Consider the following 1,120,635-nt stretch of genomic DNA (forward strand, 5'->3'; position numbering starts at 1 on the left):
AAGCATTCCAGTTTCCGTCTGTGGAAACCTTTCTGCCAGCTCAGTTTCCTGGAAGGAGAATCTGCTTTAACCAAGGTTTAGCTACTCCCATGACAGACAATGCAGAACCAGCTTAGGCCAGAACTTAGGATCTTCAAAGTGACTGCAAAACTCCTCAAGAAATATTCATATTCACTTGCTAAGTACAAGAAAGCCTTACCCATTGTCTTCCTCACTTTCTCCACTACTAATAGAGGAGAAGAAAAGAGGAGCAGCACAATCTGATCAGCTGGGGAGGATCACCTTATCAAGACCAACTACAGAGGCTTTGGGATAATATGACATAGATGGGTACAGATAATTTTTAATTTACATTGAAAGTAATGGAGCATCCAAGCTGAGCAAACCAATAATTGTGTTTTCTTAAGCAAAATTCAAATAGACAGTCGAACTGAGGTCACTGGTCACTGCTGACTGTCAGACTTATACTGAGCCTTGACCAGTGGTGGACAAAGCTGGTTTTCAGCAAAGTATCCACCAACACCAGGCCCCTCTGCCTCTTCTCCAAGTGGCTGAATATCAGAGTCCCATCATCTGGGTTTGAAGTAATTGCTACTGTCAGGAGCAACTACTTTTCTTCTAGCTGATTGCAAATCAAACATTCCATTCTGATAAAATAAAGGCTAAATCACCCTGGATTTTGCACATGTGTGCAACAGTTTTCGGATGCGTGAGAGTAGGCAGGAATTATTGAGGGCAGCAAGGAAAGCTTCAGGTTGTATAATATCTGTGTCTGTGAGTTAACATGAGACTGCTGCTCCCTCTTGCATTTCAAATTTTCCTGAGCAACTTTGTAAAGCGTTGGTGGGGTAGAGGAAGATTTTGCTTTTCTCATTTACAGGACAGCTCAGCCAACAAGGCAACTGAATCAGTGGCTTTGGTGGGACATTTGCTGCCCATAGCAGTGTCTCAGAAACAAAAAATATCTGTGGAGTCATTTTGGATGTGAGAATAGAGACCTGTGAATGTAATGCTTGTGGCTAAAGTAGATGATGCAGTGCTGATTTTACTGATTTTTTTTTTCTTTGTTCACCTCTCCCCTCCAAGATGGTTGCAAAGAAATTCCAAACCTTGCTGAAAATGCTAAGGCCCATGGGGAGCAGGGAGGTGATCAAGACAGCCAGCATGGCTTCTCCAAGGGGAACTCCTGCCTGACCAGCAGAGTGGCCTTCTGTGATGGAGGGACTGGACAAGGGAAGGGATACAGGTGTCATTTTTCTGGGTTTCTGTGAAGCCTTTGACATGGTCCCCCACGTCATTCTTCTCTTTACACTGGAGAGAGATGGATTTGATGAGTGGACTGTTAGATGGACAAGAAGATGATTGTATAGTCACATCAATGGCTCAGGGCCCAAATGGACTCAGTGGCAAGTAATGTCCCTGAGGGGTCTCTGTGGGGGAAAGGGTCATTTAAAATCTTCATTAATGACACAGGTGAAGGGATTGTGCTCTGGGATGCATCAAGAGAATCGTGGCCACGAGGGTGAGGCAGGTGATTCTTCCCCTCTGCACTCCACCTGCAGTGCTGCATCCAGCCCTGGGATACCCAGCACAGGAAAGAACTTGGATTTATAGGAACAAGTCCAAAGGAGGGCCACCAAGTTTATTAGAGGGATGGAACATCTCTCCTATGATGAAAGGCTGAGAAAATTTGGGTTGTTCAACCTGAAAAGGAGAAGGCTTCAGGCTGAATAATTTCAGCCTTCCAGGACTTGAAGGGAGCCTACAGGAAAGCTGGAAAGGAACTTTCTAGAAGAGAATGTAGAGACAGGACAAGGGGCAATGGCTTCAAACTTAAAGAGAATAGGCTTACATTAGATATTAGCAAAAAATTGTTTACTTGGGGATGGTGAGACACTGGAACAGGTTGTTGTGGAGAAGTTGTTGAAGGGGCTTCACTTCCAGCTCCATCTCTAGAAGTGTTTAAGGCCAGGTTGGATGGATTCTGAGCACCCTGCTCCAGTGGAAGGAGTCCCTGTCCACAGCAGGGGGGGTTTGGAACTCGATGATCTTTAAGGTCTCCTCCAACCAAAACCATGCTACGATTCTATTATTCCCTAGGTTATTAATGTCTAAATACCTGAAAAACATTTTCATTGATACCTGTTTACTAGGGAATGGAGAAGAAACATCTTGATGTTATTTCCAACTCAGACAAGATGAAGATGGGTAACCCCTTTTCAGGACAGTGTTTTAGCTGGGTCTTCAGATTTACCTTCTCTGCTAATTTGCTTGCTTTGTTTGACCTTCTAACAGGTACTTTTCCCACTCCTCCTAGAATTCTGGCATTTTTGTGAAAGATTTGACATACAAACTAAGGAGGATGTAAAGACTTGTCAGCTACCTGCTGTAACTAGACTGCGTGGCTTCATAAAAGTTTTTCTCTCCCATGGATTGCACAGAGAGGAGAAGTGTGTTATGTGGCTGGACAGCAAAACCTTCAAGAAAGTGAATGTCCCCACCAAATAGTCAAGCCAGATAATTTAAAAGACCTAAATAAATTGTTCCTTCAGCAAGACCTTCAGGTTGTTACTATACCAGCAAAGGGGTGTCCAGGTCATGATTGTCACTGCTAGCTTCCTTTTTTTAGGCAAAACTTACCACTAGCAGTGGAATTCATGAAGGTAGAAGAAGACTTCCACAAACAAATACATCTTTCCAGGGATGCAATAATAAATTTACTACCTACATATTCTAGACCAGACAGTTGAAAATAATTAAAAAAAAACCCTCAAGGAACTTTGCTGAAAATGAGCCATTTGCTGTGACGACATCAGTGTACTGGGCTGGATGGGTGAGCTGTGAATTTGGCTGCAGAAATTCAATAACCAAGAAGAAACAATATTTTGATTGGGAGATACTGAAGTCACATGACTGGTTGGAGTCACTATCCCTCCAGTTTTTCTGCTAGGTGCCATTAACCCTGTCACTCTTCACACCCTTATCCTTGTCCATTTGAACTGGAGGCCCAGTCTGCAAGCGGAATGGAACATAGCTGTGCAGCAGCATGAGGGATTGGCCAGGATGCAGTGTCCTCTGTTAGCTTGGCCATGTGGTCCTAGTTTACACATCTCAGGGTCTTTAAGTGACTCCACTGGCTTTAGCAACACAATATTCTGAAAAAGAAAATGTATTTAGCCCACCAGCATGACCTTTACAGTGCAGCTGCTTCCAATCTCCACTGCTTGCTGCTCACTAAAGGGCTCCAGAATGAAAAGAAACCAACACCTGTTTCTTGGCCCAGAGCTTTGGATGTTCGTAAGACAAAGTTTGTCACAAAATTGTGGTGGTGCCAATCAAGGGAGATCTAGGATCCAATTGTAACCCTGGCATGTGTTCCCACTGTAATATCCCTCACCACACCAGGGTGTGGTGCCTTTGCTTTCAGCCATTCACGTGCCAGGAAAAATTGAGGTAAGAAGAGTAAAAATAAGCATTAAACATAGGACAAATATTGTCATTGCATGTTAGCAACTTCACTTCCCTGCTGCTGTGGAGATGGCACATGGAGGAGACTTGGACTGTCCCACAGCCAGTTTTGGATCACTTTGTAGATGGATGTATTTCCTATAGATTGACACACATGTTTTTTCAAGGAGAGAGTTTCTGTTTGCCAAAATGCTTCTGCAGCCTGTGCAGACCATCCTGTCTGCCCCAGTGCTCACATATGTGCTCACATTGCTACTCAAAGCACCTTGCAGACACAGCACAGCTCCTGTAGCACCAGGGAGAGCTTGGTGTGACAAGCTCCCAAAACATGAAACCCAATCTGAGCAGCCTGCCTGACAGAAATTAGTCTTTGACACAAATGACTATGGGTTGTCCTATTCAGTCAGCCATCCTACCATTCTCTGGCTATCAGAGCACAATCAGTGTATCTGCATCCACTGAAAAAAAAAGAAGCTCTGAATTCTTTTTGGCAACTGCAAGGAGCTGGAGTGGCCAGCAAAAGATGAAATCTCCACTAGGTCAGCCGTATTTTTTGTTCTTTTTGCAAACCATGTGCTAAAAACGCTTTCCCGCCCAAGGAGACTTCATACGAGGGAAAAGTAAAGCTAAGTTACAACTTCTTAAAAATAGGACACGGCATTTTATATTTTCTTCACTCCCCCAATACTGTGCAGAGCCATCCCACCCACATGAAACTGTTGTCTGATTCACTCTCATGTCTCACTTGGAGAGAGGCTTTCCACCAACGGGGGCGCCTGGTCAAGAACATGACATTCAGGGTGGTGCTGCCTCCTTACACTTCAAATAGTTTCAAACAGCTTTATATCTGTGACTAGAGGGACCTTTGCATACACATAAGCATTACCAATGGGAGAGACATGCTGTCACAGCCTTGCAGCAAGGAGAGAGATCAGATCTTCTGGAAAATTAGTCTCCTTGGGCCAAGCTGACTCAGTGGCTCAAACAATCAGACTTCTCTTCTGTAGCGGTCCGTTTGCAGTGTGACGCTCCTCAGGCAGCGAGTTACCCTCTGCTATTCTGGGAACACACATTTGACCTCTGTTACAGGGGTTTATTGTCAACATATGTCCACTGGGAGCCTCAGCAACTTCTCCCATTGTCTATTGTCTTACAAACAGGCTTATAAAAGCACTGCAGCAAAGTCAATAATGCACCAAAGTGGAAATTGCTGGTAACTCAAAAGTTTAACTTTCAACTTCTGTGTCTTGCAGGGCTACGAGAGGCAAGCCAAGGGGGAGGAATGTGCAGCTTGCTTTTCTTGATGTCCCTTGGCCTTCACACTTGATTGTGTCAGGATGCAGAGTTGCCATGCAGGGTTGTTTGGTGCATGGCAAGGAGGAGTCCACTGATACCAAAAGCATTGTGTGAAGTGGGGTCCTTGGTCTTCAATGGCTTCAAGGGGAAAAACTGGAAAAAGAAAAAGAGGAAAGCTGGTGGCAAAGAAGCTTTTCTGGCTGACCCTAATGTGAAGTCAAATTTCTTTATTACTAAAACTCCCAGTGTGTGGCTGAGCTATTGTAGTAAGTATTGTAGAAAAATTTGTATTTTTGCAGTTAACAACAGTGAAGTCACTCAATTTAATGCATGAGCGAAACAAACCCTTGGGAGCATGGTCACCCAAGGAAAGGCAACATCCCATGAGACCAGTTTAGTCATTTGCAGTTTCATAAGACTCAAACCCCAAACTTTGATGTGCAAAGGCAAAATCCCCTCTGATTTTTGAGATGGCCCCACCACTTCTAATTTGCTGCTGTGGCCAGGCAAAGGACATGCACAGGCATTTTGGGAAACAGAACCAGGTTTTTCCCCACACCAAGCAGCATCTGAGCAAGACGCAGCTTCTCTCTTTTCCTGGGCCACGAGCTCTGACAGAGAGAGCAGGAAAGGACAAAATGGGAAAACCGAAGACTTGCATTAGTGTTGCTGCCAGAGGCATCCAACTATCCACTCTGGTGATAGTGAAGGGGACACTACATCCCTCAAAAGCCGTAAGTTCCATGGCCAGCCATACACCAGCTGGTGGGACACGCTGTGCTGTTAACCACTAATGCTCAACCATGGCCAAAGGGAAGCTATCAGTACAACCAGGGCTACACAAGCAAGAGAAGAGCAGAATAGTAATTTTTAAAAAATTTAAAAATCACTTAACACAGAGGAAAATAGAGCAGGAACATGAAAGAGACAGACAAGACATTGTGGATTCCATCGGACACCGCTATTGCACCTCTTCCCACATGTCACTAAAGGTGGTGATGTCAAGGAAGAGTTTTGAGTCTTTATATTTTTAATGCACTTTCACTCTGTCCTCTCCAGTGCCCCAGAGCTGTTTACTGCCCATGGTGATGCCTTTTTCACCAGGAAAGCAAAGGCTCCCATCCCAACCGAGAACATTTAAATGTTGCTCAAGTGTCTGCAAAGGTTATGTTGCCCCATTTTCTGAAGGCAAAGCAGTTTTATCTGGAAAAGGAAGAAAAATATTTAACAGCAGCAACAGCAGCAACAAAAACTGAACAACCATGGTGTTTGTTTACAAGAGCACATTCATTGGTGTCTGGGGGGTTGACTCAGTCCAGAATGAAAAGGGGTGGCACCACGCAAGCTCTGCTGATAAACAAGTCCACCTCCCACCATGAGGTGGTCCAAGAGCTGGCTTTCCTCACCTTGCCAGGCAGCCCCAGCCTTCTCTCTCAAGGGACCCTTCCCTTCCATGACACCCTGTGGAAGGATTGCTTTGGGGTACTGATGGGTGAGCAGCTGTCACCCTTCACGGTGTAGTCCCTGCAAGGCAGAGAAGGGTCTTGGCATGAAAATCTGGGGTCCATGTCGGCTTGGGCATCCCTGTGGAGGAAATGGGAAGGTCTCACACCCATATCTGCTTTGTCCTGCAGGGCTGTGTCCCTCCTTGGGTCTTTGCATTCCTGACTACATGAAGGACACCTTAGCTTGTCTTACTTGGCGCAGGGAGAAGAGCAGAAACTCCCACAAGAACGCCAGATATCATCCAACTCAATCTGCAGCCATCTCACCAACCACAACTGTGTAGGCAAGACAGGAAGGTTGCGTTTGAGCCTCTTCCTGGTGCACCACACGTCATCAGATCATGCAGCCTGATTCAGTGATCAAAAGGACACAGTAAAGCCATCAGGATATGTACTAAGATTGGTATAACATATGTATAAGGAAGGGTAAGTAAAAGTCTCAGAAATAGCATCTGTGATTCACTGGCCATTCCAACTCAAGTTGTAAAGTACAACTCACCCAGCAGATGCACATCCAAAACACCTCCAAAGGATTAACAGTCATGCACTTTCTGAAGTGTCATTTTTAGCTGTGATTAATATCTGAATGTTGGAATTATTAATACTATATTGGTTCTCAACAGCAGAGTCAACTTCCTTAAATTAAGCAAATACAGATTTGCTCTGAGCTCTGAAAAGAAATACTTTTAAAGGGGCAGAGCCTCATTGCTGAAAAAAAAAAATCAAATAAAAGATTCAACTCTCTAGAGTCATCAGCATCTTCATACCTCATTGTACATACAAAGAGGAAGGAGTCCATTTCCTCCCTAAACTCAGGCAGTGGGAGCATACTTTACTTATATGCTGTCCTTAAGAAAAATGTTTTCTCCACATCCAGCCCAACAGAACCTGTGTCCATGTTGTGGTGCAGGTGAGGAGGAGGGCTTTTGGAGGGGAGATATTGCCTGGTTTCAGGACTACCTCCCTCTTCATGACCACCATATCGCCTTCCAGTAAATGGGTATCCAGCTTGGGTTCTACAACTGCATTACTCAGCTGATCCTCTTTCAGTTCTGGTTTCACTTTTCCTTAAAAGTACTTTGCTATTAAGCATGGACGTAAAGCAGCTGTTTGGACCCTAAAGCTTAAAAACCTCAGGAGTCACAAATCTTCCATTTATGTCTTTCTTATGTGGTCCAGACACATTTTTCAGGCTTGTAGCATCGTCTGAACCCTATTTTCCTTCATTTTGCCTCTGAAATTGGCACTGAAGTCTGTTTGCACTATGTAATCAAAAGGTATATTTGTTGCCGCAGCACTATATCTCACATGGAAAATGGTCTCTCTCATTTCTTCCCCCTGTAATTCTCAGAGTGGCTTGGCACTGTCAGGGACAGGTGCTTAGGAAATGCTGATATATGGCAATTTTATGTTATTGCATGAAGCTGAAACTTGTTTGCAATACTGATATAACAGAGGACTACTACCCTGCTTCAACTATATTTTGAATTTATTAACAGCATGTAGGCTGGGAACGTGAATAGCTGGCAAACCTGCATCCTCTAGCATCTGGAGAAAGACGTTATGGATTGGAAACCCCTTATTTCATTAAGAAATGATTTCACAAATCCAGAGCACAAGTGGCAAGTGCTGATTGGCTATCGGCGATGTCAGACACATGTCAATAACATTACTTAATGGGTTTTCCTTGTCTTTATTCATAAGTTCCATTTCATGCAGCCATTGCCCCAAAGGGTAATTATGACACTTTTTGGGTGGCTTTGCTCTTTTGGCCTTTGGCCTCATGCCTCAGAAAACCACCCAGGGTATCCAATCTCATAGAAAGTCTTTGTGGCCAGTTATGCTTTCTGGAGTAAGTACTTTTTTCTTTTTTTCCCCCTAACTTAAATAAGCCATGTAAATGCTTCAAAATATCCTTAGTTTCCATCAGTCCTATGACATCATTGCCCACCCCAAAGGAAGAGCTACGCCCCACACCTCTGGCCAGCTGAGGAAAACACCACTGGTAGGATGCTCATTTTTCTTGGAGCAGAATAACACATACGAGAGCATGTTCTATGTGAAAGGACATTTTGGAGCAACTGTTTTACTTAACATTGTGTATTTACACAGTTCTCATGTAAATATGTCTTCAAACATATGACGCAGTTGGGAGCCTCAGAGCTGATATTTACCTGTTTTAATATATCTCGGGATATATTTGGGCTTGGATATTTTTTGAAGATGAGTGACAAGACTCTTTACCCATGCACTTTCAGTTTGCTTCAAATTTGAAGTTGATTTTTATACCATATTATAACCATATTTATTTAAGTTTCCCACATTCTGTCAAAATCTGTTTACACAAAGAACATTTGTTTTCACTACTGCTTGTGAGGAATGAATATAATAAGTGCCAAGGGATTTTAAGAAGTTGAGAGAATTAGTGTTTGGAAACAATACATTCAGCTATTTCTTAGGGGAAGATTCATGGAGCACAGACACATTCTCCACTAAATCTATCAGAATGAAGCAGTTCTCATGGAGACAAAGCATATCCAGTCTCTTCTCAAGTTTCAAACATATTATAAAATAGAGAGTTTCTGAAAAAAAAAATAATAGGATTTTTTCCAGAAAAGAAAAAAAAACCCCATAAAGTAGTTTAAGATCATTTTGCTTGTTGAAGTTGAAATCTGGAGTCTGGCACTGAAAGGTGGTGCCCACTGCTACCCAACAGCGTCCTTTCCACTTAAATTGCTTCACCATAATGTGTACTGAAATAAGAGTTATGACCAAATTATTTGTCAGAGGTTGTTTGTCGTAGCTTTAATGCACCACTGTAAATTTCAGCAGCTACTGGACTGGGTAATTCTGGTTTTAGGACTATCATAAAGAATATTTTAGCCCATCAAATGCAGCTTGCATGTAGGGATTTGCTTCAGCATTTCTGTATCTCAGAGGCTCATGTTGCAAAATATCAGGGATAATTCTGAAGCTTTGATTTGCAAATAAGGAGAGGTAAAAAAGAGGGATCCATCTATACCATATTTTGTAGTATTGTTTAGAAAATGAACAGAGCAGCTGCTTATAAAGCAATCCTGGTCTCATTTGCTACTGAGATGCAGATTGAGTAATGGCCCCCCAAAAATCAGCATTAGCATTATAAGTTGCAAATGCTGACACTTTATCAAAATTCATGTAATTTGATTTTAGACATTACACTACCCTTTATATTTCAAATATTCCTAGGAGATTTCCTCTGCTATCTGGAAAATAATGAAGTGTGTAATGAGTTATTCCCTTCTTGACTGTGTCCTAACAAGCTAGAAACATGGGGGTATTTTCATTGAAGCATTAAAAAAAAAAGGAAAAAAAAAGAAAAAATGATGAAAAAGAAAAGACAAGCCCCTTTTACTAAGCCCTTGATTACAGATTTACTTGGATGTAAATACACAGCTGAACTGATGTATTTAAGGTATGAATACCAGACAATACCCCATTTTCTGTACTCTCTGTGGAGGTCTTTAAACACAACTCTAATATAGTTTGATTCATTTCCATGCCTTCTGTAGGAGACATCTCAGTTATTTTGTCTTTTAAAGTCTCTAAGCACCAACCACCCATAAGCTGTTTCTGGAGGTTTGTTGTTAGAGGGTAAGCTGGAATATATTTATGATCCACTTAGTTTCCCTGTCGCCTTAAACCTGGCCGTCCATCATGAGCTGACAACGTTTTCCTGCAGAAAAAGCTCTGTGGCAATTCAAATTTTCTTTACTGCTCCATAACAAATGGTTTATTTACTTACCAAAACCCCTGCAGCCCTCTCCCGCTCTGCAGAACACTAATTCATACCACCCCACCAGCGCCAGGTTCTCCCACCAAAAAAGCTTTTACTGCACTGATCATGAAGCACAAGAACTTGCAGGAGACAGACAGTGCCTCCCAAAGAAAGCACCTGCAGAAAAGTAAATTTTTGTCTTTTATCCCTGGCCTTTCTTGGTTAGAGAAGAGATGTGTCTTTCCTCCACCTTTTCCCAGAACAGCCTCCAAACACCAATTCTTGCTGTCATTCTTAACCCCATGGAAAAATAGAAGTCATTCCCACTGGATAGCCTGAAGGAGCACAGATATTGCTAGGGAACTTCACAATGTAAGATAGCAACAAGAGTCCTCAGCTGTCCAGAGAAAGTGACCAGAGAGAGGGCCAAGTCCACAGGTCTTCCCATTTGAGATATCTTATGATGCTGGACATCATATTAAATACTCAGTGATCACACTGCTCTTAATGGAGGACTGTTTCTCTCTGTGCTCAACACTTGGCCTCTCTCCTAATCAACTTTCCTGAGGCAATAAATTGGCAACGGCGCATGTGTCTCATATTCTCTCATATTCTTCACAGAGAAGAACATGGAAATTTGAAGGGTTCCTCCTTTGAGTTGCAGGGTAAGATGCCAAGTAGATCCTGCTAATGCCTTCACCAGGATGCCTTAGGAAGCTTGGCAATGAGCTTGCTCCGTGCTGTCCTCATCCTGGCATTAGGTCTGCAGCTTATTTGCTTTTCCTTTCTGGAAACCATCTCCTAAGAGGCCTGGGCAGGTATCTTTGGTGCTTTTTCCACCACATAGTCAGCACAAGACCCATGAGGCAGGAAGCCTTTCGAGATTACAGATGGTGCACAGAAAAATAATGCAACTTGTGTGAAGTGTCAACTGAATTGGAACTTGCTGAGTCCCGAAAGCGACCACCAGCCCATGGAAAGCCAGTGGAGAGCCCCATCACTTAAGCCAAGTCACACAACATATTTGTCTCATGACTAGATTGACATGATCCAAATTCAGCGATGTTTTTTCCAGGCCGCAAGCTGGTGAAAAGCAAATATAATTGTTCTATGAACAGCCTCCTGCATTTGTTTAGGGTTTGTCATTTCCACAGGCCTCTCATTAATAAATGAGTACACAGGAATATTCACATAACATTAATGGCCAGGGGGCATTTCACGGAAGATTTGAAGTGACTGGTCACAGAAAAATCATGTGAAGTCTTTCCATGGGTTAAGCAATGAGCCTGCTGGCTCCATGAGGTGACTCTAGTTTGTTTTGCTACCTTGGGCTTGAAACGAACAGCTGTGCTTAACCACAACAGCCGCACTAATAAAGCTGGGCAGATGCTGCATCCCTGGCTCAGAGATCACGCTGCATGAGGTAGCATTAGGGAAGGCTCCCACCACCCTCTCCAAACTCCATGCACACATCCCTGCCCTCCCTGATAGCCACAGCCCCCTCTCAGCTGCTGTTTATTTTTCCTAGATTTTATAATGTAAAAGCTATAGAATAAATAGCTCATGTGGGGGGAAAGCAAAGCACCAAGCTAAAATAGGAAAAGTAGTCTCAACGAAGAGAGGAGAGAGGCAGATTCCTGCAGCTAATAATTCCTGCATGGCCTAGAATAAGCTAAATCAGGACTGTTGGGAGGCGTCCCCAGGGATCTGCGCTGCCTGGCTCTCCAGATGAAGAGCTTGTCTGGCTGGGCAGATCCCATCCCTCACTTCATTAAAGGATGAGACCCCACACTGCCAGGGATCCTGCATTCACAAAGGGAAAAGATTTGGGAAATCTTCTGGTGATTGTCGAACCCTTTGGCACCTGTTTCACTGAAGACTTCAGGATCTTTGGCAACCTGATCCAGGGCAGTTGCAGCAGAAATGTAAATTTGTACATTTCCCTGGACTCAGCATCCCACCCCTACCTGCCACTTTTCACCAGCTGCAACCCTGTCCCCCGAGCTGTCTGTTCCTGCAGGGCCAATCCTGGCTGTAATCCCTTGGGTTGCTCAGGTGGTAAGTGAAACACCAGTGCCGGCGGCAGCAAGGCGGATGCCAGGGGGAGAGCACGCTGTGATTGGGGCAGGTCATGACTCTGGTGTTCCTCGAAATTGGAGGCAGCCACACCTCTTCCCGCATGCGGCTGGACCCCGGGGCAGGCAGCGCGCTGCTTCCTGTTATTAGAAAACCTCAGGACGCTCTCGCAAGAGGAGAGCTCGTTAGCAAGTGAGGCAGGAGAAAAGGAAAGAGCACTGCCCCATGCAGCCCCTGCGCTGGAGCTGCCCAACTCACTTCATTATGGGCTCATGCCCAAGGAGCAGAAAGAAACAGTGAGCATGGGCACACAGCACTGGAACCACCACGGCTCAGTGTGGCTAGTATCTATCTTCATGCATCCATCTAAAATTCCCAAGAATAACAGGAAATACAGCCGTTAATTTTCTGTTTCACTTGCTTTGGGGCGAGCCCACATCCCACAAGGCCTGGAGCCAAGGAGCCCCACAGAGCCTTGGGGGGGGCGACATTCAGATGAGATAATCATCCACTCTTGAGTCGTGAGAGAAGAAAATAATAACGATAATTAAAAAAGCAAGCAGCCACCATGGCAAACAAAGGCAGGGAGGACAAGCACACTCTCGGCAGCCACAGGGAGGGACAACTGCAGGCCTGTCCCCGCTGGAAGGGACCGGGCAGACAGGAAGCACCTCGGCTGCTGCTGTGTTCGTCGCGCACTCGCTGTGCTCGCTTCTCCCCGCGGCCATGCATTATCATCATTTATTCATTCCATGACCTTGAAATCCCTCTCCCCTACCAGAAAAACAACGAATCCCTGTCAGAAAAGTGGGCTCTACAAAAAGGAGGGAAAAAGAAAAAAAAAAAATTCACGCAACCTCCCATGTTGCTTGTATTAGGTCAGATGGGAGAACTTATTTAATTAGTGACTTTTATAGGGCTTTATTTTTCGATGCCCAGTGGAATAGTTAAGATTGGTAATAAGAAAGAAGTCTGGTCCCGTGCCAGCCCTCCTAAGACAATGGTGCAGGGAGGAAAGAGCTGAGCAATATATTTGAATGTTTTCAATGCCTTGGGTATTTGGTGGTTTTTTTTAAACTTTATTTTTCAGTGCCATATTCTAAAACCATTTGAAGGGTGTACATGGAGGGGAGGGGAAGGAAATTGTTCAGGGCGGCCCGAGGGGAGGATAACAATGAATAATGGAACAAACCCAGGGAAACTGCTTCTTGCTCTGGTTTCTCCAGGGCAGGGGAATTTTCCCCTGAATGAGACCCGCTCCAGCACAGAAAGAGGATGACTGGCAGGTGGCCAAGCACCAGATTTTTGTTGTATATGGAGATGGATGGGTCAGGTGCAAAATCATGATGGATAACTAGGAGAAAGTAGTAGAAGATGAGTTTAGATTTGCTGCTCTGTTCATGCTACTGTCCCTTCTCACAACCTGTTTCTACTGCTCATCCCCATCCCAAGAAAATACTGCGGGCTTTTTCCTCCTGTGCTTGCCATTGAAGGAATAGGGAAGGAGGGTTCAGCTTTACAAATTTTCCATCAAAGGGCTATGCTTTTCTCAGCCTGTGGGATGAGCTGACAATGCCAGGGAATGGGGCATCTTCCCCAGCAGCCCTGGCTGATGTAGCACACATCCTGAGCAACTCAAGGCCACTCTCTGAGGCTGAAATGCAGCACACAGAGTATAAACCAAAGCAGATGTTGTTACAGATTTTATGGTAGTAGTCTTTTGCTGTCTTTGGGCCCAGAAGCTGTGCTGCCCACTCACCTCCCACTGATAGGGGAACTTCCAGAGGCTGACGGCAAAGCACTCCAATGCCAAGCATTTGAAGGACATTCACAGGCCACCATCTAAGACAGTAGCCTCACCAGTGGCCAAAAAGCCCCGTGCAGCCTAGTTGCTCAGTAGCTAAACTTTGGGAGGGCAGTCAGCCTGTTTCCTGACAGCAAGAAGAATAATGTTACAGCGTTCAATAAATTCCTAGCAAGTGCAACCAAAAAAAATGCCAAAAAAAAGGAAAAAAAATTAAAGCCCTTTTGAGCTTTGTCCTTTGCAAAATGAAAAATATGGTTCTTTTGCTCCATGGGAGGAACAGCAGAATCAGCTTTAAAATCTACAGCAGATTTGGCCGGATTCCACAGCCCTTTTGGCTTCAGCTTCCTTCCAATAGTCATCTCCCTGCCAATTTGGAGTGCTCAGGACACAGCCGCACACCTGATGATACGCTGAATAATGGCCTTGGCTTGCAGCTATCTGGTCCATGCAGCAGGGAAGTGGGAGGGTGGGTAATTATCAGAGGCCTTCATCTGAGCACCCATGAAGGCCTCTGTCTGTAGCTCCCTGGTGTGAGGGCCAGTGCTGCATCACACCAGAAGGGATGTAACTGATGGTACCTGAAGGGTGTGTGGTGCTCCTCAGGGTTCAGCGTGGGACTGGTGGCAAAGAAACAAGCTCCAATCATGGATGGCTCAAATGGTGGCAGAGAAACAAGCTCCAATCATGGATGGTTCTACCAGCACTGTGCAACTTCAAAGTAAAGCAAAATAGACATTCTGGCGCTTAAAAGTTAGGTGAATTCTCACTGTAGAGATGGTGTTTGGAGGGCACTCCTGCTGAGTGCCAGCTGAAATGTCCAGGCTCCCAGCACCCAGCCTGCCTTTTGCTGGTGTTCTGCAAACCCTCATCTTCTCCCACCTACCTCTCCCTCCATCCTAACCCACAGCAGCACCATGGTGAAGCAGCACCCTCCATGCCATCTCCTGGTCCATAGGGAAAGGATTTTCTCAGGAGAAACATGGGAAATGTCAGGAGCACTGCAGTGCAGCAGCAGCTGAGAGGCCAGAAGGGCCCTTGCGCAATGGCAGAAACTTTAGGAGCACGTCCTGGTATCTATATGGTTATTTGTATCAGTGCTGACAAGAAGGAGCTTTCAGCACCGCAGCTTGGGTGACAATATTTCTTTCCTCACTGTTCCTGCTTTGACATCAGTGAGAGAGTAGGGGCTCCACAAGGGCATTGTAAGATAGAAAAGACAATTTTAAAAAGTTAGAAATGGGAAAGGACATGTCATAAAAGTCATTATTAAGCCTTCCCTTCAGTCCCTCAACATTTTTCACAGGGATAAATGTTCCCTCTGCAAAAAGAAATTTGGAAAATTTCCACCTATTCTACTGGCTGCATCCATGAGAGTATTTCTGCCTCTGGCAATAGATTCTGCTCAAGTCTCACTATGCCGATGAGACATACGGCTCCGACGTATGGCTCCAGTATATTTCTTGAGCGAGGAGGGCTGGTGTGAGCAATACAGCAGGAGGTGCTACAAATAGGCAGAAAGTTTTGCAAAAACATGGAGTGGGAAGAGTGTGCTCTTGCAGCTAAAACCTGTGCTTTCTACATCTAATGGAAACAGTCCTCTGCTTCCAAAATTGCACAAAGCCGGCAGCTAAAATAACTGCTTTTTGACCTTTTTATCTTCTCCGATCTCTCTGAGCCTTGCCATTCTCCTCTTGCTGTCCCCATCCACCTGCCTTTGACATTAGCAATAATCAGCAGCAATAAATAGGAGACATTTCACTGCTGAGGAAGCAGCCTGAGATATTTTGGGCCAAGCCATCCAGGCTTGAGCTCACAGACCCCACTGGCCAGCAGGAAAAGACACAGCTAAAGCCACCTTGCTTCCTATTGTGGAGTTACAAGTTCTGCTGTGAGCAATGTGCCCACACACAGCAGCTGAGAGGGCTGGGTCCCAGCTGGAAGTTGTCTAGGCTGGAGAGGAATTACCACCCGTCAGGGGTTTCTGCAAAAGCAAAGGATAAAAGCAGAAAAAAACCCAGGGGCAGCACGGCTTGAAGCAAAACGCAAATACAATGCATCTCTGGTGGGACTAGTGAAGGAAAGAGAGGAGATCTCTGTTGTGGGATGGACAGAGAGGTCTGTGCAGGTCAATGCAGGACTTGCAGAAGAGGCAACCTCCTGTTGGGTGTGAGGGACTGAAATGATGTGACTGAGAGGGGATAGGACCCCAGACTGGGGAGGGTGGATCATCAGGGCAGGGGGATAGAGGTGCTCTTTCATGTGCCCAGCTGTAAAGATCTATCTGCAGAGGCAGATACCTTTAAGGCTCTGGGTCTCACGTGCTTCAGTCACATTTTAAAAATAGGACAGGAGGCTTCCACATCACTTAGGTATTTTGGAAAATTTTACTCAGCCTTTCTGCAGCTCCTGTCAATCCTTCTCAGTGTGGTGCCGAGATGCATTCATGGCACGTATACAAATAGCACACTTTCCTGGCCCCTCTCAGCCACGGCTGGAGACACCTTGAAGGAGCTGATAGCTGGATTTGATGATCTTTAAGGTCTTTTCCAATCTTAATAGTTCTTTGATTCTGTGACTTCCCCTCCTCTCCTCACCAAGAAATGTTGGGGGGAGGAGATGCCTCTGGCTCTCCTGGCAGCAGTGCCCCCCTGCCCTTGTGTTGACAAACAAGACACCAAAAAGCATAACACCACAGTAACCAGAACAAAGGCCATCTCAGCAAGGAGATGCTTTTACCTCCAGGGCAGAAGGGATGTCCAGGTTCAACTTCCTCCTCGTTTCCAGGGACTTTGCCACCATGGGAGAAGCTGTCCCAACACGGAGCCTCTGAGGTCTCTGACGCCAGCCAGTGGAAAGATGACAGCACGTGACATTTGCAGATCCCTTCACCTGCCCTGCAGCCACCGCTGGACAAAAATATCAATAGAGAAGCAGATCATGGTAGGGACACTGCCTGGTATGCTGCCCATTACAGGAGCTAGCAGTGGGGAAGGATGTTTCCTATTTGGGCTCTTTCAGATTGGAAAACTCTACAAAGTTCTTCTCAGACAGTCCGATCGAGATTGTAGGGACTGTTTGTTCCCGGTTTTGGCAGGGTCGTGAATGATGCATGAGTAACAGCATCCCCAAATTAGTGTAATATGCTGTACCAGGTTAGGAGGCATTCTCTAGCTGTTTTTCCTCTGCGCGTGTGTGTATTTCTCTTTAAAGGAGAAGGGAAAAAACTGAAAACATTGCAGTTGTGTTTTTGTTGGTTGGGGCACTGATGAACCCTGTTCCAATTGGGCTGTTTATGAATCACTGGAGAGCCTTATCCACACCAAACAGTGCTGCAGCCAACCTGATGTCTGCTTGGCAGTCGCACTGAGCAAAAGCTTCTTAATTATTGGGTTTTTCTGCTATCTGAATCCTAGTGGAATAAAGAGAAATGAACAAACTACTTTTGAATTTAGGAGACTGGGTGCACAGGAGGGTAAGCATGTGTGCACCTGCATATGTACACATGTACTAATGCACACAAAGGTTTGCTTTGACTCTTGGGATAAAGGAGAAACCTTCCTCCCTGATTTTATTTGCCTTTCCTCCCTTCCCTGGCTGATTTTGTCTGGGGCTTTTGCAACATGCCCACCTCCTCCCGGCCATCAGGAGTGGTGTTTTCCTTGCTGTGACCACAAAGGATATCACCCTTCCTCCTGTGGCACATCCTCCCAGGGCTGCTGTACCCAGGAGCTGCTCTGCCACTCCCCAGCCACCACCTCTGCCCATTCTTTGGGGAGGAAATCTTCAACCACATGGCACCAGCACCTGTCTTCTGCCCCAAGCATTTCTCCCACTCCCACAGAAGCACTGACACCCTCCCTGAAATCCTGGGTTTAGCCCCTTCTCCTCTGACTCATGCTTTTTCCAGAAAGGGATGCCTTGAAATCCCCCCTCCTTTTCCCCCCTTTCCTTCAGGGCTTGTGGGAGCCACCAGAAAGGTGCCACTGGAGGATGCTGAGCCCCAGCTCTGGCAGCACCACCACTGCCTTTTCCCTCGGGACCCTCTTGGCAAGGGGGAAGTCCCTGGTGTGGAAGGCCGCGGAGCAGAGCGACACCGGGATCTCAGACCGGTGTGGTAAGAGAGAGCTCTCTCCCACTGGGTAACCCGGCAGCAACTGCTATTTCAGTAAACATATCATTTTGTGCTCAGTAAACTCACATTCCAGAGGAATGCTCTCATTGTTTTTTTGCTCTGTAATGCATTAATGAAGAAATAAAGTTTAGGTTGTGTAATGGTGACAGCTTGAAGTCATTTTGCCTAGTGTTATTTCTCAGCAAAGGCTCAGCTCTCCCTGGAATGGGAGAAAGAAAAGACAACCAGATTTCACTTCAAACTCACCAACATGTGCTAAAAAACAATCAAAAAACAACAGCAATTAACTCACTTCCACATGCCCCAATAAAACTACCTCTCTCACTCAATTCGAGCTTTGTCATGTATGGGGTTGTTTATGGAGGAGACAATACAAAGTGGGTTTATACAAGGCTCTTGTTTTAATTTTTGTTTTATATCCACTGGAACTTTCAAGTAGTGAATTCATTTCCTGATATAGTAAACATTTCTGATGGCCAGGATTCCTTCTCTTTTCCCAAATGAACACAAACCCCTGGTCTAACTCACCAGCAGTGCAGTCTATACAAACAGACCCATCAGCTAAATTTTCAAAGAATGCATCTTAAGCACACAGCTAGGAAAATAAACAAACAGCAACGCCTTCATGAGAGCCCAGCAGACCTTGCTGCAAGTGGGAAGCTTTTCTTCCCCAAAATTGCTTGAGCCCTCAACTGCACATGGAAAAAGCATCAGCTTTTCCCCATTACTACAGAAAACAACCTCGTCCTCGTAGCTGCACACCGATGGGTGCCTGCTCAATGCTACATGATCTCCACAGCCCCTCTGATTTGTGACCCTATTTGCACTATGCAAATGTCTTCTGACAGCTCTCTTTTCCTGTCATTAAAACAAACAATGGCCCCTGAAACCAAAAAGGAAATCAGTAACAGGCAAAACTCTTTTTCTCTCTTTTTCTTTGCTTTTTTTTTAATTTTTAATATTTTTTTCTGGGTCTGGGACTAACTGCTAGTAATTATCCTGAAATATTCACAAACCTTTTCTTCTCCCAAACTGCTTTACTCATCCCAGTGGCCAGGCCAGCATGTCTAATATAATTACTCTTCCAAAAGACCTAAAATGAAAAAAACCAAAACAATGATCAACCAGGTAGAAAAAAACACCTCCTGTCTTTCTTTAGGTTTATGTATCTCTATATTTGTACACATATGGAAAAAAATAATTATGTTACTAATTTGAGAAACATTAAAAATAGATCCTAGTGTATGAAGTAATGAGAAATAAGAAGGTATTTAGGACTGGGGGAGGAGATTCTCAGGGAAGAAGACACACCTTTCTCTTTAGTCATCTCTCTATTTTCCAGAGTATACATCCTGTCCTACACTCTGCATCCAGCCCTAAAATATTTATTGATGGCCATGCCTTGCCAATAGCAGGTAGAGGACACCTGATTCCACTCCTCCCAATACCCAGATGCTCTGCTTTTGATTTCAGTGGGAAAAGCCTACATTCAGAGACTTCAGCATACTTACACACTCCTGGGATTTGTTTCTTTGTCTTTTAAATAATACGATATACATAATCCTAAACTGGGCCAGTTTCCCATCCCATCCCACAAGCTTTGTGCCTGTAGGGCTCAGCTGAAGTCAATGGTGTTAATGTTGACATAAAATCATAGTGACCAAGTGGGAAATTAGGCTCGTAATACTTGATTGTCTTTTGCAAAAATTTTCTAAATGGTCTTAATGGTTTTGTTTGTGGTATGCGTTGCTCACTCCTGATTGTACTTCTGCCAAGTTGTACTATTAACTATAAACACTGGCCTCTCAGAAAATTTGAAGTAAAGCAAACCAGAAAAGATGTTCAAAATAATGCTACAACCTAATTTAATTTATCCCTTGGTAATTGCATTTGTAGATAATGACCAACGCAAACAAAACAGAACCCAAGCCCTCCCAGCCTTGCAATTGCTTTCACATGTGGGCACACCAGTTACAGGCAGCATATGGTTAAGTCTCTGTCTGCATCAGGACAAGTGTTTGGAAGATGGGGGGCAGTTTGAGGTGACACCAGCCTTGGATCTCTGCTCGTAGGTGCCACCTATTGAACATCAGCCCATCCGCCCACCTTGGTGAGCCCACCCGGTCAGATCTTCATTTTTTCTGTAATCCCTATCCTTAATTCTTCCAGTATCAATCAATCTACTCCACATGTCAATCCCAGAGGAAATATAGCTGGGTGACTGCTTGCCAAATTCAATTAACCATGCAATTGTAGTCCTGTCTCCTGGCCCTGTTCCAGTAAGATATTTGCATGCTCTCCTGATTTTAATCTCATGATCTGCTCCAAGTAAATCCTGTTGAGTTTGGGCCGCTGTTTGCAAAGGCTACAGGAACTTTACAGATGTGTTTGACAAACTGTTATTACGTGAATGGTTTCTTTGGCCGTTTCTCAGTCTTTGGGCTGGTTGTAAACTATGCTGCCTGACTGCAGTTCAACTATTTGTTGTTGCCTTTTTTTTTTTTTGTTAATTTTCATTTGTACTCTTCTTGATGAGTTTCTGCGTGTGTCCCTGTTTACCTCCGTCATGTGGCAGAGCTTCTCCGCTTTGATTCGAGGAGTCTGGAACCCACAAGCAGCAATCAAAACCAGTTATGCAAACCCCTCACTGCACAGATTTGCACAACTGTTTGTCCCACAGTTCACATTTACACAAGTATCTGCAACATATCCCCATCCTCTGAATATTTCAGCAAGTGTTGTTGTACCTGCCTGAGCGCTTGCCAGAAGCAATCACTTGGAGAATCACTGCCGGTGCCAAAATAAACTCATGGTTTTTATTTGAGGGAGGACTTGTAAATAGTATTTTTCTAGCATTCACCCATTTCTAAGTGGAACTCCCTGCGTGATGAATGCTGTTTACAGCGCAGCTCTGTTGTGAAACAGGGGAAAAAAAAGCAGATTCTTGCACTTGCTGGCAGCACGCCAATGCAGTGGAGGAAGATACATCCCCTCCTGCTGTCACTCCATTTCTTGCCCCATTTCTTGCTCTGCTTTGCACTCAAAGCCCACATGGATAAACAGGATTTTCATGCTCTGGGAATGCCAAATTTTAAGAAAGATGAATGGAGAAGTCCTAATCTGGGTGGAGAAATTTTGACATTTTCTCTACAAGCCCAGCCCTGTTTTCACCACTCAAAGAGCCCTTAAAGGAAATATGTGGTACACCCTGCAAGGAATGATGAGCCAAGTCGAAGACAGGGAAATCTCCTCCCTAAAAGGGGAAATGCAGGTATCAGATGAATTTCTGAAAAGCATCTCTTCCTCAGTCAGCAATGGAGCTGCAGTGACAGGAGGGGCTCAGGAGAGGGTCAGGACCTGGTGCAGCACAGGAGGAAAGCAGGCCAGAGAGCCAGAAGCCCCATCTCCCCCACTTTGTCTCTCCAGGTAATTGTGGATTCTTCTACACACCCCAAGAAACCCACACTTTGCAGTGATGAAATCACACATTTCTCCCACAAGTAAAAATTTTCCTCTCTGCTTTTTCCCGTTTTTACTGTGTTTACAGTGAAAGGGAAGTCTCTTTGCAGATGGAGTGTAGGAATGGGAGAGTTGTGTGTCTCTGCAAGAGCCACATAGTCCTTTTGAAATCCTGCACTTTCAACCATTCAAGACCTGCTGTTTTTCTCTCCTTGCCATCCTCAGGGAGGAGGAAAGAAAAACATCTAGAAAGTACTGGTGGCTCCAGGGTGGTTTGGAAAGTTAAAAGATGTGAAGGATTATACAGAAATGCAAGCTCAAATTAAGGCCAACACTGAAATCGAGAGCAACTCTGGCAGTGTGAATGGCATTACTCCATCTTTCTAAGACTTGAAGCTGCTTTTGGTCCAAGGTCTGATCACTCCCCCCTGCTCCCTCCATCAGTACTCATGTTTTAAATGAGATCTAGGTGCAAGTGTCTTTTCCTCCATGGAGTCCACTGGTCCCCAGGCTGGAAAGTAGTTGCCAGCTTTAGAGACACTCTAACCCTCTTTTTCCATTTGAGGTATGTCCTCTCTTCACCCACACTTCTTTGCTTTGTTTTTGGTTTTCTTCATTCCCATTTTTAATGCTGATTACTTCCCTTGCTGCATTAGTGGTTCACCTGTTCCTCTGATTGAGGAATGGCTTAAAGACTCTTTTGACATGGTCCCTTGAAAATGGGTTGCACGGCTGCAGTCAATGAACATAGCGTGGGAAAAACGCATTAATACTTTCACCAGTAACACTGAGGACGGCTATAAATAAACCCTTCATTACAGTATTTATATATTATTACATCATATAGCCACTTAAACCAGAGAGCAATTGCAAGTGTTGAATAATGTAAGGACAATGGCCTGTGCATTAGTTCCACTGTCATTGGCATTATGTGTTTCCTGGTGACATCGCCGCGCTCTTTGCTTCACCCAGCGTTGCGTGACATTGGTGGTGACGTTAGAGCATCAATGGGCCCTCTGCAAGTGACAGACAGCACTTTGCACGACACATGTAGCCTGGTATTATATAATAAGGGTGCTTCACTGGAGAATTTTGGCAGCACATGTTCTTTTTCTGAGCGTTTCATTCAAACCAAGTGTCTGTTTCTCAAAGGTTTTCTTTAAAGCAATAGGTTCGTGCTGCAAGGCCCCAGAACCCTCCATGCATGAAGGAGGGAGATTTGCAGCACAGTGATCAACCATGCATCTTGGGAATCACCCCATGTTGTGCTGATGAGACCTGTTGGTTCCCAGGTGGATCCTGCCCGCTCTGCTGCCTTCTCCAGCTAGAGCCAGAGGCATAGCCAAGAGAGATGGTGAGGGCAGGAAACTGGAGATGCTCAGAGCCTGGCAAGAAGGAATTTCAGTGGTGATACTCACACTCATGTCATCTGAATCCAGTTAGGGGGTATACAGAAGATTTCCTTCCAGAATAAATCAGAGTACTTAGGTGTGTTTTAAAATCACACAGAAGTATAATAATTCTTCTGAGATTCGTTGTTGTTGCTCTTCTTCCTTTTTCTTCTTTTTGTTGCCGCTCTTCTTCCTTTTTCAAAACATTTTTCGGAGTGGGTGGATACATGGTTAGTGTGACTCTGCTTAGACCATGGCTGAGTAAACTTTCTTGCTGAGTATGGATTTCAGTTTCCCCAGTTTTGATATGCTTCCCCTTAAGGAAGCCCAGCAAAACAAAACCCCTTTCTCTTGGCTTGAATGTCTCGCTGCTGGTTTTCGTGGCAGGGATGCTCATCTCAATTACACTGTGGTCAGCAGCATTCAGTGCCTCACTGATCCTCACTTGTCAAACAAGCTCCTGTGTGGCACAGAAGACTGTGCAGAGTCTGAAGGATCTCCACCACAGTACTTGGAAGGGGCTGCTTCCAGAAGAAGTCATTTCAGATGTTGAGAAATCTCATCTCCAAACTTTGTCCTCACATGACATAGACCAATTTCTGCACAAAGATCTGCAGTTGACTTTTATTACAGCTCTGATTTAGCTGTTTCTTTGATTTATCACAACAATGCACATTCAATATCTTTCTTCTGATGTGGAGGCCAGAAGTATAACTCTACTCATATGTTTGTATTCTCAGGACTTCGGATTTCGCGGATTCAGAAACTCATTCATAGAATCACAGGATTTAAGGCCAAAGGAACCATGAGAACATCTGGTATGACTTCCTATATTTCAGAGCCATTCACTTGCAGTCAATTAGCCCAGTGCTGAGCCCAGTAGCTTTGCTGCATCTTCCAGAAAAACATTCAGCTCCGGACATACCAATATATGGGAATATGAACACATCAGAAGCTGGAGACTCATGAAATTACTTGATTTCGAAGCTCACATTAATTTAAAAATGTGTTTCATTTCTAATCCACTTTTGTTTGGCTTCACACATAGCCATCAGCTTTACACTTTTCTCTGCTTCATAACTGAGTGGCATTGCCTGGCACCCTACATCCCTCAAAGCCTGGAGTTGGGTTTTTTTAATCCTGGCACCTGGACAAAAAGTTGATCTATCAGAAGTATTTGTGAGTCAACTTTACTGCAGTTTTAGCTATTTAAAAAACTTTTTGCACTGTTGTTTGCATTATCATTTGTCCTCAACTAATACAGAAAAAATTCACTGGGGATATTAAGAAAATATTTTTCAAAATACTTTCATTTAGAGAAATGAAGAGAAATTGAACTTGCTCATGTAAAAACCAGACAGGCATTTCTTGCTGAAACAAGGGCTCTGACCAGCCTTTCCAAAGGACTTCTGAACACTTCACCCATCTCTCTGTACAGATGTGTTGTACATTACTATACTCTCCCCATCCCCTTTAGACATGGAGATGGAGATAGATCTGTGTTTCACACCATCAAGGCATATTTTCCATCTTTGAAACTATATGTGCAGCCTTACTCTACATCCTTTCTATTTTTCAGCAGCTATACCATTTGCTGGAACTCCTGATCCTGGAGAGCTTGATCATGGCAGTAGCTTGTCCTTCTGGCTATTTGTCAAGGACATACTTTTCTCACCATTGCAAATTTACACCAGAAGCTTTTAAGTTTTGCTTCCTTCCCCTTTCTGAGTGGGCAAAAATTTTAACGATATACAAATGGCCTTCTGATAGAGGCTCATTTCAATTTTCATTTTCTGAACTTTATGACTTTCTGCACTCCATTCGAGTGTCTTTGGTTTTCATTAATTTTAGGGTACTCAATAAATAGCAGTGGAAGAACTGGGAAGCATCCAATACTTGTCTCACATGGATTTCTCCATCTTTTGCAGTAGAAGAAATCCAAGAAAGCTGCTGTTTGGGCTGAGGAATGCAATAGCTGGACACTGGCAGGGAGAAATGCCAGTGGAATGTGGGTACCACCTATCCACTGTGTTACTAATATTGTAGGTTTTACCTCTGCGCCTGGAGAGCCATGTCATCTGTGTGGCTGCAAGTCGTGCTCTGAACTTGTTTTGGAGAGCTGGTGGGTGATTCTAGGGACTTACAGCTGAGGAATGTGGCTGTGCCTCACACAGCACTGCTAAAAACCATCCAGGCTGGGGTTGTTGGCCCCCCAGGAACCACAGAGCGCGGAAGGGGGAGAAAATCATTAATATTTATAGCACCAGCCTTGGAGGAGCACCCAGGGCTCCATCAGTGAGGACAATACCAGCATGCAAGGTGTGGAGCAAACCAGAACACTTTGCTCGAGGACAACCATGAGACAGATGTACCTGAACACACAGTCACTGCACCTTTTGAAGCCTTCTGGAAATGAGCTATCACTTCTGTGGGGTCATTTTGGCAATGAGGGTATCCAAAAGGCTAAGAAAAATGAGACTTTCTCTGAAACAACATTTTTACGGGTAGGAGGAGAGCATTTGGATGGAGGAACCCTGGTTGCTTGTAAAAACTAGAAGAATGTAAAGTCTGTCGCAAAGCCTGTCAATACTGGAAGATTCTGACTTCTTCTTTCTGGGTTTTCCCACTGTTCCATCATTTATGAAATAGTTGCACATCCCATGCTGCTGATATATGACCCCCCCATGGATTTTGCCAGTTTTACTGGGAAGGAGCTGAAGTCCAAAAGAAAATTAGAGGAGCTGAAGGACTCCAGAGCCACAGGGGAAGCCTCTGGAAAAGGCAGGAGCTATCCTGCTTTCCTTTAGCCACACTTCCTCTCCCTTTGAGTCTTGCAACAGCCATGGTAGACAACAGCAAGCTGGCCAAAGCAGTGACACACTCCTGTAGATCTCCAAATATCAAAAGCATTTTGGTGTGGGTGTGCAGGCTCAGCCTCTCCTTCACTAAAAAAAAGAGCAAAAAAGGAAAAAGGTATAACACTGCTGCGAGGGAGCCAAAGGTGATTCTTCCTTTTTTCTTGGCCCTCTTGCTACTTCTGTGGGAACCCAGCAGTATTGTTTCCAGAAGGCTTGGTCTCTGTCACCCAAGTGTTTGGCATGTTTGGGGACACCCTTACTACTTCCCTTTCCTCCCCTGCAGAAGAGTCCAACTCAGCTTTGACCACAAAGCCCAGGAGGCCTTGGAGTTTGTCTGAAACAAAAGAAAAAGATTGCGAAAGGCAGTGGTGTCAAATAATGCTTCCATTTAGTAGGAATTTTGCTCCCCTTGCATTCCCAGGCAGCACCTGCTGTGTGAGGCTCTTGGCCAGCTCCTCTGAGCCTCTGTGGTAAAACAAACAAAAACAGCAGGAAAAAAAATTCCTCTTTATAACGCCTGTTATCCTCAGGCTACCTTCCAACGCTGCCTTGCCTCCCCATGTTGATTGTACTCTCCAGGGAAACAGGCTACTACGGGGCCAGCAAGCCTTGTGCAAATGGGCAGTTGAGCAATGGAGGAAGAGACCCTGTCTTATTGAAAACAAGACTGTTTTCCTTCTTTTCCTTCATGTCTAAATGCAGAAGGGTCCTGATTGTTGTCCCTGCCAAGAGAAAAAAAAAAAAGAAAAAAAGAAAAAAGGAAAACACCCTGACATGTTATTACTTCCATAGCAAAAGCAATTGGGAATTATCCTGCATTAGTGAAAAATAGGGCTGGGAAGGGATGGGTATCCTGGCTGGAGGGGCAGGGGAACATATCTTTGTAGATGTTTATAGTCTTAGCATTCCAAGGCTCTTCAGAAGTTGTTTTCTGTTTCCAAGCATGGTGGAACTGGCTGTGCTGGAATTTATCCGTGTTTGTCTGGGGCCTGGCACAAATGGCCCACCTGCCTTTTACCTGCTCAGCCTTCAGCTCTGCTGCACCACCAGTGTTGCTGATGGGGGCTTGTGCAACCTTCAGGATCAGGTTAACCTCTTACAAGAGTTTGAGGACACCTTTCTCACCTCACACATCCCCTACAATCCCTGCTTGCTCTGCACATGCTCAACCAAGGAAGGAAAAAGACATTAACATTAGTTTTGCTCCCACCTTAAAGCAACATCTTGCAGATAAGTCTTAAGCTAAATAGCCCTGGGACAGAGATTCATAGGCTGCTGTGATCCCCTGGCCTGACCTTAGGAGTTGTAGCATCACTTCAATTTCTGTAGCAGAAAGCTTATGTCTTTCATTTACACTGGAATTTCCATGAGTGCCACTGCTGAAGAAAGTCCCAAGCCACCTGCCACAGTGCACTGCTCACGCTCACAGAGGCAAACATCCCATCCCCAGAGCATGTCCCCAGCACTGGGGTCTTCACTAAACAGCCACCCCCTGGGTGTGATTCCTCCTCCTGACCCCTTTCCTCCCTCTATACCCTAAAGCCAAGCACAGCACATCAGCTTTTCCCGGTGACTTTGGGATTTCAGACCAGAGTTAGCACTGAACCAGGCAGAATGGTGCAAGGAGCCTGGATAATTGCTGCTGGAATTGTGCTGCATAGGCCCCGTGTAACAAACTTGCCTCAAATAACCCAGCTTGAATGTCAGAGTCCGTGCCGTATTGTGTTTCACATTGTGGCTGTGGGAGCGCTTCCCCAGCAGGAATCAGGGTAACAAATCCCTTGCTCTCGCAGGAGGGCCCCATAAAATGAATGATTCTGGATCTCACGCTCCTGAGGAGGTCTCGGTTACTCCAGCAGTTGCCGCTCATAGCGGGAGCGACCACGGGGGGACAGAATGAGGGAAGGGTGGTTTGGCAGGCTTTGCTCTATCATCAGCCCAGAGTCAGAACAGGAAGGAGCACCAGGGCTCTGCTCTCCCCTCCAATCCATACTTGTGCATAGATGCAAAATTAAAAAGAAATTTTAAAAAATGGAGAGTGGGTAAAAACCCTGAGGCTTAGATTTAATCAGATGTATCTGCTTGAAATCCTGCATAGCTGCTGGTTCAGGAGGCTCCCAGTTTCTGTCAGCTCAGACTTACCTGCAAGCAGCACCAGTGTCAGTACGTTTATAGGGTGGCAAAAAATGAGACATGCTAGCTCCATGAGCACCATGCCAAACCCCCCTGCTCCCTCTTGGAGTAGGTTCTGGCATCCCCTCTGCCAAGTCCTGTGGCTCAACACCCAGCACAGTTGCCTCTCCATCCACATCAGAAACCTGAACTCCCCCACTTCTCCTTGGGAGAGGGAGTTCAGTTCCCTGAACTATCTCCAGTCTCTTCTTATCTTGCTTTCCTTGTCAGCCAGTGAACTGTGAAGTGACAGCAGAGAAAAAAATGAACTCTGACCTCATTTTTCCCCCCTACAATTAGCCAGAACTGTGCCTTTTATTTTTTTTTCCTCCCCACTTTTTAAATGATTAATAAGACAACTTGGTCCTTAGCTTCTGCAGTGAGGCGAGTGTGCTGACAAAGCACTGCGATGCCTCTTCCAGGTCACCCGGCAGCAGGCCATGCCTTTATGAAAACATAAAAACTGGAGGGACTATTTGAAGAATTTGGAGACTGAGACACAGGAATTTCACCCTTCAGACCCTGGCAACTGCATGTCTGTGGTGGTCTCTGAGTCCCAGCAATTGCGATGGAAAGGAGTAACTGCTTAACAGCAACCTGCAAGCTGTGAAAAGCAGCCTTTTTTCTTCTCTTATTATGTTTCCTTTAAATATGCAGCCACTGCCCTTTACCTGTTTCATGTGATGATGGCCTCAGGCTGTGCAGCAAGATGGATGCAGTGGCAGAACACAGATCTGTAAACACTATCCCTGGCAATGCACAGGGAGATCCTCACTCCTGCTTGCTCTGCACCTGAGCATCGCTCTTCCATGTGTGCTCATCTGTCTCTTGAGTTTCCAAAGCTCCTATTGCAGTGGGGAGTAGGGAATTAAGGCCAGGTGGAGTTTATTCTTTCAGATCATCTTTCCTATTTTTGTGCCTTCTTTATGCCACCTGTTACATTTGGAGACAGAAAAATCCTCTGTGCACTCCCAGGCACTGTGAGGGCAGCAAGAACTCATCCCAGAAGGATGCTTCAGAGGGGGCAGGCAGGCAGGGGAAAGACCTTCACCAGCACAGGCATAAATGGACAAAGCACTGGAAAGCAGCACGGGGGAGAACAATTCTGCATTGGCCTCTGGTTGATGGATTAACAACTGGATTGGCTTTCTCCCTTAACAGCAGGTAGTGCCTGCCCTCCAGTCCTGTCAACTGGAAAGCATCCCTTAAGGAGCTGCTTTCCACACCACTCCCAGCAGACCCCTCTGTATCGCTGGGGCTTGAGAAAACCCATGACAGGCCAATACATGCAGTACATTCAAGACATTTTAAAAGCAGATGAGTGTTCCAGTGGAGTCTGTCAAGCTGTAGGGCTACTGCCGAAGGGGTAGTGGGATAAGAGGTTTTTTGAAGGCATCCTTGGCATGTTAGAGAAACAATTTGCTCTTAGCTATATCTGTGGAGTGGCGCGTAGCACAAACGCTGTGATTCCTGTCCTATCATGATGTCCTTGTGTACCAGCTGTGGGTCACTCAGCGGGAAGAGAAGGCCATGCTCTTGGCTGAGGGACAGCAGGGGAACTGCCAGGACGACTCTGGGCAGAGTGGAAGGCAGTGGGTGAGCATGGAGTCTTCTCAAGAGCCACAAATGCAATGGCAAGCTCTTCCTTACACCTTTTGATACCATCCGGAGGGTAAAATGGATTTCAAAGCTGCAGCACGTGCCTGAAAGAGGTGTATTGTGCAATCAAGCCTCTTGTGGTTCCACCTAAAGATGATCTGCCCCATAGGCTTTTGGTGGCCTTGGTTTTGTCTGTTCCATCCCTGGCTTCTGGGTGACAGGGCCTGTGTTAGCCTCCACAGCTTCTCCCCACCTTTCTGCCCTTGGTGCTCACCAGCTCCAAAGTGGAGTGTTTCCCTGCCCTTCCCAGGAGGCCTCCCTGGCTCCTTCAACCTTTCTCACAAGAGCTGTTATCTGTCCAGATGTGTGCAGGGGGGGGACTCCAAGAGAAGCCTTCTTCATTACCTCCAACAAACATTCCCTTTCTTTGGCAGATGCTTCCCACTCCTCCCACTGTTTGCAGCTGGGATGGGGAAAAGATGTCAATATTTATGGGGCTGGTAGATATGGTCTCCAGTGTGGCCATGGAAAAGGAACAAAAACAGTTGCTGTCCCTGGACAAGCTCTCTGAACTGTCAGAGATTTTCTGGTAGTTCATGTATGCCCCTTAATAAGCAAAAACTCCCATACAATTGTTTAGCAAATGCTGGTTTCCAGTCATCATTGTGAGCTTTTTTACTGTAGTACCTCCCAGAAGCGAGTCCGATTGGGCTCCTGTCACGCTATGCAATCTTCAAGCTGCCAGGGAGGCTGAATTCCTTTCTCTAGGAGTTGACAGTCCAAATAAACAAGGCAGACAAAGGAGAGGAGGGGAAACAGAAGCTCAGGGGAGGTGAAGTGAGTTGTCCAAGGTCACGCAGCAGGTCAGTGCCAAAGCTGGGAGCAGAACCCACGCTGCCAGCTCTTGCTCTCAAGTCCTATCTCCCGGGGGAAGACTGGGCCAAAGTAATTTATGAGACAAAGAACTTCTATCACATCCCTCCTGGCACCACAAAGTTCTTCAGCTTGTGCAAATAAAGCACAGCCAGATAAAGAGGCAGCTGGGCACTAGTTATATTTTGGTTTGCTAGGCCTTTGTTTCTTCAAATGTTAAGAAAATTCTTTACCAGCTAAAATGATCATCTGGATGGAAATATCAAAGTCAAGGAGGAACATTGCTCTGGGGCACTGATCTGCAGATCTGGATGACGGAGGTCAAGGTTTGATGGTATCTGCTGGAAGAGAAGTTCTGACTCCCACCTCCTAATCCAGCATGGCTCACAGATGAGATGTCCTTCTGCTGCACACTGCCACTGACGGTGCAGTGGAGGTGCCAACAAACAACCTGGGCAGGAGGGAGAAGGGAGAAAGATAAATCAGTTGAGATAAAGAAACAGCTGGGCTCCATCATCATTTTCCTACGGAGTGAGATGAGGTTTCTATGAGGCAACTTATGTGAGGGCAACCAGGCAATGGACCTGGAACTTTCATCTGTTTTCAGAGCATGGTGGAGGTGATGTGGCTGCTGCTTGCAGGGAGATGATAATCTTGGGACTCACCTCTCCCTGTCTCCTCTGAGAAGTAGGAAATAAGCCAACAAGGAAGCAAAGCAGCCACCTTAAGGACTCACTTGCTCTTTGCCTGAGGCAGAGCTGGGGAACCTAGTGCTCTCTCAGTCCCACTGGAGGCATCACTACTTGCATGCCCCATAACTGATCTTTCATCTCCTTCTCAGGAAACAGAGAGTCCTGCTGTACACAGCATCCATTTGGAGGCATGTACTTCACCATCAAAATGGTATCAGCCAGCTCTCCCTTTAAGCAACAACTCTGGCTGGTTTGTCCTTATGCTGTTGTGGTAGGGAAGGAGGGCTGGAGGCTGGACTAGGACCTCTGAAATGTGTATTGGGGCCGGGAGGGGCTGTCAAGCTCAGACTCAAGCCCTGAAGTCCCTGTATCCCCTGTGCTATGAAGCAATAATCTGCTTGAAACTAAACTCCCTTTCATCCTGGCAGTGTCATCCTACAGAGAGCACAATTCTGAGAAGTGCTGGGGCACCATGGGTTTGGGAAGCTGAAGTTGTGACCATTCTTGCTTTTGCAGCTGGTTAAATGATCTTTCATTAACAGATGTTCAACATCAGAATGTTCACTGCCGCTTCCCTCTTGCTTCTCAATTACTTTTCTTGCAGTGCAAGATGGGCCTTATCTCACTGGCAAGTGGAAGCTGCTCAAGCCATCCAGACTGGCTGAAATGCCACTGGGTGATTTTTTTAACTGTCTGCAAAAGGTTCATTATCTCCTGCATAATGTTTTGTTGCTCAGATGCTTGAGTGCTGTAAGGACAATGTGCCAGCCTTGCACTGGGTGGTCCTGATGCCCTCTTACCTCCCTCAGCCCATCCAAGGCTCAGTAAATTCTCAGGACAAGACAAGGACCACAGCAGCATCTGCAGGAGCCTATGGTAGTAGATCAGCCCTGTAATAGGAAAGATAGCCCAAGAGAAAATATTGGATGTCTTTGCATGGAAGAGCACTCATATCAGCCCATCTTCCCAGTATACTGTTCTGTGAACCAGGCTGTCAGATAAAAGAGCAAGAAGAAGGGGAAAAAAAAGGAAAAAGAAAGCACAGAGCTATTTATGTAGCACGACAGTTTAGCAATGGACTCCTAGAAAGGCTCAGTGCTGTTCCTGAGGTCAGGTTATGGAGTGCCACATCTGACAGAGGGGTTGTCACAGCCGTCCAACATCACCTCACCTCCAGTAGAGCTCATCACAAAACCTCTGCGTGCTGCCAAATTCAGGCAGAGAAAGCTGGCAGGATCTGCTCATTCCGTCCTCCATCAGCTTTGCAGTGGTGACGTCAGTGCGGTCATGCAATGAAAAATGCTGTACCTTTGATGTCAGTGCCACCAAACCCAGCAGAGAGATTTCTGACTGATCGCTTGTGAATGAGAGCACTTGAAGCTGCTGGCCTGGATGTTTGTTTGAATCTTGCCCAAGTGGGTTTTTGGCCTGAAAATGAACAGAGTTAACCAAGATCAGAAAGACTGGTTAATCAGCAAGGTCAGAAATTAATCTAAAACAGCATTCCTCAGGGTATTTTGGTGCCTCTACCTCCAGTCAAATCCCAAAGAGGGCAGAGGAATGTGAAAGTTGAAAAAAAAATGTTGAAACAACTTTTCAAACTCAGCTGAAGAGTCAAGTTAAATTTGGTTCGAGTCTGAGGCAAAGGTTGGGTGTGGGTCTTCATCTACCAGAGGAGGTTCATCCCTGGTTAAAATAGAACGTTTTGGACACTGGGCAGGAGTTGGAAGTGAGGAAGTAAGAAATTAAGGTAGTAAATTTGGCTTAATCCTTATTGAACATCTGGTTGCAAGAGGAAAATACGTGGTTTAGCATATCTGCCACTCTCCACAGTTTCAGTTCAGTGAAGGACCAAGGCATCAGTGGTTGAGCAGGGGCATGAGTTACCTGCCACAGCCCCATGCATGGGCAGCCAAGGGACACCCAGACCCACAAGGGCCTGAGGCCAGCACAGCTTCAACCCCTCCCTGCAAGAAGGGCAGGGGCCCAAGGCCAAAGGGCTGCTGTGACATTTGAGGTGCTCCAGAAAAGCTTCATGGCCACCCACTTGTCATGCTGACAAATCATCAATCCTCTGCGCTGCCACCAGTTTCTTGTGTGACTTTGGACAAGTTAGTCAGATCTCATTCTTTTAAGAAGTCCTCAGGACACCATGGAGACAAATAAGCAGACAACTGAAGCTCTCTGATACTGTGGAGATAAGGGAAAGATAACACGTAAGTACGAAGGATGGCAGTTAGGCACAATACGCATTCACCAATCTCAAGGCAAGGTTAAGAGCTCTGCTCATTCATGCCTTTCTGAGTCCAATAAATGTCCCTTAACAGGAAAGCAAATGACACTTATAGGTAACTTAATGAGGTGTCATTTAATTGGGTGTCTTGTAAAATACAAGCAGGCCTTTGGTGTTGGTTTCCCTCCACGCTTCACTCTTCCTCCCACTTGAAAGAGTTTGAATTGGCCAGAAACAGCAAACAATGACACAGAGAGTGTTTAACCATTAATAAGGGTGGACAATGGTTAGGGAAGTAGCTAAATACACTAGTTATAGCTAACCAGCTGTCTTCTTGTCTCTGTCTTATTGAGCTTGGGTTGGGTTCTTTTTGCAAGCTGGCCCTGGTTAAAGTCTTTTCAGGAGTTAATGAGCCAGAGGAGAATCATCTTCCCTGTGGGCATGTTTCAAGCCAATGGTTCTTGCAGGTTTTCTTGGCTATTGTATGCAGGAGCACGGCTGTGGTCAGGGTGGCAATGCTGGCTCTCTGCTGAAGGGCTGCACAGCTGGGCACAGCCCTGTCTCCTCTCTCAGCCTGGCCTCAAGGCCTGCCTTAGATCTTGGCCAAACTCACTGGTGCTTGGGCAAAGGAAATGTCTGGCTCAGTGCATCATCAGCTTCAGCTGTCAGCAGAAAGAGACATTTCAGGCTACTGTAATGCACATCCAGCTGCACAGCTGAACTCAGCTGAGGGCTGCTGGGGACACAGGCACACTGCAGCATCTCCTGCCATCCTTGCCATCCTTCACCTCCACCCGGCTCAGGCCCTCCTGGGAGAAGGACCCCGAGTACTCACGGCTGATGCTTTGGCTGCCTGGCTGTGGCTGCAGGGGAAGGAGGACAGCCAGCAGAACTGCTCACAGCACAACCACCCCTGGGACTTCCCTCGTTTCTCAAAGAAACCAGCTCAGAAACATCCCAGGGTCCATACAGTAAAACTCAGCACTAAAGCCTGGAGCCTGGGTTTGCTCTTCAGCCATCTGTTTAGGAACGGCAGCCTATTAGTAAAAGGAAAATGCATAAGGTACTCTGAGTTGTTTCTGGATTGTATATGTGTTGATAGTTACATAACAACAAGAGAAGACAGACTGTTGAATAAATTGATTAAAAAAAAAAAGAAAAAGAGTTGCAATATCTCCATTTGTCAAAGAGCAGGGGTAGGGACAGTGAAGAGGAGCTGAGCAACCTTTTTTGGGTTGGCACTAGAAATTAGCATTTAGGGAGGGGTCAAAGTCTGTGGTCAGAGAAGTGACTTTAACCAGCTGGAGTCTACTGCCTCCCTGCCCTTGAGTAACAAGCAAGCAGCTTTGAAGACTGATGAAAACAAATTTTCACTAAAGTCAGCACTCCCAAGCTCGGGCAAAGCTAAAAGAAGGAAGTTCAGGACAGTTTTTGCTTCTCCCACTAGCCAGGCCACCAGCTGAATCCTGACCTCAGCATGTTTTTGGCAGGTGACAGTTTGAAACCAGAAAGGACAAGAACAGGAATATGAATGCACCAAATGCACCAAGAATCACCTAAATTCTCCTCTCCAATGTGAACTGAAACCCATAATCAAGCATTTCAGAAATTCCAGCAGAGCTCAGAGCTCTGACATGGTTAATATAGTTTAGAAACTTAAATAAACATTCTGAATTGCATAGAAGAATGGAAGTAATCTCGCTTCTTGCTCAGATACCCATTTGAGACTTGCAGTATTGCCAGGTAAGGGAAAAAAGCTACCTTGATTTAACCTATAAGCAGTGTTCAACCTGGGAAAAGCAGGAATCCTTCGTATCTGGGAGGCAAAGTAGTTTGGATGAGGTCCCCTTTATTGATTCTGACCTGCCATGAGGGATGCTTCAGGTACTGGTCCAAACCAGTCGCTATGAGAACTGTTTTCCAAACTTGTGAAAATTTTGTTCCCAGCTTTTCTGTGAGCACCTCAGATCTGCTCCTACTCTTGCCAGTGTTGCTGGACACGGTTGTTTCCTAATGAAGTGATGGAATTTGGGAAGCTGTGCATAAAATGCAAAAGGACTGACAGGAATAATCCCAAACTGGGCTGTTTGGGATTGAAAAAATGAGCAAGCCATGTTACACAGATGGACTGGTAGTTCTGTTTTGTCAGAGCTTCACATAAAACACTAAGATACCTTCAAAACCTAGAAAAGAACACTCAGATTATTTATTAATAGGGTCTCAGGGTCCTTTTACTCCATGTTCAGTTCCTTTTACTCCATGTTCTCTATATTCATAATACTGTTACTGAACCTAAAATATTTTTGGTGCAGGATTCCCCAAAGCTGAAATCTCTGACAAGGAACTATTTGCATTAACTGACACTGAAACTTTTTTTTCTCCCCTCCACTGCCAGTTTTATTTTGGAGAAAGTGGTATTTTCAAGTTAAAAACCTGAAACTCTTTCAAAGGAAAACTCCTGATCACATTGAAGAATGAGCACATGAAAGGGCCCCGTAGCCTGCACACTGAATTAACCTGACCCTCTGGCATCCACTGGCTTCCTGGCAAGCCTTGGCAGGTGGCTCCCTCTCCTACACCAGTGGAAACTTTCACTGCTCTCGCTGTACTTTGGGACAGAGAGCGGGAGCTGGGGAATGTGCTGGAATCCATCTTCCCCCAAACCACAATGTTTGCTGATGCCGTTTGGTTCTATCTGATAAAACACAAGCAGCGAGACGCGCTCCACTCTCTTCCTCCCTCTGACGGAGGAATGAGCTCAGCACGCCCCGGCATCCCGGCCAAATCCCGCGGGGGTCATGTAATCGCATTCCTGCTCCGTCTGCCTCAGTTACCCCACTTGGACATGTTATGTCTCCGTGTTTCCTGTTGTGGCATCCTCGGCATTCCCCAGCGCACTCCCGGGCGCATTGCTGCTCCGTGCGCGTCACGGGCCAGGACGCACTGCTGGCACACACGCAGCTGGCACAGGCAGCGGGTGCATTCCTGGGACACACAGGTAAAGCTCCTCCAGGCCTGTTCTGAACCCAGGGCTTTGCAGTCATGGCACATCTGGGGATGTTAACGTGCATGTTTCTTGCCTTGGCACCATACTGACAGAGGGAGACCATGGGGGAGTCTGGATTTAGTGCTGATTTTTGGGGATCAATGGGATCAACCAAGAGGGCATTCGTGCCCTCATGCAGTTTGCTATTGGAAGTTTAGTGAGTGTTTTAGAAAGAGCACAAAACTCATGAGTGCAGAAAGCTGTTGTAAAAACACCTCCTAATGAGCAAATTAACAGCAGATTCCCAGATCTCATCAACCAGGGTTCTGCATGAGACCCAAAATGATGGGAAAATCTATTTTAAAAATGTTTAGGGAACTTCTCAGGATGTGATAATTTAAATTTTTTTTTTAGTGTGCTGAATATAACATTTTGTGCACTGCTCCAAGTACAGCCTCTGTTCAGTACCTAGTGCCTGTGCAGACACACGAGGTGGTGAAATATGGTGGGTAGGGGTCTCTTTTTTGGGGAAGTGTGAGAGAGGAAACTCACTGTGGAAGCATCCACTTTCAGCCAATATCACTGTCTTGCTTCACAGGTAAAAATATATTAAATACAAACTCCTTGATTTTCAAGGTCCAACTGATCTGTATTCTTGTCCATGTAACTATGTGGCTGAACGAGTGAGCAATTCATGAGTGATTGGGATAAGAGAGGGGAAACAGTGCAAATAAGGACAGAGTACAAAGAATACCATCAATAATGTGATATCATTGCCTGTCTTGCAGAAAAAGTCACATAGATAAAATCAGTTTTTACTGACTTGCAAAGCATCAAATATTATTTTCCATTAGAACTTAAAAATGTCCTCAGGTCTGTCTGCAAAATATTCATGAATTGTTGGCTTTTTACTTGCCTGGTTGCTTCCTGTCCTGGGGCCACATCCTTCAGGCAGAGATGGCTGTGTTTGTGGATGGGTTGGTTGTTTCCTCATCCCATCCCCATGCAGGACTCTGGTCCTGTTTTTGTGCTTCTGGTCCTGTTTTTGTGCTGCCCAGATGATGGGAGGCGCAGTGACTTTAGCCTGGAAACAGGCAGGAGTGTGCTGTGTTGCAGCCGCAGTGATGCTCCCTCTGTTGTCTTCCAACATGGAAAATCTGACAAATGAATTTTAAAAGGGGAAAAACAGTCAAATGGAGTGGATAGAGGAGGTCTGGCTTAAACAAGGAAGGTGCAGCTCAATCCTACTTGCCATGGACATGCCTGAGGGTAGCCAGGGACAGACACATGAAAATCACAATAAATATTGGGCAGAAAGAAGGGAGACATCATTGTTTGGCTCCTTCCCTCCCATCCTGCTCCTGTTTGTACAGTCCCCATAATGACACATGTATCTTGGCCTGCTGGACCTTAGGCTTGGGTGTATGTGTGTTTTGGGCGCTGAGTTCAGAGTCCAAAATTAGAAAGAGGATGAAAAGAAAACACTTTCCCAACACCACTTAGCTGGAAGGAAAGCATTTCTGCTACCTCTGGCTGGCAAGAGCACCCACTGGGTCCCAGCCCCACTGCCCAGGCACACAGCCAGTCCCTCCTCACCCAGGAGAGCAATAAATTATTGCTTGTATGGCAGAGCAGGGAACCAGTCCCTCCATGCACACTGGAAGAAGCAGACCCCAGCCCTCCTACTGCCCGTGCAGAGCAGCTGGGAGACTTGGAAATATAAAAGCAAGCTAGAGGCAAGCAGAATTACCTGTTCCCAAAACCGCTGTAAGATGCTCAGCCTCAGGAATGTGCTTTAACAGTCTCAGAGCTGCAAAGTGCTGGAGGAGAAAGGCTCACCTGGGCTGTGGGCTTGCCAGCTCTGCAGTGCTGCCCCAGCAAAGCCCTGCCATACAGTGAGAGCTGGCAACAGGGAACCTCACAGTGGGTGAGGAGGGTCTTTGGGAGGCTGGGGGACCTGGGAGAAGCTTCTGACTAGCTGCCAGGCATAAAGAATAGCAGAAGTCATTGCTCAGAACTTAACTGGTACCTTAAAAGTGTTCTGGTGTCCAAGCTGATCATCAGCCAGCGAAAAGCTGCGCCAAAAGCTGAACCAGAAAGGGGGACTTTGGTAGGAAGGAAAAAACAAATCCATCCCTTCTGCCCATGTCTCCTGGAGGTGGAAGCCGCTGAAGGGCTCAAGTAGAAGTGCAGCTATTGCAGGGAAGCTCAACTGGACGCAGCAGTGTGATGAGGCAGGGACCATCCTCCTGCCCCATCTCCTCAACCTGCACGCTCCCAGCAGATGGCTGAGGACACATGCAGATGGAGAAGACTGTAAGAACTACATGGATTTTGCTGACTTGGGATCCAGCAGCTCTGGTTTTCCTCATCTGAAACCTTGAGAAAACACATTGCCCCATGGTTGTATTGCATGAGTAGCACTGGAAAAATCAGTGTGGAGTTTTGTGGAAAGGGAGGGAGACGTAGGCACAACGTAATCTGATATTTGTTTGATAGATTCCTTTGGTATAGCCAGTGATTACAAATCTTGCAAGATACTGTAATGGCCTAATTAGCCTTACCACAGGAATCTTTGAAAATAACACTGCAGGGGTGATGTCAGCTCACTTTAAACTTAAGTGTATACTGAATATCTGTGGCATGAACAGAAGCATCAGGACACCAAAAAGGCAATATCAAGCTCTCACAGGTTAGGGAGTTGGAGCTTTGAGATGTGTGTTGCATATGTCTCATGTCAAGTTGCCAAGTGCAAGGCATGAGGGATTGGATGTGTGAAGGTTGTCAGCCTTTGGGACTGGACCTGGGGCCAGCCAGAGCCATGCTGAATATGCATAAAGAGCTACAAAAAAGCTAATCAGGAAAACTGAAATATATATGGTTCTTGCTAGGTAACACAAGGAGTGGTTACACTTTGCTGATAATCTCTTGATGCCTTACTTCCCTCTGAAATTAGGAAGATGGTTTGCTCTTATCTCACAGGTAAGCCACAAAGATACATTCATTAAAGTCTGCGCAATATTTGTAAAGGATGCAGACATCGGGATGAGACGTCCACAGAAACACCCAGAAACTAAAGCCTAAGTTAAGACAATATTTTCTAAGCGGTAGACATCCATCTTGTGACAATGTTTAGTTACAGTGACTTTTATCTCTGCAATGCCAGTCAAGCACTAAATCATTGCATTTGATGGATGCTGGGGCAGCACGGCCGCAATTGCTCATTGTCAGGCTGATCCAAAGGTCACAGCTTTGCTAAGCTTCGGATTAAAATCCAAAACAGTTCCTGTCACGTCCCTCAGGTTTGAAAGAACAATAACTTTACTAATTTAGCTTTAGTGTTGGATAGGAGCCGGTGCCACCTTTATCTGTTTCTCCTGAGAAAATAAACCCAGCATCACCATCCCCAAAGGAGCACCGTGATGCTGCAACATGCTGTGAACCTTCACAGCACAAGACAAAGGCTCTGGGGGGGAGGTGAAGGAGGGCAGGATTTTTTGGGATGACTCAAAGGCTCTGCTACACCTCCCTTGATGAATGGCTTCGTGGAAGTGGCTGTGAGCCCCTGAGCTTTGTGAGGGTGATAGTGCTTGAGAATCAGACCCTGGATGCCCACTGGAGCATGCCACAGCTGTGGCTCAGTGGCAAGGATGCTGTTATTGAAAAGATATAACAAAAAGGGATCACTCTTTTGGGGTCACTCTTTTGGGATCACTATTGTGGCTCACCCTTAATCCTTTAAAAACTAGTATACAGTCTCCAGCATTATAATTAGACCAGATGGTTTCAAAAAAATGCAAGAAGTAGGCACGGATAAACCATCTCTGATTATAGCTTTTAATGCCGAAATACCTTTTTTAAAATTTACTTTCCTAACGTTGGCTAACAGGTGCTACTATGAGGTTGTTGACACCACTGTTGCCTAAACACACACACCCCCCCATTTCCTTTTAATCTGGATGCATTCTTGGAGGAGCCCAAGGGGATCACTGAACCACATAACACAGCCAGATTGGAGATGGACAGAGAGGGTGAGAATGAAGCCAGAGGAGGAGTGGACAGGATGGGGGTGATGAGAGACTGATGCCTTTGAGAAGGTTCAATTCTGGCAGAAATGGAGGAAGCACTGTGGACTTTATTCTCTGTCTGCAGGAACATCAACATTGAAATCTCTGCTTGGATCTGGATTTGTTGACACAAAATCCACTGCCCAAATGTGGGGGGTTGGAAACAGTTTACCTGTTACATTGCCAGTGCTATCTCAGGAACACAACTCCACGGGCTGGAGCAGTTGTAGTATATCTGCCTGTCTCTTATCTAGTGTGTAACCTCCTGGACTGAAGACATAATGTACTGTCTATCCTTTCTGTGATAAAAATAAAGCATATAAAACACACACATATACACACACACACAAAATCCCAGGCCAAAAATTCCCTTAGGGGAACATACTGTGACTAGATAAGAAGGTACTAGCTGGCACGTAGTTACCTCTTTGCTTCCTAACTGGGACACTCAGGGAAGGGTGGAGTTGGTTTTGGTGTGGGGCCATAGGAGAAGGGGGAAAGAGATGTCATGGGATGCAGAGCAAGATAAAGGAAGAGCCATGGAAAAAGCCAGCTCAAGGAAAAAGAAATCAAAAGCACACTGGACTTACTCCAGGTTTTCATAACCCCTCCAGCCAGCTGTAAAATCTGAGAATTTTTGGGCCATGGACAGCAAGCCCATGTCCTGAGGGACTGAACAGGAGGTCTTTGGGGCTCAGAGCATCAACTTTTACATGAGATAAAAACTGGCAAACCTCCTGGAGACTGGAAATGCATCTGGAAAACTCCTGGAGAGTTGGCATGTGTATCATGCATGACACTGCATGTGGCTGGTGCTCTACATGCTGCATCCTCTGAAGGTCAGCTTGGGAGCAATCTGGTCTCTTCTGGGGACTCATTTTTTCCATTTCTCCTCTGGTACTGGCTCCCTTCAGCTGTTCTAGTAAATTTGTAGGCAATATCTTCTTCTGAATGACAGGTGTGACTGGCATCACCTCCTGGGCTCATGGGGAGGCTCTGCTGCCAGCTCCTGAGAGCCGTGTCCAACCCATCAGAGGCTGGCGGGATTTGGGAAACACAGAAGGAAAGAGAGCTTTAAAGGAAAGGTGGAAGTGAAAGAGAAGGGAAACCAGAGGCTCAGCATGTTTATGAAACAAATCTTGCTGGAGATCCCAAGCCCAGCTCAGCATTCAAGGTCATCAAACTCAAACCCACTGCTCAGTTTTTCATTCACTCTTGGTTCTCTGTGAAGATCCAAAGCAATATAATGGATGAGGGAGAATTGCAGTCATAATCAATCCTTATCACCAGTGTTTACACAGTGCTTAAAAACTGTCAGAACCACACCAGTGTTTCCCTTCCTGTCAACAACTTCTGCTGGCTCCACAGCTTGGCAACCAGCAAGGCAGAGGCAGCTCCCACATCGTACTTTTCCCTTCCTCAACATCTCTTGACCTCAAGCACCTTCAGGGAAAGCAATTTTTAGAAATCCAGCATCCGGATGAGATTTTTGCTTTATCTTTCTTTTGGACAGGGTGATAGCCTAGGCTGTAACCTGCTTCTGCCTTGATGCTCCCTGCATGGGAAGGGTAGTTGTGCTGGTATCCTGCCAAGGATGCATTTTACAGGTGTCTGCTGGTTGGAGGATGCCAGCAGCCCTAAAGATCACCAGTCGTGGGCAGGGCTCTTTGGAAACATTTTCACAACTAACTGGCTTAGATAGTGGAGTAAAACATGCATTTCCCAAAAGAGGGCATCTCATTTTCACTTTGATGGATGGGCTCAAGTGTTGAGTCAGAATGAAAAGATAATATTTGTGGAAAGCCCACATACTTCAGAAGAACTTAAGCCTTCTTTTTCCTTTGGTCTCTTTGTAGTATTTTTAAGAAAAAGCTAACTCAAATTTTAAGAACTGTGCTAGGATGGAATAGGAAAACATTTGGTTCTGAAAATGTCAATATTACATATTTGGACATTTTCTGTGTTTGTTTTTTTTAAACAAACAAAACAAAACATTGAAATTTATACTGGCTTTGCTAAAAATGTCAGTTTCATCAAAACGACATTTTGCAATGAGAAACTGGTTTATGCTTCCCCCCCTTTTTTGCTGACTGCTTGCACTTTCTTCAGAAAAAGTGTCCGTCTGGGTTTTACTAGGAACAAACACTTTGTGTGCATCCAGGGGCGTTTGCACGTGCAAAAATGCCTTTGGTTGTTGGTGCCTGCATGGCAATGCACACACCGGGAAAAGGTTCTGCTCATGGAGCCTTCACTGGCAACTTGCTTGGACTGAGTGAAGAATTGAGCTGTGGCGGGCTCATGAAATAAATTCAAGCATCCTCTGCCTCAGCTGTGCGGACCAGCCTTCCTGGGAGGGAGACACAGCCCTTTATTCCTGTGCTTCCAGGTCCAGCACTGGTGCCAGCCAGCCGTGCTGCTGCCCTGTAGGAAAGCCACCTGGCCTGTGCAGCCCTGGGCACTGCAGCAGGAGGCTGTGAGAAAGGACAGCCCCGGAGCCATCACAAACACAGGTTGCACTGTGAGCTCCAGTCAGTCTGCAGAGCGTTTGAGTCAGTGAGGCGTACTTCCCATGGGAACTCTTAGTCCTGGCTAACTTCAGGCAGGACCAATTAGAGCAGGGAGTAAATACACTTAGCATGCTCAGGAAAATACATCTAAAGCTGTTTATACACATTCCTTTGGACCAGTCAGCAACAAAAATGTCCTTACAGCTGTTTCCTCCTTCCTTTCTTCCCTGTCTCTCTCTCTCTCTCTCTGCCGCTTCAAAAATAAAGCTCGCTGGCCTCACCTAACCCTTGCTGGGTTTACTCCTATTCACTCCCAGCTCTGTCAGGTCTTGTGTGCCACCAGCCCCTCAACTGGTGAGCTTCCAGCAGACTTCTAACTGTGCCATTTTTCTGGACACCCTCAAGGAGCCAAGAGGAAAATGCAATGCAACAGAAGCCAGGAGGAAAAAGGTTTGCATGTTTCCTTATAATCAAGGAGCTGATACCCAGCACCAAATCACCTTCATCACTTCGGGCCACCTTCGTCACCGGGCTGGGGCTTTGCGCACACGGTGCGCTCGATCGGTCCTAATGGCACCCTGAGAGCCACTGCCAAAGCCATAACTGCTATCTAACGAGGATGATCTCAGGTGATGGGCCATGGCCACAGGGACCACGTGCAGGGAACAGGGAACCCGGATCTCGTGTCTGAGACCAGTGCCCTACCCACAGGGTCGGTCTTTTTCCTCATTGCTATCATGCTTGACTCAATGTGCATGTTTTATGATCGGTCACATTAGCTACATGGGGATTTTCCTGTTTTCCAGGTGAGGGGCTGAGGCATTTGTGAGAGAACTTCAAATGAATGATTCAGTTGTGCAGCATAAATAATAAATAGGGTTTGATCCTAAAGAAAAATCTTCCCATTAAGTTTCACCATGAACCAGTATTTTGTTTCACAAAAGAAGTGGGGTACTGTAATTTGGACTCATTCAAGTTGAGAAGAACTTTCTCTTCAAAGCCAGGATAAAACAAGAATATGACTAAATTCTCTATGATAAAAAAAACCAAACCTTTTTTTTTTTAATCTAGACAAGACTAGTTGGACTTACTTTGTATTTCACATAACCTATTACACCACATTTTAAAAAGTTGTTTCAAGATTTTAAAAATAGCACTTTTCGTACTAAAAATATTTCAAGATATTTTGAGTTTTGACAGAACTGCATTCTCCAAAGGAAAACCCGCTCTTCCTGTGCTTGCCCTACCAGCTGTTTGGTGATTTTTTATGCCATACAACTGAGGTGTCGGGGTGTCAGCACCTCCAGAGCTGGGCAGGCAAGAGGGAGAGATCCATCTCCCCCGGCCAACAAGGATGGGCAAGGCTCTCTGGTTTCCAAAGCTTTCTCCTACCAATCCAGCTGTGGTTAAATGCCAGCCAGTATGTGCCAGACAAACTGGAGGCCAGCTCAGAGGGCACTGAAGTCACAAGTGCAAGTTTCTGGAAAGAGCTCTCTGCCAAGCTCAGGGAGGCTGAGCTTGAGAACATCTGGCTGAGACACACATGTGCATGCACACACACACAGACACACACAGACACACACACAGAGCAATTCTCAGAGCTCAGCTAATACAGCATTTGCTCAGAGTACTTTAAAGCTTGATTCCGGTGATCACAGTGGCTTTGTGAGCACATCTCATTAGAAGAGCAGTTCCAGGCTTTATCTGCTCAACCCTCTCCACCTTCCCTCATGCTTGTACAGCAGAGCAGAGCCTAATGAGCTGGATGTGATGCAGTGCCTCACTCTCTGGTCCATAAAGTAGGAAGCCCACTCTCTGGTCCATAAAGTAGGAAGCCCACGGCCTGGATAGAAACAAAGACACGATCCCACCTGTGTTTTTAGGTCTGGAAGGTTAACAGTGAGTAAATATCTGATGGGAGGGGAAGGCAGGACCAGATGTGTTCAGATGAGCAAGAGAGGATCATGTAGTCATCAAAATGCAAGATACCTGTGTGAACTGCTTGGTTTTGTCACAGATTTTGACACATCTAAAGAATAAGTGAAGTGAAACCCCCTGTCTTGGGTCTGAAGTGTCTAGGAGAGCTCCCCCTCTGTTCAGACATGGTCTCTCAGACACAAAGGAATGAAGAAGACTTTGATTATAGCTTATATGACTACACCTGGTCCACACAGGAAGAAATAAATGGTAACAAGACCAAGATCTTTTCCACACAAAGAAGAATTTAAGCCACACAATTACACCTGTCTTCCAAACAAAAACCACTCCTTCTGAAGCTATGCATGAAAACCATCTAGATAACAACCCCTAGATGATCAGACAGCAGACTCCATCAAGAAAAAAGACCATTTTTGCATGTGTCAAGTCCACCAGCAATGCAGGACAATAATGGGGGTGGTAAGAGGTTGCCAACACTGCCCAGAGAGCAGGTGGCAATGTGTGCCACAGCAAGCATTGAGGCACCATCCCTCAGGAGCACCTCTGTGATAGGAAAACCCTTCAATCACTAGTCAGCCTAAGCAAAGAGAAGTCTTGCTGGAAAGCTGAGACTCAGTGAAATCCATGTGTTAACAAGTGATTAGTGCCTTTCCTTGAAAATGTTCAATTATTTTTCTTTTATTGGAAATCTGAAAAGCCTCAAAGTGAAAGATCTTCAGCAGCTGAAAAAGTATCTTTAATTTTCCAACAGAACCTGTAAATTTCCATGGAATAAGTCAATGAAAACAAACATTTTGTCACTCGCATCAACATTTTCCAGGAAGGAGGGAGAGGATAAGGGGAAACATTATTTTTGACAAGGTCTGCTGATTGGCAGAGCTCTTTAATAAATAGATCAGGCCAGAGCATACGACTTCAGTCCACATGGCAGAACGGTTGGTCCTTGAAAGGCTGATAGAGATCTTGTTGGCTGAGTTTCCCCTGTGGTTGACAGAGCATTAGCTAAAGACAGGATACAGGCAACCAGTCCTGCTGAGAATGACTGGATGCCAAACCAGTGGCTGGCAAGATCTCTAAAGGCTTAATGATAGAACGCAAATGCTCACATAGAGACCTGACCAGCAGAGAATTTGCTAGCGGGGAAACTGCAGGCTACCACATACCGTAACAGGAGCTCGCTCTCAAGGAGTGAGGAAAAAAATAACAAAAAAGACAGAAGGTCGGCTCTTCAAGCATTTCCAAGGTGGTTATAACCTTTTTCCAAAGAGGCAAATCCAACATTAAACACCAGGAGAATAAATCAGCTGCAGGGACTGGCAAAAGGCTGAGAATCTAAATTACAGCAAGGTCAATAGGAAGCAGGGGGCTGCTCAGAGGGAGCCGGAGTGAGAAATTCAGCACATCTGGTAGGTACAAAGCAATGCCCTTCGGGCAAACTCAGCCCCCAGCCCACCCCTATGCAGGGCCTAGAGCTCAGCAGAGGGAACAACACATGCAGAGACAGCCACGGGGAGGTCCTGTCTGAGGGAAATCCGTCTGCTAGAGGGTGGAGGGGGAAAAAGAAAAAAAAGGCAGGTGAATAAATGAGAAGCAGCAGTGTTAAGGCTGTGCAGCTCGTGTGGCCGCCTGAACAGATGTGAGCTGCTGCCTCTGCTGGCTCAGGGGATGCTCTCCTGCTCTGGAGACAGAGGTGGCTGCAGTGTTTGCTTTGGTGTGGTTGCATGCATGCCAGCAGCAGGGCTGCACCACCCCTGGCACAGACAGCCCCACCACGGATGTCACAGGAGAGCTCCAGGGCAGCCCCTGCATCCCCACTGTAAGGTGCAGTGCTTTGCCAGCCCTCTGCTTCACACAGCTCATGGGACAGAAAAATCAATGCAGGGAAGACTTAAAGCTCCCCAAAATATCCATGGGGAGCTCAGGCTGTGCAGGTCTGAGCACTGGCACAGCACAAGAGGGAGTTCAAGCAGATCTCTGGAGAAGAACATAAAGGAGTAGCACGCAGCTGATTTTTTCTGTTGACTTGGAGAGACTTGTCAATCAAGCACCCTTTAAATGTGTAATGGGTGGGTTGCAGCCCAAACCCATATTTACAAGAAAACGTCAATAAAAGCTGTATAAGCCTTGAATGTACATGCAGAGGCATGGCATGGGAAGCAAGCTGAAAACCAGGGCAAAGAGCAGGAAAAATAAGAATAGAAAGGTTTTGTTGGAGACAAAAGTAGGTCAGAGTCTGATGGTGTTTTGGGGGATGTATCACAGAAACACAGAATATTCTGAGTGGGAAAGGGATCCACATGCATCGAGTCCAGCTCCTGTAAGGAGGCACAATTAGCTGGCATTGCAAGGCTGAGCTTATTTGGGCTGTGGGACCAGCAGAGATTTGGTGGCCAGGCTCCCCTGGAAGCATTAGCACTGCCTGCACATCAGTGGGGCAAGCTCTGCCCTGCTGGGTTCAGTCAGGTTCCCCCATGGGAATGCTTCCCAGTATGGCAGCATTTTGATTTGCTCTCAGTTCAGATGGTACCAGAGCAATCCTCTGGCCTCTGTCTGGGTTTGGATTTGAGTTTGCCACAGTATAAAATAGTTAAATTAAAACTTTGATCTCAAACACCACCAAGATTGTGAAGTGTTGTCAACACTTATGAGTATTCCATTAACATTTGAATACTTTACAGCATAATTCCCTTTTAACAGTTCATCATTTCTTGCTTGCATTATTTTTGCTGCTATTTATCACCATATCTAACAAGATTGCCCTTTGTAACTAATGCAAAAGAACATGAGGAGATAAACAGCCTGTGAAGGTGACATGGACAGCACAGAAAAGAAAGGACAATAATAGATATTCAAGCTGAATTAAATCTGGAGTTTTAGAGCTTCTACCTGATGATGGCAAGCAAAGTGCAGAAAACCTTGCAGATGGCAGCTCCTATGTGACCCACAGGAGTAATTGTTTTCCAGTGTCCCAAGGAAGGAAACAGAGATGTTGAGTGTCCCTCCCACTGCTCCCAAATGCAGGTGTTGGTACAGTGACAAGCTGCTGTCATCCACGGTGGTGTCACTCAGAAGGGAACGCTGGGAATGGGTCCTTTGTCCCCAGCTCTTCAGCCTGACTCTGAACTAGTTCAAGGTATTGGAAAACCAAGGAGAATATGAGAATAATATGAATATTTCAATATGTATAAACATATAGGGCTATCTATGTATTATTTAAATGTGAACAGACATGCCAATTTACATTACCTTTTTGTTCATCTGCCAACCTCTGCTTAGCCCAGCCCACAGGGACCTGCTGAAACAGTGGCTCAGGTGACTGCTTTGCTCAAAAGCTTGGAGGAAGGGAAGAGCTGTGGCCAAGACCCCAGAGAAGTTGCTGCATGGGGAAGGGAGAGCAAGGATGTGAGCTGAGGTGCTCAGTGTCGCCAGGACAAAGCCAGTCGGGGCAGAGTACAGCCTGAAAGGCTTATAAAGAAGCATTTATAAGTTCTCCAGAGTGGATTCAAAATTGGTGGTCGATGTAGTGACTAAAGCTGCAATCCTCAAAGGTATTTAGGTATTTGATTCTCTGGTCAAACCAAACCTTTGAGGATCTGGGCTCCAGTGCAAGGACTTTCCACCTTGGCGAGCATGAGTAATAGTTTGGGTAAAAGTTCCAGAAAAGGGCCACATGGCCCTCAGGTTCTAACAATGGCTTAGATCCTCAATTGGTGGGTCCCAGTTCCTCAGAACTGCGTGTGGTTTCACACACTGTCTTGATGTGTGGTTCTCTCTGCCTTTGCCAGCACTGCCATCCCCTTGAGCTCCTGTTGCTGTGGCAAGGCTGAGGTTCTGCAGCACTGGTGAGGGGGCAGGGAACCTTTCTGGGAAGATGGGAAGGTATGGGCAAATGAGGAGAGTAAGGAAAAAACCAGCGCAGTTAGGGGACTCAGTCAAAAAGCTGCTATAGGGTGGGATGGTAGGTGCACCTTGGAGGGGGGAAGAGTCACTAAATTACACAATGGAGACATTCTAATTAGAGGTGGCTATCACCTCATCTGGTCAGATATACTATTTGGCTGAAGTTGATGTATCCCTGTGGACCATTTCAGTTTTAAAAGGAAGCTTTTCTTGGTGAAAAGGAGACAAAGAGACTGATTGATGCTCTTTACCTAGTGTTTAGTACATTGGCCACACTTTAAACCCCTATTCTGCCTGATTCAGAATGATCTCAAAAACTTCTGCAAGTAGGAAAAAAAATGAGTCTGGGAGGTGATGGTTTAAAAACACAGTACTAGAATGTTTAAAATATGTCAAAACTTCTTTTTTTTTCTTTTCTTTTCTTTTTTTTTTTTTTTTTTGAATGGGAAATTCATCAAACCTGACACTTCCCATGAAGAGTTCTGGCTCCAATGAATCGGTATATTTGGACACTCCCTGATTCCCCCCCACCTCCTTCACCACCATTTCAGCCAAATATTCTTGGCTGGTTCTAATTATACAGCCATATATTTTTATACACACACACAGTCAGCGTGCACACGTGAACGCTCAGTAATCACAGATCAGACAGGGAGGAAAGTGTTGATAAGACCTTAGCTGCCCCACAACATAAAAAATTGTCTGAGAACCCTTTCCCCCCCACCTCTTCACCTCACCCTCCCAGGAAAAGCCCAGCACAAGAGAAAGTGGGCTCTGCAGATGGCAGCCACATGCACTGGCTGGCTGAGTCTTGGCATTTCTGCATTTCTCTAGTGCCCTCCTCAGGTTTTGCAGAAGTTCACCTTCCCCTGGATGCGAGGTTCACCTTCCTCTAGATGTGAGACTGCATCTGGCCCTGCTGTTCCGCTGCCAGGCATCCAGCACCCTTGAGGAAAGGTGAGAATTGGTGCTTTCCACACCCAGTGGGAGGCCAGGGAAATGGAGAAGTCCAGGGAACGCAATATCCTCAATTATGAAACTCAACATCAAGAGCTTCCACACTTCCACACAGCGCTTACAGCCCTGGAGAAAAGGGTCCCTGTCTTGAGTCCTGGCATTTCCAGTGAGAGCCAAGGGCACTAAGCATCCAACATACACGCAGCACCTCTCAGGATCAACCCATAACTCAGGGCTGCTCAAGGCAGCTGGCAGGAGGCATTACCTGAGCCCAAAGCTGCTGACAAGGTTTCAGTGGGGGTTCCTACACCACATGAGATTGACTCTCTTAAGGAAGGGGGGTAGGGGAAAGGGTTTTCTCTGAAAATGATGAAAGAGTTAAAGTTGAAAGCAAACAGGCCACCCAGCTCTCCCTTTAACCCTCCTACAGTAGAAGAGACCCGAGGGCCAGCCAAATCTACCAGTTCTAGGAAACTATTTAAAAAAAAGGACAAGCACACATTGGGGGGCGGGAAGACCAATCTATTTTCACAAGAATCTGTCCTTGATTAGAGCAGAAACATGGAAGTTGGGGGAAAGAACCGATTATTCAGCAGAGAGCTCAGAAGAACAAATAAAAAAGGGGGGGGGGGAAGGCATATTTGTTCAGGGTGTGATAGAGAGACTTGCAAAGCTCATGGAGACAATTGGAAATTAGGTCTATTGAAGCAGAGGCGCTGGCGCTGAGGGTGAGGAATCAAAGGGCAAGTCCCAGGGAGGCGGCGGGCCGGGGTGGCCGCCCCGGGGTGGGCAGTGACGGGCAGGCTCCAGCGTGTGACCTCTCACAAAACCCTTCCAGGGGGCTTGCACATATTGTGTGGGGCATAAGCTGATTTCCACACACAGAGATTCCTAATGAAGATGTTCTTCCTTCAGGAGGGGAGGGGAGGAGACGGAGTAATGAAACCAGCCTGTCTGCCAAGCCCCCACCGAAGGTGGCACGGCTGTGTAACAGAATATGTAAAGGGATGGGAAAAATGCTGTTGGCCTCAATGCCATGCAATAAAAAAAAAAATAACTCCATGTGAATTAAATCCAAACTACCTGAATGCTAGAGGCTTGAGGGAAGATCAAGAAACCCCTGGTTTCTTATTGCAGACCAGACCAGAGCGGCTTCAGAGAGTGCCTCTGGTTAAGAAGCAGTTATCATCTGCCTCAGACTGACCTGGCCAGAGTTTGAACTAGTCTGAACAGAGATTTATTAACCCTCACAGTCAGAGATCAATAAATAGCTTCCTCTCGAGCAGGCAAACTGCCCAGAATACAAAAACATGCAACGAGCCTGCCACCAATCTGCTCTCCCCACATCCAATAAAAAGATGCTCTAATTCCCCAAAAGACAGCAATTTCTTATTTCTATAGTGTTTTGAAGCCAACTGTAATATTCACATCTAATTGCAGGGCCCTGGATCCCTGCCATGTAGAGTATGGTTGTTAGCAACATAATTTGTGCACTTCTCTGGGGTCATTTGGAAACTATCTGTACTTAAACCCTCCTCATCTGCTCTGCTGAGTGTGTGCTGGTCACTCGGTCTTATCGTGCTGCAAAGGGCAAGGTGCACCAGTGAGATTTATGTGCAGGAGAAGAAAGAGTAGATGATGTTCTTCAGGGTCAAAGCCACCCCAGTGCTTCATCTCTCCAATTAACCACTCTGCCAGGGAGAGAGATAAGGCTAAACGTGGGGCGGAATAAAAGATTTAAATTGCAGTTTGACTTTGTGTTTTTTTAATTGAAACTTCATTGGAAGAAAGGGTTTTAATTGAAACTTCATTGGAAGAAAGGGCTTACTATACAAAAAAAAAAGTTTTTCAGGCAAAAGTAAAAGTCAAAAACACAGGACTGGCATGACTGTTATAGAAATCAAACCATGGATAAATGAAATGTCAGGAAAAGAAAGATGCTCTAACAAAGTGCCACAGGCTTCAGTGAGCAGTTCCGCTTGACTTTGATAAAGTCACAATTATTAGATTATATCTGTATTCACACTGTGTTTCAAGATACCTTAGCTGTACCTTTAGACAAAGGGATGAAGCTCCTTGCTCAAGGAGCCCCTGGGCTGCAAACCTCTACAAGCTGGAGTCTCTACTGGAGATAATCTTCTGCTTCAAAACTCTCCAATGCATTTTCTGTCAGAGATGGGTGATTGTTTGCTGTGTACCTTCACACTGAGTCATCCCTAACTTATTTCCCAATCCTTTCCTACATGTCATTATTCTTATTTATTGACTCCTGTCTCACATAATTCTGTTTACAAATCCTTCTGGCTGTCTCCAAGCATCTTAACACATCTCCATCTCCAAAACATGATATACTCTATTTTAGAAAAGTTTAGGAGCTCACACAGGTGGAAACTGTCAGGAATAGCTCCCTGTTACTCACTCTTCAGAGGCTACACAGGGGTGTGACAACATAAGAAAACCCTTCCTGGTAAAATCAGATCACAGCTTTTGACAGTCAGTGTTTTCAGACATATCCAAGCTGTAGCTAGAGCTTGGCAGGGAAGACTTTCCCCTACTTATAAAAGTTTTCGAAACTTTAGTTGATGTTCCTCTCCACATCAGAAAAAAAACTGGAAGGAAATCTCAGAACTGTTCACAAACCATGAGGAAATTAAAAACAAACAAACAAACAAACAAAAACAAAACCCAAAACAAACAACAAAACCAAAGCAAGGCAAAACAAAAATTGGTACCGATTAAAATAATTTTAAAATATTGGATTTGGACTTTTCCTTGCTATTTAATGTCTTTTTTCTACTAGAAATTAAATTTTAAAATGAAATGTTATTTCAATGTACAAAACGTTTAAATTTCTAATCATTAAAAAAAAAGAAAAAATTTGGTTTAGAAGATTTGTAACAGTTTTGTAAGTTGGAAAACTTGTTAAAACCATCCCATTTACCACAAACAATTACAGTTTGAATACATTTGTCTTTTGTGACAGAAAAAAAAATAAGTGAAATAAAATTTCCAACCCTTTCTAGCAGTGACTTCATGTTTTTGTAACACTTTTCAAGGTGAGAGATGCACCAAAATAAAATTCTGACTTTGCCCAGCCCCTGTAACTGCTTGGAGCCAACGACGTTGTCAAAGAAACTGGTGGATCCAAGATTGTTGATGGAGGAAAGAGAGAGGGTCTGAACTGAACAAAAACACTTGTGCCAGTGAGTGAGGTTTGCGTGGTTTGCCCCTTCTTTCCTGGCTGATCATGCTACAGAACACACCCATCGAGGGCTGAGGCACAGAGCCAGGAGCCAAAAGTGGCCAGGTGACCTTGAACAAGCATCAAATTCAGCAGGGGCTCAAAGGACTGCAAGGGAGCCAGGAGAGGTGCTACTTGACCTGATGCTGGCCATGGGGGATAAATAATGCTGCTTTCCAGCAACCCCCACCTGTTTTTCCAGGAGTTTTTCATCCCTGTTCAGTTCTCAGCTGTACATCTGACTCTTAATAAATTTTAAAAATTGATCCATTCAGGTCATAAGGGGTGAGGAAAAGAAAAGGGTCAGCAGATAGCAGGCAAGCCAGCTGCTGTGTTTATGTGGGGGTGAGGTTGCCAAATAGCTGCTGAGGGATGGGACAGTGGTGTGGCAGTCATTTTTCCTTCAGCAGAGCTGGCACACTGAGACAGAACATATCCAGACTTGCACTTGAGATCTTCCAGGATTCATTGGCCCTGACATCTTCTGCCAGAAATAGAGAGAGATTCTGGAAACCACATCCCTGTCAAAAGGCCATTAGTGTACCACCTTGGCTCTGCAATGTGGCTCTGCTCCTTTCTACTGCCCTCTCCCGTGCCAGACACCTATCCCATCTCCTGGCAGCTGCTCAGGAGGTATCCGTGTGCCTTCCCACCCACAACCAAAAGTGACTGGGATCAAAGCAACAATTAGAGTAAGACTTTTTCAGGCTGGTTTGAAGGTTCAGGTTCTGTGATGGTAGCAGCTCCTTGGGCCATTGAAGATAATCAGGATTCCAGAATCTGACATGCTTTCCTTGCAAAGCTCCTATTTACACTACTGGGAAAAGCAGTTCTTTGTTGAACACACAATATATACTTGGTAAAAACCTTCTGGAGGAGTGGTACAGAACTCAGTCAGCTGCCAGCCCTGCTGGAGGTAGGACTGCATGGAAAAGAAAATGTCTGAGAGACACTGACACCAAATTTTCTGGGGTCGTTTCGCATGCTACCTGCTCAGTAGAGATCACAATGAAAAACAGGGAAGTGCCCAATTCTCATAAGAACATGAATGCTACATTACATAAGCCCAAATGTCCAAGCAGTGCAGTATTTTTGATGTGACAGTAACTGGTAACAGGTTTTCAGGGACAAATGTAAAGAACAGGGCACAGACAGATATTTAGTCTCCAGGAAACAGCAGTATAGAGACCAAACAAAATGGGTGTCCGTGTTCCTTAGAGATACCAGGGCACATGAGGGAACCTCCTTCCACTCTGGGGAAAAAAAAATCACCAGGGAAATGTGCCCACTGGAAGTGAAGAAAACATTATAAATGACTTGGAGTCTGCCTCCCACTAACCACGGGGCAAGACATTTCATCTAGCCTGTGCCTTGGTTCCCACCATGACATAGAGATGTTGCATCACTGCAGGATGGAGAAAATGAAAGCATGTCATGACTGACAAATCCTGAGGTGTGAGGGATGAGGACCAGATGGGACCACTCCAGATGGGTAAGCTGTATGGGTGTCCCCTTTCAGCCACTTTCCCTTTGGCATCTGGATTTTAGTACCAGTGTTGTGGAAGCATTGCAAAGACATTGTTCATTACACAAATAACTCCTGACTGCAATTCATTTTACATTATTTCCTTTCCCTTACTCATTATTTCTTCTTTTTAAGAAAGATAAAAACAGCTGCCCTTGTGCAGGCAAGAGAATACCAGACTTTCAGCATCCAGTCAAAAGAGTGAATCATGTTTGGACTCAAGTTGCTATTAATCTGGGGCTGAAACTTGTCTGGAGGAATGATTCAACTGAGTGTTGCACAGGGGTAAATTCAGGAAGTTCCTCAAGGCACCTGAGCATGTAGAGGGAAAAGACATCTAATAAATGGCCCCCCGTAAACATTTCCCATAAACATTTCACTGGGCTGTAAGATCAGACGTGATTAAATGGCACAAGAACCTGAGCTCTCCCTACCCAGCTCTTCCTTACAGGGTAATAAGTCTGGTGTGCTGCAGATGAGAAAAGAGGATTTTTCTTCCTCCCAGCTCAGTAAAACCAGGGTTTATATATACAACATACTAGACTTGAGCATCTTACACTTAAATGTAACACCCAGAGAATATGGAGCGAGCCACAGGCTCTGCCCAAATTGCTTATAAGCTGAATAAGTAAGACAGGCAAAGGGAGAAGTGTTGCTAAGTGAAGAGCTGAAGCATGCATGGGGCTTCAGTGCTTTCAGCAAGGTCCAAGGTTGATTTGGGGGTCCCACACCCAGTCCCTCATTGCCACAATGGGAGTACTGGCCACCCTCCTCTGCAGCCAAATAGCAACAGCATCTCTGCAGTTGCTGCTGGATCTGCAGACCCCTGCTAGCCCTTTCCCTCTGTGAGAAAGCATCCTGACTAAATAAATGTATTTATTTGCTCTTGATGTTGGAAGCTGAGCTGTTAGCACCTTGCTGATGATAGGAGGGACCGTAAGGCCTGAAGAGCCAAACTGTTTTCTAAATTGTAACCTGTTTGCGTCACAGCTAGACCCCTTTTACCCCAAAAGGAAAAGGGGCACTAGATTAAATCCATCCAGGTATTAGAGGAATCCCAGCTCTGCTATAGATAATACCAAGCATCACTTTCCTGTTTTAGGTGGACTATTCTAAGCACTCCCAAAGCAGCGTGGCTCAACACCCCAAAATGCATCATCTTGGCTGAGTATGCCAAGGTTAGCCAGCCAACTTGTGGTGGCTGTGCAGGGGAGGGCCCGAGCCAAGGCCCCCAGACAATGTGTTCTCCGTCTGAAACTACTCCAGCACCCAAGACCTGCCTTTGTTGAAGATGTTGTGGACAATGTCAGTACATTTGGCTCAATACTGAGGAATTAAAAGGAATCTGAAAGTTGTTACAGATAAGGTCAGACATTCCAGGGAGGTCCTCCTGACTTTAAAGTCTATGAATTTAAAGGAAGTGGCTATGAAGAAATTTAAGAGAACCCTCTGGTGCCTGTTCCATCTCTCATGATGGGATTTGACAAAGACAATATTAATCTGTACTGGATGCTTTCATGTGCCTTGTTTCTTGAATTTTCCCTGAGATTTGGCCTGTACAAGCAAATATAGCACCAATTCTCAAAGAGGGAAGAGTTAAGATTATTTTGACAGTGTACCAATATTTTCTACTTTTCAGAAGTTTAAATTTGCATTAATTTTTCACATTGTGCTGAGGATTAGTCCTCTATGCATTCGGGAACAATATGAGACACCATTAGGCAATGTTAACTTTGTGCTGAAGGTTTTGGCATAAGGTGCTGTATGCTTTAATCTATTTGCAAATCAAAAGCCAACGCTTTGCACACTTCAGTGAAAAGCCAGAGGCAGCCTGCCCCACTGGAAAGGTCACCAGATTAGGACTCAAGGGAACTCTTCGAAGTTTTGCCACTGATTTACTGTTCAATCTTGGCCAAGTAATCTCTTTCCTTTGTTCTTCTAGTTTTCCTCCCATTCTTTGTGTTTTCTATTCAGGCTGCAGTTCTTTAGAGCAGGAGCAGCCTCCTCGTTTCGTGCTGGTCCTGTGTCTCAGAGCAGGCCCCCCTCTCCTAGCTGAAGAATTCCTACTAGATCCTACCACAACACAAAGAGTTCAGAGCCTAAACAGTTCAAAAGACTTTGGCTTTCATTGACAGGATCTTCAGTCTCTCTCACTAGCTTCCTTAATACAAAGCTTTTCAGAAGAGGTACTAGCCACCTACTGAGTGAGTAAATTCCCAGTCAAAGGGTTAAAATAACAAACTTCATTGAATAAAGAAGAGAAAGGTGTTTAAGAGGAACTCAGATCATACGGTAAACTAGGTATTAGTTAATCAATAGTACTCAGAGGTGAAGGCCATATGGAGGAGCCAGAAATCATTGCACAAGTTAAGCAAAGTTTAGCAAGCCCGATTAAGCAAAGCGTTAACTATTTTCTGTGAAAAGTTCCACCTTTCCTCTAACCTGGCTCTGGTAATGTATACCAGTCTTCTCTGGGACTGACTCATGCATTAAAGACTTCAGTGGAAGTTTTGAGACCAATCCATGGACAATACTTCTTTATTGTCCAGACAGTTCATATACTGCATGTTACATATAATTCTCCTATTCACTGGACTCTTGATCCAAACTCTTCTGGTAAAAGGGCTTGTGGGCAGTTTACTTTCTGTCCAATGACTTCATTGCAAAGGATTTTTCTTCTCTGTTGAGCTTGCCATGTGCAAGCTTTCCTTCCTCTTGTTTCCCTCCTCTTGTTTCCCAGTTTCTGGAAATAATTTGTGGTTTGGAAATGGAAATGCCCTTGTAGGCTTCAAACTGCTTAAAGCCTGCCATACCAGATGAGTTCATTGGATCCATCTAATCTGCTTTCCTCTTGCCATCCATGACCAATAACTGTTGCTTCAGAGGACAACATGACTGCGCAGTAGCTACAGGACACTTCAGCTTTACACAGAGTCCTTTCTCTGCTGACAAAGCATCCTTCCCACTTCCACCCTGATCTGCCCCGGGTTTTCTGAGAGGGTTTCTCAAGGCATCAGCTAAAGGACAGAGACCCCCCACAAGGATAAAGAGACTTAAGGGGGACAAAGTACATTGGGACATGTCAAAAAAGGGCTTCCCAAAACATAGCACAACAAACACAGATCAACCCCTTCCAGGACTGACTTGGCTCACTTCCCCTGTTCAAAGAAATTGGCAAGCAAACCTTTATTGTAAGAGACAGAACAGAAGCTGAAGGGGAGGTACTGAAATCCGGGGACAATTCACAAAATCCTGGCCTGTGGTGTAGAAGGAAGCTAGCATTATGTATCTATCATTTGTATTTCTTTTGTTACTCCTGCTAGATTTAAGCAGATATAAGCAACCTAACAATGATCACATCTCATTTTCAGCTAACGTGTTTCCTGGCTGCTTTTAAACTAACGGGAAGCAGGTATAAGCTAGGACAGACATTTTTTGGCTTGCTCATTCATGTCAAGGTCATCGTGTGCTTCACAGATATCCTACATAGTGCAGCAGGATTACTTTTTCGATAAGGTACAATTTAGTAAGACAAAGATACCAGATTTGGTCTCTTAAAAGTCTGCCATTTTGCCCAAAGAGCATGACCATAGTTCTCCAAGCCTGGTGACTCCATAGGCTCATGCCTTGTCTTTTCCCATGGCCAACAAGTACCGTCAAAGTCACAGAGCTGGACTTGGCTCTCTGTCCCTGAACACATGGCAGAGAACCATCAGGAACACCACCTGTGCTCAGCTCCATCTGAGCTGTTCTTGCCTCCGTGCCCGCAATGGGTGCGCAGAGCCAAGGGCACCACTCTTGGGTTGAGGGACGCGCCAACCAGGCCTCACGTGCCAGCAGAAATGGTGGGATGCGTGGTGTTACATTGCCACCTTGTGGAGAGCTCCCACTGGAGACCAGTGGAGAAAGATGGCTGACTAATGAGCTGTGGGCTGCCAGAACATCCCTCCATCGCTGCGTGCCCATGGCTGGCTGAGCACTGTGCCCTTGCCGTGACCTAATGGGCCACTACAGTTATTTCTTCTCCAAGGGGTGAAGCACAGGACCACCATGCAAGGCCTGGAGGTCCTATGCTTGGGCAACATCATCCTATTGCTCCAGTGCCTGGACCTGTAGGCGTGATATTAAAGTTTTTTATAGGTGTTGCCAACAGGAACCAAGAGTCTGGTCCTAGCTCAGCCTGCAAGAGTCTTATCACAGTAAGACAGGGTCTTGCCAGTAACTCTTGCAGTGCTGCTGCCCACAAAAGAAGAGTATAGCTGTGCCCTGTGAGTCCAAGCCCCCACAAGCTCAAGGAGAGAATGAAGGAAAATGTATTTCCTTTCATTAAGTGCAGAAGAAGCCTCTGGTGGCAATGCTTTTTATATTAGTGGTGTCCCCAGAGAGGTTCAAATACATAAACCCACAACATGCTCCTCCTGTCTGTGTGATGGAGTACTGTGTTGACAGACTGAAGAGAATTACTGACAAATGCTACCATGTGGACTCTCACAGTGATGCCATGTATTGATTTCCATCTGGTGATGATGTGCTCTTTTGCGATTGCATTGACACTATTCTCCCTCTTAAGAATCTGCAGACTGAGTTTTGAGTGAAAAGAATTAGCATTGTTTATTATTTACTCAGTACTAGAGGAGGTCTGCAACTTTATGGGCCCTTACAATTACAATGAGAAAAAAAATAATCACAGGTCCCTGTCCCAAAGCCCTTAGCAAGAAGGATTAAACATGACAGAGAGAGGCAGGCAAACCCTGGGAAGATGGGCTCCAAGAGCAACAAAATCTTACAAATGACACATAGATAACTCCTTATTGCCTGTACATCAATTTGAAGAAGGGTAATGGTTCTACATGAGGTAAAATACATCCAGCACTGATTAGTGGGAGCGAGCTGCCCTCCCAGGTTGTCCTCTGCCAACACATCCTGCACTGAGTGTCTGGAAGTAAATAAGAAAATCCCTCAGCTTTGGGAATTGTGGTAGATCACACAAGTGTCTGAAGCGTGGGCTGAACTTTTCAAGACCTTGAGAGACGAACAGTCTTTGATTTCAAGGAAATATGATACCTCCTCAAAGAAAGGGTCACATTTCTTTGAAATGCAAGATATGGACAACTGAGGAGATGTTGGCCAACAACAACAGGACATGAATGCCAACGTGTCCTGAGGGAATAAAGGCAGTAAATTTGAGTTCCAGAGGTTTACCATGGGACTTTTGCTAACCCCATTTGCCAGCAAATTCAATGTCTCTTAGAAACAGACCTACAGAGGTGTGAAAATGCGCTGGTACTCATGAGAAACACAGACTGTCACCTTTCTCTGAACAAAGGTTTATCTTGGTAAAGGCAATAGCAATAGCAGGGAATATTTGTTTTGCTCCAAGGCGTGTAATTTGATATCTCATGAGACCTTAGTTAAGACACAAATACTTTGCAGCTTATGGAAATAGTAAGGCATGTACTAGACCTACCAACATGTGTTTCAGTGACAGCTTTCAACATATTGTTATTAACTGGCAAGCATTATTGTAAATAAGACCATTATTAGCAAGATGCTTTCGAAAAGTGGATATTTGACCAATAAGGTTTAGTATTTTCAATAATAATCTAGATGACACAAAATCTCTGATAGTGGGATTTGCAGGTAGTATACAAATTACTGAGATAGTAAAGAAGAAAGAGAACAGGCTGGACTGGGGAGAGGGGTACAAGAAGTACCTGCTTAAATTATCACAATACAATATGTGCATTTTACTAGAGGCAAATGAAACTTATCACACCTGGCAATAAAAGCTGAGATTCAACTCCACCCATCTCCTGTCCCTAAAAGGATTTAAAGTAGCACCATAGGCTTCCTCTATGGTCAATGAAGAAAATATGGCACCTCCAGAAGGAAAATCTGACTGAAATTTGAAGGGTCACAAGGCCCTGTGTTTAGGGTGAAAAATCTGTCTTGCAAATCTGTGCATAAAGAACAGCAAAATTAACCACCTCAGCATGAGATCTCAGTACAGTGTTTGGTGACTAATATGATACTCAGGTGTAAAAAAAAGGCTTTACCAAGTAGAAACAGAAGTGGTTTCGTCTCTGAGCTGGCCACTTTAAACTCATTAGAAGAATTATATCTTTAGTCTTGGCATCCCCAGTTCAGGAAGGATATGGACATCTGAGCATTCAAGTAAAGTACAAAAATGACCTTGCAAGAGAAAACAAGTCTTGCAATGCTATGAGTATAAGCCTTTAATCTGCTGCAGTTAGTCAAAATATGGCTCGATATTCTTATATGTAGGTACTTTTGCATGGAAAGATGCCTTACAGACTTTTCAAGTCTTTCACCAATAGACAAAAAAAGACTGAGAGAGAATTCAGGCTAATATTAAACAAATGCATCTGTGAAGCAGGATATGATTTCCTCACTGTGCGGGTAGTTAATACTAGACATGTAATGAAATCACAAAACATTTGGAGTTTGTCAAACACAAACTGACATTTTAGCACTTTGGCACACATAATTACATGGGAGTGCTTAGGTTTAAAAGCATGTGCTTGGACAGTTACTGCAGAGCAGCTGATGCATGGTAACCCATCAGCTAAAGTTAACCTGTTCTTGGATCAATGTATTTCATAAAACATTCACTCTGCAGCAGCTCCTATTAAAACATTTTGCAACATAACTATACCCGAGAGGAAAAATACAGAGATTCACCACAGTCTGTTCTCACCTAGGGATCACAGAAAAATAAGCCTACACTAGAAGTAATGGGATATAAAGAAGAGGAGAAAAATCAAGCTGCACATCTTTATGTCAAAGCAGTAAAAGTCACATATGGAGGATGAGGGTGGACAGCTCCATTACTCTAAGTTCAGTCTTCTGCACCACAGAAGCTCTACATTCTTCTGAAAACCTCAAACTTAATTTTGTGATTTAGATATCCTCATAAACACTAAAATAATGTCAGCCTGAAAAAGCAGCTCTGATTGATGGGATCTCTCCTTTGCTTGAGCCAGTGGTCTAGCAAAACCTAAAGGCATTTATTTCAATTGCAGTTGGTGCATCCTTACAATTACCCCAGCAACAAACGCCAGTATTACATGCTTCCCTCTGTTCTTGGGCTGCTTCTTCAGCCCCCCCAAGCCCTACAAACCCTTCCTATTCTCTCCCTCCATGGCTGAGCCTCCAGTTTTATTTTGGATAATCTCAATAAAACAGTTTCACATTCAGTACACATAAATCTGTGCAAGTTGATCATGCAGGGACAACATAAAATAAATGGAATTGAATACCAAGATGACACAGAGGAGATTATACTTGAGTGTATTATTCATTTCCATATTTAATTCATTATGTTTCTTCTTTTCTTTTTTTTTCCCCTTTCCCCCCCCTTTCAATTTATACAGAGCTGCAACACATTTTCCAGCCTGCTGTGCTGGAATGCTGCAGTGTCAAGGGACTTTGCAGTTAAATGTAAGACCTTGTTGCTGTATTGTGCACTGGGCCTTCGTCCTCAGGAAACCGACAGCTCCAAGTTAGATAACAACTGGTAAATTATCCTCTTTGCTAAGTGTTTGCAAAGGCAGGTAGGAGGGCAGGAAGGAGCTTTCTTTAGAATAGGAAAAGAAAGAAACATCTCTCTTAAGGGATTAAGAACTTCTCTGACCATCCATCTCTTAAGTCGCCTCCTAAATCTTTGTTTTTCCTGATACCAGTATTTCTTGACCTTTATTCTTGAGTTGGGAGAAGACATTTGTCTGAGGGCTCTCAGCAGGGTGGGAAGGGCAGAGGACATGTGAATCAGAAAGAGGAAAGGATACCTTTCCAGGGGAGTGAGGGGGAAGAAATCCAGAAGTCAATTTTCTTTTGTACTTCAGTAATGATCATTCATTATTCTCTAAGGGTTAACCTTGCCTGGAAAGCCCATGGGAGGAAGTGTACACTGGTTGGTTGGAGGGACCGGATAGAATGACTTAATAGAACATGTTTTCTTTTCTAGCCCTGATTCCCATGATTTTGTAATAAGCCAACATTGAATCAGCTAGCGAAATTTCCCTTCCGTATTCTCTAACACTTCTCTAAACTCACCCCCGTGCTTCTGGAATGACCTGAAATTTCACATTCTCCCCCAACATGCAGAGAAAGCTGCTGACTTCACTCCCCTGCCTAGGAGCCAATGCTGTGCTTCTCACACCTCTGCTTCAGCCCTGAGCAGTTTCTATCTCAGCCCAGCTGATGTTCCATATAAGCACTGGTAACTCTTTCTTCTTACTTTTGTTCATCTGTGTATGAAGCAATATAGTCCCATGGTGGCATGTTGATGCATGTAGAAGAGAAAAACAAAATACTTAATCCTAGCCAGATGAAACGAAGGGAAAAAACAAAACAATAATCATGAGTTCCTCCACACTCCTGCTTGGTAAATTTTCCTTCTGAAGCCAGCTGTTTGACAGATGGCTTTAAAAGTGAAGTTGCGTTCACTTCTCTTAGATAGGCTAATGGTCTCATTCTGTTTGTTCTTTTTTTGGTTTGGAAAACTGCAGAGACAACTGGATGGAAGTCACTGTTCTTCAGGTTAACAACTTTATTGTACAGCAAAAAACCCACTGCAGTGACATAGGGTGTACTGAGGATAGAACTGGCTAGATCTGACAGCAAATTAGGATGGAGAGGAGAGGCAAGTCTGGACAGGGCTTTTTCAATTGCCTTTCCTGCTCTTGCAATGTCCACAAGCTTAACTTTTGTATGGTAGGAGCTCAGTGAGAACAAAGATTTCTGTCACCCTCAGAAATTATATTCTGTGAGATCAGTAGGTTGTGGGTTTTCTCCAGTATCTCTGATTTCTCTTCACACCCCCTCCAACCCCTACCCACTCCTTCCCCCTTCCCCCCTTCCTGCCATGTAGAAGAGAGTATTTCTAAATCTCCAAACACTTTTCAAGCCAGCAAATCTAGTTATATCAGTTACTATACTTTATTTCAATAATTCCGGGATGTTCTGCTTTGGTCTTGGAACTTAAACTCAGCAGGGTCCCAGACAGTGTGAGTCTCTGTTATCTGCCCCTTCCATCGCTTCCATACAGTTGGTCGGGCTCCTTACCCTCTTCATGGCCTCCTAACAGCTTTATTTCTTATGGAGACTCTGAATAACTATTTTTGTCCACACCTTGTCTTGACCCCCTCCTCCTCAACAGATGCCCACAATTCCAGTTGAAGGGACAGTTAACTCTGCCCATCCATACCACCAACAGCTGCCTGTTCTTTCCTGCTCTTGGAGGCTGCTCTGCTCCCCACACCACAGTCTGTGGTTCACCTGAGGAGATCACCAGCTACTCAAGGCAGGAATATCAGCTTCATGTGTCCACTCAACACACCATGAAGGTGCAAGAATCCTTTTGATTCACATTTCTGTTGACCACGGTAAGGTGAACCATCACTTGGATAACACTAAGAGAAGGTGAGCATTTCACTGGGTTGGGCTTTTCTCATCAACCTGACATTGCTGAACATGCACCTTTCTGAAGCTGATGCGTCTTCTCCAGCTGTCTAGTCTTTTCAGGGCAAGGACAATTATTTTGTGTTTGCATGTCATCTGTGCTACCCAAAAGGCAGGTCTGGGTCAGTTAACATCATTGTAGGACTAGCACTCATTATGGAGACAGAAGAGACAGAGAGCAGGAGAGGGGGAAAAAAATGGCAGACAAAGTGATTGTCTGTGAGATTAAGAATAGCCGAGGGTGGAGAATAATGGAAAAGACATGGTGGAAAACTCTGTCAACACAGCCTGAATGGGTCTGTTTGCACAATGTCATACAGGGACAGATAAGAACTGCTGTACGGCAAGCCAACAGCATTCACTGTCCTCCAAGGAAAGGCAACACCTGGTATGATGGAAGACTACAGATCTGACACCTCTCTGGCTTTCACTGCACACAGGAATTTTTAAGCTGCAATATACTTCTAATTTATTGGCCACTGGAATAAAGAAGACACTCAAGTGAGCCACTCCACACCCACATATTTTCATTACATTTCCATACTCTAGTTCCAAAAGCCTCTCAATATCATGGGGAAAGAAACTGCAAGGCTCTTCAAGAATATTATACGACAGTGAAAGAGTTATGACACATGTTTCTAGATGGCACTTATCACACTTTTAAACTCATACTCAGTACTAATAAACAACCTATTTTCTTGCTCATGTGCTCTGACAGAGCAAACACAGAGCAATCCTGATCAGTAAATCCTGGTTTTCCTTCAGCTGACCCACATACAGTTTAGTGGATGAAAGTCTATTGCAAAGTAATGCAAAAGTTACATGAGATCAGCTGTGCTTAAAAGCTTTGTGAAAAAAGTGTATTTTCCAGGAAATGCCTGAGATTAGCTGGGTTGGTGAGAGCATGGTGTTAGTAATGCCAAGGTTGTAGGTTCGATCCCCACATGGGCCATTCACTTAAGAGTTGGACTCAATGATCCTTGTGGGTCCCTTCCAACTCAGAGTGTTCTGTGATTCTGAAAGGTGAGACAAAGGTTCTTTAGCATGCAAAGGATTTGCTCCAAAGCCCACTGAAGCTGCTGGAAGGACTTATGTTGATTCCAACAGTCTTTGGATCAGAACCAAGGGGGGAAGTACTGGCGCCAGGCATAGAGGGTAACATAAAAGAAGGCACAGAAAGTAAAATTCAAATGTATATACAGCAGGAGAAGTCCTAGCCGTACTGCAAATTGCTAAAAGATACTGTTAAGGATCTGTTGCATACATGGCATACAGTGGTGAAATGTCCCAGATCCAAACCTTGTCCATCACACCATGATCCATACAGTGATACCACAAGTCACAGCACCAGTTCCTCAAGCAGGAGATAAGAAACTATGCCTCATAAGAAGGAAAATCATCTCCTGTGTCTATGAGATGGTGCCTCTGCTGAGATAGCCAGTGTACACCAGCTGTTATGCTTTTCATCTGTTGTACTACGCTGACATACTCATTTATTTCAGACCACTGCCATTGGATGCCAACAGCTGCAGCTCATCGGCCTACGGTTGTTTCTGATGAAGTGCCTTTCAGATCAGAACATGCCAATCCGTCAAACCCAAGACTTCTGGGTTTGGGGCAAGAGAGTTCAACCAACTCCCTCCAGTTTTCAATTCCACTTTTGTTTTTAAAATTAAACCACTGGTAATAAAAGAAAAAACACAAAGCAGAAGTCAATATTGAAATCAAATGTTTCAGCTGATGTTAGAGGAAAAGGATTCAGAACTTGGGTTTTCATTTTGCAAAAATTTTCCAAATTCTGGCTGTTGGCCCAATTTTTAAACCCAGGTTCAGTTAAAAAAAAAATCCTGAAAATGTTCACAGGATAGGAAAGCCATTTCCTGCCAACTCTATATTGGCTTACAGTTCTGACGCATGCAAGCTGGATTTGAATTAGCAGATTAGGCCCAGATCCAAAAAGGGACCTAGGTACTTAAAGTAGGACTGAGGTATGCGAGGCCCAGACAAAGGTCCTCCTCAGTCCCTGGAAAACACTGAGTTTTCAAAATTAGTAATTCTGCTTTGGAGAATGCCTGAAAGCACCTCAGCTTTGACATGCAGTTCCATGCCCATGTCCCTTCTTCACCTTCATCCATACCTCCCCAGGATCTCCTGGAGCATGGCCACCAAAGCCAGGGCCCTTCAAACATGCAACGGCAACTCCACTTTCTTCCAAAACACAAACAGAGGAAGAGGTGGTACCACCTTATCATACAATAGCTCAGTGCTTGGAGCACACACCCAGGCAGAGCTGGTTTCCCTCAGCTCGTGAGGACTCAGCCCTGCACTGCAGAGGGTGCCCTGGCCAGAGCTCTCCCTCTTCTTCCCCCTGCACTTCAGCTGCAGGCAAAAAAAAAAAAAAAAAAAAAAAAAAGATCTTGGCCCTGGTTTCCTCTGTCAAGTTTTGTATAAATACCTGATTTTGCTATTTTCAATGTGTGAATATATAAAACGCTGTCAGAGGAAAACATGCCTAAAAGCCATATGCTTTCTCTTCAAGAGAGTCTTGTGGATTTAAGGCATCCCCTTGTCCTCAGCATTGCCTTTGCCTATCTCAGACATCTCCACAATCAGCACTGGCCTGTTTCCTCTTTCCCCACATTTTGTGGGTCAGGATGAGGCTCTGTGGGTCTCACCCCTTGCACTCCCTGGCACACACAGGGTCAGTTCAGCTCTATCACTTGGTGGGAGGACACAGCCTGCTCTCAGGCCCCAGAGGAGTGCAGCCCCACTGTGCTGTTATTCCTGCCTGTGCATTGCAGAGCAGGGAATTAGGCTTTCTTGTTTACATTTTCTCTTTTCTCTTTCACCCCCTCCTTTTTTCCCCCCTTCTTAATAAAGAATGTTTTTAAAAACAAGTGCCTGCATTTGAGCTCCTGCGAACTCTAGTTTCCTTGGAGAAATGTTTGTGCTCTTTAACTTAAAGAATTTCTGAAACATATAGGAAAGGAATTTCATAAACTGCTCATTGAAAAACATTCCATACATTCCCCTCTCATCCAGAGACACCCGTGTGTGGTCTCCGACAAGGTCAGGTTTGGGGCTACGTAACGGGGACAAAGATTCCAGCGCTCAGAAAACAACAGATACCACAGACCATGGGACGGGGGGGAAAGGACCTCGTGACTCCCATTGCTGGAGGCCGGGAGACCACCGGAAAGCCAACAGACAGTAAACACTGTGCGTTATCCCAGCGAGGAAAATCCCAGCGCAAACCTCCCACATCTCTGTTGAGAGAGCGACATCAGGCTCTGCTAAGGAATGGAGAAGGGAAAGGGCGTGGGGGGGAAAGAAAAGAAAAGAGGACAAAAAGAGAAAAACAGTGTTTGTCACTTATTATTTAATCTAAGAAAGGTGAGGACAATGAAGGAGGTCTTTGAGAGGCAGACTGGATGGCTATTGCAAATGGTGGGCAGTCAGATTGGGAGATGATTACGGATGCATGGAGCGGTGGGAAGAGCACCCTTGGTTTAGATTGCCTCCCCTCTGTTTTGAAATCAGGGCGGCATGTTTGCCAGCCCTGCCATCCCTTGGGGCACTCTGAAGCTCTAGGAATGAGCTCTCTGCACATCTTCAGTTTACACTGTTTGCAGAAACCATAACATTATTTCCAAACCGAGTACTCTGAAACATGCCAAAGGCACCATTCCTAATCCACTACGATGGACATGACTCACGGCAGGTCTTAAAACAAAATTACCCAAAGTGAGGGAAAAGAAGGCATCAGGGAAATAGTCTCTTGGAGAAAGTTCTTCTCCAGTACCTGATGAAATGTCACAAGATGGGTTTTATTACAAAATTTTCCACTTAAGTCTACATGCTACAATTGATTTCTGAGTTTACATCAACTGGAAACATGTCAATTCACGGTAGATCTTTTGAAATCTTTGAGAAAGAACCCTACATAAATAAATCCAAACTGGAAACCTTCTTTTTGTGATAATTGGAAAGCAAGGTCACACCTGGACCATCATTCATGTTGCCCTGCTTATCTTGTATCACCATTAACACTACCATGGACTATACACCACCACTGGCACGATTAAGTGCAATGGTTTCAATTTTGTGAGGTATTGCTGGTTTTTAGAGCTCACTGTTAGTGACAACATCTACTCAATGCAATCAGGATCCAAAGGTTTTTATCTGCTCCTTGTGTTACTCCTGCATTTAAGCAAATCCATCCTCAGCAGTTACCAGTGCATTAGGAAGATTTGAACCTAGGCTGTTCTTGCTTAGACTTGGCTGCATTCATGAGCAGACGGAAAAAATAGGCTTCAACTGAAGATGTCAGACCTTTAGTCACCTTTACAAAAGTTTCAAATTGCATTAAACTGACCACAAACAACAGCCTGTCTAGATTTCTGTAGCAAACCACAAAGAATGAAAAATAGCTGACAACAAATACACGCTCTTGACATTACAGTTGCTTAACTCCTTAAATCTGGGATCCTGAGTCAGGAAAAAAAAAGTGCAAGGCATAATTACAAATATCCGACTTCATCTTGTGCATCATCCTGACTGGATGAAATGGCTGGCACAAATAAAGCTCTGCTAGCAAAGCACAACAGATTTTCTTCATTGCTGCTCCTCCTGAAGGTTGTCTCTGCTCTCCTGTTTGTTCTCTCCTAGCTCTTTATAAATTCAATCCAGATATTAACAATATCCATTAGCTTCTCCAGAAGATTATCTCAGCTTTAGTGACTGGAATGCAGGGATTAGGAAAAAAAAACCATTTGGTTTTGTTTTTAATAAAAGTATATGTTGATTTAAAGTGATGGCTTTTAACATCTGTTGTGCAAGTCTTTGCGGTAATAACCCTCAGAGATTGTTGGAGAGAGAGATCATTTAGTAGGTAATAAACATCAGTGATTTCATTAATGAAATATTCTAGCATAGACATTACAAATGGGAAGAAGAAAGGCTTCCACCTGCTTAAATGATTTCATTGCTGAGGCTAAAACTGGCTGCTGCTGGCAGGGCAGGAGATGCCCTGTTACCTCTTTCCCCAGCTGAAAGAGGGGCACGTGCCGTGGAAGAAGAGCTGCATCAGGGGCCTATCAGGAACCTTCTAACTATCACCATGTGAGGCACAGATTTCAAAATGCCTTACCAACAAGGGGTTGTTCTTAGTTCCTGACATTGCTGTAACCCAGCTGACAGCTCTTTCTTGGAGCACTGGGTGCCTGTTAGCTGGAAAATCGTGACACAGATTGCACTGGGTGCCTGTTAGCTGGAAAATGGGACTCAGATTGAGCCAGGAGTACGGGAAGTTGAACTGCAGTTCCTGGCAGAAGAGGTGAAAACCTTCTGTAGGAATCTTTTCATCTTCCTCCGCTGGGAGAAGTTTTGAATGCAATTTCCAGCCAAACTCAAATTTCTTCTGGAAGTCTTTATTGATCATGTGTGTGAATGCGGAGGGGAGATCCTTCAGAGACCAGTTTTACAAACAACAACAACAACAAAGCTGAAAGCTTCAAAGACAAAACGATCATGGGGTGGAAGAAAGAAGTTCTTTCCTGTCTTGCAGACTTTCAGAGAACCAATAACAAATTGAATGATGGGGAAATGCCCCTGCCCACATGAGGGTCCAGGGCCCCCACGCACCCAGAACATATTCTGGTGCCTGTTCACAGCAGTCATCCTTTCCCTGCACAGCAAAGGTCAGGACATGAGGGAGAAAAATATGCCTTTGGATATTGGCTCATCATGTGGCCCTAGGCACAAAGAGGAACAGCAAGTTTTCTCCCTCCTCTCCCCTTTATCAGCTAGTCAGCAGCTCCTGTGCTACCTGAGATACTTGCCATACAACAAGCCATCCAAGGAAGTGTTCAATCCCATTTCTGAGCCCTGCTCCCTCCTCAGTGAGGAGAAAGGTACCCCAAAGCCTCCTTCCTCCAGCCTTGATGCTACCACAGAGGCCATTCCTGGCAGGGTAGGCTCTCCACATGTGGAGAAGCTCAGTGCTCCTCTGGAAAAAGCACATGTAGGGAGTGGGATTTGCACCACAGTGTGCTGAATCAAAAGCATCTGAAGAGTTGTCCTACCCTGTGGCTCTGCGGTGAGCTTAGGAAATCCCTTCTGAGCTCTGCTGAGGGATCTCTTTGAGGCTTCTTGGCTTCCTGCAGCCTTTTCCTCCCTTGTCAGATAGCTAAGAGGAAACTGCTGATGCTGGCTCCCCACAAGACATCAACTGCTTTCTATTATTTGGGAGCACAGCTTTCCCCACTTCTTGGTGACCAGGGCCTAACCCAGGGCTCTCTACAAACCTCCTGTGGTGCAGAAAAAAAGCTGGTTGTGCTTGCAGGGAGAAGGATCACCTGTATGCCTGCTGGTGTCTGTGCCTGTGGTCTCCAGCCAGAAGGACAATAGACACTGATCCTTACTGGGAATAAAGAGCATCAGCTAAGATTAATGAAAACAAAATAGTGCAGTTGAGACCAAGTAAATGCCTTGGAAAGACAGGATGGTTTACACATTTTCAGATGAGCTATCAAGCCAGCCCAAAGCCAGCATTTTCTTGATCTGGAAAATGAAGCAAAAAATAAATTTCCTTCTGAGGAATTACAGCTTTAGTTCTGTTTTACCTGCTACTTAGCACCCCATATTCTGCCAGTGAAGACAAAGCCAGCTTTTGTTATCAAAGCTACAGTAAAGGAAGGGATGAGAAAGAAAAGAAGAGAAGGATTGTTAATTTTCTTTGCTTAATAAGATCTGACAAACTGACAGTTGTCCCAGCCATTAAGGAAAATGTTACCCAATGTGTTTCACGCAGTGGATATACTACCTTTTTGTCACACAGTAAGAACAGAAAGAACAGACTGTCCTGGACTCAGAGATGGGTGTTTTGGGGCCATATCTAAACTGCAGGGCAGACTCATGCCATACTCATGTCGCCTGAGGTCATTGCCACAAGAGACATCCAGGAGAGGGGATATGATTGAAGACTAACTCATGTGCACAAGTTTCCTTCCCATGACCACTAGGACACGTACAGGAGAAGATGGTTTGTGCCCTGAAGAAAAGTCAGGGAGATGAGGCAGAGTCAGATACCTGCTAGTTAAGAGAGATTCATCTGGATGCATCATTTACATGCAGGAGTTTCTTGAGGACCACTGATGACCTCACCCCCCTGTCCTAGTCAAGTTCTGGACATCCCAGATGGTCCCACAGAGAGACCATGGCCCTACTGTGATGTTTTCCACTTTTTATGAAAAGGCACTTTTAGCTCACATTAACAAACAGAAATACTCTTTATCCATCAAAGACAGATCCATTTGAGGATAGAGTCAGTGTTATCCATAAAGCTGTCAAGAAATTTTCACAGGTTTTATCAGGTTTTCTGAACTGAACAAATCAGTCCTGAATGTTTTTAGAAATCCTCATTTTTCTGCCTGACTATGGGGAGTTTTCACATTTCAAGATGTGGGGGAAAACTGCCACTACCTTCAACAGCAAAAAACAATGTTTGTTAAAAGATGCAATTTTGTTTTTTTGTAAAACTCTTTTGATTCTCTCTAGAAGACTTTACCATTATTTAGGCATCTAGATAATAAAAAAAAATATTGGTAAATATAAAATAGATTACTTGCAACTACTTCTGCCAGGAGCTAACAGCAAGGGCAGCTTTGCCATGGATGCTGTTGTCACTCAAGCCCTTGTTGATCCTGTTCTTGGTGCCATGGGAAAAAGCAGTGGTACACAATTTAAAGAGATCTCCAATTTAATAAACCATTGAGAGGGGATACTGGAATGCAATATTTCATCACCCAAATCCCCAAGCTGCAACCAAGCTACTGATTTTCTTTCTTGATATCCATCTCTTAGTAATTGTTGCTTTGTTCCTGTCCTCAGAGGAATGACCCTGACCAAGGGACAGCTGTAGACACACCATCCAAGCAAAGGATGCTGCAAGAGACAATGCCCATTGCCTCAGCTGCCCAAAGCTTTGGCCTTCATGATTTGCAGCAAGGAATGCACATCCATCACAAACTGCAGAGAGAAGGAGGGCACCAGGATGAGGAGGTGAAATAGTGAAAAAGCTGTTCGTCCCAAAGGGAGGCACAGAAAGAAAAATCTTTCACTCTTCCTTGGGGACTGTCTAAAGCACTTTGATACAATCATGGCTTTAATGAGAAGGATGCCTCAGCTGCCCCTAAGCACACACCACCACTGGTCCTGGTGGACTGAGATACCCAGGGACCCAGACCACAAAAGAGAGAAGTAACCTCAGCAAACAGAAATTGAGGAGGACATTGAGTTTTGCTGCTTCTTTTATCTCTTCTTAACAGCCTAATTGGAGTGTAATGAATTTAGAGTTGGTGCTCGCTGCCAGATTCACTTCTTTGATGTGTTTTTGGCCTCTGTGCTACAAAAATGCAATGGGAACCAAAACCAAGATGTTACACCTCCATAAAGTGTCTCTGGGTTTACCATGAGATTCCAATGCCTGTGCCAAGTGACCAAAGCCACTAACAGGCCGCTGCTCGCCAAGATGTTTGGGTAATGAATAAGAAGCAGAGAGAGATGCCACTGTGAATCAGAGTCAGGAATGCACGCTAATGGCAGCAGAGGTGGACTCAGGGCTGTAATGTGGAACAGAAGAGTGCTGTGGTCATGCTCCTCTGTGGCTGCAGCTTGCAGGAGCAGCTGGTGGTGCCTGAAGGCCTGTGGCAGGCGAGGAGGATTTTAGGAGGTAGGTAGAGAACTGCTGTACAGGGACACAATGACAGCACCACCAGCTGCTTATGCTCCAGCAACCAGGTCACTCTCAGGCCAAGGGTCTTTCCCCACCCCATTTCAACCATCCCTGCCTTAGCTCCTGCAGAGACATCTCTTTCCCACATGAGCCTACCATGCTTTGCTTGGCTCTCAGCAGGGCATCCCCAAGGGCAAAGAGCAGTCACTCCATAGCATGTGAGCGTTCAATACACAGCGCATGCTCAAGAGGCCATCACCCCCCGCTGCCCACCACACGCCCTGTCAGGGTCAGCATCCCAACATTGGGGACAGCAGAGTCAGCAGGCTGTGCATGCAAGCAGCAGGCAAAACTTGGAAAGGCCTCCTTGGGGGATATCCAACCCCAGAGAAGAGATAGGGATCCCCACCACCTCACTTAGATTCTCCAGGTGAATGATAAGCTGCCCTTGAGCACACATGAACAACCTGGTGATGCCCACCAATTAAAATGTCCAAGGGCCCCACATAAATTTTCCTCTCAGAGATAAATAGATAAATTATGGGAGTTTGGTTCTGAAGAGGCTTCATTAAGTATGGATGTTTTCTGTTTCTATACAAACACCAACTAAGCAAGCCCGTATTAGATGAACCAATGCATCTATTCCAAAAATCACAGCCCAAAGGAAAATCCAACTGTTTATCTGTTTCCCTGTCTGCAATGATCTTGCTCACGATAAAAAACTATGTGCCTCCTTGGAAAAATCGTGGCCAATGACAGTTCATGTACTTGCAGAGTATTCGAGGCTAAATTCCCATCCCATTTAAATCAATACAGCTATATCCATTTTAGGGAAGCTATCCCCAATTGACAGATCCTGGGAACCTGGCCCTGAATCTCTCTCTGACTCGAGCAGCCTTTACCCTGTGACTACATATTTGAGACATGGGCTGCTGATAAGATATGCTTCTAGTTAAATGCAGCCCTCCTTCAGCTATGATTCACATTCAAGAGCAGTTAAGTGGCCCAGCTGTTCTGGACACAAGCCTTCCCTCTGCAAGAAAAGCACTTTCTGGAAGAGGAATACTCACACAGCTTTGCTGGTAAGCAGGTTGTATACCCAAATCCCAGAACTGTGCTCCAAAGCCTGACACCAGAGGCAGGGACAAACCCTCTTCCTGCCTTGCAGTGGCCACTGTCACCTTAGCTCCATCAGATGTGAGTGGAGAGCTACTTTACACCTTGCTCATTACTCAGGAGAGAAATTATGGAGTCTGACTGAGCTTCTCTGTGTTCTAGAAGACTCAGGCATCCAACCAGCCACATGTAGGTAGCATTTAATGGGCCAGTAGTAAATTGGTGTCCCATGGGACCAGGAAGGCAGCCCCTGAGACCAAGAGGTGTGCAGCTCCTGTGATCAGAGAGCAGCCTGATCTTCCCAGTAGAATACGTCTGTCAAAGCAAAATGGAAAAGGAACACTACCTGAGGACATTAACCCTGTGGTTTCCCCAAGTTCCACAGGGAGCTCAGTGCTCCATTTGCTGCTCCTGGGGACCATTGCTTGGCCATTGCCATGAGCACATCCAACCCTACATGTGCAAGCAGACATTCTCAGCTGAAGGGCTGGAACAGCTCCTTCTATTGAACATCTGGACTTACACATATAAACTACTCAACACTCTCTTCCAGAATTACAGAGTCTTTCATATCTTATCTCTCAAAAACCACTTATCAGCCCATGGCTTTCAGACTTCAGTCTCTCCTGTCTGCCAGAGTGGAACCCAGCCATGTACAAACATGAATAACAGCAGCCCCTCTCTCCTCTCCCATGCTGATGGCTGCAGCTCCTCTGATGGGGGCTTGAACTTTGGGGGCAGCAGGAACAGCTCCATCCACCCTTCTGCTGGGGACGGGCAGAGGAAGTTCAGCAGAGTTTATCCACAGGACAATAGATCACTGGAGCATGAATGCATCCCAAGCTGAGGAAGGTAGCAAGGTAAATGTACATATTTGTTCTCTTAATTATGATGACAGACAATAAGAAAACATTTGTAAGCTTGCACTGCTGCTGCATGGGCTTTGGGCATGGCCTAGAACTTCCACATCAAACATGCACAATGAAAGACAGGTTTGTGCACATAAATGAAAACTAATAATTTGAAATAGTCTGAACTTGTCAAATAAAGGCTTCTTTCTAACTAAATAACCCTTTTTTAATGCCAACAAAATGCTCAGAGAAAGTTTCATTTACGATATTTCAAAAGTGCTGTTTAGAAGGGGAGAGAAACTCTTTTATTGTCCTCCTCTGTTTTTCCTCTCCCTTTTCCTTTTAAAGAAAAGAAAGGTGCAGAGGAGGAAGTGCAAGAAGGGCTTTTAAGCCTGTGAGCCATGAAAACTCTTCAAGTTTCAGATTCACTGGGCATCAAAATTTCCACACACCCCCCCCCTTCCAAACTTTTCAAATCCTTCCATAAAAATTCTGAAATGAAATGGAAATTTCTTCCTCTGAGCCATAAGAGATGACATCATTAGACTTCAGCATGGTGCTAAAAACATGAGTGTGTGCTGCAGCACCAGATACCAGTCTGGACATCTCAGCAACCAGAACAAGAGCAGACCAAGGGGCCTTCAGCAAGCTGCTGGGGCTGGTGCTGCATCAGGCAGCATGGAGATGGGGCTGGCAGGAGGAAGGCAGTGATGTTACAGCAGAGGAAAGCTTAACATAAAACAGGACCATCACTAGCTCTGGACTAGCTTAGCTAACATATTTCTCGGTTGTATGGACCGCACATGGGTCGTACATGTTTTTGTTCAGTCCAAGAAAGGTCTGTCGCAAGAACTACTGTCTCTGCTTTTGTTATGAAACTGAAGTTCAGGCACAAATCTCGCCTGATGGGTCTCATTCCAGCAGCCAATGATACAATCCAGAGAACTAACATGATCATCAGATACCAATTGGGAAATGGTGGGAACTGGTTCTGCAGTAGCAGTGGCAGGAAGAGAGGGTACAGGTGCCTTCCTTTCGCTTCCCCAAGTGTCCCCCCAACCCACATGCACTTTGGCCCCCATCAGCCAGTCCTCTCTGGCAAAAAAACATGCTTTCAGATGCTGCTGCCAGACCTCAGAAATGTATATTGCTGTTCTGGCTATGTTCAGGAGGAAGGGGAAGGGAAAGCAGTGTGCAATTTTCAACAGTTTCTCCTTGGAGAGGGGCCCCCTAATTTTCTGAAAGGGGCCATCGAGGAGGGGGGAGAAAAAGCAAGAGGCTCTGTCCCATTTTAATCCCTTTTCCCAAATTAGTTATACACAGGGAATTCATGATGGAGTTCCCTCTTTGGGCTCTGAGCCTCAAAACATTTCATAACATGCAGAGCCCTTCTAAAACCTTTTGATCACATCCCTTCTGAGACCGCTGTGTTTATGTGCAGAGCTGTGCGCATGGGCAGATGCTGAAGGGAAAGACAGGGAGCAAAAGTATCCTGCGCCTGTGGCACTGCAGGTAGGGCTTGCAGGACAGCCCCAGCAAGGGGAAAAACCCTGCAAGAAATGACAATACACAGAGCAAAACAATGGAGGGACAAAGACCACTGGTGAGAGCTCAGCAACATGAGCCACAAATCTCTTCCATGCCGCTGTCAGGACAACCTACCTGGAAACTTGAAGCTGGCTCTTTGCCCTGTTGCAACCTAGTACAGAGACTGCTGAGTGCTCTTTATTCAATGGGAAATTACCCAGTCTGCACAGAAACAACCCAAAATAAAGATATTCACCCAACCTTAGGCCTTGACCAAACAGGTTTGACATAAAGCAAGGACCACTGAGTGTCAAGCCTGGAGATGATTTCCACAAACCCATGAGAGGCTGGAAACCTTGGGATTGCAGCACATCTCCCTGGCCTATGTGTTTTGATTACAGTCTTTCATAGCCTCAAAACCTTAAAGACAGAATAAACTGCTACTGCACTTAAGTAATTTAGGATCCTGCAGTACAGTCACAGTTTTTCAGCTGACCAAGAAGGACAGAAACCTCTCCTCATTAACCAGCATGAGGTCTGCAAGCCAAGATCCTCAGAGGCATTAGATCCTCTTAGAAATTAGTGGTGCTTGGGCATTTTAGTAAATATATTCAAGGACCTGGATTGAAATACCAATGTCCACCCCTTCTAAAAATTATGTTATGTGTCTGAAAAAGTTTACAAAGGTGACTGTGAGACTGATGCATTTCTGGAAGTCTAAGAAGGGGTACTGGTATTTTGCTAAATTTTACTCAATACTTCTTATTAAAAAAGAGCTCAACTGGTTTAATTAAAAGTCATGGTAAATAGATTTCCTTTCGCCAGTGCCAGTGCTTTGTATGGACACATTCAAAGGCATTCACTTCCATTTGGTTAAACTTCATAACTGACTCTTCTAAATGTTTCCACATGGTGGCTTGAATAATTTTTTTTCTTTTTCCTTTTTCTTTTTAACTAAATCAATTTTAAACCAATTTTCATTACATTGGTGGTTTTGCATGTCCACAAGGCCTGTGGGCCTCTTGGATTTTAAAACTTGGCGTGAAATTCAGCCCAAAATGCCAAGTGCTGAAACCCAGTGAAAATGAAACCATTACAATCTATAGGGGAAGCTGCCTGCCACTCAGCCCTGCCCACACTGCTGGCTGGACTGAGAGCACCTTCTCTGGGGCACCAGTCCTACACCAAACTGAGTGCTAGGAATGGCTAAAACTTGCCTCTGGACACTGCCACTGCTCCATCCCGAGCGAGTTTGGGATTTGGCAGCAGCGAGCTCAAATCCTGGCTGGTGGAAATTGCTGGAAGCACAGCCTGTGAGAAGATCAAAATCCTGATCAGGAACTTCTTTAAAACTGTGGCTTCAAAGCTGACTGGAAACCTGGCCCTGGGCTTCCCTGCAATTCAGCTTGGGTTTGCAAACTTGGCTGGTGTTAGGTTTATTGCACCTAGTTTGGGGCTTTATTGTGAATATTTTGTGGAGATTCAGCTCTTGAAATTAAATGGGCTCTGTTGTTCAGAGCCTGGACCAGTGTCCCTAACATCCATAAACTCCATACCAATCTATTTATCTTCATGTAAAAGTAATTGAGGGTCTGGTGCTTTATTTTCAAGGTAGAGGTCATTGCTGTGTATTATCAAGTCAGTAAAATTGGGTGGGTGGATGGATGGGTGGATGGGTGGATGGGTGGATGGATGGATGGATGGATGGATGGATGGATGGATGGATGGATGGATGGATGGATGGATGGATGGAGACTACCAACTGCTGCATATTGGAGAACCTTGACTTAAAAAGCAAGATTTTAAACTGGTGAGGAGCCAGGTTTGTTATGGTCCCGTTTTCCACCACTAAGTCTAGTAAGCAAACCAAAAAGCAAAAAGATGTCTTGTAGAAGCATCCAGCAGCTGAGATGCTTCAAAGCAAAGACAGCAGCCTTAGAAGAAACACCAGCAGAGGTGAAGGTTTTCTGCCTCCCAGAAGGCTTGGGGCAATGAAGAAAGCCAATAATACTGCTGGTTTCCAACACCACTGATTTTAATACCTCTAGAAGTAGAAAAGAATGGGTTTACTTACTGTTCAACTCCCTTCCCCTCACAAAAACCCTCAAAAATGGTGACCATTCAAAGCAGAACAAAGATGGTTCTTGGCAAAGGCTCATGGCTCCTGTTACTGAGGAGAATGTGGTCATGTTGCTAAGATAGTAGCCTAGGAGTCAGGCCACTCTTTATGGCCATCCCACCACCCTACCGTGTAACCTTGGAAAGTCACGTTTCCCCTCCATGGTTCCACATTCCTTGCCATCCTGTGCCTCTTGGCTATTCATGCTGCCAGCTTTATGGTCCAAGCCTGTCTCCTACTGTTCTAGCTACCACTGTAATTATGAGAATTTGATACACGCTGCATTCCAGCACCCCTTCCCACAGACCTCTGTTAGACACCATGCCAGCTTCTACCACCCCTTCCTGGGACATGCACGCACTGTGAAGGACAATCTGCCCCTGTCACCCACCAGAAGCACCCCAACACTCAGCCCCAAAGGGACTACAACCCAAGGAGTCACTGTTTAGCTGTCACAATGCAAAGGTATTGCACAAGAAGCGCAAGAAATGTGAGGGGTTTGCCCTGAGGTGCACCTCTGCCCCAGCACACATTTGTCATGACTGCCTGAGTAAGGCAAGGGTTTGTCCCTGACCTCAGAGGGCTGTTGAACTTTCTGGAAATGCCTGGACTCTGCAGCCTGGCATGAAAGCACCATTTTGCAAACAGTACTGCACTGCATGCAGTCACAGGGTCCTTTATGACCAGCGTAGCCTAAAGCACCAAAAGAACATCTGGGTGTGACACTAGCACCCTTTTTCTTTACAGGGGCTGAACCTCTGCTGTGCCAGAGGCAGAACTTCTACAAACAAAGTATGAGAACCTTTTTCTTCCCTGTTTTGCTCTAAGGATCCTTAACTCCAGGAGCCACCACACCACTAAGAGCACAGGTCCTGCTTCTTCTCCAAATTCTCATTGAAGGCTGATCCTCAAATGCCTTCAGGCAGCAGCAGCTTGCTCAGTAGCTGCTAAATTATCTCTGGGTAAGGTTCCCATGCTGGGCACTGGGCATACACACAAGGAAGGACAGTCCCTGCATGAAGACTTCTCAGCCTAAACAGGAAAGTGACACAAAGGGGAGGAGATTAAACAGTGTTAGTGAGATCACCGCATAGAGAACTGGTGAAGGTGGGATGAGAACTCAGAGAGCACCAATTAGCTGCCCTGCACACCGGGGCACTTGGTGCCTTCACTCTTGCATGGCATTTCCACGTGTGTACATGGACATGTGTTTATATCTGTGTAAAGATGGATGCGGACACACAAGCTACATTGACAAAGGCGGAACGTGCACACCACAGCTGCAGGTGGCACACTGTAATTTGCCCTGTGCTGCCAGGAGCTCACAGCCCTCGTGGAGATCCCTCCTGACCTGACCCAGCAGGAACTGAGCCCCACTGTGACTTCTCCAGGCTGAGCCAGCACAAGAAGCTGGGATTTCCAAAGGTGCAGGCAGATGATTGCACTGAGATACTGTCTCAGCTCCTCCTCAGAGTTTGGTGCTGTGTGTTTTATCAACAAATAACATGTCTTTACTACTGCCAGCCCTGCTGAACCACTGAAGCTGCAGACAAGCAAGCTGTGTTTGCTTCTCTTTCATTTGTCATCAACACAATGGCCAGCCAAGTTCTCATTCCAGCATCTTACTTGTTGGTAACAACAAAAACAGACAAAAAGGGAAAAGCTGATTTTTTGGCAGGCTGTGGGCATTCAGAAACGTAGGCTTGGATAGGTAAAGTGAAAAAGGCCCGGTATGAAAATCACTGGGGAAATAGAAACATTAGGAAGCAAGAGTTTCAAACAACAAAAAAAAAAAATTGGCTGGTTGGGTTTTCAGATTCCCCTATTTCTGCTCTCTGGTATGGTGCTGTGTACTAATCCTCTCCCTTCACCAGCACAGGGGGGCCTCAAGTTAAGTGACAACTGAACTTGGTCAGAAGGAGACCAAGAAACTTTTTGCAAGTGATTCACTTCCTAAGGGCTGCACACAGGGATCATTCCAGGTCTGGATCACAGTCCTGCTGATTACAGGATGCAGAGCTCAGGGAAGGGAAAATGCAGGGAAGAACAGTGACAAACACCGCTGAGGGAACATCTCTGGAGTATGTTAGTACGTTGCTGAAAGGGAGGAACAGTTTTGAAACATGAGCACAGAGATAAAAATCTATTCCAAGGTGAGGATGAGCTAAATACATCAAAGGCCTTTCAGCACAATCTGGGCACATGTGAACCATCTAAATAGTAAACAACGCATTTACTACTAATAGCCGCCTAATTTATTTATGGAGCCCCATCACACCGCAAATCTCTGTCATCTCCTTCACACCAGTCACCTGGCACCGGAGGAGCTCTGCTCTGCCCTGCCTTTGCTACCTGTTTTTAGAGATAAGCACTAAATAACAGAGCCCTGCACAACATGATAAGGCCCACGCTTCAAGATGGTTGACTGAAAATACTCATTTTCCAACTTGGGGACGTTTCACAAGCTGTCTTAGTGCCTTGGAGCACCTCAAGCAGCGGAAGGAAGAGGAAATACAAGCACAGAAGCCAACACAATCAGCCCCAGGGTTGGGGAATCCCTCCTCGCATGTATATATGGGCATATGGATATATATCCACATTTGTCACTGCTATGGCAACTAAGACAACAAAGATATCCTTTTAAAGGCCCTGCAGTAAGGAGGAAAAATATTTTGCTATATATATCACTGCCTATTGACGTCAAAAACATAACTTAAAATAAACTAACCTGTAAGTTTGGATCACGCTGGTCCTTTTTCCTCCTCTGTGGATATTGGAATAACCTTCACGTCACAATGACCATCTGTTGCCTTTCATGGAAAAAGTAACCAAAGAGAGCTGAGCTAGAAAGTTTTCTATCAAGCCCTCTCACACACCATCACTGAAGCAACATAAAAAGCCCCCTCTCCTAAAACCTATGGAGCACTGTAATCCTGAGGGTCTCATTTAGTCCTTCCACAGGCAAAACCCATACTGACATCAGAGGGTAATTTTGGTAATTAGTAAAAACTAAGAACCTGTGGTAAGCTGTGATGATTAATTCAGCTGAGCAGCTAAAGAATTCACTGGGAAAAAAAGCAAGCTGGCAGAAGGAAGTCTGGCCTGAATTGTAAAAATGAAACATTAAGTTGAAAAGTGATTTTAGGAAGTTTGTTTCCACAGCCAAGATCTTGTAGATCAGGCCATCCTAACTCTTGTGCATGTATCTGTAGCAGCATGCACAGTAGGACTGACCTGACTTATGCCACTAATGCTACCAGTGAAATTATTTTGTTGACACCACTAAGTTGCTGCTACACATCCAATAAATACAAGCAAATGGATTTATGAGGCAGAGAGGAAGGTAGGGAATTTAGGACCATAGTTTGCACTAGGCTGTACCAATACAACCCTACTAAATTCAAAGTCCAAGGCAAACAAGCACCAGCAATGCAGTGGAAAGCCCCGCAGGGGAACAGGCTGGATGCTGGTGATGGTTCACTCATGCAAGGCATGGGGGCATCCTTGGCATGGGACTGCTCTACAGCTCCTTGCCCAGTGCCCAGAATCAACAAATGCAGCATCTCCCATCCCTTGGATAGCAGGAGGAGATGAGAAATACACCTCAACCAAATATCATCTATTTTGGTCACCTCAGGAAGATTGTGGGAAACCCTCTCAAGTCCCTTCTGGCTCAATGTGTGTTTTAATCTGGCTTGAAGGAGGCTGAACTGCCTGCATGTCCTACCAGAGCCCCACAGAGTGGGTTGAGGTGTTCTCAGAGGATGAGATATGCCATCATACTCTCGAAAGCACCAGGGATATTTCAAAGCAACAGAATTTATTAGAGATTTTTTGAAGGCAGATCTCTCTTACTCAGAATGGTGAGTTTGAACAGATATAGCAAATGCAATGAGTCACTGGAGCATTGTGGGCCGTTATATACTATTAAGTCATCTGCAAGCCCATGGTGAACCCATTTGCAATGTGGTATTACACGGCCACTTGATGTGTTGTGGATTTGGGTCTGTTCCTCTTCTCCTCAGGGTTTGTTTTTCTTCCTTTTTTTTTCTGTAAGTCAAGCTGCAGACTACAAATAACAAGAGCTAACACAACTCCAGCAGGTTTGAATCAGACTTATGAAGGAAAATCAGCAATCATATAGGTTTTTAGAGGTTCAGAAATTTGCCTTCTCTCAAATTCTCCTAGGTCACCTGGTTTTCAAAACTGCTGGAATTGCTGCAATTCTCATCCCTCCTGCCCATCTGTCCAAAGTTTCCCTCTAAATCAGAGGAAATCAGGGAAAATCAGAGGAAATCAGAGAGTTTGATTTGCCCCTGGGCTGCAGAGGAGCACTGACAGCTCCCATCCAGGGACATGGGTGCTTCAGTACCCTGTGTTACTTAACTTCCTATTGGTGTGCATTCAGATACATATCTGACTTTTCTCACATCTCTGTTATCTCCCAAATTAGTCTGCCATCTCTTGTGCCATCAGTCACTTCACCACTTTCTTACAACAATTTCCTGAAGTACTTTGCCTAGAGATTGGTTTCAGTGGCTCAGCCTGCAGAGCCTTCACCTTGTGGACTTGCACAAAAGACATAATGGAAGAGCCCCTTCTTATTTTTGATTCTTCATAACATCCAGCCTGCCTGTATATTTTCTCTTACCATAGAGGACAACAGACAGGCATCTTTTAGAAATCTCCTCCCTACCTTTCCTCACCTGCCCATAAGAATTTAGGAAGACAATACCCTAATATTTCTACTGACTGTAGTCTTCTTCAGCCCTGATTTCTGGAAGCTTTCATAGAAACACCTCTGATGCAGCACCACCCCTCATCCTTCTCCCAGCAAAGACTAACCTTTGATTTCTTCCTCTACCCCATTTCTATCCAACATCCTCCTTCATAGGAAATCACACAGGCCTCCAAAAGCCCTGCTGAGTGCCTCTTTCACCTTTTATTAATGCCGAGTGCCACCCCTTCTCACCACCCTAAACAGGTCCAGATGGGATGTACCAGGCTCTCAAAGGGCCCCTGCACCTCTCTTTTCAAAGAGGGAGTTGCCTTTGCAAGGTCTGTTGCTTTTTTTTGGAGGAGATATAGCTGAGACAAGTTTATCCAAAGACCACAAAAGTGTTAGGTGGTTGCTGAACACCAGAATAAGGAAACAAAAAAGCTATAGCTGGTGTCTGCACAAAGTATTGTATGTTTTACCAAGGCTGAAATACTAAAAATATGGAAAGTTTTATAGCACTCTGTGCTGCACCTACAAAGCTACAGGAAGACTGTGGGACAAGTCAGACTGGCTGATATAAGATTTATGTCTGACATAAGTTATGTCTGACAGCTGCTAGTCCTGAGGTGCTTGGCAGGGAGAAATCCAGCTCTGATACCACAGGCCATAAATCAGAAGAATGCCTTTTTCTCTACCCACAAAGAAGAAACACATAAGCACTATGCTCTAAAGCAGAGATTGCATATAAAAAAAACGGCTGGCCACAGAATAACTTACAACTGATCTCAAGCTGAATATGGAAACAGGTTGCTTTGAAGATGTCTGTCAATGACCCTGGTTAAAACCCCAACAGTGGCTAAGATCCAAGAGAAAGAGAAACAGAGAGGGGATAGGGGAAGCCTAGATTGAACAGTCATTTGTCAAGAGAACTGAAGTAGAAAAATAATGCGGAGTTCCAAGCCAGTGTCCAGCAAAAAACTAAAAAAAGGCATGTAGGGCTACAAGAATAGCTGAAACAAGCCAGACTTGGTGAGAAAAGGCTACAGCACAACCCCTGATGTGCCTGGCCACTGTGAACAGCAGCTCCCTCACCCTACTGAGCTTCTCCTCAGCCTCAGCAGAGACACCTTGATGGAGCAGGGAAGGACTGGGGGGACAGGCAGGCTTGGGTGGGATGGTGATGAGAAGGCAACTCTGCACACACATGCTTTGACACTCTCAGTTGTGGGGAAACCCAAAATGGGTGGGTTTGTTCTCTTCTTTGAGCACACCTCCCCAGATCCACCCATTTTGGATATTTACCCTCTTTGAGATGAACCTAGGCTTAGCTGTGGACATTTCTGAGGACCAGCGTGCTGTGGCTTTCTCAGCCCACCAGTGGTACTTCTTATCTTTTAATTCCCAACTTTACAGCAACTTTTCCAGCCTTGCTCTTCTAAAAACAAACACAGTTTGTGCTACCTGAAGCTGGCAACACTATTTGCTTAGACACTAGTGTCCAGAAAACAATGGGTCATGCTGGTAAGGGTATTTCTTTGAAAGCTGTTACAGACTACCATTGGGATGAGCCCTAAGGCATCACAAACAGCACACTTAGAAAAGCTCCCCTTGTCTGAAAGGCACAAAATGTGGGAACTAGATAGGTTCAGTCTGTGGACCAAAAGGGGATAGGAAGGACAAACTGGCTTCTCATAAAAGACAAAAAGATGGAGTCTTCTCTTTCTGCATGCTGAAGCACCAAATACATTAGAGGAGGGTTATCCAGAAACCAGCATATGCTGGTTCTTTTTTTATGCTGAATGTGTCAGCAAGGTCTTGGCAGACTGTGGGGAAAAAACAGAGTATCTATAAGATTTCAAGGTTGTCACAGATCAGTAACCTCAGACGAGGCCTGTTATAGTCATTCTGCAATGACCCCATCTCTTCTTTCATCTTAGGATTTCACAAGTTTCATCCACTTGCTTGCTTTTCTTCCTTTTATTTTTCTGTTCATCCTGCAAAACAAAGTACCCCTGCCATGTTCCTTTGCTGGAGTTTCACCAAGACTGCACCCTCCCAGCGGGGCTTTGCCAGATATGTCACAAAGCCACACAATGCCTTGCCATGGAGAAAATGTCACTTATATAAATACATAATTTCATGGAGGAAACGTCAGGTCAGCCGAGGACCTGACAGAAAGGCGAGTCACTTCAGGCAGGTTGGTTTAGAAGTTGAGGGTAAAGCTCTGCAAAAGCAAGGTCTCTTGGGTGGGTATCACCCAAGCTGGCCAGGTCCCCAGTGGATACAAATTGCCCTAGTTCCATGCAAATCATCTGGAAAAGGATACCCTGGCTGGCAAGCTGCTAAGGTAACAAGTATACCCCAGGGCAGTGCCAACTAATGCTGGCTGTGGAGCTGCCCATTAGCTGTACTGGTAGTATCGGCTTATGTGAACATATTTGTGGCTCTGGTAAACCTGGAAAAAATGACATTTCCATGGGTTTGATGAGAAGTGAAACATTTGATGCTTTGGTCTCAAATTTTCTGCTGTCTTCCACAAGAAACAAAGGGCAAGGTTTTACGAATGGCCTTCTCTTTTTTCCCCCTTTTGGGGCAAATGTAGGAAAAAGTGTTATCTATGTAATTTCAGAACTTGTTCTTTAACGCAAAACACCAAAACCACCAGAAATAACTTTCTCCTGGAAAATGTTAGATTTAACTTTGCCCTAAGCCAAAATTGCATACTGATTGCTATTCATCATTCTACTCCCCTCCTATGTACTCTATACGTCTCCAAAAGCTTACCACGGCAATCAAAGTTCAAGGAGTAGCTGGATGAAGGCACTCTTTCCAAAACAGGTATTCCCCACATCTCTGCTCAGAAATGTCTTTCTCCAGAACAGACTGGACATCTGTTCTTTGTTGATATCCAGTCTCCCAGGACCTTCAGCAAACACAATTAGGAACCTGGTTACAGTCTAGGATAATATTTCCTTGCAGACTCGTCAGGATGTGACAGGTTTTTTCCAAGTTACCAGAGCATGCACACAACCTGAACTCCAAAGGACAACTCCACAGTTGTCTGTGCTGTTTGTTGATCCTGCAGCCCACCTCACCTATCCAGCTGCAGGAGAACCCACCCAAGGATGATGTGAAAGCCTTTCCAGATCTTGGGGAAATCCAGAAGGTTATCAGCTGCTTCTCCTCATCCTGGCAGTAGGAAACTTCAAAAGATGGGTGTGGAGTATGGATTTCTCCACCAACTTCCACCAGCTGGGCTTTTTTTAGTCCATCTCTCCTTCTTCTTCAACATTCATAAAATGGGAGCAGGAATATCTGCCTCCCTTAAGAAGATCAGGTTCATTAGGGCTCTCTTCCCATGTCTTAGGTTTTACTCACCCCTCTGTGAAAGGATTCCTACAGCTGTCACTATAGTTTGGGCATCAAGGCACAGCTGTATAGGGGTGTGCTGTAGCATCGCTGTGTACCCTGGGGAGGTCTGGAAGTGATCCTTGCCCCAGGCCTGGCTGCAGTAAACTCCCTGGGTCTGTGTGCTTTGCATAGCAGGGCACCACAAAGGGCTGCCAATGTCCAGCAGGCTCAGAGCACCCTGCCTCAGCAGAGCCCTGCCACACCGTGCCTCTGTGCCCTGAGCCCCACCACACTCACGGGGCATTAGAGAAACCCTGCACTGCTCTGGGCTCCCTTGTCCTCTCAGTGTTCAGCACCAGCTGAGGACAGATCTATGCTTCGCTTTGCTTTGCTCTTCCTTTGTTTATTCCTAAGCCAACCAAAACACTCTTTGAGCCGCAGAGCAAGTCACCTATGACATGGGACCCTTATTTTTGAGCTAGGGGTGAACTGAAGACATGAGTCTACCACATCATCTGTGGAACATGCTGGTGGCAGATGGTATATAAACATTTGTTTTCTTATTACTCAAGAAGGGAAAACAGTTGAGAAAGCAAAAGTTTCTTCATTTTCTTTTTTTTTTTTCAAAAATTTAAGTTAATGAATGGAAAAAATCAACAAACTTCTGAAATTCTTTTTGATAAACAGGATTTTGTCTTAAAAAAAAAAAAAAAAGAGGGACTTGGCAGTGTTGAAGTCTGCTATTTTTCATTAGGACAAGATGATGGTATGGCAGGAATGCAGGACAGAGTGGTGCAGATGTGTGAAAGCATTTAGGAAAAGGCACCCAGGGATTAGAGAAGTGCCTGTTCCCAAAATGGGTTGATCTGAGGTAAAGGAAACCTTTGGGATAGGAAGATAGTAAACCCCTCCCCCGCCCCTTTTATAGTGGATATAAACAGTTTTACGGTATTTCCACCAAACAGAAGAAGGGAGTAAGGGAAAAAAAAAAAAAAAAAAAAAAAAAAAAAGAAAGAAAGAAAGAAAGATTTCTGCAACACACACATGTTCCCCATTAATTAGGACTGCTGTTAACAACACGTTGCGCCAGAGCTGCCAAGAACTGTCAGACGAAGGACAGGGAAGCCCAGAGCGGAGGCTGCGCTGCCCCCCGGGGTCCGCCCGCCCGGCCCGAGCCCGTCCCGGCTCCGCGCTGGGTCAGGGTACGGGGTACGGCCGGGGCACGGAGAAATGCCCAGCCGGGGCACGGAGAAATGCCCAGCTGCACAGGCAGCCCCTGTCTCAATGTGAATTCCTCCCCCCCACACACGCTCCACTCCAGCTACAGACATTTTCCACAGTAATTCTGGCTATGTTCGCTTTTGGTTGAGACTTCGGGACTATTTTTGGCTTTTTTAAAACATACTTAGGGGAGGCGCCTTCTACTTTTATTCACATAAAGGATCCTTATTTTTATGTATTAAGGGACATGGAAAGAGGAGGGGAGGCAGGGTGAGGGGAGAGCTGATTTATGCTTTCATTCAGCTGTACGACAACAACAAAAATTTACATGCAAGCTGCCTTTCCTCCTCAGTAGGCTCCAGACACTCTGCTGCAGCAGAGACCACCCCTAGCATCCCAGTTTTCTCAAGCCATCACTGGGACAGAGAGCTGACCGCTGGATCGTAAGCCTCTCTCACCTTCGCACCTCCTTGCAGGCACTCCAAGGGCTGGGAGCAGCTTTATCCTCCTCCTATCAGATCCTCTTTTCTCAGCTCCCTCCTGAACTACTCCCCTCTTTCCAGCTCTCTGAGTGCTGGTCTGGAGTCACCAGTCGATATGACCGAGGTTGCACACTGGACTGACTCATGTTAGGGTTAAAGCAGGGTCCTGAACTATCTTTTCCTCTTTGAACAAATGTAGGAAATAGTGTTGCAACAGTGCAGCAAAGTTCACTGCAGGATCTTGAAGGAGGGGGAAATGATTGCATTTTAAAGTAGAAATTATTTCCCCACACTTGCATACTCACCGTGTCCAAGCAGCCAGGCCATCGGCAGGCATCAAGATGTGTGTTCCAAGTGCCCAGTCCAGGATCCCTTGCGAGGACACGAAGCAGGAGAGACACCAGCTGTCCACCAGCAAGTCTCCTTGACTCCTTGGAGGTTGGTGATGATTTGCTTGTTTTGGATCTTCCTTTTTGTACTGTTTAGGAGCAGACAGGGATTAGCCTCTCCACCCTGTCCCACCTCAGTGAGTCATCCAAATGTACTCACTGTCCTTAGGCTCTCGATCAGAGCATCCTGGGAAGTTGCATTAGATATGTTGAGTGGCTAATTGAGGAGGTTTTTGCAGCTCTTCTGCTGCTGCCTCCACACCAGGCACCTGCCTCAGCCTCTCTCAGACCAAGGAACACCTCAGCTACAGGTCCCCACAGCAGGAGCAGCCAGAAAGGGGAGAGCTGAAGATTGCTGTCTTTTCCAACAGCTGCCTTGCAAATGCCCATGAGCTGGAGGCATTTCTGTACAAACTCCAGCCCTCTGACTGCTGGGATGCAGGACTCCATGGCTGTGTACCTATATCTCACAAGCTGGGCTGAGCAAAACATCTAAAGCACAAGACCTATCTGTGGTAAAAATTTTGGGATACTAGGACGCAATGCGATTCTCATTCTCCCTTTCAAATCCCTAAAATGCTCCTGTTGGAACTTCAGCCCTGCAGTTTTGTGACGCTTTATAGCTACAGTGATGCACATGGTCTTATGCCAAAAAAAAAAAAAAAGAACTACACATATTTAACTACATATATTCAACTGCATATATTCAACTACATATATTCAACATCATCTCTACAAATATCATCCAAGGAACTCCCCATTACTGCTGCCCAAAGCACTGGTGACTTGTTCTTCAAAGAAAAGTCCTTTCAGACAGGCAAGAAAACATCCTGGTCTAGATTTTCAAGAGGAGGTAGTGGTTTGAGTGGGTTCCCTATTACCTATGCAAAGGACATTATTTTCAGATTATGTTGGGTGCCTTCCTGCTAACAGCTTTCCTCCTAGGCACCTTGAACCAAGAGTAGAAAAAGCCACCAGAACCACAAGGATTTCTGAACTACTGGAGCAGACTGGACACGTTTCTAGGTTGTAATTTAACAGGAACCACTTGACAGTATGAATAAAGAATCACTGAATCTCAGTGCACTTTGGGAGAGCTCCTCAGATTGCCTGTTCAGATGCATGAGAGATAAGAGGAATGTTCAGACTGAATTTCAAAAGGGCACCACAGTGCTGTTTTGCAGAACATATGCTAAGGTTTTTGATTAAAATAGTTCAGTTTGGGATAGTTTATATTTATAAAAATAGAAATAATTTCTGTAGAAAGTTAACAATTTTTTCTCTTATATACAACTAATAAATTTATTTTAAAACTTTTTTTTTCTTTTTGAGAAAAGAGCAACCTCTGTGAAAATTTTCAAATATCACTTCAAATACCCCTTCTAATGACATTTGAAAATCTAGTTTCCCCTTTGGGGCACATTGCAAGAATCAACAATAGTAACAGTTTGATGTCTGCCTTGTTTCAATCCAGCAGAGTGGTGGGGAGGGAGGTTTGGCAGAAAGTATTATTGTCATGTGGGAGTCTCAGAAATGAGTTGTCTCCTGGCTAATATTCTTCCACTGCAATGGTAAGTCAAATAGGCTAGTAGCCACGGCAACAGCACAGAATTCTTAACTATTGCTATGGTTATTTCACATCACTTTGGGGCTACCCCAGTTCATGCCGTTATCACTCAAGACATTATTTCATAGTGATTTCATTAATTGAGTGCAATTTGATATATGAATAACACCCACATTCAGTTTAACAGAGGTCATGTTAACTGCACTTCTGCCTGAAAGTGAAGACAAGTCAAGCAAAAACAATGGTACAGTTTAAAAATAAATACAGAGACTGACTAGAGTTCATAGGTGCAGAGCAGCTGTGTGATATCTCTCCTTTATCTCACCTACAGTACATATCTTCCTAAGGACGATTTTGGGAAAAAGGTGGGGGCTACAGCATTCCCAACCCCACACCTCTCATGAACCCTGCAAGGAGGGCTGGACTGGGGGAAGGCATGACATGTGAGCAGTCAGTGAGAATAATACCTGACAAAATTAGGAGCAACAGCCCGACTACCACCTGTAAAAGTCCATCAGCTTCCTAAGTATCATAATTTGATGTGCATAACTTGAAGAAGTTAAAAACATTGCCAGCCCTGAACAAACAGTTTGGGAACACTTCCTGGTCAGATAATCCAAAGAAAGGACCATAGCTGATGGACTAACTGGAGCGTGGACAGAGGAAAAACCAGAAGCACAATGACAAAAAGAGCCCAAGTTTCCAGGACACCATATTGCAAAGCCTCAGCACTGATTTACTGGAGCATGACCTCCTGTGTAGTATCAGCAAGACAGCAAATCCATGGCACTTCTTGAAGATGTTTCCAATAAAAGTTTTCCTGTCCAATGGCACTGATGCCCAAGAAAGAGCCACAACACCCCTGAGCTGGTGTTCTGCTGCACAGGTGATCAAACAACAGGAGATCCCTGGTTTTATCTCCTATGTTCATTTGTATTGACATTCGTTACTCTTCAAAAATGCACACCAGGTTTCCCAAAGCAAACCTTTGGAGGGCCATGCGTCTCCCTCCAGTGTCAAGTTATGTAATTTGACTGCAATATCTGGAAAGCAAAAAAACCCAGCCAGCCAACCAAAAAAAAAAAAAAAAAATAAAACAATAACAAACAACAGCAAATTCAAAAGGGTTCAAAAGACCGATTTTTCAGAAAATTGAATAATTATGTATTCTGCAAAGACAAACCCTTTAAAGTGCTTCTGGTTTCAGAAATATTTTAAAAACCCGTGTTCCTATTGCTTTCCAGAGTTATCTGAATTCCTTCAAAAGCCCACTCAAGGTTAAAGAAGAAAAACAATGTTATTCTAATGGAACAAAGCTTTTTTTTTTCTTATTACAAGATTTGAAATACAGTTGCAAAAGAAGAGCTAGAAAACCAGAAAGAGTCAAGTTTAGACTTTATCTTGTGTTAATTTTTTGCTCTTTTGTCCCCTGGGTTTTTTTCTGAGGTGCTCCTCCTCCAGAGAGCTGCTTCAAAGAAGCTCTCAAAACCCCCTATTTTTTCTCCACTACTCTTTTATTCTGCAGCCTTGTTTTAGCAGTTTGAGAATATGCAGGGCAGGGATTTTTCTACCTAAGCCCATCATTTTGTTTAGGAAGCCACAGAAACTGCAGCTAGCAGCTCATCACTTTATAAACATCCTAACCGTATGCTCTAGAGGATCATTTCTGTGTACAAACAGTTTCAGTCCAGTTTCAGCTACTGCAATTTCTCTGATAACAACTTGCCATGTTTACATCCATCTGAAACATTAAAACCCCCTGGGGAACAGTGTGGGTCCTTGATTATTTATCTGTTTGATCGACCTGAACAACCTACCAGCAGTATTTTCGAAAGGCTGAGTTCTGGGCAGCTGCGACACCAGGGGGGCTGGTGTTACTTGTCCTTCTGTCCTCGCTGCCTAATCTCGCTGCCTGCTCCTTAGTGAAGATGTTAACTCAGAGCAGAGCTGGCAGCGGTCCCCCTGCTGCCCCAGGGGGTTCCTCCTAGCAGTATGCAGGCAGTCATTAGTCTCTGACTATCGTCTGTCAGGCAGCCCAAGCCACTGGGCCCCGTTCAAGCCAAGCAGGGATGTCACATCGTGCGAAGCCATGCCATGAAATAACAGTAGAAATAACTTAACGTTTTAAATCCCTGAGGGCAGCTACCCCATCAGGCTGGCAGAGTAGAACACAACAACACAACGCTAAAGCACAACAAATGGCGCTGGGGTCTCCTGCTTGCACGGGAGGGAAATGGCTTAACACCAAACAACAGAGGAACAAAGCAGGGCTTGAGCCAGGCTCAGCCTAAGCCATTTTTATGCACCTAACTGATCTGCCTAATTGAAAGCCTCTCCTAAGCAGGAGGCTCACACACCTTAGCTGTCAGGAGGTGGGACAGGTACAGCCAAAGGTCACCTGGATCCCAGAGGATCATCACTTTGGATTACCCCTTTATAACAGTGACTCTCTCTTTTAGGTGACTACAAGGATCTTGGGGATTTTGCAGCATGGAGGGTGCTAATCAGAGTACTCTAGGCATTCTAATATTTTAGAAAAATAGCTTACATATACCACAAGGACATGCCCATAACCTTCACCGTGCTAGTGCTGTGAGGAGGGTCACACAGAAAGACATACCCTTTGAGAAGGGAATACATGACAGCAAGAGGAAAACAGGAAAAAAAAATGTAACTTGGAACAAAAAAAAATTTCCAATAAAATACCATTTTCCCCTCAAAATGAATTTTTCCACAGTCTATAGGGTTTCAAAAGAAAACTGGACACTCTTGAAAAGGGATTTTCTGGTAGCAAACCGTTTCTGCAAAAATGTGGACATAGCTCTCCCAGGGATCAGGATGATTCAGTGCTGCTGGAAATATTTAGTAGTTATCTGTAGTGAGATGGCAATATTTTGGTTATTTAGACTTCTGACGAGCATGGATCATTACAAATAGCTTATTATGAAGCATATAAAATGAGGTGGTAACTGGATAACTTGACAACAAATTATTTTCACTATATATAAGTGCATGACAGTCTATATTGGAAAATGATAAATTACACCATTCATGTGCCCTGAATTCACTGTAATCTCTCAAGGGGGGGAAAAATCTAGGTTAAATAATGGGCAACTAAACAGAGACATATGTTCAATGTGCACCACAGATCAGAAAGGCAACGAGACGTTGGAAATCCTGCAACAATAGCTTTCCTCAAGCTGGAGCTGCCAGTTGAAACTGAGACATGCCTACACTTCTTTTTGCCTGATAAATCCTCTAAAATATCCATCACTCCTTCCACTCCAATGAGGCATGAAGTTGGTAGCACCACACAGCACCGCAGAAAGCATTGCTATGATTTGCATGCTGCCATGCATGGCACTCATCCCTGTGCCGCACATCCTCTGCTGTGGCTCCTGCCCTTCATCTGAGGCTGCTCTGCAAACTGCCAGGCCCTCATGGGTGGGAATGCAGGTGTGTGATCACCTCTGATGAAACCATCCACATCACCCGTGTGCACTACTCGTGTTTGGGAGGAAAGGGTGCAGAGCTGACCCCTGGAGCAGGAGGGGTTTTGTTGCCCTTGGAGGCAGCACTGTAGGATGATGCTAGAGGCAGATGCCATCCAGATTGTCGGGGAGGCATTGGGAGAGGTGGCTCATCCAAAAAATCCCAAGATGATGGAACACCTAATGGAACACCTCACGATTTTCTCTCTCCATGCCTCCCTGCCCAGGTGCACCTCTGGGCTGTCCATGCAGGAGGAGGTGAGCTCCAGATGGGAGAGGCACAGGCAGAGGAGCTGCCCGAGGGGCGGCTGGGCAGCGGCAGGACGGGGTGAGCCGGCCCTGGGATGCATGCGTGGCTCTGGCCCGGCATTTCGTCTGTGCAGGAGGGGGGCTGGCGGCGGCAGGCGAGCCAAGTCAGAGCATAGCCAAGCGAGAATGTTCTGGCAGCCCTTCCTGGCAGCCTGAGCAAAGTTATTTATCACTTTGTGCATTTTCCTTCTCATCTGTGTACAGCCGGCTCCAATGGCTCAGCTTGCATTTTGCCTTCCAGAGCCAAGTCAGTCCCTTGGCTCTGCTCGGTCTTGGCTGTCCATTCACACCTTCTGTCTCCTCCAGCTCTTCCTGGAGTAGCTCAGGATTGCAAATTAGGAGTAGGTGTCTATAGCCAGGGAAGAGATCGAAGCATCAGCAACCCACACCGATGGCAAAGAGCACATCTCTCCCAGGGAGGGAGAACACCAAGCTGCTGTTTACTGGGGCTGAGGAGCTGTGCACAGTTTGTGCTGCTCCCAGGCAGCCTCTGCTGGGGAGCTCCAGTGCCTGCCGGCAGCTATGAGACATTTTCTTTTATTTATTTTAAGGATTGTGCCTTTGCTCTGACTTTTTCCGAACTGGTGGATGTAACAACAGAGAATTCACAGCAAAATTTTCCAGTCCTATGGACTCTTTTCCATACTGCTCGTGAATTTTGCCAAAATGTCTAACAAGGGTACCTAAATTGGGATTGAAAATAATACCAGCTGCATTCAGATATTTATGAGGCTCACATTTGCTCTTGATAAGGGAACACCACACTCTTCTAAACACTGAGCATTGCAAAAGCAGATCAATACTAACTCTATTACACCTTGCATCATCAAAAGCCTGGACAATAGCTTCAGGACTTTGCCTAAAGGAAGAACCTCTGAATTTAGCTGTCATTTCTCTCCTCCTCCCTGAGCTGCCCCTGCAGTTTTGTCTGGGGCTGCTAAATTCAGTGCCAGAATAACAGCAGGACTGCATTTGACCTTGCCGAGTTTCAGGCAGTGAAAAGATTTATGTTTTTCTGCTGGATGTCACACTCTAGGAGATGCTAGATAATTCCCAGCCTCTGCAACGCCAGATCTTGACTACCTTCTCCCATCCTGGTCCCAGCAGGGCAAAACCTCCTACTGTTCTTATCAGACATGTTTTTGTTTTTAAACCATTCTGCTCAGATGGTGGAAGGATATAAGACAAGGCAAAGTGAGGATGAAGGGGGCACCTGGTCTGCAGCAGATTCCCAGAAGCACTCAGGACAACAAAGTGTATTGAACAGCAGCTTCCCATCATGAGCCCCTGATTTTCCTGAGAACTTTCCAAAATTGGGCTGCAATTTCTCAGATTTGGTCTCTGCCTGAAGGTAGAAGAGGAAGTTGAGCAAAATCCCTTCAGACCTTCTGAAATGAGGAGAGAATGAAAAATTGCATTTTCTTATTGTAATAAAAATTCTAACAATTTTTTTCTCTGTAAAAGGCCACATCAAGCTGCTTGGAATTTGAAACTTGGTGTGGGTATAGCTCTCATTACAAGCCAGATTCAAAGCAAGCTGAGGTCAATAACTGTCTCTGCCTTGATTTTGCCTGCCTCTGAAGAAGACCCTACAGCTAGGTAAACAAATCGTAGAGAAAATCGTTCAGAACAGTTGTGCCTATTTTCTACTTGGGAGTTGCCTGGGAACAAGCTCAGTTTATTTGCAATGTGTCTAGGGTTTAGATGTATTCACCAAAGCCCAGCTTTGCTCCATCCTCCTCAATTTTTATTTTAGAACCTTGCTCCATGAATAATCTCCTCAAAGAACATATCCACCAGCAGATGAAAGGACATCTTTAGGTAAAGAACTTGTAACTAAATCATTTCTACACCTTTTTTTTTTATAGATGGGTCACAAGCGGATGATTTGTCAGTATTATGCATCCCTCGTGCACAGCCCAGCGTATCTGAGGTCCTGGAAGCTGCTCACATTTTGGTGTGCTGCAAGGCAGAGAGAAGAGGAGCCCTTGGTGGATTGGGAACTGACCTCCACATCTCCCTGCTGCTCCAGCTTCGGGAGCATCCTTTCTCTTGGCAGCGGAGCCCAGAGGTCTTTCTTTGTTAAATTCTACTTCTATTGGTTTAATTCTGTCTTCTTGCTGGAAGAGGATTTAGTAAAACAAACAAAACATCTTACCAATGTGAATATTCACAATTAATGACAAAACTCTGAAACAGGAAGGTCATTTCTTGGGGAGGGAGACTGGTATTATTTTGAATGAAGGGAAGAGTGCAAAGATCTTGCAATATTTGCTGTAAATGGGTTGTTATGGTGAACATTCCTGTCAGCAAGTTCATTAGCCCAGAGATCCACGAGTGAACAGAGACCAAAAAATATGTTTAAAAATTCAAGAACTGATTAGTGGACAATATTTTGCAATCTTTGTCTAGCTCTGCTTCTCAGTGAGAATTAGTAACTTTACTCCAGGCCAGATTCAAATAATCTTACTCATGCAGAGCAGCACTGTGTTTTATGAGTAACCCCAGTGACATTTAGGGCTGTATTTTGGAATAAGATTGGAATCAGAGAAAGACAGTGGGAGGCATGGCTGAATCACCTTGATTAATAAGAGTAAAATTCTTAGTTTTTTATGTGCCTATATAAATAAACATAACAAGAATAAGGAGGGATGTCTGGATTGACAAGCATGTGAGGGAATTTATAAACATCTTTTTGCAATACACAGCAGACTCCTCTTTTAACAGAAAAGGACAACACCCAAAAGTTACTTAATATCAGGAAAAGAGGAATTCACACCTTCAGAAACAATAGAAGATCAAGCCATTTTGTGGGTTTTACTCTCAACAGTTCTGGCTGTTGCCTGTGATATTACATAAGGTCTACACTACTCTCCATAGAAGTGATGGATGAAGTTTTCAGAGCTGCCCAAATGTCTTGAAAGCATGTGGTCCATTTTCCAAAATAATAGGGTCCTTGGGATTCTAAATCCCATTGAATTTCAGCACTTCTGGGAATGGTCTCATTCACTTCTAAATCAGTGTGCATTTTCCAGTTTGTTGTGCTCCCCATTTCATTTTATCTCGGGACTCCAGCCATCACCATACATCAATAACAAGATCGTCAGAGGGCAGGATTAAAAAGGAAAGCACGGCTGTGCCCAATTGCTCTGTCAAAATGCCTCCAAGAGCCATCACAGGCTCCTGACATTACCAGTGAGCGAGGAAGGAGCCAACTCAAAGCTCGCTGATGTAAAGGAAAAGTCCACTCATTTCGATGGATTTCAGTGAGGCTTGGATCAGGCCCTGGAAGAATAAGGATGACATAAAAATAACATGACGTCTGCCAGATTCACCAATATGCTCTGATGTTTTGCCCGGCTCAGTGATGCAAAGCAGATGGGAAGCACTGACAATCCTGGCCCTCTTCAATCAGTTACTCCGTCTCTCAGATTAGTTTTCATCAGGCGTTTTATTCACGACATAAATACATTTATCTCATCAGTGCTTCTGCAAGAGTATGTCAGAAGAAAAATCACCACATTTTAACTTTATCAGAGAAAAGGTTTCCATATTTTATCACTTGGTGACTACCAATTTTCAACAAGATTTCTAAGAAGTTTATTATGGAGCCCGTGAATTTTGCTGAACTTATGCAGGGCTTGTAATTAGTTGAGTTTAGCTGGTTTTTTCTTCCACTTTGCCCAAGCAGCATGCACAACTGTGCCATTTGACTCTTGCACCATCGAACGGGGCATTGGAACAAATATTCTGCAAAATGAAAAGCTTACCTTTAAGTTCAAGCCCATGCTTAAATCCCATCAAAGCTATCATAAATAAATACATGTACAGTTCACTGAATCGGTGCCACAAAATGCATTTAAAAGAATGTAGCTTCCTTTGAAAATTACCCCACATCTACCCTCTCCTACCCTATTGCTACACAAAAAGGAGTTAAATCCGTTGGGAAATACTTATACATGAGGAGTTTGTGCACTCAGTGCCTCAAAGAAAAAAGAAAAGGCATTGCCCTGTCTAACATTATATGCCAGGAACAAGCAATAAAGATCTAATTCAGGCTGAGCTTTCAGTATGCATGATTATAATAAATATAGGCATTAATAGACATTAAAAGTTGCTGAATGACTGAGAAGCTGAGTAGATTGGATGACGTCCCTCAAAACGAAATAATCTATATTTGGCTGGTAATTCATTTCTTCCGAGATGCTTTCTGCTTGACTCTGCATATATTCCTCATTGCAGAAATAACTTGGGCAATTGCAGTCTGGCTCCAGCCTCAAGCCAGCCAGCTCGGGAGCGAGCATTAATGCTGAAAGACAAGATCTGAGTTCCATACTCCCACCAGACCCTTCTCCATGAAAATGTCCCAGACTATTCAGATAACAGCTGCTGTGCTGCTCAGAGCCTGCTGCCTGGCATAAGGACCTGACCACAGTCACACCACAGAAGGGTCAAATTGGCCCCAAGTGTGAGAGCCATCCTGCACTTCTGTACCCGTATTTCCCAGGCTTTCCCTCTGTTCCTCAGAGATGAGGGTGGCTTAGGGTGTCTGTGCCCTGGAGTGACAATCTGCTGCCAGCTGTAGCACATCCACCAGTTTTGCCTGCAGTGCCATAGAGCTTGAGCACACAAAGGGAGGAGAGACAGTATAGAAATAGAAATGCACAAGATCAGGCACAACCCAGGCTCAAGCCTGGGTTACCTTGTTCTAGGTAATTTTTCAATCATCACTCACATCTCAGAGGTGAAGACCAGACTGCAGAAGGATGGGTGAGGCACTGAGACAAACCTGCCACACACACTTGGGCCAAACAACTTACAGTGAAACTCTATTCCTGGCTGCAGCTAAGATCCTGCTGACTTACAAAGGAAAACAATTAACCCTGTGTGCCCAAATTCTTCCTCTGAAAAGGAAGGATTGCTTGTCATATATCACTTGTCATCCCTCTGGATTGTAAAAGATTCAAGGCAGGAACTGTCTCTGCATGAGCACAGTACTGTCAAGTCCCAGCCACAGGTGAAGTGTTACACCCTTCTTCCTTCAGACTGAACTGAAATTTTGCCATGGCTAATTTAGTCTTATTGCTCCTAACATTATAGTGCTTTGCCACAACTCCTCTCTCTTCCCTTCTGTTTATTTGTAGAAAGGAAGAAATGTCACAGAATAATGGGTTTCTGCTGCTACATAAAGGCTAAGCCAGAGTCAAGATATTACTGGAACAAATGCACAAATTATTAGTGAGGCAGAGATGAAATGTTTATTTTTCTGTTGGGCATAGTGATGATGAGATCATGTCCTATCGCAGTGCATTTCTACTCTGCTACACCAGTACCACACCTAGACCAAATCTACCAGTGGCAGTTCTGCTCCCTAGTCTTTTGGGCAGATTTGAAAGTCCTAGACTTGGATATTTCATACAAGACGCAAAGCAGATGAAAAAAAAAGTTTGAAATACAATGGAGGTGCCCTTAATGAGCCACCAGAGTGTCCCTTTACTGCACGAACAGCAGACAATTGGCAAGGGCCCAGGATGGAGCAGCTCTGTGTAAGTTAACAGCATTGTTACCAACTGTAGGAACTCACCAGTCCTGAGGGCATCCAGTGATTTCCCAGCTGATCTACAGAAATCTCCCTTGTGGGAAATCTTCCACCGTGACTGGTCCCACTCTTGGGCACTATGGAAAACAAGAAAAGCTTCAGAAAAACATCTCTATGTGACCACTGCGCTGTGATCTCTGCTCAATTTGAAAGCAAGTCCTCAACCCCAGAGGCCTCATTTACTCCTGCTTCATCCCCTAGCCCAGCCATACATATCTATCTTGTTTATTTTTGGAGGCAGAATATATTTTACATGTCTTGAGTGACCTTTGGTGAAACAGTCTTCCTCCAAGGCTTCCCCATCCAGACAGGACTATAAAACAACTGCCCTGTTTTCCACAATGACTCTGCCCAACAGCAAGTAAAGCACAATCGGGAGATTATTCAAAAAGTCTCAGAAACAGTCACTGGAGTAGATTTCACAGGCAGCAATGTCAAGACTGTAAAACATGTTTGATGGAGCATTTTACACTGCTTTAAATTTGAAATTCTTTGGAGAGTGTCTGAGGGTTTTTCAAGAAACAAACACAACCTTCGTCCACCATGCACACACACGTACACACAAAAAGCTCCTTCATGGAAGAAGCTGTCATCCTGGGGCTCTGACCTCAGCTCACTCCTCAACTTTATCAATCACATTATATAATCAGTGCAGACTGAACAGCATTTGGAAAATGAGTTGGACTGGGTTTTTCTTTTTCCCCTCTGCCCTCCATCTAGTGTACCCACGAAAGAGAGCCTGTAGCTCAGACATGGCCTGGGAAGGATCTAATGAGAGTTCTTACCTCGCTAAAATGAGGTGCTGTGGTGGTATTTTAATAGGAGGCTTGGAGAGTTCCTTCCCCCAAGGCAGATTCTCAGAATATTTTGAGGTTGTCTCTTTGGAGCTGAAAAAGAAAGGTAGTTTTGCTGCTTCACAGATTGTTTGCATCCTTTCCTCTCCGCAATCAAGTAAGAGGTAAAACCACGGAGCAGGAGAAAACCCCAAAGGGACAGTCCAAGGTACAATAGCACAACCTGGCAAAGGGTCAGTGCATCAGGGTAGTGCCTTGGAAAGCACTGTCCCCCCAGATCCTGCAGCTGGGCAAGCGAGTCCCAGCAGTTCCACTTTCACCTCAGGCTCTCTGGAGTTACCAAACCCAAGCCACCACACTTCCTCACTGGAGAATCCAGCAGCCAAATGTCCTTTCTCTATCTCCATGACATTTTCTCAGGAAAACCAAAACAAATTGGCTGCAGACAAGAGATGTTTGAGAGTAATTTTCACAGCTCACCCTCACTTCATCCTTCCGCTGCACATCCATCCACAGCCACTTTGAAGCCTTCCTAAACCTCATCACTCAACTTCCTTGGCTTTCCACACTCATGGCTTGGTACAACATTTCCCACACACTCTCCCCTCGCTCCAAAAACACACTTTGCTTGAAGTTCAGTGCTCAAGCCTTGTCAATGGTAAGGAGACTAATCACATCACAGCATTCAATGCTTCATTAGCAGCTTTCCCAAACCAGGGATCCCCTTCACTGGGAGCAAAAATGCTCACGGTTTTAATCTGGTGACAGCTGCCTCAAATTATGTACTGCTGTATTAAAACTGACTGCAGGTTGATTTCTCTGCTTAACTCAACTCACCACACATTAACAACACACAAGTTGACAACCAATACTTAGAATGTGCCCTGTCTGCAAAGCCACCACTGTTACTGTCAGTGTGGGCAGCTCGAGTGTTGCTTGCTGCAGAGCAACACAGACCTCTAGCAATCCTGCTTAGATCTTGTAGTTTATCATACAGTTAGAGATATGTGATCACCGCAGACAAAACAAAATCATAGCCAAAACTTCACTTAAAATCTCCAAAAATCCAGACCTTTATTATGCGTCAAAGAAGTTTGTCTAATTCCATTGATTTTAAACACATTCTTTGTTACTTCCTCTCAGCTGGAAGCAGATACGCAGAGGGAAAACCCCTTCTGATGTACTCACAGCCTGACCCAAGTTGTTCTTACAAGATTTCAAATTTCTGTTCTGCATCAAAGACATGAATTATCCATGAGCCATTGGCAGGGAGAGAACCCAAGACTTTGAGCAATAAAAACCACAGAGCTGGGGTTTTTTTGCTGTTGAAGTTAAAGGACTCCAAACTGGGGTAAATCCTTACAGCTTCCTCTAGATGCTAGAAGTGAAAGCCTGAACCACTAACGATACTTTTGATTAGAGGGGAGCCTGATGTATTTAATGAATACACCAATAAGTTCAGTCACTATATCACAGCAGTCATCACTTGCACTCAGGTCACCAGGAGCAGCCCAAGTCATGCACACGTATCAAACTGGAGCTTTAAACCACACACAGTCCCTGTGAGGTTGCACTAATGTCATCATTCTGTAAGAAAAGGTGCAATGGCATCTTGGCAACAACTGCAATGGCAGTTTTGGATATATTTCTCTGGACCAAGGTGAAATTTCCAGTCTTTCAAATGAGTTTATTGTCACAAATCCCCAACAAAGTAGCCTTTTTGCTTGGTGTTTTTGAATTCTTTCCATCTTTGCATACTCTGTGGCTTCCCAGAAGTACCCCCTTCGTTCCCAGCACAGCACCCATTTCTGGCAGCTGCTCTGTCTGCACCACCAGGCTACCAAGTCCCCTGCTGCCAGCAGAGAGCCAGTGAGCAGTCACCCAGCTGAGAACCTGCTCAGAGCCAGGGGGACCTAAGCCCAATTCCCAGGTCTGCCATTTCCCTCTCCCTCTCTTCCAACTGGACATCTGCTCTTCAGCTGTATGGACCAGACATTTCTCCTGATTTTTACAGTGCCCATGGAGGTGACAAACTCTTCTATTCCCCACTGTTGTACAGCAGAGGATGAAGTGGAATTTTAATGTCAGCTGGAGCCCCTTGGCGCTATTAATAAAAACAACGATAATAACAAGGGAGGTTTGCAAATTAGCAACCCTTGCTACAAACAGTGATACACCCAATTTAGCACAAATCATTGCAGGCTCTTGCCTGCTTAGTGGCTATTTTAATCACTGGTGACTAATGCCTGTGAGGGCTATTCCAGGGTTTGACGTGTCTTAAACACAAGAAAATAGGGAAATCTTGGAGAGAGAAAGAAAAGAGAGGAGAGGAAGAGGGCAAGAAAGGGAATTGGCCAAAGCCAAAGGTTCATCACCAAAAAGCGTTCAGCTCATACCACCCATTTTGCTGCCGTTGCTACTGCATTTGCTGGGGTCACTGACCAATTCCTCCTCTGAATAACAGCATCATTTCTCTTCTTTTGGTGCAAATCTAAGAAAAACAGTCATGCTCTGGAACACAAACAAAGGCTACCTGTCCCTTCCTTGATTATGGAAATGGGGGTCAGCCTTTTTATTTTCAAAGGGGGCAGAGCTGAAATGCTCCCTGGCACACCACCAAAAAGGAAATATCTGCTTAAATATTTGACAGGAAGAGAAAAAAAAAAAGAGAAGAGAGGAAACAATGCAAAGGGGGATGGGGAGACGGAATTCTTATTTTGTGCAGAGGAAAAGGGCTGCATGGCAAATGAAGCCACAGCTCACCTCTGCTAGGCTGTACTGAGCTTCAGCTTCATGAAGTGAGCACCTTTTCCTTACACCACTCCACTTATTTTTCTCCATCCTAGCTTTCTAAGGACTAAAGGGCTTTTCTGAGTTGAGGAAAACTGAACAAAAAGCTACCGAGCACCACGTCCCTCAGCTAGACATGTGTGTTTACCCAAGACACACTTATCTTTTTTCCTGTGGTGGGTCAAGGCTCACAAGCACTTGAACCCACCTGACAACATCCAGATCACATTAAGCAGCACTCCAGAGAAAAAATAAAACAAAACAAAACAGAAAAAAACAACTTTCTGAAAATGTTTTGGAAAAAAAATTTGAATTTTGAAAAAAATAAAATTGCAGGGAACAAAAAAGACATTCTTCAGAGCTAAAGGGTAAGACAATGTTTGATAACACAGGTGATCAAAATAGGATTTGGCCAACAGCATCCAACCATAATTATTTATGTGAAGGCCATCAAAATCATGGAACTGTTTGGATTAGCGAGTTTAAACATCATCTAGTTCCAAACCCTCTGCCACAAACAAGGATTCCACCTTCCACTAAACCAGGTTGCTGTAAATCCTGTCCAGCTTGGCCTTCAACACTTCCAGGGATGGAGCACCCTCAGCTTCTCTGGGCAACCTGTTCCTGTGCCTCACCACCCTCATTGTAAAGAAGTTCTTTCTAATATCTGATTTAAATCTACCCTCTTTCAGTTTAAAACCTTTACTCCTCATAATGTTCCTCATAAAGAGTTCCCCATCTTTCCTGTAGATCTCCTTTTGCTACTGGAAGGTTGCTATCAAATTTCCCCAGGGGCTTATCTTTCCTTGTCCAGGCTAAATAACCCCAATTCCCTCGACCTGTCATCAGAGGAGAGGAGCTACAGCACTCTGGTCATTTTCACTGTCTCCTCTGGACTCACTCCAGAAGGCCCATCCATGTCTTCCTCACAATGGGGACCCGAGAGCTGAACACAATACTTTGGGTGGTGACTCAGAGAGCAGAGAGGGCAATAACCTCCCCTGACAAGCTGGCCACAATTCTTTTCATGTAGCCCAGGATGCTTTCTTGGCTGGAAGTGCACATGGCCAGCTCATGGCCAGTTTTTCACCCACCAGCACCTCCAAGTCCTTCTCTGCAGGGCTGCTCTCAATCCACTCATTGCCCTGTCCAGGCATTGTCTGGGATTGCCTTGGTCCAGATGCAGAATCTCACACTTGCCCTTGCTGAACTTCATGAGGTTCACATAAGCCCATGTCTCTAATCTCTCGAGTGCCTCTGGAGAGCATCCCTTACCTCTAAAGTATCAGTAGGTGATAGCTTGGTGTCATCAAGAATGACAAGACTGGGAGTCCAAGCCTTCTGCTTTCCCTGGTGTACTCCATCTGACAGACCGGCACCATAAAATCCTTTTACTCAGGTCATGCCTGAGCAGAAAGCCACCCCTGAGTACCCAACACCATTTCCTTCAGTACCTGCTGATTTCAGGGCAGCCAAGGAACTCCATGACTTCTCCAGGGCTCAGGGGGCAGAGATACAGCAAAGTAAAAAGCCTGGAAGACAAGTATTGCAAACAGTGGGACAGAGTTAAAAAAATGCAGCATTTTGTTCCTGTTCTTTGAGAGCTAATGTGCACTTTAACTTTTAAACAGAAGATGTGGGGAGACTGGCTCAAATCCTCCAGTTTGGCTTCTCCTCTCTATTACACCACTGCAAACATGCATTTTTTTGTGGCCCCATAAAATCTTTACATTCACTCAGGTCACTGCAGGTTTAGTTTTACAGTGTTGGAGGCTCCAAACAGGACTGATCATAAACAGCTGCTTCTGTTTTTAACTAAGAGGGGAATCTTTTTGGTTTATTGCTCTGTGGCCACTGAGTACTAGCTCTGGAAAGCTAGTCATCCAAGTTGCCTTGGACCTATTTCTCAAAATATGTTGGGTTGGGTTTTTTTTTAGTACATGTTTGTTTACCAGTGTGGCTCCAGATTGTTGGCTAAGATCTGTAGACCCCTGGTGTAGCTACAGGAAATATTTCTGAAGTGTTCCTTTTCTGAGAAGTCTGCAGCTTAAATAACCAATCTCTTTCCATGAGGCTTCTGCACCAGCTAGTTGGCTTCTCTCTTCTTTCCCTTCTCCCCACCTCTCTGTCCTCTTAAGCCACAATTTGGTGATAAAGAAGGTATCACCTCTGTAGGTGTTGGTAGCAAGGAGAATGTCATGTGGTGCATAGTGCAAGCCAAACTTTCGCCCTTGCAGTTCTTGAGCTGCTTCCCTTGGATTTCTATTTGTTACTTCCTGTATATTTTTTCTTCAAGCAGTAGATGTGACAGGCTGTCTGCCTGTGCTTGTACTTCACAGATCAGACAGGAACCTCCTAATTGACAAGAGGAAGAACTGGAAATTCTGGGGGTGGCCACAGTTGGCAAAGTTCACACATTCACTGATAAGCTCTCCAGGAAAATGTACCCTACAGCTTGTTCTGGCCTGAAACTTGCCAGGTACTCCTGAGTACAGAGTCTTCTGCATCCCTTCATCCTTGACCAGATTTTCAGGAGAACTCAGTGCACTGAGATGCAACATTTGTGGTTTCATAAAAGGATCCTTTGGAAACCTGGCATGTATTTGGTTTCAAAGATGGACTCTCTTGAAAATCTGGTCTTAACAATCATGAAAAACTCTGGAAAAATTACTTCTGCTTCTTTTGACACAAACTATAGCTTTTGCAGGTCCTGCAAGCTCCACTGCAACTCTTTCACTGAGGCCTGTGCTCTACAAGGTGATGACAAAAAATCAAAATATCCTTTCTTTAGTCATATAGAGATGTAGGGGTTCCATGTACAGAAATGTATCAAAACCAAGAGGTTCCAATCCTAACTCAGCTGAACTTTCAAAGCTGATTGGAAACCTAATTCACATAAAACTTTATGGGAACTGGACATCCAAATTCCCTAGGTGGCTTTGCAAAACACAGCTGTAACTAATTGCTCTGCAGAAAGGTTTGGGGGGAAGATTTTGATCTAGAAAAGGAGAGAGAGATTACAATGCCAAAAAAGCTTTTGCAATAGATTCTCACATGGAATCCACACGGCCAATTCTGGGCTATCTCGTCAATGAAGTAAATGGAGCCATTTTGTAATACCTAATCCTCTCTCTGTAACTCTTCATGCACCTGCAGAGGTTATAAACTAAGAGGGAGAAAGAATTTCTTTTGCTGAGTTTCTAGTAATCCCTGCCGCTGCAAACTCTGGGGCTGAAAGGTTGAATAAATCAAAACGACTGATGAACAATTCATGCCCAACTCATTCCCATTGAAGAAATTGTCACATTCCATCAGTGAGGCTGGTAAAATCTGTGACCATCTCAACCCTTATCAAGCCTTAATTTCTTCTTCCTGTTTTGGCAATAATTTAACGTTAAAGGTCACAGAGTGAAATGCTCAGTCAGGAAGCTGAGGAGTTCTGATTTAATAACAACATTATTTAGCCCCACGAAGCCCCACTTGGTATTTTCACCTCCTTTGTTCCTTTTCAAGACCATGATCCATCTTCCACTGAAGACAATGGGAGCATTTCCACTGAATTTAATGAGACTTGGATCAGGCCTAAATGTCAGTATTACTCTATTAATATTTATGCTGTTGGAAGTATGTCAGAAAATATACAGGATGTGCAGAGTGGCTGAGTGAGCGATGAGAATCATAAATTTTCCTGACAGTCACTTCTTCACAAATCCTTAACATTTCTAATCTAACCACGGCAGTAATAAACTAGCAGGATTCTAACCTTCTCCTCTTACTGTACAAACCTTTCTCCCACTGTAATCTGTCTGAGTTGGCTCCAGAGTCGAAAAACCATCTGCGTTGCAACTCCCTATCTAGCTCATGTCTAGTCTCTCTTTCTCTCTCACACACATACATAAGAAATTGAAACTGTTATTTTAGAAGTTGCACATTAAGTGGTCAAAATTAAAAGGTTCTGAAAATGGACAAGCTGCATGGTTTACTGTGTTTAAGGACCCTCAGTCTAGCAATCCTCACAGCCTTCGAAGCAGAGGAGCTGAGCACCCAAACCTGTTGCTGCAAGGCTCCCACAAACATGACAAGTGGCAACTGCTCTGGGAAGGTTTCTCCAGGCTGTTTTCCTTTGGTGTTTCCTCTCAGCGTGAGGGAAGGGCCCAGTAGTGTGGCAACAAGCGGAGCCTGCTGGCTTGCCACGGGAATGCCTGTCACTGCAGGGTGTGTGGCAACCACAGTGGTCAGACCCTCTTCACACAGCTACTCCAACCTCCCTGTTGCTGGAGAAGTGATGGGCAAAACAGCCCCAGAGGCCTGAAATTTCTGCTTCCTTTGAATAAGTCTCCAGACGGTCGGATTCCTCGCTGCCTCACCGCCCCTTCCCAGCGAGCTGAGCTTGCCTGAGTGGGTGGAGGAATGCGGGCAAGCTCGCAGCATAATAGTCAACTGACCACCAGAGCTGTAGAGTAAGGTCACTGGGGAAAAACAGCCATTGAAGAATGTGGCTGAGCTATGCCCCAGCTATGCAGGAGGAGGCTTTGTCTCCTTTGGCATGCTGAGCCTGACCAGGGCCACAGACAGGATGGCACTGAGAAACAGGCAGGATCTGCTCCAAAGGCGTGACCTGGAAGGGGTGGCTGCCAGATATGTCTGCAGGACATCACTCCTAACTCTGCTTAGCTGCCTGGTCTAGAACTGAAGTGTAGCATGAGAAAACATGGAAATTACATACAAACAGAACATAAAAAGGTTAATAAAAGGTAGTTCTGTGGTACTCTTGGAGATACACTGCTTCCCGTTGGCAGATTAACTCATTGCAGATTAAGAAATACACCCCATGCTAAGGGACTAAATCAAGCATGGTTGAGGTGGAGAGGCACCTTTTGAGGGCATCAATCTGCCCTGCTCAAGGAGAGGCACCTAGAACAGGTTGCCCAGACCAATACATTGAACTTCAAGAGACAGCTGTTCAAAGTGAGAAGCTTCTTTTGTATCTGAGTGGTGATCTGTTCCTAGGGACAGTGTCCTCAGCTCCTGACAAGCCAGCAGTCCAACTTCTCAGCTTGAGCCTATCAATCCAAAACCTCAAATCTGAAGGATCCATTCCTTGAGGGACATTTTTGTCAGTGCAAAAATGATCATTCTGACCATTTCTCATGTTGCTAAACAGCAGTGTGTGCAAAATCAAAATCTAAGCATTGAGGCTGGAATTTTCATCAAATCATAAAAGGTTTCAGACACCAAAATTCCTGACACACTGGGCAGCTCACACCAGTATAGTCCCTTTGAACTTCCCACAGAACCAGCTTTTGCAACGTTACTTTTAATTTCTGAAAATAAACCAGAGCAATCAGTTCCACAGTGCCTTTGGACTGGTGTTTTATCACTCTGGTGATGGGTGAAAGGGCAGGAAGCAGAGGGACAGGATGGAATTTTGAGCACGACCCAAGTCCTGCCAGGACACAGGGGAGGAACGCTTTCCGAAAAAAGAGAAGCTTTGCCATGGGGGAAGTGGACTGCCTTGCCTCCATATCCTGTGGATCCAAACTTCCCCCTGAGCGTGACATCTCTTATGAAAATATGCATGCAGACTTCTCCAAACTGCTTCCTGCTCTACTCTGGCAGAAGGGCCAGTTCTTGACAGTCCGAGATTTTAACAAAAAATAGGTTTAGCCCTGCCACTCAAGCAGTGTTAGTGCAGTGGAAACGAGAGAAGTATCATGCCTAATATTACATTTTGCCTGGAGATTTCCTGTGGAAATCTTTGACACAAAGAAAATAAAGTGTTTGATGAGATGAGATGTGTCACAGAAAGTATCAGTTATCCTGATTGCTTGAAACTGAAGATTCAAACAATGGCAAAAAGCCCCACAATGGTTCATATCATCTGGGCATGAAGTTTTTCCTTCTTTCCTCTACAGAGCCAGCATATCCTTTAGGAAAAGGATCTCAGACTAGTCTTCCTCACTGCATATCTCTTAAAATATACTGGTGCTTCACAAAAGCAGGTTTTGGTCTTTTGCCTCTCTTTTTTTCCTTCAAAATTGCCGTTTTATGGATCTCACTTTGGAGCATCTTGCAAGGGCTTGACTCAGAAAGCATAAAAAGCACTTCAGCAGGCTTGGCTAAAACTAACCCAAATTTTGACATAGGCTTATGTGACTGGGGTTAGTATTTCAGGTACTAGAAAATTTTATCATTTAGGAAGCCACAAAGTCCTTGTCAGGCCTGAAATTGCAGCAAAACTTCAAATTTGAGGAATTTTGGCCCAGTTTTCAAACTTGCATTGAGACAAACTCAACATTTACAATCACTCTGGGCCACCGGTAGCTCTTTCAGACACATTTTTTTTTTTTGTTAGGAAACATAACATGCTAGGAATTTAAACAAAGGTGGTGTATCAGCAAATGACTCTCACACAGTGTGATCTCATCTCCAAGCCATGCAACATTTGGGAACAGGAGTGAAGTTTCTTGTGTTTTAGCAACAGACCAACATAGTAGACAATAGCTAAAATACCCATACAGTTTAAAACACAAATATATCTTCTCAAACCTGCCACCTCCCTTCCTTTCCCACCCCACAGAAGATAAAAGTGGACTATTTATCATCTAATAAAAGTTATGTGAAGCAGAAGGAGGTACTTGGGTAATCATTTTTGATTTAGACAAGCAGGCAAATACTCACCACATAATTTTTCAAACATTAACTTGATGAGAGTGTCACCAGGATCATCATAAGCTCAATTACAACCTGGACAAGATTTTGAGGGGTTCTTAGAAGGGCAGCTAGAACCACATGGCCCCAAGGACTCTTGATGAGGAAGAGCAAGCAAATTCAAGCCTGGATGCACATCAGGAGTGTGAGACAGTGATCCGGTTTCACTCCTCAGCCTGCATTTGATGTTTTAAACCTTTCAGACCAGGGATTATCTCTTACTGTGTATGAGATGCAAAGCACCCAAGAACAAGGGGAACCTGATCTCTGAGCATTTTAAAATCTATTGTAATACCAGTCCAGAAAAAAAAAAGTTTTCCAGTTTTCCCTGCTTTTTCTGAGACTCTGCTTCGATTTGAGACTTGACCTGGGATAAGTAGAGGTTCAGGGAAATAAAACCAATAAGAAAAAAAAGCAGAAGATCTAATGAAACATGGTATCCTTGGTATGTTTGCTGAGCCCAGGAGGCTTTTCCCATGAGTTTTTTCCTAACATCTTCTCTCTATGATTTTCGTGTCTGAGTAAATTCTGAGATTAGCGCCCATTAGAGGGAAATGTCTCCTCACCAGCTCTAAATTTCATTATATCTGCAGAAATTGGATTATCTTTGAAATCTCTACTCTCTTCACAAATTAGGATGGAATCAGCTAAAGAGTCCTTAGGGAGGAGATGGAAGAGCAAGTAGGCTCACAAGGTCATGCACAATACACATTCACATTAGACTTATTTCCTTAGAAAACTGGCAGCAAAAACATGCAAAATACTTTCTCGGGTCTTGGATGCTGGAATTAGATCTGCTCTGCTTGCCTGCATCCAACACCCAAAGTGACAGGATTATGAACATGCCCACTAATGCACATTGCTGTGAGTTGTGCCTGGTTATCTCCTTCAGAAAGGGGATCAGGCCCTTGATCAAAAAGCTGAGGTAGATATAGAAAATAAATAGTGGCCTTACTGAGCCAGACTGAAAGCTCATCTAACTGGGTATCTTGTTTCTAGAAGTGGCCACAAAAGGAGGAATAAAGTTCAGCAGACATATTTGGTAATTTTCTCCAGTGTTCACTTCCAACAATTTTTACTCAGCAACTTCTTAAGAATGACATCACTACACATACAGCAATCTCTACATATATCTCTTCAATGAGCTTATGTAAACTTGTAATTCAGAGAAGTTTGCTGCGATGTGAAGTTTTGCTGTGTTTCCTGAAGACGTGGGCCATGTCTCCTGCAATGTACCACAGGAGAAAAATCTCAGAGGCAGCACAGAGCAAAGCAGCTGTAACAACCCTCAAAAGCTGGACTGGGCTAGAAAGCATTAAGCCTACACAGTTTTTCAGACACTTGACAATTTATGAAGATTTGAATAGGTGCTGCCCTTTTGTATTTAAATTCTCTCTCTGGATTAGACAAAACTAAAGCAGCTAAAGGATTCTCATCCCAATGTAGCCTGCACCTACAAAGGGTTTTCCTGGCACAACCAAGCTGGTTGAAACTGTGACTCCCTGCTGTACTGCAACGCACGAAACCAAGCGCGTAAACCTCTGGAGTGGAGACCTGGCTGTGATTCAGCCACAAAGCAGGCACGAGCTCTGAGCACCTACATTTGCCTTTTGCTTGTTTTCCACAAGCTTCTCCCCAGACAGGGCTGTGACCCAGTTCTCACTGAAGCCCACAAAGGCAGCCGAGCGGCTCTAGGAGCTGGATGGCACCCAGCGCCTGCCGGAGTGAAATGCTATCCCCTGTCTCCCAGCTCCAGGCCTCCTGCCCCTGCAGCTCAAAGCCACCCTGACTCCTGCATTCCCCCCCAGCTTAGCGGGATGGCCAGCGCCAGCCCTGGCACAAACAAAGCTGCTCAAATCCAATGTCCCCGCTCACGCAGGGCAGGACTGCCGCCATCCCCTGGTACCCTGACCTCCCCCTCCCAGCCGGCCGCAAGAGCATGCCACATCTTGTGCCCACATTTTCTTTCCTAAGGAAGCCCTCAGGGGCTTCTTTGGCGCAGTCCACACTGGTAGTGAACAGCTCCCTTTGGCTTCCATGTTTACATCCTTGTGGTTGTTAATTTGAGAGAAGCCTTTTATTTTAGACACACACACACACACCCCAACTCCCTCTGCAGGGGGGGGAAAATGTGACCTTTAAGATTGTTTATACCAATCAACAAGAAGCCCTCATGCTGCCGGATTCCAAGAAACACGAGACCGTCTTGGAGCTTGGGAGAGGGAGGGGAGCATGGGCAGGAGAGGGAGCAATCAAGGTCAGGAGTTCACAGACAGGATAAAGCAGAAGGCAGGATGAGCAGGAGAAGTGGCAGGGCATGCACTCTCCATTCAGAGAGGCAAGGCAAGCGCTGGCGGCTCCATCCACCATGTGCGGCACACCGGCATCCCGGGGCAGGGAGCCGACATCCCAAGGCAGGAATGAGCTGGTTGGGGCGGCCTTGCAGAATGAGGCCATTTCTTCCTCAGAAAAGCCTCACGGGTCTTCTGCCAGCCTTGCAGCATTTCACTGAGGACCAAGAGAGATCCAGGACGAGGAGAAATTATTGCAGTCCAGTTTTGTACTCTGGTGCCCGCTGTGATGAATAAAGTGTTTTTGACAAGACAAGGAGAAAGATTAAAATATTTTCCCACTGCTGAACACAAAAGTAAATAAATAAGTAAACAGTCAAGCATTCAAATCCAGGAATTTCCTTTCATTGCCAGCATCAGCCTTTAAGGGAGTAGCACCACAAAATTTTTCCTACCATTATACTGAGACAAATGAGCAAAGGTTGTGGTTTCAGGGATCCAAACTTCAAGTGCCCTAACAGGCAGAGGAAGCACCAGACTGGCATGAAACCCACGGGTGGCTTGTGCTCAAAATGCCCGAACTGACAGAAAGGAGGACTTGCTTCAACTTCAAAGGCAGTAGCACCACCATCTTAGTAGGTTCAAGACTGAGTCATTGGAGGGAGAAAGAAAAAGGGCAAAGCATCAATAAAAACCATGGGAGCACAAATGCAGTGGGAGAGACTGAGATGCTGTGATACAGCACACCACTTCTGGGCAGCTGGCCCAGCTCAAGGCAGGGGTTTTTGGGACAGAGGTACATTTTTTCTTTTGAGTCCTCTCCCTAAACAACACATCACAGTGGTTGTCAAATTCAGCCCCAAGGTTTCTGGCATGAAGTCAGGATTTTGACAATTTCAATGACTTTTCTGTGGTCAGAGCTCTCTATGATTCTATATAATTATAATTACAGGGCTGTGTCTTGTTCTCATTTACACATATCTTCTCCATTGGGTTACACAATATAACCAGAGGTGGTATTTGGCCTATACATTTTATTTTGTATGTTTTATGCCCAGATTCATTATTTATGACCCATTAGATACATTTGTTTCTCAATTAATAAACCTCAGAAAATATTTTTAATGAAAGACTGTGGTTTTTTAACAATCATGTCGCTGCTCCTCTAGTAGCACTCGAGGATTAAATAAGACTGTGAGTAGTTGTTAACTAGCAATTGGTTACTGAAACACATGAGGTTTTTGTCTTCCCATTACTGAGGCTAAAGAAACGATGCTTCTACAACCACAGTGATATTGCCCATCTGAGTTCTCATTTCAAGGCACATGCTGAATTTGAAACCACCACATGGATTTCTCACCCATACCTTCAGCAACATTGAGCATGCTGTGAAGGAGAAAAAAGCAGACGGATGTCACAGCTGGCCATGCAGACATCAAAAGTAATTATCTTTTTTAAAGACAATTAGTCAGTTTTTCTTGTTTTTTTTCTTTTTCCCCCCCCTTCCCCTTCTGTTTTCTTAAGCAGTGCTACCACAGTTTTTCAGTTGGTTAACACAGGGCTTTGACAGCATCTGGGATTTGTGTGCTAGGACAATTACCCCGTGCAAGCCCTGCACAGCTGCCCTGCTGCTGGAGTGACAAATGTACTCACTTTCCTTGCTTGAACAAACTACCAGCAGTCTGTTTGTGAATACGAGCCTGGAGGTAACATTTGTAGGCTAAGGCCAGTCATGTAATCTCTGATACTTCTGTCCACTCCTCTGCCAACACGCTGTCTGCAATCTAAAAGATGCTCCTGTTCTATGCCGACATTGTCTCATCAATGAAGGAGATTTGCAGGAGGGAGAGAGCTGGCTCATGAAGCCAGCAGTTTCTTGCTCTTCCCTGGGTCCTGTTTTCAATAGAAGTGCTTGGTTTAGGTTATTGTTCCTCCTTTTCCCTCTTCATTCATTCTGGCATTCTGTCCTGCCATGCAATTGGAGCTATTCAACTCAAAGATACAAAGGATTCATGAAAATGCTTAAAGGGCAAGCCGGGCCGCTCATCGACACGGACTGTGTGTCTTGTTTTACACAACTTAGAGAATAGTAGCTCCTCTGAGAAATCATTCTCTGTTCAGATCCTCAGGAAATGTGTCCCGATGGGATACAAATGAAATGCAGATGATTCCTTTTTGGCTAGATCCAAGGAGATCCATGCCACATGGATATCTTTGGCCAGATACCATCTGGTTTCTTCCAGTTCAGTATTACTCCTACCTGCCCAGGTCTGTAAGCATCACCTGTGCTTCCTCTGACTGCTGCACTACCCAGACAGCAAGGGAAACCTGGCATCTCTTCCTGAGTTTTAATATCCAATTTTCAAAAACCTTTGAAAGTCACAGTAGTTCTAGGAGTCAGCTCATCCTCACAAATGAAAATGCAGATTCAGCCTGCCTAAATATTACCAAACTCCTTGTAAGCAGAGTTTCCCGTTTGCTGGCAACAGCTCTTCGGAAGTGCCTGTGAAGTAAGAAATACCAGGCACAGAGACTCAGCTGGAAACCAGTGGAAATCTCGTGAATTGTCACTTCTGCTTCCCTTGCTATTTTGACTTCTCTCATAGCGTTGGAAAATCAAAAGGAAACAACGTCAAGGAAAGAGCACTCAAATAAACACAGACGTTGACACAGCAAAAATCAGGTTCCTCCTTGTTCCCAAGGCACTGAGATACCAAACCCAGAAGCATAACCTTGCTATTCTGACAGAAACATTTAAAGGAAAATTTTTCTCCATTTCATGATACTTGTCCATCTTATCATGAGACAGCATGTACCCCTATCAGAGAAAGGCTGGGACAGAAAGGTCAAACACTATCTTCCCTTTTACTTGTTACCCCATCCTGATGGCCCCTTTAATTCAAGCATCAGGAGGAGACACCAGAAAAACTTTGTTATTGAATGAATATTTTGTTGCAAACACAAGGATGTTTTGCTCACATTCCCTCCTCTATCACAAAAATTACAATCCTAAAAACACCTCCTGAAAGAATCCTGTCTAAACAGAATATAAGTACAAAAAAAAAAAAAAAAAAAAAAAAAAAAAGCCAGCATACTAATACAATTTTCTCAAAAACAGGGTTTAAAATTCCCCAAAAGCAGAACCAGACCAGGGTCTTCATTGCAGAGTTCAGCCCACTGATGAGGCTGAAAGCTTTTCAGACAATGTAAAGATGGATAGTGAAGTCAAACTAATGCAAAGGCAGATACATCAGCAGTCTGGTCATGGCCAAAATCTGGTTTAAACCCTGTAAACTCAAACCCACAATGGACTAAAGCAAAAAATCTAATGATAAATCAAAGCTACCTGATACCTCCCAAGCCCCCTAGCTTGACAATCTTTACAGCCAGAGAAGGGGCTCAGAGCTGTACTTTCTTTGTGGCCATATTCTTAAACGGCCAGTCTAGGTAAAAGAGTTTATTATTCCCAGGCTATGATAAATATCCTAGCTGCAACCACAGCTGTAAAGACACAGTCAGGATTATTTTGGGCATCCATCACCCACCTGACTTGAGCCTTGTGCCTCATCACCCAAGCAGGGGGTGCAAATCTCATTATAACCACCAGAGTGAGTCATGTGCTACAACTTTTGTGCATGTCCATTACATTCAAGAATAACCTCCCAGCTCCTCCCGAGGGAATGGCAGAGATGGATGGACACCTCTCTTTGATCTGGGGAGTTCTTCCTCTACCTCCAGCTTGTCTCCAGTTGCATCCAAGGTCATACTGTCAGGCCAGGGATGGCAAACCCCTCCCACCCTTGCATATGAATCTCATCTCCTACCCTCAAAAACCACAGGCTACACATGTTTGCTGTTACTTCCAGATGTGTCCACAACTTGAAAGCAGCGATTTCAGAAGGGGGAAAACCTTTAGAGCTAGTGGAGCTAAGTCCCCCTTCTCCTCCTTTTCCTGCAGTATCAGTCCAGGTCGTCAGCTCAGGCAACCCCCAGCAGTTCCAGGGGACTCAATAGCTCCCCACGGAAGCATCTGCACGTGGATGGATTAGAGACACAATGCAACTCTTCCCCATTGCACTTAAAGCCTCAGTCTCAGCTTACCGTCTCAGAAATTACTCCTAGAGGTCCTTGGCTAAAGCCCTGCTAATGGATATCTAACAAGAAGTCATTTTGGTGTCCTTCCCCCTGCTGGAATGAAAGAGAACAATACAACAGTGGCACCGAGGAGCCCTTGATTGCCTGGTCAGAGGCAGCAGCACGTACACCCCCATGTGTCTCACTCCCAGTGTCCTCGCCACGCAGCCCTGGCACAGGGCTCTGTCCCGCACACATCCCCAGCCCCCGGCTCTGCTGCAGTAGCCAGACTGAGGGTGCCTTTTCGGGGGCCAGTCATGGGCACTGTGGTGGGGAAGCACACAATGCCACTTCTCTGTGGTGTTTAATTTCCCCTTGGAGAGGACAAAAGGAGGAGGGAGAAAGGAGACAGCCTGACTCACACCAACACCTGGAGCACTGACTCCAGAGCCAATACTAGAGCGCTGCTGACACAAGAAGGGTTTGTCCTGACTTTTGGGAGTCCTTTTCAGAGTGGCTCTCTTCCCCATCAGCTGGTGACAGCCCACCCCCTCCACACCCGGTGCTGTGGGAAGTTAATTTAGAAGCCAACTTTTCCATCTGTGGACTACCCCATGCTGGGAAAACCCTCAGCTGGGGAGATCCGTTGTCTTTGCGGAGTGGCACAAAGAAATTAGAGCGTGGGAGAGAACAGGAACCTAAGAATCCTTCTAAGTCCTTAGCATATTTCTCCATGTATCCCCCCAGACTCCACCTCTTCCACTCAAAGTACCTAAATGTGTCCTATAGTGATGTCTGCTGTTGACATCAGAGAAGGCTCAGAGCAGCACTCCTGCTGCTGCCCTCAGCTGAGTCACGACTCATGAACAAAGGGGATTTTGACCATTGTTATTTTATTATTTTCATTATTTCATTCATCATCCTAATTTCCTTCTCTCACTCCTGGCCAAAAGAGGAAGAAAGACATACACACACAAAAGAAAAGGAAAAAAAAAAAAAACAAACTCTAACATGGTCCACATCTGGAAACTGATTTCCCAACCTCAGAACAAAGAGTTCTGAAATTGTGGCTCCAAATCTCCTATTTGTGTTCTCCTATTATGTAAAAAGTCCTATAATAAAATCTAATGGAGAAAAAGCCCAAAAGCCAGCAAGAATTATTTGGAATTTATTAGCGAACAAGATCCCTTTGGAAGTCCTTGTAGAAGTATATACTGAACTTCCAAAGTTATTAAGCTCAAGAAAAAACTGTAGGAGCATTTTGGTTCCAGAAATGTTCTCCCTATAGATCAGGCTTGGCTTAAATCACTTCTTTAATCCCATCTGAACTACTGTGCCATTTCTTTTACTTTCCATATTCAGAAAAATCACCCTTTTCTCATCCCTGTATAGTTTAGTGCTATACAGAGATACTAAAGGGAGAAAAAAGAAAATAAACAATTCCAGAAATCATAATTTTTCGGCAAGGAAAATAGGGACAAACAATTCTTAAGAGAGTTTAGGATATTAGTCATTTTTGACAGCAGAAAGTTTCTTAGAATGGGTTAAAAATCCACTTTGACACTTTTAACAGAAAAGAATTTTGCAAGTCAAAGAAATGTTTGTGTGGGAAAAAATATTCAAACACATTCAGTTTTTAATTTGAAAACTGTAACATCAACCATAGCATTTCAATGGAAAGAAAATGCATGCATTGTTGAGAAATGGTGCAGTGCACCCCACAGGGACAGAAAGAAAAGGATTATTAATTGAGAATTGCTGAGGAGAGGATGATTATTTGAGGGCTTCAAAAGCAGATGCTTCTCTAACCTGGTTTCTCATATAGAGAGACACCCAAGAGCCACCCAAAGTAGTTTGGCTTCCATTTCCACCTCGGCTCTCCCGAATGGAAACCCAACACACTGGCACTACACCGAAAGCCAGGGCCATGTATGCCATGGATTTGTCCTTTAGCTCCAAGCCAAAGGGACCTAGGAAGAGGCACCACACCTGGATGCACATGAAGGGGTCTGCATTGTTCAGCAGCCTTCTGGTTATAAACTCTTTCCTCGCTCCTCTCTTTTCTTTGATGCTACTGTGCTTATGTTCAGCGTCGAACCATTGGACTACGCCTTTCATCAGGACCCTTGGGATGCGTTACAGGCATGGAAAGAGAAAGGCACCACTTAATAACACTTTCCAAGTACAAGGGAGAGGAAATTCCTGGAAAAATCAGGTTAACACTGTCCAAAAACTTCTTCGAAGAAACATGGCAAACTGTGTATAGCTATTTATGGTGGAGATGGAAGTTAGACTAGTCTTGAAGGCAAGCGGCTGCTGTCCAGACAGAGCTTTTAATCATCATTCCAGTTAGGCACTGAAAACTAAACACATCATAAGTAGCTGGGGAATAAGGGCTATTCCAAATAAATAGCCTCATTATTCTGCAGGAACTGCTCTAGCTCATATATATTTACCTACATTTGTATTTTAAAAGAACCAAGGATCCTACGCTCAAATTCTGAATTGTAGAATTTGAATTGTGAAACCAATCTTCTTTCTCCATGCATGGAATTACTGAAATAACAACTGAATTGTTCAAAACATTTTTTAAAAATAAACAGTGGTTTTTCTTCAAAAGAAAATAAATTTATAAGCATTTTCTCTTACCCTTCCTCAAATTTTTCTAATTTTTAAGTAAAAACCTCCACAAATGCAAGAAACTTCTCCAGCTTTGTTTTTCTTCATTCTTCCTCTGTTGCCTCACTTTCCATGGCAGAACAGAATAAAAGCTGATGAGAAGGTGTGGAGGAAAAATAAAGAATACTTTAACCAAATATTTTCACTTGTGTCTTTTAAAGATGGAAGCTACCAGAGCTGTTTTCAACTGCTTTTCTGAGGTGGTTTTCATTTTTTGCCTTGCCTGCATTTTACTGTCAAATGAGAAAACTGAAGCTTTTTTTTTTTTTTTGAGCTGGGCTCAAAAGCAGGAAACACTATTAGATGAGCTTAACGCAAACATACACACACACACAAACACAATCCATGCAAGAAATTCTTGCTACCTGCAGGTATGGTTAGGTCTCTATCCCAGCCCAGGCGTGGTCCAAGCCCTCAGCTCACTGAATGCCACATGCTATCTGTTTTCCTGTGAAACATTTTAAAGCTGAATCTCAGGGGAGCCTTCAGCCTCTACAGCACACGGCCACAGCCTCCTGTTACCAGCCCTACCTCTGTCGCAGTCACCCTGCTCAGAGCAATGCAACTTCAGCAGAGGTTATGCTCAGCCTCAGGTCTCCACAGTCTTCAGTCTCCTCTCTAAAGTCATAATTTCTCTATTTATCAGCAGCTGAAACACATACTCAGCCCCCTGGTTTCCATCCCAAAGAACCAAGTTAACCAGGTGAAGACAAGGTCTTGCACCTCCCCATCACTTCCCTGCACTACTGGTGTTCCACCCAGGATGTCAGCTCACCTCAGGATATGGCAGCCCTCCCTGCTTTACCCCAACTGTTCAAAGAGCCAATCCATTTCTCACACTCCAGGTCTTGAAATTGGGGGAAATGTACAATTTTTGTTAATAAAAACCATTTTCTAGCCTTCGTGCGTGCTAAGGGAAACTCAGAGATAAGATCTGCATGCAGTTATAGGCTCCCAAAGCAGGCAGCAGCTGTGAAGAAGCAGGTACATATTTCAAACTCGTGATTGTTTTCATTCAGCATCACTGTTTCTCAAGACTTGACTCATGCTGCCAAGGCTGGCATTACTCACCATGAGCTCTGAGAAGTTTTGAGATTTACTACACAAAAAGTGGGGATTTAAGCTTGTGATGCTGAGCTTTTCAGTGCTGTGAGCAGGTCAGGTCTGTTGTGTGTCTCAGCAGAGCCCTGTCCCGCGGACATGGCACGCACAGATTCCGTCCCACCCGCTCTTGTCCAAGCCAGCCCTCTCCCTGCAGGACTCATGTGGGGCACAGCAACCCTACACGGGTGCAAAAGCAAGGCTCAGTCCTGCTCCTCAAAGGAATCCACGAGAATTTTTGCCTTTGGCATATTCATGGAGACAGGGTCTTGCCCAAAACACATACCAAGGGAATAAATAGTCCAGAAATATGAATTCTCTTTGCCTCATACCAAAACATTCATAGTAAGCCCAGGCGGCACTCCGCAGCAAAACATTGGCAAGAGGAAATGCTAATGAAATACTAAGACACTAAAAAACACCAAGAAAAACTTCCCAGAAGAAACAAACATTAGAAGAATATGTTGCCCATTCAGTCAAAAAAATGCTAACAAACTAATGCTGTCTCATGATGAAATTGAAATATTTACAGGAAGAGAGCACAGAATTTTGGCTGACAAACACAAAAACTATCTTCTAGAACAAGTTTTTTTTCTTCAGAATAAAAGGGAAAGGAAACAGAGCAGGGAAAGTGGAAGAGTGAGGGCAGGGTGAAAAAAGGGGACAAAAAGCAGAACAATATGGATTAGGAAACTGATGTAAAAAGAAAACAACAAAAGCAAAGAAGCAACAGAGAAGAGAGAGAGCTCACACTAGGAAGACTTGCTGCTCCATAGTTACCTGCCAGCAGCCAGATTCATTGACATCTTCATCTCCCTTAGGCAAGGAACAGACTCCTCCACCTCCCCCACAAAAGAAGCAGAGACCTAACAGAGCCTGCCAGCAACACACACGAAACATTAGGCTGCCCAACTGGGGCCAAGTGAGTGGAAAGAACATGCCATTTATTAATTAATTTGTTCTATATTCATGTCTTTAGAGATAATTACACGAGTTGGTCCCACAGGCTGAGCCACTGAACCTCATGATTCATAGTGGACAGTTGCACAACACGGCTGTCAATGACTTCATCGTGTTGCACGGAAAATCCTCTCTAGATGCGCGTGTGTGCAGTGACTCACTTTGACACCTTGGGTTGACATTTGCAACCTGGGCCAAGTCCATCAATAAGACAAAGGCACTTCTTGTGAGGATTCCAAGCCACTAGGTTGGGTATCAAACAGTGGAGCACGCAGGAGAAGGCAAGAAAAGGTGGAACTCAAACGTTCAGCTCATGTGTGCAACAGCCGAGGGCACTGGCACAAGAAAATACTCGAGCAACAGCTCTTCTCTGGCAACAGCCAAAAACAGGACTGCAGGGAGCAAGGCCTCTGCACAGCACTTAAAGTCCACAAGTATGAACATCCCAGGAAGCTCTCAAGAACCAAGACAGGCCTTTCTATTTAGATAGAAGATATTTCATAACTGAGAGTCAGCAGGAACAGCTAAGTGCTGCACAACAGCCTGAATGAGAAGAGGAAACATTATGTAAAGTAGCACTCAGATGTCACTTGGGAAGAACAAGCAAGATCTACCATTAATCCAGGCACATGGGATACAGGAACCTCCACCCAGAACTAGACACCAGAGCAGCCCTCTCAATCCATCTCCACCCTGGAGACAACACAAGAAATGGGAACTGTAAACAGAAAATTAAATAGATGGTTTCTCCTCTCCACAGGGGAAACTGGAACTGAGAAGATTTCTCCCAACTCCTATAGCAGTCCTTTGTAAAACCGTTCAGAAAAATCAAAATCAAAAGAAGGATCTTGGAAGGAGTGGGTAGAATGAGCCCAGTATTGCATCCTGCACAAAGAAAGCATGATGAACACAGAGATGCTCAGAGGGAACACTAAGAGAAATATTTCAGAGAAATATTTTCACTGACCAAAGGTTTTAAACAGTAAATCAACACAACCACCTTAGCAATTTTGGTGACTCGGTTCATTCTGGAAGAAAATAAACATAAGTGAGTAAAAATCAAGCCATTCTGTTTTGTTTAAGAAAAGCTGATTTTTTCCATTTGAAATGAGATTTTATCTTGCTATACGCTTTTCTTTTAGTTTGTGTTAAGTCTAGAGCCTTGAATACTTCTGCATGGAAAAAAATAAAAAAGAAGTCCTCAAAGTTTTCAGTTCAGCAAGGAAGCCAGACAAAAGTTGCTTGATTCCTCCCATCTTCCCTGCCATCTCAGTAATCCACCCTACTCCCAATCATCTCAAAAGCAGATGCACCTGCATCCAGGCATCCTGGAACTGAGGATGCACAAGAGAACCCACAAGAGCCTCTCAACCACCAGACAAAAGAAACCTTCTGGGAAACATGTAAGAGGTTGCAGATAACAAAGAGAAACCCTGGGTTAATGCTGGGAAATGAGGCACAAGCAAAGCCTGTGGTAGCTGCCAGGATTTGCTGCTGCCCTGGTTGTACCATCACAGATTCTCCGCCAGCAGGGCAGGGCAGACAGCCCGATGGAGACAACCTGATGGAGGACACACATGTCCTCAGAGAGGGTGGCCAAGCACCCTGCTGCTGCTCCACAGGCCTGCTGTTGGTAGGGCTGCACTTGCTCTTGTTCTCACCCCACTGCACCATCATAGCCATGGGGAAATGCCTTTTTCCATCTGACTTCAAACCCCCCAACCTGGCCTTGACCCCATGGAGAGAGAAATCACAGCTGTTGATCACTGCACCTATTTGTCCAGCTTTTCCAAGCTAATAGCAAGCCAAGGGCAAAATGTGGTCAGTCAAGGAGAATTACATGGCACTTTAAGGCTTTCACACCTTTTTAAGGGCACACCAGAAGGCATGGCAGAGCCAGATCTCCCCATTGCTCCCCAGGGAATGCTGTACTCACCACGGCCACACCCATTTCTTTCTGCATGCCTCTGGCCCTGCTGCAATAAGTGACACCCATTCACGTGCCAGGCAAGCCATGCTGCTGCTCCCCTCACTAGAGCTACTTGTTACCCTAGATCAACACTAAAAAAGAAAAAAAATAAAATAGCTCTGCCTTGGGTATCATGCAGTGCATTCCTGTTCCTCCCTAGTCGGTGTTTGTGCAGTGGTTTAAATACGTGAAGAGTTACATAAATGCTAACTATTATTATAATGTTCCACTCCTTCCAGTCAACTCCCCCCACAGACTCACAGAAACATTCCCCACCTCCCATTTTAGCACGTTCATGGCATCAGAAATTACCCTGTTTTCATTTACCCTGCCCTTTGCCATCTGATCCTGGCCCTCAGAAGCTTTAAATAGTCTGCATTATTATGAAGGCTTGTTAGGACTTGTCCCTAATCACTCCATGAATAATCCTTGATGGCTTGTTTCAGACTGTGTGTATGAATGTTTGTACAACCACAGGGCTCTGGCTTGCTTAGGTCACTCCTAGAAGGGGAATTAAAGGTTTATGTTGGGGACAGGAGTGGCACATAGTGGGAACCTGTGTGGCAGTGAACCCATTGTTGTGCCTGCATACTCTGAAGCTCCCTTCAGAGAAGATCTGAAATAAAAATGTGCATTTCAGCAAAGAACAGGCTGACCAGATTACGTGTTGATAGATGCCAAGCAGCAGAAATCAACGTGCCCTTTAAATGCCGAGCAGCAGAAATCAACCTGCCCTTTAAATGCAAGGACACTAAAAATGGTGCAGTCAATGCTTCCCAGAATTGTGCTCATTACAGCTGGTCCCAGAGTTTGCACTGTTTGTCTGGTGCATAGGAATTCCAGCATTAGATACTGAAATGTAAGCTCTCTGCTGGGGTTACAACCCCTGTTGTCTACCTTATGATGGTGATATAAATTGAGAAAAGAGATAGCGAAATCTGGTGCTTAATAAATCTATTTTTCAGAGGCTGGCCATTGTAAATTCAATGTCATCTGCAGGAGAAAATACAAAGCAGAGATAAATGGGCTTTTCTGGGTTGGTTTCCAGCTGCAAACTTGAAGGAAAACAAATCACACAGTAGCATGACAACACCAAGACTCGTGCCACATAGACTGAACGTGTATCAGGCAGGGCAAACAGATTGCCAGACCTCTGTTTGCCAGGGGCCTCATTGGTCCACTGAGATAAAACTTCTGGTGTTTGGAGATTTTGCAGTCAGACTATGCATTGACAACATTATCACACCCACTACATTCTCATGACACCACAGGTACCAAAATGGTAAGTGAGAGGCAGCTGAGGAACACCTGCTCAAATAATGCCATTACAAAATGCCTTTGGACCATAGATCAGCATCCAGTCTCCCCAGCCATGTGGCCTTCATGTTTTTGGATAATCTTTGAGCATTTTGCAGCATCTCACCATATCTAGATCATTAGGAGAGGTATCTGAAGCAACTAAGATCAAAAGAGAAGGTTTTGGTACTTGTCTTTTCATCTTTCAAACTCTTCAAAAGTAACAAAGACTATACAAAGTCTTTTGGAATCAGGAGATACTGATCTGATCATCAGCAGGATGGTTTAGAGATTTTATATGCGATTAATGTCCTTAGATTAGTGCTTGGTCAAACAGTCCCCCTCCCAGAAAAAAAATCCCCCAAAGACAAGTTATTTGCAGCACTTCTATTTATTTTGCAGGCTACCAAGATGAAATCAGTGTTTAAGGAAAAGGGAACAAGAGAAGCTACCTAAATGCCTGGGTGGGAAAAGGGCAGCCAATGGAAGGAAGTGCTATAAGAAACCAGGCAGACTTGAACTGACACGGGAGTGAAGCCTTGAGACCCTGCGTGCAGGGGTGCCCATACTGTAGGACAACTGGGGGGATCACAGGCTGCCAAACAAAGACATTTGGAAAATAAGAAGGTGTCCATCCTCTTCACGGGGAGTTAGCTCACTCACAGGAATGTTCACCTTCTAATATGGACATAGCAGGCAAAACTATGAAATCATATTAAGAAAACTCTTTAAAGGGGAGATCCTTGTATTGCTGTAATCCACAGAGGATTTTGCAAAGGAAATGTCATTGTTTTGCACTGCAGCCACACAAAGACAGGCAGGGGTGAGTTTATCTTACCTAAGAGTACCCAGCACAACCAGAGACAGAGACAAGTATGGAGGAGCTTTGATATTCTGATCTTGGAACAAAATGTGGCCCTTTAGTCTCCTGGCATCCTAGGCCACAAATCTGGGGTCGTAGAAGTGGGAATACTCAGACTCTTTAGGAATGTGAATTTGTAACACAAAGGCTCAAACCAAGTCACTGCAGAAGATGGACTTGGCTTCCTCATGGGCAGAGCCTTCTGAGGGCCAGCACTGTCTGCCCTCCCTAAACAACGGTGTTGGCAAGCAGGGAGGGAACTCATTCACACCTGGCACTAGAGCAGGAGACATTCCTTCAAAAAGCAAAGTCAAACTTTGCACAAGGGTAAACCTGGAGCAGAGACCCATGGAGACACTGGCTCCTGACACTGCTGCAATGAGCAGGCAGTTACAGAAATTAAAGCAGTGACTCACTCAAGCAAAAAATGTTCTTCACCATATGCAAGGAGAACCAAGTCTGAGGAGGAGAGACAAAAGAGCTACCCCTTAAATAAACAAAGACACAAATACAAATAAACAGATCTGTGAAAGCAGGTCCTACTTCAAAGTTGGACCTTAAGGTGAAAAATACATTAACAAGCAGCCATTCCTAGAGAAGCTGCCCTCAGAGAAGAGCCTGAGGCCACTGGGAGTGCAGCCTTATTCTAATGGATGTTCAAGTAAACACGCAGGGGGGTCCTGACACTATTTCACCCTGTGGACCGCATTGAGATAGCCAAGTTAGAAACTGAGACTCCCTGCAAACTCCAGAGAGAGGGGCAGTCATTTTTTGAACATGATTCAGAGCCCAGAGGGTAGGAACCTAGCTCCTGTTCTACTTATGTGGTCCAAACCACCCCCAGAGGTGCCTTCCCCTCTTCTTAGTCCACACTCAATGTTTAGGCAGCTGGACATAGGTTCCCTGCACTAAATGGTGACTATTACACAATGACAGCAAATTCCTGAAATCTTCTCTATGTGGTAAGCATGGTATGAGCCCAGAGGGAAATAACAGAATCTGAGATGGGGAACCTGATGCTGGCTCATAGACTGGAATGGCAAAGCTGTAACGAACACTACTTTTCTTTATTTTTCAAAAAATTCATTTTAGAACTTGGATGAAGTCTAGCACATGTTAAAGATGGAAGAGGGAGAATCTGCTTCTAGATTCTACATCACTAAACATGCACATAAAACAGTCCTGTTTTCAAAAGGGGAGGGAGTAAAAGCTCAGCTAGTCCAGATGATAAAATCAGATCCTCTGTAGATGTGCTATAGAGAGATCATACAATAACTACAGACAAGAAACAGAGGATTTTACTGAGCTCAGAAGGACTAAAAGGTGTTGACTAAACCCATACAAACAGCTGTGGTCGACATGGTTGAATCTATATTTTAAAAAAGAGCAGTTTCAGTTCTGAATGCATTGAGCATCAGTTACTGCTACCACAGAGCACATTAATTATTTTGCTATAGTTAACCATTGTATTCTTTACAGGTTATCAGCCACAAATGCCACATTCTCTTCCAGCGTGAAAAAAAAAAAATATATATATATACAGGAAAAGAGAAGGTAACACTGCAGAACAGGATTTTGTCCATTGGACATTGTAACACCTTATCAGGCCCCAGACGAATGAGATCAGAAATGCCAGCTGGAACCCACAGGGCTTATCTGGGCACTCAGAGGCATAGGAAGAACAAGAGCCAGAGGGGTTTTATTCTATATGAATCCCTGAATGCTGCTGCTGTAGATAAGGAGCAAAGTCCCAGGTTCCACAAAGTCAATGACAAATCTCAGTTTGACTTCATTTGGGCTGGGATTTCCTGCCCAGCATCCAAGGGTAAAAACTACACTAAGCACAGGAAAAAGGCAGCTGAAACTACTGAACTTGTGCATGGCTCATGATTGCAATTGTTTTGCAGCCAGCATAAGCATACCTGCAGTAGATGGGAAAGGTGGCTGATGGGTGGTTTGGGTTTTTCCCTTTTTGGTGGCTTTTTCTTTTTTTTTCCCTCAGCTAATAGCCAACCTTGTTTTCTGAACTTTAGAGCCAGACTTTTGGGGGTTTAGGGATCATTTTTGGTACATGAGAGTATGAACCTATGCACAAAGCAAACAGTTTAACAACTCACCGGCTGTTGGAGGAGGTTCTCAAGGTCCTGGGGCAGGATCCCCATGTTGTGTGAGTGGGGGACAACAGCAAACCCCAGCAACACACCAAGAGGAAAGAGCTGTTGGACAGTGAACAAACCATGACATTTTAAAAGCAAGCAGCAACCTGCCAAAGCAATAATCTGGCATCTCACAAAAGGACTGGCTTGCTGGAAGGAGGAGCAGGGCTCACAGCAGAATTCTGCCAGGCTCAGCTCCTTCAGGTGGAGGCTCACAGGCCCCACTGGCTGGGGCTCGGCCCCCCAGCTCCCAACAGGGACAACCCTCTGTCCAGGAGGGAAAAGAGAAGGTGCTCACATACAAAAGAGAACAAACTCCCTATCCTTCCAAAGCATCCAAAATGCTTCAGGTCACACCTCCCAGAGTTAAGAGGAAGACCTCAAAGATAACAGCAGAAACAACACAGGCGCCATACTCCAAGTATTTGAGTAAAAACCCCACCTCTCATTCAATGCTAATATGCTCTGTGTTGGGGGCCCTACTTATTGCCACATGAGACAGCACACAACAAACTTTGACTTGCTGTTGGCATTGGGACTGCTTCCACAAACGGCCGAAACATCAAGGGAAAGAGAAGCAAGTGCTTTTTCACTTTCTTCTGCCTGTTTCTCACGGAACCTTGACTGTCCTATTAGGGCTGTGACAGCAGAAGGAGCAGCACCAGCACCCACAGGGGAACCTCTCCCACCTCCTTCCAGCCACCAGCGCACCGCACCCAACCCTTCGCAGGCAGGAGCTCTCCCTGAGCCACACCACAGCTGCACGGAGCGCGGGCAGCAGAGCCAGCGGGGGCTTGTTTCCACCTTTCGGCGGTGCCTGCTCTCCCCTGTGCGGGTGTGTGGGCTTTTCACGGTGCCAATTAAGTGCCCGCCGGGGCCGGGCGGAGGCGCGGCGCGCCGAGCCCCCGTCTCGCTGCCTCCGCGCTGTCACCTTCCATTAGGCAGCTGGCGGCCGGGAGAAGGGGAGGGAAAAGCCAGCGGCATGTTTGGTTTGCTGTTTTTGTGGGCACTTTACGACTTCAAAGGCTTCCCTCTGGTTCACAGGGGGCAAGGGGCAGAGGTCAGTAGGCACGGTTTGACCTCCCTTTCACCTCCTCCCCGAAAGGGAGAGACGCACACACACAGAGGAAGGAGAAAAGGAAGAGGGGATCCTGGCAAACACTTTTATCCTCTAATCTTTCTTCGCCTTAGTGCTGTAGAGGCTTTGTCCGGCAGACAAAGTGCCCCTCGAAGTCTGACACTTCCATGCTGGACTCTTCCTCCTCTTGTCCAAGGAGAAAATTAAAGTGAAACAGCAGCACAACAAAATGGGGGAGAAAATATTAAAAAAAGGAAAATGCTGCTCATAGGGGCTGGGTTTTCTCATTTTTTATTTTGGGGGGGAGGGGAAGTTGGGGGTTTTTTTTGGTTGCCTTTTTTCCCCTAGCTACATAGCTGTCCATCTATATATAAGCCCACTGATTCCAAATGAGGGAGGGAGAAAAGAAGCATGATTGTTCAAGATCCAGCCCAAGATGTAAAACATGCATTTTCTTGTCTTTAAATACAGCATTGTTGTATTTATTTATTTATTTTTAATGGCGAGGTTGCTCGCCCGGGGCACTGAGGAATAAGTTCGAGTTTCAGAAAGCTCTCCACAGCTGGTGATTATATCCCTTGCAGTGCGTACAAAGACATTGAGAAAGCAGCAGAGAAAGTAAACAGTATCACTTCTGGGGATGGAGGGGGAGAGGAGGAGGGGGGCACAGAGGAGGAGGAGGAGGAGGAGGAGAAGAGAGGCAGATGAAATTTAAACTGGCGGTCGGCCCAGGCACCAAGTTAAAACAATGCAGTGAGAGGAAGCCAAAAAGGAGAAAAGAGCCCAGAGGGGTGTGTGTGGAGACACACGGCGTGTCTGTGCGTGTGCACACGCGTGCGTGAGAGGGAGCGAAGCAAACCTGCAGCAAGGAAGGGAAGGGATGAGGTTGTAAACCCAGCATTTCAGGAGCCATCCCTCGGGTCCATCACAGAGCAGAACAGCTTGAAAGGAGAGGTTTTGGGGGCAAAGTCATTATCCCAGTGTAAATACATCCATGAGCATTTCTGATCAGCTGGCAAAGCGTAGCTGTTCACCTCTCTCAAGAGCGAGGGAAGGAAACCACAGGGTCTAGAAGCAGCACTTTAGCCTTGCCATGTCCTGCATCCTCAAAACCAAAAGGGACAAGAAAGCGGCAGGCAAGCCCTGACTAAAATCTAGTGACTGATGCTCTCCCAGCACAACAGACTTGGGCTAGGCTTATCTGTCAGCTGGCTTTAGGAATCATGCTCCTACTTGGCTTAAGGCAGTTCAGTGTTAAACTGAATGCTGGAGTGCCTTTCTCCAGCACTTTGATTTGACAATATGGGAGAAAACAGAGTCATGGCTGGCTGGTGCTTTGGAGGGCCAAGTGTCACAGCTCAGGGCACAAACTGGATGCAGTTTGGTCCAGGCCCATACAAGCCCTTCTCACACAGATGGGCCCTGGGTGCTGGCTGAGGCTTACCTACACCAGAATAGTCCTGGCTCTGTTACATCTTCTCTGGTCACACTGACCGTGATTTCACTGGAATAAGGTTAGTCATCTAAGTGTGGGGGAAGGGAGGGGCAAGCTTTTTGGAATATCCATCTGCCTGGGAAGAGCTAACAAGCCTTCCTTTACAGATGTCTACACATGTATCTCAGCAGAAATGCAGTTGGAAAGCTCTGGAGAGACAATGTACCTTACAGGGATCAGACCAGCCTGTTCTTTGGGCTGCCCATCAAGTTTTCCACTACCTTTCAGACCCAGAGAAGTTAGGCATCTTGTAGGTTGATGTGTTCTCTAAAGTGTTCCAGCAATTGCCCTCTCCTCCAAGAAACAACACAAATCTTGAGGCCACTGCTGCAAGCCCTGGCAAACCACGGCTCTCACCTCATATGGGAGTGCAGTGATGCAGCCACACTTCTGGCTGAGCTTCAGCACCCTTGGAGTGCTCGACAGGACAGGTTGGGCTAGAGGCAGGAACTCCAAGTGCCTACTACTTTATTTCCCTTGAAATAAAGGCCTCCCCAGACAAGCACTCCTGCTAACCTCACTGTCCTCTTGTGCTACAAGACCAGCTGGCACCATCCTTCTCAGTCCCTTTGCTGTCTGCCACCAGTTAGGGGAAAGAAAATGCATCATAACAGGGGCCCATTTGTGTTGCACTTTGCAACTTCTACATACGGCCTGGACCAGAACCAGAAAAAGCAGGCATCATGGAAAAATACAGCAAACAGCACTGCACTCTACAAAGGATCCCTCACTTCCCCCCACCCCAAGGCTTTGTGAAATTTGGTATGGATTCAAGTGATGCAGCAGCTTCTCCCAGGGCTTCTTGCCCTGTCTCCTTGACACATTTATAAGCTGCCACCACAAATATTTTCAACTGCTACGAATGATGCCTCAAGGTACAGGGTGATGATAAATTAGATCCTTAGCCTCCCATTAAAAAGGGCCAATAATTCAACATTACTTTAAAACTTAAGTGACTACAGTACTGAAATGAGATGTCATTTTATTTACATCAGACACTCTAAAATTTATGCACTGGTTATTCAAAGGTAGTTTTCTGCTTGAACAATGCAAGTTGCAATGGCAGAAAATCTAGCTAGGTTTTAGGAAAAAATATTCACATTTAAGGCCAGTGAAGCAGTCAAGCTTAAGAGAAGCTTAAAACTGGACTGGGCAAGAAGACACTAAGCAACCTGGACTAATTTTGCCCTGTTCTGCAAGGGCTTGAACTGATGACCTCTGGAGGTCCTTTCCAACCATTACTAGTCTGTGACCAAGAAGGCCACATCAGAACCTGCCCAAGATACATACAGCACCTCAGGTCTGAGTACAAACATCAGCATGAGGCACCCCTGTTGAGGTGTTTCCAATACAAACATTGCCATGGTTACCTTTTGATTAAAACAAACTCAGTCCTGCTTGTCTGCTTCCCAAGGGTAACTACGCAGGCAAGCCAAAATAAGAGATTCTGAACGCATTAAATCTCCAGGTGTTGTGTGTGAGCCTACAACCACTGTATGCACCCAGCTGCCAGCAGACCCTGCAAAGGGGCAGTCCAGATGGCTGAACCCAGCAGACCAGCACCAGCACACTTCAGATAACTCCAAATGGGCAGAACCTGATTTGCAGGTGAAGGATGGGAGCAGATCACCAGTCTCCTCTCCATTCAAACATTGACCAAAAGCAATTTCACTTTCCATTCTTACAGTAATAGCAAATTGTTTTGGTTTCAGCCAAATGGGTCCGTGTTCACTTTTCTTGTAGGAAATGCACTGAGGTCTCTTTGTGGTGAAAAAAAAAAAAAAAAAAAAAAAAAAAAAGAGATTTTCTATAAAAAGTAGTGTCTTCGCCTACCTAGGCACGTGGCTAACAAATATAAAGATCACCATCTAGTGGCTTACAGGGAAGATACCATCTGTCATAGATCTGCAAGCTTGATGACCAATACATTTGTTGTTACAACATATTACAAATTATTCTTGCATTCAGCTCTTAAGCAAGTTAGGCACCTACACAACCACAGCCAGGGACAAGTTTCTGACTCACAGAAAACTGAGGTTCATCCACCTTTTCTCCATCTCCAATCCTATCCAGGATTTGGGCACATGGTGAGAGATCTGTGATTTAAGGCCCAGAAATTTGGTGCCTATTGTAAACCACTCTAATTTCTATTGCAGTTAATATAAGGAGACAGATGCAACTAGAGGTTGATGCATCCCATCATTTGCATGGAGGAGGAAGACAGGTAGGATGAACCTATTTGTGAGATCTCACAGCCTGGAAAACCAATTACCCAGCTAGCATGAAAGCCTCTGGAAAGCTTGGCCAGTAAGCACCCCTTGGGATAGCCTATGTCAACCCTTTTCCATTTGCCTCACTGGAAATCATTCAGGTTGAAATATTCCTGAAATAATCCTTAATGGAAAGACAGGTCTGCAATTTCTGACACAAACTCTGTTTGCTGAAATATTTCTGTTCTTCAAGAAAAGATGGGGAGAGATATCAACATGGGTACCTCTGGAAAGTTCTCCTTGACCACAATCGAGCCCAAACACTTCTTCAAATCTTCATTCTGGGCCACACAGGCCATTCCTAAAATATCACATGCAACCACACACTCCAGAAACACGTAAATAGATGAAGCACTACCAGTGCATGGCACTGAATGCCACTCACCAGGCAAGGCCAGATTTGAAGCAAACAGAGGACACAGATTAACTCTAGACTGCATTCTCCAGCTACTTCAGAAGCAGATCTCCACATTTTAACCAAGCCATTATGATGGCTTAGTACCAGAACCAAATCATATATCTAAAGTGTCATTTTGGCACATCTTCATACCACGTTCCCAATTTTCCAGGCTGTCACTGCTTTGTTCTGGGGAGAAGAGAAATTCTCTACACAATCTCAAGCACAAAATACAGACTCATCCACACTTTTGTACACAAGCTCAGTTACATTGCATGTTTCTGATGGCCTTCTTTAAAGCTTACACATAGATATCAACTTCTTCCCCCATGCAACAAATGATAGGATGAGAGGAAACAAACTTGGGTTGCACCAGGAGGAGCTTTAGTTGAATTGTGGGAAAAATTTCTTCATCAAAAGGGTCATCAAGCACAGGATGGAGTTACTATCCCTAGAGATATTTAAAAGCCACGAAGGTGTGGCACCTTGGTTTAGTGGTGGACTTGGCATTATTAGGTTAATGGTTGGACTCAATGACCTTATGGGTCTTTTCTAACCCAAGTGATTCCACTCTTTGATTTCTTTGCATCACCCAAGGTGAAAATCCAGCAATCTGTTACACATCTGGAGATGTGTAATAGATGTGTTCCTTATCTGAAGATAAGGAAACTGGAGTTTAAAACCCCATGTTCCTCTGTTCTGAAGATACAAGATAAAGAGACCTGTGATCACTAAACCACAAGAGAAACCACTTACAGAAGCCACCAAATTTGTATGGCATTCATCACATCTATCTCTAGGTGACAACTGTATGTATTTATGGTAGTCTCCTGTTACAGGCTCTGGAGAAATGAAGTCCAACAGAAGGAAATTGCTTTAGATGCTTCCTGTAAATTGGGACAAACCAACCTCTGGGGATGCTCATCACCTTCTCCTCAGAGGGCAGAGAGCCCAGATAACCAACTTTAAAGGTTGAGGCTAGAACAGAACTCCATGCTTGGAACTTGGAAGGGATATGCTATCTCCTTTTGGTCTTGGGATCTGAACAGCAATCACGAACAAGAAATCCATTCAGCACTCCTAGTGGTTACATTGTCCTCCCGGGGACTTTGCATCCGGCTCAAGAGATGGACAATTTTCCATAATCTCAGCAATAGCTTTTGTGGGGCACACAGGCAGGACCCCTGCAGACCAGAAGTAAGATTCAAGTCAGTGGGCCTAGAAACCACTGCATGCCTTTAGCTAAATTTGGCTGCTGAAGGGCAGCTCTAGTGGGGTGAGGCAAAGAAGTGCTATTTTCCCTCAGGAAAGCTAGCTTTATTTTCTAAAGGTTAATGAGAAATAGAAGAAAATTAGGCTAGCCAAAAGAATGAAAATAAATGGTTTTTTTTCTTCTTCTTTCCCCCTCATTTTTCTGAAAAAATGCATGGCTTTGGTTTTTCTGCAGGCAGTTGCTTCATATCGGTGTACCATGTGGTGACTCAGACATGTTGTTATTATAATCCAAGCCAAAGGGGAGATATATTTTATGAGATCCATGACTCCCCCTTGTCTTTCCATACTCCATGCTTTCTTGGGAGAAGAAAAAAGCACAGTCAAGCTTTGAGGAGTGTTCACATTGTCTCTTGGCAGGTCGTAATCTGCCAAGCTTCCAGAGAGCAAAGCTGAGAGAAACTTAAGTTTGCGGTAAGCTCTCATGTAGCATCAAGGGCAGAATTTGGTTCTAAGTGCCATAAAGCAGCATGGGGGAGGGCAGATAGACCCATAAAGATTTAGAGCTTCTAACACAAACCTAAAGGGAGCTCTGAGGAAAGGGGCTTTGGTGAGAGCTGAGTTAGTGCATATAGCCTCACCCCTGGGGCTCAGTTACCTTTACTCAGCTGACAAGCAATAAAGCATTCAGGTGCAATAACTCCAATGCACTCAAAATTCATGTCTAGAAGAGCCAACATCACCTGTAAATCAGATTTCTTCTCCTGTATTTCCCCCTCCTAGCAAAACTTGAACTCTCTCAGTTGCACACCCAGATAAGAACATCAAAAACAGTTATATATCCTGAAAATGCTCCATGAAGGGCTGCAAAAAGCTCTCAGCAATTTGAGTGCAATGGCTAATAACTTGTCCCAGATCCAAACCTATTGTGTAAATTGACAGTGACTACTGTGCAAAACTCATCTCTAGGGCAGGGGAAAATCTGGCCTCCAGCTGACAAGTTTTTTTCCTAGACAGAGGTCTTCCTTTTGAACTCCAAAACCTTTGCCCATTGTGAAGCCACCAGGCATCAGGGTCACAAGAAATAAAAATAAATAAAAGACTCAAGGTGCAACTGGTTGAGCTGGGGGTTTCAGAGAGAGGTTACAGGGAAAGCATTTTGACTGTCCATAAGTGCTGCACAAAGACAAAAGGGTTAAACTCCCACCCTTCCCATACAGGTGGAATATGAGATCTTTTAAAGTTTAAAACAGTCATTGGATCAGAGGAGACATCAAATGCCTCCAAGTAACAAAGACATTCTTTTGAGTCAAATTAGTCAAATTATGGGACTCAAAAGAGTCCCTAAAGGAATGCCATACGAATTGTCTGATCGAGTAGATGTTTGTGACACTCACCACATATTTTATGTTCCTTCCCAGAGATGATGTTTATCTGGCACAGAACATTGTCATTCACAGACTGCTCTGACAGGCCAGATGCATGCAAATGAAAAGAAAATTCAATAAAAAGCTACCTCTCAGACTTGGATGCCTGAGTTCCTTCAGGGGAGAGAAAATGAATTCCCATTGCATTTCAGGAGGGTTGGGCATCCCAGCACACAACAGCACAGGCCAAAGATTTCGGATAAAGAGCAAAGGAAAAGTTTTGAATTATTCCAGAACTCCTTCCACTACCTCACTTCCAGACAGATATGAAGTGACAACACCCTGAAACAAAGCAATACAACCGAGGAGAACATTATCAGATTATTCAGAACAATTCCCATTGTTAGTGACCCAGAATTCGTCACTTAGAACAACCTAGAATTGGGATCTCAGCGAGTGTTCAAAGACACTTAACCCTTTCAGTGGTGTCCCCCACATCACCACCACCACAGAATGACTTCTTCAAGCAGGAACATAAAAGAAAAACATCTCTTATCACATCTGGAGACAAACTAAAAGGAGGGAGTACTTGACTTTTACTAGACATAGCACATTCTCCAAGCAACATCACTATAATCCAAGAGTGAGGAAAAGCCAGTGATTACAGGCCTGCCAAATTATTTGGAATTGAATAGGATACCATATCGTGACAATGAGTGATAGTATAAAGCTCAAAGACACAGAAAGAAATATCATGTAACTGGCAGGAACACATTCCACACTTCAGTGTTTTGGCAGGAGAATACAGGTTTGTTCTGAGACTATGCATTCAAACTCCTCATTGATTTAAAGATAAAAAGTATTGCTAATGCGGCCTTAACATGAGGAGGACAGTTAGCAAATCTATCAACAATGCTATTTTTTTGCCATCTTTTTGCATATGCACAGATGTGTTTTCTTCCAGTTAAACTTTCAGTGTAACTTTTAGCTAGAATTCAAAGGGGAAAAGAAACACTGAGGGACTTTATTTTAAAGGCCAAGCATTTATGTGACAGTCTGTGTAGCACTAAGGTGAAGGCCAGCAAAATTGCAAGCAATGTTATTCAAAGCTAAAGGAGAAGAGCACGGAAGAGAGCTGCAGCAAAAGCAGCCTGTAGTGACCCAGGAGAAGGCTTTAAATAATAGACTTCTGGCTACAGCCTTGTCTTTGCTCAAGACAGGGGTAAAAACTGTGCTTCTGTGCTGCTGACCTGTCGGGGAACAGCAGCCTTTGAATTCCAGTCAGGACACTCGGGCTCCAGCACCGTGGTACACGTTACACACTAGACTGGCTGACACAAATAGGTACATTACCTCACCTCTTCCAAGGCGAGCAGCACAAAAATCTCTGTTCCTGGGAGACCTCAACTCAGCAGATGTATTCATGACCTACTTCTAGGGCACACACAGTGACAGCTCTTAGCTGAACACGCTCAGAGAGTGGCTGCACCTATTCCACTATTTGGTACTGGGAAGCTTCCTTGGTACTTAAAGCCAGTTCCTACCAATGTGGAGCCCAAAGCACATGCCTGAACAGCCTCCTCACTCCAAGTTAGACCAGAAATCCACAAGAGCTTTCGGTACAGCAGGCAAGTTTCACATCTCCCATTCTCCCCATCAGTGATCGACTTGGATACAGGTGGATACTTGGCACATATTCCCTGTTCACCTTCTAAATGGTTTCTAGTAGAAAAGAAGCTGGACCAGGAAACACCAAGCAGTATCTCCCCTGATGAGTCATTGCAGCTATGTAATAATGCTACAAAACAATTGCAAGAGGTGCAGTACTATGAGTTGAGCCCAGGAAAACTCCAAAACTATAGATTCTCCCAAGAAATTACTCCCCATTCTCGTAATTCTTTACCAGATGTCAACGTGCAGTCTGACTCTCACTTCAGTATGCAGAAAACATCTACACAATGGACATGGGTGCACAAGTCAGAGGAACAAGCACTTGACCCAAGCCATGGCAGCCACCAGCAGCAGCTGCAAGGAGCAGAGCAGTTCCCTGTGACAGATGTATCTGTCACATCCCCTGCTGACAGTTCATGAGAAATGAAGATTTTCATGGAGAGCAGCCAGAGTCACTCTATGCAGGACTGACGCTGGGTCATGTATTTTATTTAAGCAGTTCCTTGAGGAACCAGAAAACAGAGCAGAGAAGAATAGAAACCTCTTAAGAAAGATTAGTGCAAGAAGTTAAAATGCAAACACAGCACAAATACACTGCAAACTTCTGCTCCTCTGTTGGCACAGGCAGCACTCACATGAGTTAGATCTTTCTTCACCCAAAATAAGTTGATGTGTGAATAAACAATGACAACAGGGACCACAAGACCAAACAGTGACTAGCTAACAGCTTCCTCTAGCATTCTGCCATTTCACATTGCACATCATTGTCACATTAAAGGCCTTCCTCAAAAAAATCCAGAAGATGCCACTTTGCAGACGTTCATGGGAGACAACTCATCACCTGTTCCTCACAGGAGGTCTGCATCGACTACTCTTCTAAACCTCCTCCCAAAGGGAAAGCCCCACTGTGGTGAGGAGAGTGGGAACAAGCTGCTCTCTGTAAAAGAAGTGCCTTCATCTTTGTATAGTCTGTTGAGAGACTGCCTGACTTCAAACAGCCACAGCGTGTCTGGGGCACCTGCAGCCATTTCAGATGTGGGGTGCTGAGTCACACAGCAAACACAGACGAAAAAGGGATCAAGAAAAGAAAATTCTCTGCAGATAGAGTAGAGCTGAGGGCCCCATCTATTAATAAAATGGCTGCTAGCCAGGGAGACTTCTGAGTCTTGAGCATTGCCTCGCTGCCTGCGGCTGGGGAATGATTGCAGCAGGCAATGCTCAGCCAGGACCCCCCAACAGATTTTATTTATGCGTGTCTGCTTTCATCTCCCCCTTGTACACAATAGCCTAAACATTGTCTCCATCCTGAACCATACAACTTGCATATTTGCAAACATCTCTTCATCTTAAGACCACAGACAGACAGATTGGTCTTGGGTCATTAAATTCTGTCTTTTGTATGAAGTCTATTGTATGAACCAACTACCATATAATCCTCCCTGATTTTTATTTTCTTCAAAGAACAAATGAAAAACTGGTTTTGGTGTCAACAAACAATCCCAGAATCTGATTTCTTGACTGTTTAGGAAACTCATGAATATCCTTTTGTCTTGGGCAAATAGTCTTCATAGCTAACCAGCACATGCTTTTTCCTTTTCTGTTAATTTAAGCACAGAAACCCTTGCTTGGCTGGCCCCCTGCCCTTTCCTGATGCACAGATTCCCAATAGCTGCAGCACCCTGTACTTAGAGAACTCCTGCACATCTGAGTGGCTGATCCCCTTAACCCAGCTGAGCATGTTAACCTCTCCGAGAAGTTCATCCTTTTGAAATCAGTGAACTGAGCTGCAAGGATAGTTTTATTTACTCTTCCATTTCTTTTAAAAATTAATCAACTCATGGTCCATTCTACAACTTCCTAGTTTCTGCACCAAAAGAAGCAGTACCAAAGCTGACTGAAGGCAGAATAATCTGAAGAAATAATACATCAGCCATTACTGCTAACAGTTTATTATAATTTTTCCATCTATACCTAAGAAATCAAAGCCACCACAACCTCAGTGCTAGAAACTCATAGCCAAAATTATTTTACCAACACATGTCCTGTTTTAACCTGTGCTATCCTTACCAGATTCTTCAGCAAAATATAGCAATATTTCTGCATACATGGACATGATTATTTATATTCCATCTTTGCCTTCCCTGAATAAGTAATCACATTCAACAGTGGTTATGTTTCACCCTCCTTTCTTTTACCCCAAGATGCTCACTTTTGCAACTGGTACGGTTAATTCAAGCTCCTACATTTTTTTTACAGACATTTTACATAGGTATATTTCAGCTGTCTCTAGCTGATCCAACTCCACATCCCAAACAGATCAGGCACTGTTTTACTACATATCACCCATGCAAATAAGCATCAGTCCTTTCTTTCTCTCCTCTACCTGATGACACATATCCATTTGTTTATTTACCTGATTTTCTTTCCTGAAACTACAGATATTCTGCTCTGTCTCCAGCACCCCAGTTTCTCTGTGTGTGTGTTCCTTCTTTAGCACCATTCTTCAGCACTCATTGTGGGTTACACCTCTCTTCTCATGGGGGCTGGTTCCTCCTCTCTACTGACATCTCTTTTGTTTCCATTTCTTTAATTTCTTCAGCAAAACCAGCTTTTATTTTTAGATCTCCTCCACTAGCAGTCCCTTTTCCCCATAATCACACGAGTACATGTCCTTCACCCAAGGTGCCCACCTACCCTTTGTAGTTTCCTGCTTGTTTGGAGAACTCCACCACACTGGCAGCCTCATTGCCTCTCTAACACGTCAGCTGAAGACAATTGAAGCTGAAAACAGCTCCAGCCTACAAATCATCTCTCTCATGCACTCCAGTTGTTCCAGGTCTACATGGCCTCTGCCAGAGACCCTCAGTAGGATAATATCCATCCACAGGACCTTCCTCCACTTACTCCCCTGTGCTTCACCAGCCTTTCAATTGTCCCAATAACCATTACCTTCCTCTCTTGAAAACAGAGGTACAGCCACATCATCCTCTTCCTCAACTACTACTCCCACAGCCACAAACCATCAATGACCCCTGGTGAGTCAGTGATGAAAGATGCTAGTGTGGGTCAGCTCCACCACTTAAATAAGCTCATTTCAGGAGCAAAAGCAGTCCCTCACTACTCAGGCTGTTGTCCCTCTCCAAAGTCTTGGCAGACAGACTGTGACAATTCTGTCTAACCCTCTAAACTAGGATGGTTGGTCAAATACTGGAATCATCTACCAAGGGAGGTGGTAGAGTCACCATCCCTCGAAGGGTTTAAAAAAAGACTGGATGTGGCACTTGGTGCCATGATCTAGTTGAGGTGTTAGAACATAGGTTGGACTCGATCTTAAAGGTCTCTTCCAACCTAGAATTTCTGTGATTCTGTCTCCTTGCTCCCAAGAGCAAATACCACACAGCCCCCTTCCCAAACATTATGCCACTTCCTGACCCGCTCGTTGGCTCCTATGGGCTGAAGACCTTCCTACCTCCAGCTGCCACAGAAAAGGCAGACAAAGCTGAAGTCTGCTGCTGGGGTGATGTTTGGGAACTTTCAGTCCTTTCTCACAAGGAAGTATCTCTGTTTCACGAGTGCTCCACGGGCCCTTTGGGCTTGGGGCAGGGAGTGAAGGGTTCAGAGAGGTGGCAGCACCCTCTGTGACGCAGACAACTCTTTGCTGAGCAAACAGGCACAAGTTTGTGCACACCATGTATCCACATGGCCTTCAGAGCTGGCCCTGTGAATGAATGAGGACAAGTGACACCAGCTCTCCTTCCACTACCAGCTGCTGTCTGCAGACCGCAGAACACCATCATCCACTGTGATCACCAGCTCAGACCCACTCCATCATCCAGAAGTTCAGAATTAGACTGCTTTTCTTCTTTACAGAGATGAAGGAAAAGGACAGTTTCCAGCTCCATGGTGTTCTTGACTCATATTCAGAATTCAATACTATCATCACAGTCAGTACTTATTATTTTAGCATCTCTAGACAGAAAAGGAGAAAGTGATACCCTGGCTCCAGGTTCCTGGAATGGCTCTCCACTGTCAACAGCCTCTTCTCAAGATTTGGTTGAGAGTGGATGGGCACTTAGCCCCAGTGAAGAAATAACACTGAGTTTATTGCTGAATGAAGACCCAGGAGGAAATCAGAGGGGAAAAATGATAGGATTAGAAAAATTCTGCAGTACAAAGATTTATGTGTTGGTCCATTCTATAGAAATATTTCACTTCAATTAATTCCAGAATCTTGCATTTCTAAATGCTGTAAAAGAATGAAAGAGGTACTTGAGAAGAGGGGGAAAAAATTAAGAAGAGACAACACAAGTGACATACTGAATGAATGGAACAAGTGAAAGAAAGAACCAGAAATTACTAAAACATCTCAAAAGAGACCAGCCGCTCAATGCATGATAAAAAATAGATTTTTTAATGATTTTTCTTTTTAAGGATAGCAGATCAGAATGAGTGTAAGAGCTAAAAAAAGCAGGCAGGTTTTAGGAGGAAGTTCACTACACTCTTACTATCAATTAGGTGCGCACAAAAAGTCAGCTTCTCCACTGATTTTTCTCAATTGACTCATATGAAACTACTAATTTGCACTGCACTGAGACTACACCTGACCCTATATCAACCTACTCTTCCTTATGGCAGAGGACTCAGAACAAAGCTCTGTTGAAGTCAGTGGGTATCTGCAGCTATGCATTTACACAGGTGTCCAGCCCAAGGCTTTCCCCCTGTATCTGGAAAGCTTTAGAAAATGTGCCACTGTTGATGGTGAAAGGGTAATGTCAGGAAATTTCCCCTTTTCTGAAATGGCTGGGCTTTGCCTCTTCTCTACATCTGGGTAATTGCATTTCAAGTGAAGGCTTTCTAGCCAGCAAAAAGAGGCCCCGCAAAATGAGTTAAAGGAAACCACAAGTTTGGCATCAGAGCCAGCATCGTTCTCTGAATCCTCGTGCCGAGTCTGGCTGTCTGAAAAGCTCTGCTTGAAAAGGAGCACAAGATTTTTTTGCACGTGTGTGACAACAGCTGTAAATATTTCCCTTTGGTATATCATGTGCACACAAATCCATCTCCACTGACCCCCAGATATGTGAAAATATAAGCCATGATAATAGATTCAACAAACACCTAGAGCACTGAACAAAGTGTGCAAGTCACAGTAGCTCCTTGTGAGGACATGCACCCATTTTACACACAAAGCTTTCACCTCGGACACAACTGGCCATCCAAACAGTGAGCACAGATGCAGTATCTGTGGACATCAGGCTGGATCCACAACCTGAACTCTGTGAACTCTGTTGCAGCATAACTCGTGCTGCCCAGGTGGAGCTTTCATCCTTCTGAATGTCAGAGGGGTTCACAAATGAGGCAGCTGCTACTGCCATAGGAAAAGGCTTCAGCTTCCAGCTCTAACAACAGAGTCTTGTCCTTTCAGATCCATAGGCTCCAGGTTCAGTTCCCACAGATGATCCACCCAGAGTGGTTGTCAGAGCAACCTTGGCCTTAGAGGTAAAGACTTACTGGAAATGACTTTGTAATAATTTGAGCTCACTCAGGAGAGCAGCCCAAAGTTGTGCATACCCAACCCTCTCCAGAGCGGAGTCAAACGATCTGAAATCCCACCTGGCCACCCATCTATACAAGCCTTTACACAGAGCAGACACACAACCAAATTGTGTGTGATGGAGCAGGAAATCTTTCCTTGGCACCTCCTGCATCCTTCCTCCCTGCTTTCTTTACTTCTGAGGGAACACCGTGGTGGTGGAGCCTGCCAGCCCAGCAACACTGACATTTTGCATTCATCCACACCCAGGGGAGCTGACTCGTGGGATCATCTTCTACCAACATCCAACCTGTCTGAGTGGGGACAATCTCTAGGAAAAACTGGCCACTTAACTACCACAAAAATAATGGAAGGAACTTCATGAGACAAACTGAGCCAACTCAGGAAACAAACATCAACGAAACCAAAGAGACTGGGGTTAAAAATCACTTCAAAACCTTGCTAGTGCTAAGCACACTGTGTATTTACAGTGTATTTTAATCACGTAACTGATCAGTGTTACATACACCACATGTTAAGAGAGATGCAGCAGATATAAACCCAATCTGATTTCATACAGTAAAAACGCATACATGCAAGCAGAAATATATCAAATGCATTTCATACAAAGCATTTATTCTTATTATTTTAAATACATATCTCAGTTATTTTGCCCAGTTTGGAGCCCACTGGAATATTCTAGGATTGTCCCAAATCCCATAACGGTCGAGAGCTCACTGACTTCAGTGGGTGTTGGGCCAAATCCTACGAGATCAAAATTCCTTTAAGGACCAGTGTTTCACTGTGCTGGGTTTGCATTCCATACAGAATACACCATCCTTACAGCACAGCTACAACATACTGTTACAGCAGAACTGCCACAAGCATGGGCTGAGAAATTTAGCAGCATGAATGATGAGCAAGTCCAAAATACTCTATATCCACTGTCCACCTCTGCCAAGGCTCCTGTGAAGCATCACCAGCAAATATTCAGTGAGTGTGTTTTGGCCCCTTCTTACCCACTTGAGTCATTAATCATTCATCTTAATATCTTGGTGTTATTTTGTGTTCCTCCCCCACCCACAGCGCCTGTGTGTTTCTGGTATCCATCTGTTGTTCCTAACCATGCACTTGGACTGCAGGATCTCTGAGGAAAGGGCCATTTACTCATGACATGTGCACAACACCTCACGCACTTTAGCCTCAGCCACCAGCTGAGACCTCACATTATGCCTGGCCACAAACCAGAGTAAGTCATGATCATTTTGAGATACACCAGGCATGCCCAGACACACACACACAGACACAAACCTGCACGTGTACAAGTCCACTGGAGGCAGGCACAAAGGTGCCACCCGAGATCAGGAGAAGAAGGAAAGAAAGGGGCAAGAAGAAAAGCTTTTGAAATTTTAGCTGGAACTATCTTCTGCCTGCTCACCCCCTCTAGCTGCAGCCCACAGCCTCGCAGCACCACACAGGGCAGGAGCCTCTCGCCACGCTTGCAACACAGGTGTCCATGAAAAAACCTCTCTTGAATTCAACCACATAGCATTGTGCACAATTAGAGGAACATCTGAGGTGCTCTGGGGTCTGGTGCCAAACACATTGACACTTGCATAGACTTCCACAGGAGCAGGCTTAAGGAAATGTACGCTTTTGCAAAGCTCACCACGTGCACTGGTGCATGGAAGGAAACAGCAATGTCAGTGAGACTGAATAAGTCTTCCCTGGTTTTAAGCTACTTCTCATTTCATAGCTTCCTTTTTTTTTTTTTTTGTGGATATTGTAAGAAATAGCTTGAAATGTTACTGAAGTGTTTTTTCATGGAATCTGTACCTGAAATAGATCATTTAGCTGAACCTGGTCTGGAATGCATGATTAGACAAAACTAAGTTGTCCTTTCCAGAACTAGTTGTCCTCCACTTATCCCATTTTCTTTTACATTTTGCTAGCCACGATGCACGTCTCCAGATTTCCCATATTCACTGATACATAAATATCAAAGCAGGCAAAGAAAAAGTGATCTTTTTCCTTTTTTGTACTGCAGATCAAACTAAAGCTCACCCATCTGTCCTCTGCCAGGTCCCAAGACTTAAGCCTGGTCTCGTATTCCAAGCAAAGACAAGCAGAGTTTAGGAGACACAGAGCACCAATAAGGTTTAAGCCCTTTTGCAAACCCATCTGCACCGAAGAGAAGACATCCCCAGAGCTAGGACTAGGTGTGCCAGCTCCCTCCAAAATCCTGTGTTTTAACACCAGCCTTATCTGCAGTGTGCTTGCTCAGAGCTGGTGGGAGAGGATGTGATTCTGCAATTCAGCTAGCTTCCAGCTCAGCCTGATGGGTCTTCTCCCAGGAAAGGACATTGAGACATTCTCCATCACTTGTGGCACCATCTCCCATGATGAAAAAGATGACTGGAGGGTCAGTTGGAAGGGACAAGGAATTGGTTGTTCCATGAATTGACTCCCTGCATGTTTTGGGAACAAACAGAAGACTTTACTTGGAAGAGCTGTCATTCTTCTGCCAACACTGAAGATGGACCCCGGGACTTAGCGGGGGGAAAAAAAGGCCAGGACAAGGCCTATACAATGGGTATGTCTGGTACACTGCTAATGACTATCATCTGGGTGAAACAACGGTAGGATGAGAAACTATTTCTTAGTGTACACAGAGCAAAGAAAATCCCTTAAGGAAACATACCAGTAGAACAATTAGGTGGTTAATCACAACGTTGGCCATGAGAGGTTTTCTCCATTTTTTCACTTCAAAGGAGCTGTGATTAATAAACAGTGTTAATCTTCTGGAGAGATGAGTCAGCCCCCTGCCCACGCTGGGGTTATCCTCACAGTGCTGCTGCTGTTCAGAGCATGAGAGTGCTCCCTGAGGAGAAGAAATGCTTCATTTAGCTCACAGGGCTCCACACCAGATCACACAGCACTGCACTCCATGGTCTTCCTTCCAGCATTCCTGGGAAGGCATCATGCATGTGGATGGGGAGGCATCTCTGACTCGTCCTACACACAGAGAGTATTCTCCAATTCCAGGTGAAGATAACAGAGGAAAAGGCCCTGGATGGATCAGAGGCACTATGGTAAAATGCAGAGATTTTGGAATCTCTGTTCAGCTTTGTTGCAGGGCAGGAGTAGGTTGAAAGGCATTAGCAGTCGCCATTGAGTCCATGGGATGAATCCACCACCTCCTGCTTCTTATCCAGGTCAGTTAAGGATGTATGTGTGTTGGGTGACCAGAGCAGGCCAGGAAATGGAGACAATCTCACCTTTGCTCATGACTAGCCCTGAAGAAATGTTCCCAGACCCAGGAGGAGGCAAGCTCGAGCAGCTGTGCACGAGGGGCACTTTGCACAAGTCCTGCCTAACTCCAGAGAGGGAAAGGTCTAATCACAGATGTGCTGTGATCACAAAAAGGTCCCACTCTTCTTTCCACCATGAGGAGCACATGCTGGTCCATGGTCAGTATCCATCTCTCAAGAAAAGGGGATGTATCTGTGGGGAGGATGGCACCAGAAGCTCAGGCAAGGGCAGCAGCAGACAGACACTGTGTTGCTGTTGCCTGCCTCAGGACACGCACCAAAGAGCTGAGGAGGAGAAGAGCAGCTGAGAAAAGGGAAGCCTGAGAAGACCAACAAGTCAGTGAGTGTTTCTCTGCCAATTTAACAACAGGCAGGCATCCTACAAGGCGAACTCTTTTTCCCCCCATACAGCCTTTGCTTCATGCTCTCACACAAGCAATAGTTACAACACTCCTGCTTGGGTTTGGTGAGCTACATCACTGGTGTGCACCTTTGTAAAGCTACTTCTGCATGCACCATCCACTGTGCCAAAGGCACTGCCACCAAGGTGACATACCCTTCTTAGTTCTGTCCCTGCACTGTCTGTCCTCAGGTGGTCCCACCTGCTCTGAGCTGTTCTACAGGGCACTGCCAACAAACCAGGTCATCCTGCAGGCTGTCCCACCATGGAACTGTCACCACCAGGGGAGAAGCACCAGCTGCAATACTCACCTGAGGTTCTAATGTACTCTGCCCCTCTTGCCACCCACAATAACTGTGAGACAGACATTAGGCCTGCCACAGGTTTCCTCCTGCCTCTGCTGCGAGGGCCCTCGGCTCCCAGGGGCATCACTGCCTGCGTGCACTTGCTGAGCAGTGTGCTCCAGAGGACACTGCACTGCTGTGGCACTTGTTCCCCTCAGCTGTTCTCATTCTCTTCCCAGGGCTTTTCTTTCTCTGCCGGATCTCCAGGAGGGAAGGAGCAGCCACAGAAGAGCTGGCTCTGCTCAGCAGGGCCTCTGCTCATTTCCTGAGCGCTTTTTGACGTGTTCCGTTTGTGACCAAGCTTGGGCTGGGATCCCAGCTGATATTTTAACTTCAGCCACTGTAAATAATTCCCTGACATGCACTCTGCCTGAATTTTGGCACTTCTGCTTGTGTACAGTATTTTAAGTTTTTTTTAAAGCTTCTTAGCATTCTCTGTGTCAGCTGTAAAGAAGAATATGGCATATTGGTGAAACTGCCTAATCCTTGGTGAAGTCTAGAGACACCAGATTGGTTTGACAATTCCATGCATGAAAACATTCTCTACTTAACAAGAGACAGTTAAAGTGTTGTGCCATGTTCTTAGAGATGTTTACAGGACAGAGAATACTGGAACAACTACATGGCTTCAAACCAGGGAGAGATCAACATGAGGAACCTTGTTTCAGCAGTCATCAAGACCAGAAACTAAGCAGTCTGTAAACAAAAAGAGATGTAAAAATCCTCCCTCTGTTGTGGGAGTCAATAAGAAATTTTACCCTCTCAGGCTGCTTATTTCTAAGTCTTCTCAGAGTTAACTTATGCCTTAATACATCAGAATTCCTCACTGAGCCTTGCAAAGCATTTAATAAGTGTTTATTTAGCTTATGCTTATTTTTACATATGCAGCCAGCTCCAATGGGAAAATTAGTGTGTTAAAAGTTTATCAATTCATTGCTAAGAAATCATCCAGTCTGGATTCTGCTTAACAAGTGAGAGAAATCTTGCACTTTTCTCTGTGTTTTTATGTTTCTGTCATGCCTGTGATAGATGAGAATGAATCCTCTCATACAAATGGACACAGACCACCTGGTCTCAGCCTTTAGGTTCCCCCACAGTGCAGGTGACAACACTGGGGAACACAGCACTGAAGAGGTTGACAGGCATTAGCCTTCCCCTCATAATCACCTTTCCTGGCCATCACAAGGAGGATTAGATTCTCTGGAAACAAGGATTTCACAGCAAAAAGCAATCAGAAGTGCTGCACATGCCTTTCATTGGGTATCATCCATCCCACTGCCTTAACCTTTCATCAGGGGTCCTTTCACAGCATATAAGAGTTGTGCAGACATCTGAGGCCTCCTTCCAGGCTCTCCCTTCTCCTGGGGCTTGATCTGAGGGCAAAGAGTGGAAATTCAAAACAAACAGTAAACAAAACCAAGCTCTCCTAAGTGTAAGCCACACATTTGTTTGGGAGATTCTTGGCTAATTTTACTCGCTGTTTCCTGCTCGCTCTGGAATCTCTCTTTCCTTTTTTTTTTTTTTTCCCCTTCCCTGACTTGGTTACAAGAAAAACAAAGGGGAGTGGGGAACTCAGAAAAACATTAAAGGAAAAAAAAATATATATATACTCCCTCAAGAATCTCTTGTCCTATATCAGGGGCCTACCCAGCTCTGTAGCTGTAGAGTTAATGGACACATCAGAGTAGTATTTTCTCCTCCTGCTTGACCATCAGGTGGCAAACCCCTTCAAACACTGCTGCTTCTTCCAGATTGAGTAGGTAGATCTGTTTATGGATGGCCCAAGCCTAAGCCCCAAACATCTGTAGGACTTGGCTCCAAGTCAAGGTCTGATCTGAGCTATCCTAGAAGCTCCAGTTTTGTCTGGCCCCAAAGTTGTTGGCCATCTGCAGAGTGGAAATATGAGTGGAAAACCTGTCATCACAACATGGAGGGAATTGGAGTGAATTCTAGGCAGGCTACTTTAAGTTCTTCAGGATGGTTCCCAACTGGCAGAAAATTAGCTTAGCTGCAAGAATCAGTAAAACCACATTGGGTTCACATCACCAAAAGATTCTAGCCTGCTTCAGAAAAATTCATAGCATTCCAGGGTCTAAAGGACAGTTGAGAGAAAGCTTCCTATTCATTAAAGTTCAGCAGTTTTATGCTTTCAGGTTAGAGTGGGAGGATATTCCTGGTAGAGTGGGAGGTATTCCTGGGAGAGCTCCAAGAAGGCCTCCAGCAAGCTCGAATTCCTGACACCTGCACCAGGCACATCATCTGGGCACTCAACCCCTGCTGTGCTCACTGTATCTCCAGCAGAGAGCAAATAGATTCTCTTCCCCAGAAACTGAAAAACCCAGTTTACAGGACATTTCTTTGTACATCATAAAGAAGCAAAGAAATACAGAACCCCCTCCCATTGTATCAACAGCGTGACTTGAGGAGCTGTCAAACAGTCCGTGCCCATGATATTGAACCATTTCCTTAAGGGGATTGTGGAGGAGAAAAGAAGGCTTTTGAGGCAGCTATTTTTAAGCCAAGTCAGTGCCAATCACATTGTGTTACTGCCAGTTTCAGTCAAAGGTCAAAGCATTTTGGTGTGACCTTTTTCATATCTCCTAAAGCTTGTACTGTCCCAGGTGGAGCTGTCACAACCTTCATGTCTCCTAACCCACCTTTTTCCATGGCGGGAAGGATTATTTGAATGAGGATTCTCTGACACTAAACAAAATCTCTAAGGTCTGACTTCCTTAGAATAAACAAACAACAAACAATAAAACAACTAACTATGCAAGGTGACTCTCCATTGATGCCATAGTTGTTTGCACAGTTAAGACATAATTGATATACAGAGTCAGGAAGAAAGGTGCCTGTCATTGAGCTGTCATTGAAGTGAAAGCACAGACAGAGGCAGCAGTGTTGAAAATTAAAGGGAATAGAGTGTGCAATGATTTTTTTCCAGGGGTGAAGGGCAAGCCAGCAACATATCAATGCCACTCTCACAGGCCTTCCTGGATGTCCTTTACTACATATTTCTGTGTCAATAGCTTCTTTCAAAGTTTGGTCACCAACAAAGAAGAGCAACTGTTAGGTCTGCCTTGGCATTCTCTTGCTTATGGGTTCTGGAGGAGAGTCCTGACTGAGATCTTTAAAGTACCTAGGCCTTGCAGAAGTTATCATAAGCTGTTTTCCATTATCCCTGATTCATCAGCAGGGAAACTGAGGCAGCAGGAGGTAGTACACAACACAGTGGTGGATGGGAAGAGAATGTCTTGCCCCAGACTTCCAGCCATTTGGCTTTGCCTACCAGACAATGTTGGATCCTGGGTAAATAATGGAGCTGTCACACCCAAATGTTATTTTTAAACTGCGGGTATTGGGTTTGGCACACACTCCAGCAAAGCACAGCATGACCAAGGGAGTCCTGAGGAACAAGTGCCCTGCGCAGATGGAGCTGCTTTGGGGAAACCTTGTTGTTGTGCTGCATTTATGCAATCAGGCCCCAACCTGTCAGCAGCAGCAGAGCACAGGGAGGGCCCAGAGGGGAAGGACATGGCAGGACAGAGCAGTTGGCTCCACCAGCCACCACCTCCTCCACCCTGGTGCCCTGGCCCAGGCCGCGCCAGTCAAATCCATAGGGGGGCAGCAAACCCTTTGCAGTCATGGGACTACATTCCCAAAATGATCCTCTTCCACGCTCGGTCCCTGTGCAGCTGGAGAGCCCCACACACACAGCACCCTTTGGAAGGCCAGCATGGACTCTGCAAGCTCGGGGGAAGGAAGATGGGCCTCCAAAGTCTCTTTGAACTGGACATGGGTGGCCAGCTCAGCTCAGCAACCCAGCTGGGGGGCATGACTTGTGCCTGAGCCCATCAGTAGGGCTGGCAGGGCTCTGGAAAAGCAGACAACACACAGCTGATTTCAGCTTTTGATAGGAAAACCTATGCTTCCATCTAAGACTGCCAGAACCCTTTTGTGGGTCAAGGGATGCAGACTCACTTTAGAGATTTGGGGCATGGAGGGTCCAAGGTGCTTGAGGCTTTTACAATGGCACTGGTATGTAACAGCACAGGGACAGCCACACTGGCTCATCACAGAGGTCCCTCTAGCTACACACCCGGCTTCCATGGTGGTCAACAACAGGAATGGAGGAAAGACCATAAGGAAAAAAGCACACACGGACTTACTCCACCCCCAGGATTCTCCCTGTGTCCAGAGGTACACAACTTCAGTCAAATTTATGGTACCCCATGTCCTCATGCTCCCCTCTTACAGCTGCAGCTTTAGCACAAAGCAAACCTGAATTTAAGAAAGGGGCCAGAACTTACATTTTGTCTGTTTGTGTAGACAGAGCTCAGATGCAGAAGTAGGTGAAATTGTACCCCAATGAGCACGAATTAGTTAATTATAACTAATTAGCCCTTTAGTGACCTTGAATCTCAGGGCACTAACTTTGCTTTGAAATCCACACTAGCTCTGTGCACTCTCTCTCTCTCTCTCAGGTTTCTGGTCAAGCATCTCTAAAAACTTACATTAAAGCGATACTCAGTCACCCCCAAAAAACTGAGACTGATTTGCTCTCAGGACAGGTCAGGGAGAACAGACTAGAAAGGCACACAGGTGACTTACCCAGTATCCCATAGGCAGCCAGGGGTGAAGCTGAGATTAGCTGAAGCATTTTCCACCTCTCCCCTCCCAAGCTCCAGCCCTTTCCTGCTTGATTTTGCATTCTCCACCCAGCTGCCTTTACTGAGCAGTGCCTTTTAGGCAGCTGTCAGGTTTGGATGAGTGTCTCCACTCCATCGAATGGGCTGTCCCCCTTTGTGCTGTTAACCCTGATTTCCCACTGGAATGAACAAAGTAAAACAAGACAGATACCTTCATGGCAGTTGGATAGGAGTTCACCTCTCCCTGTCCCTACTGGAGACAATTTTCTCCTTATTTTCCCTCTCCATTAACAGCTTTCCTAGAGATCCTTTTGTCTTCAACTCCCTCCATAGGAAAAAAAAAAAAAAGAGAAAGAGAGAAAAATTCCTTGTTTTCCCTCTATCCTTCTAAAGAAAAAAAGAGTTGAGACTTCCAGGTCCTAATCCCTCCAACAGCCCTAGAGAGCGGTGGACAGGTAAAAAAAAGTTCAGCCCTTGTTTTGACTTTCCTCCTTAAAGAGAAAAAATAAACTTTGAAAATCAGTTCTACCCATTCCTTTAAGCTGCTCCATCATAACACAGACATTTCCCCTTCCTCAGCCCTGAGCACCCTCTCTGCTTGCCTCCACTAATAATATCCCAGACTAAACAACTCCATCCCTCTCTCAGTGGCTCACCTGCCTGCCCTGGCTACTGCCTGCCTGAGCTCAGGGAAGAGACACCAGTTGCTAAGCTCTACACAGCTCCTAAAGAGGAGGGGGAAGAAACAGGAGTCCTGGGAAGTGAAAAGAAAGGAAAAGGGAGAGGATTTGGTAGCAGGTTAAGAAATGGACATGCAGGTGCAGGGAGATGCAACCCTAACAGAAGGGGGGCTTGTAAAAAGACCTCAGCCATGCTGGCTTTTAGCAGGGGGTGCCTGCCATCCCCAGATTTATCTCAACATCTCAGCAGCAGTTACTATCCAGCCACACCTTCTTCTCCCTTTTACCTTACAACAGCACAGCATCCTTCCCTCAGGATCCCAAACAGTGAGGTTTAAAAGCCTTCTGTTAAGCCCAGCTGTCAAATGCCCAGGACAAATGCAGAAACAGAGGGGAGACTGCCTGATCCCAGCACAAACCTCTGTGATCAGTGCTGCAGTGTGTCAGACTAAATGATCAGACTTGGTGATCACTTCTGGCCACAAGGATGATCACTGAGGGAGATGATGGGAATCCATGCAGGAAGTTTGCAAAGCATTTGCCTCAAGATACCTGACTTGCAATTCTGCAAAACTTCACAGGCAGAAAACTGCCCTGAGAAATACTAAACCAACAAACCCTGAGCTCTGAAGTTTAAATAGCAAAGGTAGGGCTAGATAAAATTTTCCTTGGTGTTACTCTCTGTGGTGGAGAATGAGGCTAGCTACCTGGTGGATGGAGGAGAAAACAGGCTCCAGAACTCAACTGTGACAAAACCTTGGGCTGCATCCAAGAGGAGGGCTGTGCAGAGTCCTCTGCAGGAAAGGAAGTTTTATCAAGGTCTTTTCTGTCTGCTCAGAAGCTGGTTTCGATTAAAGAAAGAATCACCACCAGCTCCCTTGACTTACCCCAGTAACACATAACATACCATCCCTGCTTCCTTCTCTGCCAGTTTGCTCTAATAAAAAGCAGAATTGTGCCTGAAAAGCATGCTGCTCAAAGATGGCCCCGCCAGGCAGTCCAAGAGATGCACTCACCAGCAGCCGGTCAGACACACGCACGCCCAAATCCCCCGCTCGCCTGTAAACAAGACAGATCGCCCCCTCAGCTGCTCTATAGGCATTTCAGGCTGCTGTAGGAGAAACCTCTCTCCTCCTGGGTCTTACTGCTGTGTGCAAGGTGATCAGGGAGGGCAGGCATAGCTGTCTTTGTAAATCTGAGGTCGTGATACCTCCTGGTCCGTGAGAGCTCTCCATGAAGGCCAGTGTTTTAATTTCAGATGCTAGCATTTGAATTATCTTCCCCTGAATGACCATGAAAGTCAACATCAAGCAGACACCACCTCAGTGGCATTTATGTGACACCTGGAAGTGTCACCCCAGAATTAGAACAACAGCACAAATGATGCAGCAAGACCTTGCCATCATATGAAGCAGGCTTAGTTAAGTGAAGCACTTAAAATGTCATGCTTCTCAGACACCAGCTATTTAACACATTTATTATACCAAGAATTACAAAGGGGCTGAAAGGAAAGTGAGGGATGGTTTCCTCCAGGGCTCTCCTGAGTAACTACCAGCAGAAAATCTTTGACAGACTCAGATAGAGTAAAAGCCTTGACAACAACCATTTCCACCATGCTACAAGTTTACAGCCCTGGGTTTAACATTTGAAAACCATTCAGCAGCATCTGCCAGGGAGAAAAGAAGAACGAATTGTGCTGAATCCAGACCTGATGACACTGTAATGCATGACAGCAAGTCAACGAGGCAGAGAACAGCCTCTAAATTATTTGTAGTGATATGGGACACAAACATGAAGCAAGACAACCAAGTGGCACAAGACCTCCCTGGTGAGGATCACCTGTACAGACAGTGGCAAGCAGCAGGAAAACTTGGCAGGACAATGAGGGCTCCCACCCCAGGCAGGCAGAAGGAGAGGAGAAGACTGTGGGCCATGCATGCTCCCAAGCACTGCTGCCAGCCAGAGCAGTCTGCTCTCTCCCGTCACCAGTGGGGATAGAGCCACTACAGCAATGCTGAAGAGATGCTCTAGGAGCACATGCCGGCTGCACAGCACACTGACAGAGTCACAGGACCTGCATCCTTTCACTCAGGGCACCCAGCAGCTCCTTGTCCCTCAAAGGCCACCAGCAGAGAGGTAGCTGCCCATCACCTAGAGGTGGGGACAATGGCTAGGAGGGGCAGAGGCTTGTGTGCATGATGGCAGTGCTAGACAATACCAAAACCAGCATAAAATAAAGAATCAGACAATTTGCTCTGATCTGTACTCCTGCCCTGGACCTCAGATCCATGGCAGGCACAGCCCAGCCATAGCTAGCTGAAGGCTAAGGGAGGAAAGGTCTGGGCAGCCCAACTGCAGAGGCTGTGGGGAGCCAGAGCAACCCTGAGAAATTGTCACATCTTTCCTTCCCCTCCAATCCTTTCCAGCTTCTCTCCCCCTCCTCATCAGGAAGCGTATTTCATATTTCAGTGCTCAGGAACAGATCAAAGCTCTCCATCCAGCAAGCCAGCTCTGCTCCTGTGGGACAAGCCCCAAGGACCACCGCAAAGGGCATTTCCCCCCTCCAGCCACCCTCTGCTGCAAGCAGGCAAAAACAGTGTCTCTTCCCACTCTTTCATCTCCCTGTTTGATTTTCTTTACACTGCTTCTCAGAACTTGAAGTCAGTGGATGGTTTGCTAAAAGAGAGGGAAAACAAGCCATCCCAATGCTTGAATGGCTTTACAGCGAGACTCCCCCATGGAAAGCATGACTGAACATATGAGAGGTTTTTTAGTCTAGCTTTGAAACACAGGTGAGGGTTACACCCTGGGTTTTGTTATATTGCCTACAGCAAAGCATATTCTAGGGAGCAATCTAGGTATTTTATAGGTGCCTGGTCAGCATTGCCAGTTCCACCCATCCAAATGTCACAAGACACATTCAAAACACTGAGACCAGCTTTAAATAATCACAAGCCCTTTATTATTTAAAACCCCAAAAGACAGACCTTCCTTTCTTTGCCATCTGTTTTTCTGAGGTTTTAAGATTTATGCCATCAAACTCTGCGTGTATAAAGGCACGGTTTGGTTGCTTTTTTTTCTGAACTCAAACGTACAGATCTCATATAAATCCTTTGACCCCAGGAACTTAGTCTTTGGAGAAGAAAAAACATCAAACACAGGAAGATTGCCCCAGAATTGACAACCCTTGTTGCCAGCTTCCTTCCCAATAAATTTTTTTGCATCTTTCTGACAGCAGGTCACAGGTTGCCCTAATCATACAGCCACAGCTATCTAGGAGGGGAAGGCATTTGGGACAAGGTTTTGAAGAGGAATACTTATGGACATACATCAGAACAATGAAGTTGACATGTTCACCCAAAGAGTATCTCTCCTTCTGCTATTCCAAGACACATCATGCATGATAAGATTATGCACACTGCGTACATCCTCTTAGTATTTGGGTGTGCCTTATTTCCTCTCAACAATGTAATGGCACCACAGATAACAGGAGAAATCAAGATGGACTCTGCTCTCACTGCTACTCCTGTCCTACCAGAGAGCTCCACAAGTTGTCCAGCCTTATACTGGTACAATGAGCATAAAATCCACTCTGCCCTGGATAACATTGCTAAACCTGGCCACAAACAGGACACCTATGTGCCTTAAACAGGATTAGGCCCTGCCTAAACATTGCAGTCCATTTTTAGAAAGAGAAAAGTGTTGTAACAAGACCTAGACAGCACAAAGCAGACACACAAAGCAGTCTTACTCCATAGGTCAAGGATCCTCCCAAAAAATAGAAACCAACAAGGCATAGAGTCACTGTGATACCTAAACTTAATTCAGCCACAGAAAAGAAAAGAAGCTGTGGCTGAACTGGTTTTTTATTTCTCTTTGATCTGTGCCTGACTCTCCAGGAGTCATCAGTAACCAGGAGTAATTTATAATAAGCTTTAGGCTGCTCTGATTTATTCTGAGAGCTGAAGCCAGGTGCAAGGAAGTTCAACAGCTAGCATTTCTTGGCTTTTGTTGGGGGGAGCAAAACACTAAACACTAAAAATCCCCAGTGTGGCATACTTTGGTCTTCAATACAAATGACAAAGACAGCATATTCAGAAAGCATGTAAAAAGGAATCAGACTTTTTGCAAGTAGGATGCACTAATTGCTTCTTGAAAGCCCTTTTTCTAGCTGCACATCCTGACCCTGGAACAGCACTCAAATCATGCTGTGGCATTAGCAACAGAAAAGTAAAAAACACAGACCAAGTTAAGGGTGGAAAACAATAACCTTGATGAGTTTCAAAAGGAAGTGAATGAGATGGATGTTCCCCATCTATTTTCAACTTCCTGACATGACATGCAAAAAAAAAAAAAAAAAAAAAAGGGCAACCCAAAGTTTGATTCAGAGAGCAGAACTGCAGAAGTTATTATCAGCAGGACTGATGGGAAATTCAGCCACTGGCTGGACTTTTTCTTACACTTACAGATTGTGAACAAACAGATCTGAATTCTGCCCAAGTAAATCTACGAATTTCAAAACTATATCCCTGCAGGTTAGGAAGTCCACAACTATAATGGGTCAGCATCACCTAACTCACTTTGACTTCTTTGAATAACCCAGCCTTCACCAGCCCATTAAACAAACCCAGCTGCTCTCTTGGAGCTACTCACATGCCTTTTTCACTTGGATTTTTACTTTTTGCTATTCAGGGCATGTGACTGCTCACCTGCACTACATTGTTTGATTCTACAGCGCAAATGGATGACCAAAGACTTTTAATATAAGAGAACAAACAAGGCTGAATGATGAAGAAGTCACAGTTCACATTGTTCTGGACAAAAAGCCACTTTTGTGCTGGAGTTTGCAAAGCCTTTTAGATTCATAAACATTTTCCCCACTGTGCAAAGGTCATCTGCATACTCATAAATAATCAATAATATAACTCTTTGGAGACCAGCAAAGCCAAGTCAAATTGAGATTTTGCCAACATGTCCACAATACTGTTTACTCCATTAGTGCGCTGGACCCCGCAATTGAGCACTTGACTCTGTCCCTTCCAAATTAAATGAAAGAAATGTAAAAAAAAGAAAAAAAAAAGCAGCAAAGAGAAACCAAAATCCATCTGAATGAGTCAGAGCACCATGTGATAGCCGTCCCCTTGCAGCCTGCTCTGCAGCATGTGCTTCCACCCGGCTGTATATGAGATGTCAAACCATTCAGTCTATAAACCCACTTTATTATAAATACCAGCATCCTCTCCCGGTGGATTTGAGGTTGATTTTCTTTTTAAGTTTTAATTCAAGCCTAGCTCCATCAAAACAGCAATGCTACAATATTTCAGAAGCAAGTGGGTTTGATTTCAAGCACGCCAAAAGGCAGAGGGAGGGAGATTGTTAAGGGGAACAGCTAAATCTTTTCGGTTTCTCTCCTCAGCGCTATTGCGAAATCTTTCTCCGAAACATAAGAATGAAGTCAAGTTTCCATGTTTTAAACAAACCATGGTGTGTTATTGTACTGCACTTCTGCAACAGGGAATATAGGTCAAGAACTTTTGGACCTTTCAGATTTCAAGGTATACAAACTCTGGCCGCATTGCTATCTGTACTTTTCCTTCCTCGCCCCAACCTTTTTTCTCTCCACCTCTCCTCTTTCCCCTCTACTCTGTTCCTTTTACCCTCATGCTCTTGCTTTCCCTTCCCTCTTTCCTCTCCCTATCTTATCCTAACACTGGAAAGCTGCTACAAGATGTAGCTTCAAATCAAAGGCCCTGAAAATCTCCCTTATGTTTATCAACACATTTTCCACTCTCGGGTTTTCATCCGGTGGGATTCAAGTATCCAAAAAATGCATATGTGTGTGCAGATGAGCAGGCATAAATGTCTGCATGCGCCCATAGTGTGTGAAAACACATGAAAAGCGTGTTTGCGTGCATGTCCTTATGCTTGCAGGTTATTTTTATTTTTCCTCCCCCCCGTTCTGCAGCCTTGGGGAAATTTTCAGGCTGGATGCCGCAGGCTGGCCCTGTGCGTTGCAGAGTGTGTCAGGATGAATAATGGGGGCAAGCGGCTCTGCCAGCGGGTCAGGGAACAGCAAGTGCGTAAGAAGGCGGGATTGTCCAGGAAGCACACGCAATATCGGCCGCTGCTCAAAACGCATGGCCAGGCAGACACCAAGGCCGAGCCACGGGCTCCCAGGCCAGGAGAAGCACGCTGCCCGTTTCTGCTGACCCCTTGCAAGGGTGTGAATTATAGATTGCCACCCAGGAATACCAGTAACTTTTTCCCAGCAACTCCAAGTAGAAAAGCACTTCAGCAGATGTTTAAAATCAAGCGCTACTTTGGACCTTGTAACAGGCTGCACTTGGTCTCATTGAGCTGGATGATCAGGGGCAGGTCTTCTGCCCTTAAAAACCCCTTGATTTTAACCATTTGCTTAATAATCATTGAGATGAAGATCCAGGCACAATGCTGACACCCAACACAAGGCTCTCAGCTGGAAAGGAATGACTGTGTCCTAGTGAAGAGGTGACAGGCTTTTCCTGAGACTTTCAAGGGTATTTTTCCTGGAAATAATTTTCATACATACCTTTACTCCAGTTAGTGAAAGATGAGCATGCTTCACTCAGTATTTCACACCATTTGAACAGCATATGTTTGAGAGTTCAGCATAAACCTTCTTGGGCCCAAAGTTTGCTCATGAAAGGCTAGAAAAAGCAGTAGAGAAAAACAACAAGGTAAGGTTAGCACAAGAAATAGGGCAGAGAGAAAAATCCAGATTAAAAGATATATTCAGTCTATACAGTATTATATCCACAAAGAGCATTATATCCCAAGAGCTAGAAGTCCCGTAAGTGCCAAAATCCAGGCAATTCACATAGCAGCAACTGGTTCCCCTGAACATGGCTGTGACACAGCCAGTGTTTTCTACAGGACACCCCCAATCTTTCTTCCCTGGTGCCCATTCAAGTCCGAATTTTTCTGCCTGTCTGCCACAGCCTTTGTCCTCCTTATTCTGTACAGCTGCCTCCACAACTTAATTTCTCATCCTCTAGGACTTGGTCTTTTTTGGATTTTGAACCTCTGCTTACCATCCTGAACTTCTTTGCCCCATCAACAGCCTCAGTTGCCTTCCCTTCTCACATGTGCAATTCTCATCTGTACAGTTCCTTTCCTGGTATCAGTCTCCTCTTCCCTTCTGCCTTTCAGTAGCATTTCAAGTCCCAGGCCTCCTGCTGGTCCTCACTTCCCCCCTTGTCCTCCCTTGCCACACTCATTGTGTCCAGCTGCTCCCTTTGCTGCCTTCTCCCCCACATTCAGCTCCCAGCAGTCCCTCTGCATTTGAAGTTTGATGCACACCTCCTCCCTGCCTCCTGGGCACCACCAGAAATGAAGCCACCAAGACTGCAGGAAAGACAGACAGCTTTTTCACCACCTCCCTAGAGTCATGGTGCCATGAGAGTCATTAGGAAGGTTCGGGGATGAAATGCACTCTCTTGCTTTTGGCATAAGTGCCACAGTGATGCGCTATTCAAGTGGACTCATCAAAGCATTTACCAGACTCTCACCACCGTGAGCAGACTGAGATATATTTTTGGTTTTCTCTTCTCCAAAACATATAACACAGCTGAAAACAATCAGCTTTTCATAGGAAAAACAGCAGGCTCTTCCTCAGTCTCAGAGGGTTGAACTCATCTGTCTAAAAATGAAGAGTCTGTTTTAATCAATTTTTCTAAACTACCCCTGTCATGAACCCCCAGGATGCAATTCATTTCACTACTATTAGGTGCCTATTTTCACATTGGCTGATTGAATACCCTCATCTTTCTCCACAGAGGATGGAAAAAGCTTAGTTCAGACAAATTAGGTGGAACGAATGCCTAATAAACAGTCAGCACTAAAAAAGAGGTGAGTTCTATCTCCTAGTGATTCCTCAATGACATCTCAGACTCATTCAGAAAAAAGAAATCAGCTGCCTCAGTGAAATAACAAAAAAATGCAAAAAACCAAAAATCTTTCATTTTGTCTTTCTTCAAACACGAAAGGAAAAATAATGGAATTTTCTCCTCATCTTGTTCCTGGAAATGAACGAGCTATTTCAGATTACACCATCCCAAGAAAAATCTATCCTGAGTCACACGTGTGGCACTGTAAATGATAGTGAGAACAGTTTGAGATTGGCAAAATCATGAGTAACTGAGTACAGGGTCTTATCATAAGTGTGGAACAACTTTCCAAGAGATTTTAGTGCCATTTGCACTTCAGGACACAAGGAGACAACTCTCCCTTGCTTTAACATACAATTCTTCTTCAATGTCACCTCCATTTCCCTTCAGAGAGGAGATGGTGTGAAGATGGTTGTATCTTCCTTTAAATGTCTCTTTTGAGAGGGGGATGAGGAAGAGAAAGGGGAGGCAGAGTTGCTAAAAAACTTGGAATTCAGTTACAGGAAAAAATGTGCCTGAAAGCGATTTTCCAAAGCCAAGAGCTTCACAGCATTCAACAGCTCTTCCAGAGCTATAGGATATACAGATACATATCACTCACAGTAACGTTCTGCAGGCTCCAGACTCCACCAAATTATCAGGCAGTCTTTCCAGCAATTAATGAGGGGGTTGTCAAATATTTAAAACAGAGCACAGTGATTCCTTCCAACATAGCCTGCAGAGGTGCACAGCACATCTGCATATTTCAGCATAGGGGAAAGAGTGAATTTTGTTTCTTATATGAAGCTAAAAGATTACTATCTTTTAGGACCAAGGAAACAACATTCCTCCTTACTCCCTTCTGAGCTAGGTCAGTACAGTAAGTAAGAAAATGCAACACTGCAGGGCCAGCCCTGCCTTCAGCTTCACCAGGAGAGAAGTTCTAGCCTTAACCTCAGGTTTTTTGTTGGCAATGGCTTTGCCAGATACTTGGCCTTCCTCTGCAGCCCTGTGGCCCACTAGCAACATGAGCATTCGCCAGGAGAAGCTATGGGAAACCTAAACTTAGAATCAATTCAAAAGAGACAAAGAGCAAGAAAGAGCCCTCTTTGCTGCCTTTCTGTGCATTGAGATGGCACCAGGCATAAACCCAGAAACACACCCAGCCATGGTGGTGAGTCCTATCCATGTCTTCACTGGGTAACTCATCCCTTGCTACCAGTAGGAAACGGAAAGTGCACAACATGCTGATTCTGGATGTCACCAGACAATATCAGACAGCTTTACACATGCCTTGCCAAGGCAGGACAGCCCTGGCCTTCAACAGCAGCTGCCTACGAGCTGCTCTGGCAGCCAAGCCTCAGCTACCAGCCTTCTTAGCTCTTCTTAGACCCCTGCAGTAGGAAGGTCTCCTCTATAAAAAGGGACACCCAGCAACATTACAGGGGAAGGCAGAGAGTCAGGAAATCCTTAGATGCTGGCTCATGGCACGTTTGAAACACTTCTGCTTCACAATAACAGAGCAACACAACAGGTGTGTGGGTAAAAGTCCAGAGAGCTGTGTTGGGAGAGAGCAGGAGATGCCAGGGAGAGGGGAACACCTGCCAACACGACAATCTTGCACTAGTTGAAAAAGCTTTGGATATAACCCTTGCCAAGAAATCCCTTTTGGAGGAATAGACCTGTTCTTTTAGCAGCCTTCCCCTATCAACCTTGGCTATGCACTCTGTAGCTGGTCCAAAGCATTTGTCTTGGAAAACATGGCCTTTGACAATCAAATTACCAGACACTTCAGGTTTTATTGCAAGCCCTCCTGTCTTGGAAAGAGCTAATGAAGATCCCACTGTGTTTCTGGGCCTGTGAGCTCCAATACCTCATGCTTGTGGCTTGGTGGAATGTAGGTCTGCTTATGGCAGCCACGCTTTGCAGCCTCACCCCACCCTCCCTGTAATCCCACAGCCTCGAGAGGAACCCTCCTTCTGACTCACAGCAGACACTTCTTTCACTCTTCTCTCTCTTTCTTTTCCCCTGCATAGTTTGCTGACTAACATTCAGAGAAGGGCTTTTACCTCCCAGAAGACAGACAGGGTATTTCCCAAGGGCTGCCAGCTGCAAGCATGGGATAACTTCCCTTCCTGTCTCCACAACCGGTGACAAGGTGTGGGTGTGTGGGGATAGGGTGGGAATCACTGGAATGCCACAGCTGTTCTTCAGACAGCGCAGCAAGCTTTCACAGGCTGTGCCTGGGAGGCACATGCAGGCACACAGGGTGGGACCTGGGACCTGACCAATACCCCCACCAAGAGGTTGTCCCCAGATCATAGCTTTCATGGTACCCCCAAGAGCAGCACTGTCCATCCTCTTCCCAGCTTTGCTGGCCAATTTTCTCCCTGGATTTGGGAGAAATGCAGAAAGACTAGATCAATACCTGCCTTGCTCAAAGGCACTGGTCCCTCATCTAAAGCTAAGCCCAGCTAACCCTTCACCATGCTCTTAGAGTCTTCTGGAAGCAAAACAGCCACATGCTATGCCTATGCCCTACTTTTTGACATCTTCAAGCCTTCCCCTCTCCCAGATCTGCTCTGGTTATTTTGTTCTTCTACACCTCCCTGAAAGGAATTGTCATTATGCAAGACAAGGGTGCTGTGGGAAAAGCCAACACACTCATTTTAAAAGGCAAGAGCAACATCTTTAAGGTGTTGGGTTTTCTGGTAATCACTCCAAACTCCCCTTTGTATGAACCCTGGGTCAGGGCCTCCCTACTTCACATTGCTGAAGTCAGGGACCCTCTTCATCCTCCAGAAACTGCAGCTTGCTCCCCACACCAGTTGGGAAACTTGCCCAGTTGAGTGGATAAAAACTCAGCAAGGGTAGAACTGTCACAAAGCAGGGGATCTCATGCAGTTTTGTAGCCAAGCTCCACCATGACTGTCACTGGGAGGGGAGGTCATTGTCCTGAAGGTCACCCCTTGATTCTGTTCTATCCAGGGCACACCATGCACTGGAGGCAGAAGGAGGTCTCTACCCATTCCTGCAGGGCTTAATCCCAATCCCTACACTGCCCTACTAGAGGGGCACAGGCTGCAAACGAGAGGCTGTCGGGAGAGGACTCCCCAGCCACGCAGTGTGGGCATCTGTACCACAGGGAGGCTGTTCCTCCTAAACAACAACCACCACCAAAAAAAAAAAAAATGGTCATTTTTCTTCTCCCCCCGCTCCTCCCTCCTTCCAGAAAGTCTTGGTTTCATTCCACCGTGGAACAAAAACAAATGCTCTAAACCACAACATTTTTCACAAACCAGAATTTCTTGCAGTCTGGCCAGCCTTGGTGGATCAATACCAGGCATTTCTTTCCTCCTCTGCTCTGGCCTTTCCCTTCCAGCCTCCCCCCCCCACCCCACTCACCGAAGGGAATTAGGGAGCCAGAGGTGTCAAACGGAGGAGTCGGGAACACTCCGGCTTGGTTTTAAAAGGGACAGAAAAAACACTGGCATCAGCCAGAGCACCAGGGCAGGCGCTGAGACCTTGTTTTGGATTTTGCAGAGACTATCCCTGGGGAGAGCTGTCTTTTTTTTTTTTTTTCTTTTTTTTTTTTATGCATGGTTTTGTTTGTAAGTTAAAAGTCTTGGGATTTGCAGTCTTTGAAGCATGGTCAGCCTGCCAGATGGAATTAGTCAGTGCCTTTCTGTCGGAAATCCCAGGCAGATGAAGCAGGATGGAAGGACAGCGTTTTTCTCATTTATCAGGAAACCCCCTGCGTTGACACCCACAAATTCAGCCAGAGAGCTCTGCAGGACCCAAAAAGCAGGCAGAGGAAGGCAAGGAGAGGCCCAGAGCTTTCATGTGCATAGATCAGTGTGCACCACTGAAGGCAGTGGCCCCAAGCAGATTTACACTGCTCAAGATCCAGCCCAGATGTTTTTGCTGGTCCTTGCCTGAAGCTATAAGATGTCAGCGGAGTTTCCTCTACTTAAAAGTGGTGCTGAATTTGGCTGTCCCTGCCTCTGACTCACACCATCTTTCCATTTCTTCCCACCATGGCCTGTTTCAAATCTTCCTATTTGTGCACTCCTCACAGTGAGCACTCTCACTCCCAGGTGAGCAGTCTCCTTCTGCCATATTCCACAGTGAGCTTTTGCCTTCCTTCACACACACCCTCAATCTCCATATTCCACAGTGAGCTTTTGCCTTCCTTCACACATACCCTCAATCTCACATCTAAGCCCAAGAACCCAAGTGTCATCTTTGGCATTTTATCAATCTCTTTTCTCCTCTCCTATTTGTCTCTTTCCTGAGCCCACCATTTGAGTGAGGCTCAATATTCAACCACTGAGTCTCTTTCCTGAGCTCCCTATGTCTCTGCTAAAAGCTTCAGGTCATTCCTCAGGCAGACTACTGGCAAAATTACACTTGGAGAACATGCACTTATTTCCATGTCACCTAAAACACCACCCAAGAGCAGAGTCAGTACCGCTTGTTCCAAACATGAAATGTATGGATGACAGCCCATCACAAGAACATCAATGGATGTGGGAAGGGTTCATGAGTGCTAGACTGGAACTGACAGTCTCCTTGCAAGAGAGACCAGAGCTCATCACTCACCAGCTGGGACCTCAGCTTCATTTCTCACAAGGTCTGGAAGGGGCAGAGAGCCTTGCTGTGGTGTTGGTGCACAGCAGAGCTGTCAAAGCAACCATGCAGACAAATGCATAGGGACTGCACATTTCACCTCTGAACTCTCCAAACCTCCCAGCAGCATGATGGTTGCACCATCAGGATGGTCCAAGAAGCACATCAGCTAAGTGAACACAGTGCTCCAATACTTGAGGAATGGATGGATCTCTGTGACTGAGGGATGGATTTCAGGGATGGGTCTCTGAGCAAGGCCTTTTTCAACAAGAAAGAAGCAGTATCTCAAGAGCAACAATCATGAGGCAACTAGCATATGCAATTTATTACTGGTTTTATAGTAAATAACTGAACAACCAAAATCAAGGCCAGTTTTTGAAACTGTTTTCAAAAGCCTTGCAACTCCTCTACCATCACACTAGCAGCAGCCAGTCTGTGGGATAAATGCTGGCTATCTGCAATGATGAACATCTTCCTTCCAGCTCCTACCATCCTCTGAAACCCACAGTACATCCACAGAGTAACACTGCCCTGTGGTGGTTGAACACAGCTCCAGTAACCTGAACATCCACATCCCAAAGTCACCTGCACAACAGGTTCAACCTCCCTGCTCAACCAGGGTCAGCCCAGAGCACATAGCACAGGATTGTGTCCAGATGGTTCTTGAGACTCCTCAACCTCTCTCAGCAATCTGTTCCAGTGCTCAGTCACCTGCACAGTAAAGAAGTTCTTCCTCATATTCAGGTGGAACTTCCAGTGTATCACTTTCTGCCCATTGCTTGGCATCACTGAGAAGAGCCTGGTTCCATTCTCTTAACACCCTCCCATTCAGATATTTACAGACACTGATGAAGTCCCCACTCAGTCATCTCTTCTCAAGACTGATCTGGCCCAGCTCCCTCATCCATTCCTCATAGGAGAGATGCTCCAGACCCTCAACCATCTTTGCACTCCTCCACTGGACTCACACCAGGAGCTCCATGTCTCTCTTGTACTGGGGAGCCCAGAGCTCAGCACATATCCTAGGGGAGCCTTCACCAGGCTGAGCAGAGGAACAGGATCACCTTCCTGACCTGCTGGCAATGCTTCTCCTAATGCCCCCCAGGATAGCATTGGCCTTCTTGGCCACAGGGGCACACTGATGGCTCATGGACAGCTTGCTGACCAAGCAGGACTCCTGGGTCCAGGTCCCTGCAGTGGAGAAAGCCACACCTAGGCAGGGTCTGCCCTTACCAGCCTGCAGAGGGGCCCACATGGGCTTTGTTTCATTGCTGCAAACAGAAGGGGACGCAGACAACAGGAGTGATTTCATTTACTGGAGGTCTGGCCCCACTGTGTACTACTTTGTGCATATTTAAGGGATGCTAGGAAGCTAACAACATGGCCCACAACTGGGCAGAACATGAGTAACCCTAGTTTAGAGGAAGAGGTAACAAAAGAAGCTAAGAGAGGTCTGAAACCAGGAAAACAGGCTTGTTTATGAAGCCAAAAAGAGAGTGCAGCATATTCCAAGACCAAGGCAATTTTTCTCGCAACATTACTTTGCCTTGGCTACCTGGCCACTCTCACATAAACAATGGAGACACACCAAGAAAGCAAGGAGACTTCACAGAGGTTATAAAAATATCACTTGTGTAATTAGACTGAATCAAAACTCATGACTTTCTGGTTGGAAGGAATGCGCGTGTTTCCCCTCTCGTTTCTTTTTCTCCTCTTTTCAGTTTTTTTTCCTCATAAAAATCTAGATAAACAAAAGCCCTAGGATATTGGATGGTTCCCTGCATATTGTTTTAAAAGCAGAAACAACAACAACAGCAGCAACCACGGTGGTGAGGAGGAGAGTCTGCGACTGACGCTGAGCAGCCCCTGTTTTGCTCCCTTTGCAGGAACTCCTCTCGCCCTTGCTCTGCCCCACACAATGCCCAGCCATGTGCCCTGTCCCAGGACAGCATGAGGCACCTTCCATTGCTGTGTGCCTTCCCACTCTTCCCCCAGCCACAGCAGCACTCTGTCAAGGGTCACATATATAACCAAGTGTGGAAAATTGGATTTACATTCCTCCCTCTCTGCTCGGCTTCACGGGCATCTCACTGACTGCCTCCTTACAGACAGATAACTGTAAACAGAAGAGGGGAAAAACACCCCTCTAGACACCTTTCCCACCACGACTGGTTCATGAGCTCTGCAAGGCAGGGACTTCCCACTGCCATGCACAAGGAGCCCACGGGGCTGCGAGACACTGCCTGGAAGGTCACCCCCACACATTCGCATTCACCATAGCCACCAACATTCACCCACTTTCTAAAATGCTTTGGATAAAAAAGCACGAGTGTTGCCAGCTTTCAGCTTCAAAAATGTTGTGTGTGGCCCTAGAACAGAACGATATAGGCTTCAAAATAATAAGACTTAACCAACCCAAAAGTATTTGGAGTATTTTTCAACTGTTTTCTTATTTGGACCCTTGAGGCTTCATATTTTCAAGTGAAGTTGTTTTCTTCCAGGATCAAGAGAGCTGGAAATGCTAGTCTGAAAAAATAAAAATAAATAGAAAGCTGAGAATCTCATTCAGCCTCTTGATTCCAAGAGCTCAAATAAAGACCACAAGTCTCAAATAAAATCCACAAACACCATAAGCCTCATGATGATATTCAGCAAGGGATGCCAATGTTTAGAAGCGTGAAATGATAATTCCCACCTCACTGGATCTGGTTCTATTTTCTTTTTCTCACCTCAAATTCAATGACTGTTTTTCTGGTCCTGTAGGGACTCTATTTCTAGACAAACAAATCAATTTCTTCCCATACATCAGAGGGTGTAATACTATTTATCTATCTGCTAACTGCTTTTGAAATTCTTTAGTCCGTGATGCTTCTTGAAAACAAACAATTCAACAGAAGAAAAAACCCAAGTAATGGTCTTAATGAGAAGCTGCATCAAGAGTTCCGTGTTTATCCTTTCTGTTAGTTTACTACTGTTCAATCAGCTCTTCTCTGCCCCTAGGCTGGTCTCTCCTGAGCCAATAGAAGATGGATATAGGGTCAGGGGACTGAAGGGCAAACTCCTGGGAAACAGAATGGGAGAAACCCCAAACTCTTGTGAGCCTCCCAAGCTTTGAGGGGTCAGAACAAGACAGAGGTTTTAGCAGGAAGCTTCATTGTTCCCAGCACTGCCCAAAAGATTTATTTTTTCTTTTCTATTTTTTTTTTGCCCAACTACCATAGATAAGGAGAAAAAACCCCCCACAAAACTATTTAGAACAACAAACTTCCTATTTTTTTCCCTGCCTGTCATCAGAGTAGCCAAAGTTCCCTCTTATAAAACGGTTTAGAAAAATGGTGATCCCTGCCTCCTTCATACATTTGCTGTAAACACACTCTGAAGTCATGCTGTGTTCCTCTGGGGCACATTTGGCAGTACACAGATAAAGGATCTCCACTGAGAGGGACATAGGGGCATACACTTCAGCTGGGTGGCTGTATGTAGACACATCATCACTGCCTTCTAGAGGTGAAACCAAGAAGAGATAGCAGTGTGACACACTGTCGCCAGCTATGCAAATTCAAGCAGCTTCAACTGCACTCAAAAGGTGTTGATCCAAAGAAAACATGAAATAGAAGTCAATGGATCTGAGTGGAAAATATTATAGCAGTCAAACAGGCTGCTCCAATAACACCACCTCTACCCACAGGTATGTTTGAAGGGGATGGGGAGAGAAGGGGAAAAGAGAGAAGGTTCTGTACTGAAGATCTGAGAAGTTTGGGCTTGTTTGGGGATGAGGTTTTTTTCCTGCAGAAATCTCTACCACTACTAGGGAGCTGTGCAAGTCCCAGAATGCCAGAGGCTGAGATGGAAATATACTTCATGAACTGCTGCAAGCAACCATGGGGCCTTCCATAAATCACTGCAAGCTCAAACTGGGCCCATTAATGTATAAGGAGGTCATGGCCCCATCATTACTGAATGCTCACAGCAGAGCTGTGATGAGTAAAGTCATGCAGCATCACACTGGTTATTTATGCCCACCAATCCCCAGCATCCTGCCAAGGGGCAGCCCTCTGGATAAAACCATCATGTGCAAAAACTTGTTCCACAAACAAATCACAACAAATTTTAGGGCTAAAAACTTAGTATACAGGCTCTCTCACTCCAGGGAGCAACAAAATCAGTTTTGCAACCAGTAGAAGTCATCCTCTTTCTAATGTCTTCACACACATGCACAGAGATATCCACACCAAGCCAGACACCCCCCAGCACACGCCATGTGTTTGCATTAAGATCTCCAGAGAACAACTTGCCACAATCTCTGGGATCCATGGGCCAGCAGAGATGGCTGAGACACTCTGCAAGAGGAAAAGTTCTGCTTGTGCAGCAAGGAAGCACAGCTGCTGTGGCAATGGCATCTCAGCAGGTCAGATCCGAGTCTGGAAAGCAACATTCCGTCTTGACTCATCCCTGCCTGGAGGGTTAGCAGTTCACAAGAGGCCTGGTAGCATGAGGCTGCAAAAGCTGTGCAGCACATCTGCTCTGTTATCTCAACACATGGACAGCTCCCACTAGTATGATCCACCCCTTATTTTTACATCCACCAAAATACATTGAATTCCTTCCTTCCCCCTCAGAAATCCAGTGCTGGCCTAGCTCACCACCTTCTTGTTGGACAGCTCAGTCACTCCAAGTTCATCCCGCTAATGCTGGTGAGAGATGAAACCAGATCCTGGGGCTCCAGAGCCAAAAGCTGGTCCCCCTCCAGGTCCCTGAGAAATCCTTTGCGGTCGCAGGGACGTCACTGCTGAGGTGGGATCTACCTCAGACTGAGGAGGCTGCCTCTGGTTGTTATTAGCTGTACTGAGGATTCGAAGGACACAGAGGCATCAAGCCAGCTTCTACTCCAAAATGCAGAGATCCTACATTTGCAGAACATGCATCTGGCCTTCATTAATGCTTAAATGGTCCAACATGGAATCAGAGTGGGGGGCAGGGAGGGAGCTAACACACTCCATGCTGAACAAGGGACATTCAGGCAACAGGATGTTTGGCTTTGAAGATGTTTCTGATCGGGGAGTGTCTTATCCAACAAGCTCTGCTGAAGCATCAGCAGGACCATGCATGGCCCTGGGTGTTTGTGCGAGACAGATAGCCTCCAGCAAGGACTTGGCCTCAAAGTTTAGCATGGTGGTCATCACACACCTTAGGATGGTAGCCAGGGGGCCAGGCCAAGAGGGGAGATTGGAAATTCAGCCATGAAAAGGTGATGAGATGGTTTTTTACCCTAACAAAAGGAGGAGCTGGACTCAAACATATTGCCAACTCTTGAAGAGCAGATCTCAGAGCATGGGCAGGCTAGAGAAATGAGGTGTCAACATTCATCCTTTCCCTCCACATGGCTGAAGGCACAACCATCTTTTCCCTAAGGACCTGAGCATAAACAGATAATTAAACAAACACACTATAAAGATCTATGTTTCCTCCAAGAGGGAAGAGCATCCCATGTCTGGAAGACACAGAGGTGGCAGATTGAAGGAATTTCAGTCTGGCTCACAAGAATCAGAGTCCATCTGTGAGCGTGGCTATGAGTGTACAAGAAGAGTGATTCAGCACTTATGAATATCTAGATAGGTGGGTCACCGAGCACGCAGCTGAGCATGCCTGTGTGGGCAGCACAGCACATGGCAGAATGTCAGGACACAGCAGCCTGTGGATAAACAAGTGTGTCAGAAGTGAAAGGACACAGCAGAGCAAGGGACATGTTTGGAGGAAGGAGTCAAGAACTGTGCCAACGTCTATCTTCCATTAAATCTGGAACATTCCCTCACTTTGCTGTGGCACAGCAGCCAATACCTCTGTATCTCGTTGGTGACATCAGATAGTAACACTTTCACTGATTTGGTGCTCAGAAATGGGGCAGACCTTGGGTTGACCTGACCTCTAAACGAGCAGAACAGGAACTGCGGGAAATGACGGTGTAAACAGGAAGGGATGAAATAAATAAGAGATGGGGAGGGAAGACATCCGTTTAAAGTGGCAGCTGCTTTTTAGCTTCATTTCACCTCTTCTGCTCAGCTAGAAATCAAGGCTCCCACTCTTTTCGGCTCACCTGTCGGAGCAGCACACACTTAGTACTTACAGCTCTTTCCTAGCTGATGCAAAGCTTGCTTCACACCCCTGCTAACACCACAGCTGAGGTTGTCCGGGAAAGTGGGGAGAACATGTCTGTATGCTCCAACAACTTGAAGGAGAAGAGTGGGTACAAGGTTTCCAGCTAGCTCCTGTCTTGGGAGAGCCAGAGCTGCTATATGCAACACAATGACCAGTGATATCCCCTCCTCCAGCTGAGGTTGTGGTAGATGCTGGACAATCATGTGATAGAAGATGAGGCCTCCTCCTAAGCATTTAGGGCAGTTAGAAGGAACAAAATACACCAGGGAGGACAGATCAACTCCAAGTGATGCAGTGTAATGGAACAGAGGAAAGAAGTGGGAATAAGTTCTCTTCTAGCTCCATCCAGGGTTAGGTGTCTCTATGAACTGAACCTTGCTCAGCATCAGCTCGAATTTTGCAAGCTGCAGTCTGTGCTTTCTAGGGACAGTTCTCTGCCCTGGTGGTCTTAGAAGAGAGATCAGACTTTAGTTTCTACAGCCTGATGCAGCTCCACTTTTAACATAGCAAATCTACATTTAGATATTAGACATTCAGAGTCCTGTGCTCCCACTCCCAGGTCACAAACATGCTTTTCCCATTCTGATGGCCTAACAACCAGCAGAAAAGGATGGGGAACCTTCTGGTCAGACTAAGCATTTTTGTTTTCTCTTCAGAACTGGATGTTCCTTGCCTAGAATGAGATTTTAGTCCTACAATTTCTGATCACTCCTGCTGGCAACCTCCTTTGCATTTGCTCAGCTCTGCCCTTATCCCTTCTATTAAGGAAGTGGCAGAAGGCTGTGCCCTACATTTCCAGGGCAAAATACAGAACTGTCACAGGACAGTGTAGAAGGGATCAGCCCCATTTATCTGGAAAGGAAAAAAAAAAAAGCCAAACCCAACCAACTGAGCCTTGTTACAGAAACCCAGTTAAGTACACAAGCTAAACAAAATACAATTAGGTTTCCTTTGGCCAGCCTGGAACATATGGTATTTGTCAGCCAGTCGTGTTCCTCTCTCAGTTCTGGCAGGAGATAGCTAACTTGTTCCAAGCACTGAGAAAGCTCCTGGAAAGTCAGCATGCTGAGCAAACTTTTGGAGGGGGGCTAGCTGGGGATATAATAGCTCACACAGACACAGATTTGACAGCGTTTCTTCCACATTGTTCAGTGCAGCTCTAGGTTACAGTGCCTCTGGCTTTAGCACATTCCTGGTTCACATTGTTCCCAGCGGTATTGCATCTCTACACCCTCATTTGCTCAGCACACACACACAGTTTTGGGGTTGAGGGCTCCTATCAAGTAGGAAGACAAGGGTGTGGAAGGAAGAGAGGTTCTTGTGGATTCCGGCTCATAAAGAAACCCTAAAAGGACAAATTGCTTCCATGAACAGCACAGCAAGACCTTTTTTACACTACCTTTCCAATGCAGGCTGAAAATGGCTGCTGCCATCCCAGAATGGATTGATGAGCAGTTTCTCAGCAAGAAAATGACAATAAATACTGTGGTGTCACAGAGACTGGCAACTGCAGAAAGGAATAGCCTCTGAATTTGGTCATCAACCAGAAAACTGCTTGAAGAGTCTGGCTCTGTGCTAGGCATAGTCTGCTCTGCTGCAGTTTACAAAGCAGTTAGCAAAGAGCTGATTCACAGAGAAATGAGCCCATGTTCTAATACAAGGAACTGGAAAGTGTGCTGCAGTACAGTAATGTCTGCAAAACAACTGCCACAGCAAAACCAGTTATGTCTATGGGAAAAAGAAGCTGATAAAGGACCATTGATTTATTCCAGTTTCAGACTGGAAGTTAGCAGAGTGCTTCCCACTGCACAGTCTAGGCCTGCATGAGAGTTTCAGCTGCCTTTTGTGTCCTCATAGCTTAGCCTCATCATTGCCAGGGCTGGTCTGATACCTCTTGCATAGGTTTGCTTGGTCTGCTGGAGGCCTTTTGTCAGCAAGGTAGCCAATCTATTCCCTCCAGTGCAGTTACAAGCCAGCACTGCCTCCAAGTTTCTGCACTACCTTTTATCTTCCCATACACACTTAGCCTTACCGCGTATCTGTTCCTCCCCTGTCCCTGATGATGGACAGCCTGGTTGGCTCGGGCCACTACAGATTCAGCCTAGCTTTCTGCAGGCAGTAAAAAAGTGGGAAATGTGGTTGTAAAGTAGAGCAAGAGGATTTCTTCTGATCATTTCTGTGCTCTTTGGCCCATCTGTTTGCTGCCAGAGTGTGGCTTCCTTCCTCATTTACCTGCTAGGCACAGCCATTCTTCCTTCATTGCAGAAGGCCAGGGGTACTTCAACTCCCTAATACACAGCTTTTCAGTGACATTCTTGCCACATCAGCAGCACTTCAGAGTTGCATGGGGTTTTTTTTACACGCTCCTTGTAACCCTATACTCTTTGTAGCAGGAGACATTCCCTTACTTCCATTTCCAGCTTTTGGCATCTAAGATCTGGCTTAGGCAATAAGCTTCTTTATGTCCTCACTGCATTCACCACTTGTCAAGTTTCTGGAAATAAATGCATTAGGAAAGGATATCCCACTCTTTTGGGTTGCTCTTACAAACCAGCCACACTTGCCATGCTCATCATTATATGCTGGGGCACATCAAGGACTGAAGTGCCTGCAGAAAACTTCTGCATCTATTTCTCTTAGAGAACTGCTTAGCCCCACCACACTCAGAAATTTTGCTGGTACTCACAGCTCCAGTGTGGCATTTTATTAGGGTTATGCATGTGCCCTTGGTCAGTTCATCTCTGGCCTGACAGACATGTTGTTCTTGCTCTACATTAATGACAGGAGTGCTTCTCCACTGAGGTTAATGGCACAGCACACTGCTTAAAATCACTTCTGGCACAAGCTTCACCAATACAGCCAAACAAGCCATCTGCCCTTTGCAGGAGGGGACCAGCTGAGTTTTGGTCTCAGGAGCTGAAGAATCTGCTGCAGCTTCATCCTTCAAGAACATCAACTATCACCCCTTTAGGAGCTCTGTGGAGTGAAGCGACAGTGCATCACCATCCCCTCCCCACAGCAAGAACAAGTGTAGCTGGCTTTTGGTCTTATCCACATCACAGACTTCAGTGGGGCCTGGTCACTGAGGGCCATTCATCTCTTGTGCTCTCAGGTCCTGCTCAGCAATACCCTACTGGGCTTTCCCCATCCATCATTACTGGCAATTTCATCCCTGTCCCTTGCTGGGCACTTCCTCCCCTTGCCTTTGAATCAGAGGGTTTTTTCCCCTTCCTCAAAGGAGCTTGTAACATTTACTGCGTGGTATTGGAATCTTTGGACTGAACCGAGTCACAGTTCAGCAAAATTAGGCTGGTTTCAGCTTCCTCACAGTAGGAAACTGGTCATACTGCAGCTGTCTCTGTTTTCCTGTTTAAACCATCCCATCTTCCTACGAGTCTGTCCTCAGTGGCAGAGGAGCTGCGTGGCTTCTGAAACAGGAGCTGGCAGTTGCCAAAGGTCATTTGCAGAGCCATTAAAAGCAAGAGGGTGCTTCACGATGTTTCCATCAGTGAGCAGAGTTACAGCATTTGGCTCCTTCCTGCAGTCGCCCAGTATCTGTCGTTAACACCGGTTCACTACTGCTCCTCTGGGAGCCCAGTGAAATTTCCCTGGCCTGCAGGATGGAGCTTTGTAACGCAAACCTGGTGCAATGTCCCTGCGTGCCCTGTTCCAGGCTGCGTGACTTCACCAGCGCCACGGCAGACCGCAGCACCCCCTCGCTGGGCTGCTTTCAGCACCAGGGGACTCCTGGTGTTATTTAGGTTATCTCACATGTTGGAAAGTATCACACAGTATTTTACAGGTCTTCAAAACCGTCCAACAGACAAACAATGAAACCACACATACACAGAGATCTCAAAGGGCACCGTTATGTTGCCTAAGCCTCTGCTGACAGCTTTCAACCTGCCATGCATCCAGAATTCCTCCTCTTCCCTGTGAGTTCATTGAAGCCACACAATTTTACATGAAAGAGCACGGTGCCAAATATTCAGGGCTGCCCAGCACAGGTTACTCATTGGCACGGTCCAGATAGGCACGGCAGACAAGCTGCTCTTTCATGCAGCAGTGAGGGGAGCTCTCAAAAATGGACATGTGCAAACATATGCCACGTTTGTTTTCTTGTACTGGCATTACTCAGTAGTACCTGCTATGGGGGAAGCACTTCTGTGCCGTGAAAACACCTAAGCATGAACATTACTTTTATGAACATTAACAGAAGAATTTGAGAGCCTGTGTTAGCCACTTGTAAATGAGTGTGCCCACCTCGCTTGAAAAGCTGGCGCAGCATGCAAGTAAATGTAAGCATAATAAAAAATAATAGGAAACAGACAGGCAATAGAATTAAGAGCAGCAGCCAGCTGGGATCTTCTAACCAGTGACATCAAGGGATTGCTGAGGTAATACACTGATGGGTTTTAAATTAACTGTAACCACTCAGGAAAAAGATCTAGGCGTCACTGCGGACAGCTCAATGAAAACATCTGCTCTGTGCACAGAGGCCATCAGGAAAAAAAGAACCAAAAAATGTTAGGTTGAATAGGATAAAGAACAATACAAAAAACGTTATAAATGCCACCACATAAATCAATGACACATTCACACTTTGAGAATGAGCTGAAGCCTGCTCAGCCATTTCAGAGCAGGGATAACAGGAACAGAGGCCAGAGAAAGATGCCAAAAAATCGTTAGAGACACAGAAAGGTTTCCAAGGTTGTTAGGAGGAAAGATCAATGTCCAAATGGTTCAATAGCTTGCACTAGAAGGGTATAAAATGATGAGTGAGACAGGGCAAATGGGAATAAATGCTGGCCACCTAAAAACACTCCAAAAACATTATTGCAACAGGAAAAAAAAGCCCATCAATATTTTGCAGAATGTCTGGTTAACAGGTGGAGCTTGATGCCACAAAATGTCAGAGTTCAGCTTTCACCACACCACCATCACAAAACAGCGAATGAAATGTATGGGATACACATATGCATCCTGGCTGGAGGGCCTGGGCAGGCACTGAACTCCTGGGCTAGGAAGAGACAGTGAAACCAATGGCAGTGAAGAAGGCCAGGGAGGAACTTGATACTAGCAGGAGTGCAAGGAGAAGGTTAACGAAAAAAAGGTGAATGGGAGATAAAGTCATGTAATAAACTGGAAAAAGGTTAAGGGAGGTGTTTTGTGGGATTTCATCTTTCCATCTACAAGTGATAGAGGGGAAATTTTTTTTAAGATACTGGTAGGCTGTGTCACAGCATATGCTCCAGTCCTCTGATGAAAGGAGAAATGGAAGATGCTGATCACAGGTGAATGTTTACAGCTGCAGCCAGCTGGGCTGCAGACAGAGCAGCCAAGCCACGAGAGCTGTCCCATTCAAGCCTATGCTCCTAACACCAACATCCTGGTCCATCCCCAAGTACTGCATTCCCCTTGCAACTCATTCACCATTCAAACTTCAAAAACAAACATCTGAATATTCTGCAGATGGGGAATTTGGGGCAGTATTGAGTGTGTTCAGTCTATGGTTTGATTTAGGCTGGCACAGAGAGACCAGCTGCAGTGGTGCACATTTTGAGCAGCAGAAGGAAAGAATATTTTTTCCTATGTTATCTACTGTGCCTCCAGCTCAACCATCCTGGAGCCTGAGAGTCTAAATGTATCTAGTATGTATAGAGCTGGGGGTTTTTCCACCACACAGGGACTTGTGACAGCACAAAGCCTCATTAGGTGCCTGCAATTCAGCAAATGCACATCACTGAGCACAATCTGAGCAGGTACTTAACTACAAGGGCTAACAAACCTCTTCAGACAGTATGTTTGTTATGAGGGTCATCCTGATCTGCACATGGCTCTGATTTCCCTTTCAAGGGCAAGCAGATGGACAAGGACAGCAGAAATGGACCCTTATGGCCACTGAAACAGAGCAATTTTTCCTTCACGTTCAGGGATTTCACTCAAGTTCTCCCCAGCTGCAGTTGGGCTGGTAACACAAACACATGGGAAACATTAAAGCACAGCCCCACATAGCACTTGGGCCCATCCAGACTATCGTGTGTTACAGGGCACGAGGTTGCCTGCTCCTCTGTCCATCAGTGTGCCCACAGGATGCCCACTGCAGGGCTTTCCTCTGCTTATGCAGGTCTGGCACTGGGGTTTTTGCCCCACTGTGTGGGTGCCTAGCCAGGCACAGGCCTAAACTGAAAATGTGACACCAGGCAAGCAATCACACAGATTTATGGTAGTGCATGTACCAGCACATGCACATCGAGCAGCAGTCCTAGTCCTGGAGTGAGACCATCCATCCCCAAAGGCACGGCTCTTGCCACTCTTTAGCATTGGAAACAGCAGATGGGTAAGAATTTGCCCTACAGTCCTGGGGCAGTGGGACATTTTCCCACCTTTCTCTCCCTCCACCTACCCTTCTCCCAGTAAGCACGAAGCATCACAACCAGAAATAAAATCAACAATGATGCAAAACACACAAATAGTGCCATGGCTACTTGCACAGCCTTTGACATCAGCTGCCAGCTCCTGGCTTCCCTTTCCAGCATGGGAAGCAGGAGCCCCAGCACAGCAACCCCAGCACACATCACCCATTGCTCCAGCTGCTTTTCTCCACACCTCCTACTCCCAATCCCACCCACCCGGTGGGGAACCCCACCACCAGCATACCGTGCACACAACATAATAAAGCAACAGAGTCCAGTGTTAAGCAAGGCTTTTATGTGCAGCCAACATTTCAAAAGGCACAGTACATGCTGTATGCTCAGTGCCGTCAGACTCCAAGACTGGATTCTCCAGTGTTTTAGGAAAAAGGTAAGGCAGGAGGAGAGTGTGAGGGCGGGGAACAGACCAAGCTTTGTGGAATTCTTTTTAAGAGTGTATGCATGACTGTATAAAAGGGCATTTTTTCCTGACCTCAAAGAGACAATATTATTTCACACAAACCTGTTTCCAAGAGCTGCCAAGCTATGTCTACATGAACCAGTGCCTGCTTGAGGCAGTGACTGTGAAGGGGAAACCCTCTCTCCAAGTACGACATGGAAATTCCTTGACCTCAGCTGCAAAGCCAATCAACACATGTGCAATGGGCCAATGAAAAAGAAATTAAAATACCAGAGTGGTCAACACAGATGAGGGCAGGTGTATAAGGGAGAAGGCACAGCCTGCTTTTTCCAGTCAAAAGGCCTGACAAAAAAAAAAACATGGACATGCCAGGCTGGGAAGAAGAGGAAAGCAGGGCAAAACCAAGAGCACTGAGACATTGGTTAGAAAAGCAAAGATGTAAAATGCCAGGCAAACAGGTTCTGAATCATATTCTAAAGCCCAAAGGCAGAAAGGCAGGGCAAGCAGGCATGGTAGGCAGAAATAAATATTTATTTTAGGCCATGATATCGTTTGCTGTGCTTCACGGAAAAGCTTGGGTGTTTCACGATGAGCCCAGACAGAGCCAAATAAGTTCATCATCAGTCTAGACCTGGTCACACCAAGTAGTGACTACACCACAGACCTGCACCCTACTCTAAAGCTGTGTTTGCTTCCTCCAGGCCATTGGAGAAAACACCTTCAGAGTGAAACTATTTTTCCTGACTAACATTAAGGACACACCAACATACTGTCTCCAGAACAAGTCCCACAAACAAGTCACGACTGGATAAAGAGCTGAACAGCAACAACTGACCATGTCAGCTTCCCAGTCAAGGGAAACAGAGCGCCCTTTAGTTTCTTGGAGAGCTGGATAGCTAGAATTAAAGCATCTGAACCCTAGAAAACACTTGTGATCAAGGCTGAACCCTTTGGGATAGGCAAAGCAGCATTCCCCCCATGGGAGGAAAGCAATGCGCCACCCCAAACACTCCGCGGCTCCGCAGTGGGATTAATAATGCTCCAGAGTCAGGTGTGAACGTGAGCTCACAGCATTCCTGTGCCATACCAGATGCACAGCCTGCTCTCTCCATGGGATAGATGTCAGGCAGAAGGGATCTCCCACTGCCAGAATAATTTGTCTTTTTCATGGCCCGCTCCCAGGTTAACAGCGGGAAAGATGACGGAGAGGTCTGGGCCACAGACCTTCCAAACAACCTGCACGAAGCAGAAGAGCAAACACAAGAAGCACCAGTGGCATCCATGGGTCAGTTTAAGTGCACACACAAGGATGGGGATGCACAGCTTTTTCAGGGTCGTGAGCCTCTTCTAAGATCAGCCATGGATATGAGCCACAGCTACAAGCCTTATTACAACAGTGTCTGTATTTAGGGAGGTAAGTAAGAGCAGTCCATATACTTTCATCCTTTTCAGAGTCCCAAGAAGCTCTACTTAACAAAAAATATTCACTCCTTACAGCAAGAGTGACATGCACTGATGGCAACAATTTTGCTGGTGCTTAAATACTCTGCATTAAAGATAAAAGCAATTAGACCCAAGTGAGACCTGTGCTCCAAAACCTAAAACTGGGTCATAAACCGCTCCAGCCTCAGTTAGTGCTCAGAGACCCCAAACTGCTGTAGTTTCAGTACCTGCTGGGTTCTCCCAGTCAAAGATAAGCCATTGAAAAACAAGAGTGAGGTCCAAGGAACTTGATTCTTACTGAATCCCCAACACGGGTTTCTTTGCACACAACACCAGTTTGGGATATGTGGCCTTTCCTATTAGACATCTAGAGGAATCATGAGTGCCAATCCAGTCTCTCCTCTCCTCCCCTGGTCACCTGCCCCTCTCCTGCTAACGTCAAACTTTCCAAGGTCCCCCAGTGCTCGTGGTCTAGGACAGAAATGTATTTATTAGGCCAAAACGAACAGAGGGTGCATGGATTAGAAAATGAGTCTTGTCTGTTCAACTAGGGTTGGGCAAGCTTGTTTTGCCTGATTTAGAGGCCATTCAAACATTGTGGGTTTGAACATTACTGCATTAGTATTTCACTTAGGAAAAACTGTGAGGAAAAAAAAAAAGAAACGTGAAGAGACGGGGAAAAAAATGCAGTGGAAACACAAATAGTGTATAACGTATATGGGGTCCCCACTTGTGCCAGCACAGATCTTCTAAGCCCTAATACATTGCACAGGCTTCCCATCAGCTAAAAGTTCCTTTTGTGTACACACACAAAAAAAAAAAAAAAAATAAAAAATCCTGAATCACCATAAAGAGATGGAACAGGTCAAAAGAAATGGATATACATGCCCACTACAGCTGGTCCTAACCTCTGACCTGTCTTCATTTAGACTTCAAAATCAAAACCATGTAGATCAGGAAAAGAGAACTAATTTGCAAAGCTCCAAGCCCCTCAGACCACCTTGGGTGAATCACAACAGCCTTCTGCATCAACAGGATGTGCTGCAAACTCCCCGCAGCTCCTGCAGTTGGTTCATTAGCTGTCTCCCTCCCTCAGCTGCACCTGGCTGCATGTAGGACTCCCAACAGCTCAGCTTTCTAGAGATAATTAGCAGTGGCCATTTCACATCCCTCTGGGGACAGGACCCCCTGACAGGTGACATTATATTAGGGCTCACCAACTAAAGAACTAGTCCTTCAGGTTCAAGAGCTAACCCTGACAGGACAGCTGATCTCTTCCCAAACTTCACCTCAACAGCAGCAGAGGGGAAAGGTGTGAGACATCCTTAGCACAGGGAGTAAAAGCAAGCAGAAGACACATGATGAAAGAGAAAATTGGACACCAGGGAAGAAACTTAAGGTACTGAATCAACAAGGCAGCAAAGCTCTCCTTGCCAATCTGACCACTTTAAACCACCTCCTCTATCACCTGTCTCCATTTCAAAAGCAAAAGGCCGACAAGGAATCAAGTGGAAACCAAACTGGGAAGAGCCTACCTCCAGAGGCATTGTCTCCAAATCCTGAAGGTTGATTTAGGTAAAAGCAGAGACAAGAAACAAAGAAGTGGGATGCTGGCAATGGACATTGCTTACCTGCATGCAAGCAGGATCCAACAGCAGAGAGCATGGCCTGACTGAACAGTACTCCCAGCACCCTGCAACCCTCATCCTGAGACCTGCCAGCCCAGAGAACTCACTCAGGTGATTAACTCCACCTAAAACACCATTCCGTCCTCCTCCCCCTTCTCCATCAAGCACTTTAAAGCCCCACACCTGTGTGGGTTCATCCTCTGCTCCCATTTACACCTGGGCTACACTCCTCCTCAACAGCAGGTCCCATAAGCTGTGCTAATGAACGAGAGGCTGTGTTTGTATCAAGAAACCACACACAAGGTACCACCATCATGTTGGGCCACCTTTTCACCCTGCCTCTGGGCCCCTCGTGCCCAGAGGATACTCTCAAGATGAGCACAGTTGCATGGATGTCAACAGGACTGCCCCAGCCCTGCCCTTGCCTGCAGTGCAGAGGAAGATGCTGTGAGCCCTGTATGGCAATGACCCCACACAGGAGGAATCCCTTTTCTTCTCCCTAACATCTCTGACTTCCCCCCCACCTAATCTATATTTTTTTTCCGGCCCATGTATACTTTCCAGCTCGTTTCCTCTTGCGGTTCTCATTTCCCGCTCCTAGGAGGTGAGCTCATGCGTTTCTCAATTACCAGCCAAAGAAAGAGAGAGGGAGAAAGCAATCTTATGGAAACAGATGAAGTCACGCCTGTATAAGGCCACATTACAGCTTGTGCTCACAGAGACATGATGCAGACACTGCTGCCCCCAACCCTGGCAGGGCAGCCCAGCTTCCCAGTCCACAGCAGTCCCTTGTGCCAAGGGAAGATGCTCCACCAACATGCAGGGAGCGCGGCGCGTTTCTCTCACTGGCTTTTCCCCCTCGTCCCCCCTGCAGCCCTGCTTTCGATCCTACCACCCTTTTGTCCACCCCCAGCGATCCCCATGGATCTTTGACTCACTCACAGCACGCCACTGAGTCAACAGCGAGCCCACAGACCATGTGCAAGGCTCCCAGCACTGCCTGCTCTGCCTACGGCTATGCGGACGCCAGAGAAGTTACACCAGGGAAATCTAAAGGCAATTAAAAGCATAATACAAGTGGTTGTTTAGAAAAGGTGGCGGGGAGGAGAGAATAAAATTAAAATAAATAAAGGAATGTTTTAATGAGTGCAGCAGTGAAAGCGGGATTAGAGGTGCCTGAATGGCATCTCTATATTTCCCGTATGGAAGGGAGGGCCGCCCAGCGCAACCAGAGCTGACAAAAAAAATTAGCTGGGCCTCAGGCTCAGAGAAACATTTGGCTAGAAAGGAAAGAAGGTAATTGCTGCAAATGTAGACTAATTCAGGAAGCAGCCAGCCCTACACGGGGCCGAGTTTTATGCTGTTAGAGTGCTACGGACACCTTGTGAGTGCTGGCTTCAGGGGTGGAAAAACGCACAGGGAAGTAGTAGGAAAAAACAAACCAAAACAAAACAGAAAACAACAAATTTCTCCTTTCCACAGGTCACGTGTGCTCAGTGTTTTTCTTCCCTCGTCTCTCGCTCTCCAAGGACACTTGGGACCTGCTGGGGGTCCTACCCAGCCTTGCCTTCACTGGCCCATCCGATGGCCATGGAGGGAGCGACCTCAGTGGCTCCCAAAGTGGGGACCATATCCCTCCCTTCCCCCTGCCCCAGGAGAGGGGCGGGCTGGAAGGTGAGGCGCAGGGCACGGAGGATGTGTTTACTCTCATAACACCCCTGTGAGGTGGGGAAGTCATAGCCTCATCTGACAGATGAGGAACAGAGGCAAAGTGAGATTAAAGGATTAGCCCAAGGTCACACAGGAAAAGTTTGTAGCAGAAGTGGAAATTAAACCCAGGTCTCTCGGTCCAAAATCAGTGCCTTAAGCGCAAGACCAGACTTTCCTAGAGTTGGTCAACCTTTTATATTTGATAGTTTAATTTCAAACAGAAAAACAGTTTATTTTCTAAATACATATTTTCACAGAAAAGAGAGATGGAGGAGCTCATTTCCTGGAGGCAGGAGCTGCTTAAGATCTTATTTATTTCTGTTTAACTTTATTTCTTTTAGGCTTTAGCATTTCTGATGGTAAAAAAAATGCTGCAGAAATTTCAAAGAACAGGAACACATTTCTTTTTGTTAATAATTCATCATGGGAAATATTTTCCACTTTCCAGCCAGTTCTGCCCTGCCTCTCTTCGCCTTACTGGGTTTTTAATACCTTTTTATTATTTTTTTTTTCATAGCCTCAGCTAGCTTAGAAAGCCCACATCTAAACAGAGGCTTTTGTTGGACAACACTATGGTCACTAGAACCCTGTGGCTCAGAGAGGTACTTTACAAATGAATACAGGCAACAAGTCCATGCCTGGACATATGTAAGCTGCAGGACAAATCTTGAGTTAGCCCCCAGCTGCTGCTGACTCTGCTCACCCAGTCCTTGCCCAGACCATGCCTCCCTCTGCTTCTGGCTCTGAAACTCCCTATTTTCTTCCTTTTTATTGTGCTGCCAAGCCCAGTCCTTCCAAATCACATCTTCCTCTTGGCTCTGAAAGCCCCTTGGCTGTGGAAGGCAGTCCCACACCTCCTCACACATGGGCCAGCTGAGGTCCATGGAGGAGCAGCTACTTGTCCACAATCAACTAGGAGACCATCAGCAGAGCTGGGGAAAGTAGTTGGGTTTCATTAATACAGAGCCTCTCTCTATTTAGACATGAGAAATCCAGCCCTCACAGAGGCCCCTAGGAATTTACCATCTGTATCCAAAAGGGGAGGATTTTCACCCTGAGACACTAAACAGCAAGAAAGCTACATGAAGCAAACATGACCTGAGGCTGGCATATTTAAAGGTGACTTAAGGACCCAGACATTCAATTCCCATGAAAACAAATGAGAATCAGTTGGCAGAAAAGGGCTGTCTTATATTCATGCCAACCAAACGGTTAAAATTAGTTACAATTGGTAAAGCATTCTGAAGAAAATGTGGAACACTTATATAAAAGCTGAGTGTTGCTCAGAAACAAAGATCTCTTTTCCTGTAATTGTGTTTAATGATCTCTGAAGAACAAGCAGACAATCCACAAGGATGACTACCACCATCACATATGTTCCTGTGACAATGAGGGAATTAGGCTGAAACAAAGACTAATATGCTATCCTTACAAGGCAGTTTTCACTTCTAGTCTGGCTCCCTCTGTACTTAAATACTTATTTACACAAGCAGGCAAACTCTGTGCCTCAATGAAGTATTCCACCAGCAGGAAAGAGAATGTATTATGACTGGTATCAGTCGAGTTTGCCCTGAAGATATCTAAACACTCACCTAGCACACAAAAAGATTTCAGTCTCCTCTCTCACTCCCAGCTGGGTTGTGTCTGGTCCACAGTATCCACCACTCTGGGCTGGGGAAGGCCAACCTAGGAGCAGAGCTTCAGCAGCATTGTGAGGGCAGCTCCTGGATCATTTAACTGACCTTTATACACAGAAAACTCAGCTCTGAGCTCCTTTTTGACTTGTTTCAGTCCCAAGGAAGGATTGTTTGTGCCCTCTGGGACAAGCTCTTTGAGGCTGGCTGACTGCCACAGTCCAGAGCACCCTGCACTGCCAAATTAAGAGCTCACTCACAAATTTTGACTCATCTCTGTCGGTACAGATAACCAGAGCAGCATAGACCAGTGTGTGCTATCCAAAAGATGTTCAAGACCACCTGGATATTTTTGCATCTGGGCTGTGACTGCACCCTCTCTTTTTTTTTTTTTTCACTGCTTCCCCCCATTATCACCTTAGTTAACAGTGGGTAAGAAACTAAATTTACCTGTAAGTCCGTGTGCTCACACACAGGTAGCACAAGGGCGGGGTTCTTCGTCAGCCCAGTTGATTTGCTGTGGTTTGTCCTGTGTGGCCAATGTTTGCCAGCTTCCTGAGGATATGCCCACAGGGAAGAGGTGTAGAGAGGCCTGAACACACCCACAGCGCTGCCTGGCAGCTTTGGGTGCAGCTGGTCCAGGCAGGTGCTAATGAGCTGGTCTTCATCCTATTTTACAGGTCAGCTCTGAATCCAGGACAGAAATACCCAGAGGAAAACTCCTCTAGACTGGAGCTAACATTATACAGGCAGAACGTGGTTTTCACTTCTTTGTCGCAAGTTCTGGGTAAGGTGAAACGAATTCCTGGAAACTGAAGGGTTTGGCCACTGGAGTTGAAGACTTGGAAAAATACTACTTCTGGCTATGATGATTTATTTATAGTTGCAATTAAAGACAAAAAGCCTCTTCAGAGAGGGAGGATGAAGTGGAAACAAGGCCAGGCCTAGAAACCTAAGACTACAGGGATTCCCAGAGCAAAATTAATCAGGGAACTGAGTTGTTTTCTATTTTTTTTTTTTTCCAAAAGGGTTATCTCTTTATTTTGCTTATCTGGCCCTCAGCTTTGCAACAACCACATTTCTGGACCTTCCCCATGAGTTTTGGAAACAGGCCAAACACTAGAATTGAGCCTGGGGATGGGTCTCAAACTCCCAAGAAAGAATTGTTAGCCTTCAGCCACAAAGGCCATCCTACACTCTATCCCTGGAGCTGTTCTCTGCCTGGCCACAGCAAAGGTAGTGACAGCTTTGGGATGTGGCAGTGGAGGCAAAGAGGAGAGCCCAAAATCACCAGCTGCATGGAAGAGCAAGGAAGAAGGCAAGAAAGAGGCCAAAAGTTCTTACATCTACAAAAAGAAATGTGTGTGGTAGGATTTTCTTTGTGCTGGCCTTTGATTTACAGCCTGACAGGGTATATATTATTCCAGCTCTTAAAAGAGTGGGTGTGGTGCAAACCCCCAGACAACCTTTTGAGAAGGAGCTCTGTAGATGTCTCTTGATTCCTTTTAGATCCAGTTTTTGGCCCTTTTATTCATCCCCTGATGAATAAAAGATCTGGCTCCAGACATCATGACTTGGATAACAAATGAGGTGGGGAGCTGCTGATCAATTCAAACAAGCAAGACAAGTCAAAGGAGGTGCTTCTTTGCTGTCCCAGTGCTCTCCCACTCCTTCTGACCAGGGGCTCCAATCAAGACTTCCAGGCCAGACAGAACCTCTGATCACTGCAGCAATCACAGAAGTGCCCAGGCAGACCAAAACTAGGGACAGTCTCTCACACAGAAAAGCCAGGGCTGCTGTGCTGTAAGAGACACTGAAGTCAGCTCTGTCTGTTCACCCCCAAGTCTGGACTCTCAGGCCTCAACTTCCCTCTCCAGACTGGAGCAAGGGCCCTAGACAGCCTCCCACGCCATTACCATGTGTAAGCACCTCCAACTAAAAGGCTGCTACAGGTTTTCCCTTCAGCCTGCATTGCCCCGTTTACTTACTGCATTCCAGCCTGGAAGAAGAGGCTGCTACTCCCTGTTTACATACATTTTGCTCCAAGAGAGGTTTTTCAGTCTCTTGTAGCTGTCTGACATCCACACTGTGACAAGGAACTGCACTGCACCCCACTTCATGCAACTTTTCATGCAACTTTCCCCCTCTCTGCATCTACTGAAACATGCACGGTCTACTAGCAGCAGTTTTCTTTAGATAGGTACAAGAAGCACAGCTAAAACCCATGGCAGAGAGGTTGTACCGTTCCCTAAAATGGGGAAGAAGCAAGAGTGGATGAACTTTAACTCACAGGATTTATAGGACTGGCTGAAACAATTAGCAATCACCTATTTGTTTCTTATCAACAATGTCTGAGGTGCATGACAGAGAGAGCAAAGCAAACTTTATGCCTAAAATTAAATAAGCTTGTGGATTGCAAAGGGAAGAGAAGTCAGGTTAGCTACAATTCCCAGGAGAAAAAGTCTGAAACATAAATAAATAATGAATAAATACCACAAAGTATTTATAAGCTCAGAAGATAACAAAGCAAAGTCTTTGGCTAATATGGATTTAATCAGAACTAATTTGGATCCAGCTACGCTAATTTCCCTCTATGACAGACTGCATGAATAGCAGAGAGGCCACTACATGTCTTGACTTATGAAGCTTCAGATGCATAACATCCTCCTAAGAGATGAAATAAATGGTCTCAAATAAACTTTCACAGAGCAGATGCAAAAGTGACTAGAAATATGATACTTGGATGCTAACTATGGATGGGTCACTGTCAAAATGGAGGGATTAACCCAGCAGAGCTGTACTGTGTTTGTTGTGAGTCCAGATTTCTTCAAAGTTTTCTCTAACAACTTGAGCCATTAGATAGTTTGCACGCTTGTAAAATACACAGCTGCTATGTAGCTGGGAAGATCTGCCTCAAGATAGGCTTGAATTCTGATCTTGACAGTGGAGAAAACGTCTGAAAAAAATTAGACCCCATTCAGTACAGATAAGGATAGGGAAAACCTGTCCACAATTCCTCAGAAAATTATGGAGAGCTTTGAGATGGACTGCAAGCTCAATAGGGGTCAGCCATGTCTCATGACTATAGACAAAAGACAAGTGTTGTCCTGGGTAGTACAAACAGCCTGACTCCAGCTTGTAAAACACGTGCCCTTCTGCTCTTGTCCACCTGGCAAGGCCCCAGCCAGACTGTTCATCTAGTCTCAGGACAATGAACTCCAAAAAGATGTACAGGAAATAATCTAGAGGAAAGCAACACAATCAAAGATTTAGGACAACCTCACCTGTGTGGAGAGCTTTGAACAAAGTGGGGTTGTCCATCACAAAAGAGAAACCCATAAAGAGATCATACACAACAAGAGTTTTCAGATTCCTGAAAGTCTCACCTGCCTTTCTAAGCCCAGGCACTGGACACCCTCCACTTCAGAAACACGGAGCAGGTAATCAATACACGCTTCAGGAAAACATGGCATGGGATGGAGGGTGGTCCAGTGAAGACCACAGTGTGAGCAAGAACTTTTGGCCCACAAAGAGCAGGAGCTACTGAATAGCCTTTGCCTCCAACAGCCCACCCAAAAGGCATCACAGTGGAAGGCAGTTTGTGCATCCTGCAAGAGCAGCTGGGCCAGAGTGCGTGTGAGACCTTGATTAAAAACAGGCTGCTGTTCACATTTCAGCTCTGCTTCTGGCAATCTGTGAGAACTTCCTCATTCCTAGAGGGTCTCCTCATCCCAGATGAGGGAGCTGGTGTCTGGGGAAGACCTTTAGTATTCATTACAAAAATGTTTCAACCCTCTTGTCGGTCTCTCCTCACTTCACCAAAGCATGCAGACAATCCTATTTTGCAGAAGCACCCACCAGCTCTCCCTTGACTGGCTCTGCTGCTCAAATGCCTGATTCACCCTACTGCTGTCAAAGGAAAATGCTTCCATCCATGTAAAGCACTCCACACGTTTCAGTGGAACCTGTACAGGACCCCAAAGCAGTGGTACTGAAACGTGAGAAACCCACAGCTTCCACAAGTGACTCATGAGACCAAAGAGGGGGGAAATCCCTGAGATGCAAGTGGAAGAGCATTACACTGGACCAGAATCATGCAGAGGGCACAGCAAGAGCAAGCCACAGAGCTCTGTAGGCTTGGGAGTGATGTCCCCTGCCCAGGCACACCAAAATGCAGAGGCAGCATGGCTGCTCTCCTGGGGAAAGGATGGAATGCCAGTCCCTGGTAGAGCTGCAGGTCCCCATCCCCAGTCACAGTGGGTGAAACATGCCATGCTCCCAGCTAGAGGGACAGGAGCATCCCCAAACACCAAGGGAGGGGCATCTCCAGTGCCTAAAAAGCCTAGAGGAAGGCCCAGACAACAAGAACAGCAAACACCAACCAAAGCTCTGTGGAATATGAAAGGAAGAAATAAGTAAAAGCAGATGAGTTGTGCCACAGAGGGCTTTTCCCTTGCATCTCTGGCATTCCACAAACAGTCACCTCCCCTGCCCAGATGGTCTCTGTCCTCACTGAACTGGGCAACTCTGCTCTCAGCTCTGTCTGGCGGCCCTTGTCCATAGGGAATGCTAAACCTCAGAGTCCCAACACACACATTGCAGACAAATTTTTAACTGCTTTCCTCGCTCCAAAGCAAAGCCAACTGCACTGGAGTCCCAGCACAATGAAAGCATTATATAGGTACAAAGCTGGACAAGCCAAAAACCTTTGAAATTTCATGTAGTATTTTATCCCCCTTGTTTTTCCAGGTAGGTTCAAAACATGGTCACATGTATTGTGATATAACCATTAATTCAAATACCACTTAATGCAGAAGTTCATGTGGGTTCAGTTACATCAGGGCAAAGACTGATCCGAGCAGGGTCTGCAGGGTCCATTTGACCTGAACCATTTCCTGATTCATCCACAGAGTGTTACTCAGGGGTCTAACTGAGTTCTTTAATAATAACTTCCACTTAACAAATGAAAGCTTCCATATAGGTCAATTCTAACCAGTGCCTGGTCTGGACTGGAAAGGTCTCTGCATGCTGCATACCCTGCTGTAGATGTGTTTCTGGTATAAAGATGGCATCCCAAGCACACACAGACCATGCATGTACTCTCAGTGAAATACTGGTGTTACTGCATCGTGAAAACAAGTTATATTGCTTTAAAGGCAGCAGCACAGAGCAGCATAAATTTTTGTACAAACTCTCAGATCTTTCCCTGAAAGCAGGGGACAGCAATTATTCCTGAACCAAAACAACCATGCAACAGTGGCAGTAAATTATTTTATTTGTTTTTTTGGAAAATGTTGTGTGCAAGCCACACCAATAAAAGTGACCCAGTATCCAAGGCATTTTTGCCACTTGTTAAAAATGCCGAATTGTCCTTCCAGCTAATTTACTAGCATAAAATCCAGTACATTTTAATTGCTGAATAATTTGCAGAGATCTTACTGGGCCTGTTTCTTAGGTCTGCTCTGAAGAAAGAAACTAACAAAAGTGTCTTGGAAAGACAAACATGGCCTGCAGCCATCAGGGAAACACCTCACCAGCATGAGAAGTTTGGCTGTATCTTGTTGGCAGCTGATGGAAGTCCATGAAGAAGTAAGTGCCTTCATAAATGTAACTCCACGCAAGTCATTGCCCAGTTGAAGGTGAGGAAACTGCTGTACATTGCAGAGCTGAGATCCTTCTTCAAAGAATAGACACAACCCATTCCCAGGCTGAGCATTTTATATGCACACGCAGCATTGCAAAGTCCACTATTATAATTTGGTTTCAGTAAAAACAATGGCTTCTGAGGGATATAGATGTAGGCTCAGCAAAAAACACTTAACACTCCCACTTGGCTATTAATCATTTTTAGTAGATTTTAGGTGACAGCAGCTATGACTTTTCTGATCATGACTTAACACACCCCTTTTATCAAAAGATGACTAGACAAATGTCTGGCTAGAACCAATTGCTGTCATTCCACTGCCTTTGTTGCTAACCAGTGTCAAACACGACAATGTTTTTTGCAGCTGCTCTCTATTTAAACAAAGTTTACAAAATGGGCATAGAGAGAAATTTCAGGCATGACTTGTGATTATGACAAGGGTGAAGGTAATTGACATTCCTGATGTTGCTCACTGCTATGCAGATGTGGAAGCGACAAGTCTGGGTGCATCGAGCCTAGCATATGTATGTGCCTGGAAGACAAAGCCAAGAAATGAACAGCTCAGGAGAATCACCTACCACCTTCTGGCCACCAGGGATTCACATGCTCAGCTCACAGGAGCAGCAATTCCTCACTGAGATTCCCTGAGCTGACTCCAGACAAGCTGGGACATCCATCTGGAATGGCAGAGGCCTGTGTGGAGAGACCAGACCACTCTGAAGAGCAAGGAGAGCCACATCCACATGGCCCAGAGCCAAGCCCAGCCACTTGCCTTAGCTGTGGTGCCACACTGACACAGCCACAGCCCTCCAAGGGCTGGAGCCACCCTGGCACCACACTGCAGCGGGCAGAGATGCTCAGAGGGATCACATCTAACAGAAAAAGGCTGGGAAAGGGAACAGGGACTTGGAGTCACTTACCTGGGGTGACAGAGCTGGTCAGGCACTTGGACAGGTGCTGCACCCAGCCCCAGCCTGCTGTCCCCTTGCCCATGCTGTCAGTGGAGAGTTCAAAGGACAGCTTCAGCTGCTCACACACATATGGTCACTGACATGTGGCTCAGGGGGAGGAAGATAATAACAGATCATCTGAGGATAACATACTGTATGTCAGATCATGCTGAAAGGGGCCCAAGCCAAGCAAGATTTTTTTCCCCACTCTTCAATGGAATTTCCTTGTGTATGCGTGTTTTATTCTGAAGATGACATTTGTTAGCCTAGAAGAGAAGATTATTCTGCAGACTATTTTCTTTAAAGAAAAAAAAAATTAAGAGTCTTCCAGGTCATTAGAAAACTTTATAAATTCTTTTTTTAAAGGAGAGACCAAATGCAAGAAAGGCACACAGTAAGCATGAAGTAAAATAAGAGAAATAATGGGAATAAATTATCCTTTAGGTTTGAAGATTAACCCTGCATTTTCTCAGCCATGCTTAATTCATGTATTTCTTAATATCTTGGTCCTCTTCTGCATCTGAGTCCACTTGGCACTGCCAGGGAAGTTCCTTCCACACTTCCTCTGAACAGAGAAACATGGGTGAACAGTTTTCATGGGTTTTATATTTTCAGCCAAAAGCACACCTTCTACTCTTTCATCTCTATTCCCTGTCCCCATAGTCAAATCACAAACTCATCAGGGACAGGCATGGGCATGGGGAAAAAAAAGGACATAAGAACAGTCTCCCCCACAGCACTTTGCCAAGGTCATTTGGGCTGCATCTTCACTTCATATCTCAGTCTGAAGAGTCCTAATCAATGTTTCAGTCCTTTTTCATTGCTAAAGATTCTTCCAGTAGCTACATCTTCTGCAAAAGGAAATTCACAGACAATATATTTACTTATTTTTATCAACCTTTCACCCCTAAACTGTAGGCTTTTCAAACACAAGTCAAAAACTGCTTATCTATTTTCTTTCCCTCACATCCTTCCAGCACTCATGCTTGTCAACCATGTCTGAATCTTGTACAACTTTGCAATTAAGGACTACTTGTGGTCTCAGCAGATTCATCCTCTGCACCCCAAAAAGTGGTACACCTTAGTATCAGAGACCATTCCAAGTCACAAATGACCTCTTGAAATTGTCCAGTCCTACATCCTGTTTGAAGCAGGGCCAGCTGAGAAGAGTTTGTGCTAGACCTTGGCCATTCAGGTTCAGAATATCCCCAAGGATATCAATCCCACATTGTCTGTGGGCTCCTACTCTTGTGTTCCACAATCCTTGAAGTGGCAGGCATGTTTTTCCTAATATCTAACAGAAATTGCTATTTTTGGAATTGTGTCTGCTGCCAACCGTATCACTGTCCATCTCTGAATCAAACAGCGTGGGTTTCCAGGCTCCTTTTGGGTACTTCTAATGAGTATAAAGCTCACACAGCAATTTCAGTCTCAAATTTGGACTTTAACTAGGAAATTAGAGCAGTTATTTCCACAGCAGCAAAGGAAAGCTGATGGCAGAAGGACAATGCAATCAAAGTTAGTGAAGTATCTGGGAGTCCTCCCATCACAGTCAATAAGCCTGGAGTTAAATCCAGGAGGTGGGCAGATAGCACAGTGAGAGAAGGTTTGGAGATACAGTTTCTTAATGGCTTAAGGCAAACTGGTTTTAAAATTTGTCCCTGCATGCACAGATTGCATATCAGATCCCTTTTTAATTCCTACTGCAAAAGCAAGAAATAAAAAAAAAAATCTTACAAAATTCTCATTTGGTACTCAAAGAATGCTTGGCATAAGTTGGAGAGGATATGGTATAATTTTTCATGAGTAATGAATGTTTAAGTCATGCTTGAAGCACAAAATTCAATTCAACTTTAATTAGAGAGGCGTCACTAAAGCTCTTATTATGATTTTATAGGCCACAGAGGAGATCAGATCAAATTCTCGAGTTACGCTGAACAGGGCAGGAAAGGCAGAGAAGAGATCATGTGCAGGACGACTCAGCTCATCCACTCTCTGCTATTTGTGTGTTACTATTAAAACCTACCTGACCCAGGGATGACTGGCTTTTAAGGATCCCTAGAACAGGCTGTAATGCTACTACACATTAAGGCCTCAAAAGTATTGTTCCCTGGCCTACAGCATGCCATGGACTGAATCTTTGGGAGGAGCTGGGACTTATTGAGCAAACTCTGCTGGGCTATTAACCAAGTATGATCAGATACCTCTCCAGCTGCAGCAGCACCAGCTTTGCCAAACTCTAAGGCTGTTGGTATGTGTCCCTATTTTTTCCCCACTCTCCTCAAAATAAAAAGGACAGACCTGCAGAGCAAAACCAAAAACAATCGAGGTGGTCCTCCAAAGTGTAGAGTCAGAACCCCAGCAAATGCTGTCAAGGGAAAGATATAGAAAATTTATCACAATTCACTATATGGCTTGTTTGCTGAGACTGGGACATAATATTTCCATTAAAAATTAAAAGCTGGGACCACAGGGACACAGCTGCAGGTATGACATCTCTCTTGACCTCCAGAACACAGGTGTTAGAGGGAGATATGGTTCCATCATTTTTTTCTTCTGACACTTAAGGCAATAATTAATCTGTTAACACTGGCTGAAGACACATGATTTTATGGGAAACTCAAATCAAAACACTAGAGTTTTAAAGGCAGACAGGATTTTTTTTTAATATTAAATATTTTTATTTTGAAAATATTTGCAGCAAAATAGCCATGTAGCCACATCAAGTCCTGCAATAACTTTTGCTCACTTTTTTGTATGTGTTGCAAGCATAGCTGGAGTATAGGAAGAAAAAAGAAAAAGAAAGCAGAGAAATGTACAGTAAACCATAGAAAACAGCAGAAAAATGATGGTACAGAAAATATACCAGTAGGCATAACTGTGATCCAGACAGGCCAGATATGGTAAGAAACCATCCCTTGGACAGGTCCCATTAAAAACGGACAGGTTCCTGTTGCACAGGCCTATTCTGCAATTCTTGAGAAGTCAAGCAACAAAGTGGGCTTGAAAGAGAAGACTGGAGGAAAAACAAAGAGAAAAACCACACACTCTTTGCTATTAGTGCCTTACAGGACACTACATAAAGAGGTGGAATTGTCCACAGGTAAAATCAGGGAATCACAGATCAAAATCCTTCCCTTCAGGATAAGGGTAGACTCCTAGGAGGAGCAGCAGTCCCACAGCCATGGAGTCTAGAGAGCAAGGTGTGGGAGGAGATACAAACAACTTATTTTGCATATAGGTCACACCTGCATGCTTATGTCCACTATCTTTACTTGAAGAAGCCATATACAAGGAGAAGACACTGAAGAGCATTACCATACCAGGAAGGATGTTTCCTTTCAGCCATTCCTCTTTCTCACCACACACCCTTGCAGTCAGTGTTTGCTCAGTGGCACAATCCCTACCAAGCAAGGACTGACAGCAGTGTAGATCAGGGAGGTTATTCCCACGAAGATTTACCTTGGAAGAAGCTAGCCCCCAGGCTGGAGCTGCCTTGTCCCATTCCACACATGTATGTGTGTTCAGCCCTTTTCCTTGGTGGACGAAGATCTGCAAATTTTGCTATCAAAACAGGTAATAGGGCACCAGAGGTTATCAAACACCAGAGCCAGGATGAAAACTCAGTGCTTTGATCCATCTCAGCCACCTAGATCCCACTGCAACTTACCACACTTCATGGTGCCTTCAAGGGTAACTTCATGGTGTGCCTTCCTTCTCCCTCCACATATCCCATTTTCCTCTTGGATAATGCTGTGCTCCTACATCCCCTCTCTGTTGCTTAGATGAGAAACAATTAACCAATTGAAGCAATTAGGCACCTTTCTCACCTAATCCAGGAGAACTTGCTAGTAAAAGAGAACTACTGAAATCTTTCAGACAGATATGTAAGAAAGATCAGTGTTTCTTACCCAATTTTTCTCCTGGGATCAGAGTATGGTTGTGAAATATATCAGAATTCTGTTTTCTTCTTTCCTTTCCTAAGTTTGTGTCTGAGGGCTTAATTTTTATTGGGATGGTGTTGCAAACAAGTCAGCCAGGGGCTTCAGAAAATGTCTCTATCCCTGATCCTTCACAAACATTCTTCAGATGGTCTTTGGAAATTATCTGAAGCAAAGGGGCTCTAACTCTGATGTGGACATGGTTAAAAGCTGTAAGAAGCTCCCTGGGCTGGAATGGCACCTACAGGCTTAACGTATTTACATTAATCAAGATCCAATCAAAGACTTATTGGCACTCTCAGTCTGTGTTCCTGCATTACAAATAGCAATACAGATTTCTGGGAAGGTTTAGTCAAGGCCTTAGCATAACTTGCAGCTACAGTACAAAAATACATAAACCATATAAGGTTACACAGTTCATTAAATGTTAGCAATATGCTTAAAACTAAAACTAAGGCATGCACTTTATATACAATTTTGATTGTCTATAATCCGTGTCAACACAGCTGTGCTACAGACCTCCTAAGTCACTGTTAGCAAGTCCATCTGCTTCACTGAACTATGTCTAGTTTTCAAATAATGGCAATTTCTTTAACATTTTATGATTCCTGACTGTGAAAACTGCCTCTTGCGTGAGCCTCTGTCAAAATCTGACTAATGTTGCAAACTGTGTGGTGCAATGAGATTTTGTTGGCAGTTGGAGAAACATAAAAATGTTAAGACACTTCGCAAAAGTTTCACAAAGGAGTCACTGAATAAATCTTTTAATCTCAAGTAGCACGTACTTCATTACATCAGCATTTTTCAAGGAATGCTCCTATTGTCAATGAAAATTAGCTCCAAGAATCTGAAAGCAGGAGGACTTAACAAGGGAACCAGAATCCCAGAATTATGGCTTGTGTGTCAAGCATTCTGTAAAAAAACAGACTTCTGAAAAGCTGGCTCTTCCGTTTTACAAACACAGGCCTTTACTACCCCAGTAAGACCAAAGCAGATAATCTTTACTGGAAGGTTTTGGATAGTTCTCAGTTAAAGAAATGTCATCATTCCCATCTGTTTTGCTGTGTACTATATCCACGGAAACTTCCCATCATTGGTGGCAGGACTAGCTCTGGGACCTTAACTCCCAGGCTAGATTCCCTACACGTTCTGTAAGAGTGACTGAGGGTTTATAATGGTGCACAGATTTTTGTATTCTCCTCAACAGTAGTCACTATACAAGTTAATGAGGAGATTTAACGATGCAAAAACTTTGAGGAGCTGGTGATAAGTTGTTTCTGAGTAGAATGAACACAAATATCAGATGCCTAAATCCAAATAATTTTTCATAACTTAGTGACTGAAGAGCTATTTTCTTCCCTCCTCTGACTTCATCCAAGTACTGTCATTTGCCTTCAGAATGGTCTGGCAAGACTAAAATAAAACCTGGTTTTCCCAAGGATAGAGTAAAGCTGTAACAGACCATTGCATAGGTACAACCAAGCAGGTTGTAACCTACCTTACAGAAAAGTCAGAATTTCCCCCTAACAACAAGGTCTTTAAATAATTCAGTCACATAAAACAAGAGGCCACGTAGCTGCCACCTCTTAAAAGAACCCTTTATGTGGCAAACAAAACAACAAATCCAACCTATTTGCAGACTCAGCAATGGCTGTGGACATTTGTTCTGCCTGAAGTACAGGCCCTAGTCAGTGCTTAGGCATGCTCTTAGACAGTCTGTTGCACATTTACCTTGTGCCTTTTGGACTTCATCTGCTCCTTACAGGAAGCCTAGACATTTATACCTTCAGCAGACATCTCAAATAAAATGAATAATATCTGGCCAGCTCACTGCTGAAACGAGAGAACCAAGAGAAGTGATGTGAGTGAGTCAGCAGCTACAGCTATTGCTCATATGCGGATATCGAGTCTACACCCAAGCCCAGGGTAATGCACGCATGGAGGGAGGTCTGTCTGTCTGTGCCATGTGCATGGTGGGCTGATCATCACTGAAAAGGGCTCTTTCCTTGCCAGGGACTGACTTGTAGGGTGACAAAAGTTCTCTTGGTGTGAAGGCCAAGACGATGCTGCAAGAGCTGCAAGAGCTTGGCAGGAGGCACCATCAAGCACAGAGCAACTCTGGGGGACAGGGTGTTTCAGTCACCCCTCCACCCTCTCCCCATTTCCTTGTTCTCAAGAGAAAGACTCCATTGCTTCACCCTCTCATGCAAAACAACTCCCACCACCTGGCCCTCCATTTTTCTCTTTGGGAAAAAAGCAGAAGAGCAGAGGACATCTTCTCTCGTGCACCCTCCTGACTCACAGCCAGGAGACATCCTATCCTTCCAGCTGTGCTGTGACCAGCCCTGTGCTCAGAGCAGGAGAGCAGAGGTAGCTGCTGTCCAACAGGCACAGCTGTCAGATGTGCCAACACAGCCCTTTACTACATCTGCTTCATTGCACCCTCATTTCTTCCCTGAGTGCACACAAAGACAAACTAGACCATTAAAAAGGGATCATTCAGGGAACAAATTATTTAAATGTCCACCTCTCGTGCTGCTCTACTTTCTCCACCCTTCTCCCATGGGAATAAATCTATCTATAACTTCCCTTACCCTGACACTTTAGACACTCAAGGCAAACATCTCCCGGGAGATCCCAGCATGACTGGGTGCTGGGAAAACATCAAGCACACAACTCTGTCACAAACCATAAAATCACCTCACCAAAAGGCTCTTGCAGTTCTCAGAAAGGGGACGTACTTGGAGTAACTGGAAAGACCTTGACCTGGATGCAATGGCCCAGTGGTACTGCTCAGGCTGGGATCAGAGAGAGGCAGAGGCAGCACTCCAAGAGGACAGTGCTGCGAGCCAAGATACACACTGAGACTTGGGACCTGTTTTAATTATTGTTTCATTTCTTTCACTGCTCAGGAATATGTAACAAGCTGAAATGTGCGTTGTGCCTGTAAACATTTACTTTCTTTTGGTCTTGTGCAATGCTGTGTCTCATTCTCTTGGATGGTGCCTGGAATGCAGGAATAGCCATAACAGATCAGCTAAAAGACTGTCAACTCAACCGTCCATCTCCGACAGTGACCAGCACAAGCTGCTTTGAAGGAAGTTGCTAGAAACCCCACATCAGGCAGCTGTGGATTAAGTTGCCTCCAAGGGAAGTTTCTCCTTTCTGCCATGCAATTTGTGTTTGATTCATGCTCTAAAAAAATCAGGGAAGCCTGCCTGCCCATCCAATAACATTTTTTTTTTCCCATGCCAATTCATGGGGGTGATGTGCATGGAGCTCCTGGCAGCTCCTGTTGGTGGAGCACGACACAGGGCTGTGCAGGTTGATCATACCCCGTAAGAACCACGGTCACACACGTGGGGCTGCAGTTGCAGTAAGCCTGATGGCTCCCAGACCCAGAGGTGTGAGTCAGTGCCAACACACTCTCTGCAGATGCACTCTGGCCCTTTGTACTCACAGCCCGGGAGCACGAGGCGTTTGGGGATCTTGCCCCTCTTGCTTGCAGGAACAGTTGTTTTTGAACGGCACAAGAGAAGGGGCATGCATGCCCTCAACTGCTTGTGATCCTCCCCAGGCCTTTAGCAGAGAAATTATCCTGCAATTTGGCAAAGCTCACCAGATGCTCAAGAGGCCGGCTGGGGCTACAGCAAAGAGTGGGCCAGTCCGGGAGCACCAGCCTCCCCCAGCCCTCCGGCTGCAGGGCTGTCTGCCGCGCTCTGAAAAGGAAAAGAACCTTTGCCCCTTCTTCTGGGTCCAAAGGAGCATCTGCAGGACTGAAACCAATCAAAGCCAGCTGTGAAAAATGAAGGGGAGAAGGCAGGGAAACACTGATTATTATGACTAGGAAAAACGCTATTAAAAAAAATAAAGAAAAGGGAAAAACTGATCCCATATGGGAGGCAAATGAAATACAAATTCAAAACAGGCCATTACACAGTGTCTCTCATAAGGCTGCCACACTGGGGGCTGCGTTCACGTGTGGAGTTGCAGTGCCCTGGGACCTCTGGAGACACCCCTCCGCTCTGCAGCAGGATTAGTGTTACCTCGGAGCATCCTGGGCTGAGACTGGCACAGGACTGTTGATTAGGCAGCCCCTGAAGACTGAGCAAGGAGAGATTCGAATCCCCTGCAGACACACATAAAGTAACCTCAGGTCTGATCATTGCACCAAGCCTTTTCTGCCTCAGCCTCATATTCCAGGCAATTCTGCTGCTGGTTCCTTGCTCCTTCTGAGATGAGTTCTTCCCCTCCTCCACTTTCACAGGGTCAACCACATGGCTGCCCTTTTGTCACTCCCCTTCTCATTCCACACTTCTCCTTCTTCAGCAGATCATCTCCATCACCCGCCCCATCTGCCCACCCAACACGTGCCCTCCAAGCTGTTTCTGAGCTACAGCCAAGCCCCTGAAGCTGGGCTCTCAAGGACAAAATGTCTTCACCAACAAGGAGGCTTTTGGGGTGCAGTCCAAGCTCAATCCCCTTTTACACTTCCAGGAGGGAGGGAAATGCCCACCCTGTACCAGCCATACTGTGAGGCTTATTCACAACGTTACTGGACCAAAGGGGACAAAAACCAGCTCTCTTTTTATTCTCAGGTGTTTCTTCCACTGCTCTTGTTGCTCAAGGAGATTCAGTACAATGGGAGCTCATTTCTTTTGGTAGTGCTGACAATCATTCAACAACAGAAAAACTGGAGGACAGCAACATGACTTCCCATGTCTGTGGGCTGTGCTCCTCAAAGATAACACTCTCCAGATCTTGAGGGACAGATGGTTAAAGGGTGCATTGCTTAGTCTGCCCTGTGATTCTGTCAAAGATACAAAATATTTGGTACTTACTTCTTTTTCTTTTTTTTCAAGAGGCCCCTGCTCATAAGTGAGTCTCAGTGTCTATTTAAAAGACAAAGTAATTTCTTGCATACTGTAATGGAGAGAAAACATACAAAAAAATGTGAACTTCAGAGTTCAAACCACAGAAAGAGAAATTAATCCCTTTAAGAAAATTCATAGGAAACCCTCCCATTATAAGTCAGTCTCACATTTTTGGAGTCCAGCTCAGATGGAGTAAAATCCCCATGTCTGCTAATATGAGAATAGGATGCACTTCAGCTATTCAGAGCTCTACAGACCTCCCCCAGCCTGGGCTTCTTTACCCACCCTGTGCCAGGGCCTGGGCAGCATGGACCTGCTTTTTGAGAGCCATCTCTCTGGTGTCTGGATCTTGGGGAGATGCAGGAAGAGAAGGGGCCCTGAAGGCACTCTATTTCTCAGTACTAGAGTGATCCACAACATACCCAGGGCCACAGCCAAATGCATTAGACCACAGCACTCCCAGATCCTACTCAAGAGTCTTCATAATTCCTCTTCTCAAGCCAAGAAAAACAGCAAGCAGAAAACAAATAACAGTGGGCAAGCAGGAGTATTTGTCCCTTACTACAATGGCCTTAAGCAATCAGAGAGGTAGGGCTGATGAACCTTTAATTACTTGTGCAATAATGACCTCTGTTTCCAGCATTCCTTGGCAGGCAGGAAGTGGCCGGAGCAGTCAGGGACCTGTTATGCTCTCTTCTCCACAGGCTTGAAATTGATATGAAGGCCTCTCACCCAGCTGGTCAAAAGTTTCAAGATATGCTCCACACAGAGGTTGTTTATAGCTATTAAAAGCAGTGAAAAGAAAATACAATAAAAATAAACCAGCTCTTTTACTGAGAAGTTAATGCTGAACAGCACAGCCCTACAGCTGAGGTGTTCAACTTTTTCCAGATAGCTAAAAGAGTGACTTTTTAAAAAAAGCAAGTTATGAAACCAGCTTTCGACCTCAGTACATCAATATTTTATGTAGTGTGTCATACTCCACCAAAGAAGAAAAGGAGGGGCCCTTTTCACTAAGGACACCTAGATCTTAGCCAGTAAGACAAGAGAGGTCCAGAGGAGAGTGATCACCACTATGACACAAAATGAAGGCAGAAAGATGTTATGGAATTGACCCAAGCTCAGCTGAACCCAGTTTGAGAGTTCACTCTCCCAATTCCCAGGCCACAGAAACAAGTTTCTTTTGGGGGCAGGGGCAAATCATGACGTTCACAACTGGCAGCTGAAGAATGCAGAAGGGGGCTCTACCTCCCTACAGGGTCTACCACATAACTGGATGTACTGTGGCTGAGACAGCTGCCAAGCCTGATGTCTTTCCCAAGCTCCATCTCGGCTGGGATTCTGCAACACAACAGAGGCTGATCCAAAGGTCAGAAAAAGAAACCCTGCAAGAGGCAGCTCACAGACTATTTCACTTCCGAAATAAGTAAGTCTCTTCCTATCCCCATCTTCATCTGCTGGAGTCAGCTTGTGCCTTGACGCATATGGCACCGACAATTTCCCAAAACTCTTGTTCTTTTAATATTACCATTAGCTCTCTGATATCTTGGTTATCCACAGAAACAGTCAGTGTGTCTGCATCCAGCATAGTTCTTGGCCCTGATGTTTTGTGGCAAAGAATTGCACAACACTAATCTAACCCACTGTTGAGTGAAAACATTTTATGTCAGTTTCTATCTTGTCTTCTTTTTTGCTTCTGACAGTCCCCATGCCCATATATCATAAAGGGACTTCTGCATAGTCCATCTATAATTATAATTTCTTCTCATTTCTCCCTCTTTTAGAATTTGTATTTTACAGGCTTTTCAATGTCTGTCTACATTGAGGGGGTCTTTCAGCTTCTTCACTCCCCCTCCTCTTGGAGACAAAGTGGCCAAAACAACATGATGTGTCCCAGTATTTAAGGGAATGTTTGCAACAGCTAAAGATGATCTCCTGGAATTGCTGAGCAGCTTTCCCATCAATTAAAACAGGGAACATGGAGATAAAAGGGGTCAACTCCTTCTGTTGATTGAAACCTCTGCTCTGGGACACATTAGAGCAAATAGAACTGACTTGGATCAGAAAACAGCTGCTCTGAACACAGGACTGAGGCTATAGGCAGACCCGTCAGTTCCTGTCCTCTTTCACCAGTCAAAAAGGATAAGAAAAATTCCAAATGGCAGAACACCATTTGGCTCTAAAGCCTGCTCCAGTGGAATTATCCATTGCTTTCATTAGCCATTCCCTTGCCCTGCCTCACACTGCAGAACTCTGCTGGCCACAAGCCACTGCTCTCAGTGCCCAGAACCTAGAAGAATGTACATGCAAAAAATATGTGATGTGCCCATCTGTTAATCTAAAGGCATTCACCCTGCTTGCTTGTGCAGCTTCCTTAGTTTCTTTCTAGTTGTTTCAGCACTGTAAGATATGAAGGATATCCAGCCAGACAAAGCAGCCTCATCCACTGAGATGTTAGCAAGCAAAAGCAACACAGATCTCCACTTTCCCTCCTCTGTTGGATCTCCAGTCAGGTCACAATCACTATTAAGCCCATCTGGAGAAACTGAAGCATTTAAAAATTCACTGAGTCATCAAAAGCAACAAAGAGCAGCAGCAGCAGGCTGCCACACAGCTCTGGAAAAGTCCCCTTCAAAACACTAAATCCCTGGAATGAAGGGCTGCCTTGCTTCATCCATGACATTATTTTAATGGCACGTTCATGAATTCATCCCAAACTTCATTCAGAAGAGTCAACAGGGAGGTGCTGGGAAAGAGGAGCATCATCTCCAGTTTGAAGATCTACCAGGACAGATCCCATGGGCAGAGTGGGAGCACCACAGTGTTAGAGCAACTCAGGGATTCAACATCAAGTCTTAGAGCATCTTAGGCCTGCTCAAACAGACCCTGTAGAGATTTGCCTGATCAGCCCTTAACAACAGGACCCATCTTTGAAGTCCAGGGCCCAGCTACATCTGCACAAGCAGTAGCAGCATCAGGCCCAACACACATTGGGCAAAGAAGCAAAAGAAACAGCCCACCTCTGTTTCAAAAGGCTTGAAAGTTCCTGCCCTTCTCTTCTTCTAGCCCCTTCCATAAAAACTTTGCATGCAGAGCAGTGTCTCTTGGGTCCCTCATTCTCTTCAGCAAAGTAAACAGACCTCCAGTGCAGTGACAAATGAACAACAAACAGAGGGAGAATGAGAAAAAAAAATCTTGCTGCCAACTCGAAGATTTTTTTCTTGGCATGTTTAATTTAAAAAAAAAAAAAATGTGCAAGCTATGCCCCAAGGGTGACCCGGCATAAAGCATTTTGGCAGCTCCAATGTCTGCCATTTCCCCTTCACATCACCACAGACACCCCATCTCTTCCTGTGCTCTTACCCCGATGCACACGCACACACACAGAGCCCTGAGAATCCTGGCACCCAGACGGCTTTTTCCTTTTCAAGCATGCCAAAACAAGCTCAGCTCCTAAATCCCTTTTAGAATTTGGGCTTGTGTGGAAATGTGTTTGCCTCCATCCTACGTTTATTTTCTTTTGTTTTCAGGTTTGTTAGCCCAAGGGCAAATGTTGTTCCTAGCACCAGTTTTGGGGTTGCGTTTTGTTTTGTGGCTGATTTTTTTTTTTTTTTGGTATTTATCTTTCAATCAAGTGTTCCTCCTTGCAAGGATAAACAGGATGTTTAGAGACTCTGGGTATGACGACCAGTCTTTGACAGCTGTTGTGAGACACCACACACTGGGTTCACCATGTGTGCAAGCACTGGCACAGCTCAATCTGCAGCAGGCTCTTTTCATGACCTAAGAAACCTTCAACAGCTCTGTGTTTTCAGTGCAGGCTCACAAGAAATGCACCACACAGACATGATCCAAAACAACTCCCTGGCTTCTCCCTCCATTTAGGAGGATAACACCTGCCCACATCACAGCCATTCCCTTTCAAGGCTGCTCATGTCACTTTTTTAGCTACACTAAACTATGCTCTGCCTCTGAGAAATTTTTCTTTTCCAGGTGCATACAGACAGGCAAGAGTCAAAATACTTCTAAATCACAAATCAACACAGGGAGTTTCCCTGGCCTTTTTTTTTTTTTTGGAATGGAAGTTTTCCAAGCCTTGAATCACTGACATTGGTCTGACTCCTAAAACAAGAACTGGAAAATGAAACACGGATAGCACTAAGGGCCAGACCCCAAGCAAGACCTACCTGTCTAAAACTGTGTGTGACCTCTCCAACATCCCAGTCACCACAGAAGAAAATGCACTGCCTAATTCTCCACAGCACAAATTCTCCAAAATCTTAATCACTTTTTATTTGCACCATATTCTAATAGTGGAAGGCAGGAAAGGTTAAGAGACTGATAATTAGTCCTGTTTTGTAATTAAAAACAATGAGTTTTGGACCAGGCCCTAATTACTATGTTCTCAAGCCACAGAATAAGTGACTGTGATATATTTCCCAAATTCAGAAAGCTGGGTGTGTCTGCAACAGCAGCACACACTTTGATAAGCCATGCTATACACAAAGAGCTAAATGCTGTCTAAACAGTCATAAATCACTTCAGAAGAAATGGCTCAACCACTATGTCATCTTATCTAGTCTAAAACCTTTTGCATTTAAAGAAAATAATATTTACAGAAATTACTTCCTTTCTCTACAAACACATGATTCCTGAGCAGCAATGCTCAGTTTTCCCTATTACCACCACTCTGCGTAATTCACAGGACAAATGACAACATGTTGGTGACTTTCATGCTGTTTGGGCCCAGCTTATTCAAGGAAAATTACTTGGTCCTGCAATGCTCATCAAGTTCAAACCTTGAAATCTATTCCAGGTAACATTCAACCACAAGCTTCTGGCCTATGCACAGAAAGTACAGCATGAAATTTTCTGGTGTGTGTCATTCAGGAGGTCGAAAGGGATTATCACAATGTTCCTTTTAAGCCGTGGTACCTATGAGCCTTGGCATATAAGCCACGCTGGAAAGCCATTCTCAGACAACTGCTTTAAATTGGACTCTGAGCAGTCCTTGAACTCTACTTCAGCAGAAAGCAGCTTTGTCAAGATAATGGTTTTACAAGCTTTCAGTCATCCCAGGAAAAATAGTGTTTGCTTTGTGTCCCCTGCCCTGTTGCACACACTGAGCAGACATCCTCTCTCCAGCCCTCACCGCTCTCTGCAAACCATTCCACAAACACAACAGAGCTGAAGAAGCAATAAAGCAATAGCCTGTCCTACAGCCTGAAAATTCAAACAAGTAAAACAGTTCTCCTGAAATAAAAACCTCAGCTTTGATGTCATTGGGATAACCTGGAAGGAGCAGGAATTCCCCAGCCATGAAGGTATTTTCCACAGCAAATCCACCTTGGATAAAGTAAGCCAAATTTTCCCACTTCTTCATTCACTCAGCACTGCTAATGGCAATGGGTCAAGAGTAGATCAAATCATTGAATACATTTTTTTGTCACCCAATGCATAATTTGGGGCTCGCAGTTGGGCTGCCAGCTAATTTGGGAGCTGAGTGATGCATTGACACACCTGAGGGATGGGATGCCATTCAGAGGGATCTGAACAAGATCAAGAAGTGGGAATCTTGTGAGATTCAGCAAGGCCAGGTGCAAGGTCCTACTCCTGAATTGGGGCATGAAGAGATTAGAGGGATGGAACATCTCTCCCGTGAGTAAAGGCTGAGTGAGTTGGGGTTGTTCAGCCTGGAGTGGACTCTGTGGAAACCTCACTGCAGTCTTTCAGTACTGAAAGGGGGCCCATAAGAAAGATGGGGATAGATTTTTTAGCAGGGTCTGTTGCAATAGGACCAGGAACAATGGTTTGAAACTAAAAGAGGGTCAGTGCAGATTAGATATAAGGAAGAAGATTTTTACCATGTGGATGGTGTAATACTGGAACAGGTTTCCCAGAGGAAACTAGTGGTAGATGCCCCATTCCTAGAAACATTTAAGGACATGTTGGACTGCACTCTGAACAACCTGATCTAGTTGAAGACATCCCTGCTCATTGCAAGATTGATGGACTAGATGGTTTTTAAAGGTCCCTTCCAATCCAAACCATTCTATGATTCTACAGTCTGGGTAACAGAGAAGATAAAGCCACCACAGCTTTCTGTCTAACCACTTACAGCTGTGCTGAACCTTTTGCGGTCACACAGCAAGGCACAGGTGGTAACAAATGGTTACAAGACTCAGTAACTTTGTTATCTGCAGGAACCTATCCCTAGTGCCGACCAGAACACCACCTACAATACAAAACTAATTACTAATTTCTAAGGTGTAATGTTATGGGAGTCACTTAGATAGTACTGTCTCTACAATTTGTTTCAGAAAAACCAGAAGCAATTGCATGCTCCCTCTGAAGTGTCCTGGTACTGCCGGGGTAGCTGGATGGTACTGCTGGGATAGCACCCACTCAGCATAGCCAGATGCCTTTCTCCACCAGACCAGCCAGCACAGCCAACTGCACATCCGTCGGCTGTTCCAGCCCTTTACTCTCTTTGGGGGGTTGCACACGTTCAGAGAGGAAAGAAACTGCGTTCAGCATCTCCCTTGCACGTCAGAGAGAGCAGCAGCTGCAGAGCTGTCCACGCCAAGGGCAGGACCTGGCTTCTCCTGCACCACAGTGAACATCAGTCTCTTCAACCAAGTCATTACTGTGGCCCTCAGAGAAGTTGTTCATGTGTATATGCACATCCTTGGCCCACAGGTATGGCCACTGACATAGCCAAGGGCAGCTCAACACCTCTGACAGCAGGGCTAGATGTGACTTCAGGAGCTGCTCACTCTTTACATCACACAAAACAAACATCAGGATGTGCTGGAAGGAGCACAACACATTGAACAAAACTCAGAAAAAACTCAAGAGACCCTATCCTAGTTTCAGCATTGGTTTGCTGTACTTCTCTCTGGTACACCTGATACAATCTGTATTTTTGTATTAAAGTATCCTCTCTGTTATCTTTTAGCCCACCTGTACAACTTGGGGGATGGGATTTGTGAAGCACTGAAGCACCAGATCATATCTACCACTACCACTTCCTCAGAAACACTGCTCAACTGGGAAAGACTCAAGAGCTTTTTAATCTCACTTCCATAGCAATAGGGAGCATTACAGCAAAATAATGTTGGCTCTTTTTTTTAATCTTACCTTAGTTTCATAGGAATACTGTTTTAGAAGTAGCTGGTAACATTGAGGAATGAGTCCCTGCCCAGTAACAGTGGCTTGGAACTTGGTGATCTTTTAGGCCCCTTCCAAGTCAAACCCTTCTATAGGATTACATCATTTCTGTCTTATGCAGCTTGAGTATCTGCCAGAATTTGGTTACAGCAGCTTCATACAGATATGGGTGTATTTGCATCTCTTCCCTTTCGTGCTACTCTAAACAGAAACCTGCCTTGAACATGAGCTAGAAATTAATTGCCCATGGAGAAATCACAGAGTAGCAAAGCATGGTAGACCTGCACAGGGGCTTTAGATACTTACAGAGCCTAGAGCACATTTGGGACTGCAAATAAATTTCACTCACCTTGGGTCCTCAACACCAGTACAGAAGCTGGCAACTCCAACACCTCCTGACCGTTAATAGGGAAGGCAGAGGATGATGGTTAAATCTATCTTTGCTGTTACACCCAGTGCAGCCTCATTGATCCAGAACTAATATACCTGACTGTCTGCTTGCTCAAAGCTGACCAACCACTTAGGAAGACATATGGCAGCACCAGATGAGCCCTTTCTATCTTCACTATGGTGAAAAAGATCAAGTTACTCACATTGGAAATAACCACAAAGGACAGTGAAGAACAAATAGCAAATTCCATAATATTATATTGAAGGAACATAGCCCAAGTTGCAATGTAGGTCATCACCGTACTGATCTGTGAGTTTGAGAAACAGCTCCTTTAAAAAATGTATTAAAGGAGGAGGGAGGAGGAGACTGTGTACAGCAGAGACATCCTTGCACCCAGACAAATTCAGTCACCCTACTTTAAATCTGCAGGCCAGCTCCTGATTTAACCTGGAGTTTCATCTGTCACTACAAAACTCTGGAAATGTTGCCTTTGCAGATAGGCCAAACACGTGAACTGTTTTCAGTGAAGTCAGTATTTTTCCATATCTGCTATTGTAACTCTGCTGGCAGGCTGGGAGTAGCAAATCCTCCCTTATCTCCCTTCTCTCTAAGAGCATCTCTCTGTTTAAGTACCAGCTAACTTAGATCATACATGATCCCCCTTGGAAAGTGGACAGAGAGGGGGGTGTAAGCAGCAAACCACAGAAGGAGGTGGACTGTCATGCACAAGGAAAGTAGCAGGGATAAAGAGGTGACTAATGAACAGAAGGGGGTGTGTAAAATCCTGCTTGGATTGACTCTCTGGAGAACAGCTGTTTCCTTGTAAACATCTTGCTAGCTGTCCAAACAAGAAGTTGAGACACAGAACAATAAAGGAGAGCACCCGGGTAGAAGCATTGAAGGCATGGGCTCACTCACTGCCCTGCCAATTGCTCCAAGTGGCAGAATTCAAAAGCCAGGGGAACATCAGCTATACATTTAACCCTGCACATGCTGTGTTGCAGCAAACAGCCTGCAGAGATACCCTTCTCCATCTGTGAATTCCTTCCTAGCCCTCCTTTTCCCCCACTATTTCTGACACAACAGCAGAGCACATTACTTGACAAAGAAAAAGAGGAAATATCCTCATCAGAGCGAGGAGAAACAGCCACAGAGCCAAGAAATGAAAACACTGAACGTGGCAGCCCAGAAGGCCGAGAAAAGTTCTACCACTATGCTGGCATCAGTAACTTGGAAGCAGAGGGAGTTACACCAGAGAAAGTAAAAGGAGTCTTTTTATTAGTCCTCAGCACAACACAGGCTACACTGGCAGAAGCATTTCCATGCCAATACAACTGTGTCCACACAGGACACTTGCCAGTACTGCAAGGTAGCTGTGGAGTGGGGAAGGAAACCAGCACAACTATGCCAGTAAACATTCCTAAGGCAGGCTGGTCACAGAGAACAGCTACCTGCACTGCACAACAGCAAGTAGAGACATGCACCACATTGGTCTGCTTCTTGATGTTTAAGGGGATCAAACACACATGTGCACAGTCACAAACCTGCCCTATAAACCCTGTCCCCAAAATGCCACACAAGTGTTACAAGAGTACATTAAGATCACATGCATTTCTCTAGGAAAGGAGGGGTCACTGCAAGGAAGGCAGTAAGATAGTGGGACCCACTAAGTGACAATTAAGGGAACCCTACACCCTGAGCCTATAGTCCAGTTTTCTACACTTCCATGTCCATTTCTGACTAACCTATGTTGACTTTTAGACATTCTAGTCAATAGAAACTGAGTGTATCCTAGGAAATTAAACAGCCTATTTCTACTCAAAACAACCTGCAGCAGCACGAAAAAGGTAAGCACAATGATACTCTCATAGTCAGAAATGACAACAAGGAATTCCACATTCTAGAAATAGTCCACAAGTTCACACAAAAGACCTGGTGCAGTCAGATTTATTTTACCTTTTTATTTCTTCAGGGACATTTTGTTGTAGTCATGTACAAACAGCCAGAAAAAAAGACACGCTAGCAAGGGCTGCTCAAGAATAAACATTCAGTCATTACAAGAAGGGAAGAGAAGAGTGCAAGTTGTGCTAATCAAAATCCCTCTGAGCCTAAAGGAAGGCAGCTGGCTTGTTACATCAAAGTCCAAACCAATCAGGGACTCCACCTCGTCTGGGGTCACCCTCCTCCTTCTGCTTCTCTTTCTCCATATATTTATCCCTGAAGTCATCGAAAGAGCGAGTTTCTGTGTCTTGTTCTTTCTCTGGAAATAGGTTGGGAAACTGAAAGGTTTGTCCTTGGCCCTAAAGAGAAAACAAATGGTCAGAGAAACATTCCAGCCTTCCTGCAGTAGCTATGATCTTAGGGTGAAACACCACCCTGAATTTTCAGCTAGTGCAGAATTGTACCTTGTGACCTCCCAAAATCTCTTTCCACCCACGTCCCCAAGGTATATGTACGTCCCTTCTCCTCAAAAGCTAACCTCTCCTCCTGTGTGCTACTTAAGATACTGACATCTTGGGTTTTTTTAACAGATGAATGATCAGGAGGTGGACATCTCTTCAAAGACTTTGAATCAACTCAGACATGTTGTGTGAGTCACACAACAGTAAAAGCAAGATGAGCAAAACAAGTGATTTTGTTAAAGTACCACCACCAGGGAAATACACAGTGGAGCAGGCATTCATTATGTTAACACTCAGGATATGAGTAGTGGTTGTAGCTGTTTAGATCTCAGCTAAGGATAACAGAGAGCACTCCTAGCAGCTGTTACTGGAGGGTGTAATGTGGGAATAAGGAATAACAGATATCAGAGGTCTCTTATCAACAGACATAAAGACTATGGTGTAAAACAATTACAGTGGGAACAATCTGTCTAATATATCACTAATGAGATTAAAGTGATTACATCTGCATCAGTCATTCTGCCTAACAGACAAGTCATCTTAGTGAAACATCATCATCAGATCTATGTCTCCCACTTGGAAAATAAACAGTTGCTTGGTCTCTGGTTTTTATCTAACAGCAGGAAACCATTTTTCTGTGGAAATGTACTATCCCATTAACATTACCTACTTATTTTTAGTGGTGTTTGCTCTAAGCACAACTTCATTAAACTCAACAATATCAGCCCTTCCATTCTGTATAGGACTTTGCATAATAAAACTTTTAACTGGCCACCCATAACCCTAAAAGTACTCTCCAAAACACTTAGAAACATTACAATACATTAACTTCTTTGGCAGCATTCTGCATACAGAAATCTCAAGAAAAGCATTTAACTGCTTCAGATGAAAACAGGTGGGTTTGGCTTTTTTTCAGATCAGCCAGTCTTTAAATTTATGCAGTAAATACATCCAAACAAGAGGCTCAGTTATGAAATGGTTCCACAAAGGACATGAAAGGAGCACTCCCCAGCATACCTACTCTTCATTCTGGGATCAGAAATATGACATAAATAAATCCAACAGAACGATCACCACGTCCCTGACCCAGCTGAATGTCTGCTATGTTTTATTTAATCATATACACTCGACTTAGCAAATAACAGGTGTGAAAAAATCTAAACCTCGTATGCTTTGGAGAGAAAAAAGCATGTGTTATCCCAGATGAGATTACCCAGACTGGAATCTACAAAATACCAACTATACCCAGCAATGCTCCGGTTGTTTTTGTAGTGCATACTTCTTGGGGGTTTCCTAAGAGCCTGACCATACTACAAAAACAACAAGGGAGCTGCTGCGTACATTGCTTTTTCCTTGATTTTAGCCTGGATAAGCTCAACTGGAACATATCAAGGTTTTCCTTTCCACTGCTGTACACTCTTGGGGTTTCAGTTCTTTTGTACCTTTAAATTACCAACAAGTATCCTCATAAAAGCTGTCCTTTGACAGCTAAAGCACAGTCCCATTTCATGGCACAGAAACTGGCCTTACCAGGGTCCTTGAGCAAGCCCAAAGCTGCAGCCTACTGAACTTCTTCCTGTACTAGGATCAGCAACAAGCACCCTTGCAGCCAAGCACTGCCCAGGATTTTAGCACACTGAAACATTTGGAAAGGAATTTGCTAATATTACAAAAAATTGCTGTGTTTTTACTGTGCTGTGGGCAGGTCACTCAGCCCTGCAGGACCTACAGAACAGACAGGGCCCATACTACAGACCTGTCTGCCCTGGAGGGGAAGCCATTTTAGTTAAACAAGTCAGAAAACAACTCAGGCTGACATGGTAGGCACACCACCTCCACTGAAAATCTGAGAACTATTTATACTGGTAACAGTGTAGAAAGGGACTGTTCTTGTTATGCAGCTCTTTCCTTCTGGTATGCTTCCAGGACCAATGCATTTCCCTTATTGGAGAATGAAGGAAAGCTGTCCCTAAAGCATACTAACAACATCACCGTAATTCGCTAAGCATTGCAAAACTGTTATTATTTTAAAAAGAGGAAAGAAAGCAAAAAAGATACACACAGAGGCTGTAGCAAAACCAGACAAACCTTTAAGCTGTTTATCAAAGTGCTCACAGTTCCCATTTCAAGGCCGGTGGAAGTCAAATATTGAGCTGAAAATGTCAATCTGTATCTGGAGTCTTTTAATAAATCAAAATCAGCACAGACTAGTTGGCTCTTTCCAGCTCTTGTTTTGTGAAGAAATTCTGATTTTGGCTGGCAGCCAAACACGATTTGAAACAGCCAAGACATTACACCCTGAGAACTGAAGGTTGATAAATCTTAAGTAACAATACTCTGCAGTAATACTGCACTGTAAGGCTCTGGAGTGATGAAAGCTGTATGAAAAATAGCTGTTGTGCATGCTCAGTAGCTAGTTTTCAGAAGAAGCCTGTATCTTGGGTATTTCAAAATTTAAAAAATACCAAAAGGCATCAACTTACATAAAGGATTGTGAGTCTGTCCAGGCATATTTACACTCAATGCATCTTCCACATAATGCCAGAGGCTACTGAGGTTCAAGCTCATATGCCACCTCCTTAAAAAAAAGCCTACCAAAGGGACAGAGGGATTGTCACTCCTTTATACAGTGTTGCTTTTCCTTAAACAACTTCTTTGCAAAAGCTTTTCCTTCTATACAGCAACCATCTGACAACCATATGATAAATGCACCCTCAATGAAATCCTCGCTGGAATAAAGCAAGCAATTGTTACCAACCAGTTCATCAGGGTTTATCTGGTTTACAAATTGCTAGAACATGGAGTGCTGGCATTTCCAACCGGAAAGGAAGATTCTGCCTTACTTGAAAATCTTGCATTTGTCCATGGTTTTACCTTTTGCAAGCTATTTATCCCTTTAATTGCTGAATTACTGAAATTATCATAAGCTGAAGTAACCTTTAAAAAGGCTAGAACTTGCTTCTGCTTTAGAACTTCAGCCAGCATAATTACCTTAGCTAGAAGCACAGAGAAAAGGGGAGAAGATAACACTACCTTTCTACTCAACACAGCTGTGCTAAAAGAAAATCCTGTGAAAAAACCAGACATTGGAAAAAAAGTAATTTTGCATGGAACTGAGTGGTGCACTGACAGCAAAAGATCTTTTTCACCAATGTGAAGTGATCCCCTGATACTCTGGAATTTGTCAGGGTAAGCTCTATTACCATGTGTTCACCTCACTCTCAAGTGAAGCCTTACAATACTATTAAAAAAAGGAACAAAAAGCCCCAAACAAAGCAAGTCAGAGGTGGCATTGAACACATAAAAAATTAAAGGCAACATGATGATTTTATACATTGTTGTTCTCAGTTTGGGGTTTTCCCAGAGACCTTCCCTTTTCTTACAGATTCTGAGGCCGTGCACAAGTGAAATGGATGGTCTCACAAGTGAGAGTGTTCAGATAACAGAAATGGGACCCATTAAACTGCTACTCCTCTAATCCTCAATTCAGCATTACCCAAAAATAAAAGTGAATTATATACAAAGCCTTATGAGGATTCATTTGCTAAATGCTAGTAACATACTTCATGAAAAAAGTGACCTAAGCATCAAACATGTATTTTCCCTTTAGATTTCAAGCCTTTATCCTAAGAAAGTGTGAAAACACACCTTGTTCTTGGAGTCTGTCTAAGGAGTTATCACAGCAGTGGTACATATTGCCTCCATTCATTTTAATGAGAGGTTAAGTGACCATAATTAAGCCTATGAAGTCAAGTGCTGGCCTTTCCACTGCCGAGCCTCACGTCAGAAAACTGCTGGAAGGATTACCCAGCACAAATTGACTTATACTTCTCTGACCTTTGAGTCCCCTGAAAAGTTTAGAAATGGAAGATCAGCACAGATATTACTGTGCAGCAATGATGCAGCAAACACTGATCATGTAAACAACTGTGAGATCTTCTGGTTATTTGGATAATTGAAGCACTTACTACTGTCCTTCAGAATTAACAGAAAAGTGATGTTTATTGTATCATTAACTACAAAAATGTTGGACTCCCAAAAGCATGGGACGCAGTCCAGCAGTAGCAGCAAATGCAGTTAAGTTTAATAATCCAGGGCATTTGAACAATTCTCCTACTACTGCAGTGGTAACATCTGATGCTAAAATGTATGGCAAAACAGCACAGAAAGCAACTTCCAAAATCCACTCAGGAGCAACACTGCATATGATCATCCAAGTTTCCTCTGAATTCAAAAGAAAACTGCTGTCACATCTGATGTGCAAATAGGCTAACTACTGCGAGTGTACAGGATACTCTAAACGGGGGTTGAGGAGAAAGTATTTGCAAAAACGTTCCCACCAGTGCCATCATTCAAGCAGCTAAATAGGTGTTAGTCCTAACGCTGACAAGGTCAGCCTCCTTTTTACAGCCATCTCCACTCCATTTCTCAAAACAGGTTTAATTAAAAATAGGTCTGGATTCCAGAGGCTTGTCTACAGTTGTGCTCCCACGGGTACTAACACCTGTTAAGCTAAACCAGTGAGAACACTAAAGGAGGAAAAGGAGGGGATGTTGTTGTTTTTTTTTAATTTCCCTGATGTTAAGGCAACTGCAAAGTTTCCCACTGGCTTTCTTTTCTTCTATTTTTTTTTTTCATTTTCATTATAATAATTATAGCTATATTGGAGTAAGTAGAAAGGCTGCCGTATTACACATATTTTATCTAGTTTGCAAAGATATAAAACTTGGGTTTAATTTAAAGAATAGAACAGTGTAGAAAAGTAGCATTTGATAACACAGGGCCATAAGTCTCTAACTTAAACCTTTCTCACCACATTCCAAAAGGGGAAAAAAGGCAAGCAGGCTCTGGAATGGCAAGATATTGTTGATCCACAGCCTTCTATGATTTGAGGTATTTTTTTAGTGTGAAAATATTATGTTTGGACAGATCACTTATTTGTCCAGTTACCGCCTGAGAATAAAGTAAACAGCTCTGAATCTCCAAGAAATAGTATTTGGAAAAGAAAGGACAACAATGCTTACATGTGGAACAGCTGGGGCACTAGTCTGACACCTAAGGGCATGTTGACTATGACTTCATACACCTTCCACCTTTGAGACACTTGCAGTAAGTCAAAGGATGTGTGTGTTGCACTGGGACACATAAGGTGATGGTTTATGAAGCAGAGAAACATAACTGCTCATCAGAATGAACTCAATTTCATTCAGGTAAACTGCACCACAGCTGCAAAGTCACACTGGAAAGAGCAACACTTCCACCTAGTGGGCAACAGAAAGATCAACCCAAGAGCTTCCAAAAACACTTTTGTATTTTTCCAGTCATAAGCAGTTTTAACTTGAAACTGGATTAATGAGAGAAAACACAGCTGGTAAAAATGGTGGGAAAGCCCAGCTACTCTGAGTCATGGCAGATGCAAACTAATTCTCATGAAAATAAGGATTTTACAGTGGTTACCAAAGACATTCCTAAATTAGGCAGATAGTAACAATGAACTGCATGGGGCCTGTAATGGCCTGATCACACCCTGAATGAGACGAAGGCAAACCCTTTAGATTCAGAAATGACACTGGGTTTCTGGCTTCACCCACTGTTTCAAGCTGGTGTGAACACAGAGCTGGGATCTCATTGTCTGAGACATCAGAGCTAGTGATGAAAAGCAACAAACAAAAGTAAAAAGAGAAAGGGGGAGGAAAAAAGAAACCTAAATGTTAATAAAATTAACAGACCACAACAACAATAGGAAATAAAACAGACCAAAGAGACCAGGAATGAGGTGAGGAAAAAACACAGACATCAAGCTTCACAGGCAAGAGTTTAGTGAACGGTCAGGATGCCCTCCCTTGACATGAAAAACACCACCAAAAAGTGTCCCCTGACCCTGTTCATGGAAGAGATGGAAAACATGGCATTCCTTAAGAATTTATTATGGTGACTACAGTGTAAGGCAATAAGGGACTCTTGCTGTCCCATGTACTATGAGAGCCCAGCCACAGTGCAACAGGGCTCTGTGCATTGCCCAGAAGACAAAATGGGAGGCTGGAGAACAACCAAATTACTCCTGTGCACCTGCCTCCAATACCAAGCTAGTTTAGGTAAATCTCCACACCTGGGCTGACCAATCCTTAAGGTTATGGCAATTATTCTACGTTGAGAGGCTGAATGTGAAATAAACACACAAAGGCACTGCCTTAAACCTCTTAGTCCAACAGAGCAGCAGCAGCATTCTGCTTCCCACTCCTTCCCCCTGAGTATCCATGGGTTGCACACTACCTCCTTCTCACCTCAGCAGACACAGGACACAAGACTGCATTACAGTGAAACAGAATTTGAACTACAGTTCACTAGAAAGCCCTGTCTGCCTCAGGGAAACAAGTTTCTAAAAGCAAGGAAGTCACTAGCAGGAGGCTGTGGCAATGGAAAGTGCCTGCAACTACCTTCTAAAACGAACAACACTCAGGGAAAGCAACTTGTGAGATACAACATCATCAATTCAAGCATTCACTTCCTTATCATGCAGTTCTGCTCTCAAAACAAAAACCTAGCACAATCCAGGAGGGAGAATCTGCTCACCAAAGCAAACTATTCCTTGAAAAAAGGAATGTGTGTTTTAGCCATAGTGATGTAAAATCCTCAGAGATGAGGATTCCTTTAACTTCAGCAAAGTAAAGCAAAGTAACTCCTCATCTAAATATAACTGTTACTTTTTAGTAACATTGCACTTTACACTATTCTCCTAAATTAGGTAAGGGCTGTCTAAAAGAACACTCATCCTCACTTTTCCTTCTATTCCCCTTCCCAGAAGGGGCTTAGAAAAAAACTTATAAGCATATTTAAACGTTGAAATATTAAAAACCAGATTTCCCATTGTTTGTGCCTCTTGAGTGTGACCCCAAGTCCATATGAAATCTTAGCCAGTCTTTAGGGTCGGAGAGTGCTCCTCCAACACTGAATCCTTGTTCCAAGACAGAGTTAATTTAACAGTGACATTATGTTGCCAAGTGCAATTTTAAGCTTCTGGTTTCACAACCATAAATACCATCCCTTTAATGTCATTTTGGTATGTGAAGAGGTTTTCTGTCACTGGTTGCACTGCTTTTTTGCATAAAGACAGGTAAGCCTGACAGAAGGTTAAACTATAAATTAGTCCTGTTATGAAAGAAATTTACAAGAACATGAAGCTCCTTTTCCACTGGGCAACCAATGTATGTTTCAGAGTCCGGTTCAGCCACAAAGCAAGCTTGTTTAGACATGACTAAAGGCTCTCCAAGGAATAAGCCTTAGTCTTCTCTGAAATTCAAAGACCTTTAATAAGAAGTTCCCTACCCTCACAATATATTCTTTCACTTACTGGACATTTCAGCAATCAACCACACAAGTTGTGAACCTTCCAGCACACAGAGTACAGGGTCAGCATGAAACTCTCTGGCAAAGCAGAACCCTATGACATCAGTCCACAACCTACAGACAGACCTCAAACCAACACGGGACTTATTTTGTTTGAATTTGATCTTTAGAGCAAGTCATTTAAATCTTTTTACATTCTGGAATGTGTTAAAAGAAACTTTCACTGTTAGAGGATTGGCAGAAATATTCAGCCAACCAGGACAACTCCCTGGCCATTACTTTCAGCTGGCTGGTTAACAGTGCCCTCCTCTTTCCTCACAAGTGTCCAAGTTAACTCAACTCACCAGCTGTACATAGGCGACCTTGTAATCTGGCTTCTTCACTCTCTGATTCCTGTGATTCCTCTTGTTGTTTGCACCTGCAGGAATGAAGAGAACCCCACCTTTTACTTCCCAGGACTTCTGAACTCTCCAAAGCAAGGCCAAGCTGAAGGAGGGACTTAGCTATCTCTGATTTATTGTTATGAGGAAAACTCTTCCTTCACTAGGAGCACAGTCTCACAATTATTAAAGGGTACTGGAACTGGTGGACACTGCTCTCCTCATTTACAGGCAGGGAAAGAAGGCAACACCAGCCTGCTGCCACTGTGCCTTCACACACAAAGTCTGCAAAGAAGCAAGGAGAAAAGTCTCCCAAGGAGGGGCCAGGGGTGATAAACTGCTCTCCCAACATCCACAGCTTCAGCAAGACAAGGAGAAAATTACCACTAAGTAGCTTTAAGCTTGACAATTTTTTGTATTCAGCTGATGAGCTGGATCTATTGTTTATACACCAGGATATTATATTCCACATCCAAACAAACTAAAGCACCTCAACCTCCTCCAACCATGCTGGACAACTCACCCCTTCATGTTAAGCAGACATGAAAGCTCTCAGATTATTAGGAGTTCTAACCCTTTTTAATCCCTGACTATATACCACCACCTAAAATTAGCAGAGGGGGGCAATATGGTTATAAGGACAAGCATGGCTATTTTTCAGTGCTGTTTGGAACTACATGTGTTTGGTATTTATGACTTAATTCAATTCTGGTTTTCACACAAGCATATTACAGATTATACTTCCAGGGTTTTTCCTTCCTTTGTAAATTAAGAGTTTTACAACCTTATTTTGAAGCTTTTTCTTTTATCCTCCATTTTTCACTACTAAAGGTCTTTTTTTCCTATTCCTTTTAAAATCATCCTTTATCTTACCATCATAAACAGACAATTCCTTTCATAGAGTCACTACATGAAAAATGAAAAACCCAGACCTCAAAGATGTCCTAACCAATAAGTCACTCTCCACCCAATAATTACACTGCCTGGTAATCAAAAATGTAAACAAACATAAAAAAAAAAAGAAAAATATTTTTGACTGCATCCAAAATGCAGTCAGAGAAGCTCTGGGGAAGGAAGCATTCATATGTAAAGGTGACATTATCTAAATTGATCTTATTTCAATTGGAGATGAGTCCCTCTGCCTCCAAGTCAGAATTCAGCATAGGAATGTTTTTTCTTTTTCTCTTGGGCTGTTTTTTTTTTTTTGGGGGGGGGGCTTTTGATGGACATTTGGGTGTTTTTTGTTGTTGTTGCTGTTTCTAGGTGTTGGACAGGAGAGAAATACCACAAGTGGCAACATTCCAGTCTGTAGCAGAAATTTGGTAACAACAGGTGATAAAAACATTTAAGATGTTTTTCTGACATTATCTACTGGTTTGAGAGAGCATTTTTCTTTGCTCTACAAACTTTGCCTTTTGTTAGACCATAGTACCTCCTGTGTGTGCATGCAAGCTAATCTCAGCTCATTTTTAAAATGAAGGCTACAGCTGAATTTAAGTTTAATTACTACTTGCATTAAAACACATGAAGCAGTTCCTTCTGAAGGGAGACACCCACTGGTCTTCAAGGAGAAACAGTAGTAACTACAAAAGCACAAGCTACATAACTGTCAGGATGATCAGCCTTTTTAAATTCAGATTTTTCTTTTTAGAGTGAAACTTACATCATCATTTAATCACAGCATTCAAATATGAAGTGATGCATGTTTATTTGAAGGGATGAATAAGCAAGTATGCTACAAGACATCACCAGCTAAGCACCTGGAACCACTGCAACCAAAGTCTGCTGAAATCTAACAGATCTTTTGAAAGGTAAAAGTCTACTCTGGCTGCATAGGGATGCTGTATTCATCCCTCTGCATTACTCAACTGCACTTACCATACTGTATCCTGGTCCTCACAGCAGCTACTGGCACATTGTATATTCTTTCAAGGTAATTCCTGATATCCAATTTTGTCATTCTAGGCAATGAAAAAACATTTTGGGGAAAGAAAGTAAAAAAAGTGTAAATATTGAAACAAAATAAACTAGAGACTGGTTGATACTGAGGAATAAATATTTCTTCTTGCTTTAACCAAGACAGATTTATGACATGAAAGTGTAAACTCAACCTAGACCACACACTGCTACAGCGATTTATGATCCATAAACTGTAACAACTGTCAAATATTTATCCTCTGTAGCCTCAACATTCAAACTGCCAGGTTTTCTGTGTTCGTATTCTGTGTTCAGCAGGCTTGCCCAACCTGAGACACCTTTCTTTATTCTGAGTAGGAGCTGCTGATCTTACCAGAACCTGCCACAGTCTTATGGGCTCTAATGCGTGCCAGCAAACTGGTCGGGCTGAGAGTCCTGACAAATAACTGCATACCACCTTGCTTACCCTGGATCGAATTCTAGGCACTTCCTTCTTCCCAAGCCCGTCCCTGGGAAGGCTGAGCCTCACTCACACTGGGGGAGAGGAGCCACGCAAAGCTCCTCATTAAATCAGTGCCCTCTGCAGGGTCTGCCCGCTGCAGGAGCCCCTTCCCTCCCTGCCGCGGCACTCGGCCCCCAGCGCTGAGCCCTCAGGCAGCAGCCGTGCCCGCACTCACTCCATGGAGACGCGGAACTGCACGGTGTCCTCGGGCTGCGGCACGCCGGGCCGCACCGCCAGCATGAAGAAGTTGGGACGGAAGATCCGCAGCTGCGGGCCGCCCCTCTGGAACAGCGGGTACCTGCGGGAACACGCCGCCGCTCACTAACCGGCCTGCCCCCCACACCGTGCCCCGAATGAGCCCCTCCCGGCCCTCATCCCGCCCCACCGCCGCCCGTCCCGTCCCGTCCCGTCCCGTCCCGTCCGCCCCGCTCGGCTCACACGGCCCTCCTGGCGCCCGCCGCCATGGCCGAGCCCCGCACTAGCAGCCGCGCCAGAGCGGCTCCGGCGGGGCGGCGGCGCCCCCTGGTGGCGCGGAGGAGCGCGGCAGGGCCTCGGCCGGGCCGGGGCCGCGGGGCCCTGTGGAGGGGCCGCTGTGCCCGGCCCGGCCCGGCCCTGCGCAGCCCGGAAGATGAGGAGGGGTCTGAGGCATCTCTCTTAAGAGGAGAGACTGCGGGAGCTGGGGCTGTTTAGTCTGGAGAAGAGAAGACTCGGAGAGGATCTCGTTATCGCGTACAAATATCTCAAAGGCGGGTGCCTGGAGCACGGTGCCAGACTTTTCAGGGCTGCCCAGCGATAGCTCAAGGAGCAATGGCCGTAACTGAAACACGAGAAGTGCCACCTCAACGCGAGGAGGAATATCTTCACACTGAGAGTGGCAGAGCCCTGGAGCAGCTGGCCAGGGGAGAATGTAGGATCTCACTGCCTGGAGATACTGAAGCCCACCTGGACACATCCCTGTGCCACCTGCTCTGGGTGACACTGCCATAGCAGGGGGGTTGGACTCAACAATCTCCAGAGGTCCCTTCCAACCCCAACAGTTCTGTGATAATGTGAAAATCTTGTCTCTCTGTGACTCTGCAGTGCTGTCTGCCTTTGCTGGGGTCCTGTCCTGGTTCTCCTCCTGTCCTCCACGCTGGTGAGACCCCAGCCCAACACACACAGGGCTGCTGGGTCAGGTCCAGAGGAGGCCACATGGATGCTGGAAGGGCTGGGACACCTCCCTTGTGAGGACAGGCAGACAGCTGAGGTTGTGCAGCCAGGAAAGGGAAAGGCTCCATGGAGAGCTGATTGTGACCTTTCGGTATGTAGGGGGGTTTTATAAGAAAGACAGGGACTTTTTACCAAGGTATCCCATGACAGGACAAGGGGCAACTTTTAAACTGAGAGAGAACAGGTTTAGATTACATGTTGGGATGAAATTCTTTACTGGGAAGGTGGTCAGGCACTGGAACAAGCTCTCCAGAGAAGCTGTGAATGCCCCATCCCTGGTAGTGTTCAGGTCCATGTTGGATGGGGTTATGAGGAGCCTGGTCTAATGAGAGTTCCTACCCATGACAGAGGAATTGGAACTATATGATCTTTCCTAAACCACTCATGAGTCCATGACACTTCAGCATTTTCCAACAGAAAGCCGGCATAGGCACACAGCCACCAGAAACAGGAATGTGGAAACACGGGAGACACTCTGATGGGCTTCCCTTCACCAGGGCAGTTCAAGGGTTGGCAAAGACAAGAGGCCCTACAGAACAGCTTGCATCTCAAATTTAGTAACAGCCACTTCTGTTTTGACATCTACATTGAATTAACCAAGTAATTCACACTTCAGTATTGGACTTTAATATTGTATGCAGGCTAACAGCCTCAATAAATATTTTAATGTAATATTTGAATGAATCATTCTTTATTGCACTTGTTACTGCATTTAATAAAAGCTATGTGCTAAAAGCTACCACTTCTGTAGATTTGTTCCTTTATTCCCTATTCTTTGATTCACTTCATCACTCAAACTTTGAAGTCAATTTCAGCTACATTTGGCAGCCAGATTTTGAACTCCCTGAGAACAGTCAGCTCTTGGTATCTGCCTGTACAATGGCTTAAAACAGGCCCCCAGTCCTGAGTCTTTGCTGATGACACTGAGCCTATTCCCCCTTGTAAAGACAGATCAAATGATATTAAGTAAGGGTTTGGACCAACTCCCAAATCCTTGGAGAATAGGAAGACGTTAAATGAAATACAAAACACCATTCCAGAGGTCTGTTATTGGAGTAGGTACTGGTTGTGCTTTATTTACAAAATCCAGAGATTTGTACATAGCAATCTACAGGACAGCATAGGGTTGGTGTCAGGAGGATAAGGGACATGCTCAGCAGGAATTGAAGATGCCAGCAAGGAGTCATCCCAGTTCCACAGGGAACCTGCTTCCCCTTGCCTGAGGAAGCCACCAGACCCCTCCAGGGAGAAAAGCAGCAGCAATAGCCAATCCAGGCTGATGTGATTTTTGTTATCATTAAGGCATGAGAACACAAGTGATCGGTGAAGGAGGAAAGAGGAGACCAGCAGGGGTTCAGCACACCATTAAAGGCCATCCTGCCTGGTTCTTTACTTCCAGCGCCCACCAACCTTGCCCTTGGCTCCTGCCTTCTTGCTGCTACAACGCGAAAAAGAAAGAAAAACATGTCAGCATGATGGAAGCAGTGGGGCTCTGTGGCCCCTCTGCATTTCTGACTCTTAGGTTTCATCTGCTTTCACTTCTCACGTGCTGGGCACACCTGCCATTGACCACATCCTGAGAAAAATATTGTTGATATTGTGGAAAAATATTCCTCCTGAGGTTCTTAGTGTGAAAGGTAGGATGTGCATGCCTGAAAGAGATGGACCCTTCCAGACTCCTGGATTACCAGGGTAGAAATCTAGGTGGTCTCCAAACTAAGCAACAGGTCTATGTGGGCAGAGACTTGATATTTTCTGAATACAAATCGGCTATGCTCTGGATTTTAGGATTCAGAGCTCTATCTAGAGAAATTTGCTCAATATGAAAGAGCTCTGATGGAATTCCCCAGATGCTCCATTCAGTAGTGGAGGCAAAAAGCTGAACACTAATTTAAATACAACTAAGAAGTGCTTTGCTCTAGCAAAGGCAGGGTGGCTATTTGTATTGTGAGAGACAGAGCATCCAAAAGAATCCAAACCATTTTTTAGTCCTGCTCTCATGTCAGTATCCCTGTCTTGTTCATGGTGTGTGGGAGCAGTCCAGCTACATCCCCACTCAAAGTACCTGAGGCAAACTGTCTCCAAGGGTTCTTGCACACAGAAGGGCAATCCTACATGCAAGCCACTTACCTTCTGCCTGAGAAGCCTGAACTCAGAAAGGGGCTAGGCAGGAAGTTAGTGGAGTTAGATTCTGCACTAGTTCCCATGAGCAGCACCTTGGTTTGTGGGGGTCAGCACAACCCCAAACCCTTCCAGCTCACACACACAACGATGAGGCTGCTTCTTGAACCAGAGCACATGCAGAGTGTGGGGTTGGGGACCAAGCACAAGGTGGTGGGGAGAACCACTGGTTCCTCCAGGGAGAAGAAAAACATGGGGACATCACACCTGGGGAGATTTTTCTTGTGTTGCCCCATGGATTGGTTCAAGAGCACCAGCCATATTTACAGAAGGATGTAGCACAGTGACAGACACACAGAGTGGATACTTTACCTTTGACCAAGATAGGCTTGGTATATTTGAAAAAATTGTTGGTTTACATAAAAGAGGGTATGCACTTTCTGCTTATCTGAAATTGAGTTTCATGTCCCTTTTGCCAGCCTTTCTGAAGGTTCAAAACCCAGTGTAGGAACTTCATAGCTCCTCAAACAAAGACAGAGTCCTTTAATGTCCACAAACACCTGTGATGTTTGATATTACACCTAACCTTTAGAGTGTGCTTAAGGAGATTTAATAAAGTCTGAAGCAAGAGACTCATTTGCATAACACACTGGCAGGCACTGCTTTGGAATGGTAGTGTCTAGTGTGGATAGAAATTAAAGCACACAGAAATCTCATTAGCTCTGGGCATCCCAGTGCAACCTTTTCAGATGATATCCGGGGAGAGTATCATGTCTTTGGGGGGAAAAAGCAGGCAGTGGCCTGTTGTGGGTGGTGTGGTGGCACCCCACAAGAACAGGAACACCCAGATAAATCCTGGCATTCTTCTGCAGCTGCACATTCTGCTGAGGTTTATCAGCCTACAGCTCTGTACAGAAAATACCACGGGAAGGTCAAGCCTTATGTTTGGCATTACAACCAAACCCACAGCGTTACATTCATTTGATAAGCCAGGGTGTCTTGGGGAAGTGCAAGGCAGTAACTGGTCACTCCTGTCATCCAAAGATACCACCAAAGATCACTGCTTCATTCCTGGCATGACTTGGGTAAAAAGATACAGATGCACAGAAAAGAGCAAACCCACCACTGGAGAGCTCTCCTCCCTTTCTGCCCTGCAGTTACTTCTCTGTGAGAGTTAGTTTTCTGCATGTTCTAACCCTCAAGCTGTGTCTGCCCCTGGTATCTCATCAATCCATTAAAAATTCTTAGAATAAAGATAATAGACTCAAAGAAGTAATGAAATAATCTTGTGAATGCAAGTGCAAGAGAGATGATGAGTGAAAAGAACTCACAACAATATTCCCATTACGTTAGTCTTGTTATACACCATTCCTCATAATCTTAGCAACCACTTGTTTATCATTCATAAACAAGGGTTGTATTCCCTCAAGTATTCAAAGCACCTCAGTCAGCCATTTGAAAAACCCAACAATAAGCAGAGGAAATTTTTGAAGGTATGGTGTGAAGAAACATGATTTTTTCTTGTTAGGTGTTACATTCACTTCAGTTGCCCCTTCATTTTCTTAATGTGAGGCAGGATGGGAGTGGCCCTTCCATCTCTAGCCCCATTACATTGCAAGAAGAAAATGTCAGTGTTGAGTCTGAAGTGACACATTTGAACACTGAGAAGATATCCCCAGCCAGGAGCTAGGAAGGGGATATAAATACTTACTGCTTCTGGGCCTGATCGATCCGGTTTCTGAGGGTGACAATCTGCAAACAACATACATGACCAGGGTTTTTAGAGACAAAGAAACCTTGTTCCCTCAAGGAGAGGAGCATTTTACCTGCTGAAGGGCTCAAAACAGGTGCCTGTAGGAGGAATTAGTACTCTCTTGGAAAGAAAAGCTCACCCATGGTTGAAGGACAGAAATGTTACTTCTTGGCAATAAATCTGCAAACCACCTTCACATGTCAAGGGACAGAAGAGCTAGAATTTTATAACCCTCACTAGAAGTGTTTCTACCTATTGAAATTAATCTCCTATGAACTCACATGTCAAACTGCAAGCAGGTGAACTGGAATTAATGTCACCTTGGCCAAGTGGAAAACTCTCAGATGGCTCCTGCATGTTTCAATGTCACCTTCTCACTCGTCCCTTATTCCTATACATCAAGTGTTTGCTTAAACCTAAAGATCTTCAGTGATCTTTGGATGGGGACATCAGGAATGGAAGATGGCTATCACATTCTGCTGGAATACCTTTTGCTGGCTGGCCGAGCAGGAGGTGAGGATCTTGCAGCACTCACCACTTTCCCAGACACTCATTTAATAAGAGAAGATGACCTGATGCATAGGAGAGGAAACACCTACCTTGCATGAGATAAACACATTATAGCCTGACTTAGTAACTCAGCTTGGTCTGTAGGTGTGGACTCATTACTGAAATCCTGGGACTCATGTACTGGAAAAGCCCAAAAAACACGAGGATGTGATAGAGACTTTTGTCCCTTCATCTTCTCATTTGTAACTGAGTCAGTGTTCAACTCAGTTTTCCTGGACTGAAGAAATGCCCCTGACATGAGGTATGCTTTGCTTTTGGTGCAATTCAAAATTCTGCACTGGCTCTGCCAGTCTAAGAATTGATGACCCAAATTTTGAATATTTAAAGTCGCACTTGACATTCCCAGTGTGCAAAAAAAAAAGAAAAACAAAAGTCATACATTCCGGTTGTCCCAAAAACTGGTATTACTGGCTCACGTCTTTCCACAGCAAACAGAAAAAAACATAAGAGACTGAAATATTACCAGGAACAGGACAACACAAGCAAGGAAAGGTAAACATATCACTTGCTTTTGTACTTACTTGTGGAAGTTTTATTATGTGTCACAGCAGTTTAAATTGCTATTTTCCAACCAAGTATCTTCCCCAAGTGTTGAGGAGAACCAGTTGTCTTTAGTTTGACCCAAGCACTTAATACTTACCTTCAGTCATAACCTTATGATCGTGACTATGACACTCACTCTCCAATGAAGCACCAAAGAGCAACAGACACTGGAGCTAAAGAATGGCTCTACTTCTCTGTGTCCCACTTCCTTCCTTTTTCTCTCCCTTGCATCCTTGCTCGTGTCTCCTTCATTCTCTTTCCTATTTTCACTTACCTTTCTCCTCATTTTTTCCTGCTGTTATCCCCCCTTTATTCTTCCATGTCTAGCTGTGCATTTTCCTTATGCTTTGCTCATTCTTTGTACTTTGTTCCCTTGCTTTTCATCAGTAGGTACCCACCTCTTTGTTTATGCAGAGGTCTCATTACCATAGCATGTACCCCTCCCCTGGCACTCCCTTATTTCCTGTTTTTCCACACCCACTTGGCTGGTAATCATTAAGCTAGCCCTCTGCAGTGTTCTGGATCTAGATAACCATGTGCCACAAGGTGGAGAAGCTTTCCAAACCACATAGAATTCTCTATACACTGTAGTCCAAGCTATTACATGTGTATTCCTGTTTCTGCTTGTACCCTAGGTGCATCAGGGTGATAGTCCCATGCATGCAATACCTGATTTTGGATAGGGAATTATTTTAATGTGTTCTCAATAGAGCGCATGCTCAGTTCTTTAACCAAATCCCTGTTGGACTCTTGACTCTTTTCCTAAATTATCACTTTATACCTTTTCAAAGAATGGAAAGGGAGAGAAAAAGGAAGTGAATGGCGAGACACAAGATCCGTTTTTCTCTTTTCTCTCTGCACGTGGAGCCAAGTGCCAGAGCTCCCGTCTGGCGCCTGGCTCTGACCATGCGGCAGGCTCATGCATTTGGTAGCCTTTGCTGCTGCTGTGACACAGGCAAGTTCATTGTACTTACAACTTGGAAAGCTCCTGCAGCCTGCAACGCATTGTTAAAATCTAAGAGAGATTGAGATAGTTACATTGGTGTTGCTCACTGCCTGCTGGCATGTGTCTGTGTGACTGGGAGTTAAATGAGAGCGAGACAGAGAGAGATCCTGTAGGATTTCTCAGCCACTGAAACCTAATGCGGGTGAGTGCCGCCCTATCCAGTGACTGTGTGAAGGAAACATGTCCACTTTCTGTTACCATATGACACTTCAGCCAGGTGCTTCTGTCTGGAGACAGTTTTCAGTGACTCCAGAGAGCTCAGGCCACAGGTAATCTGTCTGGGATGGAATAAAACTTACAACGTTCAAGTTTGAAATCAAAGATGGATCTGAAAATATTACTTTGCAATGGAGGTGTGTGAACTGAGAGTTACTGAATTTTCAAGCCACAGTTACCTATAGATAAACAAGAATGAACAACATTTCAGGAGAGGGCAGGGTGTCCATTTTCCATTGGGATTGCCTTTCCATGCGGCACTGAAAACCTTAGAAGTGTTGTATTCAATTTTAATCTAAAATGTGAAATTCCGTTCAAGTATGTATGTTAGGGGAATGCAGTTCCAAGCATTTTGCTGCATAAATATTGCAAAGGGTCATTGGAGACCCAAATGATATCACAACATGACTTTTGCCAGATGAATCAGAGAGATTTTTACATTTTGAACCCAGTGCCATTAGCAAAATAGCCTCTCAACTCACCTCATATTTTTTCCTCTTGATCTGCTCTGTAAAGTCATACTTTTCAGTCTCCAGCTGATATAGCCAGTCCCACAGCTCCTTAGCTTTGTCCCTGTGTGTTTATGTGGGAAGACGGAAGAAACACATGATATAAAATATTTTCCATGGTTTTCACATCATTAATAATGAATTTTATTTAATCCCATTCACACATCTTCCTGTAAACCCTCTTGGATTTCTTAAAGTTACTCATTTTCAAGGTCACATTTTTCTCACCTTCAAATCTTTTAGACTTGCAGTCTTGTGTGCGTCACACATTAAGATAATTCCTCTAAATATTTCCCCCTAACTCCTAATGAAAGATAAGACTGCAGTGGAATCAGACAAGAAGGAAGGAGGACTCTGAAGGTCACCCAGATAAGCAGAGCAGCTGCCATTGTGCAATCTCATCTGTGTCAGGGCTGAGGTGAGCCACCTACATCTTTCAGTCATGTGTAAACTCCAACATGTGCAGTCCAAACTATCATTGGATGATTGCTCTGCACCAGAGCACTTAGCTTCCAAACCTCCAGCCTTCATGGAGATCCTGTTCATACCTTACCAGCATCAACTCACCTCTGGGAATGCTACAGATACCAGTCTGTAGGCTTGTTCAGCTAATCCCAGAGCTAGTCCTGTAAGCAACTAACCCTAATTAGCAGGAGAGGCTAACAGAGCTAGAGGGCTGCCAAACCATTTCAACACTTCCCTATATTCCCATTTCTCCAGGTTAAGCAAGGGCATAACTTAAGTGTGTCCCATGATAAATTTCAAGGAGGGCCCCCTCCTCTACCTCATTTTATAACCAGAGAAGACTTCAGGACAGTAAAACCAAATATCTGTATCATTCCATAAATTAAGATAAACATGTTACCTCAGCTTGTCTTCATTAAGGTGGTCAATGTTCAGGGGCTTGCGCCTCTCAGCCAGGACCTTCTTCTTCGTCTCTCTAGCTGTTTGCTTCTTTCCTCTCTTCTGATCAGCCTATTTTCAGAACAACAATTAATGTCAGCATTTAGGAATTAAGCCTGAATGAAACAATTTCAACATTGGGCTGCTTTCTCAACTTCTAATGAAGACTGTTCCCAGTCAACTTAATGGTTTAATGTTTTCATGTTTCTTTCATCAATCCATGAATTTTACCTTAGCCAGATAACTGCTGTATGTTGCACCCATGGAGGACAGAGCCTTCTTCTTCTTCAGATCATCCTCAGCCTTTCTCTTGGCATCTTCCTCCTCTCTGCGTGCCTTTTCCTCCTGTGGAGTGCAACACACAAAACCAGTTAATCCAGGACAGACTCCCAGCTTTCCCAGCAGCCAGTGTCAGTGCAGGGAATGTGATCAGAGGAGCGCATTGATGAGAATTAGCAACTCCTGTTTTCTGCCCTTGCTTTAGAGAGTGGTCATTTCATCTCTGGACTGAGGCAGGCAGAGCGTGTGGTTTTTTGTCTCTGGAGATCTCTCCAGTTGGATGCAGGGAAGCAGAGGAGAGGGAAGCAGAGACACTCACCGCAAGCCTTGCCTGACGCTCCTTCTCCTTCTCAGCGCGGATTCTCTGCTGCTCTGCTCTCTCAGCTCTGCGCTTCTCCTGCAGGGAGCAGTGGCACAGGCAGTGCATCACCACCTTGGCTTGACCCACCTCGACTGCTACACCCCACTACCAAGAGCTTTGCTTCGCTGAGTGTGAGCCACCTTCTCTCTTTCTAGAGCATGCAGAAGGGTCTCTTGTACAATTCTCAGATATAAAACAAGGGGCTTAGAGAGGGGACAGAGGGGGGAGAAGCCATTTGATGATGACTTGAGCAGTCACTGTACATGCCAGCACAGCTTTTTGTCAAAGCAGTTTCAGCTTCTCATCTACAGATGATCTCTCAGTCTAGTACAGGGAAATGCAGTACAAGGACTCACAATTCTCTCCTTGAGGGCCACCAGCTCTTCCTCTTCCTTTCTTCTGGCTTCAAAGTGGCTGTCAATCAAGGCTTGCAGTTCAATCAGGTCTTTGTTCTGCCTTTTCTTTTGGATGTCCTAAAAGAGCAGGAAAACTCATTAAGTCCATATTGCTCTAGTATTACGTCCTGGACATACACCCTTCAATATACAGAGAAACAAAAGCAGAAAATGTCTGTAGATTTCCATGGAAATCTATGGATTAATTTATATGGCTATAGGTGCAATCAGACACTCATTCACGCAACAGTCAGGAGTCCAGAAGTGTAAAGAATCCAAACCTCCCATTTTCTTCCACCATCTTTTATCCTTGGCTTTGCTTACACACCTATCTTTGCATATACTCAGCTGCCTCCTTTTGGCTTTTTAATACAAATCTTATCTAGAAAATATTCCTGCATTTTGAGCAAAACAAATATTTCTGTGGAGGTTTTCAACATCAGAATTTCTTCATTTTTCTAGCAACTTTCTAGGAAGGTATTTGGCTTTCTACTTATTATTGTAATTTTTGCTAGTGTTTCTCAGTAACAGATAAGGGCCTGAAACTTTCAAGCCATTTGCAACAGTGGGACAGAGGACCTGAGATCCCTAAAACACTTGTTTTCTCCTCCTTATAATGGCTTCAAAGTTGTGAGGAGATAACAAAAAAAAAAAGAAATACATAAGAATTTGGCTTAGTCACATTATCAGTGAATGCATTCAGACAGTTTCAGAGAGCAGAAACTGAAATTTAAAATTTGCTGAAATCAAATGGCAAATCAACCATACTTTTGCCTTTGCCTTTACCCTCAGTAATATCCAGTGCAGGAATTATGTGGGTTTGCATTCATGTCTATTACCAGGTACAAAGGACATACACAGCCAGTCTCAGTAATACTTACATCAAAATCTACTTTCTCACCCTCTGGTATTTTAGGAGCAGTTAGTCTGCAGAGAGTCAAAAACAAAACAAAAGGAAAATAAAAATAAAGGATTTTCATCTTAAAGAATATGCAGCTTTTTAAATAGCCTATCCTACCCTGCCCTCAGGAACCATGCTGACAAGGAGGAATGTTGGTGAAGATAGGGAGGGGTGAAAGAGCACATCAGTGGAAAAGTACTCCAGAAGAGTGCTAAGGACCACTGTCCTTCCTGTAAGGTCGTACAGAGGAGGGAGTTATCCCTAGAACCTCTCTTTATTCCCAAAGCCCATGGTCATTCCCTACCCCTTGGGGAGATGTTGCTCTGTGAGTCTGCCTGTGCAGGGCTGTGCACTCCATCCTGGGCAGCTGGCAGAGTGGGAGGGGAAGGTGCTGGGCCCCAGATCCAGAAGGTCCATAGGGAACCTTAGTGAAGGAACCTCAACTCAGCCCAGCCCAACATCTGCCACCCTTCCCATTGACAGCAATCTTGGATGGAGAGGGCAGTTTCCCAGCCATGGCCTCTCACAGAGGATTTACTGTGGAGCTGCCTGTATTTTGGGGTATTGTGAGCCCTCTGCATCTCAGACAGCCCATGAATTCTCTGACTCCACCAGGAGCAGGTCATAAGGCCCAGGCCAGTAACTGCTGCTAAGGCCTCCTCTGAAGGAAGCAGACATCCTGGAAAGGCATGCAGGAACAAACAGATGGATGTTCTGTGAGCCAGAATTGGATAAAGGCTTCTGGTGGCCATTTGCCTAATAGAGAACCTAAGGGCTTCTGCTAGATCAGGAAAATCAGGGTTTTGAAACTGTACTTACTTTATTCTGGGCTTCTCCTCTGTATTTGGAAGGATGTAGCAAAACAGGAAGGGAAAAAGAGGAAGAAAGTTAAAACAACAGAGATCACGCCAGCTGCTCAAGTAAAAGGAGGGAAGGGAAATTTAATCTTAGGGGAAACATACAGAGAAACTGGTTAAATCTCAAGCACTTCCAAAACAAATACACACGCTCACACACCCCTTTTGCTAGGAGTGAATCTGTTTTTACCCTCGAAACAGAATTTGGCAGAAAATAATCAAGAGACTGTATAAAAGTCCCAAACGTAGCATCTGGAAAGCAGTGGTTTTATGTAAATGCAAAATTATTTTTCTCAAACCATCCTGACCAAAGCTCTAAGGAGGCCAGCTGGGCTGGAGGGTAGAAGAAAATGATGCCTTTTCAATCAGCACTTTTTTTGTTAAAGTTAACTTGAATTCACAATATCATATGTCAGTGATAACCAGGCTTCACCCATTTTGTTCAAATGCCTCACACGGAGGCCAGGAAGGGAAAACCTTTATGACACACATTTTCCCCAGGTTCATTGGCTTCCAAGACATCTTAGGGCACATGTCCCTGAGATACCTTGGTGCCGTGGGCATGATGCTTATTCTCCTGCACTGTGTGGCACTCCTCAAACCCAGCTCGGAAAGGCCATCCTCTCTTAGCAAGCATCCTCTCCTGCTGAGGTACATGCAAAATTCCCATGGGCATTAATGGGAATGCTCTTTCCATCTCCAGGAGAGGCATAATGCCCTGACAGGCAGGCCAAACCATCACAGAGACTGCCAGCCTGGGCCCTCTGGCAGTGAGAATCGTTGCCTTGCAACAAGTGACCTTTCCCTGGCTCTCAGACATGTGCTGGTCTTATGAGTTAATCCCTTAACATCTGTGCTTGTGGTCAACTCCCCTCCCTGCTATTCTTTTGAAACTTTCGTCGTTGACTCCAGTGCAATGCCAGCAAGTTCAGTGCTGTTACTCTCACAAACAGAAATAAATTAAACCTATGTGTTTATTCTGGCCCATTCTCTCCGAGACCCAGGTTGACTTTCATAACCACACTCTACATTTGAACTTTCAGGGATGCTGGTGAACTCTGTGGTACAAGACTCTCCCTGTGTTGGCTCAGTGACAGAACAGAGGTAAAAAAGCTCACAGCCTACTGAATCTGGTAAAAAAAAAAAAAAAATTGTAAAGTAAAAGTAAGAATAACCACTTCTGTAGCAGGTGCATGAGCCCTGTTATCAACATCATAATTCAGAAAGATATTAAATTTTTAAAAATGCTTATTTTTACCCAGTAGTTTGGGGACTGATAGTGGAAATTTGGAATAGCAAATAGAAAAAAAAAAAGAAAAATAAAATGAAATATTATAAGAGGGGAAATAGCAAAACACATACTGCAAAAAATTTATTGAGGCAATCAGATGTAAGGGTGTTGGATGAGAAAAAATTGAGAGTGTGGTTGGAAATTGGTTATTGAGATAATCAAGAAAAAAGATGTGAAAGATGTGTAAAAGAAATCAGAAACCAACATTTCCTTTTTTTCACTCTTTCCCATACAAATTTCATTAATACCATTTTAGGGGGTAGACTTTTCTCATTTACTGCAAGAACACTGCCTGCCAAAGCATATCTCAGTTGAGGCCTCCAGATGCCAGAGCAATGCTAAGAAAATAAACAGCATGTAATTACAAATGTGCTTTAGACTGCTCCACTCTAAAGGAAGTCCCAAATCACTCCTGAAGAAAAATACCATTAGCCAACAGCGTGCTTGTGTATTCCTCCACTTATTTTTTTATTTGTTTTGCTTTTCAAATAGCCAGTGAGCTTTTTAACATGTTAACTAAATTGCCTTTTACCTGGAGAGAGGAAATGTAATTATAATTAACCAGTCTATCGGGTATGTTATTTACACAGGATTCCCTTCCTTCATGACATACCCAGATGATTTTCAGAGACATTCCTGTTTGGCTGCCAGTTAGCAACACTTCAAAGAGAGGGGGGGGAAAAAGAGTAGACAGGAAATAACTGGTTTTGTTTGTTGATCTTGGTTGCCAGGATCGACAGCTGTCTGTCAATAACTGTGTGAATTTGGTTTCAGCTCCCACCAAATCAGCACTCCAACAAACAATTGTAAAAATGAAAAAATAAGGTTAGTTCTTGAAATAAGAAGTTGTAGTTAGAATTCTTAAAAGTACCTCCAGAAAACCAGAAAAAGGGATATTTTATTAAAAATTAAACAGTAAAAACATCTATCCTCTGCAATGCATGACCCAGCCTTTGTCCACACTGTATGAACAAAAAGCAGTCCAGGGATGGGATTTATTTTGAAATGCCCCTTCTTTCAAGACACCAAGTCAAGGAACTGGGCCAAAATTTGTTGACAAGCAGGAATTGTCATATCAAATTCCTGTTCCTGTGGTGGATTTTGACTGACATTCCGTTCATTCTGACTGCGAGCCACGGGGCCGAGACAAAATCCCCACATAGAACCCTGCCAAAAGAAGGCAAGAGACACTGCAAATCCAAATTCACTGCCCTGGTGATTAGAGAGCCTTTGAGTTTCTGGTTTCCAAAAGGCTTTGTGCAGGGAGAAGATGAACCCCTAAAACAGCACCACCCTGCTTGCTCCTGCACAGTCTTTAGATATTCACACGGTGCTCTCCTTCTCTGGGAATCCATCTGAACTGCCTTTATTTCACTCAGAAATCCCTGAACACCCTCCCTTAATCCCCCTTCTCAGAAGCAACTTCTCTAACTCACACTGTGTCCTTGGGAAAAAAAGGAAATCAATACGCCATTAAAAATGAAAGAAAAGAATGAGAAAAAGAAAGAGAGGGGCTCAGGAAGGTCCTCAGGGTACTTCCCTAAATTAAAAAAGAAGCCTGAAAAGTGAGCAAGAAAATTAAAACAAAAGAACAACAACAACAACAAAAAAATCTACAAAAGCAAAATCAAACAAAACAAGGAAACACAGAAAATGCAGGGTGTTTTCAAGTGACCTTGGGCTTTGTCTTTTGAAGCAGCTGCCTGGGTGTTCTAGGGGCTGGGGCAGTCAGGAGGAACCCAGTTACTTCAACAGCCTCTAGAACTCCATGAGAACTTTCTATATGCTTAAACTGGCCAGGGAGAGGCTAAGCTATCTTCCACAAGAGCAACACTGACCCTGCACACATTTAGGTTTGGTCCTTTCACATGAGACCTGCGTGCTCCAGCACCCAAGTATTACAGCCAGGCTATATTTAGCTCCCCCATCTGAATAGATGTTTAATGTTAATAGATGTTTAACACAATTGTAAGTGCATGGCTGAGCAGGAGTTTACATTTCTGAAGATTCAGGCCTGGAGGCCATGACCACCTAAGGCTGTGTGAGGCTATGTACAGGGCTCAGCTCCATTTTCAAATATGTCACTATGATGTAAGAGATTCTTTCCTGATTTTTTTGGAGATAGAGATGTTTTGCTGATGAGAGCTAGGACACAACAGATTCTGGCTAAAAGACAAGTCCAGAGCAAGCTTCTGGAGCTTGATTTTCATCATCTACTATCCTAATGAGGATATAGAGCCTTCTCAACACACTAATGACTCCCCAAGGGTGATTGGATATGCACAGTGAGCGATTCTTTGCAGCAGAGATGTTTTGGCCCAGTTCCTGAATTTAAAATAAAGTGAGGAACAAAACCAGACACATAAAAGAGAGTGAGATGTTAGAAAGATGACTTTGTTGTCCTAAGACAACACTGAGCTACCATCATTGTATTCGCTTTCTTCATTGGCTGTAGGTTGGAGGACAAAAGAAAAAGAGAAGAAGCACAGCAGTCAATCCACAACCAGCACTGTTCTAAGAGCACTGTCCCCACTCCCTCCCTGTTATCCTGGGAACCTTGGACTCTCCGGAGTTGGAACAAGAAGGAAAAACACCTTTTTGGTGATTTGACTGGGCTAACAAGTGTCCCTTTCTCCATGTTCATTGAAATCCATCTAGAGAGAACATTTCCCTCCCATACTCTCTTTTCTCTTGAACAATGTCAGTGTTTTTGGCACTGTTTCCCCAGCACTGAAAGAGAAAAAGGATGAGGGTCCGTAGGCACAACACATACCTTCCTCATGAGCTTCCTCTGCTGTTGTTGTGGTGCAAGCAGTGATGGAAAGACAGGAAATAGAAAAAAAGAAAACAGAACAGTTATTTAAAGGTCTTGGAATCCTGAAAAAGAGACCAGGGGAAAAAAAAAAATAAAGGAATTAGTGAACTAAGGCAGGCATAAAACTGGAGAGAATGTCAGGACTTGAAAATGCTGTAATGTTAAATCAGCAGTAAGCACGAAGGTTAAAGGAGGAGACAGCTGCAAATGATAACTGTGGTTAATATTTGTTTCTCTTGTTTTCTTCTCTTCTACCAGCCCAGGACTCCTGTCCTCTCCCTCTCTCTCACACACACACACACTTTGGTGTTGCACCTAGGTGGAGTAAACCAGAAGTCGTGTCACATACCTGGCTCATGAACTTCAGGTGTGAAGTGTCATGGAACAAGTTGCGATAGACAACAAGAGAATGAGAACAAGAAACCTGTTATTTCACACACCAAAAGAGCTCCTGAGCCAATGGGGAGAAGGGGCAGAGAGGAAAAGGGGAGCCAAGAACGAAGTTAAGAAGTAAACAGGTAAAATATTTACATTTGAAATAACACATAAAGAGAAGTCACAGAACAGGAAAGGTGAAAGAGGCAGATTTATGATAATAGTGCAGTGCTTAAAAAACACTTATCATCATATGGCATAAAGTACAACCTGACAGCACAGTGTACCAAGGTTTACCTTGATTGGAAATATGCACATGAACATAGCCAGCACTCTCAAAGCACTATTGGACCCAACCTTTACTACAGCAGTATTTCAGCCATTTGAAATAAACACAGTGTGGTTCAGAAACCTGCTGAAATACCTGCTATAACTCATCATCAACGTTCAGCTAACTTCCAAAGAAGCTCAGTTCCCTTCTAGATCTATGGCTCTGGCTATTTTCTTCCTTGAAGACAACATTGATATCTATATAAATGTACTGCTGCTCTTCAAATCCATTTGCAATGTAAAATTACAAATGGATTACTTCACAGGAAGAAAATGTTCATTAGAAGTCTGTGCAGGTCTACATGTCATTCTTCTGGGTTTTGGCAAAGCAGGAATAGATCAGCAATGTGAATTTGCAGAGCAGGTTTTGCTTTTCAGCCACACACACACACACCCCACCAAATAAATATTTTGCAAAACAGGCTTTAAAAACCCACAAATTCTAAGTGTTTATATTCCCCATGTACAGTCAATGGGTCAAATTCTGCCCTGAGATTTTAAATAAACCCTCCCCTATAGGAAGAAATATTCATTCTCATATCACAGGGCAGAATTTAATGCATTCCACAAGGAGACTTTTTGCTGAGCTACCCTTTCACAATAGCATATGTGTGTTCCCCCAGTTTTTAGTGAAATTTTCATGCAATGAGTAAATTTCCTTCTCCTTACTGCTGATTACACTTTACTGAGAAAAAATATTAAACTAAAATAGAACTACTCCAAAGGCATGCAAGTTATAATCCGTCCTTAACTGATCAGTTGTTATCCCCTGTCACCTTGTATTCAGTTCTCACACACACCATCCCGGCAGACAGACACCAGGGAGTTTAGAAGTTAAATCACATACCTGGAGGGGGGGCTTCATTTAGTAGGATGTGTCAGGGGAAAAACACAGGAAAGGAAGATAAAATAATTAGAAATAAGTTATGCAGGAAGGGACCACCTCAAACTTTGGTAAGACTGGGTTGGAGAAGTATAATTTGCAGACCAAGTTATAGGGATAGACTGTTAATAAGTGGGAAAGTAGTGTAATTACAGTGAGGTATCAAGTAGATAGGAAGGAGATGCCATAGAAATAAAAGATAAAGGGAATTTGAATGTTGATGATTTGCAACAGTTGAAACCATGCGAATTTATAAACCATGGGCAAGTGTAGTAACACTGGTGATCCTTAAATTTGGAAGAAAACATACCCAAGAAGAGAGATTCACAGGCATTCAGTGTTGCCTAGGTTTCAGCTGCCCTTTTAGCTATCAGAGCTGGCATGAGGATGTGAGTTACTGAAGGAGCTTCTGCTTTGGATGTACCCCTATGCCTGCATCTGAAGCTCCACCATCTAAGAATCTCTGCTAGCAGATTCCAGGCTTAGCTCTGCAGAACTGGCAATGTTTGTCTGCACAGAGCTTGTCTTTGCTGCAAAGGACTAGAACTGCTTGAGTTTGTGTGCCAGAATCCTGCTGCAATCCACTCTCAGCAAGTGTAAGCAGCTTTGGTTTCTGCAGCTCAGGTACCCCCATAGCTCAGGGGCTATGGGGTAATCACAGCCCTGAAAGTTTTCAGGGACACTAATAAAGCTTGTTCTAAGCTTCTTAGATGGTGATCCTTCAGTTACAAACAATATTTATACTTTCCTATAGGGAAAATAAGTTTTAGGGAATTTCAAGAATGGATTGATTCTTCATGATTCTGGTATTCTTCAACATCTTCAAATTCCTATGTACAGAAATGCTTCAGATTAATACATAGGAATTTAGATGTCACAAACATGAGCTTGGTTAGGTGGAAAGAGTCAAGAAGGAAAAATGAAAGAATTACAGCAAGTATTCCACAACAGCAACAACTGTGACTTGTGTAGGCCAAAGCTGTGACATAGAAGACGTGGTAGGCAAAGACAGCATTAATAACAGAGAAACTAATAATCATGCAGTTACATGAAAATCTGGGACAGTCTCCTTCTGGCATAAAAGGTTTTTGTTAAGCTTGTTATATTTACATTGTCTTTTGGTTTTATTGTGCTTTATGTTACAGAAGGAAAAGAAACCATGGGAAGGCTGTGGTTATGACTTTATTTCTTATGATATTATGTTAATACCTTGTGTTTTGCACAAATTTCAAGCTCATACACATTTGTCAATGCTGGAGAACCAGCTCTCAAGTACTGAGTAGCAGTTCAATAAATATCATGGAAGAGAGGTACAGAGTCAGGCCCAGCAGCTCTGATGAAGGCAATGACCTTTAGCTCGTGCAAATCAAAGTCAGAAAAACCTTAGGTGCAGATTAAGAGACAAAAATGAATATGATTAAAAAGAGAAGGATGTGAAACAAGAAGCAATGAGAACAGGAGAGACATGAGAAGCAGTGAAGAGATGAATGTTGAAGTATTAAGTCATGTAAAAATCAATCAGCTTTCACCTCACCCCAGCCTTGGCAAGAGCACCAATCTGCTCTGAACTAAGAGGCTGGTCTCCCTCTGTGGACAGCAGAGGGAAATAGCTGGGCTGGGAGGCTGCTGGGATGTGACTGCTTTAATAAAGCTACTCCAAAGGGCACAGAATAATTTCCACAGACAGTTTAGAGGACTCTGCAAGTTCAGTTTCTGTTTTCCCAGGTAATGACCATTATAGCATTCCCATACGCACTGTGAGGATGCTCCAAGTCCGGTAAGCGCCTGTTATTACAGCTCATACATTGAGAGGTTTGTCTGCAAAAATGTTACTACATTTTTCATGCAGCAGTTAGCTTTATCCTCATTATTATGCATCACAGCGTGATGAGGAAATTATGACTGGTCAAAGGTGTGAGGAAGCTGCAAGTTACAGTTTATCGTTAATATTTGATTTTTATGTTTACTTCCACCTTTGAATTCCTGAGTATAATACTAGAGTTACTGTTAAAATTTTCCAACATAAATCAGAGTTCCAATTAAATTTCAGTATTTCAGAACACACATAGCTGAGATTTTAGTTTAAAAAAAAATAGAAACATTTCACAGCCATAAAGGCTGCAGAGATATTAACATCTCTGAAGCAAAACTTTTCCACTTTTTGCCTTGTGGCAACTTCTTATTCCAGATTTGTTCTTGCATTACACTATATATACCCCACATTATCCATAAAGGCAATGCTTCAGAAGCATCTAAAATAGAATTTTCATTTTCAAAATCTGGAAATCTTCCATAAAGGAGAGAGGGGGAAAAAAAGTTGGAACAAAATGTTTTAACTAAATAAAAACCATAATTTTCAAAAGCTGTCAACAAAGTGTTCCTCTTTTGTTTTTTTTTTTTGGTTGGTTGAAAAGTTTCCATTTTGTCCCAATTCAGCACATGACCCAATTGTGAAACTGCCAAGTGGAATTGAATTTCCAGCAGACAATAACCCTTCAGATTGACGCAGAGGAATTCAGAAGTCACATACCTGGTTCAGGGACTTCTTTAAAAGGGAAGTAGCAAGGAAGGAGATGCAAAGAAAGATAAGAGAATTAGAGCAAGAAACAGCAGATAATTAAAAACCCTTACACTTTCCTTTGCTAAGGTGGTGGAGGCAGGGTTAAAGGGATAAAAACCATTAATAAGATTAAGTGAGAAATAGAGGGCACATGTGAATGTCAATTAGAATTGTGGAGAGGAAGGGTTGTTTGAATATAAAAATGCAAATGCTTAACATATATATTCATAATGTTATAAATCAAATGCCACTGTAGCCTTTGGCAGACAAAAACTTTACTTGTATTTAAATTAAGTCCATTACCCATAAGTTCGAATGTGCAAAAAAGGGTATAGACAACCTGCTCTTATTCATGTGCATAGAAATCCCAGCCACTGTGGAAATCAATGGGCTCTGAGGAGCTGGCATTGATTTTCTTGGTGCCCAGGATTTCACCACTGGTGCATAGGGCTGCACACCAGTGTGGGAGGGTGAGTACGAGCATGGTACTGCTCTCCAGCCTGCAGGATCAAACATCCCATGGAAGCCTGGCTGGGCAAGCACAGAGGGGCAGGCAGAAGGGCAATGGAAAGGTAAATGGGTTTGGGCTGCCAGGCTGATGCTTTAAGAAGCATGACTTTCTATTTTGCCAATCACAGAGATTGTCTTACCAGATCTGGACCTTAATTCCGGTTACAAAATCAAGTAAAAATACAACCTTGCCACCCTCCTTTTTGCATAATGCACATTAACCCAGAAACACCCCAATGGTTCTGGAAAAAGCACACACTACATCTTTTCTCAAATATGCTCCAACCAAAATGATGCCACTTAATCCAATCCTTACCCCAACAGTAAAATCTAGGTGTGACACCATGTCACTTATTGAAACGCTCATGACTTTGAGTGCAAGTGTCCCCACACCTCCATACACTGCTGCAAAGAGAGCTCTGTCTCTGTGCAGTGGCAGAGGAACTGGGGAAGAGGTGCACCCAGCTGAGGGACACAGTATTGCCCCAGGACATGGCTGTCCCACCTCTAACCCTGGGGTGTGGCACAGAGGAAATGGTTTGAGGAGCCCCATCCCTGTACCAACTGGTGTCCATTTGAGTAGCCTGGCTAGAGACATCAGGTGCTGCTGGGGAACACATGAGCAGTGCCCAGCCTGTGCCTCAGGCATTGTTTTCAAACAGCAGTTAGTACTCATTACTCATCACACCGTGTATCCTATGAGAGCAAAGCAACCGTGCAGAGGATATTTTTTTGCATCAGCTCATCTTCAACCACCTCCAGAATTCCTGCACGAGTTACTGCTCCAGACAGAAACAGAGGAATTCACAAGTCATGGCACATACCTTCCTCATGAGCTTTAGCGTGTGGGAAGAGTCACAGAGCAAAATGCAAAGGAGATGAGAGTGTTAGGAGCATCAGAACAACTTTTCGCTTGGGCAAAATGGAGGGGGAGGGAAAGACTAAGAATACATTGCAAGGAAATAAAATGAGTATGGATACTAAAAGCAGTACTGGAAGTGAGGGTGCAAATGGTCTGAGATATTAAAAACATAAAGCTGATTTAAGCAGTCATATCAGATTACATTTGTCTTACACAACCATTCCTGCAGTCCTGCCCAAAGCCAGGAGCAGCATGCTGTTTCATAATCCTGATGCTTGCCCAAGTGGATTTACATCCTGAGGCCAGCAGGTTTTGGGTAGCTGCAAGTACTGCCATGAAACAGTGGCCTAGAAACTCCATTATATGAACAAGAATACCATCTTTAATCATTTGCAAAGCTAAAGCATCAAATTTATCACCATTTGCCCTATACCACAGGGTTTAAGTTGCAAAAAAAGACATGTGGAAAGACTATTGTAAGAATATCAGCCAATCATGAGCATTTCTGTCTGCAGGGCAGATCCACCCCAAATGGACCAAAATAAGCCTGCCAAGGAGACCCAACCAGTCTCAGAGTACAGACTTTTCAACATTCATCCTTTTAAGAGGTTTACATTTCCCAGCACTTTTCAGGCTTTTATTTCATGCGACAGTTACCACATACATGGACAGCACATACAATGGCAAGACAGAATGTGACAACAGACTGCACAAAAAACAAAATGGTGGCAAGTGTTGTCTATATTAATATGCCTATTTGTAACTCCTGCTTCTTTTGCCATCTTATGGTTTGCTGGCTAAGCCAAAGCTTACTCTTAAAGGCAAGAATTCAGGAGTCACGTCACATACCTTCCTCCTGAGCTTCTTTAGGTGTGAACAGCCACGGAACAGGATGCAAAGGAACATTAGGAGAAATGCATTAATACATGAGCTGAAATAGGCTGAAAACCTGTCATAGGCTGAAAATTCTGCTCGGGGGAAAAGTTTTATCCCAGTAAAGAACATGCTAATGGCCAGGAGGAATAAGGAATTTGAGGCACCTGTGGCTGGGAGACAACTTCCCTTCATGTGAAGGGAAGAAGCAAAATTGTATCTGACAGGGAAAACCTCACAGTAAGGTTATGCTGGAATATCTCTGTGGTTCCAGTTTTAGAGGACAGCTCTTGTCCTTGCCCAGATGGGCTTTGTAGTGAGCCTTGCACAGGGCAGGTGTGGCAGAGAGGCAGGGTTAGAACTGAACCAACTCTGCTGGACCTTAAACTGAGATTATTCCTGTGTGTTCCAGCAGCAGAGCCCATCACAGAGAGCACGTGGAAAGCAAAGACAGCAGAGGCAAAAAGGCAAAGTAACTGGTACTGCTCCTCCTGCACCACCCTTGAGGCCCCACCACCACGGAGACAGCAGGGAGCAGTTTGGAAGGTGATGGCACGTACCTGCTGGAGGAGCTTCATCAGGTGGGATGTGGCAGGAAGCAAAAGCAATGAGATGGAAAATGAGAACAGTTAGACTAAAGAGTGTGTGAATGCAACAGAGGGTTTAAAAAAAAAAAAGCACAGGATGTATGAAATAAGGAAACAGAGGAGATGAAATGGAGACAGGTGACCAGAGCACACACAGATACAAGAAATGTAAAACCATCTGGACCTGGATGCTGTAAAAATTCTGCAAACTGCTCGGAGTGGGTCTGTTGTGGCACTACAGACAGGTTTACCCCTGTTTAAATAAGCCTATAGAACAAAGCTTTGCAAATATGGAACCAACACACCCTTTGGCTCTTTGCACCTGGAGCACCACATCGCAAACCTCTTGAGTGCAAAGGGTGAGTTTCTGTTCCAGCCCCTCTCCCACCCTGTCTGTCCCAACTTGCCTATTTGTGGAGCCAGCTGGGGTTATTTACCAGCACCTACATGGTTGTAATTCTTTTATGTATATTATGTACATCATATATCATATATTATAGCTTATAAACTTATAATATATATTACATATTTTATACATAATATGACAAGATAGCATATGTACTATATATAACATAGGGCCAAGCACATATTTTACCACAGATGGATTTTGACTTCAAAATCCATCTGATGATGATCTGCCAAGCTACATAGGAGAAACCAGTTGACACCTGATAGAAACCTTTCTAGCCAGACCCCAGTTATTCCATGGCACACAAATACCCAGGGCTAAAAATCAGCCTCAGAGCACATTGTGTCTTGGATAAAGGGATGGTATTCATATTTTCTGTGCTGCTTCCTCCCCAGAACTGGAGATACTCAGGGATGTGGGGTACCCTCAGTGAAATTTGTGCAAGGGACGAGAAAACCCCTCAGCCTTCAGAGAGTTTGCCCCAGCATCTTTCTCTTGTCTCTTGCTTTCTTCTACCACCTTGCAAAATCGAGGTGCACATCATCCTGCTGGTGCAGGAACCAGCAGGGCTGAGATGCTGCTTCACCTACCTTCCTCCTGAGCTTCTTCTGTGGGTGGGAAACATCAGACAGCAAAAGAAATGGGAGGAGAAAAATTAAAACAGGAAATAGGTTATTGGAACATTCCTGAGGTTTGCCAAGCTCCCAGGCCGTTATGGGTAGCTCCCAGGCCGTTATGGGTAAGAGTACACAATGATGGAATTACAGGGTGAGAGAGAATTAAAAATAACATTTTTATGGGCACATTATGGGGTTATAAATGTTACTGAAATATGGGAATATGACCACAAGTGAAAACCACATAAAAAGGCACCCAATATGTTATTCTTTATTAGAGCTGGCTAAAATACCCTTAACCCAACTTCTGGTGAATTTTTAACCAAAAATAAAACTGTTGCATTTCTTTTGCTTTACATTTTTTTCTCATATGGTTAAAATTTTTCACCAGCATTTATCAATTTTTGAAATTTCAAACAAATTAATTCCTGAATTTTACCAGATTAATATAAACATTGTGGGGTGTCTCCCTCCCTTTAAAATACTCATTTTGACACCATTGTGCCAAAAATAATCCAAATAGTTCAGTATAAAAGGTGTAATAAAACAAAAATATATATATGCTTGTTTCCATACACATATATGCATATGCACACATATATATTTATATTTATGTGTGTATATTATATACATTTTTATATGTATATATCAATGCATTTTATTTCTTTCATATATATAAATGCTTTAGTTTGATTTTTTAAAATAAATAAAAATAAAATGTTTAAATAAAACAGGCCAAATTTCCTACCAGCTCAATAAACAACATCAATGTCCACTATTGCATTGATGTCTGTGGCTCAAGACAGAGTCCTGACACTGGGTGAGAAATATTTGATCTGGATTTCTTTACACACGTTCTCCCTCCACACTGAGAGAGAGAGAAAGCAGAAGCCATGTCACATACCTTCTTCCTGAGCTTCAGGTGGCAAGTGTCATGGAACAAGAAGCAACAGCAAGCAGGAAAATGAAAACAGAAAACTGTTAGAAACTGGTGCTGGGGTGAGCGAAGGCCTGGAGAAAAAAGGTGGTTAGAAAGTGATGGAGAAAAGTTATATGGAAAAGAAATGGATGACTTCAGAAAGAGACACAAAGGTCAAGCAAAAGTATGGAGCAAAGAGAAATACACCTCAGAGGAGCCAGTCATGCAGATTAAAAAGAAATTCACCTGCCTATTAATGTCATATCAGTCATTAAATTCTTGAAAACAAAAAGTAGACGGTTAGGGAAGAAAGGAGAAAGGAAAAAAAATGCTTTTCCTTTAAGGAAGGCTTGTCTGTAGGAGCAACACTCTTCGCTTGCTCTTTTGGCATTTGACAAGACATAAAGGACAGAGCATGAAAAATGCCTTCAACCTTTCTGGCTCTGCCACTCCTTGCAGGGCCAGAGAGACAGATAATGACTGAAGGCAGCTCTACAACCTATTTAGTGTCTCTATTTTCTTTTTCTTGAGCCCTTGGTCCCTCCAGAAGCAATGACAGGGGAAATAGTTGCTTAAGGCTAATGTACCTTATAGCAGTAGCAGAAACTAGTCTCACCATGGCCACAGCTGCACCTCTGCTCCCACCACCACTGATGGGAATTTGCCTGTTGCAGCAACTTGGAGGAATCCATGACCCAAAAAAAAAAAAAAAAAAAAAAAAAAAAGAAACAACAGAAAGTAAAAAAAAAAAAGAAAAAGCTCTGCTGTGTGTAAATCCCCAGAATGGACATTTCTACACAGGGACAACTCTCTGTCTCTGAGCTGGTTTCATACCCTCCATGTGCAAATATTCCACCTCCAGTAAAGGGTTTTCCTTTTGACCCCTTAGAAGATGCCTTAGGAACTAAGGACAGATCCTGGGAGAAATTCCAAGAGTTTGGCCCTTAGCTCTGTTCCAGACACCTTGGGAAAATGAAGGATGACAACTGGCATCTACACTGGCCTGAACTGAAGCCAGTGTGTCAAAAGTGCCCAGCAAAGGCAGTGATACATCTCCAAATTATCTTCTCCCTGCTGCCTACAAAAGGTGAGAAGGGTTTTTCATGCTCCATCTTTCCAGATCAGCACTCTGTCTCTCACAGCTTGTCAAATCACATTTTGCCAGCTAAAGGCATGGTAAGAAACTTCATCTTTGCCAGTTGGTTCTCTGCCTTGCCTTTTCCATCCTCAGCAGTGCCCTGTTGGGTGCTCCTCAGGAGATGGGCAACCGGCTCTTCTTTTCAATTTCAAAATTTAAATGCAATCTGTGGACACTGCCAAAATGAGAATGGCAGGATTTCACCAATGATACGTTATGGGGGCTCTGCACCAGTCCCTGCTCTGAAAAGCTCCAAGTTTATGGACAGATGAGCCCCCAGCTTGTTCACCATCCTCTCATACAAATACTCCGTTTCACTGTAACATGAAGGCTCTGCATGTGTCAGCCTCAAAAATCTTGATTGATTTTTTTTTTTCCAACTGGTTTACTGATTAAGTGTTTCAGATTGCCTTTAGCAGCAAGCACCAAAGAGAAGGGTGAAATGTAGACAAGAGAAAAGCAGGGCCAAGAATCAAAGAAAGATAAATTACGTTCCGCTTTTTTTGTTACCTTCTTCTTCGTACTCCTCTGCATTGAAATGGGAGAGGGGGGAAAAAAAGCAGACAAATCAACCATCAGCCTTGACAACATCAGTAGGACCTTACCCATGGCAGAGCCCTCTGTGCTCACAGGGCTGCCGGGCAAGATGGTTTCTGAGAGGCCACTTGCAAACCAGCAAGTCAAATAACAAGATTAAATGACTTTGAAAATAAAAAAGAGTAGCTCTGAAAAGGGGAAGAAGATAATAAAGTATTGGATTTTTCCTTGGGCAATGGAAACTCAAGGCTAAACGTGCATTAGAAGGGAAAAGGTAGCAGAGAGGGCCTCTGAATATAAGAAAAGTGTCTATGTATGTTGCTCGTAAACATTGTGGGCATTTACGTTCTAAAACCAGAATATATTACACGTACAGAAGCTTCAAAACAAATTGCCAGCAGGTGGCAGTGCCCTTACAAAAACTAGCAGCGTCCCCTCCCACCAGGGCATCAATTTGGGGCTGAAACCCCACGGGCGGCCCGCAGCACGGACACGGCCAGGGTGCTACAGGTACTGTAGAAACCCCAGAAGCTGGTGACAGACAGACAGACAGGAGCACAAAAAGAAGCTTCAGATTTGTCCAACCGTTCCAGCTGACACAGCCAGCAAATGTTGCAGGCTTGCACAGAAGCAATTACAGGCAGGTTTAAGACTTACCCTCTCCTTGTTCCCTGTGAGAGAGGAAAAAAAGGACATTGAAATGAGGTAAGTATTTATCCCGTCTGTACTGATGTCAAGCTTTAAACCATACACTGAAGCAATGTTGCTGAAATTCTGTTGTCTGCAGGTCTGTCCATGATTCCTCTGATCCCATGACTGCCCTAAATCTCCCCTCTGTACTACTGATGCCAAAATGTCAAATGATCCCATTGGGTTGGGTCATTCTACTCTGGATTTGTTAAAGCAAGGCAGAGACCGCTGCAGTGTGGGTTTGACTCCCCCTCCTCCAGGTGCAGCCCCACAGCCACAGAGGGCAGGCTGAGCAGGGTGGAGGTGTTTGAGGGATGCCCTGTGCTGGACAGGGAGGGGTCTTGGATGCTCTGAGTCAACATGCTCCTTCCCCACAGCCTCAGGGGGCTTCAGGCTGAGCACAGAGCACAGGGATGCCCTGGCTCTGCTGCGTGGGGCCAAGCTGAGCAGATAAACACACAGACAACTTTCTCTCTACTTACACTTCCTCGGTATCAGACATGTTGGCAATTAGTTTCTAGAGGAAAGAGAAGAAAAGGAAAACAAACAAGAAAAAGAAGAAAAACAGTGTTATTAGTGAGTGCACCTCATAAAAAATACCGAGGCAGAAGCAGATGGATTGACATTTGAGGACAAAAAAAGCCAAGCACCTGCTTTCCCACACACCAACCAGCTCCCCACCAACACTGACATTTTGGGAGAAGTACAAACCTTTGCCACCCATGTCGGAGGACAAAGGGAGGGGGAGAGAAAAAGATCATCTGGAAAGATAAATCCCATCAATTCAGCTGCTTCCCACAGGCAGACCCAGGGGCTGCCTTGTCCCATATCTGAATTACAGAACCCCCAGAGCTCAGGGAGACAGGCAAGGCCAGGGCGTCCTCCTGCACCCATCTGACATTTCCATCACTCCAGCAAGATCAGAGGAATTTTCCCTTCTTTTGTGCGACCACAGGTGGGAAGGTGCCACCTCCAAAGCCTCAGTCAGTTACAAAAATAACTGAAACTACCAATAAACCTAGAGATAAGTACTTATTTGTCAGCACCCAAAAATGTGTCTGGTTTATACAACTGATGAGTGAGTGAACATAATTTGATGATTAGTTTAAGATGAAAACCAGCCACATGCCTAGTTAGGCAGCTCACATTGATATAACCATTCTATGCAATGCATCATTGACTTTCCTAACAGCATCAGCTGCCCTGAGGCCAGGGGAGAAGATGAGGAAAGGCCCCCAAAACTTTCTCCAAATCCACAGCAGATCTTAAATTAGAAAGCCAGGCTTCTCCTTGCTGGCCCAAACCCCAACTTTCATGACTTCATTATTCAGCTGATATATGAGAGATGTCTTGAAGGAGCAGGTGGGCTGACTTAGGTTCAAAAGGAACAACTGCAGCTCAGCAGCTTTCTATTTCAGAGGAAGGCAGTAATCCCACAGGCTCCAACCCTGCCCTATAAGGGATTCTCTCCATTCCCCAGCAATGACCTTGGGCACCATACGTTAACATCAACAGGATTTAAAACCCCCATGTTGCAAGGAGAGATAAACAGCCAAGATTTTTTCTTCTGGCTCCTCATTTATTCTTTTTCAGAAATTCAGCATTGCCCTGGAAGTAGTGCTAGCAGGGTCTGTGTTATGACCTGACCTGAGGTGCTGGATGGGAGGGGTAATCTACTGGCAGGGCACATGAGATTTGGGCTCAGTGGTCTCTTGGTCCCAGGCTGCTTTTAATTTCATAGCTGTGGTTGCCCTCTCCTTGGTTGCAACAGCCATCCCAAGGATGACTCTGAGGACTCTAGTTCCACCAGGCAGAGGGAACAGGGGGAATTTTGTGTTTGGGAGGAATTTCAGCTTTTAAAAGTCTTTTCTGCTCAATTTACACTACTGTTAATTATTTGAATGCTACAACACTGCTGGTCTCTCTCCCCTGGTCTTTTCAGTCTAGATTTCAGGATGAAGACTTGCACTTGCTACCTCCTCAGTGGCTAGCATGTTAGCAGTCTCATTTCAGCCTTCAAGAATTATTCAAGCTATTAGTAATAATGCTTGACAGCATGTTGGTTTAAGCAACAGGACAGCAGAGCTTCTCCAGGCAAAAGCCTGCAGAGGGAACCTGCCTAATGCCCAGCTGTTGGCTTCCTCCAAAAGACACGTTCTGTAAAGACTCAGGGCAATGGCCAATCCTCCCATGGATTAAGCCTTTATAAATGAAGCTTTCCTTCTTCCCAAGGTGGAGGATTAAAAAAAAAAATTAAGAGGACTTTTAAAAGGCTGTGGGCTGAAGTCCTCTCTCATTCTAGTAAGAAGAGTAATACCACTAAATGGTGAAGAAATCAGCTGGAGAACCCTCTGTGTGCAGACAGAGAGTGTCTGCTCAGCGCAGGGCATGTAGCGCAGTGCAGGCTGTTCTTTCCAAGGCAATTGAAGTCAATGGGAGCCTTTGCAATCAGGCTTTCCATTAGCAGTTATTGGAATGAGCTCATCTCGTCTCCAATTTAGCTCTAAGGACATCTTGCTGAGAGTTGTCACACTGGCTGTTCCCCTGCCCCCTTCCATATTTGTTAATCCAAGCGCTGCAAATGCGAATGGGATTTTGCATGGCATCTGTCCGTGTGCTATAAAAGCAGAGTGAGAATGCCAGCATCCCTAACACCATAAGACCCCAACCCTGAGGGGATTTCTTGGCCCCAGATAAAATGAATTAATAACAAGTGCATTGGCAGACTCTGTACAAAGATGAGCCAGATACAGGAACCCCATAGGCGAGGACAGGGGGGACAAAAAATCCAGGGGAGGATCACTGATTTCAGCCTTGCAAGGGCCAAACATCCAGCCAGGTTTGGTCCCTCTGTCAAGAGAAGCCAGCGTTTAAGGCAGCACCTGACTGCCACTGCCCTGGCTGGAAAGATAAAAAGGTTTAGCTTCAAGAAGAGAAAGGTGTCTGTCCACTTCATGGCATTCAAAAGCCATCTGGTCCCTTAAAGCCAGGGGCAAAATGCAGACTGGCATAGCTACAGCCACCAAAGACTAGAAAGGCTCTTTGGTGCCCAGCACTATCCACATAGTCATCAAAGCAGCCAGGGAAATTGGACTATATTTACATCCAAAAGGCAATAAAGAAAGCAATCTGTTAAGAGCGGCAGTTTTTGCAGTTAGGATTAAGTTTGCCCGAAGGCAATGGAAAGTCTCCAGCTGGCTCGGGATTAGCCTTTGGTGGAAATTACTTTACACACAGCAAATGCAGCCCAGGATTAAGGCTGTTAGCACCTTCAGGCAATAATTGGGCTTTGTTTGTATAGTGGCAGAAAAATGGATTCTGGTCTTGACGGAGGTTTAAGGATGTAATAAAATCAATTAGTTAATGCTGCCCACCCTTTGGAAGGAAATCAAAACACATGGGAAAGTTTCACCAGACAGAAAACTTCCTGCCTGCTCCCACCCCTAAAAGGTGAAAGCAAAGGTTATTCTGCATTTTGCCCAAGCCAGGCAGGTCACTGGAAGGACAAATACACCAACCCTTAGCCTCAGGTGGGCAGGAATACCATGTCCCTTTTGGCCCCGAATGCTCCTGGCCTCAGCTGAAAGAGCAGAGCCAGCACCACCCAAGAAGCCTCTTAGCAGCTGAGAATGCACCCGGGAGGGGGAATGGGCTGCCTTGCACCTCCAGGCCATCCCTGGAAATAACCCACCCATCAATCATCCCCTCCCAAGGCAGGCCATACAAGGTAGGCAAGGTGGCAAGAGCCGCATGGAAAGGGGGCAGCACAGAAGTGGCCATGCATGGGCAATGGGGCCTGGCAGGGACAGCTCTGGGGCAAGGATGGGCTATGATCCACCAAGCACCACACAGCCACTCTGCCCAGCAGGAGCCACTGCCAACCCACTGCAGGGATTTCTTAATATACATACATATATTATATACAATACCTATCTCTTTTGATATGATATCTAATAAGTACATAAACATATGCATATACTTCTCTCTAATGCTGAAACTGAGTAGCAGGACTCCAGCACTGCTGGAGGGTCATAGCAAAATCCCAACTCCCTGTCCCAAAATGTGCTCTTTATCCTAATCTGCAGGGTAGCATGAGCTGTCCGATCCCTGCAAGGGGTTTTCTAGGGATAACAAAGCCAAGACAGAGAACAAAAAGCCAATGACTGTGCTCAGCTCACATCCCCTGCCTTTCCTTGGTCTTAGAATCACCAAGGTAGGAAGAGACCAACAAGATCATCCAGTCCAACCACCCACCAGGCACTGCCACTGTAAGCCCTAAAGCACTCAGCCAGGTGCCTCTTGAGCATCTCTTGGGGACCCACCACCTCCCTGAGTCTTGTCCCCCTGAGGGGTGGCTGCCTGCCCTGGCAGTCACCTACAGCCCCACTGGAGCTCCCCCCATCAGTGACACAGCTCCCACCCAAATTGCTGCCCCCAGAGTCACCTGTGCTGGTGCCCCTCCTGCCCCATAGGATACCCACCACCTGACAGCAAGAAGCTGATCTAAGAAATATAAATATGCTTATGGAAAACTTTCCACTCTCACAGGAAATGAGAAAATTGCAAGAGAAATTCCCTGTGTGTGCAGAAGGGCAGGAGGACGGGGTTAAATTCAGAGTGGTGATGGCATATTCTCCATGTTCATGACTTCAAGCTCCTTCACTTTGCTAGCCTGACCATGCAAAACTCAATTTTCTCAATTCCTGTGGGAGGGGACAGTTTTTCCATGGCCACATTTTTTTCCCTAGATCTCCCTCTAGACCTACAGCCCTCTCCATCCACCAGAAGCTCCCTGGTGGTCTGCCCTTCATACCTCCTGCCTCAGCCATCCATTTCTCTGGGTGACAGAGCAGGGAAGGTCAGCACTTTCTTCCTGCTGCTTGAGGAAACTTCCCCTGAGTGCCCCAGAGATAACAATCTCCAGTCCCAAATCTTGGTTTGGAAGGATCTATTCTCCCACTACTAATCCCTGAGACGCCAAAGCACCCAAACCTCTGTGGGTGACATGAGACTTGTGAGATGCCCAACTAAAGCTACAAGTGCCTTTTCCTTAGGATCCTGAGGAACCCAACCTTCCCCTGGTGCTCCTCCATTCAAACCAAGGTTTATCCCTTCTGTGGTGTTGCCCTCCTTGCCAGGGACCCCACTTACCTGGGAGGAGCGGAGAGAAGCACCAAGCTCCTGTCGGAGGGGATGGGCAGGCTGGGATCTGCGAGCGTCCCAAGGTGATGCAGCTCGCAACTTATAGTGACATTTGATCGCCTGGGAGGGCTGATTGGCCCCAGGCTTCCTGTGCTGGCCAGGGAAGGGAGCAGGGATGGGCGGGGAAGGGGTGAGATGGAGGGGGAAGCAAGGGAAGGCGGGGGGAAAAGGTCATGCCATGTATAGGAGCAGCTGGAGGAATAGCACAGATGATGCTAAGATGGGAGGGACATGTTTGGAGAAAAAAACCTCCAGGGCTTATGTTTCTATATTTACAGCCAGGCAGGCAGGGCTCAAAGAGGGGTATCTGAGGCAAAGGCACCTCAGAAACAAACTGGGAGGCTCCCATAGCTCCCTGGTACATGATCACTCCTAAAATCCTGGCTGTGGCAGCGTGGATCTCACAGCCTCAACACACAGCAACAATCCCCACTCTCCCCCTGGGCAGGGGCGCTCCCCAGCTGCCCCTCCACAAGCAAAGGTTTTGCCTGTGCTGCAGGATGAGAGCTTTGGGAAGGCCTGTGCATCTTCCCCATCCAAGGCTCTTGGGAACCAGCAGTCACAGGCACACAAGAAGGCAGAGGCACTTGGCACTCGAGTTGCCTTAAGTGCATCTGTGTGAGAGTGCTGTGTAGCTCACACCCACCTCTCACTGAGGCTCTGGGGCTCTGCCACATACCAGGGCTGGAGGGGACCTAGAACAAAAAGCAATAGAGTAGGAATGCAGCAAAAGAGCTCATAAGCCTTTCTTAGCATGGCATGAAAGCATTATTTAAGTAAGGACTTGTTAGGGAGGGCAACCCCAGGTGGCTGGAGCTGGGGTGCCTGGAGTGGTTTTGCTGCCGGAGCACTCTCCACAGTTGCCCAACTATTCCAGCAGAGGATTGCAGTGCCTCACACAACCCTCTGGTTCAGGGTTTCCATTTCACTAAATATCCCAGGCTTCAGCTTCCCGTCCCCTCCCTCCTGGCCCTGTCCCTTGGCAGGGCTCCCCAGCAACAGAGCCTGTGCCCTGCTGTGTGCCCGGCAGTTCCAGCACCCCCTTCCTCCGCCTCTAGGAGCAGAGAAGAGCTTCAGGAGCTGTGGGGCAGCCGGTATTTTTGGCTCAGGTCACAGATTGATTCCTGCCCACTCTTTCCCTGCTGCTTGCAAGAAAGGGTCCCCATCTGAGAATGTAGAGACAAGCTTTCAAAGCCGTGGAGTGGGAGCACAGTGCTGCAACCTCCCAGTCACCAGGTAATGTGCGAGAACTAAAATCTCCTGTCCAGCATGCCTTTTCCAGCTGTCCTGCAGCTTATCCCCTCGCCTCCCTCCTGCAAGCCACCTCCAGCCAATGCCTTTGTTATTTGCCAGGTGGTGGGGGGACAGTGCATCCATCCTCAGCGCCCCAGCTCCATGTGGAGGTTTGCTGGGTGGGGTGGGGAGATGGGTGGGCACCCTGTGCTGCTGAGGAGAGCAGCAGCTGCATGGGAACACATGGCCAGACCTCGTATCATCACCTCCACACCCCCTGCAGCTCTGCCCAAAGCACTAGCATGGCAAAGCAGCTTTCACACTGCGCTTTTGGAACCACCAAGCAGTTTTGCTGTCTTCCACTGGCTCCTTTCCCCCAAGCTCCCCACCAGCTAGGCATGCCTCCAAGAAATACCATATTTGCCCAGACCAGCAGAAGAGTGGGGATGCATGGGAGGAGAGGCTCCCAGCTGTTTCTGTTTCTGTGCCTGTGGTGGGCCCAGTTTGGCAATGGCCTTCACCAGCCCCCTATGCCCACCACAGACTGTCCCTGCTGCCACTGGGGGCTGCAGCTCAGGTCTGCCACACCAAGGACTGGTCAATCAGCTCAAAATAAAGCATGTGTGTGTGTGTGTGTGTGTGCCCAAGTGCATGCAGAGCCTGGGCTGATGGCAGGGTGCTTCCCAGCAGATGTGCACTGAGCACTCCCCTGGGCCCATGTGCTGCCAGCCATTTGGCAGGAGCAGAGTGAGCATCCTGCAGGCTGCACAGCCTCCACCAGAGCACTGCTGCTGTGGGCAGGGCAGTGCTCACATCACTCAGGTTTCACTCTAAGCATCCTGACAAACCTGCAGCTGGTACAAGCAATGGGAAGGGCAGGCAATCAGACCTCTCTGCTGCAGCTCCATTTGCAAATAGATGAGAAGCAAACATTGCTGCCTGCAGGATCCACTCAGTTCCTGCACTCAGCTCCAGACAACATCCATCTTTAGATCACATGTCATGTCCATGCTCTGTCCTCCCCATCACCATCCACTGGGAGCATGGCCTTTCTGCTCAGGACTGTCCCAAAGGACAGCTGTGCATTCCATGGGCTGCCTCTGTCAGAACCATGTTGATGGCATGCATCTCATTTCCAGTGCCAGCATGATCTGGATCCCTCCTCCCATGGGACAGAGGGTACCTTCTCCATCCCTTGGTAAAGAGGGCTTGTCTGATGCACACCTCTTAAATTTGCTCTGCTGACACCTGGTTCACAACCAAGGCTCATTCCCCACAGCCCAGTTTGTGGTCATCCTTTCATCCCTTTGTGGGTCTCTGTTCAGTTTAGCATGTAACTACAGGCCTCTCCAACATTTGTTCCATAGCTTAGCCACAGACCCTGCTTTTCACACATTCTCTGTCATGTCCCAATTTCACCCCTTGATTCCATCACACAGCAATTTCATTCACAACCTGCCACATTTTCCTCATCACATTTGTCTCTAGTTACTTTAGATGCTCCTGCTCTAAGACATATAATTTTTGCTGTCTTGACATCATTTCTCTCCCTGCACCAGCAGCAAGGTGTCTGGGGCTCTCCCCTGAGCTCCACAGCACAGCCTGGAGAGAGAGCAAGCACCACCAAGTGCCTCACACTCCCTGCTGGTCACAGAGACCAGGTGAGGGGGAGATGATGCCAGCTGTGCCTGCCCAGCTGCCAAAAGCCACCCAATTTCATTAGGGGAGGGTGCAGCAAGCACCTGTCATGGGAGAAACCCCTCTGTGCCACCAGCACCAAGGCTAAAGAGCACACGTGAGGACACAGACATGAAAAAGGGTCTCAGACCACAGAATGTCCCTCTGCCAGCTGACCTTCAGCCAGAGCCTGGCATGCTTTTACTGTGACAGCATACAGCAAAGCAGTGTCCCTCCTTGAACAGGAACTTGAGGCTGGGGCAGAGATCTAGACAAGTTTCCATAGGTAGCCTGGCCCAATGTCACATTTCTTCTTGGTAAGTAGGAACACCCAGAATGGCTACTTGAGATGGGCCACAGGAATTTATTGTGTTGCAGGGAAGCTGTAATCAACTCTTCTCATCTTTTCTGGCTTTTGGTTGACCTATTGCAGCAGCCAGTGCACTCAGGGAGATGATTTTACATACAGTATGCACACACATTAGCCCAGATAATTTTATAAACTGCATAAAGATGTGCACCTTGGTCAAAGGCTGGTGTGTGTGTTTTGTTTTAAAGATCCTTTCCCTGTGCTCATTGCACACCAGTCAGCAGGCAGCATTTTCATGGATCATTGCCTCTATGGCTGGCTAATACTCAGCCAGCAAGCTGAAATAGCACTGGAAAAGTTCATCTGAAAACCTCTACAGCCCTGCAAGTCTGAAATCAAATCCTACATGTTCATTAAAGACTACAGAGTTTGTAAATAAAATCAGCTACATCCTTCCCATAAAACCACCCATGAGAGACCCAATTTCTGAGATAAAGCAATACCTATCTCTATTACTCTCCAACACAGAACAAACAGATCTACTTCCAAAGCACACTTTGCTTTGGCCCTGCAGTTGGGCAAGAGGAGATCCTGAAGTCCCTCCTCACCCAGACTTGCTCATGACTGCACTTACACCTTCATGGCAGAGCTACAGAGGAGCTTTCACTGACACCTTCTGTCATTCTAAAATGGTTAAGTTCTCCAAAGGGAATTTAGTTATGAGGAAAAGGTGTTTTACTTAAGTTCGCAGTCTGAATGATTCTTTATACTCCCTTCTCTCCAAAGTAATGTTTGAATGCTTTCAAAACAATATATTTTATTCTTTTGCATGGTATAGATATTTCGGGTTTGCCATGTTTGTCTGCTTCTACAAATAACAGCCTTGAAATAATTGAAGGTATCCAGAAAAATGTATTAAGCTCACTGGGAAAGTGTGGGAATGTGTTTTTCTGTTCTGTGACATTCAGTCATAAGCCTTTTACCATGATTCAGTGCAGAGGGGAAATGGGAATCACAAAAGCCATTTAAGAAGGCAAAGTAAATTTTATACAGTTCCCCTATGCCCTTTATCCTCTTCATCCCACCCCAGAGAAAGGGATTCTGCAGGGGGGTTTATTCAGCAGTTCAAGGTTAGAGTAGATGTCCTAAGTTCATTGAACACTCTTTCCAAGTTAATTGAAGTAGCTGTCAATAAAAAGGCAGATCAGATAGTGGCTAAGTAAGTACATTCAGAGAAAGGACAGAATATAAATATATATATGTATACGCATAATAATTTTCTGTTCCTGAGCAAAATCCAATGGCCTGTTTTATGCAGCCAGTCAAGAAGAGATCAGAATAGCCTTAAACTTTATAACCAGCTCTTCTGAGTTATCAGCAGACCACTATCATTTTACTGGTGATAATGGGATCCAAAGGGGCTGAGCAAAGACCATCTTTTCTCCCAGGCTCCTCTAACACCATCCTGTTGGCACTTGGGCTCAGGATCTCCATCCTTGGGTGCCTCTCCTTTCCCCAGAAGTGCCCTGGTGCAGGGTGTGCCATGCACAGGGATGCACCTCTTGCAGCAGTCATTCAGATAACAAGGACAGCAAACAGTTGCCAAGCTCTGGGTTCACCTACCTGAATCTTGGAGGGTGGCTGGGGAACATCAATGCACCAACACCTTCTCCTGGTTGTGGCTGCATGGAATCACAGAAGTTTAGAGGCATGAAAAGGAGAATAAAAGGCAACAAACTAGCATTCTCTTATTGATGACCACATTATCTACATACATCTATTTAGCTTCCTGACACTGCTGTTCTCCTCCTTGCATCTGGTGGGAGGGAGTCAACCAGCATTTCCATGGAGGTCTCTAGTGTGTCATCCCTTCTGTGAAACTTGGTTGGTAGAAATACCTGCCTGTCTTATCCCCTCCTAGCCTGTAAGAACAGAAAATCCACATCTTGGTTAAGAAATAGGAAGGGATCTGAATGCTCCATACTTCAGCACATGCAAGCACAAGCCAGCCCTTTGCATCATTCATACAGTCTGTGCTGCAAATATATGCATTGGGCTGGTGTGGCTTCAGTGGTGACAGTGACAGAGCAGGGTACAATGTGTCCTTGGGCATTTCTGAAGTCTGTTAAAATATTCTTATTCAGAATATGGGGTTTCTTCAATTTCCAGTTGGGTTGTTATTGCCAGGGGTTTTGTTCTTTTTCCCCAGCAACATCTTCAGTGTTGGGGACACACAAAGTCACTAGCATTCCTAAAAGACAAGGGCGTTTTTGAGACATTGAAGTTGCCAGTCAAAGAGGGATTAACTGCATTAGGGTATTTGTGTGAAGGACCAAGCACCTACCCCAAATCCTCCCAGAGGTCTGCACTGCAATAAGGAGCAGTGTGTCCTGCAGAGCCAGGCAGGAGCTCCCCAGTCAGCAGGGAGGCAAAGGGGAACAAGGCAAATGAGAGTTCACCTCTGCTATCCACTGCAAAGCACCAGCACATACCCTCCTTCCCACAAGAACCAGCCTCATCTGATGGGCCAGACCTCTGATGGATGAAGGAAGAGCTTTGCTGCCTTGATCCATGATGGAGTAGCTCAGATTAGAGAGGAGTCAGTGGGCAACAAGGCTTAGCAGTGAAAGCAGAAAGAATTTACCTTCAGAGCTGGCTTTGTGGTGTAGCTCACCAGCCTCTCAAATGCCATATGAAACAGCCCAAGCTTAACCTGGACATAAAGTGGTTTGTAGACCTGCATGAAACTGCTCTCACATGTTCCCATCTTCCTGGGAACACATTTAACCCCCCAGTTGCCATGGCATTCACACTTAAAGGCTCCTGAAAGGCTGGGAAAAAGCAGAACCTGAGAAGTCAGCTGGAAAATGGGATGAAATGCCTCAAAGCCAAGAGGCAGTGAGCACCTGCATGGTGTTGGGGCAGCTCTCAGGCTGCCCAGGACAAAGGCAGGCACTGATGCTATCCTCTCCAGCTCACTTCAGCAGTCTTAGCTGAGATCTGGGAGTCAAACCACTACTAAACCCCTCAACCAAAATTCAACTCCAAACCCTCTCTGCTCCCAGTGCAGCATTTTCTACACTTGCATCCTCTGCAAGTATGGTCTGCAAGTGTAGAAAATAGTATGTCCCTCACTAGGAACAAGTAAAGACAGAGCCAGAGTTTGCTCTCATCGTCTCTTGGGAAGGTAACAATCAAAGCACAGCTCCAAATTTGCATTTTGCAACCCTGACTTTTGCAAAACAGTAAATCTTACCAGCCAACTTGAAAAGCCTCCAACTGGTTTCATCGCCTGGAGCTACTCTGCTAGAATAGCTGTCCTGGCAACATCACCATCCTCTGCCCTTCACCTCTCCAGTTCTTCAGATGCTGAACTTTGCAGAGCCAAAGTTGGGAGCACGCAACAGTGTCACTCGATAGCCCCTCTTCACGCTAATTTTAGGTGGTGGAACTTTTCATGCTTTTAAAAAGTCCCTTTATTTATTTTTGAGAAACCTCTTATTAGTGGCCATAAACACTGTTCTGTGTGATGTTTTGAACTTACCTACAGGGCTCTGGAAGTCACAACCAGTACCCGGCATGATCTCAAAGGAACAATCACCTGTTAATTTTGTAAACTGGACTGAGTAGCATGATGCTCCCAACATGCAAATGATTTCAGATGGAAACAAATTACACATCAGTAAGTAATGCATTTCTTTTTGGTTTTTTTTTTCCCCAATTAATATTGATTTCTGATTTTTGTGGTAGACTGTTCCACCATCACTCATTTGTTTGCCCTGGGACATGTGTTTGCTGCATCTGCTTTAGACAACTAAGGCACAGTCCCTGTGGGATTCAGGAGATCCCGATTGGACACTCTAGATCCAGGCTGAGCATCTCTCCAAAGACAACAAATCAAGTTTGGCCATTCAAGATAGGGGCTGGGTCCCATCCTCACACTACTTACACCTCAATAATGAGACAGGTTGACAGTGAGGATGGTGACTGAGCAGCAGGATGGGAGTCAGCACCAGTGCCTGGAGCTGCTGTTTTGTGTCCCCAGAGGAGGTGAGCCAGTGCCTGGAGCTGCTGTTTTGTGTCCCCAGAGGAGGTGAGCAAGGCAGGAGACCAGTCAAGGAGCTCACGGCTGCTCCACAGCCTTAGGGAAGACCCACCTATCCAACCAGGCATTTCATTGGATAATTACAAATTACACTGGCACTTTGCTTCTTTCATGCCTTAAAGGGCTCACTTGTATAAATCCCAATGGGATATCCCCCTCACTTTTACTCAACCTTTCCCCATTCTTCCCATCATCCTCACAAGTCTCGAGTCCATCACACTTTTTTCTATTTATTTAATGCCTGTCTTTAGCATTGCTAAGCCACTATTTCTGAAAGTTATCAGGAAGAGATGAAGCACCTTTCTGAAAACTTGTGATTTAAATCAAATCACTCCACTGCAACTAATGCAAAATCCACCTGTCTCAAGGATCCTTGGAATGGTTCCATGTCTAAAGTAAATCCTAGCTCCAGCCACACTTTTGTCAATGTGAAATACATTTTTTCTCTTAACCTGCTTATATACAGACATATATATATATATATAAAATGCAGCATCAGGGAAAATGTCTTGAGCTGGCAAGGAGTCACCAACAGACCAGCCTCAGAGCCTTGTTCAGCAGCATATCAGCTGCCACCTCAGTATTTATAGCCACCCTGCTCTTTGAGCTTGTTTATTTTCCTTCCCAAAGGTGGTGGTGGCAGGAGGCAAAGCTCTGATATTCAGGCTCAGGTGTCCCTAGGGCTGACCTTTCCTTCAAAGAGCAGAAGCTGCAGACACATTTCAAGGAACAAAGTCATTTGGAAACTCTAGACTCTTGTGTCCGTTACCACCCAGTGCAGAGCTGCAAACAAGGGTTGAGCAGAGATCTGTTAATTAGCACACACAGATATACATTAGGATGGATGTAAAAATGAGCCTGTAATTATTTTATACCTGGAAAGAGAACCAGATGAAGTCCAGCCCCCAGTCTTGAGGCAGAACAAGTGCCACATAAAGATATGACACTCAGACTTGAGTTTTCCATTATTTAAGTTTCCCCCAAGTTTAAATAATGCTATTCTATAGCATTACAGTCATCATGGACCACCTTTTTCAATCCCATCTTGCATACATTCATGTAGAATTCATCTGTTAGACCCTGTTGGGGAAAAAAGCAGCCCTGAAGCCTGCCACAGAAAGACAAGTAGCACATTTCAGCACCACTGGAGCCTCCACACATTTATTTCAGAGCCAATGCTGCCAAAATGACATTCCCCTTCTGCATAATCTAGACAAGATGGGTAAAGAAGAAATTGTAGTGAAGCAACACCTCAAGGCATGCCACCAGTTCAGAGCACTGAGAGCCCACACAGGGGTTTCCCAGTCCCTCTTTTTGGCACTGCCAAGGGGATGGCAATTTGGGGAAGCAGGGCAGCACAGGAGATGCAGGGACCAGGAAAGCATCACTCTTCTCCACCAGGCTTTGAGGGTAATACTAATCCTGCAAGACTCGCTCAGTGTGACAGTTTGTCCTTGTCATGCTCAAAATGCAGTGGTCCCAGGAGAAGACAGAGCTAAAGTCTCACAGCACAAGCCTCTGAGATGCCAGTGCTGCAGGAACCACATTGCTGTGAAAAATGAACAGAGGAATGATAGGAAGCAGTCAGCTACTGACTGACCTGAGACCAGTGACGGCTGCAGAGTGGCACCAGCCTGCTCTCCTTCATTCAAAATCAGCCACAGCTCCCTGCAGGTTCCTGCTAAAGGAAGAGATGAGCCTCCATGCCCTCATCCCCTCTTAGCATTGCCCAAAATGCACATCCAGCATTTCTGGGCTGCAGCATCCCTTTTCTTCATTTTGGAGAGGTAGGGGAAGGTTTCACCATTCTGCTAGTCCCCACCATGTTCCTTTGGGAGGAGAAACAGCACATCATCAAGTTAATTTAGCAGTGGAAACATTCCCCTGGCAGATTTAAGCACCTCATAAAGAGCTGCACAGATTTACTCTGAGCCAGTTCCCTCTCTGGTCCCTGGCCACCACTAGAGAGCTCTGGTCTCCCATAACCTGCTCACTTCTCTGCTGCCACCACAACCTGAATTACAGCAGTTGTTTATTGAAACCACATCTAGGTCCCTGTGGGCTTTAAGTGGAGAAAATACACTCTGCAAATTAACCCTCCTTAGAGAAGGAATCTCACACAAACAGCCTTTGGGGCCTGCTCTGCCCTCTCCAAACTGGCAGGGCGCAGGAATAGTAACTGGAGAAGTTTTCAGCCATCATTTCCACCAGCCAGCTGCAGAATGTGTTGAAAAAAATCAGTGCAACCAGTTTGCACACATGCAAAGCACTGTTATTTTCACTCTAGCCAGTACACCTCTATGCACCACACTGCTACTGCTCCAGCCCCACCTGAAAATCCCAGCACAGCAGAGGAAGGGCTGAAGGGAGGAAAATGGGGCCATCCTGCTCAGTGCTTTGAGGACTCCTTGAATTCCCACCTCCCAGAACTGAAGCAGAGGATGGAGAGAACAAGGGTACCAATCAGCAGAAAGACAAGAGCAAGAAGTTATATTTGGAATTCTCCTTCTTCACCTACACTTTTCTAAAGTGTTAGGATCTCAGAAACTCTTTATTGTCTCTACACCATAAAAGTGTTATTACTTGGAAGGTCACCCTCATAAAAAGGTTTTTCCATAAAAAGGTGGATGGTTCCAAATAGAGCCATCAGCTCATCAGTGTGCTGGGTTCCAGTACAGACAGCTATACTGACCTTATCAAAGCTGGATGAGCAGGATACAGAGGAGTTTATTTATTTTTTTTTATAGCTGATATCACCAGTGATTTTGGTTGAAGCCTGTGTTGTTGCTCAGGTCTGTTCCCTGGGGAGTTCAGCTCTGTGCTTCTCCTGCTGCTCCCAGGAAGTCTCTGCAGGCTGCTCCACTGCTCACCCAAGCATTACTCTTTCCCCTTTTAGAGGGGAATTACAATTACTCACAAGGAAAAGTACAGCAGAATAACATGGATGTAAATGGGGCAGGCACACAGAAAACCCCTTTCCTGCCTATGTCAAGCTCCTTTTCTTCTTGTCACTCAGACTGATGCTTCTCCTCCACCTCACACTCAAGCAGAGAGTTTCAAGGAAAACAGTTTTGCTGCAGACTCCTACATGAACAAAATTCTCAGAGCTGCCATCATTACAACATCTTCTTCAAATTTTATTAAATGCTTACAAAAAAAAAAAATCCAGGAGGCAAAAAGTTTTAAGCAGAAAGCACAAAGATGCAGGAAGAAAAACAAGGTGCCCTCCCTCCTTCAGGAGGGTAGAAACAAGTTGCAAAATTATGCTGACATGGGAAGAAGGTAGGAATGAGACTAAAGAGGGGATGGGGACATGTTAACACCATGAAGTATGAAGACATAGAGTTCAGAAACAACCCTAGGAAGCTGATTTGCAGACCTCAGGCCCAGGGGCAGAAATGCCACTCTTGAGGGACTCAGTTTCCCCACGTTCACAGCCAGCCTGTCTCCCCAGACAATTCACTAGGATGCCATTTCACCAAGACAGCTTCCAGCAGCGGCCATTTCCCAGATATCCTGCTCAGCTTCAGGAACACAGCTCACAGGATATCAAGGTGCCTCCACATCTAACTTCTAGAAGTGTTTCAGTCACTGGCACTGCAGCCCACAGGTCAGAGAATAAGCAAATCACTGTCCCAGAGAAGGGAGATAACACCAGGGCCAGCACTCCTCACCTGGGAAAGGAGATCTCCAATCCATCTTAAACAGGCAGAGGAAGGCAGCAGGTATTTGAAAAAAAGCTGCTATTGGCCTGCTGAGACAGAAAAGTGGCAGGAACATTTTGGCATGGGTACATAACTGATTAAAGAATGATCTGGGAACTAAAAGAAACCAAGACTAAATTGAAAGCAATTTGATGGACACAGACCAGTGATGGAAGTCCCTCCAAGCAGATGACATAGGGGAATGGAGGATGCCTCATAAACAGGGCAAGACTTTACCCACAGCTGGCACCAACAGAGACAAGTGGTCCTTGCACTCTCATCTCACTCTCCCTGCAGTCTTTTTACACTCAGGACCTGCCCACTGCCCTCATTTCAGACATCAGTTCTTCACCAGACTTCTGTTGAGCTCCTTCTCTGCCACCACCCACCCACCAAGGGCCACAAAAAGAGAAATTCCTCATCACATAACAAAAGCCTTGCCTGCTCAGCAGGGCAGCAGATCCCTCTCTTCCAATACTTGAGGTGAGGGAACAGAGCCTCTCATCTCCATAGCAGAGACAGATTTTAAAAAACAGGAAAAAAAAAAAAAGAAAAAAGCCCAAGAGTCACATAGAAAGTTAAAACAGGGATGAGCTTTGTCAGCTGATCTAGTTCCTTTCATCTGGAGGCAGTGTGGGGTACTGCTCAAACCCCAAGAGGAGTCAGGCTGTACCCAAAGCAGACTGACAGCAGTCAGGAGAAGAGAAACATCCTTCAATTATCTTCTGTGGAGCAGAGGAAATAGTGGCACGGAGGGTTGCATTGAGTCAGGATCAAGCTCAGCTGCAAGACAAGAAAACACAATGTTATTGACAGCATTTGGCCTCTCATGAGCAACACCCTGGGCTACACAGAAACTGTATCTTCTCTAGCAATTACAGGTGGGTTTCTCCCACCCATTTTCACAAAGCCCCATGAATCAGCCCCCCCATAAGGCTTTGGCACAAGTGAACCATGCTGGGAATGCCCATGGCAGAGGACATGCTGAGGGCTGCACACCCCACAGAGTCATGGCTGCACTCCTGCCACGCTGCCTCCCACCCCAGAAAGGAGATTTGCAGGCTTCCTCCCAAGCCCCTAAAGCAGAGAGTGTCCCCAGAGCCCCAAGTGCCACAGCTCTGCCTGGGACCATCTGCAGCAGGGCTGGGTTCCTGCAGCTCTCCATCTGCTCCACACACGACAGCTGCTGCAGCCAAGGGGCTCCAGCACACAAATGACTTTTCCATCACTTGATAAATGACTCCTGCATGCTGACACCCTCCCCACTATTCCTGATTTGGGGCTGATGGCAAATGGAGCCAAGTCAGGAGAACAGTTGGGGCCCAAGAGTCGATGAGTGTCCATCCACCCATGGGACCTCAACCAGCAGCAGACAAATTTAACCCTTTGAGAGCCTCTTGACTTCTAGATTCACTTCCTGCTAGCTTATCACAAACCGACACAAGTTTCTGAGGCAGTGCTTCCCCTATTGTCCCCAGGCTTTCAGCTCCAGTCTTCCCACTAGCAATAAAGCAAGTTTGTCTGCCCCTGAATTTTTGCTTCATTAGGTGGCAAGGGGGAACACAAGTCTTCCCTGTTGAGAATTTCTCCTGAGCACACAAAGCCCTAAAGGAGACTCAAAACAAAGCCAGGCATGACAGGAAAGACAAATAAATTAACAGCTGATTTACTTTTGCTGTCTCTCAGCATCTCACTGCTCCATTAGTCAAGCACACAGATTCCAGTACAGTCACATGCCATGGAAGTCACCACCCATAAGGACTCCAAGACCCACAGCACAGCAGGTTTCAAGTCAGATGGGATGCTGAGATAGCAGCAAGAGCAATTTTGAAAGCACAGACTATTTGTAAGAGACGACAAATCTTGAGGTTGTGCAGCAATGAAGCAGCCTCTGACTTTGGGAGCAGGGGGATTTTCCTGGTGTGTGCACACTAAACTCTGAGAGCCCCCATGCCCTCCTCAGTAGCATCTGGCAGCTTGCAGCAAATCCCAGGCAAGATCCTTCTCTGACTCATGTGGGGAGCTGCATTTTTCTGGAGTGCAGCAGTCCATAGGACAAGGAAGACACCCAGAGAGCTGATCAGTAGCTGGGAAGTTCACTGCCCTGCCTCTTTAGTATTCCCCACACAAGCCTGAAGCAGGTCAACCTTATAAATCTGGTTTACCAGTGCTGCTGGACCATAGCTCATGTTGTAGTACAGGCTGTCCATGGGACCACATTAAACAGGAGCAGATGAAGTCATTCCACAATAAATCCTACCATGGAAGTGCTGGTATTGCTCACCCTTCAGCAGATCTTAAAAAAAGGCATAAAAACCCCACAAGCAATTACCAATTCCTACACAAACAGAGCCGAAGCCGGTACAAAAGTACCTGCATGTCCCTCCAACTGAGACATTTTGGCTTTCTGAAGCAGAAGAACCTAAAATACCCATGAGGCTGGGGAGGAAAGCAGGTATATGACAAAGGAATGGGCTCTCAGCCTTTTTTTGGAACGGTGCAGACTTGTCTCTAAGAGTAGCGCCTGGAACAAAGCAAATCCTAATGGCAGCCTTGTGCCTAAGGAATGAAGCTGATAAGACACTGGGAATGTCCAACAGTTGTCACCCCCAGCTGACACAAATCCCCTCCAAGCCCCCTCACAGAAAACAGCAGGTCTCTCATGCCTACAGCTAAAGTAAAACACAGAATGATAGAATAGCTTGAATGGGACCTTTAGTTGAAAGGGACCTTTAAAGGTCATCTAATCCAACACTCATGCAATGAACAGGGACGTCTGCAACTAAATCAGGCTGCCCAGACCCCCATCCAGCCTGACCTGGAATGTTTCCAGGGATAGGGCATGCACCACCTCTCTGAGAAACCTGTTCCAGTGTTTCACCACCCTCATCATAAAAAAAATCCAAACACAAACTTCTTCCTTACATCTAGTGTGAATCTACCCTCTTGGTTTAAAAGCTTTACCCTTTGTCCTATTGCAACATACCCTACTAAAATCCCTGTGCCCCATCTCTCTTAGGAGCCACCTTTACATATTTAAAGGCCACAGTAAAATCTCCCCAGAGCCTTCTCTTCTCCAGGATGAACAACTCTAACCCTCTCAAGCCTGTCCTCAGAGGAGTGTTCCATCCCTCTGATCATTTTGGTGGTCCTCCTCAGGAGCTGCTCCAACAGATCCAGTTCTCTCTGGTACTGAATGCACAAGGTAGACACTGTCTGTACCCTGCCCACCACAGCCCCTGCTCTGGAGGGCAGTTCATCCACCACACTGAGGGCTTGACCTTGAAGCTTTTGAGCTCAACGTGCCACCTCTTCAGTGCTTTTATTTGCTGCTACCTTTATTAACAATTTTTTAAAAATTTAACAAAAAAAATCATCCTTCTCCCCTCATGCCCAACCAGTTTTGGTTTTGGCAGACACACCACCTGCTTGCTGGGTATGGATCACCTTCCCAGCCCAGTGCTGACAGCAGCACTGCAAGTCCCAAGCCAGCACTGGGCACTTGAGCACAAATAGCTGTTCTGCACTTCCCAGAGTTCTATTCAGGACAGTTTTCCCGCACAGTAGGTATTACATTACACACCCACACTAACCAGAGCAGGCTGGGAGCCACCGGGAGCAGAACACTGCACACAAAATAAATAGCCCCCCAGGCAAGCCTGACATCACCCTGCCCTCCTCTTCCTTGTTTCGGGATGCTCAGTTACACCCAGCACCAGGGATTAAGGGGCTCAGTGATTTATGCCTCATTTCATAGCAAAACTCAGCAACTTTGTGCTGAGCAAGAGCCAGGATAGTGTCAGATTTCCTTCCTGGGGCTGCCAAAGAGTCACTGCAGGTCACAGGCTGTTTGGTGCTCCCCAGCTTGCTCGGGAAGAGGAAGGAGGGAACTGAGATGAGTTTTATCTTTGTATCCCCAGCACAAACCCTTCACTCCACTGTGCTCACTGAGCTCCACTGACCAGCACTCCCCAAAAAGGAGGCAGTGATGAGTTAGCAATAAAGAGCAGGAAAAGCAGCCATGCATCCCTGCAGGAGCAGCCCAGCATTGGCCAAAGGGCTGCAATTGCCATTGGAGATCAGACCTGACACAGAGCACAAGCCATTTCTGCTTTGTTCAAGAACGAGTGATAAAGGCAAAATGGGGCAAAGCCTCCCAAGGGAAAGGGAAAACTTGGTTTTATCTTGGAGGAAAACATTGTCCCTGTGCTTCATGCAGCAAAAGAAGACCAGCCAGAGTCAGTGGTGTGACAAAGCACTTCCTCACTGATAAACAGAGCTTCTGAGAAGCCCTGTATTTCACAAGGGTGTCTTCATGCCAGCTGAAATGAATCAAGGCCATTGCTGACTTTGATTCAAATGACACATGTAGTTTATGGCCGTTCCGTTGTATGTAACATTGTATCAGAGTATTAATAACCAAAATTTGGAAAGCCATGAAACATTCCTGCTTTTTGCCTCTGGAGATGTTTCAAAGCTTCAAAATTTCAAACCCACTTTGTTTCCCTTGACATTTCCTTCCAAATCCCATTAGGACTTGCCAAGACATGAACATCTGGGGTCCCCAGGAGCTCTCACTGTGCTAATGCCAGCAGCAGAAGGGCTGTAGGTTTGGCAATACAGCTGCCCCCAGGACATCCCCTGCCCTGCCACACCCACCCTCAAGCCTGGCTGAGGTTACCTCAGGAGAGCAAAGCAAGCTCTTCTCCCACAATACTGACTCCATACTCATAGCTTTTAGAGAGAGGAAGAGGAGGACTCATATTTATATATTTCAGAATCCAGCCCAGGGCTAAGCCCACACCAACTCTAAACTTGGTCTTTCCTTGCAGGAAATGACAATGCTGATAACAGTATCATCCTCCACCCAGCCTGTTCCCAATCACCACCCCCTTTCCCCCCCTCCCACCCTGCCCAAGCCTGGGAAGGACAACCTGCGGCTGCAGCGGCTGCTGAAGAAGGCAGCCAAGAAGAACGCCATCCTCACCTCGGAGCAGGGCAAGTCCTTCCGCTCCAGCCTGTCGCCCGTGAACGAAGCCAGCCCCGACCAGGAGTGTGCAGAGAGCGCTGCCCCAGCAGCGGAGACCCCCGAGGCCCCGGCAGCCCCCTGTGCCCCCCTGCCCACCCAGCTCTCCGTCAGGCCCGTGGGCCACCGCGCCCTCTCCCCGTTCCGGAAGGGGAAGGCCTTCACGCTGAAGGTCACGGAGCAGCGGCGCATTGCCGAGCACGTCAAGCTCACAGCCTCCTCAGCCATGCCCCTGCTACAGAGGCCAGAAGCTCCTGAGATTCCACAGCAGCCTGAAGGCACAGGCTCCCACCTTCCCCCTCCATCTGACCCTTCAGTACCTGTTTTCCCCAAGCCTCCTCCTCCCAGTGCACCCAGCAAAGAAAGGGCACCAGAGGTTACCTATGTCACCAAGGTGAACACGTATTTCCACAGTGTCAAGCCACCCAGGGCTAAGACTCCCACACCAAACCCAACCCAAGGAACTGTCAGCCAGGAATACAAAAGGCCTACTTCCCCAGCACCTCAAACAAGCAGCTCTGAACCACCTCCAGAGCAGACACCCACCTCACTTAAAGACAACAAGGCAGCTTCCTCCTTGCCAAAACCTCCCCTCGTTCCTGCTGCAGAGACAGACCCTCCCAATCAGGCTCCCAAGTCTATTCCTACTGAGAAGCCCAGCACCTCTGATGCCCACACCAATAAGCCTACAATCCATGGAAGTGACACTGAATGCAAGGCAGCTCCTGAATTACCAGAGCAAGACAGAGACATCCCAGAACCATCAACATCCAGCGCTCCTTGGAGGCAAGCACGCCCAGCAACAGCAACTCCAGCACAAGCTGATGGTAGCAGGTCCACCCCCACAGACACCAAGGCAGAACACATCACTGAACCCCAGATGACTCCCAGCTTACCCAACACCAGCTGTCCCCCCAAGGCTGAGCCAGCACCACCATCAGGAGAAGCACCAAGAGCTCCTGGAACCAGTAGCAGTGGCTGGCATCGCCTCAAGAAGCACTTGATAGTGCAGCCAGAAGCAGCCACCTTCCCAGAGTCCCAGCCAGAGAAGCTGGGACAGGAGGAAGGGAATAAAGCTGATACTGCTCAAGCAGTCATCAAGCAAGACTGCATGGTGGTTAAATCAAAAGCCATGAGAATGTGGGATGCCATCTTATACCAGGTGGCACTCGGCAAGGAGAAGAAGCAGCAAGCAGAAGAGAAGAAGGCTCAGAAGGAAGAAAGCTTCTTTCTGCCCCGCCGCCTGCCCATCCTCCTGCACAAGCCGCGTTTTGACGCCCGCAAGCTGAAGGAGCTGGCAGCCAAGCCCATGACAAAGATCAGCACCGTGTTTGAGGTGAGCCGCTTCCGGCCCAAGGGGGCTGAGGAGCACACCAAGAGCTTCAACAGAACGGCATCGGGATGGTCTGTGCACTGACACCAGGCTGCTCCACGCCTCTGCAGTGCGCCAACCTCTGACCAAGCCCAGTGGAGCCACGTGCAAGGAAAAAAGAAAATTAAATAAAACCCCACCAAGCCAGCAGCACCATGCTGCAGGTTTAAGGGTTACTCTCAAAAGCTCAAATGCATAACTACCACATCCACAGGTCACAGGAAAACTAACATGTTTGTTTTAAGAAGAGTCAACAACAATCACTGGAGGCACTAACAGAGTGAAGGCACACAGTGAAAAGGACAATCTGCCTATAGAAAAAACGGCCAGTTCAGAGTAGGATAATGGAATCTAAATCTTTTTGTTGCATTTATCTAAGAGATTGATCCTAGGAACAAGAGCAGTTGCATCTGAAATGAAGGAATCTGGGTTGCTCCATGTCTCTAGGGAGTGTCTTAGAAACCAAACTCAAAGAGGATACATATAGCCTCTATCTCGTCTACTTAAAGTGTGCCCCATTCTCATTTGTTGAGAACAAAATGGAGACTCATCCTTTCACCCAAAGCACAGACAAGAGACAAAGATATCCTGCTCTCACCAAACAGCTCATCTGCCTATCAAAATGGGCATCATCTGACAGCCTCCTAGGCCAGTCTACTTAATAATAATGCACAGAAGAACAATTTTGTTTCAATAATCAAGTTCTTTTATGTATTTTACCATGTTTTCTCCACAATAGCTGACAGTTAACGTTCCCACTATAACCAACAAGACCCTGCTTTAGCATGTGGGTATCCAACTCTGTATTTAACAAGGTGCTGGTTTCTGAGCGGCTCTGCTAACCACATGTAGTCTCATTTTCAGGATGAGCATCATGACAGTTGCACACCTGCTTGTCCCTGATGCCCTGAAAAAAGGGCATTTAAAGGAAAATCCCCAACTCTGCCCACCCACAGAGACAACTGGGCTTTCCAGTATTGCCCTTTGCAGCTCCACTGCCAGCAGGCTTGTGAGCATGAAAGCTGGGAGACTGGTTATTTCTGTTTCACAAGGGACTTGGTCATGTGCTGGGGTGTTCCTACACAGCTAATATAGGATTGCTATGTTTAGCCCAAGTAGAATATAAAGAGCTGTGTACAGAGTTTCCTTTTACATGTGCAGAGGGTATGGAACTGACCAACAGTTGCTCAGGCCAAGCTGCAAATAGACTTAGAAACAAAGAGTCCCTTTTGCCTTTTTTGAAGTCTTCCTATTTTGCAGTGATGCTGTAAGAACAGTTCATTTAGAAAACCTTAAGTTTTTACTTCATCAGTCTTATCTCTATTCTGTAACCCCTTCTCTACTCAAAAGGGCAAAAAGCAAGTAGGAAGAATAATCCAATTATCTAAGATGGGGATTTCTTCAAAATCCTAGTCTTCAAAGAAAAAGGTAACAAGAGGTTAGAAACGTGCAGTAATCACAAGTGAAACCTAGGTAAGCTTCTGCAGGATAATTTAATATTGCTGCAAGAGAAGGCTACAGAGAAGGCAGCTACAGAAAACATCCATGCAGCAGCACAGTCATAAAAAATTAAAGTGTGCAGCATAAAACACATAAAGCAGATAAAGGCAGCCTTACCAGAGAGTGATAAATGGCACCTCACTGCAGCACAGCCAGATGGATGCCTCTGCACAAAGGTCTGGATGAACAAGAGCCACAGCACTGGCATGAAGCAGAGCAGCCAACATCAATTACATTTGGGAGACTAAGTGAAGGTGGTTTAAGAAGCACTTGTGCTTTAAAACAGCTTTTGTCCTGCACCAAGGACAACCACCCAGAGAAAACCAACATCTCTCACCCAAGGCTTAGGTTTTGCATCTGCTGGGCTTCCAGTCAGGCTGCATTCACACCCCAGCCCCACTGCACATGGATGGAGGACAGGGAAATGCCACTGGGGAGAGCAATTCCCACAAGCAGAAGGAAGGAGACAGAGGAAGGCAGGTCTGGGTGCATGGTTTAGCTCTTTTATCCCATGAAGGGCAGAGGCACACAGCAACTATGGCAAGTCCTGCAGAGACAGACCCTGACACAAGGGTACCCAGAGATGGGAGAGCACATCCCTGGAGGCAACAGATTTCTACCAATGGCTGCTCACTGGAAGTCACTGTGGTGTGATCCAGCCTGAGCTGCTGTGCTGAGGAAGAGAAGGGGAATGCTACTGGGCACAGAATTCGCCCATTTTTCAAATGGCATCAGGCAGTTGCTAAATGCCTAAACTGACACCTACAGAAAAACCCCTGTTCCATAGCCTGCAGTGAGGTCCTGCAGCCCAGGAAGAGTGGGAAGGAGTAAATAAGCCACACCTGTGTTTAAGCAACTAGAAAGCTGCTAAGGTGGTGTAAAGCAAGTGACAAGGGGAACCAGAAGGGTTTGGGAGTAAGAAGGCCATGACAGTGATCCAGCAGTAGGGAAAAAGGATGAACAAGGGAAAAAGGATGAACACAATTCAAGGGGAGGAGCTGGGAAGCAGGTCCCCAGGGAGCTCAGAGCACACAAAACAGACAGCTAAGAACCTAAGTACAGAAACAAGCCAAGCTCCTTTAGCTCTCACAGCCATTTTGCTATTCACAGTAGGAAAAACCCCAATACTTCCATATGAGCACACCCAGAGAGCAACAGCGTTGTGCCATGGGTGTTTGGAGCACTGGGTGGATCCTAGGGGACATCCTGTGACAGTGCCTTGCCTTTCAAGAAAGGCTGCTAGACAAAGACCAGAGCCAAAGACACTTTCATTTGCTCAGAGAAACCCAGGCAGGGCAAACAAAACCTGCTGACAGCCCAGCAAAACCTGTTTGCTGCAGAGAACTGAAGCTCAGTAGGGTCCACCTGCTGCACTGAAACAGACTTCAGGAGAAAGAGGAGACTGATCAAAGGGGAGACCTTATAATAGGATTATCAAAGTCACAGGCAGAGAAGCAAGCTGAGGATGGAAGTTCTGTGGACTAAAAACAGAGCTTCAGGCAGTCTTGAGCTTGTACTGCTGCCCATCTCAAAGCAGCATTCAAAAGGGCATATCCTCTAAATGGGCACTACAAAAGAAAAACAAACAAGCCTAAACAAACAAAATGCAACACTCAGAAGCCAGCTCCTTAAAGATGGGAGGGAGGGGAAAGAAGGAACACAAGCCCCAGAAGAATTCAGAAACAAAAGGTGTTTTGTAGCAAGCAGAGCTATTTTAACCTTGGCAATCAAATAAAGCTTCTTTTTTATAGTAGGAAAAAAAAAAGGAGAATGAGCTTGTTTTCATCCTCAACTTCCTCTCCACTCATTGTGCCAGATGCTGCCCAGTTGGATCCAACCAGTTATCACCTCCCTCTACACCATTCCTCCTTATTGCCACAGCCCTCTGCTATCATCCACTCAAGATAACACCAGGATATCTGTGAGCCTGAGCACAATAGGAACATGAGAGCCAAAGGCCATTTCAAGAGAGCACAGAGACAGACCCAGCTCTGCCTTGCCCTTGCTGCACACCAGAGAGCAGTCCTTTCTGCTCTGTTGTTCTACCCAGTACAGCAGATGTGCACATCCTTCCTGCTACAACCTTATTATAGATTGGTTCCAAGAGGTTACTGAAGTCATTAAAAGTCTTCTCCCAGATTAATTCAGTAAATCTGGGAATTAAACCCCAGAAACACTTGAATTTCAGTAGTACATCAGCCAGAATGATCTCCTGCTATCTCTCTCTACTCCTTGCAACTTAAGAGAGCATAAGGAAAGACAGCAGATAGAGACCATTCCTTTGAACTAGGAAAGGCAGACACATCTTCACTCACACAGCAGTAGCTAAGGGACTTGCCCTGCAGATTAAACTAACAGAGGTATCCAGCAGCATCAGAAAGGCAGAGACCAAAACAAACCCCTGCTGGGTACCCACTCTGTTCCAGCCCAGTCAGGCTCCAGCTGTTCCCATAGAGCACCTTCCAACTCACCCCAAGTGCTGCTGGCAGAAACAACCCCAGCATGCTGCCAGAACAGCCCAGGAGGTTGTTACACAGAGCAGAGCCATATCCCACCTACCTGGTTAATGAGTTCTCCAGACACACTATTGCTCTGCAGCATCGTCTATCAACACCTTCTTGTACTGGCCATGGCCTGTTGCAACAAACTTGTACTTTTTGCCAGAAGGAATGGACTGAACAAGAGAGAAAGGAAGAGCCAAAGTCAGCCTTTTTCTCTGTTAAATAGGCAGTCAAAAATCAAGTAACTGAAGCCAGAGGTGCACACAATACAGTTTGCCTTTAATCCCAGAGGGCTCAGAGACAGCCCATTCTGTACTGCCTTCCTGCCCCCTTCACACAAACTCTCTGCACAGACCCATCACCACCTTCTGTAAGCATGAGGCAACACAACAAGAACAGGATATGCAATAGGAAAGCAAATGCAATGCAGGCATTGCGAGGGAGGGCTTGTCTAAGAGCCCAGGCCCCCAAGCCAGGATTGTTTTATCCATGACAAGAGAATGTGGGATTTGCCAGGTACTGGCAGTTTCAGCACAGGAACTGACAAGATACTTTGATATTCCTCTCCCAGCCTAGACAGTTTGAGCAGTAGCTGCTTGCTGCATTTTAGAAGACATTTCCACAAACATTCCTGCAAAGCCCCAGATCCATCTGCAAGTGATACTGTCTTAGGTTCAGTTCCACTTAGTTTTGCACGTTTTGTTTACTCTCAGTGCCAAAAAGAGCAAAATTACTCAAATTGGCAGCTCCATTTGAGCCTAGAATGCTGTGACTCCCAGCTCATGGGCTGAGAACAACATGTATTCAAGAGACCTTTCAGAATTACTGGATATAAAAGTATTTTTGCCCCCATTTTCACCAGAGCTGAACCAATAGCAATTCACTGCTAGGAAGAGCTCTTAAGCATGCAATTGCATGGACAGACACAGGTAGCCCTTGTCCCTACAGTACATCATCTTCTCAGTACTGCCAGCCCAGCCACCAGCTCTGCTCTTCTGCAGCAGAGCAAGTGCTGTCACACTCACAGTCATCAACTCACCTTGACACTGCTCTCAGGTTTGGGATTCCCCTTCTGTTCCCAAAGGCTTCTTTTACTCACGATGTCTCCAGCCACAATATCCTGAGAAAATGATGCTTTCATTACTCTCCACTGCTAATGCTGTGAACGTGTCTTTGTCCACATCCATTTCCATCCCACACATCTGACCTCCTTTTTTTTATTTATAATATCACATCTGACCTAAAACAGCTGCTGCTAAAACCCATGACTGTGAAAATGTCTTCCTGTTCCCAGCATACCCTATGTTTTCCTATCACTCTTCCACAAGAGTCTGAATTAGCTCCAAGATGTTTATTAAGTTTGTTAACTATTTAGAATATGTTAACACCAAGGCTTCTCTACCAAAAGGAATTCTGCTCTCATAAACAGACTTGCAACCAACATATTAGAGAATCAGCCTCACCCACAACAGCCAGAAAGTGAAATCACTGAGAGCACTACGCAATGCTCTCTGCATTTTCCAAGTTTACAAGATTTATCACCTTGGTACCAGATGCAAGGTCATGCTTGACAACTCAGCCCAAGCCCCTGTAGGCAACACATGCATTCTCCCCAGCAGCTGATTTTATTTCCATTTCAAATCAGAGCTTCAACCAGCAGCACAGAGGTTTTCCTGCATGGACCACCAAGGAACAACTGGAGACCGTGTCAGAAAAATTGCATCTCCAAGGTGCAAAGCCTTACAACACAATGGAAGATCTCCAATATCGATGCCTTTGGAGTCTGGAAGCCCCACAACAAGATGCACCAACAGGATACACAAGGACAATGCACACTGTGCCCAGGGACCAGTCCCTGCCCCTGGCACAAGCAAGGCAAGTTCCCCAAGGGCTGTACCTTACAGGCTGAGGGCTTCACAGCAGACTGGGCTGTGACCTCCCCAGTCTCCCAGAGGCTTTTTGTGCTGGCTACCATCATGCTTGTGGTGGGAAGGTCGAGACAGGGCTGCCGCACAGGTTTTGGAGCCTTTGAGGAGGTCTGGAAAATAAATGGAGGCAGTTTGCCATCAGAGTGTGCCTCTTGATTATTTTTATCCTTGGAGATAAGGGGGTGTAAAAGGAGACTTGTAGAGTCCTACTAGTTCCTGTCAGATACTCCCACTCTTTAAGCAGAGAGCACAAAAAAACAAGCACGGGACAGCTTGCCAAAGAAACCTACTTTATGCTGTGGAGGGACACACAGGGGCAAGGAGTGCTCCCACCCAAGGGAGGACAATTTAGCAATCATCTCACACATGGTAAGGCTGAGAGGCATGGTGGGGGAGCAGCACCAGCACAGAGGGCTCCTCGGAGGGTGGGGGCACAGACAGCACAGCAACCCACCTCAATAGCCTGTGTGTACTGCTCCAGCCTGTCATCGATCTTGGACACCGGGAGAGGAGGCTGACTCTTCTTTATGCTGTTGCTGCAGAACAGAGAAGAGGATTAAGGTGTTCCCCCAGTGCCTCAGGCAGAAGGGAGGACTTGGTGAGGCACAGGCAGCCCGTCACTGCTGCCATTCCCCAGAGCAGGGCCTGCTGACCATCTCCCTCGGCAGCAAGGGCCCTGCCTTGCCCTGAGGCCAGCCCAGAATTACCTTTTCTGTATCGAGCGGTTCAGCGACTCAGTTCTGTCCGTGAGCTAAAGGGGACAAAGAAGACAAAGATATGACTTCTGTCCAGGGACCTCAGATGGATGCAGGTCACCTTAGCTGACCATTTCTTGGCCCTCATCTCTCACCCATATTTTGGTTAGAAATGACTCACTCAGCCCCCATGCTCCCCTACAGATCAGAGACAGTGAGCATTTCTTCTTTCTTCCTTCTTTCCAAGCAGGGGAAGAAAATCCCAACCAATTTCAGGGGCAAACCAACCATGTGTAAAATGAATGACAGCTGGAACACCAACCAAAACCATTTCTTCTACTCCCTCTGGTGAAGGAGAAGGTCTCTCTCAGACCTTTGGTCTCCTAGCCAGACACAAAAAGGGAAATGGCAAGTACAGAAAGACAAGGGGGAAAACTAGAGACCACATGTGCAGAAGAGAAGCCAAGCGTGGGAGCAGCACAGGCATGGGTTAGGTCAACTTGTCCACACCAGAGAAGCACACAGACAGGGCAGATCAGCACATGGACCCTCCTTTGAGGCAGCTCTTTATGTCAAGCCATGAGGAAAAAGAGTTTTGCACCAGAGGCTCCTGTGCAATAGCTCCTTGGCCAAGACAGGAAGGCAAGCAAACACTTCACAACCACTGCAGGAAAGGAAAGCTGAAATGTTGCTAAACCTTGTGCCTCTTTCATGCCCCAGAAAACAAGCATACAGAGACAAAAATCACCTTGAAGCCAAAGGGGGGCTTTCTTAACATCAGCTCCCACAGAGTCAAGGAGCAGTAACCAAGTAAAAAGGAGCCTTCTCCCCCTGCCAAACTGCTGCCTGTGCCACAGGAAACATCACCTACCAAGTTAGCAGATAAAAAACAACACTAAATGATCCTTTAAGATGCATCTTAAGGTCCTAAATTTCAGCTAAACACAAGACAAGACAGTGTCACACAGAGGACACATTCACCAGCTGTGCCCTGGAACACGAGGCCATTAGAGAACAACCAAACAGCGCAGCCCTGGCTAATAGAGATGACCTGGGGAGAGCCACTCTGCAGGGTCCCCCACAGCAGCACAACAGAAGGCAGCTCTGTCTGCAGGGCAGGCTGTCTGTCTGCTGCCAGCTCTCTCCTCTGCGCTGCTGCAGGAGCTGCTGCTTGCCTCTGAGCCATGACTCAGAGATTCACCTTGCTCACTGATGGGCAGGCTGGTACCTGACAGGGCACAGCACCAGCCTGAAAGGGGAATCTGGTAGATCTTGGCCTCAGCTTCCCAAACACAAGTACATGTCAATGGGAAAAAGCCCTGCCCACCCTGCCAGGGAGATGGGGTGCAGGTGCAAACCATACAGAGGCACTTCTGAAAGGTTATGAACAAGCACCAGGTTAAGCACAGAGGGGCCTAGAAAGAGCTCTAAGTGGCAATGTATGACAGTCTAGGGAGGAACAAACTTTCACTGTGCTATTTGGAGACCACCTGCCCCCACCCCTGCCCTTTCCTGGCAGCAAGAATTGAGCATTTCCCTGGTTCCAAGCACTTTCTGAAGGCCAGAAGAAACCACAGCTGCTCATCCAACCAGCCTCAAAGCTCAGGGCTCACTAGCAGCCTGTGACAAAACAGGATTGGCACAAGACTTCCCCCTTGCCTCCATTCCCCCTATTTCAGCCCCCAGGCCCTCTGAAGCCCTGACACCCCACCACCAGCCTGCCCCAGGTGTGCCCCCAGCTCCAGCAGCCACATCTGGCAGGGGCACACAGCACTGACTGCAGGTGCTTTTGCCTTTCTGCTACAAGCAGGGTTTCTGCTGAGCTTCCTGTGCCAAAACACCTTCCTGGTGGCCAGTGTGCTTAGCACTCAGTGCTCACAGAGCCCTGCTAGCTGGGGTGTAAAGATCAGCCTTCCTTTGGAAAGATTCCAAGTGCAGATTTTTCCCAAACAGTTTTACATCCAGCTTAGTGTGGGGGTGAGCTCTGACATCACCACTACAAAACAGAGACTGCATTTCTAAACCTTTCCCTGGGATAATCCCAGCAGCTAAGTTGAGGTCAAGAAGCTATGTGTGTTTTGGGGCTGTAAAGACAGAAGGTTCAGCACATAAAAGCTGCTGAAAGCATTTTCCACGTTTTCCCACCAGCCCCACTTCAGGAATATGCTTTGGCTACCCCCACCTCTTTTCAAACCTGGCATTAGCACCCAGCCTGCATCCACACCTACTCTGTCTCCCCTCTTAATTTGACTATAAAATGGATTCTCCACTAAGAGCAAGAACCTGATGGCTGTAGAGGATGAAACCTTCATCTTGCCATCTATTTACTGATGCAAAAGAAAGTACTCACACAATCATTCCCACTCAGGAAATGTTGAGTAAATACCACAAAAGCTAAATTTAAAAAAAGCAAAGCTAGCTCCAATAGCAGATTAACAGGCTGCACAGACTCTTCACCATCTCCCTCACTGCTACAATCAAAAAGGTTGGGGCTTACAAAGGCAGAAAAACCCATTCAGTACAGAAACACTTATCTGTCTCTATTGTATTCAAAAGCACACATAGAACCAAGGATTTGTAGTAAATGCAACACAAGTCATAAGATGCAATTCAGGTGGTGTTAATAATGGGAGTGTCACAAAGAGCACCAATGCAAACAGATGTGATTGGGAAGGACACAATGCTTCAGAGATCAGAAATCCCCATTTGTTTAAACAACTTGAGTCATACATTTTGTTTTAATTAAGACAGAAAAGCCACTGTTTCAGTTATTGGGGCTTTTTCCCTTTGGAAGGCAAATTTCATTAAGATCAAGTTCTTGTGAGTTTTGTTAAAGACTACACAAGTTGAAAGCACAGCTATCTCAGTATCACAATATTCCCTGGAGCCCTCAATGAGCTTTACACTTTTAGAGTGATGCTACAGCCTCCAACAGCTCAAGCAGGCAAAGCAGGAGCAGAGGAAGCTGACAGCCATGAAAGATGAGGCAAATGGCTCAGGTGGTTTGTCTCAGCTGGTAGAAGGATGGATAACAGGATTCACACCCCACACTGCTGTAAACCCTGGCTAATCTTCCCTCATCATTGGTTGGGTCCTTGTTGTGACAGTTCCCACGCATCCAGAGGGGCCCAGGAGCACAAACCTTTGTGGAGCACACTACAGTGTGGTCAGAGCACAGCTCCTCCTCCTCCTCCAGGCTGGCAAGGCTTGGGGCCTTCTGGCGTTTCTCTGGCGCTTCCTCCTTCTCTCCATCATTTCGCCTTCTCTTCTTTTCCTGAGTGCAGAAAAAGAACAAGCCAGGAAGTGAGCTGGTCAAACTGCTTTTTATGCCACAACAGTGATTTTTCCCTGTCTCCCAGGCTTCCTGCTCTACACTAAATAAACACAAAAGCACAGAAACTTTGAGTTAGCATTATCTAATTTGGAAGCATTCAGGAAGAAGCTCATATGTCATTTGGAAGGGAGGGTAGAAATCAGGAATTTTGAAGGTCTGAGATTCCCAAATGGTATGAAAAGGGGTCCTGGCATCAGTTATAAAGATCTCTTACTGCAGCTGAGATGGGAAAACATTAATTCCTCATTTAGAGGCCAAAAGGAGGGAGAGAAGCTGCCTTTAGAATAAAGGGCTTTAAAGGGTAACAGTTCAAATGCAAACATCTTACTAACCTTGGCAGTCAAAGTCCATTTATGACAAATGATATTTGAAGTTCAGGCCCCTGACTTGCACACCACTTGAATTCCAGCCTTGTCTCTCCCTCTCCCTCCCCTTAACAAGGAATTGTCAGAACAAAAACATCTCAGCTGGGAGCAATGCAAGGCTAAGAGGTCTATGAAGACAAAGAATTCCAGAGGTGTGATAAAGGCTAGGGAGAGAAAAACAAGCAGTATAATTTAGATTTGAGTTCTCCTGTGAAGCTACTCACTGCCCACAAAGCCACAGGAGAAATAACACTTTCCTCCTCAGTATGACAGGGACATGGCAAAGCCACCACAAACTCTGAGAGCAAGCACACTCCCCTCACAAAAGGGCAGAGGCTGCCTGCAGTGACCACAAGAAGGCACAGCACACAGGTAAAAGTGGCACTAGCCCCAGGTTATGCCATGAAAGCACATCTAATGTCTGCTTGGGCTCAGATTCCAGCAGCAATGCTGAGCCAGGACATGGGAGAGCAGCCCCCAGCATCAGCTCTCCCGAAAGAAGGTCAGCTCCTCCTGACCCCACCTCTTGCTCCACTTGCTCCTCTTCCTCCTGCTCTTGAACCTCTTCTTCCTCCTGGCACAGCCTCTCTTCCTCTCTGATAACCATGTTCTCCTCTGGGCTTTCCTGATCCAGCTGGATCTGCTCCAGTTTGACTTGAGCTTCTCTCACACCACTCTCCTCTTCTTGGTAGGACTGCCTTGGAGATCTGCAGATGGGGAGAGATCAAGGAATGAAAGCACAGTTATGAGCCTACAGACACCATGAGGTACCTCACACCTCTAGAAATCCAATGTTATCACTTCCCCAAGCCTACAGCATGCTGGGTATTCCACACCAGGGCTCACAGCCAGTTCCAGGCACACAAATGCAACAGCAGTCACATCTCACTCTCTCCACTTTAAGTGTCCAAGAGTCAGCTCAGCTAAGAGCTGTGGCAGAGCTGAAGGGATCTGCATGTTACCAGCAACATGAAGGGCCACAGGAAAGCAGTGAAGAGCTCTCTGCTCAAACCCCTGCCAGAGAGGACACTGTTACCATGATGTGGTGCTGGCCCAATTCCCTGCCCGGCTACAGCTAAAATTCCAGGTGCACCAGCACATCCTGCAGCCAAACACAAATCTGATGCTGCCCCCATGGTTCCCAGCACTAATTCCAAGTGGGGTATGCACTGTCACCATCATATTTTCTGGAAAAATCTCCTTCCCCGGGATTTCTCTCCTGGGAAAATGAGAAGCCTCAGAGAAAAAGAAAACAATTACCTGATTTGCTTTGCCTGTGTTTTGCTGCTTTGGAATGTGTTTGGACACTGTTTACCAACAGGTGATTGTTTCATTAGTTTCATGTGAATTGTTTTTACTTAATGGCCAAGCTGTGTCGGGGCTCTGGAAAGAGTCATGACTTTTCATTATTTTCTCTTTAGCTTTCTGTAAGTATCCTTTCTCTATTCTTTAGTATAATTTAGTATAGCAGTCTTTAATATAATGTAGAATCATAAAATAATAAATTAGCCTTCTGAGAACATGGAGTCAGATGCATCATTCCTTTGCTCCTCTGGGGAACCCTGCAAATACAGGAGGGCACCAAACGCAGCCCTGAACTCATCTTTCACCTTAGCAGAGTCTCTTGCTGCAGGAGAGCCCAACCAACACCACAAGAGCATGCTTCTCAAGCTGGAGCTGAACTCCAGGGCAAGGCTGCAGAGCCACTCCCCTGGAATCACTCCATGGGCAAGGCACAGTGCTTCACCAGCAATGCTGTGCTGACACTCGGTCCCAGGCCTCAGTTTTGCCCACTGGAAAAAAATGACACCCCTACTCACATCACTCATCTCATCTCCCAGCAAAAGAAAGGAGTTCCAAAGCAGATGGGGTCACCCCCTGGCTTAGGGGCTTAAAAGCCACAATGGGTTTGGTACAAGAGAATTGCTGCAGGTCTCCAAGGCTGCAAGAGGAGACCCAGGAGCATGTTTATGCAATCAGCTTTACAAGAGCAGAGCAGGCCTTGCCTTTGGGCACTGGGACACTGGAGTACAGAGCCTCAGGACTCTCACTGGCTCACAGCCACACACCAAGCTGTTATTGCCATCTTCCTTTCCCCAGCCAAAAGAGCTTTCTCCTCCCACCCAGTTCTTAGAAAATTGCCTGGCTAGAGAGAGCAGGGCTAGAGAGCTGGCTAGCAGGCAGCTGCCAAAGGGCAAGGCTGACTCACTGCCCCTCCCTCAACAGGCAGCACCAAAACACAAACACAAGTTCCAACAAGACCTTTCCACCCACCCCTCTGCTGCTGGGAAGGCAGCTCACAGCTCAGCTACCATCCAGCTCTCCACACTGACTACATGGGGAAAAAGACAATGCATATGCTGGATCACTTGACTTGTTTCTCACCATCCTGTCACCAAGAGCAAACAGGCTCTGAGGGCCCAGGAAGCTTGCAGCTCTCCACCAGAATGGCAGCAATATCTCCAGCTCAAGTGCAAGCTCATGTTAAAAATTAAGACCAGCACAGTGCAGCCTATAGAATGCCTTTCACACCACAGCAATGCTGTAGGGGAGGTAGCTAAGCTGGCACAGCTTCACCCCCTTGCACACAGCTGATAGCATGGATCTCCTACCTCAAAGAGGAAAGCCAGAACCAAAAAGATGTGCCTTAGCATCAAGGCCCTCAGGGCTTGCAGGACCTGGTTTGGTGCCATCCAACAGAGAGCATCTATCTCCATCCACTCTTTCACAGCCACCACTTAAAACCCAGGATTTGCTTCATCTCCGTTCAACAGGAGAGAAAAGAGTTGGGAAGGCCTAAGCACAGCACTGCTTGTCCCAGCACAGGGAGAGACACAACCTACCTGTGGTCACAACACACTCCAGGCTGCCCCTTGGATGAAGGAGAAAGCTGCTGCAAGGACCTCACAGGGCACAGTCCCTGCTGAGAGGGCAAGCCCAGCCTTTGCAAAAAGCTCACAGAGCCTGAGCTCCTCCAGCTGCCTCTCCCAACCCACCTGGGCCTACAGCTCCTGCTTTTAAAGCACCACCTCTCCCTGATGGGCTTCACCTGCCATGAACACCACCTCCCCTGCTCAGCTACAGGACAAACACATCAAACCACAACAAGAAACACCTGGGGAGGATAATATTAATTCCAACTAATTCCCTTTTGAAGGCCAAGGAGGGAAAAGCAGTAGCCTTTCTTTCCAGAAAAGCTCTTTGCAAGGGGAGCTGGAAAAAGAGGCAGCAAACAAAAAAAGCAGATGATTTCTAATTGCTCCCACAGATGTTATAACTACATTGTGCTGGGCCTTGGAGGTGCTTGAGAAGTGCTTGTGGGGTCAGGGCTGCAAAGGTACAGTTTGCAATGTGGTTTAGCCACAGCATTTGGAGAAAAGTAACAAAACTCTGAGCTCGTTTTTATTTATTCGGCAGTAAATATTAATCTTAAGCATTTTTTCAGTCACAAAATAGTTTGGGTTGGAAAGGACCTTTAAAGGTCATCCAGTCCAATCCCTCTGAAATGAGCAGGAACCTTTTCAATCAGATCAGGTTTCTCAGAGCCCAATCCAACCTGACTTGAATGTTTCCAGGGAAGGGGCATCCGCCACCTCTCTGTGCAAAGAATTCCTCAGGGTAAAAAAGAGGCTGTGTCAAAAATTCCCAACAAAATCAAGCTGCCAAGAGAGCTGAGTCACAGAGTTCATGTGCAGGTAGGCAGGGTCCAAGGGAAGTGGTTAAGGCAGGAGTCTGGTCTAGTTCTGTAAGGGAGGAGTGATGGGAGGGCTCTTTGCTGCCTGTTTTTCCCTGCTCAAAGAGGAGTAAGGCACAAGGTGGGCTGGGGCCATAACACCCACTATGCTGACATGAGCCAGGAAGCAGCAATAACTTAGAACAGCTCTCTAGGCTGGCCTGGATTATGTTAGAGACCATTTCAGCCCCTGCAGCAGCTCAGGTGGCTTAAATCTGCTGTTGTCACTCCTCCAAACCCAGGAGTCCTGGCAGGCTGCCACTGCTTGGAGCACAAAGCTCAATCCAAACACCCCCAGATCCCAGGGCCGTCCCTGAGCCATTCCCCCCGGCAGCCCAAAGGCAGGCAGAGAGCATCTGTCCCAGTGCTGTGGGGCCTGCTCTGTCCTGCTGGTGCTCCACACTCTGGCCTCATTCTTACACGTGCTGGACCTGACCTGGGGCTGGTCACCCCTCCTCAGGGACAGTCCTATAGCTGGGGACACCCTCCCCTTGGTGCATCTGTGTGCCACCCACCTCTGCTTGCGCTGCTCCAGCTTCTGGGACCAGTCACTGAACCCCTCGTCTTCTTCCAGCTCCGAAGTCCCAGATGGCTTAAAGTCATAGCTGAAACACAGCAAGAAGGAAAATTGGCATGAGAGGCATGCAAAAAGGCCTAAACCAGGCCTGGAAGAGCCACAGCCCGACACAGTCCTTCTCCTTTCAGTTATTCCATTCATTCATCTCTGGGTGAGCTGCACGGTTGAAGATAGCCATGGCAAAACCATCCCAGCATCTGTGGCCCTGGCCACAAGTGTGTGCTCAGGCTGACAGAAAAGCTCCCAGGGAGCAAGGGAGACTGGCTGAATGCTGTCAGAAAACTGGCTGCTTCCCCATGTCCCTCTACAAACCCAGCCCCAGGAGAAGCACAAAGCCAGCACAGCCCCATCATCATCACTTCAGCTGATGTCCATCCCTCTGGCTCCCAAAACCATTCTTTTTCCTGCAAACCCTCTGTTCTCCTATCTCTGGCTTTCTTTAGTGGGAGTAAGGGAGAGCAGGAGGTTCACTCTGTCCCTTTGGAGCAAGGAAATGCAAGGGTGGGTTTGAGCTAAGGGGAGTGACATGGATAGGAGTTCCAGCGTGGGAAGAGTTACAGGAAGGAGGGGGCAGGATTTACACAAGAGAGAATGAACCTTTTCAGAAGATTAATAGCCAGGGCTGACCCTGGCTGCATGAGCAAACCCAGGTGGCTGTCAGCAGCTGTAAACAAAACCAGGGAATGGCCAGAGGAGGAGAAACATCCCTGTGGTTGAGCCTGGCCCAGCAAGCTTTGGCATCATGGAGCAGGGAGCAAAACCCTTCATTTGAAGAGTTCTTGTCATTGTCCTCTTAAGCACTCAATTGAATTTGGGTAATGGCAATGGTGCTGTGCCCATGCCAACAGGACTGGAGCCTGCAGGCTGGGTTACTGCACACTGCTCTGGGCCTGAGGCTGCTCACAGCACCAACCAGCAAACAGAGACCAGAGATCTCATCTGCTGCTTTAAAGACCTTTTCAAATTATTTCCTAGCCCCCACGTGAAGGGGGGGTTTGGAAAAGCTAATGACTATTATTACTTTCCAGACCTTCTCTTTGCTTTTAGAACAGAACTGCAGCAGCTTTGTCTGCAGAACTGTGTGTATTTCCACAAAAGATTGTGAAGGTGTTTTGCAATGCTTTTATGTTATAAAAAAAAAAAAAAGTCCTGAATAATTTTGGAAGTATCTTGGGAAGAAAAAGATCTTTTAATGGGAAAAAAAATAAGTTTTCATAAATAACTTTTGCTTTTTTCCCCAGTAAAATGAAGATGCTGCTTGTCAGTGACTGTAACTCCAAATCCTGCCACCACTTTTCCATTGTGTTCAATTTAGAAATAAGTTGAACACATAAGCAGTGGTAAGACTGAGGACTTGAGACAAGAATTTGGCAATTCAGAGTGCAGACTAGTTTTTGTGCTAGCCCCAGTGCTGCACAGCATCTGGACTGCTGAACCATGGACGTGGGGAGGCTGCAGCAGGATGTGCTGTGGGATGCTGGGGATGTCATCCTATCCCTTCTCCAGGTGTTTCCTCTTTGACAGCAGAGAGCTCAGCCTCTCCATAAAAGCCTCCTGAGCTATTTCCACCTAGGACTTGCCCCATTAAAGCACAAAGTTAATTTTAATCCTTGGAGCTGTGAACGGCACCAGCTCAGGTGCTGCTTCATGCTTCTCAGTGCCAGGGCAGCATCCTCTGAGGGAGGAATGGGAAGCTTAGCCAGGATAGGTGATTGCTTGCACTGTGATCTGCCTGGCATTGTGTATCACATCCTCAGCCACGTCTGTCTTTGCACGTATCAGGAAACTCCATTACTTTTAGTGTAGGATGACTCCCAAGTTGAAATTTAACCAAGCACTGAAATCACTGGCAGTGCGGACTCCCTGTGCCCCAAGCCCAGCCTGCCCCAAGCTGTCCCAGTGTAAACTCTCAGGGCAGTAAAACCCCCAGCCTCCAGCCAAGAAAACAATCAAAGCAGGACTTGTGAGGTTTTCTGCCCTAAAAAGAAAGCACACTATTTGCTAGTGTGCGCTAAATCCAGCCCAAACCTGTGAGAGCACTGCCCCATCTTCCCCAAACACCAGGGACACACACTTGGTGCTGCAGGAGGGGTTTGCTGCAGGGAAAAGGAGTGTTGCTGAGGGATTTATCCAGGGGTATTTCTTACTGGTTTTGCTGTGCCAGAGCAGCACTCTCCGAGCAGGGCCCGGTGCCGTTCAGGCCCTCCTCTGCCTGGGACCGCAGCTGCTTCTCCCGCTCCCGCCGCCGCCGCTCCCTCGCCGCCTCCTCCTCATCTTCCACGCTCCACTGTGCTGTCAGCCTGCCAGGCCAGAGGGAAAACCCATCGTTAATGCCATCAGGCAGTCCTGTGAAACCTGGTAACAACCCTCTGAGGTTCCTGGGGTCCCCCCAGCAAGCAGGAGCCTTCTGCAGAGGAGCACTCCCACCACGAGCAGTGATTCTTCAAGTGGCATCCTCACCTCCATCAGCACAGCTCCACAGTGGGACTGACTGATGGGCAAGAACAAGGTGGGACACAGGCACTGGGACAGACACAGGAGAGCCTGCAAGTCTCCAGAAGGAAGATGTGGTACATTTCCTCCTCCCACCTGCCTGTGGGATGAAGCCCACTGGAAAGCATCATTTCCCGCAAAAACAGCTTTGCACCCCACCTTTGGAAGGGTTTGTAAATGGTCCTGCAATGCTGCAAGGTGTCTGAAGGGTTTGTAAAGGGTCCTGTAGTGCTGCAAGATAGCCAACACCTTCATCTCAAGCTTTGGCCCACAGAAGGCAAGATCTGTACCCTGGGGATGAGTTTCCTTAGGCAGTTGAGCTGCTCCTGCCTGACCAGGAGCCACGGAAACAGCAGCGGATGGCAGCACCTATGTCCTGCCCTGCTCTGCCCTGCCTGGCTTCCTGCCAGCCCTGTGGAGAAGAAAAACCTGCCCTGGCATCTCCCAGACATCTCAACTGCTGCACAATAATGCCTCTGTCAACAGAGCAGCCTCCTGCATCCCCAAGGAAGTGATAAGGCGGATGCCACATTCCTTCTCTGGTGATAACGCCAGTCCAGGCGCTCCCCACGTGGGATTGGCTTCTGCTCCACTGGCAGCACCAACTGAGATTCAGGCAGAAAGGGACACGCCATGAGGTGGCACCAGTCACCCAAAGGGCCTGTGATGGCAGCTGGAGCTGGGCAGGTCTGACTGTGGCACACAGATGCTGGGGCAGATGCCTCCTCACCCCACTCAGGCCTGGCTCAGCCAGGTCCAAAGCAGACACAACAGCTGTTTCCCCCAGCATTTTCAAGCCTGTTTACAGAAATGTCTTTGAGGAAGGCACACACATGGGAGCTGGGAAGTCAATCTCCCACCAGCAGCAGGACCCAGACCAACCTGCACTTCCTTACCCCAGAAATATCCTGAGGACCACAGTCCTCTTAGGATGAACCTGCTCAATGGGAGATACAGTGCAACATTACTCACACTGGAACAAAGAGCCCGTGGAAGGGAAAATGAGGAAAAAATCCAAAGAGAAATGCCTTAGTTGAGACGTGTTTCAGCCCAGATTGGGCGAATGAGGGATAGGTTTCAGCTGGCCCCAGGAGTGCCACTCTGCAGCTTGCCCAGCTTTGCCCTCAGTCTGGACTCTGAAGCACGTGAGAGGGCCTCACTTCACCATGGGTCTCACCAAAAAGCTGTTTTCTTTTAAACTTCAGGGCAGATACCTCCCTATCCCAGCAATGGAGGGGGTGAAAAAAGCCCATTGGGATTAATTGATGAAAAACATAGCCTTTCTAATTACACTGTGAACCTTGTTAGCCTTTCCAGGGAAGATTCACTCAGAGCCTATTTTACTCTGCAGTGCGAGCAGGACTGTTGAGCTTAGCCCCAGTAGCATCCCTTTGCACAGTGGTCCCACCACCAGCCTGTCAGGAAGCTGGAGATGACTCCAAATCACTGCCCTCCCAAACTCCCACCTGCCCCAAGGCAGCAAAGCCAGGCTGTGAGCCCAGTGAAGAAAGGCTGCCCATGACTGCTGTGCCCACAGAGGAGCAGGGAACAAAGCAGACCCCAGGACTAGCCCAAGAGAATGCTCCACTGCAGTGTAGTTACGCCTGCCTTATTTTGGGTGGGGTCTTTCTGCAAGCACCAAATTCAGCTCTTTCCCTTTTTACCCCATCATTGCCCCTTGCCACCTTGGTCTCCATGAGGAACAAAGCAGACCCAGACCCGAGCCTGAGCTCCCCTCCTCCCTTCCCTACTCATCCCACACTCCTATTTATTATTTTTCCTCAGGTTCCCATAGAAACCCTTGTCTGTGGACCTGGCAGGAAGCCACCATGTTGTTGTTGGTTTTTTTTTTTTTTAATATATAAATGAAGTCATTCATTAAACTCTGCCATGATCCCCCTCCCTTGTGCGACAGCTCCAGATAGTCTCCAATTTGGAAAGGCTCTTAACCCCCTCTGGCCCGTACCGCCCCAGTTACGAGAAGCAAAGTCCACGTTCATGCCAGAAAAAGTGAGATTTTGATTAAAATCTTTCACTCCTTCCTCCAGTTCCTTGGGAAACTGCTTCAGAGGTGGTGCTCCACCAACACCCCCAGCTTGGCCAGGGTGCTCTGGAGGAGGGGGGATCCCTTCTGAACCACATGAGCTTTGCACAGTGTGAGAGCAACACTGGTTGGCAGCCCTCTCCCTTTCCCAGTTGGATGTGACTAACTCTCTCCCCATGACCTCACCGGCTCGCTATTCTGTCCCTGCATCCTTCCCTCCGAGCACGCTGAGGACAGAGCCGGGGGCGACCGTTCTGGGGAGAAGGATTTTTCTGCAAAAGCAGAGAAATAACTTTCCCAGCTCCCCTTGCCACAGAGCAATCCAGCTTTGCCACAGAGCAATCCCAGCTTCCAGGCTGCCCGCTGCTGTGCTGGGATGTGCCTCAGACACTCTGAGCATCCTGGGGGGGCTGTGATGCTGGGAACATCATCCCTCTGCTCAGCAAAAAGGGCTGCAGATAAAGCCCCCACGGATTCAAAGATACCAGCACACTCCAGCAAACACCTAAACTGAATTTATTTTCAGATTCTGAGCTCTCTGTCATGCTCAAACAGGCTGGTAGGGGAGGGAGGTTTAATAAGTGATGTGTTGGGGTTCAGTAATCATACTGACAAGCAGAGGAAAAAGGATGATTACTTTTGGACTGACCGAGCAGCACAAATATTTGTCTTTAGTGAAAAACAAACAAAACAAAATGAAGCAAAAAAACACAAGCGAATGAGAAACTAAGCCTTGCCAAAGTCCTTGTGTTTGGGTCAGCTACAGGGGTTTGTTGGACCCCAGACAAAATGTGCCATTTCAATTTGGACAAGCACAAGTGTGAGCCGGGGGTCAGCTGTTAAATTGCCTTTCGAAGCAAAAAGGTGGAAAGATTTAATTTCCAAATGGTTCCATTTACTAAAACGGGGCCATGGTCTCCCATTTGCTCTAATTGTTCACAACCACATTCAGTAACTCAGCGTGCTCAGCCCACAGTGGTATTTCACAACCGTCTTTCCCAATCCTAGAAATAATTACCCAATGCTTCAGGATCAGGCTGATCCCACGGATCTTCACCTCCAGTCAGCACTGCCCCAGGTTGGTCCCAGGCTGGGGAGGTTTGGGGAAGAAGCAGACTCATAGCTGCCAGTGGGACCAAGAGTTCTCAATTTCATTTCACCCATCACAGGATGGGGAAATGGAAAGCAAGACTTGAAGCTTGAGGAGCTGCAAGATGAGCTACAGCATGCTACAGTCCTGAATCCAGACATCTGCCTTTCTAAAATCCCTCCATAGAGGGATTTTCATGCAATGTGAAGGAAATTCATCCCCTTAAACAGACTTCAGTGTGACTGGAGAAGGGAGGAGAAAAGGCAGAGAGACCTCAGTGGCCCCAGCAGCCCAGAGCTGTGGCAAGATTTGCTCCAGCAAGAGCTCATCACAGGGCTGGGTCATTTCTCTTACACAATCCCTACATCTCTGCCAACAGCTTTTGGACATCTTGGTTGAGCCAAACACGCTTTGTGCAATGGGCTCCTCTCTTCCTGAGGACATCCTGCAGGTGTGAGGATGAGCTGAAAGCACCTTGGTTCAGCTGTGCCCACAGAGACACTGCCCTCCAAGCATTTGGGATGCTCAGATTTCTGCTCTGACCCTGCTGCCTGTTTCACATCCAGCTCCTGACCTCACCTCCCTCCGGACCCCCAGCCACGGGAGGGGCTTTATTTCTGTTTGCACCACAGAACACCCCTTCCTGCAGCACAGGCACCCACACTGTGGCTGCCCTGCTCCACAGGGCCACAAACGCCCGCTCCAGACAAGCCAGCATGGCTGGGAAGGTCACGTTTCCTTTGGGCAATTCCTCACCAGCACTTGAGGAGATTTTAATATTCAGGCAAGGGAAATTTCTGGCAGCAGATGAGCTGTGTTTAAGGGAAACTCTGCAGACTCGAGGAGTCTTTTGCATGGTTGACGGCTCAAAGGAAGCTTTGCTGGCCCAAACCCAACCTTCAGCACTAAAGCTAATTCCAGAAAGGAAAATCAAATGCCTCCCAGAGGCTTTGGGCTTTGCAGAGCTGCGCCAGAAAAATCAGGAACCCTCTACCAACCCACTGGACATTCCTGTCTCCTGAGCTCACCAGGGTACCAGGCCAGGAGTGTGTTAGCTTTGGTTGCCACCTCTGTTGGGTAGGTTCCCCCACAAAGCCAGGGCACAAGAGGAAAGAGGTTTGGGGAACAGGATGTAGGAGAAGCCAGGTACAACCCCAGAAGATACATTACCCCATCCCCTGTGAAAAACCCAGTGTCCAGCACAGCTGGAAATATCCCCTGGGAGCTGCATGAATTAGAGGAGAACTGGGAAGGGCGGCCATCCCATCTCCTCTCTGCTGAGCTTCGGGAAAGGGACATGCCAGAACCAATGCAAGGGACCTTCCCCTTCCATGCAGCCTGCACTGCCCTGTCACAGTGCCAGATAACACATCATTGCAGAACATGGCCTAGGAGCATCAGCAAGTTCATCTGCTGCTGGGCAGAGCTGCCAGGCTTTATTTCATATTGCATTTATCACACATTTAGAAAGGGCCCTGACTGCTGGCAGGAGACGTGCAGCTCACCCTGTCACGCGAAAGGGAAGAGGACACCCTCTGAAGGCTACAACTCTCTCACCCACTTGACCTTCTGCCAACAAATTAATCACTTATTAGTGGCATATAATGGCTCTGTGTGACTGAGTCAAGTATGCTGAAATACAGATAAAGCCTCCACTCATGTCACTCAGGACCACTGGTGTCAGGCCACCACAGAAGTCATGGGTTTCCATGCCTTAGGAGTAACGTGGCTGGACAGCAAAGATTACAGCTGGGTCATCATCCCTCTGAATAAGGAACAGCGTGAAGATAGCAGTACAATACAGGGAGACTGAGAAAAGAAATAAAATCAAGGATTATTATGTCACATCCTGAAATTTATTTCAGCCTCGCCTCGGGAGAGTTATTCTAGCTCTGAAACAGCAGCGTGTCAGTCAAAGGCAGCCAGAGATACTCCACAAGCCTCTCCCTCCCATACATTCATGTAATTCCTCAGCTGCATTGCTCCGTTCAGAGCCCAGGCTACAGAGTTTGAACAAGAAGGGGGGCAGGGGGAGAGGAAAAAATGCATCCATGTGCTTCACCCTCAGTCTTGTTCTCATACCAAGCTTCCCCACCCCACACGTAGCTGTGCAGTCTTGGCCACGTCTCCCCATTTCTCCTATAAATCACAGGTCACCTCCAGGATCTGAACAGCAGGATGGAGCTGCTTCACACCCAGGAGTGGCCAGAGAGCCCATCTCCACCTCCTGCTAGAACTCTGGGGCTGTGGAGAGGCAGCACGTATGGGGTGATAAGGACACACCAAGGCATCTGAACAGAACATGATACATCCCAAACTTTCATCAAGCAGAAATAGAAGGAAAACCACATTTAGCATCGGAAAACCACATTTAGCATCACAGAGTCCTATCTCCCTCTTAAAAATAAAAGCAACTCTTCTTTTTTCAAACAGATCTTGGATTTCCTCTGCCCAAGCACATCCCTTTTTTGCCCTGAGAAGGATGTGCAGATGGACAGCCACACATACATGTGCCACATATAAAACTCTGCCTAGTTTAGCCTTCATTAAATCCCCTGCAAAGATTGACGTGTCACTGTGGCATGACAGGCAGGGAAAGCCCCAGGATGGTAATTTACTGCTTCCACCAGCAAAACAAGACACACTTGAGAAAGCTGGTGGCAAATGGCAGGAGCAGACCCTGGAGGAGGGATGAAAGCAGGGCTGGTCCTTCATCATGAGTGTCCTCTGTCCCCTCCTGCCGCTCCCAGGACTGTGGCTCCAACAGGGTGCATGGAATGCTCCATGCTCCCAGACACCATAGGTGATGCACAACCCCTCACAGAGGCACCAGGCAACCAGGGGGAACAACTGTTTCTTTTTATTATTATTGATTTTAATCACGGCAGACAGAACCCAAACGAATCAGCTCCAAGGTGATGAACTGCACCCTCAGGACCGCGGGTCCTTAGCACACAGATAGGCTGGTGCAGTCGGGTATCAGCATCACCGGCCAGGAATTTGGCAGGGGGAGGAAAGGGCTGGAGCCTGAGCCCTCCCAGCCCTCCACTGCATTCAGTAGGTGTGAGAAATCAGTGCTGGGTACGACCTCGAACCACGGCCCTTTTTCACGGTCTCTCCATCTCAGCCCAAAGGTTCAAGGAATTTGAGGGTTTTTTCTACAGGGCAGGAAGTCTGGCCTCTGTTTTTGCAAGGGAGAAGCATGTCAGAGGAGAAAATAGACTTGCCAAAGAGATGCAGACTGCCTTACCCAGCTTTTGTATTTTATCTTTCTCCTCCTTAAGAGGGAAGCAAGACTCCACAGCCTCCCTGCCTCGGCCACAGTCAGCCAGCATCCTTCTTGACACACTCCTGCTGGAGAACAAGTCTGAGCCTAGAAAGGTGAGCAATTGCCTTATCCCTGCTGCTTCGAGCCGGGATTAAGAGCAGGATTTGATTCAGCGTGGTGTTTTACAGCACAGCTGGCTGAGCCCTCCCTTGGCAGCCCCGGGGTGCCTGTCCGTCCCCACTGTCCCCAGCAGCAGGAGGCAGTTTGCTGTCTGGGCAGGGACAGGAGGCCGTGAGAACGCTGCTGCTCCATCCCTGGGACAGCTGAGATCTCCTCCTCTATGGCCATCACTGAGAGCTGTGCTGCAGCAGGAACCAGAGCAGCAGCAAGCCCTCGCTCCCTGCTGTGCTAGGGCAGCATCTTCATGAGGAAAAGAGTCTTTGCCCCAAAATACTGATCCCAAAATCCTGTGTTTGAGGGCATGGCACCCCAGCTTCTTGCTGAGGCACTTGGCAGCCCCAGTTGCCCTTTGCCCACCACAGAGCTGAGGGATGGTGCTGATGCTATTTGATGCTCCATCGGAAGAGTTAGAAATGGAGGGAGAAGGAGAAATAAAAAAAATCTGGAAGCTGAAAATTAGTTTCTAGATACCATCCCAGCTGGTGTCTCAGGCCTCAGCTTCTCCAACCAGTGCCCCTTCTAGCTGAGCCATGCTCAGATACACATGGTGGTCCTTCTCCACACCATCAGAGGATGCCAATGACCTGTGGTTGCAGCCCTGATGGGCTCAAAGGCTCACTACAGCTTCCCAAAATTTCCATGGGCTCAAAGTTCAGGCCCTGAACATCCAATTACTTGAGAGCAGGTAAAAATCTGGGTCAGGCCACGCTAAAGCAAACAAAACCCATGCACTGGTTTCTGGGAAAGGTCAATGGTAGACGGAGTTCTGACAAAACAAACCCCAGGGCTGGAAAAAATCTGGGAATGGATCCACAGAGTGCTCAGAGGGGACAGATGAGCTGCTTCAACCAGAGAGAAAGGATGAGCTGTTATCCTTGGGGTGAAAGCTGAGGGTGGGCACTCCACAAGGCACCCAGGGAGGGACCAACCCACCACACACTGGCTTAGCCCTTACCCTGCCCCACAGCTCAGCTGGGCTGCAAACCCCCACGCTCCTCCTGGATGCAGAATATGGTGGCATCACCCTGGAAGCAGCTGGCACCACAGAAGGCACCCTGGGATGTGGAAATCCCCCAGGCATGCCATCAGTCAGGCCCAAAGGGCTCTCCTGGATGCTCCTCCCTGCCAGCAGCCTCTGCTCATGTCTCCCTTTCCATCTGCCCTCCATTTGTGGGGTCCACCAAGGTGCCCATCTGTTCTGCCCTGGCCATGCCAATGTGGCACAGAGGGATAAAAAAATGAATGCCACTAATAAAAACACCAAAATAGGGAATACTCAAGAAGGGAAGCACCACGGGTTCCTCATGACACACTGAGGCAGCATGGCAAAGCTTAAATCACACTGATGAAGGCCCTGTGTCCCCTGGTGTCCCCATGCAGGTATCCCTCCCTCCTCTTCCCACACAATTTCTCTAATGGCTCGTTCCTACATGTTTCAGTTTCCTCATCTTCCCCTAAAGAGCTGCCCCACTTCTCCACAGCAAGAATTCCTTGTTCCCTACACCTCTCGGGGAGCCAGGGAGCCAAAGCAAAGTGGTGCTGCAGTAGCCCCTGGAGGCAGGAGCTATCTCCCAGGCAACAAACTGTGCCCAGACCATGTCCTGGCATCGACCACACACTCCCCCACCCCTCAAAAAATGTTCTTCCCCTTCAAAGAGCCATCCAGCCCTCCCAAGTGCTTCCAGCTCCTTGTTCCCAGCTCAGCACTCAGGAGGTCAAGACAAAAATACTGGAGTAGCATCTTCCCTGCTGAGACACATCCTGGCAAGCTTTGGGAAACGTCAAATGCAGGCAGAGAGGAAAGCATCCTGCAGAGCTGGGCAGAGCCCCCATATCCTGATCAAACTAAATATCACACTCATGACACGCACCAAAATCCAAGTTCAGGGAATTTTAAAGCTACCATAGTGCTGAGGAACTCTATGCATCACCAAGAGCATTGCTTGGAAATGCAGTAATGTGTTGTAGGGAGAAAGAAGGGGCCCTGCAGCACCTCACGGGTGTCAGGACATGAGTGCTGGAGGAGGCACTCATCACATACAGCAGGCCAAAACACAGCACTGTGCAAGATTCATTTCAGATCTCACATTCTGGCTTCCCATATTAATGACTCCACAGAAGATAACAAAGCAAAAATCCCATCCTACAGAGTAAATAATTAGCTCTATCCCACGATCAAATTTTCTGACTTGTTTTCTTCCCCTGAGCTTTTTCATCCTCAAGATTCGCCTCCCTTTTCCCACAGAATTATTTGTACTTCAAGCTCCATGGCATTGCAAAGACATACAATTAGAGACACTGGTTTATTTGTTGCTCTGGAGCAGCCATGCTCTGGAGCCCCTGTGCTGGCCAGGTTGTGCTGGGAAGCAAAGGGGGGCTGTAGCATGTAAGAACACTGTCCCTTTTCCCCAAGAACAAATCACAGCTCGCTTCCTAATGGCACCCCAGATTCAGCCACAAGCTGCCACCTCCCTGCCCTGGCAATTATACTCTGAGAGAAAGGTTCAAAGATTAAAGAGACAAGAGCATCAGTGCTCCCAGCTCACATCCATGTGCCCACACACTGCATCCCAGGGCAGCACATCCCAGCCAGGCACCCAGAGCCCAGAGATGGGGACACCACTGGAGCAAGCCACCACAGCACCCATGGGAGCAGTGTCAACCACAAGGCCCAATAATCCAGTTCCAAGGAGCAGCACAGCTGCTTCACAGAGAGAATGATTTGTAGGTTAATTAAACAGCCATATTCTTTTGTGAAACACTTCAGGCTCGATAAATAGAGGGAGAGTAAAATTCCAGCAGGAGCAGATAATGAACTGAATGAATCGACATGACAGGTGCTGGATCCCTATCTTATTTATAGGAATTCATTAAAAGGATAAGGAGAAAGAGATCGTGATAACAAGATAAAGTGGCTCATGTTTGGAGAGGACTTTAAAAAAACACAAAGCCTTGTGGGCGTGTGAGGGATCATTGCTGTAAGCGTGCTACAAAGGGAGAAATATTTCCCCAGTGATGTCCTGATAGAGAAACTATGCTGGACAAGGGGAGTGCCTGGGCACAAGGGCCAAACAGGGAAGGTAGATAGCCCTGCAATTGCCCATTCTTCTCATACGTTTCCCAGGCAATTACTGAGCCACTCGTGCTCTGCAGTTGCAAGGCCTCACCCTGGGCCTTTTTCAGCCTCCAGCTTTTCAGATGTCAATGGAACGTCCCTGCCTGCACCTTCTGCAAAGCCACTGAGGAAGAAGGAGGGCTCATTTTTCCAGCCCACCTCCTGGCTGGAAGGTGAAAGATGTTTCCTTGAGCCCTGGCTCAGTGCTTCAGCCTCCAGGTGTCTCCAACGTGCCCTAGGGATCCCAAGCACACCAAACCACGCCAGAGCACCACGTGCATTAAGCCTGTCAGCAGTCAGTGGAAAAGCCATTTATTGCAAATCTGACTCCTGGGACTGATATGCAGGTGATGCTTCACCCATGGGCCCCTTTGTCTGAAATGCTGGGGTTTTGTATCAAGCACAAGGAAGGATGCTTAAAGCATTGGGACTCAGCACTTCAACTCCAAATCCACAAGACTTACACTGGTTTCAGCTCAGGAACCCTTAACCCAGCTGTTGGGCAGCTGGCCAGCAGCTCCTGTAGCTGAGCAATGCTCAGAGAAGGTAATTCCTTGGTTATCCCTGCTGTTGCCCTGCAGCAGGAGCAGCCAGGTAAATCCTGACACCACAGTGATCTCCCTAGGGCTCGTGGCTATGGCTCTGAGTTGCTGTTCTCACTGTGTGCTCCAGCTCTCCAAAGCACTCGGACAGCCCAGAGAAGCCCAGCACTACACAGTGTAACCACTCTGCTGCAGTCACCTTGGGACAGAAAAAAGCAGAGCACAGCAATCTTGACAGCAACATATCTTCAAGGCAGGAGCCTCCAGCCATTCACTAAAGGAGCTCCTTCCTTCCTGCATCCAAGCGGGCAGGACTTGCAGAGCCAGCCCCACAGCTGATCTCTGGAACTCCAAGAGAAACTGCTCCAGGAGAAAAATACAGCTGCAAAATGGGCTATGGTGTGTATGGAGCAGGCTCTGCCTGCTCCACTGCTGAATCCTGTGAGCATAAGTGAGGCTTTTTGTGTGCAAACCATGGAAATCCCTCACAACCCACTCCACGCCTCATCTGTAAGCAGGACTGGGAAACACAGCCACAGAGCTAAACCTCAATCAATTAAGTGTAATAACCCTACTCAGGAAACATGTCGCCTTGTAAAAAAGTCCCTGTGAGTCTCTGGGACACCAAAAGTCCCTTATCCAAAGCAGGAGGAACTTGGAAACGTCACTCAGGATGGAAAACACCCCTGGTTTAGGCTGTGCTGTGAACAGTCCTCTGGACACCCCTTTTCTCTGAATGAAACACATGTGCTTCCCCTTGCTCCCCCCCATCTGTCACCCTGCAAAATAAATTGCTACCCAGCTGTAAGCAGGCAATCCCCACCCCAGTTCATTTCCCTGGCCCTCCTCAGTACCAGCTGGCCCCAAATCTGAGCTCATCCCTGCCTTTGCACACCCCAGAGGTTTCCCTATCCCTCGCAAGCTGCTGACAAAGCCCTGCTCTGGAACAGGGATGTGTAACTCAGATCCCATCCCCCTGGGCTGAGACCAGGGAATGGGTCCAACAGGCCAAACAAAGGATGAACCGAGAGGAGTCAGCTTCTCCTGCCCATTTTCCACCCCAGGGGCCTGTGCAACCAGTGGGAGCTTCCCTGCCAACTTCCCTGGGTCCAGAAGGGCAGGAGTGGCCAGGACTGGATGGGCCATAGGTGCCCATTTACCTTCCAAGGCAAGAAACTTATTGAGAGATGAGGTTCAGAGGCTGCATTGCCAGTCGAGGAGATCCCAAACTGACTGGAACATGCCAGGTGAAATACACCCACCGTGACATCCTCCACCTCCCAGCTGGAGACCAGCGCTCACAGTGAGCACAAGGGAGCCAAGAGGCACCCGAGATGCAGAACGTGAGTCCAGCACTGCCTGATCCCACCTCTCACCCATCCATCTGCCCAGCTAAACATGAAAAGGTGGGAAGTGCCTCTCTTCAGCCCAGTCAGGGCCATCACTGTGGCACACCACCATCATCCAGAGGTGGATCCCAGAGACCCACGGAGGGAAGCAGCGATTCCAGCCCCCGGGGAAGAGCAGAGCGACCGCATGGCAGGGAATCTCAAAGCCAGCAGACAATGTAGCCGTCCTGCCGGGCTCAGCGCCGCTGACAAACGGGAAAAGCCCAAGTGAGCCATCCACCTCCCTGCCCTGGCAATTATACTCCGAGAGAAAGGTTCAAAGCACTATTGTGATCAATTAAATCGAAAAAAGAGCGGTGTCAGCTCGCAGCCCTGGGAGGATCCAGCCCTGTACTGATCTCTGAATTAAAAACGAGCATCACAGCGTGCACAGCGTACAGTTCCTGCGGGGAAAAAAGGAAAACCCTTTTTCTAGGCAGAAGCGTTCGGCACTCGGGAGACACAAAAAGCCACGTACTGAGACATGCCTCGCAGGGAGAGGGGAAGCGGCGGCTCAGGTGAGTGTCACAGTGCAGTTGTGCTCAGTTATTTCAGTCGCGAGCTCCTGGAAAAGCCATCAGTAAGTTCAAATCTGCTTTTCTCATACAGCTTTAGGGGAGGAGAGGGAGGGTTATCTATTATCCTTCCTTCCAATGCATGGGGTCTGCTGTAAAACCAGGGTAAGGAGGAAATCCCGCCGATCTAAAGGGACCCGAGGATGGTCGGTGTGGAGGACGCTCCCTTTCCCCACCGCGCCCCTGGGCACATCCCGCGGGAGCCGGGGCCGGAGCGGGTGCCCGGGCAGGTGTGCGCTCACCTGATGAGGTTCTGCAGGCCCTGCTTGCTGGAGTTGCGCCGGAGGATCGCGCTGGTCATGGTGGCGGCGGGCACGGCGGGCAGGGTCCCGCTGCCGCCCCCTCCCCTCCCCGCCCCGCGCAGCAGGAGCCGGCACTGCGCGCTCCGCGGCCCCTCGCCGCCTCCAGGAAGTTCTGCAGCTGGTTTCCTTTTGTTTCTGCTCGCCCCCCCTGCTCCACACCCCCGGCTTGCCTCCTCCACCTCTCTACCTCCTCCTCCCCCTCCGCCTCGTGGAAGCGCCACGGGAGAATCTCTGGGGGCGCAGCACAAAGCCCGGCGCTCCCCGCTCCCCTGCCAGGGGATTCTCTCCTGCCTTTAACTCTGCTCTCCCTCCTTCATCTTCTCCAGCCCCCTCCTCTCCCCCGCCCTTTCTTCTTTTTCTTTTTTTTCCCTTCTGTTTTTTCGCACCTTTACCACTGTTTTTCTGATTACACAAAGCACCTAGAGAGCAGACATCCAGGTTGGCAACTTGCTCTCGACGGGCTGTAAATCACTCCTGCTCCATTCACAGCAGAAGTCTTGCGTGAAGGTCTCGCCTCCACACAGTCCCTGCACGTCCGAAGGTGAGCCAAGAGTCACATTAACACGAAAGGGGCTTAGCACTGGGAAATGCCACACCAGAGGAAAATGTTCTCCTGGGATGGAGATAGCAGCAAGAATTTGGGGGAAGCCACAGAGCTGCAGCCTCAAGCAGGCAAGCAGCCTGCACCCTGCTTCTGCTCTCAAACATTGCCCCTCGCCAAGTCACCAAGTCACCCGTGCCTCAGTTTTCCCAGCCATCAAATTGGGAAAGAGGCAAAAAAAATTGGCTAAATCTGGCTTGCCTCCATGAAATACTGATATTTCAGGAGATAAAAGACGTGCAAGAGTGTTTGATGAAGGACTAAGATTGTCACCTGCTAAAACAAAATGCCCATCTGCCACATATTCAGATGGTTGTTCTTCATGCTGCCTCCTCATGGGAGGAAAGAACAGAACATCTTTCTGCCTAAACTGCATCTCCTGGTCCATGTGTGCTTTTTGGGTGAAAAGAGAACTTCTACTGTGCCAAACCAACAGGTGCCTGGACTTGCACCTAGCAAGTTCCAGCCCTGCCTTATACTTGCACGTTATGGTGCTCATGGCATGCCCTGCCCATGTTCCCCAAGGAAAGTGGGAATATTCCTCTGGCTGTCTGCAAAATGGGAGCAGTTATGATGGAACCACTCTGCTGAGACCCTCACCTGCCTTCTGCTTTCAGTCCCTCTCATGTCATTTACACCTTTCCTTTCGATCTCTCCTGCAGAAATGTTTCTTGACTCCTGGTAAACTGAAATGGGGAAATTGCCCATGAAAAATACCAAGAAATCTCAATAAAAAAGGAAGTACCTGCCCTCCCTTCCACTGTCTCTTCATTTCAAAACAGCTTGGTTTTTTTTTTTCCCCTGCAGGTATTTAGTAAGCATCACCTAAGTGATTATGAACAACAAAATCCACAAAGCGCAGACATTGATGCTGTCCTCACTCTGTGGGCTGCTCAGATGATATCACACTGCATATTTTTCTTTCTAAATTCAGTGAGAAGATGCAAGAGATCCACCACAAAAGTTTTCTTGCTAAAAAAAAACTTGTCCCAGCCCTGCAAGTGCTTGCAGGAGTAATTAGATTTAAGCATGTGAGCATTCCTATTGACTTCACCACAATTGGCCAGAGTTGAAATGAAGTGTGCACCTACAGGGTTTTCATTTTGGAGAGAATCAGCCCAAACCTGCCAGTGACTCCCATGGTCCGAGCCAGGCAAGGAGGAGCTTGAAGGAGCCCTGGCAGGCAGAGATGTAGCTCAGCAGCAACTGGGTCTTGAATGAAATCACTGCAAGCTTTCCTCATTCAGGCAGAGATGCCAGGCGATCCTCAGGGAGCCGAGGAGAGGCAAGGAGGGATGCAGCCACGGTCACCCAGACAAGGCAGGAGCCTCCTGGAGGTACCAGCACACTGCTACCTATGGGAGGTGAAGGTCTCTGTGGAAATGGGCAGAGGAAAAGCTGTTAATTCCCCCAGCAAGAGAGCCTTGGCTCCACACTGGGTTTGACTCCCAGAGGATGCCAGCATGAGCTCCTTGTCTTGAAAGCACTTGGCAGACTTCCACCCCAGTTCCAGGACTGGCTGCCTCTCAGAGATGGGGCTTTCAGTGAACAGGGCTGACAGAACCATGCTTGGATGATGAAATGCAGGACTGGGGAGAGGTCACGACATTAGCTCTTACTGGGCTAAGGTGCTAAGATAATTTGGAAACACCAGAAGTGAGGCAGGAAGGAGGGTCCTTAACTGCAACAGGCAGCAGGCTGAGCTCTGTGTTGCTACCAGGGAGAGAAATTCCTGGTACTGAACTCTGCCTGGAAAAATATTTCATGGTGGCTGGGCCACTCGACCTCTGGAGAAGGCTTCCTGCCCTTCTCCTGGCTTTCATCTTTGAGAAAGATATTAAATATGACAAGAAAACTTTCATCCTTCCTCCAGCATCAGCGGGGCCCTGCAGGACCACGGGAAGAGCAGGGCAGGACCCACAGCTTGCAAGAAGGGGAATGGACAGAGTCACTATCCCCATCTCTGTGGGGCAGGGAGCATTTGAACTCAAAAGCACAAAGGACATGCCCACAGAGGAAGAGCAGTGCAGGAGAGGTCCCATAACACTGCCTTGGAGTGCAGAGGCACCTTGGGCCCCCTCTCCTCTCCTGCCCCTCACTGCCACGTGCATCACTGTGAGTCACACCATGTGTCCAGCAGCAGCAAGGTCAGCATCAGTCCCACAGCTGCTTGGATCCTTTCACAGAAACAAAGCCCCTGCTCCCACCAGGAAATGGGTAGGAGTACAGTGGACACAGGAAGAAAAAAAAAATTAATTCATCTGTTATTTTTTGGCACAGTTTAAGCTGGGAGAACCACCATAAATCTCTGCAGCAAAACACCAGCCCAGCAGAGAAACTGGAGCAGCCAGGAGCACGTTGTGTGGCACTGGAGTTCCCCAAAGCTCTTCCCAGCAGCAGGGAAGGCAGAGAAGGTGAAATGCTGTGAGAGAGAGTGGGTCTGTCTCCATCCCTGTGGGAAGGAGGGCTGGAGTCCCAGAGAGATAGGGCTGCACCAGTTCCCGTTAATTACACAATCCTTCTGCTATGTAGCACTAGTTGCAAAATCACTTGAAGGCTCACACATGGTCAAGGGAAAGGAAAAAAAGAAACAAAAATACTCTAGTCCTGCTAAATACAGCTCAAGCATTTCTCTCCAATACTGCTGGGATGTCAGCCACTGTCAGCACCAAAGCACAGTCGCTGCAAGGGCCAGTCCTTTACAAGTGCCACCATCTGCCAGCATGGTTCCCAGAGGCCCATGCCTGCATGGCAGTGGTGGGATCCCACCCCAGAAGATGTTCTCGCAGGGACAGCCTCACATCTCCAGCAAGGACTAAGAGCCCTATCTCAGACCCTGTGCCTCCACCAGCAGCCCCCAGGCAATGAAATAGATGGGGGATGGTCTCTGGTTTTCCTTTTAAATGATGCATCTTTCCCTCTGCCACTATCCCACACCTTTCCCCCTGTCCTGACATCCCAGCAGCCTCTCCTCACCAGGCACATGCCTCCACCACTTGGAAACCAGCCTGGCAGGCATCAGCATTTGCCCAGCTGCCCCCCAGGAGCCCCAGTTGAGGGGAAAGGGCGCCCCACTGGTACCTCAGCTGCACAGATGGTGTGGTTTACATGTTGGCCTGTAGGGTAGGGTTTGCCCACCTCTCCTTCACCCTGAACTCCCACTTAACCCAGTCCACCTAACTCTGCCAGCACTCACTTTCAGGCAGCCAAATACAGAGACCAAGAGAGGCAAACAAGAGATAATGCTGAGGAGACAGCAGGCCCAGCAGCCAAAAGCAGCACATTGTCTCCTTCCCCCCAGAGCAGCTCTTTGCAAGCACCACAGTGTGCTGCCAGCAGGGCAGGGCGCCCCACCTTTGCAATCAGCTCAGGGCGCAGGGCAAGGAGTCCAGTGCCAGGGTGCTCCCCTGCAAACCTTCCTCTGTCCTGGCATGAGTCAGGGGAGGGTATCCCCAAGGCAATGCACGACCCCATGGGTTCAGGGAGGGGGTGCTGTAGGCAGGAGCCAGCTCTTTTGGCTCAGAGTTGTTGCCAGGCCGATGTGCTCAGAGGAGCACCATGAGAAACATGTACAACTGTGGGTCTAAACAGCCAACAAACACTGTGTCATACTAAGTGAAATATTTGGCATGGGATCAGTGATGACTTTCTTCCTCTGATATCCAAAGAGGCAGAAATGAGAGGGAATCAGAAGCTGGATCTAGAAGGAGCATTCTTCTTCCTCTACCCCACTGCCACCTCTGACCCTCACACAGAATGGAAAATGGGCACTCCGTGGGGAACCTAAGGGGTGCATCCATAAACCTAAAATCACTAGGTTCCATCATGGAGTTTGCTTCATTTATCAGTGAGAGGGGAAGATGCAAGTTCACAAGCCTTGTAAGAGAAGATGCTTTTGCCCCAGGGGTGACACACAAGGACAAAGGATGGATTTTTAAAGCAGGGGAAGGAGAGAAGCATTACCAGGGCAGCCCAGCCCAGTTAAAGGAGATCTGGGCTCCTGTTGCACCAAGGGCTGGGCAAACAGCAAGAGACCACCTGAGCCACTGCAGTGAGCCACCATCCAGGTTTCCCAGAGCAGGACCAAGGCCAAGAGGCTGAGCCAAGCCCTGGAGGAGTGCAGCTGGTCCAGCATGTCGAGCCAGCGCCATTAATGGTACTGTGCACTGCTATCTATATAATGTGTTAAATCAACAAAGCCATTGGGAAAGAGACAGGAAGACAAAACAATGGCTGCAGATAAGACACTCCCATCCCACACAGGAGGGTCATTACAGGACAGGAGGAGAACTGCTGGCCCCGAGGAGGCAGGCTCCATCTCTTAGGGATGCTTGTCTACCGCAAGGCCAAGAAGCAGGACAAAGGACTCCAGCCAGGATGGATAAGCTACAGGCAGCTGCTGCCAAGAGGTTGTCTTCCCCCAGCAGACACTGTAGGAAAAATCTTCAAAAGGCCTTTTTATAGCATCACATTGCTTTGTCACGAGTCTCTGCTCACCAAGGTTTGGAAAGCTGCTGAATGAATTTGAATTTTGAATGTCTATTTAAAACAAATGGAGTGGTCTTTGCTTTCATTACGTGGATTAGATGGCACTGGGCATCTGAAGACACCTTCAGACACCTGCCAGGCTGGGTATGAGAATGCACTGCCAGTAACAGAGGCACCACCTTCCTTCACCAGGTGGCACCTGTGTGACACATTTGAGCAGTGCCCAAAGCCGTGCAGCACGGGTTGTGGATGGGCCTGTAGGTGAGTTCCCCTGCACCACTGCAGCCCTGTGTCCAGCCCTGCTGCTCAGCTGACCACACAGCTTTCAAGGAGTAAAATACAGCTTCTGCCCAATATAAACTTATTAGCTCATCTGCAGCTGGCTCCAGGCTCTGATGCAGCACCGTGTTGTGCAACACAAGCAGTTTTAGCAAACATTAATCTCCGCTTTACGCTGCTGGGTTGTTACTCCAGCTGAGGTCAGGGGACACTAAATAGATAAGAAGGAACTCCCAAGCACCATCAGACTTCACCACTAACTTCAAGTTGCTCTTTGTCCCAGGGAGAGGCATCTAAGATCAGCTTGCCCATATCCATCCATGCTTCCCTTTCTAAGCTGGGCAAAAGACAGGAGCTGTTTGGAAAGGGCTCCCAAATGCATCATCATGTATTCAGAGAGCTTGAGGACACGTGGCTCCATCAAGGGGGAATAGTCATTAATGCTCCAAAGTGAGACCCAAAAAAAGGCTGAGAGGAGCCTTCCTGCACAAAGGGCAGCTAATGCTGTATGCAGGAAGGTGGCAGCTGGAGTGCAGAAGCAGCAGAGGAGACAAATGCCACCCCCAGGAAGAGGTGCCACCAGAGCAGGGGTGCACAGCCTGAGTATCACAGTAGTCTGCCCTTCAAGACAGCTCAGCTTGGGCACAATGCTGCCAGCTCCTGGTATGGGAAGCTATGTGGCAATTGCAAGGAGGCACTTATTTCAAAAGGAAATTATTATTGTCATCAATTTTATTGGGAGAGAACTCTGCCCCTCCTAAATAGCTGGCAGCCATGATTGTTTGGGGTCTGTCAATAATTCTGAGTTTGTCAATGCTAATGGCTCCAAAGCAAGCTTGCACTGGAAAGGAAACTGCTTCTGCAGCAGAAAAGCACAAGCATGCACAAGCACAGGAGAAGAGATCATATTTTCCAAGCTATCTGGCAAGGACTAGATAAAAGGCACTGCACAAACTCTCTAGTCAGCTGCAGCAAGCAACAGATACCTAGGGCTGAGAGAGAGGCTTCCTTGGTAATGCAGAATGAATCCCTAGCAAAAAAAATTCTGGTTTCAAAATAAGCATGTAAGCAAAAGAACCAAAGAGCTCCAGCTGATGCAAACTGGCAGAGCTTTCTCCATGGCAGGCACAGGGATGGGCTGACATACACTGGCAAAAGCATTTGGGCCTACATGTCACTGCAATAGCAGGAGAAATCCCAATGAACTGAGCTCCAGCTAATCTCAGTCTTGCACTTCTCAGATCAATTGCTCGCAGATTGCCCCAAGTTTTCAGACCACTGGATGGAAGTCACCAATTAAGCCAACAGAAGCACACTGACTGCCATTCCCATTCATTAATAAACCCAGCTGGGTTTGCTCATGCATCTTCCTCTTTATCCAGGTATTTCTTGGACAGTTACCAGAGGCACCAGGCTGCTGGGCACCACCACTGCCCATGTGAGACAGGCTGAACCCGAGTAGCTCCTGGGTTTGACACTCCCATGTGTGACTGAATGTGGAGCTCTGCTGCCAGCCCCAGCAGCCCATCCCAGGAGGGACTCACTTAAAGTAGCAAATAACAGAAGATGTTTTGTCCTGCCTTGCTGCCAGTGATCCTGCAGGGGATGGGGGCTGCAGGAGTGGAGCCCCCAGAAAGGCACTGGAGACCTGCCCGTGAGAAAGACAACTCTGAGTGCCAAAACCTGGGATTAAGACACTTCAAAGGCTGCCTCACACATCTGGTGTGTGTTAGGATGGATGCACTGGCAAGGAAAACATCCATGGGCTCCAAGTGGGGCTGGTTAACCCACTCGTGACTGAGCCTCTGTGGAACATGGGGACAGGCTGCGAGACACCTGGGCCAGCCTCAGCAGAGCTGGGCTCCATTCTCACTAGTGGCCTGTGCTTCCTGGCTGGTTCTGGGAAATCAGGGAGTGATTCAGGGGCCTGAACACAGCTCTCAAGTGTGGGGTGCCTTGGGTTACCTAAGACAGCTGCCAAGGCCTGGCAGATGGCACACAGGTCCGGTAGGAAACCACCTCCTCTGGGTACCAAACCCACAGTGGGCAAGTTCTACATCAGGCCATCCCTTCCCCTTCCTGAGTATCTCAACCTCAGCTATGTGGCCTTGCAGCAGAGATAACCTGTCCTCTATCCCTGAGGCAGTAGCCACAGCACACCCACCATGGTGAAACCCTGACCTTGGCTGGGCACTGTGGGTGCTCCGCCAGCACTGATCATGCCAAATCCATGTCTGCCGGCCAGCTGCTTTCCCAGAGTGTGCAGCACCTCCTAGAACATGTTTTTTGACCCATACCAGGTGGCCATGATCCAGAACACAACCTGGGTAAAGAGGCCTGAGCCCCTACCACACACCCCTGTGTCTTCCTTTCATTGATGTGCATCCCCAAGGCCTCTCCCCACGAAAGGCTTTGGAACAGAACCACACCATTAAGATCCATTCCCTGCGCATTTGGCTTCCAAGGATGCCAAAGCACCCCTCAGTAATCCCAAGAAGCCTGATCAGGAGTTTATTGGACTCATAAAGAGAAGAGGAAGTGCAGCTACAGGAGGTCAGGCTGCTGTGCAGGCTGGGGGAGCAGAGCCCGCTTTCAGCTGTTCCAGGTGAGCAGGCTCCATTCCCCCAAGGCAGGTGTGCCAAGATGGACTGTGCCAGGAGGGCAGCAGGGGGAGGATGCAGTGAGAGCCCCAAATCCTTGCGGTGTTCCCTCTGAGCCCCTGAGCACCACTGCAGGTTTGCAGTCACTCACAGCCAGATTTCACTCTCAGGAGCCTGGTGGTCATACCAATGCCTCCTGGAGCCTGAGCAACAGCTTTGTTTGGGTCAGGATTCCCACCCCCCTCAGAGGAAAAGCTGTTCCCAACAAAAACATGACACTGAGGAGGTTTGGAGCACCTCCTGGCCAGGTGGTGTGTCCAGATGTGAGTCAGTGTCCTGACAGAGGCACCAGCCAGGCTGGGTGAGTGGCTAGCTGGGAGCAAGCCCAGCTCTGAAGAGAGCACCAGGGCAGCAGGGAGTCAGCTCAGGCTCCAGGCAGACCCCCCAGTTGGGCATGTGGGTCACAGGGTGACAGATGCAAAGGGGGATGCAGGCAGAGCATCAGTCAGGGCTGGATTAGCAAGGTCAGTGAAGGTCAGAGCAGAGGGGCCCAGGATCCCCAGGGCATACCAAGGTTAAGCACTTCCCTGCTGCACAGCCAGCCCCTCCAGTTATCACAGGGCTTTCAGATTTGGGGGAAAGCCCTAAACCCTCTGAAGTAAATTCACCTTACAAAATCCAGGGGCAAGGGATTCCCACCAGATTCAGAGCCAGACTTCACACCAAGAGTTTTTTAAAAGCCAGCCTTTCAGCCAGCAGAGAGTGTTCTGTGGTTTAAAAAGAAGTGCAATTCAAATGAAGGCTGCTGGGCAATCCCCTGCTTTAACACACACTCCTCCAAACCCATAGCTTTACATAGCAAAATAACCCTGGAGGCAAGGCGAGGCAAGCCAGGCTTAATTTATTTTTTTTCCTCAAGGAGAAAAGGACAGTGAAGGCACCTGATACCTCCTATAATTAGAGACAGTTCTTTATCCCTAATGCCACTGCCAGACCACCTATATCCAATTTGGAAACCAGAAGTATAACCCAGCTTCATTAAATAATCCATCTGGTCCTCCCCTGTTAATTTCCCTACTATTTTTCCACTTTAATGAGCCCAGCTGGGTCAAACTGTGAGCAGTTACTCCTGAGCGGGGATCAGCCATCCCTCCATTCCACCCCCAAGGAATCTGGTGCACTGAGGGGTCCCAAAAACTCTCCAAGTATCAGTTTTCCCAAACAACCTCCTTCCAACCGTGGGTATACTTAGCAACAGCAGTCATTTCAGCAGAGACCCTTGAGACTCCTCCAAGGATCTGGAGAATTCAAGACAGCTGGGGATGGTGGTGGCAAGGAAAAGCCTGGGGCTTGCTGGCACAGCAGAGCCTCTCCCCAGGCAGTGACCATACATGGGCTGCCTGCCCTGCAGCTCACAGGGAGGGAAGCCCCAGGAGAGCAGAGACGGGGGAATTTGGGAAAAGCCAAATCCAATCTGCCTCCCAGGTGCAGATATCCTGCAGAGCACAGCCCAGGGGACATGCCCAGCCATGGGTGTAGGAACTGAGGGCAGGAGTAACCTGAAGCCTCTGTAGAGAGCTCTGAGTAACAGTGCATACTGGGCTCCCAAGCCCTCCCCATCAAGGCAGGACAACCCAAGCAGCCATCTCTCCAGAGCTCCCCCCAGCTTCTCACTTGTTTAGGAAGGCTCACACCATAGCAGTTTCCCATATAGCAATTCCAGTTCATGGAAGAGAGCATAACACCAGTCTGGTTTAAGCAGAGCTACACCAGCATCAGCAGGACTTTGCCAGTATGTCCCAGTTTGTATGAGGAAACAGAGTAAGCTGTGTTCAAATTAATATTTCTGGGACATTTTCTAATGCATGCTCCTATATACACTGGGCACAGTTAAATAGACAATGAACATTGTCTACAGAAACACAGCACCAATATTTTTCTCCTGACATCTCCCACTGTGCATTACACCCAGGAGCCTTGGGATTTGCTTTCCTGGCAGCTCCATCACAAGATTGGTTGCCCTGACATCCATCATGATTTAGGCTGTCCTTAGAGCTTTGTCCTGCCTCCATCCATCCATGGGTCAGCTTGAAAAGAGCTTTTTCATCAAGGAGAGGAGATCAGGGAGATAAGCTAGCCACAGGGTGAGAAAAGGTAGACCCAAACAGCAAATAAACACTTCCTTCCTCCATTTTGGGAGTAGAAATAACCAGAGTCTAGCAAGTGTTTAAACAGTACAAGGAAAAGCAGGAGAAGTTTAGAGGTGCACATGAAACTATAATACAAATTGCAAGGGAAAGTAATTCTTCACTTTTTTGAAACAAAGATGAACTCATTTCTGCTCACTATTTTTGCCATCAATTTTCATATTTCATTAAGATTCTAAAACACAGCTAGAGAGGACAGGATGTGCCACCCTGCTGTCAGCGTTCACACTCTTTTTAAACAAGGCTGTGAGGGTCTGCGTGCCACAGAACAGACTCCCCCAAACAGCCTTTCATTTAGCTGAAGCTCCAGCAGGAAACAGAAAAGGGAACAAGCTGGCCCAGCCCCACCAGCAGACCCCAGTGGTGGCCCTGCACACACCAGAGTAGCTGCACTCACTGCAGCAGGAGGGGAGCAGGAAGGTTTGCTTGCCTTGGGCCACGCACAGCACCTGCTCCTTGCTGCTGCAAGGTGAGCTGAGCCCGCAGCACAGGAACAGCCAGGCAGGAACAGGGCTGGGAATCACATCCATCCCGGTGCTGAGGAAACCCCAGTGCCCCCCCAGCAGCCAAGGCTTCCCCTTTGTTTCAGCAGCCACTCATGTACAGAGCCTTCCAGCACCTTTTGAAGCTTCCAGTCAAATCTTCAGCCCAGGCTAATTGCTGTCAGGTGTCAGCCGAAGCACTTACTGCAGCCACTGATGACAGCAGATGACACACCTTTCTCCTCTCATTGTCACTCAAGGGGATTTTTTCCCATCAACATTAGCTGTGCCAGCTCTCAGAAGCCTTGGGGAGAAATGCTAATGAGAGCTTTGAAGCTGGAGGTGAAAAATCAGGCAACCTCCTAAGCTCCCTGGATGCTCAGCCTGAATCCAGTCCAAATCTGAGCACTTCTGGGTGATGCACTTTGGCCAAGCTTATCTATCTGCAGATGTGGTCTTCTTTTAGCCCTCATGGAAAGCTCTCTGTATTCAAGTGAAGAGACCCCAAATTTTACAGTCTCTGCTGATAAAGCAATAAAGCAGAGCAGAGGCACAGGAGATATACAATTTTACAGCAGCCAGCCTGAAACATTGCCAGGTTAATTCGGCTGGTGACGTGGGGGATGCAGCAAGAAATCAGATGTGCCCAGCAAGGAGAGAAGGCAGCTGATCTCCACATTAGAGAGGTCTTAGAGATGGGGCTGATTTCAGCTGCAGAGCAGCTCCAGGTCATCAGACCTCTCTCTTGAGCTTTCCTGCTTCTGGAGCTGGGGTTCCCACTCCATCAAACCCTTCCCAAGGGCTTTGAAGTTCAAAGGGGATGAGACCCTTTAGGAAGTCTAAGTCTCATCCTAGCTGGAGAAGCTTGTCAAAAGCCTGATGGAACATCTGACCTATTCCAGCCTTATGGATCATCATTGTCCTGGCTGCACATCCTCCTTTCCCTCCATGCCCCCCCAGCTTCCCAGCATCCTGGGACTGGAAGGCAGCCGTGGTGTCCCCAAGCCTCACCTCGCGTTCTCCTCAGGGGATTCATCTCCCACTTGGCTCACTCCTTGTGCACCCTCCTGGCACCCCTCCGAGTCTGACATCTTCTCCCCTGGTTGGCACAGCACCCCACAGACAGCTCCAGCACCAGGGTGCTGCCACTGTTTCGCTTTCCTGTGCTCAGCAGAAGTGAGCTGTGCCGGAAACTTCATGGGCTGAGGCTTTGGGGGGATGGGAGAGGGCAGAAGGAAGGTGATTTTGGGGCTTTGTTCTGTTCTCTTTCAAAAACCACTGAGACTGATTTAAGATTTTACTTGTCGGCAGCTAAAAATTTGGAAGTCCTGGGCTAACCCAAAAGAAAAGTGGGCAGCATGGACATCCCCACCATGGCAGGGAAAGGAGTGACCCACTGTCCCCCCCAGCTCCCCATGCCACTCTGGTGACAGCCACCATCTCTAAACCACAGCACCCTACCCTGTACCAGCCCCAGGGTGCTGCTGCAGGTGCTGCCAAGGTTCTCCTGACTTTGCATCTCTCAAATCCCACCAGAGCCAAAGGGTCTGCTTCTGCCCAGCAGATGCCATCCCTCTCCCCCCTTCTCATCTCTTCCCCACAGCTTCCTGCTGATGCCATCATGGGCTGAAGTTCTGCAACACCTCCTGGGGTGTTTCTTTGTCTCTTCGCCACTGGGGAAGGGCATGAGCACCTGCAGCTTTGGACAGGGACCAACAGCAGAGAGGTCCCCCACATCCTCAGCACAGCCCCTGCCAAAGCCTCCCCATTCCACCAGGACTGCCACACTGAAGCAGTCCCTGCTGGTACCATGGCATGAATCAGGGTCTGGCCACCCAGGCAGGCAACACCCACGTCTCCCACCAAAGCTTTATTTACATCACTGCTGCTATGATGCAGCTCTTTGCAAAACTAGAGAGAAATGGGCACCCAGTCAGTGCCCCTGAGCCCAGCAGGGCAGTGGGGACAGCAGGGAAAGGAGGACAGCTGTGGAGACACAGGTGCTTAAGACTCGCCAGCCTCAAACATCTTCTTTCTGCCCTCCATGCCAGACTTCTCCTCAATGTTCTTCCTCCAGTCACCAACATCACGCAGATCCTTCTCCTGGGGGCGGGATGGTTGCATAGATGTGAAAGGTGCCATGGTAAAAACCCACCCAGCCCCAGCCCCACACCAGTCCACCCATGGAAACCCCCATGTCAGCTAGAGGAGCCCAGTTCCACCCATGCTACACATCTTTTTAAACTGCACCCTCCTGTTTCAACATCATGGGTGCCAGAGAAGGAAACACTGAGCAGGAAGAAGAGCATTATGGAGAAAGAGTCATTCTCAACCCTGTCTGTCTTACAGGGAGGTGTGAGCCCTGAAGGGTGGGGGCAACTCCTGTTAGGGGAAGAAAGGGAGAGGGAAGGCTACCTTCTCAGTGTCCTCCTTCTTCACTTGCTTCAGGTTGGCCCGGAGGTCCATGCAGACCTTGTGCTTGGAGCCCAGCAGGGCGCGCAGCATGGCGTCAGCCGACATGCGCACCCTGCGCAGCGGCGGCCGCTTGAACTTGCCACGCAGGTCAAAGAGCTTCTGGCTCAGGTCTTCCAGCTGGGGGGGATGAAATGAGGCGGGGTAGAGAGAGAGGGGTATGGGTTTAATGAGATGGACCCAAGCACTGCAGGGAGGCATGACAAATGGGTTACAGACTCCCCAGAAGGATGGCTCCAGAGGAAACTCACCTCCTTTGTAGTCTTCTGTAGCTTCACCTCTGTGTCATACCTCTCCTCATCCACTGACTCTATCTTGGCATGAAGCTTTTTGCACAGCTCCTGGGAGGAAAGCAAAGAGGGATGTTGACTGCTAGGACCCACACATGATTCCTGTCTCCTGACCACTCTGGCTCTGAAAGCCCTCAGTCCAGAAGGCTAGAGGGGATAGAGGTGAAGAGGGGCTTGTCAGCCAGCTCCTAATCTCCATGCTACTGGCTGCACACCAATGCTGTCTCAACAAATCATTTAAAACACATCTTTCCTGCCAGCCAGACCCCTTTTGTTTGCAGAGAGACACCACGTGCCTCTCAAGCCAGCTGCATGTTCATCTGGCTCCAGGGTAACAGGGGGTGAGGAGAGGATCAAGATGGGAAGGCCAGTCTAGATCCGTCAGGCTGACTGATGGAGTCAAATATTTTCTGCTCCAGCGCTGAAAGGGTTAAAGAAGCCTGTACCTGCAGTTCCTGCATGGATCCTGGGAGTGACAGAGGAGGGCAATGTTCTGCCAGGTAGTTTTGCTTCTCCACTTCTTTAGCAGCTGCTTCCTTTTCTATTTCAGTGACAGCAAGCTGGAGCATAGCACTCTGGAAGGCAGCAGAGAAGCGTCAGGGCAGGGTGGAAGCAAGGAAGGAGGGTAGGGGGTCATCAGGGGAGTGGGAGTCCTGATGGAGAGGGGAGTTCCCATAAATACCACCATTTCCAAGCAAGGGATAAGGTAGAGGCCCAGTGAGGAATGGGAGGCCTCTATGCTGTACATCATGGCCTCTTCTAGGAATGCCAGTGCTGAGAGCTGCTGGCTTGGGATGGGAGGTGGAAGGTTGGGACACACATCCCACAGCCACAGCAGTGCCACCCACGTACCTTCAGGTGCTGCCGACGGGCAGTGGCTGCCCTCCTCTTTTTCTGCAAGTGGAAGAAAAGACAGAGAAAAGAAGGTTATCAGGCGCCCATTCCCCTTTCCACTGCCCTTCCCCATGCAATGCCACACTCCACCAGGGACCTGCAGCCCTGCCAGGGAGATGGATCCATCTTGACACAGTTTGTCCCCAAACCAGCAGCACTCCGGGAAGAGGCTCCCTGCTGAACCCAGCTTTGCCAACCTCAGGTAGCTAAAACCCACAAAGTCCCAGAGAAAGACATAACAAGGGTGATGAACTTGGAAATATATGTATAAAATATGGCTTCCAACTTGGCTTCTTGGGACTTTTAGTCTTTTCTCTAATTTCCTCTTCACTCAGATGTGTTTTACTTTGTGCTCAAGCTAATGATCCCATGCACTCAGGAGCTGTGGGATGTCTTTCTGAGCACTCCAGGGCACATGTCCTTCTAACCCTCTGGTGACAAGGACAGCCAGGCAGGTGAAAACATGAAGGCTGTGTAATTTCCTGGAGCTGGAAAGACCAAGAGATGCTGAAGCAGAGGTTCATCACAGATGGAGGACAGACCCAACCACAGACTGCCCTTCTGTCCTTGCCATGCTGGACCAGCAGCCACAGGACTCCAATTTACTAAAAACCCCACAGCTTCTGCATTTCAGCTGTTTCCTGAGAATTTCACCCAGAAGATAGGCATGGCTGAGTTGGGCTGGCCCAGGGGAAACACATCTGACATGCTGAGGGGCGGGGAGGAGAAAGCAGCACTTGGGTGTGGGTCTGTGCTGCTTAGAGGAGGATGTGGATGAGGATGTGCAGAGTGAAATGTAACAAAACCTGACATGTCTCACATATGTAAATGGTGTCAAGGCCCTCCTGACAGGGCTGGAGGGCTCTGCAGATAAAAGGCACCCAGCTCAGAGATGCAGCACACTATTAACCATCAGATAATCAGATCCCTTGAGGACTGTTAGTCCAGGGCTTATTCTCCATCTGAAAACTGGTACCTTAGCAAAGATTGCCCTCCCAGCCTCTTCTGGGAAGTCTGAGTTTGATGGGGAGCAAAAGAACATGTTGGATATCAGCACCATTTTGTGGCATTTCTGTGTGTCCCTGACATCCTCTTTTCTCTCAGTGAGAACAAGCTGGAGCTTGCAGTGTGGTGTCGCAGACATATGGGGAGATGCCAAGCAGAAATGAAGGATGGAGCAATTTGCTAGGAGGAAATGTGGAGTGACAAAGCCACAAACAATCCTCCCACACCTTCCCCTGCATTTCTCCAGACACCCCCAGCCCCACCTGGCTTTGCCAGAAACCAGGGAAAATTTGCTAAAAATGAAACTTCCACCCTGCTCAAACTCCCCAGGATCCAGGTCTCCTTGAACTGCCTTTGGGAAGGGATTTGTCAGTGCTCAGTGGGTAGAAAAGGAAGGGCTGGATGTGGGGAAAGAGGAGAGGATGCCAGGCAAAGGGCGGGATGGTGGAGGGATGATGGAGGAGAGGCGGCTCTGGACCACTGCCTTCCCAGCACCATCTCGTGGCCGGCTGGGGAAGCAGGAATGGAGGGAAAAAAGCACCCAACTCCAAGCCAGGGGACAAAAAAAAGTCTTTCAAAAGGGATTTTTCTTCTCCTTCAGGTGTTTACCAGGAGGAGTCAGCAAGAAAATAACCATGAGCCTTTCTTCCCACACACACACTCTGCAGCTGATTTTCCTGGGGAGGAATGGTGAAGCCAGGACTGCTGCCATAAGCATTGCTAAAGGAAAACCCCAACAAAATACACTCACCTCTTCACTGTTCAGAAAAAGCAGATGGACAAGGAAAGGAAGGAAGAGAAAGGGGAAAGAGGAAAAAAAGACAGTTAGTTAGCATCCTAATTGGAAACAAGCAGAAGAATCTTAACAAGCATAAAAGTTGGTGATTGAACAAAAGTTTTTTAAATGCCAACAGTGTATTAGAGACAGAAAAATGGGAACTTACTCAGACATCTTGGTTTAGGTGGTTGTGAGCCTGAAATGAAAACCAAGAGAAAAAGTTTACAATTATTCATGCTTGCGGTCACTTTTTTTGTGAGTTTTAAACCCACTTTTTTTTTTTTTTTTTGTGGGTTTAAAAACAAAGCAAGACTCCTCTAGAAAATAAAAAGAGGAACAGGTCCGTTCTTATTTCCCAACTTCACAAATTTTTCATCATATAGGGAACTAGGCTGCAGTTTGTAGACGAGAGGCAAACATCGCCTCATAGCAACACAAACCACAGCATCAAGGGACTTCTGGAAAAGACCAAATGGGGTCAAGCCAGAAAAAGAGTGATTGGTGACAGTGATTCTTGCAGGTATGGTTCTTATCTAACCCCCACGAAACCATTTTATTCAATGAGGGAAGAAAAGGGAAAGAGTATTTTCAGTTTGCTGCTTTACTTTGCCATTCAACCTTACTTTCACTTCATAAACAAGAAGGGTTCCAAAGCCTGCAAAGGGTTGAAAATGACCCCAGGTGACAAGGGATGCTGCTGCCAGTGTGTGCACTCATCCTCTGGGACAGGAGAGCCTGTTGCAGCAACCTCAGCACAGCCGGAAGTTGTGGTTCAGTTGATACAAGCACAAAAAACTTCCCCAGGCAATCCCTTGCATTTGCTTTAAGTGGAAGTTTTACACATACAACACAGTGTATTAGGGAAAAGATGGAAGAGCTCCTTTGGTTTACTATAAATGATGTTGACATAAATAGAATATTACTTTTCTATCAGAGCAATATCTACGTGCATCTCCTAAGCCTGTCCTTTGCAGAGCAGACAAGGCCCCCAAACGCAGCCTGGGCGGCTCAGTCAGGAGGAGAAGTGTTAATGGGGGCTCATGCCCGAGGCAGGAGGCACAGCTTGCAGGGCCAAGGAAACTTTATCCTGGAAAATGTGCGGGCCCATCACATTACTTCAGAGAGGAAGGGGGGGGAAAGTGCTTCTAAAAATGGCCAGGGAGCCGCAGAAGGAGCTGCAGCTGTCTCCTGGGACGGCCGCCGTGCCGCGGTGCCAGCCCCGTGACACGGGAGGCGGCGGCGGCGCGGAGCGGGAGCCGCAGGTGGCGGGGCTGCAGCTGGGGCGGCCCGGGAGCGGGGCTGTGTTAGCTGGCATCCATCCCTGCCTGCCCCGCACACACAGGAACGGGGGCTGTGTTAGCTGGCATCCATCCCTGCCTGCCCGCACACACAGGAACGGGGGCTGTGTTAGCTGGCATCCATCCCTGCCTGCCCCGCACACACAGGAACGGGGGCTGTGTTAGCTGGCATCCATCCCTGCCTGCCCGCACACACAGGAACGCGGGCTGTGCTTGCTGACACCCATCCCTGCCTGCCCGCACACACAGGAACGGGGGCTGTGCTCGCTGACACCCATCCCTGCCTGCCCGCACACACAGGAACGCGGGCTGTGCTTGCTGACACCCATCCCTGCCTGCCCGCACACACAGGAACGCGGGCTGTGCTTGCTGACACCCATCCCTGCCTGCCCCGCACACGCTCCCGCTCCGGCCACAGCGACACCAGGGAGCCCAGGGGACAGCGCCAGGCTGCAGCTCGCTGCCCACGATGTGGGCTTAGAATCACCTGCTCTGCAGGGGGGACATCATAAATTTGGACGTGGGTGCTTGTCCGAGGGTGTTTTCGGGCAGGAAGGCACTGCAAGGGCCGGGTAGGGAGCTGGAGGAAGGGGTGTGAGTAGCGAGCACAGCCGAGTCACAGCAGGCAAGGATCCTGAATCCTATGGCCCCGTGGAGGTCAGCGCTAGGCTCCATGTGCCCTCGCCAATCAAACTGAGAGCAGAGCCAGCCAAGATAGGGGAAAGCATGAAATCAGAAAGAGAAAAGCTCACTGGAAGAGACAGAGCAAACCTTTCCAATGCACAGACCCTCTCCAATAAGCAAAGGATGGAGGAATTGTTATTCGCACCCGTTTCTCCCAGCAGGCCACCTCCACCTGGTATTTATCTCCTTAATACTCGGGTAAGTAAATCTGCTCCCCCATCACTCCCTAAGAGCAAGCTGGGGCATTAGGAGATACACAAAAAGGCTCACCCAAGTCTGAAGGAAATCAGTGTCGTGCAGGCTGGACGGGATGGACAGACGAGCCGCAGGCAGCTGCCTGAGTAAGGAGGTATAAAAGGGCTTCTCGGGTGGCTCAGCAGAAAATCCACCTTCTCTTTAAGGGCATGGAGACCTTCTCAGACCAATGATGTGCAAGAGTCCGCCGTGCACCTCCCTTGGCTGGGGCAGGCCAGGCCGGCGGGAGAACAGGAGAGGGCAGCCTCCAGGGAAGGAGGGGTGGGGAGGAGGAGGAGGAGAACGTCTTCTACCCATGGGATCTGGAGGAGCTGGGGAAGTGTTTTTGCTCAGAAGTGCCAAGTAGGGAGCCTTCCTCTCCCTTCTCCTGCCACCAACCAGTCAAAATAGATATGGCTTCAACTCTGTGGGATGCCCAGGCTCCCTGCACACAGCCATCCATCTGCAAGGCCTCTAATTAAAATTTCCCCTTGGATACACAGTGGCTTATCCATGGACAAGGGCATGGCTCAATTTGCCTTCAAGGGCTTGGGAGCAACTCTGCCCTTCAGGAAGGAAGACAGGAAAGAGCTTGCACCCCAAATATCCACTGCCGACAGCATAGGCAAGAGCAATCCTTTAATAAGCCATCCAGCACTAGCACGCTTTTTAAACCTCAATTATTTCCCTCACACAGTAAATACCTGTAGCTCTTCCCTGTGTGAAATATTTCAACACAATTCAGGTTTTTTTTAAAAAAACAAGCTGTGGATCTGCTGCAGGCAGCTTCAAGCCTCAAATCCAGCTGGGGGCTGGGCAGAGGCAGCAATGCATGGGGGAGCAGCCCCATGCTGACAGCAAGAAGGGTAATCCCCTCTGTGGGACGACCCAGACCCATATCTCCGTGGATCTGAAGGAGAAGCAGGTGGAAACATGGCTGGAAATATTCCTCAGCCCTTGTCACAGCATATGTAGAGCGTGTGTGTAGGGGATCCCATGGAGACAGGGACCCAAACAGCTCCTGCTCTCCTCCCCCAGGCCAGGCGCTCCCTCCTCTTCCAGCCGGGCTTTTTAGGCTGATTCAGACATGGCCCTGACAATATTTTGCAGGCGCCTCCCAGACATTATAGAGATAGTGGCAAATCCCTTGCTGAGGCTTCCTGTTTCACCATGCTCAGCACCACACAAGGGGTGCTGCAGGTGCTATTGGAGGATGAGCAAGTCCTTGGTATGGACCTGATGTCTCTCAGGGATTTGCCTGGAAAAGCCCCTATCATGGGCAAGGCTGGGCCTGCTTGGAACCACATATCCCACTTGGGGTATGTCCCTTGGAAATGCTGCAGCTACACATTCTGGCCTCTGCTGGCCCATCAGTCCTCCAGAGAGCAACTCAGCTCTTGGTGGAGGAATCAAAACTGGGGGAGTTCTCCACTAAAAATTCCCCACAGGCAGGGAGTTTCTTCAGCTCTGTGAGAGGAAGGCGTCCTGGACCTCCTGGAGTCCAGGCATGCAGCACAGCAAAAGAAATCTGCTCAGAATTTCAAGGGTGTGGTTATCACCTTGTGACAGGAAAGTGTTGGCCTGATATAGTGGAAGAATTAAATTCAAAGAAAGAATCCCATGACCAAACAGGCCAACAGGAGTGTTTGTAGGATACAGAAGGAATGGATGGTGAGGTGTGGTAATAGCATGAGCAGAAGGTCGAGTCTCCAAGTCTGCAGAAGGCTTTCCATGGAGCTGCCTTGCACAGGGGTTAAGCTGGAAGGCAGCTCTCCCAGAAAAAGAAAGAAGCAGCAGACTTAAATGGCATGAGGAAGAAACCCAGTGAGGAGAAGGAAGAACAGAAAAACAAAGTTAGAAGCCATGGTTAACATTAGGAAAGACAGAAGTTTCCAAAGGAATTATTTAAGTGTTTGAGTGATGAAAGAACAAGTTTCTTGCAGAAAAGCTCAATGAAGGCATAAGAAAGCTTCAGGCACATCTTCAAAGAGGTGTTTGGCTCTGAATATTATGTATTAGTGAGGTAATTAGGCAGGGGCCAGGAACGGATGCACTGTTCATACTTGGGTACTTTCCTATGGAGCATCTGACATTGCTCCTGTCGCTCATTTCCCCCACCTGAGCTAGAGGAATGCACCATGGGTGTGGGCCACCATTCCCAGGGTACTTCCACCATCCTTCAAGTTCAGACAGAGGGAACACCTGTCACACACAGGAGATTCTGCACAATGTTTTAGAGACTCAGGTGCAGCTCTTTTGGGCCAGGCTCCTCCACAGAATCACCACGAGTTGTAAGGATGAGGCAGGTGAATCCATGCAAGCTGCTCCTCATGACATTCTCCTACACTTTACACCTTGCCTCCTCTTCAGCATCCCACAAGGATCAAGTGGAAAGGCACTATGACACCCGGTGATGCTATGCCTTATTTCCAAGGATGACACTGTTAGCAAAACACAAGCATGCTACTCAGCACCAGTGGTGATCACAGTAAAAGTTCAGGCAAGATCACTGGGGAAACCTGTATTTGGCTACCCTTTGCTTTCCCAAAATCCCATTGCACCAAAGCAAAGCACACAGCTCCCATCCTGCCCAGGACATACCCACTCCCCTGCACTGTGTCCCTAAAAGAGCTACCCATTTCTCTGCTTCTGCTGACACAAACCCCCAGGAACTCTATCATCACTTTCACATCTTTGTGCCAGTGCTGTCCTGCATCCCACAGCTGCAGTCACCTCATCTGCCCATGCAATGGGATTAAGGTTTTTGGCTGTTCCTGTACAGGGCAGCTGCCAACCAACACAGCCACCCTGTCTGTTTGGCTCCCTGCTGTCTTCCTTGACAGGGAGTGCTTCAGGCACATGATGTTGATGCCCTTAGGCTCCAAACCCACCTGCAGGTCCTGATGACACTCCTCATGTTCAGCAGATACACCACAAACTCATAAGCTGACAGCTGCTTCATGCTGTGTTTGACCATCAGCTACACAATGATGCACACAGGACCCTGGGAGAAGCCATCCCAGCAGTGGATGAGGACACAATTCCCTTTTTCTAGTGAGACTTTGATGTCCCACAACCAGGGCTGCCCCATTCCATGACAGTGCCCCTGGAGCAGAGCCCAGATGCCAGCCCTGAGGTGTGAGCAGAACCCTCTCTGTGGCAGAGGCAGGGGATGACACTCGGGCTGCCATCGCTGGGCAGGCAAGCAGCTCATGTCAGGGAAGCTGTCACTGCTGAAGCTGTCACTGCTGTTCAGGCACAGCCCTGCCCACTGTTGATGTTCCCCAGGTGGATACAGGCAGTTACCTGAGTGATGATGGGTCCTGTGAAGGGGCAACACACAGGTTTCTGACCAGTGAGTTCCTTGGGATGCGGCTTTTTCTTGTTCCTCCTGAGGGATTTCTTGGAGCTGGCATGTGGTGCAGGGGGCTCACAACAGCAGCAAAAAGAGGGACAAGTAAAAGGAGAGTTTGGTCTTGAAGGGAAGTCTGCTGGAGAAGGCAGGGGAGGAGCAGGGGTGGGACTGATCTGTGGGCCTGCATCAGGGACCCCATCCTGTGGACTGCCCCTCTGCTCTCAGCCTCTTCCATCTGCCAAACAGTATTAAAAAAAGGACTGGTGAGACCACAAAGAATCTCTGCAGCTGCATGAGTGAGGAGACATGCAGACCAATCTTGCTGAAGCAGCCATTGCCTCCTGCTGAGGGTGCTAAGAAGAGTGACCAGAGTATCTTGCCACATTGCAGGACTATGAACACCACATCCCCACCCTTCTCTTCATTCACTTCACTTTTATACTCACCAGCTTTGGACAAGTGCCTGTAGGAACATAACAGCTCCTCATGGACACACATAAGTACTCACACATGGCTGCTTTCAATATAAACACTGGCCTTGAAGAGAAACAAGGCATTTTAATGATCCCTTCCACTCCAAAGGGATGCTCTTTGGTGTGGGCTTCCAGAAGAGTTTGCAGCTCACTGCAAGCTGGAGCCTGGAGGAAGGGTGGCATTTCAATCAAACACAAAAGGGTGAAGAGAGGCTTGAGGGAGAGGGCAAAACCCAGAAAACTCCTCTGGATGAAATCCCTTCTGGCCATGGCAGCACACAGGGACTTCAGTCTCTAGTGAGGGAGAGTCTGTGTTCATAGCCAGGGTTAAGATCACACAGTTCCCAGCATAGCCCTGGGCACAAACCTCACTCCTCTGAGGAGCTTTTCTCACTTCTGCCTTGGACTCTTCCACAGTGTGGCCCTTCCTCCATGACCCCAGGCTGAGTTGGCAGCCCCCTGGAAAGTGAACACCTCTTGAACAAGCACTGGTCCGTGCCCAGGCCTTCAGCATTTAATGTGTACAGGAGGTGATCCCTCTGGAATTTCCACCCAGCTTGCCCCTGGATAGTGTTACCCAAGTGACCCAACACCTGATCACAATCCTTCATATGTATGCACATCCTCAAAGCCTGGTTAAGACCAGGGTATGACCCAGAACGTGTCTGGAGAACAAGCTGAGACCTCTGTGTGCTCGAATTATGAAACATGTCTTTGCTCTCAAAGGTCTTCCAGGCTCTCTGTGCCAAGACAAAGCAGCAGCAAGAACATGGAGATAGTTAAAAACAAAAAGGGCACAGAGCTCAAGAAAAACTGTTCAATCACAAAGCTCTTCTCTCCCCAAGGTCTACAAGATCTACAAACCAGTAGCCATGGAAGGAATGATTCCCCAGAATTTATCCATTCCAAGCACACTGGCTTTTTGTAAATGCTGTGTGACCCCAGACACCTCATTTTACAAAAATAACAGCTGCCAGCTGCAAAGACCCTTGGCAGCCTCACCTACCTGCACACATTGAGAAAGCCTTGGAGAACACAGCTGCAAGGAGATGGGTCTCTGGAAGCTCTTTTGGAGGTGCTTCTCATTCAGGTTTGGCAATGGAGGGGATGAGCTCAGAGTAGGAGAGGGCTGCACCAGGAAAACTGAACACTCAACCCCACTGAGCATCTCTCAAGAACATTCCCAAAGCCAATTAATTCACAGAGTATCTGGGACATGAATGTTCTTTTACGAAGGCAGACCTGAGTTTAGCACATGTGCAAAAGGTGGGGGTGATGTGGGATGAGTGCATCCAAGGCAGAGAAACCTTCAGCAGAGACCTTTGCAGGTATGAACACATCCTTTGTCACATCCAGAGTGAACACCAAAGCCAAGTGTTTTAACTGGACTGTCTTCAGTGAAAACCATGATTCAGGCTTCCATGTCTAAACTGCTCTGACATGTATGTAAAAGTTAAGAGGAAAATGCTCTCTATCCAGGGCAAAAGCAGATGCCAGCTGGGCTGGTTTCCACATGAGACAGGCATCTCTTTCATGGGCACTGGGCTCTTCACTGGCTCTTCCAAGGGGCCAGTGTTTCTTTCACTAAATCAGCAATGACTGATTCACACCTCAGAGTGCCTGTTTCCCACAGAGAGCTTTTCAGGCCAGACAAGGACATCTGGAATGTCCGTGTTCACGGGCAGGGTGATGAAACACTTGTTTGCAAACCCACCATCTTCCCAGATGCTGCTCACAGAACGTAAAATACGACATGGGTTGGGTTGTTTGCAGGTCAAGGCCTCTTTTCAGCTGAAGTTAAACTTCTCTTCCTCACTGACTCTTTGTTTCTGAACTGACTGGCAATAAGTGCATGCCTGGAGGGGTTTCATCACCTCTCTGTGAAGTCAGCAAAGCTGGTTGAGAAATTCCCATCTTGTTGACATGCAACAAGCCATCACTGATGGGTACCCATTCACCCATTTGGAACACCAAACTTCTTCAGGGAATACTTTTTGCCCAGCAGCATGACAGCTATGAAATCTTCATGCTGCTTCTCCTTTGGTTCTATCCGGCCTAGACCTGAAATCTGGAGAAACGAGAAGTCTGTTTTTTCCTGGTCTGCCCACAAAGTTCAAATTGGAACTTTGGGAAGCACCTCTGTGCACCCATTATTGTTCTTGCTTCTCAGACTGGACTGTCTGGGGCTTCTACCCCTCCCTTCCTGCCCATGCAGGGCAAGGTGCATTGAGATGTAAAGTGGTCCAAACAATATTTCTGTATCCAGAAGCAAAACAAGCCCAACCTGGGGCAGGAACAGTCCCAGATACAAGAGCCCCAGCAGCAGTCAGAGCAGGGGAAAGGGGCTAGGAAAAGGGAGGAGAAAAAAGGGGGATAAAAAGGCAGGAGAAAGAGGATAGAGAAATGAAACTAGGGATAAGGAGCTGGGGCTTTTAAAAAATAAGGCCATGCATGACATTTTGCCCATAAAATTGCAAGGCATAAAGATGCTAGCTAAGGAATATTTATAAAGCAGGCATGCTTGCTCCTAGTGAGAAGAGCTTAGATGCTCTCCAGCTCTCAAAAACTCTCAGACTAGCCAAAAATCTGTGGCTGGAGGACAGCCAGCCCATACGCAGGCCGAACGATGACAGCCCGTAATCATTTTTGTCTCACTGCAGACGACTGGTGACAAGCACATACGAGGCTCAGCCTTCTCCTTGTGCAGCCCTCCCATTTGATTTCCTTGAGTGCAGGGACAAATAAAAAAATCACTGAATGAGGGAATAATTAACTTTGGGAGGGGCTTCTGGAGGTCAAAAGTCTTGGATCTGGATGTAAATAATTGAGATTATAAATCTTAATAACAAACACCTCAATTTTCAGTGCTTCTTGTGTCTTTTAAGACCTCTGCTTGGCCCAAGCCCTGATTTTTGCCCTGCCATGCTGCTAATTAAATGCAGAGAGACAAACTCCTCAGCCACCACCTGGGCACCTTGGATAGACTGGATACTTGCTTTTGCCCCCGTTAACCACCAGCAAAACCCTCTTTGCCCCTGTGGTGCAAAATCAGGCAAGGGCTGGCTCCTGCCTCCTGGCAAAAGCCACTCAGACACCTCCAGCATTGCCACATGGCTACCAAGGGGCTGTGCAGCCATGGGAAGGGGCTCGCACAGCATCGCTGCTTTCTCTCCCTCTTGAACACGGGCTCCATCCCCAGAAGAAGAAATCGTGGCTGGTGAGGCTCTAATGGGGCCACGGAGCCGATGACACAGATACCCAGCTCAGAGCACGTCCTGCCCTGCCCTCTAGATGCAGACACGGGAATGCAGCACAGACGGAAGCTGAGGAGGAGCTGGTTTCCCCCCTCCTTAACTTCTCTTCTTGCCTCATCTTCCACCCTCCGAGTGCAGGAGGAGCACTGGTGAGGCAGAAGATGCTCAGACATCTGGCTTTGATCGATGAGGGACAACCACCTCTGCCAAGGCCACAGGGAGGTGAAAAGGAGATGGCTTGCACACGAGACAGAGCTGTCTGCCTTCCTGCAAACAGGCTCCCGAGCAGGCTGTGTTCATTTGGGGTGAAATAAGGCATGAAATGAAGCCCAGATCCACCAGTCCTGCTTCAAACAGCTGCCAGCAGATACTAAGAGGATCCTGCCAGAGGAGGAGAGTGCTCAAAGCCGTGCTGTAAGCACTCAAGGCTTACTGAGAAGGAGAAATGATGACAAGAGGGGAAAAGCAGCCTTGGCGGTGCATTAAAAAATGGAGCTGGGTGGAGAACATCCCCACCTTCTCGCCTCTCCCTCCTGAACAAACAACTCGGTTTGCTGCGATTTACTGCACAAAGGCTCTCTCCAGGTTGCCCAGAGCCAGCCCAGCTGGGTGCTCACTCCCACATTCCCTGGCCTTTCCCCTAAAAGCACCATGGGCTCCCCTCTCCAGCTCTGCTCACCCAGCACTGCGCTGCCGATCCGGGCACTGAGCAAGGCCAGAGCTGGAGAGACAAGGGGCAGGCACTGGTGTGGGGAGTAAGTAATGGTTCTCAAGGAGGGGCTGTCTCTGCACCTCCTTCAACTGCATCTGTTTTGGGACTAATATGCACATACTTTTATGCCCAGCTCTGTAAATTATGCAGTGAACCTCAAGGCTATGACTTCAAAATAGGGGGACTGGAAAAAGCACACATACACACACACACAAAAATAAGAACTGCCTGTTCCAAAAGCCATTTCTGGATGCTGCATGGCCCTAAATCACCACAACAGCATCACCAAAAACCAACCTGGCAATAGATTTGGAACCTCAAACCCAATTCAGAGATGTTCCCTTCTGCACAGCCTGTTCTGGGCTGATTCTAATGTTGAGACTGAAGGCTGAGGCTTTAAAACATCCCTTTACAAGTCTTTCTCAGGTGACTGATTTCCTCCTCCATCTCATTAGCGGCTGCCAGAAGATGCTGTTTCCCCAGCAGAAGCCACACTTCACTTGTTACAGTCATCTCCAAACCACCCCGTCATTTCTCCCCTCCTCATGGCCACAGCGAAGCCTGGAGAATATTCATCAGGAGGCAGACACAGCAGCAGCTTTTTATGGTTAAGCTCAGGTCATTAATCTCTATCGAGACTTTTCATAATCTTCCTCAGCTTCATGTTTGTTTAACTGTTGGATAGTTGCTCTGTGGAGCTCTGGGTAATCACAGATTAAGTGCTTTTTAATATTAATTGCTTTTCATTAATGTTCCAGGCTCTCTCCCCTCCAGAGTCCAGGCAATAACTATTAGCACTGAGCCTGCAGCTCCCTGTCGTGAAAAGGACTTTTTTCTTTGGGGCCAAAATTCCACAGCATGAGCCCAGATCTTGTGTTCTGCGGCTGCTTTGCAGCAGAAGGATTTTAGAACAGGAGCATTCCCAGTGCAGGGAGCTTCCTCCTGCAGATGGCTCAGAGAAGCTGCTCTGGAGTCACCCCAAAGTGCAGCATGCTCAAGGGCATGTAGCAGCACCACTCCAATGCCCTCATCCTTCTAGGAGAGATCTTTGCTTACATAGCCCCAACACCAAGGCCCCACAAAGCAGGGTGGGGCAGGACATGTGGCCACAAAAAACCTCCCAGATTAAACATGAAACCTGCCCAGAAGTGACGTGAGGCTGCAAGCCAGCCTTTCCCAGGGTGGTGTGATCACAGTGTGAAAGCAAGAGCCTCAGCCCCTCCACCCTGGCAGGGCCTCCAGGTGCCAGAGGTGCAAACCTTGCTGTGCCACTCCTGTAGGACCGTGTGAGGTGAAAGGAGCTGACACTGTGCACCTTCATCCATGTGGTGCACAGGGCTGGCCACTGATGAGTGCCAGAGCCCAAGTCACATCTTAGTGTGCACAAACCATCATGGGCTGAGAATGGGCTAAGTGTGGAGCCACACTGCTTCTCATTGAGCCTCTAGCCAGGACACAGAGCACACACTGCAGAGGCACTAAAGAGCTAGTCCAATATCTCCAACAGCTTCCTCATCCACTTGTATTCCTTCTCTCAAGCCTCTTACATTCTTCAATGTGTTGGCCTTGTTTAAAAGCCTTCACAGGAACCATGAACACACTTCTTGCCATGTTATTCACCACTAAAGAAACTTCCCACCCATGCCACCAGCATGTTAACCCTCTGCTTTATAAATATCAATGGACTCTGTTTTGCATGAGCCTGAAGCTCTGTGTATTTCCCTCCCCAGCCCATGAGCAGTTGGGATGAGCTGGCTCAGGCACCCATGACATCCCCTCTAGCACCCTCTGCTCCACGTCCAGCCCTCCCCTGGGATGCCAAGCTGCCCTGTCCCAGGTGTAACACACAGCACAAGCTGCACCAGCAGCCAGATCATCTCCTGGCCAGAAGGAGTCCCAGTCCCCTCTTTGCTGACAATGAGCTGGGACCAACATGTCCAGGGCTTGCTGAGCAGAAGCCCCTCACTCCTCCACAAGCCCGCCATCCTGTTCCCTGGCTGCAGGAGGAGACCCCCACTATCTGGAGTGCAGGGGCAGCTTGAGGTGGGACTTCAGTCCCAGGGCTTTGTCCACCACCTCTGGGGGCTGCAGGATGTGCCACTGGGCCAGGGGCCGGCGGGGGTTGGACAGCATGTCGGACCAGTGCCGCAGCTGGTTGCCCGTGGCTCGGCAGCCCAGGAGGAGTTTGCCAATGGGCTCATTCTTGGTCACTTTGTCATGATCCCAGACGGAGATGACCATGTCCACATTCTGGGGGGGGACACAAGAAAGAGGGTCAGTGGGAAGAGGTTTGCTGCAGTGGGGACCTGCTCAGCCCTGGGCACTTCAGGGAAACCCACCTGGATCTGACTGAAAGGCACCTCAAAAACAAACACCTCATTGAAGTAAGGGCTTAAGGTGTTTTTCTTCACACTTGTCCTTTTTTTCTTCCATTTCTTCCTGTTCAGTATGAGATGCACCTTGACAAAAGGATCTGAAGAGAGAGAGGGCACACCTGGCACAAGTGGCAGTTTTTGGCTGAGGAACTCAGCCACTAAACAGCTTTCCTCAGCCATTCCCAAGGAGACCATGGCATCCTGCTTGTTACTCCTCATGGTGAGACAGCCACCTCAGAGCTCACTTCCTCCTGCCAAGCTTGCTGTACAATCTAGCCATGACATCTCCTCCTGGGACACACCTCCAGTAGTGCCCAAAGCTGGAGTAACTATGCTGGGAGTCAGCCAAGGGCTGAATATGGTGGTCGCAGCAGGAAGCAGGTCTTAACACCAAGAGTTTTCAAGGCTTTGCAGCTCTAGGTGCCACCACTGAGGCCTGGGCAGGAGTGGGAAGGTCTGAGCACAAGCAGCCCCCACTGACCTGAGAGTCCATCGGAGTCCATCCGCTTCAGCTGCCTGGCTTCCAGGATGAGCACCGTCAGCTTGCCAGTGCTGGGGACATAGCGCAGAGAGAAGCAGATCTCACCCAGATGCTCCTCCTGATGGAGAGATGCCAGTAATTAGCGCCAGGCAGAGGAGCCAGCTCACCTGAAGCTGGAGCACCAGGCTGGCCCCAGGTTTCCTGAGTCTCCCCCACTCTCGTGCTTGCCCCTAAGGGCTTGCTTCTTGGGGAGGTGACAAGCCAAGCAACAGCACATGCTTCCCAGCAGTTTCCCACCCACCAGGACCAACCTCCACTTTACTGGCCACCGCCAGGTCACTCCACTGCTCGATGACATGCTGCAGGTCAACACTGGCCAGGGGCAGCCGGACCTCACCAATGATGTCATGCTTGGAAAAGCGATTGAAGTCATAGATCTGCATCACCAGTGTGGATTCAGACACTTCAGCGTGGGGTACCTGCAGGGGAGGACCCAAAAGCCTGGACTCACTCCTCAGTGTCAACCCCGCCCCATGAGGGTATTTCTCTCTCACATTTCCCGGTCCTGACTGTGCAAGCATCTCCTAGAATTGAGAGGCTTTTGCCCAGGGAGCAGTGTCTATGCAACACTCTTGATGGGACCAGAAAAACATCACTGGCTTTGGTTTGTACCTGGAAAGTGAAGCTCTCGTTGAAGATGGGGTTCAGGGTTTTGCGGTAAACCTTGGTCTCATATCTTTTCTTCCTATCAGACGTTAGGTAGACAATCACATATGGGTCAGATGTGCCTCCGCTGTCCATGGCCTTCAGCTCAACTGCCTGCTTCACACCAACCTTCAGCTGGAGAGAAGTGAGGACAAGGTCAGCGGGTGGAGAAGGATGGGGTCAGGCAGCTCAGTGGGGGCTCAGTGGGAAGTGAGTGCACCAGTGAGGAATGCCTTGACACCATGCGGGCACGAGAGCTAGTGGGCTGCAGGCAGGTGGGAGAGGGCATGTCCACCTCAGTGGGCAGCAAAGAGTTGCCATGCAAGAGCATGGCTTTTTCCCTGCTGTGCCACGGCCATGGGCATCCCCACCTCCTGCATGCAGAAGTTGTACTCCAGGGAGTACTGCAGCTTTCCTCGCCGCTTCTGCTCTACTGCCTGCTCCAGGTCCTCCATCTCAGGCTGCACCTGTGGCAGAGAGCAACACTCAGCCATGTCCCTGCCATGCTGTGCTCCCACCATGTCTGGGGCTGGGCAGTGCAGCAGCAAACCCCTCAGGGGGAAGGGAGGGGAGATTGAGGGGAAGGCAGCACGCACAAGGTTGATCGTCGTGGGGTTGCTGACGGTGCACAAGCTAATTCTATCCTTCTTCTTGGGCTTCTTCTTGGTACAGCAGCACTTGATGATGCAGATGAGGAAGACAAGGAGGAGAATGGCCCCTGCCATAGCCACAGTGATGAGAGCCCATTTGGGTACTGGTGCGATGTTCAGGGAGCGGAGTTGGATAGAAGAGTTAAAACCAAGCAAAACATACAGAGTACATTTAAACCTCTTCCTGGTCCTTCAACATTAAGGAGTTGTACTTTCAAAATTGCCCCTAGAATCCTGGACAGGCCCCATGCAGGGAGACTGAGACTGAAAACCATTCCCCAAATGGGTAGCAAAGATACCCTCTGCTCCTGAGGCAGTGTGGTACTACTCTGCAGTAATACCTCCCTGATGGAGCCACTAGAAAATGGAATTTGAAGGGAGGGTGAAGTGAATACACAGCCTCAGAGTCCAGTAGCTCCAGCAGGTAATGCTGCCTGGGAGAGGAGGGCAAAAGACGCTGTACTCACATGGAATCCAGCTAAGCCAGCTGTCCAGGGAGCCTGGCCAAGCTGTGGTGGTGATGCTGGTGTGTGGGGAGGCTGTAGTCCTGCCCTTCCTGGCTGCCACTGCCATGGCTAATCTGGGGTGACCTGGGAACACAGGCAAAATTAGCAGGGTGGGGATTTCCTCTCTGGTAGCACGTGTGCTGCCTGTAGCCCAGGGCTCTAATGAGAACAAACACAATTAAAATATAGAGCTCAGGGTAAGCGATTAGAGCTTGGCCATGACAATGAGATGTGAAATGGAGCGGGAGGGAGCTGCTGGCAGGGAGGGGTCTGCGCCAGCCGGCCCCTCCCATGCAGCCTTCTCCTCCATATCCTTGCAATTCTGCCTGCTGAAAACGGAGACTGGGGGGGGGGGGGGGGGGGGTGTCCAGGGCGTTTTGAGAAGAGGAATCACTTGGCTGCAGGGGACAAAAGCCAAGAGCTGTTTTGTGCTGGCTCCTCCCCGGCCAGGCAGAGTGAGCTGAAGGGTTTGCTCAGCTCCAGGAGAGCCCCATCATCAGCTAACACCCCTTTTTGGCTATTTTTCCTAAGGTAGGGTTGGCTCCTGGGCTTGCAGGAGCCGGTGGCAGTGATGTCACCGGGCTGGGGCCACACCAGCTCGGAAACTTTCCGTGAGCTCGGCCTGTGCACATGGCAACGCTGACACAGCCTCAGGAAAGGCTTCAAATTTAAAGCAGGATGGTTTTACAGCATTGCTTTCCCCATGGCAGAGCTCTTATTCTAGCGTGAACACTTCCTCATAGCCAAATTCCTTTCACGTCAGCAGGACAGGTGTGCCCGGAGCGGTGCTGCGCGGTGAGCAGCGGGTCTGCGGCCACCACGGCACAGGTGGCACCCAGCCCTGGTGCCCGGGCTGGCAGCTCTGTGCCAGGGGCTGCCCAGCCTCCTGCCCGACCTGGGTCCCTGCTCAAGCAGCCAACTCCACCTCGCTCTGCCCATCCCAAGGTACTCCTTGCATGGGGATCTTCCCTGGGAGCAGGAAACCACATCTGCAGTTCCCTTCACTGAGCCTGCAAAGCTCTGCCCATCCCAAGGTGTCCCTTGCATGGGGATCTTCCCTGGGAGCAGGGAACCACATCTGCAGTTCCCTTTGCTGAGCCTGCAAAGCCAGCAAGCACCCTTTCTTTTTCCAGCAGTGTGCTTTGCTGCATGTGGGTATGGGGCTGGACAGATGAGGGAATTGCTGTCACCCCTGTGCCTGTCATTGCTGGGACAACGAGGAGCAGGTTAAATGACTTGTCCAGGGCCAGATGGGACTTCTGTGTCATTGGACACCCGCAGCATCGCTCAGGTATTTCAGAGGCGCCAGGCTGCAGCTTTGGAGTGAGGGGTGGACAGGACAGCACAGGCAAGCAGGCATCCACCCAGCACACAATTAGGAGTGCCAGTACATTCTGCCTGCCACAGGCTGTGTCACATTAGTCTAACACTGACCCTGGTTTAAAAAAACTTTTATCCCAACCCCAAAGAATGAACTGAGCCACCACTTTGGTAACAATGGGGACAGCCCTGCTGCGGTCTGGCACAGGAGGCATAGTCTCAGTGGGCAGTCTGCTGGGAGCATCGAGCATCCATGTTCCTGGAAAAGGGGCTGGGGGAACCCTGACTCTCGCTCCCACCCTGAGCTGACGGGGTTCCCAAATCCAGACTTACCCATCGTGTCCTTCCCAGCGTCAGCCGGCCCTCCCTGCTGCCCAGGCTCCAGTCAAGCCAGCACGTGTGGCAGGGGCATGCTGTGGGTGAGATGGGAGCCCAGCAGGCACACAGCTGAGGGTACAGAAGGGATGGTGGCTGCACTGCACAGCCCAAACAGGAAAGTCTGCTTTGCCAGCCAGGTGGCCCCAGCAGCTCCGCCGGCCCCACCTCGCCGCTGACCCAAGCAGTGTTCATGCAGGCGAAAAGCCAGCGGGGAACTCCCTGCTGGACCAGGAAGCAAAACCTGCCCTCCTGCCTGCCAGAAGCTGGAGGGCATTGCTGTTCCACTTCAGGCACTGGGAAATTCACTTCTCCAAGTTATCCCTGCAGCGATGCTGGGCTGGACTGTGTGGCTGCAGGCACAGCACAAGGGAATGGACTCTTTCAAGGGGATGGGTGCATGACTGCATCCATCCCTGGTGATCTCTGCCCTTGGGAAGCCCAGCTCCTTGGCCCTCAGAGCATACACTGTGTGAGGGCCTGCAAAACGTGTGTGTGGATGAACAGGAATGCTCTGCTGCAACATGGCAGGAAGGACAGACAGGACAAGGGGATACTGCTTGGGCGGTTTCATCCTCCAGAGCCAACAGAAGCACCAGGCACACAGCCAGGAGCAATTTCACAGGCTTCCATTGCATTAAATTTATGCTTGTAAACTTCTTCCCTTGCTGCCAATTCAGCAAAGTTTGCCCAAAACCTGCCCTTATCACCACGTAAATTTGGGGTGGTGTCAGAAGCAGGGAGCCATACTGCAAAACTGCCAGTGTCTAGTGGCTGAGGTAGTGATGGGAGATGCCCCAGAAACCAGACCTGTCCCAGCTCTGCCCCACCACCCTGACTCACCAGTCCTCCCAGATTTTCACATGGCCACCAAGGCATTGCCACAGTGGGTGCCTAGCCACAGGAGAGGGGCTAGGGCTGCCCTTCAGCCACCCAAAAAATAGCCACACTCACAAGGGCCTTGCACTCATGCTGCTCAGGAAAGCACCACCTCCAGGAGCAGGAGATGCAGGAATGATGCTGCAGGAATGATGCTGCAGGAATGATGCTGCAGCAAACCTCTGGGAGAACTTTTTGCTCTAAACTGGAAGTCCCAAGGGATGCACAAGAGAAATGCAATATGGGGATGGGGGAATAGGGAATATTAAATCTTCCAGGGAAAGGGGGTCTGCATATGCACACTAAAAGCTGAGCATGTAAGTAGCCTTTTCAACAGGTGGCTTGCTAGAAACAGCTAAAAGAGAAGAGATTCAGATCCTGGAGAGAAATTCTTTACTCAGAGGGTAATGAGGCACTGGAACACGTTGCCCAAAGAAGTTGTGGCTTCATCTCTGGAAGAGTTGAAGGCCAGGTTGGATGGGACTCTGAGCAAGCTGTTCTGGTGCATGGCATCCCTGCCCTGGTGGAAGAGGTTGAAATTAGATGATCCTTAGCACCCTTCCAACCAAAATCATTCTATGATTCTATGACCTCAGTGAGACCAAGCTACACAGCACCCTGGTGCCTTCCCACATTTTGGGAGGAGATTTGGTGATGCTGGTGATAGCCTAATGTCATGCAGGTGGACAACTGTTCAGCCTTAGTGCATGTGAGTTTGGTCTCCATTTGGTCTCCAAGGCTGGGCAGGCTGCAGCAGTGGACCTTGTTCCAGCAGTGGGGCAAGGGAAAAGCTGCAGGATGGTCCTGGGTCCCTGAGCCCCTCTCCCCTCACCCTCTCCCCCCCACATCCCTGACAGTCACAGTCTTGGACAGAAAAAAGGTGTTGAACTATCCTGGTACCATCAGCCCCACACGGCTGGGTGCTACACAGCCTACCCAGAAAAGTAAAATCCTAGCCCCAAAATCAACCCTGCTCAGGACAGCAAGTGACACATGGCTTTCAGAAAAAAGGAGAAAAGAGACCCAAAACCATTACAGTAAAATGGCAAACGTGCTGCATTCAGCCACGCTCTGCACCTGCCTTTGCTCCCTGCGTCCCTGCATCTGTCCTGAGTCACTCTGGACCAGGTACCCCTATTTTTTTCGGTCAAAAATACAACCATTCAGGGGCTGGGAAATGAGAGGACTGGAGGCACGCTATAAACACTCCAGCTGCAGAAATAAGACATCACGGCTTGCGGACAGCGATCAGCCACTGAGCACAAGCGCCTAGAGGGCTACAGAGGCAGGAAAAGCGCGGAGTGACCGCGGCCGTGTCCGAAGCCAGGCCCCGGTGACCGCGATCCTGTGCAATGCCAGCCGGGAAATGCAGTCTGCCCGGGCAGGACGCCAACCCGCTGGCTGCCTACAAATCCCAGCGCGCCGGGGAGCGGAGCTGCGCCCATCCCGGCTGCTGCCCGCTTCCTGCAGCGCGCCGGGGGAAATATAAACAGCGGGCACAGGCACGGCCGGGATGCTGCCGCGGGACGGGCCGGGCCGGCCGGGAGCAGAGGCAGCGCTCGGGGTGAGTGAGTGAGTGAGTGTGCGCTTTTCTCTCCGGCAGAACCCTGTCTGTGTGCAGGGGGTAACACCTGCTCCCTGCTAGGCAGCCGTGGGAGGGGACCAGCAGCACCCCCTGGAATCGGGTCTGGCAGCGAGACGTGTGCCTGTGCAGTCCGGGTGTCTGCGTGCGAACTGCGCTGCGGGTGTCGGGGCAGGGAGATGGAAAGGAGAAGCCGGGCTTGATTTGCAGTGCTTGGAAGAGCGAAGCAGAAATTAGAGGTGGATTCTCCCGCCAGGAAGGGCTGCTCAGCTCCGTTACCCCTTTGCATTTAGTTTTGACTTTTAGAGAATACTTGACTGGGATTATGTCAGAGGAAAGCTCCTGCCTGCGCTGGGCTGGTGTTTGCCACCCTCTCTGGGAGGAGACCCCTTCCCAGCATGGGGCAGGGGGTGGAGGAAGCAGAGGGATGCTCAGCATCTCCTGGCTTTCCAGGCAGCCCTGGCCGGGGGAGTAGCCCTGCTGCAGGGCTTTCTGCTCCTCGGGCGGTCGGGGAGTGCACATGCGAGATCTGAGCCCCCCATGGCAAGGCTGTGGCTCTCACGGCTGGCATCAGCCAAGTGTGGTGTTTACTGGCCCAGGCAAAGTTTTGCAGTCCCTGAACAATAAACATGAATTAAATAAAACTGGGGCACAAGACAGGTCTCTGTGGATACCCTGAGTTGTCCTTTACACTGCATGTTGGCTTTGCTCTTTGCTTGCCCAGCCCCCCAGTACAGCAATCAGGTAGGGCCTGACTGACTCACAGGGCTGTGGAGGGGCAGACGAACCCCATCACAGAGGTCTCAGCCTTTATCCAAGCCCTCACCACACACTTCTACTTACTCTGACCTTTTACAGCTGCAAATGAGCTGCTGATGCAGTGAACTCCTTCATTTGTAGATACAAATTCACCATTCAAGCAAAAGTGGCAAAAAAGACAAGGATGTGAACTAGAAACCTACTTGGGCTTTTAAAGACAGCCTTATTTTGCTTGGAAAAGAGCTCCACAACAACCTTCAGCAGTTCAACACAGAGAAAAATACTCTTTGAGAAAAACAGAAGTAAAAATAAAGCGGTGATCTGTGTTTGAAAAGCCATTTTTCCATCACATGTAGTTGGAACTATTAGAACAGTTCTTCTCGGAGCAAAGCTGCTGTCAGCAGAAACAGGTTCATTTGAGCTGCTGTACTTGGTGTGTAGGATGTTTCCTGTCTCCTTTCCACTCTTCCCCCTCTCAAGAATGACTATAGATTGGCTACATTATAATCTTCCAGTTTAATTTTGTATTTTCTCTTAAAGGCTGAGAGTTGAAGATGGCAGAGCTGGAAAGCACAGTCATAAACACCAATGTAAACCAGGTAAAAGGCTGTCCATTACAAAACACACATCCTGTATTTCCAAACCAAGTCTTGAAATGCCACCACAGAAGGGAACACACCACAACCCAGAACTGTGGTGGCCTGAATTGCTCATGCCTGGGTTTCAGCAGAAGTGGCTGTCCCAGGGCTGCTGGGCTCTTGGTCCCAGTGAAGTCCATGTGATTTGCAGTTGCTTGGACTGGGCAGGTACATTTGCTCACACGTAAATTTTGGAGCAGACAGGAAGAAAGCAGCAGCTTCTCTACATACACAGAGACTTTATTCAGCTGTCCAGAACAGACACAAACAAAGAGTAGCACCATCAGTATGTGCAGAGAAACCCAGCACAAACAGATGACTGTGGCAGTGCTGGCCCCACAAAGAACAAAATTATGGAGCAATCCCCTCTGTGTGAGCTGTCCTTGGAGCATGTGGCACTTATCAGACAGGTTAGGGTTTCACAACTGCCAGCCCCATCCTTGGCGGCCTGAAGATGAAGACTGGGTGTGGTACCTCTGGCATCAGGAACCGTGACACAGGGGTGATACCTCCAGCAGCCAACCCTACCACTCTGGTTGATGCCCCCTGCACACCCCACCTCCCTGAGCACCTTCTCTGCTGTCCCCTGACTCCTCTTTCCTCCCTGTCCTGCAGAAAGACCCCAGCACGGCACTGGTCATTGCTGTGACCACCAGAGCCATCTTCAACCTGGAGGAAGAGCACAAGCTCTACCTGGAGAAGGGCAAGGAGGAGTACACAAGGCACCAGCAGGCCAACCAGGACAAGCCCCTGCCACCAGGCACAGCCTTTGCCTTCATCCAGGTGAGCCCCACACCTGGCATGGGGCACATGCAGACACTTACAGGATGGGGTGAAAGCTCAGCTTTCCCAGCTTTAAGTCTCAGCTCCCATCATAGGGTGTGTCGTATCATCAGCCTGTGCTGATCTCTGGGCCTCATTGCAGGGCACTGAGACCTGTTCTCCTGACCAGTCCATCTCCCCCTGGCTTTTCCAGGATGGTTGCTCTGTCTGGCTCTCCATAACATGCCTTGTCGTAGCTGACAGATGCAGCACAAACCACTAACCGTAACTGCAAAAGAACCCCTGCAAAGGTACTGCAGTCATGCCTCTTTAAAAGAGTCCCATCTCCTCCCAGGCAGTGCAGTATGTTAACAAGAAGATCCTGGAGAGCAGCCCAGCAGAGAGGGACCTCTTTGACATCCTGGTGCTCTCCAACAACAGCCCAGAGAGCGGTGTGCGCATCATCAACAGCGCCAAGCACTACGGTAAGGGGGACCCATCCTGGCTGTGCCTGGTGCCCCTGGGAGGCTGCAGGGCAGATCAGGCACCACAGTGGATCATCAGGGGCAAACAGAGAGCCAGGGGATACAAGGGGAAGGGGTTCTCTTGGAGCCCAGCTCCCCTCAGCCATATCTTTCACACCAGGAAGTTGCAGCCTTTTGCACAGCCTGGGGATGTTCAGGCAGGTACTGAAAATAAAAAAAGTTGTTTAAAAAAGCCACCCTAAATCCCAGAGTGCTGTCAGGAGGAATGCTCATTTAAGGAGAGGATGGAGGGAATATTTACGTGCACTCTGCAGTTTTATAGGAGCAACAACAGGTCAAGAAGATGCAGCAAGAACACAGGGAGGTTCCCCATATATCACTGGGAAATTCATTGCCCTGAGCTCTTGCAGAAGAGCACACTGAGACCCAGGGAGACCAGGGAGGGGCTGTGAGGAGGATGTTGATCTATAAGTTTTCACTCACATCCCTTGTCCTGAAGGGCTGGAGATCTCCAAGTTCTGCTTTGTCAGTGATGAGGACTCCACACAGTACCTCAAGTCCCACGGTGTGAAGCTGTTCCTCTCAGCTGACAGGACAGATGTCTGCAATGCCCTCCGGAGAGGTACGTTCTCCCCTCCATCCCATGTCCCAAACCCACCACCCTTTTTACAAGCAGCGCAGTACCAAGAGACAGCACCAGAGCCTGTGATCTCACAGGGACCAGGGGTGAATGGCACATTGATTACCAGTACAGTCCTGAACAGTTCAGTCTCCTTTTCTGTCCTTACCAGTAGCCTGCAAGCACACCAGGCTTGCTCAGATGCCCTCACAAGTCACTGAGTGCATTATGCATCATTTTGAGCACAGCTCTGCCATGGGCTGTTCATTCCCTGCCTGACATTTAAGCCTTTCTAACCAAAACTGCAATTCCATTCATCAAAGAGAGTTTATCAGTGATTCCCAGGACTCTGTGAGGATGCCACAGAAATCTGCTGTCTTGGTACATGCAGAGTTTCTGTGTGCTCAGTAAGCATGTGTCTGACCTCAATCAGAGGAAGTGCAGTCTCCCCATCTCCTCTAATGGGGTTAATCACCTCCTTATTAATTCACTTGGGTATGAGTACATCAGCTGGCCACCGTCCTTCAAGGTCAGGAGCAAGCCATCTGCAGTCTGGACTTTCCTTCACCACACAGCACATTCCTGGAACCTCCTTGAGAGAATCATTGCCCTGACAAGTGTCTCCCATCTGGGAGCCTGGGTCCACATATGAGGGTGGGCAGGGAGCAGCTTGTAGGAAGAGACTGTAATTAAGCCAATTACCACAATCAATGGAGATGCCAGCCCATATTATTCACACCACAGTGTGCTAAATCTGGGCATTAAAGATTGAGGCTTGGCAGGGTGAGCAAGCACCAGGAGGAGGGCTGCTCATGCCTTGACAACCACCCACCATATCTTACCACACTTCAGTATCTGCCCAGGCCTCGGTTTCTGATCAGCAGCACTTTCTCAGGGGATAACATAGCCATGGAAAGGCTGGGCTGACTGCCCCAGAAAGCTCCCTGACTTGGAGGCCCTGGCATGGTGATGTGGGTCAGGGCTGCAGCAGATGTGTAGGGAGCAGCTGGCCGTGCATGAGGTGCCCCAGGGAGGGGTGTCCCTCCTGACCCCAGCTTGCTCTGCCTCACAGGGGTCTCGGCGGCGCTCGTCTTCCAGCAAGAGGTGCAGGCCCCCAGCACTCCACTCCGCGTGGTGTTTGACGGGGACGCCGTGCTCTTCTCGGATGAGACAGACCAGATCTTCCAGGAGCAGGGCCTGGAGGGGGCAGTGCAGTACGAGCGGGCCATGGAGGCTGTCCCCATAGGAGAGGTGAGTGTGCCCCCTCGCTTCCATGGGCACCCACAGGCTCTGCCGTCTCTCCTGCTAGGGCTTTGGCATGAACTGTCAGAAAAGCAGAAATCCTTACAGAGTCCCTATGCATCCACTATTCAGTCCCTGGTGTGGGCCTGATCTGGAGTCTCACTGGAAATGGATCTGTTATCTCCTGTAAATAAGCCCTAAATATCTAGGATTGTGGCTAATCCCAACATCACCTTTTGTAGGCTGTGAGCTCTTGCTGTCCAAGTCCCTGCAGGATTCAGACCCAGGGGCACTGCTTGCTGGGATATACCTTGCTGGTCACTTTGGGATTAGGACGAGCACCACAAGGCTCACCTTCCTCCCAGGGACCACAGTGCACAGCCCCAGTCCCAGCATTGTCCAGCCCTGGAGCCCACAGGCATTGTGTGCTCTGCAGAGCCTTGAGAAAGCCTGGGAGAGGAACAAGTGCCTTGTACAGGCAGAGTAGGTGTTTCCTTATTTCCCACACACTCCCAACTGTCCTGCTGTCCTTCCAGGGCCCCCTGAAGGCTTTTGCCATGCACCTCGGGAAGCTGCGTAAGAAGTTTGGCCAGGGAGAGTCCCCCATCCGCACCTACCTGGTGACAGCGCGCAGCGGCCGGGACATGGGCGTCCGAGCCATCAAAACACTCCGGGAATGGGGACTGCCCATCGACGAGGCTTTCTTCATGGATGGGGCTCCCAAAGGCCCCATCCTCGCCCAGATCCAGCCTCACATTTTCTTTGATGATGGGCTTCATAACATCCAAGGGGCCCAGAATGTGGGGGTTCCCTCTGCCTGGGTCCCTTCCTGCTGCTGATGGGCTGCAGGCCAGCAGTCCTCCCTTCCAGCAACACTATGGGGACTGGGTCAGTTGGAGGCAAAACTTCTGGTGGAGAAGGAAAGATCTCCTGACATGCAGCAAGCAAATCTCAGGGAAAGGGAACGAGAGCATGGACTCCCATGCAAAGCTTGATGCATATTTCTGCTCCTCATAAGAGGTTCTTTATGTCTTAGGATAAAGCCAAAAGACACAACTGCTCCAGATGGGAAGACACCTTTGCTGTGACACTGAGGACTACACCTACCTGCCATGTAGGACCTGGGGACTTTCTCAAAGAAATTAGTGAAGCTAATGCCATACACACAAGATGAAAGGAGCAAGAAAAAAAAAATGCTAGTTTTGGCTGTGCTCAGACTGTCCCCAAGATTGAGCAACACAGGAAGGACAGCAGCCTGTTGAGCCAAGTCCCAAAGAGGCAGACCAAGACGACTGAAGGGATTGAGCACCTCTCCTGTGAGGAGAGGCTGAGAGAATTGGGATTGTTCAGCCTGGAAAAGAGAAGGCTTCAGGGTAACCTAACTGCGGCCTTCCAGGACCTGAAGGGAATGTACAGGAAAGATGGGGAGGGATTATTTACAAAAGCATGTAGTGACAGGACAAGGGGGAATAGCTTCAAACTGAACAAAGGCAGGTTTAGATCAGATATTAGGAACAAATTATTTTCTGTCAGGGTGATGAGGCACTGAAATAGGTTGCCCAGGGAAGTTGTAGATGCCCCATCTTTGGGAATGTCAAAAGTCAGGTTGGATGGAGTTCTGAGTAACCTGGTCTAGTGAAAGGTGTCCCTGCTCACACCAGGGTGGCTGAAACAGGATGATCTTTAAGGTGTCTTCCAACCCAAACGATTCTATTATTCTATGGTTCTATGATTTATTCCCATCTGCCTAAAGAGAGCTCTCAAGACTGTGCCTCACTGGACACACTCATCTTGGTTTCCTGAGGAGACTGATGTGCTAGTGAGTGCTTCAGGCAGCTCCAGCCAAACTTAGAAGAGGGAGAAAGACTTCAAAACTGTAAAGGGCCTACAGACCTTTTAGAAATGGGTGAATGGGTTGAAGAAAGAAAGCCCAAGCTATTCCTCCTCATAAAAGAGATTATAGCAGAAGACAGCTTTCCTTAGACACGCATACTGCCCAGAGTGCTTTTAGGAGTCAGACCTGTGGGACACACAGCTCCTGGAGCTGCAAGACAGGGACAAGGCTACAGCCCAGCACTAAGGTCCCACCAGGAGAGGGCACTGGAGAAGCCATGGAGGGCCTGGGCTGCGGACCGGCACTGCGGGGGCTGGGGCAGGACCGGGAACTGTGGCCAACCTTAAATGGATCTCCAGAGCCAGGTGGGAGTCTCAGGAGCAACTGCTCCTTGCTTATGGGGTACCTGGTGTGCTCGGTTCCCTGCCTGGCAGCACAACACACCCCAAACAGGGATGCCTCTCCTCTGGCAGTTTGGACTCAATTCCTAATTTTCCTGGGGAACAAGGAGCCTGCGAGGTTCACCTGCAGGTTTCTTTCCCCAGGGCTGGATGTGAGTTGCCACGAGAGGCCACTGTGCTGCCTGGGGACATGGCACCTCAAATCCCTGCCAGCTGTCCAGAAACGCCTTGTTAAAAAACACAAACTGGCTGCTCAGGCAACAGCGGGATTATGGACGAGGAGATTAAGACGATGCTGGTTTAGTTTTTTTAACTTCAGTGTAATCAGAAAATAATTATTTTAAAGGCTTCACAAGTGTTGCTCTCACCAAAGCTTATTTCCCCCCCTCCCCCAATAAATAAATAAACAAGCATCCCAGTGTGAGTCCTTGTTCCTCATGCCCGTGTCTTGCAGTGTGGGAGGAAGGGTGGGATAACTCAGTGCTGCTTTACATACGTTCATTTACTTATCAGGTGTTTGGCATTTTCATCCAGATGGCTTAAATACACAAGAAACCTTCAGTGGGCTTTGGATTAGGTCCCTGAATGTCATCTTGTATCTGTCTCCAGGCTCCTTGAGCATAGGACTCTGCACCTCTTGCTTTAGCAAGGGCAGCTGCTGGCCCTGACATGCCACTGGCAGAGGTCCTGTCCCTGCCTTTGTGGCCACTGTTTGGGTCCAAACTCGGGGCTGCTAGGGCAGGGCAGGGATCCCCATGTGCACAGATTTGATAGGAAGCCACCTCCAAAGAAGCAAAGCCTGGCAGGGTCTTGGCACCAGCCGTTTGGCCCATGGCCCTCTTGCTCAGTGCAGATGCTGAAATTAGATGTTTCGAGGTAGCAACATCAACAACATCAGCCACTCATCATTCGCTAATAATGCTAAGCAGCCGTCAGCTGAACAAACATTAATTACAGGATGCTCCAAACATGCTCAGTAAGCAGGTGCAGATATTTGTCCCACTTTTGTGCAGGTCAGATACCACCAGGCTCAGTGCCGGGAACCAAGCCCCCACCTCCAGCCCTGCCTGCCACACACAGCCAGCTGCTTCCATGGCAGCTGCTGCTGGGGACACAGACCCAGTGCTGGAGGTGATCATGAGCATCTTCCACCACCCTGACCCATCACATTTGCTGATGCCTGGATGGGGCCAGCAGGAGCTTGGTTACTGCCTTGGGCGAGAGGAAATTAGCTGAGTCAAGGGTGGTGGGGACAGGCCCACGTGAGCCGCTGCAGTGTGTGGGATGCTAGGGCAGCAGGAAAGCACCACATGCCTTCTTCCAGCACTGTCAGCACAGTGGGGGATGATAGGGCAAAACGTGCGCAAAATAGGAAAAAAGGAAGGAAACTCGGGACTTGTGGGGTTGCATCATATAGGGCCAAGTACATCTGCTTCAGGCCATAGTTCAGCCTTGTAGCATCAAAACTGCCCAAATTGCCCTGCTCCAAGGACGTGCCATCAAAAACACCCTCTGTCAAGGACTGCTGCAGCTTCATGCCCTGCTGCAAGGACAAACTTGCTGTTTCTGTCTTAGAGGCTGCTGTAATAAGTTCATTTATGCTTGGGATGCTCCTCAGGTTTTGGCGTTCTGAGGAGTCTTAAGCTCCCTCCTTCAAGGGGTTGCTGATGCTCCATGGTCTTGTGCCGCTGCTGCAACCTGAAGAGGGTTTGTTTAGCTTCTGGGTCTGGTCATGGCATGCTCCTCTGATACCCATCTCAGGTTTTGCTGGCCAGGGCAAGGCAGGAGCAGACCACACTGCCATGTCACCACCACAGATAGGCTCTCTTTGAACCCTGCTGGGTTTCATACCCTTCCACTCTGGGAAGAGAAGTGCACAGGAGGCTCTGAGGACCTGCACTTGATTCTGACTACTGCTTTCCAACAACCCTGCACAACCCCAGCCAAAGCTGCCTGGTGTCTGGGTTCCCCTCTGAGACACCCTCGTGTCCAGAAAAGGAAGTGGGCCCCTACTCTTCTCAGCCACAGGCAGGGCAGCTGCCTCCTCTGCGGGGCCCAGTTCTGCCAGCAGTGCCAAACAAGTGGCCCTTGTTTCAGGGTGGGGCGCGTGACCCCAGCGATCAGAGGCTGCAGCTGGGTGGCCTTGAGGAGTTACGGGAGACCTTTGCCCAGGACCGTGCCCTTAATCCCTCCCTCACTGCACCAGTCAATTTAGGGTTGCAATGCTAAAAACAAAACAACTCAGTGCTAAGCAAGAGAAAGGGTTTTATGAAACGGTGGTACTGCAGGGAGGGAAGATTGGCGGGTATTTATCTGCTAATAGAGATCTGCAGTGGCAGTGTCCGAGCTGTTCAGCTTCACTGACTCCTGGCTGCAGAGGGAGAGGATGCTGGAGGCTGCAGGACCTGGGCGCAGCTGCACTGTCTGCCAAGGATGCTCCCACACCTCCCTAACCTACAAGCACCTTTGATCATGAGCACTGATCAAGGCATCTTTAGATTTTTGACCATAACCTTAACCCTAAGTCACCCTGGTGGCAGTGTACCTTGAGAAACACTCAGGAGTTCTCAGCCAAAGAGGCCGAGATGCCACGTCCCACGCTGCAAAAAATTATTAACAGGCTGTTGTGCATGTAGAAGGTCAGAGAGAGGGTGTGCAAAGCCACAGACTGTGTTTGCCAACGTGCTTAAAACTGGTTTCAAGATCTTAACCCCAGGCAGTCACACTTAAAATAGTGGCTGTGGTGGCAAGTAAAGATGGAGCTTAGCAGAAAGGTGACAATAAATTAGAATTCAGAGCCTTTGTGGAAATATTGACACAGCAGAAACTGCCCCAGGAGGTCCAGACTGATCAAATCACAAGTGAGAGCTGGTTGCTCCCATTCCAAGAGAACACACTGCAACTTTTAAGCTGATTCTTGGGTTGCAAGGGGGTGTTGACCTTCATCTTTCTGACCTCACACTCCTCTCAGGATCAGAAGTGTCAATTCCTTCAGTGTTTTGCTATGTGGAAGAGACATGATTGTATAAATGATGGTCATCTTAGGGCAGCTTCTGCTGGAAACCAAAGGAAATAATTAAATGATATCTAGTGCTAGCAAATGAAATTAAATGTGTGCTTGGAGGTGGCTGGAGGCACTTCTCTGCATCATGATGGAAATCCCACCAGCATGCCAATACCCCCCGTCCCAAGTCAGGCTTACATGGGGGACAGAAGCAAGAATTGCCCAAGGTGAGTTGGGTCCCTGTGCTCCCCATCACATCCTGGCGTGGGTGGGGATGAATCAATACTATCATTGTCACTTATCACCCCATCCTGTCAGCCATGGGTCACGCTGCCTTGCTGCCAGGGTCTGCCAGGATTGTTGTTGCCCATCCCTCGCAATTTCAGCCTGCTGCAAAATAACTCAGGTGAGGCAAACAACATGAGATCCCTGCCCTGAGGAGCAGACAGGGCCTGCAGCCAGGGAGAGGCAGGTCTCCTCCTCCCCAAGGTGGGTGCCAGGTGTGTCACTAGCCGTGGGGGAGGATGGGCCAGGGGATGACGAAGAACATCCAACGCCGAGCAGGGTCAGGAGCGGGCAGGTGGTGTGGGGGTGGCAAGGATTTGGGCAGGGCCATGAAATGCGTGGGACACAGGGACAGGCGATGTCAAGCTTGGCAGCAGCCCACTGAGACAAGGTAATGTGTAAGTAAACTCTAGTGAAGACACCAGAGCAGCTCAGAATCTTAAAGACAGTAAAAATATTTCACTTATGAAAACCCTTTCTAGGTTTTGTTTTTAAATAGCTAGGAAAAATATGGAAGAGCAAGATGTGATGAAAACACTCCACGTTTGAAGGCTGCTGCAAATGGCCCTGATGAGGATGGAGCCATGCTCCGGGCTCCTGCCTGTTATGACATCCAGTTGTGTCACAAGGCCACCAGTGAGCCACCCTCACCTGCCAGCAGGATCACGGCTTGCAGCGTGAGGGACACCAAAGGAAAAAATACCAGCCTTGGCCTTCTGCAACTGCACTTAGCATTTCCCCTAGGTCACTGCAGCCCATGATGGCAACCAGAACATGTTTCAGCAGGCTGCTGGCCTGCCCTGCCTCCAAACCAGCCCCAGCCAGCCAGCATGAATGGACTGGGGATTGCCACCACACATGATGCCAAGAACATCTTCCCCAGTGCCCACAGCACTGGGACACAATGGCCAGGGCTGCATGAGTCACCTTGTTGTGCTCAGTGCAACCCCTCCTCTGCTCCCAGGTTTCCCACCACCCAGAGCTGCTACTAAACTACCATTTAGTCTTGCTTTTGTGGGTGTTACCCTGAAAAAGGGTGTAGTTTGGGATGTGCCAGCGCCACTGCAAAACGCACCCTCACCTTGTGAATTGTACATCAGTTTAGGAAACGGTGCAGGGAGTGGGTGAAGTCCTGGCACCGTGCCGGGAAAAAGTTACTACTGCTTCCCTTGGGATCTCAGGGATGGTGAATCAGGCTCCACTAATGAGCTGCATCCAGCACCTTCACACCAGCACCAGCACCAGCAGAGGCAGACTGCTTGAAACCAGACTTGCCCAGGCTTGTGCACCCGTAGGCTCTGCTTGGCTCAGACAGGAGAATGGTTTTCTTTCCTTTTAGCAATGAGCTGCAAAATCAGAAATGCATTTTCTTGAATTTAAAAATGCCCTCTAAAAATCCCACCCACAGCTGAGCAAAAAAATAATCTTCATCTCTGAGCTGAAGCTTTCCTTGCCCTGTAGGTCATTGCAGTCCACAACATTGGTGCTGCTGTAATAAATAAATTTAGGAAAAAAACACCGAGGAAAGGGTGAAGGCAAACACACAGCCATGTGTAAGGACAAAGAGACCACTGCAGCAATCCTGGCAGAGGTCTGCCAAACTGCAAATCGGAGACCTGATAGAGCCCCCCAAAAATAAGGCATTTGAAACTGAACATGAGCCAGTGTGCTCCAGTGGCCAAGGAAACCAGTGGCATCGTGGCCTGTATCAAAAATAGTGTGGCCAGCAGGGTTAGGGCAGTGATTGTCCCCCTGTACTGGTGCTGGGGAGGCTGCACCTCAAGTCCTGTGCCCAGTTCTGGGCCCCTCACCACAAGCAAGTCATTGAGGAACTGAAGCATGTCCTGAGAAGGGCAGTGGAGCTGGTGAAGGGTCTGGAGCAGAAGTCCTATGAGGAGAGGCTGAGGGAGCTGGGGGTGTTTAATCTGGAGAAAAGGAGCCTCAGGACTCATCACTCTCTACAACTGCTTGAAAGGAGATTGCAGTGCGGTGGGAGCTTGTTTTCCCAGGCAACAGATGACAGGATGAGAGAAAATGGCCCCAAGTTGTGCCAGAGACGCTTTAGACTGGATATTGGAAAAATTTATTCCCTGAAATAATGATCAGGCATTGGAACAGACTGGTCAGGGAAATGGTGGAACCACCGTTGCTGAAGGCATTTAAAAGCCATGCAAATGTGGCAGTTAGGGACATGGTTTAGTGGGGGACTTGGCAGTGCTGGGTTACTGGTTGAACTTGAAGATGTTAAGGATCTCTTCCAACCTAAAGGATTCTATGTTTATAAACTAAGCTGCATGAGGTCCCTGCCTGTGAGGCAAAGGGCAGATGGGACAGCCAGGTGTCACTTGCAGAGGAGACCCCAATCTCCCAGAGCTGGGGTGCTCTTCCCAACTGGAGCTATTGGAGCTGAGTCATTTGACCCCACCTTGGGAATCCTCTCAAGCAGGCAGGCAGGGAGGTTGCAAAAGCATGGCCCGGCCCCAGGGGTGTGTCACCCCACACCCACAGCTAGGGCTGCAGGGGAAGATGTGCTGGTTCACCCCTGGAGCCGCAGGGGATGCAGGGGGCTAGGGAGACACAGCAGCAAGGAAAGGGGCTCATCCACTGTGACAAAAATAGGAGTGAGGAGGGATAGACCCCTCCATTCTGTCTCACGTGTTCTCTAGATATCTCAGCAATGGCACTCCCTGTTTGCTCCACAAACAAGGAAAAGTGTGTAAAAACCCCTAAGCCCAGGCTCATGCTACTCTATCGTTTTAAGATAATATGGTGCAACTTTCACGGTCCCAGCCTATAAACACCCAGACGTGCTCCCAGCTCCTGGTTAAACATACCCACTGTACTTCTCAAGGCTTTAACATCAGGGCAAACATTCCACAGAGGTGCTGAGGGAGCCTGAATGCAGAAATCCTGTCTCCTTGCTGGAGCCACTGGCCTCCCAGCATGCAGGCACTGCAGTGTCAGCTCCAAAACTACTGGGGCTAAGGGACAGAGACAGATTAAAAACTCGGGGGATAAGACCCCCAGTCCCTTCCCATCCTGCAAGCATCCAGGAGAGGATCACTACTGTAACATTCCTTGACACAGCTCCATTCTCCCTTTTTCCCAGTAAACCATTGGAAACATGGGACATGTAAGCTCAAAAAGCAGTGACCCTCTTGCACTTGTATGAGAGCAGTCCCACATGAAGACACAAGCCTTGCTACCAGGAAGCTCAAGCAAAGGCTCATTCATAACAGCAAAGCTTGCCTCTAATCTCTTGGAATCAAAGAAACAGACACAGCCTGGGTCCAGAGTTCTTTGCTGAAGCACTGTGCTGTGTGATGGTACATGACTTGTATGCTGTACTCACCGGCCCATCCCTGCACTCTGGAGCCCACTCCATAGCCATGGGATTCTAGCTGAGACTGGCCAGACTGGAAACACTCGAGGAGGAGCTACCATAGGTGCCCCAGCCTGGAGGCCAAGGTGCAGGTTTTCTGGCCAGCTACAGTTTCCCAGCCACTTCAAAGAGAAGGGAGGAGGACTAGTACTTCACTTGCTCTGCCACAGGCTCCAGGAAAACCTATAAGGGACATAAGGGAGGCCTGGGCCTGGTGTCAGGGCTGTCCTTTTTGTCTGCAAAGCACATTTGTAAAGGGGTTTAGAGCCCTTCGTGAGGGTGGGTTTGCTTGGATGGGGCCACAGTGGGGCTGGTTTATGTCTGACCCACTCCTGCCCACGAGCATCCAGGGGGATGAGATGAGGAGAACGTGAGCCGGAGTGCTCAGCAGCAGCAGCAGCAGCAGCAGCAGAGATGCCTCTGGGGTCAGGCTGCCGGTGCTGCAGACCCGCTATGCCTTGGCCCCTTGCCCGAATGAGCCACACGGGATTTTGCTGAGTCATGCAGTGCCTCGGGGCCGGGAGGGCAGTGCTTTGTGCTGACTCGTGGTCAGTGGCACTCAGCTTGACCACACACCCGCAGGGGCAGGAGGGAAGCAGGTGCTGGCCAAAATAACGGGACCCACCAGGTTCAACCAATGCCTCCAGCGATCGCTCCAGAAATCCTCATCCCAATGGCAGCTGTGCCCCACAGGCAGGCAGCAGGTTTCCTGAAGCTCATCAGCTTGACCAAGATGGGGCAATTTGGAGAGCTCGTGGGACAAGGTACAGCCCAGTGTAGAAATGCCCTCTAAAATGTTTGGGATGGATCACAGATGGGGGGGGTAGCATGCACCCAGGGCAGCAGGGTCCTGTGTGAGGCCATGGGAGGATGGAAGAGGCTTAGGGACAGAGCGTGGGAAGGAGTTGGTGCAAGTGAGGTGCCAGTGACATGACACAGCGATTTTACAGAAGTTTCATGAACACGAATATGACGGGAGAGGGACAGGAACCTCATCACAAAGCTAGGGGTCCCCCACTCCAGCAGTGCCCAGCTCGTCCCACAGGCTGCTGCTTTCCCATCCCCACAACTAGGCACAAGCAAGAACAGAAAACAAGTCACTCCAGCCCCCAGGACTTGGAAAGGAAAATGTCTGTAAATCCGATTTAATTTTTATTGTTTTTCTAGCAGGTCTCGTGGCTCTGTAGGAGCTCTGTCGCGGCAAACTGGGCAGAGATTAGCTGTGGCCTCCTGAGTTGGTGGCGTGGCACCTCTGAGCCCCGTTACGACACTCCGGTGGTGGTGAAGAGCCCATCCCAGTGCTCAGTCTGCATTTTGAGGAAGGGGCAGACCTCAGGGAGGGCTGGTGGCCGGTGTCCCCCCAGGCTCTGCCCTGCACCAGCATCATTCTCAGTGGCTGCAGGTTGCACAGTACCACCACAGTGCATTTTGAGGGGTGGCAGATATGGCTTGAGATCCCCTCCCGGGCCCCCACTGTGCTTCCCAAAAAAGCTGTGGCCTAGGATATGCCCATCTGCTCCAGAAACACCCAGCTCAGAGGGATTGGAAGGATGAGTGTCCCAAAGTGGAGGTGTCCTGAGGCCAGGGAGAAATATGGGGCTGGGGAGCTGCCAGGGCCCTCTGGGCAGGGGTGCACAGCGACACCCTGAACCCTGCACAGCGGTGACAGCGGGTGGCAGAGTGGCCGAGATCCCTGAGCAGCCGAGCCCCGCGAGGAACTGGGGGTCTGCTGCCTGGGGCTGTGCGCGTGTCCCGCGTCCCCCCTCTCCACTCCCCAGGGAGAAAAAACGCCAGATAACCTGGAAAGAACAAAAAAAAACCAGCCCAGCAGAAGGAAGCTAAAGGCAGTCCAGAACGGGGCACGCGCGGCCGGGCAGGCATCTCGTGACTGATTTCACGGTGTTTATTCCCCTTTCCCGGAGGCTGAGTCACGGCCCGAGGCGCCGGGGGGTCAGCCCGGGGGGAGCCGTGAGGCGGCGCCCCCGGCCCCGCGCCCGATCCCCGCTCCCCGCTCCCCGCCCCGGCCCGCCCTCACGTGACGCCGCTGGTTGCAATTTTAGACCGTCAGCTGACTCCAGAAATCCGCGGAGAGGGGCCGCTCTGCCTACAAAAACAGGGACGGACAGCGGGAGCGGCGTCGCGGCCTTTCAGCGTCGGGACCTCCAGCCTCTGACCCCTCACCACCGCCGCCAGCAGCGCCATCGCCGCCATGGGCCCCCGCGGCCTCCTCCTGCTGCTCGCCCTGGCCGGGTCCTGCGCCGCCCTCATCAGGTGAGCGGAGGGGGTTCCTCAGGGGCTGCTGAGCCCCCCGGGTTGGCGGGGGACATGGGAGAAGCACCCCCGGTGCTGCTGCAGCGGTGCCCTCCGAGATCCTCTAGCAGCCCTCCATAGCGGGTGGCTCCCCCTCCATCGGGGAGGGAGGGGAAGGTTCGGAACATCCCCCCCATCTTGCGCATGGAGGGACCTTGCCCCAGCTTCCCGTACATCTGGTGACCCTCTGGCAGCCCGCCGGCCTTTCCCGCTATCCCCTGGCTTTGGGAAAAACACTGGACGCAGCGCGGCGAGGGGCATCTGGCATAAGGCGCTGGCAGGAGCCCAAACCTCACCCACCTCGTACTGGCGCGTCCCCTGTTTTGAGTGGAGCCCTGCTGCCCCCTTTCCCTAGGTATCCCTGCCCTGCACAACCCCTTTAACAGGTGTGTGTTTGCCGTCCCCACACAGGATCCCCCTGACCAAGTTCCCTTCCATGCGGCGGATCCTGAAAGAGGCGGGCAGTGAGATCCCAGATATGAATGCCATCACCGAGTCCATCAAGTACAAGTTGGGCTTTGCCGAGGCGGGTAAACCCACTCCGGAGATTTTGAAGAACTACATGGATGTGAGTAACAACCCCCCTGCAGACCATCCCCTGCACTGCAGCGGACCCCAGCACAGTGTCACTTGTAGGGGTACCCATCCCAGGGAGGGTGAGACATGCCGGCCTGCCACCAGCCAGGAAGGCAAAGGAGGGAGAGATGTTGATCCTCTAGGACAGATTAACGCATCCCCGTGGCTTAGTGAGTGGGTACCAGAAGGTGCTTCCCATTATTACTAAACTAAAAATACTAATACTAGTAATTATAACAATAACAAACAACCCACTGCCACCCAAGCAGGAGCTTTTCAGTTTGTGACCTATTTCCTTTCCCCTTTGTCACTAATTAACAATCATAAATAGGGGCCTGCTCACTTACAATCCTTCCTATCATCTTCTGGCCATTTGGACTCTATTTTTGACAAGACAGGGGCATAAAAATCATGCTCCACTCCTTGAGGATGCTAGCTTACTATGGTCCTGGGGATGCAGGACCCTTCCTCTCACTATCCTTCGTCTTTTGCACTGCCCTGGGAAAAGCCTTTATCTCTACTTTCTTGTCAGCAACTTAAGGAGGAAAGCGAGCTGGGTGGTGGCGGAAAGAGAAGCCAGATAAAGGGTATGAAGTTTGCCCTTGCCCTGCTGCCAGACACGTGTGGGGTTTACTATTTCAGGGTTCCTTACCGGGCAGAGTAGGATATGAGCATTGGCTGGCAGAATAAACCTGGGCCCAGGTATTTAGGCATTAATTCAGCGTATGTTCCCCTGCTGCCCTTCCCCAGCGGTGCTTGTCACCCAGCCAGCGCCGTGCTGTCCTGGGAAGGGCCACCGGTGTTTCAGTTGGCAGTGTTGAAAGCCAGGGCGAGCGGTTGTGTCACGGTGCTGTCTCTTGCAGCCACCGGCTCAGACCGCCACTCAGGGCAGCACTGTTTTCCCTTGTCACACAGGCACCAATCCAACCTGTGGTGGCAGATAAAGGACTGCTGCGTCCCTCCCAGCCTGGCTGAGAATACTTTTGCTGCCAAATGAATTCTCGGGACAAACCCCACTAGCCTGCCTCATGTGCTTCCTGCCCTGGGACCCTTCATGGGTCTGTGTATGTGACAAACAGAGCCACTGTACCGGGGGTTAATTTTCAAGCCCCAGCAATAATTACAGAACCACTGGAAGCAAGTGCTGCCTCCCCATTATGGCTAATTGCGATGTTGCAATGGATTGTTAATTAGTGAGCAAGCCTTGCAAACTGAGCGCACAGGAGGTGAACAGCTTTGATAATCCTGTTTTCTTCCCTTCCCCCCTTTCCCCCCCTCTTTACTGAGTACACGTGGGGTTTGGAAAGGCTACTGGCTGACTTCCCTTGCTTCTCCAGCCTTCTCTCCAGAACCCTGAACCAGGTGCTCACCAGTCAGGATGCAGTTCCCTGCTTGTTTGGGAGGACTGGGGAAAAATGAGTCCATGTAGCACCTGCCTAGCATTCTCCATTCACCCTCACCTCTGTGGAGAGAGGGATACTTTGCCAAGAACTCAGCCATTCAGGTTTCTTCCAGTCTCAGCAAAAATGTAGTCTTAGAGCAAAGGTGTATCCATCAGATACCTGTGCTACAGGGACTTCTCCCAGTCTTTCACCCTGGAGGCCTAAATCCATCTCTGGTGGTGCTGCTCATGCTCTTTGCTCCCACCACTCCTCCAGTCTTCCACCTGTCGAGACTGAGCATTTGTTTATTCCCCCCCATTCCCAGAGCTCACCAGCATCACCAAAACCCCCAGCAGCTGTACCTCCACCTGCAGTGGGCAGTGCTGCTGCTTTCTGCAGCCCACAGTTTCTCTGCAAAGCCACGAGCAAAGCAGCTTCCCAGCCAGTTTCAGCTTTTCAATAACGCAGGTGTTTTGCTTGGCTTCCTTCCATCATTTTTTCTCATCCTTGTAGTGAACTGCTAGCCTGCAGACCTTCCCCCTTCTCTTCTTCTCTGTCTCCGTGCCCCAAATGTCCTCCCCCGCACACGCCCATCCCACTTGTCCTCAATTTATCCTTTTCACACCCGCTGTAATGAACGCTGAAGGGGAACCTCCCTTCCAGAGGAAAAAGGCTGGGAACCCATCGATGCCAAAACCAAGAGGAGGGCAATGTCTAGATAGGAAGCTGATCCTCTATGCAACCCTAAGAGATTTTTTGATCTCTAATCCCTGCTTTCAGCCAGCTGCCTCTGCTCATGGTTCCCTTCTGCTTTGCAGGCCCAGTATTTCGGTGTGATCGGTATCGGAACACCCCCCCAGAATTTCACCGTGATCTTTGACACTGGCTCCTCCAACCTCTGGGTGCCATCCGTGCACTGTTCCTTACTGGACATCGCCTGCAGTAAGTGTCACGGGTGCCAGAAGCTGCTTATCAGCTTCTCCTTGCTGCAAAATGCAGAGCCTTGCATTGCAAATGGAGAAACTGAGGCAGCAGTGTGAAAGGACTTGCCAGAGGCTGATGGGCTTTTTCGGGTGAGAGCTGGAAATACAATCCCAGCTTCCTGCATCCATCCTTCATTAGTCCTTTCCTGGTTTTTTTCTTTTCCAAGTAACCCCTGTACAGGGCCAAATTTTCTCCAACAGCTTCAGCCCTACAGCAGGGGAGCAGCATCATCGGCTGTGATGTTTCTCCCCAAATTATAGACCAATGCTGCTGTTATCCCATTGCGCAAGGCTGACTTTTTTAAGTCAGCCTCTTGCCAGATCTGATATAAACTGTCCTAGTTTCTGGTTTATTGCTGCACAGAGCATGTGTGTGCATGTTTATGGAGTTATAATTAACGAGAGCCAGGTAGGCACAATGAAATGAGAATGTCTTAGGGACTGCAAGCTTTTTTTTATTCTGTGGCATTCCTATGCAGTAAACTTCCACAGCTGAAGATGTAAAACCCAGCTATGGCAAAATGCCATTCAAAAACGGCTGGTTGTGCTGCTTTAGCAAAGTGGAGAAACCTGTGGAGTCAACAACTGCAACCATGAAAGGCATTCCACAGTGCTCATTGGGAGTAGAGTGGAAATTTGGACTTCTTGTACAGACACCTTCTCTTTGCATATGTGAAACAAGATTTAGGACGCTGACAGGGTGGTGAGGTTCAGACCTGGTATGCCTAGGGGGTTCCTCATTTGTAGCAGGGAGATGGTTTCTCAAGGCAGTGCTTTGGGAGGTGCTGGGACCAAAGGGCTCATTTTATGAATATACAGGGGGCTGAACCTCCTGCCAGACTGGAATTCAAACTGGGACCCAGACAGCCTAGCTGGGAAACTCCTTGTGTAGCTCTGTCACTTTGTGCAGGGTTCAGCTGGTTCATCCTCAGCTGCTGTCTGCACCCTCAGCAGCCAGCCATGGGACTGCGCTGGCCAGCTCGTGACTTGGGAGGAGTCTGGGGAGGCAGAATCTGCCCACCCATAAAACCAGGGATATCCTACAGCTCCCAACCCAGCCAACGGGAAAAGCAGCTTAGGCTAGGGAAAAGCCCTTCTCTGAAAATAAAGGGATATTTTGAGTTCTTCCTGTACTAAAAACAATTTTTGAAAAATTTCCAGCTACTCCTAGTAAAAGAAATGCGTAAGTCCATGAGGTGAAAATGTTCCTGCCCCGAGCAGACTATATTTAAAGCCACCCTGGTTCTCCATGGCATGTGGAGGGATACATTTTGCTCTGCTGACTAACACACCACACCAACCACATAACCTCTAGGCTTTTAATACCCAGTGGCCAAATCGGATTTAACAGCCTGAATTGGATCTGCCCACCTAATTCCCCAGACACTGGAAATGCTTTGTTAAGCAATCTGGGCTTGGCAAACCCTGGGTTCAGGCCCATCTTCTCATCATTGAGTGTCCATTTGTCTGGATAAACTGGATGGTGTGGGGCTAGGTTTTGGGGAACGTTAGGTATAAAGGAGCACTAATGCTGTGTGTCCCCTTGTGTCCCCTTTCCCAACTGCAGTGGTGCACCACAAGTATGACTCTTCTAAATCCAGCACCTATGTGAAGAACGGCACCAAGTTTGCCATCCACTATGGGACAGGGAGCCTTTCCGGGTACCTCAGCCAAGACGTGGTCACGGTGAGTCACGACTGCCCAGACTGCTTTCAGTAGAGAGCTCGGAGCCGTTCGATTTCAATGGATCTCCTTTCTTGAGTGTCCTGCTCTTATAAAACATCCTTCAGTGCTGTGTTTCCAAGTCCTTTGAAATGACATGGTAATGATGTCTGTTAAGGTAGCAATAACCATGGCAGGCTGAGAAGGGAGAAGGTATTAATCTGCAGGTCAGCAGGCTTGGAGTGGGGACTGCTCACATGGTGCCCCTTCAAACATCGTCTCTGGCCATCCCTCCAAAGCTTTTCCTGGTGACCCCAAAAATTTACCAGCCCAAGCATATTCCAACACCACTGCACGGACTGCTGGTGGTGCCCAGCTTGTTCTTGGCCAATATCCCCACATTAGTGGATGCCCACATGGGCAGCTGCCCAAACACAGACCAGGAAAGGTCTCTTTACTGCCCCATCCTGGTCTCACGTCATGAACTGGTGCTTATGCTTATAAAGGCTGGGTAACACCCTGGGGGTAGTCAGTGTGCAGCTTGAGTTACCTGTGTGGTGGTTGCTTTACAGTTTGCTTTTCAGCAAGCAAAGCCTGAGCTTTCTGTCCTGTGAAGGACAAGTGCCTTTCATGACTTCCTCTCAGGTACAGATGCTCGGGAGAGTTTGCCAGCTGCCAAACGTCAGGGGTGCATGTGCTCTCAGATTACTTGCTCTCCTGGCAGGGATAAGAGCATATGTTTGCTTTGCAGGGGGGGGGAAACAAAGCAAAAGTTTTGAATAAGCACATAAATCTGGGGATTTGGAGGTTTCTATTTAGGTTCAGCTAAAAAGTATTGGTTTACCAATTTCATCAGAATCAAAATGTATCCAGGAGAAGCTTAAAGTGTGTGACTCTTGCAGGATGCACTCTTTAGCCAATTCTTACAGCATGAAGATTTCAGGCTAACCTGGAAGCATCAGCTGTTGCCTCTATGCTGCATCCAGAGATGGATGCAGTAAGGCAAACAGCAAACTTCATTGTCCTTAGAAAGTGTGGGCTTAATGCAAGGGCTGAAATGAGTCAGAAAGAAGATTGCCATTTTTTCTCTTTTTTTTTTGGTTTGTAATTGTCACCCTAGTCCCTGTTTGCTGATTAGTTCTCCATTTCCCAGCAGCTGAGAGGAAGGATTTTGTGTCTCAGTTTGTTTGGGAAGTGGGGATGCCTCTTGTCAGACAGCACAGCTTGTACCGTTTGGTTTCTGTCTGCAAGAAGAGAAACCTCTTCCATGGAGCTGAGCAATGTCCCACTTGTAATAGGCAGGAGCAGGGGTGACTGAAGGTCAGGGACCTTCTGCTTAGACACATGGATGCATCCTCTGCATGTTGTAGGCAAGCTCCCAGTCAGGTATAGTCTTGAAAGAAAGACATTGAAATAACCTTCAGGGTGATCCTCCTGGCTCCAGCCATTCTGGCAGGTGGAAGCAGCCACAGCAACCTCTGGTAGCCCTGACATCTGACCAAAAGATGCTTGTTGGCAGGTAGTCCAGAGTCCCTCAGCCCTAATGGTTTTTTGAGAGGGTGATGAGCTCATGTCAAACATCCTCTCTCATTCTGTGGAGGAGCAATGCCCTGTAGCTCCGCACTCTGCAGGGCTGCTTGCTCTCCAAAGAGCAGCAGGTTCAGCCAGCCCTCTGCTGCTCAGACATCTCATCTCTTTATCACAGCCCAACCTTGGGATGTCCTTTAAGGACAGCAGAGGAAACTTAGCTGGCCATGGGGCACAGTGTCTCTCCCATGACTGCAGTGCAGATACACTGCACAGATTACTTTCCTTGCCTCTCCCTTGTGCCTCTACATCCCAAGCCCTGGTGCCAGGCTGTGCCTTAGAGGCCCTTATTTCTTGGTCTGCCTTTGCCATCCAGTGCTTAACTACTGGCTGAGCCACCAACAAGGAGGCCAGGCAAGCTGTGGAGTGCTGACACCCATCTGCAAAGTGCTGGAGGGTGGCCACCACGCAGCTATCCACTGGTCATGGTTTTTGGTTGCTCAGTTTCAGGGCAATAGCCAGCCAAGAGACAGAGACAAAGGATCTGTGACCTGGCAGGAGCACTCTGCTAAAGATGGTCTTGGGTTTCAGCCCTGCTGAAACCAAGTGCAGGCAGGGTCTGTTGAGAATATCCATGACTGGGCAGAAATCTGCCTCCCCCTTGGGATGTGCAAGCAGAGCAATATTCAGACACACCTGACACTCAGTGTTATCAGTCCATTGCATTTTACTGTAAGCAGAAGCTTCACTGAACTCTCCGAGCCGCTGAGGATCAGTGGTGCCAAGGGGTGGCTTTTGTGAACCCGGGCTGTACAAGTGGGGCAGGCGCTGGCGAGCGGATGCGTTGCTGTGCGCGCTTCCCCCACATCCTGCCCTGTGGCTTTCAGCTTTCGCAAGGCTCGATCGCCCTTTCCTAGTGCAGTCCTCCAATACCATTAAAGGCAGCACTGCTGTCCCAGCCTTGTGTTGTCTAACCCTGGGGGCATATTAGTAATTTACAGGGATCGTTATCTGCCATCAGGTAGGAGAGGCCAGCTTGTCAGTCCAGCCTGGCTCACTACAGGGCTGCTAGCTGCAGGCTGAGAGGCTGAAATTGTCCTAGTGTGGATGCTAAAATTGCCTCTGGTCAGCCAGAAGCTCACAAGCCTCCTGAACTGCTAGAGCCAGAAGCCAGCAGATGCATCCTGCTCCCCATCAGCAGAGCTATCCTCCTTTCTCTGATCATCTTCTTTCTGGGGATCTGCCCTTGGAAGGCGTTTCAGCTTTCCAGTGGGGAATGCCAGTCCTTCTCATGGCTGGCAAGGGAGATGACCTTTGAATTCTCAGTACTCTGCTTGCTATTTTCGTGCTTCATACTCAACCTCACTTTCTTGTCTGGGTCTTCTCCGCTTTCACAGGAGGTCTCTGCAGGCTGGTGGCTCTTCCAAGAGATTCAGCAATGTCCTGGGGTTGTTTCTTATGTAGGGGAGATCACAGGGATTGTGGGCAGAGATGGGAGGGATTTGTGCTCCCAACCGAGGATGTGTGGAGCACCCAAGGAGGTAGGATACACAGATGACTTAGAAGATGTACAGAGTGGGGAAGAAGATAAAAGGAACAGCACAAGAGCTTTTCAGACTGGGAGGAAATGATGAAGTATGTGATAGAGGAGGAAGTGGAGGAGGGACAAATGGATATGGGTCCTCTGTGGAAAGAGGAGGGGCTGCAGAACAGCAAGGCCAGTGCTGGGACACTGCAAAAGGCTAAAGGGATTCTTCTTTAAAGTATGCTGGGCTTTGCAGGGATTTGGGAGGTTCCACTGAGCCAGAGTTGCCAGTCTCTTCCCCTGACAAGAGTGGTTTCTGCAGCTGCCTGCAAATGCAGTGGTGGAAGCAGGCAGGAGTGTGGCAGCACACTGAGGGATGTGCTGCGGCCTGTGTTCAGTGAGGGTCTGTTACCACCCAGGTCCCCTGAGTCAGTTTTCTTTACAATCTGCTTTTCCCTTCCCTCCCCATCTCCCCACAGCTTGGTGACTTGAACATCCTGGATCAGACCTTTGGGGAGGCCACAAAGCAGCCAGGCATGACATTCATCGCTGCCAAGTTTGATGGCATCCTGGGCCTGGCATTCCCAAAGATCTCTGTGGAGGGCGCCGAGCCTTTCTTCGATAACGTCATGAGACAGAAGCTGGTCGAGAAAAATATGTTCTCTTTCTACCTGAACAGGTAGTGTTGGGTTTGGTGGCACACCCCTGGTTGCAAGGGCAAGCCCAGTGGGCTTTCCTCTGTTTTCCAGTAGCATCTCTTGTCATCTGCTGTTTTACACTCTGGACAGCACTTCCCAGTTGAGGAAGTCACAGCAAGTTCTGCTTGCAGGAACAGTCAGGCCAAAATCTCTTATGTTTGCTGCTCTGAAGTAAGGAGAAGGAAGTAGAAATGCAGTTCTTTTACTGATAAAAAGCTGGGTGGATCTCTGACCAGATTTCTTAACTGATGAATAGACAGAGGATGTTTCCAGAGGAAAGAGAAATAGAAATAAGCAGGGCTGTGTTTGTGAGATTAATATTAGTGCAGTCCCCTTTATAGAGGTGAACAGCCCTAGTCTGCTGCCAGAATCCGTAAGCCAGGTGGTCACCACCATGTCACCTCCTCAGCAAAGGTGCCCCCCATCAGTCATCACTAATGAGGGGCCAGTGCTCTCTCACCACCCTGGGAGATGCTCCTCTGCAGCTGCCAGCACCTTCCCACCCACTGCTGCTCCCCACAGGACACCCCATCACTTTTCTGGCACCATGGCAGCGACTCTGAACTACTTCAGCCCAAAAAGTAGCACGCCTAGGGCAGAGAGGGCTGCTGCTGGCCATTCAAGCACCAGCCCTCCCCCATCACAATATTTCTTCCCATCTGCTCAGCAGTGAGCTCTTATCTGATGGTAACCTTGAAAGGATTCACTTCAAGGCTGCTGGTTGGCAGAGTTGAGTGCAGATAACCTAACCCTGCATCAGCTGTGTCCCGCCCTGCACAGGCACTTTTTACAAGCTGATTCAGGAAGTCCCTGTGTCAGTGCCTGGTTCCCCTTTGCCATCCCCCTTCCCTGCCATGAGTTTCTTCAGGTTTCTGTGAGAAAGTACCAGGTGAAAAGCTGCAGGATGCTTTGGCTGGGCCAAAATATTCCCATTTCCCCATGCCAGCCTGTTTCACAGTACCTGTCCTTATATTGATAGAACATAGCATGACATAATTTATCTGTCTCCAGTACTGTTAATGCTGTGCTTCACCTCTAAACACCCCAGCACATGTTTTGGGAGGCATTGAAGCAGGTTGTTCTCACCCTGTCCTTGATGTTCACAGGTTTGGGTGTTGTTTTTCAGAGATCCCTCTGGTGAACCTGGCGGTGAGATGGTCCTGGGAGGGACTGACCCCAAGTACTACAAGGGCGAGTTCAGCTGGTTTAATGTGACACGCAAGGCCTACTGGCAGATCCACATGGACTCGTAAGTTCCCCATCAACCTGACTGCGTGCAGGGGGTCACATGTGCTGACAGCACATGCCTGAGGCTTCAGTGAGACCCTCCTCGAAAAGGAATCATCCCTGCAACACATCCACACCAAAAAAAGCAGATTAAATCCCACCCTAGGGCTGGATTGTTTGTCGCTGGAAGGAGACAAAAGGCAGAAGCCATAAGGAGATGTTCCGCAAAATCCTTTCCTCTTGTTTGTGCCCTGACCCGTGACCTTTGAAAGGATGCCTGCTGCATCCCTGCAAAGCAGAGCAGAATGCCAGTGTGTGCTCCTTGCAGGCAGGGCGAGCCCCATAGATGAAGCCCCAGTTGTGCTGAGCTCTCGGCAAGGCCTGAGCTGCATGGCTGTCCTGCACACGGCTCCGGAGGAGCAGGATGAGGCCTCAGGAAGGCAGCCCTTGACTGAAGGGCACGGCGCAGCAATCAGCGCGCATTGTTGGAGGCACAGGGGAGGAGAGCGGGCTGAGCTGACGGCCGCCAGCCCCACGGTCTATTCTGAGCTCTCCCACGTGATGGGAACTTAAAAGTGCCCTGTGATCAGAGTGTGTCCTTTTCCTGGGAATTGCATCCCTCCCCAGCGCGGCGTTTGAGTTCTCATTTTCCCCCAGAGCTGCAGCGTTGGCAGAGTATGGCAGACCCTTGGCGAGCAGGCTTTGTCTTTCTGCGCTGCTGTGAAATGCAATGCGGGCGAGGAGGCCAGGCAGCTCCTGGCTTGCCTTTTCTCTGCACAGGAACCCTTCCCTTGCCCATGGCTGTCACAGCACCCTTTAACCCTTTTTTTCCTGCAGTAGCACAGTACTGTAAAAGTCCATAATTCATTGTCCTTAGCTCTCTCCCATGTCCATTAGCTGTGACACTAGCTCTGGAGTGCTGGTAGCAGGCAGGGTACGAGGCAGCATCCAGGCTCTCTGCAGAAATGCAGTTACACTTCAAGGCACCTGCTCAGTCACGAGCAGACAACAGAGAGCCAGGGGGTCTGTGCATTGAGTTGGTGCTGCATCAGTGTTTCTGAACATCTGTCCTTCCTGGATGGGTGTCTCTTACAGCCCTCCCTTGCTTGCCTGCATACTGCTTCCTGCAGCCTTCTCTGGGAGGCCTTTAAGAGTTGTCTAATGTCTGGGCATCTCTCCCCAGGGTGGATGTTGCCAATGGGCTAAGCGTGTGTGAGGGGGGCTGTGAGGCCATTGTGGACACAGGAACTTCACTCATCACTGGCCCCACCAAAGAAGTGAAGAAGATACAGCAGGCCATTGGTGCAAAACCACTCATAAAGGGAGAGGTGAGGCCGGGCTGAAAATGTGGGTGTCTATGGCCATAACAGCACCTATGCTTGCACCCTACTTTGTACCCAAATGCTTGTTGGGACCCTAGTCTTCTGCTCCCTCTCGTCTTAGTTCCCAGGCTGTGCTCCTGGAAAAGCCACTGGCACAGCAGAGACCCCTTCATCTCTTCACCCTGGGCAGCATGCACTGCCCTACTCATGCTCAGGGTAGAAAGCCCAGGTCCCATGAACTTTGGAAATCTTTGAGTCACTTCTGCCACCCATCTCTGGATGGTGGAAGAGAAAGGATCTGAGATGCAGCTGAGACAAAGGATTCACATTAATATGAGTCCAGAGACACTTTAATTAAAGAATATTTCATGCAAATGGCAATACTTTGTGTGAAAGTTTTCAACCATCAAAGCTAATCTCACAAGACTTTTCCCTCCCTAAAATTTTGGAAGAATATGGATTATAAAGACCCTGTAGAAAAAAATTGCCTGTTCTGAAAGCTCTCCCAAATCAGAGCCATGAGCATTTGTGGGGCTTTTCTTTAGTGTCAGAGACCCAAAGCTGCAGCAACAGTTGGCTTAGACCTGCCATCATCCTCAAGGCTTGCCATTGTCTGTGAAACTGGTTCTGTCTGTGTACTGAGACACAGCTGCCTCTCCTCTGGTAAAAACCCCCAGCCATGCCACATCAGCTGTGGCATCCTAGGACTCAGCAGAGCCAAAAGCTGAATCCAACATCCCTTGGCTCCATGCCTATCCATAAAGCCCTCTTGCCCCTCAACTTGGAGCCCTAGGCAGGGAGCAGCTTGCTTATCCCAGCTCAAGCTTCTGCACTCTGAGCTGAGCTGGTTTTAGGGAAAACCACAGCAAAGATGTGACTCTGCTCAAGGAAGACTTTGGGAGAGTGTGGGAGGTCCTATCTAAAACCTTTACTGTTGCAATTTCAGTACATGGTCCCCTGTGAAAAAGTGCCAACGCTGCCTGTCATCTCAATGAAAATAGGAGGGAAGTCCTTCAACCTCTCAGGAGACCAGTATGTCCTCAAGGTACGTCCAGGCAGATTTTTCCAGCCTTATGCTTCTTCCCCAAGGCCTGGCTTTTGCTTCCACTGTGACAAAACACAAGAGCAGCCAGAACAGTGCTGGAGCTGGTGCTCAGGAAAAAATCTGAAAGGTTGGGGTGTCAGGGTGGTGGTACTGCAGATGGATCCACCTAACTTCATCAAAGTCTCACAGGAGTAAGACCCCCTGCATAGTGCTCGTGAGGAATAGCACGATGGTTAAGGTAGGGGAGGCAAGCTGTTGCATCACTTCCAACAAACATTTAGCTCTTTTCTGCTGTATTCTGGTGCCATGAGGCCAGTCTTATTATAGCAGAGGCCACCAGCCTGTCATTTAAGCTGTCTGAATGAACTCACAAGGACCATCTTGTGCAGCCCTTCACCAGTGGCTCTAATTCAGAGCTGTGTGGGCTGGGAGGTTTATGGCCACGTGCAGCTTTGCTTGATGCTTTTGTGCCTAAGGGAGGGAGAGCTGGGTTTGCAGTTGTAGAAGTGGTGGGTTGGGGTCACTTTGGCAATCTGTGGATCTCAGTCTGGGAGAGGCTGGAGCGAAGGCAGCCTTGCAGGTGTTCTTGACAAGCCTGCAAGGTTGAAGAAAGGGAATGGCCTGCTTAAATTGAAGCTCTCACTCTTCTTTTTAGATGACTGCACAAGGAGAGACTATCTGCATGAGTGGCTTTTCAGGCCTGGACATCCCACCCCCCGGGGGCCCACTCTGGATCCTAGGAGATGTCTTTATTGGACCCTACTACTCCGCCTTTGACCGTGACAACAACCGTGTTGGCTTTGCCACAAGTGCCTAAACAGCTGCCCCCCACTGCCTCTGCCACACACACACTTAAACACACACACATGGGAGCTGTAGAGAAAGGTTACCAGTATTAGAAGTCCAGTGAGTGGAAAGGAGAAAGAAAAAAAAAAAAAGGAAAAAGAAACAGAACTAGATTTAAAATTACATGGAAAATAGTCATTAGTGCCCTGCTAGCTACTTTTTCCACTCTGAGTAAGTGGTGCTGGGAGGTCTCTAGCTGACAACTCCAGCTGGAGTAGTCCCTTGCTTTACTGCTAGGTCTTCAAGTAGTTCTTTTTGAGAATGATTCTCAGAGCTAAACAAGGCCCTCTCACATCTCCCAGCACTGGGGTCCTTCCTGGGGGGAAGGGGAGCAGCTGGCTGAAGCCAGCCCCTGGCACATCTGTTCGTGCAGAGAGGCTGTGCTACATCTCTTGGGTTTGGTCTTCTGTGCTGGGGGAGAGGGACGAGGGAAGGCTGTCCTGCACATCAGTTCTTACTGCTTTTTCACTCGTGAAGTGGGGGAGTGGATGGCCTGGGAGAATCTGTCTTTATGACCCCTCCTTGGAGGTTGAAGCAGTAACCAGTAGGTCATTTCTCAAGGAGTTTGTGCTAGGTTTGGTCCTAGGAGAGCATGTCCTGGGCTACAGCGATGGGGAAGCATGGTAATGTGCCCAGAGGGCGAGTTTCAGAGCCTGAGGGCTGTGGTGGTGTGTTTTGTTTAGTGATGGCATTAGTGAGAGAGCTGGGAGGCATGGTGTCCACATCCCTGACATAATGGGACATGGGTTTGTAGGGGGGCTCTAGGCAGTGGGACTTTTCAGTCAGTATGAATATTAAGGGGGTCAAGATAGGTTATAATAGAGGTAACTTGAATGCAGGGCCATGAAGGTCCAGCCTTCTGCTGAGCAAAGTCATGTGGCACAAGTTCTCTTGAGTTTAGTGACCTTCTCCCAGGTTCCCCAAACAGTAGATCTTCCCAGCTTCAACCACAGCCAGTGAGTTGAGAATAATGTTTCCTGAAGCAACTAAGTGATCTACAAGCTGAAATCATTCTGGTAAAATCTGTGTTTGTCAGCCACATAAGAGCTTTTGGAAACATGATTCACAGCATTTGGCACTGCCCAAAACTCAAGAGACAGTTGGCAGAACCAGCAAACCTCCTGGGCAGGAGGATGCCATGGTAGCTGCTGGACTTACATTCGCTTTCCCTGCTGCCCTGTCCCAAAATCCAACTGCCTTTAACACCCTCTGTACCTGCTTTCCACTTCACTAATGCTGTTGAGGTCTGTTATGTCCAGCTGTGTTGCAGAGAGAATGAGGCACAATCCTGCTTTGGATTTGGCTGATTTAGCTGTGCACACAGATCCTCCCAGAGAGCTGGGGTCTGTGCATGCAGAGCCCCTTGCTGGGCTGGCACTGGTAGGCAGATACTGGTGGAGCTGGGAGCATGATAAAATTAGTTTTAAGCAGTACTGGAAAGCAGAAGAGAGCCTGCCAAGAATCCGAGGCCCTAAGCTGGGAGTAAAAGACTCTCTTCATTTGCCCAGTGTGCTGGATCAGGTCCTGAAGGGAGTGGCAGCAGATAAGGAACAAAGCTTGGAGTGGCAGAAAGATAAGATCCGTGGCGGCCATGACCTCAAACCAAGCTAAACAGATGGCAAAATCCTGCCTACCCAAAATTCACTCATAATCCTGCCAGCAGTAGCAGTGGGGCCAAGAAATTTCTTGAGAAAGGTCTTTGGGCAGTGAGTGAATAGACAGTTTTGCCCAGTGGAATAAGTTTGGCATTATAACCATGCTTCTCCTTGGGGGGTCTGGCATAGACAGTGGGGACAGGCATAGGCACACATGGGACACATGCTTTGTGCCCTACAACCCCAGATGTGACAAATGCTGCTCCCCAAAGCTTCCTTCTGCCTCCTCATAATCTTCACCTGGAGCTCTGCATCTGGACACCAAAGGACATCTGTTTAAGACTGGTCAGAGAACAGTAGCATGTTACCAAAAAAAAAAATCTTCATAGCTGCTCCAAAATTAGCAAATATTCAGCACCTCTCCAGAGATCTTCAGTTTCACACCAGTTAAGTGCTCCGAGCTCCTCCAAGTTCTGCTACATCCCTTCCCAGCCCCAGGATTTCTTCAGTATGGGAAGACAGAGTTGGCCTCTTGGGTCCCTGGTGAACACATCACACCTGATGTGAGGTGGAAGCTTGACATGGACCTGGCAGTGGCTTTTGAACATCTTCAGGATCAGATTGAAGTGGGATGTGCAGCACAGCCCCAGATGGAGCCCTTGGGCCGTGGCTGTGCTGGGCGTGGTCCCAGCACAGTGACTCCAGGGGGCCGGGTCTGTCAGCAGGCAGGAGGCAGCTGCCTGGGAAAGCATGGCCCAGAGTGATTCTCTGAGTGACACACTAGGATAGGCTGGAGGACCAGTTCACTGCAGTCTTCCCTGAATAGGTCTCTTCCCCCTGTTATGTTATTTGCATTTTTAAACCGATCTCTAATCGTGTGACTGGTTTTTTAAAATTATTTTGCTGTCAGAATTGTCTCTTCACAGAAAATTGAACAGAAAATACAGTATTTTCCCCATTAACTCTGAGAGTGGTCATTCTTTTGCGGTTTGAGATGACAAATTTTGTGGGTGTGCAGAGACTGTATCTCCCTGACCTATTGTCCCTGGACATCTGATTGCACTCTTGTGTGGACTCCTGTGTGTTTCAGAAGGGTGTCTCCCCTTCTCTCTGATAAGGAAACATGCTAGGACCTTGTTGGATTTGTCATTTTCAATGGATTAAAACATAACCTCTGCAAGGTGACATGACAATGCCACCTGCCTGACGCAGCCCCACTGGGGCAGCGAGCATTCCCAGTGTCCCTGCTAGCCTACAGCCTTCTCCTGGGGCCACACCTTCCCAGCTGAGTATTGCCAAGGGTAGTCCATTTACAGGGAATCAAGCTGTCCCCTGATCATCTGGACCCGTTAGAACAAGCTCCTGCTTAGGATTAGAATAAGTTCCTGTTTAGGATTTGGAGTAGTCCTGCAGCAGCCAAAGCAGAACTTCATTTCTAAGTTTGGCCGAAAATCAGCTAAGGTGTGAAGTCTGGGGAAGTCCTGTAGCCCAGTGATGAACATGGTGTAGGGTTTTTTCAACAATGTAGGAAAAATCCATCCCTCTTGCCTAGCTGTGTAATTTTTAGTCCCAGCTCTGCTGTATGGGAGCTGGAGACTGAAGCGGAATGAAGGCCCCATGTGCCAGGTGGAAGATAACAGCTAATCCCTACTTTGAAAAAAGCATCATCTACATAAGCAAGATGGATGCAGCCAAGTCCCATCCCATCTTCTGAGCACAGATCTAAGCACACAGCTTAGCTGATTTCCCTCCTGGCATGTCCTGAGCCTCTGTTCCCCCAGGATGCCTAAATTCCCCAGTCAGCTGTTCCCCTATGTTAAAGAGATGGATTTAACCCAAAAGGGCTGGCTGGATCCTGAAAACAAATCATGCAGCCTACTGTTCCTCAATAGCCCAAGGGGAGAACAAGTCATCTGCTGCCAAATATTTATTGACAGGAATATGAGGGCCCTATTTCTGCTGGGGGGATTCTGCCTAAGTCTTCAATCATGCCTTGTGTACAGAACATTACATTCCAGTGGGAGCAATCACAGCCTTGATCTTGGCCAAGAGCGGGAGAAGCCAAGAGCTGGAATTGCCCACCCATGCTTTTCCAGCAGGGAGCAAAGCACACACCCTGCCCCAGGAGCAGCCTGAATGCAGCCCCACACTATCTTGCCCAGAAAATCCTCAGGTTTACTTCAGACCCCCTGTTTACTGCACCATCTCTGCAGAACTCCATGCACATGACAATTTGGTATTTCACTCTTCATTGAATGTCTCCATCGGTGCAAAAAACCATCAAATGTTTCATTACATGTCCCCTTAAGTAGTAGGGGGCTTGGCACTGACCCCCAGGGCTGTCTTCATGGGCCAGATCCTTCTCCATTTCTGGGCTTTACCAAAAGCCCATTAAACCAGTGGCTTCCTTTTCCTGCCCAAGGAGAGGGAAGATGAGACCCCTCATTTATGGAGATGACTTGCTCATCTGGTTGGCTCAGCAATTTGTTCATTTGGGAAACTATTTTTACTCACCATGAATGACTAAGCACATCGTTTTGGGGGCTGATGGCTTTTCCTTTTTCCGCTCTTTCTTGGATTTGTTTATTTTTAGGTTTCTTTGGGAGGGAAGAGAAGCAGAGTGCAGAATGAAAGCTCAGAGAACGGGAGACAGATCAAGGGAGAGTGGGAAGATTGGATTTACCCCTCAGAGTCTCAGGCTGCCTGTTTATGGAACTTAGCAACCACTGAGCATTTTATAGGGGTAATAAGGAAAGGAGCATTCAGGAGGCTGTGGACTTTTTCCTTCAGAAATAAAAAAGCAAGGTTAGGTTCTGCTAATGGCTTCTGAAGAGCTTGAGTAGGATTTGAGACAGGAGATTTTCTCACAGGTCTTACAGCATTTGATGATGCTACAGCCCACATGTCTCTAATGTGATTATGTGAGAATTGCTTTGGGGCAGCAAGCATCCTTCTGTTCTGTTTGTCCCGTGCTTAGCACAAGGGGAAGCCAGCCTTGATGCCACAGTAATGCAGGCAATTATTCATACTCACCCCACCTTTTATTTGAAAGGAAAGTAGTCCTAGACCATATGGTTGAGGGCATGCATGCATGACCTTTGAAGATGCTCAGAAAATTGGAGGAGGGTCAAAATAATGTAGAATATTGAGGGGTTTTATTCCTTCCATTTTTTATGTCAGTTCCTTGAGGTCACATGAATGGTTGTTGAACCAGTGATGCTGCATATATGCCACTATGGTCCACGTGCTAAACCTCTCACCACTCACACTTAACATTGAGGAAGATGATGAATCAGTCACCCAAAGACCAAAAAGTGCTCTGCAAACTGTAGGGATGACCTGATACCTGGAGAAGAGGAGAAGCAGCCATTCAACCTCCCTGACCTTTCAGTCCTGTTCATACCAGGGTATGTGACTGTCTCTTGTTGATCTCACATCCCCCTACACCACCCTGCTGCCTCCTCTTGCCTGCTCCAAACCTTCTCTGACCTTTTTCTCTGCTCACCCTCCATGCCTTCCTGACATTAAGAAGAGGAGCAGCCTTACCCACAGAACTTTCCCCAGACAAACAAACAGCAGGCTCATCAGTAGCTCCAGTCTGCATCCATGGGATTTCATTGTTCCTCCTGAGCCTGCAGGGAGGAGGATGCTCTGCACAGCTGAGTTTGTCCAAGCCCTCTAGAAAAGCTGACGACAGCTGGCCATGGCTCTGCCTCTCCTGCAAACCTCTTAGTCCCACAGGAGCATCACGCTCACCCTAGCACTGCCTCTGTTTCTTTGCAGCTTCTTGGGGAGAGATCTGGATCTCATCACAGGCAGCCGTAGCAGTAATAAAACCTTCTTTACTTTGGCAGGACACACCACCACTCCAGCAGCGATAAATCCTGAACCAGAGGGCAATTTGTCCTTTTTTAACCAATGCAGGCTTCAGAAGGATTAAGTTGGTCTCATGGAAACTGGACCTCCTCCAGTCTCAGAGACCTTTGGATGTGCAAGAAGTTGCCCCACATCAGACCAACCCACAGGGATGAACACAGGGTGGGTGCCCTACACTGGAGCCAAACCTGCCTGTGACGAGCTGAGTGAATTACCATCCTTTTTTCTTAGCTCAGCACTTTGTGGGTAGGCTTAAGGCTTTTCCAGAGGATTTCCCTTCCCTTGCAGTTTCTGCTCACATGAACTTTTGTTCTACCCACTCCATTTCCAGTATTCTGAGGATTGATTTCTCTGCTCCCCTTCCCCAGCGCCACAGCTGAACTGCCTGCTGCAGCAGGGCCACCTGCGCCAGGCTATGTCACTGTGGGGTGACACAGCGTGTCCTTGTGTCCTCACCCTCCCTGTGCATCCTCCTGAATGACCTGCAAGCTGTCCCTGCACGCCACCAGCTGCTCTCCATCACCACGTCCCTGGGGGGACTCTACTGCAGCACCCTAGAGCTGGGATTCCGAGCAGCTTCCCGAGTGTTAGCAATGGGAAGTAGCAAGCACATCCCTGCTCCTGGGCACAGCCAAATCCTCCCGGGCTCGGCCAGCCTTGGTGACACCCCCACCCCCTCCCCTAAAGCAGCCCCATGCCGTGCATCCTGCTGCCGGAGTGCTCCCACCCCTGCCTGCGCTGGGATTTGCTCCATGCCAGCAGGATCTATTACCTCACACACGGGATTTATCCCCTTTCCATTCATCCCCTCACCACCAGAGCCCGTTTTTCCCCACGGCATTGCATCACCACCACCTCCCCTTGTTAATTCCGCTCGTCCCCACGCACTCCTGCCACACTTATTGTAGTTTTTCACCCAGGTCCATAGCGGTGAGCCCGCAAACAAGGCTGCAGCGAGTCCCCGCAGCAAATGTCTCTGTGGGTGACACCGGGGGGAGCAGGGCCGAGCATCCCCCTCTGCTGCCCGGGGAAGCCGCTCGGCCGGGGCCCAGGAGGTGCCCTTCTCCAGCGGGGCGCTACCAGGATGCTCCAAGCAGGAGGTGACGTCCCAGTGGGGGGGACACGAGGAGAAGGGCTGAGACACAGAGGAGCTCTCCTGCGCGAAGCATGTTCGGGGGGAGACAGGGGCTGCAGGTCGACCTTGCCATCCCCTAACTCCCTCCCTGCCCATCCCTGGTCCATGGGTGCCCCCCTCCCCGCCCTCCCCTCCTCCCTCAACTCCAGCGCCGAGGAAGCCGAGCCGGAGGCAGTGCTGAGCCGGATATGCAGCGACTCCCCGCATCCCTCCTTGTGAGTATCCCTCGCTCCTCCTGATGCCTTCGGAGGAGACCGATGGACGGACGGACGGGCAGCCAGAGGTGGACTAGTCTCTCCTATTTGCAAAGCTAGGGTGGAGGGGAACTTCTTCTAATATCCCCCTTCCCCATCCTCTGTCTTCATCCCCTCTTCCCCTCCTCCTCTCCTCCACCTCCTCAGCCACGATACCCTTAAAAAAAAAAAAAAAGGTGGAGGGAGCGGGGTATGGGAAACCTGCTGGCAGGTGGAAGGAACCGGGAAATGGAATCACCGTAAAGACTAGGACTCAGGGAAAAAAAATCCCCCCCCAAAATGCCCACCCCCCCTAAGGAGGGAGGGAGGGAGGCAGGGCGGAGGGGCGGGCTGCTCTGCCGCACCGGGAGACCCGCTCCGCCCGCTGCGAGCCACCGGCTCCCATCCCGGCATGGGACAGAAAGGAGAAGGCCCCGACAGACCGACAGACAGGCGGGCGGGGAGGGATGCGGGGGGCTGCAGCGCGGCCGGCTGGCAACTCCCTCGCAGCCCCCCGGCTCCTCCCGAGTGTTTCTCTCTGCTTTTATTTGTCTCCTTTTTAAAAAAGGATGGTTTCCCCGGTGGTGGCTGGAAGGCGGGTCACGCAGGCCAGCGGGCAGCGGCGGGGGGAGCCGTGGCACAGGGGAGGGATGGAGGGAGGGAGGGAGGGAGGGAGGGAGGGATGCTGCCCGCCCTGCCCGCGCCTCTGCCCCCGCCCGGGGCCGCGGCCGGCGGCAGCTCCGCGCCGAGGCGGCGGCGTCGTGGTCCCCGGGTGTAGCGGTGCTCCCTCCTCCCTCTCCTGCCTGCCCTACTCTCCTCCCTCTCTCCTCTGCCCACTCCCTCACTCCTCTCCCTGCTCTCTCCTCGCTCTCCCGGTCCCTCTCTGCCTTTCCCCCACGTCTCCCCTTCTCTGCTCCTTCCCCCCTTTCTCTTTTCCCCCTGCCCCCGGCCTTTCCATCCCCTCACCCCCATTTTTGACGGGGGGTTTTTGGCTTTGCCAGGGCAGAGCGCGGTGACGCCGCGGCAGCCACCACGGAGAGGACACAGGACCCCCCCCTGGGCCCGCCATGCCCCTTTGAGGGGGTGGCCTGGACCCCGAGACCCCCGCAGGGCCCCCCGCAGGGCTGCTTCGCCTGCATCGCCAAGCCCCCGGCTCTCCGGCAAGCTTCGCCCGTCCTGTCTCCTTCTTCTGCCGTTTATCTCATGGAGAGCAAGAGCTGCAAAGGGGACAGCCTGCGGCCAGCGGTCCCGTGCAAGCACTCGGTGGAGAAGAAGACGATGACCAACCCCACCACTGTCATCGAAATCTACCCCGACACCACCGAGGTGAACGACTACTATCTCTGGTCCATCTTCAACTTTGTATACCTCAACTTCTGCTGCCTCGGCTTCATCGCCTTGGCCTATTCATTGAAAGTGAGTGCCGAGCGCGGGGCTCGGGGTGCGGGGTGACCGGGCAGGGGGGAAGCGTTTGGGGGTTGTGCCTGATGTGAAACCACACTTTGCCACCCCGGTGAGAGGCTGCAGACAGTGGGGATGGGGATGGGAAGAGCTGAGGAGCCTGGGATGTTACTTCAGGTGGGGAAGAGGTGCTTTCACTTGCTCCAAGTACCCTCAGAGGCTCCTCTGTACCGCGGTGCAGGGTGACAGACAGGCAACACAGGGTTGCTTTGGCTCATGCTGCACCTGCAGGCACGCCGGCACTAGGTCCTTTATTTGGGATCCTGGCTGTTAGAGATCATCAGGATAGGACCCAGCAGCATTGGATGGTCAGGCAGGAACAGTAAAAGCAGCCGGCCAGGATCAGCCGTCAGCTGGCAAGTTGCAGGGGGTAAGAAGCTTACAAAGTGCACAGCAATCCTGCCTGTTTCTTTCTTGCCCTCTCTGTAATTAAAACACCAGAACTCGTGGTCAGCTTCCCCCACCCCAAGCCCTGTAAATCCCAAAACAAGGCCTGGAGACCTGCCAGCATCATGGGAATGGTGAGAAGGTGGAAGGGAGTGCAGGGGGCTTCCCACAATGTCGGGCTGGGGGCATAGAGAGCTGTGTTGTTGGAGAGGGCGATGGCATGGAGCACAGCCCATGATGGGAATGGGACCAGGTTATTATTCCTGATAGCTGCAGGGGAGAGCAGCCGGGCAGGAATGGTGCCTGGCAAACAGGCAGCACCTTGGCAGCTGCCAGGAGAGAGGGGCCTGGGCTGCCCTCCCCTCCCTGCCTGCCAGATGCAAAACTAACTGAATGGATGTGCAGAGAGCCCGGGGCGGCTGGGTGGCCCGGAGAGGAGCTGGCTGATTTGTTTTGGCAGGCAGCATTTAGAGGAAGGCCAGGGTGCAGACAGGCTTCGTCACAGAAGCAGATCAATTAACCCCATACAGCTCCTGTGAGCTGCACTGTGAGCACCCAGCACTGCAAGGAGGCTGCTCCCAGCACTGTCAGGGTCTCCATCAGAAAGGCTCCCTGCGGCCCCCTGTCTTGGGCTCACCGAGCACTGGCCTGGTGGTGCCTGCCTCAGTTTCTCATTCCCAAGATGGGAGGTGAGCTCTCATCCATCGCTTTGCAGGAGGCTCTGCTGCTGCCTGGGTGAGGCACATAATAACTTAAATCATCCTGGGGCAAAGCATCACCACAAGCAAAGGGCTAATCCAGCCAGCAGCAGGTTAGTATGAGTAGGGGGAGCAAGTCCCTTAACACCCCCCACACCTTGATCCAGCAAGGGAAGAAAACACTGGCTTCCTCCTTGTTTTTTTTAAGCCTTTCCTTGTCTGTATTTGCCTTTAGCAATTGACATCTTGCCCGTGGAAGAGGCTACCATGGGTGTCTGGGTACATGTGTTTCCTTGCTGCTGCAGCAGTGAGGGCAGGACAGCCTGAGAACAGGGCTCACCCATCCCCTGGTGACAAGGTAGAGTGGTGTCTGCCACCCACAGAGGTTTTAGAAGCTAGACCCTTCACTATCCTTGACATGGGACGGAAGGAAGGGCAAAGCCCAGAAGTAACCTGGGGCCTTGCGCTGGGACACAGGTGTGGGCATCTGTCTGCAAAGACCTAGAAGACACAAAGCATGAAAAAAAAGAGGCAGTGGAGAGGGAAGGCAAATGGGGAAATTTGCTCCAAATCAGAGAAAAGAGAATAGAAGATGGCTGTCAAAAACCAGCCTTGGTTTTTGGGCTGAGAAGGCAGTAGCTGATGGGATGTAACTGCGGTACCCAAACAGAGGCAACGCTGAGCGGGTAGAAATAACTCTGCTCTGGTTTTGGAGCTCCCCAGTGGCTGTGACTCTGTGACAGGGGGAAAATAGAAACAAAATGTCCCTCAGAGGCAGAGGACAAAGCTAGCAAGTGGCTGAAGGGATGCAGAGTGCTCTCATGAGCTGCTCTTGGGGTGGGTGGTGAGAGGCAATGCAGGTGCTGGGGCAGTAGCAGGTCTGTCCTGGGGGAGACTGGATGTTCAGAAAGGCAGCTGTGTTCCTTACCCACAGCTCCTGCAGGGATCTTCACAGCACCCTAGCCAGGCTGGGTGTTATGGTTATTTCTCCAGAAACATTTTTTCTTCTCTTTTACTGTCAATAATGTTTTTCCCAGAAGTTCGGAGAAAACAGGAGCAAGAAATGCCCGGGGACCAGATGTCCCTTTAAACAGGGAACTATCTTGTTCCTCTGCAATTAAATGTAAGGGCATTTGAGCAGTAGGCACTTAAGTCTGGCATTTCTAGGGACTGACTAAGGGGCAGTAGGAAGAAGAATGAAGCTGCACCTTCCTCTCCCTGAGCCTCTTCTGGGACCCCTGACACAGAGCCCTCAGCCAGTGGAACACAGGTTTCTTCAAGAGCCATCAGTGCACTGATACCATTAAGTGGTTCCTGGGGTTACACTTTGGGGTTACACCTAGCTTTTACACTTCCTTTAAATAACCGAAACATCTAGCAACTTCATGAATTATCGTTTTCATTATCAGAAATAGTATTTTCAATTCCCTGTCATAAAGGTCACTTGCTTCTGACAGATTCATGCTTTTTATAAAGCAGTATCTCCTTTGTGACCCAAGTCCATGAGATGTTTCAGTGTATATCTTAGCACACCCTAGCATTTCCTCTGGTTTCAGCAGCATAATGCCCACTCTGGAAGACAGATATATCCTTGGTACACTTGAATATTACTGTGAAGCTGTCTCCTTCCTCATGCCCTATTTTATTGGTTTCAGCCACATCTGGGAAAACGGGCATGTCTGCCTGGCCTTTTGCATGCTAGCTACAGCCTTCTAGATCTCTTTCTGCAGGGAAATGCTATTTCATGGTGACAACCACTTACTAAAAATGTCAAAAACCTCCACTCCAGCACCAAAGAATTTGTGAAGAAAGAAACACATGTTCTCAGGTGGGGGCAGAAACTGTGACATACCAGCCACATTCTGTGTGTGGCAGGCATCACAGCCAGGCACTCTGAACAGGAGTGTGGCAGCATGCCTCATCTTTATTTACCCCCATAGCAGGCCAGATCCTCAGCAAACACAGCTTGCTGGGCTACAGCGGGGTCACACACACTCATGGATCCCTCCAGGGGTCATTTCCAGCATGCCAGGCTTCTCAAGGTCAGCCTCCCAGAGTGCAAGCAAGGCACTTGCATCTAATCATGTGTGCTGCATGCTGGGGGAGGAGAGATCAACAAGGAAGTTAGAAAAGCCCTAAAGTAACCCTAACCCCAGCCCAGCACAGATAAAAGTATCACTCCAACACCAACGCTCTGGATTCAGTTGATTTTGATCAGAAGCAAATGTTGTGGTCTGATATTCAGCAGCTCCCTCCCTTCCCCTTTCCCAGCTCCAAGTGGTAATGAATGATGCATCAGTGCCTGGTGGCAGGAGATCTCACTTCAGTTGTTCAGAGCTTTGTCTCTGGAGACTGCTGGGGTGAGCCAAGTCTTCTGTACCCATTGTGCCACGAGGCAGTAGATCAGAGGAGCTGGGATCTGGATGAGCTGCAGTGTGGATGCCTCGCTGTGGCTCGATAGAGATGAAGATGCCAAGGAACCTTGCTGGCTTTTTAAGCCTCACCAGCAGCCCACAGCACTGCTTGCAGAGTTTTCTTGTCCCTTGAGGTCATGGAAATATGCCAAGCTCTCTTGCCCACTCTCTGCCCAGCCCTTAGCACACAGCTGTGGGCATGACTGTTTGCCCTCCTCTCTTGCCACTTGTTGATCTTCCTTGTTTCGAGTGGAAGCACAAATCCACAGCTATTTATTAACCCTGAGAGGCTGCCTCACCCAGCCTCTCAGGCAGGCTCTCATCCTGCTTTGTGGAAGGAGCAATGGTTTATGGACGTGGGTGAAAGGCAGGGGTGACAGTCCCGTGATGCCAGTGCCGCTGTGGTGGAGGCACGTGGGCTGGAGAGCTCTTGAGCAATTCACAGAGCAAATAAATCCAAGGATCGCCTCCAGAGCTCCTTCTGTGCAGGGACATGGAGCTCTGCACAGAAATGGGTTTACTGACAACCAGCTGTGGACTTCCAGGCTGCCTTAAAAACAGCCTCATTAGACTCGTTATCAATAAACCATTTGTCTCCTTCTGCAAGCTGAGGCAGCACTTTTCACTAGAGCAGCAAGTTTGCTGCTCCCAAAAATGAGAGGGGCTGAGAGAGGGGAGGTGACTGCTGGGGGAGGGAATGGGGCGCTAGGAGCCAAGGGGAGCCCTTGGAGAAGAAGCAGAACGTAAAATCCCAAGGAAACAAAGAGCAGAGGACGGTGAGGAGAGGGAGGAGAGAAAGAACCCTTGGGCACTGACATGCTGGAGGTGTGGGAGGACACAGTGAGATGGAGATATTGGAAGGTAAGGTGAGCAGCAGGGAGGTGACAGGCAAATTGGATGGATGGATGGATGGATGGATGGATGGATGGATGGATGGATGGATGGATGGATGGAAAGGCCACGCCACCTTTTGTTGGTGGGAAAGGAGAGGAGAAAGGTTTGCATGTTAGAGCACAAAAGCTGGCTGTGTTTCACATAAGGATAGGCATGGATGAAGAAATTGTGTAAGTTGCCTGCCTGGATCAGAGGTGAGCTCTGCCTTGTCCAAGGGGGATTTCCAAGGATGCCATCACACAGTGCTTAGAGATGCCCAGGGAAACCCCAGTCAGCAGATGTAATTATCCTCACACTCCAGTCATCTCAGTACAAAGCAGGGCCAAAAGTCACCATCTAGTTTTAGGCAAGAGAGAAGGGTCAAAGGGATGATGGGAAGAGCCTGTGGCTAAGAAAACACCACACCTTGGTCTGGGTGGGGGTTCAGCCTTGTGACCTTGAGGACCTGTCCCTCACTATACTTCATCTCTCTGGCTATGGAAAGAATCGGCTTCCAGGGCTCCCAGAAGCTTGTGCACCAGCTGCCAGCACATTATGATGATGGTGGCCACAGGAGCATGAAAATAGGAAAAGCTGAAGCTGGGCTATAAGACAGACACCGGCATCTCCTTAAGGACAAAGCAGGGAAGGAGCTGAAACATTTATCTGCTCTCCAGGAGAGCTCCTCCAGAGCCTGACTCAGTTGCCACAGCAGGACATTAAAGAGGAACATCTGGAAGCATCTGAGGGTGCAAAGCCATGCAGGAGGAGGCAAGGCTGCCCTGCAGAGATGTGGGAGGCTGGAGCTGTGAGTGGTGTTGCAAGGAGAAACTCCGTCTCATTGCACTTTTATGCCATGGGGGCCCTTGCACTTCTCTGGTGCTGAGAGGCTCCATTTCAGTGTAAATGATTATGGGCAATCAGGGATGATTTCCATGAGGGTGACCACTGAAGCCACAGGGGTTAACAGGAGTGTGTGGGTGGAACCAGCTGGAGGTGCAGGGAGAGGAGGCAGCTGGGTGCCCTTTGGCAGGAGTCAAAGGCAGCCATCGTTTGGACTCAAACAACAGGAAAGGGAAGAGATAGAAGGGATAAAAGAAAGGAACTGTGGGGAAATGGTGTCACTGGGGAGAGGCAGCCCCAGGCACCCCTCGCCACAGCAGCAGCAGCATGACAGGAGCAGGGCCACAGGGAGAGCCATGGGAAAGGCCAGGAGAGCTGCTGCTGAAGCGTGTCGTGGGAAAGGGCTGAAGCACCAGTCACGAGTGTGAGCCGGTGCCAGGTGGGGATGCTGCTGGGAGAGGCTGCTGGGAGCGCTGGAGAAGGCTGAGCCTGGAAATTAGGGTTGTAGGGCACCCCAGGGAGAGGAGGAACGGGAGGTGAGGAGCAGGAGACAGCTCCTGGGGCCAAGAGGAACCGGCCTCGCAAAGGTGGAGCGGCTCGGCTGCGGGAGGGCTGCAGAGCTCGGTGTGCCGGCCGTGCCGGTCTGCTGGAGCCAGCTCCGTCTGACAGCAAGCACTGACAGCAAAGGCCAGCGTGCCTGCGGCACAGAGCACCGGCACACAGTGCAGGAAGGGGCAAAAGGCATTTGCTCCATGTCGGTTTTGCCTGAGGCAGCCCCACCGCTGGGAGGAGGAAATCGTGTGAGAGCTTCAAAGAGTCTGCTGGGAGCGGCAAGTGGGATTTCTGGCCCGAATCCAGCACCTCTGGGGCTTCTCTCCAGTGCGTGAGGAGGTGCCAAATGTCTGCTGCTGCTAAGCCCAGGGGTTTTTGGGAGGATGTTAAACTTACTGAATAATTTCAAATGTGAGTCATCCCGGACATTCAGCTGACACAGAAAGGCATGTGGGCTCCCAGGCTGCCGGCTTGATGCTTTCCCAGAGATCATCTCCTCTGCTGAGAGCTCCAGCCAAGTGTGCCCCAAAGACACATGCAGTTTGTGACTGTCCCTCTTCCCAATCCCAGAAGGATGCTGAGCTGAGCACTCCACAGCAGGGCAATGGCCCCAGCTCCAGCTCTGGGCTCCAATGAGCAGGGCACATCACAGGCTGAGGACATGGCACCGTTTGATTTAATACAAGTATGAAAAGTAGGCTCCTTCTTTTTGCCTGTGTGCCTGCCAGCACCAGATCCTGTGGATCTCATGGAAACAGCAGCTTCCCTACCCACAGTTCAGAAGATCAGGGGTTGCTTGTGCAGAGAGGTCCTCAGTGGTGTGATGGAGAGGAGGAATGTTGCTTGAGGGTCTGAAATGCAGTTTTGGAGGACCCATGAACCAGCACATGTCAGTGAGAACAAGGGGTACAGCAGCCCTTCACCATGTCTAGCAGAAGGCTTTCAGGACAGCCCTGCAGGTAAGCACTGCAGGAGGAAGAGAGAAAAGTCTGTAAGATGTGGTCTGAATCTGTTGCAGTGTCTTTTTGGAAAGCTCCTAATCGATAAAAGCCTTTTAATATTCCTCGGTCTGACTCTGGTGCTGGTTTTTGCAGCTTGCCACCCACATCTGGTGCCCAGCTAGCAGTGCCCAGTGGGGTTCTCACTGCTGGCAGCAGGGCAGGCCAAGGCTCACAGCCCCAGTCCCCACAACCCCTACCCAAGAGAGGGCAGGGGGCAGGCCCTGCCACACCCTGGGCACCCTGCTTGGATACTGGAGATGGATGAGGGGTCAAGTGTCCTGGTCCTTTTGTCCAGGTCCTGTTGTTCATTCTTGTGGCTCCAGCTGCCAGAGTGTGCTGAGTGCTGGCTGAAGGGGCAGCCTGGGGACAGGGACATATCCCAGCTAGGAAACAGCGGAGTCGGAGCCCTCCTCTGCTGGGATCCAACTGCAGAGCTGCTGCTGGTGGACAGTGCCATCAGCTGCCTGGCTGTGCCATCGCTGCCTGCCTGGCTGTGCCGTCACTGCCTGGCTGTGCCATTGCTGCCTCGTAGTGCCACCCCTGCCTGCTCATAGCATCACTGCCTAGCTGTGCCATCCCCTGCCTCGTAGTGCCACCTCTGCCTGCTCATAGCATCATTGCCTGCTGTGCCATCTGCTGCTGTGCAATGCCATCATTTCCCTACAGTGCCATGTGCTGCCTGGCTATGTCTTCTGCCTCCTGGCAGTGCCACATGCTGCCTGCTAATGCCATTGCTGCCTGGCAGTGTCATCTGCTGCCTTGCAGTGCCATCTGCTGCCTGCTAATGCTGTCGCTGGTGCATCGGCAATGCCCGCTAGTGGCTTTGCTGCTGGCAGTGCCATGCACTGCCTGGCAGCCTGGCAGAGGTGGGGACAGGCCAGTGACATGGACATGCACAATCATCTCCCACTGCAGAGCTGTCCCAAGGAAAGCCCATAAAATCCCATAATAGCTGCGGGATAATGAAGGGAGCAGACTGTGCTGTCAGAATGGAAAGCTGCCTGTGGCAGAGATGCTACACAATCCGCATAAGACCTGCAAAAGGAAGGGAACTCATTAACCCAGGACTACTTAATATGCTGGAGGCTCGTGCACAGCCCTGGAGCTGCAGTAGGATGCTGTGCCAGCTTTCACCCGCTCGGCCCCTCAGTGCAGATGGAGGCACAGCGATGCACACCAGACCTGCACCCTGGTGGGCTGGGTGGGCCCAGCCTGGCACTGCAGGGCCAGGGAGCTGTGACTTGGTGGGAAGGAAGTGTGCTTTAGTGCCTGTGTGCCTGGGGGGTACAATGGCATCTCAGTTCCTTTCTGCACCTTCAGGCTCCAAATGACACTGCCCCGCTCCGGGGACTGTGGGGCCCTGGTTTGCCTGGTTGGTAACAGCAACGGATCACTCTTTCAGGTTCTCTCTGCTTCCAAGAATCTCCAGCCCACAAGTATTACAGTGCTTGGCTTCACAAGCTCAACCCATAGCAGAGATGGGGTGCAAACCTGACCTCAGGGTGTTTTATGGCACCCCAAGTGCTCAAACACGGAGGCCCAGCCCAGCCCTCACAGTGCACCTGTACAGGTAACCACGTACAGGTGCACTGGGTTTTGTGGCTGTTGCTTGAAACAAGTCACGCCTTTCATACATGTTGCAATTCCTTTATTTAATTATCTTTTTGTCTCAGGTCCGGGATAAGAAACTCCTCAATGACTTAAATGGAGCAGTTGAAGATGCCAAGACAGCCCGGCTTTTTAACATCACCAGCTCAGCCCTTGCCACCTTCTGCATCATCCTTATCTTCATCTTCCTGCGATACCCTCTCACTGACTACTGAGTGAGGCCAACAGCAGCTGCTGCCGCCAAAATGCCTCTATGCCAGAAGTGTCTGCAGTTTCTTGTAGCAAGGACACACAAAACAAGCCAACCACTACACCTTGATTGCCAAAAAAAGAAAAAAAAGTCAATTAAATACATAAATAAATGTTAAATTAGTTTATCAGCCCAGCTGAGCATACCTTTCTTGCCCTGAAATGGTATGTGAACAGCTGAAGGAAAGGGTCTCACTCTTACACATGTACAGGAAGAAAAATAGACCAAGAAATATTTGTTTTATGGCCAACAAGCTGTGTGAAAAGAGCGTGCAAAGCCCAGAGCTACGCACACTTAGTGGCAGACAGCTGAGCTCTGGGAAGCAGTGGGGTCCTGTGGAGCTGGAGACACATGCAGTGATGGATGGGGATCATGGCAGGGCTGGCTTACAACATATCAGGTGTGTTCAGACCGCCCCACTACCCCCAGCCTGTGGGGGTTTCTTTTCCTCTTTTTTTCTCTTGAATTTCATCCACTGGTTCAAACAACACCCAACCCCTGGAGAGCTGAAGGTGTTAGGAAGTTTATGCTGGGGAGCCCCAAAGCCTCCAGAGAAACCCCAAAGTGTTAAAGGGCAGGTTTCTCCTTGGGATCTCCCAGCAGTGCTGAGAAGGAAGGCACCCTCTGGAGAACTCGCCTACACCACCTAATTGGAGTGCTACTGTATTTCTGTAAACAGTCAATAAAAAGATACCTCTGATATGTGATGCTGCTGGGTTAATTCCTTCCTTAGCAGGGCTGGTCTCCTGGTCTCTGTGGGCTGGCAAGAGAAAATGCTAATGTCCCCAGCAGCTGCTGGAGAGATTTAAAGCAGGAGTGAGTGAGGGATGCTGCTGCAGGTCGGGGCCGCACGCAGCCGTGAAGGAGAGCGCAGCCCCAGATTGAAGAGCGGAGACCTGGGTCACTCCTGGCTGGAAGATCTATGGCAAGCAGGCAGAGGCAGCCAAGCAGGCAGGGCCCCCTCCCCTGCTAGGAACAACGCTGAAGAGGGAAATAAATCACTGCAGTCTGACCCTGCTGCTACTGCAGCACTTCCCAGGGTCATTATGAAGAGGCAGATTTCGGAGAGAACGTGTGTTTGCCACTGAAACAGGCAGGAGCTCAGAGCCCTGCCCAATACTGCCTGCAGCTGCCTGTCACGCTGCAAATCAGCACACCCTGACTTGAAAACACCCATAAATTAATGAAAAGACCAGGACTAAAATACAGCCTATCAGCCCCTCTGACCCTTCATCTCATCTCATATGCCACAGCTGCCTCATCTTTTTCCAGCTGTAAGATGACCTCATGCCAAGGGGCAGCAATCACTGCAGACCAGCCATGGAGCTGGGAGAAGGCATCAGGATCCACCTTTGCGCCCACCCTGAAAGCAGAGGTGAAGCAAGAGATGGGGAATGCAGACAGGCTGTCATGGGACGCTTCATCATCTGCTGAGTGCATGGTTTAATCAGCAGGCTGTCTCTGGGCTGTGCCATAGTGAGATGTGGGGACAGATCATGAAGATGCTTCCCTGAAAGCATCATGAGATGCCACCTTCTTCCTGTCTAGGTCTCCACACCTTCACCCTGTCCCCGGCTTCATTTATCAGGGGAGCTATGGGCAGAAAGAGCTGCAGTCCTCCCTGCCTCCCACTCACTGGAGAGCATTTCCACACCAGATCAATCAGGGATCTGTTTGGCAGTGAAGTTTCAGATGACAGTGCAGTGTATGATGCACTGAAAGTATCTCAGCCATGAACAGCTCTATGATCCCTCATTCAGAGGTCAGTACTCTTCCCAGCCTCTCTTGGTCACTTTTTGCTGCCTTCCCTGTAGCAATACCTGAGGGGTCATGGCTGTAGACGTTTCCATCCTAACATATGTATGGGCTGTAGCCAGTCCTCGTCCCAGGCTGAGGAAGGAGGTGACCTGGCAATGGCAATGCCCCCAAAGAGGGTACAGCCAAAATAACTCACATTGCACCACCCTGAACTGGCACATTAAATCCACTGGGACAGTGCTACCTCAGGCATGGCCCAGACCAGGCATCCCAGGATGCTCCAAGGTGAGGAGAGGCACAGAGATGAAGCTGTTTCCCCTTTCCCTCCCCCTGTACCTGCACCAAGCTCACATTGGCTGTGTCTGAGGCCTTGGTTTGATATCCTTCCCCATCACACCTCAAGCTCTGCAGCTCAAACACAAGTGCAGCTGGGGGGGCTCGGGGGATAACTCTGACAGGGTCACACTGTGCGCAGCGCCAGGGGTTCAGCTGCAGGTTCAGATCCCTGTGGGACCAGTGGCATTTCTTGCAATAATGAGTGCATTCCTTCCCATGAGCTGGGACTCATATCAGCCACACTGCAAGTGCTTTTGCACTCAGTGGCCACCCCCAGCTGTAGGAAATCTTGCAGGGACAATGCCACTGTCCCCATCTCCTGAGCTACACAGGAGAGAGCCGCCCTGCTTGGCGTGCAGGCATGGGGCTGTTCAGATAAAGGCAGAGCTGACACAAAACTGGAAGTGACCCAAAGCCAGCCTTTTCTACATTTAACAAGTGTGACAAATGAGTTATCATCATCCCTTCCCCTGACGGACTGTCTTATCTGCAGGAAAATGGATGCTGGTTTAATGAACCAGGGGGAATATTGAACTGACTCAGCAGCACTTTTTGCATCTGTAACCCATCGGGGATGGAGAGGGATGGTTACTATTAGCAGCCATCATGTTTATTGTTTGTTACCCTTGTTGTACGAGGTGAAATTGCTGCAGAGGTTGGAGGTGCACCCAGACACACCATGGACAAGAACAGGGTAGCAAGAAGGATGCTCAGCATCATGCTCAGCTCCACCACAGCCCTGGCCTCGGCTCCACCTGCAGTTCTGGGCCATGGGGCAGCAAAACTCCTCTGCTCTCCCTTCCTCTCTCTTAGTGTCTGCCCTTTAATGGAGTCCCTCCAAACCCACGGCAGAAGGAAAGCATCTCCAAAATGAGGCAAATAAGGGGGACCTGTACATTTCCAATCTTTCTGGGGAGAAAAAAAAATTATTCATGCATGGGTCTTCCAAATGAAGCAACATCAAGGTATTCAGCATTCATTTCTCATCTTGTCAGTGTCAGGGAACCCCAAATTGAGGCAGCAAAACTACATCCCCATATACTGTCAGGCAAGTACATCCCAGATTGCACCAACTATGCTGTTAAGCGAAAGAAAGGACTTTTTTGATTTTGAGGGAACAAGGGAAAGAAAAGCAGCAGCCAAAGCCGATAGGTCCTCTAATTGCCTTTTTTTTTTTTTTTTTTTTTTTTTTTTAATTTTGCAAGAAAATTCTGGAAGTTCGAGTTTTGCCAAGGCTGACACCCGCCGCGGCAGAAGGCAGGCTTTCAGGAGCTGCTTCTCTGCCTTTTCACTTCTGCCACTCACAACGCCGCTCCGCGCTCTCCAAATCGCACTTTTTTTGGCTGCGAAGCCGCAGCCTCTGTTGCGCTCCGCGGCGGGAAGGAAAACTGTGAGGAGGGGGTGGAAGGGAGGAACAGCCGAACGCAGCTTGAGAAGCATCTTTTGAGATGGGGAAGAACTGACGGCCACGTTGCCATTTAAAGATTTAATTGTGCTCCTTCGGGAGCCTGACAGCTTGATGAGGATTGCTTTTTGGTTTTTGCTGAGCTCGGGGGGAGCGATTGTTCCCTGTTAGGCGACATCGTGCAATTGTGCCTAAAACACCTGTGCTGGTTTTGTGTCCCTTGCTGCTGAAAGGCGTTCAAAGGGGTGAGACTGGGGAAAGGCCAGCGAGGCTGGTGAGGGTCACCTCGTCCGGAGAGGAGATGCTTGGGGCCGGGGCTCGTTCAGCCCCGCGATGGGTGGCTGCGGGGGGACCCTGGGGGCAGCGCCAGCAGCCGGGAGGAGGTGCCGGGGCAGGGAGCGGGGTGTCCGGGCCGGGCTGGGGCTGCCGGGCTGCGGCCCGCAGGCAGAGGGCTCTCTCGCACCGCGGCAGCACGCCGCCGGCAGCACCGCCCATCACCGGGAGCTGTGCCCTAGCAAGGAGCACGGGTCCATCCACGCTTCTCCGGGACCCCCCAGCCAACAGCCCCAGCCCCGGGCTAGCGCTAGACTGTGCAGGAAGCAGCTGTGAACTCAGGGTGGCTCCTAAAAGCAGCCAGAGCGGGTGCCCGTCCCTCCGCAGGGATGTGCCTTCCGTGCCAGCCGGGAGGTGTGCGTCAGGCACGGGCACGGGGCACACTCACCCTCCACGCTGGCAGGGAAGGGTGGCCGGGAGCCAGGCAGGGCAGGAGCAAACCCTGCCGTGCCTACGCGAGTCTGGGTGCCCGGCTGAGCCTCTGCCCCCGCTGCCACGCCGGGCTCGGGGATCCCTGCTTGGCACAAGGGCCACCAAGTCAGTGTGCAGACAGCAGCACGAGTCCTAGCTGGGGTGAACTGGTTGGGGTTTGGCTGGTAAACACGACCCACATTTCTCCTTTAGTAATAAACATAAGATGGAGCTCATTCAGGTAAGGACCTCCCGGCCCAGTGTTGACACCCACCGGTTCCTCTGCCTGGGATGAGCTGCCAGGCAGAGCATGGTGAGTCAGGCCTAGAGCAGCCATCGGCCTGGATACCCAAATTAACTGTCAGAGAGAGATGCAAATGGCAAGCTCTATTCTGCTCTGGGGTGTGTAATCCTCCCGCAAAGCTGACTATGCTGTAGCATCACAGCCCTGCTTCCCAGGCGCTCCATGGGCCAGGAGGCAGAGTAGCAACCCTCACCTCCCTTCCCAGCCATGTGCTGATGTCCTGGGTGACCTTACCAAAGCCCTTTCACCCCCTTTTCCCCCTCCAACACTGTCCCATAGGTTGATGGCTTCTCAAAGGTAGAACTGCAGCCTTGCTTAGAGCCACCATGTTCTTGGCACTGTGGGTGTCCTGTGATGGGTACACTGCAGGAGTGCCCAGCTATGGCTTGCAAACACAGCGGGAGAGCTGGCCACTGATGGAGCTGCCCCTTCCCTCCTGTCCATGCCCTCATCTGTGCGCAGGTTGGACACTGAAGAGCGCCTGGCTCTGCAGGCAGACCACGGCGGTGCACAGCCCTGCTGGGAGGAGGAGGGGGAGGCACAGATGGCAGCAGATGCTCTCATCAGTGAAAATGATTGAAGCAAAACAAAAAAAAACCCTAGCAACTGGTGAGCAGCCTAACAAAAACTAGCACAGAGGCACAGAGAAAGGGTCTGGAGCTGACAGACCCTTGCATGGAGCCTAGCCTCAGCCTAGCTCCATGCTGCCTTCTGGCCCAGGGTAATGTTTTTCCTGTCTCCAACTCACAAAGAAGAAAGACTATGCCTTGTCCCAGAGCACTGGGCAGTGATTATTGTTTAAGATTTGGATACATTAAAATGAAACCATTTGGTTTCTCTTCCATTCCCTTGTCTCTATCCTCTCTCTTGTCCTTTCCCCTCTGCCTTCAAAGACGTGAATATGACCCCAGACAGCTTCTAAGCACATCTAAGCCCCTCGCCCACCCTCACTACCCATGGCAAGTCTTAATGTGGGCCAACATGGCACTCCATTTCAGCACTGGGGGCAAAGGAGCAGGAATGCTTCCTGCACCTGAGAGTGCTACTGCAAAGCAGCTCCTCTGTTGTGACAGCCTCATGCCAGTGCAAAGGTCCTGCTCCTGCACCCCTCCCATGCCCTGACTTTGACCCATCGTGCCAGCACGCAGCAGCCATGCCCCGAGTTTGGCACATCTCCACACTACTGCCCAGCTTTCCTCCAGTGTGCCGGGCCAGAGGGAATCAGAGGGACTTTATTCACTGTATGATGATTTACTTTTCCTTTTCCCCTTTGTCAGGGTGCCTTGTGGCACAGTCAGAGCTACAGAATGAATGCTTCTGCAGCATGTGCTGAGCTGAATGGCACAGCATGCAGCCCTCCAGCCCGCTCCTTCTGCGATTAATTGCACGGGAGCTGCTCCTGCGCCGTGCACGCACTGCCCTGCACACTGCCAGGGCTGGGCCACGCTGCACACAGGCAGATTCTCCTGTTGGGAAAATGGAGACAGATCCAGGGCAGCCCCTGTGTGAGAAACACACCTGCCTGGTGATGCTGTAAGTGTCTTTTGCTGCTCAAGCGTGTCAGCTCTCTTCACTGAGTGACACCATTTGGGGCTTTGCAAGAAGAAGGTGGCGCGCACAGGGATCTGTGTGTCTATCCCAGACACGAGGTGGGAGAGCTGGGAGAGCATGGACAGGCACCAAAGAAAGGAGTGATGCCCTTCTCAAAGTTGGAGTTCACAGTCAACACATTTCTTTACAGAACAGAGCAAGGTGATACAAAGCCTGACAAGCCCCTTCCTCCAGCACCACACTGTGCCCCACTCAAGGACGTCACAGCAAGGGTGACATGCAACCACGTGCTGGAACCCACCAAGGCCGGAAGAAGCAGAGCCGTGCCAGCCCCAGGCTGACTCTGGCCTCAGCTATCAGCACAGTTTTGAGGTGCCAATACCCCCTGCAATGGGAACACAGTGCCACAGCCAGCCCTGCTGAGCGAGGGTGATGGGATGCTGGCTCAGCCAGTGGTGCAAGCAACTGCATCTAAATAACTAGGATAGGTTAAAAAAATATTATTTGGCCATTTAAAGAAATTGCAAGTTGACAAAAGTCTCTCTTTTTTTGATGGATAAGAAAGTTGGTTTGGCAGCAACTCCTTTTTACTAGTTTTAGTTTCCTTCATGATCAGGTTCCAATTTTAATCCCTGCAGGATGCATGCAGAAGGCTCTGCTGCACTCTTCTGCACTTGGCCTGCCATGGCAATTAGGGGGCCTGGAAAACGTTTTAGCAAGAACTATTGCGTGTACAAGCATAACTTGTATTTGAAACACGTAGCTGGGATGCAATCTATCTTTGGATGTGCCTGAAATCTGGGAGAGAGGAAAAACCCGAGTGGGGTGAATTATTTTTTAAGTGCTTTACCTGAAACGGAGTGCTTTCCTTTATCCATAAGCACCTTGCTGTGTAATTTTTGCTCAGCTGGTGATGGCTGTGACGGGAGGAGGGTGTGATGGCCCTGGGGCTGAGACAATAGATTCACATCTGGTGGATGGAGCTTAGAGACGAGCCTGCTTTGTTCTGCCTGCCTGACCATTACAGCATTGCCCTGGCTCTCCCAGCGTAATTTCCCCTGGGGAAAACAGGGGTGATAGGGATGACCCGAGCCATGCAGAGCTGACCAGGTGTGCTCGCAGCGCTGCCCTCGCTCGGGCTGGCTGCCCACTTCCATGCAGCCGTGGGTCCGCACCCAAACGCCAGAATATCAGGTTGAGCAGGACTGGGATCCAAACAGGGTTAGCTCCCAGCTTTGGGAGGCAGGTAGGTTTTGCAAGCCTCAGCTGACGCCTGCTCCCGGCCCCTGCGATCCCGGGAGCAGTTTAGCAGCAGTGAATCATTTGTTTTGGTTTCTCCCCACCAGGCGCTTGGCGGCAGCGCCTCTCGCAGAAGCAGTGGGCGTGGGAGAGATGCAGGCTCGTGGGCTGGAGCCACTCCCGTGGCCGTGAGAACCCGTGTCCCACTGGTCCCCAGCCCCGCTGGAGCTGCTCCTCCTGTTTGCTGCCAGTGGGGATTTTGTGTGGGGCAAATCTCCTGTGTCCGCATCAGCCAGGGATGCAGCAGAGGCGCCCATGGATTAGCTGGGGAGAGGTTGCCAGGGATGAAGGCTCAAGAGGGAGCTCAGCATGGTCCCTTGCTGGAATGTACAGTTCAAGGGTGTCCCTCAGGACACTCCATCCTCATCACCTCCCCATCCCTTGCCTGCTCCAAACTCGACATACTTCTTACATCTGCTTCCCACTCTCCCCCCCTGTGCCATGCCACTGGACAGACAGGGAACAATCTTCCTGACAGCTCATCTGTGATGTGCCAGGTCCAGTATTGGAAACACTGATTTTAACTGGAGTTTGGAAAAAAAACTTTTTAAATCCTCTTCCTTCAGCAGGTTTTGTGAGCTCATGGCTCTCTGCCTAGATAACAGCTTTTATGAGGAAGCTTTGGGATTTTCAGGCTCATTCCTTTCCCCCTCTTTTTTCCTGCTTTGCTCCAGAAAAGGAGTGTTGGGTAGGGGAGGAAACAGTCCAAAGCTGAGGCAAGAGAAGGTTTTCCTCTGGTTTTCTCTGGTTTTCTCCATCTGGGTGCTTTGCATGGCCACAAGGAGGGATCTGGGCAGGAAAACCATCAGGAAAGGCTCTGTTCCAGCCATGCCGGTCATGCTGCTGCTCCAGCTCCCACCAGGACCAAGTGTTCCCATGCCACTAAAGAAGCAAGTGCCCGTGCTACCCCAGCATCTTGCCACTGATTATGATAACTGGGCTGCAACCCATGAGTTTAGGTAGAATATCCCTCATTTTGTAAAAGTTTCCCTGCTGACAGCTTTGGGTGAGCTGATTTTCTGCGCTTAGGAGAAGGGCATGAACTCAGCATTGCTTATGCAATGGGGAGAGAGAGACTTTTTAGCATCCCCGGGTTTTATACCTCTGGTGCTTTATGAGAAATGACATTTCTGGGAAAGATTTTGCCGAGTTACAGTGGGAGCTCGACGTTCCTGAGCAAGCTGCCGGCCGCGTGTCTGGAGACATGAGAGTTAATTTTAAAACATCCGGCATCCGTATCGGCAGGGAGGAACGTTCCCTTCATTTCCTAAGCACCAGCAAACCCTAAGCTTCTAAACCCTAATCCCTCTCTAAGCTGGAGCTGCCACGCCAGGGCCAAGGGCAGAGAAAAGCCCCTGCTGTGTAACCAGGCCAGTTCTTTGGTGAACCCGCAGCAGGATGGGGAGCCCTGAGCTCCAGGATGGGGATGGAGCCCACTCCATCCATCCAGAAACTGACCCGTGGGTCAGACTCCTCCTGCTTTTTGGTCACACTTCACCATGCCGCTCTCCAAGACCGCACTGTCCCTACGCCTGTCCTTCTGCAGCTTGGGCACCCCATGGTGGACGAGTCCCGTGGGGCGCCCCGCAGGTCCCGGCTGCTCCAGCTCAGCAGGCAGAGGGGTGACAGGCGGCAGGGGTGGCCCAGCTGCGGGAGCCCTCTCGGCTCAGCCTCGCAGCGCCAGGCAGCCCGGGAACCATCCGTGACCCAGAACCGCACGGCAGCGCGCTCTCTGCCAGGTGCGGCGCGGCTCGGGAGTGTCCCAGGCTGGCGGGTGCCCCCGGTTAGGGCCCGGGCCGCTCTGCCCGGCCCCCGAGCCCTCAGCGGCGCCGTCCCCGGGGCGCAGCGCCCGCTCCCTGCGCGCCGCTCCGCGCCCGCGGGGCTGACGTCACCCTGCCCTGCGCCGCCCGCGCTGATTGGCTGCGAGTGACGTCAACGCTGTCTCTTTTTTTTTCCTTCTTTTTTTTTTTTTTTTTTTTTCCTTTCCCCCGTCCCCCCCCCGCTCGCTCCCGAGGCATGACCTCATCGCCGGCGCATTCCCGGCGGCGCGCGGAGCGGCGCGGAGCAGCGCGGAGCAGCGCGGAGCGGGCCCCCCCCGCCCGCCCCTCAGGGCATGCGGGCCCTGCGGCGCCGGCAGCGGCCGCGCCAGCGGACAGCCCGCGGAGCGGAGCGGGGCGGCCGCCGAGCCCGCCGCGCCGGGTCAGTGCGCGTCCCGCCGCGTCCGCGCCGTGGCCGTGCGGGACGGGGCCCCGCGCCCCGGGGCAGGCGGGGAGGGGGCGCGGGGGGCGGTGCGGGGCGGCCGCGCAGTGTGGGGAGCGGAGCCGGCATCGCGCCCTGAGGCGGCGGGCAGCGCGGCAGCATGTGCCGGTGTATGTGCGTGTGCGTGTGTGTGCACTGGAAGAGCGCTTCGCGTCCGTGAGCGCTGGAACGGCTCCGGTGCGAGCGAGAATGATGCGTGTGAAGTGCCGGGGCTGGGAAGGGAGCAGCCCCACGGCGGGGATTGGGGAAAGAAGCGGGGGCTGGGGGGGGGGGGGGTGGGCTGGCGCTCCGCGGCCGCGCATGTCGGGGATGCTGCGCTTGTTTTCGGGCGGGGGGGCGCTGGAAATCCCACCCTGCCTCGGCGGTGCGCGCTTGCCGGGCGGCCGTGGTGCAGGTGAGGAGGGGGCTCGGGAAGCTCCGGGGAATTGCCGCTGTCCTGCCGGGCCGGGGGTCGCGGGTGGAAGGGCTTTCTGGCGGGGCTGAGGGCTGGTGTTTGGGGAAGCGGTGTTAACAGCGCTGTGGTTTTTCTGATGATGAAAGAGGTTGGAGTGTCGCCCTGTGTCCTTGGCGTTTAAACGAAGCCGGCATGTGTTCAGCAGCGGGGGTTTTCATGCAAGACTTCGTTGCTGCGGCTCCAAAGGCGCTGCTCGCGATTAACGAGTTAAGCTGCTCGTTTATGAAAATCCTCTGCACCTCCCCTAATGTGCCTGGACCGATTGATCACCCCCCACACACCCTCAGTCATTATATAGTGGCAAATGTTGCTTTCTGTGCTGAGCGTTGTTTGTTTTTAAAGATTCCTGTTTATTTCCCTTATTGATAAATAAGTTCCTTCTCCTTCCTGCTCCCCCCTCCCTTTTCTCCTCCCCCAGAATTAAATTCCTGAGCAACAGCAAAAGCTGATGTCAGTGCTTCAGCTTGCATTGGGGGAGCTCTGTGCACAGGTCAGTAATTTGCGGTTTCGTTGGAAGGAGGAACGCGGTGCAGTGCTGTTCTGATAGGGATATTTGGATTTTTCTAGGCATGGATGCGTTTATCCCTCGGATTGCGGTAGCTATCCACAGCTCCCTGCTGGGAGCTGGGTGCTGCATAAGCATATGTAGGAGACACCATCCCTGTCCCAAGCAGCTGGCGATGACAAATGCGTTGGGAATGGTTGCCAGAGGTTCCATCTCCCTGTGATTTGGGGGAGTAAGGCAGAGCCCTCTCCCGCAGGAAAGGGCGAGGATATCCAAGCAGGTAGCGCTGAGGATTGCACCTGGTAGTGCAGGGGCCATGATAACCTTGAGAGCAGCTTGCCCGTGGAGCAGTGTTTGACATTGGCTTGCATTGTCTCATCCCCCTGCGCTGAGGCAAGGGCTGGGGGCACGGCTGCCTGCGCCCAAAGGCGGCTGTGCGGAGCTTTGTTTTCGGGAGGAATCGGTGCTTTTGGGTCTGGCCCTGCCTCTGTGTGCTCTGCTGGCGCTGTCGGAGGGCGGCTGTGCCGGGAGAACTCTCTCTGCAGAAGAGGTTTGTTGGGGTTTGGGTCTGCATGGCAGTTCCTGCACTCGCTTCTTTGATTTTCCTTGTAACAGCTCCCGAAACGAAATAAGCTGTGCCACCAAGAAAATTCTCCTGGCCATAGCGTATTTGGGATTTCAAAACACCCTCAAGGACTTTGCCGGTGTCTCATCCCAAATTTTGCATGGCACAGCCACAGTGGCAGAGCCTGGATGTGCAGGATTGTCTAAATGGCTGGGACAAGAGTAGACAGGCGAGAGTGTGAGCAGCACAGGGATGCCCACATGCCTCTTTGCAATGGCAGCACTCAGATATTCCTGTCCTTGGTCTATTGGCAGCACAATTGAGAGGCTCAGACCTGAGGCTGGAAGGTTTCCAAGCAGAGATGCCAGCAGCTCACACCAAAAGTCTTCTAACCCAACAGACTGTCCTCCCCTCGCTTTCAGTTGTCCTTGCTTAGACATAAGGCAAGGAGAACCTGGATCTAGCATTGTTCTTTAAAGTCTATCCTCAGCTAAGCTTGGGAGAGCTGAGCAAAGTGTCAGAGTCCTTAGGAGCATCCACTGGGGACTCTGCATAGAGATTATTCCTGCAAATACTGCACCATGTTTGTCTGCAGTGTGCTTTTGCTGGGTGCCAGGTACCTCACTGAGAAAGCCACTGAGCCTTTGGAGAGCTTATATTCACCTAATATTAAACGCAACGTCACTTTTACTACAAAAACACCCCTGAGGGCTGGGTAGGACTAAGCAGTACTGTCTGTCCTATGCTGCCAAATTGGATCTTAAGAAGTGGGAGAAAACTCTCTTCTCTCCTGTGCAACCCTGTCCTCCCCTAGGGAATCTCCACAGGCTGGAAACCCCCCAAAAGGCTGGAAACCCGTTGTGCCTCTGGATTTGTGAAGTGACTTCTCTTGGCATGAGTATTAGTGAGTCCCCATTCCATCCCTACCCCTTACCTCTGCATCAGCTGCTGTAATCTGCGTGGGGGATGAGGGTTTTTCCTCTTTGGATTTGCTTCCTTGCATTTAAACAAGGCTTTTCTTGGGGATCAGAGGTTCATTTCTGTGGTGCACAGCTCAGCTCCCAAAGCCCTGGGCACAGTCAGGTGCAGAGCATGTTCACACTATCCAGAATGGGAGGAGGAAAAGGAGGTGCTCCAGCATTTGGCAGCCCTGATTTATGGTGCGGGCTCATAGGACACTGCCATCATACTGAAACTGTGCCAGCAAACTGAATCTGGTGGAGAAGGAGGCGATGAAGAGAAGGAGCTTGTGGCTGCTGACCCCTCTCTCCCAGTAGGACAGCCAGGGAGAGTCTGTAGCCTGTTTTACCCTCTGCCATGTGTTTAATGGCAGTGTTAAGGGGGAGGTGGTTGCAGAAATTCCCTGGTGCTCACGGTCTCTGGGTCTCCCTGCACTCTTTTCCTTGCTGCTATGCAGAGAAACTCCTGCAGCCAGAGCGGCAATGCAGTCATACTGTGGGGAAAGCTTTGACACTCCTCTGCATCCCCATGCCCTCTGGGTTTTAAAACCTGTTTTTCAAGCCTTACATTTCTTCTCTGAAGATACACCTGTCCCGCCTGATGCCAGTGGGAAGGAGCACCTGACGTAATTGGAAGGGAGATGAGTGGCCTGGGAGCATTCATCAGATAAGAAGCTAAACAAGCTCTGTTCTCAAGATTTTCTCAAGCTTGCTCAGGAGACCTGGGTGTACTTCAGGATTATAAGGCAGCCAGGGGAGTGTGAGGGAGGGTGAAAACTGTCCATGCCAGGATGCTGTGCACTGCTGGTGTCAGGGCTGCTGTCAAAGCCAGGCAGAGCTTGTGGTGTGATCAGTGGTAGAGCAGGTTCCTGCAGGGGCAGTCAGCGGTGTAGTGCACCCCAGTGATGGCTTTGCCTGCTCATCTGATGGAGGGGGAGACCATGACATGTGTCCCATCCCCATGGCACAGTTGTTGTGCCAGAAGTGGGCCAGCAGCTGAGACCATGGTGGAACATACCAAGCTCTGGTCGTGGTCAGTGCCTTGGTCACCCTGTCTCCTCTTTAGCATGACTTCATAGAGAGGAAAACATCTCTTTCTCTTCCAAGAGATGTTTCTAGACTTTTTGCCCCAAACCCTTGGGTCCATGCTGTCCAAGACACTCCTTTGGTTCTCAACAATCTCCCTTCAAGAAAGGAGATTAAGAGTAAAGGTGGGATATGCTGGGGTACTGTGCACAGCACAGAGCCCTGCTCAGACTGTGCTGCCGACTGCCGTGACTCCTGTAGGATGGCCAGCTCCACTTCTCTGCTGTTTGGCTCTTCTTCTGAGGCTTTCTAGGCCCAGCTGGACAAGTTAATCTGGGCTGATGTGCAGGAGGCTTCTTTCCTTGCGTTGCCCAGGCCTTCTGTGGGGTTGGTTCTGGTGCTTTGGATCTCCAGTTTCCCAAAGCAATGAGTATTGTTTGCATGGTGTCATGGAAGGATCACCATTTCAGAAAAAAGGTGAAGTGGTAGCACAGGCTGGATTCAGAGGAGAACCTGGAGGTGTTCACTGGAAGCTGATCCAGTACATAGAGTCTCCTGTTGTAAACAGGGAGCAATAACAGGACAGAAATATAGGGGCTGTGTGCACTAAGCCTAAACTTAGGAGACTCTTAGGGACCTATCTGGGGCTGGAAATCCTTCTTAGATTTCCTCTTTTCTTCACACTCCTTTTATGCCTTTTTCCATGTTGTTTTTTGTGTGTGGAAAGTGCTCATGGTTCCCTAATATGTGCATATATGTCTTGTCTGCTTTTACTGTATTCTCTTTAAATAAAGCCTTTTCTTGGGTCAGAGACCATGTATTCTTCAGGAATTTCTCCTGAGTCCTTCAAGGTCCTCTAGCAGTTTGCAAAAGAGGCTCTCTGTGTGGGGTTTTTGCATTATGGGGGGCATTATTTCTGAGTCCACTGATGACTGGGAACAAGACATTTGGCAACAGAAGGGCAAGAACAACCCGTTCTGGTGTTGATGCTTGTTCTCCTTTAAGGGAGAGAGGGGTTGGACCAGCTGAACCGCTGAGGTCCCTTTAAGCCTAAATTATTGCATGACTAGTCCATAAATACCCACCACCCTGCTTCTCCCAGGCTTTTGTAGGATACCTGTTATTAGTCAATGCTGGTGAGGGGACATGAATGAGGTGGACCACTGCTTTGATCCTGCATGGAGGCTCCAGTGACAGCATGACCCTGGCATGCTGTCCCCCACCACATCCTCCAGCTCTGCTAATGATGCAGTGCGTCTTTCCGGTCCGTCTCTGTCACCCCGCATTACTCATCCGGCACCACGGAGGTGCGCAGTGTGCCTGCATCCCCGCTTTTCAGCTCAGCCTCTGTTCAGCTCTTTAATAGGGGATTTAGTTCTCTGAGGAGCTCTGCTGTCTACAGCTAACACATGGTAATTCAGCTGATGCAGCAGAAGCTCGGGGAGAAATTTCAGTCTATTAGGGCACTGCAGGTTTTTTGCATTGAGTAAGTCAAGCCCTTTCCACACATTAAACCTGTGCCTGCGTGAATCACGCGTCTTCCATTGAAATCCAGATCCTCCAGACAAAGAGTGTCCCTCCGTCTCTGCTGAAAAGAAGCAACCAAGAAGTGTCTACAACATCTGATTGTTCTTGCGTTGCCTCTAACAACCCTCATTTCCAAGCTTGCAATGGCAGCCTGGTCCTCCTCGAGCCGTGCTTGAGTGCAGTTATTCATGCCATCCTCGCTGCCTTGGCCAGCAGCCCTGCGTGGGGAGCGGACAGGCGCAGCCCGAGCCTCGCTCGGCACTTGAGGCTGCTGAGTGGAGGCTGGTGCAGAGAGGGTGCCCGCTCTGCTGCCTGGAGCCCGCCCCTGAGAAGCCAGGTTAACCACTCTGCTGCTGCCGGGCACCTCGCAGAGATGCCCCCACTGGCTCAGCAGGGCTGGCACCCAGAAGCCAGGGAAGCCTGAAGCTGTCCTGTACACCTTACCTGCTGCTCACATCAGGTCAGGTCTTCTGGTGGAAAGTCAGAAGGATGCAGCAGGGCAGGAAGGTGACCCAGGGCAGGAGGGTGACCCAGAGGGATGAGCCTCCAGCCAAAACCGAGCCAGGGCCCTCTGAATTACTCCGTGGGGTGGTGAAGAGACAAAATGCCTCCCACACATCGAGGGAAGTTGACTGCTGCAAAAAAACCCGAATGCAAATCTCTGACTGGGCAGAATCTCCCCAGACGCATCCTTTTGTAAAGCACTCTCATTGTACCATTAAAAATAGATCGACGCATTCTCCGCTTGCTTGCTGAATGCTGATGCCTGTTAATTCTGTGTCACCCTCACAATCCCTTCTGCTTTGAGCTTGGCTGCCTCTTTGTCTGGCACCTGAGCAAGGTTCATTCAGCAGTACCTGATGCAAAGACAAGGGTGAGCTCTGTTGGAGTCCAGCAGCACAGGTGGGAAGGTGAGGGTGTCTGAACTGGTCTTAGCTGGGGTCAGCCAGCCCAAGAGGAGCAGGGCTTGGTGTGATCACCCCAGCTGTCACTTGCAGGCTCAGAAGCAGGGCTGAGTGAGACCTGCTGGCATGGAGATGAGTTGGAGGATGTTTAATCTCTGGGTGGATGTCATGATACATCTCTGGGGTTTTTTTTAAACTGGGGTTAAAGTGCACATATATGTCATGCTTAACACCTGCCTGGAGTTGGTGAGGGGAATATTGCTGCCTGTTTCCTCCAGCACATGAGTCCATGTAGTTTGCCACCCACAGTAGCAGTGATAATATGGATGCAGAGAGAAGACCCATGTTACAAAGTGCTGCAATACCCTGCTCTCAATCAGGAGACCAGGCTGCAGGATTTATTTCATACATGAAGAGCTGTGGCATCTGACCAGCAAGCCATGGCTCAACACGGTGAGGATGGAGGAAGACCTGCAAATCACTTTGTTTCACCCCTGTATCACCTCAGATTAAGAACAAAACCAGCTGGTGATGAATCATGGCCCCCAAGGGAAAAGGAGAAGAGCAGTGCAGGAGCATTATCTTGGGCTTTGCCTGTCTTGTGTGGTTTTTATTAGAGAAAGGTAATCCTCCAAACTCAAGAGCTGGTGCCTCCTTGTTAGGGCTGTGGTAGAAAGTAGAACCTGAGCTGGCATGTGCTAATTCATCCCAAAGCTGTGAGCAATTTGGCTATTGTATGCATATAGAGAATTCAGCAAGCCATGAAGCTATGAAGGTCAGAAAACTCTTGTGAAATGTATTTTCTGGCCTGGGGAATGTCTCATCCCATGGAAAACCAACATAGCCCCTTGCAACTGCATTGAATTCTGGATCTTGTAGGGAGATTCACAGTTTTGTGGGAATAGGGAGGCATAACTGTGGGCATTGGCTTTTTCTGGCTGCAAACCTGTGCTGGGATCTGCACCTCAGTTTGCACTGGTATCACCAGAAACTGCACACAGCCCGACAGAAAGGAACATCATTGTTCTTCAGGGAGGCAGGGCTCCTATTTGTCATTTGAATATGGGGGCCCAGTGACACTGCAGAGGCATTAGCCACTGTCATTAGTCACTGCAGAGGCACTGACTGCCCCTGTGTGTGCTGGGTGCTTGCTTTGGCCTCACCTGTGACTGTCCCCAGCACTCTGCTGAGATGGACTAGTCCCTGTCACTGGGGATTGTGCTTAAGAAGTGAAATGCTATATTTATCTGCAGCTTTGGAGAGCCACAGCTTAATCCTGTGCTTTCTTTCACTCGGTGTGTGGATGTTGTGGGACAATAGGACCCAGGTCCTGGAGACCCTTTCTCCAGGAGAAAACTGCACATGAACCCAGCAGGTATTCATGGTGTTTATTGCCTTGGGACGAGAGAGGCAGACCAGCCCTGCAGAACTATCTCACTGCATACCTTTCTGGGCTGCCTCTGTCTGCTCTTCTTGTAAAAAGGCAGGGAAGCACCTTATCCCCAGGATAAACCTGCTGGGCTCAGGGGTCATGCAGCACATGATGGGATAGCAGGCAGTGGGCAGCAAGGCCCTTGAAGATCAGCAGGACTAGGTTTCTCTTCTCCACCGTGACATATCCTCTGTAAATGTGTGCCAAGCTGCTCAAAGCAGAAGGTGCTTTTAGGTCTGAGAGTGTGGCCAGCTCTCAGCTTGGCAGGGTGAGAATGGAAATGGTATAGCTTTGGTATTAGAAAGCAGCGTGCTTGGGAGCAGTATCCTCAGCATGGGCAAAGGTGGTGATGAAATGGCTGGCTGGTCATGGATAACCTTTGGTCTTGGCTTTTGTAGGCTTTCAAATGAAAGCTTGTGTTTATACTAAAGGGGAAAACCATATAAATCATGCTAAAAGCACAAGTCTAAGAGGAGAAGATACTGCCCTTGTCACCTACACTCCAGCCAAATTCCTTTCCCTGCTGTCCCTGTTGGCTTTTCCTGACCGGATCTCCAGATTGACTACCATGACTGCAGTCAGAAATTTTTCTGGGAGTGGCCAGTCTATAAATCCTTAACTTCACTTTTTTGGTGGAAACAGGCTGTGAGGCAATTACATTTGCAGTCATAACCCATCCAAAGCTGCTGGCACAACATCATGTGGTGAGAGAGGATGAAGGACCCCTTTGCTTGTCTTAACTGTAGCCAGGAGAGCCAATCTGCCTTGTGGGCTGAGGGTGCATGGGAACTACTCCCTGGCAGCTGGGAACAGCCTGTCCCCTTTCCTTTTGTCCCTGAGTTGTCCCATGCCACCAGCCACGTACCCAAGGCTGAGCACCCCCACACCGGCACTGCCACGTGGCTCCACGCCACGTCCCTCGTCCGGTGTGACCGCACCATCTGGCACTTTGCTGAAGGACATCCTGGCCCTTCAGCCACGTCCTCTGGTGGAAAACACCTTGTGGGCCGCAGGGTGCAGGCGGGGAGGGCAGTGGGAGATGCAGGGAGGTGAGTGGGTGCTGTTTGGCTGCATGCAGCTCCTTGCAGGGATCCCTGGCATGCTGCTTCCAGCCTACAGGAATTGAAAGGAGACTGCGGTGTAGAAAGGAGGAGAAAAAATTAAAGAAATCATGAGATAAGCGAGCTTGAAACGCTGGCAGAAGTGCAGTGGCTGCCTCCGGGTGATATGCTGTGGGAAAAAGAGAATGCTGCCCTTTCCCTTCTTCCTGAAGTGTTCTCTGCATGGAGAGGCATGCGCAGGAGCTCTTGTCCCAGGAGGAATGTGCCTGGGGTGAGCAGGGATCCAAGATGGGGCTGTAAGATCAGTGTGGATGAGGCTGTGGGGGAGTCCTCTGTCTGCCATGTGGGTGGCAGGGGTTAGGAAAGAGTAGAGGATCTCACCTTGGCTTAACTGGCGCCAGGAAAGTCATTGCCCATCTCCCCTGCATCTTCATACTGTGGGGCTTGGGAGATGTCGTTCCTCCCCATCCTTGAGATTCACTAGGGAAAGGTGGACAAGCAGATTCTGTGTCTGAGTTAGTGGATGTGGTTAGTGGTGTTTCCCAGCCTCCCTTTAAAGAGCAAAGGAAAAAAAAACCCACACCACTCCATTTTTCCATCGTCAAGCAGAGAAACCTTTTGTGCTGCCTCTTAAAGAGACCTTGAGTAACTGCTGAGAAATCGTCATCAGTTACATCACCTCCAAAACGACTGCTGCAGGCACCTGACAGCTTTGTCCCGCTGTTACTCTGGGGAATCATTATGCTCCAAATTCCTCGCCCTTGGAGAAAGCCTGCATGGCTCGCCGGGAGGGAGGAGCCGCTGCGCAGTTTGTGATGCTGTGAGTGGCAGAACAGGATCGGGAAGAAGGGCTGAGGTTCCCAGCAGATGGGGTGGAGCAGGGGACACATCCTGGAGCTTCCTAACCCCATCCCATTGGCGAGGCTGGGTTCATCAGCCCGTGCAGGACCCGAGCATCTTTCTGGGAATGAGCTGAGGGCGCTGCAGTGGCATCGCCTCGGGCCGGAGCTGCCGTTGCCTGGCAGCTGCGGGTTTCCAGGGAAACCAGAGGTGCTAACTTGTTAATGAGCCCCGCGTCCCTGATTGCTGCTGCAAAATAATAATAATAATTAGTAATGGTCCTGTGATTTAGGAATCCCTCAAACAGCATGAGCCAGCCGAGGGGAGCTTGCTAAATGCTGAAGCACTTAAAAGAAATGAAGGGATGAGGATGGAAAAAGGGTGTGGGGCTTGGAAAAACCGCTGTGGTTTGCATCTTAGGAAGTGTCTGGAGAGCTGGGATCCGGTGGGGTCCTGCCAACATCCCAGCAGTGAGCATGAGGCTGGTGCAGGGCTGACCTGGATGGATGGAGGAGCCCCGGACAGGCTCACAAGGCACAGATATTTCCCCCAACCCCCAGGCCTGCAAGGGGAAAAGCCAAATCACATAGGTCAGTGCCACTGAGTCCCTGGTGGAGGTGGCAGTTCTTCAGGAGTGGCTGCTCTCAGATTACTGGGGACAAATAAACAAATGTTTTCCTGTGGTGCTCTTATCCCTCGGTAAACTCAAGGTGGAGACACCACCAGAAGAGTGTGCTCCTGGGATGAGCATCACATGGAGCTTGCTGTGGCTCCAGTCCCACAGGCACGATGGGAATGTGTTCCTGCAGCAAGGCTGGCTTCCTGGGGCCGTGGGGGGAGCATCTCCTCGGTGGGGCTGCCTGTGGAGGGTGGAGCTCTCCAGGACTCAGCACTGGCTTGGTGCAAGGACTGGACATGCTGGTTAGTGAGGTTTGGGGTTGCTGTAGAGACCTGCTGCCTGCACTTCCAGCTGATGTCTCCAGTAAAAGAGGAACCAGATCTGCACCCTTCCCATACCACATCTCTCAGGTGGGGCCTTGTGCAAGATGAGCAGTTGAGGGAAGTGGCCTCCATCTGCGTTGGGCCAGCACAGGGATGAGTTCTGTGGTCTCTCATGCCACGTGGACAGACTCAGGCTGAGCTGTATCCTGGGTTTTCTTGCTCTCTTGCCTGGCCTGCCCAGAAGAAGGTCACAGCCAGGCTGAACACTGGCATGCTGTGTGCACCTCTGCCATGCTTGTGACTCGTGTGGCCAGCACCCTTCCCCTACACACGCATCTGTGGAGGTGACACCAGGGACAGAGTCCCATTGAGTTGGCCCAGCCCTCTGTTAATCTCTGCCCATCCTTCTGTCCCTCAGCTGAAGTGTGGCCTCTCCTGCTGCTGTCCCCATTCAGATAAGCCATGTGCCCATCTCCTCATTACAGGCACTCCAGGGAGAGGTGGGATTAAAGGATTATGATAATGTTCTTCAGGAACACTCAAGAAGATTAAGATGGCTTTAATAAACTGATAAGAGAGGAACACAGCTATGTTTCTGAAACCCTAATTTAGGTTCCAGGTTAACCTTTTCCCCTGGTCTCCTCTCACTGGGGTGAGAAGATCTCTTACTTTAGCAGTGCTCCATGGCTAAGCCTCTTCCCTCAGTTTTCCTTCTGACCCATCTGAGCAAAGCAGAAAGACATCCTCCCTCTTTCTCTGGTCTTCCCAGGTATGAGGACATTACAGCTGGTTCTTCTCAGAGACCATGTCATACACAGCCTGCAAGGTGCTCTGAAGGTGCTGTCAGGGAAGTTCCTTCTCTGCATTTGACCTGGCTGAACCTACACAGAGAAGTCCTCATGTCTTGGTTCTGATGCCAAGGTTACAGCTCCCCATGACCACAATGAGCTGGCCAACTCCATCCCCTGTAAAGGAAAAAGGGGCAGAATGGACCAACCTTGCCCTGCCTTCCCCCACATCTTTTGGGTGGAGCTGGGAGTGGGACCCGTTTGACGTGTCACATGTGCCTGCAGAGGTTTACCTGGTTGTTCTGCACGAGGGGGGTTATTAGCTGACTTAGGAAACCTCCTTTGTCTTCTCCAATCTCTTCCACCCAAGCTTCCGGTCATCTGCCAGACTTTGTGAAGGCCTCTTGTGCCTTGGTTTCTCTTAAGAGTCATAAGTTCATCACCTGTCAAACCTTCTGTGTTTGACACCCCAAAAGTTTAGCCCTTGCTCACTATCTGGAGGTTGGATACCATGTTATATCTGGAGGAGCTCTGCAGTGTTGGATCACTCCTTCCTCCCGCTTCACTCATCCCTCTGCCACTGTATTATTCCAGGGTTTTTTTGTCTGTCAGCTCTTTCTACTCCCTCTTTCTTTCTTCAATGTAATTGGAAGAGCCAAAAAACATTCACAGCCTGGTGTCCTGATGGGTAAGGGAGGCAGAAAGTGATTTGGGGAGTGGGGTGTGAAAGGAAGACTAAGGGGAAAAGCTGGCTAATTTGCATCCTTTCTGAGTGCCCTGGCTCTATAGCCAAGGGACAGCAGGGGGGCTTCTGGCAAGGCGGTAGCGACGTAATGAGGTGTGTCATATCACAGCAGGAGCCGGCCTCGCTCCCCCTCAGACCCCCTAATTAGAACTGTTTCAATTTTTAAGCCCCCTGAGGAGAGCAGGGGGAAGCGGGGTTCCTGCGGCGGGGGGACCGCCCGGTGCCCGCCGAGGGGGCTGCGCTAATTGGAATTGTGGCCAGGAGCTCCGTGGGGCCAGGCACAGTGTGCCAGAGTGCCACGGGGCTGCCAAAACGCTTTGTGCCAGGAGGGGCTGTCACTAGCTCAGCTTCTAGGGGATTTTTTTCCCTCCCGTAATTTGTATTAACACGTTGGCAGAGGCAGCAGGGGTGTGATACAAGGGCAGAAAAGTACTGCACATCCTAATGTGGCCTCCTGTTGGGAGCTTGGATCCTCAGGCTGAAGCCTGGGACATCTACCCCTGCTTTGGGAGGTAGGTCTGGTAGCCCAGGGAAGTTTGGGCTGTTAGTGCTGGAGTCACGAGCCAGAGCAATGCTGGAACCCCCATCCTCACTTTCTGTGGCTTTCCATTCTTTTCCTACAAGCTGGCAGTGTCCTCCAGGTTTGGTGGCTGGTAACTGAGGTCCCTGTCATGTCACCAGCAGCGTGTCTGACTCAAGCATCTTTTCTGCATCCTGAGCTGCCATTGCAGTAGGTGCCTGCAGGTGTAAGAGCCCATGGGACCTGCTGGCTTGCTCAGATCAGAGTGACTCATAAGCCTCCTCTGGTCCGTGGACCAAATCCTGATCGTGCAGAGGTCAATGAAAATCTTTACGCTGGCCTTTCCAGGCACGTTATTCATAGGCCTCCTAAGTCAGATGCGTTAAAGCTTCCATGGAGCAGCTTGTGGGTTCTCTCTAAAACACTGTCTGGCAAGAACAGGAGGAGCCGGGTAGTAGCCCAGGCTTATTTTCTGAATGACTGCAGTGGCTTTAAAACCTAATGCCATTAAAACATCCTTGCAGTGACGTGTTCCATTAAAACTTAAGAGGACGCCCTGAGCTGAATGCTCCCCAGCCTGCCTGCTGTCCTTGCAGACCTCGTGGGCTGGACATGGAGGAATCTTGTTCTTCACCTCAGAGAGCACCAGGCTGACCCCCCTCAGCTCCTGAGATGGAGACACAGGGTATTTGTATGCCAGGTACTCCTGTTTGTGAAGCCCCTTTCCAATTCTGTGCAAGTCAGGTGCTGAAAAGCAGAGAGCTCTCTGGGGCCATCTCAGTCCAAGTCCAGCTTCCCAGCACCTCTGCCTTGATGCCTGGACTGTTTCTTGAAGACAGGAGTAAAGGCCAACTTGATTTCTTGTCTTCTCTTGACTTGCCAGGAGGCAAGCTGGCAAAAATACCCGTGAGCAGGCTCTGATAAAACAGGCAGGTGAAATCCAGTGTGAAGTGATGAGCATGAGTGAGCAAACCTGATTTGGTGGTATCTGTGATGGGCCCCGAAGTAGCTTTTACCATGCAGCAGCAGAACCTTAGAGCTGAGCTAAGCTGCTTCTGTGAAACCATTAGCTTTGGGCTTGGCAAAGGTCAGAAAAAGCAAATTGAGTGTGAGGAGCTGTTGGACTGGAAACAGGGAAAGGAGGTGACATCTTGCCCTGTGCAGGTCCCTGATGTGCCTGGCTCTCAAACATGGCACATCAGGGCTGGCCAGCATGGCCAAAGGTGTCTGTCTGTGTAACTGGTGGCTCTGTAGATGCTTTGACCTGAAAAGCTCCTTAAATTAGGTCTAAATGTGGTAAGAGCTCTGGAGAAGATTAGGGAACAGGCATATGTGGTGTTTTCTGGTGAAGCAGTAAGGCTCACCCAGAGGAGCCATCATTTAGCAGATTTGGAGCAAACCAGGAGAAGGACTTCTTCAGTGTAACTGGCAGGCCATTCTACTCCCTGCCACTGGCCACTGTGCTGTTAAATTAAAAGCTGACATGACTTCAAAAAGCAATTAGACAAATTTATGGAAGAAAGTTCTTCTGAGGGCTATTAAATACAAGGAGAAAACCTCTGGTTTGGGCTGCTCTAGGGCTGCACATGCCAGCAGGCTGGGAGAACACACCTCAAAAGTGTGGCTTGTTGCACCCCTAGGTTCTTCTGAAGACACCCAGATATCATCCTGCCTAGCTGATGGGTTGTTGTCTCCTTTCTTCTCTCTCCAGGTTCAGCACAATGAGTTGGCACTCTGGGCATTAGCAGCGTGAGGAGAATAGGACGGGTGCTGCCCTGCCCACCCCTCAGCCCTCGCTCATTCCCCTTGGGGACACGGGTGCCCTGCCCTTCCAGCCCTTGCTCCCCACTTGCCATAGAGGGGACTGGCCCGTTATGGCTGGGGACAGGCTCCCACGCAAGGTGATGGACCCCAAGAAGCTGGCCAGCCTCCTGAGGAACGGAGCTGAGGGCACCCTGGTCATCGACAGCCGCTCCTTCGTGGAGTACAACTCCTGGCACGTCCTCAGCTCCGTCAACATCTGCTGCTCCAAGCTTGTCAAGAGAAGGCTGCAGCAGGACAAGGTCTCCATCACGGAGCTCATCCAGCCTGCCTCCAAGATGAAGGTAAGGGATCTGACCCTCATCTTTCCTGGTGAGTGCTCACACCCTATTGTGGGATGCACACTGGCCTAAGGGATCCTTCCCCTCCATCCCTTGACCTCGGTATCTGCAGCATCTCTTTGACACCCTTTGGAGAGCTAAAGTGTGAGCTCATTTGGCCTCAGGGGTGTCCTCGGGGACCTGTTCATTGCCCCCACCCCACTGAAGTGGCTCCCTGCTTCAGGAGCCCTCCCCGAGCAAGTCTAACAGGTATATCAGCTTTAGGACTTGTCTTATGACAGCAAACAACCCCCCAAAGCCTTCCTGGAGCTGTAAACTTAATCCCCTGCTAAAAACTCTTCCCCTCCCCTCTGTCATCTCTAACTCCATTCAGGGACATGTAATCCTCCTCCCCTGTGACGCCAGAAGCTCTTATCCGGTGTCATGGCATATTATCTCTCCCAGGCTTCTCTCTATCACTCCTGGTTAAATAATAGAGGTGGCTCCGAGCCATGGAGCTGGGCTGGAGCGCCGACCGGAGCAGTGACGAGTGTCCCTGCAGGGCCAAGGGCTGGGTCGTGCCCTCCTGAGCTGCTGCCCCAGGGCTGTGCCCATGGGTGCCGAGATGGTGCTCCAGGGCTGTGCCCGTGGGCGCCAAGATGCTCCCTGAGGGCAGTGCCCGTGGGTGCCGAGATGGTGCCCGGGGGCTGTGCCCGTGGATCCCGCAGAGGACACGGGACGAGCCCAAGGATGGCTCACCATCCGAAGGGTGGTTTGCCATCGCAGCCCTGCCAGTTCGCTCCCAACGTTCCCCCACTGCCGCCTTGTAATTTTATGGCAAAGCGAGGGTAATTCAGGCGATTAATCAAATGCTGGGCCCAGCTGGAGCCATCTGCGTCGTGTGTCCCCCCCCGGCCCGCCGCCCCGAGAAGGCACCGCTGTCCGCATTGGCTGGCGGTGACATCAGCCCGCGGGATCAAGGGGACCGGCGGCGCGGGGGGGCGGCCTCCCGCCAATCTGCTGCGGGGATGCTCGGGGCTGGGCGATTCGGAGGGGATTGCGGAGACTGATTCCTGAACGGCTTTAGCTGCTCTTAAATCCCCTGGAGAATAAAGCAGAATAATCAGTTTTTCGCAAGCTCCGAGGAGCGCGGGGCGGCCGCCCTCCTCCCGGCGAGGGTCACCTCTGCAGTGGCCGCTGTCACGTGGAGCGGCAGCCGCGGCAGAGCAAGCGATGCGCAGGGGGGAGGAAGAAGAGGAGGATGATAGGGAAGGGGGAAGCGTGGAAGAGTTAACATCAGCTGATGCCATCCGCCTGCAAACCTGCGGCTCGCCAGCTGCAGTGGAGCAGAGGGCTCCCAAAGGAGCCGGCTGGTCCTTCCTGGCATTCCCTGCTCTGTCCCCATAGAAGGAGTGTAGAAGGATCGTTTTCTCCCGGCTCCTGGATCATTGCATAATGGTCCACGTACTGGCTGGGGATGTGATTGTAACCAGGGATGCTAGGAGAAGAGGAGAGAGGCGTTGCCATCGCCTTTAATTCCTTTTCTGCTTTTCTTTTGGATGCGGCTGAAATCCCTCCTGGCACATCCATGGGCAGGAGGCTGCATTTCCCCACTGCTGCTGCTGCTGCTCTGCACAGCTCCTGCCGTGCCCACGGCTTGCTGGCTCTCCCAACACATGCAGCTCAGGAATTAATTAAGCTTCAGGACATCCTTGAGAGGTTAAGCCACTTGTCCTGGGAAGCCGGGGTGGGATACTGGGAGGGGATCATTGCCCTATTCTCATCTGGCATAAAGCAGGAGGGGTGGCTGTGCCTCGGGCTCTCCAAGCCTTTCTGTGCATGCACTTGTGTGTTTGCATTTTGGGGTGATGAGCTCTCTTCTCGCCCTCTTTCCTTCTCCCCACCTCCCATTTCAGTCAGACTGTATTTTGGGACCCCGAGAAATCAATGTGAGCTGCTACCTCGAGGTGCACAGATCCTCAGAATGGGATGCTGAAGCTGATTTACACCTCTGACACCCGGTGTCATTTCCCTGCCTCCTCTGCCTCGGCTGGCCAACATTCCCCAGCCCTGCTCTGCCCCTGGCTCCGCGGTGCTGGGGGCGGGGGGCACGGCTGGCCTGGGGAGCAGATGGCAGGAAGGGTGACATCAGTGGCGCGATTGTCCGGCCCCATTATTCCTCCTGACGGGCCTCCCGCCCTCCTCCTGTTTCCTGCTCCCGGGGCTGCCGAGACAAAGGCGGATGGCAGCGACGCGGGGCTGCCCGGGCAGCCACGGGGCAGCCCCGAGCCCGAGCTTCGTCCCACTCCTCCTCATCCCCAGCAAAGAGAGCTGAACCTGCTCATCCCATCCCAGCGATTGTGTTCGCCTCCTGGGGAAGGACACGGGCTGATGCAGGGCAGAGCATTTGGACAAACCCCACCTGGCCGCCAAAGCCGCTCCTCCTGCCTGCGTGCTGGCAGGGGGGAGTGGGAGAATTTGTCTGATTGGCTTTTCCCAGTGCTTACTCTCTCCTTTTCCATGTTGCAGTTAAGGAAGGGTACCATTAGCAATGCTTCTGTGGGCTGCAGTTTGGAGTGATGCTGTGGGATAACAGCAGCTCCTGGCTTTTTTTTTGGAGCTAGGAGAGGAAAGGACCATTTGGGAGGAAAGAAGAAGCAGAGACATTTAAAATCCCTTTCTTTTTTTTCAATGAATTATGCCTATGATCCCACGATTGTGGCAGCTGCCATAGCCACTGCTCCCCAAGCCCTCATGTGGACCATCTTCCCATGGTGCCCAATCTGGGAAAAGCTGCAGCAGCAATTCCTCTTGCAGTCATTTCCCTCCACACAGAAATGGTACCAACATAACTGCGTCTGGTTGGTTTTGAACCCTTCTCCCAGTGCTGACAGTAATAAACTCTCACAATAATAAATTCCTATAACAACTGGAATAATTCAGCTCCTCCGTGCAGTTTGGAGAGCAGAGGTTATGGGAAATTCCTGCTTGGGTTTTTCACTAGCATTTCTTTAGGGAAATGTTGAAAATTTTACTTCTTCAAGATCCCCCTGGAAAGTCCACCTCTCAACCACTTCTCACTTCCTGAAATGGAGCAATCTCCAGAGCAGCTACAGCCATGCTTTGAGGCAAGACAAGGGTCTCTTCAGGTGATGGGAATATTTATTTATTTGCATTAGGAGCTTGGCTCTGCAAGCAGCTGTTTTGCTTGAGGGAAAGCTGGGGCTTATTTTTGAGCCTTGTGCCTGGCTGCTCTTTATGTTGATGGAAGCCCTGTTGTTTCAGTGGGGTGATTCACTGTGTTTTGAAACAATACGTGACTGAGATGTCAGTAGTAATTGGGGTAATAATAATAGCTCACTCTTATCTTAGCCTGGATCACCTGTAGAGCATCGTTATCCCTGCTTGGCAGCTGGGGAGAGACAGAGCTGGGACCCAAGCTGTGTTAACCACGCAGTGCTGGGGACTGGTGTCCATGTGGGAGTTACCTCCAGCCAGAGTGGGGACAGTGATGGGCGGCACAGGGCTTGGCACAAAGGCAGTGAATGAATCGATGCTCTCAGCTGGGGTTTGGTTGGAGCTGCTGGTCCTGGCTCCTGGCTGGTCATATCCCTCCAGCCAGGATTTTAGCAGGGAGGAGGTTTGTTCTTGGGGAGCTGCTCTGGGGCACCTCCAGCACTGGAGTGGGCCAGCAGCTTTTCAAAGGTGTGCATGGGTTTGCAAGCCCCACTCAGTATCTATCTGGAGCCAAAAGACTTGCTTCATCTTGGCCCTCCTGTCCCTTGCTAGATGGATGTGGGGACCCTGTTTGGAAGGTGATGCCTGGTGTTCAGGCATTACCTGAACTGTACTTTCAGCAATTTTGGGATGACAGCAATCCCCGTGAAAGTGTTGCTTCTCAGAAGAATACCTCTGTTTTCAACTATGTCCCTGTCCTATGCCAGCATCTGGCAGAAGCAGGAATCTAGTATGGCACATCTCTTCAGCTTTACCTTCCTCTGCCCAGTTAGCTTTTAGCCTCCCTATGTTTAAAGCCATAGATGGGGCGTTTCAGGAGGGCATGAGATTAATGGGAGACCCATGTGCTTGATTAAATGTCTGTGTCTTATTTCCCTTTGTGGTGAGGAGCTGGGATGCCAGTGCATCCTTGTATGCTCCATGAGAACTCCTCAGGACTTTCCTGCAGGTATCCTCACCCCAGCAAGCCAGGTATTTATTTTCTGCAGCCAGGCCATGAGAGGCCAGCACTTGTTTGGCATTTGCATTGAGTGAAACCTTATAACTTTAATAAGATGTAAACCGTGTTGCACATCTCTGCTGTCGCGCAGCAACCCTGCAGTAATGGCCCAAACAAAGCCTGCCCATGTGGAGGAAACACTAAATCCTATTGTGGGATAATGCTGCTCAGCCAGAGCTGGTATCTCTCCTGCAGCCTCCTCAGCCTGTACTGTGCAGCTGGGATGAGCCCCTGCCCCACTGCAGAGGGGTTCCTGCCTCACTGTGCTTTTGGGGAAAGATGTTTTTGCTGGCATAGGGCTTCAGGGTGGGACCTGGGTCTTTGGGATGTGCTAGGGAGCCTTGAAGGGCTAGGCAGCTGCTGAAGACTGGTAGGTTCCCCGTTCTGAACCTGCTTGACAGCCAGCGTGTTTCCCTCCAGCTGTGCTTGGATGACCTCCCACAAAAGTCCTGCGTCAGGATTGGCTGAGGAAAAGATGCTGGAGTAGATCCTTATCTGGTTTATCTCAGGTGGCTCCAGTCATTTTTCAGTGTCTTATTTTAGAATTCCCATGTCCTTTTCCCTCTTTTGCTGCCCTTTCATGCCTCCTGTCATGCTGCTGAGCCGTGGGGCCGGTTTTGCCTTGCAGTGCCTGTGCCGGGCTGGGGACAGGTGTGTCCTGTGAGCCCCTCCTGGAGCACAGCTGTGCGTGGCGCCCCGACGGGGATTCCTGCTGCTGCGGGGCTGTCCTTCCGCTGCGGCGCAGAGATCTGATGAGCTCAGCTAAACCAGTGCTCCCTGCAGCTTCATTTGGATGGTGCTCACGTTGCTGAGCAGGGAAGCACCTGCAGCAGGGTGGGAAAGCAGCATTAATAATAACAGCAACCCCGAGCGAATCTGCTCTGGTGGTGAGATAGGGCTTGGCAGTAAGACGGCAAAACGAGGAGGGTGTCCATGAGTGGTACCTTGTTCAAGTGGTCTCCTAAAGACATTTTGGAGAGGGCTTGGCACAGGGTGGCCAATGGGCAGCTCCAGCACTAGCTGCTGAGAAGAGAGCAGCTTGCACACATTCCCTCCTTCCCTGCTTGCTGCTGCCTCTCCCTCCTCTCGCGATGGATGTGCCTTACCCTGCCGGCTGGAAGGGCCAGGTGCTCTCAGGGCAGGTGTGTGCCCTACACCCAGCTCTTCGGCAGATGAGCTGAGCTATGCCTCTGTGAGGATTTTTATCTCTTTTTGGTGCACGGACCTTCAGGTAGGTGTGGGAGTATCTGTCTGTGCCTTGAGTGCTCTCATTGCAATCCAGTCATCACCAGGCGTGCCTGCAGGTTAGCCCACCATCTCACCTGCCCCAGTTTATCCCTGCAGTGGCAGGCAGCTAGCTGCAGTTTGTGGTATGTAAAATCACATGAGAGCAGCCCAGGAGCTCCTTCTGCTCTTCCCAGTTTATCCCTGCAGTGTGCAGGCCCCAGCACACATTACAAAAGGAAGAAAGCACATCACCTGGAACATCCACGAAGTAATATATGAGATTTTCCCTTTCCTTCAGCCCTTAGGCATGATCTGCAGGTTTGGGGTGACATGTAGTGGCAAGGTGTCCCCAGGCTGAGCCCTGAGGAGCTGTTGATCCAGCCCCCTCGGACTCCAGCCACAGCACTAGGGCTGTGTTGGGAGCATCCCTGCCTGCAGAACCATTCCCAAATCCCTGTGTTCCTGTCCCTATGACACCAAGCTGAGGAGGAGTATCTGAGGGCAAAAGTTGGCTGGGGAGGAAGTGGTGGAAGAAGTTGTGGTGATTTCTGGGATGCAGTTAAGTAACAGCAAGCTAAGGGTGGGTGATGGGGAGGAGTGACCCTCTTTTGGGTAGGATGCTCAAAAGCACTTGTAGTTGGTGAGTGTGGCAATGGGCACCTCTACTGACACATTCACCTGCAGCCATGGAGCAGAGTCCCAGCCTGGCTGGACACTCCATTTGGTGGTCAAAACCAGCTTGTGGAAATGGTGTGGAGCTGGAATTTCCTGCTTGTGTGACCACTAAATTCAGCTTTGCTTCCCACAGTGCTGTGGAATCCCCAGTGCTCAGCCCATTTCTCTGATGCCCCGTTTTTTGCCGCTCTCCTGCAGGTGGAGGCGGAGGACCACCAGGACGTGGTGGTCTACGACCAGAGCACGCGGGACGTCACCGGCTTGGCTGCTGACAGCTTCCTCTCCATCCTCCTGGGCAAGCTGGACAGCTGCTTCCACAGCGTCTCCATCCTCACAGGTAGGAGCCCTGGGTACCACTGCATCTCTAGGGGCACTCATGCCCTTAGCCTGGAGTAACGGAGCTGTGTCCATGTGCACCCGCTGCCCTGGCCACCCGTGGCTGTGGTGGAGGAAGGCAGCCCTGCATGCAGGCTGAGGAGGCTCAGCCCACGCTGGCATCACTGGGTCTTCCCCATGCCCTCGTTCCTTGCACTGTCCATCTCACCACCAGCCAGGGTGAATGAAAGAGGAGGGTACAGAGGAGCTGTGGTGGCATGGATCCAGCCATCCAAAAGCTGCCCTTTGTTCTCCCATCCCTGTGTTGCTTCGTCCCTGGTCAGTGTGCCAAGGAACAGACCCGGTTCAGGCACTCTGCTCCCTCTTGCTGCTGTTAAAGGGAGGGCAGGAGAAGAAATCCACGGATGTACTGGAAAGGAGAAGGATGGCAGGGGCAGAGGGTCATCTCTGAGTGAGTCAGGGTCTGCTGGAGATGATGCTCTCTGGGCAAAAATGTGCAAGCAGGAGGAGGCACGTGCTGCCCTAATTACAGCCCTTCTGCAGTGAGGCAGGTGACTGATGAATGAAAAGCTCCAGCCCAACAGAGAGGAGAAGAGAGAGGCAGGGAACTGCCTGAGGGAGAGCTGAAGATGCCTTTGATTCCCCTTGGCTGGGACAGCCAGGCATCTGCCCTGATGGATGCCTGCCTTTGAGCTTTCTGCCCATGGATGGGTGGGCAGGCACTGCCCTGTGCAGCCCCGCAGTCCCACTGAGCTCAGAAGCACAGAGATGGGAATCACCTCTGTCCCTCAAGCCTGTCCTCATGTGTGGGCATTGGGGCTGAGGCAGATGGTCCCAACCTCTGTGCCCCAGGACACCACAGGGATGCAGGGAACTGCCACTCCCACAGAGTGACAGATGCTGGGGAAGGGTAATTGTGGGGGGAAGGTAGCACGGGCAAGTGGCATTCAGGGCGCCCTGCCCATGCAAGGCAGGGGTAAGTGCTGTTTATTTAGAGCAGCTGCATTGTGATGGGGGGAGAACAGAGCAGAGAAACAGCAGGATTAAACCCCCTGGCCCCGGGTTCTACCAACAAACCAAGCAGGGACTACACAAAATCATATTCAAGCTAATTATTGTGGCCTGGGTTGCAGGAGCTCTGCTGAGGCCAGTGCTGGAGGAGGCCTCCCTGAGCTGGCTGTGGCAGTCCCTGCCCTGCCTCAGTAGCTGTGCCTGCGATTCCAAGGTCGCCATGGTATAAACTAGGGCACAGCTTGGCATGTGGTGCAGGAGAAGGAAGTGGTAGATTCAGTTGCATCTGGGAAGGAACCTGCTTAGTCATGGGGATGGGTCAGGAAATAGCCTTGGTGGTGTCACCCTGGCACCCCTTTCCCAGGGCTGGATGAGGAGCAGAGCTGGGGGCTGGCTGCAAACCCCTGCTCCCCACACCGAGTGCTCCTGGAGCTGTCCAGGGCTGTGTGAGGTGTCCCTGAAAACCCTGGAGCCTTTTCCTGCCTTAAGGCCTGGGGTAGCCTCATAGTGCCAGTGACCCCCAGCTGCATGCACAGCACGCTCCAGCAGCGTGCCACCCCCTCAGCCATCAGCATGCCACCAGCAAACCTCTGCCAGCAAACCTGCTGCCCCCCACTTGGGCACACACCTCCTCCATCATCAGGACAGCCATCTCCATCCTCCTGGGCTGCAGGAGCCCCAAGCAGGAGTGTGGGTGTGCTAGGCACCAAGCAAAGCTCAAGCCTCCCAAATGAAAAGCGCAGCAGGGCCTCAGCCTCACGTGGAACACGGGCCACCAGCAGGGGGAAAAGCTGGAGCTGAAATGTGGAACACTGGGTCATGGTGGCGTGTTTCACATGGAAACCATGACTGGAATGGCTGTGCAGAGCATCCAGGAGAGGCTGGGCACGCTTGCTGACAGCCACAGCTTCCTCCTGCCTGTGCTGTGGGCAGCAGTGGGCTGGTGTAGAGACAGCTCTGGAGTGCTTGGGGGGCTGGGGCAGGATGTGTGAGTGGGCCTGATTCTGAACCCTTGCCCTTGTGGGGTTTAACCCCTTGGTCTGTCCCTTCTGGCCTCAAGCCCCTTGTCCTGCCCCAACCCATTTGGTGTTTCAGAAGAAGTGCCTGAGTTCTCCTTGGAGGTGCTTTGTGATCCCAGTGAGTTGGCAATCCCAAAATTGGGAACATTTCAGCCTGTCCCTCAGTGGGTGCCATTACCTCAGGGAAGCTGTCCTGAGGATCCCCAGTTCAGTGTGGCAGCCCTGCAGAGCCCCTCTGTGCTGCCCCTCTCAGCTCTCTCAGCCCCAACAGATGCAGGGATCTGTGCCTGCATGTCCCCATCTCATGCAAACAGCAGGCTTGGCTGTTCCTGCTCACCTCCAGGCCAGCAACCTTCTGACCCTTGAAGCAGCTGATGGAGGCTGATGGGTGAGGACAGGGGAGATGGGGCTGGCAGGACTGGTGCCAGGGACTCCTCAAGGGTTAACAGCCCAGAAGCAGCGATTCCAGTGGCTGGCAGGGAAGAATCTGAGTCAATTATTCCCAATCTTGGAAATCATCAGCTTCTCTTCTTTTTTCTTTTTTTTTTTTTTTTTAATTGTGTAAGTATAAATAGTGCTGCTTGCTGCCCTCCATCCGTGGGAGCAGAAAGACTGTTGATTTATATGGTTTTCCTGACATCACATGAAGTGGTGGAAAACTGAATGGAGCCAACATTTTTCCTGCATTACGTAATGCCCCCTCCCTCCCAGCCCAGCTCTGCTATTCCTGCAGGAGCCTGACTGTTCTTTAACCTTTGTTTACTTCAGCACAAACCCTTGCTTTTTTGCTTTTTTTTCTGTTCTTTTTTTCCTTTTTTTCCCTTTTTTTTTTTATTTTGCTATATTTTTCCTCCCTTATTCTTCCCCTTTGTAATTCCTCCCCTTATTCTTCCCATCTTGTAACCACCCGCTTGGTTTTTATTAAGAGGCATTATCTGCTTATGAAGCAGGAGCAGCAGCAGCAGTCTGGCTCCATTGCTCCCTGACAGCTCCCATGTGCCAGCTCTGCTATGGGAGCCTGTCCAGAGCCCTGTGTGCTGCTGGGTGCTGAGCTTCACCAGCTCCTCTCCATTTGTCCAGCTGCAGTGGGCAGTGTGGAGATTTTCTTCTGCTCCTATTCAGTGGCTAAAAGCGACAGCTGAGGGCTTGGGATGCTGGTCCAGGTGATGCTCAGCCACCCATCCTGTCCCTGCTCCTGGTCCTTAGCTGAGCACCGGGCTCCTCTCTCCCGCACTGGAAGCCGTGTGCCAGCTGGAGATAAAACCAGGATGGCAGAGTGGCCTGCAGTGGCAGCCCCACAGCCTGGGCTGCGGGGCTTGGGACACCCCCCTTGCTTGACAGAGGCTCTTTTTGCTCAGTTCCATGTGCTGGGGGAGCTTCTCCGCTGCGGTATCACACTCCGACCTGAAACAGGCCCCTCAACTGCGTTCTGAGCTCCAGTCATGAGCTTTTCATCTGGCTCGGGAGCGCCTGTGAGATCATCTTCAGCACCCCCCCTCCCCCCGCTTTTGTACCAATTCTTCAAGGAATGTTTAAATTTTCCAGTCCTGTTCTTTCTAAATTTGGAGCGTCTGTTTACTCCCAGGATTCGGAAAGAATGTAACAATATCATCAGCGACAAATCCCTCCCAGCCCTTCACTCGCCATCCTCCTCAGCGAGCAGGCTGGCCGTGACCCAGGCTCTCCAGCCCGGCCGTGCCATGGCCCTCCAGCACGGCTGCAGTCATCTGGGTGGGGGCTGAGATTTTGGGGATTTTGGGGAATCTACCAAAGACAGGTGACTTTGCCGCAGGCAAAAAGAAGTAGTGAGAAAGGAAAGGGGATTTCCATTGCAGGAGCTGACTTGGGCTGCCCAGGCATGAGTGGGTTTAGCACTGAAGCACTGGCTGGAATTATTTTAGAAACAAGGACTCAGAGATAGATTATTTTAATTAAAAAAAAAAAAGGGGGGGGGGGGGAATGAAAGAAGGAAAGAAAAAACACTTTTTTTTTTTCTGTATAGGGACAGCACTAAAAAGAGGTTAAACATCAGGGTGACTGAACATGGCTTTGCTCATCCTTGGCTGAAAATTCTGTAATGCTTTCTCGTGTCGTGTTGGTGAGAAGCCACATGCCAGCTACACATTCCCTTGCTGCCTGCTCCTCTTGAAACATATTGGGCTGGAGAATGAAAAGATGAATGAAAAAAGCCAAGCTAGGCAGGTGTGAAAGAAAGCAGGGCAGAGGCAGGGCAGAGCAGAGGGGGCTTGCCTTCAGTCCGGTCTCAGAGGCTGGAATGGCAGCCTGTGCATCCAAAGGTTGTCATGGCATATCCTGAAGGTAAAAGCTTAGCAAGATCCACAACCAGGACTGAGGTATCTTTATAAACTCAATGTGAGGAAAAAGAATAAACTAAAACCTAAGGAAGAAAATACCCCACATACCCACACAATGGTTACAGAATCACAGAATATTCTGAGTTGGAAGGGACCCACAAGTATCAAGTCCAACTCTAAGTGAATTACCCACACAGGAATCAAACCCTCAAACCCATGGGTGTCACTAGCACGATGCTCTAACCAGGTTAGCAAATCTCAGGGTTTATCAGTCACAAGATGTCTGATGGGAGTGGGGAGGCAGGACCTGGTGATTTGATGGTCACATTCCTCATCACCCACTCTGCACAGCATCACAATTTCACCTGTTGAGTTTGGGCTGTCAGTGTGTCTGCTGGAGACAAAGCATGTGCAGAATGCACTAGCTGGTGGGTTTTGTCCCCTGACTCCAGCAGAGCCTCTGCTCAGTACATGGGCCTGAAGGTGGTCAGACATTAGGGTTATTTCAGGTACCCTCAGGCTGTAATGTCTAAGAGCACTTGGGGACTTACTGGCATGAATCCATCAGATGTACCTACAAGGTTTTTCTTCAAGTCTCATTACTGTCTCTGAACCTCCTGCAAGCACCTCTGTCCACCTGTGGCCATCTCCATCCCACAGCATACTGTGATGAACCCAAAGAAGCAGATGCTCAGCTGGCAGGAGTGTGGGTATGAATAAGGAGGGTATGGAAGTGGGATGGGACAGGAAAAAGAGCTTCCCAAGGACTCTCAATTTCTTGCTTTTCCCAGACTTGGGAGTTTTGAAGAACCAGCTTTGTGAATAATGTGAATGGGGATTCTGGTTGTTCTTCATGTAAAATTGCCCACATGATGGTCAGGAATGGAAGAAGGGTAAGAAGGGCTGTGCAGGGGCTTCCATCCATCTTTTCTTCAGGCTGTAGGTGGTGAGGTGCATGGGGATTACCTCTGGTGATGTTTTTCTTATCACTGTTCAGAGGACTGGAGGTAGTACTCTGATAGGGAAAAGCATTTTTTTAAAAATCTAATGGGAATACCAGGGTTTGTGATTTTTACAATCCTGGAGGTTTAGGTAACTCTCTGAACCTCCCTTTCTCTCATGCAAAACATCCCTGGAGGAGTTGCTTCCTTTCCTACAGCAAAGCCATCTGGGACCACTTTAGCCAGGGCAGGACTGTGTGTTCTTGCCCTCTAGACCCTCTTCAGTGGGTGCTGGCATCCAGCTTCAGACACCCAGCCTGGTGGGTGCCCTGGGGAGTGCTCCCAGTCTCAGTTCAAGGCACAGAGGCAGAGTAAGGTGCCCCCTTCTCATGCTGAGCCCAAGCAGGAGATGCCTGGGAGGCTTTGGGCCCGGCGGGAGCAGTGCCTGCATCCCTGGGAGGGGTTAAGCCAGGTCACGTATGTGCAGGGCTGATTGTATTCCAGACCTATGCTCTAAACCTCCCTGTTTAGCAACGCTGTCGTCAGACAACTTGTTTTCCCGATTCTATAATTACCCTGAGGAGCTTCCCCTCCCCCTCTGGCTGTGTTTTTTAACCATTGGACCCAGAAAAGGCAAGCAAAAGGGTCAAAGGCAAAGTGGGACAGAGGAGAAGGGGCGTAGGGAAGAGCAGCCCTCTGATTGCTATGCCTTGGAAAACTTCTGTGTAATTTCATTTCTCATTTCTGGAAGGTCAAGGGGAGGAAGGCAACTTCCCCAGTAAGAGATCCTGATGGGCAGGGGCCACTGCCCAGTTACAGTTTCCTTCCTTTTGAGAAATCTGCCTCCCCTCATCCGCCTCTCCCTTGTCCCTGGGCCTGTGCTGCATGCTTGCAAAAGGTCGTCACTGGCAATTATTACCAGGTCCCAGTGCTGGGTTGAGAGAGGAACTGCTGGCCCTGCCCAGCTGGGCTTGTGCCAGGCTATAGGCACTGTCCTGACAGGGTGTGTAGGTGCTGGACAGGGACTCATCGTGCTTCCTGCTCTTGCAGGAGGATTACATGAGTCTCTGCAACCCATTGCAGCAGATGTTTTTCCAGTGCGTGCTGTGGCAATGAGAGTGAAGTGAGGCTGACTAGGCTGGGCATCTCTCCTTGGGTGATGCACCTCTTGTCTGATAAATAGGGGCTGGAGGCAGGATGGGTGACATCCTGGCCAGGAGGAGCACCTGGGAAAAAGGGACAAGGAGCAGCAGCTGATAAATGGAATGTATTTCTGCACTATGGATGTTGCCTTTTATCTCTCTGCTTGCCAGCTGCCCCCTGCCCCAGGTGCCAACCCTATACTGGTTTTGGCAGAAGAGTGCAGAAATGGAGAGAGAGCAGAGAGGAGGATGCTGCCTGGGGAATGGTGGCTGCAGGTGGCATCTCCATGTGGCTGGGCTTCACACTGGAGGAGGAAAGGGGCTGCTGGCTATCTGTGCTTGCTTGTCTTTTGCTGAGGATTGAGGGGTGTGGGACACTGGTAAGCCTCCTGCATTGAGCTCTACTTGGTGGTGTCATGCCCAGCTTCCCATCTGGTGCTCCCAGGAGCTCTGAACTGAAGTCTCAGTCCAAACATATCATGAAGGACACTGGCATTACCAAAATAACTTATGCCCAGGGCTCTTGGAGATGGAGGGAGATGGACAACCAGAGGGGCAGTGAGAAAAGGCAAATTTTGTTTGCGCATCTCTGGGTCAGGGGCAGGTTGAGTATTGCACCCCCTAATTCACTACATGCTTCCTGCAGCATCCCCCTTGCTCACTGCCACTGCCCGGTGACCCCAGGAGAGTGACTAGGTCCCCCCAGTAGACCCCCAGCCACAGCCACTGGAGCATGTCACAGCTGGATCACCCACCAACAGGGGTAGAGCTCTGCTGGGGCAGTGGCAGTGGGACACTGAGGGATCTCCATCCCTGGCAGGCGTTGGCACTGGCCACCAGCATCATGCGCCCTCCCTTGTAGTGACAGTGGTGGCAAATGTGGGGGACCACAGATCCCCCTGAGGACGTGCTGTGGTCGTCACTTCCCGAGCATGGCTTGTGGGGGAAGGCTGCTTCTCTCTTCCAGCCTAGTTGGAGCACGCTTTGAATTTTATCCAACCTCTGACCTACATCTGATAATAATCAAACCATATTTGTTACAACAACAAGGCTCGTTAGGAGGCTGGCTCCGCTCGGGGTGGGGGGGAGGAGACAGCACTTAGTTAATGCCAATGACCTCATCTCATGTGATGTCATTCAAAGGAAAAACACTGAAGTCACTCACATATGGCTCAGCCTGGGGTTTTTCAGCCCATAAAGCTTCAGATTTTCAAAGGCACAATACATGCCCCCCCTTCTCTCCCCCGCTTACTATAATCCTGAATGATTTTCTGGAGGCCTGGGCTCAGAGCAATAAACTCGTAAGGAGCTGTGTGGAGATGTATTAAGCAGTTCTGCGGGTGGGAAGCGGGGGACAAGTAATTTTCTCCCGCAGAACAAATGCAAAGAAGAAAATACATCACTCCCCACCTGCTTCAGAAGCCCCTAGAGATGGATAGACCCCCAGTGAGACCAGGAAGGGCTATTCCCACATGTCCCCTCTTGCTGGAGTTTTGCACGTGAGGAGGCTTTGGCAGAGGGTACATTTCCTCCAGAGCATGGTCCTGCTTTGCTGGGACCGGGCAGATAACCCCATCTGACATGGCCACGCACAGGTGTGAGCAGCCCAGTGCCAGCAGCCCCTTTTCCTGCCAGCTGTTGGGACCCATTCATCGTCAGCTGTTTGGGACCACTTCAGGATGGGCATCCTCCTGGGTGATGCTCTCAGTGGAGACATTAAGGGACAAGATGAGCTCGTCATTAGGGACCTGCTATCTCGTCCCCAGCTCTGCCCTGCACCAAAGAGCCCCGGAGAAGTTATTTAATCTTTTGTGACTCAGTTTCCCTCTTGGGAATTTGAGATCATGGCATTGCCCTTGCTGGTGCTGGGGTTCAGAGTTAAACCTCGCCCAGGGGGTGCACGCTGGTCCTGCCAGGAGCCGCTGTGGGGAGAGGGTGCAGCCGTGGGGTTCCTTTACGGTACGTGGAGCAGCAGGGAGCCGGGATGGAGTGCGGTGCTGCATCCCCCCTTCGTTGTGAGGGTTTGATCGCACACCGCCCCGGCAGGTGCTAAAATGAGGTGTGGGCATGAGCTTCCTCCCACCGCGTTGCCGTGCCCGTATTAGCTGCGCGGGGCCAGAGCCGGCGCGGTGCTGCGATCCTTCTCCCGCTGCGGGGGGCTTTGGGCAGGCGAGAAAATCGCGGTTGCGCCTTTAAGCGGGGAGCGAAGCATATGTCAGCCCGGCGTTGTGCTGCGTGTCTGTGTGCTGAGTAAGGAATGCGGCCGCATGCCTGACCCGTTAGCTATGAGCGCGGTACGGGCGCGCAGCGAGCGCGGCGGCGGATGGGGCGGCTGCTCCCGGGCTGAGCTCACTCGGGCTGCAGCGGGCGGCGAAGAGGGGGGCGGCCGGGGAAAGGGGGCTACGCCGAGCCCCCCTACCCCGCTCGGCTTTTTTTTAATGGTTTTTATTTTTTCAGCCTGAAGGCTGGAGCCGGGGGGAGGCTGGCATTGCTCTGCTGCAGGGGCGCTTTTTTGGTTTTTTTAGTATTTTGTTTGCCCGCCAGCTGTTGTTTGGCGACGGTGAGAGGTGCCCCCGCGAGCCGCAGCCCAGCTGCCTGGATGCCCGTGGATGTAATGATTGCTCCCTCCGAGGACCAGTTCTGGACAGACATGCGCGAGGGGCAGATGAAGCTGAAAATAAGGGTGCGGAGGATGAAGGAGAGCAGGGACAAGAGAGGTTTGTCAGCCGGCCCGGCGGCTTTCCTTCCGATGGGGACGGAGCGGGAAGAGGGGGCTGCGCCGCCGGAGCCCTGCTTTGCCCGGGGGCCGGAGATCGCCTTTGCCGGGCGGCCGGCGGGGAGCGGAGCGCGGTGCTGGCCGTACAAAGAGCGCAGGCAGCTGGCGAGCGGGGAGATGGAAGCGAGCGGGGAGCGTGCGGAGGGGAGCGGAGCGGAGCCATGGCCGGTCCCCAGCTAGGGGCGATGCGCGCAGCGCCGACGGAGGCGGCCGGGCTGGCTCGGGAGCTGCGCGGAGAGGGCAGCCCCTTCAGGCAGGTGAGCGGGTGCCTGCAGCGGGCAGAAGCATCTGCAGCGGCCCCGGCGCTAGGCAGCCCTCGCACCCGAGCGGGGGCCGGTGAGACCGCCTGGCCGCGGGCACCGCTCCGGGCTCCCCGGAACCCTTCGCCGTCCGGACGAGCTGGGCGAGGGCGCGGACGGAGCGGAGAAGGGAAGGGGGAAAGCTGCGGGAGCCAGGAGGATCTGCCGCCAGCATCTCTGCGCCCTCGGTTACGGGGGCGGGGGGGCACCGGGCAGAGGAGAGGGCTCGGGGCAAGGACGGGCGAGGACGGCGCGGAGAACAAGGGGCCATCGGCTCAGAGCGCTGCGCTGCTGCCCGCACACAGGCACTGCCCGCCGGAGCCATTTCACTTCCCCGGCGCTGCCCTGCCTACCCATCTTGGGTGGTTTCTTTCAGAAAGGGGTTTTGCAGTGCTTACACCCCCCAGTGACAGGGTGAAGGGCACGCGGAGGAAGGGGATATTAACTGGAGCAGCTTAAAAATATGCCGAGCCTGGGATGACCTAGATTACCGAAGGGTTGAATCAAGCAACTTCCCCTCCATCACCACTTAAAATGGGAGGCTGCTAAAAGTGCCTGACAGGTTTTTGTGGCATGAAGCACATAACCCAGTGATGGTGTCATTAGTAATAAGTCACTCCTGGAAATGACACATTTTTCTTTACTTAGAACGAGTAAGGCTGGTCCAAAGCAGGCACAGTCACCAGAGGAAAATCAAGCTCAACAGCTCGAGGAGTGTGTCCGTGGTTGTGTAGGCGGAGGGCTTCCTTTCTGCTGCTTTTCATTTTTTTAAAGATGTTTTCTGTTTCTTTGGGAGAATGGGAGCAGGCTCTGGAACCAGCCTGCAAGGCATGGGGGGCTGGCACAGGTTGGGAGGCAGCAGGGCACTGTAGCAGCAGATGGACAGAGGCTGTTCGGGGTGACCGTTGGGGAAACAGGGAATGCACATGAATCCATAATAGGGCTGATTCATCAGCTTTCTCATCCCCACTGCCTGGGAGAAAAAAAAAAACCAGAAACGAGCCAACAGTGGGGTGATGAAATTTTGTGCCAAATGAGGGGATGGTAAAATCTGGGCAGGGGACTGGGGGAGTGGAAAAAGAGACTGGTTGAAAACTGGACATCTCTCTCCAATGCACTGAGATGGGGGGACACGAAAGAGCATCGGCCAGGAGAGGGCAAGCTGGGCAGGCTGCGGAGCGCCAGGATTTCACCAGGCTTGTGGGAAGGATGCGCAAGCAAATGGGCTGTGTCCACATCAGGCATTGCTGGGAGGATGGGCTGAATCAAAGGGAACTACAGTACCCGGGGAAACAGTGAGGATGGAGGCAGGGGGAAAATTCAGACACATCCCAGGCAGCAGGAAATGCTGACAAAGCCCCGGAGCTCCCTGGAGCACAGTGAGTAAGGGTGGCAGTAAGCAGTGTTTCATCATCCCGCCCGGTTTAGCTGCCGGCTCCAACAGGCTCCCTCCCAGCACGAGAGCCAGGGAGATGGCGTTTGCAAAGAGGGATTTTCCCAGCGGCTCTGGGGGTTGATGTGCAGCCTGCCAGGCTCCTCCATTTTCTGTCCTTCAATTCAACCTGCGGCAGAGATGCTCGGCCGAGGACTAAGGCTCATTGTCATAAGCAAGCTGAGCATAAAGCAGGTGAGGGCTGGGGTTTTTCAGGTCCCCCCAGCTCTTGTCATCTCCTGCTGTACCTCAGTTCAGCAAGGTGCTTTAACAAACACTTGGGGATGGATGGTTCAGAGTGCTGGGAGCAGCATGTCCCCCGAGGGGCTGGGCTGATGGAGAGGGGGTATCCAGGCACCACCCTGGCCACCAAGACAACGCAGTGATGAGGGAGCCATGCCGGCGTGGCGGCTGCTCCAGCAGCAAGCCGAGGCGCGTGCTCGCTTGCATGCCCCGCTGCTCCTTGCCACGTGCCGCCCTGGCAGCAGCTCCCAGCCACCACAGGCATTTTAATGAGAGCTGGGCAGAGCCTGGCCTCCCTCAGCCCCCTCAGCTGCCGGGAGCTCTAGCGGGGCAGAGGGTCTCAGCACAGGCACGGGCGCGAAGCTCCTTGGTGAGGCTGCGGGCTGCCGCAAAACCTCTGGCAGCTGCTTGGGGAGCCGCTCTCTGAACAGCTCCGGCTGCTGCTCTCCAACTCAAATTATTGCAGCCATGAGGGTGGGCTGTAAAACACATCTTTAATAGCCCTGCAGGTCTCCTTCTAGCTTCCGGTGTGACAGCTGGAGGTGAGGAGTGGGGGGTGGCAGCTGCTGGCCCCAGGAGGATTTCCAGCTCTGGATCCCCTCCTCCTTGCTACCACAAACTGATGGCACAGCAGTTGTGACATGTCACCTCTTCCCTGTATCTTGGTGGGGATCTTTGAGCCTGCAATGCATAGAGGAGGCTGCTGAATAGGACATGCTGCTCGGTGTCTCTCTAGGGGAGCTTCTATGAGACTCATGGGGCTGGGGGTGTTCAAGAGGCGTGTGGCTCTCTTAAAGAGCAGTTTTGGGGTGAGGCAGGTGCCCTAGGTAGCTCTTTTGCAGCTTTTTGCTGTCAGCGGGGCACAGCACTAAAGCCAGAGCTGCTGGGTTTTTTCAGAGGCCTCTGAAGGAGGTGGTGAGTCCATGGGGCTGGAGATGAATGTGCAGAGTGCAGCCATCAGAGCAAGGTGTGAGAGGTTTCTCAAGCCCCAGCTCCACTTTACACCTCCAGCCTAAAAAGATGGCCTCAGTGCAGGGAAGGACACAGGAAACAACAGGGAGCTGGGATGTCCATGCTTCATGTGTCCCACACCTTCCTTTTATCCTCAGCAGTGTCTCTGTTAGCATCTCATGCATGGATTGTAAATGGATTGTAAATCCCTAAAGCTAAGGCTTACCACCAGAAGAAAATAATGCCACACCACATCCCTGTCCCTAGCCAGGACTTTGTCACCCTCTGTGTCACCTTCTCTGCACCACCACTGCTGTCCAGCCTTGGCAGAGAAGGGCACAGTGCAACTCACAGGTGTCAGTGACCCAGCTATGACTAGGAAGTCCCCAGAAACCAGCTGAAGGTGACAGCCAGGGCAGTGGAAACTTCCCCAGCTGTGTCAGGGTCCCAGCTCAGGAGTGCAACATCTCTGTCTTTACATCTTGTAATCTCCTTCCCTGTCTGTTTTTGTTCCCTTTGGTTGCAGCCGTAGGCAGGCACTGGTGCAGGGCCTGGCAGAGGGCAGAGCCTCCTCCCTGTGCCCTTTGCTGCTGGAGGGGAGGAGTCACACAGCTCCCAACAGCTGCAGCAGTGCAGGTACCACAGGAGCCTGCTCAAAGATGCTGCTGGCATCTTCCCCCAGCCTGATGGACAGGCTCGGGGAGATTGCCAGGCTCTTTGCCTTCCCTCTGCAGCATCTGTTCTCACAATAAATCCAGTTTCACTGGTGGTTATCATAGATGCTCAGCTGGAAAATGTGCAGAGGGGAGGGCCTGGCAGAGATGGGGATAGGGGAGAAGTTGTGGTGTTTTCTCCTCTCCTCTGTTTGACAGAAGGGCCATGCAGAGCAGGGCTGGGGGCTGGGCCAGAGGGGTCTCTGCAGGACACAGCAAGAGGTGGAAGGGAGGGAGATACAAGTTCCCAGTTGTTGCACTCTTCTGGCACTAAGTTGCTGCAACACCCTGTGCCTCAGTGTGATTGTCACTTGCAGGAGGGTGATTTTCACTTTCTAGACCTCCTAGAACTGGTCTGATGCTGGTTCTTGGCTCCTCTTTCCTCCATTTTCAGCAGCAGCAGTGAAAGCGTCCCCACTTTTGTTCTGGTTCCCTTCCCTTCCAGTTCCCACTTCTCTTCCTGGGCATCATTTCTGCCTCAGGTAATTGCAGTAGGAGGCAGGCAGTGTTTTTTCCAGAGAATGATTTTGAGAGCCCTCCATGCTGGAACCAGGAGCAGCTCACTGGGCTGTGCCATACAAGGACCAGCTTCTACCCAACAAGCCCTCACCAGGGTGGGGGAGCATCCGAAAGAAACCAGAGATCCCCAAACACCCACTCCATGACAGATACAAATCCTTCCTAGGCTTGATTCCACACGTGCCAAGATAAATGGTGCTCCTGGCCTGAGCATTGTGAATAAAAGAGGAAAGGTTAGAACTGGTGCTACCCTGGCTCCTCACCTCATTGTGCTCTGCTGCTCTCTGCCAGCAAAACCTGGGATCCATGGCCTGGGGCATAGAGGGGAGGAAAGCCCAAGTATCAGTTGGAGCCCAGCCAGGGACATTCACTGCCTTTGGGATTGTTTGAAGAGCTGCTTCACTTTCTAAAAATGAAAGGCACGCGGGAGCAGCCGCTGCAGGGTGGGGTGAGCGTCACTTCCATGTTGGGATGGTGTCAAGTACCTGGCCCCATCTCTAGGGTTTCCCCCAAGCCCAGACTGCCCTCAGCAGCTGCAAGTATGGGGGAGATGAGGACAGGGGGACTGGGAGCATGCCTGGACTCCCAGACACTGGGCTGAGGCTTTGCTTAGGACAAGTGAGCTCAGCTATGGGCATCATTTCAGGTGCCAGCATCCTCCAGTTGTGGCAACCTGCCCAGGTAGGCACTGCAGCTGAGGGTGCTGCTGCCACTCTCCAGACATCCCTGCCTGCTTCACAGCCCCCTTAGCTCCTGCCTGGATTTCCCCAGGCAGAGGATCTGCTGCCAGCTGAGTGTGGTGGGCACAGGCAATGGGCAGAGAGCAGCATGCCCTGACCTGCTTGAACTATGAGATCACCTTAAAGAGCCATACAGACCCATCCACTGCCCTGGGCAGCTCCTGATGGATGTGAGTGGGTGCAAGAGGCTGGGCACCTATGGACCAGAGCAGGCACTGATCCCTGGCACCCTACTCCCCAAAAACGTGTGGTGTTCCTTCAAGAAAAATTCCCACATTGTTTCACACAAGCCCAGGGTCAGATCTGTGCCCCACTCAAGCTCAAGTGCTGCAGGCTTCTCTAGGGGCAGCTGAAGGAAACACTTCCCAAGGGTTTCTGCCCCAGCATCCCCCAGGCATCAGCACGGGGCAAAGCAGGGAGGTCACGTGTGTCCATGCAGAGCTCTGGCTAGCGATGGACAGCCCTTGGCAATGGGGCCACAGTGCAGGGATGAGCAGTAACCAGAGCTATGCTACACCTGTGCTGGGCCTCCTGCTTTTGCTCTGATTTAATGTCCCAGTTGAGGGGTGATGTCATTTCGGAGGGAGCAAGAGAAAAAGAAGTGCTGGAAAAGATAAGGTGCTTTAACTCTACCCCTCCTGTCTTTACTGGGTTTTAAAGCTGGGAGGTGTGTTAGCTGCCAGACAAGAAAACAGAGGGGAGGAAAGAGGTTTGTTGAACGACGCCTTTTCCTTAGGCCAGTGGGAGCTGACACCAGGACATGCTGAGATGGAGTGTGATGGAGGACTTTGGATGTTACCAAGTGGTGTGAGCATGATTTTGTGCACTGCTTTGGCTTCTCCATCACCTTCATCTCACAAACATGTCAGATGAGTTGTCTGCAGCACCAGTCATGCCTCTCTAGAGTGTGGGTGCCACACCAGCAGCCAGAAGGGTGCTCCAGGAGGATCAGCAGAAATGTTGCCAAAGTGCTGGAGAAGGTGAACTGAGAATATGCCAAGGCTGCCCTGCTTCCAAAGGGGAGAGGGACTGGCTTGTTAAAAGGTCTTGTTAAGCTGTGGAGATGGGCCAGGGATTCTCAGGGTGCTCAGTCCGGAGACTTGGGCTTTCAGAAGGATCTTGTGGGAGCATACTGGTCCCTTTGACAGTCAAAGGCACTCAAGCCCCCAAGTACTCTCTGCCCTTTGGGTGATGTCAAGCTGCATCTGCTCATTCACATAACTGGGAAAACCTCAAGGGAGACTTGAGGCAGATATGACTCAAGCTCCTCTCCATTGCATGAAGCTGCCACCCAGATGTCCTCAGCTGGAGGGGAGTGGAATTAGGCCACTGCCAGCCAGACCTGGCTCTGTCCTGGAGTGTAGGATCAGCAAGTGAGAGCAAATCAGGATCAGTGGTCTTATGCAACTGTGCAGGACATGCAACAGCACTGGGAGTTTTCCAGCTCTCCTTGCTGCCTGCTGTGCAAGCAGGGCAAGGCTTGCAGCCCTGCTCCAGCTTTCAGGACTGGCTCTCAGGCTTTTGACCATGGCAGACACTGTGACAATACGTCTGGCTGTCACATGCCAGCTACTGCAACCTCAACTGGGGGTTTTCTTTCAACACTGGGTTTCAAGATGCTCAGGCTGAGTGTGACTGCCCAACAGCCCAGTTCAGTAAACTGGACACTGCTTGCTGCCACATTCAGCAAGATCAGAGCATGAGAAACAGCAGTGGCCTGCAAGTAGCATTATGGCACCATGGTGTGTCAGAAATCATGGGCTTGGCAGGGCTGGGCAGAGGGGGTGTCTCTCAGAAATCATGATGTGTGTGTAGCCAGTGCAGAAAGGTTTGGGCTGACCTCCCAGGCCCCAGGAGCTTTGTGTCTCAGTGGGTTGGCTTGTTGTCATCCTGCCCTGATGGATTTTGGTATCAGAAGGTGATCCTGTCCTCAGAATAGTAGAGAGCCAAGAAAAGGACTGTCTCTTCCTGTTATTTGTCTGAATGAAGTTGAGAAGAGCCAACTTCATTGGAGAGGGTGTGAGATGCCTCACATGTGCATTAATATCCAGCTGTGACAGGGAGAAGTCAGAGCTGGTTCTCCATTCCTTTCTGTGTGCATGTCATGGCCATCACAATGTATGTGCACTGGTTGGTGGTGGCTGGTGGCTGCTTGCCCCTGGAGGCTCTGTTCTCAGGGCTGCAGGGTTATCCCCACTTTGTCCCCAGGCCTTGGGATGCCAGCTACTGATGACCTCAGCTGTACTGCTCCAAGCTCAATGTCCTCATTTTCTCCACAGGAGGCTTTGCCACCTTCTCCTCCTGCTTCCCAGGGCTCTGTGAGGGGAAGCCAGCTGCCATCCTGCCGATGAGCATCTCCCAGCCGTGCTTGCCTGTGGCCAACGTTGGCCCCACGCGCATCCTGCCACATCTCTACCTGGGCTCCCAGAAGGATGTCCTGAACAAGGTACAGCCCTCTTGAGGGGACACTCTGCCCTGTCCCACTGGGGACCCCTGTCATGCAGAGGGGTGAAGGTGTTAAGGATTCCTCTCCTTCCCAGTGGGAAGACCGCACAGTGCCCTTTAAAAGGCGCCAGAAAGGCTGTGCTGTGATGTCACACCAGGGAAGGAATTTTGTTTAAAGGAAAAGTAATGATGAGAAGAAAGAAAGAGGAATTGTAGATAAAGTGCTGCCAAGCATCTGCCTACTGCAGCCATGAGGGAGCCAGCCAGGCGTCCTCATCCATGGCAGGCAAGGAGGGAGGGAGACCATGACACCAGACTGGAGTTGGAGACAGAAAGGAGGGAGAGAGAAATTATGTACAGGGAGTAGAAGGAAAGGAAAGAAAAAAATGACAAGAATGTGAGCCTGGGAGCTGGACTGGCTCCATCAAGCCTGCTGGAAGGGCAGGAATGGGCCACTGGAGACACAGGGCTGAAATCCTGGGGCCAAAATCTTGAGCAGCCAATGCCAGGCAGGGAAATCGATGGTTTCTTCCCTCCCTACCTCCTTGGAGGGTTTTGTCCATGTTTTGGAACTGTTTTCTGCCGTCCCCACAATGTGGCCACGTGCTGGAGAAGAGAAGCATTGCCCACACAAGGCCTCACAGTTGTCTATGGATAGAGCATCTTCTGGCCACACTGGTTAATGTAGGGTGCTACCAGTGACTCACTCCAGCCTGTTGGTGAGATGTCTCCTTTCTCCCTCAGCTGATACATTCACAGTGTTCAGACAGAGTTTTTGCTATTTTCTTTTTCTTGTATTTTCCTATTTCTCTCATACTGGGGTTGTTGGGTTTTTCCCTCTGGAACCCCTTTCCAGGTGTCTTTGGCCTTGCTCACTTTACTTAGACCAAAATAAAGATCTGCTGAGGTTGAAACCTGTGTCATCTAAATTGATACAATCTTTTCAGCTGATCTCTGCTGTATTATCATCAACTAGGCCAAGGCAGCACTAGGAGACCCACAGGAGAAAATGCTGGGATGGGAAAAGGCAGGGAGCGTGCATGGCAAGACAGACCTTCAGTACATGGTGAGGGCTGAACTCAGCTGATCATTTGATGGCTTCTTTCCCACCAGGACCTGATGACACAGAATGGGATAAGCTATGTCCTAAATGCCAGCAACTCCTGTCCCAAGCCAGACTTCATCTGTGATAGTCACTTCATGCGCATTCCTGTCAATGACAACTACTGTGAGAAGCTGCTTCCCTGGCTGGACAAGTCCATTGAATTCATTGGTGAGCTTTTCTTATGGTTGCAGACCCTCCAATTCTCAGCCTTCACAACCTGAACTCTTCTGTCCTCCCTGGTCTTGCTCGCAGCAACTGTTGTCCTGTCACACAAAGGGGCTGGGGCTTGGGGAGGGAGGCTGGAACCATTTTGCTCACCATCATTGTTCTCTCTGTTTCCTCTGCCATGCTCCAGACAAAGCTAAGGTGTCCAGCTGCCAGGTGATTGTGCACTGCTTGGCTGGGATCTCCCGGTCAGCCACCATTGCCATCGCCTACATCATGAAGACCATGGGTATGTCATCAGATGATGCTTACAGGTGAGTTTTCTCCTGAGGGTACTGGGGGGGTTATGCCAGTATGCTTCACTCCAGGGAAGGAAAGCAGGCTAAGCCCAGAAGGAGAGGGTCAGGGCTCCTTGAAGCTCTGTCTTGCCTTGGTTGGGTCCCAGTAAAACCAAACCAAACCTCCCATCATAAAATGCATGCAACAAGGAATGGTTGGGAGTGGTAAAAGGGAGTAGGGAGGCAGTCCCAGCTCTAATCCTCAGACATCTCAAGGCCCCGTGATTCCCCAAGATCCTTTTCTTTGGAGGGTCTGGTCAGAAGGTTCTTGATGATGCCTCTTCTCCCTAAAGAGGCTGAGAGAGGAGGGGTTGCCCGCTGAAGGACCAAGCACCAATGGGGCTGTCTGTGCCTCTCGGCAGGTTTGTTAAGGACCGTCGCCCATCCATCTCGCCTAACTTCAACTTCCTGGGCCAGCTCCTGGAGTACGAGAGGAGCCTGAAGCTCCTCAAGGCCCTGAAGTCCAAGGGCGACTGGAGCGAGGGGGACGCGCAGCAGGACCCGGCAGAGGTGGCTGAGAGCAGCCGGCATCCCCCAACACCTACCTCAGAGAAGGCCGAGGATGTGCCGAGGAGCACCGGCTCGGCGTCCCCCACCAGTGACCCCGAGCGGCAGGGCGGGACCCCAAAGGTCCTGTCACCCACCAGCTTGCAGCAGGGGCTCAATGGCCTGCACCTCTCCTCCGAGCGCATCCAGGACACCAACCGCCTGAAGCGCTCCTTCTCCCTGGACATCAAGTCCGCCTACTCCCCCGGCCTGCGACAGGACCCCCCTGGCCCCCCTGGACCTGGGGAAGCCCCCAAACTCTGCAAGCTGGACAGCCCCTCGGGCTCGGGCAGCCTGAGCCCCTTCTCCCCAGGGGCGGACAGCCCTGACCGGCCCACGGGGCCCGAGCTGCTGCTGGAGGCCAAGGTGAGGCAGCGGCGGAAGCACCGGCACGCAGCGGGCTCGCCGGCCCACGGGCTCAGCCTCAACGTCGGCGGGACCTGCGCCACGCGCAAGAGCCCCGGCGCCGAGGACGGGCTGCCCCCGCGGCTCGGCCAGCCGCCCGCCGCGCCCGGCGCCGCCACCAATGCCTGGAGCGGGGTGCACCTGGAGTCCCCCAGCGCTGCCTCGGGCGAGGCTGGCTGGTACTTCGGCAAGGACTCCGGCAGCGCTGGCGGCAGCACGGGCGGGGGCCTGTTTGCCAGCGCCGGCCCGTACCCGCCGCCGTTCGGCTGCGGCGCAGCGGCGGCCGGGTGCGAGATCAGACTGAGGGACAAGGCGCGGGCCGAGCCGCGGGACGGGCGGCACAGCTGGCATGAGGAGGCCGGCGCCGAGAAGCAATTCAAGCGAAGGAGCTGCCAGATGGAATTCGAGGAGACCATGTCGGAGGGCAGGGCTCGGGAAGAGCTGGGCAAAATCAGCAAACAGTCCAGCTTTTCGGGCAGCATGGAGATCATCGAGGTGTCCTGACACTCATCCGGGGTGCCTGGAGACCTGGGACGGGGCTGGGGAGGGGGGATATTTAAGCCGGGGGGAGCGGGAAGGGGGGCGGTGGGCTCGGGGGTGTATTTATACTTGCGCGTGCATTTTCGGGAGCGCAAGCGCTGAAACCGAAGCGAAGGTGGACGAGTCTTTCCAGAGTCGGGAAACATAGCGGCGGATGCTTAGTGTCCCTCCTGCACTCACCCTGGTCCTTCCCCGCCCATCCCCAGGGCGCCCCAGCCCTCAGAGACCCCACACTCAAAATTCGGGCCTAAAACTCAAGTGGGAAGAGCTGGGGAAGTGGCAGGGATTGCAGTTTTGGCTGTGGTGATGGGGCACAGCACCTGGAGGGGGGACCACAGCTGCCCCTTCCCTGCACCCTGGTGCACTAAGCATGCTCCGCTGTGTTTCTCTGGCTAAGTATCCTAAAAATGCTGCACTGGAGCAGCCCTATACATATATAAATATATATTATATATAATATAAAGAAAAAAAACCCGAAAACACACACACAAAAGAAAAGGTAAATGGTTTTACTGCAATTTTTATTGAGACGTAAATAATATTTCAATTTTTTTGTTTTGTTTTTAATTTATTGAAGCTGTTCATTCTGGCAATGATTTGCAGACAATGTGGGGTGGTACTTTCAGCTCTATTTTTACTGTATATGGTATTTAAATCTGAAATACGAGTTTCTAAGCAATATCTGAGGCCTGTGGCTCCTTCTATAGTTAATGTCCACAACATAGATTTCACCCCTTCTCTCTGGGCATACCAACAAGGGGACAGGAGACTCTTCTGGGCACTTTTTCTAGAAATGAACAAGTAAACAAGCAAACCATAAAACCTTCTTTTGACACAAACTGAGCCAGAAAATTCTTCTGGAAGCTGCTGCCTCTTCTTCCCACCTTGGTCTCTGTTTGTTTCTCCTCATCTCCATCCCAGCCATTACCACCGTCCCAGCCATCACCCCGTCCTAGGCATTGTCCCCATCCTGGCCGTCACGCAATCCCAGTCATACCCCCTCTCTTCCCCTCCCCTCCTTTTGGCTGCCCATCCTTGCTGGAGGGGGAGAGGTGGGAGTCACCTGAAGTGGATGGAAGGCTGCAGGATGTCACCTCCAGCTGCGTGGGGAAGGCGTCGGAAGCTGCCACAGCAGAGGGAGGGATGGGAGGCTGGTGGTAGTTGGGATTTCTTGTTGGGAGGTTCTTGCCTGCCTGCTCCAGCCCTTCAGCTCCCCCTCACCTCAGCTACCTTGCTTGGGAGGTATGGGCACCACTCTGCCTTTGGGGGCGGCAGTTCTTTTGGCTTCCCACATCCTTTGTTTCACACCTGAGAAACTCAGGGGCAGCACGTTTGCCGGTGCCAGGACTCTCCCGGTCCTGTTGCCCTCCAGGCCAGCTCCCCTCCATCCAGCGGATGATAAGCTGTCCAGACATGAAGCTCTGCAAGCACATGGAGGGCCACAAGTGACTTATTTTTGGAGATGGTTGGCTGCTTCCTCCCATCTGGTGGGAGGCCAAGCTCTTGCCCCCAAACCCCAATGTCAGGATTTCTGAGAAGCTGCTTTCTGAAGCTGGAGGCACTGAGCTGCCTCCACTGCAAAGCACATCTCTCCCTGCAGCTCTCTTCGCTTTCTCCTTTGTCTCGCACTAGTTTGCAAAGCTGATACCTCAGGGGTCTGTGTTCGTGCATGTCTGTGTCCTGTGTCATCCTTGGAGTGTTGTTTTCTTTTTCTTTTCTGGGTCCACATGGTTTCTCTCCCTTTCCCTTATTCCTCCTCTTGTCATTCGTTTCTATATTTAAATCAAACTACCCGTGACAAAACCAAATGATCTCAGGTTTAAAACTGAACATAAAGCAGAGGCGTGAGGAGCTGCAATCACACGAGGAGGGGCTGCTCGCTTCAGCTCGTCGCTTCCTCAGCCACCTCTGTGTTTGCAGTTGAGGCAAGTCTCCCTGGAGACTCCTTGCTCTCTTCTGGCTTTAGTTTTTCTGCTTTTCCATGGAGCTCTTTGGTGAGATGCTGGGGACCCCCAGATGCTCCTGGGTGGTTCCCCACAGTGTGGCAGGGAGGGATGGAGGTGGATGGAGAGCCAGGGACCACCTGCTCCTCTCCCCACATCACTTTGGATGAGAGTGAGAGATCTCAGAGTCAGTCCTGAAAAGCCTACCACCACCCATCACTGCCTCCAGCAACCACCTCAAACCTGCTCAGTGTTGCCAACCTGAACATTGCTCTCTTCTCATCATGAAGCAGTGATGACACTATTGCCTAAACTCCCTTTCTAGACTCCAGAAGGCATTTAGGTCCACCCCATGAGCCAGGCAGCTATTTCAGGAGCTCCACTTGCAGCAGGCTGTCCTAAGTAGGCATCAGTGTCAAGTCCAAGGAGGGAGAAGAAGAAGGCTTCATCCTTCCTCTGGTGCCTCCTCGCTGGGCATAGTGTTAGTGTCACCTGCCTCCTGTCCAAGGAGTCTGGTCCTCCTTCCCCTTCTCTGGCCTCAGTGGTGGCGTCTCTTCCCAAGCATGCCAGTGGTGATTGTCTGCTGATCTCTGCCCCGTAGCACTCAGTCCCTGCCCATCCCATGGCCCTCCAGGGTTGGTGCCAGCATGGACTTACTGAGCTCAGGTCAGGCAAGTTGCTGGCAGGAGCTGGTGTAGCTTTGAGCAATGGAGAGAGGTTAAATGGCTTCCCAAGGGATGTAATAGAAAGGACAACAGGTGGCCAAAACCAGGTGGGGAGATGAGACAAAGCACTAGCAAGCTCCCATCTAATTCCTCCTGTTAAGTGACACAGAGTGTTGCAAGCACAAAAAAGCAGATGGAGCTGCTGACCTGAAGTCAGGAAGGAGAGGGAGCATTTTGCAAATGAGACCCTGAATGTCTGCAAAGAGGCAGTGGTTTGCTTTTTGTCATCTACACTCTGCCATCGCCTGGATGCTTCTGAGACTTGTTTGAGGTTTTACACACTGTGGACTCCTCTCTTCTCTGAAACCAGAACAAAGATAAGTATATTTTAAGATTTGTAGATCATAGATATTCATGACCCACCTCTGCAGCCTTTGCATTCATCCCTCTCCTTTACACATTGGGCATGTGCATCAGAAACCCTCATATATACAATATTTTAAGTCTATATCCAGAAAATAAGCCTTGATGGAGCAGCCCTGCCCAAGTGTCTCCTGCCCATCCTGATCCAAAGCCATCAGGGTCACCAAGTGGCATGCAATTAACTTAATTTTTTTAAATCAAACTCTGTCTAATGAACCACTTTGTCCATGAGTCAGAGAGCTGTAAATTGTCATGAGGACAGATGTGCTGGGTGGTAATCCTCCACATCATCTGTTCAGCCAATTCTTTTTTGTGGGCTGTCACAGCCAGCTGACCCGTCCCAAAGCCTCACTGGAACCAAAAATCACATTTCCATGCCGATCTGATGAGGGTGCATTCATTTGTAGGGACCTACAGAGGTGGAAGTGTGAGCAGAGGAGAGGAAAGGTCTCTTCTTTCAAGGGAGGAACCAACAAAGCTGCTGAGTATCCGATGGCAATGCCTGCACTTACCACCACATGAAGGACTGAGCAAATCACAGCTCTCCTTCAGACTAAAAGGACATTTTGCTCCTTTCCCTCCAGCCTCTGCCTGTCCTCAGGGCTGAGCCTCCCGGCCACCTCTGTCCAGCTGAGCAAAGCTGGCAGGAGGGCAGTGACCAGGTTGGCAACACTGAGCCAGAGGCTTGGGTCAGAGCAGGCTCGTCCCTGGCCTCAGCAGCAGCACCCCCAGCCCCTGCTGCTTTTCCAGCCCTTCCCTTTGTCTGCTTGTTTCTTTGGATGTCCATCCCTGTTACATTTGCCCCTTAGGAGACAATGCCCCTCAGAAACCCCTCCTGCTGTCCCCTTTCCCCTCCCATTCTTAATACTAATGATAATAAGCTATCAGTGTTGTCATTGCAATCTATGAATGATAGATTTGAGTATTTATGATTATTATTATGATTATTATGGTTATGATTCTGTACTTTTTTGCTTCTTACTCTTTGTATGTTGCTCTTTGTTTCTCTGTTGTGAATAAAAGCAAGGCCCCATCTCACCTTCTCTCTGCTCCCCGCAGCCCGGCTGTGGCTGACTCCCGGCTGCCCCAAGCCTCAGGAGGCAAACCCTTGTCAGAGGAGCTGGAGGGAGGTGCTTCCTAAGCATATAAAGGCACCCAAACCCGGGGCAGATCCATTCCCTTAACTCTTCCCTTCCCACAGCTCCTCTCCCCCATACACGTTCCTGCCCATCTTTGCAAGGGGCAGGAACCCACTGGCACCAACAACAGAGGATTAAATGGTAAAAGCTTAAAGCTTTAAGGAGCATTGGCCAGGCATCCAGTTCATGGAGTCAGCTCCCTCCAGGTCATGGTCCTCTCACCTTCTCCAGCTGGCTGCAGCTGCAGGCTGCATCTTCACCACAGGGGCTTCTTGCTCTGGCATCACACCTGCTTTGCAAAGCTGTCCTGCTCAGCTGAGCCGGGGACATTGGCTGCTGCTTTAGCCACGTCCCCTGGCCTTCCTGGGCTTGAGTGTCCTCCTCATGCTGGTGGTTCCCCTGCCCAGGAGCAGCACAGCCTGGAGAAGACACATGGACAGAGCTAGAACAAGCCCAGTGGCAGAGCCACAGGGAGACATGTGAGAGGCCTCTGGTACCTGGAGGGATTTAGACAGGCTGGGAATAGCTCCCAGCATGGGCCTTGGTGTGGTCTTTATCAAACACTGATAAATCGTGGTGTCATGAGCAGACAGACACTGGTGCTGGTTTTTTGCACCCATTGCCTGTGCTCCTTGTACAACCTGGAGCTTTCCAGATGACTGTAAGGTGTAGGAGGAGACATTAGGGGAAGGGAAGAGGACCCCCATCTGTACTGTGGTACAAAATGCTCCCTGTACTGCGCCAGCCCCATGAAGAGTCATTTTCATTTGCGGAGTTTAACACTGCCCTTCTCCAAGTGGCCCAGGCACAGTTTCTTGTCTCTGTCATGACTTCACTTTGTCATGGGTCGGGGTCCTTCTCATCATGCTGTGCTGAACACATTTCCAAGGTTGCTCTGAGACCACACTGGAGAGGAGAGAGCTCAGGTCTCACCCCTCTCTTGGGGGACCCTGGTAGATCTCTGCTGGGGTCCTGGTCCAGCACCACCCTTCCTACCTCACCTGCCTTTGGAGCAGCCGTGGACAGGGAGGGAGCAGGCAGGCTCCGACCATGCCGGGACTGGCCCTCTTCTCCCTTCCTCATCCCTGTAGGATCAGAGACCCTTCCTCAGCAAGCACAACACAGAGGGGGGGTCTGTACCCACCCTGGTGTACCTGGGGACTCCCAAGCATGGAAGAGAGGGTCTGGCCTCCAGCCCCACCACACTCCCTTCCTCGCTGTCCATTTGGCCAGCGCTGGTGTCGGACCCGGGGAGAGACTCTGCCCCTGCCTCGTCTTTATTTATTTATTACCAGAGGCTGTAAACAGCAGTGCTTTTCTACCCTCTACTTTCTTTTCCTTTCTTTTGTATTTTGGAACAATGTGTTGTAATAAATACCCGAATAGGTGTTTTAACAGCTGGTGTCAGCCTTGGTTTTTGAGGGTCAGACCTCAGGATGGGGCTCTTTGGGAGTCTGGGGAGGGCTGTGGACCTTTGGTTGCAGTGCTGGGGCCTAGAGCTGGTGGAGAGCTGGACATAGAGGCAGACCTGGACACAGACAGACCTGGATGCACAGCCAGACCCATGTGTGTGTACAGGGCCCAGCAGCTGAAAGCTGCAGCTGGACCAATTCAAAGCAGAAGTAAGGCTCATGGCTGAGAGAGTAGTGGCATAAAACTTAATGGGGGCATTCATGGGCACTCATACTGCAAACTGCCACTCTAGGGGCTCTGAAGCTGTAGTCAGGTGTCTAAGCATCCCCTTTCTAATGGAAAGGACTGTCCCAGTCCTGCTCCATATGAGGACATACCTGTAGGTAATGGTGCAGATCGCCAGGCTAAAGAGCACAAAGATATGCACTGTTTGCATTGAAATATACTATTGTTGGTTTTATTATTATTATTACTACCATTATTATTATTTTGCTTCCCAGCTGTGCTCTGCTCCCACCTTGCTCCTGACATAATAGCGGCATGTAGCCACACACTTGCTGTGCACTACCCAAAACCCTATAAACATTCCCTGCTCACCCATGGCCAACTGAGCCACGCTGTGCTCAGGGGACAGCTGGCAGGAGCCAAGCAGCTGCCCCATTTTGACTGGACTGTGCCCAAGTGGAAGCTGGTGGAGGCATTTCCCTGCTCCCCCCTGCAGCAGGTTTTCTTTGGAGGGAGGAGAAGGCGTGAGCAGGCTCCCTGCAGCTCTGGCTCCAGAAAGCCTCAGCACTTATTGACATGTATGCAGAAGGGACATCCATCCTCACAGCTGCTTTGCACAGGCTGGGCTAAACCCCTGTGTCTTTTATAAATGCATTCCTCTTATCCAGCTGCAACTGCTGGGTGTTTTGTAAAGCTTCACAAAACTACTGCCATCACCTGCTGTTGGGGTAGAAGCTCAGTGTGCAGCTTCAGCCTCCTGTGCATCTGACACCCCTAGCAGCTCCAGAGAAGCTGTTTGTCCTCCTCTCTCAACCACTTGCTGCCATGTGTGACATGGGAAGGAACAATTATTTAATAGAGAAACATGAACACTGCTCCCATCTCCTTCCCAATTTACCTGCCCATGGCTTAGTTTTTCCAAACTCACTACCCAGGGGAAGAGTAATGCTGCAGTAGAGTCCCCAGAGTTGATGTCTTGTGTCACTATCTCCACAGGCACAATTAAATCCTCTCATGTTTCACAGAGAGACTCCCTCCGTGCCAGGGGACTGGCAGCAGCACCCAGGTGGGAGGAAACCCAGGTGAAGCTGCTCTTACCTGGGGCTATAGGTGTGTGGAGGCCCTGTCCCCTGGCAGAGGCACCCATGGGTGTGCAGCCAGCACAGCTTCCTCCCCTCTCCTCTTGTTCCTCACGGTTTGCACGGCACAAACCATTACTGCAACGAGAAACCCAGGAACGTCCTTTTTCCAGCTCTCTGGCTTTTATTGACTCAGAAAGGCTGCCAAGCCTATAAATAAATGTTCCTTGAGCTAAATATAGCAGCCACTGAAACAGGCTGCTGGCTATTTATTTAGCTTGTGGCCTCTTTGAAAGCCTGCCAGTCCATACTGCCTTTACCTTCAGTCCCACCCGGGGCTGTGGCCACCCACCTTGGGGGCATGGCTGAGTCAGCACGGGGAGAAGGGGTCACAAAGAGTCAGCCCCAGCTCTGCAGGGCAGGAGAGCCAGGGGGACAGGGTCTGGCAGCTGGAGGAGCTTCAGCACCCTGTATCCCTGCCCAGAGAGCTGGGGGTCCCCAGGAGGGACATTTGTTGGAGCAGTCAGGCAGGGCTGAACCAGTCACAAGGCAGTTTCCTCTCCTGTGAGGACTTGGTGTCTTTTTCCAGCACCAGAGCCTGGAAAAGAGAATCTATCTGTCATATCCCCCAGGCTTCCCAGCATTAGGTGGTGTGCATTGCTTTTCCACACTTAGCAGGACCATAAATACTCCTGGTGCACAGAGCTGCTGTGTGTTAGGACACTTAGGACAGCCAGGGGCATGAATTGACCCCCACCCTTGCGCCCCTACTTGAGCCAGGACGCTCAAACTCGTAAGCTGTGCTGTGGCTCTGACCTGGTCTCTGGCCTCAGCTGCTGGGTGGTCTCGAGGCAGTGCTGCACCCATGTCCCCTCCAGGGGCTATCCCACCTCGTGGTGTGTCTGGGAGCAGCCTGGGAGATGCCCTTTGCCACACTGGTGAGATGAGCCCTTATTAGGGCCCCACACTCAGAGAGGCTCCGTGGGATGCGTGTTCCTCCAGGGTACTCCTGGTTGTGCACTGATGCAAGAAGGGGTGGGCTTCACCTCTCAAAGGCTGATGGAAAACAAGGTGAGTACTGCTCTGTGCTGTAGACACTCTTCTACACCCTGAGCCTGACAGGAATGGGATGCTGCTTTCCTTGGGCTGTGAGGAATTCACTGCAGCTGCGTGCCAGCCAAGGGAAAAACCCCGTCACTCCCTGGAAAGCCACATTTGCTCCTGGAGCAATCCAAGAACATTAATAATGTTTAGCACTTACAGAGGGTTTTGCTAAACATGAGCTAATCCTTACAACACCCATGGGAAGGAGAAAAGTAATTATTGTTATTGGACTTAATTTTTCCTTTTCCATGTACCCCTGCAGACGGGGGTCCAGAGAGCTCTGGAAATGAGAGAAGAATCCCACTCATCCCAGCTTGTACAAATAGGAAACCTGGAGCCAGGATGGAGCAGGTTATTTGCCAAAGGCCACCCAGGAAGGCAGAGTTGGAGCCTCTGTGGAGTGAAGGAGGGGCTGGGGGGGAATTCTTGCTCCCAGTCTTTCTCCTACACACCAGAATATAATTCCACAACTGACAGGGTAATTATGGTCCCTTCAGGTCCTCACCTGCAGGATACCCATGGGATGCAGATGTTGTGTATTGCTGCTTACCTTCCTGTCCACAATGTCCCTTTTCAAGGTGGTTAGAGAGATACCCTACCCTCCATGGCAGAAGGTGCTGACAAGGCTGATGAGCAGATCGATTGGAGCACGACTGCAGCAAGTCACAAAATTCCCACACAGAGTGACCTCCCCTTCTGGAATAACAGCCCCAGACCTGATGCCATGTGTGATAGATCCCACCAGCCCCCAGTCACTGTGGAGTGGCCTCCACAGCTGTGGCCAGAGCACCCCAGAGTGGGAAAGGAGTTGATGGGATGGTTGTGCTAGCCATGTGGCATTGGGACAAGGCTGGCTTAGCAGGCTGAGATGCTACTGGGGTCCCTCCAGGGGCACAGAGGGTCTGCACTAGGATGCCCCAGGTTAAAGTGGAGACCAAAATGAGGGTCAGCTGCTTCCCTGGGTCTTTTGCAGAGAGGAAGGACAGCTTTAGGGGGTTCCATAAAGCCATCAATGTTCCCTGGGCACACTCCTCAGCTGAAACCCAGGCACTGGGTGTCTGAGTGGAAATATTGTCTGTTGGCAGTACCCAGATGATGTCATTTCATTTTCCAGGCTCCTGGGCTGAGCCAGCAGCTCGAGCCAGTATGACTGGAGATTCTTTATTTAGAAGGAGCCCAAGTGCAACTGAGTCCAGGTCTTTGCAGCACCCCTCTGCCACCTCCCTTCCCTGCTGATGCAATCCCACTGGCAGCAGGGACATCAGGATGCCTGAGAAGAGGTGGTTCAAAAGGGGACCTTGCCAGGCAGGTGGGAAAGGGAGATGCTGTTAGGGGCAGGTGAGGGTGATGCAGGTGATGTGTGCTACCAGATGTTCCCAGGCAGAGGAATCTCCAGCTCCCTCTGGTCAATGCACTTGTCCCTCCAGGTGTCCTTTTACTTCCCTTCAACTCCCTGAGAAATTTGTCCTGTGCTCCCTAGCATGGCAGTGGTCCCCCTCCTCATCCTCACTCTTGTCATCTCCAGTCTGGATTACTGCAACTGAGCCTCAGGCTGGCTTTTGTGGGCTTTCTAGCTGGAAATCAAATATTTTCCCCCTCTGACACCCCTTAACCTGCCTGCTCTCCCTCAGCAGCATCTCCTGACAAGCGAGTGCTAAGAATAGCCCTGCCTCTGGCTCCAGGCTGGTGCTGTTTGCTCAGTGACTCAGAGCTGGCCAGGCAGGCACTTACTCAAAGGGCCCCATTACTCATCTGTCTGCATTGCCCCAAGGATGGGGTTTGTGTCTCTCATTCACCTCTCCTTTAAAGATACTTTATTTATTTCTATTTAATAAAGCCACCATGCACAAGGAGATGTAGTTTTCCTGCTGTAGATTTACCTCTAAATACGTGTGCCCTGACCCAAAATGCTGCAACCCCTACAGATCATACTGGCAGCCTAGCATTGCTCCTTCTCACTGCCTTGCCAGGAAGGAGCTGTGCTGGCAGGAACAGGGCAAATGATAATGCCTCCCAAAATTGCATTTTGTGGCACCAGAGTGACAATGAAAACAAAAATTCTCTCCTGCAGGAACCATCTGTGTTGAATACCAGTGTGGATGTGACTGTGCCCAAATCCAGCTGGCCTCTCAGATGCCCATGGCATGGCCCAGCTGCTCCCGTCTTGCCCACAGCCCACACTAATTGCAATCGTCCTTCCTCTCCACAGAGTGTGTCACTGCCCACTGGGCAAAGCACCTCAGCAAATTAAAAAAGGCCTCAATTTAAAAAAAAAAGTGGCTTCATTTCCAAACAACAAAAAGGCAGCATCTTCCTCATCTGGTTTGCTCCCCTGAGGCATCCTGTGAGTCACAGCCAGCCGTGCTGGGAGCAGAGCTGCATCCTGAGCAGAGCACATCTGTGTCTGCAAGGCACTGCCTCACAGGGAGGACACAGGCATGGCTGCTTGGGATCAGGAAAGCGTGGCATTGGCAGAGGAATTGGAGGTTTGTAGGAATGGCATTTTGTTCTCTTTCTGCTGCTTCAGCCCCATAGTTTCCCTTTTTTGCCATTCTTCAGGTTTTTCTTACAGTTTTTCCAATCTTGCTGCTTCACGGCATCACTCTTCAACCCTGCTGTCATCAGGGATCCCAGCACTTTGCTCCAAGATGCTTCATGAGGCCTCAACAGCACCTAGAGGGCCTCCTGGGACCAGGCACAACCTCCATGAGAGACACACCTGAGTATCCCAAGCCAGGTGTGGTTTGTGTTCTGGAGAGAGGTGTGTTGGGTGTAAATGGATCCACCTTGCATGGCAGTGGGCAGCTGGTCTGGATTTGGGCTCTGGCTGTGGCACTTCTCACCACCATGCCCTGGGTCTCCACATAACACATGCTGAGGTTCTGATCCTGCACTGCTGGCCCCAAGGGAGCCTTCACATCCATCCATCCATCCATCCATCCATCCATCCATCCATCCATCCATCCATCCATCCATCCATCCATCCATCATGAGTGGGCTCCCAGTGCCTCTCCCCAAAGCCCAGCACAGGAGAGCTGGGGGCTTGTTCCTTACAGGACATGGTGTCTCCATCTCAGTCAAGGCTGGCAGCAGCCAGGGATGCAGGAAGAAGGAAGCGGGAGCCTGGACATCCACCTTGGGCTGGAAATGGGATCCTGCATGTCCCGGCAAACACATATTTGTGTGCTCCCTCCATCCCAGTGACCTCCCCTCGATAACAACCCCTGGGGCCATCTGGGGCAAGGGTGTTGTAGGAGAACAGGACCGACCTGCCCGGTTTGGTCCTTTCTTACAGACCCCATGGCAGCCCACAGCATCCATCACTGCCGAGGGCTGCTCCACCCCGGGAGCTGAGGCCACAGCAAAGCCAGGCCGTGTCAGAGGAGGCAACGGGGGCCAGCTCCAACAAGCTTTGTGGGACACCTTTCCCTGGCACCTGAACCGTGCTCAGGAGGGGAGGGCAGTCTCCGGGCTGTGCCGTCGCAGGCACCGCGCACTGGCCCTGCAGCGAGGCGAGCGAGCAGCCTCTGCTGGCCTCTGCTGGGAGCCCTGGCACCGCCGCAGCTCTGTCTGTACAGCACCGGCGAAAGAGATTTACCCTCGTTTCATGTCCCTCAGGAGAGCTCGGGGCGACACTCGGTGCCCTTTCGGCAAGGCTGAAGCGCTGCTGCAGGTGTTGGTACAAAGAGGAGGAGGAGGAGAGGAAAGAGGGACGAAGGCAAACAGCTGCTCACACATCCTGTTGGAGCGATGCAGGACAGAGGTCTGAAGAGGGAAGATGTCTGCAAGGCCACAGCCCACGATGGGCCAGGAGCCCCCAGCTGGCTGTGACTTGAGGAAGGGCTGGTGCCACTCTGCACTTCAGCTCTGGAATCTCTTGCACCCTACAGTTGCAAACTAAGAGCATTAGGAACAAGGCTGGGGAGGTTCAGTGCCCCTGCAAGCAACCTGTCCTTCATCAGCACGGCTGGGAAGAACGTGCCAACCCTAATGTTTGCAGTATCCAGCTCCCATCTCATCTCCAGGCTACATCAGGTACTGGAGAAGGGAAGGGCTCCATGTGCTCCTAAGAGCCACATGTGTCCTGCTCCATTCCCTTGAACCATGTGGTTCAAGTCTTTTACATCTCTGAACCCACTGAGGACCAGATTTGGTTGCAGCACTGATAAACTCAAGACACCAACTGTTGGGCTGTGGACAGATGGCTGTAAAAGATGCTGCAGTTCACTTCTAGGAGACCCTCCTCTGCATCCCAAAATCTCTTTTTTTATTGACATCCCAGCCTGTCTCCTTCATTAGAGAGGTCAGTGACAAGTGACCACTGCCTTACAGATTCCACGTGCCAGCTGTGACACACATGTGCAGTCCCCTCCAACCTCAGGAGGTAAGAAATGCCCAGCAACAATCCCCTCTGGCTCAGCACATCACTCTGGGATGAGCAGGAACGCTGCTGCCTTCAGCCTGTCTCAGGGCTTGGCTTTGGCTTTGCCCTGGCATCCCCTGAGCCCAGTCTGCATTTGGGAACCCCCACCCAGCCCCTGTCCAGCAGACTTGGTGGTGCCCGAGCAAGGGCCAGACTGCCTTGTCTCCAGCCAGGCAGCACTAACCTTCCCCCAGCAGAGACATTCCTCAGACCTTGCTTGTACTTGCAAAAGCACATCACAGAGTCAGAGCGCTGCCAGGGCTGCCTCTCCCTGCTCTGCCTTCCCTGTTAATTGCTGACCAGAGCATCCATCAGGGAGCAACAGCCAGGATGTGCAGAAGATGCTCCCCACAGGCACCTGGCATGCTTGCCTCTCACTTGCTACAAACCTCTGGGGCAGACTGGCACAGATGACCAGGATATTTTTGTTGTGCAGCCCCTGAGGAAACACCCAGGCACTCAGGGCTCTGTGGTGCTTACCCCTGCTGCAGGCAGCTGTGGGTTCAGCCCGGGGCGCCATGCTGAGGGCAGGGCACAGAGGGTTTGGAGAAGCTGGAGCTGGAAGAAGTGCAATTTCCATCAGGGTGAAGGCACTGGCTGGCTAAGTGGTGCCTGTGAGGGCTGTAGCTGAGGCTGTAATGTCACTGAGAGAGCACAGCAGGATGGCATTCTGATGGCTGAACTTTCTGCCCTCTCCTTTTCCCCCTTGGCCCCATAATTAGTCCTCTGGGTCACTCAGGGCTCCCATAGTGCTTTCATCCCTGAGGGGTTTGTTTAGCTGTGGAAACCTAAGGAAAGGGGAAAAAAAGGAAAATTCAGTATTCCTCTGAAAATCCTATCACCCACATTACCCTGGTTCTCCTTGCTGCAGCACTGGGTGCAGGGCTGGCACAGGGGAGGTAAACCCTGCCAGGCAAAGCAGGAGCAGGCAGTAAACAGGAATCATGAAGCTTTGGTGCCTTCTGCACCAGGCCCTGGGCTCCTGATGGGAATTGGTTTCACCCCAGTTCCACAAGTGTGCACCTTGAACTCCTTCAAAGCCAGGCAATCTGGGGCCTGGCAGAGCAGCAGTGGCAGTATGGAGATCCCTTAGGAAGGGGAATAACTTCCCTGTGCAGGGCAATCATCCTTCCTTGGGGTATTTTTATATCAGGGTGGATTAAAGGGAACACAAGCAAGCAGCAAGATAACTCAGATCACAGCAGGGAGTAATCTAGTTCAGATAACCTCTGTGGTTTTGCCAGTTCTACTCTTCTTTTGATAGCACCCAGTCAAAGACCAAGTCTTGATACCGCTCCTCACCAAAAACCAGGATCCACGTACAGAGAAGTAATGAAAAAGGATCCTCCTGCTTCCTCCTGCAGCAGGCAGTGCTGCTGACAGAGGCACAGACAGCACCAAGGCTTTCTCCAGAGCAGACAGGCTGCCCTTGGCTGTCTCGGCCACCAAAGCCATTAGCAATGAGCTCAGCCCGCTATTATTGCTGATCCAGGGAGCCTGGAGGCTCTCAGAAGTGCAGCTATTGATCCATGCCTCTTACATGCCCCCCTCAGCCCTTTGGTTTCAGGAAACCTCTTTGCCTGTCCTCTCCTTGTTTCTTCTCTGCAACCTCCAGGAATGCTTTTCTGAGGGACCTTGAAGCTGAGAGTGAAGGGAAAAGTAACAGCAGCTGCAGTGAGAGGGCCAGGGATTCAGCCTGGCCAGAACTGCCTGTTTGCTTTGGCTGGCTGTGTGTGGCTTTATTAATCACCTCCATCTTCCTCAGTGGAGGAAGGGGAGGACATTTCCCCTAGGTTAGGGCTGCAGATCAGGGAGGGGAAAGCTTGATGCCTTTCATGGGAATGCAACCTCCATGGTCTCTGCTCATCCATGGCATGGACTCCCTGAAGGGGCCGTTTCCATGGAAGTGCCCCCTCCACCCTCTCCATATTTCAGGGCTGCCAGCATGACTTGGACCAGCTGGTTAACAGGTGACTGCATCTCTGTGCAGGCTCTCACTGATGGCACAAGCAGATAGGTCTGAGTCTGCTGGGGAAATTACCTATGGTAATGAGCAGCTCAGTGGCATCCTGCTACTCCTGAAGGACAATCCTACACCCCTCGGGCTGCTTCTCCCATCCCTTCAGGCTCACCTTGCCCAAGCAATCAGGTGGTAGGGTGAGGAACCATGCTGGGCAGCTGGGGCATCAAAAAACCTGGTGGAGCTACAGCCAGAAACCACATCTCTGCTCTGGGCTGATTTCCTAGGTATGATGCAAACAACTTGCTGCCCAGCCCCTTACAAAATGTGTTGCCTCACTCTCCCCACATCCCCAGGAAGACTTTCAGGTGCCTTGGTGCACTCTAGAAATGACTAATGAGCCATCTAAAGCATTAGCACTGGTGCTGGCTGCCAGAAGCAGATTGAGATCAAGCCTTCCCTTGCATCCATCAGCTCCACCCAGGAAGCAGACTTCCCTTTGACAACAGGCAGACAACAACTGCCCCGTGCTGGACCAGGCAGGCCCAGGCAGGCAGTGTGTGGGAAGGAGTGACCCTCTGCAGATGGAGGAAAACTCACATCTTGCTACAGCCCCCACTGCAGACCTGGCAGGGATTTGGTAGTGGCTTTTCCCTGCAGATGGATTAGGACTAGCAGAGAGAAGTCATTCATTTTTGGGGAAGTTTGTGGACAACAGAGCCTGCGGATGCTGTGAGGAAACATCCACACTCAGCCAGATCCCCAGCGTGCCCAACACAGGAGTTTTCATGTCTTCCTTTAAAAGCTGCTCATGTGGCCTCAGTTTGCACATGAGACACACAGGCCTGATCCCACGAAAAGACCAATGGATGTACTTCCATACTCCCACAAAGATAAACTCCAGGGACTTGTTTCAGCTGGTTGCACACACACAAATCATGCTGAGGAAGCAAATGGTGCTATCTGTTTTAAGTGATGACTCATTCATGGCAGCATTGTACCCCAACAAATCTGAGGAAGTTGCCCTGGGCAAAGCTCCCTTACCTGTCACCCAATCCTCCTGGATTTCATGTAGTAGCAGATTACTGTGAGCAGGGGGCAAATTTAGCTGACTCCTTGCACTTACTGCCCTTGCAGTCATCAGAGTCAAAGAGGACAGGTCACCTTCCGCTGCTAACGCTGCAAAGCAGACATGGAATAAACCTGACCTTCCTTTGCAGCCTTTGCTGGAGAAATCAACACTTCCTATACATAGAAAAATCAATGGAGGGCACTTACCAAACAAATCCCCATTGGTCTGAACCACCTGCATCAACAGAGCCTTACATGGCCATCTATGCACCCCAAACCCTCTCCAGCAGCTCCAGCTCAGCTTTCCCCTGTCTGGGCTGCTGTGGCAGGGTTTTTTCTTAGTTTCTACTAGCACACCAGTCTAGCACAGTGCACTCTGCTCTGTGCTGGTTTGGGGGAGCCTCAGCAGCATCCTACATTTTTGTGATTGTGCCCTACAAGCTCACTGTCACCCGTTTTTCACAAACCTTCTCCAGAGGTGCTGCTGTTTCCCTTGTGTCAGCCCTGAAGGAGCCAAGTGAGGAAGAGGGTGGTGTTCCCCCCATGCAGGCCAAACTCTCCCACCTCTCAATGCCCCTGGATCGCTCCCAACGCCACCTGGAAAGACCACTAACCCACCTGCACCTGGCTGGAAACCTTGTTACTGACTGGGAATAACTTTGAATGGAGGAGTATTCATGAATATGAGTGTTTCCTCTCAACCATCAGATGGTGCCATTGAGTCTCCTTAGGATGTGGAGCCCGGAGGACAGCAGGCTGCCACCAGGGATGACACTGGCTTCTTGCTCCACCTCAAGGGCAGGGAACAGCACTTAATTCCTCAGTTACAGGTACTGATACAGAAATATTCCGGTGTTCTCAAATAAATTAACAAAGATATGTGTCACTGTTTTTTCTGTTTATTTTTGTCTGGTTGGTTGGTTGTTTTGCACAAGTTTTGCAAGACTGGCTATTTCTTGGAGCTGCACTCCAGTGATACCAGTGCAGGAACAACCAGACCAGTATAGGAGCACTTCAATTTCTGCTCCAAGAAAAGGACGTGTTCATGTCCGGAAAGATTTAGAGAGGACGAACTGCTTTCAGGCAGCAAGGCTAGAAATTAAAGAGGGAGCAGCATTAGCAAAAGCTCCTTTCCCCTCCACAACAGCGGTATATGGAACACAGGACTTGCCCTCCTTGGAAAGTTAGCCAGCAGGAGGCTGCCCGATGCCTGGGGGTGACTGTCTCATTGCTACCTCTCCCTGCCTCTTCCCTCTACCTTTTATTTTATTTTATTTTATTTTATTTTATTTTATTTTATTTTATTTTATTTTATTTTATTTTATTTTATTTTATTTTATTTTATTTTATTTTATTTTATTTTATTTTTAACACAGAGTGTGCTGTAAAAAGAAGAGGCATCAAGGCACGTTGCCCACAGTATGCTCATCACATCTGACATCTCCCCTCCGCATGTGGGGCCAGGACTTCCAGGGCTTTGGTGCTTATAATTCCCTGTGGATTTTGCAATGGCCAGAGCCTGGCACCGAGAGCCCTGCTGTCCAGCTGAGGCCTCTACCTGGCATTGCAAATATGCATGAATAACAACTGATTAGTGCTTTTCCTGGGCTGGTTTTCATATTTAATTGTGCAAGATGAAAGAGGAGAAAAATGCTAGTAACATGAGGAAGGAGGGAAAGGAGAAATCATTACAAGTGCATTTAGTCAGTGATAAGAATGGCTGCTGAGCTGGGCTGGGTGGTTTCCAAGCACAGTGGGAGCCAGCTTCAATTTCACAGCATAATATTTCCTGCACCCTTAAAATAACTTTTCCCTGCCCCCAGGGTGCCAGAGGAGCTGGAGAGCAATGTGTGCCCCCTCCCTGTGCAGCCCCAGGCCGCTGGGTGCTCAGTGATCACCCAGGGGCTGTTTTGAGAGCAGTCCCATCACCGACACCGAGACCCGGCCAAGAGGGCTGGAGCAGAATGGAGGGGATGCTCCGCAGACCCAGCACCGTGGTCTCCCAGGGAAGGCAGCAGGTGGGGGATTGCTGTTTGAGCCCTCTTCGGTGCCCGGTGAGGAGCAGCTTCCCCGCACAGCTCAGCAGAGATGGGACCTCTTTATTGTCGGGGCTAATTGCTCATGTGAGATGTATTTACAGAGGCGACTGTTTGTGCAGAGCGCAGCAGACAAACAGACTCCTGTTCTGCCAGGCACCCTTTGTAATCGGTGGGGGCTGGGAACCCTTTAATGCAGCCATCGTTTGGAGGCCTCATTTGTACTGCAGGCACCAAGGCTGCCCGCGGGATCCGAGCCCCGGCAGGGCGGGCAGAGGGCAGCGGGCTGTGCCCAAGCACTGCTCGTCCTCACCCACCTCCTTCTGAGCCGGGCACACAGGACCCACAGAGGAGCCTGGGTGTGATCCTGGCGCAGTCTGACCATCCTCCCGTGGTTTGCAAATGCACCTGCTCCCATTTGGGCATTTGGCTGCATCTCTGCCCTGCACGGGATGAGCCCTGTGTGTGTGCGCAGGTGAGCTGCCCGTCTCCTCGGTCTGCAGGAGATGTGACTGTGATGCAGGCTCTGAGCTGCTTCAAAGGTTATTTGGTGAACTGCTGTCCATGCAGTTGTACCAGAGGACAAGACGTGCCAGACAGTTGTTCCTTGCCTTTGTAAATAATGTCAAGGAGTGGTTAAAAGCAGCCAGGTCTCTAAAAAAAAAAACAGCCTTGCAGGCTTTTTGCAGCCTGCTGGGTTTTTTCAAGGAGGAGGCCTAGAGGGAGTTTTGCCATCTGTGAGAGGGATGCAGCATTAGGAAAATAATGCAAACAATTTCCGGCAGTCTCCATCTTCCTACAAAACCAGTGGGGATGGACAAGCCCTGGCTTCCAGTTACATGCAACACCATTTGCTTATGGGTAGCCTACATCCCAACCCCACAGTGAACATCCCTCTCCAAACTTGAAAATTATATGTCCCACTTCTCACTCTGCGCCCTTTTCTCCAGTAGATTAAGACATGTTCAGGGAAGAGCTTATCAGCAAGGAGGAGCAGCACCACAGAGCTGGGGTGTGTCTCCTGCTTCCCCTTTCCATGGGGCCGTTCAAATGGGCTGGTACTGGTCAGGCGTGCTGGGAGCTACAGCCTGTCCACAATGACACAGAATTGCCAGCACTGGGACAAAAGGAAACCCACGCTCATCCCCTTACAGAGCTCTCTGACACATGCAGACCAACCCAGGCATGCTGACCCCACGAGTGGCATTTCCCAAGCTTCCCAGCTGAAACTAGAACTCCCTCTTCTTTAAAATTCATTTTAGCATAATTCTTGTGTTCCACACTTGAAGGAACAGAGAAATCCACCTAATTTTTAGCACTCCTAAGCACTGGAGGTTTCTGAGCATTTACACATCATCTCTCACAAGACTTGATGCAGAGGGAAGTGGGATTTTTTTTCATTTTCCAGATATGGAAGCTGAGGCAAAAGGCAGACACTGCACAGTAATACCTAATTAATGGGGGGAAAATTAAGTGCCAGTCACCACCAGTCTCATGTTTTGACAACCACTAAGTTGTCTGAAAGAGGAAATACCTAATAATTCTGTTCTTCTGTGACTTTGAGAGAGCAACTGAACCCTAGTCAACATCCCTAGAAATGCAGACACCCAAGGGCAGATTTTGCAGCCTTCTTCCCTAAAGTTTCACCTCTCTTTTAGACATCAGAATAAAAGCTATATTTCCCAGACAGTTTAGGACCCAAAATGCCATTTATTGTTTCCAGTCTGATCCTCAGCCAGATTGATTGTCTTGTTGCAAGACTATATGTAAAAGGTCCTACTATTACTGGCAGCAATCAATATTTATAACCACTTACAGTGTTTATTTATGTATAAAAAAAATCAAACGTTCCAACCAAGAAGAGATGCTTTTATTAATATCTAGCATGATTAATAACCATATTCAGAGTTGCAGGTAGGCCCACGCTGTCAGACTCATGCACTTTTCTTTTTCTAATGGCTCTGCAGGAATTTGAACCGTAATATGTTTCACGCTCAGGGACAAAGAGGTTTTGTCTCAGGGAAGGAGTGTGTGGATGTTTTTGACTTAAAGAGCCAGCGCCACATTCAGGGCTTCACAAACAGAACCACTTTGAACCCAAGCCCATCAGCCTGCCCCATCTCCTGGAGATACACTGCACAGGGTGGATCTCCTCTGTTGCTGAAGACCCAGATCGGAGCTGCAGATTTGCAGCTCGCTGAAAAATGTCACACCCCCTCTGTGTCAGGGCAGCCATCACCTGCTCTGCTTCCCTGCCACCCACTGGAAATGCCTCAGCTCGGCAAATGGGTTCACATCTCTGCCTGTTGAGGCCTCTCAGCTGTGCAGGGTAAGATGAGCTCCATGGGAATGACACTGCTTCAGATCAAGGGAGGAAAACTCATAGAGCCCTGACCACTGCTCCATTCCTATAGAGCAGGAGAGAAGAGGGAACATGCGAGGCTGATGTCGAGGTGTCAGGTCTGAGGCTGCCCAGCCCCACACCAGCACGGGCTGGTGAAGGAGGGACAGGTGTTTCTGGTGCAATAAAGGAGCAAAGTTCACCCCCACTCCTTGGTGCTGGCTCTGCACGGTGGTGTTTGCCCACCTGCACACTGCACTATTCCCGCTGCAGGAGGTAGTGACAAATCAGAGGCAGTAAAGGGACAGTTGCAAAGAGACTGGTGCCTTGATTACTTCCTCATAGCCACTCACCCTCCACGGTAGCACTTCATTATCAGACAGGCAGAGCAAGCCGACTAAAAGGGAACATGAAAATCAGGTAGATAAGACAGCTGTTGTCTGGATGGCTATAAAACCTCCTGTTTCACACAGTCTAGTCATGAGAACTGTGGGACAAAATAAAGGAAGTAAATGTTCACACTTGCTATTTCAAGGCAGCTCTCAGCCAGCGCTGAGTCACTTTTGGGACTGCCGTGTCTTTCTTCTGGGTTATGGGACATAACAGAGCCTTCTCACAGACAGGGACAGCCCTCAGGTCCATGCTGTCTTGTACTTTGGCTTTTACACTGAGCCCGGCAGAGCTTTACACAACTGCCAAATCCTCATGTGAGATGTTTGTCGGCCCCAACTCCCATGCTCTGGACTGCATGGGATCCCCTCCAGCCTCCCCTCCATGAGATTCTGAAAAGCACTGGTGCTGCTGAGGAACATCTGGAAACAAAGCCACACTATGCCTGGAGGTCAGGAGGAGCAGGGAATGCACTTTTTTGGTTCCTGTTACGCCAGCCAGGCCAGGGGATACGAGTGGCAGAACAAGGAGGAGAGCAGCAGGTGAATGCAGTATTTCTTGCTCTGTGCCACAGGCCAAAAGCCCTACCGTGCAGGTCCCACAAGCCCACGGGGCACATGTTCTGCCCTGGCTGCCTGTCAATAATCTCACATTTTAAATCCTGTTAGACACGAGTAAGCTGTGGAGCAGTAATCCAGGGAAGAGTCGATGCAAACCCCTGCAACGTCAAGCACTGTAAACCCCCGGATCCTGCGCGCTCCCCACCACATCTGTATGCGGCAGCAGCGCTGGTTAAGCACCTTATCCTCATGTCCTGCAGGGCCTGCTCCCAACAAGCCCTGAGCAGGGAGCGCCCTTTCTTTGTCCATGTGCACAGGGCTGAGCACAAAGGAGCCCTGCAGCTTCCCAGGCTCGCTGCTGCCAAATAAATAATTGCTGTGATGCATTTTACGGAGGGCTTGGAAGGGGAGCTGCGGGACAGCCACCGGGCACTGCTCTGGGGCTGGCACATCCTCTGCCCTTCAGAGCTGCTCACAGAGGGGCCTGGCTGAACTGGGATGGATGGGAATTGCTCAGTCTGCTGGAGGGATTTCTGCAGTTTCCAGTGGCTGAAGGAAGAAGAAAAAAACAAAACAAAACAAAAAACAGACCAAAAAACCCCAAACAAAACAGTAATGTCAATGGAAGTGTAATGCCAAGAAGAAAAAAAAAACATTGTAAAATAATCACCTTAGGTGAGATGTAGATAAAGGCCTTGTGCCCTTGGAAGGTAGGATACAAAAGGTAAATGAAATAGATGTTCCTTTTCTGATTTTTTTTGCACCAGTTGTTCTCCTAGTGCCAGTTGCTGTATATTTTCCTTGATACAATCAGGAGGAAAACAGCTAATCTGACATGACAAACTCATTGTATCAGAAGTCATCTTAAAGCATGTGTCATATGACTAAGCACCCTACTCCTGGTACAATGCATCCCACAGTAAATTTGGATGGAGCTCATCCTCAAATGCCCTGCTAAAAATACCCATAACAAAGGGCAACAAGAAAACATAATTCAAATGAGGGACATCTGTTCTCAAATGTTTGCAGATAATGACTGGATCGAGTGTCTGCATAAAGGATAATTATTTTCTGCAGATGGTTTGATCTGGTATTTTAAACACTGTAAAAAATCCTTGCCCCAGCCACTCAGGAAAGTATGGGGAGTTTTGCCGCAAGACCTTTTTCCTATCCTCTGCTACATTTCCTAAATGCAAGAATAAGTAAAACTAAAACCAATTAGAAGACAAAATGTATTAAAGAGAAATACTTCATTGGAACACAGGCAACATACATTTTCAAGTTCTTATGTTACACTGCCATATACCCAGATAATTCTCAGGCTGAAGTTTCATTATAGGAGAATGGCAAAATAAAGCAGTTACGTGTTGTGCAAAGCAGATTTCAAAGGGAAGGTCCGTCCCCAAAACTACACCACAATAGGCTTTTTAATACAAATAACTCTGCCACAATATGGTTTTTAACACAAATAACTCTACCACAATATAGTTTTTAATACAAATAGCTCTACTCTCTTAAGACAGAGAGGTACAAAACAACTATGACAGAGAAACATTCTTGTTAAGTCACCCGCTGACACCCCCTTGCCATCTAGAATTAGCCCCAGGATAACGCTGCTTTGTTGGGGCTGTCTTTGGAGCCCGTGTGCTGGCTGGGCTGGGCGAAAAGTGGGGTTACAGGTGGGAGCCTGTGGGCGAGGGGCCCTGGGGACACCATGGGGCTGGGAGGGCCCTCGGAGCCCCTGGCACAGCACGGGGAGGAAGCAGGGCAGGGAAGGAGGGGATGGCTCCTGCAGCCTCTGAAGGCAGGTCCTTCCCTTGGAAAACTGGCGGCTGCAATGACCATCAGTCTCCCCTAAGGCAGGTTCTAACAAATACACGTGTCAAAGCTGGGCTCGTCCCCAGCAGCTCTGTCCTTGTGACCGTGCCCACCCGAGCAGGTGCCGATCGGGGAACTCGAGAGGACATCACGGAGCCTCTGGGAATGCTGTGCATCAGCGAATCGCATGGGAAGGATTTACTTTTAAAAGTTATGGTTGTGTAAATCTCAAATGGTGCAGTGTTGGGCTGTCTGGGGATAGGCATATCCCTTCAGCAGCTGTTTGGTCATTTCTGCACGATAGTCTTGGGGCAGTCCCTGGCGACCCCGTGGGAATTCCAGGTTCTCATGCCCGTCTCTAATTAACACATTAATTTGCCTTGCCAGCGCTGACTCAGAGGCCCCTTCACGGTGTGTCCCAGCGAGAACCGAGCCCTGCGGTGCGGGCACCGAGGCTCCCGCACAGGCCCCGACTGACGCGGGGGTCCCGGGCCCGGGGAGCCGCCGGGGGGGGGGTGCGCCCGGACTACACCTCCCGGCGTGCCCCGCGCGGCGGGGCGGCGGGCGGCGCGGGGCCGCTTCCGGGTTGGCCGGCGCGGTGTGTTTACTTCCGGCCGCGCCAGTGCGCGAGTGTCAGCCCGGGGGGGGCACCCGGCGGCCGCCCCGCCCGCGGCCGGGGAGGGACCGACCGACCGACCGACCGACCGGGGCACGGACCGACGGACACAGCGGCCGAGGGAGGAGCCCCGAGCGCGCAGCGGCCCCGGCCCCCATGAGCGGGCGGTGAGCGGCGAGTCGGCGGCCGCGGGAGCTTCCCGGCGCGGCGGGACCCAGCCATGGACTGGCTGATGGGGTGAGTGGGGCCCCCTGCGCGTCCGTCCCGCGGGGCGCTCCCGGCCGGCCGAGGCGGCCCCGGCGCCGGCAGCCCCAGCCCCGCGTGCGGCGCTAATGACTAATCAGTTCCTGCCCGCGGGAACGGCAGCGGGAGCGCGGCTGCGGCTCAGCCCCGGGCTCAGCCCCTGTGCGGCCGCCTGCGGGCACCGCGGGCTGCACGGGAGCCCTCGTCTTGTCCCGAGCCGCGGCTCTCTGGAAAAGTAACTTTTCCTTCCCTTTTTGCGGAATAGGAAGGCCAGGTGTGGCAGCTCTGTGTGCTTCCCACTCGTACAGTGTGCGGCTAATCCCCCTGCGACAGAACATCGCTCTAAACCCAAAGGCGTGCCAAGGTTTAAATGGCTTTCTGTAGGGAGGAAGAAGAGACTTCGGCAGAGATTAACGCCAAATCAGAGCCACGCCAGGGGGCTTGGATAGCCTGGATTAATAGTGCTAATTACACAGAGACAGAAGGTAGAGAGCTGTTTGCTGCGGTTTTTAGGTCTGGAAACCTCAGTGCAGGAGAGGGAGATGCAGTTGATGGGAGTGACCTGATATGCTACCAGTATCCCAAACGAGATATTCTCGGTTGCTTCTTGCATGAATTGCGCTGGCGACCTGCACTCAGGTGAACTGTGAATAATTATGCTTCAAAGTCGTATGAGCACTTGGTTTATGCTCCAGCAAAACTGGCGCTGCAGTGATAACCTGCTGCCCTTAGTTTGTTCTCACAGCCGCTCCTGAATGTGGTCTTTGCCATCTAGGTTGCCTCCTTTCCTTACACTGATGTGCCTAGAACAGAAGGTAAACTTTTGTGGCAGCTGGTGGATGTGGTGTGTGTTTAGAAGGGTCATTGGCGTGCGTGCTCCTTTTGTCTGCAGCTGATCTGTTCGGTGCTGAGAGTGCACTTGTTACTCGCCTTCACATGGGTCTCATCCAACTCTGGAACCAGCTGTCCATACAAAGTTTCACTGCGAGTCTGACCCCTCACTCGCTCAGATGCAGGGCATGCTGAATCTCTGTGGGATAGACACGGATGGCTGGCTTTTCCTCCAGCAGGCTGGGCAGGGAAGGGCAGTATTTGTGGCATGTGGAGGGGTCTGGGTGCCATGTACTGCAAGCCTTGTGTCTTGTAAGTCACAGGGCTGCGCTCTGTTGTTACACGGTGTCAATGAAAATAGAAATGACGAGCTTGTTTTGATGTGTTTTGTAACAACCGCAAAGCGCAGGTGGTCTGTTACATTGACTTTGTAAAAGTAAAAGCTGGAGTGTCAAAGATTGTTACTGTAATTACAAAAAAAGGTCAAACCCAGGACTTATGCAAGTTACTTGTATGACTCAAAATACTACATGCCCCACTACAGCAGCTGTACCTATTCTGTGCAAATTACATTGTAAAGCAGAAAAGAATCAAGGTTTGTTGTAGCCACACTCTGAGTATATTAGGATGATGATTTTCTTATGAGAAATATTTTGGGCTTCTTGAAGTCACTACAAAATATTGGCATTTGTTCTGCACTTTTTTACCCAGGGTGGGTGGATCCGCCATGTGTGGAAAAGACTTGCCTGTTTTCCCCATTGTAATGGGAATGGATCCTGAGTCATTTGTGTGTTACTCGCTTGTTCTCAGCTATTTCCTGATATGTTTCACTCCTGACCAAACCCAGTATTGTCCCACTGATGCTCTTCAAGTTTCCTCCCTTAAAACGCTGTTAGTTCTGTTTGTGCACACTTGGGGGGGATGGTTGTGTGCGATTATGGCAGGAAGGGGGAGCATTGATATTTTGAAATGCGAAAGGCTGGAAGTCCTGGGGGACCCATTCTTATTCCCGGCCAAGTTATGCCTGCTGTTAGCAACTGTGTTTGTAAATGGAAACATCCGTCCTGCTGCTTGACAAAGAAACTGAGGACATTTGTCTGCCCAGGCAGAGGTTTGGGTAATGCCACTTGCTCAGCCTTTCTTTCAGTGGGAGCTTCAGCTGTTTGGGTCTCTGATGTGAGGACAGGACTGAAGAAAAACCTGCAGAACAATAGCAAAACAGGTCTATCCCAGTAACACATTAGTTGGTGTTGATGTCTCTGGCAAGCAAAATGTATTGCTCTGCTTCTTGGTGGTATTTCTTTTTCTAAGTGTCCTCACTACTAAAGCCATTGTGATCTTTCTTATTCCGTACTGCATTGGGAATGTGGTGGTTTGCAGTTTCAGCTTTCCATGCACTTTCCCCACCCGTGTGGAAGGCCTTGTATGTCCCCTTGTTGGTTGTGCTTTCTTAACTTTTTGGTGTGTGAAACACCCTCTGTGTTTTGACTTTGTATTGCTGAGAAATGATCCTTGGAGTGCAAGTGTGTTAAATTAGGCAGCAGCAACAGTTGCTCCTGTTCTAGATCTCGACCCTTCGAGCTGGTGTCGCCTTTATCTGATAAACGTTTAGAGTGAGATCTGCTTTATTCCTTCTTTTGGAAAGGGGGGAAGGGTAAGTGCTAATCATTCCACCAAGGGCAGCAGCTCCGTGCCTCTGATCGCCTCAGAGTACTTAATATACAAAAAAACCCGGAAGCTGAGGCTTACAAACAATAGTGAATTTATTACGGATTAACAAACTGTACAGACTTAGGTGGTCATACAGCAAAACTTCTCTGGGTGCTGCCTGCTGTTCAGTCAAGTGCTTCCAAATCCAGTCAAGTCCTAAGGAAAAAAGCTGAAAAGAATGAGTGCTGGCATGATAGGATGCTTAGTTTAGCACCTAAGTAAAGGCAGAGTTGTTTCTGTGGTTGATTAGTATATTTGACCCTTCCACTGAATGCAACATTAATACTGATGTTGTGAACTCTATGGTTTCTTCCGTGCATTCTCTTCATTTAAAAAAAGACCATTTTGAGCTTATTTGTCTTACAGAGGATGTATTTTAAGTCCAATTTTAACTAGAGATCAGTGTTGCTTAATTGCTTTGCTCAACAACATTTACCAGAGATCCACATTACCCACTTTGGAAGAGATTCCAAAGTTTTGTGTTACAAACAGCATTGATCTGCTCTTGAAGTTCAAATTAGCAACAAAGGCAGGCATTGTTCCTTCACTTATGATATTTTAAAACAAGGTGAAAAGTAAGTTTCATAATTGGCTAGGAGTAAAACATATTAGTGGTGCTAATAAACCTGATGTGGTTTCCTCTTCAGCAGTGCTGTCTGATGCTGCAATGCATATTTTCATTAGAAAAGGAGTATTGGGTACTGTAGTGGTTTTGGTGAACTGTTACATAATAAGGGAAGAGAGAAACAAAGTGTTTTACAAACAATTACCAATGTTTGACGCAATCATAATTTGAGCTTCATCTGCACTATAAACTTTGTAGTTTAGTAGGTTAATAGACTAAACTGATTGAAGCTGAGAGAGATGCTTACACTGATTTGATAAAGATTCACAGCTCCTTCTCCCAGCATTGATTAGAATATAAGTGTAATAAAGAGAGAGAGGCTGTCTGCAAGAGGGATTTATTATCCATTTAAATTTTAGCTCTTGTTATCCATACAGTCATACTATCCCCTGCTCAGTTATTTGTTCTTTCATATGTTGACCTAGTGACTTGAACAGAAGGGCCTAAAAATGGTTGAAGACTATCCTTTCTCATATTGCACATCTTCAGCTTTGAGGACAGTTAGAGAGAAACAATGGCCTGGAAAGGTAAGGAAAACACAAATGGCAGAAGAAGCAAACTTCTGGTCAGGACATTTGTGCCTGAAGACAGCACAGACTATTTCTGTCTACTCAGGTGGTCTGTGGTCTGCAAGACCAAGTGAGTGGCTACAGCTGTAAACTGAAAAATGTCTAATAGAAACTAATAGCCCTCACACTTGCAGGTTTTACTTTGTAATGTCAGTTAATCCATTATAAACACCACATATACGTGCTGCCCTGCACAATCTTCATCTCATCGGGATGGGTCATTGGAAAGTATGTTGCAGTGAAATAACATAGTAATTATGCAAATTGTCTTTTGGAGTATATGATATTCTGATGATTTAAAAAAAATCAGTGGAAGAGAACTTCTCAAGGTCAGCACACTGCTGGATTTGTTTTGTAGAGGAGACTTGTAAGTCATGAATTTATTTAATTCAGCTGTAACTGTCAGGGACTTAAATTTAAGCTGTCAGTTTTTTCACTTGTTTCAGATACAGGATTTTGCCACATTACCCCTGTGGTAATTTTAAAGGCTAGAGAAAAGTAACACATACTACTGTTTTGCTGTCTTCCATTCTGCATTTGTGGTGGGGTCTTTAAGAAATGCCCTCACAAGGCCTTAAGACACTGTCCAGTTCAAGATGAGCTGTGGTGAAATAGGAATAATATTGTCATGCGGAGAAGTCCTAACCTTGAGCCAGAACAGCTGAGGACTACATGTGAAAAAAGCACACCACTGTTCTAGTTCTGAGTCAGTAAAACCCAATATGCTGTTTGTCACCTGTTAGACTAAATCTTTGTTGCTTTTGAATGGGGTGCACTGTTGCAGGATATCTCAAGCTGGAAGGGAGCCATAAGAATCATCAAGTCCATTAATTGTATGGAGTGTATTTTGTGGTGGGAGCAGTGAGAAATCCAGCAAGCTTAGCTGTCAGTTTGGCTGGTGCATCATACAGTTGAACCTGCCTTTCTCTAGCAGACCTTTATAGAAAAAGTAGGTAATGATTTTTATGCTGGGTACTGTTCGAAACTTCCTAATTATAGAAAATATTTCTATTAAAAGGAAGAAAGGAATAACACTGAACATTCTTCAGCTGCTGTAGCTGTAGGGAATGCTTTCCTCTTTCTTCCCTTTAGTCATTTCTAGTGAAGAAACTCTTCTGCCTTTATAAGGCAGTCTTCCCTCTAGAAACTGCTGCAACCTCTCACCTTTTACAGCTTGCATGGTGTGTGTCTCTTCTGTTTTTTAACTGACCTCACAACAGGTGTTTCCCTTGCATTCCATTCCCTGCAGATTTTTGGCTTCACATGCCATTTTCCCTGCTTTAAGGGAGCTGAAAATAACTCAGAACAGTAAACCAGACATGTATGGTCCCATTGGACAGGAAATAGTCACATGCTCCTTATTTGCTTCCATTGATAGGTGTAACATTACCTGTGGGGTCCTAGGTTGCTCTCCCCAGATAAATCTGGGTCTGTCTGTGAGCCACTGGCTCTCCATTCACTGCTTACTGATGGGACTTCAATATTACTTCAAAACCTTAGCAGACATGAGCAGTGCCTCTGCTAAACCAGAGCTTAACTTTGAAACAACTACATAATGCTGTCTGCAGGTAAAATTAGATCTCCATTAAATATTAACTTGTAATATTCATTAGTATGGTAGTGGAAATGTGCTGTTACTTTGAAATGTGAGTTTCAAGGGCTATTAGATTTGTAGAAAAGGAGTCATGACTGTAAGAGAGCAATTTAAATTTTCCAGGTGTGTTGTTCCCTTATGTCTCCCTGGTTCTGAAAGTGCTCAGTTAAATTACTGAGATGGTCACTGCCAAGGTTCTTCTTTTGTAGTGCAGAACAGGTTGCACATAACTGCAGAGTCTTGCTCCCTGAAGAGCCCTGGTATAGTTAATTATTGATTTCTTGGAGAAAATGCCATATAAATCCTGCATTTTAAAACCTTTGTTACTTTGGCAAACCACAGAATTTATCAGTAAGTTACGTTAGTGAGTACAGTGCACGTGAATACTTGTTTTATATTTTTAGAGTGTTCTTTTTCCAGAATGCTGAGTATGCTGAGGGGCAAGAAGAATAGATAATTTTCAAGGTATTTAAAGTAAAAGGAACTATTACTTTATTTAGAAAAAGAGTTGAATATTCTTTAAGTGTAGCTATACTCATTCCTTGCATGTCTCTGCATGTTACCCTCTTTCCTTTGCAGTAGCATCAGGATTCAGGAAGACTGGTAGCTTAAGATGCTCATCTGAATGAAAACAAATCTCTTTTTTTTCTGCCTTGTTTCCTCTCCTCAGGTTAGTTTTCAGCTAAATGAGTTCCTGCAGCCTGTTTGTGTGGCTACATGAATAATGTTGACAGCACGATAGTGTTTGTGAGAACAGAAAGCTTAGGTAACACTTACTTTGGTGGTAGCAAGGACTTAAATCAGCTGAATGGAATCATGTAGTAATGTGGTTATTAGTGGTAATTACTCTGAAAATAATTAATGATCTATCTTCTGGTGATGTATCCTTCTGCTTGAATGTTGGGAGGAGCTGCAGAATGTCTGAAAATAGGAGATGCCATGACTAGGCTGGTACCCTGGCACAGGCAATGGCATCAGAGCACTGTCACAGTGTTACATTGAGTTTATGGGTAAACTATAAATATACTCATTGTGAACTGGATATGGATGAATAATTCAGACTTCACAACTGGCTGTAAGTCATGTTTCATCTACCTGAGGGAAGTGCTGCCTGTGTTGTGGTGTGGATGTGGAGCTGGGTGGGATTCTGGGTGCCTGGCTGAATCCAGCAGTCTGATTCAAGAGCGTGTTCAGGAAGCTTCGTTCACGCATGATGGCCTGCCTCACTTTGCCTATTTCACTGGCAGTTTCCATCTGTTACATCTGCTGGATGTGGGCCCAGGGAAAGCATACTTGAAAGAGTAAAATTAATAAGAGACTGCAATTTTTAGATAGCTGTTTATACAAGTTTGAACTCAGTACTGTCAGATCTATGTTTTCTGCCATCACTGATGACCTATCAAACAACTTTAATATGTGGTTCTGCTAGTGGAATACTACTGAAGTGATCTTGCCCATTGTTTTTTATCCATTTACAGTTGGTGATATGGTTGTGAAACTTGCTTGCTAGATTCTTTTTTTTTAAGTCCTTCTTAGCAATTTATTCACTCATCTTACTCTGTCTGCAATTACAAAAAAAAAAATAGCTGTGTTCTTAACTGTATAAGAAATGAGTAAATCTGATTATTTAAATTTATTTTTGCAATTGTGTTGTTTAGAGTAATACTGAAAAGTGTTACATCAACTGAGACTACTTGAGGAAGAATTGTTGCTTCATGGCCTTGTTCTGACACCTCAAAGAGTTGTAGCCTAGGAGCTTCCCTGTTCCTGAGACTGTGTGCAGTAATTATAAATAATTTTGCAGCTACAATGATGAATGTAACTAAATACCTAAAGAGCCCTGCAATAATTTTAGCATTTGGAGGGGGAAATATGGCAGTTTTCTCAAAAGTTAGTTTCCTTTTATTCTGTCAGCCAAGAGAAACTGGTCAAGGTGCAAGTTTTTCACACAATCAGCAAACGTCTGTCCCTGCTTGTGGAACAAGAGCATTGAACACACACATATATGCACACAATAAATAAACCCCAAACCAGAATTTGGATACAATTTTCTGAAGAGTGGCACACATTAAACTGGAATTAAGACAGGGATGACTGTCATAGATCAAATTCCTTCTTACTCTGAACACTGAAAGAGTAAAACCATTAAGCTAGAATGTAAGCCTGCAGAAAACTGTATCTTTAAATTATCCAGGTCTGGTAACTTGAGCTCTTCAGAATATATCTGCATGCTTTTAAATTTCTTTTCCCCTTCCTTTCTGCACTGCTTAGGTTATAAAGGTGGTCCCTGAATATTTTTATCATCAATGTTCAGTGTCTGGATCACTGTTGTCCCTCTGCTACACTGAAATGTGCAAGTTCTTGGGTGTTCTACCTGAGAACTCCTGTGGTATTTACACATAATGAACAGAAGTTGTGTGAAACACAGGTTGCATAGAGGTGATCTTGACTCTTTTTTTCTCACTGTTTCAGTTCATAAATTTCAGTCTAGAATTTCCTCATTTATAGAACTTTTCTTTTACATGGTTCTTCATAACTCAGCATGAAGTTGCTGAGGAGAGGCTTTGTTCCTTCTTAACAAGTTATGCAAAACTGGATGGAGATGTTTTTTTATGAGGAGGTGTCTACTTTGCAGATGGGCTCAGGTTACAGGATTAACTCTGTGGTTTCAGGTTTGTGTCAGGTAAATGATAAATAACTTTTTTCTTTTTTTTTTCAGTCAGTCTTCTGTCTGATGATCTCCAGGTGTTGCTGGAACTGCAGTCTATGAAACCTTCATGGTTGTAATATTTACTATAGTATTAGTGTGTGGCTGGTTTCCATCAGATATAAAAGGAACCAAGTTTGTAGTGAGGGCTAATAACTTTTATCAGACCCACAAATATACTTGGGAAAGAAATAAAAAGCTTCTGGGCATGCTTGTATCCCTTGTTTATGTTAATAGACTGTTTTGAACAAAACCATGTTAATAGTACAGTTCCAGGTCAGCTGGAGAAATCTCACCTGCTGGTTTAGCTGTGGATTGGTTCCTTTTTTAAGGAGCTGACCAGCCTACATTCAAAAAGCCACATTTGGGCAATGGTCTTGCTATTTAAGGTTATCTGCATGTCTTCTAGGAAAGGAAAGAGGTTAGAAATGGAAGTATTTTGCAGGTTCTGTTCTAAGGTATACAAATCCTCAGATGGCCCTAATTTTTTCCAGTGTTGTCTTACTTAGTTCTGTGATCCAACCTTTCTTGGTTCCCTTGTAATTTCTGGTTGGGATGCCTAAGCCAACCTGCAGTTCTGATGTTTTTATGGTCTTGTCTGTATCTCCTTTTTGTTGTAGCCAGATAATGCCATTTTTTAAAAATTAGCTGAGTTTTGAGGTTTGGGAGTAATCTGACAGCTAAGAGTTGAACAAAAGAAATAATGAAAGGAGTACTTCAGCTGAATGACTGTAGCTTATTTTCTGTTCAATTCTAGCCTTAATCTTGCAGTGGGTGTGTTGGACACCCCTCTGCTGCTTGACTTGCTGGGCATTAAAAAGTATTGTTTCTTTTGCACAGTATTCCTGGATGGGCATCTTACAGGAGTTGTTCTTACTTTGTCCCTTCTTCACTTGATTATTGTGGTGCCATTGGTGATGAGCAATTTTTGAAGACTAACCTGAAATTTCAGGTGTTTTTTTTTAATGTATTTATGAATGTTTCATATTAGGCATATGATGGGCTTTACCATGTGGTCTGGTGTAGCACAGGTTTTAGCTTTGAGTTATGGGTGCTATTCAAAATGCTGAATTGGGTGATTTGCATTCTTAGAACCCCAAAGCGTCTGTACTGAGGTTTTCTCTCTTGCCCCACCCTGATGAATATGAAAGTACTGGCTTGAGTCACTTGAGCTTGTTGAGGCTTGAGCAAGTGGAGTAAAGTGCTACGAAAACTCATCTAAGAAAGGGGAGATTATGGGCTCATGCTTGTAATGTACAAGAATTTAGATATTTAACTGCAAGTTTGTAGGTAATGTCCTTGGTCTGCCTTTTAAAGGGGACCTTTCTGTTTTCACACAGTACTGTAATAAGCTGGGAGTTTTTGGTTTTTTGGTTGTTGTTTTTTAATTGTTTGTGTTTCCAGGCTTGTTTCAGACAGGATGTGCACAGTCATCCACTAAAATGTAGGCAGTTGTTGCTATATGTGGTATAACTTTTTAAGTGGTCAGGATATTATTTACATGTTAACAGACTTGTATTTTCTCATTGTTAATAGAATCAATGTTTCTGTTTAAATCAAGTTCCTCTTGGTTTTAGGTAGAGTGAGGACTTACCAGCTCTCACTGTTTGCCTCCTTGGGAATACTGGCAAGGAGGCATCTTGTTAATGAAGAACTATTTTCTGCAGTTCATGAAACACATGCAATATAACCCACTGTCTTGCAGGACAAAATCACTTGCTGGGGCTTTTTTGTTTGTTTGGTTTGTTTGTTTTTTTTAGTTGTAATCCATTCTATAATTAAAGGAGAAATAGTCTTACGTAGCAGATTTATGAATTCCCATGTTTAAACATTTTATTCTTTAACATGAGGGGGGCGTTATTATAAAATAAAAAAGTTGGCAAGTGTTTCATGAGAAGGAAGTAACTTTATAATAAAGACAGACAAATTTAAACACATTGGTTATACTCGTTTAGGTGTGTCATCTATCCACAGCACTTCTGAGCCAAGCTGAAAATGTAAAAAAAAAAGGGTGGTAAATATTTCAGTAGGCATAACGATTTAAGCTGACATGGAGGTTGCTTAATTTCTGAAGGACAACTCCCATGAAGGTCTTGATGAGTTTTAAAAGATGCAATTTAAATTCATTCCTTTGACTTCTTAAGTGCCAAAGCACTCTTTCAATGACAAATGGTAGAAAAAAAATTTAAGAATTTGAAAAACCATCCTGAGAGTGCATGAGAGATATCCCCAGGCTGATAGCCCCTAGTGCTAAAAACAGCCTTGCTGTCTGAGTATGCAGATTTTGAGCAAAGAGGAAGCAAATACAGGAATGAGGATGGTGTTTATACATGTAATAAAACTTTGTTAGCAGACATCATCATTTCCTGTCTGGGTTTAATAAAGGAATGATAATTATTTTCCATTATTACTAAGACCTTGATATTTTTTTAAAAATACTGCACACAGTAGTATCTTATGTACAGTCACTGTTGGTAATTGAACTGTAGCTGTCAAAACAAATGCCTGAAGAACTTGGATCTGGGGAATTCCAGTCCATGCTTGACCTAAGAGAGTGATTTATCGTTCATCCAGATAAATGTCTGTGGCCTGCCTTGTCACGTGCTCCCATTTAGCAAGCAGAGGCCTGCAGCAGGCTACCAGGTATCACAGGACACTGTGTTCCTGTCTCTGGGCACTTCTCACTTGCCTGTGCCTGCAAAAATTACAGCCTTGGCCAATAGTGCTTGTCTTATGGCTTGTATATAATATTTTCTTCTCCTTCTGGATCTGAGGTTTGTTTGGGTCTGTGACCTTGCAGACAAAGGGTCTAGTCCTAGTTATGCCAAAAATCAATGTATGCACTTTCATACATCACAAGTTAGGTCAGAAGATGCTGCTGACCAGTCTGAAGGGCTAAGGCAGACAAGCACTGGTGATGATGGAGGTTTGAACCTGAGGGCACCAGCTACCAGGTCAGTGCACCCTTTGTGGGCTGCCCAGAACCTGAGTGGGAAGGTTTTCCTGCTTTCTGGAGGGCCCAGTTTGATAGTGTGATGGAAAATGAAAGGTGGTTACACTGAAATGTGCAACTTAGTGCAAAATTTTGTCCTCTGCTGTTACCTTTGAAACTACAGTTCAGTAACTGTTCCATGTTTTCTGCTCTTACTGTGTCCATCAACTGCTGTAGAAGTCGATCTGGACATAGTCAAGCTATGGAACAATGGAGAAGGTCAGATGTTGTGATGAGCCAGCCTGCAAGTGCAAACCAAATGCACCCAGAGCTTTTTGTCCCTAGCCAAGTGAAATAGGAAGATGTACTTTTTGTTTCCTCCCTATTCATCTTAACTCTCCAATTCACTAACATTTATCTTAAGTTTTTTTTAGAATGACTCAAAGTTCTAGTAGTTCTACAGAGAGAAAGTTGATTAAAACTGTGGGGGTACTGCTGACCAAACAATGGAGTAGATTGGTCAGTATTCATAAAATAACAAGGATAATACTTCCTAGCTTTGGTATGTTTTTGGATGAAAAATAATGCATTGTTACCAAAGGGTGTTGCAAATCTGAAGTTTCCCAAAGAGCCTAAGTAAAATCAACTCTTCCATTATCCTTTTGCTGGTATATGCCAAAGCATATCGACTTGTTACACGTAGAAAAACATAAGGCAGGACTCCACAGCTGTGGGAATAACTAATGCAAATTGGATCCATGTTCCCAGTGAAAGTAATAAAGTTCCTGCTCACAGGAATTCTCCCCATGACTTGTTTCCCTAAGGTCCCTGGAGAACAGTGGTGTGGGTGGAGTGCACAGGACATGAAGTAAAAATCCTGTGTGATAAACCTGTCTAAAAAGGAGTCTAATCTCCAAGGGAGACAATGGTTATCGTATAGCCATGGACTACTCATTAACTTGTGGTTCCTAAACCAAATATTATTCCAGGGTGACAGCCAGCTACTAACATGAAACTATTACTTTTTAATCTCATTTTGGATTTGCTTTTTTTGTGTGCCAGTTTTTTGAGGTTTAGTAGTAAATTGACAATGTGAGTTTCACAGCGGGCGCTCAGACCTTCAAAGAAAGAATGAGTTCTCCAATATGCTCTTGTTACAAAATCAAACTAAGAGGAGCTTCAGGTTAGCTGGGTTTCAGTAAATACTTTTTCTGCTTTATCATATGGATAAAAGCATAGGGAAAAGCAACAGGAAGCTCAAAAATGATGGGGGGAGGATAAGGCAAAAGTGGGATTAAAGACAATTGACTTACCAGCATACTTTGACAACAAAGAACAATTTTGGTGTATTGCATGACATGAGAAGGTTGAAATAATAATAAATAGGAAGAATTTTTGTATACAGCCCATAGCTGAGCTGAGGATTTAACTTCTGTGATTCACTAAGGTAAATAATGCAATTCTGTAAAGATTAATGACATTAGCAAGAGTGCTAGCAGGGATAATGCTGGTTTTCAGTCCATGCATCTAAACTGAGCAGTCAGTTGGGAAGAAATTTCTCTTGGGATGTGGTGCTGGGCAATTAACTGCATTTCCAGAGGTTTATGGAGTCTTCTGACTCTTCAGTCTTCTGACTCCATAAATAGTGTTGGCTATTATCAGAATGGAGTTGTGGTCTTGGTAGACTGTTGTTTTGCATTATGGTAGTTCTGAGATGCAGAGGTAGATATTCAGAACATATTTACTTAACAGTACAGTACAGCCTAATCTTTTGTTTGCAATTACCTCCCCTTTTCATGTACAGGAAGTTGAAATACTTCACAAAAATCTGATTACTACAGAGGGACAAGAATGTAACTCCCTTCTAAAATACCTCTGGTAACACTCATTTCCAATATCTGTTTCTTACAAAAGTACTAAATGTACTGGTGTTTAAATTTGGAAAAAAAGCAAGTGTTTGTGTTTGGAAAACTTAAAGTACCCATGGAATGCCTTTCCTCATGATTTTTAAGTCATTTAAAGCATATTTTCACCTCCAAGATGTCTGACAGAAAGATTAAGAAATTGATGCCTCTTTTTCATTGTTTTAAGTTAACACCTTTTTGACTACGGTCAAATTTTTCAGATTTATTATTCATGAAGTCAGCTGTCTTGTTAGCATATTTCATTCTTGCGCTTGTTTAGGGGCCCTGAATTATGGTATGTGGTTCTGAAGGATGACATAAGTCACTCTTCTCCTGGTATTTGCTGTTCATTGTTGAAATGTCACCTTTGGGACTGTGACTATCATTTGACAAATGTTAATCTTTCCAGTAATTTTTAATGATCTTGATAATGCAATGATAATGAGAGAGGAAGATGGAAATGGTTATTAGGGGAGATGATTTGAAATTCTATGGACTTAAAAGTATTCCAGGATATTAATACTGAATCATGGTGGCGCTCTTGCTTTTATTTCTAGTTTTCTAGAGGTGAAAATGTGCCACTTTTTCCCTTTCATCCCCAGAAGGAAGTAAGAATTAAGGTAGAATCTGTTGTTTTAACATCATCAAGCATAGAATGCAAATTTGGCAGTGAGACCCCTTGGTTGCTATGTGAGTTGTATTATTGATCTCCTGTTGTTTCTGTAATCTGTACTTGCTTGTTTTTCTTATACTAGGTCTTTTTTCAAAGGCAAGTATCTACTAGTGTTTTCAGAGAAGCCAGATGGTACATTGGCCTTGGTGGTCCTGAATCTGCAGTGCTTCCTGAACAGTTTAAATACTTGAAACTTGCTTATTCCTCTTGGTTATTCTGAGCTTAAGCTTTATAAATTTATGTAAACTTCTGTCACAATCTGAAGAATTGTTTTCAGTCTGGTAATTTTTTTTGTGATTAAAACAAAATAATGCACTATAATATTACAGTTTAGGCCTGTTTGCTAATTATAATCCTTGAGTAGGAATTACTTTAGCATCTGGAAATAGGAAATAAAAAGATCATAGGTTGAAGGTGCTTTCCCTAAATGTAATTGCCATTTAAAATTATGTAAATGCCAAACTGAAATTTCTTCAGACAGAATGCTTAGGGTGAGGATCTGTGATAAAAAGAATAATGATTGGGGTTTTTTTCTCATTAGATGAGTGCTTTCCCTGTTGATGGGATTTTGTTGGTGTGTGTGCACAAGAGAGATCTCAGTATGTGTTCTAAATGCACTTTGTATTTTTCAGTTCTACGATTATTTCTATGGCACTAGCTTCATAAGCCTACCTTTATTTATGTGGTATAAATAGAGAATAAAATCTTGATCAGGAGACATGGAAACACTAAGTATGTGGAAGAAGACAGAATTCTGCTGGGTATTGCAAGGACTGCTATATAACCAAGCCAGTTCAAGCAGCTGATCAGTTAAATACTACCTGTGATTTTTTGGTGTCATGCTGAGAATAAATCAGGTTTGTGTAGTGACTGGAAATGACCTTTTTACATTCCTTGAAACTTTTTGCACTTTAGGCTTATGAAAACCTACTGCTCTTCCCTGGCTTCCTTCTTTAGTAGGTTTTAAATCAAATTGTTATGAAAATATTGTGTACAGGTTATTGTGCCTGTAGATTTCTCAAGGATTTGCATTGGTTTAGGTAACTGTGTTCAAAAGGTAACTAAAGTATGCATTGCTAAAGTTTTCAACATATGAACTAAAGTGTTCAACATTTGAGTCTTGTACCTCTGCACTTTCTGGTGAGATTCAATTTTCTTTAAAATACGGTAGAACTTGGCTCATTCAGGTATTACATTCTCCAGAATATCTTGGAGAAGATTAAGTCCTGAATCATCTAAAGAATGACCTTGTCCTATGCCAGGGGAGCAGACGAGGCTGTAGCAGCTCTTATAAGCCTTTAATATCAAAAGGTGTGCAGATTTTTTAAGTGCTGTCTCTGTCCTCTTTTCTTTAGATGATATAGCTTTTAGCAACACAAACCAGTAGAGCAGTTGCTGATAAATTCTTTGGATAATTATGAAAATATTTCACATCTGGGAGTGGAAGGAAAGCAAAAAAAAAGTTGAACATACAGTGTGTGCTTCCTCAGATGCACTGTGACAGCAACATCTGTAACCTTCCTGACAGATTTCAGTGGGTTACACCTTGCCCAAAGAAAAGCTGTTTGGATTTTTAGCATGGCTGTGCCAAAGCAGGAGGTTCCCTTTCTGCAGGGGAGAACTGTTGCTTTCTATTGCTCCAGCTTCTCCTTCCAGTAAGTTTACTGAGGACAGCATTTCTCTTACCTTGCAATAATAATAAACAGAGCTGACATAAGCATGAAGTAGGAATGTTTCTGAAGACTGCTTATCTTAAAAAAAAAACCCAAATAATGATGGTGCTATTTTATGTTGATCCATGTTAGACTACAGTTGTGACTGTTCTCAGTGTTTTGAGTGCTTTTAAAAATGAATTTGTGTTAAAAAAATTGGAATGGTTGTCCATATGCCCCAGTAGCCCCTGCTCGCTTTAATTTTCACTACTGTGACTATGAGGGAGATATTTTTACCCAGTATCTGACAAGTGAATACAAATTTCTTCCATATGTGTCATTGCCATAGTATTTTTTTTTTTTTAATAGCTTGATATTATGAGAACAAAAGAAAGCTGGGGACCCTAGTGAGAATGTTAGAGAGGGATTAATGGAGCCTTGTAGCTATGGAGTTAAGCTGGGCTTCTGTTTTCACTGCCAGTGACATCTTGATTTATGCATACTGGGGATGTTTTAAAACACAGAAGCAATAGGAAATAAGACAGTTTGCTTCTAGCTTGTGTTTTCTGCAGGGCTTCTTGGCTTTGCCTTCCAGTTAGACAAGAGTATTCAGAGCATAATCTTGTTGTTCCATCCTCTTGTTGCTGTTTTATTTGTTTGCTGGTTATGTAAAGCTCTCGGCTTGAATTTGTTCTCCCCTTGCCTAGATATTCCTTGAAGATGTAAGTAGGGAATGTGCATACCAAAAAAAAAAAAAAAAAAAAAAAAAAAAAAAAAAAAAATCTTCTGTGTACACTCTGTTTTCAAACAATGTTATTTCCTTCAGTGTGAATGAGATTATGGCTCCAAGGGTATCTTCTGTGTGTGACCAAGGTGGGGACTGCTAAGGAGAGAAGTGCACAACACAGGGTGTAAGAGATGAGCAACGTGGTTTTAACTGATGGGTGGACTTGCCGTTCTTTTAGTAGCATTTTGTGTACTACAGATATCTAAGTAGTCTAAATTCCAGTTGAGGATTTGAGTTTGTTGGGGGGAGGGTTGTTTGTTGGGGTCTTGTTTGTTGTTCTCAGGGTTCATAGTAAGAAAAAGGTGGTCATGTGGCAGCAGTTAGAATACTCACGCTGTCATTGTGGAGCAGCGTACCCGCAGATGAGCTCGCACAAACGCTGTAAGCAGCAGTCTGGAACAGGAATATAAACTTCTCCCATCACTTTTTCCAGAGGTGCAGATTGCTGAGGTAAGCAAGCCTGCAAAGTTGAGATGGATTAGCCGTAAAGTAAGCGTTAACTACTGTGAAAACAAGCATTCTTCCCTTGCCAAGCGCTTCGGAGTGGCCTGTTGCTGGTCACTTGCTAAAAGGTGACATAATTGCAATTCTAATAGTGTGACACCGTTTGCCTGCCATGCTGAAGTACTTCTCACGATTTCAACATATATGAATATATTTCTAGTGAGCATAATTTTGCTTAGGAGTTTAATCTAAAACCAGAATGATTGACGGAATTTTATTTTTATTACAAAGGCAGGAGCTTTTAGAATGTATCAAAGGAGTTTTCCTAGAAAGATGATGGATTTTAACCTCTAGGCCTGTCTCAATGGTCTTTAGTATTAAGTTGCTAATACGAGGTACTGATTAGGATCTTCCCATTCAATGCAATCGTATTGCTTCGTTTTTTGTAGGCTTCTGTGAAACAGCCTTTTAAGCTAATGCAGTTGCAGTGCTAATAAAAAGTAAAATATGCGTTCATCTTTGCAAAAAAGCGTAGCTTCTACATGAGTGTAGAAGCTTCCTTGGTCCTTTAAGTGCTCTAAAGCAATAAGACTGATTTTTGCTACAGAGAATTTAACCATAATACTGCAGTATTGGTTTTATCAGTAAGTCCTTGCATGGTGTTTGTCACCCATTTCTAATACCATACCTAGACTTTTACACAGTGCTATCTCTTGATTTTGAGCTATGACAAAATATAGGTGATTCCTTTTTATTTTAGCAATGTTTGAGGCTGAACATAATGAAAAGGCAAATTTATAGCACGTAGGTTTTAATTTTTTTTCCCTACTAGAATTCTCTTCCAATTCTTCTATTGTGAGAATATTTTGCATCATTATATAGAAGAAGTGGTTCTAATGTTTGTTTTGTCATATAACGAATCAATTTTGGAAAGTTCCTCTCCCTAATTCCTATCTTTAAAGTCTTTGTTATGATTCTAATTAGTAGGTATTAGCATATGTATCAAAATGCAAAATGTGCAAGTACTATTTGGAAAATTAAATGCTAGGTTTAGCTCATCATTTTGTATCATTGAGATTTATTTTGAACAAAACATTAGCACGCTGAAGTATGAAAAGTATAAAATTATAGCATAAAATCAACATCAATAAAAGTCTGTCTCGTGTGCATGGCTTTTCCCTCTCTTAGTATCCATGCAGCCGGGCACAAAAAGCACCAGATAACAAACGTGTTGCTACTCTTCATGCCTGAGACTGGAGGAGGTAAATGTGGAATTCACAACATGGAGTTGAAAATATACAAACATTAAATTGCTTTTATAATATTGAGAATTGGGAAATGGGGTGGATCATTTGGAGAGGAAGGAGAATTTTCCTCACCAGGCGTATATTTGTTTGGTCAGTTGCAATAATGGGCCATCCAGTGTAAATAAATGTTGTTACCACCATCCCTGCCATAGTCACAGCCATGGGCTTGGAAGAGCTCAGCCCAGGAGCTCTGGTGACACCAGGAGCTGTGTCCAATCATTTCTACTGTGATCCTTTTCCTGTTTTTAAAACCTTCTCTTCTGGAAAAGGTGAGAAGGGAGGTGAAAAGAGCTGTTGAACTTCCTAAGTTTTTCAGATTTGGCACAAATATCTCATTTGGTATCTTCTGCTCACTACATATTACATTATTTTCTAATACATATGCTTTACTTTCACTCCAGAAGAAAGAAAGCAACTGAAACAGCTGAAGCTGAAGTAACAAGTGAAGAATCAGTAAAGGCAACCTTGACGATTTTATGTGGAACTGAATTTTAGGTATAGTTTTACAAGGAGATGCAGGTCTTTGTAAAAAGCACCACAGTATCCTATAACAAGATTCTTGCTATCACACAAAGACACTGCAATTTATGCCATAGTTCCCTGAGCACTTTGAGACTGCTGAGAAGTGCCCTCCTCTCGCTGTTGGAGCTGTTTATTCCTCTCTTTGCCAGCTCAAGTGCTTGAGTGCTTGGGAATTGGATCCTGCTACCAGTGATGCAGCTTACAGCTAATGGAAAGAAAACAGCATTTTATTTCAGTTGGGATCAATTCCTGATCCAATTCACTGTACAGCTGCACAAGTACCTCTGCATGGGAGAGGCACAGAGGGAAGATTGGAGTGATAGAAGGGGGAGTGTGATCAATTGTCATGGTGGTAGTGACAGTTTGCTGGCTTGATGTATTAGTGTCATTAGGTACTGTGTCATTAGGTGCTATGGAAACTTGTTAAGTGCTAGACAAGATTAAACCTTTTTTCTGTAAAACAGGTTAAAGTAATCCATTTTCAGTTAAGTAATATATCCTCTGAGAAATAATTGTTCCAATGTCTGTGCAGTTGATCTTCACATTTGCTACAGCTGTGGAGCCAGAAATGTCACTGACAGAACATGCTTCTGTTTGGTGGGAGAAAAGTAACTTCAAGTGTGGTACCAAAGTGTAATCAGTCAGGATGGCAAAGCTGGGAAGCAGATGATTAGAGGGGCCAGGGCAGTTGCAGAAACAAGCTGCATGTCAGCTTGCTGGTTATGCTGTTTAATTGCTGCAGATTTCATGAGAGTTTGTGGTGGTGGTTTGTATGTATGTGTGTCATTTTATGGGGTGGTGGGGAATGCTAATGTGGTTCATATGCTTTAACAGATGCTCTAGCACACTTTCCATAGATACAGTTTCTGACTGAGACTTAGCCTTTTAAACTTGATTATCATTATTTGAAGAATAGTTTGTTCATCAGTGTATTTTCTGCTAAAATTAGACTGGCTCTCTTTTATACACAAGTTGCTTTGCCACAGCAAAGTGAAGGCAAATTGGAGTAATTCTGTATAATTTCTTTTGTGTTCTGTCACCCTCTATGGTAACAGCAAAATCTCAACTCCAAGTTATGCCTGTCTTCTGCCTTTTTTTTTTTCTGCTGACACAACACTTGGTACTCTGAGATGCTGTGTGTCCTGGGGACAGAGATGGATTCCCTTGGTGGACAGTCACATGTAATCTTTTGGTAAAGACTGACTTAGATATAACACATTGCCCATTGCTGGGGGCAGCTGTTAGGTCTGAAATCCTGTTGATTGAATAGGTGATTATAGAAGAATAATGATAAATGTGCTCCCTCTCTTAGTGCCACAGATGACAAACTCATGCTGGCCAGGGCACCAGAGGGAGGTTAGGAAGTAGGATGTGCATCACATAATGTCTATTGCCACATGCTCAGCCAGATGTTTTGGTATGTAAAAATCTAGCATGGAACTTATGAAATATATGCACTTACTATGAAATGACATCAAGTTCTTTACTAAAATCAATTATAACAGAATGTTCTTAATTTGCTTTCTTTGCAAATTGTACTGTTTTGTGTGACTCACTGAAGATGACTAATTCTGTTCACCCTGAATTTACCTAGCTGCCATTCAGAGTACATTTCTTGTGACTCAGTTCATGCTTAAAATTTCTGATTTTGTGCACATTTTCTCAATAATATTTGTGCTTCCAGCATGCAAGGGGAAGTGTCTTAATACACTTGTTACAGGACCAGCATGCTGTGCTCAGGCACAGTGCTTTAGAGGTCTCCAGTGTATTGTGAAATGCAGCCATGTATGTTTATCAGGAGCAGCTGGTTTTGTTCTGTGGCTGGATCCATTTGGGGGGAGGGGGAGAGTGCTGGTGGCTTTTAGAGATTAGCTGGTGGCAGTTTTGCTTGGGAAGTACATCAAGTTTTAACAGAGCTACTGTAAGAGAGAGAGGAGCTGGAAAGCGACAGTGCACCACCCCTTCTGATCTTTTTGTGTGAGAAGAAGCCTTTGGGATTTGGTTATCTGCCTGTGGGTCTAACTGCAGCCTTCATTAGAGGAATGTGTAACACTTGCTACTGAAATAAAGATCTGGCTGAGCTGGTACAGGCGACATTTGGACACGCAAGGCCTAGATGAGACAGCAGAGCAGCTGTGTCCTTGTGCAAGCGAGAGGGAGGCTGTCTGGTTTATTGGATCTTGTCAGATCATGGCAGTGCATGCTTCTTAAATCCCTCGGGCTAGGGAGGGAGTGTTGAAGTAAGGATGGCTTATTTTAGGTAAACAGATTTAGACAGCAGTCCATTTTCTTGTTGCTTTCCTGCTAAGAAATGTGGGGACATCTCACGAAAGGCTAACGTTCAGTCTTTGAAATGTTCATGTCTGGCGTGTTTTGTGGGCAGGAGCTGCATGCCAGGTATGAGCTGGGCACAGGGCATGCAGCAGCCTGGTTAGTTCTGGTGCCTTTTGTTTCACTTCAGGAAGTGGTGGATGTGTGTGTGCTTTTAATGCCATTCATATTCACCTGCTTCTCTCCTTTTTCCTAAGTGGGTATTGATTAAGCATTGACAGTAAGGATTTGCTGATCTTACCGCTTCCTTTAGTATTGAAGTGTAACTGGGAATTCTTTTCACACTGAAAGAACAATGGAAGACTTCTGGATTTAATTCTTGGCTGCTGGAACTTCGTATATTTGGAGAAACAGGGATTTTGTGGGATGTTCAGCACTCTTGTAGAATATAATAGTTACTGCCGTGCAGTTTTTAATATATGAAGCAAATGCTTTGCTCTTCAGCTATGCAGAAGGGACTTCTGGCTGATGCCTTTCAAACAAGTGCTGTACTTGGTTTATCTTTATCTTGGAAGGGACAGCCTTGCTCCTGCATGTCAGAGTGCAGTTCTGTGCTGTGTCTTGCTGTGCTTGGAGAACTAATTACTGCATGGGAATGGATTCCTCTTTGTTGGAGAGGAAGGTCCCCTGTCCTTTGCAACTTAGACCTGGCTGATAGAGTACTGGCTGATCTGAGAAGTGGGAGGAGGACAGATAAATTTTGTGACTGAAAATCAGACATAAGAGACAAGTCAGTAAATAAAATCTCTTCAAAGGCAAATGTAACATTTGAACTGCAGAGTAGACACAGAATAACTGAGTTGTACATGAAAAATAACTTATTCTGTGGATATACTCTGCATGGCTGTGGCAGTCAACTTGATGTCCAGAATGATAAACTGGAGGTCATAATCTTGTCTTTTAAGCTTTTAAGTAGTACTTTTCACTCCATCAGAGTAGAGTAATACGTAAAATAATGATTTAGGCTGTGGTGCCATTGAGAAAAGCGATGTGATTTTCCTGAATCTGTTATGCCACTATAGTAGAATACTGCTGCTTGATTCGTCTGTCATCTTTAGGAGACTCTGAGATGCTCCACCAACAATTTGTGTCTGTACTCAGTGACTGGGGGACAAGAATTTTGTGGGACGAGGGAGAAAGTTAATGGGGCCCAATAAGATATAGGCATGCCTTTTCATGTTGATAATAACAAAGTGAACGTCATTTTGGAAAACAGTAGTTATTATATCACCTATGGCTGAGTAGTCCCAGATCTAAGTATAAAACTTTGTATTTTTGGAAGTTGTTTGGAAGGGGGTTGTAGAAGACTAGTAAATGAAGAGGCTGATAGGACTTGCTTCTTTAATTTAACAAAAAACTTTACTGAAAATTTTGAAAGAAATATTTTGAATGAGTGATAATGTGTGTGTGGATTTGAGCACTTGTTAATCCAGCTTCCACCTGTTTCCTGAAATCAAGCCCTAAAAAGTTCTGTAGTTTAATTGTAAACTTTAAAGTTGTTTTTCCCCTCCTCACTGTAGTGCTTTACTCAGTGTAATTGGGAACACTTTACAATAGTAATGAACTTGGCAAGAGAAGAGCCCTTTGCCTGCTGCCAGAGTAAAGCAAATAAACAAATAAGGAAAACAAAAGAAGATCCCTCCCTGTCCCCTTGGCGGGTTGCAGGAGCGGCTGGCACCGCTGGACATGCTGGCGGAAGGGTGGAATGTCCTGCCTTGCATTCCACGCAGATGGCCTGGACCCCGGCCACCCCAGCAGAGCAGAAAATACTGTGCTCTCAGCCATGCCACTTGTGATTTAATTGGGACTGAAGCTAACTTTAAAAAGCACTGCATCATCAATTAGAACTGTTTTTATGTACTTCCAAAAGCTAAACAACCGTTTTGCTAAGGAGAAGTTGAATTCTTCCATAAGACAAACATTAGTGGGATCTTCATTTAAAGGATATTTTCTTTTTTGGGTATCTTGCCACTCAGAAAAGCTCAGTATCCCATCTGAACAGAGCACAGGCATCACCTGAAGAGAGTAATTTTTCTGTAGTCTCATCTTCTGGTTGTCAGCAAAATATTAGCTTTCTGCTTTCAAGGATGGTGGCATAATGCTTCTGGTATTGTGAATACCAGTGCTAATGCTCAGGGGTGTATTTGGGACTGCTGGTTTATGTATATGTAGAGCTGTGGTGGTCAGTATTGCCTCCTGATAAAATTAAAGTGAACAAGCTTTGTAGCGCTCTTGTGAACTTGCACTCCCAAATTCTGAACTAGGATCTGAGTATTTTATGTATTAAGACTGACTGCAGAAGGAATGTGCTGGTTCTTGCAAGACCAGGCACTCATCGGAGCTTGTCTTGCAGTTTGCTGTCTGCAGCACTGATTACAATAACAGCTCCTTAGCATTAATCAAATCTGCAGGTATCAGGAGAGACGAATGGTGCTCCTTTCCTGTAGTTTAACTACTGTTTGGTTAGTCACCATTCAGGAAACAAACCCCTGTAACCTTAACTAAAGGATGCAGAAATGATGCTTTGTAGTTATTTATCGGGCAAAATCTGATGCTGTTAGGGAAGTAGAACACCCTGTCCTTAATTGAAGGATGTGATAATGATGCTTTGTAGCTTTCTAGTAGGGAAAATCTGTGATTAGTGTCACATGTTGTTTTCAAATCTGGAGACAGAATAGTTCATGTTTGTGGGATGAAATAATTTTAGGTAAAACATGGAAAACTACTTCACCTAATTCTACAATGCAGTCTTTACACTGTGGAATGCAGGCTGGTAATTCAGTGCTTCCTGATGGTTGATAAGAAATTGTTCCTCACAAGTGATGGAAATATAAAAGCTGGAGTATGATTTCCACCAGGTGTTTAATGACTGGGAGGACAGTGCTGTTTAGAAAACTAAGTCCAAGTAGTCAATTTCCAGCAAAATATTTCAGGAATGCTATGCAAATCCATATATTAGAATAACAAAGCACAAACCAGATTGTCTCACTTGAGCCCAAGGATGTTTAAAGCCAATGCTATCTCAAGAGCCATCCAAAGCTTTGTGAAGCAGGGAAGCACCCAGTGTGCAGACACCTACCATCTGCATGCTCCTGGTGCTGGAGTGCAGAGGGAGAGGTGAAACTAATATTTGTGGCCTTGCAGGTTTGTGCTGTGACCTGCTGTACGGGTTTAAGGGGATTGTGCAGCTGTGAAAGAACACAACTGCAAACTGGAGGTATTTCCTTGTGATGAAAACAGCCAGCAGCTGTTGGATGAGTGTCTTTTGTTGCCCTACCACCAGAGTTTGAGCCAAGTTTCAGACTCACAACATGAACTTTTTTGAAAACCTTGTGCTGCACCAGAGCATTTTTCTGTGCAGGTGAGTGCATGGTAGTTACTTCTGCATTATTTTTACACTGAAAATGAAAAAACTCCTAAATCACAGGACATTTTAAGATTTGGTGCATTGGTTTTCCAATGTTTGTAATTCAAACCTGCATCTCTTAAATTCCTCCTGATAATGTTTTACAAAACTTTGCAGAACTGTTGGACAGTTTCTTCACTTGTCCATAAATATGGTTTAATGGTGCATGTCTCATTCTAATGGCTCTGATTATGCTTGGCCTTCCATTTACTCTGAAATGTTTTTCCCTCAGCTTAACATTTCAGATACAAACAAAAGGACAAATTACTTGTAGTACCAGATAAGTGTGTACACGGCTGTCTGAAAAACTCTTCATTTTTTTCATCAGTGTATATTTCATGATGTCTGTTCTAGAATGTCCAAAGGCAATTACCAAATGCAAATCAATGCTAGATGATAATTCTAAGAGAACTGTACTGCCTGGAGCTGCTTATTTAAATATCACCTTCTTGCTAACTAAAATTGGAGGGAAAGAATTACATTAGCCAGTTGAAAAGGATAACAATCCCTGTTTTAACAGGCCATGTAGCTTTTCCCACTGTTTTCAGCATCCCTTGGCTTGCTTGATCAAGCTGAAGAGAGAAACCTGAAATACATTCTGTATTGTGTTGAGAATTGTTGTTTCTTCATTAGCCAGTGTCCTTCAGCAGTATTTATAATGGTGGTGCTGTGATTTACTCATGAATTTTAGGTTCTGTTTAGCTTAGAGTTTCTTGTTGATGATCAATCAGTCTATTTCTTGCTTGAGTTGCTTGGAGGAACATCTGTGCACCTCTGCTTCCAAAGTCTGGATTTGGTTGTGATGAACATGTGCTATAAGCCTGTCACAGAGACAAGACTGAAAGTTATCTGCTCTCCACCCTCTCTGAGTCCTTGAAGAACCATTTCTGGTGAGGATGATAAATACCTCTAAGCTGGCTCTTTGCAGTTAAGTCTTCCTATATTTACAGAGGGGGCAAGGGAGAGAATTCTGTTGTGTCCATATTGTTATAAATATTTGCTAGGAGAATTTACTAAGAAATGCTGGTGAACATGGAATAAAATGATATGCTTAACAAGTGGAGCTGCTCTTGATGTGACTAACTGGATTTCAGGTTTTCTTGCTGTCTCTACAGAGAGCTTGTTTAGGACTCCAGTGGAGCTGGGTTTTTATTTAGAATTTGGCCATTAGCATGCCAGGTGACTTCAGACACATTTCTTTGGCTCCCTTTTGTCTTTCACTTCCCATTTCTAAAATGGTAACTTCCAGGCATATTTTGAGAACTGCTGATATTTTAAAGACTCACATATACTGATATCCTTGAGATACTTAGTCTGCATCTTGTTAAGCTGTTGATAGGATTAAAGCATTGGTAAATATGATAAACATGGAGATAGGCTAAGGCACAAATGAACTTTTTTTTTAGTTCTTTCCTCTGGATGACTTTTTTTATGCACTCAGACCCTGGTACCAGAAAATGCAGCACACCTTGAATATAGGGAATGGCTTGCCACTAGTAACTCCAGGTTGTGGTTGAATTTCAGAGTGTCTGCTCTCCCTAGACTGGGATACATAGGTTGCAGTTTGTTTTCTATTGGGCAGTATGGATAGTTATCTCTGTGAGCTTTGCTCTCACTTGTTGATTTTGGAGAAACTTTGTGGGTGTAGGTTCTGCAGCGATTGCTATCACAGCACCTCAGGGATGGCTGATAACCTACATCCACTGCTGCAGCAGCACTGCTGAACCAAGGGCAGGAGTCAGAAAAATGACTTAAAGTTTTCAGCTGCTAGAAGGAGTCTTGTAAATCACATTAAAATGTTTAAAAATGGATATTCTGTGTACATTTCGTACTCTTCAGGCTAATAGGGAAATTTTTGCTTGGGTAATGGCCTAGCCTACAGAATAAGTATTGTGCATAATAGTGAAGAATTTAAGCACTCTTTGTTCCAGCTAAAAGGGAAAATTAGCAGCAAACCATTTAAAGAAACAACCTTGAAATTTCTGTACCATTCTGATATTTTATGTGGGTTTTCTGTACCATTCTGATATTTTATGTGGGTTTCTGAAAAATTGTAAGTGGAATATTTTCCCTGAAATAAAAAAAAGTAATATTTTTACTAAGCCACACTGTCAAAAATGCTTATATTTTGACTGATTGGATTATAAGAAACAACACTTGTGGTAGCCCATGAAATAAGTGATATTGGTAGTGAGGACAATGTTTTGAAACACAATGATTTCAATTCAGATTGGCATGTTTATACATTTTTAAAAAGTAAGCAAGAGTTGGCAATAGAGCTACTGTTGTATTTTGTTTCTAAGTTATCTGTGAAACACTACCAGGAATTTAAGATACATCTGGCATTACAATAAGTTGAATGAGTTCTGGCAGCATTTACAATAGAGAGCTCTAAACAGTGTTTTGAGTACTTTACTTTTTAGGGTAGACAGACCTCCTCCTTACACCACATTTTGAAGGCAGCTCTGAAAACAGCAGTGATGCAGCAGGTCTCTCAGTGGGGCATGCTTGACCATCCTGGGTGGGTTTATTTTGCTTAGAATATCCAGCCCTGAGTCAGAGGGAAGGAAATGTGACACTCTTGGGTCCTGTGGCTTCAGCTTAGATTTCCATCTACGTCGTTGCTCAGGCTTTGAGTTTCTTACTGTTTCTTTACTGTGGTAACATGATAACTATGAACACATTTTTCACTAATAATTTTTATTTGGAGGTCTGGGATATGCTTGTCTGTGAAGAGGTCTATAACAGCAAACTTCATTTTTAAAACTAGTTTGTCACTTGTGTTTAGTCATCACCAGAAAACACAGTGCCCTGATTTTCATTAAAAAAAAACCCCTTCCAATTTCACTTATTGGCCTTTAAATCTGTAATGCATTTGCCTGTTAGGTAATACATGTTTTAAATATATTATTCATGACTGAGTGTTTTCAAGGATGATTTCCCTATGCTGTGGACTACTGCATCATTACAAACAGTTTCTGCAGTCCCTGAGAAGGAAATAACTTGAAAGATTCCATTATCTAAAGAAGTTTTCCAACTAAGGATTTTCTTTAAGACGAAGGCTGCCACTAATATTAAGGATCTGAAATACACATTCCACATTCATCTCTTCCTGAGCAATAGATGAATTGCCCTTCAGTTTTTTAATTTCAAGCCATGTTTCTGCTGTCAATTAAGAATGTCACCTGATGTACGAGGTGTTTCTCATTAGGCTGTGAGATTTCTGTGGGAACCAAGACCTTTAAGAAGGGGAAGCTCTGCCCTCACTGCTGCCCTGGGTTTAAGCAGCTGCCCTAAACTGACAGCTATGCAGAACTGTGCAGCTTCTTAAGCTTAGCAAGTTATAAATGGTGTTCGTCATAACGACCTTGGGAGGTGAATATTGTGTGTCCCAGGCACACATAGAGGAGATGGAGGGTGTTGTGCTTTGGGTCTCTAAGTAACACATTTCCAGAGGAACATTGTGCAGCCTCAAGCAAATTGAGAAGATATATGCTCATAGGAAGGATGCTGCTGCTTCTATTGCAAGTATAATTCTGGAAGTGTAATGATAATGAGAGGAAGTGGAGGACTTCCTGCATTAGATTTGTGGCTGTGTGAAGGGGCTGTCTGAACTGCAGCTGTGTTGCACAACAGATAAAAGTTATGTTATGCTGGGCTAAGTCTTCTGAGATGTGATCTAATACACCTCCTCTTCGTGCTGCATGCACAGTGGTTAAATTCTTATTAACCTGGGAGTCAGAACAGCAGCAGTAATCACTGAGTATGCTGCTTGTCTCTGGATTTTACCTCAAGTCAATTGCTTTCCCACAAAATGTGTTGGTGCTAGAGTATGTTCTTAAAATACAATTCACTCCTTTGGGAAAAATTTCCACAGTAAACTAATTACTTATCTAAGTAAAGGGTCTGTGCAAGCTGGGAGGGAAAATGTGTCATGGCAGACCTTTAATGTTGTGATATCCCTCTAACAGGTCTCTAAGCAAGAAAGGGACATATTCTAAATGTGAAAATGATTAATTTTATTTCAAAAAAGCTCGGGATATATGTCATGTGCGGGAGGGAAGATAGTTTCCTAAATTCCTTTCTGCAACATCCAAACTACTTTTACCTAATTTCTAGATTTGACTTCTGCACTATGGATTTATAAAACAAATTGATGAAATGTTACTGAATGTATTCTATTTATTGTCTTTTTGGTGATGACTATTAAAATGTTAATCATGCTTATCTGTTCAATATATTGTATTGTAACATTGTTACAGTGGCTCTAGTGAGTGGTTTTTCTATTTATTCCATGTACAATGTTAGTTTCTTTTTCATCTTGTAAGTTTGCTTGAATGGTTTCTTTTTTTAAGGCCTGGGACCTTGATGAACTTTACTGTAGGGTTGAAAGGTGATTTTGAGGCCAATATGTGAGACATTTATTTAAGGTGTAAGGAGAAGTGAGGCCTGTTTCTCTTCTGCCTTTGTGGGGGTATTGTTTTGTACCCATGTGTAGCAGGAGAAGTGCTTTGGAAAGTGCACATTTTGGAAGGTGCTTTTTTTGTGTCTGTGGATGGGAAGCATTACTGACCACTCAAGTTAAATAACTTACAAAATCAAATATACTGTAGTCACGGGGGGTGGAAGGAACCATAGGTGAAAATAGCTTGGTGCATCTGGGAATTTTTATATCAGAGAAAATAATACTTTGGGAAAATCAGCTTGATTTTCCTGTCATTGTGCTGTACTGCAGGTGTGTATATCCTGTATTAAACCAGGCAAACTAGAAAAGTCCTGTTTCCCAGCAACCCAAAGGGTGTGTGTTTGCCTTTGATAACTGTGGTATGTTTAAAGTCACATATTTGAAGATAATTGAGGAGTCTTCTACTTTCAATGCAGAATAAGATGGATTAGGTCATTTCTGTTAAGGACATAATGCTGACATTGCCAGTTAGCTAGACACAGAAGATTTTATGATGAGATACTGATCTTGTGGTGTAAGTTACTGTAGAAAAACCATAGAACTCTCTAAAGAGGACACTGAAGACAAGGGTGGCAGTCACACTATAAAAGCTGGTCCATTATGTAACATTAGGGTGAAAAGCAGAGAGAAGCTCAATTTCTCGAGTTCAGCTGTTTGCCTACATGCAGTGCTGTAGATAATGCAGGAAATAAATAAATACAAATGTACATTCAGAAGAATACCTAAATTTTCCAAGTGCATAAGAAGGCTGAATATTAAATTTTTCGGATCATTGCAGGCCACATGTTTACCTTTTTGTGTGTGTGTTGACGTCTTTCTGAACAGTTTGACTCAAGAGAACCAAAACATGGATTTCCTGCTCTTTAAGAGGAAACTGAGTGTGCTGTCAGATCTTCTTCAGCTGCCTTCAGTTATTTTACCTATGTAGATGTGAAAGGACAAACCATGACTGCCCTGCCCATTCAACTGCCTGTGTTATACATCTCCTCTAGCATTGGGCAAGGACAACATTCCAGAATATGTTGGTCTTCTCAGGCTTCCCAAAAAACATCTCAAAGATCAGCTAGAGGGAGCATGCTAATTAAGGAGAAAAATGTTTTCTTTCTGTACATTCATATATCAATAAATTCAGAAATACTTTGCATTACTTTTATTATAATTTCTGTGTATTGCACGGATATTAGTTTCTAATGAAATGAGTATTTTATCCAGATCCTGTTATTTAGGAAGTCTGCTCTGGTGGTGGTCACATTTTGTTACAGTATTACAAATAAGTATTCGTATTTTTTAATTACTTAATCACCTCCTTTGCTGGAATTTCCTCCTTTATTATAGCTGAGAGCTGTGGATGCCATACGCATAAGTGCACTTTGCATGAAATCTCCGTCAGGATCGTGGCAACAGAATTATTTGATGTCTTTGGCTATTAAATAGATGAAAATAATGCAACACATAGACTTGTCAATGATGCTCATGTAATCTGTCCTTGCAGTCCATGCTTCTAACTTCCCTTTTAAATGTGTGGAAGAGGCCTACATGGATTAAAGGTCACGGTATGTGTATTGCTGTCAGAGTGCATTATTATGGCAAATTGATGCATTTTGTTCCGTGTCCCCAGTCTCTGTGGGTTGTAATTTCTGTGAAAGGTGGAGATGAATAAACTTGTCTCATTTTATTATTGTAAGATGAAATCGGCATGAATTTCTCATGGTTCTGAGCTTTCTTACTCTGCCTGGAACAGTCTTCCTGTAATTATACCTTTTAGCTGGGCAGCCTGAGTCCAGCCTTACCTTTATGAAGTTTTGCTGTTTTAATTATTAATGGTGGAGAAGGTGTGTTTCTATGGGCAGGCAGGTCTCTCCTGTGGTTTATTGAAGGGAACTTCAGAATTTAATGAATTTTTATTCTGTAGGCTGATAAATCTGATTGAAGTTGTGGATAAAAGAAAAAAAAGTCAGTTCTTGCAGGCCCTTTGATGCTATGGATGCTCTTTGTGAGCCTGCAGACTGAGTGGCTCAGCAGGAGCAGGGACTCCCCACCACACAACTGAGCCTATGGCACTGAGTGAGTGAGTGATAATGTATGGTGAGGCTGCCAAGCACCAAGATAGAGAGTGCTGTAGTGACAAAGCATGTGGCAGCACTTGGGGCTTTCCAAGAGATAATCTAGCTGTAATGCTCTTGATTTCTAAGGAAGAAATTGCTAGAAACACGATACAGTTTTATCTCAACAAGACTGGCTTGAACTAGGCTAGATGTGTTATTCCTTCTGTTGTTACAGGAACAATTTGGTTGCATCTCTTTTTTAAGGTGTATATATCATCTTTCTTCAAAAAACCCAAACCTGACACCAATTTACAAAAGGCACTTCTTCTCTCAGTTTCACTGTGTTCCTTCAGTCAGCTGGTAATGAGGTTACATAAGTTAAACTGGGTCTGTCTCCTCTTGAATGCAGTGATTAGTGCTCTGAGTAAACGAATCCAGACTGTGCACACAAGTGTAGCTGAAGCAAGGTAGGGGGGCAAAAGGAGATTACTGGGTGAAAAATTGTGGTTCAACATGAGTTTCCTTTTTGAGAGGCTCATATGGGGTTCAGAGTGAGGACAGTGGCTTTGAAACTTGTATGTATCAAGTGTCATTTTTAGACATTTTTAGCTCTAATTTCATGAAGACAAATAATCAGAGCTAAATTTAAGCAAGGGGCTTTCACATGCCAGTGATGACAGGTACTATTGGTACATCTGTTGTGGAATATAATTTTTAAAAAGTCTTTTTCACTGGTAATACACAAATGGGCTTTTGGCCTCCCATCCATACATAGTGATTTTATTATCAGTGATTTTGGTCCTGTTCCATGAACTATACAAAATTTAAATACACTTCTCAATTTTGGAAGAAAAACTGTATAAGTGAGGGGTTTTTTTTTCTTTTTTTAAGTAAAAACTTGATAGTTTCATCCAAAAGGCTACAGTGGGCAAAGGTGAAATACATTATTTTTGGTTATGTGCTGGGGTATATTTAATCTATTCTGTTGGTTTTAAAATCTGTTAATAAACTTAAGGTTTTGTTCTGCTGTATCTGGGCTCTTTTTGGTAACAGCCATCAACAGTGAAAATTATAAGGACTTCATGGAGGCTGCAAACATTTTTCTTGCAGTAAAAGGCTGAGGGGTTTTGTTCTGTTTTCTGGGGTTTGGGTTTTTTTTAAGTAAAGGGGCCAACCAGGATGTTAACTGACCAACCAAGGATGTCCTCCACCAAAGCGCTGTGAGAAGTGAAAGGTCATTCGGAGCTGGAGTTTGTATAGCTCAGAGAACAGGAAGGATAAAATATGGATTGTAATTTAAAACAAGCACCTCTTCCAGCATACCGATTCAGCGCGTCAGACCCTCTCCTCCCTGCCTGCTGAGTAATCGCTGGTTATTTTTTTCCGATGCGATCTGGTGAGACCAGCAAGGAGCGCAGGCTGCGGGTTGCGGTGAGTGACGGCGCGGTGCCGCCTTTCCGGAGCGGGGAGCTGCGGGGAGCTGCGGGCAGCGGGCTCCCTCTGCAGCTCCCTGCCCTGCTGAGCTGCAGGGATGCTCTGCTTCCCTCTCTTTGGAGTGCCATGCTTGCATTTTCTCTGTGTGTTCAGCGACCCTGCAGTCGAGTTCAAACTTGGTGCTCCCTTGTGTTCCAAGCAAAGGTATCGTTCAGCCAGATGTTATTTTGCTGCACTTTCAGTTTTGGTACAGTATTTCAGTCCTTAAGGTATTCTGATTTTCAGATTGTTCTGAATGTTTAAATCTCAATGTGGAGCAACTGAGCCAGAATAGAAGCATTGTAAAGTTTGTATCAGAAAAAGGAATGTGATTACTGTTATTAGCTAGTTACTGGTTATGGTAATTTTACAAATTCCAAGTACTAAATGAATGTGGATATATGTTCTTTAATTATCTTGGGTTTATTACACAAAAGAACATCTCATAACATTATTGTATGACTGCTGTACTGCAGACAATAAAGGAAAAATTTAAATTTTTATAGGGCTGTTTTTGAATGCCTCACTTTTTGTTCTTTTTAATGTTTTTTATCTGTTTGTGCTTACATTGCTAAAGACATGAGCTGTGTCTGCAGTGCTTTAGTGCAGCAGCTCTGATCTCTGAGCCTATGTGTGCTGGTATCACAGTATGTAAACTTAGAAACCTCTTGGACATCTTTGTAGCCCTCCTGGGGAAGAAGCAGCAAGAAAAAACTCACAATAAAACTGAACCTGGATATTGTAAAGGCTTGCAGGAAGAAGGAAAAACGAGGTACATATATGACACAGGAAAAATCAGCTAAAAGTTGCTATAGTTTTGCCATGCAGGCTCTTTCAGCAGAGGGCAGTACCGGCTCTGTGTGCTTTAATATCCCAAGGCTGCACAGTCACAAGCAGCAAGATGTGCATGCACCAAACTGGTCTCAGCCCAAGCTTTCAACTGTGAATTTGTAATAGGTGGCTGGAAGGGGACTGTGAATAGATTTTGGAACACCTGTGTAAAGTTGCAGTAAATGCAGTATTGCAAGATAAGCTCTGTGAGCCACTTATCCATTCTGCTGGCAGGGTTGGTGTGCTTTGGTTATCAGCTCCTTAGCCAGGTGAACCTCTCTGTGATTCCCTGTTTTCCTACTTGCAGAGAGAGTAAGTCCAATGCACAGGAACCAGCAAACAAGGTGATAGCAAGATGTGTTCTGGACTGTTGCTGGTGCTATCAGCTGGTTCAGTGCAGGATGACTATTGCATTGCCACAAAATAAAACCAACTTTTCACAGAATCATTCCAGTTGGAAAAGAGTCCAAGATACTGAGTCCATCCTTAGACCAAACACCACCAAAGCAACTAAACCATAGCACTAAGTGCCATGGCCAGCCATTTTTTGAACAGCCCTAGGGATGTTGTGCTTCCATCACTTCCACCACTTGCCTGGGCAACCCATTTCAGTGCTCAACCACCCTTTCAGTGAAGAATTTCTTCCTGATGTGCTACCTGAACCTCTCCTGGCACAGCTTGAGGCTGTTTGCACTTGCCCTGTCACTTGTTTCCTGGGAAAAAGGGACCAACTCCCCACCTGGTTACAACCTCTGTTCAGGTCCTTGTAGAGAGCAGTAAGGTCCCCCCTGAGCCTCCTTTTCTGCAGGCTAAACCACCCCAGCTCCCTGCACTGCTTTTCATCCAACTTGTGCTCCAGGCCCTTCCCCAGCTCTGTTTTCTTCTTTGGACATGCTCCAGCACCTCAGTGTCTTTCTTGCAGTGAGAGCCCCAGAACTGGACACAGGACTCAAGTTACAGCCATTCATTTTTGTTTTACTTGTGGTCCCCCCCTACTTGTGTTTCTCTTGGTGGAGAACCCATTTAAGAGGTTGTCTTACTGTGGGATTGATGAAAAATGCCAATGTCAAGCACATCACATTAATTGTAAGCTTGGTTTGAAGTCCTTTTTTCCCTGAAGCCTACTGGAATATTCTAGGCATCTTCCACAAGGTGGAGCTTTAAGGCTCTGTGGCTGGGAAATTTTTCCCCTTGTCTAAGCAGAACGATAAATGGAGTTTATGAAATCTTACAAAATAGGTATAAACCAACTGCTTCAACAGTTTTCACAAAAGAGGTTTAAGTTTTAGGAAAAGCAACAAGCTCAAAAGATATTCTGGACTGTAATATGTCTGAGTCACTGGAATTAATGTTGTGAAAGAGAAAAGGAAGGATTGGAAAAAATAGTTCCCATTACTTATTTATTGTTTTGGTATTACTGTTTCTTTGCATCCAAATTGACTTGAAAGGTAGGCAGAACTAGATAGAGAAAAGCATTATTAAAATAGTTGCTAACTCTTCATTTGTTAGGAGGAGGGTTTTTAAAAAATTTTAAGCAGTCCTACCCTAAAAGAAGAGGAGGAAACTATAGATAACAGTTATTCTGATAGATTAAAGAAAGGCAGAAAGCCTATTTCTTTCTTTTGTACAGCTGTCTTTTCAAGAGTGAGCTTTGTATGCCTGTTCTCTAGAAGAGCACCTTTTTTTTGGTTTTCACTCTGCCTGCCAAAGTTGCATCTTGCTGAATTCTGGAAAAGTGCTCCTGGTATTTCAGGCTGTGTTTCAGTAATCAGTTATTTTGGGTTTCCCATGTTTCTCTGAGTATCTGAACTGTGTTTTACTTATTGCCATCTTGTCGGAAATCCCCTGCTGCTGATTTTGTTGCAATGGAATTCATCATCTGCTCGCTGCGCTGCTGCTGGTAAGGCAATTTTGTACATTAACTAGCACAGACATGTGTGGACATGAGCTGGTACTGTGCACACAGAAGCTGGGAAGGACTTTAGCTGAAGAAGGGAAAGGAGGACTGGATGGAGGGGGTAGCAGCAGAGAGACAGAAAATCAAAATCCCAAGTGTCTTTCGTTGTCGGGCTTTTCCACTTCAAGCTAGCCTTTCCTGATAATAACAGATGTTAGTGATCTATTTTTGCCTCATCTCTTTGCATGAAACAAAAGTTGAGGATAGGAGAAGTTTACTGAACTCTCATTACAAGTGCTGTTTCCCTCTTACCTTTCTTTAGTAAACTCCTATGTTTAGACCAAGAGACTTATCTAGTACTTTCTGCAGAATCTATCTTGTCGCTTTGTGCTTGAGTTGCAGCTGAAGTTGTGAAACATTTTTTAAAATTTAAATCCTATTGTTTATTTCATGCTTTGCAGGTTGCGTCTGCAAAGAAATGGAAAGAAATTGAGAAAATGAGAAATTGGCTATGGTTTTTTAATCTGTGTTTCAGGTTAGGAAGTAGGACTGGTAAGAACTTGATACAGAGACAGCATAGCAGGAATCCGCTTTCTCTCTCTCTCTCTCTCTCTCTAATGTTACTACAGTCCCATCCGATGATCCTCTCCCGTTTTAGGGACAGAAAATAGCATATGGGAAATGCAGTAAAAGGCAAGTGTGCTTTATGCCAAATGAGTTAAGAGCCTCTCTGGATAGACTGAGTGCACCTGATTTCTAGACTTCATGTAGACTGGTGGCAGAGCCAGCCTATAATGCTTCTGCATCTTGCTGGATCTGTGGCAGAGCCAAATTTTTAAGCTTCAGTTTTCCTCAGATGCTATCACACTCTTGACATACTGAAAACTGTCTAAAATTTTTCTCTGGGTTCCATTTTTTTTCTCCCCCCAGGTATCCTTTTCATTTATTTTATTCAAGTACTGGTTTGATGCCTGCTGAGTAGATATAGGTGCTGGTAGGGAAGATGTGGAAACTGTTTTGGCAGTTGGAAGAGCCCTTCTCTGCAATATAATCTTAGATTTCTGAACCTCAACCTCAGACATTTGGCTTGCAAAAAAATTAAGTAATATGAGTAGGGTGGTGGAGTGAGCTTGAAATCATAGAGATTTTTTTCCCCCAGATGTTACTTGACATGTTGTATGGGCAAGAATTCTTGCTGTTCACTCCTGCTGCTTCTGCCAGTGTAGTTTGTCTGGTTTCCAAGGATTTTGCATACTCCACCCATTCTCTTTTTCAGCAATAGCAGAAAATACCTTTCTTTTCTGAAGTCCATAGCAGAATGGACTTCACTTAATCACTTTAATCACTTAAAATACTGCAGATGCAAGCTTTTGCATAATCCATAGTTTTCTAACAATGAGTGATCCCATAGCAGTCAGTTCTAAATGCCAATGGCTGTATGGAGTTGGGTAAAGGATTCCTCATTTCCCATTCAAAGAAATGGTGATTTTGACAAGGAGTGCCAAGGCAAATCGAGTTAATGAAGCCAAGGATATTGAGGGTATATTTACTAGGGGTAAATACTTAATTTTTTCTATATTACACAGGCCAATGCTCTATTGACAAAAGCACCCCAAGCTGACAGTTCAGAGGCATTCCTGTGTTGGTAACAGGATACAGTTGGCTCAGAGCAAAGATTTTCTTAGCACTTATTAGCCAAAAGATCATAGTTGCTTTATTTCAAAAAACTTTGGTATGAAGCTATTGAAATAGCAATCTAAGACAGAGAATGCATGTGGAAAAGGGTCTAAGTGTAGCCTAACCCTTGGAGAATGGCATAGGCAGTTGGTGGCTATTTAGCTGGATTCCCTTATGGTCCATTTTCAGTGTAAGTCCTATTTTCAGTATAGAATGTGAAAGAAATGCTGTGTAGCCATTTGTTTAGCTTATAATCAGTGTGAGAAATCCTCTGCAGCTTACAAAGAGAGAAGGGTGATAGTGGAAAATTTCATTACTGGGAAGATAGATGCTATAATAAAATTGCCTGTGGCTTCAGCATCTCCTTTTTTCAAGTTTACTAGTCCATAGGGTTTGTGTCACATCTTCTGTATGATTATCTTGCATTATTTTCATGACACAGGTAGACCTATATGCTCATAAAACTTAGAGATCAGCAATATGAACTTTAGCCTTTTGTTCCTGTTCTTCTTGCAGTTTATTGGAGTTTTTTCTGCTGACTTCCATGATGCTGAGATGCAAGGAGAATGGTCATTGCAAGTGAAATGCTAGACTGATCTTAACTTGAAAAACAGAATTGAAAACAGGGATGTGGAAGTAATGCTTAACTTCCAAGGCAGCAACTTATTTCCTAATATCTTGTCAAAAATAGTGCAAAAAATTATTTGTCCATTTACTTGCCCCTAGGGCTGTTAGCTTAGCTGTAGCTGCTGAACCAGGCCTGTGAACTTCTCATCCTACTTTAAAAGCCACAACATGTAGAATTTAACAGCTAAAGCACTTGTCATCTCCATTAATCACAGCGTGTTCATTTGTATTTGTTCATTTGCTCTGTGGGTGTATCCTGGTGGATGACTGTTGTCCAGGTGTCCAGGCAGTCACTGACTTCTCTGCTTTCCTCAGTCACTTAGCTCCCTTGGCCTTCTCTGGGTATATAAATTATGTATGGTTTTTTTTTTTTTTCTAGGTTTTCTTTAAAGCATTACCCGTTGTATGAGTTTTAGAAGGATATTTTTTTTTCCATTCCACACTCTTCTATAAAGTTTTCTAGACAGATGCTGGCTAGAGAGTCAACTAGGGAAAGGCTGGTGTGAAAGCTCACACCAACAGTGTCTCCAGATGACATGGCTTCACATCAGAGGCCAAAAGTGACACTGCACTTGCTGGATTTTGATCCACCCTCACAAGTCCAGCTTTCATCCCAGTGTCTGGTTTATGAACTTAAATAAAGAGAATCCATCTTCCCAGTAGCAAGGGGATGGGAGCCACTTGGATGGCTCCATGATCATTGGATCAGGAAGGGAGTGGTTTGCTGTGTCCTCTTATGTTCCATTGACTCTACAGCTGTTGGACTTAGGTTTCTAAGATTTTATGGTCCATTCCACCTGTGTTTTATGTCACTCATATTGAGTAAGGTTTGTGGGTGGTTGGTAACTGATTTCAGTTTTAAATATCATAATTTCTAGGTCAGATTTTAAGTTGATGTAATTAGGTGGTAGCCAACCATTTGATTGTGGATGTATATATTGAATCAAATAATTTTAATGAACTTGCACCTTTTTTAATCTGTTGAGGAACTTAAGAAGGGAAGAGATAAAACAGGAACTTAAAACCAGTTTATCAGCTACACCTATTACACGGTAGATGACTGTAAATCACACAGTGGATATTTCATAACAGCAGATAAATCTCAATGAGACAATCCTAAATGTTTGTGGGAGGAGCTGTGGATATTATCATGCAGTTAGTATATTATCCTAACAAGCAAATAGATCACACCCCTTAAATGAAAGAAGTTATCTGAAAAGGATTTGAACTATTTTGAGATTACTTAAATTTTTTATGCATGTCTCTGAAAAAGATTTTCTAATAATGTACAAATGCTAAGAAGAATAAAAACATAGTATATGTGATAAAAATCTAGCCAGGGTAACTCATACAGCTTATTTATAGGATTTTGTTTTTAAAGTGTCCTATAAAGGAGTGGTAAATGCCCTTCAAGATAGTTTTTGTATGATTTTTTTTCTTCTGGTCAAAATGAGAGTAAAGAAACATCTCATAGGCAGTATTATGACATGCAAATGATGAAAGCAGTAGAAGGGCATAGTCAACTAGCTTCCAAAATCAGTGGTAAAGAACAAGACTTAGACTGAAAAATGCTATTGCCAGTGTGATAGGGGCACTGCAGTGCCTCCAGACTGTGTTGCTTTTTCCCCACAAGGAAGATATATTTTTGTATAGACCTTCAAAAGACAAAGACATGTTTTGCCACCACTTCACTGTTCTGTTCTTTTCCTTTTAGGTGCTGGATTTTTAAGGTCCTGTCTGAAACGGGGAAATTTTTTGTGCCATGGTGGTTTGTCTGTGACTTCTCCTTTGCTAGCCCTCTTGGGTAGCTGAAGTTCTACAATTGGTTCTTTCTCTTGCAGTTCATTTCCTAAAGTAATCTTTCTAGCTAAGAGCTACATTAGAGCCTTTCTGACAGCTCCAGTCTTTAAATGAGGAACTGGCTTTGCTTACTGCATTTGATTTTAGAATAGTTTATGCCTAAATGTATTCTGCTATGAAGCATCCAGCTTTATTTCAGATTTAAACCCTTTTGGCTCTTGGAAATAGTGTTTCATTATATATATATATAAAAAATAAATCAAGTAATGTCATAGCTTTTGATATGAATAGAGTCAAAGCAGTCATGAATAAATCTAAAAATTATGAAACTGTTGTTTAGTGAAGCTTCAGTTGGAAAGATAAAGTTAAAATTTTTAAAATTTATTTTGGTATAATTTTTAGTTTCTCAAGGGATGTCAGTCATTCTCTGAAGCTTGTAGATGAATGTATAATGTTGGTGAGAGAGAGAGAGACTCTGCTGGTCTTTGTGATTACAGAATAATGTGGTTCTGTTGTCTCAGAGATAAGGACTAGTGATCTGGGAGAGTCAGAGTTTGAAAATAGTTCATTGTAGGGTGATGATCCTTAATGAAAGTGAGTAATAAACTTGTGTTTCTGTCATATTTCAGAAAATCTCCTGCAGATGACAGGGATCAACAGGACCCAGAGCTGTCATCTACCTTTTGCTTCTGCATCTGCTTGTCTAAGTAGCATCTGCTTTGTAGTAAAAACTGAGCCTCTGGTTGTCTGTTCAGATCCCTTTCCTTTGCCCTTTTATTGGCTTTCTGCAGCTTTGTGGGGAGTAGATTGTGTAAAGTATGCCCCTGGAAAGCAGAGGCCGTTAAAAGGTTTAAGACAAATTTGTTTGAAGACAAAGAGGGCATTGAGGAAAACTGTGGAGAGGGATTGAAGGGCTTTTGCAGCGCAACAGAGCCTTGTCTGTGCAAGACTCAGCCTGCCTCCGAGTTCCAGCAGGCTGCCGAGGAGCAGGCCAAGAAAAGACTCTCCAAGACCCTGTTCCCTTCATCTGTAGTCTGCCATCTGGACAGAGGATGGCTAGAGGGTTCCTGGAACGTATAGAAAGGAATCTTGAGGGCTGAAAATAAATGCCACTGGAGACAGGAAGTGTCTGAGACTAGGAGGCTTGGAGGAGGGGAGCTGCTCTGGGGGTCATGGTGCTGGCAAGGGTGAGGGGCAGATAAGGAGAGCTGCTGTGCTGCATTAGGAGGTGCACAGCCTTTCCTTCAAGCCCTGAACATCCCTCCATTTACTGCTCTATGCACTTTGAGGGCATCTTACTTGTTTGTTGCAGGAGCTCATCTGAGTGATTTGGATCTCTTTTCCTTGTACAAAGGGTCACTTCGCTTAAATTTGTAACCCTTGGCATATTAGGGACTCTGAAATCAGACAGGTTTATAGAAAGATAAAGTGGTGCCAGCCACTCTGAAATCTGATCTTGATGTCATGAAGCTCTATGTTGCTTCAGCGTGGTTTTTGGTGGGGTCTGTTGCAGTCACGTTAGATGATGTTATGAGTGAACAATGTTCCCCTGAATTTTTTTTTTTCATGTAGGAATGTCAGTGGGCTACAATATTTTATTCCTTTGGTGTGCTTTAGTAAGTGTTATAATGCTGGATGATAATGTTACTCCTGAGTTAGGAGGGTGGCACAGCCTTTGTATTCTTCTCAGAATGGAAATATCAGCTAATCATATCACGCATCTTTTTTTCCTGTAAGAGCTGCTTAAACCTCCAGAGAAACCTTAGAGAGAGAATTCTTTGCATCACCTGCTTTGCAGTTTTTAAGGTAACCAGCCAGGTAACTGTGAATGTTTTTTGCTTTGTGTGCTGGCCTCTGAGTATTAAGTGGAAATGACGTAAGTTTTCATTTCTCAAGATGTTTCAAAGAATGTGGTCGTGGAAGCAGCTCCTTCCTATTACTGAGCTTTTCAATGCACACAATAAACACCTCTCCATGAGATTTCAGGGCCATTATCCTCTAGAGGATGCTCTTAGGAGGCCCAGGCAGTAATGCTAGAGAAAGTTACACTCTGTGCTTAACTGAGCAATTTTCCTTCTGAAAAATGAAGCTGAAAAATGAGCGTATGCTCAGATATTTACTGTGTATCCCATTTCTTATTACTGACTGTGCATCAAGGGTCAGCACTCACTGGTCTGCTAGAGCTGAGCTGTAGCTGAAAGTCTTTTCTGTGTAAGAGAGGAAGTTTCCAGAACAACTGTTTAGTCAGCTACATGTGCTGGCAGCCTTCTTGGTGAGATCACTGGAGGTAGTTTATGATTTGATTGAAAATTAATGGGGCAATTACAGCATGAGACCTAAGAGCAGAAGATGCAGGTTTGGAATGTGGATCTTGTCAATGCAGTAACAGTAATTTTCAGGTTCCTCACAGTACTTGTTCAGCAAATAAAAACCTGTTAGACAAACCTTATTTTATTATAGAAATTCTAATTTAAATGTTGATTAATACCTCTGCATTTGAAAACCAGAAGAATATTATAAAGTTATTGTAATGGAAAAAGTAGATCCTTCCACAGCAATATCATTACTGCTAGAAGATTTATCCTATTTTTGTTTCCCTCTAAATCACTTGATATATCATCCCTTAGAGTGTACCAGTAAGGACTGTAATTATTCCAGAGGCTCCACACACAGCCACCATTGGAATCTGTAATTAGGGGGAGTGCAAGCTTTCTGTGCTTAGGGTTATGTTGTTCTCCAGCTGCAGGATGCATTTCCAACTCCACAGCACAGAGTAGAGCTGCATAGTGTTGCAAAGTGAAATAACAATTTATAGGTTTAAATCCATCTTGTTCTTGATTAAAAAAAAAAAGAATAGTGGATAGTATGATCTCTGCGCCAGCTCATTTTCATATCATTGTCTGGAAGAGAAAAAAAATCCCGAATTCTCAAATGTCTTAGTATTGAACAGGGGTAAACTGGATTCTTTGCTGAGAGCTGTGTGGCATGTTCTTTTCATTTGCAAACTTTTTCCCAAATGTCATTAGTCCTTCCTTAGAGCAGCAGCTTGCCAGAAAAGGAATTTCAGTAGATTGGCTGTGTTTACATGAGTCATTACTGATTCCTTGCTGAAAGAAAGTGTGTTGTGTTATGCATATCTTGTCTTGTTGTAAATCCTGTTATTTTTTAGGTTGCTGCTGGACATTTATGTAGCAATTTTAGAAATGTTATAACCTTTCTTGGGTTATGGTATATGTGTAATTGTAGCATAGTGCAGTACAACAGACTGGATAGGGCAGGTCTTTCTTTGAGTATGAGGAAACAGCACATGAGTGATTGAGTGTAATTTTGAGTCATGCAAAAAAATCAACAAAAAAAATCCTGTCTTCTCAAGAAGTTGGAGTTCATGGCAGTCTTTTTAAACTTTTGTTTCACAGGAAAAAATAAAGACCTTTTAAATTGACACTGTCCATAGAGAAGGACAAAACACAGCATAAAGATTGATGCCTAATTGTTTCTAATATGCTTAGTTAAAACTTACTATAATCACTTTTCCTCTTCAAGCCCTTGCTGTTCTGCTTTTGTGGGATTTGTCAAATTTGTCATAGGAGTTTTTGGGGAGCACAGTGATGGAATTAAAAAAATCCTGCAGGTAAAAGGTGGAATTTTGTATAAAAATATTCATGCAAGCACACAATCCACATGCTTTCTCTATAACAAGTTATTACTTTCTGCCTAACCTGTAGTAGGAATTGTCTCTATGTTGTCATGGAGTCTGCAATAGCAAGTTGCTGGTCCCACAGAAGGGATCTAACTGGGGTTTCTGTGATTGCACCAAAATATGTGAACTGGGAGTGGAAAGGAATGACAAGATGGCCTTGACAGCAAGCCTGATTCTAATGTGTGTAAGTGGAAAAACTTTGCAGTATGTGGACTTGAAATTATTTTGGTCAGCAAGTTCATAAAAATTATAACCTGTGTTAGCAAATAATCAAGTGTTGCAGTGCTGTTTCCTAAGCCAGGTCATGAGTCCAAAATATCAACTGTTCTTTAGGAGATGGGGGAACTGGAAGGGGCAGAAAGAATAAAAGGGTGAGGCAAGGATTCTGGATTTAGTGTGTTGCAGGTACCTCCATAATAATTGATTTGGCACTTGTATCTTCAGAGGTAGAGATAAGACATCTCTCATGATGATCCTAATTATTTGATGTATATATTATTACAGAACTGCAGTGTACGAGGAAAACTGAATGCTGTTAATAAAAAAAAAAAAAAAAATTAAATAAAATGCTGACAACATGCAACAAAGCATTATAAAAACTGGTAATGCTTCATAGAAAACTGAAGAGCCTTGGGTTTTTTACCACTTATGAAGAATAAAACTTTTCTTCACTTAAATTTCAAATGGGTGCATTTTTAAAGGTTAACAGCAGAAGTATTATAATATCCCTTTCTAACTTTCCCTGCTCCAAGCTGAGCTTTATAATTTTATCAGTATAGTGAGGGCTTTTTGTTTCTAAAACAAGCAGATAATCCATTATTGTTCTAGCATGTGGAGAGTCTGGTGATGTATATCAATGGACTATAACTTTTCATTGAATTAGCTGTCAGAAGGAAAAAAATAGGAGTGTTTTTGTGAATTATGATCTATCCCACATTTTTAAACAAGAAAGGGGGGTTGTGTGCAAGTTGACTTGTAATGATGATGTGTGGAGTTAAAACACAATGACGATTTTTCTTAATATTTGGAGTACCTGGAGAAAACAGATGAGGGTTGGAGTGAAAGGCAGGTCAAAGCTGGAGAATCCATGCAATGTGAAGTTTGCTTTGCAGCATTTCTTTATAGGCCCTTTCAATTGTCACATGGGCACGTGAAAAACTGAAGGATCTTGTGCTGGTGTTTGATGTGAAAGAGTTTAATATAAAGGTTAAATACAATCATGGAGTGAGTATGGCTGCAAATTATAGGTAAGGAGAAAGCTGGATAGGTAGGGGAAGAAGTGCCAGCTCTGCTGGAGGCAGAAAGAATTCCAGTTATTAGAGGTTTCCTTCTCTCCTCGCCTGGAGCTGAACCCAGCAATCTTTGCCTGGCTGCTTGTCTGGGCTAGCAGAGCAAATGCCACTGTGAAAGATGCCTGTGTGTCCTGCACTGGAACTGTGTCTGTACACTCTGGGTGTGCAGCAGCCCTGCAGCCTTGGACTGCTGGCTTTGGAAACTTGGCTTGGTGGACATTGTATTCCCAAAATAACCTTAATGTACATCCTTTTGGGTATGGACCGTGCAGTACATATCTAAAACCCAGGGGACCAAAAATATCCTTATTTATTAGTCTAATCATATCCCTTAAAACGTTGCTCTGACTATTTACTTTCCAAAGTCCTGCTCATTGATCTAGAAGCAAGTTTAGGACAACCTGTACTGTGTCTTGGTAGGGATGGGTTTTTTTGGTTGGATTTTTTTTTTGTGGGTTTGTTTTTTTTTTTTTTTTTTTTTTTCTGTTTTGTTTTTGTTTGGTTTTTTTTTTTTATTTTGCTTTATTTTTGGGGGCGTAGTGTTTCGTTTTTTTTGTTTTTTTTTTTTTTTTTTAATTTTGCTTCTAAACATTATGGTTATAGGTGTTGGATTATTCTTTTATTTTACTTTTCTTAAATTATGTGACTGTGGACATAGAGCCAGGCATTTTTTGCTAATTGGTCCTTTGTTTTTTTTGTTTTGTTAAAGTAAAGAAACGAGATTTACTCGGTGTAAGCGGATGTTAACATTTCCTGGTAGATAGGCTTGCTCAGTCTCTTTAAGCATCTGACAGAAGATGATGTCAGCAGGAGGAGGGCATAGTGTGAAAATGGCCCATTATGAGCTACTCAAGCCACTGGAGTTTAAACTCTTACTCATCAACTCACTGTACTATTTGACCCAAAGCAATTTAATCCGTTTTTGTCCCATTCCGCTGTCTAAAGCTGGAGAATGCTCCACATTGCAGAGATGTAAATGGCCTGGCTAATGATGTGGTAATTAACCTTTGAAAATTGCATGCTAATTAGCGTAGTTTGCTTGTCCTGTTCACAGCACTGCAGGCAAGAGTGCTTTGATTACTGTAGCTTAGTGACTTTAAGCAAAATTACATGAACTTGCACTAAATATCCAAGAAAAATAAGGAAGTAAATAACAGCAACAATAAGACATTAGATAAATCGTAGATATTACAGAATAGCATGTAAGGAAGATCATCTTTCTCAATCTGCTGTACAGGCTCCCTTTGGCCCTTCTGATAGGAATAAAAAATTCGAGTGGGTTTAATGTTTGACTTCGACATTAATTCTCCTGGATCATGAATGCAAACTAGCAACTTCGTGATTGTGACTCCAAACAGCAAGCTCTAAACACTCAAGATTTATCTAAAATCCCCACTGTAAGTTGAAATTCTGTAATAAGAATTCTATTTTATGAGTATAGAAGGATTGGCTCAAGCAGGTACCCAACCCTCCTCCTGAAAATAAGGTCCCAGGCTCTGTGACTGTCATGTCTGTGTTTCACCCACTGCAGTTAATGAAGCTGTGTTCTGATGGAAATAGATGGGTAGATACAACTAGAAATGTTAAAGCAGATTATTCTACTCTAAGAATTCCTTTTAAATCTTGGAAGAAGTAAAAATGGAATCTGTAAAGAAGGGAAGTGTAACCAGTGCAGTCTTAATTAAGATATGTAGGTGGAAGAGATTTTTTGTGGGGAAAGAGTGGGCTATGAGATGTGTATCCTTAGTCATGCTTGAAAGAAAAAAAGGAATGTGATCATTATATTTGCATGTGGGCCTGAACTGATGATGGTTAAAATCTTCCAGGAATCTCCCATATGAAAGGATGTTAAAAACTGAAATGCTTTCAGGCAACTCTAATCTACCATATGAAGGTTTTTTTACTTCATTAATTTGGCATTTAGTTTTTAAAATTTAAACTGAGTCATTCCTTGGTTTTCAGCCAAAACTGGTTCTCATCTGACCTGGGTCTTCAAGATTACTTGCTCCCCTTAAGTCATCCTTCAGGTAAAATGGCACAGTAAAAGGGTGAGAATTCCACTGGCAGCTTAGAAATCCTGCTTTTAATGTTAAATTACTCCATCTTTTGCCAGGAGGAAGATGTTTCATTCCCAAGATAGGACTGTTTACTTTGTTCTCCCTGCTCATCTGTTGCTACTGAAGAAGTATTTTGCCATGTCTCTGAAGGCATTTAAGACCAGCTTTCTAGACTAAATGCTTTTATGATATAACACTGCATACTGGGAAGGGATACATTATGTGAGGAGTTGGGGATTGCCTTGTACTGTAGGTTTTCCCATTGTAAACTCAAGGGACTACGTGTCACTGGAAGTCTGTAAAAGCAGAAGCGTGGCCAGGCAGCAGTTGTCCAAAGTTTGGATGAAATTTAATAGTGGGTGTACAATTTTTGATTATATTTTTTTTTCCACTTGAGAATGGTAGCATATAAACTAAGAATCTTTGAGACTTTGTCTACCATGTTGCCTTGAGAGCTGAGTTCCATGTTTAGGAATAATGTTTTGAGAAGGTCTGTGTGTGCCCACAGATGAGAGAGTGAAGGGCAGTTGCTGAGAGCTCAAATGCGGCTTCTCTCATGGAAGAGGCATTTTGAAAGGCAGGAGGCCTAGGCACTGAGGTGTGAATAGAGAGCTGAAGATTTCTGAATTACATTACTCTTTCATTTGATGTTTGGCTTTGCATTAGTCACTTCATCCCACTAAATCCTAGACTCTATTTTGACTTCCCAAGTGTTTCCCAGAGTGTTGTTACTGCTGCTTTACACTTTGGGAACAGAGATACCAAAGTGGAAGATGCCAACTGGCAGATGTAGCAGATTTTTCATTCCTGGCCCTAAATTGTTTAAGTATCAGGGAGTATTTTATAGCCTGAAGCTCTCTCATCTTGACAGTCCAGTAGAGTTTACTTGACATTCACTGCTGTGCCTGAGCAAACCCAATGAAAAGGCAGCGTGTGGATGGTGCCCTGTGTTGTCTCATCCTCAGTAATGGGGAGGACAGAAACAGCTCTGACTTTCTGATTCTGTTTCCAAGTGATTTCCTTTCATCTGCTTCACTTTATAGCCATTTCCTCCTGGGTTTTTCCACTGTAATGACTCTAACAATCACTGACACAGGTTGCAGGGATTGAGGGCTTTTTTCCAGAGTGCTGTTAAAATTTCCAAAAGTGCTATGTAAATGTTAGTTAATGTTCTGATGCTGTCAAATATGAGGTCCAGACTCTGACTGGGGTGAAGTATTCTTGCCTTTCTTTGAAGGATGGATGGCTGGGCTTATGCCTGGGATTTGTCTACAAAGACTTTTTGTTGAACATTTAGGATCTAGCACAAATGTGAATAACAGCAGCCAAAGTCAAATTTGGTAAGGGCTTTGTTAGGATCACCTAAAAAAGCCAGTGTTCAAATGATTTATGTTGCTGCCTTTGCCTGACACACAAAGTATTTTTCACTTAGCACTTCAGAGAAGCTGTTCCATTATGTCCATTAATTTGAAGTACAGAATAATCTGCAAAAATAATATTGTATTTATTTCTTTTGAGACAGTCAATTTGCTTCTCTCTGAAGGTAAAGCATAAAGGATGTCTGATAAGTGACTCTATAAATGCAGAATGATATTTTTTATGATCAGAATTTATTCCTGATATACTCAAGTTTCCACTTTTGTCTTCTTTTCATACCAGTCAGCAACTGATAGATTAGCTTAAAACTTCTGATTATAGTTGGTTTCCTGTAATGTATGTATTGGTTTTACAGTTTTTGCTAAATGTGTGTGTCCCACCCCCAGTTCCCACACACAATTCCTTAGGTCAAAGCCAGCCATATTTCATGGGTGCAGAAGTGTTCCTTTGTTGAGATTTGTACTGCATACTGAAGTGCAGAGAGCTCATCAGTGTGTGCCTTACCAACAGACCCTTCTGAATTAGGAACTGCAAAAGAACCACTTACTGGCTGCCAGATTTGTCCTTATTGACAGCTGTAAATGTTGAATTCATTGAATAGATAATTTAGTTTATAATACTTGGCAGTAAGCATCTGTATCAGCAGTCTGAATTTGGGATTGAAGTAAATTTCCTTTACCCTCGAGTGAGAGGGGCATTCCAGAATCCCTACAGTGAGTCTGTGCAGAAGCAAGGGTAGTAATTGAAGAGATGAATGAATCTCTCAGGGTGCTGAGGAGGATGTGCAGGACCAAGCTCATGATCAAGTTTAAAAGGAGATTCAGTGTGAGGACCTGGTACTTTTAATTTGTTTCAATTTAAATCTATTACAGTGACCAAGCACATATTGTATACCTGTTTTACTCACCTATGTATGGCATGTGATCTGTTTTATCAAACTCACATATGTGTTATCCATTTTATTTCCTGATATCTCTTGTATTTAATGACTTGTTCTGTATTTGACCAAAATTACAACCTTTTTTTAGTATTTAAAGAATTTTCCTTACTTTACTTTCTTGAGGGTTCTCTATAGAGAAAAGTTTTGCTTGTTGGATATGATATGTTTTTATATTGAATCTAAGTACTGTTTCATTATTAACAAAACCAATCCAGCTTTAAACTTTTTTAGTTGAAATACTGCTTGTAGCTTTTAGCACCTTAGTGTAAGACCACTTGGCTAAATTAAAAGAAAAAGGAAAGGATAAAAGGAAAGAAGCCAGTTGTGCCATAGAAAATGTGACTAGTTTTCTTTCTGCTTGTTTTGTAGGCTTCAGGGATTTCTATGTGCCTGATCATGTTTAATTTTAGCTGAAGTCTCTTTCTCAGAAATGTCTCTCCTGTTCTCCCTCTGTGGTACTTCCACACTTCTCCTGGATTGTATCATTAGCTAAATTTTGCAGCAGAGACTTTTATACTGCCTGGGACTGGTTGGGTGGAGCATGTTGGTAACTCATACAGTTCTTTCCTCTTCTTGGGCTGAAGGGGCAGTGCCTGCTCTAAATTACCTGCTTGCTGCTCTTGCCAAGAACATCAATCTTCTCTTACTATTTTTTATGTAACTTTATGAGCCTTCCTTTGAGATGCTCAGAGTTTTGGAGGCTGAACTGAATGGGGGTCTTCATGCTCTGCAGCCCTTTGCCAGAGTTCTATAAATACCTGCTGTCCCCGTGCCCATCTCTGTGAATCAGGGCAGCCTTCACCTCCCACTAAAGCATTTCTTTTGCCACAGCAGTTTTGTTAACCCTGTGTAAGGACCTATCTCTAACACCAAAACTAATTGCTGAATTCTGCCCAGCTGCTTCTGTTTTTAAAACCTAAAAATCATTTAAAGTAAATTGAGGAGAATGCACTCGAGTACCGTGAAGTCCAGTAACAAACTTCACATTATGTTAACTCTTTTGGCTGGCCCTTCCAAAGAGCAATGTCTGTGTTCCTTTGCTCCAAGCTCATCTCCCAGAAACTGCCCCAAGTGGGGAATCAAAGCAGGCAGTGTGCCAGAGGTTTGTGTTTCAGACAGTTTGGCACACACTGAAAGCTTGGTCTTTCCTGTATTAAGCCATGGGCAGATGTCCACTAAGAATGATTAGGCAAAATTTATATAAAGGCCTTGTAAAATGGTGTGTGTGTTTTCCTTTCTTTTTTTCCCTTCGTCCCCTATCCTCTTACTTGAGACATTTTGTGTGGGTGTGTATTTTTTTCTAAATTTATAAGCCCTGGCTTTTGCCCTGGTCCGGTAGAAAGCACTCCCCCACCCTTTTCCGTTTCCAGGCGGATTGCTGCTCTGTTATTACAGCTCTGTAACTTTCTCCAGCACTGTCCTCCTTTGCTTATTATAAACAGCTTGCAATAACCCCTTCAGTGCTGCTGGCATTTTTGCTTTAAATCAGGACTGCCTATTGTATTCATTATAAAAAGCAAACTAAAACAAAAATCTTGTCCTCAAAAGCAGATTAAAGACTTCTCCCCTGTTATGGCTTTCTCTTTGGTTATAGGAAATTTATTACAGCTTTTATTTGTATATTGATCATTGTAGTGTCCTCATACAGGGCTTTTTGCTTGCTTTCTTTTCAATACTAAGCCAAAATCTCCAGTGTAATGGGATTTCTTTACAAGTTTGGCAAAGAAATCTCTTCAGCTCTGAAGCTGAGGCAGCACTATCTTCACGTGCCAAATGAATCAGAAGAATTTGGGGATAACATTTACATCTAGCTGTCTTAGAGTCAGATTTCCTGTTCTGCTTCTCCTCTTTTACTTTTTCATTCCCTATCAAGCAACAATTGATAGTGATGTGTAAGATCTCTGTTCCTCTAATATCAGTGTAAATTAAGGCTTAATTATGTAAGTATTTAGGTAGAAGTAAGTGAACGTGGCTGACCCACTGTTTGGTGTAGTGCTGGAAGTGTATAATCAGCCCAGAAAAGCAGCCTTAAATTTGTTCTTTGTAACAATTCAGTACTTCATTGGTTATCTTGGGAATTAACTTGGACAGTCCTTAAATACAAGTTATGATGGAAGACAGTAGAAAACAAGGTTAAGCATTAAGTTAGTGGGTATTTTCCAGGAGAAAGAGAGTAAATTGTTTCTTCAGTAGTCAAATAGACAAATTCAAGTAGAATTTTCAAAAGAGGACAAACAATACACCTATAAAATAATAATAAATATACTGTAGAAGTAACATTTTAACACTTGTGCAAACCTTGGCTCTGGCAAATAAGGTACATATGGGCACTCTGTCTCCTCTCTTTCCTGACCAGATGCAGAGAACTGAGGTTGCTAGTGAATATTTCTTTTTAAATGTAGAATGATGTTTCATTCATATGCAAAGTTCTCCCTGGATGAATAATTAAGCTCTGAGTGTACTGTAAGTCTGTCCAAGTAGTGGAGGACTGGCTTTTCTCTTCTGAACTCAGCCTTTTACTTAACATGTACATTTCCTTATTAAATGGGAATTTATTTAATAGGAATTGAAATAGATCTTTTAATGATGTTTTCAGAGCTCAAAGTAGCTGGGACATGGTTGAAAATGGTAAATCATCCATGCTAATTTATGTTATCTAATGAACTGGTCTTTGAGCTAATGTCCAGAATAACTAGGCCAAATGGTGCTGTTGAAATTCCCCTTGGAAGCAGAGCAGTAATTGGATGAATGTTTAGCCTGTGAACAAAAAAATCCATGCTAAAGTTTATGGATTCTGCTTGGGAAAGGGAATGAAAGTGAAGTGGGCTGTACAAACACTTTATTTGTCAGAAGGGATCTTAAGGAGACATAAAGATGTTTTCCCTTCTCCCAAGTGCCTTCACCACAGTGAGGATGATTCAGCTTGTGTATGGTCTCTGGAATGCCTACGTGTAGGGAGAGAGGAGAGGATTTCTTTAGGTGCAGCTAATTGAAATACTGTAGGAGATAATGTCTGTAGCACATTGCCTCACCATGGAGTTGCCTATTTAGCGAGTTTATCATCTTTATGTTGACTGAAAATAAGGGTTTTTTAATCTCTGTGAACAAAACACATTTCTGCAGATGAGCTCTCTCAAGCAGGAATTCATTGTTTCTGAAGTGGTTGTGTTGGCACATAGGCTTAGCTGTGTTCCTGTGGTAAGTTCTTTTGTCCATGATAGCATTTTGGGATCCCAGCATCGATGTGGCTGACTCCGGCACTGATTGGACAGTTTATATTTAGTTGCTGGTTTCCTATAATAGTTTTCAGATGGAGATGTTAAAGAACACATACCCTAGTGCTGCTGTAATCCTGAAAGAGAATGGGGGAGTGAAAAATAAAAAAAGGAATTTATGTCCTTCTGCAGAAGGACAAGCCCCACTGTTTTTTTACCAAAAAAAACCAGCATCTGCTTTCAGCAGCAGAATTCTGAAATTAATTTTTAAAAAATTAGGTAGCCAGTGAAAGCAAAATGCTCATAAAATTCATGGATTAATCACTTAAATTTTGTCTCCAGAAAGGCACTTTAAAAAAAATCTGTGGAATGGTCACTTTTTATTATTATTAAAAAAAAAAAATATGATTCTCCAGTTTATAATAGTCAATTGCTGTTAAGTAATAGTTATCAGACACTACCTCATGACAGCTCCCATGTTCCATATTGCTGGTGTACCTGCAATGCAAATCAGTAGATACCCAAAGAAAGCCCAGTGTCATATATGATTCAATTATACTGTCAGATGTATCTTTTATTTCCAGTAAAGCTGCAAACATACCAGAGCCTGCATTTTACTCTGAGCCTGGATTTAAGGTGACCTCTCTAAAATCCTATATTCCAAGAAGAAAATTGACTAAAAGTTTTCATCTGAGATGGGTTTGCAGAGCATTTAGAAATGATCTTTATGTAGCATATTTGATTTATTAACTTTACTTTTATTTTTTTAATTTTCTAAATAATTAGCAAAATAAGTCATCCTAGTTTACTTTGATAAGCTTCCAAGAATGTGTCTGTGCTTTACTCAGCACTGGTGGGTAGCTGGCTGCCTGCAGGGACCTGACTTCGAGCTGTTCTGTGGTGATAGGAAAATCTTGAGGGACAGTGGGGCCTGACCATAGCAACTGGAATAATCATAGTGCCAGCCAGTACAGAGGTAGGGACCTTGTAAAGCTGAGGAGAACATGAGGTATCATTCTCTCCCAGAATGTATAGGATAAAGACAGAGTGCTGCCACCACTGTGCTTGTAATGTGCTGGACCTGTTTGGAGTGCTGGCCCCTCTGACTTATTTTGAGGAGGAAATTCTAAAGCTTGCTCTAGTCTGGTTTGACTTGAGCTGGTTTGTGTCATGATTACACAGCACAATTAAATTTTTTTTCTAGCAGCTAGAACTGGGAGCAAATCATAGGACGGTAGGGATGAGAGTCACCTGCAGAAGTCACCCAGTCAGTCCCCAGCTCTGGAGCAAAGTCATCTCAAAGGCCTGCAATAATGCAGGCTCTGTGATCTGTTCCCATATTTAAAATCCAAATACACATACCAAGCAAAATAATCCTAACCCGCTCTGTTTCTTGCTTAATTCAAATGCCTTTGTGATGGACAGAGCAGGAAGAACATTTTGTTTTCTTTACATTCTTGGAAGGTGTTGTGTTGTTTTTCTCCCTCAGTTTTCTCATCTGTAAGACAGATAATGTTCTCTATGCTCTCTGAACTCCACCTAATTCTACACCTGCCTTCAACTAGTGCCATGGGTTGAGCACAGTGCTCCAGATTAGGCCAGATGCTGAGAATTTGTCCTGTAGATGCAGCATGTTTGTACAGCTCAGTCTCATTGCCTTTTATCAGCAGGACCACATTGATATCTTCAGCCTATAATTCAGTGTAACTTTTTCTCTCAACATTTGTGATCTATAGTCCCTTTACAGGTATTCTTGGTTACACCTAGCTGTATAATCTGAGGCACCTATAAAGAATTAAAGTAATTCTCCTTTTTTTAGGCTGGTTTTCTATAGCTATTAAACAACTTCAGATAAAAATGCAGCTTGACAAGCATACTGTCTTTAGACATTTGAGCCATTCAAATGGCTCAAGAATAAGAATAACATTTTACTTGGGCCAGAGTTCTATGGGATTGATTGCTTCTGCTTTTTAGGTAGTGAATATTTAATCTTTATATTTGTCTAGTGTGCAGTTTTCCCATATCCTAAAGCAGTTTCACCTGGGCCACAAGTGATGGTCACTTCAACATCCATTGATAAAAATATTTCTTGTGTGATTTATTACTTAAGTCGCTGTTGATCTGCTCACAGGCAGTAAATGATCAACAGCTACCTGGAGTGATTTTTGCATTGTGTAGACTCAGGCTGTGCAGCTGCTTGGTTCACAGCTATCAGGGTGAGCAGGAGGGGGAGGAAAGCAGCCTCATCAGAGGCACTGCAGTGCTGTGATTTATGCAGGGCAGCTTGCCCCACACTGGACTGCTAGAGGATATTTTTCCCTGCAGCATTCGAGCGTGAATTTAGATCTGCCTGTTTTTAACCTGCTACAAGGAAAATAAGCATTTTAACCACTCATCATATGTCCCTTTGCACAGGTGTAATTTCTAGCTTGATACTGGGAGGAGAAAAAAAAAAAAAACAACCCCAAACAAAAATGCTGAGTACTAGTTATCTAGCGCTTCTTGTTTAGTTGCCTTGTGCTCCAAGGGTAGTGCTTGAGTAATAGTTGCAGCAGGGCTGGTGAACAGGAGGGAACAGATCTGAAGCTGCTTTCAGGCTATTCAGAAGAAGAGCAGCTCACTGATAAACTACAGCTTTCTACAAAATTTATTCTTGCGTGTGCAAGGAGAGCTCTAGGTACTTGATAAAAAACTCCTCTGAGTTTTTGCTGCTTTTCCTTAGCAGGATCCAAGGTTTTGTGAGAGGTGCTTTGGGGAGATTTTACACCTCCAGACTCCTGTTTGGCTGCAGGCAGTTTCCTCTGGGCTTCCTGCTCAGTGGCTCTGGTGGTGGTTTTGCATTGTTCCCCACTGATGACTCAGGGAAAACAGGAAAGCAATCCCCTGGTGAACAAAAAGCGCAACCACCAAACAGGTGCCTGTATTCTGGTGTTGCAGAGGACAAACCACCTCATTCTGGACTTTTTCCTAAGATTCTTATCTGCAAGTATGAGACTCAGGAGGAATGGGTCATACACGCTGAACGGGTAAGGAACAGCCTGCATCCTCTTTTGAAACTTCATCATTAAACCACGTGAAAACAGAAGCCTTTATTTTCCTCTCCAGTGACGGGGTACATGAAATAATGGCCATGTCTTTTGTCTCACAAAGAACAGAGGATCACAGAGTAGGAAATGTGCAGCTTATTTAGCTTTGTTTTCTTCTGCATCTTGTTAGGTTTGCTTTTATAGTGCGTGCATTTGGTGGGGGCAGGTTGGAGTTGTCCATATGGTAAAATGAGATGGATCCGCTCAGTAAAGCCATGAAACATTAGGAACTCTGTGATTCCTGAAGAAGTGCCTGTAGTAATTATTTTAAGTATTTTCCAGCTTTTAGTACAAAAAAGAGCTAGACTTATTAAATGTGATGCTCCCTGATGTGGAATGCAAATTACTTTAAATTTCACCAGTCTGAAAAATTAGTTGAAGTTTTTGCTACTTGAAACTACTGCTCTGAGTTACTTTACTAGCTTTATGGTTTTAAAAGTACTGATTTTATTTCTCTCTGATTGCTGTTACATCTTCTCAGTAATACAGAATACACCATAACTGCAAAGATGATAATGAATTAAATATTCCTTGTTCAAAGAATTTTATGAAAATTGAAAAGAGAGAATTTTCAGGTGATTGGGTTTTTAAAAATAATTGTGTTTGATTTTTATTAAAGCAGATTCTTGTGTGTCTTCATAGGATGTAAGTTTTATTTCTGAGCACAGCTTAGCTGGTCTGAAGAGGCCTTGTACTTCCACTGTGCGGTGGTGACTGTTTGCTTGCAGCTGGCAGGTGACTTGACAAATGAAGAAAGTTGTTAATCTTGGAGTGTCACTTTCCTTAGCTGCCTTTAGCCCTCTGCAATGAGTGAGTGCTGAGGTAAGTGCTGCATGGTGCAGCTCCTGCAAAGCCCAGATGTGTTTTGGATGTGCTTCAGAGTACAGGTATGCAGACTAAGCCCACAGTGCCTTAGACTCGCTGTCCATGCTGCAGCCCAGTGGCAGCCTCTGCACAGGAGAGGCAGATCCCAGCCCAGATGGATGAGGAATACTTGGGCAGTGTTGGTCATCTGGACTGCTCTGGTTTTTGCCTGCACTGGTTTGCCCAATGCAGCTTAGAAGGATCTTTTGCTTTGCCACAGTATGTTTACATTTGATTTTTAAAAAATCCAAAATTTGATTTGAATTAGGTTTTTCTTAATGTCAAAGTAGATGGGTGTTAACATCTTTGTGACACACCCTTAACATTTTTTAATGACTGTAATAAAAATTACATTATCCATTATCCAACTGCATACAAGATCAAACATAATTGAAAGTTACTATCTTACAGTGCTTGGTTTTAAGCTGATAAACTTGTCCCTCAGTGGATTGGGTTTGCAGTAGAGAGAGGCTAAGAATATATTCTAGTTAACTTGGCTTTTTTGCAGATGTTTGTGACCTTTGAGAGATTATCTTAGAGAGACAATTAAGAAATGATGCTGAAAAGCAAAAGGCAATGAATATTGTTTATTTTAAATTATTTTTTTTCAGACTTTAGTTACAAGAAGTACAATCTTTCATTGATTTGAGTTTTATTAAAAATGCATGGTATAGGACTTCAGGGAAATGTATTGTGCAAGATCGCCCTGTGCATCTATTGTGCCTTGTTGTAACTTGCAAGGTGATGCATAATCTTCGTAAGGAATTTCACTTGTTGTGGCCCAGTGTGTACCTGGCATTACATTTTACAGTGAGCATTTAACTGGAAGTGTTGTATTACAGTGAGTAAAACCAGAGGCACCCAAATGCTTGCATGAAGAAGCAGCTTCAGCTGTGAGTTTGTGGGAGACTTCAATATTATCTGATTCTAACATGCTGATCTGCTTTACTTTATTAAACAACAGATGCTGAGGAGTTGATTTATCTAATTAAAGAAATTCCTTTTATGTTTATCTCTTGCCTAGATGGTTTAATAATGCAAGGTAATGGAAAAAGAGCTTCAAGTATGTTTTCCTGTTTAGCCTAAACTTTTGCCATGTCAGCAGAAAAGCTTGTTTTGATCTTGAAGGGTTTTTGTTTGGGACAGCATGTTCCACTTGTCAGGTGGGGAGGTACCCTGTTGTGCAGGTCACTTGAGGAGAGGGGAGCTCATTGGGGTGGAGTGTTGGAGGGCAGATAGTTACTGTGGGAGTGCTTTTTACACTGCCATGCATGAAACTTTATCATAAAAAACAAACCAAAAAAAGAATTAAAAACACACGCACAAAAAAATCCTAAAACAAAACAACAGCAAACCAAACAAAAAACCTGAAACAAACAAACAAAAAACTGAAAAGACCCCAAAACTGTCCCCAAAGCTAAACAAGAATACAGGGAGTAGTAAACAAGGATGTTGTAGCTAAAGTCATCATCATAATAATTTTTTTTCATTGGATATGATTTGCTCAGGCTCTGATTGCAGTTGTAAACTCATAAAGGGGGAGATTGCAAGGGGAGCTAAGATACTTGAGGATATTTTCCAACCTAATACAGCAAAAAGCCTCCCCTGCCTCGCTTTTCTGCTGTTTCATTGCACCTCATTTGACACTGTACAGGATACAGTAAAGGAAACATAAACAGGAAACACAACTAAAATCCAGAGTTTCACTTAGAAGCAGTGATTTATAGGTATTCTGTGAGCAGGTCTCACTGGACATGGGCATGTTTGCTCTTGCTTGTTGAAATGGGTGATTGTTAGGCTTGTGGAGAGAGAGGGATCTGGTGCTGAGATTCATCAGAGGACACTGAGTTAGAAGACCCACTTTATCTTGCTGAGACCGAGGTAGAAATCTTACCTGCCAGCATCTCTTTAGCCATGTTGTTAAGTCAGCTTTGCTGTTGTGTGCTATCCTGCCCTGTGCTGATTGTATTTCTTTGCATTGCAAAGTTTCTTTGTATAAATGATCTCTTTTGAAGGTCATCTTAGCTTGGGAGATATTCCTTTATTTGCTTGGTGCTGTGTTGTGACACAGTGACACTGAAAAATGCACTGGCACTGTAAGCATTGCAGCATCAATTTTTTTTCTCTTTGCAATCGCTATTTTTTCTTTTGTCTTCTCTTGACCCTTTATCATTTGGAATTAATGATGCTCTGTATAAGTCTTTGCAGGCTGTTAGGGTGTCAAATAACAAATATTGTTTACTACACATTTATTTCCCCCTTTTTCTCCTAATGACTTGAGTTTAAGGAAGGGTATAAATCCAAGTATGCATTTCACAAGATATGACCTCAACACAGCTTGAACTTTGGTCCCAAGTCAAATTTCCTGTGTACAGGCCTGTGCATTCGTATAAGCTTCACAGTGGTCACACAGAGCTGTGTCCTCCTGGTGTCCCTGCACAAAGGCCATGCCCTCTGCAGGAAGGCTTTGCTGCAGTGCTCAGTAGATTGTCCAGCTGTACAAGTGACAGCTGGCAGCTTGCTGCCTTCCCTTCCAATAGCATAGGGAATTCTGACCTACAGCCTACAGGGTGAAAATTGCACCCACACTGGCCTTTCTGATGACCCTGACCAGAGAGCCACGTGGTGATTCTCTTCTGCTTGTCATGGTCGTTTTGACAAGGCCAAGTGAACCACATTTGGTCTGAAAGTTCAGGTTCAGAAGCTTGTCAACAAATTATTGGCTATTAAATCTGAGCAATAATCTCTGCAACTCATGCACAGTGGCCATCCCAAACCTGTGGTGATGGAACTGAACTGCATGTGCAAGAGACTATTTGCTGAAACAAATGTGTACAACAATTTTAAACGTTTAAATGTTAATTAAATAATTTTTATCTTCTCATCATTGCCCTACCTGACTCTCCGCTGTTGAATAACTGCTGTGTGGCATGTTTTCCTGGGACATTAAGTGTCAAAAGAACATTACTAGATCATGCTTTCAGAGATCTGGTGGAGGTGAAAGCTTTGAAAATGCAGCATTTGCAGTTTAGCATCTCAGTGCCTGTGCTGCTGAGGAGCCCTTGCTCAATTTTCTCAAAAAGTCTGTGTTTACCTTGTGACGTTGTTGCATCAGTGTTTCACATGAGAGTTCAAATAGTTGGGCACCTCCCCTCTGCTCAGTACTGCCTTGGGCCCGTGGAAAAAATGTTCTGAGTTCCACTCTGCATGGAAGGGATTTTCTTTTCTGCATTCATCTCAGGTCTGTGTGTACATGAAGGTGATTATATCTTATCACAGTCAGAACTAACTATTGCTTTGAAACAAATTCAAGTTGGATGGGGACAAAATACTTTGGAATATCTTAATGATTAATGGATGCTCACTGACTAATAAAAAATATTGTTGGCCCCAAGATGTTTGCTCTTTTCCAAGCCACTGCTTTAAATTAATGACTTTTGATTTTGAGCCAAGTACTGAAATTGAAAAAGAATTTGTTTTTCTTGTGTGCTTCCGTCTTGTACTGACGTAAAGCAAGCCAAGGAGAGAAAGTAGTATCTTATGTTTGTTTTGCCCAAAAAAGTAGAAATGGGAAAGAACATAGTAAGTCTGCTTCAGAAGGCCTTTTTATTAAGCCTCATTGCAACTGCAGGAAAAATATCTTTGAAGGATGTGACAAACAGCTCATGAAAGCTCGCTGGAATAGCTTGTCTGGCAGATGGAGGTAGTATGAACACCCAAATATCTTATCTGAGGAGAAACAGCTGTTTGAACTTCTTTACAGTCCTCCCAAATTACCACATTTTCTGTCATGAAAAAAAGGGGAAATCTAAGGGTAGCAGTACAGACTGTTATCCTTGGAAAGCACAGCACAAATGTATCAGATTAGGGCCAAAAACGTAGATTATCCACTCCAAGGTTTTTTTTTGATTGGGAATCCATTTTTGGAGAGTAATCTTTAGAATGCTTTATGGCTGTATCAGAAAATTCAAGCCAAGGTACAAAATGCCAGCCCTCCTGGCTGAGCTCTGCCTGCTATCTTAGTACTTCCTTGGTCAGCTGTAGCCCTCTCATCATTTGTAACTTAGTTACAGCTTTACCCCTACACTTTCTGAAGCTGACAGTGATCTTCATTCCTGTGCCTCAGTTACAAAGTGAGATGGCTTCTTATATGTCACAGAATGCCTTATTTTGCTGCTTTTTGGAGCAGGAGGGTTGCTGCAGTGTATGCAGGGATGGTGTTTGGATGTAGACGTGTAAGGCAGCTCTGACTGCTGGGTGTGTAGAGGGAGAGCAGCCCCTGAGGACAAGCAAAATGTGGCAAATACTCTCATGCTATAAACAGCAGAAGTTTCCTTTATAGAACACACTGCTCAAGTCTCCCACTCACTCCCCTGCATCCCATGTCTGCCATTCCATAACTGCACAGTGACACTGCCAAAGGATGGGGACAGGATTCCAGCCTCACACCGTGTCCCACACACAGGAAAGGTTTCTGGCTCTTCCTGACCACTGCTGCCCTGCTGTGCTGGGAAGATTCATTCCTACAGGCTCTGGCTCCTGTGCTCTCCCCATTTGTTTTCCTGTTGGCTCCACTGCAGGAACAGTATGGAGAGGTTATGGAGCCATCAAAAGCTGGGGAAAGAGGGTGATGATGGATGCAAGGGCCTTGAAAGCAAACAGCAGGACTGACAGTAGTCTCCCTGTCACCCTGTGGTGACTATAGCTTACCATTTGCAGCAATTCCATGACATTTTGACATTATTTATGCATCCTGGGCACTCCTGCTACTGTCCACTTTACTCTATGTTTGCTAAGTTTGAAATACAGTGCAAAATACCAAACCACTTCTAGAATTGTAATTGTAGATCTTTGAGTAAATACTCACCTTCAGGAATGGTGGTTGTTTCATAGAAAGTTGGGAGGGTTTTTTTCCCCCTTTAAACTATTTAAACTATTCAGGTTGAGAAAATTGTAGAAAATAGTAGTTTGTAGAAAGCTGGAGGTTGTTCAGCCTGGAGAAGAGAAGGTTGTGTGGAGAATTCACAGCAGCTTTCCAGTATGTGAAGGGAGCCTACAGGGAAGCAGGAGAGGGATGCTGCTTTACCAGGAACTGTAGTAAGGGGTTCAAACTGGAAGAGAGGAAATTCTCTGCTGTGAGGTGGTGAGGCACTGGAACAGTTTATGGGGAGGTTGTGGATACCCCATCCTTGGCAGTGTTCAAGGCCAGATTGGATGGGGCTCTCAGGAACCTGGTCCAGTGGGAGGTTCCCTGCCCATTGCAGGGGGCTTGGAACTGGATGACCTTTAAGGTCCCTTCCAACCCAAACCATCCTGTGATTCCATTGCCCTTTATATTCAGCCTAGCTGTGCATGCAGGACTTCTCCTACAACACAAGATTTATGATCTCACATGTGTTTTCTTTGGAAATTTTTTTGCATGCGTGAGCATTCAAAAGTAGTTTAAGCATTTTTTTATTTGCTTACAATGTATGTGTAAAGGCTTAAACTGCAAGCCTTATATGGGGAAAGTATTATAAATGTAATGCTTCTAAATAAATGATTTCATTAGAACTTGCACTGTGAGTCATTTGTGTTATATTAATAGTGTTATTCCCAAATATGGATTTGGAACTGGGCCTTCTTCATGGTGAATACTGCAGATGACTTACAGAAAATAAGTATTTACATTAAATATCAAACTTTTTGGGAGGAGTAACCTTTTTGTCAGCCATTTATACAGATCACTGGGCATATAGTGTAAAATAATTTTATAATGTAGTTCTGAAACTGCAGAACTCTCTGACAGTTGATACTTTAGTGTCATATTAGAAAAGTTTTTGTTTTGTTTTTTTAATATGAAAAAGTGATTAAGACTCAGGCTGTGGCACAGAAGTATGCTCATTTTGATATATATTCTTAAAAGTAGCCTGATCAGTTTGTCTCCCAACTTTTGGAAATATTTAAATCAAAGAACAACCTATAGGAATATATGTTCATTCTCACAGCTTATCTACATGTAGCTAACAGCAACTTAATGGATATTTTATAAGTCTCTCTCAGAAGCAAAGATTTAATTCAGAACTCCAGAATGTGTTCTTGCAGGCCTTGTGTGTGTGTATTCTTCCCTCCCTTTATTTTTTCTTTTTTTTTTTTAATCCCCACATAGTGTATGTGTTTACTTAATGGGAATGTCTCACCTCTTGATATAAAACAGTGTTGTCACACAAATTCAAGAGAACTGTCAAGTCTTGCTCTTACACAGAATCTCAGTTGGTAGGAAGTGCTCACCTTAGGATTTGAGTATTGCAAAGATGTTCCATTAACAATCTGGGGCCAGAACAGGGAACAGCTAAACACTTCAGATGCCTAATTTTTAAAAAATTTTTGGCATCTTCTCTGCCACCTCCCTCTGTCCCTACAAGTAAACTGCTTTCTGGAGTATGTACTGTGGTTAGAGCTTGTAGTGAAAGTTGTATGCTGGGTAAGAAGTGCCCACTAAAACTGGCCATATAATTATCTGTTTTACACCAGAACCAAATAACAGCCAAATTTATAGCTCATTAGTAATAACTAGGAGCAATAAATTAACTGTCAGCTTTTATACAGTTACTGTGAATTGCAGATACAAGAGCTTGAAATGCACTGGACAGTTTACTTCTGCTTCTTCCCCCTAAGATGCTTTGAGGACTGGAGGCTTTTAATGGGTTGTTGCTGTGAAAGAATACTGAATAATTGTATTAAATGTAGCCATTTAAAAAGCATTTTTCAGTGAGTTCAGACTTTCCATTAAAAGAGAATGGGAGCATGCTTTCTTTCCATGCCCACTGTCAAACCATACCTAAAATAATGATGATGTAAATTAAAGTTTGTTTCCTTGTAGCTGTCTTGAGGGGACTTGAATATGGCCCCCCTTTAAACTAAGGAAGAAAAAGCAAAACCAAAACCTGCTAATGACTTTTTAAAAGTCTCCAATTCCCAGGGCTGTGTCCTGCCAACAATGCAGCATACACCATCACTGTGCTTAGTGCTGCCAGCTTAGCTAAAAGAAGATGGGAGTTCTTTCACTTCATCCAAGTGGGCGAGAACAACAGTGATGCCACGGGGTGCTAAGGATTGGGAATCTCAGGCATTGGCAAGAGGCTCCTGCTGAATGGGAGGGCGAAGCAGCACCACTGCTGCTGCCTCTGTGCCTCTTGGGTTTATTGGTTTGGGTGCTTTATTTCACAGCTGTCATGCAGTTACATTGCTCAAAGGTGTTGAACACATTATTTTTCAAGACAAGTGTTTGCCTTCTCAGTCAGTTTTAATTATGGATGTATTCAAGATACAATAACAAGGCATTTTCTCTGGGGCATTTAATCATTTTTTCATTATAATTTGATTTCATGGAGCTTGTGAGAGGATTTTTGTAATGAGTGATGGCTCACAGAGGTATTATGCAGACTACATATTTAAATAATTTTATGGGGTTAAGTGCGGTGTTTTGTAATATGCTCAAGACACTGTACTTAGGGTTACTTAAAAAAACAACAACAACTATTTTTTTGTAAGCTCTAAAAGGCAGTTGAGTCTGACCTTGACAAGCACAAGTTTAGGTACGTGTGTAGGAACTGAAAGTAATCAGATTTTTTTGCAGGTTCATTTAATGTTTTCACTAAATAAAATAATTTCTCAATGGCTGAATTATAACTTTTGAAAAAAGAGAGGTGGATTTCCATCCAGATTAGCACTGTAATACTCAGTAGTCTGGATGTTAGGTGCTTCCTGTGTAGGTGAGTAACATCTCAAACTTAGTATGTGATGCAATCAAGCTATTTTAGGCCTTTTTTTGGGGGTAGCTTGTAATAAATAGTGTCAAACCAACATCTTGGTGTTTTTTGCCAGTGGAGAACTTTCTTTTCTGTTCATACTAATTCTTTTACTGTTACTGAACGTGTTCCTGATGCATATTTGATCAACAAGATCTGTCCTTTCAAACACAGATTTATTAACGAGTGACCTTCCTAGAAAACCCACACATATTTCTGTCCTGATGATTTTTTTTCCCTGAGCTAAAGACAATATTACTACTGATTTATGGTTTCTGAAGTGGAGGTGTAGAATTTTCCTGTGCTCTAGAGAGCTGTATTCTCCGCTTCAAACAGCATACTTTGTAAAACATGGATAAAAATGTCTAGCCACTTTATAAGGCTCATAAGAACGAATGAACTTGTACAGTTATTGAAAAAGGCATTTATTTACATTTGTCACATTTATGTAAAGGAAAATAAAGTCTGTGCAAGGGTCTCACCACCTGAAAACTCAGGTAAAAATAACCAATTTTTACATTTATGGGTAAGTCTGCGTTAAATATAAATACATTTGAAAACAGCAGCACCAGGGTGAGTAAACATTAGTAAGCCCAGCCATCCTGTCGCTTACCTTACAGTAATTACTGGTCTGCATTTGAAGAACAAATCTTAATGTTGCCAAACTCCACCTTTTTCCTGCCCAGTCTGTATGTGGGAGAGTCTTTATAAGAATGTGTTTCCTGTTTCCCAGACAAGGGAGGAGAAAAATGTGTTTTCTCCCTGTTCTGGAACACAAAAGCCAGCAGGCAGTGACTGGGTGCCCACGGCAGCTGCTGAGCACGAGCCTTGGGCAGCTGCAGCCCCTTCTTCCACTGCCCATCCCATCAGCATCTGCTGGCACAGTTGTATCAGACAGAAACCAGCCCAGAGGTGACAAAGAGCTGGATGTGTGGTTTTTATTAGGCCACTTCGACCCAGGCTTTGAAACATAGAAAGATTGTAATTATTTTCCTCCTTTTCTTCCAGGCTCTTGTCCCAAATCCCATGTTTTCAGTTTTATGGGTTAGTTTTTGTCACAGGCTATTAAACTTGAGAGTAAGTTTTATAAAGAGCAGTGGCAGAGCAGGAACATGTGCTTAAGCCACATAGAAAAGTAACTGTTGCCCTCCCAGACTGCAATCCTTATAAATTTGTAAGGACAGTAAAAATGTACAGGAGAGCAACAGAATGGTTCTTCTGATTTGGAAGGATATCTAGGTGTGGCAATCACATTTCTCCAAAACCAAGTCAATTAGTTTAGATTTTAACATCTATGCCAATCGTGTCCCATATTCTGTGAACAAGAGTAGCTTCAGCCTTTCCCACCTTAAATTTTGAACATTACTCTGATTTCAGCATTTCAATTTAAAATAGTACAAATTGAGGCTGCTGTGTTTTAAAGTCAAATCCACTGCTATGGTGTTTACAAAAATAAATTTTACTTTTTTGGAGTCAATTTCAACCAAGTTAGGGTTCACATCTCTTCTTGATGCTCTCCTTTTAAGTAAAAAAAAAACATAATTTTTCTCTCTGGTGGTGAATTGTGCAGTTGATGCAGTATGTGATCAACAGATGGAGTCACAATGGTCAGCTATGGGGCAAATAAGAGTGTGTCACTGTGTATGAGAGAAGTCCTATGAATAAGCTCTCCTAAAAATGGTCCAAGAAAAGTAAGGGTTTGGGTTTTTCAGAATGTGGTTTTGGAATCATCAGTTCCCATTTTTCTGTTTTGCTCTGGAAAGGAGTTATGTCATGTGTAAGTTTGCTCAGGCCGCTAGCATTTACACTGACTATAGGAGTTCTGAAGAACTTTTGGTGGGAGGGAGAATGTCTCTTAGTGTTTTGGAGCAATTTAGTGGACTGAATAAATAAATTGAGCTTTTTATATTCTACATGTATTGGAAATCTGGATAGGATAATAAGTTTTCAACTTTGCTACCATGGCACTCTTAATAGGAAATAAAAAGCATGAATTTCCACTTCTGTATGCACAGAACAGTTTATCAGTAGTAAACATCATAGTAAATCTGATAAATATAAATACTAAATCTGTTCTGTAGCATGAGTAAGTATAATGATGAGGCAGTTTGTGTTACAAACTATGTTGCAATACAGGTTAAATATTTTTATTGTCACGTTCTTGAAAACTAATAGTAATTTGTCTGCTCCCCTGTAAGTGCATACTGGGATATGGCAATGCAATTTCAAAATAGACAGCTCTCTGAGGATTAAAAAAATACTTAGAAAGTGTTTCAGACCATGCTTCATCTCATACGTAATAGGAATGTAACTCCCTAGTTGTCCCAAATACATTCTTCAGATTTCTACACCTTTCAACTTAATGCTCAGGCCCGATTTTCTTTATTTTTACTGCTTAGTGTTCCTTCAGACGGTGGTCAGAAAACTGCAAGACTGTGAGGAGATTCTTGTTTTTTGGTAATCTTCAGCCATGGTGAGCCACAGCCAGGGTGTTTTCTCACAGTGCTCTGACACATGAGTGAGCACTGAACAGCTCTGCCAGCCTTCTATTTCTCCAAGTGTTTTCCTGTGATCTGGAGCACTTCTGACTTCCTCCAACAGCAGTACTTAACACCATGTCCTGGCACCTTGGGACAATGGTAGCTGGGTGTGCTTTTGCTCTGTATATGGTCTTATCGCTCTCATTTATGGGAACTGATGTAGTTGCCCACGCTGGGCACTACATCTTTGCCAATTCTTTGCAAGGATTTCACTCAATTTCACTCCTAGGCCTTAAAGCATGGAATATGAATCAGGTTTTGTTTCCCTCTGTCCATTCAGCCAATTTTTGAACAGCATTGTAGCTTCTGGATTATTTAATATTTGTATGTGTACAGAGCAGATGTTTGCTGCCTTCATGGAAATACAAGGCTGTTTGTGAAGGGTTACACAAGTAGAACAAATGCCAAGCTGCTGAGCTGTTTCTCCCTGCCAGTCTGTTTCTCTTAAGCAACAGTCTGCTAATAGAAGTTGTACAAAAGCACATGTCTACAGTACAGGAGGAAAATCTGGCTTCCTTTGTTGCATGGTGAGAGAGCACAGGCTTTCAAGTTTTGCTGGAAACTGATTGTCTGGAATTAGAAATGAGGTGGTAAATGAAGTCCTGGAGAGGGTGAACTGCAGCTTTCACTTTTTGTAGAGGTGTAACACGTTGAAGTTTGGAAATGTCTGCAAGTTCTGACTTGCATAAGCCTTGGGTTTCTCATCCATCAAGTAGCTCAGTGATATTGAGTATATGGAGTGTGTTTATGGGGAGGGTGAGGGTGGGTCATGTTTTTCAGCAAGTTCAGGTATGGTTGGTTATCTTTCCTGAGTTCTGCACATTAAAGTAGCATTTTTTAAAGTGAGACAATGAACAGTATTGAAGGAATCAGGGGGCATGACTTACTTTGGGCTCTCTCACTGCTGCACTCCAAATATGTTCCTTGTAAGGGATGGGAGAAGGCATTTTCCTTTCTGAGCATAAGAAAGGGAGAATAAGGAAGGCAGTGGAGACAGTGGGCAGTAAAGTGGAGCTGAATGGCTTTCCATGCTAATGGTCAGATTAGCAGATGAGAAGACACAACTCATTCAAGTTTTAAGGCTGTATCATGTTCTCCCTTGGGTCAGATAATTTGGCTCAAATCAATAACTGCTTTTTGCTCAAGGGTATTCAAAGATAACAGTAGAATCAGCACAGTGATAATTCTATATGGAAGGATGATATAACATTTTTGCTATGTGCTCTTCATTTGTTTCTTACAACCTAATTTTGAATGACCATCCTGTGGCTTCTATCCCTTTGGTTGTGGGTGAGAAAGGGAAGAAAAAAGGGGATTACAAGAAAAACAGTATTTTCTTTTCTCCATGAGGTTTTTAATCAAAGGTAGCATAACCCATGGTGATGATGAAATTATTCTAATTGCTACTAAGCTGATTAAATATTTATAAAACAAGAGTTATATTTATAGCTCTTCTTTCTGGATAATGTAAATAAGTTGATGATTTAATAGCTTTTTCTTTCCTTGATTAAATAATGAGAAGTAGCATTCTTTCTGTTGACTTGGGATGTGAATATTCTCTGAACTTCTAAATGTTAGAAACTTAAAACATTTACAGCTTGCAACAGGTTATTTAATTTTTTGGGGAATGGAGATCCAGATGCAATTTAGTGTGCTTGTTCATCTCTATTAAGATTTTAGGAGAGCTCCAGATCTCTTGAGCGGTTATGCTTTCACTGTTTTGAGTAGGCACTTCAATACCTTCTAAATTAGAAAGGTTGAAAAGACCTGCAGTATTTAAAGACTGGGGAAAAAGCTTTCTGAGAATGAGGCATAAGGAGATTTTTTAAAAAATGACTCAGAAGATCAAGAGGTGAATATAATATCTAACTAATGTAGTTTAAAGAAAGGGAGAAGAAAGCTGTAACAGAGAAAGGATGGCAATTATAATTGGAAATACGAATGTTAAAATAAGGAGGTTTCAGATATTCAAAAGATGTGTGGCCTTAACAATAGATGTGATCAGGCATTGAAACAAACTACTGCAAAAATCTCTGCTTTTTCTTCCTTGTCAGATACAAAAGTTGAAGCCAGATGCCTTTTTGGGAGGTGTGCTTTAGCTAATAGAGCTTTGGGTTCGCCCCAGGGGTAACTAGATGGAAGGCAGACAAGAACTGAAGGCTGGTTCTGACCCCAGAACCACTCTGGTTGCTGTGGTATGCTGGCATAAAGTGTAGCTGAGCATCCCCAGGTGTGGGAGCTCAGTCTGTGGCCTGGACCTGATTGCCCAAGGGCTCCTGGAAAGAGCCTCTGGACATGGGGCGGCCACCCTGCCTTGGCTGCCATCCTCTGTGGGCTCCTGAGCAGCAGGCAGGTGGCTGCAGCATCCCCTGCACGTGCAGGACTTTTGATTTGTGCAATCCCAGTCAATCAGGCTTTTCAGGGAAGCATTGGGCAGGTTCTGTGGTGGAGGAGCCTGCCATGCCACTGGAGGAAACGTGTGAATCACTGGGTGGAAAAGTTGGGTGTTACCCGTGTAAGTCTTGTCACCGCTCCAAATGTCTCCTGGCGTTGTTGGTTGGGGTATGAAGAAGGTTTTTGAGGGTACACCTGCACTGGAACAAAGTCAAGTGTACTTATTGGCAAAATGTGTTTATTTTACCAGTATAGCTTGTTTTACTTGGACAGCTCAGAGGCATGGGTGAGAGGTGACTCTAAAACGTGTGTGCAGAGCACAGGTTTCCTCAGAAGTGCTGTGTCTGCAGTAGCAGCTCTTTGCTACCTTGCTTTATTGATGTAGGCAAAATACCTTCTTCAGTCAAAAGTGTGTTTTCATTGTGAAATAATCACAATATGTAAGCTGTAAAAACCATAGTGGGGACACAACTTTTGATTTTATCTATGAGGTTAAAACAGATCAACTCAACCACAAGAAGGGGCATGCAATGCTGACTGTACCTGACAGATCTTGTCTCTATATGAATTTTAAGCTAAGTCTTGCACATTTTGTCTTGTCTTGAAAACTGCTGTCCCCCAACAAATCATTATTGGTGAAGACAAAGCAATAGCCACGTGAGGTGAAAGCTCAGAGGAGTTGTGCAGTACCTGCTTGTTGCTACCAGAGGAATCCATGCTACTGGCTGTTTAAAAGATAAAGTTTTGTCTGGGGACGTTTGTTTTCCAGAGGACTCTCTGAATCCTTGGACAGTGAAGCATAGTTACTCCTCCATTTTCTTTGGACTGGGAAGTGAACATCTTCCTTTAACCCTAGACATTCCCTCTTGCATCAGGCACACAAAAAGGATTCTGTGGTCTGTGGAGAGGCCTGGGGTTACAGGGCACTGGGTGTCTGTCCCTGCCTGGGCTGGCAGCAGGATGTGACTTCTCACTGGTATTACTTCTGTCTGTGCTGTGTTTTGATATGCACCCACACTGTGATGGGTATGAATACTGGCTTCAGCTAGGTGGGTCTTTTTTCATTTTCTTTATGAATTTATTCATAGGAAAAGACAAGAAACAACATCCCTCATACAAGAATCACTATACAAGCACTATAGCTCTGATTAAGTTCCAAATATGCATGAACACCTTGCATATGCAAACAAAGCAAAGCCTAATTTGTGGAATAAAATATTTTACTACTTTCAGAAACAGCAGTAGCGATGTTTTGAATATTGTGTCATTAAAAGCAACAAGTATATTGTTTCATGATAAAAGAATTATTTTTAAAAATTTCATTTAGTTGACCATTTGTTCTTTGTATAAAAATGGAGCATGTATTGGGGAGAAAATAAGGAATTTATTTTACCCTGTAGAGTTAGTTAGAATACCATGCCCTTTTTGTTCTAACACTAAGCCTGTAGGGGAACATTTGGGAGCAGAATATATTGTCTTTTAGCACCCTTCAGGCCAAGAAATGAAAAACTGAATTCCAACATATAATCAGTCAGATGCTTGAATGTGGACTCAGTATACCAATGTTAGCTTTTGAGCTGCTTAATTCTTAGCTGTTGTGTCTTTTCTTTTAATGTGACTTGCTCAGGTGTGGAATTGGCTGACTTTTTGTCAGAGATAGGTCTAGGATTAAAGTTATATAAGGCTGTATCTGTTCAGAGGAAATTTGCATGGTTCATACTTCTGGTCAACATTGGAAGAGCTTGTAAAGTTTTGATGATATTTGCAATAATCTGCTATATTTTAGTTTTGCTGCTTCTGGTTAGCAGCAAACCAGTTAGCAGCGATCCTATTAATACATCCTATTTATGCTTTTTGTCAGCTGTGCACACATTCATTTTATCAAAACATCAGGAGAATCCTTGACACACTTCTTCTGTTCAATACACATTTAGAAGTGAATTCTTTTACAGAAGTTTTAAGGTTTATTTTTTAAATCAGCATGCCAGTACAAAAAGTTTAGGCAACTGTGGTAAAGACAAGGAAAAATAACAGTGAAGAAAGCTGAAGGGGAAAATTTAATATCTGTTTCATAACATTAATAAAAATAAAGCTACTGTAATGAAAAATAGCTGTTCCTTTACTAAAGTAAAGACAATGGAAAGATTGATGGTGCTGCCCAAGTCCGGGTGTGTACGTGTTTATGTAATGTGGGAAAAATTTTCTGACAAACTAAGAACAGTGGTTACACGTTTGCCCTCTTGGTAGTATTCTAGTCATGATGCAATTCTCAGCAAAATGCACTATAATTATACAGGGAAGTTGCTATTTGCATAGTAGAACACTGTGTATTTTCCCCAGTTTCAAACAATTTTTAGAGCAGAACGTTGAAAGGGAAAGGTTCACCTACTGTGTGTTGGAGCACATCTCCTTGATGCACATAGTGTTCCTTCAAAGTGTAGAAGCAGCTCAAGATGCAGGGTGAATACATCTAGTGTTCACTTTCCCCTCCCCAGTGAGAAGCCTAGAAAAATGTGAAAATACTTTAAAGTACTGTTATCACTGAATTTAGGTATAATTTATATATATTTATGTATATATGTATCTCCTTTACCTGCCTGTACGTCCTGGCAGTAACACTGGAGCTTTTGTGCCTCTTCCTAGTCATGAAGCAATTTTCATCAGACATTTCCAAAAGATGTCTTTGCTATGTTCACAGTAATGGTATTTCTCAGTTAAATAGGAATTACAGTAGTTTGACATAATTACCCATTGATCCCTGTAGTCTCAGTACATATTGGTATTGACAAAGTCCTGAAAGCAAGTAGTTTAGGAAAAGTATGCAAAGCAAGAAATGCAAAATGTAGATTATAGTAATCTCTTTGGTTTTGGCTGTAGAACTGGGGAAGAGACTTATTTGGCAAAGTTCATACAGAATACATACAGAGTACATACAGAATGTCTTGGTAGACACAGTGGTATCCTGTCCTCAGTTTCTGTCCAGTACCTTAAGTGTGACTTTTCTTTTGTCTGAAGGCAGGCAAGGCTAATTTTCTTACTGCATTACTAAAACATGACAAATGGCAATCTTGTCTAACCAGAACAGCGAAGCTTTTCTGTCAGCCAGCGCTTTTGTTTCCTAGTAAATAAACATTCATTCAGGTGTTGTAATGGACTATGGGGGGAAAGGTGAAAATGTAGCCATGGAACAAATTCTAGGCAAAATGGAGATTCAAAGGAAGACAGCATCAGAAAAGCCTCCTATACACCAGTATTGCTCAATGACAGATGTGTGCTTAAGGTGTTAATTTAAACCCCTGTCTCTCCATGACTGGCTTAAACTGAGGGATATTCCATTGTATATTCTAACTTCTTCCTTGATCAGGTGAGAGTTGGGTTGATTTCCTTTATTTTATGTTGTTTCAGCAGTGCAAGCCTGTCACAGTAATAAATACTTGTGTCATGTAGAGTGATAATTTAACTGAAGTTTGGAAGGCAATTCTGTTATAAGTAGACCCTTTCATGACCTCTGTAAGCTTCCAGGACGTTCACTTTAAAAAACAGCTCTCAGATATTCTGAGCCTACAATGGAAACCTCTGATGGTTTGAGATAATTCAAGTACTTCTGTTTTGTATTGTCTTTGTATAAAGAAGTGATGTTTTTGACAATTTTTCCCCTTTTTGGTGGTCTACTGCCATGATTTCCCTCAGTGGCTTAGCTTGCTTTTGGAGAAATGTTAGTTAGAAACAATGAACAAGATACAACCCAACAGTCCTGTGCACACAAGCTTTTTTTATTCTACCAGCTCCTCATTAAACTAGGCCAGTGCACTTCCAGAATACATTAGTGCAGAGCCTGAAAAAACACTTATGGCAGCTTTAACCTTATATTGTATTATTCTGCCACTCTTTGTCCAAATCTGTCCAGAATTTATAGGAGAGGGTTGGTCTCAAGGCCATATATTATCATGTTGGGTTTTGTAAAATGCTGGAAGTTCTATATCATCAAAGTATTCAAATCAAATGGGTAAGTGAATAGCTTCAAAGCCATTTTCTTCTTCAGAAAATCAGAGCATTAAAACTTCAGGCTGTATTTGTGTAAGAAGTTTTAGGAAAACACCAAGCAAACTACTCATGCTATGCAGTTTTGTGTGACTATAGCTACATAGTATTTATTTCCCACATGCTCTCTTGCAGACACAGCCAAGACTCTGCTGTGAGGGTGTTACAGGTTCTCATGTACAAGGTTTTTAATATAACCAAGTGTCCGGAATTGTCCTAGAAAACATCAGGGTTTTTTCCCCCAGTAAATTTGCACATCTCTCATTTAGCATGCTGAATAAGAATTGTAAATGTTTTCAGATGGCTTGAAATACTTAGCAGTGTTTGAGGTTTGAGGATTCCTCAAAGGCAAGATCTTCACGCTTTTACTTCCACAACTGTTTTGAAACAGCAGCAGTGAAACTTGAGCTGTGCCAAAGCTGGGGTGTGTGTGCATGTGTGTGTGTGGATCCCAGTGATCCCAGTGTCCATGTCCAGCACTCACCTTGGCTGGCAGGCTGATCCCAGTGTCCATGTCCAGCACACACCTTGGCTGGCAGGCTGATCAGTCCATGTCCAGCACTCACCTTGGCTGGCAGGCTGATCAGTCCATGTCCAGCACACACCTTGGTTGCAGGCTGGCCAAACAGGTTTTACTGGGAGATGGCCCCTCCTCCGGGCTGAGCTGCCCAGCACAAACACTGCTGGTACTCAGCCTTTGCTGAGCGCCGGCTGGAACCTTCTTCCCCACAATCATAAATCTGAACTATTTCAGCTTGTAGCTCAGGAACTTTATGACATTGTTTATGTGGCTAAATCTGTGCTCTGGACCTGAGCAGTGTTACGAAATCAAATTAGCTTGGATGAAGCATCTCGGTGTTGAGTATGGAATGCAAATTTGCACTGGTCTGGGCGTGAAGCAAGTTAATTTTGTGACGTCTGGATTTTGTGGTCCTGCTCTTCAGAAGTTGTAGCTAAGGAGTTATTCTGTAAATGCCAGGAATTACAACAAATAGTTTCTCATTACATAATGTAAGTTGTGTGTGTTATATTTTGTAATGCATGCCTGGGGAAAAATCTCATAGAATAAATTTCATGCTTATTTCATGAATTGTTTTTTCCTTGTGCTGTCATCTAAATGTGGCATTACCAGATAAAATCATTTACTGTACTGAAATGAAGCCATTCTTAGCACCAAAAAGGAGGGAAACTTTTATTTCCTTTGTGTCTCTCCATCTGTCTGGGAAAACTGTGCAAGTTCACTCCCAGCATCTCCCTTTTTTCCTTCTGTGCCTTTCCCACCCAAGTATAGATAGTCCTGACCAATAACACTGCTGGCACAGATACCCTCCTTTCCTGTGCTGATTACACCTTTGACTCCTTAGCCCAGAGTTTTGTGCCAATTTGCAATTAGGAGTTAATTTTCCATGCCATATTTACCCAAGTCTGTAGAAACAGTAGTTGTCTTGTAAAACTTACAGGGAGAGTTCTGTATATATGTAGCAAGTAGTTCTGAATATGTTAAACAATCCCTGGGGAGAATGTTTTAGCCAAGTTTTAGAAGTTTTACCTCTTTATATGAAGCTTGAGGTTCAGTGTATTTGGGGGAGGAAAAGAAAGAACAGAAGTCTTTCATTTTAGCTTTTCTGTATCAAATGCATATTGCATTAATGCTTCCCTGGAGTGAAGCCTAGCTAAACTTTAAAATTAGGGCAAGAAAAAAAAAAAGGTAATGTGTGAGATGAAATTGTCACTTGTATTATCTCTGGGAAGGAACTAACAGCAGCTGCAATGGTAGAAATTCAGCATCTCAATCCTTACAGTGTGCTGTAAGAACCTGTGCAGCCCCTCAGCAGGTACTCTGCTTAATAAGGTTTCTTCCTTTGACTTGCTTGGTGAGATCCATGTGTTGAAAGACATTTTTGGGCACTCAAAAGGATAAATGCATTAGCTTCACTGTCACACCTTCAGTCATTTGTGTTTTCTTCTCACCCTTTTCCCCACCGAAAGAACAAAAGGGATTTCACCCTTGCTGACACAGATGTTGTGTGTCACTCCAGCCCCAGTGTCACCTGCAGCTATTACTAGGCTTTTGCTAAGCACATTTTGTCTCTGTGGAAGACAGTTTATGAGGGTGATGGATTTGAGCTCTTTATTTGCAAATATTTTCCAGTTTATTGTTCCTGTATATAGCAGCTCTGAGTACATTGTTTTGCAAATTGGGACGAGGGAACCGCTCTGCCTTCTGGGGCTGTGCCATGGTGGTGTTTATCTCCACTGGAATGAACTCTGTAGGAAAAGTACTGTACAGGGCCTGCTTTATCCTCACTGAAACTGGCTGCTGTAGGATGGTGTACAACAACTTAGTACATAAAGCAAAGAACCTTTGCAGTTGAAAGCAGGGGAAGCTTTAAGCAGAATGAAGTAACATTAGAACTTGCCTAGGATTCAGAATAACTTTTAATAACAGAAATTATTTTTATATATAGTGATAAGTTTTCAGGGTTTCTACAAACTGATGTCTGAATCTGATGTTTCACTCCAACTCCATGGCAATTCCTTGATTCAGAATCTACTTGCCACAAACTTGCCTGAACAGCTGCACAGGAAACAAGTGTCCTTTCAGTGTGTGTTTTCAGAGGGCTTCTGTCATTTTAGGTGGGCTGACTCAGAAGGACTGGCTGAAATGCAGGTGGTAAAAATGAACTCTTTGCTCTATTTCAGATTACCTCTTCATGTAGAGTCTAAGTGTGATCATCCCATCCTTTATTTATAGTGCTCAGGTATTAGTTCAGTGCTGGTAGAGTTGAGTATCTCTTGTAGAGCTGCTTTTATTGCTGCTTCCTTCAACACATTCACGTTCTTCATCTCTCATCCATACACGCTTGCTGAGCCTGGCTTAACTTGACATTTGGGATTTTAGAACAATAGATGCACCTACACACTTGTCAGAAAAACAATATCTTTGAGATCACGATTTCTCTGTTCAGTACATACAGCAGCACTCTTTCCTTTTCCTTTGCTCTTTTTTTTTAACTAAGTAAAGTGGTATTTGATGAACCCTTGCTGCTTCTCATTTTGTGCATCCCTTCCAAAAAGCCTTAGTATAATTTTTTTTTTTTTTTATTTTTTTTTTTTTTTGCATTCCCAATGGAGCTTTACTGATATTTTGAGCTGATTTGCTTTTCTTGCTGCAAATGGTTGTTTCTCATGTTATGGATGAGGTGAGAATATTGTGAACCCTTTTTTTCTCTCTGCCTGCTCTAGAAAAAACACCCCATAGTATTGATGAAGCCAAAGATGATTGCAGGATTGACACTGACTTGTCATTATTTTCAGAGTTTTCAGTAAAGCAGCAAATGTAGGCACCTTGTCACTTACAAATGTGCTGCTTTTAAGCTCAGTCTTTTATGCACAAACTTCCTGCACTGTGTGTGGCCAGGAGGACCTATTGCTCCTGCTATTATCTCAAGAGTGGAGCTGAACACATACCTTTAAAATCTATTTTCCCTTCACTCTGACCATTCCAAACTGCTTTCTGAGACTGAGACAACTTGTCTTCAGGCTGTCTTCTTTCCCAAATCCATGCCTGTAGTGCTGATACTGAGCAGAGCTGCTCGTGCCATCTGCTGCTGTGTGAGGATGACAAAATGGAGAGCAAATGTAATCTCGTATAAACACAGCTTAGAGGCAAGCTAAAGGATAAAATGTTCTCATTGCTGATTTTCAGTCATTCCAGACACCTGGGAGTACCCTGTGAGGTAACTGGAAAGGGTATTTGGCTAGGTGGTATCAGGGCACACTAAAGTCAAAATGAGCTTGCAAAATTGAAATGTTATATGTCAGACAGGGACACACAATAAAATTAAGCTTAATTTAAAACAGGACTTTGCAGTCTGATGCTACAAGGCTTCATTTCTATGCATATAAATGCTGAATTGTACCTTTCTTTTTTTTCCCCCTCGGCGTTGTTTGTTTGTCTGGGTTGAATACAACTCCCTTTCTTTGCCAACCTCCAAGTACCAGAATACATCCCTGTGGTGGCTGCTTTACATGTACTTTTTATGGAATGGTAAAAGGGGCAAATAAGTATATAATGGTTAACTGCTGCTTATAACAACATTATAAATACAAAGCATTATTCATAAAATTTAAAAATATTCCTTGCCTTGGTAGCTGGGATCAGTGTAGAAAGCTTTCCATCAGTGTGTTGCTAGCACATGTAGTCATGTGTAAGTGAGGAGAAATGGGGCTCCTCTCATCCCAATGCCCTGCTGTGCCCTTCCTCTGTGCCTCTGGTGATGTCCCTGTTTTGCTGATGTGTCTGTAGATCCAATACAAGCCGTGAAGCTGTTTGTAGGTCCATTCACAGGCATTCCTCTTAACGTTTAGTGATGATTTCAATACACAATGCTCCCTGTCTGGTGGGAAAGGCACTTGCTAGAAGCATTCTCCGGTGCTGAAGCACACTTGGGCTAAGGTGCAACAGTTGTTACATGCGGAGGATGTTGAGGAAGCAAGTGAAAGAGGCTTCTGATGAATGTAAATAGGCAGGATTTCTGATGGCTGCAGACACATCCTTAAGGAAGTGTAGATATGCATCCTTCCGAATATGCACAGGTGGAGATCAGACCAGCAGCTGTGTTCAAATAAACACTCCTTGTAGATGGAGTACTCTCCTTTCTGGACGAAGCAGCTCTCAAATAAACCCATTTGTGTGTTCTAAGTCTCGTGAAAAGTTGTAAGAATCTGTACTGCACATGTGGTTTAAATTATTTATGTTGGTGCCATTTAAATAAAGTGTGCATGCCTAAGTTGTGCTTCCTATAATAATGTGATTTTTATTATTTTGAAGCATTTAAAATTGATTTAGAGATGCTGGGTTTTCCCACAACTTGTATGAAATCTGTATTACAGGTAAACTGTAGCATGTAGTCAATCAAAACAGAGGATACTGCTTGAATAGAGGAAAACTGATAGGTGCCACAGAGACATGTGGTTGAGAAAAGGGAAAGAAAAGTGCTGAGCTGATGTGGAAGCTAGCAGAAGAGAGAAATAAGCCATTTATTTGCACCCAGGTAAAAAGTGATCAGGTTTGAAAGTTGTGTTTCAGTCAATATTTTGGTTTTACCAGAAGAGGATCAGTTCCTAACCTGCATGAGATCACTGAACCTCCATCTCTGAAGAGCCACTGTTTTGCAGTCAGAGTCACAGAGAGGCTAACTTTCCTAATACAACTGTAATGCCACAGAGCTGTATTTATTTTGGTTTTACTCCTGGATTTTTTCTTTAATTTACTTTGGATAGACAGACTTTTATTAAAACTTAAGCTGCTTTGTATCACAGGCTTGTTGTTTTTAAGGTGGTTCTTTAAAAAACTAAATTCTCTCTGCAGATTTCACTGGTGGACAAAGCAAGGGCAGGTGCCCATCCTCCATTTGCCAGGACTCTTGCTTCGTCATGTTACTGTCACAAGTTGCTCTTACTTGGGGAAAAGGTTGACAGAGCATCAGATTTTTTGCAGGTTGGATTATCTCCTGTATGAAGTGCCACGATTCGGTGTGGAAAACCGAGCTGTGTTCAGCTGCAGGCTTCCTATGTGCTATCAGTGAAGTCATTAATACTCCATCTTAAGTGGATTGCTTGTACAGCGGGAATCAAAATACTTCCTGCTTCACAAGGGTGAGGAGGCCTAACTTGGACATGGAACTAAAAGTGCATAGCTGACCAACACCCCTGCCTGGGTAGATGCTTTGGGACTGAGCAGCAGCACTTAGTTCCTTCAGGTTGCATCACGGGGCTGCGGTTTCTGGGGTTTGTGCAAACAGCAGCCACATTCCAGCCTGCTTTGACCAGGTGATGCCAGGCTGGTGGCAGCAGCAGTGTCACAGTTTGTGCTCAGCTGAATTCAACAAGCCTGTTTGCCCTCTGTTCACAGGGCAAGATGCCTGTTCAGTAGGCAAACTGGAACACTTGGCTGTACCCTGAATGGGGAATTGCCCCTTCCGATTACAGCCAGTCTTGGAGGTGCACATAAAATGGCAAACCCACTGTTTTCTCTGAGATGTCCTGGGCCAGGCTTCAGAGTGTCAGAATAAGTCATGTACTCAAGACTTTCTGTTCTAGGTCACGTTATGCCACACCTGTCACATTTTTTGTTGTGATCTGGCTCTAAATGCTACATATGCAACCAGTGGGCACAGCTGCCTGTCCAAAAGGGGCAAGGACTGGTGGTTACATGGCATGGCTAAGGAGCTGGACCTACAGTGCCTTTCTAAGATCTGTTAGGAAAACACATGGCCAAGTGGTTTATCTTTATCCAGGCAAAAGGGAAGGTGGGTCACAATGGACCTTGTGTTAGGGGACACTGCTTAATCAGTCATCCTCTGAGGACCATTACCCAAGTGCTTTGCTCTTAACTCTGGTCACAATGGCAAGTCATCTCGTGCTGTTTATCGCCTTCTTCTTCACTAACTCTGTTGGGCTGCCATGCACTATGTAAGACTGTCTGTAGCTCTAGTAGCCCAGGCCCTTGCATGCCACACAGAGTCCTGAGAGCAGTGCAGAACCTTGCTGACAAAAGGCGTCTTTATTCCCGTTTCCCACGGGGAGTCCAGCCTGGCCCCACTGCGGACGGGGCCCGTAGCGCAGACAGCAAAGCGGAACGTTTGCCCCGTGTCCTGCTCCGTCAGGCACCGTCCTGCTTTGCCTTGCTTATTCTCCGGCTGCCATGAAGGGGGGCGGAGGATTGCATTGTCGGTGCCGGTGCTGGGCAGCCGCGCTGTCCGTGCCGGCACTGCCCCGTGTTGTGTAACGCGGCCGGGCCGCGCTGCCCCTGCGGCCGCAGCGCCGCGGGGCGCGGGGGCGGCGCCGGGCCCTGCTCGGGCCGGTTCGGGGCCGGGCGGAGCAGCCGCGGCACCGCCCGCCCCCAGCGCCATTGGCGGGGCCGGCCCGGCGGGGGCGGGCGGCCGGGACCGCGGCGGGGAGCCCGGGCCGAGCGAGCCGCGATCGCCGCTCCGCACCGCCGTACCATGGTGGGGGATCACTGCAGCCTCCCCGGTGAACGGCCCGTGCTCGCCCAGAGTCCCAAGCCCGGATTAAGCTGCAAGATGGTCCTGCAGGCGGTGGGCAAAGTGCTGAGGTAAGCACGGGTCCGGCGGCGGCCGCGGCGCCGGGCAGGGCAGGGCGGCTGCCCACGGGGATCCCGGCACAGGAGGGAGCTGGAGCCGGAGTGGAAACTCCGGCCGGGCCACGGGCGCTGCTGAGCCCCGCTCCTCTCCGGAGGAAGGAGGGAGGCTGCTTTTGGCTCCCTCTGGATCTTGAGTGGCCATCGGGGAGGCTGGAAGTTGGAACAGCAGTAAGCGCTCGGAGGGGAACATTTGTTCACCCTTAATACGGCAGTCGGGTTTTGTTTGCGCTTTCATGAGAACTGAGTTTCTAGGACGTAATCAGACAGTGAAGGTCCTGGCTTGCCTGAAAAAGGAGTCTGACCAAGATGCTACATATGCTTTGGCAAGTCCTCTACAGAAATGTTGTAAGATGAGGGGGAAAAATTGCTCATGCAGCTCACAAGGGCTTGTGTGAACACTGAGACGTGGATGACTACTGAGACCAAAACCAGACTCTTTGGCAAAGGATATGCAGTAATTTGATTCGGAGGAGTTCTGACCCGTTCTGGCTGGTATGGAAAAACGTCACCACAAATATTAGGATTAGGAGCGTCGTTCTTCAACAACTGCAGCTTTTTTATTTTGGTTGTATTCAGATATTTTTCTGGAATCTGTGGAGAGTTGCAGTGCTGCTCCTAAAAGGAGCCTTGTTCCTCCAGCATAACTTTATTTGGCAAGCTTTCGGGTTCGTCCCCGTTTCCTACTGTCTGTTGCCAATTGTTAAATGTTTGTCAACAGAAACATTATCCCTCTCTTCCTCTGTTGACTCATGTCTCTCCCCAAGCGAGTTTAAGAGAGCCATTTATTAAAGCAGAATGTTCTGATCACAAAGCGGCTGAGCTCTGGCTGGGGCTTCAGCTAGAGGAGTTCGCTGAGCTTGAAGCAGCCTTGGTGGGAACAGCTGCTTAGATTTGCTCTTTAAAAAGTCCCATACTGCAGTGGGGTTTTTTTTCCCTGTTAAAAATACTTTTCCGTAGAAAATATTAATTTAAAAAATCGAGGTTTCTCTTTCAGCTTTTTAATAAGTTTAACGCCCCTTCTTTGCATTTTTGGGGTGCAGCGTGTCTATAATTCAATATGGTGTTACACAGCTGGTCATATCATAAAATCCTTTGGCCAGCGACTTGCTATTCATGATGTGAACCTTTTGAAGTTTTTGGTAGCTGTTCTATTGGCAACACTCCCAGGTGTAAATAGATGGGTGCCTCTGTAGGGAGGAATTGCCAAACCTTTTGTTGAGCATCTACGGCTGTTTATTTTAAACTATAGGTAAGTTCCTGTGACTTACAAGTGAAACATATATTTTTAATTTGTTCAGTGCATGATTTTTAAAAAATGGAACATTAACCTCAACCTTTCTCCTCCCCCTGGAGTACATGCAGAAATTGTGCATAGTTCTGCTTTTCTTCTGAGATTGATTTTCGATGTGTACTATAAAACTGTTGTGAAAGCAGGAAAATATTGTCACACATTATGATATGTTTTGGACTAATGAATTAATAGCATAACTTTAATTTGTTGAGCTGTTGAGCTAGATGGGAGTGATTACTGTTTTGCAAATGTTCTTTTAATGTGTCCTTTTGTTCTGGGTTATCTCCTTTTGCTCGTGGTTAGAGAGAAATGTGAAATCATAAAAACTTTATTTAGATGCCGTACTGGTTCTCTTCTTTCTTCTCTAGAATCTGCTTCAGATGCCTTATCTCACCCTAGGTGTTTTATGTCATCTTGCTTTGTTCTGTAAAATATAAACTCATCCGGTTCTGTAAAGAGCTCAGGCAGTGTGAAAGCACGGGCACTGGTGAGGAGCCAGGTAAATACTACATCCAGTCAAAGGTTCCTTATTGCAGAAATGGGATATTAGTGTGAGCCCTGTCAGTGATGGGGGAAGAAGGAGCCACGTGGGACCTCCTTTAGGCCAAAAATGTGTCTTGTTGGTGACAGCTGGGATGGGATTTCTCTGAACAGAGGCACCCACAGCTGAGCTTTGTCCACTTTATTGTTGGTAGAAAAGAATAGGGACCTTAAAAGTCCTGTGTCTGAATGCAGAGGTGCAGTGCCTGCAATGATAGAGTGACCACCTCGCATGGTTATACATAAGTTGTAGTGATAAGTTAAATGAGATGTATTCCAAATTACTGTGATATCTTGCTATCTCTTTCAGAGGAAATGTATCAAATACCACTTCTAAGCTTGGCCACCTGGAACTGCTGATGGAGTTTTTTGCAGTCTATACAATGCTAAACTCTGTATGGAGTAATTTTGGTTCTGTTGATCAGGCCATCGCCAGTGGCTTGGTGATGAGATCCAAGGATATCTTGCTTGTGCACAACCTGGTGTTATGAGAAGCCCCCACTGCATTTTAGGCCCTTTTCTCAGGCCTAACTGGGAACTGTCATGATCACAGTTTCCTCCCAGCCTTCCACAGCCTGCCAAGGAATTGCAGAAATTCACAGAGGACAAGGGATAGAATGCCTGCGTTCTCTCTAAACTGCCTCCACTCCCGTCCCTCTCCTGCTTGTGAATTTTAAAGCTCAGGTGTTCTTGTGCAGTAGTTGATCAGTTTGATTTCCTGCATAGCAGATTTGTTGTGTTATTTACTCTGAGTGTGAGTAGTTACAGCTAACACTCGAAGCTTTTAACACACAAGTTGCTCTCATTAGTAGGTCCAGCTCCTCCTGCCTGCTGGGTGCTGTGTGTGCCAGTAACAGCTGCCAGAGGAGGAATCAATACACTGCGGAAAAGAGGAGGGAGGTGTGAGGAAGCACAGAGACTTCATGAGAAGAGCAGTCCCGAGAACCTGAGAAGAGTTTAAAAGAGCGTGGGGGAAAGACAGCTGAACCAGAAAGGGGGAAAAAATGTAACAAAAGCAACAGATGTGTTCTCAGTCTTTCTAATTAATGTTTTATGAAAGCCACGGTTAGGTTTATTGCTCTTTTAAATTATTTGTGATTCAGCTATGAAGAACTCTAGGGATGCTTGTATCTTTCATCATATTGGTTAGTAAACTGTGTTTAACACTTCAGGGATGGGACCAAGGCTGTGCACTTGTAATGATTAAAAAAAATTGAGACACCAGTAGAAAAGTGTCATCTCCCCTTTAAATTAGTCACAGCATAGCTGAGAAGTCCCATAACATGGTGTTTAATTAGGGCTGTTTAATTTCATTTCACTTCATATGTTTTTGAAATATGTTAATGTAATTTTTCCCCTTTTCTGTAATGAATTGTGCTGTTATTTAGCCCATAATTAGAGAGGAAGAAAAACCTAAAATGGGTCCAGTTTTTCTGTTTTTTGTTATTTTGATTTCTTTGAGTTCGTGGTTCTTGAGAGACGTAGAAGGAGAAAGGGCGAAGGGTATCATGTCAAAACTTAGAATATTATTCTGTTTTTTAGCATTATTTCATTAATTGTCCGAGTTTCTTGTGGCACCATGGATTCCTGTCAGCTTCCTTGCAGAGGTCTGCGTTTTACTGGCCTCAAGGAGCACAAGAGGGAAAGAAGGCTCAGGTTCCTGGCCTCTCTCCCATTTTTGGTCCCAGTGGGTAACAGAGCCAGCCTTAAGCTTTTCAGAGCCACACGCTGCTGAGTTCAGGACAAAATGTTCACTGCCTGTGCCAGTGCCTGAGTCCTGGTGCAGATGCCCAGTGTGTTTGCAGTGCTGTGACACTTTGGGTCCTGTGCTGGCAGTTTTCAGAGGCTGTTCCCCATGCAGCATCCTAGTCTGTGTGTTTCCTTTTAGGTCTCCAGTGGAACTGAGTCCCTCTGGGGTAGTTGACTTTTAATCAGAGATACAGTGGTAGGAAAGAGGAATGATGCAGGCTACAGAGTTGTGATATCACTGTGTAACATCTTTTGATAAATTACAGTATGGTTTATATGTACACACTGTCCTGGAAGAGTGTGGAAATGGAGAACTTAAACCTCCCCTTTCTCATAAGAGCCTCCCTTTTTACAGCATTGTACAGGCATTGATTTGGATACCAACTAAAAATAGAACAACCAATCCCACTCTTTTTTGGGTAAGCGCTTTTCAAGAGTGTAGTTACTTGTCTTCAGTGATAGGGTGATAATGATTGTTTCATTTGGATAAATTAGCAAATTTGAGTTGGCATTCTGGATGCTGCTATGTATTTTTATAGCCAGCACTCAAAAGCTTTTGAAAAATTAAATTCCTTCTCTATTTCTCAATTCATAGCAAGATGAGGAAGAAACCAGCTTGATTTTGACATTGTATTTTGGCTTTTAGGTAATCTTGCAAGGCTGTCTTGTAGTGTTCATGAACTGGGACATGGATGGGTAGGAGCAGAGAAGCTTCTCCTCTGCTGCCTGGACACCCGTGGCTGAAGGCAGCTGTTGTCGGTGACGCTTGTGTGTATCAGCAGGACTAAAGCAAATATTTAAAAAATCAATCGTGTTTTATTCTAATTTGGGCAGAAACATTTTTCAATTATTTAGTCTCTGGTTCACAGTATTAGAAAGTAATTAGAAGAGCCTTGTTTAACACTAGCTAATCTGATTAATGCAAAAGCCTGGGACAGACAGAAGAGAAGGGAGGGAGGACAGTATGCAGGGAAAAGGGGCTTATAGGCAAAATGCTCTTCAGAGCCACATTGGCTATTTTTATCCTGTTCTTTTTCTTTCTCCCTCCCACAATTTTCCATTGTACCGAAATAGTTCAAAATGTTTGGTTCAGGGCAGCTGACATCACTAGTTGTCATGCTGTGTCCTGCTGAATATTTCTGTAACAGGAGCTGGTTCCCCATACAATGATGGCCTTTTGGGACTCTCAGCTGCTCAGAAAGGACTGGTGACACTATGGGGCAGTAACATCTTGTGCTTTGGCAAGGGGTGACCAGGCAGGAGGGGCTCTGGTGGCTCTTCTGTGTGAATGAGAGCACGGATGTGCTTGTGGAGATTGCTCTTTGATGCAAGTGTCCTGTTCTTGGGACAGAGCTGGTGACAGGAGACAGGCCTGGGTGGCACTGCCAGCCTGATGGGCTCATCTAGCTGGGATGTGCCTCCTGGAGAGGCAGCTCTCCCTGTGTGTGCTGGGTGTTCCCAGCATACACAGGTAGCAAAGTCTCTTCTGGCTGTAGACACAAAACTTGTAGTGCTCTGCTTGATGTTCAGTCACCCAGGAAGCTGGTGGATGCCTCTGGCAAAGCCATGCCGTGACTGGGGCTCTTGCTGGAGCTCAGGACTTGGAGCTGTGCTCTATGCTGTGTCTCACAGGTGGGTTCAGCATGCCAGGCACTCCTCTGGTTCTTTGGGATAATCCTCTGTGAAGCCTTGTGAACATTGCTGAACCATGTACAGTGTATTACCTTAATGAAGAACTTGGTGTCTTTCTTCAGAGGCATTTACAGCATGAAGTTGTATTTAGCTTATGTGTTCCACATCCTGTGAAGTGATAGCCAGAGGGAGAGCACTGCTAAAATTCTCTCTGTTGAAACAACCCTCTAAGGTGTCTCCAGAGCTCGTACAGAAAGGGCTCCTGGCCAAGGTTTAATAGCATTTTCCTCTTGTTTAGAGGTAAAAGTATGCTTGCTTCTTTTTTTACTGAAGTTGCCTCCTGGACACTTTACAAAGAATAGATTTGACTATATCCTCAGACTTGTGAAATTATTCACCCTTTTATCTTGTTTTCTTGGTATGCATATAGGATTTGTTCCAGATTTTAGCTGCTTGTTTCAGTCTGAAGAGTATTTCATTTATATATGAGCAAAGTATGAGTGTGCAACATTCATCCTTCTGGGAGCTGACTACAGTTCCTAGTTTCTCTTTTTTTCCTATGTTGCAATAGCCCATAGTTTCTGGTGCTGCTCTTTATGGGAAAGTTATCTATTCCACACAATTTCTGTCTGCTCTTCTCTGGGATCTCAAATGTCTGTTCACTCCAAGACTTTACCAAGTAGGTTTTTAGGAGAAAAAAAGTCCTCTGTAGAAGAGCTTTTCTCTTGCCATTCTTGATTTTTTTTGAAGAGGCGTGGTGTTAGGAATGTGATCTCCTATCAGTTGTCCTCTCTGTAAGATGGCTGAGGCAAAATCTATCTGTTCCTCTATTGTACTGTGACTACACCAAAACTGAGTTTGTTATTTTGTGTTATTTATATAAGTTTGTATATAAGTGTTGTTTTATTGAGGGGAATTTTTGAATTATTTTCTTAATTCCTGGTGCTGTGGGGTTCAACAGAATCTTAACTAAAACTTCAGCAAATTGCTGTCAGAGAAGAGATGTTGCATTTCTTTTAAGAGCTGCCAGCACCTAGTCTCTGGCAGGAGGATTGGATATATGAATTAACCCTTTCTTCCAGCTTTCTGAAGAACCAACCTGCTTCTTTGAGTGAATGGGAGCCCATTAGCACTGAAGCCAGGTTGCTTGAGTTGGTCAGAAAATTTTGCTCTGTTAATTTTTCAAGTTCTTTTCTGTCTGGTACAGAAATAAGTCTAGAAGTGGTTCTGCTCAGACAGCAGGAACACGTGGTAACAGATGCTCCCCAGGTGAAAGGAACGCTGTGGATGTCTGTGTGATTCCTTTTATTTTTAAAAAAAGAAAAATCAGCAGTGAGTGCAGCTGTCCTCAGAAGGGCAGGTAGTGGCACAATATTAAAATTCTTAGCTTAGTATCTGGAAAAAGTAGTCCTGGCACACCACCCAAAGTACATGGAGTTACTGAAGAAGGAAGGTTTGGGTCTCTTCATTGTTGGTTTATGTAACTCCACACAGGTGGGATGACATGAGGTGCACCTTGCGGGCTCCATCACACCCAGCCATCCAGATCTGCTCCTCAGGCCAGGCTGTCCACACATCCCAGGCTCAGAACAGCACAGCCTTACAGGGAAGGTGCTGGCTGTCAGCAGGATGCATTTAGCACAACAGGGAAAGGAAAATTCTGATAAAGAGGCTTTGCTGATTCCTTCTTTTACAGAGTCCCCAGTTTTGATGTGACTGATAAATTTCTTTAGAATCATGTAGGGAGAAGATAAAGCTTTGGTCTTGAGACCACATTCTGTGTGGGACAGAGGGGAAGCTCTGTTATCTCTCAACTGAAATAGTTGTTTTTCTGTTGCTTTACAGCACAGAAAGGTTTTTTCATGTCTAGGTATATCATTCAAATCAGTACATTTTTAAATCCACACATAATCATCCCTTGCTTTGAGGAGTGACTCTGAGTTGCAAAAGCTGGGGCAGAAGTGTGGCTTCATAATGGGTTTTGAGGAATGTCTCTGGTGTTGGTCTCACTTCTATGAAGTGATCAGTTGCAAATCCCACATGAATGGTTAAAGATCCTTTTTGTCATTTGCTCATGCAGCCAAGGGAACAAAACAACTTTAGTATGCAACTGTGCATCTAATTTTAGTATTTGTTTTTGAAAACTACTCGTTTTCCTTAACCAATTTCTTGGTTGTGCTTTCAGCATTTAACTAAAAGACTGAATTTGTATTTTAACAGGTTCTTGGAGGTAACACTACAAGTTTGGGTATATCTATGGTTTTTTTCCTGATTTCTGGTGGATCATGATATCTGTAAAGGTGTCTCCACTTGCTTTTCAGTCTCCTGTGCTGTATTTGGAAAAGTAATAAATTAGGGTTGGGAATCACTGCTGTCCCACTAGCTAATTAACAGTGATCTAACTGTACCAGTAATTAAACCATTACCCATCCTAGTATTTTTTTCAATCAGTCATTCAAATGTTCTTTACTTTGGCCTGTGAATCCATAGTTTGTGTTTTAAATAGATACTTTCCTTCCTCTGTTGTACAGAAAAGCTACAATGTGATGTTTTCTAAGAAATTCTGAAACAGCTGTGTGCTGTTGTTGACAAAACTGAGCAGAGCATTGCATCATTCTGTCAGAAATCTTTAAAAATTAACTGCATGGTTACACTAGTGAAAGTTTGTACGTATCATTTGTTAATGAAAGTTACCTAGTTAAGAAAATGCATTGATTCCTTTTCCCACTGACCTTCTGACCGTGTGAGGAGACACACAATTTATGCCTTCTATGGCCTTCAATTTTTAAGTTTAACAAGATAGTTCACACTAAAGCTGAAAGGCCCTGCTTCTGCTCTCAGGATCTAAAACTTGCCAGGAAAGATGGGACTTAACTGAACTGACTTGGGTTTAAATTAAAGCCAAAATATTAACAAAAGGGGGAAATTTTTTTATCTCCGCCATTGAAAAGTGACCTTGACCCATAATATTTTCTATTGAATAAATTTTCTTCCTTATTAAAATGCTGTGGTTAATTTGAAGCGTAAGAGATGAGTTTGTGGAGCTTGATACAGAGGATGAAAATTTTAGGTGGGGCTGCTTTTGCACATTGGTATTTCTTTGCCCAGCCTGCACAATAACTAATGAGTGATAGGTGATTGAATTCCCCCCAGCTGTGTATCTCAATGCAGCAAGATGCACGTGTGTGTGCTAGTACAGATGCTTTAACACTGAGGTGGCAGGTGCAGGCATGCAAAATTGCTTATGAATAGTGAAAACAAGTTAGGTTTTTTATTTTTGCCCCCATGGTGTGTATCCTAGTTTATACTGTGTACTGAAGCTCCTGCAAAGAAAGCTGAGGTGTTTGAAGTAGCTGTGTTGATACCTGTGATTCCGTGTGCACTCTCAGTTGTATGTGCTAGGTGTGCCCTAGCACATTTCTGTCTCATTAAACCACATTTTTTTAGATGGAAAGCAGACAGAGTTTATGTGAAGGTTTCAGCTGTTGAAGTCCTGCCCACTGTGTGATAAAGGTGTTGTTTTCCAAGGTGGAACTGTAGCAGGAAGGCAGGTGCTGAACTTATTTTCAGTCCCTTCCCTACAGAAATAACTAACTTGTCCTTCTGATGCAAGACACCTTTTGTGCCTAAATAGTTGTAATTTCACATTGCAAGTACAGGAGACACTGTATGCACCCATCTTCCAGAACACAGTATGTAGGTAAGCTACCTCCATATCTAACATGGTTTTGCAGTGGAAGGTTCTCTTTAGGCTACAGTGGTGCATGAAACTAGTCTGTATTGTCAGATAATTTTTGGTTGTTGTCATACAAAGAGAGCTTGCAAGGCAAGATGGCAATGAGGAAATGAAACCATTTTTTACAAAGGCAAACTTGTCTGCACCCTGGTACTCTCTGAACAGAACGAGCTGTCTGCATTTGTATATCTTGGGCTATATAGCAAGAAGTCTGATTGCTGAAGCCAGGTTGCCATGGTGAAATAATTCCCAGCAATTAAAGCACAGTTCCATCCTGAAAAGCAACTCTGTGCAAGGTATGTTGTGAAATCCCACATTTACAAGGCCATGAGGTTTCCAAATCAAATTTGCTTGGTTTAGAAATAAAAAGGTAGCTTTGCAGTGTTCCAGCTCTACAAACCTCATCAGGGTTGGGACATAACAGTGCCTTCAGTGATTTATGTGCTCTGGTGGTGAACTCCCTCCCCACAAAGGTGCACCACAGGGTACTGGATGTGCTCATCTAGAGATAACAGGGCTCTATCAGAGTAGCCAGGAGGAGCAGTTGCTGCCAAAACCTGAATTTAATAATGACGTAAAAGTCAAAATAACTCTGTGTTCCAATAGGAGATTAGAGGATAAAAAAATCACTGATTAAATTAATAGACATATCAGAAAAGACACAGGAAGTAGATTTGTTAATTGAGAATTTTTTTGTGATTTTATTACAGTACATTAAATTTTTCTTTAAATTTGGAGAGTTTAAAAACCTTAAAAGAGAGATAAAACTTTTTTTCCATTACATTGTTTTTTCTTGTTGTCTGCAGGTAGTATTTCTGGCCTCCACAGTTTCAAATTGTCAAATTGAAAAAATGCTGCTCTTAATATAATAACAAACCTGACAGATCTATATTTGTCTTCCTCAGAGTGAAAAAGATGTTAAAAGCCTCTCCAGAACTTGCTTTCAAATCTTGGCGCAGATCACTTGTTCTCAAGGCTCTGTGGGTGACCTTTCCACTGCAGCACATGTAACAACCAGGCTCTGCCATTGTCTGCTTTCAGTTGAGGGCATATTTTCTCCTTTCTCTGTGTGTTTTAATTAGAGAAACATAAGGTATGTTGTAGAGCTCTGCCTTGGACTGCAGTATTTTTTGTTTTAGAGAAGGAGCTATTTATCTCTGCTGGTTTCCAGCGGGCCTTGGAGAACTAGCTGAGATGTAAACATTCACATGTGCAGATATCTGTGCTGAAATGAATCCTGGCCCTGCTGTGTGGCTGCAGTATGGGAGGATATTTACCAGTGGAGGCTGCTGAGGAAGCATTTGTTTGCTTGAATACTAATGGCATTTTTCCTCTAAGGGAGGCAAGGATACAGGAGCATCCTTATCTTGGTATTGTGTATGGGCCTGATGGGTTTGGAGTGTTTGCCTGGGGACTGAAATGAGCTGTGTGTTAACAAGACAAAGCCCAGACCACAGCGCCAGCCTGCAATTTCAGCTGATGAATGGCTGGGCAGACATGTCCTAAAGAGTCAGCATGGGGTGGCTTCTCCTGTCCCCACACCAGGGTCTGCTCTGAGTGCCATTCCAGGAAGGAGGAATTGCAAGCACGGGAGAATGTATGAGACGCCTTCTCAAGCAGGGATTTGGGGTTTACCCTCTTTATGCTCAGTTTTGGCTTCCTTTCAGACAGTTTGCCAAGTGGAGACTTAAAAAACAACAAAAACAATAGCCACCACTCCATGTCATTCCCAGGCTTGGGACTTGGGCACCTCTGACTCAGTTCTCTGCTGTGTGGTTTGTTGTAAGCATTGAGTAAATTAATTGTTACAACACTTAGTCCATGATCTACTGAATCTCTGTTACCACAGACCTTATTTGGCTCCATGTAGAGATGTTGAAAGTAGGAAAAATTAGTCCTTTTTGTTTCCTATTCCACAAATTACCAGAAATCTGGATGGTAGTAAATTGCTGAGGAAATGAATCTTGCTGAGCCTTCGTGCTGGCACCTCCTGATTGGGATGCATTGTGGCTTTTTGCCACCAAGGTAAAAGAGAGCATTTCAAAATGAAGAACAACTGCATATTGCTTAGATAATTTTGTTCCTTCTAGTGAATTGTTTCATTTAAATGACATCACTGGCTCCTAGAAAAAAGGAATCTGTTTGTTTCCCATTGGACATGGCTTCCCTGGTGTCCCAGTTGTGTTATCTGGAGGGGAACCTGGAGAGGGCAAGGACTGTGCAGTCAGGAAGCTGGAAACCCCTGTTCAGTCTGGGGGAGGAGTTCTGGCAGGTAGGCCCAGGGAAGAAAGGGAGCTCCAGTGTTCCACCACAAGAATGCACTCTGTGCATTTTTGTAGCATTAGCTGAGCTGTGGCGTGCCTGGCCCTGCCTCTGCAGCCTTCTTCCCAGAGCTGCATTGGAGACAAGGTGGGGGACAAGGAGTTGATGTGCCTCTGAGACACCTCTGTGGGCAAACACCCAGTTTGTGCTGGGAGGTGATGTACCAGGGAGGTAAGAAGAATCATAGCTGTCTGGGATGGAAAAGACCCTTGAGGTCATTGAGTCTGCCATTAAACCATATCCACACATCATAAATACTTCCAGGGATGGTGACTCCACCAGTTCTCTGGGCAGTGTGCTCCAGTGCCTGATAACTCTTTGGTGAAGAAGGTTTTTGTGATACACAGCCTTGAGGCCATTTCCTTTTGTCCTGTCCATTGTCACCTGGGAAAAGAGACCTTTTCTTGCTGCAGCCTCCTTTCAGGCAGTTGTAGAGAGTGGTGAGGCAGCCTGAGGCTCCTTTTCTCTTGGCCACACAGCCCCAGCTCAGTCAGCTGTTCCCTGTAAGACTTGTGCTCCAGCCCTTCACCAGCAGGTGGGTGGGTGGGGTCCTACAGAAGGGTCTGATGTACCAGACGTGGCACGGTGCAGGTGCCCCATGTTCTCCTTGCTTTTCCAGCAGCACCAGCTGGAGCTCAGTCTGGCCCTACAGAATGTTTTGGGCTTTCTGTTGAGAAGCAGCATTATGAAATAATGTTATGGCACTTGTCATCCTTAACATGCCTGCCATGCCTTGGCACCGACTGTTTACAGCAGAGCATCCGGAGGCCAAGCAAAGATTCCCTTTTAAGGTAAAGAGCCACTATGAGAATCCCAAAGAAAAAGTTTCCCTGGCATGTGGGGTACATTCTTCTTTCCTCCTCCTCTTAAATAAACTATTAGTAACTTTTAAAAACAGAACAAAAATGAAGCAGCAGGGCCAGAAATGCTGCCAAAGATGCTTTATGCTGTGCAGCCCCCTTAGACCTGTGCAGCAACCAAGCCCTGGAGCTGACCCGGGGCAGGAGAGGGGAAGAATGAAGCTGAGGTCAGAGAAGTCTGTCAGAGACCTGTGGCAAGAGGAGATTGGAATGGAGACTGCCTTAAAAAGCTTGGTCTCCTTCCTTTCTGCAGCCCTGGAGAAAAGCACTGTGCACAGCAATCTGAGAACAATTGCACTGAATGCTGCACTGGGATTTGGACTTGCTTTCCAGTACCTTGCACAGCTTCCTTTCCCATGCTGATGTTCTTTTCTTTCCCAATCCTGAGCGTGGATGTGTACATCCAGGATTTGTGTGCTGTCACATGGCATTTCCAGCTGAAGACTAAGCAGTGATCTGGGTTAAAACAGGACATGGGGTTGCAGAAAAACCTCCAGAGGTGCTAATCTTGTGCTGTTTTAAAGAAAGAGGGGAAATACAAACATCATCTCTAGCGGTGTTCTCAAAGAAAGGGCAGCTTGACTGATGTTTGAAGGAAGCTGTTATTCCCCTTTTTGTGCATGCTGTACAAGTAAACAAAGACACTGAATTACCAAGAAGGGATTTAAGCTTTGTAGTCCTTCTAAGTTTCCAATTCTTGCTCTTAACTGAGGAGAAAATGCAGTGGGCTGCTGGGTAGGAAACTGGACAGCCTTCAAGAGTTTGTTCCTGACCCGTAAGAACTGGCGTAACCTGCTGCTTCATTGTTCTTGTCACTTGGACTCGTAAATTTCAGCTCATAAAACTGTTTCCTTCCTGCTATGAATGGGTTCAGGACTCCCATGCTTACGCAGAATGTTTGTAACCAGAAATTAACTGATAATTTCTTTCCAGTAAAGGGCCACATAAAAAGCCTATAAAGGTAAAAGGTATATCTGTAAGCAGCTGACCTGCTTTACCTTACAAACCTGTAGCTTTCTGTGCATGGAATCCCTGTGTTTTTCCTTTCTGCAAAGGGAGTACATTAGAGGGAGAGACCTCCAATATTGGAATTTTTTTGCCTTAATGTGTTTTACTCCCTCTTCTGTTCCTCTCACGTCCCCTTTGACTCCCAAGGAAGGGAGGAGGAGAGAAGCTAAAATGCAAACATCCAGTACACCTTTAATTCTGAATTCTAAGCCCTTATTCGCTGGAAGAATAAAAACAGTGTTCATAAAGTTTGGCCTGAAGGACTCTGGTACAATGTTGTCTTACTGCCTCTCCAATTTTGTCTTTTAAGAAGCTAACCCTCATCCTTAGAGTGCCAAAAAAGTAGTTTTTGGTAGGATTACTTCACTTTATAGCACTTCGTATAGTGGTGCGTGTTTTGAAACACACCACTTCAAAAAGATATTTTAAAATTACAGGATAAAAACTCAAAGGCCCAGATAGTTTGAGAGATCAGCTAGTTCAGTGTGTAGAGGTGTACTTGGAATTTGGTGTTGCTGTTACAGACAGTAATCTATGTAAAATGTTCTAGTTGGGAGTGCACCATTTAAACCCCAAACTTTTCCAGATTGTGAACTATACAAATTGTAAAATGCAAGCCAAGTTACTAGAAAATAACCCCAAACCCTTGAGTGTTGTTTTTAATATAATTTTGTAATATTTCTGTGGGCATCTTTGGTTTTGATGTTCCTTAAAACAGTTTTTTTTTCTTTTTCTGTCATTTTTTGTGTGCATTGCTGTGGACTGCAGAGCTGTACTCTCACCAACACTAATGGACCATGTCACAGCTGGATTGGCAACAGTGGAATTTGGCACAAATTCTCTTCTGAATTTGCGGGGATTGCTAGGATTATAGCAGCTAACCTTGTGTAAGGCATGGGGTCAGTTGCTAAAAAAAGCCCACAAAATCCCACCACATTAATCAGAAAATATGTGTCTTTGTCCTGTAAGGTTCTTGATCCATGGTGATTTTCATCCTCACAGACTTGAGAGGCTTGTGAGTTTCGAAGTTTGTGAACAGAGACAGATTTGCCATGTGAGGCCTGTCAGACCTGTTCTGTAAATTTTCCAATGGAAATTGGAGTGTTTGAGATTTGGTTGGAATCTGAAACTGGTGCATGATCCAGAGGGAGTGATGGCAGTTCTACCTGCAGCTCTGGTCATCACCACTATAGGCTTTTAAAATAACTTCTTTAACTTTCTAAAGTTACTCTTACTTCCATTTTAATGTGCCAGACTAAAATGAGAAAACCCACTGATGACATTTCCTTCCATAAGAAGAAGTAAACAGCCATTCATCCCAATGGTTAGTGTGGTGTGGAGGATGGAGAAGGGTGATCAAAGTATCATCAGTTGTCTTTGAAGAGATTTCAGTTTCAGATGCAATGTGAGAAGCTGCACAGCTTGCTGGGGACAGCAAGAAATTATTTTAGCTGTGCTGATTTGCTCTGGAAAAAAGGAATCCTGAACTTGTAGAGATTATCTAAAATAACATGGTCAGTGTAGGGAAGTTTGGCATTTAATAAATCATTAGTCTTCCCTCTGTATGATCAGCCTGGATGCCTGGTACAATTCTGAAGTGAACTACCTCAGGTTATGAAGCACATCCCCACTGGGATGTGGAGGCAGAGTCCTGGTCCTTCTTCAGCTAAATCAGATTGCTTCATGCGTGCTTCTTTCCAAACAAACCGTGTTGGTCTGCACTGAAGCACATCTTTAGTATTTGTACCGTGAATCAGCTTTGAGTCTTACAGACAGAGTCTGCTCTGAAATGGGAATAGCATTCCTCAAAATGGTATTAAAACTAAACTTTGGTGGTGATTTGAAGATTTCTTGGTTTTTAAACCAAGAAATTACTGAGCATCTGATCAAGAAGGAAATGACAGAGAAAGATTAGAGGAGGATCATTATTAACTGACATGGGATAAGAAAGCAAGTTGGGAAATTGGCAATTTTCTTTGATCTTAACAAAGCAGTTAGACTGGGGGGAAAAAAATAATCAGTGAGGGTGTCACTTGGTGGAGTGTCTTCTAGCTCTCTTTCTCCAGTGAAATCCAGGCAAACTTGCAGCTCATGTGTGTTGTAGCTGGACACAAGGCTGAGTATGGCAGCCCTGCGAGAAGCATGAGTATTGTACAGTCTTGGCCTGGTGCCAGTTTCTGAACCTTCTTCTAAGATTTCAGGCAAGCCATCTCTCTTCTGCCATTTCCCATCACTTTTCCCTCTCTGAAATTTATTTTTGGGTGTGACTTGACCTGTGGCATCACGTTCAATTGAGTGCCTAAAACCAGAGGCAGACCTAACCCGGGAATTGTCTGTGGAATTAGTTTGTACTCTGGTTTGCCTGTCACTAAAAACTGTGAAGTGCTGTCCCTTTGGGTTCCCTAAAGAGATTTCTTTCCTTAGTTAGCATTTAAGTACTGATAGACAGGACTTGTGGACAGCTGTAATCCACCAGACTGCTGCATAACAGCTACTTCTGCAGCTGCTTGGGTGATACAGTTGATGTGGCATGGACATGTTAAGACAAATTTAGCAGAATTCTCTAATTTTTGAAGAAAGACTCATGTAAACTTTAATCAGGATTTGGAGTGCCTATAGCTCTGTTTGGAAAATTCTGTTCTTTTTGCGGTCTTAGATGACACTTAGTTATGTTTTCCAATAAACAGTCATTTGCAGGTGATGAATTTTGATGTTTCCTAAAGAGAACAGTAAAACTACTGTTCTTGACATTTTTTTATTCGTGTACTTTAAACATAAAATGAAAAATTAAGGAAAGCATCTTGAATGAGAAGAGCTCGCAAAAAGGAGGTAATGGATGTGTCACTTTGTGCCTTTGGAGTTGAGTCCAGCTGGTGTTTTCTTAAGAGGTTTTTGAAACAGCAGTGAGCTTGGATGTAGGCCTGAGCAGAGGGAAGGAAGTTTATTCCTGAACTTTGCACTATTTGGTAATCCTGGTAGTTGTGAACAAGCTTTGGTTTGTGTGGAATATGGAAGTATCCTTGGTTGAGTCTTAATCATATGTAATTGTGTTTCTAAACCAAGGTTTTTTTCATACTGCTGTATTATGCTCCAGCTTTGTAAGTTTAAAAAGAAAATACTTTACACTATGGGCTGGTATTGATAGTTCCCAAACTAAACTTACAGTTTTACAGCCTAGATTAAGCATGACTGAATTAATTTGAGTAAGTCACTAGAACCTAAGTTCTGCCTAATTGGAGAGGGATACATGGCCCAGTTCAAAATGACATTTTTAAGGCTAGATTTTATGTTTGTGCTGCACAGGGCAATTTGACATTCAGGTTTCAGTGGTGTGAATAAATCCTTTGATAACAGTGATTCTGGGTATTTTGCAGGTTCTGTGGTGATAACCAAGAGGATTTTATGAAACGAGCCAAAGTTTTGGATAGGGGCAGAGCATGGGATTCTTCAGGAAGCTTTTGTCTGAAGTGCTTCAGTTCCAGCACCAGGCAGTTGTGGAAAGACTTACACAATCTATTTAAAAGACTCCAGGTGGCTGCGTGTACTGATCCAATAGAGAATTGACATTTGTGTGAAAATGAGAGGCTTTGGATTCTGCCAAAGGACAGTGTAGTGTTGTTTGCAGTAGCAAACTTGTGAAATATATTTAGTGTTGAATTTTTGTTTATTCTCTTGAAATGGGGAAGAGATGCTGCAGTGAGGATGAGGCACACCCCACCCATTCCCATGTGATGGAAGACTTACCTCAGTCTCTGTGTCTTGCTTCCTTCTGTGGTTTCCCTCCACAGCCTGACTCTGACAGACTGTCTTTGGCCTCTTTGTCTCTCTCTTCCCTCCTCCTCCTCACAGAAGACTGCTCTTAGCTGATGTGGCACAGCCCTAACCTGGGGCCCTTGGTTTAATTATCATGAACTACAGCAAAGACAGAAACTCTATCCAAACTGCTTCTCACTGATAACTTTTTTCCCCGAGTGTGGTTAATGCGGTTTGTCAAACCAGTCTCAGAAGCTGAAGGTATTTTCTGCATGACTGTTACTAGAACTATAATTTAACTAAAAAAAAAAAAAAAAATCAATTTATCCTTGAATGCCAGAATCCTCGCCCCCTCCCTCCCCAGCCAAACAAAACCCAGAAACCACTAAATGTAGCAAATGCAAGGGTTTGAAAACAGAAATAGTCTGACAACCAGGAACTGTTATCTAACCGAGCAACCCCTCTGTATTAAGAGCCTTGCACTGAGGAACAACTGGTTCTCACATCCTAAAACATCCCCTTGTAGAGCAGCTATGAGAATTAGTCCTTTAGTTTGGTTTCATTCTGTCTTTGTATTCTTTAGAAAGACGTTCTATGTTGTATTATTTAAAAAGATGTCACAGGCATCTCCTCTTAAACCATGAAGCCCACCTTTCTCATTAACACTGGAATGAATGAAGGTGTGACCATCTGTTCCCTGCCAGACACCTGCAGTGCTTTCTGCACATCTCTGTAAGTGCATCATGGGGCTGTAAGGGTGTATTGTGCTGCTGTCACCAAGCTTTCCTCATGGTGGCCTTTCTGACGTCCCTCTAGTCTTAATTTACAATTTAGAGAGACGTGTGACAAGACTCAACACAAGTTTAAGCCAGTGAGCAGTGGCAGTGCTGGTGACCAAAGTTAAAGTGCTGCTTTCCTGCGGAAAGCACAGCTTGGTCTCTGCCTGCTCCAGGAGGGATTATGTGGATGATGAATCTCTCTGAAGATGGGTTTAATAAACAGATCAGTAAAGAGCCCATGAAGAGAGAAAACTGAGTGATCATATTTCCTTTAAGAAGAGGACTGAAACTTCAAACACCATTCCAGGAAAGATGTGTATCACATCCTCACAGCAAAAATTAAGCCTGCATGTATCTCAGACAGGAACACAGCTGGAAGATTATTTAAGTGTGTTAAGAGCCAAAATGTGAAGTCTGTTTCCTTTGGATGAGATCTCAATGAGTTTTGACAGCAAACTTAATGCAGTCATCTGCAAAGGTGGGCTTGTCTTGACTTTACAGATCCTTAAAAATCACTTCAATGAAGACAGCCTGACATTAAAAAAGAACTGGCATCTCTTCCTTGTTTTTACATTTTAATGGACAGCAAGTATTGTCCTATGATTGTGCCTCACCATTAAATAGCTCTTCTGTCTCTGCTTAGGTAGATTTTTTACCTGTAGGAACACATGGATGTTTGACCACATAGCCTAAAAGACCAAAGTGCTTGACCCACTGTCCTTCCTACCGAATCTTTGGTCCAGGGTTTGGTTGAGAGTCTATTTAGAAAACAAGTGAGAGGAACACTAGTGATTACAGCAAACACTTTACAGATTGGAGATGAGAAGTCACAATATGCCATGGAGATAAATGTCTTGTTTGGCATGTGGTTTCTGTGCTTTTATAAATGGAAGGTTATTTCATAAATGCATTCGATTTCCAAGGGTTTTCAGAAAAACATGAACTCAACTCTTTCTGTCCCAGGTAACCCTAGAATTGAGAAAACAGGTATTTTTGTGCTTATCACTGCTTTTAGCTGGAGTCACAGACATTCACTTAAGAAGCCTTCTGATAGGGCTGGAGAGCAGGGAATGCTGTAGGCTTTGAAGGAGCAGCACCAGCTTTTCCAGCTGTCTTCTTGCAGCAGCCAGATTTGCTGTTTCTCAGACTCCTGTTCTGCAGGTGAGCAGGAACTGCCCATGTGAGCACCAGCACAGCAGGTTGTTGGTGCTCACATGGGCTCCTTCAGGCACAGAGCTTGTCACCACTGTTCACAGGCCTGAGGAGAGACCAGTGCTCTCCCAGGAGTTTGTAATCTCATCTGGCCAAAGGGCAGGGGAGATGGAGCAGCAAAATGAAGCTGCTGGGGAAGGAAATGCAGGAGGAGCAGTGTAAAGGCAAATACAGGAGTTTGGATGAACCAGCTGCCCTCAGGTTTCTGTAGCTGTTCAACAGTAGAACTAACCCCACTTCTCTCTTTTTTAATCTTTTGCAGGAAGTCCAAGGGAAAGCCAAATGGTAAGAAGCCAGCACCAGAAGAGAAGAAGCTTTACCTAGAGCCAGAATACACAAAATCCAGAATTACCGACTTCGAGTTTAAGGAACTAGTGATGTTACCACGGGAAATAGACCTCAATGAGTGGCTTGCCAGCAACAGTGAGTATTATGTTCATACAGCTCTGAGCTTGCTGTCCATCCTCAAGAGGCCATTCATTCACTCTTTTTGCTGTTTTCAGTGCTTAGAGAAACACTCAGTGACTATTTATGCTTACTGTGTAATGCGTGTCATTATACCTTCAGTGGTAATCAAGCTGTCTCATGCACAGCGCAGCTGTGCTCAGCAGCATGAAAGCCTTGATGCATTTCCTCCTTGCAGCCTCCTCCCTGTGGCACTGAGGGCACTGCAGTTTTGGATGCTCTTTGCAGAACCATCAAGATCTCCGTTGACTGCTTGCTAAACTGGCTGGTTCTGCATGTTTCTGACTCCAGCTACTGATCTTCGAGAAGCATTGTAAAAATGGAGTTTCTAAAGACTTATATGTAAAGCAACCTAGGCCTAAAGCCAGAAGTTGTGAAGTCTTTTGGTCAGATTTTTTCCTCCCCACTCCTTCCATATCTTGGTTGAATTATTGTGGATTTCAACAGTAGACAGGCTGAAATTCAGAGATGTGAACAGCTACTGTGACTGAATGCTGTCCCTGTGCACTTCAGCCCTGACTTGCTGTACTTTCCTGGGCTACTCCTGCCTGTCCTCACCTGCATCTGTGGCCCACTCATGTTTATGTTTTCACCACAGTGTGTGGTAGAAGCAAGAAACTACTTTAAACTGCACACTAGGAAAGTTTATAGACACTCATTAAGAAAAGGTGAGGTTCCCCGTGAGAAGTATTAAGAAGTTAAATTATCTCAGGAGATTTTTAAAAAGTAGAAGTGTACTAGGTTTCATGCTGCTTGTTTTTACAAGGAGACATATTTTGAAAACTAAAAGTGATGTTTTCTAGCCACTGTAGATTTTAAGTCTGACTTCAAAAGAATGTAGCAAATTGTTTGCCTTCAGCTTATAGCAGAGTATTCTACTGTAAAGGTGAGGCTGATGACGGAGACACTTTCCAGTCTTGCTGCTTTGTGAGTAATAAGAGCTAATGCATCATGGTGCTTTCATCTTAAATCAAAACAAGAGCTTTCATTCTGTGTACCTCTTTGTTTTGCAGTTCATCATTAGGCTCATTTAGCTAAATCATGTTTAAATTCGTATGCAAGCTCAAGACTGAGGTTGTTTCACTTGCTGTATTTAAATAATTGTCTGGAGGATAACCAGTGTTTGAAAGTATTTTACTTCTGAATTTCTTTCCTTTGTTTATTTTTCAGCAACAACTTTCTTTCATCACATCAACTTACAGTATAGTACAATCTCAGAATTCTGTACAGGAGAGTCATGTCAGACCATGGCAGTGTGCAATACGTAAGTCAGTATTTTCATTTGTTACATGTGCAAGGTTTCCATGTCGTCAGAGTCTCCTGGGGGAGGATATTGGTGTTGGATGGCACCGGGCAAGTGTTTACAGCAGGTCTCTACTTGTTGAGAATGTGTCAGCTGTGCATCCTCTCCCTTCAGCAGGGAAATGTGATGGAAATCTGTTTTTGTGGAGGACTGGAAGGATGAGAATCTCTGAGTGCTCTGAGCTGGCTTTATAAGGTCAGATCAGAGAGCAAATGACCACGTGTGTGCTTGGGGGAGAGGGAAAGGAGGGTGTTAAGGGAACTTCCTTGTCTGACCATCCAGGAGCCACTGTGGCAGTCAGTGCACAGCTGCACACCCCACACTCACTCAGGCCAGCTTTTCTCACTGGCTTGACCCAGGTTTTCCATAGCAAAGTTTTGGGTTTCCAGATCCTTAAAATTACCTTTGTACAGTAACTAAATAACCTCATAACAGCTCAATCCTGTGCCTCCAGGGAGGGGCCCCAAGCAAAGGGAATTCTGGGCTTTTATAGTCTCACAGTTGAAAAAGCCTGAGTGAGTCTTGGGGTTGTCAGCTCCTGCTGTGTCTCTGGGTGTCACCTGGCTGGGTCACACGTGCCCATGTCCTTTGCTGTGTCCCTGCCATGCAGAGCTCAGCCCTGAGCCTGCAGTGCAGCTGTACCTGCACAGAGTGCTCCTGAGCAAGGGCAGGGCAGGACTGTGTACTGGCCACAGTGCTGGGTTCCAAGGAAGGCAGGGCAGAGGAGGTGAGTTGTGAAAACCTCAGAGGGTGCTTCTGAGAGCTGGAATGCTGACACAGCTCCAGGCTGCTGGTGGATAACCTCTACACGGGCTCTCTGCCTGAGCCCCTGGGCACAGAGGACACAAGTGGCAGGTTTGCAAGAGTAAGGAAAACTTTTGGTTTGGCATTTTTCTGCCTCTATAACTTAGAAGACTTTTAACATGGACTAGCAGTTAGCTCTGGAAGAAAGCTTTGTAGTGTTACTGGACAGTGTGAATATCAGAAAAGTTACGATAAACTTCTGCTCCTGATGAGCACAGTCCAACATGGTGGAATATGAGATCTAGTCAAGTATGAATATGCCTGTTGTGTTTTGGGGTTTTTTCCCTCCAGCATGTGTTGATAGTCCTTTTCTTCCCTCCTCTTGCATTTCCAGGGGTTAATTTACTTGAGATGGATTTTAAAAGAGACAACTGGGTAGCAATGTCATAGTACATCAAACAACATCCCAGGGCATGTATGCAACAGAACCTCTATTTTGTATCTCTGACAATCATTACACAATTCTTAAAAGGAAAGCCTTGCTTAATGTACTGGTCTATCTTGTAGACTTGAAGTTAATATCAGGGGCTTTCTTTGAGAGCACTTAAAAGCATGTAAAGTGTATGGAGGGTATTTTTGCATGTAGAAGGAGGAATGATAGCTGTCAGAGAGTTAAAGGCCATGCTAGAGACTTTGAAACCAAGCTGGAAGAGAAGGTAATAAATCTCTGCTGGACCCCGATTTTATCAAAAGGAGACAGCTTGTCTCTAAATAAGAAATGGTGAGCAGTAAGATGAGTATTTTGTTGATTCTTGTTCCCAAGCATGCTCATGTTTAAATTCCTGATGTAGCACTGGCAGTCCCAAGCACAGAGTTCAGCTGTTTATCCACTTGGCTGGTGGGAAATAGTGGCTAAGAGGAGGTGGTGGTTGTGAACCTGCATTAGTGTTGCTCCATTCTGCTCTACTGAGCCTTTAACAAGAGTTTTCTGTAAGCACCTTGTGCTGCAGAATAAAGAGAGGAAGTGCCTGTAGGCAACTGCAGCTGTAGCCTGTATTTTTAGTGGTAGGGACTGATAGCAGAATGTTCCTATCCTTTGTTTTGGAAAACTGAAAAATTGTGCTATTTGGGAATAACAGGAAGCATGTCTACACTTGGGTGAAGCACTTAAAATGGCTTGTGTGTAGCTAAATCATAACAACCTCAGTACCTTCCTGTACTTGGGGGCAGGTGGCTGATTCACATCTGCACACTGGAGGCTGTTTGCTTCTAGCAAATGTGTGGGTCTGTGAAAAAGCCACCAAGGTGAGATCAGCTGCTTACACACCTCAGCACAGTTCAGCTCTGTGGGCCCCTTTCATAACCCTGTTCTCCAAATCCTGATCTTTTTGTTCTGCCTTTCCTAGCTCTGGTAAGCTGAGGATGTGCTTGTTGTGTTGGAGAAGCACCAGTTGCTGTGGCTCATTGTGCCTTGGACCTGTCTCCAGTGTTCAAGGAGAGACACCTGAACACTGGTGTCAGTTGCTGATTAACCTGGGGGACAGTGCAGGCTTAGCCTTCTGTGGCTGTGATCTGTTTGTTGCTCTCCTTTGGAGTAAAATAGCATCTGGCTATATAAGATTGCCATAGAATTACAGTACCTTGGAATTTAGGTGCAGTTTGCCATTGTTTCCCATGCTGATTTCTTGGGTAGTTCCATATGAAAGTCTGCATTCTGTTCCACTTTTATATTTTCCCTGCTGAGTACTTTATTATGCATTTTGGATCACACCATTCCGGTCATGCCTAAGAAAGGCTTTTTTTATTTATGGTTGAGATGTTCAAGTAACTACTGAGAACTGGTTGCTTGTCAAGTTACTTGACATTCAGATTGCACTGCAAGTACCCAGTCCTAAATTTAAAGTATTTGCTGGCACAATAAGCACTGGTTGAAGTTAAATATTTGAGTTAAGGTTTTAACATCTGAGAGAAGCTGCAGCCAAGTGACAAACTGCAGACAGATGCAGCTTTCAGCCCTCTGTCAGATACATGAGATAGCACAGCCATCTGCACACAGCAAGGAGGAGAATTTCTGCTTATGGTCACTAGGAGACATCTAACCAAAACTTAGTCTCAGTGTAGAACAGATGGAAGCATTTGCTGGCAAGGTGGGATAATGCCAAGAGAAATACCATAGTGGCCAGTTATCCTCAAATTTTAATGAGGGTGAATGAATACAACTTTGGGAATTACTTAATTTTGCTCATTAATATGTTTATTACTTGTTGTAAAGCAGGTACTATATTTTAACATGGTATTTGCTATTAAAATTTAGTATGCTTTATAGCTTATTATTACACAAACCAGCTTTAAAGCACCCTGAGCTATAAACTGGTTTTCTAGCTGACATTTAGGTACAACTCCTCTAAGTGCTGCAATGAGTGTAATAAATAAGAGCCTGTGTAAGTGCTGTACATAAAAGAATAAGTCTACAAAACTCCTGAGATAGAAATGAAAGATGGATGCAAACTTTCAGGAAGGCCACCTTTCAAAATGTTTTTGTCCAGTGAAATCCCTTAATTGGTAATGCTTATCACTCTTTTTTTCCTAATCTTAGTCTCTTTTCTCATGTTTATCTTGCCCTTAGTGTCTCTGCATAGGGAGGGTATTTCCTCCTTGAGTGCTTAATTCAAATCTGTAAGTTTTACATTTTCTTACATTTAAGTTCCCCCAGCTATATGATTTTACATGATGCCTCCTTTCTCTTCTCTGCCATCCAAACACTGCTTAGCCCCTGTGAAGCCATCAGAGCTGTTCCAGCTGCTCACAAGCACTATACTCCTGCCTCTGCCTCTCTATCCTGCTTTCTTCATGTTGCCTGTTTTTTGGTATTTCTGCCAGGACTGTCTCTCCTTCCTTTCCAGGCAAAATAATTTCCTGTATATGCTGTATATGCTTTTCCCTCCTTCCAAAAGCCTTTCTTGTATATTGGTGTAACTCCTGTTCTGCCTTGGATTCTGTGTCGTCAACACCAGCCCAGAATGTTTTAGAGGAAAAGGGATAAAGTACATAGATATATTAAGATGCAGTATTGTGATTTCACATATGTTAAGCTTCATTATTTGTATCACAGGCTTTTCTCTGGTAAACCCATAGTCATTTCTCCCTGGGATTTAGAACAGAGCTGCAGATTCCTCATACTCTTCATACTGGGGAGATTTAAATCTGCAGTTTTTGAAAAGTGCCCTTAAGTCTCATCCTCTTGTCCTTTCTGCTTCCCATCCATTCCCTAATATGGGGCTGTGCTGTCACAGTGCCAGTGGTGGAATGCAATTAGGCTTCTGTGCCCAAGTGAGCCCTTGCATGGCCCCAGAGTGCTCCTATCCTGTTGGTGGAGATAACCAGCGTGGGTGGAAGCCGTGTACCAGGTGCGAGATGTTCATGGCACGTCAGGGGCTCGCTCCTCTCTGCCTCTGAGAGCTGGGAATCTGTTCAACAGCACCTGGAACATGAGGAAAACACATGACTCTAATCAACAGGACAGTCCCTGTAGTTATCCCCTTGCTGTTAATGATTCTCCTGTTTAATTCCAGGTTTGCATAGTAATTTCCTAATTTTCAAGAAAAGGCAGAAAGGCTGGGCAGTGGGATGCTTGAGCAGATTTATTCACTTACATGAGAATATAAGTGAACTTGTACAGTTGCCAAATTGTTTCTTTTGACTAAAATCCAATTATCAACACTCAGTTTTGCACCTAAGGGCAGCTCTAAACTGTGCTTTCTGTCTTGCAGTTGAGGATTCCTGCAGCATGAGAGAGCTGCTGGGGTAGAACAGTGCAGCCTCTGCTCCTGGTGACAAGCACTGTCTTAAGGCCCAGAATAAGGCAGAATTGCCCGAGTCTGTCTCTCTCTGCAGGAGGAGGCAAACAAGGCTGTGTTGGTGCACTACATTGTGTAATTCCTTAGAGGTGGATTGTACAAAGGAAGTGAGCAGTGGTGAAGAGCACAGTCTGTGCCTAAGGGCCCAAGTGCTGGGTTTGATGCCTGACATAGCTCTGAAAAGAAATTTTGACTCCTGCTGTTTTCACTCACTCACCTTTTTACTCAATTTTGCAGTCAATTCTTTTCTCTCTAATAAAGGACAGAGTGACCAAATACTACATAGTGAAAAGGAGCTGAAAGAAAAATTCTAAAACCTTACTTTACCTTTCCTCTCCTGACTTGAACTATTCTACTTATTTTTGCAGCTTCCTCTTGTTTTCACATGGCTTGGGGCATGGACTGTGATAGTGTTATTGGGGAAGACCAGTACAATGGATTTCTTACCAGCCCTGTCATGATATAGGACTGTGTCTTGAGCTTAGACTGTCTGAAGAAAGTTCATAAACTGGAACTCAGAGCTCTTCTAATGTGACATAGGAATAAAAACTTCAAAAATGTTTTCCTGAATTTATTATCTATAAAACTGTCTGCCTAATCAAGTGGGTAGCTGCTCTCAGTAGCAGTTAGAGATGCTTTAATTAACCATGACTTTTTCTTAAAAAGGAACAAACATTTAGTTGTTTTGTAGCCTTCAGATTGTCTGTCAACTGAAGGATGGCTGCAGTTAATCAAAATTATTATGGCTAACTGATTGAATTATGGTTGCTTTTGGAGGGCTAGTATCTCCTGGTAAAATGCAACAGGAATATTCACTGATGGCAGAATCACATGTAAATTCAAGTGTTTGGGGGAGACTGTAACCCAAGGAGCAGAGTTCGCTGCTGGCATGGATGTGCAGAAGGGGCCTGAAAACTTCCCCCGGGGCTGTACTTTGGAACAGGATTTGGAACACCTGAAATCACAGCAAGTGCTGGAGAGCCCCCAGGCTGGGAAAGGTGGTGTTCTGGAGCCACCGTCTGACTGTTTCACAGTATTGCACTACAGAACTAATGCATGCTCTCTAATGTTAAGCATCAGAAGTTCATCAGTCCGTCACTGCAATGTTGTTGCCCCTTAAATATAGTTCAGTAATGCTTTCCTGTACATTTATCATTTATACAGACTGTATGTAAATCTGTCATGGATAGGGAATTATCACTCCCTCAGCAGAACTCCTCCCCTTGTAGTCTTGTCAGCAAGGCTTTCTGTGCTTGGTGCTGCCACCTGCACTCTGGCCTAGACTGACAGGGAGAGACAAAATCGGCCAACACAAGTTCAAGTTCTTCGATGCAGAAAGAAGTGAATCTCCTCTGTAGCAGCTGTTGTTTTGTATTACTTGGACAGAGCCCCTTGGAGGAGTAGCTGAGGAGCAGTGTGATGTGGTGACCCTGTCCCTTCTCTCCACAGACAGTACTACTGGTATGATGAGCGGGGAAAGAAGATCAAGTGCACTGCTCCTCAGTACGTTGACTTCGTCATGAGTTCGGTGCAGAAACTAGTGACAGATGAGGATGTCTTTCCAACAAAATACGGTACGGCTGCTGCCTGGGGCTCTTGGGGTGCCATCAGTCAAGTGAGAGTTGGTATTCATCTGTGAATAACAGCTTTCTCACTTTTGTCTGATGGGTTTTAGTTTGGTTTCTTTTGTAGTTTTGGTTGTTTGGGTTTTTTTTTTAAGGAAGATTATAACTTTGGTTGATGGTTGCAGTAAAAGAAGACTTACCCTCTTAGATGTGTGAACTAGGGTGGAAGTCTCACAAACCTGACCCCTTGGCCTATATCTCATCATCAGTACCCTTTTTCTTCAGGCATTTTGAGATGATCTAGCCTGGATTTATAGAGGATAAAATTCTGAAAACAGTCAGCATTTGTGTGTTCAATACAGTTTGTTGATAGCAAACTTCAACCTTTGTGTGCCTTTACTATTTCCATTAGAGCCTCAATGCATTAAGAAATGTGGGTAATAAATTGGATTGCAGCAATCTGGCTTGCTTTCTTTGCCCAAGGCTCTGCATTGTCTCTCATAGTGTTTGCCATACAAAGATTGCCTTTCCCATACAAAGATTAAATAAGAATGTGATTTTTAGAGCTGAAAAGCAATAGCAAAGTAATTTTATCTCAAATTTGTATCCTAACAAGATTGCTACATGCAATGCCTTTGGTTAAGGGGAAGAAAATAGAAACTTGAAGCTATTGCAGGTGGGCTTAATCAGAACTAAAAGCAGCTGGCTTCATGAGCCACTTCAAGAGGTAATTGGGAAACTAGGACATTACAAATATAGGACATTACAATATAGAAAACATTAGGCTAGTAGCCTTTGCTTACAACGGAGGTAGTTTCTTTCCCCTTTGATAGAATTTCAGTATGTTCAAGGGAACATGGTATATAAATTATGTACAAACTGCCACACACCACCAAGGCCCATGTACCTTGGCTTCCATTTTAGGATCTCTGAACTGATGTTTCAGGGGAAAATCCACTCCTGGACAAACTAGATAAGGACACAGAAGAACCTCTCATTTTTACAGCCTGTAGCTAAAAAGGTAGTGGCTTTAGAGAAGAACTACACTTGCTGCCTGATTTTTGAACCCTTAAGGTTTAAAATTTAACTTCAAATGAAAATGCATAATATTTGCCTTAGCCTTGTCCCCCAAATTCCTGTCAAAAGAGGGTGATACGACACAGGGCCCTCAGGTTGTTTGCTACGTAAGTTGAGCGGGTTGCTCTTACCCAGGTGCTGCTGTGGGGCTGACAGCAAGCAGCTGGTGCTATCATGGTGTTTCTCCGTCTTCCTTTCAGGCAAGGAATTCCCAAACTCATTTGAGTCCCTAGTGAAGAAGATCTGCAAGTACCTGTTCCATGTGCTGGCCCATATCTACTCCTCACACTTTAAGGAGACTTTGGCACTGGAGCTGCACGGACATTTAAACACACTCTACACACACTTTATCCTATTCATCAGGGAGTTCAACCTCGTGGACCCTAAAGAGACCACCATCATGGATGACCTCACGGAGGTCCTCTGCAGCAGCAGCGGGAGCAGCAGTAACGGGAGCGGCAACGGGAGCAGCAACAGCGCAGGAGCACAGAACCACGTGAAAGAGAGATGAGCCCTCCTCCTGGACCCAAACTAACATTCTGAACAGTATAATCCATTGTGTGTATGTGTATGTATATGTTCAGATATACATACCGGCATATACCGTGATGAAAGCTGACCGCAGAGATGCTGCCACGCAGGACGCGCAGTCGTTCGGGGCTGTACGGAGCTTTGGGTTCTTGCGCCAGCCGGCGAGAAGTTGCACCAATTTTATTTTATTTTCTGTCCACTCCTCCTTTTACCTATTCAGATGGATGATGAGTGCTGTTTTTAGAGAAGAGCCAAGCTTGAGAGTGGGGCCACTCTTGGTTTTTTTGTTTTGTTTTGTTTTTTTTTCCTCCTTTTGTTTGGTTGGTTGGTTTTCTATTTTTCTTTCTTTGGTCTTGAGTGCAAGCCCTTTGGTCTTTCTAGGATGGTGGTCCTGCCATTTAAAAAGTATCTATTATATTATAAGAAGTAACTTTTACTTTGAAGTGGCTTAAAATGCAGGTTTGTTTGGGGTTTTTTTTTGGGGAGGGGGGTGGTTTTTGATTTGGTTTTACATAGACTGCCCCTTACCCTGCCAAAAGCTCCCCTACTGAGTGCATCTTGCCCTTTGTTAGCTTGGAATGGGAAGAAACTCCTGGCTTGACTAGAGTAGCAACTAGGAGCTTGCTACACGTTGAAAGTGGGCAAGATTCTCCAGTTGTCCCCTCTACTCGGTCACAAGGTGTGAACGTGCAAGAGGATCCACAAACCTTTCTGCTTATTGCTCCTACAACATATATACTCTTTTCTCTGCTCCCCTGCCTCTTCTTTTCCCAGGCACACCTGCACAGGTAACAGGAGTGGGATCACTGCAGTCCAAAACCATGTGCAAGAGTCACCACCATTTGCTTTCCCTTGAACAGAGGCCCGGGGAAGGGGGGAGAAGGGTATACTGAGTCAGTCACCGCCTGTGCTAGAAAGATGGCTGTTGGCATAAAATTATATTGTTGGCTTATTTTAGTTCATCTGTTCTATAATAATAAAAACAAATCTATCAGCCACAAGCTTTGTTTTCATGTGTGCAGCGTCAGAAGTCACCAGACCCCCACCCCTAGAGCCTCCCTTCCACCACTGAATGCTGCTGGCCCTGCTGGCAGCCAGCTTTATAAATAATGGGTTGTTTTCCACCCTGTGATCTTACACTTATTATTATAATTCCTTGCTTTTTCCAGTAGCCCTAGGAACAGCCTCCCCAGGAATTACAAAGATATGCACCTCTTGGAGAGGGGCAGGTTTCCTCTTTATGCACACATCCAATATGAAAATGCAGTGAGTTCTTGGATAACTTGAAGCAAATACTGAACCACAGCATCTCTGGATACAGTATTACATCAGTACTGTATCTGGACAGTGATATTCCTTTCTTTCCTTCAAGTTTCCAATGAATTCTTGCAGTCATTTTTTCCAGCTGGGGAAATGCCAGATTTTACTTGTATTTGTTCTGTAAAAGCTGTCAAAGCTACTGTTTTTGGTCATTACCTGAGGCCTATGAATGATTAATAACTGACCTGGCATAAATCTGAGAAGGTTTTCCAGAATGAAGTCTGCACCTGTCTTAAAAAAGGTAGTAGAGAAGAGGAAGGTAGAACAAGTGCAAAGAAAAAAGTGAAGGAAAGGCACAACAAAGAAATTAAAAATAATAATTAAAAAAATTCCATAAACCAAAGAACAAAGCATGAGCAGGAAAGGACAGGAAAAAAAAGGAAAAGCACAAGCAAGAAAAAAGCTTGTGAAGAAGAGTGCATAGCAATAACAGATAATGACAAGTGTTCAAATGAGAAAAAGACTAAATCATGAAAGTGCCATAAAGAGCAGCAAAAAGGCATGAGCACAAGAGAAGGGAAAAGCAGGAGTGAGGGCTGGGTGGAGGGATTGAAAGCAACCTCAAAACTTGTGATGCCAGACTTGTCCTGTATTGTTTGTTTCTGGATTGTGGATGCCTCTCGCTGACCTGCTCAGGTGAGTTGCTGTTACTATAGTGGTCAGGAGCACTCCTTCCCCACCGTGTCCTCCTGCTGCAGCCTCCATGTCCAGACAAATATTCTCATTCAGTCCCCATGCTGATGTGAGCTTTTCCATGACAATTCCCTGCACTTCAGTCTGGAGGGAAAAGCAGGGGTCAGCAGAAGGAACAGTGCCATTGGTAAGGCCCCTCTGCTGCTTGCCCTGAGAATAAAGTTCAAGAAACAGAGAGCCAGAGACAACCAGTCAAACCCAAGTGACTTCTGGTAATTCACGATCTTCCTGTAAAAATGCACTTGCAGTTGTGTTTGCTAAAAAACCATTTACAGCTGAAGAATTTGAGAAAGATTGACTTGAACAAGAGGCAGTTCAACCCTGGAAAGACTGACCTGGCTCTTGAGTTTCCAATCACCACACGGTGATGTCCATGTTGAACAAAAGGGGGACTGTGCCTTAACTTCCCATTGGCGAACTGGCAGAACCTCGTAGCAAGTCTGGGAACACACGTGTTGGCTCCAGGCAGCAAACAATGCAGCTGCCAGGAGAGCAGTGCAGTCCCACACAACAATGCAGCTGCCAGGAGAGCAATGCAGTGCCACGCATCAATGCAGCTGCCAGGAGAGCAGTGCAGTCCCACACATCAATGCAACTGCCAGGAGAGCAGTGCAGTCCCACACATCAATGCAGCTGCCAGGAGAACAGTGCAGTCCCACACATCAATGCAGCTGCCAGGAGAGCAATGCAGTCCCACGCATCAATGCAGCTGCCAGGAGAGCAGTGCAGTCCCACGGTACCTCTGGAGGAGCCTGCTGCTGTTCATGGCAGCTGTCCCAGCTTCACTCTGCAGGCATTTGCTATTCCTGAAAGCACAGGCGCTTCCTCTGCTGGGGTAATCGCTTTATATTTTACAAGCAGTTAACAAGAACACAAATAATGAATCCTGTTGTGGTGTGGCCTATCTTGTTGGGTTTAGCAGTGGGAATAAGGAAAACACTGAAATGGCGCCAACACCAATGTTCTTCTAAATGTTACTGTAAAGCTCAGCCCCAAGGCATCCCACGGTATTTCAGAGCTTACTGAATTACACTGTAGGAACTTCAGATACAGAAATGCCACTAAGCCTTCAGAGCTTGTCACTGACTTCCTCCCATGCTTGGAACATGTCACCAATGCGCACACTGTGAGCACTGGGCCTGAATTCACCTGGGACTAACAGGCTTAGGCCTTCTAACATTGAAATGATGAATGAAATATTAAATTTTCATATGAAATTATCATATGAAATATGAAATTTTCATATTGTTACTTTAAATATGCTTTGTAAATTGTTAAAAGTACTATCAGAACAACAGAGACAACTTAATTACCCTACATCCTATGCCACCCTATCCTTAAAGATCATGACAGACCATACCATGGTTTGACCAACCATGGTTGCTAAATAAATAAAATACCACAGAAAAACAACCAAACACTACTAGAAAAACACATTCTTGAACCATCTAGGCACACACACCCTCATCCTGCCATAGATTGGCAGGCCTTACCTTGTCAAACTCAGTTTTACACCTGCCAGTTCAAAATCCTAAAACCACAGCAAAGCAAAAGCTGTCACAGGGCTGAAGTCTTTCACTTAAAGCCAGCAACTGTCCTGTGTGCATTTTGGGCATCCTGTTCTTGGCATTTGGTACTCTGCAAACACAAGTGATGTGCAGAAGAGCTGAGGTTGTGTAAGTTTACAGTATATATCAATTTATAGGGTGAATTTTTCAGGGTATCAAGTTGAAACTTTCCCCTATTTTGCTATTATCCCTGAGTTTTTGAGGTGGCAGCATCCATAGGAAATCCAAGCCTCAGTGCCTGTAAATAAAAACAGAAGGAGAAGAATTTCTCTATCCATGCCATCTGGAGTGAACACCAGCAGGTAAGCAAGGTCGGCAAGGACCAAAGTCAGCAGCTTATGTCTGTCACAAGTGTTTTGGGGTTTTTTTTTTGGTGTCTGCCCATTCAGAGATGGGACAAAGGAACAGTGCCAACACATCTTCTGCACAAAAAGCCACGTGCAGCTTTAACATCAAGGGAATGAAGCTATGTAGAGATCAGAGGGGCAGCTTCACCCCAGCACTAAGAAAGGTCCACTGGAAATTGAGTCAGGCACCTTCTACTTCAACCCAGCAAAATCAGAGCTATGCCCTTCTTCCTTGCCTGGGAATGGAACAAGTGTCAGATCCCAGAGAGCACACTCATTTTACATGTGAGTAACAACCTCTTAATCAAAAGCATTAAGAAACTCAATCAGAAAAGAACACTTTGTTGCTGAGGTGATCTGAGGAAGGAGAGAGATTGCTCTGAGGTACCACCAGTTCTGGCCAAACATACATGCCAGGATGCTCCTGGAAGTGATCAAGGGCTAAAGATTAATGCTGCCAGGTAAAAATGAGCTCCTGCACATCATCAGGAGACTGCAGGACTGCCACAGAAACAAGCCATCCCATGAAAGAACAAGCCAGCTTTATGAAGCCTGCTAAGCATGCTGATCTCATCAAAGCCACGCTTCACCCAACAAGCCTTTGCTCACATCCATCATGGAACTTGTCCCAGCCAATCCTTAGCTCACCATTTCAGCTGTTAACAGAAAGAACTCATATCCAGAAATACTCTTCCATTATCTAATTTGCAGACAGAGGAGGAGGTTGTTGTTTTGTTCTATTCAAACCTACTAAACAAATGAAAGCAATGTTTGTGCCTTAGCACAAATGGCAACAGCAGGCAGTTTAAATGTAGTTCTGTTGCCCAGTGGCTGTCAGTAGCCACAGCAAGGGTTCAGTGTGGCTGAGTTATCTATGCTGCTGTGCCAGTACCAGCGCCTGAATGTGAACCCAGTACCTGAAGGATTTCAACACAGAGCTGGTATCTTAACATGATAAGCTGCATGCAGTACAGTGAAATCTTTCCAAACAAACTGATGATATAACATGAGAAAAACACCAAACAGCTGGCAGAAAACCCTCAGTGTCCTAATGGGGTCTCTGTTCTTTTCATGGACAGAACTGTTCTGGTTGTGACAGCTGACATGAACAATAAGACTTTTCAAAGCTAGGTTAGCATGTGATTCAGAGAAAACAGAAATTGTTGTGGCCAAGCGCTCAGATGAGAGAACACTCAGAGAGCTTTGTCTAGCCAAAAAAAATAAAATAATCAGTACTAGCTAAACTTGTTTTTATGTTGTCATCTGCTAATTATTTTCATTTTTTCTAAAAAGGAGGCATTAAAATGCTCTGGCACTTTCCCACACACCACCAGTGCAGACAGTTCACATTCTCTCACAAGGTGGTGCAGGGTCCCTCACATAAACCACCTCCTTCTCCTTTTAATAGTCTCTGGGATAATTCAAAAGAAAGAGTAGAAAGAAGCTGGGCTAGACAGACTTTGTGCTCAGTGGAGAGCAGCCCTCTGCAACATCAGCTCAGATACAGAAAGGGCAAATGGCACCTCACAGAGGATTTCAGCTTCTGGGAAATCACTGCTTCAACCTGACATCAGTAAGGCTTAGAAGACACCTGCCCTGAAGCAAGTACTGCCCTCAAGGACTTGGAAGGGAAACCTAAACAGGGAAAACAAACTGGTCCTGGGCAGCAGCCACTAATTTAACTCCCACTCTGAACCAATGGAGTACTCCCAGGCTGCCAGTGCAGGAGCTGGAGGTGAATCCCCAGTCTGGGAAAGAGAAGAAAGGCAACACAGCTCCCCAGCACCATGGACTCATCCAAGCCTGCCAGGACACACAGTGCTTACAGAGTCCTGATCCTTTGTGTGTGTGCTGAATTCCTTTAGGAAAGGCCTTTATTTGACAGCCCTAATTCCAAGTAGATGAAATTTCCTAAATTACTTGTTTCTCCCCTTTTAATTGCACTTGACAAAGTATCAAACACAAAAACCTGATTTCCATAGGATTAATTCTCAAAATAATTTCAAAGAATATTATTTCTGTTCTCTAGCATCAAAACGTAAGTAGAAGAGCTACTACCTCTCTCATGTCAAATCTGGTAGACAATGAAATAGCTCTTAACACAGAATTAATCCCACTAAACAATTTACTTTTATTCATAAGGACAACCCTGTTCTTGGCTCTATTTAAAAAGATAATCCAGAACAGGAAAGTGACATTGGATAACCATTTACCTGAAATCTATGTGAAACATGTAAGAAAGAATTCTGTCCTTTTCAACCAGGTTTACTGACACTCAATAATTTAGAAAGGTTAATTTGAATCCTTGTGTCTATAAAACCTGTCTTAGCAGGAGCAAATACAAGAAGCAGAAGACAAATTGTGACTGATGACCGGCTGTACCCACTGCAGCAGAATTGTGAAAACTTCAGCTACTTCAAGAACATTTTTGAGAGAGCACAAATAATAATACATATATTTGAATAATCTTACCAGTTTAAAACTGATCAAAGCTGGTTTAAGCAAAATCTACAGAGCAGATGCTGTGATGTGATCAGAGCATCACAGACCCAGCATGTGAGGATGGGCAGTTCTGAGCAAATATTAAAACAAGAAGTGCATCAAGACCTCAATAACATCACTGGTGATTCATTATTATACCAGTGATAACGTCTGCAGAAGAGAAAAAAGATTTTTTCCCCCTCATTTCACTCCCAGAGGATGACATTAGGAAGTGGATAGCAGGAAGGTAGTCAGGCACCGCAAGCCAGCATTTGTCAGCATCCTGCTGCCAAGCAGAAATTTCAATCTGAAGCCAAGACACTTGGGAAGAATCTCTACACAATCTGTAGGGCAAATGAAAGCAGACACACAGTTCCCAGCTGGACAGGTAAAGCTCCTTCCACAGGAGATTTCCAACTACAAAGCCACTACTGGAGTCCAAGGCTTAAGGCAGATCAGTTCAAGCTCACACAAAGTCAGCACTGAGGCACCACAAGACTGCAAGGTGTCACCTGAATCCCAAAGCCTGGTCCCAAGCAATTCTGTGCAGCACAGACACCCAGGACACATTATATCCTGCCCTCCCACCTTTCTTCTGCCTGCATCAAACCAGTACACTGAATTTAGTAACAAGATACCAACGCTGTGAATGAAGTTAATCTTGTGGTGTAACCACTGCTGAAATGTGAAAGCACAACAAATACTCCAATCCATCAAGGAATTTTGATTGGATTAGAAGCCCTCTGTGTTCCATCATAATCTCCCTGATGAAGGCCAAAAGCAAAACTACATCTGGAGAAGAGAGATTAAAGCCCCCATTAGAACTGTTTAATTATCTGTTATTACTGGATTAACATTCATTTCTGACCAGGTGCTTCTCAGATAAAGAGCTCAGGTGCTTCATAGCAGCACTGCTTTATTTTACAGTGAAAGTCTTTTGGCCCAAGAACTGAAAACACGGTTACCTTTTAAAGCTGGGGTCAAGAAATAAGCTTAAGCAAGATTCCATATGCCTGTCCCTTTTTCTTGTCTACCCCAAATTTTTGAGCTGCAGCCTGGAAGACAGGTAGGATTTTTGATTCAATTATAAAGTTTTCACGAGTTTTGCAGGAACAAGCAACTATTGGAAGGGGAGAAAGAGCCTTTAAATGAACCCCTAAGTTCCCAAGTAAGGAAAGAACTGCAGCCTGTGCTCCCATGTTACTTGATGTCAAAGAACCCTCCTAAGAACAGACACCCATAAAAGTCCCCACAGGCAAAGGGACAGAGAGCTCAGAATGACCCACAAATCACAAACTGTGTGACTCTGGTTTCCAAAAGGTGGGCATTTGTTTTGCTGCTTGCAAAGCTGGGACAGCCTGCATGACCCAGAGTTCCTCTGCAGTCTGTCAGCTGGCAGGTACCACACTGGATCATGGTGTTATCCCACAAGAAAGACAAGAAATGCCCAAACAACTTTCCTTTCATTAACAAAGATAGAAATGTAGCCTTTGTATCTGAAAAGAGCTCAAGCGATGTGCTGAGAAATGAAAGATCCTGTCTTTGGGGACAGGCCCTGAGGAGGTTTGCAGACCTGGTCACTGCAATGTGCTGTTGCCAGGTTAAGATGTGGATTCAAATTTCAGCCCAAGCCACTGAGTTCCTTTGAGAGAATCACTGAATTGCTCTTCATGTCAGTTCCCAAAGCTGTATGACAGGGACAACAGGGACCCCTTTTCCTTCTCCTTGTCTGTCACACCTACATGGGGAAAGTTTGTCCCTTGCTGCAGGTACCAGAACAGACTCTTGGTTTTTGTGTGCTGTTGAAACACACCTCAGTAATGTGCCCCAGTATTGATCTGCCCAGGCTGCTGTGGCAGTGGGCTCTGCTTGACCTTTCCCTTTGAGCAGGACAGGGCTGTGTCTGGTCCTTCCCCTCCTGCAGACTGGGAGCTTTAGCTGTGACCCTGTCACACCCAGTGAATGCTGTCATGTCTCTGCAGAGCTACATGGAAGCTACACAGGCTGGAGAGAGGCATATCCACCCCTCTCTCTCCTCCCCTGCACAGCACCACTGACAGCTGGCACATGAAACAGCTTGTAAAAGTCTTGGGAAGCAAAGAGAAAAAGCCAGTGTCTGCTGCCCTGTCCTCTCTGAGGAAGGGCCTGTGTTCTAGACATTGTTCTCCATGCCAGATAATCAGCAGGGCATTGTACAAGGCCCAGCACCAAAGCTCTGTACCACAACTGCCTCGTCACCTCACACAGCATGTAGTGGGTGACACCATATTCTGTCTCTCTACAGGATTTTTGCATACTACAAAATGTTTCTCCACCTCTCTCTTGTGGAAAGCAGAGCAGCAGCAGCAGCAGAACAGGCAGACTGGGAAGTTTGTGGCTGTGCAAAATCCTTGCAAAACACAGTTTGTACTTCCAAGTGACACCACAGCACTTGGTTCTACCCATTGCCACTCACCTCGGGGGCTGTGGTAAAGCTTTTGGGCTGGACTGGCCAGTGCTGCTCTGTGTTCTGGCGGACTCTGTCCCTCTCCTCTCAGAGATGGAGCAGGGAAATGCAGGCAGGAACTGCACACAAACACAGCTTGGGGACAATGCACCAGAGACCAACTCAGCTACAGACCTGGCTCAGCAAGTGGTGAGGCATTACAGGGCAATACACGTTAAGGTGACAAAAGCTCTTTGTTCCCCTTTCCCGAATGAGATCCTTTGGCAGCAGTTCTCCTCATTCTGCCTAACATTCTCAGACTCTCCTCTTTCAACCCATTTGCTAAGGCAAATTTACAGTGCAACTCCACTGAAACTGAACATCAGGGTTGTATCTGCTTCCACACCTCTGTATGAACCCACAGGCCACACACTTCCAAACATATCTGGCAGAACAGCTTTTAAAACTATTTTTTTAAGTAAATGGCTGCAGCTGGCCCTTGTTTGGGTCACTAACCAAAAACAAGCCCCACAGGATAAAAGCTAGAGCTAGTGCATCAAACTTAATTAAAACTGCACATAGCCAGGACCAGAGTTTAGTCCCAAGGCCTTTTTTAAAGCTCTTCTGTAAACATAAAGCTCTACCTACTCCATACCCATTTCTGTTCTTATCGTGCAACTTGGTGCTAAAACTGAAGGCTCTTGGGCAGGGGTAAAAACTTCCTGCACTGCACTTGTGCACAGAAGGAGTTTAGATCAGAACCCAACGGGAACTGGAGCTCATGAGCATTCCCATAAAGTGAAGGGAGGTCTCAGCCAGGGTTACTGCTGTTACCTAGTCCTACAAATAGGACTTTTTGTTGTACTTTTTGTACAACTGTGGCTTTTCACATATCACCAAAGCATCCCTAATGAATGTAGCTCCAATCCGTTCCCTGATATATCCTTGCACCTAATTTTGAGCAGCACAGTTCAATAAACCAGACCAGGAGCACTGAAGTAATTTGCTTCAGACAGGAGAGAAATCACTACCCCAACTGTGCATCTCATAAATAACAAGGCTTGACCAAGGCAATTGTTACAAACAACATACCCCTGCAATCTAATTCCAGATAACTCCACTGTGAGTCAGGATTGCCGTGTTTCAGCTTAGTTTCATCCACTCTGAAATCTGATTTTCCTTTGAAAACAAGGAAACTTTGAGAACTTTCCATAGAGGAACTATCCCAACAGACACTGCAATTTGAAGTCACTGCCTCAATGTGAATACTTTACAAGAGCCTATGAGGCCTTACATTAAACATAGCTGCTTTTTCTGACAGGTCTTCTAGAACCTAGAAGTGCTTCCCATACCAAGACTTGCTGCTTCCCTAGACCAACCTGTTTTCCTTCTTTTCTGGACAACACAGAGAGAAATGTGTCCCATTCCCAGAGCTGGGCCAGTACTGCCTTCCAGACCCAGGAATGTCCGCAGAAGAGAGAACACTTTGCAGAAATGTTCAACAAAGAGCAGCTCAATGAAAAGCTGTGGAGCAGACACTTCTCTCCTCTCCCAGGCAGCTGTTTCTGGAACACGCTGCCCAGAGGTGCTGTGCAGTGCCCACCCTGGGGGCACCGAGAGCCCACAGGGGCACAGCAATGAGCAGCCTGTTCTCAACACGTCCCTTCCAGCCTTGCCTTGTGATCCACGGGCAGATCTCTCTGCCTGGGTCGCTGGCTACACCAGAAGCACCAACCCTTGCTGCAAGCAAACTCTTCCTTCTGCTAATGCCGCTGATGAAAGCTCGTGTCTTCCCTGACCTTGAGGCTGTGTTATCTCCTTTGGCTGCCAGAAGGCGATAATAGCTCCTGACAATGGCAAGAGTCAGCGCTGAGCCGGTGGAACAGGAAATCCCATTTCTCAAGCCCTTCAAAGCCTGCCTGGCACAGTTTCTCTCAGCAGCACTCAGTGAGATTACAGCACTAAAAATAACCCCCACAATAAATTGTGCATTTAGAAGAAGAAAGGACTTGCCCTCAATGTGGGTTTCCCTTCCACTCGTGGCCTCAAGTATCCCCAGACAGTTGAACTACTACGGTTTTGTTCTCCAAATTAAGCAGGAGCTGCAGCTGTTGAAGTGGTTTTAAATGAAACAAGAAGATTAAAGGGTACAACAAAGAACTAAGATACTTTCCAGTTTTTAGACAAGTGTCGGTCTTCCCTCCCTGTTGTTTTCTATGGTAAGGAACTCAGAGCTAAATCTCTTCCTCATGAAAACACTCTGCCCTTCCAAGAGAAGCTCACATACAACGGGTTGTATACAGCTGAAATGAAGCAAAGGTAGGGAGGAGGACCAGCGCTGCAGACTTCCCTACAGAACACAATCCCTGTGGGCATTCTGCTGTGCTATTTCAGAAAATGTCCGAGCCTGATGGGTTAAACGCACTGTCTGAATTACCAGGAAAGAAGGCATACCTTGTGACAGAGGACACATAATTAGCACTACCTGGAGGCCTCACAAAGTGCCATTGTCTTTACAAACTATGTTTTTGCCTAAGCTCAGTGAGAGCCATTAGAGCTCAGTCATTTGCATCCCATCACTTGCATTAAAGCCAGCCTGACTACTGAGGAAATTGTCGCGAATTGTTTGCAAAGCCCGGACAATTTGCATTAGCGCTCTCCAACACAACCAACCTCTTTCTCAGCCCCCAGACTGACATGTGGCAATGAGATTTACCCTCCTGACTATGGACTCAGCTGCTCATTTGATGTATATACACCATTATTGCTGCATATAGCACGTGTCAGATACCGGTTCAATTAAAAACTGTTCACCTTAAGCACAAACACATTTTCCAGGTACACATGTGTCTAAACTAACATCAACTTGCAAAACAGACAAACAGAGAATGCCAACTGGAGTATTACACACTTGCCTTGTCTTCAGTTTGCTCCTGGAAGGTCCTATGCCGCGTTGCTTCACCCAGAGGAAATCAGACAGATGAACTTTAAACGCAGGGAATTTTTTAGCTACTGAGTCCAAAGAGGTAAGCTCTCCAAGAGAACCAAAGAACTACAGAGCTCAGAACCTCAGCTAATGAAGCACAGGTGGCACAGCTCCCAGCACCTCATCAGCCATCACCTGGGATGGGGTTTGGATGAGGGCAGTAGCCCCCACCTGGCAGCAGAGACAATCCAGCTTCCTCAGTCACAGAGGCACACCAAAATCCCCAGCTACATTTACTACTTGATTTCAAATTTAAGCTTTAAAATATGAAGGGTGTTGTGTGGACAACAGTTTAAATTAGAAACTCAGTTAGGTCAGAAGCACAGCCCCTCCTGTGCACTACAATATGACACCATGTAGCAAATGACTGTGTTAGAACATGGCCAACCAGAAAGGCAGAATAAATGTGGGCAGGCCAAAGCATGAGGCCCTACGCTTTGCAAAATTGTTCTTTTCTTCTTATAGCTTTTGAAGACCATAATTAGCAGTACTGGGGATGCTAATTGCGCATAGTACTGGAGACATGAACAGATGATAGAAGTTCATGAATGCTGAAAAGAGAGAGTGAAACAGAAAAAGCAGCAGCATACACCTGCTGCCACAGTGCATTAAATCCCATTTCCCCTCGCACAGCAGCCCAGCACATCCTTGTACTTACAGAGATGCAAATGATGTACAGCTGCTTCCCAGTTCGGGGTTTGCAATGCTGCAGAGACCAAATCCTGCAGCACTTGTGATTCTCCACATCTTTTCATCTTTGTCTGCTCCTCCACTCCCCTCCAGTTTTAGCAGACCAGTGAATCCCCCAAAGGCCCTATAAACACTCTGGCTTTTTCCTAGATGAGACTTTATTTTGTATGGCTGCTGCTTGGGTGCTGCCTGGCAGGGCAGAGGCTCCCAGCCACCCTCACCTCACCAGAGCCTCCCTGAAGCCAAGGCAGCACTATGGAACCTTCCAGAAGGTCCAGAAGGTCTCCCCCTGCCTTCCCTCCATGGTGGGCAGTGCTTGCCCCTCACTGGCTCGTGGTGGGAAACCCTGGCTGGCCTGGCCGGGCAGCTCTGGAGAGGGGACAGGAGAGGGGACACGAGGGGACACGTTTGGATCTGGCCGGGCTGTGGTGAGCACCAGGCCAGGGCGTGCCCAGGGGCAGCGCCACGGCCCTGCTGTCAGCCCAGGCCTGCCACGCTGCCCCAGCCCTGTGGGAAGCACCAGGCAGGGCAGAGCCAGGAGGGGAATTGCTGGGTGCAGTGATAAATCCAGGGAAAAGGCACGGAGGGCAAGGTGTGACAAGCCAGCAGCCACACGGGGTGCCCAACCGACCAGTGACAAACCCCAGACCCACACGTGCCAGGGACATACCTGAGCAGATTTTTCAAATGTGTGTGACTGAGTGTTTCAGGCAGGGAGGTGCAGCAATCCTTCCTACAGCTAAATCTGGAAGCAGCTCAGGTTAGAGAGGAGAACAATCACCAGCAGCCAGGGTTTTTGGTACCATGGTTTACATCCAGACCAGACCTCGGTGGGGTTGCAATTGCTCTGAAATCTGGATTAAGCTTTTGGAACACATTACTGCAGAAAGCCAGGCCTAGAGGGTCGGGCTGTCCTTGCTCCTCCTCGGGCCCTGGCATTCGTTCCACACTAGGAGGACGCTGCCTTCCTTCAGCTGCCATCTTCAGCTCCTGCAGTGCAGAGGCCATGCCACGGCACTCACTGGCTCTGGCACCGGCCGGGAGTTGGTTTTCACGGACATAAACAGGACACTCAACAGCTGGTATCTTTACTGAATGAATTTATTGGTTTTTGAACTAAAGTTGCTCACAGTTATTTAACAAGGGATACATCAGATTTTTTTGTCCATTTCAAACCATTAAATAATGTCAGTTTGTGTCTGTATATGTGTGTGTGCGCGAGTGTGTGTCTTCGAAGTACAAAATAGGAAGGATAACAAGAGGTATTGCTTTCATTTATTCTTATATCTTGTGTGAGTAATCCCCTTCCTGCTTGTACCACATGGGTTTTGCTGATATAGGTATTTTTAAATTATTATTATTATCTTGTATTGAAATCCCAGCCTTTTGTAGAGGTACAATGTAACAGAAGCATCAAAATCTATACACAAGGGAAGAGAAAAGAGGGAAAAGAAGGACAGGGGTGATGGGAGGGGAGCTCGGAGGAGAAGTAGAGAGAGGGCAGAGGCAGGAAAGACAACGAAAGCAAAAGAGACTAATTTACAGCAATGTCATGCAATTAAAACTGCCCCCCTCTCCTGCACCCTTGCCTCCCCCCCTCCCCAGCCATCACCCCCTGGTGTCTGACATGCACACAGCAATACGAGAGAGAAAAGTTTAAGAGTAGGGAAAATAAATAAATAAATAAATAAAGCAAAAAAATTAAAATAAATCCCTCCCATTTGGGGGAATGGGGAAACAGGGCAGAAGTCAAAGGTCTTTGCCCCAGTTGTGTCTTTAAAAATTCTTTTTAATCTTCAAACCTATGTACAAGTAAAACTGGTCCAAGAAGGGGAAAAATGATTAAAAAAACCAACAACGACAACAACAACAAAAAAGAACTCATCCAACATTATCATTAAAAAAAAAATCTTGCGATACAACATACACCCATAGGAACCCAACGAGCAGCAATCGAAGGTCATAAAAGAGCTGAACACTAATGCTAAGCCTACATTCTTAAAATCTCAGTCAAGAAATACTTCTCACTGTGTTTTGTCTTCCACGTGTAAAACCACATTTTTTTGTTTGTTTAACCTTTGAGCTTGGGCCAGAATAAGTTACACTTGGTCACATAACTCTTGAGGAGGAGGAAAAAAGGTGGCAATTCTTCTTTCTCAAAGTCACAAAATGAACACTTACAAGGTTTCTGTGTCTTTTTTCCCCCTCCTCTGCAAAATAAATAAGAATCAATGTTGCCTCTACACAGTTATTAAACAGAAGATATATCTAACAGCTTATTTTTTTAAATATATATATATGTATATATAAATAACCAAGACCTAATAACTGAAACACAAAACAAAAGGTCCCCATCCACCCAATCCCACCCTCCTCCCTTTCAAAAGAAAAAACAAAACAAAACAAAACAAAAACTTTATAAAAATATCTTGCAGTAAATTTTAAAGTTTACAGTAGCTTCGTGATTAAGTCTCCCATTGCCCTGACTCCACCTTGTCTTGCTCTGATGAACCAAGTGCCAGTGATTTTGCACACACACACACATACACACAGAGGAAATAAAACCCAATATAAGTCTCTTTTCTTCCTCCTCTTCATCTTCTTTTTTTTTTCTTTTTTTTTTCTTTTTTCCTTTTTTTTAAGAAAAAAACCACCCAAGCCAACAAATGAAACTGATAACTTAAAGAAATAATAATACTGATATCAATGCAGCACTAGCAACACAACAACTGCCTCTAAATGCAGGGTGTGGTGGAGGATCCAGCTGGTTGAAGAAGGTCCCAGCGCGGTGGCACAGTGGCAGGGAGTTGACAGGTGGGGAGGAAGGTGTCGAAGGAGGAGCAGCAGTAGCAGCAGCGGCAACTGTGCCTGGTGATGGGAGAGACAGTCCTTGGCAGAGTCTTGTCCCTCTTCTTTGCTACCAGAAGTTGCCTTTTCCCTAAGTTTTAATGTTTTGTTTGTATGTGTTTATTCATTGAACCCCCTCTCCCTCCTATGTTTACTCCTTTCCCCTTCCAGCAGGTTAAAAAGCAAAATGATACACTATAAAAAAACCAATTAGTTGTGTGTGTGTATATATATATGTATGTATGTATATTTATACATAAATATACACACATATATACATGTATATATAAAAAAAGGGGGAAAAAGAAAAGGAAAAGGTGGTGGGGAGAAAAAAAAAAAAAAAAAGATAAGAAAATCCCTTGATGAAGCTCCCCAATATTGTCTTGGTTCAACGCTTAGTTTTGAGTTGCTCCTGGCTGGTTTCTGATGAGAACGCGCTCTGGATTCATGGAACACTGCGCTCCCGCTACACCCGTCTCCTTCCCCACACCCTCCCTCTCCGGGCTGCGATCACCTGCGCGGACAGAAGTTGCCAAGGGTAAATAATTCACTCCAACAATCTGCAACCTCCTTTGAGCCCAGACTCTGCAATCCCATAACTGAGCAGATCTCTCTTGTGGAGCACCAAAAAAGAAAAAGAGAGGGGAGAAAAAAAACCAGGCGTGCACTGGGGAGGTGACTGGGGAGAAGTGGGGAAGAAGCCCACTTCCTGAAGGGAGAGGGGAGGCTGGGAACCTCAAACAGGACTGGTCCTTGGACAGTCTACATCGGTTGCCTTCCGTCAACAAGTGTCCGCAGAGCACAGAAGGTGAAGCCGTGGCTGACATGTTAACTTTTCGGGATAATTCCTGGTAGCAGAGCGGAAACAAGTGGTGTCGTCAGAAACACAGAGAGAGCATGAACAGAACAAGAAACGAAACAAAAGAAAACAAAACAAACCCAAAAAAAAAATCAAAAAAGAAAAAACCAAAAAATCAGGAAGGAGAAAAAAAGCAAAACATTCAAAAAAAGGGAGGAAAAAAAACCAATTGAAAAAAACCACAACCCAAGATCTGGTGAACTGGGTTTGTCATCTGTGCTACCTTTTCTTTTCTTTCTTTTCTTTTCATTTTTTCATTCGTTTGTTTTTGTGTTTGTTTCTGAGATATATATTATATATCATATATAAATATATATATGTATATATATACAGTCATTCCTTCATACAAAATTTGTCTATAGACAGTTTTGTACTGTTGTGGCAAGGTATATACATCCTTCTAGTTTAGAGGCTAGCTTGCTAAGGAATATTCTTTCATTCTTTCTTGCTTTTTTTCTTTTTGTTTTGTTCTGTTTCCTTTTTTTTTTTTTTTCCTCTAAGTTATTTAATTTTTTATGTGTTTATTTAAGGTTGGTCTTGTAGGCCGACTGATGAGACCATCTTTGCCTTGTCTTTGCCAGCAGGGTACTTATTGTCTCCTCTAGACCCATAGTCATTAGAACCGGAATCGCTCCGCTTGCTGTTTGCGCTATGCTTGGTTGGCGTGCCGGGGGGATGGCTCACCTGCCCGTTCTTCTCGTCTGAAAAAAGTTGTTTAATTACGTCAAAGAAGTTACTCAATGGGCTGCCTGGGTACACAAAACAGAGGAGACAAAAAAAGAAAGAAAGAAAGAAGGAAAAAAAAAAACGAGAGGGAAAGAGAGAGAAAAAGAGAAGAGAAAGAGAGAGAACAAACAAACAAATGAACAATGGGGTTTTTAACGAGAAGAACATGATGAGGAAATCCAGAGCCACGTGCGTGGGGGTGTGTGGGGGATGAAGACAATGAGCAGGAAGAGGAAGAGTGTTTAGGATGGGACACCTACAGAAATAAAGAACCTGGGAGCATAAAGCACCTAGGGGGAAGCTCCTAGTTTTTTCCTGAGTGGGGAAGCATTGCTGTCTCACCTGGCAGGAGGACACAGTACCACGTGACTGAAATAGGTCAGTCCATTACTAGGATTCACTTGGCCACTCCACATGGAAATGTCACTGACTGTAATGCTGGACACAGGCAAATCCCATCCTACTCCTGCTGTTACAAACACGGGGTATTTCCATGTGGCTGCCCATTGATGCTTTATTTGCAGCCTTGCTAAGCTCTCTGTCAACAACAGGCATCAGGCTTTCCTTGCTTGCATTTTATTTCTTTCTGAGTTTCTCCTTGCTGCCCTGTCATGACCAAGCCTGAAGCCCTGAGTGGTCCCAGGGAAGCATCATTTGGAAAATGAGCTATGGCTGAGTGTTGCCATCTGCGTGTGCGGTCTGTGGTTTGCACTCGCGGGCTTCTGAGCACCTTCAGATCCTCCCTAAACAGGTACCTGGAAATGAAGATGCTGAATGTGGAAGCAGGCTGTTACACATCTGCGTGCTTCTGCCAGGGTCAAGACCTACCACCTCACTGTCCTGAATTTATGCTCTCTCCACAGCACAGCCTCCATGGCACCGGCATGCATTCCAGTGCAGTTAGGAGCCAGAGAGGGAGGCAGAGCTGTGTGCTGCTGGAACAGGCATCTCCTTCAGCCAGCCCCTAGATCAGGCTGCAGTGCTAACAAGGACTGGGCACATGAGTACAGCCTTCTGCACCTCGTGGGCCTCCAAGAAGCATGGTTATATGCTCTTAATCTGCTTCTGTCTTAGAGGGTGTACAGGAGGTCATACTTGAGGAAAGGCTCGGGAATTTCTAGTCCCCTTTCATTTTCTTGGATTGGGGGATTAATCTTTACCAAACATAGGAGGGGGTCACTCTTTGAATATGGATATTGAAGGTGTTTTTTATCCGCTGTACACAATGGAGGTGATGCCTGTTCATGATCATTAAAATCCCATGATGGTTTTCTCAATATTGGGACTGTTGGCTCTACCATTCTATCACATTCAAATAATTTCTATCTCCAGCTCCTGGAAGGAAATGGGCCCCTTGTATCTGCCTTCCAATGTGGTAGAATGCTGCGAAGAGTGGAACCTTTCATCCCCAGGATGGGAACATTCTGTCAGGAGCAAAGGGCTTCCTCATAGCAGAGACTGGTGGATACTGGTGGCTTGGTCATAATGTACTTGACTTTAATTCCAAACATAAGCAACCCAGTAACTACAGCAGGCAAGCACCTTCTGCACACAGCAATTTGACTGAAGAGCTTGTTGAGTACTTTCTTATTCTCTAACAGAAAATGCAAGACAGACATCATTGTCTTACACAGAGAAAGAGGAAATGCATAGTATTTGTGCTTTGCAAAACTCAATCTGTTACTCTTTTTTGCCTGCCCTATGCTAACCAGGTAGTGGCTGCTTTCAGAAAAATCAAATGGCTGGTAAATAGAGTGAAGAACCTTAATCTAATTCATTCCTTGACTTCCTGTGCCTGCTGCTTTGTGGCCAATGTTCTGCTTGCCCTGGTTCTGTCACTCAGTTACACTAAAGCTAAAAGCAACAGGCTGTGAGTTTCTGGAAGGGCATCTCTCACCCAACTGACTGAAGCCTTAGCGATGGGCACAAACAACCCCCAACCAGGCAAAGCACATATCTGAATTTCCAACTGAGAAGAGAAAGGCTTTCACTAAACTCAGTTACTTTGGGCTCAGACCTCCATGAGCTCCACCTGATCCCTTCCACATGCATGCAAATGCTTGGGAAAGGGGGTATCTGTTGCACATCTATGACTTCTACATCAGAGATTTCCCTGAGCCTCCCTAAAACTGTTTTAGGTTTGTGGGCACACACATTGCGCAGACTCATTTTTATCTACTCAGATTCATTTATACTTCTTTTAAGTGGATACCACTTTTCAATGAAAAGAGAAAAAAGAAAGCAAACACTCAGCCTTGAATGCAGGAATGTGGGCAGATCTGGTTCTCAGGTGGCTTTGGACCCCTCATCTTCATAAGCAAATGGAGTTAGCAGAGAGAATGAAAAAGAGCACTGAAAAAAATGCTGGAGAGGAAAAGACTGCTGGGTTGGGAGAAAAGAGTAGGGGAATATCTCTAGTTATTCAGCTGAGCAGTTTATTTAACAAGCTTAGAGGGAAAGATGAGGGCAGAGTAAGCAGGGCTCTGCAGGAACTGGGAAAGTTTTTTGTTTTCATATAGACAGGAACAGTGACAAAAGTACAACTTGCAAGAATGGAGCAATAAAACACTTTAGAAATCATACACCTTGTATTTGCTGAGTCCTGATACAGGACTTTTTAGTCATCCTACTAAAATATGCAGGCCATGTTTCATCCACCCTTTCTCCACCCCATGGCCTACCGGCTTTCAAGTGCCTGGAGATTTATTGCAGCAAAAGTATTTAACAGTCTACTTTTCTTTGCCTGTATCACTGCTGGATTCCTTACAATCATCAGTTTTTAGTTAAAATTTTAATGGGAGGTAAGAAAATCCTTAGGGATGTTTAGAGAGCTACTGAAAACTAAAATAGGCCATTTCACACTAACCCTTTCCTTCCTTTGCCTTTTGTACTTGAAATTAAATAGTAGGTAATAATGCCCTTCTGTCCTGGCAGTCAAGGAAAAACTGATGCTGGGCTGGTGTTCATACTGCTCTTTGGATAGACAAGGAGTCCTCACACTTTTACTCTGGAGATACCCAAGAATGGGTCAGCTGTGCTGGAAGCATGAAAATGGTGCAGGGTGTTGTTCCTGTTAGTTCTCAGTTCCCTTTGAGGTTATAAATCCAGTAAAACAAGACTTGAAAATGCAGGCGATGAGGATTAGAATAGGTTTTTCAGCAATCTTCCATGCCTAGAGTTCAGTGCAAGATGTGTCATAGGCTCTTACACCTGTAAGTCCATCAGGGGGCCTCAAAAAGGCTGCCTTTCTCATTTCACAAAGTGAGATGACATCCCATTTCCTCTGGACAGGGATGAAGGTTTGGCTCAGTGATTCTTCAGAACATCCCTGGTGTTTCATGCACAGACTAAGGTCTTCTTTCCCCTTGAGAGCAAATGTTCATCAGCACAGAGCAAAGAAAGTGTAAAGGGTAGAAAGGGTGAGAAACCGAGAGAAGGATCAGAGGCAGGAGGGGAGGCTCAGAGCATTAGGTTTATGTCTGTTAGGAGGAGATGGATATGTGCAGTTCTGAGTTAGACCAAGGAGCTGCTTGCTGCAAGACAGGGAAAGGGAATGGGTTTGAAAACAAGCACTGAAGCTTATGAAAGGGTCATGTATTGAAGGGGTGCTGAGAGAAATATATTTATGGAGAAGGAACTGGTTTGGGGCACCTGTGTGCGGCACTGTCACAGCTAAATATCATGAAAGAAGTCAAAACTGTGAATGGATTTGAATACAAGCACTAAAAGGAAGAAACAGGGCTAGAGATAGACACAACAACACAGAAGGAAGCTGGGTAGGCAGTTTGCACCAAGCCTCACAGTCCTCACAATTTCATCTGCTGTTCTTAGGAAGCCTGTCTGACACTGACCTAGGCCCAGTGGTGTCACCATTTTGAGAAGCCAAGTGAAAATGGAGCACCTAGGTAAGAGAGGAGGAGGAAAATAAGGGAAATCACTCCAGGCATCACAAGTGACACCAGGAAAGGATGCACCTTGCAAAAACCCTGCTCTCACTTTGTAAAGACCTCACAGCCCTCCACAGAACATAACAGGAGGTGGTGAACAAGCAGCTTCAGGACAAACCTGGAGGCTTCAGTTACTGATTAAGTCTGCTGTTTTGTAACATTTTTAAGACAGTCAGATAAGGACTTGCCCTTCTTTTCACTGCAGCAAATAGCAACATTCCCATTGACTTCACAGAAGCAAACCCTGAGGCACTTCCTTCTCCTGTGAAACTATCTCTCTGAAGTCTATGTACTGTTAATGCACTAATCCTTGTGGTGCTGAACACAAAAGTTGCATAAAACAAATATGCCATCTGTGGGATTATACTCTGTCTTTTCTTTCTGTATAGCCTGAGATGTTTTGGGTTTCTGCATGTATATTTTGGGCTTTGGGAGAAAGTGAACAGGAAAACATAGGTCACCAGTGGGAAGAGAGACCTTTTCTCAACCTAATTTATCTTACTTCTTTTCCTGTTGCTTTCACATCATTCCTGACTGTCTTTTGTCCGCCTCTGCTCCTGAGGTTTTCCTCCTATACTCATTCCTTACTCTTTGGCCCTTGTCTTTTTCATCCCTAGGTGCTCTGTTCTGATAGAAGCTGTGGTTTCAGTGAAACATGTACCAAAAATCCAACTTCTCTCACGTAAAGCATTAAAACACTCCTTAATGGGTGATAATCCATTTCCTTTCAAATCCATTTTGCTACTTTTATAGACTTCTAGCCCACTTTGTTAAGACAAGGCATTTTTTGGTCTGTTTGCCTTCAGAAACAAATGACTTAAAATACAGAACTCACTCCAAGAGTATGTGCAGTGAAAGGGATGATAGAATAATAAAGTGGCCCATTCCTCTTCATTTAGTTGCAGACCATGTAGGAGACTCCCCCCAGACTGAAAAGGCCCCAGCCTGTACAAATCTAAATCAGGCAGATACCTCACTCAGCTCACTAACCTACTGACAGAAAGTCCAGGGAACAACTCCAGTTTCTTGGCAGGAAACCTGAACTGCAGCTGGAAAAGGTGACTTACTTTCCAGAGTTCTTAGACTCTGCCAGAAAAAATGCCAACTGAAAATGGTGTCTGCAGGAACAAACTGCAGAACTACTGCAGAACTGAGGAGCTACTCAAGTTATCACACAGCACTGGCACAGGCATCCATGCCACCAGCAGGTGGGAACTTCCAACTGCTACTCCTCTGGGCAGACCTGAACAACCAACCTGACATTTAATTGTTCTATAACCCATTCTTGTTCTTACTCCCCTAAAACATCCCATTCTCCTCGGCAGGAGGGTGGCCCAATATTTGTGTCTAGCATCCAGATGGCCATTCTCTGTCTTGCACATTTTTTCTCTCACTCACATAAACGCACAGAGGAGCTGAGATCTAGTTCAGCCTCTCCTCAAAGTGTTACTGAGACAGGTAGCTCTGGAATAATGAATTAGGGAATGGTGGATACAGGCAGCAAAGCCCCAAAGGGATGAGGCCCATTTCCTTGCTGCTGCCTCCTGCAGAGCTAAGGCATGAGCAAGGAATCAGAAACAAAACTGTCTGTTACTGATGAAAAGCTCTGGCCAATCCAGCACCACCACGTAACATTCAAAAAAGGGGACATGATGATGGAGGGGAGGGTATCATACATTCATTTGGACAGCTGGTGGCACTGAAAGAGCAGGCAAGGATAGTGGTGAGATGAAGAGATGCCAGATTCTGTTATGGAGTCATGCTCTTCTGGCAAATTGTCTGGCAAAGGTCTAAGCCCACAAATTTTTTGTATCTACCAGTCCTTTTACACAGATCTACCTGCACAAGTGTGTGCTGAGAGGGGAAACTGATGATCCACACCCATAAAGCCACAGCAAATGACAGTACTGTTGCTACCCATTCTCTTAGAGATTTCTGCAGCTTTATTCCTATCTTTTCTGTTATAAAATGTCAGAAATGTATTGGCACATAATAATACAGTTTTGATCTTTCCTGCCAGATGGATGTTCACATATTATGTTAATATTCAAATTCTTCAACCTGTTCCTAAGGAGATAGATGACCTATGCATGCTGGTGAAATGTTGCTTCCTCATTTCCACTGAATAAATCACTTCAAAAGATGATTTAATCTTCTGGTAAGGCATCTCAAACTTAGCTTAGTCCGGCAAGCATTTCCATGTAGCTTCCTGGAACACTGGCTATCATAAATAAACACTGTGATCTTAACTAAGAGTGAGATATCTGTGTTTTCTGTATTAGATATTATTACAGAGAAAAAGATCTTGTACTGCATGGTAAAATCTAACCACAGCTGTCAAAATAGGATCTGACATGAATCAAATAGTTCAATACATCTGGATAAACTTTTAGTACTAAGTTGCCTTTTTTGTGGCTACCTTCTTCTACACTGCAAAAACATGAATTGGAAAATAAATGTCTCCCCAACACAGCACTAGACTGAAGACATTCAACTACAGTATGTAGGGAGCCAGCCATTCCTTTGGACAGCAAAGGATGGCAGAATGGGCAGGGATAACTGGCAAACCTGGCTTGAACTCTTTAGAAGCACTGACTTTTCTTACTTGTTGTGATCCACCCATTTTGAATGAGTATGTGATCTCTCAGGGGGTCTTCTTCCTTTTGTCTCTCAGCTGGGCCACAATTTGAGCTGGAGAGCAATCTGAGCCATGCTCAGCAAAACCAGCAGCCAGCAGATTTTCCAGGAATGTTAATAAAACCTCCTTGTTCTGACCACCTCATGGTGTGGCAGTGCTAACAGAGCCTTTCAGCTGGGAGGGCAGTGTGTGCTTTTTTCTGCAGGTTTTGACACCAATATTTCTGCCAACAGTTGCAACTTTTTGGCTGCAAATCATCAACCTCCTCTTCCATCAAACAGCTACTTTTATAAGTGGGATTACTCTAATTAATGCCAATATGGGTCAGGATCACTTCCAAGAACACCAAGTCCAGGTATTTGCTGCTGTTACTAACACAAAAACAGACTCTAAATGAGCACTCACAAAGATACAGGCTGCAATTGCAACCCAAAGGTGATGCAACCAGTTTGAAACTACAAAATGCTTCCTAACTTCTCAAGCAGATTGGAATACTACTGGCATGGGCTTGTGTCTGTATGAATCAAACTGTGATTGCTGGATGCTACAAAGAGAAGCCTTTACTGCAGTGTGGTTCTCTGAGGACACGTAGCCATGGCCAGCAAGATCAGACAGCTCTGAATAGGAAAAATGTCAAGTCCTAAACACTGGAAGCAAAAGGCATGAGAGAGATGCACTGATGAGATATTAAAAGCAAGTGGATGTGCTGTGCTTCTGGTTTGATCAGATCATTTTGGGGATAGCCACTGGTACCCACAGGGAACCAAAAAGCTTCTTGTTTAACTCTGATGCCAGGAATCCAGGTTTTCAGTTGTAAGCAGCAATACAAAATAAATGTTTAAAAGTAAATACAAGCCTTCTTTCCAGCCTGCACAGGGTTATGGTCCAAGATTTTGCAGGAGTGTATGATTGTGCAGTGCCTAACATGACAGCACCATCTGACTGGAGCTGCACCAGTTATCCAAACTGACCATCTCCTCCTCTTATCATCACCCTCTTTCCATGGAAGTGCCACTGATGTAACTGAAGACTTCACTGAGAATCATCGGGGATGAAGAAGAAGAAGCAAAGATTGCCTTACTTACAAGTAAAATTCATCCTCAGATAGTGGCAGTGTGAAGACTGGGAAGTTGACAGTCTTCCTGGGTTAATCTCAGAAGCCAAAGTGGAAAGGCAGGCTTTTCAGAGCTTCCAGCACCTTGGCAAAACATACTTACCAAGGACTCCAAAAAACTGGGAATGGGTGGGAAGGGGAGCTATCAAAGGCTATATACAGCCCTACCATGAAATCAATCACCCAAAGAAATTCTCAGCTCACTACATGAAAGACTTGAAGTCACTAAAATTTGTGAAGAGAGACTCTTTGCTGACCAAGGACTATTGAAATGGCATCATGGGCTTCCGTGTGGTGTGCATCAATGGCTCCAGATCCAATGAGTGCAGTGTACAATAAATGATACTTGCTTTCTAATTCCCAGCTTTGTGGTTGAAGCTGGAGGGCTTTTCAGTTTATGTATCATTTTGATTTTCATTTTTAATGTAAAGGCTCTGCAGAACCTATTAGAACCTTAATTATACAACCTATTCTTCAGTGAGATAGACATAAATACCAGATTAGATGGTAATAAACAGTTCTCTCAATCCTGCTTCAAAAGAAACAGAATCCAGCTTGTCCTTTTACAGCTGTGCTGATTTTATAAGGCTTAACAACAGCACATAAAGTGGTAAAGCTTATTTGTCACTAAACTGATTTGGCTGAGAATACACACAGCAATAGATCAGCTAAAGTATCACTCCTGTAGATGTTTTTCAGGTTACAGCTGCATTTTATATGTAAATATTTTAATTTTTACAAGGTAAATTTAATCTTATGAACAGGCTTCAAGGAAACCAATTTAGTCTTTCTGGCAACAGCAATGCCCATTCCCCTGCTGAGATGGGTGGAAACATAAAATGAAATATTTCACCCCAGCATGCATTTCAATTTTTTATGAGCCACATTCTTTTCTTCTATTGTGAAATACTACAGGTTGGCAGCACTTTTCTGGTTTGCACAGGTAGGGTTGGTAGAACAGCAGTTTGTCATTTGGATATTGGCAGCTCCTATGACAAACCTCACTGTTCAACATTAACTTGTTTCTCAATGCCAGTGACCTTATGCAAAATCACTCCTCAGACTGATGACCACTGCTAGCAGAAGATGAGATAACATTTAAAGGACTAAACAAATTTGCCTTGCCGTTGATTGCAGCATTCAGTGGTTTATAGTGGGTGAAAACAGGTTCCTCATTCCCACCAGAGCTTTCACATGGCTGAGCCAGGCTAAAGAACTTGATCAGCTTTCCCTACTACAGTGTTAACTCTTTTGGCAAGAATGACCTCCTGTGCTCAGTGTCAGAATAGGGAACAAGGGGGTCAAAACCCCCAGAGAATACAGTTTTTCTACACTATTTGTTATTACTAGATGAACACTGCATCAACATCATGGAGGGTTCTCATCTTCAGAACCACAGAGAAAGGTTTGCCAAAAATAGGCAAATAGCCTAAAAGCTCACATGGTTCCCTTTCACTCCCCTGTCTAAACCATGGGTGAGCTCCAGCAGAAGAAAGCTCCAGCTCCTCACTCCCACAGGAGGGTGGAATTCAGCACAGTGCAGTCACCACTGCTTACACTGTTTGTGAGCTCACCAACAGGAATGTGATTTAAAGGAAGAAGCTCCATTAAACTCCTACAGGCCATCCTATCTCCTCTCTCTCTGTCTGGGCTGTAGCTGCCACAAAACAGTTTCCCTGCTGGCCTTCACCTTGTCTTCTGTGTCCCTTGTTGGATTGCTGCTGACACAGTGACAGCTAGAGGGCCTGCATGAACTTTGAGTTCACGAGCAGTGATCTCTCTATCTAGAGAATGCAGCGTGCTGCCTGGTTATCTCCATAGCTCAATTAACTTGCAAGCAATCAGCAGAATCAGCATTTCGTATTTTGTATGATGTGAATGCCAGATTCCAGGCAAGAAATGAAGTCTTGAGGAAGAAGAGGAATTTGCGGTCTGATGACTTCAAGAAGCTAAAGGCTGGAAATGAGTGTTCATAAGATCAGAAAAGTCACCTAAGAAATCAAATGAACTCCTATCAGAGCAAATGAAAAACTCCCACCAGCAAAGCTGCAACTTAAGGGAAAGAGATTGCCTGAAACACAGGCCAAATTCTGCCTCAGTCACACATGCATAAACCCAATATTATCTCCACCATGACAACCTCCCTTTATGGTTACAGACTTCAGAACAAGTCCAGAACAACTTTCTTCAGTTAATGAAGAGATAGTGTGGCAGGTGCAGGTCCAGCTGGAAAGCAGCACCAGCTCAGTGAACACTTTCCTACCATCCTGTCACCCCTTTCACAGAGATATCTGAACTCAACCTAGATACCAGGATGGAAATCTAAAGAGAACAGAGTTCTCTCATACAGAATCCTTCTGTACAAGACACGAACAGTAAGACAAACACATCTCTCTTACTATTTGGGCATTTCCACTGTTGTATTTGGACCAGTGAGTAGAGGCACAAGTACTGAAAGAAAGATGACCAGTCCATGTGTGCAGGGAGGGAAGGCAAGGCTAGGGACAAGTTAACCAAAATTCATGTAAGCCCAGGCAAGCTGAGCTGAAAGTTTTGCAGAAATCTTTTTTTTCTTATTCCTAGCAAAATTCCAAGTCTTTGGTAAGTTCACTACCCCTTCAGTTAGAGACACAACATCCTTCCCCAAGTCCAGAGGGGAGCTATGACAGTTGACTTTAGCCAAGTGTCTGACATAATTTGCTGTGTGTCTTAGGGAGAATTTAGAACTGTCACACCCCAAGGACATCTGGGGAAGAAGGGCGTGGATGCAGAATGGAGTTAAATAACACAGCATTCCTGTCTCAACAAATAGCAGGAAACCAAGGGAGACAGCAGCTAGCAGGGCAGCATTCAGCTTCACTGCAGAAAAGGGACTGAAGAGTCATGAACCAACAGCAGCAAGTAAAGAAAAGAGGAAACAAAAATCAGGAAAGAAAATCACTGGCCTGGGTTACAGTGAGAGAGGGTATCTCAAGTGTAACACCACACACTTGTGCCATGAAGGGGAAAGCTGTGGTGGAGTCTGTGCATCTGTGCATGGATGGGGAGGAACAGAACAAGGGATATGTGCTTGTGCCCTCCAGGTGAGTGAAAGACATAGAGGGTTGTTACAGGGTGGGGAGTCTCGAAAAGAGCGTGGGGGAGCAGGGACAGGGACGGGCAGGAGGTGCAACAGGACAGCACGGCGCATTGTTATGTTGCTCAGCAGGGGCTGGGGAAGGTGGAAAGGCACAAGGGAAGGAAGTTCTTACCACATTTGGAAAGTCTGCCAGTCATCAACTCCATACAGTTAGTGGTGTCTGGATCATAGAGCGGAAAGAGGAGGGAGGGAGGGAAAAACATAAAGAAAGGTTTCCATACCTCTGTGCATAAAGTAGTAACTTAGCACATTATTACCTGAAGCAGGAAACATACACACATCTTGGTGTTTACACAACCCAGGCCAAATTCTGCCACCAACTCTATGCCAGTGCAAACCTGGCCCTGTGACTGAGAGTGGAGCTGCTTCAGTACTGCTGCCTCCACTCACCCCTTTATCGTGGCTGGAGGTATTTATGAGATGTGGGAAATACTCTGCCACCACATTAGCAAACTATAAGCCTTGAATACAGTGTTTCACCTGGCTAGCTTTGCAAATTAGCCTGCAACAGCCAGGAAATGCTCAGCCAGCTCATACATCTACATCAAAAATCTGGAGAGAGGGAAGAAATCTAGCCCTGTGCTATTGGACATGGAGTGAGGCTACTTGTACAGCTCAAAATCATCTTTTAAACCCCAAAGGATAATGTCAAAGTTTCAATCTAACTCTCCCACTTAAATGTAATCTCTTACTGCTCTTGCTTTCAAGGTCAGTATTCACAGGCAATAGCAGCACTTCTGGAAAGGGTGGCAGAATCTGGCCCTAAGACATTACTGTCCACTTTGTGTACAGTTCCCATTGCCACAGACTCTGGGTGCTCCTTACTCAGGTGGAACAAGCAGAAGGAGCTCCACATGTCAGCTTTAAAACAGAAAGGCCCAGCCCAGCTGGACTCTTCCATGTGCAACCTGCTGGCAAAGCCAGATCTGCTGCTGTCAGCCAGGATTCCCTTGCATTTGGGATCTAAATCAGTGTGTTCCTGTGCATTGTGGAGCACTCACTGCTGAGCAGGTGGCTACCAGTTAAAGCACTCAGATCTCCCCTTGCCTGGGCTCTTGAGGAACACTTGGGTTTTCAAGAAATAGGTTTGTTGGAAAAATGCACACATGTGCTGAAAATCCCTAATTGCCAGGAAGCTCTAACTACTCCCTATCTGCTGTCTGCAGGACAGAGGGGAAGATAATTTCTCAGCATTCCTCCCCTCATATATTGAGAAAAGTAGTTTCATTAGAGGAGGAATATGCTAGGGTGAGCTGAACTCATGCTAGAAGAGCATGGATATGCATCTCCTCTGATGCAACCAGGCTGGTGCTGCACAGGTCATCTGGGAAGCAGGGAGCAGAGAGGGCAGCTGCTTGGTCCAGTGACACTGGTCAGAGCATCTAAGCAGGGGTCACATGCTCTCCATGCACAAGGCTAATGGTGGGCTGGCAGAGGTCAGTGGGAGATGATACCCATGGAAGTTCTCTCAGAAAGGCACAAGATTGAGAGAAAGGGGAAGAAGGATGGAGGTGAAGGAGAAGAGAACATTCAAGATCTAGAACAACAGAGGTGTCAGACAGGCCAGGAGTTTACCTGCCTTTGAAATTCTTTCCCTGGTCTGGCAGGCAAAGAATTTAATATACAATACAATTTCTCCCTGAAGATTTCTCCCTGAAGATGCCTAGCAGGTTTGAGAAGTGCCTACAGCTGCTGATTGAGTCAATGACTAGGAGTCACACTCATGGTCTGTATATTTTTTTTTTCTTTACTAACTTGGAGAACTTTGTTGTCTTGTGCCTTGTAGGGGTTCCTGTCCAGACCCCTCAGAGTCACTACCCTTTGCTGTAATGCAGAGTGATGCAGCTCTCCAGTGGTAGACCCCAGAGCATTCACACAACCATTAGCAGAACTTAGAACTCAGAAAGAATACATAAAGAGAAAAGAAATTCTCAAATATGACCAGAAGACTGTTTCTGACTCCCCGCTCCAACACCTGGAATTTTCCCCTCAAGTGTATCCAGACTGACTGGCCACACAGTAACCAGAAATCTGGAAACAAAAATGTAGTATTTGGATAATGTCAGAGCAGGAAAACATTGTGTAAGATCCTCCTGAAATTGGTATTTCCATTTCATTCCTCATTTTAACAAATTAAAGAGTAATCATGTCTCCTTAAGTTAACACGGCCTTTTTTCCTAAGTCATTTGCAGTCAGCACAGCTTTCTTTGGTACTTAAAGCCAGTTGTGTCACAGGTCTACACACATTAGTTGTGTGATTAGAATACAAGCTGACAGGCCTACACACAAAAAAGGGATTGTAACAGAGGCTTTTTGACAGCTGAATATCTTGGGCTCTGGAGCCCATTTGGTTCCCAAAAAAAGTAATTTTGTATAATTCTGTAATTTTTTTGTCATAGAATTAGTTTTGACAGGTAAGAAAAATTTTCTGAAATATGAGACCATGGGAAAAAAAATCAAACTAACATTAATAAAACTTCTAATTTGTCTTTCTCAAAACTTTTATGCACAATTATGCTTTGAATTCTTCATATTGTCAGGGCTAGTCCCAGGAACTGCACAGGAATTAATTTCTATTTGTAGTGTTTTTCCAATACCTGATCAGATTGTTTTTCCCCAATTGCTAAGGCAGAGCCAGAGCTCATACTGCACCACTTGGAAGACAGTGTTAATGTGTCTTCAGCTTCTCTTTTAGAATATTTATCTTAATACTTCTTTCATTTCCATCCTATTGTAACATCTGCTTTAGAAAATACTCTATGTGATAAAGTATTCCATAATTTTAAAGCAGAATTTTGATTCTAATTGGAAGTCTTAAGATTCTTGCCAATCAGCTTCTCCTCATGGATAGTAATCCATAATCCAGTGACTGTGGGATGCAGGTGTTATGAGAAGTAAATAAAGCCAGGGCCCAAAGGCTTTTAACTGTCTGAGAAGCACTGATGGGTCATGTAACTGCATTTTTAATGTGTCCTGTTCATTTTACAAATTAAAACATAGTAGCAGTGTCAGCTCTCAATCCTTCTGATGATAAGGCAATTCATTATTTTATAGGAATTGCTGGAAGTCACTCACACTTTGGATTTGACCAAGACTTTCATAAGTGACACCCAGTTCAGCTCACTAGCAGATGGCAAATGCTTTGGTTGAAATAAGACCTCCCTTCAAAAGGCCAAACAAGCTCTGAATCCTTTAAAAACTACTAGTTCTCTACAAATTTTTCTTTCCCAATTTTCTTTATTCTTTAATTTCTATCCTACACAGATGTCACAAGGAAGCTGCCTGGTTTGTGATGCTTCTGATATCTCTGAGACCCATCCCAGCCCAGGAAATCTCACCCAAACAGTTGCTCCTCTGAGATCTCCAGATCCAGGGCTGGATCCCAGAAAGCACTGAGCAGCTCCTGCCAGATGCTCACAGCCCCCAGGAAACACCTCCACTAAGGGACATGATGTCAAGGGAGCCACCAGCTCCTCTGGTCCAAGGCAGTTATCATGCAGATTGAAATCCCCCGGTGTTTCTGTGCTTATCTGAAATTCTGTTTTCCTATCAAGACTCTGGAGAGCTTGGACTTTTTTCTACATGCTTTATTTCTGGACTACCAGTTAATTTTAATGAAGGCTGCTCAGTAATAATACTAAAGCTGTTTAGCAAAAACACAGTGTTCTGCCAATCCAACCAGGCATTACAGGGCACTTTTTGTAGGTGGAACTGTGACAGCAAAATGAAGTAATTACCCTAGACACTACAAGAATGTAAGACATAAAGGGTCACAGAAGACTGCAGGAAACTTCAGACCTGAATGAACCCCAGAAAAAGCTAACATGCAATCCAATTCCAAACTGGCATTTGCAGAGTCCTTTTTTTGAATCTGCAGCTGGGAGTTTACCCTGCAAAGCACTTCATTTGCTCCTTACTCCATTTTCCATTTTGGTAAAATCCTTCACACATTTGGAAACTGTAGGTTTCTTACTTTTGTTTTTTTTGGTGGCAATTTGCCAGCCTGCAGCTCTTGTGAGCCATAAAATACCTGGAACTCACAGATCAGTGCTCTAGGAAGAATTTGCACTGCCTTGTTTTGAAGCTAGATATGGTCTCTAAACACTTGTTTGTGCTGATGATAGGCACTTCTAGCAGTAACAGCGAGATGCTCTGAACTTGGAGATGTCAATAGTCAAAATCTGATACGAAGCCAATAAATATAATAAGGAAAAAGAAAACCTTTTACAAAGAAGATTTAAAGGTTATTTCAGTATTGCTGATTACCCAGTACATGGGAAAAAAATGGGAAAAAATTCGAATATGTAGCATCCCACACTTGAAAACCAAAGCTCAGAGAAGCAAGAAAATATTAGGGAAATAAAAATTGCTACCCTATGAATGATCACAGATGGCTTTTGCATGCCCCTATTCACCAGCTGCTACTATTACTCTTTCATGCAAAGGCATCAGAGAAAAACAGATTATGATTTAATGGAAACCGTGCTGGGCTGAAACAAAGGAACAAATCTCAGATATCGTCCTCCGTGGAGAGCGATCTTTTTATCCCAGCAAAGGGCAGTCTGCCCAGGGATTACCTAAGCAGAGATTCTGAGTATAAGGGCCCTGGATAGAGCCATTCATGGACAAGAGACAAGGCTGGCTGCTCTCACAGATAGTGAGACTCCATCCCAAAGGGGCCCTTTCATGGTCTCACTGAGCGTAATGGCTTTTGTGATACCAGTAACAAGCACACATGGACAACTATTCTGGGTCAGATCAAAGGCCAAAACCGTCTGAGAGTCACACTTGATGATCCTTGTGGGTCCCTTTCAGCTCAGAATATTCTGTGATCTGGTGCTTTGTGTCCCTCAGCAGCTCCACAGACACCCAGGAGTGCAAGAGCAGGCCAAGCATACAGAACACTTCTCCTACCACTGCCTCACTCACCATTGAGATTTCCTGAACCTGCTGTAGTTTCTCTGCTTAGCAGTCCCATGAAAATTTCTCTGCAGGGAGTACTTCTTACTCCCTGTGAGTAAGAAGTACTCAGGGGAAGATGAGCATCTGTAAGCCCCTCACATTCAGAACCTGCTTCAGCGAGGAGTTCCACCAGTTCTAGATTTCATGAAGACATGTTTTTCAATGACTTTCTTGGTACTTGGCTTCCACTACCTTATACTGGCCTCTAGTTTCTTTCATCAGGAAGAAAAAATGAACAATCAATCCCTATTTACTTGTTCTGTGCAAGTTATGAGTCACAGACCTGGTATTGTCTCAGCAGTTATGGCACAGAGCTCCTGAAACATTAGGATACAAAGCTGGTATGTTGCACTAAATTTGTCCATTGAGACAGTGGATTTTAGAAGCATTACATTAACTTATGGAATGGATTTAATTTATTTACACTTTGTTTCAGGTAAGGGAGGGAATCTATTTTCCTGCTTCAGAGTATGCCAGAAGAAATAGGCACAGCCAGTCTTAGAAAGGAAAAAATGGAAGTGAATGAGGGGGATATATGGAGGAACGGATATTATAAGGTGCTCAAGTGTGACACAGAAACACATCTGCCTAAATCAGGTACATAACAGGTTCACACACACACAGAGATGCATGGGCAACATGACATCTACAAACACTGTTGTCAACTGGAGGAATGAAAAAGAGGAAAATGCATTCTGAAACCCAGGCAGGCCGGCTCAGGGGGCTGGGATGCTGGAGAGCAGATCAGAGGGGCAGCAGAGAGAATGACTCTCACTGCCACATGTTCCTTAGGCCTTGCTGTTCTGCTTTACACTGAATCATTAAATCTTCCCCTTGTGCAGGTCTCCCTTTACATGCATGCACCTTTCACAGATTGTTTTCATCATTCCACCTGTAAGAGCACCAGAACTCTGTAAGGCAGGAGAGACAAGACACATAGGATGTGTCTGTGCACCAGGAGCCAGGAAAAGCTCCAGCGCTGAGCCAGTGCTGCTGGTCAGGGGACAGTCCCATGCTCAGAGCCATGGAGGAAGAGAGTCTAAATGAGGGTGAGCTCAATCTGTTGCAGCAGTAGACTGCCTAGAGAGGGTCCTCAAACCATGAACCTGAACAGGGGCCCAACCTCCACAATCCCTATGTGGTGTTCAGAGCTGGCACCATGGGAGGAGAAGAGAAACAGAGAAGACTGCTTTGTTTCTAGTGAGAAATGCTGATTAATTCAATGACAATTTCTAGGAAGATTTTGCACACATTTCCAACCAGACACCCAGCTAAGCAAGGTGCTGAATGTGAACTTTTCTGTCCTTTATCCTTTTACTTCCCCTTACTCCCTTACTTATTTGGCTGGGTATGCGAACTACTGGGCCACCCTACTTTGATGCAAAGGTTGTCTCTTTTTTTGTAACAAACCCTTTATTTCCCTTCCCTTGCTTTTCTCTCTTTCTTGTATGCTGCTAAAACCTAAAATTTTCAGGTTGACTTCTCTCATTTTCAAGAGACTTGCATATTCCTGATCAGGTTAGGTGGTGTGATACAGAACAGTTTGATACCCTGTGTCGTGAGCTGTCTTGCCTGGATAAGTCCCCAGCTAAGGGAATTATTATTTTTAAATTTCAAGAGACCATTAATTTTGGTTTTGCTCCATGTGAAGTTATCAGTTCCAGTCTGGCATTATAGGTCAGGCTGGGTTTTCCCTGCTAGAACAATATGCTCTCATGTAGCTTCAGGCAGTAAAAATAATACAATTTCTTCATTCCAGAACCAGAGCAAAACTGTAAGTCAGATACATTTTTCATAGCAGAGTATGCCCATAACATTTCCCTGAGTCTTGGTCAGATGAATGGTTTTTATTCCTGCTATAATATGGTTTTCTTAGGGAGATATCCTGCTTCACATGCAAGTGTGCAAGAGGGCTCAAGTTTTTCTATAGAGCCTCAGTAGCTAGCACTAATTAGGGTGAAGAAGTTAAGAGAGATCATCAAGTTATTTACTTTATAAATAATTTTTTCCTCACAGGAAAGTAAGGGTACACCTCATTCCTGAAGAAACAAGGAATATTGAATGTTGTCCATGCATCAGGAGTAATATGAAATATGTTTAACGGATGCTTTTCTATCTCAATCCCCTCACACCCACTCAGCCCTAGCATTTCCCAGGAGGAAGGGCTAGCAGAAAATTCTAGCTGCTTCCTTGAGTTTGATTTAATTTCAAAAGTCCAGACAGCAAAAACCTGAATCAACCATAGTTATAATGTCCTTGTTTTCCCTGCTTCTGAACAGAATAACCCATGTGCTGGGCACCATTGTATTCCAGCATGCAGAAGGACCAGGCAGTGCTGGAGGCCAAAAGCAAAGAGGACACTGAACTGAGCATATTTCTCTGTCAGGTACTAGGCATACACACTTCTATGTGCAGTTATTTTATCTTTGGATGCTAAAGCCACAGTTAGACCAGAAGGATGTAACCCATATGTGCAACGAGCCAAGGACATCTGGGACTTAATTGGAGGATGCAATGCCAACTTAACTCCCCCACTTTTGTCTTGGCTTGTTCACACAAGGGTCAATAACAGAATTTGGCTCTAAAGCATAGTATTTATTTACTTCCTTTTCATCTCCCGCTCCTTCTGCCTCACCATCTTCTGCTGCAGCCTCTGCTCTCCGCCTTGCACCTATTTATCTCCAGTATGTGCACATTCTTTCAGCTTTTCTCTACTTTTCCTTCCTTGATGCATTCCCAATAGTTTATCTGCCTTAAGTTTTCAATTTTCACCTTCTTCTTTGTTCTGTCCTTTTAGAGGACAGAAGAGTTACCACAGAGATTTTGTGTGTGTCTGTACAACCACTTCAGTGTTCAGAGTGAACACCTGCTACATAATGATGGGATGAGGCCAGTTTCAGTATTATCAATTCAGGCTGCCTGCACATCCAGATTGATGTCATTGCACAGGGTCACACATGTAAGGCTTTCTCTACCACCACAAGGAATTGAAATTTACTTTTCAAATAGATAAAATAGAGCTTCTGCAGAACCTTAGTATATAATTTGTGCTACCACAGTATTGAGAATTGGATCACACTCCTGGAAACTATTAGCCACCTCCTGACCACATGTTAATGGCTAAGTTAAAAGTAGCTCTCAAGTTTGTTCAGGGACCCACTGAAGTTAGAGGTTTCTAAAGTACGCCTGAAGGGTTTGAAAATCAAGTATCCTCTAGAGCATGTCCCTACTCTGGGAGATTCTGGAACTGGAGAAAATCTGGAAGATCAGTTGATGATGCAGCTTTTGATGGAGAAGTGGGCAAATGGCTCTTTGGGCGGGCAGAGGGCAGAAGCTGTTCAACTGGGGAATGTGCTGGGAGCACTGGAGAGGGAATGAGAAACGGAGGAGTGGGGTGGGAGCAGGGAGTTACTGCTCTGTCTGAATGGAGCTCGTTTTTTTGCTGTAATCAGAGGGATGGTCTCCCTCAGCCTCCTGCTACGAGAGGCATTTCACCTTCCTGTCCCTGCTGAAGGTGCCGGACGGTAGAAGCCACTTACCTGATAACTGCTGCACTGAAGGCTGGTCATGTGTGCTTAACAACTGTGCCTGAATGGTTTCTACTACCCTCTTAAAGCGACGGCTTGGACCTGCCAGGAGAGAAGAGGCACAAGCAGCTGTGAGAGCAATGGGAGCCAAGCCCACACACAAGGCTGCAGGGAGAGGATCACAAGCATCTTCCCTTCAGTCTTGTCCCCAGAGGTGCCCTGACTGTGTATCTGTCCTTCCGCCAAAGGGGCTATGGTGTGCAGGGCTCAACAGGAAGAGGAATGGCTTTGGGGCTCCTTTTGTAAAGACAGAAAAGGTGAAGGGGTCTGTTTCCTTGTTGCAACCCCTGTAGGGGACATGTGGCCACCCAGAAGAAAAGGGTGAGTGCATGTTTCACTCAGAAGGAAGAAACTATGGCCTCACAGTGCCCACATGAGACTCTGAGACTTCTGAACGAAACAGGGAGCCAGTACCATGAGTTACACCAAAACTGGTGTGCAAAACAGCCATTTTAGCACTAATCATGGCAGTGCCAACTTCACCTCTTTGGGAATCTCCTTCCCTCCCTGCATTTCCATCACTACAAACACCATTTTTGTTCCTAATGTCCTCCTTGCCCCTGACTGAATTTTCCTGAGGTTAAGCCACTTATATTTTTTCCTCTGGCAGAGCAATTTGCAGGCCTCTATTATCAGCAAGGAACAAGGCAGCTGGCACCCATTTTAGAGCTTTGCCATGGTTACCTGATAAGAGTGTGAAAGTGACAGAGTAGATCCCGTTCTCCTTTTGCGCCTCTCCGCCTTCTGTGTATGTTATGTCCACCTGGAACTTCACTGGCTTCTGGAAGACAGCAGGGCCTCCTGTGGACTTATATTCTGCACGGAAACTTGTCTGTGAGATGACACTGTGACTGAGACTTGGGATCTGAAAGAGGTTGGTAGAAGCAGAAAGTAGAACCAGTGCTAAATGGAAAAAAAACCAGCAAAATTCTGTTTATAACAACACACACTTCCAGAATGAGTAACATTTGCTAGATTTGCTTCTGGTCTTGCATTTTTAATGTACAGTGCTCTTGTGAAATCAGTAAGAGAACAGGTTGCTGGGCACCACAGAAGAATGCACAGCTGCTTACAGGACTGACCTAACTTTAAGGGTTGAATATTGGTGGAATACCCAACACACTTACGAATTTATACGTTGCTCAATTTCATACAGTCAGTCTTTCTTGTCCTACTCATCCACCATTTTTGAGAAATGCCTTTTGCTGACCAAAAGGTGATATTAAGGGAGTGGACAGAAAAGTCAGTGGGATATAAAACTGAATATAAAAAACACCTAAGTAGCCTGGTCTGATCTCACAGCTGATCCTGTTTTGAGCAGGAGACCTCCTGAAGGCCTTTCCAACTTCAGTTGCTTGGTGATTCTGTGATGTCAGATAGACATCAGGACACCTGAAGTGCTTGGGACATCCACAGGGAAAGGATGCCTGCAAATAACTCACCCAAACTTCTGTAAATATGTAAAAGAACTCTGAGAAGCTTTGTGACATCATGCAACATCTGTGTATTTAGAACCACTGTGGAATTTCATAACTTCCTAATTTTCAAGCAGTTACCTTTCACATTTTCCTCCAAAATTTAACAACATACTCATATTCCATTTATTGCTTCATAAAGGACCAGATTAAAACAAAAATAAATAAATTACTTGGAAATCTGTCTCTAATCTCTAGGAGGAGAAAAATGAAGATGAGCTCTTTGAGAAGCTGACTTTAAGGGATTAGTTAGCTGGCTATGACAATGCATTTAAGTTTGGATGTTGCTGTAAGAGACAATTCACTGGTTTTGTACACAAGTCCCTACATCACACCTAAGCCACACATGGGGTACACAGAGGATCACCAGTACAGACAGTATACAACAATACAACACACTATACAACAATACAAACCCAAAAGCACGGCTAAATGCATGAAATTGATAGAGTAACATGGCTGCTTACAACCAGCCTGGGATGGACACCAGTCTCTGATGCCCACTACTGGAATGCACTTACCCCTTGTGTGCTTGTACAGTAACAAGGGTTACAGCTATTTTTTTGAAGAAGTTAATTGCAGAATCACAAAGACTAAAATGGAGTTCAGTATTTTGTGGAAAAAAATCAATATAACAAACTCTATAAGAAATTAGGTTTCCTTCTCTTAATTCTATTGGAAAAAGTCTAATTATGTTGTTGACTACCTTGAATTGAAAAACCTCTTGAAATACCTTTGCTGTGCTGGCTTTTTCATCATGGTACCTCTAGATAATGAGAAAAAGGGCTTTCTATAGTAAAAAAAGACAATTTCTCCCTGCTTTCTTCACATCTGCAACAACTGAAACTCTGGACACCAGAAGAAATTACCCTTCTTTCTGCCTTACAGCACTGAAGTGGGGATTTAAAGTAACAAGTGCAGATGTAAGACAGGCCTTTTGTCTGGCTGAAGTGGTGGAGGGCATACCCATCAAAGGGAAACCCAATCTGCTGCTCAGCCAGGGACTGTAAGGCTGATTTGACAAAGCAGCAAATCACTGTCTTAGTACTGTGCCAGCAGTGTGCTCCACTGCTGTGGAATTCCAAACTCTGGCAACCTGGAGGCCTTGCCAAGAAGGCTGAAATCTTTTCTCACCTTAGAGAGCATTATCTACAGTTAGTAATTCATACACAGCCCATTGCAGGCCATGTAAATTAAATCCACAGAAGATGCTTTTGAAGGAGCAGAGCCCCTGTCCAGTAACATTTGGCACATGGAGTCCTGGACAGACCAGTGAGGGATGCCTCCAAGAGGCAGCTGGGGTGACTCACCGAGAGGAAAGCGTGGACTATATCAGCCTTAATGGAGCTTAATGGTTTGTCCTTAATGACCACAAAAATCTGTTCTTCTTTCTCCAAGTTGATGAAGTTACCGAACCAGGATTTTTTGGCAAGCCTGATGTGATGAAAAGAAAGAGATGTTTAGAATATGGAACACTATTTCTTATTTCATACATGCCCCTAGCTAGAAAAAAACATTAAAAAACACATGAAAAAGTTTTGATGACACTCCAAATGTGATGATATTACTACTAATAAGTGGGAAATAGTATCACAGAACATCCAGAATGACATTTCACTTGGTGAAAACAGCCTAGGTCTGGCAGCATGTGTCACCGACAGTGAAAAATCAGGAGCAATGGTAACTCTTCTGATTGAGCCAACATACCAGTGAATACTGCATACATAACATACATATAAATGAGGGGACACATTTCTGGTTTGTCTCCAGGGATGTCTCAATTTCTTGTGACAACATGCAGATCCTGGCGACATAAAGATTTAAGTTCCTTCCCACCCAATTTCAACTCCTTTGGTTCCTTCCCACCCAACTGCAAGTCCTTTGGAAAGATGCTTTTCTAAAGGTGTCCTGGTACAGTCACAAGCCCTTGCTTCTTGAAGCAAGCTGTAGATTTCACTGGAGCTCCAATCTACCAGTGAGTGAAATGCACAATTACACAAGGCCAGGACAAAGATTGTTCTGTTCATCAGCCCCGTTCGCGGTGTCTATATAACTCTGGCCAGCCTACAAAGGAATGAATTTTCAATATTAAGAAAGGAGATAACAACACCATGCAAGGCACAGTTCAGTCTTTCCACTGACAGCAGTCCAGATCCTCAGTTTGTTCCAGCATCAGGTGGTGGTTTCATCACAAAATGAAATTGCTCTGTTTTTTCACAGTGATCGTATCAGCAAACGTTTGACTTTGCTTATTGTTTAACCATTCCAATGCACTTCATTGACATTGGCTTTTAAGTTAAGCAGGCTAAAGGAAGGATGCAGGGACATGAATGTTAATGAGAGACACTATCTAGACCTCAAAGTAGCATCTCTGACAGGTGTGGCTTTGAGAGGAGAAAAGAGACTGCCAGCTGTGAGACACAGCCAAAGACTTACTGGACCAAACTAAACGCAGGGAAAACCACATTTAAATCAGCCATGTTCTAGGAAAAAATTCAGCATGCAAATGTCAGAAATTAAAAGACCTGCCACCGAGAGACTGCCTTTTTTACGCCCTCTACAGCATACTTTATAACACCAAATCCAGTTTGCAGTATGGCAAGCAACAGGATGGACATCCATCACTCAGTGGAAGAAGACAATCTCTCCAGATAAGGAGAGCCATCTGCAAAAGGGATTGCTACACACCAGTTTTCCAGCAGAGCAATAAACAGCTGGAGCAGGCTGCAAGTAGCCTCACTTTCTGAGGCAAAGTGAGGCAGAGGAAGGACAGAGGCTGAGAGAGAGAAGAACAAACTAAGAAAATAATTTGAAGCCTAGGCCTTCAGGATAAAGAACAAAGCTGGACCTCAGCAGTGTCCAGCAACTTGCATGCATTCCCCATCTCAGAATGCTCCATGAATCGTGCAGCTGTGGCCCCACTGCCCATTTAATGCACACAGCAGAAAGACCACACCTGGAAGAGGGCTCAGCTGGGCAAATAATGATTTGCTTCATTTACTGCAGGCAACCAAAAATAAGAGTAGAGAAAGATTCACTTGCAATTTGGTTAAAACAGTGCCCCCCACTCAATTAAAGTGGGCTGGAAAACTGTCACTCCCAAAAATATTCATAGGCAGCTGTAAATAAGCCAGTGAGCCAGAGATTAGCACAGGGAGCAGTAAAGAGAAAGGGCCTCTCATTTAAATGGTCGTTAAGGAGCCAGGGTTAGAGTGAGGAAGAAAATTACATACTAATTAGCTTATGTGTCTCTCACACACCACAACAACTCTGCAAGCCCCTGGAGAGCTGGGGCAATAGCTCCCTGCATGTAAGGGGTCTGTGCTCATTAGTAAATTAGCACCTGGTTATCCATCTAAAACGGCTGCTTGTCCTGGGCTTGGATGTATCATCATCTGAACCAGGGCTGCTGGATGGACTCCAGGGGCCAAGGGGAAGCACGGGCCTGGAAAAGTGTGCTTATTTAATTGCAGGTCTGCCATCTTAAAATATGGCTTTTCATTTTTGTATTTTCATTAATGGTTTTGCTGGCCCTTCATTTATAGGTCTCTTAACAAGCACAGGTAACAAGGGCCCAGAACATTGGGAGTATTTTTCCCTGCTCAACATGGTCTGGAGCCTCCAAAATCCATCTGGGCTCTTTTCCTTGGTGAGGTTATCACCAGTAATAGCAAGTCTGGAAGATTCACTGCTAGCCTGGGCTATGCTCCAGCTTGTAAATCATTTGAATTCACTAAAATAATTTTGCTGGTGTCACATAAGACAGAATAGATGCCAGTGGCCTCTCCTGTTTCTGTAATGAGCAGAATCAAGACACAGCACACATGCACTGGTTTTTCTTCCCAAAACTGGCAGAATTAGCTGTACTCTTACAGTTAGGGAATAGGTCCACTAAGAAGAGGGGACAGTTTTGGAGTAAATTTACACAATAAATTTACTCCACAATAAAGCCTTTTCTCCTCTTAGAAGGCATTAAGTGCTGCTAACTTGGGTTAAAATGCATATGAATCCTCAGCACCCCGAATGACATGTTCTAGCATCTCTCAAGATCAGGATGTAAGCAGAACAAAATGTACTTAAAATGAAGAATCTTCTCTTACCAAGGCAAACTTCTTAAAGGGGGAGTGGGATAGGAGATATGTGGGGGAGGCTGAGTATGTAGATTACACTAAGGAAGCCAATCAGGTGTCCATTTGATGAAAAAGCAAAGAAAGTAGCATGAAAATAGAGGCTGGTGCTTTATTACTTCACACCAAATTTAACACTCCTATAATGTTGTTCCTTTCCCTACTTTTGGAGTGTCTGACCACGTAGCCTTCTGCGTTCCCTCTCTGTCTCTGAGCACATGGATCAGTAACCTCCAGAGGTTTACCTGCCTGGCATAAATAGCAGCATTTCTACTCAAGCAAATGGAGCTTTGCAGGTTTAAAGCAGCTGGAGCTAAGTCTCTTTAAATGTCATGCCTAACACATTTTCTAGGGCTTTTTCACATGAGAAAGAACAGCATTAGCCAGACATGTCAAAGAATATTACCTCATCATCAAGTTTGTTAAATGAATGGCAGGCACTGCTGCACCAGACAGAGCTAGGACATGTATTTATCACTCAACCCATGAGGTCAATACAGCTCTTGATAAGGATATCTTATTTCTTGCAGAAAAGAAGAAAATATGGGAAAAAATAAGATATGTGGAAGTGGGCACTGAGCAACAGACATCTATCATTAAAGTATAATCTAGTTCATTATTTTTTATGACTTTTATTATGTTTACTGCAGGGTGCAGCCCAACTGAACTCATTAATTTGGCAATTATACAGAAAAAGAAAAGAGGGCCTTAGGCTTTGACTTGCATCCAAACTGCCTCAAATGATAGGCACTACTTCTCTCCACCAGCTTTTAAAGAGTGAGTGGGAAGCAGGGAAGGCAATAAATTAACAGCAAAACTTCCACCAGCATAGATGCAAGGAAGAGAAGAAATTTAATTCTAAAGGTTTTCTGTTTTAATGGCTTTAAAAACATGTGAGATGAGAGTATTGTACACTTCTGTGATAATGATATGCCAATTTTATGGAATTCTCTCATGCCTCTCTATTAGTAAATGCTTGAAAGTGTTGAAAACACAGTATATTCCACTTTTCTTCCTGAATAACTTTACTAATCTCTACTTCTCCCTCTCCTGAAGTGTTTATCCCTCTTTATCCCTCATTCTGCAGCTATACACATAGAATGTCCATCTCACACCAGACAAAAGCCAGGTCTGGGGCAAGTTGTGAAGACAATACCATTGCCACCATTTACAAAACTTTCAGCTCAAAATTCCCATCCAAAACTCATGAATATTTCATCCAAGTCTCTTAACAAGAGGCCAAATTGCCTTGGTTGGCAGGCTAAGTCTATGGGCATTGGGTGCACAAACACAAGCTGTGAAAATAAAAAGGAATAATTTGGCATCTGTTGCATATTAGGAAGTGTTTGGAGCAGCACTCTGGCAGGGACTTCCAAACCTGCCATGCAGTGATGCACATTTGTGCAGTGAAATGGTTGAAATGTACACTGACTTTTAGGAATGAGCCTGGTGAATATGAAACAGCTTCTCCATGTCCCAGTACTGCTGCCTAGAATTGACACTGCATTTACTCTGGCAGCCAAAGATCCCTCTGAATCATCTTAGCAGAGCCTCCTGCATGCTATCCTGAGGATGCAAACTCTCCTGTACTAAAAGGAAGACTTTTTGGTGCACAGTTAATGCCAGTATAAGCCACTGACTAGCCTCTCCAGTTTCAAAGAGTGATCGACTTGACAACCAAATGAATGAAGAGAGAAGAAACACGGTACAAACCCAGCAAACTCAGAAAGCTGTGAGAACATGACATGGTTACTGGGAGACTATTTCATCATCTGTTGACCCCCCCTGTCATTACTGAGGTATAGATTTGATGTAGGGTCCTCATCAAAAGAATAATTTCACACCTCTGTCACACCCACAGGACAACAGGTGACAAACAGATACTGATCCAGAACAGTAATATGTCAGCTTATGACATTTAGGCCAGGAAATGACACTGGTATTTGGTGGAAAAAAGGGCAAAATACTTACTCTGGGGATGATTCTGGGGTTAAATTAGACATCTCTTCTGGTGTAGGTACTGCTCTCGCACGGACAGCCAAAGAGAGGGAGGAGAAAAGAAATATGATTCAGTACACCTTCCATTTTCAGCTTGTACACCAATGAAACAATTCTGCACTTGCTTGCATTTGCCCATTGCCTCTGCGGGATAATTCTGACATTTAAATTCTGGTCATATGTCTCTAGATCTCTCTAGAACAAGCATTTCAAGGCTCACTCTGCCCTTAGGTCATTAGGTAATCTTGCACTGGCTTCAGTGGTTTCTGGTCCAGACCCAAACACACTGTGCCAATAACTCTGTTGCCACTGCCTCAGAGCCCAGCTGGGTGCAGCTCAGTCACTGCTGCCATTCTCTGCAGCTCTCTGACCACCTCAGTGGCAATGGCAATGACCATCACAGCTCAAAATCCATGGCTGTAATCCTCCTTTCCCATGGGATCACATCCCAGTACCCTGGAAAACCACAGGGTGTTGGGATAGCTGCTGCTGACATCCAAGGATAAGGCATGTGACTTTGTCTGCCCTTTGCTGGCATGCAAAAAAGCCACCTGGAGCCTGAGGAAGAAAATTTTGCACATCTCAATGCTCTAGAGACTTAGAAAACTGAACTAGGCCAGCAGATATGAAACCACTGATTGTATTAAGGAGATTTTTGCACCAATTACCAAAGGAGGCAAAAAAAAGCATTAACCAAGATCAAAAAAGTTGTGCTTCAGAAGGACAGCTTCAGCCTATTGCCTCTGGCTGTCTTTTTTTTTCAGCATAAGGCTCAGCCTGTGGCTGTGGAGAGGCAGTGGAGCACAGCCACAGGGGAAATGGCTGAGCCCTAGGTTCATGTGCAAAGCAAGTGAAGAAACTGAAGACAGATTTTTCTTGCGGTCTAAGAGCCACAACAGGGATAGTAAGAGCTGCATGGCTGGAGTGTGAAGAGGGCTCAGGAGATGCTGTTACAGCAGGGGCAGTGGCATGACAGAGCCTGCTCACACGTGGGTTAGGGCTTGGTTGATGCTATCACTCTCATTTCCCACATCAATATTCAGTCCTTGGTACAGAGAATTTGCAAAGCCACAAAGAGGTATGAAATTCCTGCTGAATGTCTGCCCAAATCAGAACCACCCTGGATGAGTACTCACCTTGTAATTTCCGACGATGGAAGCGAGGAGACCCCAGGAAACTATTCTTGATGGAGTTGAGCCGTGTCCTCCAAGGCATTCCTCCAATGCTGGGGCTGGATGGTGGTGTTGGGTTGGGTGTGCCTGCTGGGCTCTCCTTTGGCGTATGAACAGGTGTCCCCTTGGGGGTAGGGAGGGGACTTCCCCTTGGAGAGGGGTGAGGGGTGACCTGTATGATGGGGATAGATTTGGTGCTTGGGTCAGTACTAGAAGGGAGCAATCTAACAGGAGACATAGGGTTGGTCTGCACTTTAGGAACGGCCAGCTGTGGGTTAAAGCCGGCAGCAGGCGAGCGGCCCTGAGCGTTCTGCACAGGGTTGTTCTGGGAAGAGGGGGCGCTGGCATTGCTGGCAGGGAGTGGGTTGGATTTAGTAGACTGGAGTGGTTTTTCAGCCAATTTGCTCTTGGATGGCAAAGTCTGCGTCTTTGGGTTGGGCTGAAGTGCTGGCTTTGGTTGGAGTACATGTCCAGGCCTGGAGGCGTTCCTACAAGCATCAGGGTCCAAGGAGACTTGGGGTCGGGGAGAGAAAGGGAGGTCGGAGGTCTGAGGGGGGATGAAGAACTTTCTGATAGGCTACGAGACAGACGCAGAGTGTCCATGCACATCAAAAACAGTGAAATACGCAAAGAGCGGGCGAGCAGAGAAAGGAAAGTCAGAACAAAATCCATCCAAGTCACAAAGATGCACCATGTCACAAGGAGACACAGGAGATGGAGGTGAAGGGGCAGTGGGGGGGAGGGATTTTGCAAAGAAACGAAAACAAACAAACAAACAAAAAACAAAAAAAAGACATGCAGTTAGCTGGGAACACAGCATATTCAACAACAGCAGCAGCGGCAGCAGCAAGAACAACAGTGTCATAACAGGCTTCATCATATTAACCAACCACGTGTCAGCAAAGGAAAACAACAGAAAGAAAAGTACAACAAAGGAACAAGGAAAAAAAAAAAGAAAAAAAAAAGAAAAATAAAAAAGGAAAGTAACCAAGAAAAAAAGAAGAGAGAAATGCCATCTCTCTGGGATTGTTCTGATTGCCCTGCAGTGAGAGAAGCACGATGCTGTAGGGAGGTGAGGAAAAGGAAGAACCACTCAAGCCACAGACAAATTGAGATGTGCCAAGAAAGGGACCACCTCTTTCAGCTCCATGTGCCCATATGCAAACCCAGTAGAGAGATGAGACTCAGAACAGGTGTGTGATACATACAGAGTGGCAGGGGATACACACAGTTACTGCACACACCAGTCAGAACCTCTTTCCTTCCTCTTTACCCCTGGCTGGGTAATGCACCAGTTGCAGCCACCCATTGCAGAAAGAGGGGGAAAAGGGAGAGTGATGCCACCTGGGCACCCACTCTCCTCCCCTGATCTGGAATGTTAAATTGCTCAGCTTTCACTTGGAAGCTTCAGAGCACACAACACCATGAGAAATATATGAGCTCAGATTGGTGTTTGATTTTTAAACTGTTACAGCAAAAACTTCAGTAAGGTCTGGTAAATTTATTTATCTGGGAAGAGATGATACTTTCCATCAGACTTTATGCTTCTCCTCCAACATCTCTCATTACATTGAAGGATAGCTTGATAATTCGAATTTCTGTCATAAAGTCTCAGCAATATTTGCCATTAAGTCCCAAGTCTAAGAAGAGGGTGGGGGGAGCCATTGTTTTGTAAGACATAGTTTAAAAAGAAAAAAGACAAGCAAAGTTCATAATCCACTGCTGAGGTATCAAAATGGGATTATGATTTTTTTTCCCAAACAGGAATATTTACACATGTTAAGAGGTATTTTGGGAAACCATTCATACTTTGACAGCAAACAGCAATAGACAGACTTGGAAGGGTAGAAGCCTTTTAAGGGTTATTAGCAAGCTAAAAATCACATTTAAAACAACAACAACAAAAAAAGTCCTTACAAATCATTGCTATTACCACCTTAGATTACAAGTACTGGAATAATTGTAAAAATAGAAATCACTACTCAAGATATTCAGCTTTGGTCTACCCTTTGATTTCTACGAAATATTACCTATGAAAAATTACACCATCACCATTATTATTATCCATACTTGACATCTAAAAGCCTCAAAAAAGACATACCATGTACATGTAAGCTTCCCTCAAATCTCAGTCCCAGGTGAACATACTCACTAGGGACTTCCTTCTTGGGTGTGATGGATTAGCACAATGTTGCCATATTTAAAAACTGTAGAAATGTATTTAAGACTTATGTCTCTAAGCTGTTTGCATCAAAGTTTTGAAATTACTTCAAAGAACTTAGGGTTAGGCCACCAAAATTAAAGGAAAATCAGTACATCAAAATATTTGTATTACTATTAAGATTGTAAAGTTAAACTTAAGTCTGCCATGTTGCTAAATTCTCATTGTCAATGAGCAAGGAAGGGGAAAAGATGAGGAAAGTGTTTAATTTGTGGAAGTCACTATTGGCATCTGACTATTAACTATCTGCAAATGACACCAATGGATAAAACTCAAAGACTATTAATTGCAAATGTTTCCTTGCAATTTTTCTATTTTACATGTATGATGGCTTGAGAAGGAGATTTGAAAGAAATAAAGTATGATTCAACTCCCTCTTAAGCCATTAAGAATCTGAAGAGGCACCCTTAATTACCACATATTTAATAATGAAATGAAGAACAAGATCAGGTCTCGATTTCCGGTGCAATGTGGAACATCATTAGCAAGATCTTGTGAAATTCGATAACTTTTATTTGCTGCTGAATTCAATTTCTCATAGAACTAAACCTAAGCAGTACAAAAAGTGAAAGGTGTATTTGTTTCTTAAAGTATGTTCTCTTTCAATAATCTAAGGTGCTATTAGAAGCATAGGTAAGGACATTTAAAAAAATATGATTTTTATTCCAACATTTCCTTTTAAGCCTCAAATATGACCAGCATTAATATCATTATGATCTGCTGAAAATGCCACCTGATTGCTAAATCCCTTTGAAGAATAAGTCATCAACTGCCTATTAAGTAATAATGGTAAGATACAGCGACTATGCAATCTTGTCAAACTTATTCTTTGATGTTGTCCTACTGAGATGTCAGAAATTGATCCCAAGAGATCAATTAATGAAATCAAGATTTAAGTTTGCTTCACTGGATGCTTATTTTGTGCAAAACACTGTTTCCATGCTCTTTTCCAGTACATTTTGCAGCGGCATAAGAGTTCTCAGACCTCTGCTCCATTTCAGTGGCAACCAGAAGTCCTGGTGCAGAAAGAAGGAAATGGATTTTCACTGGTCCCTAGGACTTTAAAGACATAGAGGAGACCTCAAGAACACTTATGCTGGTTTCAAACAGGATAACAATTGGCAGGAGCCCAAAACAGGTTTCAGGAAGTAATTCAATCAAGCAAAGTGCTGGAAGCTTTACTAGACTATAAACTTAGAGCTGACAGTGTGCCTTTATTCGCAAGAATTACACAGAATCTTAGGGTGGAACTGTGATTTCAAATACTTGGAATATTTATGTTATCTTCATAGAACTGAGACTAGATCTGTGGATGTATCCATAGCTTAAGACATGGACTATATCAATTTCTAGTGGGGGATAGCATCTTCTCATGAAGTCATGGGAAGTATGTAGAAATCCTCCAGAGACTTTGGGCCAGACGTTTAGGTAACATGCACTGTCACAGCCCAACAGACTTTTTAATGGGGTCTAGACTCTTGTTAGGCACTGCAGTCTTAAAGTGACTTAGCTGACCTTTTCAAGCACTAGGAATACTCACTTTTATCCCTAAATAAGTTAACAAGAATTGGCAGACCTCTGTCATTGCATTTAGAAACAGTTACAACTTCACAATAAATGTACTATCAAGCGTGTGTTGCACTGGCTGAGTATCAGTATTAGTTCAGTATCAGTATTTAGTTGACTGCATGCTTAAAAAGGGCATGGGAAGGTACCTTGTTTATAGGGATTTGAATGTTCTTTACTCATCCTAGTCAGTCAGCTTCTTACTTTCCTTTTAAATTTCCTAGCCCTGAAATTTGTGTAAATCATTTTCTCTGACTTCGTAATATGAGCTATTCTGAGGCAAACAGAAGATAACCAGCATGCTTTGGTGCTTTACTGTGACCTAATTGAAGGCAGCTGTGAAATGGCTCCTGATCACTTGGTCTGAAAACAGGCTATATGCAGACCTCAGCTGGATATGGAGTGTTTAGTCATAGCAATGTTATTCTGTGTGCTTAAGAGACTGAAAAAAGGCAGGGGCACAGTGAGATCCCTGCTAGCAGTGTAGGGAACATGCAAGAGAAATTCTCCACCTGCATTTGTAAGTAACATTTCCCTCACCACCATGAAAATTTACAAGCTGCCAAGGAAAAGCAAAACATCCCAGCTAAGAGCCACAGCTCTGGTGCAACAGATGTCAAAAAGCATCAAGCATGTGTGAGTGGATTGGACCAACAGATCCTGGAGCAGCAGCACTTACCCTTGGACTGCTGAGAGGACTGGTGGAGAGCCCAGACGATGCTCCGCTGATTGACCGAGACCTGGATGGACACAACAAGGAAAACATCCCTCAGAAAACTGGGACAAGTAACAACCCTGAACACCAGCCACCACAGGCACAGGCATGAAGTGAGGAAGAGGAGGGAGGCTGTCACTGGAAAAGGACATAACTCTTTCCTTTTCTTTCCTTTCACAATTGTCACATTTTTCAGTTGTCCCCCCACCCCAAATCAAAGAAATGCTGTTGCTCAGGCAGAATACTGTAATCCCTTTCAATCAAGGCAGTTGCTACTTTCTTTTTGGTCATCAAGCACATGGAAGCTACTAGGTCTGCTCTGTGCAAATTGAACAGCTCAATTCCAAAGCATGGTGAAGACATTCAAACTTGTGCTAGAAATTCTGTTTTGCACAGTGCTGGCAGTTACAAAATGAGACTTTCTCTGTCACAAGCAACATGGAAAAGCACCATGTGTACAAGACACAAAGGTAGGGAGTTCTTCTAGATAATAAAACCCCAAGTCTCCTTGACTCAAGTACACAATAATTTTTTATGATGACTTCCCACTGAAATCAAAGATTGTGTTGGCTTAGCCCTTTCCAGCTTCTCACTGATGGATTTCACATCTTTGCTCTCCAGTGAGAATTCTTGCTCCTGCAAGCCAGGTCTTCTCTGTGGATAACGAGTTCTGCTTTTGTTGATGACTTTACTAATATCAAAATTACAGCTCAGGTGCCCTCAGAAAGAGGCCAGTCAAGGGAGAGTGAACTGTCCTCTCTGCTGACAAGGTCACCTACACTGTTAATGGTCTTATGCTCTGCAGCAAAGGCCACCTATGGAAAATGTCAGCTGCTGACAATAAAATGTGCAAATGTGCTATGCTAAACCTAGTGGAAGAGCAGACAGGCCAGACTGCACAAACACTTCAGCAGATGAAGTTCCTAGGAGGAGGGCTGCCCTGCAGAAAAAAACCCACACCTTATGTGTGACTGTACATGAGTGAGCCCCAGAGGCAGCTGCTTTCTATCCTTTTTAAATAGAAAGTTGTCTTGAAGACTGAAACATCTTACAGGAGAGAATTTGGCTGAGAACCTATTTATTCAACAACCACCATGCAGCAATGTGTCAATATAGCAAAACTATCAATGTTTCCTACCTATAATAACCTACCTATAACAAGAGCCATGAAAACAACTACTTGCCTTCAGGTAACAAACATGAAAAGGTGAAATTCCTGTAGAAAACGAAGTGTATGGGTGTATGTATTTTAATATGTGTCTGTCTGTGTTTACACACATATACATTAAAAATTTATATAGGTCAGATACTGGATGTCAACTTATGCATAAGAATATAAAACAAATTTAGACCATAAACAGTATCAGTTTACTCTGTACAGCTGTTGTAGAACAAAGCAGAAAAATGATCTCTAAAATGGTCTCCCAGACATTTATTATTAAATAAGTTTGAGTGGCAGAATTCTTTAAAAATAAGTGAACTGCAAAAGAGGAAGTATTTCCAAGGAAAAAAATAAGCTACAACTGAACAGAATGGCAGGTTCTGCTTTCTCTACTTGTATCCTCTATCCTGATGGTTTTGTTTGTATCCCATTGCAGTCTGTCCATCACACTAAGTAGGTGAAAATCAGAAGCTCACTCACAGAATGTTTTTTTGGCCAGATTAAATCTCAGCTGGCACTGTGAAGATCTGGGGCACTCATTCTATGAGAAAATTCCCACATAGGTTTTTTTCTTGTACCCTGATGTAGTCTGCCCATCATAGTGCAGCAGTAAAAAACTAGGCTCACTCCTGGCATTCTTTCACACTAGATTAAGCCTAAATTTGTACCATCAAGATCTGGGGCACTCATAAAGGTTTATGCAAAGTAATTTTAAGGGGAGAACTGTCTGCTCCACTTTTGAAAGACTACTGTATGTGCCTCTCCTATAAGTGAAGTAGCTGACTGCACCACAGATGTGTTATGCAGATGGGAAGTCCATTTAGTTAAAATGTTCCTTGCATGAATCATCAGGAAAAGCTTCTTCCACACTATGAATTAAAAGAGGAATCCATAGATTATTTTGGACAAATGTGGAAGGCATTCAGGTGCCCAGAGATGCAGTTATATACCAACTTAAAGGAATTATTTCCAACATCTCTTAATTGTGGTGGGAACGTCCTCTCTGACACTCACCTGAATTCCAGGATATTTGCTTAAAAGTTACACTCCGCTATTTCCTTTTTGCAATCAGGTGTTTCCAACAGTCCTGAATTCTCACTTCCCAACCCCATTGCCTCTTATTTTTTTGCAAAAAGGATCACACACATGTAGGGCAGAATATGGCAGCCCCCACCTCCCAAATCCCAATTCTTTATTGGAAGCAATATTTGAAAAATTATTGTTGTGTACTGTGCTTTCATCCAGCCTAGCAGCCTGAGGCAGGGGACATAAGAGACAGTTAGTATGAAATCCTCCTGGAAATGCATTCAGTATCCACATGATTGCTATTGAACAAGATTTATTTCTGCTGCTGATTTACATGCAAAATATGTAAGAAGTAAAGTAGGCCCTATAGCAAGCTTCAGTTTGTCCACACTGGAAATTGTATATAGGAGCAGTGGAAAGAATTTTAAAAAGCCTGTGTTCAATTTAGGTGTCAGGGTGAAAAGAAAGCTATATGTTTTCAGAAGTCCTCCTCCTTTACCAGAAAGTGGTAGTATAGGATATGACACCAAGACTGATGAGATTTTCCTTGCATCTTCTTTAATTTAACAAATCTTCCATAATTTACCTTTACGAATAGGATATGATTCCCAAGCTAGCTATAAAAACTCAGTACCATGTCCCACTATGTGGTTCTGTACTCCAGTACAAAAAGTGCTAACAAGCAAAAACGACAGATTTGTCCCTCTCATCAAGATCATTTCAGCTAAGCAATGCTGTAATTCAGTTTGTAAAAAACAATCACATGCACTGCTCCTGTATCTCAGAGTCAGGTGGACAGAACTGGGACAGGGCCAAAAGAAAGGAATGAAAATGTTGCATTATGCTGAAATTCTGTAATGAAAGAACAGGAATTTAAATTTTTAGCCCCCTCACCAGAAAATGAAAGTTTGAGGCCCTACAGGCAGCATTAATATGGCAGACTCTTACGTCTTTTGCGTGGAAAGAGGTACGACATCATCTCCATGGCTATGAAATACATTTATTTAGTGAGAAGTATTTATTAGTGAGTAACCTCCTAAGAGTCTTTACAGGCATTAAATGTTACTGGAAGTATTAAATCTATAATTATTCCAATAACTTAATACTAAATGCAACAATCCAGGAAACTGTGAACACTGTGTGTGACTCATTTTGCTCTGTGCTTTGCTTTCCTGTGTGCTTGTGCATTAACTCAATGGAAGTCATCAAAAGGTTGTTAAAAATAGAAGCTTTCTATTTGTGCAGTTGCTCAGATAAAGAGCATTCCCTCAAACACAACTGCCAGATTTAGAGACCCAAGAAGAGACTCTTTAGTGACACAGTTGTTTAGACAAGCCTGGAGGGAGGAATTCAAAAACCCCAAAACATAAGGGAGGCAGACCCAAGGTTTAGGAAGGGGAAGATGCAGAGGGCACTCTAAACATGAGGTGGACAGATCATTGCAGGCTATTCCTCCCATTCCACAGACTGACAATAACCTGGAGACAGCTGAGCTATGAAAGAGAGAGGCAAAGGACTGAAACGAAATGTGCGTGTGTGAGCTGGAGTTTGTAGCTGTGAGGATTTTATACCTTATTCAACCTATTTGATAATTCAAAGTATCAAAGTTGAAAGGTCCTTCATTTTAAAGTAATTTTGTACTCATTTTAGCCAGCTGCTGTCAAGCAGAAGCCATGCAAGGCCCAGTTCATGTCAGACCAGTTTTCTGAAACTGAGGGGCTTGAATCCAGTTTCCAGCTGGTTTCAGAGAATGCAGAATTTCCTGAGAGGTGCAGGGCTGAAGCCTGCCACTGCTGAGGTGCAGACAGAGAGAAACAGGAGACAGGAGAGTGCAGCTGGCCTGGTAACTGCACTGCACATGTAGCACATGTACAGAGCATCTCTCCATCACCCTTCTCTCAGATCTGTTCCCAAATGCTTTAAGCAGTGCCCCTGCTAGGACACACTAGCAGAACATAAAAGCTTCACAGCATGAATTTAACATCTAGGTCAGATTTGGCATTTGTTTCTTCTTTGAATAACCATCTCCTAGAGCTTTTTGTTATGAGTTTGGTACCTTGTTGCAGTCCCAGCAGAACTTGCTTTCATAGCACAGTTTTACCAGGGTGCTGAATACAGCTGGTCAAGCTGGAGCCATGCTTCCAAGAAGGGGAGCCTGCAGCATGCATGCAGCGTGCAGAGATGCATCAGACTTGTGTCCCTGGGTGAAATGCCTTAGAAATTTTGAATTGGTTTGATTCCACGTGTGGTTTTGCAAGTCATTCCAGAAAATACCCAGCCAACCTCTTATTTGCTTCAAGCATGAATTGGGTGGAAATTGATACTCCTCTTTCCTTGTTCACTCAAAGCCAAAAAGATCTAAACTGAAACTTCAGGGTAGGAGACCCCTGACAATGACCTGAATCAACATGCAAGAGGTGAGCAGTCAGGCTGTGTTGAATCTCATCACTCTTACTTTTGGGTGTCTGAAAGGTACAAACTGTGCTTCCTCACCCCCTGATTCAGGGAATGTGTATAGAATACCTTGGATGTTCCACAGTCTTACAGTCCCAGCCATGCAAATAACACTGTGACAGCTCTTACTGGGAATACTCATGCTTGAGTCAGAAGGTCTGCTCATGGTAACAACCACCTGTAGGATGAAGCCTTACAGAGAGTGCAGAGGAAGAAGTGCAGGTGCTGGTAACACACCTCTTCTTATTTTCAGCCCATAGAGATGGTGATGTTGAACAGCACCACCCTCCTTAATTGGCCAATTATACTAAAGTTCCATCTATAAATAGTTTAGAAAGGATTAACAGATATTGAAGCACGCTGCAAACATGAGAAGTAAATGTTACTGGTGCTAATTAGCTTTCTCAATGTGTACCATCTCAAGAAGTTTTTACTGTAGTCTGTAATGATCTCTCACAATGGTTTTATTAAATAATTTATTAATATAACATTCTCCTTCTCTTAAGTATTTATAAATGGAACTATAATTTGAAGCATGATTGCATTCTTAGCTGTACCTATACTGCCTTTATTGAAAATACAGAGCTTTGAAGATATATCTGTCTCTAGGGCCATCTGTTCACCTCTTAAGAAAACATATTCTAAGAAGAGAGGGAATACCCAGCATTTTTTTAATAACATGGATGGGATTCAGTTTCATAAAAAAAAAAAAAAAAAAAAAAAAAGAAAAAGAAGAAAACTGGATAAATTAGGATTCAAATTAACTGGAAAATACCAAACAGATACAAAAGTGCTAAACAGGGAATGGGTTTCTTTCTCAGAAGGCGTCTGGTATCTGCACAGTGTCTGAGGATAGTTTTCTGTGCCCACAGACATTGAAATAGAGGGACAAATAAGAGAACAAAAAAATAATCCAAAAGTAAATTATATGGAGTGTGACTCCAACATAAAAGCACACAAACACACACAAAAGCACCAAAAATGCTTCTTCCCACATCTCTCTCTCTCTCTCCCTGCTGTAAAGCCTCAGTCTCTGAATTGTATCAACCTGTGTTGTGTTTGGAAATTGCAAATGAAAAGTTCCTCTACAAAGTTACAACAGGTCCCGCAAGAGGAATAATCCAAAACTAGAGCTTACCCCAATGGATCAGCACTCGCCATCCTCGGAAAGGGAAAATAAAGAGAGAGGGAGAGAGAAAGAAAGAGAGAGGGGTGTGGAGGCAGGTGGAGAGAAGAGTAGGAAAAGCAGAGTGAAATACTGTTCGGAGAACTGAATGGTCACAATCATTGCCACCGGTGCCTAAGTCTTTCCAGAGACCAGGAACACTAGGGGGACAGTTTCATTCACCAGAAAACAACTTTTGTCCCACTCACATATTGCAGACACATCCAACTTTGGCACTGGGGAATATGGAGAGGCACACACTAAGGCTGCAAAAAAAAAAAATTCCCAGCCAAATCCCAATTAAAGCAGTCAGTAGAGCAATGGGGTTCATACTTCATGCTGCATTTCTTTTCTGCCTCTTACATAAGGCACAGTTATATCACACTGTTATCCAGGAAATTGTTCTTTTTGTCCCCAGTTTGTTCAGTGCAGTGTCCCTCTGTCCCCCAAGCTGGCCTGGTAAGAAGTACTTTTTCTTTGCCACGAATGAACTGTGAAATGTATTGGTTATTAAAGCATGCATTTCTGAGCCAGCTTGGGAGCCCAGGGTACAAGATTGTAGCTCAAGCTGTGAATCTGCTTTGATACTGCCTTATTAGTCATGATGGTCTTATAGTCAGGAATTCAGATCAGCTAGAACATACCAGCTCAGCAACCCAGCACTTATCTCTGTGGATGCCATCTTGTGCTCCAGGATCTCATTTTTCATTTAAAATAAATTCAGTCTCTGGGTCTTGTAGGTTGCAAAGGAAATCTTTCAAATGTGAATGGAGAATAAATCAATGCTGTGCTGAAAAGAGTCTGAAAAAGCAGTTCTAAAAGCAGACTGAATCTCTGGCATGTTGACTTTGAAGGCTAGTGACAATTGAAAACATCAGTATTCTTAATTTTTATCTACTAACCAAAGCATTCAAAATGGAAATAGAATTGTCAGGTTATTAAGTTTTCAGGGGTGCAGGTAAGCAAACTCAGGAAAATGTCACCACCTTTTCACATTAACAAAGATTAGATTAGAAATAAAAAAACAGTTTGGTGTTATTAAGCCAAATTATTTTCAAGTTAGGTGCAATGCTTTTTTTCCTCTCTGTCACTTTCTCTCTCTCATTCTCTCCATTTTCAACAAGAGGCTCCCAAGCTGCCAGAGCTACCTCTGGCTGGGTGAGGAAAATCCATTCGCCACAAGACAGAAATGCCAAATTTAATATATGCTCAGTAGATTTCACAGTTTACTGCTCAGTGCAACTAGTCATGCCTCCAGTTACATCAACATTGCAAGTGCTGGGCTGAGCCACCAAGGCAGTTTTGGGAACAGTTAAAATGAAAATGCAGTCAGAATAAGACAAAAAAGCTGTTGTGCTATGCATTGATAGAGAAGTGGAAAGAAGCATTACAGTAAGTTCTTTTTCATGTGTTTGAGCGACACTCCATTTATATTTCAGCCTGTGGAGTGCAAATTTGGGTAAAATCTAATTCACATATATATATATACAAATATATGTATATATTTAGGAACAAATGCTGTACCAATCTATCTACGGTGATGTAACTGACAAGAGCAAATTGACACCCATTGCATATACTGGAACCTGTGTGTATATTTATACAGAAAATACACCCATATTCACACATGCAGAATAGTCAAATGTAAATAGAATGGGTGCAAGAAGGTTCAATAATGTTTCTTTCAAGTCATTTTCCCAATAGGGAAGGCACTGAAGAGGTTAACAGAGAATGGAAGCAAATTGACAATAGGGTAAAGGAAAGGGGGAATGAGGTTTAAAAAAAAAATGAACAATCCCAGGACACAATAGACCCAGAAGCGCAGACATGTGCATTCCCTATAATACTGAAGCAAGTGAACTACGGAGCTGCAGCAACCCAGATACAGAAGAAGAGAAGCACTGAAAGAGAGGGTGAAAGAAATTCAGAAAGAAAAAGAAAAAGAAAGGGACAGTGGCCTCAGCTACTAAGACAACCATGTGCATCTAGAGGGAAGGGACCCTTAAAGATGCAGTATTCCTTTAAAAAAGGTATCATAAAATTGGACAATTAAACACTGAACAAAAATTTAATGGCCACCCTGATTTATGAGACCCCATTCTGCTGGGGTCCTCTTTGCTGGCTACCCCTTCCTTTCATGTGGTTGTGCACAGATCTAGAATCCAGGTTCTCTCCCATTCCCACCACTGAGGTCCTTCACTTGAACTCTTAGAAGTGGGAGGGAGGTAAGATCACAGTGAATGTGGTCCTCAAAAATTCAGCCTGGTCCTTGAATGAGCAGGACTGTGGGTGATCCTCATGCAGTGCTCTAACCTTCTCCTCCTGTTTTCTGAAAAATAACACTTTTGAGAAGGAACACAAAATGCCTATGTGGATTTAAGGAATTCCCACAGAAGATACAGAAGTGTCATTTCTTCTGCTCCTAACACAGCTGTAGCAGCTGCCAGAAAAGGACAAAGGTACAAGGAATGGTACTCAGAACATCTGCTGAAAGACTCCTCTCCTGTCACAGATAAGATTTCTGCATCTCTTTTACTGGACCCGATTCCTAATTACTATGAAAAATCTCACTTTTGGAGTAACCCTAGACTAACTTTTAATGCAAGAAGTGCCACATATTAAAGAGCAGAACTTACACACAGGGAGTATCAGAGAAAGGAACAGGAATTTCCATGTCTATGCTAACAGTTCAGGATAGCCCAGCCACTAAAGGCTGTATAACCACTACTTCTTTATGGCTGTGGAACTACAAGGTTGCTAACAATTTAGGTCCAATCCAATGCTTGTTGGTATTTTGGCACCTTAGAGAGGGTGCTTTACACACTACATGAGGCACAATCTCTCCTGCAAATGCACGATGTCCCTCACTGTGGCAGGTTCAGGACTTGAAACATTGATCACAGAAGACTGTCCCAGACTGCCAAAGGCCAAAACAGTCCCTCACACATCCTGCAATTCTCCTGAGGCATAAAGGCCACCTTTACCTCTGTATAGAAATATTTCTATGAAAAGGAGAAATGGAAATAAGAATGGTTTGCAAAGTCCATTGGTTCCTTTAAGGACGCCATTGCTCCTCCCTTTTTGAATCATATGCCACACCTGTAACCTTTGGGTAAGCTTAGTGTTTGTCCAAAATGTGTAAGGATTACATTTTGGTGAAGAGTTATCCTTTGGGATGCCAGTTTTCAACACAGAGAAAAATTCTCTTCCTCTGAGACCAAAAGTTTAGAAACAGCATGTACACTAAAAACCTACACAAAAGTATGAACTTTTTTTTGTGTTCATGGACCCACATAAGTCCATAAGTCTGTAAATGTGGTGGCCTACCTGTCTTCCATTGTGCCTCTGTTGAGAGTTGGGTGTTACCCTTTCTGCTGTTCTTTAGCATCTGTCACTTGAACTGCTGGATTAGAATCATCCTCCAAAAACTCTGTTTTCAACCATGTTTTCCTCCTGTGTCCTCTGGGTAGTCTTTAAGACCTCTCTTACCAAAGGTCCTTAATATTTTGTCTATCAGACTGAATTTCCAAATTTTCCTACCACTGTTGTCACTCACTCAGTTGTGCTGCTGTCTCTAATGCTCAGAGTGGAACATTCTGGGCTTTCCTAATGTTTTATATTCCAATCCTTCCCAAAGGAGTCTTAAGCAAATACATCTTCTACCCTGGGCAGAACTTCTACTCATGGCAGAACTGAACCAGAAAATAGCAGTAGGATGAAATTTGAGTGGGGAAATCATTGGTACAGTCCAAGGCTGCATTGGGGATAGCCTCAAATGAATGGTACTGTACAAAAACATATATAGTGTGGAGCTGTAAATATCCCACCCTCTTTGCTTCTCTCTAAAGAGGAAAGAGAGAACAGCTCTGTCCCCACACAGAGAAGGTAAGTACTGCATCTTTAAGGTCTCAGCAGTGAGGTAGAGGAGAGGAACATATTGTCAGTGTTTATACCTTTCTTCTTTGTTGAATTTGGGATTGGCTTCAGAGATATCCAGGCTTTTACTGAACATTGTTTTACTATGGCAGGAACAAAGCGAGAAAACACAGTTACTAGTGTGGACATTTTTATAAAAGAGAGTCACCTGTAGCAACGCTGGACACCCAGTCCCCCAACCCATCCTCCCCTTTTTAAGCAACGCTCTGAAAAACCTTTCCTTTACTTTAGAGTTATGGCTCAAGCCTACACAGTGCTCAAGTTCATTATCTTCCCCTGACTTCCAAGGTCTAAGATGACTTCCCCCATGCATACCTGTAAACCTTGCTCTCCTTTATTTAATTTAAAACCCAGGTACCATCTACTTTGTCACAGTGTCCAGGGAAAACAGAACACACCTGAAGCATTAATTGCAAAGCATTCATTACTCATGACTTTTCCAGAAGACCTCAACACTAAGCATGCTCTCAGAAAAGGTTAAAATCAGACCATAGAGCCTCTTAGAGGAACAGTAATCCATTTTGTATTCTAATTTATAGGGTCCATTGCCACTTAACTTGCAAGTCTCTTCCTTATACTCAGTGTATAGAGAAATGCCCTTCTTTCTCATGTTGGGTCTGAATCCCTGCAGCTTAGAAGTGAAATTCCCTGTGCTTTGCTAAAAGGGCAGCTCTCTGTAATATATTTCACTTCACTGTTTCACAGAACACGGCTTCATAATGTTAGCTGATCTCTCATGCAAGCTCTCCACTTCAAAAACTAGAAGAAAATGAATAGTTAATGAAGCCCATTTTAGAATGGTTTTTGGACTCTCACAGCAAAGCTGCTGAAAATTTCTGCCATATCCCTGCTGGATTCTTGCTCCCATGGAATTTTTCCTAGTCTGTGTGATTTTAGCACAAGGGAAAAATTAGCTGATGTTAAACTAAGCTCAGAACCTACTTCTTTTCTTTTGACATTTCAATGAAATATCAGACAGTCTGAGAGGTGGGGATACCAGAACAGCAGAAGTAATTAAGATATAATTATGAACCCAGTTTAGTTGACAACTAGCAGGGAAACCCAAGAACTAACAAAACTTAGTCACCACTTTTAGAGGGGTTAGAATTTGTGCATACCAACTTTGCCAATCACAAGGATCCATTGGAGAACACCTGGAAAGGTTGGCACAAGCATTTCAAGGAGCCTGTAAGCTCCACAAGCAGCTTTTGTGTGAGTTTTCCTTGTCCATTATTCAAAACCAAGTCACTGAAGGATTATGTTTTTCACTTATACTTTCTCAGTCTGGAGGCTGGAGGCTGCCAAGTTTTAAATTTCAGTGGAAAGATATGCCCTAAACAAGCCAAGATCAGACACTTGTAGGGCCCCCACACTGTTACCAAAAGCACAGATCATGATACAGACATGTAAACCCGAGGTTGTAACAGAAATCCTCCTTATGCAAGCAAATATCTGTTTACTACTGGGAAAGAGGAAAGTAGGACTAAATCATGAGACACTTGGGTGTGTTTTGCCCACTGGTCAGAAGTATATCTTTGCCAGCTCAAGGAAGAAGCAATGGCACTGTTTCTCCAGATGTTTACACAAGTCATCTGTGTTTAAATAGGAGACCTGATTCCATGGTCAGTCTGGTGGTATTGTAGGATAAAAGCACTGAATAGTTGTCTCTTGAGATCAAAAAAAAGGTAATTCTTAAAAAAGCATTCCCCTTGGGGATCTAAACCCTACTGCTGTAGAAACAACTGTCAGTGGGTCATTTCATATTTCATAATATGCACCTAGCCATTAAAAATCCCCATTCTTGGTGGAAGGCACTTGTCACTTTGTTACTGAGTGTTCTGACAGATGGTGCCCCATCAGCAATGCATTGTCCCCAGACCCTCCCCATGCAGTGGGGTTCGTTAGTGAAGCCAGTTCGTGTTATGAACGACTGTGCTGCCAGCAGCACAAAATGTGCCATTGTCATCTCTGCATGTGCATGGGATGAATTATGGAAGCTCACACGTGGAGTAAACTAACAACTTCCCTTTAACCCCTTCGAAAACAAGCACTACCATGCCCATCATCATCAATCATGGTGTTATTACACCCCTTTCTCTACCCTTAATCACACTTTTATGTCCATTCCTGACCTGTGGTACGCATTGCCCCATATCTCTTTTGTGCCTGCAGGTTTTGCTTCCTCCTTAAGCCAAACCCCTTCTTTACTGATATGTAGCCTGGATATATCTCTGCTCTGAACTTATCCCAGACCTTTTGACTTCAACTGTTTCCTCATGCGCAGAACTGAGTGAGACATTTAAAAGCAAAAGAAATACTTTGGATAGCAAGACACAGCTTTGCCTCTTCAGGCTTCTGAACCCAAATTCAAAGTTCAGATATGAAAGAAATCATTTCAGCTCTCAGAAAATGCTGTGGTCAATTTAACACCTCATGATTGTTCCATTCAGTTGGACACTCCCTGTGAAGGAGCTTCGGGGTGGGGAGAAGTGATCTGCCTCTGCCTGGCTCTGGAGGCCTCATGTTCCCCCCATCACCCAGCAGCAGAGCAAACACTGCAGGTGGAACAAGGAGTCAGTGCTGTGCTCATCCTTACTCCTTTGAGGCCTGTTAGGAACACCGAGCACACCCTGTCCTGAACAATTCCTTCACCCACACCTCACACCAAATCACATATTTGAGACAGGTTTCCCAACCTACAATATGTCAAGAAGTCTTTATGGCAGTCTCAAGGTCACATAGCCAGTCTGAAATAAGTCCTAGCAGATTGTGGAAATCACCATTCTTTCTTCACTGCAGATAGAACTGTAACAATTGCCAGGAAAAGTTTCCAGCAATTCTAGGGGCCTCTGGAATATCTGTGAAATTATTTCATGTTCTTCTCCCAGTTCTCAGTCAGCAAAGGGAGCTTCTGGGCACAGCAGGCTTTTTTTTAAACACATCTTAAGAGCTGAACAAATAAAAAATTATGTAAAAACTGAAACAGAAGTTACAGCATCATCATCATCATTCATACATGGGAAGTGTTCTTTATACTGATTGATTAATGCAAGTGTGAAACCAAATGCATGTGCTTCCCTTAGGCTAGTCATAGGGACTGAGGAAGCAACTTCCATGGTTCACATCAGTGAATTTCCACAGTTCACTTACTCTCCCAGAACTTGCCTTGAGGAGACACCATTTTCCTCTGCTGTTTCCCCACAAGACTGACACTTTCTTTGATAGAAAAGAGGACAATTATACATATTCCATCACTTTACAAGCATGTGGTGATTTATGCGCCATTTCAGATGCATTCTGGCTCTCACAGCACATTTTGGAGGCATCTACAAGATGCCTGGACAGGGCTTTTCAGATTCAAGTTGTTTTGATGACATGGAGCATGGTGTTCATTTAACTTCAGGTGCCCAAAAGCTAGGAACCTAATCCCAGATAGTCACCTAGATTCCTGTTGTAGGCTCTGGAGACAGAGAAGAACAAGCAGAAGGTAATTTATCCTGTTTGACAGGACACGTGTCTGAGACCTCCCAAAGCCCTCATGTGTTCCCATTGCCCAGCCAGCCTGTATTGCAAGCTTAGAATGCATGCCCATACCCTCAATAATTAAAAACGGGTGAGATGGGTCTTGCCCAGAGGACATGGTGGCTTCCTGAGGAATAACTGCAAGCAAACAGAACCCTTAAGTCCCTGGCAGGACTTCTGCACAAGCTCTGCTGGCTGCCAGATCACGTTGCAGATGTGACTGGAAGGTGTAATGAGTGCTGGAGCAAACAGGAAAGCCCCACAGCTCCTTTGTATGTGTAACACAAAGGGGGGGAGCAGACCCAGGCAGGCAGGGCTCCTGGGCAAAGCACAGACCCACCTCTGTCCATGCTGTGCCATTTCAATGGCTCTGCGAGCAGGAACTGGGGATCCACCATCTGTCACGCTGAGAACCTCCATGGATTTCCTCTCGGGCCGCCGCTTCCCGTGCCTGTTCAGCATTGGGGAGTCCACGCGCTTCCTGGGGGGATCTGCCCGGAAACAAAGCGCTGTCAGCTCAATTCTGCTGGGACTTACCTCACACACGTGGGTAAAATGCTCTCTCCACAGTTTCACTCTCACACCTCCCCCACAAAGACAGATCTCTTCATGATGGAGGTGGACATTTGTTCCAAATTTGCAAGCATTAAGATGTAACTTGCAATCCACCTGCAGAGAGAAGGAGCCCTGCCACTGCCCTGAAGGTATTGTGAGCACTGCAAAATAGAGGTTCAGCTATACCACAGCTTGCAGAAATTAGCTTACAGAGCTGGTAACAGTAATAACAGGATGATACAAGGTGGCAGCATGGGCTATAGCACAAGCTGCTAGGCAGAGCATGAGCCATCCAGGGATCCTGTGTATGTACCCAGGTTGGTAGAGCTTGCCTTCCACATCCCTGCCAGCCTGATTAAATGTGACACAGGAACAGGAGTACATTCAGAATTGCATTCTGCTCTGAAAGAATACCCTTTTTTTGCATCTTTAAGATTAGATTTCAGGTTCTTCCTGCTGATTTATATTTTTCCTCCTTCAGAAGCATTACAAATTAAACAGGCTTGTCTACCTGAGACAAATCTTTCAATGAGAGCCACACGATACAGCTTTTACTACTATAGCTATACACATTTTATTGTGTAACAATTGTATGAGGTATCAAAGAGCTACTTTAGCTTTGCAGAGTGAAAACTGAGCTATAAGAGATATTTAAAGATATATAAAAGATATATAAAGATATGTAAGAGATATTTAAAGGCAATTCATTCCTAAAGATGTTGACAAACATTTACTGAGGTTCTGAGGAGTACTTAAACTGTTCTGAGAAGAGTCTTTAGATGCCAAAATGCATTGCAGGTGACTTGCCAAATCATCCACCTCTTCATGGTGAAGCAGGGAACCAAATACAGACCTGCTGAGACATTTTATAGCTAACACCACACATGGCATCAAAACAGTATAAAGGAGAAAGGCAGAAAAAAATACAGAAGGATTTTCTTTCCTTTGCTTGGGCTATTTCAGTTCCCTGCCTCTATTTATAGACACGTTTTTAATTTTAGTGGGGACCACTTGTGAAAGAAGGCATCCTTCACCCCTGCTGTTACAAAGGAGCTCACAGTGCCCAGTCCTTAAGGCTTCCTCTTCTGCCAGAATTCCTGTGCAAAACCAGAAATACCACACTTGACAATTCTACCTGTACTGCCTGCTCTTTATTATCCTGCCCTCACACCCACTATGTACTCATTCCTTCTCTCTTTCTAACATCATGTTTTTCAGAACAAGATCTCTTTGAGGCAGAGTTTATCCTTGAAACAATGAGCATAAGTTAAGATGGTTCAATGCAAATGGATTAGTGATAACAACTGACCCCATTACAGTATAACCCAAGTATTCTTTGTGTTAGAAGTAGCACTATTCCACTTAAAAATTAATTAGATAAAAAAGTGTAGTTGCATCTCACTCCATTTCAAACTCTATCCAGCAATAAAAAGATAGTAGAAAACTGTATAGGCAATGACCTCCAGATAAGAAAAAAACAGAGTACATAAAGCTGACAGAAAAACAAAAGTAGATAAACCAAATAAAGCATTCATACTGTGTGACTTCAGCTGCATATGTGTAAGTGGTCAAAAGTAAGCTGGGACAAGGTTTAGATATTTCAAACTCCTACTTCTTCAAGCAAGTTCAAAATATGAGAAAGAATTCATGCTACAGAACAACTGGTGGTTCAGGAGTGTATCTACACCATAGTAACACACATAACAAGGATGTTCAGTGTATATATAACACAAAATGGATACAAGTTTTGTAGCATGATACCAGACATAAAAAAAGGAAAGAAAAATAGAGCAGTTTAAAAAAAAGGAAGAAGGAAGATGAAGAAAGCATCAAATGTCAAAAGAATGGTGATGAATAAGCTCAAACAAGAGAAGTTAAACAATAAAGAGAAAAAGCCAAGAAAAATACTTTATGAACAGATATTTTAAAAGTCAATTTGATCCACGAATGTTCAAAACAGGAATGGAAACTCAGCCAAATGACATTTACAAAAGTGACATGCCATTTTCTTGAAAGCTGGACTTTAAAACACAGCAAAGAAGAAATTTGAAGAGGAATTAGCTAAAAACTTGAATGACAGTCTTTTGTACAGCCATCAGAAAGAGAAAACCTGAGAGAAGGACATTAGCCGGAGGGGCCATGAGGGAATCAACAGAAAACTGAGGAAAAGGATATTGCTAACAAGCTAAATGATTCTTTTGTATCAGCCCTTTCTGCTTAAGATGCTGGAAGAAATTGATTTCTAATCTATATTTTAAGTTATCAAAGACAGACAATAAGCAAAAAGAGCGGGTGGTGAAATGCATCTATAAATTCAGGAACAACAATTCACAAAAGCTGGATGGAAAATACATCCAAAGCTTGCATTAATGCGGTTGAGCTTCTAATAAAGATATTTGATGCCTATTTAAAATTGGCTACAATCCTACAGTACACATGGCCAAGAGTAGCAAGTATTGTACATACTTTTTAGAAAGGTCTGATTAAGAAATGACAGAGCACCACCACTGTCAAGGCTAAAGATACTAAAGAATTATTTATATACACACCCATCCTGCCAAAATTACTTAAGTGGTGTCATACAAAAGCTGTAGAAGATTTTGCATAAGCCCAGGAACTAAAAATAGGAAAATTCCCAGTATGTGCCCTTCTCTTCTTTAACTCTCTGGACATGGTGAAAAAAAAATCAGGCCATAGCCCAGTGACAGTGACAATACTGTGGATGCCTTTTCCTTTTGCTTCATATCAGAAAAGCAAAGCCATTCCTAAGGATTTTTACATGTGAAGATAGAATCATATAGGTAATGATCCAATTATAAATCTGCCTTCTCACAGAAGGTGGAAAATAAAGGTTCACCTTCTGAATTTGGATGAGGCATCTCTATCTTCTGTATGTATTCTGGCCCAAACTTTTGTTCTCTGGTTTATTAAGAAACTTCACCCCATAAAATCCTTTTTCTCATGGAGACATTAGTTGACATTCATTCTTTTTACTGAGAAGTTTCTCATTCCCATGTTTTAACGTAAAGAAAATGGAGCTGCGTGTGAAAAATGTTGGAAGTGGCCCTTCCTTGGCTCTTGGAAGAAACTTAACTTCATACAGCTGAAACAGACAAAGGGACACCAGAAGAAAGGGCAATCTGTAGCTGGCCATATTTTTACCTGTATCTATTCTTTCTGAGACTTAATATGCCAACAAAGATGAAAAAGCAAAATACTCTCAGATGCTTTTTTTTTTTGCAAGAGCTCAGACAATACACAACTCTCATGAACATGGTTTCTTCAAGCTGCTGTTATTAAACTGTTACTTGTTCTCTGCTTTTCTTTGTGCAAGGCCGTTGCTAATGGCTAATGATGATATTCATCAGACACATGACTGCTCCTAATTAAACCTTGCCCCATGTTCTCAGAGATACTGCTGGGAACAGAGGACGTGGAAACCCCCTGTGGAAGAGGAAATACAAACACTCAAAGAATAATGCTCAAATGTGTGGGTGAGGCACATAGATGCAGTCAGTGTTTCCCTGTTAGGAAACATTTTCACTCCCTGCACAAAAAAATACAAGAGTGGATCATAATATTTCAGTTCAAACCATGAAAATACTCTGGCATGTAGAAGAGGTATGCATTGCATTTAGGGCATAGCTACATATTCACTTACATGCTGGGTTTGAAGATTCTAGAGTCACCTTGTTTCTTTTCTTATGACAAAAGCATTTCTAAAACAAGATGATGCTGTCCTTACATGGCAGGATAATCTGTTTGAGTCAAAAGCTGATTAGCAGAGTGCTAGATGACAAACTGCACTGAACAAGGGGCTTTAGACCACAGGACCTGCAGCTGGCACAGCTACCCATCTTCATCAGGATCCCTGCTAACATGCTCTCTGTAGCTCCATCCAGGTAGGAGTTTAAAATTGCTGTGCTAACTAAGAACTTTCATCTCTTCTCCTGTAGAAGAGATTTCCCTGCAAAATTATAGGGCTTGGAGCCTGGAACTTGGATAGGTTAATAATTTAATGAAGCATTAGCAAATGCTGTGCAATATAGCACTGCCCTGAAAGCTCATGAGATTCCAGGCCTTCCAGTGAAAATAAAGGGCACTTTGCTTCTAGTCTTCAAAGTGCTCAAGTACAATACCTGAAAATCTCCACACTTCTATGCAAAATTCTGTTTCAGATAATTGCTAGAAGTGACTAATCCTTTATTAAACTTGTCTGCACATCAAGACTCCCTTATATAGTTAGCTCCTTGGGAAGCAGTTTTCCTGTTGTCTGGATTAGTGGTGATGAGCAGCATCCTAAAAAACCAATGAATAAATAGGAATAAAGTGGTATCACAAGAGCTTTGTAAGGTATGTAATCTTATTGTGAATTAAGCTTTTAAAATCTTTCTAAGTCTAAAAACATGGGAGTTTGATTTATGTACTATAAAACAGCTAAGTTATATGATTCATACTTTCAGCAGTGCATGTATTCACTTACAGAGAAGAGAATGTGCACATATATAACTGCAGAGGGATGCAGCTATACAGCTTCTTACTAACTGAAGTCCGTGAGCAGCCTTCTGCAACACCACACTGAGACTTGTAATTAGAAAATTCTGCCACTAGATTATATTGCTAAACCTCATCTGCCTGCATAGAGTCAGCCTGTGCGTTCACAGCTCATTTTTTAAGATCCCATTCAAGACCTACTTGGATGTTTCTGCTCTGTGAGACAGGCATGTCTTGAAAGATGAAGCCTTCTAGTTTAACCACAGAACAGACCTGCCTGCCCCAGGCTGAGGATTCTCACCAGTGCTGAGTACACCATTTCAGTGGGAAGGTAACAGCGATGCTAGGGTTTGGGGTTAAATTAAAATAAAATCAGAATCTAAAAAAGAAAAAAGTGAAGAGGAACTAGTTCAGACAGGTTTATGGTGACTAAGTGCATATCTGCAGTACCTATTTCATTTCTAGGGGGAAGATCCTCATCTTCATGACTAGGATACCTCTCCTTCCGGTCAAGCAGAAGAAAATAAATCATTTTTTCTTGGTTTTCTCTGAAAAAAGGAAGAAAAAAACCCTTTTACATTTGAGAAGAAAAAAAAGGTCAACATGTACATAAAACTTTCTCATCAAATAAACAGTCACAGTGACTCTAAATGAGCTGGAAGTGGTCATAACATGTACATGACAGCTAGATACACAACCCAGAAAGCTTTTCAGACCCTTGCTGTCTCCAATAAGCAGCTAGTGAGGAAAGGAAAGGAAATAAGATTCTCATATTCCACAATCCAGAACAGAGGGACAGACAGTCAAGGTTATATGTCCCCAGGAAGTTCAAACCAAGAGTGGCAGCCACACAGGTCTCCTGAGCCTCTAAGTGCTCTTTCTACCACCTGTCCCTCTTAACACCTCAGGACTTAGGCATAGGTTTGAAATAAATAAAAATTTGGAAACAAAAGCATATCCAACACAAACATCAGCAATGATACTTCCCCATGTGGACTGTGCAGCCCATGTTCTCATGAAATGACCTGGCTTGGCAGCTAGGGAAGAAATAGCACAGTGGCTGCATTGCTGGTCAGGCTGTGAGCTTCTGACCCGTGGAGCAAGACAGGCTCAGTGCTCACTCCCATCATCTCACCAGCAAATGAACTGCCAGAGGGTGAGAAGTTCTTACCAGTCACTCAGAGAGAGAGAGAGACATCAGTTAAAGTGCTCTCTGCCTCTCCCCAGGTTCATAAGCATCCCAGCCCCTGGACAACCAACTGATATGAAGACTGAGCAAGTGCTTACTCTTCCGACAACAAGTCCTGTAAGAGTTTATTTCGGTCACGGAAGCAGCCTAACGAGTGCATGCTATCTAACACGTCTGGATCAATATCCTCCAAGGAAGGCAGAGAACGAATCTGCACCTTTCGAGGGATTGGTTGCTCTGGTTCTGGCTCATTCTTACCCCCTCTGCAGAGGAAAGAAGATGAGAGAGAGAAAGGGGGAGGGAAAGGAGAGAAAAGAAACATGAGTCACAAATGAACCCATACTCTGAAACACAGCCTGCAGCAACAGATGGAAACAGCTTGCTAAATTCCCACTGAGAGACCAGAGCTTCCAACCAGACAGATATTATTCTCATAAGAAACTGTCACGAAGGCTAAGACTGACCAGCAGGTTGTGGATTTGGGTCTTCATTGAGAAATGCCTGTGTTCAGCCAGCGAGGCAATAGGAACTTCACTTACCAGTGCCCTTGTAATAGAAGCAGCTGTTCAGCATCCTAATGCCAAACATTTATAAAACACTACATGTTTTCAGAGATTTTGTCTCATCAGCTGGCCAGACCTCAGACTATCAGGCTGAAAAGTACAAGCTGAATGATTCCCTTTCAAAGAAGGAGCTCTGAACAAACCATCAAAAGAATCTTTTTCACCAATTCTGATTATGACCGGCACTGCAGCAGTTTCTTTCGTTAACACTTCCAATGTGATTAAGAGACCTCATGCTCAGGCTCCCACTTGACACACTTTAAAGGGCTTTGGGGGAAAACCATGATGCTTAATTACACACCCAAACATGACAATCTCTGCTTCTATCTTAAGACATGCAAATTTGAAAATTTTGGCTCAAGTGCAATGCCCGAGGTCAGTGGCAGACCTAAGAACACACCATTAGCAGTAGAACATATTACTCTTTCAAATGTAGTTAACACAGGCTTTCTGCACAATTATCTCATCCCATTCACTAGGCTCAGGAAATATAGATTATTCATTGCAATTAAAGGCCATGACTGCAAGAAACAGGTCAAGGTGTCAGGGTATATCTAACTGACTAATGATATGTATTGCAGACATCCTGAATATCCTGAATATCCTTTGATTTTATTTTGGAAGGCAGTGAGCAATTAATGTAAACTCTATCCACTCAAAGAGGTGGGTTTGGTGGTGGTGTCTGTGTTTTGGTTGGAGAAATTGTCTACTCTGAACCTCTGCTATTTCTCAATAGCTGCTTCATGCAATGTTGAAGTTTCCCTGCTCCGTGAGTGGGGTCCTCCCCTTCCTTTATGTGGTTCAAATGTGTGATTGCTGTGTCCAAGCTCCCAGCATGGACAACAGCAATCAGGAATATTTCAACTGTCACCATTTGCTGTTTGTAGGGGCTGTGTTTGGACTAGAAGAGATCCTTCTTTTTGATGCTGGAAAAAATAAGGTGGCCACAACTTGTGAATTTGCTCACACAAGTTTAAAATGTTCCTGACTCAATGTAAGCTATCCAAGTATCTACACAGAAAAAGGAGTTCCAATCCAAGTGTCCTTAGTTTTTCTTGGTAAGTTCATATACATGAGCCCAAGGTCTCAGCCAGTGTACCAAGAAGAGAGACCATACACCTTAAAAAGAGCCAATGCAGATTATCTCCTCTGAGGTAAGAAAGCAATACTAAGTCAGTGTATCCAGAATAGGACAGTCACATGCTGGGACAACCACAGGAGATTGCTGAGTGCTACTTGCAATTCATTTTTAAGCAAGAAATGCAGTTGTGAGACATCTGCTCTGTTTGCGGGACATCACTTGCAAAAAGAGTCCTTAGAAATGTTCATTTTATCTTCTTCTGAAGCAGTGAGAATGTGCTCAGCCCTACCTGGATGTCATGGAGTCAGACTCTGGTGTTCATTACATGGGTCATGACATGGGTCGGGATCCCACCTCTCTTACAAGGAGCACTAACACATACCCTTTCAGTTTTACTCAATTTAGGGAACTGTAAGTAAACATGGAGGACATAAAATCTGCTGCTACTTGGGATTTGTTCTTGTGTGTTAAACCACTAAAACACAGCTTCTGATGTCTCCTTTAAGTCTTGCAGAAGTGAGACTCTGCAATGCCACCATGGTCCTGAATCTAAGGGCTAAACTCAAAAATCCTTGTTCAACTAAAGAAACATCTTATTCCTTCTAAGAGGTCACTACTCCTACCTCTTAGAATTAAGATCTAGCTCTCAGAAGGTAATAAGCAATGATTAGTTCATAACCTTGCACTATTAAATCCAGTGATGAGCTTGTCATTAAGATAAATTCTTGCAGGATAGACCTTTGAACAGCAGCTGAGTGTTTTTGCTTTTTAATGATCTACAGTTCACTTCTGAAAAGTATTGACTTAATTAATCATTTGTGTTACAAGCAGATGTCCTTAAGGTAATTAAAAGAGATTAAAAAGAATTATTGTCTTTGAAAATTTCCAGGAAACCTGGGTTTCCCATTAGCTGCCCTTGTCTGAAATAGAATCTACAATTTTCTTTAGTATCAAGTCAGCACAGGAGCTGTTTCTAGAGAGCACAGCTTGCCATCCTCCCTGCACTCCAGGGTGGCATTTCCTTATGCCCTGCACCTGGTCAGCCTCAGACACAGTCAGGAATTTTCACACCGCCTCATCAGGTACAAGTAGAATCTGCAAAGAGGTGTCTTGTCATTTGGCAGCGCAATTCAGAGCTTCAGGAAACGAAAATCACCGGGTCTGGGCTGTGATTGGCATGACTGCAATGCCTGTTCCATTCTCAGTCTAGCAGAGTGACAAATTTGTTGCATTGCAGCCCACACAGACATCAAACAATGTCACATAGTGACTACTGCAAATCACATATATTTTTTTGAAGGCCCACATGAATGTAATTGCTGCTTTAAAACCCACCCTCTTTTGTGAGGATTGGTGGATACAATGGCTGTGATTCCTGATCAGGGTGGACTTTTTCAGTCTCTCCATGAAATTCTCTCATGAATTTCACCAAGATGCCCATTTGCATCAGTGCAAAGCAAAGCAGAACCAGTACATTTATTCTTTTTCTTGATTTAGCAAGTTGGTACCTTCACAATTAAGGCAATATACTCAATGTTACAGGAGTGGGTATTTACCATAATAGGTAATTTTATTTGCCCTCTTACTTTATTAAAAAATGTGAAAATAACTGCTGTTTATTTTCTGGTTTATGATAACCTGCATTTGAGGTAAAAATAAATTATTTCAATTAAAAAGGCTTGAAAAACCTCACTGAATTAATTTGGGTGGGAGAGCAAGGACTGGAGGTTGCTGAGGAATGGTTTCACTTAGGTTTCTTTCTTCCTTTTTTAGCCTTGTGAGTCATGATTTCAACTTTCAAGACCTCTTTCTCTGCCTGCCTAAATCTGCAATTAAATCTTTTCTTCAGTTTTATAGTAGCCTCAATATTTATTTGAAGAATAAGTGAAACCGCTTCAATGTTCTGAGTACAACTTTCAGGTGAGTAACCTATAGATGACAAAGGATGAAGATTTTACATAGAATAGTAGATAAAATAAAGAAAAAAATTTAAGAGGTGAGCAAAACAGCCATAGGATAAAACACTACACCCCCTTCTCTGTCATCATGAGTATTTCCAGGCAAAATAAATGCAAAGAGGTTGTGAAACATTACCAGATGAAAGCAGTTGAGTTTTGGAGACGGCAAGGTTATTCACTGACTAAAATTAGCCACAGGATGTTAACCTCCTGAGGTCAATCCATGGCCAGTACAGAGAAAATGAGAAAGAGACTCATTAAAAAAGCTATTTTGAGCAGAAACTTCTTTTCAGGCAATCTGAAGGGACATCTGGAAGAGCCTTTCTGCACTGACTACCCCGGGAGTCCAGAGGAGACTTGCTTTTGCAAAATCCAGTTTCTACTTCTGAAAACAGCCTCAGATGCAGTTTACTGAGTCAATTATCAAAGAGTCTGACCTTCATTGAGAAGTACATGAAAGTGTTCAAATGTTTATGTCTCCAAAGGAAAAAAATTTTCAAATTCTAAATATAGACTAAAGTAATGCACACCTGCACAACTGCATATGTGAGCCTGGGACAACAGTCCTTCAACAAGTGAAAAGTTCCAGGCAAAAATCTTGAGGAGGATAAAAATAACAATATACATGATCAATGACTTTTCCTTTAATTTCCAGTTCTGATAAAAGCCTGGAGAGTGTCAGCTGATTTCACTCCATGAAGAAACAGAGGGAATTATCTGTGCAATCTGATGTAAACACCATTTACTTCTGCAACTGCTAGCAAGACCTTATAGGAGGGATTTTAGAGATTACAATTAGAGATTTCCCCACTCCATTTGTTCTATATTTACCCATGAGAGTTTAAAAAAAATAAAAATGTATGTGTAGGAAACCTCCAGTACTTCTTTGGTTTAAAAAGGTCTGGTAACTGAAGAGAACATGGAAAAGCCATGGGCAGAGTGCTGCCACTATTTCAGGTAAACTAAGGTTTTTGTAGTTCCAATTTTTTTCTTAACTATTCAACAAAACGCCCTCAGGTCCTACTGAAGTCATATAAATCCAGAGGTGAACATGGCCCATAAAACAGAATTAGAGAAAACAAAACAAATAAAGAAAAAGTGTTTTTTTTTTTCATGGTGACAGGCTTATATATCAGTTCACATCATCCTCGAGTACTTCTCAAGAGTAATGACAGGATTATGAAGGTAGGACTTTGCTTATCACCCACCTGGGAAATGTATCCAAGCATAATTTCCTTGTTTATTATGTGAAATATTCTCCTTAATTTGATTAGGATATCATAGTAGAAAAAGTTTATTTACTTAGGCTTCTTGAAATACTACTAAGGCTACACAAAGAGCAAGGTCACTTTTAAAAGCCATCAATCTTCCTTACACCCAAACCACCAGACAAGTATGTACTTTTCTCATGGACCTCCTGTTTCACTGTCAGGACTGCTGTTTTTAATCAAGTCACAGAAGTACTCTCACATCAACAGGTTACAAGGTCAGAAACAGCCTCATAGCTTGCTATGAAAAAGGAGTGGGATTATGAGACAGATAAGCTCTTGGTCACAGGTGCTTACTTATCAATATCATCATTTTTGTTTCTACTTCAGAGAAAAGCCAAGATGCCAAGAAGGAACAAATGAAAGCTTTCTTGTCAAGAAGGTATTACAAGGGATTGTCTGTAGCACTTGGATAGCAAACTAAATATGGTTGCTAGGTGGGTATTTTTTTGCTGATCACCTGCAGGTATCTCTTTAACACAGCAAGTTGCTGGACTGAATGTCGTATTTTAAACAGTTGTTAGCCATTGTACAAAAAATGTTCCTGGGTGGGTACATATAAATGCAATTATATGAGTAGCTAAGGGTAGAAAAATAAAAAATAAGATGTTTTTCTGTTCTCTGCCTCTTTTTCTCACATATGTGAAACCTGCTTTCAAACTCCAGTCTCACTCTTCTAGTGGTTTCTTCACAGAACACTAGAATACCAGAATCAACAATGAACATATGCAAAAAATTTTTTAAAAAGTTACTTACATATACCATATGTGTTTCTGAATATGTTCTAGCTGTAAAGGAAAAGAAAACAAGGAATTAGTGCTGTAAAATAGAAAAGGTAACTCTACAAGTCATCCTTATTCAAGGATTATTCAAGTAAATCCAAAATTTCAGAGATGGACATATGCATACAACAGAAACTTTATGCTGCATAAAGAGCTGCTCATCCTACTGGAATAAATACCCATCCCTGTACAGTGTAAATGGCACTGTAATTCCAGACATAATTCATCAGTCAGGAGCAAGTCCCAGGCAAATGCTAAGTGCAAAGCTTCACAGGTAACTGTTTTGGAAATTCAAGCTTTTCCCTTCCCAAGTCCTTCCGTCTGTAATCTAACTGCTCCTTTTTGTATGTGCATAATAGCTGATCCTTTTTTCTTAAATTGCATTTCTAGTTTTGTTTTGGGGGAAAAGAGAAAGGAAGAAAGAAGAAAATAGGTTCAAACAGATAATTAACAAAATAATTTGTGCATCTGTGGTGTGACCTTCCTGGATACAGGACACATTCTAGACTGACTTCACATTTATCTCTAAGGACCAAGCAGAAAAAGGTTCTATGCAATTTACTAATTCTGCACCTGAACACGATACCAAGAATTTTACTTCCCTCTTTCCTGTTCTACACATGAGAATTTCACTATGCAATGAAGGACTGATTAAAGCTGAAAGTAGCCACGACCACCTATGGAAGGCAGATTCCACCAACATTACAATGACATCTTTTCCCACAAGCACAGGAGAAGAAGGCAATATGATTTTTCCAAGAGAAACCCTTAACACCAGACAGAACAGAAGGTTCATATGATGTACATTCAGCAGAACCTTCCAAATATGTTTTGTTTTAATCATCACAGCAGAAAATAACTTTTCTTAGATGTCCAGGGATTATTTGTTATGTGGGAATTTTTTTATATTCATCATTATGCAGCACCTTCGTAGGTGCAGAACAAAATGCATACTCACTGCACATGGGCTCACATTTGTGCAACTTTCAGGGGAAAGACAGGAGAGAGCTGGAAGAAAACTCATATGAGAGGAAATCACAGACCAATTACAATGGTCAGGAAGAATGGTGACAGCTGTCCTGCTCTTATTACACTCCACTTCCACAATAATTAGAATCAGAGAGAAAAAAGAAACAAAAAGAAAAGGATAGGAACAGACAAACAACAAAATCTCAAAGATACAAAGTGTTTGCCTCAGAGACCAAGGAATCAGAGACCTTTGTGCTATGGAACAGCTCAGTGTCTGAGAAAACAGTAAGACATGAGTTTGGCTATATATGAGATCATTTTTTTAAGTAAATCGGGGCTTTTCCTGGAAACAAAGAAATAATGGAATGCAGCTTAGGAAAGCATGACAGGAGGCTAGAGGGAACAGTGTGGGAAACAAACAGCCTCCTCTAAACCCCAGACTGCATCAACACTGCAACCAGAGGTGTGGCTGGCACTCACATATCTGTCTAAGCAGCACCAATGCCCCCAGCACACACATCCAGCAGCCCAGACAGACTGGCACAGCTTCCAGCCGTGGCACCAGCCCACCACAGTAACTCCCCTTCATCACAGTCCCCTGCATTAGGCAGTCCTCTAACCCCTGCTCTCTTAAGAGCAAAGTGGAGTATTCCTGACACTCTGTCACCTCCTGTGGAGATGAAGACATGATTTGGGAGTTCCCCCAACAGCCTGGAGACACAGCCTTCTTCCTTCTGGTTCTGTGCAAGCTGAAGTTCAATCACAGAACATAAGGAGAGCCTGTTTTGTACAGCTTCCATGGGGCAGGATTTTAGAATTGTTCCTTAACAGATGTATAGTTCTGTGAGGATCTGCTAAGGGGTGAACTGCGCCTCCTGTGCTGGTAAAACCACATCTACTCATTATTTCCCATACACCACATGGAGGGTTAGAGAGATTAATGATTTCAGACAAGATGCAGATGATACAGCTATGCAATGTCCAAGTCTCTTTCATGCTTCCTTTTCCTGCTGCATTTTTTGTCTCCATGGGACACTGTGCTTCTGTGTGCCTGTGATATGCAGAAACACCATGGCAAAGCAGACAACAGCACTTCAGTTTCTGAGCTAGAGAGGGGAAAGAAAAGACGGTCACCAGTCCATGTCTTAGTCACAGAGCCTCTGGGCTCCTTCAGAGAAGATGTCAAATGACTCCGGCCTGCCCCTGCTGATCAACCTCCTTCAAACTAATGAACACACATCATTTTTCTGAAAGAGATGCCCCATTGCACCATGGTACACATCTGAAGGTGTATGACAGCTCTCATGGCTGCTGTTTACCCACACATCTGCCACTCAATCCACATCAAAACCATTGCTGTGAAATATGCTGAGATATCCCAGACATGAAAAGTATTCTACAAACCCATTTCCTATGCTGATTCAAATGTAATTGCATTGAAATGTTATTAGAAGTGTGCTTGCTGCTGCCAACATCTTCACTACCGTTTTAAAGGTGATTAATTAATGCTTTGTTGCTTTTTGTCTGCATTGAAGTGACAGGAAGGTTATGGGAGGGCGATTGGTTTTGACAAGGAGAAGTCTGCATGCTTTCTACTGTGCAGTGCAGGGGAGGGAGATACACAGTGGGAGCTAATCTCACTCCTGCCTTCATTTAAACACAATGTTTAAATGCGTTTAAGTGACAAAGGCATTTAACAACCCTTCCCAGAGGGTTTTTCTTACTGCTTGCACATGAGTTTGCCCAGTTTAATACCATTTTATGGAAACTGCAAAAATGCTGCTTCCTAATGCCTCCTAGTCACTGCAGGCAACTGTCTCATGACATCATCTCCAAAATAACAAAACATGCTCAGATCCACTGCACATGCACAGAGAGATTTCTGCAGGCTAAGATGCTGTTATGGAAGGAGAGGGAGAATTCCTTTATCATAGTTTTACATAAAAATACTTCCAAATACTAAACCTGTACACTGAAGAAGCACGGAGGAGCCTCTCTCACAGATGAGAGACCCACTGTGATACAGAGCTGCACAAGCTCATCAGTAAAAGAGGTCTCCTCCCACAAAGAGCTTACGTCTGAATTCTAAGGCAGGGAACAACAGATGGAGACAGACAGGCAGATGGAAAACAAGACAGCGCTGTCTACATCCTCGGCACTGATCTCAGCAGAGCAGTTGCCAAGCTAAGAAGTTCTGCCCTGAAGAAAAACTTTCTTAAAGTCTGTGGATATAGATGAGGGCTTCTGAACTTGAACTCATGTCAAATTTCAAACTTCCCTGTCCGGAAGGAGATCAGCCTCAAATCCATCTGTGCATCCACACCTCAAATGAATCTTCTTCATCCAGAAGATCCCCTAGTCGGAGCTTTAAACCTACTGTGTAATGTCAAGACACAAAAACCCTGTGGCTTTTCTTGGCCACAGGGTTCAGGCTGGCAGTGCAAACAGCACTGGTAAAACCATTACCCATTTCAGCAGTAGCAGCTGTAATAAAGCAGCCTCCAGGGACCCTGACATGGGCAAGTATCACTGTCCTATGTCCACGGGGCATGAACAGGCCCTTGGTAGCCTAAATACATCAACTGGTCAATCGCCTCCATTCTACAGGTTGTAAAGTGAGAAAATTTAAATTATGGAATAGGCACCTAACCATAAGGCCTTCTACAGAAATGAATCAGGTGAGCTTTCCCTTTTTAATTTCTTAATGTTCTTTAGATTCTGCATAGCATGATTAGCATCAGATCCAAGAAAAAACAAAATCAGAAAGCAGAGCGAAGATTCTGAAACTAGGTGCAATTAAAGGAATTTTTAGGTAATATTCAGGGATAGGTATTTTCACCTATGTGTACACCCAGCATAGAAAACAAGTCATTCTACTCCAGTATAAGATGTCAATGTAACAGCTTTATTGGAATAGCTTATTCTGCAATATCTGCTCTGATCCACCTTGCTCTAGAAACAAATTTTCAATAGTGCTAATCCATCTTTAAAAGAAAAGTGCCTCTGCCCTTTGTCTTCCTGGAGAAGAAAATACTGGCTGAGAGTACAACTGGTTTCTACTACAGGAGCTGTAATTCTCTGCTGTAGCAAGACTGAATCATTTGAACAGCACATAACCACAAGAAACCTCATCCTGCAGTACTTTAGGCACCCAGAGCACACCTCCCTTAAGCCTTCTCAAACTTTATTACTACTTCACTTTTCCCGCCTGACACTATTCCTACCACAACCCCATGGATATACCTAAAATTCTTCTTGCTTCTAGCCCACTTTCCTTTAAAGCCATTTGACATATCTTTGGTTTTATGCCAGTATCTTCCTTTAGCTTAAACAATCCTTCTCTCCCTAGTAATTACCTCTAATGAATATGCAGATGACCAGTACAACCTTTCTTAGACATTATCTGTGTACATTAACTGAAGCTCTTTTTATGCCATACTATTCAGACAGGCTCTTTCAAATGCTGATCATCTTAGTACTCATTCTTTGTTTGACTTCACCTTTCATAAATATGGGTGGTCAGACACACCATCACCAGGAGCTAGGATCAACTTTTAATGAAAAGTTTATGTTTAATCAAAGAAAAACACAAATTCTTTTATTTTACAGCATGTTTAGTAAAACAGGCAGAGTAAATGAGAGTGGTCAAGGATGTCCCATTAACCATATTTGAAGCTATTTAACACATGGTGAGTGTGAACAATATTCCACTAAGAAATAATAAAGTCTTGCTCCCACAAATGAATCATATACAAAGAAAGGTAATGCCTGCTTCTTAAGGCTGGAAAGGGCCAGCAACAATAATTGTGAGTACCCTCCCCTCCATTAATCTTCTCAAGCTCCAACACCGAAGCAAATGATGACAGTTAAATGTGAATGCTGGTTCTGTTTTTGTTGATCATTTTAACAGATGGACTGGGGAAGATGTGGGTGTGCTGTGAAATGGCAATTACTGCAGGGAGGGAAATGCAGTTGGATGAAAAGGAAAAGAGATACAAATCAAAAAAAGAGGAACAAAGCAGAGAGGGGAAGTGAAAAATGAAAGAAAAAAATTGTAGTCACCTTACATTTCACAATATTTTTCTGCTGAATTCACTAGTGAGGTATTGAGCAAATGATCAGTAACGGTAACAGCTACATCTGTGCTTATTGTACCCAAGCTGCAATTTTGCTCGCATCTTTGTATAAATATCAAATTGGTTCAAGTGAGATATTTTCTAGGAATAGAGGCTTCCAAATAAACCCATGTTTACACCCTTTTTCATAGGACACAGCTAAAATCAAATTCAGCTCTCTCCTCAGAATGAACTCTATATTCCCAGCTCCTGTGCAGTAAACAAAGAGCTCCCTTCTGCCTGGCAGTCAAAGCAGCTCACTAACAGCACAGGAGTGTGACAGCAAACCCACAGACCCTCAAATAATGAAAAAAAGACTGCAGCTAGTAACAAAGAGCCAACCTTTTTCCTCCCAGCTCTCAGCTCTTTAATATGTATTATTTCAAATTCTTATTCATAATTCAATGGTTAGTGTGTGGCAATAACTACCTGATCTGGGTTTTTTTCCCTCCCTAAGGAAGTAAGAGGTTAATTTTGATCAAGAAAGGGAGGGGGATGAGTGTCACTCTGAGACCTTGAATTACCTCAACTGCTTTCTCTCCTATGCATGTGCATTCCCAGCTGTATTGCACAACTCAAATTAGTTAGGGTTATTATTTATTATTTTCTGCCCTGTGGAAAAATTCAGAACAATCTGAAGAAGGATCTAGCACTTGATGACCTGCTCCCTAACATACTCAGACCATTGGCACTTTTTTGAGAAAAAAAACCCCAACAAAACAAGAGAGAAGCTGTATGTTTACATCATGGAAAGGAAGCTAAGCTTGAGAGGGACTTTGTGACTTTCTTGGCCATGAAGAACAGCTGTCTCATCTCTCAGGATATTGCTCTAACCTCTGCAGTGTTCTTTCTGTGAATATACTTGTGAAAATGTTATTCCTTTCTTTAAAAATCTGTTTTAAAAAGGTCTTTTAAGGCGCCTAATATCTTTTTTTTTAATCAGTGCTATTTATGTACTGCAAAATGTGATGGCTACTGAGTTTGCAAAATACTAGAAATAACATAAACTTTTCCCCTATGCCACCAAATAGAGCATGATCTGGACTGGTAATGAATGCAAGAAAAACCCAGATGTCAGGTACTATTTTAGGGAGTTGTGAAGGGAGTTTCAGTGAACTTCTTAGCAGAGAGGTGCCTGTATCCCAAAAGCATCGTCACAGCTGGCACAGATTGATGCTGTTGTTACCAATCTCAGCAGAGAGGCCAACCAGTGATCTGAGAGTTTATTTATAAATATTTTAGCAGACTGAAGAACCAGGAGGAGTTATAAATTTACATTTCTTTATACATACTCCCACTCAGAATCTGTGAGCTTAGTAAATCTGTATAAAAATCATCACCAAGGCCTGACAATAGGATTTACAGGGGCAATCTACCCATAAAGGCACACGCCTCCACTGACAAGCAGGCAATCTTACTTTCCAAAATTATTTGAAAAGACAAAATTTCTTATTTTAATTGCCAATGTTTTTTAATTCCCTAAAACATTAACACAGCGTCAGTAAAGGATACAATCACTTCACAGTCCTCATTCTTGCAGGGTCTCTGTTGTAGTGATGGGATGTATCCTAGATGCAGACTCAGAGCTGAATGCCAGGAGCTCAACACTGTGGGACTAAGTGCTCAGGACCACAGGGCACAGGATGAAAGAGCAGACTGGCAGACACTTGCTCTGAAGGCTGCTAAAGGATAATGCAGAGCAAATGCAGGATAGAAAACAATGCAGCTTATGTGGCCTGAAGTGAGAAGCCAACACTTCTGTCAGAAATGTAAGAAAATCACCCTCTGTTTAATGGCAAATCTTCAAATACCAGTACTAACACCTGTGACCTTCAAACATTTACATCATGCCCCCAGCAAACTGCTGTATCAGACAGAAGAATCAGACAGCTCAGGTGGACTCAGAAAGGTGTGAATGAGCCAGTAGTTCTGTGATAAGCTATGAGGGATTTCTCCTAAATGCTTGGTGTTACATATGAAAGGGAATCATGAGGCTACAGAAAAAATACAAAAGCCATCTGTCCTCAAGACTCAAAAGAGATGGTATTCTTCCCAAAGACCCCACCAACTCCACTCCTTGGCTCAGGAGGAAACACATTAGAATGCCACCAAATCACCAAGATACCTTCGCTGCTCAACCATTCCTGCAACAAAGCGAGAAATGAAGCCTTGCTCACGAAGCCTCCTTACCGTGAGACGTTTCGAGGCATCCACTTCAATCATCCCCCGCAAAAGGTTCTGACAGTCCGGGGGGATAAAATGGGGCATGTGGAACACTCCACGCTTCACCTTCTCCAGCAGTTGCCGCAAGTTGTCGTCATCGAAAGGCAGGGCACCCTGCAGGGATGGGACAGAGCAGTCAGTGGGAGAGAACTGGAGACGGCCAAAGGAGAAAAGCCAGGATAAGCAGGTGAGAGAATGGAAAAGAGGAAGTCAGCTCATAATACATTAGTATGAGTGAAAAAACTTTTTATCCATTGAAAAGACAAAATGTCTTAGTGCTGCTGTATTTCCTGTAACATAGGAGACAAAACTGAGGACATTGTTTTTTCTATTAGACCTTTAATTAGAAAATGAGTACCAGTATAAAGTAAAATATAAAATATGAAATTGCCTTTCCAGGCAAATTCACCAAAGATGCGTGGATCCACTTAAATTCAGTTCAAGCTTTTGATCTGCTGGTATTCCTCCTGGGCATACTTTCACAGCAGCAATGTTTATCGTCTCCTTATTTTTAATCTTCCTGAGACACATTTATTGCAGACATTGAAAAGGAGGTGAACAGCTTTTGAGAGACTTTCAGTAAAGAACATGCTCTTTCTGACAGAGCATTAAAATGACACAGCTGAAAGAAACCCCAACCAACATTAGCCTTTGGAAGCAGCAGACATTCCACCTGTTTAATATACTCCATCCAGTTCCCATGCTGTGGTCAGGTCATCAGTTCCTATTGCTTCCCTACTGTAGCTCACTTACATAAATGGCTTGAAGTTTTTTTAGCTGAAACTACATTTTGAATAGATCATCAGCTTGCCACAAAAAGCAGTAAAAGACCTATCCTTGCTGCAAGGACAAAAAGGAAAAAGAGAAGTCGAAATCTTTAGGATAACTCTACTGACTGCAGCTGATACCCTTTTATAACAAGTCTGCACCTTCCTAGATATTCTCACTTCCTTCTTTCACTGCCTAATTCTAGAAGGTGCCGAGCTTCCTTGATTTCCAGGATGGCTTGTGGGAAGCTGCAAGCTGTCAGCTGCTGTGCTAATGAAGTTTTAAGTTGTCAGCTCTGGCACTGCTCTTACTACAGTGAGTAGTGCATCTGTATAAGCAATCCTGTGTCTATGGTTTACGGAGAACAACCGCTCATTTACAGCAGCCTCAGGAAGCCACCTGATGGCAGCCACGACTGGGCACTGCTTACTGGTGTTTGTTCATTCCAGTGGCCTTGAAGGCAGAGCCTCTCCCTGCCTTCTGTAACCAACCTCCGGAGTTACCTGCATTTTTCCTATCCATTCCAGACTTAAAGGAAAATCAATTCTGATAGTTCAGTACTTTGGCTAATGCAATTTAAGCCCTGATGAAGTCAGAAAGGACACTGTGTGGCATTTCCTGAAGGTAACAACTACATCTCTTTTATTACTACCATCTGCTATCATATCTTGATAGTTTTCGCAGGGTTTGTCCTGACATAATTAACTGGCGAGCTCTACACTTTCCATCAATGATTGACTTATTTCAATAATTCTTCAGGCTCATGTGTGTATGTAGGAACAGATGAAGATGCAGCAACAGACACCCAAGTTTGACAGAGAATCCCCCTGAAAATGAAAAGCCTGCTTGACAAATCCTAACCATCTTGACACATTTTCTCTTCTGTTCTTATGAATTCAAGAAGTTATATTAAGAGCTCATGATATACTTCTATTTTATCAGCAATGAAAGTAACTGCTCAGTAAGAGATGACCAGGTGCTATCTAGTGTGACAGTTAAAATTCTTCCAATGCAACATCAAGATAAAAAAATCAAAATTTCAAAAATGTCAGTGAATTGTAATGACTAAAAAGAAAAAAGGAGTAAGATTGCTTAAGGGAAATGAAAGCATCATACTGAGATTACTTTAAGGTATTCTGATTTGAACCATTAAAAAAGAATCAGCATATCCTTTGATACAAAAAAACTCTAAAATTTAAAAGCATTTAAACAAAAATAATATCCAGAATTTATCTCATTTTACACTGTACAACTGCTTTTTCCAAAATAAAACATTTATGTGAAGCAATTAGGTTTACTGATAAATGTACAAAAATATCATAATTTTACTTCAGGCTTGTTACTTTTATAATTATAGATGATCAGATAAACTATTACAGATATAAAGCACTTAACATGCACGTTAAACCTATATTCATATAGAGTATTTTACCTGCACGTGATATATGCTTGTATTAACATAAACTATATTTTCCTACATTATACTGTGGAAATTGGTAACAAATGCCAAGCCTATCTGCCTTCAGCTGGACACCCATTTGTTGGATGTTTAGGAGTGTTATAATAGAACTTCATTTCAGAATAAATTCCACAGAGGATTGAAACTCTGATCAAAAGAAGGATAAGTTAGACGATGGCACATTTTGAACACTTAAAGTATTACTGAGCCAGATGGAAACTAATTTAAACTTTGTACTACTGGCTCAGTTTTATATTCCCATGTGTACCAAATTAAAATGTAGCTCACTGCTTTCATGAAACAAAGATGAGGCTCTCAAGTCCTTCCCTGAAAAAATACTGCAGTTAATGTATGCATATACCTGCTGAAGCACACATATACATCCAGCAGAAAAAAGTGAACACATCCCAAACCCAGCCATATCTTGATCCCGTGAAGGATGACTTGTTTGACACACTCTGTATCCTGGAGTTGTAACCCTACATATCCTTACCCATCAAAAAGCGTGGTGCAACATCACAAAACAACAAACAGCATTCACAAAGACAAGTTTTTGATGGCTGCCTATGCTCTTCTGTGCAGGGCAACAGTGTTTCAAAGAAACAGTGAAATATTCCTCATGCTTTTCCTTTGGGGCTGATGTAGAAATAAGAGGAAAGGATGCCACTGAGAGATACAAAAATAGAGGACTAAAAAAAACCATCCGTAAATGATGTCAATAGAATTGCCATTAAATACAGCAGCACTTTCAGATTCTTCTTTTCTTTTTAAAGGCTAGTGCAAGGAAGATGACTCACCACTAGCAACGCAAACAAAATGACTCCGCAGCTCCAGACGTCTGCTTTCCTTCCATCATATTTTTCTCCCTGCACAGCAAAGACACAGGGGTTCAAAAGACCGATCACTAGTAAATGAATTAATTATCCTTGAGGAATGAGAGAGGGGAGAATGGGAAACCCTACATTTAGTCCAGCTACCTGCTTCCCAAGTTGGCCTTCCCAACTAGGAGGAAGCCACTACACAGCCGGCTAAATGAATTTTTGTGAACATCAGCTTGCAGTCTTATCTGGGACCTGTGAGGAAAGGCTCAGAAGTGGGAGCAGGGCAGGAATGGTTGACAACTCACTAATTATTAGATCTGGCATTTAAACAGAGTAACAGGTGCCTTAAGGACATCTAGCAGGTGTGTTTCTCTGCCTTGGTTTTTCAGGGAGCGTGTCACCAGCCATGTTATTTGAAAACTCATAGTATTGTCTGGACAGCCTCTCCTGTGTGCGTGCTGTTTGACTTTACAGTACAGACATGCTTTGGAAGAGGGCAATCCTGGGCACTGAAATCTTGGATACTTATTTTCAGAGGACAAAGGGAAAGCAGGGGGAAAAACATTGTTTAGTGGAAATCAACATCACTGACAGTCAACCCCAGCTTTTCTACTGAGATGACAGCTACATCAGAGACAGGAAAGCTGAGGGAACTATGTCCCTTGGGTCAAAAGATCAAATTAAGCCAGGCTCCTGTACTTCTGCCTGATCACATGGTGCAAAGGCACTGTGAGAATAACATACAATTATTTCCCAATGTGGCTTGATTCAGGGCTGACCCAAACAAACAAAACTCTATTTAGGTTTCTTGCGTCCTTTTCTTTCCCTCTGCCTTGGGCAGATTCCGTGTACAGAGGATCTATCTGGGTACTTGTAATGAGGGACACTTCAAAAAAGGTATTTATGTACACTAATATTAACCAACTTACCCGGATGACTTCAGGACAAGCATAATGTGGTGATCTGAAAGACAAAATACAGTCAAATGAGCATGTAACAGCCTGGTATTTATGGTTATGTGCATTCCCATTTTGTTTAGCAGAATGATGATAGATTTGCTTATACAGAATACAAGTGTGCAAACCAGCACATTTTTCCTTACCTCAACAACAGCATATTTCTAACAAGCTCAGAAAATGGTCAAGAACTAGCATAATTTACAACTCTATGGTCCTGCTATGAATTTCTGAAAAACAAGGTATGAAGGGAAGATGAGGCACATTCTGTGAGTATAAAATTCCAGTTCTCTAATCCCACCATTTAACTTGGCCTTGTATCTAACTAAAAGGAGGGCCCACACTGCAAAGCCTTTTACAGGAAAAAAGACAGATGCATCCCTAAACCACGTCTGGTGTCTCTTCTGCTAAGATGACTGTCATTTACACCCATGGTCACAAAAGCTGCCAATACATGATTGAAGCATGCCTTTTCTTTTTCTTTAAAAAAACAAAAAAGAATGGACAGTAGCACTATTACCTGGGGAGTTAATATATTCTTTTCACATCCTTCTACCCATATATCTCTTGTTTGATTCCTGGCTGAGAAGAGTTAATTACTTCAACTTGCCAGGTAATAATTATAATTCCTAAAGATTATAGCCATGGCTATTTATTTTATAGCCTTCATTAAAGTAACTTGACAAGTAAAAGGGATGCAAACTGTCTGAAACCCGTGTGCAAATCATGCTATTGTTTATACTGACACCTCCCAGCAGTCCCTGAGCCTGTCTTCATTTGTGCATGTGTTTCTTGTGACAAATGCAATCATGGCTGGGCAATACCTGTCTCACAAAGTAATGAGCAAACCAGAAGCACAGCGAGGTTAGCTTTGTGCTAGGATGCTATATTAATGCCCAGTGAGACAGCCCATTAATTGAATTTCCATACACACTATATTATCTTGTGGCAAAATATCATCCCATGGGCACGGAATGCCCTGATTTGGTATCACAGCTTTTGGCAGAGCATGACAATAAACTCAGGGTACACTTGGGAGTGCAGCTACCTTGACAGCAAAGCTTCCATGAGGAGAGAGAAATGCAGTTGATCCCTCAGAAATTTCAGAAAAAGTGGAATTCAGCCACTTTATCCAATATTTAATACAACACCAATCCTGGGCCCATTTAAAAGATGGGCTATTCACAGGTACCCTAACCAGTCTGGCTGCTCAGTAGTGCCTTAGTTTAGACTACATTTTAAAAACCTTGGTTCAAGAGTCAAAACAGCTAATGAAAGCCAGAGCCTCCCTCAGAGAGCTGGATGGAGCTGCTCATTGGAAGACCAGAAAGAACTAGAACTTGTGTCTAGTGGGTAGGGCAGACTACCCAGGCTCTCTGTGTAGCTCTGTACTGACAGCCATGGAAACACAGACAAGGTTACTTAACATTTTTAAAAGCTGCAGTTGGCCTGTTTGAAAAAGGTGACCAGAAGCTCACCAGGAGTCTACTCTTCTGACTAAAGCAAGAGCAATGCCACTGCAGTTTTCACACTACAAGAGAGAAAGTGAGGCCAGAGTGAGAAACTGAGTAGCTTAATGTTATGTACAAATTCCCAAACTTCCACAATATATTGTTTCCTGTGAATTTGCCTCTTTATGGCAAACCAAGACCTGCACTACACCTATTCTTTCCAAACTCCCAAAGTCTAAACCACAGAAAGTCACAACACTGGACTAACACATGATTTTGCAAGCTTTTAGAAGACAAATTATTCTTGGGAGAATGCTTGACTAGTGATGTTGTCTTTTTCTCATATCTAACAGTGGAGTAGAGGGTACAGGCCATCCCTAAGGCACACACAAAGCACAAGTAAGGAGCAGCACCACAACTGGGACTGCAGCCCAGGCCTGACAAGTACAACTCTCACTAGTGCTGAACTGCTTACACAGAACACTGAAGGAGGGCAGTGTGGGAACTGTAGGGAACACAGTAATGCAACTGGAATTTGGAAAAAATCTGCATGGCAGCAAAAAGAGTACAGGACTTGCATAGATCAAGGATATCTGCCCAACTTACCTCAGAACAGAAATGCCAGTTCTAACATGTTCTGTACATCACATTAGGCTTGAAAAATATATGGAAGCTAAAAGGAGTGCAGACGCATTCTAGGTAACAGTCCAGCTCCCATCACTTACCATGTTTGAATTTCTTACTCTCACATGTATTTTAGGTTCTGCAAGGTACAGCTGCCTCTGCGTGAGTCATGAACACACAGAGTAAATGGCTACTACAGGTGGTGCCTGTGGCTGACCTAGAAACATTAGCCAGACTTCTCAAATCCTGCATGGCATGAACTGCTGTACAGTTCAGCAATATCCTTCAGCACAATCCTTTTTGGACAGCAATGGCACTGAAGTGCACTGGAAGAGTCAGTATCTCAATTTGCAGAGTGTTCCTGAATTTTTACTTGTATATTATGACTCCAACAAGGATTTCAGAACTCTTAATTGTGGGTGCTGAGCAGTGCAACCACCTTGAAAGTGCTAACATCCTTGAAAAGAAGAATGTAAGTGTTGTGAAGAACTCAAGATAGGTACATAGGTATTTATGTGTCCCACTAGCAAATGCCCTTGGAATGTTTTCCTTCCTGAAGTCTGCTCAACTGCAGTGGAATGTGCCATAGATCTTAAAAGGCACCACTGAAATTCTGCAAAAGTCTAAGAGTCTGGGTGGAGAAAATGTTATAATAAATCCTTTGAGCAAGCTGGATTGATTAAATCATTCAACAGCTGCATTGCAACTGCCCAGAGAGCACAGGTTTCTGGCATTGCCATTCTGAATTCTTGCCAGCACACACTAGCTAGATATCTGCAGCATTATCTTGGCTAACAGCTTTAAAAGGGATCCTCCAGTCAGCCAGAATCCATAAAAACCTCATTTCCATGCTACCAATCACACAGCAACTTCAACTGCTGTTAAGACAAAACTCAAATTTAATCAAAAATCTATTTATCTTTCTACAGAGTCATGAATATTTCTTTGGCTCTTATCACTAATTATTCAATATAGATGTGTCAAGAGCAACACTCCCTGTCTCTTCCCCTAGGCCACCTCCTCATCATTCTGCTACATCTCTGTGCAGCAAAAGCCCCAGTCTGCCCTTGATAACAAATAAATATATCGCTCAGCAAGATCAAGAAAGAGTTGCTGCCTGCGGGTGCCGCTGCAAAAAAGCACTGATGTTGGCAGTGTTGATTTCCAGGGTGATGGGGATTTTCCAAGGCTAGTCTCCCTAGGGCAGGAAGGGCTCTCTGAATGGTCATTCACAGCTGTGACTCTAGGACACAATAATCTTAAGGATTTTAGGGGACCTTAGAGCATTTACATGGGATTTAAACCAGAGGAAATAAGACAAGAGAGCAATGGTGAAATCCAGGACAGCTCGGGACAGTTAAGTCAGGCATGCAGAAAGAAATGTATATATCCTTGATGTATCTTTTTTGAATTTCATCTGAGAAACTAGAAAAGTAGTTCTTGACCTGTGCACATCAAGATTGCAGCTGCAGTAGATCTGAGACAACCAGGGTCATATCTTCAGTGCAGATGTGATGTGCCTGTTAGTTTTTTTCACATGGGTTAGAGAGACCTGCACTGCACACACACAAATCCATTGGGCACATATGGTTTATCTGGGAACACACAGTAACTGCTTTGCCAGAGAAGTGGTTGGTTGATCAAGAAGGACAGGAAAAGCTGTGTGATCTGACTCCACATTGAGACAAATCATGTGTTACACTGCCTGATGGGTCCCCAAGTCCCAGTAAAGATGAGTGTCCATGTCTCAGTCCTTTGGTCCCATGCCTTAAGGTGGTACTATGTGGGGAAGAAAAGCTGCTTTGAGTGCCATCCTTTAGGCCTCACAGACAGACACAGAGTTTCTGCAGAGAGGGAGGAACAAGAAATCTCCTTTCCTCTGTTTTTATTATTATTTTATTTTATTATTATATTTATTCTTCAAGGCATGAAATTACCTTGATATAGGATGTTGTACAGCTGCAGAGAAATCCTCATACATCTGGCTGTTTTTGCTGTTGCTCAATTCTAGAGTCCTTCCTTCCCCTCTCTTAATCACTGTCTCCAAGCAGCCTTTCAGAGGCAGGAGTTACCCACTAGAGCAAAAGGCTGCCTCTGCTTTCCCCCCATGCTGGGCAGCAAAGGGCTGAGATGAAGGGGAAGATCAGAGGAGTAGCAAAATAGATAAAGGGAATTCAGGAGAAGGACACGGGCATTCCGAGAGAGAAAGCGACAGCCGCGGATCACAGAGCAAAGAGAGGGAGGGGGACACTAACGAAAGGCTCCAGCAGCAGTGGGTACTCAGGGCTGCAGTAAAGGCTGTAATTAAGGTAGTAGGTGTAGTTAAGGCTGAGTGCTAGATTGCCATTAAAGCTTCAACTCAGTCATTTACCTTTGGATGAGAAAACTCAGCATCTAGCCCTCAGCCATCTTACAGCTGTTTATTCCTTGGGTGCAATTACATTTTTGGGGAATCTGCAAATCAATTCATTAATTATCAGTTCATATTTTTAAATCATGGAACCTTTATGATGTTTTAATTTTAAAAATTAACCAGACCCTTGTATTAAAAGGGCATAAGGATTACCAAATTAGGTACTCAAAGTTAAAAACTGGCAAAAAAAAAAAGGTTGAAAATGTTACACTGTGCTCTGCAGGTAAGTCAGTTGGATGTGTAGCTAATGCCTCTTTTCTACTTGTGACTGAAGTTGGGAAGTACTAGGGAACTTTAGTGTCAATAAGGACAAGCTTGCAAGAATGCAGCTGATTAACACATGGGAGAATCAAACTCTCTGCCCCTGCTAGAGAATCCTTCAGTGAAAGAAAATGAACAGGTGCTTTAAACAGAGATGTTGACAGGTAATTATGAGTTGCATATTTCCCAGTTTTCAGAATCACAGTGCTCCACATCCAAGTTTAATTTCCAGCATTTATAAGCATGTGGAACAGCAGGGGCAGTTGGTAGGCACTGTGCTCTCCCAGTAAAGGACTGTTATCAAGCACCAAGTATCCTGGGGTATTGGGCCCCAAGAGCATCAAACTGTACACTCAAAACTGGTTGACAATTTTGAGTTCCATTTTGCAGAATCCTGTGTCTTCATAAAAATGGAGATAACCAGATCAATGTGGCAAATATAATATGAAAACAGTATAATTAATACTTGGAATCCTAAGACACAGTGATGAAATCCTACCTAGCATTCATAGCAAGGTTTGAATGCAGTGAGCAGAAGTTATAAATGGATCCATAAAATAAATGATGAGGAAAACCCAAACATTAAATAGCTGTTTACTCACAAAAACACACCATCCAATCACCAAATGAGGCAAAGATTTGTTGAAAAAAAATCTGTACAAGCTTGTACTTAATGGGCATATCCTAATGTGCACAGGCTGAGTAAATGATACACCGTCAAGCTGAAGAAAAGCACATCTTAAATTCTCAGGGATTGATTTGCAAAATCCAAGCTCTTTTAACATACCTTGTGATGTATTATAGGTGATGCTGGTACCAATGGTCATTAATAAGGTTGTCCGGTATTTCCCTTTATAATCTTCATTTTAAATTCCTTGTAACTTACTTTCAATTTAACAACAATTTACTTGCTTTTTGTCTGTCTCAGACTGGTTTCATGTATTTATATGCATGCATGCTGTGATTGGGCTGAAGCACTTCCACTATCTATGTCTAATTTTAAGTAAATGCTTTTCCATATTTAAAAAAAAGAGAAAAATTTCTAGTATCCTCCCCTGCAAAGGGAAAACCTGAATATTTATTTGCATTCTCCAGAAATTATATTATAGAAATATTCCATTTCACTAGAAAACTGCAATTTGCATTTACTAGCAGAAACTCTCGAGAGCATTAGGATCAAAATCCTACCTGCGGTGGCAACACTTCACAGAGTAATTTTTTTTATCTGCAACTGAGCTGCTGTGGGTGGGGTTACCACATGGTGCCAAACTTAAAAACAAACTGAGTGCAAAACTAATGAAGTAGATCTACGACTGGCAGCAACTGACTCACACAAGCAGGTAGCAGAAACTAGAGCTGGAACCTAGTTAAAAAGAGAAAACAAGCTGGGATTTGGGCCAAATATGGAGCAGAAATGAATGGGACAAGTCAGCTAGACTGTGGTACAAATCAGGAAGGAGACAGGAATCCAGTGCTGGAAATGGAAGCTCTTGATGAGATGAGGTAAAAAGCACTAATACTGGCATTTCCAAATTGAAGAGCTTAAATTTGCAACCCTAACAATGACTGCATAAGTTTTAGATATATGTTTGTTATAAGGAGGAAAGAATATGTGCAGCATCATGTCATGTAATTAAAATCAGAAAGGGTGCTTGGACAGGGAGGTGTATCTGCCCTCTGAATTATCTGCTCACCACAGGTCTGCTGATACATCAATGACTTGCTAAGATGGAGAACTGAAGCAGAGAAGGGCAAAGCATCTTGTCCCAGACCACCATGAATGCCTTCAGGAGAAACAGAAATCAAGCTCAGATAACCTGGGTCTCAGACCTGAGGTTTAACCAAAAGGCACTCACTCTTCTTGCCTAGTGACAGCCCAGGATGGATTGGACACCCTCTCCTGCTCTGAAACACTGCAAAGCAGCATGCCAGGAAGAATCACTGAGAAAGAGGTGGGGAGTGTCTCTGCATGGATGGGTAAAGAGGAAGAGGAGCTGAAGAAATCTAAAATAATAGAAGCAGCAGCCTAACACATCTTTCTCTTCCTTCCTTGCGTGCTGTTAGCTGACAGACCCTCCCTGCTCCTGAAGGAATGCAGAGACTCACTGTGTTACTCTGGCATCTCGAGGACCATCTCTCTGTAAGATTGCCTTGCAGAGCAATTTCTGCCATAAGCAGAATTAGTCCTGCAGAGCTTACACAAAGCTCCTCTTCCCCTTAAAGGTCTAAAAACACTAAAAAGAACGACAGCATATTCCTCTGCACTTTGCATATGCAGGATTTACACAATACACATTTCTATAATGGGGACTCATTACAATCAAGGCCGAATGTGCAGTCTGTCAATGACAAATTATGTCAGCGAAACAGCAAGTCCATCCTTGCCTCCTCCTACACAAACACATCTGCATAGAACTGTTATTGTGTCCTCCAGGTAGTCTGTCAGTGCTATCAGTGCTACAGAAAACCATGCAGGCCTAAGGAGTACCTCCCAGAAAACAGTGACTCTGAGATATGCAATAACATCACACCTCAGGCTACATGAGGCTACTCTTCATGATGCCAGTCAAGACTCTGCAGTGACCTGAAGACTACCCAAACTTTGGACTAAACTTAGCAGTTCACTTGTGATAGCAAAGAATTTTTGACTGCAGTCTCCCTGCTTCGCTGAACTGACAAAGTTAGCTGTATCACACAGCTCAACCCCATCTGAGCCTCCCACTCTGACTGACAGAAATACCTGGAGACTCCCTGCATGACTGTCAATGGAAATGTTACCATTTCATCTCATTATCAGTGTTCACAGGACGGAAAAGCCATTCTCGAAATTAACTTATGGGTGCATGAAGGAGCATCTCATTAAAGCTCAGTATCTCAGCCATGATTCACTCTGTTTTGTTCCTTTTCATGCTGGCTGAAAGTACCAACTGCATGGGTAGGTAAAACTGTTGCCTTGAAAAGCTCTAAGGCTGGTTACTGCATGTGCTCCAAGGGAAAGGGAGTCATAACTGGATTACCTTTCTCTGTGAACAGTGTAGCATATTGTTATACATTCCTTCCTTCCTTCACCCCCCAAACCAAAGAGATCACACCACACCAGTAGCAGCCATGCTGGGCTGCATGCCAGGAGAATTAATGAAGTGGTGTAATAGCTCACATGGAGGTCTAGTGATTGGCAACACACTTAAAATGCATCTGCAAGGCAGGAGATCATAGCATTGCTGCTGTGTTCTGTTTATTACAGGCACATCTCTTCCGTTCCATTGATTTCCTTATTAGTGCATTTTAAGGCCACAATGTGGGGGCTGGATCTGCTTGAAGCATGCAGGTTTGAATTCCAGCACAGCTTATGGGAAGGAAGCCTCCCTTTGAGACTCCAGATACGGATAACAGAGCTCGGTGCTAACAAGAACAGGAATCCTACAGAGAGGCTGGGTTGGTTTTTATACTTCCTGTTTTGTTTTTTTTTTTTTTTTCTCATGGGAGGAAGGGGAACAATTTTCTTTAGAGGGTATAGAGGCTTTGTGGCAACTGCAGGGAGGACTGCATTTCCTGATCTAGAGGGGAAGTCTGAAAGAAGCTGCAAGCAACAGATGGAAGCAGAATCACAGAATGGTTTGGATTGGAAGCGATCTTTAAAACTTAACTAATCCAATGCCCCTGCAATGAGCAGGGATATATTCAACTAGATCAAGTTTCTCAGAGCCTGATCCAACCAGACCTTGAATGTTTCCAGGGATGGGGAATCTATCATCTCTCTGGGAAATCTGTTCAGTGTTTTACCACCATTAATGTAAAAAACTTTTTCCTTGTATCTAATCCACATTGACCCTTTTTTTACCTTAAAACAATTATCCCTTTTCCCATCACTACAGGTCCTGCCATAAAGTCTGTCCTCATTTTTTTTATAGTCCCTCTTTCGGTACTGAAAATTTGCAATAAGGTCTTCTGGAGCCTTTCCTCATTTTTTTTTTATAGTCCCTCTTTCGGTACTGAAAATTTGCAATAAGGTCTTCTGGAGCCTTTTCTCTCCAGAGTGAATAACCCCAACTCTATCAGTCTGTCCTCACGGGGAAGATGTTACAGCCCTCCAACCACCTTCATGGCCTCCTCTGGGCCCACTTGGACAGGTTCATATCCTTCTTATGCTACGGATCCCCAAATCTGGATGCAGTGCAGGTCTCAGCAGAGCAGAAGCACCCCTCCCTCTCCCTGCTGGCCATGCTGCTTTGGATGCAGCCCAGGACAGGTCTGGCTTTCTGGGCTGCAAGTGCCCATTGCTGGGTCACATGCAGCCTTTCATCCACCAGCACCCCCAACCCCTCTCAGCAGCACTGCTCCTTTAATCCCTCAGCCTGCACTGATGATACTGAGTGTCTCCCTACCCAAGTGCAGGGCCTTGTAGTTGACCTTGGCATCACAGCTCCTTGCTTTTCATCTGCTTCTGCTAAGAACTCAGATCTTGATGTGCACAGGAGAGAACCGGTGGGTCTTGGTTTACTCACCAACCAGTATTCTATCACATCATGAACTTCAAATACTTTTGCTGTCCATTATTCATGACTTGGAAAGCAAAAGCTAGGACTGAGAGGCAGTGGCTGGGCTTTGGAGGGAACCACAATGGCTCTGAGACTACCTTGAACTGCCTTGGTCCAGAGAAGACACCAAAAAAAACATGAACTGTAACCAGCTGAGGATGGGCCTGGGCTGAAGTAATCAGAATCACACTACAAATGGCCAAGAGAAGTCAGTCTGCATGGGAGGAAGTGGAAATCTGCTGGTGCTATCTGGTTTCTGTGCTTGCTCTTAAAACAAATTAACACAGCTAAAAGCTGATGTAGTGGTGCCAGGCTGCAGCAGCTCAATGCAGCTGCTGCCCTTGCTACAGCGCAGTGCCACAGCCTCTGCACAGTCACCGTGGCACTCAGAATCGGGAGCATGGTCAGGGGTGCCTGAAGGCAACTGAATTTGCATGGAAATATCTTTAGACTGCCCCTGCAATATTCCTCCAGGCAGGCTTCTTTGTACCTGCATTCATGCCCTGCCTGTCATTGTAAAGGACCCTGCTTCCTCCCTGTCACTCCTGCATGGGAGCTGACAGAAGCAGTGTTGAGCATGAATGTGAACAGCTGCATGCAAGCAGACAGCTTACGGAGGACATGCAAATTCCATTTAATAACATTTTTCTACCCCTTAATATTTTTTCAAAGCCTCTTCTTAAAACAGTCAACTGCTGCTTTCAGTTTCCAAAAATTATATGGCCAGTAAATGCAAACACACCAGCATATGCAGATGAAGCCAAACCTGAAAGCCTTGATTTTTATATCTGTATGTGACACCTGCAGTGACCTGCTTTGCACTGTAAAGCACTAAATCCCACTGCTTTCAGCTTTCTTCCACACTACATGCACCATATAAATTTACTGTCTTGCTGGGAAACACCAGTGCAGTGTGTAGGACTGCAGATCTTTAGTGAAACCCTTTCTGTAGACAAGTTCTATGTCTGGAATGTGTCCCTCAGTCTTGTAATATGCTTTGAGACACTCACCCACAACTGGTTTCTAACAAGCTGTCCCCAACCTGCAGCGATGCCATCCCGAAGTCTGCTATCCGGATGTTGTTCTTTTCATCCAGCAGTAGGTTTTCTGGTTTTAAGTCCCTGTGGCTGTAAAGAAAGGGTCAAAATTTAAATTAAATTATCCATAACAGCTTTCCCACTCCATGATTTGCTTTTTATCCAGAATAGTATCCAACCTGTTTTACTTTAATTAATTTAATTTGTTTTCCTGTCCCAGGCAGGGGAACACACATATCCAAGATCCAATCCTTGCAGTATTCTAGACCACCCTAGATGCTCTCTCTTGATGAATGGAAGGCCTGCAGTGTCCTGACAGGAAAGGAACATGTTCAACTTCCAGTGAAACCAACACAACATGAGGGAGAAACTGAGGGAAATAGAAGGAGGAGAATTTCAGCCTGGATTTGGGGCTGGTATACTCTATCATATGTCAGGTCCTTAAGGTAGGAGGCAACACCATCAATTTATTCTGTCAACAAGAAGAAACAAACAAATGACATAAAGAGTAAAAACCTTCTTGACGTAAATGCTACTGCAAAAATCTCCTATTAGGAGTTGTTTACACAGGCATAAGACTTTGAAATAATTTTGGGTAATTAGCTCTGATGGAAAAATCCCTTCAACTCAGCAGTGCTTTTAACTGAGAGTGTCAGCAGTAGAAGGAGAGAGGATTCCTTCCTTTCCATCAGAGCTTGATTCTCTTATTACCTGTCAACATGACAAGAGCCAGGCAACCACAACCTTTATGATGGCAACTCCTGCTCCAAATCATATATTGACAAATTTATTAATTTCCACTGCTCACAGCCAAAACCACTGTGCACCCATGTCTGCATCTAAGTACTCAGGAGATTCTGTACAACTATAACATTCACTTGATTTTACATACAAAGACAAAAATCTTGCAGAAAATTTGTGATGAATGTGCCAGGTTTTTTTCCTTTTTATTTGCAGTTCTTGGAAAGTCACAGAGATGAGAGAAGCATTTCAGACAGACCAAAGAAAAAGCTCTTTTATTGGTTTTGCTTATGAGTAGGCAAAATTGCTCTGATAATATAAGGTCTAAATAGCAGCACCCAAACAGGCAGGACTGTCAGCTTCCATGGATAGGCAGAATACAAACTTGTGGGAAATGGACATCCAATAGCACTGACTGTCAGGCAAACAACACCCACGTGCAAAAACTTACAACTAAAAGCAGTTCCTCTGACCAGAAACTGAACTCAGCAAAAGAACCAGGTGTCAGAATAGTCAAGTGACACCAATCAAGGAAGGCGGGCTTATCTTTGTGCCATTTCCTCTTCACTTTTTAAAACATTGCTCTAACACTCCTCATGCATGCAAGTGTAATTCTACCCTTACAAAAATGTAAAGGTGGACAGTCTCTTCCCTCTCAGAGCAACATGAGCAGCATGTCAATGTATTGGAAATTAGATCCTCTGATCTGAAGAGAAGAGGAATGATTGGTTAGAGACAACTTGTAAATAATGCAGGTAAATTCTATGTAAAACCAGAGCACATGGTAATAGGATACCTGGGGACTGTAACAATTATTTCCAAAGGAGACTCCCAACAAAACAGCACACATTCAAAGCAGTTACTGGTCATTCACCCCACTGAGACCTATGATTTGCTCTCTCCTACTTTTTAAAATTTAGTCTCCAATCTTGCCTAAATATGATGAACCCTGCGTATTACAATGGCCTTGTTAACAATGAGAAAACAAGCTTGTGGATAATAATTTTGATTCAGATTTGTGCACATTTTCATCTGAAATGCAAAAGGTGCTTTATCCAATCTGTACTTCTCATAGAAATTCAAGGTTTGAGATAAAAGAGACAGAAGACTTATTAGCTCTATAATAACCATCAAGATAGTCATAACTAGTTGACAAAAAATGCAGGAGATGAGTGACAAGGAAAGGTTCCAAAGGCAGAGAATGACCAGTTAGTGGCCAGGAAAAGAATCCCTGAATGTCATCATCAAGGACGGCAGCAGACAAAGGCAAGATCATCAACACCTGCCAGTTTAACAAACTCCAGCTCCAGCAGTGAAATGGAGTGAAGAGCCCATGGTTCTAAGGCAAGTGAGGAAAGCTGGATGCTAATGAGACAGTAGTGTGTGATTTCATCCTTCCTCCAGCAGACATTCGGGACAGTTCTCATCTTACAACTGCTTTCATTAACGGTAGGACCTTATCCAGCTGGGGAGGTGTGCCGCAGTTCCCCTGTCTGAGGACAATGCTGAGGGGCAGGTAACAGCCCCTGTAAAATGAGTGCTGCTTATTTGATGCTATAAAACAAGAAACCTCCCCACAGCTCAAGCTGAGTGTGTCCTGCTGTGCAGAGTTTTTCAGCAGCTATAGTTGTCTTTCAGTCTTGGCAACTGCTCCTGGCTGACTGCTGAACACATACACCGTATGGAAGTTGAGGGTGCTGCTGCCTGTGCCTGTTCCACTGCTTGTGCACTGAATGATATGGTATGATTCATCCATACAGTCTATAGCAGACATACTGCTGACATGTGACTTTTGTGCCTAAAAATTGAATCCTTTGCTTATCCTCAAATTGTGTGGCTCATTTAGAGAGCGGGAACAACCAAGATGGAGCATGACCTAAGCACAGGATGTCCACAAGCCTAGATGTACACTCAGAACAAAATATCTTATTTCAGGAACGTGGTGCAGCTAAAGGAAATGCAAAAATGTTCCCTTTCCATGGATGAGAGCTTCCAGCCTTGCCAGATCTGCCACAGGCCCCAGCTGGAGCACAATGTGTGTGAATCTTGAACAAGCCCCACTTCCCGACCACTAAGAGGCAGTGAAAGGGAAGGGACGACACCTTTGAAAATCGAGACAATATTCAATCCTGGAGTCTCCTTCTCCCTTCTTGTCTCCTTCTCTCCTTCTCCCTGTGTCATCCTGTCTTCCCATCAGCTGGGATCCACAACACAGTTTAGGCCTGGGTTTTTAGGGACAATCAAGTGGGGAAATGAGGTTCCTATAAGTTGGCATGTATATTATGGATTTTTTTGAGAGTCACTGCAAGAAAGAGAGGAAAAAGGGGGTACCACCATTCACATTCCAAATATGGAGTAAGCTTCACCTCACTGTGCTGCACAATGTTTTTCCATGAATGATCAGTCTGATGGAGGTCTTTAGGCAGAGGCACTGACCTAGCTCCCAGTGAGCATTTTGAAAACCTTAAGTTGGGATCTGGGGATCTGTGGGACTAGGATAGTATGCGTGAAAGTAAAACTGGAGTAGCAACAGACCTTAATAGTTTTCTTTTCTTTTCCTCCAGATACTCATCAAAATAAAAACAAGAAAACTTATCAGCTCTTCACAATAGAAATTATCACTTCACTGAGCAGAGAGGAGAATTGTTACATTTATGGCTGCCTGGCTCCCAAAATAAAAGAATAGTTTTGATAGCGCAGTTTTGCGTCTCTGATCCTTCTCCATCCCTTTTTCAAGACAGTCTCTAGTGCTCAGTATGGATGGTTAGCCTAGAAATTTCATGGCACCCTGAGCATAAATTTTGTATTTTGGCAGCACTGCTTTCAGAGATCAGGGTGCCAGTGGGATCAGCAGTACTTGCACATTCACCCACAAGAGAATTACGTGTCCCAGTGAAAATTTTCCTCTAGCTGGAGCATTTCTCTGACACCCATCTTTGGGCCACTTTGAATTGGCTGAGGCAGCATCCTGGGGATAGCAGTCAGGCCAGGAGCTTGTACCAGAGCAGCAGAACCAGCAATGCTGCCACTGGGAAAGAGACTTCCTCCCTGCATTTGCATTTCCCATCTTTGTATTGCCAGCTTTTCAAGTGCCAGGGGGCAGGGAGAGAAACATATGGGAATAGGGAAGGCTTGTTATAATTTACCTAAGAGCCCAGAAGACCAGACCGTCAAATGCACTCGCATTTGAAAAAGAATTCTCTTGTGCCAAAATGAAACAAAACAAAACAAAACAAAATTCCCAGTGTATCTGGTAATTACTTGGCATTAATGGAACAGTGCAGAGTAAATGCATTTAATCTGGTTCTATTCCAGCTGATCTCTCTGGCTCTCCATGTCTTACACGACTGTATCAACTCCTCTCTCTGCAGGTGAACAGAGGACTCATTACCCTTTCCTTGTTCTAAAGGCTCTAAAGCTGTAGGGGCTTTATCACATGGCTGGAAAACCAGAAGAGAAGAAAGCAGCTTCTTTTCTGACAAACACAGCAAACCCTCCAATTGAGCCTTGCATAAGCTGAAAAGGAATGAGAAAGAGAAATGCAGGACTGCAGAACAAGTCAGTGTAACCCTGACTCATAGTGGCCATGGACTCCCAGAGCTCCTCAGCCAAGACAACAGCACAAGAAGTCAGCCTCTGGAGCCAGCATCCTGTGGGCTATTGAAGGGAGAGCATGTGAGTGAAAGAGAGCCACGGAGCAAGCTGTGGCAGGGGAAGCACACACTGTCAGACTCTCTGCAGTATCCCTCTTTCACAAGTTACAACAAAGGCTTTACAATTTCCTTGCAGCCTAAGATGGATGCAGAGAGAGCTCTGAAAAAATTGTTCTATGGAAATGAGCATCATCCTTGGAGAAGGTACATGGAAAATGAAAGGCACAGATAGGCATGAACGTGTTCCAGATTCCCACTTCCACACTGGCCAGGCTTGTTTGCTAGTCACAGCCAGAGATGCTGTTCAGACAGTTCCTTTAGCTCGCTCCGGTGCTTTTCCAGTCCATCCTCCTGCTCTGAGAATATCCCTGTACCTGTACTGCAGCAACTGAAGGAGAAACACGCTCGGCCTGTCACCCAGGGCTGCCAGAAGAATTCTGGTGTAGGGACAGACTCTAGATCTTGGATTCAAAGGAGCTGTCACCTGGCATGAGATGACAAACGGAGCCATTATTTTAAGGTGATGTTTGAGCTGAAACGTTCGCATCAGTTTCTATGGCAATTCATTGTAGGTCACAGATTTCTAACCCAAGAAACCTCTTAATTGGAGTAGTTGCAGGTCATTTGTACTAATCAAATTGTTGGCTACTTTGCAAATGCTTTTCTTACTGACCTCAAACTCCCAGAAGGGCCAGGCCACAGAATAATTGTTCTGCAGTATGCCTCTTAAAGTGCCTGATATGCTGCAAATACCTTATGAGTAACAATTAATAGTATGAGAAGCATTATTTTCAATTTCATGAGCAGAAAAAGCCTTTGATCTTATTTTCTCTTGCTTTTTTCTGCAAATAATATCCAAACATGTAAGTTGCATCTACCTACAGAAGATTCTTGGTTTATAGCCATGGTTGCTATGCTCAAATTTAGTAAGTTTTCACAGAATTCTGCAGAACAAGTAAATATAATTATAGCTAGGAAAAAGGACAACATCTATAAACATACTAGGAGGCCTGGGGAAAGGTTTGTATGCATCAAATGCTGCTTGCTTTTAAACAATTATTTCCATTGATCCACTAAAATATATTGTTTCTCCCTGCCAACCTCTCCTCAAAGCATCTATTCATGTATTTCAAAGCCAGAACAGCCTGTCAGGTCTGATCACCACTGCTGCACTTCCCAGAAAATGTTACCTGGTTATGCTTACAGTAAGACTATGCCGTTTTTGAGTTTCCAGTTTCTTACATAAAGAAGAAAACTTACAAAAATACATGTTCCCTGACTTTAGCTGAGCTGGTAAGTTTGCCTTTGGCATTGCAGCTGCTGCATTTGATGGCTTTTCTCTGGTTCTCTATACAAGGGATATCTGAAAATGCCTCACCGTTTTACAGTGAGTCTTGAGCACAGAACTGAAACTTCTGGATTCAGGTAATGAATGGCGAGCTTTCAACAGAGTAAAAATGCACCTTTCTTACTTCTGACGGCCTGGAAGAAAACTTGAACACTGAAGTACCAGAAAAACAAAACAAAGCAACAAGCCAGCAAGCAATCTTACTAAATTCCCCCATTTCTAGACCAGTTTCATATCTGGAGGCCTTGAGTCAGGATTTCAAAGTGCCCATGTGCTGCAGTCTTCAGCATTTGAGAGACCCTCCCTGCAGAACATCCCAGCACGCTCCTTAGGGATGAAGCAGGGGAGAGTGGGAGTTCTGAGAGGGTGGCACTACACGGCAGAACATGGCAGCTGGCATCCTTCAGCTCTCTCCATTTCTCAGAGACACCCCAGATTTCTCCCTAAAAGCCTTGCTTCCCTTACTGACAGCGCTCTGCAGCTCCTGCCGGCAGGAATATACCAGACACTTTGGCAGCAGCGCTGTGAAATCTTGCAGCGCTGTTTTGTGGGGAGCCTTCCCCTCCCGGCACGGAGGGACGAACACGAGGCCGAGCCAGGGCAGGCTGTAATTGCTGTCCCAGCCCTGCGAGTGACAGACACACGGCCGTGCCCACGCAGCACACACCACGGACACCGCATCCCTCACAGCCCTCCCCGGCTCCGCTCAAACAAGCACAGCCCCGGGCAAGGCGAGCAGAAAGGGCCCTCGTAATTGTCATTTATCAATATTCATAAAGAACCTGCCTTAACCCCTCTTGTGCGCGCTCACGGAAAAAAAAAATAAATAGAAACACAGAATGAAACGCAACCAAAATAAAAAATAAAATGAAATAATCACCTCCCTGCTCATTACCGCAGGGGATTTCCTCTCAATGTCACCACTGCCCCGCGCAGTAATTGGCATTATCTGTTATCTCTGAAGCCATAATAAGGCTTGCCACGGGGCATTTTCTGTAATCATATTTTTATTTGTCAGCTCGCGAGCCGCAGACGGGGGAGCGGAGCCGGGCCAGGCCGCGGGCGCGCGGCGGGGCAGGGGCCGCGCGGCGCCAATGGCGGCTCGCGCCGGTGATGTCACGGCCAGCCAATGAGGCGGCCGGCAGCCCGCCCCGCCCGGCGCTGCAGCATTCCCCACAGACACAGGGAGCGGGCTCTTCCCGGGGAAACCGAGCGGCAGAGAGAGAGCCTGGCACCCCGCCCCGGGGGCGCTCACACACGGGCCCCCGCAGGGAACACAGCCGGGCACCCAAGCAGCAGAGAGGGGCTGAATACCCCGCATTCAAAAGAGGCTGCTGGTTCGGGGTACCCGAGGTACCCGAAAGGCACAGAATGTGGGAGAGCAGACACCCAAGTACGAGGTGAATGGCAGCTTAGGCAAACCCATCGGTTATGTCCAAAGAGAACCTCCCAATGGAGATTCTGGGATGGCCAGTCTGGGATGGCCTCACTTGGACGTCCGGGAAGCTCAGGCTCTGTGCCATGCATTCCCTGCTCGGCGCGGCCGCTCCAGGCACTGCGGCGCGGTGCGGAGCCCGGGAGCGCAGGGAAGGGCTGGGAGGAGAAGCAGCAATGCCGCATCACGGAGCCAGGCGCTTGCCAGCTCGGGGAAGGCAGCGAGGTAGCACAGATGTGCTACCATGTGATGTCCCTGCGTGGTGCCACTCGTGCCCCTGGGTCCCTGGCGTGGCACCGTGCCATGTCCACACAAATGTCCTCAGAGAACCCGACAGCGCCTTACTCATGAGCGTTCCCGCATGGCCAACCTGCACCGCAAAGCCCTGTAAGTGACTGCACCACAGAGTGAAACTCACCAAATATTGCCCCACTGCTTCCAGTAAATAAAGTAAGAACAGGAAGCACATTTTTAAAATAAAAAACAGACACAAGCTCCACACCTATTCTGCTTCCTTTTCTCAGCTGCTTGTTTGAAAATACCTCTCAGACAAAGATGATCTCTCCACACAGTAGCAGCAGAAGCTTTTTACTGATGGGAGGGGGACTGGGGAATCCTTTCTGAATCTTTGGTTCAGGAATACTGGTGTATCAATGCATTCAGTGAATGCTGAATGTGGTTACATGCTGCTGTTAAAGTAAGCCACAGGTATTTCCCAGTGTTTTGGGATGTACAGGAAGAAGATGGGACTATTATATGGGTATGGGGACACCAGGCTATCAATCTATTCTGCCAGTAGGCTGGAGGCACCCACATTTAGTCATTAACCAAAGCAGAAGCTTTCATTTTTCAATGTGGTCATAACTGGATAACCTGGCTGATGAGATGATTTGTCATTTCACTACCCCACGACAGGACAAGGTCAGGCTTCATTGCTTAGGAAAGCACATTAAGTTTTACACTCACATATATATTTATGCATGCTCTGATTTTCTGATAACTGTCCAGAATATAGCACAGAATAGAACACAGACCACACAGAGTGACCTGGGGGCAGAGCTTATGATTTACTGCTAACTTAGCCAGCACTAGATGCTTGTCTGGTGGGAGTTAGCAAGGAATGGGATTTACTGTCCAACGAGACTACTGCCCACAATCCAGTATGTTTAACAGAGGAAAATGGATTCCTCAAGATAGACATGCATCTGCCTAGAAAATATCACAGAGTATTAAACCTACAGAGGTGCTAGTCTGTCTATCAGTCGGTCTGATGGCCTCACCATGATCCTCAGTTTGTTAGTCTCCCAGATCCAGAGGGATCCACAAGTCCAAAGGACTAGCAGGTATGTGCATGTTTTAGTAGGAACTTCTCTCCCAATGGAGATTCTGATTTCTCTGGAATATTCATTTGGAAGCATAAATAATTTCTCTTCAGCTGCACTTAAACATTTTTGAGTGTTGATGGATTGGATTCCTTAAGTATTAAGCCAAGTAGGGAATAGAAACATGTATGTATTCAATCCACCAGTGGTTACACTGCCCAGTGTACCTAAAAAATAACAGATCTACAACCTGCCAAGGCTCATGCTGGTTCTAAGGAGGTTGTGATCACTCAGTGTAGTTGAATAGCAGGGAGGAAAAACTGGAATTCACAGAATAAAACTGGTCAGAGGTCACTGCCAACAGAGAAAACTTAGATCCTCTAGTTAGGGCATACAACCTGTTCTTGGCTTCTCTGGGAATTTCTTTGACTATTGTAACCCTTCCTGTGTCAGGTAGGCATTGTCCCCAGGACCTTCTCACCCAGATCCACCACCTTTGAACTGCCTCTTCTGCTAAGAGTATGCTGCTGTACTCTTCTTATACAGTATACTCTTCTTAATATATCCTCAAGAAAGGCTCTTCTTTCCCTCTCCATTTCTTAGAAATATGTTCTCCTACAGATCACTGTTTCCTGCTGAAATGACTCAGAGATGTAGGGGGAGGGGGCTAGAAGACCAAGTTAAATATTTAAACATCCATTTTCACTGTGGCCATCTGGTTTGTGACTTTTCAGCACAGAACTGGGGGTACAGAAAATCCCTGAATGGCTACTGAGAAGTAAGCACACAGTGATTATGCAAATCCAGCTACTGCAGTACCTCTGAGTGGCCCTTGGCCTCCTGGAGTGGGGGATCTGTGGCTGGCTGTGGCTTTGGAGAAGCAGCCATGCAGACATAAAATGTAAATGTTCTCCCCCAGCCAATCCAAATGCAAGGAGCTGCATTTGTGAGCAATGAGCAGGCAGTTATGGGTCAGCAGCTGTACAGAAACTCTTGTGCTCAGACTGATTGCAACAACTTGATTTCAGTATAATTTAAGTTATCTCAACTTGCTGAAGATGAAAGAGAAACTGGTCCAATATAAAACAGTACCTGAAAGCACAGGTTAAACCACACTCCATGGTTAAATAATATGATGGAGTCAGTAAGAAAATTCTTCCCTACTGGAAAGGAAATTAAAGGCAACAGTGACTCAAATGCCCAGAGGGGACTCAGTAAAGGTTGCCAAAAGCCAGCAGGTTTCCAAAAACTGAAGGGAACCATAAAATGACTTTGCTGTATTTGCAGTTGTCCCAGGTTTCTTCAGGGATTCATTTAGATACAGTGTATGGAGTTCTTAGTTATTACTAAGTGCCACAAAAATTATGGAAATGAAATTCTTTTTCCTCGGTGGTTTTGGTTTTCCTGTTTAAAGCCTTCCCTGCAAATTAATTCTTCTCCAGTGAAAAATGACAGACAGTCTTTTCCATGAGAAGTCTGTCTGTGACTGGTACACTGTCTCACACATGGACAAGAATTCAAAAATACATCAGCACTTTACCCAATGATTTAGAGCTTTACAACATCAGTTACTTAAAATTAAAAGTATCAAGGTAAGATCCCTTTATTGTAGCAGGGAACTCCCATTGGAAATGGCTGTACTCACCATATTGAGTGACTGTGGCAAAAGTCTAAAGCAGAGATGATTTGTCGGAAGAACTTCCTGGCTTCTTTTGGTGTCAATCTTCCCTTTTTTACGAGATAGTCGAAGAGCTCCCCACCTGACACATGTTCTAGCACCAAATACCTAGAAAAACACAAAGTCAGGATTTTTTAAGTACATGATCACACCAACCCCCTCACACTCACACAGTTATAGACAAACACTTCTGTTTATACGTAGTCAAGGGGAGCACTTCCAGAAATAACAGTGGAAGAGAACTGGCATTTTAAAAACAGGAGTTAATATGTTTAACAGTGGTTCTGCAAACTTCAGACCTGCCATTGTTGGATTCAGTGTCCAATGGCATAGCAAGACCTAATCAGGAAGCTAAAAATTACTCCAAAGACCAGGATGGGAAGCAGAGAATAATCAAGTATAAGCTTCCAAAGCAGGTCTCAAGGCTACAGTGGAGTAAGACTCTTGACCAAGAAGCCTCAGGTCCTTTAACCAAGCTGAAAATTTTCATAAAACAGCTGCAGTGGCAAAGCTGCAGTCAGAACCAGACAGATGTCAACAAACCACAATGACTTAAGAAAAGGTGAACAATGTACAATATTAAAAAAACAAACAAACAAAAAAAGAACTACATGTGTGTGCAGTCTCTATAAAAGCTTAGCTTTTGCTGCTGAACAGCAGTGATTGGCTGGAGCAGCTGCCTGGCCTTGCAACTCACAGGTGAAAAATGTGGCACTGAGTGAATACATGTGGCACAAAGGGGGCCTAGGAGCAGGAAGGGAAACTCCTGACCTTATACAGCACTCCTGGCAGTCATAGAGTGAAGAGTGAAACCTTCTGGAAGGAAGGGACTTGCCAAGGATGGACTACCTTGCTGTTTTAAATAGGGCTAGTGAAAGGCAGCCAAGCAAAGGAAAACTGTATAAATCTCTGGAGATGTTGCCTAATAGTGGGAGTGACAGTTTTCCCAGGGAAGTGGCAGGAGCACCATCAATGGAATCCTTTAAAAATAAACAAGTTGGAGTGTACTTCTCAGTCCCTGCCTCCCAAGAGTGCTGCAGACCACACTGAACTGTATGTGCACCATGATCTCTCAACCCTCTGCTTTACAGCATAATACTTTTACTACCAAAATGAAACTCCTCAAATTTGAATAGACAATGAAGAATAATTAATCCAGGATACTGTCAAAATTTTCTGTACCTCAAGCAGCATAATCTCCAAGGAAATTTCTGAATTTGAAATGAAAAGTGGGGAAAATTAATATAAATTGGGGGTCTTAATTAGCCCTGTTTTCAATGTTTCCAAAAACCTAGGACAATAGAAGGACTAAAAGCAGTTGTGAGGAAAGTAAAGCTTGCTCAATGATAATGGCATCAGCCTTGAAGTTGCAAAAGATGGACCTGAGCTCCTGGTCCATCATCATCTCCTGTGTAACTTCCATGTGTCAGCTCTCAGCTAGCAGAAGGAGAAAGCACTTCCCTGACTTACAGAAAGACAGACATTGGTATTGTCTTGCCAGCTAAATAAGTACCAAAAAATGGACAAAACCATAAAATCATGAACTTGAGGGAATTAAAATTGCACTTTTGCATTTTTCAATCAAAGTCAAAACAGCTACAAGAAACATAGCAATATTGACTTTTTAAAATTAAAATCAGTTAAAAAAGAGAAAAATCTTAACTTGAAAATCCCATTTGGAATGTGTGGGTTATCTTCTTTCTCAACAGATGGGTAGTTGCCCAACTGTCTGCTGGGTACACCCTGGTAATTTGGACAGCACAGTTTATAGACATGACATTTTTTGAGCAAGTCATTCAAACACAGAAGAAAGCTGATATGCAGCAGCCACGGGCACTGGGGTGTCCACACTGTCAATCCTTGGTTCCTAAGCCTTGGCTAACAGACAGTCTGGTAAGAAGGTTTGCTGTGGAATTCATTCTCCCTCTCATATTAGAGACAGATATGGCTAACTATCCAATATGGCAGACCCAATTCTGGCACAGAATCAATCCTAAAATTCTACTTAACAGCTTGTTGTCTCACTGTGCCCAGAAGAAGCTGGATACAGCAATGCATCTTGCCCCCAAAATTCAAATTGCTAGCTGCTTTTTTTCTGGGAGATATCTTACAAAGATGACTGCAGTTACAGACACAGAAAACCCTCCACACTGGCTTCAAACAAACAGTTTTTGAAAAATACAGACCCAGCATTTCTGTCACCCACAGCAGGAACTGTGAAGCAATTTATTTTCATCAACTTCATCTTATTAAAAACATTCAACAAAAATGCACTGACACGTTGTATGAAAAATAAAACAAATTGAAAGACAGGGAACATTTACAAGGTTATTCATTTTTTGCTTGCCACCTAGAAGCACTAGATATAATAATGGAAATGAACAGGGGAGAGCATTTGAAAAAGATTTGTGCCTATGACAAGTCAAGGGACACCGAGCAGCATGAGAGATGATGTATTCTGATCTGACAAAGCCCCCAACGTGACATGAGTGAGAAGGACGACAAACACATTCCTCAGTGCTTGAGTGCAAGAAAGAAATGCTGCAGGGATCATTCCACAAGCACTATGTGGCTAAGCTGCAGCTAGGATTTGTGAGCTCAGGTTGTTATCTGCCAGCCCTATTCCCTCCAGTACCTTGTGCATTTTTCTAGAAGAGCCCCCAGCTAGGAGATTTTCTGTTAAACAAGGGCATAATTCAGCACCTGCCCCTATCTCTGTGCAAGCCAACATTCTGCTGGCACAGGACATGGCACAGTAGTAGTACACTTGTTCTTTCCAAACAGGCCGACAAGAGGGGTTTAAACATTTCCAAGTGTTGCACTGGTTCTAAGCACCACTGGATAGCTACACAAATCCCACTAAGTGCTGCATGTCTGTATCTACCCATCTCTGTGTGTGAGAGTGTGCCTATGACTTTACAGAAGAGAATAAACACTCTGAAAAGCCAAACAGAAAAAGCAAAGCAAAGGAAGAACGTTATTCCCCGGGTTGGAAAATAAGGCACACAGACACTACATCTTTCCTGAATCCATGGCAGAGAAAAGAATCCAAATCTTCTGTGTTCACATCAGCATCTAAATTTCTTTACTTTGGCAAAGTGCTACAGCATTGGAAGTATGCTAATGCCAGCTCTTGGAGGATCTGGGAGAAGGTAAATAATATGTAGCCTGTAGGGAAGAAAAACACTAAGAAGCATTTTCATGAGTCTGTCTTTCCTTTTATCTTTCCCAGGTATGACAGGTTTTCACTTCATTATAGTACTACTTTTCCAATTTATTCTAAGCAAGCAAGCAAGTTCTGAAAATCCCAGAAGAGTAACCAGAACTTCTCTCCTATTACATTTCGAGATGAAAAGCAACTTATTGGTGAATTAAGTTTTGGGGTTTTTTATTTTGTCTATGTAAGATTAACAGCATCAGTCTTTCTTCCCATGGTAAAAACGTAAGAAAACCTGTGAATATATGTGGCACCTCCTGCAACAACCATTGCAAGAAGGTTCAGGGAAAGGAGAGACCCAGTGTCTGGCAGGCAGTGTGCACACTACATGCTGTGATGATACAGACAGGAGCTATGTTAGGACAAAAGACTCTGCCAGAGCACCTAGCTCTCACATGTTGGATGCTCTGGACACACCCTAACTCTTCCGAACCTTGCATTTCACATGAGAGAAACAAGTTTTGACAAGTGTTAACCTCCTTTTCTTTACTGATAGGGAACTGTGAAGCCAAGTGACTTGTCCAGGGTACAGTCAGCCAGTATCAGAGCTGGGATTAGCACCTGTGGTCCCTTGTGCCTTCTACTCCATGCTATCCCCCAATTTCCCCTTTGCCTGTGAGGACACTGAAAAAGCCAGAAAACAGCAGGGTTCTGCAACTCAATATGAAGGCAAGTGTATGTTAAAAATAAAGTCTCAATTACTTTTTCCTCACTGGATATATTCTCTAGGAGATTGCAGATATTCTCACAGGCTGCAGCTCACTTTTGTACACACCAAGGTTTGCATCTTGCATTATTTTCTCATGTCCCTGCTACAAGCCAAGACATGAAACTAAAAATCTCTAGTTGAGTTTCAATGCTTGAAGGAGAAAAGACTTTCCTCTTTAAAAGCAAAGAAGCTGAATACTAAATACAAGAATAATTGTGCTGATTGGAGATGAGCAGAGAGATTGCATCCAGCAGCATCTCATCCCTTTTACCATCTTTCCATCTGCATCCCATCATCTCCACCTTCTCAATAAAAGATTCTGAGTTCCTAACCTCAAATGACCCATTACAAATAATCAGAGATGCAAGCTTAGAATAATCCTAGGCTTTTTTCTTTTTGGTTAATTTTATTTATTCTTTCAGGAGCCAAAATAGTACATCATCAGTTCTCATCAGCTCCTTTCTGAAGGCTGGTTTTTGCTGTGATGCTTGACAGCAGCTTGGACTTCCCATTCCCAACAGTTGCTTTGTGTGCGAGATTGTAAACTGGTACTGTCCCATTCTTATCCAGTGCCAGTACAGCAAGGACTTCTTCATGATTAGATAGGTTGCTGTTGCACTACAGTCCTATCACTTAAAACATAAAAAAGGACACTTTTTGTGGTTATTTCTCCTTTCCATCTGGTGGACTGTGCCACAACTTCTTAAGAGGTACCTTTGCCCATGCCCTAGGGAGCTTTGAAGAATAACTCAGAGAGCCCTCACTAGCAAGGCAGCTACATGCTACCTCCAAATCAGGATTGTAACTAAAGAAACAGGCTGGCTCTGAGCAATGCCAGGAAAAATGCTGTTAAAGAAAGACTCACTGGCATGGAGAACACCAGGACCAAGCACTACCAGATACTTCTGGCAAAATAACAACAAAAAACCCAAATGCAAACAAACACATCAGTTATGATCTGTAAAGAATGAAAAACTGTCTTTTAGCCAGTAGCAAAAATGGTGTGAAATGCTAAAATTCTTGCCAGATGGGATTGCCTGCAGCAGCCCATTAGGGGGGTATGCAGCTCTTGTTTTCTCAGGACAATTTACAAGATACTAACAGCTACACCAATTATGTATTTATTATTATAAAAGTGTTAAATGGAGAGATCTCGAGATGAAAGCTCATGCTGAAACACAAAGTATTTCAGATAAGTATTATAAATGCAAAAAAATTAGGATTACCAAGAAACACTCTCTAAATGCTCTAGGATGGAGCATTCACACATCTTGTTTTAGTCAGGTAATAGAAGGTTTGTCCATCAGTGCTTGCAATTAGCTGTCTGTTAGGAAAACAGTTAATAATTCATTTTTTATTAAGTGATATGACATTTACACATATAAAGCACAACTTTTCTTAACCTAAACAAGTAGGTTTTCAAGTTGCTCTTCTATGTAAGCCTGAATGTACCACTGGGTACCATCACACATCACTGAGCAATGTCCTAGAGCTTTAACTATGCTAGAATTTCACTAGATATCCACACAGCCCTTGTTAGTTTTTAAGATTTATGGCTTCAGCCATACACTCCAGCAAGATGCAAAACCCAGCTGCAGTTATATAGAAAGAGATACACTCAAAGACATAAAACATCAGGCAGGAATCTCCATCATAAAGACAGATAAGTCTTTAGTTCTCGTCTGTCCTGATGTTTGCTGTGCCAACAGCTGTAAAACTCTCTTAAGTTTTGCCCCAGAATTAAACACAGACTGGAGTGGCTGCACCACAAATGGAAGGGTTAGCACTGCCACAACCTTGATGAACCATGGGCCATCTCACAGTTAACCTGGCAGATGATTCACAAGAAACTGGCTACTCCTTGTGACTAATTACTTTAAGAGCTAGAAAGCTCACTACATTTCAAAGGGACCTGTCTTAGGGAACAAGAGACCAACAAAGAAAGCCTCTAGAAGAAAAAAGAACTGATCATTCTCCTTCCAGGCTACCACCCTACTTGCAAAATGTCCTTCCATACATTTTTATGGTTGAACATATATATGGCAGGGAAGAGGTTAAAAGTTGCCCAGGCTGACATGCTCTGTATTTCTTTGACAGCTTTTTCTCTGCACTATTTACTATTGATTAAATAATCTCTATCAGATATGAAGCCTCTTGTTATTGGCACAGCCTATAAATTATTCAGAAGTTATATAAATTCTTATGGTGGGCATGAATTTTTAAACCCTTATTTGGCACTGGGCCAGGAGCTCTGTATTTTTTCTTCCCCTCTTGCCTGCAAGAAAATGTGCATGTGTTAGATTTCTGTTTTCTAAAAGACAATTTTAACTCCAGTTTGCATGTTTGAATGGACATTGTATTTGATTGCTGGTTACATTTGGGCATGAACAGGTTGGGGCTTTTGGGGAAAAGAGGTAGTAAGAGATTATGCTGCTGTGCTCTGTACCTTTGATTAATTTGGGATGAAAGGTGTTTTGAGCAGTACCCTCACAGTGTATAGTCATGGATGCCAAGGCACTGCAGCATCCATCCTGTATGGGCACATGATATGGAATGGATTTAGCTAGAGGTGTTTCAGCACAGGATGGGCAGAGCTGAGACAACACTCATCAGGTCACTGCTGCAATTCTGTTAGTGACTTTACACTTCAGGGCTTTCTTCTTCAGAGCTAAGCGGCTTTTGGTGTAAAAACCAGGACCCATACACACACAACACTGCCTATCAAAGTCTAAAAGAGAAGTCAGGCATGACAATGTACTGTGGCTCTGAAGCAACATCTCACAGAATTACTCATGTCAGAGAATTGCTCCACTATGGGCTTGCTTTTCCCCATGCCCAGCATCACGGCCTGGATGGTATCCAAGCACACATGTCAGTGAGCAGAGGATACAGTCAGGCTTTTGGGCAGTGCTTATTAAGACTTTGTTGCACAGGGTGCAGCATTAATCGCCACCAGCAGCTCTGCAGGCCCTGCTTTGTGCCAGGCTTGGTGTTCCTCTTGCGAGTGAGTGGTCACACCCTCCACTCCTACCACTGGCTGGATTTGTTCTGGCTACACATGCTAGTCATTCCAGACAGTCCTAAAACAAGTCAACAGCAGAAGAAAAGGGAGTCAAAGTAGCTGGTTACAAATATTTTCCTTAGTCTAATCAAGGCTCAGGTAGAATGCTATTCTGCCTTCCAATCCTGTTTTATTTTCTTTCCCTGTATCACAGCACTTGACATCCCACAGCTTCACTCCCAAGGTGCACATCTACCATAAAATTAATTTTCAGTGCTGAGCCTTTAGAGCCACTCTGACTTTCTGAACTCTCCCTCTACTTTAGACAGGTTTCCCTGCAGATGGATTGAATGGCAAAGTCTTGGCCTACCACTAACAAGAACACACATGACTTTTTTAAAATCTTTTTGCATCTTCTGGCATCTCACAGTAAGTTTTCAACAAAAATAAACAGAATTACAGGAAAACCCTGCAGGAGAGGACAGGCAGCACAAAGGCCTCTGCAGACACCACCAGAGCTGTAAGTCCTTGACTGCTGCTGCCACCTGATTTTGTATGAGCCAGAAACGTGAGTTGTGCACAGCTAGGAGGACATTTTAATTTTCTTATCTGGCTCATTGTGATGCACCTTCATCTCTGAAATCAGGAGGTGGTGTGTTGTGTACATTGAAATGAGATTTGGGCACTTGCCCAGTGATAGCATTGTACTGATGAAAGATGAGAAAGGCACTTATATTTGAAAAAAGTGCTGAGGAATGCATGGCACACTTCAGAGAACAATTGTCAGGTGTCCACTCCTTTCAAAACAGATTCTTGCTTAAAATGCTGATCAAACTGGATGACAGAGATGTAAAATAAATGCTGCCATAAAATTTGAAATCTTAAATGTGAAGATTTGAAAGTCATTCAACATAAATCCACACATATATACACAAATATCTGTATGCATCTTGACATAGAAATTTACAGATATATATACACAGACATCAATGGAAAGTGAATCAAGAAATACCAGTATTACCATCTGAAAGAAAAGTGCATGGAGTGGTTATAGTATGTATTTTCTTTTCTATTTTATTTCCACTACCCACCAAGGTGCTGACAGCTGAAACTAAACAGTTAATCAAATGAGATCAAAACAGATAATGCCACCCCTATTGGGACTTCTGCAACAGAACTGTATCAGTCAGCTCAGTCCCCTCTGGGGAGGGAAGCTTCATCTCCTGTGGACTGTCTGATGGCCCTTAGCTTGCCATGCTAGCAGCTCCTCCAATAGGGGACAACTGCTTTTCCATGATCCAAAGAAAAGTTGAATGTAGTGCATAAAACACAGTAAATAAAACTCTGTGTTGGGTCAGCTCAGGAAAGACCTTTTCTATACAGGGCACAGAGAAAAGAGGATCATCCCCCCCAGGTTCACACAGCTCACCTGCAATGCAGAAATCACCCAAGGAGTGTGTCCCTCCAGTGTATATTACAGAATACACCAACATTTTGTTATTATCTGTTACTGCCTTGCTCCTTCTCTTAGTACATGCCCCATCCTGGAAGTGTTCAGCATCAGCTTGGGTGAGGCTCTGAGCAACTTGGTCTAATTAAAGGGAAGGGGGGGAACTGGATGATGTTTAAGGTCCCTTCCAACCCAATCCATTCTGCTATGATTCTATGATTTGTATTTCCCTAAAATTCCTGACTGTCTACATTTCCTTAGTCAAACTGACTGGTGCACACACAAGTTTTGGTAGCCCACTGATCATTCCACATACCAGGCTACTATGATTAATTTTGATCTTTAAAAAAGGGAGGATGAACCCCCATCCTGGCTGTTTTGGTCTATTGACATTATATGATAGGAGAGATGGAGGCATTGATTGTCTGTAGCTATTTCTAAATTATCTATTACCGTGGACTCCCAATCTTGCTTGAAGGCCATCAGTGTGATCATACAACAAATATGAAATAATTCAACTGTCAGTAATATTGCTCATTTAGCCAACACAATATATATCTGAGGCTGTATGTCACTTACAGAGAGCCACAGTGCCCTCTGTTTCCCCCCCCACACCTAGATGTGTAGTCCACAGTCTTACTAAATAAGACAACTCAAAATGATGGATAAAGAGATGGAATAATAGATTTCATAGCTATTCCCACCTCTCCAACTATCTTGGCAAAAAGAACCATACCAAAATAAACAGAAAAAGACTACTTGGCTAACACACGTATGCTAACAGATTTTTGTTATTATTTTTAAAAAATCATTCTCAGTCTTAAATAAACTGTGGAAAAAGGATTTGATTCATGGTTGCATTAGGAATCTACTCAACCAAAGCCCCTTGTCACAAATTAAATCACAAACTAAAAGTCAAACATGATTTGTGAAATTAACAGTTATCGACGAAATGCTCCCCAGTGCTGCATTGTGATTAGTCTCTGGCTTCTGAAATATCACCCATAATTCATGAGCTTCTCTGAAACCATGCCACTGCTGCTAGTGCTGGGATGGCATGCATGATGGAAAGGTGCTGCCACAACCCCAGAGCAATCCCTTTCCTGATGCTGGTGAGAACCAGAGGTCACTGTGTCTTATTATTTGGGAAGGTCCATGCAGACACATTCTCAGCCCCCACGCACTGGTAACACCTCACCCCTCTGCAGGCACTCTCTTCCACCTCTCAGATTTATCAAAGGCCACAGCTGTTTCTAATTTTGAACACGGAGGCTTGGCAGAAGCTCTGCATTGTGCCCTTTCTTTAAAATAGCGACTAATAAAAAATGAAACTTAATTAACAGTCATTTGTTCTTTCAGAGTCAGTGTCTTTCAGCAGAGGGATTTGGTGCTTTTGCAGGGGGATGCAGACAGCTTAATCTTACAGGCAGAGGAGCTACAGCACAAAGCAGACTTAGTGATTGTTCAAGGCTAAATGGTCATTGGCAAAGCACGCTTTGGAGCCCAACATTTTTTAGAAGCCAGGATATCCAGACATAGCTTAAAGATATGGGATGCTTTCCTTTTCAAGGTGATTTTCATCATGAAGATGTTGTCCTGCCAATAAATGCAGTATTCTTTTTAATAATAGAGTAACACCATTCCAACTGCTTTGAGTGCAAAATATTTTTCACAAGGAGCAAAACAGCCCCCAGTTCTTATGGGGTAAAGAAGGAAAGCTCAGGTTTTGGCTTTACAGGCATTCAGAGCAAGAAGAAAGCTTCAGCACCTCTACAGCCCATCCCCTTGTGGCCTTTCTTCTGCATGTATTCTTACATTATCACCACTGCCACCATCAGCTGTTTGCTCTTTTCATGCAGGAGTGCGTACTTGTGTGTGTGTACCTAGGGTTACACAACACAGAAACCAACATAACAAAGAACATTTTCTCTCTTTTAAGCAAAAAAGGGGTCTCCTCCCCTCTTTCACCTTAATACAGAGAAAATATCCTCTGCCTCTCTTTTAGGAAATTAAGGGAGAATGTACTTCCTGTAAGCCTGATTTCCCTCTGCTGCCTGTCTGCACACAGAACAGATGTGGGCCTCTGTCTCATCTGTGGCAAACAGAGCTTCATGGAGCCATGACCATTTGTGCCACTGAGGACCGAGCATTCAGCATGCAGCTCTGAAAACATCTGAGCCAGCCTCCACCCAGTGCCTGCACGAGCTCTTTCTGGCAACTGCATTCCACCTCGGATGGCAGGCTCTGCCCCAAAGGAGGAGGGGGAAGCCAAGGGAAATTACTGCCTGCTCTACTAAGCTAACCCTTAGGCAGACAGGCCTCGCTTCTCAGAAGAGGAATTCATTGCTCCAGTATCAAGACTGGATGAATAGTCCATGAGGGACTGTTACCTCCATTCAACACACTTTCTTTGGATAAACAATCATTCCCTTCTTGTGTTCAGACACTAAAAAAAAGGTCACCAGTAGATGGTGGCTTTAAAAAACTGTTTAATCTTTTTTAACCACTCTCTTCTACCTGTAATAACCTGTTAAAAAGCTGGAAATAGCAGAGTTCCCTACTGGGTCACCCTTTTCTATTTGGAGAACATTGATTTTTGTCCTGTTGCACCATGATTAATGTGGCCTGTTTGTTTGACAACAGATACAACGTATTTAGTGCCCTAAATCAAGCTAAAGTAATTGTCTATGGACAACATCCCTGTCTGGCACTGCTAATGATCTGGAGAAAAAAAATCTTACAAAAAAAAGCTTTGCTACGCAACTGCCACTGCAGCACCATCAGGGGCCTACAGTGGCCTTTAAAACCAAAATCTGCTGCTGATGGGACAAATTTAAAACATCTTTAGTGAGAGTTGAGGGTTTCAATAAAAACTGTTAGACAAAGGAGGTTATCCAAATTATCCACTCTAAGTCTGTTACAGCTTTGATTCAAAATGATTCCAGATCTTACAGGTACAAGGGAAGTAGTGGAATCTTCATTCCTGGAAGTGTTCAAAAAACACATGGATGTGGCACTTGGGGGGCATGATTTAGCGGTGAATATGGCAGCATGGTCAAACAATGATAAAATTTCCTAAATGATTGTATGATTCTGTGAAAGTACAGAAATTAACATGAGAAAAGCCAGGGAAATAATGAGTATTCATTCCTCATCCAAATACCAAATATTGCACAGACACCAGCAGAGGGTGAAAACACACCTAGTTCCATTCTTTCAGAAATGTACCAAGTTCCAAAACCCCTCCCTTCTTCCCTCCTTCCCTTCCCCTTCCTCTGGCAAAAGCCAGTAATACCTACAAATATTTTTTATTTTCGTAAACATCATGCAGCTTTAAAACATGGGGATGTTCTATCAACTTCAGGATGGCTATTTCCCGCTCCACCTGGAAGAAACAAAAAGAAACAGTGATTAGAAGCTTGGTCTTAGAATACATTAGGTATTGTCACACATTTTCTTCCCATTTATCCATTTTCCACTCCTCCTCATATGCAGAGGATACGGAAAATTGTAACAATGTATCTTATTTAGCACTTACATAATTTAAGAAAAATTCAATTTATTCAGCCTCAGCACTCCCTGCCCTGCAGAACCAAAAACCAGCAAAATTTCAAGGTTGAAAGAAAAGTCCCAAATCTACCAAAGAAAATTAGCTGTGGGAGTTACATGAGCATTCAAGGCTGCTCCTGCCTCACAATCCAAAGCCAGTGACATATTCTCAAAGTACAGAAACTCTAAGATGTCATAGGGCTCTCCTGACCTCCCACAGCCACAGGTATGGCTGCTCTACAAACTGCATTCTTAATTAATGCTAGAAACTCCCCATCCCAAAGAACTTGCCATGCATGTGGGGGAAAAGATAAACAGCAGTGTGATTTTAAAGCTCCAGAACTGAGGTGCAGAAAGGGAAAGAAATATAAGAAGTGACATAAGAAGTCCAAGGCAGAACAAGAAATTAAACCAGATTACTGGAGACGCAGTGCTCGGAGCCTTAAGCGCAAGACTGCGCTTTCCCTCAATTCCCAGGCTGCCCAAGTGTGGCTACTTCCAAGAGCAGCTTTCAGTGCTGAGTTAACAAGTTGTGACTAAGTCCCTGTAATTAGTGCAAGCCCTGCTCTCACCCAAAATTCCTATTATGACCACTAAGGGTATTCATTAGAGATGGAGTCAGTGCAATTCCTCAGCTGTTAGCAAAATCGCTCTGCTGCTCGAAACCACACTGTAACTGCTCTGATTTGACCTAGGCTAAGTCGAAGGGAGTTAATGTAGCACTGTGGAGACTCTGGGTATGTGAAATAAACTCTGCAACAAGATGCAGTGAAAGCATTGCACAGTCGGGCATGCCAAATTTCAAGGAATCCACAAAGGCAGGAAAAAGACCTAAAGAAGCAAACAAGGACAACCAGGTAGCATTTTTTCCAGTCCTTTAAATAACTGATTGTCCCAGCACTGCTATACTGACAGACAAACCATGAACGAACTACAAAACCATCCCTTAATGTCTCCCCTGCAGAGATCAGATGAATAATTAGGAACTTGCCCTAGTACACCTTTAGTTCTTGATGTCCTTTAACTTCCTGAGAGAACTGTCTGAACACAGACAATTGCTGAACACAGACAATTCCACCTGAATGCCAGTAAGATCCTCTGCAGGAAATTAGAAGGTGGTAGTTTGCAGCACCCTGCAGAGGAGGATTCCCCAGCATGTTGGTTATCACCCCAGATCTCTCTTCCTCTACAGCATCACATAAAAACAGCAAAGGCAACTTTTGCACTGCATCATCCTTAGCCTTCCTCACATACCAGGATGGAAGAAAGTATATTTGTACAAGTGCCAATCTCAGTCTTTCAAAGACACTTATTCCTCTCTGCAGAGTCAAAAGTCATCTGAGAGATTCCACTTCCACACTTGGGATCTCTGAAAATAGCTCCTTCAGAGAACTGGGGAATGCAGTTAAACATGTATGTACACAGTTCAGCACTGCTAGGAATTCAGTGATACACAGTGCTTGATGGTGACAGGTCTGTGGGTGTTAACTTACTCATGACCAGCACTCTGATGAAAGCTAATTATACAAACAGGAAGCAAAAGCTGGGTAGATTTCAACTGTTCAGCTATTTCACCCCAGACCCAGGGGGTAGCTAGCTTATTCCATTTTTGCCTCCTCTTCAAAAAGACCTGTTACTCTTTTCTCTTACAAGATATGCACTGATACTTGCAGAGGGCTTGTTCAACGCTATAACTGATAAAAGTTGGATTTGCTTCAAAAATGAGGAAAAACAAAACAGAAGAAGCACCCACTCTCATGACACTCTCCCAATAGTACTGAGATTCACCATCAGCAGCATGTACTGCAGCTGCTCAGAAACTGCAACTCCAAAGAAATTCCTTTTGGATGGGGAAGTACAGGTATTTCATGGGGAATGTGACCAGTGCGCTAGCTGTGACAAGGATAATCCAACTCCAGTATTTCTATGAAAAATAAAATTCCCTACAGACGAGCTGTGTAACTGCATTGGTGTTTCACTTCAGAGAAACCTCTTGGTTGGTTCAGTGGCAATGTAAGCTCAGATCAAGTGAGTGATGGATGGCAGCATCCAGTCAGGGTCCTGCTTGGTTACTGTCCTAAAGCATGAGAAGAGGCAGTGACTTATGGCTACCACTTGGAGGAGGGAATTCAGCTACAGCACTGTGGCCTATGTTTGGTAACAGACAATCAGAATAGAAAGGCAGTATCTACCTATGACCTACAGATTTACTCCAGGAACCAACTGAAAAGAATTTCCCCAAGTTGCTTTTCTTTCATCATAAGTGTGTGAGTGTAAAAGGCTCTATGCATATTAATTCCTGGGAACTAAATCCTAGGAGGAAATACAGTTTTGGAGGTCTCAATTTCAAGCCAGGTATGTCGAGAGCATCTGTCTTGATGTGCCTGGCATTTGACTGCAGTGTGTTCAGTTCAGTGGTGTGTTGTCTGCACCAGTCAGCTTTCCACAGCCTGCTACCTCTTCTATCTGTAAACCAAGGACAAAACTGATCCACTTATCTCAAGTGAGATGTTTTATGAAGGAAAAATGTCATCACTCTACTTCTTGTAGTCCAGGACTTTGACCCATGTAGAGGCTCAAGATGCTAATGGTTGTATTACTTTAGGATCTAGAGATTCCAGGTTCTCTAAACAGCAGTCTGATAAAGCTCATCCTCAAAAAATCTCACAGCAGTGTCCTGCCTCTTTCTGCTTTTAAAGCAAAACAAGAGTTCAGAGAAATATACAACAGACCACCTTCTCAGAATTAGTGCTGCAGTCAGTACTGATGGGTGATTCCCCTGGATCCTGTTAATTTTTTATATGCCTACAAAGAAGGCAGTAATTGATACAGGCTGGACACAGACTGAGATCTCAGTAGCAATGTCACTGATGCACTGCTCAGGAGGACCTAGGAGCCATCATGTCACTAGGTAAGGAGAGGTATCTGAACTCATTGGCAAAATAAGAGAGGCCTGAAATAGCATGCAGCTTTGCCCTCTCCCCCAGAGCTTTGCCAGCCCCTGGCATGGCTTTTTTTGCGCAGCCCTGTGTTTGCAAGCCATGGAATGCTGTCCAGCTCCGAGCTGGCAAGGACAGGGGAGAGGAGAAACCCTGCAGGGGTGTTTGCTTTAATGCACATGCAATTATCAGAAAGCAGGGCAAGCTCAGAATAGCCTGTCTAGGGAGGCTCAGAGCCTGTGATAAACGGGAAATGTGGAGAAACATTTGCCTAATGGTTAAAAGAGAAAGGAATAAAGCAAAGCTTTTCTGTTACATGAACGCTGGGTCACATTACAGGATCCCAACTAAAGCCAGGGTTGTCTCATTCCATGGTGGGCTACTGACTGCCTTGAGTCTGGGAGAAAGAGCTGTGAAAGGCTGTGCAGGGCAAAAGGAGATGCATTGGTAATGTGTAGCTGTGCAGGTGCCATGCAGGTGCCAATTAGAGGTTCTAAAAATCTGTGCAGGAGGTTGATTTGACAGGATGCTCCAGTGATTCAGCTAATGACAAAGTGCAACACGGGGCCCGTAGAGGAATCATGCAATACTTTGCATCCCTCTCCTCCATCTCTACTTCACTGTCATTCTCCCCCAGAGGAAATCACATCTCTCTGGTTTAAGCCCATTTTGTCAGAAAACTTGCACTGGCAACAAGTGCTCTGCTGTCTTGCCTTTTGAGTCAGGCACACAGGGTGTTAATTCAGTAAGAAGGCAAGGAGGGCAGGTCAAAGGAGCCTGATAGTTTGTCTCCTGAAGAAGGAAAGTTTCCTTTTCTCTTGCATTCATTAGCTCAGTAACTATTGGATCACTCATGACCCATCTGCTCCTTGAAAAATGAGGCTCACAGCTGTTTCATTTTACCAGGCTGTGTTTTATCTACCAAACCTGTGCAAGCACTGTGCAACAACCATTGTTGCAGTTTCTCAAAGTACCCCTACATGCAAAAGGCTGGGGGACAGCAGATGACATTTCTCCTTGGAAGCTTTGAAGCTCACCAGCAGCACACCAGAAAGCCCTCTCTTTCTCCACTAGCATCAGTAGCTCCCATATGGCTCAAAACCCTGGCTTGAGAAGGAATTCCAGAGCTGCAGAAATGGTGAAGGGCAGCAAAGCCCTGCAGGATGCCAACATGTTATGATGTTTTTCCTACTCACAGAGCAAAATGGTGCAGGGAGGGAAGGTGTGGTAAGTTTTCTTGTGAAAATCAAGCTCTCTAATGTTGACCCTACTTTGAGGTAACTAATGAAATACTTTTCAGAACTCATGGTTGTCCCTCAGTTAGGAGAAACTCATCCAGGACATGACCTTTTCTGATTTCAGAATTCTCTACACTCAGAATGAACTTCAAAGGATACAGAGATTTGGCTGCTTATCCAACTCCTCAGGCTAGAACTCAGGTTGGAAACCTTGTACCAGAGCAACTACTTTCTCTAATGTCTGGCCTGCTGTGCAGTAATTTGCATTTCCATGATGAGGGCACAGAAAGCAGAGTAAATCACTCTGGTATTTCACTGAGTTGAAGTGGCAAAACCAAAGGCCACTTCATAGGAAGAAACTAATATTAGGTTCTCTGAAAAGTCTGTGTTCCTGCTATAGCAGAAATATCACAGCAAAATACCTGAGTTTTTATTAATTTGGTATTTATGCTTTCATGTTGTGTGGGAGTGAAAGTTAAAAATGGTGAAAATGCCTGGCTTTGGGTGAAGACTGTCTAGGTCACCTGTCCACTCTTGCCCATAATGACAGAAATAGGCTATTCCTGAAATCGGAAGAGAACAGCATTAAAGCATAAATGGCTTTATACAACAAGTAACTGCAGGCCCATTAAGCCCTGTAGGGTCATCACTGCTGTGATGGGACATCATTCCTCCAAACAGATTAAGCCATTACCAGATCTAAGCAGTACCAAAACATCTAATGCATTATATCAGTTGCATCCACAATTTCTATGGAAGCATAAATAGAATTGAAGTGGAAAAAATATCAGGGTTTAAATGATTAAAGTACCTTCCTCTGCAGCTCTGAATTTGGCTGATTTTTTGTTTAAAATGGCCTTTCATTACCTTTATCCAAAACTTATTCAGTAGTCCATTATGAATGCAAATGGAGGACCATGAAAGTTGTGCATCTGTGGGGAGTATTTCTTGCTACTATTGTAGCCATTAACCTCACATTTCTGAATATACTGAGCCAGATTCAAAATGCATTGAAGTCAACAAAAGACTTAAGTGGGATTTGAATCAGACCTTCTAATGATCATTAAGTGGTATCTGGAAGAAATCTTCTACTGTACAATTATGACTAATTAAATGTTTTAACATGAATTCAGGTTTTCTGTTAAGTACTAGTAATTACAAGAAGATCTACAAAAAGTAGATAAAGAGGGGGAAAACTAGACTTAGATCTCCATAGAATCAGACAGCTAGACAATGCTTTACAAAATAAAACAAACAGACAAAATTACTGGAAAGCTAAGCAATTCCTCATTTTACTGAAGGCTCTATCATGGGCTCATTCCACCACAATTTTTGTTTGCATGTGTGCTTTTCAAAGCTATTTCCCCATAAATGAAAATGAAAATAGGTATGTGTGAGAAGCAAGTGAGATGCATACTTGATTTTAAAATTTGCATGTGCAGACTTCTATACCATGAAGCTTTGGGAGGGAAACTTACTTTCCACAAACTAGTATTATACCAAAATGTCAATTTCTGCTTGTCTTTTTCCATAGTCCCTTCAAAACTGCAACTCTTAAAGCTCCACTGAATTTCAAAATTTAGTATAAAATCTGAGAGTATGAAGTTCACTGGACAGATACTGTGTTAATTTTCTTGGAAATCCTTTCTGCTGTTGCCAATGTACCTCCACAACATGATTCATGGCCTGGCCTGACACATAGATGCCAAGGTCTTGAAGGGACAGACCCTACAGGTTATCCAGCCATGGAAAATCCTACCCAGGAAGGTCACGGTTTAACTCTGTAGGTAACACCTGCCATGCTCCTCAGGGCTCTGCCATCAGCTCCCGAGTAAACATGGCACTTTGACTTATCTGCAGCGTATGCTGCTTTAAGGAGCATCAGGGCTTCATGCAAGAGACACTGATGGGAGCTGACAAGGAGTGGATTTATTCATTCAGCACTGGAGATTATCTGCTGCCCGGTGGTACACAGCTAACGAGTGACTGACACACAAGTCTCTGCCAGCAGTCAGCAGAATGGGTCCCTTCCACTGGAAGGCAAAGAGCCTCCCTGTGCCTCCTGTCACCTTCAGTGAGTGCCACATCCTGGCTGCCATCGCCGAGTAGTGCAGGACATAGGACACAAACCTGCAGCCACTCTACAAGAGAAATAACCGGATCTTTGACTTGCCTTTCTTTTTCCCTCCTTATCCTGGTTTTTAATGTTAACATACACTGTGCTTTCTATAACTCGAGCACCCAGCCTGGCATTTCTGAGAAACCTGCCACCCCCACGCAGCAGCCACAGCCAAGTCTGTGTGAACACTGGCAACCACTGCTCCAAAGCAGCACACTCAGTCCCTGTCATGTGTGCAGCCCTCCCTGCAATGCCACATCTACAGTGCTCACCCCAAATGCAGAGCTGTAAGTCTGGTCCCCCCTAGCAAGGCACAGAATCAAAGAATCACAGAAGAACCTGAGTTGGAATGCACCCCCAAGGATCCTTAAGTCCAACTCCAGGCCCTGCACAGGACACCCCAAGTGTCACACCATGTCCCTGAGACTACTGTCCAAATGCTTCTTGAACTCTGTCAGGCTTGGTGCTGAGACCACTTCCCAGGGCAGCCTGTATACAAATGTATGCTGGGCTCACTTCAGGGGCCCTGTGCAGGAAAGAAGTGCAATTCATTAGTAATTTTCCCCCAGAAGTTACTTCTTCTGAAGAGAGAAGGTGGAGCCCTGAACATTTAATGCCTTGTGGGCTGCTATGCTAAGCTACAGAAATACAGCCACTCCCCACAGAGAAATACACTGTAAAATTGCAGGCTACAGAGAGTTCAGCTTCAAATAATACAGGTGCAGAACTTCTTGTATTATTTGAGACATCACAGATTTAATATGGGCAATACCAAACACAACACTGGAATGCTGGAGCCAGAGTGTGTAGAGAATGTAGAAGATGCTGAATCCCATTAAGGAAATATGGGCAAGCATAAAGGAGTCAGTATAGCACAGTACAGCAAAATGTTCTGCCAAAAATATAGTGCAGAGCTTCTGAGAGCATTGGTTGAGGATATGATAAGCCAGAGGGGTTCCCAAGAGCACCTAGGAATGGGACTGAGACAGTGAAGTGATGCTGACTGTGCCATGGACTGGATCCTTGAGGGAGTCCACCATCAATAGGAAGAGAAATTTGAAAGCGCAGTTTTGGAAAAGCTTCAAAGGATGATTTCTCTACCATTTCCTACGTGTCTCAACTAGCCTCTTTCTCCCTCTTCCTCTTTTTCTCCATTAGTCACGCTGGTCTTGTTTAGCTCTTTGGCATTGTCTTACACAAATGTCCTTTACATTTTCTGTAATACTTTTCCAGAAGCAATCAATGGGATGGCTGCTATTTCCTTCTCAACATCTTTCCTTAATGGCCATCTCTGGTTCCCTGAGAAGAAATAAGGCAGATAACAAATGCTCCAGGAGAGGGCAGAACAGCTGGAGCTCTGCAGAGATTGGAGGCAGAATGCCAGACTCCATCCCTGCCTTGCCCTTCTCCACAACAAGCTGAACAACATCATTGATTTCAATGAGTGGAAAACAGATAATATGATTTTTGTTATTCTGCTGCATTCTCCTGTCATTCACTTTTGGTTGCCCCTTTACTCTTTAGACAGATATTTGTCTGTATTTGTCTATTAGGATCTTGTTTCAGCTAAATTAATAAACTTAGTGAGATACTAACAGCTGATGTCTAGAAGGGATCCCGCAGCCCAGTAGTCCCTCACAGCTGGCAGTGACAGAAACAGAGTCTGCACCAACCCACAGCTCACCCCTCTGTTTCCAAAATATGGTGTTGAAGCACAATTGCACCTCCAGAAGGACACGATCCCAGACAAACAGCAGCATGGACCTCATCCAGGAACTGTGAAGAGGCCAAGGGCAACACATAATCACAGAGTTCATGTTTGCACTTTGCTTTGCAATTAAGAGGGAGCTTGGAGGGGAGGCCTGGCAGCTGCAGGCAGAGGCACCAACAGCTGACTTCCTGCCAAAGTGTGAGGCCAGTGGCTGGATACTCAGGGAGGCCAAGCAGCCCTCCAGCCCAGTTCTTCTGCCCCAGCAGGTTGCCAGTGGTTTCTATCACCCTGCAGCAAAAACAGCAGCTCCCACCTCATGTGCACCAGCTCTACGTTGGTACTTCCATGTTCATTCCGTCTTAGGGACACCCAAGCATTGACTGACCCCAAGAACTACTGATAAGAAATCAGTCTGCTTTGTCCATAATTCTGCCCCCAGTGTGTCTCGTTAGTGACATGGCCATATCTGGTGTATCTCTGTAATGACATGAACCAGCGCTTCAGTTCCAGCCATCCCTGCCCACTGATCTGGAAGTGGGATTTTAACTTTTTCATGGAGACCCATCTCAACCACAAGCATGTTTTTTCAAATCTTGCAAAACTGGGCTGAACAGCATGGGAAATCAGCAGTAACCTCTTAATATCTTTATTTCTGCACTACCTGTTTGGATGTAGCCAGCAGCAGATGAGCTCAAAGCCTGTTTTCTCAGCTCTGGTGACTCACACAACAAAATTAGTGGCCTCAGCCTCACCTCCAGGTCAGGAGTAAAGTACTGGTGGACAGTTAAGTGGCTGTCATAAAACTTTCCCCTCCCTCACCTACAGCACCTCAGTTTGGAGAAAAGGCACAAGCTTTCATTATGAGCCTAACCCTGACACAAGAGCTCTGTCCGTGGTGCTTGTCACTTCTTCCATCACATCAGGGATACAGCAAAGATAGCAGCACTGTCTGGGAGTTTTCCACTGGGCTTTAATCTTCAAAAGAATGACTAATAAGGCAGGAATTGAAGAACAAAGCAAGAGGCAGAAAGAGAGAGGAGAAGAGGAAATAAAGTTGCCTATTTAGCCTCAGTCTTGAGGCTGCCTGTGCTCACTCCCTGCCTCTCCTCAGATTCAGCCTGCAACAGAAGACATTACAGGAAGACTTGTACTCCCCTCAGTGAAGACAACATCTTCCTCTGTTTTGTACAAGCAACAGAAGCTGCAGAAAATTAGCCCATTGCTGCCATCAGCAACCAGGATCTCTCACAGCTGGGAGTTAAGAGATCAAAGACAGCAACGAAGGAACATTTTGTTTCTCAGTTATTTTATCTCTGCTCTTCTCATATCCTTCTCATCACACACCAGTCCCTTATTGCTGGAGGTGCTGATAACATCTTGCAGACTATCAACATCAATATCAGGATCAAGAAGCCTCTTGGCAAGCGAGGTTTACAAACAACATTGTAAAGAGAGCTTCTTGAGCATCTCAAAACAAGTGATGAGGATAAGTTCAGTCATTCCCCTTCTCCTCATTGTCTGAATCTACTTAGGAAATGAGGACTTAAGACACCTCTGGCCATATCCAGCATATGCTCTGGAGCTGAATATAATAATTTGTCACATCTTCGTTATGTTTTCCAATACATTATTCAGTCAGGTCAGACTTTCAGAAGTACTTGGCATTGGCCTATCTCGTTATCTCAAAGTCTGTGGGACTCTTACTACTAATTGAGACCAGAGCCAGCCAGTAATGATTGGCAAATTCCATCTTTAAGTTATACATCTCTAGAGATGGGTCTTGTAATATGAGGCCTGCCTTTCTATTTATGAATCTGTGCCTCAGACATTACCTTCTCAGATCCTGCAGTATTTCAGAGCCATTCTGAGTTCTAATGGTGAATTCTTCAGCTTCACCACACTAAGCCATAGCCAAAACATATTCCCTACCCTAAAACAGGTCCTCTTTTCCACATAGTGACAATCACTTCTGCAGTTCGGTCTTGAATTACCTGTGTCACTCCAAAACAAGCTATATTGCCATGACAAGTGTTGTACTGCAATGCAGATGCACCCCCCAACACAGCATTGTTGCATAGAGATCAGGGAGAGCAATGAAATTAAGGCATTTTAAATTTGAGAAGGTGGTATTTTTATTATTTCTGAAGAAGTTGTGGTTGTGTATCTTCAAAATAGTCAACTTAGGTGCCATTATCTGAGTCTCTTCCCATTCCTTTGTATCTGTCCTATGTATCACATCTAACACAGAATTCACAGCAATTTGGCTTTTGATGAAGAGCAAAGATAGGATGCAACACTTTGGTAAGTCAGGTGACAACACATCGCTAAAGAAAGTGCTAATGACTCAAAAATTACATAGCCAAAGCAACAGGAAAGTTCAAACGTTTAGCAAATTAGCTTAATTCTCTGAGGACAATGGACTTGGATGGACATGCTTATTCCACTTATTCCTGAAAGTGGCAGAGAATGCATTCTAAAAAAAAACGATGAGAATTTGAAAACTGGGGCTCACTTAAATCATACCACCTTAGGCCTGTACACCTTGGGATGCTTTGGCACACATACAGGCATCCTTTCACAATCTAATTCAAACTCTCTTGCACTTGCCAGAGTGCACTTAAATATATATATATATATATGTGCAGATCAAAAAGTGCTCACAAACATTTCACTGAGAAGATGGCAGGCTAAATTTGAAACCAGCAATATTTGAAATGGAGAACTGGGCTAGATGTAACCCACTCCCACCCCAGCTTTTCAGTGTTTTCTTAAAAAGATCACATTCATCAGTCAGCTGAACCTTGTTCCCAGATGTCTGGAATATATGAAAAACAACCTGTGAATGGGGGAGTTTTCCAGTACTCACCCTTAAGGTCACAACAGAGTTTTGAAATGAAAAGGCAAAGGATGCTGTTCCTGTCATCCTCTCTCTACAGAAAGGAAAACCAATTACCTCTCTTTACAGGGGACATAATTAGCTCCCTTCTTTCCAATGGAGAAAGCCTTTCCCCTAAGCTTATATGCCTCCCACACAAACACAGGACAGACAAAAAAGCAACCAAAATCTTGCTGAGGCGGATGCCATGCTGAGGAAACCCAGCAGTAACCTCAGATATGAGGAAACAGTGCCTGTGCTGTGAGGTTCACGTGTTGAATCCTGGCTTATGCAAACGTGTTTGTGAGCAAAGCAGCACAGAGATGCTCTCCTTGCACCATAGAGAGCTCAGAGTATCAGCAGCTGGTAAGGAATTGTGGTGATTTTAGGAGGCCATCCCTCTTCCCTGCAGAGATCTACACAACTGTTAAACAGTTTTTCCCTTCCTTGGTAACAGTCTTACTCCAAGCCAATTGGACAACTTGAGGGTTATCCACAGTTCTGTCCTGTCCTTTGGTATTATTCTGCTGCCCTGTATTTAGAGTAGGACAGTGTTCTGTATTCTGTATCATACAGGACAAAATTCCTGTATGTAGAGTACGACATCCAAACTGGGAGCCTGTTCTTTATTTTAGATTGCATTCCTTATGCTACCACAGAAGCCACATAAAAACAACCACATTCTGTGAAATCCTAGAGACCGAGAACCATTTTTTGGACTATTCCTTCTCTGCTAACATTTCCAAATTGTTTCCACATTGTTAACTACTTTTTTCCTAAGGCAAAGTGATTTTCCTGGTAATTTTCCACACATTTTCCATATTCCCTTCAGGATGGCTGGGGACTTGGAACTTGTAGAAAATGTTTTACTTCCATTTCAAGAAAATGTTTGAAGTGCATGCTTAGTCCACACCATGACTCTATAGCAATAAAAGCAATAAAAGACAGAGAAGTGATGGAAGAAAGTGAGAAAAAAAATCACCTTGCAAGATGTAGCAAACCTATTGGAGAGTAAATACGTTTAATTGGAAATGGTGGCCAATGTGAATGTTTTTGGTGGCCAACCAGGAAGCTGGGATAGTCTTTACTTCTGACCCATTAAACATGCATTTTGCAAAGCTACTTTTTTGATGAGATTCCTTTGGACATGTCTTAATCTACTGTCGTTCCTCTTCCTTCTACAGGAACAGTGACCTGTTTGAGAAACCTGAGATGTCTCCACAGGGTATAATTTAGCACTCTCCAGGCTTGCCAAGATCTCTGGAGCTCTCTTGTGTCTCTCTGATCCCTTATCTTGCTCATGATCTGCAAAAGATCAGTCACATAAAGCCCACAGGAGAGGAGGCTGCTGCCTACCTACTGAAGGCCTGAGTTTGTCACTTCTACCTTCAAACAAATGAGCAAAGCTTCACTTACAGAAAATATACAGAAAACTCTGATACACTCCTATTAAGGAAATATGAAGCAGTTCTTTATATCTGAAATAAGCAAAAGATGAAAAAAAATCAAACAGCCCTCCCTCAAAACTGTTCTGAATATTTTTAAATAAGGCGATGTTCATTGGAGCGAGAAAGAAAATGTGTGGTACATGGCTGTGTCCTCTCTTTGATGTTAACTGTAATGGCCCTTCCTCATGCTTTTCCATTACAGGTGTGGATATTCTCCAGGACTCCAAATGGAAGTCAGCACTTCCAATCAGCTCTTCAATGGGATCACTCCAATGGTGATCTCCTTTAGACCTGAGGATCCACCTGACCACCCAGTTTGCTGCAAGTTTCTTCTGGGAGAAGGGTCTGATGTTAGAAGCCAGGACCTCAGAGGTGACACAGGACTGCAAGAATCTGCAGAGGATTTACACTAATGAATGAGTTTGAATTTCAAATGTAGGCCAGAAGCAGCCCGCCCAGCCTAATTTTTTCTCCCTTGTACTGTTTATTCAACCAAAAGGATTTTCAGATGACCTGAGGGGATTGCCTTCATGGGTGAGTGTGCATTTTACCAGAAGACCTATTTGGCAGAATGGCTTTTACTGTAAGCATTTTGGTTCTGTTGCTCCTGCCACGTGCTGCTTTTCTTGGCCTTCTGGTAGTCTCCAAATCCTGTGTGAACTTCCCTTTCCCCAGCACACCAGGGATCCAGCAGATGCACAAACTACAGAGTTGAACAATCACTTTACGCCTCAAGCACTGCCAAACAGTTTCTTGTGCAGCTTAGGAGGGCATGCACTGCTGCTCTGCTACAAAAACACAGGGAGCCCTTCTAGAAACACCTTCATTTTGGTTGAAATGCCACCTGCATTTTGCAGGAGTGATCCTGAACCAGAAAAACTAATCTGGCAAGGAGTCAAAATAGGAATTGTGTTTTATTTTTAACTGAGGCTGGAGAATTTCCTTCTTTCCTTTTTCCCTTCCCCTTATGACACCTCTTGAAACAGAGTTGCTTTCCCCAGCCCCAAACCCACCTAATGCCAAGGGGTCAAGCTATGATTCTCGAGTCCTTTGTTCACCTAAACAGTATGGGGGCATGAGATAAGCTCTTGTTGAAGCCACCAGTGATTAAAACATCAGCACCACGAGGAGCAGCTGCCTTGTGTGCAGTCAGCTCTGTGAGCCAGCCCCAGTCCTCTCTCTGCCATAGGGGAGCAGCCCACCTCTCCAGCTCTGCAAGGCACCCTGAGCTCCTCACACCCAGCCTGCCTGCTCATTAATCATCTGGGACGTGTCTGCTTCTGCAACAGCTGCAGACATCCAAAGAGTGAGGATGTTGTCTCCTCCTTGCCATGCAGGGCTGTTCTCCCTTCCCCAGCTGCTTTCAAAGAGAAGCACAGTGGCTGTGGCTGGCTCTTGGGACATTCCAGCGGAGTCACAGCATGGAAATGTATGCCTGCAAGAAACATCCCATGCAAAAGGCCACTGTGATTCCTGCAGAGTTGGACTAAAGACTCTGTGCCTGTTTCCTACCCAGGTATGTCAGGGACACATGCAAGTACCAGCTGTTGGATGAAGCACAACCGCTATTCCCCTTCAGTCCCTGGAGTGTAAAATCATGGGAATCAAAACAAAAAGTCAGAACATTTCTGAGGCTCCTCTGTCTTTCCCTTAGAGACAGGTGACTTTTCTGCCTTTAATGCAGCAGAGAGACTTGAGGAAGCTGGCTGTGCCCTTCAAGCGCCTGACAAATGTAACTGCTTGGAAAAACACACTGTGAAGGGAAAGTCCTCTTACAGTAACAGCTTTGCCAAACCAGAGATCAGCCACCAGCCAGAACAGGACTGCCAAGCATTTCCAAAATGTAAGGCACAATCCCATTTTTCAGCTTACCAACAGAAAAACGAGGCAGCTGCACAAGACCTGATGTGCTGGTGCAAAGCAGATGCAGCCATGTCAGAGCTTCTGTTCCCTCTGCAGCACTGGCTGAGCACAAACAACAGACAACAACCCCTTCACTGTCACAGATGACCCCTCACAATGTGGTTGCTTTGTCCTGCAGGACAAATAGCAGGGATTCAGAGAGAAATTAAGAAAAAGAACTGCTTTCCACAGACCCCCGGGGCAGCTTTGATGCCCCTGGGGCACTTCTACCTTCGCACAGGACTTGGCCAATACAACAGTTCCACTTAAACCCAGTGAGAGAGAATTTAATATTTCTTTGATGGCGACTTCCACCTTTCTTTCGCTTCAGTGACACCCCTCCCCACTCCCTGCCCCTTCCCAGCCCTCAACAGCTCTGGGAGTGGCCAGGTGCCAGGTAGTCTATTCAGGAATGATCACCATCCTTTTTGCATTTTGTTCCTTTGTCCTTTCCAAGCAAATTATCTTCGGCACCCTGGAACAAGCCGTCACTTCAGAGCACCCTCACTATCACATGGACAGCAGCCCCAGGACCTGCAGGACACATGTGAGCAGCAGGCTGTGTTAGGAAGCATCAGCACTGAACACCTCACTGGCACATCTTCCTCACCAGAGACTGCTCCACTCACTGTAAAGCCACCTCCTGGTGCTAAGGTAACCTGCATCAGGCCCCTGATACCTGGGAGCACCCTTTTCATTCCCAAGAAAAATATTCTTCAAACTGGAGCACAGGGATTTCCTTATATTAGAATGAAGGAGCTTTCAGTCTCTTAAAGAAGCTTTTCTTTTTCCCCCCAAAATGCAACCATTATATATATATTTTTTTTTTTTTTAAATCATCATTGAGAAACACTAAAAAGCTTTCTGTAATACTTCTTACAGGTACTATTTGCTTCCTGCTGGGAATTCACGTGCTGTCAATGGAAGCTTCACCAGATGCTGACAACTTCCCCCCTCAGGAATATCCCTGAGGAAGGATGCTTCCCCTGTGGCTGCTCTCCTGCAGGAGGCACCAGCAAGTAATGCCCACAGTTTCAAAAGGCCCAGTAATGCTGGGTTCTCTGCACTGAGAACTGAGGTTCTCTGCAATCTGTCCCTGGGGACAGATTTTCAGCTGTTAAACCACCCACAGTTAAAATATTAAGAAGAATCCCCTTTCCAGTGAGGGACAATATAAAAATTAGGTTTCCAAGCTTTTCAGACATTGTAATGGATTGGTCTAATGAAAATCTGGTCTAAGAAAGGAAGCTGAGCCCCTCTGAAAAATCTATGCCTATGCCTAAATTTTGGAAGTGATAAAAGGATGCTGCAGGGTTCCACTAAAGGTAGGAGTAGTGAGTCTCATTACAGCAAATATTTTCTACACATTCCTCAAGAAAAGAACTCCAAATACAGGATACATCAATACTCTTTGGCATAAATACACATCTAGACCAGAGAGAACACTAAAATGAAAGAAAAAGTGCAATACTTTCTATTGCATAAATATACACAGTTCCAGACATGAATTTGAATGACATGTTCATCCAAACCCACCTTTGGCATACCTCCAAACAAAATCATAACCACCTAAGCCCTGGAGGTTTCATGGGGTGGGGTTAAAGTTGGAATGATTATCTGAAGTGATATCCAAAGGAAGCCATAAAGCTGTCTAAGTGTCTCCTAACTTAGTCTGGATTCACTGGGTCTGCTAAGACTCTGGCAAATGCCATCATCAATATTGACTTGCTCTGACAGGATATACAAGGGAGCCTGTGAGGTTGAGGCGCTGATTTGTGATTCAGACTCTAGCTTCACTTTCTGATTTTCTTAATAGCTTCTTCTGCCCTGCATGGGCTACTTAATCTGTCTGTGTCACAGTTCAGTATCCAGAGAAGGCAGACACTCAGATATTGGATTTTACCCACATTTTCCTGCCTTTTTACATGCATTGCCTGTTTAGATGTAAATGCTTTGGGTCAGAGGTGGTCCCTTGTTCTGTCTTTAAACACAGCTGTGGTGTCTGGTATGCCAGGACACGTGCTAAGACACACCTCTGACAAATGAAGAAATGACATTTCAAATGTCACCACTAACTCAACTTAGAGCCTGCAGAGAACAAAGCAATATGTCACATGGAGCAAAATACAAGTTCAAAGCATGCTGCCACGGCTCACGGCTGAGCACCTGATTGTGGTTGGTGCTGGGGCTCCTCCCTACTGCCCTGGCTCCATGCACGGCATCAGGAGTCAGGAAAGAATTCAGATGTGCTCACGTAAGTCAGGAGGAAGCAGAGGCACTGCACACCCTCCCAGCACAGGAAAATACAGTGCCTCGAAAGCAGGGAGGGAGGGCAGACAGCATTACAGGTGCACTAGAAATAACAGAGCAAACTTCATGCTGAAAAGCAGGGAATCTTTGTCATGACAACAGAGAGAGCAGTTAAACCATACAACATGCGCAGGGGATGTAAAGACAGGAAGTACGCTGGCAGCACTGCAGCACTGAATGATGGTTTATTTTAAACAACAGTTTCTAAAACAGGAGCTGGTGATTTTGTTTGTCACTTTTTATTTCATCCAATTCTCTAGATGGATACTAGATCTTTTTGCAAGTTTTTGTTTTTTTTTTTTTTTATGGTTTCTCCTTCAAGCAGAGAATGAAAATGCTGTGATATGTATACTGAAAGGTTCACTTAGTTTCAGCTGCAGTTTCCCTAAGTGCTTCTGTGTCCCCTGCTGAACTATTGTTTTGTAATGCAGTAGAGGTGGAGAACGCTTTGGAGATATTCCACAGCCTTCCTCTTGCCTCCATTGCACCACAAAAGAACCATTTTTTCTCTCTCCTCCCTTCATCCTTCCTTTCCTGTAAGGGGACAAGAGTGATCAAGAAAGAAAGAAAGAAAGGTATACTGCCACCTTCCTTGGGCCTTTTCCCCACCCACTAAAGCCTTTCAAATCTAAAGCATTAACTAAGCAGTTCCATGCTTTGCTCCTGCCCCATGTCCTTCAAGGAGTGTGAACACAGCTTGCTCTGCAGACTAACAAGGCACACAGCAACGCTCCACACTGGGGACTAACATCAGGGCACCAGAGGATCCAGAGCTGCAGCTCAGTGGTCTGAGGAACAAGCTCTGCCACTGGGTCCCCCTTACTAATGGGCAGTGAGCATAGAGGGCAAGTGTGACTAGGCAGGAGAAACCAGGCTGTCTAGGGAATGGTGCAAGTGCTGGGCTTTGCAGTCTGTCACAGGGGTGAGTCAGATTCTGAATTGCTGTGCTGCTATCTTAGTTACAATAGATGCTAATTCAGCTGGTCAGGTAGAGTGTGCTTTCAGGAGGCTAATATGAGCAAGCATATTGAGGCTCTGGGACTTTTCCAGGCTTCAGAGCTGTTCTGTCTATCCTAAAAGGAAGACGCACTTGTGAAACACAAATGCACAGCAGGATATGGAATACCAGCCTCCTCTGGAGTTTTCTGGGATGGTGTCTAATGAAAGGCTTTGAACTGTTTGGCAGATCAATGGAGCAGTTTATCCTTCTGTGATGTTTTCAGAGAGCACTGGGTCACAGCCTGTGAGGCTCTTGCACTTGCACTGCCACACCTGCAAACTCTTATCTGGTCTTTCTATGTGGAGGGGAGGTGAAGGGATAGTAAAGAGGGATGAGATTCAGTGCCTGCCCTTTCCTGAAGAGGCTGTCAGTGCACAGCAGCAGAGAGACAGTCCTCTGGGTGCTGCTGCAAGGGGCAGAACAGACACAGCTCTTCTCTTGGTAGCTCCATGGACCTGTGGTGCTGACAATGACAACAGCTCGTTGTCAGCTAACACAGAACTACCACATCAAGAGAAGAACTACCACATCAAGTCTGCCAAGAGAAGACCCAAGGTGCCATTTTTAGGGTTAATTTATTCTGATTGGAACTGTGCTCCAGTCCCTTGGGACGTGACCCTTTTCATGGAGTTTTCTGGAGGGAGTGAAGGAGCAGAGGTGAGATTCTTAGCCAAGACATCAGAGCCAAGCTGTTCTCTGAAACACCCTTTGTTGCCGTCTCTTCGCAAGCCTGCAACCTCCGCTCCCTCCTCCCCTTCCCAAAAATAAAGCTCCATGATGTAAAAACATTCCTTTGGGGCTGGAGGTGGAAAAACTAGGACACCACAGTTTGGAAAACGCTCAGCACTGCATGAAATATTCACTATCAACCAAAACAGGTTTACCCGGAGGAGGGTATGATGAAGAGGGAACAGGGAATCAATTTCACTGTCCTATGGTTTGTTATTCTGGCTGGTTCTTCTACTCTCCAAATAAGCTGAGCTTTTTGGAAGCTTCTGTCTGACCCAATTCCCATTCCCTCACTTTTCAGTCTGCGTATGCCTCCTGTTTTGTGTGCAAATAAACACTCATCCTAAAGGCATCTTTGCCCAATCCCAAATACTCCTGCTCTTCTGAACAGGGCTAATAGTGTAACAATTTATCAGAGAGAGAGAGCCAGGGAGCGCATGTGCAGCTGGGGCATCCATCAGCTGAGCACTGAGATGGGAACTGAGACCTTCCTTTTCCCTTCACAGAGCCACCTTCTCTGCTCTTCAAACACTGCACATCATCATTGGGTGAGAATCAAAATAATTCTCTCAATAACTGATTGCCAAGTTGTTTGTTCTGGAGTTTGCCCAATGCAAATGACAGGAAAAAACCTGGAAAACAAGGAAAGCAGGAGAAAGGCTTTGGTAATCTAACCACCCTCATGTGTTTGCATTCTGCCTTCTGCAGGTACAGGTCTCAGTGCAGCCCCAGCCTGAAGCAACATTAGCTGTGTGAGTCTGTGTCCAGGCACACACAGGGAGTTCAGCCTCATCACCAGAGATACAGCATTCCAAGCTATAATGAGGTGATCAGACAGTGCAATGGGAAAAGGGAGATCAGTAGAGGTGATGGGAAGGATGACATCAACTAAATCTGTGGTTCCCTGTAGGTATCCTGGGTTGGGAAACCAAGGTGAAACCAAAATGCCCAGGCAGAGCTGCAATGGAGGAAGATGATACAATTCCCAAACTCTCATAATGACAACACATCTGGGAAATCACATCTTCAGTTTTTCCAATGAGCTCTCACAGAGAACGGGGCTTAGACACAAAGTCCAGCTCCCATACACTGACAGCTTAAAAAAAAAATGCTACAAATGGAAGCTAATCTGCAATTAATTCATTTTCCATTCAATGAAATGCCAAATACATTTTATGAAACAAAGGAGTCCTTTAAATGCTCCAAAGGGCATTTTCCTAATGGTGAAGAGAATGTGCACCCAATACTTGGTCTGTTCCAGGTGAGGGTCTGCATTTTTCTACCAAGCCAGGGAAAAACAGAAAAATTCATCTTCCTTGATGCACGGCTCCTTCTCCAGCCTCACAGCTGGAGCTACTTGGCTCACTGGGACATCCCAGGCCATTCCTCTGAGACCTCTAAACAGGCACAACAGGACTCAAGTAATGGCCAAAAAAAGCCATGTGTAGCCTGGATGTGTGAAGTTGGTCCCATATTTGCAAATGTTATACTAAAAGAAGGATTTATTCACTCAGGTGAGTTTGGTCTTATAATCCAATTCTTTGTGCTGGTAAAACAAAGATTTTTTTTGTTTTAATTTATCATTTAATTGTTCATATTCTGTTAAGATCCCACTTAATATCATGCCTTTGTTGTGATACCTGTAAGTACAAACCAGACAGTTCCAGCCTTACTGAGACTGGGAAGGCAGTGAGGAATGGAGATTAGAAGAGGGCTCTGGCTAGTCCAGAGGTTTCCCAACAGATACTGGCAGCTATTGCTTATGGAAACACACTAACAAACAGAGCAACTAAGGAGTGAGGCTTCCCTAGTGCATCTGCCCCTCTCATCTTCTGGCAATCAGTGAGGATCACTTGACCTGGAATGTCTATCCAAAGGCTCTCTAACTCTTGAACCTATACACACTTTAGGCTTCCCACTATTCTGAAGTTCCACTATGTGCTTTTTGTTCATTTTACTCCCCCAACTAAAACAATCACATAATTACTTCCCAGGCATTCTGACAGATCTCTCACTTCTTAAAACCAATGTTCTCATGATGGGCCTATGGTCAATGGTAGCCAGGACAATGACTCAGACTTCAGAGTATTTGGGAAAAGAAATGAAGGCTACCTTGCAGTACCATTTTCAATCTATTTTTCCCCCCAGGAATTAGCTCTGTTCAAGAATTCCACTCACTAAAAGCAGCAGTGTTTTCTGTTTTGTTCAGTGAAACTACACAATAGATGACTGTATATGTTTGTCTTTCTTTTTTTCTCTGTAAAGACAATGAAATCTTTTCCTATTCATTAATAAGATGTTCTTAAATGATAATGTGCTAGCTCTCTTCACTAATGCTTTTCTAGAGAAGTAACCAGAAAAAAACAAAAAAGAAGAATCTGTAATCACTGGCAGATTACAAAAGGACTAAACAGATGGATAGGTAACAGGTAAATGCCATATCATGATGGAGGAAGTGCCCTGGAGGAGAAAAGTCACAGATGAGTTTATATTTATATCATTGAATTAAACTGGTAAATAGTTATTATTTCAGATGTTCAGCAATAAAGAATTAGTTATTTTTACTACTTGCTGCTTGTGTTTGCTTTTAGGAATAAACCTGTCCTTTATGATACAAAAATTTGCTCTTTCCTTTAATTGCGATAAATGAGAAGAGCTCTTAATGGGGTGCTCCATTTGACAAAGGTCAGTTCTCTGCTGAGCCCCCAGAGGGCTGCAGCAGGAGGTGCCCTCGGTGCCAGCATCATGGGCGACCACTGGCCGAACAGCAGCAGCGCATTCGAGGAACTGCACATCTCTGCTCTACAGACAGATCTCTTCAGACTAGGCTCCTCACCAGGGGAGGGTGTATTTGTTCTTCATACCATATCAGGAATATGAAGAAGTCACATGGCCACTGTTCCATTCAAAATTCAAGTCCCTGCTAAACAAGCAAAGCCCTAGTACCTGCATGAACCACTATGCAGGTTGGTTCTGCTGGCTTCTGCAAGAAAAACCAACAGTGCTCCCAGGGCTTTACAAATTGCTTAAAGAGACACTGTCTAATTCCTACATACTCTGCAGAGCTTATTAAAATCCTCCAGGAGACAGCCACAAGCACAATTAGAGCTGGTTCCAGTAGCACACAGCTGCATCCTGTGATAAGCAGGGGATTGAGAGCATGGCAACATAATTTGACTCAGCCAAAACAGCTATCAGGGGGACTGATCATCACTATCTTCCCTTCTGACATGCTGTCACTGTGCTGGCAGCAGCAAACTTCATAGGGAATAAGCACACCTGGGACACAGCAGAATTTGGCAGGCACCTGGAACTCAGCAGATGTCAGGTGTTTTATATAGCATGCATTTTCCCTGGAAAGTCAGTCCATTTGGATAAACGTTCACTGATGCAAATGGAGACACCAACCCTGCTCTCTTCCACCTGCCTGCTGCATTATTTGGGAAAGCTTGGCCACCATTTATTTATTTATGAGGAATTCTCTTTGAGAGAGGATGTATCCCTTTTTTCCCCAAGCAGGAGTCATCCCTGCATGTCCCCCAGTGACAGCTGGTGGTTTGCCTTCATCCACTAACAGCAGACACCAAGGCCAAGCTGACCTGATGAGCTCAGATTCAGGGCTCTATGACATTTCATCAGTCAAAATGCCCCAAAAGCTTTTGGGCCCTTGTGTGCAGCTTCAAACCACAGGAGTTTGGGGTTTCTGGGGCAGAGACAAGAGGGAAGGTGAGGAAAAGCAAAATCAGTTTCAATCTTAGGGAAGGTTTCAGTGGATGGATAAAATTTTATTTGACGTACACTGGCCACAAAACACCTATGTCTCCTAGTCACTAGGTCATGTACTATCTTGTGATAAGGTAATTATCCATGCAAGGAAGAATGCATTAAATGTGAATAATGGCGGCCAATTGCTGACTGATTTCTTTCACATGAAAAAGGGGAATGATGTCTGGCATCACCTAATAATGCTTTAAGCAATACCTTAAAAAGATCTGATGTGCAAGCTTTGGGGTTTTGCTTGCTCTTCACCTTTGGGTTAGGCACATAATGGCCCCCTACAAACTGGAAATGATAATGCTTTATTTGCAGGACTGTGATATAGGTTCATTCACAAATTCTTCATGGGTTTCTGGTGGAGATTCATTCACAATTTTTTGCAAAGACTGTGAAACTCTTTAGTGAAAACCAGCACTCAGGGTAGTACAGGAGAAAGGTATCACACCAGGGGCAAGACCTGGTGCCTTTCTGCACCTCTGTCATCTAGCTTTCATGTGATGCCAGGTACATCACTTCCTTTGATCTATCCTTTCACTGACTATTGAGATGATTAAGTTTTAGAGAAAGGATTTCCTATTTTTATCTGTTTGCACAATACCCCATTCACACTTCAGCCAAGTCCATGCAAAATAACAAATAATAATTTCCAAGACTATTTCTACCCTGTGTAATTCTGTTAATATGTTTGAGGCAGAAAAGATACTAGATTAGTAAAGTATCGGTCAGAAATACAGAAAGCCTGCCTCTCTGCAGCTGCCCAAGGAGAGCTCTGGAGATAAATAGCTCAGCTATTTCTAAGTGGCACATATTGTTCTATGGGATTATTAATGCCTGCTGCAAACTTGGCTTCCAGTGGGTGCCTTCTCTGGGATCAGTGGGTGTTCACAAAGCTTTTCCTTTGCAGAAGGTGTTAACAGCACTGCTTACAAGCAATATCCCCAGTGTCTTTATTATCATGGGGATTTCTGCAGATGGCACACAGTGGTGACTGTTAGTAATTTATAACCATTCTTTGCTCTTATTCCTTCTTTTCCCTCTATGCAAGCTCTTCCTACCATTGGCCAGCTCTTGCTTTATCCATAGCAGACAGCCTGCAAGAAGCCTTGGCAAAGGAGTGAGTGTGAGTCCAAATAGGATGGGCAGAACACCTCAGACAGGTGCACAGCTCAGGGGCAAGTGACAGCACAGCCTGAAGTCAAATACATCAGCCCTGGGTTAGATGAACTGGCAGCCAGCCACCAAGACAAAGTGCCTGCCTCCAAATTCAGCAATGTCACGAGGAGGGAAGGACAGTGGGGGTGGCACAAGCTGGTGAACACACGCAGGTGAACCAAATTGAGCAGCAGAAAAAAAGATGACAAGGAAGACACATACTAGACATATTTCACTACTGCAGGCTCTGTTCTCCTGACCTTGGCCAATGATTAATGTTATTTTAGAGCACATTCACATTTGCTCTTAATATTAATTCCTCTGCACTGTAACTGGGAAAGATGCCACTCAGGCTGCATTGGGGAACTTGGGAGATGGGGGATGAATTTTTACTGCCATTTAAATAATTTTGTTTATGCCTGAATTCCATGCTGTGCAACCTTCTCTCTTGGGACCAGGTATCACACCTCCCTGCTGTACAAACAAACGGCACATTCGAGTCGGTCATGAGGCTCAAAGAAAGTGGAGGAAAACGTGGGTGGAGAGAGGAACTGTTCAAACATGACAGGTCTTTTCTTACCTATTATTCTTCCTGACAGGTTAAGATACATCTGCCAAGCTATTTTCAAGATGCAAAGAGCCCTAATCTTTGTTTAGTAGAAAAATTTGCATGGTGTGAGTTGTTGGGAGATTCAGGACCTCAATGAGAGAAGTGGGAAGGACTGTGGTAGGCTGGTAAATGACAGCCTGGAGCTACAGACTGAACTCAGAGAGAGGTTCCTGACCCAGAGCCTGATTCAAGGTCATAGGAGAAGCTCTTTGAAGCCAATTTGCCAATGTCCAGACTACAATGCCCTTAGCTTTTGCTAAATCACAAGCTAACCAAATCTGCCAGAATATTTCAAAGGAAATAGCAACCACTGAGTCTGAAACTTCCTCTTAATTTGCTTTTCTTCCTGATATTTACTTTTCCACATCTACAGTTGTGGCATCTAATCCCTTCCCCTTCTTTCCTTTCTTCTTGTTTTGACTTTACAGTTACAGGAAAATCACAGAATTTTCTACTGAATTCTGCCCATTATATTTCTCATTCATCTCCTTGTCTCCTAGTATTTCAGCCAAATCTGGGATGCCTCAGATATAGAATACCAGATCTTTAAAGAATATACCAGGACAAAGCATTTTGAGGCCAGCAGCTATTCAGTAAACTGTAGTCACAAGCTGGTCACTGCCTCCCACCAAACACAGCCTGTTCCTGGCCTGAGTTGAAATCTGAGTGTGCTTCTCCTGGGGGAGCAGGGCCATCATTTCCTGTCACCATTCTCTATGTGCACCTGGGCACTAGCTATTTACACCAGTTGGCACTTCCAGTCATCCAAATACTTCACATAATTCATAAGCCTAAAGCAGTAAACACCCACCTTCCTGCTATTTATATCTTTCCCCAGGAGAACTCTGCTCAGAGACAGCATTAAGGCTTCTGCTTTTTACCCAATTTTCCAGCTGGGTTAACTGAGGCATGCTGAGGTCAAGTGTCTTGCCCAAGGCCAGCAGTCAGCTGCTCAGCCATCCCTGGTGCTGCCAGGCCTGCGGACATTTCCCTCAGCCGCCGGACCACGAGGATCCTTCCGAGCTGTCCTGTGGCACACAGAACCTGCAGGGAATCTCTGGCTTTGGCTTCCAGCTAGAAGAGGTGCTGGAAGGGAAGGAAAAGAGCAAGAGGCAGTATGGTGGGGATGGAGCTGATGCAGGTGTGGTAATTCTCCTTTAGGAAGCAAACAGCTGCTCTTGCTGACAGACAGAGCCTGGAACTGATCAGCTTTGGTAAGAACGGCACTTAGGCGTGTCAGAGCCTTGGACAGGCAGATGCCTGGAGCTTGCTAAAGATGTGCCTTCCAAAGCCCCCTAAAGCCAGAAAGCCTCAATGGGGAAACAGGTTTAGACTCTGATGGGGACTCTACAAATGGGTTACCTCAGTTCACATGAAAAGCAGCTTCCACAGAAAAGAGAGGGAGGTGGAAACTGCAGCATGATGCAGTTATGGGTTTTATTAGCAACAGAGATATTGGAAGAGAAAACTTCACAGATTGTACTCAGAAACTTGTGCTTTTTGGGAGAAGCTCAGCTAAATACAGCCCTCCATTTATTTAAAATACACAGAACAAAATTTGTCAAATTAATAGGAGGAAGGGCGGCACACAAACTAAAGCCAAACCTACTCTGCTCCAAGAAGAACTCCCTCCCACATTATTCCCCAGCCCCACAACACATTAGAGAAAACAGCCTATTTTCTCCTTAGGATAAATATCCTTGTGGCCCAAAACCAGGAGTAGATTTACTAGGGATTGTAATTGCAACTGCAGTCCTAACACTTAGCCTCACCTGATCAGCACCTCCCAGTGTGCCTTCTGTGCTCCCAGGCACATGATGTAGCTGCAATCACAGGATTGCATTTATTATGAACTGGGAACGTGACAAGATCAGGCTCTCAAACTTACCATAAAAGGCCACTCACTTGCAATTGGTAGAGTTTACACTTCTGTACCTTTGAATTTGCCTATGATTTCTTATTGGGGCTGGATTTAGTTTTGTAAAGCAGTTTTCTTTCTCCTCTAGAATTTACAGGATAAAGTACATTCTCCTCACATCTATGTCATCTATGTGTCTAGCCCCCCTTTACACAAAAAAACCAAATTTTAGAAAAAAATAAGCATTCTCAAATTGTTCTGCACAGGAAGCATACTAAAAACTTTCCCTGTTCAGCAGAAAATTGAAAGGGTATTACATTCTATGACCAAAAAAAAAAAAAAATTAAAAAAAAGGTAAAATAATTTTGGTCCAGAACGAGATGTTCAGTTCTGAGGTGCTATAAGAAGCTTCTGTTTGAACAGCTATTCCAGATAGCCTCCATATCTACACAAATCCTATAGTCAACCTCACAAAATTTCAAACAAGACACAAGAGAAATACTGTTCTTGCTTCCCATTGTGAACAACAGTGATTAAAATACAGACCTCAGAGCCAAGCCTCTGGACAGGTTTCTTTTTTGACCTTCAGAAACGACAAAGAACCCCCCCTCCCCAAAACTTCCCCAAACCAGTCACTACTGGGGCTAACCCATAACAAAGTTAGGCTACTAACAACTCCCTCTCACCTCGCCATGTCTGTCAGCTGTCCTTGCATCCACATACCCTCTTTATTCCTTCTTTTAGTTCTTCAGCAGAATTAATACAACTGAACCCTGTGCCTGCACCTCAGCCTCTCCCATTCACTGTCCATATCAATTGAAAGTGCTAATTTAAAAGCTAATGTGACTGATGGACCTTGTATTCTGCCAGCTCTGAGATGGGAACAGTAATGAGCAGTAAGAGGATGTTAACATCCTAAACCACTACAGGAGACCAGAGCCCCCAGTCCCACTTGGTGGGACAATGAAGAGCAGGCTTTGATTCCTGTTTAGTAATCTAAAAACATTGGTAAAAAATCTGGAGAACGTTTCTGTTCTCCCACACTCAGCCTCTCTGTCTTGGGCAGAATATTCCTAAAGCCCAAAAACTGATTTACTACATTATGGATCCGTGAGAAAAAGAGAAGAGCTGAGAAGCAGCACGCCAAAGCCAAATGGCACCAAAAAGCAAGACATCTTCATTCCTTCTAAGCTGCATAGTCCATGAGGGAGAGGGAGAGTTTCCAGCCCTTCCTTCTGATTGCCACCCTCGTCCTTCACACTACAAGGCTATTTCTGCACGTTTGGTTAATATTTCACTCAGTGTTGGCTGCTAACAATTTAAAATAAGAGAAACAATTAAAAAGAAGCAAGACAGTGCCTGTGCAGAACCTACTGATCACTTTGTTCTCTGTGTCCCTTTCTATCTGGTCTTTCTAAGGACCACCAGGCAAGATATTTTCTCATTGTCAGAGGGATTGCATTATTTTCTGTGCATATCCACTATTTATGTAAAAAGAGGGACAAACACTGTTCCTTATTTACCTCTTCTCTCTCTCTCCTGCATAAAAAACCTAGTCAGCTAAGGAGGAGGGTAACCCATATAACCAAGATAACAAGGGACACAAACTGAAACAGTGAATATAAACCAGCAGCTAATATGAATGGTTTTGCTAATAATATGTTTCTGAAAAATTGCTGAGTCCCAAATGCATCACTGTAATGCTGACAAACAGATTCATGGAAGCTTCAGTAAGTTCACAAACTAGCATCCTGATTGTGAACCTGGAAGAAGAAACCCCTCCCAAATTCCTTTGAAATTAATATAATAACCAAATTTGCTGAGGAATATGCTCCAGGGAACTTTGCATTTAGGTCAGCAAGAAAGACAAAAGATACTAAAAAGGCATTTGCAATTTTACAGTTCCCTATCACCAGCACAACTTAAAGACATGGGTCTATCTACACTAAACACTGCAGAGGGTTTATTATAACAAAAGCAGTAGATTGTTTATATCTCACTGATTGCCAAGCAAAGAGGAAATTGGGTTGTACAGAGCACTCTATACCAGGCTGCAGATGTCTGAAATTAAGATGGAAACCAGAAATTAAAGTCTTAGCAAGGGAAAACAGAACTGTCTTTCCTGGAAGCTGAGTGCTGGCAGGAAGGGACCTTGGTAGTGCATTCAGACTGTGCACAAGAACTTGGAGCACATAACTGGCTGCAGTGATTTATAGGCCAGCACAGCACTGGGTGCAGATTACAGTTGTGCTGATAGAGGCAGAATAACTCCTGGAAATGAGATGCTAGCCAGCACACAGCAAAAGGTAGATGGAGGCCCCTGAAGTGCTTCAGATTGGAAATTACATCCTCCTCTGCTGCATGAATAATTGTTTGGCTTCCATTAGGAAGCCTCTCAATTTCTGTCACAGTTTTGTTGATGTACAAACAATGTCTTCTTTTATAACATGGACAGTTCCTCTCCCCCCTAATGGTCTTGGTTTACATCCTTGGTGTCAAGAAGCAACTGGTTATAAAGTCAAGAAAAGACAGTTAACAATAATAAAATGGAGTAAAAGATATGGCTACAGTAGAAAACAAAACTATTTGAAAATTTGCTCTTTCCCCTGCAAAGCATCTAGCTGAAGAGCTCAAAGCAGCAATTTTCAGATAAACTGGTTTTAGTTCCTCAGGCTCCTTGAAATTAAGACAGGTAAAATTTCTGTCAGTCTGCAAGCTGTGAGGCAAAGGCTGTGAGGAAAGCAACTCAGGAGTTTGGAGCACACTCATTTAACTGACAGGTAATTTTTGGTGCCACCTATTTAAATGTACTTTGCTATGCAATATGTTGGTATCTCGCAAGATTAGCTGACCTTGAAGATTTGAGGACAAATGACCTATTTAAGGAGGCAACACTGTGACTTCTTTTTGCTCTCAACACTGTTGCACAGAGCTGGCCACCACCATATGGGCCTCTGCCGCAAAACACACACCGGGAATTGACAGTGCACCTTTGCACTCATGATAAAGTCCAGTTGCATTGAATGCCCACATATGCTGCTGGATTTTCTTCCCAAACTTTGTCTTCTGCTTCCACAGAAGACAGCCACAGCTGATGATAGCCACAGCTCCTGGCTATCCTGCCTAATCCAAAGATCAATAAATTTACTAAAAGAGACTAATTTTCTTTTGTATGTACTCATATTAAAAGCTGAGTACTACAAAACTTGTTCTGATATCAATCTGGCCTGAACTTACTGGCTAATTAATTTATTCCTGCCCATGTCAATGGGATTAAAACTTCTGCCCAAGTGCAGGAACAGGTTTTAAAAATACCAAAAGCAGTTATTGAAATATCTTTCCATAGCTCAGCATGATAGCAAAACACAGGTGCTAGAGAAGAATCATTTGCTGATAAGAAGTCAAACTTTATTCAAACTTCTGAAATAGAGAGACTACAAATGCTGCTTTTATAGGAACAGCTTTTTAACAGAGGCCAAGTAAAAAATGACAACTAACCATCAACATTATGTGTTCATGCAGCACAGCCAGAATGAAACAGATAGAAAGAAATTAAAAATAAATTTCAATACTATAAATTAAAAGATGCCACAGAAGGTATGCAAATTGCATGCCACAAGGTCTTGTTTTTTGTTTACAAAGAATGTGTTTTCAGTTTGATGGAGAGGCATCATTACGGAGGGAATTTGAGGCATTTTAAATAGCAGAAGCACTCATTAAGTATTCATTTTTAACAGGAAGACTGAAAAAAAATTAAAATTAATGAGGAAGATGAAGTGGGGAGGGGAACTTTGAAGATGACAGCTTCTTGCTAAAAAAAGACACACTTGATATTAATCACAAGCAGTTCACACACATGCATTACTCCAACTCCACTGCCACAGTGTCCAGCACCAGTTCACAGCTGCTTCATGCTCACTTCACCTTAGGATACTTGGCAAAAAAGACAAAGCACAGTGGTGCCCTCAGACACTGTGAAAACAAAGATGGAGAATAGATCACCAGGCAAAGGACATGACAGATCCTGTTTTAATCTCAGGTGATTAAATATATCTGCAATAGCAATCATGGGAGACCCTCAGGAAGAGGTAGAACTACAGTCTACATCAAAAGCTCAAACTGACTCCAGTAATTTCTGAGTAGAAAAGCACAAGTATTCTTGTTGTACCACTACAATGGATCTTCTGTAAACAAATGAAATTTTTCTGGGCCAATCTGTAGCTGGCGCATTAAAACACTGTAAGACCTTTTACATTTCTTAAAAACTCTGCCTGGTTTAAGACCTAGTGATCTGGACATCAGAGAGATCTTCTCAAACATCCTTTCCTATCCCTGAATCTTAAAAGAAGGAAGAATCCAAGTCACCTTTCCTTAAACACACACACAGAGTAGACTGCTTAATTGATGTACAACACACAAGTTTTAGAAAATTCAGTCTAAATTCAGCTGTCAATTTGTTCTTCAGTATCCTCACACAGTAAAATAAAGTTTTGATTACTCTGTAAAAATATTTGTGTGTTTCTTTTAAATGCTCATATTCTTGAAGAAGGGTCTGGGGGACAAGGGGGTCCGGGTCAGGCTTGCTATAAAACATGGCCATTACCAAGCACAGATGTAGGCAAGACTTTGTTCTCTCTGGATCTCTTAGTTTAGAGTAAAAACTTGGATATGGAAAAGATTTTTCCAAGCTGAACTGACCCTGGCAGTGGCAGAGTGGAGGTTATCCTGGACAAGTGTAAAATGCCTGGGACAAAGATGATCAAAAGAATTAAAGCAGAAGTTACTGCAGTGAAACAGGAGTAACAGGAGTTGGATGAAGATGTTTGGAGGAATGAATATTTGACTTTGCTCTTATTTAACGCAGAATCTCCCAGAAGATTACTTCATGCTAAACACTTTCTCACTAGAGTTATGTTTTACAGTGTGATGCTTTTTTATATTGACCATTCCCACTGTCCCCTGCAAGTTCCTCTCCTGAGCCAGCAGAACCCCAGGCAGAAGAGGTGCCCAGCATGCCAGACACAAGCATAACCCTGCTGAGGAACACCTTTCTGAAATTATGCCCAGGTCTGTTCCAAAATCCACCGAGACCAGTGGAAAGACTCTCTCCGAATTTGACTGAGCTGTGGCAGGCCTACATGAAGCCTAAGCTCATTCAGAGGAGAACTAAGACATTTCCATGCTGGGCAGAGATGTCTCAGCTATCTCCAGACAAGCTGTCTAATGAGCCCAAGCTGAGTGCTGCCCTGATATGACTCTCATGTTTCTGTCCCCACATGGGCACACGTAGAGCTAACTCAGGTGTCTCTGCATGACTCTGTATTGCATCATGCAGACATACCCCAGCTGCTTTGTTGCTTTGTAGCAGCAGTGACAGAACAGGCAGGTCACAATTATAGGATTATTTCTTATTAATATTTGCCCCTTTAAGGTTTGGCATCTTCAACAACCCTAAGTGAAAATGGGTTGAAAATACTGCATGAGAATTCTCCTTTAGGACTCAGTTGACCCAAATACACAATTCTCTTGCTCTGAATTCCCCAGTATGGTGCAGGGAGATAAACTGCTCTGTTTCCTCTTTCTCTCTTGCCTTTTTTTTTTTTTTTTCTTTCTTTCATAATGCTGCATTGCAGGACCACATTTTCTGATTATCATGCAGTGTCTTATTTTGATTATCCTTTTCTCAAATTAAACAATTTTGGTAGTCTGAGGAAAATCAGGAAAGATCTGTCTCCTGCTCTGAGGGGGTAGGTAATGCCTTTCCATAATAGGTTAGCTTAAAAGCATCCTTAGAGCCAGAAAAGTGGCTGCACTTCAGGGGACTGCCAACATGACTATATTCAGACAGTGGCATGACAACACGGAACTAAAAAAAGCCACAGCCACAGAAGTCCCCACCGTCGATGCAGTGACAGCATGAAAACACAATTTTCACTGGTTCAGCCTGCCTGGCGCAGGGTGAGAGGAACGAGCAGGGCTCTATTCCCAACAGCAGTGCTGAGCTGGTATTGCGTAAGCACTTTCACAGTGCGGCTGGCACAGCTTTAAAAGAACCTCCTCTCGCTCCCTGTTGAGCATTCGTAGACAATTCTGCGTAGCCAAATGACACAAAGAAGGTTTAAACACTCCTATCATCCTTGCAGAGTAAGCACAGCCATGACAGGGGTAATACCTGCTTAGGTTCCTAAAGAACTAACCTTCAGGTGTGAAAGCTTTGCCTCCAGGTACCTCTACCAAGTACGTGAGTTTCTGAAACAAGCAAATGGAAAATCCTTTTTCTCACTTGCAAGCTTGGACAAATCTGAGCTACAAAGCATAGAGAAGAAAACCCCAACAACAAACAAACAGGAAAACCTAAAATACCATTGGTTTTTACAGACCCATTTAGAAGCAGAATTGTGCTGCAAAATTGGCTCTTCCAGCTCCTTAGGAAACCTGCACAAGCATCTAACCACTGCAAGAACACTCAAGGTCACAGGCAAGCTCTTTTTGGAGAGAAGCTGCCTTCTGACTGTAGTGATAAACTCTGCAAAGCAGAGCCTTGTATTGCAGATGAGATGACTGGGAGATCCCTAAATCAAATAGCAAACTATAAACACTGTACATAAATAAGAGCTTTATTGAGCCCTGTCTCTAAAATTCATACGCAACAGGAGAGTTGAAATGGGAAAGCTGGTTACTGCTCTGCTTTGATAAATTGCTACACATCAGCACCAAGCCTACTCTTCTGATTTGGCAAACTATGTTCAGTCCAGCTTTCAAGACCCCAAAACAACTGAGGGATAGGAAAGCATGGCTATAAGCCCACATCAGTACAGAAAAGGAGGAGAAGGCAGCACTGGTTATAATTTGCTTCCACCAAGCTACTCTTGCTGGCTCCATACTGCAAGAGCTTTACCAGAAAAATAGAATAACATGTGGAGAAGAGTTCTCAACACTGTATCCACACTATTGTGTGGATACTGCCCTGTATCCACACAATTCTGGCTCCTGAAGTCCCATATGAGAACCAGAACCTGTAAAAAGGCAGAAGTACCTGGGAAGTAACTGCTTTGAGATTTCCCAAAGTTCAGGACTGATGTCTCCCAGGACACCTCTCCTTCTCCCTCTCCAGCTCAGGACTTCTCTGAAACAGAGAGCGCTGTCCTACAGTAACATAAAGCGTGGCTGTAGACAGCAGGGAGCTCTGCAGGTCATAAAACAACGACCTGTTTCTGGCATCTGCTTTGTCTTGTTTTCCTATGAAAAGACACATTGGGCCAGACTGCGAGTTATGCAACCTGCAGTAACTCAGCTGTCGACTGGCTTTGACACAGAACACCCCCAGCAGAGACTTCCCAAGGTGCTTAACACTTGAAACAGAGCCCTGGGATACAAGAGAATGGATGAAGGGACTGGTCACAGGTTAGTAAATGAGGAGTGAAAGGCACAAATTAAAGAGAATTCACTGCAGGAAAATGAATGGTTATGAAACCTTGCAAGAGAATAGTTTTCCACAACACTGGAAGTCTTAGCTGAGATGGGATTGCCCCATGAAGCCCAAACAGGAAAATAGGCTTCTGGTAGTCCAGTTAGTCACTCACTGTATTTCTGACACTGTTGTGACATGAAGAACTACTTGGAAAGTCTAATCTGTTATTTGCATGAAAAAAAGGGTAAGGCTAGCAGAAAAGGATGAAACAGTCTGTCAGTTAAGTGTATCATTTGTTCAACTTGTAGTGGAAGGTGAATGAAAAGGAAAATAATGGAAATGAGCTGTGGATATGTTATCAAAATAGAACTACAGCACAGGTGAGACAGGGAGCAGAACTTTCCCTATTTCTTATGGATATATGAATACTGTAACAAAGCAAGGCAAAAAGTAGTCCCAGCCTACTTCAAAGCTGAAACCTGCTGAAACCTGTCTCTCCCCACCAGCAGTTCCAGGTTTTCTAAAGTAACCATTTATAATGTTGCAGCCTAGAACTCCTTACATGAAAACAGAAAACTGGCCCCATTTTTGCACTCATGCTAATTCATCATTATAGGGAATAACATAGAACAGAAATGCACTAAGTTTGCAGATATTTTAAACAAGTTTGATTGCAGAGCTGGGGAAATGCAAAAGCAGGTGAAGAGAAAGACACACAGAACCAAAGGCTCAGAGGCTGAACTGTTCCAGGAAGAAGAAAGTCCAGCCTTTGTCTGTGATTAAGTGGCTGATTTTGCAAAGTTGGGCAGGTATCAAGAACTGGTTAATTGAGGGCAAGAGAGAGTTACAGTACAAAGTGAAAACAGAGCAGTCCAGGGGAGGAAAACAGCTGCCACAAAGTCTGTTTTCCCTTGGGTTTCCTACTTAGCTTTTAGGCTAAATATACTTTCCAGCTAATCTGTTCTGTGGAGCCAATTCCCTGAAAGTGCTGGGAATGCATCAAGACTGCAGCCTCACACACTGAGGAGCTGAGGGGTCTGTACCTGTGCAGTGTCCTGTCAGACTCTGTACTTGACAAGACCCGAAAGAAGGCAGCCCTGCTGAAAGCATTGTATGCACATATTTACACATACCTCCTAGCAGATGGCCAGCACACATCCCAAATCAAGTGCCAGACTTACCAGGGTGTGTGCAACAGCAAAGAGGAACGAAAGGCAAATTACTACACAAACGGGGAGAAACGTGCCACCTTAGGTTTTGCAGCTGTGAATGGCTGAAGGACAACAGCCCCTCTGACACAATATTGTGATCTTTGCTGCCTCCAAAGCTGGCTTTTTATGAAGCAGTCGCACAACCTTCATGGGAATTGAAGCCCATATAGGTACCATCAGGTGTAATACACCGTGTGTGTTCTATGCTGCAGTATATTTTGGGAATCCATTTATGGTCCATGCTACGTGCACGCTGCTTTTTCAAAGGTGCAATTTCTAAACTATCCGTACACATTTACAAGCAACTGATTACAACTTTTTCCAGTTCTACTCCAGTTTTCTCATCTGTGTATTTTTGTGACTGCACTGCACCAGCAGGCCCATGGGGTGAATTCAAGTCTAGGGGAAGAGATTAACTTACAAAGCCATGCAGTCCATGCCCTTTGGTGCTTTGGGTGAGACGTCAAGATCCCACAGGAACCTCTGTGTTCCTTCTCACATCACTGTGGCATGCACAGAGAGGGAGGTGCCCAGGAGCAAAGAACATTTAGCATAATGACTCAGATGGGTGGTCAGCAGTTTAAACCAGCCACTTGATGTTACTATAATGAGGATTCAGTTTAACAGTCATTCTGCATGCATGGAAATCCGTCCCATTCCCAGGAAATCACTTAAAAATAAAATGAACTAAAATAAAATCATCTGTTTGAGAAGAAGGAGGTTATGGCTTGGAAAATGCATGAAAGGGGTGGAGTGAAAATGCCCGTGGGTGAGTAAAAATTATTTATCACAGCGAGAGGATCAGGGAGCCTCTGAGCTTCATCTCAGGGATGACACAGCAGAAAAAGAACTCCTGCAGAAATTAGCTGCAGTTCTGCTGAATCCAACAGGAGTAGAATCCTCTTATGATAACTCTGAGATTAGACTAGCATGTTTTATATGCATTCTGAGCCACAGAAGTCTCGATTGAAAATTAATGGAAGATATTTCCACTAGGAGTAGCAGAGTTACATCATCTGCTACTTGTTCACCCGGTGATAAATACCTGTCATCTATTGTCTACTAAATCCACTTAAAAATTCCCACCTATACATTCTGATGCATCCAGGAGCAATCCTCATCTTTCAACTACAAAATCATTAGCTTCCTGAATCTCATAATGAAAACTAATTAATTGAAACATATTCTCAGGAACATGCCTGGCCTATAAAATCCTGAAACACATTCTTAATTTCTATACAGATTAAGTATAGGCTCTAAGCTTCGGTTATCTAAACATCAGCATATGTATTAAATCTATCAAGACAACCTTTTTGCTATGCCCTGAATCCTTTAATTCTGATTGGCCGTCCCAAAACTCCCATTACATTGTGTGCTACAGGTCTAGGCATTTGAACTCCTGACCATAAAAATAATGCCTAAAGTGCTGATATACACTGGCTGAGATATTGTAACTTTGAAAAACCACATCTGAATATGCAAATAAAGGACCTGATGATTCTGACTGGCTATTTACAGCACTTTATTTAAATCAGGCTATGTTAAATTCTGCCCTACTGAAGGTCAGAGAGTGGGTATCAGATTATTAGACAATGATGGCAGGATTGTGGCATCTTATTTCAGGTTAAGGATGCACACAACCCCCAGCTTTCTTTAAATTTAAAAACCTTTGAAGAAAAGATAAATGAAAGTTTCTAAGGCATATATATGAGTAGTAGTATCTCACAGCTAAAGGTCTGAGGATACAGAACTAATCAGAGGGGGTTATAGCTTTAAAGAAGGATGGCTGTGGGGTAATCTAAGGAGTGGTACATAGAGAACTCAGAATCAAAACAGGAGAAGAAAATTGTATTTCCAGGAGTAGTAGACATTTATAGCAATAAGGAAGAAACAAGGAATTGTACAAATGGTATTGCTGTTCAAAAAATGTGAAAAAATAAGGGGAGAGAAACCAAGCATTTCTAATGATCTGCACCTGGAAAACAAGTGGAAGATAAATAGAAACTGTAATGAAAGAGACAGCTGGAGGGATGATAGACGATGGAGGTCGAGTCTCTGTGAGAACCAGCAATTTGAGAGAGTGAGAAATGAAAAAGTCAGAAATAGCCAAGACCTCTTTAGAAGCACAGTGAAGGTATGTCAATATGTTAATTATTTCATCTATCGTCTGCTAGCTGTTCCTCAAACTATACCCACAGAACTTGTCTATACCTCGAATTTGATTTGTATCTAACACTTAAATCACAGAAATTCAGTTGCCATGTCCTTTATTCCAGTCCAGTGCACTTGTGATCTTACTTCCAGTGTTACCTCTCACAGATCTCACCTCTCAAGTCTCCAGGCAGGCTCTAAGAGAGTATTCCTCCATTGCCTGCTAATGTGGTTGCTCTCTTGTTGGTATTCAAACCAAAAATGAAATGTGATCATTACCATGAGTTCCTTTAGGCTGCTTAAGCCTCAGCATCCCCTCAGTAAAGCAGCCTCTGAACTAGTCCTAAACCCACTTCTTGCTATGTTTATTTTCAGCTGTTGAGACCCCCATTCTCTGTATGCTGGCCTGTTGATTCTCAGTTTTACACATCAATTTTGATTTTGCTGACCCTTTTCATACTAAATTTTTGTGGCATGACTCCTGACTTCACTGATCAGTTGTTTCTGCCATGAGGCTGCAATATACCGTACTGTCTCCACAGCTCCAAAGTGTTTCTTCTTCCAGCTCCTATAGATTTTTTTTTTAAAAATTGCTTGAAGTCTTTATTTGATGACTGACAGTTTATTTATTGCTGGAAGCAACAGCCACAATAGCTGGTCAATCTCTCTCCTCACATCTGCACTGGGGTTCAGGTTAGATATTAGGGATGAATTAAACCACTAGGAGTGCAATGCAGCACTGAAACAGGCTGTCCAGGGAAGCTGATGAATCTCATCCCTTAAGGTTTTCAAAACCAAGTCAGACAAAGCTAAAGCTGACCCATGGCAACAGCAGTCCTTGTCTGAGTGGGAGGATGGACTACACAAACCCTCAGAGGTCCCTTCAACCTTTGTTTCTATGATTCTGCACATTTGTCCAATATTTCACTCCTGCACACTCTAACAATCTGTCTTAGATTTCTCCATCCTTAATATCTCTTCTCTTCCTGAGGCAGTATGTCATCAGCCCCAGACTTGACATTTGAGAGTCTGAACCCTGGCTCAGTCTGTATTGAGCTGCATCTGCAGCCAAACAAACGCAGAGAAACACTAAATCACTGGTGTCTGCCAAAAACCCAGGTCAGTTAGCAGGAGGGCAAAATGAAACACACACCCTTTCTGTGCACCAGCAGCAAGTGGCTTTGCCCAGCACTAAGCAGGTAGCAAGTCCTTGGGCACTGCTAACTGCGGCTTTTTCCTGAAAGTGTTCTCACCACTGTCAGCCTTGCACAGCCGTGCAGGAAGGCAAAGACACCATTTCTCCTCAAAAATGAAGGATTTTATGTTAACAGATCTCCAAGGGGTTTTTTTACTGTTATAGGCAGCATTTAGATCTCTTTCTACCAGTTGCTGGATTTCCATGCCAGTCCCTCTGAAATACATATTTTTATTCTGATAAATAGATAAATTTAGTCTACTGAGCAGGGTCTAGGTACCTTGTCTGCTATACTGGGGATATTCTGGTACTACAGAGCAACCAAATCTCCAGTTTGACTGCACTGCTTCCCAGAAGGAGTCTGGTACTCTGAGGTACCTCCACAAGACTGCTTCCTAATCCAAGTTCCTCTGTGGCTGCTAAAGTCACAGCTTACACTCCTAGAGGAAAAGGAAGTGAAAACACAGCCCCAAATGACTGTGAGAACAGCTGTGTGCCACACTGCCCTCTGTCCAATGACCTTAGCCATTTGTTCTTAAGTAAATGTTTTTATTTTCTGGATTTGATAAATCAGGGATTGATTTAAGAGGTGGAAATGAGGATAAAATGAACCCATAATACCTAGAGGATAACATGTACTCTCTTTCTGTGTGCGTCTTTCCTTTGGAAGCGCTACAGTGGATGGTGGGGGACAACAGGAGATTGGCAAAGGACAGAAGGGATTTAGGAGGGAAATTCAGGGGCAGCTGAGGGAGCAGGAGTGAAGGGAGGAAATTCATCAAAGAAAAGAGATAAGAACATTAGACTGAGGGGATTTATTTCAGGGTATTAGGAAGGAAATATAAGAAGAAAGATCTCTAAAAAAGAACTTTATGCTAAAGTATTTTACAGATGGAGGAAATTTCCCTCTATTGATAGCAAGTTCTTTCTGCTGGACCATCTACACACACAGATGTAGAAATGCACACCAGATTTCTGACCACAGAGCAATAGTAAATTCCAGTCTATTACAAGGATCCATGGTGACATTTCTGACAGTGTAACCAGACTTCCAGAACACTCTAAAATGTAATCTATCAGGAATTCTTATGAGACAACTATATTTCTGTATAATGACTGTTTAAAATCTGTTTCAGGTACAATGAAGAAAACTAGCAACACAATCCCCATCTCCTGATACATTTGTTACAATGGTTTTTGCATATTCTGGTGACAACTTCAATCAGATCTAGTCTTGATTATAGTTGATATATAGAGCTGTACAGAAGGGTGCAAAAAGCTATCAGGAACTGGAGGATAAGCTAAATTTCACAGCCCAATTCCTTATGAAAGGACTTGAGAGAAAATATGGTTTATACGTAATGATATTATTTATTTCCTGTAGCTATGCCTGCATTTGAAACTTACAGATAATAAAGAATGTTTTTCTCCTGGACCAACAGGAAACCCAAAAGTAGAAAAAAACTACAGACCTGCACTCTGTGTTACGCCTTGCACCAGTGACATTCCTTCACAAGTTCCCTACTCAATGTACAGAAGAGGAGGTACTTGGGAGAGCTGCAGTATAAGAATGTTTGTGTCTGTGGTTTATGTGCCAGGAACAGGAACAAGTGATCCTGTTTTATAGGCCAGATCCTCCTTCTTGAGTGTTGACAGCTATTCACCCCTGCCTTACCAAAATGTTCTAAAACCAGACTTTGAATGTCTTCATTTTAGCATAACCTGGAGTACCAGTTCCAAATTTCCCAAAAGGGGAATGACTTTGACTGCCTGTGTGAGTTTTCACCAAGTGTTCTTGAAAAAGCCAGCCCGCACCCCAGAATTTATTGCCACTTTAAAAAGTTGCTGTTTCCACCAGGGACAATGCATGATGCTATAAAAGAGATGTTCTCGAGCAATTGCTGCATGCTGAGAGACTGCCAGAGATGCACAAGTTCAAGACTAAACTCAATCTCACCTTCCCTCTGGTTTGTAGGGAATTAAGGCAACATCTCCATTATCCCTCACACAACACAAAGCCTTTGCTGCTGCCTCCCCATGCAGCTGAGCACAACATGCTCCATTACGCCACAGGACTCAAGAATACCAGGTGTTCTGACAAAGCAGCCATTTCTGCTCCCACCTTGGAGAAAAATCAACCATTTGCTATGACTGCTATTTTTGTCACTGTGTGGTAGCTGGGCTTGGGCTCTCTCACTGTTGGCACACCTGGAAAATTCTCCTGGAGTAGGATGTGAAACACCATTTTGAACTAAAACTCGGGAGTCCTCTCTGTGTGGTGTGTGCACCCACAGCCGGGGAGGGCAAACAATGGTTTATTGCTACAGGAGGGCTCTTCATGAACAGACCAGTGTGTTAAACCCATGCCAGCTGTGGATACAGCATCTCAGGATGCCAGAAGGCAAGGCAGCAAGTTCAAAAATAGCACCTGGTAAAAGAGAAAATGCTCAAATACCTAAAAACTCACCACTACAGAGATCAACATGCTCTAAACAGCAGCAGAGCAAACCCACAGCAGAGTGCACCAAGCTCCATCTGACAGCTCTGGTACCAACAGTTAATTGCACTGGGATTGGGCCTTCCCAGATTTTTCCTAAATTTCTGCCAACTACTTAATAGCACAAACTGCAGGGAATTGACTGAGTAAGGCCTGGTTTATACTTAACAAATAATCAGTAAAATGTTCATGTTGGACAGAAGCATGCTAAACAAACAGGAAGAGCCTGTATCCCCTAAATGACAGCGCAGTTCTTGGCTCTCAGCTGTACCAGTTAAACATGCATTAAAAGACACATTTTTTTTTTTGAGCTGGGAAACTCATACACTAAACAGTGCTAAGAAACACTTCTTACAGAAAGGTAGTGCTGGTTTACAGGGCACCATCCAGTTATTTCAGCAAAAATAAGATAATCTTTGAACAAAGTCTTTACTCAAATGGTTTGCCTGCTACATACAGGAATGGACTACATCCCTTAATTGGCATGGATCACTGTACTGATATTTATGGTGTTTATTCTACATGATGATGCAGGGTTAAATACCTGAACCAACTGGTTTCAGTCAATCTACTCAAGGATTTATGTCCCATTACTGCTAGAGCTGTTCTGATGCCACTGGTTCTCTTTTCAAGATGAAAGAAAAAAAGAATTAAAAGCCTTCCAGACAAGATTCTGGAATGTGACATGCAAACCAATGTACAACAGAGTGAGAAGTCTTTTCACCTGTGGTTCCCCTTGCCTTTCAGGGTAACTCCTACTGCTTGTCCTTCCCCAAAAAATGAGCCTCAAGCCTGATAACAGCTGAGGATCTCAGCACCTTCTACCATTCCTACATGTGGTGTAGGGACACATCTTTCTAGCTAAGGATGGTGGGTCTGCCCCAAAGCTATGGCCTCTTGGAGCCTGTCTCAAGGCTTCCAACATCTTGGCATGATAACGTTGGGCTCAGAGGCAGTGGGAGTACCGAACAGGCAGGACTTTCAGGGTCTCTGCTGGGGTAAAATGCAAAGAGGACTCTTCAACAGCCTGCTACAAATACAGAGGAAGTTCAGAAGAAACCTAGACTTTGATATATCAGGAGTTCATTGAGATGAAGTTATTTCAGAGAAAACACTTCAGCCAACCAACATCTTTTGATAAAACTAAGCTTTGGCCATGGAAAAGGAGAATTTACAGAAGCTTCAGTAGGGAAAGCAACACGAAGTTAAACTATTGTCAGTCTCACTCCAAGTGCAAGGACACTGCAATTACAGTGGAAACAGTCAACACTGAACAGAAAGGGGTTTTATAGGATAATTATTGAGAGAAGCTTCACAAGTGGATGAGGACTAGAATGCTGTGCGCATTCAGATGTCTCATCTCCAGGAGCAGTTACTTCCCATTGAGGCATTATGGTTATAATCAACTGAAATGAAAAGTAAAAAGCACTCCTTAAGTTCAGCTAGCTCTGGCCTGGGCTCATGAGGGACATTTACTGCTGCATGACCAAGCCAGTACACAAGAGTGGTAGACTGTCTATGCCTATGTGTTTGCACACACAAGGCTGTGGGTAGAACATTTTGGGTACAATAGAGGTTTGAGCCAGACTGCTGTAAAAGGCCAATTATTTTAATAGCTTGCCCAAATGCCTCAATTGATCATACTAACTTTAGAAAGCAAAAGGCACTATGCACACTTGACAGGTTTGTTCCTCTGACAGGTACATCATGTGCTCGTGATTCCCGTTTGATTTCCTTCCTTAAGAATGCCTCTAACTGTGTTCCTTGTATGTGCGGTGGAAAGTGGAGGCGGAGAGTCATTCTCTGAAGGAAAACATAATTACCCAACTTCTTTAAATGCTCAAACAGATGACAAGTGAACAGGCTTTCAACAGTCCCCAGCAGCTCCAGTTTAAAACAAAACACTCTCCATTATACATTCAGTAACAGATCCCTAATCCCAAACTCCCTCTAGCAGGAGGGAGCCGGGGGGGGGAAAAAAAGTCCCTTTCATTTTGCCCGTATTTTTCATATTGCAAGGTGCTTTTTTATCTCATTGAACTCAGAAGAGAGACTTGCAGACAGGATGCTGTGCTGTGCTAACTGGGTTGCTACTAGAATATGAACAAGGGTCACAGACACAGGGGCTAAGCCTGCGTTTATGCGCTCCTGGTCTTTGATGGCTGCCAATCATTTCTGCAGTTTGCTCAGTGCCTATGCATGTCACACACTTCTAATCTGCTCTCTTTCAGGGCTAAAAGCTGGCAATCATGTGGTAATGCTCCAGGTTAAAGATAAACCACAATGAGGATAAGAGTGTATAAGCGTGAATATACTCATTTATACATTGAAACCTACATGTTCAACAGCAAGTGAAAATATGAGCAAGTACATGCTTTGGGGAGATTTAATTTCCTTTATCCTTTCATCTTTTTTTTTTTTTTTGCCACAAGTACAAGGTCCTCTGGGTTACTTTCTTCTCACAGCAATATGCCAGGCAATTAGAAGAATAATAGATGAGTGTCAGCAAGTTAGCACAGTGCTCCTGAATCAAGAAGTCCTGGAAAGTTTGATGAATTCTTTAAAACATTTTTCTTGGTACTTCTTTTTAATAAATGGAGATAATTTCCCTCCCGTTTGCTATTTTTAATATAACCACCTCCAAAATCTCATATCCAATATCCTAGAGTACTTTAAATGTATTTCACTGAGGATATCCCATGCCCTTGTCTCTTTATTCATTTGTACACAATGCTAGAGGTACTCAGTGGGATTCAGCAACAGCTTAACACCATTTCCACTGCAATCAATAGCAAAACTCCTAAATACTGCAGCTGGGGAACAATTAGGCCACTATTGAATACATCAGAAAAAAGTATTGATTTGGTGGAATTGAGGTTTGGTGTTGGTGAGTTTGGCTTTGTTAGTGTCAGGGAGACTGCCCTTGTTGTGATCAAAGCTGAACTTGAACCAACTTCAGTCCACTTCTGCTTCAGATTTAACTTCTCCCTGATGCTGTTCTGATGTTCTGGTAATGATTTCTGTAGACCAGCCTGCAGTCAGCAGTTGAGGACAGCTAGGTCACCCAATATCACCCAAAAGTTTGAAAATAAGGTATTCCAAGTAGAAGCTGCTGTTCTCAAGTATTGCCTTCTTAAATTCATTTGGGGGAACGTAAATTTCTGCTTCTACAGACAACTTGCACACGTGCATCTCTTTATGCCCCAGACAGAAATATGGGACTTCTCACAGATTTCAAGTGTGTGATTGAAATTCCCAGCTCCATGGATTGTCAGGCCAGAGAGGCTTTTGCATTGATCTGATCACAGCTAATGCATAGCATGATCAGGAAACCAGCTACACCTCCTGCTTCAAGTCCAGCATCTGAAGTTAAACTTGGATTTTAGGATCTTGGATTTTAGGAAAAAACACTGCAGTGTAAGATGAAGTTTGACTTTCAGAAGAAAAACTCACTAGAGCTTTGGGGGGCTCGTTCCAATTAGAAACTTCATCCAGTGGTCAAATAGGCCTAGTATTTCTACATGTAATCTACCTACAGCTTGCAACTTAGTTTCCAATCAGCTTTTTATACCCAAGATTGTAATATCCTGTTATCACATGCCTATCCTCTTTATCAGTATGTACAGACTACAATTAAGCTATGTGTTCGCCTTCTCTTTAATAAACTAAGTCCCCTGAGTCTTATAAAGCACAGCCTCTGATTGTTTTCTTACTCTCTCAGATACTTTCTAAATTGTGCCCAATTTCTAAACTTTTTTCCTTGAAGAACAGGCATCTTAACCAGACAGGGTGCATTTCAGCAGTTTTTGCAACAAACAGTGACAGCTGCTACATGACTTTCTGTACCAAAAGAGGGAAAACAGAAGAAAGGAAGAAGTCACAGAATGGAAGGGAATAAAGAATGAACGGCTTAAAAAGAGACAACTGAAAGAAAATGGAGAGGGAAGGAAAGACTCTAAAGTAGGATGAGATAGCAGAGAAATAAACATTGAAGTAGAAGCTCAGGAAGAAGTAAGAGATGATGAACAGACCAGGCAAAGCAGCAGTTATTTACAAGTATGCTTCCATAAGTTATCCTGTCAGTTCCAAGAGGAAGTGACACTCGATTCTCCTACCCATCCTTCCACTCAACCATTCCAGGCAATCCAATAGTGATCGCTGCAAGACCTTTTGTGGTTAAGAACACAGAATTGTGTGCAGAATTTTTTGGATGCAGAGCTCATTAGTCTCCCCAAAAATCACCACCTGATACAACTGAGCTCCACAGCAGTGGGACTGCTTTTTTTCCCATCTCCACAGCAGTGGGACCGCTTCCCTACCCTGGAAATACCTGCCTTGCTTCAAGGCCAGCACTGGAGGACTCAGAAGAAACAAAAGGCACACTGACACAAAGCACACATATGGAGCTCTGGGCTCCAGTCATCAGGCCTGGGACGTCTGTGGCTTTCTGAGGATGCCTGCATGTTCAAGTAATTAGACCAAGGCCAGCTGTCCCCTTCTCATTTTTCACCCTTTATGCTCCCATTGCTTCTACTACCAATTTCTGTCCAAACAATGATTTGTCTGATGGATCACCAATGAGTAGGTTTTTTGTTGTTGTTTATTCTTTTGGAAGGCTGGAATGGAAGAGAACTGGTGAGATAATAAAGAGGAGAAAGGACTCTTCTGAGTATATCCCATGAGACACCTCAGTGTTTTCAAATGAGCTTTTGCCATACCAGAGGAAAGATTTGCTTTAACCTTTATATTCTGAAGTCATAAACTCCAAATGCTTGTATTGGTACTGAAAATGCAACCATCAGTAGTGAACCTGGCTGTTCAGGAAATGTTACTGTTTTATAGACAACTCTGGAATTCTGGGCCTAATTTCCCTGTCAGTGGTCCAGATGTAATTCAAGGAAGTTAATGAACCATATTTCAATCTCAAGACACTTCCTGTAGCACACTGCTTTCTGAAATCTTTCCTGCCAATTTGTGCTAGAGCAAGCCAGAATACTGTGGGACACAGGTCTCCACATCAGTGGGGTTCCTGCTGAAGAAGCCCAGTGAAGCTTTCACCAGTTGAGGGAAGGCAGGAGCGAGAACAGAACCAACCTCTTCCCTCAACTGTGAAATTACATATGTAGCTTTGCCCCAAAGCCAGGACCCAGACAGGCCCAAGCTGGAGCTGGAGAAGGAACACTGCTCCCCAGCCTGCATTTAGCAGTCAGGGCATGACAAAGCAAAAGGCCGTGTGTGCACGGAGCAGCCCCATCCCCTGACAGGGCAGCGAGCACTTGGATGATACATTTACTGCAGCCTGTGCTGCATTGTGCCTGCCCGTGTATCATCTCCATAGCAGCAGTTCTGCTAATTGAGACCAGCTGCTACAATTCCAAATTCTTCTCTCCAGAAATATCGATACTACAACGTTATGATTAGAAAGCACTTTACCAAATGCCTCTCAATTCTGCACAGCTCAGATGAAGAGCAGCTGCAGAGAGAAGGGACAGTTCCCTGAATATACAGAATAAAACACTGCAAAAACACTGGAGAAATGAAGGCTACAAGAAGCAAGTCAAAACAGAATAATGATGACAAAGAAAGCAGCCTGCTGTATATGCTTCTGCCTGTCACTTTAGATGTTGAAAGCACCGTGAGCAGACTTTCTCCTTATGCTCTAGGATAAATGGCCATAGCACTGCACGGTTACAGCTTCATGTGGCAGGTGTGCACGTTTGTCAGATCCGGCTTTTCTGTCCAAGGAGACATTAAAGCAAAATCCATCAATCTGGGCCTGGCTTGGAAGAGTAGCTGTGGTCCTGAATCATTTGGCTCCAGGGACTGCTCTGCACGGCCCACTGGCAAAGAAAGTCACTGGAACTGATAAGCTGGTGGGAAGCCTTGCAAAGTAGGAATGCCACCACACCACGATGACTTGGCCACACTTTTGGCTATCTCCCTGTGGTTGCTGGCTCCACACAGCAAGCTGGATGCTTTGCAATGGTCACACTGGGATTGCCAAAAGCTGCAGCACTTTTCCCCTCCAGCCAGACTGGATTAAACTGGCTATCAGTATTCTAAATTCACATAGAAGTCTCAGGGCCTGTCTGTGACCACCAGGCACAGGGCATTCCTGAAAAGACATCTGGTTACTGAATTTATGTAAGAACTGGGCAAACCACTTCAATCCCATCTGTTATTCCAACCTCCTGAGCACAGAGAACAGAATCCTGGAAAGAGAAAAATCTCACAAAGGGTTTGAAAATGAAAACCACCATGCAATGTGCAATTTCCTCCTGAGAAAGATGCTGTACAATCTTACAGAAAACATGGCATGCTCCAGCATGTGGCTGTGTAAACAAGGGCCTAACACACCATTTCACTACTCAGATTTCATACTACAACCGAGGTAATGCAACACAGCTAAAGCAGAGAGATCGCTTTGCTATGCTAAGTGATTTGCCTCCTACTCTGAAAATCAGCGAGGTAAGTAAAGTGTTTTATATAAATACCAGACAGTTTCTCTCACCAAATAAAATGCTCAAGTTTAAAAAAAAGATTCCTATTATTTTGCTGTGGAATATAGTCAGTGCTTAGTGTCCCATTCAGATTTTACCATTTATACACAGCTCTCTTACCTATTTCACATTCTAACTTTTGGTCTACATTAGAAGTCTGCTTGAATCCACAGTACTGCAGGAAAGGGAATGCATCAATGAAATTCCAAAAAGGTAAAGTCTGAACATGTTACAATTGAGTATAAACTTTCAGAATCTTTGTCTGAAAAAAATATGAACTCACATTTTTTGTGTAACATTCACTGACTGCAAATTACACTCCATTTTCTTTCTGCTCTGAGTAAGGCTGCTATACTTACTTGTGCTGGGAAACAGCTGACACAGAAGTCCATATGGGAAACAGGAGTGTAAAGAGATGAGCTTATCTAGAGAAGCTCTGTGTGCTTATATAGGGAAGTCACCTCAATAAAGTGCTCAACACTGCATGCAAACATGTTAGCGTAATTTGCAGGTGACAGTGTGACGGAATTCTGTTGATTGCAGTGCAGTTGTGTTCCTTCCCATCAAGCTGAATATAGCCTCTCTAGTCACCAAATCACATGAATAAACTGCTATGCATACATTTATTTTATTTTTAGGTCTCCAAGATCAATCAATGACATTCATGTGAGGAGAATCACAAGGCTAGGTAAAAAACAAACTAAGCTCTTCTGAACACTAACAGCCATTGGGACCATTGGGACAAACACAGGGTTTCCAATGGCAGAGCTCTGTGGATTGTAAACTGAATTACAACAGCTTTAAGCAGTTGTGGACTTGGCAAATCAGTCATCGCAGAGAACTCATGCAGCAGAGCAAGCAGTAGGAATATTCAAGTAACATCCACCAAATCTCTTTATACTGATATTTGTACACCTCAGCCTGCACTGTACCATGATGACACTGTGGTAATGCTGAAAGTCAGGTGCCCAACATACACTGGCCCCAGCAGAGAAACACCATCTCTGCAGCTGACTTTTATTTTGTGCACAAAGCACAGGCACTCTCCCATTTCATTTCAGCTGCCCTCACCTCCCCCATAACTAAATTATTGTTATTATGCTCCACATAATCCTAGTACTGACAGGGATGTTTGTTATACATAATTAAAGATATTAATTTTGCATGGAACAGGAGACACAGAGCCAGGAACTTAATCTTTTTTTTAAATCTTGCATTAGAAAATTACCTTCATTAGCACCGACTCACTGAGCTTCTCTCTGTTGACAATTTTTATCGCGACCTTCTGACACGTGACACAGTGAACCCCCAACTTCACAAGCCCTGCAGGAGAAACAAAGCAAAATAGAAAGGAAGAACTGGTTAGAGGTTGAGGTTAGTTGTCAAGTGTTTTCCTTTTAGAGCACCATCCAGATATTGGCAGCTTATATGCAAACAAATTCCCATTAGTACTTCCTCTAGCCAGAAAAGGTCTTGTGAGTAAAGGAAACCCTTCAGCCCACATTGTTACCATTTGACAGCGAAGTCACCAACATCACTGATGCTCCTGCAGTTTCTGCACTAAAACTGTGGTTTTGTTGAAGCACTGTAGCCCAGCTCTCACCACTCGAAGTGTGTTCTACCAGGAAGAAGTTCTGGCAATTGAACTGCACTGGACTAAGGGTTTTTCCTGACACCTGACATCAACAAAAGCTTGGAAATCAGAAAAACTAGATGGTCAAATGTTTGGTTCTACATTTCTCTAACTCCTTCCAAAGTTTCCATGATCACAATAAAAAGACACTAAATTATGGCTTCCCTTACTGTTTTAATTTATCCTGCTGGATAAAGTTAGTACTGTGATGAATGCATTGTGGTGTGGAGGAACATCAGCTTATGCTGCTACAATTTTAAGTTCTTGTTTGTTATTACTTACTATATTCTTGTCCTCAAAAAAGACAGAGTACTGTTAACTGATTATATTGGCAAAAGGATGTTGATATCCCTGACAGGATTAGGATATCTGAACTATCATCAGAATATGGAACACCAAGACTTAAAAGAAAGAGGTAAGTAACATATATGAGCCATTATCTTCTGCAAAATTTTCATCTAAGCCTGGTGACTTACATGAAGGTACATTGAGATACCTCCCACAAGTGAGTTTAAGATGGTCCCTTGAGCTCTTAACTCTACTGCCACTAAGAAAATTTGTAGCTGGAAAAGTTGTACTTCATAGGTTATTCAAGTGAGATCTTGTTTGCTTCAGGTTTTACTCTTGTCTAACATGCACATACAGCACGCCACCCGATGGGCTGGATACCATCCCACTCCACACACGACATTCCAAATTACCATTTAGGTTAATTCAGTTGTAACTGAACTAAAAAAGAAATGGCACCTCCCTGGTGTCACTGAGACCTGCTGTGTTTTTCAGGGCATTTATGAATAATGACATCAAATAGTAGAAAAAAGACTAACTTAGTTCCCAGCTCCTAGGCTAGGTTGCAGTTAAGAAGCCAACCCCATCCCCTAATGCAAAGCATGAAGCCAAACACATTGTTTTATCTGGAATTTGAACACAAATTGCAGATAAAGCAATGAAACACTGAACACAGGACTTCACATGCCTTACTGAGGGGCAAATAGATTCTTGCCTTACTACAAACTGGGCCCAATTAAGTAAACTAGAGTTTCATCAGGGATTTCAGCAATCTTCTGCGAGTACCTGTCCATCATTTTTATAAGCAGGTAATCGTAAATTTGGAATTATTTATCACTGGTTATTATGTGGAGAAATAAACTCCCAACTTGTTTCCAGTCACATCTCTTTTATGGCATGCTCAACGTTCTGGATATTTCTAGCCACATAATTTCTCAGTCCCATCTGGGTAAATGCTGACATCCTCACTTTCAGCCACGACATAAGCAAGTCACAAAAATTAAGAATGCAGTGCACTGACAAATCCATTTGAAGCTGTGTACAGCAATAGTGTGTCCTCTGCCTGAAGCAGCCGAGAGCCAGAGCTGGGGCAAGATGCTGTGATGTCCAACCACACCCACTCTTCTGTCTGCATTTTTTCTATTCAAGTTGTAATGTTAACCAAAGCACTTCTGGCTCTGTGTTCACTGTTCAGAGCAACTGCAGCCTTACTTATGCTTCTTCCCTTTGGCTTTGTTGTGTGTTTAGATAGAGGCTACTTAGCACCACCCTGTTGAAAGCATGCACTGTTCCTACCTGTGCTGATTGCTTCCTTCCTGCTTCTAGGACAAACCACAACCTTACATCACTCTTGCAGCACAATGACAGCACTTTCTACATTGCTCTTAGTTACACTTTTAAATCTCAGTAGAACTTCTAAATCAGTCCTTTATATCTAGACTCCCAAGATCTATGGCAGTGTTGCACTGTACCAGTTATTTTCAGAGGTCAATAAGGGTGAGAAACAACTGCTCTCTAACTGATTCTCCACTAGTGATACACCAGACTTCTTATATCTCACACTTCAGGGTTTGATTTCATATCTTGTTGCTCCCAAATCAAGACATCTGACCGAATGTGGCCGATTTCTAAACTATTTTTCTTTTGTCCTCTCTGAAGCACCCTGTCATTGAGCCCTAGAAGGGTTTAACCATGAACTTCTGGGACACAGTCATGCTGCATATGGTATCTTCACAATGTCCTCTGTCCTTGTAGCTATTAACCTAGCACAGAAACTCAAAAATTTAATATTAACTATTCTGTTTACTCCAATAAAAAGTTAACCAACTGTGAGAAGACAGCAAACACTTTGCAAAAATAAAACTGTTACTGAATTACACTGATTTTATATTGAATTAATTTCATTGACCTCAAGAAGTCATTCTTGATTTCTGCTATGGTATCAAAGGATAGAATGAGAAAACATATGTGAGATTTAATGCGTCTTTCCTCTTCTCCTGATTTGCATTTTAAAAATAAAAAAAAGAAATGCACTGTCATTGCTGTCTGTTTTGTGGAGATAGAAATTTTAGACAACCCTCTGAACAGCCCAAGACAGCACTTGTCACTGTACTAAATTCACTGAATGTAATTTTAGGATAAAAAATAAAACATGTCGCTATGCCTCGCTTTCTCCCTTCTCTCCTGGCCACCTCCTTTTGACATTTGCATGTCAGCCTAAGCAGAAAAAGAAAAAAGGAAAAAAAATCCCTCTTAGTAAGTCCATCTATAGGATAACACTCTCCTGCTACTACGAAGAAAGCCTCATTGAGCTGAGGCAGGAAGGGTCTGTCCTCAGGACTTCTGTTTCTGTCCTGTAATTTCAGTCAATTGTGGAACTACACAATTGAGATGAAATATCTCAAATGTGGAATTGAGATCCTGTGGGCTTCTTATTCTTAAGGAGCCCTTTCACTGACACAGAGAACACAAACCATTCAAGATGTATTATTTTTCTACATAATAACAGAGCTTAGAGAAAAGCAACTATGTGAATAAATTCCTAGGCTGCAACTGAAATAATGGAAATGGCAGAAATTCTGCTTGGAAACAACTGCCCAAAGTGTGCTTACAGACTTGTGGAAGAGGTGGTGCATCTTCCATTTTTTTCCTCTTCTGTATATGCAGCTGTTAATGAGCACTTCAAAACTATATAAATCCCCCTCCAAATACAGGGGTGTCAATAAGTTAGGTACTTATTTGTAAAGCTTATCTACACAGTCAGGACAGCACAGGTACGTGTGTCTTCTGCAAAGGAAACAAACACAGCTGCTGCAAGGATATTTTGCACTGGCTTGGCTTACAGCAAGTCTGCCAGGCAACAATCAGATCTTGAACTTGTCTGCTTCATGAGTAATTAACCCCTCAAATGCAGGCAAGTAACCTTTCTGACTGCTAAAGTTAACTCTGGTCTGTCCTGACAGAAAATATAAGATGCTGTGGCAATCAACTGCTTGAAGTTTCCCTCACCACCCACACAGCTGTCACACACTCACTGCTTCAGGCACACCTCAGATCTCCATCTATGGGTCATTCCTGGGGTCTCTGGACACTGACATCCTGGGGCTTTAAAATCAGTTGTTGCATCCAATGAACTGCAAACATTGGGCTGCTTTTGATCTTAGCCACTGAACTGCATCAGAACCAGACCTATAATTGCAGGCTGGGGAGTAAAGGAAAAAACATGAACAGACTGGAAAGCAAGGGATTGTGTAAGTTAACACTGTCTTTTCATCAGAATTAAAAGCCACAGTTTGGAAACCAACAACCATGAGAAACCCCAGATGACACAAAGATGCCACTGAAGGAAGAAGAGCAAAGGGAAGTGTGCAGGTCTGACACAGCCCAATGCAGCAGTGACCTGCTAAAAAATCATGCCTGAGCATTTTTTTCCTTGCAAATTCCCACTCTGTGGATGCTTACAGATATACAGATAGTTTTTGAAAAGGACAGGAGCTTATGTGATGAGCAAGGGACAGATTTAGATCAGATGGGAAGGTGGAAGCCCATCCTGAAGCAGTACAGAGAGAAGATTCTTCTTTTACCCAAGAAGAATGTTCTGTCGGGATGGAGAAAGGAAAGCTTCCCTCCAGCTGAGACAATATATTCACTGTGAATCCATGACCACAGCAAGTGGCCAACATTGTATCTGGTAATCACCTTCAGGACTTTTCAGCCAAGGACAAGATTTCAGAAGAGACTCAATTTACTTTTGCCTTGTATTTTGTGTAGCAATTTTTCTCTAACAGAAACTGAATAAAGCATTAAGAGCTTGGAGCTAGTGCTATTTGATATGCACTTTACAGTTGTGTAAATAGTACATCTTTCTAAGGATCCTGTTATTACAGCTCTTCTTTGGAGAAAGAAACATTCTAGGAACAAGAAAGAATGTTTTCAGTACTATCCAAACCTGAAGTCTGCCAAAGACACCAATCTGAAACAAATTATCATTTTGAGCCAGAAAGAGACAGTAGTAAATAATGAAACACCACTGTTGTTTAAATACAGCACTTACGGTATATTCATTGTCAGTGATGTTCCAAGTCTTTAAGAAATGCTAAACACAAGTAACTTGTTATCCTGATTTTTAACCATGAGGCAAATAACTACTCAAAGAAATAAAGGTAGATTTGCTATATTTAACACATAGTATTTTTCCCATTGGTAAACAGAAGTCTGTTGCTTTCTTTTAAAATAAAACCAACCTAAAGTAAATTGCTGTAGTAGGAAAACTCGACACTGATTTCAGAAGATCATCTGCACACACATGTTGCTTGCTCTTCACTTCAGAGCACATTGTCAAAAACCTTAAAAAATCTGAGCAGAAAGCCCTGGCCTGGCCAGAAGTGTCTATTTTGGCTGGATGAGCAATTAAAGGGATGTCTAGAGAGAAATATCACTCCTCTTTTAACTGGAGTTAGCTAATTGCCAATTAATTCAAGTCAATGAACACTCTGCAAATGTTAATCTAGGCACTGCAAAACACAAACATTTGTGGTTTACTTCAGGGCTCAAGTACTGGCAACAAACTATCTGGATTAGAAAAGGAACAAAAGTTCTAGGCTGACAAACTCCAGTACACTGTTTTTCAAAAAGCTTGATGTGTATATAGTATTGCTGCACATGAACTTTGTATATATGCTCTTTATATATAAATAATTCAATTTTTTATCCCCAGAAATTGGAGGCTGCTGTTGTAAATCTTAAAAGAATTTATGGATGTTCATTCCTGAAAACTACATGCACTAACATTTGCAACACCTGCAAACCCCAAGGTTGCCAGTCCAGAAAATCAACCCTTAGAGCAAACAAAAGCATCAATGCATGTGGGGTGGAGGACAAGCCTAAAATGTAATATCCCTCCTCTTTATTCTCCACAGTTATCTTCACAAACACTGCAGTTTCAATTAGGGTTAAATCAGTTCAGTTACAGTGTCTAACTCTGCTGACTGCAGTGAAGTTGCTTTAGATCTGCAACAGTGGAAAATGGATTAAAATCTGGCCCACAGCAACATGATTTCCATTGCTGTAAAATAAGGATAATAACACTCACTCACTTACCTTGCCAGGGCTGTAGAAGGATTAACTGATTAATCCTTACAAAGAATGTTGGAAAGGGATATAAATCCTATCCAAGTTTTACATATTACAATCAGGAAAACTGCATTCTAAATACAATCTGGAAAGAAACCTCTAGATAATTTCTTATTATTAGCTTCTGTTTCACATCCCAATTCTTTTAGAGCACAGATTTCTGGTCTCTAATGATGCACATCTTATACTACTCTTAGTTGCACTGGAAAGAACTTTGTTACTGAGCATCCTACTTACAGAAACCAATAATTGCCCTTAATTACTCAGTCCTTTCATTGAAGAGATGTTTATTTTTCTATAGCAATGGTTATCTCTAATTATTGCATTTTAAATAAACAGAGACTTACATCAAATGACACACAAATTACATGGTATCAATTTATAATTGCATAATGGGAAAAGGAAGTATAGGAGAAATCTAGAAATCTAAAAGGATGAGGACAGAGCTACCCAGGCTGGTAATGAAATATTTTGACTGTGGACGCTTCTACAGAGATAGCTTAGTGCTAAAAGGCTGTTCTGAGAGCTCATGCATTAATTGTTTTTAAACTGCACAAACTGTAATTATGGTAGGACTAAAGCCAGAGTTCAAACGCTCAGCACGAGCATGGAAGAAGAGGTTCATCAGTGCTGAGATGCACATGCTTCAGCTCAGAGCTCAGGAGAGCTGCACACTAACTTGCCACAGCCCAGATTTACTGTCCTGAGCTACGAGCACTGTCAAATGTCTGCTGGCTTGGCCAGCCAGAGGGACACACTCCTAAGCTCAGAGATTGGCAAGAACAACGCACCAGCTCAGATGTGACTGGATCCACATGCCTGATATTAGGGAACAAGAGGCACAAACACGTACAGATATATATATACACACACCCAGAGCAGCTCAGCAGGAGCAGTTTTTACACTGGATGCCTCAGAGATTATGGCAGGATCATCCTCCAAGCTCAGCAGGATCAAAACACACAGAACCAACATCACCTCTATCAATTTCTATCTTGGTCTCTTTCTTGCAATATTTCATAAATCAATACTTCTCAGAAAACCTTTATGGCCCCTGAATATAGCAAAGAATGTGAGTGTTGAGCCCTTTTGATGTGCCCTCTTTCCCTTCTCACCAGACACACCCGCATAACTAAAGAAGCCCCCTCAGGGAACCAGGACACAAACCTTCATGGGCATATTAATACTGCTTTTGCAAAATACTTCATCAGACAAACTCTAACAAACTCCTGAAGTCCTCTGGGATCTATCAGCAGCTTGTGATGTCTATGGGTTGAGTTCAAGTCTTTGTTCCTGTATAAGAACACTTGGGAGACTAAGCTTTGCTGCAAGTGCAGACTTCAGCCTCCAATGTGGCCATCTGGAAGTGTCAGGGCAGCACCCCCATCCCTGCACACAGGGAAGGAGAAGAGTGGTTTCACTGGTTTCAGATTCGAAAGACAAATTAAAATACAACAGATCTTTCCACTGATACACTAGGAAAAAAAGCCCAACTCTTCTTATATGTCTGGATGGGTATTGGGAAAACTCTGCTTTCACTCACAACTTCCCTAGTCAGAAGCCGTTTTTTTCCTCTTTCCAGGAGCTGTACATCTCCTTGTAAAGCTCCTCTTGAGGAATGATGAGAGCCATGTTCCCCTTCAGACTTCATTAATCCTTTGTCAGGAGATGGCCAAAGACAGCCATTTTCAGGTATAGCAGGAAGCCAGCAGAAGTCTGTCTATCCTGCCCATGGTATCTTTTGGAAAACGTGTTGCTGTAATTAGGTAACATCTGGGTAATGAGCCACAACATCCCCACTTGGTCCAGTGATCTATTGAGAAGCACTGATGCACTAATAAGGAGGGAACAGTGAGCATCAGAGAAAGACAGGGTGAGGAAGGAGGAGGGGAAACAGCAGATAAACTGCTCTTCACATGTACTTTTAGCTGATGCTAATCCCATTTTCTATGCTAATTTCTTACATCTCCCCTTCTTTACCACACCTTTCCATGTTCCATCAAGAAGTCCTCACAGCCTTTTGACCCTCCCATCAGTCAAGACTGTTTCAGCTAGGTTATATGTATATTAAAAATGTAATTAAAAGGGGGGGTTACCATGGCAAACCTTTATAGAGCAGACAGAGGTCATGCTCTTCACAAGATTAGGCTCACCACAGAACACTTCATCTACCCAGCTCAGTGCTGATACAGCTTACTCTGCCCCCTGACATCTCTTAATCACCCCCTGACAGATTCCTAACAGGATTTTCACTGAGTGCTGATATGCTGCCCTTCAGTAAGGGCTCAAGAAGTGATTGGATTAACCACACTTGCACCCATGCCTTGGACAAGGGGCCAAACAGCAAGCCACAAGCTCAGGCAGCCCCCAGGAATTCCAGAAGGGCTTGTTGGTAGCAGTGGGCTATGGCCCATACACAGGCAGAGGAGAGATGCATTGGACAGCCACAGCATATGTTATTCTACAGACACTGGTATTGTTCCAAGGACAAATTGCTCTGTATCTTGTGGAACTAACAGGGGCTGACCACTTGCAGTTCCACACTCTGAATTTCATTTCATTATCCACCACAAAACTCTGTATCCTCCTCCAGTCCCAACTCATCACATCTATGGACATCCTACTTCACTTCCACTCTCCTCCAGTGTCCTGACATCTGCAATTCCTTCCCACACCTCTATCCCCACTGAATCTAGCTCCTTATGCTTCCAGCAGTAATGCCCTCCATAGTTTTAGCCATTTGTCCTGCAGTTCACCTGCCAGCTGCACAATTTCCTTCTGTGTACCATATTATCTCCTTTCTCCTGTGTAAAAGACAACAGATGCCACGGCCAGTCCAGATCTGTGAGCACATGGTCACTGTAAGAAGTGTAGGAAATAGCACATTTTCTTAATTATACTGAGTGTGAGAAACTCCAAGCCACTGGTTTAGGACAATGGGGAGAACGACCATCTGCAAACTGAATTCTGATTTACAATCAGAAAAGTCACAGCAAAAGAGAAAAATAAAATGTAAGAAAAATGAGACTATTATAATTTTAATGAATAGAAACAGGCATATTTTAAAAAACCCAATTTGAACAAACTTTAAAAAGTATTGCCTTTAATTTGAGAATAATGGCTAAGGTCACAGCATGGAGCTGAAAGGATTTATTGACTCCTACACCAAGAAGAACAGGAGCTGTCTGCTCATGTAGTACAAAGTACACTACAGCTGGTTCACTATGTTCCCCACAAAGAGAGGAAAGCAGGGCATCATATTCAAAACATAAAAAGGCCCAAGCACCTCATTAATTTCAGGTATGAGAAACAATGCAATGCCTACAGAGCACAATCAGCTGTGCTTTCACAATAAAAAGAAAGAAAATAAAATGAATTTAATTTCCTCGCAAAAGGAAGGTGGTTAGATAAACTGGAACATTACAGCCCACCTTCTGACACCCAGTTTCATCACATGGAATTCATACCACAGGGTCTGAAGCTAAGTATGTCCTGAAATATGACATCAATTTCAAACTCAGGCAGGAGCCAGTGATTATAAAAGGATGAGACCTATGCTGTCAAAACACCTCTTTGTGTCATACTTCTCCTCCAGGATTTCTATGCAACAACTCCAGCCTGGGCTTCTGGAAGATCTCACAGTGAATTTTTCTCTCCTGGAATGATTCCATGGGTCTGATCTAAAGCCTTCTGAAGTCAATGCAAAGGCTCATCTGTTTCAGGAAATTTCAGATCAGTTTCTTCAGCAGCAGCTTAGAGCTGTAAAAACCTGGCTTATTCTAATAGGTGTTGCTGCAGACAATGACACTGAAGTGCTACAGGTTTGGCTGTAGAAGACTTTATTCCAGAACCAGCTGTTCTCAAGGGTTACCAAACTGTACAACTCCCTGAATGTGTTAACTATCACTCAGGTAGAACAAATCTGCAGGCACAGTTACTGTTTAATCTTCATAAACTTTTACTGCACCACCTCCCTACACAGGAAAGAGTTCTGCTTTTAATCACACTGGTATTTTCTTAGTATCAGAATAAAATGCTTAAATTAGACTTCCTACAAACACTACTTCAAGGCCAGAGCCTTGAAGTAGTGTTTGTAATAATAATGGTGTTAGTAATAATAAAGAAAAGAGCAGATGAACTTTCTAGAAGTCAATCTAGAGTCTCACGCCCTGTGCTTTTTTCTCTGATTGCTTTCTATTGTATTAATGATTTTATTTCTTGGCCCCACACATTTATCACAAAGCATTAGAAGCCTTCAGGAGGTTCAATCAGAAGATTCACTGTAAGAAGAAGGACAATTCTTAAGCCTGGACAAGTACATAGAAATAAGCAAACAAACAATAAGCAGCTTGTCCCTACAGGCTACAAACCTGAGCAAAAGTTAAAATATCATCCCTCAAAAACAACACTCCCACGTGAGGACCCAGTTTTCCCCACGTGCACGTTACTGCGACCCCATTGGCTTCCCTGGAATTGTTCCCAGCTCCCTGTGACCGAGAACAGGCACAGCAGCCCTGCCAGCCTCTCCAAGGAGGTGACACAACACAGCACAGGCTACAAACAGTGGCCACAGAGGAGCTCAGTGTTGACTCAGAGTCACTCACGCTCAGAAGAGAAGGCAGCTCAGAAATAATTGAGAGTGCTGTGCCTGTTCAGTGTCCCAGCATACACAGGGGATGAACGTGCTAAAATAACACAATACTGCCCAGCAATAATGGCATTAGACAAATCATGTATCACTTCCTGAAAAGCCTCTGGCCTTAAGGGATACTGCCTGTACAGGGCACAGAAAATACTCTTTTGTCCTTATGAACATTACATGCACTTCAGTTCTTTGGTTTTGTATTTATTATGAGCTCCTAAGCAACTAGAAACTGCTATGATATTCTTTACTGTACTGCAGGGTCAGGCCACCTGCACGCTCAGGCCATGGCCAAGTTGCCCGGAGTTGGATATGAAGGGTTTCTCCCTGAACACAAAAATCAGCAGCTGAAACAGCTTATAGACCTGGCAGGACAGGTATCACAGCAACACTATCCAAGTGTGACCCTCTGTGCTTATAACCAAGAGTCAGAGGTTGCAGTCCAAATTTTACTAGGGTGATAATTTAAAAACACCCTCTCAGCCAGAATGTAAATAGACTTTTAGAAGAGAATCAAGAACTTTCAAAGGCTGAATACAGAAAAGCCTCAGTCTTCAGACTTGGACAGCCTAATTCTGGTACCTCAGTCCACAAAGCAGTGAGCCTGGCTTGGTCAGATGGACAAACAAAACCAGTTTGGGAAACACTGTGAGCTGCAGTGACCTGTGAAATGTCACAAAATGGTGGAACAGCCCTGCCATATGCACAGAATCTGCTTCCTGAGCTCCAGCCAGGTCAGTGAGGCTTCCTGCACAAGCAGACTGGCCACACACATTAGAAACAGGAGTGCAGGAAGGCATGTGGGTACTGTGAGCCCTACCAACAGCAGAGGGTGCAGCAGACACAGCCCCACAAGTTTTGCTGCAGAATGACCTCGTCTGAGTTTCCTGAAGGACCATTTTAACTTGGATATACAAGACTTTAACTCTTCCCTTCTATTTCACAGGATACAAGCCCCTGCAAGCTCCAGGAGATAGAGAAACACAGAAAGAAAAGCTTACTTCTTAGAGAGAGAAGTTAACCTCCCTTCTGAGAAGGAGCAGAGGTGCTCCCCTCAGGTCACATTAAAGGGAATTAAGGAAAATCTGTGGCTTTTGTGTGATTACAAGTTGTTAAATACAATAGAGAATCCCTCATTCCAGAGCATCAACTGTAAATCCCACTAATAACTACATGAAGAATCCTAAATAAAGGTTATTTTAAAAATCTGTCTCTCTTTGCAGTGTACTCTTCTGAAAATCCTCCTCTTCAGCTGCATGTGAGTGTTGCTGTAAACAGTACCTAATGCTGAAATGAGCAGAGAAGGTGCCCTCTGAAACCACAGAGGCAACCAGGTGAAGGAATACGAGAGCAGGAACATCCAGACTGCACTTGGTGGCAGTGCACTGGAAACTGCATAAAGAAAATCAGGGCAGGAGATGTCCAGGTATTCAGCAACAGAGGTAAAGAAACAAATGAGGCCTTCTCTAAGCATGCTGCTTTGATTTGTGCCAGCAGTCCATAATTTGCTGCTGAGGAGGAAAAAAAAAAAAATCTAGAATTTGCTGTTAGTTACAGTATCACAGAATTATGCTGTGAGGGACCTCTAGAGATGATCAAGTCAAAGCCCCTACTCAAGCAGGGACAGCTAGAGCATGTTGCCCAAGACCCAGTTTGATTTAGGGCATCTCCAGAGATAAAGACTACATAACCTCCATGGATTCCTGTTCTGTTGTTTAACCACCCTCACAGTAAATAAAGTGTTTATTGTGTTTAGATAAATTCTGTTCTCATTTGTGCCCGTTGTCTCTCATCCTTCCTATCACTGGCCACCACTGAGATGAATCAGATCCCTCTACATTCCCTCACAAGAAGCATTTATACACAATGATGAGATGCTTTTCCAACAAACCAAATCATTCACCTCTAATCTTCCAGAAGAAGCCTCAGTTTCTCCATGTTTGTGGCCCTATCCTGGATTCACTAAGTCCATGTTCCCTGGACTTGTGGAGGCCCAGAACTGGATGCAGTTCTCCAGTTGTGAGCTTGGGCAGAGGAAAGGGGTCACTTCCCTCAATTCAGCTGATTCTGCAGCCCAGGATAGTTTCCTACCCTTGGTACACCAGTGCCTGGCTGGCTCATGGTCAGCTTGGTGACAACCAGGACCTTGAGGTCCTTCTGTGCAGATCTGCCTTCCAGCTGGCTGGTCCCCTGTGTGTACAGATCCATTGGTTATTCCTTCCCAAGGAATAACAGCACTCTGCATTCCTGTGACAGTCCTGCTGCTCTGTTCTCAAGCCTAAGTACCTCTGGATGGCAGCACAACCACCTGGTCCATCAGACATTCCTACTGGCTTTGGTGTCAAAAATACAGTGTATTGAATTTGGTTCATTCAGTGGCTTTCTTCCATTGAGAGTCCATAGATATTAGTGAGCAAAGAACACTTTCAGAGCATTTTAAGGATATTTAATGGAAAAACAATGCTTCTTTGCAGCAATTTTAAAGAATATTATCTAAATTACTTCAAGTAATTCTTTATGTTTTCTACATGTTTTATCCTAAAAGAGAAACTGTCCCCTAGGGTTTTCTAGTTAGTACAAGACAACCCAAAGAAAATGAAACCAGAACCTGTACAACAAAAGGAAAGTGAGAACAACATAAGGAAAGATGTGAATGAGCCAGTTGTTTTTCTTCAGCCATACCACAGTTCATTCTCAGGAGTACTATAAGCATTGGGTAAGTTATAACTGAAGGGAAACTTCACACGCTGCTTCTCTGACTACAGACAATGCTGTGGATGGGCCACTGCAAGGTAAATTCTTGCTTTTATTGTCTGAATGCGTGAAACAAGACTTCTTCTCACCCCAACCTTCCTACTGGCTCCTTCAGCTTACATACCCTCTAAAGAAGCCCATCCATACAAACTGCTCTCTAATTCTTCCCACACAGCAGGGAAGAGCCACTGTGGAAGAAGAGCAACAATCCACATAACCAAAGCTGTGACTCTCTCCTCCAGAGACCTGGCTTTAAGGTCTGATTCATCTCATTCTCATTCCAAGTGAGGATCCAGCACAACAGAGTCTGTTTGCCCAGAAATTGTCAGGTGGGCAGTGATGTGTCCTGGGAAGCAGAAAGAGCTCTGCATAGTATCTGCCTCATATGCTGTCCTACCTGGTCAAAACAAGCTCTTTTAAAATCTTTTTAGCTTTATGTTTATTTTTAAATGTAATCAGCACATCTGGATAATAAATAATGATTTTTAATTTTAAAATAAATTTCATTTCATTTCAACTTTCAGGCCAAATATATATTGATGCAAATGGCCTATAAAGAATATACGCCCATCTACAGTGACTAGAAAATGCCAGGCATCAATCTACAATGTAGCAAAAAAATGTCAAGAAAGGATGCAAGTAAATGCACATTAACTACATTACAAGTTCAATGAATGGGCAGCAGAAAAGAATGTCTTCCTAACCACAGAAGAGAAATGCTAAATTTATTTTGCAAATCATCATAACTGGATGGCCACCAACTTGAAAATGAACCTTCCTTTGGAAAATACCTAAAATGTAGAAATGAGAAAATAAGGATGGAATCAATAAACAAAATCAAGACTTCGCCCTTGCTGACTCAAACCATAATAAAAATCCACTATTTAAAGTGCCTTGATTTAAATATAAATTACATAAATTTATCAAATCAGTTTGTCAGATAATATTTCTCCTCACAGCTGTGAGCTAAGCTCCATGTCAGGGCTTAACAAGAGCCTTGCCTCCTCACCCCTTCTGCACTTAACTGGCGCCTAGAGCCTTGCTCTGTGGTTTGAGATTCACTTTCCCTCATCTGCTGTTGAGTGTGGGAACTCTTCAAGATGGGGGAACATAAGGAATTACATCACTACTTGAGATGGGCTCCAGCTTCAAGACAAAGCCAGAGAACTGTACCAAGTGCTAGAACTACTGAAGCAAACAAGGTAGAATCCATGCTAACCAAGAAGCAAAAAGACAGTCATGTTTGCATATATAGAGGAATCTGCCCTCTCTCTCCTGCCCACATCTGAGACAAAGCATGGGGTAATATCCTGGCTGCCTTTGGAAAAGCCCAGCTTTATGACACAAGTAAGGATAGGATGTAGCATAAAATATTTTCTCCAGTGTTTTTTCTCAGGCCTCATGAACATATTTCAGGACTACAGAGAAGATTATTTTTAAAGAGAAAAATATGCAACATAACACAGAAATAGGTGAACAAGAGCCCCATGGAATTGTTACTGCTGTTTATATTGGAAGACTCAACTCAAGACTGGGACTCCAGTGTAATAAACATAATGCATTCACATGGAATAGGTGCTTGGCCCTGCCTTGGGGTAGATGGTTATGATCCAAACAGGTAAGGCAGTCACAGAGTACATCTAATTACCTGCTATTTCTCTGTTTGAAGGTAAAGACTTAAGGCATTAAGGAACTGGGAAACTTGCTGAAGGTCACACAGAAACCCTGTGGCAGGGTTGGAAACCATGCACATACCAGTGTCACATCTTAAGTTGGTGGGAGAAGGCTGCAAAAATGCTAAAAACCCACCATGAACGCATTTTAAAATGCAAATTATATGCTAGAACATAAAAAATTGGCCAGTAGACTGTCATTTTTATAAAATTCCAGACAAACCTCATACCTACCTCCTGCTACAAGAGTATAAAAGGATAATAATTCCATTTGTGCCACAAGGTCTGTTCCTGACTTAGAGCAAAAAATCTGAGAGCAAAAATGGGGTGCTTTCTGTGTTATATGTGAATATATAAATTTGGTGAGAGAGCTTTCAAATTTATGATCCATTTAACGAAAACAGCAATAACAAGATCACAACACTGTATTTTAGATAGGAGAAAGGATGCTGATTCCGGGAAGAAAGGAAAGAACAGGAAAAAAAAAAGGAAGGGAAATCTCTTTCCTCTGTGCAAGCATTTCACTCGCTCTGCTGTAGGAAAAGGATGGATCTGCAGCAGCATGACAGGCAGCACCGACAGACCAAGCTGTTTTAGTGGAGAGGGTTCAGCGGGCTGTGTTAGGGTGTTACAAACCCGGGTGCCATGATGTCCCCAGCAGCAGCAGGGCTGCCAGAGCCCAGTCTGTGTCCCCTGGCGTGGGGCAGGCTCCCGCTGCCTCCGGTGCTGAGCCCGGGACAAGGAGCGCGGCCGGGCTGGGAGGTACAGGACAATAATCTCCATCTGCACAACACAGCTCTGAATCCCTTCCCCTGCAGCTCAATAGGTGCATCTGCTGCCCCTCTGCTAATCCTCAACACTGTTTAAAATGCAGATCAGTGGAGATCACGCCTTTTCTTTCCCATTACAGACAGTACCCTAGAAGAGCTTTAATCACACAGACAATATTCTATCTCTTGCAGGGTCTGCTGCTTTATTCTTTCCTCTTGCCTTTGTTTGGAAGCCAGACCTTTGTCAAGCACTAGCAGCAGCAGAATATAATTTTGCAGTGCGAGGTTTGAAGCTAGCTGAAGCAACTATAACCTTTCCCAAAACTGTGGCAATGTAATTGGAAGACTGTGACTGCAAAATATAAACAGCAGGGAACTCGGGTCATAAGAACCTCCTGAGAAAATGCATCCTAAACCCCTGGATATGTTGCATGATTTTAAATGTAAAAAGCAGCATCAGCAGACTTCCTTACTTGTCTTTGTCTCCCTAGCACTAATGCACCATGACATTTTTTGAGATGCCAGAAAGTACAAGAGCTACAGAGGAAAGCTGTGATTGGTTACATGACTGTAGGCTGAGAAAAATTATTTATTTCACAGAAAGGGCATATTCATGAACATACATATGTGTAAATGCTAACCTGAAATAACTAGTTCTTCCCAGGCAATTCTACTGCCAAATGAATGACCCTGTAAGCTCAAAGGCTGCTCTTGCTGTGACGAGAAGGAGATTATGCAAGTCATCATTGTAAAAATAAGACCATAAGAATCACGGTAGCTGAGCACTGGTCCAGCCCTGAATCTTCTAAGAAGTGACATCCCAGAGCCCTCCCTGCTATGGCTATTGCCATCAGTGCATTTCACAGGCTAGGACCAGCCTAGAATTCACCTCATTTATGTTTATCAAATTGATTTTCTTCTCAAGCAACCTTAGATCCCACAAATAATTGTATGGCATAATACAGTAAATCTTGTCTTTCCCTATATCTATAAAACACAGGAAGAAAGATAAGCAAACCAATTATTTTAACAATCAGGGTATGTCTGTCTTTCACAAATGTACAACATATGGTGGAGAGGAGGGCAAAGGAACTCTTCCTGTGTTCTTACCTTCTAAGAAATATGTTCATGGCATGGTGATAAAACATAGCACAGCACTTCCCCTACCACAGAGGGCAGGATAGATACTGAAAGATTAAAAAACACAAAAGGGATGTGACTAAGAGGGATGTACTCCTTGCCATTAATACTTGTTGAGCCACCAGATTCCCAGGAGACCAGCTGAGGACAATTCACTGCTTGCAAGAGTTCAGGATGGTACCTGGACTTTATTAATCCCCAGACCTTCCCTTCCTGAAATAGCAGCTGCTCTGCAGGGACCCTCTGCTGTATCAGAGCCAACTGGGCATCACAGAGGGTCTTGAATGGCATCATCCTATGGGCAGACACAGCCCACAACCATTCATCTCATTCCTCACCATAAATAAATGTGCTCTGCCCATTTCTTAAGACCAGGCAGGTGCTGTGCTAACCACTCACTTCCTGGACAGCAGGAAACCCCAAATATTCTGCCTGACTTACACATCTGTACATTAATTGCTGGAAGCAGCAGTCCCATCCTTCAGAGCCTCATTCATTTGAACTCATGGGATCCCAAACAGTAGGTCTGTGTCTGCTGGATTTGCTGATCAAGGACAGCCTAGCATGTGGCCCTCTTCTGCCAGTTGGCATGATAGCAATTAAAGGGGGGAAAAGACCATGGGATAGGTCATTCCATGGGCACACAAATGCATTTATTATTTGACTCATTATGGAGACACAAGATGATTTTCAATTAGCTGTCCAATGGTATGATAAAACACAAGACACTTTAATTATGTATTTCATGGACATGCCTCAAAGGTGCCGTTTCACTCTCAAAATAATTAGCTGCACGCAGAGAGTTCCAGAGAGCCTGTGGTTACTTTCCTTTCAAAAACAGAAGAGTTATACAAGTTTGCTGAAGTGCAAAGGCCTCCTGGTTGCAAGGTAACTGCACCCAATGTATTTGTCCAGAATCACAGGTGCCTCTGTGTGCACCTATGGCTGTATGCCCAAGGCAGCATGGAAAGTGGCCAGAGGTATACTTCATCCCTGAGGAGCAGCCCCCTGTGAGCATTAGGCCCTGCAAGGGAGTCTCTGATGGAGCATCCAGGGATGCACACCCACACTCCCACATGGACTCCCCAACCCAAATCCAGGAAAGCAGAAGTGAAGCAGAACAAAGCAAAAGGTAGGGAAAGGCTGGAGAGAACCAACAAAGCTGAGTCACGTTCACTTCTCCTCTCACCGAACAGCAGCGCTGACCTACAGCAGCAGTGTTTCATTTGGTATTTGTATAAGTAGTAGTAAATTACTACCTCCTGATGAAAAAGGCAAGGAAGATGCTAAGAAACAAGTTTTCTCCAATTAACAAAGCCTCTCAGGACTACTTACACACTGTCCCCTCCTAATGAGGGCACCCAAAGTCACAATCCAGTTTTCCTTTACAATTAACATCTGTAATTACTGGTGCACAACACTGTGCCTTAATTAATGCCATTACTCACAACATCAAACATTTATATCTGCACTTCTGTGCATATTAGATGCAAAGGATGCAAGTTTCATAGCTAAAAAAAAATCTTTTTTTTCCTCTCATATAGGAATACCAGATTTCCATTTAAACCACTGGATTAAGTGTTTAAGTACTCTGAAGAGAATCTAGAGAGAAGGTTAAATTTTGGCACCCTTCACAAACATATGTGAATAGAACTGGTTTTCTTGCTACAAACAGCAATGACTTGAAGGACCCCATCTGCCAATGATCTCTACCAAGGTGACCAGGTGGCATACAGTGCAACATATACAGAATCTCTTTCCTAAAACATCTACCCCGGAGCTTCTGAAAATAGTGCCAAAAGGAATTAGAAACATTAATTGAAAGGGTTAAAATGGCAAATGTAAATGTTGCCAGGGGATACTTATTATTCCCACCACAAAAATGTCATATGACATCTCTCCCAAGAAACAGTCAACCTGAACACTAACTCCCCAATAATGCAATTATCTGTGTCAATGTCAAGACAGGGCTCTGCCACTTCACATCCATTGTCATATATTTATCTCCTGTATCACAGCAGTCCTGCTGGCCTTAGAAAAGAGGTCCCTTGTGGAAATGAGGCCTGACAGGAAAACAAAGAACAGATTTTGAATGCATAGAGGCATCTTTTCTAATTAAGGAGTTTGGGTGTGTCTCCTGTAGGTGTTTATAGGAGGTTAATTTGTTTGTTTGTGAAACTACTAAGCTTCAGGGAATGATTTTTAAATGGTTAGTTCTTCAAATTTAAAGAGATTTTTCCACCACTGAGTTCTCTGTAAATTATCACTTAGGGACTGGAAGGAGGTAGCATGTACCTTCAGAACATGCAAAATGGCGATAGTACAGGCAGAACACTAAAATTTCTCCATGCATCCTTGCTGTCTCACAGCCTGATTAGCTGGGTGATCCTCAGCACCAGTGAAAATGTCCGTGAATATTACTGATATCAACTGCCTGTTTACATGAAGGATGGGTAGTTCAGTATGTAAGACAGTTAATAAAGCAGAGAAAAAATAACTCAGCAGCTTTAATCTCTGGACAGGGTCATGTGTTGTAGCTCTACATACAATTTAAAATCACAGAAAATGTCCCATGGGAACACTCATTCAAGTGCATCAGTCAACATGGACCTAATTACCCCAAAGTCTTTTTGAATTCGGGCTTCAATCTCCCTACATCTTTGTTTTTTCCACTGGTAACATAAATCTGCCACACAGAAATACTAAGGATTAATGTACTGGGGTTGGTGAAATGTCAGAAGTACTTCTAAGGTGTTTCTATAAAGGCTCCTTTTCCTTCTCCTTAGAATCGTGCAGGAGAGATAATTTGCTGACCTTGCTATTTCTAAGTCTCGTACAACCGTGGCTGAGGAGAGCCCATCAATTCCCAGTGACAGCTCCACACTGGTACCATGTCCACCCCAAGTTCATAATTCAATCTTTACATAACACATCCCTCAGGATGGATTATGCCCTTTAATACTAGAATGGGTCAGCAAGTGGAGTAAGCATGTGTGTCCCTTTTTGCAAAAATGTGTATCTTCTCTTCAGCAAGTTACTTTCCTTTAAAACTCAGGTAACAGGCAGACTGCACACAGCTTCAGTCCAGTCTAATCCTACATATGCCTACATTTTTAATTGCTTACATTGATGGATTATTTAGTTCAGTGGTTTTCTTTTCAAAGTTGCCTGTTAAAAATAAATGTGTATTTCACGAAACAGCAGTTAGTCTGTGTTGGCCAGCATCTCTGAGCACACGCCACTGTGAGACAGAAACATTCCTTTGTCCTTCAGACCCAACTCTGAGATGCCCAGTTACATAAACCATAACCACACTGTGCAAGTTATTATGACAGCAAATGTTCTTGTCATTTGTCCTTTACCATTTGTTCCTATTGTCTGTATCAGAGGTCCTTCTCCATCATACCAGGAAATCAGCAATTTCCTTTCCAAACAGCACAGCAGAATTTATAACTATGTATTGAAGGATGGATCAGCCTTTGCAACCTATGCAGCCTTTGCAACCTAATGCTATGAGATTCCAACAGCAGTAAAACCAGCAAGTTCAAGTCAATAAACAAAATAGATACAAGTGAAAAAATAGATAATCTGATCTCAGTTAAAAGCATGTGAACAAGGAGAAGACTAATTGAAATTAGTGGAACTACTTATAGGTTATATCAGTGCTAACAGGGGAGGACTACAATCACCCTTTGCAAGCAATTGAGAACACAATCTACCATTGCACTGCCTGACAAGCTTGTAACTCATCTGAGTGGAAGAAAACAATGCCAAAGATTTCAACCAGCTGAGAAAGCCAAGGGCCTAAAGAGTGCATATATTTCATTCACTTACAGAATGGGAAATTCACTTTTAGACCTCTGCTTCCCTATTACTCAGTCTACAGATTAATTTTAAGCTTATTTTGAATTTTAAAAAATCCTAAGGAAATACATTTCAGGCTACAGAGCAGAAAAGCATCACCAATTAATGACTAGGATCCCTTTAGTGGAGACAGTCAAGCTCTAAGCCTCCTCTGAAGGATATGGAGTGCACACACACACAAAAGATTATGCAAATCAAAAACCCATCACATTATGCAAACAAAAATTACTCTACTACACACAAGTTCATGTTAGCCTTTATGACAGTCACACACCACAGGAAACCCAATTCTCACCAAATCTTAAAAAAAAATAAATAAATTCATGACTTTTGAGCTGCTGAAGGAGATCCCACAGCTAGACACACATCCCATCTAAACCAACTTGCAAACACAGCTCTCAAGACTCTTTACCACAGCAAGATTTCCACCAGGGCTGCAACCAAACATGAGGCAGTAAGGACCATGATATGCTATCCATTACACCAGTGTAAAGCAGGAGTAGCTCCAAGTTTGCAGAAGAGCAGCACTGAATCTATTCAGAGACTCTCTACAGTGCCATGGGTTTTCCTATTTCCTCACAATGGTTTTCATATCAAAATTGCAACATAAAGAATGGTGTGCTTGTGATCTCCTTGCACCATTATCAGTGATCCTCCTTTCAGGGAAAGGTTTGGGGAAGATTCTCTGGCTTTTGAGCCTTCAAGCCACCTGTCCCTCCAACCCTAGATCTCTTTAAAGTAGACAGACTGGTTTCTGGTGGGCTGAAACAGAGCAAAACTCTGAACTGTCCAGACCACCTCTCTCAAGTCCGAGGTACTATGAAGTTTTAATGACATGATCCTAATGAAAGTAGCTGCAGCTGTTCATAAAGTGGTTCCTTAATGGGCCCCAAGGCATATGACTAGGCTCATAGTTTTGTACCAGTTTTATGCAGGGTTTCCCTTCATTAAACCACTTCTTTAGCTATCAGCTGTTATAGTCAAAGTCCTTTATGAATTAGGAGCCTTCTTCACTGACTTCAACAGCATCTGGCTTCATGGAAGGAACCAGGTTCCTGCTGTGAAGTGTTTCAGCCCAGTAGCTCTGTCTCAAATCTGTCAAAATTGGACAGGACTCCTGAGAATTTTATTAGGGTTGGGCACAAACAACACTTTGAGTACAAGCCAGATGAAGCTAAGGTCCATAAGGTAAGACGTCTGAGTAAAGCACCAGACATTCTGAATTGCTACAGAAGGTAGAGGAGGTTCTCTGTCTCAAATTCAGAATTCAGTCCAGATCCATGTGTATTTGCTGAAAAAAACAAAATAAACATTGAGTCCCACTCAATGAACAGCATTTGTAATGAATCATTATAAGACAGTATCTTTAAAATAAAACGAAATCAAATCAATCTTGAGTTGAACTTTCAATTTCTAAGAAAATCTGCTGATGGAGGTTATCATCAAAACCATAAAAATGTTATGCTTCTAGCCTTTCACTGTTCTAGATACCATCTAATTGTCCACTAAATTCTCTAATTTCAGCTGTTTTTAACAAAATGTTTACAATAAAAAATAAAACAACAAAACCTGTCAATAACAGCAACAAAACCCTGAAAGAAAAAAATACCTACATTTCTGGCAATGTCCTCCTACTTGTCAAGCACCAGGAAAGACTGCCAGATATTAAAGTAACTTAAGAGTGCTCCATTTGATCTGCACATAGAAGCATCACTAAATCTATGTCCAGTCCAAGAAAATCACACTGGCAGGAAATCTTCCCTTCAGGCAAACCCAGCTAAAAGGCTTCAGTAACACTCAACATCTTTTGACCAGTCTACCAAGCTCAATGTTTTCTGTTAAAAAGTGCCTAAATAATACAGCCAGTGAACAGGGAGCAGAAAACAGTTATGAAAACAGTTTCCACAGTAAAAAGGATGAAAAATGGTCCAGAAGTCACAGACTTCCATTTCTCTTGTTCTTAACTGGGGGCTGCACATCCAGGCTTCCTTTGATGAGACTGGATTTTCCTATCTCTCATCCCTAAACATCTTCCTTCCAGCCTCTACAAATGCAAACCTCTAACAGTTCCAGGCTTCTATGCTCTGACACAACTGCCTTTGCCCAGGTTATACTCTGGATGCTTTCAGAGTTGATTAAAGATCTCCTCAAAAGAAGAGATATAATTTAAAATTCTAAAGCATACCAATGAACTGATGTTACACACCCTGATGAAAAGAGGAAATCAGACTGCATTGCCTCAAACTCAGATTTCTACAAGTCAAGGTAGAAAAATAAGGATCTGTCTCTGTCAGGGTATCTACTGCCTGCCATGTAAGAGTGCAAATCCACCCTGAAACCCAACTAATAAGCAGGGTGAGAACCAGAAAGAAACAGTTCAGTTTTCCAGACAGATGAATGGCCAGCTGAGCCACTTTTCAGGATTTTACTTTCCAAACTAAGAAAAGCAGTTCCAAGGGCTGGAGGTAAAAAAAAAAAAAAAAAAAAAACCAACAAAAAACTCAGCAGTAGCTGTTCAAAGAGATATCTTAAAATCTCTTATGAATAAAAGTTATTTTTGTCTAAAAGAGGATGTTCTTTTTCTATTGCCTCCCAGCCTCCTTCCAAATATGCTGACAAAGAAAGATGAATGAGAACTGCAGTATCAGAAAGTGCCTACAAGGACTTGAGTTTTGCAGGTGGAGATGCAAAATCGAGGAACTAGGGGGTCAAATCACCACATCATATCCTTGAATCAAACATTAGATTAAAAATTCTCTTTCTGGACTTGGTGCCTGGAAACCCTTACATGAAGCAGAGGTGATGGATAATGGCAGATCAGCATTCTCAATCTATTCCCTGTTCTGACCTGATGTTAAGAAAAATGGCTGGGGGACTCCTACCCACCAATGAATAAATGTGAGCTTAACTCAGCAATACATTTAACCAAATTTCAAACTATGGCACTTGGAGATAAGCAGCCCTGTAAATTAATAGCTTTGCTTTTCTAAAATCAGAACAAAGAAGGAGCTCTCTAGCTAATGATGGACAACACATTTCAGTCGAGATTATTTTTCACAATCCAGTCTGCAGATTTGGTAACAATAAGATATTTTCAAATTCACATCTTTCTGCCAAACAGTTTAGAACATTATTTAAAACAACAAATTGAAAAACTTGTCCTTTCTGAAATCTATTTTTACATTTATTTTTGCCCAGAACATGCTTATCAGTACCACTGACATTTCACAAGCATGATTTAAAGTCTCTAATTTTACTACTTTTCCATTATTTTGGCGTTCTCCTCTGCTTGACAAGCCTAAAGAATAATAGATGTAAATAAAATAGATGTAAAGGGCAAAAAAAATAATCTAGGTTGCTAGTACAGTGTCTAATAAAATAAAACCAATTCAGATAGAAGGCTTTTTCTTTTTTTACCCTACAACATGCAATAGGATTAACATTCTCCCTAGAAAGATGTACTTTTCTTCTAGGTTACAGGGCCAGCTGACTGTAATTTGACTCAAAAACAAGCCCTCCAATTCTTGACCACCTCACAGTACAGTACTGGAAAACATCTAGGTCACATAATCCTGTCTCATCCAATTTGGATGCAGTTCTTCCAAGGATATAAATTCATTAGAGAGACAGATTGTAAACAAATATATACACACACAAGAAAAAAAATATGCAGACAGATCCTGCCTGCTCACCCTGCATATATATGACTACTTGACCCAGAAACTAAAGGTATCACCATGTAGTCACTGGGTCAGAGTCATTCACCTATATAAATAAGCCGAGAAATTTAACCTCCCTACCACAACAGAGATTATCACAGCATTTCAGAGGGGATTGTGGTTCCCTCCAATTTGTTGTTTATTTAGTTATTCCTAAAAAGCCAAGCTGCCAGTCTTACAGTGAATTAATTTTTCACCTCACTGAGAGCCCCAGTGGATTCCTGGTGACATCTCTTAATGGATGATGGAAAGTAAACAGTACTGAAGACATCAGCATCAGATTATTATGGATTATTTCTGAGAGGATTTATCAATCCACAATTAATAAAAATTGTACTGAATACACAAACGACAGATATTGCTTAACTGTGTTTATCTTAAGAGTTAGACCCCCATCAGTTGATCCCCTATGAAAGAATACCTTACTTTCCCAATCAGCTGAGCACAGGTTTCATATTTAGAAGGTCTAAAGGAAAAGTCTGGGCCTTTGGACCTCTCACAAATATTTACAACTTTGTGAAGTAGGAAACAATGTCATGTTAGGCATTTAAAAGTACTACCAATTTTTTTTTTTTTTTTGTTTTAGTCACGTGTGCCTCTCCCAAGACATGAACTTAAAAACCACCAAGCTATAACATGCTGTCAACCAAAAAAAGAATACTGATCAGGTTTTCCTCTTGCAACCTGCAGTCAAAATCATTTGGCATACCTGGGCAATTGCAAAGGTATTTTTATATCAATGGTATGTCCATTAAATTCCCTCTGCCAGTCTCCCAGGGAGCTTCAATCTAACCACTACATTGCACACAGCTCTGCCATGTAGATTACTATTAGAATTTATTGTTTTGTTATTTTCTGTCATCATTACAGCCAGAGACACAAAGTAATTAATTGGGCAGACACAGCACTCTTGCTCATGCTGCTGGTCTAGCACAATTAATTACCTGTGCCAGGTTTGGAAAAGCTGATCATCTCACTATTCCCTGTCCCACAGCAAGCATATCACTCAGTAAATAATTCTGAGCAAACACAGGAAGCACGTTAAGTCAATATTGTGTAGTTCTACACACATTTCATTCACGATAATAAAAAAGAAAGAGGAACAAGTGAAATCAAAGCTCCTAAATTTGCCCATAGTAATTTAAAGGCCAAGAAATCATTTAACTCAAGATAAACAGATGTGTTTCCTTAGTACATGCAGCACTGTCTAATATTTCCCATAGAAAATTCCTGAAACCTCTGAATACTGACTCTTATTCAATCCAACTTTGTTATCCAAACACACTCCACTTCTCTGCCATATGCTGCAGGAGCACAGGGAACCCTACACTGCCAACATCAGGCGCCGCTTATCTGCTGTTGCAATAAGCCTGAGCTATCACAGGATGCATTCCCATCTGCTTTTGAATTCTGCTTCAGCTAGCAAAGCTAATAAATTCCCCAGTTTGCCCCCTTAATTCCCTTAGGAGCAATACATGTCAAATCCAAGATGGCCAGCATTTTCTGTCCATAAGGATGGCACAGAGCAGCAGGGACTCAAGGATGGACAGAACAGGCCTGAGCCACCTGATGGAAGCCATCTCTCCTGCAGCATTCCCAGTCCTGGTCAGGAACACTGCTCCAAGGGATGGGTGTCTCTGGGGACAGAGGGCAGTGGCCCCTGCAGCCTCAGCACCTTTGTGCCACTATTCCCCTTTGGGGAAAGGACAGCATTAGTTAAAATACTGTGGGAACAAGCCAATGAATCAGCCTTGATCTGGAGTGTAACTACGGTTTCCCCAATTCCCCCTGCTCTGACAAGAACCAGAAATTCACATCAAGTACAGCAACTGTTTGCCTGTAAGCTCCTGGGTGGCTCACAGACCATAATGTCCACATCTGTATGGACAGCACCTAAGACCTCTAGGCACTTAAAACAACGAGAATCTGCTGGGTGCAAAATTAAACACTTAGTTTCAAACTGTGTTTCTCATCACTGTTCCTTGCTTTCTTACACATGAATAAATTGCATACATATAAAATAAACAACAGTGTATATAATTGCTCTATTTGTCTTTACTTGTACATCACAGGACAGATTCAGGCTCCCTGGATTAACCCCAAAAAGGTTATATAAATATATGATGAAGTCATGAACACAGATCTGTCCAGAGCATTCAGAGGAACTCTTAAAAATACAATTTTTGTATGCTTTCCTAAATTTAATTAAAAAAAAAAAATAAATGCACATTTTGCTTTTTCTTTACAGTAATGAATACACTGGAGGCTTAATGACCTCTGTTTTCACTGTGAGAATTTACATTTAAGGTAGCAGTGTTGTTCTTTTTTCCTCTTCAAAAGGATATTCACAAACCAGAAGAGGAACTCTTTGAAGAATGCAGTGAGACTTCTTCTGCCTGCTTCTTACACACAACTCTTCCAACCCAGTTGGAGCACGGCGCAGTTCTCCTGCTGCAGGACTTTGATTATTATAAAAATAATTTAATAATAATATTAAATATAATTTTATTATTATATTAAATTTTGAATAATTCTGAAAAATTATTTTCACTGTAGGCAATTTTTTCAGACTTATATGTAAGTTATATATAAGTCACTAAAGGTGTGCCAAATAAATTATGCCAGAACACACAGCTGGACATGAGGATAAAGAGGGCTGGGGAGTCCCTTTGCTAAGCATCTCTAAATGCAAATTTTAAAGTTCTTGAGTGAGAGGCACTTGAAAATCTGTGATCCTGGACCCAGCAAAGGCAGAGAGCATTCAGATCCTGATCCAGCAAAACATTTAGACATTTATGCAGGAACACGAGCAAGTCCATGGCCACAAAACCATTCAAGTGAGCAATTGGCTTTGATCCCTCAATCCTTCTGGAGTCAGTAGAATGCAACAGTGTAATATTAGCTGGGATGATCAGGGGGAGTGCATGAGTGCAAGATACAATTTTTGATTTGATTTAATGAGCTATCTTGCATTTCTTGTGCTGAATAGACAAAGGAGTGGCATTTGTATGTGCACTCTGGGATGGCTTTGGTTTAAACGAAAGGAATGTAATTCAGACCATCAGGGCCCACTTTTTAAAACTGAGAGGGGTTCTCAGAGGAAGAGGAGGGGCAGATAAATCTCAGAAAGGCCCTGGGGGGAAGGGGAAGAGAGAAAAGTAGCAGCAGCTTAGTTAGTCTACATTTTTGCTGCTACAAAATGTTTTCTACACCACACTAAAAGAACCCCCTACTGTGAAGGCAAAACTCTTAGGATATCAGAACAGCTCTTTTTCCTACCATACAAAAAGATGAGCAGCACTTTTGTGAAAGCAACTTTCTAAAAAGCATTGCTGGATCAACCCCATCTGGATTGCACTGGACTTAAGGGCAGACCTTCCATACTTAGTTTTCCCACATTAGTTGTAAGGACACTTCAGAAAATGGCATCTCTCTGTCCAGTTCCTGCAATACCTGCAGGACACAACAATGTCTCAAGTGGATATTTGAAATATTGAGTTCCTATATCCTGATCAGCAATTATGATTTGCAATCCCAAATTATTTTTTGCTTGTCCTTAGGCTATCTGGCAATGAAATACGAGGCGGAAAGACAGAAGCCCAGTTCCCAGGAGCCAGGTTGGTGCTTCGGGGCTGAGGGTAGCAGAAACTAGTTTTGACAGGTTAGCCATGCAAATATGATGTGCCAGTCATTGAGAAAGTATCTCTGTGCTGCTCCCCTCTGCCAGTGTCACAGAGACTGACACATTGTGACAACTTTCATACCCAGAGTCAAGCTAAGCTCACTTCAATCATGCTTTAAACCAAACAGATCAACACCAAAATCCTAATACTTTAGCAAAATAAACACTGTTTAGAGAAGCAAAACATTTACAAGCAAATCCAGTTAAGCACTGAAGTGTGAATCCCAAAGCTATCTGCTCATTCACCAAGGACCCCTGGAGTCATCATCAGTCCAGCACAGCTTTCATCCACCTTTCTCTGGGAGAATCCTACCCTGGCTGAAGAAGAGCGCAGGTAAAGTGCTGCAGAACTTCAGTGCAGGCAGGACTGGGGACATTAAATACACACACAGCACCTAACACAGCACAGCCCCATTTTCCCCTTGTGAACACTGAGACATTGCCATGCTATAAAAAACTATCCTAGCAGTCAGCTAGAAACAGTAATAGGAATCCTGCAATAAGTACATCAGTTGTCATGCTATAATTAGCCACATAGAGTTTAAATAAAATCCTGATTAATGAACATTTTCCAGAGGACCTCATGTTTCAGTGCTATTCCAGACAATGCTGAAATCATATAGCTGTTAGATGGAGAATGAAATAGGTCATTTGGGTGACACTTCCTCACAGGGCAGAACATCATTATGAACAAAAACCAAAACAGAAACAAGGGTTATAGTGATTAAAAATCGTGTACAGAGATTAGAAACCACGTCTCAGACTGCCAGTTTCTACTAAAGCTCTCTTTCTTTGGGTGGAGTGGGAAAAGGTTCATACCCTCCTGAGCTCTCTGCACTTCTCCAGGCCCTGGGCAGTGTTTGGACATGGGAATAACAGCTGTACTACTCACAGAAGCCTCACACATTTCACACACCATGTTTCCAGCAGTGGAAGCACATGCTGCTTTTGGAAAGCCAGCACAGAGACTCAAATGGATGCTTTGAAATCTCTGTCCTTTAGAGGCTGAAACCCACTGTCACCATCTCACTCAGCCACAGAGGGCAGATAACCTGTGACAGCCAGAAATAAAGCAGGCTCCCTCCCTATGTCTATTAGTGATGGATACTTAACTCCATTTCATTCAAAATGGGGGAAAAAACCTGATGCTGTGGCTTTCCACTTGAAATGGCAACATGCTGCTTACAGCAAAAATGTCAACACCCTCAGCTGTCAGACAGAAATACAAGAAAGCCAGAGATAGACAAGAAAGTTTGCAAAGGAAATATTATTTCTCATTATTATATTTATCTTTTATTTACCTTCATTACAGTTAGTTCTACAAGTTTGAATTAGTGGCATCTTTCCATCCTGAGATTATAAACACCTAGAGTATAGTGCAAAAAGGTTTAAAATACACTCTTTACCAAACAAGACAAGGAAAGGTTTTTATACCATCTGAGGTTTCCATCTACAGTTGTCCTAGTGGGACATGAGGGAGCCAAAAGCAGTAGGTACAGTGAAAGCCTGCCTTGACTCATATCTGTTAGTACAGATAAACTGTTCAATATCCTGTTTATAGAGAAAAAAGCTGTCCACAAAACATCACTGGCAGCAGAAGTCTTATTATTTATATTACAGAGATGAGAGGACAAACCACAAATGCATAAAATATTAGGGCAGACAAGAAAATATTTTATACTTGGTAGTAAATTCTTCCCAGCTCAACAGCTTAGCTTTTGAACAGGTGTGAGAAGTAGGAAAAAATCACAAGGAATGGAGATGTATGATAGGCATTACTCAAGGAAAGAAGGGAGAATAAGGAAGGCCAACAATTTCCAGTTATATTAACCCCCTTCTGCTTCAAAGATCTTTATTTTAAACTGTTGAGGTGTATTAGAAGGCTCCAGCTTGGTTTCCCATTACATTCTCCCTGTGCCATTGCACCTAATAACACAACAGCCTTTAGAAATGTTTCTGCTTTCATTATTTTCTCCCACTGGATGCCTGGTTGTTTAATAACTTTATCATTTGAGAGTTATTTGTAGTCAAAATAATCTGTAAATCAAATTCAAATATAACAGCTCAAAGTGGGGGCAAAGAAATATAATTATTTGGTATGGCCTGGAGTAATAACTCAGCTTAATGTAATAGAATTGCCAAAAGAAAATGTGGGTTAAGTAGCAGGAACCATTTCCTAACAGCAAAATCTATCAGACTAAAAAAACAACCTCCCTGCAGAAAAGGCGGCATCTTTCTCACTTCCTTTTGAAACAGGACAGATGATGGCAGTGGAGCATATAACACAGGGAATCACCTGAGAAAAGAAAATGACCTAGAACAGCTTCCATCCCTGTCCCTTCAGAGCAATTCACAACCTGCAGCTGAGACTCTTGTGGGAACACATTCCACACCACCTCAGCCAAATGGAAAACCAAACAGCCACAGCCCAATCAACAGCAAACCAACACTTATGGACCCTAGTAAGAAACTGCATTGTTATTTTGCTCTTCCTGCATTTTAGGAGTCAAACTGGGAAACTGCCCTGGCCATGAATGGATGTAAGGATCAGAGCCAAATTTACTGAAATTGCAGATGTTTACTTACATATTCTTCTTAAGCTTGTTTCTAACTTCTGCACCAAATAGAGACAAGCTTCCTGTTGAGCTCTCCTGAACTGGGGCTTTTCTGTATAAGCAGCTTATAGCATGAATAACTTACTATGCATATACATGCTATATATATATAAAATAAATGATTACTCAAGTTACTATTCTTATCAAATGATTTAGCAGTTATTTGCTGTAGATGCCATTTTTATTTTCCAATTCATTGGAGGGGAGAGTCTGCCAAAAACACTTTTTCAAACTCCAAGAATTTCATTAATCAAGTAAAACCACATCTAAAATGAAGAATATATTGCAGTAGTCTATCCGAGCAAAATAATATTTTACTTTGTATGCAAAACTGTTTAAATTCCTCAACAGATTTTAACTAATTCCAGAATAGCCACAGGAATTTTCACCTTCATTTCACAGGTGAGAAGACTCAGGCTCACAAAGATTAGATGATTTGCCCAAGCCCATACTCTAAAGCTAGCAACAAAGATTCATGTGTAGTTAGGAACACATCTAATTTATTTCTATCTATGCTTTTATTACACTCAGGAGCATGCTATTTCAGTTCCTTACAGTACTCACAATCAATAAATCCTTGTATTTTTCCCGTCAGAAGGGATTTGTGACTTTCACCATCACAGAAGCTGAGAAATGAAGACACAGAGAAATATGCTGACTTGGCCAAAGCAACTCACCCAGGGGAGTCAATGCTGAAGGCAAGAACAGAATCTGGACCCCTGGAATCCCAGCTCTTACCTTCATAGTTCTCCTTCCCTATCAGACTGCCTTCTTTCTTTTTCTATCTTAAATGGGTCAGTCTAGAAGTCAATAAGATTTTATTGGAGATTCTCTAACAGTACTTTTCACCAAAAAGGCATCAATATGTACAAGAATGAAGAGAACTTAGCTGATAAAACTGTGCAAAAATGGTCTTGATTCAAGAATTAACACCACCAGAAAAGGGGGGGGGGGGGGGGCGAGATGATGCTGAAATACAATTCCACAGGACATCAGCAGAAGCAGCTAATTTATGCTGAAGTTTTTCCTCTTATCTCTGTAACATGCCAGATTTTTTTTGTGTTGTTAACAGCCACACCTTTTGGTTACTGAATTGCTGTGAAGCAACAAGGACAGGTAAGTGGTAATTCAAGATGTGTTTCCAAGCAGTTTATTTAAGCTGTCATTACACAGGGCCATTTTCTACAGTTGGAGAGGAAACAAAACCTGGGCTACCAAGTTCTGCATGACTAGTGCATCACAAAGCATTACCTGGCACAACAAATCCCTTAATCTAGTCAATTCACATTCCTACAGTTTCTCTTTATTTGTCTTTAGGGCAAGCAGAGAAAACTGACAACACAGACTTGGGGAGATCTCTGCTCACTGCCTCAGACACCACTTCCCACCCTCTGGGAATTAAAGTATGGAGCACAAAAACTACTACACAGTATTGAAATTTTTTTTCCTAAGCCTTTTACTTCAGCAAATAGCTCACAGAACACCAAACTGTTTGATGTTTTAATGTTGCAATATATATCCTATGGCATGAGCTGGGGTCTAGGGAAGCAGCCACAGCTTCGCTCAGCACAGTAATGAACCTTAAGTAACTTCATGCTGTAATGATGGCACAGGAATAACATTAAGATTTGTCCAGAGGTGCAGTTAGGTGTTTTCCTAGCTGCTGATGAAGGGAGAAAGGCAGGCCTGCAGCCAGCTTCTGGAAATGCCCGCAGGGAGGGCCACACATCACATTCTCAGAAGCATTTGTAGTCAGGTTACACCATACACAGCTGGCACTGCAGGAATGAACCACCCTCTCTCTCACCCTGCTCTTTGAACACATCCCTTCTGGTCCTCTGAATCACCTTCTTGGCTTGGGGAAAGGCAAGAGAGCGCTGCTCTGCTGCCTTTTTAAACCTCAAACCATCACAAGCATTGCACAAAGCCCTAGGTGACAATGAGGGCACAGTGAAGTGGCCCCTGAAACCTCAAGGCATACTTCCAAGTCATAGCCTGGTCTGTGCTCTGGTGCCTCCCAATTCTCACAGTTAATTGTACAACAGGTCACTCAACAGTCAGCATCCACAGCAGTCCATCTATCCACACCCCCATTTCTGATTTAAACCACTGTGAGTTGAGCAGCCACAGTCTAGCACCAGTTACCAGCTGGTACAACACTCCTAAATCAGTATTTAACATCACCAATAGGCAAAATTCACTGCTAAGTTTTGCGTGAGGAAAGACGGATGAAGCAACAGCACCTGCAATACAAATGGACTTCAGAAAACTTATTTATCAATCAGTATTTTAAACACACGTGGGTTGGGTTTTTACATGCAAATTTGAGTAGGGATGAGAATTTGGAGATGTCTCAGTCATAAAGTAAAAGATTTGGTAGGCTGTACTGGCAATTCCAATTCTGGCATTAAAATACTAATTGTACCTTACTTTTACAATCTGCACATGGGGAACTTTCAGCCACAGGCCCTTCAGTTTCCCTGATTAAGAAAAAAAAACCCAAACACCAAAGCCTAAAGTCAGAATTTTGTACTGGTTTAACATCCTCCTTTGAACTAGAAGCTTTAGCTATCCATTTGCTTTCCTCTATTTTTTTTCCCTTGATCTATTGTCATTTGGCCAAAAATGAACCAATTTCTTTTAAACACTGGCACAGACAGAATATTTATATATATATATATATACACATATATATATTCAAAATGGCTTCTTGAATTGGTAGCTAAGCTGCTCCAATGCTACAAGTCTCTGTTGGAGGGTAGTACCTGCTCTGAATGTGTACTACAGATGAGGGCACGATACCAAACTCTTTTGCTGCTATGACACCTCATGGGCTGAGACTCACTTGTGACATTAGGCTTTTGTATGTAATGCAATATTTTTATTGCACATTTCCAAGCCACAAAACAATTTAGCCATAAAACTGTCATGATATGAAGCCTGTATTTTTAAAATTGCTTTCTGCTACAGCCATCACATTACATTACCAAAATGGAAAAACTATCAAGATTAAACTGTGCTTTACCATTTACTTGCTGCTAGTTGATTATTTATCATTTTCCCCTCAATTTAGACAAAGAAAGCATGCAGGCACAGTCATGTTTATATCACACTAAATTTTACCATTATTTTGTGTTCCCAGTTTTACAGAGACAGACTAAAACCTTTCAAACCTTTCCAATTGTGAATAATCAGCACCCATTTCTACATGCATGAAAAAATACATCCAAGGCTACTCTGCAGATTTATTTAAATACTTACTACGAAAGGCAAATCCAATCTTGCATTTAATTGCACAATAGAAAGTCTGATGGAATAGGGCTTTGAAGATCTTTGTTTACTTTCTATGACAAAACAGCCAAGTAGGTGATGTTGCAGTGCTTCAGTCTCCCATTTACACAGGAGAGTCATGTTTGTTTCTCAGCTTCCCTCTCATTTTACATTAAATGGTCCTGACTGGGTGCCTCTGGAATCTGTGCATTGTAAATGTCTGAACAGGTATAAACACCTTTTCTGACATAAACCTGACAATGCTCCAAAAATTCTTGCAGAACAATCCTTCATAAAACATATTCTGTAACTTTATTTCCTTAAAATCTATAGAGGAAACAAGCTCTCACAAAATCCTAAGCAAACAGTTGACAACTTAAACACCACTCGTCTTTCTCTCACATTACCAGACTCTCTAGCTGTCCTGTCATGGTCCCAATGTCAAACTAATACTGCAAATATCAGGATTTTAATTAAAACAAGACTTTTCTATGCTTTTTTATTTTGCCTTAATTTTCTGTACCTTCCAAGCCTGAAAGCTGATGTCTAAAATTGAGGGAGATTAAAGCTGTACTTGTGAGATTGCTGATTTTTTAAAGTCATTGTCACTGCAGAATAAAACAGCTATCCTATGGCATATTAGCATTTATAAGCTAAAATCAGGAATTTTACTTTCACTGAAAACAGTTTTCCATCATCTGCAAAATAAATAGAAATAGGAAATACTATCTCACCCTTTTGTTGAGAAGAGTAATAAAATTCTAGGACATCAAAGTGTTTGTGCTGGACTGGTTGAAGCCACAGAAACGATACATTCTGAATTACAATGCCAAATCAAGCGTAACCATAATGAAAACCTGTAATAATTAGATTTGTTCAATCCAGAAAAGATAAAATGGTAAAGCGTGATTTGGACAGAGAAAAATCCTGAAAGGTAACCAAGAAAATAAAATCAAATGAAGGATTATTCTCCTTTGTAAAGAATCTATTCCAGCAAGAAATTGAACCATGACTCATGAATCGAAAAGCAGCAAAGGGACCCATTGAACTAAGAAAAATGGCCTTTTTTTTTCCTGGCAAGAGATCTCTGAGATCTGCAAACAAGAGATCAGGAACAAAAGCTACATATACAAACAGACTCCTTTTTAAACCTTACAGATTTCTTACCCAAGTACTGTCTGACCAAACAGTGGGGGTTTTTTGTAACTAACAGAGGCCAGAGATGCTCAAACCACAATCTCATTCTGTCACACTCTGCTCTTACCTTTCACTTGGAGCAGTCCACACCTCTCAAGCACTGACATCCATCAGACAACAAATGAGTGGTAGAGCCCAACCTCTAAAGAGCAGCCACAGCCCTTTTAAGTAGTAAGACAAAGCAGATCTGTGAGTATGTAATCAGGCTGCACAAAGTTCTTTGATCTGAAATTCTGTTAGGTCAAACTATTCTACCCTTCTCCATCAGCTCCTTGCCTCTTTTGATTTAGTTAGTGACAAGCTTACTGTAAAAGGGAAAATTCTGCCAGGCTTTAGTGGGTACTAAAACCTCATTCAGCAAAACACTTTGATACAGACACAGACCTACAGCCTGTACTTAATTGTCCTTTTCACTAAAGATCTCCAATGTTACAGAAAGTAACTAATAGAGAACTAGAGGAGATCTTTCACATATATCCCCCAGTCTGAGAACTAGCTCCACCCCAAAGGTGAAGGTGGCAAGCACTCATGGGGACAGGGCTCCTTCTGAATTCTTACTCCCATTCTCTTAGGGCTCAGCAGCTGAAGCAACTTCCACACAGATGCTAAACCTTCACACAAAGTGCTGGACCAGAGGCAGTGCAGTGCAGCTCCCTACTCATTCCTCTATGTGTTTAAGGCTGTGCAGCACCAGGTAAGATCTGATTCTGAACAATTTTTACACATATTTACAGAAAGGAAAGATGCCCGTTTTCTTTCAGAATTATAATCACGTTCCTGTTAGAATTACAATTAGAATGACATTTTCTGCATTAGTCAAACCCTTTCACAGGAAAGAAAAACACCATTGCTGTTTTAAAGAAAAAACAGTTTGTTACCCATTCAGACTTCTTGGCAGAAAGAAAATACGGAGATTTTAGCATGAAAGGTATCATTCTGAGAAAGTTTTAAACAAAAGAGAACACAAATTTGCCAATGAAAATGCCATCTTAACCTTAAACACATTGGTACAGCATGACTGAAATGAAATAACGTGGCTGCTGACTGGGGAGGGAAAGCAGATTGAGTCAGGTAGAACTGACATACATAACCAGTCATTTCTTTGCTATTCAATGATTTGAAAAAACACCAAAAACATTATTTCCCCACATGAGAGAACTTTATCCCTTCATAAATTTCAAAAGGGAAATGTCAATACTACAAATATCTACAGTGAACACCAGATTATATTTAAAGAGAATGAGATCAAGTGCTCATATGGCATGTTTGTGAGAGCAGGAACCATGGAGATTTACTATTTACTTACAGGCTGGATGTAGCACATTAACAACACTCACTATTTTGGATCCAGCACTGTTGGCTTGCCAATATAAATACGGTAAAACCCAGCAGGATATAGACACTGTCATTAGCACTATTAGACATGCTACATCCACTAATAAAGAATTGTTCCTTTCTCCAAAGTAAAGCTGCCTTTGCTCACCATAGAGCTGTGTGACACAGTTCCAAGTTTGCTTTTATTAAGTCTTCCTTCCTCATATGAAAAGATTTCAATTCTGAGTGCTTTGGGCCTGTATCTTACTGCACTTTTATTCATTTGGAATTTTTTTCTTCCTAAGGTTTTTGGGGATTTATGTTAGGTTTGTTTGCGTCTATGAAATGAAGGATAACAGTCCATGCTGGAAAGCAGCAAAGAGAACTTAATGGAAATAAGAAACAACACAATAAGGATGTAGTGCTTGCTGCTAATACAGGTTTCTGTTGTCAAAAGTGTCACTTCCAGGCAGCTTTAAAAAGCTTTTCCCCACTTGAAAAACAACCCAAAATATACTTCTTGACAATATTTGTACAGTTCTGTAAGTGAAAGAAGAGAGTGTGCAGTGTCAGAACCACCCTGCAATTCTGCTTTAACAAACACTCTCACTCCTCCAATCTGCCCTCCTGCAGCCAGGAATCCTGACTTGCACTGCAGCTGAACCCTCAGAACTCCCATCACTGCAGGCCTTTTGCTGTATAAACACTCTTGATTATTTACAAAAAAACCTCCAATTGAAACAATAGTGTGCTTGCAGGCCACGGGGAGCAGAGAAAAGTCAAATGGACTGTGGTGGGTCAACCTGCTCTGAGATGTTGGGAGGAGAAGGGAACTGCAGAGGAGCCCAGGGACTGTGGCATGCAGGCAAAGTGCAGGCTCACATCAACAGCAGCAGCACAGTCCTACTGAACTGCAAATGCTTTTTTCTTCTGACTCAGAGGAGCTTGAAACTGCTTTGTACTACACTGAAGAAGGACTTCCCAAAAGGTTTTTAATTATTTCACAGTCACATAAGAGTATTTCAAGCATGTTTGCTGTCCTGCCACCCATTCAGAGGCCTCAGAGAGAGCTGGGGTAAGGAGAGGTTACCAATGGCATTTACTGGATGCTGTTTCCATGTGAGTGCCCCCTGACACAGCTGCACCCAGTGGCCAATGCTGGTTTTCTTTTGAGCTCTTGGTGAGAAGAGTCATGGTGTCTTTCCTGCTTTTTCCTGGATCTGAATAACCTTCTTCTGTGTACTCCTCTAATTGTGTTCCAAAGGCTTTTCCCAGTGGGTTTCCCTGACTAAAACAGGATGCTTTAAAAACAAGGAGAGAGTCCCTTCACTACAGGTACATTTTAGTGCCCCTCTAGCTTTCACATCAGAGGAAAAGGACCTGAAACAAACATACAACTTTTAGACTGCATCACTATTGAAAAGAAGAAACCGAGACACTACAGCTCAAGCAAAGCAGCAGAAAAAAAATTGCCTGAGAAGATATTTCAGAATATTTAATTAAGGACATCATGATCTCTCTATTTTTAGGATACTTAAGGTACAAGTTTCCCTTGAAATGATTTAGCATATTTTCAAATTTTAATAGATTTAATAGGTTAGTATTATAAATGAGCAATAAAGAAATAAGAGTGAATAGTCAAGATGATGTTCAAAATCATGTAAGGAAAGAGTTTCTTAGATTTTAGATAAGTTTCCCAATAACACTGTTTTGGTCAAAAAAACAAATAGGCAAACAGCTGTCAAGCCCAAGCTTGAGAAGTTTTTGGAAAGAGATTAGCTGGCATTGCTGTCTGAAGAAAAGTCCTTCCAATGTCTTGTTTTAAGCTATGACACTGTAATGACTACAGAGTCCTGTAAAAAGAATAAAGCTGAAAACATAATTCTGTCCTTGCTCTCCAAGGGTTCTACTGCAAGAGGAATTTTTGGGACAACCAGAACCCAGGTTTAATTCTCTCCAGTTGCTGACATACATCCAAGACAGGAATTTTCCAGATTTCTGCTGAAAGCAGACATCTTTGTACATTATCCACCTACCTGTTACACTGCTTAGAGCTTAAAACAGGTTGGGTCTGCATTCTTTAGTGTGAAGGACAAGGCATACATCGATTACAGTCAGGAAAAAAAGATGCCTGCCAGAAAAATTCTAGAGCATGCATAGTTAATATCAGAATAAAGATTTTAAGAGAGATAAAGAAAACCCAACCAAAAGAGGTAAGAGATGGCTGATCATCCCAGCTCCAAGCACAGAGAGAAGAAAGTGGTCAGCACCATGTGAGAGCACAGTGCTGGCTCAGGGATTAATCACCAGTTACCCCCAGGCTTCAAACCAGTGTGGAGAGAAACTTCATAAAAAGGCTGCTGGTTATAACTTCATTTGCAAATGCAATTGTTTGATGCCAAAATAATTAAAATCCAAGTCACTGGGCCCTTAGGAAAAAAATGACAAATCTAGGGTTCAGTACTACTTTATGACTATTTTCTTTAAATTGCTTAAAACATACATCTGTCTTCCATGGGCAACAAGGGCCAAGACAGCAAGCACTGCTGGATTTACATGTATTATGCTTGATTATGGAAAAATAATTTTTTTCTTGTGTTTCCCACTGAAAGAGAACTGAAAGCTACAGAGAAAGTAAGTTCCCAGGCTGTAAGTCCTCTTTATTGTAAAGTCCAGCTAACAAAACTAGGAAGTAAAAGGTCATAACTGAAACCTTGATTTTGGACATCGCAACTTCACAATAACTGACTGAGGTAAAAGATTCAAACTCAAGTCCTCATTAACAAGAGATGAGAGCATGAAAAATCCACCTGAGCTTGTACTAAAATATGATGTTCTGAGGACTATTAAAACTACTGTTAATCATTCTTCTGCAGACAGGATATAACAGGAAAGGAGGCCCTTCTGTGGTGGAAGAAATAAGGTTAAAAGCTGAAATGTTTTAAGCAACATAGGGCAGAAAGAAGGAGGATACATTATCTTAGGCTTTGATCCTGAGCAGCTTCCCTCCATCCCTCATTTATCCATTCAGGCAACCTGAAAAACACATTACTCTGCAAGATGCTCTGCTGAAAGTACTTGTAAAAGAAAAAGGAGAACAGGACTCATCCCTTTGATGGAATGAACTACACCATCTGAGGTAAACTGAATGTTCCTTTTCCCCCCCTATTTCAGTACATATACTTCACACAGATTAAATAAACCCAGTATGTGGAGAAAGAGAGCCCAGGATGACACTAAATGTATCAACAGCTGACCCTTGAATGATAAGGCATCCAAACAACCTGTCTAAAATACCCACATCCACTTCATGCAGTCAGTTTTATCTCCTGGACCCTAATAACTCATCAAGAACAGGATTATGGGGTTTGGTTGGCTGGATTGTTTAAATTTGTTTTCAGTTGTGTAAGACAAAAGTTAGCCAAGTGATTTCTAGTAACTGAAAAGGTCTTGACTAGCAAATTTTATGTTTTTCAGCAGAGTATTACCACTATACCCGTCAAACAGAAGAAAAATTTAAATAGAAAATTAATGGTAGAAAGTAATATTTTATCCTGCTGCTTGCCAAATCTAAGGAAATGTAGTTAATCAAATGGCAATCACTGGTATGACTGAACTTGCTTTCTTACATGAAGATACAAAGGTATCACAAAATCTTCAGTCTGAACATTACCAGCTCTTACTCTTGCACCCCACTGCAAGGCATGTTAGTATTGAGGGACCCTCACTGCAGCAAGGACCTCAGCTAAAAGCTTATGAAATTACAACAACTGTTGTTTGCAATCAGCAAGTTGTTCTTGTAGTCACAGAAATTATTTACTCATTCAAAGGCTTGCTTTTCTTTATTTTCCCTGACTTACCAGCATCACTTTATAAACCTGCAATTGTCTACTGCATTGAACTCAAGGAAGTCAGTTGCTGGAAAGGTACAGAACATTACTTCTTTGTTTTCCATTAAAAGAAAATGAAATCAAACTGTGCTCATTCAAGTGTGTGGAATGGGAAAGTATAAAATTAAGGTAGAAAAGACTCCTCCTGGTCTTTATAGTCAGTGAGGTTCCTGATGCAGCTCTTTTATACTTATTATCTTTCAAATGAACTGTTGTTCTAAAGTTAGAGTCTAGGGCTTTTTTTTTAAATTTTATTTTCTTTGTTAGAAGCCCTGAGGCTTGTAACACCAGTGAAACAACCCCTGTCTCCAACTGCAACACTACATGGACAGAAAGCCATCTTGTTTTCCCTTCCAGTTTCATAAAAGTAAACTTGCTAAGATATATGAATAGGCACAAAATCTAGACACATAGTCTGGTTGTGGCTGCAGGAGCTGACATCTTGACTAATACTACAAAGGCAGTGTTTGGCAGATTTAATCATGATGCTAGACTCCTGGGGCAACAGAGGTGTGAGTAAAAGTACTGGTGGCCATAGTTCATGGCATCAGCTGGGCTATGTCCAGCTGATACAGATGATCACAATCTTGACCTCAGCAGAAGGTTTTCATAGATCATGAAATCCTGCTGCCCTCTTCTTGCATACAGAGAAATTCTAGGGGAAACAACGATATTAGCAACTCTTAACCAGAACTTACTCTCTCTCTGATGTTTCTATTCCCACTTTACCTAATTTGTTTGGGATATCCTATTACCATGTTTTTTGACAATATAAGGTACTGAGATGCTAAGTCACCCCACAGCTGTCTGACCCAAAACAAACCTGACACGGAAACAGGTGCTACAGCAGAGCCAAAGTCATAATGATTTAGCCATTCTCCAGTCCCAGACTGCCATACTGGGAATGCAGCCCTTATCTCTCAAAAATGTTCATCGATTTTTGCACAGCTTAAAACTGAAAAGTGTTAAAGAACATGCACAAAGTTGCTCTTTATATACAGTTTGTTGAAAACCATGTAATGGAGAAGGCTAAATGAAGAATGTGTCAGTAAAGATCTGATCCTACAATGTCCAGAGACACCAATGAGAGAATTTCCACACTCAGTACAACAATAAATCCTGAAAGTCATTGGTGTCTGCTCAAAGTGACAAATCCATCTGGTTGCCAGGAAAAGACACAGTGCTTCAGTGCAGCAGCACAGGCAAGGAATCATCACTTAATGAAACAGAAAAAGCCTTAGACACTACACAGAAGAAGGTTTTCATGGGAAGCTTGAGGCCATCCATACATATTCAAAAGGATCTGGATAATTTATTTGACCTGTGCCCCAGAATGCTGGGAGTTGCTTCTGGTCCATCATTTACAATACATAATCTCAACACATCCCTCCACTCTGCACAGTGAAATAAAAGCATAATACACCCTACTCAAAGATTCTCTTTTTTCTAACAGTGTGAGAGAAAAAAACCCCAGCAAGACAATTAAAAACTGGTCATGAAAATTAGAAAGCTGTACAGGGCACGGATCACATTGCAACTTCAAATGCAACATTAAAAGCAAGGAGAGAGATCTGAAGGAAATCTAAATAGGAATAAATAAAACCAAGCACTCATAAAAATCACAGAATCATTGAGGTTAGAAGAGAACTTTAGGATCATCAGGTCCAACCATTGACCCAGCACTACCACTGGAACTCCTAAACCACTGGACCATCACCCACTGCGAGATCAAGACACCTCTTCAACACCTCCAGGGATGGTGACCACCATCTTCCTGGGTTACCTAGTCCAATGCCTGACCATCCTAACTGTGAATTTTTTTTTTTTTTTCTAATAGCTAATCTGAACCTCCTTTGTCTCAGCTTAAGGCCATTTCCTCTGGTCCTCTCACTCCAGCACAGTAGAGGAGACCAGTTCCCATCACACCCCCTTTTCCAGGTAGCTGTAAAAGCGAGGGGTTCCCCCTGAGCCTCCTCTTCTGCAGACTAAGCAAACCCAGCTCCCACAGCACTTCCTCATAAAACATTCTCTAAACATTTCACAAGCCTTGCTGCCCTTCACTGGACAGGCTCCAGCACCCCAATATTCTTTTTAAAGTGAGGGCCCCAAAACTCAACTCACTTTTTTGGAGATGATGAAAGGATGCTGCTATAATATATCTTGACTCACTATTGTTTATATACTTACTTGGGGGTTAAAATTTTGCATTGGTCTTCCAACATGTGCTATTCAGGATATGCAGCACATTGGGAAACAAAGAAAATGCAGAGCTCCTGATGAGTGATGAGATTTTTAAAAAGCCATGGAGGGAAGGCACAGCAAAGAGAGATGACTCAGCTCTGACATCTCCTAGCTCTGCTGCTGGTGCATTTAAGGAGTTAAAGAGTTAAGGGCAGTGCAGCTAAGGAGAGCACTGTGTTAGCATCACAGAACATACCAGCAGGAGCAGCAGGGAAGGCCTCAGCTCCAGGGAGAAGGTGAGTGGTGCCCAGCTCTGACAGGGCAGCAGCTGCCTCCACCCAGCACACAGAGCAGGAGGAACCCGAGCTCAGCAGGGCCACCTGGCAGGCACCAGTGCTGGGTACAGACACACAGCTGGGGACTGACGGGCAGCCACTGATCCCAAACACTGCCTGTTACAGTCATTCATCTTCTCTTGGTCCCTTCTGCTAAACAGCCCCAGCTTCCAAACAAAGCCTTGGCCCAGGTTTGCCAGTCTGCTTTGCAGCCAAAGCAAGGCACACAGCACAGACAAGACAGAGCAGCAGTTTGCAAGTGCTGATACACTTGGAAACTAAAATTCAGGTTCCAGCACTTGATACTGAGAGCTCCTCTTTGAGAAGTTTGTATATCAATGCCTTTAAAATTGCTGCTGTCTGCCTCACTTTTGCTTGCTCACCCTTCTGCGAGTTTAGGAACAAGGGGTGCTCTTAACAGTAGTCATAAAACCTAAGCGTAATGAAAGCTAGGATCAAACATGGAAAAGAGGAGGAGATACATTCAGACCTACTTGTATCACTCAGCCACACACAGGAGACAGACTGCACAAGTAAGGATGTCTTAGTAATCGAGTAACTTCAGCATTCATCAAGAAATGTAAGGAAATACTGACTAGACTAAGCTGGCAAATTCCCTAAACATGACAAGAGAAAAATGCCCTTCCTATACACAGTTCATAGGAGAGAGATAAAGACTTGCAAAATTGAAACTGGCACCTATTTACTCTTTCTTACCCATTGAATTCTCTACACTTGCACAATGCCTCTTGTGATGAAAGGCATGAAAACTAAACCACAAAAAACTGATATTTGGCAGCAATCCTTCAAAGTAGTTTATTCCCATTTAACACAAACATGAGCCTCTAGTTTTTCTGGGAAGAGAAACCAGAACTGACATCTTTGTGTCTTCTCTCCAACCATCCTCTAGCATGAGCAGCAACATGCAGCCCATGACAAATGTTATGAAACAAGATGAAACACTAGAAATGTAAGGGAACAAAATAAACAATCCAGTTTTCCTCACAAGAGGATGTATTCTCTCCTTCTATTTCCCATGACAAGCAAGTAAACATTTCAACACTTAAAACTCTCTTTCTATGCCAAGCAGATAAGGGAAGCAACCATCAGCAGTGTGTACACATAACCCAATACAATGCTAAAATAAACTTCCATCACAAACTGAAACCCAACAACTAAAATAAGCTAATTTTTTTAAAAGCTATTTTGTGTAAATCCAGTGTACATTGAATTGGATGCAATAGTACGCAGGAAGATAAACAAGAACAAAGGAGCCTCCTAAATCATGAAAAATAAAGTAACCTACTTCAGAAGTGTTGCATGATCTCTGATGGCATTTTCTGATGTTGTTGAGCAAAGAGCTATCTTACATTTCAGAGAAAAGAACCTGTGCTCATTAATAAAACTTTGAGAAACTTATTAATCCATTACTTCCTTTTGTCAGGATTTCTGTAGTTATTGTTTATTGCTGACTGTTTCTCCAATGAAGCCATTACCCATTACTGAATGCAGGAAAAATCTGCCCATGTTAGGGCTTGCAGAAGTTTTCAGGCAGTGTGACAACTGACAACCTTGCCTGAAAACAATTAAGATAGGCCTAGCCTATACAACTCCTTCCAAATCAATTAAGGTATTTTTCTGGTTCTTTTTTCTGAATTACCTCTAATCGTAAAACACAATGTTTTCCATAAAAAACAATACTTGAATTTTTTCAGAATACAGATTTTACACTATGTACTATCAGAAGACAGTGAAAATGATTGATCAATCAGTAGAATATCTGACACAATTCACTCATAACTGACAAAATGTCCTACACATACTGACAAATTGTTGCTTGTGCACAAGAGTATTTGTGAGCACTTCCCTGCTCTCCATCTTACTCCTGTTTTTTGTTTGTTTTTATTCTATAATTTCCCCTAAGTTCCACCCCACAGAGTGTGTGTAGCAGAGGAGATCGAGCCCACAGCCCCTGGCACCACACAGGAAAGCTCCCTACTGGCTCAAGTGCTTCATCTCAACAGGAACAGAAGCCAAAGGAGTATGAGTATAAATGGACCATTGCAATTTATAGGCTGTATTAATAATTAAATGCTGAGAATGCTATTAGCACCTTCACTGCATCCCCACCCACAGGTCCTTCAATCATCCAATATCACAGAACTTGGATTTTGAGGTATTTGTTCTCAGTGCTTTAAAGCATAAAATGTCCTGCAGTGCTACAGTACTTATTTCTTCAGTGTGATGAAGTTCATTTTGTGTTAAGGTTTTGGGTTTAGTTTTTTTTTTTTTTTTTAAATAATCTTCCTATCCAGCCAGACATGCAGGTTAGATGAGAGCCTGCAGTTCTTTGTGAAAGGAAATAAGAGACATGAGCAAACAATGCCTCTGTAGAAAGGGGAATGAAGCTAAGAGAGATTTGCAGTTCTGACCCTCCAGAGTAAAACTGGCAATGACTCATTTGACAAGAAAAATCCATGGCTCCAGAGGGTTGGAAAGTGGTTCAGACTAACATATTTCATTTCCTTCAAGGCTACCTGTGACTACTTCCCCAACAAGAAAATCACCAGCTTAATTAGGCTTCCCCAGCAATCTCAAAAAATGGAGCTATCCATTCTCCACCTACTCTTTGCAGCAGACACTTAAAGCACTTTCTGCAAGTCTGACAACGAAGGTGTTTGGCTTTGCAAGGCTCACAACACAGCAAGGAGCCATCTGCAGCCAGGGAAGACACAGGACAGAGTCTGATTAGAGATTCTGTGCAGGTTTTCTGTCTCCTATCATTGCTCTCCCCTCCCCCTGCACATGCCCTAGGGAGCCCAGTTCCATATTCAAAGCAGCCTGGGGTCTTCAAGCAGAGAAATGTGCATGATTTGTATGTGGCATTAAAGCAGGGGAAGAACTCCAGAATTACAGCAGCTGCATCCAGCCCCAGAGACGGCCCAGCACCGATCAGGGATTCAGGGGGTCGCATAATTCATTTCACCTGCAGCAGCAGCATCAGGGGAGGTTAAATATGTCACTCCATCACAGTGAGGCAATGGGCAGGGGGAAGCCTTCATCATTCATCCTGTCAGCTCCACACCTCCCTTCACCTCGCATCAGCAGGGGGAGATGGGCAAGATTTTCTATAAGCATATGAACAACTCAGTGGGGGACACAATGACCTTATGAGTCTCCCCTTCCAATTTGTGAATTAATTGTCAGCACCTGCCCTGCTCTACCAGCTCCCCTCCCTGCACTCCATCTTTCTCCCACTATCAAGGGCCTGGTCCTGCAAGACTAACTCCAGCACGAGAGCTCAGTGCCCTCCTGGGACCACCACAAATGACATTGCAGAAAGGTCAGTGTCGCAGAACAAGATGTCTCATCCAAATACAAACAAACATATTTAAATAGCATAGGAAATTTGTTACAGGGCATGTGTATCTCTCTTTTTTGGCCTTTCTTGGTGACAAAGGTACTTTCTTATTATTTTTACTGTTGATGAAACATTTTGTTGTTTCTTAGCAATCTGAAAGCCTGGTTTCACATGAAAAAGTTTCTTAAGCATAGCTTCTCCAGAGTCATATTTTCACCTAGGCTTAACACCACTCCTCTTTACTGCATTATTTGCGAGAGTCCAGCTGTGACCACTTTAGGAAAGAATACCTTTCTTCATGTACTGCACAAGTTCATGCACACTTGCACTCATGTACAATAAAAAACAACTTGCCCGGGTCTAACAGGGTCTTTGGGACCCCACCTCAGGATTTTCTCTTGAGAATTCAGCTTTTAAGGTATCTCCATGACACATCAGTTGTGCATGATCATCGTGCAATAAAAGCACAAATTATTAAAAAAAAAAACAACAAAAAAGCAACCTTGCTGAGAAGATACAATGTTTTAAACCCTGCCATGACAAAGAAGTATTTTGATACATAATACAGATCATCTTCATTCAGAAAAAAAAGGTGTGAAGTTGTAAAACAATTTCTTCAATAGCAGAAGGATGGAAGAACTGGTAAGAATACACAAGCATTTAGATATTGCAATTTCTGGTATAGATAAGAACATAGAAAAGCAGCAAATCTCTTGAAAGTGGTTAGAAAAGAAGAGCAATAGTTTTGTTTTGAATATATAATTCAAGCATAGCAAAAACAGAGAGGGCCAACTGAAGTAAGTGCAAAATTAAATCCTATTAGCATTTAAAGGTTAAAAACCAGTAAGCATGCAAGTGTTGAACAATTTTTTTTCCTTTTTATCCTATCCTGGACATAAAGGGCTTTATAAACAAAGTATTAATGGAAGTGCTCAAAAAATTTCTGCACCTACAGTTTAAATCTTCCATCATGCAAAATGAAGAGCTTGTTCTCTCTCACTCTTGAAACTACACTCTTAAGGAAAGAACTGGTCCATTAACCTTCTGCAGAAAATTCAGCAGATGGCACTTTTGATGTCTTGATTAAGATAAAACGCAGTCACAATTTGTGCTTTTATATTTCAAAAAATATATATATAAATGTTTCAAGAAGTTGTTTTTCATGCCCTAAGGCTAAATCTTTGAATGTTTCCTACTGTATTTTCTCCCCTCACTTGAGCTGCTAAAATCTGTAGCTATTTTCTGCTCTGCCACTTGTTCCACCCCAAACACTAAAGACACCTGAAGGATAAAGAGATGCTTCATAACCAAGTGCATACTGGCAAAAAGCTTTTTTGCTTCTGCCAGTTACCTGCAGCTCATGCACACATATCCATAAACAAACCAAAACATCAGCAGGTGAGTAATCCAAAACATCCTTTACTTCTCCGCATGCTTTTCACAATGAGACCACAGAGCAGCAGCACCCCAAGCCCCAGGACCAATGGAGTTATATTTAAAACAGACACTGACAGAGGGAAGAATGAAGTGCCTACCTATTTCATTCTCCAGAAACGATTTCAGCTGAACTGGTGCTTATTTATGACATCAGCATTGCTCATACAGCACCTATGAGTCACAGCTGGGAGTCGATCACTGAATTCCAGTGGGATTTCCTCACAGTCAGCATGGAAAATGCGCTCACATTGTTTCATAGCATATACACCTTTGGAGGGTCCACAGCAGAAAGCAGCAATTTTAGCTGTATTATAAAAAGTATTTCACAACATGGGACTATTCTCACTCTTTCAGGAAAGCTAAAATTCCATTCCAGAAGCAGATGTGTGGTTGCTGAGGACTCTGCTGTGTCCAGTCCAGCAGAGTCATTGATCACTGGATCCCAGCATTCCAGAATCATCTGTACCCACACCCTTTAAGCAAGACTCTTGCCTATATATTCTATATTGCCAAGGGCTCAGCACCATCACAGACCAAACTTCAAAAAGGTTGTAGGGTAATTCATGTGAGTGAATTCATAGGAGTATCAGAAAACCCCAACTTTTAAGCTTCTTTTATGATCCTAAATTGCAAAAGGAAAATCAGAGTCCAGGAAACCTTTCGAATGGTGAGATCAGGTAACTACTGGAAAGGTCACAGAATCTCCACACCTGGGAGGTCTTCCAGAACATGCCAGAGGTGGTGTGGATAAAGAATGCAATGTATCTCTTGAGGTTCCTCTCAAGAGACCTCTAGCAGATGACCTGTGCAAGGTCTATGACAGAAAGCAGTAAAATGGTATGGGTTGGAAGTTCTGAGCAGTGACCAAATAAATACCCTTGACCTCAATTTGCACTTTCAGGACCTCTTTCACATGCTCTGAAGTTTAAGGCATTTAGAATGTAACTGATTTCATTCTGATTCAAATGGAACAGTAAAATTGTACCCTACAGAATCCAAAGTAGCTGATGTGCAATGACCACAGCACACAGATCAGGGAACAAAGCCTTTGGCTTCCATTACCTATGGGAAGTGCTGAGCCATGTAACTTCTTGGAGCAGAGAATGAACTGCTAGTGCTCTCTTACAGCCTCACCTCTACTGCAAGGACTGACTCTATTCTCCACCAAGCACCCCAAATGACATTGTTTTCACACCCCACAAGTATCCCCTTGACAAACTGGAAAAATTCCGAAGAAAAATCCCACTATAACAACTACAGCTACAGTTTATTTAGGATTCCAAAAGATCACATTCATATCTACATTCCTGATGATTCTTGAAAATCCCAGAGTAAAACTGTGCAGTAGTAGCAGTACCTATCATTTATATCATTAAGTTCAAGCTTCCTAATAGGGAAGAGGCCCTCCCAATGCAAGCTGCAGCTGAAAAGGACGAACCACTGACTTTAAAACTTCAGAACTGAATCACAAAACAAATTAAAAGACTTGGATAGAGACTGAGAGGAAAGATGAAAATAAGGATGAGGTTATCTGAATCAGCTAATCACAATCAACTGGATGCTTTATCTTCCACAAGGAGCATGAATAAATAAACACCATTAGCAATCCCTAGTCTGCTGCTAAACCTGGCCATCATTAGCAAGCTGATTGCTTCCAGACACTGAACAGGAGTCACTCCTAAGGATGTCTTAGAGGAGGGGAGATGATGTCAGGTTCATAAAGGACATAGTGCCACAGGCAGGGAAGACAGATAAATACAGTAATGGCTGGAGAGAAGGGGGAGAGGGAGTGAGAACACAAAAGCAGTGAATGGGCTTTGATGGTGATAACCAGAAGCTTGAATTTGGTATGATAAAACAGTAACTGGAAGAATCAAAGAGACTGTGACATGATTAAAGTTACAAGCAATGAAGAATGTTTTAGCACAAATGGAAAAAATTTGAGGTGACAGAGGTGTTTAGAGAGACCAATGAGGAAAAGACTTCTGTGACTATGGGGAGTAGAGGAAAAAAACCAGACCTATAATTTTGCCAGTGCAGGCAGACACTCAGAGTTAAGTTTTGGGGCTGAAAGAAGCTATTCCTCAGAGTTTAGCTATCTGGATCTGCCTAATTACGTTCTTCAATGACAAACACTGAGTATTTTAAACAAGTTCTCTATGTCAGGATTGCCTCACCATCTTAAGAAGCCTTAAGAAAGGCAAAACTTAAAAGCTAAAATTGCTGGTAGGCAGATTATGAGAAAGTTATCTACTTCAGGGACATTGTATTTGCCTACTTTCTTCATACAAAAATCTGCAAAACTCAATCAACAAAGTTATATGCGAGGAATATGTTTCAAATAGTTGCACATAAAGGTGATGTGAGAAACCAAATGCCTTTTACTCAAGCCTGTGATCTTTCAGCTACATTAAATCCCTTCTTGTTTTTATGTGATAGAACATGAACAGCTAGAATCAGCAGACAAACATTGGTTTCTCTCCTAGTACATGAAGTTGCCAATAAAACAGTTATATTAGTGCCTGACCCAGTAAGTGTGCAAAAATCACAAGAACTGTAATGCTGAATTTTGCAAGAATAAGAAGCTGTCACAGACACCTCAGATAGACCTAAGAGGGATAGTCTCTCCAGAGAGATTACTACAAGAGGATATCCAGAGTGGTATATTTCTATTTGCCTCTCCTGTTCTGATGGCACCTTTGTTGCTTCTTTATTTTAAAACACACTACATCTACCTTATCAGATGTAAAATTTCTGCAGGAAAAAAACCTACTTTAGTATTTCTAAAGGCATGGAACAGCTTTTGAGTCATTTGGTTATACCCACTGGAAGAACTTCCCTTATGCTAAGATTTCTGGAATGCAAACCACTGTCTCCTGACTTTGTAACTCCCTAATCTGTTAACCTGGCTAAATGATTCTCACTTGGGAGAGTTTGTCAATCACTAAATTAAAACCTCCTTCAACAGAGACACTACTCTTTTTCTCCCTCCAGTCCCTGAAAGCAAAGCAGCAAAACACTCATAAAGAGAAAGAAACTCCAAGAGGGTGATCAGTATGAATTCTGATATTTTCTCTCTCTGTGCTTGATGCATTTGATGAAGTGAGGCAAACCTGCTGTTAACAGCTCAGTGATTTTAAGTGTCTTGTCTGGTCTGTGTCTGGAACTGCTGGATAGCATCTCTTAAACTTATTTGTTTCTAAAACCCTCTTTTCTTCTTTCTGAAACTCATCTCTGAATGTCATGCTCACAATCTTCTATGTACCCAACCATGACCATGGATCTTCAGTGCTGAGTGCTTGTTCAGTCTCCTTTAACACTGCTGATGGGATGGCATTTAAACAAAATAGCAAAAAAAATATCAACATATATGGAGAGGGATTCCAGCAATGAAGCAGCCAGCTCACCTGTACAGCCACAGGGATTTAGAGCCTGTAAACATATTCTTGCACTTCTCAAGAAGAAAAGAAAATGCAAATTATTGGACAGTGATCAGCCAACAATGCTTCCATTCCCATCATGAGAACTTTTCATTATCACTGTTCTCACCAAGCTATGTACAGACACAGCCACAGGAAGACAAAGTCCACACCCTCTTTTACAGCAAAGAAAATTAGAGAACCCAGCATGAAATTATCAGCTCCAGGCTGCAGAGCCACAACAGGAGGTTTTTCACAGTCCTAAGCATTATCTGATGGAGAAAAGAAGTCGGTTCCTCATGCTGTGGGAAGCAGCAGGCTGCTCAAAGCAACTGGGGGATGATGACCAGGCTCAGACAGCCCAGTCCACATGGCTGAACTAGGAGAACACAGCTACAGCACAGGGGTGAGGGCAGTGTGACTTCACTGCTCCCCACAGTCAAACTAGATGGATTAGAGGGAGCTTGGTTAAGCCTGCCTGCCTTTTGAAAAGATGGCAGAAGGAAAGAGGCTAGAGGACAGGACTGAATAAATTGGATTGTAATACACATTACAGTTTAACAGCATCAGAATAGATGTGGCAACACAGCAAAGTCAAGAATAAACCTGGAGCAATGCACCAGCCCTCAATTGGTGAAGAAAAAAAAGTTATTCATTTTGATAGAGGAATAGAGGAGACTAGTTTTTGATTTTCATACTTAAAAAAAATATAAGAGCAGAACTTCACAGTGTGATTATTTACATCTCCATGTAGGAGAGCTTACTGCCACCAACAACACATATAAAGGGGGAGAAAGTTTTCAATAAGAAGGGCAGAAAGGAGAGTCAATGGTAAAATGTCTGCTTTATGTCTTCCTATCCTGTACAGCAATCCTAGACTTCCATCTGGTGCTAGTTCCTATCCTAAAGATTAACAACTGAAATCTGTTAACTTGGCTAAACACTGTTCTGCTCATACTGCTGTAACCTTCACAGACACTGAGTATGGATGAGAACCACAGTTCCCTCCCATTCTGCTCAAAGAGTGAGATGAGGCTGGGTCTCACCCTCTCCAAACAGGGTTATATAGATGATAGATGTACACTGCACCATTCAAGAATGGGGCCCTAAATCCACTGCCCTCATGGTTCTTGAGAGTGCAACAGACTTTGTTCTTGATCTCTTTGGTGATTTGCACCCCTGTGTCTACAATCTACAATGTAAGGAGTCCAAAGCACCAGAAGAAATCCCTTTTCAGAAAGGGCTGTTGGAGTAGGGCAGTCCATCACATGTCCATCTAAATCTGTGAAATTAAAACAGGAAAAACCCATATGTTATTATACCACTAGGAGCAAAAAGTGCCCCTCAGCTTCCAAATGCAAGGAAATGAGCATTTTACTGAACTGTCAGTCCCCCTTACCAGCAGTGATTTTCATTATTTTCCTCCACCATATTATCCTTAACAGAACTTGAGAGTTCTCATGGCAATGCAGGCAATTATGACAAGACTGAACCTGATAGGAAGGCCTCTAAACCAGCACATTATTGGACAGTCTGTTGGCATTTCACCCTGAGTTACTGCAGCCTTCCATGAGCAGGACTTTGCCTAGATAAATTTCCCTGAAACAATGCCCGATTTGCACTATAACTCCCAAATTGAAAATACCAAGAGCCATTTTTACAGAGCATAGAAGCAATGACATCTGAAGAGGTTATTCAGTACCATTTTGCTACACAGCAAACTCTAGTCACATGAAGAATTTAATTCTTTTCTCATGCCTATTGCCAGAAAACCAGAGCCCAAGTGAGTGCTTGTGATCAAACAAATGTATACCTGACTCAAAACTGAGAGATGTCACACAAGAACCATCAATGTCAAGAGGTCCAAACTTGGGCGTAATATTCTGACAGAGCAGTTAAAAACACTTCTCTATTACTGTCCCTCATGCACCCAAGAGTGAATCTGTTCTACTTGAAGTTCTCTGAAAAGCTCTTCCTTTTTATACATGTCAGCAATTTCACTTACAGCAGAAGCCTTCTAAATCTGAGTTTAATATAATTTCCCAGTGTTCTAAAAGTATTTGAACTCCAAGTATCAGGGATGTCTTGCCTGTGTTTCACACCATTAGAAGCAATGGCTTCCAAAATTAAGTGAAACCTTAATAAATATCCCAACTACCTGACTCCAGCCCCTTTATATGTTTTTGGTAATCTATATAACTCCTTTGCAGCCCTGACACAGGAGCAGGTTACAGTATCAGTGCTGGACACCTGAATTTACTTTGGAAGCAGTCCTTCCAGAAGGACGATAGGAGCCAGAGCTTAAAACTGCTTGTTCTTAGTAACGGAAAAGGGTGGCAGATGTCACAAAGTAACTACAAAGATAATTCCTTTTTTAGAGGCCGCAGTGATCTACTGATGTTCCTAATTGACAAAGCTCTCCTCACTAAAACACAGAGCCATGGAAAATGGTCTCTGACTTCTCTACACAAATCAGAACAGACAAAAAGTAGTTTGAAGGATTTTAACTGTTCTCTGAGGTGTTATTCTGAATTGCATTTCAGCTCCATTCATGTCTACTTCAAAACTCTTGCTTATTTTTCTTCTATCTCCTTCTTTATTTTCCCAATGCCCCTGGAAACATAAAATTAAGAGTAATAAAATATCAATACCTATTAAACCAAAGCAAAAAAAAGTTCTTTTTGTCTGGGATTTTGATGAACTGAAGCCTTCTAGGACCTTCACTTTGATGTTTTCAGAAACATCAAAAGACCGGGCTTGTTATCAACATCATTAGTGCGGCCTGAAGATGTTTAATACTCCAACACATACAGAAAATGCAGCACACAATCCCCCAATGGCATTTGCCTTGTTTTTATTCCTTCTTTTTTAATTTTGTTCTCCAATCTGATTTGCATTTCTCATTCCAAGCCATTTGCCTCTCTCCCACCCTGCCCCATCCTCTCATTAATTCACCAGAAGAGCTTTCTAGTGCTGACCTATTCCCCCTTCCTGAAGGGAATTGTATAAACTCCTTTCTACCCTACCATAACATAACACACAGCATAGAATAGAGTCATAGAATCACAGAATGGTTTGGCTTGGAAGGGGCCTCAAAGATCATTTAGTTCCAACCATCCCTGCCTTTCACTAGACCAGATTCTCCCACCAGGTATCTCTGCAGCCTCTACACACAATGTGACAGTCTGAAACGTTCTTTCACAGTGAAGCCTTTTGCTTTGTCTCTTTCAGGGCTTCACACTTCTCCCTGGGTAAGCACCTGAGTACTGGTTTCTTTTTCTGAAATTGCTACTTTATTTGAGCAGGCAGCACCTTAGACAAAAGCTTGGAGAGAGGTCCAATGATGCCACCAAAACTGTAATTTAATTTAAAGCACTAGCATCAGACTGAGCTTGGAGTTTGATGATTAGTTACTTTAGTCCACCCTATTAATTACAAGAAACAAGCAATCTTTGAGGACTGGTCAAGCAGAGAGATTTATTCCAACACTATCAGGCTTCTTTCATTGCAAACAACATCATCATTAACATATTACTGCATGAAAGGACCCAGCAAGGCTAATGCTGCTCTGCTGTCCTTCATTAGACAGTCTCACAATCTTCTGAAAGAACTGAAGCCTTCTGGACTCCTTTGCCATAAGTAACCTGTTTCATCTGATTCTCTTCTGTAGGGCCATCAAGATCTGTCTGGCTACAACAGGCACATTTGTATAAGGCTCCAGCTGCTCAGAGGAGAAAACAGAACAGGTCATCACACACCAAGTTACCCCACAAGCCCCAGCAGGGATGCTCAGTGTACCAGCACTGCAAACACACCACACATTGCCTACATCAATACAACTTGGTGATAACAAAAGCAGAACCCCTGAAATATCTGAAAACTAAATGTTTTCCATCTTTTGTTATAGAAACCTTGCATCTAAATTTGCCATAGAAAACAATTCAGTTTCATCTGACCTTACAGACTGGAAGGTGTGGTCAAATCATAGATGATTTAGCTTGGAAGAGACTTTTAAAGGTCATCTACTCCAATTCCCCCTTGGGGATACAGATGTAAACACAGATATGGATATCATAGAAATATAGGTATTTCTTTCCCATAGAAGCACTATATACCTCAGTGTGAGTGCTCGTTATTGCCAGAGAACAGAAAGGCTCTGTAGCAGATGGGATAACCAGGAGGTATCCTGCAGGTCCAGGATGCAGAACTCATTTGAAAGAAGAACCAACTGAGGAACTTGCACAGTTTTACCTGTAGATCTGTATGCCTGACCTTGCAAGGATCTACAGTAAATATTTTTCACTTGGAATTAACCCTCAGACACAAAATTCAACCACAATCCTTTAAAACATACCAAAAGAAAGATGTATGGGACAGAATATTTATTGAGTGATTAGAGGAAATTATTACTGCAGAAACCATCTCTGTCACATGCCTTTAATAGTAGAGCAGCCCTGACTGGTAGCCTGCAGAATCACTGTTTTGTTCCAGGTGTAGCTCTGATATAAACAGATCACTTTATAATGTGTCTGCACTGTGCCCGTTAAGGACTGTGCTCCTCCCACTGTTGGATACACTCAGTTTAACAGCACATTGTCCAGCCTTGTTGAAGCACTGCAGGATTCCCATTCCTCACGTGCTGCAGAGATACTTTGGGCTGACACAGCAGGCAGCAGCACTGCTCTGCTACTAAAGAGGATGGGCCAAATGCAGAGAATTTTTAGGCTGAGCTACACTGGCTGTTGATCTCTGCAGAGTCATGTGCCTGCATCCTGGAATCTGGGACAGAGCCTTGGTACACAACAGCTTCATGAGCAATGCTGTGAGATACCCAGCCCAATTCCAAATTGAAAGTAGCAGAAGGGGCTGGACAATTGACCTGGCTTGTTGTCATCAGGGGCAAAAACATAAATATCCAAGCTACAGTAAAATGTACTTTATAACAGCAAGATGGTAATGTCACTAGGCACAGGACTCCAGACTTGAGACCTGAGCTTTTTTCATGCTTGTGTCCATGGCGTGCTGCATCATGTTTCCAATTCACTTCACCTTCCCAGCCTAAATCAGTTCCCCTGTTTTAAGAATGGAATTAACACTATTTACTTGACATATTGAATGCTTTGAGGTCTACCTCTTACAGCTGCTACATAAAAGCACTACTATTAAAGTCACTGTTCTGACTATATTTAGGAACTCTCTGTGTGAAGTGCTGAAGCACATTTCTAATGTCAGCAGGATATTAGAAGACCCCTTGTCTCACTGCAACAGCTTTAATGAGCTCAGTACATGTTTCTGCTGCCACAGTGCTTCATAGCTTGTCCATATATCAAACAGTCTTGGAATATTTACCTTTTTTTCTGTGAATTCTCTTGGTTTTAAAGATACAAAGGCTATTCGTGTGATTGGCAACATGCCAATATGAAAATCTGGCCAGCCTAACAACTTACTACAAGACATGTGAAGATAAGGGGGCAGAGAGACAATAGGAGGCAAATTAAATTCCATCTATCTGAGAACTGGAAATTAAAGAAGTAAGGTTTTGTTGTGTAACCTCTTTCCAGATCAAAGATTACAGGGAGACACAGAAGGCACAGGTTCCTATTTCATTCTTTGTCCCGTTCTCAGCTGTTTTTTATGGCCTGGAAAGGCTTGGGATGGCCTTGGGCAGCCCGTGCTCCAAAGGATGAAAAGAGGAGTCTTCAGGTTTTTTCTTGGTCTTCAGTGTTTATTAGTTTTTTATCTACAAGATTTTCTCTCGGCCCGACAGGGGTCTGCACAGCAAGCCAGCCATGAGCACACTGACTCCCCCCAGGGCGGTCACTTATCTTTATACCCAAAACTACGTATAAGACATTTACCTATTTTCCCCAATACCTTTCACCCTCATTGACAAGTGCACTTTTAGTAAGAACCAATCCCAAAGTGCCACCACCACCATAGAAGATGGAGGCCAAGAAGAAGAAGGACAGGACACGCCCCAATTCCTCCATCTTACTTCTCTAGACCCCCCTGTAATGAAATTCTAAAACCTGTGTTTCACTCTCTGATTAACCTATCCCTTCACCATTTACCCCAGTGAAATCCTCCCATCCTCATACAGGTGTCGTCTCCCATGCAGGATCAAAGTCCAGCCACCAGACACTTCTGGCAACATTCCAGGACCTCCGAGCCCCCCAAGGGTGGTCTCGGTGACTCAGCACATCAGTCCTGAGGTGCTGAGATCCCACAATTCTTCACTACTGGTTGTCATAGCTTGATGAAAAGATTGAGCAGTAAGAATAGCTAAGAATGCAACTATAATAGACTGAATTTTGGACTATGCTAAAGAGATTGTTTAAAATGCAATAGCTAGTGAGGCCTGGTATAAAAAGAGAACACTTCTGTGACAATGTTCTATTTTTATTACTGAGAGAAAATAGCCTTTCCTGTTTGTGCGCTTCTCTCCACCACCTAACCAGAGATGTATGAATCCACCCCCAAGCAGGATAAACGACTGGTGCTGTGTCAACAGCCTTTAACCATGAGGGAGGAACAGGTACCAGCAGGGAGAGAGGGGCACAAGGCATAATTAGCAGCTTCCTCCTCTGAGTGCATCCATGGTGGAAATGTTTACTTACAAGACTCAGAAATGAAACAACAAATCTTTCATTAGCATTTAAAGCCATGTGAAATCCCAAGAACTCTTTGCAAAGCCTGGCAGTACTAATTGATCAACCCTCTGCATTTGCACCAGGAACACATGACACAGAGGGAAACAAATGGGAGCCTTTCTGTAGGAGCTTGCAGAGGGAAGAACAGGGATACAGGGCACATGTTCCTGGTGAGATGGTTGCAAGGACCAATTCAAAGGCGGCATGCCCACAGGTTCTCTTCCTCTAAAACAAATATTGCGGGGATTCTTGAACCTAAACAAAATCCATCCTCCCAAGCTGTTCAAACAGCACTAGCAGAGAGGAAGCACAAAAATGGTGCCAAAATAAACATAAAAATGAAATGGAAATTGCCTTGAGGAAAGTTTACTGAAAAACATAGACAAGAGATAAGTGGCAGAGGCAAAAACCACCAACTTCAGAGAAATTACACCAGCTTAGGCCACCTGTGACACACACCTGGGTGTGGAGAGACTTCATAATTAGAGTGGAGAAGACTAAAAGCATATTTTTTGGAGCAAGAGAAAACACAATGTGACAGAAGGCAATTTTTTTGAATAATACTTTTTCCACCAAGATATCTCTAGCTGAGTCACTCTTACCTTCAGGAATTAAGCTTTCTAGTCTTGCATTTGTAAAATGGAGAATGCATTATCTTTATAAAACTCTTCAAAAACTACAGATAAAAAGGTAAGTGTGAAGAATTATTATTGTTGCTGTTATTGAGGATGCTGTAGAGCTCCCCTGTTGAGCTGCTACCGAAACTGGCCCTGTTCTTGACTCCATTTAAGACTCTGTGCTTGGGCATTCAACTCTAGCTATTTTTGCAGAAAACATGTGACAGTATCTGCAACCTAAGGAGAATCACAATTATTCTACAATTTCTAGGGAAATGGTTGAGCAACTGTTAATCATAGCAACAACCTTTTGAAGATATGACAGAGTTCATGCCGATCTATGGACCTGCATCACCCATACAATCCTGTTACTGTGCCACAGTGCAACACTGTCAGAATTAGTGGATTCACACAAGCATTAATAGGATTAGCATACTAGTTTATCAACCACTACACATACAATTCCCCAGACAACAAGCATTCCCATCACCGGGATGAAGCATGGCAGCTCTCTCACTGTGCCACAACACAGTCATTTAAAAACTGGCAACAAAGGCTCCTACACCAGGACACTCTGCAGGAGAGAGTCTGACAAGGCATAACAGGCTCTCTTTGGACACTGAGGTTAGCAACTCAACAGTAAAGCTACACTACCTTTTGATGCTCATGGATAGACAGAGCCTCAGCTCAACCTGCCATTTAAAGTTCTGTGCCTCCTGTATCAGATTGTCACAATGAATCTGTGTGAAGTGCTGCCTTCTGAATCACTAGCCTCACTCTCAAAGCAGAGTTTATTTCCATGATGGACATTCTATACCACTGCTACCCTCAACCAACCTCATTTAATACACAGATTTAAAAATCTGAGGCTGTCGGCTCTCTTAAAAATGGCCACAAAATTTTAAACATTTTGACACCACCAGAATCCAAAGCCATCCTGCCACAGATGTCATTCAAGGACCACTGCCAACAAAGGGAGGACTCCTGTACTGTTCAAAAGTGAGCTATGGTTAATAGTGAAAGCAGGGTCCCTTTTCTTATACTTCACCAACACTACCATGGTGCACAGGCCAGACCATAACCTTGGTTTCACCTCTGTTATAAACTTCGACCTCTCCTGCCTTTCCACACTGGGCAGAGAGCTCTCTTCCACTCACTCCCCTGTCCTTGCACCCCTGCTCCCTAAGCCCTATCAGAAGGCATTCACCTCTTCACAAGTTCAAATCTCTGGCAGCAGCAGCTATTGGAAGAAGTCACTCCCTTCCTATCTTCCTGCCTAGCTCCTTGGAAGGACAGGGATGGAGTTGGTGGGATGGTTAAGCAGAGAAAAGGTTAAAAGTAAGGACAGAAAGAAGTGTGTGAAATACAGACAGTGGTATCTGATAAAAGCCAAGGAGAAAAATGCTAAATTGGTGTGTGGGAGAGAAAGAAATTGTCAGACAATGAGACATCAATGAATAAGGCAGAGAGAGCAAGGAAAGAACTGAACTGGTAAGCAGAGGAAAAACAGAGCTAACATACTGCTCCAGATTTCCTCACCTTCCATATCCAACTACTGAAAAGGAATCTAAGGCTGCTTCCCAGGGGTTCATTACTAACCCTACCTGTGTAAGCAATCTCCAAGCACTAATCACATTTCTATAATTTAAATATTAAATTATTTCTTATTATTTCTTTTAGAACAAATCCAAGAATAGTACTTATTATGTTACACTGACCACTGCTTCCTGATCCAGTAATTTGCATAAATACTCTATAAAAAGTATATAAAAAAATTCAGCCTCATGTACACCACAGCAAACTGTTTCCTAATGCAGAAAGGTATGGTACAAATCCATCAGTTTTGTCAGCTGAAAACTGGCAGAACTGCAAACTTTGAGTGCTTAGGATGGTAGAGAAAACTGACACATTGTTCCAGGGTTGTGACAGAAAACCAAAACCAGCACAGGGAGACTGCAGTAGCTCCTCTGGGTTGGGATTCCAGATCACAGGGGATGCCCATGTGGCATTATTGCTCAACTACCCAAGAGACAGCAGAGAGAAAACAGAGGTGCGTATTTTGACTCTGAATGCTTTGTTACTGATTTTCAAGTAGCAACAACTACTGATGTTATACTAAATCCTAGGGCTAGCACTGGGATTTTGGAAAGTAAGAACTACAAAGCTGAAGTGATCCTTTCCCTTTACATGATGTAAAATCATACATGGAGAGTTGATATTAGCAGATTTTAATAACAAATTTGGGTCAGCTATAGCAATTTGGGTTTATGCTCAAAAATTTACAATTAAGGTTTGAAACTGGGTACTGTAAAGTGAAAATTGCTATTGAACTCTGAGAACTCAGATTCTCAGAAGAAAGATGAAGAGAGGTGTCTAAAGGTATTTTTTACATTTGATCATTAATTTTGGATAGTCAGCTGCTACCTAGCTTATACTCACACCTATTATTAAGGTTCAGTACAGCAGGATACAAAAGCTGGATTTGTTCTTTCAATTTAGAAGTTACATCACATTTTGAATGCTGGAGCACTACTTGGTACCTAGATTATACTGACTGCTAAAACTAGGAATAGGTTATGATACTAAGATGGAAAAGGATGAAAATTCCCCCAAAACCCATATATGTTGTTGTTAAGTTTCCCCAATAAAGTGAGGACTAGTGTAAATTAATTTACACTTTTAAGCTCCAGTTTTTAGACATCAAAAGCTTTTTCAATAAACTCAGGACTGTGGTGGTCAGAGTATGTAACCTGTTGCTTTACATTGCAAACATCAGAAAACAGACATCCAGTAGCATTCTGACTTTTAATAGGATAATAAATTCCTGGGTGCTGTAAGGATGGTCTACCTTACAAAAGTAATTCTATATTAAAGTGAAAGATTGTTAATAATGTAAGGCCACTTATTATATGTCTGAAATCAATGAAAATATATTAACTCACATAACTGAATTTGGTGTTCTGTTTTCAAGTCAGCCTTGATCTTTGTTCATCTATATTTCATCCATTACACAAAGTGATTTCAAAATATTTTTATCACAATATTGTACAGAGTGTTCTTTACTTTTTCTCTGCTCAAGAGATGTTTGGAATAGGACAAATAGCAAAGGTTCCATTCAGATATTGCAATAAAACCACAGAGAGGTGACAAGCAGGAGTGAAACAGAGGTGCTTGAAAAGACTGAATCAAAGACTAGGTTATTTGTCTTCAACCACTACTTCTTTAAGTGTTGAGAAATTCAGCTCTACATAAACCTAAAGGAATGCTCTAAGCTACTTCAACGGGCTTTGGACCTGAACGAACAATAGAGAAGATCACAGTACAGGTTTCTTCTAATTCCTTTGTACGTTAAACTACTTAGAAATATTTTTGGGGGAAAAAATCCTGGAAAACAAGCAAACCTGAACTGTATCAACTTATGAGGAAAAGAAAAAAAAGAATGAAAAATGCTCTGTGGGTGAATAAGGTTGTACGTCACAGTCAAGATAGCCATAATACAGAGTATCATTAAACAAAGCCAGAAAGCTTGTTGCATTTGCCCAAACAGAGCAACACCTTACCCCATCAGAAGGCTTCAGGTATCTGCCCACACAGAGTACCACCACACCACTTGAGAAAGCTGCAGGCATCTGCCCTTGTTCCTTAGCCCAACCTTTTGTACCCCTGATGTTGATGCGCTGCACCTGTGTGCCCTCTGTTCCCTTTGGTGGTTGGTCAGTGCCCTGGGCACTCCAGGGCTCGTTGCTGCTCACAGCTGTGCCCACTGGGGATGAGATTCTGCCACAGCCCCACTCCCAATTACCACAAACTGTGCACCCACAGTTACACCCTTTGAAACACCAATTAAAGTCTTCACAATGGTGTTCTGCTAAATCCTAACCCTTCTGTTGAAGAGGAAGAAAGCTGAGGGGTAGGCTTGTCTAAATTATTAATCTGACCCCTTGCTAGTCTGCCTCACTGGAACAATGAGATGAATTATAGCGAGGGTAATGTTATTTTAAATTACATTCAGCAAGGTATGAGGCATTTATGCATTTCCTATGGGCTGATGTTTCTGTGTTCATGCATTCCCCTCATACTCCTCCTGCATATAGGCATCAATCTAACTCAAAAATCTTTCATATGTCCAAAAGGAGAAGTTAATTACAGAAAGAGCAGATTCACCCAAGAAAAAATAATCTTTTTACTTGAATGGCTTTGTTACAAAAAGGCTGGCTGCCCCCTCAGGGCAAACCCCTCTATGACAGGAGCCAATGAATTGCTATGAAGGATGGTTTAGTAAATGAGACATGGGGTTTAGGATTCAGGACACCTGAGTTTGAGCCCTCTTCAGTTAATAATTCACTGGATGACTTTGAACAACTTGCTTAATTTATTACACCTTTGAGCTTCTTCTTTGTGTAATATAGATAACTGCTTCCCACCTCACAGGGTGGCCAGGGTAAGATCTAATGATTCAGACTCAATCAGATGCCATTGACTGCACAAACTATTGTCATTTTTGTTTTGTTTAAGAGCATAGAAATTGCTGAATGCTTTTCCAGAAACACTGCCCTGGGTATGCAATGTCTGTCACAACTTCCACCAACATACTTTGCATTTCTCACAGTTTCTTCTGCAAACATCTCTCCCAATCCTAGACAGAGTTTTGTGGGAAAGGCAAGATGCAGGCTGAAATTCTTCAGACTTGTTTTGGTGAAGATGAAATGCAGATCAAGTCCAAATCTATTTCCATCCTGAAATATTTGAAAGGTCACATATATACAAAAATGGATCAAACATTAAATACTGGCAGCCACTGCTATTATGTGGTGTGCTATGTGTCAGACTACAAACTAAGACTAAATGAGAGAGTGAATTTCCTCCTCTAGTCATTCTTCAAGTGTACTCTGAGCAAAGAAAATAATTTATATTAACCACACACTGGGTCTCAAGTGACCTGTAATCCTCTTGTGATTCTGCCATTACATTTCTAGGTGACCTCAGGAAGACACTAATCTTTTGCACCTGTACTTTCCTCCAACCATCTCCCAGCTTTACCACCCAAAAGCAAAACAATATTTAAAGTACCTTGTCTCACAGACAGGAATAAACAAAGCACAACTATCTGAACCCCACAATAAACCCTGATATTCAGCATTTTCTACATCTATAATACAAGGTGACTGTGACACAGGTGAGTCCTCCCCTTCAGCTTGGTTCCACTGGAGCTGACTTCACTTCCAAGAAAATTAGTTTTGCTGGCCCTGTCTCTTAAAAAAAACAGTGAACAGTTGCAAAAGAAGTTGTGTAACTTGAGGAAAGAAAGAGCTGATAAAGCAGTATAGATGTGCAGCATATATTCCCTTGGAACTATGCACATTAGAAATAATAATTTCTAAAAGCAATTGTAACTTTTAAGCCAAACCAGTCAATTATAAATGCAAAAGACTTTTTCTACAGTAGAATGGGTGTTAAGGGATGATTCACGTTCTGTACATAAAGCTGTGTTCTCACCACTCCTCATGCAAACCACAGGAGATCAGAAATTTGCAACTTTTTTTGTTTCCATCTGTACTTGTCTGTTCTATCACTACGTCTCCCTTCAATCTCAGCCTAAAAGAAAATTCTAAAACTGGGGGAATTGTGGGTATTACTTACAGAAAACCACGATTATTTATCACTTTCCAAGTCTGGATACAAAAAAATACCAACTGTCTTCAAAAACACAAAATATTGAAGGAAAGTATTCAAAGTATTTAATTTATCTTTCAGCATTTGTTTAAAAGAAACACACTTCTAAAATACTCATATAATGTTATTTCAAATAGCTCTTTCCCCCCCTGATTATTATTTCTACTTTTACAAACCCTGAACAAGTGAAAAATACAAGGTATGGACTGAAAGGCACCTCTCAAACCATCATGGGCTGTTCTCCCAGTCCTAACAAGGGCCAATACATTTGGGACTGCATCAAGTCTAATGAAAGATCAAAAGAAAACTTCACACTGAACAATAAAACAGTGCCAGAAAAATATCAAAGTGTTTTGTTATATTGTTGTCATTTATTTCAGGAGGGGAAAAAATGCAAATGTGCTACAAATTGCTCCTTAACCAAGTGTGAGTCCTTGTGCACAGGGCAGCCCCCAGCAGCAGCTACAGAGTCAGCCATGGCAGCTCCTGTGCTTCTCTTAAACATGGTGGGCTAACATCAGCATGGGAAATTCAAAGGATCTTTAAAATGTCTCTTGTGGTATTTACTTTCTCCTAAAACCCTGGATAGAGCTAATGGAATTTAATAACCTCTGTTTTACATTACTTGGTGAAGAGCGTCTGATAAAGATGAGAAACTTCTGCTTGAGAAACATCATGCTCTGTGAAATTTTACCAAGCAACACCAAAACTCACTCCTGCACCTTCAAGTCTGAACTTCATTCATCAAAAGGTTTATAGCAAATACTAGAAAACAGGTAGGTCTTCAAAAGAAATTGTTTCGAAAACATCTCTCAAATTCCTAATTTTTTAAAATCTAGTATGTTTTAGGCCTCGCCCTCCCATTCTCCTGGCCACAATATATTTTAACCTCAATTTTCATTTGTGTAAAGCAATAAGGGACTAACTTTTGAACTGAGAATTTCTGGTTTGAAAGAAAAGCTGGCTGATTTCCTGCTTGTCTGAGATGAACATCCCATCCTCACTGACAGAGAGCACACTTAACTAATGCATTTCAGTGTGTGCCTGCATCTCTCACTGCAGCTGCACGTGGGAAATGCAGAACAGGGACAAAGCAGAAGTTGCTTATGAAGGAAAAGTTTGTCACTTCCAACTGTTTAAGGTATGACTAAACTAAATTAAAGATGGACCACACACCTGAATGCTGTTCAACTATGCAAAATACAAATCAAAGTGCAATGTGGTTCCATTAACACACTAAACCTTTCATTTGCTTTAAATCACTTCACGCAACATTATTCAGTTGAATCATCTTTCCCACTCCCTCATTAATTACTACTTCCACAGAAAACACTGTTTCTTGGACAGAAAATTTCTTCAACAGATAATAGTCACATTAAATCTAGCAATTCAAAAAGGAGCATTTTACCAAACGAGCCATGAAATTCATTTTACTTTTCTGCCACTGGGATGTCAGAAAGTCTATGTCACCTTTAATAAACTTCTCCAAATGAGCATGCTGATAACTGAACAACATGACATCTCTAACAGTGAGAAGGCAGAAAACCAGAAACAATTACATTAAGAAATTAAGGGAGAAGAAGAAAAGCAGGCTGGAACTATCTTGCTGCAAGTAAAACCTCATTAAGTTAAGAGTTTTGCATCCTTCTCAGAGAAAAAGACAACTCTTAGGCCTAAGAGTGGCCATGTTTCAAATGTTATGGAAGTTTTCCTATCTGTCCATCCACTCCGGCAGTCACACTCCCACTCCAGACTGTAACAGTGGGGACTGAGGTCCCTTCAGAGTGGGTGGCTCCAGTGACTCCAGGGGTGCTCCTTTTGGCTCCCTGCACACCCCACACTCACACAGAAAATAAGAAATATAAGATTTTCTCACTGGCTCAGCCCTGGGTATCCCACAGCTGAGTCCCAGATGTCTGGATCCCTAAAGCAATTCCATCATGGTGCAGTGACACAGAAACAGCTCAAGCTGGTGCCTCCAGGGACGGACCCCCAACAAAGCAAGCCCTGGGTTTTACACCCTCACAGTCTGTGCACCCAGACAGTCTGGGGTCTTCCTGCTGACTCACCAGCTCCTGCTGTGCCCCAGTGTCCAGTCTCCTGGCCAGTGCCACAGGTCCCTGTGCCCTTTGTGGTGCAAAGGGTCAGCACCGTGTCATGGTCCTTTCCTGAGGCTCCCACCATGTCCCTCAGCCAGGGCACAACCTGCAGCTCTCACTGCAGCTGCACACCCAGCTACCTGCTCTCAGTGCACTCCTCAAGAGTAGTTTCCTGTTGCACTCTTATTAAAACCATCTGATAACGCAGAGCAGGACTGAAGAGTGAACCAAGCAGTGCCTCACCACCCGAAGGGCCAGAGAAATGAGCGTAAAAGTGATAAAGGCACTTGTCTAAGATACTTCAGCAACATTCTCAGTCAACAGATTTACTTGCAAGTTTGCAAGAAAAAATTAATTCATACTGGAAAAAAAAAACTGGAACAAAAAGAATCTGACACTTTCACAGAAAGGAAAATTCCAAGTTGAGGTCTTCTCATCTTTTTCACCACAGATATTCTCTGTTCCTTCATATTCTCTTTTATATCATCAAAAATATAAACGCAAACCTCAAGAAGGAAAAAAAACTTGACAGGTCTGCCACAGTGCATAAGAAAAAATAGCAAAAGTAAAACAAAACCAAAATGAAACAAAAACTTTAGAAACGAATGGAATTAAACTAAAGTAGGTATTTTCAGCTGATTGATTTTTTCTTTGCCATTTCCTGTTTTTCAATCAGCTCTAATCCTTGGCTGGAGAATTCAATGGAGCTATGTCAATTTATATTTGCTAAGGATTTGGCACATCATATTAAGTATTTCCCAATGTGATCATCTCTCTAAGTTAAGTAATTTAAACATTTCATGCAAGTAGGGATACAATCTGTATTCCAGTTACTTGACTGATCCCAGCACAGCCAAAAAGGCTTCAATTTTCTCAAATGAGATTAATTGGAACATGTATTTGTACACTGAAAGCTTCAATGCCATACCCATGGTGCCTAACTACTCATGCACACTACATATACCCTCTCAAAATACAGTGGGAAGTACTAACTTATTTCACAACTTTGTCTGCTTTTATAAAGTCATGGAAACATCTGTGTAAGAAGCTTTCTACCTCTTGTCTGGTACACTGCAGATTATCAAATCCAAGAGCCCCAATTTAATCTACACAGCATAATAATATACAACACTTGCCTTCATCTACTTCATTTTTACCTGCCTGGTATTTAAGAGTAAATTCCATTGTGGGAAGGGAATTGCAAACACCATGAGAGGTGATATGGCTGGTCCCTGTATTACCACCAGTCAGGTGCACTGCAGTGGAATGAAGTGATGACCTGCAGCATTCACAGTTGAATTTTGCTAGAAAAAAGGAAGGGGTGGGGGAAACAAATGCATATTTTCTGTTTTGATTCTATTTTTTCTTGCTTTGACTCCGTTGTGATTGTCATTAGAACAATATGAAGGAAGTTTTAAATTTTATTTGAGATCACTGAATATAATCATGCATTCTCACCTAGAACAAAAATTTTGTCTGTTTGTCAAGCTTGTTGACCAAATTACAAAAAAATACATTGAAGTTTGATTTTTTTTTTCCTCTGGTATGTGAACCAGACTATGCCAAGTCTTGCCTTGATGAAAGAAAAAAGCCCTCACTTTGGATCTGAAAAAAAGGTGGAGAAATATTTAAAAGGGCTATCAGCAGAGCACCATTTTGCACTTAATCCTAAACCACAGGAATAAACAGAATTCTCTTCTTCGACCAGTGCACTCATAGATCCAGCTCTTTATGAGGTGTCTTTGATGAACATTACATATCAAATATTTGTTACTGGAATCCAATATTGTTCTGTCCTCTTACCTATCAGAAACTTAGGCTTTTACAAAAAAAGCCCCCAAATATTTAAGCACTCAAATCAAGGAAATTATAATGAAGAGATGGCAAAAGCTCTTTCTGAAGTTGTCTGAAAGGGTGCAGAACAAAACAGTAAGGGAAGTAAAGAAAAAAACAGGTATGGAAGAAAAATGAAAGAGTCTGTAATTTTTCTCAGGATAGAAGAAAATCTGTGTCTGACAGCAAGTTAACAAATATTTCTACTTCAGTTCATGATGGTGGCAATTTATTTTCCCAGTGTGTCCCCTTGTCTTTAATAATCTGATGTCTGAAAAGGTTTTCCTTTTTCTACCCCATGTGTCAAGCTCTGGCAAACAGTTTGACCACAGGAAATTTGTAAAACAACATCGGGACATTCAAAGCACAACGTAAGGTACAGAAAACACCTTTTAAAAACTCAGTTAAGGATAACAAATTACAGGAAGAATAAGGATGGAAGAATGCATTCCTCACCCCAATATGTAGAAAAAAGACCAGGAAGTGATTCATAACAGCATTTCCTGTAGACCCCTGATTTTTTGCTATTCAAGTAAGGGATGTGAGGCCAGAAAGTACCATTCTAACTATCTTGTCCCACTAAACAGGCCTGCAAACTGTTGTCAAGACTACAGGTTACATAATTTAAAAGATATCCAGTTTTCATTTACAAGAAGGAAACTCCCATCAATTTGTACCACTGCTATTGTAACTGTAAAAAGAAATAAAAACTGCATGCTATTCCTAGTTCATGACTGTCTGACTGACTCTGTTCTCATGCCTTTGAGAATTTCCCCAGTAAGATGGAGCAAAAATGACAAACATGCCCGTCCTAGCCACAGCAACAGGTTTATCATAAAAACGTGGCAAAATGAAAACTTTCACACAAATGCCTCTAAATATGGGTGATTAATACTAAATGACACCTCAGCACTCACCTAGCCACAGAGACAGAAACAACAGCCACTCTTCTCAAGCTTGTGACAGTAAAATCTCTGTACTGTGCTTTGAAAAAGCTACTTTGAATATTCAGCTTCAAGGGAGGAAGGAGGAAAACCCAAGACCCAACCCAGGTGTCGAAGACACTGCCCACTCTTTGGTCTGCTCCAGTCTCAATGTTTATAGAGACCCCAGTTCCAGCAGGAATCTTCACTGTGCAGGTGTGACAGATGGATGAAGCCCCTAATTACCCACCCAATTTACCGAAGCTCATTTGCCATACTGCTCCTATAGAAATAGACAGATTGGCTGAGTTTTAAATCTGCAAAAGGCTCTTTCTACATGCCTTTCTGAACAAGCTTATTTACACATGGAAATAAGTGTTCTGAGCACATAAAAATAAGACAGTGAGGTAGGGCCCCTCAGAAAATCTGCCCATGGCAGGCAATTACACCTCACACATAACCTGTGTAAGTGTTCAACCATTCACTGGTAAAGTAAGTGTAGACACTAAGAGCTAAGTCCAGGGCAGAAGAGCAGGACAGAATTTGCCCTTCTGCACTCCACATAACCCTGGCAGTTTTATAACCTTCCAGCTTTATACAAGGCTGCCAGATCTTTCACAGATGCTGGCAACAAAGCCAATGAAAAGAACAGGCACGTCAGATGATAGCTGTGAGAGGACACTGGCATCACTGCATATTCTTCTACACTGAAAAGCAAATTAGGAGACACAGAGAAAAGAAAAAGGGACCATGGGAACCACAACTGGGAGGGAGAAAAAAGAAACAGCTGTAGTCAGAGAGATGCCAGAGACTACCAATCAATGTGCTGCATCAGAAAAGCACTGTTTTTTGTGGTCAGAAAAAGAGATGGAAGGGGAAAAGGCTGGATGCATACATTTATTCCCATCTTTGTCACTGATACACTTTTCTCTCCAGTTTTGATCCCACTGCCTTGTGTCACAGCACATTCACCAAGAATGGATATAAGGTCTGAATTTCAGAAGTGCTTAACACTGTAACTAAATTCAGGCAACAGGTGCTACAGGTATTCAAATGCTCTGGGGAGAAACAAACAAGCAAATTAAGAAAACTCAAGTCTTTAGTTCTTACCTAACCTCTCCGAGATGTTGTGGGGATTAATTAACTAATGCCTCTAAAATGTTTAGAGATTCTCAGATAAAATCCTGTAGATGTCAGAAAAATAATTTAAATCAAACATCACATAACCATTGAATGGTCTTGGGGAAAGACCATGCCCACAAGCTACAAAGAAACAGTAGGCTGGCTAAAAGAACAGAGGAAAAGTGTGCAATCAAAGAAAGACTTAGCTTGCTTAAAAATCTTAAGACATTCTCCCCAGCTTTTGAAGTCAAAGTTCGGTGAAAATTAGAGTAACAAGGCTTGTGTAGGAAACAGACCTTATTTGCCATCATGGCACAGCCAGAGGACAAAAGCAGGAGCAGAAGAGATGACAGCAGCACCAGCTGCCCACCACTCTCACCCCCGCCCCTGCGCACACAGCACACGTAGATTGCCATCTCTCACCCGATTAATCCTCTCCCAGGACAGATTAACGCTTATCTGCTCAATATCCATCTGCTGGGCGATTTCAGGAGATTGTAACCAATCCCAAGGCCTTATCGGCGTCTCTCCCCCCATGGGCAGATGGGAAAAAAAGGAAATCGTCGTGTCCTATTAGCAATGGCAGTGACAACAGGCTAACACAGCTGCCTCTTTCCCTTGCTCCCTCATTCAGCTCCACAGCACAGAAAGATTGCAGCATGGCAACACAGGCAAAGCCACCTTCTCCCTCTGCTTGCTATTCACCTGAATTAATGAGTCTAGAGGGGACAGCAACAGCTAAATGCTCCTTCCTAAATAAGTTTAATACAGGAGCACCGCTGTCTCTGCCCCAGCTACAAGATCAGAATGGATTAGGCAGACAGGAAGCTGAAAGGAAAGTCTTCAACTATTAAGATTTAGGCATTTCAGACATCTGTGGATGTGCAGCACAGAAACCAGACCTGCTACAGCAGTATGTTATCCTCTGGTCATCCACCATGGTAGGGGAAACAACACATATCCATTGTCTGTACATCCCTACCTGGAGGTTGCTTTCTCCAGCTCTCCATGGCTGCATCCACCCTTTAATCAAAACAATTACAGGCAAAGTGGGAAAATAAAATGACATCAAGGTGCACAGTTTATGTGCAATGAAAACATGTCTTCAGCGGTACACCTAAATGGAGCTATGGCCTTTACTTTCCCACAAATGAAAGAAATTGATTTCTGCCCTTCCACGTTCCTTATCCTTTTGTGTTCAGTCACCAGAAAGAGTATAGTAATGATTTTATTTGCAGAAATCTAAAGGAGGCGAGTGAAGGGAAAGAAATCTTTTTAAAGGAACATAATCCCATTAAAAATCTCAATGCTGTTTAAAAATATCTTACCCAGTATTTCTTGAAGTAATACTCCAGCCTCCTACAACCAAAACACACAAGACAAATGTGAGGGTGAAAGAAAACAAATTTTTTTTAAGTCTCCCTTCACTGTTAGTGGGTCCTATAAGTTCTTATGGTAGTGTGTGTCCCATGTTTCTCTTTATTCATGGCAGCCACACAAGTGGCTTAAAACAGACTTCCACTAAAATGCTCAGTTAGGCACAACAAAACCCACTCTAGAATGAATAAGGTGATTTAAGAATCAAAGCAAAATCCCACAACCTGATTAGATTTTGCATACTGAATACTTGCACCAAAGTGCTTACAATTGACAGACAAAGCAATAATTCCAAACATGGAAACATAACAAGCAAATTCATATTAGATTCTGTCTGGCTGCCCACTGCATCTCCTCAACAGGAATATCTCTAATCCCAGAGCACAGCCACAGCAATACTTAAAACCTACATAAATATATTCTTAGTCAGTGTACAAAGATCTCAAATCCAGTAGGATGTGTAAGCCTGAAGTCATACCTGGCACTTCTTGGAAACAAGACAAGTTTTCTAATTTGAAGGAGAAGTGGTGAAGCAAACCACTACAGAGACAAAACATATACAGGAACTATCTGAGCAAATCCCAAAGCACTTTTCAAAAAGTGAGTATTGAAATGTAGCATCTTTTACGGTGAAATGTGATAGCTTTTTACTAAAGTGAGGCAATAGCACAAAACTGCTTAAGACAGAGAGAAAAATGTGATTTCCCAATCTGGAATTCTGCCCAGAAAACTGGGTCTAAAAAAATCTCTTCTTTCATTAAATGACCTGATGGGCTCTTTAAAACCTCCAAGTGGGAGTTTTGTACATTTCTACATACGCAAAAACTCAGTAGTAAATGTGCTATTTGAAAAAAACAAAACAACAAAAGGAAACAGAGGGAACACAATGGACACTGTACATAAAGTAGACAGGCATTGTCTGAAGAAGCAGAAGAAAACATAAGAATACATTAGGCTGTTTCTAAAAATGTCCTTAATACACATACAGAAAAGCTCTATTCCCAAAAGGTCACCTGCATGCTGCATCCAAATAGCAAAGCCCACAAAATACAGGAGACATAATGTTTTTAATAATGTAAAAAGTCACCATATAGCAGGTCAATGATCCATTAACTCTCCTGTGACAGTCCTTTGTTCCAGTCCCGTATGAACTGAGGCAATATTTGGATGAATCAGTATAAGAGACCAGGCTACTGATCTTATACTGTTCTTCTAATAAATATGGACTCCTCCCTGCAATTGTCGGGTAATTAGAGTGCCTTACTGTCTTTAGTGCAATTATGCTCATAACAAACCTGAAATAGTATTTAATCACTCTTTCACAGATGAGGAATTAGCTATTTTAGCCAGCTGAATGTCACTGTTTCTCATGGTTGACAGACACTTAAATGTCTTTCAAGGTGTCAGATTTTGTGAATAGGAAGAAAAATGGGGAAAAAAAATCACAAAATGAATCTTCTGGACGCCAGGGAGTGCACATCCCATCCACTGGCACAGGTCTCACCTGCTTTCTACCATTCAGTGCAGCCTGAGAATTAAGTACATACTGCATCTCCTCTCCAGCCATAGATCCTAGGAGCAAAAGTATGACCATTAAGGAAATGAAAAGTAAGTTCAAAGACCTCTCTGGAATCTTGTGTTGTAGGTATCTTTCTTAGAAGAACAAGTCATGAAAGAAGGATTCCCATGAAATCTAGCCTCAGGGTGGCTTTATCTCACATGGATGTACAAAGGAAGGAAGAGGGAGGTATAAATTATTCCCTTTGGACATTGCACGTCTAGAACCTTACCCCAATGGCAAGTCTGTGAGAGAATCTAGATCTGTTGCATGAATAAAGGAGATGTGCACTGGGGTTCTCTGGATTTGCAAAAAACTTTGGTCTTGCTCTCCTGTGAGTGCTGACCAGCTTCTGTTCCAAGATGAAAAGGTGTAGCTCCTTCAAACATAAGCCTAAAAAACAGAGCACAGTTCCAATGGGAGCTATGAGACTTTGAATTCCTGCCTAACATCTTCCTTCTGTCACAGAGAGGGAAAACACAGTCTCACGGTGGGGCACTGCTGCTCTCAGAAGTACATGTATACATTATGAATGACTGATTTGAGGAGTCACAGCAGAGGACATCCTCTACAACATAATCACTTGGTAACCTTCCTCAGAACCTATTAACATTTCCCCTGTTCCCCACTTCAAAGCCTGTAAAACAATCATAAATATTGAGTAAACATACTAATACGTTTTTTAAAACAGCCTGGAAAAGGCTTTGATTTGATAGTATGCAAGAGGAATTATCAAGCTTTAACTCTTGCCAAGTATTTTTAAATGATTCTTGAAAGAATGACTGAGTTGAAAGAAGAAAGCTACTCCTTTAGAGGTCAGTTTTCTAGGCTACAATGCTCAGTGCTAGCCAGCATATGCCATTGCCTGAAGGAATTATCCCAGCCTTTCCCTACTCCAAAATATAGTTTGTGATGTAACTTTGGCAATGCTCAGTTCAGGCACTTACAGGTTATGATCAAATTATGTCATGTTATGATCAGTTTATGTCAGGTTGACATGTAAATATTCTGACTGCTTTTGCTTACTTGTTTGCTGGTAAACAAGTCTACTGATTTCTTTTTTAACCTTACAGTCAAGCTTTAGTTATGAAGAATTTTCTGTATGTCAGCTCTAATAGGCACCTTTGCCATCATCTGCCCAAGTTTGGGTTTGTGAGATTTTTTAATTAGTTTGACACATTCAGGAGAATGTCATGGGCTTTCCCCCCTCCCTTCCATGAAACAGTTCCACATTTCTGTCAATGGTCCCACTAAGAACCACATTACATGATCTAACATGCTCCTCTGTAACACTGCCTCATCTTTCTGTTTGCTTCCCATGGGACTACCTGCCAGATACAGATTCAGATACTCCAGTCTGGTACGAGGAAGTGGATAGTGATTTGGATTATGCAGTGTCTAAAAGATAATACTGTGGTATAAGTTATTTCACAACCCTCAGTGAACTCTTCCACTTCCTCCTCACACTGTATGTTCTCCTTGCCCTGCTAATTGACTCCACTGAGGCAATGCTCATGCAGCACAATACACCCAGCACAATGTAGGTCCTGATTATGAATTTTTGTATTTGCATGGTTCATCTGGAGCAAGAACTTCCAATCTCCTCAGGCACTGCAGACTCACCAGAGAACCTTGTAAAGACAGTGATCAGCACTGTAAGGAAGCAGCAATTTGAGTTATCATCAGTACTTGCTTTCCTTTTTCTCCTCCAGCTGTATCTTCAGCCACCTAGATTGATTATCTTTTTAATTACATCTCATTCAAGCCATGCAATAGCTGCTGTTTCACAAATACCTGATGTCTGCAATAGTCAATCCATGGCCTCACATTAAACCCCCACTTATATTCTACATCCTTTATCTTCTTTCCTCACTCCTTTTTCTTCCATTACATCTTGTACAGCACAGCTTGCTAACAGTACAGCTTGTTATCAAGGTTCTTGCCCCCTTGTCTGTTCTCTTAACAAGCATCTCAAAACATAAGCAGAGTAGCAAAGACTTCTAACTCCAGTAACTGCAAGCACTGAGGTTGCTTGTGTATGTCTGCTGCCTCAACTTGTCTTTAGTCTGTCATCTCACATTAAATCTCCCATCTCTTTACACAGCTAATAACATCACATACAAGCAACAGGACTGTTCTCTTACTCTCATTTTCAATTCACAAACATGCAAGATGTACAGTTTGGTGCACTGTAGGATTTGTCAAGTCGTCCTGGTCACAAGAGTGTCCTGATTACAGACTCTACAAACTGGGCACAGGTCAATATTTTACAGTCATCAGATTAGGACTTTCTTGTTTTTCAAGAAGCAAGGGATAATTTTCAGATGACAAACTTACATAATTATATTGTAAGTCAATGTATTTTAGGTCTTTTCCCCTATTAGGTGTTATACTGAGCATAATTCATTGGTTTTGCCTACTGGGACCCCTACTCTTGCTGATTTCACACTGGTATTTGGCATAGAAATTGCACTATAGGCATTGGTCCATATTTCTTACTCTCTCCGAGAACGGTTTGTGCTTCTCCATCTGCTCGTCTGACTGGACGGATGTCTAGGAATAGTAATGGTTCTGACTCCTTTGCTCACATCCTACATATTCTAAGGCTTCAGTGGGGAGAAGTGATGCCATTTTTTACCATTTTTTTCACCAAGAGTTACGTCAAGGTTAGGGTCAAAAACGGCAAGGCAGCAGCTGGCTAGTCCCTTCAGGAGTTTGGCTGTAGCGCTTTCTCCCTCTCCTCAGAAAGTGCTGAGTGTAGATTTTTGCTTCCACAGGGGAGGACCTGATAATCCCCTGGTGGGTGATACCATCTGTCTGTTCAGGAACACATCCTGACATCAGGGACATGCAGAATGGGCTGGCACACAATCAGCTCTGAGGCCCACAGTGCCCTCCCCACTGGGCACCCACCCCACGAGGAGCGGCCACGCCTGCAGCCACCCCCGTATCTTTGGGCAGTAAAAACATTTAAAGGATTGCAGGCTGCTCCCATTCACTGAAGTCAACGTGGTGGTAGTAAGCTGCACCAGCTGAAGTATGGGAGAGCTGATTTCTAGACTGATGCAGAATTAGGCCTCAAACAGCACATCCTTGAGGGGCGCTTCTGGAGAACTGCCATTCTAATATAGCTCATGGAGTGAGGACCTGGATCTCGGAAGAGAAGCCTGGAAAAGAGGTGAGGGCAAGGAGGGGTAAAGGAGGTTAACATGCTGCAATGACAGCTACTAAATCTTACTTTCCCAATGGATGTTTTCAAGTGTATGTTTAATTGATATTCTTATGTGCCTCTGGCTACAGCACTTTGCTTTATTCCATTAGGACTCACAGTTTACAGCATTGCATTATTTGAAAAGATGAAACAGGTAGAATTCAGAAATAATGGAATAAATCATTCTGCCTCATAAAATCATCCTCCTACCTTTCCTCCTGTCTACACCTGAAAACACTGTTCTTGTTTTTCTGTTGCAGCCAGTACATTACATGTCACCCTTAGGACATTTGCAGTAACTTTTGGAGACAAGAAATAAACTTCCCTTTGCCATGGAGCACAGAGATAAAATGTTCACCCATGGGGAAGAGGAATCAATATATAGATCACAACAAAAATATTCACAAAAGTGTCCAATCACTAGAACATCTGAAGTACAAAGTGCAGGCAAGTTTGCTCCAGTGAAGGCTTTTACATTGCTGGCAAAGAGCTCTTTAATAGTGGCCATCCTGGACAGAGCCAAATGAGACTCGAATCTGCTCCACTGGAGTCTCTGCCTCAGTGGGGAAGTGCACCTTTCTCAAAGTGCTGGAGCCATTAAGCCAAAATGCTATTTTGGTTACTCTGCACCATGATGAGAAAGTTTCTGAGGGCGAACAGGTCAGCAGGACCCGGGTAAGCTTCCATTTTTCCAGAGAGGAGAGAGAACACACCTTGACTGTAAGGAATAGCTGCATCCAGCAGCCTTTCCACCTTCACAGCAACTAGGGTGCCCAAAACAAGAGGTTTTTTGTTTTAGTGGATTCCATTGACATTACAAGTGAGCAAATGAACAAAGTAGCAAAAAACTTCTAAGTTTTATAATTCCTAATTCAAGGCAGATATGAGTGGCTTTTATAGCTTTTCTAGGACAGCAACCTTAACTCTGCATTCTTTGTTTCCCTATTTGTTCTTGTTCTTAATGTTCTAAAAGCCATTATTGATACACACAACTGGACATTTACAAAGTATGTGCCTAAAGAAAAAAGAAGCAGCCTTTGGGATTTGACTGCACAACCTTCAGATGTACCTGTCAGTGAGTCCTGTCCTAATGAAACATCCACTGTCTCCCCGAAGAAAGTGCCAACATCACAGTGAGCTAACATTTTCCACTGGAAAATATAAATATCACATTTCTGCAAAAGTGGTAGGCTCACAGTTAGTACACATCTGCTTAGGCTCCAGAGTATAGGAAAGGACAGCATTTTCCTTATACCTACTGAATTCCCAGAGGATGGATGTTCTTCTCAGGAGGACACTGAAATACAGTTTCCATCAATTAGTAGATGGCGTCAACAGGACTACAGTGTTAGGAAAAAGGACCTTACTTCTTGTTAGAAGAAGGAAATTAAAATGCACACTCTAATACTAATACTTAGATGTACCCATAAGAATTAACAACAAAACTGCTTTATTCAATCTAAAAATAAGTTCTGCCTACTGTCCATGACTACTGAAGTTCTTCATCCTCAACCATTTTTCTCCTTAGGAAGGTTTTTGGGGGAGGTTTCAGAATTGGAGCAAGCGCTCACACTGCCATAATGCTGACTCATGGAGATTTTAGTGAAAGAATTACAGCATTGCCACAACAAAGCTGCAATCCTTGCAGTCCCAAGATATCTTTAGGATGTGAAAAACCCAGCATGTACATAAAATCCTTTTATCAGCTATCAACAAATACTACCACTATTTTCTTATTTAAATGCTCAGACATCAGCTATAAAGCAATAAAAACATCAGTCTGAAGTTACTCCTCTCTTGCCCTTCTCCCCACTGAAATTGCCATATATAAAGCAGAGATATTAAAAGTACTTGTCATTATTCTGCTCTAAATATGTATAAAGCTGAGGCCCGAACTCTGAAAGTTACTTTTCTCTATCAAACCTCATCTAAACATACAGGAGTTGCAAGCAAGCAGGCTTCTGCAACTTGTGGGACAGGAATACAAAAAAGCAGTTTTATAAACTGTTCCAAAAAGGAGAAGTTTGTTTGTTTACTTACTCCTTTACCTTTTGGACAAATACTGCTGTTTTATGCTTCTATTTTTTGTAAATAATAAAAAGGAATTTACTGTAATACTCCTCCTTGAAGCAGTGTTTTGTAATGACACGCACAATGTATTGGTGGGAAAGACAAACAGAGAGGAGAGAAGAGATAAAATAACTCTTCACACTGCTAAGGTCATGGCAACCTTGAGTGCTCCTCTAAGGAAAGATCTGGCATCCTTTCTTCAAGAGCTTATACCCATCACAAGGGTCTATTTGCAGTTAACTCTGTGAGAGCCTTCTGGCACTACAGAGCAATGCTCAGCAACACAGGATTTGCACAAGAGAAGGCAACGGAGTGAAAAGGGGGCAACATGACAAACAAACATACAACCAGCCTATTTTCAAAATGTGTTCAGTGGCAATAAACCTCACTGATAGCAGCTTCAGCTCAAAGGCTGGGAAGCCCCGGCCCCTGCTGCTATGGTCTGTGCTGGGCTGTCTGACAGTAGGAAATGAGGGCAGGGCTTGACGCAGCAGACCACAGGAAGCTAAGTGCTACTGTGTAAAACTGCTTTGCAATGCACGCGTCCTGCTCAAAGCCGACTCTGCTTCCTGCACCTTGAGCATCAGAAGGGATTTAATTTCCCTGCAAGGGCCCACAAGAAATGAACAATACAATGTGCACAGTGGGCATAATCCTTGACTCTTGTTGACGCCACACAGAAATCCATTCTGTCTTCTTCTAATCCTTGCGCACAGCCGAAGCTTGCATGATGAAGCTGAAGGGACAGGAGCTATTTATAGCCTTTAATTTCATCCTGCATCAGTGGATTTTCAGGCAAAGGAAACAGAGCTTTTAGCTTGTTTCCCTTTTTAACCTGTTCAGCGCTCACAGCTTGGAGAAGTCAAAATGGTTTTATTTCAGAGTCATTTAATGGTTTCAAGGAAATAAATATCCAAAAAATAGGTCAAAAACACTAACGGTTCAAAGGCACGATTTCCTCACAGGTCAGGAGCGATGCAGGGTTTCCCAGTGCTGCGCCTACAGCTCTGCAGATGCAGTGGAACAAGGGGTTGTGCAGAGCAACGTAGCTCCCCACGGCTTCAAGGGCTACACAGACAAACCGCAAACAGGACGCACCTATCACTCCTACTGTGCTTGGTCTCAATTCCCATTTTCTAGTTTGTTTTCCATTTCCCCCTTTCAGCTGCGCAGCCTCCTGCTCCACTGGCACCCTTTTCGCTGTGGTCACACCATTAGGGCAGATGAGTTTCCTGCAGGTACACAAAGCAGACCGAGAGCTGCCTGGGTGAGATAAGAGACCTCCAGAGAGACTGGAGCCTCTTAAGCCCCCTAATCCAGCAGGCACGCGACGCTTGCCGCTCGCAAGCACACCCCACGGAACAACGCACGGCAGCCAAGACCTTGCACCAAGTTCACACTTCTTGTCTGCATTTTTACAAGCTCCATTGCCTATTCAGTGTTTTTCTCATTACTTTTGTTTCCTGGGATTTGATATTCTAAATCTAGGATGGGATCTGTTTTGCTTTGTCAGGCATGAGTGAATCAGATACAAGGAGTCTTTTTTTCCTTCCCATGTGCAGGGGAATAAATTTTGTGAACATCATTCTACTAAAAGCTGTTGGTGAACATGAATTTGTCTTTGCTTTGTCTACAAAGCCTCATTCCAGCAAAACTGATGTGTATTTGTAAAGCACATGCAAAAGAAACATTAAAAAGCAAGAACAAATTATAATAAACATTCATGGAAACATCCGTAATTTGAAATCAATCAAGAAGAAACTAAAACAAATGCCAGAGAAAAAAAGAAGAAATCTAGGTACTAAAGTCACATGGTCAAACTGATTAACAAGTTGCTGATTTAGCCATGTAAGTTAATACTTGTATAATTAAGTAGCATATCTATCCAAATGATCACTCTGCACACAGCCATGGCTGGCTGGCTACTGCAGCAACTGATCTGGAAGCAGAGCTGGCCCAGGGGTGATGGATAACTAGCTGAGATCAAGGAGCAGGCTTTGACCCACCTCAAAACACAATGACATTCAAAAAGTCTAGCTGAACGATTTGCGTTCCAGATGAAAATCCCAAACTTGCACTTTGCCAATCCATAGCCACAAAAAAAAAAAAAAAAAAAAAAAAAAAAATCAGTAACAAAAACCAGACCATGAGGCAAACCCAAGCAACACCAATCCTTTTAACAGAAGATGAGCAGCACAACATCACACTGAGTGATGAGCAGAAACATCAGAGCCAGAAACATCAGAGCTGGGATATGGGTGTGCAGTAAAATAATTGTACTTCTGCATTACACCAACAAGACGAGACCAATGCTTTTTCTAAAATTAAAATGACACCCAGACTGGAGATCAGTTTTTAGGATATTGCTATACAGAAAAAAATTTCAAAGCTTTGTTGTGTTTTCTTTTTTATTTTTTTTTCCAGCCCAGACCATGGGAGTTAATTCTAATGTCTGAAAAATACCAATATATCCTTTCTTTTTTGCCTCCTTCTCCCTTTATACTTCCCCTCGCCTTGATCTTGTCTTAATTTCTGAAGAGCCTCCATAGGGGATATCCTTTAATTTTAAAGCTAAACTTACTACACCAAATGACTGATGGTATAAAACTTTACAGCTTCAACAAAGGCCACAAAATTTACTAATTGGTAATTCGTCCATGTTATCTCTTTTTTTTTTTTCTCTCTTTTGGTAAGTTTTGAGTCAAATCTCTTTATGAGGATTACAAATTCACCCTTATTTCCTGCTCAAATGTTAATATTCACACTGGATCAGGATTTTTCAAATCAGTTTAAGAAAATTAAGCACCCTATGGCCATTGCCATTCAAAAAGAACAGATACCTTACTCCCTCAAGTACCTAAAAAATCCTACATGGAGTCAAATTCTTCTCTCAATTACACTGGTGAAGAAGCAGAGCTATCCAGAGGGGTTTTGCAGATATGGCAGAGAGGCCATGAGCTCAGATTTAACTTCTGGACAGTGACATGTACAATGCATCTTTCCTGACCTGCAACATTTGAGGAAGTATTGATCAGATTAAACCACTGGACCGGAAATAAGGCAAGATTTTGAAGGGAGACACATGCGTACACATATAAAAATAAATATAAAGCTATATAAAAAATAATAATCTTTATAGTTACAATGCTATTCTATATCAATGGACAGCATTTCTCCAAAAAATAGCAGTGCACCTCAATGCAGCTGTTCTGATGTCAACTTGGAATGCACAGTTTATATGAAAGAAATCTTGCAGCTTGCTCCTCCAGCCCACCCAAATGTGGACTGCTGTGATTCCTACATATTCCTCACAACATGGCCCTCAAATAGAGCATTTGTTTCTACCTGGGATAAAGAAAATAAGGAATCCCTTGAATCCATGGAAGAAAAGTCCAAAAGAACAAGTCTCTTTGGGGAGGAGGGGAAAGCAAAATCTGTAGACATATATAGATAAATCCCATGACCGAACTTGCAAAAATAAATGAAAAACCAATTTTTTATGAGCATCTTGTCTGAGATTTTTGGAACTCCTCTGTGAATGAGCCAATGTGACTTAGATAAAGGCTTAGGCTTTAATAAATAATTTCTCCTCTCCTCATCTACCTGCTCCATTAATCTGGCCTTCCCTCGGCTGCCAGATCTGCTAAGAGGACATAATCTCCCAGTTGTGACATCAGTGTCTGCTGCTGTGGGGAATGGCTGGCAATACCACTAATACAGGATTATGGTCAGCATGTGGCTGTGTGTGCCAAGGCAAGCACACAGATGTGGGGAATGATCCTGAGCTGCATCCAACTGCTTGCCTCTGTTCAAGCTCACCACTGGAACAACACACCCCATAGGGCTGTGGAGCAGGCCTGCAGGAAGACACTGCCTCTCTGCAGGAACAGCCATCCCTTTGGCATTGATTCCACACAGGCAGCTGAAATCCTGCATGGTTTCTGCATTCAATCTCTTTACAGAAGCAAGTTTGCGAAGCTGGGCTGTCCTTGCTGCATGGCTTCACGAGGGTCTGTTCCAAGCCTCTGCTGGGCCTCATTTCATCATTATTCCTATTTTCCTATCCAGTATCTGCATACCTGAAAACACACATACTCCACAGAAGCCATTCCCTCCTTATTTATTTAACAGACTATGTCCATATCTTTACTGACACATTTACAGAAAAAGACAAGATCAGAGTAGTTTTCTGACTGAGAACAAGACCCACTGAGATCAGTATCCAAAACTGAACAGTTTAGCCTGGCAGATCTCGCCTGAAAATTTTGCACAAAAGCAGGGTAAGCCTCATCAACATCCAGAGTTTCTTCATGACCCAAATATAATTGAAAATCTGCTGGCATAACATTTCCAAATATACTACGTCTTTGATATAAGCACAGCATCCACGTCTGAAACAGGTCTTCTAAATTCAAACCTTCCTGTCAAGTAAAAAACAGCACAGCTATGGGAATCAAGTTTCACTTTGTAGATAAGATTGTACATGTGATGACAAACAGGAAAAGCACATTCCAGTTTTAGAAGTATAGACAGTAAATCATAACTGTTTGAATAGTACCATAAATATAGGTATTGGAAACTACCCTTAAAACTAAAACGACTTTTCAAAAAGGGATCCACACATCAACCTTGAATAGATACAGCTAGTGCTACTGCAACTCTCTCTCCACTTTCAACAGAATATTTTTGAAGTAATTTTAGGCATAAACAAAGCATAACAAGAATCACCCCAAAGAAATTTTCTGCTTTTGTCCACAGCCCTTCAAGGAATAGTCTCCTTGCTACATATTCATTTATAGAGTTGGTTATGAATGAGTAATGACAGTAACACAAGACACTTTTGGGACACTATGAACCAAATCTTCATTACATGGAGAAACACAAGGAGGCAAAATGAAGAGCTAATTCCTGCACAGTCTGCAGTTCAGAATGGCTTCTAAATCTATGCTCCAAGATGCTGTCTTTTTGTCTGTTACTGTAAATCCTTCCAACATAATGAATAATTAAAAGCAGCTAGATTACGTGGTATATCACATTAATGACCAGAAAACAGGCATTTATATAATCTGCCCCACTTCTCACTTTTATTACCTATAGCACTGCTGACCCCAGTCACCTCCTGAGTGTTATTCCCACTGAACCTACTCTCTACAGCCTGGAGCCAAGAGGACTAATGACACATAGCTTAAAACAGAAGTCATCAGCAATGCCAGCAGTGCTCTCCAGTTGGGATCTACAGCAATACCACTTGTAACTGTACCTACCTCAATCACCACACAGGCTTTGAAAAGGCTGTTTCTCAGATTTTTCACAACAGCATGCTCCTTGGCACAGAGCAAGCGTGGCAAAACTTAGTCCCAGAGATAACAGATCTCACCAGTTTGTGGAAATGTGGTAGGAACAGAAACTTGATCAGCAACCCTGCATGTTACCAACATTCAAGGCAATCTGTCCTCTTCTCTGAACAACAGCATCAGTCGTCACAGATTTGCCAGAAAAGAGAGGAGGGGAAAAATCCAAAGCGGAGAGACTTTCAGTGGTAGGGCATATCTGAACTTAGATCTGCTGTGGAGTAGTATGTATAGTGTTCATAGTAAAGAAATCAAACCAAAGTAAGGTAAGTCCTCAATTAGTTTGTGTGGTATCCAAGTACAAGGCCATTAAGAGAGGAATATGATATCAAGAGAAGAATTAGCAAGGCAATTAGCTCAAAAACTATTTGTGAGAAGTAGCATTTCTCTTCTCTAAAAATTATTTCATCTTGTTTCTCTTGCATGCCAGCCTTCCCTCAAAGACCCCTTCCCCATTTTCTTGGCTTTGTAACAAGAAAAAAGCAAAAAATATCACAGATCATAATTTCAACGATTTACAGCACAGTCAATCACACAAAACCCACATGTGTTTCCGGCACATCTGCCACCATCCTGCAGGCAAACAAAAAAAAAGGATCCAAGACACGCAACAAGATTTTCAGCATGTGAGCTGCAATGATGTATTTGCAACGCAGCATCACGGCTACAAGCTGCCCTACAGGGGCACAAGCAGATGGCTTGATATTATTCTCCAGACCTTGGATTGCCAAGTGGTAATAGGGCTGTAAATCACCACCTTAAAAAAAAATCAGACTGGAAGTGTAAATGTGTGGGTTTATTTCTCTGTCAAAACGTGCATGGTGTATGTATATTGCTGCCCGTTGTACAAATATTTTCTTCTTCAAGAAGCTCTACGTGTAACGTTCTGGCTTAACAGCTGGCCAGCCTCCAGTTGCCCAGCGAGCAGTACCTACCTGCAGACATCAGTCAGAAATATAAGCTACACTTCAGAAGTAAGAGACTGGAGATGGATTCAGAGTCTCTAAATGTTGAATGAAATACTTCAGATCACCTCAGCTCTCAAACTGTCATGATCCTATCAGATATATATGAAATACAGCAGAGGAAATGTTACTTTCTCTCTACTTCTCAAAACAATTAAATCTCTTCTTGACCCCTAACTCTGCACTGCTTATACAACAGTCTGGGCTGTGACTAACTCCAGACTCCTACCACCACCAAACTGCACTGCACTTTGCTACCTGATCTCTGCCCACTCCAAAGATCACTGAAGTCAGTAAAATGCTATCTGTTGGGAGCAATGGCTGTGGATCAGGATCTGCAGACTCCAGGAAGTTTACCCAAGCTCTCATCTGGTACCTTTTTTGGGGTCTTTTTTCTCTACATTAAATCCAGCCATTGAATCTGAAATATTTTAGATAATCTTGATGTTAATTTGGGAGTGGGGGGGAGCAGAGGTGGCAGCACTGAATAATTAAGCTTAAGTACCCTATTAAAGGATGAATTATTTAATCTTTATCTTGTTATAAAACAGAGAATAAAATGGAAAAGGATTGGTTTCAATAGGTGCTGCTGGTAATGTTCAACAATTGAAAGTTTGAAACTGAAGAAATAATTTTTTCCAAGTGGGCTATGGACCAAAAGTTTGGGAAAATTCTAATGCATGGAACAACAGTGAACCTAAAAAAAGAACTTGATGACAAACTGAGCAAACATTTGAAGTGGAAAGGGGAGGGAAAACGCTACTTCTGCTCAGCTAGAAAGACGACAACATTATTTAACGCATGAAAAACGAGACACAAATTCAGAGTTTCTATAACTGGTGATGTCTCAATGATATATTAGATTTCCTTTTTATCCCCACTTCCTCACCAAGGGGTATAAATGTCACCTTCACTTCCCTCTCTGCCTCCACAAGGTCAGGGAGCTTTACACCTTTCTTCCTGGGATGACTGTGAATCTTGCCTGTTCAGCATGCTGCCACAGAGACTATTGATCTCTGCAGTTGCACCACAGTCAATGACAGCCCCCTAGGAAACTTTGTTGGAAAAGTCTGCCCAACTAGAGGAATATAGGCAGGAAAAATATCTGAAAGTAAGTGCGATTGTGGAAGGGGTTTCAAGAATCACCCCCTAGGAGAATTTTGAGAAAGAATGATGAAAACCAAAAATGTTGTTTTGGTAGTGACCAAATAAAAATGAAAGAGAGTAAAAAACAATTCAGACAACATCCAACTTGTCTCCCAGCTTAGCCCAACAAGGATGAGAATGACTGTATTTCAGTGTGGCTACTGTAACAAGCATTAAGCATGAGGCCGTCAAAAATTGCCTGAATGTCTTCAAAGAACAGAGAATGCTAATGCTTTAAGGCCAAATGATAAGCTTCTAATAGCCAGTACTGAAATCAGTTTCCTAATCACTCCTTAATAGCAAATTGGTTTTTGAAAGTCTAATAACTTAAAATCACCAAGATTTTAAATACTAGCCCTGAATGAAAGATGTTGGAAGATATTCTTTGCTATTGAATCTACAAATAGACTTAAAATTTAGCCTAGTTTCCAATTCTCACTGATATCCCCAACAAGACAATTAAAGTGTTTTTGCAGATAGAACAATTTTCTTAATAAGCAGCTCAGACACCAAAATCTCCAGTCAGTTCATAACTGCTTCATTAGCACATTCAGCTTAGGAGTTAGGAACAATTGCTTACTTGAATTGCTTACCTTAGTCCTTCTTTTTTCAGAAAACGTAACAGTTAAAGATTAACCTAAATTAAATGCATTTATCCTCTTGCATTATAAACTTGGAGGAAAAATGAAGAGATCATGAGATGTGAGAAGCAGTGACATTTAGAATCACCAGTACCATCTATCACTGAAATCAATGTAAGAATGAATCTGGGGGAATTATTCCATGACCCAGTGAGCGGACGGATAAATCTTCTCAATAACACATGCAGGGTCTCCCTAACAATACAGCACCCTGATTTTCATTTCAGGAAACAAAGGGAACAGGCAAAAGGTAAGAGCTATAGGTAAGCATTAATTCAGGTTAGGAGTAAAAGGGAAATTTGGATTTTTCCCATTGTCACAACAAAAAGACACTCAAACCTGGCGTACTCCTGGTGTTCCTGCATGGATGACACCGTGCTATTGCCAAGTGTAGCATGTTGCACTTGGAACTGGGCCCACCCAACTGCATTAGAATTCTGATTCAGAACATTAAAGATTAGATTTATAGCCCATCCTACAGTGACTATAGAAACACTGTCAAGCTAAAAACAGAGGCTCTGACATCACTCCATGAGTAAGAGGAGCACAAGAGCAGGAGTGGTTCTGTGTCAGCCACAAATGTCACATTTTTCAGGGGCGGGGAAGGCAATGAGCGGACGCATCCGCGCTCGCCTCAGCAGACAGGCAGGCACACACACAAAGACACAAATCTATCCTTGTGCCAGCACTCACTGCTCTGTCTTCCTCCACAAGCTACACCCACTTATGGTGATTTGCTCTGCAGATACTTTTAGAACCAGATCAACCTGTGCAAATCCACAAAACCACAAAATCCAGTGGAGCGGTGCCAGTGTGCAGCAGAGGAGAATCTGAATCTTGCTGTACCTTTGACTGAAGGGTTTTATGAGGGAGGGAATTCCTTTTCTTTCAGCTTATTTAAATGGCCCACAGTTACTATGGTTACTCTTAAGGCATTTGAAATCTGACTGCATGATGCAATTGGTGAAATGACAAGGCACAAAAATTGATGTTCCTGTGAAACAGGCTGTTCACCCAGGACAGAAAACCAAAGACTGTAAATAGCTGATGGTGAGAATCTCATATTTAGCCTATTGGCTCCACCTCAAACACTTTTCAGTTCTATCAAATTAGCATTTCCACTGTAGCTCTCTCGGTGACATGGGGCACAAGTGCTTTTGTTTCAACAAAGCCCACAATGTGAAGTTCACTCCACTGAGGCTTTAAGACAATAGAGAAATGCCATTCAAAGAGCAGGAAACAATGAGCTATTATCTCTCTCATTTATCTGGCCTATCCGTCAGACTGAGAGCAAGAAAATCTTGTTGCTTTAACAAATTATGTCATAAACTGCAAAAGAGGCTGGAAACACTCTCCTTTCTCATCCTGCTATGGCTGCATTTGCTGAGTGTTAAGGAGACTTTCTCTGAGTGTTTGGGCTTGCCCATTTTCACTCATAGGCTTTATGAAAATACTGCACCCAGCATTGTAACAAATGCCTCGTTATGCTATAATGAGTTAATGAACAGAATATGGGAACACAGAGGCAGCCACTGATCTCTCTTGAGCAGTTACTTATACAAATACCAGTGTAGACATTTTCAGCCTAACAAAACCTGTTATTTTAATAATGTTGAAAGTCTTGATGTAACTTCTTTTTATCCTTACTCATTTTAATTCATTAACCTTGCCCCAGGCTGACTATGCAATAGCTTACCGCTTCTTCTTCATCCTTAGCCTGGTATGCTGTGTGACAACAATCAAGGAAAAAAGGTGGAGGAAGAAGGAATTGTTTGTTAAATGAAATCTAAATGATGGATTCAGACAGATGTTTTCCATTATTAAAAGGAACTGAAGCGTTACTTTTCCAAAACACAAGAGTGAAATAGCAATTTCAAAAAATACAAACCTAACGCAAGACACAAAGACAGTCCTGCTTTTTTTTTATTCAGCAACTGTGACCTAAGTTGAGGATGGCCAGTTTTGCCCTGTAGCAGAGGCTGCCACGATGACACCTCCAGTAGGGCATGGAATTGCCATTTCAGGCTCATGCTACATCACAGATCCTCCTGAGAGCTGGGCCACTGACTTCACAGGTCTAAGGATTAAACCTTTAGGTCTCAGCACAGCTGCCACACACCACAGGAGTAACACCAACTGAAGGCTTCTGGCAGCAAGGGACACAAAAGTTCATGGTTAAAAGCTGTTCCCTTGGTCTTCTGAAGCTTCCACTTTTGATATTGCCTCTCAAAAGCTGTGTCATGGTAGTAAATTTGTAATCAGTAGGATGTCCAGCATCCCCTCAAAAACAAGCCAAAATTCTAGAACCAAATCAAAGATCTTTGAGTGAAGTCTCAAGAAAAACAGGACTCAATGTTCATTAAGGTACATTTCAATGAACATATCATCTCCAGGACTCACAAGTTGCACTCCAAATCACAGGGGATCCCTTTTGACTCGTCCTCTCCAGTACATGTCCTTTCTTCACCAAACACCTTTTTAATCTGATGACTCCAGCTTTAACAGCAGTTTCTTGCTAAACCCACTTTAGTAACTCCCTCTAAAATGATGTACTTATGTCAGCACTGGTTTAGGGCTTTGTTTCTAAAAACTCCTTCTAGACCACAGTGCTTTCAGGACTGGAGGCACATGTTCCTTTTTACAGCACTTCATCAATGGCAGAAGCAAGGCCAGAATCCACAGACAAAGCTGCACCACTCTCTGCAGTGCCAAGAAATACTTGTTCAGTTTCATCAGATATGAACTGCTGCATAAAATGGAAAGTAAAATGCACTCCAGGCAAGTCTCTGGACTGCAAATTTGGGATGTAACAACACACTGAACTAAGCAGCAAAGCATGTCCTTAAACACACCTCCCACTCCTAATGGCTAGCAAGGCCCCAGACCCTTTGCATGTCTCATGTAGGGATCTTCACCTCTGCATATGCAGGTCATGTAAAGGCAGGAAGGAGAGCTCAGTGAAGGGGCCCTGGAGGCTTCTCCAAGCCTTTGGACAGCATGCTGTATTGTTCAGCAGCAGCAGGAGAATGAGAACCCTGGATGTACAGCATCTGTTTGTGTTTCAGCAGGCAGAAGATGGCTGGCTAGGCTACAGAACAAGCAGCAGGAGCCCTTGCTTTGCCAGGACAGCCTTACCTTACAGAAAAGCAGATGAGGAGGAACTCTCTTCATTCCCTGTGCCCTCAAGGTTACTGCAGCTGAAGACTGCACTCAGCACTGAGTGATTCTACCCTGGAGGGCAGCTGACCAAATGACAGTTCAAAAGATAGAGAAATGTTCAGGGAAATCATCACAGAATGAAATCCTGTTTCTAATAATGAAATAAATGGTGGATAAACCAGTGTGATTTAACTCTTAAGTCACACAAATGGCCTTATCATGATTCCCAGCATTTGTATTTCCTCTGGATTAGAACAGTTGAAGTCATTCTTTGATGCTAAAATAGCAGTTGTATATCCCAGAGGATATGGCAAACCACCATCATAAACACTGGAAGTATGTTTGATCACACAAGTTTTAGCTACATCATACTCTCTCACACATTCTAGTCTGTAAGTTTTGCCATCCAGTCCCACAGGCTCTTCATCAAAACTGTTATGTTACAGCACTGCAGAAAAAAAATAAGAGTGAGGGCAGGGAAGCAGACAGAAAAACTCCCATTAAAAATACACTCTGGAAGGCCATTACAGTATCCATCAAACAGCAAAACTAATAGAGTGTTGATTTAGGGGATGTATTTCCAAAACATTAGAGTCAACATTTCCAGCTTTTTTAAGAACTATTTGGTAATTTAAGAGCTTAAGATGCTATATTTGCAACCCAGACCAGCAGTATTGATGTTACACTTTCGCTCCTATGTTTCCTTCACAGCAGTTTTCTGGCTAGGGTTCCAGCATGTAATGGAAAGGCCACAGCAGTCACTGAAAAAAAAAAATTGAACCTAATCATACAAGGTGCTGGAAATTAAATGATTAATCAGCCATCAAAGCAGAATGCTTCAGAGGGGTTTGTACTGGTGAACCTGAATGCTAATGCTGCCAACCTGCTCTTTTACATCTGTCTGTTTCTCAACCTGCAGGAAGAGTGGATAATCCATCATATCAGGTGATACAATGGTTTCTGATGAAACATTGAAAAACCCCAAAAATTGAACACCACTGAAGTCACCAGAATGGGAAAAAAGAATAGCTTTGTGTTCCATTTGCTTATTTCCTTTTGGTTGTTTTTAAAATTAAAGGGGTATTTCTCCCCACAGGCTGGACACTTTTCATCTCACATTGCACAATCTCTACTCATGTGCTGCTTAGGTGTTCCTAACTTCATTGTTTGCTCTGGAAGTTAAACTGATATAGTGACTGCAAGTTTAAGTTCCAGATTAGTAACATTATTTCACTGACATCACTGAAAAATAAAGGACCTAAGGAGTTATGACAGCAGGGAACATTTCAGTATTATTCACAAAACCAAAGAGCAAAGGACACAGACCCACTAAAAGGCAGGGTATGGATATAACTAGCCAAATGCCAAATCCACCACATCAAAGAATTCAAGATTTTGACAACTATTCTGCTCCTCATTTATCTCATTTTGCCTAAAAGCCTCTTCCCCAAAACAATCCCATTGTGAGCATTTGTTTGTATTTCAATATCTCGAATAATTAACAAGTGTCTCATGGAGCTGGGACCGAATATGAAGACAGGGTCCTTTGAGTATGTTTCTGTGCTAAAGCACCTAACACTCCTCGATGTCATTAGAAAACTTAGAGCATCTGGATTTGGAACACTCTACAGCAGCAGTTCTGGAAAGATATTGAAAGCAATGTCTTTGCAAGGTTCTTTTCGTCCCTTTCTAAGAAAGCCTTACAGTTAACTAAAATTCCTTTAAATAATAGAAGCAACAGGACAGGGAAAATGGTCTCAAATTGTGCCAGGGGAGGTCTAGGTTGGATACCAGGAAAAATGTCAAGCCTTGGAGCAGGCTGACCACCATCCCTGGAGACATTTAAAAGATGTCTAGATGTGTCACTTAGGGACATAGTTTAATGGTGGATTTGGATGTACCAAGTTAATGCTTGGACTTGATCTTAAGAGGTCTTCCAACCTAAATGAATGATTCTTATACATCACAGGTATATAGGTTAAATCAGATATCTATTTCCATAATATATACAAAACAGATATCCATTAAGTTATCTTAAAATTACATGAGCTCTCTAATATTACACCGCAGATGCAGGAGAAATTACTATGCACACAACACCAAAGACTTTATGGAAATACATTAATTACAAATGAGAATCAGAATATCACTTAGCATTTAATCTTTTCTTCTGATCCAGAATAAAAGGAATGCAACCCTATTCCTCCACACAGATGTGTATAGGTGCATGCAGACATTTTTCCTTGCCTGTCGATAAAGGAGAGATGTGTCTCAAGAAGGGCCCTTCAGTACCCTGACAGCTTTGACAGCCACTGTCATGACAGCTTATCAAAAAGAGGACATAGCATGATACCAGTTTGTAAAAATCCCTTCCTCATTTCTGCCCTTTCCTTGACATTTCTTATCGTTTGCTGCCAACACTTCTTCACATTGTAGGATTATCACTGACAGACATCATTTCAGAGTAAAATTTATAACAAATTAAAGACATGGCTTTCTTATGTCATCATTAATTCAGAGAGGCATGAGTTTCATAAAAGCATAAAATTCACTAAAGGTCAAATCCACTGTCCAAAGAAGTCAAAACTGTATTTCCAATGAATTAAAATCTGATGAGTATGGATGAAACCCTAAAACTATAATAGGAAACATATTTCATTAAGAGATCACTTAAGAAGATCATAACCCACTTCAAAGACTAATTTGAAAGGTCTTTATTTTAAAGGTAACTTTATGGTATGACCAGCTTTACTAGCAAATTGTATGGTCCCTCTGAGAGACTTTACCTGGCATCTTACCTGAGGATGAAGCTGCAATGACAGCAGCTACAAAGAAATCACAAGCTGGGTAGATTTATGTTTATAGAAACTAGAAAAGTGCTAACAAGGGAAAAAGTACTTTTCACAGGTTCAAAGCAGAGTTCTTCTGTTTTTGGTTCTAAGTCTGGTTTGATCACAATCAATCTTTTTAATTCCCTCCTAATTCTTCCCCTTCAGTCCTTTCTTTTCTTGTCTGTCTGTAAATTAAGACCACGAGAAGATCCATGTTTGAGGGCCCATGCCCACCTTTTGTGAAGATGAATAAACAAGCATTAACAAAGACCACAAGCTGCTTAATTTGGGGCCAATTACTGTCTTCTATATCATCCCAGCAAATCCAGCTGCTTGTGAATTGGAATAAAAACCACTGCCTGCATCATCCCACAGGCTGTTGTGACAACATCACTTCTATCTCATCTTCAGCAAGGTTAGCTACCAAGATTTTAGTCCATACCTGAAAATGAAGAATTGGTGATTTTTTTCAAATTGGGTTCAATGAAAACATTGAAAGTTAAAATTTTAAAACATTTTTATCTAGGGCTTCTAACATGCACTGCTACTAACTTTCTACTTTGCCATTAACTTTTTTGATACTTTGCTTTCTGTGACCTGATCAATGGAAAATAAATGGACATTCCCCTAAGAACTCTGCAGTTGTCTCAAGTTGTGCACTTAAAAGATCAACCAACCAAAAAAAACCTTATGGGAGATATTTCACATATTTATTAGTACATATGTTGAATTAAATAGGTTCTCTTCAACTGGCTCTAAGGATCTTTGCTTGCCTCACATGAAATTCTTTCAGACAGGTAAAATAGTCTTCAACACTGACATGAGACCTATTCGCTTCAGCAGCAAACACACCAAGATTCATTGGTAGACTAAGGTAGGAGGAACACATACTGAGTTCACTATTTGCTATAAATCTCAAAAATACTTCTGGGAATTAAGTTCCAGCTATATTTTATTTGATAAAGAGGATTTAGGAAAAAAAAAAAGTCTACTTTCTAATCCATAATACTAAAGCCAGTCTGCAATATAGATGCTCTAGTGATGAACTTTTCCCTGGTGAAATAGTTGCAGGATCTGGTTATTTAAACGTTGTACTGCGATGCAGAAATATGAATTTCAGCTCACAGCTATGTCACAGAATTCCTCAGCAAGTCTGAGATGATATTTAATTCCTTTGTGATCAACATATTCGATGAAGTTTATTTTCTTTATAATATCCATTATGCACTTACTGAATCTAGCAAAATAGGGTTTGAATCACATTTCAATCCCAACAGCACCAGTATTGAGTTCTGACACCAATTCCTCACCATGGGAAGCCAGCTGTAAAAAATACACCTGCAAGTGTCCTTCTACAAAAGCAATTAAAAACTGGCTGCCCTATCAGTAAGAAAGGGATATACTCAGCCCTGCTGAACAATTCCCTGATAAAATCCTACTGACAAGGTAAAATTCCCAGTGCCAGCTGCACAGGCCTGGTGGAATTCACCAAGTGCAGCTCTGTAAGACCCAAGGGCTCCAGGTCTGTCATGGGATACACCAGGCACCAAGTGACAGAGGCACAACCCAACAGCAGTAAGAGAAGCAATTGTTTAAACCAACCATCCAAAAAGCATTGTTTCCTCCCTGGCATATCACAGTACCTGAGAAGACAGCAGTTGTCCAAAACTGCCATAAAGGCAAAACAAAGAGAATCCTCATACTTTGATTATGCACGAGCTTTGTTCCAATGACAAGAGTTGTATTAATGAAATGCTCTTGATATTACAAGGACATTGCACTAATTTCCACAGGGACAGCTCTATTCCAGGGATGTTAAACACTAGGCTGATGGCAAAACAAGCAGGACCCTAAGAAAAGGAAATTATGAAGTCAGTTTTCCTGCGGGTTTGTGTGACAATTGCCTTCCAGTAAGGTGCAAACTTGAATTTTAAATTTTCTTTAGGCTACAATTGTCACAACAGAGCTTTTTCACTTGTAGCTCTGGTGCCTAGTAAAGGTTATACCTGTGATGCTCTTTTCTCAGCAGAGTGTTTATGAACCCTTTCTCATGCACTGAGACATGAGAAAAGGCTGTTAGCTTTCTGTCTAACTTGGACTAAACTGGCCAACAGATCCACATCTGGAACAGAAAAAGATGGAAGACAAACAAGCTTGGTAAAATTGTCCATGATCACATAAACCTTAATCCCTCATGAATCTAGTAAGACATCATGAAGTAGCACTTAAAGCCCAGTAATCTTAAAGCTTCTCATAAAGCTCCCAAAGCTCTCCAAACTGGTTCAAGAAATAAACAGAAATTTTCAAGTACAAGTGGAAAATGAACAACAGTGAGAGATGATGGGAGAGACTTCTATATACAAGTACAGAATTAGTGCTTTGCACTATTTCTGCCTCAGCACGTTAACCTTTCTCTCTCTGACCTCCACCTCCCTTTAGTTACTCACCATGAAATAAGTCTTTTAATTGCTATGTAACTAAAGCTCTCTTTCTGGCAGATTGACTGAGAAGGCCAAGCTGGTGTCTGGGGACTACAGGCCCTTTGGTGACAGTTTTAATTCTGGTCAGAGCAGAAAAGTCAATAAATCATTCTTGCAGAAGTTGTTACTGACCCTGAGCAAGCCCTGGGAGGAGAGATGCAATCTCTATTCACAAGGAAATAAACTCTTGTTCTTTTTTTTTTTTTTTTTTTAACTTTCAGAGATGAAACAAAGAAGTAAAAGAAAAGAAAAAGGGAAAAAAAGAAAAAGGAGATAGGTTAAAGGAAGGTAGAAAGTGAAAACTCCAGCTTTGACCAATTTGAGGAGAACATTCTATAAAGTTGCTTGATGGGCCTAGTCCTGACTCATCTGAAGCACAGCTGCATTGCCAGTATTTCAGGACACAGACCCAAACCCCAGGAGAAAAATAACATACAACCAGTCTTCTTGCATTGTCCTCATGTGTTCTGTTTTTTTCTTAACGATACATGAGCTTCTATTGGTTAAATTAAATTTTTCTTTTTCCAGATTTAGGCAGGCGGGTTTTTTGGTGTTTTGTTGGTTTTTTTTTGATGGACCAAAAATATTTTTAGGTAATCAGCAGAAATGTTTCAATTAATACTAGGTAAGGCATTCTCTCAGAGTCTGCAAATAAATACTAATTAATCACATGATTTTCCCTCCTCTCCACTTCTTTTTGTGGTCTTTGGTGACAGTAGTTGTTACACCTCCAGCTTGTTTATATCCACATTCACCCTGTGAAACTTCACCAGTCCCTCTAAGATTTACTTTTAACTGACAGAACACATAAATTTCCAACTTTATTTTCTATTTGTAAGGGTATTTGAAAGTGATGTGTTCCAGTAAAAAAGGGAATTTATTTGGAAAGACCCAGTCATCAGAAGAGCAGGAAATGAAGGATCAATGACCCTGGGTATACAAGTTTCCAATGCCAAGCAAATTATTGTCAAGGTGGTATCATCTTAGTACCACAATGACAAGACTCCTTCAGAAATATCAGTAAGTAGTTATACATTTTGTCACACGTGTAAAAACTAACGTGTTCTGACATAATTTCAGGCTCAAACTGCATTTATTTTATGTGATTGTGTCTGATCTTCCCTTTGACTAATATAGATTCTAGCACTGGCTTTGCTGGAAACAGGAATAAGTGAACAAAGATCCAAAACAACCTTTGTATAGTCTAAAAGAAAAAACAGAAATGATGAGGGTTCTCAGCAAAAAAAGAGCTGGTTACAAAGGATAAATGCAGCAGGTATCAGCAGTTACTGTTGTAATCCTACATTGTTTCATTTGAGAGAAAGATTAATTCTTCGCTGCACTTGGCATATCTAAAAAATTACAACGTCCTGTCTAAGTCACAGCAGAGGTAAAGAAAACAAACCCAGCACATCCATGCTTTATTATCGCTTCACTTCATCATCGACTAGAACACAGGAAAATCAATAAGAATCCTATAAGAACACATCCACCATCATAAAATATGTGGCTTACATATATCAAATCCTAACAAGTGTGCTTGCATGCTCAGCAGAGAAAATCACTTCATAAAACAATCCCAGGAGAGAACTAAAAAACAAAAAAGGTGTCTAAGGAGGGGGACAAAACTGAATGATATATCCAGAGGACAAGGAGATAGCTATAAGAACTCATCATCAATATAGTGAACCTGACAGGCCAATGTTTCTATCCATTATTCTAAAACCTTAGATAACTTCTTACCTCCAAAGAGCTGTATGCATTTAATTTGTTCATTGTCCAGTACAACAGGAATTTCCATCTATCAAATCTACTAATTTACTAACTATTTTAATCAAAAGGGCTTCTCTGTCATTTGAAGATATATTTTTTTACAGTGTTTCCCTATGTTAAAATCTAGTATTCTAGCCCAGGATCTGTCTCAAGATGTTGTCTACAATCTACCCCAGAATGAGCTTCTACTCATCTCCAGCATGCAAGCCAAGATATTAAAAAACAATGGCATCAATTTTTAAGTAGCAGTATCTCTATTCCTGTAATTATAAGATTATTGACTAGGAGAGAGTAGAAAAGATTTATCTTTCTGTTTGTGATTTAAAAATTCATTTTCCTATCTTCTCCAGTTCATCTGGCACACTTAGCAACTTCTTTTATGTGTAGCAAACTACACCATTCTCTTTGGCAGCGTGTCCTTTCCTAGTAACCAAAAAATAATTTAGTGAAAAAGACTACTACTATAACTGAGACAAGAATTTTAAGCAAGAAATAAAGAAGAAAGAGTAGGCCTGAGAATTGCCTCAGTATTGTGGCTTATGTATTCTTCTAAAAGACCAAGCTTAGAAGAAAATTTGAAGAGCAAAGAACAAATAAATAATTTAAGTTGTACTGTAAATGATCCTTTACTCTCCTGTTGTTTTCCTAATCAGTTAAACACAAATTCAAAGCGAGAGTGCCCCTTGAATGTTCACCTATTCCAGTTTCCTTGATCTTGGATACTGCCTCGTACTCCAGACTGCTTCTAAACATCCTTTTATTGAGCTTTCTTTACACTGTAGTCCTGTAAGGCCAGAGAGACTCCTCAAATCAATTCTCAGTGCACCTGAATCAATTTCTGAAGCTCACCATGTCAAGGGAGCAACCTTTTTTGAGACTAGAGCAGTCATATGAGTTTCTAATACAGTGCATTAAATTTCTTCTGTAATTCAGTGTCAAGCTTTAAACCTAGTCCAGACAGTACATATAACATATACTTGTAAAAACAGAGAGTAGGGTATAAACTTGCATTACAGGTATCATAGCACACATTTGACACAATAGTTCCCTTCTACTGTGAAAACAACAATGGAATCATTCCAATTTCTCAGCAAGATCCTGACATTTGGGCACAACTCCTCACAAAGCACAAGCTTGTGAATTAGTTTTACGTCACAGAAACACGACTTGAAACTTTGATAAGTATATTTAAAGATAAAGAACAAAAACCACTGATTCTTTGGATTCAGGGCAAGATTGCAGAGGATTCACTAGTACAGCTGTGTGAAGATGACCTGGTTTCTGTCACTTAAAGAGGGGAAATGACATACAGTGTACTAACAAAAGAAGTTTAGAGAAACTCACAAAGAGTGTTATCTCTGTGAAGATCTCCCAGGATCTGAGCCACACATACTCACAACTCATTCAGGAACTCTGTTCTCCAAGAAGCAAACCAGCAGGTGCTATTAGTCCCAATTCTAATCTCCCCAATAAGAGCAGCACATTATGATGATTTAGTTTGCCCTCAAAACACTTCCTGAGTGTCTGCTCTGCCGATGCTTGCTCCTGAATATGCCATTATTCATTCTCTACTTTTCTCAACAGAACCATATTTACTATAATACTCTCAAAGGACAGGAAAATGGATCATTTGCCTTTTTCCTCCAGCACCTAATTGTTAAGACACAGCAGTACTTCCCTGCTTACCAACAGCACAAAAGTGTCATTCCTATACGCAATTAAGAAAGCAGGTACTCCAAACTCATGAAGAGAAACTTTAAAGTGGCTTTGAAAGATCTCTCTATACAAATTTAGTATTCTTAAATGTGCTGCTCATTAATAACTCTCTGTGAACAAAACAGCACAGTTTTTTATTACTTTAATGTTATTTACAAAATAAATTGAAAGTCTAAATACGGCAAATTACTTCTGGTTTTTGCTCAAATTTTGAATACTGTTTGTAAGTCACATGCCTCAAAACAGTATTTAATTAAAACCACGTAGGACCAGAAGACAACTTTAGAAAATAAGAAAAAACAAGGTGTTACATTTCCCTACTGCTATTTTCCACAGTTCAGTTTCGTTTAAGTAGAATAGTTCTTCCTTTTCAGGAGCTTCAAATTTGTTCCCCGTTAATAAACAAACAAAAATCTTTCAGTTTCTTATGTTAGGTAAATGTGCTTAATTACATACCTGGATTTTGTGTATGTATAAGTGTGCATTTAGATGTACAAATATGTACACATATACTTATGCTCTTATCTACACAAAAGAGAGAGAAATGGGGAAAAAGGCACATGGATAAAGACTTCCTATTTCCTTCTTACACATTTCCAGCACCAGCTCCAAATGCAATGAAAATAATCTTCTAAAAATCAGCTGGAATGTATATCAGTGTAAAGTTGATGCCTGAATAATAGAGCAGATGCATAAAAGAACTGTGACCAGAAGGAGCCCATTTTCTCCCAAGTTCCCAACCCAAAAAAAGCTTTTGCTTCTTGTTGGAGGTGATACAAAAGTCCCCAATAACCTCTGAGGATTCCTATCCTTCATTTTATTTGAAAGGTGTCTGCAGCAGGTCAGTCTGACAAAAGGATTCTGCTTTGGAATAAAAACCAAAGGAGCCTCCCCTGGTTCTGCTCATTCAATGGCTCAGCTGGAGTCACGTTGTGGTGGTTTTTGATCCCATCACAACCAACACAGCACCAAAACAGCAAGAGTGAACCCCCACACTTGGATGATCTCTGCAGCCAAAAATCTGGCGCTGTCTTAAAACACATCTTTGAATCCATTTTCAACTGACGACCCATTTTAATGGTAAGAAAAACTACAGTGCTCCAATTCAAACACAGCAAAGCATAAAAGCCCCCTTCTAGCCAAATATGAGGGCACATTGCTACACTTTCATTGCTGAGGACAACCATGGCTACTTCTAACCTTCATGTTTCCAAAAGAACATGTATCACTACCAGTCTCTGCTTCCCATTTCAAAAACTTCTCACAGTCTGTAAGCAGCCAGAGAGGTGACATTTTATAATTTATCTGCTCTAAGATTTTGTAATGATGTTTATTTTCATACTTTGTTTTACACAAAAGTAATTATTACCTTCTAGGAAGCTTCACACTTCACTTGGCTCTCGGTAGATTAAGTCCCTTGAAGTGGGTTTATTCTCACAGGAAAATCCTCAATTCCCTCCACACAGCAGAGCTGCCACATTGGCTTCTCAAGTGCCTTCCTAAAACCCCAAGGATGCTTTCCTAGTTCAGGTGGGGAGGCAATTAATTACTGTGGAGCAAAAGGAGACTTTTTTCCTCCCACAGCAGTTTACACTGACACCAGCCACTGGCTGTGGCTTTCTCCTTATTGTGTTCCTGAAGTGCACACCCAAACAGGGTAAGATACCTGCAATGGAAGTGGGGATAATGAAGGATAACAGAATGGAGCTGAGAGTTCGACAGCCTAGGCAGGCAGGGAAAGAAATTAAGAAAATGTTCCTGGCCAGAAGTGACACAGGTACAGGGAAGAACAGGAACATCCATTCCTTCCCCCTTTCTCTCAACCAAGCAATTATTCAGCAAAATGGGCAGCCACATTATAATCTTTTTATTACTGTTAGCAACCTAAGTATTTGAACAAATCTTATGGCACACTCTAGCTAACAGGAGAGATTTCACTTCCAGAAACAGTTTTAGCTCCCTTGCCGCCACCCTGCTCCTTCTATTTTTGCACCAAAAAGAAGGAGGGATGATGCATAAAGGAATATGTCCAGAAAAATACATGCAGTGCTGTTGGCTTGTCCTCCTAGTGGTCTGCATCATGATACCACAAATGCAAAGGGACACAAACAGCAGGAAAACAGTGGCCAAGAAGGTGAATTGAGGAAAATGAGTTGTATTTCTCACTCCAAGCATGCAGCACTAATTCTATTCCATAGATGCTGGCTGGCTTAGCCTCAAAACTCCTAACCTCCTTCCAAATTATGCCACATCCACTTCCCAGAATCTCTCTGTTTCAATGCTTACAAATACACTCATTTTAACTCATGCAGTCACTCAAACATTTCTGCAGGCACTAAGATGTCAGGCAATGTCAACATACACAGTATTGCAGTTACATTGATGTACAAAAACAGGAGAGCCACTGCTGCACAATATTACAGATCCCTCTAATTTTTGTATTTTACTTTAGAGTTCCCAGAGCACCTGTGAGAATGAACTCCTACAAATTTTATCCATGTTCAATATTCCTTACACATAAAATCTTGAAGAATTCATGCTTAGGCACCATGGACACCAAGCATCCCAGAGTCAGGCACAGAAGGATACACCAAGGTAGCAACTTGCTTTTCTCACACCTAATTACAGTCTCAGGTGTTTCAAAAGAAGCAACCACAGCATGGAAAGAGATCTTTTTGTATGCAAAGAAAGTATTCAGAGAGGTAAAAATATGCAATCCCAATCAGCCCTTGCTGCAGATCTCCAGAAGTATTTCTGAATATTTCAGCCAGCAAACATGGCATTTAGAGCAATGTAGGCATAACAATTTCACTGAAGGCAAGCCCTGCAGTGCATTTCTTGCTGTGGTCTCATAAGAGCACAGAAATCCAGTAACCTGAATGGGGCTCTGGACATAACAGGGTCCTCCCACAATCAAAGAGGACCATGTAATTCAGACTAATTTTAGGAGAAGTTGCATACATCAAAGTAGGAGGTGTGGGAGAGATGACTGAAAATACACACCACAAAACTTAGCTTTCCTTTACACAAGGGCATTTTACCTGCAGTGCCATTAATGATTTACAAAAAGATTTTATAATTCCCATGTCTTCAGAAGCTTATGTTCCAGGTTCAATAAGCTAATAATACTCCTTGGAAACACTAAATTTACTACAGCTATTTTAAGAAGTAAAGAAACCTTAGAAAGAAAGACTATAGAACAGAACCTTGCAATGATTCAAAATATAATACCCCTTCAATGCTACTTGGCACAGCAGAAGGCACTTATATTCCAATAGAAATAAAAAATAGCTAGCACTTCACAAAGTACCTAAAAGCTCTTTAAAAATTCAATGTTGCATATGCAATAAGCATTTTGATTGTCACCCAGGACAGAAATGTTGTTGCATATGAAGCAGTACCTGACAAGTATTTAATAACATTTGACATGATACAACAATGTATTTTGCTTTGTTTGTTTAAGGACAGATTTGACAGATATTTGGTCATAACTGCAAAAACAAAACTAAGGGTTTTGAGTACAAAAATCCATTGAAGCCTTTTGTCCACTGACACCCATAAAAAGGGTTGTCAAGGTGAAACAATACATCAAAAACTGCCAAATAACAAAAAATTTGGAAGAAGGAACAGAGAAAGGAAAATCAGATGGGTATTGAGGAGATATTGGAAACTCCAAAACTCACCTAAGGCAGACATTTATGTGCCAAACTGCTGAATGTATAGGAGCCAGCCAAAGACAGTGGTCACCAATGTTACTAACAGGAGTAGTAACAACTGTATTTACGGTTGGAGTTCCTAAAGGCTAACTAAAAAATGGATACAGCATCTGCTTATAGTGCTAGGCTGAAACAGCTGGGATCCCTCCCAAGGCAACAGAAGACAGTAAGCAGGGCAAGGGAAAGGCTGAAGATGCTGCGTACAATGAGCATGGCAATCATAGGGACGCTTTGAGGAACACGGGCCAGGGGGGTGTGTGGTGTGTTCACTTCAAAGAGGACACCTAACCACACAGCTGAGGGCAAGGAGGAGCCTGGATGAAGGAGACGTGAGAATCAAGGAGGAGAAACTGAGCCAAGCTCTGAGCACATCAGCGGCGAGGGCAGGGCAGGGCAGCAGCACAGGCTGCTCTCAGCTGGGCCCCAGCCCGGGCTGTGCCGCCTCTGCAGCTGCCAGCCCAGCTGCTGTCCCTGCCTGGTCACTCCCTGCTGTCCCTGGGCTGCTCCCTCAGGCCACAGCCAGGCTCTGATGGGGGAGCACAGCCATGGTCCTGCTGCTACTACAGAGACACATCCTGCAGGGAGCACAGCCATGGTCCTGCTGCTGCCCACAGAGACACATCTTGGGGGGGAAGAAGCACAGCCATGGTCCTGCTGCTGCTTATGGAGCCACATCCTGCAGGGAGCACAGCCATGGTCCTGCTGCTGCCCACAGAGCCTCATCCTGCAGGGGAAGCACAGCCATGGTCCTGCTGCTGCCCACAGAGCCTCATCCTGCAGGGAGCACAGCCATGGTCCTGCTGCTGCCTATGGAGACACATCCTGCAGGGAGCACAGCCATGGTCCTGCTGCTGCCCACAGAGCCTCATCCTGCAGGGAGCACAGCCATGGTCCTGCTGCTGCCCACAGAGACACATCTTGGGGGGAAGAAGCACAGCCATGGTCCTGCTGCTACAGCCACATCCTGGAGCTGCGAGTCCCACAAGGAGATTGGCGACACAGCTGGGCCTGTGTTTGATTCTCCCTTGAGTCTTGCATTTGATTCCACTCCCTCCATTCCTAGAAGAGATATTGGTACAACTGGAAAGTTTCTAGTTATGAAAAATATTATCTGCCTGGAAGGACTGTTCCGTGGATATTTAAAATGAAACAAAATCAGAAAGACTGGATATTCACAGCTTGCCTAATAGCGAGTGAAGAAAGAAGAATAAATGAAGACCGAAGAAGAAATAAATTAGAAATACAAGAAAACACATGCACCAATTGCTGAAAAAAATTATTTACTGTGGTAAATCCAATTGGAAAGGAAAGAAAAAGAAAAGAAGGAAAAGGAAAAGGAAAAGGAAAAGGAAAAGGAAAAGGAAAAGGAAAAGGAAAAGGAAAAGGAAAAGGAAAAGGAAAAGGAAAAGGAAAAGGAAAAGATACGGCAACGCAGTCAACTATAACATCTACTAAAGAAACAGAAACTGCAAAACAGTCTCCAGAGGAAAAGAATGAAGTTCCAATATTCAAAATTCTTCAAAGCAAGTGTAGGCAAATAAAATGTTTAAATGATGAGAAGAAATGTCTCCATTCTGTACAAAACATAAGAACCCCCCAATGACAGAGGGCTGTCTGGATAACCCAAGGCAGCTTGTCTAACACCTATTTGCTGATTACAATTTGATTGAAAATAAGTGCATTGCAGACTACACAAATGCAACTGATCGCTAGTATTTGCTAAGACCTTAGGTTAATCCCTCTTAAAATAATGCTGTTGAATAACCTCAGAACTTAAAATATCTACATACAGTAAACTGGAGCGCTCAGAAATTCAAATACACTTACACTGCATATTTCAAAGTTTAGAACACAACCCTTGAAGAGGGAAAATGTATTCTTACCACTATTATACTACTTCTAAGCTCCTAATTTGATGCTTTTCACATCAGAAACACACTGGAAATTTAAAATGTTCCTTTATATAGGAATTTACAAAAAGAATTCATGGTATATACCCAATAACTTATTCCAACATCATTATTTCTTTTATAGCATAGCTTGATTAAATATCTGGAAGATTAAAAAAGAAAGAAAACCAAATCAATCTCTGTAGTATAATGGTGATGCTAAGAAATTTGTTTTCTAACATAATGAGATCTAACCATTAAGGCTCCAGTGCTTGCAACTTACAAGTAATTTTCTTGCTTTATGGGATATTGTCCTTCATTCATACACACACTCCATTATGCATTATAGGTAACATACAGGGGGCTAAATGGAAGAAATTGCAATAAGCATTTCCACAAGATAATGGAAGGGATATATGATACAAGGGAGACTCAGCACGGATGAAGAAATCCGCTTATCAGGTCCTGCACAGTATTCCAGCTATTTATGTAAAGTTTAAGCATTGCTATCTGGAGAAGGGGGAAGAAGGGGGAACTCACAGAGGAACAAGGTTATTCATCTGCTTTAGCAAGCCTGTGTGATAAAGCCTTACTCACCTTCCCCACACCCATACCTTTCAAAGACTCGCCTTCACTGAGACTCTGGGCTCTCTTTTCAAGTTCTGCTAAGAGTAAGAATGACATCATTGATGCCATTACTAAATAATATTGTAAAGGTGCAGGACTGAGTGGGAATAGAAGTGGGAAATTTTAAAGGATATATTTAAATAGAGGCAAAGATACTTTACCACTAAAAAAATCCATAGTCCTATTAGAGTTCTCTTTACTGTCAGCTATCCACAACTCCAAATTCAAGTTCTCTTGCTGAGGAATAAATAAAGAAACCTCCTCTCTGGAACAATACATATTATTCAGCTTTTCTTATCATGGGAGAGGTTTGATCCAAACCATTTTGGTTCTCCATTCCCTCCACTGAATTTAATAATATCTGGAAAAGGCTTCTGGAATTTAACCTAATCTCACAGGCTTAGCTAAGACAAGAATCACTAAAATTTAAAGACCGAACCTGCCTTTGTGCATGAGTTATTACTCAAGGGATGTTTTCCTAGCAAATTAGGATTCTGGACTGGGTCTCTCTTCCACCAGATAGGCATTTCCACTCTAATTCCCAGTACTTCAGTCTGTAAATTTCAAAGAGCTCTTCAGTACTGAAAGAATTTATGGGGATGAAGGGAATCTACAAGTGAAGAACTAAACCCTAAAGGTCTTATCTGTTTCACTTGACCAGAACAACTTCACCAGCAGGCAGCACAGTACACAGATGTTCCCACTTTTCACTTCACTTTTCTCAGTAACATCAGGTCACAGAACTCCACAGGAAAATTTCAAAGCAATGGCAAAACTTACAAAAACCAGTATTTCTTAAACACTGACTGCCGGCATCACAACTTTTAAAACCTGTTTTATGACCTTCACAGGCGCTCTGACACACACTCCACAGAGCATGTGACCCTGTTATGTCATGCAGTGTCCAAAACATGGAATTATCTTCTTGTCAGAGCCTGTGCTCACTGAGGAGTTCCGCTACTGATACCAACAGGCCTCCTTTACAAGCCTCTCAAATCAGCAGTCACTCTCCATGGTTCTTTTTACAAATGTTGTCAAGTACAGGCAAGTTTAAGAAATTATTTATGTCAAGAATATCTCCTCCGTGCTCAAGTTTTCAAGTGCAATGAATTAACATAGTGCACTACAATAATTAAAAAAAGCCTAATTAAAAATATAGGCATTGTCAACAATAGACACACATCCATTAGTAACTTCTGAACCTTCCAAACCCCCTGCCACTTTAAAATAATCTGTTAGGAAAATAATTTAAAAGGACAACAAAATTTATAGCACATTGGGAAGCATGTACATCATGATCCAAAACTAGTAGCTCCTTCATTAAAAAAAAAAAAGAAATCAAAAAACAACCCAAAAAACCCCAAACAAAACAAAACCAAACAAAACCCCCAACAAAATAAAATCAGTCTTCCATTGGTTTCTCCATCGTTGGTGTGAGGTGTGGTGGCATTGGGGTCCCTTAGGTAGCTAGACTGAATTCACATACAGAGTTACAGCCATGAATAACACTCAAAACCAACAAAAACTCTCAGATGATGATTCCAGCTTCAAATTACATATACCTCCATCATAAATACTAACACAAACACAGGGAAAGAAGGAAGCACAGATGAAAAAAACAGATACCTCAACAAGCCAAGATTAAGAAAGTACACATAGAGCAAATGAAAACCCTTGAAAAATGCCACAATAATAACATACACTGCTGCATAATCCTTTTGGAATAAGGAAATGCTGTCTTTCAAAAAACAAGTCTTTTAAAAGCACAGAAACTGCCTTAAAGTTGCATGTTCCATGATTTCGAGCGTCCCTATATCATAGTGTCTTACTTTCAGAAATCCTAAACAGAAGTAGTTAAACAAAAGAGAAAGCAATTGATAAGACCATTTTCATTTTCTTGCACCAACACAAGGCTTCCTTCTGGGAAAACTACATCCTTACTGATGGCAAGAAACCAACAGTTACAAGTAGGTTAGGTGAACCCCTAGGGATTATAATTTGTCATTGTCTAAAAAAAGTTAATAAATTCAATTTTAAATAGAGATGCAATTAGAATTCCAAGCAATGGTAACCAAAACATTCAAAACCAGGTGCAGATGCTTACTTTTCTTAACTGTAATCTTTATCCCTGGAATCTGGGTCCCAACTTACCTATTGCCCATGGACAATGTTCAAAAGCATTTCAACCCTCTACAAAGTGCCTCCTTTCAAAATCTTCACCTTACAGAAGATTCTGGTTTTTAAGTGGTTTTGTCACCAATCCAAAAAATTTTTGTATTTTGTATATATGTATAAAGCAGCCTGGAGCTTTATTTTACATAGTAGGAGTACTTGGAGATAATGGCCTGTAAATACTAAGCCTACGGGAAGGTCACAGTCTTGCATACACATGGCTCCATCAATTTACAAACTGAAGATAATTCTGCTTTTTAAACCCCCCCAAAATGCTGTACAAAGCTACTTGTAATTCCTCTCAGAGCAAGGTGAGCAAAATATAGGACTGGTGGAAAGAAGAATGATCAATTAGCAAGACCAGAGAGATGCCCTTCAGGCTTCCCTAAATGATTCTGCATTTCCAAGCTGAGAGGAAACATCATTCTGACCCTGCACTGAGTTGGGTGGTGGGAGGTGAAGCAACAGTTCAAACATGGAGCACAACTGCCAACAGCAGAACCTGGAAGCCAAAATGCAACTCAGTTTGTGCCAGAAGAATGTACAAGCAGCCTCAGATCTTCCTGTTGTGATAGAAAAAAGCACTTAATAAATAAAAACATCACAGGCAAAAAGATGCAGATTGGGCATCTTCCCTGCCAACACTTAGTACAACCAACACCAAGTATTGTTTTAATAACATATCACTCCAGCATTTCAGAAGCAAGCAGGACTGCAGAAAATAGAGACCTCACACAGTAACCCAATGGCCCCAATGGATTTTTTTACCTCTTATCTAAGGATGACAGATTTGAGGGAGAAATAAATTGTTTGCCCTGACTTGAATGCAATTCACCGAACAAGTCTGCACAGCTTCTGAGCGCTAAGAACCAATCCGCATGTTCTGTTAATATATAAACTTATATATAAACTTATAAACAGAAGTCTTCCCAACAGAGCCAATAAGAATGTCACTCAGCCTGAAGATGGCTATCACAAGCTCTTCTATTTTTTGTAATAATTCCACCACAAATTACCATGTTGGCCTTCTCAGAAAAAAAACCCACAAATTCAACAGATATACAACCATCCATAGCTTGTAGGAGTAGGAGAAGAAGGATCAGTAGGAGCAGAACAGAGATTACCTGCACACAAAGACTTATCTCTGCACCTCCATCCTTTCTCTCCACTACAAGGTAAAGCGAAACAACTCTACAAGGTAAAGCCAAACAACTCCATTCACAGCATTATCCCAGTAGAATCACAGAATAGCCTGGGTTGGAAGGAACCTCAAAGATCAACCAGTTCCAACCCACTGCCATAGGCAGGGACACCTTCCACTGGAACAGGTTGTTCAGAGCCCCATCCAACCTGGCCTTGAACACTGCCAGGGATGGGACATCCACAGCCTCTCCAGACAACCTGTGACAGTGCCTCACCACCCTGACAGCAAGGAATTTCTCCTAATATCCAATCCAAACCTGCCTCTTTGAGTTCAAAGCCATTCCCCTGTGTTCTGGGACTATATGCACTTGTAAATAGTCTCTCTCCAATTCCTGCCATTATTGATTATCAATTATTATTACCAATAATAGGAAAGCAAAGAGAAGAAAGACTTGATCAATGGTACAGGGAAAAAAATAGCTACAAGCAGACTGAGTATTTCTGATGCTCTGCCAGAACCATGAACAGATCAACTTTGGTCATGACAAAAAGAAATTGTGTCCTACAGATTTGCATGCATCAGGAAACTGCTTCCTTGCCAAAGAGCCTTCATGCAGTGCTGCAGAACAGCACTACAAAGGATGATCTCATTCCTGAACTAAGATCACTCCTATTTGACTTAGCCTCCAAGGCTACCAAAAAGAGCAAATCCAGGATCAAAATTTTTGCTTCTGCACTGGTTGGCCTGTAATTAATCACATTCCAGTATCTGTACCAACTTCTTAAGTTCTGTTCACTTTGATTCTGCCATTTTTGCAAGTATTTTGCAAGTATTTCAAATATTTCTCAATTTTTGTTTTCCTCTTAAATACAGTAAAACGCAAACCAAAACACTACAAACACAGCATTAATAATATAAAAAACTTTTCTGAAAGCCCTCTATAATAGAAAGTATTTACCAGACCTTTCAAAGACTGAAAAATGCAGGGAGTTAAGCCATCTGTGAAAGGTGTGAAAATTTAAAATTGATTCACTAACGTAGCAAGACAACAAGACAACATCAGATTTCCAAGCCTTTGTGTCTTTACATATTCTGAAATTTCATACATAAATAATTTCTTTGTTTTCCCATCACCAGGCATTGAAAGATTAGATACAATGTATTTTTATTCAAGGCATGTTCCTTAACTTACTATCTTCCTTACTTAGGAAAAAAAAATTAAAATAGGAAAAAAACCCCATACTGCTACTATACATGGCCAAATGTATAGTAGCAGTATTTATTGAGGGATGAGGTATTGCGGGCAGGAGGAGGGGTGTTGAGGCACAAAACACCCCCACAGACTATTCCAAGATGTTACTGACAAAAACCAGGAATGCAGTAAAAAAACCCCATTTGAACAATCCCAAAAAATTGCACCAACTGCAGTTTGCAGCTCCTCACATTATCCAGTAAGATCCTCAGTTCAAAATATCTTGAGGCAAGTAAGGTATAGAACCTCATATCATCCTTAATTACATGATATTTACTTCCTACTCTGATTTGATTGGCAATAAATTAATTTTCCCCAAGTCAAGTCTATTTTGCCCGTGACAGTAATGGGTGAGTGATCTCTCCCTGTCCTTATCTCAACCCATAAGCCTTTCATTATATTTTCTCTCCACTGACCAGCTGAGGAAAGGCAGAAAGAGCAGCTTTGGTGGGCACCTGGCATCCAGACAGAATCAACCCATCACATAACACCTTTGAAAATTGGGAAATATGTAAATCTGATATGCTACCTTAACTCATTTTAGAGAAAAACAGCATGTTCCAACAGCTGACCTGCTTTCCAGCAATACTGCAGTACTATTCCTTTCTGAAGGAGAGAGGAAAGAAGGCACATCTGAAATAAATGGATGCTTCATGTAGATACTGAGATATCTAACAGACAGATTAGATAATGTACCTTTAATAGATTACAGCTATGGTGGTGACATATACCACAACAGGATAAAGAATTTTTAGGAGGATTAAAATATTCCTAAAATTACATACAGCAAGAGTTATCTGAAATAATACAGCAGATTATTCTTGCCTAAATACCATAAATACTTCCCTGCTATTTGGATAAACAGCTCTAGGGATACGTTTCAAAACAATGATTTTAATAGTCTGTATTTGTTTTGAATATTTAGAATTTAAAAATAGGGATATTTTAAAGAGAGGGAAATACCCTTCTGTGGTTATTGTCAAGTATTGTTTCAGGGATTGCTTTTGAAGAACTCAGTACTTACTGGGAATAATTTATTAAATACCAGTAAATCTCATTTCTCCTGGTAAGACATCAAAATCCCTATGGCATACATTACAGGTCTCAGAGTCTCAATGGCTTTCCACAGCCACCTGTAACTGCTGTAGGCAAGCTTTTACACCCAGGACTGCAACTTCTAAATCCTTCTCTAGAAAAATCAAAAGTTTTCCTCCGTTTTCATTAAATAAATAAAAAAAAAAACCTCTATATAAATAGGACATCAAAATAATCCTCCTGCAATCTCCTAAACATGACACTGCAGATTATATTACACTTTCCAATCCCGACATTCTGGGAATTATTCTAGTAATGAAGGTATGCTACAGAGAATATTTAACTCCTGCACATTCAGTTATGATGCCAAGGCTTCATAACTGAATGTGCAAAAGAGAAAACCACAGCCAAATTCTCCAGAGCAGTACTTGGTCACAGAAAAGTCATCTTTATTTGTGTGAAATGCAATTACCAGGAACTCACATGAATCCAGTTGTACTGGATAAATGCATCAGTTTCCAATTTAATCACTGAAGTCTGTGTGACGGAGAGAAATCTTTCTTAGCATATGAACATGAAGACACAGCCAGGACTCCAAATATTCACATTCTGCTGAAGGAATGCACAGATCAGAACAGGACACAGATTCAGGATTCAGGCACTGGAGGCTTTATTCCTACAGCTACTCTGTGTGACATGGGTCAGATTGAGCTAGACTTATATGTGCAGGTAAACTGGTGCAACAGGAATAGATAACCAGACTGAAGTAGTTAATGTCAAGCCCCTGATGTCCACACCACACAGATGATTAAGGCATTCTATTTCACTGTAGGCTGGTCAATACCCAAAAACAACTGATTCACCAATACAGAAATGGTTTGCAGCTCTCTACAGGATCAGAGGCTGGTTCAGACCCTCGAAGACTCTATTAAGAGTTACAAAATGGTCCTAAGTTATACCTCATTTATGCCTGAGTATCTTGAGATAGCAGAACGAAAAGTACTAATCAGTACTGCGGTTGCACTTGCATGGTTACACTTAATATTGTTCTACTTTCTAGTCATGGTTAAGTGGTGGGTAGGAAGAAATGTGAACATTTGCAGTTAGATCACGACTTTTTAAACATGTACACCCTCAGGAAAAGTCAACATGTATGTGTTCAGACCATTTATATACAAGAATTACATCAAAAGGTTGGTTGGCTTTCTACTTCAGAGAAAGCTTCAGTACGAAAAAGCTTTTGCGTCCTCTGCATGTACACAGATCCAAACAAATCACTCCAAACAAAATCTCCATGCCAGGTAAAGTTTAAAGTTCCAGGAGCTGATCTTATAACTGTGGGCTTCCAACAAACTGATGAAAGTGATGCCCAATTTCACAGAGCAGTCATGGGCAAATTGAAGAAATTTCACACGTTTATTTTGTAAATGAGGAGCAAAGGGACAGGGCTACTCATACATATAGTGCTGATTTTTTTCTGCAGCTGTTCTAAGATGCAGCTGAAGGGAGTACAGAGTAAAATAACTTTATGGTTGCAGAAAGCATGTAGCACCTAGGTGACTTCTTTGGGGACATTATAATTGCCATCCTAAATTGAGCCAGTGGTACAGTCTGACAACAGTCAGCCTACAAATCAAAACAAGGAGCTAGAAACAAGTATCCTCTGTACTCTTCTCAATCCTCCTGTGTTTGACTTTGTCCTGTCACCCACCATTTCTGCATTTGAACACATCCCATCTCTTCTGTACAATACAAATCTCTTGGAGACTTCAAGGATGCAACATATGAAATGCTGTTTGAGTATTTCACTAAAGAGGACAGAGTGCTAAGTGGTACTGTGAATATTGTCACAGTAGTTCTATCAAAGTAGAGAGCTTTTGCAAAACTTCCTAAGAATTGTAACATCAGATCTGTACAATCTCCTCTATGAATCTGTACACAGCCACATACACAGCTGAAAAAATGTCTTTAGTATTTTGTCCTGCCTTTTGGCATTTGCAATTTGCCAGAGAATAGATACAGGCTGCTCTGTAAATCTCACCCCATGACAGAGCAACAGAGATCTGACCTCTCAGTCCTGTTAATTACTGGGGCAGGGTAAAGATCTTGTAACCACAATGAAGCACTGGAACACATCTCTGCAGCCTATGTGGTGGGGGAGAGACAACATTGCTTTATGTCAGCAAGAATTTAAATAAAATTTACTCTCCTCAAACACAGCAGAAACTCCTGAGACTGAAAGACAATAAGCTTCTAACAAATGAGGACATTTCTTGGGTGAAAAGCAAGCTTTCAGCTTGAAGGCAATTCCCCACCCCACCATCACAAATGTCACAGAAGCTGACTGCTTTGCCTGACTCCAGTGCAAACTTCCACCCTTGTGATCACAAACATCTTTGGCCATACTGCATTATGTTGTCAGTATTCTGTACTAAGGGAGGTGGTAACTGGTTTGGTAGGGCTTTTTCATTTTGTTCAGCTTTTTTCTTTTTTTTTTTTTTTTTTCCTTCAGCTTTGGTTTGTTGCTTTGTTGTTTTTTTTTTTTTTTTTTTTTTTTAAGATGAACAAGCCAAATCACCACAGGGAGCATTTGCAGTGAAGATGCCAGGAAATAGATTTCATATTCCATATATTTCCTGCCAAAGTATATTTGCATACTATGCCTTCCACAGCTGACTTGGAACTGCAAAGATCTGTTTTCTTTGGCCCTTCAAAGTTTGATTGCTACTTCCCATATAAAAGCTCAACAGGAAGCCAAACTCCTTGTTGCAGTTCTTGTAGACCCTGGCAAGCCTGCCCAGCAAAACCCATCATCAGTGTGACACTCCTACAGTGTCACACTCCTACAGATATAGTAGTAAAAATTGATATCTAGATGATCTTAATGGATAATTCCTTTTTCTTAATTAATGTAGGGAATTACAGTGACATTTTTTAAATTTTTTTTTTTCTGCAGCCAGCCAAGAACAGAAATTGGAACCACTGATCCTCAAAGGATAAGTCAAGACAATTTTTGCAAACTCACTACACTCATCTCCAAAAAGCCAAGCTATCCCTGTAGCTCCTTGGGAGTGTCCAAAGGTTAACTACATGTTTGAACACAATAAGTGTCACAGCCAAGAACAACTACTGACCTTCTTTTCATCAAAAATCATGAATTACATTTGGATACTGTCCAACAGACAAAACTCCCAAACTTCAATAAGCAGAATGGAGCTTGTATACACTATGTCTTACTGTGCTACAAATAGTGGGCATTACCAAATAATCCCAATGCCTGTTTTATGGACCTCATTCTTTGTAGACTCAACATGATGCAATCAGATAAACTGTTCAGTTACTACCTTGGAAAACCCTGCCTGAATGTTTGCTGAGATGGATCAGATGTTATGCTGGACCACATCAAACCAGCAGAGTCTTCCTGCTGCTTGTGCAGTTACACAGGCAGCACAACCAAATAAACCTGCTCTCCCACAGGTATTCAGTTCACACCAGATTCTTTAGATTCTGAAAACGGAAAACTCACATCAGACTTTTCTGTAGTCATGCATTCTTCAGTCAAATGAAGCATCTCTCTTGTATTGATTTTCTGGTACCCAGAAAAGCTGAGCTTCCACTACAGCATTTTCCTTAGATGTGGGAAATGGAGCACTAACCTGGTTTCTTTCCTCTGACTAAGAGAATGTTTTCAACAAGCTTCTAGAAATTCAGTATTTTTGACACTACTACCTTTCTGTCCTTTGTGCAAGTGGCCAACACGTTTATAACTTAGAAGCAAGCAGAAATTTGTATTTCTTATACTGAATCAGAGGAAAGTATTTCACAGATGTCACAGACATTATGGACTAAGTATTGATCCTGGATCCAGTGCTGCAACTACACTAGGTGACAAACAAATTGCAAATGACAGGAACAAGATGACAGGAAGGGAAATTTAGCACCCCACAGAATTTTACTAGGAAAAAGCAGCAGAAGTCAGACTTATACTAGGTAGCAATACATATTTCCCACATGTCAATATTGTTACAAGTTTTTGCTTACATGCCACTAGAAGACAACAAGTAAATTTTTATTAAAACACCTTGTTTCAGCAGCCCAAGAGATTAATTTGATCCCACACTCTAACACAGCTCATGCTAAGGTGACAGCAATAATATGCAGCTATTGCATTCAACAGCAAGTAACACCCATGCCCTTACAGTGAGGTGCAAATCTTCAGCACTGACATGCCAAACTGTTACATTGACAGATAGAGGCTCTCAAATGCCAGTGCATAGAGTAAACAAAATAAATTGAACACTGTGCTATCAACAGAGCAGTACTAAGTGGGCTGTGTAATTAAGCAGAGCTCAAGTGCACTAACACTGAAAGCGTTCCTGGACTGCTTCTTTCCAATACCAACTCGTTCCATTTGTTAATGACAATTCAAAGAAATCTTCCTGCTCTGTAAAAACATGAAGCTGGCTAACAGACCTGATTTTTTAAATACCTAAGAAAGCACTGGCTCTGTAAAACACAGCCTGGCCCCATCTGATATCCAATGGATAGGCAGCTACTAAGGGCCAACTCAAGTTATCCACACCCTGCCAAATGTTCAAGTATCATCTTATTGGCTTCTGTTTCTCCAGATACCTATAGACTGAAATAGATATGGGTTGGGTTTTCTGTTTCATGTTCTTGGTTTTTTTACTGCTCTCCGTACACTCTGGTAGCAGCTAAAATAAAAACTCCTATGGTTGTGCTGCTCTGGGAACTCTGGACTAACATCTGCACTAACTGTCATAAAATTAATTGCAGAATTCTGTCCACTATTTCTCTGGCTCTCAGTAACCTTACATCTTCAGTAATAGAGGAAAGAAGCTTTTTGCACATAGAGAAATCTTCAGAAGGACCCATAATTTAAAAAAAACACCTGCTTTCTTCCAGCAGACAAAGGCAGCAGGGCACTGCTCAGTCAAAGGTGTGACTTGCATCACAACTAGAGCAAGGTGCAAACTAAAAGCCTGAAAGGATTAATTTTCCTCCATCCATTTCATTATCATTTCTCTTACACTAAAAAACCTTCAGTCAAGATCAAGTTTTCTTTCCTCTAGTCATCAAGAAAACAGAAAGGCAAGAGAAAGAAAGCTTCATTTACTTTCATTTTACAGAGTGGAAGCTAAGACACACAGAATGATGGACAAGCCCAGGCAAACCCAGCTTGTGGAAATCTGACTGCAGATCTCCTGAGAGAATCAAAAGAAATGCTGTCTTTCCCACCTCATTTTGCAGTGGGCAGGAGAAAGAATTTTGAAAAAGCAAGAAACATTTTGTCAGATAGGCCACAGATACCACCTGCACACTAGAAAGAAATTATTTCTTTGGTTGCCATTGATATTGCATTCAGCTAAAAAGCTAAAAGAGTTATTTTGTTCTGTATGGTTACTTTCAGCTTATGGAGCAGTTAATGGGAGATGTAGGGAACAAGGAAGGAGAACAAAACCCAAATCTCTATAAGTTCAGAAAATGGAGAATTCAGTCCTTCATGAATGGGGATTGAAAACTTTTTTCTTGTCCCAGTCTATCCCTGCTTCTGCAAAGCTGAGTGACTGCAGTTCAGACAGAACGATAATTTCCTTAAGTGCAATGTTCAAGACAGTCTTAATTGCAAATAAAGTTCAAATAAAATGGTAGAGAGAAATAAGGAGAAATAAGTGCATTAGGGGAAGAAAAAAAAAAGCAACAAGATGCCTCCATTTCCTACCACTTCCTGTACAAGCGTAAGTGAGATCTCAATCAATGAGACGGCACAAAGGGCACCAGCTTTGAGCAATGCAGCTGCTTTCTGAGAAGCTCTCTGAGAATGGGCTTGGTTTGTCTGCACAGCTGGAACAAATACAAGAAATGTTGAGATGATTACCTGTCCTCTTTCCCTTCCCATGAGGATATTCTCCAACATGAAGTGACTTTTGAAACATAAAAAGCTGTAACCATGAAACATGACTGTTTCAAAAAACCTGCAGGTAGTTGAAAGATTGGGTAAAACAGAAACCTTATGGGAAGGCTGAATTTTTATTCAAGGTGGCCTGATCATTGAAGGACACTCAGTTTTGTGGCTACTACACTGCAAAAGAACCAGTAATCAGCGACACAATCCAAACACTTTCAGTAGGTTTTGCGTCATATCTCCAAATAATGGCCTTAATTCCATCAACAATTTCTGTATGTCCTTCAGGAACTCAATCTGTCCAATTCAGTTTTCACACTTGCAAAATATGAATAATCATATGCATTTTATCTGAGTAGTACTATGTAACTAACATTCCTAAAGTGCTTCAAGATCCCTGCTGTAGAAACATACCTGGTGTATTATTAATTTTGATTAACAAACTGAAAATGTAATGAGTAAGTATTCATGCACAAAGCAGGAAATCCTTATCTGAACCTAGGAACAATATAGAAAGAAATTATCTCACATAGACTTGTCTTGAAGTAAGATATACATGATCCATGTACCATTAAAGTGGAAAATGAAACTATGAATCTGTAGCAGTAAACTCAATCCAGTAAACTACTGTACTTAGGTTACATGCAAAACATTAAAGTTCTAAAAACCTGCCTTTTGCTCAAAAAAGCCCTGCCAGACACTTACTTACTACATCTCACTCCTTTGCTTTTTAATCAAAGTGGCCATCACTAAGGACTGTTTCAAGCTCCAATTCTGGTCGACATTTCTCTACAGAAAATTGATCACAGTGAAACAGGGTTACTCAGTACATGGATGAACCCAAGAATGCAGTTGTCAGCGCTCAGAACTCCTTGTGCTGTGCTGAAGAGCTGAAAATAAAAACATCTCTCCACTGCCACTAATAGCTGCCAGTTTATTCACAGGATGAAAAGTCTCAGATTATAACAGCATGGATATAGTGACATTCAAATGTATTTGGCAGCGAACTCGAAGAGCAAGAGAAGCAAAGAGGAAAAACAAAGACAAGATTCAAAGTGTATTCTGTCATTTTTCTAAGTACTGGGCACCTCTGCTCTGATGATTGCAGAGCATTTTCCAATTCCCACTTTAGCAATCCAACATATGGGTAAAAGAGATGAGTACAACTTTCTCATACATATGGAAAACTGATACTGAGCCACATCAGGCACAATTTTCAGGGTCTATTATTTTCTTTTATTTAATTCTATGTACAAGTACTCCAAAGACAATCAAATTGAATGTTAATGGGATATGAGACAAGCTTCTGTGCCTGAAGTTTTTAGAACATTAAAGTAACTTAAGAATCGAGATAAGAATAAAACCCTGAGTTTAACTTTCTGAATCTTTATTCCAGTTGTTTTCCTTGACTTGGAGGCTGAAGTACCAACTCGATTGTGAACACTGGAATGGCTAAACAGACAACAAATGTAAGTAGTAAAATTCAGCTTTGTATTATGGTTCCTCCCCACCAGCTCAATCAGAGCAGATCACAATGAAAAACTATCCATACCAAACTAGTAATAGATCATCCAAAAGAGAAAAATTAGAATGGACACAGTTCTGCTCTTATCAAAGCCAGCAACAAAACATTCCACTTAATTCCAGAAGAACAGAAAATTACCAAATAATGACACAATTTATGTTCACCGTATTGGTTTAGATATTTTTGGCTAACCTTTCCTGGCTTAAAACCAGCTTCTTTTCTTCCAGTTCCAAAACTGTATATTTTAATACCCCTTAGACATAGATCCTTTGTTTTAAAAAAAGCAAACCCATCAGATTTGCAAAATGACCTGGCAATGCCAGATCCCAGAAGTGACAGGTTCAATTGACAATTAGAATATTTTGATAAATAGGCTTCTGTTTCAGTTTTCATGGCTAAATATGGATTTGAGAGCCCAAGATGCTGCACAAAGTGGAAAAGCTAGCTACTATTATTACATAGACATGGAAATCGCCAGCCTTCTCCTTGGTATCTATCCCTGTCCCTTTATAATACGTAAATATATCTCCATCCTAATGGCACTTATTATACAGCTACCACTGAACCTCACACCTCATTTTTATCTCTTATGTAATAACCACAGCATTCAAATTAGAAAGGAAACAGTGGTTTTTTACATGGTTTTCATACTTACAATTTTTTAAATTCCCAATGCCACTGCAGTAATTTCAGAAGAAAACTCGAAACAATTTAATTTTTTTTTGCCTTTATTTGAAGGTAACTTTTAAGGTCACAAATTGAAAACCTACATCTAATAAAAATGGAGTTCTCCCCAAGTTTTTACGAGCCCTGACAATGGGATAGAAGTTCTGTAGAAAAACAAGGTCACAAATTATCTGATCTGAGAGGCTGACCACAAAAATTACTTGCATTTCTGATTCAGCCATTGTAATCACTACAAAAATCAAAAAAGTCAGTCCTCGGTACATTGCAGTTATGGTGTTCTACTACTATCAAACAGTAGAAGCAGCTTCTGCAAAGCCAGAGAAGCAACAGTAATTAGCAACATGCTTTTTTTGGTTCACTAATTAAAATAACAGTTCTAAAAGATGGTGTCCCATATGGAACTGCAAGAGGTTTTCCAAGCAGTGAATAGAAAAATGGCATTACCACATTCAGCATCTTTCCAGAAAGAGGTTAAACGTTTTTGGTAGTTTTCCTTGTTTTGATTGTTCTTTAGTTTTTATTTTGTTTGCTTGGTGGAGTTTTTGGTGAGAATTTTTTTTTTCATTTGTTGGTGTTTTTTAGAGGGGTGTGTTTTGTGGCTTTTTTTGTGAAGGGTTTTGAGTTGCTTAGCTTTTTCAATTCTTTTGAGGCTTTCATGACATACGTACGAGTACCAACATTTTAAATTTTCTAGCTGCACTTTCTCTGTAGCAAAGACCCCCCTAAAGTCTTTGTATTGTTGTGACCAAAAGCAGGCAGAATGCAGTCTCAGCTAACCCACTCCTCCAGGCAATAGGCTACATCTATAAATCAGCTTTCTGCCTCCACCCCCCACAGATCAATGTCACAAGCAGCTATCTAGGGAGCAGCAGGGAAGCCAAGCTGGTGACCGTGTTCAAACACTCCAATAGGTTATCGAGCTGTGGTGTTAGGTGCTGCAAATCTGTTATGTTCCCCTCTACATACACCAGACTGCTTCAGAGTGGCTCACCATGAAAACAACAGGATGAGGCTGCTTTTGTACCATCTTGCTTCAAAAAGAACTACTCAATGAAGGTCAGCAAATCACATAGGCAAAAGCCAAAACAAAACAGAGAGGAGAAAAAAAGAAACTAAAGTTACTGGCATTATGTGAAAGAGCATCAAACCCTCCCCAAATAATTGCTAACTGTCTAAGAGCAGTTTTTTAGACAGTCAGGCATTGTCTTAAAAACTCTTATGAGCAAAATAACGAAAATTCCCTCTTCCTTTTTATGCAATGCAAGTATCAATTGTTCTAGTTGCTCATTTACTGACATGCCACAAGAACAACAGTAAGGAAAATAGAAGAAGAAAATGGGACAAACATTGCAACTTACACTGCTGAGCCAGAGAGGGCAGTAGGGAAAATCTGATAGCTCTGTTATCAATAACCAATAGAAACATACTTCAGTTTCATTGCTAAGACAAATCCACACCCTAATATAGTTAAGTGGTAATTTTTTTACAGAATTCAGCAGCCTCCAGATAAGGCTCAGGGTGATGTCATCAAGGATTGTGTCCACATATAATCAATGTGTTTCCTAACTACTGTAAATCACTGTCTAGATTGAACCTGCAGTGCACACAGCAGACAACCAGAACCCAGTAAAGCCATCCCTGATACATGAAGCTGATGAAAAAGTTTAGCAGAATGAAAGGAAAATACACCTCTGGCAAATATGCTGCTAAATGACCCTTCTATTCCTCTAAAAAAGGTAAGCTGAGCTAAGGGAACAGCAAAACCTTCCAGTCCTTCACTGTTTCAAGCCCAGTGCAGGAGCCTGGTGAAGCTCACTGGCCTTACAGCAGTTGCAGGTTTGTGCTTCTGTTTCCTCTGGTTTGGCTCAGTCCAGTGCACAGGCGGTGCTGCTTAATGCTCTGCGAGAACCTTTCAGTTCTTGCTTAACAAAGCCTTCCTCCCACATGTCATATGTATTCAGGCTACAGTCTGTTTATCTAATATCTCCCTCTTTCTCTCTCCCCCTCCCCCTCCTTTCCACCCCCTTGTCCCCAGAAGAGAATAACCATAATGTGCCTATCGCTTGCAGAAACAGACAGCTCAGCTCCCCCTTGCCATCTGGTCATACTCTGGTCTCTCAGCTGCCATCAGCATATGAATCCCGTTGTTTTGACTAGTGGGGTCCCAAGGAACAAGCAACAGTGCAGATTGCAGGGAATCAGGATGCCCTTTTCTCTCGTCCTTAAACCAAAAAGCAACCTACTTAATTAGAAAGTGAAAGGGTGTTTGTGAAATGCAATGGGAAGGCACAATCCCTCTACCTTTGCTCATGTGATGAGGATCCTGCCAGCCACCCCAAGCTATTCTGCAACTCAGCAAATTAATATATTTACATAGAGACTTAACTTCCAAGACACATTTTCTGCTTTCATCACCATCACAAGAACATCCTGTCCCGCTTACTCCTAAACCCTTTACCTCTTCAAAAACAAAATATAAAAATCAAGCTCCCACAAAAGCCAAAGGCAAGTATCTAAACCCTTAATCCAGGAGAATTTATCTTACAAACACAGCGTATTTTAAAATATAACTCAGAATCTGTACTAATTGGTAGAACAGGTGGGGAAGAGATTAAAAAAAGCCCCAGAAAAAATAAGAATTGTGGTGACAGCTTATAAATTTCTTAAAAAGGCAAATGGCTAATATTATTTCTAGGCTAGAACAGCATTACCAGTCTACGAAGTATGCCAAAGATAAAATTAAAATGCTGCTTTTTTTATAAGCACAAAGAACCAAAGATGGTTCATCACCCTGTGTGCCTGAAACACGGCGGAAGCAGCAGACTCTGAACCAGTCAGCAGCAGTAAGGAATACAGCTGCACCAAAGTCTCAGCAAAATGACCAGCCTGCACACCCTCTCCTGCCAAAATGGAGTAAGGGAAACTCCCAATAGGCATCTCAATCTCTCCATGATAATTCTTCAGAGGGTTCAGAACCCACCGAGTGCTGCAACAAGGAAGCACAAAATATATCTTTATGCTTGGACTGGGAAGATGGCATAACTTAATAGTACACATTTAAAAACTCACATCAGTGCTGTGGTGGTTTAGTGCCTTAGTAGTAAGCTTGAAGAACTGCTTTGTTTTGCTATAACTCACTTGGAACAATGCTAGGAAAGCTTTCTAAAGCCTGTTTCTGAATCAGATACTTTTCAAAATTCAGGTTTTATGTAAACAAAGTTGTTATTCTCCCACGATACTACTAAAATTATTCACCTTGTGATGTTTTATTCAATCAGGAGTGCATCTTGTGCTCCAACAGTTCCACACATCCAGGTTCATTAGTCTGGAAACAGCTATATAGTGAAACCTTTATCTTTGAGTATGTGAAAAAGTATTATCTCACAAAACATACGCAAATAGTGAAATAAAACAAAACATAATTTGAAATTATATTCACATAAGCCAAACAATTTTTCGCCATGTAGCACACAGAGAGAAAACCAGCATGAAGCTCTGCCAGAACAGCAGCTGGGTGGCACAACAGGTCTCCCTCCAAAGAGACAGTGCCATTTGGGCTCTTTGTCTCTCATATCTATGACTACCCAACCAAAGCTTTCATCAAAAGTAGCTCTTAGTCAGCTTTCAGGGTTCAAAACGTGGCCAAAGTTCTACTTTTAGCAAGTTACACCATAAGACTTGCATTTTGCATCTATATTGTGGCAGATATCTGCCTACCTGAGCACAATCACAAGAGCAGCAAGAGCAGCACAAGCCTCAGCACTGACTGAAGGATTTTGATCCAAGTATTTACAGTTCTGGGCAAGTTTATTCAGCCCAGGGCTCTCAGGACATGGCTTCATTCTATAGGTTGTTGACCTAGTCAGATGAAAGTCAGTGTCAGGATGCCTACAGATCGCAGGCATAGCTCCTGTGGCATGGCAGGTATACTGTACATTGCCACAAAAGCCCTAAAATTTGCAGGAATGGAAAGACCATGGAGACTCCAGGTAGGGAAACAAGTTTAAAAATTGTTTTGGGCTTTTTTTGTTTGGTTTTTTTCAGATTGCTTCAATATATTAGAAGGACAGCAGACAAAGCAATTACTGCTACTGCCCATCTGGTACCTGTTTTAGAACACAGGTGAATTCACTGAACAACTGTCACAACAACTCGGAATTAAAACACGAAAATTTAAAAACCTTATCAACCATTATAATTTCCTTCACGAAGTACAACAAACAACATGTAGAGCAAAAATATTTGTCTCCTGAACTCCAAATACTGCCCAGGGCTGCCTGAGGTCTGGTGTAATTTAGAGCAACCCAGAGTTCTGGCGAGCTCCTAGCACAGAGCAGCCTGGCACTAAAAGAAGTGCTGCCATCAAACATGCTGCCCATGTAGGGGCCAGCTCTACAGCCACAGGGCATGCCCTGCTCCATATTCAGCAAATTCTCTAGCACACCTACATTTGACTTCCTACAATACACACCTACAATGCCCTTCACTAGTATAGCAGAATGACCTTTAATTCACATAAAATATATGTTTATGTATATTTGCCTGCATCCATTTATATACAACACATTATATCTCACTAATATTTTTTCGGAGGGTTTTTCTTAATCTATGCTGGTTTATGATTAGCTGTAAATCCCCCAGGATTTTCTGATCTAAATTAAATACGCCACAAGTCTGAGAGGAACACTACATCTCCTTACAGATAAACCAGCATGTAACCCCACTTCTTATCTGCCCAGTGCAGTAGTTTCTCCCAACCTTCCATAAAATCAGAAAATATATTTCTTATCTGTACAAAGTCAAGGCTCTGACAAGGCTCTTCCCGTTTCAAATGTCACCACCGTTCCAGTCACCTTTTTCTCTCTCCCTCCCCCTGCCTCTTGTCACTTACTAAGGAAACATTCTGTGATAACTATCAAAAACTGTTGCAACCCAAAATTATACACCTGGGTAGCACTGCCCTCTGCCTTTGGTGATTCCTCACTTTATCAGCAGTACCAAAGGCCAGCACAGAATAAAAAGCCCTCAGTCATTCTGGCTACTGAACTAATTTGTGGGTGGCAGCAGTAATGCAGCTGGCTTTCCTCACTGACTTTACTCATACTACTCATGATATTTAGGTTTCCCAACTCTTCATTAAGTTCATTGAGGAGTCTTATTTTTCCTTAAATAAGCAGCCAATGTGCCTCACAGACTGCTTTGGTATAAATAAATATTTCTTGTTACAAATGCCATATTTAATAGTAGGAAATGGTAGACTTGGGAAACTACATGCTGGTCAGTCTCCGGGCCCAAAAAGATCCAGGAGCAGTTCTTCCAAGATACCATGCTAAGGCACAGAGAAAATAAGGAGGCGATTGAAGACAGCCAACATGGCTGAACTAAAGAGAAATCATGCCTTACAAATTTGGTTTTCTATGACAGAATTACATTGTGGTGGATATGGGAAGAGTGATTGACGTTATCTACCTGGACTTGTACAAGCAAAGTGTTTCACACTGTCCCACACAACATCCTCAACTCTAAATTAGAAAGACATGGACCATTCAGTGAATAAAGAGTCGGCTCAGTGCTCACCAGGAGACCAGAGCTGACTGGTGTTCCCTGGGGGTCTGCAGTGACCCCAGGGCCCCTTAGCACCTTCATCAGTGATGGGCAGTGGGATCAAGGGCACCCTCAGCACATCTGGTGATGGCACCAAGCTGAGTGCTGCAGTCAAACATGCTGAAGGGTGGCAGTGTCATCCAGAGGAGCCTTGAAAGGCAGGAGACAGGCCCACAAAAACCTCCTTAAACTCAGAAAGGCAAACTACAATGTCCTGGCCAAGGGCTTGGGCAATCCCAGGCACAAACACAGGATGGACAGGGAATGGATTGAGAGCAGCACTGGAGACAAAGTCCTGGGGGTGTTGGCAGACAAAAAACTCAGTATGACCCATCAACATGTCCCTGCTGCCCTGAAAGCCAAAGGTGCTCTGGGCTGCACCACGAGGTGTGGCCAGCAGGGTGAGGGAAGTGATTCTACTCCAGTCTGGTGAGATCCCACCTGCAGTACTGCAACCATCAGTGGCCCCAGTATATAGAGAACATGGGTGGATCAGCTGGAGCCTCACAGCACCTGAAAGGGGCCTATGAGAAAGCTGAGGAGGGATTTTAGACAAGGACATGTGGTATAGGACAAGAGAGAATGGCTTTAAGCTGAAACAGGGCAGGTTTAGATTAAATCTGTAATTCTGTACTGTGAGGTGATGAGGTACTGGAACAGTTTTCCCACAGAAGTTGTGGATTCCCCATCCCTGTCAGTGTTCAAGGCCGGGCTGGACAGGGCCTTGAGCAACCTGGTCTAGTGAAAGGTGTCCTTGCCCATGGCAGGGGGTTGGAACTAGATGACCTTTCATCTAGGTCCTTTCTAGGGACCTAAGGTCCCTTCCAACTCAAACCATTCTATGGTGCTATTATTTTACTGCAGAGGGTAGAAAACACATTTCTTTCCAATGGAACTTTTATAATGAAAACTTATTATCAAAGCAACAAATGTAATTCAGAATGACTGGAAGGCTGTTCTCAAAACACATCAAGAATCCAAATGTGTAAACCAAGCTACATGTCAGTCCTAAAAATATGAGACACAAAAAAATTGGGCTCATGGTGCTTTAGAGAATGTGGTGCATTTGGCAAAGCAGTAATGGAAGCTGCTTTTCCAGCTGGCTGCATGACACCTGGCTCAGACAAGGTAAGTGGGAAGGGGGAGAGGATTAGTTTCCAAAAGTGTTTTAAAGCATTCAAGATGACAACTCTTCACATGCTGTTGAGCACTCAAAAGACCTTTTTCTCACCCAGCTGTAGCTTACTGCAAGTGAACATAATTTGCATGTTGCACACAGTAATTACAATACCTAACTTCATTGCAATACAGCTCTCAGTCTTTTTAATCCCCTTTCTTTCATCCCGTATTCTCTACAGCAACTGTAGACATTAAAAAATGACAGTAATGAAAAATTAGGTATCACAGTGATTCATACTGCATACTGGAAGACAGTGGAGTAGTCTGGGACACTAAAAGTTAGATACTGTTGAGACATATTTTCAAGTAATAACAAGTTTTCCAAGAGCAATACACTACATTACTGCCTGCATACCCAAAGTCACAAAGTAGATTTGCCAGAAAGTATCATTCTACAGTGGGGACATTGTATCCATTTTTAGCAAACAAAATGACATTAAACGTAGAGATCAAATCATAAAGGCTGTTGGCAGTAACCATGACTTTGTCTGTGATAAACTCACTGCTACACAAGTCAACACAAAGCTCAGCTGACCCCTGTGGAGGCCTATCTGCCCAAGGCACATTATTCAGACACTGCTGCTTTAAAGCAAATTGCAGGGTGAGATGTTTCTGCCACACAACTCAGACCCAGGTTGAGGACAGCCCAGTACACTGCAGCTACAGGCAGCTCTGAGACCTTCAGGAGATTGCCACAAAGAAGGCAGTGGAGCTTTAAAGACTGTTTTGCAGAGTCATTCTGAGCTAACAGCTAATGGTATGATCCATTCTCCTGTGATAGCTCTTGTATAACTAACTGATGAGAATCAGCTGCAAAGGAGGGAGATTTTATGTCTCATTAATTTTGAAATTTTTAAGATGTTTTTAATACCAAGCAAATCAATAATCTGAGTATTATGCCATGCTTCTCCTTTGTTTTCATGTCTACTGATATTCTCAGCTGTGTCATAATTTAGACACAGTTGTTTATCATTTGGTCTGAATACTTAAATGCATCACAGTTTACCACTGCTGTTAAAACCGATTTTTAAAAATTTTTATTTCAGAAATTCAGAGGTTTGTGGAGGTTTCGTAAAGAAATTTATTAGTTAAAGCTTGTACCACTTTTGAACAGCAAGGGTTACAATCAGGCTACAAACAGTACTTGTCTTTGTGATAAGCCACAGTTCTCTCAAGTCAGAGAGATATTCAGATGCATAACCACATGTATCCTATGTACAAAAAAAAAAATAAAATGCAGAGATGAAAGGCTTTTGAAGCATGGAAAGACAACATCCAAAGTCACTTCAAGTTTACCAGTGTTTTAATACATTCAGCTGGGAAAATGCTGGACAGTTCCTTCTTTTTGACAGAAACAACTACTTGCCTCTGTGAAACAGGTTTCTTGCAGCAAGAAATTACATAGATGGGTAAATTACTCAAGATCAAGAAAATCACTGGAAAACTGGGAGTGGGAGCATGCAGTGCCACCTATCACCACATTAAGAATCATAAATTTTGTGTACAGTGTCACCCATATACACATACAATTGTGCAGTGCACCTTTAGATCAGTTTTAAACAAACAGGAGTACACAATCGGTATTAATGCCCTCCATGCATTCAACAGGGACCAACAAAGAGAAGGATGCACCTGTGACAAAGGGTGAAAAACTTTTGTGTTCTGCTGAATAGCTGTTGCCATTCAAAAACAATTACTACTGAATAATGTCTTGCAATAAAAGCCTTATGATGATATCTGTACATTGACAAAGGCACAAAAAAGTATTTAGCATACACTTGGAACTTTAATACATTTCTCAGAGTACTGACACCCCTGTTTCAAAATATGTGAGTTGAGACAGTGAAGAAAGTTAGTTTAAACTTCCCAGTTGTGTTATGGAAATACTTAGCAGAAGAGGGCATCAATTTGCAAGGGTGTTAGTTTTTTAATAAATACATGTTTCTCAAGAATAAAAAATACATTTCTTTCCAAATTACTTTTTTTTGCTTTTGCTTCTGGCAGTACTTAATATCCATGAAGTTTAATATTCAAAATGTGGGTTTCTCTGGGTAGCAACTGCTCAGCCAGCATGAAGCTCCCTAAGAGGATGGCTCCCAAGGTATTTATATAATATGAAAACAGTAACAATAATCATCAGATGTTTATCTCAGCTTAATGAAACGATTCTAGATCTCTGCTGCTTGAATAGTTGAGAAAATAAGAAATGTTCAAGAATGATGAATGAAGAAGTAATGACTTAAACCATCAGCCTGTGGCAGAGACCATTCTTTACAACAAAAACAAGTACCCATGTTACAGTGTGACTTGCTATGATCTTTCTATAGCTTGCCTAAAGTTGATAGAAATTTTATTATAATCACCTTACAGAGCTGTACTGTAGCCATGTTAAAAACAGATGTCCAATTGTTTCACTTCTGATATTTCCAGAACACCAAATAACTCCCACTTCAGAAAGGCTTGTATGTATTCAGTGAACAGTATGGGCCCCAGGGCTGTAATACACTTCACTCTTATCATTTCAACATTACTTGCTCATGTCTACAGAGGTGCAAAGATAAAGTTCTCCAGAATGGCAAAAATATAAGTTCACACCTACCACAGGAAGCAGGACTCACTGGTCCCTCATAATTTCCCTCCACCTATTTTCTTTGTTTTCAATTGCTCTATTACCCCGATCCATGATGTGTGGTACATCCCCCCCATGACTATCCAAAACTGGATGGGAGCATGACTTGTTTTTCAGGAATCTTCACAGACTTCCTTCATCACTTAAACTGAAGCAAAAAAGAAACTCAACCACAATAGTCAAGCCATAATAACAAATAAAAGCTACCACTGAGGGAAGTGATGAGGGTCTTCAATTCAAGAACTAGATGTAATTACAAGCTTAGCAGTTGCTCCAATGCAGTTCAGAAAATGCAGCCAACATGAGGAGCAAGCCTGTGTTTTGTCCTGCAGTATTTCTAAAGAAAGGAGGCATACCAATGATCCCTCACAAAGGGATCAGATTGGAAGGGGCATTCTGATGGCTCCATAAGACTCACAATTCTACAAAGTAAGAAGGAAGACTACAGGAATCTAAGTAGTATTTATGCAATAAAAAGAGAATTTACTACAAAGAGTAAATAAAGTTTCTACTGTATTATAAAACACCAAGAAAAAGATATTTAGGTGCAACTGAAGATGCCAAAGTTACTTAGCAGCTATGAGACTTTAAAAACTAGAGTAACAAAACTGGAGAGCAGAACCATCTTTCTCAGAAAGTTCTTTCTGTATTAACTCTCCTCTGTGAAAGGAGAATCCACTCCAGCACTAAGTGAATCCTGTACTGACAGAAGTCAATCCTAACTTCAACAGAGATACACTGCATTTACAACAGATAAATCTATGGCTCATGGTTTCCCTACTAGTTAGACCTTTTTGTGAAACCAAATTCTCACTTTCCTTCTGACTTCAGGAGGGGGGAAGAGAACAATTTCCCAACACATGACTCAATACAGAAGAGAATGGAAGGGAACGTTCTAGAAAAAAAAAATTTCCCATTTTGCATCACCATAAACAAATTGTTTTCAAGAGAAAACAATTCTTGAATGAAATTAATAATTCAGCCAATTTTCCATACTAGACAAGGGATCAGCACAGATTTCTTGGAAAAACAGATCATCATCATCATCGACACTACAGAAGTGTCTGTTTTGAAGGTCAACTTCTCTGTTGTGGACTACCCCTACTCAGAGAGGAAAATAAAAACAAACCACAGGGAAGAGTCAGCAACAGCACCTTTTCTGGGATAATGTAGCCCAGAGAAGGAATTGTTCTCACATATGCCACTGAGTATCTCAGAGGCCTTGTGCTAGTGAATGACTGGCATGGTAGAGCTCAGCTTCAAGCACACTTTTTTATTCTACACCATGGAATTCCAGGCCAAGGTAAACAGCAAGGGCTGCTCAGGAGCCACCTCTGCTAGTAAGGTACCACCTCTGGAACCAGAGACCTCTCACTACCACAGGGAATTTCCCTGTTGATCAAAAAGAACTGAAAACAGATTCCTTCACACCAGAGAAGGATGCTTTAGATGCCTCACTTATCCTTACTAAGGAAGAAAAGGAAGTGGCCAAACTCTGAGGGTCTTCCTGATTCACAGCTTCAGCAAGTCCCAGGGGCGGGACCTGTAGGTCCAACATGATATGCAGAAAAGATTTCATTAATAATGGGTACACTTCATACAAGATGAAAATAAAAATATATTAATAAAATCAATTTTGGGTGTTCCCTTCCTATTTGTTTTCCTGAGCTCACTTGCTGTTTGTGATCCTTCCATTGGCCTCGTGTTTCCATGGAAATTTCAGCCAGTGTGGTGACTACAAGAGTGGCCTCACGCCTCTGCTAAGGAGCTCACATTGGTGGGAACTCATTTCAAAGGTGAAGCATGATCAGGACAAAGCTTCACACTGCAGCATTGGGAAATAACTCCAATAAGTTGTAGTGGAATCTCATTATAAGCAAATGCATCATTTCATACACCAGGCCAGTTAGATCTTATTTTTACAACCTTAAAATCCCAAGTTAAAAACCAGCATTCCTGAGCAGTAGCACATAATCCAGATGCTGCTCTTCTCTACTGCTGAATGTAAATCGATTCTCAGTTCTGAGGACACAACCATTCTCCCTGAGCAACTGATTGCAATATTGACACAAATGAGCATGACCTGTTTTAAGTAAGTTGGAGAAGTTGCTTCTAGAAACCAAAATCCAAAACCCAAAGTTGCTTCTAGAAACCAAAACTTCCACTTGGCCTTCAATCTAGCACCATGAATAAAAGTTAATATAAAAAGCTAATTATAAGTAAGAGAAATTTATTTTGATTAGGATAGATTAAGACACAAGTGATTTGCTGTATCCAGAAGTTTTTTTGCAAGGTTTTGAACAGGCTTCCTATCAGCTTTCTTGCAGTTCTGTCAGTATAGCCTGTGGACTGTTCTAAGCAGCATACACAAACAGCTATTTCTTTTCAGCAACATTTTTTCCTTATTCTCTAGAAAGATGCATTCATTTTCATTTTCTTCCTGAAGGTAACAAGGGGATAAGGAGGCTGCAGGAGGCTCAGACACAGCACTTTGGTTTTGTGCTGTTTCACCACAACGTTTAACTCATTATGACATGCAGGATAGACAAAGACCTGCTGATATGCAAGGTCATTCCTGAACCACAAATATTACTATCAGGAGTCTAAAAGTCCCTAAAATGTCACATCAGAAGGCATCTGTCACTACTTAAGAGGAGCTATGTGTTGTCATATAAAGGTCTGGTTTCTTCCCTCCTTGCCTGCAAAAATTTCACAGATTAAAAAAAATAAAGGCTAATAAAGAAATCAAACATCATACACAATACCCAGGGTGGGCAGCAGGTACACAGCCTAAGCCATGCCTTACACAGACCCTGAAGCCAGCACTTCTGGGGGTTAGGGATCAAAACAAATGGGAGAGAAAGAGGGACGTTGCTCATTAAATAATTATGGGGTTTAGTCTAAATTGCTAAGTAAAAGAGTCACTGCATGTTTAGCAGATGCTACTGTGTAAAACTAAATCCACTAAGATACCAGCATGTTTCACTCTCTCCCCCTGCTCTACTTCATACGCAGGATTTCCATGATCAGACAAGCATCCACTGAACAGCTGGACAGTTTGCCAATTTCACAGCAATCAGTGCTCACTGAACACAACAAGTTCTCTTCCCATACCAGGAGCACCAAAATAATAATGATAATAATAAGCTTGAAGGGATGAAAAATAATTCTTCCATCTATTCAGATTTTTATAATGCAGTTTTACTTTGTTTGGGTTCTTTGGGGAAGCAGGAAGAAGAATCATCTTCAGAGTGTTTCCTCCTTCATTTAAGGGACATGGAGGAGAAATGCTTTATTTGGTCTGTCAGTTTCTTGGTATTTTCAGTGAACAACAGAAAACCAAATAAGACATCAGCAGACCCTGTTATACATTATGAAACACTGTACTTTAAAAAAAAGATTCTTAGCTTCTGTAGTACACTGAGTCTTCAATTTTCCAAGTAGTTTGTGTAAGGCCCATTATCAACATTACCAGTGACAAAACAGAAGTGTCAAGAAATGACTCTCAAAATTAGAGATAACAAAAGACATCTGCTCATGTCCAGCCATTTTCTCATCTACTTAGAAACTCTTCCATGAAACAGCAAAGAAGAAATGGATCTTCCTTTCAATAAAAGGAAAAAGATAGATGGGCATAAATTAATCCCATCAAACTTAATGTTTTAGCTTGGGGGAACCTTTATGGACCTGCTTTGACAAAAACCCATTTTATAGAGGAAACAACAGAAGAAAATGCTACAAATCTCTCAACACCTGGATGCACCAGTTGTGACCTTCCAACCTTGGGAGACTTCACGTATCCAGCAGATTGCTACACACCAAAATACATCACCAGTACTATAGATCATGATACATCAAGTTTGTGGTTCACATTCTTGGACTGGCATCAACATTTAATTCGGTTCTGAAGGGGTTAATTGGGAAATTTGATCCTTTATATTGCCCTAGGAAATCCACAGTACATCCCTGATTAATGTGACAGGATGCATCAGTTCATAAAGGGTGAAATTTACCCTTGCACAGTAGGATAGCACTAGACCAACACTTAAGTCTCACTTAAGCACTTAAAATAATGAAATATCAAAACCTGGTGGAAAGAGTAGCTAACTGTAGATGAAATTCAGTGTCAATAAATGCATAATAGAAAGAATAATGTGAAGTAGTAATATACATTTCTGACTCCCAAGTTAGCTGGAGTCACTCAAGAAAAGAGTTGTCGTTACTTCAGACAGCATAATAAAAATATCAACTCAATGTGCAGAGGTAATCAAAACTGACAACAAAATGTTGAACAATCAAATCTAAAATTGTACTTGAGAATGAGATAATGCCAAAGTATAAATCAATGATACATCCCCAGCTGGAATACTGACCTCAAATATGCACAGTAGAAATAGGTAACATTAAGAGAACAGCAGCAAAACCACTGAGTGCATGAGGATCATACCAGGATAGAATGAGAAGGTCCAGATTGCCAGTTTTGATGATCAGACTAAAAAGGAACACACTAGACAATGTTAGACAAACACAGGATGATGAAAGAGATGATACATTAATAATACCCCCTTAATACCAGGGTGCGAGTTAGCTCTACTAAATAAAAGGGAACAAAGTTTTAAACAAAGAAAGAAGGAAAAGGAGTAAAGGATTTTGATGCTTCTTTTCATTCATCTGGGGCAACATAAAATCACATCCATCCAAAGCACAGTCAGTTATTGGGAACAGACTCCTATCCCTATGCTACAATAAAAATCAACTGGTAATCTTTGACACATTCAGATAGAAGGCAACTACTAACCAAGATATTGGTGGGGGGGGAAAGGAAAAAAAAAAAGAAGAAGAAAAAAAGATCCTACTGCTGGTGATTCAGAAGTCTGCTGCTGCAGAATTTCTAAAACCTACCACTGAAAAACTCCAGTACACCATCCTGTAACAGGAGAGAACAGGGGCCTGACACAAAAAGCCTTGTTTTATCACAACATCCCTGTTGTGCTCATCGAGAACCAGACTGTCTGAAACTGACAGCAGTGCAGAACACAGATACCCAAGACCCCTTTAAATTAGTAAATCCAGGTATCATCCTGACCCACCACAGCAGTCTGGAGCCTTCTTGCCTGGTTAGAAACTGCACCACAGACATACACAAGTAGAACTAGGCTGAGGGTGTGAAATGGCATGAGATTTTGGACAATGTCCAAGACAGACCTAAAAGACAGACCCTTTTACAGTTTTGCACCTCACTCAGAGAAGTAATAAGTATGTGGTTATATACAGCTCTGGAACAAAAAACCACTTTTCCTATATTCACGCTCCTGAAATTCAAAGATGGTTAAGCCTCAGACTTAAAATCTTACCTGTAGCCAAAAGTACCTCTGTCTAACTGTGTGTGTTTGATCACATAACTCCTTATCAATGGGTAATAATGCAAAATTAACGATTTTGATAACTCTGATAGGCCTTCTAATGAAAATGAAGTACAAATATTATGAAGTCTGATGTGGAGCAAGCTAAGTACTGGGAAGGTACCAAGTAAATATCAAATAAAGAATTGTCCTTATTTCCTCAAGGATTTAATTCCATAAAGGAATTGAACTACTGCCTTCCCCTTCCTTACCACCTCCTGCTGCCAAGAGTCAGACAAAATAAACCTCATCATACAGATTTTTATTGAGATCTCTTGAGACAAAAAGAAGTAATTTCTGGACTAGAGGCTAAGTGTAAGAATTCTAGGCCCAAAGGTCAAATGTCTAAGAGAATTGTAGGCATTTGTGGGTAGCTCAGAACAGAAACCATATCCAAGCTGTGGGTATTGTATCAACATAGAAATACAGTGGCTATAAATTCAGAGATCACTGACACAAAGTTAAAAAAAAAAACAATCAAGGTTACAGAAAGACCTTTTCAAAGGCTGAAACAAATATGCATCTGCTTGCAGAAAGGGTGCAATATCTAAAATTTCAGACACCAAAACCTTTCATAATGTATGTGGTTTGATACTTTTCTCAAGTAACAAGGTCTGAAACAAGAAAATCCAAGACCTAGACCCTTTCCCAAATTTAAAAATTTTAGTCTCTGTCCTTACATAGAAGGTCAAATCCATACTAGAGTCAGTCCAGCAGCACAGAATCCAAGGCTCTTAAGCAAACAGCACCAGTTGAGGATCTAGCCCATAGTCACCAAATCTGATCTTTCAGTTACACTTACAAAATAAATCAACTCCAACTAAGATTATGGGATACAAACTCAGGCTGCTCCTGGAGTAAGCCATGGTTAAACTGTGTTTCCTGTGAAGTAGTGGAAATCTAAAGTAAGACTCAACAGTTTCAGAGCTATCAAGCCATTTTGACAACAGTATAAGCAAAGCATCAATTTGCCTGTGGAGAGAGACAGACTCTGGGCTTCCTCATGATCTCACATATCCCACTTTTCCAGCCTGTTATTACACTTAATACCCTTCAGTGTTTCATAATATGAGTGAGCTTACAGTCAATCACACTCTGTGGTGCTGAGCTTGCAAAGCAGCATGGATCAAGATCTTTCCATTCTCTTTGAAATCCAAGTCTGGATTGCTCCAGCTTGTTTTTCAATAGAGCAGTATTTTCAAATGCTACAGTTCGATTTTACAATGCTGCTGGCAAGGCTGGGAATCAAGCTAAATCCACATGCATGCAGCAGGGAAAGTTGCCACAGGGGAAGAGTGAAAAATCAAAGGGTGAGCAGTAAGATGATCCTGTACCACTGACTTGCTAAATACCAGAGAATAAAGATTTAATACACAGAGAAATGAGAAAGCCAAAAAAGTTACTTCCAATATTGTCAATAGTTCCAATACTATGACAGAGATGGAAACACAAAACTGGAGAAAAAAAAAAAAAAAGAAAGCTGCTGCATATGTATTGTTTCTTTGTCACCCACTTACATTTCAATTACTAAATGCTTCTCTTCAGCAGTATATATCATTTTAAATAAGCTTCACAGCTAACAAGAAAAAGTATCATGGGGTGGTTTTTTCCTGGTATAGCTTATAATGAAATCATATTTGACTAATATTTCTATCTATACCTTTTACTGCTTATGGCCTAGTCTTTGCTGAAGTTGTTTCAGGAGAGCAGCTACAAAATATCCTCACTTGAAGCAGCTTTCCAGTAGCACCCATTTGCTGACTTCAGTATGGTGACTCCTCTAAGGACACATGGAGGACAACAAGGTCCATGGTAGGATATTGTACTGCTCTGCTGTAAATCAAATTTACAGTCAAATTGCTGTAAATCCAAAGAAATGTCAATGAAGCACCAGAGTTGCAACAAGTAACAAACAAACAAAAAGCGTAGCAAGAACATAAATTTGATCCATCATTATGTAAGAGTTTTCATGTAAAACACAATCTCTGAACAAAATACAAATGGTATAAATCTGATGACCAGGGAGAATTTTAGACTCTCATGTAAACAGAACCCCAAAACTACAGGACAATGTTGGTTTAGTTGATATTTAAATACTATTTCGCATATGAATTGCCTTGCCTTACATAACTTCCAAAATGTGGAGAAACAGAAAATCTGTGCAACATCTCAGCAAGAAAACGATGAATGCCAAGAACTTCACAGCAAAGGTCACAGTACCAGGTATACCCAGCCACAAAACCAGAACCAGTAAGAAGGAAATGAGTTTTAAACCATTTTCTTTAATATCTCATTATTTTTACAAGTTAAGAGACAATAAAACCAAAGAAACTGCACATATAGAGCCTACCAACACTATAATCACACCTGGTTTTCTGTTAAGGTTACGGAATAAATCTTGGTGATTTAATTTCTCCTAGGATGCATGTACACCTGTGTTAGGACCAACACAGAAGTCTTATCGAGTTCATCACCCTACCTGCAGCAATGGCCATAAACCACTTGAATTCATTTTTAGACTGGAAGCAAACATATTTTCAGATTTTCATTAGAAAAAACGTATTTAGAATAATCAATGGGGGTGGTGATGCCTTAAGTTTTAGCTTTTTCTAGGTAGCCTCTTCAGGCATCCAGTGGAGAAGGAAAACTGCTTTTTGAATTGAAATATTACTCACTTTTGCCTCATCCGCAGCCTAGCAATTAATTTTTTTTTTTATTTTAACCTTTGAATTACCATAAACTTGTGGCAAAACAGGGAAAATTCAGGTTTTTAAAAAAGTTCATTTCCTTACTGAAGCTTTTGAATTGTTATCCTTTGGTGGATTTCGTTTAAAAACTTGTATCTCTCTCCACTGGATGGCAGAAAGCTGTTCACTTTAGTCCTCTCACTGCCAAATTGACAAGCATGCTGAAGAAAAATAAAATGAAGGGCTCAAGGTCTTTTTTTTTTCTCTTCTTTTTTTTTTGAACATGCCTGATTGAGCACCAATTTTTATTCTGCCTCCAAAAAATGAACAATAACCTACTGCAGCATGTGTTACAGTGCTGTGTTTTAAATCACTTACAGGAATCTCAATAAGCAAAAATAAAACCATGTTTTGGAGACTGTGGGTTAGGCAAGAATGAGTGATGCCTTTCTCCCATGCTAACTGCAAGCATTAAAGGTCATACATGGTCATGTATGCCCTCTAATATATAATCTGTGTGCACTGAGAGTTCTTTGCAAGGGCCAGATCTATCCCCAAACTGTGCACTAGGCTGGACCTTTGCTTCCTGACTGGGGCAAACCCAGCAAAAAGAGCCAAGCCTTACACACCCAAGAGCATCATGGGTGAAACAACACTTTTGCATCACATATCTTAGCTGGCACAAATGTCTTTTGATGATTTTCAGCAATTATAGCACAAGTTACCTAAAGTATTATCAAGTAAGGCCTCAAATTTGTATTATCTGCTGTCCACAGTATCATATTCAACCAAATACTGCCAAGGGCTCATAAGCCACAACCACTGTCCATCACTAAAAAGAACAGAATTTAATCTCTATATTAATATTTTTTATTTACTGATCTCTTTCTTCTTTAAAATGAAGCAACCCCCCCCCAAAACAACAGAGAAACCTAAGCAGTAACTTTGGTTTCACTTTACAGACGCTCAGTAGGTTTCAAACATCACAGTCAAAAATCAATACATTTTAATCCCACTAATCTTAACTGGAATTATTTGCCCTAAACCCTTCAGCATTCAACTGTTAACGAAACTGCACGTCTCCCTACAGAGCATGTACGCAGCAGCACAGCCACAGATACAGCATGATTTTGACATTTACTGTAGTCCTGGAAAGGAAACAAGCCAAATGCATCCCTGGCACAGCTTTAATAATTTCAAAATCCATTTGCACAAAACTCTGGCTTATTATCTCAAAAACAGTAAGGAACAATATTTTATTTTATCTGTTTTCTGAACTCCCATTTTTACCTCCCAGAACATAACTAAGTACTTCAAAATAGGTCTTAAGTGGCACTCAAGTTATAGCTAAATCTCCTGCCAGCAAAAGGGTAAATTTTACTCCTAGGGCACTGATGAGAAGATTCTCCTTTCCCATTAGCCAAAATATTTTTTCCAGACAGTAACTTACAATGTGACTACGCCCATGTAACAGACTCCTAAGGTCATCCCTTAAAAAAAATTCTTTGATATTTCAATTTTCAAGTTCATCAGCAGCCTCCTCAGAAATGCCTGCATTCCTGACAGTCTAGTCTTCAGAATAACCCGGGAGCTGAGCCGCCCACTTCACACCGACCTATACCCTTTCCAGGCAGCAGTTCTGGGAGCTGAAACTTACAGAGATAGTATTTTGTAAATATCAGCTCGCCAAATAAGACTGCCGGTATTATCCACGGGGTTAATTTTGTAACCTTTCTTTGTCTTTTACATCCCACTTGCAAATTTAGGTGGGGGTGGCGATGAGGTGAGAACTAGAAAGGAAAAGAGAGGAGATACGGTACTATGTGGCAGTTTAATTTGAGGCACTTTTAAAGGCTTCCCTATCAGTCTATCTGAATCTCCAAAAAACGACTTAAAAGGGGAAAAAAAAAAAAAAAAAAAAGGAAAAAAAAAAAAAACGCACACCACCAGAGGGCTGCTGCCTGCAGGAAAATGAAACTGCTGCATTTTAACACTGCAGTAGAATTCCACCAGCTCCAAGGAGGCATAAATAAAAGTGACCAAGTCATAAATCTTTTGTAACTAGAACACACAGCATCATACATAGTTTTACTCAGTGACATTTTGTTTGAGAGATCAGGGACAAATGCCCCTAAGGAAAGAAGCGACAAAAGTCAGCATAGCCACATATTGTCAAAATGGGAATATCAAAGCAATTTCTCAATTTTTTTAGATAGTTAGAACAACTTTTTAAATGCAGCCACAGAAATTTCAGCATTTATATATCAGTATTTCAATAATCAAAAGGACAAGCTATGGAAGATAAATAAAGCATAAACAGATATCATCACCTGGCAGACCGAGCTGTATGGTCTCCAGTCCATCCTCAGGTTAAAAAATAATTTCAAAAAATCACTAGACCTAAATAGTAGGGTTATCCCAGCCCTTTTCATGATGCTTTTTATTTGTGATAAAATTATCTGTGTTAGCTGGCTAACCCTCTCAGTCCCACAAGAGAAGTCAAGGATTATCTTAGTTTTACACCAGGGCATCAGAAAAAATATGTATTTTTTTACTAGTCAAAGGCTCCACCCCAAGTCAGTGACTAAGCCTGTTAAGGCCAGTGAAGACTACATAGTTATTGTTTCTGAATAATCTGCTTTACCACTGCACAATGACACGAACAGGCCCTGTATTGTACACATCTCTGCTACTCTTGAAGCCAAGAAATGTCCCAGCTAAGATTCCGTAGCATTTTAGAGATCACAAGAGTACAAACAGTGACCCAACCCTTTGAGAAGTTCAGTACCTTTAATCCCAGGAGCCTTGAGAGCACAGAATAATTTTGCACCAGAGAATTAGAACTCTACAGGACCAAGCAGAAGGTTGGCATTCTGTGTACACACACAAAAACCAAACCAACCCTGAAATAAAGTCTCCCATAAACAAAGTGTACAATGCATTATGTATAAAAATGCTCAGTTTATCCACATCTGACACATCAAATTGATCTGCAGCTGATGCAGAGTTTATCACAGACCAAAACAAAGTCACAACTGCTACAAGTAAGTAATAAGGCAAACAATGGAGAAGACAGGACTTCTACGCAGGCCAATGTTCTTTGGTGCTCTGGTTTACTTCTCCAACCTTCACTGCCCTCTGCTCATTGCTCTTTGTGCCAGAAGAGAACAGCACTACCCACCAGGGCTAGAATTCCACCTGTGACTGCAAGTTACACATAGCCTTTGATACAGATCCTTGGCCTTGCCATGTGTTCAATCCCCACCATTTCAATGAGAAGAAAAAGACCTAGAGCACACGAATTTCTCCCCTCTGATGAACTCTTCAGAAATTTGCAGTAGAGCAGACACTTGAACAGTAAATATGATGTTAATTTTGCTATTCTAATCAAGGTTGCTATGAATTCTTGTGAAGCAGTCCTCAGCTCACCTGGTTCCACAGAGCCACAGGTACTAAAGCACTGAGGATAAATAAGAATTGGTGGAGCTAGGGAGGCTTTGCAGCCATAACTCATCTAATTCAGTGGCTATAAGAGAAATGTTGATGACAGCATTAAGGATACAGATCCACAAACACTGCCTATTTTTGCAGCATTTTGTCTGAGCAGGACAAGGCACCTGGTAATAAAGATGGCAACTTTCCCAATCATGCTAGTAGTCTGGTTGCTCCTTTCCCTAGCAAAGATGAAGTAATGATAAATATAAGGACATCTTCTCCATCCTGAAACTTAATGCAGACTGGTTGGGTAATTTCAGTACAGGTATGTATGTATGGAATACTAGAGAAGAATTACTACTAGAAGTATTAAAACATGTGCTTGCCTTAATTTGTGTGTTAGCTGAGCAGACAGACTTCTGCTTTAATGATGAAATATAGTAATTTGTAAAATGCTGGGCCTGTATTTTCAGTTTGAATTGAATTTGCTTACAGTATCATTCCACTTAGTGCTCTAATTTGCTTGAATATTCACTGCAGAGATGTATTCCTAGGCTGCTCTTAACTAGAACACTGCCTCTGCTGCCATCAGTGAGAAGCTTGCTCATGAGCCAAACTCCCCTCTCAGATAAACGTGAGGAAGGCCTTGAAGTCACTGAGACTGCACAGATGTAACTGAGTGGGGAATTTGCCTAAGTAATACCTTCATCACAATCAGGAAACAACCAGAAGTAAAAGAGAAGTAATTTCATAAATATGAGCAATGAAATAAACCACAAACCCAAAGAAAAGCAGCATGAGACTAAACCCAGAAACTCTCGGACAGATCGCTCTTTATTGACGATGATTACTCATTTTAATCAAGCTTTACTGATTTACAGGAGTGGGAAGTTTGGGGGGAAAAGGGTAGATTTAATTAGCTTCAGAGGCTAATGACAAACTTGAAGGCTGGAGCTCACAAAGTGTAAGGAATCTTAAAAGCTGTGCCACTCATAGCCATGCCTTTACAAAAAACCAAATGCTTGCGTTTAATGAGGCGATAGTGCCTGCGCCATTGCCAAGTGCTAATATAATACTTGGCTTTGTCTTTGGTGACGATTCTCTACAGACAGGCATTGCAAACACACAAACGGCTCTCAGTCTTCCTCTCAGATTTCTGCAGGAAAGGACTACTTCAAATACTGCCACTGTACCAAAATGGATACATGGAGGAAATGCAGAGAGAGCTCCCTTCTTCCCACACTCCCCGAGCACTGAGCTCAGCTTTCTGCCAACAGAAATGCCCAAGTTCAAGTCTCCATTGCCCTTGCTTTGCACGGCTCCAGCAGCAGCAAGCAGGCAGCAATCCAGCCTGCCAAGCTGTGTGGGGATTCCCCAGCATTAGGGAATCATAATGTGCTGTTAGCACCACCATGTCCTTCTAACTTTGGTATAAGAATCTTAGCCAAGGTGAGGGCAATATCTGAAGAGCAGCTGTATTGCAGCAATCTCGATCTGCCACAGCAGCATCTCATGGCCCTCAAAACCAAGTGAAGATTACAGAAGCTGTGCTGTTTAGGACAGCTTTCTGTTAACCTGATATTTTAAAGGAAATAAAATTTAAATGGTCAGGCTGTCTGTCTGCAATTCCCCCATAACATCAGAATCCATTATCAAGTCTGAAAGAGCAGGGAAGGGAAAGGGAAGTCTCTAAGATTTGACAAATTCAATGGAGAGTGCTGAATGTCTGTGGAAAAAAACTAAGACTAAAACTATCACTCCCACTACAGAAAGCTCACTTGTGATTGATTCTTAATGTATTTCAAGAGAAAGAAAAAAAGATGGACAAGCAGCAGATACAGCTCCAAATAAGTCACAAACATTGTCCTCACCTAGTCCAAGAGACAAGGGACAGAGAAAGAGCAGGAGCAGCAGGGAACTATAGGGTACAAAACTGGAGAATACAGAGTTCTTTGGTTTTACAGTTCACTGAGCAAGTTATGGTTTAGCTGCACAGGATAACAGAGAACGTCAGAAGAGTTGAGGCTGGAAGTGATCTCTGGAGATCACCTGGATCAACACCCTTGGTCAAAGCACAGCCAACCAGAGTGGCTGCTCAAGGCTTTGTCTAGTCTGGATTTACACAGATGCAAGGAAGGAGACATCTCTTGGCAACCAGTGCCAGGTGCAACCCACTCTCACAGTGAAGGAGCTTCTTCCTATATTTAAATGGAACTTCCTATTCACACACAAAGGCCTGACTAGGATTAGTGCCTTAGCATGAATGGGATTACATGCAGATAATGTAACACAAATTATCCTTCCCCTCAGTTCACAAGCTAGGCAAGACACATGAAATGTGGAAGAAAAAATATACACCTAAGAGAAAATAATTCTCCAAAGACATATGGTGCATCAGTATTCATTTCCCAAAGACAAAGCATCTTGCCTAAGTAGGAGACAACCATAAAAATACCTTGTTTTTTAGTCTACCATGCCCATACAGTTAAGAAAAAAAAATCTGACACTAACATTTGCTTACTTAGACATGGGCTATGTCCTTGAGTATTTCTACCAGCCCTTCAAGCAGTAAACATGAACCTATTTAAATAGAGCCTGAACAATTAAGGGTCTCAGCCTTGGAACTGTAACATCCCCAGAAATTTTCTGAAGATACTTTCCTAGCATCTTAATTAATTTTCTCTAAGAGATTACAGCAGTAGAAAGAACCAAATATCTGTCTATTAGCCTCTAGATTAGGATGACAATCTTTGGATCAGTTTCCATTTTGAAGAGGCAAGATAATGCCAAACATTTAAACAAAGATAAACAAACAAAACCCCAAAAGCAACCAAAAGAAAAACTGACCAACCAAAAACCCCACAAAAATGCAGACCAAAAAAATGGATGATGAGGACTTCAAAAAGAAAACCATAGCCCAAACCTGTACCTGCTGCCAGCAGGTTTTCTCAACAGTCAAGCTACCCATCATTCAGAATCTGAAAATATGGTGAGAGTTTTGTAATAGAATACTGGGAGAGATTAAGGGATTCCAGTATGGTAAAAATCTTATAACAGTCAAATCCATTCCTTAATCTTGGGGACAGGTCACACTCATTAAAAGGCATTCACACAATCACTAAATGAAACTCACCCAGGGCAAATGGCTGGCATGATAAGTAACCCAATCCTCTGCTGGCAAACAATCAGCAAAAGACATCAGAAAATTTTTAGCATCCCACACAGTACATTTAACAACACAAAGATTTGGGATATGAAGTCTTATTTTCCCACTTAAACTTGTGCTTTAATGCAAATGCAACAAAACATTAGTCTTATCAAAGTCTTACACTGGATGAGCACAGACTTCATCAGAGCAGGGCATTTATTTTATTTTTTAATATAATTTTTGAAAATGAAATTGTACATCTCCAGCTCATGTTTGGCTGCAAATATGTTCTTGAAGGTCCCTCTTCTTCATAAATTATATTCCTGTAAGGCAGACAAGCCATCACTATGAACCTGGGCTTTGGTGTGCCTCATCCTGGACCAAAGCAACAAAACAATCACTTTTCCAACTGGAGTATCTGTGTAAAAATCTAGTGTCTGCACTGCTAGCTATGCATAAAATAATTAAATAATATTTAAGATATTATTGAAAGTAAATTAAGAAAAAAATTTTCTAAATTAAAAATAATTAAGAAAAAGAATGAAAGAAGATAAAGAGCTAAGCAATTTCATCATCATTCCCTGCTGGATCAGTTTGAGGACCTGGCACATTCTCATTTGCAGCTGCTGTTCCACTTTGATAGACTGACACTTAATAGTTCTAAGAGTAGGCTTTAGACAAACAGTAAAAAAAATTAACATTTTTTTGTCAAGTCCAGTTTGCTTCTTCCAGAAACCAGCTCCTCCATTACTGCTGTTGCAGTCAATAGTGCTTTTGATAGGTAAAATACAAGGGGAGCCAGTTTATGGCATTTAAAGCTGAACACACAGAGCAATGACACTGCAAAAACAGTGTGTTAATACATAGGTAATGTAGACATTCTTAAAAAATACGTACATTACCACACTGATTTGTTTTCTCCCCCATTAAGCATATAGTGCAAAAGACAGCAAATCAAAATTGCTAAAGCTTCAGAATAAAAAGACAGCACGTTGTTTTGTAAGTAGAAGCAGAGAGCCAGAAGAGCACTTACTAAATGGATGCCTGAAAACACTTTTCCTTTTTAGAAAAATTAAAGGTAAGTACTTGACTGGAAATATTACCATGCTTATAATTCCCACATAGTGTTGGAACACTGAAATGAGAAAGAAAAATAGACAGTACTTGCACCCCACCGTAACCCATCTGACCATGATTTGTCTCCTCAATATCCCCCTGCACCCTGCATTAACCCATTTGCTGTCAGCTAATTCACAGATCACAGTGCAAAGTTTTCACCAGCAATAATCTCCTTTTGTCAGTGGCTGGCAAACTCCTTAATTATACCTTAATTATCTTTAAAAATCACTGATTATCAATGGATGGATTATTAAATAAAAAACTGAAAAGCACCCTGTTATCTGTGGTGAGCTACACAAAGAACAGTCCCTTCCAGTCTAACCTTATCCCATCTCAAATTAATAACGTTTATGTGAAAAAACCAAAAATTTAAAAAGCATTCCCCAAAGTAGGTACAACAACAGTCTAAAAGCCAGAAACTGCTTAGCACAGCCATGGGGTGCAGAACAGCAAGCCTGGCCATTAGAACTCCATGAAAGAGTTATTTAGGGCAGCTTTAGGGCTACTTTTTATCAGCTTGCCTGATAGGTCTCTGTGGCCTTCAGGAAATAATAAAATAATTTCCTCAAATAAAACCAAGAGCACTAACAATTCAAGGAAAGTGTCCTACTCCACCACCTCCAGCACTGAGCATCCATCAGCCACCTGCACCAGCCTGAAGGTGACTCTGCCCTCCAGGAAGGCAACAGCACCACCTGCAAGAGAATGTACCTGGGTTTGCCTAAACACACACCACCATTCACCACCTTTGTCCATACTGCTTTCTGTCCTTAGTCTCATGACACACTTGCATTTAATAGCCTTTAAAAAGTTTATCCCAAGGTCATTGCAAAAAAAAAAGAGTGCAATCCTGTTTATACAGTCCACAGGACAACTGCACCCTCATAGGCATCTCTGCCACAATGACACATCCAAGAACAGAATGCTTGCAGCTACATCAATAGCCAGTACTGCACTTCTATGAAAGGAACCAAAACAAATTCTGCTGTTCTACCTGAACTCCACTCAAACCCAACTTTCAAAAGCTATGAAGCAATGGAAAAAAATCTTCTGGGTAATTTTTTTAGTGTGGTTTTTAACATATTTTTATTAGTAATGTTTCTAGTCTGTAAATATAATTAATTCATAAAAAATTTATATTCCTATTCAAAATTGAATGTAGAATAAGTAAAATTAAACTGGATGAACAACATTAATATGCTCTAAAAGTAGTCATTTTATATCAAATTTATTCTGGTCACACTTCTGTGCCTTTTTCAAAGACTTTCTGGCAAACTCACATCTACCAAGCATGGATGCTCATAGGAATAGTGTCCAAACTGTCTAGAAAAAGTGAATTTTTGGTTTGAACTTGCAAACATCTGCATTGGAAGTGCTTGCACAACGATCTAAGCAGAACTAAATTCTCTTATGCAATCTACACAACAGACTACATTCAAGAGTACAATTCAAATCTTTGAATACTGCATAAGTGCAAAGAATCCATAAGTGAGGTAAAGACAGTTGGGGAAAAGAGATAAAAATAGCTGTTTGCCAGAAAATCTGAAACAAATAAGGATTTAAAGGAAATCACTCTGCATTTACAGACACTGCAGATGAAGATGGTTCAAGTTCATTAAGAACACTATTTACAACAAATTATTCATGTTATTCTACAGATCATTATGGCTGTTTTGTAGAAAAACATAATGTTTATGCATGAACTGGAAATGGAACAATCTCCTCATATTCCATAAGCAGAATGAACAGCATTATTGACTAGGATTGCTAAACATCTTGTGCTTGTTAAAAAAAAAAACAAAAAAAACCCCAGAAAATTTCTTTGGGATATTTCTTAATAGGACCATCCACAACAAACGAAAAAAAAAAAAATCCACCCTCATCCATTTATCCCAGACTTGATGATCCTTCTACTGAATTGAGCTCAACTTCAAATATGGACTGACTTCACAAGGGCAAATTACAGTATCTTAGCATTTGAACAGGACCACTACTTGAGCATTCATTTATGTCTCTGCCTTTACTGCACCTCCATGGAAATCTACATCCAGGCTTCCACCTTGTCTTATTGTGACTTCTCTCCTATGTGCATAGCACAGTCCTCATGCAATGTCTTTTACCTCAAAAGGTATTACTTCCAAACTTCTCATTTCCTTTCCATTTTTTCTGAAAGCTGGAATTTTTCCACCATCTGCATTTGTTCTATATTAAGCACCTGCTAATTTTTAGGTGTGTATCACATTTATTACTGCCATTGCAATTATGGTTTAACTCTCTACAGCACATTAATATTAAAGACTTCCCAAAATGTAATGTATGGAGTAAATTTATGGTATTCTGAAAAACATTGCAATGCTGGAGAGTCCAAAGCATTCACTGGCTGCTCCAGTCAGTTTACAAAAGGAATTGTAAGAACCTACCTAAAATACTACTCTTTGTTCTTCTCAGAATAACAGATTTTCTAGAGATTAAAAGAATTCATCTCAAGAAGTAAATTTTAACAAGAAGATTTTTTCCTTTCTTCAACCTCTCTCCTCACCCTAATGCAGTCCTCCTTGCTGGGGCAGAAGAAAATGGTATTAGAACAATAACAAAAAGTAGAAAAGTGCTTGAACAGTGCAAGAACCCTATCTGTGAAATCAGTGCTTCCACAGTTCCTGCTGGCATCTGGAATTTAATTATATAGTCATAGAATTGTACTCATTTGACAGTATCCGAATTTAACAACTCTTGGGTGAGAAAGCTTACTGTGCTTCACAAAGAAAAACAATAATCCAGAGCCTGCTGTCATTTCCACAAGTTCATAATAATTCTGCCACTGACAATGAAGTAAAAGATTAATGGCATGCCCCTACAAAGTTTTCAGAAGGACAGAAGTCAAAATTAATTTTCACTGCATTTCGCAAACAGGAATTTGCTAATTCAAACAATAAACAAAACAAAACAACTAAAAAGAGTGAAAGTCATAAACAGGATAGCTGAACTTTCCAGTTCAGACAAGTAGCAGGGTAATACTAGTTTATTTCAGTCAGTAAAGCAGGCAAAGCAGTACTTTTGAAAGGTATATAAAGTTAAGAAAGACCAAATCTATCAAAACTCATAACCTTTACTTGATAATCCATTACATGTGAGTCACTATGACATAACCTTCCTTGGGAAAATTTCATTATTAAGACCTCTACTACCTCCAGTACTGCTTGCAGTATTTATTTCTGTGATTACAAATTCAACATTTAAGTCTTCACAGACTATAATGAGGAAGAGTATGGGTTCATACTGCTTTGAAAGAAACTTTCATAAGGAAAGCAAAGTATATGTATGAAAATATTATTAGGATGTATACTGGTTTGTTGTTTGCTTGTTTGTTTAAAAAGGCCATGAGGAAAACTGCAATGATTTACACCTCTTACAATGATATATCCATCTAGACAGCTAAATGGAAGAAAGCTGTTATCTCTAGGTCCAATACGCTGTGTTAGAAAAAAAATTATAGCAGTATGAATGAAGAGGACATACTTTGTTTAGCCTACTTACCTAAGAAAACCAGGCTTCTGAGACCACATTGACTACCCAACATTCCTTTAACAGAGCTGAAGTTTTCAACCAAATTTGACAGAGACAAATAAAAAAATTAAGAAATTTCAATTTCTGCCAGCGTCATGGAAATAGATGGGTAAGGCTGTAAAGAAATGACCTGTTTAAGCTCTCACTGAATAAAAGGCTATTAAATTCTCTAAGACCCAAATTTAATTATTTCTGTTCTTACATAACCCAACAGCACAGTGCTGAACACCTCGCTCACGGCTCATATATAATGAACATGTTATACACCAAAATAGCTGTAAGCTATAAGGGGTGCAATGCAGGAAAGGTAACCCCTACACTTTTTGTGAAGGTCAAAGTGCCATGAGTTTCAAGCACGACTCTCTCTACCAGGCTTAAAACAAAACAAAAGGAACATAAGAAAATGAATAAGCAACATTAAACTTCCCATGAAGTTTATCTCAATGTGAATAGACTCATTCCCACTTAGAACTAATGCCTTATTGCTTGTAGACAAATCAGCATTTTAGAAATTTCCACTAGGCACTGAATTGGTGCTACAGCAAACAATGATGCCAAAGCCTATACAGTGACTGTCAAATGAAAACACATGAAAACCCTCCAAAATGCTAAAGACCTTCACAAGAAATACTTCAGTTCCTCATCTTTGCACTCATTAATAAATATTCACTACAGTCAATCTGAATTACTGTTAAGAGTTTCAAAGGTGAAACAGGTGTTAATGAGGCCAAAAGAAATACAAGAACAGAGGTAACTGTGGAATTTAAAAAAAAATAGACCAAGGAATACCCAGGAAACTGTTTTCATGTAAAATTAGTGGCAAATGAAGAAAACCTGTACCTAAAGCTATAACAATGGTTCATGATCAGGTGTGACAGGGGCTTCTCAAGGCACATTGTTTCCATGTGTGTTACTGTAACAGGACACACATCCTTTGCTCACTACTGTTAATTACAATGAAAACCTCCTATAATTAACTGTAAAAGAATGTACCAATGGAACTGAGATAAAACAACCTTTCCCCACACATCCATATATATACACAGCAGTGATTTTTTTACTCTGGCAATTCTGCAAAATAATTTTTTTAGTACAACAATAAAGGTTCTGATGCCTCTCATATTCTTGCAAGATCATTTACATAGAGATTCCATAAGCTATTCCGGCAGATGACGTCAGGAAGAGGTGCTCTAAATTCAACCTATTACAAAAGCAAACCATCTTGCTACAGTACTCAAATGGGATGTCAAATTCATACGCTGCATTATTAAACAGAATTTTTGTCCCTCTCTCATTCCCACTAGGGGCAAAGATCTAAGCCCAACCATTTTTCAGCACTGCCCTGTGTAGCCCCCTCCCAAGTTGTGTGCCTGAGAGGCCCTAATCCTCTCTTTGTGGCATCGGCCACCCTCGGCAGGCGTGACGCACCAGCCCAGAAGGCTGCTCGGGACAAGTTCTGCATATCTGATCAATCAACACTTTCAGTTGTTACCCACCAATGTGAACAGAAGGCTTTTCCCTGTCAGTTTTGCCCACCCACAGCCAGATGTCAGCAGGTCCCACTAACGTCCCAGATATCACAACCGGACCTCTCTGCAGGGACCAGTAGGTTGCTGGTAAATACATTTTTTCAGCTTTTAATGTGGCAATCCGCATGAACTTCACAGAGAGAAAGCCAAAGAGAGTTTTACCTACCATTAAGTCCTCCCTCCATGGAATCCTAAGTCTGCTCTGAACTATGAATGAACCCTCACTCCTCCCCAAAACCCCTTCTTCTGATGCCAGTTATTGGAACAGTCAGTGAGCATGGGTTTGTATAACGCCCATGTATCTGGGAGCAAAGCTTGACCTGCTTATCTAAAATAACTTTATTGAGTCAATAATTTTTTATTCTAAATAAAAGTGATGGATATGAAGATCACTGCAAAATGGACAGGACTTTGCAACAAAACTTGCATTTCTTTCTATTAATCATTACATTTTGTCAGATTTTTCTTCTCACTCTTCCTCATCCCCTTGGAAAAAAAAAATTCTAAAACATTACCTCCTAATCTTCCAAGCTTCAAAGTCAAGCTCTAAATGAATTAATACAATCACAACTTCCTTCATCTGTAAGCCACTGCAACCCAAATGCCAAGATACCCAACACACTATGGTGAATCAGGCCCTCTTACTGCACTGCTTGTCCTCTCCCTGAAATGCTGCAGGTTGCCAGCTTACCCACCAAAACAAGCAGGATGAGGATGAGATACATGGCACACACTGGCTATGCCATTCTACATGCTCCCAAATGTGATTAGCACAGAAAATGCGAGAAGACCAGAAGGCATCTTTCCATATTTAGCCATCTATGTTTAATACTGAGTTAGATTTCACCTCAGTGCATTATTCCATTAATCAAGGGTGGGTATAAAAAGGGAGACACAGACTGACATCAGCTACTTTCAAGATCTCTCTTCCTCCTTCCCCCACCTCCAGCTTCTATGACACCATGTATTGTGCATTTCATGTGCATTCATGTGTGCAAACAGCAGAGACTTATCTATAAAGATGTTATATGGTAAAACTGCAAAAGGAAACTTTCACCCTTGTCCAGCTGGTTGAATAACTGCAGAGGCCAACAGCAGCAAGCCTCTAAATACATCCTGTTCTTCTTTCTCCACCCCCACGTCTCTAATCACTTAGGAGGAAGATAGGAAGATTAGCAGAGAGGAAAAAAAACATAACCAAAGCTGCAGATAACCCTTTAGGACCCAACGTCAGGCTATAAGAACATGGAGCAAAAGGTTAATGCAGCTGTATTTTCAGGAATCTCAAGCACAATTGCATTTAAAGGGGAGGGAGGGGTACTGAGAAGGTGAGAGAGAGAGAAAAAAGGAAATGGTGATGAAGGCAAAAATGAATTTGTCATCTACAGCTGGCTCTTTGATCACCTGGAGTATTCAGGAAAGGATTATCAGCAGAAATAGGGCAGTTTTATTAACATTATATCGCAATTTTTCTTGTAGGATATTTTCATTACCGTCATCAAAACAGATTTTAGTAAGAACACAGCTGCAGGAGACCCACTGAGCTATGCAAAGGATAAAGGTGGTAACCAAAACAGTGACAGGGAACTACCTATAGCAGCTGATTTACTGAAGAGATTTGGGGAAAAAAAAAAAAGAAATATAAATAAAAGTCACTTCCACTAGAAGACAATGTCATCTTCATCCATGTCTCTGAACGGTTGCTATGGGGTTGTGAAGAGGAGGGGAAGGATGGGGGGGAGGTTATAATCAATCATCTCAGAAGAGCATTGCTTCTTACAGAGAAAGATCTGGATTTTGACTGTGTCCCTAAGAAAATTGCGGACTGCAGAGCTGCTGCCACGCAGGGCAGTGAGGAAGCAGGCAGAGCAGAGGCAGCAGCTGGGGATGGAAACGCCTATTAAATCCTTTAGACAACAGATGGGCAAAGCTCGGCTGGGTTATAAAAAAAAAATACACCACAATGCATCATGTTTTATTGTCCCACCATAATGAACAACACTTAACACCCACATGCCCAAAGAAGCCCCCCTATGGCTGATCTTACCCCTTCCCTAAATTATAACCTCAAGCCTCAATCCACTTTTGGGGGGATCCCAACCCAATGAATTTGCCAGATGCCATTGCTTACTGCACCTGTTACTAAAAATAAAATATTTTAAGAAGGAAGACATTTGGGCTTCTTTTTAAGGGTTTTTCTTCCAATTAATACTCCCCTGCCCTTGAAGTGAATATGCTACCCAAGCAAGCAACAGTAAGTCCAGATCTTGAACGCATTTAGGGGATCTAATTATGTCATGTAGGGCAGAAGCACCTGCTCCCTGCTAATTCCCTCCACTCGCTTTCCTCTTTTTAATATTTCTTACCATTGTTCCATTCAGGAAAATCTGCTGGGAGCAAGTTTCATAAACAAGCCTTAAGAAAAATAATTAAATAACCTCCCTTCCCCCCTCCCAACCCCTCCTACAAAAACACAGCATAACCAGAAAGAATTCTGCTACCGATCCTCTATTTTTCTTTTATTTCAGACCCTACCCACAAAAACCACCAGCCCATCCATCCATATTTGCTAAATACCCACAGCAGCCAGTGCCAGAGACATACTGTACATATTTCCACCAACCCCCCCCAACTGCACCTTAAGGACTACACCCTTTTCAATCATGATGTCATGAAATACTGCTGGTGACTCCCCCACTACCACCACCACCACCTCCTCGGTACTACAGGCTGTGAACCTTTAATTTCAATATAATTTGATTAAAAAGAAAAATGCTCCTAAGTAGGGCAGTGAAAAAACGGATGTGAAAATTCACTACCAGCAGATCATCTATTTTTTCCTCTGCATGCACTCTGGCTGTCATCAGAACAACACCCATTAGCAGGAGTAATGAACATAAAGCATCCTGGGCTTTTTTTCTTTTTCTTTTCTTTTTTTCAGGATAAAAGAAAAAAAAAAAGGAAGAAAAGAAGGAATTAAAATGAAAACTAAAAATAAATAAAGGCCAAAATCCCCTATGAATATTATCTTCACTGAAACAGCAAATGGGAAAAGCTGAACCCTCGAACACCCCATCCCCGACACCTCGCCGGCTGCTACAGCACCTTCCCTCTAGCAGCGGTGCTGCTGCAAAGGAACCAACCTGTCTGTCCTTTTCCTAGGGTTTTCTCCAAACGATAGGGTCCAACATATTGTGCATGTTGAGCTCCGCTGCCTTCTTTCCCTGTTGATGTCATTTCTACCTGGATCTGTAATTCTGCAATGTGTATGTGCTGATGAGCTGGAATTTCTCTCTCTGCAGCTCTTTAAATTCCCACTTTGCAGCTGTGCAAGCAAAGCACTCTTTTTTCTTTGCTTTAGTCCCCTTGGTTGCAGATTTTCGTCTTCCTCCTCTTTCTTTCCTCTCTCTCTCACGTGCTTGTTTTCTCGCTGGGTCTGCTCGGGACGCCGAAAGACGAAGGAGTTGTTTCAGTGTTCAAAGAGGGGGACCTGCGATCCAAGCCCGAGGAGCATGATGCTGGTGATCCGAGCTCCGCACGCCTTGTTCTCTCCAGGAGCTGTTCAAGGGAGAGCCAGAGCTGGAGCAGCGGAAGAGCCGGGGCCGCAGCTGTGAATGGCACCGAGAGCAGCCAATCCCCTCGCCTCCCACCTCCTTCTCCCCTCCTCCTTCGCTACCTTTTCTTTTCCATCAGCAGCAGTTGCTGCCTCTGCCTGCTACAGAGCATCATGACCAATGGCAGCAGCAAACACCTAAGTTCACCAGCCTATTGATAAGGCACAATTAAATATAATTTAATGTGTATATTAATTTAAGACCCAAACATATTTTTTCCTTTTTTTGTTCTTTTTTTTTTAATCCTCTGAATTCCACTATGCAGCTGCAGATTATTAAAGAAAAGGCAAGATTGTGGTAGGAAATAGGAAAGGGGAGACAAGCTACTTCTGAAAACGAGCCTGGGAAATTATTTGATTCTATTTGATTCTGGCAGACCTCTGTCTCCTGGGGGTTTTACCCTTTAAAGAAAACCTTGAGGAAAGAGGGGGGTTGTGGGGGAGAAGAGAAAAATACCAGGCACAATTCTGTAACCACTGAACTCAGTGACAGACCTGCTTTTGAATTAGATAGGGAAAAAAAATCTTTGGGCCCTTAGTGAACAGATCAAAAACTGAATGGCCACTCTCTTAATTAAAATTGCAACCGAAAATCCAGGGATTAGATGGCAATAGGAGCAGATTGTCTGATCCACAGGCACTATACTAGCAGCGTAAGAAAACTTTCATTGTTTTTGTCCAAGTATGGCTGTGTTTAACCTTCAGACATTAGGGAGCTGGACAAAAGAAGGGATTCTGCAGATACGTCAAGTTCAGCAGAAACCTATGTACTTTCTGGATTCAGGACTGTACAACAGTTTCAGCCAGTCTCCAGGGATATCCAGCTGAAGCTGTTCCCACACACACAGGTTCCATTTTTACCCTCTTTTCCCTACTTCAGACAGAAAACTGGTCAAGATATTGCTATTCAAATTCCAACTGAGACACAGAGCAAGAATTTTTGAGTCAGGGAAGGTAGCCTTGACAAGCCGGTAAAGAGAGAGGAAAACTTTTACAAGCCTTATCATTATCTGTTGCTCACTGGAAGAAGACTACTTCAGGTTTGTTATTTAAACCCTTTTTATTTTTTTTTTTTTTGAAGAGGGAAATTGACCTTTTTAAAATATCTATATCCAGAAACAACAGATGCCCTTGTAAATTAGAATAAAACTAGAAATTGGCTGTCTACCTGTACCACAGACAACATGACTATCCACCAAGGTGCAGAGGAGTTAGTAAGAGGAGGAGGGAGGAAATCGGGCTTAAGCAATTCCAAGATTTCTTCAGGAAACAAAACCTTAACACTTGGTGTGGGAAAAAAACAACCCTGCTTTGCCCTTTACTGTTCACCTTTATTCACTTCTAGACTGTGTCAATGCAGCAACCTGTAAGCAAAGTCCCAAACACCATCCCCATTCCTCAGCTTCCCCCTCCACAGGTACCCTGTGTGACCACACACTCCTTCCCAGCCAAGCACTGCTTCTGTGAATTTCCAGTGGCAAACTGTCCCTTCCAACCCTCCAGGTGTTTCCTTTGCCCTTACTACTCAACTCAACTTCAAATTGCCATTTCTCCAAGCTCCCCAGACCTCTCCTTGTTCTCCCACATCCCTCAGAAGACCTCCTTTCCCTCTGGCTGACGAGCCATGATGGGACCGTTCCAGGAGAGGCACCATGGTGGGAGAAGCACTCTCCCTGATGGGCTCTTGCCTACAGAAAACAAATACTGGGGGCAATTGAAATGTATCATGGTTTCTGATGTTTTACTCCTCTCTAAATATCTGCCCTCCCACACTGTCAAAAAGTCCCAACAGACAGTAAGTAACAATGGTGAATTGTGGCAATGTGTGCATAGCTTGCAGAAAAATGAAAATATTGTTTATTTGTATCAACTAGGTATCCACCATGTTAATAATGCAGTGGGTGAGTATCAGCATAGATCAAAATCTTTTTTAATTCCAATATTTGTATCTTAAAAGGTATTTAATACAAGATGATGATGATGTCTGTATGTAGATGAACCATATGTGGGTCATGTTGTTAATAGAATGACAAGAAATCAGACAATGTTGTCCATCCAAGTCCAAACTTGTATATTTCATATTTGTTTCTATTTGGCATTCAGGAAAGTGGGTTAAGAGACACGGATGTTACAAATACCCTCCTTCTGCCACAAAACATGTGTCAGTTTCATGGCTGGAATAAGGTCAGAAACTTAGTGAAGTTCATATGATCCTGACTGGAGGATAAAACAACACAAACAAACACAAAACATCTGTGGCACAACCCCCCCCCCCCCCACACCTTCTCCCTCCTCCCCCCCACCCCCCTCCAAAACCTCCCATATCCTTTTGGTCTCGTTTAGTTATGTTATTACGTTATTTTGATTCTGTTGGAATGTCCTTCTGTATAGCCTATTGCAACAATTTCAACCTTTTGTCCTAAACTCTTTTTGAAAAAATGCTTGGACATTTCTTGATTACTGAATAATCAAATAGTTTGGGGTTTTTTTCTTTTTTTGTTTAATTTTATGGATTTGTTCGTATGGAGCCAAATCCCATTTATCTGTACCCCTTTGATCTGAAACTCAGTCCTTTGAATCTAGGTTATGTCCCCCTGGTGTGAATTACTTATACAATAACTCCCTCAATTATTTGAAGCCCTGTTTATCCAAATGTTTTGATGTTCCAAAAGTATTTTGAATAAACAGGACTCTGCTGTCATTGGATATATCAGATATCTTTGGGGATGCATATGGGATGATTTCCCCTGACCTTATTCTGTATAATCTTGTGCCTAAATGAACAAGAAGTGTAAACTTAAGTGTATAGTTGGCATATTGGCATAATCTTAGGTTCTTGTACTCTTTCCTCCATTATTTTTCTTTTGTTATTCTCATTTAAGGACTAAATTTCTCTCAGGAAGGACTCAACAATGATCCCAGAAAAAATTTTGCTGGAGTATGGAGTGAACAAAAAAGAAATTATTTAGAATTTTGCTGTTTTATCATACTTCTGGGGGAAAAGGTGAGCAAAAGATTGGCGCTTTTTTTTTTTTTTTGTATTTTTTACCCACTCCCATTGACACTAGCTTGTGTCTAATGAAAGTCTTTATTATAATTTGTTTTCTTAGATGCTTGTCATTGCCTTTCCTCTTATTCCCATAAAAATCTTAAGGGTCAAGATGGATCATGAGATGATGAAAAAAGCTACAGGAAAAAACAAGTCCATGAGGAAGCTTTGTTTTCATGTTTTTCACTTGTTCAGTTGAATATATGTTTGAAGTTAGTACTGAAAAAAAGGAAGCGTAATGCTTCCAAGAAAAGTCACCAATAAAGTTATGCAATTAGCATGGAAGAATAAATCAATAGTCTTCTCATGGTAAGAAAAATTTAAGCTAGGACTTAGTCTCCAATTAGAATAACTTGGCAGCTAATGGTTATGATAAGAACATAATAAAGAGGACAAAAACATTCAGCATTTTCAATGTCAGGATCCATTATCACATCCTGAATTGTGTATTCCATCCACATACGTATGGACACATTACACACCTTTGATAAGTTGGTGTAGGGATTTAGATATTTTCAGAATTAACCTCATTGTATAGATATCTCATAAGAAACTCATCCAGGTGTTTGAGGGACATTTAGTCATCAATACTGTTGACAAACTGATAATATGTTTATTTAGGATAATTATATCAATTTGCAACATCTTCAAACAGATGTTAACAGTCTAAAATTGAAAATTTTTCTCCTTTGCATTAGGTAACTATGCCTTTATAAGAAGCCAAGGAAGACTGCAAGAAATTAAAGGATTGGATTTCAGTAAGTGGGTGGTGTTTCGAATTCTTAGAACACACTCAGACTTCAGACACTTTTCTTACTGTAGCAAGTGTTGAGGAACTTAATTAGTTAACATCAGTTGCTGGAAGGCAGTGCTTCCACACAGACCCCCACTCTGGTAGCTCCTAAAAACTGGTCTGTATTACTCAGCAAAGCTGTACCATGACAGTAGTTAGGCAGAATCTGGAGATTTTACTGTTGTTGTCATTATTACTATTGTTAATAATAATTTAGCTAGTATTATTCAGATTCTTGGTGTTCCACATACTCTTGTACATAATTTTTAATACTTACCAGAAAAAATGAACTGTTAGCTTATTATCTACATATCATCATTGTTTCAAGCTGAATTAAGGTAAAAGCTTGTAAAATGCTTAATAACAAAATAGATAACTGCTTTCACAGTATCATTTCCTCTGGACCATGGACTCTCTTTATTCCTTTGGAAATATTACTGTCATTTTCTCAAGCCTGCTGCTGTCATTACCTGTGCCTCACAGAATTTATAAACTATTAAGAAACAAAAAGCTATTTCCAGCTTAATATAGCAATATGAAAACCTCTGTATGAAGTTTTTTTTTTTCTTACACTGAGCTTTGTGTTTCCTAATGATATGAATATGCAGGCACATTCACTTAGTTCACTAAGTGGAGCTGTGACTGGGTCTTGACAGAAATCAAACATGAAAGCAATGAGACACTTTAGCATGAGGATGGGTCTGTGGTAACTGACCTGTCTTTGAGGTACAAGAGACCAAAAGAATGTCTGTCTGCAGCTGTCAGAGCAAGTCTCCACCTCCCCTAATACTGTACCTCCAGTGGTGCCTGTAAGTACAAATGGAAGGAAGAAAAAGTCCAAGGCAAGTGCATGTGATTCTTGCCTGCAGTACTCTCTCAGGATCCATTGTTTTCAGCTCAGGGACTTTCTGAGCCAGATGTTGTTTCTGTGTGTGCCTCAACAGATTTTTTTTTTCCCCCTGAGCTTGTTTTTGTCTTCCCTTAAAATGTTGACACCATGACAGATGGCCAGATATCTCTTCAGATTATGTGCATGCTTCTCAGAAGAGTGAATCCTTGAGACAAGCAACATCCATTGATCAATGCTCAAGAACCCCAAAAAGGAAAGAAAGAAAATCATGTGTGAGGCACAATTCTTGAGATCCAGCAGCTGTATGGAGCAATTCCAGCTGCTCAGAAAGCCCAGAAACAGTAGAGCTGAGAGTTCAGAGCAGCTGGTGTTTAAGATGTAGAAAACAGGTATGAGAAAACAGAAACACGATTTCTGCCTGTGTTTCTTTTGGTGTTAGAACAATTCCACCTATTCAGTTTTTGCCACAAAATGCATGTGCACCCTGATCAGTGACTGATAATCTTTATGATGATATCATACAGAAGTGACTGTAAAGTACATATTAGCGGCTGTCATGGATGTTTTATGGGCACTTTACCAGCATGCACTGAAGTTGTATGATGTCAAATACACTGAACAAAGCCAATTCTGTACATTTTACCACAGGTGGTTTAGTGAAATATTCAGTCAACATCCTAGAATATTCCCATATTTCTCTGCTGTGATTTCAGGTAGGTTAAAAGTATTGATCAGGATGAGCAAGGAAAAATATTCCTTGTCTAGACCACAGAGTCAGTCTGCCCAGTAGCTGGCAGCCAAATCTCACAGTTGCTGGCACCTGCTCACACAAGCCAGTGAGTCTGACCACCCCCACTCCCCAGTGCCTCCCTTTGTGCTCTTGTTGGTAGAGATTCAGGGGTGCTCTCACACCTTGGGATGGCCCTTAGAGACCCCCTCACCCCACTTGCTCCCAGATCCCTTCCCTGCTCACCATCTGGTTTGGCTTTATCTGTGCGAGGGATCACACCCACTCACACACCCACACTTGATCAGTCCCTTTTACCACAGACACACAGGTCCTCCAGCCTCTGGCCTGCCTCCAGCTCCTGGGTTCACACCCCCCTGCACATGTGTGCACAGGCACCCCTCACCCAGCAAAGAATTAGAAAATAGTTTAGTAAGAACACAGGTCAGACTGCACTGATCAGGCACAGAGCATACCAGACAGGTATTTTGACTAGCCAAGTGTGGTAACTCGCCTTATTCTTTGCATACCCCTCTGCTTTCTCACTCCTGTCCCTCCCCAAGTCACCTAACCTACCCCCTTTTCCCCCATTTGGCTCCACCCATTAGCATCCCGTAATTAGCCCAGTTCAATCTCGAACTGCTTTTCCCTTACATGCCATAATGTGTCCCACTCCTCAGCAGTGAGCCCCTAAGTCTGAAAGCTGACTAGAGAGTGCTTTTTCTTGTGCTCCTGCCAGCCCTTGTGCCCCTGTGCTCACCCAGATACACTGGTGGCCCCTGGCCTGGGGATAGGACAGCAGGGTCTTATTCAGGCACCTCACTCCTCTTATTGCCTCTCTGATCTCCTTCATGGGATCTTGTCATGTGATATTTTGTGTGGTATGCTGTTGGATAACTTGTATCCAAGTTATCTAACATGAAGCACTTGGTTTCTTGGTTGCAATAGCCTGCCACTCCTTCTGCAGAGAGTATTATAGACATGACCCTCAGACAGGAATGGCCATCTGGAGTTGTGCTGTGTCCCTTGGAAGATAAGGCATACCTGGCATTTGACACACAGTGGGAAATAACAAAGTTCTCAGATTTGTAGCGATTCCACTGGGAATTTCAGAAGAGGACATCCTGCCCCTAAGGTCTCACAAAATGCTGAAAGGAAAAGTTAAAGACGGGCCAGTAATGATGGTAATGGCAGAATGGTAAAAGATCCCTTGCTCCATAAAAATACACTACTCCAGCTTATTTGGTAAAAGATGAGCAAAGAGATTGATGAGGTGAAAAAGTAGGGCTTTGTTCTTTGCATTCACATCAGTCTCACAGAAAACAAAAGGCATTACTTGAAAACAATCAAAAAGAGTGCCAAGATAAGCAGTAGGCAAATAGAACAAAGGAGCCAAGAACCTGAGGCCACTATGCACCAGTGAACACAACTGATCCATTCATCAAATTGCTACATATAACAGTGGCAAGTGCAAAAGATAAGCTTTTAAGGAAGATAGATCACATGAGGTTGTTGCTAACTTAGGACAGGAGTTGGAATGAAGGCTGCAAGGCAGGTGTAGGTTAGCAACAGCCAACATTCCTGACAGCAGAGCCAAGGATAAAGCACTAGGAAGGGTCTTATCTGATGAAAGAAAGTGAAGAAGTGAAGAACAATTTAAGGGGTCAAAGGATATTGTTCCTCAAAAGAAAAAACTACAGGATTTTTTCCTCTGCCACTTGCACAGGCAAGAACCCAGAGGCCGTCCGAAAGATTTACATGCTGAGGTCTCAGAACTGCTGAAAATGTTTGCTTATAGTGGGCAAAATACTGATTTAATATCACAAAGGAAAATCAATATAATTTCCCTTAAAATGTATTTCTTAACTGCACTGATAATTTGTTCATTCAAAAAAAAAAAAATCCCCCCAAAACAAAACACCAAGAAATAAACCAACCCAAAACAAAACCTCCAAAAAACAGCACCAAAACCAACAAAAAAACCCCAACAAAAGTAACAAAAGCCATACACTGAAATACATCCCTGATTTTCTTCAGAGCGTTTCACATGGGCCAAAACACATTCAGACTGGGAGGACTAGGTACTGGATGCAACAGTTATTAGATATTAGAAAATGTTACTACATACTAGAACAATATTTAGACAATTGAGCTGTGCTAATGCTGCTAAGATAAAAGTGCAATTCCTATTCATCAAAAACTGAATAAAACAGCTTCATAGTCCATGAGGTATTTAATAGGGCAGTCCAGAATACTGGAGTCTGAAGCACTTTCCCTGCCTCCCCAAAGAGCAAAGAATTGTAGGAGCATATTTCAGACTCTCTGAAACCTCTATTTTAATGACTCTTCCTTTTAAAGAAAAAGTAAAGGCTATTCTGAAGTTTCCATAGAACCACTCAAGCACCAGAAGGTCACAGTTCCTAACTCCGTAGGTGATGCAGCTTTTCAGATAAAACACCTGTCTGTTGGGAAAGCCTCTGGCAAAATAAAACAATATGCAGATGAAAGTTACAAAGATGGCCAAAGGGTGAGCAGCAAAGTGCTTTCTAAATCCCCTCCTGCTGACAATGGAAAAGGTTAAACAAATTCCAGCATTGTAATGTTGAAATTGTTCAGGTGGAAGAGGGAGAAAGTGTTACAAACTGGTTGAATAAACAAACTTTGGAAAACAGGGTGCTGTCCTGCTATTTGGGTTTTGCTTCTGACTTACGGCATGGACTGAGAAAATCACTCTGAGAGCTGCTGAACCAGCTGATACCAGACTTTATGTGTCACAGGTATTTGCCACTTCACTGGCAGAGTCCCAGTTACAAAAAAGGGTAAATTCTCACCCTCCTAAACACAGGTCTTATTAGGATTAGCTAAAAGCAGGCAGTCCAAAGTTGATGCGTCTAAGATCCCATTATTGCCCTGAGCTTCCTTTTCTTTGTTTCAGTTCTCTTTAGAAAATATTTCCACCTCATCTGCTCTTTATGATACACTTGGTGATCCTTGAGGAGAATTCTTGAAAAAATTGTATCAGAAATGTATTCTTTGCACATTAGTATTTCTTCCACCTGCCTAGAAATTAGAAAAACTAATACTCCAACAACAGGACTGAAGGACTGTCTTTTTTTGGATGTATGAACGAATATTTGCACTGACCTTTTCACCAGTTATGGTGAAAAGCTAGGACACAACTGCTCTGAGGAATGGTCTGTGAACCCCCTGGGAGCAGCACACATTAGCATGAGAAACTCCTTCAATTTTCCCCTAGCAAGGCAAAAGTTATTCCCTGAGAACAGCAGTGAATCAGATCACCTGCTCTTGTTTTTCACTGTGGTTAGTAGGTCACGAACACTTCAGGATAGATTGTGGCCTCTGGGCATGGGGTTGCCTGAATACAGTACAGCACATTCTACAAGAGCAGAGCCACAGAAGGCTTTTCTTTTTTCCTCTGCCTCTTCCACCATGATATTTTTACATCTTTCCTCTATGTCATCCTTTTTTTGAGTGTCCAGAGTTTGAGGAAATCCTAAGAAAATGGCCTCAGTAGATATCACATTGTTTCATTGAGGGCCTTACAAGAGAAAAACTCCAAATGCCGTCTTTACTCTTTATACACCCAAGTGTAAGAAAATGTCTATCTAGTGATTCATTATTAAAATATCAGATAAAAGCCTATGGAATTTCCACAGTTTGTCATGATCTGAGCAACTTTTCTTTTTTTCCTTGGAATGGCAAATGGGTAAAATTCAAAATGAAAAATTATATTGTGGAAACCCTGAACTCTTGTTTGCTGGATCTACAATGTTTGTTATAGCAAGGTAGAGGGCTTCTCTCATGACAGGACTTGCATGACACATGTTGATAAAGGAAAAAATAATTTTGACTTCAATGTATGCCCTTGTGGGCTTATGCACATGGATCACATTAATGTTGATGATGATTACCTGGATGCGCTGATGAGCCAGTGGACCTCTGGCCAAGTTAAAAGTGTTAAAAGTTAAAAGTCTGCAGGAAAAGAGTAGCAAAACAATAGTGTCTGTACAACATCTTTTCTCCCACTGCTCCAAAAGATATTTTTAAATGCTCAACAGTGGTTTTTTACTTTGCTTTTTTACTGATGTAAATTTTCAAATCTTGAGTTATTTCATTAGAAAATACCACCAGTATTTAAAATGTCAGACTCAAACTGCATTTCCCAGTGTGAATGCTGAATACCAGTGCCTGAAGGAAAGTTTTATGGCATCGATTAACTACAACCGTTTGTAGAACTGACAAAGAGCTGTGTTAAAGGTTTATTCTGACTTTTAGATGTGAGTATTGTGCATCATTTTTATAACATGCAAGCCAACAATGATGTACTTTGTTACTGCAGGTCAGAACAACTTCACCCCAAGAGATAAATCACAGAAAGTGACATTAGCAATCCCAGAACTTGCAAGGCACAGGATAAGAGAGGCCATAGGAGAGATACTTCATTGTGTTTTCAATTGATCTCACTTGCTATTAAGAAAAACAAAATATACCTAAAATGAAGAACACACAACTCAGATGGAAAAAACACTTGTGAAATAGGCCTGACGTGGAATAGTAGAAGTAGGCAAAATACATGTAATGAATTTAGATGGGAACAGTGACGGGTTTCTCTCAAAAGTCCAAAGAACAGACTCTGAGCAAGTATAAATAGAATTTTTAAAAATGTACTAAGTAAGCAAACATGAGTGATAGTAAAATCAAAACCTAGCCTTAATGCTGTTTCCATTCTGGTAGACAATTTTACAAGAGAAAACATATTTTTTAGAAGGGGAATATGCTGCACATATGTTGTTCACGTCAGCATGTACAGATTATTAGATTTAATGTTACAATTTCATGTAGCAGCCCAAATCTGGGTAAAACCTGTCTCTTACAAAGTGCTTGTCATACATAAGTATGTGACAATGTGACAAAAAAAATTGCTCTCCCATTGATGACTCTCCCCAGGTAACCAAGACAGACCTGGTACAGAGAGATAAAATAATTTACCTGGCATCATTTGAGAGGTCTACAATTAAACAGGGTTAAAAACAGTTAACAGAAACAGATTTTTCAGCAGCTGCTGTACAGCTTTTTTTGTCTCTATTTCTTGCCAAAAGCCATGGAATCTTTGGACACTCAAAAGTAAAAAAAATCCAAACCCTCAACCTAAATACTTTATTCTGAAGTTGAGCTACTTAATATATGTCATGAGATCCATCTGATTATTGATGACATGAAATCAAGCTATGTCAAAGGAGACAAGCAGAAAGAGTTTTGCTTGAAAAACAGAATCACAAAGAGTTGAAAACCAAAAGGGTCAAGATACTTCCTGCTATAGCAAGAATTGTGCTATCGGTGACACAAGTGGAAGATGCTTGTTACTCATGGGGGCCCTGGATAGAGCTCAAGGGGGAATAACAGCAACAGGGACATGCAGAGTAAGATAGATGAGAATAAGATCTATAAAGACAGGAGAAGATTTAGGTTTATGGACAAATTGTACTGAATCCTACTGTTTACGAGGTCCTTCTGCAAAATATACTTGTTTATAAGTGGCAGACATCTGGCTAGTTTTTTCACAGTAAGTCAGCTCTGTGTCAGCCTGAGTCAGATGTTTGAGTATCAAGATCACTCTAAAAAATTTCAACCTCACCTGTAATGATTTGGATAATTACAAGTCAAAACTGCCTTGCCCTGTCAGGCAGAAGTCATGCTGGTAGCTCTGCCAGCATTAGTGACACTACAATGCATTTGAGCTATTCCCAGAACCCATACAACTGTGGCAGATAATGTAGCATGTTACCTTTGTGCTCTCTGTTGTCCAAGGCAAAACAAATATGCACATGACCGATTCCAAACATGGGATTCCATAGGTGCCTCTCCTAGCTGGCCAATAATCCTTAAACTGACTCTTTGCAGGAGTGAATGATTGCCTGCACAGTGACAGCTGTATGGAGGGCACAACACACTTCCACTGGCAGGGTCTGTCACCTCCTTCCCGGACAGGAGATTCCCTTCCTGCGGTGCTCACCTTTTCCAGCCTCCCACGCCGAAGGCACCGAGTGCAAATGCGCATCAGTGCCCTCTCGTGGGCGGCAAAGGTTCAAGTCCCTCTACTGAGACCCCTCTGGGGCAGGGGGTCCTCAAGTCAGGTGGCAGACAGGTGTCACAGCTAATACTGCCGAGATCCATCCCAAAAACGCATTTTCCTGACAGAATTGAATCCTGTCATAGGAACAGATCCATTACACTCATGTGGGTACCTCTGACGGCAGGGGTGGGTTTGGAATGATGGAGTTACAGGTAATAAATAATAGCTCTAATGCTAAACCAGGCCACAGATGATGCACTTTGTTTACATCTGTGGCCCCTCAGAGAATGGAGCACCTGTGAATAGCATTTTCAAAATTCTTCTTGGTCTGCTCTGTTGGCTGCTTAGGTGTTTGCACAGCAGATCCCTATGGAAGTAGCTAACGATAAATCACTGTCAATCACTTTTCAGCATAGGCAGCAGTCATTTTCTACTATCAGGTCTAACTCCTGTAAGTATTACTATAATATATAGCATGTCATGAATACTGTAAGGGTCTGAAAAAAGAAAAAGAGACACTCAGAACTTCAGCTAGCGTAAATTACTATCAGTACCATGGACCTCATGGATTGTGAAATTTGAAGTGAAATCTTATTAAGCTTTCTGCACCTTTTCCCTCAAAGAAATTTCCCTCTGCAATGAACTTTTGGCTTTCTATTTAAACAAAGCTGCCAGTAAATTGACACACACTCATTTCTTAATTTTTTAAATTTTGATGACGGCTACCCACAGTTCCCTGAAATACTTAAACAACACATATAAGCCTCCTTTGAACATAAATTGGTTAATCATGTGAAAACACAGTACAAAAGACTTGAACTGAGCTTTCTTGACTGGACTAATGCCAAAGCTATAAACCAATATCTTGGTGCTGAAAGCTATAAACAGCTACGTGAGTGGCTTAGGATTGCATCTTAAGAACAATTTGTATGCATTCTTCTGCATAATTGTACATCTGGTGGCAATAGAAAACATGGTGCATAAACACGCACAGGCAGGGTTACACAAAATAAATTCAGGTAATCACTGTCCTTTTCTGTGTTGAAGCTTTTGTGGTTCTCTCTAAGACCCAGACTATGCTAGGACAAAAACCACTAACACAGCTTTCTAGAGCAGGCAAGGAGTCAAAAGCCACTTACAAATTGGCTTGACTACTTTGGGGAGGAATGGATAAAGACCATGGGACAGCATATAATCTGTGGGCTCTCTTATTTCCCTTCAACTTCTATTATCTGCAAGTACCAAGACTTTAGCTTTCTCTGTCACTGTCACCACGAAGACCATGGTTCTCTCAAGTGTACAGTGCAGCCTTGCACCCACCTTTGTGAAACCAAGGGGGAATTATCCCTTTCAGCCTGTCCAAGACCTGTTTGGCAGCATCAGACAAAAACCAAAGTAAGAAATGATTAGTGAAAAATGACTGGAAGAAAATTATTTTTATAGTGAGGTATCCATTTTTAGTAGCAGGAAAAGAAGTCTCTCTAGTGTACACCTCATGAGTTCCCATTGCTGACAAAGATGCATTTTTTCACAAAGTACAGAAGCACCATTTTCTGAGGAACTTGGACTGCTCTGAAACGAAAATGTTCTGCTTACAAGGCAGAGAGGCATTTCATGGTGATTCCTGGAATGCAGAAGTCAAAATGCAGGACGAAGACATAAAGGATCTTTCTTTTAAACAAGATGCATTGTGGAGTTGCATTGAGGTGTTTGTTTCTTTTGCTACTTTTTTTTCCCCAAACCAAACTCTATTTTGGATAATAAAAATTAAAGTGATACTGCATTACAGAAGAAGTAATCTGCTACTCTTAGATCTGATAAAGCTTTTAGCTCAGGACAGGGAGAGGTGCAATTAGCATATGGTGAAGAGTTTGATGTTTGAGCTGTAGATGGTGGTGTTGCTTTATGGGAGTTTAAGTTCAGTGAGGATGGACTACTTGAAAGGACACAAGCAGAGGTAAATTGGGGTAGCTAACAAATCAGTTACCTCCAGTTGCCTAATAGTAGTCAACTTTCCTTCATCCTCAATTGCTCACACAACACTTTTTAGAAATATGAATAAGCATAGAAATCTTACATTTTGCCATGATTTAGGAACAGAGGTAGAATAGCAATGCAAGAAGTGCACAAATGCCAGACAAACAATGGGAGAGGTTATCTTCATCAATACAGTGCTTACTGAAAACTGGTTTTGTCATTCTGCCTTTTTTTTAATGTAAACTCATTCTTCAAGTATGTGTTGTATTGGATTTCAAAGTGCATTTCACAGTAGCCTTGGTTTTGGTTTCAGTAAATGTTGGTGCAATTTGTCTTGCAGGCAGACTCACACCCAATAGAAATAATCCACTTGATTAAGTTTTGCATACACAGGAATCCCATTGATTTAGTGTTCATATACAAATCAGGGAAATAATCTGTACACCTCTATGAAGCAACGCATCCACTGCTCCCATTTACAGGAATTTTAACTTACATTGTAGATTAGAACTTTCCTGTAAAAATATCTCACTTGATTTGTAACTCATTCTGAGTTCTAGCTCTGTCTTCCCACTGATTTCCCCCAGGCCTCTGTTTTTCCTGCATGAAAAAAATGATACTTTCAGCTCCAGTCTATAAACTGGTACCAAAGTGACTTCCTTATGCAGAGTCAAACTGAGAGACACACAGGGATATTGTAATTCTCTTCAATGTAGCTCCTGTAGCAAAGCTCTCATATTCCACCATCCCTTGTGGACAGACTTGTTGCCCACAAACCAGTGATGACTGAAGGAATAGACCCCACTTTCCTGCAGCTGTGTGCTGCTTTTGGCTGGGGTGAAGTTAATTTAGAGCGGCTGGTATGGGGCTGTGTTTTGACTTTGTGCTGAAAACCGTATGGATAATATAGAGAAGTTTTTCTTGTTGCTGAGCAGGGTTGCACAGAGCCAAGGCCTTTTCTGCTTCCCATCCTACCACACTGGCAAGGGAGCTGGAGGTGCATGGGAACTTTGTGAGGATATGCAGCCAGGATAGCTCACCCCAGCTGATAAAAGGAATATTCCACACCATATGATTTCATGCTCAGCAAGTGATGGGGTGGAAGAGAGGGAAGACTTTTGGAGTTGAGGTGTTTGCCTTCCCAAGTAATAGCTACACATGATGGGGCCCTGCTCTCCTGGAGATGGCTGAACACCTGCTGAACGTGGGTAGCAGTGAATTAATTCCTTGCTTTACTCTCCCTGTGTGTGCTGCTTTTTCTTTCACTATCACACTGCCTTTATCTCAACCCACAAATTTTGCAGCTTTTACCCTTCCCATTCTGTCCCCAACCCCTGGGAGAGTGAGTGAGTGACTGCTTGGGGCTTGGTTACTGGCTGTAGTTAAACCACACCAAGCTGTCAATAATATATTATTAAATGTACCATAACCATATATGTCAGCATATATATGTCAATATATGGTTATCTATGAGCTCACGTTATGCATAAAAACCTCTCCAAAACCCCAAATAATGAAAGTGCTATTTGGGACCCCCAGCGTGTGAAAAAAACACTTTTTCTACAGCATCTGAGATTTGGCAATGAGCTGGTGTGTCCCTGCAGTGACCACTGAGGCACTGTCCATCTCTCTGCTCCACACAGCAGCTTAGGCACAAGGGCACAAGCTTTCCAAAGATTTACAGGATGCACCATGGACAGAGAGAAGACAAAGAAGAGAATATATAAATCAAACTAGAGCCCCTTGGTCTTTCTGGAAAGAATGTAATCTTCACTGTGTTTTTGTCTAAAGGCAGCTTAAGGAGCAACCACTGAGAAGGGCAAAATTAGACAATTTTTCAGGATGAGAAAGTGCTCAGGATCCAGGGAATCACAGGCACAAGTTCAGTCACACATGTAAGTGTAAGCTTAGGAGATTAAGTAGTCAGAGTGCTTACCTAGAGCAATTTCCAGACACGAACACTATTTAGATGTCACTCTTGGGACATTCAATTCAGACACAGTATGTAAGTTAGGTTTTTCCCACTTCACTGTGCTCTGAGGAAGCCTGCATTCCTCCCAAATCTTCTGGGGATATAGAAAAAGGAATATGAGGATATTGGGATGAGGAGCTGTCAGTCTCTTAGGCTGTGGTTTTGGTTTTCTTCCCTAGTGACAGAGCTTTTGTGTCCTCCTGGCAGACACTATTCAGCTTAATCATCATTTAAACTGCCAGTTCATTACTCTCCTGAGTCTTTATGCCAGCTAACAGTTTTAGAGTTGCTTTTCCCTGATCAGACTAAGACATTCAGACCCCTATTTAATTTTTCTCTGCTTGATCTCCACAAATGCTGACACGTGCTAACTTGACTCAAGCTTGTCGCTAACCTAAATAATTATAACAATTGCTAACCTCTTGAATGTCTTCAAAGAGGGGATTTATGGTAGTTTTTTGTTATCTGAAAAGTTGGCTGTATCTATGTTGTCAGGAAGGTCTCTCTTGTCAAAATCAAATGTGTCACAGATGACAGATCTCCGGTAGGACACTGGTTTTAATTAATTTAACTTAATCTACTTAATGGATTTACTTGTAAGTTATCAGAAAATTCACTCACAGCTTATATGCTGTACGTTTGGGGATGATCCATGGAGCGTTTACATGCTACACAGAAGCTGTGTCCTTAATTTGTTTATTTAAAAATCAATTTTTTGGAATTGCATTCTGCCATGGGTTTGCTGTTTATCATATGAATAACACTAGCTTCATCACTAAGGTTAAAAAGCCAGACAGCTTTAAAGTTGAGAAGTTTGAGTTTAAGCTGCTGTAATGCAATACAACGTGATGCGAGGATTTTTTTTAAGATGACCACACTGCTTTCAGTGAAAAAGGGATGAATATTAGCCAGCAATAAAAATAATTTCAGTATCATTGCTCTTTACTTAGCAGATCTTACTTATTTGCTAAATATGGATCAAATCCTTAAAAAGAGATGATTTTTAATTTCCCTGTGGGCTTTCCCATGGCAGTCATCACTGTAGTATGCCAGTGCTTCACACTTTCTTTCCCCACAACAGTCTTGTTAATTTAATTATTTTTGTTCACATTTTCCAGATGGAAATTGAGACAGAGTGATTGAGTGCAAATTGTTTCTTCACTTTGCGTTGGGCATTATAAATGAAATAGTTCTCACTGATGATAATTTTAGCTGCAAATTCTTAGCTTGTCTGATCAGATACTTAAAGCGTAGGAAGCAATTAATGAATGCATGTAAAATATGTGGCTTCTTCCCTTGCAGCATGTTTTCTGAAGACGGCCACAGTGGCAAGGAACAAATATAGTTTCCCAGGGTATCAATGATTACCTTAAGCATGAGCCCATCCTGTCCTGCTCTGAACTTCCACAGCTCCCTTTGCTACTCACCTATCAGCCTTGGCAATGAGGGGGAAACATCATGTGGAACTAAGAAACAGACATGAAATTCAAACTGGCATATACAAAGAGAATGGGAAAATTGGTGGTTAGCTGTAAAAGGCCCAGAGGGACTACTTATTAAAATTTTAAAAACAGACAGACTCCTTAAGTCCCCAATCATTTCATATCCTATCTAAAAGAAAATCTCTCTAGGTCTATCTAGAAAAGATCTAACTAAAATAAACATAAACTTAACCCAATTTAAAAAACCCATAAGCAAATACTATAATAGTGGAGGGGGCTGGGCACTGCTTGTTTTCTACCTTCCCCATGAATGAATTCACCAAAAAAAAAAAAAAAAAAAAAGAATTTATGAAGAAAGAAACTTCAGCAAAAGCAACTGGTCATAAAAAGCATGGGACTGTGTATACTTCTCTGAATGGTCATGGTTTACATCAAAAACAAATGCTGTTTGTACTCAAGTGGGATGTGTCTTACTTTTCCATGCATTTTTAATATGACTGTCTTTGTATTTACTTGTTTAACGAAATACAGATCTTGAGATCTTTGCAGTGCTCCATCTTCTGACAAAACTTCCTGAAGTGGCAGGTGAATATGTTCAACCATGTAAGGGAGCAATTTACTCTGGCTTTAAGTAATTTTTTTCTTTAATTTTTAAAAATCAGAAGTATATTACATGCCAAACATCATATGAAAGACAACATTTGGAAGTGCAAATAGTCATAACAAAGGGCTCTTTAAATGAAATTAATACAACATATTGAAAAATCATGCAAAGCATTCAAGATTTTTCTAATTTGTTGCATGGAAATTATAGTTTTGTGACTTTGCTCTATGAAAATATTATTATTCTATACAGAAGTTAACGTTTAACTAGCCTGGATTTCTTGCAAGTGCTTTTGCTATGACTGTTCCTTTTAATAAGTCTCTAGAGCCACTGAATCTAAATAGGAATTTCTCAGGTGACAGTACTTTGCATCAGATCATTACTCAGTCTCTAGCCCCAAAAGCCCGAAGTACAGAGGAGTAATTAAATGGATGTAAGTTCATAAAAGTCCCTGTGCAAAGGGGACTCGTATCCTGCTTTTCACTCCTACTCTCTGAAATGCAAATACACGAAATTCATAGTAAAATTGCACAAAACTATTCCTTTCACTTTTACCAAATACATATTTCATCCCAAGTATCTCCTGCCCTTAACCCACCCGTATGAAAAGCATTCTGACTGTGACCCTTTTGATTTGTAGTCAGAGAATTCCCACTGAAGTGTTTCCAGAAATCTCAGCCAGGACAGTTTCAAAGGAATCAAGAGACAGTCCCTGTAGTAACTATATCCCATAAATTTAGGGATTTACAGGTTGATCCTAGCATTTTAAACTCCATTTAGAAACCTAGTAGCAGCTGCTACAGATGCAGAGATATTGGTGTAATAATAATTTTGTCATGATGCTGCTTTGAAAATTGGTCATAGAATTGTTCCTCAGCTTGAGTTTCTCAGGGGCATTGAGATAAAGTGCAATGCAGCCAAGTAATCTTGAAGTGATAGGAGTAGGGATTACTCTGGCAAGGATTACCTCTGGAAGAGAAGTCACTCTCCTTACCAGATACAGATGAGAATGTTGATAATAAATCTGAGCAAACTTTAGCATCCTTCTGCTTTATCTAAGCAGCAGAATTCAGCTAAGATCTTTCCAAGCTAATGAGGCCATCAGAGAGGACACTTCTGTGGTGGCTGTACAGCACTAGAGAATGGAGCCCAGTCTTTAGCTATAGTAAATCAGCTCAGTTATCGCCTCACTAAATTGGCAAGTACTGTCATTCCCAAAGCCTCCAATAGCTTCAGCAATCAAGCTGCCATCCCTAACTTTATATGTCTGCTTCAGGAGAAAATGAAAATATTCCTCTTAATGCCTAGAAATCCCCTGTACTCACCCTGTTCATTATTACAATGTCTCAAAATTCAGACAGAATTGCTTAAGTAACTGAAAAATAATCTCCAGATATTAAGAGATCTGCAGCAAAAACAATAAGCAAGTGATCCCTAGAGTAGGGGCTTTGTTTCTTCTTTTGCTTATACAAGACCACAGTAGCTTCACAGAAGCTATAGCAGCAGAAGAACCAAATGACAAGAGCACAAAGCCCTACAATTATTGCTAATTACATCTTTAAAAATGAGGATTTTCCAATGTAAAAGGGAAATTTAAAATGGATGGGAAGGCTTGCATGAGTTTTCTTACAAAAGGCTTCTTCATGTTAGCTGTTGATCTGCTTCTACATCAGTTTTTGTGTGGTTCTTTTTTATGCCTTAGTTACCTATTTTTATCCCATAAGGAGGAAAGACTTTTTGCGGCAGGGCTTTTTACTAGACTTTTCTAAATACTAGAAATTATGGGCACATATTTATAAATCTCCACAGCAGACATGGACTTTTCTTCCCTACAGACTGAGGGTATCTTTACCAGTGTAAGTTTCATCAAGTGCTTAATGCACAGCTCCAGAGATATCTCCATTATCACTATAGACAGACCACTGGTTTCCCCTTTCTTGGCAATCACTCATTTCATCGCTGTGCTGAGCAGATCTGCCCAGGATTTACCCAGGCCAGAGATTAGATCACATTTAAATGGCACCGCAATTATAACTTCTCCTTCTCACCTTCCAGGTTTGCTTCCCATACAGTCTTCTGCTTCCAAAGTCTGCTTAAAACAGAAGCAAGAAAATAGCAGCCCAGCTAAAAGCATCCTCCTTTCCATAAACTGCTTTTTTTTTAAATAGACAGGTATTTTTTCCCCTCTGGACCTTTTCCAGTCTTCATTTTCTGTCTATCATGGCTTTCAGTCAGTCTGCCTGACAAATCCTCTCTCACTCTGCTCCCAAAACCCTGGCTTTTGATCCAGTGTTCAGCCATTTCACCTCTGGGCTTGCAGTCCTGTAACTTGGAAGATATAGCAATAAAGCAAGCACAAGTAAGACTAATCTCTGAAATAGACTGCGTAATTCTCCTTCCTATTCTCCCCCAAGGCAAACACATTGACATTTTGAGTTAAGTTAAATTCTGGCTATATAAAAAGAAACTGAAGCTTACCTATAAAGTTTATAATGGCTAATGCTGAGAGTCTCTCAGAGGGCAAAAACTGGGGCAGAACTTTCAGCAATAAAAAGTAAATTTCTCTGGGTAATGGCAGGGAAATCACTCTTCCTCTGTAAAAGCAAATCTTACTGTGTTTAGACATTCTGAGGAAAGCTATTAATTCTGGGCCTGACCCATCTAACACTAATGTAAATCAGAAAGAAACCCCTTGAAATCAGAAGAGTTACAAAAATGCATTAAAAAATCTTTAATTATTATTAAGTCCGGAAGCACTTTTGTGAAAATACAGACTAAGCCTCTTCCTCTCCTCAAAATTGACATTTCTAAACTTGCTAACAGGAGGAGCAATGTGATCTAGCATCAGAGCACAGAAATAAGAGTTGGGAGGCCTTGACTCTATCCCTGGCTCTGACAGTAACATATTAGATGACAATGAGCAGATCATTTCACTTTTGTCAGCCAACACTTCCTCTCTCACCCTTGGTCTTGTACAGCTGTAAATTCTTTGGTCTTAACAGGACCATCAAAATATTGTCATAATGTAACAAACTGACCCTTACAAAGACTAATTAGAATGGGAAAATTAAGTGGGACTTACATACACTGAAGTTACTTAAGAATCATGGAAAACACATATCAAGGTATTGTTTATTAGCACTGGGATTACCTAACTCCAGAGCACTGAGGCTGTTTTATTACTCAGACTCATTTGTTATCAACAGTCACAATGTTTTCTTTAGATGGCAAGAAATCAGTCTAACTTGCAATTAGGGATTAAAAAAAAAAGCTTGACAAAAAGATTTGACCTTAATTTTAAAAATTAACACTCTGACAAAAAGCAAATGAAGTGCATTTTCAGTTTAATTAAAATACCACAATTACAATGTAAATAATTGTGTTTTATTAATCATCGGCATTCAAGCTTGAGACTGGAGCAATACTAATGATAATTAAGTTGCTGGTGCTGAGTATGGTGCCTTAATAATTACATAGTAGCTAATACAGAATGCTAACTAAAACTGGGAAGTTCTGCATAGCAATTAAGTTATCTCAGGCTGCTAATTAGTTATGTTAATCTAGAATTACTTCAGTTTCCTGTATAGACTGGTCTTGTTAAACTTGAAGTCGCCACTGTCACTTCTGTCATATGCAACAGAACTGGTGCTCTCTCTTTCCATTGCAGTTTACACAAGAATGTTTCACACCATCAAAGTGGTTTCTTAGGGAGAGAAATTGTACAGAATCTTACACTGGATTTTTTAGTTATTTCTATGGCACATGCAGATAGCTCAGAATGCTTAATCATTACAAAGAACCTTCTAATTATTAATGCCAAGGCTTAGTCTACTTTATGAAATTGTTCTTAGTAGTCCTTCTTTTACAGCCAGAAAAGACAAGGTTATTTTAAGGGATATGAAGAGAATGAGAACAAGAAACAGCTTCATACATAGACCAGAGGCAGAATTAAAAAGTCATAGGTAATTCCTGCTTCCAGTCATAATATTGAGGACTGTGCTTTCAGATGTGGGCTCCTGAGCCAGGATTTGAGCTCTAAAGCAGACATTGCAACGAACATGAGTGCACAAGGTCTCAAAGGTAAAAAGCAATTGAGAAATTACCTTGCAAGAGAAAGTGAACTGGCCCCACTTGTCTATTTAAAATTCTTCAGAAATACAGAAATCAAACAGAGGAAGATTAATGAGTACTTCCCCTGCATTTGCAAGGAATAGCTGCCAGAAAAAGGAAGGCAGAGGTCCAGTCTTTCCAATATGCCTTGAGTGGCTGGGAGTCAGTAACCTAGTGTCCCCATTTCCTTTTACTACCATTTGACAGGGTAGTTTGTCCCCTGGTTTCAGAATAGGGCTGCATGTAGTCATAAGAGCCCCTCTTTCCTTCTCTTCCTGATTCTTAAAAACCCACTTACCCCAGTTATGCATGTGGATTGATCTATCATCCATCTATCAACATACATACACTAAGATTCATTTGGGCAACCCACTCAACTTGATCACCTAAATGCCTTTGTGCTTCATGGCCTAGTTTCTGAGCACCAGACAATCTCCTCATTGTTTCTTAGAGAAGTAAGCTGCTCTGCCCCTTTCATGGAGTAGCTTACATACTATAGTGCCTCATACTGTTCATGAACAGAGAGGAGCTGGTGGGTGGTGTGATTGTTTGAGCCTGTCTTGGCCAAAATGATCATAAAATCAGGGAATTTGTGATTGCCAAAGAAGTAAGAAATGGGATCAGCAGAACTGCAACTTTGGATTTCTGGAGGGCAGACTTTGGCCTGTTGAGGGCCCTACTTAAGAGTACCTTGGGACACTGAAGAGCAAAGGAGTGAGGAAGAGTGAACATTCTCAAAGAAAATTCTAAAGATAGAGGAGCAGGCTGTTCCCCTGTGCCCAAAGATGAGCTAGGCTGGAACACAGGAAAAAAGAGGTGCATCAACTTCATAAGAAGGGGTGGGCAATTCAGGATGACTACAAGGATATTGTAAGGTTATACAAGGAAAAAATTAGAAGGTCCAGAGCCCAACTAGAACTTAATTTGGTAAGTACAGTAAATGACAACAAAAATGTTTCTATAAATACATTAACAACAAAAGGATAGCTAAGAAGAACCTCCATCCTATCATCATCGCATTGCAAAAGTTCCATACCTTCTCAGTGATTTCTCGTGTGCAGCTCCCCACAGCACAGCCAACAAACTCCAACTCTCTCCTCACCCAGCTAACCCACTCTTTTGGACACTCATCTTATTGGACACAGCTGTGGCCTATTAAGGGCAGGCCTGTTCCTAATCTTTGGTGATTAGTACAGCTGCAACTCCTCAGGTGTGAGATTACCTTCTGCGCTATCTTTATTTTCTTACATTCTATCCCTCTGCACCATCTTTATTGAATGCAGGGGGAAACACACTGACAAAGGATAAGGAAAAGGTCCAAGTACTTAATGCCACATTTCCCTCAGTTTTTAACAATAAGACCAGTTGTTCTTGGAGTATCTAGCACCCTGAGCTGGAAGACAGGGAACAGAATGAAGACCCAATAATCCAAGTGGAAATGGTCAGTGACTCGCTACACCACTTAGACACACACAAATCTGTTGTACTGAGGGAGTTGGTAGGAGGGCCCTAATCCACTTTCAATCATTTGTCAGCTGTCGTGGCTAACTGGGGAAATCCCAGTTGACTGAAGGTTAGCAAATGTGATGCCCATCTACAAAAGGGGCCAGAAGAAGGATCCACAGAGCTATAGGAGTGTCAGCAAAACCTAGGTGCCAGGGAAGGTCAGAGATTGTCCCCCCGTACTGGGCACTGCTGAGGTGGTAGCTCAGAACCTGTGTCCAATGCTGGGCTACTCACTTCAAGAAACTCATTGAGGTGCTGGAGCACGTCTGGAGAAGGACAACAGAGCACAAGGAGACAGGGTCTGGAGCACAAGTCCTGTGAGGAGAGGCTGAGGCTGTTTAACCTGGAGAAAAGGAGGCTCAGGGAGGACCTTACTGCTCTCTACAACTGCCTGAAAGGGGACTCTAGTGAGGTTGATCCCAAGGGATAGGAAGCAACTAGTAGCAAGTGAGGACAAGAGAAACTGTCCTCAGGTTGTGCTAGGGAAGGTTCAGATTGGACGTCAGGAAAAAATTCTTCACTGGAAGGGTGACCAGGCATTGGAACAGGCTGCCCAGCAAAAAGGTGGAGTCACCATCCCTGCAGGTATGTAAAAGATGTGTATATGTGGAGTGCAGGGACACAGTATAGTGGTGAACTTGATAATTTCAAGTGTCTTTTCCAACCCAAATAATTCTATGATGTTGTTCCTTCATGTCTTTGAGAAACAATCTGATTATGGTCAACATGGAGCTGCAGGGAATGTGACTTTTTCTTTTCTCCTTTCTATTGGCAGAGGGGGGGTTACGAATAAAGATTTTCTGCTAATGCAATGGCAACATCAAGAGCTTTAAACCCTGATCTTATGTTTTCTAATGCATGTTCATCTCTTACATTGACTGCTTCCTTATACTGTTTTTCACCCAGAGCATGTTTGGGCACTAAAACAGGCTCCCCAGGGAAGTGGTCACAGCACCCATCTGACAGAGTTCAAGAACAGTTTGGACAATGCTCTCAGGCCTGTGGTGTGACTGTTGGGGTGTTCTGAGCAGGGCCAGGAGTTGAACTCGATGATCCTGATGGATCCCTTCCAACTCAGCATATTCTACGATTCTATGAACTTTGTTGTCCTCATAGGAAGTCATCAGAGCTACAAAATAATACTTTTTATTTTTCTCAAGATGCTACTTGTGTGGAGAACTGGCACTTCATTCTGCCATTATTTTCCTAGATTCATTTCTAACCTTGTTTTTCATGGAAGCAAAATTGCTTTTCAAGAAGCAAATACAATTCAGAGAGGCAGACTTCTGTTTTCAGTGGACAACTTTTCACGGTTATCCATAATTCCAAAGGCATTGAGACCATCATTCAAGCTGCTCAGAAATTTTTAATACCCCAGTGTCATGGAACACACAGTTGTCAAGACAGTTTGATAAACGCACATATGCTATCCCATGGAAAAATCACTCCCTGCATGCAGCCAGTAACATTCCTCACAGTATCACAAAGCATTTTGTAAACACAAGCTAATTGCATTGCCCAGGGATGGTTATCTCACCTGTAAATTCACAAACAAGAAAACCAAGATGCAGAGGTTTAAGTAGCTCGATTACCAAGAAATTTGTGGTTAAAGACATTGGCTCTGAAAATCTTTACCAAGTAAAGATTTATGCTCTAATTACCATGCTCTAAGTAGTGAGCTGTGCTTCTCCAGGGATTCCCCCTTGAAGCACTGTTCCTTTACAACCGCTCTCCCGACTATCTGCTGCAGACCATTCACCTCCTGTCCAAATCTGGTTATTTTCATTGACTGTGGAAGCGTCAACTGAGGCAGCTCATCTCTTGGTTCTGCATGTGCAAGCAGGAAGGTCTCTTTTAGGGAACTGTCACATGTGACTTTGCTAGCTGCATGTGTACCACCACAGATAGGAGGACTTCTGTCCAGGAAATTTTGTGGTGAGCCCCTTAACAAGCTGCCACTGCATGGGAGCTTAAATTAGAAGTCAAAACACTCCAAGGCCTGAACTGCATCCTACAGATGAGCCATTTCCAAATGCTTTCATATAGCACAGGGTAAGAGCAGTTCAGCTGGTGTGCAGCAAGGTCAGGAATAGCTTATCTCAGTATCTTCAGCTCAAATGTCTCAGTGCAGCATATGTTAGGCCATTCTGAAAATTTGGGCTCATGTCTAAAGACAGGTCAGCCTGCATCTGCTTCCCCTTCAAATATTTCCCAAAGTACAGACAGCTGGACTTTTTCAAAGAAAATTGGAAGGCAATTTGTTATGCAGCTCCAAGTGTTCCTCAAATCTTCCCCACAAACCCTTAGCAGTACAGACCTTTGTGCTTCTGCCACTCCACATTCACTGAAGTGAAATTACCCTACTGTAAGACAGAAGCAAGGGCAGGAAATGACCCCATGAGAGGCCCTTCTGGATAGCAATGGTAAGAATGAAGCTGTTAATCATTACACTGCATGGTGATGAGACACTGCTGCCAGGCTAATAAATACTCTGATCCAGCATGGTATGGATGCACATCCAGATGTGTTCTTGTCTGCAGAGGCAGCAGAGGGATTTCAAGGTCTGCAGTGGGTCTGCTGGAGACTGAGGAATTGTTAACAGTGTTAGCAATTTGAATAGTTAAATTGATGAGGGGCTTGGGGAAAATGTCAGTGAATTAGAAATCGTTAGAGACATTTGAGCAGCATTAAGGCTGAGAATTTTGTTGAAGGACATGTTTATTATAGAAATGATTGAACCCTATTAGAAATGAAAAGACATTTTGTAATATCACTTGACTGAAAGAACAAGGGCACAGAAATGTCTGTAAGTGCACACACATATTCAATCACAATGGCAAGCTGTTAAAAAAGCAAAGTTTCAAGCAAACAAAATGAGAGGAAGAATTTGAACAGAGTGGGCAGTTGAAACAGAAGTATTTAACTGCTTCCCGGTTTCTTGGGTCAAGTATGGAATATGATAAAAGGGAAAGCAGAACAACATAATTTTCTGTTTGATTGTCTCTCCTGCTGTTTTGTGAATGGAAGTGGAGAAGCACTGAAAAGATGAATAGGGAAGATGGGGTCTGAAGAGAGAAGAAAAAAAAAAGCTTCTCAAGGCTCTCCACCTTTGTGCGTGAAAAGTTTTATATACTGTAAAACTAATTATTTTAGGAGAAATGCATTGCTGTATTGTCTAAATGTGCAGACAAAGTATTTTTTATAGTAATCAGCAGAAATCATCCATCTCTATAATGTTTTGTAACCTCTTGATTAGCACAAAGTTAATTTGGTGCTTATCAGTCCAAAGCAAGGGGAGCATGAAATTAAGTTGAAGCCAAATTTTTATTTCCTTCCTTTGACAACTTCCTTTTGATATAAACAATCATTCTATTGAATAAGGACTGAGTTTAAAATACATTATAACTTTCTGATTTCTGCTGTTATAGAGTATTTTCATGTTATTCTACATGGCATTTTTCTTTGCTGCCTTTTATTTATCCTCTCTCCAAACCTTCTGAATACGTCCTTAAATACAGCAGGTCCAGTTTAGCTGTGGTATAACTCTCTGGCTTTCCAAATTCCTTTCAAATACAAAATTAGAATTTTGGACTTATTCTCTAGTAATACAAATAGATTAAACGATGTTGAATGTATATGTTTCTTCTCCAGTTTTATGACAAAGCACAGTGGTCCAATGAGCACCTTCTTTCAGTTTTGAAGGCTGAACTTTTCCTCCTCACATTGTAATATTTCCCCACTATTGTCTACAGGAGTTTGTCTTTCTCTCCTGCATCAATACACAGCCTCACAGGCAGGGAGGCTGCACTTCTGAAACTGCCACCTGGAGTCCTCAAGAAGCCACTGAGGATGGAAATCCATCAGCAGAGTTTTCCAGTGATTATTACTCCCCATGGTCTCTCTTGGGTTTTGTGCAGCTGGTGGAGTGCTGCTGCATTGAAGGGCAGCTATGATGAATGAACTCTGGATGGGTTAAAAGCTGGACCATAATCTGATGTCTCCTAACAAGGTTTCCCTTCTCTAGAAATTCATGGCACATTTACGAGTCTCCTTCCTTCTTCTCCCATCCTTTTTGCTTCTTAGAGAATCGTAGTTTAAAGAGATATTTCAGAGGTATTGTTCAGAGATATTTCACTAAAAGTGAGTCACTCCATATGCAGAGCTGCAGCATGTCCCAGTCTTATTGAAACAAAAAGGACTTTGCACACTGAAAATGATGCTAACAAGCCCAACTTTACAATGCAAAATATATCATAACCTTTCTTGCTTCTGTTGCCTTTTCTCTCTGTTTTTCCTACATTAGTGGATGCTTCCATTCAAGAGACATTTAAAAAGGGTATTTTTTGAGGCCACTTGGAATTGCCATTCTTGATACACTTGATATCCCTACTGAAATCTAATTTGCAGTATGGGGCTTTGTAATTTCATGCTAGAACAGCAGAAAATGGAAGAATAACTCATCCAGAAGGAGAAGATTATGTAACAGTAGTGAAGGAGAATGAGCAGAGACAGGGAAGATCCTCTGGAAAGTTGCTGGTTCTGCAGTGCCATCCACCTGCTAATTGGTTTCAAACGATGGGGAGACACACTGCCAAAAAGCAGAAGAAAAGAGAGGGGGAAAAAAAAAGCTTTGTATTAATACAGCTCAACTACATTCATTCCAACAAATAGGTATATATTGCAACTGAATAAAATCCTCCTCTACTACCCAGGCTCCATTTAATGAGCGTCTGCCTTTGCTTCTATGGACAAGGTATGTACTCCAGACATTGAGAAAGGGGAGTGAGACATTTGATGTGGGATGAGCTCAGCCTGCTACAAGTCACACCAAACTGAAGTGGGAATTTGAGTGCTGGGAGAGTCACAACACCTCACAGTGAGGATTTGGTGTGATGGTCTAATGGAAGCTGTGGACTCTGCCCCAGAAAGGACACCGATTAGCAAAGCAAAAGAATTGCTGACAGACACACTGAAGAAACTTTGAAGATTGATAAGCTGGACTTGGAAACCTCATTAATTGTTCCAACACATGGATGCTCTAAAGGTGCCACAGAGTTCCACTGGAAAATAGGGTAGACAACCCTATGCAGGCTGCTCTGCTTGTCTTGGTATTGTAGCATGTGATGGTGGGACTAGTGTGAGAATAGCAATGACAGTGCTGTATACAGATATTATACATTAGGGTTACATTACTTCATTAGACATTAGCTGAGAGTTAATCAGTGCACAAAAATATATCACTTTCAAAAGAGGGAAGTATTTATCACTGAGTGATGAAAGGCACCATGATAGGATTCTAGGCTGCTTCTTACCTTGAGAATACCCACAGCAGAGCCATGGAAAAAATGGCTGCCAACCTAGGCTACACAACCACAGGCTCAAGCTGGAGAAAAACCAAGGACAAGAATTTACACAGATAGCAGCAGGAGATGGATGGGAGAACCAAGCAGAGAGCACTAGAGGAGCTCTGCTGCAATGGCACCCCACTAGGTGTTTGTTCATTCTACCATTTTTGTAATGCAGTATGAATTGTCCTTGCTGCTGCTAATGTTATGGGGATTGCTGTTTTATCGATCTATGCACCATGATTTTCACGTTTGTCTCCTAAATGGCTACTGTTATCTAAGAATCTCATGTACAATTCAGCTGGAATTGCTCTAACATGCAGAATGCTATGTCATCTAAAAATGGGGTCACTTCACTGTTGGTAACAGCTCTCCGAATATTCATTCAGTAAACATACCAAAAGCATCAGTCCTACCTGGTGCCTTTTACCACCCCATTAAATACTTTCCCGTTTTGAAAAATGCTATACTTCTGTGTACTGTTTAACTCTCAACTGATTTCTAATGAAGTAATTTTACCCCATAGCTCTTAATTTTATTAAAACACCGTTTGATATTTTTTTCCACAACATCTTGCAAGGAACAGCCACGCAGCTGGAGCAGGCAGTTTGGAACCATGGAATAGTGACATCCATACTATGTCACACTTGGACAGGGTGGAGGCTATCAGAGCACAGCAGTGTTCTGCAACCTTGACCATGCTTTCTTCCCCTAACATAAAAACCTCTCTGGTTAACAAATTGTCTTTCAAAACTGAAAACTTGCAAAATAAAAGATGGCACCTCAGAGAAACAGTAGCAGAGCTGGATATTGGAAATTGGAACTCACTGAAAGAAAGTGAAGATTTGAAGGATGAGTTTGGGTGACTGCAGGTCAGTGCAAACTGTTTGAGGACATCAGTAGAACACCTACACAGGGAAGTGGAGGATTCCAGGGAAAAACAAAGAAAACAAATCAAACTATTAGAACTGCAGAGTAAAAATTTGGATTAAATCAATGAACAGCTGAAGGCAGAGATCATGGAAATCTCCTGCCATATTTTTCCATGCTAAGATAATAGAATGTAGCAAAAGATCAATATATTAGAAGCAAGAAATAGGTTTGAAAATTTGAGACCTTTGGAATGCTTGCAAATCACACTGGGATTGAAAGAGAAAGTATTTGAGCAAGAAAAACTCAGAGCCCGCCAGTTAAGGAACATATTAGAATAACTTTATAAGCTCAGGGAAGTACAGAGGAATTGGATTCTGCAAGTGAAAGGACCACTATAAGAATTAGCTGGGAAAGCTGCAGTTTTGGCAGTGATAAGAACAGATCCTAGGCATTTGCCCCCTTATAAGCACGCTGAAGCCAAGCTTCTGGAGACTCTCAAGTTAAAACATGAAGTGTCTTCCATTACATTTGGAATATCTCAAAGGTTTTGCTGATAGTAACAGTTTACTTTGGATTTTCCTGATACTATTTTATTAGTAGCAATATTCCACTATGTTTAGTGGCAATATATTTGATATACTGGTGCAAATCCTTACCCATACTTCAGTTTTAAAAAATCAACTATTACCATTTTGGGAATAAAGCCTCTGCAAAGTTGTCCACATTTAGTAATTTTCCCTTGCACAGGTTTTGACTATGATAGAGTTAAATTTTTTAACTAGGTTGTGTGATGTTACATTTTAGATGTTCAATTAAAACAGGGATGTTTTCATTATCACTGAGCAGTGCTTACACAGTGTCAAGGACTTTTCTGCCTCTCACACTTCCTCACCAGCAAAAAGGCTGGGGGTGCACAAGAAACTGGGAAGGGGCACAGCTTAATAGCTGACCCTAACTGATGCAAGGGATATCTCACACCTCATGAGGCCATGCTCAGCAATAAAACTGGGAGTGAGGGATGGAAGCATGAGCTGCCATTTCTCAGGGCTGGGCATCAGTTGCCAGTGAGCAAATGTTTTCTTCTGCATCACATTTTTTACTCCATTTTGTTTGCTGTGTGTTTTTTGCCCCCTCTCTTTGTTGTCTGTGCTTCTTCCCGCCCCCATCCCCTTAAAAAAAAAAATATTAAATGCCCTTTATCTCAAGGCACAAGTTTTCCCACTTCTACCCTTCTGATTCTACCCTTACTAGGGCAGAAAAGAACAAGCAGCTGAGTGTTGCTCAGCTGCCTAGCACAGTGAAACTACACCATCCCTTCTTTGCATTAATACATGAGTTCATGTAGGCTGGTTTTAGAAATCAAGTTAACTTTAGGTTCTGAGCATAGGTTTGGGGGTTTTTTTCAATTAGATTGTTAAGTGTGAATATATTTTATAGTAGATAGATGCATGTAGTAAAAACCCAAAAGAGAACTCACTGCTTCAGGCAAAGGAGGAAAAAAAATGCAGTTTGTGCTAATTTGACTGAAAGTGGGCAATGTTCAGTGCTTCATCCAGAATCCTGGAATCCACTTCCCTACTAGATTGTCAGCTTCTATGTTTTTCATTTACAGCTCACACTGCAGATTGCAGAGGATATGTTTTCTCCAGACTTTGAGAAAGAGCATGGAGAATCTTAAAGATGTGGGAGGGTATGTTAGTTTAGGCTGGTCAAGAAGGGCTTTCATTAGTGGACATTAATTCAGGCAGTGCATAATCCCACTTGGCTAAAAGCTTTTTTTTGTTTGTGTATCTAGAGACAATAGCCAGTAGAACTTTTAAAATACAAATAAATAAAAACATGTAATTTCTGTGAATGAAAAGTTAAATCCTAAAGACCAATGTATCAGCTGGCCAACTGATAATCATGCTGAACCTTCGAGTTATTCCTGACATTTGTGCACATAGCAGGTAGAGCACGCTTGCCAGGCAGAAGCTGGCAAACAAACAGTGCACAGAACAAATATGATAGAGGGAAAAAAAATCTGAGATGATGGTGAAGGGAAAATTGTGATTCCAGTGCATCATTTTCACTTTAGCTTGTAGCAGTGGCAGTGGAGAAAAATTCTGGAGATGAAAAGCCTAGAACAACCCCTTAATCTCTTCTGTGCCTGTCCTGTGTGACAAGCCACCCTTTGAAATCAGAAGAGATACAGTTTAGATGACTGAAGTTTGAGCATAGAGAGATTGGGCAACACTCAGAGGTAAGATGAAGTCAGAACAAAGAATTTAAGATGCTGAACTGCGACTCAGTGGAGCTAAATTTTCTTTCTGCATCCTTCTTCCCTTTCCTCTGGCAAGTCACTTATCTCCCCATATCTTAGTCCCCCAACTGAATAATGAGGCAGTAATATTAAATGGTGTTTTTATTTTCGTACTTGAGAGCATTTGTTTGTTTGTTTGCATTAAAGTAGTAAAATATTACAGAACTGAAAGAGGGAATGATAAGGTAAATGTTGAAAGAACAAAGTGGAGGGGCAGTTGTGGAAAAGGCTAAAGGTAGGAATCTCTTACTCTGGATCAACAACATCAGTCAGAATAGTTTATGTACACATAAAAATGGTTTAATCAGAGAAAATGCCTGGTATAATTAGAACCCAATCTAAATAGAGACTTTAAGTACTATTGTTATCAGGTAATAGGAATACTGAGATATGAACTGCCTGTGCACAGACATTAGTGCCAAGGTAGTCTGAACTGTACTACCTGGTACTTATTGACAATTGCACCTGTGCAACACCAGACTCATGGTACCTAATTCTTGTTGCCCAGTGCCACAGGGAAAGCTACAAGAAAAACAAAGGTTCAGCAAGGTCAAAGTTAAAAAGGAGAAATGGTCACAAAGCAGGGGTTCCAGAAATACACTGTGAGAAGAGTCACAGAAGATTACTCTGCAGTGGGGTAGATAGCTTTGTCACCTTCATTTTTCAACAGACCTTCCCAACTAGCTTCATCTGCTGTCATGTATCCATAATACACATGAAACCTGAGGGTGGCTTCCATAAAACTTCAGAGGCTTCTGTAGGAGCCAAGAGAAGTATTAGGGCTTGCAAACATATTACACAGCATAAAGTTGTTACTTCACATAATGTGTAAATGTTTGGTGAATTCTACAGAGAGAGAAAACAAATCTTTCTCTGATTTTGATAAACTATTTCAATAGCAGTACTTACAGGTCATAGTAAAATAAGGGTTTTTTCTGGTAAACTATGGATAAAGAACAAGAATGAAGAAAAATCACATATGCAGCACTTTCTACATATGCAGTTCTTTCTACGACTGGCAGTCTTTATGAATGATGTATAAAGGCTCAGATAATCCTATGATGTTTCTGTCTTTCTGTCTTCCCTATCTTTATTTTAGGAAATAAACTAAAGGAAAGGATATTATGTGCTTGGTTATCACATAAAAAAGCAAAGTTGTATTTTTAATTAATACATTTTTTGTGTTCTGAATATAGCTGCAGGGCTGGATTCCTGCAGGGGAAATGTCTGTAATTACAGTCAGGTGACACCACCTTCGTGTTGAAGGAACCAATATGTGCCAGGAAGTGCTACACGATGCTATAAGCAGCAGAAGGGAAGCCTTGAAAAGTGACTTGAAACAGGTATGTGAGCATATGTGTTACACTGATTTGTTATATCTGTGTGTCTTACAAACTTTTGCCTTCTTTACAGTTTATTAGAACTTTGGTTAAAGCCACACTTAGAGCAGCAATTCATTGCATATACAGTATGCATATTACATGTTGCAGTAAGTGCTGAAGACCATGACCAAAAGGACCTTTTGTCCTAAACACTGTCCATGGCCTCAGATAACTCTGCCCTTGAGCATGCAGAACTGTAACACTCAACAGGTGCATTAGTGCTGCCTTGTTTGGGAGGGGAGAGGTAGTGTGGAGAGATCAAACCATTTATTGAGATCATAGAACCTATAGAAACTGAACTTAAATCTTCAGCAAGTCTAAGAAGATGCCTATTTCTCTTGAGTTTAAAGCAATTAGCTTTAAACAAAAAGACAAATACCTCATTAGAAGTCTCCCTTGCAGGGAGAAATTAATTTCATCTTCAGTCACGTACTTACATGACTGAACACTAAGGTGGCACGTAATAATCAGTGAACAGAAGAAGGAGTTGGGAAATGCTTGGAATATTTAGCTACAGAAGTCGACTGGTCCAGTCCTGATGTTTAAGAATGCTCAAGCTGACTCAGTATCTAATTGCTTTACCTCAGCACTCATAACGACTTTGAAGTTTTTGGAAAGAGAGAAACAAGGTAAAAAGCTGCTGAATGTGCTGCATTTTCAGAGGTGCTGCACTCCTGCAGCTCCTATTGACTCCCCTGAGCCTGAACTAAGGCAGCTCTGCAGAGAAGCAAAACTGCTGTTCCTCCCTGGACAGAGCTCCAGACCCTCTTTGTACATGTGTGCTGGCTTCAGAGGAGTCTGAGGATCTGATCACAGAGTAACCAGAGCCAGTACATATAAAAAAACCTCACTGCAGGCACCAAGAGTACTTCTGTGCAACTTACCCTGTCCCCCAAAACCTGTCACATTCGGCAAGAAATACTCTGAAGGACAGATGGAAATAGTAAATTAGACTATTTAATCATTTGAAGATAATCTTTTCCAGAGGGAATATTGGCTACAGACTTTTAAGAAGATGGGACTTTAGGGCTGGGAAATGTTTCTATCATGTCAGTATGGTAAAAAAGTTAGTTCTGCATTGTTCGGAAAACAGCAGATTTCCTTGCAAGGTTTGTGATTAAACATCTAACAGAAAATAATTATTTTCTTGCAGGCAGTTAGGCACCAAAGAGTCCTCATATTATTCACTGTTAATTATAAAAACTAGTATCTATAAAACTGAAATGCCCACTAGGAGAAAGTATGCCATTTACCATGCAAAAATCCTTTTACACACAGAAAATTGGTGCCTCTTCTGTAAAAAATATCAGTTGGAAAGAGGAGAAAGCACATTGATCTGCATGCATATGATGTGATCACGGAGAATCAACAAAGCAGTTAAATGACAAAGGAGAAAAAATATACTTTGCTGGAAATCTGAGTAAATATTTCTATAATAATATTTCTGAGTTTCTATAAACTCATCTAAGCAGAAAAACAATGTTTGTTTGCCTGGGGATAGAGTGGGAATGAAAGAAATCCTGCCCGGAAATTCACTACTTAAGAATAAAGAAATTTGTGCCTACACAAAATATTAGATCAAATGGGAAACATATGAACAAAATTTGCTATGATTTGGAAGGCATCTGAAAAAATTTGGCTTGTTAGATTTATTCTAAAACAACATCCTTACCATTTGAAGGAAGTTGTCACTTCTCCTGCCATTTCCTCTTATTTTTCATTGTTTCTTCCCTTCTATGACTTAACTTATATTTTGGTGAGGAGAAATTTGGTGAGCAGCCAAAATCAATCCTTTCATTTTTCTATGCATTCATTTTATTTTCCCAGAGGAGAACAAAATAAGCAAAATAAATACATAGAAATGTGTACCACATATGAACAGGATGCTTTTGACATCTATTCATGGCCTGGCATGGTACTAGGTACAAATAAGGATATCATAACTGGGAATGCTGCAAATCCTACTATAGTGAGACTAGAATGATCAAATCTACATTGCTTTAGTCTTTTTTTTTTTTCAAATAATGACTTCTAACGTCTGTATTTTTTAAAATGAGGCAGCAGAGAATCCTCCTGTTTGAAAAATAATCTAGATTTTATAAGGCTAATTTGATTAAATAAAAAAGATGCGAAAATTTCATTTGCTAGACTTGTCTCTAGATAAGAGAGCAGCTTGTTTTTAAACAAACCAACAAACACATTGATTTATTCACAATTACTGTGGGTAGGTATTTTTGCCAATCAAACATAACAGGCATACATTGTATAACAACAAGAGCAGTTGAGAGGATGCAACTCAATAAAAACAAACAGGTCATCACACCTAGACAAGAATAATGAACTGAAGAAACATAAGATGAGGAGGAACAAGTTAAATAATTGCATGTCAGGAAGAGATTTGGATGTTTACCATGATATTGTGCTGCAAAAAAGGCAAACCCTTATTGCAATTTATAGTCCATATTCTAATCTACAAAACATTTAGCAATTCTTCATGTCTCCATGAAGCAGTCTGTAGAGAGCTGGACATCTGAGCTGGGATGAGACATGGCCAATTTTGGACACTTCATGGAAGGTATGGTCCTACTGGGAAAAAACCAGAGGAATAGAACAATAGTTATCAGGCTTCAGAAAGGTATATCTGAAGGAATTAGCATAGGTTTAATCTGACATTCCTCTGACATTCCTCTGAATAGCTGAACTTCAGAGAAAAGAAATCTAAGAGGTAAAACAATAGCAGCTTTCAAATATATAAAAGGTAATTTCAATAATAGGAACAAGTGGTTTTCTGTGTCTGCTGTGCATAGGACAGCAATATTTTGCTCTTCTAACTGTTTGCTCATATCTTTTGAAGTGCTGTCTGGAAATGGACCTGTTACCAAAGTAACACTAAATACAGTTTTGCACTGCTACAATTTCCCTGGTACATTAAAAGTACATTTAAAAAATACAATTTGGGGAAAGTATGGCAGAACTGGAGAAAAAAGGAGAAAGTCTTCATATAATTGTATATTTCTCTCTTCCTCTGAAGCAGCTGGTGTCTGAAATTGTTTTCAAAGAACCTTCTCTCACCTCTGTGCTGAATGAACCTACGGAAAAACCTTGCACAAACCTGATTTGAAATGAAATAACTCCCATTTTGGAATGAACTGTATGATGAAGATGTAGTTATAAAATAAATAATGATTCAGCTCTAACTTTCAATTTTGTCCTTATTAAGTTGCTCAACCAGGTGTTGAAGCCAATAGAATTTGCTTTTCCTCTGCTGGAAAGCTATTTTGAGTGCAGCGTGACTGAAGAATAGCCACTTATTAGCTGCCCAGCAGTGCTCTCGGCTTTGCTGCTAGAATCCCCCACAATTGCTCCAACAATGCTTTTGCCAATACTCGTCTGGCTCAATCAGCAGCTCTAACGCTGGAGTATGAAATTCTGCAGTGCTTGTGAGGGTGGTAAGCTGCCCGCTGTTTAACAGCTCTGCCTCATGGTGTGGTGTCAGGAGGGAGGCAGCGCTGATTTTGATCTTCAGTTTGTATTTGTTTCTCTCTTCAATTTATTCTCTTCTAGTCTCAGTGCAGGATAGATCCTGCACTATCCTGACTGAAATTCCTGGCTAATGTTGTTGTGTGCTGCTCCGGTGTTGCCATGTTTCATGCTGGAACTATCTTTCCTCTATGATGGGGGATGTAATTCTTCTGCATCCCAACTGGACTGTGAGGACTAATTAAAGTTTGCAATGCACTGTGAGTACCTTGTATACCATTGAAGTGGAAATTATTGTTTGTTACAGCCAGTCCAAACACCATCTGGGATTTCCATGTTCCTGTTTCAGCCCACTTGTACATTACCAAGCTTGATCTGGCACCATGAACAAAAGATTAGCATTGCAATCTCCAGTTCTGTGTTTGGTGCTGTGTCCAGCCCCCGTGTAAGTCTGCATACATCCCAAAAAGCTGTGCTCTGCACACCAGGACTCCAAGGGACTTTCTATAGCTGTAAACCTGAGACATCTCTTTCCTTTTCCTGCACTTGCAGTCTGGTGTGGGTTGGATCCACAAAGCAGTGGATCCCTTTGACCTTTTCCACTGTCATCTCTGCCCACAATTAACTTCAAGTCAGCTTGACAAGACTGTGTATGAAATGATGGTGGAATTGGGCTCTGCATCTCACAAAAGATGTTTTTCCCCATGAAAGAGAAGCGTCCCTTTGTGTGGCATCTGAAGTCCTATAGGGACATGGCAAAAAAAGGGCTGATACTGCCCAAGTATCAGCTCCAAGTAGTGGAAGTGACCCGGACCATTCCACAGTATTCTTGTATGTTCATAACACCTACAAAACTTAACCCAAAACCTGCCTTACCAGCTCACTGTGAGATCCTCTGCAGGGCCAGAAACAGACAAATCACAACTCTGATTTATTACTCTGCTTTTATGCACCAACACAGCTAAGAGTATATTTTAAAACCTTCTTGTGACTTCACTGTTTTTGTAATTCACAATAAACCAATGGGATTAAATGACTGTGGAAACTCTCCCAGTATCAAGACAGATACTCAAAATGGCATAAAACATAACCACTCAACACACTTGTGAGCTTTCCCTGGGGAAGAGAGGAAGTAACAAGGAGTTTGAAGTTTACTTCCTAACTGAAGGGTTCCGATAGGGGCCTTACCCAAAACACTGGGAGGCCTGACCTTCTGAAAAGTGCACTATTTTCACAGAGGTACAACTGTAGTTCTCTCACCACACTAATTGCTGCCATTTACATGTTTGAAGTGACATCTGACAGGTTTCAGGTGTCACCCCAATGCTGAGTGCTAAATAAACACGTAATGAAAGATGGACATTATCCACCTGAGCTTTGTATTCCATCACTTTCCCCGTAGCATCAGACTCTCCTCAGCCTTTGAAGTGTCCCTCCTGAATTTCTGAACAAGCTCAGAATTAATGTGGCAGGAATTCTGCTGCAACTGTTCCTCAGTGAGGGCAGCATCATGTGCATCACTCCTCTCCTCTGCCACCTTGAGACAGTGGTTTCTGATTTTATGAAGAAAAGCTTAGGTGCTATCTACACTTTCACATTCTGGAGTCAGCCTAGGGAGAAATGTCTATTTGATAACTTTCAAGCAATCCCACTATGTGATGCATATTTGTTTGCCTCCACACATCTACAACCAGCTGTCTGGTTTTAATCAATTTTTACCTAATGTCTTCAGAGATACAAGGCTATTAAAAATTCATAAAAAGAGGCAAATGGGCCTATCACAAATCTGAAGGGTAGATGGAGAACTGGGAACAACAGAGAAGAGACTCGAAATGAGAATGAAAAAATGATACAGGAAAAACTGATGTCTAAATGTTTATTACAAGATAAACGCAATTTATTGTCATTACAGCTTCTTTGATTACCTTTCAACCTTTTCTTAACGATGCCCATATGTTGCGAATAAGAGGGTTTTATGACTTTTGTTCTCTCACCTTTCCCAGGCCTTACATTCCCGCTTTAACGACTACGCCGACACCAGCCGCGCCGCCGCCGGTGTTTGCCCGCCCGTCGGCGGCGGTGGCCGGGGAAGGCGCCCCGCGGGCCCCGGTCGGAGGCCGCCTGTCGTTCCGGAGACGAGCGCCAGGTGGCGGTGCCGCCACTGCCGCGCCGCGTCCCGGCCACCGGCAGGCACCCCTTCAAGGACCGGGGGAAGCTTGTTTTAACAAGTCCTTCAAAAAATGCTTAAAATGGTGAATAAAGGTAAGTTATTAGATTCTATGCGGGTTTTCTGAGAACAACAATAAAACAGGAAAATAAAAAATGAAGTTAGAAAGTGGCAGCACCGTCAGGAAGGGACAATGCTTGCTTTAGTCACTGCGCACCTCTGTATGGGGAAAACAAATCTCAAGAATTTCTGAGTTAATGTTGCTATTTTTTTCTGTTGATACAAATTTCATAGAGGCAATAATGTCTTCTGTCTGATCTCTTTGAAATTATTGCAACTAGAGGAGGTCTTGGAATGAAATCCATGGTGAGTAAAACTGTAACTGCTCATGACTCACCAAAAACTAATTTCATAGCTTGTGTGGTTATAGATGTAAGAATACCAATGAAGCTTGTTAACACTCTTTTCCTTCCACCCTGCCCTTATGATGTCAAGACTGTAATGTCGCAAAATGTCAAGACTTTGTACCCACAGAGGAAGACTTGGGGTGATGGTTGAAGACAAACTGACCATGAGCCAGCAGTGTGTGCAAAGCCAACTGTGTCCTGGGCCACATCAAAAGGAGTGTAACCAGGAGGGTGAGGAATTGATTCTCACCCTTTACTTCACTCTTGTGAGACCCCACCTGGAGTACTGCACACACTTCTGGTGCTCCCAGCGTAAGGAGGACATGGAACTGTTGGAGCAAGTCAAAAGAAAGGTCATTAAATTATAAGGGGACTGAAGCACCTGCCCGTGGAGGCTGTTGAGCCTGGGAAGAAAATTTGAGGAGACCTAACAGCAACATTCTGGTCTCTGAAGAGGGCCCACAGGGAAGCTGGAGAGGGACTCCTTGTAAGGAGATGTAGTGACAGGACAAGGAGTAATGGGTACCAATTGGAAGAGTAGAAATTTACCCTAGACATCATTAAGAAATTCTTTACCATAGGCATGGTGAGGCATTGGAACAGGTTGCCCAGAGGTGTGGATGTCCCATCGCTGGCAGTGTTCAAGGCCAGGTTGGATGGAGCTCTGAGCAACCTGGTCTAGTGGGAGTCCCTGCTATGCCAGGAAGGGTGGAACCAGATGATCTTTAAGGCTCATTTCAACCCCACAACATTCTATGATTCTATGAAATAAAAAAATTAGGCTGTTCCCACTGCAAGAAAATGTTAGTGGAGAGTGGAGAGAAAAAAAAAAAAAAAGAAAGAAAAGCTGGTGCTATATTTGGAGCGTTCCTAATTGCACTGTTCTATTTCCAGATGCCAAAATCCGCGCTAGAATTTTAATTAAGGGCTAAAATTGTACAGCAGATCCTGACAACAGGAAACAGCCCTAACAACGGGAAACAGTTGTGTATTTAAATTGGATTTGAAATAATCAGATTTTATCTCCCGAAGCAGCACTTGGATGAATATTAAAGCTGCTTTTTGTTCTCGAGGGCTGCGCTCGATCAGCAAGCTCTGGGAAGCCGCTGGGGCCAGGCCAGGCAGTGATTCGTTCCCTGTCCCACACGGCCCCCACGGCAGGCAGAGGAGGCCGGAGAGCGCCCCGCGGTCCCGCACACCTCGCACTGCCCGCGGGGCGCCCCGGGCGTGCGGGAGCGGCGCCCCTGGCACAAGATGGCGGCCTGAGGCGCCGCGCCCGCCCCGCCTCCGCCGCAGCGCCGCGGCGCCCCCTACCGGCCGCGGCGCGCCCGCAGCGCCGCGCTCTGCTGCGGCGGCCGCAGCGCGGGACAGCGCACGCGCAGGACGGCTCCCCGCCCCTCCCGGTGCGTGCGGAGGCGCGTGCGCAAGAGGGCGCCGCTGCGCTGCCCCGGAGGCGGAGCCGGGCGCGTCAGGTGACGCGGGGCTGGCGCTGAGTGACGAGCGGCGGGACCGGGCTCGGGGCTGCGAGCGGCATCGGCGGCCTGGCGGGGCGGGAGGAGGAGGAGGAGGAAGGGTCTCGGCCGCGGCCCCGGCGAGGCGCCATGGCGACCACCGTCACCACCCAGCGGGGCCCGGTGAGTGCTGCGGGCGCGGCGCCGCCGCGGGGCCCGCTCAGGGCTGTCTCCTGCCACCGCTCGCCGCGCCGGGAGGGCGAGGCCCGGCTTGGAGACCCCGATGGGCCCGGCCGGCCTCTGCCAGCGCCGCTGTGCGAGGGAGGCTCCGTGACTCTCACTCTGCCCCAGCTCCGTCCGCGCCGGAGAGGGGAGAGGAAAAGCCCTCTTGTCTTCTCCGGGCTGCTGGGATGCGGGGGAGGGAAGTCTGCCTTGTCTCCCGGTTCCCCGCCGGCGAAGAGGCTTTGGGAAAGGGGAGGGGAAGTCCCTCCTAAGCTGCGCGGAGTCCTTGATGCGGCTCTCCTGGCCGTTCTTTGTCCAAAGGCCTTTCCAAGGAGGGAAATGCTCACACTGAACCGGAGCTGAAGGGCTTTCCCTTGGAAGCGGAGCGCAGCTCGCTGTGCTCGCGGCTCGGCGGGGCACGGTCGGGCCGCTGTCCCTGGAGCTGCCGCCTGAACGCTGGAACGGCGCATCCCGCGGAGGATGTAGGCGGGCGTGTTGGATGGGAGCTGAGCCCTCGTAAAACCAATGCACCAGCCTTCTGGGAGGTGCTGCTGACAGTTTATTGGGAATATGTTACTGTCTGGTTTTGCCCAGGGATAATCATACCTCACACCGGGATGCTCTACATAGGAGGTGTTACAACATCAGCTTTCGACAGATGTGCTATTCCTGTCTGTTCCTCCTGTCTGAAAGGATCTGGTAGTCATTGACAGCATGATAGTCAATGAGGAGTTTTTAAAAAGCAGTAACTTTACAGTGCTGTATTTTATTATGTAGGAACAGCTACATTAAAAAAGAAAATTAATGCAGCCTTATAGAAAGAACAGTGAGGTGAATTACTGCTAATCTTGAAAGACTGCACTGCTGGCACTTCTCTTATGACAGTAATATGATATGGTTGTCAATTTCATTCTTTAGAGTGCTTTATTTGTTTTATTTATCATAACTGCCGGGTCTTTCTTGAATGTTACTCTTCTACATGTCTTGTTCTAGAATTTCCCAGGTACTCCTGTATAATCTCTTGGGAATCTTGGGAATCCTAAACTTGACTGAAGCCTGACAAAAGGCATATGATAATTTATCTCATGCAGCTTTGGCTTTCTGTGCTTCAAGTTTTGGGGGTTTTTTAATGTGTTGCTGACATTGTACATGTTTTTCTTCCTTACCCACTTTAGAGATTTGAATGTTTTCAAATGAATGAATAAATTATGCAATATTGACCAGGCATTCACAGCTGGGGGTGTTGATATGGTACATTCCAGCCTTTCTTAATTCTTTTCAGAGAGGAAGATGATAAACTTCTACTAGTTTCTATATACGCAACTGCATTACAAATGAATAGCCACTAAATGGTGCTAAAGGATTGGGAACCACTTTTTTCTTTACTGCTGGAGAGAGCAGTTCAGTCTTTCTGTTTGAACAAGCAAGAAAATATTCAAGGTTGTTTCATGTGGGTAAGAAACTAAAGTGGGCTGTTGCCAGTCTTATTCCTGCACTCTCTAGTTTGTGATGCTGCTTGCTTGGTGTGTAATTAGAATTTCTTATTGCTGTTTAGTTTTTTAGATGAAACAGAATTCATCCTGTCTGTTACTTCAAATACTCTGCTAGAATATAGATATCTCTGACCCTTTTCAGGATGTTGTGGAATTAGCATATTTTCACTTTTGTAATCTTGTACGAACAAAAGAGTTTTTTAAATCTAAACTCTAGCTGAATATGTAAGGACTGCTAAGTGATACCTTTTACAAGTAGGAGTATTAATAAACAGTTTGACCAGGCTTTAGATTAAGACTGAGCTACCAAAACTTTATATTTGTGATTCCTTATCTAGCCAGTCATATCCAAAATTACTTTTCATGGTTGTTGTTCTCCATGATTATCCACCATTCTGGCAAATACATGAGGTCCTTCCAAATTAGATTAAGTACCAACCTGGGACTGCACAGACTTCTGCTCCTAATTTCCCTAATGGTCACTATTCTGACGACTAGTGACTCTGGTGAGTTTTTTTCTTGAGACTCTTCAAAACTTTTACAAGCCCTTGTGAAAAGTCCCTTTCCAGCTTTCTTGTAGGCTCCTTCAGGGACTGGAAGGTGCTCTGTGGTCTCCCTGGTGGCACCTTCACTTCTCCAGGCATAGACACAGATGTCATATGGACACTCATTCTGTCTTTTATTTTTAACTCATGCTTGTATACCAAACTTCCTGCCATACTTTGCAGGTATTTTTTACCCCTCCTTTTTTCATGTGAAATCTGCCTCATTTCAGTTTAATGATTGAGATCTCCTTTCTCTTTGTGTTGCATCTCAGAAGACAACCTAGGTCTGTTTTCTCAATGACCTCTTTGCAGATACCAGAAAGCTGCTACAAGGTGCATTCTAACTTTCTTCTCTTCTAAACAAGTCCTCAACCTGGCCTCACAAGTGCTCCAGCCCTTTTCATGGGCCTTCTTGGTACATCTTTGCTGGTGTCCCTGACGTTCATTGTTTTTCATGTTCTGCTGGGCCCCAAACGGTCACAGTGTTCCAGGTGTGGTCCAGCAATTGTTTCCTTTCCTCAGCTCACTGGTTGGGTTCTTGTTGATCCACTGCAGTTTTCTTGTAGAATTCATTGCTGCAAGTGTCCTCTGCTCATCCATGTTTTGCTTGCTCTCCACCTCTGTAGAGGTGCAGGCAGTCCTGACAGTTGTTCTCCAGTCTGTACCAGTGCCACAGATTTTTCTGGTCAAAGTCCAGGTCTTTGCCCTTGTTGAATTACATGCAATTCCTGCCAGTGAATTCTTCCATCTCTCTGGTTGGTCCTGTCCTCAAGTATACCAGTCATCCTCAAAACTGATAAGGATGCCTTTTCATATTTTGTTGCTGAGGAAAAATATTAGACACATAAGTTAGTTTCTGTACAGACTTCTGAACTGCTTCACTTTTAACCAACCTCCCGTGTCATTAACCACTGAACTTCAGCTTCTGAGCTCAGTGCTTCAGTCAGCTTTTCATCCACCCAGTAGTCCACCCAATTGGATTGTAATGATCCTGCTTTGATACCTTCTGCTCTTTTCCTTAGTCAGTTGTTCTTGTTTTTGAGAAGGCAGATGACTTGTCAGCTTTTTATTCTTCTATAGCCAGCCTTTACCAAGGCTTTTCCTAATCCGTGTTTGGCTTTTTCGCCTTCATATGTCAAGGAATGTCTTCCAGAAGCACTTGCTCCGTGAATTTCTGAGTGACTGAGGTGAAGCTGACCTGCTTGTGCTTCCTCAGGTCATCCTTCTTGCCCTTTGGAATGCTGGGTATGAGATTTGTCTTTCTCCTGATTCAGGGGAGTTTCTCTAATCTCCATGGCCTTTCAAAGATGTTAAAGAGCAGCCTTGAACAAATATCAGCTCTTTCAGGACGTCTGGATGCTTCCTATCTTGTACCAATTTTTTATTCAGTGTGCAAAGCATAGAATAATAGTTGAAAATTCTGTCATTAGCTTTTTCTTTCTTAAAAACAGTAAAGCCATTTAAAGGAGAATGGTCAGAAATTTTTGAATAGTAGGTGTTTAAAACTCTTTGATATTTTGAAGAAGTTTCATGTTAGACTTCCTTGGTAATTGCTAGTGTGGAAACCTTAATTATGGTTCCCTGAGTGTATTGTGTCTGGGGAAATGTTTCTGTAACACGGGGCTTTTGTGACTGTGTTTGGCTCTGTGTCCCTTTCCCTCCCTTACACAGGTGCTAACCAGTACTTGCACAATCAGTGAGTTGAAGGTTCTGACAGCTTAGCTCCCATTGCCTTTACCTCCAGCCCTTGTTTCCTCTGGTCAGGCTTTTACACTGACCCAATTTGCAACTCTCTGGCACCATTTCATGTTGCATAAGAAGTAGGAAGGTGAGACTGAGACAGCCCCATCCTCAGTTACGTCAAATAGCTGTAGAATATCACACCATGTTCAGTTTGAAAAAGTTGAGATGCAGTTTTTATACCTGCAGCATTCTACTGTGAAGATCCACAAAGCTATCTCTTAAGTGATTGTAGCAGATGGGAGGGGCAGTTATTCTATTTCTAGATAATCCGTACTTTTAACATGCAATGCTGTCAGTAAAGTTTATTAGAAAGTGATTATAAGGCAGGCTTATTTTTAATTTGTGTTCTGAATTGTAGTCCCATCCCTGTCCTGTTGCTAAATGGAATTAATTTTTTGTTCTGCAGCTAGTGACAGAACACACTTGAATTTCACATTCTTTCTGAAGTGCCATTAGAGGGAAGTCCTTTTGTTTCAAAGTAGTTGTGGAGTAGGATCAGTGGCTCAAACTTGTCATATATGTTTTCCTTGCTTTTGAAATAAAAACTGTGGTTGAATTCTAGTTATGTAACTTTGTATTTTTAATTAAAGTTGAGAAGTGGCAATTATGTGCCTGCTTTTAAATGCTTTGAGGAAGATGTAAATTGGCCTGTTTTCTTTACAGATAAATGATTGCATGACACTGATTTGTCTCCATCAATATGGTATGAGCTGATAATTAGTATAAGAACATATTGAGTAATGTATTTCCTTCAGTAAGCATCTATGAACCAAATCTTAGTCAGTACTGAATATATGAGTGTGTGCATATCCTCTTTGCCACTCTTCCCTTTTGGAGGGGTTTACCGCTCTGATCTTTTGCTAACTTAGTTAACAGTAGATGGTTTTAGTTTCTATGTATGTCAGCTCTGCAGTTCTAGGATAAGAGTGTGGCTTTGTGTGAGAGAATCAGCTTAGCTGCTGTAAGAAACTTTGGTCTCCTTCATGGACTTTTTCCCCTTTGGACTTGTTTGTTTATTTTATTCTAGAACAGATATTTGTTAAATTTTATGAAATAAAATTTCAAAAGTGAAAGATATTATTAGATTTCTGTTGTGAATGACTTCAGCTTTCCAATATCCAGGTGAAGATGGTGACAAAAGAGGCTATCCTGTTTTCTGGGAATTTGACAGAGGGAGCTTGCATAATATGGAAATGGGATTTCAGGGATGCAGCCGTCACTTCTGACTGTGGGAATGTTTATGATGTCTATTCCTAGAGGTGCTGACAGTACCAGATTGGACACTTCCAAAGGACCAGGGCTGGAGGGGGACCTGCTGTATTGTAAATCTCATTTCCTTGCTAATTCTGGGGCCATTTCAGATCTTGCCTAAATAGATTATGTTTTATTTTATTGTGATAGGTATTCCAGTGACAAAGCTGTTATAACACCATGTCTCATTGCCAGCCAAACTTAGATAAAGTTTCTTTTGTTATTAACTTCCAGCCCATTTTTTCTTTCTACTACTTAAAACTTCAGCTGCTTAGGTTTTTAATAAGAAAATTTAAAGATGCTTGTAAGCAAACCTGGTTCCCTTTTTATTCTACTTCCCAATAGCCCAGCAGCAGGCATTCAGTGCTTCCTCCTGAACTTTTCAGATAAACTTCCTTTCTGGCATGTGTCACCTACTGTTGCCAGGATCCTGAGGCTCTCAGATAATCTTACAAAATAGTCATACATGTGATTTGGCAAGAGCTGCAATTTCTGTCTCCAAGCTGCAATGTTGACATGCAAATGCTGTGTGATCTTGAAAAGCTGTGTCCTCAAGGCCTGTTCGCTTCTTAAATTATGTTCTGTAGGCACGCATCTGCCAGATACATGATTGAGTAATCCTGTTTGGGATTGCAACATGAGAATTGTGTTGTCTTTTGTCTTCATCAGCTAGACAGTTATGTATTAAATATGTCATCCACTCTGTAGACAGCAGAAATGAATACAGCTTAATTATAAATTTTCTATGACACTTTTTCCCTTTTAAAATTTTATTATAGCTATTTTTTATTTTAAAATGAAAATCTCTCTACATGTATTTGAATTTATAATGTTCACGGAGTGTTTAAAACCTAGAAACAACCTGAGTTGTTGAATTGACAAGTGATGGGTAGAAACTTTCCCTTTATACTGTAAAGCTAACAGAAAATCCACAGGGACTGCTGATTCATATTGACTCATGTAACAAAAGTTCCTTACTACTACTTTTTGTCCCTGGCTCATTTTCATGATAGACTAGATTTTTAATTCCCACATTGTTCTTTTGAATGTGGTGGAGTTTTGTCACCAAGGTTAGTTGCAGGGTGGCTGTGTTTAACACTGGAAAAGTGTTAGGACATCTTTATTGTGTTGCAGAATTTGGTCCATAGGAAATCCTGTTTTACAGTCTGTCTTGAAGGTGACTGTGGAAGTGACCTTTCAGATGAAAGCACTGTGCTGTGTCTTGGTACAGGAGCAATTGGACACAATGTGGGTGATGAATAATTGAAAGAACTGGATGCCATCAGATATCGTATATGAATATGTTGTAAAACTTGGTGGTTCTGACTTTTGTATGGACTGCTTAAATGTTTAGTTGCAGAGCAGCTTTGGCTCTCTGTCCTACTTTTTTTCAGAGGCTTATTTTGGAAATTACTGTTTCTGAAAAGAACATTTGCTACATGAGTTGGCAGTTTTGTCATTTAATTAGTTCTTTGTTCATGCTGTCAAAACAAGACTAAATTCTCCTTAATCTGTTACACTTTGACTTATATTCATCTCTTCATCTCTTTCCTATTATAAAAGTTTAAAGTCTTCTTTTTTTCCTTCTCTTTCTTTTTTAAGGTATTTGTTGGTGAGCTTCCTCAAGACTTTCTTCGCATTACCCCAACCCAGCAGCAACAGCAAATCCAGCTGGATGCCCAGGCAGCTCAGCAGCTGCAGTATGGAGGAGCAATGGGTACAGTAGGAAGACTCAGTATTACTGTAGTACAGGTAAAAATTATGTCATCTTTGTGCAATTAAGTAATTTTAAATAATTAATGCAATTTTTAAAATTGGTGGATACAAAAAGATTTTGTGTTGGAATTTGAGTTACTAAGTTACATGTAAATGGGTAGTAATTCTTAAAGGTTTTGTAGCTTCATTTTTCTGTACATCAGCATTTTGTCCAGTTTCATGTTTCATTGCTGCCTGATGCAGCAATTTCCTGTAAACCTTGCTATTATAGCACATAATCAAATGAACTCATGAGGATTTTTGCAGTGAACAGGTTTCTCTGAAAACTTCTATTCAGAGGCTTCTTGTAGTTCCGGCACTTAATATTGGAAGACATTAGTAATTTTGAGGATATTATAGGGAATTGCAGTTCCCTTATGTGTTGTTCCACATCCTTCTCCTCAAAACTGTTCTTCAGCTAGTTGGTCCAAAGTCTTATTGTCACATATATTGTTTTTCCTTTGTTGATTTTTGAGATTCCTGTCTGCACACTTCTCTTGGCCTGTTAAGGTCCTTCTGCATGGCAGTACAACAGACAAGAAATACTCTTCTCTGCCTAGGAATTTATGCAGGAATGCTATGGAATCTTGGCTGCAAATTGAGACATGTTGCATTCTGGATATGATACTTGCTGTGATATAGTTAATCTGTAGAAGATGAAAATCTGGTTGAAGTGTACTGTATTTAAATGTGTTGATAAAGTATATCAAACAGCATGCCTTAATTCTGTTACTAATAAACTGATGGAAGATCAGAAAAAGTTTCTGGGGGGGCAATTTGCTGCTTTTTTTTTCCTTGTAGATATTTAGGTGTGGTGGTGAGTTTGTCTAAGCACAGCTGATTATCACCTTTTTCTGATGAAGGTTTGATAATCTGTCTAATCCCACAAATCGAGAATATAGATGGTGCTTCATTTGGATGCCAGCTTTCTTCTTTTAAGTCCACATTTACAATAAACAGTTTGAGACCTTTCTTGCCAGCTCTAATGTATGAATTGATGAACCAGCATGTTTCCTGAAGGAGAAAAGGGCTTTCCAAGCCTGAAGTGCAGCCTTTGTGATAAATGTTACACAGTGCACAGCCTCAACTGTTGTGAGTTCTGTAAACATCTTCTAGGTGAGAGATGCCCTGGGACACCATGTTTTGTCACTTGTCTTACTATAAAAGGAACCATGGGCTGCTTAGTATAGGTCAGAGAAGCAGCACATGCAAAAAGCCCAACTTCTGCTTGAGCACAGCTGTGCTGCAGTACTCAGTGTTGTGTTCAGGACTGTCATCAACTTGTTTTGTTCTGTTCTTCTGATGTCACAGCAAAAGAATGTTGGATCTGTTCTGATTCTATACAGCATCTGTTTTTATAGTGATGTTAGGCCTTAAGTTGTCCACTGAATTAACTACTATTAAATTCACATGCTGAGATAAGTGTGTAATCACTTTGAAACCTATGATCTACTATGACTAGTGTACCTCAATTGAACTGCTTTTGCAGGTTGTGCTTTTGGATTGTGTGATATTCTTGAAGGTACTGGATTTCTGTAATTCATCCTTTAAAAGAACTGAAGTGAAAGAGGACAGGCTACCTACAGCATTACACCTGTGATTGTATGGTGGAGATGAGATACCCAGGGAAAAATTGAACTTGTTACAATGTCCTTGTAATCATGTATTTTGTAGTTTGGTATGAAGTGATTTATTTTAGCTACAGTGAAATGTGTATTTTCTGCAATAAACAGGCTAAAAAGATGTTCCCTTTTCAAGGTCTCCCAGACACTTACTGGTGTTACTGGTTTATGTTTTAATCTAAATGCTGTTTTTCTTTATCTTTTAAACTCTTTTCTCTCTGTCACAGAATTTAATCTAGTCCTTTCTTCAGCATTTGGTTCTTACTGTGAACTAATAGTAATTAACTTCTCAAGTTAATGTCAGTATTATACACTTCCCACATTTCTCTTCTTTTCAGGCCAAACTGGCAAAGAATTACGGAATGACGCGCATGGATCCGTATTGCCGAATACGGCTGGGATACGCTGTGTATGAAACTCCAACAGCGCATAATGGAGCCAAGAACCCCCGCTGGAACAAAGTTATTCAGTGCACTGTTCCCCCGGGCGTGGACTCCTTTTATCTAGAGATATTTGATGAGGTCAGAACTGCTATATATTTTTTCTACCTCTCCCCATCTCCGGTTTGGACTGAGGTTTGGTTAAAACCTTGCAAAAAAAGGAATGCGTTGTCACGGACAGTTCCTTAGCCATGTTCTTTGGAAGATAATAAAAATATTTTCACAATTCCAGAAGCAGCAATTCACAAGTCTTTGCTCTTCCCCAAGAATGTCAGAACTGTTACTTTTCTTTGGTAGTTGATAAAGTGGCAGTAGCAGGCTTGCCTACAAGGGAGGAGAAGCAAAAGATGTCTGAGTGCTATTTAAGCTACTTTTGGCTATCAAAATGCCCTGCAGCTTTGTGTCCTTTACTGTCCCTATTAAAAATAGCTGTTGTACAATGCTGTTTTGCTTGAAAATTCTTCGGTGCTGTTCTGTCCTAGGAAGAGCTTAGTAGTTTTCCCAAGCTTGGAATTGCTGAGAATAAAACTGTCAACTACAGACTGTGTGTCATCACTAGAATTTATTAGGAGAAACTAAGAGGCTACAGCTAAGGCTTAAGTCATGGTTTGCCTGTTTTTTTGCTGCCTCTCTCACTGTATGTAGTAAAGCATGACAGTGCAGCAGCCATGTGATCATTACACAAGTGACGATTTTGGGTGCTGCTTTGAGGGCTTAGCTGATTGGTTCAAGTGTGTTTCATTGCTGCAACAGGGGGTCAGTTCAGTACTTCTATCTGCTGGAGTTCACAGGCTATCATAGTAAACAGAAGATGTTTATGTTCATGTAATGGCCTCTGATGTGATGTTAGGAGATTCACACAGCCTATGATGATATTAGGATGCTGTATTTCTAGAGTTCTGCTTCAGGTTTTCAGTTTCGTGCTATTAAATATCTGCAATCAATCTATAATCCCACTTAAAGTGTCCTTCATCCTTGTTGGAAAGGAGATGGCCAAAATATTTATTGACACTTCAGTAGTTTTAAAGGGAATAAAATGAACAAAGTTAGTAGCAAAAAACTGAAGTGTTAGTCAAGGATAATTTTAAGTTTGGGGTTTCTTTCAGGACAATTAATTTGGTAATATTTTTCAAATTATATTTCAGAGAGCCTTTTCAATGGATGACCGCATTGCTTGGACACACATTACAATTCCTGAGTCTCTGAAACAAGGAAATGTGGAAGATGAATGGTATAGCTTGAGTGGAAGGCAAGGTGATGACAAGGAAGGAATGATTAATCTGGTTATGTCATACACGGTAAGCCGAATTTGGGGTGGGAAGGGAGAGAAGCTTCTTAAGTAGTGGGAGGGAGATATTTTAGACTGAAGTAGATCTGTTGTACCATACTGGGTGTTTGTGTGTGTTGGCATTTAAAATAATTATACCTAACTCTGGGAATAGCAGTCAAAAATATTTGTAAAGACAAAAAATACTTCGTGGTAAGGTGGCAAATGGGTATTTATCTTGTTTTGCAATTACCAAAATTCAGCTTATTCATGTTGTTGAGTAGTACACTGAGAGCAGGTAGCTGGGTGTGCAGCTGCAGTGAGAGCTGCAGGTTGTGCCCTGGCTGAGGGACATGGTGGGAGCCTCAGGAAAGGACCATGACACGGTGCTGACCCTTTGCACCACAAAGGGCACAGGGACCTGTGGCACTGGCCAGGAGACTGGACACTGGGGCACAGCAGGAGCTGGTGAGTCAGCAGGAAGACCCCAGACTGTCTGGGTGCACAGACTGTGAGGGTGTAAAACCCAGGGCTTGCTTTGTTGGGGGTCCGTCCCTGGAGGCACCAGCTTGAGCTGTTTCTGTGTCACTGCACCATGATTAAATTACTTTAAGGATCCAGACGTCTGAGACACTGCTGGGGGAAACCCAGGGCTGAGCTGATAAGGAAACCCTGTCTGACTGTGAGTGTGGGGTGTGCAGGAAGCCAAGAGGGGCTCCCCTGAGGTCACTGGAGGCACCCACTGCAAAGAGGCCTTGGTCTCAGCAGTTACAGACTGGAGTGGGTGCCAGAGTGGCTCCCAGATGGTCAGACAGGAAAGTTTGCTTAGAACTGTGCTACTATATGCATAAAAAAGAAATCCTCAGCTAAATGGTCCATTGTCATTTCTAACTTAATAATAATATTTTTTTTTAAACTTTGTGGAATCTAACAATAAATTTCCCCCCTAAATCTTTAAAAATTCATGTCAGTTTAAAAGCATAAAAATGGAAACTCTTCTCCGTCTTAGGTGTTTCTTGGGTAGTTTGAATGCTCTTTGAGATGACATTGTTTTTCACTTCCTTTCTTGTTCATTTGGTGCTACTGGTCATGAACTGCAGACCTCCACTGGTTTGTTTGCAGCTCCTGGAGTGTTCTCACCTGTCACCTTTGTTTCAAGTACCTGTTGGATAATGTGTAGCACGTGCAGCCCTGAATGCTTCCTACTGCACTTGTATGTCATCAGAAGTTCCACGCTGCTGTTCAGTGCACAGCTGGGAACAGATATTCCCTGCTGCTTGCAATTCACATTCTGCCCCAGATCTGAACAGTTGTTTCATTACTCCAGGGAGAAAAGAGTTAATAATTAACCCTAAAAACTGTCTCCCTGTGAATGTCCTGTTCATAATAGTCAATATTCTCGAGGATCAAACTGAACTGAAATATAACTGAAGTTATTGTGGTAGTAAAAGGGAATGGAGTTAATTTGATATTTTGTTTAATGCACTGGTTTACCTCAAAAATAATTTATTTAAAATCAAAATTTGCTTCAAGGAGCAGTGTACTGCTTTTAAAAACAAAAAATAAAAATCAGATAATCAGATTTTGTCTAATATTTATGATTAATATGTTGTATATTCATTTCATAAGACTAAGGCATGAAAGCTGATTAAACCTGTATTTTAAAATAATGCATTTTGATAACAACATTTCATCACTTCTGAAAGGCAGGTTTGATATGATGTGTGTTTATTGATTCATGGGCAAATAAATTGTCATTTGAAAGATGGTAGTTCCGTTAGTTTGCCAGAGATTTGCTTATAGTCTTATTGTACTGTTGAACATGGATTTGCAATGTGATGACTTATTTGCAAACACTTTTAATTGCTGGCTTTTTTGGCCCTTTCCTGAGTTGTTCTAATCTGTGCCTTTTCTGTCAAGTCTTTGCCAGCTGCCATGATGATGCAGCCCCAGCCAGTGGTCCTGATGCCCACTGTATATCAGCAAGGAGTTGGATATGTGCCTATAGCAGGTATGTTTTCTCTACTTGATGACTATGAACCTTCCAGATGAAGGGTGTTGCAGAAATAAATACCAAATTACTCCTGTTTTTTCAGAATGTAAAAGAAGCTATAAACGATTTTCCCTTAACCACTTTTCCCATTATATATGTTTATGAGAAGAGGGAACAAATTAAGTACAGGTCTGCCTTCAGTCTTGTACCCTGTTTAATAGAGCTGCATGAGTTTGATTAAATGGGTTAAATGTCTGTCAAGTTGAGAAGGCTTCTCTTTTTGAGTATTTATTTTATACTTCAATCAGGTCTCTGAATAGCTGTCTAGCAGGCTGCACTGCAAGTTTTGCTTACTTAAATGGTGGCAAGCCATGTCTGAAGATGGAGGCACTTCAAAAAGTCCCTCAAATGAATTGTGCCGTCAGAGCTGCAGCTTCTGTAGCCCACAATGGGATTAATTTTTCTGTGGTCCTTGAAGATGCTTTGTTGTAAGGGAACTCTCTATACAACATGTAGAGTATTCACAGCTCAGTGAATGAGAAATGTTAAGGAGCTCTGAGATAGCTCTTTTTTATGTGTTTACATAACTACAGCAGGTTTTGTCAGTCCTTTTGGTTGATTTAAAGAGAGTTTTGGACTTGTAGAAAAAGATATGTTAACTTCTGTTTTGTAATTTTTCTGTCAAAGATGAAAAGCTTAAAGTGTGTAAATAAGTTTGAATTTGTCCTGCTCACTTACGGCTCTTAAAATTCCCAGTTTATTCTATGACTATCTATTCAGTAGTATGTGTACTTTTCAGGGAAAGTAAGAGATAAATTCACATATATTTAACTTATGATAGTGTCCTTGGGACATAATTAAAGTGCTAAGGGATGACACAACAGATACATGTATTGTATTTTTCTTCTTTAAGACTAGGAGATGATTGAATTTAAAATGACTAGGAGATGATTGAATTTAAAATTCCATTCACTGTAAAAACAAACCTCATCAACAGAAGACTAGGTATGTAAGCTAGGAATCGTACCTCCCGTTTCATTTTTACAGAGTTAAGTTAGAACAAAATAGGGAAAAGTTGGGCTGCATGCTTTATTCCCTAATGAAAACTTGCAGTTTGGTTCATATTAGGTCTTTTTTATCTCTGCAGCTTAACTGTCAGATTTTAAGTCTTGCCAGTGAAGTGCTTTGAACTGGAGTGCACTTTCCAAAGTGTGATTCTGTTGTGGTAAACCAGACCTTCTGTAGTGAACTTCAAACACAGTCATCTTGTTTAAAGATCTGATAGAAAGTGCTAAAAAATTTGTTGAATAGATCAAAATGAGAATATTCATATTACAAAATTTCCGTGCCAGAGTATAAACAGAAGACTTGAAGCAGAGAATAGTTTCCCGTATAATTGAAATTAGACATAGAACTGAACAGATAAAACTTACAGAAGACCTTCAGACTTCCTATTCAAGTACTGGATGTTCAAATCATGATGTTCTGTAAATTATTTATCTTGAGAATATTTTCTATTTGGACAAGTGAAGAAATAACTAATAATTTGCAAATGATAGTAAGTCTTACCTTTTAGCAGCTAAGAATTTGGGGTCTCTGTGTAGAGCATTGCCCTTCTACCAAGATCCAGCATTTTTGTTCTAGTTCTGCTATAATACTGTTCTGTGTTCAAAATTTTTCCTGCATCTGTGACTTGTATTTTTAAAGCATTGCAAAGTTTCACCCCTGGATTTGAACTCTTCTTTTGTTCTGGGAAAGCTCGAGTGTACTTCCTTGACTTCATAAATGCCAGACTTTTTACAAGCCACCTCTTACCTACATTTGATATTTTTTACTCTCTTTAAATATTACTGTGCTTTGTGTTTGCCGTTCTAGAATTTCTGTGGACATCATCAAAATTTCCCAAAGCACTGTGAGTTCCAAAGCTTTGACTTACTCACTAATCAATGACCCACTCATAATAATTAGATGGATGTTTAGGAAAGTGACTTGGCTGCAGAATACTTTTGCTGTTTCATACATTTAATGGCTTAATAAAAGTAATTTCAAATTATAAAAGGAAACATTAGTGCATCTTAGAAGACTTCTTGGAGTGTTTTGAAATACCTTCTGTATATTGAACTAGATGCTCCAATTGAATTCCATAAACTCTTTGAGAAAGGTGCATGGAAGATGCTGGCCTTCCTTGGACAACTGAACTGTGTGTGTCTTCTGGGCCCACTGTGTTTGCACATTTCCTTTGTAACACTGTACAGTGTTTGCTCTCTTCCTTTTGAGACTGCTTCAGGAAGGGAAATGGACGTCGATGTGCTCCTGCTTGAAATATTTGTAGTTCAGGTTTTTTACCTGAGCAGCTAAATTAATGTAGTCAGTAAACTAGTTCTATTTTTCCTTCTGAAGAGTGGAAGAGCATCATTGAATAGTTTATTATATTTGAAATGAAGAGGATTCTCCTGTAGAAGACTGTCAGAATCAACACCATATCTATGATGGAAATGGAGTGGGTGGACTAAAATGCTTATCCAGACAGTTTTAACAGTTCCTTGTTAACTGTCCAAAATAACTGTGCTTTAAAGAGATGATTAATCAAATTTAGGTGTGTCACAAAGGCCAAGCTGTTTTTCTGTAACAGAAACTTCTGTTCAAAACTAACTTTCTAATTAACTAGCCTTCTAATTAATGCTGAAGCTGCTAATTACTCTCACACTCTGTCATACAAGCTGAGGTAAACACTAGAAACAAGCAGGTAGTCACTGTGGTAAGCAGATGACCACAATTAATGCTCATTTCCTCACATCTGGTGGTAGATGGAGCTGTCTTAAGAACAGGAAGTGGCCGTAGTATATTCTTGCACCGTGGTAATTGCAAAACTTTTTAAATTGAAACCTTCTGATGACAGCACAAGCTGTTGCTTAGAAGCTATAGCTGCCATAGGTGATGTATTTATGCATTGGGTATGCAAAAATTTGAACTTGTGAACCATGTTGTTATAGAAGTTGAGTTTATCTACCACCTCTTCCTATTTCTTTTTCTAAAGATTACTTAATTTAAACTGTAGATGATTTTGATACACTGGTGCTTGCAGTATCTTCTTGTAGTGAAGAGTACCAGAGACAGTGAGCTAAAAATGCTAGTTCAATAAGCAAGCTGTATTTCTTATTAGCTAAATATTTGTGGGATAAACAGGAAACTTGCTTTTACTTATTTTATAAACTCCCATGTTAAAAATATGTTTAAAACCTGTGTGGTTTTGCGTCCTGTCAGAGTCAAGAATATCACTTTTTATTGAGGCGAGGTTGTGTGTATATGTACATTGTTCCTTTAGGTGTCCTTATGGACGATCATGGGTTAGCTTGTGATGTTACTGGTATCTGTTTAGAGAACCGTGGATGTATGTTGTCCTTTGTAGTCTGTAAAATCCTTGCTGCAAACACCTGGTGGCTTACTTATTTCAGTAGCATTTCTCCTGATTGTTACTTCTGCATAAACAGCACACTTAGGAAATTTGTTCAGGGCCCTGAAGCAAATTAGCTGAGAGACTGTATCCTAGCAGCATTTAGTTTTTTAGTGTTAGGTAGCTTAGGTTTTATCCAACTGCCTCATTTTATCCTACTTTCACCTTTGGAAGGTAAATAATTAATATCCTTTTAAAAATAGATTAATATTTCTTTCCCATGTCTTATTCCTTTCCCCTTGTCCCTTCATTTTCACCTGTCTTTAGGGCTTGAGTACTTTGCTCTGGGTAAGTTTCCAAGCTCTTTTCTCACTCCCATCCTCATTGACACAAGAGTCTTTGCATGAGCTCATCTAAACAGCTTTATTTGTTACAGCACACTGTACAACAAGGTATTGCCACTTGCTTGTTACAGTAGAACAATTTAATCCATCTTCTACAAATTATTAAAGCCTCTAACCTGTTGGAAAGGCATTTGCTCAGCTTTGAGCTGTAATGGCTAAACTGATTGCTGATGACAATGTTGATGGATATAATGTGATGCTGTGATATTCTTCTGAAGCTGCTGTGTGTCAGTGAGCTATATTAGGTGACAGTGTTGGTTTTCTAGTAGAGAAATAATTCTTGCAGTTGTTTGGCTACTGCAACATTAGTGGAGAAGCAGATAACGTCATGACTTTTGGTAAACTTGAAAGCAAAAAACTGAGTTGTGCAATAACACTGAGAAGACAACCTTCTAATTGCCTTAGTCTTAATTTCATTAATTAATCTCAGTGCATATTTTTCATGCACTTCTGTTTTAAATCCATGTAAAGTTAAGTATCTGACTATAATTCTAAAGGCAAATCATATGACAGGAAATCAATTTTCCTTCATTTTAGACTTCCTTTATTGTGACGCTTTTGATTTTGAATTGTGCAAAGTTGCTGTGACACTACTATCTCTGATAAAAGCATTGGTCTTTAATCAAATACATTCAGAAAATTTTAGAATTACTTCTTGTAAAATATGATATCATTTCTTGATGCCCTGAATTTCAGAAAGATGCTGTATATAAAATTGTTGTGGTTGTCACAACACATTTGCTTTATTCAGAACAGTGAAATTTTAGCATTTTTCTGTTGTTTCATACACTTAATTTTTCTAGTAGTTTCCATAGAAGCATTTTTTTAAAAAATGAGATAGTATGCATAGTAGTGAGATTTTTCCTGGAGCAAATATCATTAAGACTTATTTTGTTTTTTTAGAAAAGAGTTCCAAATTTCTTAATTTAAATGAAAGAATGCATGCTGGGAAGGTTCCTGAGATTACTCTGAAAGAGTCTATGGATGGGACAGGATGATAATGAGTTAAGAAATTAAACATAGGGCACTTTACTGAAAAAGAAAATAAAATTACAAGTGTGTAATGCCTTGTATGCAGTTGGAAAAAGTTTACCCTGTTAATTCTGCTTTGATGCTTTCATTGCTGCTTGTAGCAACTGACTTGCTATTGTTTCATGTATTGGAATGCCACTGCTTATGCAAGCATGTTTGCCATTACCATTTCACTGAATTGGAAAACAATGCTCCATTCTTCTGATTTATAACATGTACCTAATATCTGAGAGTAACACAGGAGTTCACAATTCCACTGACAGTGGATTCTTACGTTATTTAGTTCCAGTTTTCACCTGTCAGTGATATGAAGTTTTTTAGCTTAAAGCAGCTTTTTACTGAACATTGATAATTTGGAAGCTTATTATAACTTTCTCTAATGACAGCTTATATGTGTCTGTTTGCTAAATTTCAGTGCATAGTTCTTTAATTTTCTGTTTAAGTCTTACTTTCTATTTTGTAAATCAGAAATTATGGATGCTTTTAGTCTGAGTGCGGAAAAACCCAAAGTACTCTCAAATTGGTGTTGTATAGTTTGAATGTTGAGTTTCATGAAAAGCAAGCATTTATCATGGAGGTATTTATTAAAAATCTGTGATACTAACTCCATTTATATGCAGTCTAGTTGTAGACAGCATAAGCTAAAATTATAAGTGCTGAGAAAATAGGTTTTAAAAATCCTTGGTGAGAACCAATATGGACGAGAAATTTCTTGTGTCTTAAATTTGTTATTTATATTGGAAATGCTTTTTGAGTACTGCCTGTCCAGATGTCTGACTTGATAATTACCTATTTTTGATGAAAGCAGTAAGGAAAACTCTGTTCTAGTCTTGATTTTATTTTGGCACTGATAAGATACTGAAACAGTACTGGTAAGCTGTAGGATGCTATGTACTTGAGAAAAGAGCCTCAGGTTTGATTTGGATTAATGCATTAAAGTGTATTGATAGTTCATACACTGTTCAGGCTGATTGTTGGATAATATTAGGGTGTTGATGACTTAGTAAAAAATCTTGGGAAGTTTATGTTAGAAGTAAAACATAGTTTCTGTTGCTCAATTTTTTCAGATGCTTTGCGACTTTATTTTTTGAAGCCACACATCTTACGCCCCTTTTAAATGTCCACATTGTTTGTAGGCAGTGTGAGGAATGAGTTGAGGTTTGTTGAAGCTCTAGAAGAGGCTCTACAAAATGCTGCTGGGTAATTGGGTGAAGTGTATTTGCAGTGCTGGTGAGGACTGCACAGTGGTTTGCCTCCAGGGTGTCTAATGGGCTGTGTGTTCAAACTCATAGTGCCAGACAGAATTCCTGGGACCATGGTCCAAAGGCCATGAAAAGCTGTGGAGCCAGGTTTAGGGTGATGCAGAAAAGGGGACAGATACCTATGGTATCTGATACCTATGGTAGAGGTGTGATGCAGATGGTTGGGCAGAAATATGGTTCCAGTGTGCAGGTAACAAATTTATGACACTGACTCAGTATGAACCTTTTTGAATAAATACAGCCTGTGTGTTAGACTTAAAGCTTCTACGTTCCTATTTTTTTTTCTTCTAATAAAACTTAAGATGATTAAAAGGGAAATTTTAAAATCAAAATTGGAGAATATAGATAAATAGGGTGGTGTTTACAAATCAGTAATGAATCCCTTAAAATAGAACAGGAGTCCAGTTTGAGGAAAGAAATAGAAAAGAGTATATCAGGTGAAATCCTGGGTGCAGTGCTTGCAGTGAAACTATATTCATTTAGAGTACCTGGTCAGCCAGAGTTGATATTTAGCTCATCCAGCCTTGAATGTGAGTCATAATATAGCATTTTTGTGCTGACAGAAGAAACAAGTCAGTGGGATGCTAAAACATTTTTACACGTTAAAGTGAGTATAGACATTTCTGACTAAATAGTTAGACTGAAGAAAATCTTGAAGAGATGAGGTAAGTATTGAAACTGCTCTTTGCTCTTTTTTTAAATGTTAGGTCTGAGTAAACGTAGTATAATGTAATTCAATATTTTCAATCACATATGTACTTCAGTCATTATGTTGAGAGATGAGGCTGCAAAGAGGCACTCTTGGAAATTATCTTGGTTATACATGTGCTTTGTTGGTACAATTTTTGAGCGGTTAGTTGGAATTCAGTAGAAGAGAAGCAGCTTCTGATGTACTCCTGGGTAATAAATGAAAGCTAGTTCTCAAAGAGATCTTATTTTGAAGATGTATAGTGATGATGATGCAAATAGTTCATAGTTTGTTTAACTTACAGAGAAGTAATTAAGGTCATATGTAGAAGGCAAACAGATGAACTAAAAACTGTGTAAAAGAAGTTAATTGTTCAAAGAAATTGTGTGCCAAATTAAAAAAACCCAAAGCCAACAGTCAGAGAATATTAAGTGCGAAGTAAAGCAGTAAAGTATGTTTCTGACAAAAATTGGAAGATCTCCCATGTATGCAGATGTGAAAGTGTTAAATTATATGTTAAATCTAAACTGGTTATGAGGTTGTGTGAGGCTTTTGAAGATCAAATATGTAAAAGAAGCAGAAATAATTTCTTTTAAAGAAGCAGAAAACCTAGAATCATGTATGTAATTAAATAATAATAAAGATAAAAGTATGTATGGTAGTTCATGAAAACCTAGTTGGAATGTGAGACCATAACAGTCTCAGGAAGTTTTGCTTTCTGAAGACTGGAGGATAGCAAAGTGAAGTTTCAATTAAAAACATTTTTGAAGTAGCCATATTCTCTGTTGTATAGAATGATTAAAACCCAGGAAGACTAGAATGAACTGCTTTAAAGCAAACATGTAACTATGTCAACTTTAGGAGGACGTGATATGGTTGTGTAGGAAAAGCCTGTATGTTAAAATTCATAGGTATTTGAGTACATCAGAAAGAAAAGTATGGTCGGTGTATATCACCTTCTCAGCTGCATTTGTAAAATGCTATTTCCTAAGCATTCTTTCCATCATATGATATTCTGATACAATAAAGGTAATCTTGTGGTTTAATATCTACTTTAAAAAGCTGATGAACAAATAAATATAGGTGATTATTCATCTAATGAAAGGAGTTGAATCTGTGCACCTCCTTTGGTGAGGTGAATCAGATTTCTTTAAAAAGTGAGGGGACTAAGACAATTTGTCGAAACAAAAACCCTTAGCAGTTTTCTAAGCCTCTCTGACTGCCACAGGTTGCAGAAGGATCTCATTGTAATAAAAGGGAAATAAAATTATTTATTAAATCTGGGGTTAAAGTATGTGCAGGGGATAATCTTAACTAATACTTATTTGGTGGCAGTTTCTCAATTTGATCATTACTGTACAGGAAGGTCTTTGGATTACTGTACACTATTTTATAAAAATATCAGGTGAATAGTCTTTGAAACAGTGCATAAAATGCTTGAAAGCAAATAGAGAGCTGATACTAGATCTTGGGTCTTTGTAGCTGCAGGTACTTCTCCTTGCCCTACCTTAGAAATTCTACAGGAGAACTGCAGAAGCTAACACATAAAGGACTGGGACTAAGATAATCAAGGATCTGAAACTACATAGAGAAGAAGTGAAATACACAATTTTCAGAAGTGATAACAAAAAAAAATATAGATATGTACTATTATCTGTTTTCAGTTTTATACAAAACAAAAGGTAGTGTTTTCACCAATGGTTCTGTGCTTAGTGATAGAAGTTCTTATGTGATGAAAAAGGGATTTTGTCTAGTAATTTCTTTTAACAGGAATAGGAATACTCTTTTTCTAAAACTCTGTAAACTTTGTTTTACATGGATGTACAAGAAGTTAGCGAAAAATGGCAGGTCAGGTGAATTTTATGCTTTGGAAGAGAGATGAACAAAGCAGTGTGTGCCCCTAGAGGTGTTGCTCTTTTGCCATGTTGTGACTTTGAAGGCTGGATGGAACTTTAGCCAGGAAAAATATCTGCTAAAAATTGCTTATTTGTGTGGTCTGGTTTTCTAGTGGACCAAAGTACTTTGCTTTTCTTTGAATATGCTGGAAATTGCATTCATTGTCTCTTGGAATATCAGCCATGTATATTGCTAATGTAAAACCATTTTTTCATCACAACATAAATACACTGGGAACTAAAATATGAGGTGGGGAAAACCAACCACACCTTTCTGTGATGAGCTTAGTGTTTGGTTAGTGAATGTTTAATGCACATTGTACCTAATTTTGAACAGTGCCTGTTGTCATACATATAACAGTGCCTGTTATAAACTTCTGGAATATAAGCTTGGGGTGAAAATCTGTTCCAGAAGAATATTTTCGAATTGCAGCAGTGTAGGTATAATCTCTGCAACCTTCTTCCTCCTCTGGAGTGCATGTTAAAATAAATAAATGCTGAAGTTGGTGGGTTGGGACAAGTCATGAGCTGCTTTTGTCTTCAAAATCACAGGGATTTTTTTGTTGTGGGTTTGTTAATTTTTTTTCCCCCCTACTCACGTGTGTTTTGTGGCTTTCTTTCTTCTGTTTTTAACCTGTAGGGATGCCTGCAGTCTGTAATCCAGGCATGGTCCCTGTGGCAATACCACCTCCTGCAGTCAACCCTCAGCACCTGTGTAATGAAGAGGACCTGAAATCTATCCAGGACATGTTTCCCAACATGGACAGGGAAGTAATCCGCTCAGTGCTAGAAGCTCAGAGGGGGAACAAGGATGCAGCTATCAACTCCTTACTTCAGATGGCTGAAGAATCATAGATGCCCACTTCCTGTATAGTCCCTGTCCTCGATGCCACTTATTTTTACTTGCCAAGCCAGGGATTTAGCTAGAGGAAGAATTTCCCAACAGCTTTCTGTTAGTGCATCGTGTGTGACAGATTGTACCCCTTTTCTCCTTGGACAGTTGGATCTTCTCTTTCTTTCTCAGTCTGTACATACTCTGTTTAGCTTATATCCTACCATAGAGCAGTGAAGCATCTTTACTATCAGCTGTGCCCTGTGTGGCTATATTCTGATGGCATTGGGAATAATGCTGCTTTGTTTCTTTCTCTCCCCCTTTTCATAAACTTGCTCTTACAAAGTAACTCTATGCAGTACAAGATTTACTAGTGTTTGTTAGATTGGGGGAAAAAAACTTTCCATGGAAGGTTTGCTGTTTAAATACAATTGATTTGTTAAAAGTATTTAGGTTTCTGCAAGCAGCCTATTTTTGCCAGAAATTAAAGGAGAGACCCTTTCTTATCCTGTGGCATTTAGTTATTACTGTGATATATTCACACCTTTTAGATGGAAAATTTTTAATTTAATAAGCTAAATTTCTTAGGTTGTACTGTTGGCATTAGTAATAGGCATCTACTATTCAATCTAGTCATTGGGCACCAAAGCAATATATTATCTGGTGTGCATTTGGGGCTTTGTCCTCCCACATAGTATTGTTATGTATCTGTAAAATCTTAGGAGGTAACTTTTAACTCATACAGTATGTATTGCTGTAGCAGAGAATAGAACTAAGCCCTAATGTACTCCTACAGTTAATTGCACTCTAACTATTACTTCTGCATTCCCATGGCTATTTCAAAAGTTAAGTGCAGAAGTAAAGATACTTATACCTGGAAAGTGAAGCCGTAAAGAATTACTTAAGATGTTGTCTTACATTAAAAAAAGCAGGTATCTATGATCTGGTTATAAAGCTTCTTTCTTTATACCTATGTTTCAGCAAAGTTATTGCTTTACATTCGTGGGAAAATGATTGTATTTTTCCTGTAATAAGAAATAAACACGAAAAGTAGCTTCAGGGTCTTAGAATGGCATTATGAATTGCTCAGTGACTTGTTAGACTACAGCTGCTGTAGTCAGTTTATTATTATTTGATGCAGATGGAAATAAAATTCTATGTGAGAGACAATTTAACATATCTGAGTTACCGTCTGATCCTCAGAGGAGGTGTTTGTATTTATTGTTAGTGTAATTTTTTCAAGTAAGTTGATTTTGGAGCTGCAGAATCATACAGTTATGCACCAGTTACACCTGTCGGATGAATTTCTGTGGTGTCTGTTTTTGTAAAGTAATGCACTTTAAATAGTCTGCACCAATTTATTTTTCCAGTGATGTGCAATGTTGCTGTTTTGTCTCTTTAATGTTTGATTTCAAGTATTTTCTACAATAGCCATAGACCTTTATATTTTCAAGAGTTGAAATGAATGTACACTTGAAATCTAGGCTCTTGAATGATTCATGAGAACATTAAAGCCAGGTTGGAACACGAAATGACAACCCATATTCTCTTCTTCCCCACACTTTATTTTATGTCCTATGCTTAAAATATTTTCTTTATTATCTGATGCAAAGCTGATTTTATCCCCCTGCAACCTACATTCAAGTAGCCTTTAGGTAGCACTGGCAGTGGAGCACGAATATTTATTTTTTTTAATCATTAAAAGTAATAGCGAAACTTTTAAAATACAGCACCAAAAATCATCCCAGTTTCTGACCTTTTAAAGCTGTCTTTTCATAATGTACAGTTTTAAATTTTGCTATGAATCCCTTAACATCTTAAATTTCCCATTGAAAGCATAAGTGTCTTTGAACATCCTCCAGTTGGATTTTGAATAATGAAATTCAAGGCTATAGTTTTGTGTGCTGTAGTTGTAGAATTGCCACGTTTTGTTTTCTGAAGTTAAATGGGTATTCTTCAAGAAACTAGTCTTGCCCCTTCCCTGCAATCATGGTAAATTTTGTGATTGATTCGGTGTAGAGGCATTTGGTCTTTATAAAAGCAGAGTGTTTTGTGACATCATGACCCAAAAGGATAAATGTTGTTAGGGATTTAATGCTTAGATACCTCCAGGAAGAGTCCTGTGCTCTTAACTTTTACATAGATAGCATGAATTGCTAGGGACAGAACAATTCAGGGAAAATGTACATATTTAAATTTTTATATTAAAACGGTGGGATTCATAATACAGCTTTTCATAAAAGCAAGTGGTCATGGTTCAAATTAATGGCTGGTAAATTGTACTGCATCCTATCCATTTCAAGCGCAGAACAAAACCATCTTTTAGTCCTAACTGCCAGGAGGGGTAAGTGCAAAAGTTAAGCTAGCCAGGTTTATTCATAAACTGACTCTGGCCCTCTGAGGGAGACTCCTGTTCTTAGATATATTTTTAGTGTGTATTTTTTTTCCTAGGCAAGTGTTATGCAAAACAGGGTACAAATATGAATTGAAAATAGGATGTGTAGGAGCAGTATGGCCAGTAGATGGGTTTCATTATCTTAGACTATACTTAAATATTGTTCTGTGCATCTTTTTATCTTTATTTAATTAAGCATTAGAGATTAAACTCTTACATCAATATGTGCTACTTTCTCTTGTTAAAAAGAACAAAGTGATCAGCCTACTGAGCTTTTCAGCTTGCATATCCTTCCAGTTAAACTGTTTATTGTTAGGTTTGAATTGGAGAGAGATGAAAAAAGGCAGGAGGTGTTTACTTATTTTAGGGTCTGTGAAATTAAGGTATTGGAACTGAAAGTCTGGTTTTCTATTTAAAACAAACAAATTGTCAGTCATGATTGTAGCTTTTGAGAAAATGCTAATGGGGTAATACTGTGTTTGATGCTGCTCCTCTGCTCAGCAGCTTCCAGCAGCTTGGAGCTAAAGCCAGCTGTGTAAGACAGGCATCTGCTAAAAGTGAGTGCTCTCAGGATAGTTTGAGTCCTGCCAAGAGCCTCAGCTTGCTAAAGGTAGGAACATTTTTTGTCTAGCTAGATCCTTGCAACTTCTCTACTGCTCTTTGCATCTGCTGATGGTACTGAATGGGTTTATTCCCCCCTTACAAATGTTATTGCCTGTTTGGTTGATATGTAATACCCTACAGAGGATGTTGTGTTGCTGTAATTATTCTGAAGACATTGTTTCTCTGTATTGAGTTCCAGTGTCCGAATATGTTTCTTGCACTCTAAAGTACATTAACTTTTTCATTCTAATTTAATAAATGTACCATCTGAATGAAAGTGTATTATGTCTCTGTTGGAGAGAACCAGAGTGTGAGTCTTTACTGATCTAAAATTCAAGTATTGGTTACTGTCTTCTATTCAGTGTTGAACATTGGTTGGCAAACTACACTGCTTCTTAATGTGACCATCTGGTGGGAACAGTAACAGTAAATGCTCAAAAGTACTTTGAGAATTCTTCTACAGGTAGGTGCCTCTTTCTGACTCTTCTAGGGGCTGCTTTCTCAAGGAAATATGCTGGTGTTGCATATTGAGGACAGAAGAAGGCAGTAGTGATGCTGCATTGTTTGAAAGACAGCATTGGAGAGCAGGGGAGGAGGGAAGAATGGCACATGGGTATGGAGGGAATGCTGCAGTGCGAAGGATTGAGGACTCTGGATGGGAGTGGTGTCCAAATGAAGAGTTATGAAATGGACCATGTGTGCTATTCCAGCTACAAAAAGAGCGGGTTTTATCTGCTAATATATGATAAATGAATTTGAAAGATTTGGTTTGCATAGCATCTCTTTCTAGTACTGTGGTGACAAAGGTATCTGGGGCCCTCTCTCACTTAATAGCATCACCATGCACAGTGATAATTGTGATTAATAAGCAACTGGTAGTTTGAAGTATTACTGTATTATCAAGCTAAGATTTTGGTATTTACTGTCCATCCATAGTGTGCTTTTTTCTCCTAATCAAGAGTTTTGGGTTTTTTAACAAATAATAGTTTGGAGGAATCTTTCACAGCTGATTTTTCTTTTTTTCCTTAAAGTATTGAGTACCTACTATGAAATAAAACTATGTTAAAATTGTGCTTTATTCTAACCCTTGAGTATCACTTTCTATTCCAGTTTATCTTCAGAGGTTACAGTTTGCTTTCACATTTCTCCATTTTGCTGTGAGAGATAGGAGGAGTGAAAATTAGTTTACTTCAAACAAATGTTGGTGTTCTTGTGGCTGTTGAAGCATCTATTTACCTTTTTGTATCTTTATTAGCTTTTTCATTTCAGTGTTAATCAGTGATGATGTGTGGGGGTATAAAGAGAAATCAGTATATTTTGAATTATTAAAACATTTCAGAACATCAGTGTGAGCAAGGCCTCTAGGAGAAATGCAAATATGTGTTTTCTTAGAATAAGAAGGAAAAATGAAAACCCATATTAGCAAACTTCTCTGCAGTTTTGAGTTGTAGCCTACTGAAGACTTGAGCTTTCTCTTCTAGATCCTCAGGAAGCTTAGTCAGAAACCCAAGTTAATCTATTTTCATGCAGCAGTATATTTTAGAAGTATTTTCTTTACTATCTTGCCAAAAAGCATAATTAAATTTGTAAGATATACTTGGGTTATACCATAACTTTTGAAGGAAAATTTGCATATTATTGAGAAAAGTGAATTTGTGGAAAGCAAGTAGATTGAAAATTATCTGAGCTACATATGTGTTTCCATGGATGAGAGAATTATAAAAGTACTACGATTTGAAGTATTCAAAGAGTTCACTCAGAACATGTTATTAAAACATTTCAGTGTACAAAAAATTGAGAATTTTTATAAGTTTAATGTATTTACCATTGAAAGAGAATGAAGGATAATTAAATTTATTTTAAATTATCTCCAATTGTAAAATAACTCCAGTGAAGTACACTTTCCATGTCTCTGCGGTCCACGTTTCTCTATGGATTACCAGGCGCTTAATACTCACAGGACAATGTTTTTCTGGTTTAAATTTGTTACCTCTGTAATAGTCATCAGTTTAATGTGGAGTATTAAGTTGATTTAAAATGCTTAAAGCTTTTTTAAAAATTATTCTTTAAGTAGTTATAAAAGGGGGTAATGGTTACAAATTCCTGCCTGGTAGGCCAGGATACTCCTCTGCGACTGCCCCACCTTCCCAGGTGCCCGTGTGTAATAGGTACAAGGCTCTGCAAGGGGAAATCAAAGGATGAAGATGATGGTTCATCTCTGTAGGAAGATTCACTAAGGTGAAGTTCCCCTATGCACTGTGTTGAAACTGTTTCCAGAAGGAAAGAAAGATGAGGTATTGGCACAGGAAACCCTCCAGTGAGGGGAACAGAAGGTCCAATTTCCTGGCAAGGCTCACTTCATAGGGAAGTCATCTGCTTCCCTGGAGGCTGTGTTACAGATGAGATGAGGAAACTTTCAGCTCTGGTACAGCCCTTGGATTATTATCCATTATTGCTTTCTCATGTAGGCAATTATGAAGTTTGCAATATGAAGGCCAAGGACGATCAGAAGAGGTTTTGGGGCCTTGGGACACCTGGGTACTATGGGATCAGGAGCCTGAGTAGTGTTCTTCTTTATCCTTCCAGCTGCAGGGAATGGTGAGGGAAGAAACAAGAAGAACCAGCAGATTGACACTTGGTAGCAACAGCTGGGTACACCTGTCTCAGAGAGAGAGAAGGATCTTTGCAGGGGAGTGCAGTGCTCGTTGAAAGAGCATTAAAGTGGATTGAAGGGGAAAAGGGCTAAACCCAGGCTTGCTGGACATAAGCCTGGTGGCCACCCAGCAGTGTTAGACCGATGGAATGGTAGCAAGATCCTCCACACTGCTTCGTGATGTGTGAGTATGCTGGAGCACATTTGAAATACATACAGTACATGCAGCATGAGGAACAAACTAAAGGAGGTGGAAGTGAGCAGATAAGAGGAGCAAAGTTTTTCATCTTTTATGCCAGTGGGAAGAGCTATTTTGACATTGGTGAAGGAATTTTACCTAGTTCAGGAAGAGGGCTGTATTCCCAAAGACTCGTCAAGAATATACCCCTCTGAGTCAGAAAACTTCCTGATGCCATTCCTTGGACTCACTGTCATTTAGGTAAAGAAGATGGGTATTGAGCAGTCACAATAACTGAAAAGTACTTAAAGTTTTAGTGATCACATAAAACAGCTTTGTCCCTGTTTTTGAGATGTGTTAGGACTAATATGTCTATAAAAAGAATATGCAATAATGCTTTCACTAGGATCAAGAAGTACAATGTAGCTGCAATGTTTTCTTGCTTTATTTTTTAGAGGCTCCTGAATTCTTTTTTACCTCAAATATAGGTTTTGTGATAAAGCATGTGCTTGCATATTTCTGTAAGTTACATGAGGTATTTTGCAGTCATCTGTTTTTATTCTTCAATACTGTAACATTAAAAAAAAAACCCAAACACTGCAATTTAATTGACCTTTTTTTTTTTAATTATTTTTACAAGTAAGTAATGAAAAAGGAATGTTAAAGAAGGAGCACAATTTATTTTCAGGAAGACATGATTCCAGCTTCTTTAGGGTCTCCCTTTTTCCAGTGATCATATCCTCAGCTGAGTTGCCATTGGGAACCAAGTGATACAGCCTGCTGCAATTGGGAGCCATATTTTCTAGATTGTTGGAATTGGGAGTCAGGTGCTGCAGTGGTTTCTGAAGAGCAAGCATTCACACACTGGCAGTTTTCCACATAGAGATAGGTATAATTTATGCTGGTTCCATTTTGGCAAGTCAGGGTCACATCTCTTGTTTGGGTGCTGAGTTCCTGGCAGCAACCACACTCGTGTTCCATCTGGTTTGCTTCAAGAGAGTACCTGTGTTTCGCCAGGGGAAAAAATGCATCTTGTTAAAAACGCTCAGAAAACCCCCTCAGTGATTTTTGTGAGTGTTTGGTTTGCTTTTGGGTTGTTTTTTTTTGAAATCCTCTTTTCCTCCTTGTCACGCACACTTATGAAAGTTATTTTCATTGTCTTCAACTGTAAAACTCTTCTTGCTTACATTGAATCCAATTCAATTCAGTGGAATCATATAAATACATTAGCTTTGTTGCTGTTCTACAATCATAGAACCATGTAGGTTGGAACAGACCTTTCTGATCAAGTCCCAGCACTACCCAGTCCACCACTAAACTGTGTCTCAAAGTGCCACACCTGCATGTCTTTTAAATACTTGAAGGGATGATGACTGAACTGCTTCCCTCAGCAATCTGTTCCAGTGCTTGACAACCATTTCAGTGAAGAAATATTTCCTAATATCCAATCTAAACCCTTCCTGGTGCAACTTGAAGCCATTTCCTCTCATCCTTTCACTTGTTACCTGGGAGAAGAGATGAACCCCCCCCTCACTACATGCTCCTTTCAAGCAGTTGTAGAGAGTGTGAACATCTCCCCTGAGCCTCCTTTTCTCCAGGTTACACCTCCAATTCCCTCAGCTGCTCTTCAAGACTTGGGCTCCAGACCCTTCCCCAGCTCTTTTGCCCTTCTCTGGACATGCTTCAGTACCTCAATGTCTTTCCTTCAGTGAGAGGCCCAGAACTGGACACAGGACTCGAGGTGTGGCCTCACTATGGCCAAGTACATTGTCCTGGTCCTGCTGGCCATACTGTTGCTGATCCAGGCCAGGATGTTCTTGGTTTTCTTGGCCACCTGAGCACACATGGGCTCATGCCCAGCTGCTGTTACCAACATCCCCAGGTCCTTTTCCACAAGACAGCTTCCCAGCCCCTCTGCCCCAGCTGTCTGGGATGGTTGTGGCCCAAGGGCAGGACACAGCACTAAGCCTCATTGAACCTCACACAATTATTGATAAACATATACAACAGGACCAGCTGCAACACTGAGCCCCAGGAAACATCACCGGTGACCATCCCCCAGCTGGAGGTAACTCCACTCAACATCACCCTCTGGACCTGGCCATCCAGGCCATGAACAATTTTTTATGCAGTGAACAGTTCACCTGTCCAAGCTATGAGCTCCCAGCTTCTCCAGGAGAATGCTGTGGGAAGTGCTGTAAAAAACTTTATACAAGTCTGTGTAGACAATATCCACAGCCTTTTCTTCATCCCCTAAGTGGGTCACCCTGTCCTAGAAGGAGATCAGATTGGTCAAGCAGCAGCTGCCTTTCCCAACCCCATCCCGGCTGGGCCTGATCCCCTTATTACCCTGTATGTACTCTATGATCGCACTCAAGATAATCTGCTCTATGTCCTTCCCTGGCACCAAGGTCAGGCTGACAGGCCTGTACTTGCCTGGATCCTCTCTCCAAACTTTACTGTAGATGAGCATCTCATTTGCTGGCCTGCAGCCAACTGGGACCTCCATAGTTAACCGGACTGTTGACAAATTATTGAAAGTAGCTTTGTGAGCACTTTCTCCAGCTCCCTCAGTACCCTTGTGTGATGGGTATAAAGAGATATTAAATGAAATATAAACATAAAGAGATGTTAAATGAATTTTTAGAACTTACATTGAGGAGCTAGGACAAGTTCCTTCACAATATGAGACCTGAACAGGTCCAGAAGACTCACAGTCAGCATGGCGGATCACAGTTTCCTTGGTGTAAGGCTTGCAGGTTTTAGCTTCATAAAAAAGGGGGAGGAGAGAAAATATACTTCAGTTCTCTAGTTCTGAACTAAGGGAACTGTAAACCAGTTTCAAAGTGCTTGATGTCTGATTACTGAGAATCTGCAGTATGTGATGGGATGGGTACTGTGTAATTTATATGGAGTTGTCAGATTATTCTTTGATTTCGGCTGTAAAGTGCCTTTGGAAGATAATGCAGAGGCTTGAGTATTGCTGGTTTGACTTGTGGTATTCAGTATCAGGAAAAAAATTGAGTTTTTCTTTTGAATAAACAGTAAAAACACAAGATCTTCTTAAATAGTCTATGTGAAAACAGGGTGAGTGAAGAATCTTTCCATCCACTCAAAGATAGTTATAGGTTGAACAGAGTGCTCTTCAGGCAGAACACATAAACACAGCATTACTTACGTTTACATATTTTGCAGCAGCCATCAGATGTAATCTCTGTTTCGTCCTTTGTAAAAGAAGGAGGATTTGTATTAGTACATGGTTGACAATCATGAGTAAGTATATTAGTTAGCACTACTGATACTGGGCAGAAGGCTTCTCTGGGATGAACCCTGAATGAAACAATGGATGACTTACTGTCCTCGCCACAGGAGTCTTCAATATTTGTAGCCTCAGAAGAAAATACTATGCTTTTCTTATTATTAATCATAGAGCAAGCCTAGTTTCATTCTTAAGGCATTGCTGCAACTTCAGTGGAAGTGATTTGTTTTATTCTTCCTCGTCCCTCCTTGTTCATTTAAACTGAATTGAGTCAATGAAAGACTGATAAAAAACTTACAGGATCACACTCTTCAGGGTCATGCTCAGGGCATACTCTTTTCGTTTGGACTGCAACAAACTGATCTTCAATTTTTTCACATTTGTAGTGGCTGCACTGATCGAGTGGCAGGATCTCATTAACCTAAGATAACACAATAAAAGCAAAAGTTGGGTTTTTTTCATTGTGATCAAGTATGTCTGAGCTAATTAAGTTCTCAGTCCTCAAAGATTCTCAGATGCTTCTGAACTTCTTTCAACTGGCAAAAATGAAATTCTACAAACTGTAGCTAGCTTGAAAGTTTAAATCCTGGCTCTGAACACTTAGACCATAAATTAGAAACCATTGCTCCATTAGCCACAAAAATCAAGAATTTGATACCAAAATTGTTCAACTCACAAAGCTGATACATTGTTTTTTGAAGTAATTTCAGTATTTTATTTTTACCAGTAAGGGACATGAGTTGACTCTTAGCTGTTCTAACTTGTATGGGCTAACAGATAGATCTGAAAATGAAAACAGTACTTACATTGAGGACGAAAAGAATACTTACATTGAGGACATGAACAGTGTTGTTACTGAGTTTGACTTTGCAAGCTACTTCAATACACTTCCCACAGCACTCTCCTTCCTCAATCATGTATTGGTAACCCTACTCAGAAAGAGATGAAAGAGAAAGTATGTTGAATTGGTGATGGAGAATTCTAGTCTAGCTGACTGGGCAGCCTAGAGAACGTGAACTCACCAGTGGGCAAGATGTCTCACACTGAACTGTTTCACAGTGCATAATGTTTGCATTAGTCTCTGGATCCTTCTCAGAACTGCAGGTACACTTCTTACATGAATCGATTACTACTGACTTTCCAACCTGCAAGACAGAAAAAAAAAAAAAAACCCAAAAAATATTCAAATGCCAACAGTTTCTGTGTAATATAAAGGCAGAGTTGAAAGCATTGCTGAGAACCATTGAGGTACGCAAGTATGACAGTTCTCAAATTCTTTGAACATAGAAATTTTTTGGCTTCATGCCTTGCAGGAAAGCTCATATTAAGAGAAACTAAATGAAGCAATGTAAAAGGGAGCAGTAAATTATTACATTAAATTAAGATTGGTTTGTACTGTCTAATTATTTACCAATTTTCAATGCTCCATTTAAGAATATTTTTCCTCTATCAGTTATCTTCAGTGGTCGTAAAACAATTATAATTTAAAAGCAGGGACTAAAATAGGCCTTTACATATGCAGATACCTAAGCAGAGATCTAAATTTACATATGGATTTTAGTCTTTCTGAAATGTATCCCCAAAGACTCCAGTGCTAATATTTAAATTATGAGTAAATTACCTAAGTGACCAATTTTAGCAAAAGGGTTTAGGTATCAAATCAAAAATGTTAGCTTTGGTTTTTTAAGGTTTTCTGGGCTTATTTCAAAGAGCAATTGAGTTTGGGCTATTCATCAGATTGTCTGGCAAAGTCAGTGAGAGGAAGCTTAAAAAGAAAGTACATCCTTAAAAATGGTACGCTCTTCTTTTAATACTACTCTGTGAGGAAGACTTCTGTGACAAATTTGATTTTGACTCTAAATACCCAAACAGCTTCCAATTAAGGGCTAGAGAGAAAAACTCCCAAAAACACATACTGGGAAAAGAACTTTCTCAAAGACTTATTTTGGTAGAAAGGATATAGTTTTCACTTCCAGCAATATACTGCCATATCATTCTTACCATGTACAATGTTCCATTAATCGCACAGACATCAGGTATTGGTTCTAAAAAACAAAACAAAAAATTAATTCCAGAATAACTCAAATTGTGAGTCTTCCTGAGAATTCAAGATGTTACCAGGTTTTGTTAGTAACACAGGAGTACGGAAAACTTTAATTCAATCCCCCTATGTGCTTAGACTTCATATATAGGGTAGCTGAATGTTTAAGCAAAGTTTCATCATTAAAATCAGCTGGAAGAGGTGGAGAGGAATGGCTTCAAACTTGAGCTATGCCTGAAAAATCCCTTTTTTGCCCTTTCAATATCTGGTTCAATTCAAATTAAATTATTTGTTTCCTCTGGGAACCCTCAGCCTCCATGATAAACAAAGATGCTTCAGTTATTGATTCTTTATGACCTTTCAGAACATGGCTTGTATGGAAGATTGATACTGTGGAAAAAGGTATTCCTGCTAAGGTATTCTTACTAAAGGTATTCCTATATAATGTAAATCTGACAACATGGCAGAACCCATCTATGTCTTTCACAGAACAGCTTTAAACTTGCCTGTTCCTTTGTTTTGACTTTCCTTTTTCAGGCTTAATTTGTGGGTACTTTTTTCTTTTTAGTCTTTTGCACAAGTATATGTACATAAAATATATGTATATAAAAGTGTATGTTTATAAATAAAAAATCCTAGTTATATTAGTTTATTTTCATGAGCATCTGGCAAGAGTGTAAGTATAATTATTACTTTTCATACACTGTCAATTTAGTTACTGATGACAATTCACTTTGTGCTATTACTTCCTGTTACTTGGTCTTGTAGTTGACTGTTAAGCTATTTAGTGACTTATTCTTGTGTTTATGCATCTTAGTTTAGTTGCATTTAGAATAATGTTAATGTGCTCTAATGTTCCATTAGTAAGATGAAAAAAATGCATGGATAACATTTATAATTACAGGTACACAGATAGTTGAGCTACATAGACCAGTGAATGTTCAAAATACTATTCTGCTCTCCCACCCATTCTCTTAATAAAGTTAAATGAAAATAACTTTTTTTTTTTAAACAAAGCTTCAATGCATATTTAGCCAAAAATCATTTTGTTTTCATTGAGACAGAAAAATTTAAGAAATATTTTGTTGTTATTGTGATACATTAAGAATTTCCTTAGATATTAATGGAAGTGCAAATGTAATTGCCTGGAGTGGTATTTATAAATGTATTTTTAATACTTACTGCATTCAAATTCAGGACAACATGGGTCTTTTTGTGGTATTACAGCCATGGAAACAAATCCTAGGTCACAAGTTGTTTGCTGAGCTGTTTGGCATGGGAGTGGCTGGCATTGTGCAGTAGCAGTGAGGGAATCACAGACACATTTCTGGCATTCTTCTATCCACTCCTCCCCAGGCTGAAAATATATAAATTATTTATTCTTAAATGTTCCTTTATCCTAGTTGTTCAGTTTTAACTTAAGATATATTCTCAAAATTAGTAGGAAATTCAGATTGTAGTTGTTTCAGTACATCATTTAAGAACGGGTATGCTAAGAATAACCACAGAATTTTCTTCTGCATAAAAAGAATGGTATTTTACATTTCACGGCTTGTCTACTTATGTCTATGAAATTTAAATGACTTTTATTTAAACCAAAAGTCTCTGCCGTGGCCTTAGTGAGCTTTTCCACCAAGAGATTACTTAAAAGTCTAGTAATGCCAGGTTAAATAATTGTGTGCTGTCAGGTCATATGTTACATGACCAACTTTGTTATTGCGCTACATAAAGGTTGATTTGAATTGGCTGTTAAAGGACAGAAATTGGTCTGGTTTTGCAACAGTGGTATATTATAAAGTAGGGAGGGGAACCACCTTTCGTGCAGGATTGACATCAGTGCAGTTTCTTTCTACTGAAATTGTGGTGGTTGTTGCTGTGGTTGGTGAGGCAGCTTGTGATGTAGTTGAGGTGACTGAAGGAGCGGGAGTTGTCAGATGACATGGCCCATAGAAGGGCTCAACCTCACATTCCTTGCTGCAAAGTGCATAAAAATTACAGCCAGCTCTATCTGTTCTGTTGTATACCACTTCCCCTGCAGATGAAAATTGGAAAAGAAATTACAAGGATGAAAATACATAGGGAGAAAAACCAAGAAAATATTATGAAAATATTAAGTGTATTCATGTATAAAACATTCTACGTTTAGATGACTTTGAGTGGTTATCTTTAATTGAATAGTCTTAAGGGTTTATATTGCTTAGGAAATCTTGTATAATAATAAAATAAGACACTTACCAGGAGAAAATAAAGTTTCAAACACATGACAAAAGCATGGAGGTATTTTGCTGGATGTAACGGATGTGCTGGTGGAAGAACTGAAGGTTGCAGGAGTGCTTGTTGTAACATGGCTTGATTGTGATGTACCAGTTGAAGCTACTGTTGAGTACAAGTAATAATTTAGTTTGCAGGTACAGTATTTTGATCTAATAATTTTAACACCTTCAAGAGGTCTATTCAACATTCTGGCAAATCAAGTGAACATGTTACTTGCATTCAAATATTTGAGCTATTCATAAGTGGAGATTATGGAAATTTTTTTCATTGCACATTGAATAACATCTGGCCTTTGGCAAATCTGATGAGATTTACCTCTAGCGTTTTGAAAAGTTTCAACTTTCCTCATTTAAGTAAGAATTAATACTATGAGGTTAACCAAGCTGACAAACATAAATACTAGTAACAAAGAGGGAGATTGATTAAAAAATAGGTTTATGTGTTTTAAAGAATATAAATGGTCATAGATTCATATAATCACAAACTGGTTTAGGGAAAGAAGCCACAAAACACAAAGATGTGAATGTAGGTCTAAAGAAAATGATGGTTGTAAAATTTTAAAAAGTAGACAATGATATACCTGGGCTGACAGTAGTGCTGAAGAAAGCTACAGTATTTTCTACATTAGGAGAAAAGAATGTTATAAGAATTTACCTGTGGTAATTCCAGACTGAGGAAGAGTTGTAGTGAGCACAGATGAGGGGCCAGAAGTGGTTATTAATCTTATTTCAGGTGAAGTGGAGGCAGGGCTGGTGGTGGTAGTGATGATGGTGGTTTCCTCTCTACCTGAGGCTGTGGTGCTGGGCCCAGCTGTGGTGCCTGTGGTGGTTCTTATTTTAACTTCAGATGGTGTTGTGGTTCTTATTTTAACATCAGAGGGTGTTGTGGGAGATGTTGGAGCTTGGGTTGCCACTGAGGATGTTTCTCCTGGAGCAGAGGTGGCAGAGGCTCTTGTGGTGCTTCGCTCAGTAGTCCTGGAGGTGCTGGCAGTGCTGGTGGCAGGGGTAGGCACTGTTGTTGTGGGTGGGGTGATGGTGGTTGTGCCTTCAGTCTGAGGGGGAGAGGTGCTGGTGGTGGTAGTGATGATGGTTGTTTCCTCTCTGACTGAGCCCGTGGTGCTGGGGGCCACCGTTGTGCCAGTGGTGGTTTTCAATTTTATTTCAGGGGTGGAGGCAGCAATTGTTGATGTTGTTTGAATAGCAACAGTGGATAATACCGTTTGAAGAGTTTTTTCTGTGGATAGAGTGCTGCTTTCCCAGGTGGTTGTGGAGGTGCTGGCAGTGCTGGTGGCAGGGGTAGGCACTGTTGTTGTTGTTGGGATGATGATGGTTGTACCTTCAGTCTGAGGGTGAGAGGTGCTGGTGGTGGTAGAAATGACGGTTGTTTCCTGTCCAGCTGAGCCCGTGGTACTGGGGACAGCTGTGGTTCCTGTGGTGGTTTTTATTTTCATTGGCTCTGTGTATCTTGGGGTGACAATGGTGGTTCCTTGTGGTGAGAGGGTACTTGTTGTTCCTATGGTGGTTGTTATTACTTGCTGTGGAAGTGTGCGAGCAGCAGTTGGTGTTGCTGCAGGTCGTGTTGCTATTGTGGTGGTTTCTGCTGGGATGTGTGTTGTGGAGGTGCTTACAGTGGTTGCTGCGGTTGGTACTGTTGTCTGGCAGTGTTTTCGGTCACAGCACAGCACTGAGACCTCGTAGTCAAAGCATGTGGGGTACTTGAGAGTCTGGTCCTTATTTCTGCACACAAGCCCCCTGTCAAGGCTGCAGTCAAATTTCTGTTCCATTATTTTTACAATGGAGTCAGGGTAGTCTTTAGCTCGGCACTTGATGTCTTGAGGCTTATCACACAATTCATACCCAGCAGCTCTGATGTTTTCAAATGTCTCTGAATCTCCATTTTCACTGCCTGGAGTAGGGGAGTCCACATTAAACCACTGTGTCCAGGCACAGCGCTCCACCACGCAGTTGTCTGTGCTATTGGAGATGCGGATTGTGGTGGTGGCTGGCATGGGCCCTGTTGTTGTGGGTGGGGTGGTGGTGGTTGTACTGGGGCCTGCTGTGGTTCCTGTGGTGGTTCTGACTTTAACCTCAGATGGTGTTGTGGTTCTTATTTTAACTTCAGAGGGTGTTGTGGGAGATGTTGGAGCTTGGGTTGCCACTGAGGATGTTTTTCCTGGAGCAGAGGTGGCAGAGGCTCTTGTGGTGCTTCCTGCAGTGGTCCTGGAGGTGCTGGCAGTGCTGGTGGCTGGGGTAGGCACTGTTGTTGTGGGTGGGGTGATGGTTGTCGTTCCTTCAGTCTGAGGGGGAGAGGTGCTGGTGGTGGTAGCGATGATGGTTGTTTCCTGTCCGGCTGAGCCTGTGGTGCTGAGGCCTGCTGTGGATCCTTTGGTGGTTCTTATTTTGACTTCAGAGGGCGTTGTGAGAGATGTTGTAGTCTGGGTTGCCACAGTGGAGGTTTCTCCTGAAGCAGAGGTGGCAGAGGCTCTTGTGGTACTTCTCTCAGTAGTCCTGGAGGTGCTGGCAGTGCTTGTGGCTGGTGTGGGCTCTCTTGTTGTTGTTGGGATGATGATGGTTGTACCTTCAGTCTGAGGGGGAGAGGTGCTGGTGGTGGTAGCGATGATGGTTGTTTCCTCTCCGGCTGAGCCTGTGGTGCTGAGGCCTGCTGTGGATCCTGTTGTGGTTTGTATTTTAACTTCAGAGGGCGTTGTGAGAGATGTTGTAGTCTCAGTTGCCACAGTGGAGGTTTCTCCTGAAGCAGAGGTGGCAGAGGCTCTTGTGGTACTTTTCTCTGTAGTCCTGGAGGTGCTGGCAGTGCTTGTGGCTGGCGTGGGCTCTCTTGTTGTTGTTGGGATGATGATGGTTGTACCTTCAGTCTGAGGGGGAGAGGTGCTGGTGGTGGTAGTGATGATGGTTGTTTCCTCTCCGGCTGAGCCTGTGGTGCTGGGGCCAGCTGTGGATCCTGTTGTCGTTCGTACTTTAACTTCAGAGGCCGTTGTGAGAGATGTTGTAGTCTCGGTTGCCACAGTGGAGGTTTCTCGTGGAGCAGAGGTGGCAGAGGCTCTTGTGGTACTTCTCTCTGTAGTCCTGGAGGTGCTGGCAGTGCTTGTGGCTGGCGTGGGCTCTCTTGTTGTGGGTGGGATGATGATGGTTGTACCTTCAGTCTGAGGGGGAGAGGTGCTGGTGGTGGTAGCGATGATGGTTGTTTCCTCTCCGGCTGAGCCTGTGGTGCTGAGGCCTGCTGTGGATCCTGTTGTGGTTTGTATTTTAACTTCAGAGGGCGTTGTGAGAGATGTTGTAGTCTCGGTTGCCACAGTGGAGGTTTCTCCTGAAGCAGAGGTGGCAAAGGCTCTTGTGGTACTTTTCTCTGTAGTCCTGGAGGTGCTGGCAGTGCTTGTGGCTGGCGTGGGCTCTCTTGTTGTTGTTGGGATGATGATGGTTGTACCTTCAGTCTGAGGGGGAGAGGTGCTGGTGGTGGTAGTGATGATGGTTGTTTCCTCTCCGGCTGAGCCTGTGGTGCTGGGGCCAGCTGTGGATCCTGTTGTCGTTCGTACTTTAACTTCAGAGGCCGTTGTGAGAGATGTTGTAGTCTCGGTTGCCACAGTGGAGGTTTCTCGTGGAGCAGAGGTGTCAGAGGCTCTTGTGGTACTTCTCTCTGTAGTCCTGGAGGTGCTGGCAGTGCTTGTGGCTGGCGTGGGCTCTCTTGTTGTGGGTGGGATGATGATGGTTGTACCTTCAGTCTGAGGGGGAGAGGTGCTGGTGGTGGTAGCGATGATGGTTGTTTCCTCTCCGGCTGAGCCTGTGGTGCTGGGGCCAGCTGTGGATCCTGTTGTGGTTCGTATTTTAACTTCAGAGGGCGTTGTGAGAGATGTTGTAGTCTCGGTTGCCACAGTGGAGGTTTCTCGTGGAGCAGAGGTGGCAGTGGTTCTTGTGATGCTTCCTGCAGTGGTCCTGGAGGTGCTGGCAGTGCTGGTGGCTGGGGTAGGCACTGTTGTTGTGGGTGGGGTGATGGTGGTTGTACCTTCAGTCTGAGGGGGAGAGGTGCTGGTGGTGGTAGCGATGATGGTTGTTTCCTCTCCGGCTGAGCGTGTGGTGCTGAGGCCTGCTGTGGATCCTGTTGTGGTTCTTATTTTGACTTCAGTGGGTGTTGTGGGAGATGTTGTAGTCTGGGTTGCCACAGTGGATGTTTCTCCTGAAGGAGAGGTTGCAGAGGTTCTTGTGGTACTTCTCTCTGTAGTCCTGGAGGTGCTGGCAGTGCTTGTGGCTGGCGTGGGCTCTCTTGTTGTTGTTGGGATGATGATGGTTGTACCTTCAGTCTGAGGGGGAGAGGTGCTGGTGGTGGTAGTGATGATGGTTGTTTCCTCTCCGGCTGAGCCTGTGGTGCTGGAGCCAGCTGTGGATCCTGTTGTGGTTCGTATTTTAACTTCAGAGGGCGTTGTGAGAGATGTTGTAGTCTCGGTTGCCACAGTGGAGGTTTCCCGTGGAGCAGAGGTGGCAGAGGCTCTTGTGGTGCTTCCTGCAGTGGTCCTGGAGGTGCTGGCAGTGCTGGTGGCTGGGGTAGGCACTGTTGTTGTGGGTGGGGTGATGGTTGTCATTCCTTCAGTCTGAGGTGGAGAGGTGCTGGTGGTGGTAGTGATGATGGTTGTTTCCTCTCCGGCTGAGCCTGTGGTGCTGGGGCCAGCTGTGGATCCTGTTGTGGTTCGTATTTTAACTTCAGAGGGCGTTGTGAGAGATGTTGTAGTCTCGGTTGCCACAGTGGAGGTTTCTTGTGGAGCAGAGGTGGCAGAGGTTCTTGTGGTGCTTCCTGCAGTGGTCCTGGAGGTGCTGGCAGTGCTGGTGGCTGGGGTAGGCACTGTTGTTGTGGGTGGGGTGATGGTGGTTGTACCTTCAGTTTGAGGGGGAGTGGTGCTGGTGGTGGTAGCGATGCTGGTTGTTTCCTCTCCGGCTGAGCGTGTGGTGCTGAGGCTTGCTGTGGATCCTGTGGTGGTTCTTATTTTGACTTCAGAGGGTGTTGTGGGAGATGTTGTAGTCTGGGTTGCCACAGTGGATGTTTCTCCTGAAGCAGAGGTGGCAGAGGTTCTTGTGGTACTTCTCTCTGTAGTCCTGGAGGTGCTGGCAGTGCTTGTGGCTGGCGTGGGCTCTCTTGTTGTTGTTGGGATGATGATGGTTGTACCTTCAGTCTGAGGGGGAGAGGTGCTGGTGGTGGTAGTGATGATGGTTGTTTCCTCTCCGGCTGAGCCTGTGGTGCTGGGGCCAGCTGTGGATCCTGTTGTGGTTCGTATTTTAACTTCAGAGGGCGTTGTGAGAGATGTTGTAGTCTCGGTTGCCACAGTGGATGTTTCTCCTGAAGCAGAGGTGGCAGAGGCTCTTGTGGTGCTTCCTGCAGTGGTCCTGGAGGTGCTGGCAGTGCTGGTGGCTGGGGTAGGCACTGTTGTTGTGGGTGGGGTGATGGTTGTCGTTCCTTCAGTCTGAGGTGGAGAGGTGCTGGTGGTGGTAGCGATGCTGGTTGTTTCCTCTCCGGCTGAGCGTGTGGTGCTGGGGCCTGCTGTGGATCCTGTGGTGGTTCTTATTTTAACTTCAGAGGGTGTTGTAGCTGATGTTGGAGCCTGAGTTTCCACTGTGGAGGTTTCTCCTGAAGCAGAGGTGGCAGAGGCTCTTGTGGTACTTCGCTCAGTAGTCCTGGAGGTGCTGGCAGTGCTTGTGGCTGGAGTGGGCTCTCCTGTTGTTGTTGGGATGATGATGGTTGTACCTTCAGTCTGAGGGGGAGAGGTGCTGGTGGTGGTAGTGATGATGGTTGTTTCCTCTCCGGCTGAGCCTGTGGTGCTGGGGCCAGCTGTGGATCCTGTTGTGGTTCGTATTTTAACTTCAGAGGGCGTTGTGAGAGATGTTGTAGTCTCGGTTGCCACAGTGGAGGTTTCTTGTGGAGCAGAGGTGGCAGAGGTTCTTGTGGTGCTTCCTGCAGTGGTCCTGGAGGTGCTGGCAGTGCTGGTGGCTGGGGTAGGCACTGTTGTTGTGGGTGGGGTGATGGTGGTTGTACCTTCAGTCTGAGGGGGAGTGGTGCTGGTGGTGGTAGCGATGCTGGTTGTTTCCTCTCCGGCTGAGCGTGTGGTGCTGAGGCTTGCTGTGGATCCTGTGGTGGTTCTTATTTTGACTTCAGAGCGTGTTGTGGGAGATGTTGTAGTCTGGGTTGCCACAGTGGATGTTTCTCCTGAAGCAGAGGTGGCAGAGGTTCTTGTGGTACTTCTCTCTGTAGTCCTGGAGGTGCTGGCAGTGCTTGTGGCTGGCGTGGGCTCTCTTGTTGTTGTTGGGATGATGATGGTTGTACCTTCAGTCTGAGGGGGAGAGGTGCTGGTGGTGGTAGTGATGATGGTTGTTTCCTCTCCGGCTGAGCCTGTGGTGCTGGAGCCAGCTGTGGATCCTGTTGTGGTTCGTATTTTAACTTCAGAGGGCGTTGTGAGAGATGTTGTAGTCTCGGTTGCCACAGTGGAGGTTTCTCGTGGAGCAGAGGTGGCAGAGGTTCTTGTGGTGCTTCCTGCAGTGGTCCTGGAGGTGCTGGCAGTGCTGGTGGCTGGGGTAGGCACTGTTGTTGTGGGTGGGGTGATGGTTGTCGTTCCTTCAGTCTGAGGTGGAGAGGTGCTGGTGGTGGTAGCGATGATGGTTGTTTCCTCTCCGGCTGAGCGTGTGGTGCTGGGGCCTGCTGTGGATCCTGTGGTGGTTCTTATTTTAACTTCAGAGGGTGTTGTAGCTGATGTTGGAGCCTGAGTTTCCACTGTGGAGGTTTCTCCTGAAGCAGAGGTGGCAGAGGCTCTTGTGGTACTTCGCTCAGTAGTCCTGGAGGTGCTGGCAGTGCTTGTGGCTGGAGTGGGCTCTCTTGTTGTTGTTGGGATGATGATGGTTGTACCTTCAGTCTGAGGGGGAGAGGTGCTGGTGGTGGTAGTGATGATGGTTGTTTCCTCTCCGGCTGAGCCTGTGGTGCTGGGGCCAGCTGTGGATCCTGTTGTGGTTCGTATTTTAACTTCAGAGGGCGTTGTGAGAGATGTTGTAGTCTCGGTTGCCACAGTGGAGGTTTCTCGTGGAGCAGAGGTGGCAGAGGCTCTTGTGGTGCTTCCTGCAGTGGTCCTGGAGGTGCTGGCAGTGCTGGTGGCAGGGGTAGGCACTGTTGTTGTGGGTGAGGTGATGGTGGTTGTACCTTCAGTCTGAGGGGGAGAGGTGCTGGTGGTGGTAGCGATGCTGGTTGTTTCCTCTCCGGCTGAGCCTGTGGTGCTGGAGCCAGCTGTGGATCCTGTTGTGGTTCGTATTTTAACTTCAGAGGGCGTTGTGACAGATGTTGTAGTCTCGGTTGCCACAGTGGAGGTTTCTCGTGGAGCAGAGGTGGCAGAGGTTCTTGTGGTGCTTCCTGCAGTGGTCCTGGAGGTGCTGGCAGTGCTGGTGGCTGGGGTAGGCACTGTTGTTGTGGGTGGGGTGATGGTGGTTGTACCTTCAGTCTGAGGGTGAGATGTGCTGGTGGTGGTAGAAATGACAGTTGTTTCCTGTCCAGCTGTGGTTCCTGTGGTGGTTTTTATTTTCATTGGCTCTGTGTATCTTGGGGTGACAATGGTGGTTCCTTGTGGTGAGAGGGTACTTGTTGTTCCTATGGTGGTTGTTATTACTTGCTGTGGAAGTGTGCGAGCAGCAGTTGGTGTTGCTGCAGGTCGTGTTGCTATTGTGGTGGTTTCTGCTGGGATGTGTGTTGTGGAGGTGCTTACAGTGGTTGCTGCGGTTGGTACTGTTGTCTGGCAGTGTTTTCGGTCACAGCACAGCACTGAGACCTCGTAGTCAAAGCATGTGGGGTACTTGAGAGTCTGGTCCTTATTTCTGCACACAAGCCCCCTGTCAAGGCTGCAGTCAAATTTCTGTTCCATTATTTTTACAATGGAGTCAGGGTAGTCTTTAGCTCGGCACTTGATGTCTTGAGGCTTATCACACAATTCATACCCAGCAGCTCTGATGTTTTCAAATGTCTCTGAATCTCCATTTTCACTGCCTGGAGTAGGGGAGTCCACATTAAACCACTGTGTCCAGGCACAGCGCTCCACCACGCAGTTGTCTGTGCTATTGGAGATGCGGATTGTGGTGGTGGCTGGCATGGGCCCTGTTGTTGTGGGTGGGGTGGTAGTGGTTGTGCTGGGGCCTGCTGTGGTTCCTGTGGTGGTTCTTATTTTAACTTCAGAGGGTGTTGTGGGAGATGTTGGAGCCTGGGTTGCCACTGAGGATGTTTTTCCTGGAGCAGAGGTGGCAGAGGCTCTTGTGGTGCTTCCTGCAGTGGTCCTGGAGGTGCTTGCACTGCTTGTGGCTGGCGTGGGCTCTCTTGTTGTTGTTGGGATGATGATGGTTGTACCTTCAGTCTGAGGGGGAGAGGTGCTGGTGGTGGTAGCGATGATGGTTGTTTCCTCTCCGCCTGAGCCTGTGGTGCTGGGGCCAGCAGTGATACCTGTCGTGGTTTTTATTTTTATTTCAGGGGTGGAGGCAGCAATTGTTGATGTTGTTCGAATAGCAACAGTGGATAATACCGTTGGAAGAGTTCCTTCTGTAGAGAGAGTGCTCCTTTCCCTGGTGGTTGTGGTGCTGCTGGCACTGGTGGTATCTTGGCTTGGTAGTCTTGGTTCAGGTGTAGTGATGGTCGTGCCTTGTGTTGGCAGGGCAGTGGTACTGGAGGTTATTGTGGTGCCAGGTATTGTTTGTAGTGTTGATCCTGGGAGAGTGGAGATAGTATTGGGTGATGATGGAGCTTGGGTTACCACAGTGGAGGTTCCTGCTGTCGTAGTTGTGATTTGGTATCCTTTTGTTGAGACTTGGGTTGTCATTGCTGTTACTGATGTTTCACTCTGAGGAGTCGTTCTGTCTCGTTCCCTCATTGGTGTTGTCGTTACTTCACTTTGTTGTTTTTGTGTTGTTGGTATTATTGTTGTCTGTACTTTAAATGATGTTGATTCTACAGCAGTAGTTGTGAATTCTCTTGTGGTTGTGGGTGTTGTAGTTTGTGCTTCTGAACATGGTATGTATCTGCAGCATGATATTCTGATTTCATAATTATAGCACTGCTTGGATTCTTGGTCCTGGTTATTGCATATTAATCCTCTGCTTTGACTACACTCTATTGTTTGGTTCAGGTTGGTAATTTCAGTGTCTGGGTATTCTTTGGCTCTGCATTGAACATCGCTTGGGTTTGTACAGACACTGTATCCTTTATCCTTGAGATTTTGATATGTTTCATAATCTCCACTGTCCTCTTTGTTTTCAGGCTGAGTGGAATCATACCATTCTGACCACACACAGACATTTTTCACACATACAGTTGTCACTGGTGCAGTTGTAATTTCTGTAATTTAAAGGAGGAAACATAAGTCTTATCTGTCCTTATTAGAGTTCCAGGAATAAATTATTCATCTTCCATACCTTTTTATTGTTGTAAATATTTTTAATATTATGTAATATTTTAATTTTAATGAACTTGCTTTTGCAGTCTCAAATTTAATTTCTAAAGTAGGTTTTGACTTTTTGCCTTATTATTGTAGAGGTAGTTTCTTTGACATGTATTAAAGATTTGTAGGTAAATATAGGTAATCTGATATCCTTTGCACAGGATGTCACTGCTTAGATAATACGTCTCACAATTGCTTTGGTATAAGTAGAGGAGGTTTTATTCTCCTTGGTATTATCTCTGTATTTATTTACACTTAACTGCATAACCACACAGACTTGAAAATATTTTGACCAGTTAATGACTTTTCTACTTAGTTCAATATTACCACATGTAACATATTTATAAATATAAAATATATACTTAACATATGTGTATTTTATATGTAGTACATTATAATAGACAATACACATATACTATATATGAAATATATAATTTAATAGGTAATAGGTATTTTCTATGTATTTTAATAAGACTTCTTATTCCTGGCATTATGAATGTTACTTAATAGAAGACTTAAATTTGAATATTTAGTTCTTGCTGTAGTATAATTTTGTAGACATGTTTCTCACAATTACTCAGAATTTGGTCATTGTAATTAATTAACAGCGGGAATAATATAGCAGTGTACTCCAGGAGTAGAAGGAAACTGTTGATTTGGGTATTAAACAGATTTAGGAAAGGTTCCAAAGAATGGTTATAAATAGTTTAAAGACTCCCTCAAAATAAATTTCTTATGTTCTCACTAATTTAAGAAATGGCAGCAACTTTCATGTTTTCAGAAGCTGGTCTAGAACTGCTGTGGGTTTTTGCAAGGAAATTAGAAGATTCTCCAGGTTGCAGTGATTAATAAACTCTATTAATTTTTCCCCAAGGATCACCATGGTAAAACAGAGGAAACTGAGTTTGTAAGAAATGGTGTATTCATTTCTACATCCTTAACTATTCTTTTTCAACTAAAGCTGCCAGGTGAATTAGCAGCTCCAGTAGAAGTCAATAGTTTCAAGTAAAATTATATACCATTAACTGATGAAAAGGTCCTGCCTTTCAGGTAATTTTTAGTCACTTACAGAGATTTCGGAATTATTTTAAAGATTATTTATGCATACCTGAAGCAGTAGTTGTGGGCTGACTTGTGGAAAATGTAAATGGGGTTGTTGTAAAAATGCCACATTTAAAGATGTTTCTGCTTATTGTTCCATTGACATCGCATGTTGCACTGAAACACCATCCAGTTCCATCTGTGGTGTTGTAGATGAGTTCACCATATTTATAGCTATTCCCTTCATAAATGCAGTTGCAGGCTGTAATTCAGAAGTTTATTGTCAGTTCAGGCATCTATGAAAAGACAGCATCCAATACTTCTTTTTCTAAATAATTTTTCTTAGCTGTCTTACCTTTATCATCGAACTTGCACTGTAAACCTTCTGATGTGCACTCACTGAAACAGAAAGCATAAAAACCAATATATTTTGTGATTGTGATGTAATTTTATTAGTCATCTTTCTGACAGATACTAGCATCAAAAGGCAAGGCACTTTGTGTTTATTCCTAGAGATTTCTGTTCATTTTGGCTCCTTTTTGGCCATTATTTTCCAAAATCTTCCTTTATATTAAACCCAAACATATAAACAGAAGTGAATTTAAATATTATGCAAAATTATGGGTAGAAGTCTTAAGGCAGACTTTCCTTTTTTCCTTAGTATCACTTTCCTTGCATTTGCAGTATTTTTGTACTAAAATAGAAGGCTAAAAGGGTGAGTCTATATGCTCAAATAATGCAAGTATGTTGCAAAATCCTTGGAAGCAGGCCACTAAAAAATATCTTTACTCATGGCACAACAATTTTCCTGCCACAGGAATGTGAAATAAAGATAGCCTAGTCATAAAGGACTTCTTGTTCTTGATGCATCTTAATGCTGAGGATTTACAATATAATCAAAAATAAATTCATAAAAACATAAAATCATGTAAAACCTTCTTATTAATGTAGTAGGAAAACTGGCATTAGATCGTAAGGCATTATTTCATCACAGGTAGCATGAACTGATCTTGCATGTAACGGGAACATACAACTTCCCCCTTGAGTTTTGATCATTTTTCCTTGTATAAGATGAGGTTGGTATGTTAAGTCTTACCATATACTACATTCATCTCGCTGATATATCTTTCCATCTTCATCATCATAACAGTCACAGAGACTAACACACTTCATCTGATCCTCATGAAAATATGGCTTGTCTGGTGGGCAGTTAGGGTAGCAGCCTGAAGGTGGAAAAAGTAAGAATGAGATGCAGTCAGCAAAGGTTTTATTTGCACCAAATTCATTTGCAGGTCTTGTTTTTAATTGTCATCATGTTTCTACTTTATGTTTTGGAATAGCTCTAGGAAGAAATGCAGAGTTACTAGCATCAGCAGAACCCATCCATAAGAACTTAGTCCTAGAGATCTTATTCCAGTTTCCATAATCTGCTTCCATTCATGTGGATGTAATGATACTAGAGAAAATTCAATTGTGCAAATGCAGTTGATGGAGGAAATATACTTCTTCACAGACAATTTAAAATATAGCAATATGTACCCACTAGGAGGTACTTGCAGCTATATTTACCTTCTAAACCTGGCAGGTCATTGAGGCATTTTCCACTTGGGTTCTTACAGGTCTTCATACAGGAAGCACCACAAGGCTTATAGTGCCATTCACATTCTCCTTGCTGATTGTAGTAATCACAGAACAGTGCTGAGGAGAAACAGAAAGTTGAACATATTCAGGGAAAGAAAAAAAAAAGATCAAAGAGCTTAAGCATGAAAAATTGACACAGTGAGATAGATATTAATGCACATATGTAAGATACTGTACACTTAGCTGCACTTTGAGAAAGGTTTATGACATAAAACTTACGACAAATTGTTGGGCTTCTCCAGGCTACGCATACACCAACTTCACTGCATGCTTGAGCATAGGCAGCTACTGCTGTACAAAAGCAATCACAGTCTCCTCCAGTGTCACAGGCACAAGCATCTGTCACACATGCTTGGTAATATTTTGCTGGTTCAACCTGTTATTAAACAGAAATATAATATTATGCATCCTGACTTCTAAGTGATTTCTTACCTTTGCTAGACTAGTTTTCTTACAATTGTAGTATCCCAGAGGAAAGGCCTACATTGGTAATTTCTTTTTCTTTTGTTAAACACTGTAAGACACCTGAGGTGATGCCAAATGATACATCCAAATCATGTATTGCCAGATTTTTAGAAACCTAGACTTGTATCCTGGAGTAAGATTAGATTAATTTTCAAAAGAAATATTAGGCAACTGCACAGTTACCTGACAACATTTGTTATGTACTTAGTGTCAGGTAAAGGTTATGCTGATACTTCATTCCTGTGTTATTATTTCATTGAGCTTGCCTTCTCTACCTGGTATATGAGAATTTTTATTCAAGTCAGGCTGCAAGGAAATTCATAGAATTATGAAATTATTATTTTGTTGTTATTTTTCTTTTTTAAATGCCTTTTTATTTCTTACAAGTAGGAACTATAAATCTGTCCCATTGAGGGCGATTCAGACTGGAGTTTTCCTGGCACAATTTGAAGCGAAACATATTGATAAACAAGGCATGGATGTTAAAATCTATGAGAATAGCACCTTCATCAACCCACAGGCTTAGTTTTCCCACAGTAAACGTCTGCCCTGGTAATACCTGAGAGTGACAGGCAGCAAAGACATTGCTGTTGATGATGCTACACTGCTTCTCTGACCAGGACTTCCGATAAGGGTTGGTAGAACATGGGTCCTTGACACTGGCAGCATCAGGGCACGTAGAGGATACTTTCCAGCTGTTTCCAAACTCTAGGACATTCTCTACTACAGACTGACTCCTTGTAGTAAAGTCATTGACGCTGTTGCCATCATAATTTCCACAGAGACCACAGACCTGGCCCTGCAAAAGACATAAATGAAAGAATAATGGATGTGAGAAAACTTGAAACAAAATCTGAGACTGAAAGAATACTTGAAATCCATCTCTTAGAATAGTGGCATTCCATTCTATCAGTCCTAAACATCTTCATACTCTGGAACAGAGGAACAGAATATGACCACTACAGCTAGAAGGATACTGTTGTTAACTTTTTTCTTTTAAATATGAACAATAAAACCATCTTTGTAGTCATAACCTTCTGTCTTTGAGGTGTATTTTTAACAAGGAAGTGAGGACTTGCAGCTGATTAAGCTTTTCACTTAAGCCTTGTTTTGTACAACAGCTATGCATATAAAAACAACCTTCTAACTATTAAGTACTAACAGTTCAGCCACCTAATCTATTATTGAGTCTTTACCATTAAGTCTGCTCACTGGTATATAAAGAAATTACATTTTCCTTGTGCATCCAGAAATACCACTCATTCTGAATGTATGGATCTGTACAACTGTGAGAGGCTACAATACATGCTTTTTCTATGAAACAAAGGTGCATACTTTCCATATTACTACTATTTTTTAAAAGTGCTGGTGAGGAAAAGAACCTATGGTACTGAAAGAAGTTGGTTCTAAATTATACTTCATTTAAATACCTAATTTAAATGGCATTGTGGTATGCAGTAAGATAGAAAATTCTGTATTTACTACAGTTTTTAGTGCTTATATATCATAAGCTAAGAGGAGTATGAAAATTGGAATTCATTTTCCTTATCATCTGTGTAGTTAAATGCTTGACAAATACTTGGTGGCATAAAAGAGGCTTTCACTCATTATACACTTACTTGCTCTTGAAGTGTGATAATTTGTGTGTCAATGAGAACTGGAAACAATGGATTATTTTCAAGATCAAGCCTATTCAGTTGATTTATACACAGGTAGTTATGTAATTTTAATAAGTCTGATAACCTGTAAAAATGTTCAGTTTGTAATTTCAACAAAGTCAAGTCCAAAATAGTGTTTTGCCACCTCAAGTTCTATCAGGCCAAATAGGCACTGGAAGCTACCTTCCAAGCTCAGAATGGCAGCAGGATGATGACGTGGCATCCTGAGGTACAAGAGGAATGGAAAGCAATGTGGGATGGACAGCAGGAATGCTAGAGACCATCACTATTTGGGATCTTGGCAGGGTCTCAACAAGATTCACACCCAGTCAAAGCTGGACAGCAAATTGCCATCAAGCTGCTAGTTCCGCACCTTGAAACGAGGGCTGAGCTTGATGAAGATGCTGGTTTTCTTGTCCCACATGAGGATCAGCCCACTTTTGGTCTCAATTACCAGGTACATCCCCATATAGCGGACTGTGTATGGCACCTCGTCATTCTGCCCTCTCTTTACGACACTGACACGCTCTTCGCCAAGGATCAGCTCATAGCTCTGAAACAGGAGGAAGAGGTAAGGAGAAATGAGCTCAGTAGCTGCAGCTGTGCTCTCAAACATGTTTTTTCTGCTTTTAAGAGTACTATGAATAAATAGCTTATATCATGAAAACAAATAATCAAAATGCAATGAATCAAAGCAATCTAATTCAAATCTCAGGTTCCTGGAAGTGTGGTAACAGATATTTAAATGGTGTAGGTTAAAAAAGTGTCTTTTGACTGTCATGGAGAAACTACATTGCATACAATAAAAGAATCTTCTGACACAATAGGCTAAATTTCTGCCTTTAGGCCTTTACTTTTCCCAAGGATGATGTAAAATAGTGTGGGAAGTCAAAAACATAGAAAGGTAGGAAGATCTACCAAATATTTCACTTGAATCTGATGTAAACCTAATTTAATAGTTGAATTGCTTTTTAAATATTTTCCAAATTCTTTGAAGCAATAGAAATATAGGCTTCTCCTAAGCCTTAGCAGGTACAAAGGAAAACTGCTCTGTGTGCAAAACCTTCTTACCTCTAAGAAAACTTTGATAGACTTTGAGCAAGTTGTCCCAGTGTTGCCACAGGGAACATTTTCAGTGGCAACCCTGAAGGTCCCGTTGACTGTGCCACTTTTGCCACAGTGGTCCTGGGCAGAGAATAACATTTAAAAATATATTATTTTTACAGGATAGGCTCAAGATTACCCCTCATTTGCTACTGCTAGCTATCAGTACCTGGACTAGTGTGTATTCACAGTTTCCATTGAAGCTGAACCTTTTGTCATCAAAGGTGTTATAATGACCATCTCCATAAACAGCACAAGTGCCCAGACATTGATCTTTGGTACATTCCCACTTCCTATTCTTGCATACGCTAGGAAAAAAAAGAATTAAATATTTTAATAATAAAACAACTTACTCTTTTGTGTAGACATATCTGAACAATCAATATTTGTTTGGCAATCCATCCCAAATGCTATTTTTTTCTGGAAATAAAACACTCTTTTACATTTTTCATTCAAAGAATTAAAGAAAAATCTGTTCTGCTACCTGAATACCTTAACTGCAAAACTAGATACTTAATGAAGCCTGTAGTCCTAATGGTTTCCTCCCATTCTGTGCTTTGGCCATCTGTCAGATATTAGAAGGCAACCTTCTCATACTGCGTAACCCAAAACTAAAAGATCTAAAATCCATCAACTGATTAGATTTGGAATCCAAATCTTTCCTTGTTCTTTTACTATAAAAGGTCTTTAGAAAAGCAAATGATGGAACCAGGAATGCTACTTCTGCAGATATTCTTACCAGGTGTTACAGTCGAAGTCGATCTTTTCTCCAGGCTGATATGTGGCTTCATTGTGAATACATGGACATTCCTCTTCAGGAATACAACCACCATTCCCATCTAACACAAGCCCATCTGGGCATATGCAGCCAGATGTACATTGTGAGCTATACTGGAAAAGATAAAAGAAAAACATAATTTTAGAGTGAAATGATCACATTAGAAAAAGGAAGATTAAGTTCTCATCAAAGGTGCCTTATATGGTCTTATTGCTGCCCAACTTTAATAGGAGAGGACTATAAAGTAATTAAAGGGTAATGGAACAAAAAGGTTATTAGCCATAGATTTAATAAAATATAAATCTGTCAAAGAAAAATTTTTTATGTATACCAATCCTGATTGTTCTGCTGGAACCTGTGAAATTTAAAACACATTGGCTCTTGCACTTTGTAATGGATGATTGACTGAATGGAACTTTAAAAGAAGGACAAGTAATATTTTTTTCAGTTTGGCTGAGTTATGTTGAAATTTATTTATCTCATATGGTACTTACTATGAAATGGCATGTGGCTACCAAGAACTTAAGTGGAGTAACATGATTAGATGTAGCATGGTATGAGAAAGAATAATTTCTCTTAGCCCATTTTTAGCCTTTCCTTCAGAAGGCAAATAAGCAGTAGAGCTGTAGATTTTTCACTACTAGTTACTGTTACCTGCAGTAGCTGAAGAAAGGTAGAGACTAATCTTAAGAATTAATTTGGATATTACTTATTATATTTTGATCCAAGGGTTCCATTGTTAATGCTTCATAACATCATTTTAGGCTTCTGGTACAAGAAAAATGTATCTGTGTTGTAGGTTTGGAGTAGATCCAATAGATAATTACTTCAGCAGCAAGAGCATAGACAAACCTGGAAGCACCATTTCATTGGGCCATGACATACTTACACACTGCATATCCAGAGTCTGGCAACTTTTTTGACATTCTGCTCCAGTAGTTCCTGCTGTGCTGTTTTTACAGTCAAAGTAGACCATAGGAGATTCACAGACTAGAGGAAGGAAAGAAGTGGCACAGGGCTTATTTCACACTGTAGCCATTTAAACCATCTATAAGTTCTTTGGAAATTCCCTGTTTCAGTTAGCAGAGATTGTTGTCCCTATTCAACCTGCTGATAAGATTCACTACAGAGTACTGGACTCCCCCCCCAAAAAACCCCACAAAATATATCAGAACAAAAAGTCTTTCTGTAAAAAGAGGTTTTATGAGTAATCTAGATCACTCCTGCCTTTTATGACAACTGTAGCACTATGACTAAGTGAGAAATGCTTCTATTAAAAATCCATTAAGAAGAATCAATTCTATGAACTATTCTGTGCAAGACCTCATAAAGAGAAAAAAGTAAGTAGAAGATTATTTTTACCTGAAGTTGGATTTGGTGCTCCAATGCAATTCAGTCTTCCCTGGACACAAGTGCTGTGAGAGAAGGAAAAACAACCTATTTTATTATCTCCTCTCAAACCAAATATTGAGATTGAGAGCTACTTATCCCTTGCCAAGTTTCAGAACTTTCAAAGGAATTTTGAAAACCTGTTTTGCAGTCTTGGGAAAGAATTTCTCTCAATACCACTACACATTCTGCTTTCATATGATATCCATTGCTGCTTAGCAGGAAAATTCATAGGTTGTAATGCATATTTGTCATTGCTCGTTACTTACATTCTCATAAGAGCTCCTCTTGTTGCTGTTGTTGTAATTTTATACTTGAAAGATTATGGAATTTAATAAAAAATGCACTGAAGTACAATTGCCCTATCAATCTAGAAATATTACAGAACCCTAGAAACCTTTAGGATGGAAAAGACCCTTGAGATCCTCAAGTCCAACCATTAACCCAGCACTGCCAAGTCCACCACTAAACCATGTCCGTAAGTGCCATATCTCCATGACTTTTAAATAATTGCAGGGAGAGTGACTCAACCACTTCCCTGGGCAACGTGTTCCAGTGCTTGACAACCATTTCAGTACAAAATTTTTCTTAACATCCAATCAAAACAACCCCCGGTGCAACTTGAGGCCATTTCCTTCCATCCTGTCACTTGGTACCTGAGAGAAGAGCCTGACCCACACCTCACCACAACCTTCTTTTAGGCAGTTTTAGAGTGTGAGTGTCTTCGCTGAGCCTCCTTTTCTCCAGGTTAAACAACCTCAGGTCCTCCAGCTGTTCTTCATAATACCTGTGCTCCAGACCTGCTCTGCTGTCCTTCTCTGAACATAGTCCAGCATCAAAACACCTTTCTGATTGTGAGAGACTCAAAACTGAACACAGGATTTGAGGTACAGCTCACCAGGACCAAATACAGGGGGACAATCACTTCCCTAATGTCAAAAGCTTTACAAAAGTCCAGGCAGACAATATCCACAGCCTTTCCCTCATCCACTAAGTAGGTCACCTTGGCATGTAAGAAGATCAGGTAGGTTAAGTAGCAGCTGCCTTTCCCAAACCCATGCTGGCTGGGCCTGATCCACTGTTTGCCCTATATGTGCCACTCAAGACAATCTGCTCTGTGTCCTTCCCTGGCACCAAGGTCAGGCTGACAGGGCTGCAGTTCACCAGATCCTTCTTCTGGCCCGCCCTGTAAATGGGCATCACATTTGCTGACCTCCAGTCAACCAGGACCTCCAAGGTTAACCAGACTGCTGACAAATGATTGAAAGTGCCTCTGTGAACTTCCACCAGCTCCCTCAGTGCCCTTGGGTGGACCCCATCTGGCCCCATAGAGTTGTGTGTATTTAAATGGTGTTACAGGTCATTAACCATATCGCTTTTCATTGTAGTGGCTCCATTCTGCCCTCTGTCCTCATCCTGCAACTCAGGGGAATATATATCATTCGTAAATTTGAAATTAAAGTTAAAAGAACTTGAAGAAATTGAAGAGAGAGGATTCTTTTGAAATTCAGGGTGAAACCATCTTACACATTCCAGACTTTAATGAGAAAATACACGTTATTTGAATGTTTTAAAAAAGATTACCTACCATACACGCCCATTTTCATGGACCACTTCTCCAAATGGTATAGGAGATCCTTTGTAGTAGCAGGGGCACTCATTAGCAGGCACACATTTGCCATTCTCATCCATGTAGGTTCCATTTACACAGGTGCAGCCATCAACTGGGACAAACTTAATATTGCATGTGACATCAGGCTCACTCAGAGAGCGGCAGGTGGGTTGGCAGGAAGAGATGGTATAGCTGTAACTCAGGGATTTGGGACATGAGGTGGTGTATTTTGCTTGAGAGAGGAAAATAAAATAGATTGTTAATTCCAGATGGTTAATTCTCTTGTGAAAAAATAAAAATCATAGGCAGTAGAAATAACATGTAAACAATACACCTCTGTTTATGTTGCATATTTCATGTAAATGTATTTCTGAATAATTTCAGAGTTTGATCTGAAAAGCTATTGTATGTGTGGAGTAAATAATGCATGCAAAGAAGAAAAGATTTTTTCAAATGGAAGTTCAGAAGGAAACCTCCATTTGCTGCTGCCATTCAATGCCAAGATGCCTAAACCTCTTGAGGAATGAGACAAGAACCCAGCATTCAGCTTCAAAGACATGCATCTGCAAGTGTTCTGGTCAGTATTACTAGTACTGTTATTCTAATACAGCACATTATCTCTGCAACAACTTGTGATACTTGTAAAGCTGTAGTGAAACTCTAAGTTGCACAGAAACAGGTGGAGACACTTCCATAAAAACAGTCCCTTTCATAATCAAACCACATCTCCCTTCTATTCCTATTCACTCTTGCCAGCAATGGATTGATTCTAAGCGGACAGCAGAGAACTACTTCCAGGAGTGCACTTAACAAAATCCTTTCCTCATCACTTAGTGATTTGTCTAGAAATGAGTAGAAAATAATCTCTGATCAGCAATTTTTATTGGTGTGTGTTCTTAGGAAATGAGGAGAGTACTTACTGCAGACATCAGCCCTCCATCCCTGCAGCTGGATTCCTTTTGCAGCACAGGCTCTCACATAGGCAGACAGAGCTGCACACAGACAGTCCTCGCTATTTTCACAGTTACATGTGTCAAACATGCAGTTCTAAGAATGGAGAGAAAAATAAGGTCTCAGCACTGGTAATATTGTCAATCTTTAAAAAAACAGTGAACTTTATCTTTCAAGTCTTATTCCTTAATCTTTCTTCAGATATGCTCACTCAGAGATAACAGTAACACAGCTTTATCACTTTCTAGTCCTTGTCTAAGGTTCCTGGCAGGCGAAATAGTGGTCTTAAATTCTGTTATACATTTTGCAGCTTCTTGGTCCTCTGAACCTTTTTGGTGGATATGCTGCACAGTAGCACCCAAAGCTCTATTCACAACATGCAGTCCAGACATCCCATTTCACCGGTGTCAGCACCTGGGTGACTCCTAGTGAGAAGAGTGGTTTGCAACACGTTGTTAGCAGAGTGATGGTAATTAGGTAATGGGCTGTCTGTTCCAAGCAGTTATTAATGAGATGCCAGGCTGATAAGGTAACAATTGACTGATATTCAAACAAGCATTTGACATGCCTTTAAATACACTATCTGGCCTATGTGTAAAACCACTGGGAGTAAATAGCTGCCTTTTCATCAGCAAACAAGTCAGGATCTTGAAGCCAAGACTGACAACCGAAATAAAGTAGTGTTACAACACAAAGAGAAACACATGTTGAAAGAAGGAAGTTCTGCAGCACAGCAATGGGGATACAGGCATTGCCTAAGACATGTCTGGAACAGCCCCTATTTCTGTTGTTTCCGAAGGGAAAAGCAGTCGGGCAAAGTACCGTGTGGTAAACAGTGGGATTCACTGCATAGTGACAAGCAGCAAAAGGTCCTGTGCTGTCAGTGAGCAGTCCACACCAATGCTGAGCGTATTTTTCTGTGAAATGAAGAAACAATAAAAATGCACATTACTCTTTGTACTTCATTAGTCATAAACCCATGCTTGCCCTGGCCTGTGCAGACAGTTCTGACATTCCATTAAATCTCTTCTTCTCCTATCTTTATTTTTTCTCTTTTCACTCAGCTTGTGGGTCACAGTTCCTAAAACCAAAGAAGAGGACTTGCTGAAGGAGATGAATTAAAGGTTTCCAAAGATGCTTCAGTAATCCACTTCTCTGACACCAAGCTGTCAGCTTGGACATCTACTCTTATTTTCAGTGTTATTGCAGTTTGCTTCACTTATGCTTCTGTCACTCTTTTTTTACATCCTTACTTATCTTCAGTGCATTCATTTTGAATATTTGTTTCTGATTTCAGATGTAGGTTTTTATAAAATATTTAAGTTTTTATTTTTTAATCTTTGTTTTCCAACAGATGTATTTTCCTTAGAGATGCGCAAAAAGAAAAAAACAAACCAGAAGTTTTAAGAAGCACTCACCATTATCAATGCTGAGTGCACAAGGATTCTCAAAACTCTGCTGGATATTAGGGCATGAGGCCTGAGTTTTCCATGTATTAGCAAATGCTGATGCTGTTCCTTCAATTATTCCACTTATGACCTTGAAGTCATCAGTTTGGATGTTATTGAAATTTCCACAGAGACCTGTTGAAAAGCAGTGAAAAGTTTATACTGCTCTGACTACGAAAAAAGACATTGATCAAGGAGTCCTTTACTTCATTCACTCACCACAAGTCTGGTTTTTGAAAGAAGCATCCAGACGCACAAACACTTGCATCACGGGTGTGAACTGCACTTCAACCTGGACGCCAAAGCTTGTGTCCATGATCATGAAGAATGAGGAAGGTCTGAACATGGTGACATTAGCTACACATGAGAAACAAAACAGTCACTTTCTGAACAAGGCCAAATGCTGAAAACACAATGCTGCTCTTTTTAAATTTCTATTGTATTTTTTTGCAAATTCAGAAGTGAAATAAAGATCTGGAGGTCAGAGATGTCACATGGAATCCTTAGCTATTGAAACAAAAATAAAATTTCTTTCTACGCAAGTGTGAGCAGAGGGGTAGGGAAAAAAAGAGGTAAAATAGGTAAAGAGATGTCTTCTGCCTTCACTTTGGTGCAGTGAGAAGGAAGTAAATCTGAGAGTAATCAAATCAGAAGACTAAATTCTGTTTGCTACAGTTTGAACCCTTGCCTGTTCTTGTCCAGCATGACACCAAACATCCCACTTTACTTCAAAAGCACTTGTGTAATTTACTGTTAGAGGAAAAAACTACCTGCTGAAATGGGCAGCTGGGTGTAGATGGAGTTCACAAACACACCGCCATCAGGTTTGACCTCCACGATCTGATAAGGAAGAGGAACAAAAGGCAACTCTGTGAATTATAGAATGGTTTGGCTTGGGAGGGACTATTAAAGGTCATCCAGCTCCAACCCCTCTGCTATGGGACACCTTCCACTAGGCCAGGTTGCTCAAAGCCCCATCCAGCCTGGTCTGGACACTTACAGGGATGGCACATCCACAGATTCTCTCAGCAACCAGTCCCAGTGTTTCACCACCCCCATGGTAAAGAATTTCTTCCCAATATCTAATCTAAACCTGCTCTCTTTCAGTCTGCAGCCATTCCTCCTGGTCATAGGACCTTGTGCCCTAGTAAAAGTCCCCCTCCAGCTTTCTTGTAGGCCCATTTTAGGGACTGAAAAGCTCTCATTTTAGGGACTAAAAGTCTCTCCAGAGCTTTCCCTTCTCCAGGCTGAACAACCCCAACTCTTTCAAATCTTTCCTGATAGGAAAGGTGCTCCTATGTGTTCATCTGTGGCCTCCTCTGGACCTGTTCCCACAGGTCCATGTTCTTCTTACACTCAGGAGCCCAGAGCTGGATGCAGCACTCCAGGGGAGTCTTGCCAGAGCAAGGTAGAGGGAAAGAATCCCCTTTCCCACCCTGCTGGCCACACTGCTTTGGACATAGCCCAGGCTGGCCTTCTAGCATGCCAACAATGTGTGAAAAATAACTATAGTCCAAAGAGAAATAATGAGAACCCCAGTGATATTAATTAAACCAGTATTCAATAAAAAGGTAGATCTTTGTGATTTCACCTCCCCCTTATTTCTACTTTGTACACTGTACTAATTTTCCCTGCCAGAAAATAATTACTTTTAAAGAGACTTTCTCGGCTTCTTGGGGGATTACATCATGTTATTTTCTTTGAACACATCTTAGTGATTAATTACATCACTAACTTTTGTAATCACAATTACTAACCTTGAAGCTTATGGTCTTTTCCCATCTAATTGGCAGAGAAAATAGCTTTTTTCTGCTTTGTGAGTACAATATGTTTCTTAATGAAATTCCACAAAGCCAAATTTATGGCTTATCTGATTTTCATAACAAAATCCACTTTTTTTTCACTTGATTAAAAATATCATCTACTCATCATACATATGCTGAAAATCTGACAAAGAAATGCAGCTGCCTGACTGATTAAGCCCTAGTTTCTTTTCTCCCCATATTTTTATTGTGCTTATTTTGCATTCTTACAGTTTGTCCTTTATTCATGTTGAGGGTCACTGACTTCAGGCAGGTCTCAGTGTCAGTCAGGCCACACTTGCGTAGTTCTGCCAGGATGGTAAATTTTTCATCTGTACAGTCCTGAAAAAAAAAAGTCAAGTTATTTCACTGAAGAATAATTACAGGAAGTTTTCCCTATAAAATTTGCAAAAAAGCTTTCCCTATAAAATTTTCTCTCAATTCTGAAAAAGTATTTCTTTTTCTGGACAAGATATAGACTGTAACAAATCCCAGAGCTGCTTTGGCTGAATATTCAATTTTTCCCTGTTTGAATTATTAGGAACAAGAAATGTAGAATCTGGATTTTATTGATTGTATCCATACAGATGTCAAGATGGAGATCCATATTCACATTTGGTAGTTTTATTCATGACAACTTCTTATGTTTTATTAAATTCTATTGTAACTCTCATTTTTCTGTAGCTGGTATCAATCCTAGACAAAAATTTCTGATAAAATATGTTTTAGGTGAACAGTAACATACAACATTTAATTTCCATTTTCTGAATAGCGCAGATGGGGAAAAAGGAAAGAAAACAACAAACAGAAAAAGCCCCTAAAACATCAAAACATTTCACCTTCACATGTCTGTAATTAAATATTTTAATTATAATAATTTCCAAATTTTCCATTTCTTTTGAGTTATTTTTAAATGTTTAAAAACATTTAAAAGTGAAGTGAAATGCATCAATTAACTTGAAGTTTTTCTGTATTTAAACTCAATGAAAATGAATAAAAGGCTGTTTTATAATCTTTATTTTTAAGAACAGTTACTGTAGTTTTTAGAGTTGTACCATTTGGCCAAATACCACATAATAGAGTAACATGGCAAAAATTATGCAACCCAATAAGAGAGCTGGATTAGTTGTACTGAAGGTTGCACACTAGGCAAATTCTTAAAAAGACAGTGCTCTTCAATTACTCTCACAGAACTGGAAATTTTCCAGTGAGCGCCACACACAGTTGCATGACATCCTAATAATTATCTAAATATTATCAATGAAATGGCATCATAGCAAACATCTGGGTAAGTGGCAGGGAATTTAATGTCTGTGTGTCAGAGGTGCTAAGTTTCTTAAGTGTTGATAGAGACCATGTTTTCTTCCTATAAATCTCTGAGGCCTTATGACCTGGAAGCATCCTCTGAGTCCCACCTTAGAGAGGACGTAGGTGCAGTCTCCGTGGTGATCATAGTGCTTCGTATCATAGGTGGAAATGTGGGAACCTCCCACTACAGAGCACGTTCCTGGGCAGGACTTGTCTTGGCAGCTCCACTGGCCCCCATTACAGGTACTGCGAGAATAAAGTGAAATCAGTAACAGTGGAATCCAGAACAAGAGGACATACAGTGCTGTTTGGTGCAGCTGCTTTGCTGTTGCTTTTCCCTTCAAGCTGTGGTTTGACACACAGGTTTAAGAGTTTCAAAAACTCTTGAACATTACAGTTCAAAAACACGGCAAACTTGCGATGCAACGTATTAAAATCAATTTCTCTGGTAACCATTCTTCTTGCTTATCTGATTGTTTTCTTCTTTAGATAGGTGGACTCTCCAAAACAGGTTTTGGATAAATAATTGTGTGGATTTTTTCAGGTAACATGAAGCACAGTGTCAAGTTAAAATATCTCCTGGGTGGTTTTGGGGTTTCTTTTTGTAATACAAATGTATTATAAACTAACAAATAAGAAAAGGTAACTCCACATCTACTCCTGAAGCAGACTATGTCTATTTTCAAAGCTGATGTGGTAGAGCACAGGTACAGGATTAATAATTGAGAAATTGAGCTTGTATTGTATCATCCCTTGCTTTCTCCAGAGAAAATAAATATTTGCAAATACATTAATGACTGCAGCTTCATTCCCCTGGAGAATTCCAAATGTTTGAACAAAATAAACAAAGGGGAAGCATTTTAATTGAGTGGTGAGAAATCTAAACATTGTAAATCCTTGCTTTGATCACCATGAGTTAGAGTGCAAAGCTAGTTGTGGCTGTTTCTAAATAAAACAAATAATATTCTTTAGGGGTGCTTTGGAAATGTAGCAGTCAGTTAAATACACATATCAATTACCAATTATGCAATTGCATATAATAAACTATTAAACCCATTAAAAATATGAGAGGAAATAGTGAGTTAGAAAAGAAACAAAGGTTACCAGGTCTGGCATGGTTCTGAAAAAGAAGCTCCTGTAGCATAGGTTTTGCCATTGTAAATACAGGAGCACTCCTGCTGGGGAATGCAGCCAGAATTGTTGATGTCATCAAATACAGTCCCTAGATTAAAAAAAAAAAAAAAAAAAGAAAAAAATGACAAAACTTGATCAATTAAAGAAGCATTTCCTACAACCATTTTATTTGTTACAAATCCTAAATATTTTCTTAGCAAGAGACCTGCAGTTGTGAGTGGACACACCAATGCTGAGGACAGCAGGACTGTCAGTTTGCTGAGGGAAGGATTCAGCCTTTGTATTCCTAAATTCCACTTGTTCTGAAAGAGGGACTTTCAACCAGCATAGGTGGCTGGTTGAAAGATTGGTCTTGATCCCTTTGCTGTTCTTTTATCCTGCTTTCTGCATATTGCACGTGTATTGGCAATTAATTCAGACATCTTTTCTCAGCTGACACATGACAAATGCTTGTCACTGGCAGCTGTGAAAAATACAACTATATGAGGCTTAAATCCCATGGAACCTACAGGTAAGCTGTTGTTCTTTGAGATCAGAGATGTGAGTGCTTAAGGACTTACCTGGGGGGCAGAAACAGCCATCGATACAGTGTTCTTCACAAAACAGAGATCGTTCAGGATTCGTGCATGTGTCAGTACAGGGGGAGTTGCACTCCTGGTACTGCATGTTGTAAGGACACGTCTTGGCTGAAATTTAAAGGAAGAGAGTATTATTTTTTTCAGTCAAAAGTATTTCTAGTTCTCCATACATTTATATCCATTTAAGTTTTAAAGCTAGATTAAAAAAAAAAAAAAAAAAACCACAAAAAAAACCCCCCCAAAAAAAACCCCACACCAAACTGTAATTGACTATAGCTCTCAAAATTTGCAAGTTTAACCACCTAAATCCCTATTTTGCAGTTGAGATGTGCATTCCATGACTCCGGTGCTGAACTGGCTCAATGACTGGATTTCTGTGGACAGCAAGGTAATAACCTCAGAAAGCCAGCAAGGTCTGTTTTTACTGAAGGCTCCCTTCCCTGTGAACACCTGTACTGCTAGTGAAATGTAAGACCTAAATTCCTAAAGCTTTAGTATATTTGCATTTTGAGATACCATCAGGAGGACAAATAGCACCTCATGGACTTTAGTTTTGGAGCTGGTGACAGTATCAATAGCTACCCCATAATCAAGTATATGTTTAATCAATACAAATTCATCACTATCAAGCAAGAGGAGATAAATAGGTGATTAGTCAGACATTCACCTGTGAAGATCCAATCAGTTAACTGAGAACAACGAATGCTAGAGCCATCATTAGGAAAAGAATCAGGAATATAAGCAAGCAAGTATGTATGCCTCATTCTTCTTTCTTGTTTCTCCCTTATTTGCTTCCTTCACTGTACCAGTACATTAAATTACACTTTGACTCTCATTAGAGTATCCATGTTAGTGTTTTGCTAGTATTTAATTCAGTTTGCATTAAAATCCTTAGCTCTTTGGCTGAAGTCTGCATGCTGGAATTTATACATCAGAATTTTCTAAAGGATTCAATCTTGAACAGGCTTTAACTCCTCCTGCATCCTCAGCGGTATTTGAGAGCCTGTTGTTGGTGAGTTACTGAGCATGAAGTAAGGCTGTCTCCAGTGATACTCACGGCACAGTTTTGAAGTTCTCCAGTCCAGGGGCTGCCCACCAGCATGAGCACACTGCCGGGAGTACTCGGCAATGGTGTCACAGATGCATGAGCTGTTTTTAGATTCTTCAGAGCTGCACAAGTCATCTTGGCAAGCCTTAATGTAGTCTTTAACATCAACTAGGTCATTACAGTCGGCAAATGCAGAGCTGGTCAATGTTTTCTCGCATATGTCATCCTTTGGAGGAAAAAATAGACAAGTCTCAGTAAATAGAAAGAAGTTGGGGGGGTGGTATTATTATTTTTTGTAATTATTATGTAACATAGTATTATAGCTATCTTTAAGTTGTTGTTGCCTGAGGACTTTTCCTATTGACCCATATAAAGTTGTAGAAGGGAACAGATAAATTTGAAAGAAAAATAAAAGGATAGTCAAAAGATCCTTACAAGATCATCAGAGCAGTTATATGTTGGGATAGAAGTGGCATCTTCACAGTGTTCTGTTGGCCCATCCATTTTCTGCAGATTCCCAAACTGCAAGGCTGTCATCTTAATATCTGTAGAAAAGAAGTTTAACAATGCAGATCAGAGGTTTTTGTTCAAAGCAACTGCCTGTTATATTTATTTTTTTTCTCTCAAGGACTGGGGTCAAGGCTGGCCAAGACAGTTAGCTCCCTTAAACCTTTAAATGTGATCATCACCCCTTCCAAAGGAAGCACTACATCACTACCTCAATTTACTTTGTACAGCACCCTGGAAAAAGGAAACATTGGAAAACAATTATCACCCTATTACATCTAGATGCACACTAAGGTTTTTCCCAGAAAAATAACAAACCCTTTTCAGATTATATTGAGCCTATTCAGGGCGGAGGAAAAAAAAGATCTAAATGGGAAATTGGACAATGGAGATTGTTGTAAGACAAGGTTTAAGAAAATGTTCAAGCTGGGAATAGTTAAAAAGATAAGATCTTACAAAGATTATGCAAATCAACAGGGAAATGTGGATATACTGATTGTGAGACAAAAATGAAACTAGAAAATATAATTGCCTTTTGTTTTACTGAATATATTTCTATATTTAATTATCTTATAAGTGCAAATCTGCTCATTTTTATGGAGTTACCTGATTACTTTTACCAGCATGGTTTACAACCGTGGCAAGCAAGAGATATGCAATCAGTTGTTAGCACCACTACTATATTTACACTCAGAGCATTAACTTACATAATCTGATCTCTCTACTACATATTTTTAAATAGAGATTGAATCGTATCTTATGGGTAAACCATTTGACAGGATGGGAAAGAGGAATGCTGATGATGTCAGCTTGTTGGAGATCACATAAACCTTTTTTTTTTTTAATTTAAAACACTTACTGTTTGAAATGAACTCATTGTATATGGGAAAGCCATTGAAGTCACCACAAAGTCCACAAGTCTGATTGGCATATTTCTCATTCAATTCCAGCTAAAATGATGAATAATAAGTTGATAGAAGTTAGTATAAATATTCTAAAGTATATTCAAACCCAGAGAAAACAGTTGTACATGCTGTCTCTTAGTATTTCTTGTCAGATCTGTGGAATTTTATTTAAAACATGAAGGATAGAATAAAGACTCAGATTTGATTGCAGAGTCCAAGCTATTGATACTATTGACACAGACTTCAAATTTCACTGTACTATCTATACTATTCTTAGCCACTTTCTATTGATTCTTCAGGAAGAAAAGCAAATCCACAGAAAAAAATGAAGGCATAGGAGAGTGAAATTCAGCTAAAAATATATCTTTGAAGGGGTAATTAGGCCCTATAATAATACCAATAGCTAATGATACAATGAAAGTGATTTTTTTTATCCTGTTTTAAGCAGATGCCTACCATCCACTAGGTATAAATCCATGTAATTTTCCTTAGGGCTACCTGGATACAAGCCTATCTTTACTAAGAAAGAATTACTCAACAGTGGGAGATAAGAAGGCAGTAGCAACCCCCTAAACAGGTAGAGCCAGGCCTAATCAAAGATTAGCTCTGTTCTCTGAAGGGGTAAACAGGTCCAGGAGCAGTTCTTACCAGAATGCTGTCCTTTTCATTCCACAATAACACAACACCGATTTTGCTGCCAACTTTCACATAAATGCTGCTCTTCTCTATCGTAATACCAGATTGACTATATGGCAGTTGAACTCTGGGAAAAGGCAGAAAGAATGCTAGTTAGCTTCTGATCCAAATGTTTGATAAGAAGGGACAGTCTTGTGGTATCTGCCATCTGTAGGAATTCTAAAATAGTGCATTTTTGAGAAAGAAAATCAATTACAAAATGAGATGGTCCAGCGTTATCAAATACGGATTTAAATTTGGGTCCAGCTTCTCAGAACATTTCATCCAAATTTTATTTTTGAGGCTATCCTCAAGGGAAGGATTTATTTTCCATGACAGGAATTAATAGCATTTTATTCATTATTTATTTTGGTAAAATTGTCAGATCTATTAAAGAACACAATTTCCCCCCCCCACCCCCACTCCAGGCACACCAAAGTACTTGGCCAGACTGGGGGAAAAAAAGCCTGTGGATACTTAAGAAGTGTTGCGAGTGAATTTACCTGTTGCCATCGACCATGACAGCATCTTTTGTTAGCTCGGCAACGACACCTTCGAGTTTCATGGTGATGCGGTTGATTGTCGGAGTGTTTGCCACCACTTCACGCCTAATCTGGATGTTGAAATCCTCATAGGGAGCGTTGCAGTGGGAGGCAAAAACGTAATTACAGAGCCCGGGGAAGGTGAATATGTCCCCGTCGAAGGTCTTGAAGTGGAAGTTGCCCCACGTGCTGCACACACGGCCATTGTGAGCAGGATTAGCAGCTGTGAATTAAGACTGGCTGTTAAAAATGACTTAAAATCCCCAGCCTCCACATGGGGAAATCAATTTGTCCAAAGCTTCATTTTCTCACGGAATGTTTTTTGCCTGCCTAGCTCCATTTGTTGTTTTCTATCTAATCACTATAGAGCTGTGTATTTATTCATCATTCATATCTATTACTCATATACCCTACAAATGGTTACAGTTATGCTCAGCTAGAGCTTAATTAGTCACCTTCTCTTCAGCTAAGAAAACAGTTTATTTCTAATCACCATGTTTCTCCTCTGAATTACCCATGGTTTCCTTTATCAGTGCCTTTCCCCATTTATATAAAAGTCTTCTGTCTATACCCTCTAAAATGGAACACTTTCTGAATACACTTAGTTTCCTTTACTTACGTGTTATTGCTACATTTGTCAGCAGTGATGGGAAGATGTTGAAGGTAGATGAAATTCCGAAAGAAGCTAGAAAAGAAATAAGAAAAAAATCAAAAACTAGCATAACAATACCTAAATTTGCATGTAGGATAGGCCCAGGAAGGACTAGAGAGTTAATATGCTGGACCCAAGGAAACAATGCTAAGCCTGTTCTATTTTACACAGGTTAAAAGTAGATAGTAAAATTTGAGCTCAGGATACTTAAGTCATAAGAAATTGCCTTCAGCTGTGATGATCTGCATTTTTTACTTGGTAACTTTGACCCTTTTATGAAACTATGCTTAATTAGAATATTAGAATTCTTCAGAGACATGGAACAATACAAAAGGCTAAGCTGTACTAAATTAGCTTTTTACTGCTACAAAAGCATTGTTTCCTTCTCATTACACCTCCTCTTTCTAAGGAGGGAAGAAAAACTTTAATTATCACCTTTTCTCTGTATTATATTTTTTCTGTTAAGGCGCTGAAAACTCTTCAAAATGGCCACACATTGGTTGTACAGGACAGACACAAATCATTACATGGTAAAAGTCAGGGAGGATGGGTTGCCCTCTTGGTTACCCAACATTGGCCACTGATTTCACAGCAGGCCACAGTGGTCTCACTTCCTTTTTTAAAAAGGAATCAAACATCACTTTGGTGTTATATGTACATGTTCATGCAGATATGCACACAGCCTCTGCAAACACATCTATTTTCTTAGTTAACTATGATTATACAAATATAATCATACTGTATAATGTCTGTGTACTTAGTAACTGGTGTCTAGTAAATATATTGCTCTTCTTAGAGAGAGAGAGAGTTGTTAATATGCATTACTTTTCATCTGGAACCACTGGCAATATGCTAAGGAGGGGTTTTATTTAAGGCATTTTTATTATTCAGTATGGATGTAGCAAATAAATACAAATATACAGCATAAATAAATGTACCATTCCGTTTCTGTAGAAGACCCCCAGAGAACTGACTTCCTATTTGGATTCCAATCTGACCTCCTGTGAAAAAAAATGTGAAAAGCATATTAAGAATAATATCCTGAACTTTTAAAGCAAAGCATTTAGCTAGGATCAAAGGACCCAGATAAAACTCCATAAAACAAAGGGGAGAGTCTCCTTTATCTTATCAGAGAAAATGAAACAGGCTCCTCAAGAAAGCTAAAATGCAATTATAGAAAGAGACATTCTATTGCAAATACTCAAAGTTTCTAATCCAAATAACATATATATTTTGTAATATGCTTTACAACATATTGTAATCCAAATAACATATATCTGCTTTCTGTGTTTCTCTCAAAATTCACTGCAAGAGATTCTAATGACAGGATGACACCCCTTATTTCACTGCTGCACTAGATCTCAGTAATATGTGAAACAATTCAGGAGGAATTCACAAAATGCAGGCAAATAATTTATTAAAATTATTGTGTAGAAGGTGGGTTATAAGAAAAGGCATGAAAGTGGTTAAAAGAATCAAGGGGCTTCAAACTTCATCCAATAATGGCTGCAGATGTTTATGACAGTTTCTCTAGTGTCTGAGCATAGGGCCTTTTTTCAGGGAGCAGATGGGAAGCCTCCATCAGGGACATAGATTTGTTTTACAGCTGGGTTCAAGGAGGTACCTCTGAGGGACAGTGCAAGGGCCATAGCCTGAGCAGTAACCCAGCAGTAACCGGATGAACCAGGTTTCCTGTTCTACCCATCTACTCAAAGATTGTTCAAAATCACATCTTCTCTGCAGAAAACCTTAAGCATCATGCTATAAAGCTACTTGACCAAGGGTTCTTGCTTCAACACCTGAAGCAAAGACTTTCAAGAGACAACAAGTATTCTTTGGAATGCTTTGATTCCTAGAAAAAGACTGACCCTGACCTCCTGGTTTGACGTTCTAAGGTCTTGGATTTTATAAGTAAATATACCAGGCATTTCCTGTAAAAGTTGAAGGGCTACAACTTTATTTTGTGAAGGACTGAATGCAGTCAGGATGTGATAACTGTGCTTGTAACAGATTGACTAATAGGTACCTTTAACCTGCCAAGTCTAAATCCTCACAGGATTTAAGTGATGAAATGACTAATATCTGAATCTTTACCTGGATTATGTGAATGAGCACTGTAGGTGTCTAGAGAATTTCTCAGTCAAACAGAACTGCCTGTGGAGTTTGCCCTAAGTTAGGCCCCCTTTTTCCTTATACAATAGGTGAGAAGAGTTCACAAAGAACCTCAAGAGATTACTGGCTTTGGAGCAGAGGGTTCTGGTCAAACCCACCACAGCTAGAAGTTGCAGCAGTGTATGCAGTTTCTTTCAGCTTTAAGCTTTTAATTCTTTTCTCATTTGACTTTGTGCTTGACTGCTAGTGATGTGCAGAGAAGTAACGTTTAAACATTTTCCATTTCCTGCTCATCTTTGAATATCATAGATAATAAAATTAGGTAAATGTATTCACATCATTATAATTTATACTGGTTATATTTGATGAAAATATAATTGGTGAAAAAAATTGATAAAGATCAGGTAAGAGAAACACCTCTTTAAGTCTACATAATAGGCTGAAGTTTGCTTTCACATTACACATCCATAGGAATCTCAGCAGGCATAGATAGAATCACAGAAGGTTTGTTTAATCTAGTGTGGGAACCTTCGTAACAGAGCAAAATAGATCTATATATATATTTTGTTCTGTTAATTTTTCTCAAGGAAACAGCAGGAGCTTTTGTTTACTTAGCAAATACATCATTCCCAAGGAAATTCTACCTGCAGTGGTTTGTTTAGCAATTACAATTACACAATGCCACTTTGTTTACTGTTATAAAAATAAGTGTCTCTCGGTTGTAAGAAATTTACTATTTGATAATTAGGAAACTAACCTAGTTATTAAGAATATTTGGATGCATCCTGCAAAGTCTATATCCAGCTGGTAATTATTGTTGTCACCAGTTTATAAAAGTTAATATTTGACACGAAATATAAAGGCAGTCACACGATATTTGCAGAGACGGCATGGGATGGGACCATTATTCTTTAGTCCGGATATCGGAAAATATTTCCCACTGGGTGTGTTTCAAATAAAGAGGTGTTTGCTGGGCACTGCCTAATCACCACTCATTTGTCAAAGCAGTTTATCAGATCAGCAGTGCACAGGAGAAATAACTTTCTTGTTCCATGAATGGCTGCAAACATTTCTGACCAACATTGCATAACTCCAAACAGAAGTTTATACTCTACGAGACCGCTGTGTTTTCAAGCACAATAGAGACCAACTGGCCACTGATTCAGTGTTTATTTCACAAACTATAAAGCAGCCTTAAATTATATTTGCACTTTTCGATGTTTTGAAAATGACATGCACAATAAATTTACCTAGGCAATCTGCAGATTTTAAAATGTCAGTTGACAGGCCAGAAATTACTGTACATGAACAGGACCGACTTATCAAGCCTGTACTCCTGCAAGTAGCTCCAATTTGATCGGTTCCATAAACTTAAGAGGGTTACTCATATTAATGAAAAATGCCAAGACCAACCCTGATTCATGTAACATTGAAAGGTTAAAAAACCCCATCCAAAATAATGGATTGTGGTCTCACATAAATCTCCTTGTCCTGCTCCTACTCAGTATCTGTAATTTATATAAATATTCTGCATAGGGTATTATAAACTAGTAACTGCACTATTAGTTACTGAAATTCCTTGCCATATGAATATTCCCTTCTGGTTTCTTTTGCAAAAGAAGTTGCGAGAAATGTTGAGAAATCTGGTGTTAGCCCCTGATAGATGACAAAATATTGAAAAAGATTGACCAGTGGCCTAATTTAGCAAGTAGAAAATGTAGTGGCTTAGATTTCATAAGAGCCATAACAATCATAATGAATTCTAATACAAAATGCAACAGGAATAAAATGCTTTTTTAATTCATATGGGGCACTGAAAAGCTGACATTTTAAGACATCAATAAGAGTTTTTTTTGATTTGATCTTCAAGGCTACTTTCCATATGTAGTTATAGTAGTATATAGAAGTTTAGTCAATATTAAATTGGTCCAGTTAATAGACAGATATTTCAAATGAAAATATATAAAGAAATCAGCCACTTCTTATACGAATCAATAAGTATAGTTGTTTAAAATGTATTGCTAGTCTAAGCAGAGTATTTTTTCTTTTCCCAATAAAAAAGAAGATTTCTTACCTATTTGATGGATACAGCAAACTGCTAACAGGAAAGCCCATTGTGGTAGCAATATCCCCCTGCCAAACCCCATCTTGAGTGGAGTTTGGCACAAGGATGTTGGGTCTAAACTTGATCAGGACTGCAGTTCATCTGTGCTTTGTCGCTCTTATATAGTAGGTGACTTTGGCTTCAGTCCCAGATTGATTCAGAGAGTGTAGAAAGGTGAGGTTTGGGGGATTTTAGCTATTGAACAGGTAAACAGAGGATGCTCTTCCTTCCTTAGAAACTGGCCATTATTTGCATTTTGGGAGGAGTAAATACATTTACGTATGTACATTTTAAGATTCTATCTAGTAAAGAAATTATTGCAAATAAAATGCAATTCCTCCTCCACAAATAACAGGTCCTGGAACAAATTTAATTTGGTGTTGCTTTACAGTTATGCAGATGGATGGCAAGTAACTGTTTGAAGTTTTTCAGTACTACAACTGATGCCAGGCAACTCCTTGACAAAAAACCCCACTGATTTCTGAAGTTTGTTTCGGAATATTTAATATGTGGGGACCCAGCATCAAGAAGTCCCTCCATGCTTATTGAGACAGCTAATCTTGTAAAAAGAACAAAATAATAAGCTTGAAGGGTGCTGCAGTTTCATGTGGCCACTCTGAGTATATCCCATGGAAACCCCTCTGTATGGCACTGACAGGTATTAGGCACCCAGCTGAGGAAGATTCACCCACACCTATCCTGTATTTGTTAGAGATGGCCTTAACCCTTAAAATGTTCTTTTCAATTCTCTGGTTTTGCCTTCTCATAGAAAACATCAGGAGCCAGCCAGACAGCCAGTCTCGTAGCAGCTTTCTAGGACTAAAAAGATTGATTACAGTCTGTGATCATGATTACATTGTTTCAGAATCATTCTTGTTTAATTCCATTCTCATCCACAGAGTTATGAGAACTACAAATTAGTGAAACAGGCAATGAATCAAGGATATAAGGCTTGCCAGTAAAGGTTTAACTGACCTTATTTTCCCTGAGCATTGACTTTTTTGCAGTTTTACTGGGCAATCATTTCAAAAGCAGGAACAAATGCATATTACGACAAGTGCAGACAGTATTTCTACTTCTTGTCACTTTATCTTTTTTAGCTTGACATTGGAGGTAGGATGAGTTTCTCTGGGCAGATTTCTGTCTATTTCCTAGGTCAATAGATCTTACTTTAATAGTAAAAGATGGACAAAACTATTCAAAGTTACTGAAACAATTCTTTGAAACTGCTAGGTTTGGCAAAAACAATTTCCAGTCCAGCACTTGGTATATACATCATTTTCCCTCAATACACCATCAGCTTTAGCCTTCTCACAGTTTTCCAGAGTGCAGGTAACTGATGGATTAAAAAAATCTCCATCATAAAGAATGGAATGAAGGCTGCTGCTCAGTGGGGGATTTAGCCAGAGGGATCTGGGAGATATACTTTGGGGTAGGGGAGCCTCAGGAGCAAGGAGAAAAAAACCCACAAAAAGTAGGTTGTGTGGAGAGGCAGAAAGGAATTTCTTTGGGTTAAATGAGACAGTTTTACCTTCTACATGTCTGTAAGATTCAGTACAGCAGTGTCTGCTTGTGTTTATCATTTCTGCTGAAGCAGGGGAAGGACACAAATTCGGGAAGATGTTCTAATTGTAAAATGGGATCACAGCCATAACCTAACTCCCTTGGGTTCTAACCAAAATCCTACCCTGCAATTATACATTTTAAAATATTTCCGTAAAAGAATAGGGGAGTATAATACAATATTCCATTCGGGTGTTTCTGAATTGAATGATGTAATTTTCTTTCAAATTTTTTTCCTGTTGAGCCCCTATTTCCACTTCTGTTTAGCTCTAAAGAGATCAGAGCCTCACATATTTAGTGCTATAAAATAAATTAAAAATAGTTTCTTTATGAAGTGTTATCTGAATTTGATTTCTGGATGGAAATCAGTAGAAGCTTGCTATGGCAATGTTGGGGTACCTAAGTCAACTTTTTGGCCTGCTATAGTATGAAATGTGTTCTCTGTCAAAATGTCCAGGATGTTTAATAAAGTTACATCTTCCTAAGCAGTAGTAAGCTGTTTACACACTCTAAATCTGTATCTTTATGCTTCAGCAAACCAGGAGAAAAGAAAATACTGCATTTCCTGCCCAGAGAACATTGTTTTATTCTGTGCCAGTACTCCTAACGAATATAAATTCATCTGTACATAGAGAAGGCAAATGGTTTCTTGTTTACGTGACCATTTAGCTGTATTAAACAAATATACTCTAGTCTCACTTACACAATTAGACAAGCCACCCAACAAACTTGGCTTTCAGCAACCAACGTGCATATGCCTTTAGCTGTGGGCTGTTTATGATGGAGAGGAGGAGCAGAGCTTTCCCCCCTTCTCAGTCACACCCACCTCTGCATGAGGGGCAGAACAGAAAGTCAGGATCTTCTTGTGCTGCTTTGAAACATTCGAAGTTTCTTGATTTCCCCTGGGTGTATAAGAGCAAGAGAATGCTGATAATGTAGGGTGCAGTCAATGCTCTTCATACTCATCTGGTAAAGGTCACGGAGATGTCCATACCTAGGATGATCAGGAGTGTCACTGGGGTCAAGGCTGCTTCCTCTTGCCCTGTCTCTTTTTTGGGGATTGTTGCTAGGCAGAGTGCTAATATCAAATACTTCCTCTTTTTTCTAAGATAGTTTTTAATTTTTACTGTAATAACTCTTTGTGACCAAAGCAATACGTGTCAGACTTCAATATGTTATTCCACTAAGCATTTAGCAGTGGACAGTGGTTGTTCAGAAGGCTGTCCCAGTTGTACTCAAAGGGGCTCTTCAAAAGATATTCTCCAGGAATTTTGCTCATACCTTTCCATGTTCTGGAGTTGCTTTAATTGCTACTGCTCAGATGGAGATTTTTGATCTCTAGGGATGGTCAGACATGTTCCAGTATTCAGCTTATTCAACCTTACAGCCTCTCTCTTTCTCTCCTCTCCAAGGAGTGGATGAAATTGTTAATAACACTGACAGGTGCAGAAGAAATTCACAGAATTTACAGAGTGACTAGGTTGGTTGCCTTCAATATCATTGAGTCCCGCCTGAATTCAGGTCACTCTGTTGCGTGGCTTATGAAATTTTGAAAGCTATGAGGTCTTTTTTGTTTTTTACTGATTGGTAGGGGAATCACGTCTGTAGATGAAAGTATCACAAAAGTTACAAGGGTTTAAGCAAACATGTTCATTGGTCACAAGAATTGCTTCAAGTGGTTCACATAGATTAAAAAGCAGTTGTTCAAAGACTTCTCAGTTTCCCAGATAACACAGTGAAAAGAGCTTACATAGGAGCAAGTTCTCACCTACCGTTATATGAGGGAAAAAAACTCCATAAACAAGTTTTGAAGTGCTTGAAAACCAGAAGCTTAGCAACTGTTTTTACTGTTAATTTGTATCAGGAATATGCCAAGGGAACCACAGTTTCTGGTTTTGGCTGGCATTAAAACATAGCATTTTCATTTCCAAGAGGAAGTTTTCAGGGAAATGTCAAAGCCATTATTTATTTATTTAGTGCATTTTTGTCTGTTTTTCTCAGTTTTAACATGTGTAAAAACCAGAAGCTTGTCTTGACACCTCAGTATTAATTCCCATGGCCAAAAAATTCAGGATAGATCTGTAGAGATGACAGACACCAATTATCAGAAAGTTATTGGAAGTCATTAGAAATTAACTGCAACAGCCAATGATATGGCTGACAAATATTCTTCTCTCGTTTTGATCTTGTTTCAAAAATCTGTACCAATGGATTGATCACTAAAAGTACCTCTTGTAACAGTCAATCAAATAATTCTGAGGATGGATATCATATCTCAAATTTTACCTTTTTTTCTTGGTTTCTTACACAGAAGTAGGGGCAAAACTTGGGACATTGATTATACTCACTTAATCTAAAATTGCAAATGCCAGATAAAATTTCAATATAATATGTACTATAAATACCATAATTGCAACCTGAATGTAGATCATATGAGGGTGGCAAAGGTAAGCATTCAGAATTTAGGTAGGGGTAGTAGTAAGGCTCTTAGTGAAAACCAAAATTATTTGCCTTCTGTGTTCAAATTACAGCTCCTGTAGAGACAAGAACTTGTACCTCCTCACAAGTGTGATAAACCAGAGACAGCTGGGACCCGGGTTTTGTGCCCGGTTTGGGTTCGTGCCCAGGCATTGTGCCTCAGATCTGTGAAGCCATTGCTTGCCATGTCAACTGGCAAAATGAAAGAATTGGATTGGTCAGAGAAGAGCCCATTGTGGCGTGGAAGGTAACGTAACGTAATGACAGTCTGCAATTAACGTCAACGAAGTTGGTATTAACTTAAGCAGAGGATCCGGCACACCCTTTCCCCAAGCTCTGTAGAGGTTTTGTTGCTGTCCTCAGCTTGTCCTGCTGAAGTTTTCTCACCTGTCTCTGATAGCTTCAGTCATTCTTTCCTTCCATCAGTCTACAGGTTACTCCCCAGGGTTTTACTTTCCAGCCCTTCCCAGGTACTCACTCTCCACCCTTTCTTTCAATAGCCTGTTAACTCACCCACAATAAATATGTACACTGCTACTGTGGAAGAAAATGCTGGATGCTCTCTGGCCATGGGCTCCTTTCCCTGGTTCTTAGAATAAATTTTACAGTCTGGGTTTTTTTTATTATGACATGTCGCACCACTTGAGAAATCTCACAGAGGTTTCTTCAGAGAAAACAAGGCTGAAAATCATGTGGAGAGAGAGTTAAACTCTTAACAATGCATGGCAGATGAGCTCAGTGTTATATACGGTTATCACTTTTTACTATGTTACTGTAACTTTACAACTGGTTATGCAAGATACTGTGGAATGTGGAAGAAAACTTTCTGTGGAGATTAGATTGTCTAAATGGAAAAAAAAAATGAGTGAGAGCTAAGAGCAGTGAAGGTAGAAATAATGAAGTAACTTGCCTCATTTTTCAGCAGTATTAGCCCATGTTCCTTAATTACAGAGTGACACCTTAAGTGTGTGGTTATATTAAAACTTGTCTAGTTCCAACCCTCATGCTGTGGGACACCTTCCACTAGGCCAGGTTGCTCAAAGCCCCATCCAACCTGGTCTGGACACTTACAGGGATGGCGCATCCACAGATTCTCTCAGCAACCAGTCCCAGTGTTTCACCACCTTCATGGTAAAGAATTTCTTCCCAATATCTAACCTAAAACTGCCCTCTTTCAGTTTGAAGCCATTCCCCATTCTCCTATCTCTTTCTGCCCTAGTAATGGTTCCCCTTCAGCTTTCTTGTAGGCCCATTTTAGGGACTGAAAGGTTTCTCTAAGGTCTCTCCAGAGCCTTCTCTTTTTCAGGCTGAAAAACTCTCTCAGTCTTTCCTGACAAGAGAGGTGCTCCAGCTCTCTGATCATCTTTGTAGCCCTTCTTTTGACTCATTTCAACAGGTCTGTCTTCTTCTTATTCTCCAGAGCTGGATGCAGTGCTCCAGATGAATCCCCTCCCTCGAGCTACTGGCCACACTGCTTTTGATGCAGCCTAGGATGTCATTGGTTTGACATCTGGAATGTCAGGCTTCTTATCTGGGAGGTTCAGGCTCTAAGTTTAATTCTTATCTGAAAACTGAGTTAGAGGCTCAGGCGAACTTCTGTCTGAAGAGCCAAGCTTACCATTCTGTCTCTCCTTGTCAGTGGATGTCTGGGCTCCAAAATTTCATTGCCCTTTTGTGCAAGATTATCCATTGTGAGTTTAATTATTTTTCTATAGTTTTGCAAAAAAATCACATGTGATTTATGATTTATTATTCCTCCAAATTTTTTGGGTATATGAACTGAAATAAAAAGTTTTACAGATGACATATTTGTGGCTTGAAATTTCTTGCAGCGAACTTCTAGGTCTTCATACAAATACTTATCTTGTAAGACATCTAAATGCTGCAGTACCAGCCTTTTACTACTAATTCTGTTTCCATCTTTATTTTCCTAACTCATTCCTATTTAAATTTCAGAGATCCTCTTTAGTTGTTAAAAATCACCATGAGATTGTTAAATGTGCTTCTGCCTGCTCAGGAACAGGGAATCAGCGTTCTAGTTTAATTCCTTTTCCTACATATAGTCATCTTCCATAAAATGCTTCCTAAAAGTAGGATTTTCCAAATCCCTAGGCCTTGCCATTTACACAGGGCATCACAAGAGCTGCCACTTCCATGAAGGAGAGGGACTGTGACCCTTGTGGCTGTGACTGTTAAAATGCTCTCCTTATTTTATCTGTCAAACACTGGTAACCACCAGACATCGGGAAGAGAGCCTGGTGCTGAGTACAGCACCTGCTCTCTGAGGGTTCTGCAGCCAGCAAACAGAATGAGAGGGGCAAAGCAGGAATAGGGGTAGGCAAGCTTCTGCTTCCACAGATCATGGCATCACCCTTTATTTTAAGACCAAGCAAGAATTACAGGACAGCAAAGTGCTGTCTGCCACTGCTGGGGTAAATAAAGCAGTTGAACTGATTTTCAAACCACTCACAACTCATTTAAAGTACTTAGTAAACAAAATCTGGTTATTTCTGCCTATGTCTGTGTTTAAACATGGACAGGACACAATTCAAAGTAAGAATCTTGATTTTTCTTTGACTGCACTGCTTGACTAATTTTAGTTGCAACAAGAGGTTTCCAGAGTAATACATCTGTAGTGATTGCTGCTATTATTTTACTGCTGAGGTGAGTTGCAATTTTAAGTTTTGTTCTTTACAAACAGAAAGAACATGCAAAACCACTCTCACTTGGTTTAAATTAATTGCCATTCTGCATATGGTATTTAGGGGCCAGTCAAAGCAGAATGTCAAATCCTCCTAGCTCTCTTCTATCCTCCATTTTTCAGAGCTGGATCTCAGGCAGTCCGTTTTTGTAGCTGAAATAAATATTTTAACCTGTTAATGATATTATTTTGAGCATCTAAATCATGAGTAATACCAAGGTAGCTTATTAAACTGCATTGCATATAGAAGTGCTTGAAATTTCTATCATAATGGAAAAAGGAGGATACAAATCTTTTCACTTCATTTTTCTTGGGGTATCCCATACCCATACTGCATACTACCCATAGCTGCAATGAGATAGTGTAGCTCATTGTGTATGTAGAGCATAATATTTTAATTCATATACCCTGTGCCTTGTGCTAAGATTAAGTGATTTAAGCAACTTGTCATCCTCCACGACTCATCTCTTGATGGGGTAGGTAAAGCAGTTGAACTGTTTCACACCATTTGCAACTCATTTGAAATACTTAGGAAACAAAAACTGGGTGTTTCTGTTAAAGTCTGAGTCGGGATGTGGATAGGACACAATTTACAGTAAGAATCTTGATGCATAATGCAAGAAATGTTAACAGAAAAAGTATCAAAATAAATTAGCTCTAATTCAGAATCAGAGTAATGGTGTGATTGCTAGCAGGAATATGATGGACTTTTTTCTCTCACAGAAGTGGATATGGCAGTCTGCTGAGAGTCAGGAGTCCTCAGATTTGCTATCAGCTTCATGATGTAGAATGCAAAATTTCTCTTGTGTCTGATTTCCATCTCGATCACTGGCTAAATATTTTTATTATAAATGTCTTGAGAAGAAACTAACAAATTCTACATTTCTATCCTATTATGACAGAAAATCAATGCTGGTTACTCCTAGAATTAAAAAACCTAATTATTGAAAATTGATAATTTTAAATGCAAACGCTTTCCCCCATATTCTGGTGTGCTGAGGGTAGGAATGGGCTCTTCTGCCTGCAGTGATTTCATTATACCTTGACACTGGGAGCAAATTAAAGTACCTTTGATGTTGTCCTAATCTGAGCAAAGTAACTAATGCTCTCTTGTTTCACTCATGGAAGAGAAGTGTTTCACCTCTTGGGACTCTTGTATGTAATAGAACATAGTGCTGGATTAAAATAAACCCACCTTAATTGTGAGTGGTAAGGTGGTCTCAACCACAGACCTTGCTGTATACACAACTGGACAATCCAGTGGGTTTTTCCATTTAGTGCTACTTATTTCCTAACAAAATCTGTACATATCAAGATCAAAGACAAGTAAGACTTTGGGAAAGAATTTCCAGTTTGACCAGTCATGAAAGAACTGAATGAGCTCATTCTGTACATAAGAGACATTAGCTGTACCCAAAAAGACATCTGGCTCTAGAATTATTTACTAGGGTATTTGTGGATCAAATCCATGTGAAAGTTCTGAATGGAGCAAAACCTTTGGCATGTTATATTTTAAAACCAAGGAGATTGAATAGAATGTCAAGAAACTCTCATGGTTGTTCTTTTGGGCGTACCCACTAATTAGTCACTATTATAGCTAATATTTGCTCATAAAGTGAAAGGAGCATAACTATATTTATGCATGTGAATTAGTCAGTTCTACATCAAAATTTATTTTAAAAATTATTTTCCTCAGACTATTTTTATTCAAAGGCCCTTGAAACTTAACGTGGGAAAGTTATTCCTATGGGCTTAGAGCCAGGACGATTATCTGAATTGATTTAATGAAGAATACCTTGGGAGAAAAACTGTCTTTGGGTATTTTTTTCCTGTGGTCCAGAAATCCAGACAATGAAAGTCATGACAAAGTTCTAGGCAAATTTATATTTTTCTTAAATTATGCTAATTTGCTAAAACATAAGAATTTGCAGTTGTATTTTAGTGATTAACCTACTAGCTCCCTTCTATCCTCTATTTTTCAGAGCTGGATAAGAATTTAATTTTCATAGAACATTATTCACCTCCCTCTCAAGGATGAGACTTCTATGGGAGCTCATATAAATGTTATTAATCCTTTAATAATGCATACTTTGATAATGATTGTATCCTTTCCCATGCTGCCTCACTAAGTGGGCAAAGTGCTACCTATCCCAAGGCAATGCACAATGCAATGTATAATCACAGCAGCTGAATAACTGCATATCTACTGCTATGAGTTAATATCTGGAACAAGCAGTTATACCTTGGCTTGAACATAATTGACTCCTTTTTTTATTTGCTCCTGAGTGTTTCTTATATCTTTACTTCATAGCACTGCCAGATGAGATTACACAACATATTCCACGCAAAGACCCTCTTTCCAACTGCTATGACTTTGTCAAAATTTTAATTTCTTGAAATTTCTTTTCTAAAAACTTAATTTCTTAAGTTGACACTTTATAGACTTTTGATCCACTTCTGCCAAGTCTTTTATGAAGGAGGAGGTGGAAACACTTCAGTGAGAATGTAGAAGGAGTATAAATTGCTTGATATATCCTTTAACAAATCAACATATTGCCTTATCATGGAATTTGGTGGGGACTTGCTTGTGTGAAAATCATGCCTTGTCAACTGCACTTGAAAAACCAAACATTTTTCCATTAGAACTGATCAGAAATCAAGTTGTTCATACGACTGTTGATGCCATCCTAGGGTGTTACATTTAGCTCAGAGAGATCCTGGTATTTCTATTGTGCAGTAAAGCATTTAATGGATGCCAAATCAAACTCTTAACCTTTCTGTAATTCAGCAGGAAAGTAAACTAGACACTGGGAAACAGAATCAAACCCTTCTGATAAACATGTTTGCTTTTCTAATAAGTTTGAAGATTTTTTTTTACCCCAACACTAGTGTAAGATAAGAACAGTAAGTTGATGAAGTTTAACCAGACGAGGACTCCTTCCAGCCTGATTATTTAGTATAAGCATGACCACAAGCACATGAGAGAAAATATCCATCCAAACCAATACCCCATCTGTGGCCATGGCCAACAGAATATCAAGGGAAGATCTGAGCGGGCACAAAGTGATAATTCTGATGACTACCCTTGAATGCTGCACACACCTGTGCTCAGGGGAGCTTGATGTGATTCCTTTGAGACCACTGTCTCTACGGATTTCGTGCTGTTGGTTTTGTTTGTTGTTATAAAGGGCATATGGATCATGGTTGTAGTCAGTAGAGAAGAAGCAAACAAAATGGAACTTGGAAGGCCTGTAACTTGCTTTAGAAGTTCCTTAAGATTGACCAATTTCATGCTCTTAATAACTTTCTGTTGCAGCTCAGCTGTTGCTAGCACATGAGTTTTCACTGCATCTTTTTGTTTTGGCCTTTGCTGTTGCTGTTACTGGATTATCAGTGTGTCAGCTTCTTCTTAGAGAAGCAAAGGGGAGGTGGAAAGTGCAGCACTGCCTGGGAGAGAGGGGAGAAAGATGTGGGCCTTGGGGATCATACAGGGAGAATATCTGGAATGAATGAGTGAGGAGGAAGAATGCAGAAAGGTGTCAGAGGGAAGTGGGCACATGTGGATGAGTGAGGAAGCTGAAATAGCATATGAAAAAATGAATGGGATATATCACTATTTGGACCTCCAGATCCTGGAGACAAAATAAATCAAACACAATTAAAGATACTGGCTGGCCTATGTGACTAAAAGAGTTAAATAACTTGATATAAATAATTCCTTTTTGTGCTGTTCTGGGCAAGCCATGAAAAGGACGTCATGCTTCTGAATTTTATTTGTCTTGGAGGTGGTGCACGGACATCCTTGTGTCTCAGAGTCTCCTTTAGATGACATTGCTTGCCGGAGGTTAAGAAAAATTTCTGTCCCCAGTCAACTTTGATCCCTCCCTCTGTTTGATGACTACTGTTCACTCCATGAAAACTGTGACTACTGCCTGAAAACTAGCAGAGCAGTGAACACACTACAGAAACTAGCAAAATCCTGGTTTCAAGCAGTTGACTGTTTCCTTTAAGCTTCATAAACAGCACAGGTAACATTAGATGCTTATTACTGTTCCCTCTCTCCTCTCTTCCGTGTCTTTATGTTACCTTTTATCTCTAAGATTTCTCACGTTTCTTGTTTGTACAGCACAGCAGAGAGTAATTCTATGCTCTTCTTCTACAAGCACCACCATGGCTTAATAACTATCTGAATAAATAAAAAATAGGACAATGCAGAGAGATGTAAACAAAATTAAACTCTAATCTCTTTTGGCAAAGCATGCAGGTGCATATTTCAAAGAATTGATTCAGAGCATAGGATATTACAGTGCCTAGCACAGGAAAATCCTGGTCCGTGTGAGTGGAGGTCTTAGCTGTTTGGGTAAAGCTAATGCCAAGCATGCAGTTAGTTTGCTCTGAAAAGCCTGTGTTCTTTCTGAACAAGTATGTGGAATGGAATTGGGTTTTAAATAGAATCTGACTCTACAGACATCAGTAATCCCAGTTGTTCCAATACAGTAATTCATGAGTTTAGAGTTTTATAAATTCTCAAGAATGTTGCTGAGTTGACACCTAAGAACCAGTACCCCACAGACATGAAATGGAAATGTTCTTAATGAAATACAATCAGAAAATTAAAAAAAAAAAAAAATACACCAGATAAGGGAGGGAGAAAAAAAGAAAAACAAAGAGGGAGAGAGAGTAAACAGTCTAGGATTGCCATTTCCCTTTTACTCATTCCTTCCTCCAAGGAAACGTTACTTATGCTGCTGCGTGATTTTTAGAGAAATACTTCAGCTAAAACTCCCAACTCTTGCTCTGTTTCTACAGCCTTCACATGGCTCCCAAACAGACTGTCTTGATTACTTCTATTGATCTTTTCATCAGAGAGTATGTTTTTGACAAGGATTTACTTTATCTACCAACAATTATTTTACAAGGCTCTGATCTGTCAGCATGTGCATTGTGTAGGGGCAGAGTCAAGACCATGCTTCAAGGACATTTTTAGCCACCAGGCTGAAGGTAATACAACTCATCCACAATGGCAGTCTCTGTCTGACTGTTTGCTCTGTATAGATTCAGTTTGTGTGACGCTGTTAAACACCCAAGCCTTTGTCAAAATGAATAGGAGATTTATTATCTGAGATAAAATGACTACTACTCTCAACCTTTGCAGAACTCAAGGGCAAAGCAGTTTTTCCAGTTAGAAGAACTTTGTCCACTACCAGGAGCTAATGACATTACATGCTTGGATAGAAGTGGGGGACCCTGAAAACTCCTGCCATGAAACCTGATTCAGTAGAACAAGCAACCCTCACAGCCCCAAACACACCCATGTTAACAGCAGAGGGACTAATCTTTTCTCCTGGGAACAATCCCTGGAGACCCAGGCCCCTTGCTGCTTACGGGTGAAATGCTGACTGCTTGTTTAGAGTTTAACATGGCTGTTGGCACATGAGCCTTACAGGCAGTGTAATTAAATGTACATGTAACACCATGGGAAGCAAAAAAATAGCAACATATATATCTCACAGTAGTAATACTGATTGTCTAGAGTGTTTATAGTGGAACAGAAGTCCTGGGAGAAAGCCAGACTTCAGATTTCTAAAACAATGCAGGATTTTTCTTCAAGTGTCAATGAGGCTAATGTGGTTTTTTTGGAGCTGACTGTGATCCAAATTTTGTCCTGGCTGTGCAAATCCAGTCTTCTGGCTTCAGCTGAAGGGGTTGGGAGAGCAGGATTTGGCTGGATTGCACCACTTCCTGAGGTAGACATACCTAAGAAATAACTCTCTAAGCTGATTGGAGGCCTGCTGTGCCAAGAAGCTCACCTAATTTTTCTAATTATGCCAGCTGGGCCAATAAAACATTGCCACTGCCTATGAACTTAGCATTACATCTGACTTTGATTTGAAGAGGGAGGGCTGGACAGACTTCAGAGCAGTAGGGGTACAAGTAGCTCCACTGGTAAGAAGAGGAAAAAACATGTTTGAAATAAAAACAACAGTAGACAGCAAATCTGCACTTTCCCTGTAGATCCTTTCCCTTTGGGGACCCTACGCCACAAACTGCAGAAAGTACTCTCAGTGTGAGAGCTTATATACATATCAATGCAGATTGCCTAACACAGCTGAAGTATCTGAGTCACATCCTAGATGACACAGAACCTTTTGGGAGAAAAGAACAAAATAACTTCTTGCCTCAAGCAAAACACTCTGTTTGTTATTGCGCTTTATAGAAGCTTAAGGCTGACAAGATAGACCGATAATCTTCTATGCAACTGCTCAAAGAATCAAATGCACAGCTATGAAATTTCCTATGTAATTCTGAAAGCAGCTCTTTGTATTTCCTGGAGACTAATAATGACAAATCTTCAGAAAAGTGAAAGCCTATGAATTTAATTTAAAATATAAACATACACTCTGATTTAAAAAAAAAAATAAAGAAGTCTAAAATATGTATTTCACAACTCTAAAAAGTTGTGTGTCAATAATCAGAATTACAGTTGGTAGCCTGTATCATTTAACAGAAGCAAGGCAATATAATCACAAGTACAAATACACATTAAGATGGATAATACAATGGATATTAAGAATGAAACAAAGAATAAATAACAAGTCAGACATAGCCTCAAGGAATGCATGCAGGGGTAGAATTGTTCTTTCAGTAAGGTGCAAAACAGTCTGTCCTTGTATGTTTTGTCGTTTCCTTGTAAGCAACATGTTTGCTCTTGACAGTCGTTACTTTTGCAGTCAGGATACTGAGTTCATTTGTATGACACATCAGATCCTCTGCAGTGCCAGAACGTTTGGCACTGTGGGGAGGAATATGTACAGCTCTGAGCCTTCCTTGTACTGTCCTGATCAGCCCATCATCTAAACTAACAGAATCCTCAGGTTTGCCTGAAGATCCTGTGAGCAGAGCAGGGATGTGCTCCCAGCAGAGACCAGGAGAGCATCTGCTAGGACACAAGAGACTGTGAAATGTAGTACCAATGCAGCCAGGCAACCAGGGTACACCAGCAAAACTTGCTGATAAAAAAATGAAAGGGCTGGAAAAAGGACACACTTTCAAAACTCAGCTGGATACATTTTTCTTTTCTTCTCTTTTAACCTTGTAAGAAGATAAACTCGTACCAAATCCCAGTGACGTTAGAAACTTGACTTTATGGAGAATGGTGGAACAGTTTGCTTTGATCACTATGTATAAATACTGTGTGTATACCAGCTGTATAAATACTGCATGGAGTGTGCTTGGCCACAGGGGATATAGGCTGGAACAAGGGCATTGCCATGCCCTGTTGGCAGGAGCTGACCCCAGGGCTGCAGCAGGGCCAGGGCACCCCTCCTAGGGCCTCAGGGGTGTTGGGGACCAGTTTGCCAGCAGCACTTTTCAACCCTTTACATGTAATCTTGGGCACGAGTCAACAGATTACCTCACTGAGGCTCACTGAGGCGGATTAACCTGTGCTCCACTAAATTATTTTGAGGTGGAAAACTTGTGATTTCACTTGCAGTGCCGGTTTGCAGTAGGGGATGGGCTTTTCCTAATCCAAATTCCTATCTGGAAAAAAGAAGGAAGGATCTATTAAAAGAAAGGTAAAATCAAAGCCCCAGCCCTTTCAGGCACAATCTTGGTTGCTGTCCCAGTAGCAGAAATGCAGCAGAGCTGCCAAGCCCTCTCAGAATGGGTTTCCCAAAGAGGCAGGAGCAGCATGCTGCAGGTGCATACCTTGCTGTCCTTCCCTGGAGGAGTGGGGATGCTGGTGAACTGCCATCCCTGGAGCAATAGGTGCCCTGCATGTGTGGCACAGGTGGTGACAGTCCCCTTCTGCACGGGAGTGCACTGACAGAAATCACACTCCCTTTATCTGGGAGTCAGATACACCTCACATTGGGGTGGACACCATCCTTAGGGGCTTTGCCAGGAGCAAGGCTTCTCCTGCTACTGATGCCCACACCCAGCAGGGCCCTGAGGGGTTAACAGGCTGTACCTGAAGGTCCCCTGGTGAAAGGAGTCTTCCTCCTTATGTATTTCTCAACATTTCTTGGGAGGACACTCCTGGAGCTTGGGCAGTTTTGGGTTAGGCCCTGGGAAGGACACAACCTCCTTCCTCCTGGCCTCTCACAGCTCCTGTACTGCCAACGTTTTGCAGCATCTTCAACAGTTTGTCATAGCCATGGAAAAGCTCTCAGAAGAGTGGTTGTTCTCTTTCTTCCCTCCCAAAAAGCTCTTACAGCATAGATGAGCATGGATGGTTGAGCACATTCAAATAAATTTGTTTAATCTTGTACTGATTACTCTGAGTCCTTGTAAAAGGAGCTTTAAAAGAGCTGTGTGGGGCACAATATAGTTTGATTCTTTATTAGTCAATGGTATTTGTGACTGAATTGTGTATGAGAGATTATTGTAATGTATTACATTAATTATATCTTTGATATAAACTTTTAAAAACCATAGTTGCCAGGATTGAGGCAATTTGCTACTGGGTGACTATTATGGGCATATTATTTCTGAATCCTTAGCTTGGCCACATCAACAGGTCAGATTAGTCTCAATTAGCCTAAAATGAACTGACAACTAAGAGAAAGAAATAAACCTGACTTTAGAAAAATGGTTCCCTCTTTATCTTCACTATCATAAATGCAAGAAAGATTGTAATTCTCATGCTTTGTGTGTAATTTCCAGCATACGAAGCCCTGGTGATCTTGTCACATGTGCTGGAGAAATCGTGTAATAACACCAGCATGATCATACCAGAATGAATGAACCAAGCTAGGGAAAACTCTCTGTGTCTCTGGTAATTTTTAGTCATTGTATGTTCCTCAGGTGTGCTTCCTCAGTTGGGTAAGTGAGGTGTCCTTACTGAGGCATCTGGGATGCTCAGGGATCTTTTCAGTTGGGTGGATGAAGTGTAAAAAGCAGACTCTAAGCCATTTTCATGATTTCCTGAAAGTCTCAGAGGTTAGTCACTGTGCATACTTGTATTTTCCTGTGAGGTAAATTGAGATCCTCCTAGAACAAGTCCACTGTAGTTGGACATGTAGTTGGACATGTAGTCCACTGTAGTTACCTCAGGGTAATGCTGACAAGTTTTTCCATGTGTCTTGGAGTGCAGGCTGCCCTTGATGGCCTTGTGGCTGTTTTATCTGAAATACTGCTTCAGGAGTGCTTCTTTGGTTCTGGAAAGTGCTTCTTTGGTTCTGAGGCAGAAGAGCTCATGAGCTTTGTGAAGTTTGCACGAGTTGAGTCGACTCAAACTGTTCTTTGCTCTTTATCTGCAGTTTACTCTGAGCCTGCAGAGATAAGAAGTGGCAGAGGAGAGTAGATCACAAAATTTTTTAATCAGTTGAAGCCTTCCTTGTGCCAAATAAGCAACTGATGACTTGAATCTATTTTATAGTGCAGCTATGTCACAGGAGAATATACCAGTTCCTATAAAAAGAAAATCAATTCTATCCCAGCCAAACCCAGCACACAGTGACTAATAAACTTTATTTTATTTTGTAAAAACCCAAATAATATTGGATATCTAAAAATAATTGAAGTGGAGATTTACTTATGAAGGAATCCCAGCTAGGATTGAAATATTGTTTCTTGAAATATGGTTCAGTAAAATTGTGTACACTATTGCTGAGAGATGGACAACATTAGTGCCATGGCTTCCTTGCTAAACGTAAAACTTAGATCAAGAGTACCGCAACCCTAATCATAACACTAGGCAGAAAAGGCAGCCTTGGGCTAAAGATGGCTCCAAGGAAAAAGCTGTGGAGGAACCCATGTCGTGGCAGTTTTGATTCCCCTTGGGATGCCTTTTGAAGCTGCAGTGTGCCTGGAGCTTTGGGCTTCGTGCTTTTAAAAACCCTAACCCTAGGTGTAACCTTAACCATAACCATGGTCAGGTAAATCAACCTAGGGTTAGGGATGGTCCCAAGGAAAAAGCTGTGGAGGCAGCCATGTTGTGGCAGTTTGCACTCTCCTTGGGATGCCTTTTGCAGCTGCAGTGTGCCTGGACCTCAGGGCTTCCTGGTTTAAAAAAACCTAACCCTAGGCATAACCCTAACCTAAAACCTATATAATAAAGACAGAGTTAGGGCATGGCTAGCTCCAAAGAAAAAGCTGTAGAGGCAGCAATGTTGTGGAAGTTTTGCACTCCACTTGGGATGTCTTTCGCAGCCACAGCGTGCCTGGAACTCAGGGATTCCTGGTTTAAAAAACCCTAACCCTAGGCATAACCCTAACCCTAACCCTAGTCAGGTAAATCAGCCTAGGGTTAGGGATGGTCCCAAGGAAAAGCTGTGATTTAATATGTTGTGTGAAGAAGGAACAAAAATGAGCTGGTCATGAAAAACTTGAGACACATAACAAGAGACCTGAGTTCAGAGTGAAGGTATGAATGCCCATTAATTCAATATTGAATTTAGACACTAAAACTTTGAATACTGGTGATTTTCTCCAGCTGGAAAAACTTCTAAGTGAATGATTTCTCTGCTGCAGCTTGTGTCCCAACGATGATCAGACAAGAAAAAAAAAATAAATAAGTGAAGTATAAACAAATCTTCTTATGTTATGTTGAATGGATGCTTGTAGATTCAGGAGTAAAGCTCATCCTCAGGATCTGAAAGGAAAAGTTGTGTGGCTCACTTTGAAGTGCCTGGAAAGAAATTCTTCGGTGCCCAGAGCCCCCTGGTGTTGCCGTCGGTGTAACAAACATCAACCATCTACACGAGCACAGCTCAGGGTGACCTGCAGGTGTTCTGACCTGTCGGGAAAGACCTGCCAAGCCAATCACTTTCTCCCACCCAATCATTTATTGACTCCATTATTTATCTATGGTTAAAAGAATGGTAATTTGTTTTTGACAAAGATAAGTGGTATCATTTATCCTTGCTTATAGGAAGGTTTGCTTTGGAGCTATTACCCAATCTGTGTCAGCAACAATTCAGAGCAAAGATAGGTCCTGTGTAAAGGAAAATTTAGGAAAAATCTAAGTCTGCTCTACTACATCCATTGCAGTGCTCTGGTTTACATTTACTCCATGTCTTGTTTCAAGATCTCTCATTTTGTCTTTAATGGCCAAAGCATGTTGTTCCCTGTCCTCCTTTTGAATTTAGGGTTCCCATTTGCTCCTTCCCAGCACTGGGACTGCATCTTTGATAGAAATCCTTCCTTCTCCAAGGCAGGGGCTCCAGTACTTGCTCAGCCACAGCCTCGGTGTGCCTCCATGACTTACCTTGTCTTATGTTCCCCTTGCTTCCTGTCTCCCCATGCCAGGACTGAAGCCTGTCAGTGCCCTTGCTTCTATTTCTGTTTTTCCTTCTTATGCCACCAAACTCTGCTGTCCCTGCCATTATCACCTGTCAGTCTTTCCACATGCCACATGTCTCCCCTTCTCTTCTTCCTCATTGTATTATTTTTCCTCTTTCAGTGTATGAATGGCTGGTGGTACAGACTTATGACACACAGGGCTCTCCAGGAAACAGGATATCTTCAGGAATGCTGAAATACAGGCTTTGTACAGGAAAACAACTAATGATCTTGAAGCAACATGCAGGAAATCTGCCATTTCAGTAAGTTAATGGTGGGCAATGAGCTGTTGTGGACCAACAAAGCACATAATAATTAATTTTCTATTATAGACATTATTTCCCTTCTGCAGAACGAACAGGAGAATAATAATTTCGTAGCCTGCCTGGTAAGGCCAGAAACTCTGTTACACACCGAACTGGTCAGGAATTCAGTAGTGGTGCTGCATTGGGAAGCCTGGTGGACTGGCTGGGAAGGGAGGAACAGAGCAGCGTGCCACCTGGGGGCCTCGCTGGGCAGCAAAAGAACCTGAGGCATGGAAAAAACGAACAATGTGCATCAGGAAGCTGGGACGGAGCTCGGGATTTCTGCCAGCAGGAACTTTGGTGGTGTTCGTGTTCCCCACAGAAAACTCAGTGCTCGCTTCTGAAGGGGGAAGTATAGGGGTGGTTATTGTCCTGTAAAAGAAAAACAGGTGTGAGAGCAGCCTAAGCTGCCTCGGGGCACCCTGTTACTCTGTTGAGCCATCCAAACTGTAGGGTAGGAGAAAAGTTTATTTAAAAACTTCAGCTTTTTACTGCTTCCCTTACAAATCCTAGAGCAGTTATTCGTAGGATGTCGCTTGGCATTACACAATGTACAGTCAGAGCTGTGGTGGCCGGTTCAAAGCACCCTGTTACTAAAGCTGAGTAGTCTAAGAAAATTCCACAAATCCAAGAAGTTTCTGTCCAAAAAGGAGACTGAGGAGTCCTGCAATTTTATTTGAATAAAGAGAGAATGTCTACCAGGCCACTCCCCTGTGGCATTTTCTTTCTCAAGGTTTTGGAGGGGGCACCCTCCTTTTATCCTGAACCCCCGGCCGCCTGCTGCCCCTCCCTTTCCCCATTGGCTGAGGCACCAGGAAGGTTCCGCATTCCAGAGCAAGTCCACCTATCCCACCTTGAACCTACCATTTTACCCTAAAGTTCAGACCTTTGTCTCTTTCAGGAGTGGAACTGCCTGACCTCTGCTACAAACCCAAAGTCAGCAGAGACATTGGGACCCATTTCAATGACATTAACACCCAACCTGCACCCAGCAAATTGTCTGTAGAGACATGAGCTTTCCTCTCAGTAGCAGCCGCATAGATTTACAACAGTGCAATTTTAGAGATGAATTTATGTTGCAGTGGGCCCTAAAACATGAGACAGACTGGTTTGAAATACTTTGGCTAGCCTATGCCGGTCAGGTAAAGAACTTTCAGGGCTACAAAACATGTGCACACTCAGAGAGGTGCTTGCTTTCTGAGAGTTCATTAAGTAATAGCGGCTAAGGTGATGTGCTAGGAACACTTCCAAGTGTTTGGTTTTGAGTGTTTTTCATTTAAAGCCGTTTCAAAGCTCTATAGGGTGTTAGGACTTTTGACCTGGAACTATGTTTTATGGACCCAGCAATTCTCACACAAGGGATTCACTGAAAAGTCAAAGCAGACGTGCTGTAAAATGCTCAAAATTTATTAATCATAATTGCTTTTTAGTGTCTTAAGGAACAAAAATAAAATAATATTCAAAAACAAAAGAAAATATACCATACCCCGACAACATGACTGAGAGTAAGAAATGGGATAACATTAATTCTGAAAGAAATTACCCAAAAAATCAGTTTTCAAAAAAAAAAAGTAATAAATAGTAGTGGTCCAACTTTTTAAAGCTTCCTAGGAAACAATTTACAATTATTAATATTATTAATGTTATTAATATTATACTTTTGTTTAAAAAAATCCTTCATATGCCTCTGTTGGCAAATATATATATATATTTCTTCTGTAAACAGTTAACCACATAACAAAACAAAATAAAAAATCCATATTTTCATACAGCTACTATGCTGATGGTGTTATGTAAACAAAAAGTAGTGTGCAGCAGCTTCTCACAATAGGATTTTTCCTTTTCCTCACAAGAACATGTAGGGAAATATGTCCATTATAAATTATTCAAAATATTGAAGTTTATAGTTTTGAAAAGATATTGCTTTCTGCCCTCTAAGTTTTCCTCAACAAAAAAAAGAAACTTATAGAAGCAGAGGGGTACAGTTTTCCTTGGGTTTGGTTTGTTTCCTGGATTTGTCTTTTGATTTTTCTCGGTGAACTGGAATGAAAATGTTATTAGAAGTCCAGCACTTCTCAGAAGACAAATGAACAGAAAATGTCAAGATGAACTTACACCACTCAAGGTGTAAAAGAACAGACGTAAAAACCAATGGGAGATATATTGATAATGAAAGCTGAAATTCTGTAGACAGACAGACTGAGGGTTTATGCAGAAAATATCATCTGTTCATCCAAAATTTTAGCTGCTCTTGACACTTTTGTATTTTTTGAAGTTTCTTTATTTAGTCTTATGCTCAGCCCTTGTTTGAGGACTTCTCTCTAGTTCTAATTTTTGACATTTGCTTGCTCCTGGGAGGTCTTTATCTGCTGTGTCTCCTGTTGGGTGTTGCCTTGGGTAACGCACTCAGCATCCACACAGCTGCATTTCTCCACGTAGGTGTAGGAGTGATCAAGGGAGGTTCCATCACTGCACATCAGAGTCACCTTTCTCTTGCTGGTCTTGATTTCCTGACAACACGAGCATTTGTGCACCATGGTGTTTGTCGTTTGAGAATATCTGATAGAAAAACCAATGAGAAAGATTCAGAATTTGTGTGAGGTATAAAGCTGCCCCTCCCAAACATTACAAAACATAACCAGAAATTGTGTGCTTGCATGTGGGACTGTTGCTCAATATTAGCATTCTTACAGTATTGTGGTGAAATACAGGTAAATTGCTCCTCATTGCAAAAATTTATGACTAAGTCTTCATTATGGCACGGAAAAAGTAAAGAATTATTCCAGATCATATAGTGAGCCAGTCCAGTGAGATAACAATGAATGACAAATAACCTCAGTTTCAAATGGGCAAAATCAAAATTTCAATCTATTCACTATGATGCTGAACAGGCTGTTGAACACTGAATCTCAAGATAATCAAGCTAGCACAATATCATGTTAATTAGCACCATGGAAACAGTTGATGGCTGGGTGGATGTTGGACACATCAGAAAAACACTTGTGATTTGCTTGATGTAACTGGTGTAAAGAGTAGAAGACAAGAGGCCACCATTATCTTTTATGCCACTTACCGTGAGTAAGCATCACAGCTGCCTTCACAGTACGTTATCTCAACAGGTGCAGCAGACATACAGCCATTATAGTTGATGACAGTAGTCGTATTGTACTTCATACAAACTGAGGTCATCACAAAGCAAAGGAAAACAGGTTAAAATACATGTGCATATAAATAGATAGCTGTGTATGATATGACAGTTTGTAACTGAAAACTAAGGAGGATGGAACAGAAATAAAAAACTAAGTCACAATGCATTTTTCTTTTAATTGCTGAGGGCCAAATGAAGACTTGGTGTTTGTGTTATCAGTGGATGAAACTTTCCCTTTTTCTTAGACAACTTGATTCAGAATGGAGAAATTAAGAGCAGTACTGTGGTAACTGCTTGATGCACACCCATCTCTCAGAACTGGCTTCACTTTCCTCCTTAAAGAGAGTGTATCTATGGAAGCTGGAGAGTAGTCATTGTCCTCACCCTCCCACAAAAAAGCCAGCATTTAACAGTAGGGGATAGAAAAGTTCATTATCTGTTTCACTGGGACTTAAAATGCGTAATGGAAATGTCATGTTTCTTTTCCACCTGTTTCCTTTCTCATCCCAGTGAAGCAGTGAGCCCAAATCTGGTCAGTTCACCTCATCTGTCTATGCACCCATTGTGCAAAATGAGCTAATATAGCTAACCAGGCACATATAATCAATACTTTTAACAAAATTATTATTACTTACGTTTCGGTACTCTTCGGCACACTAAACAGCAGCCATCATCAGATAGCCTGATATCATCCTTAAGTGGGAAAACATAAAAAGATAACTCAGGTTTCATATCTGCATGCTAAAGCAGACTTTCATTGCTTCCTGATTTTCTCTGGCACCAGAGAATGTGTATATTTTTGTATTTCCATGGAATCTAATTTCAAGCAAGGCTAAATATTAAGGGCACATAATTCTTATCAATATTAAAGTAGTGATTTGAAAGTTGAAATGGAGGAAAACCCTCAGTTTAGTAGTATAATTTCAGCAAGCAATAAAGATCCTAGAACATGTAAGTCAAAATATTGTGACCAAAGTCAGTAAAGGTGAAGGATTAAAACAGACAGGGTAACACAATGAATGAAATAAGTGCCTTGCCAGAGGCTGATTTTTGCTTCTAGGTCACTTGACATTTTAGGAATCCAAAATATTATGCTGTATATTTTTCTCTCATGTCTGATCCTCAGTGAGGATTTTTGTATCACTCATTTTAGTTTTGAGTTGCTTTTCTGAGATAAAATTTGACTGGGACTAGGTTCAGAGAGGATAAAAGGAGAGCTACTTCCTGCATGATGCTTCTGCTAGTTATTTTCATTGGACACTATGATCCTTCTGTCACTGGTGTTAGGCACTGCAACCTTTCCAGAAATGAGAACTGGAAGGACAGTACTTACTGGATCACAGTCATCATGGTTAAAGGCAGGACAGCTTGCCTCCTTGATGACTTGAATGAACTGGTCAGTATGTTTTTCACATGTGTAAACAGTACAGTTATCACCAGGTGGATTCCAATGTTCTCCTTCCTGAAAGTAGTCAAAATTAAAACAAATTAGGATCATCTTATATAAAAATGAAACAAAAGCCCTCCAGTATCTTATTGTTGCTGTGTATAGTAGTTTGATTATTCCAAACAACTTCCTTGAATTTCAGCTGATAATTATTTGCCATATTATCATACTGCTATTAAGTGTTTTTCATTGACCAAGTGAAGAGGTTCTATTTTTATATGGATATAGAGGTGCTTTTTGTGTGAATAGGGTAAGTACATGGACTCGTTTGGAAAGAATGATTTGCATTTCAATGGTTTTGTCATTAGAATTTATGGATGTGTCAAAATGCCTCCACAGATAAAATTGTCCTTTGAGCAAAAGGATGCTACAGTTTCAGAACTGGAGGCAAACCATAGCCCTTGGCCTTCACCTATGTATTTTCCTATGTTGATTTCTGAAAGCCATTGTTCAGTATCATAGCACAGTTGCTTCCAGAAGTCTTAGAACTGGCATTTTGTGGTGTAAGGTATTGTTTAGGCTGTGTGGAGATTGTCCAGCCCCTGCCTGAGTAAGCATTTGTCTAATTTGAGAAAAGATGGAGGAAATAAATGTGACAACAACAAGGAGAGGAAAGAATGCAAAGACTAGCAAAGTTCCCCAAAAGTGAGGTAAACCAGAGGTAATTACATGGAGCACGTGTGTAATGTTGTCTCCCACAGTCACTACACAAGCCGCTGCCTTGCACGTGCCACAGCACTGTCCGGGTTCCACAGTGTATTTATAGCCCTGTTTCGAAAGAAATAGAGAGACAATGGCATTAAGTCAGGTCACTGACCTGAACTGGTGGTTATTAGAGCTGAGAGGGGTAGGAATTTCTGGCAGCAGACCAGCACTCACCAGTGGGCAGTACGTGTCACAGATAACAGGCTGGCATGTGACCGCGAGGTGGTGAGGCCTTGAGGGAGAGGATGCAGAGCAGGTGCATTCTTCACAGGGGCCTGATGGAACTGCAGCTCCAGGCTAGGTGAAGTTGGAAAACGCCATTATTAGTCAGTTAAAACAAATTGCTCCGTGTATACAAGTCACAGAAAATACAAAGATGAACTATGTACAGGCTAAACTATCCATAACTACAATTTTGGTTGTTTCATTTAAGCAGAGTTTCTGGTTTGGTAATATCGATTTTGGAATCAAATTCTGCTAATGTAGAAAGGAGAGCATAATAAGATTTTGCTTGTCCAGAGGGTGTTAACCTCAGCAAAATAATGAATAATGTTTCATCTCAGACCTTCCTACAAAATATAGACCATGATAGGTGTCTCAAAAACACTGCACTGTGAACTATGTGAGGCTTTATTTTTATAGTGAGTAACTCTATGTACTTACTGCATAATAGGTTTCGTTGACTACACAGCCCTGTCCTGTAAAGAAGGAAGAAAGAGGTGTAAGTTTTAGGAGACAGAAATGTATGAAAAAACTTCTGTTTCATAGCTTTGTAGACCCTTTTTGTAAGCTGTGGCAGTGGCCTTAAAACACACATTCACGACAAGGCCCAATATGATACTACAGATAACTTGCATCTCTAAGATTTTTGTAACCTAGAAAAATACAGAGGTAAATACCACATGAGGAGGGTGCACAATACTTACTGCATTCGAAGATAGGACAGCAGTTTCCAGGTGGCATTATTGTGATTATTTCCTGTCCCTCTAAGCACTGGGGTGTGATGTCAGCACAGAGGCTTGTGTTGCAGTCTGTTTCATGTAAGAGAATATGGAAAATAATAAGCTCAGAATTTTTCCATTAAAGCAATTTTGTTTTACATGAATTTCTGAAGTCTTCCTATGGGGTAGATATGGTGTTTACACAAGATAGTTTAATGACTAATTCATTCTATGTGCCAAGGTGTTTTCAATGTGATCGGGCTTTCCCATAATCTTTGTGAAACAAAACACTGAGAAAAGCAGAGTAATAATTGCTAGAAAGAGATAATTTCAAAGAGAAATTTGTACCAGTGGGGAAACCTGATGACTCTCTGCTCTGATAACTGGTTCTGGAACTTTTCTGAGCAATTTTTAAATAATCACTACTATTTTTTAAAGTTAATCTTCCTAATACTGGCCTTTGAAATGAAACCACAAATGTTTTGAATGGTTTTTGAATATTATTTCAGGTAGTGGCAGTATTAAAGGCTTTCAATGTAAAATTATAGGAGATTTTCAGTTACTTTTCTAAGTCTAACTATATAAAATCTTTTAATCTTTAAATTTGTTATCATTAGGCATTTACTGTATGCTCTGCAAGAAGGCTCTAAAAAGCATTATGACATCAATGCAAAGTATTAAAAATGCAAAATTATTGCTGTAGTTTCCTAAAATTAATATAACCTATTCCCCATGATAAAGAATTAAGACAGTACTCACAACACTCAGTCCTAGTACAGCATGGATCATCTGGTATTGGTATCTCAACAGGCATATAACCTGGTTCTTCACAAAATATTTGCTGTGTCAGAGAACATTCGTGCTTTTTACACTTCACCTTAAGAGTATTTTTGTCACAGACACATTCCTGGCAATCTTTTGTCCATTTTTCTCCTGGCTAAATAAAAAAGAAAAACACAGACAAAGGAAAGAAAAAAATTAAATACAAAATTAAACCAAAATAATTTTATTTGCTTCTAGTTAACATATTCACGCATATAGTGATAACTGATTATATCAGCTTTTTCATATTCTAGATTTCATAGGAGACCCTCAAACTGCTTATTCCAGGAAGACATTGGAGGCTGCTAAAGATTCTGAGTTCACAAAGCTATTACTTTTTATTTGTTAATAGTGTTAGTATGAGAGTTACAGGAGTTCTAAAGGAGAAGTGATTAAGGCTCACATCCATTTTTTAATAAGAGATGATCATAAGGCATACTCATTTTCACATTAGGTTGCTGATTTCTGTGCAGCTGAGGAACAAAGAATGCAAGATATGAACATGATAAGCAACAGGTAAACTTTGTTCTCCATCTCTCCCTTCATTTCTAGTAATTTTAGCAAGCCAAATTTGTGGAAATAAAATAAGCATATATGCCTAACTTCCACTACTACCATTTCTCTCTCTCTTTTATTTTTAAGGTTTTTTTCCTGTATGTGAGGTTAATGAAAGAATATTTTATCACATATTGTTAAATTTCTTAGGGGTGCTCTAGTACTCATTATTTTTAAGACTGAAACTGCACAAACATTTGTGACAAAGCTTTGGTTTAGTGGAATACTAAATATCATCTTGTTTCACTTGTTTGTGCTCATTAAGCCACACTCATTGTGATACTCACCTGTCTGGACATTCCATTTGGTTCTCTGCAGACTAGAGAGAAAAAGAAAAAAAAGAGACAAACGAATGGGTATTTACACCACTGAAAACTGACAAAGGAATACATATGTGCAGTTTCAAATAAAAAAAACTGTGAAGATAAAGCTAACAAGAAAATGAACATGCAGACTAATTTTTCTGAACTGTAGAGTTCTACCATCTCAGTGAGTCTTACGTAAGGATGGATGATGGGAACAAAGGGTAATATTGACTATTATTCAATTTGTAACTGGGGACACTTAGGGAACCTGATGTGCAATGATCTGACCATGTAGAAGATGACTATAGAGCTCAGGCCTCCTGACTAACAATCTCTGTCTCTATTTATTCCTCAAATTAGCTACTTACAGCATTCGGAGACACAGATGCTGCTCTCTGCATGCAGGAGTGTCATTCCTTCAGGACAGAAACAGCCTTCAGTTACTCCATAGCCAGGATGCTCATAGCTGGAATGGGAAGAATATATGTGCTTGAGTACAACACTTTTGTGGTGAGGCAGAGGGCAGAGCAGCGTATCATGTCAGATACAAGAGAGACAAAAAATGTACACTTTCTGAAGGGCAACAGGAAGCACCTATTCCTAGAGCTGATTGGTATTTATAAATCGTGAATAAGTTTGTGAAATTCACAACACATTTCATTGTGAAATAACTCAAATTTATGAGGAAAGTAGATAGATAAGAAAAATATAAGCAGGTGCTTCAGGGTGGGGTGTTTTGTTTTTCCCTACCTTTGGTCACAGCTAACTGGATTAATGGGCCCACACGGCTTGTATTCCATGCTTGACGGACAGCTGAATGCTGTATGGAAAAAGACAAAAAAAAAAAAAAATTAAAAATTAACAGTAGATGCATTTTTTTCAGAAAAAAAAAATTACTACAGCTTTGCCTTCTTAATCTGCAGCTTCTGTGAGAAAGGACCCCACTGGGTTTTTGTAGACAATAACCAAGTGTCAGATATAAGAGGTGTTTAGTGCATAAAGCAGTAATTTCTACCATTTATCATGCACATTTTGAATCCTGCAATACTTACAACATGTATTGTTGGTCATTCTTCTCCAGTCAATGCAGACACCTCTAGCAGCACACTCTGTAGCATATATCTCCAAACTGGAACACTGCATGGATTCATCGTCTATGCGACATCCATCAAAAACACAGCCTTTGAAAAATGGTTCTGGTGGTATCACGGTATGACATTCTGCAAAAACCCTGCAGACAGGAAAGAAAGCAACCCCCTTCTATATTAATGAGCCATTATACAAAGTCTGTTCCTGTCAGACAACACTTTCCAGTTAATACCATGTGACTCTGCTTCAGAAAGGAAAGTATTATGAGAAACAAGATCCTAGTAATGGCCAGTAAGCTGGGAGATAGATTCAGGAAGATTAAGAAATCTGTAGTGCTTTTTTTTCCTAGATGTTAATGGTCATAGTATTTCTGTATGTGTACGCAACTTTTTAGTGGTGTAGGTGTAAAAGGCAACTGCACTACATTGAGAAAAAAGGAATGAAAAAAGTAGCAATAGAAAATTCACACATAAAAGAGCTCCAAACTTACTAGATACTACAGAAAGCATGTGTAAGAGGGCTTTTATAAGTAACCTTGTCAGCCTACACAGGTATATGACATACTTCAGACAACAAGCCTTTGCACTTTTGGAACACCATATTTTAGGTAAAACGTACAAAGAAAGAAGGACATTTCTCAGCTGTTTGCATCAGCTTTCTTCACCTTTTTGGCAAGTGGCTTCTCTATGATTTGTACTGAAGACCCACTTCAAATTTAGAGTTCAGTCTTTGCTTAATACTTAATGAACAAACTCTGGAAATATTGCATCCAGGGAGAATTGATTTTAGTGCTCACTGCATCCCTGATTTTCTGACTTTACCTCTCCTTGCTCAGTTATCTTTGGCATGCAAATCATTAAGGCAGACCAGTTTCTTTTGCAAAGGCCTTTTACTATATATATTCTGTCACTGAGCTGACATTTTCAGTTATTATCACATGCTAAAGCTATAGCTGTTATTCTTCTTGTAAGATACTGAGACAGTTGTGTCTAGAAAAAATGAATTTGTTTTCTTACTCGCTTAAGATAAGTTTGCAGAGCGGAGGTGTTTGACATTGAGGCTTTGGTGGAGGTGTGGTTATAGTTGGTGGTACTGGCACTCCATGGCATGACTTGTTGTTGTCAACAATCCAGTGATGAGCCATTTGGGGACAGGAGGAAATGATCTTACCACTTGGTAAGCGGCATTCATCTTCTTTATTGTTTGTACATGTTCCTGGAACAGACAAGGTGGGTAAGTCTCCTAAGCCACATCAGAGATGACAGTACATTCCTGGGCTGATATGTTTAGGTGTGATGTGCTCATAAATGCATATTTTCCTTTGCTTCCTAGGGAACACTCTCTAGGTTGAACTTTAGGTTGTGGAAAAAACAAACAGATGTAAAACCCCAGCCCCAAAGAAATATTGAGCTTTTGACATCCTACAGAAGTTGAAGAGCAAAACTGTACTCATTTCCATTTACTGCTGTTTAAAAATCTCTGTCAATTGTAAGACTGCATAGCCAGAGTGGGTGAGCATAACCAAGGTAGGGGTGGGGAAAGAGGACTCCCTCCAATCTGTGCAGCCTTCTTACCACATTGTCCTTCGGTGTTGTTGCCAAATTTGCTGTATGGGAGCTTGACAGAGAAAATGAGACCACTAAAGGTGATGACTGCACCAATTTCTTCTATTTCAACAATCATATTGATGCCAAGAGTGGAGAAAGAAATGCCATCTTTTTTGAAGCCTGGTCCAACAATCTTTTTGTTGAAGTACATCTGTATACAGGGTTTAAAAAAACCACCAAAACACCACATCAGAATAAGCAATTCTCCTTCCTGATTGTTTTAAATAATATATTTTCTAATCTTCACAATTATGGATAAGTCCATATTGTTGTTCATCACATCCAGTGCCCATTGGCATCCTAATGACAGCATATATTTGCATTGATATCTTGGCTTGTATTGCTATATTGCTAAAATGGGATAATAATCCAAGTGGCCTCTACATACCGTGTTTGTGATAATTGTATGCTAATACACAGTATTCTATGCATATAAATCCAAGTATTTTCATTGTATCCCTCATGATTATGTGCCTTGGAAACATTTTTCATATGAAAATGTGTGGTAGTTTTGTTTAGCTACAGAAACATCCCTGTCATTATTATGCGATAACTTTGCCAGATAGTCACACCATCTCTATATTACATAGTAATTGATATAGGAAGAGCTGTCTGAATTCAAAATGAAGTCAGATGCCCTTAGTGCCAGTTTTATGTAGTGGTGATCATATTTATTTGTTAAAATTTTCAATTTGCAGCCAGTATCTTATATGAGTTAATGAAGGTAAATTATTTGCCTAATAGTTTTTCGTCAGAAGTTATTCTGCAGCTCTCTTCTCACTGAACCAGGCTAAAGCACGACTTAAAATTGTCAGTCACTGTTTTCTTTCACAGGGAACCAATGTGTGTTTCTGACTGAGAATTTGGCATGGCACTGTAAGGAGAGAATGCCTATTCAGACAAAATTTTCTCCCTTTCTATAGATTCTCTAATCAACAAATAGATTCTCCAGTGTAAGAGTGGGACTATCTTTTCATTTTCACTGGTTTGCCAACACGACTTTGGATCATGAAGGTCAGGTGACAGTCTAAGTTACCCCTTTTCTTCAGCTATACCTCTCTTCACTGTAGGAAATTGAAGGGGGAATCATGTCAGGGCTGTTTGGTGCCAAAGTTCCATATGGAGAGAAAGCAGTTATCCAGCAGATAAGGGATACATATCCATCTTCCTCTGGGAGAAGATTCCTGCTTGCAATTTGTGTTTGTGTTTCCTCAAAGTGTGCTTTTTTACATAACAGTATGGCACAATGTACCAGTTTTCATGAAATGTGAATTTTGTTCTTAGCATCCAGTGCAATCCTTTTGTTCCCCCCTAGTGATATCCTCTGCCCTGATCACCTCCATGATGTGATATTCTAACAGACTGTATCTCAAAATAGCATCAGTAAGGCTTATAGACATTAGTTCTTTTTTGCAAAAATAGAAAAAAAGTATTTACCACATTGGTCATCACACCATTCATGAGTTGACGAGTCAGCACCACTTCTGCAGATTTGTAGAAAATAATAATAGATTTAGGGCAGGAGAGTCCATCTTTTGCATCGCAGTAATAATTGTCAATGTAAACACGGAAGTTGTCATATCTAGGGACAATCTGTTTCACCAGGACATAAGTGCAGTTTTCAAGGAAGGTATAATAGATTCCATCAAAAGTAATGTAATGAGGATCACCCCATCCACTACACACACCTGTACAGAGAAAATATTTGGAAGATTAAGATGAGAATTTAGCAGAAGAAAATCTAAAACCTGAAGATGCTGCAATTTATAGCGCAGCCCTAAGAAATGAAAATGCCCATATAATCTGCGTAAAGCTCGGCTGTTTCTTCTTTATTTTTTTTTTAATGTTATTCCTGTATCTAGTGATGCTTACATTGACACTCATATCGGTAACAGCATCCATTTTCATCAGGTACCAGCGTTGGTGGATATTTGTTTGCACAGGTAATTTCCTTTACCGGTGGGCAGTATGTTGGTACTACATCTATGTTGTTGTCTCCATTACAGATGACTTCTGTACAGTTGGATAATTTGAAACTTTCTCCAGGCTGCAAAATGAAGAAAAAGCTTTTTTCAAAAAACTCTGTAAACAGGTATGACCTTCACTCCTCCTTTTAGATTTATGCTATGTTTTCAGTACTGGTAGTGTTGGAAAGGAAATCAATGTGGGTTACTTCTCTTCAATTTTGGTATTAATGACTTTTAATGGCAACTATAGGTATTCAAAATTCTGACTGTGTTATGAGGAATAAACCACACTTACATTTCTGAAACTAAAAAAAAAAGACTAAAATGAAAATTTTCACTGAGAGAAAAAGTTGTCAATATTGTACAGGATTAATTTTTTTAATGTTAAAAGGAGGTGGAAACCTTAACTACACCAGTTACTTCTGCATGAGGAACTCTACTGGAGTATTAGGTTACAGGAACTGCTCCCCTCTGTTCTGTGTATAGCGTAATTCATGGTCAACAAAGAACATAATTAAAAAGTTTAGAGGAGCATAGATAAAAAACCAGGAGAATGGAAACACATACAAGCCTTCACTGAATCTTAAATATTTCCTTTAGTGAAAAAATAAGATATATAAGAAAACTCCTTATATTATATCAGTGAGAAGATACCTTACAGATGCAATGCACCAAAGAGTTTCACTAAAAATCAAGTAACAAAAAAAGAATATTGTCACATTTTTTAGAAGTATAAAAAACTAAAAGTAAGAAAAAGGAAAAATTAAAATATTATGTCCTATATATTGCCCATCATTAGCAAAATAATTAAGACAATCACCACATGTAAGGTTTAAACACTACAAACTCTACCAATTAGACACCACCCAAAAAATGATGTTATTTCAAAAGTCGAAAACTAACACAAAAAGAACGTACTTGTAAAGGAGGGTAAATATTGGAAACACAACCATGAAAAGGAGGACGTGTAGAAGTGGGAGGCAGAGGAACTGCTGTTGTTATTGTAGACCACTCAGAGGAACTTGTGGCTGGCAAAGTAGTGACAGGACAATGTACAGCGTGTCGTTCAATATTACATGTTGGGCTACAGATGGCATAAAATCGACATCCGTCACTATCAATTCTATTGTAAATCAAGTCACCTGTAGAAAAAGAAAAAAAAATATTAGAAGCATAAAAAACAAACAAAAAAAGAAAGGCACAAAAACAAGGGATAATGAAAAAAAAAGGAACATGAGCAAAAAAAACCAAAGTGAAAACAAATGGAAAATTAATAAAAAGGTAACAAAATAATGCACACGAACCAGGTGAAAAAATAGCATCACCAATCTTGCAGAAACACGGTGTAGTTGAAATAGGAGTTGTTGTGAAGAAGGATTCACTTAGGGTAGCAATGGTGGATGTGCTGGTGGTAGGTGAGAGAGTGGAGAAAGGGCAGTTGTAGTTGGGGGTGCAGCAGAGCACACGGATCTTGTAGTTGAGGCACATCTTGAACTTGCCCGTCTGGTCCTCGTTCTTGCACACCAGTCCAAAGTGGACGTCGCACTGCACGACCTGCCCCACCTGCTGGATAGCAACGTCGGGGTAGTCCTCCGCCCGGCACTCGATCTCCTTTGGCTGCCGGCAGACCTGCTTGCCGGCGGCGCGGATGTGCTGGTAGGTTTCGAAGTCTCCCTGGCTGGGCCCCGAGGAGGGGAAGTCGACGTCGAACCATTCGCTCCAGGTGCACACTTCGGGTTCACAGGGGGTGGTGGAGGAAGTTGTCGTAGATGTCGTCGGCGTGGGGATGGTGGTGCTGGTGGAAGTGATGATTTCCGTGGAGGTGGGACTCGTGGTGGTGGAGATGTACGGCGTGGAGGTGGAGGTGGTGACTGTGGTGGTGGAGGACGGGATCGATGTGGTCGTGGTGCTGGTGGTGGGGCTGGTTGTTATCACGGGGACTGTGGGCAGTGAGCAGTTGTAGTTGGGGGTGCAGCAGAGCACACGGATCTTGTAGTTGAGGCACATCTTGAACTTGCCCGTCTGGTCCTCGTTCTTGCACACCAGTCCAAAGTGGACGTCGCACTGCACGACCTGCCCCACCTGCTGGATAGCAACGTCGGGGTAGTCCTCCGCCCGGCACTCGATCTCCTTTGGCTGCCGGCAGACCTGCTTGCCGGCGGCGCGGATGTGCTGGTAGGTTTCGAAGTCTCCCTGGCTGGGCCCCGAGGAGGGGAAGTCGACGTCGAACCATTCGCTCCAGGTGCACACTTCGGGTTCACAGGGGGTGGTGGAGGAAGTTGTCGTAGACGTCGTTGGCGTGGGGATGGTGGTGCTGGTGGAAGTGATGATTTCCGTGGAGGTGGGACTCGTGGTGGTGGAGATGTATGGCGTGGAGGTGGAGGTGGTGACTGTGGTGGTGGAGGACGGGATCGATGTGGTCGTGGTGCTGGTGGTGGGGCTGGTTGTTATCACGGGGACTGTGGGCAGTGAGCAGTTGTAGTTGGGGGTGCAGCAGAGCACACGGATCTTGTAGTTGAGGCACATCTTGAACTTGCCCGTCTGGTCCTCGTTCTTGCACACCAGTCCAAAGTGGACGTCGCACTGCACGACCTGCCCCACCTGCTGGATAGCAACGTCGGGGTAGTCCTCCGCCCGGCACTCGATCTCCTTTGGCTGCCGGCAGACCTGCTTGCCGGCGGCGCGGATGTGCTGGTAGGTTTCGAAGTCTCCCTGGCTGGGCCCCGAGGAGGGGAAGTCGACGTCGAACCATTCGCTCCAGGTGCACACTTCGGGTTCACAGGGGGTGGTGGAGGAAGTTGTCGTAGACGTCGTCGGCGTGGGGATGGTGGTGCTGGTGGAAGTGATGATTTCCGTGGAGGTGGGACTCGTGGTGGTGGAGATGTATGGCGTGGAGGTGGAGGTGGTGACTGTGGTGGTGGAGGACGGGATCGATGTGGTCGTGGTGCTGGTGGTGGGGCTGGTTGTTATCACGGGGACTGTGGGCAGTGAGCAGTTGTAGTTGGGGGTGCAGCAGAGCACACGGATCTTGTAGTTGAGGCACATCTTGAACTTGCCCGTCTGGTCCTCGTTCTTGCACACCAGTCCAAAGTGGACGTCGCACTGCACGACCTGCCCCACCTGCTGGATAGCAACGTCGGGGTAGTCCTCCGCCCGGCACTCGATCTCCTTTGGCTGCCGGCAGACCTGCTTGCCGGCGGCGCGGATGTGCTGGTAGGTTTCGAAGTCTCCCTGGCTGGGCCCCGAGGAGGGGAAGTCGACGTCGAACCATTCGCTCCAGGTGCACACTTCGGGTTCACAGGGGGTGGTGGAGGAAGTTGTCGTAGACGTCGTCGGCGTGGGGATGGTGGTGCTGGTGGAAGTGATGATTTCCGTGGAGGTGGGACTCGTGGTGGTGGAGATGTACGGCGTGGAGGTGGAGGTGGTGACTGTGGTGGTGGAGGACGGGATCGATGTGGTCGTGGTGCTGGTGGTGGGGCTGGTTGTTATCACGGGGACTGTGGGCAGTGAGCAGTTGTAGTTGGGGGTGCAGCAGAGCACACGGATCTTGTAGTTGAGGCACATCTTGAACTTGCCCGTCTGGTCCTCGTTCTTGCACACCAGTCCAAAGTGGACGTCGCACTGCACGACCTGCCCCACCTGCTGGATAGCAACGTCGGGGTAGTCCTCCGCCCGGCACTCGATCTCCTTTGGCTGCCGGCAGACCTGCTTGCCGGCGGCGCGGATGTGCTGGTAGGTTTCGAAGTCTCCCTGGCTGGGCCCCGAGGAGGGGAAGTCGACGTCGAACCATTCGCTCCAGGTGCACACTTCGGGTTCACAGGGGGTGGTGGAGGAAGTTGTCGTAGACGTCGTCGGCGTGGGGATGGTGGTGCTGGTGGAAGTGATGATTTCCGTGGAGGTGGGACTCGTGGTGGTGGAGATGTACGGCGTGGAGGTGGAGGTGGTGACTGTGGTGGTGGAGGACGGGATCGATGTGGTCGTGGTGCTGGTGGTGGGGCTGGTTGTTATCACGGGGACTGTGGGCAGTGAGCAGTTGTAGTTGGGGGTGCAGCAGAGCACACGGATCTTGTAGTTGAGGCACATCTTGAACTTGCCCGTCTGGTCCTCGTTCTTGCACACCAGTCCAAAGTGGACGTCGCACTGCACGACCTGCCCCACCTGCTGGATAGCAACGTCGGGGTAGTCCTCCGCCCGGCACTCGATCTCCTTTGGCTGCCGGCAGACCTGCTTGCCGGCGGCGCGGATGTGCTGGTAGGTTTCGAAGTCTCCCTGGCTGGGCCCCGAGGAGGGGAAGTCGACGTCGAACCATTCGCTCCAGGTGCACACTTCGGGTTCACAGGGGGTGGTGGAGGAAGTTGTCGTAGATGTCGTCGGCGTGGGGATGGTGGTGCTGGTGGAAGTGATGATTTCCGTGGAGGTGGGACTCGTGGTGGTGGAGATGTACGGCGTGGAGGTGGAGGTGGTGACTGTGGTGGTGGAGGACGGGATCGATGTGGTCGTGGTGCTGGTGGTGGGGCTGGTTGTTATCACGGGGACTGTGGGCAGTGAGCAGTTGTAGTTGGGGGTGCAGCAGAGCACACGGATCTTGTAGTTGAGGCACATCTTGAACTTGCCCGTCTGGTCCTCGTTCTTGCACACCAGTCCAAAGTGGACGTCGCACTGCACGACCTGCCCCACCTGCTGGATAGCAACGTCGGGGTAGTCCTCCGCCCGGCACTCGATCTCCTTTGGCTGCCGGCAGACCTGCTTGCCGGCGGCGCGGATGTGCTGGTAGGTTTCGAAGTCTCCCTGGCTGGGCCCCGAGGAGGGGAAGTCGACGTCGAACCATTCGCTCCAGGTGCACACTTCGGGTTCACAGGGGGTGGTGGAGGAAGTTGTCGTAGACGTCGTCGGCGTGGGGATGGTGGTGCTGGTGGAAGTGATGATTTCCGTGGAGGTGGGACTCGTGGTGGTGGAGATGTACGGCGTGGAGGTGGAGGTGGTGACTGTGGTGGTGGAGGACGGGATCGATGTGGTCGTGGTGCTGGTGGTGGGGCTGGTTGTTATCACGGGGACTGTGGGCAGTGAGCAGTTGTAGTTGGGGGTGCAGCAGAGCACACGGATCTTGTAGTTGAGGCACATCTTGAACTTGCCCGTCTGGTCCTCGTTCTTGCACACCAGTCCAAAGTGGACGTCGCACTGCACGACCTGCCCCACCTGCTGGATAGCAACGTCGGGGTAGTCCTCCGCCCGGCACTCGATCTCCTTTGGCTGCCGGCAGACCTGCTTGCCGGCGGCGCGGATGTGCTGGTAGGTTTCGAAGTCTCCCTGGCTGGGCCCCGAGGAGGGGAAGTCGACGTCGAACCATTCGCTCCAGGTGCACACTTCGGGTTCACAGGGGGTGGTGGAGGAAGTTGTCGTAGACGTCGTCGGCGTGGGGATGGTGGTGCTGGTGGAAGTGATGATTTCCGTGGAGGTGGGACTCGTGGTGGTGGAGATGTATGGCGTGGAGGTGGAGGTGGTGACTGTGGTGGTGGAGGACGGGATCGATGTGGTCGTGGTGCTGGTGGTGGGGCTGGTTGTTATCACGGGGACTGTGGGCAGTGAGCAGTTGTAGTTGGGGGTGCAGCAGAGCACACGGATCTTGTAGTTGAGGCACATCTTGAACTTGCCCGTCTGGTCCTCGTTCTTGCACACCAGTCCAAAGTGGACGTCGCACTGCACGACCTGCCCCACCTGCTGGATAGCAACGTCGGGGTAGTCCTCCGCCCGGCACTCGATCTCCTTTGGCTGCCGGCAGACCTGCTTGCCGGCGGCGCGGATGTGCTGGTAGGTTTCGAAGTCTCCCTGGCTGGGCCCCGAGGAGGGGAAGTCGACGTCGAACCATTCGCTCCAGGTGCACACTTCGGGTTCACAGGGGGTGGTGGAGGAAGTTGTCGTAGACGTCGTCGGCGTGGGGATGGTGGTGCTGGTGGAAGTGATGATTTCCGTGGAGGTGGGACTCGTGGTGGTGGAGATGTATGGCGTGGAGGTGGAGGTGGTGACTGTGGTGGTGGAGGACGGGATCGATGTGGTCGTGGTGCTGGTGGTGGGGCTGGTTGTTATCACGGGGACTGTGGGCAGTGAGCAGTTGTAGTTGGGGGTGCAGCAGAGCACACGGATCTTGTAGTTGAGGCACATCTTGAACTTGCCCGTCTGGTCCTCGTTCTTGCACACCAGTCCAAAGTGGACGTCGCACTGCACGACCTGCCCCACCTGCTGGATAGCAACGTCGGGGTAGTCCTCCGCCCGGCACTCGATCTCCTTTGGCTGCCGGCAGACCTGCTTGCCGGCGGCGCGGATGTGCTGGTAGGTTTCGAAGTCTCCCTGGCTGGGCCCCGAGGAGGGGAAGTCGACGTCGAACCATTCGCTCCAGGTGCACACTTCGGGTTCACAGGGGGTGGTGGAGGAAGTTGTCGTAGACGTCGTCGGCGTGGGGATGGTGGTGCTGGTGGAAGTGATGATTTCCGTGGAGGTGGGACTCGTGGTGGTGGAGATGTACGGCGTGGAGGTGGAGGTGGTGACTGTGGTGGTGGAGGACGGGATCGATGTGGTCGTGGTGCTGGTGGTGGGGCTGGTTGTTATCACGGGGACTGTGGGCAGTGAGCAGTTGTAGTTGGGGGTGCAGCAGAGCACACGGATCTTGTAGTTGAGGCACATCTTGAACTTGCCCGTCTGGTCCTCGTTCTTGCACACCAGTCCAAAGTGGACGTCGCACTGCACGACCTGCCCCACCTGCTGGATAGCAACGTCGGGGTAGTCCTCCGCCCGGCACTCGATCTCCTTTGGCTGCCGGCAGACCTGCTTGCCGGCGGCGCGGATGTGCTGGTAGGTTTCGAAGTCTCCCTGGCTGGGCCCCGAGGAGGGGAAGTCGACGTCGAACCATTCGCTCCAGGTGCACACTTCGGGTTCACAGGGGGTGGTGGAGGAAGTTGTCGTAGACGTCGTCGGCGTGGGGATGGTGGTGCTGGTGGAAGTGATGATTTCCGTGGAGGTGGGACTCGTGGTGGTGGAGATGTACGGCGTGGAGGTGGAGGTGGTGACTGTGGTGGTGGAGGACGGGATCGATGTGGTCGTGGTGCTGGTGGTGGGGCTGGTTGTTATCACGGGGACTGTGGGCAGTGAGCAGTTGTAGTTGGGGGTGCAGCAGAGCACACGGATCTTGTAGTTGAGGCACATCTTGAACTTGCCCGTCTGGTCCTCGTTCTTGCACACCAGTCCAAAGTGGACGTCGCACTGCACGACCTGCCCCACCTGCTGGATAGCAACGTCGGGGTAGTCCTCCGCCCGGCACTCGATCTCCTTTGGCTGCCGGCAGACCTGCTTGCCGGCGGCGCGGATGTGCTGGTAGGTTTCGAAGTCTCCCTGGCTGGGCCCCGAGGAGGGGAAGTCGACGTCGAACCATTCGCTCCAGGTGCACACTTCGGGTTCACAGGGGGTGGTGGAGGAAGTTGTCGTAGACGTCGTCGGCGTGGGGATGGTGGTGCTGGTGGAAGTGATGATTTCCGTGGAGGTGGGACTCGTGGTGGTGGAGATGTACGGCGTGGAGGTGGAGGTGGTGACTGTGGTGGTGGAGGACGGGATCGATGTGGTCGTGGTGCTGGTGGTGGGGCTGGTTGTTATCACGGGGACTGTGGGCAGTGAGCAGTTGTAGTTGGGGGTGCAGCAGAGCACACGGATCTTGTAGTTGAGGCACATCTTGAACTTGCCCGTCTGGTCCTCGTTCTTGCACACCAGTCCAAAGTGGACGTCGCACTGCACGACCTGCCCCACCTGCTGGATAGCAACGTCGGGGTAGTCCTCCGCCCGGCACTCGATCTCCTTTGGCTGCCGGCAGACCTGCTTGCCGGCGGCGCGGATGTGCTGGTAGGTTTCGAAGTCTCCCTGGCTGGGCCCCGAGGAGGGGAAGTCGACGTCGAACCATTCGCTCCAGGTGCACACTTCGGGTTCACAGGGGGTGGTGGAGGAAGTTGTCGTAGACGTCGTCGGCGTGGGGATGGTGGTGCTGGTGGAAGTGATGATTTCCGTGGAGGTGGGACTCGTGGTGGTGGAGATGTACGGCGTGGAGGTGGAGGTGGTGACTGTGGTGGTGGAGGACGGGATCGATGTGGTCGTGGTGCTGGTGGTGGGGCTGGTTGTTATCACGGGGACTGTGGGCAGTGAGCAGTTGTAGTTGGGGGTGCAGCAGAGCACACGGATCTTGTAGTTGAGGCACATCTTGAACTTGCCCGTCTGGTCCTCGTTCTTGCACACCAGTCCAAAGTGGACGTCGCACTGCACGACCTGCCCCACCTGCTGGATAGCAACGTCGGGGTAGTCCTCCGCCCGGCACTCGATCTCCTTTGGCTGCCGGCAGACCTGCTTGCCGGCGGCGCGGATGTGCTGGTAGGTTTCGAAGTCTCCCTGGCTGGGCCCCGAGGAGGGGAAGTCGACGTCGAACCATTCGCTCCAGGTGCACACTTCGGGTTCACAGGGGGTGGTGGAGGAAGTTGTCGTAGACGTCGTCGGCGTGGGGATGGTGGTGCTGGTGGAAGTGATGATTTCCGTGGAGGTGGGACTCGTGGTGGTGGAGATGTACGGCGTGGAGGTGGAGGTGGTGACTGTGGTGGTGGAGGACGGGATCGATGTGGTCGTGGTGCTGGTGGTGGGGCTGGTTGTTATCACGGGGACTGTGGGCAGTGAGCAGTTGTAGTTGGGGGTGCAGCAGAGCACACGGATCTTGTAGTTGAGGCACATCTTGAACTTGCCCGTCTGGTCCTCGTTCTTGCACACCAGTCCAAAGTGGACGTCGCACTGCACGACCTGCCCCACCTGCTGGATAGCAACGTCGGGGTAGTCCTCCGCCCGGCACTCGATCTCCTTTGGCTGCCGGCAGACCTGCTTGCCGGCGGCGCGGATGTGCTGGTAGGTTTCGAAGTCTCCCTGGCTGGGCCCCGAGGAGGGGAAGTCGACGTCGAACCATTCGCTCCAGGTGCACACTTCGGGTTCACAGGGGGTGGTGGAGGAAGTTGTCGTAGACGTCGTCGGCGTGGGGATGGTGGTGCTGGTGGAAGTGATGATTTCCGTGGAGGTGGGACTCGTGGTGGTGGAGATGTACGGCGTGGAGGTGGAGGTGGTGACTGTGGTGGTGGAGGACGGGATCGATGTGGTCGTGGTGCTGGTGGTGGGGCTGGTTGTTATCACGGGGACTGTGGGCAGTGAGCAGTTGTAGTTGGGGGTGCAGCAGAGCACACGGATCTTGTAGTTGAGGCACATCTTGAACTTGCCCGTCTGGTCCTCGTTCTTGCACACCAGTCCAAAGTGGACGTCGCACTGCACGACCTGCCCCACCTGCTGGATAGCAACGTCGGGGTAGTCCTCCGCCCGGCACTCGATCTCCTTTGGCTGCCGGCAGACCTGCTTGCCGGCGGCGCGGATGTGCTGGTAGGTTTCGAAGTCTCCCTGGCTGGGCCCCGAGGAGGGGAAGTCGACGTCGAACCATTCGCTCCAGGTGCACACTTCGGGTTCACAGGGGGTGGTGGAGGAAGTTGTCGTAGACGTCGTCGGCGTGGGGATGGTGGTGCTGGTGGAAGTGATGATTTCCGTGGAGGTGGGACTCGTGGTGGTGGAGATGTACGGCGTGGAGGTGGAGGTGGTGACTGTGGTGGTGGAGGACGGGATCGATGTGGTCGTGGTGCTGGTGGTGGGGCTGGTTGTTATCACGGGGACTGTGGGCAGTGAGCAGTTGTAGTTGGGGGTGCAGCAGAGCACACGGATCTTGTAGTTGAGGCACATCTTGAACTTGCCCGTCTGGTCCTCGTTCTTGCACACCAGTCCAAAGTGGACGTCGCACTGCACGACCTGCCCCACCTGCTGGATAGCAACGTCGGGGTAGTCCTCCGCCCGGCACTCGATCTCCTTTGGCTGCCGGCAGACCTGCTTGCCGGCGGCGCGGATGTGCTGGTAGGTTTCGAAGTCTCCCTGGCTGGGCCCCGAGGAGGGGAAGTCGACGTCGAACCATTCGCTCCAGGTGCACACTTCGGGTTCACAGGGGGTGGTGGAGGAAGTTGTCGTAGACGTCGTCGGCGTGGGGATGGTGGTGCTGGTGGAAGTGATGATTTCCGTGGAGGTGGGACTCGTGGTGGTGGAGATGTACGGCGTGGAGGTGGAGGTGGTGACTGTGGTGGTGGAGGACGGGATCGATGTGGTCGTGGTGCTGGTGGTGGGGCTGGTTGTTATCACGGGGACTGTGGGCAGTGAGCAGTTGTAGTTGGGGGTGCAGCAGAGCACACGGATCTTGTAGTTGAGGCACATCTTGAACTTGCCCGTCTGGTCCTCGTTCTTGCACACCAGTCCAAAGTGGACGTCGCACTGCACGACCTGCCCCACCTGCTGGATAGCAACGTCGGGGTAGTCCTCCGCCCGGCACTCGATCTCCTTTGGCTGCCGGCAGACCTGCTTGCCGGCGGCGCGGATGTGCTGGTAGGTTTCGAAGTCTCCCTGGCTGGGCCCCGAGGAGGGGAAGTCGACGTCGAACCATTCGCTCCAGGTGCACACTTCGGGTTCACAGGGGGTGGTGGAGGAAGTTGTCGTAGACGTCGTCGGCGTGGGGATGGTGGTGCTGGTGGAAGTGATGATTTCCGTGGAGGTGGGACTCGTGGTGGTGGAGATGTACGGCGTGGAGGTGGAGGTGGTGACTGTGGTGGTGGAGGACGGGATCGATGTGGTCGTGGTGCTGGTGGTGGGGCTGGTTGTTATCACGGGGACTGTGGGCAGTGAGCAGTTGTAGTTGGGGGTGCAGCAGAGCACACGGATCTTGTAGTTGAGGCACATCTTGAACTTGCCCGTCTGGTCCTCGTTCTTGCACACCAGTCCAAAGTGGACGTCGCACTGCACGACCTGCCCCACCTGCTGGATAGCAACGTCGGGGTAGTCCTCCGCCCGGCACTCGATCTCCTTTGGCTGCCGGCAGACCTGCTTGCCGGCGGCGCGGATGTGCTGGTAGGTTTCGAAGTCTCCCTGGCTGGGCCCCGAGGAGGGGAAGTCGACGTCGAACCATTCGCTCCAGGTGCACACTTCGGGTTCACAGGGGGTGGTGGAGGAAGTTGTCGTAGATGTCGTCGGCGTGGGGATGGTGGTGCTGGTGGAAGTGATGATTTCCGTGGAGGTGGGACTCGTGGTGGTGGAGATGTACGGCGTGGAGGTGGAGGTGGTGACTGTGGTGGTGGAGGACGGGATCGATGTGGTCGTGGTGCTGGTGGTGGGGCTGGTTGTTATCACGGGGACTGTGGGCAGTGAGCAGTTGTAGTTGGGGGTGCAGCAGAGCACACGGATCTTGTAGTTGAGGCACATCTTGAACTTGCCCGTCTGGTCCTCGTTCTTGCACACCAGTCCAAAGTGGACGTCGCACTGCACGACCTGCCCCACCTGCTGGATAGCAACGTCGGGGTAGTCCTCCGCCCGGCACTCGATCTCCTTTGGCTGCCGGCAGACCTGCTTGCCGGCGGCGCGGATGTGCTGGTAGGTTTCGAAGTCTCCCTGGCTGGGCCCCGAGGAGGGGAAGTCGACGTCGAACCATTCGCTCCAGGTGCACACTTCGGGTTCACAGGGGGTGATGGAGGAAGTTGTCGTAGACGTCGTCGGCGTGGGGATGGTGGTGCTGGTGGAAGTGATGATTTCCGTGGAGGTGGGACTCGTGGTGGTGGAGATGTATGGCGTGGAGGTGGAGGTGGTGACTGTGGTGGTGGAGGACGGGATCGATGTGGTCGTGGTGCTGGTGGTGGGGCTGGTTGTTATCACGGGGACTGTGGGCAGTGAGCAGTTGTAGTTGGGGGTGCAGCAGAGCACACGGATCTTGTAGTTGAGGCACATCTTGAACTTGCCCGTCTGGTCCTCGTTCTTGCACACCAGTCCAAAGTGGACGTCGCACTGCACGACCTGCCCCACCTGCTGGATAGCAACGTCGGGGTAGTCCTCCGCCCGGCACTCGATCTCCTTTGGCTGCCGGCAGACCTGCTTGCCGGCGGCGCGGATGTGCTGGTAGGTTTCGAAGTCTCCCTGGCTGGGCCCCGAGGAGGGGAAGTCGACGTCGAACCATTCGCTCCAGGTGCACACTTCGGGTTCACAGGGGGTGGTCGGTGAATATGGTTTAGTTTTTGTGGTTGTGCTGCTTAGCACTGGTGTTGTAGTTGTTGGTTTTTGAGTTTGCCTTGTAGGTTTTGATGTTATTCTGGTGTGTATGTAATCTGTTTTGGGTTCAACTGGGTATTCCGTTGTTGTCTTATGTTTTGTTTGCAAACTTAGAGTCGTTGATTCTGGTGTGGAGATTGTACTTGATGGAATAGTAGTTGGTTGTGTTGTTTTTCTTATAATTTCTGGGGTTGTTTCACATGGCACTGGTATATTCACGCAGCATTTAAATCTTAATTCATAATTATAGCAGATTGGTGGAAGTTGATCTTTATTGTAACATTTCAACCCTTCTTCTGTGTTACATGTTATCTTTTGCTCTAGTAGAGGATATGGTGTATTCGGGAACCGTACTGCTCTACATTCCACATCCTTTCTATTGTTGCAGACTTTGTATCCATTATTTTCAATGTTCTCAATTGTGTCAAAATCTCCATCTTCGTAACCTGACCCTGGATAGCTTACATCATACCATCTTGACCAGTAACACTTTTCTTTGAAACAAAGAGGAGTTGTTGGAGGAGATGTGGTGACAGGTGTTGTGGTTCTAGTTGTTTCTTCAGTAGGTGAAGGTATCAATATACTTTCAGTAGTAACTGAATACGTTGCTTCAGTAGATGTTTCTGTCAGAATTGGAGTTGTGACTGGGGTTGATGCGCTGGAAGGCGTTGTGGAAGAGCATGGTACAAAAACACAGCAGAGGATTCTGATTTGGTAGTTGTTGCACATTGTTGAAATTTGATCCTTGTTGTAACATATAAGCCCTCGTGTTGTACTGCATTCCACTTTTTGGCCAAGGTCTTTCAGTGGTATATCAGGGAACTTTTCTGCTCTGCATTCAATAGCCTTTGGGGCTTCACAAACTTCATAACCTTTTGCTCGTAAATCATTGAAAGTTTCAAAATCTCCTCCATCATAGCCAGGGGTTTGTAGACTCCCATCGTACCATTCGGACCACTTACAGACTTCATGAACACATACTGATGTAGTTGGTGACACTGTGAAGGAGAAAAGGCAAAGGAAGACACCATGAAATTAAGAGTTACTTCCTGTAGATGCTATTTTTTTTGTTGTTAAATGTAAAATTTTGTAAATTTTTGTTTTGTTTTAAATGGGCTGACAGTTTTCCTAATGTCATTTGTCTTACATTATGCTCCTGTTGTGCATCAGTTTAGTTTAGTAAATTGTATAACAGAAAATCCATCACCCAGCAATTTAATGTACTGACATGCTTGGAACTGTCACTTCCCAAGAGAATACTAATTATGTTTTACAAGGCGCTAAAATAAGGCTCAGGTAGAATTTATATGCTCTGGAAAAAACCCAAGTCTCAATTGCTTTGCATTTGGTTCAGTGTATTTGCTTTCGTTCTATCTTGTTTCAGTATATACTAGTCTCTCTGGAATGTATTAAAATCCATGGAAAGAGTAACTTTTATAGTATGCATCAAAATTCATTGCTACTTTTTTCTTCCAAATCTTGGCTCCTCACTCAGGGCAGAGCAGTCTTTGTTCCTGTATTTCAAACCTTCCTACACTTTGTATTTTAGCTCTGATCTGAAGAAACCATTTATTGGTTGGAGAGGTTTTGCGAGTCAACTCTCATTATGAAACAGATGGAAAATAGATACTGAATTCTAGCATGCTCGTATTTTCTGTAATTTCAAAACTTATATATTTTATACTGAATGCTGATTTCTTAAAACAACATATGCCCAGAGTAATTTGGGATTCCCAACCTGAAGAATGCTGTACAGGAATTCTATTAACCAAAATTTCATTATCTCAATGCCAATATCTGAGCAATCCACTTAGTACTGTATAATATATTTTCCTCACTAAACAAGAGAATACAATCTTAGTGGCTACAAAGGACGTACCTGTGGAAGTAGTGGTAGGTGGTGTAGACGTGAAGTGAAATGTCGTTGATGTTGTGGGTGACGTTGAGGTTAGACAATCATACATAAACCTTTGAAGTGTTCCATTGGGACCACAGGTTGCAACAATACACCATCCTGTGCCATCTGTAGTGTTGTAGACCACATCTTTGTAGTTGTACTTCTGCCCCTCATAAATGCAGACACATTCTGTAGATTAAAACAGGATGTTATTTGTTGCTACCTGAAACAGAGAGTACCCTAAATGTGTCTTATTCATATCAAAATTACTTCATCAACATACCATGTTCATCATATCTGCATACTTTGCCATGAATTGTACATTCGCTGAAAAAGAGAAAAACAGATTATGAGTCTGGACATACTGGTTCATGACATAATTTTTTTCTTATAATTTTTCTTCTATCAATCCTTTGCTAGTCACTGTGTGTTTAAATGTACGGTGATCCTATCTTGTGTGAGTTAGGCAGTCAGTTCTGCTATACAACTTGAGGCTAGGTGATTATATTCAGGCTGCAAGTTCTCTGGCAAGAAAGGTAGCTCTTCTTTGAGCGAGCATATAGAACATGCAGCATCCCTACCAGTGGTTTTGGGAACAGGACAAAAAATGTGAGATGGATGATTTGAAATCCTATCTCCCCAATAGGTCTGTTTTTTGGAGGAGAAAACCACAGTGGATTTGCATTTAAAAGGATATATACAAAGGATTACTACCATGGATGTTGAGGTAGCCTACACAGTCAATTACCATTAGGCTTCCAAAATATGCAAGAAGAATTCTGGTTTTAAGGGCAATTTATCTATGAAGAACTGAATCTTGATGTATTTATTTATAGGCACTAAGGACATCTATACACTGAATAAACTGAAATTAAGACAGGTATTTAATGGATTAGGTTTAGTGCTGTTAATGGCCTAGATTATATTGTCCAAGGCATCTATGAAATGCAAAATCTGCCAAGGATGTTGGTTTAGCTCCAATGGGCTTTGGCTTAGGATTTCTGCTATTCAGATTGCTTACCATATTCAAGTGTAGCTACTTTGAAGGTATCTTAAGACAGCTGCTTCACAATTGGATTTGCTAACTCTGTACTTAAGCCTTACAGAAGGCTTAGCAGCACTTGTCACTGGTAATGCGTGAGGATACGTGCTGACTGTTGCAACTATGCAATAACAGAAACAAGCTCAAAACAATGCACATGAGTTGGCTGCTAACTTCTAATGAATTTCACATAATGAGTTTAGGTATATCTTTTTAAAAATTCTCAGACTATTCCCTAACTAAAATTATTTTAGCTTGTTTTTCACTTCATATAATAATGATAACAACTTTAAAGAACTTTAATAGATATACAAAGTAAGTAGTAAATTGATATCTTGATGATAAAATGTTTCACTACTGTTATCATTTAATTTCCTGGGAAGGGAAGAAGATTAGACATTTACTGGCCTAGTTGCTGTTGGTAATTAACAAATTTAGCATGATGAATTGTCTTCCACAATTTTCAACTCTATTTTTAAAATTCTTTTCTAATCCTACCATGATTCACAATTCTGCTTTGAAGGCATCTCCATTCCTGGTTTGTAATTTTTTCCATCTTCATAACAACCACAATAAGAAACACAGGTCATGGTTTCCTCATCAAAATAGGGCTTATTCTTTGGACATTGTGGATAGCAACCTGCAATAAAAAGAGAGTCAAGTTGACAGTAGGCCTTTCATAAGTATAAAGAAGTCTACACTCATATCTGATTTTCCCAAAATGTGCTACATGGTAAGTGGAATGTCAGATCCTCTTACTGCTATTCCTTTGATAGCACATTATGCTTTGGAGTATTTTGTCCTCATCTTCATTCTAAACAAGTACATAATCCATTAGAGAATACAATACTAATTAGAAAATCTTTTCTTATAATTTCTAGTGCAAACATGTAATACACTGAGTAATACAAATTTTGTTCACCATACTGCATTTTAACCTTTCAAGTAGAATGAGATATGCATAATTATGTTTACCTTCCAAACCCCTCATCTCATGAAGGCATTTCCCACTTGGATTATTGCAGGTCTTCATACAAGGTGCTCCACATGGCTTGTAGTGCCACTCACATTCCCCTTGTGGATTATAGTAATCACAGAAGAGAGCTAGAAGAAGAAATGCCAGAAAAAAAGTATCTGTGATGTTTTAGCTCTATACCGTTCCCATTTTTCTAGGTAAAAATCCAATGGGATCAGCATAACCTCATAGGTTGTGAGCAATATCTCATTTTATTGCTAATGCAATACAATTGTTAAATTTCTAAAATGTTTTAACACCAACAGTTATGCATTAAACATGAAAAATCAGTTGACTGAATCACTGATCTTAGCTAGCGTACACTAGTTTTTATTTACAAGGAACCTGATGTAGACATATGGCAGTGTAATAAAATATCGTATTTCACCAGTATTGTATCATAATTGTCAAGTTAATTAGACACTAATCACACTGCTTGTAAAATTATTAGCTGTGGTTTCATTTTACTAAGATAGTTGGGTAAATTAGTAGAAGACAATCTGCTTTGTTGGGGTTTTTTTTAGGGTATTTGTTTGGGGTTTTTTTTAAGCATACAGCTGTGTTTCTTAGAAATACAATTTTTTCCTTCCTTTCTTGTTCTACACTGTTCCCTTTTTTCCCCCCTTCTGATTTCTTTCTCTCTGAACCTCTTAAAAAAGTAGTGGGTTGAAACTCACGACAAATGGATGGGGTTCTCCATGATATGCAGATGTCTAGCTCATTACATGCTTGAGCATAGGCAGCTACTGCTGTGCAGAAACATTCACAGTCTCCTCCAGTGTCACAGGCACAAGCATCATCCACACATGCTTGATAATATTCATTTGGTTCAACCTGATAGAGAAAACATTCAAGTTTTCATGCCCTTGTTTTCTTTGAACTGTCCTAAAATAGCTGAATAAGATATCTGAAACTCATAGGTCCTTATTAGAGAAAGCTAAGAAAGGAAGAAATAATGAGAATGCTTTGAGAAATCAAGAGGAAAACGTAGAATAAAGCTATTGCTAGTAAGCTGCAATATTAAGAACTGTTTGGTCTTGAAGACATGCAAAATACTGGTAATTACTATAAGCTAGTAGAGAGTCATACATATCAGGTGGCTGATGTTTGTATTAGTAGAGAATTATGCTGTTAGCAAATAAACATATCTTGAGATTTATCTACTGTTGCTCCTTCAATTAAAACAAACAAGCTAACCAACCAAAACAATACATTTCTTTAGTGTACTTGCTCAAGACAAAAGCTGAGAAAATGAAAGTGAAAGTATTTCTATGCAGGAACTTGGTCAAACTTCACTTTGTCAAGCATAACAAAATGTACGTAAGAGTATTTTTTAATCTATTCCACATAAAAATGGATGTAAACATTTTGTCAAGAATTTAAAACTAAATTTTTTGTCATACCTGTGAGTGACACTTTGCAAACACTTCACTGGTGATGATGCTGCATTGCTTCTGTGCCCAGGCTTTCCTGTATGGGTTTGCAGTGCATGGATCCTGCGTGCGATTGGCATTTGGGCAACTAGAAGATACTTTCCAGCTATTGGCAAACTCCAGCACATTTCCTACCACAGACTGACTGCGAGTAGTGAAGTCATTATTTCCATTGCCATCATAGTTTCCACAAAGTCCGCAGACCTGGTCCTGCATCAGGATAAACAAAATGACAAAGATCAGTAAGGCACTAATTTCTTAGTATCTGTGAGAAACAGACCTCAGGACAACTCTTATGTAACCATTTTATATAAGATTATTAATGCCTATTTAGTAACAGTGTTGGACATTTTCATAAAACACTTTTCAGGAAGAGATGTCTCTAGCTAGTTGTTACAAAGAAGAAATAGACTGATGGTTTTGTTTTAAGTTCAGAGCTATTTAGTTTTAGTTGATCCTGAAACTGTCTCTTCAGTGAGGGTTTTCCATGAAGAAAGCTACTGATAAAGTTGCTGTTATGCCTTTGCTGAGTAATGTAATTTAAGAATAATGCATAGTACACAATTTAAGTCAACATAACAAGGATAATAATATGTGATTTCTGCTCTTCTGGTTTACAGCCTAAATTTCCACTCTTTCTTTGAGAGATAATATGACTATGTTACGGAAGTAATTTTATTCATGTTTTCACTTTTAAAGTATACCTGAAAGCTGGGACTAAGTTTGATGAATATACTGGTTTTCTTGTCCCACATGAGTATCAGACCAACAGTAGTATCAACCACTAGGTAGATGCCCATGGAGCGGATTTGGAATGGCATTTTTCCTCCAGGTGTCCTCTGGATGACATCAGAGTGTCCATCACTGAGTACCAGCTCATAGTTCTAAGACGGGAGAAGAAAAAGTTAGAGACCAATTTAAAAGTCACTATTTTGTAGCTGTATATATTGACAGTAACTTCTTGAAATAATATCATCAAGAGGATCCTATTCAACAACCTCAAGTTAAGAAATTTCTTTCTAGATTTCCCACCTTTGCTTTCTAGAGCAGAGAGCAAAAAAAGAGTCTAGTGACATTTTCAATATGTTGGAGGCCACTTCTATGCAGTCTATCTGGGACAGCTTGTTCCATCCTTCTGTCACAACTTAAAGAAAATACTTACACCCAGGAAAACTTTAATAGACTTAGAGCAGGTAGTTCCTGTAGTGCCACATGGAATGTTTTCAGTGATGACTCTGAAGGTTCCCTGGTTCATAGCTTGTTGACCACAGTAGTTCTGAAACAGGATAATGATATTCACTGTTTACTATATTGAAGGTATTTAGAGCAAAGGTATTTAGAGCAAAAGTCTAGGCAACACTCTCTTACCTGGACCAGAACATATTCACAGTCTCCTTCAAAATCAAAGCGTTTGCCATCAAAAGTGGTATAATGCCCATCTCCATAAACAGAACATGTTTCTAGGCAGGGTTCCTCAGAGCATTGCCATTTTCTGTTTCTACATGTGCTAAACAGGACAAAAAGCACTCCAAATGTAAAAACTAGACAAATACACAATATAAATATAGGTACATTTCTGTATTTTAATGTATGTTAAGATTCTAATGAAAAAATGAGGTTTGCTTATTCTCAAAAATGCAACATAGCTCAAGAACTATTGGAATTTATGCAAGGACTGTGTTACTTAATATAATGAATCAACTGCATCAGAAGACACCAATTCTTTCACTTTCCCAGATCCTGTTGGATCTATTGAAATGGAAGGATTTCCTTGGAAGAAAGATTTTTTGACTTGAATGAACATGACAACACCAAAACCATGGTGATTTTCTGACAACTTGCAATTTCTGGGCTGTGCCATTGAGAAAAGTAGACAGAGCTTACTTTTTAGGTACTAAGTGCATTATTTTATGCAGGATTCTTTCCTAGAAATCTTGATACTGCTAGAGTGAAATGATGTTATTTGCTTAGATCTTAAGCAGTTCTATTTTTTTTATTTCCAAAATATTATTTTTCAATATGCTCTTACCAGTTGTTACAGCCAACTCTGATTGATTCTCCTGCACTGTAGGAATTCCCATTGTGAATACATGGACAGTCTTCTGGAGCAATGCAGCCACCTTTGCCATCCAACACTTGATCATGAGGACATACGCAGCCAGAGACACAGTGAGTTTTGTACTGTAAGCACCATAAAGAAAAGATGTCTTGAAACATTCCTATGGTGGAAAAGTCCAGCTGTAGCTGGTAATTGTAAGAGATATCTTGTATAATATACTTTCAAGTATAAAGAGTCTGTACTTACACATTCCATATCTAGAGTCTGACAACTCTTCTGGCATCCTGCTCCTACCACATTTGCAGTGACATTGCCACAGTCAACATAAACCATGGGAGGCACACAGACTGAAAGAGAGGAAAAGCCATGAGAAATGTGAGACCAACAATGCATTTGTATCTTTGTGTTTCCAAGACAAAGTGGAAATACTCCTTTGTGAATTATGTGTACCTTAATGTGATGCACGTAGTGAGAGATAGAAACCAAATGTTGTTTTGATCTCATATTTACATGGTTTTTGCAATTATGCTTGGACTACTCAATAAAATGAATTTTTATTTAGCTTCATGAAACACTTCCTTTCAGAAAAACAGAACAAAGCAGGATAACAAATATCCTTGTTTACTTGTTCAGGGTTTTTTTTTTTGTTTTGTTGCTTTGGGGTTTTTTGCTTTTACATTTTCATTAAAATGTGAATAGTTTTCCTCTCACACTGAGTGAGGTGACTAAGTATCCTTTTACCCTGGTAACCCAGGGGGTTCTAAGTTCTGAAAGGTAAGACAGTGTTTCTTTATCTTTTGAGAATGTCCTCTACATTACAGAAGACCTCAATTAATTTTCTTCGTTGATTTCAGACTTATACAATTTGCATCACTATGAGGAGAATAAAGAAATTAAGAGTGATGATAGAAAGGGAGAGTTAAAGAAAATCTTAAGTGATATGTTACCTGGTTCAGGCTTCTCTCCAATGCAGCTCAGCTTTCCATAGGCACAAGTGCTATAAAAAGAAGGGAATGGATGCTTTAAAATTTTTTGTTGTTAAGTTTCAACCTATTTCCCAATGAACTTGAAATAATGGAAAATTACTGTGTGATAAAACAAATAAAATGTGTCCTTTATAAAATAGTTTGCACATTTAAAATATTAATATTCTATATTAGAGTAGAACAAAATACAAGTAGATTCTATATAATTAAATGTTGTTTTCTCTGTCTATATGCCTGGTTTAAAGCTGTCCTTCAGAATAGTTCAGATTTCTATATAATGGGAATAATCTGTAACAGCATTATCAGGCATCTTTCACCATGGAACAAACCTTTTCCAGTCATTGATAAGAAAAGTATGTGTGGAGGCAAGGGAGGAAGGGAGGCATAGAGAAAGGGACAGGGTGGGAGTTTGGCTGTTAGGAAAGGCTGACCCACCACAGGACTGTTTGTTGAATTCCTATAGTTACTTATGTGCAATCTTCCTAACATGGGTAGCCCTAAGAATTTAGGAAGCTGTGATTTTTTTAATTGAAAATTTTTGTTATAGAAATTATTTTGATTTGATTTCATGACATTTATATATTTCATGACTGCCTATATCCAATCTCTTCACCTGTTTTTACAAATCTCTTACCAGACAAGACCATTATCATGAACAACTTCTCCAGAAGACAGAGGCGTTCCTTTGTAGTAACAAGGACAGCTAGAAGCAGGCACACATTTGCCACTGTCATCCATGTAGGTTCCATTTATGCAGGTACAGCCATCAACTGGGACAAACTTGATGCTGCATGTGACATCAGGCTCACTGAGAGCGCGGCAGGTGGGCTGGCAGGAATCGACACTGTAGGTGTACTTCAGGGACTTCGGACACAAGGTGGTGTATTTTGCTTGAGAGCAAGAAGGTGAGTTACATTTGTTGCTCGTTCAAGAATCAACATAGGTATAAAGTATTTGAGATAAAGTATGTAAGATAAATATGGCATTTTATGTACACATACTTTACTGATATCCCCAGTAGCGTAATTTTTTGTGGTACTAGAGCAAAATTTTCCCTTATAAATGCGTCATATGTTTACCCATGTTAAAAAAAAGAACGAAGTTTGATTATATTATGACACAGTATGTTTCTTCCTGTATGTTTTTATACTTTTAGTCTAAGTTGAGAAACACCCTACTTATTTTATTCCTATTGCAAAGGTATTGCTCTTCAGGTTTTTTCTGATGGTTTTAAGCAAGTAATCTAACAAAGCCTGTTTTTAACATTTCTCCTTGTTTGCTGTCTTTTATAGCATTCCTTTCCTACTCAGCTTCTTCAAAGTCAATGCTATACTTGAACCCCAGTTTAACACAATTTACTGTGGAATCCCTGAGAGCTCCTGTGTGGGGCCTTCTGGGCAATCATTTTCAAAAGGCAAACGGGATGTAAAACTTACTGCAGGCTTTGCTCCTCCATCCAGTGAGAAGAACTCCTTTGGCAGCACAGGCTCTGACATAGCTGGAAAGGGCAGCACACATGCAGTCCTCGCTCTTCTCACAGTTACACGTGTCAAACATGCAGGTCTAGGAACAGAGGATGATGTGATCACCAGAACGTCATGTCAAAACCATGGAACTCTGCAGTTTAAGTGTGTTATGTTCATTAGAGGTTAAAGCGAGTGTAATCCACATGTATAAGCCTGATTTTCATTGAGCTCTTTCCAAAGAAATTACTTATGTGAAAAAAAAAAAGTAATTAGAGGTCCACTATCTTGAGCTATTTTTTCTTTTTATTTTTTTCACATGTTGGCAGTTTTCCAGCTACTTCAAATTTGTTGCCACTGTGCCATATATATTTAAAATAAATGGAGATTATTTGATGCCACCCAGCTTTTGGAGCTTTTGCCTAGAAGCCTGGGCTCTCTGCAGCAGAGTAACAAAGAATACAAGTTATTTGATGGGTTTCTATGCTGAGCAGGGATAATACAATATTATTAATTCCAGATTATGTTTATTGAGCATAATCTTACAAATTTCCAATAACAGGAAGGTTTTTTAAAAGTACACAGGGGCTCTAGTACAGGGTTTCATCACCTTGAATTCCCGGAACATTTTCGTTCACATCTTATCTAATTTTCATTGTTGCTTTTTATGCACATTGCTTGCCTTGTCCTTGCATATATGCAAAAGCCTTCTGAGAACAGTTCAGAGAAATTAAAGTGCCAGTTAAGATTCTGGCTAAAGCTTGCATTATATCTCTCAGAAGGAACAATTTTTTTCCTTTGATAGCAAATCCAAACTCCTAACTTAGTCTTTAAGTTTATGCCTAAAAATAGGTGCAGGAGGAATACAGCTGTATGCTTATCCTCCAGGGAATAGAAAGATAGTTTCACAAAGGAGGAAATTTCGTATTGTGTAGATAAGAATGAACCCTTGGCTTTTAAAGAACTATCATGAATGCATCCCCCCACAACAGGCAAGTTACTCTCTCAGGTTAGTATCAGAAATCTGAGTCTTTTTCTCCTGTATTAGATGGATGGAGTTAGAGCCAAATACCTTATGGTAAACTTCTGGATTCACTGTTGAGTGACATTCAGCAAAAGGTCCCGTGGTATCAGAGAGCAGTCCACACCAGTGCTGAGCATACTGGTCTGTGAATTGAAAACATGGGAAGGATTTCTATGGCAATGCATTTGCAAAACTCTGTCTTAACATAACTATACCTCCTCCAGAGAAATTACAGAAGCTTAACATTACAATATAATTAAGCTCTGCATTAGCTGAGGCACACAGTCTTTCACTTCCTCTAGGTACAAGTATGAACTCTTTGTAAACTGAATGTTCTCTAATTCATTATAATTGTCATGGAATAGACTAAAGATACCCCTAGCTGAATTTTAAAAAGGAAGGTTCACACTGTAAATTAAAACTATGCTAGTTCATCTCAGAAAACAGAATAGTAGCTGATGAATACTCAAGAATTATATATTTTGTTGACTGAAATGCAGCTTGAATGCTTTCAGTCTCTGAACTGCAAGTCTGGTTCTTAGTTTAGCAGTGGAAGCACTGCAACCTTCAGAGGGGCTAGGCACAGCTGTGACAATTAGTCATTTCCAGGAATGAATCCCTAATATGCTGTATGGTTCTAGTTTCCCTTAAATAAGTTGACTTGCTATCTTGATCCAAAGGAATATATCTGAAGATCCAAAATATTTCACTAGTTATTTATTAATTGAAGACTTCTAGTATCAACTGAGGAAAATTGTGTGCATGTGCAAATAGTTCTGTTATTTTGGCTAAATGCTTGGTGGTTGATCAGCTTATTCCATCTTTGCATCTTACAGGAGAATAGAAGAGATTGCTGAGTTTACCATTTTGTATGCTGACAGTACAGGGGTCCTCAAAGGTATTTTTGGCATCAGGACAATCAGCCCGAGTTTTCCAAGTATTGCCAAAGGCAGCTGAAGTGCCCTCTATCACACCACTGGTGGTTTTGAAATCATCTGTCTGTACATCATTGAAGTTCCCACAGAGACCTGGAAGGAAGCAGACGGTCTGTACAAGTTTCCTACAGGATGACAGGTGCTGGTGAAGGCAGTTGTTAGGATAAGGTCACTCACCACAGGTCTGCCCTTTATGTGATGGGTCCAAGTCTATAAAAACTTGCATTAAAGGCACAAGTTGAACCTGTAGCTGAAGGCCAAAAGTTGTTTGCAGAATTATGAAGAAAGATGAAGGCCTGAAGATGGTGACATTTGCTAGGGATATAAGAAAAAAATAGTTATAATTTCATTTGAGATGAGCAGTTGAAAATAATTGTTCATTACAGGACCAATATTATAAAGGAATTCTACAGCTGTGTTTGATATGATCCTAGCTTCTGAAGAACTGGGGGGAAAGTGATCCTTACAGAATTTCAAATCCAGCACCGAAACAGTCTAACCTAAACACCTAAGCAACAAATGTATAAAAAACCTCCACTTTCTGTCACGTGTTTTAAAATGAGAGAAGAACACACATTTCTGTTGTTATTTAAAACCTTGCCTTTGCTATAGCACTATTTAATTGAAGAGTCCAATGGAGTCTGGACCTATTTTGTCCATTCATGGTTTGATTTGTGTTCAGGTGCAGTAGTGTTTGAGAAGAACTGGCATGTGAGAAACTTCAGTGATGAATGTACTTTCAGAACAAGGACAGGGGAACACAGAACTAATGACTTGAGAAATTGGAGTCCCGTTGCATGTCAGAATTTTTCTTTCCTCTCTTATGACAATGTTTGGATCTGAAAGTGTGCAATAACACAATTTGCTTCAACTAATTAGATATTGCTAAATATAAACTGTGATCTTACTGAAGTTAGTGTTGAATAGGAAAATCCTATTACATAAAAATGGGAGATAGTGCTCTATGGCAGTGCTCTGGGTTTGCTGCAGTGTAACCATAGGTAGAATATATTTTTAGCTTAACTCATGTAATAACATTTTAAAATAAAAATGAGAAATAGTAGTTTTTCAAAGGAACTTACCTGCTGAGAATGGTAACTGTGTGTAGATCATATTCACAAATACACTCCCAGAAGGCTGGATCACAATGTTCTGTCCACAAGAAAAGACAATAGTTATCAAGCAGATAAGTTAAATACTTTCCAAATGTTTCCTATCCAGTGCTACTCAAGATAAAGGGAAAAAATGGAGGGAGACTATGATGAGGTTCTGATTCCTGTACTGTTTCTGTAATCTTTATTTCTGTGTTCCACTGACTGTCCAAGAGAGCAAAAACCAGAATTTATCTAAATAACAGAATGCTAATAAGATCTTCTCTTCTAATGTGCTTACTTTACTAAAAAAAATTAAGACTAATGTTCAAAATGACTAATGTTTTGTTTTGATAAAACAAGAAGGCGGTGCAAATTTCTTGTCTGTGCTGTTAGGTGTCATTTGCCTTGTCTGCTACTCTTAGAGAACATCCCTGTAGGATGTCAGGTGTGTGAATTTGCTGCTCACCGTCTGTCCTCCATTTAGGCTGATGGCCACACCCTTGAGGCATGTCTCTGTGTCAGTCAGGCCACACTTGTGGATGTCCCCCAACACTGTGAATTCATTGCTGTCACAGAGCTTGAAGAAAAAAAACAAAGATATTGTTAAAAGGATTTCCATTATTTCATATTGAAATAGTTATATATAAAAAAAATTCACATGCAAATGAAATTCTTAGCAAAGCTAGCGTTTTAAAAATATTGTTTATTTCATTTCTTCTTGCTCCTATGGTCTAACATATGTCTGGAATCACTAAGTTGGCATTCATGCAGTCTGCACACTGGAAGCTGTGCATTGCTTCTGGCTTTCAGGGGTGAGTTAGACATATTAATCTGAACATTAAAACTTCCTCATGCATTAGTAAGACGAGTTCTTAATGTGTAGGCAATACCTGTTTAGTATGCTAGAGCAGAAGGAGGTGTGCCTTTCTTGCCCACTGCTTATGAGGTTTACCAGGGGGAGAAAAGATTGTTTCCAATGTCTTCTGCACTGAATAGATTATTCAAGACCCTGGTGATTTGGACATTCTTTAAATATCCTCTCATAGAAAATGAAACTAAAATTATTATTCAGGAAGTTAATGCATAAAGGTTCAGATTTCTACTCAGTTCTGATTTTCATAGAACTGTGTTCATCTTCAAAGTGTGCCTAATGGCCAAAACAGAATAGGGAACGACTCAGAGAAGGCTGTAATTTTGAATGTGTCTTATCACTTTTTTGGCATATTGAAGATTAAATTGAGGACAGCTGAGATGCATAATTATAGCAATCTAGAAATTCAGTATTAAATTCTGGGGCTTTTTGAACTTTTGTGTACAAATTTAGGGGTTTTCCTCTGCCTCCAGACACCCTGAGAATCTAATTTTACATGTTGGTGCCAAAAGGAGGAGTTTGATGTGTAAAGTCTGACCTATGCTGCCATTGTGCATCAAGGCAATGCTTGTGAATCTTATCCAAAAGTTTTAATGATTTAAATAATTTAAACTTTTGGATAAGATTTCTAAATCATCTCATTCCAGCTCATTTCTAAGATTTTATGATGATTTTGCTTGGTAACATTCAGATCGATCATGTCAAGAGCAGATTTTATTTACTATGAAGTCCTTATGAAAATAGTTTAGTCATTCAGTAAAAATAAACAATGAATACACCTAGGGCTATGAAATCTAATAAAAACTCAGTGCAAATCCTAAAAAATTACCAAACCCACAAAAATACTGCAATATTATTTAGTATAACCCTAACAAAAAAGCCCCTGAAATCCATTTAGGGGTGTTAACCCTATAACCATGTTAACCCTCAATGACTCAGAAAACTGATGTGATTGCCAGAAGTTTTCATCAAAAAAAATTATATACAATAAAAACATTTTCCTTTAGCAAGGATTGTGACTCATTTTTACCTTGGTTAGGACATAACTACAGTCTCCAAAGAAGGAATAGTATTTCTCATCAAATGTTGAAATGTGGGAACCTCCTTCAATACTGCAAGTCCCAGGGCACGACTGAGTGACACAAGACCATTCACCTCCAACACAGGTACTGAAATGAAGGAAGCATTAGTAAAATTGGAGTAATGCAAGTGCAAACAAAATAAAAAGGCAATAAGAGCAGATGATGCCCTAGTTTTCCTCTTGAAACACTGATCACAGTGCCAAAGAAAGCAGTATTGCTTAGAAATCTCAGACAAATATGGGGCAGGCACATTTCTGTTAAGGTGATAACTTTCTATATATATTGTTGTTCATTTCCAATCTTTGGACAGAATTCAGTCCTGGTGAACTTGTAATCCATGTCAAATATTTTAAGTATTTCTTGGAAAATAAATAAATAGGCAGGTGCAGTTGCATACACTTATGCAGTAATACTTCAGTAATTATAGGGATAATAAAAAATATATATTTGTTAAACATGCCCCTCAAATGTGAAGTCCCACACTAAATGTAACATGCCCCCAAATGTCATGATCTCCACAATATTTATATGAGTACCTTCGCATTACACTGTAGGGCTGCAAAGGTATAGCCCTAATTCACATTTTTAAACACCTCTGGTATTTGACTTTGATTATCTTCCTTCCCTGGTATTTCTTGAAATTGAACAGGTGTTCAAAAACTCAAATTTTTGTTCCAAGTGTGAAGGGAAAACAGACATGAAAGCGACCTCTAAAGTAGTGTAATTATGGAACTTCAATTGGTAAGTACTTGCTCATTTGTTTTTTATGGGGAAATCAGTAAATATTGAGCTCATGCACAAAAAACCCCCAACTCAAAACCAAAAAAAACCAAAAAACTAGAAAGTGAGAAAATATTACCATGATCTGCATTTAGATGAGAAGGAGGCACCAGGAGCATAAGTTTCATCTTCATAGGTACAGTGGCATTCTCTGCGGGGAATGCAGCCGGCGCCATTAACATCATCAAATACCATTCCTAGGGAAAGAAAGGGTCTGTTATTTATTCTGGGCACTGCAGAACCTGCCTTTGAACACATATGTACCAGGTGCCTGAGACTATGTCCTGTTTCTGCTGTACTTTAAAATAATAGGACACAAGCTATGTGGAGATTGAAGGGCTGTATTCCATTGGAATCTATTTAAAAATCTTAGCGTGATCAAAAGGGACCTCTAGGAAAATACCTTTCTGTTACGGATTTCATTTGAATGGAATTAGGATTAAAACTATTAGGTAATGAGCTGAAATAGATGAACCATTTACAAGACTGCCCAAGGACATATCTGTACAGTAAATATTTTTATGCCCAGAGACAGAGGATTGCCTTAGAGAAGTCAATGCTACTACACAAACAAGTGATGGTGAATTCTGTGAGACATCATGGGGATGGGCAGAACAGCTGCAAGGGGTGAAGCTCCTGTGATATACAGTCACAACAGCAACAAAAATTTAGACCCAGAAGTATGCACAAAGAACACATCTATCTTGTACTGATATGCAGTTCTTGTGTACAATTCTCTGAAGGACCAGATCTAACACACTGCCTAGTGCTCTGTCAGCTCCTTGTTGTATAAACACGTAACACTTGACAAGAAGGATTTGGTAATTTGTGGAACTAGATGTAGCTTTGCTAGCAGCAGGAGTTATGATTGCGTGCAAAATCTGCTTAAACATTTTATACTTTCTGTGAACTGAGTTTGAATGCTGAGAATAGAAGACTCTGCTGTTTTTAGGAGCAAATTATCTTATTCTAAGTTCAGTGATTTTATATATATACATTAGAAAAGTATATATGCAAGGAATATTTGTTGTTTAAAAGGCCATATTTAGTAATTTGAATAGAAATAGTGCATCCCGGGGAGAAATGTAGCTATTACTTCCACGATAATAACACTGATGATGTGATGGGAATGATCCAGAGTAAGAGAGTTATTAAATGTGTACAGGTGAGTACTCTAGGGGGGTTGGTATGAGAAAAGGGCAGGAAATGAGCTTGCCTGGAGGACAGACACAGCCATCTGTACAGTGATCTTCACAAAGCGCAGATCGTTCCGGGTTGCTGCACGTGTCGGAGCAGGGAGAGCCACACTCATGGTATTGCATGTTGAATGGACATGATTTGGCTAAAAGTAGAAAGAGTATTATAAAGCTGACTTTTCATTTAAAAGCTGGAGGAAGCTTTTTTTTTTTTTGCAATTTAGGTTGTTTTGTGTCAAGCTATGACAAGGTATCCTGATCCAAGCAGAGGCTGAAACATTTTAGATTTTCTGATTGATATTGAAAACCCCCTAAACTTCCATATTCCCAAAGTCTTGTGTGTGACCAGGTAAAAACTGATTATAATTGCATGCACTTTTCAACTTTCTTCTTCAGGAAAAAACCTCACATATGTGAAGTTTGCTAGATGTGTAAGCACAGGTGGAGGTCCCTTCCCGAGGTACTCACGGCACAGATCTGAGGTTCTCCAGTTCTGGGGCTGTCCACCCGCATGAGCACACTGCCGGGAGTACTCAGCAAAGGTGTTGCACATGCAGAAGTCAGCCATAGAGCTGTCACAGTGGCACAAGTCTTGTATGCAAGTCTCAATGTAGTCCTGGACATTCACAAGCATGTTACAACTTGTAAATGCTTTGCTGGTCAATACTGTCTCACAGATAGAGGCCTAGGAAGGAAAAGAGAGAAGGTAAACAAATGTTAAGAACATATGAAAATAATTACTTAAGGCATGGAGCAGAAAAAATCAAGGATTGATCTGGTCCAGAAACCCTTCCAACAGTATCCATAAGCTGATATTTAAGGAAAAATATAACAATAGGGCAAAAACACACGGAACTCCTTTGAATAACTCTAGTAGCTTCCATATCCTTAGTTACTCTCACCTCAGGTCATTTCCCAAGCATTATATTCTTTCTTTATATTAAGACATCCTCAGTAATTTTCTCTTTCAAGAAAATATGCAATCTTCTTCTGGAAGGGGAATGCAAATTTTTGGCATTCCCCTTAGCAAAGAAAACAACATGAAATTAAGAATATTTTTCTTTTGAGACCTACAACTGAGTCATATTCATGTTCTACTTTTTCCCTCTTCTAAAAATTTTTTTCCAAAGACAGAGAATGCATTCATAGTGAGAGAACACATTTTGAGAAAGATGTTCTTACAAATTCTCTTGAGCAGTTCATCAGAGAAGTAGGAGGAATAAGATCATCACACTGCTCTGTGGGTCCATCCATCTTCTGCCTATTACCAAACTGTATGGGGGTCAGTTTTGTCTCTGTAAAAAACAGTTCAAATATTAGAATAATGCTTACTAAATTTTGCATGGAGTTTTTTTTTTTTTTGTGACACTACCTGCTATGACGTGAACAGTGATTACCAAATAATATCACTAAAATATGAAGGGGGAAATATGAACACGATCTATAAAAAACTGGATCTTAACTATTGAAAACAAGTAGAAATTTTTATGTGACAGGTCTTAAAATATCTAACAATGATAGAAGTAGTCTAATTACATCTCAAAGTCCTGACTTTGCACAACTGACATCACAGGAATACATAAATAAGTAATGCCAGTTTTCCAGTTTGAACAACCCACAACCCGTATTAAAGTATATTCTAAGAAGAAAAAAAAAAGCACCAGTACTTAATAATGCTTATTATTACTTACTCCCTGAAATAAATTCATTGCTGCCTGGAATTCCATTGAAGTCCCCACAAAGTCCACAAGTTTGATTGGCATATTTCTTATCTAGTTCCACCTAAAAAAAACCAAAAAAAAAAACAACAAAAGGAGGAAGGAAGTCTATAGAAATGGCCATCTTAATGGTTAGGAGCACAGCCTATACCAGTACTGCTTATTGATTCTGAGCTGAGCTTGGTGGGGAAAAAGTGGGAAATTGAGAGAAGACAGAACAATACACTAAAAATGGACACAAATCCAAAAGTAACTAATGCCTGCCTGGCCGTAATACTGCAAAGGTGTAAGCAGGCTATTTTCAAAATACAGACTTTTTGCTGTGTTCTGGATGTTTTCTTACCAGGAGGGCATCTTGTCCATTCCAAAGGAAGGTCAGTCCCAACTTGGCAGAAACTTTCAAATAGTTGTTACTTCTCTCTATAAAGACTCCCATATGGCTGTAGGGCATCTGGACCCTGGGGAAAGATCATCATAAGTCAACAGGGGTAGGGACAGAATATCCATTGAATGTTCACAATGATATCCTTTCTCATTCTCTTTGAGAATTTTCAAGACATACCTGTGAAGAAATTAGAGCAATAACTACCACAGACAACACAGGCTTTTAATATTTTGTCCATTTCCTATGCATTGCCTCTCATTGTGCAGATGGGTCAGCCTTGCTTTTCCCTTTGGCTTTTCCATTAAGGGTGTTTTGCTGGGTAAAATGTTAGCATATGTCTGTGGTTGTATTTTTCAAAAAAGTGCTGGGAGGCTCTGTTTTGCAGCCAGTGTGCTTCAGGATATTGCTATTTACTCCTTGAAGCATTTGCTAATAAAGGGATAGACTCCAGGCTTTCTGTGGCATGAGTGCCATTCAGGAAGCTGTACCCGAGATAACCTTTAGACTAGCTCACTGTACATAGCTGCCATAACAGACAACTCACTGTGCGATAGGTGCCCAAATATTTACCTGGCCTTTTGGGTAGGTTTCACACCCTATGCCAAAGTCAGTGCTATAATTACTACATAGATAGCAAGTTTGAAGAACAGATAATTTTAAAATAATTCAGGTACAAGCTGAAGAGCAGTCACTGCTTTACTGCACACTGTTCAGTGCAAGAACAAAAGCTGTCAAAAATTCCTTGCAGGGATTCTGTGTGGTAAAATTAATGGAAACTACTGACTCCAAGGGTGTAAAGAATGCAGCTTACAGACTTAATTGCATGCATACATATATACACTATTGTAGCAGTGGGACAGCATATTGGATACAGCTCATCTGAACAAAACAGCCATGGGGATAATCTGCACAAGTGACACTAAGCTTGCTGTCAAGCCCTCCTTTGTTTTTGTTACTACCTCAGGAAGGACCTGAGCCCTCCCACTGCTTGGGAGCAACGATGAAATGAGGGAAAGGGACACTTGCTCAAAGAGCCCACTGGGAACAAAGAAGGAACATACAGTTTGTTGTCAAGCAGGACAGAGGTGGGGGTCAGTTCGATCACTACTCCTTCCAGCTTCATGATGACGTGAGTGATCACAGTAGCATTTTCCACCATTGCACGCCTAATCTGGATGTTGAAGTCCTCATAGGAAGACTTGCAGTTGGATGCAAAGATGTAATTGCAGACCCCAGGGAAGTAAAAGATGTCCCCATCAAAGGTCTTGAAGTGGAAGTTACCCCATGTGCTGCAAACACGGCCATTGTGATAGGGGTTGCCAGCTGTGGATTCAAAATAAGAAATAAGAATTTTCTGTAGTTTTTTGTAACACCCTCCGTGTAGATGTTTTATCCCTCCTGTTTCTTTCACCAGCCTCTTTCCAAAAACCTCATATTTTTTCTGTTTTGTCAAGCTATTTTTGTCATTATTTATTTATTTATTTCAGTTGCTTTTTGTGCTTAATCATTTTTGCATAGGGATATAGGGCCTAGAATCAAAAGAGACCTCTGGGGTCACTAGATCTAGTGCTCTAGTTCTGATTACTGCCCTATCCCATATATCCTTTCCTAAATGTATGCAGTCCTCAAGTTTCACCATAAAACCATATAAAAGCTAGTTTAAAACTAGCTGGTACTCCTACTTGGGAAGCCCACTCATACCCACAAATTCTAAATGGCTGGAAGACTTTTGTCAACATCTTCTGAAACATATTCCTGTCCCATGTATGCCTGGTTGTTCTTGTGCCAAAATTACACTTCACCTTGAAGGGGTTCCACCTCTCTACTCCTCCTCCAGCCCATTATAGAAAGCTCTTCTTTCTTTTCAGGCTTCCTTTCCTTGCAAGGATACTCTCTAAAATCCCTGATTATCTTCCCCATCCCTTTCCACATTTACACTCAGCCTGCTTGAATGGTACCCTCTTCCTTGGATAAGGTGTCTCAACAGTTTTCAGCACACTACTATTTTCCTCTCTTTACTGGAAATATATATAATACCAGGGAAAAACATGTACAATAGGTATACGTGTTCAAACATATATATTAATTTTTTTTCTTACAGCTGCATCATAGAGCAGTGAGTCAAAAGCGCTGGATTCACATTTAGATTATCTGTGTTACCTGATTAATTAATTCTCTGGTAATTTTTTGGTTTATGATGCTCAAGGTTCTTACACAATTCATTGATTTTTTTTTCAGTCACTCCATGCTCTTTGTCATTAACAAGGGCACAGATATCTGAGCCATGACATTTGCTTAACTTACCCTTTACGTTCAGTGCGTTTGGAAAAGGTGGAATGATTGTCACTCCTTGGGATTTGAAAGCTGGTAGAAAAGAGAAAGGAGAAAAAATGGCCAGGTTTAATCTTTTCTGAAGTCCTAGAATATGGGTAGAGATTGCCTAGTCTTTTTAGTGAATATTTCCTACTACTAGTTACACTCTAGTGGAAAGTTTCCACAGGGTTTTATTGGTGGTTTTTACACAATGCTTTGTGTTCTGTCTTTCTATAAATTTCACTAAGAGCTAAATTGCACAGACTGTAGTACTTTCTTCCACCATTTGTTCAAGACTCCCATCTGATGCTGGTCCTGATACTCTGAACTGAAGAGGAGCAATATGATCCTCAGAGCACTGTATTGTAATACTGATTACAACATCTATTTTTAAATAACCCGTGGCACACATTTTGCAGGGCAGACTTAATGATCAATTATTTCAGCCTGTCATTACTAATACACCCATCAGCTTTGGATCCTTCCACCCTTATTTTGCACTGTCCAGTTAAGTTTCATGCAGGATCTTGTAGTACTTAATTATTCTAATGTTTAAGGTAGTTACAGCTTTCTTATTCTCTTGTGAGTGATGCAGTCATCTTGACATAGTGTAAAAAAATGTGCCTTTTATTACCTACTATCAAGTACCTTTGTGATATGTATGTAAACACACACCTCTTCTGAAAATACACATTTAGATATAAGTTATGTACCTTTTGTGAAGTCAAAGATTAGATAACTGTATTATATCAGTAGAGCAGATCCACTGGGTCAGATCTCAGAGGAAATTCCCAAGCTTAGAGCAATCAGAGAATGTCTGAAAACTGGATATATTTTACAGAGGGCTTCTCTTTCATTGTGTGTGGTATGTGTGTAGCTAGGAATCAAAATATTCTTGTAATCTTACAGTTTATCACCTTTATTCAGAAAAAACCTTACAAAGGGATCAGCCTACATTTTTGTCGCTGCAGGAGAGATGGAGAAACATACTCTGATTTTGTTGGTTGTTCACTGCCCTGGGCTTGAACTGGATCAAGAAGAGTAGTAAAGGAAATGTGAATGTCTAATTTTCTTGAATCCCCTCATAATGTCTCAATTATATCTGTTTAAATGTGCAGCACTCCGTATATCAAAAATCAAAGACACATTTATGTACAAGAGGCCAGAAATGCATCAGGACCTATGCTACATGCAACGATGGCCAAACACCACTCCTTCAGCCTTTGCCTTTTTTAACTTTTTGGGTAATAAATTACTGCAGGGAAGCCATCAAAAACATGCCTGTGGTGATTTGAGCAGGTCCTTGTTCTGTCACAGTATACCCCTGGATTCCCTTACAAGCTTTTCAGATAAAAGACCTAAATTTTTTAGGTTTTATGATCACTCTGTACTTTAAGCATTAGTAAAACCTATTTTTCTAGCTAGATGGCTTTCAAATAAGTCCCTTTTGTATATGAAGAATTCACTTTAGAGTTAGAGGACTGATCTTTGTCAAAGCCAAAGTTACTCTGTATTTTCTAGTTTCAAGCATTCATTGTAATAAGCCACAGAAGGAAAATAAATGCAAAAGCCACACCATACAGAAGGAAATAGGTCTTTCCAATAGATTTGTGCCTGTTGATTTTGGCCCAAAGCAAAGAAACCATTTTTCATTCCATTCCAGTGCAACATCAGAATTAGAATGTATGCATTATCCAGATGGGCTTTCAGTGCTCTCACTGTTTAGTGAGAGTTCGTCAGAGGGCAGGCTGAGGTGAAGACTATTCTGGCCAAAGTGCAAGGGGAGGCTCACCCCTGCTGCACCTCACCAGGGCAGGCTGTGGGTAGGACCACTAAAGGGGCTAAGGCTGAAAGCAGAGCTGTGGGAACTCTGCAAGTGCTCTCCTGGGGAGAGAGCTGGGGTTAGAGGACGTGTGTCCCTTTTGAGGGTAGGAATCTTTCAGGGCTTCTGGGCTCCTTCAGTGCCCAGCCTCAGAGAGTTTTCTGCTTCTCTCTCCATGAACTGTGTGACTCTGCTCTGTCTCATGCCACATGCACTGCGCAGATCCCTGCTGCCATTGCATGTTTTGCTAAGGCTACAGCTAGTCCTGTCATAGGCTATTCTTTGACACTACCACTTCTTAACATAAGCTACTGTGGAACTACCTAGGAGCAGGAAAATTATGAAATCATACGATAGGATCTGCACGAGAAATCAAAATGCATTTAAAACTAACATTGTTGTTACATTAAACTTAAAGGGAAATTATCAGGTGGAGAAAGAAAAAAAAATTAAAGGGGTCTCCATCCATCTGTGACTATTAAGTGAATAGAATATTTATAGCAGTTCCATTTGTTTTCAGCCCATTGCAAGCCAACCTTGTGTGCTAAGCTTTTATGCAACCTCATAAGCAAGAGTAAATAAATTTTTAAAACCTATTGCCTGATGATTGTAAAGCAAAACACTCCCTTTCTTCAATACTTTATCATCACCTGATAAATAGTCTTTAATAATTCATGCAGACATACTCCTCCACTGATTTATTCCTTTCTAGAGGTACCTTTGCACCTTCTGGTTTGTACATTTAGAAATGCTATACCACCTTAAAGTGGATATTAAAAGCTAAATGCAAATCTTGAGGCATTTTTGTAGACTTATAAGTTCAGAGAAAGTTCCACTCAATGCAGTGGAGCTGTTCCAGATTTCAGCTGGGGAAAAACAGGATGACAGTTTCAAAAGAGTTAATTTTCTCTTCTTAGGAAAGAAAGTATTTTAAGCAGAAAATAAAATCTTGCATGAAGGTAAGAGGTTCATTAACTTCACAAAGCCAGGGGAAAAAAAGCTTCAAACTCCAAAGCAAGCTATAAATTCTTTAAAACAGTAAAAATGCCAAGCAAGTGAATCTTCCTACCTTTGATCTGTATGAAGACCAGGGCTAGTATTGATATCCATAGTGGCATTCGTGTCCCACCACCTTTACCCATCTTCTGGAGGTCCGGTAGGAACCACCGAACAACCTGCCTCTGAGGAAATACCTGTCTGTTCCCAACTCTTATATAGTGAGAGAGTAGAAGTTGGCTCAGTTCCCAGATTGTTTCACAAGGCTCTTAAAAGGTGGGGCTTCAGACGTTTTCGTTTTCCTTTGCAGGTGAAGAGGTAAATAGAGGATGCTCTGACTTTCCCTCAGCTATTTACACTCTAGGAGGAGTCTTCTTTCCACATTTTTGATGAAATGTCATGAAGTGAGCAAGAAGAATTTTTGCTTAGGCTTAGTCTTCCCAAATTTTTGTTTCTTGTGGGATAAACACAATTTAAGAGACTTTTGAGCAGGAAGTTAGAGTGAATTGCTTTTTTTTTTTTTTTTTTTTTTTTTTTTTTTTTTTTTTTTAGGGCAAGTGATGATAATTAGCTTCTCAAAAAACTCCAAAGTTCCACCTGATACAAATTTTTTAAACGAGTTTGCACCTGCCTATGTAGCTACTTTGTTTGTGAGAATGAAGGGACATCAAATGCTATTTAAAATCAGCAGTTATCCCACTGGCCAAGCACAACACAGGTGTACACAATGAGAACCCTTTTGTGCTGGCAAGTCAGTAATATGGCCTTTTCCTTGAGGGTCTCCTCTTCTTATATGGGCAATTATAGGGTTATTTCAGCTGTTTTCCTTCTAACATGATTTCACCATTAAAAATTAGGTGGATTCTACCTATGATTAAAAAAATCCATGTAATTTCTAGCCCTAGAAATATTAAAGGACAGATATGCAAGAATATTTTCTGGAATATTCATTATGTTAGGAGCAATGAGGGAGTGAAAAATGCTTTTTGAGTATGTTAAAATAGTTATTTACAGCTATAGCAGTTCAGGAAATTAACCTTTTCTAGTGTTTTTCCTTGGGGTGTAGAGGAACACAGTCTTTCACTAGGAGAGCAGATCCCATAATCCCACATGGGTTCAAACAGTTCCTGCAAGGAAGAAGGTACTGGTGTAGTCCCCATATTCTTTGGAGTCATAACAACATTCAAAATGGAATGAAGTTTAGCTGCTATGGAGGAATGTTAGATGGGCATTGAAAAGGTAGTGAAATACTCATTTAGGTTGCCTAGGAATGCTGTCCAATTTCCATCACTAGCTTAGTAAAACACCTACATGAGAATGGTCTAAGTGCTGTTGATAGTGCACTGGGGCAAGAGAATAGACTAAATGTCCATTTGAAATTCTCTCAAATATTATTTTCTATTACGTTTTTTGAAAAATTATCATGGAATCACAGAATTGTAGCATGGTTTGTGTTGGAAGGGACCTTAAAGATCACCCGCTTCCAACCCCCTGCCATGGACAGGGACACCTTCCACTAGACCAGCTTGCTGAGAGCTCCATCAAACCTGGTCTTGGACACTTTCAGGGAATGGAGCATCTACAACTTCTCTGGGCAACCTGTTCCCACTCCTCACAGAAAGGAGTTTCTTCCTAATATCTAATAACAATCTACTTTCTGTTAGATTTGAAGAAGTAACTTTAACACTAAGAGGGAAATAAAAGGCACAATTTTTCCCTAAGCAGCAAACAAAAGCAAGAAATATGCTGCTTGTCCTGAATATTTTAAGAGTACAACTATTTAAAAAAAGGTGACATAACAAAATTGAATTGGAAGTTTTGAGGAAAAGAATTGTTCAGTTTCAGTCATGAGTTATACCTTTGGCAACTTCATTGATGTGTAAGTCTGTAGAATTTACTTAGCACTATTTAACAAGGAAAAGAAGCCTACAAGATACTTGTACATACAGAAATACATGCAGTGAAAATTTAAGGAAGTATCATTGTTTCTAATGGTTAGTATCAAAGTTCCAGGATGAAGATCCAGAAAAAATAACAAAATTCATGGATGTAATGGTATGTACTTAAAGTAATGATAAAATAGTATGGTAAACTCGTGGGTAACACATATAAGCTTATTAAGAGATTATGTTAGTGAGAAGAAATATATACTTTATGAATAATTTTATTACTTACCACTAAAATCAATTAATATCAACAGTTGCTATGCTGTGGTTTCATGTACATTTCCTGCATGTTCAGGGAAGCACTGTTATCTCTGAGACGTCCCAGTCTGGTCATCATAATTAGGCTGAAACTGGTTTACAGTTCAGTTTAACCCCTTTAATTGAGCTTTAAGGCACCATCAGAAGTGATTTCCTACATCTGTATTTTTGACTGAAATTTTCAAATCTCATATATCTCATGAATCAATTATCCTGACACTACTAGGTGGTTAATTCATTGATTATGACATATGACCTCTGCCATATTAAATTTCTTGTCTTGTGCTATTCCTTCTCAGAAATTTATTATAAAATGTGTTAAAATGTATGAGACTTGCAAAAATAATCTCAAATATTTATGATAAATTGATTTAGTAGAATTATTAATTTTTCAAAGACATAATTCCTTTTCAAATTGTATTTTACCTTCATTCACTCAATAGACATACACAGGTGACATGGGAGAGTATATTAAAAAATTAGTTGGGAGTAACATGTCCAATTTCTGTACCTCCTTATGATCAAATCCATACAATTGACTGCATAAATGGAAATAATAATATGTTAGAAGAATTTGTGGATGTACCTACTTTTTTTGTTTTTAAGCAGAAAAGATAGAAGATTTTGCTATTGCATTTGATCTGAAAACCCTGTAATTTCTTTCTTTAGTTTCTCTTCCTTTTTCACAGGATCATATTCCTACTTTCTGTGTCCATGATATTAAATTGAGTGAAATATTTCAGTAAAAGTGTTGTTAGCATTTTCAGATCCATTCTTTTTGACCTTACATGATCAAATGCTACATGGTTGTGATGCTATTTACACATCTTACGCATGATTTCTGCATCTCCTTCTTCATAAAATAAAATGAGAACATAATATCTTATCTTCATAGATACCCGCTGTAGAATGCAAATAAAATGTGATAGCAAACTTGGTTAACTTTTGGGTGCAATAATGACTGAAATCAGTGTCTCCATTTATAGTTAAAAAAGACAGGATGATGAACTTATAAGGACATGCAAAATGTTGCCTAGTCCAGCTGGTGCCGTACTGGAGTAGGGAGTAATCATTTCAAGAGAAGGAAGAAAACGTGTAATTGACAGGAATTACAGCACTTCCTCTGTGTGAGGGCTAAAATGCAAGTTAACAAGGCACTGCCTGATTGACTTTTCTCTGGCTGGTCATTTGGTCACTTCTGAAGCCATGTTTAAGCTCCAGAGAGATGCTGGAACACGGCATGGAATTCAGCTGAAGTACCATTCTCATTGTCCCTGAATTTTGACCTGTGAAAATTCAAATGCATTATTTTTATCTTAAAGCTTCTATGGAAAAGTGAGGTAACTGATCAATTTCAGCTTAAAAGTTGTTCATTAACATTATAGGTGTTCTCTTACTTATGTGAAGATGAACTACATTTCAATCAGCTGCAGTAAGTATTTCATAGTATGACACAATATAGTCTATCTAAAGTAAAGCTATAGTTAAAGAGTAAAACAGGGATACGATTCCTTTTATGTTCTTTTCTAGTCAAACAGAGCCATTGATCCATTCCTTTACTTCCAAGTGCTTAGATAGAACTCATTAATTGAAAATCAAATCACATTATAACTGAGATTTTAAGCCATTTCCTTAACATGAGTAGTTCTCCTTCTGTCTTAGTGTGTGCGTTGTAGAGGAGCAACACATAATGCTTTAAACTCCATTGCAATCTCTATGTTTGACTTCAAAACAAGTAATAGGTAACTTGATATTAAGATCTGTTACTAATCTGTTCATTTCAAAGCTTGAAGTGTCATTTAGAAGAACCCAAGCAAAGCATAACATTTAAAATCAGGCACTAGAGACTGACTAGCTGCAACATAAGAGGCTGGTTAATACTGATATGATTAGGAAGTAAAAGATACTGAGTATAATATCTCTCATATTATTCAACCATTTTCCTCTGGGAAGCAGATCCATCAGAGAGCAACTTGGAGTACTGTATTAAGACATTCTCCTTATAGAAAGCTAGTAAAGATCCTGTGCAGAGTTAGTAAAGGAGAAACAGTGTGCACCCTGTACCATGAGAGGTACGAACATGGGGCCCAGAGTAGGGTTCCCATGTTGTCTGAACACGTCCGGGATATCTGTGTGTAAAGGGGATAAACACTTAAGCCTCTTTACAGTTTGTAAATACAGACACCACAACCATGCATGCCAATATTTGGAATTGGTATTATAAACTAAAAATTTGATGTACACACACATACTGGAGGGCATATTTGCATTGTGCAGTGGTGCGTGTTGCAGAGATCCCTCTGCTAGCAGCCGCCAAGGTAAATTCATAGTAGGAAATAGTGTCACTGCATCAGTATGAAGTTGCACCTAAGAGAATTTACTTTTCTCTGAGGCATTGACACTGCAGCATTGTGTTTGGGATCAGAGCTCTACCTAGACCTATGCAATGCCATAGAGCCATTGCAGCAATGTTTAAAGCCAGCTGAAAGCTGGTATCTGTTATGCAGTGCCTTCATGACCCAAATAAAAAATCAGTCTTTAGAAGCAATTGGTGTTTGCAGACTCAGAGAAATAAAGGGTACAACTAGTCAAAAAGTGGGTGAAATGAAGGGCTATGCTGAGCAGTGCCTATAAACTCTCAAAGGAACCTGTTGAAGATGCACAAGCTCAAAAAAATCTATGTTAATATACTCTGGTGGACACAATTCTGCTGAATGACAATTCGTTTGTTTGTTTGTTTGTTTGTTTGTTTGTTTGTTTGTTTGTTTGTAATAATATAAACTACAGACTGCATATAAGTGGAGATAGATATGTATATATACTATTACCACTAGCAAGTTTTGTCAGAAGTTCTATTATAAGACCCTCAAGTATATTGCCTTATCTTAAATCAGAAGCAGACAATCTTAATCCAAAAAAAAAAAAAAGGATGGAAGATATAATTAAATGCATACAAGCAAGGACAAACATGGAAAAAGAAATAAAATCCTTTGGTGCATGTATTATTCAAGACTCAGAGAAATTAACTAAATTCAAAGAAGTGGTATAAAAGTTAGCAGAGACCTCTTTAGTATTTCAGTTCAAATATTGCCATTCTCATTAATAATTTAAGATTCTGTTATGTCATCCTTCTTGAAGGGAGAGCATATTGCATGGGAATATCTGTGTATGTGTGTTCAATCTCTACTGTGAAGTAACTTTTAAAAGTTACTTTAAAAAGTCCTTTTCTATATTCAGCATTGCAGTTCATGAACTTGGATAATGGTACAGCATAAAGACTTTTCCATAAAACTAATGGAAAATGTTGAGCAAAATGCAGGGAGGTAAAAATTTGCCATAAATTAATTTCATTTGAAAATTTGGCTAAGATTAAAGACTGCTGTCCTTTCTATAAGACCTTATTGCAGTAGCAGGATAAGAATCATAATCACTTTAGAGACAAACCTGATGCTCACTTATGTAGTTATTAATATGAGGGTTTATTGTATTCATAGGTTTTTATCTATGGTTTTATTTTTATTTTAGTAATTTTTAAGGAGAGCTTACTTTATTTTTATAAAGTATTATTAATTTTGCAATGTCAAAACACTAGGAGGTATTGATGTTAAGACCATCAGTGCAGTTTCATGAAATAGTTTTAAATTACATGAATGAAATGTTATGTTTCTTAGAGGGTTCTTGCTTTTTATGGACAGAGCTTAGATAATGTTTTTTGTGTTCAGTTATTTCTACCTATGTGTACTAACACTTTGTTACTGTGTGTTATTCAGTCCTCACTGAATACAGTCAGCAATTTCCTCACTTACTTTTCTGTGGTGCCCATCACTGGAGTCCCTGAGAAGTTCATCAATAGTGTATTGCTTTTGAAAATACGTTTTTAAGTATTTGGGATATATTATCTTTGTTTTACATGTTGCTAAATAAGGCATAGTAATTTCGGGGGCAAGCGGTCTAACACCCCTAGGATTAATTTTCAAAATACTGAACTTTATTTTGGTAGTCGCATGTTTAGTATGCCATGTTCAAGTAGAACTGTGAAGGTCCTACAATTCTGCAGCTGAGATGTTGAAGTATCCAACACAGAATCTAGAAGAAAAAAATCATCAAGTGTGAAAATTCCAGTTTGATTAAATTTGTGCAGCATCAAAACGATTCAAAATAAGGGAGAATTTGAATCCACTTCGACATGGTGACATCTGTGTGCCATTTTCACTCTGCCGTGGCCAAATTCTCCAGGCAGTGAGAGAGGACTGTGGGCAACCATCACGCTCGGAGCGTGCTCTCATCGAACCTCGAATCCGGGTTCAGCTGCCTGCAGCAGGTGCCTGATGTGCACACAGTCCAGTGGAGAGCAGCAGGATCCAATCAGAGCCTCGGGGTTGTGCAATCCTGCACACGCACAAAGATGGCACGTTGTGACTTCTGATAGCCTGCACTCCCTGCTCACGTAAGTAACCCTTCCTCGGTGAGTCTGAGCAGGGACAGGAGCACTACTCATGAGAAATTCTCATGGGCTCTGTGTTGTAAGTTATCACAGACCGTGGGTTTCAGATATATTCTCTAAATATGCATCATGGTGGTGACTAATTGGTGTTGCAGGGTTTGCTAAGCTGAGCTGTCAGACTCCTTATCATTTTGCAGTGCTGAAGTATGATATAAAACAAGAATGCTGTCAAACTTGAGCAGCTAGACTTGTACTGAATTGAACATTCAACACGTCAGTGGATGAATTGTCTGTTGACCTTTTTATAGTCAGTTTTCGGCTTTATTGATCTGAAAACTATGAAAATCCTTATCTGCTTTGGTCAGTTGCTGCAAATGGCTGAAAACTGGTGTTGTGTGTTCATGCTTTGAAAATAAGAATTGTATGGACTGAACTTTCTTGCCATGACCTGAAATGACTTGCAGAGTTAGGGATGAAAAGATTATTCTGCTCTTTTCTGTTGCCATCATCAAGCAAATACTACCCATGGCAGTTTCACTGTCAGTCTTCAGTAGGAGATTGATGTTGTACGCTAGTAGCAATTGTTGCAGATGATGTCTAATTTTGACTGTACATGTTCTAACTCTTCACTTCTTTTGAGTGCTAACTATTTCTGATGAAATGAAGGTAGAGTCTGAACTATTAATAATAAATTGAACAGAGAGAATCACATGTAGATTTCAGATCTGAAACTGATTTTTGTAATCTGCTGATTAGGAAAGTAAGAAGTGAATGTCAATAGTCACACTAGATGTGACATTCTGAGTGTGGTTAGTTCTAATACATGCTTATGGGCTGATGCCTTTATACAAATTTGGAGTAGAAGAGCTATGATTACTTTTATACAACACAATAAAGCACAGTTGTCTCTTTTTATATTTCTCTTAATAGTTTAGGAATGTTGTTAAAGTTTCTGGGAAGAATTTTGGATATTATAGATAGAAAACTGCACTGGATCAATTAAAATAGGCAGTAATGAACACATCAAATGCAGATCTGAACTGAGAAGTTTACACTGTCTATGCAGTGGACGCTGAAGAGATTTGAAGAAATATTGTCCATTATTGAACTAATTATATGATCATGGAAATGGATGCAAAAATTATTTCTGTAAAAAGCTGACTCCTTTGGAAATTGAAGGTGAAGCAGGGATTCTTATTGACATTTATCTCAGATTAATATTGACACAAAGGGCTGTTTTCCATTATTAGCCTTATCAATGCAATAACATTTCTGATAGAGAAAATATTGCCATGAAATGAGGAGACTTTTTCCTGTCTTCACAAGAATAAACAAAGAAATTACTCTCTACAGTCTAAAGTTTGACATATGTTTCATAGCATGTAGTGGGCTCTTAAGCCTTCTGAAACAAACATGGTCCAGAAGGCTGTTCATCTCCATTTTGTGTTTCTGTCCAACAAGAAGAGAAACAGGAAAAGTAAGTTTGCTTTTATGGTGTGGATCCTGCAGTTTTGGAACTCCTTTGTATGCTCATTTGTTCTCTCTGAATCATTCTTGCAAACAGGTGGGGAGCGCTTTATTTTCTTGCAGGTTTTGGATTGAATTCAAGGCTCCAGGAAACCCAGGTCTCTTACGCTGGCGAATTTCAAAGCGGTTCAGCATAACTCAGCTGGGCTGCACAGAAGGAAACCTGCAAGTCCCATGCTTTGTCAGTGGTATTCCAAACAGTACATTTCTTGACTCAAAGACTTGAAACTATCAGGTAATCACTTCCATTGAATCAGACTCCTCTATATCCCAGACTCTGCTCTCATACATATTTTATCCTGTACTTTTTTCATGTAACTTACCAATTTACATTTAGGGCAAATCATTTAGGCAAACATCCCTTCTTGGCTCAGAGATTCCCGATGACAGAGAATTGCCTGCATCTGTTGAAAAGCTGTTTTCCTTGTTATATACTCAACATTGCTAAATGAGAGTCTTCCTTTTCTCAGGCAAGAATCAAGGGGGAAAAGCCTACCCTGCATACATCAGCAGCTGAAGCATTTCCCAGCTGAACACTAACTCAGTTTGCTGAAAGATTTATGACAAAATTTGGTTAAAATCTGTTTGACAGGCTTGTTTTTCATACGGAGTTTCAGTCCCCAGGCAATCAGTTCAGTTTTATCCCACACAAGTGAAGGTGGATCAGATCAAGAGAAGATATTGACTGCATGTGAAAAAAGCGAGAGAAGCCTTTCACTGTGTTAGGAATGGTTTGGGTTGCATGTAGCCACATTGGAGCTATACAAGAGTCACTTCAACCTGTTCTCTAGGCTCTGTGTTGTACTTCAACTTTGCTGTTACTGCTGCAGATTGAAAGGTTTAAATGATTTTTTCTTTTATAATTTGTAGAACACTTAGTACTGAGTGCTTTGCACACAGTACGGCTTGAAGCTCCATCAAGCTAGACCCTCCTTTGAGCCAGCTTGTTGTGGGTCACATGAATCCATTACATTGACACTGATTAGGGTGGCCGAGGAAATACAACATGCAATGTTGTCATCAATAATGCGAAATCACTTTCCCTTCTAGCAGTTCCAAGCTGAATTTATAAGTATCACTAAGAGTTCATAATAAAATTTTGTACATTTTCTCTCATGTAACATTATAATATTCTAGATTCTTAAGTAGTAAAAAGAGGTTCCAGTGTATCTCACCTATAAAATCTTGATATTCAATTTAACTTTTTCTACTGAAGGTCTCCTTTGCAGATAATCACAAAACTTACTGTGCTGTTCTCAAGGCAAAGGCTTTTCTCTCAACTCTTATGAGGTAATGATTATCGTTGTGTTGTGCAGTCCACTAAATTCAGTGGTCCTGGGGACAATTCCTTGGGTTTAGAATTTGCATTGTTTTAACCTCTAAACTGAGATAAGCAGGCTTGTGGTTTAGTTTAGTTCTCCCCCCCCCTTTTTTTTTTGGTATGTATATGTTGGATGTAAAAATGGGTATGTCTTTGGTCCTAGCTCAGAAATTTAAAAATCAGGCAAATTGAAGGGATGATGGCTTGTGCTGGTTCCCACATTGGTAAATAAAGGGATAGGATAGAAATGCCTGAAAAAGCAGGTCAGAGCCAGAACTATACATGAATAAGTAAATAAATGGGTCTAAGGACACTTCCTCTGTATAAAGAGCAATGAGTTTTACATTGTACAGTTACAACATGTAAGATTAGCCAGGGCAAATCCTATTAAAATCTTAAATACACAATAAGCCTAGCCACTGTCTAGGGCAGTGTATAACAAAGCTCAGTATTTAATAACAATGTCAGGTTAGGTGCTAAGAAAGGGTGGAGGCCAGGGCCATGGCATTCATGAGAATTTTAAGTGCCCACAGTCTGTGCACAAGTTCAATCACTCCTGCCCTTGCCATTCCCTGAAAACAAGGTATTTAAAACTCAAAGCCACATTTCATAGTGTCAAAACAGTATTTGTTGAAACACTGAAAGTCAGAAACAATGCTTTTGTTGGCAGCCTTCTTGACATGTGCTTGTTCAAAGCAGGGAAGAAATGGTGTGACACAGCATATTGGAGAAACAGCTCCAGACAGATCTCCCTTGCATTGCTACTTCTCTTCATTCCAGTAACTGCAAAAAATAAAATTACTCACAATGGAAGTGCCACCACACTGTGTCCTGGTGGGTATGCAGAGAATCTTCTTGTCCCCCTCTCATGGGCATGTTGAGATTAAGGAGGGAAAACGGAAGGAATGGTAATTGTAGGTAGTATGCTGTACAATGGTAATGCTGCATCTTAAATTCTGGCCACAATCCCAAACCAGATTTACTTACAGCTCACTGTTTCTTTAATTGAAGAATTTGCAACTCTGTCTAAGGTGAGCTAAAAGAGCTGGAAATGGAATTGAGAGGGGCTGGGCTGAGCAGGAAGTGTTATGGACAGACTGCTTCCTTCATGTGCCATAACCATTATCTGCATGATCACTGAGCCTAAAGAGAAGGGTTATCCTCTACAGTGTATTTAAAGACTTACCTCTCTATGTATTTAGAGAGTTTTGCAGCTATCCCAATTATTGGCAATTGGTTTTTTCATCCTCAACACCTAAAGTCTGTCTAGCAGGAAATGTAATCATAAAAACCACTGGTAGTTACAAACTGAAGTCTGTTTTGAAAATCTCTCGAATCAGGATGAAACTGCAGTAAAAATTCCTGGCAGCTGACATGACATGCATAAGGATGTGCAGCAATGCTCTGTAAGCATAAGACTTGTAAGCCTACCTCATGCGAAACAGGAAGTAAAAGGACGCTCTTTTACAGACCTGCTAACTGGATATTATAGCAAACTGCATGCACTTTCTTGGCTGGCTTCTGGCATCTATTTCCCTCTGCAATTTCTGAATCCGTGTTGCCCATTCAAGGTTGATATTGTCAAGAAGCGGTGTTACCAAAATCGTGAATGAAACATTGAATGGCTTTATGTCCACAACATATGCATATTTATATGTTCATACAAAGAACTAGAATTATTGGTGATATTAGTATAATATATAATTACTTGCGATATTAATTTAATAAACTATTAAGGTATAAAATTCTTATCTTAGCAATTTCCCATTATCTTAGGTATTAGTGCAAAATCTGGCCTGTTTGAATATGTCAGTATTTTCTATTAGAGTGAAGAGCAGAATTTATCATGACAGTATTTTTAAACAAAATATTGAGCAAGTACACAATCACAGAGATTGCAAAAACATTGTTCTGTTTAATGCCAAAACACTAAATGAACAACTTCAAGTCAAGCATCATCGAAAACAAAGACTAGCTTGTTCAACCATTATCTAAGAGAACAAGAACTACAGCAAAGAATACAATTTTGTAGTTGGTTTCCACCCAGAAGTGCATGCTTAATACTAAGCTGTGCTCTGCAGATAGGTGTCTGAAAGAAAATTTCTCATATTAAGTAAGAACAAAGTAGAGAACTCTCACTTTATTTTATCTGAGATTAATTCAAAACTTTCTACCTATAACCACACAGGTCCCAGATTTGGAATTCTTGTTCAGCCAAAATGTTTCCCATGAAGACCTACAAGGTTAAATCCATATGCTTCTGCAATGACTGCAAAAAACAAAATTGCACTTTCACCTGGAGAGATCTCCTGGTTCATCTAATGGGGATAGAAGAGTAATTTATTCTTGGTGGGTGTTGCTGTGTACTAAGGAGTTTAAATATACTGAGCTGAGCACCAGCCTGCACGTATGAGGAGCATGCCAGTTTACACAGGGCTTCTGCAGGTGTCAGACAGCACCTTTTCCATAATGGAAGAGACAAATATTACTGTATCTGTCACAGGTCCTTGGAAACAATCCTGAATCTCAAGAGCTTTGCTCTTGGCTGACTAAACAGGGAGCAACACACCTGAAAGGGCATGTTCTTATTGAGAGCTTTGGTGCAGCAACAGCAGGAAATAAGCAGAGCCCTCAGAAATTCGTGTTGCCAATGCACATGTCACAGGTTCTGTCCATAATTATATTCTCAAAGATAACACATTTCAGCCAGGAAATTTAACTCTATTTTGAACAAAAACACTCCAGTCAGGTCAAAACTCAGATTCTGAAGTATACTATGTCTTTTTATGCAGTAGAACCTTCAACTGAATTAATGAAATATATTGACCCTGTAGTCCCTGTAATTAATTATTGCACAAACTTCTGTGCAATTATCCTGTGGCTTGTGATTGTTTGCTTGGCTGTTTGAGACCATGGATACCTACAAGTGCAACATCCTGTTGACAAAATCACACATTTTCACATCTCAGAAATGTAATACTTTATATTCTGAAAATACTAAGATGCTGTCCAAATCAAGGCTTGGTTCCAAGTCCCATTTCCCAGTTGTTAGGCAGCGATTTGGCTGATGACTCCTCACTATTTCTCCTAGCAGGGTACAGGGGTGTCAACAAGACTCTGCAGCTGAGGAAAGGGAGAGTATCCCTTTAGCTCCTTTTCTATGCTGGCAAGCAGCAAAGTAGGGATTCAAGGAGGAAAGCTATTGTGAGAATGGAGTGAGGATTCTGAGGCAGTTTGGATGAAAGGGTCCTTTGGTGCACAGAGGGGGAAAGGGCCATTTTTCGACTTAGTAGAGTCAGAAAATAAGGGAGGAAGATTTTGATCCTTCACATTATTAATCATAATTAATTATTATTATATAAATTAATACATGCAAATACAAGTTAAAGTTGGATTCTGCATTTGCATGAACTTAATGACTGATGGTTGTGGTTAGAGGTGCTTATCCTGACAACTATTTGTTGCAACAAACAGCTTCTAGATCACTTGTTTTTATCTGCCATTTTGGGGAGTTGCAGAATTTTGTCTACTTTTATTTCACAGAATCACAGAATCAATTAGATTGGAAAAGACCTCTGAGATCATCAAATCCAACCTACTTGTTTGGTTTTCCCTATTTGTTCAAGGTGCCATCTGGGAAGTTGCTTTGCTAAGTTTAGAAAGTAACACCTACCCTGTTGTAGGAAAAAAATTGTGTTGCATTCTCAACATGATTGTTATATTGGAGAAATGATTGAAAGTGATGGTTTTCACACTGTGATGCTATTTTGGGATTATGTAGGATAGTGACCTTTGAGAACAGCACAGTAAGTTTTGTGATTATCTGCAAAGGAGACCTTCAGTGGAAAAAGTTTAATTGAATATCAAGATTTTATAGGTCAGATACACTGGAACCTCTTTTTACTACTTAAGAATCTAGAATATTACAATGTTACGCTTAGACCTGGTGGCGTAATTATTAGCCAGCTCAAATTTTAATAAATGAGCGTAAACCCACTGACTTTGATAAATTAACACATAGCATTAGGTTTGCATTCAGCCTGTTCTGTAGAGAGGAATGCTCATTATATCAGTGTATAGACAATTTTTAAACTAGATATAATGCTTTAGGTGGGATAGGAATCCTTTGTTCCAGAATCAGTGCATGTGAACATCTAGCTATTAAAGATCCATATTTCTTGTAAATTTTGTCCCCAGATGGGATCACATTGGTCCTTTAAATGAGGTTTCAGGACAGAGCTGGTGCTACACTTCAGTCTCACATTTAAACTCTCCAAATACTTAAGTTAAAGCAAGAATTATAGCTGGGTACTTATTCTTTGTTATCTGTCCATGATAATTTAATTTAAGCTGAAGAGAAAAAGCATCTGTTATTTGAACACCCTTGACAGTCCTCAATCACTGATCTGGTACAAATTTTCCCTAAACCCTTGAAAATTTGACTTAAATTGAAATAAATATTTGCATCAAATGTCTCATAGGAAGCCATTGTTTGGATACACCTAACTGGAAAATTTCTATTGTGTTACCAAAAATTAGTAGAGGTAAATACTTGGGTACTGTGAGTCAGCCCTCTTGTACTTACTTCCATGTAGCTCTCTTGATTTAATGAGTTGACTTCATGATGACCTGTAAGAGAGGAACACACAGCCACTAGTGTTCCCTGGAAAACAGATGGTAACTGGGATTCTCTGCCCTCCCCTGAGGCCACTCAGTTGTACACCTGAACATTAACACCAAAACCATAACTTACATCTGTCAAAAGCCTGAAAAAGTTTGGATCTGGATCACATTCTTTTCTCTTACCTCTGATTACAAACTGGGCTTTGCTTGTTCCACATTTGCAGCAGGTAAAATCTGTTATTTTACAATACATGGCTCAGACCTTATGTTAGTAAACATGAAATGTTGGGAATTTAGGGAAGATGGGCCAGTACAGGAGCAATGACCTAAGAAAAACGAAGGTGTTGGATGACCTGAAGCCAGTCTTGAGCAGGTGACTGTGGAAGGTGGTATGAAGTCATGAACGTATAAAGGGAGGCTGAACTGCTGTCCTTATATGTATTTATAAGTGCAAATATCTTCACCTCAGACCAAATTTCTGCTGCACTAGGTGTGTAATTATGGGGCAAAATATTTCCAGAGTGGACTGCAACAAAAGAACAAATCGACAGACAGCAAAACAGGCACAGGCAATAATGCATAGGAAAAAAGCAGAAAGCGTGGAAGCAGGATATAGTACAACATACACACAGTGCAACTCTTTGAGTAAATATTAGCAAAGAATTACTGCAGATATTCATCCAGGTCAAGGAAAGTGGATACGTGTGTGAAATCAGCCGATCTGCCCAGCCACTACTCACCTGTTCTCTTGGAGGCATTCCATGGACTGGAAGGACCAAGTGCAAGACTGAAATGCCAAAACACCCTGCCACAGCCCGTTCTGCTGGGCTCACAGCATTGCACAAGGCGATCATAAAAGAACTTCATGAAACTGTGTGCAAGATGGAAATAGCCTGCAGGAAAAATGTCTGCCCCCTCTAACATTTACCTTCAAGATGTTACAGTTAAGGCTGGGACTAGGTCAAGGAGGGAAATGAGCTGCATTTTAAACCTCTGTACCCTCTAGTTATTGGTATTCAGTCAGTCACCCACAGCTAATGTTTCTCCTTCTTTTATCTTTGTTACAACAGGCCCGAGCTACCCAAGATGTACCATTTGTGAAAAGAGCTCTTTAGGGCATGAGGAGGTCCATGAGAACCTCCTTCAAGATGCATCCACTGTGTGGTGATGCTGATGGCAGAGGCTTTCAGTCACTGCTTACAGTGACAGACACTATATATCGCTACTTCACCAGTCATGGCAGCAGAAAGCAGTGTTCAGAGCAGAGAATGGTCTTGACAATGACCCTTTTACATTTTTTCCACTATGTTGTTTAGAGCAGTGCCACAGAGATCACCAGGAAGGAAGAAGTGACTCGTTTGGAGGGAGCAAGAATAAAGAGAAGAACATGGTAGCAGTGAGAAAGGCTGGAAACTAGCTGGTTTTATGGGGTGGGAAAGGAGATGTTCAGCAGTGACCAGCCAGCTCTGATAATATCTTTTGATGGTAAAGACTAATTATGAGAGTGGCTCATAAAGAAATAGCTCATCTCCCCCTGTATACAGAGATACAGTCCGAGGTCACCTTTAAGTGTATGGGATCCTTGTTCTTCTCAGTGGCTTTCTGAAATATTGTATTGGTTCTAGGATAAAAGAAGGATCCCTTTTCCATGTCAGCTTGGGTCTTTATTTTGCTATTAGTCCTGTGTCTATTCAGATGGGTGATAGATCGAACATAGCTCTGTGGGAAGAAGTTGAGATGGTTTACTCCTTTGGAATCTGCAGCAATCCCCAAGTAATGCTGCCAGGAACAAAAAGGTGCTAGACATTAACAGATACAACACTCTCCGGTTTAACTATGTCCAAAGTACCTCTGATTTCATAGTTGCACTTCCCAGAGTTAGGGTCTCATAGCCAGCAGCTCCTCCTAAAATTCAAGTCCAACGCCCAAAGCTATTGGATAAAGCAGTTTTACCTCCCCAAGGATCCAGGACTATGTTGTACTTCTGTGTTTGCTGTGCAGAGGAGCAGAAGAAACATGTCAGCCCATTACCTGATACAGCATCCAGGGACAGGTTCCTGCTGTCCTGGAGGTTGTGGAGTTCACCCGTAACAACTCCCCATCTGGGCAAACCTTGGATTTTATGTGTGCACCCAATGAAGAGGGAAAGCTGCATCACTAGGAATGAGAAGGAAGAAAACAGAAAAAAAATCTTGAAGCATTTAGGCCCTTCACTGAGTAATTGGTTTTGTTAATGTGCTAAAATATCTCTAAAAAGATAGAAATTTTGCTGCCTCACAGATGTTGTTTCAACTGATTTTGGGGGATTAATTGGTTGTTTGGCCATTTGTATGTTAGAATTGCAGCCAAAACCAGAAGAGATACGAAAACAGAGCAGCATGGACACCTCACAGATAATTATAATGGGATGAGGTATAGAGAAAAAACGTGCCAACTAATTCTCAGAAACTGGTAAACCATTTTTTAACATCTAATAAAATAAAAGCAAACTCATTACTCTTCCCTCTGACACATTAATATGTGCGCTCATATTTTCTAACTGGCCAATAAAAATATTACAATTTTAATATTGTTTCTATTATATAGAAACAATATTAAAAAAGCAGAATCCACATATATGAAACCCATAAATATTACAATAAAGGGCTTGAGATAGGTATATGTATATCAGAAGAAATCAAACAAGAAACTCTTAAAATAGGGGACTTATAAGAAGGAGGAGAAAAAAATTGTCTGGCATTAGCTGAGAAAATATCAAGCAGAAAATTGCCAGGTTTAAAATAAAATAGAAATTATTTTTTTTTTTAAGGAAAATGCACACTGAGGAAGAAAGAGGGGTAAAAAGAGCAGTAATATAGTTTGATTTGAAATAAATTGCTTTGGGGACAAGCCTAATGAAGGTGGTTTGTGAAAGACATAATTTTCATGCAAACAGGAAGTGAAGAAATACTAAAAGCAAATATATAAAATAATGTTCAGGAGTAAAGATGATAGTTACAGTTATGACTTTCAAAATCCCTCATTCTTCCAATCCTTTGACCTGGTTATTTTGAAGTGCATAGCTGTTTGAGGTTTGATTGGGTTTTTAAATATTGAATGCTATTATAATTTAGTGCAAGTACATGCCAGTGCTGTGAATGCTCACTGCTGGTAGCTCTGACTGTTGTACCGTGTAACAATAAAAATGGACTTTATCGCACACTTGGAACTCAAATTCTCAACCTGCTGCTCATTTCATGTGCCTTGTAAGAGCCAAATTCCTTGGCTTTACTTTTGAATATGAACTCATGTTGCTCAAGGAAGCTTTTAGTTTGAGAGCATCTCTTAAAGTCCACTTTAGAGGTTCAAAATAATTAATATTCTCAGCCAAGTCCAACAAGAGTTTCCCTCCCTATCAGTGGAAGATACTATTCCTGCACTAGCCTATGAATAAAAATACTTAATTCCTTTCATCAGGAAACCTCACAATTCTCTGTCCGAGCTGAGCCCCAAACCATGAACCTCAAAGGAACCTGAACTCTCCCAGTGACTGGAACATCCTGATGTAATGATTCAACACAGTCTTGGCTTCCATGACAGCTTAATAAGGTAGGTGCTATAGGTAATTTTTCAAGTATGATAGAAAAATCTTCACTCTTTTGTTCACCTCTGTGGCACTTTCCCTTTTATCCACTTTAAAGTAGGAACCACTGCTGCAAGAAAATTCATACAGTGAGTGAAAAACCCCTTTTCCACCAGATATGTAGCAAAGATATGTAAGGGGTGTCAAATCAATTTTCAGTACATTCTCCTCCCTGACCTTTTAGACATTTATGAAAATGAGAATGGAAAAAAAGAAATAATTTCTCCTGGGGTTTTTGATTTTCATTTCCTTTGGAGTTGTCTTTTTTGAAAGTGCATTCACATCAGCTTACAAAGCCATTTTTATCTTTAAAACTGTTTCAGATGAGAAATCTTTTAATTGTGGTATCATACTAATTTAATTGTGGTTCCGTACTAAACCTAAAAAAAGTAAGAGAAGCCGAATTATGGCTTGCTCTGCATTTATTTTATGTATTTTGATCTTGTCTCTGTCCTGCTGATGATATTACTCTGAAACCTGTGGTAAAATGCCAGGGTGAGAAAGAAGCTTAGCTCTTTGAAATGATTGTGGTCAAATTTGTGTTACACCCTCTGCGATCTGATAACAACAAATCTAACATGCAAATCTTTGCAGAGACATATACATTCAGGTAATCCATTTATTTGCAGACTTGAGCAAATATTGACAGAAGCAACTTCATACCTGTGGGTAATGACCCACCACAGTGATGACAGATCACAGCCCTAACTAGAGCCTGTACATGAAAACCCTGGATGTACAGAGCTCCATTTCCCCTGCAGTATAATGTGTTTTCTTCTTTTGAATCAAAATTGATCAAGGCAAAGGAATGACACTGATCTTTTTGGGTCAGCTGTCAGAAGCTACTTCTGAATGCTGCTTTTTAATGGTGTTTGCTACAGAATGGTGTAACCTCAGGTGGAGCTATGCTACCCGTTCCACTCAGATTCTAGGTGGGCTGAATGATGCCCTTGGGGTGCTTATCTCCACTCTCAATAGAGAAGAACCACGAAATTCACTGCTGGATTTAAGACACCCAGTGAGTGCATTTCACACTGAGTTTTTCACCTCCATGGATTCTATTTTAGCTAGGAGCTACAGGCTAGGTGTGAGAGGTTTTGTTAGATCAGTGAACCAGCATGTGAATACCTATCTGAAAACTGCTTTTTGGAGAATAACCCATCCAGTTTTGTAGATGTAGATATGATGTGATGCAGTAATATTTTAATAATATTACTATTAACAGCAATGTTCTGAAGATATTAGTAACATAAATCTTTTGGGTAATGGCCTTAAGAAGAGACCTAAGTATAAAAACTCTTAGGTTTAATAGATTACTTTTCTGCTGGTAGTAGTTTGGATACTTGCAGATTCCTAAATTGCTTATAGTATCGTCCTGCTTTCAATCTGACTTTTCATTCTAGAGCTCTATTCCCAAAAGAGCTGTTGAGTCTGAGATAGACCATATCATTATGGTTTAACAGAAGAAAAGAAAGGGAAACTGTTTGTTATTTTTAGAAGAGAAACTGCCTTCCTACAAGTTCACCAAGTACACCTCCCTCAGTACATCTTGCGTGCCTGCTTGATGAGGAACCACAGGCTTTAGTGTATCTGACTCTCCAAAGAGTGTATTTTGTAGGTGTGATGCCAACGTGCAGCTGTGCACACCTAAGAGCAAGGGCCTTCTTGATTTACTCCAATCCATACTAGGTTTTTACTGGAAGAACTAGTCAGGAATATTATGCCAGGATGAATTTGCTAAAATGATCTTTCAAGTGACCAGTCAGCTTCCAAAAAAGAAACATCTCTCCACCTCTATCTCTTCACCCCAAGAAGTAGCTTTCCATCTATTCACTTGGAAGGCTCACTTTTGGCCTACAAAGGATCTTAATGTGAAAACTAGCAAGAAAAGACACTGCAGGTTGATTTTCTCCCCCCCTTTTTTTTATTTGCCCTTTTTTTTTATTCCGTATTTTGGGCAAACTTTTCCTCCAGGTGCATAATACCTTTTCCTTTCTTTTTAAAATAGGGAAGGTATGTGTGGTTTTAATACATTTCTAATTATAGTCCATAGCTTCCTGAAGCAAAGTTAAAATTATAACTTTTATGATGACAATGAATCAATTTTTCTACCCTGTGTAGGGGGGATGTGAAGGCTAATGTCCTCCCAGTGCCATTGACTCAGGGTTGCTAAAGGAAGTCTTGTGAAGGAAAGTCTTCTCTTATCACTTGGCATTTCTGACTTGCTAATCTGATTTCAAAGAAAAATTGTTTATAGGAGTTCCTGGTTCAAATCCTCCTCCTTGATAAACTTGATGTCAAAGCAGGTGCAACAGTAACTGGATGAGCAAGTCAAGCTTGTTGAGTTCAGATCCAGAAATGCTAACAATTTACTGATTTAGCAGCTCTCAGATGCCAGTTAATAACCAAAGAAATAGGAACCCATTCAAACTTTTTGGTTCAGACAATCTGACTTTTTCCTGTACTGGTGCTGAAATCTAACTCTGGGAGATGTCCCAAATCCACAAATCTCTGGGTGAGTTGCTATATTTGTTTGATGTCCCTGGCTACATGAACAAATAAACAAACAACCTGCATTTTCTCTCCCTTCAAATTCTCCCTTTACTTCCCATTGCTACTTACATGATTTTACTACCCACCCTGGGTCTCTTGTAGCATAGTCTGACCAAGCAGGTGCTATGGGGAATGAGGAATGCAGCTCAGGCTACTTTTTGTGGCCCATTCAGCCCCTTCCTGATAGCAAGCAGGAGAGTATCAGCAGTGATAGTCTGCATTCAAACACATCATACTTGCTTGGGGAAGTCATGGGATACCTGATATCCTTCACATGATCCCATGGAAGAGAAGGTGATGAATCCACCACACACTGAGCAGAATTGTTAGCATTTTCCAGATATTTTCCTAGTGCCCCAAATCAAGCTTCCAGTTCAGGTTTTAAAAGTCTGTATTTCTGACTGCATATAAAATGTATTACAGGAACTGTGGTGACAGAAGGCAAAAATTTTCTTGAGTTTTCCATTTTATGTATTTTTTTTAACCATCTGTATAAAGTCATCCCTCTGAAGTATTGATTCAAGCTTAGTCAAGTACTGACTAAGTCAGTAATAAGAGCTCATTCCTATTTAGTCCTAAGTAGCAAAGGCTTCTCCCTCATTATACTTTCAGGGACTCTATTGCTGATCCAATTGGGAATGTCCACCAACAGAAGGCTGCCATCACTCCAGGTTCACAGGGAGGTGGACATGTTTTGGGAGATCACAAGATTCAGTTCTGCATGGCTGGTGTCAGCACTCAGAGCCCATGGGGTCAGCTGGTCAGCTCATCTGTGCCCGTGGCCAGTGGCAAACCAACATTCCTCAATGGTAACATGGACTGTACATCAATTCTCTGGAAACAAAAGCAAAAAAGAAGATGTCCATGGAAGTGGGCGACTTGCATCCTGTTGGCACGGTCCACGTTCAACGTTGTTCCTATTGGCTCCATTCCCTTGAAGACACAAGGAGCAGCTGTGCAGGAAGTAAGTGATAGCCACACCACCTAATGCTTTATGTACAAACAGGGGTGAGCTGCACAGCCTTGATAAAGGCAGGCATGATGGTGGTGGAGTCAAATCACATAAACTGCATGACCCCACAACCCAAATAAGGGCTGTCACAACTGGTGGGCAGGCTGGAGATGGCCCATAGCTGGGATCTGATCTCCACAGCACCCAATATTGCAGAGGTTTGTGAAGGAAAACTCAAAGCATTCATCTCTTAGGCAGCAGCCCTGCAGATTAAAAAAATAAAAGGGGGCAGTTCTCATTTGAAAAGAGAGGTAATCAGTTTTTTACCAAATATAAAAATATTTCAGTTACCTTAATTTCATTATAAAAAGTTTTTAAGCCCTTTTCCACTGATTATTCTAAAACAATTACATATGGGGTTGTTCATTGATTTTTCCATTTGCCACTTATCAAAGACTGGAACACTGACTTTTATTATTTTATTGGTATAAGAGAAGGGAAAAGGTATTGCTTGTTACCTGGTTTTTCACAAATACTTATAATTTCATTTTACAAGCATTATTGATGTAGATGCAACTTATTTATATTTTCATGGGATAAATATAAAAGACCATGGATACTATTGCAGTTCTGTCAGGGCTACAGAAAGAGTTTTCCAGACTGTACAAGGAATGGGCTTGTACTTGTGATGAGAATTAAAGCTCAGCAAGTGTGAACCAGTGATGTGCCTGCCTATGTCAAAGGGGATTTCAAAGCCCATGGGAATTCACTATTTAATAAACAGAGCAGATGTCTCACTCATAAGACATGAATGACTACTTGTCATGAACTCATGGTCTCACTGAACTGATGTTCCTTAGCACTTTATTATCTTCTTGCCTCTGGAAGCACTGGGGACTCCCAGGCACAGCCTTATTTTGGACATCATTCTTTAGACCCCAGATGTAGGATTTAGTTGCCTAGACACAGTGCAAATGAAAAAGCGCCCCTTTAAATATCCCAGGGTACCTGAGCATCATGAATAGTGAATCTGTGTCCTTCTACCTCTGCTTCTATAGACAATGCCAAATACTTGCAAAGGACACCATGGGCTTGTGTCCTTTATACAATATACATGTAGCTGTATCCCTAGGGGAGAACAGCAGGATGTCAAGTTTCATGCTGTAAATATTCCCCAGGAGGAGCCTGATTCCTTGCTTGATTCCCTGTAACTTCAGAGGGAATGTGGTGCCCAAGCCCATGTGTCTGCTCTGAACTCTGAAGCTGACTTTTGTGACTATTCACTGCTGCTGCAGAACAGGCCAGCTGGGAGAGGGCAGCAAGCCTAGAACATGGTCATGGCTACAGCTGTGCAACTGAGCCAGCCACAACACTGCTGAGGCCTTCAGCAATGCAAGCATCATTAACACAGGCTTCTGGTCAGGCAACGAGCTCTGAACTTACCTAAAATTCTCCAAAAACACACCCATTACTTTCCTGCTGGCATAAAGATGGTCGCATAAAAATCTGTGGGTTGAGTACCTCTCCAGTGTGATCTTCTGCATACAGCTTGAGTAACTTATCTGCATTCACCTCCATGGAAATCTGGAAATTGGGCCATTCTACGTGACTATAAAGAGCTGCCTTTCTGGAAGGCAATATTGTGGTTGGATGGCAGCTGTCTAACAGGAAGCCACTGAACTAGAGCACAGGTTGAACAGTACTCTATAGCAATTAGGTCAGTGGAGCTAAGGCTCAAAGTTGCCGCAGTGTTGGTAGAAATAAGACTTTACATTTGCATATTAATTGTCTAAGGTATTCACTATCTGCCCTTCATTACCAGGATAAACCCGTGGAATCAGAGATTATCCAGTTCTTATTTGGAAAACATGCTCTGTATTCATTATCTCATATATGCCAACTAAGTAAACTAATCCTCTTTAAAATTTTTACTACACTGGTCTTAGTGTGACACAGTTACTCTGGTACAGTGAACTCCTGTGCATGTGGATGTGTCATGAAACACACAATCAACTTCCAGTTCTGCTGAAGTGCCTCTGTAAGGACAGTGGAGCTTTCAAATCTAGGAAGCAACATTCAAACTTTCAGCCTCTTAGCTGAATAAGCCTTTTTTTTTATTGCACACAGTATTTTTAATCAATAATGTCAAGGCTCATTTGAGCAGTGCTCTACTACCTGATCTCTTGAGGGCACTAACAGCAGTAAGGTGATAGTTGGGATTTTCTTCTGTCTAGGAGGCTAGAAATTTGTCAAGAGTTGCCTGTTCAAACCCAGTGGCTGGAAGATCTTTGCCTAGAGTTTCTCATTCCCCTAGGACTATTTAGATTCTCTGATAATACTATTATGGATTGAGGGCACCTATGTTAAGTGTGAACGCTTTGTTTGCAGCTGTTGGCTTTAGCAGGATGTGGGATGGTCTTTAGCAATTTTTCATCTTATTTGAAGCTAAAGCTTCACACCATTTTGTAGGATACACTGGAAGGATTTTTTTCCTTGCAAAATTTTAATGGACATAATTTGTTTAATCTTTAAGATGTTAATTTCCTGCATGAGATGATGCTTCCTGTTCTTCTGGTCATTCTTTTTGCAATACTGCTTGGAAGATATTCCAGCTACATTTGCTCTTTTGCTGCTCTCAGAATGAAGTTATTTCTCCATCTGATGTAATGGCTAATACAATTTCTGGCATAGGATAAAACATTGCACTTGATGCAGCTGACCAGAGTATTGTGTTAAGAGAGAAGAAAGGTGGGAGAAGCCACAGTCTCAGTATGCCTGGTAAACCAGCCACGGATGGCTTGTCACGGGACAGTGAAGCTGAGTCTGTGTGCTCTGTGTGCCAGGGGTGCTGCACAGTGAAACCCAGCACACCTTATCAACAAACTGGGCACTTCTGCCCTCCAGGCTGAAATTCTGAAGGGTTCTGAAGCCTGAAGGATGAGTGTCTAACTACCATCACCAGTGCATTAAGTCCAACTGATAAACTGGACTTCGTAATCCCTATGGGTCCCTTCTGCCTTTAGATATTCTATTTTTTTTTAAAGCCCTTTCTTTCTGCCTTCTACGTTTGATTAATTCAATGTTTAAAAGCATTATTAGTGACTTGACAATGAAACAAAATATTTCTAATATGTGCACAAGATGCTTTGATCACCTTAAAAGTTTTTGGTTTGGTTCAAAAATTATTTTCAGAAACAAAATCTTTTCCATGCTAATCCCATGATCAGCTCTTTTAACACAGTGCATTGTTTTCTGGGGCTTAAAGCACTAGGAACAGGATGATGGCACTAGTATGGAAGGATTTTTTAGGAACAGACTTTGCTGGGAGTCTCCTAAGAGGTAGCCAAATTTCTTGGGTTTGTTTATGGAGTCATTTTCTCTTCATTTATAGGAAAAGAAGAAGAAAAAAAAGAAAGCTGAGAAGGCACTGGTTTTCAGGCAAGAGTACAACACCAAAGAGTTACGTAGCTAAGAGTGGAAGAAAATCAAAGCCAAAGGCTTGCCAAAAGTCACACAAGAATTCATGTATGAATCCTAGAATTACCACAGAGATCTCCAAGATAAGAAATCCAGTTCTGACTGGCAGCTATTCTTAAGGTAAAAATTTGGTAAAACTGCAAAACACTTAATTAAAAATGCCCATTTTTCTTTTGTTAATATGAGCACCTTGCCAGTTTAACCACACAGAGCTCAGTGCTCAGAGAACGCCTTCCACTTAGCTTAATTAAAATCTCGGCTGATGGGATTGAAAATGAGAAATTAGGCCCTAGGTTCAAAATGTCATGTCCCACAGCATTGCCAAGGCAACAATATCAAAACATGATAAGCAGAATTATTCTGAACAGTAGGTACAGCTTAAAATGAGGTTTCAATAGCTTTTTCTGAAGGTTGAAGGGAGACACAACACTTAGTAGTTGCCTGCAAGTAAGCAGCACCTACAGTACCTGCAGTAGCTGTAGCCTCTATAATGCATACCATGGCCTTTGGGCTAGATACCCTATTGACTCTGTGTGACTCACTTTTTATGACCTCACCAATGAGATAAAACCCTCTTTCAATAATAGACTTTATCAATTAAGAAAAGCCCTACTGCCTGATAACCTGATTAAGAGCTGAGTACTCAGGGTGGTGGTGTGAGACCTTTCATTTCTAATCAATTATGGCTTCTTGTTGAACAGCTTTATGGAATTATCCAGCCTTTGGCAAACTTTTGTATGATGCTTACTGCTTCTAAAGAAAAATTATTCTTTATTTGTTCAATTTGTTACAAGGTGGGGCCCATCTGCTTGTAGGGATCCTTTCTCTTAAGACTAGGTGTCAGAGAGCTCATTTTCCCTAGGGCTTTCATATATTTGCCATTTTTAGAAGCCAAAAAAGCAAAAAAAAAAGTTAAAAAAAAGTGATGTAGAAACTTCAGTTTCAAGATCATAGATCTACGTGCTGGTTTGTAAGTTCTCTGACCAGCAACATCAGTTGTATCAAATTTGAGAAAAATCCCCAAATTCAGAGCTGTAGGCAAAGCTTTCCTTGTCTATATAATCCTGTAACTGTAGATCACAAAAGACATACATTCAATATTACCACAACATGGTAAAACCCTTCCTTCCCTCTGTGTAACTCTTGTCACACATCACTATCACAAAGTAATGGAAAATTTGATACATATTGTGAGACATACTGCTAGGGCTCTATGTTCCCTTTCCCAAGGGTGGAAACACCTATGCGAGAATGCCGTGTAGTTTACTTCATAGCCTGGTTCTCCTTTTGTTGCTCCCCTTGGGTTCTAATCTTTCACTAACAGGGCTGTTAACAAAGTGCTTGGTAAGAAGGAGATGTGTCCCTTTCTTGTGTTTCAGTTTGAACAACAAAAAGGGCTGATAGCACTGGTGTAGATAGCAGTGAGGTCCTGCTCCTTGGTAACCACCAGTGTTTTCTGGTGGCAGCAGGAGCTCCAGGCAGTGCTGCGAGCCCTTGGTGGAGCACTGGGCCTCAGGATAAGTTTGCCTCCACCCTGTCTAGCAGCCAGACAAACCAGAAAGCACTGTGCTATTCTTTTCTCATTTGTTTGTTTTGGCGGTTTGGGTTTTTCTTAGATTCAAGCCCATCAGTTTAAAACTTGTTCCTCAGGTGTTACTGAGCTGACTTTTGCCATTAGGATGATTACAGGTTTACTTCAAGAGATGAGATCCAGCTTCCTCTGGTAGCAACTCCTTTAGGTCTAGGTGATTCTCCCCCTCTATTCTGCCCTCATGAGACTCCACGTGGAGTACTGTGTTCAGGTTTGAGGACCTCAGCTCAAGAAAGACAGAGACCTGTTGGAATGAGTCCAGAGCCAAGCCACTAAGTTGATCACAGGACTGGAACACCTCTCCTAGGACAACAGGCTGAGAGAGATGGGGCTGTTCTGCCCGGAGAAGAGAAGGCTTTGGGAAGAGCTTAGAGCACCTTCCAGTACTTAAATGGGGCCTACCAGAAAGCTGGAGAGGGGCTTCTTATATGAGCAGATAGTGTCAGGGAAAGGGACAATGGTTTTAAACTTAAAGAAGGCAGGTTTAGGTTAGATATTAGGGGGAAATTCTTTACTCAGAGGGTGGTGAAGTACAGGAATATTTTGCCCAGAGAGGTTGGGTTGCCCATCCCTGGAAGTGTGCAACAAGACCAGGTTGGATGGGACTTTGAGCAACCTGGTCTAGTGAGTGATATCTCTGCCCATGGCTGTGACTAGATGATCTTTAGGGTCCCTTCCAATCAAAGCCATTCTATGATTCTATTTTATTTGTCTGGGATATCTCAGCTTTGCCTGACAATTAGCAGTTTAGGAACTTTCTGGAACATGAAAGACAGTGAGAAAATAAATCATTACCTATTTATGCACCAGTCTATGCATAGGACCTGAGGGACAAATACCATAATGATGGGCCCTGCCCAGAATTGTACCAGGATGCAAGGACATATGGCAAGGAGACAATCTCATGCAGTTAGGACCAGGCACCTTGGAGATTATACTAATCTCACATTGTACCATATCATATCTCATAGACACATGTAATTTTATTTATATATGTGTACAAGGAAAGGCATGGAGGAATGTACTGGCAAGTATTGCAAAGGAAAAGACTTCCCCAATTTAACATGGTTACACTGATAAACTTGTAGTCTGGTAGTGGTGGAAATCCTTCAGGTACATAATGGTTCTGCATGAATCACAAGCTGCTTAATAATGCATTGAAATGCAGTCTTGAGCCATGACTGGTAGAAAATGTACTATCTGATTTATCCTGGGCAAAATGTCCAGAGGGGGTGGTAAGCACATTAAGTTAGATGAGGCATCCAGGGCATACCTTTCACGTGTTATCAGCTGTGCATGACAATCTGACCCCAGAGACATTCCAGTGTAAACTGAGCTAGAATTATTTGAGACATAAAGACTTTCTATTTGCAAGAAGTAAATATAGAGAAGACTTGGCATAGGACCTTGTTAGCAAGCAATGAGGGTCAGTGTACATTTATAGGGAAAGCAGCAAAGCATAGAGAACAGAAATCATTTTATTGGCTCAGGAATTAAGCAGTAGGGAAGTGCTAATCAAAACTAGATGGTTGGAGTCCAGAAGCTGTGGAGATCACTGCAAAATCGTACACACTCTGTTTTTATTCTCCACCTTTTTTTCTCCTACAAATGCTTTCACTTTTTTTTCCTTTTTACTTTTTTTTCTTCTCCCTGTGAAATAATATGCCAGCTGTGCAAATGTTTGACCCTGTGAACATTCAAAAATTGATTATGCTTTCTGGCCTTGCTGAACACAAGCCAAGCCCTGTCTGCAGAAACAGTGTTTCCAGAAGCAGCAGTGAGTACACACATACATGCTCTTTGCTAAGAGCACTTGCCAAAGCCTTGTGATCGTGTCCAGGAAAGAAATATTCCTGGTCAGCTAAAACACTCAAACCTTTGCCATAGGGAATTAGTAGGAAAGATCCATTCTTTAAATTATTACCATAACACTTATTTATACTATATGTGTTATACAATAATAATGTGTTCCCTAGAGTAAACATCTGTCTGTCTCCCTTCTGGATCTTTGGCCAAATTCAATCAAATCTGGTAGATGAATAGATGTCTCAAGTTTATGTAAGTTTCTGTAAAGCTAGAGAAATTAGTTAGCCAGGTAAACGAAAACAACTTTATTAGGATATCTCTGTTAAAGTCCCTCCACTTCAGGAAAAGCTTCAATATTAATTTACCCCTTAATGCACAGGGAATCAGCATGAGAACTGAACATCAAAATGTTTGTATTTTGGAAACAAGGCTTCATTTTCCCACTCATTCTAAAACATCTGACCTGACACGTGGGTTCTGTGATGTCCACTAAGATCAATATACTGACTGAAAGTTGGCACATTCATAATCTCTTAGCTTGAAGGAATAACATTAGCATAGTTCCATTAGAATTCTGTTTAGTGTAATTCAGTTAAAGTTTCAGTGGCACAAGAAGACAGAACCCTCTGGGAAATGAGTTTTTATTAGGTCCAATGGTTGTGGAACTATTGTTCAAAACTTTTTTCACCGTGGAACTGAATGACTCCACTGTGGTCATCCCTCATAGCCCATTACTGATCTGAGAGGGATGAATTACTCCCCTTTTAGCTGTAAAATTACAGGTACTTTTTTTTAGAGAAACATAGTCCTATTAAGTTTGGAAAAAATCTCTAACATCATCAAGTCCAACTGTCAATCCACCACCACCACCACCACATTCATGACTAAACTATGTTCTCAAGTGACATATTCACAGGTTTTTTGAACACTTCCAGAGATGGTGACTCCACCACTTCCCTGGGCAGCCTGTTCCTAGCAAGGGTTTCTTCAACCCTTACCGTGAGGAAACTTTTCCTAATATTTAATCTAAACATCCCCTGGCATAACTTGAGGCCATTTTCTCCCCTCCTCTTATGTAATCATGTACTTTCCAATCTCTGTGAGTCATTAAGGCATTTTCAGCTCTACTGCCCTTTCTTCCCCATTCTTTGTTACCTCTGAACCTGAGAGCATCCTGGTTGTCTGAAGTGGCTCTTTTTCTGTTTTGGCAGCTGTGCACACCAGGATAATGTTTTTCCTTGTCTGACTTGGAGAGCTTTGCTCAGCTTCCTCCTTCACCTTCCTCCTTTCTTTGTTCCTGGTACTTTGTTGAATTACCATTCCTCCTTTCAGTCTGAACTTTGTGTTTTTCTCTCTTTTTTTTTGACTAACGCTAGTTAATTCTTAATTTAAAAATTGTTTCTTCAGTGTTCAATAAGTTCTTCTTCAGTTTTCTCTTTGGGTCATGAGGCTGGGCCTTTGGACAGATGTTTGGTCTTTATTTGGTAAAGTCTTGACACTTGTGGTAGAGGGGGAACAGCATAGAGGTTCTTGCAGCCCCTGCTGATCTCCCAGGCAGCTCTTCTCAGGTAAATCCATGGACATAACTACCATGATATTCAGCCACGCAAAAACCTGCACAACACAGTGCATCAGCCCTCCTTGCTGGAGCTGTCCACAGCCATCCACACAGTATTTTGTCTTTGTTACATGCTCACAGCCCAATCCCATAGGTGATCTCCAGTCAGTCTTTAGCCTTGCACAAGAAACAGCCCCCTTTAACATGTTCCTGCCTGAAAGTTAAGGAAAAAGGGACTTCTCTGTCTTCCTCATAGTGTACAGGAAATGATATTACTCTCCGTCTGCAATTTAGGCTTGAATGCCTGTAGGCAAATAGGATCTATTTCCTCAGTCAAATTTTTGATGGAGAGTGGGCAGGATGCAAGCATTTCTGTCTCCATATCAAGCGGAAAAGGTGACAAAACAGACACACCTTCTCAAATGCACATATTTCCCTGGAGAAGTTGGGATGGGAAATTTTAGATTTTCGTGTGATACTCTTTTCATTTGTGTTGTTCCTGATATGACATCTACATTTCCACCTTTCTCTCTCTCCTTAATCCACGTGCAAAGGTGAAAGAAAATCTGTTAATGAATGATTTATCAAAGTGCTATGCAAGACTCAGTTCTTCTGAGTGGATTTGTCAAGTAATGTGAAATGTTGTATTATACCACATGAGTTACTGGTCTTTGCCCAGTGCTCCTGAGGGTGGTAGGGAGGTGGTTTTGGGTTGCTCTACCAGCAGCGTAAGTTTTACTGTACACTGAGATGGGGATTCAAGAGTCTCTTCCTGGTTCTGCAAAGCTGTGCATTTGTAAAGGACATCTTCACCTTCAGAAGCCAAGAAGGAAGCCTCTAGTTGTGTTTCATTCACAACAAAGGGGGAAATAATATAATTTATTTGCTTTCATTTACCTCTGGGACTATTTCAACTCTACAACTTCAACATGGGTGATGTTCAGCTCTATCTCCTTCAGTTCTCTTCTCAGTCTCCAGTAAACTTCTTAGTGTTCCAGGAGATAATTCCAGATCTGGTGTCCTGACTTTCTTGTAGAAGCAGGGCTCCCTTGTCACAAGCACAGTAGTGAAGCATACAGTCTGACAGCCTGTGGTGTTCAGAGATGAGAAAGGGCAAATGGCAAGATTGGCCAAGGGTCTTTGGTCCTCCTGCTTTAGGAGAATAGGCAAGGAGAAAAGCATGCTGGGGAGCAGCTAACTGAGGGCAAATGGGCAAATTCAGAGGCAGCTCAAACAATTAAGAAAACTGTTTCAAATTTGATTTGAATATATAGAAAAAACCAAAACCTGTAGTACACAGACCATATATTTCTCTTCCCAGAGTAGCTTCAAAATTCTGAAGTTTACAGTTTTAAAGAATGAGTCACAGACTCCTCTAAACACTTGGCTTCTTAAAATTCATCATGTTTCCTTCCATTTTCCCTATTTTGGATTTTTTCAAAAGCTATGGCCTTTTTGAGAAAGGTTTATTTTCTAAAAAAAAGGATTGAGGAAGGTAAGCAAACAAGTCTGGTTTTCCAAAAAAGGACTGTCTACTTATCAAAAAATTAGGAAAGCCAATAGTGAAATGAGTTTTACTTTAAGTAAATGAGTTTCTGGTAAGAGGTGACTAATGCCATTTATCTTCTTAATGTAGTGAAGCCCAAGATTGTATTTGTCTTACTGACTTATACATAGCTGATGCCTCCCCGCTTAGTATTTCAGGTAACTGTGACTCACTTATTAAATAGTAATAACCTTATTTATATTATTCTTTTCACCCTTTTATTTATCCAGAAGTTCGTTTGAGTGAGCAACACATGCAAGTTACTGAGCAGAAAATAAGTTCAACAATTGCAAGCTGCAAAAATTACATGAGAGAAGTAAAATGAAAGATAGATATGCAAAACAGGAGTTACTATCCAGCATGCCTATGTGAATGCAATTTTGTAGCCTTTACCCAGTTGTCCTCTGACTTAATTTTTTTTTGCCATAGTGAAATATTTATTTGGTACATAGGAATCCTTGAGGTCCTTCCAAGCCTATATGGCCTCACCACCATATTCCTGCCTAAAAGGTAGGCAAAATGGGCATGTCTTGAAGGAGGCACCTGAACAGGATATGTCTGCAATTGTTATCAGCCACCCTCATTTTCAGTAGGCTTACCATGATTTTAGCTAATGGAGGAAGTGGTCCATTAACTCCTTAACTCTAAATGTTTGATGGAGATATGCTCCACGTCGAAGTTTAACTCCCCACTGAGAGGTTTTGTGAGGGTTTTCTGCTGATGGAGAAACTATGTAACAGGAAACTACAACCTCTTTCCTGGTTTTAATTTTGCGTTTGTGTGACTATTAAGGTAAGTTTTAACCATGGCTATAAGAGGAAAAATACATACAGGATGTAGTAAATATATCTGTCTTAGAAGTTGTTTTGACTAAAGAGAAAGTCTGTAACACTGAGACAACTAGGGAAGTCACTCTGCCATCTACCCCTGCCATCAAATGTGCTCACAACACTGTGCAGATAAACTGGAAATGTCTAGATGGTCAGAAAAAAACCACCTATTCATGTTGGAACTTGGGAATACAAGGATCACCAAAGAAACAGTAGGAAGGTGGAATTCAATGTGAATATAGGGGGGAAATGAGAAATATAAATAAGCTTTTCTACTCAAATTCAAAAAAATATGAAGATTTCAATGGACTGGAATTTTTTTGTTACATTAATTTTTCAAGATGGATTTCCATTTTCTCATTATTTTTTCTTTTTAATCTCAGTGTCTTGATAGGTTGTGTTTGTAATAAACCCTATGCAAAAAGATCCCATGTGTCAGTTTGCATACTACATAAATTTCAGTCTATATGGCTTTGATCTGCATACTTTTAAGGCAATAGATATAAAAGAGAATAATTTCTATCCTTCAGCTTTCTAAATTAGACATTCTTCAGAATTAAAGAAAACTGCTCGTGTCTCAAGGAGAAAGGAACCCTAAACAGACTCTAAAGTCAACTGCAGAGCTCACAGAGAGACATGTCCTTCTTCAAAGTCTTCTACAGACTGGAATGGCCTGTCTCTCCTTCCTACACTCTGACCTCCCAGGATCTTCTTCCCTCTATGCACAGTTCATTTCTCTAGGGTACAAAATAATCTTTCGTCTTGGAATAAGAGGAATTGGTGTTGACAGATTCCAAATGCAGTTTTGTCAAGTGCTGGCAGTCCAGGAAACCCTTTTGGGACTTTCTGGGAATTGCTGTGAAGCAGTTATGGTAGGAGAACATTAAGAACACAATTACAGAGAGGTGCATCATACTAATTCCAGCAGCCAAGCCAGCAAATCCTGTAGGTTGTCATTGGCATCAAGAGGACAGGCAGTGCCTTCCAAGGAAAGTGCAAGAAACCTCACAACAAACAGCAAAAAGGAATATCTCACCACAATGTGGATACAGCTGGCACACAGCTGATCCATGTAAAGGAGCTTCAGTGGCTTTTTAAATAGAGGAAAATCCATAGATTTGAAGAAATGAGCAATAGAGACTCAAGGGTGATGAGCTGGCAGCAGGGGCTGGTAATTCTGAGCAAGGTCAGAAGGAGGAGTGAGGAGGTTTGGTGGTGCAGCGTGCTCTGTATAAACCTCAGTTTGTACCTCTAATGAACCAAGGGGATCCCTGGTATTTTATCCAGGGGCTAGACTGAGCTAGCTTTGTCAATCTCAGAAATAATTCTGTACTGTGATGAACTAATCCTCTAGACTGGGACTAATACCTCATCTGTAAGTAAATATCTTGGGTCAAAAGCATAGATGTGCCACTGTTCCTGTAAGTGATGTTTTATCAGTTTGCTAAAGTGCTGACTCTTAGCTTATAAAACACTTGAATTTACTGTATAATACAGTCAACTTTGAGAAACAGATTGTAAATAAATGTTTCTGATGAAGACTGATAAGTTACTGAGCCACAAAACCATTTCTGTTTGCCAGTTAAGATTCAGTGGCCTGGAGAAAAAGTAGATAAGGAAAGATATTTACACTCTACAAATAACTTCTTTTTACTTTTGGTAGTTCACACATGTTTGAGATAAATGCCAGATAAACAGGCATAGTTTCTAATTCTTTCTACATAGTGCCCAAGGAAGGGAAACAATAACTTTGAGATTTTATGCTGCCTTTTTAACTGTATGACTTCTATAAGAAAATATTACTGATGAGCAGAAACCAGAGCCTTTTTTTTTAATGCAAGATCTGAGAATTTCAGAAGGAGCCTTGAAGATTATGATTTTCATTATGTAGTGCCTAGCTTGTTCATGGCTTTATTTTCAGTTGTTCTTATTACTTAGAAAGAGCATTACAAATGAGAAAACAAGTAGTACATCGAAGAAGGACTCAACAGTGCACACCCAGTGGTACCCAGCCTACAATCAGCACATTCATTGTGAAGGCATCGGGGCTCTCAACGCCTTGAGAGCATGAATCACCAGATAAACTGACATCCCTTTCCCTAAAGGCATGTCTACCCTGCTGTCACTCCTGCAGCAGCAAAGGGCAGACATGCCACAAAACCTGTGTCAAATGCATCTAAAATAGCTCATGCTGCTGCAGCTGAATTATGAAAGTATCTGTTTTATTTTTTACATAAGATAAAATCTCTAAGGATATGGTCTGTCACGTTTAGGAAGACTCCCTTCAGCTGAGCCATCTGAAGACAGCTCTCTGGCCTTATGGTTCCATGTAGAGCTCCATCAGTTCAGAGAGGAAGATGAGCAGCTCTCGAAAATGATACCCCTCTCTTGGTGTGAGTTGGACAGAGTAAGTAAGGCATTTGTGAAGTCTTATGTGCTCAAACTTCAGATCCCCAAAGTTAGGTAAAAAGAGCCTTCCACAATGTGGTTGCTCTCCATATCTATCCATTTACTGTGCACTCACACATCCTTCTAAATCAGTTTTTCATATGACATGAGCTCAATAAGGCCCACTTTGGTGTCCTCACTGAAGATCCTAGCACAGTTCTGAGAAGAATAAATTCTGATGCAATGTTGAAGACCTGCACATCCAAAATAGGAACTGTATCAGGCTCTAATGCATCAGTACATGAATGTGGAAGGCAGTCAGCAGGTCATGGAGAGGTATTTATTCACTGTATTAAACTTCTAACTCTAATGACCATAGAGCTGTGCAAACAGAAACCAGTAAGTGTTTGAGAGGCCTTGCTAAAAGCTGTACAATTGCTCAAACAGACAAAAGAAGGTGTGAGCCTTGAACATGAGAATAAAATAAGTATATTGTGGTTTAACTTAATATCAAAACAGTCACATGGCTGCTTTTCAAGGAATAATACAAGAAATTAATCTTGCAGTACATTCATGTGGTAAGATTGAAATCTTTAGAAATTGCACAGCAAAGATATTTTAGGATCAAATATCCTTTTAAGTCCAGCAGTATTTTTCAAGACACTCACAAAGTTAATATTTGACGTTATGTTTCTAGTGATATTAGTACTATAAGTGGTGTAATTATAATGTTAACCAATAAAAGACAGAACCAACACAAACCACAACAAAACAACTAATCAAATAAGTCTTCCTTTCCAATACCTGCTATTTCTGCTTCTCTTAAGAAAAAACTTTGAATATGGGAGAAAAGGGGTTATGATATGATGCTACTACTGAGATTCTAGAGTATTAGAAATGCTTTCAATAGTTCCTATTATACTGTAATAAATATTGTGAATGTATTGAAACATGATACTGATATTAGAAATTGCTCTTTAGCTCTCCTGTTATTAACACTCCATGCATTGCATGGGAATAGGCTGCTATTTTAAAAACATCAAGAGCTAGCTTGAGAACTACAGTTTTCTCTGCATTTCCTTTTTTTTTTTTTTTTTTAAACACTTTGGTCAAAAACTTTCCTTTTGTTCTTCATCAGTATTAACAGTTACACTGCAACCACTGGACAAAATTACATATTTTCAGTATTTGGAGGTATTATATTTGTAACTAGATATATATAGTACATACCAATTTGAAATGTTTGGGTTCTAGTGACAGCTGTAGGCAAATATTCCTAGTTTAGTTATATTTGTTGAAAACCAGACAGAAAAAAGCAAAGCTCTTAACAATATTATTTAAAGTTATTACACAGCCTACCTACTTGAAAGAAAATACAGACCTGCTACTGTTAGCTTCAGTAAAAGTGCTGATACTTTCTCTGCAGTCCTCATATTTTTATATAATTTTTGGACTTGGATGACCTAAGAAATAGCCATGCTGTCCATGTGGTCATTTACTTCCTTGTTTGTCACTGGATGGAAGTCCAAGGAAAACTTCTATTCCTGTGTCAGCAGTGACCACCAGTTCCCAGCGAGATGCATTCCTCATGTTAGCAAAGTGACCACTTGTAATGATCACACAGACAAAATGTTCACACAGACATAGGAAAAAGACCCATTTGGCAATTGCAAAAGATCTTTTTTTATCTTACTAGAAAGGCTGTTATGTATTGACCTGAAAAACTCATTCCTCCCTTTCTATTAATTGTAATCTAACACCCCAGCAGTACATGTCCTTAGGCAATAGGTTCAGCATCTCTGCACAGCTTCATCCTTGAGACCTGCTACAATTCTTCTAAGTTAAAATCCAAAATCAAGGGAATGATAACAGACTTTTAAAATAATATTACAAATCATTGGCAGGGTAAACTTGTAGCTTTTATTTAAACAACCTAAATACTGTATTGGTTTTCACTTGGAACAGTCCCAGATGGCAGAACGTGAAGTGGCGTCAGCCTGCGATTTCCACATGGAGGTGCTTTGCTTTGTACATCTCAGAAACAAATGAGGAATGGAAGGTATTTGTTGAAGAAGGGATGAAAAGAGTGTGTTTCATTGGTGGATTCTGTTTGCTCCTGTGTCACACGAGGCTGAAGTGGATGCTGGGAGGGAGATGTCATATTACAGACAAGATATTGCAGTTAATCATTGTCACTGAGAGTCAAGGTACTGTCTGGAAACAAGGAGAGTTTGGAACAGATGCACCCACCAGGTGTACAAAGCACATGGCACAGAGATGACTGCAGGCATCTTTTGCTGCGGAGTTTCATTCCTTCTTTCTCCAGGAAGGGTTTTTGCACCATTCCCTTGTACTACAAGACAACTGATCCTGCAGGGATGAGGAAGCTCACTGGGTGATTTTCCAGGTAAAAGGACTCTTTGTATAGATCAATGAAATTCACTGCCCAGAAGCATACAAAGAGCTGGTGTAGGAGGAAAACTTGCATCTTTCACAGGCAAAACAAAAACCTTTCACTGCTACCTTGCTTCCCTTCTGCTCTGTATGAGAGCCTTAGGCTTGCTGGGAAAACTGGGCATCAGCACCACACCTCGCTGCTCAGCAGCTGCCACCCCTGCCTTGCTGCAGAGCCCACTAGAAAATGGAGATAGCTGAAAGCCACAGGGCCTTTTTGGAGATTCAGCTGTGCTGTGGGCATTTTAGTTTCTCTACCTCTAAGGCCTTTTCTTACCACAGGTTATGGTGCTCCATTTCACTTATGTACTGGGCTTGGGAACAGAAGGAGGAACAGAAAGGCAGAATACTGGGCAAATGTACATTTAACTGAGTATAAAACTCCACTGCTTCCCCAGCTGTCTACTGTGTTGAATAAACTCTTTTTTTTTTTTTATTGCTTCAGGTTTTTATGTTGCAGTTAAGGTTATCCAGTGATGATCTGGCCGCCTATTCATCCACGAGGCCAAAGGTGCCTTAAAAAAGGCAGGGGGTGAATGTGTAGATCTTTATCTTTAGTAACCATAACAAAGCTCACTACATTGTGCTGCGTATTTTTACGTTAACAATATTGAATGAAAAGGGTATGACGTAAAGGAGCACCTCCCAAAAGATCTGCAACAATGCTCACAGTTTATGGATATGGCTAATTTTTCTAAAACGTAATTAATTAGACAAAGGGAAAGAGGTGGACTTCATTTTATGCCCTGTTTGATATCTGCAGTGTTTGTGTCAGATGCCTATGCTTCCTTTCGCAATGCCTGCTCAGAAACAGGCTTTCTCAGGGCATTATTCATGCAAATGATTCATAGCACTGTACTGCAGGGAAAGTTGGATGAACTTTACCATAGAAGTTGTGATTTCAGTCCTCATGGAAAAAAAGTTCTGTAAAGTGTAGTATTGCTAGACCCTCTCAAAGATTTTACAAAGATTATACACATTAGATTTTTGTCATGTTTCTATTATTCCTGTTTCCAAGAAACTGGAATGAGATGGAACAGAGATAATTTTTATGGAAATACCTAGCTTTTTCTGATTATTTCTTTTTTGATGATTAACCATATACAGTAAAATTTTTACTTTCACAATAGGTAGATCAAGCTTCCTCAGTGTTTGTGAACATACTCATATCTCTTCATATTTTTGACTAATTGAATAAAATCTTTATCATACTTTTGAGATTATCTCCAAAGGGGCTTAAACTGCTGCTTCCTCAAGCAGCAATTTCTCCATGGCAGCACCTTCTATGAGCATGTTTCAATCTCCTGGATTTCATATAGGATTTGAGAAACATTGATCAAATTGACTGACAGAAAAGAGAAACTCCTCCAATACAGATACTGCAGCATTCATTAACTTTAAAAAACCCTTTGTGTTTTAATCCCTTTCCATCTTCCTGATGCACAGCTAGCAGGTCAATCTGTGTGTAAATGTAGGCAGAGCAGCTCTTTGCTCCTTTTGGTTTGATAACAGATTAAAGGCACAGATCAACAATTACCTGTGTGGCCAACAAATGAGCCAGGTACAAACTGCTCACTGAAATCAATGCACAGTAACTGGTCTTGAAGAAGGTGCTGTTCAAGGAGCTAAAGGTGTGAGGAACTGAGATATACAAATGTGTCAGCCTTGGGCCAAACACAAGCAGAACCTGAAAATTCATTGTGAAAACAGATCAGCATGGTTGCGGACAAGGCCACATCCAGCTACTTTTATCTGAGAAATAAAAACAAACAAACAAAAAACCCCAAACAATAAAGGGTCTTCCAAACTGAGATAGATAGATGATAGATAGATAGATAGATAGATAGATAGATAGATAGATAGATAGATAGAGTCATTGTAAGAGCAATTTTCTGAGGTGAAGTAGGAACTGGTTGTTGTAAGAAGTTCTCAAACCAATAAAAGACTGCCCTTGTGGATGTAAATCTAATGGGATGTCCCCATAAAGCACTCAGAGGTGTACCACACACATATCAAAACCTGTTGAGCCACTCCAGTACAGTCACGTAAAGCTCGTTTACAGTATCTCATCTGTGATTAGATTATGATTTGTCAATGTTTCCATGAATCTTGTTGTCTAGGTAAAAATAGTGAACCAGCAGCAAGGCCTCAGTAAATATTCATAGAGATTATATGGCAGTGTGTGTTGGACAAAAAGAATGCCAGTAACAGAGATTAGGAAAAGGTCTTTAGAAGGTAATTTTGACTATAGTGCTCTTTTTTCTTCCAGGGTCTCTAAGGTTTAATTACTTAATATAATGGGGTAATACCTGTTATCTTCAAGATTATCTCTACATTCCTAGGTATACTTTTACTATGTCAGTGGTACTTAAAAAATTTGGAACATTACTGCAAGCTCTTAGAGTAATTTGCCACGTAGCTGGTTGTTTTTTTCTAGTAAAGCAGGAGCTAAAAATACAAGGAGTTTTGACTTTTCAACCATCAAAAATCAGACAAGCAAGACAGAAATGACCGCTGGCTCACATCCATCCACTGGAAAGTCAGCAATGTTTATACAAAATCACGTACTTTCTCATTTGTTCCAATGGAAAATACAGCAAAATCTTAGTTGTTGTGGTGATCTCAATAAACATGTCAATAAAATCAGTGGAAACACTACACCTCACTGTGTTTTAAACCTGAGCCACTATGATAACTTTAAACCCACAAGGTTTTTGAAGGTATTCTGCTGGTACAGAGACTTGAGAGTAAAACTTGAATTTAGCAAAGATTTCTAATGTTTTCCATCTTTAGTTTCCAATGCCAGTGATCAAGTGAGTGCAACATCTCTGCTTCCTTTACTTCCTTTTGCTGGATACACACTTGTAGTACAATCTTGGCCATTTTGCATGTGAATGGCACCTTTCAGAAACCCTTAATGTCTTGTATAAACAATTCAGTAGATTCAGTAGGTGACTTATTCACCTTTTACCCCAGCATCAGGTCATTGTTTCCCATCCATCATACATAAAACTAGATGATTTTCTGAAAGAACAATTCTATGGATAAAAATTGACCATCAGAAGTAAATTCAGTAAAGGAGAAGATCCACCAATCCTATGGTGGTCTGATTACAGCTTGGAGGAATTTTCATGGCTAGAAAACTTGCTTTAAATTTTCAACTAAAGAGAATGCAATAGTTATCCTCTCTTCTGCAGTGTTTGTCTGTACTCTGCCTTGCTTATAAATGGAAATCACCTCTGCACACTGGATTCCTAAAACAGCTTGTGTAATCACAGCACATGTAAGGCCTTGAATGAATGAGATAGAGTTATTACTGAGGAGTTCTGTGCTGGAAATGCAGAGAATTATGCAGGTTAGATAGCAGATACTTTTATTTCAGTAGTTTTCATTATCTTTCTGGTTCATTTTTACCCCAGCTGTCTAACATCAAAAATTAGCAAGATTAAAGGAAGTGAAAAGCCAGCATTTTTTTCCTGTCTGTGACAACAGTATAGGTTATTACCTGGGAAAACTTTTCTGGAGGAAGACCTTGCTGCTTTGCCTAAAGCTAAATCACTGCAAATAGTGGGGTGACTCACTGAAAGCATTCAGTGAAGAATCTGTGTACGTGTGCCCTTACAGTTTTGAATAGTTCTGCTATGTCAGTAAAGCTGCAGCTGTAGCTGAAGTTACGCTGTCCTTAATGTTGGCCTTGGGCTCCTATCTGCCTTTCTTCTCAACACTGAGCTTTTTCACTTGACCCCACAGACAGCAGTGCAGCCTGACCGTGGTGGGGGATCTGGTCACCCCTGGGGCCCAGACTGACCCATCTGCTGCTGACTTGCCAGCCAGTGTCTGTGTCCGTGGACCCGGCACACGTGCACAACCTAACACAGAAAGCTGGTGCACAGGATTTGCACAATTCCTTCCTCCTGGCTCCTGTCCTCTCAGCATACCTTCTCTCACATTCTGTATGGAGTAGAGAGATATCTGGAGGAGAACCAAGTGTTTGTAAAGATGTTCCTCACAGCAATGGATATGAGATGTCAAGGAGAGGCCCCTTTGGCATCGCCTGGCCTTTGGCAGGAATCTTCTGTGCTGACTTAAAAAATGCATGGATGTGCATTTCAGTGCAGGATACAGGATAGATAGAGGATACAGAATACAGAATACAGGACCAGATGTAAAGGTGGGAGGGTGGCTGGTAAAAAGCAAAACAAACTATCTCTGAACATCAGCAGAGACAATCTCTAAGATATCTTCATTCTTTGACAATTGCAAAAAGGCTGGACACAAGTCAGGTTGTAATGTAGTTCTAAAGTGGGACTGAACAGTTCTGGCACACAGATTGTTTGGAGTCCTGTGTTCATAAATCAGTGTATGCATCCTTAAAGAACACAGTAAAAAAGCCCAGCTCTAGAACAAATCAGGTCTTTTCAAAAATGTGGCAGAGGAAGCAGCATCCTGTTGTCAGTGGTACAAAATGAGTGAATGTTGAGCAGCAGCCTCTGGAGCTGATGGAAATGTGGTCTGTTGGAAGCCATATTGCCAAGAAAGCTGTGGAGGTATATGGAAAATTTAAAACTGAAAACAAAACTGATGAAGGCATTGGAAAGACTCCTTGGGAATGTGATAGGCTTTGAAAGAAGACAACAAACAGTTTCTATCATGATGCCTTTTATTTTTTTTCTGAAAAGATAAGTGAGCAGGCAGGGACACTTAGAGACCTTGCCTGTCTTTTGCAGTATTCCTTGCTTTTAACTTCTGGCCTCCCTGAATTCCTATTGTTCTAGACTCAAACCAGGCCGGCACAGTGTTACCTTATGCCCTGCATTTCGAAGAAAATTAGGCAGCCTATTCAACATCTGCTTGTGTAATTTCTAATCCAAAGTTACAAGTGATATTGCAAAGTTAAAATTTACATTTGAATAATACCTTTCATCCAAAAGGATTCCTAAGAGAATTTGCCAGTACATGTGTGCCAGTAACATCATCATTCCAACAGCAAAATGAAGCCAGAGCACCACATTAAATAATTTCTCATTCCTTTGGCAGAAATATGTAGAGATCCAAACTGCATGCCTCAAAAACCTCTCAGGAATTTCCATCTATCTAAAATTTCATAGCAGGGGAGATATCACAGCCAAAGTGATATTTAGAGGGAAGTAAAAGCTTAAAGGACATATTGATGGCTGATGTCCTCATCAAGATTAACCATCTGTATTTAGTCAGTGTAACTGCTGCAAATAAGTTTTGTGCTTTATCAGCTTGACCGCAAAGGTTAATTAACCTTCTTTCTGGATTTGATACCTTTCCAAGAACCCGTAGGAAATGATTTGTAGAGGCTAGCCAGTTTGCTACAGGTAAAGCTACTATGCATTAAAAAAAAGAAAAATCAGAGCACAGTGAACCTATCTGAAATCTGTCTAGAAAACAGAGAATAGGTTCCACTTGCATAAAATTTCCTCATATCAGAGACTATATGCTTAAAGTCAGGCTTGGCATCACTATTTCATGACAAGCCTCCAAGTCCTCTGGTGCCAGTCTTAAAGCAAACATAGCTGATCTTGAAAGATCACATGAAAATCCCAACCTTCCATTCATTGCAGTGATAGCAGGATAAAGCTCTAAAGTCAGTCTGGAGCTGTCAATAAAATAAAGTGTGCTATGCAGGCAGAAGACCTCATGGAAATGTTGGAGCAGATGTCTGCTTGTCACTACTGCTGCATAAGGGAGACGGCATAAATTCCAAAAGTCACTGTGCCCTACTGTATTTTATTTCCTGAAGACATTTACCTTGCCTCTTGAATGGATGCTCCATTAAAGGTACAAATGTGAAATACTGCTTTCCCAGGGAAAACTCACCTGGAGGTCATAAATCAAGAAGACATAAAAAAATCAGCCTAGACATCTTCTTTAAAGATGTCTTGTAATGAGGAACAGAGCAAAGGATACAGAAAAGAATGGGATGTAGGCTTTTCTGTGTACATCACCTTTGCTGAATCACACTCATTTCACCCCAATTCCAATTCAAATATTTTCGTTGTATACAAAGAAATGTCATATCACCTTCTGAATCTTTGGCTAAATAAGCTATCCTCTTTTAACTTATTTTAATTAACTACTTCATAGTCCTTGCTCCTTTTGAGTAACAGAGACTTAAGAACAAATAAGTAATATGCAGAAATACCTGTATTTTATAGGAAAAAAGGAAGATTGAGCAGACCAGATGAGTCAAGCAAGTTTTTTCAAAGCCATCTGTATTAATATTCACTTATGTATGTCTACAAGCGCATTTATGCACAAATTTGGTTTCCTCTTCATACAGAGATTTTGCACAAGGAACTGTCTCAATCTCTTGCTATACATAAAAACTATGAACATGATGTTCTAGTATGAGAAGGGATTATGTACATTTATGATGTTAGAAGATACTCAAAATCACTGTCTAAATTGTCACTTCCCTTCAAATTTTTGTCCAGAGAGGAGCAGCAAGACAAGGAATTTGTGATTTCATGTGCAGTGAGAAAACATCTACATGAGGTAAACCAATCTTTCTTTCTTTCTGGACAATGACTGAAAATCAGGATTTTTGCTGGGTCTTTGTCTTCACATGAATGGCATTGAAAGCACTTGAGAGCACTTGAGGATTTGTTTGAGGTGTTTTATTTTTGTTGTTGTTTGTTTGTTTCTGTCTTAACCTACACCATAGCCATGAGTGTTTATTTCTGACTCTTGACTCTGGGTAGTTTTTGTCTGTTTATTTAGTTCATGGACCTGTCAGTGCAATAAGCCAAATGAAACTAAAAACTTGCACTTCCAAAGTGACTGAAACCCTGATCTGATTTATTTTATGACTTGAGCCCTTCCTTGTCTTGTGGCAGCCAGCAGCTGGAGAGTTAGCTCTCTGATTAGACACTGCAGGAAAACATTCAGTGTTTTATATAGATCCTTTCTGACTTATCCTCTGGTTTCCATGGAAATCCATATGATCCCCATAGCTACCAAGTCTAGTTCTCTTCAGTGTGTGTAGGATAGACCTACAGGTTAACCCACAAAAGCTCTATCCATTCAGTTGTATGCATGCTAGGGAGATTCAAACAAATCAAGGCTCAACACAAATATTAAATTAAAACATTTGTACTTTTTGGATTATATGCTCAAAGATGATGTCCACCTGTTTTGTGGCTCTAAGCTGGTATTTTTACCTCACTGAAGCATTTTTAATTGTTATAATTAATGTAATCATTTTAATGAAATTATAACTAATGCAAGTTAGAGCCTCTTTGAGTAGCTCTAACACATTATTTTTTGGTTAAGTTTTGTGTTATGGGGAAATATTTATATAAAATATAAGAACTATATTTAATACTAAGAGTGAGATATATGTATGTTTGTATGCTTGCATTCCAGGGCATTTAAATAAATTGAAGGTAAAATACTATTATAGGATGACACATAAATTGAAAACTAAGAAAACAAATTACTTTTTGCCCTTTTACCATATCAAAGCACTAATTTTAAATCTACCTTGATGTTGGATATCTGGTTTAGTTTTCTTGTTGAAGTCCCAGCAGCAAACTTGTCAGCTGTGTGGCTTATAAAGTTCCGCTGTTCAGAAGGTGTTGACAAAAGACAAATTGCTGAAGAGGGACTCAGTCCATTTGTCAAGGAAAACTGAAGGATGAAGTTACAAGTCTTTATCTGAAACCATGTGGATAATGTTCTGCATGGACAGCTGTGTTAGTGATTTGATTTTATGGCAAGCAAACAGTGCTTACTTTAATAGGATTTATTAAGATTTATTTAACACAGCTTACCTTCTGCTTCCCTGCAAGTGTCAATATTGCTAAAGCCTAATATTGTACATACTTTATTGCTCTCTTAACTGGCACTTGTGTGATCTTTGGTATCCACATAACCTGATAAGGCACCTTTGAGGCACATAACTTGCTGTAAATGCTTTATCTTTTTTCTCTTGTAATCTTGCTATGTTTGAGGTAGATTCTGAGAATTTTTTATTAGTTTCATATAAATTTTCTATTTGCTGTTTGCTGTAATAAAAAACATCTGTGTTTTCACATTGGAAACTTCAGGAAAACCTTCTTGTGCAGTTACTGGGCTTCTGAGAGCCCCAGTGGGAATGCACAGGCATTTGGTAATTTCCTAAATGTGCTATTTTTCGTACATGAACAAGGTAATCATATTTTTTAGCAGATCTTTAAAATCAATTTATTGCTTAGATTTTGTTTGTCCCATCTTCCTCCAGTACAAAGAGCACACACACAGAGGCAGAATGGCCTTAACTCTCAGGCAAAGTACACTGCCCTTCAGCCAAATCAACATCCCCTCCATGTCTTTGAATTAAATCTGCAAATTACAATATCATCCTGAAATTTAACCTTTCCAGATTTTGTTCAATTCTATGCACTCCCTAACATCTGTAGGATTCAAACTTTTAACCCATTCATTTCAACGCATTCATTAACCCATTCACACATTTATTTCACCCATTCCTTCAGCCCATTCATAACCCATTCACTTCACATAGCCTTAGGGTAAGAGCTGTTACAGCAGATCTTCGGGTGCCTTTTCTCTTGTACTGCTACCTTCTATGAACTTCAATGGAAAGTAGGACCGTGCTTGTTAGATAAAGAGAGACACTCTGGGTACGGTTTTCAGTGCTCTGTAATTAGGGCTTTGCTGGTTTACCTTCCCTGTCTGTGGACTTGCTAGTTCTGCTCCATAGTGGTGCTGTGACAGCTACAGCACAAATTGAGACTGAATTGAAGTAAGAGGCACCTCAGCCTTTAGGTTAATGTTTTATACAAATATTTGGGGAAATAATTTGAAATTAAATGGGCATTATTATCATGAGGAATGAGCATCTCAGTTTTCCTTAGCTAGCTCATCTGTCCATGTTAAGCCATTCATATAACCGGCTTTCAAAGTTTGAAATTGCTTCCACGACAACTCTTATTTGGCTGTAAACTTGATTGTTTTGAATCTGGGGAAGAGAACCTGTAAACATAAAATCAATGACTCTTGGCCTTTCCAGTGGTGTAACATTTTTGTCAGGAGCCTGTTTGTATCAGATTTTTAAGCATCCTGACAAAATAAAAATATGATTTATGGTGCTTTAACCCTGAGACCTCTCACGTAAGTAGCCACTGTGAAGCAAACAAAAGGTTGTGCATTTTAACTACTTAGGCTTTGGGGAAGGGCTCCCTCGGGGAAAATGCAGGATCCTCAAACTACAATAGATCACGTTTCCTTCACTCCTGTTTTTCTGGAACATGTGTCTGATGGATTTTGATATAACAGTTGACCATTGTCCCTATTCTTACTCATCTCTGATCACACTGAATCTGCTTCATCCAGTCAAAGCAGACAGTTTAGCACAGACTTGAGCAAATTTGTCTTGCATAGGTGTCAGTGCCTCAACAAGGAAAATTTTCTTGTCTGAGTACAACTATGCAAACATACATCCATTGTTCATTACTGTGAAAATATTATCTGACGATTGCCTTTTATTTATCTATGACTTCACCTCCCCAAAAAGTAAAGTGATTTATATTTACCAGTGAGCATTTAATTTTGCATAACAATTTGGGGAATTTATCAAACTATATGAGCACTTCCTCAAGTTCTTCTTAATCAGGATGTTTTTAAGCTAAGAAACAAAGTCAAGGAAAGAAGTGCTCTTCTGAAACACTGGCTGAAAAAATCAACAAAATCCTATCGTGTAAAGATGGTGCGTTATCATACATTTTTACAAGTCCAACAACTTAGTAGTACCCTATACTATTATTTTCCAAAGTTGACGGAAAAATCTGATCCATAAAGGATGGTTTCATTTTCCTGGATCTCATAATACTTAAAGCGGATACTTAGAGGATAAAAAAATGTAGGATAAAAATCCAATAGCTGAATTTAGTGAGTGGATCATATTTTAAAATAGGAGTAGCCTTCATTAAGGGACACTTCATAGAGTAGCATGGAATACAATATGAACATACCTAATGTCCTGGCAACACCCAGAAAGTGACATAGGAAGTATAAGCTTAAGATGATGGATGAGATGGAGAGAGAGTTGGAAAGGAAATTCACAATTCGAAGTTCTTTGGGATGAAGAACAAGGAGGCTGGATGAACTGATGATAACCCCTGACATTCATTTTGTAAAAATAAATATTCTTTATCATTAATTTTAGTCATGCTACAGGAAACTTCTATGTGTTTACAAGCAGTTTCACTGTTCCCCAGTTATGGATATTAAGTGCAGACACAGAGGAATTCCACCTTTCTGATACTGAGTAATGTGTGCCTCTCTGTTGCTGAGTTATTCTTGCAGTTCTGCTGAAGAAGGTCCTTTGATTTCCTATAGCCCCTGGACAGGGCTTCTTTCCTTGCACCCTGCATCACATGTAACTACAACATTAGTCTGGAGTCAGCTGATACACAAAATCACCAGAGGCAGTGTTGATGACAGATGTGATCTTAGTCCAGCTGTAGTCAATGATGATCTTCCCCTTGATTTCCCTGCCCTTGATATTTGAAATTCTGTATTGAATGAGCTGCTTCACTCAGGATGCTGAAAACCACCCCCAGATACTAAAATCTGGTCCCTCCTGGAAGCTCATGTCTGCTGGTTTGAGCCATCTTCCATGAAATACCACTGATCACAAGAGCACACATGACAAGGGTGATGCTAGGACTGGGCAGCGCTTTGCACGGCTAGGAGTTGGAAACAATAACTGCCTTCAGAAATCAAAGTAATATTTAACTTGACATTTGATGGTAGCACAAACTGAACTCTACTTCCCCAAGTTTATGGGAAGTTTCCTTGATCATGAAGCTACTACCAGTTTTATGCTGTTGTTCCAATCATCCCTGATAATCTGTAATCTTCAAGCAGACCAGTCCCAGGATTTCTTGTGTATGATGGAATGAAATTGTGAGCTTTGTGGACAAGAGGGTTTAAAAAGCATTCAGGTCCTCCAAGGAGCACACTGAAGGACTTGCAAAGTATCTGGACAATAAATTGCAGGATAAAGACTGGTCAAATCTGGGGCGTATTCCTGATGAGATCTCTCTCCATAACAGACCACCACCAGATATTTGATGGGTTACAGGTAGGGAGGCGGGGAAACACTTTGTGCTCAAAGGCTGGAGTCCTGATAAGTATCTTTAAATGAGTATCCAAATCAAATTCTAGTTTTTATGTCAGGAGATCACCTGCCAATAAAATCTGAGGGCTCTAAATACATTCAGTTTGATCTGGTTACCTAAGTGAAATACTTCATTCAGGACCCAAGTCAGTGGAGAATGATGCAAGGAGATTTGTGTCTCTAATTAGCTCAACTGCCTTGGTGGGGTATTGACTTGGTGGGCAACTAAGGACTCTAACTCACACTAATGCACTTAAATAGATATTATAAACCCAAAGTGATATTTGGGGCATTCTATACAGACTAAAACTTTAAGAGAATCCTAGGAATCAAAATCTAATTCGACCCCTGCCTCTCCATCATACAGTATAGTGCTCTGCCAAGCAAACCTCTGCCCCAGCTCCTCCTCTTAGACACCTGCCTCATGTAAAATTAGGAGCAAATAGACCAAGAATCTGCCAGTTATTGCACATCTGGCTCCACAAAACTTGTGACCAATGTTGGTATTATGTCAACCTATGATAACACAAGGCAGGCCAAACAGCAGGTTGTATTGGCTCAATAAATGAAGTTAAACCACTATTTCTATGGAACTGAATTACCAAGTACCTTCATGAAGAATGCAAGCACTTAGAAATAATCTTAGGTACATTTGGGAAGAAGCAGTCATCCAGGGAAAGACAAGGCAGGGTATGGGAGAGAAAAGAGACTGAGAATGAGATATACTGATCCACAGGTATCTGAAGACATTGTCATTTATTGTTTCCTACGGGGAAATCTGCATAACACTTTTCCTAGTGATATTCTGGACTCATTTCTTCTAGAGTTCTTCTCACAGATAGCTCTGCATAGCAGCTAACATTGTACTGACCAGCTGGATAACTTTGTCAGAAGAAGGATTTAGCAGGATAATACAGTCAATAACCACTCTTAGTGATTCTCTGTTAAGATTGCTTTTTCTATGTTTGTTAAGATTGCTTTTTCTATGTGTAACTCTAGGTGCTTTGGTTACTCTTCCTAACACTCACCCCTTTTAGCTTTGGTCAGTCACAGCCTACTGTCCTCCAGAATTTGCAGAGCAGGAGGATTAAGGCTTACAGGTATTCATCCATCCATCCATCCATCCATCCATCCATCCATCCATCCATCCATCCATCCATCCATCCATCCATCCATCCATCCCACTTCTCTCTTCCCATTTCTACAGCTCCAGTATCAGGTGTTAAACACTAAAAACTCCAATTACAAGTGTTAAGTCTTCCCTGAACAGTACATCAGGAGGAATACTAAGTAACCTGGAAAGTTTCAGTTTACTTGGAATTGTTTGCAGTAAATTGCTAAGATTTTTTTTTTGCTAAAGGTGTGACCAGGCTCTACCAATCCCAGCTGCCTATAGCAGGAAAGGTTTTGACTTTCTCTGCTGTGTACGAACCATTAATCCAGAAAACAATGCCTCGATTCTTAACATCTCTCCCTCCTCTTAAGTTGCCTGTTGCCATTTACTCTTCATTAACTCTTCCAGCTCTACAAATGCTGTAATCCTGAGGCTACAACATTTCTGCTGTGAGCATGGGCTGTGAGCCCACGTGCTGTTCCTGCAGTTGCATCACAAGCACATGATATAGGAAAGAATGAGTAGAGGAATGAAGATAAGTAGTGGGAGAGGCAATTCAAAAGGAGTTTAGGTTCTGCAATGCAAAGCCACATCCTCCTATTTTCTCTTTTAGAGAAGTTGTGAAATAGGGAAATGTCCCATATGGAAAATCAGAATGCAGAATTTGAACATAAAGTTTGGTTAGGTTTAGTTCCAGCATCTGGCTTGAAAAACACCTGAAGTCCTTCTGGCTTGCTTGAGAGAACAGGCTCTGGCCTTAGGCATAAGGAACAGTTTGTGTGCACACAGGGCCCCTGTTTATTTAGTAACTGAAGATGGTGTGCAGTGAAAGCTATTCTAATTATTCTCCTTTGAGCTTCATGAGTTTTAAATCTTCTCCTTCACTTTCCTAGAGATAAATCCCAGATAATATGAAAAAACAGTATCTATCTCATTCCAGCATCCTTATTTTTTTGCAAAGATATAAATAACCCAAATAAGAATAGCCATTAGAGAACTGTAATCCGGGGGGGTGAGGGAGGGAGGTGGGGGTGGATGTGTCTTACATCATGTAAGGGTAACAACCATGCATGAAGTTTGTTAGGAAGGGCACTGGACCTTAATGAGCCTTTCACTTCCAGTGTAGTTCTGAGCATCCTTGCATAGCTTTTATTACACCAAAGATGAGCAGGTCCCAGCCAGGGCAGGGTCTTAATTCAAGAAGCAAATTTTACCATCTGTTTCAAGTTAGGCCTAAATTCTACTACCATCACATAAAGTCTAATTCAACAGAGAACTACAAAAGTGATGTTTTAAGCTTTTTGTTTTCTTCATTTATATTTCTGTGACTCTACTGGTTTGGCTCTGGTTTTTCTTTGAAAGGAATGTTACAGAAAATGGGAGCTCTGTTTATCAGCTGTGCTGATGCTGTTCTTGGCAATGAACACAGGGAGACTGGAAAACGATTTTGTTGATGGAATTTCCTCAATACCTTTGGCATTAGACACAATGGAGTGAACATGACTTTGACGTAAAAAATTCATTGGGATATTTGTTTAAGACCAACCCTCCATGACTCGAACAAACCTCAATCAAGAGAGGATGGGCTAGAAGCCCAGTAGTTACTTTTTTAAAGGAAAAATGTTGGATTTCTTTCTGAAATTTACTTGGCTTTAGGATCTATAAAGGCAATACATTGACAAAGGGGTTTTTTAATTATTAGGTCAGACATGGTCCATCAAGCACTCAATATTTTTGATATGGTAACAACAAAAATGTAATCAACTTCCTGATACCCTCTGTTTTGAAGTTACAGGATTGTGTGCTGTTACTCTTTAAGAAATAGAGAAATTCCTCTGTAAATGCAACATGAGGCGTTTTTTTTTTAATTTATATCTCTCTCTGCCTCCTCCTCTTACCTCCTGCTGCTTGCACTAATCAGGAAAGGAGCGGCAGCTACAACTCTCGTTTTAAAGGGGTCCAGCATAAAAAACTACCAGTTAGCAGCTGGTCTAAGGTCTGACTAAACAATGACTAAAATTTAATTGTAACCAATTTTTACTTACTTTCCTTTTCCTGAAAATGGCTAGAGTTTGCAGCAGTGGAATTTTCTAAAAGCAGAACAAAAATCCCCAGATATGTGTGACAGGTCTTATAATACTGAATGTCTGGGGATAGCAAGAGGAGTGAGAGCAAGTAAATTCTGTCCATTCAGAAGCCTCAATCAAGACCAAATAAAATTTATTTGCAGGGCAGTGTGTCAGTGATCAGCTGCAGTGAAGATCCTGTACTTGCTGCAGTGAAGAGGCACAGCCTTTAGTTCCCCAGGAAGCCAGACTTTGATGACATCCCGGAAGGATTGGCCAGACCCATCCAGGTCACACAAGGCCCAAGGCATCCCATCACTGACTCTCCATTCTTCCTACTCTGGCATCCTCACATTGCCTGATCCATATCTCTCTAGAGAAAACACCTGTTTAGACAGGAGAAATTCCTCAAGTTTCCCAGTGGCCACAAGTCCCACAAGATGTGAGCCAGTGTACAGCCAGCAGGTTCCCTGCCTCAGCTGCAGCTGTTACACAGCAATTTCTATCTGCTGGCATCTGGGCTGGGGAACATACAAAGTACCAAGTACAAAAAAGGTGGGGGATGAATCTCCATGCATGTTGTGAAATTGGTAGCCAGATATAATTCAGTGAGGGATAGAGATGGCCTACATGACTCCCAGAAGGTCAGCACTCCAGGTAGTGCTTGTACTGCTTACACCTGGAGATGCCAGAATGTTTACACCTGGAGATCCATGGCCTGCAAGAAGGTCCTTGGAAAATATTCAAGAGTTTGCAGCTGCCCCTTCCTTCCTTTCCTCTCCACTAAACACTCCAGTCTCATGCAAACAAGGCAGCTGGGATGCAGGAATCACTCTCAGAGTGCTCCCAACTGGTCAGGGAAAGGAGATCAGGCTTTTGCAATATCATTCAGGGTGCACTCTCCTCCCCTTCTTCCCACCATGTAGATTTTTGTGCTATTTAAAGGGGAAATGTGTTGACAAGTCTAAGCAAAAACTGACTGGGATAGCTGTAAATCCAGAGCACCCATTGGGCTGGAGACCATGCAGAGCAGATGGTGATGCTGGGGGTGTTGATGAAAAAGCAGTGGTGGAGCTCTCGCTCCTTCTGGGAGAGAGGACATGCCAAGAACATGTAATTGAGGGACAAAGGATAAAGCCAGCAATAATATCTCCATCTACCTGCAAGTTTTGCGGTAAATGGGCTCAGTGTAGGGCCCAAATGATTCAAACTGGGCACCACCTAGTTCTCTGATAGGTGCACTCATTGCAAACACCGGACTGCTTTTTTTTTTTTTGTACACCAGCAAGTTAAAAAAATTAACCACAGGAAAATGGAAAAAATGCCAACACTTGCTTTAAAAGGCTGTAGGACATGGAATAAAGGGGGTTTCCCCTTGGCACACGTTAGGAGCATTATGTAACCTGTTTTGTAAGAAGCTCACTGATCTCCTGGCACTGAGAAAGACCCACATATGCTGACTGCAAAAATGAGAGTCAGGAGAGTCAGGAAATTATTACACAGGAATGAGTCTTGCCAAAGTAAGCAAAGTGCAAACATCCCACACTTCCCAAATTATCTTTCTTTCCTGCTTAATGCACTGTAAATGAAATTCAGTTGGACTTTGACATTATGGACTGGATTCAATCCCATTTATATTGTGCATAGATAGGAACTGATGATAAAATGATATTGTTCGAGCAAATAGCTTACTTCCTTTGCAATAATTCTTACAATTGTTAACATATCAATAATTTTAATAATGTGTTGCATTTATAATAGAACCTTTCTTCACCAAGAATCCTAATGCTCTTATGAAATAAAAGGATTGTACTGTGTGTACACTATCTTAACTGAAAATATATCCGACATCACAGCTCTGCCTGTAAATCATGCTTTAAAACATAAGGAGATTAACTTTCCTACCAATCTATTGCATTTTCAGTGCCTTTTTACTGTTAAATATGGCTCTGCTTATTCCTCCAGATGCTTTCTACCAAAATGAATATGTGAGAAATCTGCAGCATTAGGCAACCTTCCTAGGGGAACTCTACATTTGTTTTCACTGCTGCAGGCAGTCTACGTAATTTTGATTTCCCTTGATTTTCAAGATAACAATTTAAAAAACTGTGGTGAAAAAGAGACTCCTCACTGAACAAAATTAGTATTTCAGTGGTTCTATTCAGCTATTACTGCTGACAATCTGGGTGTGCAGAAAATATGAAGTAAGGCCTCATTGTCCAGTCTTGAGTGAAGCAGGAAGGTGCATGCTGGTTTTCAGCATGTCAAGAAACATATGTGAGGTCAACTCTGAGAAAAACACTCTTAAAAGCATACACTGCTGCCAAATATTATCAGACTATACATCCTGGAAACTTAGGCCAAACATCTCAATTAAAAAAAAAAAAAAACAAAAACAAAAAATCCCTACATCTGCATGTAGATGAACTAATGAAAGTCCTTTTAATTCTTGATTCAATAAACTTGACAGCCTTGCAAGGCTCATATCAATACAAAGTTAATGTGAATGTATACCCGAAGCATCAAACAGGTGGTTTGAAGGAATTTGTTGGATACTGGGCAGTGAAATGCTTTCCACATGTATGTCCTAAAGTAATTGTAAATAGAGTGTGTCCCTTCACTGCCTCAGTTTTTCTAAGTGAAGGGAATAAGAACACATGATCAGTATTACCCTGAGAATGCTGAGAAATTATTAATATTTTTCTCTCTTAGGATCCTTGAGTTCTACTACTACTACTATTATTATTATTATTATTATTATTATTATTATTATTATTATTATTATTATTGTATTTAGCCAATGTAGATAGTAGAAGTAGTCAATATTGGCACTGCTCACAGGCCCGTGTCACGATTTAATCAATTTCTACTCTTATTGGTGTAGATTTTTCCTCTGATCTAAGAGTTAATTTGTTAGTTTTACCTACTGGCCCTTTTAATCATATGTAAAAAACAGAAAATGGGAAAAAGAGGAAGAATGTCAGCCACCCATGCTGAAAAAAATGTCAGAGGAAGAAGTCAAACTGCATTTCTAAAAAAACCCCGAAGTCTGTAAACTGTTTTTCCAGTAAAAATAAAACAAACAAAACCAAACCCAAACCTCATGTTGGCCAAGAATGGAAAATGACCATTCCTTAGGTAAATGTTTGAATAGTTAAAAGAATGAGGGAAAGATGGTGACAGCTAAAATGTTTTGTGCATGTGTGATATAACAAGCTTGCTTTACAAGACAGGTATAATAACAGTGCAAGCTGTAGGAATGCCCTGCCCTGTGAGTCAACAGGCTGACAACATGGCATTTATTTACCAGTTTAGAACAAGAAGCAGAAAATGGTTTGGCTACAGGAGATGGAACTACAGGGCTAGCATGGGTAAACAAACTGGAAGTATGCATGCTGGAATAGATCCAGGATGCCAGGGTGTTAGTACTTCGAGCTCTCTGAAAAACACCATAAATATGGTACTGGCCACAAATGAGGCAGAATTTTAAATGTCGTCCAAGATTGCAAATTACTCACAGGCCTATAGAGACCCAACAGCAGCAAACACTGTTTCAACCATTATCAGCTCCTGTGGGTTATCAGAAAGGATGTGGGTTTGTGATTGATGCTCTGTAGGGCCAATAGCACAGCCCTAGCCTTCCAACCCTTCCTGCCTCTTTTGAACATCTCATTCCAGGATTTACACCCTGTCTGACCCAGTACTTTGCAGATGAAGGCAAATGTGAAAATAAAGCTTTCTGAAGCTGTAAAAAGTGTCTTATTCTGAACTGGTTTGGTATCCAGACCTCTCACTTCCCAGATAAGAACAATATCCTAGGAAGCCAATCAATGAGAAGCAGCACAGTTTAAATTCATACACACACCCTTAATACAAATTCACTTCCATAAGGAGATAAGCTTTCTGTAAGTTCACTAATCAACCAGTATAAATGGAGAAAGCAGAATGGGAGGAGTGGTTTCACAACCTAATTTTCCATGATTTACATTTAATTTAAGTCAAAAGTAGAATGAAATAATTACTCCCATGCTAATTTACATCAGAAACATTTCTTTTTTAACAGGCCAATAATTGCTTATAAGCTCAGTCAAAAAAATAAACTAAGAACTGAGGCATAAAATAGTTGCAAAATTATCATATACTTGAACCACTCAAGACATTGAGCGATGTGCAATACATTTGATATGCTCAGAGCTAAACCCTGCAGTGACTGCTTAACTTTTGCCTCTGCAGAAACTCACTCTTGTGAGTTATCAAAAGAAGCTAAACTCCCTAAAGATTTTACAGAATCTTTAGTAGCATCAGGAGGAAAAAACATAACTGCAGCTAGTTTTAGCCTATTTCTTAGAAATTGTGTTGCACGGGAGTATTTCTGGTTTGTGAACAGAGTTAAAATTTAAGGATGAGATGGGGCCATTGTCTTTGCAACTAAGTTGCTTCTTTAATTCTGGGTCATTTTTGCAGGAAAACAGTCCTTGTCTAGTAGAGCTGATTTTGTCTCATAACTGCTTTGTTATCATCTCCAGTGAACACACTGAAAGCCTCTGGCATCCCTGCCTTTTTGCAGTGCTGGCCCCTGTGATGTCCCACTGTGTGTGTTCTGAGCAAAAGGCTGCAGGACTTCTCTAGACCCCTTGTAAATCTGCTGCTCCCCAGGTAGCTCCTGTCACTTACTGACATTGCAAATTTACCAAATCATACATTTGTTCATTTTTTGTTGTGGAACTCCATGATATGTGACAAAAAAGACTCAGGGCTGGACATGTATAGGAAGAATGAAGATTCCAGTCCTTTAAAGCTGTTCAAAAGCACTTTGCTCAGTCACAAAACATCTAAGTTTTGTCCAGTAGTGTTTGTCCTGCTTTCAGAAATGTAGGGACTTTAAGTTGTAGCTGCTTCCTTGTAATTAAGTAGGCACAAAAGCTGAACCCATGGAAATTGTACAGTAAACACTACTGCTTACTGGCATATGGGAAAGAACAATGAGGGCTCAGACTCCCATGCTACAACCCAAGAGCAGCACAATATGCTGTATTTTGGGGTGATTGCATTGTACTGGCATGTGATTTAGGGAGAAATAGTTGCTTTTGCCAACACAGAAACAAATTTTCTCCTGCCATTATGTTAGGGCCCCTTTTCACCTCTCCTGTGCAGAGTGTTTGCTGAAGTCTGTCTGGCCAGTTAAGCAGGAGGTTGGCTGTGCTGCAGCAGACTTGTGGAAAGCAATTAAATGATTTATTACTTCTATGGAAAATGGGTTTTGGAAAGCAAACATTATTCAGTGCACTATCACCACTAGTGACATACAGCAGTTTGCTTCTCTAATGTTTTCCTTTAGGACCTCACGAAACACGGCAGAATACCACTGGAGTAACACTTGGTCCCACAGGATAGCTAATCCTGAGAAGAAAATGTGACTGAGCTAGGATAAAGGAGGTGCACTGAACTTTTCTGCAGTATGAACACCAAAGAGAGTCTGAATTTGCGAGAGTGAATTTCAAACGTGATTTATGAAATAGAGACAGTCTTACAAGCCTCCAAAAATCTCTGCCAGGCACAGCAAAAAAGTCCAGGTTACTTGATTTAACTTCAGGCTTTGAGATTGTCACAATAATGGTGAAGAAAGAGTCACAGATTCAATAAGGGGACATTCAGCAATATTACTGTAATTATAATAGAGATTATAAAACTAGTGCTAAAAATCCAGTGTGGGAGCTGAGTAAGGAACACTAGTTCAGGACATGAACTATGTTAAGTGCTCAGTCTGGCAAAGCTCCTGGACATGCCACTACCATCATGATTTATGTCACATCATGTACTGAAAGCAAGAGGACAGAGTTTAATTTGGCTCTTTGGATAGAAATACACCAACGGTCAGGAACATGTTGTTCAAACAGGGAATATGGACTTCAGTGTGCACTGAAAGTATCAAGGTGGCCTCTTGACTCATGCCACTAAAACTCATGCATCTGGTATACACATGAAATTTAGTATGACTCTCTAAGTGGAAGAGAGTTCTGAGCTCACCAGATTCCCTTCTGGTATCTAGAAAGAATCATATCAGGTAATCCCTCATAAATGTACTGATCTCTACCTTAAACCAAATAGGTTTTTCACCTTTGCAATTTCCTAAAAAAAATGTTACTGGGCCTTACACATTTGATGGCTTAAAAAATATGTCTTACTTCAGATTAAGGAATATAAAGCAAATAGCTCTGTAAAACCTGTTGATTGTTCCACCCTTCTTGTATTGACTTTCTGGATACAGATGATATGTGCATAAAAATATGCAAATGGACTCTTTACCTTTCATCTGAGAAAGCTGTCAGCATCAGATCTATTTGGTTCTCCACAAACTTTCATTTCTACAGGCACATAATAGAGGGACTATTGTTGTAAGTAGGAATTAGGAGCACAGTAATGCAAAACACATGAAATAACAGGATTGGTATACAATCAAACGGATGTTGTACTTATAAATCTAACACTTTACTATAAACAAAAGAATAACTCTCTCTTCCCACCATTTCTTTATTGTCTCACTAGAGTTCTGCTGACTTCAGTAAATTTTGTTCTGCCTTATATTGGCCTAAGTAAAAGCTGTAACACCTGCAACAACAACACAGGATTGTTTAAACAGACTTAAAGGGTAACACAATCAGCAGTGCTTGATGAGTAATACTTTCTCACTATATGTATATGTTATGCTGAAACTGATGTAAAGTTATTATGCTCAATAACTGATGATGTAAATGTGTTGAGAGAATACCATAGCAATGTGAGGGCAATAGACTGATGCAAGCAGAAAGGGGAAAATGGTTACCAAAATAGATTTAGTAAATCATAAATTCTATATGCAGAAATAAAAGACAATTTAACAGTAAGCATACCCATAATGATCATAAACAAAATTTTTGTAATGCTAAATATTTTGATACTTAATGAAATGGAAGACCATCGTGTTATCTTCAGAAGTGGCTTAAAAAATAATTTTTTCCTATGTTTCCCTTAAATCCAAAAATAATTTCCAGTAAATAAAGAAGATATTAACCTAGGACTGACATGTAGTCAAACTGTGGTACTTTTTTTTTTTTAATGCCATTTTTGTGTATGCAGTTTAATCTAATACTCTATCAAAATATAAGAAAGCATTTCAGTGTTTTTACATGCAACATAGACTTTTGATTTTTAATTTGTTCTGTTAACAGCTTCATTGTTTTAATTCTCATCTTTAGATATTGTAATGGAAAGATTAAGACCTACCAGAGCAAATGAACTGGCACTTTATAAAATTTCATTTCTGGAATGCCTACTACTGGTATTTTTCAAAAGTCAGAGCTCAAAACATATTTTGAATATAGCAGCATAGCAATCTAAGTTGAAGAGCATTTAAAAAATCACTTTATGAGATTTACACCTTGCCAATTTGTCATATTTAAAAATATTGCAAAAATTTCAGACCAAAGTTATTTTCTGACATCAACCCATGCTCAAAGAAAACCCGGATTTACGTAAAAAAGATGCCATGCTCAGTGTTTGTAGTAAGCCCTGCAGTAACAACATCACTGAAGGGGAAAGACAGACTTGCAAAAGTTCTTCATCACTGTTCCAGTGATGTAATTATGCACAAAAATTTATAACAGCAGAAATTACCATAACTTGTGGTTATTTTGTTAATATTTTGTGGTACAAAAGTGAGGGGTATGACAAACAGGCTGAGACCAGCTGCAAGTTAAACTAAAAAGTCAGTGTGGCCTGGCAGGTTAGAGCCACAAGCCCAGAGAAAAGCAGGAGGGTTTTTTGGTAGTGGCGGAAGGTACCGGAGTAGCTTTCTTTGCCAAAAAGGGGTGCAGAACACTGCCATGTTTTTCACTGCTCTTTGCATTAATTAAAAACAAAAACAAAAAACAAACAAACAAAAAACCCCAAACAAACAAAAAAAAACCCCAAAGAAACTATAACAGATTTTCAGTTTGGTGAAAGTAACTGCTGTTGCATGTTCTGATAAAGAGCGTGTCTCTGGAGAGGAAAAGAACATAGAATCATACATTCATAGAGTGTTTTGGGTTGGAAGGGACCTTCAAAGTTCAACTAGTCCAATACCCCTGTAAGGGCATCTTTCACTACCCTAGGTTGCTCAAAGTGCTGTCTCACCTGACTTTGAACACTGCCAGTGATGGGGCACCCACAACTTCCTCAGGTAACTTATTTCAGTGTCTCACCAATGCTATAAAAAAAAAAAATCTTCTTTATCTACAGTTTAAACCTAACCTCTTTCAATTTAAAAATGTTGTCTCTTGTTATGTCACTATAGTCCCTGGTAAAAAGTCTTTCTATATCTTTTATATCAGCTTCCTTTATATATTGAAAGGTTGCTGTAGGGTCTCTGTGGAGCCTTCTCTTCTCCAGGCTGAACAAACTCACCTGTCAGCCTCTCTTCAGAGGAGAGGTACTCAAGCCCTCTGGAACTAACAGGTCTGTGTCTTTCTCGTGCTGGGGACTCCAGAGCAGGATGCAGCACTCCAGGTGGGCTCTCACCAGAGGGGATGGAGTAGTGGGGAGAATCACCTGCCTCAGCCTGCTGGTCGCACCTCTTTTGATGCAGCCCAGGATGCAGTTGGCTGTCTGGGCTGCGAGGGCACATTGCCAGCTCATTTCTAAGTTTACACATCCCAGTATCCTTCAGCCCTTCTCTACAGGGATAACTCACCATTAATTAACCATGCAGATTGCACAGATAATAATACCTGCAGCCTGAAGTAATTCCTCTTCAGGGAGATGGCTCCTTTCCTGAGAGTAATTGCACAGGTTTATCTGGGGGAAGGTTTGGGAGGGCAAATGCATACAGAGAGGATATAAAACACAGGACTGAGCCTGCAACAGGAGTGTAGATGGGGAGAGAAGGAGCAGGGGCTCCCTGCAGCTGAGGGCAGACCCAAAGCCAGATTTGAGAGGTGAAGGACAGAAGAGGGTTTCCCAGGGACCCTGAAGGCAGCTGGCAAATCAGAGGTGCTGGCAGGGGCTGGACTGGGGAAAAGCTCCTACCCTTCATGAACAGAGCTCACAGGAGACCTATTTAATCAAACCTTTTAAAACAGATTCACCTCAGACCTCTACACTCCCTCTAAGGGTCATCCCACTGCAGATTATTATTCTGTACTCTAGTAAATGCAGTTACAAGATTTCTGGGGGAATTTTTTTGCCTTTTTTCTTTCTTTCTTTTTTTTTTTTTTTTTTTTTGGTAAGGGAGAGCCCTTTTTACTTTAAAAGCTTTCCACTTCAGTGAACTGGCTGCCTAGGGATCCTGTCACACCACGTTTCTGTCACATCATAACACCACTTTCACTGTCTTCTTGTATCAAATGACAGGTGGGGATTTTCAGAGAAAGTAAATGCTTTTCTCACTTTTAGATTCTGCTGGTGTAAGCATATATTCCACTCTAAAGGACAGTGCTGACCCATCTCAGGGCTTGAGCCGTACTGCAGACTGGATACATAATTAATTTCGTTTTCTTTGAAAGAAAGCTGTGCAGATGAAGCAGGACCTGCTAGTCCAGACAGAATTCATTAGAAACAAAGATAACACGTTTCAATGTTTGCTGCCGTGTTTTGACTGCAGGAACAAGGAGAAACAGTTCTTAATTACTAATAATCCCTTGCATGCATTATTAACAGACTATTTTGTTCAAATAGCCAAGCCTGCAGTGTTTTACAAGCTTCATGCACAGAGTAATTCATCCTTGCTGATAATAATGAAAAGCTTTATTATTATTTTGTTAGAAGACTTTCTCAGGCAAGGCAGTCCACCTTATGAGGAAAATAAAAAGAAAAAATGTTGTTCAGTTTTAAAGCTGCCATAAAAAGCTGTGCTTAGGAAAAAAAATCCTGAATCATATATTTATAAAAAGAAAGTAGAAGAGAATCAGGCCCAAAGCTATTATAAACTAGGGAATTCAAAGTGATAAAGAAGCATTGGAATGGAACTGTATTATGGAATCCCACAGTATCTACAAGCAAGAATGATATTACACAATATTGTAGGACTGTTCATCAGATAAAATAACAACTTATTTTTATAGAACAGACAATCAGAAGTGCTAAGCCATCCCATAATATGCCCAGGGTGCAAAGAAGCTCCTTTCACTGAGTCATATTCTGCAGTGAAAAATCAACATCAAAAGCAAGCAGCTTAATTAATTAGCTATTAATAAAAATATGTAAGGAAAGTCCAGCACACTTGAGAGCATTGCACTGAAAGCAAAATATGAGACTGCTGGGAAACATTTGTTTGCTTTTTTCAACTTGATTGGGGTTTATTTTTCAGATGTTTTTCAAGTCATTGAGCTTGAGGGAAAGGTGAATTAATAGGCATAGCTTCTCCATCTGGCAGAAACCTCTGCATTGAATAATTATTCCATTAAGAAAGTGTAAATGTAGGATGACAATGTCTTTGAAACTGATTTTCCTTCTATAATGGCTATAAGGGTCATTATTATGATTTACTGTGAACAGCACAACATTGGACACGAAAATGTCACCCAATCAACCACTTGCTCCTGGAAAGGCACAGGCATCTCTTGGAGGATGTCCAGTCCAATTTATTTGGTGATGGAGAAGAACAAACATCCACAGGAGCTACGGGGGCTATTCTGGTTCTCAGTAAACAGACACCAAACAAGAACTTCGCCATACAGACCAGCATTGCAGGCTATAAAAATTCAAAGGATTTTCCAAACTACCTCTTTAGGAACAGTGGGATGAATTATAGCACTTCCTAAAAATTTTCCTGGAGCAACAGTGAAGAAAGATGGATTTATAGCATGTATCTCATACCCAGGCAATCTATTCCATGCCTAACCTGAGGTCTGGAAAAACAGAAAACACCATCAAGAGGAAACAGTAAGTTCAAGCAGGCATGCTAGAACTAAATTGGGATATTTGGGGATGTAAAGTTTTGTGCCCTGGTTCTTGAGAAAAATAGCCCTTGGGGAAAGGCTAATTTCAGGCCATAAAGTAGCAGCTGGTATGGCTACAGTGCACTTTAGTAGCCTTTTGTTTATAGAACAATGTGCACTGCAGGTCAGATTAAACTCTGGTTTTAAGCCAAGTTTTTATGGCATTACAGGAAATACATCAGTCAATATAGAATAATGTGAGATATGTAAAGAACTGAAGTCAAGATGCTGCAAAAGAGTGGCAACTGACTTGCCTCAAGATTCTCTTTGAGTACCAGTTTAGGGAGAGATGGTGATATGAAATAAACCATTTCAGAGCTGGAACACAGAAGAGTTTATGCACTTCTTCAGAGACCTTCATACATTGAAGATTAATATAACTTATAAATAAAACACGTAGGGATGGCACTAACTTCACTGCTAATGTAGCCCAATTTTAAGCTCCTTTTGATTTGCTGGAGTCATGCTGAGGGACATTAATGTAGGTCAAAATATGACTTATTCAGTGTCTTATTAATAATATGACTTATTCTCAGTGTTGAGAATGAGATCAGTTTCTAAGGACACCAAAAAAACAGTGAAGAGGAAAATTCAGAAGATGACTATAAATGTTAAAAGCAAGTGAGATTAAGCCCTTTACGAAGAAGCCATTACAAGCTATGAAACTATTCTCAGCATTAGTCTTAGCAAAAATCAGGGTGAAAATATTTTTGACTGAAAGTGCTGCTGGTGGAGATGTTCATATTAGGATATAGGGTTGGCAGAATTTGTGGTGAGTATCTGGTGCTTCCTGTCACAAATACATAATATTGGCATTTGGGATCAAATCCTTACATTGCTTAAAGGATTTGGATGAGGTAGGGCTGTACTTACCTCATACTAGGAAGTCAAAAGAAGGAGAGTTAGGAACATTTCCAGAGAAGGGCTGGGCTGACGTAAGATGCATAGCAATTTTCAGTAACTAAACAGAAAGAGAACAGTGCTTCAAGTCCTGATTTATACAAACTTTTTTAAGCTAAATGGGATAAACCATTGCCTATCTATTCAGTCTTTCTTGGTTTCTGGACTGGATGCTCTGGAGGATCTGTAGTTAAATAATTTTATTTCCAACAAGATAGTTTAAAAACAGGCCTTTGGAGAAATCAAGCTCGAGTGAAACAGGGATATCTGTGACCCAAAGTGTCAATCCACAGTTTCAGGAAGCCACTGGACAGACTGCATTTGAATTAAAAAAAATAAAGCCAGGGAGTACCAATTAAACTGCTTTACAGACTACTTATGGAAATTGAGGCTTCACGTATTTTAGAGAAAAGTAAAGTGCTTTAAGAAATTACGACGTGTCTGTGGCTTCACGATCAAACTGTGGCCTCCTCCTGACAGAAGGCCAATCACCCAGGCAGGCCTCCAAGGAGGCTGCTTTCCTGAGAGAGGCGTTTCGATTGTCAGAGGTTTAAATGGCTGTGAGAATGGCCCTGTACAAGGTAAACTGAGACTCTATTGTTGCCCTAAAGATACTGAATAATCAGATCCTTTGAAGTGTAAAAACAAGAAAGATTTTCACAACTGATACTTTTGTCTTCCTGTCTTTGGAAAATCGTCACAGTTTTTCTCTAAAGGATGTTTTGGATGCCAGGTAAGTAGCAAATACCATGTTGTATATCACGGCATGAAGGCTTTATGGACTTAAATGTTACAATCATATAAAAGAAAGAAAAGCCTACCTTTGTCCTTATCTTAGATCAGGAGGGAAATATAAACAAGGCCAAGAACATGTCTTTGAACACACGAATCTGTAGAAGCATCAGGCACAGCTCTCAGATCACTCAATCTTTATTCTCCCCCTCACCCAAACGACGATCCATCGAATTTGCCAGATTCTTTTCTTTTCTGGTTCATTACTAATCAGATAACTTTCCTGAGTGATATTTAGACAAATTTTTCATGTTTACCTTGCAACTTTCCAATTGTTAAGCTGGTACACTGAAACAAAGTAGGTGTAGCATTCTTTTAAACAATCCCTTCTGTATCAGAGGGCATTTACAGTTCAGAGTCTTTGTTCTCAGCTTGAGATTCTAGATATCAGAATAGATTGATCTCGATAAAGCACATCATAGATAACA

The 1,120,635-nt window shown here is 43.8% G+C and overlaps 16 protein-coding genes and 1 long non-coding RNA gene across 30 annotated transcripts; 8 read left to right on the top strand and 9 right to left on the bottom strand.

Moving 5' to 3' along the window:
• Positions 1–146,983: 146,983 nt before the first annotated feature.
• LOC132075163 (uncharacterized) lies at positions 146,984–158,173 on the bottom strand. Its single transcript, XR_009418723.1, has 2 exons — positions 158,054–158,173; positions 146,984–147,529 (listed from the first exon to the last, which is right to left on the bottom strand). It is a non-coding gene; the product is annotated as an uncharacterized LOC132075163 (long non-coding RNA).
• A 50,151-nt stretch (positions 158,174–208,324) lies between these two features.
• MRPL23 (mitochondrial ribosomal protein L23) lies at positions 208,325–219,441 on the bottom strand. Its single transcript, XM_059474404.1, has 5 exons — positions 219,380–219,441; positions 219,117–219,239; positions 218,401–218,483; positions 216,487–216,560; positions 208,325–208,693 (listed from the first exon to the last, which is right to left on the bottom strand). The coding sequence occupies exons 1-5, from the start codon at positions 219,403–219,405 to the stop codon at positions 208,529–208,531; spliced, it is 471 nt and encodes a 156-aa protein (XP_059330387.1). The 5' UTR covers positions 219,406–219,441; the 3' UTR covers positions 208,325–208,528.
• A 1,756-nt stretch (positions 219,442–221,197) lies between these two features.
• TNNT3 (troponin T3, fast skeletal type) lies at positions 221,198–245,342 on the bottom strand. Its single transcript, XM_059474875.1, has 16 exons — positions 245,339–245,342; positions 245,244–245,261; positions 242,650–242,667; positions 241,624–241,635; positions 241,040–241,054; positions 235,020–235,031; positions 234,629–234,649; positions 230,527–230,545; positions 229,688–229,733; positions 228,768–228,884; positions 228,370–228,447; positions 228,003–228,116; positions 227,734–227,843; positions 226,842–226,932; positions 223,983–224,023; positions 221,198–221,588 (listed from the first exon to the last, which is right to left on the bottom strand). The coding sequence occupies exons 1-16, from the start codon at positions 245,340–245,342 to the stop codon at positions 221,540–221,542; spliced, it is 765 nt and encodes a 254-aa protein (XP_059330858.1). The 3' UTR covers positions 221,198–221,539.
• Positions 245,343–252,194: 6,852 nt separating this feature from the next.
• PRR33 (proline rich 33) lies at positions 252,195–274,637 on the top strand. 3 transcript variants are annotated; one of them, XM_059474205.1, is made up of 3 exons: positions 252,195–252,398; positions 257,933–258,064; positions 267,024–271,854. In XM_059474205.1, exons 2-3 carry the CDS (start codon positions 258,044–258,046, stop codon positions 268,632–268,634), a joined length of 1,632 nt encoding a protein of 543 aa, XP_059330188.1. In that variant the 5' UTR covers positions 252,195–252,398; positions 257,933–258,043; the 3' UTR covers positions 268,635–271,854. The 3 variants fall into 3 exon arrangements, 2 of the variants coding, with proteins under 2 accessions (XP_059330188.1, XP_059330190.1); XR_009418610.1 differs by lacking the exon at positions 267,024–271,854 and adding an exon at positions 274,236–274,637 and having other exon boundaries at positions 252,311–252,398; XM_059474207.1 differs by lacking the exons at positions 252,195–252,398; positions 257,933–258,064 and adding an exon at positions 265,217–265,396.
• LSP1 (lymphocyte specific protein 1) lies at positions 261,604–309,982 on the bottom strand. Of its 3 annotated transcripts, none has more exons than XM_059474208.1 (11): positions 309,888–309,982; positions 285,370–285,522; positions 283,161–283,250; positions 279,436–279,619; positions 278,356–278,487; positions 275,226–275,269; positions 274,973–275,054; positions 274,488–274,628; positions 273,630–273,710; positions 272,649–272,763; positions 261,604–262,974 (listed from the first exon to the last, which is right to left on the bottom strand). In XM_059474208.1, exons 1-10 carry the CDS (start codon positions 309,965–309,967, stop codon positions 272,674–272,676), a joined length of 1,077 nt encoding a protein of 358 aa, XP_059330191.1. In that variant the 5' UTR covers positions 309,968–309,982; the 3' UTR covers positions 261,604–262,974; positions 272,649–272,673. The 3 variants fall into 3 exon arrangements, with proteins under 3 accessions (XP_059330191.1, XP_059330192.1, XP_059330193.1); XM_059474209.1 differs by lacking the exon at positions 309,888–309,982 and adding an exon at positions 298,160–298,331; XM_059474210.1 differs by lacking the exon at positions 309,888–309,982 and adding an exon at positions 297,821–297,843.
• Positions 309,983–310,731: 749 nt separating this feature from the next.
• TNNI2 (troponin I2, fast skeletal type) lies at positions 310,732–733,301 on the bottom strand. The gene is made up of 6 exons (XM_059474212.1): positions 733,296–733,301; positions 312,491–312,534; positions 312,085–312,213; positions 311,600–311,689; positions 311,292–311,468; positions 310,732–310,979 (listed from the first exon to the last, which is right to left on the bottom strand). Exons 3-6 carry the CDS (start codon positions 312,205–312,207, stop codon positions 310,881–310,883), a joined length of 489 nt encoding a protein of 162 aa, XP_059330195.1. The 5' UTR covers positions 312,208–312,213; positions 312,491–312,534; positions 733,296–733,301; the 3' UTR covers positions 310,732–310,880.
• Positions 326,342–330,848, bottom strand: SYT8 (synaptotagmin 8). The gene is made up of 9 exons (XM_059474717.1): positions 330,696–330,848; positions 329,004–329,126; positions 328,483–328,640; positions 328,258–328,353; positions 327,854–328,021; positions 327,493–327,660; positions 327,182–327,299; positions 326,665–326,798; positions 326,342–326,575 (listed from the first exon to the last, which is right to left on the bottom strand). The coding sequence occupies exons 1-9, from the start codon at positions 330,697–330,699 to the stop codon at positions 326,342–326,344; spliced, it is 1,203 nt and encodes a 400-aa protein (XP_059330700.1). The 5' UTR covers positions 330,700–330,848.
• On the top strand, positions 333,095–340,341 carry LOC132074440 (cytosolic 5'-nucleotidase 1A-like). Its single transcript, XM_059474267.1, has 7 exons — positions 333,095–333,180; positions 334,498–334,556; positions 335,211–335,378; positions 335,713–335,842; positions 336,342–336,464; positions 337,534–337,712; positions 338,240–340,341. The coding sequence occupies exons 2-7, from the start codon at positions 334,512–334,514 to the stop codon at positions 338,540–338,542; spliced, it is 948 nt and encodes a 315-aa protein (XP_059330250.1). The 5' UTR covers positions 333,095–333,180; positions 334,498–334,511; the 3' UTR covers positions 338,543–340,341.
• Positions 348,245–364,269, top strand: CTSD (cathepsin D). Its single transcript, XM_059474128.1, has 9 exons — positions 348,245–348,880; positions 349,331–349,487; positions 351,696–351,819; positions 353,428–353,546; positions 357,054–357,253; positions 358,399–358,521; positions 359,683–359,827; positions 360,768–360,866; positions 361,522–364,269. The coding sequence occupies exons 1-9, from the start codon at positions 348,819–348,821 to the stop codon at positions 361,681–361,683; spliced, it is 1,191 nt and encodes a 396-aa protein (XP_059330111.1). The 5' UTR covers positions 348,245–348,818; the 3' UTR covers positions 361,684–364,269.
• On the top strand, positions 368,424–379,340 carry IFITM10 (interferon induced transmembrane protein 10). The gene is made up of 3 exons (XM_059474643.1): positions 368,424–368,533; positions 369,553–369,967; positions 378,454–379,340. The coding sequence occupies exons 1-3, from the start codon at positions 368,424–368,426 to the stop codon at positions 378,601–378,603; spliced, it is 675 nt and encodes a 224-aa protein (XP_059330626.1). The 3' UTR covers positions 378,604–379,340.
• DUSP8 (dual specificity phosphatase 8) lies at positions 388,140–428,728 on the top strand. Of its 2 annotated transcripts, XM_059474203.1 has the most exons (7): positions 388,140–388,234; positions 402,275–402,668; positions 408,982–409,120; positions 425,500–425,666; positions 426,779–426,938; positions 427,126–427,249; positions 427,636–428,728. In XM_059474203.1, exons 2-7 carry the CDS (start codon positions 402,438–402,440, stop codon positions 428,726–428,728), a joined length of 1,914 nt encoding a protein of 637 aa, XP_059330186.1. In that variant the 5' UTR covers positions 388,140–388,234; positions 402,275–402,437. The 2 variants fall into 2 exon arrangements, with proteins under 2 accessions (XP_059330186.1, XP_059330187.1); XM_059474204.1 differs by lacking the exons at positions 388,140–388,234; positions 402,275–402,668; positions 408,982–409,120 and adding an exon at positions 417,954–418,264.
• On the top strand, positions 451,972–560,911 carry MOB2 (MOB kinase activator 2). Of its 3 annotated transcripts, none has more exons than XM_059474620.1 (5): positions 451,972–452,207; positions 550,631–550,791; positions 552,004–552,097; positions 558,187–558,311; positions 559,580–560,911. In XM_059474620.1, exons 1-5 carry the CDS (start codon positions 452,191–452,193, stop codon positions 559,888–559,890), a joined length of 708 nt encoding a protein of 235 aa, XP_059330603.1. In that variant the 5' UTR covers positions 451,972–452,190; the 3' UTR covers positions 559,891–560,911. The 3 variants fall into 3 exon arrangements, with proteins under 3 accessions (XP_059330603.1, XP_059330602.1, XP_059330601.1); XM_059474619.1 differs by lacking the exon at positions 451,972–452,207 and adding an exon at positions 506,520–506,629; XM_059474618.1 differs by lacking the exon at positions 451,972–452,207 and adding an exon at positions 531,235–531,438.
• BRSK2 (BR serine/threonine kinase 2) lies at positions 574,046–878,298 on the bottom strand. 6 transcript variants are annotated; one of them, XM_059474197.1, is made up of 22 exons: positions 877,964–878,298; positions 726,268–726,362; positions 678,157–678,242; positions 666,448–666,588; positions 656,277–656,393; positions 645,953–645,986; positions 645,000–645,068; positions 641,943–642,089; positions 634,643–634,674; positions 629,115–629,279; positions 628,278–628,375; positions 623,119–623,269; positions 619,274–619,339; positions 615,294–615,317; positions 609,478–609,538; positions 604,976–605,183; positions 603,813–603,861; positions 599,025–599,148; positions 596,924–597,104; positions 596,192–596,281; positions 587,803–587,850; positions 576,557–576,827 (listed from the first exon to the last, which is right to left on the bottom strand). In XM_059474197.1, the coding sequence occupies exons 1-22, from the start codon at positions 878,055–878,057 to the stop codon at positions 576,652–576,654; spliced, it is 2,256 nt and encodes a 751-aa protein (XP_059330180.1). In that variant the 5' UTR covers positions 878,058–878,298; the 3' UTR covers positions 576,557–576,651. The 6 variants fall into 6 exon arrangements, with proteins under 6 accessions (XP_059330185.1, XP_059330180.1, XP_059330182.1 ...); XM_059474202.1 differs by lacking the exons at positions 576,557–576,827; positions 587,803–587,850 and adding an exon at positions 574,046–576,115; XM_059474199.1 differs by lacking the exon at positions 587,803–587,850.
• Positions 878,299–911,351: 33,053 nt separating this feature from the next.
• On the top strand, positions 911,352–919,006 carry LOC132074841 (cuticle collagen 2C-like). Its single transcript, XM_059474877.1, has 3 exons — positions 911,352–911,420; positions 916,943–917,125; positions 918,587–919,006. Exons 1-3 carry the CDS (start codon positions 911,352–911,354, stop codon positions 919,004–919,006), a joined length of 672 nt encoding a protein of 223 aa, XP_059330860.1.
• Positions 918,997–944,077, top strand: TOLLIP (toll interacting protein). 2 transcript variants are annotated; one of them, XM_059473472.1, is made up of 7 exons: positions 918,997–919,147; positions 925,821–925,970; positions 927,934–928,116; positions 929,181–929,333; positions 931,223–931,313; positions 935,017–935,037; positions 940,611–944,077. In XM_059473472.1, the coding sequence occupies exons 1-7, from the start codon at positions 919,115–919,117 to the stop codon at positions 940,823–940,825; spliced, it is 846 nt and encodes a 281-aa protein (XP_059329455.1). In that variant the 5' UTR covers positions 918,997–919,114; the 3' UTR covers positions 940,826–944,077. The 2 variants fall into 2 exon arrangements, with proteins under 2 accessions (XP_059329455.1, XP_059329456.1); XM_059473473.1 differs by lacking the exon at positions 935,017–935,037.
• A 3,157-nt stretch (positions 944,078–947,234) lies between these two features.
• LOC132074842 (mucin-5AC-like) lies at positions 947,235–989,191 on the bottom strand. The gene is made up of 41 exons (XM_059474878.1): positions 989,087–989,191; positions 985,839–985,901; positions 984,868–984,933; positions 984,210–984,471; positions 983,680–983,794; positions 982,986–983,076; positions 982,055–982,164; positions 981,629–981,845; positions 980,554–980,679; positions 979,964–980,081; positions 978,967–979,105; positions 977,783–977,893; positions 976,520–976,589; positions 975,969–976,106; positions 975,720–975,884; positions 975,124–975,218; positions 974,271–974,397; positions 973,327–973,582; positions 971,712–971,764; positions 971,239–971,339; positions 970,311–970,462; positions 969,741–969,879; positions 969,539–969,652; positions 968,841–969,020; positions 967,369–967,608; positions 966,564–966,720; positions 966,273–966,401; positions 965,800–965,926; positions 965,059–965,102; positions 964,771–964,965; positions 954,860–963,559; positions 954,167–954,307; positions 953,746–953,963; positions 953,114–953,288; positions 951,892–951,935; positions 950,913–951,035; positions 950,721–950,819; positions 950,189–950,311; positions 949,810–949,855; positions 949,286–949,397; positions 947,235–947,634 (listed from the first exon to the last, which is right to left on the bottom strand). The coding sequence occupies exons 1-41, from the start codon at positions 989,157–989,159 to the stop codon at positions 947,373–947,375; spliced, it is 14,016 nt and encodes a 4,671-aa protein (XP_059330861.1). The 5' UTR covers positions 989,160–989,191; the 3' UTR covers positions 947,235–947,372.
• Positions 989,192–1,008,853: 19,662 nt separating this feature from the next.
• Positions 1,008,854–1,056,506, bottom strand: LOC132074843 (mucin-5AC-like). The gene is made up of 48 exons (XM_059474879.1): positions 1,056,406–1,056,506; positions 1,053,506–1,053,565; positions 1,052,263–1,052,524; positions 1,051,160–1,051,274; positions 1,050,790–1,050,880; positions 1,050,281–1,050,393; positions 1,049,567–1,049,783; positions 1,049,119–1,049,244; positions 1,047,982–1,048,099; positions 1,047,071–1,047,209; positions 1,045,636–1,045,746; positions 1,045,158–1,045,227; positions 1,044,253–1,044,390; positions 1,044,004–1,044,168; positions 1,043,189–1,043,283; positions 1,042,090–1,042,216; positions 1,041,288–1,041,543; positions 1,040,615–1,040,664; positions 1,039,914–1,040,014; positions 1,039,638–1,039,789; positions 1,038,977–1,039,115; positions 1,038,771–1,038,884; positions 1,038,313–1,038,492; positions 1,037,579–1,037,818; positions 1,036,853–1,037,009; positions 1,036,136–1,036,264; positions 1,035,659–1,035,800; positions 1,034,402–1,034,445; positions 1,034,101–1,034,307; positions 1,021,340–1,033,219; positions 1,020,954–1,021,177; positions 1,019,941–1,020,115; positions 1,019,506–1,019,756; positions 1,018,036–1,018,219; positions 1,017,478–1,017,676; positions 1,016,425–1,016,603; positions 1,016,123–1,016,192; positions 1,015,741–1,015,838; positions 1,015,355–1,015,386; positions 1,014,450–1,014,627; positions 1,013,676–1,013,780; positions 1,013,413–1,013,447; positions 1,012,924–1,013,046; positions 1,012,714–1,012,812; positions 1,011,931–1,012,059; positions 1,011,233–1,011,290; positions 1,010,523–1,010,628; positions 1,008,854–1,010,008 (listed from the first exon to the last, which is right to left on the bottom strand). The coding sequence occupies exons 1-48, from the start codon at positions 1,056,476–1,056,478 to the stop codon at positions 1,009,777–1,009,779; spliced, it is 18,288 nt and encodes a 6,095-aa protein (XP_059330862.1). The 5' UTR covers positions 1,056,479–1,056,506; the 3' UTR covers positions 1,008,854–1,009,776.
• Positions 1,056,507–1,120,635: the final 64,129 nt, after the last annotated feature.

Source organism: Ammospiza nelsoni, chromosome 6, assembly GCF_027579445.1.
Source record: "Ammospiza nelsoni isolate bAmmNel1 chromosome 6, bAmmNel1.pri, whole genome shotgun sequence".
In the NCBI taxonomy this organism is placed as follows: domain Eukaryota; kingdom Metazoa; phylum Chordata; class Aves; order Passeriformes; family Passerellidae; genus Ammospiza; species Ammospiza nelsoni.

Bases quoted from the DNA above. Each gene is read 5' to 3' on its own strand.
- MRPL23 (XM_059474404.1), bottom strand. From the start codon at position 219,405: ATGGCGGCGGGCGCCAGGAGGGCCGT. The intron at 218,484-219,116 runs GTGAGTGCGGGC...TTCATTGCCTAG, and splicing joins CAGTTCCGCGTCTCCATGGA to AATGACAAAATTGGATATCA. The intron at 208,694-216,486 runs GTGAGTTGAGTT...TTTTCTCTTTAG, and splicing joins AGGTCGCCTATGTACAGCTG to GGCCAAGGACAAACCTTTCA.
- TNNT3 (XM_059474875.1), bottom strand. The intron at 226,933-227,733 runs GTAACATGTTTA...ATAAACACACAG, and splicing joins CTTAATGAAGACAAGCTGAG to GGACAAAGCTAAGGAGCTGT. The intron at 221,589-223,982 runs GTAAGTATTTAT...TTCGCGTTGTAG, and splicing joins ATCGATCAGGCCCAGAAGCA to CAGCAAGAAGGCAGGAGCCA.
- PRR33 (XM_059474205.1), top strand. From the start codon at position 258,044: ATGGAAACAAATTACACATCA. The intron at 258,065-267,023 runs GTAAGTAATGCA...CTTTCCTTGCAG, and splicing joins TGGAAACAAATTACACATCA to GAAATGACAATGCTGATAAC.
- LSP1 (XM_059474208.1), bottom strand. From the start codon at position 309,967: ATGTCAGACTCGGAGGGGTGCCAGGAGGGTGCACAAGGAGTGAGCCAA. The intron at 275,055-275,225 runs GTAATTCTGGGC...TCTGTTCTGCAG, and splicing joins AACCGCTCGATACAGAAAAG to CAACAGCATAAAGAAGAGTC. The intron at 273,711-274,487 runs GTACAGCCCTTG...TCATTTTCTCAG, and splicing joins TGAAGCCCTCAGCCTGTAAG to GATATTGTGGCTGGAGACAT.
- TNNI2 (XM_059474212.1), bottom strand. From the start codon at position 312,207: ATGCTCCAGCTTGCTGTCACTGAAATAGAAAAGGAAGCAGCTGCTAAA. The intron at 311,690-312,084 runs GTACAGGCTTCT...CTTTCCTCCCAG, and splicing joins GATCCATGCAGGAACTGCAG to GAGCTGTGCAAAAAGCTTCA. The intron at 310,980-311,291 runs GTAGCCTTCCCT...TCCCGCCCCCAG, and splicing joins AGAAGGAGGACACTGAGAAG to GAGAAGGATCTGCGTGATGT.
- SYT8 (XM_059474717.1), bottom strand. The intron at 328,641-329,003 runs GTGAGTACAGCG...ACATCGCACCAG, and splicing joins CTGGCTTAGCTGGATTCCAT to TACCCAAATGGGCTCTCATC. The intron at 326,576-326,664 runs GTGGGTTTCCCT...GTCCCCCCCCAG, and splicing joins TGCCTTTCAGTCAGATCCAG to AATGTGGACATGGTCATCTC.
- LOC132074440 (XM_059474267.1), top strand. From the start codon at position 334,512: ATGGCAGAGCTGGAAAGCACAGTCATAAACACCAATGTAAACCAG. The intron at 334,557-335,210 runs GTAAAAGGCTGT...CCTGTCCTGCAG, and splicing joins TAAACACCAATGTAAACCAG to AAAGACCCCAGCACGGCACT. The intron at 337,713-338,239 runs GTGAGTGTGCCC...CTGTCCTTCCAG, and splicing joins AGGCTGTCCCCATAGGAGAG to GGCCCCCTGAAGGCTTTTGC.
- CTSD (XM_059474128.1), top strand. From the start codon at position 348,819: ATGGGCCCCCGCGGCCTCCTCCTGCTGCTCGCCCTGGCCGGGTCCTGC. The intron at 357,254-358,398 runs GTAGTGTTGGGT...GTTGTTTTTCAG, and splicing joins TTCTCTTTCTACCTGAACAG to AGATCCCTCTGGTGAACCTG. The intron at 358,522-359,682 runs GTAAGTTCCCCA...ATCTCTCCCCAG, and splicing joins TGGCAGATCCACATGGACTC to GGTGGATGTTGCCAATGGGC.
- IFITM10 (XM_059474643.1), top strand. From the start codon at position 368,424: ATGGGTGCCCCCCTCCCCGCCCTCCCCTCCTCCCTCAACTCCAGCGCC. The intron at 368,534-369,552 runs GTGAGTATCCCT...TGGCTTTGCCAG, and splicing joins GACTCCCCGCATCCCTCCTT to GGCAGAGCGCGGTGACGCCG. The intron at 369,968-378,453 runs GTGAGTGCCGAG...TTTTTGTCTCAG, and splicing joins CCTTGGCCTATTCATTGAAA to GTCCGGGATAAGAAACTCCT.
- DUSP8 (XM_059474203.1), top strand. From the start codon at position 402,438: ATGGCTGGGGACAGGCTCCCACGCAAGGTGATGGACCCCAAGAAGCTG. The intron at 409,121-425,499 runs GTAGGAGCCCTG...TTTTCTCCACAG, and splicing joins CAGCGTCTCCATCCTCACAG to GAGGCTTTGCCACCTTCTCC. The intron at 425,667-426,778 runs GTACAGCCCTCT...CTTTCCCACCAG, and splicing joins AGAAGGATGTCCTGAACAAG to GACCTGATGACACAGAATGG.
- MOB2 (XM_059474618.1), top strand. From the start codon at position 531,329: ATGGTGGGGGATCACTGCAGCCTCCCCGGTGAACGGCCCGTGCTCGCC. The intron at 550,792-552,003 runs GTGAGTATTATG...TTTATTTTTCAG, and splicing joins TGAGTGGCTTGCCAGCAACA to CAACAACTTTCTTTCATCAC. The intron at 558,312-559,579 runs GTACGGCTGCTG...TCTTCCTTTCAG, and splicing joins TGTCTTTCCAACAAAATACG to GCAAGGAATTCCCAAACTCA.
- BRSK2 (XM_059474198.1), bottom strand. From the start codon at position 878,057: ATGACATCAACAGGGAAAGAAGGCAGCGGAGCTCAACATGCACAATAT. The intron at 666,589-678,156 runs GTAGGTATTACT...GTGTTTTTCTAG, and splicing joins TACGAAAATAAAAAATATTT to GTATTTGGTGCTAGAACATG. The intron at 623,270-628,277 runs GTACTGCAGATA...GTTTCCGGGCAG, and splicing joins TCCCCCTAGAAATGAAATAG to ATCCCCCCAGGAAGCGCGTG.
- LOC132074841 (XM_059474877.1), top strand. From the start codon at position 911,352: ATGTGCCAGGAAGTGCTACACGATGCTATAAGCAGCAGAAGGGAAGCC. The intron at 911,421-916,942 runs GTATGTGAGCAT...CACCTTTCCCAG, and splicing joins TGAAAAGTGACTTGAAACAG to GCCTTACATTCCCGCTTTAA. The intron at 917,126-918,586 runs GCAGGCACCCCT...TTTGTTCTCGAG, and splicing joins GCGCCGCGTCCCGGCCACCG to GGCTGCGCTCGATCAGCAAG.
- TOLLIP (XM_059473472.1), top strand. From the start codon at position 919,115: ATGGCGACCACCGTCACCACCCAGCGGGGCCCG. The intron at 919,148-925,820 runs GTGAGTGCTGCG...TTCTTTTTTAAG, and splicing joins TCACCACCCAGCGGGGCCCG to GTATTTGTTGGTGAGCTTCC. The intron at 928,117-929,180 runs GTCAGAACTGCT...ATTATATTTCAG, and splicing joins ATCTAGAGATATTTGATGAG to AGAGCCTTTTCAATGGATGA.
- LOC132074842 (XM_059474878.1), bottom strand. From the start codon at position 989,159: ATGGGGTTTGGCAGGGGGATATTGCTACCACAATGGGCTTTCCTGTTA. The intron at 971,340-971,711 runs GTAAAAATAATC...TCCTTCCTCTAG, and splicing joins AGCACCAAATCCAACTTCAG to TCTGTGAATCTCCTATGGTC. The intron at 967,609-968,840 runs GTGCGGAACTAG...TGTCTTTTGCAG, and splicing joins AGCTCAGCCCTCGTTTCAAG to GGCCAGGTCTGTGGTCTCTG.
- LOC132074843 (XM_059474879.1), bottom strand. From the start codon at position 1,056,478: ATGGGTAAAGGTGGTGGGACACGAATGCCACTATGGATATCAATACTA. The intron at 1,049,245-1,049,566 runs GTGAGTACCTCG...TTCTACTTTTAG, and splicing joins GAGAACCTCAGATCTGTGCC to CCAAATCATGTCCATTCAAC. The intron at 1,039,790-1,039,913 runs GTAAGTACAGAC...TGGTGCTTACAG, and splicing joins AGACTCTAGATATGGAATGT to TACAAAACTCACTGTGTCTC.